The 1,081,803-nt window shown below is 42.7% G+C and overlaps 21 protein-coding genes, 2 long non-coding RNA genes, 2 other non-coding genes and 3 pseudogenes across 63 annotated transcripts in view; 16 read left to right on the plus strand and 12 right to left on the minus strand.

The window, feature by feature from the left end:
* Positions 1–13,593: 13,593 nt before the first annotated feature.
* Positions 13,594–15,990, plus strand: OTUD6A (OTU deubiquitinase 6A). Its single transcript, XM_059157711.1, has one exon. It carries the CDS (start codon positions 13,738–13,740, stop codon positions 14,611–14,613), a length of 876 nt encoding a protein of 291 aa, XP_059013694.1. The 5' UTR covers positions 13,594–13,737; the 3' UTR covers positions 14,614–15,990.
* Positions 15,991–56,473: 40,483 nt separating this feature from the next.
* IGBP1 (immunoglobulin binding protein 1) lies at positions 56,474–85,819 on the plus strand. Of its 2 annotated transcripts, none has more exons than XM_059157248.1 (6): positions 56,474–57,155; positions 57,522–57,815; positions 70,592–70,787; positions 72,612–72,691; positions 73,378–73,490; positions 85,563–85,819. In XM_059157248.1, the coding sequence occupies exons 1-6, from the start codon at positions 56,965–56,967 to the stop codon at positions 85,709–85,711; spliced, it is 1,023 nt and encodes a 340-aa protein (XP_059013231.1). In that variant the 5' UTR covers positions 56,474–56,964; the 3' UTR covers positions 85,712–85,819. The 2 variants fall into 2 exon arrangements, with proteins under 2 accessions (XP_059013231.1, XP_059013230.1); XM_059157247.1 differs by having other exon boundaries at positions 56,482–57,155; positions 85,560–85,819.
* Positions 85,820–87,637: 1,818 nt separating this feature from the next.
* Positions 87,638–116,447, plus strand: DGAT2L6 (diacylglycerol O-acyltransferase 2 like 6). The gene is made up of 8 exons (XM_059158325.1): positions 87,638–87,963; positions 95,667–96,548; positions 110,767–110,877; positions 111,379–111,449; positions 111,817–112,021; positions 112,681–112,855; positions 115,039–115,250; positions 115,681–116,447. Exons 2-8 carry the CDS (start codon positions 96,464–96,466, stop codon positions 115,833–115,835), a joined length of 1,014 nt encoding a protein of 337 aa, XP_059014308.1. The 5' UTR covers positions 87,638–87,963; positions 95,667–96,463; the 3' UTR covers positions 115,836–116,447.
* A 20,451-nt stretch (positions 116,448–136,898) lies between these two features.
* On the plus strand, positions 136,899–142,748 carry AWAT1 (acyl-CoA wax alcohol acyltransferase 1). Its single transcript, XM_059158227.1, has 7 exons — positions 136,899–136,974; positions 137,892–137,999; positions 138,270–138,340; positions 139,401–139,605; positions 140,279–140,450; positions 141,973–142,172; positions 142,381–142,748. The coding sequence occupies exons 1-7, from the start codon at positions 136,899–136,901 to the stop codon at positions 142,533–142,535; spliced, it is 987 nt and encodes a 328-aa protein (XP_059014210.1). The 3' UTR covers positions 142,536–142,748.
* Positions 142,749–162,229: 19,481 nt separating this feature from the next.
* P2RY4 (pyrimidinergic receptor P2Y4) lies at positions 162,230–163,327 on the minus strand. The gene has a single exon (XM_059158370.1). The coding sequence runs from the start codon at positions 163,325–163,327 to the stop codon at positions 162,230–162,232; it is 1,098 nt and encodes a 365-aa protein (XP_059014353.1).
* Positions 163,328–173,814: 10,487 nt separating this feature from the next.
* ARR3 (arrestin 3) lies at positions 173,815–184,593 on the plus strand. The gene is made up of 16 exons (XM_059156802.1): positions 173,815–173,888; positions 174,156–174,186; positions 174,338–174,398; positions 174,597–174,641; positions 178,848–179,047; positions 179,175–179,234; positions 179,413–179,480; positions 180,145–180,280; positions 180,470–180,554; positions 180,822–180,894; positions 181,288–181,425; positions 182,948–183,031; positions 183,298–183,321; positions 183,510–183,562; positions 183,865–183,874; positions 184,445–184,593. Exons 1-16 carry the CDS (start codon positions 173,815–173,817, stop codon positions 184,539–184,541), a joined length of 1,239 nt encoding a protein of 412 aa, XP_059012785.1. The 3' UTR covers positions 184,542–184,593.
* A 4,832-nt stretch (positions 184,594–189,425) lies between these two features.
* PDZD11 (PDZ domain containing 11) lies at positions 189,426–192,798 on the minus strand. 3 transcript variants are annotated; one of them, XM_059157068.1, is made up of 7 exons: positions 192,664–192,798; positions 191,997–192,096; positions 191,474–191,557; positions 190,969–191,025; positions 190,578–190,676; positions 190,284–190,344; positions 189,426–190,116 (listed from the first exon to the last, which is right to left on the minus strand). In XM_059157068.1, exons 2-7 carry the CDS (start codon positions 192,081–192,083, stop codon positions 190,082–190,084), a joined length of 423 nt encoding a protein of 140 aa, XP_059013051.1. In that variant the 5' UTR covers positions 192,084–192,096; positions 192,664–192,798; the 3' UTR covers positions 189,426–190,081. The 3 variants fall into 3 exon arrangements, with proteins under 3 accessions (XP_059013051.1, XP_059013050.1, XP_059013052.1); XM_059157067.1 differs by having other exon boundaries at positions 192,631–192,730; XM_059157069.1 differs by lacking the exon at positions 192,664–192,798 and adding an exon at positions 192,393–192,600.
* On the plus strand, positions 192,766–321,167 carry KIF4A (kinesin family member 4A). 4 transcript variants are annotated; one of them, XM_059157059.1, is made up of 31 exons: positions 192,766–192,906; positions 193,243–193,383; positions 193,493–193,607; positions 197,292–197,482; positions 198,853–198,945; positions 201,883–202,049; positions 202,274–202,368; positions 237,072–237,188; positions 237,807–237,982; positions 243,492–243,553; positions 254,369–254,501; positions 256,355–256,413; positions 256,526–256,631; positions 268,128–268,184; positions 269,183–269,368; positions 274,061–274,164; positions 275,676–275,820; positions 276,568–276,678; positions 285,258–285,341; positions 285,908–286,021; positions 298,676–298,831; positions 298,958–299,058; positions 304,117–304,246; positions 305,611–305,781; positions 306,160–306,267; positions 307,285–307,362; positions 307,706–307,804; positions 308,869–309,054; positions 317,853–317,969; positions 319,950–320,072; positions 320,347–321,167. In XM_059157059.1, the coding sequence occupies exons 2-31, from the start codon at positions 193,264–193,266 to the stop codon at positions 320,548–320,550; spliced, it is 3,708 nt and encodes a 1,235-aa protein (XP_059013042.1). In that variant the 5' UTR covers positions 192,766–192,906; positions 193,243–193,263; the 3' UTR covers positions 320,551–321,167. The 4 variants fall into 4 exon arrangements, with proteins under 4 accessions (XP_059013042.1, XP_059013044.1, XP_059013045.1 ...); XM_059157060.1 differs by lacking the exon at positions 192,766–192,906 and adding an exon at positions 192,967–193,139; XM_059157061.1 differs by lacking the exon at positions 317,853–317,969.
* Positions 295,356–334,492, minus strand: LOC131821188 (uncharacterized). The gene is made up of 3 exons (XR_009349851.1): positions 333,835–334,492; positions 297,248–297,302; positions 295,356–296,048 (listed from the first exon to the last, which is right to left on the minus strand). It is a non-coding gene; the product is annotated as an uncharacterized LOC131821188 (long non-coding RNA).
* GDPD2 (glycerophosphodiester phosphodiesterase domain containing 2) lies at positions 322,939–332,874 on the plus strand. 3 transcript variants are annotated; one of them, XM_059157063.1, is made up of 16 exons: positions 322,939–323,099; positions 324,811–324,924; positions 325,169–325,272; positions 325,580–325,673; positions 325,843–325,902; positions 326,174–326,272; positions 326,403–326,496; positions 326,656–326,801; positions 326,926–327,008; positions 327,109–327,259; positions 329,303–329,524; positions 329,700–329,848; positions 331,453–331,600; positions 331,754–331,836; positions 332,004–332,116; positions 332,214–332,874. In XM_059157063.1, the coding sequence occupies exons 2-16, from the start codon at positions 324,820–324,822 to the stop codon at positions 332,264–332,266; spliced, it is 1,704 nt and encodes a 567-aa protein (XP_059013046.1). In that variant the 5' UTR covers positions 322,939–323,099; positions 324,811–324,819; the 3' UTR covers positions 332,267–332,874. The 3 variants fall into 3 exon arrangements, with proteins under 3 accessions (XP_059013046.1, XP_059013048.1, XP_059013047.1); XM_059157064.1 differs by having other exon boundaries at positions 322,941–323,099; positions 332,088–332,116; XM_059157065.1 differs by lacking the exon at positions 332,004–332,116 and having other exon boundaries at positions 322,940–323,099; positions 332,159–332,228.
* A 2,648-nt stretch (positions 334,493–337,140) lies between the features above and the next one.
* On the minus strand, positions 337,141–344,531 carry LOC131821217 (uncharacterized). The gene is made up of 4 exons (XR_009349864.1): positions 344,216–344,531; positions 343,712–343,914; positions 337,412–337,421; positions 337,141–337,205 (listed from the first exon to the last, which is right to left on the minus strand). It is a non-coding gene; the product is annotated as an uncharacterized LOC131821217 (long non-coding RNA).
* DLG3 (discs large MAGUK scaffold protein 3) lies at positions 344,429–398,904 on the plus strand. 7 transcript variants are annotated; one of them, XM_059157126.1, is made up of 20 exons: positions 344,429–345,121; positions 348,513–348,563; positions 348,945–349,069; positions 349,271–349,440; positions 349,731–349,867; positions 350,434–350,578; positions 351,193–351,352; positions 352,950–353,106; positions 353,494–353,596; positions 372,539–372,653; positions 386,140–386,316; positions 386,524–386,599; positions 387,419–387,518; positions 391,151–391,192; positions 392,489–392,539; positions 393,164–393,265; positions 393,839–394,011; positions 394,432–394,541; positions 395,179–395,270; positions 396,749–398,904. In XM_059157126.1, the coding sequence occupies exons 1-20, from the start codon at positions 344,765–344,767 to the stop codon at positions 396,853–396,855; spliced, it is 2,550 nt and encodes an 849-aa protein (XP_059013109.1). In that variant the 5' UTR covers positions 344,429–344,764; the 3' UTR covers positions 396,856–398,904. The 7 variants fall into 7 exon arrangements, with proteins under 7 accessions (XP_059013109.1, XP_059013110.1, XP_059013108.1 ...); XM_059157125.1 differs by lacking the exon at positions 387,419–387,518 and adding an exon at positions 389,392–389,437 and having other exon boundaries at positions 344,655–345,121; XM_059157127.1 differs by lacking the exons at positions 387,419–387,518; positions 391,151–391,192 and adding an exon at positions 389,392–389,437.
* A 16,660-nt stretch (positions 398,905–415,564) lies between these two features.
* On the minus strand, positions 415,565–734,221 carry TEX11 (testis expressed 11). 2 transcript variants are annotated; one of them, XM_059156761.1, is made up of 30 exons: positions 733,914–734,221; positions 732,947–733,004; positions 714,057–714,178; positions 713,093–713,177; positions 707,696–707,775; positions 701,230–701,310; positions 701,018–701,137; positions 677,671–677,751; positions 669,179–669,264; positions 645,726–645,780; positions 642,181–642,276; positions 619,245–619,326; positions 615,712–615,790; positions 579,467–579,618; positions 575,957–576,042; positions 571,241–571,378; positions 539,304–539,406; positions 528,938–529,062; positions 526,155–526,240; positions 522,678–522,734; positions 519,534–519,574; positions 517,439–517,525; positions 509,900–509,970; positions 508,349–508,465; positions 487,980–488,052; positions 447,455–447,604; positions 445,801–445,909; positions 444,762–444,882; positions 416,424–416,588; positions 415,565–415,819 (listed from the first exon to the last, which is right to left on the minus strand). In XM_059156761.1, the coding sequence occupies exons 2-30, from the start codon at positions 732,981–732,983 to the stop codon at positions 415,748–415,750; spliced, it is 2,757 nt and encodes a 918-aa protein (XP_059012744.1). In that variant the 5' UTR covers positions 732,984–733,004; positions 733,914–734,221; the 3' UTR covers positions 415,565–415,747. The 2 variants fall into 2 exon arrangements, with proteins under 2 accessions (XP_059012744.1, XP_059012742.1); XM_059156759.1 differs by having other exon boundaries at positions 733,898–734,221.
* Positions 532,442–533,554, minus strand: LOC131820891 (heterogeneous nuclear ribonucleoprotein A1-like; annotated as a pseudogene).
* An 8,938-nt stretch (positions 734,222–743,159) lies between the features above and the next one.
* On the minus strand, positions 743,160–748,834 carry SLC7A3 (solute carrier family 7 member 3). The gene is made up of 12 exons (XM_059156762.1): positions 748,635–748,834; positions 747,236–747,635; positions 746,649–746,807; positions 746,290–746,467; positions 745,968–746,080; positions 745,600–745,822; positions 745,114–745,253; positions 744,906–745,008; positions 744,493–744,653; positions 744,125–744,291; positions 743,675–743,783; positions 743,160–743,536 (listed from the first exon to the last, which is right to left on the minus strand). Exons 2-12 carry the CDS (start codon positions 747,603–747,605, stop codon positions 743,406–743,408), a joined length of 1,854 nt encoding a protein of 617 aa, XP_059012745.1. The 5' UTR covers positions 747,606–747,635; positions 748,635–748,834; the 3' UTR covers positions 743,160–743,405.
* A 50,297-nt stretch (positions 748,835–799,131) lies between these two features.
* TRNAK-UUU (transfer RNA lysine (anticodon UUU)) lies at positions 799,132–799,204 on the plus strand. The gene has a single exon. It is a non-coding gene; the product is annotated as a tRNA-Lys (tRNA).
* Positions 799,205–812,076: 12,872 nt separating this feature from the next.
* On the minus strand, positions 812,077–812,183 carry LOC131822441 (U4 spliceosomal RNA; annotated as a pseudogene).
* A 40,958-nt stretch (positions 812,184–853,141) lies between these two features.
* On the plus strand, positions 853,142–853,250 carry LOC131822362 (U6 spliceosomal RNA). Its single transcript, XR_009350234.1, has one exon. It is a non-coding gene; the product is annotated as a U6 spliceosomal RNA (small nuclear RNA).
* A 38,464-nt stretch (positions 853,251–891,714) lies between these two features.
* On the minus strand, positions 891,715–899,966 carry SNX12 (sorting nexin 12). The gene is made up of 4 exons (XM_059156763.1): positions 899,677–899,966; positions 894,642–894,737; positions 893,957–894,081; positions 891,715–893,558 (listed from the first exon to the last, which is right to left on the minus strand). Exons 1-4 carry the CDS (start codon positions 899,839–899,841, stop codon positions 893,456–893,458), a joined length of 489 nt encoding a protein of 162 aa, XP_059012746.1. The 5' UTR covers positions 899,842–899,966; the 3' UTR covers positions 891,715–893,455.
* Positions 899,850–911,892, plus strand: LOC131820977 (heterogeneous nuclear ribonucleoprotein A1-like 3; annotated as a pseudogene).
* A 9,923-nt stretch (positions 911,893–921,815) lies between these two features.
* Positions 921,816–929,221, plus strand: FOXO4 (forkhead box O4). The gene is made up of 3 exons (XM_059157440.1): positions 921,816–922,734; positions 926,304–927,363; positions 927,705–929,221. The coding sequence occupies exons 1-3, from the start codon at positions 922,273–922,275 to the stop codon at positions 927,710–927,712; spliced, it is 1,530 nt and encodes a 509-aa protein (XP_059013423.1). The 5' UTR covers positions 921,816–922,272; the 3' UTR covers positions 927,713–929,221.
* A 465-nt stretch (positions 929,222–929,686) lies between these two features.
* Positions 929,687–932,660, minus strand: CXHXorf65 (chromosome X CXorf65 homolog). 2 transcript variants are annotated; one of them, XM_059157442.1, is made up of 6 exons: positions 931,551–932,660; positions 931,340–931,426; positions 931,003–931,137; positions 930,596–930,664; positions 930,044–930,150; positions 929,687–929,818 (listed from the first exon to the last, which is right to left on the minus strand). In XM_059157442.1, exons 1-6 carry the CDS (start codon positions 931,573–931,575, stop codon positions 929,717–929,719), a joined length of 525 nt encoding a protein of 174 aa, XP_059013425.1. In that variant the 5' UTR covers positions 931,576–932,660; the 3' UTR covers positions 929,687–929,716. The 2 variants fall into 2 exon arrangements, with proteins under 2 accessions (XP_059013425.1, XP_059013426.1); XM_059157443.1 differs by lacking the exon at positions 931,340–931,426.
* Positions 932,661–932,784: 124 nt separating this feature from the next.
* IL2RG (interleukin 2 receptor subunit gamma) lies at positions 932,785–936,591 on the minus strand. The gene is made up of 8 exons (XM_059157441.1): positions 936,429–936,591; positions 936,055–936,208; positions 935,652–935,836; positions 935,280–935,419; positions 934,683–934,845; positions 934,008–934,104; positions 933,684–933,753; positions 932,785–933,326 (listed from the first exon to the last, which is right to left on the minus strand). Exons 1-8 carry the CDS (start codon positions 936,541–936,543, stop codon positions 933,126–933,128), a joined length of 1,125 nt encoding a protein of 374 aa, XP_059013424.1. The 5' UTR covers positions 936,544–936,591; the 3' UTR covers positions 932,785–933,125.
* A 2,408-nt stretch (positions 936,592–938,999) lies between these two features.
* MED12 (mediator complex subunit 12) lies at positions 939,000–961,078 on the plus strand. Of its 12 annotated transcripts, none has more exons than XM_059156606.1 (46): positions 939,067–939,316; positions 939,873–939,977; positions 940,186–940,377; positions 940,514–940,673; positions 941,176–941,357; positions 941,538–941,648; positions 941,756–942,010; positions 942,361–942,507; positions 942,876–942,975; positions 943,100–943,236; positions 943,455–943,586; positions 943,947–944,073; positions 944,503–944,732; positions 945,102–945,182; positions 945,316–945,486; positions 945,691–945,835; positions 946,002–946,052; positions 946,376–946,494; positions 946,682–946,825; positions 947,306–947,469; positions 947,692–947,823; positions 948,234–948,461; positions 948,631–948,775; positions 948,956–949,076; positions 949,431–949,532; positions 949,637–949,762; positions 950,014–950,189; positions 950,362–950,541; positions 952,100–952,171; positions 952,629–952,762; positions 952,925–953,086; positions 953,555–953,666; positions 953,832–953,921; positions 954,423–954,532; positions 954,710–954,845; positions 955,119–955,280; positions 956,340–956,714; positions 956,977–957,127; positions 957,281–957,483; positions 957,652–957,729; positions 957,836–957,890; positions 957,966–958,053; positions 959,652–959,877; positions 960,157–960,297; positions 960,503–960,584; positions 960,803–961,078. In XM_059156606.1, the coding sequence occupies exons 1-46, from the start codon at positions 939,218–939,220 to the stop codon at positions 960,844–960,846; spliced, it is 6,483 nt and encodes a 2,160-aa protein (XP_059012589.1). In that variant the 5' UTR covers positions 939,067–939,217; the 3' UTR covers positions 960,847–961,078. The 12 variants fall into 12 exon arrangements, with proteins under 12 accessions (XP_059012592.1, XP_059012593.1, XP_059012589.1 ...); XM_059156607.1 differs by having other exon boundaries at positions 949,649–949,762; XM_059156608.1 differs by having other exon boundaries at positions 949,649–949,762; positions 957,281–957,474.
* Positions 961,079–963,091: 2,013 nt separating this feature from the next.
* On the plus strand, positions 963,092–985,234 carry NLGN3 (neuroligin 3). 4 transcript variants are annotated; one of them, XM_059156611.1, is made up of 8 exons: positions 963,092–963,248; positions 965,897–966,550; positions 967,200–967,259; positions 971,313–971,372; positions 973,206–973,355; positions 979,556–979,741; positions 981,864–982,653; positions 983,246–985,234. In XM_059156611.1, the coding sequence occupies exons 2-8, from the start codon at positions 966,094–966,096 to the stop codon at positions 984,087–984,089; spliced, it is 2,547 nt and encodes an 848-aa protein (XP_059012594.1). In that variant the 5' UTR covers positions 963,092–963,248; positions 965,897–966,093; the 3' UTR covers positions 984,090–985,234. The 4 variants fall into 4 exon arrangements, with proteins under 4 accessions (XP_059012594.1, XP_059012596.1, XP_059012597.1 ...); XM_059156612.1 differs by lacking the exon at positions 963,092–963,248 and adding an exon at positions 964,589–964,669; XM_059156613.1 differs by lacking the exon at positions 967,200–967,259.
* Positions 985,235–1,024,681: 39,447 nt separating this feature from the next.
* GJB1 (gap junction protein beta 1) lies at positions 1,024,682–1,032,069 on the plus strand. 3 transcript variants are annotated; one of them, XM_059158029.1, is made up of 2 exons: positions 1,024,682–1,024,806; positions 1,030,511–1,032,069. In XM_059158029.1, the coding sequence occupies exon 2, from the start codon at positions 1,030,527–1,030,529 to the stop codon at positions 1,031,376–1,031,378; it is 852 nt and encodes a 283-aa protein (XP_059014012.1). In that variant the 5' UTR covers positions 1,024,682–1,024,806; positions 1,030,511–1,030,526; the 3' UTR covers positions 1,031,379–1,032,069. The 3 variants fall into 3 exon arrangements, with proteins under 3 accessions (XP_059014012.1, XP_059014014.1, XP_059014013.1); XM_059158031.1 differs by lacking the exon at positions 1,024,682–1,024,806 and adding an exon at positions 1,025,140–1,025,261; XM_059158030.1 differs by lacking the exon at positions 1,024,682–1,024,806 and adding an exon at positions 1,029,902–1,030,105.
* Positions 1,032,070–1,045,433: 13,364 nt separating this feature from the next.
* Positions 1,045,434–1,060,911, minus strand: ZMYM3 (zinc finger MYM-type containing 3). 5 transcript variants are annotated; one of them, XM_059157341.1, is made up of 25 exons: positions 1,060,849–1,060,911; positions 1,058,753–1,059,438; positions 1,057,758–1,057,801; positions 1,057,364–1,057,436; positions 1,056,604–1,056,898; positions 1,056,156–1,056,333; positions 1,055,580–1,055,798; positions 1,055,135–1,055,285; positions 1,054,766–1,054,881; positions 1,054,502–1,054,588; positions 1,054,204–1,054,354; positions 1,053,809–1,053,981; positions 1,053,435–1,053,600; positions 1,052,663–1,052,760; positions 1,052,415–1,052,577; positions 1,052,022–1,052,134; positions 1,051,715–1,051,889; positions 1,051,414–1,051,560; positions 1,050,834–1,050,937; positions 1,050,334–1,050,502; positions 1,049,840–1,049,991; positions 1,049,023–1,049,137; positions 1,047,935–1,048,189; positions 1,047,043–1,047,160; positions 1,045,434–1,046,896 (listed from the first exon to the last, which is right to left on the minus strand). In XM_059157341.1, exons 2-25 carry the CDS (start codon positions 1,059,417–1,059,419, stop codon positions 1,046,704–1,046,706), a joined length of 4,122 nt encoding a protein of 1,373 aa, XP_059013324.1. In that variant the 5' UTR covers positions 1,059,420–1,059,438; positions 1,060,849–1,060,911; the 3' UTR covers positions 1,045,434–1,046,703. The 5 variants fall into 5 exon arrangements, with proteins under 5 accessions (XP_059013324.1, XP_059013325.1, XP_059013323.1 ...); XM_059157342.1 differs by lacking the exon at positions 1,060,849–1,060,911 and adding an exon at positions 1,060,201–1,060,652 and having other exon boundaries at positions 1,057,364–1,057,430; XM_059157340.1 differs by lacking the exon at positions 1,060,849–1,060,911 and adding an exon at positions 1,060,201–1,060,652.
* Positions 1,060,912–1,076,338: 15,427 nt separating this feature from the next.
* The window catches only part of NONO (non-POU domain containing octamer binding), a 13,536-nt gene continuing 8,071 nt past the window's right edge, over positions 1,076,339–1,081,803 (plus strand). Inside the window, exons 1-2 of one of the 3 annotated variants that reach the window (XM_059157077.1) lie at positions 1,076,405–1,076,494; positions 1,078,205–1,078,401. The gene's annotated coding sequence lies outside the window, so the exon portion shown is untranslated. Of the gene's footprint in view, positions 1,076,495–1,077,174; positions 1,077,228–1,078,204; positions 1,078,402–1,081,803 lie in introns of those variants that run through there. The other 2 variants (XM_059157076.1, XM_059157078.1) reach the window with 2 other exon arrangements.

A 1,081,803-nucleotide genomic window follows, 5' to 3' on the forward strand; every position in this document is an offset into this window, starting at 1 on the left:
ACCTGCTCCCCCCCCAACACCCGTCTCTCTGCCTACTTGTGATCTCTGTCAAATAAATAAATTAAATCTTTTCTTAAAAACTTAATTTAAGGGACACCTGGGAGGCTCAGTCGGTTAGGCATCTGCCTTCGGCTTAGGTCATGATCCCAGGGTCCTTGAATCAAGCCCTGCATCGGGGGTCCTCACTCAGCAGGGAGTCTGCTTCTCCCTCTCTCTCTGCCTGCTGCTCCCCCTGCTTGTGCTCGCTCTCTCGCTCTCTCTCCCTGACAAACAAATAAGCAAAAAGCCCTTAATTTTAAAAATGTGATTTGTCTATGCCTGTGCATGTGTACATGTGGCCTTTGTATGTGTGTATATATATATATATATATATATATATATATATATATATATATTCAAAGGGAAAAATGTCTAGCTATCAACTTACAATTATATATCCACACCAGTAGGTGGCATCTCCAAGCATGTGTCCATGTGCTCTAGAGAGGTATGAGTATGAATGCATCTAAGTCCAGCTGGTGTGTGCTGTGAGCCAAGTGGATGAAATTGTGTAAGACTGGAAGGGTTTCCTGATGCAACATACAATTACTGAAGGCATAGTATATGCCAGGGACTGTTCTAGGCAGCTGATCAGTGAGCAAAACATTTTTTTTAAATCATGCTTTGGTAAAGTTTATGTTCCAGTGGGCAAAGACAGATGATAGAAATCAACTAATTAACTAATTACATCATGTGTTATGAGGTGGTAAGTGCTATGAGAAAAAGGAAAAGAGTTTGAGCAAAATGGGAAGGGTCTGGAGTGCCGGTGTGGGTGGAGGAGGAATTAGGCAGGAATCGCAGGCCCCCCAGTTTTAAAAGGGAACACCACACATGGAAAAGGTGGCATTTGGGCAAGGGCTTGAAAGAGGTGAGGAAGTGAGTCATTTGGATGTCTGAACTGAGAATGTTCCAGATAGAGGGCACAGTCAGTACACACACCCTCAGGTGGGGTGTGTCTTATGGGTTTTGAGGAACAGAAGATTCCAGCTGGGTGAGGAGAGAAGAGGAGGAAGGAGAGGCCAGAGAGCTTGCTAGGGCCAGATGGTTTGCAGCATTGACCTTTTACTCTGATTGAAATGGGGGAGCCCATGTGAGGTTTTGAGTGACAGATTCAAAAAAGAAGGAAGGAAGGAAGGAAGGGAAGAAAGGAAGATAGAAAGAAAGAAAGAAGAAAAGGAAAGAAAAGAAACAGGATTTCCTTATGGTTTTAAAAGGCCAGTGAAGAAGGAGGAGACTTTTGAGGGACTAGGACAGTCATCCATGGGTCAGATGATGGTGGCTCAGGCCAGATCGATGGCAATCAGGATGGTGAGAAGTGGCTGGATTCTGGGTGTTTCTTCTGAAGCAGAGGCTCAGGTGCCTCTCCAGGGGAGTCCCATTGGTCAGCACCCACCATGGGTCTCACGTGGGCCTCGGTAACTTCCTTGCATCCAGCCTAGTCCCATCCAGTTTTTCAGGAAATACATGGAGGGTGTTAGGGGGCAGCTCCCCTGCTTGGTGGGAATATTGGTTCTACAAAGAGGCTAGTGGGAATCAAGGCTGCCAAAGGTAGCAGAGACAATCTCGGAAAGAGTCTGGACACGGGGACAAGGAGTTTGGTCTTAATCTTGTGGACACTGAGGAGGCACAATTAGCTTCTGAGCAGGGATGGTGACTCGTGCCAAATGCCACATGAGGACAACTGTAGGGTACAGGGTGACTATCAAGCCCCAGGGTCCAGGATGTTCCCGTGACTGACACATAGGCCCACCTGTTTCTCTTCGCCAACGCAGACTTGCAGTCCCAGCTCTGCCTCCACAGAGAGTAAGTTGATTGGCTCCTTGGGACTTTCCCCAGGCCAGAAAGGCCTACTAGCCCAAATTTCCATCTTCATTAAACTGACTTTACTGTTTCAGATAGAAGTAGCCTATTCTTTATTTAGGTTCCTGTTAGGGAGACCTTCTGAGACTATCCCCTCCTAGGGAACAAAGCTCCATGAACATTAAACACAGGTGAGAGGCAAGGGACAGAGAAGGCCTGACAGATGAGAAATCATCCAGCTGGAGCATTTGGTGTGGAGGTGAGGATAAAGAGGAGCTACAGGGGAGGGTCAAGGTTCTGACTCCTGCCCTGAGTGGATCGTGGGGATGGGGAATATAGGAGAAAGAGCAACTTCTTGCTGGGTGGGTGGAACAAATTAGAAGCTTAGTTTGGGCCACCATTTGGGAGAGGGTATCTGTGAGACCAGCAGTCCCTAAGGTGGCTAGCAAGGCTAGTTGCTGGTTTCTAAGATGTGTCCTCCAGACCCTGGGCTTTTGGAGACATGCTTCAGGGGCAAATACAGCAGGGATGGAGCAGAGGACTTGACTTGCCAGACCCGACTGGAAACAGCACATCAGCTCTGTTTTCATCTGCTTTCAGTTGGAATTCCACAAAAGACAGTATTTGCCCAAAAAGCCGCTGGGGGAGGGGAAGGTTCTGCATGACTCTTAGGGAGTTAGCAGGAAAGGATCTGCACTTCCCTGCCAAGAAGAAACTGCCTCTGCCTGGCTGGGATGGGCTGCGGGCCAACCGTATTGGGCCCAGGGACATGTCTGGGGGCCAGTGCTATGGTAGCAAGTGGAGACTGTGGCCTGCTTGAAAAGAGGAAGAGCTGCCTGCTGGAGAGGAAGAATGTGAGGACGGGAGGGGGGGGGGAGTGGCAGGGAGTCGGGATTGGGGGAGGCTTGTGGGCTACCCCCTCTACTGAGCCACTCCTGAGAAAGTCATCTTTCACATCAAGCCTGGCCCTAAGGACTTGTTTTATTGTTGTTGTTGGTTTTTTAAGATTTTATTTATGTATTTATTTATTTATTTATTTATTTATTTGAGAGAGAGAGCATGAGAGGGAGAAGGTCAGAGGGAGATGCAGACTCCCTGCGGAGCAAGGAGTCCAAAGCAGGACTCAATTCCAGGACTCTTGGATCATGACCTGAGCCAAAGGCAGTCACTTTACCAACTGAGCCACCCGGGCGCCCCCTGAGGACTTGTTTTGTTATCCCTGTGCCTCTTCATGCATCTGTCCACCAACGCTGGCTCCTCACCCTCCCAACCTGGTCTGAGAGCTCTTGGAGGGATTGGGGGGGGGGGGTAGTGGCAGAAACCAGATGGTACTCTGTTTTCATATGGCTAGCTCCTGACACACACAGTAGGCATACTCTGACATTTGTTATCAAAATGCCCAAGCAGGTGGAAGCTCAGCCTGGATAAATCTTTGGGGCTTGATATCCTCAAAGGTAAATGTGAGAATGTGAGAATCCAGACAAGTGATAGATGGACAATTTTTCCATGAATGGTGAAATGGTGTCCACAGGTAGGTTGCTGCTGTCACAATGATTGAGAGAAGTGGAGAGAGGAGGGCAGGGCACTGAGGAGAGCCCAGAATTCAGCTGGGCCTGCCCTCAGAGGACCTTCTCTCCAAGCAGTGCTACCTTGGAGAAAGGGTGTCAGAAACCCAAGAGCAGACTAAATGACAGTGCCAACATTTGGAATATTCTAGAAACTCTCCTTCTCCATGGGCACACAGAAGGCCATGTCCCAGCTGACATATCTGGTTGTGTCCCACCATCCTAACACCAAAGAGGGAAACAACCCAGACTGTTTGAGAGTTTCCAGTCCTCAGTCCTATCCCCCTCAATTATGCCCCCACCCCATCCTCTCAAAATCCCTGGAGATCCTGAGACTCAGAGATTATCAGAGCTGGAAGGGCTCTCTGAGGCTCCTAATTCTCACCCAAGGAGGGCTCCCCACAGCCTTCACTGAGTTCCCTGCCAATGAAATCCTTCTTCCTGCTCTCAGAACCTGGCCCAACTCCCCACTGGTCCTATTCTAGGCCTCTGGAAACAGACAAAAAATAGTCCTTCCCTTACATGGCAGTTCTCACTTCAGCCAGGAAGGGTTACCAGATAAAATGCAGGAGGCCAAATCTCATATGGGACATACTTCTACTACAACACTATTCATTGTTTATCTGAAGTCAGATTTAATTGAGTCACGTACCTTTATTTGCTAATTTTGGCAGCCCAGTAACCCAGGATCACATGGTTAGCAGTTGGCATACTGTGACAGTCATAGCCAGACCATGTCCACCACATCCACAGACCAGACCCAGCTCATTGGTCCAGGAGGTCTGTGTGTAACCTTTGCTTTCCCAGCTGCCCCGGAAATCAGGTTAGCTCCCCATCCCTTGCACTGAACGGTTTAGTTAAACTCTCTCAAAGGTGTTGCTGCTATGCTAGGGGATTTTTCCTACATATCTCACACTCACCCCATCCCAACCATCTCTTCTGCTTGCTGGACAAGGCTTTTAGGCACTCTGGCTTACATGCCACTTTTCCCTTTCTCTCATCTGGCAAACTAAGAATGATCAGGAGATAAGAGGCCTGACCAAGAAACCGGAACATGAGGCTCATGAAGGAGGACAGGCAAGGCCAAGACTCATGCAGCTGGAAGGTTCCAGAGCCACTCTTTAATGCCTTAGCGGGTTGCACAATGGATACCATTCCTATTTCCAAATAGCCCCAGCCTTTGTGAGCCCACACAGCCATTTCTCCCAGACGACTCACCCCTACCTACAGTAATGAGTTTCAAACTCTCCCATGTGTATTCATGCAATCCCTTAGCAGATGTGGAAGGGAGACAGGAGAAGCTACTCCTAGTAAATAAACCATCAATGAGGAGGAACAAAGGAAGAAGCAGGACAAGAACCCTAGTGACGGTGAACCTCTGTCCAAAAGCTCAGCTTCAATTTTGCATGTCATTGTATAATTACTTATTTTCATGTCTGTCTTTCCCTACTCAACCACAAGCTCCTTGAGGTTAGGGATCTTAGTCTATTTTGTTCACTGTTATATCCATAGTGAACAATGCCTGGCATATAGTAAGATGGATGAATGGCAACCGAAACGAATGAATAGGATAGCAAAGCAGGTAAAGGGTAAGAACAGGATCAGAAACAAAAGGGTCAGTACAGAAATCAAGCATGAACACAACAGGAAACTCAATGTGACCTTTGATCCTTAAGGGCTAGGTGGGAGGATGAAGAAAGAGCAAATCCTTGATGATGAGTTAAAAAAAACCTCAATGACAACTTCCCTGTTGTTTAATCTCACAAAACCCCTTACACATTCCAACACCTACAGCCCAGTGAAGTAATCCTTCATCAGCAAGTGTTTGAGACAAAGTAATTCTCCAGATTTTCAGGAATTGTGAGCCCTGGACAGGATGAAATAATTTCTTTTTTTTTAAGACCTTATTTATTTATTTGCCAGAGAGAGAGAGAAAGAGCATGAGCAGGGAGGAAGGGTAGAGGCAGAGGGAGAAGCAGGCTTCCCACTGAGCAGGAAGCCCAATGCAACCTCGATCCCAGGACCCCAGGATCATGATCTGAGTCAAAAGCAGTCATTTAACCAACTGAGCCACCCAGGCGTCCCAAGATGAAATAATTTCTTTACATCCTCTCTCTTTACACTGAAATATCATTGTAACAACTTAAATATAACGGCTTGTTTATGACCATTTCTCAATAGCTCTTGAGCTCACTGGAAAGCTCCTTCTGATGTGAGCTGGGAACCCAGTCCAGACAGACGCTAAGGGACCATTAAACTCCAAACTAATGGAGAAGCTGATTACTATGAAAACTACCATGTCTGGTGGCCTCTAGAGGGGAGGAGAAATGGGGGTGGTGAGGTGGAAAGAGGAGGATGTAAGAGAGTGGAGTGGGGAGCAGAAGCTGGGAGGGAGGCACTAAGGTACTGTAGAAGGAAGAAACTGCCATTTATTCTTATCTTTCTTGGTGCCAGGCACTGAGCTGGGTCCTTCACATACATTTCATCATAACAAGCCACCTGCAAGATAGACATTAATTCTCTTGCCCCTCCCACCTTACTAACTGGCAAAGCATATGCTATTCATCGACAAGACGGCCCATCACCATTCCCAGAGCTTATTATTGGAAAAGGTAACCTTGAACTCCCTGCCTTCTCAAATGTGAGAACTGACATTCAGAGAGAGCTGCCTGAAAAGCGGCAGTCCATCCATCGCTGGAGATGTGTGGCATGTGCCCTGGAAGTTGAATCATAATCTCCAGCTGAGAGGTTGTGTGTTGTGGGAAGGTGGGGGAGGGTGTTATGGGGCAGAGCTAGAGAGTGCATAACTGGAAAAGGCACATTCAAATTACAATAGCTATGGTTTCCTTACACAAACTACAGACAAGAAAGCTCAACATTTGCAAAGCTGGTTTTTCTTCAGTTCCAGCCACAAAAACAAACCCCTGCAATGGGGCTTGACATTCAAAGGGACCTGTTATCCCCTCTGCAGAATCTGAAAAAGCAATCTTGATTGCAGCAAATAAGCACACTCTGCGTGACCATTACTATCATGCTATCAGAGTCTAAAAGATGTCTCTTTCAGGATCAGCATAATGGTTTTCTAAAATTATCATTGCTTTGGGGGCACCTGGGTGGCTCAGTGGGTTAAGCCTCTGCCTGCAGCTCAGGTCATGATCTCAGGGTCCTGGGATCGAGTCCCACATCGGGCTCTCCACTCGACAGGGAGCGTGCTTCCTCCTCTCTCTCTCTCTCTGCTTGCCTCTCTGCCTACTTGTGATCTCTCTCTGTCAAATAAATAAAATCTCTTTAAAAAATTATCATTGTTTTGATGTGTTTTAAGTCACAGTATTTAATTTCTTTGAATCATGAAAATGACAGTATAGGAGAGTGTGAAGTATTTCTGTTCATTTAAAATAAAAAGGAGGAAGATGGAATAGATATATTTTGCCTATTCCTCTTGCTACAATTAAAAACCCTGGGCATTCTGTACAAAACAAACATAAGAAGACTCTGGAAGGTGGAGAGAAGAAGGCAGACCCCTTAGGTTCTCAGCATGGGAGGAATTACATGGATTTTCTTTTTACCTCGTAGATCCCAGAATTGGCAATGAAGAAGCTAACAACCCAGGTTTGCAGAGACAGCCCCCCCCCAAAAGAAAGCCTCAGTCAAAGTCTGTTCTTTCTAGCAGAATAAGGAACACATCAACCTAGCAATACACAAATTGTTTAGACAAGAATCACTCTACTCCAACCAAAACCAGAGAACAAACTGTGGCCCTCTCCCCAGCCCCAGTAGCAAAGACTAAATGGAGCTTAGACTTCCACACTCATGAGGTTGTACTGACAGGCTCCAAAAACCCCAATCCTATCCCTTGCTGGCATGGTATCAGAGAAGGCCAAGTACAGAGCAAGGACTTTCATTGCCACTGGCAAGTAACAAGACCTACCTACATACATTAGTAGAAACAATGTGGAGAGCCTAGAATTCCACCCCGACTTGGCAGGAATGAAGTAGTTCACTTCCCCTGAGCTACTAGGTCAGAGAAGACCTAGTAGAGAGTTAGGACTTTTACCACTGCCCAAAGATAAAGTGGGTCAGATGATGTAATGACAAAGGAAGCAGTAATTCAGCACTCCAAGCCTTCCCAGTCAGAAAACCATCAGTGGAGGCTTCCTGTGAAGCAGAGACTCTCAGACCCATCCAGCTGTAATGAAGGGCTTCCCTTTGGATCAGTGGAGGCCAAGCGAGGGACCTGGACTTCTATTTCTATTTGCAGTGATGATACAACACTCCTCCTTCCAAATGGCGGCAGTGTCAGAGGAGAGCAGCCAAAATAGATGCTGTAAATGCGTTTCAGATTAACATGACATATACCCAAAATATGCAGGTTTCCATCAAATAATACTTAGAAAACAGAAAGATCTCAAACTGAATTTTAAAAAAAAAGACAATAGACAGATGGCCAAACTGATATGACAGAGCTAGTAGAATTATCTGACAAAGACTTGTAAAGGGTGGGGGGGTCGCCTGGGTTAACTGTCTAGGATCAAGCCCCACATCTGGTTCCCTTCTCCTCAGGGAGACTGCTTCTCCCTCTCCTCCTGCCTTCTGCTCCCCCTGCTTGTGCTCTCTCACAATCTCTATCAAATAAATAAGTAAAATCTTTAAAATTTTTTAAATTAAGGGGGACCTTAATCTTAAGGGTCCTTGATCTCAGGACCCTGAGATCATGACCTGAGCTGAAATCTGGAGTTAGATGTTCATCTGACTGAACCACCCCTTGCCCTAGCACAGAGGAATTTTTAAGGAAGCAAAACTATCTTGTGTGATAATGTAATGGTGGATACATGTCAATATATTTGTTTCCAAAGCCATAGAATGTACAACACCAAGAAAAAACTCTAAAGGAAGCTGTGAGGGGCACCTGGCTGGCTCAGTCAGTAGTGCATGACACTCTTGATCATATTGTGGGTAGAGATTAAGCTACCCATATCGGGGTAGAGATTACTTAAAAATAGAGTAAGCTGTGAACCTCGGGTAATAATAATGTGTCAGTGTAGGTTAATTGATTGTAACAAATGTGCCACTCTGGTATAGCATGGGGAATATAGTCAGTGATATTGTAAAAACTATGTATTGTGACAAATGGTAACAAGATTTATCATGGTGATCATTTTGTAATGTATATAAATATCAAATCACTATGTTGCATACTTGAATCCAATATAATATATCAATTATATTTCAATAAAATTTTTAATTAAAAATTGAAAAAAAAATATGGGCACCTGAGTTGCTCAGTTGGTTAGGCTCTTGATTTTGGCTCAGGTCATGATCTCAGGGTCTTTAGATTGAGCACCCATGTCAGGCTCCACACTCAGCAGGGAATCTGCTTGAGGATTCTCTCTCTCTCTCTCCCTCCACTCCTCCCTCTCTCTCCCTTTCTCTCTCTCTCTCAAATACATAAATCTCTTTTAAAAATTAAAAATTAAAATTAAAAATTATACCACAAATGTGCCACTTTGGTGTAGGATGTTGATAGTGGAGGAAGCTGCACCTGTGTGGAAGCAAGGAATATATGGGAACTCTGTCTACTTTCTGCTCAATTTTGCTGCCCTAAAAACTAAAGTCTATTTAAAAAAATGTTTTTAGGGGTGCCTGAGTGACTCAGTTGGTTAAGTGTTTGACTCTTGATTTTGGCTCCGTTCATGATTTCAGGGTTGTGAGATCAAGCCCCATGTTGGGCTCTGTGCTGGAAGTGAAGCCTGCTTAAGATTCTCTCCCTCTCCCCCTTCCATTCCCCCCTACCCCCCTCACTCTCTTTCTAAATAAATAAATGAATGAATGAAAGGAGCATCAGGGACCTGTGGGACAATAACAAAGGATCTAAAGTCCCTGTCCTAAAGAGGAGAAAGTGTGTGGCTGAAAAAGTATTCAAAGAAATTATGGCTGAAAATTTTTCAAATTTGGTAAGAGATACAAATGTAGGATTTGAGAAGCTGAGTAAAACCCAAATGAGAAAAACCTGAGGAAATCCACATCAAGATACATCATAGTCAAATATCTGAAAACTAAAGACAAAGAAAAACCTTTCAAAGCAGAAAGAGAAACAACAGTTTGTCAGTAAAGAAATAACAATTCAAAAGACAAAATTTCTAATTGGATACCATGGAGGCCAACAAAAAGTGACACAACCTTTTTCAAAAGCTGAAAGAAAAGAATTGTGAATCTAGAGCCCAATCTCCAGTGAAAATATCCCTCAGGAATGAAAGGGAAATCAAGACATTCTCAGACAAAGGAAAACTAAGAGCATTTCTCACAAGGAGACCTACATGAGGGAATGGCTAACTGAAGTTTTCTAAACAGTACATATAAAAGAAGAAATCTTAGAAAATTGGGAAGTAAAAACATGATAAGCAAAACTATGGACAAATACTATAGACTTTCCTTCTCCCCTTGATTTGTCTAGCATTTGAAGGTTGAGGCCAGAATTAGAAAATTAATGTGGTTCTAAATTTACAGAGGACATCAAAGGCGATTATGTTATAAATGGGCAAGGGTAAAGGAATGCAAAAGGAGATAAGATTTCCTATCTTCATTAAAACTGGTAAAATGACCACATCATAGATTTTTGGTAATACACATACACACAGATGTACCCAGAGCACCCATTTAAAAAGTTATATGGGGTGTCTGGGTGGCTCAGTCATTAAGCGTCTGCCTTTAGCTCAGGCCATGATCCCAGTGTCCTGGGATTGAGCCCCAGGAGCCTGCTTCTCTCTCTCTCCAGTGCTTGTGTTCCCTCTCTTGCTCTCTCTCTCTTTCTGTCATAAATAAATAAAAATCTTTAAAAAATAAAAAGTTATACAAAGAGTTACACTCAAACATTATAGATAAGTCAAAATTGAATTCTAAAATCTGTTCCAGTAACACAAAGGCAGGAAAAAGAAAGCAGAAATGAAAACAAGGAAAAAAAACCAGAAAAAAATGGCAGACATAAGTCCTAACATATTAATATATACCTTAAATGTGGGGCACCTGGGTGGCTCAGTCGGTTAAGCTTTGACTCTTGATTTCAGATTAGATCGTGATCTCAGGATTGAGAGACAAGGCTCTGTGTGGGGCTCAGCACTCAGGAAGGAGTCTGCTTAGATTCCCTCTCCCTCTGCCCCTCCCCTTGCTCACTTGCATGTGTGCACATGCGCTCTCTCACTCTCTCTCTCTAAAATAAAGAAAACAAGTCTTTAAAAAAACCTTAAATGTAACTGACCTATATACACCAATTGAGAGATGGAGATTGGCAGAGTGGATTAAAAAGCATGACCCAACTACATGCTATGTACAAAAAACTCACTTGAAGTATAATAATAATTGGGAGGTTGAGAATAAAAGGCTAGAAAAATATATATCATGCAAACAGTAATAAAGAAAAAGTAGTGGTTATATTAATACCAAATAAAATAGACATTAGAGCAGAGAAGAGGGCCAAAGACAGGGGAATTACATAATGATTAAAGGAGAGAATCCATCAAAAAGACAGAGAAATCCTAAGTATGCAGAATTTGCAACAGAGGTGCAAAATATGTGAAGCAAAACCTGGTAGAGCTGAAAAGAGAAATAGAAAAAGCCACAATTACTGTTGGAGACTTCCTACATTCCTCTCTCAATGGTAATAGAGTTAGATGGAAAGTCAGGAAGTATATAGAAATCAACAACACTATCAACCAATGTGATCTGAAGAACATTTATAGAACATGTCACCCAACCATAGCAGGATAGTCGTTCTTTTCCAGTACACATGGAACATATGTCAAGAGAAAACAAATTCTGGGCCAGAAACAAACCCCAGAAAAAAAAATTTTTAAGTAAGCTCTATGCCCAACATGGGGCTTGAACTCATGACCAAGATCAAGAGTCACATACTCCACCCACTGAGCCAGTCAGACACCCCCAAACCCCTACAAATTTAAATGAACTGTGTTTAAATATGTATGTTCTCTAACTGCAAAGGAATCAAAGTTGAAATCAAAACCAGAAAGATAACAGGAAAATCTGCAAACACTTGGAAATGAATAATTCCCTCCTAAATAACCCATGGGCCAAAGAGTCTCAAGGGAATCCAAAAAAATACATTGAACAAATGAGAATAGAAATACAATATACCAAAACTTGTGGTTTTTGACAAAGGTGAAAAACCAATTCAATGGAAGAAGTATAGCCTTTCCAACAAATGATGCTGGAGTAATGGAACAACCACAGGCAAAAGAATAAACTAAGACCTAAGCTTCAAACTTTACACAAAATAGATCACAGATGTAACTTACAACCTAAGGCTATAAATCTTTGAGTAAAAGACATGACAAAATCTTTGGGATCTAGAGTTAGCTAAACAGTTCGTGACACCAAAATCATGACCCAGAGGAAGAAAAAATAATAAATTGCACTCCATCAGAATTTAAAACGTTTGCTCTGAGAAACACCAGCTGAAAAGATGGAAAACACAAAGTCATGGTGCGAGAGAAAATATTTGCAAACCACATAGCCAACAAAGAACTATTATCTATAATATATAAGAACTCTTAAAACTCAACCGTAAAAAATAACAGTCTAATTGTAAAATGGACAAATGACAGAAACATTTTACCCAAGAGGATATGGCATAGATGGCAAGAGAACACATGCAAAATTGGACCTGATTAGCCGCTAGGGAAATACAGGTTAAAACCACAGTGAGATGCCACTTCACATGCATTAGAATCGCTAAAATAAAAAATAATGACAACACCAAATACTGGTGAGGATGAAGAAGAACTGGATTCCTCACATAGTGCTGGTGGGACTGCACAATGGTACAGCCACTCTGGAAAATCATTTCTCAAAAAATTAAAATACACTTATAATATGACACAGCATTTGCCCTCTTAGGCATTTTTCCCAGAGAAATGGAGAATTTTGTTCACATGAAAACCTACATAAGAATGTTTATAGCAAATTTATTCATAATAACTCCAAACCATGAACAACCTCGAGTTCTTCAACAGGTGAGCGGCTAAACAAAGTACAATGTATCCATATCATGGACTACTACTTAAAAATAAAAGGAGCTAAATTTAAGATATGCAACAAATTGAACAAATGTCCACTTTCCTCATTTGTTATAAGATATCTGTGTGTGGGGGGCGCCTGGGTCGCTCAGTGGTTTAAAGCCTCTGCCTTTGGCTCAAGTCATGGTCTCAGGGTCCTGGGATCAAGCCCTGCATCCAGCTCTCTGCTCAGCTGGGAGCCTGCTTCCTCCTCTCTCCCTGCCTGCCTCTTTGACTACTTGTAATCTCCGTCTATCAAATAAATAAATAAATAAAATCTTTAAAAAAAAAAAAAAAGATATCTGTGTGTATTTTGGTGGGGGGAGTGTCTCAAGGACCTTCCTGTTTGGGAATTTAAGATACAGGTGAGCAGAGTGAAGCAGAATGGGAGCATATTTGGAAGAGCTTAGGGCTTGTATTTATTTTATATTTTATGTTTTAGAACGTTTAGAGATTCAAAATAAACAGAAGGAACTGGCTCAACGAATGCCAGCTGTTGTGTTTCACGGGCATCCTATGGAGCCCATTTTGGAAGCCGGGAAACTCGGGAGGAGAGTTTAGGGTAGTTGCATTCTGTCAGCAAAGGCCATAGCGTCTGCTTAGTTGCAATGAGTGAGTTTAAGAAGAGTGGCATGCCTTCTTACACTGAGATCTAACATTTAAGTTAGTGTGAGACCTAACCTGAAAGGACTCTGTTCCCAGGAACAGTAGGAAATGTAAAGGTTCACCAGTCTGGGTACCTGAAAAATAAGAAAGTCTCATTGCATCCTGAACACTAGGAGTAAAAGGAAGTCCACCGTCAGAGCACACGTAGCTGGTGGTAGAGTATTTGTTATACTCAGGCATGACCAGCATCTGTATTGTGCTCAGATTTGGAAATGAACTAGGGACTGAGTCCACGAACGGTTCTCCAAGACTGAATGCTACATATAATATTCGAAGTCCAGGTTCTATGAGCGGGATTCAGACCTGGCTAAAACCGGAAGCAACCGTTGCTACGGGGTCTAATGGAGGTGTATTTAGGGTCTCCTCGCAGCCAATCCTAGTGGCAGGAGCTTTCAAGGGGGCGTAGCTATTAAAGCCAGTGGCCAATAGCAGAGGGCCGTGAGTAGGGTGAGAGCGACCACCTGGTGACGTGAATCAAGTGCAGCGGCGGTGAGGGGAGGCCGAGGACTCGCAGTGTGTTCCGGGGTTTGTGCTGTTATTCACAACCATAGCCCGTACTTCAGCTGCCACCCATCTTCGATCCTCACCTGCCGGTAAACGTCATGGAAGATTCTCAGAGTGAGCAACAGCGGATAATACGCCGCCACCACCGCGAGAAAAAAGAGCTGCAGGCCCGCATCCAGGCCATGAAGAACTCTGTCCCCAAGAGCGACAAAAAGAGAAGAAAGCAGTTGCTCCTAGACGTGGCCCGCCTCGAGGCCGAGATGGAGCAGAAGCACCAGCAGGAGCTGGAGAAGTTCCGAGAGAGCTTTCCTGATAACGGCAACCTCGACTCCGTCACGGAAGATCTCGCCAAGATGGATCTTGAGAACCAGCCTCCCCGGCAGTCCCGGGCACAGAGAAGGCGTGAAAGAAGGGCGGCGCTTGAGAGAGAGCGCCAGGAGAGGATCACCGAGGCTGAGATGGAGCACCTGGCTAGCTTCCGCCGCGATGAGGAGGAGAAGCTCGCCGCCATCCTAGGATCCAAGAATCTGGAGCTGAAGGATATCCCGGCCGATGGCCACTGCATGTATCGCGCCATCCAAGACCAGCTGGTGTTCTCGGTGACGGTAGAGAGCCTGCGGAAACGCACCGCCGATTACATGCGCAAGCACGTGGACGACTTCCTGCCCTTCTTCAGCGACCCGGACACCGGCAACGCCTACAGCCTCGAAGACTTCTTGAGCTACTGCGACGACATCGTGCGCAGCCCCTCATGGGGAGGCCAGCTCGAGCTGAGGGCCCTGTCGCACGTCCTGCAGACACCCATCGAGGTGATCCAGGCCGATTCGCCCGCTGTCGTCATCGGCGGGGAGTACACCCGGAAGCCGCTCATCCTCGTCTACCTGCGCTACGCTTGCAACCTCGGCGAGCACTACAATTCGGTGAGGCCGCTTGAGGCCGGCGCCGTAGGGGGCGCGGCCCCGAGGCTCTTCTAGGCCGGCCGCTGTCGCAGTCGTAGTCGCCATTGCTGCCGCCGCCGCTGCTGGAGCTGAAGCTGCCGCGGCGCATCCTCAGTAGGCTCCGTGTTGTTGGTTTTTTCCCCTTCGGTTTTCTCGGTTTTTTTCTTGCTTTGTTTTACTTGAAAGTCGTACCCCCCAACCCCAACGCTTCTCTGCCCACGGCCCCACCCCCGCACGCCCGCGCTCTCCTACCTGGCGGTTTTATCCCCTTCTCTCACTCATTCATTGCTTTGGGGGCTGGCGGCGGGCGCGGGGAACATTCAGGACCAGGGAAAGATCTGTACTGTACTATCTGAGGAGAGGAAGTTGGCCAAATTTTCACCGCTCTTGCCCTGAAGGGTCTTTGCCTCCCTCGCTGATGAGAATTGGTCGCGCCGCACATGCCTTTGAGATCAAAATGGAAAATGGGTTTGATACATTCTTAACTGGGGAGAAATTAGTTTTACTAGGAATCTTCGGATTGTCCCTATAAATACATTGGATTTTAGATAAATTTGGAGTTTTTGTGATCCCAGTGCTTTGTGAATGCCTTTCTCTTGTTCTTTGGGAACAAATGTATTTCGCGCTCTTTGCAGGGGCCGGGGGGCGGGGATGCTTTGTGCTTCAGCTGGGCTGTTCCAGAGACATCTCAAGTTATGAACAGTAGTTCTCTAGTATTTAGTTTTGTTTTTTCATAAAATTTGTGTGGTGCACCATGAATTTTACTTATTTAGGATTTGCTAAAGTCTACATAAGAGCGTTTGTTAAACTCAGAAATTAAATGTACGAGCTAAACATAGAAATTAAATTTACAAAAACTGATAGGTAAGGTTCGCTCTGAGATGTGAAAGATCTCAAGTTAATTTCCTTTATTAAAGTTAGGAAGAGCTATGACTTTATTCAAGTAGTTGATTCATTTCATTTTGTCTACAACTGGTAGGAAGCGAAAAGAGACACCCTAATAGGCAGCCTAACATTCTGTAAGGGTGAGACCCGAACTAGTAAGTTTTCTTCACTGTGAGACATGAAAGGGTACACTTTATTCAAGCAGTTGATCCAGTTTGTTGCATCTACAAGTGGTATAAAGTGTGAAAGATCTGAACCTAGCATATTTGCCTTAAGTCCTAGAGATAGGAAGCTACTTTAAAAGATTTTAAGACCTAAAAATAGTTGATCCATTTTGTTGTATCTACAACTGGCATGAGGAAAAAAATAATGAGCAATCTACTTTTGTTGATAGTACAGACTTATTGATATCTTGAGTTTGCCAGTAGAATAGTAAAAATAAAATGATTAGCAATAAACAATTTAAAATTTTTTAAATCTTTAGAGCCTGTGTTTCAGTGAGATTACTTAAATTCATTTAAAAATCCAATGTACACACCAAATGTTCTAAAACAAAATATATAATTTCAAAATGTTTTTAAAATATTATGCAACTTGTTCTTAAAATAAAAGTTTTTAAAATACCTGGTTCTCTATTTTTGTGTAGCTGACTTAGTTTGTACAAACTTTGTATCCCAGGATCTGCTTCAGCAAAGGAATCCTGGAGGTTTAGGGAGAGTAATTGGGGACCAGTTAAGGCTTTGGAGAGGAAGACTGGCCTGGTGGCATCCTGGAGTAGAGTGTTTCCCAAGAAAGGATTTAGGGAGGAACTTTATCTAGATGCTGTCAGAGCTGATGTTTCACTCTGTGAAAAACATCCTGAAATGATTTGGTTTTAGGATGTTCTCATTGCTATGCATGAAAAAGAACTCCCACTTCTAGTAACTCAGTGAGTCCAGCACTACACTGCAGAATGGAAAGAAGTGCCAATGTTTCTTTGGGGGTGGGGGTGGAGGTGGGAGGGTGTTCCCAAAATGCAAAGCAAGAAACCCGGCCAGATAGCTAACCTGTGTAAGTATGTGTCAGATAAGTTTCAGATGGCCAGTGGACTAAGACAAAAAGGCCCCTGAGAAAACCAGGGATTGGGTGCAATGTAAGAAGAAGGCCTTTTATAGGACTGAAAACACTGGCTGGGGAAAAAAGACAAGGCCCAGAAGGAAGGCATAATATATAGAAGGGTGTCTGTCTGGAAAGGAGGGTGAAAGTTGGGGATGGGTTCAGCCTAGAAGGAAGAATGGGACATGGCAGGGGAAGGAGGCACAGGCCGAGGAAGGGGACTAAGCTGATAAACAGGGCATAGGCAGTAAAGGTCCCCTAGGTAGAGGAGGGGACCCAAAGTGGGTATAGCACACAGGTGAGCAAAGGAGGCCTGACCGGGGACATGGGCAAAGGTTGGTGAAAGCCTCTAGAAATGAGAAGGGTACTCTATTGGAGTGAGCTGCATTGGGTGGGGGAGGGTGCCTGGCTAGGGTAGGAGACCTTGATTGAGAGGGGTTCACAAGCTGGAAAAGAGGGCCTGGCTGCAGGAGGATTCCTGGCAAGGGAAGTGGTCCAGGCTGGGGGCGGGAGCAGAGGCTGGTGAAGGGCTTCTGGTAGCAGGTGGGCCCAGCTGGGGTGGGTTTTATAGGGAAGGGAAGCTGACTGGGAACTAGGTCACTAGTTTCTGGGCAAGGGTTTAGGTAGGGGGCTCAAATAAGACTGGAAAGGGGGCTAGCTGGGGACTGAGACATTGAAGGAGGAAAAGACTGGTGAAGGGGCTTCTCATTGGAGCAGAGGTCTTGCTGAAGGGTACACTGGATGGTAAAAGGATCCATGGTTGTTAAATGGGGAAATAGCTGGGCCAGGCTGCCCATCCAGGGGAGGGACACTTGTCTGGGAAAGGGTTCTGGAAGGAGAAGGGTCCTTCCTAGGTAAAGAGGCATTGACCGGGAAATAGGGTCTAATCAGGGGTGGACTGGATGGAGGAGGGATCCAGGCTGGTAGAGGAGCCACCAGATTTAGAAAATTGCACAAACCTGGACAAGGGGCCCAGGCTGGATTTAGGACACAACTTAGGAAGGGAAAGGGAACCTGCCCCTGAAAGGGTAGAGGCAGCATAGGGGGAAATTGGGCCTAGACAGAGAAGGGGGTTTAGGTAAGTAGGAGGCACAGGCTGGAGAAGAGCCATAGGGTGTGGAAGCAGTCACAGCAGGAGAAGGGAGGCTGGCTAGGACTGGGGAGATGTCTGGGAGGTGCCGGCTACAGGCGCTAAGGTGCTAGCTGGGAAAGGCAGCCTGGGGATAGAGGCTTAAGTGGGCAAATGGGGCCCCGCAGGCAAAGCAAGCTTATCTGGAGAGTAGGCCTGGCAGGGCAAGGTGGAATATCTCGGGGAAGAGGGAACAGGCGGGGAAGAGGGAACAGGCAGAGAAGAGGGACATGAGAGCGGGCAAGAGAACCGGGCTTTGGACTAGGGCACAGTGTGGGGAAATAGGTCTGGCTAGGAAGGGGATAATGGGGAAGGGGAGGAACTGGCTGGTCAAGGGAAGGAAGCCTAGTTGAATTAGAGGGGAAAGGATGAGAAAGGAGTTCTTGACTGTTAAAAGTGGGGGTGGGGGTGGGAAGCCTGGGGAAGGGCACCTGGCGAGGGAAAGAAATCTGGCTGGGAAAGTAGGCATCAGCTGCGGAGGACCCAGGCTGGGTGGGGAAGGGGCTTAGATGTGGGAACGTGCCCATCTTGCAAAGGGAGCACAGGCATGATTGGGTGGCACCAGCTGAGGTTGGGAGACGGGCTGGAATGGGGCCACTGGGTGTAAACAAACCACAGCAGGGAAAGGTGGCCTGACCAGGGAGGGGCTCTAGCAGGGGAATAGAGCCTGGGAGGGAAGGGGGGGTCAGGTCTGCCCGGGGAGGAACACCCAGTCTAGGAAAGGAACCTGGGGGTAGGAGAGGTTTGGATGCCAAGAACAACATAAACTGGGCATGGCGTAATAGGTTAAGAGACCTATCCTGGAGAGGGGAGCTAGCAGGTGAAGGAGCTAAAGGCGTGGGCCTTGACAGAGGTCCTGGCTGAGGGAGGACATGTGGTCGAGGAAACAGACCTAGCTGAGGAGGAGGGCATAGGAACAGGAAGGGGAGGACATCTGGTGGAGGGGGAAGAAGTGGGAGAAGGGACTTGGCTGAGGAAGGGGCCCTTACTGGGAAGATGAGCCTAGGCTGAGGGAAGAGGATGTAGGTCCCTCAGTAAAGAGAGCCTGGCTGGAGGGAGGAGACTGTCTGGGTAAGCTCTCCCACCTGGAGAAGGAGACTGGGATCAGCATGGGGATCCTTGTGGGTGAAGGGGTCCTGGTGGGGAAAGATCACAGGGCTGGGGAGGGGAATTGACAGGTGATGCAGAGCTGAGAGAGGAAAGTGTTCAGCTGGGGAAAGAGGCACTGGCTCTGAGAGACCAGAGAAGAGACAGTTCCTTGGGAAAGTGATCCAGCTGAAGAGGGAAAAGGCCTGCGCTGGCTGAGGAAGAGTAATAAGCTGAGGAAGGGGATCCTGGCGAGGGTTGCTGCAAAGGGGATACTGGCTTGAAATGTAGCTCGGCTGGGGAGGAGATATAGGTGGGTATATATGGGTAGGGGGAAGCCTGCCTAGCAGGGGAAGGGACCCCATCTGGGGAGTTGCCCTTGGCTGAAGAAGGGGCCTTAATTGGGGAGGAAGGCATCAGTCAATGAAGAGAGCCTGACCAAGCTGAGGGGACCTGGCCAAGAGAGAAGGCATGGCTGGGTTCCACATTAACAGGCAGGTAACATGCTTCCGATGGCAGACAGGCTTCTGATGGGGGACCGGTAATCTGCTGGGGCAGGCTGCATGATATGGGGAAAGGGGACTACCTGGAAAAGGGGGCCCAGCTCTAAAGGGGTAGGTATTCACTGAGGAGCAGGGTTTGGGAAGTGGAGCTGTGTGAGGAATAGGGAGTAGGCTGGTGACAAGGACCAGGAGCTTGGTTGATGTAGGGTATAAATTAATATGGGGTAAGAAGAAGATTCCTGGCTTTAAAGGAGTAAGAACTAGGGAGTAGCACCTGGCTAGGGGAGGAGACACTTGCTAGGGAAAGGATTCTGGAGCATTATCTGGGCATAAAGTAGATGGGGTGCTGGATGCAGATGGAGCACTGTTGAGGGGGAAGGGTGCCCTGGCTGGGGAATAGGGTATGGGCTGTGCAAGGGCCATATCTGCGGAAGAGGGCACTCCTGGATGATGTGAGCCTTGCTTGAATGTGGGGGTTGGGGGTGGGCCTCGTGCTGCCCAAGGGAATTCTGTGGCAACTAAACAAAGACAGCAGACAGCAGAGTCCCATTGTACAAGCTATCCCTGAATATGAGAGAAATAACTATTCCTGTCTTGGGAGCCCTTAAGATCTCACTGGACCTGTCCCAGCTGCCTCCATTGGATCTGCCTTCAGCTAGAGGGAAAGGGAGGAGTCATCCCAGGCCAGATCCTAACCAGGCCCAGAGCACAAACCAAGAGAGAGTCTTCATTGTGGCATCCTGGCAGGACACGAGAGATGTATAGTCTGTTCCATTTTGCAGCAGTGACCACAGTCACTGAAGTCAGTGACTATGCTGGGCAGTTTCATGTCCAAAAGCCACAAGCATTGTTCTCAAAGGGATCCAATTCCAGAAGCAACTTTTATTCATTTACTATTTTTTGTTTGTGCTTTGCCGTGTTCTCCCTCTTGCCATAGCAGCCGAAAATACAGTACCTGGGTCTGAACCCTAGCTCATCTCATCTACTTCCTAGCTTTGTGACTTGGATAAGTCACCGAATCTTTTGGGCCTGTTTCCTCATCCATAATATGGGACAACTAATACCTGACTTAGAGATATCTCTTGGGCTGTTAAGTGCATTAAATGAAAATACAGGGCACCTGGGTGGCTCAGTCAGTTAAGCGTCTGCCTTCAACTCAGGTCAGATCTGAGGGTCCTAGGATTGAGTCCTGCATCAGACTCCCTGCTCAGCGGGGAGCCTGCTTCTCCTTTCTTTCCCCACTCATGCTCTCTCCCACTATCTCTGTCACTATCTTTGTCTCTCTCGAATAAATAAATAAATGCTTTAAAGGTTAAAAAAATTAAATGAAAATACATACAGAGTGCCATGTAAATGTTAGCTACTGTCAGTATCATGATCTAGGAGCCCAAGAACACAACATTATCAGGTGGGGCAGCAACCACCCCTTCATTTTGTCTATTGTGACTTTTGGGACAACTTGGCCTCTTCCCATAGGTCTCACAGTGAAAGCAGAGGTTCTCCCAGGTCTGTCTACCCCAGCTGTTATAGCCAGAGCTTCCTGGGCTGTAGTGTGAAAGCAGCGGCCACCGGAGTTCACCCCAAGTGCCCCCCTGGGGACAGGGTGGCCTGCATGCAGGGACACCTCAGACCAGCCAGTGTCTGCCTTCTGGACTTTTTCGACAAAAGCACATGGACACGCAGTTTAAAAAAAAAAAAAGTTGGTATCATTCTGTTCAAGCTACTTTTTTTTTTTTTTTCTGAGAGAGAGAGTGCACTCTTACTATTTAACTATATTTAACATCTGCCCCCTGGAAATTATTTGGGTATAAGATAAGGACAGACATTGATTTTCCCCCATTATGGTAATGAGCCATTTATTGACTAATCTACCATTTCACCACTGATTTGAAGTACAACCTTCCACATGTGTTGCACTCTTATAATATGAAGGTAAATCTTTTCAATCAGTCACACAGAACAGCTGCATTCCAGTGACCTCAGTTTGCAACCACCAACTGTCTATTCATCCACTCATTATGTATTTTCTGATGAGAACAATAGAAGTAGAGGTGACAAACAATAGAGATAGAGGGATAAAAGATCCAGTTCCAGCCCTCACCGTCTGGTGGAGATGGCAGACAGGACAATAGAAATAAACAGAGAGCAGCATGACCAGTGCTGTGACAAAAGGAGGCACAAAAGAAGGACGCCTCATCAGAACTGGGGCATCAGGGAAGCTTAGGGGTCCCTCACAGAGGACAAAGCCAGAGGGGAGGCAGGAGTGAAAGAACAAGGTGTCTTCTTACTTATTGGACTGGTGGCGGTAGAGAGGTGAGGGAGTTGTGGGAAGAGTCTGGAGAGGGAGACTGGCATGGTGGCCTGGCCTTAGTAAACATGAGTTTTACTCACAGTGTTACAAATTAAATAGGTACAAATTAATGAGATACCATTTTTCATCAGATTAGCAAAGAAATAAAGAGGCCCCCTCAAACACTGCTGACGGTATGCAAACAGGTACGATCTCTTAGGAGGGCAATTTGGCAATACCTGCCGAATTTAAAGCACACAAACCACTATCCGTTGTATTTTTTTTTAAGATTTTATTTATTTATTTCACAGAGAGAGAGAGACAGAGGAGAGGGAACCCAAGCAGGGGGAGTGAGAGAGGGAGAAGCAGGCTCTCTGCTAAGCAGGGAGCCCAACATGGGGCTTGATCCCCAGGACTCCAGCAGACACTTAACGACTGAGCCACCCAGGTGCCCCATCCATTGTATTTTTATGGGTAGAAATAATACAGTTTCACTTGTGCATGACTACAGTGAAATATATTCAGAATGGTAATATTGGTTGCCTTTGAGGAGGGCCCCAGGTTGCTGGGGAAAAGGATGGGTGGCAGCTTCACTTGAACGTCTGATATTTTGAACTATATGAATTAATAAACAAATCTAAGCCGAACTCACTAAAGAAAATGCACATAGCTTTTGTCCTAGCAGTCTACATTCAGGGCTCTATACTACAGATCTACATATTACACATTATATTTCAAGGATGTTCATTACAATATTTTTTCAAAGCAATAATCTGGATACAACCTAAATATCCTCAGGAGGGACTAGCTGAATAAAGTTTGAATCGTCCATATGAATTGTTTCATACAGGGAGGGGGTAAAAATGGGCAGGTGGAAGGAGAAAGATGGTGAGCTCTTACTTTTAAACTGTATACTTCTATATAGTTGGATTTTTAATTGTAGTTACATACATATTTGTGGTTACAAATATATAAATACATGTAAGCATATATTTATGTAAATATCTAAATTTTATGATGTATAAATCTATTTACACTTTAGGTATATATTTGTACGATATCCATGTTAACTATTTTTAAGTTACACTTCAGTGACTCTGAGTTTATTCACATCATTGTGAAACCATCAGCACCATCCTTCTCCTGAACTTTCTCATCTTCCCAAATTGAAACTCTGTATCCTTTAAACAATAACCCCATTCTCCCTCCTCAAGGCCCCTGGCAACCAACATTTTACTTTCCATCTCTCAATCTGACTACTCCGAGTAACCCATGTAAGTGGATTCATACAATAGTGGTCCTTCTGTGACTGGTTTATTTCACAGAGCGTAATATCCTCAAGTTTCACCCATGTTGTAGCATGCATAAGAATTTCCTTCCTTTTGGGGCGCCTGGGTGGCTCAGTGGTTTAAGCCTCTGCCTTCGGCTCGGGTCATGATCTCAGGGTCCTGGGATCGAGTCCCACATCGGGCTCTCTGCTCGGCAAGGAGCCTGCTTCCCCCTCTCTCTCTGCCTGCCTCTCTGCCTACTTGTGATCTCTCTCTGTCTATCAAATAAATAAATAAAAATCTTTAAAAAAAAATAATAAAAAAATAAAATAAAATAAAATAAAAGAATTTCCTTCCTTTTAAACCTGGAGACTATTCCATTGTGTGTATATTAGGTTTATCCATTATATTGTTGAATATTTACATTGAACAGTGGATCTTAAAAAATTGAAAAAATAATTTAAAAAATCTCGGACAGTTCCTCTCTCTTCTTTTTGCTAAGTAGCATAGGAATGATCTGTTCCTTGAATGTTGGAAATAATCCATTCACTCTTGAAACTGGGTCTGGGCCTTTTTGGAAGTAAGAGTCTTAGACAGTCAGGTACAGTCTTTGGAAGAAAAGTTATGCAATGTGAAAATAATTATAATTTATCTAAACCAGACAAGGACAGAAATTGAAGAACAAAAAAACAGGGGGTAAAGAGGAAATGTGATAATTTTATCTCTCAGAGGGTGAGTCAAAGATACCATTTCACTTTTGAAGTTGCAAAATTGAGAATGATAGGCTGACGCATGGTGCTTAACATCATAAAGGTAACCACGAGTGGAACCAAAAACAGATTGCCTAGCTCCCATTTAGAAGATTTTTTTTAAAAAGAAGAAAAAGGTGGGGCACCTGGGTGGGTCAGTGGTTTAGCATCTGCCTTTGACTCAGGTCATGATCCCAGGGCCCTGGGATCAAGCTCCTCATTGGGCTCCCTGCTCAGCGGGTAGCCTGCTTCTCCCTCTCCATCTCCCTCTCCCCCAGCTTGTGTTCCCTCTCTCATTGTGTCTCTCTCTGTCAATATAAATAAATAAAATCTTAAAAATAAACAAAAAGAAAAAGAAAAAAAGAAGAAAGAAAACCTGGCTCTTGGAACAACAAAGAGGAAACAAAGGAAATGGGGGGGTAGTTTACTGGCCTTCCTTATGGGGAGGGAAGAGGTTTGAGAAGAGTAGGGTGGCTTATGCATTTTTCTCCTGGTGTCTTCATTTTTACTTACTGAGGTTGTGCTCTGCTTCTGTGGCCTGCACCTATTTTCAGAAAGGTGTCTTCTTATCTCTTTTTGGTTCCTTTTTGGTTCAGTGGGTCTTTCCTAGGGGAATTATGCAAATGCACATTTACTCAACCATCAAGTCCCAACTTCAGTTGGAATGGAAAAATGTGCCCCCTAAATATGTTTATTACTTCTGAATGACTTTTGCCAAAACAACTTTAACCACTGACCTAGGGCCCTCTATGGGCCCTTCTAGCTAGCTGGCTCCATGTCTCTTTTGGTGTGTGTCTCTCTCTCTTGGTCTGTCTCTCTCATTCTTTCTCATACACCTGCACACACACAAATCTAGGACTTGTCTCTAAACATTGTGTGTATCCCACAACACCACAAGACAGGAGAAATAGGGAAGCAGTTTGGGTTTGGCATAAGAAAGAACATGCTGGTTGCCTGGGTGGCTCAATTGCTTAAGTGTCTGCCTTCAGCTCAGGTCATGATCCCGGGGTCCTGGGATTGAGTCCCGCATGGTACTCCCTGCTCATCAGGGGGCCTGCTTCTCCTTCTGCCTATGCCTCTCTCTCTCTCATGAATAAATAAATAAAATGTTTAAGAAAGAAAGAACAGGCTGATAATCCTAGAGGTATTTGAAAATATACAGAACTATCTCACCATGTGGTGAGGTCTCTGTTATTGGAGAATAAACAGCACTTCACAGAGATTTTCAAGTAAAGTATCTACTGGGCGCTTAGACTTTTTCCACCTCACCTGAGAAATCAGAAAATGAAAGAGTTCTTGTTTCTTTTTTTTTTTTCTTTTTTTTTTTTTTTTTGCTTAGAGGTGGGGAACAAACTAGAAGGGAAGCACGGAAAGCCCCAGGACATAGGCAAGATGAGTTGGGAGCTAGGGGAGGCCTAACGGAGGTTTGATAGGACCCTTTTACCCAGGTGAGCCTTCTTTCTAGAACTGCGCAAATGTTCATCCCTCTCCCAGGCCCTGATCAGTCTTGAGGAGTCTGGGCACACACCAGTGTTATTGAGCTAAAGGAGTGGCTAGAAGTGGAGATACCACAAGTGTGATGTTGACTCTAGCCTTTGTTCGTAAGTGCAAAACTGCTCCTTCAGCTGGCTTGGAGAGTTGCTCAAGGGACCTGTTCTAATGAAGAGCCTGAAATGATCAGGACACATTCACAAGTGAATTCATAAGGCTTCTGGAAATGTTTGAGAAGGTTTGAAAACAGCTTGTTCTCTTAAGCATCCCATTCAGTTCAACTAAATATACTGAGGATCTCCAGTAGCAGGCAGGGTTGGCTGAGTAGGGCCCCAGGTAGGGCCCCAGGTAGGGCCCCAGGAAGGCCAAGTGAGGAGCCTCAAAGACTGCGTTCGTAGTGCTCTCCAAGGTGGCCTCACAGCCTCAGAGCCAAGAGCCACACAAATCCAAAGGACTGCCAGTGCAAGGCCCACCAGTAGGTGCTGTGGTCCAGGAAGATGAGGAAATGAAGTGGGAATGCTCTGGGACAGCTTGGGACTGGTTGAAGCTGGATGGAAGAGGCAGCCTTGAAAGGTCAGCTTAGTTTAAGTGGGCAGCCCTGAACAGAAGGGCATGTCAGGCTAAGAGGACCCCATTAGGCAAACACACAGAGATGGCACTGGGCGAGATGTGAGTAAAGAAGAGTTGTTCACATCTCTGGCATCTGTTTTCCCCCATTCCAGCAAAAGTCCCCACCTTCCTTTGGGGTGTCATCCCTCTGTCACCCTCTTGGGGTAAAGGGGAGTAGTCATCACCACAGCCCTCCCTCTACCAGCCCACCAATCAAAGCACTGCTTCTCCCAGGCTACAGTGATTGGCTTAAGCTGAATCTGTGGTTTAGGTTGGTCCAATTAGAGTGAAATTCAGGATCTGTGAGAAAGTCTAGAGCCCCGGCATTCTTGCAATGGACCCTTGGGGTAAGGGTCTGGGGGCCACAGGTGAAGCCACCAGGGGAAATCACCAAACTGAATCAGTTCTTAGGAAGAGGCTAGTGTTGGGTCCAAGGTCAAAGGAGAGAGACTGACACAAAGCGAAGGTCAAGCAAAGCTTTATTTTCATACCAAGCATCGAGAATCAAACCTACCGGCCAGGGACGTCTCTTGCAAAGAGGCGACCTCTCTCGGCCTTACAGACTAGCTTTTAAGGGCAAAGGCATGTGGTTGGGCCTGGCCATGCACAGGTGGCCAATGAGATTGTAACACACAGAGAAAGCTGCACAGTCATACTAGGTCACATACGGGTGGCCAATTGAATTACAATTTACCCTAGTAAGTATCTGACCTAGCCTATCACCTTGGTCAGAATTGGTGCCCAAAAGGCGCCCAGAGGGCAGGGCCCATACTCCTTGGTAGCTAGGGAGACAGTATGCACCCCCACTGATGGGATGTCTCCACCTGGCCTGACCTGCCCTTGTATTTGGGCTTTGTTACCTGGGACTGATTTCCGGGACTTGATTTTAAGTAAGTTCCCTGAGGGAGGTGGGGGGCAGGGTCAGTTTAAGTTTTCCTGCATAAACAAAAAAATCACTGTTTAACCCACTGGAGCTGCTCTGGCTAAATAGGTCCTTACACTAGTAAGGCCTTATGGAATTAGAGGTGTGTTCCAAGCTCTTGCAAATTCTCAATCAGGATTTTATTTGAAAGAGAGGAGGATGAAAATGGATAGCAACAACTGTTTTCCCATGTTCATGTAGCCACTATAGCTGGGTTTCTTGGCTACCTTGAAACCAAGAACAGAATACTCAGGGTATTCTAGGTATTCAGGATATTCTTAGGGAGTGGTCTTTCTAAGTAGTAAGTGGGAATTCTGGGGACCATCGCAGCCTGATTGAGTTCATTTGTTCTTTCCTGGGAATTCCAGTGTGACTGTGGGGGATGGAGGAGGGTGGTTCTGAGTATCTGGTTTCTGGTCCTGAGGACCAGCTTCAGTAGCAATTTCAGCACCTTCCTATAGGACCAACACTCAGTGACCAGCCACACCTGAGAAGAGAGACAATTTCTGCAACCAGCTCCCCACTTGGAGGGGAAAAAAAAAAAAAAACTTCCCTACAGAGAAGTTAGAATTTTGCTCTAGAGGCAGTAGAATCCACCAATTGTTTTTCAGACAGAATGACACATCAAACCTATGCTTTAGAATCTGGTGACATCTGGGGGATAAAATGGATTACAAGGAGAGAGATTGGAGGCAAGAAGTGATTTGAGAGGCCCTCTTTTCATCCATGACAGAGGACAGTGCCCTGGGCCAGGTCTGTGACAGCAGGGAGAGAAGGGACCAGTGATGAACACTGGGAGTGGAATTAACATTTGTTTTATATGGACAGTAAGGAGGAAGGCAGGATCTGAGGTGATTCCCTGGGTTTTGGCTGTAGTAACTGAGGAAATGGTTCACTGAGATTGGCCTTTAAAAATCCTTTGGGCGCCTGGGTGGCTCAGTCGTTAAGCATCTGCCTTTGGCTCAGGTCATGATCTCGGGCTCCTGGGATCGAGCCCCACATCAAGCCCCACATCAGGCTCTCTGCTCAGTGGAAAGTCTGCCTCTCCCTCTCCCACTCCCCCCTGCTTGTGTTTCCTCTCTCACTCTCTCAGGAGCAAGCCGAGCATGTCAACAGCACCCAACAGTAAGTCTCCACAGTACTGTCACCAAACTCGAAATTATTCAGTTGATAATAATGAGACTGGTGCTTTGGCAGGATAATGCAGGGGGCAGCGGGAGGGGGTGCCCCTCTGGCACCCTTTCTGCAGATGTAATGTGCTCGGCCATCCTTTTCCCCATAATTCTCCAGTGGACAAACTATTCAATCAGAATTCATAGCCTCTCTCTCTGTCCTCCGCGCATCCCACCACTTTCGAGGAAAGCACCAATTCTCAGAGATAACAAAATCTAAATCAGCATTTTAAAAGCAATATAATTTTTTTTTCTGAATTAGGACCCCCAGTGGATTTTGAGTTTTGCATAGTTTGCAAAGCAGTTTCTGTTTCTTTCTTCTGCTTCTACTGGTGTAGGGACCTGAGGCCAACTATAATGCCTTGGCTAAAAGCAGACCCACTAAACCTGGTAACACAAAAAAGCTGCAGCAGAAGCTTTGAAATTTAAGAACTTTCTGTTTTACTTGGTTGTTTTGTTTTTGTTTTTTCTTTACTCTGAGTCAGGTCAAGTTTTTTAAGCCTTGGTGTGTTCCCCTCACTCAGCTTTGAAGAGAGAAGGGAAGTCCCCAGAGAATAAACCAGGGAGGGTGATTAGGGAAATAAGACTGGGGAGCCTCTCTTACAGTTTCATTTGCATAGAATAAGCTTGGCAAGAACAGACACCAGACATTAACAAAGGTTTCCTCCCAGTGGAATTAGAGGTGAATTGTATTTCTCCAAGTGAGTGTATTATTACATTTTATTTTACACTGTATTTTATTAACAAATCAGTGTAAAGATTCCTAGATACTGTGAGAGACTCATTAAAATGATTTTGTAGTATTTTTTTCTTCAAATAAAATACCTTTCTTTAAATAAGAAAAAAATCTGAATTTTCAAATGCTTTCTTTTTGTTCTAATAGAAGAACAATCAGTCATGTTTTTTTAGTGAATGAAAATTTCCCCAAACAGGCTTGCTGTAATCTTCATATTTTATTTATTTTTTAAAGATTTTATTTATGTATTTGACAGAGAAACAGTGAGAGAGGGAACACAAGCAGGGGGAGTGGGAGAGGGAGAAGCAGGCTTCCTGCTGAACATGAAGCCCAATGCAGCCTTGATTCCAGGACTCTGGGATCATAACCCAAGCCAAAGGCAGACGCTTGACAACCCAGACACCCCTAATGTTCAAATTTTAAACTTTTCAGTGATGTAATGTGCTAACTCCATACACAACAGCTAACGTGATTAAAATTAAAATCTTCCTTAAGGCACTGAAAATCATTATAATTGATGAGGGAGCAGGAGGCTGGCTGAGAACAGAGCAGGGGCTGGCACCTTGCACCCCCTCTCCACCCACTCCCCTTGGTAACATGTGTGACATTTCACAGGCACCCCTGACTGCCCTAAAAGAAGAGCAAATGGTTATCTTGCAGAGATCACAGTCCTGCAAGGCAGGAGTCTCTCTTGGTTTACAAATGTCCTTGAGATTTACAACAAAGAAGTTGCCTTATCAATAGCCCAATTTCCAAAGATACATAACTCAGTTCCTCAAGCCCTAACGTCACCCTCCCCTCCATAAAAAAACCGAAGGAGATGGAGGTAGAAGGAAAAGTAAATAAAGTTAAATTTCTTTTAAAGACCTAAATCTCACTAACAAGGACGTTTGATAGCAGGAATGTAACATTCCACCAGGAGACTCCCAATTGTCTTTATGTTAGTGCCTCATTAGAGGGAAAGTGGCCTTGGCTTGATAGTAACCAGGCCTTCCATATCCTGAAAGTCTTCTTTATCCCAATAGCCCTTCTGAACAACCCTTTTGTCCTCACCTACCCAACTCCTGTGTATATAACCAGCCACTCCTCACAACCCGGAGCAGCAGCTCTTCCTGCCCACGGGTCCTGTCCCCGTGCTTTAATAAACCACCATTTTGCACCAAAGATGTCTTAAGAATTCTTTCTTTAGTCATCAGCTCCGAACCTCACCCCACCGAACCTGACTTAGGTTCTGGAACTTCATCATAATGAATAATTCAAATTAAGAAATTTTTAATTCAGTGTTTTCCTAAAAATAGCTTTATATTTTTAGAACTTAATAGAAAAATGAAGCTATAAAGTAGTTTGCAAAATAAGACCATACAAGCAAATAGGTAATTTACAGTAAAATTAATTGTCTTCCTAAATTTTTAGGTATTACACAAAAACCATAATATGTTAAAAAATAAATTTTTACAAAGGGAGTACAAATGTACTGCTCTATTTATAGAACTGAGTACATACAGATATATTCCTGTGGGAAAACTCATAGAGTTGTGTCCTTATGAAATAGGCACTTTCCCATATGTATGTTATTCTTTTTTTTTTAAAGATTTTATTTATTTATTTGACAGAGAGATCACAAGTAGACAGAGAGGCAGGCGGAGAGAGAGGAGGAAACAGGCTCCCTGCTGAGCAGAGAGCCTGACTCGGGGACTCGATCCCAGGACCCTGAGATCATGACCTGAGCGGAATGCAGCGGCTTAACCCACTGAGCCACCCAGGCGCCCTGCTATTCTTCAATAAATAACATTAAGAACAAAAAAGAGGGGGAAATCAAACAGATTTGAAGGTCACAGAATTTCAGGAGGGGGATTGAGATAAAGTCATTGGATATTGTTAGTAATGATAATAAGAACTACCATGTCTAATGGCTAATAATTATAATGAACACATAGCCATGTGCCCAGAATTGCTTTATGCACTTTATGTATATTAATAAACTTAATCTTCCCTAACCCTATGAGGTATGTATTCCTATCGTTCTCACAGATGAGGAATCTGGTGTACAGAGTGGTTAGGTGACTTGTCCAGGGAGATTAGAAACTACTCTTTCAAGAAATTTATGGTGAGTGAAAAGACAGAACAGTAATTCATGCAGAAAGCAGGAAGTTTGGATTTTTTGTTGTTGTGGGCAGCGTTGAGCACATTTATGACTTGAGGAGAGAAGCCAGAGAGAGAAGGCAAAAGAGAGCAAAAGTGCTTGATCCTCACCTGGGAGGCCAGCAGAGGATGGATCAAGACCTCATGCGTGTAACACTTTGTTCAAGGGAAAGGGGCCTTCTAAGATTTAAAGAAAGGAGAGGTCTGTGCAGTGGAGAGCTGAGAGATCCCACATCAGGTAAAGGACACGGTGAAGACATTTGCTGAGCCATAGGAAAGCTGGAGGAGCACCTGGGTGGCTCAGTTGGTTAAGCATCTGCCTTCGGCTCAGGTCATGATCCCAGGGTCCTGGGATAGAGCCCCGCCTCGGGCTCTCTGCTTGGTGGAGAGCCTGTTTCTCCCTCTTCCTCTGCTGCTCCCCCTTCTTCTGCTCTCTCACTTGCTCGCTCTTGCTCCAGCTCTAATAAATTTAAAAAAAAATAAAACTTAAAAAAGAAAGAAAGCTAGAGAAAACTTGAAGTGAGGATTACTCAGTGTTTATGACAGGTAAAATGACGGTAATTGCTCATTTCTGGATCCTACCCCAAACCTACTGAATCAGACTCCGGTGGTAGAGCCCCAGTGTCTGGGTTTTTAACAAACTATGAAGACAGTTTCCATGACCCCTGAGTCTGAGAAAACTACTGGGTTATGAGACCCACGGGCCTCAGGAGATGAAGGGAGGATAAGTCCACCCTGCAATACAGAGCATGAAGGGATAATTTTCCTCAGGAATTGGAAGTTTCAAATGAGCTCTCCAAATGATTCTGATACAGGTGGTCTTTGGACACACTGGGGAAATTTACCTCACAGGTGACTGTGGCTAAGCGTGTGGACTTTGGGGCTAGATTCTAAACACTGCTATTTATTTCCCATGCTACCTTTGGCAAGGTAGTTGACCTCTCTCTGCCTCCATTTCCTCATCTGGAAAATGGGGCTAATAATAGATAGTACCCACTTCATCATGTTGCTATGAGAATTAAATACATTAATGGGTGTAGAGTGCTCGAAACATAATAAACACTCAACACTCAACAAATATTAGCTATTAGCATCACCGTGTCTGTTCTTCACCTGTAGCTGGAGGGCCCAGGACCACTGACAGTGTGACCTATGATGAAAAGTAGGTTAGGCCATGGAATATTGGAGCAGATTAGTGAAAATAACCTAGGGAGTCGAAAAGACGGTCCTTTCTGTGACCAGTAGAAAACTCACAAGGCAAAGAGGGAAGTGGGAAAGTGAGGGCTATACCCACTTGCTAGGGCTCCTGGTTGACAGAGACAGTCGCTGACAAGGTGCCCTGGAGCTACCCCCTCCCAAAGTTAGTGATGGAAGACAAAGTGGGGTTGGTGGGAGGGCTGAGGACTTGGGGGTGGAGATAAGAATACTGATCTGTCTTCCCCGGCTGGATGAGCACTAGCACAGCATCAAGGGCTAACTGTTGAGAACTTGCCTTGTTTTGCCTCTCATGGGAAGCCCGGGCTCTAAAAAAAAAAATGCGCTCAGCAAACAGAAGCCCCTTATTATTCATCTGAAGAGAAGCCTGCCATTAGATTCCAAACTGAGCCTCTTGGGCAGGTACTTGGAGCCCTGGCTCCAGCCATGGGTTTGGGCCATTGCTTAGCCTCTTGTTCTCTCCTTATGCACCTGTGCCCTTGATGCTGCTCAATAAGGGGAGCACAGATGAGCTGGGGAGAGAACTGGAACCCAGGTCCCATGAGAAACCGTTGAAGAAGCCTGAGCTGTTTAGCTGGAGAAGACTGAAGGTAGCGTAATTTCTATACCTCCAAAATGCTGTCACAAGACAGCAAGAGTGGATGGGTGGGGTGGGGGGCAGAGCTCGGACCCATAGTGGATAGAAACCATGGGGAAGCATATTCAGCTGACACAAGGAATTAACTTCCTTTAAAAAAAAAAAAAGAATTTTTATTTATTTATTTGACAGAGAGAGAGAGCGCACAAGCAGGCAGAGTAGCAGGTAGATGGAGGGGAAAAGCAGGCTCCCCATTGAGCAAGGAGCCCAATGTGGGACTTGATCCCAGGACCCTGGGAACATGACCAGAGCTGAAAGCAGTGGCCTAACCAACTGAGTCACCCAGGTGCCCCAGGAATTAACTTTCTAATAGTACTGATCAACCATCAATCAGAATAGATCCCTTGGGAGGTAAAGAGCTCCCTGTCACTGGCAGAGTGCAAGCAGCAGTTGGATGACAGCTTTATAGCAGAGACTATCCAAGTGGCTGGTTGAACTTTATAACATGGAACACATGGTTCTGTGTTAGTTTTCAGCAGCCTGGTTTCATTTCCATAACCCTTGACTTTCTTAGCCCTACTTTAATATCTGGTAACCAGGTCATAATTAACATACTAGGTAATGTATGTTGGGGAGCACTCTGAGTATCCCACAGGCCCCAGGAATTGGGTCCATGCACATCTCTCCCTTCCAGCTACCATCACCTCTCCCTTCCCAGACTACATACAAAATCAGGTATGTTTCTATAGTTCCCTTTCTTGCTGTCCCTGAAACAAACACATAGGCCCTTAGGGTTTAGGTTATAGAATCACCGATGGGAGGTGACAGGAAAAGGAACATGGCAGGTAATCCAGACGCCTAAGACCTTTGACCAAATTCTCACGGCGGTTGTCCATGGGCGGTCCACGGGCGGCTTCTCAAACTTTAATGTGAATTGAATCACACTGATCCCTGAGGATCTTGTCAAACTGCAGATTCTGGTTCAGGAGCCTGGGATTCTGCATGTCTAGCAAGCTTCCAGGTGCTGCTGGTGCTGCTGGTCCGTGGATCTAAATCCTTATACAAATACCAGGGTTGCTGCTGGGGTCATACTTTCTATGGCAGAGTTGTAATAAGGGTTGCAAGCTCAGATGCTTATCAGGATTAATATAAATGGGCAAGGAAAGCCATGGAGGGCCATGAACTCTAAGCTGTTTGGATTGAGACCCAGCATAACACTGAATGCAGAGAATAGACCCCTAGCAGCCACCAGTCTGGGAGGTCTGGGAGTCTACATCCACTCCGTGTGTGTGTGTGTGTGTGTGTATTTAATTCTTTGTGAGAAGCCCCTCATTTTGATATAAGTTGGTAGAGGCCCCAGGGGTTCTGAGAGGAGAACAAAAGGACCTCCAGACTCCTGTGACCTAGGACCCCGCCCCCCCACCACTTTGCCAGAGTGCAGGCTTCCCTGGCACTTTCCTCAGATTTCTCCCCTTAAAACAAAGGGCTTGTTTATCTTCATTCAACACAATTAACCAAGGGCATCTCTAGTTCATGCCTTTCCCCCCTGCCCTGTACACACATGTTAAACAAGGTTTGCTCTAGTCATTTGGGGCCAGTAGGCTAGAGGACAAACCCCACTTGAGAGGTTTAAGAGGTGAACTGGGCAAAGGCTCTGGGCCACAGGAGAATCCTACACATTAGTTCTCCCTCCAGAAAATGGAATGATTGGAAAAGAGAGGGGTTGTAGTGATACAGACTTGGTGATGGGGAAAACATTTTTACCACGGAGAATGTGTTCTAATTCTAGGAATCCAGTCCCAAGCCCAGGACTCTGTCCCAGGGTTTGGGGAGAGAAACTCGTGTTGGAAGGGCGAGGGTGGTTTCTCAAGCTGTCACTCAAGCCAGAGCAAAGGATCGCTATGAACGTTTCCCTTTGCTCTGATTTTTGTGACATCCTTGACTCTCCCGGTTAGAATAGATCTTAGAGTATGTCCTTTAGTCAAGCTTGCCACTGTCACCTCCCACTTGGCAATGCCTCAGTGTGTTCTCTGTTCCTTAAGCAGATCTTTGAGTTGGCATTTATTTTCCCAAGTGATCTTTCTCCCCCAAACAAGAATTTTCCCTGCCCGGGAAAGTATGGTTCTTGGGCTCAGTTCAAGTCAGTCTTCAGTAAGAATGAGCCCTTTTTTTTTTTTTTAAGATTTTATGTATTTATTTATTCATTTGTCAGAGAGAGAGAGAGAGAGCACAGGCAGGCAGAGTGGCAGGCAGAGGCAGAGAGAGAAGCAAGCTCCCCACTGAGCAAGGAACCCGATGCAGAACTTGATCCCAGGATCCTGGGATCATGACCTGAGTGGAAGGGAGATGCTTGACTGACTGAGCCACCCAGGCATTCTGAGCATGAGCCCTTTATATTAAGACCCAATATCTATTGTCAGGGTGTCAGGGGCTAGAATCACAGCGCTCAGGGAAAGTACTTTTCTTCCACAAGAGACCCATGCAGTAGGGAAATAGTTTAGAAGCACTGATAACAAACCCCCTCCTCAACCCCCTGGGGACCTTTGGGAGGTGGCATTGGAGAGAAAAACCCAGCCCATTTCTACAGAGGAGACAGGATGCTGTGCTTCATTTTTCTCACATCTTCTAGCCCTTCTTCATAATGAAACAAAAATACCTCCCCAAGAAGAACTGGGCTAACTTCCGAAAATGGGCAGTCCATTATTGCACACAATCTGCACACGGAGACAGCTGAGTCAGGAGCAGGAATCACCTCTGATCCCAAGGAGGGGAAAGGTCTCTGAGAACTTGTCACCTTCCCTGGGGGATGACGGAGCTGCTTGCAAGGCTCCAGAGCATTCACCCATTCACACTATGCTCTGGACATGGGGAGGGAGTCTCGCCCCCAAGAGGCACCAAATGAGATATTTGCAAGCCTGTCTCTTGGCCCCCTCCCCATCACATTGCAGCTCCAGGCTGGATCAAGCCTGATTAGAATTTAGAGAAGCCAGGGTCTCTGCCAGCTGGTCCTTCACCAGTGTGATGAGAATGGTGATGGCAGTCCCAGCAGGACATGAAGTTAGGCCCCAGGATGGACAACTAACAGGAACCAGTGGGCTCTGCTCCCAGAGGAACTGCTGCCCCGTGGGAATATCCCAGCTGTCGAAGAGGCTGTGTTGAACTGCAGGAAAAGCTTTGTCCTGAGAGTCAAAGCCATTGGGCCAGACTTCCTGCTCCCCCACTTTCTAGCCCTGTGACCTCCAGCAAGTTACTTCCCTGCTCTGTGCCTCGGTCCTCATCCACAAAACCAAAAAGGTACTGACCTCTTAAGCATACTGTGAGGATTTAATGAGGTACTTGTAAAACAGTTGACACAGAGCATGTGCCCAGTGAGGGTCCCTTCCCTTCCCTTGACTTGGCGGAATAGGTTCACTAAGGAAGTTGAGATACACAAAGGCCAGCCCTATCCCTCGGAGTGGTGACAACCTGGAGGCTTTTAGATGCCATGCCCAAAGAAAGGAAAGCAAGACTAGAAAAATATTGAGAAAAGCTGCTCTCGGCCCTCCTGCTAGGCTGATTCGTGTACTTGTCCATGAAATACATAGCTGATGCTCCTGGGCCGTGGGTTTTCTTGGGCCTGGGGAAGGGGGCTGATGATCATGTCTACACCAGGCTTGCCACAGCTGGGTCTTGTGACTAAATGCAGTCATTTGCAAGACAGCTGGCCTGAGATGCACTTTTTCTAGGAGAACATAGTCAGTCCCAGGAATGAGTTGAACTTTGCTCCCTCCTGCGGTGAGCCCTCACAAATCCCTACCGCCCCCCTTTTTCTCCCAGCTGACTTCTCCTCCTACTGGCCTTGACCTTAAATAGGAACAGGAAAGGCAGGGAAGGCAGGGAAGCCTTCCAGACTACTGAACTAGGCCAAGTACCTGTACTTTGCCTGAACACTTTGCACCTACAAGTAATGACATGATTGTGCATTTCTGTATCAAGACTGTTACCTGCCCCCACCCCCACTGCACTGGAAGCTCCTGAGAGAGGTCCAAAGCCTATTTTGTTCAGCTCTATAACCTCAGCACCTGGCACAGTGCCTAGCTCATGGTATGTGCTCCGATATTTATTGACTGACTGCAGTCCCTCTCGGCCTTAGGAGTCTACAGTCCCACAGGCAGATTGTTACTCTACAGCCCCCAATGACCAGGGCACAGCTGACCAGCCAGAGTCTAGTATGAAAGGGGTTTGGGACCCCTCTGAGAGGTGACACCTCTTTTTCTTCCCTCTTTTGCTCTCCTTCCTCTCCACAGTCCCTAATGAGGCGGTGACAGAATCTTGAGCAGCCACCGTTCGGCCTCCACAATAGGGGAGAGAGACTCAGCCAGCAATCCCAATAGCTCCTTGGGTGCTGACAAAGAAGAGCGAAGCAGGGTGAAAACAGAACCAGATCCGTGTGTTTCTCAGAAGAAGGTCTTTAGTTCTGGGTGGAAAAGATGGAGTCCCTGATGGCCCCAGCCTGCAGTACAGTCTGAGGCTGCTAGATGTGTAAGAGAGGCCTAGATCAGGGAGGCACGATAGCTCAGATTCCGCCTGCCAGGAGAAATGTGGTTTCTGAAGTCAGGGGTCCTGAAGCTGCCCTGCTGCTGAGTGCCAAAGAAGAGTCCCAGAATGAACAGGGAAGTGCCAAGTGAGAGCCAGCCCTGAAGGAACCCTCCATCCGAGAGAGAGGCTCGGATTGCAACTGCTCTTCTATGCGTTGGCTTAAACCTCAAATTCCATTGGAGACAAATTTCCTTATTGCATGCAAGCTGCTCTAATTTCAAGAATGTCAAATACGCGGCCAAATACAATTACATTTTAAGCACAGCACTCACTTGAAATATAGCACAAATTTCGAAACCAATTTTAATCACATTACAGAGAGGACAGACACGCTCAGCAATCTGAAATTCCACCTCATCCAGAGAGCCTTTCCTGATTAGCTAGAAGGGTGGCCAATTTGCTGGCTCGGCCCTGCCTGGTCTCCTGCTCCCACTCTAGGGTCAGGTATGCATTTATCCGTATTCTTGTACCTAAGGTTGATGTGTTTGTTGACTGTTCATTCTGCCTTGCTTACCCGTTCACTCGGTTTATCACATGCCTTTCATGCCTCAATGGCCCTTTGGCTGTTGCTTTCTGGTACCCCGATGTGAGCAGAAGTCTGGCCTTGAATTCCTTTCATGTGTGGCTCATCCCCGGCCCGCCCTCGCCCGGGTGTTTCATATAGGTTGTTCCAGAATAAAAGCTCGGGGAGCCATAGGCTGCCATAGGCCAAACCGGGTTGTTGTAGGGATAATATGTGGTGGGGAGTCCAAGCTCCCCCAAACTTCAGGCACAGGGGATTTTTGTCTGTGGGTCTGAGTGCCAGAGCATCACTCTGGTCTGGGAAACTGGCATACTTTTTGCAGGCCAGCATCTCCGGAGATCACCTGCCTGTAACTGCAGAAAGGGCTGTCTGGCTGCCCTCTCTGATGCCCAGTCTTTCAACCAGGACCCAAGGGAACCACATTCAGGGGGAAGCTGATAGGAGGGACACAAGAATCTTGCTGGTTATCTGGTCCATGAACTGACTGGCCTTTGGGGTTTTTCTTGTTGGAAAGTCTACGTAGCCGATTATGTTTTCCCAGAAGGCTTCAAGGCCATCATTTGGGTGGGAAAGTGTTCCAGATTCCATGCACAGACAGCCTGAATCTCATGCTCACTTACTCTTGCTGGGTTAGATGTCTCTCTTTTTCTCTCACTTACTCTTTCTATCTGTGTGTGTGTCTCTGTCTCTTTCCCCCTTCTGTGTGTGTGTGTGTGTGTGTCTGTGTGTCTGTGTCTTTCCCTTCTCCTGCTCTCTCTGTTTCTGTGTGTGTACATGTGTCTCTTTTGGTTTCTCTCCATCACTTTCTGTCTCTCTTCTCTCTCCCCCTCTCCGCCACTCCCACTCCCCAATCTTCGCTCTCTCCTCTCATCACTGTTCACTCTGCTTGCCCAGAAATGTCCATTTTGTCCCTGTGACACACACATTTAAAAAGGGAATTTCAGGGGCACCTGGGTGGCTCAGTCGGTTAAGTGTCTGCCTTCAGCCTGGGTCATGATCTCGGGGTCCTGGGATTGAGCTCTGCACCGAGCTACCTATTCAGTAGAGAGCCCTCTCCCTCTGCTGCTCCCCTTGCTTGTGTGCACATGTTCGCTCTCTCTCTTCTCTCTGTCAAATAAATACAATCTTTTAAAAAATAGAAATAGGGGCGCCTAGGTGGCTCAGTGGGTTAAGCCGCTGCCTTTGGCTCAGGTCATGATCTCAGGGTCCTGGGATCGAGTCCCACATCGGGCTCTCTGCTCAGCAGGGAGCCTGCTTCCCGCTCACTCTCTCTCTCTCTCTCTGCCAGTCTCTCTACCTACCTGTGATCTCTCTCTGTCAAATAAATAAATAAATCTTAAAAAATAGAAATAAAAGGTAATTTCACTTAGAAATCAAGGGAAAAGGAAGTGGCCCAGAGCACAGATGTCTGCCTCAGTCAAGATACTAGCATTTCTTTCTTCAAGATTTTATTTATTTATTTGAGAGAGAGAGAGAGAATGGGGGGTGGGGAAGAGGGTCAGAGGGAAAAGCAGACTCCCTGCTGAGCATGGAGCCTGATGCAGGACTTGATCCCAGGACACCAGGATCATGACCTGAATCGAAGGCAGTCGCTTAGCCAACTGAGCCAACCAGGCGCCATTTGTTGGCTAAACCAAGCCCCTTAACTCTTCTTCTGGTGTGTATTGAGGTCACAGGGCTCCCGCCTTCCAAGAGGAACTGCTGTCCTCCCAGATCCTGGCTCGCTTGGATATTCAGGAGATGGATGACAACTTGCTGGGGCCTGTAGCATCAGATGGAAGAGTTGGGGGATGAAGGTGGACTCCATGGAGTAGAAAAATAACTTTTTTAAAAAGATTTTATTTATTTTTGCAAGAGAGAGAGAGAAAGAGAGAGAGAGAGAACACAAGCATGAGCAAGGGAAGGGGCAGAGGGAGAAGCAGACTCCCCACTGAGCAAGGAACCCAATTCGGGAATCGACCCCAAGACCCTGGGATCATAACCTGAGCTGAAGGCAGATGCTTAACTGACTGAGCCACCCAGGTGCCCTAGATAAATGACTTTTAAGGTCTGTCCCTGACGTAAGATTCTAGGATCCTGAGATTTTACACCTGTGATTTACTTGAATCTGAAATGGTTAGACAGTATTCAGTTCTAGGTTTCCTTCATTGAGGGTTACAAACTAGAATATGTTTAGGGGAGAGTGAGTAGAGGGGACAGGGACAGTAGAGACGAGGACTAGAGACCATGTCACTGTCTCACTGCCAACATAAATTAAATGCCTACTGTGTGCCCAACACTGGACAAAGCACCAGGCATACAAAGATTAATAAGGCCCAGTCTTTTGACATCAAAGACTGGAAGTACAAGTTTAAAAAAAATTTTTTAATTTAAATTTTACTCAACATCCAGTTGAGTAAAATTTAACATTGGTTTCTGGAGTAGAATTCAGTGACTCATCACTTACCTACAGTGCCCAAAGCTCAGCCCAAAAAGCACCCTCCTTACTACCCTTCACCTATCTAGCCCAGCCCCCACCCACCTCCCTCCACCAACCCTCAGTTTGTTCTATTGTTAAGGCTCTCTTCCGACTTCATTCCCTCTCTCCCTTCCTCCGCTTGCCATAGGTTCATCTGTTTTCTTTCTTAAGTTCCACATATGAGTGAGATTATATGATATTTGTCTTTCTCTGACTGACTTCACTTAGTGTAATACGATCTAGTTCCATCCACGTCATTACAAATGGCAGGTAGAAATACAAGTTTTTCTTTTTCTTAAGAATTTATTTATTTGACAGAGAGTGAGAGAAGGAGAGAGCACAAGTAGGGGGAGCGGCAGAGGGAGAGAGGGAAGCAGGTTCCCCATTCAGCAGGGAGCCCAATGCGGGACTTGATCCCAGGACCCTGAGATCATGACCTGAGCTGAAGGCAGAGGCTTAACTCACTGAGCCACCCAGGTGCCCCCGGAAATACAAGTTTAATAGCAACAAGCCACATTTTACTAGTGCTTACAATATGCCACATGCTGGTCTAAGCTTTTTGCATGTCTTTACCTGGTTTTGGCCCCATTTTACAGATGAGCAAACTGAGACACAGAGACACATTTGGTGAAATTTTAGTACCATAAGGATTGATTCAAAGAGCTAGGGCTGTCTAGTCTGGAGAAAAGAAGATTCAAGGAACCGTGGGTCTCTTGTCTTCAGACTCTGTCAGAGCCAGAGAGAACAAATATATTTTGTAGGTGGCCCCAGAGGGCAGAGCTGGAACCCAAGAGTGGAAGCCACTCCATACTCCATACAAGGGGGAAAAAAAAAAAAAAAACCTGTCTTAGAAGTCAGAACAGGCTTCCCGGAAAGGGAGGGAGATGTCTAAACGGAGGCTGTTGTGTACATTCAGGTGGAGGGGAGGGATAGGTGTGCCTTAAGGTCTCTTGTTCTCACAGACTGCACGTCTCATTTTCTGGCCACACACTGGCTTAAAGACCTAAACATGACCTCAGTAAAGCCCTCCTGGGATCCACATGCTAGCCACCATGCGTCCACTTCTGAGCACAGGGAGGGCTTACAGCCTGCATGTGCTCGTCTTCCTTCCTGTATTTCCTCATCATCTTCTCTTGTCTGCCCCCAAGGCGTCTGGGGCCATGCCTTGCAAAAGAATCCTACCCACAATCTTCCCCTCCCCTCCACTAGCTTCCCAATCAGGCCCTGGGCTGACATCACTGCTCTTGAACTCCATACCAACAGCCCAACAATGGCTCTTTCTCAGGAGCCTCAAAGCACAGCGGAGGGTGAACAGGCCAGTCGCCACCAGCCACCAGGTCCATGGAGCCCACAGGCCCTCACGCCTTATACAGAGGTCAACTATGGGCACCAGTTAGTCTGGCCCAAGAGCCCTCTTCTTGCCAAGGGCACCTCATGCCTGCTCTAAGCAAAGTATCCCGCAGTGGGGGAGATCAATACAAATGACCACACACTGGTCTAAGCTTTTTGGGGGCTCAGACCCTTGGAGTCACCCCTTTCAGGGGTGCAGCCTATGGTGGTGACAATCCAGACTGGCCAAGGGAGAGCCACCAAGGCCCTTGGGACAGCTGATCAGTTTGTGGTCAGAGAAGCCAAAGGACTGAGCCCCTGGCTCAGGCAAGGAGGCCATGCCTGGGAGCTTCTCGGTTCTTTGCCCTACAGAAAAAAATTCCCCAAGGAGAACCGCAGGCCCTAAAATGTCCCTGGGCTTAAGGTCAGCCCTGCATTGCTGGAGAGATCCAGGGAACGTAGGGTGGTAGGAGCAGACTTCTGACCATAGAGGACCTCCTCTAGAGGCCCAAACACTTCTCTAGGAAACCTTCCCCAGAGGGCTGGAGGGGGATGCTTTTTGAGGGGCTCTTCCCTCTATGGTACTATGACTCCAACACAGGTACAACTTCCGGTCCCTTAAGTCCACAGCTTGCAGCTTGGGCGTAATCTCAGAGAACCAGCTGAGCAAACACTGAATCACCCAGAGATGCCGAGGACAGGAGGACGGTAGAGGGATAAGGACCAGCCTCGGAACTGGGGATGTCATGACAGAGGGTTGTCACATCTTGGAAATAGTTCTAGGCCAAGCTGAGGTGCCGAAGGGCAGGAAGCTTACCAAGAAAATGTTCAAGTACTTCTGCTTACTTTGGTCAAGCGAGATGTGCCAAGATGATGCCGCTTGGGTTGGCCATTCTCAGATTCTCCCCTGGTCATCTCTTGGTGCCTCCTGGCAACCTCCTTAAGCTGGGGACAGGGGATATGATTCTAGAAAGGCCAAGCGGTTGTCAGAGAGGTTAAGATAGAGGAGAGGGTATGGGGTAGGGAGGACTGGACCCGATGACGCGGGTCTAATTCCTGAAGCTGGTATGTCCTGTCCCCATCTTGGGCTGTGGGTAACAGCAGGCCCCTGGGGTTCAAGGGGAGCTGCCACAGGCTTGGGAGGCATAAAGGCAGTGATGAGAACTCCCAGCCAAAGTGAGCTCCTGCAGCAGGAGCAAGCCAGCACGTTTTCAGAAGGTAGTCATTGTTCAGGGGGAAGTCCAACAGCAGAAGGTGGCCTGGGCCAGGCAACTCGTGTGGTTGTCTGAGAAATTCAGGCTCTCGAATGAATGGAATGGGGCCACCTCATAAGCAGTCATGTCATTTTGAAGCGGTTGGCCGAGAGGTCCAGAACTGGAAGGTGACCCAAGAACCAGAACACTTTGTCGTGAGCCAGAGAGTTACAGGTCCAGGAAGCTGGACGCCAGGATGGGGGAGCCAGACTGATGAGAGCCAGTGAAGGACCTCTGAGGCCAGAACCTCCAGCTGGTTGTTCTGAAAGTTTGAGCCTTGGCCTGGCCTCAGTTGCACCATTCCCAACCCCTAGGGCTTTCAGAAGGTTGTGAGAGAGGTTGAGTTGTTCCACACTCCATGGGAGCCCTGCCAGAAAAGTCTGGAAGCTGAGGAAGCCCAGCAGGAAACAAGGCCTGGCCATCAATGGGTGGTGGAGAGAAAAGAGGGTCCTGTGAGCTAGAGAGTGAGGTGGAGTTGGGGAGCAAGAGCTGCACCCCATTGAGCACCTCCGTGGCTCTGTCACATACATGACCTCACTCCGAGAAGTAGGGGTAGCTGTTCCTGCTTTCTAGATGATGAAAGACACTCAGAGAAGCAAAGTGACCTTCCCAGTGTATGGGATTTTAACCCAAGTCTGACTGACTGAGAGCCCGTGCCCTTTCCGCCATTTATCTTGCCTCCTTGAGTGTCTCTCTTTCGAGTTCAAAAGGCCCTTGTTCTCTATGGCAACAGGAAATTTGTGTCTAGCCGCGGATGAATCAGGGGATCCCACAGTACAATACAATCAATGTAGTCCTTGAGTGTTAGAGCTGGAAGAGACCTGAGAGACCATTTCTCTCTGACAGCACTCTCGTTTTATAGCTGGAACAACAGAAGGCTCCGCGAGAGGAAGAGGCTCATCTAAAGGAACAGCAAACCTGAGTGGGCCCTCTCAGCCCCTGCGCCAGGAGCTCACGGGAGGTGGGAGGTTGGGGGGTACCAGAGGGGGAGGATGGTAAAGAAAGGAGAGAGGCAACAGTGTATCCATTTCTGGACTCCTGTGGGGAGACACTGCCTACCCCTTGCCACTCTTTCCTAGAGATGGGGTACCCACCCAGGACAGGAGAATTCTAGCCCCTTTTCATGGGATAAGGGTCAATCTGGGAGGTTCTTTCCCCACCCTCCCAACACCTCCCCAGTGCCTGCCCGGCCCCTCAAATATATTACCAGGTAAAAATGAGTTTTGAGGGGAAAACAAATGAGTTCAATTCTCGACTTTACCATTAACCAGCTTAATAATCTTGGGCAAATTCTATAGTCTCCCTGAGTCTCAGTTTCTTCATCTGTAAAATCAGGATACTAATAGCTCTCTCGTAGACTTACTTGGAGATAAAATGCAATGCCGTCTATAAAGCACTTAACACAAGTACACATCTATAGCTATTCTTTTGTCCCTTTCTTAGCCACAACAGACTCCCATATTTTCAGCCCAAACTGGGCCAGAAAGGCAAAAGTTCCCAGAATGGGGAAGTTATCGGCCTTGGGGCTGCTATGCACGGGCTTCCAAAGACAGCAAGGCCAGGAGCAGGCTAAGTTCTACTTGGGCCTTGCTATTGGACTCCTTCAGTTTTCCTCCAAACCGTGAGCTTGGCTGGACCATGGGTACTTATTAAATAGGCCCCTGCCCGTCCGGAAGTACTGATACAGGATGAGAGAAGCAAGAACCCACAGCTGTCCCTGGGAGAAACAAGGCAGAGAAGTTGGGGAGGGGAACTAAGGCCTTCAAAAGCGAAAAGGAAATAGAAGAGAGGTGCCAGGTTTTTCTAACATCTTGTGGTGCCAGGAAATGAACAACATGGGATCCCTTTCCTGATTGGCCTCTGTTTTCCTCAGTTCTATGGGGCCATTACAGGGAAACCCCTTCAGTGGAAGAGAAATCTAAGTTCTGGGTAAACTGGCCAGACTCTCAGCCCCTGTATCGTGGATTCTGGCTCAGAGATGAGAGGAGAGTCTGAGGACGGTAGCCAGGTTGGATCTGGCTTAGGTCCCTACTGCTTGGCAGGTATCTGTGCTGGGTGTCCCCCACCCAATTCATTAGTGCCAAGCCCTGTGGGGGCTAGAAGAGCCTCAGATGTCACCTGTATTGAAACCCCAAAACTGTACTATGACTTCCTCCTCTGACTCTGACTCTCCTTCCCTTTTCAGGCAAACTCTTAGAAAAACTTGGTTGCCGATTTTCTTCCTCTGAAAACAAATCCCTGGACTTTATTCCCTTGGTCTCCATCTCCACTACAGCTTCTCTGGTTGAAGCCCATCTCATCTCTCACCTGCCCATCCAGTGGACCCCCAAACCCACAATTATAGCCATCTGCTTCCTTGCTATAAGCTCTTTGATGACTCCCCATGGCCCAGGAGATCAAGGGCAACCTCCTTTGCCTGGCGTGTGAGGGCCTTTGTGATCTGACTCCTCCTTATCTGTCCTTATTTCTTGCTACTCCCTGACAAGAAACACGCATTTCAGGGGCACCTGGGTAGCTCATTTGGTTAAGCGTCTACGTTTGGCTCAGGTCATGATCCTGGGATCCTGAGATCAAGTCCCACATCGGGGTCCCTGCTTGGCGGCGAGTCTGCTTCTCCCTCTACCTCTCCCTCTGTTTGTTTTCTTTTTTTTTTTTTTTAAACAGAAGCGTGACCGTTTCTTTATTAAATTATACAAAAAGGGGAGGAGAGGGGAGGGGGCAGCTATGGGGCTTGGCCCCAACCCTGTCCCCACCCTGGCCTGGCGCTGTCTGAGAGAAGGAGATTTGAGGGAGACCCAGGGATTGGGTAGGGTAGGATGGACAGGACCTCAGGCTGGGGTGCAGAGGTGAGGAAAGAGAGGCTACAGGAGGAGAGGTGGGGGGCTCCCTCTCCCTCTGTGATCTCTCTCGCTCTCTCAAGTAAATAAATAAAAAATCTTCAAAAAAATAAAATAAACATAACATTTTAGTCATACTTAACTATTTACAGTTACAGGAATATCCCCGTGCTGTTTCACACCTCTCTCTGCTTTCTCATGCCGTTCTTTCTTCTTGGAATGCTCTTTCCACTTTGACTTTCCTGTAAGGTACAGCTGAAAAGTGAACTCTCTTTTGAAACCTTCCTTAACATTGTACCTTTTTTTTTGTTTTCAGACTCCTAGTCACCTAGGTGGCCCTCTCCTCATAATCCCTGGCCAGTTCTTACCATGTCTGGTCTTGCTTATCCCCACCACAGCCCCTGATTTTTTTCCTCTTGAGCTTTATTCTGTATCAGGCACTCTGCTAACATTGTACATACATTATCCCATTGAATCTTCACACTACTATTAGTGTCCCCATTTTACAGTTAAGAAAACTAAGGCTTGAGGAATCTAGGTCAGTTACCCAACATCACCCAAGATATAGGATTAAGAAGCAGCGCAGTGGAAATCTAAACCCCGCCTGGCTCAAAAGGCTTAACCCCCTCACTAAAGTATCTTGTCTTTACCCCTTCCAGGGTTGTAGTAGGAGAGGCTTGCTGAGGCTGGGCAGAAACAAAGGAAATTCGTTTAGGTCCATGTGCCCTGCTGTCCCAGTGGCTACAGAAGTGACCGTGGGACAGCCTAATGGCCAGAATCTGTGACTTCTTCCACCTGAAACAGAGAGCAGAGTGAGACAGGAAAGAAACCAGTATCTTTTTTTTTATGTGGGGCAGAGAAAGAGAGAGCGAAAATCCTAGGCAGTCTCCATGCCCAGATCTCACACCCTTGAGATCATCACCTGAGCCAAAATCAAAAGTCAGACACCTACAGACTGAGCCACCCAGGTGTCCCAGAAAGTAGTTCCTTTCCAAGAAAAAAAGATGTACATCTTCGGATACTGACACTGCTTACTTAAAAAGCCCACACAATATCCCCTGGCCATGCCTAGACAGAGAAGGTCAAACAGTCCTGGGCAAGACTGGCAGGTGGCAGGTGGAAGTGATCGGGAAGGGCAAATGAGGCCCGAGTTCAGGCTCCAACTGCCACCTGGTGGTCAGCCTGAAAGAGGCACGTGGATCGGGCGAGGGTCCTGCCTTGGCACAAGCCAAGGGGCTGAGAGGTGGCTCAAGGGAGCTGGGCCCTGGTTCATAGCCTTCATTCAATCCCTCATTCATCCATCCATCTTTCCACTCATTTCTTCATTCAACAAAAGTGTATCACACGAGGCACAGTCGAGGCACTGGGAATACAGCAGTGAACAAAACAAAAATGCCTGCTGTCATTGAGCTCATGTTCTAGTGGTGGGAGACAGATAAAAAAGAAGTAGATGACATGGTACGTTAGACCGCTGCGAATGCTGTGGAGGGAAAGCAGTGAAAGGGGAGAGGTAGAGCCTTTGCCATATTATTTTTTTTTAAGATTTTATTTATTTATTTATTTATTTGACACATACAGAGAGAGAGGAACCAGAGGGTAACAGAGGGAGAGGGAGAAGCAGACTCCCCATCGAGTAGGGAGCCCAACCTGGGGCCCTATCCCAGAACATCGGGATCACGACCCGAGCTGAAGGCAGACGCCTAACGACTGGGCCACCCAGGTGCCCCTGCCATTTTAAATAAAGCCTCACCGGGAAGGCAAAATTTGAGAAAAGACCCAAAGGAGGTGAGAGACTTAGCCATGGGGATATTTGTGGGAAGAGGATTTTAGGATAAGGAAACAGCCCAGGAAGGACCCTAAGGTAGGAGCATAAGTGACATGTTTGAAAAGCAGTCAGGAGAGCAGTGTGGCTGAAGCAGAGTGCATATAGGGAGGAGTAATAGGAGATAAGCACAGAAAGGTAGGCAGGGATTAGGTCATGGGGGGGCTCTGAAGGCCTGTTTTGTAGACTGAGTGAGATGGGAAGCCATTCGGAGAGTAGCTTGCTCAGGATCACCTGAGCTAGCAAGTGGTGCTGGGCATTCTGTCTCAAAACTCTGTGCTTTGGGGTGCCTGGGTGGCTCTGCCTTCGGCTCAGGTCATGATCCTGGGTCTTGGGATCGAGTCCCACATCTGGCTCCCTGCTCAGTCGGGAGCCTCCTTCTCCCTCTCCCTCTGCCTGTTGCTCCCCCCGATCTTTCTCAATCTCTCTTTCTGTCAAATAAATAAATAAAATCTTTAAAAAAAAAAAAAGCCTGTGCTTTGCAGTGCTACTAGGATCTACACAGAGACCAGAAGAGGAATGATCCCAGAAATAGCCCCATACAAATCTTCCCAAGTGAGTTTGGACAGGGGTATAAAAGCAGTCCAGTAGAGGAAGGAAAGTCTTTCCAATGAAGGGTGTTAGAGCAATTGGGCAACCAGAGGCAAAAATAAAACAAAACAAAAACCAAAAAACAAAATGCAAAACAAAACAAAACCTTTAACCTAAACATCCCCTTTCTAAAAAATGGAACTCAAAATATATCACTTACGGACGACTTCAAATATAAAGAGCATGACTTAAATGTAAAATGTAAGATTATAACACTCTCAGGAAAAAAAAATAGGAGAACATCTTTGGGACCTGGGGCTAGGCAAAGACTTTTTAGGCTTGACCCCAGAAGTACAATTCATAAAAAGAAAAATTGATAGATTGGGCCTTGTCAAAATTCAAACTGTCTGCTCTGTAAAAGACCCCAACAACATTCACAGCAGCTTTGTTTAGAAGAGTCCCAAACTGGAAACAACCAAGATGTCCTTCATCAGGTAAATGTTTAAACAAACCCATGGAATACTACTCAGCAATGAAAAGGAATGAACAGGCAAAAACCTGGAGGAATCTCCAGGGAATTATGCTGAGTGGAGGGGGGAGCCTCTTCCGAAAGACTGTGTACTCTATGATTCCATTTGTATCACATTCTGGAAGTGACACAATTCTAGAGATGGACAACAGATACAGATGGCTGTCAGGGGTTAGAGATGAGGGGAGGGAAGGAGGTAAGTGTGGTTCTAAGAGGGCAACACGAGGACTCCCTGCAATGATGGAACAGTTCTGTGCCTTGACTGGGGCTTGCTACGTGAACCTCCACATGGGACAAAACTACACAAAACTAGGCACTCACGCCCCATTAGTGCATACAAAACTGAAGAAATTTGCATGAGCTCTGTGGGCTGTCTCTATGTCTGCTGACTAGTTCTGATACCGGACTACAGTTATACAAGATGCCAACATTGGCAGAAGTGGGGTAAAGGTTGCCCAAGACCTCCCTGCAACTTCCTGTGAACTACTTCAAAATGGAAATTTCGAAACAAACAAAAAAACCCTAAAAGAGACCTTCAGAGATTCTAAACAAAACCTTGGAGTGTTGGATCAAAAGAGTTCAGGGACCTCCACCATGCCAGTTTAAAAACAACAAGAATGACCCATTCCCCGGAAACAATACATTATATGTTAACTTTAAAAAATAAAATATTGGGGCGCCTGGGTGCTTCAGTGGGTTAAAGCCTCTGCCTTCGGCTCAGGTCATGATCCCAGCGTCCTGGGATCGAGCCCCGCATCAGGCTCTCTGCTCTGCGGGGAGCCTGCTTCCTCCTCTCTCTCTGCCTGCCTCTCTGCCTAATTGTGATCTCTGTCTGTCAAATAAATAAAATCTTAATAAATAAATAAATAAAAATTAAAAAATAAAATATTTTAGGGGTGCTCAGTGGGTGGCTCAGTGGTGTTAAAGTCTCTGCCTTCCATTCGGGTCATGATCCCAGGGTCCTGGCATCAAGCCCCATGTCAGGCTCTCTGCTCAGTGGGGAGCCTGCTTCCTCTTCTCTCTCTCTGTCTGCCTCTCTGCCTACCTGTGATCTCTATCTGTCAAATAAATAAAATCTTTTAAAAAAATTTTTAAATATTAAAAAAAACAAGAACACCTTATAAGATTTGCCAGCATTCACTCCTGAAAAATCAATGAGAAGATCAGAGCTATTATGATCTAACATTAATAAGAGGGATAGTCAAGATGACAATGAGTCCAACATTCTTATTTTACAGATGGGAAAAATGAGGCTAGGAGACCGGAAGCTACTTGTCTGAGGCCATGTAGCAAAGGAGAATAGTGGAAGTAAAATCCCTTTCGGTCCCTCAGTTTCAGTGAGGACAAAAAGGGGCTCGCTGGGGGTAAAAGGCCAAGTGCCTTCATCTCTGTGAGCTTCTCTTCCTGAAGCTCTGTAAAATAGCTGGTTATGAGCTCGAGTACCTAGCCCAGTGCCTGGCACATAATTGGTACCCTATAAACTGTAGCTGCCTTACCCCCTTTTTTGAGAGAGGGGTCAGCATACCTTCCAAGCCAGGAGAGACTGAGACAAAGGCTGCAGCCACAGCAAGGAGTCACCCTCGCCTTCCTTCCAGCCTTCCCTGAATTCTAGACCTCTAGTAGAGATTGATCCTGGTACTATGCTGGGGGTGAAGGCTTGAGGGTCACCATGGAGATGACTGGGGAAGGGGGACGAGACTTTTTGTTTCTATGGTGACAGCCCGAGAAGCAGGATGTGATTTGGAAGAAAGGTTGGGGAGCATGGAGTTCTTTCCACGGAGATGGGGAGGGGGCTTTCTGAGGCTCACTCAGGGGCGGACATAGGGGAATTGGAGAAAGGAAGCCTCTCATCTCCATGGCGACAGATGGGGGAGGAGTGGAGTCACCTAGGGAACGGCGGGAAGTGAGGCTTTCTCTGATGCTAGAGGGCTCCTAGCGGTTCACTTAGAGCTATTGAAGTGTTTTCCGGGTTCTTCCAGGTACCATCTAAATTCGTCCCTCACATCACCCATGTGCTTCCAGACTCTGGGAAAGGCTGGACAACTCTCTCTACTATAGTCCCTCTCTGAGCCACCATTGGGCTCAGTTAAGACACTGCCTATCTTAGTTCTTGGGAAATAAGTGTTAAACAAGTGGGCATGCAGTAGCCCCTGATTGCATTTGGTGACCTACGAGTGCAGGGGTCTTGTTGTCTTGTTCCTTCCAGTACCTTAGAACAGTGGCTTGGATAGAGCATATGCTCAGTAAACACCCGGTGAATGAACGAGTCACGTACCTACCTGTGGTTGCTTTTGACTGTAAGTTCCAGTCATGTCAAAATGGTACCACTTAAGACTCAGTTTTGGTATCATCTCCTTTGAGAGTCCTTCTACGAACCCCCTGGTTAGGCTTCCTTCCTAGATGTTTTCATCATACCCTCCAAGGGCCACTTGTAACAGCACTTACCACATTACACCGAAGTCGTTTGTTCTCTCTCTCTCCTTCACCTTAGCTGTTAGACCCTCAGGAGCAAAGACTACGCATGTTTCTATCCCAGCAGCTAGCACCATGGCTGGCACATCAGAGGTCCTCAAAAAATATTTCACTGAACCAGTTGCCTCCCTATTGTTTATCCAGACCTACACTCTCGTGGCTCACTATAATACCTTCTCCGAAACGTGGACCAACCTACTGATTCAATATTACTTCCTTTTACTTTTTTTTTTAAATTTTTTATTTATTTATTTGACAGGGAGAAAGAGAGATCACAAGTAGGCAGAGAGGCAGACAGAGAGAGAAGGGGAAGCAGGCTCCCCATTGAGCAGAGAGCCCGATGTGGGGCTTGATCCCAGGACCTTGAGATCATGACCTAAGCCGAAGGCAGAGGCTTAACCCACTGAGCCACCCAGGTGCCCCTTCCTTTTACTTTGAACACAGACCTTTCGCATGTTCATGTCCTTTTTTGTTCTTCACCTGGTCTTTAACACCCCTCCTCTTCTGCAGTGGTAGCCAGAGCTCGGGAATTGGATCTAAATTCAGTGAGTTGGGTTCAAATCCTAGCATAAGCAAACATTATCAGCCCAGTTACTTTAGCTTCTCTGAGCTGCAGTTTCCTCTTCTGTCAAACAAGGCTGTAACAATATCTGTGTCTTCTGGAAGTTGCGAGGATTGGCTGAGAAAATGCCCATAAAGCACTTTGCATGGTCACGTGGCAGAAGTGAGCCCTCAGAGAAGGTTAGGTATTATTATTATGGAACATGATTCTTTTAACATTAAGTCCCCCCCCCCAAAAAAAAAAAAAACCAGGTGTGAAGTGCTATAGTGAAGTAAACAAAGACGAGAAAAATGCTCTCCCTGGTCTCAAGGAGCTAGAGAAAACCATCGCCCCATACTATCATAGGGAGATGAACAAAGCGCTATAAGAGACTCACCGACAGGCAAAAGATCAGGAAATGCTTCCTGAAAGAAAGGATCCTTGAGCTAAGTACATGAGTAATGAATAGAAATTTGCCAAGCAGACAAGGGAGAGAGGGACGTTCCAGGCAGAAGGCACAGCCCACATCCATGCACGAAGGTCAGCTTAGGGTCCATGGAGGAAGAGACTGGAAAGGATGTCAGCATCAGATCAGAAAGGATCTTGTAAGTCAGGTAGAGTCTGACCTTGAACGTGATGTGGTATTGAGTAGCATTGGAGTCTACCGCCAATGGCCAAGACAGGATTCTTGAGCCATCTTTGGTGCAAAAAGGTGATTGTATTAGAGCGTAGGGTCAGGACCCTGGGCAGAAAGCTCCATTACAAGTGTGAGGGGCGGCCGGATTATATACGTGAGAGTTGGAGGAGGTAAGGAAAAAGGAAGGTTTCCAAAAGGACTTTCTATCTCAAGTATTTGTCATTGGGCTGCAGGTCATAAAGCAATGTAATTTTGTTTACATTCCCTTCTGCCTTTGTTTCCCACATCACTCAAGGAGGGGAGGGTGATGTCAGGGCTCCACAAATTGAGTTATGGGTCTCTGAATGTAAGGCTATTGGTAAGAATGCTTTTTCCTTGTATATCACTAAGACAACAAATTGATGGAGACTCGTATCTTGCGGGACCGTGATCTTTATCAGTTTAACCATTTGTTTTTCCTTTCCCTTAGTTTTAGGGTGGCCAGAAGTGCCCAAGGAATGTCACACATATCCCACCCAGGAGGGGGGCGGTTTGTGGGATGTCAACTTGTGCTTTGCCCTCAGCTTGCCTTTTGCTCCCTCAACAAAGGGAATACCCCCCTTAGGGCCAAAGTTATTCCCTCCATTCTTACCGAATCATGATTTACAGGTCTCTTTCTTTGAACTAGGGCCCTTTAAGGGCTCAAACCCTGTTTCTTGTCCTTTGAATTCACAGTAGCATACAAGGAATGTGGGAAGTGAAGGAAGGGGGCTTCTGCAAGGTTACAAAGCTACTCAGTAGCAGAGGCAGGACTTAAATCCCAGTCTACAGAGAATTTTTACGTACTGAACCATATTCCTAGCATTTCGATCTGGAAGTAGGAATTGAGATCTTTCACTTAATGCAATCTTCATTGTATTGGAGTTTCTCCTTTCATGGCTTAATAAACCTCTTGCCACTAGGTAGACAAATTCATATCTCAAAAATACTCGGTGGAGGGGCACCTAGCTGGCTCAGTTGGTAGAGGTCATGAGTTCGAGCCTGATGTTGGGCATAGAGATGACATTAAAAGAAAAACAATACGTGGAGCGTCTGGGTGGCTCAGTTGTTAAGAGTCTGCCTTCAGCTCAGGTCCTGATCCCAGGGTCCTAGGGTTGAGCCCCGCATGGGGTTCCCTGCTCAGTGGGAAGCCTGCTTCTCCTTCTCCCACTCTCCCTGCTTGTGTTGCCTCTCTCACTGTGTTTCTCTATGTCAAATAAATAAACAAAATCTTCTAAAAAACAATAAAATAAATTTAAAAAAAATACACAGTGAAGATAGTTTGATTGCTAAGGATAAAGTAATGATTCTACAAATAATTTTTGCAAGTTACACCAACTTGGCTCTACCCTCTAACACAAGTCGATCTCATTTTGTGTTGTCGCTGGCATTTCTGGTACCAATATCTGCAGAGTATTACTTGCTTTGGACAAAACAGCAACTGATTCGTTGAAGCAGACTAAAGAAGGTATAAGCTGGCAAGCACATCAATTCAGACAGGCAGGAAAAACTCTTTTTAATGTTTCCCTCATGAATCACACAATTGGTTTTTCAAGATAACAAATCTGTGTTAAGATCCAAACATGACAAATGAACATCCATCATGTCTATCAGGGAGTCACATCAGAGAATACTTGTTAAGTCATCTCGTTTCTCCAGTCATGGATAGGTTACTTAAAATGCTTTCTACGATTCGCCTGGACTCCAGTTTCTCCAAGTCCCAACTCACCCTATATGCTATTGCTTAGTGAAGTGTCTTAGCTGTGTGACCTTGGGCAAGTTACCTAACTTCTGTCTCAGTTTCTTCATCTGCTGGGGGCGGGATGCGTGTTAGATTAGTGTTCTTTCTACTGTGTTATTTAGAGCCCCTCCAGTCCCTCAGAGGTACGTTGGTGCCACTGAGCAGGTTGGGGGAAAGGTGGGCCACAGGCTGAGTTGGAAGGCCTCTGTGCATCCACTTCAAAACGCAGCAGCTGTTTTAGAAATTATGGGCCTGAGGCGCCTGGGTGGCTCAGTCATCAGGTGTCTACCTTCCGCTCAGATCATGATCCCAGGGTCGTGGGATCTAGCTCCACATCAGGCTCCCTGCTGGGCAGGGAGTCTGCTTCTTCCTCTCCCACTTCCCCTGCTTGTGTTCCCTCTCTCGCTGTCACTCCTTATCAAATAAAAAATGAAATTTTTAAAATAATAAATGAAAATAAATTATGGACCTGTCTCAAATCTGGTTTGGGAAACAAGTTCTGCTGTTACAGAAAGTTTAAGTACCATTATGTTTACATGACTTTCAAGGTCCCTCCTTCTGGCTCCCTTAAACTAGGGTTTTTTAATGTGATAAAGTGTTTACACACAGAAACACAGGAAGCAACTCATTATTACTTTTTTCCTAACCACTTTTTAAGCTGCTGTCATCTCAAGATAGGATGTGATACACTACCTAACATGACAATTGCAATATGTACTCTGAAGGCAGTTGGCAACTCCCATAAAGACTCTTTTTGAAAGCCATAGGAAAAGGGCATACGACGTTTAGGAGCAAATTCAAATTCTGCATATGTGTTTTTTTTTTCCTTAGATAACAGAAAATATATAGAAAATGATTATCTTTAGTCTCACAAATCTTTTAAAGATTTTCTTTATTAGAGAGAGAATGAGAGAGAGAGAGAAGGAGCAAGGGGAGGGAGGGACAGAAGCAGCCTCCCCGCTGAGCAGGGAGCCAGACATGTGGCTTGATCCTGGGACTCGAGGATCAGGACCCAAGCCTAAGTCAGAGGCTTAACCCACTGAGCCATCCAGGCGCCCCTAGTCTCATAATTACTGAGTTTTCAAGTCTCCCCAACAAGTACTTCTTTGTATTCCTGGCTGAGGCTGACCCTGGAAGTTCAGTTTACTAAATTAGAGATGCCAGACAAATCAAATAGGTAATTCGTCAGAGCCACCTTTCTTCCTCAGCTTCTAAAGCTGGGGGCTTGCCAGGAGAGGTTTATTACAATCACCTAGGAAGCTTTGCCAACCTACACTTACGCCCTACTCTCCTCTCCCTCCAGCAAAGGACTGTTTTAGCTTGGGGCTTCACTGCATCCCACTTAAAAGGTCCTCTCCATCTTTTTAAATCCTACTCAGTCTAAGATTGGTGGGTTAAAACAACTGAACTTAGAAGCCACTGGCTTTGTCACAACTAGTTGAGCAAGTCACTTAAGCTTCGGTCTCAGTTTTTTCCTCTGCTTTTTGAGGTTCCCTTCTAGCTTTGCAATTCTGACTGCGTATCATGTCTAAGAAGCTTTCTGAAGTACTCTTCGCATGGAATGACTTATTGCTTGGTTTTCCCACAGCCTATGCAAGACAACAGATCCCTTGTTCTATACTATCCTATATTGCCCTCTAGTTGTTCTTACGTGAATTTTTTTCCTTCTCAAATATAGTAGTTTAAAATACATGTAGTTTAAAATACATGTAGTTTAAAAGCTGATTTTTCCAGGTTAGACGGTGTGCGTTCTGCTCTACCTAACTTCCTCCAGGACAACTTGGGGTGTGTTGGAACTTAATCAGTGTATATTTCTGTTGATTCGTTCAAAGCAATGGCACCCCTTCTGTCGAAGTCCTGGAATTAAATTTTTATGTCAGCGCTGTCCGGTAGAAATGTAATGTGAACCCCATATGTAATTTTAAGTTTCCTAGTGCACACGTTTAAAAAAAAAAAAAAAGTGAAAAGACACAAGCGAAATCAATCTTAATAATATTTTTACCCCAACATATGCAAAATATTAGGACTTTAACACATCGGTGTAAAAACTGATAGTTTATATTCTTTTTCTGTCCTGTGTTCGAAATTGGGTCTGTATTTCACATCTACAGCCCATCTCACCTCAAAATGGCCACATTCAGGGGCTCAGTAACCCCATGTGGCTAGAGGCAACCCTACTGACCGGCGCAAGTCCTGTATGTCTGGGCTGCTTCCCAACCAATCATTTATTTTTCCATTCTTGGGACACTGAGCACTAGATAAGACCCAGGCACTGAGTGAGGGGGAGCGGTGTAAAAATTAATCAGTCCCATTCAGGTAAGGGAGATAGCTTGGTATATCCCTAGCTGTGATACACTGTCGTAGGTGCTCTGCCAGACAGTCCCCAAAAGTGAAAGTTTTCCGTGGCTTGGCGGGGGGAGGGAGTTCAAGGAAGATACCTTCGAGAGGAAGCTGGCTGTGGAGTGAGTAGAATTGTGAGGGATGCGTGTGTGTGTGTGTGTGTGTGTGTGAGTGCGTGTGGGTGGGTGGGTGGTAGCGGGCCACAGGGGTGTCTGAAGGAGGGGTGGGTGCGTGGTGGTGGGGGTGTGTAGGAGCGGGGCCGAAAGGAAGTAGGTGTTCAGGTTGTGAGTGCGGGTGTGTAGGAGGGATGACGTGGAGGGGAAGAGGGCGGGCGGGAATTGGCTGGAAGGAGCCCGGGGCTCTAGCGGCTAGACGCACGGAAGCCGGATGGGGGCGCCACTGGCACTTCGCACTCGCGCGCGGCGATGACCGAAACCCCGGGCGCGGCCTGGTGGTTGGGGCTGCTGGCTGCCCCGGCCCCTCCACCGAGGAAGCGCATCGCGAGGTCAGGCGCGCACCCGGCCGGCTCCCGCAGCGCGCCCGCTCCCGCTCTGAATTCAACTTTGTCCCGCCGGGGCGCTAAGCTCAGAGCCAGTGGAACTTCCCAGGCTGGCGTCGGCGACGAGGAGTGACCCGTAAATCAGCACGAAAGGCTGTGCTTGCTTGCTTGCTTTCAGCAGATGCCTAAAACTTGCGATAGGCAGCAGCCCGCAAAGATGAGTCCATGGAAACGGTTGCCAGGGTCGGCGAACAGCGGCTTCCGGAAGTCCTCTAAAGCTTTGGTAACAATAGAGCGACTGGACCAATGCGGCGCTCCTTCCGGTTTCGTGCCTGCTCGCAGAGTTCTTCTTTGCCAAGTTTCCCTTTGACCCCGGAAGTGAGGTCTTTCGCGTTCCTCCCTCCCCCAAGATGGCAACAGCCGAAGACGAGCTGCTGCTGCCGCGGCTCCCCGAGCTGTTCGAAACCAGCAAGCAGCTTCTAGACGAAGTGGAAGTAGCGACTGAACCCACCGGTTCGCGAGTGATCCAGGAAAAGGTGTTCAAGGGACTAGACCTCCTTAAGAAGGCTTCCGAAATGTTATCGCAGCTCGACTTGTTCAGGTATGGGGGACAGGGTAATAACGGTTGAGAATGGAGGTAATAATGGTTACCAAGGGTGGAGTCATGGAGCCTGGGTGGAGGAGACCCTTTAAAAAGGCCTGGGAACCTTTTATTCCTACCTCCCTTCGCGATCTGATGTACATTGTTTACATTCTCCACCTGTCTTCCAGACAGTTGATATCCCACGACTCTGCTTCCTAGGGTTGGCTGTTTGCACAGGCCTTGGGTGTGAGCGGTCCGCCACTTTCACTCCCCCTGCCTTCTCCCTCCACACACCCACCGCAGCCTTCCAGTCCCCCCCGGGAAGCAAGGGTCACAGTGTGAATGGCCGTCCAGGCTTCACAGCCTCCTCTTTGCTCTTTCCAGCCGAAACGAAGATTTGGAAGAGATTGCTTCCACCGACCTGAAGTACCTGATGGTGCCAGCATTTCAAGGAGCGCTCACCATGAAACAAGTCAACCCCAGCAAGCGTCTAGATCATTTGCAGTGGGCTCGAGAACACTTTTTAAACTACTTAATTCAGTGCCAGTACTATCATGTGGCAGAGTTTGAGCTGCCCAAAACCAAGAACAACTCAACTGATAATGGCACTGCTAGTTCCTCCATGGCCTATCCTAGCCTCGCTGCTATGGCATCGCAGAGACAGGCTAAAATAGAGAGGTGGGTCAATAGCTATGCTCTTGAGGACTGCCCATTGGCCCTGCTGTTGGGGGGGGTGCATGTTTTGGGGGTGGCGGGGAGGGGAACAGTGGTGTCTCTCGTTTGGTTTCTACTGAGCATTAGGCCTCTGCTTTTGATGAGGTGCTCATACCTAACCACCAGGCCCTGCCACCAGGAGGGTAGATATCTCTGAAGGGCCTGTAGTTATAATCCATCTATAATCCACTGAGTGAGAAGTTCTGTTCAAACAGAGTAATGGATCAGGTGTGTAATATCCTGAACTAATCTTAGTCCTAGCATAGCTTCATGTGCCCTTGAACAGGTTGCTTACTCTCAGTCTTTTTTTTTTTTTTAGATTTATTTATTTTTTTGACAGAGATCACAAGTAAACAGAGAGGCAGGTGGTGGGGGGTAGCGGGGAAGCAGCCTCCCTGCTGAGCAGAGAGCCCAATGTGGGGCTTGATCCTAGGACCCTGAGACCATGACCTGAGCCGAAGGCAGAGGCTTAACCCACTGAGCCACACAGGTGCCCGCTTACTCTCAGTCTTAAAAAAAAAAAACATTAAATGAGTGCTTACAGTGTCTAGGAGCTACTCTAGGCACTGGAAATACAAAGCGAGTACGGGTGTTCAGATGAGTGTGGGTGGAGGTCTCCACCTTGCAGGGCTATATAGTCTGGAGAGGTATTGAAGCAAAGTAGCAGTATAAAATGATGTGATAGATAAATGCACAGGTACTGTGAGAGCAGACAGGAGGGGAACCTAACCAAAGAGGGAGCAGCAGAGAGAAGCCTCCCTGGCAAAGGTGACTCCTGTGATGAGTTGTTTAAGGAGGGGTAAGAATACTACCTAGAGGAAGAGAAAAGGAGGGCATTAGCCAGCAGATGTTAGTAAAGCCACCGGGCATTAAAGAGCACAGTGCTGGGGTGCGGATGTGTGGGTGGGGAACAACTGTAAGCAATCAGATGATGCTGGAACAACTGTAAGCAATCAGATGATGCTAGAACATAAAGTGGGGTGGTAGAGAAGAGGAAGGAAGGATGCTGAAGAATATTGTGGGGTCCAGACCAAGGAGAGCTTGGGATGCGAGGAAGGTGAAGGAACAGCCCTGCTGCTAAGAACTTGGGAAGGAATCTGAATCCCAGTTCCACCATTTGATCAGTCTAACATTGGGTAAGGTGCTTCATCTCTTGGTGGCCTTCATTTCCCGAGCTATAAAATTGGATAATAATAATAGGTCTTTCTTCCTAAAGTAGTTTGGAAGTTTAAAAGAGAAATACATAAAAAGCCCTTAGCACCATGGCAGGTGCAGTGAGTACTCAAAGTTGGCTGTTGTTCTGTCTTTGTAGCTGAGTACAGGTTGTGGAGTCAGAGGCCTGGGTCTGAGACCCAGCTTTACTTATAAGCAACCAGACTTTGGGCAACTTATCTAGCCCATCTGAGCCTCAGAATTCCTCACGGATGAAATCATGCACAAGTCACAAGGGTCCCATCTTGTAGGATCAAGAAATGTAACTAATAAAAGCCCAGAAAACAGCACAGCATCTGGCACATAGTTAATATTCTGTGACTGTCACCTACTAGCAGGCCATACTGAAGAACCTAAACTTTGGTTCATGACTGGGATCCACTGGAGGCTTTTGGTTTTGGGGATTTTTAAAGAGTTGAGTGATCGTCTTTGCATTTTGAGCAGTACACACGGGCAGTGGTTAGGAAGCAGTGGGACAGAGTTAGGTCACAAATGACAAGGTCTCACTACAGCAATGGCAGAAGAGATGAGGGGGATATATTTATTTAGAAGGATTGAAGCTGCAGAAAACCTGGCGATCTGTTAGTTTTGGGAAGTGGTGTAGATGGAGGCAACAAGGAAGAGGTCCATGTTTCTGTCATAGGTGCATGGCTTATGTAACTCACTAAGATAGAGAATAGAGGAGGAAGAACAAATCGGGGTGGGAAAGCATAGGAATTCAGTACTGAGCTGTGCTGCATTTAAGGTGTGTAGGAGTCATCCAAGTAGAGATATCGGGTAGTGTGTGGCTCAGAGGAGAGGTCTGGGCTAAAGACTACAGAGCCGATACTTGATCCATTCACTTGACATATATGTTTTGAGCCTTTCTAGTGGGCCAGGAACTGTTCTAAGTCATGGAGAATCAGATGAAATCCATGCCCTCATCAAGCTTTTATTTTGGTGGAGGAGTCAGACAATGCACTAATAAATAATCATGGAATTTTAGGTTGTATGGCCTATGAAGGAATAATGAAGTATGGTTCAGGGTTTGCAACAGTGAGCAATTTTGGAGGAACTGGGATAGACTGATAGGATGTGGAATTCAGCATTCCATCTTTTTGTTGTTGTTCACCCTAATTATTTTTTTTAAATTTTTTATAAACATATGTATTTTTATCCCCAGGAGTACAAGTCTGTGAATTGCCAGGTTTACACACTTCACAGCACTCACCATAGCACATACCCTCCCCAATGTCCATAACCCGACCCCCCTCCCAAACCCCCTCCCCCCCGCAACCCTCAGTTTGTTTTGTGAGATTAAGAGTTTCTTATGGTTTGTCTCCCTCCCGATCCCATCTTGTTTCATTTATTCTTCTCCTACCCCCTTAACCCCCATGTTGCATCTCCATTTCCTCATATCAGGGAGATCATATGATAGTTGTCTTTCTCCGATTGACTTATTTCACTAAGCATGATACCCTCTAGTTCCATCCACATCGTCACAAATGGGAAGACTTCATTTCTTTTGATGGCTGCATAGTATTCCATTGTGTATGTATACCACATCTTCTTTATCCATTCATCTGTTGATGGACATCTAGGTTCTTTCCATAGTTTGGCTATTGTAGACATTGCTGCTATATAAACATTCGGGTGCACGTGCCCCTTCGGATCACTGCGTTTGTGTCTTTATGGTAGATACCCAGTAGTGCAATTGCTGGGTCGTAGGATATTTCTATTTTCAACATTTTGAGGAACCTCCAAGCTGTTTTGCAGAATGGTTGCACCAGCATGCATTCCCACCAACAGTGTAGGAGGGTTCCCCTTTCTCCACATCCTCACCAGCATCTGTCATTTCCTGACTTGTTAATTTTAGCCATTCTGAGTGGTGTGAGGTGATATCTCATTGTAGTTTTGATTTGTATTTCCCTGATGCCAAGTGATGTGGAGCACTTTTTCATGTGTCTGTTAGCCATCTGGATGTCTTCTTTGCAGAAATGTCTGTTCATGTCTTCTGCCCATTTCTTGATTGGATTATTTGTTCTTTGGGTGTTGAGTTTGATAACTTCTTTATAGATTTTGAACACTAGCCCTTTATCTGATATGTCGTTTGCAAATATCTTCTCCCATTCCGTCAGCTGTCTTTTGGTTTTGTTAACTGTTTCCTTTGCTGCGCAAAAGCTTTTGATCTTGATGAAATCCCAATAGTTCATTTTTGTCCTTGCTTCCCTTGCCTTTGGCGATGTTCCTAGGAAGATGTTGCTGCGGCTGAGGTCGAAGAGGTTGCTGCCTGTGTTCTCCTCAAGGATTTTGATGGATTCCTTTCTCACATTGAGGTCCTTTATCCATTTTGAGTCTATTTTCATGTGTGGTGTAAGGAAATGGTCCAATTTCATTTTTCTGCATGTGGCTATCCAATTTTCCCAATACCATTTATTGAAGAGGCTGTCTTTATTCCATTGGACATGCTTTCCTGCTTTGTCAAAGATGAGTTGACCATTGAGTTGAGGGTCTATTTCTGGGCTCTCTATTCTGTTCCATTGATCTATGTGTCTGTTTTTGTGCCAGTAACATGCTGTCTTGATGATGACAGCTTTGTAACAGAGTTTGAAGTCCGGAATTGTGATGCCACCAACTTTGGCCTTCTTTTTCGATACTCCTTTGGCTATTCGAGGTCTTTTCTGGTTCCATATAAATTTTAGGGTTATTTGTTACATTTCTTTGAAAAAAATGGATGGTATTTTGATAGGAATTGCATTAAATATGTAGATTGCTTTAGGTAGCATAGACATTTTCACAATATTTGTTCTTCCAATCCAGGAGCATGGAACATTTTTCTATTTCTTTGTGTCTTCCTCAATTTCTTTCATGAGGACTTTATAGTTTTCTGAGTATAGATTCTTAGCCTCTTTGATTAGGTTTATTCCTAGGTATCTTATGGTTTTGGGTGCAATTGTAAATTGGATTGACTCCTTAATTTCTCTTTCTTCTGTCTTATTGTTGGTGTAGAGAAATGCAACTGATTTCTGTGCATTGACTTTATATCCTGACACTTTACTGAAATCCTGTGTAAGTTCTAGCAGATTTGGAGTGGAGTCTTTTGGGTTTTCCACATATAGTATCATATCATCTGCAAAGAGTGATAATTTGACTTTTTCTTTGCCGATTTGGATGCCTTTAATTTCCTTTTGTTGTCTGATTGCTGAGGCTAGGACTTCTGTGTTGAATAGCGGTGGTGATAATGGACATCCCTGCTGTGTTCCTGACCTTAGCGGAAAAGCTTTCAGTTTTTCTCCATTGAGAATGATATTTGCGGTGGGCTTTTCATAGATGGCTTTGATAATATTGAGGTATGTGCCCTCTGTCCCTACACTTTGAAGAGTTTTGATCAGGAAGGGATGCTGTACTTTGTCAAATGATTTTTCAGCATCTATTGAGAGTATCATATGGTTCTTGTTCTTTCTTTTTTTTAATTTTTTTTATAAACATATATTTTTATCCCCAGGGGTACAGGTCTGTGAATTGCCAGGCTTATTGTTCTTTCTTTTATTAACGTATTGATTCACATTGATTTGTGGATGTTGAACCAACCTTGCAGCCCTGTAATCCCACTTGGTCATGGTGAATAATCCTTTTAATGTACTGTTGGATCCTATTGGCTAGTATTTTGGTGAGAATTTTTGCATCTGTGTTCATCAAGGATATTGGTCTATAGTTCTCTTTTTTGATGGGATCCTTGTCTGGTTTTGGGATCAAGGTGATGCTGGCCTCATAAAATGAGTTTGGAAGTTTTCCTTCCATTTCTATTTTTTGGAACAGTTTCAGGAGAATAGGAATTAGTTCTTCTTTAAACATTTGGTTAAAATTCCCCTGAGAAGCTGTCTGGCCCTGGGCTTTTGCTTGGAGATTTTTGATGACTGTTTCAATCTCCTTACTGGCTATGGGTCTGTTCAGGTTTTCTATTTCTCCCTGGTTCAGTTGTGGTAGTTTATATGTCTCTAGAAATGCATCCATTTCTTCCAGATTGTCAAATTTGTTTGTGTACAGTTGCTGATAGTATGTTCTTATAATTGTTTGTATTTCTTTGGTGTTACTGTGATCTCTCCTCTTTCATTCATGATTTTATTTATTTGGGTCCTTTCTCTTTTCTGTTTGATAGTCTGGCCAGGGGTTTATCAATCTTACTAATTCTTTCAGAAAACCAGCTCCTATTTTCATTGATTTGTTCTGTTGGTTTTTTTGTTTCTATTTCATTGATTTCTGCTCTGATCTTTATTATTTCTCTTCTCCTGCTGGGTTTAGGGTTTTTTTCTTGTTCTTTCTCCAGCTCCTTTAGGTGTAGGGTTAGGTTGTATACTTGAGACCTTTCTTGTTTCTTGAGAAAGGCTTGTATCGCTATATATTTTCCTCTCAGGACTGCCTTTGCTGTGTCCCACAGATTTTGAACCATTGTGTTTTCATTATCATTTGTTTCCATGAATTTTTTCAATTCTTCTTTAATTTCCTGGTTGACCCATTCATTCTTTAGAAGGATGCTGTTTAGTCTCCATGTATTTGGGTTCTTTCCAAATTTCCTCTTGTGGTTGAGTTCTAGCTTCAGAGCATTGTGGTCTGAAAATATGCAGGGAATGATCCCAATCTTTTGATACCGGTTGAGTCCTGATTTAGGACCCAGGATGTGATCTATTCTGGAGTATGTTCCATGTGCACCAGAGAAGAATGTGTATTCTGTTGCTTTGGGATGAAATGTTCTGAATATATCTGTGATGTCCATCTGGTCCAGTGTGTCATTTAAGGCCTTTATTTCCTTGTTGATCTTTTGCTTGGATGATCTGTCCATTTCAGCGAGGGGAGTGTTAAAGTCCCCTAATATTATTGTATTATTGTTGATGTGTTTCTTTGATTTTGTTATTAATTGGTTTATATAGTTGGCTGCTCCCACGTTAGGGGCATAGATATTTAAAATTGTTAGATCTTCTTGTTGGACAGATCCTTTGAGTATGATATAGTGTCCTTCCTCATCTATTATTATAGTCTTTGGCTTAAAATCTAATTGATCTGATATAAGGATTGCCACCCATGCTTTCTTCTGATGTCCATTAGCATGGTATATTGTTTTCCACCCCCTCACTTTAAATCTGGAGGTGTCATCGGGTCTGAAATGAGTTTCTTGTAGGCAACATATAGATGGGTTTTGTTTTTTTATCCATTCTGATACCCTGTGTCTTTGCATTGGGGCATTTAGCCCATTAACATTCAGGGTAACTATTGAGCGATATGAGTTTAGTGCCATTGTATTGCCTGTAAGGTGACTGTTACTGTATATTGTCTCTGTTCCTTTCTGATCTACTACTTTTAGGCTCTCTCTTTGCTTAGAGGACCCCTTTCAATATTTCCTGTAGAGCTGGTTTGGTGTTTGCAAATTCTTTCAGTTTTTGTTTGTCCTGGAAGCTTTTTATCTCTCCTTCTATTTTCAATGATAGCCTAGCTGAGCATCCCATCTTTTGTCAGAATATGGGGGTGGCCCGTTGGCAGGTAGCAGGTGGTTTAAACAGTGAGTTTGGTACCCAGATAATTATGGTACACCCAGAAACTGGACTGTAAGTGCCACAGGGATACAGGGCTGTAGAGAAAGACTAGGGAATGAGCACATCTGGTTGGAGGGATGAGGACAAGGTTTCAGCATATAATGCATTTGAGATGAACCTAGAATTGTGCTTAAAAACAGAAATTACAGATTTTTCTGAATGTAAACGTAATAATACTCATTGTAGAAAGTTTGAATACCCGTATTTTTTTTTAATTAAAAAGGTCTCAGTTCCAGCATGCAGAGATGATCTTTGTTAACTTGCTGATGTATTTTCCTTCCAGATATATAGTTATTTTAGGTAATAAATTTGGAATAATACTGTATATATAGTTTTTTATCCTTTTCAAACCTAACATTGTGAACATTTCTCCGTGTCTTTTGAAACCATGATATTTAATGGTTACCTGATATGCCATCCCATAGTTGTACCATTATCATTCAAACTAATCTTTTATTGTCAAATACTTAGACCATGTATAGGTTCCAGGTTTCAGATTTGTTTTTGTTTGTTTTCATTCTTCTAAGTAGCCTTGGGACAGACATCTTTAATTGCATCTGTCACTGTTTCCTTAGGATAGATTTCTAGGACCAGTGCCTAGATCAAAGGGTTTGAGTACTTGAAGACTCTTGAGGGTAGCAACATTGCTTCCCACAATAACACAGCTTTGGAATACATCCCACTGCATTGGCCTAGATGTTAACACTTAGAAAATCCAATTGGGATACCAAAAAAGGTATCTCATTGTTTTTATTTGCATTTCTTTGCCTAGAAAGCTTGGTCTTTGAACATTCCTTAAAAATGTCTGCAAGACAAAATAATAGTGTTCTCTCAATGCTAATGGCTCCCACCTGTACATCACCAGCCCAGACCTTTCCTGATCCTCAGCCTCATACTTCCAACACCCTACATGGATGTTTCACAGACATCTCAAACTTAACATGGCCTCAGCTGAACCCTTGGCTTTTTAATCCCCAGAGTGCCCCCACACCCAGGGCTTCACCATCTCAGTGAGTGGCACCGCCATTCACCCAGATGTTTAAGCCAGCAGCTAGGAGTTAGCCTCAGTTCCTCCCTTCTGACTCTCCAGCTCCGGTCCACCATGAAGAATGAGTCTTAAATCCTGTTTCTTGAGTTCTCCATGGTCGCACCTCAGTGCAGGCCCCTAGCACTTCACCTGGAAGAGCCATCCCACTAACTCCAAAGTCCTGCCCAGTCTGGCACCTGCTTCTCTTCCATCTTGCCTTGTTGACTGGATTCTAGCCGCAATCGCCTTCCTCCGATCCTTTGCACAGACCCAACTCCTTCCTTTTATAGTCTTTGTACATGTTCTTTTTGCATGAAATGCCCTTTGTTTTTCTGTCTTCCTGGGCCTTGTCTTTCTCCTCTACTGGAATGTATACTCCTTGACGGCAGGAGCGGCCTCTCTCTTGATCGCAGTGGTGTGTCTAGCACAGGGCCCCGCACATAGGAGGTGCTCAGGCAGCACTTACTGTTGACAAGCAGGAGGAATAACAAGAGCAGGGGCCCCAGCAGAGTAATTTGAGGTACGTACAGGGCGTGCAGACCAGTCTAGTTTGGAAGAAGCTGGGAGTACTCTGGTCAGAGATCTGCAGAAGGAAGTGATATGTACAGAATCCAGAAAGGGAAGAGAGTGGCAGAAAGACAAATTATCACATTATAATAGCACTTCAGCTGGGAAAAGTGATAAAAGTGAAATGAGAGCTGTCAGAGGTATTACTTGTGCAAGAAGCATTGATAGGATTAGAAACCGCATTATTGAGATCCTTTTTATTTTCAGTTAAGTCCTCCCTCCTCCCCAACACCACGACTTTACGCACTGAGGCCATCCTACACAAAACACCCAAGTGGTATATTCTCTCTTAAAACCCGTCCTCTCTATTCTGATTGCCATCTCTGAGAGTGTGAGTCTGGTTGATTAGCTGTGCCAGAAACAGGGGAGTAGAAGCTGGGTGAGCCATGAGTCTGGTGTTCTCACAGAACTGAGATTCTGAAGTGACAGCCAGGTACGTGTCCATCAGTAGATGGACGTATAACTGAAACTTAGGAGACTGGTATCTGGTGCTAAAACTTCAGGAGCTTTGGGGGGTATGGATTACTGAGGGAAAACACGTAGCGAGAAAAAAAGCCAAGGATAAAAATTGGGCACGTTAAGGGAGGAGAAAGAGGCCGGAAAGCAATCAAGAGGTCAGAGACTCAGCAGGGGGCTTACAGAAGCCTGGGGAAGAGAGAGCAAATGACTCCTACTCTTTGAAACTTCCCCATGTCAAGCCCCCTCCCAGATACTGTAGCACCTAAATTGGTCATTCTCTCAACTGGAAACTCCCAGAGGTCAGAGACCTGGACTCACTGCATCTTTAGTATCCTAATGTATCATTGTCCTTGGGGACCCAACCCAGTCAGTGGATCATAGTAGATATATGAAGTAGCTTGGGAGGACCAGATATGGTGTTCATCAGAAAAATGGAAGCAATGTGGTGTTGCACATAAAGCCTGGACTTTGGAGTCAGATGGACCTGGAGCAGCCAGTCCAGTTTCTTCCACTTAACAGATGGGGCATCACCTAACCCCTCCTGGCCTCCTCTTTCCCATCCCCTGACAGTATCTGTATCCTGTCGCCACTTATGAAGGACTTTCATGTGTATTGTTCCATCTGATCTTCTTAACCCCAGGAAGTGGATCTTCTCATCTCCATTTTAGAGCTAAGGAAGTGGGTTACGAGAATTTACTTGTCCAAACTTAACACACCTTGAAAGTGTCCAGGCTACAATTTAAACTGAGGTCTTCAAATTCCCAGTTCTCTACAATATAGCACGGAAGAGAGAAAAGTGATCCTTTGAAAGGATAGAACATGTCTTGAGGGAAGGTGTTCTCTAAGATAGGGGAAAAGGCCTCAGTAGAGTGAAAAGTTGCAACTGCTGTTGACAGGATGATTGACAGAGTGAGGCCTGGGGAGATGTGGGTAGGGACAGGATCGATAGCAAAAGTGGAATGGTAAAGACCTTGCCCTGGTGAAGACAGGGTTAGCTCCTACTTAAAGCCAATGAAGGGTGAAATTACAGAGATTGTAAGGGAAAGAGGGATACTGAATTCTGTATCATTTGGCCGTCTGGTGAGTGTGATGGGGGTGTGGAATCCAGAAAAGATAAACAGAAGGACAGCTGAGCACGAGTGACCATTCGGCTGAAGTTTGATCATTTGAATATGTCGTTGACTCATTTGACTCAAATTTGTCCTTCGTTAGCTCTCTGCAGCAGTCTGAGAACAGATCAAGGAAATGGGGACCGTTTTCCAGAGTCAGATGGGTGACAGGCATTGGGGATTCTAAGATGGTAGGGAGTGTTTCCATGTAATGTCTCGCCATGGGAAATCTAAAACAGTGATGAAGGGCCTAGGGCAGTGGTTTTCAGTCTGTTCCTCAGAACTCGGAAGAATCCACCGCAGTGCCGGGGTAGAGGCAATGTTGGGAGCTCTCCTCTTGCTTTAACTAAGGTGGATTTTTATCTGTTTATTACTTATTGGAGTTCCAGATAAGTTCTCATAAGAAGAAAGAGTTCTTTGGCTAAGACCAAAAGGTTTAAAAAAAAAAAAAAAAACCACTGGCCTAAAAAAAGCAGGAGTGGAAGAGCTAAAGTTTCAAAGATGACCAGAGTGAAGTCACAGAAGCAAGGACATGAAGAAGCAGCCTATGAGCAAGGTTAGACCGCAAGTACGCAAGCATAAGAACCTTATCCTAAAGGACCAGTAGACTGACCCAGAAATTACCATGGATTATATACATTCTAAGGCCCTGGTAGGTTTGTTGGTTTTTTTTTTTTTCCTGCTGTAGGTACATCCAGGAAAGAGGGTAGGGGTAAGAGTGGGGCCAGAATTAAATGTTCTCAAGTGATACCTGTAATAGCGTTCGTGAACTAGGAGTTTCCCTTTGTGGCGTTTCGCTCAGAGGCTACTGATGTTGGTGCTGGGACGGTTATTTGTAACATCACATAAACTGTTCCACTTGTTGGGTAAAAGGATCAGAAGAGCCTAAGAGGTTTGTATAATAAAGAACGGCTCCAGAGCAGTGGTTCTTGACTTTTCGCGGGTTATGGATCTTGATAATCTGATAAAAACTATAGACCTCCAAAAAAAAAAAAACCTGGAGACCTCTCCCAGGTCCAAAAAAAAAAAAAACTTTTGCATATCTCAGGGAATTCAGGGCCCCCCTCCTGCCAGACTCTATCCGTGGACCTCAGGTTAAGAACTCCAGATTGGGGTGAACACCTGCAGAGAGGCATCTGATTCTGGAGATCCAGAGTGGGGTTCCAGTCATGGCTATTTTGAAAGACTTCTCTTGGAAATCGTGGAACTTTTCCTCGACTTCTCTCTCTCTCCCTCTCTCTCTCTCTTTCTCTCTCTCCCTCAAGCCCTTAACATCCAGTACATCTGTTTTACATTTTAAATACATCCACATCTCACCACCTCCCTATCTCAGGTGACTATCTCTCAGCTAGATGATAACAGCATCCACTTAGTTGATTTCTCCACTTCCCTCCTTGCCTCCCCTCCCCCACAGGCCACACTCCGCACCACAGCCAGAGTGGCCCATATAAAAAAAGTTTTCGTGTCACTGTATTCGCGTTATGTATTCTCTTCAAAAGCCTCCAGTGGCTTTCCTGTCTCAAAATATCATGGTATTTGGTATTGAGGGTCTTACAGCCTACAGGGTTCTAGAAATTGTAGCCATGGCTATCCCTCTTCTCTCATTTGCTGTCATTCTTCTTCACTCCATGCCAGCCACACTGGCCTACTTTCTAGTTCTCAGACACTGCAAACCAAGCTCTCTCCCACTCTGGGACCATTACACTTCCTACCCCACTCCCAACCCAGGGAAGCCTCTTTCACATATTGGCGAGGCTTGCTTCCTGATTGAAGTCTGCTCCAATGTCACCTCCTCCTGATGGCCTCGTATGTAATAGCACTTTTCCTCTTGTGCCATCATTCTGTCCACTCTACCTTGCCTTTTGCTTCTTCATGGCACTTATCACCACCCGACCCATCATCCCTTCTTGTCAGCTTCCCCTAGAATGAGAGCTTGAGGAGAACACGGACTTCCTTGTCTACACTGCTACGTGTCCGGCACTGAGCACAGTGCCAGTCACATGGTAGGTACTCAGTAAGTACTTTTCAGGTGAATGAACGCCTTCTGGAAAAGGCAAGGCAGGATTGTTGTGAGTCTTTAAATTATATTAGGACAAGGCAGGGGCACCTGGCTGGCTTGGTCAGTAGTAGAGCATGTGACTCTTGATCTCAGGGTCGTAGGTTCAAGCCCCATGTTGGGTATAAAGCTTAATTTAATGTGATCATATAAATAAAAGCACTTAGCATAGCACTTGTCCTTGAGAAAAATACAAGAGACTATTTCCTTGGTTCACACAATAAGATTTCCTTAGTAAAAGGACCAGCCAGAAGACCTAAGATTGTTTTTCCCAGAAGAAAAGAAGAGATGACCACTTTTTTTAGGCTCTTTCCTAAGGAATTCCCGCATCAGTGGCAGGTAAACAACCCCCAAGATTCTGTGATTCTTTGAAGTGGCAGTTCCCCTAATGGATGTTGATACTAAGTATCCAACTTAGTAACGGTCGATGTAATGAAATTACTGAGGGACTCACATCTCTAAAGATGATGGGGTTGGAGGGAGTGGCTCAGATCAGGTTACTTCTCTATTTTTCTGGCTTTGGGAGGTATTCGGCCCTGCTGATCCCTTCCTTGCCCTGGCAGTCTTGAGGACTTGCAGCCTTGGTGGCAAGTTCTGGGGTATTGAATCTGTATTTTTGCCCAAGCGGAAACCGGCATATTTACTGCTTGGTCACTTGGAAAAGGGAAACTCTTACTGTGGCCTTCTTTGAAGGAATACCTCTTTATTTTGAAGTTCATGGGCAATGCTTTTCTGTGGAACAGATACAGGCAGAAGAAGGAAGTGGAGCATAGGTTGTCTGCACTGAAATCTGCTGTGGAAACTGGTCAAGCAGATGATGAGCGTGTTCGTGAGTATTACCTCCTTCACCTTCGAAGGTGGATTGGTATCAGCTTAGAAGAGATTGAGAGCATTGACCAGGAGATGAAGATCCTGAGAGAAAAAGACTCCTCACCAGAGGTAAGGCTGCTCACCGCCTATACAGCTCAAAAAGCTGCTTTCAGTAGATTAGAATGTTCAACAGGGGAGCGATTGAGGTAAAATCCAAGTTTGAAGTCTCCATAAAATCACTGTCCCTTTTAAGCTTAGTGGAGAAAGGCTGAATTCAGATCGACTAGGGTAGCCTTCTCTCCAGCTTATGGTGGTATTCCCCAGTGCTTCCTTACCTGTGACATGCTAATAGCCATGTGTAATTTTGTGACCTAAGTTGGTTTGGGCTGTGGGAAGTCCTGACCACTGAAGGAATGCATAGGAAAGGTTGGCTTTTAAAATCTGTGCTTGACTGTAATAACCAAAGGAGACGAGGAACAGGATGGGAAGGGAGAGGGAAAGTGTCATTGGAGGAGGGAGAGAGAAGACTAGAAAGAAGAAAATAAAAGGAATGATCGCGAATATATTTAGGTTGGGGGAGGAATCCGATTTTAACCTTACATGGTGATGCACTCTCACACCCTTAGTCCCCTCAGGTATGAGACACAGAAGGACTTCTCCACACACAAAGTGTTGGGTATACTGGTAAAAACCTGCCGTGACACAGCTTTGGCTGTCTTTGAAAATTGTCACCCTGTTTTGGAGCCACTGCTTCAAAAGATTAGGCCCTGCTCCCACTTCCTTTTTGGTTCAGGATCCCAGCATGGGTTGAGTTGAATTCATCAGCTTGCCACAGGCATTGATTTAAGTCCTCAGAGAAACCTCTTCCTAATTTGACTTGTAATCATTAGCCCAGAAGCTTAGACCTCTGGGTAACATCAACCTCATTCCTCCTGGTAAAGGATCAAAGCATAAACAGTATTCTGAGGCCATAAGGCCCCAGAGCCTATCTAGGTGAATGGCTTTCAGGTGTTTTGAGGCTGGACTTTTCTGTGTCCTCCCTTTCCCTGTCTGTCATCGTCGTTGTTGAATGTGCCCTTACTTGGTATTGGGATTGGCTCTGGAAGTGATGAACCTAGACCCAGGCGAATACCTTTTTTCTTTTTTTTTTTTTTTTTTTTTTTTTTTAAAGATTTTATTTATTTATTTGACAGAGAAATCACAAGTAGATGGAGAGGCAGACAGAGAGAGAGAGAGAGGGAAGCAGGCTCCCTGCTGAGCAGAGAGCCCGATGCGGGACTCGATCCCAGGACTCTGAGATCATGACCTGAGCCGAAGGCAGCGGCTTAACCCACTGAGCCACCCAGGCGCCCCAGCGAATACCTTTTTTCTGACCAGACTTTGTTTCCATATGCCCCTGGGGAACCCAGGTTCCTTCAAATATTTCTGTATGCCACTGTATGAAAACTAACAACACATTCATTCCCCCTTGCCTTTGGGAACACCCTCTTCTAAAAACCTAGGAGTTCTTGACAGTTAATTGCATAATGACGTTGGAGGGGGGTTTCAGAAGAAGGGTCTCCATGATTCATCTTTAGCACTGAAGGCCAGGCTGAGGAAAGGGATTCAGGTTCAGCTCAAGGGATTTAGCTGGACCACGGAAAAAGCCTTTGGAATCTCCTCCTTTGGAGGGGAGATTGTAAAGTCAGGGAAACTTTTTTTTTTAATTTTGGTGAGGTGATTTCTGGGAGAGCTTTCTCTTCCTCTTCATTCAGCCAGGTCCTCCGCGCTCCTCAGGAGAGCTGAGCAGCCTCCGCCGTTAGTATTCTGCTGCTGTCTCTGAGAGACCGAGAAATAGGGAGTGGGCAGAGTTTGACTCCAGGGCTTTTCAAGCGCCAGAAGACTTAAGAGCCTGCGTAGCAGGGTAGGCAGAGTGGCAGAAATGCACTTGTAATCACTTAATTTCCTTTCCAGGCATCAACTTCTCATTCAGCTCGTCAGGACAGACCTCCAATGAAACCCTTTGTTCTCACACGGAATGTGGCCCAAGCCAAGTAAGTAGTACTGAAAAGCCCCCTGCTTTTGGGATTCCATTGGGTGCATGAGTAACAGATAGAATGGGCACTGTGGGAAGGCCACTTGCTCGCCTGTGGTGGCTGTTCTTTCATCAGAGGGATGTAGCTTGAATATATATGTCTCTCTTCATCAGACGTTTCCCTCACAAACTCAAGCTTAACAGTAGGCCCAAAAGGAAACTGACAAAAATAAATAAATCAGAAGGAGAAAAGGAATCTCATGGAGAATTGCATACTTCACTTGTTTCCCATTATTGCTTTCAGCTGCAATTCTCAAAAGGACATATTTACCTATGAAGGATTTAATTCTGAGTTCCGGAGAGGCTTTTCCACATGGTGGCAGGAAAGTCTCCTTCCTCTGTGTACCTTTTAGACCCACCAACTATAAATACCCCTTCCACATTGTCATTGCCACTTTGTGGGACAGTGGCCCCTGGGATTGTTTTCTGGGTGATGATCCTGAGCTATTTATCTTCTCATGAAAGCCCTTTAAGGCACCTTCCTAGATGTCCGTTTTTACATATCTTCACAGGAGTTTACACAGCTCCTCAGAAGATAGCTGGGCAGGGGAGCAAGGATGAAACAGACACAGGTTTTGTCACTAAAGAGGCTTTTGAATAGTGCTGTTTCTGTTTGGTTTTCTAAATGTAATGTGATTCTTGCAGAGTATTTGGAGCTGGTTATCCAAGTCTGGCATCTATGACGGTGAATGACTGGTACGATCAGCATCGGAAATATGGAGCATTACCAGATCAGGGCATAGCCAAGACACCACCAGGTAAGACGGGGTAGGAAGAAAGTAGTTACACTTTTGGTTCCTTGCTCCCTAGCAATTAAATTCAGACCAAGTGTTGTTGCCCTTTAGGAGCAGAAGTAATCTGGACAAAGATGCTAAGCAGTATTTTTTGTTTTATCTATTATGGAGATAAGTAGCAGGTGATTCTGGGAGGTTGGGAGCAGTGGCTGCATGATTTTGGAATCCTTTCAGATGTCCTGGCATTAAAAACAGACTAAGCAGCTAGATAGCAAAAGCAAAAGTGCCATGGATGGCAGTTCCACTTCTGGTAATGGCGGAGTAGGTTGTATTGAGGACAGTCCCTCCCACAGACAACAACTACGAACTGAAGAAGTTAAAACAACCACCCAGAGGAGCTAGAGAATGCCCAAGAGCAGACACAGGCGGAGGGCAGTCAACACTTAGAAGAAAGGAGAAGGTGTAGTTGGAATTTCCTGAGGGCAGGGTCTTTGACTTAACGGTATTCTTGGTGCCCAGCTTGATAATTAGGTCATGGTACATACTTAGATGCATCTTTGGATGGGAAAGGTGGAGAGGGTGGCCATTATAAAGATGAAAGCAATATGATGTATTAGAAAAAGCTTGGACAGACCTGGGGTAACCTATTATTCCTGCCGCTTAATAGATAGGACATCACCTAGCCCCTCTGAGCCTCTGTTCCCTTATCTTGTATATTATCTCATTTGATCCTCCTAACAACCCTGTGAGGCAGGTGCTCTTATCCCCATATTAGGATGAGGAAATGGTGTCTGAGAATTGACTACACAAAGTCAGCGTAGCTAGAAAGTGGCCAGAGTAGGATTTGAATTTGGGTCCTAAAATTCATAATTCCAGGGCTGTTTCCACTATAGCACAGAGAAGAGAAGAGTGGTCATTTGGAAGGCTTTCCTGTTTTTTACAGCTTCTCACCCATTGGCAGTCTGCAGTTGTGGTGACATGGGGGTAGGTGAAACTTGGATAGGAAGGTACAGTCTTACTGGTTAAGAAATGAGAGAAATGAGACGATATCCCATAAAGGAGAGGACCACAGAGGAGGAGCCCTGATTCTCTACATGCATCTCGCCTAAGTCTCAGGCTGACACCTAAGCTGTGCATGCCCGGGTAAGCTTCCTAGATAGGGCTGAGATAACTGATGGGAGGATTCAGCTGCTGCCCGATGCAGAGGTAAGAGAATTTAGAATTTTTGGTTCTAGACAAATTAACTTCCTGCTAAAATGAAAAATCAGTACTCTTTAAAGGAACGAAACAGAATTAATTCAGAGTCTCTACAACATACCATTCACAGGGTCTGGGGTGTAATCCTAAACCACTATGTATTGAGGAAGGAAAATGTGACTTATACTCAAGAGAAAAGGCAGTCAGTGGAGACCAATCCTAGATGATGCAGATGTTGAAATTAGCAGATAAGGACTTTAAAGCAGCAATTTGCATGACCAAGGGCAGAGGGGAAAATGTGCTTGTAAAGAATGAAAAATCTTATCAGGTAATATCTAATATAATTTTATATTTACAAACATATCTGCTACCCAGAGGCAAGTATTATTTTAGCCCATGTGGACCACTGACCCCTCTTGAAATTATAACATACACATTCCTCAGACATTGTGGGTAGACTTTCAGATATCTTGACTTATTTCTGGACATGCAGCGTGTTTATAAATCTCTTAATCTTTAGCAATAATTAGAAAACACCTCCTGTTTTAAAACACTTCACAAGTTCTACTTAGTGTCAGCCATTGCCGACACCCTGTCACTAAAGAATCCAGGAATATCTGGTATGTTGCAAGCTTTCAAGATAGCCTGAACTTTAAAAAGTTGTGACCGTCAGTTGTGTCTGATGGATGTAAATTTGCGTCCTAGTTCACTTTGAATCAGAAGCTAAAACCTTGAGCCTTACTTTGCCTTATTGGTGGGTAATAACTGAAAATAAACATGCTCACAAAAAGAAACAAGGAAAAAGAAACAGCAGCAAAGTAGGAACTATGCACAAGAAATTCTGAAACTGTAAAGTACAGTAACTCGTTTGGAAACCTATTAGATGAGCTTAATAGCAACTTCTCAGTGACAAAAGACAGTGTCATTTAACTCAAAGATAGATCAGTACCAGTTGGGCAGTCTGAAGAACAAAAAATTGGAAAAAAGTGAAGCAGAGCCTCTGTGACCTGTGGAATAAGGTAAGAAGTTCAATCGTATGTGCAGTTGAAATACCAGTAGGAAAGGAGAGAGTGAGCGAGAAGGGGCCAGAAAAAAAAATTGAAGAAAAGATGGCTGAAATGTTCCCTAAATCAGTGAAACACAAATTTACAAATTCAGAAACCTAATCAAGCCCCAGGCAAGTTAAATTACAAAGAAAACCACACATAGGCACGTCATAGTCAGACTGCTGAAATCAAAGAAAAAGAGAAACTCTTGAAAGCATCAAGGGGTAAAGTACACGTTACACTTAGAAAAACAATGATGCAAGTTGTTTCTGAGTTCCCATTAGAAACAGTGGGAGCCAGAGACAGTGGAACTACATCTCGTAAGTTTTGGGGGTGGAGGGACCTGTCGTCCCAGACTTATAGACATTGAAAATATCCAAAAAAATGAAGGCATAATTAAGACATTTTCAGATAAAGCTAAAGGAATTCTTCACCAGGAAACTGGCGTTATGAGAAACTCTGAAGGAAGCTCCTTGGGCTGAAGGGAATGAACTACATATGGCTTCTTTAGGGAAAAATTATATTATTGTCCAGTGGGGATTATACTATATGTAGATGTACTACATATGACAGCCATAGCAACAATGATGGACTAGATGGAACCATTTTTTGTTAGATTCTTTCATTTTATGTCAAGTGGTACATCTATTGCTGTGTAACAAATTACTCCACAATGTCAACAACTTAAAATTATTAATAAACATTATTGTCACATATTTTCTGAAGTTGAGGAATCTAGGATCAACTTCACTGGGTGATTCTGGCTTAGGATCTCCTAAGGTTGCAGTCAAGCTGTCAGCTGGGGCAGCAGTATTCTGAGAGCTTGACTGAGGCTGGAGGATCTGCTTCCAGCTCATTGGCTCATTCATGTGGCTGTTGGCAGGAGACTTCCCCTTGTGGGTCCCCCCATGGGGTTGCTCACAGCTAGGAGCTTCCCTTCACCCAGAGTGATCTGAGTGAGAATGATCAGGATAGAAGCCCCCGTATCGTTTATAACCTAACATTGGAAGTGACACAGCATGACTTATGCCATATTCTGTTAGTCACATAGTATGGGAGAGGACTCCATAAAAGCATGAATACCAGGAGGCTGAGATAGGTGGGCTCCGTCTTTGAGGCTACCTCCCACATGGTTCAACATTAGCTCTAAGTAGACTGGAAAGTTAGGAAGGAATATTGTATTACCTAGAGCAACCACTTAAAAAATAATCTTCAAGGGGCGCCTGGGTGGCTCAGTCGGTTGAACATCCAACTCTTTATTTCAGCTCAGGTCATGATTTCAGGGTCATGAGATGAAGGCCTGTGTCGGGCTCATGCCTTCTGCTTGGCCTGCTCCCTCTCCCTCTGCTGCTTCCCCTGCTCACACCCCCCCCCATAAGTAAATAAAATCTTTTTAAGAAATAATGCATCAAGATGATAAGAAGACAAGCCACAGACTGGCAGAAAATATTTACCAAAGACACATCTGATAAAAGACTCTTATCTAAAACATATAAAGAATTCTTAAAACTCAATAATCGGGGAACAGACACACCCCCCAGTTAAAAAATAGGCAGAAGACCTAAATAGATACCTTACCAAAGAAAACTCCAGAGGGCAAAGAAGCATATGAAAAGAAGCTCAACGTCACATACCATTAGGGAATTGCAAATTAAAACAACAATGATACCACTAGACCCATCTAAGAATGGCCAAAATCCCAAACACTGACAACACCAAATGCTGGTATGGATATGGAACTAGAGGGACACCAATTCACTGCCAATCGCGATGCCACGTGGTACAGCCACTTTGGAAGACAGTTTCTTACAAAACTAAACATACTTTTACCGTATGATCCAGCAATCCTACTCCTTGATGTGTACCCAGATGAGTTGAAAACTGAGGTCCACACAAAAACCTACACACGTGGTTATGGCAGCTTCATTCGTAATTGCCAAAACTTAGAGCAAACCAAGATGTCCTCAGTAGATTGAATGGATAAAGAGGGGTACATCTAGACACTAGAACAGTATCCAAAGAAGAAGAAAAAGAAGAAAAGCAAGAATGAATAGAGAGGCAAAAAAAAACAACAGATGAGTCGAACAGAAAACCAATAGCAGAATGGCAGATCCCACTCCAGTCATATCAGTAATTATCCTAAATGTAAATGGAATAAACCTCTGAATTTGAAATCAAAGATTGATTTCAGGCAAACAGTATTGTCCAAAGTCCACAGTTTACAATAGGGTTCTTTCTAGGTGGTGTATATTCTATGAGTTTGGAAAAGTGTATATGACACGTATCCACTATTTCCGTTCATTGTGGGTCCATTGATTGTAACAAATATACCACTCTGGTACAGGATGTTGATAGTGGAGAAAGCTATGCCTCTATGGGAGCAGGGAGTATATGGCAACAATGTGTATTTTCCATTCAGTTTTACTGTTAACCTAAAACTACTCTAAAAAGTAAAGTCAATTTAAAAAAATAAGGCAAAGAGATAAAGCTATAAAGTCAGTAGAGGAAAAAAGAAGCAAGCAAGCAAGAATGAATAGAGAGGCAAAAAAAAAAAAAAATCAAAAAACAGATGAGGCGAACAGAAAACCAATAGCGGAATGGCAGATCCCACTCCAGTCATATCAGTAATTATCCTAAATGTAAATGGAATAAACCTCCGAATTAGAAATCAGAGATTGATTTCAGGCTCAGCTGCATGCTGTCTACAAGAGATGCATTTTAATTACAAAGGCACAGCTTGGTTGAAAGTGAAAAGATGAAAAAGGATCTACCAGACTGACAGTAAGCATAAGAGAGCTATAGTAGGCATACTAACGTCAGATAAGGTAGACTTCAAGACAGAAGGTGTTACAAGAGTATTTCATACCAATAAAAGGAGCAATTTATCTGGAAGACTAACAGTGAAAAACATGTTCATGGCTAATAAGCTTTTTTAAATTATATGAATTAAAAATTGACAGACTGAAATGATGAAACAGACAAATCCACAGTCATAGTTGGAGAGTGACTACTTCTCTTTCACTAATTGAAAGAATTACTAGACAAAAGATCAGGAAGGACATAGATGATCTGGACAACACTAGCAGCCACCTTAACCTGTTCCACATGTATAGAACAATATATCCGACAACCACAAAATACACCTCTCTCCAATGCTCATGGCACATTCACCAAAAGTGGCGCTATTCTGGACCATCAAAACAGTCTCTATAAGTTTCAGAGATTGAAATCACACTGACACAGAGATTGAAATCACACTATGTTCTCTGACCACAGTGGAATTAGCAATCAGTAACAACATACCTAGGAAGTCTTCAAAATATTTAATTTAAGCAGCATACTTCTAAACAACTCATGGGGCAAAAAAGAAATCACAAAAATGATGAGAAAATCTTTCTAACTGATTGACAATGGAAATACATTACAGTTTGTGGCATGCGATTAAAGCCATGCTGACAGGGAAATGTGTAATTTTCAGTACTTGTGTTAGGAAAAAAGAGAAACAGTAAGTTGATTACCTAAGCTTCTAGCTGAAGAAGTTGGAGAAAACAAGAAGAGCAGCATTATTTGTAATACCCCAAGCTGGATGCTACTCAAATGCCCAGACTTAGTAGAATTGATAAAGAAATCTGGGTGTGTTCACATAATAAAATACTATTTAGCAATAAGCTTAAACTCCCTCTAGTTCTTGAGCAATCAGTGGCAAATACAGCAGAATTTTGCAGATGTGATTGTGAGTGAGAAAAGCCGGACACAAGAATATAGACTGTGTGAGTCCATTCATATGAAGTGCACAAACAGCTGAAACTTGTATAGGCTGGTTAAAGGCCAGTATAGTGTTCACCCTTAGTGGGGGATCATGAATGGCGTTGGACCTGAGGGGGACCTCTGTGGAGTTAGTGCTTTGCATCTGATCTGAGTACTGATGACATAGATGTGTTCAGGTGTGGAACTTCACTGAGCCACACTACAGTTGTGTATATATGTCTACATGTATATTTCAGTAATAACACAAAAAGAAACTCATGGGCAGCATGAGTTTTTTTTAAAGATTTTATTTATTTATTTGAGAGAGAGAGAAAACACAAGCAGGGGGAGGGGCAGAGGGAGAGGGACCAGCAGACGCCCTGCTGAGCAGGGAGCACAATGTGGGGTTTGATCCCCAGACTCCAAGATTGGAACCTGAGCTGAAGGCAGATATTTAACTGACTGAGCTATCCAGGTGCCCTTCATGGGCAGCATTTTCAACAAAGTAGGTGACAACGTATCCCCATGAACTTCAAAATAAAAACAGATAAAGGCAGGTCCCTCATAACCACAAGATCAACAAGTGATTGGTATCCGGTGTAGGAGAAAGCAGAAAGCATTGACAGACCCACCTGAGAGACCTGACAGCAGAATTCCAAAACAGCAAACAGGCATTCCCTCCACAGTGTGGCACTCCAGCATAAGGACAGCAGTTGAAACAGGAGGGGTTTTACCCTCCAGTAAACACTGGGTGAGTACAAGGGACTTGTGGTCAGAGTCAAAAAGGACGGAGCAAGTCCAGTCTGTAATGAACTCTTAAAAAGGACCCACCAGATCTTGCTTCCAGGAACAGGGTCCCACACTTGAGGAGAAACTGCTGAGGATGGAATGGACGTTGAATAGAATAGGGACCATAAAGAAGGAGGAAAGGTAAGGATCAGGTAAAAGCGGGCAAGAGGACCAGAGCCAAGAACTCCAGTGAAGCGAGTCATCACATTTCTTTAACAGGCATAGAAACAGCAGAAGGGGAGCCTCTGTGAAGTCAGAAGAGCCGCCCCGAACCATACTTTCTAAAAGTTCCAGAGAACTTATTACACGTAAGAATGAACAACAGATGGTGCTACTGGTTGCACAGCTCTGAAAATACTAAAACCACTGAACTGTACACTCGAAATGGGTGAATTTTATGGTACATGAAATATGTCTCAATAAGGCTGTGAACACAATTATCAAGGTTGTATCCCACACAAAATTATTATAAAAGGGGAGGGGAGAATCAAAAGCATTCCAGAAAGACACACTCAAAAAACAACAAATCAAAAATACATACTGTTTTTAAAAATTGAACAAAGTTAATGTGTTCACTGCTATAAATATACACTGTTAAAAATTAGTTGGCAGGCATTAAGACTAAGACAGGGACGAAGAAGAGTATAAAGCAGGATTCATAAAACACAGAAAAGTGGTGGCAATGTGGGAGAAAGAAGAATCATATCAGAAGTAAAAGCCAAACCTGAAGAAAACAAGAATGGGTAAACATTACAGAAAATGCCTGGCTAAGGTAAACGGGAAAATGTTTTAAATAAAAAAGGAGCAGAGATAAACACAAATGAAGAAAAAGTGGCAAGTACTAAAGATAGCAAAGAGGATTTGACTTTTGGGTGATGGGATTATCTACAGAAGAAAAGCAGGACCAAACCAAGATAAAAGAGTAAATGCTAAAAACAAATGTTAAGGAAACTTTCCTGGAACCTAAAAAAAAAAAAAGGAAAAAAATACTCTGATAAAGCACACCATGTACCTGAGACCAACCACAAGACACATTGTCATAAAATTACTAGACTTTAAAGAAGAAAAAATGCCTCAGACATTTCAGCAAAAACAGCAGTTGATTTATAAAGGAAAGAAAACTAGATCACCCTCCAACTTTTGTGCCACCAATGCTTTATGGCAGAAGAAAGCAGAGTAACATGTAGTTAAGATACCCAAGGTGGAGCATGTGAGCCAAGGACATGATCCCTGGTAAAACTGACCATTGAGTATAAAGGATGCAGACCTATATCAACCTAGAGGAGCTCAGGAAATACTGTTCCCATGATCCCCTCCTAAGGAATTTGCTAGAGAATGAGCTTTAGACAACCAAAATAATAAGGAAGATATCATCTAAGGGCTGGTGGTGGTCTACTAGTCACTTGTAGAACTAAGACTAAATGAAGGGGTTAAAAAGGAGAGAGCAGAGTGTAATGTTTATCTGCTCAGTGCTCAGGTAATGTAGATACAGTAAAACAGTGTTTTTAAAAATGGACAATTGGGGAAAGCATGTGCAAGAAAAAAACTGTTCTCAGTATTCATATTGGTGGAAATGTTACTTTTATTCCAACACTGTGTGTAATGTGAGGTAAATGAGCAGTTAGGAGCTATTCTCATTCTATCCTCTGTCTCTGAGAAATAAGACTTTTCATGTGGACAAATACAGATGAAAAAAAATGTAAGTTAGAAATAAAACAAACCTGTAGTGCTGAATAGGAACTCATGAGAAATTGTATTGAAAAGTACACACACACACACACACACAGCTTTCAGTCTTGAAATACCATTCCCACTACAAGAAACCAGGATGTCTTAGAGAAATAGCTAGTTCTAAGTCTGGGGCAGGAAATAGACGTGATGAGCTGGAAACATCTTGTTAAAAAGACAGGGAAGACATTTTCGAAGGTAACTAGGGTCATAGCAGTAGGACTCAGAAGTCAATTTGAAAATGTTTCCACTGGCCAGAGACAGTTTGGCTTCAAAAAGGGTTAATTGTCAGTAGCAAGGAGCACTTTCAGAGCCCACATCTGGGCTCTCTAGTTTAAAAAAAAAAAAAAAAGAAGAAGAAGAAGAAGAAAGAAAGAAAGAAAAAACCAGGGCCCCTTAAGGAAATGGCTGCTTCTAGGCTGGGGCAGAGAATATACAAGATGAGCCCAAAGCATCTTTCAGTACTTGAAAACAGAGAAGCACTAAAAACCAAAACCAAAACAAACACCCTAAGTCTGTTAATGGGATACAGGCTAGCTGAAAGAGCTCTTGCTGGCCCAAACTGGAAGAATTTGAGCAGGAAAATAGCAGTATCGGATTACAATACAAAAACTCAGGGGAGCCTGGGTGGCTGAATCTTAAGTGTCTGCCTTTGGCTCAGGTCATGATCCCAGGATCCTGGGATGGAGCCCCATGTCAGGCTCCCTGCTAGGCAGGAAGCCTGCTTCTCCCTCTTCCTCTTCCTCTTCTTGTGTTCCCTTTCTCACTATGTCTCTCTCTGTCAAACAATTAATTAAAATCTTAAAAAAAATTTTAAGTCAGATAAATCTCCATGGGTCTGTACTGAAAGAAATAAATGATCAAAAATAAATGGAGAAGAGACAGCTCGCCTACAGAAACATTCTAAATTATTTGTGTATATATTCCCGTTCTAAGGACGTGCAGCATAATTCCTCACCCCTTAAGCGTGGGCTGTTTAGTGACTTGCTTCCAAAGACAACAGTGTGGGAGGAGGGGGGGAAGAGTTAACTTCACAGCTGCGAACCTTAACAAACACTGCCCTAGTCCAATGATCTAGGTTAACATCAGCAGTGAGAAATGATGTTGATGGTGTGTTGCCTTGATTTGATGTGATGAGAAGGGCACTCCAGCCTCTATGATACTCTCTTCCAAAGCCCATAACCCCAGGTCTGAGAAAAACATCAAGCAGCCCTAAATTGAGGAACATTCTGCAGAATACCTGGTGAGTACTCATCCAGACTGCCCAGGTCCTCAAAAATAAGGAATGTCCGAGAAATTGTCCCAGACAAGAGGAGACTAAAGAGACCAAGGACTGGAGTGTCCCACTCTGGATGGGAGCCTGGAACCAAAAAGGACATTGGGTAAAACTTGAGCGAAAAAGTAGTCTAAGATGCTAATAATAGGAAAAGCCGGGTATAGCTAGGAACTCCACACTTTCTCCTCAATTTTTCTATAAATTTAAAACTATTCTAAAATTTAAAAGTTATTTTAAACGTATTTTTTTTGGAAATCACTGTAGTTGGTTAAAATCCATCAAACCCATAAGTCCTAATTATATTTAAAAAACAAAAGCTCTTCAGTTTCAGAGGATAAGGAACCCACTGATTACCTTTCAAGTGGTAAATAAAGTGAAAGAATCAAGATCTTGTCTCCCCCCCCCCCCCCCCGCCCCCGAGTAACTACATAGTAGCAGATGAGGGGAAGCCGCTCTTTGGAAAAGCATTCTAGTTAATAAAAAAAGAAATGTGAAAATTAGGAGTATGGACATTTTGAAACCCCAGAAAATCAGTGAATCCTGGCATCAAGCATCAGCAGGCGCTGACATCACAACACACGAGACACAGATGCTACGCACCACCTGATGAGGGAATGAGGCCCCCGCGAGAGTCATGCGGAAGGGACTGACCCTGAGTCAGATCAGGCCTCTGTATCCACTTGCCAGGCTGCAGAAATACAGAAGACCCCTTTGGACTGCAGCATGACTGTGCAGTCACAAGATCCAGATTTGGGGAAACTACCGTCAAATGCTCCAGCTTCTTCAATAAAATAACTTGCAAGGAAAGAAAGGGATAGGGTTGGAGCCTGTAGATTAAGAAGATATCAAAATATTTGTAAATGAGCAAGACTAACCTTAAAAACATCCTGATCAGTTAAAGATGTCAGATGCAAAGACCATATATTGTTTGATTCCATTAATACTCCTGTTAATCTCTAGAATAGGCATGTGTATAAGAAATAGAAGGTAGCCTGCTGGCAGCCAGGGGCTAGGGGGAGGCAAGGAATGGGAATCAACTGTACGGAGCACAAGGGAGCTTTTGGGGGTCCTGGAAATTGTTTTTCATTGGTTATGGTTTCACAAGTCTGTACTAAAAAATTCTTGAGTTAAAAAAGGTACAAACGGACATTGCTGGCATCTAGGGACACACACTTGGGTCATAAAGCTGTAGTAAACTTCAGCAGGAAGTTACTACTATAAAAGTTGGCGCAGGGGTGCCTGGGTGGCTCAGTGGGTTAAAGCCTTTGCCTTCAGCTCCTCAGGTCATGGTCCCAGGGTCCTGGGATCGAGCGCCATGTTGGGCTCTCTGCTCGGCAGGGAGCCTGCTTCCCCCTCTCTCTCTGCCTGCCTCTCTGCCTGCTCGTGATCTCTGTCAAATAAATAAATAAAATCTTTTTTAAAAAAAACTTTAAAAAATTATATTCTGTATATTTTTGTGTGGTTTCCAGTATCTTTTATTTTACAATAAGAATTGTTTTTGTTTGTTTACTTGTTTGTTTTGGAACACAAAGCTTGTAAGCTGTGGGAAGGGATCAGATCCCCATGTGTTTGATTTTTTATCATAGTAATGAGACTCTTTCTCATGGGCAAACTCAGGGTAGCCAGGAAATGCTCCTTTATGTCACAAAGGGAAAACACACTTAATGCAAATGAGGGGGGTGGCAGTTGGTTTAATTTCTTTTGGGGTGTATGCTGCACAGCAAGTGCCATTTGGACTTTAGACCCTGTTCCAAACAAGTGTCAAAGAGCACAGATACTCTTTTCCAGTAGGTTCAGCTGCCTGGTGATTTACAGTTTGACACACACAAATGCACACATGCTCATAAAATACAGCTGTAATAAAGGAACTGGATGGAGGAGGAAAGTCACCCTCAGTCCCTCCTTCCTGACATACCACAAATCGTTAAATCATTGAATATTTTTTACTTGAGTCTTTGGTTTGCTGGGGTTCTGTTGGGCCATTGGTGTGTTTTGTTGTGTGTGTATGTTGGGGGCAGGATGGGGGCAGCGCTATTTGGCCTTTTTGGCAAGAGATCGTTCCCAAAATAGAATTCATTCTGCGAATTCAACTTTTTAGGTTTTGGTCTTCTTGTGAAGATCACTCAGAGCATCGTTTCTTAGCTATTATTTAACAGGTCATATATTAAATAATCTAAGTATTCTTCACGACTCCACTGGCCTCCAAGGCAGGCAGCTGCCTTCCTTGTTCTCATTTTATGCTGCTGCGTGCCGAGGCCCCTGACGTTCCCTCAGTTTCTCACCCCTGCTTTCTTGTTTTTTCCACTGCAGCAGAGCTCAAAAGAAGTATTCAGCAACAGGAAGATCAGGAACAAAAGGAGGAGGATGAGGAGGATGAACAAGCTCTCCACAGAGCTCGGGAGTGGGATGACTGGAAGGACACCCATCCTAGGGGCTATGGCAACCGACAGAACATGGGTTAGCCCTCCCACAACAAGACCAAGACGGGACTCCAGGGGTCACATCTTCCCCTCCCCAGGCTCCTGCTTCAGCTGTGTACAACAAAGGCAAAATAAAGTGTCAAACATTAAGTGTGTATCTGTACCCTACGTGATGAGCCAGCAATCTTGTTTTAGCATTCTCCTCCTCATCATGGTGTATTCAGTTTCTGAAGTGGAAAGAAAAAGGTACTACGAAGTGGCTCTGTATAATCAATAGCTGTATGAATTCCATTAAAAATAGTAATAATAAAAGTCCCCTATGTTACATGAGCCTGTGCAGAAATTTGGGTATCAGGTGCTTTTTTTGGGGGGGGTGGGCAGCTGTGCCCCCCCCCCGGAGCTTATGGAGAGAGCCTAAGCATCTCCCTTTGGTGTAGGCAGTGAATTTTCCAGCATCAGAGCTGCCCAGAGGAGCCGGCGCTTGCTTCCTCCTTCCTGCCCTAGGAATGAGTACAAGGACCCAACACTCTGCTTTACAACGGGTGTGAAAGCCAGAACTTCCCCTGCCACACAGCACTGTTTTCAGGAATTTGAGCCATAAATGAACCACAACATGAATGGAGGTCCTCTCTAACTAGAGGGCCTCAGCCAGGAGAAAGGAGAGAAACTGATAACATTGTCCTTGTGTGTGCAGCAGGGGCTGGGACCTTGACTCTCACTGAACAATTGGCCATAACCCTTAGGGTGAAGAGCAGCTCTGGCTGTAGCCCAGCTCCCAGGTGGGCTGTCAGAGGACCATCCTGGCCCTGCTTGCCTGTACTGTGCCTATACCCAGCACAGTCTGCAGTGGGAGATGGGCCATGGTGGTCATTTTGCTGGTTGATAAGGGGCTTGCAGCCACGCCTGTAACTGGGTGTGGAGAGAGGAGGATGGCACAGTGGACATGGAAGAGTGCCTGCTTCCTGTGGTACAAGTCCTCAGCTCTTGGGTTGATATGCTAAAGAAGCATCCATGTGTTGAAATGTGATCTGTGTAGAAAACGTGCTTTTTTGTTCCATGAGGCTTAGGCACATTTAGGTTTTGGTTATTTTATGATTTTAAGAGAGCGTGCAAGCAGTGGGGAGGGGCAGCGGAAGAGGGACAAGCAGACTCCCTGTTGCAGGGCTTGATCCCAGGACCCCAAGATATGACCTGAGCCAAAGGCAGATGCCCATCCTGCTGAGCCACCCAGGCGCCCCTTAGATTCTAAGAGGAAGATGACTCAGTCTTCCTATTCTAGCCTCTGCAGTCTAGCTTAGGTTTGAACAGGAGACTCAAGTCCCTCTTGTTAAGGGGGTGGTAGAGTGGAGGGCTGTCAGGTGATGAGTAAGAGGAGGTGGAGTTTAGTGAGAGAGGGCAGAAGACCACCAGTCCTCTATTCGTACACTGTTTAATAAGGGACTCCCCTCACCCTCAAAACATAAAGTTCCTGAAACTGTTAGAGCACAGATGAAGTTCCCCCAAGGATTTGGGAAGCAAACGTTCATTTTTAGCTCTCTTCCAATTACTGCCAAGTTTCCTGTAGGGATGGCCTATTTCCTGCCCTTGATACTCCATCCTGAGTTCATTCTCAAAATGGGCCAGGTTGGGGTTGCCCCCTTGGTCCGAATCTATTTACAGATGGGCCTTCCAGAAGATCCAGCTCCATAAAGCCCCCTCACACATTCTGATACCTAAGAGGTAACCCGGAGGAGGTGGGTTTGAATCCTGGCTTCTACAAATTGCAAGCTGTGTGACTTTGGGTGATAGGATTTCTTGGACCTGCTCCTCGAGGAAGGGCAAAGAAAGGGACAGGTGCAGGGCACCCAACGCAACGACCCTGCGAAAACAGGTAGCACCGTCTCCACTTCACAGAAGAGAAAACAGGCCCCAGGAAGCTGATTTCCTCAAATTCACACTAGTAAGCTGGGCTTCGGTCCATTTTCCATTCTCTTCCCTGTGTGCTCTTGTGTGTGTCAAAGCTGCTGAAGAGGGAGGGAGCAGCTTTAAAACTCCCAAACCGAACCACCACTTATACATCATCGGGCTCTAGAAATTCCTTCTTGGCTGACTCACCACAGAAAAGGTTATGCCAGCTCCCCCGCCATTTCCCCCCTCGGCTGGGGGATAGGAAGACAGAGGCGGTGAGCAAGCCCATCTTCCTCCATTTTCCTCCAAGGCACAGTCAGCCTGAAAAAAGAACCACCTTCTCTACTCCCACCGTGGCTGGGTCTCTCTGGGTCCTAGAGAGAGCTGGGTTTGGCAGACTCCCGGAGGTGAGTGCCCCACATCATAATATTGCTTCTTAGTCTACCGAACACTTTTCTTCACAAATGCTGCTTATTTCATCCTAACCACCTGTCACACTGGAGATGAGATCTTATCACTTTACGTAGAAGGAAACGGGCTCAGGAAGGGGGGAAAAGTGGCTCAGCCACACAGTTTGTAAGCCAAAGGGTCAAACCCATCAGTGTCGCCAAAATGTTTGCCCTCAATAGCGCTCCCGTGGAGGCCACATCGAGTCTCAAAAGGTGAATGCTGAGCACTGTCTTTTCAGGTTCGATCTGCAGCGATCTGTCCCTTCCACTCCTGTTCCTCCCGAGGTCCTTGTGAGAAAGACAGAGCAGGGGACTCAATGAGCCGATCTCAAGCCCAAGAGGTTGGTGTCAAAGAGTCCTGAGCCCGGCTCCGGAGCAGAGTGACCCCAGGCCAACCTGGTCACCCAGGTCACTCCTCTTCTTTCAAACAACCCGCACAGGGGGACACTTTTGGAACTAAATCCACCTCTCTGTATGCACCCCGCCCCAGCTCCACAGTCTTTGCCTGCTTCCTCCGAACCTCCAGCTTCCCTCTCACACAAAAGACACACAGCTGCCCATCTCTGTGGGATGCTTTAGGGCAAGATGGTATTTGTTCCCATTGTTCTTCGAGCCCAAACAGCTCCCCCATGCGCCTGACGCCTGCGGACGCCTGCGCATCATTTCCTCACTGTTTTTTTTTTTTTTTTTTTTTAAGATTTTATTTATTTATTTGTCAGAGAGAGTGAGCACAGGCAGACAGAGAGGCAGGCAGAGGCAGAGGGAGAAGCAGGCTCCCCGCTGAGCAAGGAGCCCCACGTGGGACTCCAGGACGCTGGGATCATGACCTGGGCTGAAGGCAGTCTCTTAACCAACTGAGCCACCCAGGCGTCCCCTCACTGTTTGTTTTTAACGCATTCGCGGCTTAACCTGGCACAGCTCACTCATATGCCAAGACCAGGAGATGTGGGTTCTAATCCTATCTCTGTTGTTCCCTTTGCCCCTTCCTGACGCAGGCAGCCTCTGCCCTACTTACCTCACAGGCCTAAGGGAGGCGCAGATGAAATCAAATGTGTGAACAGGCTTTGTACGGTTATAAAACATGGCACAAGAGTGAGCAATAAGAACCCCAGGGTGCTGGGGAAGTGTTTTGTTTTGTTTTGTTTTGTTTTGTTTTGTTTTGTTTAAATCCAGCATTTCACAATTGTCTTTTAACCCCTGCCTCTCTAATGCTTTCTCAATCTATTGTCCATATATCACCACCGGCAAGAAGGTTTGTGAAATGCTTTTCTTTATGTGCCGAAATGGCCAGCAAAGGGGGAGAATGCTTATGCGCAGTGGAAACGGAGAATGGGTTTTCACAGTTATCTGCTCACAGGGAGCCTTTTGCCAAATGTACGTGATAGGATGGTGAGCAAAGTCTTAGATTTCAGCTCCTTGTCCCAACCGGCAACAAATCCCTTGAAGAGAGTCCAACTCCACAATCCCTGAGGCTAACCTGTTCCTATGTGGCATCGCGAATAGAAATAATGGCGGCTATGCTATGTACTAGAAGATGTACATTCTTTCTAATACTCACAGCTACAGCCCAAAGAAGACATCATGAACACCCCGATTTAGAAATGAGGAAATTGAGGCTCAAAGAAGTGATTTCCCAAAGATTACTCAGCCTTCAGTGGTACATCTAGGCCTGGGTTCCAGGTCAATGGGACTCCAAAGGCTCTCCAGTCCCCCGAAACTCCAAAGGCCCTCCAGTCCACCGAAACGCCTCCCTGGGAAGCACAAAGCAAGCACAAAGCATGGGGGACCTAGGAAGGTGGGCAGCAACACCTTGGTGGCATGCTGCTCTGGGAATAACCTCCCCCCCCTTCTCTTAAGTTGTTGTTGTTGTTGTTTTAACAAAGTATTTCTCTTTTTAAAAATTTTATTTATTTATTTATTTATTTATTTGACACACACACACACAGAGAGAGAGAGAGAGAGAGCACAAGTAGGCAGAGGGGCAGAGAAGCAGGCTCTCCGCTATGCAGGGAGCCTGACACGGGACTCGATCACAGGACCCTGGGATTCTGACCTGTACCGAAGATAGACACTTAACCCGCTGAGCCACGCAGGTGCACCATCAACCCCTCTCTAAGTTTTGGGCAACAATTCCATCAGTTTTGCCCAACAGGCCCTCCTGGGGCACATCAAAGACCTACTCTCTAGGGGGGAACCCCCACTCAGAAACCTCCCCTTCCCAAGGCCCCCACATTCCTCAACCTGCACATGGCAACACTTCTGCTCCCAATGCTAGGCCCACCTGCTGTCCCCTTCCAGTCCTAGCTGATCATTAATCTGGTTTTTTTTCCTTTTTTCAATTTAAAGATTTATTTGAGAGGGGGCGAGAGGCAGAAGGAGAGGGAGAGAGTATCTCCAGCGGGCTCCAGGTTCAGCATGGAGGCCAACACGGGGCTTGATATCAGGACCCCAAGATCATGACCTGAGACGATATCAAGAGTTGGACGCTTCACTGACTGAGGCACCCAGGCGCCCCAGATCTTTAATCTTCTAAACCTCTACCCCAGCCTCTTGCTTGGAGACCTCTACATATTTTTAAGCCAGTCGAAGCCCCCGTCAAAGTCCAAGACCTTCCTAGACAACTAAAACCAGACCCAGACCTTGAACGCAGGAGGTTTGGAGGCCAAGTGCTGGGAGGAATGTTTTCTGCCTGGGCTCTGAACCCTTTGCACACTCAGCAGCCGATGCCACCTCCGCTATCTGGGTACCCTTGGCCCTTGCTCAGAGACATTGAGAGATTTTCAGAATAACCTCTCACCAGCTTTATGTAACCTGTCTTCTTTTACCTGTCCGCCTCCTCCCTGGGTGAGCTCCACCCACCTCCCCGCTTCCCCAAAGGCTAGTGCGGGTCCTTGACCTTTCTGCTCAGCTCCCAGACCTAGATCCTACCATCCACTACACAGCTCCTCTTGGGGAACGAACATAACTCAAATTCAACAGCCTTGAAATGAACTCATCGCACTCCCCATCCCTCTTATTCCCTCAGAGCTGCTTAGGTCCCCAGAGACCGCTTAGTGCTTTTCCAGAGAAGCTCCACATTGTTTCTGGCTCTTTCCTCCTGACAAAGCAAACATTCAGTGTTTGTGGAATGAATTACTGAGTGAATGAGGCCCATCATGAATCAGGCTCCTTCATCAAGCAGATTCACAACAATCCAGCCTCTCTCTTTTCATATTCAAACAGCTTTACATAAAAGACAGAATCTCTTCACCTTAAAGCAGCAATCAATTCTCTCTCAGGCATCCTTTCATCCTGTCACTGAAGAGACCACATTTTTACCAAGGGCATTCAATGGAGAGGTCTGCTTTTACAGCGTAGCATATCTTATACTATAGAGTCTACCTTACAATAATTTTAATGACATTTTTAAAAGATTTCATGTATTTATTTTAGAGAGAGTGAGCGGTGGGGTGGGGTGGGAGTACGGGTGGGGGTGAGGAGGGGCCAAGAGGGAGAGAATCTCCCATCAGCGGGGCACTAAGCGCAGGGCCTGAGGGCTGGATCCCAGAATCCAGAAGACCATAACCCGGGCCGCAGCCAAAACCAAGAGTCGGATGCTCACTTACCCAACTGCGCCACCCAAGCACCCCTAATTTTAATGACTTTGAATGGCGGCAGATTTTTCTATACTGTTGCTATATAAGAGCTTACTTCTCTCCAGATTGTGAGCATTCGTATCGGTTCCAGGTTTTCCCTGTTTGTTCCTGTATGCATTTAACAAAGCAAATTACCTTATTTTCTGTGTGCACATGAAAGATCCCTAGAAGGAGAAAATTGTGGGGGTGCTTAGAGGCCTGGAGTGGGAAGGAGAGTTTTCACTGAATTCCTTACAGTCCGTTTTGAATTTTAAATCACATGAATATACTGACTGTTCAAAATAAATATACCAAAAGCTTACCAAGCCTTGCAGTAGAAAAGGAGTGTAGGGGCGCCTGGGTGGCTCAGTTGGTTAAGTGTCTGTCTTCTGGTCATGATCTCAGGGTCCCAGAACCGAACCCCGCGTCGGGCTCCCTGCTCAGTGGGGTGTCATTTGGCTTCTCCTTCTTGCTTTCTCTCTCACCTTCAAATAAATAAAATATTTTTAAAAAAGAAAGAAAAGAAAAGAAAGAAACTGGGTGCTGAGGTGGTGTCTACCATTCCGAACTCACTCCTGATATGTGCCCTCCCCAAAGTAGGCATCATGTACCTTAGGAACCGAGAGGGGAGAGCTGGGTAGAGAGATCGAGAGTAGAAGTTAGGCAGGCCGGTCAGAGATAACCGGGGGCCAAGGCCCAGTAGAGGAAGGGGCACTTACTATTAGGGGAAGGAAGCTGTGTCTACTGGGGTATAAAGTAATGGGAAACGGGACTCTGAAGGAAGGCAGAAACCAGTGTAGAAAGGGCTCTGGAAGCCAAGCTCTGGGGTTCGAACTCGTTCCCAGGAACCACAGTAGACTTCAGAGGGTTTGAAACAGGGCAGATGCAAAGAGTTGTGTTTGACGGCAATCAGCTAGCAGCAGCGTGGAGACCAGAAAGGAAGGGAGATGTGCGTGGAACAGCTTGGTGAAGTCTAGGAGACAGTGGCAGTCACCTGAAGGTGGGGACCAACCATCCCCGTTTTAGCACTGAATAGCCCACGTCCTATCAAGCAGCTCCTGGGGGTCAGACACTGACTGCCCAGGGGGCTTGACGAACACTACCACTAATCCTTGCAGTGAGTAAATAGGATTAGTCCCCTTTTCCAGATGAGGAAACTGAAACTCACAGAAGTATCTTGTCCAAGGTCACGAAGCTACTAGCCACCCACTCTGTCTTCTTTGTAATTCTCTGATGGCCCCGATCCCTGTGTTGATGCTGTGTGCACTTCTTTCTCTCTCCGCCTGCACCCCACCCCATCACAGACACATACACACACACACACACACACACACACACACACACACACACACACAGTTGTCAACCTTTAGAACAATACCAGGCTTATAGCAGGACATCAATAAAAAATGTGGTGACTGAAGGACGATGTATATACCTTCTGTGTTATCTCATCTGGTGCCTGGCATTAAGTGAGTTCTCCATAAATACTTTCAAATGAACTGAAATTGCAATACCTAGCTCAATAAGAGTATGGTAGAAGGAGAAAGATCAGAAAGTGATGCGTGATGGCACAAACTCCGCTATCCAAACCTTTCTGGAAGCAAGTCTTTCTGAGGGCTAAGTGGGGGGCTTCAAGTCCAGGAAGAAGAATCCCAGGGCTGTGTCTGTCTCTGGGCTTCCCTTACTTCCACCCTCCCTTCTGGGTTTCCCGGTCCCCTCGATCTTCTTTGCCTTCTGTTTTTCTCCTTTCCTTTGTTCTTCTGTTGCCCCTTAAAAACTCCTTAGCTTGCCGGCCTATCCCAGCTCCCCACTTGTTTTGGTGGGATAAACTAGTGGCAGTCTTTCCTGGAAATCCCATTGTGCCATTTGTGCCTGGTCCATCTCCCCTCACCGCGGCATCCCCCTTCCAGAAAGCCCTCCCTGATCTCCTTGGGCTGGTGGGGGCTCCTCTCTTCTGTGCACCTCACAGGACCTCACAGGTATAAGTGATTACATCTACCTCACACCCTGGACTGTGAGTTTCTTGATGGCTAGAGTCCCATCAGCCTGACATGTTTTATGAAAGAAATTGGCAAACCTTTGTGCCTCTCGGCCACCTTTCTCTTGGTACCGCTTCCTCTAAGAAAGCTAGGCGTTTGCTGGTTGGCTGGAGAAATGGTAACTGGGAAATCCTGAGTGCTGCCTGTTCAGAGTTTGCCTGCTGACCTACTTCGCTTCTTCCTGCCTTTTCTACATTCTCTGGTATCTCTATGACACTTGTCCACGTGGCTGCAGAAAAAGGCCAACTTGGAAGCATGCTCTCCGCTTTGGGGGGAAGAGGGTGGACAGTCAGGGGTTTGGCCCAGCCTTGCCTGTCCATCTTGCTTGAGGAACCAAGAGACCAGATCGCCTCCATTTGGTCCACAAGCATTTACTTCAGTATTTACTCTGTACCTGAGGCTCTGAGCTGGACATCAAGGAGACAGAAATGGAAACTGGTCTGTCCTTACCCTGCTACTGGTGCCTGTGTGACCTTGAGTCCTTTCTAGGCCTCTGCCATTTACCCATCTGAAAGTGAAGGAGGGTACAGAGCTGACCTATCAGGGGACTTGGAGCTCTCAACATTATGGATCTTGTCCATGCTGGAGACTCCAACCCTCCACATCTGTATTTCCCCCAAAAGACCCAGACCTGTCTCACCTTTCTCCCTCCTCTCATGAAAATGCTAAGCAGACGTGCTTCAATACATCTCACCTTGTATGTGGCCAAGTAGCCCCAATAAGCAGCTTGAGAACCCCAGGTAACTAGGGGAAGAAAAGCAAGAGGAAGTGGACAAATGGGGTGATACATTAGGTGGCCATCTGGGGTCACTGCGGAATGAAAGCACACCCCTGCTGCATACCAAGAAAAGTTCCCTAAGATTAATTCAGAAACATCTTAATATTTTTTGAGATTTTATTTATTTATTTGTCAGAAACAGAGAGAGTGAGCACAAGCAGTGGGACTGGCAGGCAGCGGGAAGAACAGGTTCTGTGCTGAGCAAGGAGCCCGATTCGGGGCTCCATCCCAGGACCTGGGATCATGACCTGAGCCAAAGGCAGACCCAGAACCAACTGAGCCACCCAGGTGTCCCAACTCTGAAACATCTTATTAGTCAGTCTAATCAGGGCACTCTGAACCACAGTGCGGTTTAGGGAGGAAGACAGAACTCTGCTAATCTCCCTGGAAAAGGCTAAGGAATCAATATCTCCTTGCACTTGCAGGATACTTGATACCACTTTTGTATTTGATTTTCCTGGCAACATGTTTGATTACATTCAAAAGATTTTTTTTGAGCCCTTCTGTATTCAAGGCCTTAATGCTGAGAATACTGACCTTTTACTTTAAGACACTTATCACACATTCAAACGCATAGACATTTCTTTTTTTTTTTTTAAAGATTTTATTTATTTGACAGAGAGAAAGAGTGAGAGAGAGAGAGAGAGAGCGCAAGAGAGGGAACACAAGCAGGGGGATTGGTAGAGGGAGAGAGAGAAGCAGGCTTTCTGCCGAGCAGGGAGCCCAATGCAGGGCTCGATCCGGGGATTCCAGGATCATGACCTGAGCTGAAGGCAGATGCTTAATGACGGAGCCACCCAGGCACCCTGTGAATAGGCATTTCTGTGATTTTCTTTTGCTTCATGTCTGTCTCCTCCACTGGACTATAAGTTCAATAAAGGCAGAAATCCTGTCCATTTTCTTCCCCGCCAAATCTTCAGCACCTATAGCAGTGCCTGGCAAACAGTAGTCACTCAATAGGTAGTTACAGAAAAAAAAATAAATAAATACAGAGGGCTGGGGCCTGGGGACAGTCTTTAATTTTGTAAAGGCGGTGTGTAGAAGCAAGACTCTTAGCCTCAAACATAGTAGATGGTCAATAGACATTAATGGAACTAAACAAATCGTAACAGGAAACACACAGTGCCTACTGTATGCCAGGAACTATGCTAAGCACTTTACATTCATTTGATCATCTAATCCTTGTAAAAGCCATGTGAAATAGGTACTATTATTATCCCTGTTTTACAGATGGGGAAACAGAGGCACAGAAGTTCACCAACTTGTAAGCAGCAGAGCTGAGATCTGAACCCCGGCTATCCGGCTGTCCAATCCATGCCCCTCACCACTACACTGCCTTCCAACAATGAATGCTCGAACTGAGATCTAGAGAGATGGAACAGTTTGTGAAGATGTCATGGGAATAACATGCTGGAGGCAGGCCGGAAGCCAGGTCTGCTCTCTATGTAATGCTTCTCCCCGTCTATCATAGGGTATCGGGCTGCTGATACAGAGCCCTTGGGAAGAGAGGCACCAGGCCAGATCTGAGAAGTCTAGATATCCGTGCAGAAAAAGGCCCAGCTTGGCCATGTAGGTCTCCGCAGAAGATGGGAGGAGCCAAAAAACGGAAACAAGTATCATCACCAGTCCTCCTTTCTAAAATAGGGAAGTAGGTCGCTTTTCGGGGGTCCTCTTCAAGGTCTAAACCATTTTCTCTTCCTTCACTCATTTATCAGGGACTCCCACACACACAGCCAGAAGCACCCCAAGGTCATATCTGCCTCATTGCAATGGAGCACACATGAAGAAATGCTATATATTAGAGGGATATTAGAAAGATTAGATGGGGTGATCTGAAACCTGGTGTGTGTAGGAAGTTTGGGGTGGAGCCAGGGCTAAACAACAGGGAAGACTGGAGTAAAGGTTAAGTCAGGCCTAAAATCTTCAACAGCTGAAGGCATATAGTGGTAAGAGACTAGAGCAAAGCACCTACAGAGGTGCTGGCTTTCTGTTTGGGCTTCTTGCCACAACTGAAGAGCACCACTGCTATGGCCTTCCTCTCCAGACTAGACCTTCAGGAATGCCTCCAAACTCTGTCTGTTTTGCAGTGGCTCCCAGTCTACGTGTTTTTAGGTGAGTGAATCCCAGGGGCCGGAGAGCATATGAGAACAGGCGAAGAAAGAACCCAGGAACACCCCTCTCCCCCAGCAATAAGGAAGGTTCCAAAGAGATTATTTGGTTGGTCCCCGCCCTCTGGGAAAGACTGCACCTCCCCACCCAGAGAGAGGGCTCCTGCTAAGTTCATGAAATTTCTCTTTCCAACAGAGGGGCACGAAGGCCACGAGTGAGGCTACTGTTGTTCTTGTTCAAAGATCACAGCGGCCTTCTCGGGACTGCCCCCCCCCCTTTTAAATTTCAAGTCTTTATTTAAATTCCAGCGAGGTAGCTCATAGTGTAATATCAGTTTCAGGAGTAGAATTGAGTAATCCGTCACTTACTTAAGACACCCAGTGCTCACCCCAACCAGTGCCCTTCATAATACCCATCCCCCATTTAACCCAGCCCCCTGCCGACCCCTCTGAACTAGCTGGAAAGAGTCATATTCAGGGATGGGAGCAGAGGTGGTGGCAGCTTGCAGAGCTGTTGTTACTAGGTAGGCAGAAGGTGACTTTCCAGTATAAAACTATGGTGACAGAATTCTGGAAAGTCTTGGAGCTGCCTGAGTGACTCATAGGACAAAATTTTAATAAAGCAGCTGTTGTGCCGTGGACTCAAAGCATGGCAATTATCAGTGCCTGGCAAATGGGTTGAGAGCTCTCAGCTTTTCCCAGCCAGAAACTAGGACCTCGTGGGCAGTCAATTACAAGGACCAAGCTTGGACACTGGATGGGGGAAAATGTCATCCTGAAGGCAGCCAGTGCCAATCTATGGGAGGCTATCCAATCCCTTAGAGCAGATGGTCTTAACCAAAGGCCTACAGACCTAGAACCTGAGGTTGGGAGGGAGGGGGAGATTTTGAATTTGGATAGAAAAAAATTACCTTTATTTTCACTGACCTCAAGCTGAAATAATGAATGTAAGCAACAAAACATCATCAGTACCAGTGAATTTTTCAGTGATAGACATCACAGGTTTGCTTATCACATGCCAGCTGCTGCAAGGATCTTGAAATTTCTCCTATGCTCATTACTACCTCAAAATTCCAGTAGTTATTGGAACCATCATTAGGTCTGGTTATTTAAGGCATGAACCAAGAAGCCCAGGTTACTAGATCACATTTTTTATAATGTTTTGAGAATTGCATCATAATATGATGCATTTCCTTTGTAAGTCTGTGTATTTTATTTTGGGCATTTAAGGTATTATTCGGAGAAGGGGTTCCTGGGCTTCCCCAGACTGCCAACGGGGTCCATGACCCCCAAAAGATGATGACTTATTGAGCCTTATTTTAACCAAATCATGCTGAGCTCTTGGTCCGTCAATGGCCCACCTCTAGATGTATTAAGGAAAAAAAGCGGTATTTCTGTAAACTTCCTTCTTGGTCTTTCATATTTTCTCTTTGTCCCGCTTTGCATTTATCTTAACTTCTTCCAACAGACCCCTTTGACAAGTTCCAGCTCCCAGTTAGGGAAGTGAGAGTCGCTGGAATGTTCTAAAATGCTTGGTATCGTGGTGACAGTCACCATGTCAAGTCCGGATCTCAGAAAGAACACGCAAAGATGGGGATTAGAGAGCAAAGGAAAGAGGCCCAGAGAGGAAGAACTGTGTAAGCTGATCCCTTTAGGGGTAGGGTCTGTCCCACCCCAGAGAGACTGTGTGGCATTCAAACCCAAGTGCTCACGCTGGTCTGGCTCTTCTGGGGAGCTCTCTTCAGTAAAATGTTTTCATTTTTCGACCACAGAATGATTTGTTTTGAAATATTTTTTTTCTCTCTTCCTCTCCCCATCTCAAAGGACACTGTCTCTAGACAGGGATGAGGATAGAGGGCATATCCAACCCTGAATATGTAAGGTCCCATGTGAGCCTCCTAATATTAGCTTCTAACATTAGAACGTTAGCCTCCTAATAATGCCCACCCCCATCTTCCTAGCCTCCAGTCATCCTGGAAGAGCTGGAGGTGTGGAGTGGGAATGTTAGTGACCAATGATGGCACCTACGCATCTTCCGGGGAAAAAACTCATAACAGATGTGAATGTTTTGTTTCTCCTGAATTTTCAAAAGTTTTTAAAAATTGCAGTGAAATACACACGACATCCAGTCAGCCATTTTAACTATTTTTTAAGTGTCCATTTTAGTTTTTTTAAAAGATTTTATTTATTTATTTGACACAGAGAGAGATCATAAGTAGGCAGAGAAGCAGGCAGAGAGAGGGGGGGAAGCAGGCTCCCTGCTGAGCAGAGAGCCCAATGCCAGAACCCTGAGACCATGCCCTGAGCTGAACGCAGAGGCTTAACACTCTGAGCCACCCAGGCACCCCTAAGTGTCCATTTTAGCAGCATTAAATATATTCAGTGTTGTGCAACCATCGCCAACCTCCATCCACCTCCAGACCTCTTTTCATCTTGTAAAACTGAAGCTCTGTACCCAGTAAACAAGAACTCACCGTTTGCCCTTCCCCCAGCCCCTGGCAACCACCACTCTACTTTCCATCTCTGAATTTGAGTCGCACTCAAATGGGTGAGTGGGCACTTCATGTAAGTGGAATTATGAACTCTTTGTCCTTCTGAGACTGGCTTGTTTCACTTACCATGTCTTCAAGTTCCACCTGTGTTATATCATGTGACAGGATTTCCTTCCTTGTTAAGCCTGAATAACATTCCATTGTGTGACTATTGTAAGTAATCGTTCTATAAACATGGGTGTTCAAATGTATCTTTGAGATCCTGTTTTCAATTCTGTTGGATATATTCCTAGAAGTGCAATTGTTGGATCATATGGATATTCCATTTTACTTTTTTTTAAGATTTTATTTATTTATTTGACATAGAGAACGAGAACACAAGCAGGTGGACTGGGAGAAGGAGAAGCAGGTCTCCCTCAGAGCTGGGAGCCCAATGCGGGGCTCAATCCCAGAACCTCTGGATCATGATCTGAGCCAAAGGCAGATGTTTAATGAGTAAGCCACCCAGGCACCCATATTTTACATTTTTCTGAGGAACTGCTATACTGTTTTCCATAGCAGCTGCACTGTTTTACATCCCCACTGATAGTGTGCAAGGGATCAAATTTCTCCACATTCTCTCCAACATTTCTTTATTTTCTGTTTTTTGAATGTGATGCCATCTCACTGTGATTTTGATTTGTATTTTCCTAATGATTAGTAGTGTTGAGCATCTTTTCGTATGCTTATTGGCTTGTTGGCCATTTGTCTCAGCTTCTTTTAAATCGATCATCATTCCATTTATCTTCCTCTACTGGTTTAGATGTTATACATCCTGCTTCTATTATTTTAGCAATTATGCTAGAAGTTACAACATGAATCCCGGGTCTTGGAGTTTACCAAGGTAGCTGTAGCATTTAACAGTGTGAGATATTAAAGATATTAAGATATTCACATCTGTTCAATAGTTACAGAGCAAATACTGATTATAAGACAGCAACTGTCCTTGTCAAGACTACAATGAGTCAAGTACCAACTCTTTACTATCTAGGAACAAAGGTAAAGCAATCATTAATTACACCATTGTACACAGTTTACACATCATAAGTCACACATAAGACACACACACAAGTCACTATGATAGAAGACAGACTAGCAAAGTGAAAGAAGGAGTCACAGTGAAGTGATATTAGGGTTTCAAGGGAAAAAATATCCCACCAACTTGAGGAGATTGGGAAGGTAGAAAAGAGAATCAGTGAAACATGGTGAACAGGATGTGGATTCTGGAATTTGTCTAACTTGGACTACAATTCCCTTTGTGACTTCCAACGAGTTCTGTGACCCACTCTAAGGCTCAGTATCCCCATCCTCTCAGCTTGGTCTTCAGTAGTTGCTCCATACAGAGAAGTGTCCCTCCCTCCTTTCCTACCCTCTCTCCCTTTTCTCCCTCCCTTCTTAATTTCCTCCATTCTTCTCTTTCTCACGCACTTTCCTTCATTCCTCTCTCTCAGAGCTTTTTCCTCAGTGCCTCTCCTTCCCAAATGATGTTCAGAATCATGGCTGATTACTGAGCATCACTGAAAGTAATGGGAGACAAAATAGGGAAAAAGAGGAGAAAAAAATGCAGAGGGACAAGAAGGAGGGGAAACATGAGAAGAGAGGAATGGAAAGACAGTTTGGGAATGATGTGAAATAGTAAGACTCATGAGCCTTAGAATTGGGCAATGGCCCTGACAGACTCCTTCCGCTCCCCAGCCCCCCTATCCCTGTGGAGGGCCAGCTTCCATTAGAGGATGGCTCTCCATCTGTCTTTTCTTTTCTGGGCTTGTATCACCATCTACCTAAACTGTTGCTGTATCTTCTTTCCTGGCCCTCCACCTTCTACTCTCCATCCTCTCAAACCTATTCCACTATTTCTGAAATAAACAACATTATGACTGTGCTTTAAAAAAAGAAAGAAAGAAAGAAAAAAAGAAAAAAAAATCTGGCAGTAGCACGGGAAATGGACCAGAAGGGAAGACACCAGCAGGCAAAAAGAGCAGACTAAAGACTGTACTCCAGACCAGAGGAGATCGAGCCTTCAACCATAGCAGTGGCAATGGAGATAGAAGTAGGAGAATGAATGGGAGAGAGATTTTTTGAAAAGGGAAGGAAGTCAAAGAGAGCTCCAAAATATTGCAACAAGGCCATTTATTTTGAGGGCTAAAAGATGAATAGGAACTATCCAGGGAAGAGCTGAGGAAGATTCTTTCAGGTGAAAGGGGATGGCATGCACAGAAGCCCACACTCTCCCTGTGCTGGGCAGGGAGAACAGAATGAGTTGGAGGAGAGACAGAACAGTATGGTGGAGTGCCTAAAACAAGGGAGGTGGCCAGAGGCTTCACCACAGAGGGCCTTCAAAATCAAGATTACAAGACCTTAAGAGCCTTCACCTTAAGAGTCATCAGAAGCCACATTCAATGCTGAATTATTAAATTACCATTTACTCCCACACATTCTTATATTTACAGTCAATTTAGACCCAATGAGTAATTTCAAAGCTAAAGAAATGCCTCCTTAATGACCCAGTCATGTTCCTGGTTAAATGCTGTACAGAGATAGAGTCAGATTTGCATTTAGCATCACACACACACACACACACACACACATACCTTCCGCACTTGTCCAATTATTTTTTTACAGTAAATGCCTAGAGAAGAAATAAATGGCCAGTGGCGCCTAGGTGGCTCAGTTGGTCAAGCATCTGCCTTCAGCTCAGGTCATGATCTGGGGGTCCTGGGATAGAGGCCTGCATCAGGCTCCCTGCTCAGTGGGGAGTCTGCTTTTCCCTCTGTGCCCAACCCCCCCACTCATGGGCTCTCTCTCTCTCTCTCTCTCTCTCTCTCTGTCTGTCTCAAATAAGTAAAATCTTTTTTAAAAATATTTAGAAGACATTAAAAGTCATGTAGGAAAGAGATAATGGTGGCTTAGACTGGGTAGTAACATGAAGAGGGGTAATAGAACCATTTGAAAGGCGTTTAGAAGGTAGACCTGCCAGGAATTGGTAACTGACTAAAGGAGAAAATAATTAGAGCTTAGAGGTTAAGGGTGCAGTCTCTGGAGTAAAACGATCTTGACTTTTCAACCCTGGCTCACCCACACGCTAGCTTTGTGGCCTCAGGTAGTTATTTAACCTCTCTATACCTGGGCTCCTTATGTACAAAATGAGATTAGTTGCTGTCATAATGGAGTATTTGTGAAGATTAAATAACCTATGCATGTAAAACGATGAGTGTATGGTAAATATTGGCTATTACTATATGAGGAAAGTGAGCAGGTAAGATGCATCAAAGATAATTTGAAGAAAGGACCCACTTAGATTCATACTGGTACCACCTTTAACTTAAACTAGTAAACAATAGTAATTGGAGGTTATACAAGTTTAAATTTATTTTTTTAAGTCAGGGCCAGGGTCAAAAGGGTCAATTTACCAAGAAGATATAACTGTCCAAAAGTAGACGTACCCAACAACAGAGCTTCAGTATCTATATGGAGCGAAAGCGAGCAGAACTGAAAAGAAAAATAGACAAACTAACAATGATATTTGGAGACTTCCTCCAAAACCACAAACAACCAAAACTCACACAAGATGAAAGAGAGAACCCATAACTACTAATTAAGTTAAATTTCTAATTTTGGAAAATAAGAAACCTTCCAAAAGAGAAAACTGCAGGCCCAGATGGTTTCAACAGCAAATTCTACCAAACATTTTAAAGAAGATATATCACAGATTCTGCACAACCTTTCCCAGAAAATAAAAGAGGAAGGAACACTTGCCAACTCATTTATGAGGCCAGACCTTGATACCAAACCTAGACAAAGACGGTACAAGAAAGAAAACTATAGACCAATATTCCTCATAAATATAAATGCAAAAATCCTCAATAAAATACTAGCAAATTGAATCCAGCAATACAAAGCATAATATACCACAGCCAAATGGGCTTTATCCCAGCAATGTAAGTGCAAATATTTGAAAATCAATGTAAACTACCATATTAACAAAGGAAGAGAAAACGCATGATCATATCAACTGATGTAGTCAAAGCATTTGACAAAATGCCATTTCAGTCATGATAAAACCTCTCAGCAAACTAGGAATAGAAGGAAACTTCCTCAACCTGATAAAGAGCATCTATAAAAAAAAAACTGTAGCTAACATCATATTTAATGAAAGACTGAAAGCTTTGTCCCCAAGATTGGCAGCAAAGCAAGGATGTCCACTCTCACCATATGTACTCAACATCATACTAAAAGTCATAGCAAGTGCAGTAAGACAAGAAGAAGGAAAAATGAAAAGCATACAAATTGAAACATAAAAAAATAACTACCCTAATTTAACAGATGAGATGATTGTCTGTAGAAAATCCCAAGGATTCTATTAAACAGACACACAGACACATCCAAGAACTAGCAAAGGAGGTTAGCCAAGTTACAGGATACAAGATCACACATAATATACATATATACAGTTCTATATACTAGCAAAAAACAACTGAAAATAGAAATTCAAGGGGGCGCCTGGGTGGCTCAGTCCATTCAATGTCTGACTTTTGATTTCAGCTCAGGTCATGATCTCAGGGTAGTGAGATTGATCCCCATGTCAGGCTCTGTGCTCAGAATGGAGTCTGCTTGAGAGTCTCTCTCTCCTTCTGCCCCTACACCAACTCTCACTCTAAGTAAATAAATAGTCTCTTTAAAAATCAAAGAATAGAAACATTTTACATAAAATACACCAGTTTTAGCTTCCACATTGTTGCCCACACACACATCAAAATATGATATCATTTTCCTCAACCTGTAGCATGTGAGCCTGAGCAAGGAGCCTGATCTGGGGCTTGATTCTGGGACCTTGAGATCATGACCTGAGCCAAAGGCAGATACTTAACTGACTGAGGCTCACCCCTATTCTTAATAAATTTCAATCGTTAAGAACTGCAGAGGACATGTGCTACTCAACGGGGCATTCCAGAATAGAGTGGCTGACAGATCTCGGGGACCTTGAGATCATTTCAGGGCTGTCCTTACTGGCCTGTCACAATCAGGCCACATTTCGGAGCTCCCCACTCTGCCTATCAATCAGGTGTCATGGTAGTAAGTCTCTTGATGTGACATTCTCCACTAGTGGACTTCAGAAACCTATCTACCTGTAGTGTTCAGCACGGTCTGAACCCACATTTTAAAAATGGGAAGTCAGATGACCTGTGAGATGCAATTAATTCCCAGGACAACTGTGGTGCTCCAAAAACTCAAGGTTAGGCAGGATGGATCTATTCTTGTTGAAAAAAAAAAAAAAAAGGCAACAAAGACATTGATCATCATGGCAGAATACCTTTGCCTAGTATACTTGTATGCTTCTCAAGTTGAGCACTGGTTGTTCCAAGCTCCATCCCTGAGCTGTGCTCTCCTGCAGTACTCTAAAAAATACTCCCCACAGTGCTCTGAGCAGCTGCAGTACTTATCCTATATTTGCTCTTAACCGAAAAAAGTCTTTTAACTTCATATTAGCTTTAATACGCTACCTTTATTATATATTTGCACTTACTGGTAGATTTTTACTTCTGCATGTTTTCATGTTACTAGTTAGCGCCTTTTCTTTCCAGCTTAAAGAAGTCCCTTTAACATTTTTTTGTAAGGCCAGTTTAGTAGTGATCAAATCCTTTACTTTTGCTCGGGTAAAACACCCTCTACTACTCCTTCAATTCTGAATGATAACCTTGCCAGGTAGTTTTCTTGGTTGAAAACTTTGCTTTTATTTGCTTGTTTTCTTTTGTCACTGAAAAGTAATTAACATTCAGTGTTACATTGGTTTCAGGTGTACAATATAATGATTCAATAATTCTAGAGGTTATTCACTTTTCATCAAGATAAATGTACTCTTGATCCTTTTTATCTATTTCACCCTACTCCTCGCTCATCTCGCCTCTGGTGACCACCAGTTTGTTGGTATTTCAGAGTATCATTTTGTTGGTATCTTTTTCTTTGTTCATTTGTTTTGTTTCTTAAATTCCATATATGAATGAAACCATATGGTATTTGTCCTTCTCTGACTGATTCATTTCACTTAGCATGATACCTTCCAGGTCCAGCCATGTTACAGATGGCAAGATCACATATAGATACACACATACACATATACATATAACAGCTTCTTTATCCAATCATTTATGGATGGACCCTTGGTTTGCTTCTATATCTTGCCTGTTATAAGTAATGTTGCAGTAAACATAGAGGTGTATAGATCTTTTCCAATTAGTGTTTTTCACTTCCTTTGAGTAAATACCCAGTAGAGGAATTACTGGATCATATGGTAATTGTATTTTTAATATTCTAAGGAAACTTCATACTGTTTCCACAGTGGCTGCACCAATTTGCATTACCACCAACAGTGCACAAAGGTTCTTTTTTCTCCACATCTTCACCAGCACTTGTTATTTCTTGCCATTTTGATTCTAGCCATCCTGACAGGTATAGGGTGGTATCTCATTGTGATTTCAATTTGCATTTCCCTGATGATCAGTGATGCTGAGCATCTTTTCCTGTGTGTGTTAGCCATCTGCATATTTTCTTTGGAAGAATGTCCATTCATATGTCCTCCACCCATTTTTTATTTGGATTATTTTTTGGTGTTATGTAAGTTCTTTTTATATTTTGGATAGTAACTTCTTATCAGATATGTCATTTGCTAATCTCTTCTCTCACTCAGTAGGTTGTCTTTATGTTTTACTGATTGTTAACTTTGCTATGCAAAATACTTTATTTTGACGTAGTCCCAATAGTTTATTTTTGCTTTTGTTTCCCTGGCCTTAGGAGACTTATCTAAAAAAATGTTGCTATGACTCATGTCAGAGATATTACTGCCTGTGCTCTCTTCTAAGACTCCAATGGTCATGTCTCACATTTAGGTCCTTGATCTATTTGAGTTTATTTTTGTGTGTGGTGTAAGAAAGTGCTCCAGTTTCATTCTTTTGCATATAGCTGTCCGGTTTTCCCAACACCATTTGTTGATGAGACTCTTCCTCCTTGTCTATTCTTGCCTCCTCTGTCATAGATTTTTTTCTTTTTAATGCTTGGTGTTAGTTTTTTTGCCCTGTGAAATTGACTGATCCTTTACTCTGCTTTACCTAGTCTGCTGTTGAACACCTCTACTGTATTTTCCAGTTCAGTTATTGTGTTCTTCAGCTCCATGACTTCCGTTTGGTTCTTTATTATGTTTTCTATCTCATTGTTGAAACTCTCAGAAACTCTCAGTGTTTGTTCATTCTTCTCAAGTTCAATGAGCATCTTTATGGCCTTTACTTTGAATTCTTTATCAGATAGATTATCTCCATTTTTTAAATTTTTTAAAAAGATTTTATTTATTTATTTGACAGAGAGAGAGAGATCACAAGTAGGCAAACAGGCAGGCAGAGGGGGAGGGAGAAACAGGCTCCCTGCCGAGCAGAGAGCCCGATACAAGGCTCAATCCCAGGACCCTGAGATCATGACCTGAACCCAGGGCAGAGACTTAACCCATTGAACCACCAGGTGTCCCGATTATCTCCATTTTTAAGGGTTTTTAGTTTTAAGGTTTTTTTCCCCTGAGGAAAGTGAGTCTTTCACTTGGAACATATTCCTCTGTCTTCATTTTGCTTCGCCCTCCATGGTTGTTTCTGTGTAACAGCTATCTCTCCCAGTCTTGAAAGAGTGGCCTTGTGTGGGAGATTAATTGAATTAATTAATCCTTTATCTTTTGGTCCTTCCTCAGACCTTTATAATTGTTTGAATACCCTGATTTTTTTCTTGATAGGTTCCAGTTGTTGAGGGAAGGCCAACACTTGTCAGTGTCCCAAAGAGAGAGACCTCGGACAGTTTAGCTTCAGGTTAATTATAAGCCAGATCCGCAGGCAACAGTTTTTAAGGTAGGCAAATATAGACAGTCTTGTGAGTCTACAATATAAACCCTGCTGATATCCAGACAAGAAGCTCTGGAGGTACCCTCTGGTCAATAGCTGCAAAAATTGTGGTTTTAGACTTCAAGCTCCCATTTGAGTGGTATCAGCCAGCTGTGGGGAGGGCAAGGGAGGCCGCTAACATGGCATCTCCCTGTCCATATTCCCGGGGGGGGGGGGAGTTCCTCTTAGCCCCTGGATGTGTGGCAAACCTGAAGCCTGCCCCTCAGTATGAAGCTTAGGGACAAGAAAATAAAACTTTTTCACATGAAGACTAGGGTTTTGTTTCAGTCTGCTGTTTGTACAGTGCCCTGTGCCAAAGACTATCTCTCTAATTGGTTTGGACTCGTGCGGCCCAGAAATGCATTTCTCCTGACCTAGACAGCCAGGTGCTCAAGGAATGTTTTTTCTATGGGCTGCATGTGCTTGCTGGCCGTGGCTTGGTGGGCCACGACTGTGGCTCATGGGGGTGGGACACTTGGCCAGCCCAACTTCAGTGGGGTAGGCTGCACCTGCAATGCATGGAAGGTGGTAGGGGACAGTCCCACTGGAGCTAGCAGGCTAGAGACCTGTTAGTCCCAACACCAACAAAGCAGGAGAACTCAAAAATGACACCCAGTGGTGCCTCCATCCTTAGAGAGCATCTAAACAGGTTTCGTTTTCTCCAGCAGATGCTTTAAGATTAAAACATGAGTCTCTTCCACATTCTGTTCAGGCACCTTTCAAACTGTTGCTTTTGTGCTGGGTCCCAGGGAAAGCAGGTCTGTGTGCAAGCCCTTTTAAGAGTGAACTTTCCATTTCCTATAGCCCTTTGGTTCTCCTTGAAGTAAACCTTGGTTTTCAAGACCAGACACTCCGGGGTCTCATCTTTCTGGTGCAGTTCTCAAGGTTTGGGAGGCCTGAAAGGAGGCAAAAACACTTTACTCAGGGATGAGCTCTAGATTATAAGACCTCCCTCCCAACTGTGGGTCACTGCTCCCAAATATGGGGGTTTCTTTACAGACTGTGTCTCCACCTCTCCTACGTATATCAAGGTGGCTTTTTTATCCTTTGTCCTGCAGGCTCTGCTCAGCTAGCTTTAAGGTCCTTTCCAGCAGGAATTGTTCTTTGTGTAGCTGTAGAGTTGTTATGTTCATGGGAGAAGGTGATCCTTCTACACCATATCTTGAACCCTCTATGGCCAATTGATCTTTGAGAAAGATGCAAAAGTAATTCAATGGAGGAAGGTAGTCTTTCAAACAAATGATGCTGGAACAACTGGATATCTATATGTACTATATGAACCTTGATCAAAACCTCAAATCTTAGTAAAAAAAAAAAAAAACTCAAAATAGATCACAGACATACATGTGAAACACAAACTGTAAAACTTTTAATAAAAAATTTAGAAGAGAACCTTCACAACCTGAAGTGAGGTAAAAGGTTCTTAGATTTTTACATCAAAAGTACAATCTGTAAAGGGAAAAAATTATAAACTTGACTTCATCAAAATTAAAAGCTTTTGCTCTACAAAAGACCCTGTTAAGAGAACAATATAAAAAAATAAACATTGACTGTGAGAAAATGTTTGCAAATCACATATCCAGCAAAGAGCTTGTACCCAGAATGTATAAAGACTTCTTAAAACTCACCAGTAAAAACAAAACAAAAAGACCCAATTGAAAAATGGACCAAAGTGAAATAAATATATCCTCACCAAAGAGGATATACAGAAGGCAGAGAAGCACATGGAAAGCTGTTAAGCATCATTAGATGTTTGGGAAATGCAAATTAAAATTATGATGAGATACCACACTACACATCTATTAGAATGGCTTGGCCATCTTCAGTACAAACTAAATTTAGAGCCTGCCTTATGTGAGCATCTTCCTTGATAATTTACACTAAGGCTTCTCACTTGAAAACAGATAAGATTTTGGAAGCCTCTCCTGGTTTCAAGGCCATTATATCTAAGAATATGTCATATATACATCCACGCAAATGGTTGTTCTTCATCATTCTTGCTTCAGACACCTTTGCTTTCTGTGTGTCACAGAACTCCTTGTTCCATGAGCTCTATCTCTTCCATGTTTGGCCTCTGTTTCTCTTATCTCTTTAAATCGCATTTCTGTCACTGCGACACCAGTGATTCTCAGACAGGCTGCATTTGGCGGGCTTGTCTTCAAAGGGCATTTGTGGTCTCCTGAGGTGCCATACCTGCAGTTCAAATAGATTCCACAAGGGGGATAGTGTTTATGGAAGTATAGCTCTTGGTTAGACTCCCATTACTTGTGAATAATAGAAAGGGACCAGATATAAGGCACACAATCCATCTATGATTTAGATAGCATCACATTTAAACAACACAAATGCTGCTTAAACACTTATCATTTGAGTTTACCTATTATTGAGAAGAGAAAACATTTATCTTTCAGCCAGTCTATAGATATTTGCTAAACACCTACTGCGTGCAAGGCATGGTTCTAAATACTGGGGAGACAAACAAAATTTATTTGAAGTAAAATATAAAGGAAATGATACACTTGGGCTACCTTTAATTAGTAATGATTCTTGCTGAGTTTTCTTCTGAAGCTTACCTGGCACATTACTCTCATCTTTTTGGAGGGTCAGAGGCAGCAGGATATTTCGCTATGGAAAGCTTCCTATGAAATTCCTCCCACCGCTATTTCTTATTTAATTAGCATAATTATAACAACCATCTCAGCCATCTCTTTCAGAGAGAATTCAGCCTATCACTAAGGTTTCTTTTACTCCATCACATGACTTTTTAAAGAAAGGCCCATTCCATCTTTTTTTCCCTTGTTTCCCTCTATGTCCAAAATGCAAGGGACAAACCCACTGCTAAGTAACTCTTGAGTTTCTTTCCCTTCTCTGGAAATTTTATCTACCATGATGTGGTTACGCAGCCCAAGAAGTCATTCCCTTAGCTGGGTCTTTTTTCTTTCACAATATGTGTATTTAGCCCCTTTTTCTCATGAATGCAGATTTTTTTTTTTAAGATTTTATTTATTTATTTGACAGAGAGAGACACAGTGAGAGAGGGAACACAAGCAGGAGGAGTGGGAGAGGGAGAAGCAGGCTCCCCTCTGAGCAGAGAGCCCAATGCGGGGCTCAATCCCAGGACCCTGGGATCATGACCTAAGCTGAAGGCAGATGCCCAATGACTGAGCCACCCAGGCACCCCATGCATGCTGATTTTTAAATTGGAATTTATTTCCCACTGCTGTGAGATGTATCAAGTTTACACTTCAAAGCCTACTATGGCCCTTTGCTAATAGAGATAATATTCCCCCTTCTGGATTTTTGAGACTTTTTGAATGTGACAAAACTGAACCTAGTAAAGCACTTTCTAAATACGTGTTTTCTTCTCAGCATCAAGCAGCCTGTAATACTGCAGGCAGCCCTCTCCGCTGGTATGTACTGACTTAGCAGTTCCACAAGCAAAGGAGAGTCAAGCTTTTAGAAAAGAATTCCTGAAGTTCCAGAATGGGGATGCCAGTCACTGCTTCAAGGAGCTGTTCTTGCCAGTGCTGCCATTTGACCCCAGCTGAGGGCCTGCTCTGAGAATGCCATTTCGTCAGTTAAGATCTCAGCCACCAAAGGGACTAAGGCCGAGGGACTCCGAGGTGGGCCTGGACTATAGCAGAGTTGGGAGAGGTTGTGAGGGAAAAGGAAGAGAAGGGTCTCACATCAGCCTTGATCTGCTCCTTCAGTATAGAGCAGAGATGAGAGTTAGAGTTCTATTAAACTTGAAGGAAACTGAACTTTTGTGTCCCCTTAGGAGCAATTCCTGTTTTGCTTATACCCTACTTTCTGGTGTTCACTAAATATTGGATCTTGTCTGTGCTTGCCTTAGCCTGGCTCGCCTATGATTGGAACACCCACAGTCAAGGTAAGAGACAGAGGAAGAGTGGCGGTACCTGTGTGTGCTGAGGATGGAACCACAGGGAGAGAGAAATGGAGGGAGAGAGTGGGAGAGGCAGAGAGAGAAGGGGTGGGAGGAGGACAGAAGGGGAAAGGGAAAGGAAAAGAAGTAGGAAGGTAGACGGCAGGAAAGATGGAAAGAAACAACTAGAGGTAGAGGGAAGGAGAAGGAGCAAGGAACAGAGATCTCTCCCAGGTTTCCCAAGAAGGATTAAGAGGTTGTAAGACAGGTGCTCCCAAACTTGGAGTATCTTTCTATCACCTTCCTGGCTGACTACAGGGGATCAGGGCCCTTCTAGATCTTCTTGGGGGTTGGATTCAGAGACAGTACCTATCTAGAGATATGGAAGTGTGTAAAGGGGACCTCTTCTCTGACCCAAGGGCTGTAAGAAGAACCCTCCACCTCTGGAAGAGGTTTGAAGGGTTGGCAGTATCTCACCTGCTCTTTCCTTCCCTTCTGTACCCACAGGTGGTAGGCGTTCAGCTTGGGTACGAAATTGGACCCTCTGGAAGTATTTTCAAAATTATTTCCCAATAGAGGTAACTCCCCTTCCTTTTAGTGTCCTTGGTTCTGGTTGCCCAGACTCTCCCCTCTCAGCTCCATGTTTTCAAAGGCTTTAGTGACCAACAGTGAAAGTGAAGGCCCAGAAGCATAGTGCAAGTTAGACATCCAAGATGGATGGGCAGGTGGGGAGATGGATGGATTGCAACCTGTCTTCACAGTGGCAAACCCAGGTCAGCCTCTCTGAGCATCATAACCCTGGCAATCCGATGACAATGAAGAATCTCGAAGAACAGGGATCTGGGGTTCCCCAAGGGAAACACAGGAAACCTGCTTGTCTCTGGGTCCACACGTCCTCTATTCTTTCTTCCTATCTGCCGCCCTGACTTAATCTCCCTCTAACAGCTGGTGAAGACTCACAGCCTCTCTCCCAAACACAACTATATCATTGCCAATCACCCCCATGGCATTGTCTCTTATGGTGTGTTCATCAACTTCGCTACTGAGGCCACTGGCTTTGCTCGGATTTTCCCAGCCATCACTCCTTCCGTAGGAACCTTGGAATGGATCTTCTGGATCCCAATTGTGCGAGACTATGTGATGTCAATGGGTGAGTGAGTATAAGAAATCATTCCATTCTCTGACCCACCTCAGAGCTCCAACACCAATAAGCCCTGACAGTCCACATCTCACATCCTGCTGGAAGAGGACTTAGTAGAAAATGAGTCCAGAACACACTGGGCCAGTAACAGGAGTATGCAGCCACACAGCATGTTCTGTCTAAGATATGGGTGGTAGGATTTAGTTAGCCAGTAAGATGATTTATAGGCAGTTATAAGAGTTGCCAGAAATCCTTTCAGAAAAAGAAGCAGAAGGCTGGAGTCCAGGATCAAAGCCAAAGTGGAAAGCGGAAGGTCAGTGGTGGCTAGTGGCTAGTCCTGATCACCCCTGAGAGAGAGAGACCTCTGGACAATTTCCAGAGCTGTAAGACTGGGGAGAGTAGATACTATTGATCTAAGAGGCAGCAAGCAGAGGAACACAATGTAGGTGCAATTGTAGTATCACAGACCCTTCCACAAGGCAAGCAGCTGACCCTAAGGACCAACCTCAGGATAGGGCAAACCCAGGAAGTGGAGGTCAAAGACAGAAGAGTGGAAACAACAGTAGTCAGGAAACAGAACTGTCTCCAGCATGAAGAGCCCAGAGGAACCCCTTTCCCCAATCTCAGGTACGAAGTTTGCTATGCCACTTGACTCTTTGGTTTCACAGGTGTGTGTCCAGTGAGTGGCTTGGCCTTGAAGTATTTGCTGACCCAGAAAGCCTCAGGCAACGCTGTGGTTATTGTGGTGGGTGGAGCTGCTGAAGCCCTCTTGTGCCGGCCAGGCGCCTCTACCATCTACCTTAAAGAACGAAAAGGTTTCGTGAAGCTGGCACTGAAGACAGGGTGGGTCCCCAGGTTCTGGTGCCCTAAACCTGTTAGAAAGGGCTCTCTTTTTACTCTGGTTGCTTCCTTCTGCTCCTTCACACCGTGTCTTAATTGTATTTGGGGTCCAGATACATTTGTAGGCACTTCTTTTAATTGAAGTTGCAGAGAGAACAGTAGGAAAAGACCTTTACCTTCTGCCCATTAGCCTAGTTAGCTGGGGATCTGGGGAAACAGAGCTTTAATCTATATCAACCCACTAACTGAGAGGCACAGAAAACATACTCAGCGTAGGGAAGGCACTGGGCTTGAGGCTGTGGGGATTGCAAAAATAAATAAGACATGATTATTTTCCCCAAAGAGCATATAATCTGGTTTGAAAAATAGAATGCATTTGTTCAGCAGTTATTGAACCCCTCTGTGTGTTAGGCATAGTACTAGGCATTGAGGATATAAAAATAAATAATACCTGGTCCTTGCCTTTAAGAAACTGACAGTCCCATGGAAACAACAGAAGTGCACACATGTAATTACAAAATATGTCCAGAAGCCAACCACTTATCCTCTCAACTACAAGCCCCCACGGTTTAAACTAGCACCATATATCCCTTGGATTATTACAGTCTCCTAACTGCTCTACCTGCCTTCACATCCTAGAATCTATTCTCAACCGTAGCTAAGATGATCATCCCTTTAAACGTGAGATTATGACACCACTCCAAATGCTCCAAAGGCTCCCATTTCAATCTGGGCAAAAGCCAAAGACTTTATGGGGGCCTGCAAAGCCGTAAATAATCTGGTCCTTAGCTACCCCTCATCACCCACTGCTCTCCTCCTCGTTCACTCCAGTAGAGCTACAGTGGACTTCTTGCTGGCCCTCCAACAAACCTCAGGCTCCTGCCTTAAGCTCTTTGCTCTAGCTGTTCCCACTTCCTGAAACACTATTCCTCCAAAGAACTGCTTGGCTCATTCCTTTACTTCCTCCAGGTATTTGCTCAAATGTTTTTTCTCAATAAGGTCTATCCTGATCATCTTGCGCTATTTTTTTCCTTTTGTATTTATCACCTTCTTACATATCACTGATTTTACTTATTTATACATCTGGTTTTTTGTTTATTTGTTATTATTGTTTATTGTCTGTCCTCCCTCAAGAAAAACTGTGAGAGATTTTTTTTTATCCATTTTCTTCACTGACATGTCCTTAGGGCTTAAACCAGGGTTGACGCATAGAAAGAGCTCAATAAATATTTGTCGAATGAATGATGTGCTGTAATAGAGTTATGTACAAAGTCCTATGGGAACAACAACTGATGGAAACATTTTTGCTCTCAGGGTAGAAGATTCATAAGTGAGTGACATCTGAATTGTGAGCTAAAATATTAATAGGAGTTGCCAGTCAGGCTAAAAGGGAGAAAGAATTCAGGGGACCTACAACATAGCAAGCACTATGCGAGGACCTAGAGATCCAAAGATAAATGACAAATTTCCCACCTTTGATCAGCTTGACAGACAACTAGGGAGTCAGACAGGTAAGGAGGTAACCATAATAACTGAGTTAGACTATTGTTAGTGTGGAGAAAGATAAGCTGAAGGGTACCTAATTCATATTGTGGGGGAGGGCATTGGAGGCAGTCAAAAAAAAGGTTTCTTCAAGAGATTGAAATTGGAGCTGAGCATTGAAGGGCAAAATAGAATTAGCCATGTGAAGACAGAAGGAAGGCATTTCCGGCAGAGGGAGCAGAATGTATGAAGAAGCGTAGACAAGAAACAACTTGGCACACTTAGTATGGTTAAGCAGATTGCAAGAAAGGGGCAGGGAGAGGGGAAGCTAGCACAAAAGCTAAAGCACAAAAGCCGTGGTAAGCAGCACAATACAGAGTGAGGATCTCTGGAAGAGTTTTAAAAAGAATGACATGTCCAGATACACAGTTTAGGAAGATCATTCTGGATGCTAGGAGCAATGAAAACAGTTAGATTGCCTAAGATTAGTTTTTTTCCTATCAGAGGACAAGGTTCAGCAGCTCCCTGTGAAGGGTTCAGTTGGAAGGGTGGGGCATGGCAAGAGTGAGACACAAAGCTGAAGATGTTTGGGTGCTTGGGTCCTTGTTCTATAATGGGGAGATTAGAAGGTTTTCATACCTTGGAGAGGGTTTTGCTGGGGGGAGCTCCCTCGGAGAGTTAATACTCTGCTCCTTTCTTTGCAGAGCGTACCTTGTCCCTTCCTATTCCTTTGGAGAGAATGAGGTTCACAATCAAGAGATCTTCCCTGAAGGCACGTGGATAAGGTTCTTCCAAAAAACTTTCCAGGCCACGTTCAAAAAAATCCTGGGACTAAATTTTTGTACTTTCCACGGCCGGGGCCTCACTCAAGAATCCTGGGGCTTCCTTCCTTTCAATCGGCCCATTACTACTGTTGGTAAGCTTTCCAATACCTCCGGACCACCTTTGTTGTTGATTCCCCCCACCCAGGTCATCCATCAAGTCCAGGAAGTCCAGCAAACAGCTGGGATGGGGAGAGGTAATTTCAAGGGGTATGACTGAGGGCAGGGTGGGCAGGACAACTGAACAGATAATAGTTGTGGCCTTTTAATAGTTGCCACGAGAGCATCTTTGTTCACAAACCTTCCTTCCCATCACTCTTCTGAGCTTGTTCTCATTCTCTTCAGCATGGATGATATTAGGTATTTGCAGAATATGGGATGGGACGGAGCTAGAGCACAGGGAAAGAACAAAGGAAGAGGAGGGGCTGCAGATACTGAGTTTCAGTATGTGCCTCCTTCTGAGGGATGGGTAACTTGAGTTGAGGAGGGGAGGCTCTGATGCTTGTTTCTTCTCCTTCCCCATAGTCGGGGAACCCCTGCCAATCCCCAAGATTAAGAGGCCAGACAAGACGACTGTGGACAAGTACCATGCACTCTACATCAGTGCCCTGCGCAAGCTGTTTGACCAGCACAAAGTTCAGTATGGCCTTCCTGAGACCCAGGAGCTGACAATCATATAACAGGAACTATATCTCCCCCATTACTAAACTCCTAGAACATTGAGGGATTCAGATAGGGCTACCCAGGAGGAAGAATTTGGGCAGAGAGGAGGATCTCAGGCGCGAGAAAGGCCAAACAAGCCAGCAAGTACTTAATGAATCTCGCTTGGTGGAAAGAACCAGAGGGGCAGAGGAAGAGTAGGGAACAACCAACTTTATAAAGCAGACTCTTGTGAATCCACAGATCTTTTCTGCCCCATGACTCCAACCAGCTCTCTGATCAAAGGAATTAGAAGACAAAGAACACCACTGCTTCTTTCTCCCAAGCCTTAATGACACCATACTATGTAGCTTTAGGCTTAGAAGACTTGTTTAGAACAGGAATGGTTTGTTTCCTCTTCCTCCTTACAGTTTGGAAAACACAACAACGTAAACCAGAGACCTGATCTGTAGTTTCTGATCCAAGCAGAAAGGATTCCCTCAGTTGTGACCCAGTTCTACACTGGAAAAAACTTTTGCATGTAGTTATGCTGTTTATTCTATAAAAATAAAGGTCTACTCCTGAAACTAACATTATACTATATGTTAACTTACTAGAAATTAAATTTGAAAATTTGAAAAAAAAAGAATAAAGTTCTAGATACATAAAACAGGCTATGACTAGTTTCTAATTACTGTGGTTCACCACTGGGCTTCCCTCAAACCTGGTCAGGAAGGTGGTCTGTGGAGAACCATTTTCCTCTTCTTTACCCATCCCTTATACTTCCTTTGACAGAAAAGGTGAGAAGAGGAACCAGAACTTCTACACAGTGTCGGAGACAGGAGCAAAACTGTGAGAATTGGCATAGATACCCACTGAGTCGTCCATCTCTCCTAACCCCACATAACTATCCTGCATCAGAAGGAAAGGAGCCACAAGACCATGCACGGACTGAGTCTACTTTATATCGAGTATCTACTGTGTAATAGGGATTATGCCATCATTTTTACAATCTTTGTCTCTTAATGCCAACACCAACCCCATGAAATTGCTGTAATCCTCATTTCACAGAAGCTAAAACTCAAAAAATTTAAGTAACTTGCCCAAAGTCACATAGCTTTGGATAGAAGTAGCATTCAAACCCAGGTCTTGCTAATTCTAATCCAAAGTTCTTTCTAATACATCAACCACCACACCTCCCATTCCTCATTTCCTGGAGACCCATTAATCAGCTTCATTTTCCTAAATAAGGACTCATGGTACCCCACTTAAATTAGTTCATAAGTGTGGACAAAGTGACATGGATTCTACTCAGGGTTAGATCAAGGTTAGACTTCAGGGCAAATAATTTAGTCATTAAAAAAACTTTTTATATCAATAAACTGGAACTGGGAATCCACAAACAAACCCATACATGTATGGCCAATTGTTTTTGCCAAGGATACCAAGGCAATTCAATAAGGAGAAAGAATAGTCTTTTCAATATATGATGCACGGACTACTGGATATTCATATGGAAAAGAATGAAGGTGGAACACTACCTCATACCATACACAAAATTTAACTCAAAATGGATCAAAGACCTAAAGTGAGAGCTACAGCTAGAAAACTACTAGAAGAAAACTTAAGAGTAAAGTTTGCTGGTCTTGGATTTGGCAATGGGTTCTTAGATAAGACACAAATGCCCAAACAACAAATGATGAAATAGGTAAGTTGGACTTCATTAAAATTAAACACTTTTTTGGTAAAGATTTTATTTATTTACTTGACAGACAGATCACAAGTAGGCAGAGAGAGAGAGGAGGAAGCAGGCTCCTTGCTGAGTGGAGAGCCAGACGCGTGGCTCATGCTAGGATCCCGGGATCATGACCTGAGCCCACCGCAGAGGTTTTAATCCACTGAGCCATCCAGGCGCCCCTAAAATTAAACACTTTTATGCTTCAAAGAAAACAATCAAGAAAGTGAAAATCAAAGCACAGAAGAGGAGAAATTTGCAAATCATATGCCTGATAAGGTCTAGCATACAGAATTTAAAAAGAACTCTTACAACTCGACAACAAAAGGGTAGCACAGGTAAAAGTGAGCAAAAGCGGGCACTTGGGTGGCTCAGTCACCCAGTGGTAGTTAAGTGTGTGACTCTAGCTTTCTGCTCAGATTGTGATATCGTGGGTTGGGAGACCAATCTCCAGATGGGGTGGGCTCCGTGATCACGCTCAGTGGGAAGTCTGCTTGGAGATTCTCTCCCTCTGTCCCTAACCCCCTTCCGCCAACCCTCCCCCCGCCAACTCGCAGGCAGAGGCATACTCTCTCTCACTCACATTCTTCCTCTAAAAATAGATAAATCTTAAAAAATGAGCAAAGAATTTGAATAGCCATCCCTCCAAATAAGATTTACAAACGAGAAGGTGCTCAAAATTATTAATCATTAGGGAAATGCCAATCAAAACCACAATGAGAAACCATTTCACACTCACTAGGATAATGAAAAAAGACAGACAATAACAAGTATTATTGAGGGATATGGAGAAATTAGAACCCTCGGGCACTGCTGTTAGGAATGTAAAATGGTGCAGCTCCTTTGAAATACAAAAAGTTAAACAAGGAGTTATCATATGACCCAGCAGTCCCACTCCTATGTACAAACACCCAAAACTGAAAGTACATCATCACACAAAAATTTGTACATGGATGATCATATGCAGTTATTTATAATTGCAAAAAAGTGAAAACAACCCAAAAGTCCACCAATTGATGGATAGATAAACAAAGTGTGGTATACCTTACAATGGAATAATATTCAATCATAGGAGGAATGAAATACTGATACGTGCCACAACATGGAAGAACCTTGCAAACATTATGCTAATTGAAAGAAGCCAGAAACACAGGCTGTGTATTACATAATTCCACTTCTATGAAATGTCCAGAATATGCAAATATAGAGATAAAGAGATAGAGAGAGAAATAAAGTAGATTGGTGGTTATCAGGGACGGGGGAGTGACTGCTAATGGGTATGGAGTTTCTTTCGGGGATGATGAAAATTTTGTGGAATTGGATAGTGATGATGGTTATGCTACCTTGTGAGTAACTAAAACCCACCACACTGTACACTTTAAACTGGCCCATTTTGGTTTTTTAGTTTTTAAGATTTTATTTATTTATATTGACAGAGAAAGAGAGAGAGAGAGAGCACAAGCAAGGGGAGTGGCAGGCAGAGGGAGAGGGAGAAGCAGACTCTCCACTGAGCAGGGAACCTGATACAGGGCTCAATCTCAGAACTCTGAGATCATGACCCGAGCCGAAGGCAGACGCTTAACTGACTGAGCCACCCAGGTGCCCCATAACTGGCAAATTTTATAGTATATGACTATATCTGGAAAAAGTAACATTTAAGAAAAATCAGCCTTTTAATTTAAGGAAAAATGTGTGGGTTGTAAGTTTAAAAATACACAATAAATTTTTAAAATACTTTTTATTTTGAAATGATAACAGATTCACAGGATGCTGGACCCATTGGACACTTTACCCAGCTTCTCGTGATAGTGACATCTTGTAAAATTGAGTACACTATCAAAACAGGAAACTGACACTGGTGCAATACTGTTAAGACTATAGGCCTTACTCAGTTTTCACCATTTAATGCACACTCATTGTGTGTAGATGTGTGTGTATACATGCAATTTGATCTCATATACAGATTTGTATGGCCCCCATTACCCTTATGACATAGAAAAGTTTCATCACCATAGAGTAACTTCCTAGAACTCCACCTGTATAATCACACACACGTACCTTCTTCCCTGCGCCCTGGCAATCACTGATCTATTTTCCATCTCTATAGTTTTATCATTTCAAGGATCTTATATAAATGGAATCATATAGTATGTAATCTTTTGAGATTTTTTTTTTCATTAAGCCTAATGCCCTTAAGATCCACCCAAGTTGTTATGTATCAATACTTCATTCCTTTCTGATGCAGAATAGGATTCTGTGATCTGGATGCACCAGAGTTAGTTAAACCCTTTACCCATTGAAGGACATCTGTATTATTTCCAGCTTTGGATTATTACAAATAAAACTACTGTTAACATCCATGTACAGGTTTTTGTACAAATGGAAGTTTTGATTAGTCTGGGATCAATGCCTAGGAGTGCAACTGCTGAGATATATGGTAATCGCACATTTCATTTTGTGACTGTACCCCTTTACTTTTCCATCAGCAATATATGAGGGATTAAGTGTCTCTGCATCTTAGCTAGTTATTTAGTATTGTCACTGTTTTTTCTTTTTTACTTTTAGCCATTCTGATACATGCATACTGCTAGCTCATTGTAATTTTGATCTGCATTTTTGTTTTAGATCAGTCTCTTACCTGGACCCAGACTGCCTGGGGCAAATCCACAAAGACAGTTCCCCATTGGAGTCAGTGTTGTGGCTGGCCCTGTTTCTGTGGTTTTTATTATGATTGCAAGACACACCTCAGCAATAACCATCAGGGAACTTGGAAAAAACAAGGTGGATTACTCAGGTTCTGGAGAGTACACAGCCCACCAGGTGCCACACAGTGACATCATAGGTAGAACTAGAGAGAAAGCGTGCACAGAGCTGGGGGTTCTGCCTTTACTGGGGTAAAGGGCAGGCTGCCTGTGGCTTCGCAGATTCATTCTGAATGGGGGAATTTAAGACAGAAGAGTGGGAATGAAAGCTTGGGAAGGGAAAAGCCGGGTCACACAGTCATTTATCTGGGTCACCAGGGTTTTCTAAAAGGGAACCTCATGGTTGGGGTCATCAGGCTTTGCGTGACTGGTAATGTGTTCATTTGAGATGAATGTCTTTGATATGGATGCTTTGGCAATCAAAACTTAATGCCAGGCATTTGTGTTGCAATCCAAGAGCTAATTGTCAGGCACTTACTACAACTGTCCTAATGGCTAATGATGTTAAACATATTTTCATGTGCTTATTTGCTGTCCATATATTCTCTCTTTTTTAAAAAAAAGATTTTATTTATTTATTTATTTGACAGAGACAAACACAGAAACACAAGCAGGGGGAGTGAGAGAGGGAGAAGCAGGCTTCCTAGTGAGGAAGGAGCCTGATGTGAGGCTCAATTCCAGGACTCTGGGATCATGACCAGAACGGAAGGCAGAGGCTTAACGACTAAGCGACCCGCATACATCCTCTTTACTGAAATGTCTCTTCACTGTCTTTTGCCCATTTTAGATCTGTTGCAAATTCTTTATATAGCCTAGATACTAGTCCTTTGTTGGATATATGGTTTGCCGATGCTTTCTCCCAGTCTGTAGCTTGTCTTTTTATCCTCTTAACAGGTGTTTTAGAGAAAAAATATTTTGAGTTTTGGTGAAGTGGAATTTACCAAACGTTTTGTTATGAATTCTATCAGTGTAGTATTGCAGCTATTAACAAATTACATTATAGTGGCTTTTCCATTCTCTGTAGTATATGAGAAAAGAAATGCCAAATCAATTTTTAAAAACAAGAAAAGCTATAACTTAAAACTAAAATGTGATATTTTGACTTTTTAAAATATTTTTATTTGTTCAACAGAGAGAGAGAGAGATCACAAGTAGGCAGAGAGGCAGGCAGAGGGAGAGGGGGAAGCAGGCCCCCTGCTGAGCAGAGAGCCCGATGCGGGGCTTGATGCCAGGACCCTAAGATCATGACCTGAGCTGAAGGCAGAGGCTTAACCCACTGAGCCACCCAGGCACCCCAATATCTTGACTTTTGACTCCATAACAAAAATAAGCTGAGCAACAATTTTGACAAAAATATTATTTCTCAATAACACATAAAAATAGGCCGAGTGAGATAATCAAAGGAAAATATTTTTATGAGCAGAGTGTACTTCTGACTTAATAGCTACAGGAAGAAAAGCATGTGTTGTAATATCAGAACTGGGGGAGGAGTTTTCTGTAGAAGCATTAATGAAATTCCTGGCATAGTTAAATGAAATCACTGAAAATGAAGGCTTCTATTTCCAAACAGGTGTCTAATATCAATGAAACAGGACATTTTGTAATGTTTTGCTGTCACAAATCTACAATACCAAGAAATACAAACCAAGGCTTGGCTATAAATCAAAGGTGGATGAATGGTTAGATTCTCAAAGGAACTCAGCCATAAAGATTTCATTGAAATAGGAGAGCAAAGGGTCACTCTTAGAGATGCCCCAGAAATTATCCTGCTCCAAATATTTGTCATGTGTCAATATACATCTCATTGACAACAAAAACTTTCCAGAAAGATGACCCTATTTTAAAATGCACTCTAAGATCCTAAGAGTAATAAAGAATGCCTACATTTACTTAAGGCATATTTAGCAGAAAAACATGACATCCTCATTCTGAAATTCAAGGACTTGCATTTTTGGTTTTTTAAGAAATTGGATTACATTTTACATTCCATATTCACCCTTTTATAGTATACAATTCAGTGGTTTTTCATATATTCACAATGGACATCTTAGACCAGTCCCTGAGGAAAAATAAACCCCCAAAAGAAACATTTATGATGCAACATTTCTATTTTGTGTTTTGTCTTATATAGTTAATGAGAGTTTTCAAAAAGCATATATTTGGATTTTCTTTTTTATTTATTTTCATTACCAATTTTTGTATTTTTACAGTGTGACATGAATTTTGGGGAACAAATTACAATGTATTATATTGCATCAGTAGGATATGAGTTTACCTTATGACATCTTAATGCCTGAACTTGGTGCAAGAATCAGTAGGCTTTAAGTTATTTGCAAACAGTATGATGGCTTTCTTTAAAAACTCAAGAATACACTGAGAAATTATTAGAATTGATAAGAGAGTTCAGTCAAGTGGCTAAATACAAAACAATATAAGCAAAATCAATTTTTCCTGTATATTAATAAACACCAATTCAAAAATATAATAGGAAAGAGATTTACAAAAACTGAGATATATAAAGGAATGGGTAGATAAATGGAGATATAAACCTTGTTCCTGGATGAGAAAACTCAATATTGTGAAGATATTAATTATTAATTATTTCCAAAAAGAATTACTATTCAAAATTAAATTGAATGTTTAATACACTTCTAATTAAAATCTTTTTTTTTAAAGATTTTATTTATTTATTTGACAGAGAGAGATCACAAGTAGGCATAGAGGCAGGCAGAGAGAGGGGGGGGAAGCAGGCTCCCTGCTGAGCAGAGAGCCCGATGCGGGACTCGATCCCAGGACCCTGAGATCATGACCTGAGCCGAAGGCAGCGGCTTAACCCACTGAGCCACCCAGGCGCCCTCTAATTAAAATCTTAATAGCTTTGTTTGGCACATAAGAAAGCTATTCTAGGGGTGCCTGGCTGGCTCAGTGGTTAAGCATCTACCTTCAGCTCAGGTCATGATCTCAGGGTCCTGGGATTCAGCCCCGCAACGGGCTCTCAGTTCAGCGGGAGCATTCTTCTCCCTCTCTCCTGCCTGCCTCTCTGCCTACTTGTGATCTTTCTCTGACAAATAAATAAATAAAATCTTTAAAAAAAAAAAAGAAACCTATTCTAAAATTCATCCAAAAGAATAAGCAGTCAAAAAATAACCATGAAGGGGTGCCTGGGTAGCTCAAGCAGTTAAGCATCCAACTCTTAATCTCCGCTCAGGTCTTGGTCTCAGGGTCATAAGGTCAGGCCCTCCACATTGGGCTCCATGCCCAGTGTGGAGCCTACTTAAAAAAAAAATAACCAGACAATTTTTGAAAACTAAGAGTAATGTGGAAGAATTAGCACAAGTAGATGTTAAAGCACATGAAAAATATTCACATTAAATCAGAATAGTAGCAGTGTTAGCTAGGATGCAATAGCAAGTTATTCAAATAAGAGGGCTGAAAGAGTTTTCCTTGGCCCTGGTGTTTCCTAGGATAAAGCAAGACCCCAACCCAATGGCACAACACTATTGTCTGAGCAAGCAACAAAGTCAAGGTCCTCCAGAATTTGTTGAGTTGAAGAATTGAATGGGGTCTCTGCACAGGCATCCCTGAACGGGCTTCTCTTATGTGCCACAGACCCAGACTCACTACTATCCAGTGACTGCATAACAAGAGAGCATCCAGAGGGACAATGCAGAGAGGTTGGAGGGAAACAGATGAAGGAGAATGTTCCTTGTTAGGGGGAAGGAAAGGACCTTCAGACTCACTGCTGGCCCCAAGTCCAAGACCACCATAGGGAACCACCTTTCATGGGCCTCCACTACCAAAATCACCCCAGTCTCAAGGCACAATGAGGAAAAACTAAGAGGTTTTTATAGCCTCGTCTCTGGCTCTCAGGACCTGGGAGACCTTTATCTCAATAACCAGTTTTCCTCTCTTCCCCGGTAACTGGAAGAAAACTCAGCTTAGGGATGGCCTAGAACAAGGAATGGGTGAGTCAGAAAACAGAGTGGTTACACCAATAGTTGGAGGAGAACTCCACCCCCTTGACAAACCCAACTGCCTGGAGGTAAGCCAGGTGACACAACCCAAAAGCATCTGTGCAAACAAGTCCTCCCTGAAGACAAGCAGAGTATAGGAGATGCCTTACTTTTTATCCCAAGGATCTCTCCTACCCTATGACATATATAGGTCATTGTAGCACATGTTCCTAGAGGATTAGCCATTCCGCAGATGTGTCAGCCTAAATTGTTATTTGTCCCACATCACTAGTGCTTTCAAGCTATCATAACAGTATTCTTTCAATATTTTAACAAATGCTTGTGAAGTTCCTACTATATGACAGGCGCTGTTCTAGATGCTGGGGTTGTAGCACTGAACAAAACAAAGCCCTTGCCCTCGCAGAGCTTACGTCCTAGCTGGGGGAGACGCATAAGCAAGCAAGAAAGGAAGACCATTAGATAGTGGTAAGTGCCATGAAGAAAAATAAGGCCAATCAGGGACCAGTGTGTGATGGGGAGTCCTATTTCAGTGAGGTTGCTGAGGGAGGCTTTCCCTGGAAAGGTGTTATTTGAATAGAGATCTGACTAAAGTGAGGCAGCCAGTCATGTTAATATTGGAAGAAGAACAGTCCTAGCAGAGGGACCAGCAAAGATAAAAGCCTGAGAGGAAATCTACTTGGCATGTTCAGGAAACAGCAAGACTTCCTGGTCACTGGATGGAGTGGAATGAACAGGGAGAGAATGGAAGATAACATGAGAGAAATGGACAAAAACTAGACCAAGTAGGACCCCACAGACCAGTATGGTGGTTTGGGATATTCTACTAACATGAGATGCTGCTGGAAGGGTTACAATTATCTTTGCTATGAAAAGTTTTAAACATGTATAAATCAAGAGATAATACTACAATGAACCTTTATAAGCTATCACTGGGATTCAACAGTTACCAAGATACTACTGCTTCCTGGCTGGCTCAGCTGGTGGAGCAAATGCAACTCTTGATCTTGGGGTCATGAGTCTGAGCCCCACGATGGATGGAGAGATTACTTAAAATAATTTTTAAAAAGATACTGCTGTTTGCTTCCTCTATTCCAACTTTTCCTTTTTGATTTAGCTGAAGTGTTTTCAGGTAAATTTTGCCTTTACATATGTCACATCTAGAGAAATTACTCTTTTCTTACATAACAATAAAATTATCACACATAAAAAATTAACTGTAATTCCTTAGTACCATCTAATACTTAGTCCATAGTCAAATTTCCCTCATTGCCTTCAGAATGTTTTTTATAGTTGGTTTATGATATAAATATATTTTAAACCATTTTAAATAAATTCTTTTAACCTAGAGCAGCACTCCCTCTCTCCTCCCCCATTTTTTTATACCACTGACTTCTTGAAGAAACTAGATCACTGTCCTATATAAGATCCCAAATTCAGGATTTGTCTGTTAGACTCCTCATGGTGTCTTTTAACTTGGTGCTTTAGTTCTCCTATTTTGTCTAAACTGGAAGCTGGCCAAAGGCTTTTATAGATTCAGGTTCACCTTTGGAGTGGAGAATATTTTAAAGGTAGTACAGATAGGTACTGCACATTGGGGATATCTTCCTTATAGTGCTTCTAAGATTGATCCAAAATATGTGTGCTGATAACCTATCTTTTCGTTGTAACATTCCACATCAACACTAGTTTTGAACAAGGAAATGGAAAAATCTGCCTTGAAGTTTAGAAGGCTTCCTCTAATTGCCTTGTGAGAAGTAGAATTTAAAAGGGCAAATACCAGGAACACCTAGGTGGCTCAGTCAGTTGAGCCTCCAACTCTTGATTTCAGCTCAGGTCATGATCTCGGGGTCGTGACATTGAACCCTTGCATGGAGCCCCACATTGAGCCCCATGTTAGGCTCTGCTCTGGGTGGAGAGCTTGCTTAAGATTTTCTCTACCTGGGCGCCTGCGTGGCTCAGTTGGTTAAACGACTGCCTTCGGCTCAGGTCACGATCTTGGAGTCTAGGGATCTAGTCCCACAGCAGGCTCCCTGCTCAGCAGGGAATCTGCTTCTCCCTCTGACCTTCCCCCTTCTCATGCTCTCTCCCTCTCTCTACCTCATTCTCTCTCTCTCTCAAATAAATAAATAAAATCTTAAAAAATATATTAAAATGAATTTAAACTAATTTCAAAAGAAATTCTCTCTACCTTTCCCACCCACAACACCGACCATGCACTCTCTGTCTCTCAAAATTAATTAATTAGTCAATTAATTAATCTAATTAAAAGGGCAAATACCAAAGCAAGGGGATCATTAAAAGGCTGCTACAATAGTTTAGGAGATAAGCCATTTTTGACAATGCCAATGTAGGCTACTCAGATGAAGGCTGCAGGGGCCTGGGCCCCTGACAGCTTCACTGAGTAGACCTGCAAAACAGCTCAGACACCTCATAGTGTCCAAAAGAGAGAGAAATACATCTTTACCTTATTTAGGCTACATTTTACTTTGGATCTCCTTCACATGCACTGAACCTACATCCTAACCAATACAAATCATTCCAGTTCTAACAAGCTCTGATTGTTACCACTGGGAGACAAGACAACTGGCTTCCTGTCTTAACTGTATTGGCCATGTGACCTTGAACAAAAAGAGGTAGGAAGATGTTCCAAGTAGAGGGAACAGTATGCGTGAGGTTTCAGAAACTGTATGTATGTACATATATATGTGTATGTGTGTGTGTTTTCATTTTCTGAACCATTTCAAAATTTTTTTTAAAAAACAATAACTGTACTGTCTAAACAAAACTCAACTGCAAACTGATTTGGCCCCAAAGCTGGTAATTTGTGACCCCTGAGGAATAACTGGTATGAAGGGCACATACCCAGTGTGGAGTGCCTAGCAGTGTGGTCAACATCAAGAGATTGAACATGAAACAAGGGGTGGGCCAGCAGAAATAGGCCTGGGATGCCAGTAAAAATTAAAAAGTCAGTTAAAGGAAAATTGAATATGCATGGAACCTATGACTCAGCAGTTCTACTCCCAGGCATGTGTCTTAGAGAAATTTTTACAAATAAGCATTGGAAGACATATATAAGAATGTTCTGGAAGCATGGTTTGTAGTAACAAAAGCAAGCTGAAAACAACCCAAATATCCATCAATAAAAGCACAGATGAATAAATCATGATACATCCATCCATATTCATACACTGGAATACAGAAAACAGAGCTACATATGTCAATAAAGATGAACCTCAAAATCTTAGTGTTGAATGAAAACAATCAAGCCACAGCAGAATACCTTCTTATGGGGCACCTGGGTGACTCAGTCCTTTCAGCATCTGCCTTTGGATCAGATCATGATCCCCGGGTCCTGGGATCAAACCCCCACATTGGGCTCCTTATTCAGCAGGGAGTCTGCTTCTCCTTCTGTCTGCCGCTCCCCCTGCTTGTGCTCACTCTCTCTCTCTCTCTCTCTCTGACAGATAAATAAATGAAATCTTAAAAAAAAATTATCTGGGACGCCTGGGTGGCTCAGTTGGTTGAGCAGCTGCCTTCGGCTCGGGTCATGATCCCAGCGTCCTGGGATCGAGTCCCACATCGGGCTCCTTGCTCCACGGGGAGCCTGCTTCTCCCTCTGACTCTGCCTTCCACTCTGTCTGCCTGTGCTCGCTTTCGCTCGCGCTCTATATCTGACAAATAAATAAATAAAATCTTTAAAATTAAAAAAAAAATTATCTTATATATGTATACATGCATGTGCATATATATAAAAATTGGCAAAACTAAACAATGTTTTGTTGTTAAGGACACATATATACATATATGATAAAACCACTGATAAAAGCAAGGGAATAATAGACAAACTCATCAGTACAATGGTGTTTCATGGTGGAGGAGATGAGGGGAATATTAGGGAGAGGCATGTAAGGGCCTTTGAAGCTGCAGATTGCATTCTATTTCTTCATCTGGTTAATAAATATGTATTCTCATGATTATTCTTTCATCTCTTTTATGCATATGATCTATTTCACAATAATACAAAGAAAAAACCCCATTGGATCTGAAAAACATTATATGCTCTTTTTAGGACAAGAAGGCTGGGGAAGAGCTGGCATCCCAGGCCTATTTCTGCTGGCCCACCCCTTGTTTCATGTTCAATCTCTTGATGTTGACCACACTGCTAGGCACTCCACACTGGGTATGTGCCCTTCATACCAGTTATTCCTCAGGGGTCACAAATTACCAGCTTTGGGGCCAAATCAGTTTGCAGTTGAGTTTTGTTTAGACAGTACAGTTATTGTTTTTTAAAATTTGAAATGGTTCAGAAAATGAAAACACACACACATACACATATATATGTACATACATTCAAATATAGAGAGATAAAATACACATACAAAGTACTGGCAATTGTTGAGTCAAAGAGGTGGATAGATGATATGCAAGTATGTGTTATTCTATTCTTTTAACTTTCTTGTATGTTTGAAATTTTCACCCCAAAATTTGGAAAAACCAACTTTGAAGTGCTTTTGAAGGAGCGTGCCCTTTCCAGTTCACCACAATCACCACCAGTCCCTATTGTAACTTTCAGCCAGTCCCCTAGTTTCCAGTATCTCCATTCCCTAGAGACATTTGAGTTTGAAACATGTGGCTCAGTTTGTAGCTCTTGGCTCCTCCTAGATCTCTCTGTTGCCTGAATGTAAACAGGTAGTGGTGTTGGAACATGACAGGCATTTCTTTCATTCCCAAAAACTTAATAAAGCACACATGAAGTTTTGTATTTTTGTAACAGATTAAGGACAATGCCAGTTGATGTAATTCACCACTACCCTGCAGTGGAGAGGGAACCCTCCTGCAGTTACAGTAACTTTAGCAGTTGTACTGTACCTTGTAAGATATAGGCGGGGCCTTGAAAAAGTCAAGCCACACCAGTTAGTTTCTCCCAGAAGATAAGATGAAGAATTTTATGATTCTTTATGACTCCTGTAGTCTCTCTGGCACCAAGGGTGGAAAGGGTGAGAAAGTATGATCTTTCAGCAACATCAAGGGGTCAGTGGGGGCAAACTACTGTATCGGGTGAATAACCTCTGAGATAAATAGCTGTTCTGTTACCTGGTGCTTGGACTTGTGAGTTAGAAAAACTCCCTCAAGTGTGGGTGCATAGGCACCAGAAAGTTTCTAGTCCATAAACTGTTCCTCTTCAGACTGACGGATTTAGTTGCTCAGAGTCCAATGACATTAGAGAAGCTGAAGCAGCTTCCCAGTTAGCATTTGTCTTGTCATATACTGGGATATGACAGTTTCTTCCTCTGCAAACTCGGGTTTTCACTCCCGCAGCTATCACACTGCACTAAACAAATCCTTGATCCCTGCTACACCAGGCTTATATCTGCCCACACCATACAGAATGAAGGCACCCAATTGTTTAGAACACAAAACAAGATTAGAAGGAATAAGCAGATAGCCAGAGGTAGGCAGTGTCACTTGGTGGATTAGCTGAGGTTGGCCAGTGACTGCGTGACAAACTGGACTGGCTTGCCAAAGCCGGTGGGGAAATGGCAAGACCCCTGTCTGATTGTTCTAATCACCTGGACAGGAAGCTCAAGATCACTTGTTCTTCCAATCCCCACTCACCTTTGACCTAGGACCAGAACTGAATGGTTTCCACTGGCCCTGTCACTTTTTGAAATGGCTTTGCTTTTTGGTTTATTCTTGCCTTGGCCTCCACATCTTGTTGACCTCCCAGGTCTTAGAACTTCAACTTGTTTCTGATATCTAGATCTCCATATGACCGCCATTTGCTTGGGGGATTATTGATGCCTGTTCATCATTCTCCATGACCTGCTTTGGCTACTTTCTGTCAATATCCTATGGTGACAGAACTCACTTAAGGATTTGACACTGTTCTGATAAGTCTTTACCAGGCCAGAAGATAAGGGAAAGAAGAACTCTATTACCAGAGCTCTGGCATCAAGAAGATATCTTCAGGCCTCTGAAAAGAAATTGAAGGCCAAGACCAGACAATTAGCTGCTGAGTTGTGACCCAGGGACAAGACCTTACTTCTCATGTGCAGTGCTCAAGAGGGAAATTCCTACTGGAAAAATAAAAATCAATAAATATAGGCAGATAAGATCAAGAAGAGGGACATCATGAAACAATGAGTGTATCATTAGCCAAGGGTTTATGATTAATTCTGTAAGGTCACGTTTGAGAGACAGAGAGAGAGAGAGAGAAGAAAGGATCAGTATGCTTACTAACAACAAGTTCTCACATTCCTAGGTTTCCTAATTTCTTTTGGCCACCATTCCATTTTCTTTGACATAATTCAGGGTGACCAGGACTACCCACATACCAAGAAAGTCTCTGGCCTAAAAAATTGCAATCACTCTCACCCTTAGTTCAGGTGGGATTAGATTAATATTTTTTTCTCAAAAATAAAAGAAAATACTACAAAATCATAGAAACCAACATATTGATAAAACAGGTATCTTACCCCAGTTTTTCCTGGATACAGGCTGATCAGTAATCCACAGCTTATGAGCCCCATTTTTCGACATGTCCTCACAGCCCTGGACTTGGCTTACATTTAAACATTCCTTGAATGGGAGTTGAGCTGAAGTTAAGAAGCAACCCCACTGGGTCTAGTAGGATTTGGGAGGACCTTCATGAAACTGTGTTTTCTGAGTTGTTCGGAGAAAAAGGTCAAATCCTCTCTTCAGACACAATCATCTCCTTGGAGAGAGAGGCTGATTCTGTTGACCAGGTTTCCTGGTCCCTGACCACCTCCCAGGTTAACAAAGCATCCCGCTTATCTGTCAGTAAATCCTAAAAGGTATTGGAAGGCAGGAAACTGAGAAGTGTCACTGAAGAATCTGCAGGTACATGACGGTTTCTGTTCACCTACCAGTAGAAGACCTAGAAGTCTGACCAGATAATGAATAAAGCATGTCTAAAAACTTGTACTTCCTCTCTAACAGGAGATTAGTTGAATAAATCATGGCATATTCATATAATGAAATGTGATATATGTTGTCAGAGAAGGAAATTGACATGAAAAATGCCCATAATATACTGCTAGGTGAAGAAGTAGGTTACAAGACAGTACACAGATTATGATTCCATTTTCGGTTAATAAATTATACATAATAACACTGAGCTTTAAATATAAGTATATATATGAACAAGGCACTGAACAAAGTGATTTGCATTAATTATTTTATCCTCATGACAACCCTATGGTATAGGTAGTATTATACTTGTCTTCTTACAGATAAAGAAACTGGGCAGGAAGAGGGTAAGTAATTTGCCATAGTTCATTGGAGTGGCAGAGCTGGGAAACAGCCCAAACTCTTCAGTAACACCATATCTATGTCTATGTTTGTACAGAAAAAAAGTCAAGAGAGAGAAACACCAGGATGTTAACATTAACTGGTTATTTCTGGGTGATGAGATTATGAGTGACTTTTGTTCCCTTTATGCTTTCCTGAGTAGTCTGAACTCTTTGTGATTTACATGGATTATTTATATAATCAGGAAAAACAATAAATTAATTTCCATTTTGAAAAAAGTGAACAGCCACTGTTTCCAGACTGTAGGTGGCAAACTACTAGGGAGTGGAGGGGAGGAGTAACTTAATTATTATAAAAGTTCTGTAAATTCCCACGTGACCCAAGCATTGTCTAAAATGAATATGTTTGCACATATTTTTTCCAAACGACATGTTGTATATACTGTCATGGTATATACTCTTTGTGCTTGAGTTTATTCCATATTTCTCAATCAATAAATATTAAAAATACTACTACTATATATGGAAGTCCATACATTTTAAACACTAAAATAAAGGATAAGATCTGCTGCTACAAGGAAATATATGTATGGGTCAGCACTGTAGCCTGAGTGTCTTCTCGCCAACTTACCACCTTTTTCTCAGAAACAATGGGAGGAAATAGAGGGGGAAAACTGCAGAGGCACAGATTATTAAAAGTTAATCCAGGGTTGTGGAAGGGGAAGTGGGTGGGTGGATGGGATAACTGGGTAATGGGAATTATGGAGGGCACATGATGTGATGAGCACTGGGTATTATATGCAACTCATGAATCAATGAACACTACATCAAAACTAATGATGTAGTATATGTTGGCTAATTAAATTTAAATGAAAAAAATAAATAAATTACAAAAAAGCCTTTTTTAAAAAAGTTAATCCAGTAGGAGTCCCAGGAAAAGATAAGTTAGAAGGATGAGAGAACATGGAGAGGGAGTTGATATTGGCTCAGAAAATTCTATTGTGGAAAGACAGAAGGCTAAATCTCCCCTATATTACCAGAGGCTAGTCCCCACACTCAACCACAAGGATGTCAACACCTATGTAGGCTGTGATGCTGCAATACCTGAGTGCTAGCCTTTGCTCAAGGGCCAGGCTGGTATCCAATCAGCAGGAAGACATGGAGTGGCGAGGGCCCTCCCCATCTTCTGCCAAACCAACTTAAAGGTCAGCAGCTGCCTTTCCTTTCTCTCATTCTTCCTTTCCCTTTTGTAATGTGTCCCTTATCTTCGATTTCTGCACAGCTTCTTGGCCTCCTCTCAGGTCTCCAGGTTACACTACTCCCTAGGACTCCAGTGATTTCATTACCCATAAGAAACCATCCTGATCACAAGATCTCAAATTAAGATACTCACTCACTGATCATTCATTCAATAATAAGGGCTTTAGGGGCAGAGGTCCTGACAAATTAGGTATAGTCCCTACCCTTTTAGAAGCATGCAGTCTTCAGGTGTGAAAAGCAAAAAACCAACGAAAATAGAAACAAACTTGCAATTCCATTTGCTTCATTGGGCATGAAGTTAAGAGACAGTAAGAGACAGGAGTCAGCGAGAGGATTGAGAGCTTCGTTTTCCCCTTCTCATTTTAGCCTGTATTTGGGATTCACTTAGGGACAAGGCTCCACACCATCACCCTTGCTTAGTAGAGCAGGCACTGAGGCCTGGTACACTGGCTTACTCTAAGGGAGAACAGTCTTCAACAGACCAAAGACGTGGGAAGAAAAAGAGGGTGGGAAGGAGGATTGTTCTCTATTAAAAGCAAATTTAGGTTTTGCCAAAGGACTCAAAGCTGAGTCTGATCCAGTCCTTGAATCCAGATGCCAATCTTCAGGAAATACAGAGGAACCTACTGAAGTGCACCATGGGCATGCTGTAAACAAAGTCCAGGCTGTGGAAAATTCTCCAGGTCAAATGTGGACTCTTTAAGGTATAAATAATGTCAGGAAAAGAAAGTGATGGAGGAAGAACCTGTAAATGAAAACAGACTTAACCTCTTCAAAAATGCCAAGGTTATTGGGGGAAATCGGAGGGGAAGACAAACAACTAGAGACTGTGGACTCTGAGAAACAAACTGAGGGTTTTGGAGGAGAGAGAGGTGGGGGGTTGGGTGAGCCAGGTGGTGGGTATTATGGAGGGCACGTATTGCATGGAGCACTGGGTGTGGTGCATAAACAATGAATCTTGGAACAGTGAAAAAATAAAGTTTAAAAAAATGCCAAGGTCATAAAAGGAAAGATCAAGAAAGTATCACAGCTTGGAGGAGACTAAGGAGACATGATTATTCCATGCAATGTGAGACTGGTAGAATCCTGGAACAGAAAGTGGACATTAGGAGAAAATTTTAGTGCAATTCAAATGAACTCTGATGTTAACAGCAATGTACCAGTATTGGTTTCTTACCTGTGATATCTTTACCTTGGTTACATAAGATGTTAACATAAGTGTAAGCTGGGCGAAGGGTACAGGGACTCCACACTCTCTTGGCAACTCTCCCATAAGTCTAAAACTTTCCAAAATAAAGAGTTTTTAAAGAAAAATTTAAGGAACATATCAATTCTTTTTTTTTTTTTTAAGATTTTACGTATTAATTTGTCAGAGAGAAAGAGAGAGCACAAGCAGGCAGAGTGGCAGGCAGAGGGAGACGCAGGCTCGGCACCTGCAGAGCAAGGAACCCAGTGTGGAACTCAATCCCAGGACACTGGGATCATGACCTGAGTCAAAGGCAGACACTTAACCGACTGAACTACCCAGCCGTCCCTAGAAACCTATCAATTCTTTTAATGGGTAAGACTATGGTAATAAAGTCATAAAAATGCATAGAAAAGATTACCTTAAATGTTAGGATAGGGTGGCTCGGTTGGTTAGGCATCTGCCTCTGGCTCAGGTCAAGATCCTGGAGTCCCGGGATCAGGCCCCTCATCAGACTCCCTGCTCAGTGGGGAGTCTGCTTCTCCCTCTGCCCCTCACCCCGATTTCATGCTCTCTCTCACTTTTTCTCGCTCTCTCTCAAATAAATAAAATCTTTTTAAAAATGTCTAAACTATCCAAAGCTATCTATAGATTTAATTCAATTCCTATCAAAATACCAACAGCATTTTTCACAGAACTGGAATAAACAACCTTAAAACTTATATGGAACCACAAAGAACCCAGCTAGCCAAAGCAATTTTGAAAAAGAAAAAAAAAAAAAGTTAGGATAATGGTTATTTGTGGAGGAAGAAGAGGCTATGACTGAAATGGGGCACATGAGAGTCTTCTGGGGTTTTATTTCTTTGTTTTTTTTAAGGATTTTATTTATTTATTTGACAGAGAGAGATCACAAGTAGGCAGAGAGGCAGGCAGAGAGAGAGGAGGAAGCAGGCTCCCTGCTGAGCAGAGAGCCCGATGTGGGACTGGATCCCAGGACCCTGAGATCATGACCTGAGCCGAAGGCAGTGGCTTACCCCACTGAGCCACCCAGGCGCCCCTGGGGTTTTATTTCTTGATGTAGGGGTGGCTGCAAGGTATTAGTCTTCTAATAATTTATTAAGCCATACATTTATTTTAGCTGGTTTTCTGTATCTCTGTTTTATTTTGTAATGAAAAATTAAAAAGAGAGAGGAGTGCCTGGGTGGCTCAGTCATTAGGCAGTTGCCTTCAGCTCAGGTCATGATACTGGGGTCCTGGGATCGAGTCCTGCCTGTGATAGCGGGGAGCCTGCTTCTCCCTTGCCCACTCCTCCTGGAATACTGGAGGTACTCTTCCTGCTTCTGTTCCCTCTCTCACTGTGTCTCTGTCTATCAAATAAATTTTAAAAAGTCCAAGAACCTAGATGTCCATCAACAGATGAATGGATCAAGAAGATGTGGTATATATATACAATGGAATACTATGCAGCCATCAAAAGAAATGAAATCTTGCCATTTGCGACAACATGGATGGAACTAGAGCGTATCATGCTTAGCGAAATAAGTCAAGCAGAGAAAGACAACTATCATATGATCTCCCTGATATGAGGAAGTGGTGATGCAACATGGGGGCTTAAGTGGGTAGGAGAAGAATAAATGAAACAAGATGGGAATGGGAGGGAGACAAACCATAAGTGACTCTTTTTTTTTTTTTAAGATTTTATTTATTTATTTGACAGACAGAGATCAGAAGTACGCAGAGAGAGAGAGAGGAGGAAGCAGGCTCTCCACGAAGCAGACAGCCCGATGCGGGGCTCGATCCCAGGACCCTGGGATCATGACTTGAGCTGAAGGCAGAGGCTTTAACCCACTGAGCCACCCAGGCGCCCCCATAAGTGACTCTTAATCTCACAAAACAAACTGAGGGTTGCTGGGGGGAGGGGGGTTGGGAGAAGGGGGTGGGATTATGGACATTGGGGAGGGTATGTGCTTTGGTGAGTGCTGTGAAGTGTGTAAACCTGGTGATTCACAGACCTGTACCCCTGGGGATAAAAATATATGTTTATAAAAAATAAAATTTTTTTTAAAAAAAGTCCAAAAAAAATTAAAGAAAGAGAGAATTAAGGGACATAACTTTCAAATACAATCAGTAATCCTACTTTGGATCCTGATTCAAATCAACCAACTGTAAAAAGACATTTGAATGGGGACTAGATATGAGGTATTATTCAAGAATTACAAAATTTGTTAAGGGTAATAGTGGCATCACTTTGGAAGAAAACATTCCTATTTTTGTATGTACAGTGAAGTATTTAGGGGTGAAATGACATGTATCTTAGAATTGCTCTAAGATACTCCAAGAAAAAAAATCGGGGCAATATATGAAACAAGTATAGAAAAATATTAGTAATTATTGAAGACGAACAAAAAAGATAAACAGAAAGATAAAAATTTGTTGCATTGCCTAGTTTTGTGTGTATTTGGAAATTTTTGTAGTAGCTCGTTAAAAGAGGGGGACATCCCAAGCCAGACTGTCTGAGGGCAATAGTCTCAACAAAAAGCTAATCTTAGGTCCTCCCCCACCCCACAAACCCCCCAGAGCTTCCTCCCCACTAGCCACCTCCTTGAGATCACAACCCCTGTAGTCTCAGAGAGTGGCCTGTGAAAGGTATTTCCCTTCTTTCGCTCTTTGAGTTCCTAGGACTAGATGGCAGTCCTTCTTACCTTTCTTCATCCTGATGTCTTAATAATCTCAGGAAAGAGTCAAATGGCAAATGGCCAGGGCCCAGGGCTCACACCTGATAGGGCAGTCCTTGGTACTCCAAAGCCTGCCTCTTGCAGTGGGTTGTAGGTGTGGGGCAGGACAAAGAAGGAAAAGGGCACGTGAAAATCCTCCTGACCATATACACTCACTATCCAGCAAGCTTCAAGAGGCTGGTGGCACCATTGTTTGGAAGAGTGTTCTGGGATCTTTGTCTTCCCCGGGCTCCTGAGCAACATGCCTTGTTTCAAGCAGCCTACGCACTTCCAGAGTCTGATACTTCTGCAATGGCCCTTGAGCTACCTTGCCATATGTGAGTACCGATCCTACAGTGCACGGCAAGAAGCCAAAGTCAGAGGCCAGGGCCAGATCTGGGGTGAATTTCATGCTCATGGGAAGTCTCATGTCTAACTTTTGATCATCTCAGATGGTATTACAGAGTAAAGTCAAGGAGTCTTGAGTCTTACCAGTGTCCTGGAGAAGGAAGAGATAGAGCCACAAGTGGTGGTGAGAACAGAAAGAGGAGTAGAACGGGGTCATGATGGATATGAATAGATCTGGCTAATTTCAGCCATTTCTTAACCCTCACAATCTGGAAAGGGGAAATGAGGCCCAAGGAATAGGCATGATACACCCATAAGCATAAGGAAGCATCGGGAGTGGGGCAGAAGAAGCATTAGAATTACGGACTTGGAGAAGTACAGCCTGTGTTTAAACCATAGAGTTTTCCGTTCTGGGAGGGGGTGGGGTGGTACCATGTAGGGAGATAGTGATAATGAAAGGAATGGTGAATGAGCAAGAAGATAAGAATGGTAAATGGGGCGGGGGGTACCTGGGTGGATCAATCTGTAAGTGTCTGTCTTCGGCTCAGGTCAAGATCCCAAGGTCCTGGGATGGAGCCCTAACCCAGGCTCTCTGCTCAGCGGGGAGCCTGCTTCTCCCTCTACCTGCCACTCGCCTGCCTGCTTGTGCTGGTGGCAGGCAGGGAGCAGGAGTAGAGGGATGGTGAGTGGACAGCGATGATGGGGAATTAGAAATAGGGCTGGTGTATGGCAGATGATAAAGGAAATATTTGAAGGACAAGCAGACATGGATGCTGGACGGGCAGGAGCTGAACTGTACAGAAGGCCATGACCAGACCCTTGAGTAGTTTGGAGGGCTCTTAAGGGGGGTGTACCTGGGCAAGTTCTGTTGGCAGCACAATTCTGACCTGACCTGCTCCCTCATCAGTTTGGATCTTGCAGCCATTATTCATTTCCTTGCTGTTTACATCCTTGTGGCCACTGCCAGTGCTTTACTTTACCTGGCTTTTCCTGGATTGGAAGACTCCAGAGCAAGGTAAGACCCACAGACCTAGAGAGAACATGGCCTAAGAATGCTCCAGCTTAACCTATGACCAGGGAATCCCACTCACCATGCCACAGGCCTCTCATCCAAGTTCTCAGAGTCACAGGACCTGGGCCAGCCAGGACTGTCTTGGGATCTCTTCCTTTTCTACCTCTCTAGCAGAGCTATGGTCCCTCCATGCTGTTAAGAAAGCCCCGAGAGAGTGGGAGGGATGGGGCTGCCACACACAGACACCATCCCCCACTGATATTTCTGTCTCAGGAGGCAGGCGTTCAGCCTGGGTAAGGAACTGGTGTGCCTGGACCCACATCAGGGACTATTTCCCCATTACGGTAAGTGTCTCTTTCCCAGCATCCTCCACAGTTCCCAAGATATTAGGCATTTATGCCAAATAACTAGGGTTGTCCATAAGGAAAACAAGACTACCAGAGAAGTCTCAGTGCAGCCTTGACATACTGCAAAACCTGACATTGCAGCTGGGAACTCGCTGCTCTGCCAGCATACTTTGGATGCCTTTAGCATGACCTACCAGATGACACAGACAGAAACGCAAATACAGTTCAGTTTAACAGACATTGATTGAAAGCCTACTCTACCACATGTTAGAGGTACAGAGAAGTGAGTAGGATGTTATCTGTCAGCAAGGTGCTCCCATCTAATGAGAAGGACAGACAAGTATGTATTTATAGTTTGGTATGAGTACACAAGTAGTTCAGAGGAGGGGTAAGGAAAAGCTTCACAGATGTGGTGATATTTTGGCAGGGTTTTCAAGTCCAATGGCAGACACTCAGGCAGAAACTGGAAGGGGTTTGGGAGGAGAAAATAACAGGAAGACAATGTAGAATTGTACTGCTATGCTGATCCTCAGAGCATTCTCTGGAGTAGCCAACTAACAATGCCCCAATTTTAGACCAGAGCTTGCCGATACCATGCGTAAGGCGCACTGAGCCAAATGGCCAAAACTACTTGCAGCCAGCCATGAGGAAGAGGTCCAGCAGTTCTAGCTGGCCCGGATTCTCCTCAGTTTTCCAGGGGCTGAGGAAACCCATATCTTGGCCCCCTGAAACGCCCTCATGGCCTAGCAGTTGAAAAGCTCTGCTTTAGGGGCACCTAGGTGGCTCAGTCTGGTCATGACCCTAGGGTCCTGGGATTGAGACCTGTGTCGGCTCCCTGCTCCATGGTAAGTCTGCTTCTTCCTCTCCCACTCCCCCTGCTTGCATTGTCTCTCTCTGTCCAATAAATACATAAAATCTTGGAAAGAAGGAAGGAAGGAAGAAAGGAAGGAAGGTCAGCTCTGCTTTAGAGAACACCCTGATCCCTGAAACATCTTCAGCCTTGTTTCTTCATGTGATCTCATTCCACCACATCTGGCACTTCTCTCCATGACTGCAGATCCAGAAGACTAAAGACTTGTCGCCGGAGCACAACTACCTCATGGGGGTTCACCCTCATGGTCTCTTGACCTTTGGAGCCTTCTGCAACTTCTGCACTGAAGCCACAGGCTTCTCAAAGATCTTTCCAGGCATCACTCCCCACCTGGCCACACTGTCCTGGTTCTTCAAGATCCCCTTTGTCAGGGAGTACCTCATGGCCAAAGGTACTTCGGAGCATACTTACTGGAGCTTCTGACCCATTTTTTTCTGCTGGGAGACACACCTTTTTAAGGCTCATCCCCACCTCTCAACCACCTCTCACCCATTCCCATCAGAGCATAGTAGTTAAAAGCCTATGTTCTGGAGCTAAGCTGTTTGGGTTTGAGTCCCAGCTCTGCCACCTACTGTGTGGTCTTGAGCAAGCTACCTATCTCACTTTCCTCATCTGTAAGGTGAGGCTGACGATAACAGACCAACCTCAGATTTGGTGTGAGAGTTAAAGGAGAGCATGCAAGGAAAGCATTCGCTATAGTGTCTGCCACAGAGTATATGCTCAGTAAAGAATAGCTTTTGCTATTTAGGGGCAACAGAGGAAAAGAAAAGAGTAAGATTATAGTTGAGATTCAGAAAGTCCTTCTGGTTATTCCACTGGAAATCTTCCCACTATAGTTTCAACCTAGTGCTTCCTATGAAGTGGAGATATTGCCTCCAAGTGAAACATGTTGGGTTTGCCCTTTTCTCCCCACCCTTGTCCCCATCTCATTGATTTTCCTTTCGAGACTTACAGGAACACAGGGTGTATAGACAGGCCAATGGGGAGTAGAGCAGGGGGTGTTCTCTCTCAGCCATTTACACCCCTCCTTATATTGCTTCTCTTTCTGCTCCTTGATCTCTTAGGTGTATGCTCCGTGAGTCAGCCAGCAATTGACTACCTGCTAAGCCACGGCACTGGCAACCTTGTGGGCATCGTGGTAGGAGGGGTGGGAGAGGCCCTTCAAAGTGTGCCCAACACTACCACCCTCATCCTCCAGAAGCGCAAGGGGTTTGTGCGCACAGCCCTCCAGCATGGGTGAGTGTTCCTCCCAGGGCAGGGGGCATGGCCTTCTCTGAGCAGCATCACCTGTTACATGATATCAAAATGACTCAGACATGAGTCTTGCCCTCTTGGAACTTACTAGCGCACAAGGGAGATGACCATAGCGTTTTTAAAAGGTTTACTGTCATCCACTCCTTCTAAACTAGCCAGACCAGTTCTTGGAAAGCCAAACCAGAAGCCCAGATTCATTATCATGGGGCTTGGCTAGGGCTCCCAAATATATACAGATGATGCCCACATCATCTCTAGCAATATCAATATCTGTATCTGTTTGTTAATGTAAATGCAAGGGGCAGGTTGTACAGTATGGTGAGTATGTGCACAGAATCTGAAGTCAGGGACCCTGATTTGAAACCCTGGTTCCATAACTTACTGTGTGTTCTGAGACAGATTACTTAACCATTCTGAGTCTTGGGGTTTTCCTTTTCATAATGCGGCTCTAATAATTGTACCTCCTCCATAGGGTCATTGTGGGGTTTAAATAAAACAACAAATATGTCTGGCACACAATAAGTGGTAGATAATCATTACCCACTCTAACTGAGGGGTAAAGGTAGGAGGTAAAGAGCAGGTGCCAAGATGGGAGCTGTGGGGTGCACCAAGATGTCAGGAGGCCGGGCCACTGAACACAGAGGTAATTGTCTTATTACAAACTCAGAGAAAAGTAGTTAATCCAAGGACCTTGCCTGAGTGGCCGGTTTATCAGTTTGGAACCTAATGTAGGGGAGAGAGTTCTGAGCAGGGAGGAAGGAATCCTGTGTTCTAGCCCAGGTCATGCCAATCACCGACTGCCCAGTGAACTTTCCCTCTCAGAACCTGGGCTTGTGGATCTGTAAGATAAAGAAAATACCACCACCCCCTACTGTGCCCTGTACTGTCTCTGCTGTAAGGATCCAAGAAGGCAACATATATCAGAATGCAGAGAGATGCCTAGTAACTCATAAATATTTGTATAAGAGAGGCCATGCCCTCTGTACTCTCCTCTCACAAGAGGACTTCAGGAGCCTGATTCTCTACCTATGGCCCGAGAGGAACACAAATTTTCTCTTCTGTACTCTCAAAGGACAGAATACTTTATTCATATTTCCTGTGGGGGATGGGCATATCATCCCCCACATATGTGTCTGTGTGATATTATTGTCATCTCTATGCTTCCTACTAGTAGAAACAGAGTCAGATATTTCCCTGCATGACACTTTCTGGAAACTTTTCTTAACATGATACAGGTCTCTGGGGATCTCTGCCCAAAACCCTCTTCCTTCCCTCCACCCCCATATCTCACCCTTGTGATCCTGGACCAGAGACAGCATTCTCACCGGACTTGAACATTTCAAGATGAGAGAGAGTCAATATGGGAGCCCTGTTTGGTGCAAGAAGAAATCCTTTATGTTTCAGGGATTTTATGTAGCTGGGACCCTGGCCAGGAGCAAATGTTCTTCCTGAGTGGTTCTCAGTCTAGCCCATGTTTGAAAAATAAATCGGGGTTTTCCTTCAGGGCTCATCTGGTCCCGACCTTCACATTTGGAGAAACTGAGGTATATGACCAGGTGCAATTCCATAAGGACAGCTGGATGTACAAGTTCCAGAGCTGCTTCCGCAGAATCTTTGGTTTCTATTTCTGCGTCTTTTATGGAAGAGGCTTCTACCCAGGCACCAGTGGGCTTCTGCCTTACTCGCTGCCTATTGTCACTGTAGGTAAGTGCTGCTTTCAGCCCCAAGACCACCTCAGCTCTTTCCTAACCTCAACCTCAACCCTCCCCATCCTACCCCCACCAAAGAAAAGGGAAGCAGAGAGGGAGAATCTGGGAGTGGACTTGGCAAGTGAGTGGATCCGGCCCAGGGAAGAAGGAGGTTAAAGGAAGAGAAGATCTAAAACTTGCTCCTTCTCTCTTCCCATCTCCAGTTGGGGAGCCTTTGCTGGTGCCCAAAATTGAAAAACCAAGCCAGGAAGTGGTGGACAAATACCATGCACTCTATATGGATGCTCTGTGCAAACTCTTTGACCAGCACAAGACCCAGTATGGCTGCTCAGAGACCCAAAAGCTGCTTTTCCTGTGACTGAATGAGCTTGCATGCCCAAAAAAGTGTGCCTTGGAGAGGAAACTCATTTACTGCTAACCAAGAGGAGGAGAAAAGGAGATAAGGGAAGGCTATGTGTAGTAGGGGAGGACATTAAGAATTCTTTCCTTGTCCAAAGCCCTCATAGTTGCTGTCCCAGGGAGCTTCACTCAGTCATTCCACGAAAGGGAGCATCCTGAGGCCCCTCAGGTCCAGCCATGGGCATGCTAAGCACGCACATGCTTCCTTCCTAAGCCTAACCCCCAGGTCTCGAAGGACTCAAATGACAGCCAAACAGCCCAAGTAGCCCCCACTCTGGTGGTTGTTGTTGCTAGTCAGTCATAATGCATATTTTAATTGGGATTTTTTTGCATTCCGTAAGTTTAACCTGTTTAAAGCGTAAAATTCAGTAGTACTTAGTATATTCACAGAGTTGTGCAACCACTACCACTAGTTTTAGAACATTGTTCAGCACCCCAAATAAGAAAGCCAATACACATTAGCGGTCACTCCCCATTCCTTCATCTCTCCCAGCAAACACTAATCAACTTTCCATTTCTGTGGATTTGCCATTTTTGGACATTTCATATAAATGGAATCAGAGACTACATGGGTTTTTTAGGACTGGCTTATTTCTCTTAGCTTCATGTTTTCAAGGCTCATCCATGTTGTGGCGTGTATCCCTACTTCATTCTTTTTATGGCTGAAAAATATCCCATTGCACATATACACAACAGTTGTCATCCAGTCAACCAGTTGAAGGACTTTCGGATTGTTTCCACTTTTGGACTGCATGGATAACACTGCTACAAGCATTCATGTACAGATTTTTGTGTGGTAATCTGGAGTCTCCAAATATAAAGGCTTCCCTCCTCTCCACAACACTAACAAGTGTTGCAAGCCTACAAGCATACCTTTCAGATAAATCATGGGCAACTTACTCAGGATTACTTTTCAGTTGGCAGAGGCATTTCACTTAAGTCACTTTGTCCTCAGGATGCTCTGCACCACAACCCCAAGGTTTTTGCTACCATCCCAAGTCTATGATGGGAAATCCACTTTATATCTATATTTTAAAGTCTTACTAAGTCCTGCTTAAAAGATTTTCTTAAAGCTGTATTCCGAGAATTTTAAAAGAATAAATAAAAACACAGCTGTCTCTTCCTTCACAAGGCAACCAACAAAAGTCACATTTAATAACACAACAAAGGTAGTACACCTGAAACTAACATAATATTATGTGTCAACTATAGTAAAAAAAAAAAAAATGTAGCAAGGGAACAAGAGTTAATAGGCCATTTAAAAAATCATTCAACTCAATAGCCAAAAAACAAATAATCCGATTTTAAAGTGGGCAGAGGACTTAAATAGACATTTTTCCAAAGAAGACATCCAAATGGCCAATAGGTACATAAAAAAGGTGCTCAACATCACTAATCATGAAGGAAATGAAACTTAAAACCACAATGAGATATAACCTCATAACTGTTAGAATTACTACTATCAAAAAGACAAAAGATAAATGTTGGCAAACATTTACATGGAGTAAAACAAATCCTCATGCACTACCGGTGGTAATGTAAATTGGTACAGCCACTATGGAAAACAGATGGAAGTTCCTCAAAAAATTGAAAATAGAACTATCATGTGATCCAGCAATCCCATATGTGGGTATCTGTAGGAAATGAAATCATTATTTCAAAGAGATATTTGCACCTCCATATTCTTTGCAGCATCATTCACAATAGCAAAGACATTGAAACAGCCCAAGTGTCCACTGAAGATGAATGAATAAATAAGATGCGGAATATAATGGAATAATATTCATCCTATTAAAAAGAAGGAAATCTTGCCATCTGCAACAACACGGATGGACCTTGAGAGCATTATGCTAAGTGAAATAAGTTGGACAAAGAAAGACAGGAACTGTATGATCTCACTTACATGTGAAATCTAAAAGAAAAAAAAAAGGTCAAATTTATAAAAACAGTGTATAGAATGGTGATTGTCAGGGCCTAGGGGATAGGGGAAATGGGGCAATGTTGGCCAATGCCAATGGGTACAAATTTCTAGTTATAATATGAATAATTTCTGTGGATCTAATGTACCATATGATGACTACAATTAACAATGATGTATTATATACTTGAAAATCGCTAAGAAAGTAGATCTTAGGTGTTCTCACCACAAAAAATTGTAATTATGTGAAGTGATGGATATTTTAACTAACCTTGTATTGTAGTCATTTTGCAATATATATGTATATCAAATCACATACCTTGAACTCACACAATGTTAAACATCAGTTCTATCTCAATAAAGTGAAAAGGGGGGAAATTTTATTTTATTTTATTTTTTAAAAGACTTTATTTATTTATTTGACAGAGAGAGACACAGTGATAGAAGGAAAACAAGCAAGGGGAGAGGGAGAGGGAGAAAGAGAAGCAGGCCTCCCGCTGAGCAGGAAGCCTGATGCGGGGCTCAATCCCAGGACCCCAGGATCATGACCTGAACTGAAGGCAGACGCTTAACGACTGAACCACCCAGGTGCCTTGGGTTTAGATTAGCTTTTTTTACTTTTCTTATTTCATACTTCTTAAATATTCAGTTTTGTTGGGGTCCCACCTATTCTCACTTTATACTGTTTCAGTCTGAAATACTCATTTCTAACCCATATTTCTCTTATAAGTAATTACCCTCAAAACCAATATATTCAATTTATCAATCTCTAACAAACACTTTAACATCAACATAACCAAGAGCAGATGAAACATCTTCCCCCTCCCAATCTCGCATCTTATCACCAAATCCTGTTAATTTTACCACCTTAATATTAATCCATTGTGTCTTCTTCCCTTCTACACTGTCACAACCTAGTCAAAGCCCTCACCAAAATTTCTAGACAATTGCCGCTTCTTCTACTAGAGTCCTTTCTAATCATCCATTCATCACACTGGTGCCAGAGTGCTCTTACTAATGCTTAAACCTGACTTGTTAGTCCTCTGCTTTGAAATCCTTTTTTTTTTTTTCTCCTACAGTGCTTCCTGAATTATGTTCTGGGTACCATTAATGTTCCATGGATGTTAATAAATATTGCATAGAAAAAAATGATTATGTGGTTAAATAACTGTAGGAGATGCTGGATTAAGCAAAGCTAAATAGATGTATTTACTGAAATATTTTCAGAATCTTCACTACATTAATGGGCATTGTGACTATCCAAGAGGGAGTATTTAGTATTTCCCAAACTTACCTGACAGTGGAACCCTTGTTTCAAATAACACCTATTACCATTCCATGGAACATTTAGTGTTTCTCTAAATACAATCTTGCAAATGCTGGTCTACAAGATAAGGGCTCAAAAACCCCTTGATATGGTAATACAGAGAAAGTGGCTGATCTGATTTGGGACCCTATCAGATTGGGAGAAGCCATGGTAGGAGTCACAGGTCTAATTGAATGGGTCAAAACCTCATAAGAGGTAAGCAAAAGGTAACTGAATAAAAGAGGAAATTGGATTTGAATTTTCCTCACCTCTTTGGGTTGTCCAGGAAGAGCAAACTATGGCAGATTTTTTTCAGAAAAGAATCTCAAGGGCACACATGGGAATGAGGCTATACCTAAAAGAGTAAAACAAAAACAAAAACAAAGTATTCCAGTGTAAGCCTTTGCTTTCTTATTAGCATCAACTGCATGCTCTTTCTTGAAAATTCATTCCCCCCATATCTTTTCTCTTCACCCTCAGCCTCTATGCCACAATTCAATCTCTTGCTCTCCCTATCTCTCTTCCTCCCTCCCTGAATACTTTTTTGATACTCTGATACTCTAAAGTTTTGCTCCTCACTCTGGACGTCACATTAACTTTGTATGAAGTGATCATCAAAGGAACTAATCAGTAAGACTTAATCATGGATTGTGAGGGTAGCAAGAGACATTTACAAAGAGTGGCCAGGCTGGTGATCCTAGTGGGCCAAATGTACAGGGACCTTCAGAGGAAATTCTGGAGGCAGAAAGTGAGCAGGGTACTGGAGTGATAGCCAGAGCACTGCCCCAAAGAGAGAAGATCCGTATTTACAGTCTGAGAGTTCAATGCTTCCCCATACAAAATAGGTCCATCATGAAGTACAACAAAGACCCCTCATACTCTGACCCCTCTGAATTTCCAGTCACTCCCTATCATGGTCTAAAGTAGTAAACTGGACTATTTCATGTTTTCTGGATAATTTAACATTTCTTTGCCTTTGCACATGTCCTCTCTACATAGTAAAGCATATTCATCTTTTAAGCCCACATCAAATACCACCTTCTTAGTGAAGCCTTCACCAGGCAGAATTAATAACCCCTTGCTGCATTCTTCCAAAGGCTTTTATTGACTCTACTAATAAAAACTCGATTTTGTCAGTCTTCACTTATGATTAACCCCATCAAGGGTGTAAAGGAGGACATTTTCAGTTATACTTTCTCTGCATTTATGGATGAAAATCATATGGTCTTTCAGTATGTGCTTTGGAATTTCTCATATATCAAAGGTCTGCCATATAGTGTGATTGGAGACTTCAACATTCAGCTGTTAGAATATGACAAATCAAGTAAACAAAAAAACTAACCTTTAAAAAGTATGGAGCTGAATAATACAGTAAACAATGTGGGCTAGACTGTCAAGTGATAAGAACTTAATGATTAGGACAAGGAATTACACTTTCTTTTCAAGTGCACATGAATCATTCACAACTACAATTCAGTATTTGAATTCATTATATAATGCAACATTGTGTGTCAACTATACTCAAAGGGAAAAAAAAGTGTTGGCAAGGATGTGCGAAAAGGGGAGCCCTTGTGCACAGTTTGTGGGAATGTCAATTGGTGCAGTCACTACGGAAAACAGAAATATTACATGACCCAGTAATTCCACTACTGGGTATTCACCCAAAGAAAACAAAAACTCTAATTAGAAAAGATACATTACCCCCTATGTTTATTGCAGCATTATTTAGAATAGCCAAGATATGTAAGCAACCTAAGTGTCCATTGATAGATGAGAGGATAAAAAGGTGGCATATATAGAATGGAACATTACTCAACCATAAACAAGAGTGAAATCTTGCCATTTGTGACAACATGGATGGGCCTATAGTATATTATGCTAAATAAAATGAGTCACAGAGTAAGACAAATGCCATATCATTTCACTTATCTGTGGATTCTAAAACACACACACACACACACACACACACAAAACCAGAAGAAATGAACAAAGAAATACAGAGAACAAACTTGCAGTTACCAGGAGGAATGAGGAATCAGTGAAACAGTTGAAGGGAATTAAGAGGTACAAATTTCCAGTTATAAAATAAATAAGTTACATGGATGAAAATATAGCATAGGGAATATAGTCAATAATTTTGTATAGTGAGAGATGGTAGCTACATCTATTGTGGTGAGCATTGCATAATGTAGAGAATTATTGAATCACTATGTTGTACACCTGAAACTAATTTAACAACATATGTCAACTATACTTCAATTAAAAAATACCTTATTAAGGGGTTGGGTCAAACAATGCTAAGCCAATTTTTTGTACTACAGGATTTATCCAGAGCTTGTAACATCATAATGCCTAAGAGTTTCTAAGAGGAAAGTTTCTAAGAGGAAAGGGTTCTATATTCAATATCTATCAAATTTGTTGACCAAAAAAAGTTTTTTTCTTTTCTTTTTTCCTGAGGTACATCTCAAAAACCTATTGTGCTATGACACATTTTAGGAGACACTGCTCTAGAAAACAAAATCTAGTATCTTGAATCTCATTTGATCAAAGGGCAGGAGTTAGCTTGTATTTCCTGCTCCTCTAAATACTCTCCACCACAGAGAGATATGGATCAAGAAAAGAAAAGAACTTTTATTTTGCAGGAAATTTCATTTCTTTTCAAATCAAAAGAAAGACTTTTTCTTAGTCTCCTAATAAAAATGAAAATATTTTCCATGCAAACCTTTCCCTTTTGAGGTAGAGTGTATCAGTTAGGACCACACTATGTGACAGAAACCCTTTTGTGGTGGCTCAACAAAAGAGGTATCTTTTATTTTGTTTTGTTTTAAAGATTTTATTTATTTGTTTGAGAGAGAAAGGGAGAAAGAGAGAGAGAGAGTGTATTGTGAGCACAAGTGGTGGGGGAGGGGCAAAGGGAGAAGTGGACTCCTGGCTGAGCAGGGAGTGCAATGCAGGATTCGATCCCAGGATTCTGGGATCATGACCTGAGCAGAGGGCACACGCTTAACCCACTGAGCCACCCAGGCACCTCCGGGTGTTTCTGTTTTGGGTTTTTTTTTTTTTTTAAACACAACAAAACTCAATGTAGCCAGCCCAAGGATGGGTTCAGTTGCACAAGATAATCCTTACAGCTTTCTGCTTCACAAATTTTTTAGTGCGTATTTTGTGTCTTTATGGTTGTAAAATGGCTGCTCAATTTCTAAGCATCTTGTCTGTGTTCTACACAGGAATAAAGGGGTAAAAAGGATCTAGTAAACTGAATTGTTTTCCTTTATTAGGAAAACAATAGCACTTCTAGAAACCCCACCCAGTAGATTTCTCTTAAATCTCATTGGCTAGAGCTAGGTCATGTAGCCGTCCTGAGGTATACATTTGGGAGGTTGGATTTACTGCTGCCCCAAACAAAATTGGGGTTCTCTGAGTAAGGAAGATTGGGATAATAGGTATTGGGTAAGATACTGTCAGAGTCCATTACATATTGCTTGGCTTACTTCTGATTTAAAAACTGGTTTTCCTAGTAAGTTTTTGTAACACATTAAAGTACTTTCTGAAAGAACTCAAGTACAAAAACAGGATTAACAGTATATGATTTGGGCGCCTGGGTGGCTCAGTGGTTAGGCCGCTGCCTTCGGCTCAGGTCATGATCTCAGGGTCCTGGGATCGAGTCCCGCATCGGGCTCTCTGCTCAGCAGGGAGCCTGCTTCCTCCTCTCTCTCTCTGCCTGCCTCTCTGCCTACTTGTGATTTCTCTCTGTCAAATAAATAAATAAATAAATCTTTAAAAAAAAAAAAAAACAGTATATGATTTTTTTCATATTTATTATGGACTTAAGCAACTTTTCAAAACCAAGGACCTAATTTATCTTAAACAATTTAAATATTTCTTTTTAAAATAATTTTTTGATTATATTATGTCACTATACAGTACATCATTAGTTTTTGATGTAGTGTTCCATGATTCAGTGTTTGCATATAACACCCAGTGCCCCATGCAATACATGCCCTCCTTAATACCCATCACCAGGCTCACCCATCCCCTCACCTTCTCCCCTCTAAAACCCTCAGTTTGATTCCTGGAATCCACAGTCTCTCATGGTTCATCTCCCCTTCCAATTACCCCTCACCTTTATTTTTCCCTTCCTTCTCCTAATGTCCTCCATGCTATTCCTTAGGTTCCACAAATATGTGAAACCATATGATAATTGTCTTTTTCTGTTTGACTTATTTCACTCAGCATAATCTCCTCCCATTCCATCCATGTTGATGAAAATGTTGGGTATTCATCCTTTCTGATGGCTGAATAATATTCCATTCTGTACATGGACACACGAAAAAATGTTCATCATCATTAGTCATCAGGGAAATTCAAATCAAAACCACAGTGAGATACCTCCTTACACCAGTTAGAATGGCAAAAATTGACAAGACAAGAAACAACAAATGTTGGAGAGGATGTGGAGAAAGGGGAACCCTCTTACACTGTTGGTGGGAATGCAAGCTGGTCCAGCCACTTTGGAAAACAATGTGGAAGTTCCTCAAAAAGTTAAAAATAGAACTACCCTATGATCCAGCAATTACACTACTGGGTATGTAGTGAAAAGAAAGGCCATATGGACCCCAATGTTCATAGCAGCAATGTCCACAATAGCCAAACTGTGGAAAGAGCCAAGATGCTCTTCAACAGATGAATGGGTAAAGAAGATGTGTCTTATATATATAATTTAAATCTTTCAACTGCCTTGTACTCATTATGGAGAGTCTCTTGTAGCCTAACATCATCACTTCTCCTTCACATAGAAAGCTTTATAATGTCTGCATTTGACAATGCTTGCTACATAGTAAATCGACATTAGTAACTGTCGACTGTGTTTGAATACACATCCAATAGACTTCTTGAGGACAGGGTAGGTGTCTGACTTATGTTCCCCCTGTGCCTAGCACATAATGGGTGATCAATAAATATTGTTGAATGAAGTGTATAAGTTAGTAAATACCTGAGGTGTCCAAGAAAACCTATCAGGGCTCTAATTTATCCAAGAAGATCCAGCCCCAGAATAGGCAGGGATCAGCTTTGCAGAGGAGAAGATAGCAGAAAAACAGAACGAGTCAACAACTGATTCAAAAGCAATTTTGTTAGTAGGACGCCTGGGTGTCTCAATCAGTTGGCCATCTGACTCTTGATTTAGGCTTGGGTCCTGATGTTGGAGTTATGATATGGGGGTCGTAAGCTTGAGCCAAGCCTGATCAGGCTTGACTCTTCCTCAGCTTGAAGTCTATTTCTCCCTCTCCCTCTGCCCCTCTCCCCTGCTTGCTCACTCTCTCTCTCTCTCAAATAAATAAATTAAATCTTTTAAAAAAACAAAAGCTGTTTGTTACTGATCCTTCACATATTGGCAATTTTGGTAAACCAGAGATGGTTTTTACAACCTTCTATGAATCTTTAAACATTTTTGTTTTCAAACTTTGGGTTTTTTTTTTTTCATTTTTAATTTGTGAAGATAGTGTCAAACCAGCAGAGCTGGCATAACTGTCTAAAAGTGAATTAGAAATAAAACTCAAAAAGGTAGGAGGAAAAACTCCATATCTGAAAAATTCTGAATTACTTTTATCATTAAAGTTTTAAAAACTAATTTTTTCTGTTTTTAGTTTTAAGTTTTTGTTTAAATTCCAGTTACTTAACATATGGTGTAATAATTGTTTCAAGGGTAGAATTTAGGGATTCATCACTTACATACAATTCATCATCATACAATTCATCAATTACATACAGGCTACAATGTTTATTTGAGATCTTTCTTGTTTCTTGAGGTAGGCCTATAGCATTATAAACTTGTCTTAGAACTGCTTTTGTGAGGCACCTTGTGGCTCAGTTGGTTAAGCATCTGACTCTTGATTTCAGCTCAGGTCATGATCTCAGTGTCTTGGGACCAAGCCCTGTGTCAAGCTCCATGCCTGTTCATCAGTGATATTCCATGCCTGCTTAAGATTCTTTCTCTCTCCCTCTGCCTCTCTCCAAACTTCAACTTGTGCTCTCTCTCTTTCTTTAATTTTTTTTTTCAAAAAGGAATTACTTTTGCTGCATCCCCCAAATTTTATACCATTTTGTTTCCATTCTCATTTATCTCCAGGAAGTTTTAAATTTCCTCTGATTTTTTCATTGACCCATCGGTTGTGTGATTGCATGTTGTTTAGCCTCCATATGTTTGTGTTTTCTCAAGTTTTTTTCTTGTGGTTGATTTCTAATTTCATACCATTGTGTTTGGAAAGATGTCTGATATGATTTCAATCTCTTAAATTTTTAAATATTGTTTTGTGGCCTAATATGTGATCTATCCTGGATAATGTTCCATATGAGCTTGAAAAGAATGTATTTAACTAACTAGAATTTAAATAAAAATTTTTAAAAATTAAATTAAATTAAAATAAATTTTAAAAATTAAGAAAGAAAAGAGAATGTATATTCTGCTTTTTTTTTAATGTAATGTTCTGCATATATCTGTTAAGTCCATATAGTTTACTGTGTCATTCAGAGCCACTGTTTCCTTATTGGTTTTCTTTCTGAATGATCTATCCATTGATGTAAATAAAGTGTTATAGTCCCCTATTATTATATTATTGTTAATCTCTCCCTTTATGTCTGTTAATATTTACTTTATATATTTAGGTACTCCTATGTTGGATGCATAGATATTTACAATTATTATATCCTCTTGTTGGACTTATCCTTTTATCTTTGTGTAATGTCCCTCTTTGTCTCTCATTACAATCTTTGTTTTAAAGTCTATTTTGTCTGATTAAAGTATTGCTATCCGAGTTTGTTTGTTCATTTGTTTTTTCATTTCCATTTGCATGGTATTTTTTTTTTCTATTCTTTCACTTTCAGTTTATAGTATTTAGGTCTGAAGTGATTCTCTTGTAGGCAACATATAGTTGAGTCTTTTTTTCATCCATTCAGTCTCCCTATGTCTATTGATTGAAGCATTTAGACCATTTACATCTAGTAATTATTGATAGGTATGCATTTTTTGCCATTTTGTTCATAGGTTTCTGATTGTTTTGTAGTTCTCTGTTCCTTTCTTCTCTTGCTCTCTTACCTTGTGACTAATGTCTTTCTTTACTATTACACTTGAATCCCTTTCCCTTTTTTGTGTGTATCTATTTTAATTTTAGTTTGTGATTACCGTGAGGTTCATATATATCATCTTACGTATATAACTTTTTATGTTAAGTTGATGGTCACTTAGGTTTGAACACAATCTCAAAGCACTATGTTTGTACTCTCCTCTTCCATGTTTTATGTATATGTTATCATAATTCCCATCTTTTTATTTTGTGAGTCCCTTGACTAATTTTTTATATAACTGATTTTACTACTCTTATCTTTTAACCTTCATACTAGCTTCATAAGTGATTAGTTTACTACCTTTATTATAAGATTGCTTTTACTTATGATAAGTTTTCCTTTTATAAATTTCTTATTTCTAGTTATTACCTTTCTTTCTGCTTAAAGAGGTCCCTTTAACACTTCTTTTTTTAAGATTTTATTTCTTTATTTGACAGAGATCCCAAGTAGGCAGAGAGAGAGAGAGAGAGAGAGAGAGAGGAGGAAGCAGGCTCCCTGCCGAGCAGAGAGCCTGATGTGGGACTCGATCCCAGGACCCTGGAATCGTGACCTGAGCCGAAAGCAGAAGCTTTAACCCACTGAGCCACCCAGGCATCCCCCTTTAATACTTCTTTTAAGGCTGGTTTAGTGGTGATGAACTCCTTTAATTTTTTTTTTTTTTTTTTTTTTTTGTCTGGGAAACTCTTTATCTCTCTTCTAATTCTGAATGATAACCTTGCCAGGTAGAGTATTCTTGGTTGTAGGGTTTTTTTCTTTCAGCACTTTGAATGTATCATGCCACTTCTTTCTGACCTTCAAGGTTTCTGATGGAAAATAATCTGATAGCCTTGTGCAAGTTCCCTTATATGCAACTAGCTGCTTTTATTTTACTGTTTTAAGATTCTCTCAAATTTTTTAAAGATTTTTTTGTCAGAGAAAGAGAGAGAGCAGAAGCAGGGGGAGCAGCAGGCAGAGGGAGAGGGAGAAGCAGGTTCCCCACTGACTGAGGAGCCCAATGCAGAACTCAATCCCAGGACCCTGGGATCATAATCTGAGCTGAGGGCAGACACTTAACTGACTGAGCATCCCTATTTCTCCTTATTTTTAATCTTTGATATTTTAATTATTATACATCTTAGTGTGTACCTGATTGGGTTCATCTTGTTTGGGATTCTCTTTGTTTCCTGGACATGGATGTTTCTTTCCCCAGGTTAGCAGGCACAAGCTGGGAGTCCTTCACTGGTACTGTCTGTACACTGAAGTACAGTGAAGTACTTCACTGGTACTTCACTTCACTTCACTGGCACTCTTCACTGGTACTGTCCTTGTAGAACAGCTGGAGATGATGTGGACACAGGTGGGAGGGGGTTTCCAGGATGCTCCACGTAGGGCCTGCCTTAGCACGTTGGCTGCAGCTAAAGTGGGCAAAAAGCTGGAATGTCCTAGAGAGTTTTGTACCCATGCCACCTAGGTGAGATGGCTGGTGTTGTAGTGGACACATTCCAGGGGTGTCCTGGTATACACCACACTGAGGCAACCTTAGTGAGAAAACTGGAGCTCAGGCAGTCAAGAGTAGGGGAGGCCACCTTGGGGAAATGACTGGAGCTGTTGTGGGCTAGGGTCCCTGGTCTCATCAAGGCAGCAGTCTGATTAAAATGCCCAGACACTATTCTACTCTGCAATATCAAGGTGGAGGGGGGAAATAAACAATGGTGCTCACCAGCATCTCCAACCTGGAGAGAGTTCCAGTAGTTCTCCTACTGTTTAGGGGATGTTCTAGCATTAGTTCACTTATAGTCTAGCTACCCTTTAAACCGAGGCTTTTTTTCTGTGCCTGAGGGCAGGCAAATCTATGCACAGTTTCCTCAGTGCTATCCTTCTCCACTGCAGTTTACAGCATTGCTGTATCCCAATCTCTCCTGCCATTTTCTGTGTGGTCCCTCTATCCTTTGCTGTGCTGAAGTTGTTCAGCCAGCTCCCAGTTCTTCAGGAGGAAATGCTCTATATGTAAGTGTAGATTTCCATGGGAGGAAGTGAGTTCAGGGTCTGCCTATGTCACTAGGTTGGACCCTCCCTTCTAAACCAACCCTTTAAAAACTTAGTAATATGTATTACTGTCCCAGAATATGTGCTTTGGGAAACTGCAGGGGAGAAATGAATAAAGACAGAAACTCATAAAAATCAAACTAGCTTACATTTTCAAAGAACCAGAGCAATGGCTACCTTCTGAAAGAAATCCAGCAAGATCAGAGTGTGTAAAAAGAAACATTTTATTCACATTGGAGATAGTTATTGGTGTGGTAAAGGGGATGAGGCTTACAATGAGCAGTAAGTTAAATATCAGTAAGAAGTAAATAAATTGAACAGGTGCCAGAATTATAATGCTCTGAGATGGCATTAGTTGATTTATCTCTTTAGTTTTTCCAACTACATCTGCTTGCTTCTTCCCATCAGTAGTTCCAAAAGCATGAGTAGAGCCTTGAACTGTGCTACAAAATGTACAGTAATAGCCAGCCATCCCCCAAAAGGATTTTACCTTCTGATTTGTCTCAAAGAGTTCTCACATTTTAATAATTTACCCTTTGACTTAAGGAAAAATAATTTGTCTCCTTCCCACTTTGGGACCAAAATACATAAACTCTGGCAATCAAACATACACCAAGGTGCCCTAATAGACAGACTCACTCTTTGGTTGTACTCGAGTATTTTCATACTCCCTTTTGGTGACAAACCACAGCTCAGCTCATACAAGAAATATAATGTCTGTAGGTTATGGCAAGTAGCTCATTCAGTGGCTGATTCTGAAATCTTTGGAAAGAGGCAAAGTCATGTAGGAATTAAAAGGGAAGGAGGGGTGTAAATACAGGTAAACAGATCTTGATTACAAAAACTATTTGAGATTGGCCTCTTTAGTTAATGTCATTGGCTAATAGCTTTTGTATGCAAGCTGGCAAGGAATCAAGTATTTTTTTAATTATCTTTCTGAGAGATTATCTTCCATGAATTCTCTTACACATTCACTGTTGCTTACTTCCTTGATTTTTCTTTGCTTTCCTTTCATTCAAAGATTTTTAAAAAATAACTTTTATAAGGCCCTGTCTTTGAAACTCTCTTCTCCCTTGAGGCTATGCCAAATTTTCAATATCTTTCCTCCCAGTTCATCACTGTGGCCATTTCTCAGTAATCAGCTTTTAGTCTTCTGCTTCTCACACTCAAGGGTTCAGGGTTTGTCGTGATCTTAACTATCACTTCCAAGCAGCACCAAAACCAAATCTAGAATTCTGGTTCCTCATCCAACTACACTAAAGTTGAGAACTATTGAAAAGGGGTTCCCACTCACAGGAATTCTAAATGATGTTTCTTCATCTTTTACTCCATTGACACTTCACAACAGCCCTGCTAAATGAGTATCCCTATCCCAAGTTTGCCAACGAGGAAAACGAATCTCAAAGAGATTAAGTAACTTGTCTGAGATCATGCAGCTAACGAGCAGCAGATTGAAGAAGCCAAGTATGGTTATCTGACTCAAGCTGCTTGTTCTCTCTACTACTTCTCATCACCTTTTTCACCAAAATGCTGGCTTTCATCACATCAGTGAAGGAGAGTAAAGTCCTAGATGCATCCTGGGTGAAGCATTTGGCCTAAATGGGGATTATGAGATGAAGTAGTAGAATACGTGAGGAAAGTGAAATCTCAAATGTATCATCTTCTCCTCCTCTCCACATCCACATTGGCTTTAGGGCAGGCCAACTAGTGAGTAACCAATGTAGGGGGATATGAGAGATGCTGAACAGGCCCACTTTCCTTCACAATGTCTTTTCAATGCCCTCCCTATCTCCACTGTTCCTAAAGTGCCCTTAGATCTTTAGGTTTCTTGGGGTTCCTGTGGCCTCTTAACATGGAACTATGCCCAGGAACAGAAACACTAAGTTGAATTATTGACATGTAATTATTCAGCAAATGTTTATTAAGCATCATTTATTAAGCAAATGGGGTGGTAGAATAACAACTGTTTATATTTGGCTAGCTCTCTAGATTTGCAGAGCCTTACCACAATCTGAAATACTTAAAGCTGGGATTATGATCCTCATTTTATGGGTGATGAAATTATAACACAAAGACTCACCCAAGTAACACACCTAAGCCCCTCTTTCATAATCAGGACTCCAACTTGGCTCCTCTGATTTTAATCCTATCCTCTTTTCTCCTATCACAGTAGCTCAAGGAGTTTACAGTAGGGAACTCAAAGCAAACATACATAAAGAGTTAAATAGCAATAATAATATAATTTCAAAAGACAATAAATGCCGGGTGACTGATATAGACAATAATTACTGTAGGAGTGACCAGGAAGGTCACTGTGGGTAAGAGTCACCATACAAGGCCTCAACAAGGAAGTGAGGTTTAAGACTGCACTTGGAAACTAGGTAGGAAAAAGACAGTGGGAGAAGAAAAGGAAGGCATTCTAGTGTGGGGAAAAGGAAGAATATGGGTACAGAGCTGAGAACGTGCAAGTCTTATTTGAAGAGAGAATGAGAAGCTCAAATTAGCTGGAGAAGAAAGGCTTGTACTGGGGAGGAATGGAAAATAAGGCTGAAAATTCTCTCTTTTAGTTCTGACTTAAGGATTTCAACTTGTCTTGTAGACAGTGGGGAGCCATGAGAGAGTTTTAAGTAAGAGAGTGAAACTGTAAGAGCAGTGTTAGGGCTGACTAACCTGGCAGTATGCATTATATAGCATGCATTTGTGTGAGGAGAGACTAGATGCAAGAAAGACCCATTAGAAGGCTGTAACAGTCAGTCAGGGATACAGTAACAATAGTCAGTATTAGAATGGTACCATTGGGATCATGAAGGAAAGATGATTATAATCGACATGCTAACTAAAGAAAGGCCAGAATCTCCTGAAATAGAAGAATTGAAGTTACCTGAGTATTTTGGGGAAAGAAGATGGCATGGGAAAAAAATGATCGAAACAGGTAGGGAAACTGGTTAGTAAGTTTTAACATCTTGGGTTGGAAGTAACAATGAAAGATCCAAGTGAAACTGTCCAGCGGGGAGGTGGAACTTGGAAGAAAGGACAGGCTAGAACTGAGTGGGTGTGGCATAATGGAAGGAGGTCTTGGAGTCAGGGGACCTGGGGTCTAAGCCTAGTTCTTCCTTTCCTGCAATCTTACTAAGTAATGGGCAAGTCCTATCTCTTGGCCATTTTACTGCTCTGTAAAGTGAGTGGGTATCTAGGCCCTGGGAGATTTCTGAGGTACTCTCAAGGACTCTAAGTCAACTGAATTGTATTCGTGTGCACATATGTTCTCTCCAGGAGAAAATCAGGGGTCAGATGTGGGGGAGTTGGGGAGTGGACTAAATAATCCCCAAATGCTATGACTATGACAGGTCTTGGATCTCTGTTTTCTTAGGTAGTAAAAAAGGAGAAGCCAGCAGAGAGAAAGGAAATAATAAGATAAGTAAAAGCAGGAGGAGAGAAAGGAGGAGAGAAATTTAAAGCCGGAGGATAAAATTAAAGGACCCAAAAGGAATGAAAATTAAAAGCAAAATTTATGATAAGTGGAAGAAATATGTATATCAAATACAACAAAGGGTTAACATGTATGTTAAACGAAGAATACATTTAGATATATAAGATCACCAATATATATAAAACTACTCATGCCATCTGGTAAAGAATATAACCAATTCACACAAGAGGAAATACAAACAGTAAACATATGGAAAAGTCTCCTATCACATGAATAATCAAGGAAGTGAAGATAAGGGGCGCCTGGGTGGCTCAGTGGGTTAAAGCCTCTGCCTTCGGCTCAGGTCATAATAACAAGGTCCTGGGATCGAGCCCTGCATCGGGCTCTCTGCTCAGCAGGGAACCTGCTTCCTCCTCTGTCTCTGCCTGCTTCTCTGCCTCCTTGCAATCTCTGTCTGTCAAATAAATAAAATCTTTAAAAAAAAAAAAAAAGAAAGTGAAGTTAACAAATTAATGTGGGTTTTTGTTTTGTTTTGTTTTGGGTTTTTTAAGATTTTTGTTTATTTGACAGATAGAGAGCATGAGAACAGGCAGGGGGAGTAGCAGGCAGAGGGAGAACCAGACAGGAGAGGGAGAAGCAGGCTTTCCAATGAGCAAGGAGCCCGATGTAAGGCTCCATCCCAGGACCCTGGGATCATGACCTGAGCTGAAGGCAGATGCTTGACCAACTGAGCCACCCAGGTGTCCCCACAAATTAATGTTTTAAGCCATCTAAACAGATTCCTTATGAAGTCCAATACTAGAGCTGCAAAGAAGATGGAACACTTGCATGCCATTGTGGCCTTGAAAATTTGTACAGTCTTTTTGGAAATCAAGATCCATAAAAAATGTTTATATACTTTGACCTGGTAATCCCACTCCCGGGAACTTGTCCTAGGAACAGAATTGTAAAGAAGAAAAAAGTCATATGCAATAATATGTTCAAAGCCCAGAAAAACTGGGAGTTGACTAAATGTCCAATAATAGAGGAATGGTCAAATAAAATATAATCTACTAATGATATAATTTTATGTGACTATTGAAATGATAAATATGAAAGACTGTAGCACAAGGACAGTATTTATAATAAAAGTTTCTTAAAGCAAAATTCTAAAATATATGTACACTGTGATTGCACTTCCATAAAATATAAGTATTATGCAATATGAAAAATCATGGAACATAGATAAATGAAAACAATTTTCTGGGGTTTGGAAGTACAGGTGAACATATTCTTTCAAAATCTCCTTTAATGTTGTCATAGTGGAATTTTTAAATGTTGTTTTCATTTAAAAAATTTAAACAAGGTATGCAACAGGATAACATGATCTAGAGATAGTCAAAGAGGATGAATATAGAGAAAATATCATTAAGATCTTGCTTTTGAAGTAATTTGTGTTCTTCCAGGTACAGAAGGAAACCAGGTTCAGAGAGTTAAGAGGTGACTTTATAGTGATGAAATGGGGTTATGGGGTTATGGTACTTTTTCTGGAAGTTTGACAGTGAAATGAATAAGTTGACTAGAATGTTAGCTACAAGAGACAGCAGGGCCATGGTATTGGTGATACTGTTTTATTTTTGTTTGGTTGGGTTTTGTTGTGTGTGTTTTTTAAAAGATGGTGTGAAATCAGTTATGGAAAGACTGAAAATAATGAAAGGGGATAAACAAATGAACAAGTAAAAAGGCCACCTCTTATTTTGGGTCTACAGGCAAGAAAGACAAGATGGGTATAACAGTCGAGTGATCATGAATGAAGCAGAAAGAGGTTGAGGTATTAGATCTCAGTTTTACAGGAGGCAAGGTAACTCTTAGAAGGTCATAGGTAGCTTGGAGTTGGAGTCTTGATAAGGTGGAAAAGACAGAAAACACTTGTTCTGGAATGTCCACTAGGAGCTGAGCAAGCTAATAAAAATTGAGACTTAGATGAAGTTACAAGACAGGAAGTTTCAGTGGGTCAAAACAGCCTTGTGCTCTGGTTTCATCTGCAATCCCCTTCAGTCTAAGAGAAAGGGAAAAATTGGCTAAAGGTGAGACTCAAGGTGTTTAGCCAAAGTTAGAGTGTGAGGGAAGACAGCCTTAAAGTAGAAGACCGCAAAATCTGGGCAGTTGAGTCTTGATAATGAGTGAAATGAGTCTTGATATGGGTTAAATGGACTTGTAATATAGAAGAGGCTGGGTCAGTTGTGATGGAGAAAGCAGCTTTACCTGGTGGGGCCGGTGGATAGGAGAGGTAGGTGATGGGCAAGGAGGCTGTGGTCATAGAAATTAAAGGGAGAGAGTACAGATGAAAAATGGGTTATGTAACAGTCTAAGAAGTGGCTATGGCACTGGGAAACTCGTAAATAAAAGGCCTGTACATTTACTGTTAATGGAAGGAGGCCTAGGTAGCCAGCAGGGAGAGGGAGCACATGGGAGGATGCAAAGGGGGGACATGCGAGCATCAGAGTCATTGTTTCCTGAAGACTAACCTCAGCCTTACTCTCCAGAGAGACCCCTAGATGACAGTAGACAAGAAAGAGATCAGAGACAGGTCAGCAAGAGTGGGACAGAAGAAAAGGAAGGCTGGAGACTCAGGAGACCAGTGGCTAGAAGGCAATTTCGGGAGGGGGGTGCCTGAAAGGGTAAGCGCACCCTTCTGATGAGCACCTGCCTAGACACTCTTACTTCCTAGGCTTGGAAGTTAGCTGCCCAAGTTCCATACCTATTCCTGACTCCTGTAAGCCCAGAAGTAGTAGGACAGTGCTGGGGAGGAGTGATTGGATGCAAGAATGTCAGGGGATCTGTCTTCGTCCCCATGCTCTGTCTGCCCTGGCATTGAAGCCCTAAAGCGTGATCTGAAAGAGTTGGTGACAGATTTATTATTCACCTAGGTCAGGAGCCAGAGAAAGGGGAGAGACCAGGGAAGAACCAGCTCTGGGTGTCAGTCCCTGTCACCGCCCCAAACTCTGTACAAACCTGCTCTACCCCCACCTCAGTGCTGGAACTTATGGCCACAAAGGTGAGAGCTCCCCTCTCTCTTTCTTTCCAAGCCATCGGCTGGTCTTTGCACTTAGTACAGGAGAACTGTCAACTATGTTCCCCGCAAACATCATAAAGGAGGTCCTGTTTCAAAGGCCAACATCAGCTTGGACCCCGCCCCTTGAGGCAGGTTATCCGCCCCATGGTAAGATGCAGGGCTGTACACCAGTTCAACAGCGCCATACATCTGGCTGCTCGCAGGCACCCTGGCCTGCAGGCTGTCTGGGATTGAGCCGTATTTCAACACTTCAGTGCGCGAGACCATCCTGTCTGAGAGGAACCCAGGAAGGGGGTGTGGGCACTACATATGTCCCAACCTTGGCATCTGTGCTATGCCGGTGCTCCCACTTCCTGATGCTGGCTATCGCCGTCAGATAAATCAGACCAATCCCGAGATCACCCTCCAGCTTCTCCACCTCTTCAGTCTATTGCGCAGGTCTGGCTGAAGGAACACAGGCTATACAAAGGTGCATGGGGGAAAAAGGACTGCATGAGGATTTTAGGAAACCTTATAAGCTCAAGAGAGACAGGACTGATGGCCCCAGGAAGGAGACAGAGGCAAAGAGAAAGAAGAGTGGCTGTTACTCCCTTTGGCCAAAAAAGAGAGGGCAGCTGAAAGGGTTATGAGAGATGGGGTCACACATGATTTCCCTGGTTCCTCTTAATCCTCAGGGTGTGGGCCTCTCTCTGGAGTCTGGGAAAGAGGAAGGATCAGCCATACTGGATGTAAATATCAAATCCCCTCACCTCTGCCCTACACGTACCCTTTTTCCTCTCACTTCCTGGCTCCTAGAGCTACAATCTATCTGCCCCAGGGGCAGGGAAGCCACGGTCCCTCCGGGCGGATGTCCACCTGCAGCTGCTTTCCTCAGCCAGGGACACCAGCGCCAGGGTGGAGGCCGTGGTGGGGGGCTGAGGCTCCCCACACCTGCACAGCTGCCAGAGCTGACGGCGATACTTGTCCCCCGTGAGCAGGTAGAGCACGGGATCCAGGCAGCTGTTGGCACTGGCCAGAGGCCGAGTCACTTTGTAGACCACATTGACAACGTTCAGCACCTGGCAGTCGACTTCCAGCAGCCTTGACATGTAATAAATGGTGCGGGTGACGTGGAAGGGCACGAAGCAGACAGCGAAGACAGTCAGCACCACAGCGATGGTGCGGAGAGAACGCAGACGCGAGGATGACTGGGTGGCCCCTGGCAAGGGCCGATACAGGCGCCGGGCCATGAGCCCATAGCAAATGAGAGTGACCAGGCAGGGCACGCCAAACAGCAGCCCCATGACAGCTGAGCTGAAGTGCACGTAGTGGTCAAACTCCTCGGGCCGAGTGGTGTCATGGCACAGGATGGTGTCCTTCTTGGGGCTGGTGGTGACGAAGAACAGGTTGGGCACAAGGCAGCTAGCCACGACCAACCAAATGGCCAGGCAGAGAAGGCCCGCAAAGCGTGGGCGGCCCCAGCGCAGGGCCCGAAGCGGGTGGCAGATCCCCAGGTAGCGGTGCACGCTGATGCAGGTAAGGAAGAGGACGCTGCAGTAGAGGTTCCAGTAGAAGAGGAAGCGGATGAACTTGCAGAGTCCTGTGCCAAAGGGCCAGTGGTTTCGGGCCGCATAATAGTAGATGAGGGTGGGCAGTGACAGCACATACAAAGTGTCTGACAAGGCCAAGTGGAACATGTAGGTGGCCGTGGCATCCCAGGGTCGGAGGCGAAAGAGGAAGAGCCAGAGGGTTAGGGTGTTGAGGCCCAGGCCCAACAGGAAAACGACTGTGTAACTCACAGGCAGCAGGATGAACTTGAACTCTTCATTGAAACTGCAGTCCAGCTCTCCCTGGCTGTCGCCAGGATCTGGGCTGGGACCTAGGGTTGTAAGCAAAGAGGACTCTGCACTGGCCATGGTCCCCCTAGAGGTGGAAAGGGGAGAAGTGAGGACAGCTGGGTTTTCCTGGCCTCCCAACCCTGACCTGAAGCCAAACAGCCGAGAATGGGGAGGGCCGTGACTGAAGCACGAGGAGTAGCTGACAGGAGTATGTCCAGAAGCAACCCGGGCCAGGCTGGCCCCTGCCAGAACCCCCTTGGTCCAGCCTGTGGCAGTGCTGGGACCCAGCAGGGCAGGCTGGGAGTTTGGGCTGTTCTCATCCTGCCACTGACTCTGTCCTTCAGATCTTGGCTAGCCGAAAGGGCAGGACCATCCAACGGGCAAAGATGGCTGGACCCAAATTGTCTCCTAGCCCATGACATTTCTCCACATGGTGACTTCACCTATCCCCTCACCCAGGTCCCACCCAGGAGACCCAGTGTCTCCACACTACAGTTCCTTTTTTGATGCCTTCCCCCAGCCTGGTCCAGCCCAGGAGCCCCATCACCACCCTCACCAAAGAAACTTGGCATGTCTCCTACCTGGTCCCCTTGAAGCTGAGCCCAGCTGACTCTGTCACCTTTCCCTTTGGCAGCCAGAGGGCATATCCAAGAGGGCGGGTTTGGGGGTGGGGCCTATTCTCCTCCTGGCCTGGGAAATCATCAGAGCTAGAAAGGTCCATCGAGATTATCTAGTCCAACCCACTCACTCTATAGATTGAGAAACTGGGGCCCGGTGAGATTACTATTTAACAATTTCTAAATGACTGTAGGATGGAGTACACAAGGAAACATCCAAGTTTACAGATGAAGAGCCAGGCCGCAGGAGACTAAAGCTACAGGGAGATCATACAAATCTGTGTAAGTGAGCAGAAACACGGGAAGTAAATGAATGCTAACATGGGCAGAAATACTAGATAACACACAGAAAGATTTTAGGAAAGCCATAGTACTGATATAAATCTTCAGTCTGTGTGCATATAATTATAAAAATGCTTATGTATCACGTACTATATGCAAGGCACTATTCTAAGTGCTTTACACTTCTTGATGGCCCCACAGTTTCTTTAGAAGCACAATTAATCTCCCTACTTTGCCGATGAGAAAACTAAGGCACAGAGAATTTATTCTGCTATTTAGTGGTAGAGTCAAGATTTGAATCAAGGCAGGCCTTCCTTTGATCCAGGTTCTAACATCCATGTTCTTTTTTTTTTTTTAAGATTTTATTTACTTATTTGACAAAGAGAGAGACAGCAAGAGAGGGAACACAAGCAGGGGGAGAGGCAGAGGAGAAGCAGGCTCCCCCACTTCCACTGAGCAGGGAGCCCAACACGTGGCTCCATCTCAGGACCTCGGGATCACAACCCAAGCCAAAGGCAGATGCTTAACCACTGACCCACCCAGGCGTCTCTCATCTGTGTACTTAATTGCAATGTGTAGTTGCCCCTCTGAAGCCACTGGCCATAATCCAGGAGAAAGATAAGCAAATGTTTACTGAGAGCCCACTGTGTACTTTGTCCTGTTCTAGGTACTGGTAGTTCACTAGGAATGAAGAAAAGAGAAAAACTCTCATTCTAATGGAGCTCACATACTAGTGGGAGGGAAAAGAAAAGAAAATTAACAAGTAAAATATATAGATTATAATCACTGCTATGGAGAAAAAGGTGGAAAGGGGAATAGAGAAGAAGAGACATGGGAATAGAGAAGGTTGCTTCTTTAAATATTAGGGTGGCTTTGGGTAAAGAGCAGGTGGTTGGGAGGAAGGGGAAATGTAGAGAGGGTGTCAGACAGTTTGGCAGGGACCAGATCACGAAGGTCCTTGGAAACCATTGTGAAGATTGCTTAGCTTTTACTTTTAAAGCATGGGAAGCCATTGAGGGTTTAGAAGGGACAAGTGTCAGGGTCTAATTTATATATTTTTAAAAGATTTTATTTATTTATTTATTTGAGAGAGAGATGGAGAGAGAGAGTGAGAGCTCTATGTTGAGAATAGACTGCAAGACTGGAGGAACAAGAGAAAGATAAACTCAGGAGCTATTGCCAATGAATGATGGTGACTTGGACCAGAGTGGCAAAGGTGATGGGAAGTGGTCCGATTCTGGCTAGATTTTGAAAGTAAAGGCAACACAATTTACTGACGTGGGCGGTGCAAGAAAGAGAGAAGTCCGGAACGACTCCAAGATGTGTAGCCTGAGCAACTGGAGGAACTGTTCACAGAGATGGAAAAAGCTGTGAGAGAAGCAGGTTTGAGGGAAAACTGGGGGTTTGTTTTTCAGCCTGTCAATTTCAAGAGGTCTATTGCACTTGTGGGAAGAGGAGGAGAGGAGACAGTTCCCTCCTCCCCAAGATTGCTAGCCGACAAACCTTCCTGAAAGGCCCACCCCATCCTACACACCACCTCTCATCTCTCTCTACCACTCCAGAAGACTCCAGTCTGAATATAGCAGAGAAAGTACAGAAACCAAACCTAGATGTTTGAGAGCTAAGTGCCAGACAATGCCAACTTGCTGGGAGCTCTGGATCTGGGGCTCCTGGGGCTAACTAAGGTGCCAGGATTGTGGGAATCTTCGGCAAAGGGGGCAAACTTTGGGCCCGGAGGACTCTGGGGGTGAGGCAACTAGTGCTTTTGGGGAGGGAAGGGCAGTCTGGGCAGAATCCACGCTTCAGGGAACTGGAAGCAATGGGGACTCTGAACCTGATCTTCAGGTTACCCAGCTGGATTCCGGGAGTGAGAGGAGGCGGTAGGTCTGCGAGGGAGGCTCTAGAATCTGGGATCTAGAGCTCCTGGAGGCCCAGAAACCTGGATAGGGGAAACTTGGAGATACTTGCCACATGGCAGGGTGGGGGTAGCTAAAAGGGAGGCATGGAGGAAGCGGTCTGAGCCTGAGCCCTGAACAGCAGGCTGCTGGGATATTGGGTAAGAGGCCCAGATGTTGAAGCCAGACAGACACGAATTCAAATCCTTGTTTTCCCAGGCATTAGTTGTGTGATGCTGGACACCTCTTTGTAACTATGTTTTCTCCCTGGTGAAATGGACATAATAACACCAGTACTTCAGGGTTTCCTGAATATTGAATTGGTCAATAGGTGTGAACACACATCATAAATCACAAGGTATTTTGTATTATTCCTTTGCACTTAGGGATGAAGCTGATCTCTTTGGAGGAGAACACATGTGATTCGAGGTTTGGCATAAACCCAAGAGTTCACGCCAGCATCCTCCACACTAGAGAAGCTCCTGCTACTAGGTTTCTGCTAGTCCCTGGACAAAGCTCCAGCTGTCACTACTGCCACCGCCGCCCAGTGGCTACTTCAGGAAAGGACCTCGCCCAGCACCGCCTGGGCCAAAAGGATTTGTGCCTTAGGAAATGCTGCAGGCCAGACCTGCTGGCTTCTGTAACACTCTTCCTCACTTTTGTTTCTGTGATTTTGCATTACTCTGGTTCTCCTACTCCTCTGGACGCCCCTTCTGACCTCTTCACCTGGCTCCTTTTTGTCCTCCTTCCTCCGAAGGTGACCTTTCCCCAAGGCTTATCCCTAGAGCTTTTTCTCTTCTGTCCTCTCTTCCCCACTACCTCCTCCCCAACCTCTTCCTCACTCTATCATTTCTCTTTCCTGATCTCTCTCTTTCTCTCTCTCATGCTTAAAAAAAAAAAAAAGATTTCATTTATTTGACAGAGAGGAATATATCAAGACAAGGAACACAAACAGGGGGAGTGGGAGAAGGAGAAGCAGGCTCCCCACTGAGCAGGGAGCCCAATGCTGGACTCGATCCCAGGACCCTGGGATCATGACCTGAGCCCAAGGCAGTCATTTAACCCACCGACCCACCCAGGTGTCCTTACAAGTCTGTTCCTTATGTCCAGCAAGGCTGTTAAAAGCTTTAGAGTAGAGACTAGTACCACTGTGTCCAGCACCTAGGACAGCACAGGAAGTCTCTTTTTCTGCCATTTGATTCCTTCGTCTCCTTTCTATCCTTCCCCACTGAGCCAATGCCATTGTCCAGCTCCCACGTAAATCCGCTGGTATGCTTTCAATGGCAATAATGGAAAATTCCAAGTCGGATGATTTTAAAATGTGGAAATCTATTACCTTGCATCTAAGCCCAGGAGTGGGCTGCTTTGGAGTTGGCTAATTCAACAACTCAGCAATGTCACAAAAAATCCTGACTCCACCGTTCTGATCTGCAGCCCTCGATATGTTAGTTTAGCAACTCTCATGGTCACAAGATGGCTGATGCCCCTCAGCCATCTTCCAGCATTGCTTCCAAACATGACAACATTCAATGGTAGGAGAGAAAGGCCTCTCCTGCTGTAGGTTTACTATTATTACTCCAGAAACCTTTCCCAGAATCTCCCTAGCACACTTCCTTTCACATCTCAGTGGCTGGAATTTCATCATGCTTCTATAACTGAACCAGTCACTGGCAAGAGGGATGAAATGGCCATGACCGGCTTAGGAAATGGAGATTCTGCCCATAAGAATGAAAGGGGAGGTGGCTGGTGAGTTGACAAACAATTCTGTCTGCTACAACCCTTTATTGAATAACCCATTCTTTCCTCACTTTGAGATCTGATCATCACTTCCCAACTGGAAGGCCCAGGTGGGAAAAATCACTGTGATGTGCAAGTGAGGTGGGTAAAGACCTAAAAATACATCTCTCTTCAATATATCACAGAGGCCAGAAGCTCCATAATTAGAGTTGCATTCTTTTGCCTCCTTACTCTTGCTCTCTCAGAAAATGCAAACACCTTTTTTTTCCAGTTTCTATTTAAATTCCTGTTAGTTAACATATAGTATAATATTAGTTTCAGGTATACAATTTAGTGATTCAACATTTCCATATAACACAGGGCACTCATCACTCTAAGTGCCCTCCTTAATCCCCATCATCTATTTAACCCAACCCCCCACCCACCTCCCCTCAGGTAACCATCAGTTTGTTCTCTACAGTTAAGAGTCTGTTTCTTGGCATGCCTCTCTTTTTCCTTTTTTTCCTTCCTATATTTGTTTGTTTTGTTTCTTAAATTCTACATATGAATGAAATCATATGGTATTTGTCTTTCTCTGGCTGACGTATTCCACTTAGTGTAATACTCTCTAGCTCTATCCACATTGTTGCAAATAGCAGAATTTCATTCTTTTCTATGGCTGAGAAATATTCATTCATATATATATAAATAAAAATATATATATTATATATATTATATATAAATAAAAATATATATATTATATATATGAATGAATATTTCTATATAAATATATATATATATATATCACCACTTCTTTATCCATTTATCAATTGATGGACATTTGGGTTCTTTCCATAATTTGGCTATTATTGATAATGCTGCTTATAAATATGGGGGTGCATGTATCCCTTCAAATCAGTATTTTTGTATCCTTTGGGTAAATACCTAGCAGTTCAATTGCTGGATTATAGGGTAGTTCTATTTTCACTTTCTCAGGAACTTCCATACTGTTATCCAGAGTGGCTGTACCAGTTTGCATTCCCACCAACAGTATAATTTTAGCCATTCTGACTGGTGTGAGGTGATAGCTCATGGTAGTTTTGATTTCCCTGATGATGAGTGAAGTTGAACATCTTTTCATATGTCTGTTGGCCATGTGGATGTCTTCTTTGGAAAAACATCTATTCATGTCTTCTGCCCATTTTAAAAATCAGGCTTTTTTGGTTTTGAGGTATTGAGTTTGATAAGTTCCTCATAGATTTTGGATACTACCCCTTATTAGATATGTCATTTACAAATATCTTCTCCCATTCCTTAGGTTACCTTTTATTGTCTATTGTTTCCTTTGCTATGCAGAAGTTTTTTATTTTGATGAAGTCCTCATAGTTTATTTTTCCTTTTGTTTCCCTTGCCTCAGGAGACATATCTAGTAAGATGTTGCTATGACCGGTGTCAAAGAGGTTGCTGCTCTAGGATTTTCATGGTTTCAGGTCTCACATTTAGGTCATTCATCTATTTTGAGCTTATTTTTTTGTATGGTATAAGAAAATGATCCAGTTACATTATTTTACATGTTGCTGTCCGGTTTCCCCAACACTATTTGTTGAAGAGACTGTCTTTTGTCCATTGGACATTCTTTCCTGCTTTGTCGAAGATTAGCTGACCATTTAATTGTGGGTTTATTTCTGGGTTTTCTATTCTGCTGCATTGATCTATGTGTCCATTTTCATGCCAGTATCATACTGTCTTGATCACTGCAGCTTTGTAATATATCTTGAAGTCCAGAATTGTGATGCCTCCAGCTTTGCTTTTCTTTTTCGAGATTGCTTTGGCTCCTTGGGGTCTTTTGTGGTTCCATACAAATTTCAGGATTGTTCTAGTTCTATGAAAAGTGTTGGTGGTATTTTGATAAGGATTACTTTATATGTGTAGATTGCCTTGAGCAATATAGATTTTTCACAATATTTGTTCTTCTGATCCATGAGCATGGAATGTTTTGCCACTTCTTCGTGTCATCTTCAACTTCTTTTATCAGGGTTTTATAGTTTTCAGAGTACAGGTCTTTTACTTCTTTAGTTAGGTTTATTCCTAGATACCCCATTGTTTTGGTTGCAACTGTATATATGAGATTGCTTCCTTCCCTTCTCTTTCTGTTGCTTCATCATTGGTATATAGAAATACAACAGATTTCTGTATATTGATTTTATATCCTACAACTTTATTGAATGTGTGTACCAGTTCTAGCAATTTTTTTGGTAGAGTGTCTTGGGTTTTCTATATAGAGTATCACGTCATCCGCAAATAGTGAAAGCTTGATGTCTTCCTTACCAATTTCGATGCCTTTTTTTTTTTTTTTTTTTTTTTTTTTCCTGTGGCTATGACTTCCGGTATTATATTAAATAACAGTGGTGAGAATGAATATCTGTCTTGTTCCTGACCATAGAAGAAAAGCTCTGTTTTTCCCCCTTTGAGGATGATCATTAGCAGGGGATTTTTCATATTTGGCCTTTATTATGTTGAGACATGTTCCTTCTAACCCTACTGTATTGAGGGTTTTTATCATGAATGTTTATCATGAATGTTGTGCTTTGTCAAATGCTTTTTCTGCATCTATTGAAAGAATCATATGGTTCTTACCCTTTCTTTTATCAGTGTGGTGTATCACATTGATTCATTTGCAAATATTGAACCACTTTTGCAGTCCAGGAATAAATCACTAGAAAATGCAAATACTCTTGCTCAAAATTAAACTATGGTGATAATTCTCTTTAGGAACTACAAACTGGAAAGGGATATGAGGGAATTGGGGGGAAAGATGGAAATGTTTTATATCTTGATCTAGGTAGTGGTTACGTATGTGTACACACAGGGGTATTAGTTTCCTCTTCCTGCTGTAAAACAGTTACCACAGACTTGGTGACTTAAAACAGCGGACTTATTCTCTTTCAGTTCTGGAGGTCAGAAGTCCAAAATCAGTTTCACTAAAATTAACGTGTCTGCCAGGCTGCACCTGAACTGCAACAGCTACCTTGTGACCATAAGAGACTATGGGGGGAGGGGGCGGGTGGGATCCATGCACTTGTCCTTTCCAGCATCCAGAGCAGCATTCCTTGACTGTGGCCCCTTCCTTCATCTTCAATGCCAGTGACATAGCATCTTGCTTTAGTGCTCAAATTGCTTTGCTTCTGTAGTCAAATCTCCTTCTATCCCCCTCTTTTTCCTCTTATTTATAAAGAGACTAGTGGTTATTTAGGGCCCACCCAGATGATTCAGAATAATCTCTCCATCTCAAGATCCTTAATTTAACCATTTCTGCAAAGTTCCTTTTGCCATATAAAGGAAAATTCATAGGTTCTAGAGATTAGGACCCTATATGTTTGGGGTCCATTATTCAGCCTACTACATTAGATAAAAATTCATCAAGCTGTGCAATTAAAGGTTTGTGCATTTTTGTTGTTGGTAAATTATACCTCAGCCAAGAAAGGCACATACTCCTGGAAGAGAGATAATGATTTAAGTTCAGTCATAGTAATGAATTAAAGACCTACCAGATCTATTTTCTTCCTGCCAAGAGGATCACAGATCTCAGCTAAAAGAGGGGATATGCTTTAAGTGTGGGTCTGAAGACAGAAATGGGCTGAAGCCTAGTCCAAAAGTACATTGATTCTGAAGCCTCACCTTCCCCACAGGCACCAATCTTGGCAAGTGTATGTCCAGCATTAGTTTTAGTCCCACAATGGTCCCTGCAGAGTCTGGGCTTCCAGCTCTATCTGAAAATCCCTGAGAAGGGCAGAGTAATAGCAACTAAAAGACAAGCTCCTGGGGTGTGTATTGGCAAGGAATGGCAAAGGTTAACACAGTTTGCTGTACAAAAAGAATACAGGACAGCTGCCCAGCAGCCACAGTAGAGAGCAGGAGGTAGGGAACGCCCAGCCCTCTGAGCCATAGTCATGGCCATGCTCTGAAGAACATACTTCCTGTTGTGGAAGGTGGTGGGCATCTATGTATAGATACTAAAGACCAGCCAGCTCTATGAGGGGTTGAAGGCAGGGTAGGGTCCTGTAGTCCCAGAGATTAGAGGTTCTCTCTCTACGGTCTCTATGTCCACAAAGCCTGGACCTGCACCCTGTGAGGACAGCCAAGAAAGGAAGATTATTTTTGTTGCTGCCATTGTGGGGGTCCTGGCAGCTGTAGGACAGAAATATCTCTAATTCCATGAGTGGTCATATGAGGCAAGGGAAGCTGCTTAGAGCCTCTAGCATGGACTTAGTTTCAGGGATTGGGGAGAGTCAAAAACTGGGTGGGAAGGTTTGCTCTAGGTGGGAGTGATACAGATGTCAATTGCCTATTCCCTCCACATGCAACGTCCTTCCAGGAGAACCTGTCCCTGGGCCAAGAATCCTTTGTTACCTTCCTCTCCATCAAGAAACATTCGGAGCTCACAGACATGTGCACACACAGCACAACACAATCAGCCTCCCCTCCCCAGTCACCACTCCCACTTACAGGAGATTGACTCCTGCTGTGCACATAAGCTGGGATAATCAGGGTTTCTAAACAGTAGGCTTCAAGAGTCCCAAGTCCCACGTGGTGGGGGACTGAGGAAGGGGTACTCTTTCCCATACTCTTAGCCTTTGTGTGGCCTGTAATAGCTGATCAAGAGACATAGAAACACTAGAGGGTGACACAAGGCTCTCCTTTCAGAATCACAAAGACCCATACTTTGAGCCCTCCTATTTCTATCCCTCACCACGCTTTTCCTTTAATATCCCCGACTCCCCTTTGATCCTAGTCCTCAGATTCAAGGCCTCATGAGGCCAAAACCCTGTAGTTCCCTTTCGCAAGCTTCCCAGACTTTAACACCATCAGATTCAACCCTCTACCCCCACCCTGTCCCAACAGCAAGAACCTGCTAATCCTTAGCCACTAATCTTTTAGCCTTTAATCTGCTTTCCAAACTCTTGGCACCTGAGCTATTTATAAAGCAGTGTTTTATGCCCCCCCCCAACTCCATTCTCCTTCCCTGACCCCCACCAGTCTAAACATTCAAAGGACCTTAACTATAAGAGGCTGGGGAAGCGAGCATAGCAAACAGACCTGGAGACGGATGTGAGCCTCATTTCTCTCCCCAGGTAATAGTCCAAATTCCTCTATTTCTAGCCCATACTAGGTCCCATATCCTTTACCTTTAGCAACCCCAGGAATATATCAAGGAGCACTTGAGGGCACCTTTCTTGACACAATCAGCAGGCACTTGGGTCAAGACACCCTATGAGAGACCTCTGGAAATTCCCCAAATCTCACCCTTCAGTCCAGACCTGAAATGCAACAAAGAGAAACACTAGACAGACATCCCCCTATTTCTTTCTAAGGGTCCCCACTCCAAGGCCTAGTACCTGGGGACGTGGATGGGGTTAAGTATGGGAAAATTGGGGGAAGGTGAAGAGAGTGATGAACAGATGCAAGGAAGTCTTTCGACCTCAATAGAGATTTCTGCCACCAACAACCAAGAGAGTGAGGGCACAAAACCCTTCTCTCCCATGCTTTTTTTCCCTCTTAGCTGAGAGTTAAAGCCACTGTGAGGTGAACTCGGGCTCAGAATCCAAAGTAGGAGCAAAAGCAGGCAGAATCCATTTTTTCTTCATTCATTTATTCGTGTATCTAACAAACACATCTTGACACGTACTACTGTGTGCCAGGTGACGTCCAGCCTCATCCAGTCCAATTTTCCTCCAATTGTCTGGATGGAGGCATCCCTCCAGCCCTGTTCCAGACCAGTTCCTGCTCCATAAAGGTGCTCAAGAATGCCCCAGCTACTCCAGGAAACCATGCCCTTCCTGGAGAACAGACAGTATGGTTACTTGACAATTTGTAAAAATAGTTTTTCCCCCCATGTCTGGGATGGGTGAGAGTATGACTGAATAAGAAATCTTGGCAAGAGGGATAATATAAAGTGCTTGATGGTGGCGAGGTGTCTATTTAAGGAGGAAAGATTACACCACATTGGGTGTGTCTGGATGGTATCCCAGAATGGGGCAAAGAGAATAGGAACCAGATGACTGAACGTTCCTCCTTCTTTCCGTCTTCTCAGAAAAGGCACAACGTCAACTCCATGGCCAACATCTCAAGGTAAGTAAGAACTCCTTCTAATTCTCTGAATCTGTGATCTGTCCCTTACCTGAACCCAAGTACTTGCCTTTGGGGTAGAAGAGTTTCTAACCTCTCTTCTACTTACAATTTGAACTCTACTTCCTTTCATGCTTCTTGGGCCTCTTCTCCTAATCCTAGGAATATTTCCTTTTCTCCCCCACTTCCCTTCCTTTCCCCTCCCTTATTTTCCTCTTTCCTTCTCTCCCAATGACCCTCCCTATTTACTTTCCGATTTTCTCTTTATAGGGTATATAAGAAGACCTGCTCCAATGGGAAGGTGAGAGAACCTGGCCTAGCCGGGCAAATTAGAGGGCAAAAGGGGCAGGTGGGTACCACCTTAAAGGTCTCAAAGGGTTTTTGCTGGGGGTTTCAGGGGAATCCGTTCAAAGATGATTATGAGAGTAACATGCCAGGTTCTTCCACAACAGCTTACTCTCTACCTGGGGAAACGGGACTTCGTGGACCATGTGGACATGGTGGATCCCATTGGTCAGTGAGTTCAAAAAGGGAAAGAGCCTGGGGAGAAGGGAATGGGAGCCAGGAACTAAGAGAAAACCAAGAAAGGAAAATGCAGAAGAGGAGGCTAATTAAAGGGGAAAATGGGAGGAACTATTTCAGGGATCCAATTCTGTTTCATAGTCTAAGGCTTTTTCCTGACTGCGGTGCCCTCTCTCTCCCTCTCTACAGATGGTGTGGTCCTGGTTGACCCTGATTACTTAAAAGATAGAAAGAGTAAGTAAAAATTCTCTTGGACTTTGTATGTGCCAGGGACCCCAAACTGAAATGTCACCTATGCCGCAAGTAACCTGAATGAGTAGAGTGGATGAGTGTACCTGAGAGGTATAAAAAAAAACAAAAATCAGTGGGAACTGTGAATGCCTTGTCTGGTGGGGGCAAGCAACTGGGAATTTTAGCCCAGTGAGGCCAAATTTTCCGATTGTTGGAAAGGAACCGGAAATGAAGCACAGAATAAGACCGTCAGAGGCCCAAATTCTAAAACGATTATGGTACCTCTTTCCCAAATAATATTCAACATAGGTATATTTCTAAAACATAAATGAAATTTTATTTTTCAAAAGTACACAACATTTCCATGTGTACAAGAATTAAAAATAGTTTCTTTCTAAAATTTCTAGATTTCCTTATTATTTTTGGTGGTCCCCTTGCTTTGTTGCTAAACTGAACATGGGCTTATTAGACTGGCTATAGAAAGATCCAGTATTCCAGAAATCCATATTTTCATGCAAATTTCCTGATCTTCAAATGTTGGCAGCTAACTAAACGACTTTTTAAGGCCTGGATAGGTCAAAAAATTTTTATTTTTACTTAGGCTGGATGTGACCTTCAAACTGCCATTTTGGGACCTCTGGGATATATCTTTCCACCTCTCCTACATAGGGAAAACCCCCTATCTTTTTTAGGGGGGAGGGGAGCCCAAGTAAAGAAACAAAGAAAACAATAGCTCCAGCAAGTAACAAGAGACATTACTCTGGTCACAGTACCATAGATGAACATTACACTGAAATATTTTTGCACTGCTTTTTAAAAAAATTTTTTTTTTATTCTGTGATTCAGTAAGCCTGAAAATTGGGTTTGGCTTGAAAAAGGTTGAGAACAAATTGATGAATATTAGTTCAAACATAACCTTTAGATCCTGTGAGATAAAATAACCTTAGTCTTTCTGATTAAACAGTGTGGATGAGCAGTCCAGCCAGTTCTAAATATCAGAAGAATTCTAGGGAATAGCTGGTAAATTAACCAGCTTAAAACTCTCAATTACTCTGTATTCTAAACATAAATAAATAAATAGAATAGAATAAAAAATAAAAAACACCCTAAATCATTTTTCCAAGTTCCTACAAAATCTTTAGAATAACCTTCAGAATAACCTATAGAAAGAAATACTTAGTTTAGAAAACGCATGTTGATCCAGAAGGAGGATGTCTTTTCCATTTTGAGTCTTTCTTTATGTCCCTTGGTAGAATTTTTTATGACTATTCATTTAAGTTGGGTATGTTTCTTCAGTTTGTTCCTTGGCTCTTCTATATATCTTGTTCCTTTTATGAAGATGTTTTTATTCGTGAATTTTCTGATATTTTTTTCTCTCAAGTTTCATTTGTTGATGTATAACAGGCTTATGCTATATTACTGAGTGATAAAGGCCAGTTGTAAGGCAGTATAGATGTATTGTTTAACAAAAATCTATCTGGGATCTCTCTGTATTATTTCTTACAACTGCATGTGAGTCTACAGTGCTCTCAAAATAAACAATTCGCTTTCAAAAGGCAATGGCACAAAGGCCTATGGTAGTCTTGTGTTTAATTAGAGACATGAAGTGGCGATGCAGGTGCAAGAGATATTAACAGCAGTTATCTCTGCAGTACGTTGTATGACAGCAGAGCTTGGGTTTATTCTTTTTGTTTGTATTTTCTGGTTTTCACATGATTAAGAGGTACTGTTTGTCTAACAGACACAACCACAACCATAAGTTGATAACTTTAGAGCAGATGTTGAATTTTTAAAAATGAAAACGATCGATTTTCTTTTTTTTTTTTTTAAGATTTTTATTTATGGGGCACCTGGGTGGCTCAGTCGTTAGGCATCTGCCTTCGGCTCAGGTCATGATCTCAGGGTCCTGGGATCAAGTCCCACATCGGGCTCCCTGCTCAGTGGAGGGTCCGCTTCTCCCTCTCCCACTCCTCTTGCTTGTGTTCCCTCTCTCGCTATCTTGCTATCTGTCAAATAAAGAAAACCTTTTTAAAAATTATTTATTTATTTATTCATGAGAGTCAGAGGCAGAGGGAGAAGCAGGCTCCCTGCTGAGCAGGGAGCCTAATGCAGGACTCAATCCCAGGACCCCGGGATCATGACCCGCAGCTGAAGGCAGCAGCTTAACTGACTGAGCCACCCAGGCATCCCGAATTCACACATTTTTAAAAGTTTCTATTGCCAGACTGCCCTCCAAAATGATTGTACCAATTGACTCTCCCTCCTGCAGTATATAAGGCCACCCATTGCCCCAGTCCTTATAAATACTACCATTATTATTACTTTCAGTCTTCATTGTATCTTTTCAATATAGATTTACTTTCCTTGTTCTTAATTTGAAAAGCAGATATCCTGGCTGTTCGATATTTTGATCTCATAAAAATACGAAATAAGTTGCTTTCTCCTAGTGTGTGGCTGTTGGTACTTTTCTTTTCTTGTGGGTCAGGGCTTTTGCACCCCATCCCATATTCCGCTAGTTCACTGACGCAGCTTGCTATTTGCCCCTCATCTTAGGTACCAGCTGCATAAGTATGAATTCAATTATAACTATCCGATTTCTGCCAGTATTCCTATAACTGTCGTCATCATTCACATCTATAATTACAGTTTCCAAAAGGATTTCTTATACATCAACTCCTCACAGGAACTCCTATGACCTGGGTTGGGCATACGGAAGTCTGGCTTTTGGAGTCACACAGTTAAGTGACCAGGGCAGCTCTGAACTCATTTTCTCTACCTGTGAAATGGAGATAATACTTCAGAAGAGTCGCGCCTAGCTGACTCAGTCTATAGAGCATGTGACTCTTGACCTCGGGGTCATGATTTCAAGCCCCACACTGGATGTAAAAGTTACTTAAGAAAATGAATATTTAAAAAACAGTAATGATACTTCAGAGGATTGTTGTGAAGTCTAAATAACATATGCAGAGCTCCTGTTATTGACAGGTGAATTAACTGAGACTCACAGAACTCGAGGGATTCGTACAAGTCATACTCAAGCCGAGGTAGTCGGACCCTAGAGAATTCCGTAATAAATACCTTGTACCCACCGCCTGGCTTCCAAAAGAACTACAGAAACAAACTTGTCTCCCATGTGTCCTTCCCTAATCCCATTTCCCCTCCTTTTTCCCTCCTTCCCTCCCGGCCTCCTCCCCGGGAAACAACTATCCCGCATTTGGTGTTTATTATTCCTATGATGTTACTATACTTCTACCCATAGTTATATATCTGTGAGCAACTCTGGTATCGTTCTACATGCTCTTAAATTTCATATACACAGTATTGGATCATGGGTATCATTATGAAGCTAGCTTTCTTTTGACTCAATAGTTTTTTTTTGAGTTTTAACCATGCTGATACATGGAGCTCTAGTTCATTTAAACTCAGTTTAGCATTCTATTATATGAATATACCATAGCTGTATTACCCATTCTTTCTCTGATATTAAAATTATTTCTAATTTTATGCTACGGCAAATATAATATTGATGCAATGGACATTCTCATATGTATCTCCACATAAACATGAGCAAGAGTTCCTCTAAATTCTTCTTACATCATAATATATAAGCAGATTCAGTTTTACTCACTTTGGAGTTTCTTCAGAGTGTTTGTCCTAATTTACCCTCCCACCAGCAGTGTGCAATGAACTTCTATCGTTCCACTCCTTCACGAAGGAACTTCTAGACCTGAGCCAAAACCCAGAGTCGGATGCTTAACCGACTGTGCCACCCAGGCACCCTGACATGTTCTCACATCTCACTGGCCTTTCTATATCATGCCTCTCCATACTCTTTGCACACTTTTATATTGGGATCTTTAAATGATTGATTTTCAGGAGTTCTTTATATCTCACAAATGCGAAGATTTTTTATTGAAGTAGAGTTGACACACAACATTCATTAGTTTCAGGTTAGGACCGCTAAACTTTGGTTTGCTATGCATGGTACAAATGTTTTTTCCTGGGCTTTTGCTTGTTTTGTTGTTCATAAAGACTCCTAATGTAAAGAGGATTTAAATTTTACTGTAGTCTAATGTATTAATCCTTTTCTTCATGGCCACATGGTTTCAGTCATATTCCCTTGTCTCTCCATGTCTTCCCATGGGCCATTTAAGAACTTCCTATCTCCCTCAGGCATGATAAGTCACTCTCTTCTTCCTTTGCCTGCAGTGTTTGTCACGTTGACATGTGCCTTCCGCTATGGCCACGATGACTTGGATGTGATTGGTCTGATGTTCCGCAAAGATTTGTATGTGCAGGTGCAGCAGGTGTTCCCACCTGAGCCCACCAGCCCCCAAGGGCCCCTCACAGTCCTACAGGAGCGACTCCTGCAAAAGCTGGGGAACAATGCTTACCCCTTTACCCTGCAGGTACTAACCACCCCCCCAGTCCTGGGCAAGGTTTCCAGGGGGAGATTAAGAGGGGAAGCTAAAGAGGGAAAACAGAGGAAGGGGTTCCCTATTTCTCCTGTTTGCTGACCTCTTCCTGATTCCCCAGATGGCTGTTAACCTTCCCTGTTCAGTGACGCTGCAGCCAGGGCCTGAAGATGCTGGAAAGGTAAGGTCTGGGTTCTGAGAAAGGGAGAGAGATAGTCAATACCAGGAAGAGGGGCAGGTGGACAGGGGGACAAGACTGCTGAAACAGACCCCTAAGAGATGGGGTCAGGCATTTCATTAGAGACCCAAGAGGAAAGGATAGTCAGAAATGAGTTCTCTTTGCCCCTGCCCCCTTGCAGGCCTGTGGGATTGACTTTGAAGTGAAGAGTTTCTGTGCTGAAAACCTGGAGGAGAAAATCTCCAAGAGGTAGTCTTTAGTCCTCTTCAAAACCCCTGCCTCCAGACTGGGCTAAGAAACAGATCCTGATATCAGGACTGAAAGAGCCCTACTTGTAACCTCCATAGTAGCATCACAGCCGACTCAGAGGTCCAGCTCTGATTTCCCCTCTGGCTTCTCTTCCTTGCTCCAGGGCAGTCGGCCAGCTTCCCCTGAAAGGGCCAAAAACTAAATAATTTGGCTTTGCCAGCCCTATAGTTTCGGTTGCAGCTACTCAACTCTGCCATTGTAGTGTGAAAGCAGGCAGAGACAGTATGTAAATGAATGAGCCGGGCTGTCTTCCAATACGACTTTATTTATAGACACTAAAATTAGAATTTTATATAATTTCCACATGTCATGAAATATTATCGTTCTTTGAATTTTTTCAACCATTTAAAAATGCAACAACCGTTCTCAGCTTGTGGGCCATCCAAAAACAGGCAGCAGGCCACATTTGGCCAGTGAGCCATTGTTCACCGACTCATGGTATGGATGCCTCCACTGAGGGTCTAGAGGAATTTTCTGGGGGAAGCTCTACGCCACCTCCACCCCCACCCCACCCCAAGCAAGGACCAGGCCATGCCGTTGGCATGGAAAAAAGTCTGTGAGTCCCCAGGGAGATGTGTTGGCTAACCTCTTGGCCTCTACTCAGAGACTCCGTGCGGCTGGTGGTTCGGAAAATACAGTTTGCACCCCCAGAACCAGGCCCTGGCCCCTGTGCCCAGACGACCCGTCGCTTCCTTCTGTCAGCTCAGCCCCTACAGCTGCAGGCCTCGATGGACAGGGAGGTTTGTGAACCCCACTTCCTGACCTCTTACCCTGAAACCCCTCCAAAACTCTGATCCTTCACTGATTTCCTTCTTGGGTAGCCAGAGACGGAAGCCAGGGCAGCAACACTGTTAAGGAAGCAGGAATTCTGGGTCTCGATCTAAGGGTTCTCCCTCCAGCCTCATGATAAGCCTCTCCCTCTGCTTCAGGTTCACTACCACGGCAAACCCATCTCTGTCAACATTTCTATCAACAACTGCACCAACAAGGTCATCAAAAAAATCAAGATTTCAGGTGAGCTTCTTTTCCTATTCCCCCTGCACCTGGTTCCTAATCCACGGGTCTTTTTCCAAAATGCTGCCTCACTTACGCAGTCTGCATTCATCTAGACTTTCTCTCTAATGCAAGCTTACCAAAATGCCTATCTTTCTTTGCCCACAAGCGCATCTCAGTACAACATGCATACTGTACCCATATGTCGGGTCACATCTAAGGGCAGTGAGTTGGGGTTTTGAGGAAGACTGAATGATTATAGTCACGTGCTTTTCCCCGGCTGTTCAGTTGACCAGATCACAGACGTTGTCCTGTATTCCTTAGACAAGTACACCAAGACCGTGTTCATCCAGGAGTTCACGTGAGCTGGCACCGGGGCTGGGGGCAAGAGAGCCAAGGGGTGGGTTGGTGGGAAAAGTGTCAGGGACTAGAGGCAAAGGAGGGGGTTGGGGAAAGAAGGAAGAGGGTAAGAACCCACGACTGAGGAAAGTCAAGATGAGTGCTGGAGAGAATAAGAGGGATTCCCAGGAGAACTAGAGGGTGGATACCCACAAGAGGACCATCAAAACTCGGGGAGGTCAGGGGCATAAGGATTTCCCACCAGAGAAAAGTGTTCCCACTCTCCGCAGTTGGACATGCCCACTCTACTCTCTTGGCTACTCCAGTAGGTTTATGGAATTGTGCAATATGGCCTTGGGAATTAAAGTACGCATAACTGGCAAAGCCTAGCCTAAGTTCTTCTCTTCTTTTAAAGGGAGACTATAGGTGCTAACTCCAGTTTTTCTAAGAGCTTCGAAGTAACTCCGCTCCTGGCTCCCAACTGCCAGAAACAGGGCCTGGCGCTGGATGGCAAACTCAAGCACGGCGATACCAATCTAGCCTCCAGCACAATGTAAGCTCACACGTGAAGCCCAACCTCCATGTACCATCCCCTTACCCATTCTTCATGCTGTGCATACAGTTCTTAGCTGTTACCTGTTAAGGAAGCCTACCCATTTTTTTAAAATGTCCCTAGGCCAGTGTTCAGAGACCGCTGCAGGCCTGAAAGCCATCAGGAAGCTAAATAATGCCCATGGGACCAATGCCCAGGCTTAGGTCACAGGGAGCAAAAGAAGAAGCAGTGAGGATAATTCCCTGTATTGTATAATACTCTGCAGCTCAAAAAGCTCATGCATGTCTAGAAGTGAAAGACTAGGAGATGAGAAATGGAGGAGGAGGACGACCAAAAGAAGGAGAATGACATAATAGGAATTGGTAGAATTCTGCCCAATCATTCATTTTGGTCCTATGTCTTTGAAGGCCCTAGTGCTAGGTATGTCTTCTACCAAAAGCCATCTGCCACCATCTGATGAATGTTATTTGTCCCCTACATTTATCCATACCTTATCAATCTTGAGGCTATAGATTGTTACTACTATAAAGACCCTCAGAAATCATCCAAACAGTATGATTTTATAAAGGATCAGTATTCCAGAGTCATGAAGAGACTTTCCCAATATCCTACAGTTTTCTGTGTCTTATTTTCCAATCAGTGAGTTTTTCAGGGAGCACCTGTTACATGCTCATTCCTATGCTAAGCAATGTGGGAGGATACAAAGACATTTTAGACAGCCTCTGCCTTCAGTCAATTTATGGCCTAGGCAGGGAACAAAGAGGAAAGCCAATGCAATCTAAAGGTTAAATGTTTGTACACGTGGTTCAGATTAGAAATTCAATAGAAGTTAAAAGAAGCCGGCAGAGCTGGAGAGAGCTTCCTGGAGGAGACTGAATGACTTACACCTTTTTTTTTTTTTTAAAGATTTTATTTATTTTACAGAGAGTGAGAGAGTGCTTGAGAGGGGAGAGGGTCAGAGGGAGAAGCGGACTCCCTGCTGAGCTGGGAGTCTGCTGCAGGACTCCATGATGGGACTCAATTCTGGGACTCCGGGATCATGACCTGAGCCATAGGCAGTCACTCAACCAACTGAGCCACACAGGCGCCCCTGAATGAGCTAGATCTTGAGGCACATGTAGGATCTGGATAGCAACAGAAACAGAGGAAGGAAAGGACATTCTAGATTGGGAGCACAGCATAGGCAAAGGCCAGAAGGTGGGAAACTGCATGGCATGTTCTGAGCATGGAGAGAGGGTCCGCTTAGGTTGTATCCCTGGTATTAGGGAATCAGGGCAGAAGAAGTTAGAGAGGCTGGGTGAAGCCAGTTTGCTAAGGGTCATGAAAGCCACACCAAGTGGCTCTTCAGCAGAGGGTGACATGGTAAAACTGGACTTTAGGAATAGAAATGGAATTTCAGTGAGTAGGAAAGATGAGAGCTTGGAAGGTCTGTGAGAAGGCTGCACAGGAAGGGACTGAGGGAAAGAATGCTTTACTCCCCTCCCTATAACAAACACACAACAATTAATACTACCACCTCCAGTCTTCAACCTGGAATGGACAAGGAGCTCCTGGGGATCCTGGTGTCCTACAAAGTGAGAGTCAACCTGATGGTGTCCGGTGGAGGGTGAGTGATAGTTCAGGGTCTGTCTGGGCAGGGGCCAGGGATCCACACTTGTTTTCCCTCCCGTTGGACTGACCCAGTCAAGCTGTTTCCCATCCCTTCTCCCAGACCAGTTTCCCAAAACCTGTGTGCTCAGTGAGCAAGCTACCTTCCCTTCCAGAAACCTCTCCTGTGGCTGAGTTGGCCTTATGATCCCTTATCCCCCAGGAAAACTAGGTTGCCACTTTCCATTTCCAGCTGCTAATTTTACCATGTCATTCTACCCTCAGCATCCTTGGTGACCTGATAGCCAGGTAAGAGACTCCATGAGGAAGCTGTGGGGGGAGGGGACGGAGCAAGAAGGGGAAGGTGAGGACATAAGGAGATCAAAAGTGGGCCAAAGGAGAGCCCGAGGACATCCCAGGACCAGAAAACCGAGGGGGAGAGGTTTCAGGAGTGGCCTCAGAGGGAGATCTGTGACTCTTCTTTGGAATCCTCGCAGCGACGTCGGTGTGGAGCTGCCCTTGATCTTGATGCATCCAAAGCCATCACATGGTGAGGGACCAGGGGGGACTGACAGGAACGGTGGGCCTGATTGCGGCGACCAAGCCGTTCTAATCTCCGGAATCCCGGACTGGCTGTGTGGGTAGAGAATGTAGAGCAATGGGCAGATCGGGTTCCTAGGTTTTCAGGGGGTGGGTGGGTGCGTGGGTGCGCACAGGTACGCACCTTGGGGAAGGGAAGGGAGGAGAGGGTTAAAAAGGGAGGGGGGAGCGAAACAAGACATTTCTCAGTGGAACTGAAGAGCCCAGTGTCAGCTTCTCCGTGTGTCCCTCCCTCTCCATGCTTTGCTACAGAGGCTGCTAGGTAAGAAACTGTGAAGCCCGGAAACCCCATCCCCCTTTCCCCATTGCCACCCTCCATTTTATGACGATGGCAATGTTAAAAAGCTTCCCTGGAGTGTTGCTTTCAATACTGTGCGGTGGAAACCTATGGTTTAGCCTCGTGTCATAGTTCAGTGCTTTTCATACGCCCTCCACCCCCTGGTCTTCTCAGAATCCTCCTTTCCCCTCTTCCCTTCCTTACACTACCCCCCCCCCCCCCCCCCCGCCTTCGCCTTCGGTCTTTCATTCTACCAATCACTTCCCTCCCTCCCCCACCCTCCATTCTTGTTTCCCCTCCAGCACAATGGGTGGGTGGTGGCGGGGTTGGGGGGGGGACTTTTGTTTTGGGAGATGGGGGAGGGAGCGAAGGGAGACAAGCTTGAGTGGTCGATCCATGGGTTGGGGGGGTGGGGGTCGCTACCCAGAGAGGGCTTCAGATCTGAGTTGGAAGCGGAGAAGAGATCACTGTTCTGGAATCACAGGAAGGGAGGGAACGTGGATGATGCCCAGAGAGTTGTTCCTAACCCTGCGTTCCCCTCTGCTGCTTTGCAAGCTCTGAGGACATAGTCATCGAGGAGTTCACTCGGCAGGAGAACCGCAGGGAGGAGAGCCAGGAGGCTGTGGTGGTGGAGGGGGATGAGGGAAGCTGAACACCTTGCTCTGGTGCCTCTGGGCAGGAGCACCACTGTAACGCTCTAATAAATCAACTTGTCCAAGACGCGCCTGGCAATCTCTTTGGTATTTCCTTCTCCGGGAGGGTGATGGCATTACAGATAACAGCACCCTCTACCCCTGGCAGTGATGACTCCGAAGCATGTGCTTTTCCCCCAAGCAAGCCCCGACTTCCCTCTGGCTAAGCCACCTGCCCTCTGTGGATCCTTCAACTTGCCCTCTGGACCCTGGCTATCCCCCCCCCACCCTACCTCCGCAGCCCCCCCTTTCCCCTTAATGTCACTGCAGCGATCTCTCTCGGATCATCCACAGCTCCAGGCAGGGCCTGAGGGGGCGTGGCCGTGCCCCCAACCCCCGAGTCCATGTGCAAGGTGATGAGCAGAAGGACAGAGAGCACACCATCCACCTGCCGCCATGTACAGCCTCGCACGCAGGGCCCACGGCAAACCAGAGGCTTCTGGAAACCACTGAGCCGACCCCTGCACAAGCCCAAACTCATGTGCCTGGGGGAGCAGAGCAAGGAGAAGGGGGGTATCTGGGTGGGGCTTTGAAGATCGGGAGGTGTGACTGGGATGGAAGAGTGTCAGGGGCGGGATCAATTTCCTCCTCCTCACTGCGGGTGATGGTTGGCCCACTTAGCCACCTCACAGTGGGGAAGATACCACTCCTCACCTGCTTCCTGTACTACACCTTCAACTGTGCCTGCCCGGTGAGCCCACCAGCAAGACATCACACAGAACATTTTGTCCCCTCCTCAGCCAACCCCACTAGGGATTCGTCTCAAAGTTATCTATTGTAAGCATTGAGAAGTTGAACCAGGACAACCTTCTCAAGGGCCATTCCCCACTTCTGGTTCTAAGACTGCCTGGTATTGGAAGGAGAGGAGGGGTGCAGAGTACCCAACCCTGGGTTGCAGGCAGTCATTGGACTGGACTTCCTAAGATCATGTGCTTGGGAGGACCAGATACTGAGTGTTCACTCTCATATCACTAACTCTATACCTTGGCCCCTTATGCCTATTCATTAATGGTTGGGCAGCTCTGTCTTGGATTATCTGTGGATAAATCAGGGGGAAAAATTATAGAACCTCCCCAAATGACCAAACCCTGCTTTGCTTCTCGTTTTCTCTGCCTCCGTCCAGTCTCCCCCTGTAACACAGAGTCCAAGAGGCTTTGAATCCTTAAGTCGGCTGCTCCATGGGGTCTTCTTTAATCAAGACAGTATATTGTGATTGGATCTGTCCTAGGATGGTAGGCCACTTGGTTTGTGGCCGTAGCAGCCACTTTTCAAGGACACGGTTTCCTTGATTCTTTTTGGTTTGCCTTTTAAGTTTTAACCTTTAAAAGGTACGTTTCTTTCCCTTCTGAGCATTTTTTTTAAAGTTTTTATTTACTTGTCAGAGAGAGCACAAGTAGGGGGAGCAGTAGACATTGGGAGAAGCAGGCTCCCTGACGAGCAAGGAGCCCAATGCGGGTCTCGATTCCATGACCCAGGGATCATGACCTGAGTCGAAGGCAGCCGCTTAACCGACCAAGCCACCTATGCATCCCTCTCAACATTTGCTTATGCAGGTTCAGCTGCAGCTATGGGACACAGCTAGCCGGGAGTGCTTTTGCAGCCTAAATTTCTAGGTATACATGATTCAACTACTATAGTGGCTGGTCTAGGACACCACAAGTGTGTGTTAAGCCATGTTTTATTTGAAAAGGGGATTGAGGAAAACAATAGGGAAGTTGGTAAGACTAGCAGAGAGGAAGGACAGGTACATTATTCTCTCTAAATCTCTACTAAGTGTTTCAACTCTCCGCAACACATTCTCTCACAGACATCGTTTTCAAGGAGACACGTTAAGTGGATAGATGTAGGAGCAGAAAGAGGTGATGATATCATCATCGCGTAAGTGGGTAACAACACTGATCTGAACAACAATAGGTAAGGAAGAACTACGACTTCTGGCACACCTAGAGTTCAATTGCAATGGCGAGGATCTACTGTGCTGTGTTTACATGGGAGAAGTTTACCAGTTTCAGGGAACAGAAAGGTGATGGGTTCAAGGCTTCTATGGTTCATATCCTGGGGAGGCATCATTAGACTTCAGAAGGATCCGTCCCTATTCACTTTGAGTTACCATTTACCACTATCTGGTGCCTTGTATCATTTCTCATTTGTCCAAACAAGTCTCTGCAGATGACAGGGAAGAAATACCCAGAGACCTCAGTGTGATGTTTGAAACCAGTGCCCAAATGGGTTAGAATGTGAAATATGTAATGCCCATTTCTCTTTGTACTTGTTGTACTCTTGTCTCTAACTACCTCTCACTGCTTATTCTTTTGGATAACCTTGGCTTGTCCTATCTTAGGGTGGGTACAAGCTTCATTTCCCCATCATACAGCACAAAGGCCCAGAATCTCTGAACCTGGCCTTTTGCACAAGTGCACACATGCGCACATAAGCGCATGCGTGTGTGCGCGCACACACACACACACATATGCACACACATAGAGTTATTCCAGCACATGGCTTCCACTCTGCCATCCAGAATTCATTTCCACTGAAGAGTTCTCTTTTCTCACAGCTTTGCTGGGCTAGGGAGTGTAATGTAGAGAAGGCAGACTTCCTTTGATTTGATGGCCAGGGTTGACTGCTATATTTGGTAAAATGGGACTAAGCTCAGCCAACAACAGCTCCCTGATCTTCCTTTGGGCAAGAGATAAGATCAGAATTCTTCGGTTTCCTAGAAGCTGCCCCCCTGGTAGCTGAGATTTAACCCCAGCTACATCCCTCTTACCTTAATACACACTACAGTGGTGTAAATTCAACTGGAGTCTTTCATAGAGCCAGGCATCAAAAGACATTGACTCTGTCTAATCTGATGACTTTGTTGCATTTGGGCTTCCCAATAATCCATCTCCCCCACCCTCAGATTTAAGATTTAAATTCTTGGCTACTGGGGGCGCCTGGGCGGCTCAGTCGGTGAAGTGTCACAGCCTTCCACTTGGGTCATGGTCCTGGGGTCCTGGGATCGAGCCCCACATCAGGGTCTCTGCTCAGTGTGTGCATGTGTGGGGGGTGGCATTCCTGCCTTTCCCTTGGCCTCTACTCCTCCTCCCTGTGTTCTCTCACTTTCAAATAAATAAATGTTTAAAAATAAATACATACATATTTGGGTACTTACCAAGCTTTCATACAATTCCTGAGCTTAGGAGTTAAGATAGAACCCCCAAGGGGCACCTGGCTGGCTCAGTCAGTGGACCATGTGGCTCTTAACATCAGGGTCACTGAGTTCCAGCCCCACGATGGGTGTGGAGCGTACTTAAACATTTTTAGGGGCACCTGGGTTGTTAAGTGTCTGCCTTCAGTTCAGGTCATGATTCCAGGGTCCTGGGATCAAGCCCTACATTGGGTTCCCTGCTCAGCAGGAAGCCTTCTTCCTCTCCCACTCCCCCTGCTTGTGTTCCCTCTCTCACTGCATCTGTCAAATGAATGAAAACTTAAAATTTTTTAAAAACATAACCCCCGAAAATGCTATTGTTTTTTCTCAACTTCATCTCGCAGCTATGGGGGGTGGAATGTTCTTGCAGGGCCCAGGCATCCCACCTTACCTTCTCTTGACTGCTAAAAGTCATCTCTAGGGGATGCCGGCCTATGGCAGCTGGGATACCTCAAAGACAGAGTTCATTCCCTGTGGTTTCTTATCTACACCCGATAAACCACTGGTCCCTGGGCCTCAGCCTGTTATTGTTCGTCTTCTCCATGCTATGCCTGTACCGTTACAATGCATTTGCATCCTGCCCATTCCAGGTATCTCCAAGGGAGAACAAATTTAGCACAGGCTTTTTGCCTCTCAGGCCCATGGCACCTAGCTGGGACTTTTTACCATGTCTACCACAGTTCTTAGAGAAGTTGTTTTTAAACCTGTAAACTGCAGGCAGAGTACGTGACCTCGACATTCAGCCCACTCAGCCAACAGGCCTTTGGGCAAGTCTCAGCCTCCAGTTTTTCAGATGGCTACTGGGGGGCAGCACAGCAAGCAGGAGCAGGAGCCTAATTTCCCAAGGAATGTGAGACTGCCTCCAACTCCACTCCCAAGGGCATTGCTACCTGCCAGTAGCGCATAGTAAAGCTGAGATGGGATGTATAGAGACAGCCAGAACCTACTCATAGCCATATACTGTTTAGAACAGTTTCCCACATTTGAAGACTTTTTTAAAAATTCAGATTCCCAGGTTCCACCCCAGAACAACAGAATCACTCTCCGGGGCCAGGGCGTGGAAATACACATTTAAGCTTCCTAGGATTCTTTCACGGCAAACTGGGGACTTTCATCATGGGGGGGGGGGGGACTTCACCCCATACCTCATTAGAAACCTTTCTGTTCTGAATGGGTATTTTAAAGATGCCAATGGAAATGGCATAAAGTGTGGTCTGGATTCGCTAACAATGAACTGGTAATGAAGATGGTGTTAGAGTGGAGAAAAGGAGGGAAGTCAATAGTATCACTCAGCCTACAAGTTGGAAATTAGTTCCTACTGCTGTCCCTGAAAGGAATGCCTCTAAGCCTCTCCCTTCATTTGTGTCCCAGATCAAAGATCCTGGGGAAGACGACAACTACCTTAATATCACATCCCTGCAAAGAAAAGCCCAAAGTTCATGAGGGAAGGGGCACTGTTTCTTCCAGTACTCACCTCACCCTATACCATTCCTCAGTTACACTGAAGGGAAGGTTCCTGCACCTTCCTGATGGACTGGCCAGATACAGTTGTGCTCGTACTTCCCACTGGCTTCTCTCCTTGGAAGAGCTTTTATTTTTGCCTCAACAGCATTTAAAACCCAGTCAGTATCATCCAAAAGTCACACCGACATTTCCTCAGCATTGCCTTTTATTTTGGAGGGCGGGAGGGCAGGGGAGAGAAGAGGATAGGAGAACAGAGATGGGAAAAACAATCCCAGGAAGTCTCTGGAGGGTCTGAGACAGGTAGTACAACAATGGGATGAGAGGAGGGTCTGAGACAGGTAGTACAACAATGGGATGAGATGGAAGGCCCCCAGGATTCTTTTTGCTACTGATTTCTAGACTCTGATGAAAATGAGAGGGCAAATGTGTAGTTGGTTAGCACACGGTAGTCAATAAACATCAGTTGCCTCAAGATTCTTTCTTCTATTGATTTCTAGTCTCTAGTGAACACGGTGTGACATGTGCAGTTGTCTAGCACGTGGTCCCCAATAAATGTCAGTTGCCTTTTCTAGCTGGGCTCTCCACAGGCTATATCTAGAGATCTCCATTCTTCCCATTTCAGGGAATGAAGCCCACCTACAGAATGAGGGAACAAGAAGTACAGAAGAGTCTGGGTAATGCAGTTGGCTAGATGGCTTGGTGGTGGGGCCTCACTGTGTCCCCAGCCTCCCCACTCCACTCTGCCAGGGTGGGGCTGAGAGTAGAGTTTCCGAAGAGGCTTCCCTGAGGCCTAACCAGCTTGTCCTAGAACATTCCATGTGGAGCACTATGGGCTGCAACTCTCTAGTGTACAGTCCTCTCTTTCTGACGATGATAATCTGGGGAAAAGGAGAAAAGAAAAGGAAGACAAGAACGGGTTACTTTCAGGCCTGCATTCCCAGTTCCCCATCCCCAGCTTCGTGGCAGTGGGGGCTTTAGTAATCCATATTTAAAGAGTTCCTACCCAGGGCCCTCCCAGGTAAACAAAAAAGTGAGTGGCACTTACTGTAGGGAAAGAAGCGGACACGCATGCTGATCTCACGGGCTGTCTTTAGGATCTCAACGGCCTGGAAGGAACACAGCAGCTTGTACAAATGAAGATACGATCCAGAACAGTATCATAACAAGAGAAAAATCATTTGCTACTCCAACCTTCCAGGTCACTACTGGCTGCTCTTCCTAATGGACTTCCTTACTGGAGACTCCTTCTTATCAAGTTAGAGACTAGGCTAATCCTGTCCAACCTTTCCTACACCAGGGATGACTTCTCACTTCACCAAAGCCCAGATGCTGTGCTCACCTTGCTGTGTTCAATGTCTTGGAAATCCACATCATTCACAGCTAGGACTTGGTCCCCTTCCTGAAGTCCTGCCCGATGTGCATCTGAGTCGGGAATAACCTGTTGGCAAGGAGAGAATACATGAGATTGAGGTTGAGAGAATTTCAAAGGCTGTAAGTGAAATTAAGTGCTATTCAAATGTAAGGTGCTAGCGTGCATGTGTGTGAGAAATGTAAGGAAACAGATGGTTTGCGAGGGGAGAAGTTTTACATGGGAAAGGGTGTCCCCATGATGCCTCTTCTGTAGGTCTACTCTATCATTCTCCTCCCAGGTCTTTGGACACTAGGGTTCTGCAATCTGGTAATTTAACAAAGGGAATGAGCAATCCATATTGCCTACCAGGCCCACATACCTTGGAGATAAAGATTCCTAGCTGGGAGGCCTTTCCTCCTCGGATATTAAATCCCAACTGTAAGAAAAGAGCACAGATCAATATAGGTCATGCACACAAGAACATCTAATAGCATCACTGTATGCCAGCCTGGCTTACATGTTCCTCAGAGAGGAGTCAGAAATTATGGAAGTGGTATCTCAGATTTTCTGCCCATTAAAGTTTCCTTACCTTCCTACCTGCTTTCCCATCAATTCCCTCAACCACTGTCAACTTCTGGGCCTGGTACAGACAAAGCTAGCCTGGATTAAGACACAATTGTTCCAGAGCACCTGGGTGACTCAGTCAGTTAAGCATCTTGCCTTTGGCTCAGGTCATGATCTCAGGGTCCTCAGCAAGGAGTCTGTTTCTCCCTCTCCCTCTGCACTCCCCCAACCTGTGCGTGCATGCACACTCTCTCTCTCTCTCTCAAATAAATAAATAAAATCTAAAAAAAAAAAAAGACACAATTGTTCCATAGGCTCACCTGAGCTCCAGGGGGCTTCTTCAGTGTGACAATTCGGGGCAGAAACTGGGTCAACTCATTGTTGTAGTCTGGGTGATACACCCTCTGCAAGACACAGCAACCCCAGAAATCAGCCTTAGATTTTATACACATCTTCACCTGGACTAAAAATGTATCACCTTGAAGTCAGGAAAAGGTGCGGCCATGAACTTAGTTGTAAGCGGAACAGCTAACACTGCCCAAATGGGGAGGTGGATGGCAGGGGGAAATGTTAGCAGCCCAGGAGCTCCCCCACCTCTGTGTCTTGAGAGAATAGAAACTAGGGCTCTGAAATTCCAGAATTCTCTGGTGTGAATGTACTCTGGCAGGAGGATACCATTAGAAGCTCCCAATGGGCTCAGTTGTTCAGAATCCAACTTCTGGGTCCCCTGGCTATAACAAAGGCTAGAATTCACCGTCTACTGAGATTTCTAACCCTGCCATTCTACCTTTCATAAACCATCTCATGCCCACAGGGATGAATTCCCTCCTCAACCATTCCCACCTCATGAGGCGGAATCCATGCTGGGGGATTCTCATAGGCAGGCAGGAAAACCACGGGGTAGTCATCGTAAGGAATTCGGCTGTCCATCTCCAGCAAGGCCCTGGAATGGAAGGAAGGGTGAATCAAAGCTGACAAAAAAAAAAAAAAAAAAAAAAAACAACGGTTCACTAGGGTCAGCAGTCCAGCAAGTTTCAAAAAACAACTCCACTCCACCCCAAGGGTGTCAGACTATGGGCTCAGCCCACTTCCTGGTGACAGAGACTGAGAGAGAGAAAGAAGAAAAAAGTCGGAAGAAAACAATGAACTTTGCTGAACATCTGGATGCCAAACAACTTGTTAGTTACTCCATAGAGATGGTCTCCTTTCTCACAACAGTCCTGAAAAAAAAGATGTTACCGTATTCATTCCAGAGAAGGGGAAATCAGGAACGTCTAATTTCGAAGTCCAAAGGAGGGCTGCCTCCAATATCCATAGGGACTCGGCACCGCCCCACATCCCGTAGTCGTGATCAGTAATGGTGGGGATCACCAAAAACGACCCCTCCTCCACCGCCAGCCATCCTCCAGGTCCCCGCCCCGCATTCCGCTGGAGTCCCGCGCATAAGCCGCAGTACACGCCAGACCACCTCACCTACCCGCAGGCCTCAGGAACCTCAAAAGCCACTCACCGCCGATCCAGTGTAGAAACCGGAAGCGGATGCTCCGGTGGGTCGGAAGGGGCGGGTTCAGGGTGCGGCGCGCAGGTCCTCCCCTTCCCAACGCGTCTTCCTGCGCGCGCCGACGTGCGTGCTTGTCCCGCAATCTGTCTGCGCTCCGATTGGCTGGCGCCTCAGGGACTGATTTGAAACTTGGCGGTTAAAGCTCGGGTCGGGACAGGGCGGCGGGAGACCGGGAAAGGGACGTTTAGTTTGGTGAGTTAAGGGGGCACACCTTCGCTCAGGATCTGCCTTTCCTGGTACGCTGGGGCTTAGGTTCTTTGTCGACATCTCCGCTGGGGGCTTTCCTTTTCATTTCAGACTTCACTTCTCTCTCTTCAGAGCGTGGGGCTGACGGGCTGTCCGGTCGTGGCCAAGTCTGAGGATCAGTGACTCTCCGCAGGCAGCGATCCCGCTGGGGACCGGGAGGCTGCCACCTATACTGCCGAGTTCCGTAACGCATCCCACCCTTCAAGGCGGGCGGGAACTCCCACCCCTCCCGACCTACCAAAGATTCATCAGCAAGTATCTTTTCCTTTCCCCCCTGCGCAGAGACGGTGCTGCGGTAGGATCATGAAGGAAGAGGTGAAGGGAATTCCTGTAAGAGTGGCACTGCGATGTCGCCCTCTGGTCCCCAAAGAGATTAGTGAGGGCTGCCAGATGTGCCTTTCTTTCGTACCCGGGGAACCTCAGGTGCGTAGGAAGAGTCCTGGGCCTGCCTCTGAACAGCTGGGGTCAAATGGCAGTAGGGGCGTGGTCTCGCCTTGCATTTTTCTTACTCCGTGTCCCTTGCCTTCTCTAGGTGGTGGTTGGTACTGACAAATCCTTTACCTACGATTTTGTGTTTGACCCGTCTACGGAACAGGAAGAAGTCTTCAATACAGCAGTAGCTCCACTCATAAAAGGCATATTTAAAGGTGAGGCTATTTGATTCTTCCACCGGTTCTCGAGCGTATGTTTGGTGTCAGCCGTGGTACATGGGTGCTGCAAATAGAGGAATGGATGAAGCGTGAGTCCTGCCTTCAAAAAGCCCACAGCCTAGGAACCAACTCAGTATCATTTGTGAATGTCTGTAGCCTTGGTGCTAGTTTTCTACTGTATTTGCTTTCTGTGTTTCTGCCCCTCTTTGACTTGTATATATATTTTTGTTTGTCCTGGAACTTCATTAGATTCTAAGCCCTTTTATGGGTGCTGAAGATGATCATTTGCGGGCGCCTGGGTGGCTCAGTGGGTTAAGCCGCTGCCTTCGGCTCAGGTCATGATCTCAGGGTCCTGGGATCGAGTCCCGCATCGGGCTCTCTGCTCAGCAGGGAGCCTGCTTCCTCCTCTCTCTCTCTCTGCCTGCCTCTCTGCCTACTTGTGATTTCTCTCTGTCAAATAAATAAATAAAATCTTTAAAAAAAAAAAAAAAGATGATCATTTGCCAACCTACTTAAGGCCCAGGTACTCTGAAGCCTGTTGAGGATTCAGAGAAAAATTATATAGCTTTCAGGCCCTGGAAGAGTAGGAGTGGAAGTAGATGACTACATACCTAATTTTAAATACATAAAACATTTTAACCTTTTTGCACTTACCTTTAAGAAAAAATATTTTAAGAGTTAAAAATACACAATAGAATCAGTGCTGCAGTAGAAGTAGCACTGCTTTCAAAGTGTTATGAAAACCAAAAGGATGGCACTAACTCTGTGTGGGAGATTAGGGGTGAATGTAACAGCACAGGCAATCTTTGAGAGAGATCTTGCATGATGAATGGAATTCTTTTAGGTGAAGAAGGCTATTTCCTAAAGTGTCTGAGTCCTCTGATCAGTTAATAATCTTTATTGAAGAAGCTAAGACTTTAGTGTTGTTGAAGACCACAGCATGAAAGCAGGGTTCTAAAGAAGGGAGCAGTGCCTGAGGGGTGTTTAATTACTATTATTTCAGTACAGAGGTTATTCAGGATTCAAAGCAGAGGTCTATGTAAAAGAAGTTAAGCCACTTCACACCAGTCCCTTAAAGATGAAAGACACATTTGTACATCATGTAGTCTTACTTTGTATCCAAAGAAAAATGCTTTCCAGAAATTTCTCTAAGTGAACTTCCAGTGTCCATTTAAATTTTATTTCTGATACAGAACTCACTGACTCACAAGGTGGTCCCGTTGTTTGGATTTTGGACAACTCCAATTGCGCTAGATTATATTGAGATGAAATTTGCTTCCCTATAATTTCAGCCCATGATATTAGTTCATCCCTCTAGGCAAATTCACATATTTTTTCCACTTTTTAAAATGATGTTGTGGCTCAGAGGACACTGAACACTTCGCTTCACATTTTTAAAATATTAAAGCAATAAAGTCAAACTTAGAGAAATGTTGCAAGAACAGCATAAAGAACTTTTTTTCCTGAATCACTTGAGATGAAGTGTTGACCTGATGCCCCCTAAATACCTCAGTGTATATTTGCTACAATCAAGGGCTTCCTCCTACATAACTACAATGTAAGCATCAAAATGATGAAATTAGCATTGCTGCATTACTACCATCTAGTCCTCAGACTTCATTCAGGATTCAGGTTTCATCAGTTGTCCCAGTAATGTCCTTTAGAGTAAAAGGATCTCGTTCAAAAGCACTTGTATTTAGTTGTATTGTCTCTATCTAGTCTCTTTCATTCTAAAGTTTTTTCAGTCTCTCTCTATTTTTTTTTTCTAATTTTGTGATCCTGATTCTTGAAGATCACCAGTTGTTTTGTAAGCTGTTTACCATTTTTGGTCTGTTTGCTGTTTATTTATGACTGAATTCAGGTTGTATATCTGTAGCAGGAATATCACAGAAGTGGTGCTGTGTTCTTCCCATTGAATCCTGATGGGTAGCACTTGATGATTCGTTTCATTACTGCTGATGTTCATTTTGATTATTCGATTATGGTGTTATCTGCCAGGCTTCTCCACCATAAAGTTCATCTTTTTCCTATTTACGCATTTAGAAGACAATTATGTGAAATAAGTCAATCGGAGAAAGACAGCTATCATATGATCTCCCTGATATGAGGAAGTGGAGATGCAACTTGGGGGGTTTTGGGGGTAGGAAAAGAATAAATGAAACAAGATGTGATTGGGAGGGAGAGAAACCATAAGAGACTCTTAATCGCACAAACAAACTGAGGGTTGCAGGGAGGTAGGGAGAGGGTGGTGGGGTTATGGACATTGGGGAGGGTATGTGCTATGGTGAGTGCTGTGAAGTGTATAAACCTGGAGATTCACAGACCTGTACCTCTGGGGCTAATAATACATTATATGTTTATTAAAAAATTAAAAATTAGGGGCGCCTGGGTGGCTCAGTGGGTTAATCCTCTGCCTTCTTCAGCTCAGGACATGATCCCAGGGTGCTGGGATCGAGCCCCACGTCGGACTCTCTGCTCAGCTGGGAGCCTGCTTCCTCCTCTCTCTCTCTCTGCCTGCCTCTCTGCCTACTTGTGATCCCTGTCTATCAAATAAATAAATAAAATCTTTTTAAAAAATTAAAAATTAAAAAAATTTTAAAAAAGAAGACAATTATGTGATTCTGCCCATTTCTTCCAATAAACCACTCCTCTTTCCTTTAGCTGTTCTGGAAACAGTATGGTTTCCAGACCCTTCATTATCTGGTCAGCTTCCTCAGAATCTTGCTAGCACTATAGTTCTATACTTTTATCTTAACTTGGGAATCTATGAGAATTAAATTATAGTCTTTAGAGGCAATATAAAGTAGATAGTGATGCCAATATATATGTTTGGTTAACATTGCTCTCAGTTGCAAATATGAAGCCAATATTTTTCAGTCAGCTCAACATCATCCTCCTGTACTCTGAATTCCCAATACCAGAGAGCCCTGAATATTTTGGGAAAAGTACTGCAACTTGGTTTCCCCAGTTATTACTATATATACATATCTGTGGTATTGTAGAACATTGTAGAATGTTATTCGTTTGTCCCATAGTCATGCCAGGTAATACTATCTATTTATTACAATGAAAATCTTAATGGAACATCTTATGATCTTTCAGAATATCAAGGAAGGTCTTCATTTAGACAAACAAGTTCTTTTAAAAAGGGTGAAAAAAGGCCAAGGAGGCTGATATATATGGTCCAGGTGCAGTCTGAGAGTTTAGATAAGGAGTGGATGCTTTCATTGATTATAAAAATCAACTTTGGTGACTTTTCAGATGAAGACTGGTCATCAAAAACACATACATTGGAATTCCCTATATTTATGAACCTTCTAAGACTTGCATTTAGTTCCCATAATTTAACATGGCTAAAAGTAGAATTGGAAAGCTCTGAATGGCTTCTTGGCAGTGAGTCGGCCACTTTCATTATTTCAGTCATACCTTTTGACTTCTTAGCTTTTAAGGGCAATGAAGAGGGGCACACATTCTGGGGCTGGTATTTTTCTCCTTTGCTGGTTTGGAGTAATGCAAAATCCTGGCACTCGTGTAAGTTTTCTCTGTGTCTGCTATTCCGAAGAGACCCCTGTCTCAAGGGAGCAGTCTCAATTTGTTGCAAGTAATTGCTGAAGGAAAGGGTATTTTGTTGATTGGATGAAAATATGAGCACTACTATGCTTGTGACTTCTATTTTGCCAGGATACAATGCAACCGTCCTGGCCTACGGGCAGACTGGCTCTGGAAAAACCTATTCAATGGGAGGTGCATATACTGCAGAGCAAGAGAATGAACCAACAGTTGGGGTCATCCCAAGGGTAATACAGTTGCTCTTCAAAGAAATTGATAAAAAGAGTGACATCGAATTTACTCTGAAAGTGTCGTACTTGGAGGTAAATGATTTATCTTTAATTATACTGAATTCAAATGTTTCTTCGGGTAGAAAAAAATAAATCCAAATCAAGTTTTTTCCTGGCAGACTCAAATTAGTAAATTGCATTTTTAGTAAAGTACATTTTAATAAATTGATAGAGAAAATTTACTGGCTCAGTTGGAGCTGGCTCCCGCCCAGTTCTTTTTTTGTCAGAATAGTCTGTTTAATCTGATTGTTAGAGGAGTTGGCATTGCCGCATAAAAAGATGATAGGAGTTTTTTAATTCCAATTTGGCCTCTGCTGCTGATTCCCTGTAGAGTCTGCAGAAAAATATTTTATTCCCCTTAGCTCTTTTGAGGCCTAAGTGATAATGCTTCTACTTCAGGAAGAATGTTAGAGAAAATGGGTGAAGTATTGAGCTGTGTGATAGAATGTGTTTGTTCAACAGATGTTACTGAATACCTACTGTGTTACAGGGCCTGTTCTAGGTACTTGGGATCTATCCGTGAACAAAACATAAAAATCCCTACCCTTGTGGGGTTTTCATTCTAGTGAATATCACTATACAACTGGATTGGCCAGTTATATCTAACTTCATGACCTCGAACACGTGTTCAGGAAATTTATGGTTTTGGGGAAACTAGCTAGTTGGTTCCATAGCAGTGATATCTTTGACAAGCATTGATTAAGCTTACATAATATAAGCATGAAGTTATATATTGTATGTGAATACTTCATCCTGGAGTTGAATCTTAATACGTTAATGGGTATTGGAGGTGTAGAGTTGGAAGACTGGGAGTTAAACATCATTCAGATTTAGCCTTCTTGAATCTCTTGATTAACCCAGTTATGGTCAGGTAATCAAATGTAAAAATTACTGAAGAACCTGGTATGTTAAATTGCAGCAACAACAATAATAGCAAACAAATGTGGTGCTTGCTATGTACTACACACTGTTGTAAATGCTGAAAGTTCTGGTTGTTGAAATATTGGTTGCCACTTCTCCAGTGCTTCCCATTTCCATTGTCCCCTAAAGACCCATTACTTAAACATTGTAGCCAAATCAGGGAAGGTGATGATGTTATGGTATTGTCAAAGAACTGAATTTGGGCATTTGTATAACTTTTCACTGTGTCTGCTATTCCCAAGAAACTGTCTTGAGAGAGCAGTCTCAATTTTGTTACAGTGACTATGTGTATTCATTCTTATAAGTATCAAATACTTACATGTGAGATTAAAGGCCTTTTCTTAACTATGAAAATAATATGTTGTAAAAATTTTTTAATACAGAAAGTCACAAAGAATTTAAAAAATCACCTATAATCCCACCACCCTCAAATTACCACTGTTAACATCTTGTTTTTACCACTTTATTTTTAACAATACCAGATTTACAATGAAGAAATCTTGGATCTTCTATGCCCGTCTCGTGAGAAAGCCTCTCAAATAAATATACGAGAGGATCCCAAAGAAGGCATAAAGGTGTGTTTGTCTCTCATTTGTTGTTACTGAAAAATGTTGGCTACTGCTGAAGTTCACATCGCTTTTATTTGCCACTGTAGTTTTAAATGGCTGCTGACATCTCAGTCTGTAAGATTTTGTGTGATCCTGATTTCCTTTGTTAGTCTAGAATTCCTAAATGGGAGCTTTTGTGGGGAAGGAAGTTTTGTCATCTTCCTGTTACCAACTAAATATTAATTAATTATTTACACAGTTCCAAGCCTGGGCTATTCATTATAATAGCCCCTAGCCACAAATGGTTATTTAAACTTAAGTGAACTAAGATATGATGAAATTTAAAATTCAGTCCCTTTGTCACACCAACCCAATAGTGTCAAGTACCCAATAGCTACACATGGCTACTATAGGACAGCACAGATACGGACCATCTCCATGGTCACAGAAAATTCTGTTGGGCCAGCACTATAACAGACATTATGGTAGGCTTTGGGATAATATTTAAAAGGAAGAAATTAAATAATATAAAACATTTTAAATCCATAAGTACCACAGGAAGAAGAGATCACTTACATGAGAAGTTTCTGTCATGGTTTAGATGCAGGATGAGGAGCTATAGCTGAACAGAAAATTTGAGGGAAATTTAGGAGTTTTGTATATGGGAGTGGACCAAATCCAGAAGCCAGTATTGAAAACAGACAGAGTTTGGGTCTAGCTTCAGCTCGAGTATTCAGGAAGAGAATCCAAGGCTGGAAGTGGATGGGAGTAGTTTATATAGTTGGGAAAACTTGGTCAAATAGTGTCTTATCTTATTCCTCTTCCACCCTTCACTGCACAGGAAGATGAAGGTTTAGGGTACAGGTGCATGAGGAGCAGATGTGCTTCTGATTGTTTTTTTTGTTTTCTTCTGGGTTATTAAGACATTAGCCAGGTATTAAAAGCAAGACTTGAAAGATCAGACCTATTTTGAAAGCCTGATAGGGGCACCTGGGCGGCTCAGTTGGTTAAGTATCTGCCTTCAGCTCAGGTCATGATCCCAGGGTCCTGGGTTCGAGCCCCATGTTGGGCTCTTTGCTCAGTGGTGAGTCTGCTTCTCCCTCCCTCTCTCTCAAGTATAAATAAAATCTTTTTTTTTTAAAGCCTGATACACTTGGAATACAGGAAGATGATTTGGATAGTGGGGATAAGAAACCTTATCAAAGTGGACAAAGTGCATACTATCACCAGAAAGAATATTGGTACTGAGCCAGGTCTTGACCCAGTTCCAAGATCTTTTATTATATGTCCCATGCCAAAGCAGGAATTAAATCCCAAGCATTCTTTGAGGTACAATTTTCAATACAAAGTGTGCACTTTTTATTTAAATTGGGATGGGTAAGGACAAGTTTGTCAACCACTCTTCAGGTGTGATAGATGGTATATAAGTAGAGAGAAAAGAAGTAAGTGTAATCTTGTAGCAAGGAGTAGCTTAAGCAGAAAATACACTCCTTAGGGTGGTAAGACTAGCACAGTCTATCTGGATTCAAGGCCCTGGGTTGAGAAGTAACAGGTGTGTTAGGACCAGATTATGAAGCCAGGCTAAAGCTTCATTCGTTCCATCCCTGTAGACAGTATATAAGTGAGACAGCTCTGGCTACTTTTACAAGTTTTTACCTTATGTGTATATCTCTCCAACTGTGTTAGCTCCTGGAGGTTAGGAGGGTGTCTTAAAATCTCATCGGGTCTTCATTATCTAGCACAGAACTAGTGGTTATTTGGTGACATTTTCAGTGGCAGGATTTTAGGGAGACTAAACAGAAGTGGCTTGAAAAGAAGACAGACTAGGGTGAGGAATGTTGGAGAAACTTTGTCTTATTCTTCAGGCATGAAATAAGTAAGGCTTGAAGGACGAAGCAGGTAGATGTGGAAATAAAAGGAAGCAATGGATTCAAAAGAAAAATGGCTAGGAGTGGGAGATAGATGAGGTCTGGAGAAATGGGAGGAGAGGAGGGTGAATTTGAGGTTTTGAGCATAGAGTAATAGAAGTGGAGAGAGTTGGTGCTGGTGGAAGGAAGATGAGTTTGGTTCATAATTCACTATTTTCCAAGTGTGAGTGGCAGGCAATTAGAAATAAAGGACCAGGGACGCCTGGGTGGCTCAGTTGGTTAAGCAGCTGCCTTCAGCTCAGGTCATGATCCCAACGTCCTGGGATCGAGTCCCACATCGGGATCCTTGCTCCACAGGGAGCCTGCTTCTCCCTCTGACTCTGCCTTCCACTCTGTCTGCCTGTGCTCGCTCGCGCTCGCTCTCTCTCTGACAAATAAATAAATAAAATCTTAAAAAAAAAAAAAAAAAAGAAAAGAAACAAAGGACCAGAAATCAGGGCCACAGATGTAGATCTGGGAGCTAGGGAGTAATAAAACAATAGCATATTTGGGCTAGCAGGGGCTTCATAATCATCTAGTTCAATCTCCAGATGCTCCAAGAGATTTTAACATGTACAAATTCTCTCAGGTAGATACAGTACCAAGCCTAGGACCCTGTTTTCCCACTCTTTCCCCTAGTGAAAATGTCTAAAACCAGTCAGAGGTATAGGGAGGGGCATAGGGTCACGTGGAGAAAGTAGCAAAGAGAAATACTGTATTTGCATTGCCTTTGCTGTTCTTGAGGCCAAAGCTGACCTTCACATGGGGGCTCACCAGAAGGCACCTATCCGTTGCTCTATCCTAAAATGTAGAGATCTCTTCTAGCTCCAGTGTTGTCTGGTACCCTTGTTTTGGAAATCCCAAGGGAGATGAGAGACCATGGTTTACAGTCACCCCAGAGCTGCTGGTTAAAACATTCCCCATCACCACACCTGTTCTGTTTGCTGAGGTTCTGTTGGAACATCAAAGCATTATTTTTTAACCTACTGGTCCTTCTATCTCTGGTGAAGTATGTAAAACAGAATCATAAGGGCATTTTTTTCTTTCTTTGAATTAGATTGTGGGACTCACTGAAAAGACTGTTGTAGTCGCTCTGGATACTGTTTCCTGTTTAGAACAGGGCAACAACTGTAGGACCGTGGCCTCCACAGCGATGAACTCCCAGTCATCCCGATCTCATGCCATCTTTACCATCTCCATAGAGCAAAGAAAGAAGAGTGACAAGTAAGTTGCTGTTCGCAGTTTAAAGAGTCAAGATTGTTAACGGTAGTTCTACCAAGGTTGAATAGTAAGTTGCTTCTTAAGTGCATTTGATGAATCATCAGACATCAGTACCCTGAGCACTGGTAACCAGTGGAGCCATTTTGACTGGTTTGAAAGAAAACAAGAGCCAGCAGGTCATTCTCATTGACCTAACCATTCTCATTGGTGTCTTCTTGTCATCACAGGAGTAGCAGCTTTCGCTCCAAGCTGCATCTCGTAGACCTTGCTGGATCAGAAAGACAGAAGAAAACCAAGGCTGAAGGGGACCGTCTGAAAGAGGGTGAGAAAAATTAAGGCCACAAGTGTAGATGGAAACTTCCAGTACTCTTACTGTGTTGTTGGTATCTTGACTGAAATATTTCGGGTTATTTTCTAACAGTAGCTATAATTCAAGTTCAAGGCTAATACCAGAAATAGTGAAAACCTCTTTCTTTCCCTTGCACTCATTTTCTAATTTAGGTCTGAGATTTGGATCTGGCCCTTGGTTTGATTTCATCTGGTCCAGGCAAGTTTTAGTTTTTGTTTGGTTTGGTTTGATTTTATCCCCAACTGCTTATGGTTAAAATTGGTCTCCTGATTCTGTCATCCCAAGTATTCACTGTCCTTTTTAGATATTGTCACTTATAAACCTCATCAGCATGGTCTCCATATCTTCATTTAAGCTGTTGGATATACATGATGAAGGACCTAAGGCTAGAAGAACCCCACGGTGTATGCTGTTAGAGAACTTAGTCTAGCATGTTGGGGCCTGGTGATTTGTATGCTTTGGGAATGATCTTTCAAGTGATTATTAATCTATCTAACAAAAATTAACAACCAGCCCCTATTTCTCTATTTTGTGCTTAAGGACCTTGTCAGAGATTTTGCCAAATGCCTTGCTAAAGTTCAGATATACAAAGTCTGCCATATTTCTCTTAGCTACCAGTTTAGAGACATGACAAAAAAGAAATAAGGATTAGACTAAATTGACTTCTTCTTAGTGACTTCAAGCTGGCTTCTAGTGCTTATTCTTCCATTTCTAGGTTCTTGAAAGCCATCCCATAATCATCCATCCCCTAATAGTCTAGAAGACTTACAGCAAACTTACCAGTCTTTAATTTATAGAATTAACTTCTACTACTCCTTCTTCTTTCTTTTTTTTTGAAAATTGAAATTATATCTGCCTAGTCTTCTGGAACATCTTTCTCTGTGATTCCTCAAAGATCATTGACAGCGCTTCAGCATTCTCATTTGAGAGTACACTCCACTTCCTTGGCTATAATTTCTCTGCTTCAAGATATTTGAACTCCTGTTAAAGGAGTCAAGTTCTCAGTTACTACCTTTTTACTCATATTGGGCTGCAGTTCCCTCTGGGGAACTGAGAATGCAGGAGCAAAAATAGTAATTGAAGAATTTTACCTCTGTCACATATCATTATTATACTGTTGGCACAGGGCAGAGACCTATTTATTGCTCATTCAGCTTTTTGTTCTGAATGTATTTGAAAGTGCCCTTTTTGTTCTATGTTTGCACGGTGAGATTTAGCTTTCTTAATACTATTTTTAAAGGTTCTTGTGCCTCTGTCTTTTTTTAGGTTTACAGTTCTGAGTTTTTTTTAACATCTTTATTGAGATATAATTCACATACCATAAAATTCACCCATTTAAACTGTACACTTCCATGGATATATTCAGAGTTGTGCAACTGGCACCACAACCTAACTTTTGAACATGTTTATCACCCTCAAAGAGAAACTCACCCCCCATGCCATTTAGCAGTCACTCCACATTGCCAGCCTCTAGGCAACCGTGACCTGTATTTCATGTAAGTATGATCATACAATATGCAGTCTTTTGTGACTGGTTTGTTTCACTTAGTGCAAGGTTTTCAGGGATCATCCATGTTGTAGTGTGTTGCAACACTTCGTTCCCTTTGACTGCTGAATCATATTCCATTGTGTGGACATATGTTTTCTTTGTCCATTCATCAGTTGTATTTGGCTCTTTTGAATATTGCTCTGTGAGCATCTGTGTATAAGTTTTTGTGTAGACAAATGTTCTAATTTCCCTTTAGGTATACACCTAACTGTATAATCACTGGCTGGGTCATATGCTAACTTTTAAGTGCCTTTTTTAAAATTAAAATATAACTAATATACCATAAAATTCACCCTTTTAAAAAAAAAACTGTGTAATTCGGTAATTTTTAGTTTATCCACAAAGTTGTGTAACCATCACCATGGTAAATTTTAGAACATATTCGTCACCCAAAAAGAAAACCCACACACATTAGCAGTCATTCCCTATTTTTGCCCAACCTCCTCCCTGCCGCATCCCCAGCCCCACCTATCTATGACTAATGCTCTTTCTGTCTCTACAGATTTGCCTCTTCTAGACACTTCATAACACATCTGGTCACACAATATATGGTCTTTTGTGACTGGCTTCTTTCACTCTGACAGTGTTTTCAAGGCTCGGCCATGTTGTATAGCATGTGTCAGCATTCATGCCTTTTTATCGCCAAACAATATTCTACTACATGAAAATATTAATATATTATTATTACACATTCATCATCAATATTTACTAGTGTATATTTATTTATCCACTGATGGACATTTGGGCTGTTTCCACTTTGGGTTTTAGGAATACTGCTGCCATGAGCTTTGACATACAAGTTTTCTGGTAGATGTCAGTTTTCATTTCTCTCAGGTACATACTGAGGAGTGGAATTGCTGGATCATATGGTAACTCTGTGTTTTACTTTGTGAGGAACTACCAGATTGTTTTTCACAGCCACTACACCACTTGAACATTCTCAGAATTGCTTTCTTAGAATTCTAATTCTAAAATTAGCTTTCTAATTTTTCCATATTCTTACTTTTATTATGTCTTTATTTGGAGCCATCCTAGTGGGTGTAAAGTGATACCCCATTGTGGTTTTGGTTTGCATTTCCCCAGTGGCTAATGATGTTGAGCATTGTTTTATGTGCTTATCAGCAATATTTATATCTTTTTAGAAAAATGGTCATTCAGATTCTTTGCCCGTTTTTTAATTGAGTTATTTATCTTTTTATGGTTGAGTTATGTATGTTCTTCATACATACTGGATACTAACCCCTTATCAGGTATATGCTTTGCAAATGTTTTCTCCCATTCTTTGGTCTGTGTTTTCACTTAGTGATGGTATCCTTTGAAGCACACAATTGAAAAAATTTGGATGAAGTCCATTCATCCATTTTTTTCTCTTGTTGCTTATGGGTTTGGTGTCATATCTATGGAAAATGCCCAGTCCAAGGTCAGAAAGATTTATGCTTCTGTTTTCTTCTAAGAGCTTTATGGTTTTAGATGCTGTATTTAAGTCTTTGCTCCATTTTGAGTTAATTTTTGTATATGGTGTGAACTGGCTGTCCAAAGTTCAGTCTTTCACATGTAGATAATTAGTTATCCCCACATTATTTGTTGAAAAAACTATTTTCCCCCCTGCTGAATTGTTTTGGCATCTTTGTCAAGAAGTAGTTGAATTCTCAGTCCTACTCCATTGATCTGTATGTCTCTATCCTTATACCACTACTACACTGTCTTGATTACTGTAGCTTTGTAGTAAGTTGTGAAATCAGGAAGTGTGAGTGCTCTGACTTTGTTCTTTTTCAAGATTGTTTTGGCTATTCTGGGTCCCTTGCATTTCCATATGAATGTTAGGATCAGCTTGTCATTTTCTGCAAAGAAGCCAGCTGGGATTTTCATAGGGGTTGTGTTGAATCTGTAGATTCATTTAGGAATATTGTCATCTTGATATTAAGTCTTTCAATTCACAAAAATCAAATGTCTTTCCATTTATTTAGATCCTCTTGAATATATTTGAATAATTTTTAAAATTTTCAGTGTCTAAGTTTTACAGTTCTTTTGTTAGATTTATTCCTAAATATTTTATTCTTCTCAATGCTGTTGTAAATGGAATTGTTTTCTTAATTTCATTTTCAAATTGTTTATTGAGCTTTGTTTTTTGTTTGTTTGTTTGTTTGTTTTGTTTTTTTAAGATTTTATTTATTTATTTGACACAGAGAGATCACAAGTAGGCAGAGAGGCAGGCAGAGAGAGGGGGAAGCAGGCTCACTGCTGAGCAGAGAGCCCGATGTGGGGCTTGATCCTAGGACCCTGGGATCATGACCTGAGCTGAAGGTAGAGGCTTAACCCACTGAGCCACCCAGGCGCCCCGTTTATTGAGCTTTGTATAGTGATCTTGTGTCTGCGACCTTGCTGAACCTGTTTGTCAGTTCTAATAGGTTTTTTAATGGATGTCATCTGTAACAGAGATATTTTTCCTTCTTCCTTGCTGGTCTGGCTGCCCTTATTTCCTTTTCTTGCCAAATTGTCCTGGCTAGAACCTCCAGGACAATGTTGAATAGAAATGGTGAGAATGGATATTGTTGTCTTATTCCTGAGTTTAGTGGAAAAGCATTCAGTCTTTTACTATTAAGTATGACGTTAGCTGTGGAGTTTTCATAGATGCCCCTACCAGGATGAGGAATTTCTGTCTATACCTAGTTTGTTGAGTGTGTTTATCATGAGTTTTTCAAATGATTTTTCACCATCTATTGACATGATCACATATTTTTGTTCATTATTCTGTTGGTATGGTTTATTGCATTAATTGATTTTTAGATGTTAAGCCAACCTCATATTCCTAGAATTAAACCTAACTTGTTTTTGTATGCTTAGTGACTTTCTCGAACTAATTCTATAATTTCCTGTAGTGTGCAGTCTCAGAAGTGTATGCTTAGTTACTTAGTTACTTAGTTACTTGGTTAACTACTGATTTGTCTCAGACTTCTTTAAATGTCTTGAACTGTAACTCTTCTGCATTTGCCTAGGGCTCTGTGTTATGTGTGGGGGCTTGTCTCTAATACTCAGGCTCTCTACAACTCTATCCTAGTCTTCACTTCTTGAACAGGGCCTCAGCATCAGCCAGGGGTGCAAGATAAGTGCTTTTTAGGCCTTTTTCCTGAGCACGCACATGGCTTTCTAGATCTCCAGAAATATATCAGAGATTTTTAAAGCCTCCTGTGGACTCTTCATTCCCACATCTTCCTTTTAAGTTTCCAAGCAGGCTCTTGTTTAACTGTGCCTATTAAGTATGGTGTGCATCATTACCAGATATTTTTCTATACATAAATGTGTGTGTACATGTAGTAATATATTTGTTATTGCCTTTAAAATTTTGGTATTATTAAATTAATTTACTCCCTTTGAATAACACAATACATGAATAAATTGCTAATATAAAACACAAGCAATGCAGATGAAGATAAACCATGCCTCCCACCCCCACTCCCTACCCGCGCCTTGATTTTCCTCCCAATCCTAATCTAGGGGTAACCACTTTCACCTGCCTGTTTTTTTTTAACCTGGTGTTTCCCTATTGTTTTTAAAGACAAATGCTATCATCTGCATACTGTTTTTTAAACTCCTTTTGTCTCTTAATAATGTATCTTTGAGGGATACCTGGGTGGCTCATTTGGTTAAAGCATCTGCCTTTGGCTCAGGTCATGATGCCAGGGTCCTGGGTTTGAGCCCTGCATCAGGCTCTCTGCTCAGTGGGGAGCCTGCTTCTCCCTCTCCCTCTGCCTGCCACTCTGCCTACTTGTACTTTCTCTCTGTCAAATAAATAAAATCTTTAATAAAATGTTTTAAAAATAATATCTTCGAATTTTTTTTGTACCTCTATAAAAATCTGCGTCATTTTTATGATTGCTATATAGCATTCCACAGTGTACAAGTCTACTTTGTTTATTTATTCCTGTTTTGAAAGACATTTAGATTATCAAGTTTCTACCTATTGCAAAATGATGCCTCAGTCAATAGCCTTGTATGTGATATATACTTGAAAGTATTCTCTAGATTATATACTGGGAAGAGGAATTGTTAGGGTGAAGGGCATACACATTTGAGATTTTAAATACTGCTAAATATTGTTCTCTAAAATGTCTGTCCCAGTATGCATGCCACCTACACTATGTGAGAATATTTTCGTGTACTGTTGACAATATTAGATAAATATTAGATATTATTGACCTTTCTTATTTCTATCTTGAGCATAGCATGTTATTTTTAAAAATTTGTATTTCCCCCAATTACTTGTGAAACAGCATTTTTTCGTGTTATTGGTCATTTCTTTTTCTGTTTCTGTGAACTGTCTGTTCATACCCTTTGCTTATTTTTTTCTTTCAGGTTGTATTTTTGGTTGAATTTAGAGGTTGTCTATATATTTTAAATATTAATACCTTGCTATGTATGTTATATATATTTTTCTCAGTCTCGTTTTTTAACTTTGTAATCTTTTCATTTATATTTATGGTTGTGTTTTCCCATTTTTTTCTTGAGGTAAATTATATATGCAATAAAACTCACATATTTTAAATGTTCAATTTGTTGAGTTTTGATAGTTGTATATGTACTTATCATCCAGTTTGGGTGTAACTATCACCTAAAACATGATATGAAGGAAACATTTCCATCTACTCCACAAAGTTCCCTTGTACCTCTTTCCAGTCAATCCACCCTAACCATATTCCACCTTAAGCAACCACTTTCTTTCTGACTTCTGTTACCATAGATTAATTTTGCATGTTCTTAGTCTTCTATTAATGGAATCATATAATTTTTATGTTCCTAGCTTCTTTTGTTTAGCATAATGTAGTTAGGGTTTTTTTTTTTTTTTAGATGTGTCCATGTTCTTGCTTTGATTAATAATGTGTTCCTCTGTGTTGCTGAGTAGTATTTCATTATCTGATTATACCACTGCTTGTTTTTCCATTCTCCAGTAGATGGAAGTTTGGGTTATTTCCAGAGTTTTGGCTATTAGGAATAAGGCTGCCTTGAACATTCACATACAGATCTTTTTGTTAATATGTTTTCATTTCTCTTGGGTAAATACGTCAGAGTGGAGGAGGTAGATACGTATTTTTAACTTTTTAAGAAAGAGCCTAGTTGTTCTCTAATGTAGTTTATACCATTTCATATCCCAGCAATGTATGGGAGTTCTGGTTTATCATATCTTCGAAGATGTTGTCGGGATACCTGGGTGTTTCAGTAAGTTAAGCATCTGCCTTCGGCTCAGGTCATGATCTCTGAGTCCCAGGATCAAGTCCCATGCTGGGCTTCCTGCTAAGGGGAGAGTCTGCTTCTCCCTCTCCTTCAACCCCTCCATTTGTTCTCCCTCTCTCTCTCAAATGAATAAATAAAATCTTTAAAAAGAAAAGTTGTCTTATGGGGCACCTGGATGGCTCAGTTGTTAACCGTCTGCCTTTGTCTCAGGTTATGATCCCAGGGTCCTGGGATCGAGCCCTGCATTGGGCTCCCTGCTCAGCGGGAAGCCTGTTTCTCTCTCTCCCACTCCACCTGCTTGGGTTCCCTCTCTTGCTCTCTTTCTCTCTCTCTCTCTTTCTGTCAAATAAATAAATAAAATCTTTTTTAAAAATTTAAAAACATTAAAAAAACGATGTTTTAGAAACATGAAAGTGGGGCGCTTGGGTGGCTCAGTGGGTTAAGCCGCTGCCTTCGGCTCAGGTCATGATCTCAGGGTCCTGGGATCGAGGCCCACATCGGGCTCTCTGCTCAGCAGGGAGCCTGCTTCCTCCTCTCTCTCTGCCTGCCTCTCTGCCTACTTGTGATCTCTGTCTGTCAAATAAATAAATAAAATCTTAAAAAAAAAAAAAAGAAAAAAGAAACATGAAAGTGGGTGTCAAATGGCATCTCATCATGGTTTTAATTTGTATTTCAAAGATGACAGTGTTGAGCCTCTTTTCATGTACTTACTATCTATTCATGCATCTTTTTTTTTTTTAAAGATTTGATTGATTTATTTATTTGTCAGAGAGAGAACGCGCACACAAGCAGGCAGCGGGGAGAGAGAAGCAGGCCCCCTGCTGAGCAAGGAGCCCAATGTGGGACTTGATCCCAGGACTCTGGGATCATGACCTGAGCCAAAGGCCGAGCTTAACTGACTGAGCCACCCAGGCCTCCCTATTCCTGTATCTTCTTTTTTGAAGTGTCCATTCAAGTCCTTTGCCCCTTTTAACAAATTGAAGTATTTGTCTTTTTATTGATGATTTGTGGAAGTTCTTTATATATTCTGGATTCAAGTGTCAGAGAATGTATGTTATAAATATTTTTTTTACAGCCTGTGGCTTGTCTGTCTTTTTAATGACGTCTTTTGATGAGCAGAAATTTTAATTTTTATGAAATCCAGTTTACCATTTCTTTTCATTAATGCTTGGAGCACTTGGAGTCTTGTTCATGAAGTCTTTGCTTACCCAAAGTCATAAAGATAATCTCTTATGTTTTCTGCTTGAAGCTTTATACCTTTAGCTTTTACATAGTTCTGTAATCTATCTTGAATTAGTTTTTGGCTATAAAGTGAGATAGGGGTTAAAGATCATTTCCCCGACTTCACATGAATATGCAGTTGTTCTAGCAACATTTGCTAAAAAGAAGTCCCTTTGCCACTGACTTGAATTAGTATTGTGGTGTTTTGAGTTGATGATATGTGTGGATCTGTTTCTAGACTCTAGTCTGCCCTATTAGTGTATCTGTTTATTCTTAAACCCTTTAATAGTGTAGTTTATCGTATATTTTCATCTCTGGAAGAACACGTTTCTCCTCACTTTTCTTTTATTGGAACCATTTAGATTATTTTCTCTTTCAGATGAGTTTTAGAATCAGGTTGTTGAGTTCGATGAAAAATTCACAAATTGCATAAATCCTTAATTCAGTGTATAGATTAACTAGAGAATTGTGCCTACCCATCCAGGAGCATGATCTCTCCACATTTACTCAAGGCTTTTATGTCTTTCAGTAAGCTTTTGCAGATTTCTTGGTATAATTCTTACACCACTTGTCTTGGTAGGCATATTCTAGAATATTATAGTTGTTGTTGCTATTTTGAATATCTTTTTCTATTTTATTTTCTTTTTATTTATTTTCATTTTTTTAAGAGAGATTGAGCTTGAGTGTGAGTAAGGGTGGGAGGAGAAGAAGGAGAGGGAGAGAGGGAATCTCAGGCAGGCTCCATGCCCAGCACAGAGCCTGATGCAGGGCTCAATATCATGACCTGAGCCAAAACCAAGAGTCAGACACTCAACAGACTGAGCCATCCAGGCACTGTGCTTTCTTAGTTTCTCATCATTTCTCAGCTGTGTTTCTTAGATTTTCTAGGTGGATAATCATATTATTTTCAAGTAGACACTTTGGCCTCCTCTAAACATTTATTATACCTCATTTCTTTTTTCAGTACAAGATTGAATAGTAGCAGTGAGAGTAGCCATTCTCACTTTTTTCTGTTTTCACTCTAGCCAGAATGTTGCTAGTGTTTCACCTTTAATTATCACTACAGTTCTGGCAGATATCTTTTATCAAGTTAAGGAAGTGACCTTTTATTCCTAGTTTGCTAAGAAGTACATATTTTTAGTTTTTTTTATTTTTAAAAAGATTTTATTTATTTACTTGAGAGAGAGAGCACACTCATGAACACGCTTGAGCACAAGCAGGGGCAGAGGCGGGGGGAGAGGCAGACTCTCCACTGAGCAGGGAGTCTGATGCAGGGCTCAGTCCAAGGACCCTGGGATCATGACTTGAGCCGAAGGCAGACACTTAACCAATGGAGCCACCCAGGCGCTCCAGAAGTACATATTTTTAAAATAAGAAATGAGTGTTGCATTTTATCATTTATTGGGAATTAATGATCATGTAGTTTTTCTTCTTTTAACCTATTATTAAAGTGAATTATAAAAATAACTTTTCTATCACTGAATCATCCCCTATTGGCCATGATCAATTATTCTTTCTGTATATTGCTGAGCTTCATGTATTAGTTTTCAATTTAGGACATGTACATATATGTTCCTATGAGAGAGTGGCCTATAACTTTTTTTCTGTGTGTGCTCCCCTTGTCCAATTTTGGTTTGAAGGTTTTGCCAATGGTATGAAATGAGTTAGGAAGCTTTTGATTTTTTTTTTCTATGCCCTAGTACAGTTTATATAACATGGGAATTATCTTTGAAGTTTTCTTGGATATTAGATTTTCTATATCTGGAAACAATTTTGATAATTTATATTTTCTTAAAGAATTATCCACTTTGTCTGGATTTCCAAATTTATTGGCAAAATTTTGCATATAGATTTATACTATATCTTTAATCCCCATGTCTGTAATTATGTCTCTACTTTTACTTCATTGATTATTATATATCTGCTCTATTTTTTCTACCACATTTGACAGATTTATTGATTAAATCTCCTTTTTCTATATTTTTTTTACTCTCTATTAATGACTTTCTCCTAAGTTGTTTTGTTATATTCATTGTATTGCTTCCTGAGTTGATAGCTTAGTTCTTTTTTTTAAAGCTTTCAAGAAGTCAGGATGGTATAATGAACCCCCCATATACCTGTCATATAGTTTCAACAATGACAAATTTATGAGCAGTCCTGTTTCATCTGTATGCTAACCACTTTCTCCCTCTGATATTATTTTGAAGCAAATCCCAGATATATTTTATATATTTCAGTTTGTATTTGAAAAAAAATAAGAACTCTTGGAAGAATATTATCACCTAAAAATTATTAATAATTCTTAGCACCATAAAATATCTAGTCACTGTTCACCTTTCCAATAGTCTCATTGATTTTACTTATTTGGATCAGGATGTAAACAAAGTCCACACATTGCTATTACTTGATAGGTTCTTTTAAGTTTTGTTCAATCTATAGATAACTCCTCCATCTCTCCTTATCCCTCAACCTTCTTAATTTATTTATTGAAAAAACCGGTTGTCTTAGGGAATTTCTCATAGTCTGAATTTTGTTAATTGCATATCCCCATGTATTTTTTTAAGGATTTTATTTATTTATTTGACAGAGAGAGAGAGATTGTAAGTAAGCAGAGAGACAGGCAGAGAGAGAGGGGAAAGCAGACTCCCTGCTGAGCAGAGAGCCTGATGTGGGCCTTGATCCTAAAACCCTGAGATTGTGCTCCCTTCAGCAGCACATATACCAGGACCCTGGGATCATGACCTGAGCCGAAGGCAGAAGCTTAACCCACTGAACAACCTAGGCGCCCATCCCCATGTAGTTTTAACATGTTTCTTGTTCCTCTGTATTTCCTACAAATTGGTAACTGGATCTAGAGGCTAAGTTATATTCAGGATTGATTTTTGCTTTTATTTGAGTATGGCATTTGATTATTTTTCTTTTTATAGCATAGCTCATTTGTTTTCAATTGTTCTTCTCTAAAAAGATACATTTAAAACTATTCATTTTCCTCTAAGTACCACTGGATATAATCTTATAATTTTGATATAATTTTATAATCTTATAAATTTGAGAATTTTGAATCCTCTATTAATTTCTGAATTAGATAATTCCTTTTTCATTTTTCTTTAACCTGAGTTATGTAGAAGATGTTTTTATGTATCCCATTGTTGCTTATTTCTGATTTATTGTTTTATGATAGATGAATGTGTGATTTCTTCTTTTTGAAATTTGTCCTGATTCTTGTTTGGTCTTTGTTAATATTCCATGTATATTTGAAAAAAGTGTATTTTCTGTTGGGTATATAGTTCTATATCTGCCTATTAGATAATCTCTTTATTTATATTATTTGGCTCTTTCATGTTCTTTCTTGTTATTTACTTAGTATGTTATTTTGTGACAATATGACCAAGGATTTGTCAATTTCTCCTTACATTTCTTCATTTATGCATATATATAATGCATATTATATTATATATATTGTATATGCATATTTATGTATTATACACACACATTTTTTTGCAGCTATTATGTTTTTATTATTGAAGTATAGTTGGCATATAATGTTAGGTTCAGTGAATCACACAGTGATTCAGCACTCCTGCACATTCCTCAGTGCTCACCATGAGTGTAGTCACCATCTGTCACTACACAATGTCATTACAGTTATACGTCTTGAAGCTATGTTGCTAGCTGCATGAAGTATCATGGCATATATCTTCTCAGAGGATTATATCTATTTTATATGATTAATATTTTTTACTTACTTTCTCTTTGTTAGCCACTGCCTGGTATGTCTTTTTACATTCCTTATCGAAGTTATACAGCTTTATTTCATTCATTCATTCATTCATACCCAATCCAAAGTTCTCTTTTAACAAAGGGTTTTCTTCTGCATATTTTCATGTTTGTGTTTGGACTTATTCCTGCCATGTCATTGGCTACCAAGTCAGTGGCCCACTCCTATTGTGGTACCACAACCAATTACCATGGATTTCTATCCCAATGCTCCCTCCTGTTTGCTGAATCTGAATTCACTACCTTAAAGTCTGCACTACCCCTAGGGTTGGTACCACCTTTCACAGAATTTCTCTCCTGTATGTTTTTTCCTTCTGTCAGTCTTATACATCTGCTTTCAATGTCTCAAGAATTTTGCAGTTTCCAGTCCATCAGTGATGGATTCACAGGTGGTTGGTGGCTTGTCACTTGGCACCATCTTCAAAGACTTTCAGGGACTCTTAAAGGATTTTTCACTCATTTGCATTAAGAGTTTTGCATCCACATTCTGAGTTGCCCACTTCAGCTTTAAAACTTCAATTTCTTCATTTGTAAAATAGGACTTGAATATATACCCCCATAGAAATGTGAGGATTAGGTGAACTCATATATGTAAAATAAGCATTGTAATTCCTGCTATATAGTAGCCTTCCATCTTCTGTGTTTTACTTGCTCTAGATGGTGGTTAATAAGGAGGATAGGGGCCCTACTGATATTTACAGACAAGCCCAACTGAACTAAGACTCCTGGGAGCTGGCCAGGGTACTTGTCAACATCTGAGGTAGATTTTGAGAGTGAAAGGGGCATATGGGTATGACTTGTCCCAGCAGGATTAAGTTTTCTTTAGTCAACAAAATACTGTTCCCAAAGCCAAGCTCCCCATTGTTAGAGGAAATCATTTCCTAACTACTGAGGGCTAAGAAATTTGCTAGCCCCTTTTGGATATTTTCAGAGGATAGATATGGCCCATCAGAATTTTGTTGCTTGTTGCCTTATTGGGGGTGGAGGAAGTTGGTGTACTCAGGTAGATTTGATTTGTGAGGCAGAAAACTTTATGACAAAATCTTGGCCTTCGATCAAGTGGGAGATACCATTGGCTGAAGGAAATTAGCAAGAAAGCAAGACATCAATATATAGGGAGCAGACTGCAGAAAGTAAGTTTGATTTTGGACATGTCGGATCTGAAATGCATATTGGAAAAGTCCGAGAGGAAATGGGAAATTCAAAACTAGAGCTTAGAAGCAACATCTGGGGGGTGCCTGGCTGGCTCAGTCAGAAGAACATCTGACTCTTGACCTTGAGGTCATGAGTTCAAGCCCCACATTGGGCATAGAGATTACATGACGAAATAAAACTTTTTTAAAAAAGATTTTTTTTTAAAGATATTTATTTATTTATTTGACAGAGAGAGATCACAAGTAGGCAGAGAGAGAGGAAGGGAAGCAGGCTCCCTGCTGAGCAGAGAGCCCAATGCGGGACTCGATCCCAGGACCCTGAGATCATGACCTGAGCTGAAGGCAGAGGCTTAACCCACTGAGCCACCCAGGCGCCCTTAAAAAAAGATTTTAATATTTATTTAAGAGAGAGAGAAAGGGAGAGCACAGAGGGAGTGGGGGACGCAGACTCCATGCTGAGCAGAGAGCCCGATTAAGGCTCGGTTCTAGGACGCTGAGATCATAACCTGAGCTGAAGGCAGACGCTTAACCCACTGAGCCATCCAGGTCCCCCAATAAATAAACCTTTTTTTTTTTCTTTTTTTTTTAATGAGCAGCATCTGGTCTGGAGATAAATGTTTGGAATGTATGGGTGAGGTTGCCCAGGGAGCGTTGTGTAGAGAAAGACTAGATAAGAAAACCGCCAACGCTAAATATTAGTCAGGAGTAAATGAGCCAATTAAAGAGGTTGAAGAAGCACAGGAGAATAGTAGTAGTTTAAAAACCAAGGTAAGAGTTTCTAGAAAAGAGGGACTGTCACCATGTCAGATGCCTCGGAGTGGTTACATAAGATGAGGACTGAGAAGAGATAGATGGATTTGGCCATTGGTGTTTTCGGTAATCTTTGCCAGAGCCATGTCAGTCAAGTGGTAAGGTTGCATCAGACAGGTGGGGGAGTGACATTAACTACCATTCTGAATGTGGTGTTTATCTTATCCATTCATTTCCTTATTCTTGTATCCCTTAGCAATATGCAGTAGCTTTTTACTTATTTCTAAACTTTTCATAAGTTGTTTCATAATGTATGTGTTCTTTTGTCACTGATGTTTTATTTGTTTTTCATTTGTGGGGTTCATTCATCCTGATACATATAGCTCTGTTCTAAGTTGTTTTTTTTTTTTAACTCGAGTGCTGTGTTTTCTTAGTGTAAAATCATACTAGTAAGAAGAAAATTATCTCTTTGCCAGTATTTATTCCTGTTATCAATTCTCTTAGTTTTTGTTCATTAGCAAGGAGAAGGATGTTGAAGGATATGCTCTTGGCTTGTAAAGTTGCTTCCTTTAGGAGGATCTAGTTTCTGATTTTCATTGGAATGGTTTTAGTGTTTTAATATTTGGAATAATAATTGCTACTGGTTTGGATAAATAGTATTTCATTCTTTTAGTTCCAAAAAGTTTTTTTGATGCTCTCCTTTAATCTCTGAAGGAGATTTTTTTAAAAAGATTTTATTTATTTATTTGACAGAGAAAATGGGGGGGGGATCACAAGTAGTGAGAGAGGGAAGCAGGTTCCCAGCTGAGCAGAGAGCCCTATGCGGGCCCGATCCAAGGACCCTGGGCTCATGACCTGAGCTGAAAAGAGAGGTTTAACCCACTGAACCATCCAGGCGCCCCAGGAGGAGATCTTTTTTAAATTTGAATTGTCTGTTTCTTTCAGCAACTCTGTTTCATTTAAGTCCTATTCTAAGTGTTCCACTTGGCTTCTCTTTTGCTTCGGGGTCCCCTTTTGTGGATTGTATTTTCCTTTGTGTGTTCACTGGGGCTCAGGTACCTTTAGTCCTAGCAGCTGTGTGACTGGAAAAGGCCCAGTGGTTTCTGCCCATGAGCTAGCACTGCTGCCGCAGTTGTGTTGTCAGCAAGCTGTTCACACCCTTGGGAGGTGTCAAGAGAAAGCCTCTCTGTATCTTGTTCCTTGGTGCTGTCCTCATCTCAAGATGAAGAGGACCCAACCCAGCTCTTCAGTCTCTTCTCAGCATTTTCAGATCCAGAGAAACCTGGCATACTCACACAGGCAATATCAACTGTCCCCTAGGAATGCATAGAGTTCTGCAGGCCAAGCCTTCACCAGAAGCCTGTTCCCATCTTTGTACCTTAGCTCTAGTACTTCAGACCCAAAGCCCTTGCCTCAGAGTTCTGGTTTCTTCCAGAGGTGAAAAACTCTGCACCACCCCTTACTATCTGGTCCCAGATCCATCCTGTGACTTCATTCTCTTGGCTGATTATAGCACACCTGCTTGGCTCAAGAACAGAATGGACGGCTCAGATTTGGGACTAGAAGGGATTCTGGGATATCTTTAACCTACCATCTTTCCAAACTCCTTCTGAATTTTTAAAATATACTACCAAATTCCCTTGAAGCCATGAGATTATTCATTTTTCTCAAGTTTTCTAACTTCTCTAAGTATTCTTATCAATTTGATAAGTGAAAAATGGCATCTCATTTTCCTTTCTATAGTTATTAGTGAAATTGAACATACTTGTATATTTATAGACCATTTATATTCTGAATTAAATCACCCATTCAAAGTATTTCTCTTCCTTTAGTCAGTGTGGGTGCTGAACATTTCTTAAGATTATATTTATTTTTTGTTGTGACTTTGAATATAAAACATATTCAGATCGTTGCCAGATAGATTATAAATAAGTTACAGATGGATGACATAGATTATTCAATTGAAGTATAATATACATGCAGGAAAATGCCCAAATCATAATTATACAGTTTGATGGATAAGTGGTGATCAAGAAACAATATTACAAGCATCCCAGATGTACCACTTATGTATGCTTCCACTCTCTAGCTTCCCCAAAGGGTAACCTTTGTGTCTGACTTCTTTCATTCTATGTAAGGTCACCAGAGAAAAATATAAGATGGCCAGTTAAATTTGAATTTCAGCTAAATGATGAATCATTTTTTAATATAAGTATGTTCCATGCAAAATGATTCATCATTTATCTAAAATTCAAATTTAACTGGATGTCCTGTGTTTTTTTTTTCTTTTGTTAAATCTAGTAACCCTGACTCAACATTATGCTTTTGAGATTAATCCATATTATTGCATGTAGTTGTAGTTCCTTCATTTTCATCACTATGCATATTCTATTGGTGACTATACCACAATTTATTTATCCTTCCTACTGTTGGATGAGCATTTGGGTATTTTCCAGTTTGGGGCTGTTATGAATAGTGCTGCTATGAATATTCTTGTATATGTATTTTGGTGAACATATGTACCCAAATTCCTTCATTCCTGAATCCTCCTGTAACTGCTACCCTGTCTCCCTCCCTTTAGAGCCAAGTCCTCAGAAAAGTTAACATGGCTTAGCAACACATGTGATTCACTCTTAGTTACATTTTTTGATGAGATAGAGCATACATACAGAAAATTGCATAGATCACGCATACAGTTTAATGAATAATGATAAAGTGCACAGTCATGTAAGTACCACGTAAGTTGAAAAACAAAAGGTTTCTAGCACCTCTGTATACCCCTCTCAGGTCATGACCTCCTCCCTTCCCTCTAGAGGTAACCACTCCAACTTTCATGAGGGGAATCCCCTGGCTTTGCTTGATGGTAATGCCACCTTTGTATAAATATCAAAGTAGCATAGTTTTGTTCTATTTTTAAACTTTATATAAATGGAATCATGCTCTATGTAATCATCTGTGTCTTACATCTTCCATTCAACACTGTGTGAGAGATTCATCTATGTTGCATATAGCTGTGGTTCCTTTTTTTCCATTTCAGTATACTATTCCATTATATGTCTATACCATTGTTCTCTCTACTGTTGTTGAATTCATTTGTTTCCAGTTTGGCAGTATTATTAACAGTGTCCTTATGAACATTTTTGTTTATATACCTTGATGCATATGTGTAAGAACTTTCTGGGGTAAGAAACAAAACTGATGAACATAGGGGAAGAAAAGGAAAAATAAGATAGAAACAGAGATGGAGGGGTGACTGGGAGGCTCAGTCAGTTAAGCATCTGCCTTTGGCTCAAGTCATAATTGCAGGATCCTAGGATTGAATCCCGTGTGGGGCTCCCTGCTCAGTGGGGAGCCTGCTTCTCCCTCTCCCTCTGCCTCCCACTCCCCTTGCTTATGCTGTCTCTCTCTATGTCAAGTAAATAAATAAAATATTTTAAAATAAATAAACAAACTGGGGCACCTGGGTGGCTCAGTGGGTTAAAACCTCTGCCTTCAGTTCAGGTCATGATCCCAGGGTCCTGGAATCGAGCCCCACTTTGGGCTCTCTGCTCAGCAGGGAACCTGCTTCCCCCTCTCTCTCTGCCTGCTGCTCTGCCTACTTGTGATGTCTGCCAAATAAATAAATTAAATCTTTTTAAAAAGTAAAATAAATAAAGAGGGAGGCAAATCATGAGAGATTCTTAAAGACAGGGATAGACTGAGAGTTGCTGGAGGGAAGGTCGAGGGATGGGGGGATGGGATAACTGGGTGATGGACATTAAGAAGGGCACTGGGTGTTAAAAGCAACTGAAGAATCACTAAATTCTACCCCTGAAACTAGTAATCCACTATATATTAACTAACTTGAATTTAAATAGAATCTTTTAAAAAAGGATTTTCTGGGGTATATACTGAGTAATAAAACTGCTGTGTCATAGAGTACATACCCAGCTGGCTTACGAAGTGCTCCAAGGTATGAAAGTCCTTGTAGCTTCACATTTCCCAACACTGGTCAGAATTAAAAATTTTTGCCAATCTAGTGAGTATGGAGTGATAAACCTCACACTGGTTTTAATTTTCATTACTTCCATGACTAAAAGGGTTGATCACCTTTTTCTGTGCTTTTTCGGCCACATACATTTTCTTCCTTCCTTTTTTTTTTTTTTTAAGAGATTTTATTTCTTTGAGAGAGAGGAGAGAGAGAGAAAGAGAGAGATCGATCATGAGTGGGAGAGGAGCAGAAGGAGATGGAGGAACAGACTCGTTGAAGGGCAGGGAGCCCAATGCAGGGCTTGATCCCAAGACCCTGGGATCATAACCTGACCCAAAGGCAGACAGTTAACCAACGAAGCCATCCAGGCACCCCGGCCACATACATTTTCTTTTCTGTAAAATACCTGTCCTAGTTTTGCCCATTTTTCTATTGTGTCTTTTTGTTACTGATTTTAAAAAGTAGTTTTTCACATACTATAGATTCTAGTCACTGTTCCGTCATATTTATTGCAAACTTCCCCATTCCCACACGTTTTGCAAATATCTCCTCCCTCATCTCTGGCTTGTCTTTTCACTCTTTTCTCATTCATGATTCCTTTATTTTGTGTCCTGTTTAAGAAATTTCAATACTGCAAGGTCTTGAAGATATTCTTCTAGATTATCTAATAGAAGCTTCACAGTTTTGCCTTACACATTTAACTCTTTAATTCACCTGGAACTGTTTTCTGTACATTGTATGAAGTAGGGGTCCAATTTCACTTTTCCACATAAATACCCATTTGTCGTAGCCCTATTTAATAAAAAGTCTGTCCTTCCCCCACCACTGAGTGGTGCCACTTCTATCATATATTAAGGCCTAAATTTGCCTTTGTCTGTTTCTGGGCACTCTATTTCATTAAATCAAATTAAGTCTTCCAAACCTTTGTCCATAATATATCTCCCCATTTATTTAGGACTTCTTTAATAATTCTCAGTAATTTCCCCTGTAGAAGTCTTATACATCTTTTGTTCTATTCATAGGTAATTTGTATTTTGACAGTATTAGAAGTGATATATTTTTAAATTTCTATTTTAATTTCAGTTAACATACAGTGATATATTAATACTTTCAGGTGTACAATATAGTGATTCAACAATTCCTTACATCACCTGCTACTTATCAAGACAAGTACACTCCTTAATTCCCATCACCTATTTAACCCATCCTCCCACCCACCCCTGGTAACCGTCTGTGTGTTCTCTATGATTAAGAGTGTGTTTCTTGGTTTGTCTCTCACTCTGTTTTTTTCCCCCCTTTGGCTTACTTGTTTTGTTTCTTAAATTCCTCCTATGAGTGAAATCATATGGTATTTGTCTTTCTCTGACTGACTTATTTTGCTTAGCATTATACTCGCTAGCTCTGTCCACATCCTTGCAAATGGCAAGATTTCATTTTTTATGGCTGAATAAAAATTCCATTTATATATATATATATATATATATATATATATATATATATATATCCCCCACATCTTCTTTATCCATTCTTCAATTAACGGACCCTTAGGCTGCTTCCATAATTTGGCTAGTATAGATAATGCTGCTATAAACTTAGGGGTGCATGTATCCGTTTGAATTAGCGTTTTTGTATTCTTTGGGTAAATCCCCAGTACTATAACTGCTGGATCATTGGGTCTTTCTATTGCTAACTTCTCGAGAAACCTCTATACTGTTTTCCAGAGTGGCTGCACCAGTTCGCATTCCCACCAGCAATGTAGGAGGGTTCCCTTTCTCCACATCCTCGCCAGCACCTGTTGTTTCTTACACTGTTGATTTTAGCCATTTTGGCATGTGTGAGGTGGTATCTCATTGTAGTTTTGGTTTGCATTCCCCTGATGATGAATAATGTTGATTATCTTTTCACGTGTCTGTTAGCCATCTGGATGTCCTCTTTGGAGAAATGTCTATCCATGTCTTCTGCCCATTTTTAATTGGATTATTTGTTTCAGGGGTATTGAGTTTTATAAATTCTTTTTATATTTTGGATACTAACTTTATTGGATATGTCATTCGCAAATATCTTTTCCTTTTAGTTTTGTTGATTGTTTCTATGGCTGTTCAGAAGCTTTTTATTTTGATGAAGTCCCAATAGTTTACTTTTGCTTTTGTTTCCCTTGCCTCTGGAGACATATCTAGAAAGAAGTTACTATGGCCAATGTCAAAGAGATTCCTGCCTGTGTTCTCTTACATTTTAAGTTTCAGATTTCACATTTAGGATTTTAATCCATTTGAATTTATTTGATGGTTTCAGGTCTCACATTTAGGTTTTTAATCCATTTTGAATTTATTTTTGAGTATGGTATAAAAAAGTTGTCCAGTTTCATTCTCTGCATTTTGCTGGCCAGTCGTCCCAACACCACTTTTTGAAGAGACTGTCCTTTTCCCATTGGACATTCTTTCCTGCTACTTGAAGATTAATTGACCATATAGTTAATGGGTTTAGAAGTGATGTTTTAAAAACTTTTTTACTGAAGTGTAATTAAAACCAGGAAACTGGGGCATGTGGGTAGCTCAGTTGGTTAAGTGTCCAACTCTTGATTTCAGCTCAGATCATGATCTCAGGGTCGTAGATTGCGGCCTGTGTTGGGCTCCACACTCATCATGGAGTCTGCTTGTCCCTCTCCCTCTGCTCCTCCCACTGCTTGCCCCCCAGTAAATAAATAAATAAATAAATAAATAAATAAAATCAATCAATCTTTAAAACCAGGAAATTACATATAAGCAAGTAGCTTGCTGAGTTTTCACAAATTGAACAAACCCATGTAACTAACCTAAGAAGAATATTTAAAAATTTTATGTTCTTTATTTTTGGTGTATGGAAATAAAATTTATTTTTTGATATTGAGTTTTGTCTACCTAGGAACCTGATTGACTCTCTTGGTAGTCTATCTTTATCCACCTTGATAAAACCACTATGTAAAAGATTATCAGTGATATCTTAATTACCAAAACGAACTGGTTCTTTCCAGTGCCCATCTTACCTTACCTCTTGGTGGCATTGACATTCGAACATACCCTTCTTAAACTTTCTGGTTCATAAATTATTATTCTCTCAGTTCTCTCTCTAACTCAAAGTATTCCTTTTCCTTCTCTTTGGATTTTTCTTCTTCCTAATCCCTTATGCCAGTTATTGCACCCAGCATGATCTCCTCGATTAGGAATGAGTACCCACTACCTGCTGTTCATTCTTCCTTAGCAATATTAGAGAGATGCGCCCACTTCCAGTCTGTTCCTGCTCCCTCTGCAACATCCCCGCCTTTGCCCCGCATACCTGGTGAAGAGCTCCTCATACTTCGGCTCCTAGGAGGTCTTCCATTCTAAATACCATACCTACACTAGCCTCCTTTAAATCCCACTCTGTACATGGTGCTTTCCCTGATAAGAAACAAAGTGGCACATCACCGCTTACAGGATGAAATCTGAAATCTATCACCAGGCCTTCCAGACCCTTTGTACCCCAGTCCCAGCCTGCTTCCTCAGCTGTCTTTCACAGCTCCCTCCGCCCACTCTCCAACCCAGCCATGCAGCCTTCGCAGCATGCCCTGCTAATTCTGGCTTCCATGCACTTCCAGCACAGCCATCTCTTCTCTCCCAGAATGCAGTCGTCCTCTCCTTCCCCATCAAACTATCTGCAGTAGACCCATCTTCCCAGGTCCAACGAGAAGTCTTAGATTTTTGATGTGGCCCTGGTAACCATTTTGTCTTCTAATGTATTTTTTTTCTCCTTGAGATTATATGGTATCAGGGGATTTCGTTGTCAGTTTCTGGCCCCTCTAGATTTCCAGCTTGATCTCCCACCACTTGCCTACAGACTACAAGGACCCAACGACAGTAGTCTACTCATTTCCAAATAGCACTCTTATTTCAGATCTCTGTGCCGTTGTACTTGTATGTTCTCTGCTGGGTTTTCCCCCTCTCCACTCACTGCCTTGCAAATGTGGTTCCATCAAGCGCCCCATTCCTCCTGTGCTTTTAAACCTCTCCCTGTCTACTGGCTTTCCCTCGCACCCAAGCATAGAAGTGTTCTAATGTGTTTTTCCCATTTTAAAACAGAACAAAATCCTTCATCCTCCTCATACTACTGTTCTTTGCCTTTTACCTTTCACCCTGCCTTTTTGCCAGCCTTCCATCCTCACCCCATTGAAACTGTCCCTGCTGAGGTCACATAGTGACCTGGAAAACTAGCTCAATTAGGCTCTTTTTAGTCCTTCTCTTACGTGGTCTTTCTAAGTAAGTGTCCCCACAGTGTCCAACACCCTGCCCTCTCATCTGGACAGTCTCCTTCCTCCCTCGGATATGTGACACTGCTGTCTGCCGGGTGTGTTCTTTTCTGAGGACTCTCCTCTTCTTCCATCCAGCTATACCTGCGACAGCTCAGGTTCTGTTCTGTGATTTTTTTCTTTCTCTTCCCACTGTTCAAGCCTATCACTTGCCACCTTTGCACCACCTAAGGTGGTCTCACCCACTTAGATGCTTATAACTCCTGCCTACATGCTGCCCAGCCCTAACCTCTTATCTCCATCCCACATCTCACATCTCCCTTTCAGCCTATAAATGTAGTTGCCTGTGGGACATTGCATGGATGTCCCACAGACAACTCCCATTCTATATACCTAAAACTAAACTCATCTCTCCCTGCCTCTGTTAAACTTGCCCTTCCATTCCCTTCAGTATATAACACCAGCATCCCCTCAATCACCCGTGTCAGAAACTGGAGCATCAAGCCGTGCTCCTCCTTCACTCTGGCTCCTTCTCCCAATCCCATCAGTCACCAAGCTCTTTCAGTCTTAACTTTCTCATCTTTCAAATCACTTTCTTTTCTCTGACCCTGCTACCACTACCTTAGCTCAGGCCTTCAGCATTTCTTAGCTTAGAGCAAACTTTCCAACTGGTCTCCCTATCTTTTTCAGTCAGGCACCCTTCCACGCCATCTACGGATCAGCAGCCAAGATGTTTTCCTAAACTGGATATCCCTGCTTAAAGCTCTTCTCACAGCTCCTCACTTTGTATTACACTTGTGCTTTAGCCCTCCCTACCTGACTAGCTTCCCCTCTCCCCACCCCTTCCATGCAATCTGCTTAGCCGTTAGAAGTGTGCCAAGTTGTCTCTCCTCTATGCCTCTTTGTACATTCTGCTCCCTCTGCTGGAAATGCCTTCCTTCTGCTTTTACGTGGCTAATTTTTTTTGCCCTTCAGTACTCAGCTCCAGTTTCATCTCCTTGAAACTCTCTTTGACCACCTTCAATCCCCCAGCCCCATCCAGTGCTTACCTCTTTCCTGCGCTAACACTAATCCAACTCTGAAATACCATCATCTCTTAAAATGGCTGACTTGACAGCAAGCCAGGCAAAAAGATGTTTTATTCATCTTCAAATCCTTAGGTCCCGGCACAGTGCCTGACTCGTAGTTGGTCCTGACTGAATACCTGAATTCTTGCTCCCTTTTAGTCTGACAATTCTCACTAATATTTCAATTCATAATTCAGATGTTGTCCAATAATGAAACCTCTAATGTGAGTCAGTCCATCAGCTGGTGTTCCATAGTGTTTTTTCCTAACATTTTATTAGGAAATTTTTCAAAGATACAACAAAGTGAAAAGATTTTACAGGAACAGCCCTATACTTAGCATCCGGATTCCACCATTAACATTTACTATATTTTCTTTGTTACCTATCTATCTAGCCACTCATTAAACCATATCCTTTTTTAGATGCATTTTAAAGCAAATTGCACGCATTAGTACACTTTCTCCTAAATACTCAAGCTTACATTTTATTAACTGGGGTTTAATATTTGTTTATATTTTTTAATGTGGAATTTGTAATGAAAAGCACACATTTTAAGCATATGTTAGCTGGATTTTGACAAAGGTGTTTACCCAAAAGCCTACAAACTAAAACCTTATCACGATACAGAAGGTTATTTCCCTTTCCAGTCACTTGCCACCCTGCCAAGTCTCACTGCATCCTCCCTTTTCCTTGTAATTACTTGTTTTTTTATTCCCAATAGACTTTGAGTTCCTTGAACACAAAGACCAGTTCTTATTTTCCTGCCGCCTGTGCCAAACACTGTGCCTGGCACACAGTTGGTGCTCAGTAACTGTTGGCTGGCCAGATGAATGTGTATCTGCCTTATTCCCAGAATGTGAGCACATCTTATATTCATTCTTTCTCATCTCCCACTTTGGAAAGATTGCTTGGTCGTGTCATTTTTAGGTATTAAATACCTTTGACTCCTTTCCCCCTTATTTCTTTTCCCTTGTTCCAATCCTTGGAGATCTCTCACTTCAACTATTAAAATAACCTGCTAAATGGTTTCTTTTCTTTTCTTTTCTTTTCTTTTTTTAAGATTTCATTCATTTACCTGACAGAGATCACAAGCAGGCAGAGAGGCAGGCAGAGAGAGAGAGAGGAAGGGAAGCAGACTCCTGGCCGAGCAGAGAGCCTGATGTGGGGTTCGATGCGGGGCTCGATCCCAGGACCCCGAGACCATGACCTGAGCCGAAGGCAGAGGCCCAACCCACTGAGCCACCCAGGCGCCCCTGCTAAATGGTTTCTTAAACACCAGTTTGTGACTCCCAAATCTACCTTCCAACTGACGACCAAAGTGGTATTTATAAAATCCAAATTCCATCACGTATACCCTCTCTTTAAAACCTTTCAATTGTGGGATGGCCTGGATGGCTCAGTTTCTTAAGCATCCAGCTCTTGATTTCAGCTCAGGCCATGATCTTGGGGTTATGAGATGGAGCCCTAGGTTGGGCTCCACCCTGGGCATGGACCCTGCTTAACATTTTCTCTCTTCCTCTTCCCCTCTTCTCCCTCCCCCCAAAAAACTTTCATTTGTTTCCACCATTTACAGCAGATGTTTTTGTCTGCTTTCCCTTTAAAGCAAAAGACCTCTTTTTTAAATGAAATGTTACAACAAATTCTAACGGTTGAAATAAATCAGAGAACAGGTTTTATATTCACGTAAATTTATTTTGTAAGTTCAGATTTATAACTTTGTATAAGTCCATCTTCAAACAATAAGAATATTATAGCTAGTTTGTGATCACAATTTCTTTCTTTACAATAGCTTGTATATCATAAAATTTTCCATGTTAAAAAATGCAGTATAACAAAGGACTTGTATCTAGAATATATGAAGAACTCTGAGAAATCAATAGTAAAAAACAGTCCAACTACAAAGTGGGCAAAAGGCACAAACAGATATTTCATCAGAGAGGACATACAGATGGCAAATAACCACATGAAAAGATGTTTGGTATCCTTAGTCATTAAGAAATACAAATGAAATCCACAATGAGATATCGCTGCATACCTCTCCTAATAGCTAAAAGAAAAAATAGTAACAATACCAAATGCTGATATTGTGACAATACCAAAAGAATGTGGAGAAATTAGATCTCTCAAAATTGCTGGCGGGAATGTAAGAAAGGTACAGTCACTCTAGAAAACAGTTTCTTCTAAAACTAAATATGTTCTTATCAAACAATATAGCAATTGCACTATTGGACATTTATCCCGGAGGAAGTATATAATTCACACAAAAATCTGTACATGAATGTTCATAGCTGCTCTATTTGTAATGACCAAAAATGAAATGATCAAAATGTCCATTACCAGGCAAATGGTTAAAGAAAATACGGTGCATCCATGCTATGTAATTCTCCTCAGCAGTAGAAAGAAATTGATGCAGACAACTTGGATGGATTATTATTAGGCTGAGTCAGAAAGAAAAGGGGGCCAGTCTCAAACATATGTATGCCATTTAAACATTCTTGAAACGGCAACACCTGGGTGGCTCGTCAGTTAGGCATCTGCCTTTGGCTCAGGTTGCGATCCCAAGGTTTCTGGGACCAAGCCCTGCGTTGGCTCCCTGTGAGCAGGGAGCCTGCTTCTGCCTGTCCCTCTGCTGCTCCCCCCAACTCGTGCTCTCTCTCGCTCATTCACTCTTGCTCTCTCTATCTCAAATAAATAAAATCTTTAAAAAAAAAATTCTTGAAATAGCCAAATTATAGGGGAGAACAGATTAATGGTTGGTAGGGATTGGGAATTGGGGGGTAAAAGAGGAGGTGTGCCTATGGAGGGTAGCATAAGAGAGCCATGTGGTGATAGGACTATTCTGTATCTTGATTTTTGGTGATGGCTATATGAAGTTACACGTGTGATAAAATTGCACAGAACCACACATGTACACACGCATGCACACACATGTAGAGTACACGCAAAAACTGCTGAAATCTGAATAAGCTCGGGATTGTGCCACTAACTTTCCAATGTTAACTATAGCTATGCAGTACGTTACCATTGGAGAGGCTGGATTAATGGGACACAAGACCTTCCTATACATTTCTTTGCAACTTCCTGTGAATCTGAATAATTATTTTGAAAGAAAAGCTTTTTATAAATGCAGTATAATGAAAAGTAATTTTTTCTCTCATCCCAAATCCCTAATCCACATTTCTTTTTTTTTTTTAAGATTTTATTTATTTATTTATTTGACAGAGAGATTGGGAAAGAGCACAAGTAGGCAGAGAGGCAGGCTGAAGGAGAGGGAGAAGCAGCCTCTCTGCTGAGCAGGGAGCTGGATGTGGGGGACTCAATCCCAGGATCCCAAAATCATGACCTGAGCCACAGGCAAACACTTAACTGACTGAGCTACCCAGGCACCCCCAATCCACATTTCTAGATATTTTCTCTTTCTGTACAGATGGAGGCATACAAGGTTGTCTATTCTAGTCTACCCTTTATTTTTTTCACTGAATGATATATGTTGGAGTTTGTTCCATGTTAACTTATACATCTCTACCACATTCTTTTTCATGTCTATATATTGTATAGATATACCATTGTATTTATTATACCATTCCCCTACTGATGAACATTTAGCTTGGCTCCAGACTTTTGCTATTACAGACTAAGCTCTAGTGAACATTCTTAATTCTTAGTGTATGACATGATGGGGATTCTGGATGACAGAATCTTAATTAAGGTTTTGCTCTAATTTTTCCTATAGCTTGTTTTGGTGACACATTATCAAGAACATCCTGATTTGTATTGATACATAGTTGTGAATTAGAAACACTTTTAACAACCCATTTTACAACCTCAGGATTATCTTCAATTATTAAACTGATCCAGGAGTTTCAAATGATAAGACATTTAAGTCCAAAGTTGTGTCACTAGCAATATCTTTCCTAGTTTATGTTATGTAATAACTATAAATGCCTAACAGGATACCTGCAAAGTTTACAAGAAGCACTGAAACTTTTTTTTGAGTGCCATTGACTAAGTTCTCATTTAATAATAATAAATGAGATAATAATAAATAAAATTATAAAATAATAATATTAATATTATTATACATTGTTATACAATATATTATTATATTATATTATTTATAATTATAATATATGTTATTATATAATATAATGTAATATAATATAATAATATATAATATTATATTGCTAATATTATAATATAAATAATATAAATAATATAAATAATAATAATATATAAATAATATAAATAATAATAAGATTAAATGAGATAATCTCATAAGATTATCTCATTTAATCTTTTCTTCCAGCTTTATTAAGGTATTATTGACCTATAACATATGTAAGTTTAAAGTATATAATGTGATGATTTGATACATGTATATATTGTGAAATAATTACCACAATAAGTTTAGTTAATACCTCTATTCTTTCATGTAATTACCGTGTATGTGTGTGTTGACAACAATTAAGATATACTCTCTTGGGGCACCTGGATGGCTCAGTGGGTTAAAGCCTCTGCCTTCGGCTCAGGTCATGATCCCGGGGTCCTGGGATTGAGACCCACATCGGGCTCTCTGCTCAGTGGGGAGCCTGCTTCCTCCTCTCTCTCTCTCTGCCTACTTGTGATCTCTGTCAAATAATTAAATAAAATATTTTTTAAAAAGATTTACTCTCTTAACAACTATCAAGTATAGAATATAGTACTGTTAATTACAGTCATCATGCTTTACATGAGAGCCCCAGAACTGATTCCTCTAATAGCTGGAAGTTTATAGTCTTTAACCAACATCTCCGCATTTCTCCCACCCCTCAGTTGCTGGCAGCCACCATTCTACTCTCTTTCTACGTGTTCAGCTTTTTAAGATTCTGTTTATAAGTGAGGACCTACAGCATTTGTCTTTCTCCATCTGACTTATTTCACTTAGCATAATGTTCTCAAAGTTCATCCATGTCGCAAAAGGCAGGATTTCCTTCTTTTTCGTGGCTCGATAATATTCCATTGTGTGTGTACAACAAATTCTGTGCACTCATTCATCCACCAGTGGACGTGTAGATTGCAAACAGCCATTTGGTACCACGTAACTGACTATGATGCAGTGAGGAGTGTGTGAATGGAGGAGTTGCCTCTGTCTGGTGTCTCAGGACAAACTCGTGTACAGTGGTATGATAACTTGCACAATTTTCCATGTGCAAGCATGTGGCCAGGAAAAGAGTCTGTGCAAAGCCACAACCTGAAAATACACATTTGCAAAAAAAGTCAAATGTATGCACAAATGATACAGGTGCTTTCACAGACTGCAGAAAACTTCACTAACCTCACCACACAAGATGATACGTCGGTAGACTCCAGTATCTTGAGATTTAAAATATAGCACATTGGAGTGAGCTGTTAGGACAGTTTTTAAAATAGTTAAAATATTTGTAAATAGTGGTAATGGTTACACAACGGTGTGAATGTACTGAGTGCCACCAAACCGTATGTACACTTAAAAATGGTTAAAATGGTTAACTTTCATATTATGCATATTTTACCTCAATTAAAAAGCTTAAAAAACAAAACCCAAATTACAGTTGTTGAAACTCGGAAGCATCTCTGCGGTTCCCTACAGAATCCCTAAGGTTCTAAGGAACACCATTTGAAAACCACTGACCTACGGGATAAATACCTGAGACTGACTTATCTGTCGTGCACTTGTGATCTCTCCCTAGCTGTCCTCTGACTTTTTGGCACTCTCCATCTCATTACCGTGCATTGTATTGGTAATGAACCACCCGTAGTTCCTCACAAATATGTGCTTTGACATAAGCTACTTCCTCTGCTGGAATGCCCTCACGTTCTTCTTTCCTATCCTACTCTCTTCCACTGGCACTGTTCTAGTCATCCTTCACATTTCAGCTCAAATTTTTAAATCTTTTCCAAAGCCTTCGTTCACCTTCCTGGGTAACGTTTACCGCTCCCTCTTAGGAGAACCCATTTTCACTATACATGTCTCTTCCTTTAATGCTACCTGTTTGCAGTTGTTTTTGTTTGTGTCCATCTCCCCCTTTAGATTATGAACTTCTTGAGAGTGGGGATTGTGACTTAGTCATCTTTGTATCTCTAATAACTAGAACAGTGCCTAGAACATTGTACCTATTCACTAAGCATTTGATGAAAAGGACTCAGGTGTGTGGGGTGAGATGAGGAAGAGTCCCAGGTTTGCCATTTGTTGCATGACTGGCTAGACGGCGAGAAAAATGAAAAAGGACAGTGCTGGAAGTGAAAAGTTTTGGCGCTGAAAGATGAATTCTGTTTTGTTTTGTATTTCTTGAACGTTATTTGGTACCCGGCCAAAATATAGCTTTGGGCCACAGGAGAGAGGTCTTGTTTGGAGATGCAGATTTGCAACTCATTCGTTATAGTTTTTATTGGAACTCTAGGCTATATAAATTAACCTAAAGAGAGTTTGTATAGGGAGAAAAGACCTCAAGACAGTTTCAAGAGAAGATCTACATTTAATGGCTGGGTATTAGAAAAACAGTCCCATTAAGTAGACTGGAAATGATTGAGAATGCAAAGCACAGTAGTTGCATGGCTCTGGGGCAGAGACTGGAGAAAGTTCCAGAGTTCCTTATACACATTTTCTACCCATCCCCTCTTTTCAGCCTCAGGTCTGTCCTCTTTCTGATGTACCTGGTGCTGCCGCTAAGTGACCAAATCAGCTCATTTCCATAGAGATTAGGACCATGGGCTTTGGAGCCAGACTGTGTATTTGAATCCTGACCCTGCCGCTTATTAGCTGTGTGACCTTGGGCAACTTCCCTAACTTCTTTGTGCCTCGACTCTCATATATGTCAATATAGTGACAATCATACTTTATAGGACTGTTGTGAGGTTGAGTTCGTATGTATAAAGTACCTAGAATAGTGTCTGGCTTATGTCAACACTATATAAACTTAGCTGTTATTATCACTGTCACCATTATCGTCCCCCTGCAGACTCTTTAGATTGAGGCTTCTTCTATCTTGCTAAGTTAGTTACTACTTCTCTACCTATACTCTAAAAATACGTTGAAACCTCCTGTGTACTGATATTTCTCTCCTATGTTCTGTGATCTGGTGGGTGAGTACTTTTAAAATTCCGTTTACTGGTGTTTTAGGAGAGGGAGAAGAGAGAAGTGCTGGTGGTCAGTTTTCCTGTGTCTGAAAAGAACTTCCTATAATATTCTGTGTTCTTTTTGTATATGAGTTTCTTTGCCATGTTGATTTCTATGAAGCTATGTCGATTTTTTTATTGGAATAATTTGTGACTAGATAATTACAGTTTTGTGTTTGGAAAGCCTTCTGTCCTTTTTTCCCTTTTAGACGTCCTGTTCCCAGAAAGTTAGCTCTCTTTTTTCCTGAATTTTGGAGATCTGTTTTCTTAACAGCTAGCATACTGATGTATAACCATACCCCTTGGTCCCCAACCAACAGATTCCCATCATTTTACTTACATAATCAGTTCTTCCATGTGTGTCAGCTTGAAGCCCAAAACAGCCATTTCCTTATTCACTCACAGTATCTTCTGAGTGAGGAAATTGTCATCAGAGTAGATTAGGAATTGATCAGATGCTCTGCTTTCAGCCTCACATAGCTGAATAGATATCCAAATCATCCAAGTTTGTCTACCCTATTCATAAAAACTTATGTGTAGGTAGGACTTTGTAGATCACATTTAATTTTTTATCATAGTCCTATGAGGTAAGGTATGATGTACACCTATTACACGAATAAAGGAAAGTTTCAGTGGCTTGTCCAAGATCACACATATTGGTAGGTGGCAGAGGCAGAGTTTGAACTAAGGTTCTGTCTCCTAATCAGATTCCCTGTAACTCACTCCCTTCTCAGGATTTACTCCTGAGTTTTGTGAGCCATTGCAATAACAAATCTTTCCCTTTCTAACTAGGTGGACTGTATCAATACTATAATACTCTTTCTGTTTTCCACCCTGTCTTACTCAGCTACCTGCCTTAAGCTCGCAAATACTTTCCTCACCTATAGAGCAGAGTTTCTCAGCTGTGGCAAGATTTTAGATCAGATCATTTGAGAGGCTGTCCAGTGCCTTGGAGGATGTTTAGTGCCATCCTTGTCCTCTACCCACTAGATGCCAGTAGCACTCACTGCCACCCACAAATTGTGACAACCGAAATGTCTCTAGATATTGCCAAATGTTCCTTCAAAAGCAAAATTAATCCCCATTCGAGAGCTGCTTCATATGGAGCTACTTCATTTCTCTCCTACCTGGTTCTCCTCTCTTGTTACTTCTATTCTAGCACTGAAACCTGTTGTAACATGCCTCCACGATACAAGTCATAGTTCCCTTTTAAGTTAAAATCTCTTTTCCTGATTTGTGGTCATAGTAAATAAATACCAAAAAATGTTGAGTAGTGTTCTTGATCCTCTCCTTGTTTGATCTGTTCTCAGTCTCAGAGAGAAAAACTTCTGATTTTATAATGCTATCTGGCCGTTTTTCTCCATAACCATCCTCAATCAGAAATTTAAATCTCTGCAAATGTGTGCTTCCCAGTCTTTATGAAGTATACTCCATCCATGTCAAGTATTTGTCATTTTAAAATCTCTTAACAACAGGAAATCAAATCCTGTTTTGTGATGGTTTCTTTCTAGAGATTCATTTCCCTTGCTCCTTTCTACTCCAAAACTCCAATTCTCATTTGAAGAAGAAAACAACAAGCCTCTTTATACCAAAGCATATGATTCTTGGTTAGATCCTAGTTGCCATAGAGTCTCCTCAGGGTTCATCTAGATTTTTTTTTAATTGTTGTTCTTGGAGGAAACTATTGATGGAAGTTTTGCTCAGCAGGTTTGAAAAACCTCCCCATCTCTCCTTTACATCCCAGATGGGATATAAGCCAATAAGATGGCACAGTGTTCTGTTTGCCTCAAAGGGGATAGAAAAGAAAGGAGTGAACTAATACAAGAATTAGTACAGGTTTTGGCAAGCAGCTTTGGTAAATCTTGCTAGATTTTCCTTCACATCCTGGATAGGCTAAATGGCCCTGAAAAAATGGTATCCCTTGCAGTTAGCAATTAAGGGAAAAGAAAGGAAAGTTTGCTTGAGGGGACTGTTTTTGTTTGAGATTGGAGTGATTTAAGCACGTATATAGACTGAAAAGAAGGAATTCGTGAAGGAAAAAAAGTTGAAGGTCTGAGAGAGAGGGAGAAGATCTAAGGGTCCAGGGTTCCAGAGAAAATGGAGGGAACAGAGACAAACCAGCAGAGCTGAAGGGGAAATCAAGGCAGTTATTTATTCCTCTGAAACAAGGAGAGGGATGAAGGAATCAGTAACAGCAAAGAAAAGACTATGAGATGAGGAGAGGGAAAACCTTCCCTTGTAGATAACTTTGATCTCCACAGTGTATTTGTTGAAGTCATCCACTAAGAGTGAAGGGAGATATACAGTTTTGAAAATGATGAATCGTTAGAATAGCTGCCATGGTAAAGTAGGGATGAGGAAGAAAAGATTGTCAATTGACCAAAGGTTCAGCTAAAGTCAGATAGCAGTGTTTTATAATGAGTGGATCGAGTCCATTTGGTTATGTGATTTTCTACAGCATTGCCGCCTGCAGAAGCTTGTACGTATACACAGACACACACAGTCAGTTTAACTTGGGACTGGGAATTAACATGATGGGAAGGCAGAAGGCATGGTCTAGTGAGTATTTGGGAAAGCCTGACTGAAATGATCAATCACAGGGTCCAGTTTAAGGCCCAGGAGAGAATGATCTACTGGGAGTATTATAAAGTGGCAGGGTGGGGCACCTGGGTGTCTCAGTGGGTTAAGCCTCTGCCTTTGGCTCAGGTCATGATCTCAGGGTCCTGGGATTGAGCCCCAAATTGTCTGTCTGCTCAGCAGGGAGCCTAGTTCCCCCTGTCTCTCTGCTGCCTCTCTGCCTACTTGTGGTCTCTCTCTCTGTCAAATAAATAAATAAAATCTAGAAAGAAAGAAAGAGAAAAGAAGAGGCAGGGTGCACCTGGGTAGCTCAGCTGGTTAAGCATCTACCTTCGACTCAGGTCATGATCCTCGGATCCTGGGATCAAGTCCCACCTCAGGCTCCCTGCTCAGTGAGGGGTCTGCTTCTCCCTCTCCCTTTGCTTCTCCCCCCACTTGTGCTCTCTCTCATGTACTCTCTCTCTCTCTCAAATAAATAAATCTTAAAAAAAAAATAAAGTGTCAATAGGGGCTCCTGGGTGGCTAAGTCAGTTAAGTGTCCAACTCTTCATTTCAGCTCAGGTCATGATCTCAGGGTCATGAGATCAAGCGGTACATTAGGCTCTGCACTCAGAGGGCAGTGTGCTTGAGATTTCTCTCCTTCTCCCTCTCCTTTTACCCCTCCCCCAACTGGCACTTGCATGCGTGCACACATGCTCGCTCTCTCTCTCTCTCAAATAAAATCTTTTTTTTAAAGTGTCCAAAAAAAAAAATGTCCGGGATGCCTGGGTGACTCAGCCCATTGGGTATCTGCCTTCAACTCAGGTCACGATCCCAAGGTCCTGGGATTGAGCCCTGCGTCAGGCTCCCTGCTCAGTGGGGGGACCTGCTTATCCCTGTCCCTCTGCCTACCTTTCCCCTTGCTTGTGCCTGTGTGCTCACTCTCTCTCTGTCAAATAAAATCTTTTTGTTAAAAAAAGGTGTCATTAAATTGGTGCTCTCAATAAGGGTGAAGAACAGGATTCATGAAAGAAATGAAAGGATTGTAGGATGCAGTCAGGAATTCTGGAGCTCAGGATCTTGTAGATCTGATTGTTTCTGGTTATAGGGGAGTCTAAAGTATGACCAAGTAAAAGAGTAGCCTTAACAAAAATAATCCCATTTCTTTAGCATTTAACTCTGTACAAGTATCTTATTTCATTCCCCACTACAACCCAATGAGGTAGATAGATTTGCCTCATTTTAGAGCAGAACTTCACCCAAATCATATAGGTAGTCAGTGGTAGAGCCAGGATTAGAACCTAGCTCTATGTGATGTCAAAAGCCCATGCACTTAACCGCTATACTATGTAGCCTTTACACAACAAATGTAATCATGAGAAAATCAGGGGCTTTAGAAGGACCTCAGAGATTATTACAGGATTTTTAAAAGCAAACCTTGAAATTAAAGAAAAATGGAAAAGAATCTTTGCCCTTTTTAAAAGCAACAAGAGAACTGTATTCCTGTGTGGTGTCATAGAAAGAGCATAGGACTTAAGTGAGATCCTGAAATGGAATGTCAGGCCTACAACTCACCAGCTGTTTGACCTTAGACAAGTCAGTGAACTTCTGTGCTGGTTTCTTTATCTCTAAGGTGAGAATGATAGTAAAAATAGTTTAGCGAGATGACAATAAAAAATAGCTGTTCATCTAATTTCTCCATGTTAATTTAAGGATTAAATGTGATAATGGATGTAAAAAGTAAATATACAAATGCTGTTGTCATGGTGATAGTTATCTGGGTGTCTACTTTGTTTCCATGGGAAAGGGCAAGAAGTGCCAGCAAATTCAGTGTGCATATCCAACAGTTAGACCTTTGTCCTCAGAAAAGTGAATAGGATCAAGAAGTTTCCTTAAGATTGATGATGTAAGATTTCTGTAGGGTTTTCATTTTAAGCAGGTATATATTTTATGCAAGTATATGTTTGATACTTTACCAAGCAATGCAAATTTCCTTTCCTGCTATTAGGTATTAATATTAACCGAGGCCTCCTGTGCTTGGGAAATGTAATCAGTGCTCTTGGAGATGACAAAAAGGGTGGCTTTGTGCCCTACAGAGATTCCAAGTTGACTCGACTGCTTCAAGGTAAGCCCAAAGTTTCTCAAAATAAGAGAGTGACAGAATAATAGTGCTGAGAAGGTGAAGACAGGACAGGTAAACAGATTTTTGGACTATCACATACAGAGCTGTCTAACTGATGAAGAGCTTTGAAATAGACCTGTTGGCAAGCAGGTGTCTATAATAATGGAAAGATGTCTATGTCTTTATCTGTGGCTTTGAGAGCCAAGAAATCTATAGAATGACCACTGTGCTTAGTCCTCTCTCCCTGAAAATGAATCTGATTACTGTTTATTAGTGCTTGTTAAGCAGAATTAAAACCTACCTAGAGGGGGCATCCTAAGAATGTTTAATTCTAATAGTGGCTCCTAACTTATTCTGGTCAGGTCCCAGTTATTTTAAATTGATTAAGTGCTGAAATCACAATCTTACCAAGAGGAACACATGGAATAGGATTCTAAACTAATCATTTACACATCAAAAATTTTAGTATTTTTCTATCGACACAAATAGGAAATTTGCAGATTCTTAAGTATTTTTTCCTTGGGATTTAAGAGCTCTGAGTTTGAAGCCACCAACCCAGATGGTCAGCTTTGCTTACATCCTACTTGTTTGATTTTATTTCCTCCTGTTGTTCTTTTTCAGATTCTCTGGGAGGTAATAGCCATACTCTTATGATCGCCTGTGTGAGTCCTGCTGACTCCAATCTAGAAGAAACATTAAATACCCTTCGCTATGCTGACAGAGCAAGAAAAATAAAGAATAAGCCTGTTGTTAATATTGATCCCCAAACAGCTGAACTTAATCATCTGAAGCAACAGGTACAAGAGCCTTAAAATTTGTTTGGAAAAAATTATAAGTATGTGAGTGGAATGATGGATCTTTTGTTTCTCAGCTTCTCTACCAGAGGTTTAGAGATGATAGCTAAGCATTCTGTTACTTTGGGAAAATCTTAAAGTAATTCCTATTGACATGTTTATTGTCATATGTAAGGTTTGAGGGTAGCGTTAGAGATTTCGCTGACAAAGAAGTGAGCAGTGAGAGATGAGGCAAGAGAGGTGGGCAAGAATCAGATCATGAAAGTCCTTATATGACCTCATAGAGGATTTGGAATTTAACCCGAAAGCTGTAGGGAGCCACTGAAAGATTTTAAGTAAGTGGGTGACCTGGTGAAATGTGTGTTTTAGGGAGATCACTCTAGCAAGCACAAAAAAAGTGGATTAGAAGTGGGTATGACTAGAAGTAAGAAAATAAATTATACCAGTACCCACCCCCTTATCCATGGTTTCACTTTCCACAGTTCCAGTTACCTGTGGGTTAACCATGGTCTGTATGCAGATGGTTCTCCCTTCTCATAGATTGTCAGAAAGTTAATAGTAGCCTAATGCTACATCACAATGCCTGTGTCATTCACCCCACTTAGACACTCAACACATAGATATTTTATCATCTTATATCACAAAAAGGGTAAGGACAGTATCTCGATAAGACATTTGTTGGGGGGGGGGCACCTGGGTGGCTAAGTGGGTTAAGCCGCTGCCTTCGGCTCAGGTCATGATCTCAGGGTCCTGGGATCGAGTTCCGCATCGGGCTCTCTGCTCAGCAGGGAGCCTGCTTCCTCCTCTCTCTCTCTGCCCACCTCTCTGCCTACTTGTGATCTCTGTCTGTCAAATAAATAAATAAATAATCTTTAAAAAAAAAATTAAAAAAAAAAAAGACATTTGTGGGGGACCACAGTCACATAACTGTTATTATAGTATATCATTATAATTGGCCTATTTTATTATTAGTTATTATTGTTAATCTCTTACTTGCTTCATTTTGAAATTAAACTTTATCATAGGTATATAAGTATAGGAAAAAGCACTGTACATATAGAGTTCGGTATTAGCCACCATTTCAGGCATCCACTTGGGGTCTGGGAACATATGCCCCACAGATCTGCTGTAGGCTATTATAATAACCCAGGTGAGAACTATGGCCTGAACTAAAGACAGTAGCCATAGAAATAGAGAGAAGGGTGCAAATTAGAAAGAAAAATTATTAGAGCTTGCTTAGTAACATTTGATATGGAAGGGAGAATCAAGGCTTTTCTTGGGTTTCTTGCTTGGACAGCTGTTTAAACGGTAGTACCAATCATTGAGTCAGGGCGTACAGGAGGAAAAACAAAGTGAGGTGGGAAAATGGAAACAATGAGATTCAGTTTGGGGCATTTTGAATTTGAAGAGCTTGAGGGACATCTGAGTACAGTTGTTCAAACATAGCTGGCCATTTGGGTTTAACGTAGAGAGGTCTGAACAGATTTGAGAGTCATTAGCATTTAGATGGAATCTGAAATTATAGAGTGGACAAGATCAAAGAGTACATGGTGCATTCAGGGTACTCAGTAATATTTGCTGAATGGGTGAATGGCCAAGAAGAGGCCAAAGAAGGCCAAAGACAAAACTCTGGGGAAACAGCAGTATTTAAGGAATGGGGAAAAGAGGGAAAACACAAAGAGAGTGAGAAGGAGCCAACAGGTAGGAAGAAAAGCAGTGATATCATGGGAGACAAAGAAAGTTTTGAGGACCATCAAAAGTACAAATTTATAAAATGTAAAGATAAGGACTGGAAAGTGTTTGGTTGGTTGGTTGGTTGGTTGTTTAAGCAACAAGGTGACCTCAATGAGAAGAGGGTCAGGGGAATGATAGGAGGAGATTGTAGTGGGCTAGTCAGTGAATGCTGGGTAGGAAAGTGGAAGAAGCTGGTAGGCTCTTCTTTTGAGAAGGCAAGATGAAAGAAGACAGTAGGTAGGTAGTCAAGGGCCAAAGGTTATAGGTCTGTTTGTTTTTAAAAATAGGCAAGAGACTTGAACAAATGAAAGAAGCAGCTGGAAGAGAGTGAAACTGAGAATAGGCACTAGTTGCTAAGGGATCATCTCTAAGTAGTTGAGATCCTGAGCACAAATGAAGAGGGATTGGCTTTAGACCAGCAACAGGATACCTGCCACCAAGACTGGAAGGAAAGAGGTTAGGATAGGAAGAATACAGTGATGGTAATTTAGAGAGAGAAAAGGGAGAATTGAGGGATTTTCAGCCTGACAACATTTACCTTCTCAGTATAGGAGGCAAGGTCATCTTTTAAGAGCAAGCAACCAGATAATAGGGTAGAGGGATTGAAGAGGCCACAGAGGCTTGAAATCATGGAAATGGAAGAGGTAACAGGCAAGGCATATGCATCTGTGGTGGTATACAAATGGTTGTGTAACAGCTCAGTGACTCTGGTAGAAGAGATGAAAAGGGAGGTAGTTAGTTGGACTGATCCAGGCTTGGGAGAGGGGTCAAGTTTTCTTGCCTTCCAGGGTATAGTACTCTTCCCACACTGTGCACTGCTTCCCAACTGTGTAGTGCTTACTCCATCTCTGGCCTTCCTCCTTGGTGATAAGAGCTACTATTTAGTTAGTCTAAAGCTTCCCCTTCCCTTCTCTTCCTCTAACTCCCTCCCTCCTAGGGGTCACTGTAGAAAATACAAGTAATTTACCTGTTAACAGTATCATCTCAATTATGAAATACCATACTCAGTTCTGTCCCTCCATTTTCTTTCATGTGTATTATTATTGCCAAGAACACTCTTCTTCCTAGTCATTTATTTGTTCATTCATTCCAACAATAAATCTATATTGAATGCTACTATGTGCCAGGTACTGTGCTGGGACACGTGGCTGAACAAAGCAAACGTGGTTTCTGCCTTTGTGGAACTTAAGGCTTAAGTGGGAGAAGCAAATGCCAAACACATAAGCATACCAACATATCATTTTCTAAAATGAGATTGTGTGCTATTATTAGGGTAGTGTGACATTATAGAACAGGGTCTTCTGTTATGTATTGAAGCTGAGAAGTCTTCCCTGAGGTAGCAATGTTGGAGTTAAGATGTGAGGGACTGACTAGGACTTATCTATGCAGAAAAGAAGGAAGAGGCTTCCAGAGAAAAGAAAAAGCATTTGTGGCTAAGTGTAGTGGTTAAGAGCATTGCACGGCAGTCAGACTGCCCACATGTGGATGCTGGCTTTATAACTCACTAGCTATGTACCCTGGCCAAGTTCTCTGTGCCTCAGTTACCCTAACTATAAAATGGAAATATTTGTGGCACCTGGGTGGCTTAGTTTGTTAAGCGTCTGCCTTCGGCTCAGGTCAGACCCCAGGGTCCTGGGATCCAGCTCCACATCAGGCTCCCTGCTTTTCCTTCTCCCTCTGCCATTTCCCCCTGCTTGTGCTGTCTTTTTCTCTCTCTCTCTCTGTCTCTCTGTCAAATCAATAAATAAAATCTTTGAAAAAAGAATAGAAATAATTGTACCTGCCTCGTACGGTTTTTGTGAGGGTTAGATGAATTAATACACAGAAAACACTTAGAGCAGTGCCAGGCATATACCAAGTCTGAAAAGGTCCTGATTTAGAAAGGCATATAGTGCATTTGAAGAACTGAAGGAATGCCGGTGTGGCTAAAGCAGAGGGGGCCAGGAAAGTGTATTCCAGTACAAAGACTGGAGAAGAAGCAGAGACCTGATAGGGGCCTGGATGATGTTAAAAATGATGTTAAGCCAGGTGGTAACAGTGACAATTTCCATTTTGAAATGATGGTCTGGCTACTGTGTAGAAATGAATTATAGTGGAGCAAGAGTAGATTCATCGAGAAGACGTTAAGAAGTTACTCAGTGGTCCACATGAGAGATAAATGATGGCTTGGACTTGGGGTGGTGGTGGTGGTAATGGAAAGAATTGACCAGTGGCTTAGATAAGAGGATGAGGGTTTGGCACCCAGATTTCTGCATGCGAAACTGCACGTTCCCTGACCCAGAGCGCACTAGAAAAGGACCAGGTTTCGGGATAGCAGACTGCTAAGTAGGAATATGAAGTAGATGAGCATAAAGCTACAAATTCAGAAAGATTTGTGTTTGAGATAAATTTGGGAGTCACCACTTTCAGATGGTAACTGAAACCATTAGACAGAGAGACTTCAAGGAGAGAGTATAATATAAAGCAAGAAGACACTGATATTGATTTATCATCTAAAGGACAATTGGCACAAAGATTAACCAGGAAAGAGCCTTAGAAGATCAGCTGGAAGAGTAGAAGGAAAGGCAGGAAAGTATGGTGTCCGGTAAGCCACATGCTAGCTAACAGTGAGGTAAAATGAAGACCGAAAAATGCCCATAAGTTCTAGTGACATGCAGATCATTGGTGACCTTAGCAAGAGTTGTTTCAGTGGAATGCTATGGGCAGAAATCAGATTAGAGGATTCTGAGGAGCAAGTGCAAGGGGTGAACAAAAGGAAATGGCAGCAATGAGTTTAGACTGTTCTCAAACTTTGTGAAGGGGAAAAGTAGGGCAAAAGAGGAAGTGGGATTGAGAAGGGTGCTTTTGCTTTGTTTTAAGATGGGAGAGACTTGAACAAGTTTTAATCTCTTTTGTTTAGATTTTATTTATTTATTAGAGAGAGAGCATGTGCGCATGCATGAGCAGGGGGGAAGGACGGAGGGAGAGGGAGAAGCAGACTCCCCCCACTGGGTAAAGAACCCAATACGGGGCTTGATCCCAGGACCCCGAGATCATGACCTGAGCCGAAGGCAGACGCTTAACCAGCTGAGCCACCCAGGCACCCCAAACATGTTTTAATCTTAATAGAAATGATCCTTTAGAAATGGAGAAGTCAAAGATATAGAAGAGAGAAGGGATAACAAAGTATGATTGATCAGGAGACAAGAAAAGTTGGGATCCAAAGCATAAGCAATGAGATTGGTCACAGGAGGCAGAACAGCTCCTCTATTCGTCATAGGAGGGAATGGGAGAGGATTGTTGTTCGCACACTCTGGTTTAACATTCAACCCCAGGAAGCTTCTTTTTGACACTTGTGGAATTTCATTATCTTGCTTCTTCTCAGAACCCTAAAGTACTTAACTGTACCTCATGAACTGGCATCCTCTCTCCTGTATTGTTTCTTACCATTTCAAGCCGTAGGCTTATCATTGTAAACTTGAGAATAAAACACAAGAGTTTATTCTCACATCCCCCTCATGTTACCTAGCCCAGTGCTGAGTTTGCTCAATAAAAAGTCATAAGATGCTCAGATAAAAGGGACGGCTCATCTTGTAAGTACTAGTCATTCATATAATGCTGTTTGGACTTTTGTCACTGAATCATCAACTCTGATGCTTTCCATGATGCCTAAAGTATGCCTTAGATTTCATAGGTATCAAGTAAAATTACACTATGGCTAATTGTAGTAATTTAGCAGATAAGGGATAAGTAGCTTTTGATCGGTGATTAGCTGATTATTTTTCTTTGCTTTTCCCAGGTACAACAGCTACAGGTTTTATTGCTACAAGCCCATGGAGGCACACTGCCTGGATCTATAAAGTAAGAGTCATAGATTAATTTTAAATGTACATTTTAGCAGAGGCCATTTCCCCTGATGGTTGTTTTCCCCTGATATACTCAAGTTTCTGGCAGCACTTAGTATCAAGGTAGGGATCTTGTCAAACTTGCTAGTTAGCTTTGAGGCCACCTGATGTGATAGAAAGAACATGGGTTCTGGCCTCAAAAATTTATTAATTGGAATTCTACTGTGAAGAAGAGCTATTTCTTCTTATTTATCTATGTATTTATTTCCATATAGACACATGTGACACACTTTATTCTATGGGTTAACACCCATTATTTGTCTTATTGCTCAAATTGTTCGTGCTTTGTCCAGTAGGAGCTCCTTCAGGGTGGTTCGTATTTCTTTAATATACCCTCTAGTAGTTTTTTGGTGTGTTTTTTTTTTTAAGATTTGTTCATCCTTTCTAGAGAGAAAGAGAGAGTGAGTGTGTGCGTGGTGGGGGACAGGGGCAGGTGGAGAGGGAGAGAGAATCCTCAGACTCCCTGCCAAACACGGAGGCCCATGTGGAGCTCTATTCCAGGACCCTGAGAACAAACCCAAACCGAAATCCAGAGTCTGCAACTCAACCAACTGAGCCACCTGGGCTCCCCAACCCTCTAGTTTTTAAGCATTTCCAGGAGATGTCCACACCCATCTTGTATTTTCCTTGCCCCAGTACTAGAATCAACCATATCTCAAGAGAGCCCTGATTTTTTTATTGGAAAATATTGCTTAGAAACCCACTCTCGGTGCTAGGTATGCTCATTGTTACTGGGATGTCACTGGGTCCCTCTCAGCGGGTAGAACTAGGAAATATCTGTATGCCTAGTAATGCACACATATGCTCACGTGTATATTTTTATATCCATCTGTATGTACATTAAAAGCCATGATTTTATACCAATACCTGTGATACCTGTCCAACACTACAGAGTTCACTTTAGCCTTCCTCCTCCCCTTATGTATAACTCCTTTTTCCAACAGTGAGAAACCAGCTGCAATCTCTTTACTTACTTGTTCAGTTCTAGTATACGCATAAAGTAGTTTCAGAATTGCTAGCCCATACCCCTGTGAGAAACACTTTTATGAACTAGATTACATTTATGTACAGTTCTTTTGTCTTTAGGCTTAATGTATCCAGGCAAGATACTGGGTCCCACAGTTACTGTTTATATTCCATTTTAGGGTTCCCCCTACATCTTTGTTGTTTTTAACTGTTTGTTTATATTCTGAGTATGTGAAGGATATATGAAATTTTATGATGCTCTTAAGAGTCAGAGTTATACAACAAGAAATACTCAACAGTGAAATGTGAATCAAAACCACAGTGAAATATCACCATATACCCATGAGGATCACTAATATTAAAAAAACTGAGGGGCACCTGGGTGGCTGAGTTGCTAAAATGTCTGACTTCAGATCAGGGTCCTGGGATTGAACCCCATGTCTGGTTCCCTGCTAAGTGGCGAGTCTGCTTTTCCTTCTGCCCCTCTCCCTGCTCATGCACTCTCTCTCTCGAATAAAATAAAATCTTTTTAAAAAACTGAATAACAAATATTGGCAAAGATGTGGAAAAATAAGAAGCTTTGTACACTGCTGGAAAACAGTATGGAGGTTCCTCAGAAAGTTAAAAATAGAACTACCACATGATCCATCAATCCCACTTCTGGTTATATATCCAAAATAATTGAAAGCAGGGTTTTAAAGAAATATCTGTACACCCATGTTCATAGCAGCAATATTCGCACTATTCTCAATAGGCAGGAAGTGGAAGCAACACAATGTCTACCAGTGGATGAATAGATAAAGCAAATATGCAAATGTGTGTGTGTGTGTGTGTGTGTGTGTAGTGGAATATTATTCAACCTTAAAAGAAGGAAATCCTGGTACATGTTATAGCATGAGTGAAACTTGAGGACATTATGCTAAGTGAAATAAATCAGTCACAAAAAAATACTGTCTGTTTCCATTCATATGAGATACTTAGAGAAATCAAATTCATAGAAACAGAAAGTAGACTGGTGATGATCCAGGGCTGGGGGAGAGAGGCAAAAAGGGAGTTGTTTAATGGGTATAGGGTTTCAGTTTCACAAGATAAAAGTTAAAAGTCTGTTTTACGACAATGTAAATGTACTTTACTGAACTGTTTACTTAACAATGGATAAGACAGTAAGTTTTATATGTTGTTTTTAAAGATTCATTTATTTATTTTAGAGAGAGACAGAGAGCATCCACCAGTTTGGGGAAGGGACAGAGGGAGAAGGAAGGAATCTTAAGCAGACTCCCCACTGAGCATGGAGCCTGAGGCAGAGCTCGATCTCACGACCCTAGGATCATGACCAGAGCTGAAACCAAGAGTCAGACTCTTAACCATTTGAGCCACCCAGGCACCCCAGTTTTATATGCTTTCACACAATTTTAAAAAGGAAGAACCAACAGAGGTGCCTGGGTGGCTCAGTGGGCTAAAGCCTCTGCCTTCGGCTCAGGTCATGATCTCAGGGTCCTGGGATAGAGCGCCGCATCGGGCTCTCTGCTCAGCATGAGCTTGCTTCTTCCTCTCTCTCTCTGCCTGCTTCTCTGCCTACTTGTGATCTCTGTCTGTCAAATAAATAAATAAAATCTTTAAAAAAAAAAAGAAGAACCCACAAAAGAACTAGAGGAAAACATAGGGCAAAGGCCTATGTCCATATAGGTGAACGCATAAAGAACAGTGTAGAAATAAAAGCAATGGCAGGGGGCACCTGGGTAGCTTAGTCAATTAAGTGTCTGCCTTCGGCTAGGGTTGTGACCCCAGGGCCCTGGGACCAAGCCCCATGTCAGGCTCTCTACTCAGTGGGGAGGAAGCCTGCTTCTCCTTCTCCCTCTGCCATTCCCCGCTTGTGTTCTCTGGGTCTATCAAAAAAATAATAAAATATTTTAAGAAAATACATAAAAGCAATGTCAGAAGACTGAAAGAATAGACTTGGGGGACACTGGGAACAGGGAGTTGTGGAATGGGTGTAAGTTTCAGTTTTGCAAGATGAAAAAATTTCTGGAGATCCAGTGTACAATAATGTGAATATACTTAAGACTACTGAACTGTATGTACACTTAAGAAACAGTGAAGATGGTAAATTTTGTTACATGTTTTTTTATTTACCCCAATTTTTTTTAAATACTCAGGGAAATGTCATTTCCTCTTCATCCCTGCTATCCTATTCCCATTGCACCCTATTTCTACCACTTTTCTCCTTCCTTTGTACTTAACCATTCTCTTTAGTTTCTGGCTTAACCTTCCTATATTTCTTCTGTACAAATGAGCATATACTTATATATATTTTTTCATATCCTCTCCTTATATGAATGGTAGTATACCACAGATAGTCTTTGTGGCTTTCCTCTTCTCAGCATTTCCTGGAAATCACTTTTACCAGTTCATAGACATCTTCCTCACTTTTTCACAGCTGCACGGTATTCTTCTTAGTGTACACATGCCAAACATATTAATTCAATGACTTTCCTATGTATGGATATTTAGGTTGTTTCCAGTACTTTGTAATTACAAATATTCTGCAGTGAAAAACCTTGTGTTATTCAGTTTTCATGTTATTAGTGGTTTATCTTCAGGGTAGATTTCTAGAAATGGGATTGCTGAGGCTTGTGTGATTTTGTTAAATATTGCCTTATTGCCATATTCCCTTCCAGAAGGGGTGCACCAGTTTGCATTCCCAACAACAGCATATGAGAGCACTTGTTTCCCCAAGGCCTCACCAGAGGATTGTGTTGTCGTGCTTTTTCTCTGCCAATCTCATAGGTGAGGCATACTATCTCAGTATCTTGTTTTAATTTTCATTTCTTTAATTATGAGTGGATTTGAGCATTTTTTTTCATATTTTTCAGGGCCACTTTTATCTCTTTCCGATGAACTATCTGTTCACATGTCCCATTTTTTCTATCAGGGTTTTTGATCCTTTGGACCTTATTGAAAAAATTGTGATGAAATATACATAAAATTAAATTCACCATTTTAACCATTTTCAAGTATACATTTCAGTGGCACTAAGTATATTCACACTGTTGTAAAGCCATCACCACCATCTATCTATCATCTAAAACTTTTTTCATCCTGAAAAATTGGAAGTCTATACCTGTTAAACAATAACACCCCACTACCCCTTCTCCCTTCAGTCCTGGCCATCACCATACTACTTTCATTTAATTATTTTAAGCACTTCATATGAATAAAATCATGTAATATTTGTCCTTTCGTGACTGTCCTGTTTCACTTAGCATAATATCCTCAAGTTTGATCCATGTCGTAGCATATGTCAGAATGCCCTTTCTTTTAAAGGCTGGATACTATCCCATTGTACATATATACCACATGTTTTGTATCCATTCATCTGTCAGGGGACACAGATTACTTCCACCTTTTGGCTACAGTGAATAATGCTGCCACGAATGATTTAAGACCCTGCTTTCAATTCTTTGGGTATAGACCCAAAGGTGGAATAGATGGATCATATAGTAATTCTATTTTTAATTTTTTAATAAGATTGCCATACTATTTTACATAGTGGCTACCCCATTTTGCATTCCTACCAGCAGTGCCCAAGAGTGACAGTCTCTTCAAATCCTTACCAAACACTTGCTATTTTCTGTTTTTACTATTATTTTTTTAAAGATTTTATTTATTTATCATTTGAGAGAAAGAAAGACAAAGATAGCGAGAGAGAGAGCACGAGTGGGGAGGAGAGAGCGTGAAGCAGGCTCCCTGCTGAGTAAGGAGCCTGATGCAGGGCTCAATCCCAGGACCCTGGGATCATGACCTGGGCTGAAGGCAGCAGCTTAACTGACTGAGCCACCCAGGTGCCCCTCTGCTTTTTTAAAGAAATAATAATAATAGCCACCCTAATTCTGGCCCTTATTTTTAACAGTTCTTTATATATTCGTTATGTTAGTGCTTTGGCTATAGTGTGTACTGCAAATATTTTCTCCTAATTTGTTCTCTTTTTCTTTGTTTATGGGGCTTTTGTTACACAAAAATTTTAAATTTTTACATAGTAAAGTTAGTCAATTTTTTTGTTGCTTTCTGTTTTTTTAGCCTCTTTATTAATCATGTATTTTACATACCATAAGAGTCACTTACTATAAGTGTATAATTCAGTGGTTTTCAGTAAATTTACAGAGTGGTATAATTATCACCACAAAATCCAATTTTTTCCCTTTTTTTTCTTTTTTCTCTTTTTATTATATTCAGTTACCAATTTTAGAATATTTCTATTACCCAGTAAAGATCCTTCATGCCCATTTGCTTACTTATATTCCCACTCCCAGCCCCAGGCAACCAATAATCTGCTTTCTATTTCCGTGGATTTGCCCATTATGGACATTTTATACACGTGGAGTCATGCAGTATGTGGACTTTGTCGGCTTCTTCTACCTGTAATCTACCTGTTTTATTTTCCTAACTGAAGTATAGTTGATATACAATGTTATATTGTTTCAAGTTTACAACATAGTGACTCAATAATTCTATAGATTACATGGTGCTCACCAGCATAAATGTAGTCACCATCTGCCACCATACAAAGTTATTACAATATTATTGACTATATACCCTATTTCATCCCCATGACATTTATTTTGTAACTGGAAATTTGTGCCTCTTAATTCCCTTCACCTATTTCACTCATCCTCTCACCCCCCTCCACTCTGGCAACCACCAGTTTGTTCTATGTATTTCTGGCTCTGTTTCTGCTTTCTGTTTGTTTTGTTTTGTTTTGTTTTTTAGATTCCACATATAAGTGGAAGCAATGGTATTTGTCTTTGTCTGACTTATTTTACTTACCATTATGCCCTCTAGCTTCATCCACATCATTGCAAATGGCAAGATTTCATTCTTTTTTATGGCTGAGTAGTAATTCCATTGTATATATAGACTACATCTCTTATTTTTTTTGAGGATAGCTGACACACAATATTATATTACTTTCAGGTACACAACATAGTGATTTAACTTCTCTAAACATATGATACACTCCTCTCTCACCTATAACATTTTTGAGATTCATCTATGTTTTAGCACGTAAAATTAACTTATCATTTTTATTGCTGAGTAGTATTCCAATGTCTGGATTACCCATGTTTTGTCTATCTGTTGACTGGCTGGTGGACTTCTGAGTTGTTTCAGCTTTTTGGTTATTGTGAATTTTGCTGTTATGAACATTTATTTGCAAGTTTTTATATGGTCATATCTTTTTTATTGGGCAGATATCTAGAAATAGAATTCTTGGGTTGCATCTTAAATTTTTCAAGAACTTGCCAAACTGTTTTCCAAAGTGGCTCTGGTGTTTACATCCTCCTCATGCTTCTGGATTTTGAATCATAATTAGACTATTTTTCCCTACACCAAGACTAAAGAGGGATTTGCCCTTGTTTCTTTCTAGAACTTATGTTGGTTTTATTTTTTACCTTTCATGTTTTCATTTGGAGTTTATTCTTAAGTATGTGTGAGCCTATTTTATTTCAATATACTCATTTTCAATAACTTAATCATTTTTCTCATTTTAAAGGGGTACATTGCCTCTTATAGAACATTTAGAAAAGTATAAAGAATAAATCTTAAAATTGCCATAATTTTATCACCCAGACATGACCACTCTTCTCTTCGTAATTTTCCCTCTTTGGGTAATTTATTCTTGGTTTCCTGGTAATATTTTAAGAATGTTGGGTAAAGAAATTGAGGAAAGCTGGGGTCTCTTAAATACCTACTCTAGTTTAACCAGTTTATCTTTTTAAGATTTATTTATATATTGAGAGAGAGAGAGAGAGAACACACGCACGCACACACACACAAGCGGAGGGCAGAGCAAAGGGAGAGAGAAAGAAGAATCTCCAGCCAACACCCCGCTGCGCACAGAGCCCAACGCAGGGCTCAATTTCACAACCCTGAGATCATGACCTGAGCAGAAATCAAGAGTCGGACATTTAAATGACTGAGCCACCCAGGTGCCCCTAGTTTAAACAGTTTAAAAGCAATTGACCCATCTTCCTTTCCTTTCAGTTTAGTACAGACCTGTTTTATGTAAGACAAGATGAATGAACACAAGACAAATGAAAACTATTCCAGACTTCCAACCACCAAGAATGTACTACAGGATATAGTTTTCAGCTACACAAGGAATAAATTCTAAGAAACAGTTGATGAATCAAACAGTGAATTCAGCTGTTTAGCATTTTATAGAGAAATAAAGATGCTACTTCTTTTCTCAAAAATGTATATTTTAAGAGACATTTCAGGGCGACTGGGTGGCTCAGTCGGTTAAGCGTCTGCCTTTGTCTCAGGTCATGATCCCAGGGTCCTGAGATCAAGTCCCACATTGGGCTCCCTGCTCAGGGGGAGTCTGCTTCTCCCTCTCCCTCTGCCCCTCCCCACTGCTTGTGTTCTTTCTCTCTCCCAAATAAAAAAAAGAAACCTCTCGGGGCACCTGGGTGGCTCAGTGGGTTAAGCCACTGCCTTCGGCTCAGGTCATGATCTCAGGGTCTTGGGATCGAGTCCCGCATTGGGCTCTCTGCTCAGCAAGGAGCCTGCTCCCTTTCCTCTCTCTCTGCCTGCCTCTCCATCTACTTGTGATTTCTCTCTGTCAAATAAATAAATAAAATCTTTAAAAAAAAAAAAAAAACCTCTCATAAAGGCCTTTTACAAAATGTACAGTTCATATAAATGGATTTTTTTCACTTTTTGTGCTAGGATTATATTCTTTTCTTTTTGAATATGAGTCATGGAAGCTTTTGCATTGATTTTCTGTGAACATTTATCAATTTGCACATGCTCGGCTAACTTGAATTCCAAGCATTGACCATTAAATAGCCTGCAAAAGAGGAAACACTGGCTTTCCGTTGTATTTCCCCCCATTTAGAGAAACCTTGGAAATTTTTAGAAGGAAAGAACTATTGAGTTTAAAGTATCATTACTTTGGAGCTTGTCAACTTTCATAAATGATGCATGGAAGTTTTCAGCTTAATAACAATAAGAAAATATCAAAGCAATCTAAAATAACACTGAATTTGCCAATAGTTTATCTTTATAATCCACATTTTAGCTGAACATTCTTTCATAAGAGTCTTAAATTCTCAGGGCGCCTGGGTGGCTCAGTCAGTTGAGTTTCAACTCTTGATTTCGGCTCGGGTCATGATCTTGGGGCAGTGAGACCAGCTGCGTGTATGCTCCGCACTTAGCCCCTGCTTGTACACTCATGTACACGCTCCCTCTCTCTCTCTCTCTCTCTAACATAAACAAAAATCTTTAAAATATTTTTTAAATTAAAAACAATTTTTAAAAAGTCTTAGTAGGGGCGCCTGGGTGGCTCAGTGGGTTAAGCCGCTGCCTTCGGCTCAGGTCATGATCTCAGGGTCCTGGGATCGAGTCCCGCATCGGGCTCTCTGCTTAGCAGGGAGCCTGCTTCCCTCTCTCTCTCTCTGCCTGCCTCTCCATCTACTTGTGATTTCTCTCTGTCAAATAAATAAATAAAATCTTAAAAAAAAAAAAAAAAAAAAAAAAAAAGTCTTAGTAAATTCTCAGTAGTAGAACATTAGACCTTATGGTGTGGCCTTGCTATTAACTTTGTGATAAAGAGCATGTTAAGATTTTCTGTTAAAAATTCCTGGAGGTCTTAAGCTGGGTGGGAGGGCATCTCCAGCCTTTACTGAGATTGGGAACAACTGTTCCCTGTCCTTGGCAACTATTCATTTTTTCCTTCAGTCTCCTTCAGATCCAAATTTTCATATTTCTTCTGATCTTTTTTCACCAGTCCTAATTTTCCAGTCTTTTGAACAACGAATCCCAGTGGATTGCAAAAAACAAACAAACAACAAACTTGATGGTCTTTTCCAAGGCTATCTTGTTGGTCTTTTCCATTAGTCTAGAAATGATACCAAGTAATCTGCATAAGTTCCAAAGGTTCTTATCTATATGTATTCCTTCAAGCTGATTCTGTCCCTCCCTTCCACTCCTACTTGATACGGACACCATTGTTGCCACCACCCACACTAAGCAATTCAAAATGGATAGACAAATGAACAAGAGGTTTCAAGCAAGGCAGACATTTAGAAGGGAACATTTATGGAGAGTTGTGAAATGTGCTCTCGGTGGCCACTGGTCATTACATCAACTTTCTGACTTCTTAAATGCTATTTCCCTAAACTTCAGTAAATAGGTAGCTGCCTTATATTGATAAGGTTAAATTTCAGCCCCGAGCAGTGTCACTTCTACCTCCTCCTTAGCTCTTCCTTCCTTGCTTCCCTAAACTCCCAATGAGAGATTGAGAGGGAGTTTCAGCTACAGAAGGAGTGGGAAGAGGAGGGAGACAACATGCATCTTAGCTACAGTTAGTCTTCACTTCTTTTGTTTCTTTTTATTTAAATTCAATTAACATATAGTGTATCATCCAGTGACCCCCCTCCCCCCCAGCAACCCTCAGTTTGTTACCTATGATTAAGAGTCTCTTACAGTTTGTCTCCCTCTCGATTTTGTCTTGTTTTATTTTTTCCCTGCCTTCCTCTATGTTCATCTGTTCTGTTTCTTAAATTCCACATATGAATGAGATCATATGATAATTATCTTTCTCTGACTTATTTTGCTTAGCCTTCACTTCTTAACTACATGGCACAAATAGAAAGATCTTAAGCCAAGAGCCAAGGGTAGAGGTTAGTCATTTCTGTTGCAACCATGGCTGGCTCTGAATTATTACCTTCCCGCAAAGCATTAATTCAAAAGTATTTCAGGCATATATTTCTTATTCATTCAATAAATGACCTGACTTGAAGGATAGATTGGAATGGACCCACTTTTTCCCAGACTTTGGGGGGTTAATTTTTTTTAATTTTTTAAATTTATTTTCAGCGTAACAGTATTCATTGTTTTTGCACCACACCCAGTGCTTCATGCAATACGTGCCCTCTCCAATACCCACCACCTGGTTCCCCCAACCTCCTACCCCCCGCTCCTTCAGACCCCTTGGATTGTTTTTCAGAGTCCATAGTCTCTCATGATTCACCTCCTCTTCCAATTTCCCTCAACTCCCTTCTCCTCTCTAACTCCCCTTGTCCTCCATGCTATTTGTTATGCTCCACAAATAAGTGAAACCATATGATAATTGACTCTCTCTGCTTGACTTATTTCACTCAGCATAATCTCTTCTAGTCCCGTCCATGTTGCTACAAAAGTTGGGTATTCATCCTTTCTGATGGAGGCATAATACTCCATAGTGTATATGGACCACATCTTCCTTATCCATTCGTCCGTTGAAGAGCATCATGGTTCCTTCCACAGTTTGGCAACCGTGGCCATTGCTGCTATAAACATTGGGGTACAGACGGCCCTTCTTTTCACTACATCTGTATCTTTGGGGTAAATACCCAGTAGTGCAATGGCAGGGTCATAGGGAAGCTCTGTTTTTAATTTCTTGAGGACTCTCCACACTGTTCTCCAAAGTGGCTGTTGGGGGTTAATTTTAAACCAACTCCCCACACCTAAAAGGTCTGTGGGATATATTTTTATCTACCTTTGATATAGGTGTTATTAACAGATCTGTTTCTTTTTTTTTTAAAGATTTTATTTATTTTTCTTGACAGACAGAAATCACAAGTAGGCAGAGAGGCAGGCAGAGGGAGAGGGGGAAGCAGGCTCCCGCTGAGCAGAGAGCCCGATGCGGGGCTCGATCCCAGGACCCTGGGATCATGACCTGAGCCGAAGGCAGAGGCTTTAACCCACTGAGCCACCCAGGTGCCCCAACAGATCTGTTTCTAATACCTTTCTTTCTTTGTTTTAGTGTGGAGCCATCAGAAAGTCTACAGTCCCTGATGGAGAAGAATCAGTCCCTCATAGAGGAGAATGAAAAATTAAGTCGTGGTCTGAGCGAAGCAGCTGGTCAGACAGCCCAGATGTTGGAGAGGATCATTTTGGTGAGGCCCCACAACTAAGCCATTAGCAATCTGGACGTTTACTAGCTTTGGTTTTGGAAATATTTAACAAGCTTCTCATTATGAGAGACGAGTTATGCGGAAAGAAATGGATTCATATTACCGTATCCTCCATGGAGCCCCTCTAGGGTAGACACATGGGCTTATAATCAAACATACAGAAAAGCTGAAAGAATCATATATCCACCACAGAGAATCCACATGAATCTGATTTTAAAGTATATTTGTTCTAAAATACCAACCAGAGAGAAAAGAACCAGATCCTTCTGTCACCTAAAGTCCTGCCTAATCATTATCTGTAATAGCAAGTATCTCTCCCCTTCGTAAGATTTTAGGTCTTCTCTACCTCCCTTCCCCTAATATCACATTTCATACTCTGTCCTAACAGCTGCCATGGTGAGCTAGAACAGCTGGGAAATTTATGTTAATTCCTTTCACATACGGTTAATTTCCAAAGAGTGGATCCCTACACAACTGATTACTCCAGTTCCATATCCTACTACCTCTCTGATAGTAACCTAAATCGGTGCATGCTGGCTCTACCACTAACATTTTTCTACTAGCCTGAATACAACTCAATTTTTAATAGCACAACTGTTGCCAAAAGCAAAAATGAGTTTCCGCCAAAATGTGATTGAACATCTGTAATTTATACACCTTCATGCATCTGTGTGCTCTCTAGTCAGGGAGGCCTAAGCTGCTTAAAGATTCTTGAAAGAGGGCCAAATCCCATATCCATTGTCCATTGCTCCTGGAACGGTGAAAATGAGAACTAGAGGATTTTTTTTTTAAAGATTTTATTTATTTATTTGAGAGAGAGACAGTGAGAGAGAGCATGAGCGAGGAGAAGGTCAGAGGGAGAAGCAGACTCCCCATGGAGCTGGGAGCCCGATGAAGGACTCGATCCCGGGACTCTGGGATCATGACCTGAGCCGAAGGCAGTCGTCCAACCAACTTAGCCACCCAGGCGTCCCAGAACTAGAGGATTTTTATATACAGTTTTCTGTCTCCAGTGCTGCGTTCTATGCCTTTGAAGTAACTCCAGAAGCTGCATCTCACACATGTGTGCTTATGGCCAGTGTTAACAGACAGTACCTGTTACTCTAGCCACATGCCCCTCTGAACTTGGCTACGGGAAGGCTTATTGCTTGATGTCCTGTTAGAATGTCAACAACCACAACACTGTTGTCCTCTATAAACTGTCTTTCCCTAATCTGTTGCAGCATCTCGCATGTTACAGATTGAGATAAAATGGAAAATATCAATCACCCTTCCCAAAATGTATCTCCCTCTGCCATATTCTTATGCCTCACCCTTTTTCTTTTTTTTTTTTCTTACTAAAACCAGCCTACCATATCAGATAGTGTAACTTGAAAAAAAAAAAGCTCAACTCATATGAGGCCCTTTTATGTTTTCAGTGCCCTTATGCTAGGGCTAGGGAACAGTAGAGCGTAGGAGGCAGTTTAAAGTAAGTGGGTTTTTTGCAAACAGCAGGGAGTAGCGTGCCAGGAAGTATTGCTTTTCCCCCAGTTGCAAAGTTCTATATGGAATTAAGACTTCACACTCTACACCATAGTCTGAGCTTCATGGCAAGCCTAAGACCCAGCTGCTTGGATGCTATTTTCAGTAGCTCATGTTGACTGAAGGGCTAATTTCCATGACTGTTAAAAAAAATGTAATTTCTCACTAAATCACCAAAGCCCACTGAATCCTCGATTACAGCAAAGGAGGCAACTTCTCTACCCCGGTTTTAATGCATAGAAATAGGAAAGAGGGCACAATTAGGTGAGGCTGTCCGGCATCACCACTGATGATCTCCTGGGTCTCTGTTGCAGACAGAACAAGCAAATGAAAAGATGAACGCCAAGCTGGAGGAACTCAGGCAGCATGCAGCGTAAGTTTCATACCAAATGTCTGTGAATGACCTATAACCTTAGTGTATAATCATCAATCCTCTGGTCTTTGTAGTATGATTAACCTTTGGGTTCCTCTGTTTGAATTGTCAGCCTCAAAGTGGATCTTCAGAAGTTAGTGGAAACTTTGGAAGACCAGGAATTAAAAGAAAATGTAGAGATAATTCGTAACCTACAGCACGTGATTACCCAGCTATCGGTAAGCCAAGGCGGGGCAGTGTAAATAGACATATTGCTTTCATTTGTTTCACTTGTTGCCTATACACGTGTCCAACTCTGTGCCTTTGGCTTTTCCCGAAAACAACTAGATTGTAAGCTGTTTGAGGACAGAGATCACGGATCATTGGATACGATCAGAATATTAAATTCATTCAATCAAAACACTCATAGCTTACATATGCAATGGCACATTCAGATTTCAGTACTCTACTTGAATGCTGGACACAGCAACGGAGCAGTTGCAAAATTGCCCTGTAGCAAGGCGGTAGTCATTGACTTGTGTAGTATAAGCTAACCTAACAAGAGGGCTTGTGCCACTCCTCAATTCTAAACACACTGGGTTCTGACAGATAACTTAGAGCAACCAGAGAATACCCTAGCTCTCCTTTCTAACCAGTAATAAATTAGTTTAAATGATCGTTCTGTAAATTCCAATTTTTATTTATTTTTAGAACTACAATGGTAGTGGGGGAGGGGGTAGGCAGCAGGTATTTCTTTTTTTCCCAGAAGAAAAATTCTTACAATCCAACCACCCTAAAGACCTTTTATCTTTGGGTTCCTTCTCTAGCTTAGCCCTTAGGCATATATACTTTTTTTTTTTTTAAGGTGAAATCATATTATGTTAAGGGACCATGGTTGGTTAAGGGGTTATTGTTGGTTTTGTTCCATCTATACCCTCTTGTTTATCATTCTGAACCCCTGACATGTTCATAAATGACTGGTGGTAATTTCTAGCTCTTGGGCAGAGGCTTTAACTCTACCAGAACAGTGATTTCTCCATTTCAGCTCTTGCCTAGTGTTTTCTAGACTTGTCAGAATGGTACCACAGAATCAGCTACACCTGTATTTTACTCTGAAAGAGTCCATTTTAAAAATATCATACATTCTTGTTGAAGGAAGGCTTAGGATGAGTTCTAATAAACTAAATGAGTTAAGTCCCCAAAAGACTAGAAAGCAGTGTTTTAGAACAAGTAGTACTGTACAGAGCTGTCCCGAGCAGTCTGAGATTACAGCTCATTTGTCCAACACACAGACCACAGCAGTTGAGAACCTGGGCTCCTGAGCCACACAGACCCCGGTTAGAACCAAATTCTGCTACTCACTAGCTGTGTGACCTTGCTAACTACTGTATTAATATCAAGAGAAAATAGCTTAAGTAACTCCAAAAGAGGCTAAAGGCATCATTCAGCTGAAGTACTCAGGGAGCTCCTGAACTCCAGGTAACTCCCTGAGTCAAAGCAGGATTAGAGTTTGTGGTTTGGCTCAGGTAGCAGTTCTGTGGTTAATTGCCGCAAAACTTCTGGTTAGAGCCTCTTCCAGTTTTTGTGCCTCTTGCTTTAATGAAGAACAATGGTGCAACCCCATCCTGCTAACTGTCCAATTATTTTCAGGGTCATTCTTGCAACCCTTGTAGTTTGTTCTTTGGTTAAGGTTCACAGGTGGGAGAGGTGGCAAAGAAGGGGGAAAGGAGGCAAGGAAAACTTAAGAACCCTCTCTTTCTGTTTTAATCCTCTTACATCAGCAATGTGAGCAAAGGGTGATTAACTGCCTGGAAAATTCAGGAAGTCAGTACAGGAGAAACTGGGCTCTAAAAAATGAATAGAAGTTTGTCACACAAAGAGGAAAAGACAGCCTATATAAAAAGGTATATGCCAATGCAAAAAGGGATGAAAGTTTAGAACATAATAAGGACTTATTATTTATTTGTGGCTAAATTATAGAGTGTATGCCAGAGAATCGCTATCACAAGGTGAAATTTCACCATCAATAATTCCACTTAAATATAGCTGAAACATCTGATGTCTGAATACCTTGTGCGAGCTGCCTCAAAATTAAGATAATCTAGGTTGTGGGACCATACTGGAGCTGAAGCTTAAATGATCACAAAAGAGTGACCCAGGATACTATCATTCATCTTAGAGGATTTCCCACCACCTCATTTCTGGGGCTTCGAGTCACATGGGGAGGATAAAGGAAACCCATGGAAACCAGTCGTTAACAGAAGAGAAGGCATATCCGCAGTGAGGATCTGGTGATATGACTGGTGCCTGGCGTGCCTCTAGAGAGAAGTCACTAGTGGTGGCTGACTCACAGGGACTCTGTAGAATTGCTGAATCTGCCATGAAAATTCACTTGGTGCCTGAAACAAGAAGGTACTAAAGATTGCCACAAGCTGATAAAGCCCTTCCCTGGCTTCCCTCCACTAGCACAGTTAGGCAGAGTAAACCCCTTTGCCCAGGGCTCCTGCTGGACTCTTGAATCAGAGTTCTCCATGTCTATTGTTTGGGGACCCTCCCAGCTACATATTTTTTGGAAATACACAACAACGTATCCTGTGGCTTTTATTAAGACTCACTACAGTGAAAGCAAAATGTTTCAAATGTAAGTGCTTGTGCCCTTCGTTCTGGATTAAAACTATTTTTATTTTAAGTGACGGGTGAACACCCCCCTTTTAGTGATGAAGGCAACCATTGTTCCCAAATCTTTCCCCTGGGGCTTTAAGCACTAAACTGTACCATTTCTTCCTTTAAAACACAATTCAAACAAACCTCCTTGCTATAGTCACCTGTGAGGAAATTCATGCAGTCCTTTCACTTCCCACAAAATTGAATTTTATTGTCGCTGTTTTTACCCCCTCCTCTAAGACCATTTCCATAAAAAGCATCTTGCATGCCCAGAAATGGTATGGCCTACTGCCTCCCAGTGCGAACTTCATATGGGAGGGTATTGCTGGTTAATATAATATAGCTCAGTGTACCCTAGCTTGTTTCCCTGACCATCGCCTTCAGCAAATCATGTATTTTTTTTTTAAAGATTTTATTTACTTATTTGACAGAGAGAAATCACAAGTAGACAGAGAGGCAGGCAGAGAGAGAGAGAGGGAAGCAGGCTCCCCGCTGAGCAGAGAGCCCGATGCGAGACTCAATCCCAGGACCCTGAGATCATGACCTGAGCCGAAGGCAGCGGCTTAACCCACTGAGCCACCCAGGCACCCCTGTATTTTTACCTTACAAGAGGTTCTCCACTGCGGCCTTAGAATGAGAGAAAGGCGGTTAGATTGAAATAAATCCTATTGTAATGTATTTGTATTTAGGATTATGAAGGCAGAATCCTTCCATGTTCATGTAGAACATGTCACCAAAGCTTAAACTTTCACATTACAAAATTTTATTGGGCCACAAACCAAAAGATAAACCCACAGTAACATGTCTTCTTCAAAGATTAACCTATCTACTTTGATCATAACCCTCTGGAAGGTACTAGAAAAAAGTCTCCAAAAGCCAGTGTTACAGGCTTTACTAATCTAGGATAGGTCTATAAGTAGGCCATTTACTGAAACTGAAAATAGGGGAGGAAAGAAGGGGTAACTGTTAACCTATAGTATATTGAAGTGCTGTTTTTCCAGAATAGTCTCATGTCTGGCCCTTTGAAGATCATGAGTATTGTGATGATGAGAAGGGATGTGGGAACACTGGAGATTTCTCTGAATTTTCTTTGAGTCTCACTGATTGGGAATTTCTGGGCAGGGAAGTGCTTTACAAATAGCACTTAACTAAGTGATTCTTTGCTCCTCGCCTTAAAGGTACTGAGATTCAAGTTTCAAAAACTATGTAATGTTTCACTGGACTGATCCAGACACTCTGTGCGCTTAACCCTGAATTCTTTCTTCGCTGTTGAGCCAATAGCTTCTTCACCTGTGACCTCTTTAATCATGTGACTTCCTGGAAAGAATCCTTTCTTCCCAGGGCTTGCAGAATCACTTAAACAGAAGTGGTCATCCATATGGCCCAGTGCCAAATAAAGCCTAACTAAATTTCAGTGGGGGAGAACAGAGCTCACTCGTATGACAGTCTATGAACAAATTGGTCCTAATACATGGTTTTAGGTTCCCCTTTTAGAAGGTGGTTGTTCCAATGCCCAAAAGAGGAATAGCCCTTCTCTGGAAGGGAATCAGTGCTTACTCTTTCCCTTCAAGTAACCACTACCTGGAATAGCGGTTGTATGATTGATTGGTTCTTATGTATATGAGGGAGAAAAGCTGCAGGATCTTTGTCTGACTTCATGAGCACATCTTTCTGGGGTGTCTACCTGTGGAATGTATCTCCTAGTGTAGGCCCTTTCATTCTATTCACTTTCTACTGCATTATGTTTATTTCATATGTCTGTTTTTAGGGTGGTATGTCCATGAGAACTGGCTAGACCCATATGTCGCTCTCGGCCCGCAAGAACGACTCGGAGACTCACGTAGCGGCGAACCTTCTTCTTTAATCGCTTTTTATCTTTCTCCCCTCTACCCTCGGCGCATGCGTTTTTATACAGGCAGTGTTACCCAATCACAATGCAGTGGTCATGCACCTCCCGCGAGAGTGGACCTAAATGAACAGCCAATCATATTCAGTCCCTTACGGCTCTTAGAGTAGGCCTCCTGTACCGGCTCCCGATATCCCCCCCTTTTTTATTTATTTATAATGGCTGAGATCGTGCCTGTCTTAGGTTGCCAATCCTCAGCACACATGCTTACCCGTCATCGGGTACTCTCCCTGGTCGAAGAGCCCCTGTCTTAGGTTGCTATGGTGTGGGATCAGTCTTACCCGTTTTTGACTACCGATCTAGCATACTTAGCCATATCTGGGGGGAGGTACCAGCTTCAAGAGCCACCATGGCTTGAACCATGAGGTGTTATTGTCATTGATTGCGACGGACACGGCCACACACCCAACGTAACATTAGTACGTTAGCTGTGATTAAGAGAACAGCCATGGCACCAAGTCCGGCCCACTATTTGAGGAACGAAACAGATTGCTGTAACATTTTTTTTCCACTCACTAACAGGTGCAATAGTTACTTTGGTAATTTGAGCTCGTAATTGCCTAGTTAAATTTTGAAACTGACGGTTCCAGGTACCATTAAGCATTCTTCCCAATTGTCTAGAGAGGTTAGCTGCTAAGGATAAGTTGTTATGAGCTATAGGGGTGATACAAAGTCCAGCCATATTATGTATGCATACACAATTGACTCTAGGATATCAAGTTGTTCCTGTACAAAATCAACCCTTTGGTTCACAATAAGGATCCCAGCATGCAAATGTCCGTTAATTTGTTCTTGCGTAGCCAATGCTTCAGCGACCATTTCTGTGACGTTGTTGAGTGCAGCTGCTGTCTGTACCGAGGTTGTCAGCGCCACTGCAGCAGCAGTAGCAGCGGCGGCGGATGCTGCAATAGCTGCAATAATGGCTGCTGTTATTCCAAAGTCTCGTTTATGTCGAAGCAGCACCGGCAGGTTGTCGGGGTTCACAAGAGAGACTAGATGACGTTATCCACAGGATCCATGGGCTCCATAGCCACCAATCTCGTGAGCCTCTCTGGCACCCAGATGGGTGATGGCGCATCCTGTGGGAAAACACAAAGAGATCCTCGGTGCCATCGAAGCACCGGGTCTGGGCCTTTCCATAGGCCCGTAAGTATATCTTTCCATTTTACCATTGCTTGCATATGCTTTTGTTGCCCCCAGTGTCGCTCTGCTGCAGAGAGACCATCTTGATCTAGCGTTAAAAAATTTAAAATAAAATTTACAAGGTTTGTGAGGTCATTAGGTGTTGAGTAGCTCTCCCCTATTCCCCCTTTTTTTATTTTTTGTAGGGTAGTTTTCCATGTTAGGTGTGCTCGTTCTACAATTCCTTGACCTAGGGGATTATATGGTATGCCAGTGCTGTGTTGGATATTATAGCATGCTAGAAAATTTTTAAAGGTATTTGAGGTATAGGCCGGGGCATTATCTGTTTTCAGACTTTTAGGTATTCCCCAGCATGCAAAGCTGCGTAGGCAGTGGCTCATTACATTTTTTACATTTTCACCCCTTAAAGGGGTAGCCATGATGATTCCGGAGCAAGTATCGATGGTAAGGTGTAAGTATTGTTGTTGACCAAACGAGGGCACATGAGTTACATCCATTTGCCAAAGATGGTTGGGCATAAGGCCTTTAGGGTTTACACCCAAGGAAGGCGTCGGAAGATGAACACAACAGTTGCCACAGCTTTTTACAATGTCACGGGCCTCTGCTCTTGATATATTGAATCTTGTTTTTAGCGTTAATGAATTCACATGCCATTTCCTGTGATAATCTTTTGCTTCTTCTATTGCTCCACAGAATTCAAACCTTGCATTATTATCAGCTATTCTATTTCCAGATGCTACTGGTCCAGGTAGCTCAGAATGAGCCCTTACATGCCCAATATAAAAGGGGGCTGGCCTTGCCAGCACCGTTTCTTGGAGGTTTTTTAGTAGGGAGGCGATAGGTGATTGGCTTGCTGAAAAAATTGCTGTCTCTATCTGCCTAACGGCTAGTACTGCATACTTACTATCTGAATATATATTGATGTTTTGATTGTGAAACCTTTGTAGAACCAGCATAATGATTAATAGTTCTGTTCGCTGTGCCGATTCACCTTGTACTACCGCTGTTATGACTTTTCCCTCAACCACATAAGCGCCTGTTCCTTTCTTACAGGCATCAGTGAATATAGTGATGGCATTGGCCAAGGGCTCTGATTTGCAAATTTTTGGCCAGATAAGATGTGTATCTTTACAGAACTCAATCAATGGATGTGATGGATAATGATTGTCAAATGGTATGGGATAGGATGTCGCCAGGATGGACCACTCATCTATAGTGTTCACAAGGGTGGATAGCTGGCTCTTGTCATAGGGGACTATGCATGAGTCGGGTAGCTTCCCGAGAACTCGTATGCCAGTCTTGATAACTTTGCCTGCCGTTATTGCCACAGCAACGGGATAAGGGGTAATGATTCGGGCAAGACTATTATGTAAATACACCCACTGAAGAGGCCCACCTTGCCATAATACTCTTGTGGGCGAACCTGGGGATGGTATAACAACTGCATAAATTGGTTTGTCTAGATCGCACCTATCTGCTGTAGTCAAAGCCAATCTTTCCTCAACCAATTGTAGTGCCTTTATAGCCTCGGGCGTGAGCGCCCGTGGAGAGTCCAATTTGGAGTCTCCTGGCAAAATATCAAATAATGGGGCGCCTGGGTGGCTCAGTGGGTTAAGCCGCTGCCTTCAGCTCAGGTCATGATCTCAGGGTCCTGGGATCGAGCCCCACGTCAGGCTCTCTGCTCAGCGGGGAGCCTGCTTCCTCCTCTCTCTCTCTGCCTGCTTCTCTGCCTACTTGTGATCTCTGTCTGTCAAATAAATAAATAAAATCTTTAAAAAAAAAATATCAAATAATGGTTTTAATTCTGTATTTGTCAGTTTCAGATAGGGACGAATCCAATTGATATCCCCCAGGAGTTTTTGGAAATCATTTAAGGTCTTTAAATGATCTCTGCGAATTTGAACCTTTTGAGGCTTTACTGTGGAGTCAGTGAGTTGTAGGCCCAGATAGTCCTTTAAATTTGCTGTTTGTATTTTCTCAGAAGCAACAATTAGCCCCCACATCGCTAACTGTTGCTGCAGAAAGGTGAATGCTGAGGTGAGAACCGATGTATTGCTATGACAGATTAGGATATCATCCATATAATGGTAGCAGCAAACATCTGAGAACTTATTCTGTACTGGCAAAAGAGCCTTGCCCACATAGAGCTGACACATAGTGGGACTATTAGCCATACCCTGAGGGAGCACTGTCCATTCATACCGTTGGTCAGGCTCGGAATAATTAACAGCTGGCAAGGTAAAAGCAAACCTCTTCATGTCGTCCGGATGGATCGGGATAGAGAAAAAGCAATCTTTAATATCTATAACAATAGAAGGCCAATCTCTGGGCAGGGCAGTAACAACGGGGAGGCCTAGCTGAACAGGCCCCATTATTTGCATCTGATCACTTATCTGTCTCAGATCATGTAATAATCTCCATTTTCCTGACTTTTTCTTTACCACAAATATAGGGGTGTTCCATGGGGATCTTGATTCATGTAAATGCCCTGCCTCAACTTGCTCTCTAACTAATTGTCTAGCAGCCCTCAGTTTTTCTGTAGTTAACGGCCACTGAGGCACCCACCGTGGAGTACTTTCCTTCCAATCTATTTTTATTGCCTCAGTGGCCGCTGGGGAAAACCCTGACCTCCCATGGGTGTTGGGTTAGGGGTCCCTTGTCCCTTGGGCCCGAGACCTCGGCCTGGAACATATCCCATGGCTTTCATCATGTTTCTTGCATTTTCACTATAATGATTCTCAGTAGTTAATACTATATTCATTTGCTCTAACACATCTCGTCCCCAAAGGGTTACAGGGAGAGAACAAACATATGGCTGAAAGACTCCTTTATGACCCTCATCATCTTCCCAATCTAAAGATGCTGCGCTGACATCTGGGCTGTGAGCAATTCCTAGTCCTCTTAATGTTTGATTGGCCTTGACAAGGGGCCATTGTTTTGGCCAATCAGCTAAATTTATAATACTTTTGTCTGCCCCTGTATCTAACAGCCCCCAGAAGGGTTTTCCTCTTATTTTTAAGACTGTCATGGGCCTGTTGCTCATATCCATAGTCAGACACATCAAATCATTTCCTGTTGATCCAAGCCCTCCATCTCGCAACCTTCCTGTAGACTTATATCTGTCATGGTGGCTGGGCAGGATTAGGAGTTGAGCAATCCTATCCCCAGGGTTGATAATGGTGATGCCTCTTGGAGAGGAAACTAAAATTTTTACTTCCCCTGAAAAATCTGGGTCAATAACCCCTGGGTGGATAACGAGACCTCTAAGAGTAGTGGAACTTCTACCCAGAAGTAATCCCACAGTACCCTCTGGCGGGCCCCCATGGAAATCCGAGGGCACCGCCTGCACACCCATTTCAGGGGTTAAGACCATTCGGGTGGTGGCACGCAGGTCAAGTCCTGCTGAGCCTGTGGTGGCTCTTCTGGGTCCGTAGGGGGAAACATCTGTCTCGCCTTCTGCGGCAGCGCCATGACCGCCCCGTACATTTGGTTCGGGCCCCGGGGGGAAAGGCCCTGCTTCCCGTTTTTTGAACTCCCCCAATTATTTGGTGGCAGCCAATTTCCGTCCATATCAGTGACTGAGCGGCAATCGCTAGCCCAGTGATTCCCCTTTCTACATCTGGGGCATAGCTGTGGTTTCGGTCCTCCATAACCTTTATTTGGATGCGCCTCTTCCACCTTCACAAATTGGACTGGTTGACTCTGTCTTCCTCCTCGTGCCTGGCTGTTGCGCTGTGGGCAGTCCTTTTTCATATGACCTTCTTGCCCACATAAGAAACACCCTTTGGTCCTAGCCCCATTTGCACCTTGCAACGCTTGTGCAAAAGCAGCAGCCATGACCTGGCCCTGAACTAGAGGTCCTGTGATATCCCTGCAGACCTTGATATACGCTGACAAGTCTTTCGCTTTCCAGGGTCTAATGGCTTCTCGGCACCATTTATTGGCATTTTCAAAAGCCAATTGTTTAACTAGGGGCATAGCCTGGTCTACGTCCCCAAACATCCTACCAGCTGTTTGTATCAACCTGTCCACAAAATCTGCATAGGGCTCATTCGGCCCTTGTAGCACTTTGGATAACTGTCCTTGCAAATCTCCAGCACCCCTTAACGTCTTCCATGCCCTCAAAGCTGCGGTTGCTATCTGGTGATATACCCCTGGCGGATAATTACTTTGTGCCTGTGACCCAAAATATTGTCCCGCACCTGTTAACATGTCTAGGTTCCACTGTGGGTTACCTGCTGCTGCATTTCTTCGCGCCGTGTCCTGGCAATTGTCCTGATTCTGAATCTTCCATTCTAAATATTGCCCACCAGATAAAACTGCTCTAGCCAAGTTACTCCAGTCTTCAGGAGTGAGGTAAAGGCTACCTAGCGTTTCAACCAAAGAAACCGTAAAAGCAGCCTGAGGCCCATAGGACATAACTGCTTCCTTCAGCTGCTTTACGAGTTTAAAATCTAGGGGCTGATGATATCTTTGCTGATGTTGATCTTCCATGACGGGGAAAAACCCTTTTTCTGGCCCTAATACTTCTCTCCAATTCTGTGCGGTGCAGCTCGCACAATAGCAGGCCTTGGCGCAGCAAGGTTTATACGGAGGAGGCCCCTCGTAAGGTGGCGCTGTTGGGGCTGGGCGCGTGGGCATAAGATCTAAGTTATCTACCACTTCCTTTGTTTCTAACTGCGCCATGGCTCCTTCTTTCACTTTTAATTTCAGCTGCGCCATAACTTCCCCCTGCATTTTGAGCTGCGCCATAGCCTTTTTTAGTTCCTCCTCCTTTTTTGCAAGCTCTCTTTTCATTTCTTCCACTCTCTGATCGTCGGAGGGACCCCCTCCCGTCACTTCTCTCTTATCGCCCGGACGGGCGTTTTCCTCGTCCGAGCTTTCTTCTGCGCTTTCACTTTCAGAACTGGAATCTCTCCAGGATCCTTTGCAAGACTCCTCTTTTACCTGTTCTAAGATCTCTCCTCCCTGTAGAACTGCCTTGCGTATGGGTTCGCGGGAGGATTGTAAGCAGACCTTCACTAAGGACCAAACAGCGAGAGTTCCCAGCGTAGTGCACGGGTCGCGCCTGAGGTCCTCCCCTAGATATTCCCACTGGGGAATATTAAGCAATCCCTCCTCTAAGAACCACGGAGCGGTTTGACCCACTTCTTTTAGAAATAAGCGAGCCTTCTTATTTTTCAAAGGGGTCCCATTTGCTTTAAGAACGTCAGTTAGCGGCCCCAACATTTTATATGCAGCCATCTCGTTTCCCATCCCGGAAAGCTTTACTCTCGTCCTTATCCTAGGAACTTTCCCTGTCGCTCACTAGACAGAAATAGGTGCACTCCTTACCTGATCGTCGCCGACTCCGTGCGTCTCTCACGATGAGAATCCCGGGTTTCGGCACCACCTGTCGCTCTCGGCCCGCAAGAACGACTCACGTAGCGGCGAACCTTCTTCTTTAATCGCTTTTTATCTTTCTCCCCTCTACCCTCGGCGCATGCGTTTTTATACAGGCAGTGTTACCCAATCACAATGCAGTGCTCATGCACCTCCCGCGAGAGTGGACCTAAATGAACAGCCAATCATATTCAGTCCCTTACGGCTCTTAGAGTAGGCCTCCTGTACCGGCTCCCGACACCCATATATCATAGAGGTAAACTTGGTGGTAAAAACATAAAGAAAGAGTAGAGTCTATAAAATGGGTTAAACTTTGGCCTGTGAGAACAGCTAATGTTTCACTCCAGACGATTCATCTCTGACAGAGCGGGAAAGGTGCAATAAATATGTCAATTGCCACATGACCTCCCCCCCCTTTTTTTTAACAACAAGTACACAATTGACCTTATAACAAGGATAGACTTAAGAGGTGAGAACTGGCAATCTGTGGTTTGGGTGTATATATACCACAAAATGGGTCCAGCGCCTTAAACAGTCTCTACATACACTTGAAAAAAAAACTGAATAAGCAATATAAAATCCACTAGTAAGCTTCACCTCAGAGTCTCTTCCTAAACTGAAACATCATTTGTCATTGCAGGATGAAACTGTTGCTTGCATGGCTGCAGCCATTGATACTACTGTGGAACCAGAAGCTGTAAGTAATCGGCTTTGTGTAGAACTAGGAGATTTAACTGTGCCATTTCCTGTAATGTATCACTCAGCTGAGGAAGAGCATCCCCGATTGCTATCATTGTCCATGGAATACCTTGGAAATCCAGAAATCTTGAGTGTAAATGTCAGCTTTGGAAAACCCCTAATAGGCTCCATCTCTAATAGTATAAATTAGTGTAACCGGTGATGGATGGCAGGGCATCTCAAGGATGTCATTTTCCTTATTTGCAATCTGGCTTACAGATTCCTTGTTAGATGCTAGTATCCTGCATCTGCTGTCTAGCAAGTTAGAATGAGGAAAGGAACAAATCAGGAAATTTTGGCAGAGTTGAAAATGCATCAGAGAAGACGTGGAAGAGATTTTTTTTCTTATCATACTTTTTCTGTGGATGGGATGGTTAGGAGCTAAAAGAACCAAGGAGAATATCTGGAGTGTTTGAGTTGCAAGAATAGATAAAATGTACTAGATGTTGGCTAAAGGTTATAGAGTAAAGTCAGAATGGAAGGCCAGACAATGGTTTGCTTGAGACATCTTTCCCCCCCCTAAAATAAACATGTATCGGTATTTTTCATATTCTGAAAGAAGAAAGATGGATAAATCAGGTGCCAGAGGTGAGCTCTGTGAGAATAAATGAAGCCTCTTCTCCATTGCCACCATTCCTAAAGTGCCATTTCCAGAACTCTTTCTCCGTAAAGACCCCTTAGAATGAGATAAAAGCTAAGAAATGTTAGCTTAATCAATAAAGGAAAGAGCAAGAAACTTAGTGTGCTCTAGAAGGGTCAGTTAAAGGATATAAGAAATAAGGTGCCGTGAGCACAGGGAAATAGCCTAGGCTCAATTCATCTTATATGCTTAATGAAAATCTACAAGAAGCCATATTTTTAAAAGAACGGTGGTACTAGTAATGGAGAGGTGGCTGTGGACCTAAGGAACTCCAATGGCTTCTTTCTCTTACAAATCGTTATCCTGATCTTTTCTAGCAAGTGGAAACTAGTCCAGAGACTAGTAGGTCTTCTGATGCTTTCACTACCCAGCATGCTCTACGTCAAGCTCAAATGTCTAAGGAGCTTGTTGAGTTGAATAAAGCCCTAGTACTGAAAGAGGCCCTCGCCAGAAAGATGACTCAGAATGACAGCCAACTACAGCCCATTCATTTCCAGTACCAGGTAAGATATTTACTGGAGCAGCATTTGTTCATGTCTACCATCTCCCTTTAATTGTTTGGGAAGAGAACAGGCACACTGTTGGTGCTATTTGTGATGATGATGAGACAACATAATGAGCGTTGTTTTTTTTGTTTTGTTTTTTCCAAAAATGATACATTCAGGATAGGAAACCTGCCATTTTGTTTCATTTAATCTAATACCTTGCCTTATGCAATGGGTATTTAATAAATAGTTTGATAACATAATAATAAATGTAGTCCCTACTTGTGGAGAAATTTTGTTCTAATAACTATACTGATAGTCTAAGAAAGATCTCTTAGTAGATGGCCTTGGTTATAATGTGAATTAGGAGGAGACTTATAATGCGTATCATTTGACTGGGCAAATGAATAGACTGTTTTTCCTAGTGGTAGTTCTAACTGGCCCCTGCTTATTAATAATCAGGTCTTTACTGAAAGATGTCTGTCTTTGGCTTTCAGGTTATTCTACAGAGTTACCCTTGCTCCAGACCTTATTTTCCACTGTAGCTCAGTGTTTCCTATCCACCAAGTGATGTTACCAGTGCTGGTAGAGGAAAGGGTGGATTGTTTCCCTATCTAGTTATATCCTACCCCCCTCAGGTCCTGTATGCTGGTATCAAGAAATCATGATCGTGTTCATGTGTTTCTACCACCAGCTCCCCTAAATTTCCAGAGTAAAAACAAGAAAAGTGTTTCTCCTAAATAATTTTTAATGCTTTTTTCCCCTTGGGGTAGAGAATTCCCTTTGGGTATTCCAAAATAGTAACTGAGTTGCCATTAGAGGTTTTATTTCCTTCTTGTTATTAGTCTTGTTTAACATTTTTTTTAAAGATTTTTATTTATTTATTTGACAGAGAGAGATCACAAGTAGGCAGAGAGGCAGGCAGAGAGAGGGGGGGAAGCAGGCTCCCTGCTGAGCAGAGAGCCTGATGCGGGGCTGGATCCCAGGACCCTGGGATCATGATCTGAGCCGAAGGCAAAGGCTTTAACCCACTGAGCCACCCAGGCTCCCCTAACATTTTTTTAAACTTAAGTTTTTGTTAATGTCAGATGTATATATATCATTTGTAAAAACCAAACAGGGTGCCTGGGTGGCTCAGTGGGTTAAGCCGCTGCCTTCGGCTCAGGTCATGATCCCAGGGTCCTGGGATCGAGTCCCACATCGGGCTCTTTGCTCTGCAGGGAGCCTGCTTCCTCCTTTCTCGCTCTCTGTGTGTGTGTGTGTGCCTCTCTGCCTACTTGTGATCTCTCTGTGTCAAATAAATAAAATCTTTAAAAAAAAAAAAAAAGCCAAACAGTACAATAATCAGAAAAATAAAACCAATCCGTGCCCTACTACTTTCTCCCCTATTCCCTAGGCTTAATACTTTAAATTCTTTAAGTTGTTCCTTCTGACACTTACCTTATTTTTATAGATAAGAGTTGGTAGTATAATACATTAATTTGAAAATTTTAGACGTTATTGCAAATCAAAACCGCAATGAGGTATCACCTCATACCTGTCAGAATGACTAAAGTCAAAAACACAAGAAACAAGTATTGGCGAGGATGTGGAGAAAAAGGAAACTTCATGCACTGTTGATTGGAATGCAAACTGGTACAGCCACTGGGCAAAAACGTATAAAATTTCTCAAAAGATTAAAAATAGAATTACTTTAGGTCCACCTTTGTGGCATAGTCAGTTAAGCACTGACTCTTGGTTTTGGCTCAGGTTGTGATCCCAGGGTCCTAGGATGGAGCCCCACATTGGGCTCCCTGCTCAGAGGGGAGCCTGCTTCTCCCTCTCCCTTTGCCCACCATTCCCCCTGCTTGTAGTGTCTCTCTCTCTTTCTCTGTAAAGTAAATAAATTTAAATCTTTTTAAAAAGGGGGGGGGTGAACAGGAGTGCTTGGATGGCTCAGTGGGTTAAAGCCTCTGCCTTCCGCCCAGCTCATGGTCCCAGGGTCCTGGGATCAAGTCCCACATTGGGCTCTCTGCTCAGCAGGGAGCCTGCTTCCCCCTTTCTCTCTACCTGCCTCTCTGCCTACTTGTGATCTCTTTCTGTCAAATAAATAAATAAAATCTTTTAAAAAATAATAAAATAAAATAAAAAAGAGGAAATAAATTCTTATTGTAAACAGTACCTTTTCATCACATGTAAATCACTCTGAGAAATAAATGTAGTTTCTTGTTCTAAGTATTTTTTTAAAGATTTTATTTATTTGACAGAGATCACAAGTAGGCAGAGAGGCAGGCAAAGAGAGAGAGAGGGAGAAGCAGCCTCCCCACTGAACAGAGAGTCCGATGCGAGGCCCGATCCCAGAACCCTGGGATCATTACCTGAGCTGAAGGCAGACACTTAATGACTAAGCCATCCAGGTGCCCCCTAAGTATTTTTCTTTTTATCATTGAAGAATTGCTGTATAAAAACTTGAGGAGGTATAGGTTCTGATTAATGAAGATTGTCATGAGTTCTAGTAACCCAGGACTCAACTCCCTTTGTGGAGTCAGACAGTTTTGACTAAATGTGGCATATATTTAATGAAAAGATACTATTCCTCACCCATCCAATTGGTAAAAATTTTGAAGTCTTATAATATGAAATGTTGGTAAGGGTGTAGGAACAAGAGTACTCTCCTACTTAGCTAGCAAGAGTATAAATTGGAATAGCCACTTTAGAGGAAAATTTAGCAGCAGTATCTATGAAAATTAAAAGTGTATACTCCTGTGACTCTGTAATTCCACTTGTTCTTACCCTAGAAAAACCTTGCACATGTGCACAGAAGGCATGCACAAGAATATTTCACTATGGCAAAAACATGAGTTAGATCTATATGCAATGATAAAAATAAATCTCTAAGACTGGGAAAAAGCAAGTTACAGAATAATATATACATACAGTGTAATTCTACTTATCTTTGCACATTTCAATAGGTACACACTCACAAATATGCACATGTATATGTGTGTGTATATATTATTTTTCTATCTACATAAATACTCTAGACATTTGCTACAATGTACTTATGTATTTATTAGCTGTATACACACACACACACACACACATAAAGGTCTTTACGTATATGTGTGAATATCTAGAAAAAAATGTCTAAAAGATCTGAACTAGGCTGATAACCATAGTTAGTTCTGGATAGGGGACTGGAATTTTGGAAGAGTAGGGCAGTGGAGGGAACATGCCCTTTATATGTATTATCTGGATTATTTTTTACCACAGTGTTTTCATGTGTTACTTCCCTAAGTATACACACACACATTATTGCCAGTTGACATATGCAAGGTAACTATAAAGCAATGAGATTGATTTTCACTGGGTACTAGTGTGGCTCAGGAGATTTTGTGGAAAACAGCTCTTGACTATTTAGAAAACTTCTCTGATACAGCCTCACCCAACCTGCCTCTTCGTGTCATTTCAAAACTGGTCTAAGACCTGCACATAATCTTCTTGGCTAACAACCACTCATTCAGCCAGCCTCCTAAAAGTTTTTGGTTATGAGAACAGGAAGGGATCTATTGGATTTTCCTAATCTTGGAAATGACTAAAATTCAGTTTCTGAAATTCATTTCCTAAATGCATGCAGAACTGCAGTTGGTATTAAATATATATGTTTAAAAGTTCTGAATATAAGGATGTTTGTGCAGCCCTTTTCTATTTACAAAATGTCATAACTTTTTATCTTACTTTATCTCCCCAACAACCCTGGAGGTAAGTAGTGTTGTTAATTTTTACATAGATAGGGAGACTCTCGCGGGTCCCCAAGACCACCCCCAGGTTTGACAATTTGCCAGGATGACTCAAAGGACTCGGCATATAGTCATACAGCTATGAGTTATTACAGTAGAAGATAAAAAACAGAATCAGCAAAGGGAATAGGCACTTGGGGCAAAGTCTGAAGGAAACCAGATGCAAACTTCTAAGAGTCTTCTCCCAGTGGAGTAACACAATATGTATTATTTAATTCCTCTAGCAATGGGTTGTGACAACATGTGTGAAATGTTGTCTATCAGGGAAGCTCCCTGGAGTCTAGGAGTCCAGGGATTTTTTTTAAGGTTTTGTTTTCATTCCAGTGAGTTAACATACAGTGTAATATTAGTTTCAGGTATATAATATGGTGATTCAAAAATTCCATACAACACCCTGTGCTCATCACAAGTGCCCTCCTTAATCCCCATCACCCATTTCACCCATCCCTTCACCCACCTCCCCTCTGGTAGCCATCAGTTTGTTCTGTATGGTTAATGGTCTCTTGCTTGGCATAATGAGTCACTCTTACCAAAAGGATGGAAACCCTATCAAAACCCAAGTTTGCACACCTGAGCCAAAGACCAGTCTTGCAAGCAAAGCTTTTTTAAGAACAGCAATATCAGGCCTGCTATATTAACTCTTTTCTGCATAGAAACTAAGGCTAAAAGGAGATGAAATGACTTCCCTTAAGATATTTAGATATTAAATGCTAGACTCATGGTTCAAACCCAGGCTTTTGGATTCCAAGTTTATACTTTTCCCATGATGTAACTTTAATCTCCTTAAATCTAGTACAGATGTTTTTAGTGTGCGATTGAAGTGGTAAAATTGAATACATAATTCCTCAAGAGATGGAGTGTTGAAGTGATTTTCTTTATTTTAAGTGAGTCTCTTCCCGTGCTTTCTAATGCTTTCTCTCTATGTTTCTAGGATAACATAAAAAATCTAGAAGTAGAAGTCATCAATCTGCAAAAGGAAAAAGAAGAATTGGTTCTTGAACTTCAGACAACAAAGAAGGATGTCAACCAAGCCAAGTAAGAATATATCCAATAAGTATTATGTCAAGTCCTTACTATGTGTAAGGAGTTATAAAGGAAATAGAGAAGAAAGGAGCCATTTTCTGCCCCCACAGGGTTTACACCTAGTTGTGGAGAGGAGATCTCAACAGAAGAAAAGTTAATTGAGATTTATAACAGTACCTCATGATGTCAGTAAAAGAATGCCATAGCAGCATGTGCTTAGTAGCTAGATAAATTTCCTAGGCAGTAATTGCTTCAAGAGTTCAGAGTCAGGAGATACCAGTTTAGCTCAGCATAATCAAGAAAGGCTTTATGAGAAGTTAGCATTTGAGCTGGATTCTGAAAGATTATTAGACCTACCTGACAGCTACAGTTTCTTTGTCCCTGCACTGATGGCCAAATTAGCTTGTCAATAGAATTAATGTCCAGGCTAGTAAATCAAAGAACAATCTAGCCATCCTTTAGTCAGTTAGGAATGAAATCAAGGGGCACCTGGGTGGCTCAGTTGGTTAAGTGACTGCCTTCAGCTCAGGTCATGATCCCAGGGTCCTGGGATTGAGCCCCACATCTGGCTCCTTGTTCAGCGGGGAGCCTGCTCATGCTCTCTCTCTTTCTCTGTATCAAATAAATAAATAAAAATTCTTTAAAAGGGGGGGGGATAGGGACGCCTGGGTGGCTCAGTTGGTTAAGCAGCTGCCTTCGGCTCAGGTCATGATCCCAGCGTCCTGGGATCGAGTCCCACATCGGGCTTCTTGCTCAGCAGGGAGCCTGCTTCTCCCTCTGCCTCTGCCTGCCATTCTGTCTGCCTGTGCTCGCTCTCTCCCCCTCTCTCTCTCTGATAAATAAATAAAATTTAAAAAAAAAAAAAAAAAGGTGGGGGGATAAAATCAAGACAGAGGTGCCCAGGGTGGCTCAGTCAGTTAAATGTCAGACTCTTGATCTCAGCTTAGGTCTAAATCTCGAGGTCATGAGTTCAAGCCCCACTTTGGGGCCCACGCTGGGCATGAAACCTACTTAAAAAGATAATAATAAAGAATAAAACCAGGACAGATAACCAGAATATCCTCCTCTTCCTCAGACCTCTTCCTCATTGGCTATTCTACCTTCTTTTTACTCAGTGACTCAATTATATCTCTGTTAAGTCTAAATATCATGTTCTTAAATGTTATGCTGAATGTTTGCTTTCTATCTCAGACTAGTGTAATAATCATTAGAATTATTCCTTTACAGCTAAACTAAAGTGAAATATCCTCAAAGAACAATCCTTTTAGCATAGTGGGAGGAGTGATATATTGAGTCAATCGCATTGCTATACACTCAAAAAATCTGTTGTTTTATTCTTTGTATTGAGCTTCCATTATTGAGACCATTTGGGTGGTTATTCTTTATTTAAAGATGACTATGTGACCAGTCATCTCATATATATATATATATATCAGGATTGTGAACCTGGGAGTCAAATACTATGTCTTTTGAAGTCAGGCTTTGCTGCTTCTAATCTTCATTCCCATGGCATCTGTTTTTAGGTTGAGTGAGCGCCGCCGTAAACGTCTCCAGGAGCTAGAGGGTCAAATGGCTGATCTGAAGAAGAAACTGAATGAACAGTCCAAACTCCTGAAGCTGAAAGAATCCACAGAGCATACCGTTTCCAAACTGAACCAGGAGATACGGGTAACAAACTCTCATCCTTGGGTTTATTTCATTAAAACTTACAAACATAGGTGTTCCATTTAGAATTATACTACAGAGGTGTTGTCAGGTGAGAAAGTAGCAGGCAGGGCCATCATTTCAAATGTGTGACCCTCCACAAATGTCTTTTTTACAGGACATTGTCCTGGTAGTCACCGAGAATCTGAATGACAAAACCCTGCTTGAGCATTCAGGTGCTTAATGTGAGCATCTGGGAAACCAAAGGAGAAAGATACCTTGATATTTTGTGGTGATATACTAACCACCTTCTATGATTATGTACAATTATTTTGTAAAGTAGTTGCAAATTGAGGACACCTGGAAAATATTTTCAGCCATTGAATATCAGACTTCTGACATCTGCGAGTTGGAGTCACTGGCTGCTTATGCTGAAACCTTTAGAATCCACTGGTTGCTAGGTGGATTTGTCCTTGAGGCTTAGGAGATATTTCCTTGAAATTTCATTTATATACAAAGAATTTCAGACTGAATTTAGCTGTTGGTACTTTTTTTTTTTAATTTCTTCAGCGTGTTCCTTTGTGTAGTCTATACTTGGAAACCCCTTGCAAGCATAGCAGGGCTACTGCAAGCCTAATCAGAAAATCTGTTGGCAGCTTTCTCAGCTTAGCTCTGGGTTTTCTCTCTTCTTAATAGTTAGTCTATCCATCTGCACATCAGCCTAGAATAAGTGCAGATGACTAGTACTTGTACTGGGTTTTGTTTTTACAGTTGATGAAAAGCCAGCGGGTACAGTTAATGCGTCAGATGAAAGAGGATGCTGAGAAGTTTAGACAGTGGAAACAACAAAAAGACAAAGAAGTAATCCAGTTAAAAGAACGAGTAAGTAACTACAACTTTTCAAAGGCCCACCTCATAAACCCTTCTCTGGGCTGATTAACATTAAAGCTTTTCTTCAAACAACTGGTTATCTCCCAAAAAATGTGACACATTCATAAAGTTAACAGGTATTTCTTAAACATCTACCACTATGGAAAATAGAAAAATGAGTAGTATATGAACTCTTCACTTGAAGAATGTCTTAATCTAAATGGGAAGGTGAGACATAGCATGGTTTTCTCTCACTGAAGGAATAAAGAGATCTGTGCTTTACGAAAGGCCTAAAACACCAAGGCAATTAGGAAATGAAAGCATATTTCCAGTTAGAGTGAAAACATGACAGCTGAACAGGCCTTGAATAATAGGGAGGATTTTGATAGAGACAGGTACAGGCATTCCAGATAGATGGAACAGCAGGAGCAAAGACACAGAGATGACAGCTTTGTAAGCATATTCAAGGAATGATGAATGGTCCTGGTGGGATGAAGGATAGTAGAAGATTCCATCAGAAAGACAAAATGAAGCTGGATTGTTAAAGATCTAAGAAGTTTGAACTTTATATTGTTAGCAGCGTAAAGATTTTTAAGGTTTTTGAGAAACAAAGTGATATCAGCCAAGTACGGCTTTAGAAAGATACATCTGAGAGTAACATGTTTAACAAACTGAAGTATTGAGAAACTGAAGGCCAGAACACAAGTTAAGAACATATCACATCATCCAGAAAGATAGTAAGGGCCTGAATTAGAGTAGTAACAGTATTCTTGGAAAGGACATTGATATGGGCACATTTTTAGAACTGGCCAGAATGTGATACATTGGGTCAAGAAATAAGGAAAAGTTCTTTTTGAATGGTGGCAAGAGTAGCTTTGTGAACACTCTTCTCGGCAAAAGAAGCATAACTAGTGAAATGTATTTTTAAAAAAGCCATTAGAAGTCTCTATATGTCCTGAAGGGCATATAGCAAAGAAAATGTCTTCAAGGAAATCTAGTAACCCTCAGTAAGAAGCAAGGGTCTGTGGCCCTTGAACCACAATCAGCTCACTCCCCTCACTCCTCACCTTCTAGTCTATGACTATGGTTTCCTCTGTTTCATCCCCCCCACCCTCAGCTTCATGTTGCTGAGGTTCTATTTCAGGCAAGAGCAACCAAGATGGTCTGGGGATCCTTTCTCATACCCAGCCCATGTGTGTAGGACAGAAGCTCTACTCCTGCTACAGAAGGCCTAGGGCCTGATTACCCCAACCCATCTAATCATGGGATGGTAGGTTCCATGTCAGGAGAGGCAAGCCAAGAAAAACAGTGTATGGCCCCTGCCCAGCACCCCCTCATAGAAGAGAGAAATCACTCAGGGAAGTGGGCTACTATCCCCCACTCCCCAGGCCTGAGCAGTGGTACAGAGGTTCTGCCAAGCAGGAGGGCAGGCCACTGGACTAGCCATAGGAATGCAGCCCTCCCTGAGGGGCTCTCTTTATTTGGGGACAGAGTTTGGGGAAGTTAAAACCTAAAGGAGCTGTCAAAAATCATGGAAACGTTGGTGGTGACCAATTAAGAGTGGTAGCTCTGCAAGAACAATAAGTGAAACAACAGTAAAAATATTCAAAGATATAATGGCTAAAATTTTTCTAAATTTGCTGCCAAAAAAAAAATCTACACATCTAGGAAGCTCAATGAAGTCCAAAATAAATGCAAAGGTATCCACACGAAGGCACATTATGTCAAAATGTCGAAAGGCAAAGACAAAAAAAATTTGACAGCCCAAGATAGAATGACTTATCACATACAAACAAACCCCAATAAAATTGACAGCCAAATTCTCATTAAAAACAGTGGAGGCCAGAAGACGGAGGCAACGTATTCAACGTGCTGAAGTCAAATACTACCAACCAAGGATTTTATAGACCATGAAGTTTTCTTTTAAAAATGAAGAGTAGGGGCACCTGGATGGCTCATTCAGTTAAGTGTTTGCCTTCAACTCAGGTCGTGATCCCAGGGTTCTGGGATCAAACCCAGCATCAGGCTCCCTGCTTGGCGGGGAGCCTGCTTCTCCCTCTCCCTCTATCCCTCTGCCTGCTTATGCCCTCTCTTGCTCTCAAATGAATAAACCCCAACAGACAAATGGATAAAAAAGATGGTCCATATATACAATGAAATATTATGCCTCCATCAGAAAGGATATACCCAACTTTTGTATCAACATGGATGGGACTGGAGGAGATTATGCTAAGTCAAGCAGAGAAAGTCAATTATCATATAGTTTCACTTACTTGTGGAGCATAAGGAATAACATGGAGGACATTAGGAGAAGGAGAGAAAAAGTGAATTGGGGGAAATCAGAGAGGAAGATGAACCATGAGAGACTGTGGACTCTGAGAAACAAACTGAGGGTTTTGGAAGGGAGGGGGATAGGCATTAGGTGAGCCTGGTGGTGGGTATTAAGGAGGGCACGTATTGCATGGAGCACTGGGTGTGATGCATAACCAATGAATCTTAGAACACTGAAAAAATAAAATTAAATTTTAAAAAAAGAAATAAAGACATTTCCAGATAAACAAACGCTAAGTGATCTTATTTTGGCAGACCTACCTTACAAGAAATACTAAAAGAACTTTAGACTGAAAGCCAGTGATACTAGACAGTAATTAGAATCAACACACACACACACACACACACACAGAAAACACAAAGAGTACCAGTAAAGGTATTATTATTGTGGGTAATTCTAAAAGTATAGTTGTGTATTTCTTCTCCCTTCTTTTAACTGATTTAAAAAGCAATTATATAAAATAGTGTTTATGTAATTGTATTGTTGGGCCTATAACATATAGAAATATAGTATATTTGACAAAGTAGGTGACTGGGAGCAAAGTTGTATTTGAGTAAAGAAATGGCATTAGGTGGTAACATGAATCTATTGGAAGAAACGAGGAGAGCCAGAAATGGTAAATAAGAACAAATTCTATAAATATATATTTGTTCTTCTTTCATCTCAGCTTATTCAAAGCATAAATTATATAAAGTAACAATAATAATGAATTATGTGGTTATATAGAGTTATAATTTACATAACAATCAGCATAAAAGGGAAGAGAACAGAGCTATATAGGAATTATGTTTCTATATATCACTGAAATTAAGTTAATATAAATCTGACGTATATTCTGATAAGATGTATATGATAAATACTAAGGCAATCATTAAGATAATAACTCAAGGAGCACCTGGGTGGCTCAGTTAAGCATCTGCCTTCAGCTTAGGTCATGATCCCAGGGTCCTGGGATTGAGCCCTGCAATGGGCTTCCTACTCAGTGGGAGGCCTGCTTTTCCCTCTCCCTCTGCCTGCTGCTCCCCCTGCTTGTGTGTGCTCTCTTTGTCAAATAAATAAATAAAATCTTTTAAAAAAGAAAATAACTCAAAAATAGAGTGAAATAATCATTGAGGGAATCAATACACTACCCTAAAAAATATTCACTTAATGTAAAAGAAAATAGTAAAGGAAGAATGGAAGAACAAAAAAAAATACATTTTTTAAAAAGTAAACTTGAAAAGATGATTCCAAACATATCAATAATAACATAAAGTGAATAGATTAAACCGTCTACTCAAAAGGTAGAAATTGGGGGCGCCTGGGTGGCTCAGTGGGTTAAGCCGCTGCCTTCGGCTCGGGTCATGATCTCGGGGTCCTGAGATCGAGTCCCACATCGGGCTCTCTGCTCAGCAGAGAGCCTGCTTCTCTCTCTCTCTCTCTCTCTCTCTCTCTGCCTGCCTCTCTGCCTACTTGTGATCTCTGTCTGTCAAATAAATAAATAAAATCTTTTAAAAATAAATAAATAAATAAGAATAAAATAAGAAATCCAAGATTTATAACAAGATATGCTGTCTGCAGAAGACACATAATGGATTCAAAGATACAAAGAAGCTGAAAGTAAACATTGGAAAAAGATCTACCATTGAAACACCAACTATAAAAAAGCTGATGTGGCTATACAGTCAAAATACACTTTAAAACCCAAAATATTACTAGAAATAGAAAGGAACATTTTATAATGATACAAGAGTCAATCCATCAGGAAGATATAACAATTATTTTAAAAAAATATGCACCTAACAACAAAGCCTCAAAATATGTGAAGCAAACACCAACAGAAATGAAGGGAGAAATAGATAAATCAATAATAATATTTGGATATTTCAGTACCTCACTTTCAAAAATGGATAGAACAACTAGGCACAAGAACAGCAAGGATATCAGACTTAACAATACAATAAACTAACTGACCTAATAGACATCTATAGACTACTCCAACAATAGCAGGGTATACAGTCTTCTCAAGAACACATAGGACATTTCTCCAGGATAGTCTGTATGTTAGGCCATAAAACATGCCTTGGTAAGTTTAAAAGGAAAAGAAAATAAGCTTAAAAGGAATAAAATAATATAAAGTATACTTTCCAACCACAGTGGGATGAAATAAATAGCAGAAGGGAATTTGGGAAATTCACCAGTATGAGGAAATTAAACAACATAGTCCTAATTAAATAAAAGCTCAAAGAGGAAGTCACATGAAAAAAAATTTTTTTAAAGATTTTATTTATTTATTTGACAGACAGAGATCACAAGTAGGCAGAGAGGCAGGCAGAGAGAGAGAGAGAGAGGGAAGCAGGCTTCCTGCGGAGCAGAGAGCCCGATGCGGGGCTCGATCCCAGGACCCTGAGATCATGACCCGAGCCGAAGGCAGCAGCCCAAACCACTGAGCCACCCAGGTGCCCCACATGAAAATTTTTTGATGAATAAAAGCAAAGACATAATATACCAAAACTTATGGGTCGCAGTTAGACCAGTATTTAGAGAGAAATCTGTAGCTGTTAATGCCTATATTAAAAATGAATAAACATCCCAAATCAGTAACCTAGACTTCCACTTTAAGACATTGAAAAAAGAAAAATGAGCAAACTAAACCCAAAGCTAGCAGATGGACAGAAATGTTAAAGGTTAGAGTGGAAATTAATACAATAGAGAATGGGAAAAAAATAATAGAGAAAATCCGTAAAACCAAAAATTGGACCTTGGAAATGATTGACAAATAAGGACAAATCTTTAGGTAGCCTTAAGAAAAAGAGAGATAAGGGCGCCTGGGTGGCTCAGTGGGTTAAGCCGCTGCCTTCGGCTCAGGTCATGATCTCAGGGTCCTGGGATCGAGTCCCGCATCGGGCTCTCTGCTCAGCAGGGAGCCTGCTTCCTCCTCTCTCTCTCTGCCTGCCTCTCTGCCTACTTGTAATCTCTCTGTGTCAAATAAATAAATAAATAAATCTTTAAAAAAAAAAAAAAAGAAAAAGAAAAAGAGAGATAAGATTTATTACTAAAATTAGGAATAAAGAGAGGACATCAGGGGCACCTGGGTGGCTCAGTGGGTTAAGCCGCTGCCTTCGGCTCAGGTCATGATCCCAGAGTCCTGGGATCGAGCCCCGCATCGGGCTCTCTGCTCAGCAGGGAGCCTGCTTCCTCCTCTCTCTCTGCCTGCCTCTCTGCCTACTTGTGATCTCTGTCTGTCAAATAAATAAATAAAAATCTTTAAGAAAAAAAAAAAAGAGAGGACATCACTACTAGTTTTCAGAATGAAAGGATCTTAAGGGAATACTATGAACAACTCTATGCCAACAAATTAAATAGCCTAAATGAAATGGGAAAAATTTTTGAAAGATACCAATTACTAAAACTGACTCAAGAAGAAATAGAAAATCTTTACAGGCCCATAACAAGAGATTAATTTACTAATTTAAAACTTCCCAGAGGGCACCTGGGTGGCTCAGTGGATTAAGCCTCTGCCTTCAGCTCAGGTCATGGTCTCAGGGTCCTGGGATTGAGGCCCACATCGGGCTCTCTGCTCAGCAGAGAGCCTACTTCCTCCTCTCTCTCTGCCTGCGTCTCCGCCTACTTGTGATCTCTTGCTCTCTGTCAAATAAATAAATAAAATCTTCAAAAAAAAAAAAAAAAAAAAGCTTCCCAGAAAGGGGGCGCCTGGGTGGCTTAGTCGGTTAGGCTTCTGATTCCTGATTTTGGCTCAGGTCGTGATTTCAGGGGCCTGGGATCAAGCCCCGATTTGGATTCTGTGCTCAGCAGACAGTCTGCATGAGGATTCTCTCTTCGTCTGCTCCTCCTTCTACCCCTCTCCCTGCACTCATGTGTGCATTCACTCTCTTGAATGAATGAATGAATGAATGAATGAATGAATGACTTACCAGAAAGAAAAGCCCTGGCCTGGATGGCTTCACTGGTGAGTTCTATCAGACATTTAAAGAAGAAATGATAACAAATTTTCAGAAACTTTTCCAAAAAAACAGAAGCAGGGAAACATTTCCCAGCTCATTCTATGAGGCCAATACTTCTTGAAACCAAAACCAAAGATATCACAAGAAAACTATAGACAAATATCTCCTATAAATATAGATGTGAGGCGACGCCTGGGTGGCTCAGTTGGTTAAGCAGCTGCCTTCGGCTCAGGTCATGATCCCAGCATCCTGGGATCGAGTCCCACATCGGGCTCCTAGCTCGGCAGGGAGCCTGCTTCTCCATCTGTCTCTGCCTGCCATTCTGTCTGCCTGTTCTCGTTCTCGCTCCCTCTCTCTCTGACAAATAAATAAAATCTTTTAAAAAAATCTATAAAAAAATATATAGATGAGAAAGTCTTCAACATAATACTAATAAATTGAATCTAGCAACATACAAAAAGAATGATATACCGTGACCAAGTAGGGTTCATATGGGGAAAAAAAAAAGATGTAAGCCTTCCTTAACATCTGAAAATCAGTTGGTATATTACACCATATCAGTAGAATAAAGGACAAGAACCACATGATTATCTCAGCAGACAAAAAACATATTTGACAAAATCCATCACCCTTTCATAATAAAAACACTCAGGAAACTAGGGAACTTCCTCAACCTGTTAAAGGGCATTTATGAAAAACCTTCAGGTGACATCATAATAGGGAAAAAAAAAAGTATACTTTCCCCCTAAGATCAGGAACAAGAGAAGAATATCCCTTCTTGTCACTTTTATTCCACATTGTCCTGAAGGTTCTAGCCAGGACACTTAGGCAAGAAAAATATATAAAAGACATCCAGATTGGAAAGAAAGAAGCAAAACTCTCTGTTAGCAGGTAGCATGATTGTGTATGTATAAAATACTAGAGAATCTACTAAAAAACTAGGAAAACTAATATATGAATTCGGCAAGGTTGGAGGATATAAGCTCAATGTACAAAATTCAGTTGTATTTCTATACACTAGAAATGAATTTGAAAATGAAGAAAACAATTCCATTTACAATAGCATCAGTAAGAATAAAATGGTTAGGAATAAACTTACAAAGGTAAAACTTATACATTAAATTCTATAAAACATCATTGAATTAAATAAGTAAATAGAAGGATGGCCCATGTTCATGGCTGGAAGACTTAATAATCTTAAGATGGAATATCTCCCCCTCCTAAGAGAAAACATGGAATACTCTCCAGATTGAGCTACAGATTTAGTACAATCTCAGTCAAAATTCCTACTGGCTTATTTGCAGAAATTCACATGCTGGTCCTAACATTCATATGGAAAGGAAAGTGATCCAGAATAGTCATAACAATCCTGAAAGAGAAGAGTAAGTTTGGAGATGTCACATTTCCTGTTGGTAATACATCCATCACCTCACATAGTTACCTTTTTTTTTCAGTGTGAAGAGAGCACTTAAGATATACTCCTTAGCAGATTTCAAGCGTACAATCCAGTATTACTAACTATAGTCACTATTATATATAGATCCCCAGAACTTACTCATTTTATCACTGAAAGTTTGCACCCTCTGACCAACTTTTCCCTGCTTTCCCCACCCCCAGTTCCTGGTAACCACTAATACTCTGGTTCTATGAGTTTGACTTTTTTAGATTACACATATAAGTGAGATCATACAGTATTTGTCTTTCATAGTTTGGTTTATGTCAGTTAACCATTATGACCTTTGGGTTCATCCATGTTGTTGCAAATGGCAGAATTTCCTTTTTTTTTTTTAAGATTTTATTTATTTATTTGAGAGAGAGACAGTGAGAGAGAACATGAGAGGCGAAAAGGTCAGAGGGAGAAGCAGAGCTGGGAGCCTGATGCGGGACTCGATCCCGGGACTCTAGGACCATGACCTGAGCCGAAGGCAGTTGCTCAACCAACTGAGCCACCCAGGTGCCCCAGAATTTCCTTTTTGTTGGTGGCTGAATAATATTCCGTCATGTACATATACCTCATATCCATTCATCTGTCAACACTTACGTTGTTTCCGTATCTTGGTTACTATGAATAATGCTGCAATGAATATGAGAATGCAGATACCTCTTCAAGATACTGATTTCATATTTCATTTCCTTTGAATATATACCTAGTAGTTGGATTGCTAGATTATATGGTAGTTCTATTTTTATTTTTTGAGGGACCTCAATAATGTTTTTCATAATGACTATTACATTGAAAGGCTCTTTAGTTATGTTATAAGGTTTTATGTTAGCTAGCTTAATTGCAATTAAAAGCCTGACTTTTTTCTTCTCAGGACCGTAAGAGGCAATATGAACTGCTCAAACTTGAAAGAAACTTCCAGAAACAGTCTAATGTGCTCAGACGTAAAACTGAGGAGGTAAGAAAATCCAATCTACTAAGTCAAGAAACTTCCAGAAAAATCTAATTTACTCAGACATAAAACCAAGGAGGTAAGAAAATCCAATCTACTAGGTCACCTTCAGGCTTAGGTGCTGATAAAGTAATATCCCTTAATTGAGCCAGTGTCCTGAGAAACCAGTGATACCAATCTTGGCCAGCAATTCCTTAGTCTTAATCCCTGTGTGTATGTCATGAACTGTGAGCAGAAAAAATCTGAAGAAAATGGTACTATTCAAATAAGGATTTTTTTTTTCCAATTGGGCTTGCTTCTTTCCAAAAAAAAAAAAAAAATGCAGAGTAATACTGAGAAGTGACATTGCCAGACACTTTCAGTCCACAGTACTTCTTTGAAATATGTACCTCTCCTAGGCTCTCAAGCAGTAACTGTTCACCAGTATTATGTACACGGAGACTTAAAAGTTGATTCCTATAGGAATTCAGACCCATAGAATTTTTTCGTTTTTCTTTACTAAGAAAGAAAAATGGAAATTAAATTTTTTTTCACTCTTCAATTCGACATTACCATGAGCCATTTTTATTTAGGCAGCAGCTGCCAACAAGCGTCTCAAGGATGCTCTCCAAAAACAGCAGGAGGTTGCAGATAAGCGGAAGGAGACTCAGAGCCGTGGAATGGAAGGCACTGCAGCTCGAGTGAAGGTATGGGCAGCTTATGCTGCCACTTTTCTTACCTACATCAGGGATAGGGAAAACAAGGAAAATCGCTTTATTTTGGTTTAGAATTAAACACTTCAAAATCTGAAGTCATACCCAAAAGCCTGATTTCCTAATGATACCTTTGAATATCTTTGAACAGATGTTAAAGACCAAGAGTAGAGAACCCTTTTCATCCCTGCTTCTACTGAGGTTCAGTTAATTTTTTAACAGTTTTACTGAGGTACAATTGACCTACAATAAACTGTACATATTTAAAGTGTACAATTTAATAGGCTTTGACACATGCACCCATGAAATCAGCACCACAATCAAGACAATGTCTATGTCTGTCATGACCAAAACTTACTAGTTACCACTTTGTAATCCCTTCTCCCCTCCCCAGTCCATCCCTCTCCTTCCCCATCTCTAGGCAACAATTAATCTTTCTGTCACTGTAAATTAGTTTTTATTTTCTAGAATTGTATAAAAATTGAATCATACATATTTTCTTTTTCTGACTTTCATTCAACATTATTATATCAAGATTTATCACTGTGGTTGTGTGTCTCAATACTTCTTTCCTTTTTGTTGCTAAATGGCAGCCTGCTGATGGCTGCCCCACAATTTATTTATCTATTCACCTGCTGATGGATATTTTGTAGTGTTTCCTTTTTTTTTTAAGATTTTATTTATTCAAAAATTTTAAAAAAGGAGGTCAGAACTTGAAGGGACACCTGGGAATATGTTAATTTAATGGCTGTATTTTTCTGCTTGGAAATAGCTTTATTAATGTTTTCTAAATAAATGTATACTCAGTGCAAAATAATCTGGAAATCCAAGAAAAGCTTTAAATAATAAAATTAGAAAATTCTAATTAAAAAAGGATTTTATTTATTCATTTGACAGAGATCACAAGCAGGCAGAGAGGCAGGCAGGAGGGGGAAGCAGGCTCCCTGCTGAGTAGGGAGCCCAACATGTGGCACCCCAAAATCACCACCTGAGCCAAAGACAGATGCTTAACTGATTGAGCCTCCCAGGTACCCCATCTTCCCCATTTTTTAATTGGGTTGTCTTTTTTTTGTTATTACATTCAGTTAGAATTCTTTATATATTCTAGATATATCTAACAAAGGACTTTTATGTTTTGTAAATTTCTCCTGGGCTATATAGCTTGCCTTTCCCCTTTTTAACAGTGTCTTTTGAAGGGCAAGCCTTTTTAATTTTGATGCCATCCTTTTCATTGACATTTTTTTTCTTTTATGCTTAATGGGTTTTATGACCTGTTTAAAAAATTATTGCCAAACCCAAGATCACTAAGGTTTCCCCCTAAATTTTCTTCTAGAATTTTTTTAAGTTTGAATTTAATTCAATTTATTTTATTTTTATTTTATTATGTTCAATTAGCCAACATATAGTACATCATTAGTTTTTGATTTAGTGTTCAACAATTCATTAGTTTTGTGTAATACCCAGTGCTCATCACCACGCATACCCTCCTTAATTCCCATCACCCAGTTACCCCATCCCCCAACCCATCTCTCTTTTGTAACCCTCAGTTTGGTTCCTGGTATCCAGAGTCTATCATGGTTTGCCTCTCTCTGTGATTTCTTCCCATTCAGTTTTCCTTCCCTTCCCCTCTATGGTCCTCTGTGCTATTCCTTGTGTTCCACATATGAGTGAAACCATATAATTGTCTTTCTCTGCTTGACTTACTTCACTTAGCATAATCCCCTCTAGTTCCATCCATGTCGATGCAAATGGTGGGTATTCATCCTTTCTGATGGCTGAGTAATATTCCATTGTATATAAGAATCACATCTTCCTTACCCCATTCATCTGTTGAAGGGCATCTTGGCTCCTTCCACAATTTGGCTATTGTGGACATTGCTGCTATGAACATTGGGGTGCATGTGCCCCTTCTTTTCACTATGTCTGTATCTTTGGAATAAATACCTATAAGTGTAATTGCTGGGTCATAAGGTAGCTCTATTTTTAACGTCTTGAGGAATGTCCATACTGTTTTCCAGAGTGGCTATAACCAGCTTGAATTCCCACCAACAGCATAAGAGGGTTCCCCTTTCTCCACATCCCCGCCAACACTTGTTGTTTCCTGTATTATTAATTTTGGCAATTCTAACTGGTGTAAGATGGTATCTCATTGTGCTTTTGATTTGTATTTCCCTGATGGCTAGTGATGTTGAATATTTTTTCATGTGTCTATTAGCCATTTGTATGTCTTCTTTGGAGAAGTGTCTGTTCATATCTTCTGCCCATTTATTGACTGGATTATTTGTTTTTTGGGTGTTGAGCTTGAGACATTCTTTATAGATCTTGGATACCAGTCCTTTATCTATAACATCATTTGCATATATCTTCTCCCATTCCGTGAGTTGCCTCTTAGTTTTGTTGACTGTTTCCTTTGTGGTGCAAAAGCTTTTTATCTTATACAGTTTTAAGCTTTACATTTAAGTTTATGATTCATTTTGACTTGACACCTTTGTCAAAATCAATTGTCCATAAGTCAATTTCTAGATTCTATCCCATTGATCTATGTGTCTATCTTTATGCTAATTCCAACATGTTTAATCACACTAGCTTTATAATAAGTTCTGAAATCAGGTAGTATAAGCCCCCAAAGTTGTTATACTCTTTCAAAGTTATCTTGGGAAAACTAGGTGCTGTGTTTTTTCATATAAATTTTAGAATCAGCTTGTTGATTTCCATAAAAACTCTACTGGGAGTTTGATTAGGATTACATAGAATCTGTAGGAGAATTTATATCTTAACAATATTGAGTCTTTTGATTCATGAACACATGCACCTCTCCATTTTTTTAAATCTTTAATTTCTCTCAGTAGTGTCTTAGTTTTCAGTATACCGGTGTTACACATATTTTGTCAAATATATTCTTAAATATTTCATATTTTTATGATAGCAGAAATTTTTTTTAAGTTTTTTTTTTTTTATTATTTGACAGACAGAGATCACAAGTAGGCAGAGAGGCAGGCAGAGAGGAGAGAGAGAAGGAAGCAGGTGCCTTGCTGAGCAGAGAGCCTGATGCAGGGCTCAATCCCAGGACCTGGGATAATGACCTGAGCCGAAGGCAGAGGTTTTAACCCACTGAGCCACCCAGGCGCCCTGATAGCAGAAATTTTTTTTATTTCAATTTCCAATTGTCTGGACGTATTCATTGGTTCTTATAGCTCTTTTATTTTTTTTATAAAAATTTTATTTATTTGACAGAGATAGATACAGCAAGAGAGGGAACACAAGCAGGGGGAGTGGGAGAAGCAGCCTTCCCACCAAGCACGGAGCCTGATGTGGGGCTTGAACTAGGACCCTGGGATCATGACCTGAGCCGAAAGCAGATGCCCAACAGCTGAGCCAGCCAGGCACCCCTTCTTTTTATTTTTTTAAAGATTTTATTTATTTGACAGAGAGAGAGAGAGAGAGAGAGCTCACAAGGAAGGGGCACGGCAGACAGAGGGAGAGGGAGTGGGAAAAACAAGCTCCCCACTGAGCAAGGAACCCGAGAGGGGGCCCAGTACCATGACCCTGGGATCATGACCTGAGCTGAAGGCAGATACTTAACCAACTGAACCACCCAGTCTTTATAGCTTTAAAAAAAAAAAAAAAAAGATATTATTTATTTATTTGAAAGAGGATGTGAGGGGGAGGGTCAGAGGGAGAAGTAGACTCCCCATTGAGCAGGGAGCCTGATGTGGGACTCGATTCTGGGACTCCAGGATCGTTACCTGAGCTGAAGGCAGTCACATAACCAAGTGAGCCACCCAGGTACTATGTTTAATAGCTCTTTTATAGAGGCTACATAGACAATCATATCATCTGCAAATAGAGACCATTTTATTTACTTATCAGCTTTGTATGCCTCTTTTTTTAATATGATCTTGTCTTATTGCACTTGCTAGAACCACCAGTAAAATATTTAATTGAGTAGGTGAAGAGACATCCTTGCTTTGTTTCCAATCTTAGAGAGAAAACATTTCAATCCTTCACCATTAAGTATGATACTTGATATAGGTTTTAGTGTATGTCTTTTATCAGTTTGAAGAAGTTCCTGTCTCTCCCTAGTTTGCTGTAAGTTTTTATCATGAACGGATGCTGGGGTTTTTTCCAAAGTTTTTTCTGAATCCTATTGAGATGATCTTATGGTTTGTTTTTACTCTGTTAGTATGGCAAATGACATTGATTTTTTTTCAACTTTATTAAGGCATATCTGACATACTATAAGATTTACCTTTTGTAGTGTACAATTTTGAGAGTTTTGACAACACATACAGTTGTATAACCAGCATCACAAGCAAGGTGTGGGATAGTTTTATTGTCCTCGCTATTTCCTCTATACCTATGGTTAACTCCTCCCACAACCCTAGCCATTAGCAAACACTCATTTGTATTCTGTCATGATTGTTTTCCCTTTGCATCAGTGTCATATAAATAGAAACATATTTAAAAAAATACAGCATGACTTCTTTCACTTAGCATAATGCTTCAGAGACTCGTTTATGTTGTTGCATGGATCAGTAGTTTTTGCCTTTTTTTTTCCTGAGTTGTATTCCATTGTATGAATGTCCCAAAGTTTATCTATTCACCGATTAAAGGATATCTTGGAGGTTTTTTCCCAGTTTTTGGTGATTGTGAATAAAGCTGCTATAAAACATTTCTGTGTAAACATAGGTAGACATTTCACTTGGGTAAATGCCTAGGAGTAGAATTGCTAGGTCATATGGTAAGTTTATGTTTAACTTTATAAAAAAACTGCCAAATTCGGGCGCCTGGGTGGCTCAGTGGGTTAAGCCGCTGCCTTCGGCTCAGGTCATGATCTCGGGGTCCTGGGATGGAGTCCCGCATCGGGCTCTCTGCTCAGCAGGGAGCCTGCTTCCCTCTCTCTCTCTCTCTCTGCCTGCCTCTCCATCTACTTGTGATTTCTCTCTGTCAAATAAATAAATAAATAAAATCTTTAAAAAAAAAAACTGCCAAATTGTTTATCCAGTTGTTCATTGCTGGTTTATAGAAATACAATTGGTTTTTGTATATTAATATCCATCTTTTGGCTTTATTAGTCTAGCAACTGTTTTGTAGGTTCTTTGGGATTTTCTGCAGTCATGCCATCTGTAAATACAAATATATTTCTTCCTTTCTAATCTGTATGTCTTTTATTTCTCTTACTTGTCTATTACATCAGCTTGGACCATCAAGATAATGTTGAATAGGAGTGGTGACAGTAGACACCATTCTGTTTTTCGTGATCTTGGGCAAAGGATTTAGTCTTTCACCATGAAGTATGATATTAGCTGTAGGGTTTTCATAGATATCCATTATCAGATTGAGGAAGTCCTTTTTTTAAGATCTTATTTTACTTGAGAGAACACAAGTCAGGGGATGGGGGAGGAGCAGAGTTGCTGAGCAACACAGACCCATTGCAGGGCTTGATCCCAGGACCCCAAGACCCAAGCTGAAAGTCAGATACTTAACTATCTGAGCCACCCAGGTGCCCCACAGACTGAAGAAGTTCTTATGTATTCTTAGTTTGTTGTAAGGTTTTATTCTGAATGTTGTGATATTCAATTATGAAACCAGCCTTACGTTCCTTGGATAAACTCCACTTGGTTGTAATACATCATCCTTTTATGTATTATCAAACACAGCAGGATATAAAAACTAAAATTTTTCTAAAATAAAAATTTTATGTAAAATTTTTGCATCTCTGTTCATTTCTGTTGTTTTCTTATAATGTCTTCATCTGTTTTAGGTATCTAAGTAATGTTGGCCTCTTTGAATGAGTTGGGAAATACTCCTTCTTTTTCAATTGTCTGGAAGAGTTTGTATAGAATTAATATTGTTTCTTCTTTAAAAGTTGGGTAAAATTGGGGCGCCTGGGTGGCTCAGAGGGTTAAAGCCTCTGCCTTCGGCTCAGGTCATGATCCCAGGGTTCTGGGATCGAGCCCTGCATCGGGCTCTCTCCTTGGTGGAGAGCCTGCTTCCTCCTCTCTCTCTCTGCCTGCCTCTCTACCTACTTGTGATCTCTCTCTGTCAAATAAATAAATAAAATCTTTAAAAAAAAAGTTGGGTAAAATTTTCCAAGTTAAATCATCTGGGCCTGAAGGGGGGTTTTTTGTTAGATTTTCTTTGGGGAGTAGGTGGAAATTAACTAAAATTCAGGGTTTGTTTTTTTTTTTTTTTAAATAACTGTAGGATTGCTCAGATTATGTACTTCTTCTTAAGTAAGCTTTGGTAATTTGTGTGTTTTAGTGAACTTGTCTGCTTCATCTAAGTTGTCAAAGTTATTCATACTATTCCCTTAAAATGTTCCCAAAACCCCAACTCATTAGTTTCTAATATAATCTTTATTATTTCCTTACTTCTGGTTTGGATTTAATTGGCTTATATTTTTTAGTTTCTTAAAGTAGAATCTGAGGTCATTGATTTCAATGGGTTTTTGGGGGGGCGAGGGGCAGAGGGAGTAGGAGGAAGAGAATCCCAAGCAGGCTCCATGCCCAGCACAGAGCCTGACAAGGGACTCAATCTCACAACCCTGAAATCATGACCTGAGCTGAAATCAAGAGTTGGACACTTAACCAACTGAGCCACTCAGGTGCCCCTTCTTCTTTTCTAATATAGGAATTCAGTGCCATAAATTTCCTCTTAAGTAATCCTTTAATGACATCCCACAAATTTTGATACTTATGTTTTCATTTTCATTCAATTCAAAATATATTCTAATTTCCCTATTGATTTCTTCTTTGACCCATGGGTTATTTACAAGTGGGTTATTTAGTTTCCAAATATTGCAGTATTTTTATAGATATCTTTGTGTTATGATTTCTAGGGCGCCTGGGTGGCTCAGTGGGTTAAGCCGCTGCCTTTGGCTCAGGTCATGATCTCAGGGTCCTGAGATCGAGTCCCGCATTGGGCTCTCTGCTCTCTCTCTCTGCCTGTCTCTCTGCCTACTTATGATCTCTCTCTCTGTCAAATAAATAAAATCTTTAAAAAAAAAACCTAGTTGATTTCTAATTTAATTTTATTGTGGTTAGAGAACATTGTGTGACTTGAATCCTTTCAAATTTAATGAGGCTTAGAATATGGTCAGTCTTGGCAAATATTCTATATGTACTTGAGAAGAATATGTATTCTTCTCTTGTTAGAGAAAGTGTTCTATAAATGTCAGTCTTTTCTATTTGATTGTGCTGTTCATTTCTACTGTATCCTTGCTGATTCTCTGCCTACTTATTCTATCATTTATTGAGATATGGGTATTCAAATCTCCAACTGAAATTATGGATTTGTCTTTTTCTCCTTGTAGTTCTATTTTTGCTTCATGTATTTTGAAGCTTTGTTATTAGTGATGTAAATAATTGGGATTAATTGAGCTTTTCATTATCACGAAATGACCTTTTTTATTCCTGGTAAAATTCTTTGCCCTGAAATCTACTTTTTCTGCTAATAATATAGTCCCTCCAGCTTTTTTTTTAAACTAATGCTAGAAATGTGTGTGTATATATATATGTATAATACACACACACACACACACACATATACATACATACCTCTCCTGATCCCCCTGCTTGTGAGAGAGAGGGAGAAGCAGAATCCCCACTGAGCAGAGAGCCCAGTGCGTGGATCAATCCCAGGACCCTGAGTTCATGACCTGAGCCGAAGGCAGACACAACCCACTGACCCACCCAGGTGCCCCAAAAGATTATTTATTTATTTGAGAGATAGGGAGTCTGCACATGAGAGAGAGGGAGAGTGCGTGCGTGCTCATGAGGGGAGGGGCAGAGGAGAGGGAGAAGCAGACTCCCCACTGAGCAGGGTGTCCAATCTTGGGCTTCATCCCAGTACCCTGGGATCATGACCTGAGCTGAAGGCAGACACTTAACCAACTGAGCCACCCAGGAGCCCCTAGAATGGTATGTATTTCTTAATCCCTTTTGTTTTAAGCTATTTGTGCCTTTGTTTTTATAGTGTATTTCCAGGGTATTTGCTGGCTCAGTCAACAGAGCATGCAACTCTTTTTTTTTTTTTCTTTTTAAAGATTCTCATTTATCTATTTATTTGAGAGAGAGCACAAGTGAGAAGGAGGGGCAGAGGGAGAAAGGGATTCCCCACTGAGCAGGGAGCCCTATCCAGGGCTCAGTTTCAGGACCCCGAGATCATGAGTCCTGAGCCAAAGGGAGATGCTCAGCCGACTGAGCCACCCAGGTGTCCTGAAGAGCATGCAACTCTTAATTTCAGGGTCATGAGTTTGAGCCCCATATTGAGTGTAGAGATTATTTAACTTACATAAATTAACTTTAAAAAAAATAAAGTTTGTTTCTTGTAGGCAGTATATAGTTGGGTCTACATTTTATAATCTAATCTGACAATCTGCATTTTAATTGGGGTGTTTAGATCATTTGCTTTTAATATAATTATTGATATGGGTAGGCTTGTCTCTATTATCTTGCTATTTTCTATTTGTCCCATCTCTTCATCATTCCCTTTATTTTGTTTGTTTTCTGGCTTCTTTTGGATCAACTGAGTATTTTTATTATTTCATATTATCTCCTTTGTTGGCTCATGTATGGTTTTGATGCTTAAATTAGAAATATAAACATTAAGGATTAAGTTCCTTTGAATACTTGACTCCTTTACCATTATGAAATAATCTTTTTTATCCTCAGTAATATTCTTTGATTTGAATTTTACATTATCTGACATTAATATATCCACTCACTCCACCCTTCTTTTTGTTTGTTTTTGTTTTTTAATTAATTTATTTATTTTCAGGAAAACAGTATTCATTATTTATTCACCACACCCAGTGCTCCATGCAATACGTGCCCTCTATAATACCCACCACCAGGTACCCCAACCTCCCACCCCCTCGCCACTTCAAACATCTCAGATTGTTTTTCAGAGTCCATAGTCTCTCATGATTCACCTCCTTTTCCAATTTACCCCAACTCCCTTCTCCTCTCTAACACCCCTTGTCCTCCATGCTATTTGTTATGCTCCACAAATAAGTGAAACCATATGATAATTGACTCTCTCTGCTTGACTTATTTCACTCAGCATAATCTCTTCCAGTCCCGTCCATGTTGGTACAAAAGCTGGGTATTCGTCCTTTCTGATGGAGGCATAATACTCCATAGTGTATATGGACCACATCTTCCTTATCCATTCGTCTGTTGAAGGGCATCTTGGTTCTTTCCATAGTTTGGTGACCGTGGCTATTGCTGCTATAAACATTGGGGTACAGACGGCCCTTCTTTTCACTACATCTGTATCTTTGGGGTAAATACCCAGGAGTGCAATGGCAGGGTCATAGGGAAGTTCTATTTTTAATTTCTTGAGGAATCTCCACACTGTTCTCCAAAGAGGCTGCACCAACTTGCATTCCCACCAACAGTGTAAGAGGGTTCCCCTTTCTCCACATCCTCTCCAGCACATGTTGTTTACTGTTTTGTTAATTTTGGCCATTCTAACTGGTGTAAGGTGATATCTCAATGTGGTTTTAATTTGAATCTCCCTGAGGGCTAGCGATGATGAACATTTTTTCATGTGTCTGATAGCCATTTGTATGTCTTGATTGGAGAAGTGTCTGTTCATATCTTCTTCCCATTTTTTGATATGTTTGCCTGTTTCGTGTGTGTTGAGTTTGAGGAGTTCATTACAGATCCTGGATATCAACCTTTTGTCTGTACTGTCATTTGCAAATATCTTCTCCCATTCCGTGGGTTGCCTCTTTGTTTTTTTGACTGTTTCCTTTGCTGTGCAGAAGCTTTTGATTTTGATGAAGTCCCAAAAGTTTATTTTCGCTTTTGTTTCCTTTGCCTTTGGAGACATATCTTGAAAGAAGTTGTTGTGGCTGATATCAAAGTCAAACTCTCTCTCTTCGCAGATGACATGATTCTTTATATGGAAAACCCAAAAGACTCCACCCCCAAACTACTAGAACTCATACAGCAATTCAGCAACGTGGCAGGATACAAAGTCAATGTGCAGAAATCAGTGGCTTTCTTATAAACTAACAATGAAAATACAGAAAGGGAAATTAGAGAATTGATTCCATTTACTATAGCACCAAGAACCATAAGATACCTGGGAATAAACCTAACCAAAGAGGTAAAGGATCTGTACTCGAGGAATTACAGAACACTCATGAAAGAAATTGAAGAAGACACAAAAAGATGGAAAACCATTCCATGCTCTTGGATCGGAAGAATAAACATTGTTAAAATGTCTATACTGCCTAGAGCAATCTATACTTTTAATGCCATTCCGATCAAAATTCCACCGGTATTCTTCAAAGAGCTGGAGCAAATAACCCAAAAATTTGTATGGAATCAGAAGAGACCCCGAATCGCTAAGGAAATGTTGAAAAACAAAAATAAAGCTGGGAGCATCACGTTACCTGATTTCAAGCTTTACTACAAAGCTGTGATCACCAAGACAGCATGGTACTGGCATAAAAACAGACACATAGACCAGTGGAATAGAGTAGAGAGCCCAGAAATGGACCCTCAACTCTATGGGCAAATAATCTTCGACAAAACAGGAAAAAATATACAGTGGAAAAAAGTCAGTCTCTTCAATAAATGGTGCTGGGAAAACTGGACAGCTATATGTAGAAGAATGAAACTCGACCATTCTCTTACACCGTACACAAAGATCAACTCAAAATGGATAAAAGACCTCAACGTGAGACAGGAATCCATCAGACTCCTAGAGGAGAACATAGGCAGTAATCTCTTAGATATCATCCACTCTTCTTTTAATTACTTTTAAGCATGGTATGCCTCCATCAAAAGTGAAAATGTTCTCAGAGATGGTTACTTTTCTAAACTAAATTTAGTTTTGTTTGCTTAAAAAATTTCATTCATCGACTTTAAAGATTAAGAATGCATATCTAATTATGTCTCCTAAGGCAAGAGAAACAAAAGCATAAATTGGTAGGTAGGTAGTACATCAAAATAAAAAGCTTTAGCACAGTGAAGGAAACCATCAACAAAGCAAGAAGGCAACCTACTGAATGGGAAAAGATATTTGCAAATGATATATGCAATGAAGGGTTATTATCCAAGATATATAAAGAACTTGTACAGCTCAACAACAGAAAAGCAATCAAATTTAAAAATGGGCAGAGGACCTAAACAGACATTTTACCAAAGAAGACATACAAATGGCCAACAGACACATGAAAAATTGCTTAACATCACTACTCACCAGGGAAATGCAGATCAAACCACAATGAGATATCACCTTATACCTGTCAAAATGGCTAAAAACAGAAAGACAAAAATAACAAGTGTGGGCAAGGATGTGAAGAAAAAGAAACCCTCATGTCTTGTTGGTAGGAATGTAAATTGGTATATCCACTGTGGAAAACAGTATGGGGGCTCCTCAAAAAAATAAAACTATAAATACCATATATCCAGTAATTCTGCTACTGGGTATTTATCCAAAGAAAACAAAAACACTAATTTGAAGATATTTGCACCCCATGTGTATTACAGCATTATTTACAGTAGCCAAGATAAGGAAGCAACCTAAGTGTCCATGGGTAGATGAATGGGTAAAGAAGATGTGATACACACACACACACACATACACACACCCCACAGTGGAATGTTACACAGCCATAAAAAAAGGATGAGATCTTGCCATTTGTGACAACATGGATGGACTTAATACCTCTGGGGTATTATGCTAAGTGAAATAAATCAGACTGAGAATGCCAAATAGCATATGATTTCACTCATATGTGGAATCTAAAAAACGAATGAACAAACAAAAAGCAGTCAGACTTATAAATACAGAGAACAAACTAATGGTTGCCAGGGGGAAAGGAGGAGTAGAGGCATAGAAAAATGGGTGGAGGGGAGTGGGAGGTACAGGCTTCTAGTTATGGAATGAAGTCAGAGAAATAAAAAGAATAGCATCAATATAGTCAATGATATTGTAATAGTGTTGTATGGTGACAGATGGTAGCTACACTTGTGGTGAACAAAGCATAACATACAGAGATGTTGAATCACTATGTTGTACCCAGAACACTTGTGTAACATTATGTGTCAACTATACTCAAGTAAAAAAAAGTTTAAAAAGAATGGGTATCTGTGTAGTAAATAGAACAGATAATCAAAATGTATTTCAGGGGCACCTAGGTGGCTCAGTGGGTTGAGCCTCCGCCTTTGGCTCGGGTTGTGATCTCAGGGTCCTGGGATTGAGCCCTGCATCGGGCTCTCTGCTCAGCAGGGAGCCTGCTTCCCCTCTCTCTCTGCCTGTCTCTCTGCCTACTTGTGATCTCTCTGTCAAATAAATAAATAAAATCTTTTAAAAAATTTAAAAATGTATTTCAATTCCTTATCATGACTAGTTAAGGACAAGTTAAGGAGAAAATGGAGAAGGCAAAGATAGTCTTTAGAAATGCTAGGATATGTAGAGAAAGATTTTCTGCAGAAAGTCTCTTTCTTATGACCTTTTGGGATATTGCTGTTAAAAGCTCTTGGAGAGCTAAGTGTAGGCATGAATGGAAATCTCACTTCTACTTATGTGGGCTCTGTTCTGAGTGAAATTAAGCCTGGAGCTGAATCTAGCCCATGGGCCAGAGATCCCTTATCCCTAACCCAACATCACCAATCTCTCTTCTAGAATTGGCTTGCAAATGAAATTGAGGTTATGGTCAGTACTGAGGAAGCCAAACGCCATCTGAATGACCTTCTTGAAGATAGGAAGATCCTGGCTCAGGATGTGGCTCAACTCAAAGAAAAAAAGGAATCTGGGGAGAATCCACCTCCTAAGCTCCGGGTGAGTGCCCTTTTGGAAGGAGATACATTACCAATAACCAGACTCGGCCCTCCCCAGGAACCCTCGCAACTTTGGAAGATTACTTTCCTTTGAGCACCTCACCCTCATTCCCACTGTTCTTTACAGAGACGCACATTCTCACTTGCTGAACTACGTGGTCAAGTTTCTGAGTCAGAGGATTCCATTACAAAGCAGATAGAAAGCCTGGAAACTGAAATGGAGCTCAGGTAATGTGACTGTCTCTAAAGCATTGTAATTTATAAAAATTTAGGCCTGGAATCAAAATAGAACCTATCAATCCAGTGATTCAAATGCTTGTTTTTCAAAGGCTTTGTGATGATAGGGAAGTGAGAAAACGTAGCAATTTTTTTTGAACCATACAGTTCACTAGACACATTAGATACATTTTCTAATTCAACCCCTCCCTGTGAAGTAGTATTATACCTTATGATGTAAGTATCATTCTTTTTTTTAAGATTTTCTTTCTTTATTTGAGAGAGAGAGAGCACGTGAGTGGGGCTTGGAAGGGAGGGGGAGAAGCAGGCTCTCCGCTTAGCGGAGACTGGTGCGGGACTCGATCCCAGGACCCAGAGATCATGACCTGAGCCAAAGGCAGCTGCTCAACTGACTGAGCCACCCAGGCATCCCCTAAGTATCATTCTTCTGACTTGAAAGTTCTAAACAGAAGTTCAGAAATCTTTTTTTTTCTAAATTTTTCTTAATTTTTATTTTTTGAGAGAGCATGCAGGGGACTGGGGCAGTAGGAGATGGAGAGAGAGAATCCCAAGCAGACTCCCTGCTGAGCATAGCTCAATGCAGGGCTCAATCTCATGACCCTGAGATCATGACCTGAGCCAAAATCAAGGACGCCCAACTGACTGAGCTACCCAGGCACTCCAGAAGTTCAGAAATCTTAAGAAACGTGCTCAAGGTTATACAGAGCTGGGATTCAAAGCCTGGTCTGTCTAATTCCAAAACCCATGCTCTTTGTGTTGCACCACATGTTAGTATCTCTGAAATGTAGAACTGGCTAAAAACAAAACTTTAGAGAAAATCAAGAACCGATGCCAGAAGAGCACCAGTACAGAAGGAAGTGAACTTTAGGGTTCATCAGCAAAGCAGATATAATTGGAAGTAACAGTGTCCATGAGCATTAGATAAGTAAGGAAAGCACATAACCCAGTACTTGACATATCAAAAGTGCTCAGTGAACATTCTCTCTTTCTCCTTTTCTGGCTCTAAGACCAGAAATTATGGTGCTCTCATCACTATTACTGTCTTTTAAGTATCAAGGACATCTAGAAGGAATCGAACTTTCACAGAGGTTTTCTAGTGTTTAAGGATAATAGAACTATATCGCCCAGGAGACCTTAAAGATCATTTCAATTCATTTCTAGCAACATGTACTAGCTGTTTATCTTTGGCTATGTCTATAAATCACCCAACATCTGAGTTTCTGCTTTGTGCCACACTGGATGCGCCCAGTTGGGATACAGAGAAAGTAGATGGCATCACCCCAGCTTTCAAGTGGAAATAATATAATGACACAGTGGCATGTTGGAATCATTTGTTAAAATTGCAGGAATGTTGTAAACCCTTGAGAGCTTAGCACATTGATACCAGAGAAACTAGCAAAGGCTAAAAATTGGGTCTGGTTTTTTTTAAGTGCTGGTTGTGAAACTTTCACCTGCACACGACTGGGCGTAATTAAATGATTAATTAATTCACCTGTTAGGCAGGTGCCAACCAGAGAGCAATTAAACAGAGGTAAGTTTAGTCATGGCAATTTCCCTAAAGCTGATGAGACATAAACTAAATTTTAAAAAAATATATCTAAGGAACATTAATTATCAGAGGAGATAGGAAGGGCCGTGACAGTCCTGAAGTGTGCTAGCCCACCTCTTTCAAGACGCCTTCCCTAACACTTCATCCCCCACTAATCCTCCTCTCTAAACCACTTCAGAACTTACAGTAGCCAATCATATATGTGGTACAGTGGGTGTATGTTCTCTTTGTATTTATTAATTTTTTACATTTATTAGTCTTGTCAATATAAGCTTATTGAAGGAAAGGACTATAAGACCAGAGTTCTTGAGGCATGGTTTGCAACCCCTAGGGGTCTCTGAGCAATCAAAACAATTTTCATAATAATATTAAGATGTCATTTGCCATTTTTACTCCATTGACACCACGATGGTGCAAAGCAACAGTGCTCATACCATAGCTTGAATGAAGGCAGTGGATATTAGTCTGAACTAGGGGTCACTGTATACTTCACCACCACATGCTCTGAGTTGTTTTTTAAAATCAGTTTTATGGGGCGCCTGGGTGGCTCAGTGGGTTAAGCCACTGCCTTCAGCTCAGGTCATGATATCAGGGTCTTGGGATCAAGTCCTGCATCGGGCTCTCTGCTCAGCAGTGAGCCTGCTTCCCTCTCACTCTCTCTGTCTGCCTCTCTGCCTACTTGTGATCTCTGTCAAATAAATAAATAAAATCTTTTAAAAAATTTAAAAAATAAAATCAGTTTTACTTAAGAATGGCTTTGATGGGGTGCTTGGCTGGCTCAGTTGGTAGAACATGCAACTCTTGATTTCAGGGTCTTGAATTCAAGCCCCACGCTGGGCATAGCACCTACTTTAAAAAAAAAAAAAAGAATAGCTTTGATAAAGCAGTACAAATTATTAATTTTATTAAAAAATTTCAACCCTTGAGTTCAAATTTATTTAGTATTCTGTGTGATGGAAAAGGAAGAACACGCAGACCACTTGTGCTGTTTTGCTGAAGTCTCAGACTTGTGTAGAGGAAAAGCACTTGTGCAGTTGTTGGAGGTGTGAGCTCAATAGGCCTCTTTTCCCCATGGAACATCCGTTGTATTCAAAAGAAGCACTGATGAACTATGGGTATTCAGGCTTGAGTACTTGGCAGGCATTTTCTCAAAAGTGAACAGAGTGAACTTGTCACTTCAAGAAAAACTACTGGCAGTGTTTGTTACCAAAGATAGAATTGAGTTTTCAAGCAAAACTTAGAATTCTGGAAAACTTTTATTTGCCCCCAAGAGCTTGACAGTTTTTCTTAACTTTTCTGAGGAGACCAGTGGTGATTACTAAGAGTAGTTTATTTATTTTTTTTTTTTACATTATATAATGAAACGTGTTAACATCTGGACACTTTACAACATTCAGCATTGTCCAGATGATATGTTACAGAATCATGTGTGGGTAAATCCATTCAGATTGCAAGATAGACCAATGAATTTTAATATAAGAAAGCAAGAAAAGTTTACTTAGCAATGGTTTCAGAGTCCACGTTTCAGCTAAGTTTTTTAAAGATTTTACTTATTTACTTGACAGACAGAGATCACAAGTAGGCAGAGAGAGAGGAGGGGAAGCAGGCTCCCTGCAGAGCAGAGAGCCTGACTCGGGGCTCAATCCCAGGACCCTAGGATCATGACCTGAGCTGAATGCAGAGGCTTCAACCCACTGAGCCACCCAGGTACCCCACATTTCAGCTAATTTTTAAGGAACTACCACTTGGTTTTTAGTGTGGTCTCAAGAATATCCAGTTATCTAAATAGGCTATTAAAATGCCCCTCCTTCAAAAATAAAATAAAATGCTCCTCCTTGCTGCAAGTACATATCCATATCACAAAAGACTGATTGCAGAGGGAGATGTGAGAATCCAGTTGTCTTCTACTAAGTCAGATACTACAGAGATTTGTAAAAATGTAAGAGTCCCACTCTTCTTGCTAAATGATTTTGTTGTTTTAAAAAATGTATATTTCAGGGGCGCCTGGGTGGCTCAGTGGGTTAAAGCCTCTGCCTTCGGCTCAGGTCACGATCCCAGAGTCCTGGGATCGAGCCCCACGTCGGGCTCTCTGCTCAGCAGGGAGCCTGCTTCTCTCTCTCTCTCTCTCTCTCTCTGCCTGCCTCTCTGCCTACTTGTGATCTCTGTCTGTCAAATAAATAAATAAAATCTTTAAAAAAATGTATTTTTCATAAACTACATTGTAATGGATTATTATTTTAAGGGAATTAATGAATGTTTCATTTTTTCTCAGTTTTACTTTCAGTATTGTAAATATCTTTAGGTACAATGTATATGAACACAGTTTCTCAGAGGTCCTCAATAATTTTTAAGAGTGTAGAGGGGTCCTGAGACTCTAAGATTTGAGAACTGCTGTCTTAGATTATTTTGGTCCCCTTCTTCTTCTTTTTTTTAAAGATTTTATTTATTTATTTGAGAGACAGAGATCACAAGTGGGCAGAGAGGGAGGAGCGGAAGCAGGCTCCTTGCTGAGCAGAGAGCCCTGTGTGGGGCTCGATCCCAGGACCCTGAGACCATGACCTGGGCTAAAGGCAGAAGCTTTAACCCACCGAGCCATCTTCTTTATAGTACTTTATGTAGCAGTCCATTTCTCATGTGCTGCTATACTACCTCTCACTGCACACATTGCAAATTTGTGAAGGAAGCTGTTAATGAAACTGAAATACTGTGTAAACCCTGGTCTCAGGTCAGACTTGATCAGAAAGCATGTGTAAGCTATAAGCAGGGTCAGGGTATCTCATCTTCTTAGAAATCTCTCTGTCCTGTGGCAGGCAATTCAAGATAACCTCTCACAGTCCGAGCCATAGGTCCCAATTTGGTATTTGGTTCCAGCAAAGAACATCTACCTGTTTGTCCTTTCTTAATTTTTTTTAAAATTTCAGTTTATTCATTTGAGAGAGAGAGAGAGAGAGAAAGCACAAGCAGCGGGGAGGGACAGAGGGAGAGGCAGACTCCCCACAGAGCAGGGAGCCCAACACAGGGCTCAATCCCAAGACCCCGAGATCATGACCTGAGCTGAAGGCAGCCGCTTAACTGACTGAGCCACCCAGGCACCCTACTGCTTGTACATTTGAGAAGTTTTTTTTCCTTCAGGTCTCCAACCTGACTCTTCTCCTTGCACAATTGAACCACTATATCATACTCTGAACTTAAATGGCCTCAAGACAAAGTCACATTGCAGTCAGCACACTGCAACAGAAACCCTACTAAAACAAATCTTTCCAAGTCCCACTATATGACCCATTTATTTCAACCAGTGTTTAATAAAATAAAACCACTCAGATTCCTTTTGCATCAGGATTTGAGATACTGTATAAAATCCTAACCAGATGACTCAGTCGTTATTTAAATGCTGTTTCACTGATACCTCCATCCATAAACCTATTGGAAGAGCCCCACAGAGCTCTCCTCCTTGGTGCTGAGGATGCTAGCAACAAGTCTCACTGTGTCTTTCCTTGAAGGAGTGCTCAGATTGCTGACCTACAGCAGAAGCTGCTGGATGCAGAAAGTGAAGACAGGCCAAAACACCGCTGGGAGAATATTGCTACCATCCTGGAAGCCAAGTGTGCCCTGAAGTATTTAATTGGAGAGGTAAGCATCACTCTTCCTACCAGCAATTAGGGGTCTGGCTGGGTAGGTTGCAATGTTAGCCAGGAATATTGTTGTAATGTCATTGCCACTTTTCATGGTAGAAGCTGCAGTGACATTAGTATTAGAGAAATAGTCTTATGGGTAAAGGCTGGTGTGAGCAAGTACAGGCCAGTCACGTAGAAAAATATATGACTTGCAAGTTGATACCTGTCATGCCTGACATACAGCAAGTACTTGCTAAATGTCTGCTATTAGTACTGGGAAAATAATCAGGATGCCAGAGTAGGCCACTGGTTAAACATAAACTATTATACTACACTACTTTTAAAACACCTATGAAACATGTATTTGAAATTTTAAGGCACAATCTAGAAGAAAGGAAACCTAATCGTCTCTTGACCTACACTCATCTTAAGGAAAGTGCATCCTCACTGAGTTTAAAATAATACTTCATCTTACATGGTCACAAGCGGAACTGAAGTCGATGGCCTCTGGTGACTGAGGCATCATCCCTTCGAGACAAGCATACAAACTCTCAACTCTGGAAGTTTTGAGCGATGTTATCCTTTATACATTTTTGGATCGGGTTAGCAGATTCGTCCTACCGAATAGGAAATCCTGATTAGTCTGGTGAACACTGGTAATCATGTTCCCCATACAGGCTAGTAGGGACTATAAAACCAGGCCAGCAGAGGATATCAAATCTAGCCCGAAGAGCCAGATCTACAGCCCCAGCTAATGTGTCTGCTAGTTCCAACAGGCAAACACAGATGTTCTGACATGGGGCATAATTGGTCATAAGGGTGTGTCCTATGGATTCCTCTACAGAAGGAAGGAAGAAAGTCTTAAAATACCAGAATTTGGACTTGTCAGCTACTATTTGTGTCCGGTTTAGTCTTGCCTGGAGACAGAGCAAGAGATCAAATGGCCTCAGTTGTGGCTCCTAGATCGCAGAGATCTATCTCAACAGAACTATGGACTCTTCTTGGCCTGGGTGGCGTTGCTCCTATTCACTGGTAGAATCCATGTGACACAGAAAAAGAAGAATGGACTCTGGACCTGGAAGAACTTTTCTCAGTCCATTTCAGGAAAGCTGACATTTTCCTGCCTAATGAATGGCGAAAGGTGGCCATTCTCCAACTAAACTGATCTTCTTTTAAACATTTTTTTTTAAAGATTTTATTTATTTGACAGACAGAGATCACAGGCAGGAAGGGGGGGCGGGAAGCAGGCTCCCCGCTGAGCAGAGAGCCCGATGCAGGGCTTGATCCCAGGACCCTGGGATCATGACCTGAGCCGAAGGCAGAGGCTTTAACCCACTGAGCCACCCAGGCACCCCTAAACTGATCTTTTATCCCTTCCAGCTGGTGTCCTCCAAAATACAGGTCAGCAAGCTTGAAAGCAGCCTGAAACAGAACAAGGCCAGCTGTGCTGACATGCAGAAGATGCTGTTTGAGGAAAGAAATCATTTTGCTGAAATTGAGACAGAGTTACAGGCAGAGCTGGTCAAGGTAGAACAGCAACACCAAGAGAAGGTAAGTTCTGGCAAGCCCAGAAGCCATACTGAGAAACAGAGGGTCATGGCTTTTTGTTGTTAGTTTTGAAAAGTGGGGGGGGGGGGGTGGATATTAAGTTTCCTTCAAAAGCCCATGTGTCGTCTTCAAATTTTTCAAGCGAGGAACCCGAAAGAGAGAAATGACTTAATGAAATTGACATACACAGTGACTCTTAGCCTCCAACTTTGAAATCAAGATGAACCTTGTGGCTGTGCTTATGACTTCAAGCCATGAGAAGGAACAACGATAGGTACCTCTAAACCAGAGGATTCATCTGGGTCAATGCTTGGACTAAGCCAAAATTCCTTTTTCCTCTCATTCCTTTGGTCCCATTGGGCAGTGTCTTTCTTTCTCTAGGTGCTGTACCTTCTCAGTCAGCTGCAGCAAAGCCAAATGGCCGAGAAGCAGCTGGAGGAGTCAGTGAGTGAGAAGGAGCAACAGCTGCTGAGCACACTGAAGTGTCAGGTATAGTAATGGGGTGAGGGTCTCCAGAGGTGGGATCCACAGGCCTGACTGCAAAGCACATCTAGTTTACACCATTGTACTTACAGTGGATAATACAATATACTGAAAAACACATTTATAATAGTAACTGCTGTGACCTTTGGGCCCTATCTGATCAATTTAGAGGTATTTAGAATGTACCATACATAGAATAACCTCCTTTTTGGTATGGAAATGTCATTATGTACTCCACACCAGACTTTGAGGCCTCTTGGTTCCTTGCCTCAGCCCTGAGCTCCAAAAGGTTGAGAAAGTTCAGTCATCTCATAGAATCCAAGGGGCATTCAGCTTTCTCTTTCTGGGCCTGTTCTGAGCTGAGACCTGACATGTTTGTAAAGTGCCTGGGGTTTGAATATCTCCCAGAGCCTGGGAACACCACACCCCTTAGCAGCGTGTTGGAACACTATTTTGTCCAACTTAAAATCCTTTTTTTCTGAAGCACCAGTCTCTAGGGTTTCCTTGGCACCTCCCATCAAAGACCTAACCAAACTAGTTAAAGTTGTATGCACAAATTGTGAATCTGGTTGTCTTAAGTGCCAGGAAGTTTAATCTGGGTTATTATAGTAGCAAATAAACTGCCTAGTCTATGTTTAGAAGAGTAAACAAAAGCATCTGTGGACACGAAAGAAACAAAGCTTACTGTCCATGTGGGTCTCTTAATCAGCATCCTGATGTGAATGAATAAGAGACGTAAGTCTCAAGAATAGAAGAGAATAAGGAGAGCATTTAGGGCAGAGCACATGGTTCCTGAGAGCACGGTCAGGACTGCCTGGGAGCATTGGAATAGAAGTGGCATTCAGGACACTGAGGCACTGGTGGGAATAAGGCATTTTTCTGGGTGCCCAGTCCTGCTGCTGTGCAAAAACCATCTGCTGCCAGCAACTTGGCAGCAGTGTGTTTTCATAGATGTGAGTTGTTTGGTAACCCACATGTAGTGCCGAAAATAACCCCACCTATCACTGCACTATCTGGAAATAGGATGAAGAGCTTGAGAAGATGCGAGAAGTATGCGAGCAAAATCAGCAGCTTCTCCGAGAGAATGAAATCATCAAGCAGGTAATACTGCCTCCCACCCACTTTTAATAAGCCCTGGGAGCCCCTGTTGTAATTGAGGTCAGCTCTTGGGAACAGCCCCGAGTGTGATGAGCTGGCTCCATTTTGGACGTCCCTATCGGCTTTCCAGATGATAGGGTCACGTGCATTTCAAAACGGTAGGAACACACGTTTTTTAATCTGCTCTTCTCGGAATCTAATCCTGATCTCCTAAAGTGAGAGTCCTTCAACCTGCCTTACTTTACTATAGTTTCAATTTGGCTAGCTTAGGAATCTTTATGTTTCAGCCATTAACACTCCCAGAAGCCACTGTGTGCTATACACTCTGTATTTTCTTTCCAAACAGAAACTGACCCTCCTCCAAGTAGCCAGCAGACAGAAACCTCATCTTCCTAAGGATCCCCTTCTATCTCCAGATTCTTCTTTTGAATATATCCCACCTAAGGTAAACTGCTCGGTGCTGCCAATACCTTTATGTGGCCATGATTGGGGGTGAGTGTGCTAAATGCTTCTTTTAGAAGAGGTTGAGGGATAAAAATCCCAAATCCCAGGGCACCTGGCTGGCTCAGTCGATAGAGCATGCAACTCTTGATCTCAGGGTTGTAAGTTTGAGCCCCACATTGAATGTAGAGCTTGCTTAAAAATAAAATTTTTTTAAAAATCCCCTAATTCCTGGGGCGCCTGGGTGGCTCAGTGGGTTAAGCTGCTGCCTTCGGCTCGGGTCATGATCTCGGGGTCCTGGGATCGAGTCCCGCATCGGGCTCTCTGCTCGGCAGGGAGCCTGCTTCCCTCTCTCTCTCTCTGCCTGCCTCTCCATCTACTTGTGATTTCTGTCTGTCAAATAAATAAATAAAATCTTAAAAAAAAAAAATCCCCGGGACGCCTGGGTGGCTCAGTTGGTTAAGCAGCTGCCTTCGGCTCGGGTCGTGATCCCAGCGTTCTGGGATCGAGTCCCACATCGGGCTCCTTGCTCAGCAGGGAGCCTGCTTCTCCCTCTGCCTCTGCCTGCCATTCTGTCTGCCTGTGCTCGCTCTCTCTCCCTCTCTCTCTCTGATAAATAAATAAAATCTTTAAAAAAAATCCCCTAATTCCAGCATCTCCATTTGCCTTAGAGTCCCAAATAAGACTGCAGTGCCAATTTGAGTAAAATAGGCATTCTCCCTCCCCAGAAGGCTGACTTTTGGCCATATAGAGGCATTATGTAACAACTGAGGAGGAGCAAGAGAAAAGAGCAGTGTTCAGCTGTCCATCCAAAGATACTTATCAGATCATGAGTCCCTTTCCTCCCTCAGATTGCTCAGCCTCTACTCCTTCAGTTGCCATCCCTTCAAAGACTCTACAAGGCCAGAGGTTACAGCCGAATTAATTCTGGCTTGGAAAGCCAAGAGGCTATATTTGAGGGAATCTCTAAACTCAGCTCTGAGAATATAGCTGGCAACAGCTATTGGGAAGATTTGATCTATGTGTGTTTTTACAATTTTATTAATTATTCCAAACCTTTTTTCTTAGCCGAAACCTTCCCGTTTTAAAGAGAAGTTCCTGGAGCACAGCATGGACATCGAGGATCTAAAATATTATTCAGAGCATTCTGTGAATGAGCCTGAGGACAGTGCTGGTGATGATGATGATGATGGGGATGATGAGGAATGGAAGCCAACAAAATTGGTTAAGGTGTCCAAGAAGAACATCCAAGGGGTAGGAGGCAGCTGTCATCTCTGTCAGGGGTTCTAGTCCTTGGTCTTCATTGCTAGTGGGAAATTTGCCAGCCCCGTGCCCTGCACCTGAGCCCTTGGGTCCTGTTCAAAGGCATTGGCTCCACTGAGGAGTCCTTGTTGGGCCAGCTCTATATAGAACCTGGAGTTAGTGGAAAAGCCTGCTCAAGTACACAAGATGGCTCTCTTCATGTTTTTAGGTTCTTACTAGGTCCAAACGGGTGGTAGTATTCTGTACCAATTCATTGAGGCTGGTTCCAAAGTGTTGGTAATAATCCTTCATGTTTTTATAGCACTTTACAGTTTATCAACCATTCTTGTATAGGTTATCTCCTTTTTTTATCACAAAAAAAATCCAGCGAGGTATTGTTTGCATTTTACAGAAGGATTTGAGTCGCAAATGGAGGAAGGGGGGAATGACCTCACTCAAGGTCATAAAACCAAGGACACTCAGGACTCGAAACCAAATATTCTGACTTTAAGTCCGGTTTGTTTCTACCATGTCATGGTCATATCAGTAAAAATTGTGAACCAGAAGCTAAGTGGGAACTTTATCTTCCTTGCCTCATAGAGTAATTTTGCTCCTTAGCCTAAGGGGCAATAAGAATTACAGAAAGGGCTAATAATAAGATCAAACACACCACATTAAGGTTAGTTAGAAACAATTTGACTTTGAGGCATGCTTTCTTTACTTCCACAATGATAGTCCTACATAATTATCAAACCTAGATGTTTTCTGGTGAAACATTAACTTCCCAGGCACTATAGTTCACTACTATCCCAACCATGCCCTGTGGCCACATTCCACTGAAGGAGGACAGTTCACAAAGGACCCTAGCCAGCTTCCTGAAAGGTTAACTTGCTTTCATTAGCTGCTTGAGCACCACATCAGGGACTGAGAAGGCCACAACACCCGAGTGAAGCAAGCCATGAGGAATAGCTAGTAGTGGTGGCATTAAGTTATTTGGAAAGTCATCGGGAATGCACATATCCCATGCTCTTAGTGGGACTAAGAGCTCATCCTCAGCCGCAGAGAGCTTATAATCTAGTGGGAAAATAAGGCAAAGAAATAGAAGCATACCAAAGAACCTCAGCATATTCATCTCAGGGAGATGGACTAAGGGATTTTTAAGAGTGACTGTAAAGCCAAACCAAATAAATACTGTTTAGGAAGATACCATAAAAGAGATGACTATTACTGCATCTTAAGACAGAAGGGGAAATTCAGTCTCGGAAGCAAGTAGGAGACCATTGTTGGCACAATGAATGACATACTGCAAAGACTTAGTTGTAGAGGGACAGGGGGCTGGGACACTTAAAGAAAATGGGGCAGAACATGTCTGACGTTCATTCACTTATTCAACAAATGTTTACAGACTCTACTCTGACCCAAGTGGAGAGCAGGAGCTGAATGTAGATACAAGGGTCAGCTAAGTAATAGAAAGCAAGAGTTGAGAAGTACACACAGAAACAAATGGTAGAAGACCTAAAACCACTGGGAAGATGTGTCCAAATGTGAAGCAAATATGTGTTGACTTGTGCTCGAAATAAGCTTACTGTATGTATCATGGCAAAGTTGTCCCACGTGTAAAAGGGAAATAGAGAACTCTAGTAAAAATTGCAAGCAAGTATTTGCATCAATGATAAAATCTCTTGTCTAAAACCCTGAGAGGTTATTCTTTTCTAGGCTTTTCCCCTGACTTAATAACTTGAGAAGAGACTATAACTGGGCATTAAGGGGAACAAAAGTGGCAAACCATCTAAGTTTCTCCCTTTTAGCAAACTTGAAGTATATGGATGCTACGTATTATGTAGAGCAGAGAGCTATCTGCTGTCTGATCAGACTGTTCCTAGACACATTAGCTGTAGACATTAATGCTTTGCAAGAAGGCCATCCTATCTGTTGTTCCAACCCAGCTGAAATGGCGGGGCGTTATCACTAGATGACTTTAAAGGAGGCTGCGGTAGTCACCAGACTAATGACTCGGCTAGAGCTAATGCTGAAAAAGTGGGCTTCCTCACTCAACCATGTTTCCTCTATGTACTAAGGAGATGCTGAGAGACAAGCCATGTGCTGTAGTAAAAGTAATAGCTTCGATGCCAGGTAGGCATGGGTTCTAGTCTTGATTCGCCACTGACTAGTCAGATGACCTGATACAGGTCACTTAATCTCCCTAGGCTCCTAATTCCTTATCTGTGTGATGAAGGGATTAGATTAGAATCAATGATGTGTAAGGTCTCTTCTAGCACTAATATCCTGAGTCAAAGTAACAGTCAAAGTTGTATAAATATGTGTTTTTTAACTAAGGAGTTTTAATAATACTATTTTTATATGGTATTTTATGGTGTCTGAATAGTTAAAAGAAGGAATATATGCAAAAGCACTTTGTGAAGAGTAAGATATGCAGGGATTGTCACTAAAACGCTGTATTTTACAAATATTCTCATTTGTCCCCTTTGGCAGAAAAGAGGGAGCAGGAATTCTTCTCTCTTCCTTAGTGATGAAAGAGAGATGAACTTGAATGAAGTGACTTGTCCAAGGTCATACCAAGTATTAAATATAGGACCAGAGCCTGAGTCTCCTGTCATAGCCTGGTTTTTTTGTTGTTTTTTTTTTTCTTTTATTGGTGCAAAAAGGTGATTTTATTAAAGAATGGGGACAGGACCTGTGGGTAGAAAGAGCTACACTAGGGTCATGAGGAGTGGTGCATTATATACTTTCAAGTTAGGAGGGGGTTAGGGATAGCGTAAGTCTCTAAGGAATTTTGGAATTAAGGTTTCCAGGATTTTGAGGGGTCTAGCTACTGTGGGGAAAAGGTCATTTATTACTGTCTAATAAAACCACAGTCATGAGACCCTTCAGATGTATATGGGTGGACCATGGCCTTGGGGGATGATTGCCAATATGTATCTTGGGGGGGTTTAAAGATAAAGGAAATTTCTAGGGACGCCTGGGTGGCTCAGTTGGTTAAGCAGCTGCCTTCGGCTCAGGTCATGATCCCAGCGTCCCGGGATCGAGTCCCGCATCGGGCTCCTTGCTCAGCGGGGAGCCTGCTTCTCCCTCTGCCTCTGCCTGCCATTCTGTCTGTCTGTGCTCGCTCTCTCCCCATCTCTCTCTCTCTGATAAATAAATAAATAAATAAATAAATAAATAAAGAATTGTCAAAAAAAAAGATAAAGGAAATTTCTAAAGGAATTTTTATATATTAAAGTAGACTTACAGGATCAGAGGGTGGGGGTGAGGCTAGGATTGCCTTTTGCCCTTAGCAAAGTGTCAACATCAAGGCAGTTTAGTCCCTAGAGGAATGTCACTCTGCCTGTTTTGAGTACTTGTCAGTGAGCTGTAGGTGGTAAGGAAATTTAATAATTTTTCTTCTGCCTTTGTTTCCCACATTATTCCCCCCCAAACAGTTTTGACCCTTAAATCTTAAGGTTGTTGAGGGTGGAAGGTCTCATCTTCTGTAACTTCTTCCTGCTGAATAGGGGTATAGAGATGCCCCTACCTATGGGTCAACATTGGTCAGTTGGAGCTTATATGGATCTAGGAGTTATGAAAGGTAGAGGCAGCTGAATCCAAGGGAGGCTGCATGTGTGGATCTTCTGAAGTCTTAGTCTAGTTTTTTTTTTTAAGATTTTTTTTTTAATTTATTTATTTGACAGAGATCACAAGTAGGCAGAGAGACAGGCGGAGGGGGGGGGAGCAGGCTCCCCGCGGAGCAGAGAGCCCGATGCAGGGCTCGATCCCAGGACCCCGAGATCATGACCCAAGCTGAAGGCAGAGGCTTAACCCACTGAGCCACCCAGGCACCCCTTAGTCTAATATTCTTTATGTTTAAGTTTTTACCAGATCTTATTCTGGACACAGTGTAATTCTGAAATCAGTGCTAAAAGAATTATAGACTCAAAAGCAATAGTTCTCAATCCCGACTGCATATTAGAACCTCCAAGGGAGCTTTTCAACATAGGGAGCCTGGGACCCCACCCCTAGATGTTCTGATTTAATTGGTCTGAGGTGGGATCTGGCCTTTTCGAAAAGCTCCCCAGAGATTTCTTATGTGTAGCCAGGGTTGAAAACCACTGGCTTAAAGGAACCCCAGAGATCTTTCAGCTCTACTTCCCACTCTATATAAAGAGTCCCTCTATTATAGTGGTTCTCAGCTGTGGTGTTGGGCCATGCTGGTGGGTTGCCAGCTGTTGTGACACACGTACATGTACACACATACATACACACACACACACACCATGTACCACATAAATATATATTTGAGGTCGTGCCTGTGGCAAGGTCATGGGTCTGGGGTCTTCTGATCTGGGTCCTGGGGGTGTGAAAGAGAACAAGATGAAGTTATAGCTAGTGAAATGGCATTCATGTGATGAATACATCTGTCATGTGTGTCACGACTGTTCCATAATACCACTACCATGTGTTTATCTCGCCTCTGCCTGCTTGAAAACTTCTAGTGCTGGTAAGTTCACAGTCTCGTAAGGCAGTCCATTGTAGTCCACTAACTGTTAGGAGGTTGTCCCTTGTTGAGCTAAAATCATCCCAATGGAGGATGACTATGGAGAAGTCTAATTGTTCTTCCTTATGACAGCCCTTCAGATACCACTCTCATTCTATTACCCCTTTAGATAAAATAGAGACACATTGACAGGATAGAATGTTGTGGAGGCATCTAGATGAATCTGTGAATGTCAGAGGACCATACCCAGGCTATAGCAGTCAATGGATAAGGTCATCTTGGTAAGGTGTCCTAGGACATGTCATAGAACTCTGTCTTTTGTCCTGTATTACTCAAAGAAGCAAGATTTCTTTATTATAATGCCCAGTATTGGCAAGGGTGACTAATGTGGACATTCCTGTCTATTACTATTAGGTATGTGAATTGGTGTACTTCTAGAAGGCAACTTGAAAATATGTATCAAAAATTTGGGGTGCCTGTCTAGCTCATTCAGTAGATCGTGTGACTCTTGATCTCATGGTTGTAAGTTCAAGCCCCACGTTGAGTATAGAGATTACTTAAAAATAAAAATCTTTTTTTTTTAAAAAGAATGTATCAAATGTCTTAAAAATGTTCCTGTCCTTTGGCTCAATAAGGATAAGCATAGGAGTTTATACTAAGGAGATAGTCAGTCATGCATAAAAAGATGTACTCATTCAACAGATCTTTTGTGAGCACCAAGCTATATACCAAGCACTATTTCTAGTTGCTGAGGATATAACAAACATGACAGGTAAGATCCTTGGCCTTATGAAACCAAACACATTCTTGTGGAGAGATACAACACAATGACCAGAAAAACAAATTAAATAATTTTATTTTTTAAGATTTTATTTATTTATTTGACAAAAAGAGCAAGAAAGCACAAGCAGGGGGAGCAGCAGAGAGAGAGGGAGAACCACTCTTCTAGATGAACAGGGAACCCAATGCTGGGCTCAATTCCAGGACACTGGGATCATAACCTGAGCTGAAAGCAGACGCCTAACCGACTGAGCCACCCAGTTGCCCCCAAATTAAAATAATTTTTAGATGATGGTAAGAGATAAACAGAAAAGATAGTGACTTCATAGAGAATTCTGGGGTAGGAAAAGAGTTCTTTAAAAGAGTGCTTAGGGGGCGCCTGGGGGGCTCAGTGGGTTAAAACCTCTGCCTTCTGCTCAGGTCATGATCCCAGGGTTCTGGGATCAAGCCCGCATCAGGCTCTCTGCTTATCAGGGAGCCTGCATCCTTCTCTCTCTCTCTCTCTCTCTCTCTGCCTGCCTCTCTGCCTACTTGTGATCTCTGTCAAAAAAAAAAAGAGTCCTTGGGATGAGGCCTCTCCGACAATGAGATACTTAGGCAGAGATCTCAGCAAAGTAAAGGAGCAAGTCAGGGAAAGAACTAGAGGGAAAACATTTCAGGAAAAGGAAACAGCAAATGCAAAGACCTGAGGCAAGAGTGGGTTTGGTTTATCAAGGAACAGCTGAAAAGGCCAAGGTAGCTGGAGAGTATTGAAAAATGGAAGAGAGTAGCCAAGGTCAAGCCAGAGGGATAGTTAATGGCCAGATCTTGGAGAGCCTTGTTGATGGCGGGAACATTTAGATTCTGTTTACGTTGGGGCACCTGGGTGGCTCAGTGGGTTAAAGCCTCTGCCTTCGGCTCGGGTCATGATCCCAGGGTCCTGGGATCGGGCCCCGCATCGGGCTCCCTGTTTCCTCCTCCCTTTCTCTGCCTACTTGTGATCTCTGTCTGCCAGATAAATACATAAAATCTCTTTTAAAAAATAAAATAAAAAGATTCTGTTTACGTAGCAAGAATCTATGGTAATATGATTGATAATAGGAAGCAGTTTCTTTGGAAACATTCGTAATATCTAACATTAGGGGCCTGGTTAAATAAATTACCATTTCTACATGATGAAACACTATATACAGCTATTAAACATTTAAAATCATGATTTCGATTTTCAGATTTTTAAAGTGATATGTATTAATCTCAAAATCAGGAAAAAAAATACTATAATGGTTTCTTTCACCTTCACAACTAACAGAACAATGACAGTTGTTCTATGAGAGAGACATAAGGGTTTGTATTTAACTGTAAACTCAGTATGGATTCACAAAGATATGACAAAGGATAAAAAGCTACTGTGATTTTTAGGCTTCACGAACACTGGGTCCCTAATAGGGGCGTTGTGTTGTGTCAGCCTACCTCACAATGGCCAGCCACACCAACATTAGAAAGTGGAGCTCATTTCTGGATGTCACAATCAAGGATAAACTTTGACAAATTGGTTTATGGCCAAGGTGGTGAGGATTCTAAGAAACCATGTCATGTGTTAGATCGTTGAGGAAGGTAGGTATATTTAGCTTTGAGAGGTTCTGGACAGAGGGGGACTGGGTAGTGGAAATTGTGCTCCGGGTTTGAACAAGAATGCTGTGTAAGTGTGGTTAAACTAATTCCTTACCATTCCAGACAGCAGAACGGGGTCCTGTGGTCAGAAGTTTTACAGAAACTATCCTCATCTCAGGATAAAGAGAGCCTCAGATAATTAGGCCGGGGACATTAGAGAGGGGCTTCATACATCAAATCAGGCTCCAGATAGTCACTGAGGTCTCTTCTGACTCTAATCCATCATTCTGTGAACTCTGCCACTTGTGTTTGTTCCAAGCCAAACTAACCCCTGCTTCTTCCACCATTTCTCATGTAATATCACTTCCTTTAACGCTGGTCACCTGCCTCTTTTTTTGTTTAATGGCCTCTTTATTAAACACCTACACATCTTAAACTCCCAAATGTGTGCACCAGGAAACATATTTACAGATTAAGTGGGTTTAATACATGGAAAGCACTTATAACAGTGCCATAGTAAGATACCACTTATATAAAGTTTCAGAACATGTAAGATCATTCCTTCTATTTTTAAACAAACTCATATGTAGTGAATGAATGAATGAATGAATGAATGAATGAATATAAATTTTTAAGAGACCTGCATGGGAATAATAAACACCTAATTCAAGAGACTTTGCCCCTGGGAGAGAGGGAGGTGAATGAGATCGGGAAAAGGTAGGTAGGAGGCTTCGGTTATATCTGTATTTTAGTTATTAAGGGAAGAGTGAGAACATGAGTGGGTTTTGTTGCTTGTGGTCTGTGCTTTTATATACCCGAACAAAAGTATGATACTCTAAAATACGGTATGTTCTATCTAGTGCGGTCAGACTGACCCAGAGTCTAGTCAAGCAGTTGCTCCCCATGATTTCCAAACAAGGGAATTGCATTATGTCAGTATACCTCACAGTGGCCACACCAGCATTAGAAAGCAATGCTCATTTCTGGATGTCACAATTATGGATGAACTTGGACAATTTCTGCCTGACTGATTTGCTTGTTGACAGCCATTTCACACTGCTGACTCATGGAACTTGCTAACACCTCATATCCTTAGGCCCTTTTTGCACCAATTACTTTTATGCCAGCTCGCCCCCCATATTATATTTATACGGCTGATGCGGGGAGAACCCAGATGCCAGACTTCTGTTTATCCTCGTTATAACTTCTCCTTCGACAGGCAGCCCAGAATTTCAGCCTGTCAAAATATTTTTGAATTGTGATTCTGTTATCTTACTTATGAATCATCTTTCCCGTTTTGTGCCGTTGTTACAGTCGATAAACAGAACTACCTTATGGACCATGAGAATCAAATGAGATTTGGCATTTATATATATGAAAGGACTCTGAAAACTGTAAAGTGCTATACAAATATAAATGATTTTATTTCATATCCTCCGTGATTTATTAAAATGTTGAATAATTAAACTAAACTGCTGAGGACATAGCCCCAGCTGACGCTGAACAAAATGCGGAAATGAAAGTTGGGTGAAGGTACCACTGGGTAGAGCTGAAGATAACGAGCCAGTAAACTCAGCCCTTAAACACACATATCCCTACCACCCTCCAACTTGCAATTCGTCGCTTTGACTGCAAGATCATCATGAGAGACTTTGCCAATTACCCTGCATTATTCTGGCATCCCTCCAATCAGTCTTTCAAGTATATAATCCAAACCAGAAAACGGATTTGTCTAGCATGATGTGTGGTTAGGCAACCTCTTATTATTCTGGGGAATCACTATTTCCCTAAAGAAGAGGGACAGAGGAGAAAGAAGTTTGGTCAAGTTTCCGTTTCCATTTTCCACTTTCCATATCTTCTAAAGAGGCTTGCAAATGAAGGGGAAGCACGTTACATTGGTCTTCTAGGCCTTGCAGTGACCTATGTTTCTCCAAACCTGGTTTTGCAGTGTTCCTGCAAGGGCTGGTGTGGGAATAAGCAGTGTGGGTGCAGGAGGCAGAAGTCAGACTGTGGCGTGGACTGCAGCTGTGACCCCACAAAGTGTAGGAACCGCCAGCAAGACAAGGTAGGACCAGCTCTGTTGGCCCTCACCATCCCTTTGGGCCTCCCACCAGTTCCCACCACCCTGAAGCCACAGTTCTCCCTACCATTCTTATGCCTTCTGTGATCGGAGACATTTCCCTTCTCAGTCCTTCTTTCTCTCTGCTAGCATTGTCAACATAGCCCCTTCAGAAACCACAGCCCTTCGCAGGAGACTGCCAGATATGCAGCTCCCCATGCCCAACCTGGCTGTGAAGTTTGGGTACAATTTCTGAGGCGGGAACAAAGAACAGGAAAGCAGGCAACTACAGGCACATAGACACGCAGGACCAAATTAGTCCAGAGGCTTAGCTGGAACTCTAAGGGCCACGTGGCAGCTTCCAGGGAGGAACTTAATCCCTCTGACATCTTGAGACATTAGTTGTTTAGACCTTGTCCATGGGAACCAACTACTCCATGCCTCTAGGAAAAGACCCACAGGAGCTTGGTCTTTCAAATAGTCACTGTTGTGGCCCAAGTTAATTGTAGCTGTCCTCCTTACATTGCTCCCAGAAAGAGCAAACCCGGGGAAATAAAGATGACCTTACACCTACCTGTGCCCATGGCAGAAGCTTGTTCCCTCAGCTCTCTAGGTGATCTACAATAACTCCAGCAAGCTTAGTATAATGATACTTCATCATGCATTTCTTGAACATCTGCATGTGAACAGTTCTGCCCTGGGGCTTCTATTAAAATGACTTCCGCAGCAGACAGTCATTAGACGACTAATGTGACAAGTTGGGGGTCAGGCTGAGAATCGTAGAAGTAGTAGGAGCTGTAAAGTTTCTCTGTCCCCGTGGTTCTTCCAGTTTGGGGTCTGGAGTCCTATGGTGGCCCCATGGACTTGCTTCCTGAACAGAGGACCGTGGCCTGTCTCAGTTCGACCCCATGTCGATCAGAACAACTCTTTACTTGTTTTTTCTATACTGGGCTTCCTCTGAGGATGTCAGTTGTCAAAGCACTGATCTAGTCCCACGCTCCCATTATATGGGGAAGGAAAGTGAGACCCAGAGATAAGCTTAAGTGACTCACCTAATATTACCCAGCTGGTCTTGACAGCTAAGATTAGACCTCGGGCTTCCTGACTCTCAAGCCTGTTCTGTTGCCATGACAACAGGCTATAATTCTAATCCAAGCTCTACCTAAGAGTCGCCCTGTTACCCAAGTAACTTTTCGCTCATGGCGTTTGTTCCCTCCTCTGAAAGGAAGACTAATACAGAAAACACCCTGTGGACATGCTAAAAAGGGTAGTGCAGATTACAGAGGATAGAAGATGAATCAAGAAATGACCAAAGCTTGGCTTTGTTTTAAACACTGCTCATGATGTCCACTCTCCTACTCCCCTACCTTGTCCTTTGCTTTCAGAAGCTGCCTTTAAGCTTTACAATGGTGAGAAACCGCAGGCAGGGTCTCCCTAAGAGCTGCTTCAACTGGGATGCCTGAGTGGCTCAGTCATTAAAAAGCTGCCCTCGCCTCGGGTCATGATCCCAGGGGCCTAGGTTAGAGCCCCAGTGGGGCTCCCTGCTCAGCGGGAAGCCTGCTTCTCCCTCTCCCACTCCCCCTGCTTGTATTCCCTCTCTCGCTGTGTCTCTCTCTGTCAAATAAATAAATAAAATCTTTAAAAAAAAAAAAAAAAAAAAAGACTTGGGCACCTGGGTGGCTCAGTGGGTTAAGCCGCTGCCTTCCGCTCAGGTCATGATCTCAGGGTCCTGGGATCAAGTCCCGCATTGGGCTCTCTGCTCAGCAGGGAGCCTGCTTCCTCTCTCTCTCTCTGCCTGCCTCTATGCCTACTTGTGATCTCTCTCTCTCTCTCTGTCAAATAAATAAATAAATAATCTTTAAAAAAAAATACTTGCTTCGACTGACCGATGAGGCCTTCAGAGCTGGTACCTCACTGGTTAGAGGAGAGCAGACTGATTTTGGAACTCTGGTAGCCAAACTTCTAATATGCCTGTCTGGTTCTCAGGATGGCCTGGGCACTGTTGAGCGGACCCAGGATTCCGAAGGCTCTTTCAAATTGGAGGATCCCACAGAGGTTACCCCAGGATTGAGCTTCTTTAACCCTGTCTGTGCCACTCCCAACAGCAAGGTAGGTGGGCCAAAGGCCGGCATTTCCAGCTGTCTTAGGTCATCTCTGCATTGGCTGTGACAGTGCAGTGGGAGGAAAAGGGGGAGAGGTATAATCAGCTTGCTGGGAGGTGGGAAACGGGCATAGGTCAGAGTCTTTTTTTTTTTTTTTTTTCAAGAGACCAATCTTGGGGGACACTGCCTACTACAGTGTGCTGAGCATTTATAGCAGTGCGGCTGGGCAGAGCTTCTGCCCCGACCCAAGATCTCTTCAGACCTGTCTCTGCCCTTCCTAGATCCTGAAAGAGATGTGTGACGTGGAGCAGGTGCTGTTGAAGAGGACAGCCCCAGCTGCCTCCAACTCTGGCCTCCCAGAACTGAAACACGTAGCAACAGAATTCCAAGAAAATAAAGCTCCAGGGAAGAAAAAGAAGCGAGCTCTGGCCAGCAATACCAGCTTCTTCTCTGGCTGCTCCCCTATCGAAGAAGAAGCCCACTGAAGTCGGACTTGTCCTCTCGCGGCCCCTATCTGTCTTGGGAGATGCTTTCAGGTTGCAGCCAGAAGGAGTTTCTTTAATGACTCCTCTGGATTTCAGGGTTCTTGCTGTTGCAAAAAAAATAATAATAAAAAAAAAATAAGGTGGGGGGACAGCATTTTACCACATGGGAGAGGAAATCTTTGTTGGTTTCTGGCCCTTATTCTCCAGCCCCCTAGCCCCAGACTACTACTCTGTCTTCTCCAGAAAGGTGCCGAGCCACCTGCTGAAGAAAGAACCAACTGACCTTCTTGATGACTCATCAGGAGCCAATCCTCAGTACAATCTAGCTCTTTCTTTGTTGTGAGCAGGTAAGGCTATGCCCCCACCTCCCCGATGGGGACAAGGCCGAAACTGTCTTACCTCTAGGTTGTCTCAGCTTCATGGCAAAGCCTGGCCAAGGTTGGAGGCCTGGCCCCAATCCATCTCCCATCAGGAATGGGGGTGATTGTGGGATATTTCCTGCCCTGACCGTCTCTGGATTGGGTTTTAAACAGTGCCCTCAGTTGTCTTCCATACTGCTGAGGTCAATGAAATCTTTTAAAGTGTTAATATTAAGTAAATAAATAAATCTTAGTCTAGCTACTGTTTGGAAAGACCCTCTGTGCCAGACGCAGAAAGAATCGCCTGTGTTCCTCGGCCTCTGGGAAGGCCCTCGAGGAGAATGAGGGCAAGCACCCAACCCAGGTCTCGCTCACAGTGAAGCTTCTTGTGTGACTCCGGGGTGGTATTGGGAGCTGTTCTGAATGTACCGCATCCCGGTTTCTTGGCACAGCCTGGCCGTGGGACCACACTGTTGCCCAGTCCCAGGACAGCACAGTCCTGGCTGCCTGCTGTCTCCTTGAAAGGGGAGGGGGATGTTGTTTACTCCTTACTATGCATCAGGGTCCCCCAGCTCTGCTTAAAGCTAAAATGAGGCCAGCCCTGGCGTGCCAAACCGACTACTGACTGGCCTCGAAGCCTTCGGAGAAGTTCATGAGCCCTAGGTTAACTATCCCTGCGTTCTGATCCCAGTCCCCCCACCCAAACGAAGGCTCCCAGAGCACACCCCCCCAGCCCAGCACTGGGCCCACGGAATCCAGGACTCCTCTAGAATCCACCAAACCCCAAAAGAAGGAAACTGAAGGACAACCTATCTAAAATGGAGCTCGCAGGGGGCCTAGGTGGCCAGGCCGCCCTCTCTGGCCTCTGGCCAGCAAGCTGCCCTGCTTCTCTTTGCATTTTAATGACAAGGGAGCAAGGGAGCCTCTTGCCATTGCCAACTAGAGCCCCCGGATACAATGGGAAGGCAGAGGGAGGGCCCGCCGCCCCCCCCCCCTGCTCTTGGCAGAAGAGAGCCAGTCTTCCTTCTCACTGTTCCAAATTCAGTACATGTCGGGGGAGGGGAAAGCGAGTTTTTTCCCAAAGAAGATGTTTTTTCCCACCAACGCTGTGCAAGCCTCCCAGGCTTTGAGCCACTGCATCAGCCAAAGAGTAGAGAGGGAAGGTCAGTCAAGCCAGCAACCATCCCCCAGCCCTCATCCCACCCAGAGAGAGCCCTGTGCTTTAGCAGTGAACTGAATGTAGCATACTAGCCAGCCTTCTCCTGCCAATGGTATGTATAGTAACAGCATCTTTTGCATGTGTTCATCTTCCAAAAAGCTTGTGACCCTAACACTACACTCTTCAGATGATTCCTAGAAAGAGACTCTAAATACCCTGGGGACAAGACAGCAAGAATGACACAAGGCTCCCTACATCCTGGATGAGCATATCCTGTCTGGGGTGATGGGAAGGGGAGGGCTACTACTGTCACCTAGGATTCACAAGGCCCATGGGGACCCCAGGTCCAGAAACAGGGTAACTTGTTACCCAGAGTTCAGGAAGTAGCTTGCAACCCAGTATAGGGTTTTCCATGCACCTTATAGAAGTGGAAGTAGGATCCCAGGAGGGAAAAGAGGCTAATGAATCCAGGCCATCCTCCCAGGGAGCTTGAGGGAAATGCTAGACTCCCTCTCTCCCTTTCTCTCTCTCACACACACCCCTTCTTCCCAGGGGGTTGGCTGGGCCCCTTCTCCTCACTGCCAAGTCGCAGAGTTGTGTGGTCACCTCCCCCCAGCTTCCCGCCTGCCAGTGCCCTCAGCCCTCGCCTCCCTGAGCCCTGGGACAAAGCCCCGGCAGTGACTGAGAGGGGAACAGGAGGAGGGACAAGAGGGATGGGGAGGGCCGCACAAAGGAAAAGGAATTCCTCACGCCAAACCCCTCGACCGGCAGGCAGCGAGTAAAGAAGCAGATCTGCTCTCCCCCCCCCCTCGCACCCCCCCCCCCCCAACACTGGCCATAGAGCGGCTCTCAAGCCCTTTCGGACATAAGCCACGCAGCCTCCTGTAGGTGGCAACAGTGCCACCTGTTTGACCGGTGGGGCTGAGCCAAGGACTAGAAGAGGGAGGAGACAGACAAACTCGGAGAGGAGCTGGGAAGCAGTGCAGAGCAGAGCAGAGCACAGAGCTGAGCAGAGCTGCCGCTGAGACAAGGTGTGAGGGCTGGGGAAGGCTGGGGGTGACAGGCGGGAATGGTGGGGTGGAGACCGGTTCCCACCAGCCGGTTGTGGGGCTGGGGTCCAGGGATGGAGCAGCACCCCTGCTCAACTTCCCTGATTGGGGTTTTCAGGCTACTCAGATCCTGACCCCAGCCTACAGACAGCTCCTGGAGGGAGGTGGGACTCTGGAAGACCTAGTCTGGGGTACAAGGGCAGGACCTGAAGGGAGGCAGAAGTGTAGATGGAGCCCCAGGCAGGCTACTGGAAGCCAGTCCCAGGATGGAAAGAAGCAGGGGACTCCCTTTAGGGTTTTTTTTTTTTCCCTGGGAAGGGTCTCAGAGAGGGGAGAGCTTTCCTTTCCCTAGCTACAGCCCCCTTACCCCTCCACTCCGTACCCTAATCCTCCTTTCCCAAGGCCCCGGAGGGGTAAGGAGGGCAGTTTCAAGAGCAGCCACACCCTCCTCCTTTCGGGGACCAGCCACTATGTCCCCCTCTAAGACTCCACAGCTTTCGGAGGACAAGATGACAAGGGCTTGTGTCCCTCATATCACACACACTGGGTATATTCAGGGGTTCCTCTACACACTCGAAGCCGTCTAGAAACCCATTAGTACTGACAGCCACTAGTGCGTTCACACATACCAAGGCTGACACAAATCGCACAACCTCTCAGGTAGAAGGATACACACCCAGCCTAGTTCGGGGATCAGTAAGCCAGCTAGGTCTCAGTGTGACCCGAAAGCACAAGGTCTAACAATCCTGGGGCCCCAACACCACCACGCCCCCCACCACGCTCAAGGGTGCATGCGCGCAAACACACACACACACACACACCTTTGACCAGTATTTGTTGTACTTTCACCCAAGTGAGCTCAGAGGGTGGGGCCCCGAAAAGGGAGAAGGTGGAGACTGGGTTCCTGGCTGGGGTTGTGGGGGGTGACTGGGCAGAATGACTGGGCAGGAAGGGACACGATTGGGGTGAAAGAGCTTGGATTTTCCAGGTGTGTGCGGACAGGAAAATGTTTCCTTTGGAAGGCTGGGAGGAGACCCAGGCAACCTGTGGCCCTCCAATCTTCCTCTCACTGACAGTGCCCCTTGCCCCCTGGGAGTTGGAGACTGAGGATCTTTTCAGACAGGGCTTTGTGGTGTATGCAATCTCTGTATCCATAGCAACTGACCAACTAGCGGGGCCTTCCTTAGCCCCAGGTCAGAACTAGAATCTCCGCTTCAGGTTACTCTTGGTTCCTGGGGTGGAAGGCTCCCCACCACGGGGCTGCCTGAAGCTTGGCCAGATCAGCCTCAACTTGCCCGAAATGAATTTGCCCCACCCAAGGCAGTTTCTCCCAAGCCCCTACCCTTGGGCAAGCATGCAATCCCCAGAGCTGGATGGATGCTGTTAACCAGGGAGGAGTTGGGGCGGGTGGGTACGCATCCCTCCTGCAAAGAGGCTGGACCTCCTGGGTCTCCCACTGACTTTTCAGGTCTCCAGATTCAAGGGAAAGAATGAACCCAAAGATTATCCCCCTCCCTTGGCTCAGGTCCTTGTCCAATCTGGCATTTAGGTCATTAGCCCCATGACCTCCCGTTGCTGAGCAGCGGCCCAGGCCTCTGCTCCTCCCCACCCCCAGCTCCTCAGATATGCTGGGAGGGAGGCTGGGCTCCGCCTTCTGCCAGGGTCCCTGATGGCTGAGTGTCCCTTCTCCCAGGCCCTCACCATGGCCGAGTCCCCCGGCTGCTGCTCCGTCTGGGCCCGCTGCCTCCACTGCCTGTATAGCTGCCACTGGAGGAAATGCCCCAAAGAGAGGATGCAAACCAGCAAGGTGGAGTAGGGATGGGGGGGGACCGGAAGTCCGAGGCAGAGGCCGCCTGGAGGGGATAAGGAGGCCCAGTGTGCTCAGAGGCAGCTGGGGGGAAGGGGCTTTCTCTCCCCAGGAAGAAAACCTCTCTGCCCGCAGAGCAGAGCAGCCCAACGCCTGGCAGGAAGCCCCCTTGAGCTGCCATCCGTTGGGGACTCTGAGCTAGAAGTGAGGATCGGCTGTGAGCTTCTCTCCTGCCCCTTTGCAGTGCGACTGTATCTGGTTTGGCCTGCTCTTCCTCACCTTTCTCCTCTCCCTGGGCTGGCTGTACATCGGGCTCATCCTTCTCAATGACCTGCACAACTTCAATGAGTGTGTCATGGACCCCCTCCTTCCTCAGCCTCTATGTTAATCTCTGCCCCACCTTGGGATCCCTGGGTGCTCAGTCGTCCCCAGCCCTGCCCAGCTTCCCTGCTGCCCAACCTCCTTAGAAAATTCCTCCACAGAGTCCACGTCCCACACCCCCCACCCCCATCAAGTCCTTGGGCCCCTGGCCCCATGAAGGGCTTCCCCTCACTCCCTTCTGGTCATCGTTCTGGGCCCATCCACCTCAACTCCCCTTAGGCCACTATTAACACCCCCCCCCCCCACTCAGGCACTTTCCTCTCCCTTCCCACAGATTCCTGTTCCACCACTGGGGACATTGGATGGACTGGTCCCTGGCATTTCTGCTGGTCATCTCTCTACTTGTCACATATGCATCCCTGCTATTGGTGGGTCGGGGAGCGGCCCGTCTAACCACCCCCCAACTCAGTCCTCCCTTCCTGCTCAGCTTCTCTCCCTGGCCACCCAGGGGAGGGCAGTGGGGAGGCATCAGCCTGGGAAGCCCATCTCAGGGACCCCTCTGGGTGCCTCATTACTCCCACCACCCTCTGCCTCCAGCTCCTGGCCCTGCTCCTGCGGCTCTGTGGCCAGCCTCTGCATCTGCACAGTGTCCACAAGGTAGAGTTGGGGATGGGAGTGAGCGGGAAAAGGGGGGCCCTGGGCCCGGCACTTGGCCAGTTCTATACGTGTATTCTACCTATGGACTCAAGCTTAGGACCTGAACCCCAGTAAATATGTGTTGAGTGAAAGAAGGAATGTGGATTAGTCAATGGGAAAGAAATGGTCCTGTTGTCATAGAGTGTGGGTGGGGGGCAGAGGGAGGGGCGCAACCTGGGGAGCCATGAGCCCTGGTTGACAAAGAAGGACCCATTTACCCCTGGTCCCCCAGATGTTGCTGCTGCTCATTATGCTTCTTGTGGCCGCTGGCCTTGTGGGACTGGATGTCCAATGGCAGCAGGAATGGCGTAGCTTACGTCTGTCACTGCAGGTGAGTGACTGATCCCCATTGCCTAGGTGGGAGCCTTGGCCTGCGTCCAACCCCCTGGTCCCCAGGGCTGCGAGTAGCTCTAGACTCAGGACCTAGAAGGGGCACTAGAGAGAAGAACTCTTCTCCACAGGCCACAGCCCCATTCCTTCATATCGGAGCAGTTGCTGGCATCACCCTCCTGGCCTGGCCCGTGGCTGACACCTTTTACCGTATCCATCGAAGAGGTGCCAACTCCACTCCCTGACATACCCCCACTGGCTATTGATGCTTCTGCCTCCTGCTGCCTGTTTTACTGCACCTGCCCTCTGCTCTCTGCCCACCCCCCATCCTGCCTTAGCTCACCCACCACCCTCTCTCCATAGCCTATCCCCCACTCCCCACAGGTCCCAAGACTCTGCTGCTGTTCCTATTTTTTGGAGTTTCCCTGGCCGTCTACCTGGCCCCACTATGCATCTCCTCACCCTGTATCATGGAGCCCAGAGACTTACCCCCCAAGCCTGGTCTGGTGGGACACCGAGGCGCCCCCATGGTGAGCGCTGAGGGGGATGCTGGCAGGGTGGGGAGGGTCTGCTCCTCCAGGCTGCAGCATCAGGCCTGTGAGCTCCCAGGCTCCCACCCCTCTCTGCTACCTCCCTGTCAATTCCCTTGCCCAGCTGGCTCCCGAGAACACCCTGATGTCCCTGCGGAAGACTGCTGAATGTGGAGCCGCTGTGTTTGAGACCGATGTGATGGTCAGGTGAGAAAAGCTGGGGGGCAGAGAGATGCAGGACAGGAGCTTGGGAAGTGATGAGCCGTCCCAGAGCTCAGCCCTCTGACCACCCCCTTTGTGCCCTCAGCTCTGATGGGATCCCCTTCCTCATGCATGATGAGCACCTGAGCCGGACCACAGATGTGGCCTCTGTGTTCCCAGCCCGAACCTCCTCCCACAGCAGCGACTTCTCCTGCGCCGAACTGAAGAAGCTCAATGCCGGGACCTGGTTCCTAGAGGTAAAGACAGCCTCACAGAAGAGGCAACCACCTGTAGGGCCACTTGGGGGAAAGTTCATTCATCAATAAGTATTTTCTGAGCCCTGTGCTGAGCTACAGGTATCCAGTCTCTGCCTGCAAGTCACTCCCTCCAAAGACAGGACACTGCTGAGCCAACAGGCTATCAGAATAGGAAAGCTAGAGTGATCACAAGACCTTTACAAAATAGGGAGGAGAGAGGGCCACCTGGGTGGCTCTGACGGTTAAGTGTCTGCCTTGGGCTCAGGTCATGATCCCAGAGTCCTGGGATCCAGCTCCACATCAGACTTCCTGCTCAGCAGGGAGCCTGCTACTCCCCCCCCCCTCCTGTTCCCCCCCCCTCCCCCTGGCCCACCCTCTGCTCGTGCTCTCTCTCTCTCTCAAATGAATAAATAAAAGGTGAAAATAAATAAATAAGTAGGTAAGTAAATAGAAGAGAGAGCAAAGCTGCTGTTTGGCTCAGTAGGCATGGGAGAGGATCAGGAGTGGTTTCCCAAGAGGGAAGTCCTGCACGGCACATGAAGTGACAATAGTTTTTAAGGTGGGGAAAGCAGGGACTACAACTCTAGTCAGAATGAAGAGCATATGCAAAGCGCAGAGACATGAAGAAGTGTTTCCAGCAGACACAACTGGCTCAGTGCAACGGAGAGATAAAATTCATGGGAGCAGTAGGAGGTGGGACTGGCAAGGGGAGCAAGGGTTTGGTCTCGGAGGCCTCTGAATGCCAGACCCAGTTCAGGCTCGGTCCTGTAGGTAACAGAAAATATTCATTAAGGGTACTTTATTTCTTCAGTTTCTCTTTTCCTGATTATCAAAGTAATTCCTCATAAAAAATTAAGCATCAGAAAAATAACCTAAATGATGAAAAACCTCCCGTAATCCAACTTCTGAGATACTCATCACTAACAGTTGGACACATAATTCCATGTGTCCATATATACATGTATGTACACACACGTACTTTTCATTTTGCATGAATAGGATCACTTCATATATTCCTTTGCAACTTGACTGGTTTTTCATTTGAACTTTATGTAAGATGACATGTCAGAGGGATCAAGATCGGGGCTGTCTGGGTTTGACTCCTGGCTTCACCACCTGCTAGCTAGTGTGAGCCTGGGCTCCATTCCTTAGTCTCTCTGGGCTTCATTTTCCTCATCTGTAACACAGGCATCATAACAGCACCTTGGGACGATCAAAGAAATTAATATACATAAAGTACTTCTAACACTGCCTGGCACATAGTCAATGCTTAATAGGTATTAGATAGCTTTGCTTTGTCCATGTCGGTGATTAGGAGGTAAGTCATTTGTTGATCACAAGGGGATGAGAGGAGAGTGGCAGAGGTTTGGAACAGCCACTAGTGATGGAAGAAGGAGCAAAACAAGAACAAGTGAAAGGATGGTTAAGTGGGGCACCTGGCTGCCTCCGTCATCAGAACATTCGACTTTCAAGATCATGAATTTGAGTCCTGCATTGGGCATAGAGATTTAAAAAAAAAAATGGTGATGAAGTGGCGCTAAAGGTGAAAAAGGACTAAAGTGACAGTCCACACGATGTGCTCTGCCCCCCAATTCTAGGTCTGGAGGAGGCAGACAATTATAGAGTTGAATCAGAGTTTGGGATTTTGGTGGGGGGGCAGGCAGGGCAGGAACACAGTGGAGGGTGCTGTGGAAAAGTCACTCAAGCTGTGGATGAACCAAGGGTAGGAGAGGATGTAGGTGTGGCAGAAAGGGGTTGATGGACTGGGAGGAAACCAAAGGGTCAAAACCCCAGAGGTCTATATGAGACCAAAGAGAAAATGTAGCAGGAAAGAGGAAGTAAGGAAACTGGGAGGGTGGAAGGTTGGGAGGTGGGTGTCACAGAGTAAGGTGTTAGATGGTCTGGAAAGGGCCACAGTTGAGAGAAAGAATGACTGTAGCTCAGAGGTGCACAGAAGCTGGGTGCCAAGTGGGGAAAATGAGTGAAAATGGAAATGGCCTAAAGGTTCCTTCTGGTCTTAAAATAATTTTCCTGTTCTTACAGAGGCAACCCTTCTGGGGGGCCAAGCGGCTTTCAGGCCCTGATCGGAAGGAGGCTGAGAACCAGACAGTACCAACGCTGGAAGAGCTGCTGAAGGAAGCCGCAGTCCTTAACCTTTCCATCATGTTTGACTTGCGTCGCCCCCCACGAAATCACACATACCATGACACATTTGTGAACCAGACCTTGGAGACCGTGCTGAGTGCAAGGGTGCCCCAAGCCATGGTGATATTGCCAGGACCCAAGTGCTCCCTCTTGCCCCTCTCCCCAGCCACTGCCTTCCCGAGGCCCACCCCAACTCATATACTCCCTTCTGTGGTCAGACCTCTCTTCCCCCGCCCCCTGGTTCTGGAACCCCCAAACTCTCCCCAGCTTCACACCCATCTTCCCTGAACCACAGGTCCTTTGGCTACCGGATGAAGATCGGGCCAACGTCCAACAGCGGGCCCCCAGAATGCGCCAGATATATGGACAGCAGGGAAGCAACAGAACTGAGAGGCCCCAGTTTCTCAACCTCCCCTACCAAGACCTGCCACTGTTGGATATCAAGTGAGTGCCAGGGGAAAGGAGCCAAGGGGACCCCAGGAAGCTCCATGGCAGGGTGGAGACACCTCAGGGAGGACAGAAGCTGTTCATTTATTCACGCATACAACAAATATTTATCAATATATCTAACACTCACTCTGTGTCAGGCACTCCCTGTGCAGGTTTTGGGCATACATACCAGCGAAAGAGACAGATCATAAACCAAACAAAGTACACACAGAATAGATAGTGATGGGTGATATGGAGATAGTGAGATGGGGAGATGAAAGAGAGCCCTCAGGTTTGGGAGTGAGGGCTCAAGAGGGGCCACATTGTGAAAAGTCGTTAAAGACGTGCTGTCTGGGCTGAGACCTGACCAGTCACATGGAGATCCTGAATGATGACAAGAGCTGCAAGAGCAAGGACAGCAGCCGAAGGAAGGGGAAGCTGAGGCTGGGGAGGTAGGCAGGAGTCAAACTGGGTAGGCCCTTGGAGGCCACAAGAATGGTTTTAGCTTTCCTTCTTCACCAAAGAGATAAGTGCAAGAGAGAATAGGTCCAGGCAAGAGACGAGAAAGTGCCAGATGTGAGCTGGGCCCCAGAAGCAGACCGAGCCAGTAAACAGGATAGACTGCAAATCATGCAGTTGCCAAGGTCTCTTATAAGGTCCCTGCAGTCGCGGAGGGGGAAAAAAACTCATGGCCTGAATGATAGCTCAGTAATCCAAGTATTTCAAGGACCTCTCCCAGAGCTGCCACTGTGGAGGGAGACACGACATTGGCTTTGGCCCTCCCTTGGTCTTGCGCTAGCCAACCTCAACTATGGATCATGTTTCCAAAAGACATGAATCAGTAATGTATACACTGGTGATGAAATCGGGGCCCCAAAAGGCCCACACGCTCCAAGACCGTAGACCAAATGTACCGAGAGGAAAACACAACAGGGATAGATGCAGAGACCCCAATATGCGGTCCAACAGAAGTTCGGTTGCAACAAAGACAAGAAAGATCCTGGCATTCAGCAGGAACATGTGCGAGAGAGACCGGGGCTTTGATTGAATAGTGTGCATATTGAGTCATCGGTGGCATGTGACATTGCCAAAACCAACCCGACCCTGGGCTGCCTGAGCGCAGGCATCGTGTCCAGAAGCCAGGAGGGGTTTTGCTGTACTCAAAGATAGGCCAGGCCCACCTGGGATATCACGTTCAGAGGCAAGCCCCCACACTTGGAAAAGAACACTGAGAAACTGAAGCAAGGACAGCTTAGGCAAGGTTTGGATGGCCAAGGGAAGGAGCAGGCAGGTCCCCCAGCCCTCGGGTTAAAGGAACTAGAGCTGCTGGGCCTGGGGACATGGTCACCTGTTCCTCAGACCTCCCAAGGACTGTCGTGGGACAAAGAGGAGACACACATTTGGGGGCCCCAAATGGAAAAGCTAGGATCTGGAGGTGGGCCCCACCAGGAGGCAAAGTGCAGTCATGCAAAGAAAATCACCGTTGGTCAGGGGCTGCTGTGTAAAGATCAAACTGACAGTTCCTTGGCAGCAAGGCTGTAGACTCAACCGTGGACAGGGGCTGCCTTCTGTGCCTCGTGCCCCATGACCCTTGATGTTCCCGTTTCCCACCTCCACAGGGCACTACACCAGGATAATGTCTCGGTGAACCTGTTTGTGGTGAACAAGCCCTGGCTCTTTTCCCTGCTCTGGTGCGCAGGGGTGGATTCAGTCACCACCAACGACTGCCAGCTGCTCCAGCAAATGCGTTACCCTGTCTGGATCATCGTAAGGGCTCTGGGACTGTCCCCCCACTCCTTCCTCCCCTGTCCCCGCTTCTCCTTAACCCAGGCCTTCTCTTCCTTACGTAGTCCATGCCCTTCCCCATATAATACCTTTGGCACTCCAGCCACCAACAGGTGCCTCTTCCTCTTCCCGTAGCCCCCTCAAACCTACCTAATGATGTGGGTCATCACCAACTGTGTGTCCACCCTGTTGCTTCTGTGGACCTTCCTCCTCCAAGGGTGAGTGCTTCACACCTCAGTTTCCTGGGTCTTCACTCTCCCCACAGGGTCCCGGGGATGGGGGTGATTCAGACCTACATATGCTGCTGGGAGCACAGGGTTGGGGCTATGTGGTTCCTTTGAGGTTCTGAGACCCTTCCTTCTATGCCAAATTGGCTGGAACCCAGGAAAGGCAGTTTGGGGGAACCTAGGATCCAAAGGTCATGCATGAAGCTGGCTGAACTCGTAATGGGAAGCTTTTCTCCCTTTAGGAGATGTAAGAAGGAGAGAGAGAAAACTGGTAAGGACGTTCTCCCCTCACCTCATTTTCCTTCTCCTCTAGCCTGCCCTTTGGTCACTCCCTATATGTCCTCCCCTCTCCCCACCCCCTGCTCTAGGCTTAGAAACAGCAGTGCTGCTGACCAGGATCAACAATTTCATAATGGAGTGAATGCCCAACCCTGGACCCGCACCAACCAGAGCCTGAGGCCTGTCTGGACTGACTAACAACAAGGAAGGGAGAGTGGCTGAATGGGGATGGGGTGGGGTAAACTTGGCCAACAGAAGGTTTTGAACTGTGAGGGCTCTCTGCACAGATGGTGAGCATGCAGCAAGCTTCCACGGAGTCTGACTCCCCTCCAGGTTTTGACCTGAGGTCGCTGGGAAGACAGTCATGGGAGGTTTCTCCCCAAATGAAACTAGAACAGAGGAAGTGGGAAGGAGGTTGCCACGATAATGTTTCAGATCTGCCTGTACCTATTCTTGTGTAGAAGGGACAGAGTGTGTCAGGGACAGACCAGCTTGGACCAGTGACTGGAGATGACAGAACCGCCTTTCCTGAGAACTAAGATGATGGAAACACTAAACCCACTCCATTCACTGTCCCTCCTGACCCCCGCAATTTAACTGCTTTCCTGCTTAGATGCTGGGGACTTAAGAGCCCATGTAGCTGTTTAATTCTGCACCTATAGGTGGCTTTTTGCTGTTCACAGACTTTTCTTCAAGACTGGTTGGCTCCTCCTACGTTGTTAAGCTAATACTAAATGAATTTAACTCCTGTTTGGTCGCGGTCTGATCTTTTCAGCGCGGGGGCTTGGATTGGGGGGTGCACCTTCCATCCCGGCCTCATGTGACATGACACTGAGGGGTCATTACGGGGAGGTTCTTGGGCTGGAGGCGGGAGGACCACCTCCCACAACGAAGGGCTGCAAGAGAGGAAGCAGTAGAGCAACCCCCGCGGGGGACACTCTGGGGAGCCCCCCCCCCAGGCACGCTGTGCAGAGTTGCGTTGTAGCTCCACCTTGTGGTCACCTGCCGCCAGAAGAAGGCCGCGTCAGCCGTCACTGTGACGTATGAATGCCACCTGCTTTCCGTGCGGGTTGGGGACCTGTGTCCTTGACTCTAGACCCTAAGGGTATAAACCGATTTCCACAAATTTTCGCCTCTCTGAGCTCCTGCGCGCAGGGTCTGGTTCCCAGGCTCTCCTTCCCCTCGAGAACAAGTTCCCCAGTGTGTTTGCTGTTCGTGAGGTCCTGGGCTAAAACCAGTGAGGCGCTGACCTAGGATGAGGAGTCCGGTAGAAGAGAGAGGGAGGGGGCCAAGGCAAAACCGAGGACCGGAGCAGGCTCTGTGGCCGACTCTTCAGTCCCCCACCGCACCAACATTCACCCCCGTTCGCGTCTCCACACGAAAGGAAATTGAATTAAGACGCTGGCGAGGTCAGGAGTTTCGGTTCTCAGTTCTCTCCTCTCGCCAGACTGGGACCTGGGGGCAGCACTAGCCCCTCCGGACAAGACCCTACTCGATTCCAAGGCAGCCCCCTCTCACCCCAGCCCGGGGAACTACGATTCCCAAGATACCCCTGACCGCTTCCGGTCTCGGGATGGACGGAAGCGTGTTTGAATTTGTATTCCCGCCCCCTCCTCCGTCCGGGTCCCGCCCCTTCCCTTCTCACCGCCCCGCCCCCGCCATGGATACACATGCACACACGTACACAGGCGGCTGTCCAAGCCAACATACCTGGCCTGCGGGGCGGCGGCGCTCAAGGGACCGGGAGCCAACGCCACGGCTGCTGTCTGGTCCCAGTCTCCTCGGGTTTCCACGCCGCCTTGCAACGGCCAGGTCTCCCTCACACACTACCTTTTCAAGCTGCATTTCCTTAGTTTTTCCCTGTTCCCGATCCGTCCCTCTATCTGACCGACCGCCGGCCTCACCTCCGGGGCGCTCAGCCTGTCAGGTACTGCCAGGCTCTCACCTCTCAGCGCGCACCTCCGCCCCGCAGCCCTACTTTTCTGCCCCTTCCCAGGCGTCCAGCCTCGCAGCCCAGCAGCCTCTAACTCCCCTCCCCTTCCGACCCAATCCTGACAATCTCCAGGCTGTCCAGCCCCCGGGGCCTCATCTTCTCAGCTCCCAGGCTTTCCGCAGCAGTCGTGTAACCGCCGGAATGCCAGGACCTAATCCCAGACCCTAAAGCCCCTATCCCCTGAGTCGTGGGCCCTGAGCCTGCCACTGCCTATCCTTACCGTCTTCCCGGGAGGACTGGGCGGCTATGGTTCACTTAACTTCTATGAGGCCTTCGGCTGGAGACTGGAACTGACAAAAACTTAAGGGTGGAGGGCCTCAGGGAGCTGCTGGTTGGGGTTGGGGTGCAGTTGCTCTCCGTTATTTTTAGCTGCTGACTCACAGCTCCTGGCATCCGGGTTTGGGGCTAGCAGGCTGGGCTAGGGGGCTATTAATAGAGCCGAGGCACAGCCCCGACCCAGTTCAGTTTGGAAGCACAGGGAGGAAGGAGCCTCCCTCTGTCACCATGCCCTGTTGGAGACATTGTGGACTGAGGCAGTGGCTGAACCAGTACCTCTCTAGCTACCAATACCTCAAGCCTAATATCTCTACCTTGAAACTCCCAAGAGAAGGCACACAGGACTCCTGGGCACAGCTCTCCCCTCAGTTTGCCATGGCTTGGGGTTCTGCCACAATGAACCTCCTTTTGTACTAGCTAAGAGTGAAGACACAAGCTCCAAGTAGAACAGTTATTGTGGCTACAGATTTGGCTTGCCTGGACCTACTCTTGGGCTAGAATACTGGGTTACCAGGAAGAAAAGCTGTGTCTTTCTGGTTTCCAAAAGCCCTTATAAGGATGGGGTACTTCAGCATGGTCCTAAAAGAGGGGGCAACAGAGCCGAGAATTTGCTAGCCCCATACTAGACACAACACTAGGAAACTGCTGAATTCTGTATTTACCACCTGCCTAGTCTTTTGCTTTCCCTCTTGTTGGGTTCCCTACTCACAGGGGTCAACAGACCTCAGGATGTCTCCCAACTCCATAGGGAAATCTAATTCAGGAAAGCCACTGAGAAACTTGGTTCCGCAAAGATATAAATGATCCTTTATGTATTGTCGTTTCTATGGAGACTTTTTTTTATTTCAATGGGCTAACGTAGGAATTCCTGGGGTGCCTGGGTGGCTCAGTCCATTAAGCGTCTGCCTTTGGCTCAGGTCCTGATCTCAGGGTCCAACTCCTGGGATGGAGCTCTATGTCTGGCTCTCTGCTCAGCAGGGAGTCTGCTTCTCCCACTCCCTCTGCACGTCCCTCCTGCCCCTCTCATGCTCGCTGTCTCTCAAATAAATAAATAAAATCTTCTTTAAAAAAAAATTAGGAATTTCCTGATCCGTACATTGGGAATGGTGGGGAAATCTTGATACTTTACTGGACTACTCACCAAAATTATTCCCACCCACACCCAATTTTCTAGAATTTCCATTCATCAAGGATGCACACCCACAGCAATGGCCCCTTCCTTGTTAACCAGAAACTTCTGCCTTCAAGCGACCCAAATCTCCAGCTCCCAGGGGAAACCAGAGGGCTCTGGGACAAGGCTGCTTGTTTCTCCACATACAAAATCTGTCTTCTTTGTATACAGGTCCACCTTCAAGAATGAGCCCAGATTATCATACAGCAGCAGGCTGCCCTGTCCGGGTTATTTTGCTGAGGGCTCCAGAGACGGTGGATGGGATGAGAATTGGTCTCTCTCCTTCTCCAGGACCCCCTCGCCTACTACTCTTTGGTGGCATCAGTCTCTGCGCAGTCTCTCGGTTGCCTAGCAACCGCAGCCGCCTGCAGGGGCGCGGGGCCGCTTTGGACCTGTAGGGGGCGCCTGCCTCCCTGGGGCCTCAGGCTGGAGCTCTAGCTGTTGAGAGTGTGTGCCAAGTGTCAAAGCGTCTCAGGGTTAACCGCTTGCTCCCAGCCTAGCCAACCCAGTCCAGTCCGAGTCTCTCCGGAGTAAGTGGGAGAAGTACACTATGGTTCTAGAGGGATTTTACTCATATTCATTAAAAATGAAAAGATGAAAGAGAGAGGGAGGGAGGGAGGGAGGGAGCGAGAGGAAGAGAGCGCGCGAGCGGGCGGGCGGGAACCACTCAGTAGGGATGGGACTGGTCGGAAGGCATGTTTGACTGTCTCCATTCTCTCCAGGCCTACCAATGCTTATTCCTCAATCGGAGCCGTTCAGAGGGTCCAGGCTACAGCGGGCTTTCTTCCCGAGCCACTTTTTGGATGTGGAAAAATGAGTCTAGCCCTCTTTTTGTCAATATTGTCAAACCGCTGAGCACATAAAAGACTTCAAGCTCCTGGTTATCAGCCTAGACTTGGTAAAAAAAAAAAAAAAAAAAAAAAAAAAGATATTAATTCATTTGTTCAGTCAACAATAATAACTAACCTTAACGTGTTGTGTACCAGGGAATGTGTGAAGTGTTTTACATTTAATCTTCACAAAAACCTTGTGATTATTTCCATTTCACAAGCAAAGAGACTAAAGCTCAGAGCATTTTCAAGGTCACACGACTAGTGACTGTGTTGGGTCTGTGAGCAACCGTTGTGTGCCAGGGTCTAAAATATAGAAAATAAGACACCACTTTCTTTTCACTACCTAATGAACACCTAATCACCCTTCAGGACCAAACTAAAAATGTGATCTCCTTGGTGAAACAATTCTGAAGTCCTCCCCCCACAAGAAGAGTTGGTAACTGCTTTTCTGTACAACCCTCTGAAACAGCACTTCTCATGGGGACTATAATGATCTGCATCTACATTTCCATTTCTCTAACTTGGAGCACCTCAGTGACAGGGCTGTTTACAGTATTTACTGTTCATCTCACCATCTGGGTGTCTGATAGATACCTCAAACTCAACATGTCCCAATTTACACATCTGATCTCTCCCCTCACACACCCCCCACCCCAGAATGGCCACTCCTAAGGCTGTCCTTATCTCAGTCAATGGCAGTTTCACCTTTCCCATGGCTCTGGCCAAAAAGCCTTGGAACCACACCTCATATCCATTCTGTCAGCAAATCCTAGTGACTTTCTCTTCAAAATGTGGGTTCCTGGGGCGCCTGGGTGGCTCAGTGGGTTAAGCCGCTTCCTTCGGCCCAGGTCATGATCCCAGGGTCCTCGGATCGAGCCCCGCATCGGGCTCTCTGCTCAGCAGGGAGCCTGCTTCCTCCTCTCTCTCTCTCTGCTTGCCTCTCTGCCTACTTGTGATCTCTGTCAAATAAATAAATAAATAAATCTTTAAAAAAAATGTGGGTTCCTCTGAAACCTTTCATAAGCTGAAATGGCAAAAAAGCAATTACCATTAATGTGCATGGAAAAAATTTTGAGCATTCCCAGACCCCAAAAATAACCTCTTTTAGGCTTTTCTGATACCTCAGGGCACATCTTGCTAACGAATGCACAAAATAAATGGAGATAAAGCACAGATGCTCACAGATACAGTTCAAAGCCGTGGTGACTAGATGCTGAGCTGCTGGGCGCAGTTCCCCAGGAAAGAGCTTGGCCAGGCTGCTCTAGCTGCTCGCTCTTGGTATTTGCTGCCTCTATCACTGCTCACTGCAAAGCAAATGCTGAATGCTATTTTCACTTTTTTACTCCTTTTTAAAAAATAAAAGCAAAAATCCTCTTTGGGTTTCTTTCAGTTGGTGAAAACAGCTAGTGATGCGGGTCTTTCTTTGGAGCAAAGTGGTGTAAGGCAAACTTTTGAAACACGGGGGATACTGCACATCCAGAATCCAGCCACTTCTCTCTCTTCCAGCACAAACACTGTAGTCCAAACCACCATCATCTTTCACCTGAATCCCTGCAGAAGCATCCCAATCAGTCTCACTGCTTCCGTCCTTGTCGTCTGTGGCCTCTTCTCCACACAGAACTTTGCTGAACCCAAGTCAGATCGTGTTAGTTCTCTGCACAAAACCCTCCAATGGCTCCCCATGTCTCTCAGGGTAAAGCACAAATTCTTATAATGGCCTACAGGCCCTATACAATCTTATTCCCTACTAAATCTCTGATCTCATCTCCTGTTATTCTTCCCCTCTCTCATTCTGCTCTGGCCACTTGGTCCTTCCTGCTGTTCCTTGAACAAGCCAGGGGTACTCCTTCCCCAGGACCTTTGCACTGGCTGTTCCCTAACTAGGTATACCCTTCTGTATGGCTCATCTCCTCACCTCCCTCAAATCTTTGCTCAAATGTCACCTTCTCACTGAGGTCTACCCTGACCAACTATTTAAGATGGCCTCTATCCCAATTTCCAATTTCCAGTAAAAATAGCGTATAAAGGAATGAAATAAATTACACCATGAGGGAAAAAAAAAAGACAAATCCAGAAGTTAGGAGAGTCTGCAAAACAACTGACTTGTATGCCTCAGAACATCAGTGTCACTAATTAAAAAAAAAAAAAAAAAGTAACAGACTTCTAGTTCTGGACCCAGTATGAATAGATAAACTTCTACCTATTCCTCCTGTTAACTACAGCTAAAATCCTGGACATTAAATATAAAACAAATGTAAGAAGACTGAAAGAAGGAGGAAAGAGCTGACTTATTAGGTACCCCAGTGACCTGACCTCAAAGTATTGAGTTCCCTAGGTTTTCTCGTTGCTTCATATATCCCAGGCTGGTGCTGGAGAAGCCAGCAGCCTGGACCTGCCAATGGGCACAGACCAAAGAAAGCCTCAATAAATCCCTGCCCTCTCTAGCCAGAAGACCAGGCGAAGAGAGAGGGGGAAGCAGGCTTCCCGCCGAGCAGAGAGCCTGACACAGGGCTTGATCCCAGGACCCTGAGATCAGGACCTGAGCTGAAGACAGAGGCTTAACCCACTGAGCCACCCAGGTGCCCCCAGGCAGAAAACTCTTAAACAAGAACCACTCTACTGTAACCAAACATCACAGAAAAGAACCATAGCCCCGCCCATGCCAGTAAAGGCCAAGTAGAAACCCAGACCTCTACTCTTACTGGACTACCCCAACACTCTCTGGGGTGGTGTCAGAAAAGGCTGAATAGGGAGCCTGGACTTCCATCCCCACAGAATAACATGGCTTCCTCTCCCTGCCGAATGATATCAGAATGTCAGAGGAGACCTAGTGGAGACTCAGGACTTCTGCTGCTGCTCTCCCTTTCTTCCCCTCCCAGTCTACTGTTCTACCATCTTTGCCCCTATCTGTACCACCCACCCATAGTCAATGGAGGCCCCCTGGGGACCAGGAAAGAGACACTTCAACCCCTCCCAGCCAGAGAGGTGTCAGTGGAGGTCTAGTGGGGAGCTGGAACTCCCACCCCTGCCCAGCAGCAGGGAGGAGCCTCTGCCTCAGGTATCGGCTGACACCACTGGGGGAAGATGAACTTCTGTCCCTACCCGACAGTAACCAGGCAGTGGCCCCTTCCACTGATGGCAACAGTGTCAGAAGAACCCTACCAGAGATAAGATTTAAATAAGATCCAGAGTCTCATAACATAATATTCAAAAATGTGTAGGATGTACTAAAAAAAAAAAAAAAAACACTCATCATACCAGGAACCAGGACACCCTCAACTTGAATGAGAAATAATCTACAGGTGCCAACACCAACATGACAGAGAGCTTTCAACGATCTGACAAGGATTCTAAAGCGGCCAACATAAAAAATGATTCAGGGCACCTGGGTGGCTCAGTTGTTAAGCTTCTGCCTTAAGCTCAGGTCATGATTCCAGAGTCCTGGGATCAAGCCCGGAATTGGGCTCCCTGCTCAGAAGGAAGCCTGCTTCTCCCTCTCCCACTCCCCCTGCTTGTGTTCCCTCTCTTGGTGTATCTCTGTCAAATAAATAAATAAAATCTCTTTTAAAAAATGCTTCAGTGAGCAATTACAAACAAGGTTGACACAAATTTTTTTTAAAAGTCTTGGCAAAGATGGGGCCCCTGGGTGGTTCTGTGGGTTAAAGCCTCTGCCTTCTGCTCAGGTCATGATCCCAGGGTCCTGGGATCGAGCCCCGCATCGGGCTCTCTGCTCAGCAGGGAGCCTGATCCCCCCCTCCCCGGACTGCCACTCTGCCTACTTGTGATCTCTGTCTATCAAATAAATAAATAAAATCTTTAAAAAAAATCTTAGCAAAGAAGTAGGAGAGACAATCAAGTATCTAAAGAAATTTTAGAATCAAAGAATATAATAACCAAACTAAAAAAAAATCAGTGGATGGGCTTATCAATAGGATGGAGAGGACAGAGGAAAGAACCAGTGAACTTGAAAATAGAACCTTAAAAATTACCCGGTCTGGGGGTGTCTGGGTGGCTCAGTCAGTTAAGAGTCTGATTCTTGATTTCAACTCAAGTCATAATCTTGAGGTCAAGAGATCATGACCCACGGTGGGCTCTGTGCTCAGTGGGGAATCTGCTTGAGATTCTCTCTCTCTTCTTCTGACCCTCCCCCCAAGCTCTCATTTTCTTTCTCTCTCTCTCTCTCAGATAAATAAATAAAACTTTTTAAAAAAAATTACCCAATCTGGGGGCGCCTGGGTGGCTCAGTGGGTTAAGGCCTCTACCTTCGGCTCAGGTCATGATCCCAGGGTCCTGGGATTAAGCCCCGCATCAGTCTCTCTGCTAGGCAGGGAGCCTGCTTCTCTCTCTCTCTCTCTGCCTATTTGTGATCTCTCTCTCTGTGTCAAATAAATAAGCAAAATCTTAAAAGTTACCCAATGTGAACAACAAGAGGAGAACAGAATTAAAAAAAAAAAAATGTACAGTGCCTCAGAGACATGTGGTGACTATCCCCTAAGACTTAACATTTGCATCATCAGAGTCCCAGAATGAGAAAAGAAAGGTGAGGCTGAAAAAGCCCTAAAGAAATAATGGCTGAAAATATCCCAAATTTGGCAAAAGATAAAACCTACTAATTCAAGAAGATGAACAAAACCCAAATGGGATAAACTCAAAGAAACCCATGCCAAGATACATCATAATCGAACTCTTTCTTTGCAAGGAAAAGGCAAAGAAAATCTTGAAAAAAGCAAGAAAGAAACAACAACTTACTTACAGAGGAAAAACAATTCAAATGTGGGTAGATTTCTCATCAGAAACTATGGGCCAGAAGAAAGTGGTACGACACATTTCAAGTGTTGAAAGAAAAGAACTGCCAACCCCAAATGCTTTATCTAGTAAGTATCTATTCCATTTAATTGGAAATGAGGGGGAAGTCAAGACACCCTCAGAAAAAGGGAAGCTAAGAGACTACACCACTAGCAGACCCACCCTAGAAGTATGGTTAAAGGCAGTTCCCAAAAACAGAATGAAAATGATAAAAGAAGAAATCTTGGAACATCAGAAAAGAAGAAAGAATTGAATGAGTAAAAATGGAAGTACGTATAATAGACTTTCCTTCTCTTAAGGTGTCTGAATTATGTTTGATACATGAAGCAATAAATATAACATTGTCTGATGTGGAGCTCAATATATGTGGACGAAATATTTAAGACAACCATGCAATACTATACTGTAAATGGGACACGGTAAAGGTATTTAAAGGGAGGTGAGCCTTCTATACTTCCTTCAACCTGATAAAATGTTGACAGGTAGATCTCTGTGGTGACCAAATAATTCTGTATCTTTGTTGCAGCAGTTGTTACAGGAATCTCCACTTATGGTAAAATGGCACAGAATTATAGCCACATCATGGGGTGCCTGGGTGGCTCAGTGGGTTAAGCCTCTGCCTTCTGCTTGGTCATGATCTCAGGGTACTGGGATCAAGCCCCACATTGGGCTTTCTGCTCAGCAGGGAGCCTGATTCCTCCCCGTCTCTGCCTGCCTCTCTGCCTACTTGTGATCCCTGTCAAATAAATAAATAAATAAATCTTAAAAAATTATTTTTAAAAAATGAATTATACCCACATTGTACCGATGTCAATTTCCCAGTTTTTATATTGTACTATAATTATGTAAGATGTAATCATTGAGGGAAACTTTGTGAGCAGTGCATGGGCCCTCTCTGTACTGTGCAACTTCCTTGTAAATCTGTACTTATTTCAAGATGAAAAGTTGTTTTGTTTTGTTTTTTAAGATCGGGGCTATTCTAGATTAAAAGTGTTTAAAGACACAAAGGTGATGGGGAAGGCTTGATTAGATTCTGATGTTAAAACCATAAAAGGCGGGCGCCTGGGTGGCTCAGTGGGTTAAGCCGCTGCCTTCGGCTCAGGTCATGATCTCAGGGTCCTGGGATCGAGTCCCGCATCGGGCTCTCTGCTCAGCAGGGAGCCTGCTTCCTTCTCTCTCTCTCTGCCTGCCTCTCAGTGTACTTGTAATTTCTCTCTGTCAAATAAATAAATGAAATCTTTAAAAAAAATAAAAAATAAAAATAAATAAAACCATAAAAGGCAAATTTGGAGAAATTTGAATATGGATGAGACATTTGATGCTCTTGGATGATATGAAATTATTGTTAATTTTCTTAGATGTCAAAATAATATCGTGGTCGTGTAGAAGAATACAAGATGTATGCTGAAGTATTAGGGGAGAAGTGTGATGAAATCTGTCACTTACACTTGAATGGTTCAGAAAACAATGCAGCTCCATAATAGATCAATAGAGCAAATATAACAAGACAATACCAGTTGCTGAGTCTATGAGAAAGATATATAAATGCTTATTGTACTAGTCTGTCAACATTTCTGTATGTTTGTGAATTTTCATTTTTAAGAAAAGCTGGAGAGAACATGTGGAGGAGAGACACAGGATAAAAGCAAGTGTAGCAAAATGCTAATGACCATCCAGGTGGCATTTGTTCCCTGTAACTTTTTTTCAATTATCCGTACACTTGAAAATTTTCTTATTAAAATGTAGAGGTAAAAAACTTGAAGAAAGATGGTCGCAATGCGGTGTCCTCCCCCGGCGTTCCCAACACCCTCTTCTCTGATTGACTTTTCTTTCTTTCCCTACAATGCCATGCAATACTATACTACAAATGGAAACCTGTGCAGATATTTAAAGGGAGGTGAGGTTTCTATACTTCCCTCAACCTGATATAATGTTGCTCTGTGTGTTGCTAGATCCCCAAATCCTAGAACAGTGTCTGCACAAAGCAAGTGCTACATCAATGTTTGTTGAATTAGGAATGAATTTCTGTATCCCCAGGACCTAGGTCGAGGTCTCGCCTAGAGTAAGTGTGCAACGAGTATTTGTTGAATTGAACTGAGATCTACATTCTACAGGAGAACTTGGAATAGACCTGTTGTACCAGGATGGTTTAGAGCATGGATGTTTGAATCAAATAGCCAGAGTCTGCATCCCAATTTGGTCACTTCCCGCTATATTAATATCTCTGAGTCTCAATTTCCTGATTGGTAAAATTAAGATAAGCATAGTAGCATCTTGGTAGGGGGTTTGTTGGCAAGTAAAGCACTTAGGACTTTGTAAAGGCTCGATAATTGGTAGCTAAGGACAAAACAAGTACAGCAAAAAAGACAGTCTTCCCTGCATGTCATCCTGCCTCCGGCCCCCAACAAGCTGAGCGGGGGAGGTTAAGGAGATGTCCTTGGACAAGTATTCCCAAGTTCTTCTCCAGGTCCCCTGGAATGGTTTCTGTCACTTCAGATCTCTTCTTACCTTTCCTTCCATCCTGGACTCTCTTTCCTCTTGGCACCCTGAAGCTCTTTCTCCCATCATAACCATGTAGGAGTAGGGCGAAGGACACAGGAGCCTGTGGGCCAGGGACGAGAGCTTAGAGCTCTCCTTTCCTCCTGTTCTAGGGTTGAGTTCCTCACTAGTGATGGAAGCAGGTCAAGTGTGAGATTGCGGTCATTTCAGGCCTAGAGGTTGAGAGAACAATAGTCCCGAGGAGGAGGCACTGACAGGAGAGTAGCCACATATGCCGCCCTCTTCCTCGGTCCCCAGTTAAGAAAGATCACCTTCCCCGCCCTGCTCCAACGTCCCTTCGGTCCGTTCTGCTGTTTCAAGTCTTTACTTCTGCTAGCCCCAGCTCAGAGCAAGCCCAGGGACCCATTGAGCATCTCCATGCAACTCCCTCTTGGAAGTGGGGTGGGGTGGAGTGGGCAGAGGACAGGCTGAAATCGGAGATGTGGAGGGCACTAAATCGGGGGCTGAGCTCACCCGCGGCCCAAATCCTCCATCCCCGCTTTAGGGTCGGCGATATCCCAGATATCTGGGGAGCTGGGGCTGAGCCTGGGGGCGCCACTGGTTCTGTTCCTTTAAGGAGCCGCTGTTTAGCATTCCTGCCGCTGCCGCTGCCGCTGCCTGACTCTCCACGCTGATTGGCTGGAATCAACTGAGAAGGGAGCCAGGGAGAGATGCTCTTGACTCCACTCAGATCCATCCTGGGGACCAGTGCAGGAGCGGTCCTCTCAGCTCCCAGCCTCTGCCCAGGCTCCCGCTTCTTCTTTGCCGCTGGGCCTTGGCCCAGGAGCCACGACGGGCGACACGGAGCCGCCAGTGCTGGAGGGGGAGCCGTGGGTGCGGGGCAGCGTGGGGGCAGAAGCCCCGGGACGCCCGCCCGGCCCCAGGCCCCGTTCCGCCCGAGCACCCCCACGGGTGCCCCCTCCTTCCTGGTCCGAGCAGTGTGAGTGTGCCCGGGAGCCCAGCGGCGGCGGCGGTGTGGAAACCGGCGTGGGCTGGGGGGTCCGGGCGGCGGGGGGCAGTGCCATGCACAAGCACCAGCACTGCTGTAAGTGCCCCGAGTGCTATGAGGTGACCCGCCTGGCTGCCCTGCGGCGCCTGGAGCCTCCTGGCTATGGGGACTGGCAAGTGCCCGACCCCTATGGGCCAGGTGGGGGCAACGGAGCCAGCGGAGGCTATGGGGGCTACAGCTCTCAGACCCTGCCCTCCCAGGCTGGGGCTACCCCCACCCCCCGCACTAAGGCCAAGCTCATCCCCACTGGCCGGGATGTGGGGCCAGTGCCCCCTAAGCCAGTCCCTGGCAAGAGCACCCCCAAACTCAACGGCAGTGGCCCCAGCTGGTGGCCCGAGTGCACCTGTACCAACCGGGACTGGTATGAGCAGGTATGGACCAGCAGTGGCGGGGGGGGGGGGGGGGCGGTGGTGGAGAGATGGTGGGGCAACCGAGGGGGGCTGAAGAGTGGGGCCTAGAGGCCTGGGGGGTGCAGCAGGGGTTCCTGGAGGCTTCGAGCTGGGGGAAACTGAGCCCCAGGGTTTTACCTGGACCAGGAGAGACGGTTGGAAATGTATGCTTCTCTGTGTGTGTCTGTTTGGGGGGTCTCCATTTGGGGGGGATTGGGAGGAGCTGTGTGTGTCAGGAGGTGAAGGTATGGCGGAGGGGCACATTTTCCTGTGAGGGGACTGGGTTTGTCTCCGTGTGGGGGTTTAGCAGCGTCTCTGTGTCTGGCAGGGGGCGGGAGGTTCTGCGGGGGCTGTGTATGGTGTATGTCTCCACAGGAGGGGAGGAGGGGGCACGGTGCTCTGCGTAGGGGGGACATATGTGTGTATGTGTGTATGTATGTTAAGGTGTGTGGAGGGAGGCACTGGAGCTCCTGTGAATCTATGTCGAGGGGGCCCATGTGCCCAGCTGCTTGAGCTTCATCCCTCCATGCCATGAGTCCCTTTCCGTCCCAGGCCCTTTGTGTGCACATGGACATGTGGGGATGTCTCTCTGAACGTGGAGGTGTCTCTGTAGGCGAGGCTGCAGGGATAGCTGTGTTTGCCTGTGTGTGGGGCTGCGTGTATCTGTGTGAGAGCGTGTGGCTCAAGTGTGTGCATGTGTGTGCCTGTGCGTGCATGCGTGTGTGTGTGTGTGTGTGTGTGTGTGTTGTGTGTGTGTGTGTGGTGTCCCTGGTGAGAGGCGCTTGACAGGCAAGGGAGGGGAGGGGGAGGAGGCAAGAGACACGTCCCAAGCAAGGCTGAGAGGCTGCTGAGAAGGACGGACTCTTTTGTCCCAGCAGCTCTGAAGTGTGTGTGTACTGGGGTGGGGGGGAGCAAATGTAAAGGGTGGGGGGACTGAAGCAAGCCTCTTCGCTCTAGAGCAGGCATGGTGCCTGGAGGCAAGCAAGGAAGGGGCAGGTGCCCTGGTGCAGGACTGGCCCCAGCGGGGCATGGCCCCCTTGAGTACCTCCAGATGTGAAAGAACTTGGCCCCCGAGCCCTGACTTGGCACAGCTCAGGAACCCCTGGGTGCTGGGCACAACTCCGGCTTCCACTCCCAGTCAAAGCTGCCAGCTTAGAAAATGGAAGGAGCATCTGTGGGAGAAGCAGCAAAATGGAGGCTGGGCCGGCAGAGCCAGATCCTTGGCATGCACAGCGGAGGGCCTGTCTGCTTATTTGGCTCTGCAGCCCCCAGGTTAGGGAGAGAGGAGAAGGAGGTTTTGCTGTTGAGGGCAGGTGCTGCCTGCCCCAAGCTGGTGACCGTTCTGGCCGCCTCTGTCCTCCTCTGGGGATAGAATGTGCTCTCACTCAGAAGCAAAGGTGGGGACCTCCTAAGGGAGAGGAGTCCTCAGTTCTGGCCTCCTGTCTGTCCGCGCTCACTGCTTCCTGTGGCCCTTTCCTTGGCTCCTTGCCCTCTCCAGTGAGTCCCCCTCTTTCCTTTTCCCCTATATCCTGGGGCCCTACCCTTGCAAACACTCACTCACGCTTATCCTGCTCAACTGGCAGACAGGTGCCAGTCCCAAGACTGGGCCAGTTGGCCAAGGTTTCTTTGCCAGGGCTGAGCCCCAGATGGCCCCCGGCCCTGGGAGCGGGGTCACCAAGCAGGGCAGTGGGAGGCTGGAGCCTCTGATGCTCGCCAAAGCTGGAGCTGGCCTTGAAGCATGGCTTATCACATGTGGGAACACATGGTACACCAGAGGCATATGAGCACTGCATGGGTGTCCTTTTGCCTGCATGTCTGTTGCATGTTACTTCAGGCAACTGTTTTAGTTTCGGGGCTCTGAAAAGCTATCGGTTCTTCCCCCGTGGGATCAGGGACTAGAGTGGGGCTGCAGCTGGGGTCCTCCTCCCAACTCCCAGAACTTCAGGGCACAAAGCCCTGTGGTCAGGCCTTGAAAAGGTGGAGGCATGACTCACCAGCATGCCCACCGCCCACCTATGCCCCCCCACCTCCCCTCCAAGCCAAAGCTACAGTGGAAGGGGAAGCATGCGAAGGAGCCCCCATCAGAGGTTTGCAGCTCCCTTCAGAGGAGAACACCAGGGTTCGGGAAAGGGGCAATGCAGCCAGAGACAGATGGAGGAGGAGGTACTGGGATACCTGGGGAGAGAGGCAAGGGAGTCCCTCCATTCTCGGGGATGAGAGTGGGAGCCGGGGAGCAGGTACTACTCGTCTGCCACAGTCACATTTTCATTTGACAATAGCCACAAGTATGTCTTGTCTGGTGGGCCAGTTCTGGGGATTGGTCAGAACAAAGCTTACTTCTATCCCCTTCCCTCCCCTCCCCTCCCATGGCTGCTGTATACTGAAGGCCAGGGGCTCCACTGCTGGTCCCTCTGTGGGTTATCAGCTTCTCCATCCTCTGGGGAACCTTGTCCACCCTGCTCCCATCGCACCCCCGGCTTTGCCTCTGACTCCCACCCAGCTCCTACCCTGGCTTTTTCTGTGGGGAAACACAAAGGGTTAGGTATCAAAGGCCCTTGGCAGAAAATGGATTCGGTCTTTGACTCCTTCCGCCCATTCGAAGAATCAGGTTCCTGGGGACACAGAGGAGATATAGAATGAGGGTTCCTGGGGGTATTCAGAAGGGTGCTCCTTTCCTTTTCTCATGAGTTCTGCTGGGGAAGGGCGTGAATGGCCAAAACATCAGTGGCTTTGGCAGCTTTATTTAATCAAAAGAGCAGCTGGAGATCCAGGTTCTGACCCTGGCTCTGCCACTAAATGCCAGTGTGCTCTGAGGTACAACCTGTGTCCTCTCTGGGTCCCGGTGTCACACCATCTGTCACATGAGAAAGGTTGGACAAGATGGTGTCTGCTGTCCTACCGGTCCTGACATGGTGGGAGTCTGTGATCCCTGAGTCAGGAAGAGCTATGGATCAGAAGGGGAAGAGGTCCCCATCGAGGCCACTGGGTGTGCCCCCATGGATGCTAGGTGTGGCATGGTTTGCCCACTGTGTTCCATTTCCACCAACCCCCTTAGGCCTACGCTGCACCCCTCCTAAGTGAACTCCAAGGCCCTGGGGCCCAGCCTCTCAGTGAGTGCAACACTAGCTGGCTGGTCCCTGATAATTGATCTGGGCTAAATGGGTTCAGGGCAAATATGGCTGGAAGCAAGGGAGGGGTGTGGCCTCCTCAGGGTCAGCCTGTCCCCATCTGTGGCCAAGAGGCATCCTGGGGTCAATTCGGGTTCCTACTCTTTGGGTGGTGGGGGAAGGGCAGGTTGACCAGGAAGGCAGATGGGTGTGTGTGTGTGGGGGGTTTGGGAAGTGCTCAGGGAACTGCCCGTGTTTCCCCCTAGGTGAACGGCAGCGATGGCATGTTCAAGTATGAGGAAATAGTACTTGAGCGGGTAAGTCTGCCAGCAGGCCAGGATGAAAGGGGAGGGGAGGGTTCAGACCAGGAAAGGGAAGTGCCCTGTGTGTACCTCAGTCTCAAGACTTGTTGGAGGGAGGCACCTACGTTGAGAGGACAATCAACCAGCTCACAAATATTAATTGACCTTGCTCACTGAGGCCTGGGGAGCTGGGGATGGGGGGCGCTTGGCTGGGGCCTCTGGGCCAGAACGGTTGCCACAGGCTGGGAATCTGTATGTTGGCCTGCCGGGGGTTGGGGGCGCCTTCTGAGGACTGAAGAACCTGCTTCTGGGGGGTGAGGGGAAGCGGGGGAGATCCAGAACCATCCCTCTTGCCCTCTGAGTGAGCAGACCATGCCCCTCTGTCCCCTTCTGCAGGGCAATTCGGGCCTGGGCTTCAGCATTGCAGGGGGCATTGACAACCCGCATGTCCCCGATGACCCCGGCATCTTTATCACCAAGATCATTCCTGGAGGAGCTGCCGCCATGGACGGAAGGCTGGGGTGAGGTGGCTCGAAAGCAGGGCTGGGGCTGGCAGGGGCAGGATGAACATGAGGGGAAGAGGGCTGCCTGGCATGCGATGACCCTTTGGTTAGCTCTCAGAGGGGGCAGGGGAGGGGTGGCAGGGAGGGAAGGAAGGAGAGGTGGGAGAGGGGGTGGGGAGGCAGTGGTGGGGTGTCATGCTTCTCGGGCTTCCTCCTCAGGGTGAATGACTGTGTGCTGAGGGTGAATGAGGTGGACGTGTCGGAGGTGGTGCACAGCCGGGCCGTGGAGGCACTGAAGGAGGCTGGCCCCGTGGTGCGCTTGGTGGTGCGGAGGAGACAGCCCCCACCTGAGACCATCATGGAGGTCAACCTGCTCAAAGGGCCCAAAGGTGCATCCCTCTACATACCTGTGCTCTGGCCAGAGACTCTGAGTGGCTCTGTAGGACACAGAAGGGGACAGCCTTACTCCTTGCTTGACCTCCCATCTCACTTTCCCTTACTGACCTCGGGATAGCAGCCTAGTGTCTGGGTTCCCCCAGGGCAGGGGAGGAAAGTACAGGGAGGGGAGCTCCCCCTGAACCAGTGGGTTGGCTCGGGTAGGGAGTGGGGTCTGGCATTGACTGAGCACTCTAATGTCTCCTTGTGGTCCTCTCCCACTCCCTTCACTGCCCCTCCCCAGGCCTGGGTTTCAGCATTGCTGGGGGGATTGGCAACCAGCACATCCCAGGTGACAACAGCATCTATATCACCAAGATCATTGAGGGGGGTGCTGCTCAGAAGGACGGACGCCTACAAATTGGGGACCGGCTGCTGGCGGTGAGACAGCCTTTGGGGAGGCCCACATGTAGGGTGGGGTGTGGAGGTTGGGTTCTAGTAGCCTCTCACTCCACCTGAACCTCATTCAGGGGCCAGCATTGTGGGGGAGGTTTCAAGAGCATCATCATCGGAGGGATGCCTGGGTGGCTCAGTCGGTTAGCTTCTGTCTTTGATTCAGATCATGTCCTGGGGTCTTGGGATTGAGGCCCACTTCAAGCTCTCTGCTCCAGTGGGAAGCCTGCTTCTCCCTCTGCCTCTGCCCCTCCCTCTGCTTTTGTTCCCTCTCGCTGTGTCTCTCTCTGTCAAATAAATAAATAAAATCTTTAAGAATAAATAGATAGATAAAAAAGAGCATCATCGTCTGAGTTGCACACGCTCAGATATCAAGGCCCTAGTTCTTTTCATGGCCGCAGCTCCCATACCAGCTCTATTGCACTCTTAGTGCTTGTCAGCTTCTCACAGCACTGTATGGGGCCTCCGTTAGAGCACCGTTGAATTTCCTGGAAGCTCCCCAGAGAGGCCCTCCCTTCTCCCAAGTGCCAGCCTTAAGGCCTTTCATCTTCTAGGTGAACAACACCAATCTGCAGGATGTGAGGCACGAGGAAGCCGTGGCTTCACTGAAGAACACGTCTGATATGGTCTACCTAAAGGTGGCCAAGCCAGGCAGCCTCCACCTCAACGACATGTATGCACCCCCTGACTACGCCAGCAGTACGTACCCATCCCCCTTGTCCCCAGCCTGAAGCCCAGCCCCCTGGTTTCTGGAGGGGAAGGAATTCAAACTCCCTGTTCAGAGAGGGAGGGAGAGAGACAGAGAGCAATAGTGCTCAGGAGAACTGAGTCCAGATCCTCGCTCTGTCCCTTGTAGCTGGGTGCCCTTGGATGAGTCCCTTTCCCCTGTCTTCAGTTTTCTCTTCGGCAAAAAGGAGCTAATGATATATGGGCTGCCTTCCTCATAGAACTGCTGCAAGGATCAAATGAGATCATGGACAAGAAAGCCCTTGGAAAACCGTATTAGGCTATAGAGATGTGAGGGATTATTATTAGTCACACCTCTAGTCATGCCTTTCTTTGTAGACTGCTTGACTTTAGCTCTTTCTAAGACTCACAGGAGTGAGCCCAGGATTCAGAAAGGGACTGTGGAGGAGGAACCCAGGGGTGGGGGTGAGGGGGTGGGGAGAGGGGAGGAGAGGCCTGAGGAATCAGCATCCCTCGGTGGCTTTTGCATCTCTGGTGGGGTGTGGGGCACAGTCCTTGATGGGGGTGAGGTAGGGACCTACATAGAGTGGTCTCTGAACTTGTCTCTCTCCTTTTCTTGATTCCAGCTTTTACTGCCTTGGCTGACAACCACATAAGCCATAATTCCAGCCTGGGTTACCTTGGGGCTGTGGAGAGTAAGGTCAGCTACCCTGCTCCTCCTCAGGTTCCCCCCGCCCGTTACTCTCCAATCCCTAGGCACATGCTAGCTGAGGAGGACTTCACCAGGTAACCCCCTCCCCGCCGCCACCCCTTTAGCCTACTTAGGGATGAAGAGGATAGGAATCCGTTTCTGGCTAGCCACGGGTCTCCTTGTAGTATGGCCCAGAAGAGGAGAAAGCCCTTCTCTTTGGGGTAGGCCCTCTTCGGGCCCGAGAGGACAGAAGGAGCTGCAGGGACAAGTTCCACCATCAGGGGGCGTGCCAAGCGTGTGGCCCCGATCCCAAAGTACCGAGTTAAGGGGGAGAGGGGTGGAACGCGTAGGGGGCTGAGGAGGTGGAAGCTGTGGGGGTTTCCTTCCCCGAGCCAGTCGCTGCCCCCTCTGCGGCAGTCGTTCTAGAGAAAAGAACCGTTGAGACGGTGGGGTTGGCGGGACGCTGGGAGGCTGGCGGGCCCCGTGGCCTCCCCGGGGACGGCCCCGCCCCACTCTGGCGGCGGCGGCGGCGGCGGCGGCGGCGGGCGGTGGAACTGGTCCGGCCGGCCGGGGTTCCGGGGGACAGGTTTGCTGCGGGGTGGGGCCTGGGAGGCTGCAGTGGAGCCGGAAGGGTAGGCGGACGGGGTGGGGGACGGGCAGGGAGAGCTGGAGGAACCATGGAGAGGGCACGCAAGCTCTCAGGCTCCGGCTTGGCCCTGGGCTTGGGCACGGCCTCGGCCTCGGCCTGGAGGAGGGCTTCGCAGAGGTGGGCCTGGCCGCTCCGCTCCCTGCGGCCTGGAGGGGATGCCAGGTAGGAGGAGAGCAGGGATTTGAGCGAGAGCATCCGAGGCTCAGGGAGGGAGCCTTGCACCCAATACTGGGAGCAACAAAGGAGGAGTCTTGGACTTGGGGCTCTTCTGATGAAAGATGCTTTCAAGTGAAGGCAGTGGGCCGGGAAATGTGTGCTGAGGGTCGGGTTTTAAGGCTACGCAGGCACAAGGGGCTGTAGCTCTCGCTTGATGACACTGACCATTTCCAGGGGGATGCCTTAGACATAACATGGTTAGTGACAATTGGGAGTTTTCATGTATTAACTCTGTTCTGTCGGGCTCCTTGGCTCCTTCTGGGGACCTGGGGTTTCTATACCTGTCTCCCACATCACCTGGCAAGGGCACATAGTAGTAGTGGGTGACCAAATCTGTCCTTGGGGAAGGTAGGAGGACTCACAGTTGGGTGGAATTTCGAGACCATGGAGGAGCATTTTGCGGATGAGTGCGATCAACCCCAGGCTGGTTTCCAGCGCCCCTAACTGGTTCCCCTTGTTGTGGCCCAGGTCCATCACGCTGGTGGTAGGATAGGAGAATCTGGGAGGAAAGAGGATGAGGGAATGGGCTCTGAGGTAATGTTCTCCAGACAGGGTAGGGTTGTGTTGAACCGAGAGAGTAGAGGACTGTCCACTGGGAAGCCAACTCCAAGCCCTCAGGAAGAAGGGAGGGAAGAGGAACTGAAACTTGGCACCTGGCAGAAAATAGCAGCCAAGCAGGTTTCGGGAGAGAAAGGAAGCAACAGAGTATCATACGTAAAGGAACCTACATCATTCTACGGCAGTATGGGCCTTGTTCTAGGCTGGCCCTCACGGGGACAACAGTTTACATCCACCTTGTCCTTATCCTTTTGCTTCTTTCCTACCAGAGAGCCCCGCAAGATCATCCTGCACAAGGGCTCCACAGGCCTGGGCTTCAACATCGTAGGAGGAGAAGATGGAGAAGGCATTTTTGTCTCCTTCATCCTGGCAGGAGGCCCAGCTGACCTGAGTGGGGAGCTGCGCAGGGGAGACCGGATCTTATCGGTGAGGAGAAAAAGGAGAGGTGGGAGGATGGGATCCATGCCAATCTAAAAGGGAGGAGGGGAGATCTTGCTTTCTCCAAGAAATGCTTCTTGAGATGGGAGAAGGCTGAGCTGGAGAAAACTGATATTCTCTTTATAGATGACCTCAGACCTTAGGACTGAGCCCAGACTTATCCTTGAGGAGGAAATGAATGTGTGTTGGATCTCAACCCTGGTTGGCATTTGAGCCCCACAAAGATGGCATATTCTTCACGGGCAAGGATAGGATATTGAGAAACGCATCTGAGTAGGCTTATGGCTGGGCTATCCATCTCCTTCTCCTAACTGCTATGACAGAGGACTGCCTTTCTTGTTGTGGGAATGGCTCATAGCTCCTCTCTTTGGACAGGTGAATGGTGTGAACCTGAGGAATGCAACTCACGAGCAGGCTGCGGCTGCTCTGAAACGGGCTGGCCAGTCTGTCACCATTGTGGCCCAGTACAGACCTGAAGGTAGGAGATGGAAGGTTGGACAAGGATTTGGGGAATTGAGTCCAAAGGGGCGGCTTTTTGCCATCATAGGTACCAAAGCTACTTGATCAGGTCTCTTTCACCCTAGCGCAGTAACCTCTTCCTGTCTTGTTTTCCTTCTGGACTGGGGTAGGTTTGGGGAGCTTTGGAGCATCATCTATCTGAGGCGGTGCTCAAAGCCTGCCGATCAAGGCTGCAACGCAGCAGAAGGCCAGTAGTGGGCAGCAGCCTGGGGAAGGAAGCACAGAGAGGGGCGACTGGAAAAAGGGGAGAGGGAAGAGAGGGGAGACACAGGACTCCGAGGAGAAAAGACGCAAATGTATGCGGTGGAACGGGAGGAGAGTAACTCCCGGGTAGAAGGACCACAGGGAAGAAAAATAGGATCTCTTTTCTGGATCCAAACCCCTATGACTCCCACTTCCTTCCTTTCATCAGGGTGACTGAAAGGTCCATAAACGCACTGAAAAGGTGATGCTAGGCTGTCGGGACGGGCAGCAGGGAATGGACCCCCCCCCCCTACGGGGGGCCTTCTTTGTGTTCTCTGGGAGCGGGCCCCTGGCTGGGGCGAAAGGGCGGGGCTGGGTATGCAAATGAAGGCGTTTGATTGGCTGGGGCTGGCCAAGGCCCAGGTGCCGAGGTGTGCTGCTGGATGGCGCGCCCCAGTCAGCCGGCCGGCGGGGTGGCCATTGGCAGGCCGAGCGCGGCCTCCAGCCGCACGCCCCGCCCCGTGACCCAGGCGGAGGGCGGCGAGCGCCCCTCCTTCCCCCCCTGTCGCGCGCCTCAGGCGTCTCCTCCTCCCTCCTCCCCTCCCCCTCCCTCCTCCCCTCCTCCCGCGCGCCCCGCTTTGTGTCCGTGGTCTCCCGCGCGGGACGGAGGGGCTGGCTGGAGCTGGCGCTTTCTCGGCACTAGACCTGGACTCCAACCCGGCGCCAGGTGAGGTGGGGCGGACGAGGGTCAGGCCCCCTCGCAGTCCCCCCGGCCTCTCTACGGTTCTGTTCTCAAACTCTCTCTTTTCCAACACTGCGCCCCCCACTCCTCTGCGCTCTCCCCGGAATCCCTTCAGCTCACGCCCCAGCCCCGTGCGCTGCGCTGGTTGGGAGCCCCTCCTGAGAGCCCCTCTCAGCCCCAGGAGAGCGCCGCCCGGGGCTGAGCGCCGGCTCTCCCGCCACGGGGCCCTGGGTGGTCTCCCCCTCTTTGCCATCACCTCTTCCCACTCACGAACCGGGCCCCTTTTCGCCCCAGGACCTCTGCCCTCCCCTCGGCCTCCTGCCCGCCGGCTGCTCTGTCCCCGCAGCTTCCTAATCCCTGTCCTCAGAGGAATTTTCTAACCGTCCCCCTCCCCCACACGCATTGGTCCGCCAAACCTGGCTACCTCGGGGAACCCCGAGGCTGGTTTGGTAATCTCGGGACCCCACCCCCATCCCCGCTTTTGTTTGTGAGGGGTTTCAGACCGCTCCCGACTCGTGTGGCCTCCCCCTCCTCTTTGTAAGCCCGGCCTTTGTCCCTTGGGGCCGCAGTGCCTGGACTCCTTGGACACCTAGACCCCGGGGGCCAGTTACTAAGGTGGAGGAAGGGACCTGTACCCGGCAGGTGCTCTGGTTCCGTGATGAGGAGAGGCCGGGAGCCCCTTCGCCGAGCTGTGAGGGATCTAAAGCGCCTACCTTTGTCCTTTCCACCCCCCCTCCACTTGTTCAGTGCCTTTAGTAAGGGAGGGCCTGAAGGGGAAGAAGAGAGGGGGCCTGCCACCTTCTTCTCTAGGCTTCTGTGATGGGGGCAGAAGTGTGGGAAGGTAACTAACAGGAGGACTTGTTGGTCCCAGGTCAGGGGAAAGAGGGATGCAAATGGAGACTTTCAGTCCATTTTCTCTCCATGTTTTGGTGTTCAGTTAAGGACAAGAAAGACACCTTAGGGTTATTGGCTGGTTGTGGTTTTTTTTTTTTTTTTTAAATTTCTGCGTGTGCTTTTTGCTTCTCAGTGGAGAGCTATCCATCTGATTTTTATTAGCAACCAGTATTTATCATGTCATGCCCACAACTTAGACAACGGTAGGTTCTGCAAAGAAAATGATTTCTCATATTTGGGTGTGTGTGTGTGTGTGTGTCGGAGAAATTGATGTGTTTCTTTCGGTTTTGCTCTGTGATGTTGGGCACGTGGAAACAATACTGTGAATTTATCTGGTGGTAGGATGTTGGAAACTGGTGACTACATATTTCTGTGAGTTTTATTGGGAGAATGTAACTGGTTCACCTAAAAGGCTACAAGTTGTCCAGGATAAAGGGATTCATTGCTGCCAACATGTATTGCTCTCTGAGCATATTTCTGAGAGTTTATAATGTATGTTGAGGTGCTGTCCTATGTCAGGTCTCTCTACCACTGGCTGAACAAAAGCCTCTCTTAGGATTTAGTTGAACCACTGTTGATAAGGCTCTGCCACTCCAGTCTTTCTTCTTTCTTTGCTTTGGTAAATCCAGCAGGACCCCAACATGCAAAAAGCTTTTTTTGTTGTTGTTCCTTTCAAAAATGGCCCCTCAGAGACAGGTTTAGAGGGGCTACTAAGCATTCGGTGTTGGGCTCTGAATTTTCTTTGATAAAGTGATGATAGCTTTTAAAAATAAGGACCCCATGTTGATCATTTTATGAATATATTAAATGCTGTTCTTAGGAAAATTGTATTACATGGCCATTTACAGAATGAATAATCCAAATATATGTCTGCTGGCCACAATGGCAAAGACTTTGCATGTTACGGACCAAATTAAGTGTTCATTATTTGTGTTATTTTCACATAGAATGTGGGATCTGGAAAGGTTTTTGTACTTCAACCGGTCTTTGTGCAAACCGGAACAGCCACAGGGGAGCAAGGACGTGACTTGCCTAAGGCCATGAAAGGAAAGTTGCTTTGTAGGGGCGGGGAGGGGGGTGTCAGCAATTGGTTTAGGTCTGAGGTCCACCAATTGGGAAAAACCGTACTTGGGAATACCTGAGAGACCCAAGACCTACTTGGAGTGGAAGAACAACAACAGGAAAGGAACTGGGGAAATAAGAGAGACTAGGGAAAGAAAGATGTATGGGCAGGGGTAGATTAGTGGCCATGGTGGCCACTGAACTCCATTGCCAAGCCAGTGCAGTCTTTGGCTAGGAACCATTTAGCATGAGAGCTTAAAAAATAGCTCTGACTAATTAGAACGATCAGAGTAAGAATAACTTTTTCTTTTTTTAATGGCTTAATTGAGATATAATTCATTTACCATACAATGCGCCCGTTTAGGTGTACAATTCATTGATTTTTAATGTATCCACAAAGTTGTATATCCAGGGTCACAGTCAATTTTAGAATAGTTTCATTACCCCTCCCCTTTTAAAGATTTTATTTATTGATTTGACACCCTTTTAATACATAGAGAGGGTTTAAGCATTGGAAGTGTGATAAGTGTAGGACAGTTGCTTCCTAGTGTATCTCCCCTGAGCACTTAGGGGCTGGATGGCAGCTTGATGGGAATACTTTAACCTTGGGATTCTTTCATATATCTGGTTTATTCAGTGTGGGTTAAACACATAATGAAGATTAAAAACCATGTCTGTCTATTTGAACTTTGTATTGTGCCTAGCACAAGTATTTTTACAATGAAGCTTTGGAAAATATTAAAATAGAAATAAAAGTGCTAAATGGTAAGGTACCACAGTGTGAGATGCTATGTAATAGTTTCACTCTTGATTGCTCCAAACTATTGTGGACACAGCAATCCTACCTATTAGCTAAAAATAGCATGATGTTCTTGGGCATGTATAATCCTGCTTAAAATTCAAATTGAAAATTTAAACAACTGGCTCTTGGCAAAGGCTCTCTCCCAGTCTATTCTAAAATGAAAAATATTTTTCTTTGATTTGTGAAATTGCTCCACCAAGGGAAGTATGGGCATCATGTTATAACATTTTAATTTAGAAAGTATCTCCTACATTTTCCCCCCTAGTTACTTTGTTTCAGCCTCTGTTTTAAGCTGAGCTAGTATTTTTCTGGAAAGCCCTTTTGTTTTTAGAGTAAAACTTGAGCCCCAAATCAGGAGGTAAGCCAGAAATTGGTCACTAAGGTAGCTAAACTGGGAATTGCTCATTTATGACCAGAAATTTTCACCTGGCATGTAAATCTAGACAGGCTGGGGGGAAGGGAATGAGAGAGAATCTATTTTCCATACTTATTTTAAAGTGCTGAATAAGCATACTTTCCCCATAGAAATGCCTTTGGGTAAGACCTGAAAGAATTAAGGATCAGTGATGATAATAACTGGAAAGCATAAAAGTAACATTGTTCCCATAACATTTATTAACCATCCCATCTCCCCTGTTGGAGAATTGAAGATGTAACCATAGCTGTTACCATATCAGCATGATCTCTCTTGAGAGCAAAGAGGTGAAGGTTAATCAAGGCAAAGAATTTAACTCCTGAAATTCCTTTTGCTATCCTAAAAGAAGACTGATACAGGGAAGGCAGAAAATGAAGTGCTGTTAACAGCATTTCTGCACTGAACAGTTTAAAGGCAGCTCGTTTTGTATTCATGCTCCTGTCTCCACCACGTAGACTAGAGCCTGTCCCATGGTTTGTTCTACTAAATTATTATCTCTATGTTCCAGATGGTTTTGTGAGCATCAATCTTCAGAATATCCCTGTAGGATAGGTGATACCATGCCCATTTTACAGATGAGGAAGGTGAGGGGCAGAGAGGGTAAGTGACTTGCTCAAGGCCCCACAGCCAGTAAAGAGCAAAGTCAAAGTTCAAAGTCAGATTTCCTGAGAACTTCAGGTCCAGGGCTTTTGCATCTAGGACACAACTACCTCCCATCACAGCAGAGAAGCTGTGAGGCCCCTTTTCCAATGCAGATACATCTAGACTCTGAGTGCCAGAAGCTGTTAACAAGTGGGGTAAAACCAACTGCCAAATGTCAGTTTTTTTAGTCTTGATGGCCCCAAACTGCTGTACCAAAGGAGGAAGTAGCCAGGGAGTAGAGGGGCTGCTGGAAGCCTGAGGGAGACCTACAGATTCCTACAAAAAGAAAGTTGGCTTTGGAGGACTACTATAGAATGATATTGTGGGGGAACTCAGGGAGAAGGAAAAGATGGGAGCTGCTTTGCTTTGGCTGTAATAGCAAATGTGTGCAGGCTTAAGAATATTTATTCAGGAGTGCCTGGGTGGCTCAGTGGGTTAAGCCTCTGCCTTTGGCTCAGGTCATGATCTCAGGGTCCTGGGATCAAGCCCCACATCGGGCTGTCTGCTCAGCAGGGAACCTGCTTCCCCCCCATCTCTGCCCGCCTCTCTGCCTACTTATGACCTCTGTCAAATAAATAAATAAATAAAATATTTTTTAAAAAAGAATATTAATTCAGTAAGTAGGCATTTCTCATTTCTTCAAGTGAAATGGAGTATTTATCATTCATTTTTTAATGACCTTATAGTTTGCTCACTTAAGGGTACAATTCAGCAATGCTTAGAATGTTCACAGAGTTGTGCAGCCGTCACCACAATCAATTTTAGAACATTTTCACCAACCCAGAAAGAAACCTGTACCCTTTAGGTATAATCACCCCCCTGCCCAAACTTCCCATCCCCCTGAATACTAGGCAACCACTTCCTGTCTCTTATGAATTTGCCTATTCTGGACATTTCATATAACTGGATTCATATACTGTATGGTCTTCTGAGATTGGCTTAACATAGTGTTTTCAAGGTTCCTGCGTGTTGTAGCATGTACCAGGCCTTCATTTATTTTTCTGACTGAATAATATTCTGTTATATACATACAACATATTTTGTTTATCCATTCAACAGTTGACGGATATTGGGTTGTTTCCACTTTGAGTCAATTGTGAATAATGCTCTGAGCATCCATATGCAAATTTTTGCATGGACATGTGTTTACATTTCTTCTGGGTATATATACTTACTGGATCATATGGCAACTCTCTGTTTAACCTTTGGAGGAATGGCTAGGCTGTTTTCAGTCGCAGCTACACCAACCTCACATTCTCACCAGCAGTGAGGGTTCCACTTTCTCTACATCCTCACCAACCCTTATTAGTGTCAGTCTTTTTGATTCTAGCCATCCTGGTGAGTCTGAAGTATTTGGGGGTTTTCATTTGCATTCCCCCAGCAGCTAGTGATATTAAGCATCTTTTCATGTGCTTATTGTTTACCATTCATTTTTGTTTTGCTCCAGCCCCTGATTTGATTCTCACCCTATTTCTTTTCTAAATTGACTGGAGACCAGAGCAGGCCAACTATGTTATTAATCAGGTGATAGAAGGGAACCAGAGGATAAGGGACTACCTTTCACTCTTATTGCTGAGTGCTGGAGGGGCTGAATGCTTCGGTGTAGATAATTTTAGTTAGGAATGCTGACCTGATAAAAGTGATAGGGCTCACCCCCCCCCCAAAAAAAAAAACACAGCTTATTCACATATCCAACAGTTCATTCATTTAAAGCATATAGTTCAGTGTGTTTTAGAATGTTCAGAGTGGTACAACTGACACCACAATTAAGTTTAGAACATTTTCCTCAGCCCTGAAAGAAGCCTGTCTCATTAGCAGTCACTCCCCATTTCCTCCAACTTCTCCCCTCCCCTAGTCCTAGGCAACCACTGATCTACTTTCTGTTTCTATAAAGTTACATTTTTGGCTGGTTCATATAAATGGAATCATACCATATTGTAGTCTTTTGTGTCTTCTGCCTTTCATTTAGCATAATGCTCTCTAAGTTCATCCATGTTGTAGCATGTATCAGTACTTCATTCCTTTTTTATGGGTGAATAATATTCCATCCTATGGCTTTATTACATTTTGTTTATGTACTAATCACCTTATGAACATTTGAGTTTCTGCCTTTTGACTATTACAAATACTCCTGTGAACATTCATAGACGAGTTTTTGTGTGGTCCTGTTTTCAACTTTCTTGGAGATACATACATACACACACATCCCCAGAAATGGAATTGCTGGGTCATAGGTAACTTAACATTTAACATTTTGGAGGAACTGCCAAACTTTTTCCTAAAGTGACCCTTTTAGGCCAGTCCTAAAGTTTATAAACTTAGGAGAGAAACTTAGAAGAGGAAAAAAAAATATTAGCTTTATTTCCAGTTTTGCCTACTGGGCTGAACTCTATATACAGATGGTTTATGCTGGGGTTTTCTGTCTTCCATGTAGCCCAGGGACATGGTAGCTACAGTTGGCAAAGCATTTTGCACCTAGCCAGGCAGGTCCTTTTTTTTCCTTGTTAGACGGTTTGAGACAAAATCTTATAAAACATCAGTTTTCCTGATAGGATAGAATGACTATAATAATATATAGGGATGAGAATGAATTACTTACTTAGTTACAGTTCTTTGAGATTTCCTTTTAATTCAGTGTATTGCTTGTTGAAATCTTGACCCTGTTATTTACAGTTGATTTGAAGTTTTAGCCTTATATTCTATAATAGGGAAATTGTTTTATTCTTTTAAAGAGAAATAGGAGAAGTTCAATAATTGGGCCTGTCATCGTCACTGAACAAGTACCATTTTTGCTTACCTACATTAGGAATATATATATAAATAATGTGTGTGTGTGTGTGTGTGTGTGTGTGTATAAATGTTAAGTCATTAATCCTATGGGAATCATCTTGGACGAGGAGCCAAGGCCCTGGATTCTAGTTCTTTATCTTTTGGGGGGGTGCAGAAGGGGGGATCTTCCCTAAGCATCGAGCCTGACGTGGGGCTCGATCTCACAACCCTGAGATAATGACCTGAGCTGAAATCAAGACTGGGTGCTTAACCATCTGAGCCCACCCGGGTGTCCTAATTCCCCACTTTATCTTTAAGTTAGCTAAATGATCTTATGCTAATCAATCTCTTTGGGCCTCAGTTTCTGATCTGTAAAATGAGGAGAGTGTGCAAAATGATCTCTAATGTTTCTTCTACCTCAAATTTTGTGTCAGATAAATGGAATTGAGTCGAAAATTCAATTTACAGTTCTATTTGTACCTAGACTATTATTGAATCACAAAGTCTTGAGCTAATAACTGTCTTGCTTTAATAAGGGTCTTGTGTTCCCCTCTTCTTTCCTGTGATAAGGCTTTCATTCTCTTGAAATGGACCTTTGTTTACTTTTCACTGAATCAAGATATCATTGGCTATCTTTAAAAAAAAAAAAAAAAAGGCCCTAGGGATTTGGGGATTTTTCCACTTGATGAAGTTAAGTGATAAAAATTTGAATAGACCCAAAGAAGAAAACTAATATATTTTGTATAAATGTATACATTAAGGATCTGGTTTACATACATGCTCTTTCGATTTTCATAAAGGAGGAAGAATTTTGCAAACCTTGGCTTAAATTCCAGACTAGATTTATTTTTTTAAAGATTTATTTAGGGGCACCTGGGTGGCTCAGTTGGTTAAGCAACTGCCTTTGGCTCAGGTGTGATCCCTGTGTCCTGGAATCCGGATCGAGCCCTCCATTGGGCTCCCTGCTCCACGGGGAAGCCTGCTTCTCCCTCTGCCTTTGGTCCACTCTTGGATAAAATGGTGAGGTGATAATGGTAATAATATGTCTAAGGGTATTTGTCTGCAACTGATTGATCAATCCCAAAGGAAAACGATGAATGAGCCAGGAGCAGTGTGGAGGGGAGTTTGTAGTGGATGTGTTTGTCTTGGCTTTGTTCTAGGGCCTGTCCTATTCAGTCTGTCTCCCCCTCTTCAAATTATATTTATTTTTGTATTACATTTAGATTTATAACAAATTGGAAAATACAGAGAAACACAAAGTAAAAAAAAAAAATCAGATCTGTAAAACTACCTCCAGAAATAACCAGTTTGTGTCTGTCTGTATGTATATGTATGTGTTGGGTGTTATTTCCCTCCAAACTTTTATATATCATATTATATGTATATATCTCTTTCAAGACTAGAATCATTGATTTAAAGAGTTTTGTATCCTTTCTTTTAACTGGCTGTATATCATGAATATCAAACTAAAATGGTTTCTAGTAGTTAAATAATATTTTATCATGTGTATGCTATAAGTCATGTGACTGTTCCCTTTTTTGGTGGATGTTAGGTTGTTTCCAGTTTTTTGTCTTATAAATAATACTGATGGATATCCTTGTATGAGGCTTTTTTTTATGAATCTGATGTTGCTTCTTCAGAATGAATTCCTTGGTATGGAATTATTGGCCCAAAGGGTATGAACAAGTTTAAGACTTGATGTATTTTGCCAAATTGGTCTCCACCTCCACAGTATAGAGGGTGTGTAGTTTAAGATCTTGGTAACATGGAGCATTATTTTTTTTAATCTCTATAAATTTGACAGGTAAAAAGTATTATTTGACTCATTTTAATTTTTATTTCTTTTTTTTAATAACAGTTGAACATGCGTGTGTTTGTGCATGTATATCTTCACTGTCATTTTGTGTGTGTGTGAATTACCTGTTCATACCTTTTCTCCATTTCCCTATTGAGGTATGTTCATAAGTTCTTATTGATGTGTAAAAGCTTAAAGGTAGTTAAAATATTAATTCTTTGTCATGTATATTACAAAGATTTTTCCAGTTTGTAGTTTGCTTTTTAACTTTATTTTGACATACAGATATTTTATGTTTTTATGTAGTCAAGTCTATCAGTGTTCTCTTTTGTGCCTTTAACAAGTAAATGTTCACTTTTGTTTTATTCTAGTTATTTAATATTTTTTAAAAGATTTTATTCATTTATTTGACAGGCAGAGATCACAAGTAGGCAGAGAGGCAGGCAGAGAGAAGAGAGGGGAAGCAGGCTCCCTGCTGAGAATTGAGCCTGATGTGGGGGGTCGATCCCAGGACCTTGAGATCATGACCCAAGCCAAAGGCAGAGGCTTAATCCACTGAGCCACCCAGGCACCCCTATTTATTTAATATTTTTGTTTTCACACTTGAAACTTTAACCTGCCTGGAATTCACTTTTTTAATTTTTTTAAAGAATTTATTTACTTATTTGACAGATCACAAGTAGGCAGAGAGGCAGACAGAGAGAGAGGGAATCAGGCTCCCTGCTGAGCAGAGAGCCCAATGTGGGGCTTGATCCCAGGACCCTGGGATCAAGGCAGAGGCTTAACCCACTGAGCCACCCAGGTGCCCCTTCTCTACTGTTTTGAAGTGCCACCTTTATTACACACACAGACACACAATTTGGATTTTGGTATCTTATTATGTTCTATGATATTTTACTCTGAGATTATCCATTACTGAAAAATGACCATAGATGACCATAGTAACAGGAAGAATCTTTCTCTAGGTCTCATTTTCTGGGTTCCTCCCACAGAAACTTGACTCAAAAGATTCAGTTGAAACCCCAGTAAAGATTGTCAGTGGATTTGTGATCCAGTCAGAGGGACTACTGTGAAGAACATTTTGCTCTAGACTCTCAATCGACCTGGTAAAAAGTACAAATCAGTTACATTAACTCAAGTTAGAAAGCTTAGTTGTAAAATGTTGTATTTCAATCACTGTGTTGCAGCATCTCTGTTAAGTGGAAGAGATTGTTAGGAACAAGATTGCCCGCTGCCTTGAGAGTAGGAAAAGGTATATTTTGTCTTCATTCTCATGTTTTCTGGATGAGCTGTTTTGTCTTAGGGTGCTTCTTGTATACAGTTTGGCTTATGGGTTGAAGGAGCTAAAGGCTTTGTTAATCCAGCATTTGTTTTTTTGTTTGTTTGTTGTTGTTTTTTAAGATTTTATCTATTACAGATCACAAGCAGGCAGAGAGGCAGGCAGATAGAGAGAGGAGGAAGCAGGCTCCCCGCCAAGCGGAGAGCCCGATGCGGGGCTCAATCTTAGGACCCTGAGATCTCAACCTGAGCGGAAGGCAGAGGCTCTAACCCACTGAGCCACCCAGGCGCCCCTAATCCGTCATTTGAATGTGCTACATGAAGTTCCTTTGAAACAGAGAAAAAGGGCGCCTGGGTGGCTCAGTGGGTTAAGCCGCTGCCTTCGGCTCAGGTCATGATCTCAGAGTCCTGGGATCGAGTCCCACATCGGGCTCTCTGCTCAGCAGGGTGCCTGCTTCCTCCTCTCTCTGCCTGCCTCTCTGCCTACTTGTGATCTCTCTCTGTCAAATAAATAAATAAAATCTTAAAAAAAAAAAAAAAAAAGAAACAGAGAAAAGGTCCTAGTTGAGGCTTTTACCCTGATCTCCTGGATCAGGAGATAGGTGAGAAGGACCAATGGCAAGGTCCTGTGAATAACTTTTTCGTTGCCTGATGTGAAATAAAGCATTTATCACTCTACGCATTTCAGACCAGGCAGCTGAACGTCATGAAACCTTTATATATATACTATAGCACGTTTGCTCAGTAGCTCTTCTTGCAACCTCGGTAAGCCCTTTGGGGGACAGAAACATCCAGTCAATAGGGATAAACTGGAATCTTTTATGGCATGCTGATCTGGCATGTCTTGTTTTCTGTTTTATTTCCAGTGTCAGGATGCTGTCCTGGCTGTGTCTGTGTGTGTGTGTGTGTGTGTGTGTGTGTGTGTGTATGGCTGAGGAAGCACATTGTGACAATGCAGGGACCAGAACAATGACACTGAGGTTTCTGTTCTGGGTTAGTCATAGTTCTGGGCCCATTGTTCTAAAAGTAGAGCTGAAATTACTTTTCTTCAAGCAATAGTTGCTCATATTGAGGCCTGTTTGCCACTTTTCTGCCCTCTCACATAGCCTTAAGAATTTTTTTTTTTTTGCAATTTCTACCCATTGATTTAATATTATTTTTTGACCCAGAGAATTTAGGATTATTTACAGATGTGAAGATTTCCCCCTTCTGGCTCATATTTAAAAATTAAAATTAGGGGGCGCCTGGGTGGCTCAGTGGGTTAAAGCCGCTGCCTTCAGCTCGGGTCATGATCCCAGGGTCGAGCTCTCTGCTCAGCAGGGAGCCTGCTTCCTCCTCTCTCTCTGCCTGCCTCTCTGCCTACTTGTGATCTCTGTCTGTCAAATAAATAAATAAAAATCTTTAAAAAAAAATTAAAATTAGACTAGTCCTAGGTTTGATTCCCTGTGGGCCTCATTGATTTGGTCATAAAATCATAATTATGTCAAAATTAGAAGGGACCTGAGGAACTGTCTAGTTTTAGAGATCTTAGATTCTTTAAATAGTAGGCCCCATAATTAAAAACTAATACAAGTAATAAACTTCATATTATTTTTCTAGAGACCAGTTTGTGATTCCTAGAAACATGCTGTTTGGCTATTCATATACTTACCTCCACACCCACAGAGATCTTTTTTTTTTTTAAGATTATTTATTTATTTATTTGACAGAGAGAGAGAGAGAGAGAGAGAGAGACAGTGAGAGAGGGAACACAAGCAAGGGGAATGGGAGAGGGATTTGAGAGCAAAGTCTTATTAGAGGGGAGATGGATTTGGAGGCTTGAATGTGTGTCCAGTTCATATTAGTGAACATAGTAGTTTCAATCCTCATTGATGCTTTATTAGGCTCTTTAAGTAGATCATGAAACCTCTGACATGTCAGTGTTTTGCATAAATGGTTTGTGGTTTTGTTGGTCAGTTTTTAGTATTTTGGGGTGGGTGGAAAGGGGAAGTTTTGTATTTTTTCTTAATTAGTTCCTGAGGAGCCAGAACTTGAGAATAAGAGTCCAGGTTTGTCCTGTCAGATCTTTATCATGAATTAACACATTCAATAAAAGTTTGTTGACTCAACAAGGTGCTGATTGCCAAACTTCGAGAAGGAAAAAAAAGAAAACCACATCAAGGAGCTTATAATTTTGTAAAGGAAATGATATCACCACAAATTCTGGGCACGAGATTTTAAAAGGGAGAAGAAGTACAGGGTCTGGAAACCATGTCAGGTGAAGAATACTTAAGAAAGTAACAATATTTAGGGGCGCCTGGGTGGCTCAGTTGGTTAAGCGACTGCCTTCGGCTCAGGTCATGATCCCGGAATCTCGGGATCGAGTCCCACATCGGGCTCCCAGCTCCATGGAGAGTCTGCTTCTCCCTCTGACCTTCTCCCCTCTCATGCTCTCTCTCACTCTCTCTCTCAAATAAATAAATAAATAATCTTTAAAAAAAAAAAAGAAAGTAAGTAACAATATTTAGCCTGGAGAAGGGATAGCTTATTTTGAGGACATGATGACTATTCTCTATTTTGGCTGATATTATCCCACTTTTTCCTGGTCTCAGAAAAAACTCATAAGTTGCTTTTGATCCCTTTATCCACTCAGATATCAAATTTTATCTCTTCTGGTTCCAACATATTTCTTGATTCTTGTCCCTTTTTTTGTATTCTCAGTTGCCCCCCTGCTGTGTCAGGCCTTTCAAGTCATTTTCTCTACCAGTAGAAGAGGTTCTTGGTCTCTGTTATCTTTCTCGCTGTCCTCCATTCTATATTACATTCCCAGAACAATTTTCCCCCCAAACCTAGTTCTGATTGTATCACGTCCCTATTTAAACATTTAACAGTGGTTCCCCTAGTCTAACAAGAAAGGCTTATCTCAAACTCTTACAATCTGGTCCCTAACCTTCCATCACTGCTGCCTTCCCCTGTCCACACTCTACCTTCTATTCAGACTTACTCAGTATTCTTGGAACCTGCTCCAGACTTTCCCAGTTCTTTGACCTTCTTTAAACTGTTCCTTCATACTGTTATGAAGAAGAGATCCATCATGTTTTATATGTTGTTTTAAACACCAAAATTAGGACCAGCTGGCAAAAGAGATGGCCCTTAAACCAAGAATTTTCTCTTGAATAGTGTTGTCTATTTATTAGATTTATATTTGACTAAATAATGAAGAAATAGAGAGTTTCCCAACATTGGACATATTTGAGCAGAGACTGAGGGGTGGTTGGTTTGACTGATGTAAAAGCGGGGGCTACTTATACTGTGGGCTGTAGGGGCTAGACAAAAAGAGAAAGCATGGTCCTCTGCTGCTAAAATTAAAACTACATGTGAGGCACCAACCACATTTTATCTCCCCTCAGAAGCCCACATCACACACACACACACACACACACACACACACAAGTCATTCCTTTACTTAAAATCTTTCAGTAACTTCTTTCCATCACTCAGGATAGTCAAGAGAAAGTGAAGAGGCAAAAAATCACTAAGGCAACAACAATGAAGTTAGAAAGCGGTGGATTGAGGAAGCAATTAGGAACAAATATCAGCAAAACTTGAGGAAACAATGTAGTTGTATGCAGAGGAAAGGGGGTTTTGTTTATAGTAACAGGGAGGTCATCAAGTAGGGGGAGGCAGAGTGGTCAAGTCTAGAGGTAGATATTTCCAGAGTGTCTATACAGCATCATATAGGTGGTAGGACAAGTCCTTTGAACCAGCAACTCCACCCACAGGAGGCCAGCCTTTTCTGAGATTATGCAGAGGGAATATTTGAGGTTCCTCTTTGTCTTTGTCTATTCCAGATTATAGTTTTGCCTTACTTTTGCAAAACCAAAAGGTTCATTGAAGTGTTTTTTCCCCAAACAAAATATCAATCTGTCCTCAAAGGTAAATTCTGCCTCCACTTCTTTAGAAGTGGAAAAGCTGCTGGAAGCTTTAGAATAGCAATTTGTCCTCAACCTCCAGTCATAAAGGTTTCAGAAGGTTGGGGTTCAATTTGGTAGTGCCAATCAAATGTTTTTGTGTGCATATAATTTGACCTTGCAGTTTTACTTTGGGAAATCTATTCTATAGAAGTGTTCATACAAATATGCAGTGCAGCATTGGTGGTAATATTAAAAATTATAAACAATTTAAAAGTACATCAGTTGGGATATGGCTGAATAAATTATGGTCTGTCCATAGTATGAAATACTATGCAGCTATCAAAAAGAATGAGATGGATCTCTATGTACTGACATGGATTTCCATGACCTATCAGAGGATGAAAAAAGTACATTTATGTGACTCTGTGTGACTCGTGGGTATATGTATATAAACAGTATATACATGGAAGTAAGTCTGGAAGGATACATGCTAGAAATATTAACTGGTTACCTTTGGGTAATGGGGTGGGGGAAGTGATACATGAATATCTAAAGGAAAAAGTTAAAGATTCTTAAAAATCATATGCTACTTTCATTTTAAAAAATGTGAATTCATCAGCTTTCTTTGCAGGCATGTTGGACAGAAGCCTCTAGCACTTTCATTTCTTGCAGGCTTTGTAACTATATTAGCAATTTTTTTTTCAAGAGTTTTCCAGACCTCTGGCCCTATCTTCCTTTTGATACACGCTGCAGGATACTTTCCTTACCTTTTCCCTGAGCTAATAAAACAAAACTCAATTTTGTAAGTCAAGACCAGCAGTTTCTAAACCTTATTGGACATGAGAATCACTTTGATGCTTGATTAAAAATGTAGATTCCTGGGCCTGCTCAATGGATTCTGAGTCAGTGTGTCTGGGGTTGGATCCAAAATCCTGCTCTTTCAGAGGTACCCCAGGTGGTCAGTGAGGAACCCTGTTTCAGGGAATGACGTCTGATTGCGCCCCCACCCCCCAATTTCTCTCTCCATGATTAGCAAAGGGAACCAGGGAGCAATGACTCACTGTGGATATCTTTGTGGGTCACAAATGGTTGGGTTCATCTGAATGGGAAAAAATGAATAAAACATAGTTTAGTAGACTTGAGAGTTAGGTAATAAGTGTTGTTTCTTTAAAGTAGCCTATTTGAAGCTCACCCTTTGGGTTAGAGGCTGGTCTGGTGGGCAGTGACTAGGCAGTGACCAGCCTTGGAGATACCTTCCAGCGATGGCTTCCTTAGTTATAAGTGGAAGGGGAGGAGGACCATGAGGTCTTAGAATTAAGATGCTTTTTTTTAAAAATTTTATTTATTTATTTGACAGGCAGAGATCACAAGTAGGCAGAGAGGCAGTCAGAGAGAGGAGGAAGCAGGCTCCCTGCCGAGCAGAGAGCCTGATGCCGGGCTCGATCCCAGGACCTTGGGATCATGACCTGAGCCGAAAGGCAGAGGCTTTAATCCACTGAGCCACCCAGGCACCCCAGAATTCAGATGCTTTTAAAGTGAAGTTTCTGTCCTTGGAAAATGATGCTTCTAGTATTAAGATGAGGTACTGTCTATCTTGAGACTATTCTAAGTATTTTTTGTTAGATTTATTATTTTTCTTTGTTATAAACAAAGTCTGTTAACCAGATGCCCACTGTGGATTATTAACATCACAAAAGGGTGTTTAAAAATCGTATACCCCAATTACTCCCAACAGTTAGCTTTGGGAATAAAAGTAAATGGTAATACTTCTCAGCTACCTTCCCATGCCCTCAGTGAAGCTGGCAGCCATCAGTTAAATAAACCATTAGGTTTATTGGTTTGAGAACAGAACCATCAACTTGGGCACGGTTTTCTAATTTCCTCCTCATTTACCCAGCAGTCATTTATTCAGAGGCTACTCTGTGCCTAGTGGACATTGGATGATTCTACAAATAAAAGCCAGAGACTGATCAGCAGCTGGCACTCTAAGGGGATCATCTGAATGGGAAAAAAATGAATAAAACACAATTTAATAGACCTGAAAGCTTAGCAGCACATAGAAAGCAGAAAGTGGATTCCTTAAAGCAACAGCCTTGTTCTCTTTCTGTAGTCTATTTTAAGTGGGCCCTCTGGCCCAGCATTATCAACCTTGGATTAGGAGCTTTGAGGAAATAGTGGTTTGGTCGTTGTTTTTTAAAGGATTTTTTAAGAAACTTAGTTACTAAGCAACTGCTATGACCTGCTGCTAAGTTGGAGTTCAGCGGGCAAGTCAATTCCAAAGAAGGGAATACATAAACACATTGCAAGATGGGGGAAATGGCTTAGGGATAGATGTGGTATATATTTTTTTCTGGGTTCAATGCATGTTTCTGCCCTCTACTTTATCTTCCCCAAGAAAGGGCTGCCTGGGGGCATCTGGGTGGCTCAGTGGGTTAAAGCCTCTGCCTTCGGCTCAGGTCATGATCCCAGGGGATCGAGCCCCAAATGGGGCTCTCTGCTTGGCAGGGAGTCTGCTTCCTCCTATTTCTCTGCCTACTTGTAATCTCTCTGTGTCAAATAAATAAATAAAATCTTTGAAAAAAAAAAGAAAGAAAGAAAGAAAGGAAGGAAGAAAGAAAGGGTTGCCTGGTCAGAAATCTCTGTTTCACTGACTTCTCCTCCTAGCACGTGAGTGAGGAGGAAGACCAGAAAGGAGCCAACAAGAGGCCTGGGGTGGAGGGCTGAGCCCTGGAGTAGGGTCATTTCCCTGGGCAGGCAGAGAGGTAGACAGCCGTGCTGCTGCACCCTTGGGCCGTCCAGGGCTTCTATGACAGACCGGTCACCACCCTCTACATTTAGATGTGATGCCTCATTGATATTGATGTGTTGCCTTGTAACCCTCAAAACGGGGACTCTGTCCAGCTGCTGTCGTTTTCCCCAACACTTAATGGGTGAGTCAGTGACTTAACTGCTTCCTGCAGGATTTCAGGGCCGGGAGTAGGTAATGAGGACAAATCACCACAACACCAGTGTGCGATGAATGAAAGTACACAGAAATTTAACCAGTTGGCTTCATTGGTACCAGAGTGAAGAAAAATAAACTTTGTTGAGGATATTTTTGTGAGTTAAAACTCTATCCCCGCCCTGTTAAGGCTTTTTAACATTTTCCTTTATACCCAGCTGAAGGTCAGGTTGCTTTGCTGAGGGAAGGGGAGTGTCAGGTGTTGGAACAGGTGTTTTGTTTTCTGCCTGTAGAGTCATACAGACTAGATGGGAATGCTTCTTGCCAGCCCTCTGTGGTGCATGAAAATGCTTTTGTGGAATTCTTTTTCACTGGAAATGTTTTTTTTTTTTTTTCAAAACAGTTCCACAACCTTCAACCTCTACTATAAGTTTTGTCTTCCTTTGAAATCTTGTCATAATGAGGTATGCCTGTTTTCTCCCATTTCCACAGCCTTTGCTTTAGATATATCACATTTTATGCAGCGATTACAGACCTTAAGAATTGTTGTGAGGAGAATAAATGTGAGTTTTTAAATGTGGTAGGAGAATGTCACAGCAAAACATTCTTATTTTTTTAAAAAAAGCCTTTTATAATAATTGTGCAGCTAGGATTAATTTTCCTCTCTCAGGTTTTCAGTTTGGTGTAAATGTGTAGTTGCCTTTCCAGAGTGATAAGGCTGTTTCAGGGCTGTTGTGATGGTGGTGGTAGTGCGGTATAAAGCTGGGCATATGGACTTACAACCCCACGGACTAGATGATTTTGGAGTAGAAAGGTGACAGCAGAGTTCTCAGTTTGGGAGAATTTCTGTTTGTTACTGAAGCCAAAGGCTCTGTTTATTAAAAGGGAAATAACCCGAGAGAGCTTTGTCATCTTCTCATCTGATTCTGAGGTTTGTTTGTTTTTACTTTTGTGTACTGGGTTCCATTCTCCCCCTCAAAAAAAAAAAAAAAGTCATCTAGAAACAAATCGTCTTCCTTGCCTAACCATGATATAATGGCCTCAGGTCCTTTCCAGCCCCTCCGCCCCGTGTCTCAGGGCCATCTGTTCTCTGCAATCCACTTTTTTGGGAAAGTCTCCTTCCCCATCTGCTCTCCTTGGGCCTTAGTGCCGGCTCTAAAGATTTATGAAGGCTGAGCTGGAACCTCTTTCCAGTTGTTTCTTTTAAGGATCAGTGAGATTTCAAGGCAGATAAAAAGCTTTTTTCCATTTGCTGTGTCCAAATGTTACTCCTTTTTCAGGTGTGTTTCTTCCTTCTCTTGGTCTGTGAGTGGAAAGACGTCTGTCTGTCTCTGCTTGGAGGAGGGACTCTGCTTATCAAAGCAAAGATTGACTCTGCAGCCTCTGGCTGCTTCTGTCTTCTGGCTCTTCAGCCACTGGCATGCAGGCTTGGTGCAGCTCCTTGGGTTCATTCTTCTCCTGTCTGTTCCCTTGTCTCCCTGACAGAGTACAGTCGCTTTGAATCGAAGATACATGACTTGCGAGAACAAATGATGAACAGCAGCATGAGCTCTGGGTCTGGGTCCCTCCGAACAAGTGAGAAGAGGTCTTTATATGTCAGGTAAGTCACACTTCTGAGCGGCAGGCCTTAGGCCGTGTGAGGAGAGCTCTATGCCGACCCAGCTCTTCCTGTTGAACTAGAGGGCTAGGGAGTGTGCGCTCCCAGTACTGAATGCTCAGGTTGGGTACTTTATGGTCAGTGGCTCTCCTTTCTGTGAGTGAGCTGGCTTCTTCCTCTTTGCTCATGAATGACTCAGTACGAGAAAATTTCAGTTTGCTCTAATTGTAAAAGACTGCTGGGTGATTGTTGCTAGTCAGCATTCAAACAGCACTCAGATGTTCAGAGTACTTTGCCGGCAATCTGTGATTTGAGGAGAAAACTTGGCATTCCCCCCCTCTACATATGCATAGTAGACATCAGCATTTGTATCCGAGTTTATCAACTATCACTGCGTTCTGGTACAGGGTCTCTTGGAAGAGACCAAAGAACTGACAGGTTGCTGTTTCTGGGATTTTTTTTTAAAACGGTGTTTTTTTCCTCCCTGCTGTGCAGGTCTGCTGTATCTGAATCATGGAAATTGGGATGGGATGGTGTATGGGCCCCAGGAAGGGTAGGTGGAGGGAATGGATATATAGCATTGACTGTCTTGCTGTTGAAAGCTATTCTGAGATACTGAGCAAGGTTGAGCTTTTGACCCCTGAAGCACATTTTAATACTTTGGCAGGTCAAAGTACAAACCTCTTGGGGAGTTGGACTGCTAAGTGAACACTCTGGCTTCCTTGTAGAAGTAGGGGTAGTTTTCTTCCTGCCCTAGCTTCTTGGCGAAACTCCAGTGTGGTGCACATACACTGTATCTCTCCAAGGTTAAAATTCTTAGAGTAAGAGGTGCTGGAATTACTCCCCTGAGCCAGAGGTGTTAAACTCTTGGGTTGGACTTTCTCTAGTGGCCTCTGATACCTGCTGGGGGGTTAGGAGGGAAGGCTACATTTGCTAACTGCCTGGCAGTGGGACAGCTGCTCTGTCTTGGTGGTAGGACTTGAGGATAGCCAGTGAGCATACATGCTAAGTGCAGCTGGGCTCCCAGTGCTTGATTTTCTTTTCCCTCAGTGGGTAGTCCCTGGCCCAACTACAGGGAGCCAAGCCCAGGGAGCCCAGGAAGCCCAGGAAGCCCACTAGAACCCTTCATGGTTCTTTTTTTTTTTTTTTTAAAGTGAACACTCAGCTTGACTCTTTGTTCAAAAGAGCTGTCTTTCTTTTCTTTTTTTTTTTAAAGATTTTATTTATTTATTTGACAGACAGGTCACAAGTAGCAGAGAGAGAGAGGGACAAGAAGGCTCCCTACTGAGCAGGAAGCCTGATGTGGGTCTCGATCCCAGGACCCTGAGATCATGACCCAAGCCAAAGGCAGAGGCTCAAGCCACTGAGCCACCCAGGCACCCCTAATAGCAGCTTTCTTAACTTCTGCCCTGCTCATCTACTGCTATGAAGGGAGGAGAGCTAGAGGAAGGCTGTACTAGTCAACTGGTGATCTTTTCAGTTTCCTGTTTTCCATCACTATGGCCTTGCTCTGGCTCTGTAGCCTAGACACCAGGCCACTGATGGGGGGAAGCAGAAATGTGCTATTGCCCCCAGCAAAAGAGTAATACTTAAGTGACTTGGTCAGGATTGTTCCGTTCCCATGCTGCCAGCCCCCGCAGATGTGGCACTCCAGGGTGCGTGGGAAGCTGCTCTTTAGGCAAGACAGTTTCTTCGGAGAGCTTTATTTTTAGATTTCCTCTCTCCACCTATCCTGTGCTAGAGCTCTCCCTGCCTGGGTAGGGGAAGTGGGGCATTAGCTCCTGACCTCGAAGACCTAGAAGACCTGGAACACCCTCTTCCTTGGCCCTGGGGAATGGGATACATTGCTTCTGACTCTGGGGAGGAGGGTGAACACTGTGCTCTGTTTCTAGTAAATCCATTTATATGGTTTATATAATCTGCTCTTAACCTTATCTAGATAACTTTGGTGTCCTCTGAGGAAAATAAGTACGCTTTCAAATAACAAACATTTGTGATCACTAGACTTAGTCAAGGGAAGTGTTTTATGGGGCTAAAGCAGTGAGCTGAGGTCTTTTGCTAAGCTAACCCCCCTACCAGAGCCTGGCTTGCTCTGTTCCCTTTCGTGCCTGTTTGGTGTTCTTTCATTCTGCACTTGGTTCCTTTTCGTTAGCATGTAAACATATTCAAGTTTCTTCCTTCTTAAAAGAAGAGAGAAAAAACTTCCCTTGATACCAGCAGTCCCTTAAACTATTGTCTCTCTTCTGTTCACCACATGTGCCAAATTATGTGCCAGGAAACCCTAGTTCCCTGAGATGTTAATGTATTGTGCGCAAAATCAGCAGTCAGTAAGTTGGGCAAACGCAGTATTAAACACAGGAGAAGAAAGCTCTATACTGTGGTTCATATCCAGGACGGATTGTACTAGGCAGCATTTCACCAAAAGATAGGAGCCTGGGAGCCCTATTTGGAGAAGCCCGTCTTAAATCCAGGTTGGGAAATGTAGAGTCATCTGTACTTGCTCCTGCTATGTCTTCAAATCACCTCTCTTTCAGTAGGAAAGGAAGTATGTGTCTGCTTTTCAGCATGGTGGTATGTTTCCAAGCAACTCCGGAAGGCTCTGGAGGACCAGAAGCCCAACTCTGTCAGGGACCCATAGTGACCTCTTAGTCATCAAATTCAATGACTGGTTCACTGGTTCTCTGCCATTGGTCTGACCTCTTCACCACATTTGTTCCCATGAATTCCCTGCTTGCTTCCTTAAAGGCTCTCTTCCTACCTTGCTAACTATTCCTCGATATCTTTCATTAGCTCTGCCCCCCAAAATAGCAGTGTCATTTATTTTCACAGATGGCGATCCTGTTGTATAAATGACATCCCTGATCTCTTTAGTGAACCCCAGACCCGCATATCAACTACTTGCTGAACATGTGCATGAAGCTGCACTCCCAGTGCCTCAAACAAGCAGTGTGTTCAAAATTGAACCCCCCCACACCTGCTGCTCCTCAATTTCCTTATTGAAGTTAATTGCATCACCCTATCATGTGGAAAAGGGATTAGATTTGTTCTGTCACACAAGGCAGATCTGAGCTCCACAGAAGGAAGAAAAGAGCTGATGATTAAGACTGTCTGAAAATGGAATGGACTGCTTCCGGAGGTAGTAAATTTGATCTTCTGTTACTGGAGGTGTTTCAGGAGAGGCCGGGCACCCATTTGCTATTTGCCTCGATGTTTTAAAAGGGGCTTGAAGCTAAAGCAACAATCTGGTCATAATCTAATCAGAAGTTTTCAGTACTTCTTTGAGGTTTTCAGGATAAAGGGAAACAAACAGGGAACATCTATGCATTAGGGGCTTTGTGACCCTTAAATTGTGGTTAAAGTCCTTTATTTTCTTTATAGCCTTTTTAAAAGATTTTATTTATTTATTTGACAGAGATCACAAGTAGGCAGAGGAAGGCAGAGAAAGAGGGGGAAGCGGGCTCCTTGCTGAGCAGAGAGCCCGATGAGGGGCTCAATCCCAGGACTCTGGGATCATGGCCTGAGCCGAAGGCAGAGGCTTTAACCCACTGAGCCACCCAGGCGCCCCCCAGGATCCTCTTTTATCGCTTTGGAGTCAATGGGTTTAGGGAAATGTATTCTTTTTTTTTTTTTTTTTTTTTAACAAGCAATCAGAACACTCAGGAATAACCAGTTGTTTGTCACAGTAGCTATTTATTTCTGTTTCCCTTGAACAACCTAACATGACACTTATGGTAGCTCGGATTATGTGGAAATCAGGAAAGCACAGAGCGGAGACTCAGCGCATGATGGTGGAGGTAGATTCAAGGAAGCAGCGGATGTGGGTCCTGCCCTTCTGCAGCTTGCCAGCTATACAGAAGACACTGCGCAGCAGGTGGTTTGAATGAAAAGATACCTTTTTGGTTGGGGTTTTACCTCTGATTCTTTTAGCTGTTGTTTCCCCTCTGATATGTTTCTTCTCCCTTCCCTTCTCCCAAGTGTCTATTATTCTCTGGTGTGCATGGGTTGCCAAGCAAGCAGCACTCTCTGATAGTGTCACGGAGCCTATAGCAGTTGGAGCCCTAGGGAGCTGCAGCTGTACTAACAGGAGAGAGGAGATGGGGTTTGCAGAGCAGGGGAGCCAGGAACAGGAAAGAAGGAAAGATTGCAGTGTTTGGAGAATGTGATTTGGTTTTAAGATCACTAGTGACTTAATGGAAAGGCCTTCCCCAGCCTTCACCACAGTAGCCTCATCTCTTCAATGGTGTAGATCCTTCAATACGTAGGATGAGTGGAGCCCATCTTTCTGCCCACACTACGGCTTTTGCTCTGCTAGTGAATTTGCCCTCCACACTGGAAAAGTTCACAGAAGTAGGCCTCTCTTGAGCCTCTTGCTCAGGACCAGGGTGGTTGGGGTGTTTAATTCAGGTCATTCTGATGTGAAGGGAGTACGAAAAGACACAGGGTAGGTGAGAGTTCCACGGACCCTCCAAGTTCTAAACTTGTTTGTTCTTTTTATTTTGTCTGTTTCTTGAATGAATGAACGAATGACCTTGTTCTCCAAAGGCTGCCAAGAGGCCTGAGAGTATATTTGTAGAATGAACGTTTACAAGTCTCTTCTGGTCACGCTGGGTACATTCTTCACAGCCACAGGACAACATCAGGCAGACCTTTGGGGAGTCCTGGCCTCCCAGCTGGCCATCTACCATTCCGGTCTGCTTCCCACTTGAGGAAGGAAATCATGTCGGGGCATCTGTAGTCTCCATTCCAGAAACTGTGTCAGAAATATTGGCTTGGGGGCACCTAGGTGACTCAGTTGGTTAGGGTCTGCCTTCAGCTCAGGTCAGGATCTGAGAGTCCTGGGATCAAGCCCTGCGTGGGGCTCCCTGCTCAGCAGGGAGCCTGCTTCTCCATCTGCCACTCCCCCTCCTTGTAGTCCCTCTCTTACTGTGTTTCTCTCTGTCAAAAAAGTAAATAAAATCTTAATAAAAAAAGATTGGCTTGATCATCAAAGAGGGCCAGAAAAGGCTCCGTCTCATCATTAAGCAGACATTAATTGTGCAACTGTCCTGTGCTTATAGCCCAGCATGGTGCTTAGGAGAGCCTGACTTTGTCTTGTTCATTAATGAGTTTCAGTAGTGGATTAAAATGCCAGTGAGGTGATTCTGGCAGGCTTCACTGTCTGACAGAATTTGGGGGTGATAATAATATACATCTTAAAAAGCAATAGCAATTTCTGTGTGTTCCGGGCTACCAGAGGGTGGGGCAGATTTATTCTATATCAGTGGTTCTTGAACTGCCTGTTGCTAGAGCACATTCTCCAAAGAGCATTCCTGGACCCGTGGTTATAATCCCCTCAGCTGACCCAACAGGTGTTGTGACCCCAAGTGTTCATACACTGCGGGGCAGTCGGGCCTTGACTGCCCGTCTAACGTCATAACTGACCTTAAAGGCCTGAGACTTTGAAGTAGACTAAAGACAACAGTGCCCTTCCTTGTTCTCCATGTTCCCTTCTGCACAGAGCCACAAAGACCTGACTTGCTATCAGGGGCACTTGTGCCTCTTGAGATGACCCATCTTATATCAACCTGAGTACTCAAGTTTGGACTTTTAGGTTGCTTTGTGGAAGCTGCTAGCAATTTTAGCTCTCTCAGTAAGGTCCAGAGCTGATGAGTGACTGTTGCTTTATGACTCTCAGTGCATGCTTCACATGGACGAGCCAAGAGAGGGGCTGCTCAATTTTCAAATAATATGTGCCTTTTATCTGGAACATTCTGAAGCTCAGGCTGCTGTAACAAAGTACCATAGACTGGGTGGCTTAAACAACAGATGTTTATTTCTCACAGTTTTGGACACTTGGAAGTCCAGTAGATTCAGGTTCTGGTGAGCGTGTTGCTCGTGCAACTTTCCTGGCTTGTAGATGGCCACCTTCTTGCTATGTCCTCACCTGACCTTTCCTGGGTACATGCAAGGAGAGAGAGAGAGAGGGAGGGAGAGAGATTCTCCTTGTTTCTGCCTCTTCTCTTAGGGGAACTATCTCCCTCAAGATGTTATGTGAACCTGATTACCTCCCAGTCCATCTCCAAATACCATCACCTGGAAGGTTAGGGCCTCAAGGTATGAGCTTTGGTGGAACACAACCATTCAGCCGATAGCACTGTCCAGAGGAAGAAAGCAGTGTCTTATATCCCAGCTGGCATGGGAGGGAAAGGCACAGCACCTGGAGAGTATCTGGGAGGGTGTTTTGTGCCCCACTCTCCTAGCCTGATCTCCTCCACCATTCATGAGCATTAGACACTGCCTTGGTCTGCAAAGGGATTCCCTTTGATGATATACTATGAAAAGATTTTAAGACTGCAAGAGTTAAATAACCTTAAATTGAAAACATTAAGAAAGGCCATTGCTTTAGTATGAATACATACTAGTATGTATACTAGTATACATAGTATGAATTTGGAAGAAAGAAATTTGGAGTGAGCAGGGTCACAGAGAAGGGTGGGACTCAGGGGAGCTGATGCAGGTGAGAGGGGTCGGAGAGAGCCCCCCCACCCCCACCTCCCCAGGCCATACTGAGCCACCAGGGGCAGAGGGGGGTAGAGGGGTAGGCAAACTACTAGGTGAGCACAGCAGGAGCAGCCACTGGTCTTTGAGGCTGAAGTACTCTTGTTTATTTTGCTTGGAGAAACCTGCCTGACCAGTTTCCTTGGTAGTAGCCATTTTCTTTGCATTCCTGTTCACCAAGACGCTGAGGTGGCTGTGCCAGGTGCTTCTGATTTCTTTGGATCATTTAGACCCAAACTGCACAATTTAGGATCTGAACTGCAGAGACTTTGGCCTGGTAATCTGTTTACTTGGAGCTGATTATCTTCCTGCATTCCGGTGGGGCAGTGAGGTCCCAGCTGAAGGGAAGATTAGGCAAAGTCCCCTAGGGCACGTGTATTATGTGGGCAGGTGCATGCAGCTCTTAGGGGATTGTGTTTGAAAGGTCACCACTTACACAACATATCTTTCAAGACCTTTGGCAGTGCTTTTTCCTTAGGAAGATAGGCAGTGGCATTTCAAGCTGCCATGCTGAAGCCTAGCTCAGGAACCCCAACCTGCAGACCCTGGGAAGTGAGCATCTGCTTTTCCTGCTGGTGTGACTTGGCTCCAGAAGGCGGCTTCGTTGCCCGCTTTCACTTTGTTTTTACATGCCACATTTCCTCTGGGCCAGTCTTTGTCCTGCTTCAAGAGAGGTTGGTGTTTTTCTGGCCTGGCCGTAATGTTTAAGAATCTGCAGGAAAACCCAAGATCTGGCTTTCCCTTGCTTCACAGAGGCACGTGGCCATAACCAAGGAGGAACATATTCAGGGTTGAAGAATAATCTTTTATGTAGACCACTTACTGTGATCTTAGGCTGTAGATGGTAATATTTCCATAGCTTTGTTCTCTCCTGACATAGTGTTTCCCTCTGAACTGACCAGTTGTCAACTCAGAGGCTTTCATGAAGTTCTTTTTATCTAGACGCAGAAAGAATAAGGGGTTTCTGAGGCTTCTAGTTTCCCAACACACTTTCTTGTCAATAAACTCACATACATGGGGTGGGACGAAGGTACCAGAGCAGTTCAATGTGGTTTCAGGTGTTTGGAGACAGGTATTGGCTTTCTTTTTTTCTGCTCACTTTTTTAAGTCAGAGCTTGAAAAGTTTTGTTGCTGTATCATCTGGGCCTTCCATGTATAGGATTTCAATTTCAGGACAGTGGTTTGGTCTGATTTAAAAGGTATTTAAAAGGGATGGTATGCCCACAATAGCCAAACTGTGGAAAGAGCCAAGATGCCCTTCAACAGATGAATGGACCATGTATACAATGGAATATTATGCCTCCATCAGAAAGGATGAATACCCAACTTTTGTATCAACATGGACTGGACTGGAGGAGATTATGCTGAGTGAAATAAGTCAAACAGAGATGGTTTCACTTACTTGTGGAGCATAACGAATAACATGGAGGACATTAGGGGAAGGAAAGGAAAAGTAAATTGGGGAAAATTGGAGGGGGAGACGAAGCATGAGACACTGTGGACTCTGAGAAAAAAAAATGAGGGTTTTAGAGGGGAGGGGGTGGGGTATGGGTGAGCCTGGTGGTGGGTATTAAGGAGGGCATGGATTGCATGGAGCACTGGGTGTTGTGCATAAACAATGAATCTTGGAACACTGAAAAAATAAAATAAAAAAAAGGCGGGGTGTGGTATGGTATCTGCCTTGATTTTCTCTAGTGCTTGCCCTAAGGATAAAAGGTGGATAGGAGGATATATCCATGTTGTGGAGAAAGGTGCTCCTTCATCCTCTTACCAGTTCCAGCTTGAGGCATTTGTAGCAAGGAGCCAGTCAGGCTGTTCCTAAGAGAGATCGTCACTGCTAGATGGCCACAGTTGAGCATGCTTCTTAAAGATCTCGATACTTTTTCAAAGTTAAAGTTTTTAAAAAAATATTAAAGACTCATTTACTTATTTATTTGAGAGAGAGAGAGAGAGAGACGGGGTGGTGTGGGGCAGAGGGAGAGAGAAACTGAAGCAGATTCCACACTGGGCACGGAGCCCAAGTGGGGCTTGATCTCACGACCCTGAGATCATGACTTGAGCCGAAATCGAGAGTTGGACACTTAACTAACTGTGCCACCCAGGTGCCCCTCAAATTCATTAAGGTCTAATTTACATACTTTTTTTTTTTTTAAAGATTTTATTTATTTATTTGACAGAGAGAGATCACAAGTAGGCCGAGAGGCAGGCAGAGAGAGAGAGGAGGAAGCAGGCTCCCTGCTGAGCAGAGAGCCCGATGTGGGACTCGATCCCAGGACCCTGAGATCATGACCTGAGCTGAAGGCAGCGGCTTAACCCACTGAGCCACCCAGGCGCCCTACATACTTTTTTTGATTACATGAAATACATCATTTGAAAGGTGGTTTCAGTTTTACTATTCAGCCTGTTCTCTTTTAATTTCTTCCTTCCTTCTTCCCCCTTCCCTCTCTTTCACTCTCTCTCCCTCCCTCCCTTTCTTCCTTTCTTTCACCCTATGCCCAATGTGGGGCTTGAACTCACAACCCTGAGATGAAGAGTCATGTGCTCTACCATTTGAGCCAGCCTGGCACCCCTTGTTCTCTTTTAATTGTACCTTCCACATCAAAGTTTAGGCTGGTAACGATAAAAAAGACGAGGCTGTGAAGTCGGGTCTCACAAGGCCTACCAAGCGAATGCCAAACTCCTTAGCTGGACTGCAGACCAAGCCCCTCGCACTACAGCCAAATATGGGTGCTGCCGACCCCACTATACACCCTGGGTTGCTTGCGTCCAAGCCTTTGCTTACGCAGTTCTTTCTAGCCAGAAGGGCGTCTCCCCATGTTTCTCTTGAAATCCTGAACCTTCCCTGAGGCCCAGTTCAAAAGTCAACCCCTCCCTCTTAGCTTCCCCGGGTTAGGTGTGACCTATGCTCTCTCTGAATGCCTTTAGGCCTTGGCTTATCTCGCCTTCCTGCCTTACAATACCACATACTTGGCCAGCACACTCCAAGGCCAAGATTTAATCTTGCTTCTGTGTCTTCCACCTATCGAACACAGTGCCCCACACAAAGTAGACAAAGTGAATGTTTAAATAATGGGAGAAAGGTATTTTATTAAGACATAGCCAAGTGGGAGTTAGCTTTCTAGGGGGAGGTTGTAATGTGACTGTGACTTAGACCTCATGAAATTTTTGAGATTTAAGAGCCCCAGTGTGAGAGTCACCCACCACACAACTCTAGATGAGGCCCTGTGCACCTCTGGGCCTGCTCTCTGTCATCTCTGAGGATGTTTTCTAGCTTGTAGTCAAATAAAATTTTGGCAGCCAAAGAAAGAAAATGGATTCAAAGAAAATCCACATTGTGGATTTGGAAAAGAAATCACCATCATGACAGTGGCAGGACTGAGGAGGGAATTGGGTATGTTTAACCTGGCAGAGAAGACCTAGAAAAGACTTGAACTCGTGAAATGCTAGAGGTGGAAGGAAACTTAGAGTCTTCTGAGGCTCTGATGTCCTGCAAAGCTCTTTTTCCATTTGTAGTTCTGATTGATAGAAAAGGAAATTCTTGTTCATTCATTTTACATTCTCAACTGAGAACGACGTTATGGTTCAGAATCTCAAATTCATTTCTTTCATTTCAAATTCAAATGTGTGGCTATGTGTTTAACAAAATCATAGTTTACAAACATGCTTTATTTGGTTGTTCAGTGTCCCTCATCCACACAAATCCATCAAACAAAATCCAAATAAACTTGGGGACCACTCTATATTGGGAAACAGCCCTTTTTTGGCCTTGTTTGCTGGGGAATTTAGAGCCAAACATGTTCCTTACCAGAAGCAAATGACGCAAGCCAGGTACTGCTTTCCTTTTTTTGTCCCCCTTAAACACCCAGAAGAGTGCCTGAGCATATTAGATACTCAAAAATACTTGTTTAATTAATGAATATCCTTAAGCATTCTTAAGGATATTGTATCATCTTTTAAGAATATTAATTTTGATGAGTAGTCAATGATATGGGAAATATTAATGATATAATTTCCAATGACACCTAAGGTTGCCAAATTGTACATACACACCATCTCAGTGTGTGTATGTACACACTGAGTGTAAATCTGTTCATCTCAGTGAAATCTGTTTTCTGTGTACTTATTACACAATGTTATATAATATCCCAACAATATGAAGAACTGTTCTGAGTTATAGTAAATGTGATTTTTCTGGTTTTAGACTTCATGTTTCTCAAAGAATCCATAATGATCTTATATTAATTTAATTTTTAATGAAATTTAATGCATAGGAATAGTATAAAATCTCAAATACTAGAGTAACATATTTCAAAAAAATTAATCTTTTTCCTATTCTCCTCTTTTCTGGCTCTACAAAGGAAACTGCTTTCAAATATTTTGGCTGTAACAGAAAGAAACAGTGAATCTGGGACGCCTGGGTGGCTCAGTCAGTTAAGCATCTGCCTTTGGCTCAGGTCATGATTTCGAGGTCCTGGGATCAAGTTCCACATTGGGCTCCCTGCTCTGTGGGGAGTCTGTTTCCCCCTCTCCCTCTGTGATCTTTCTCACTCTCTCTCTCAAATAAATAAAAAAAAGAAAAAGAAATAAAGAAAACCAGTATCTAATGTCTAAAATGTAAAAATAAAAAGTAATCAACAAATAGCAAGAAGAAGCAGTGATTTCAAAATGTGTTAAAGAAGAAAAAGAGACAGCACAAAAATTTGAAAGCAGTTTGTTTTTATGTTGACTTGTATTTTTGAAAGAAAAGTTATAAAAGGTCCCTGTGCCTGTGGGTAAAGGCAAGGCAGACGGCCCCGCTGCCGGCGTGTGGTGTTCGCTGCCGACTTCCCGGTGACTTCAACCCACGCTCACCTCGTCGTTACTTAGCTCATGGCACATGTGTCTTAGTACAGTAAGGGATATGAAATTCCTCTTGGAAGTGACCTAGCATGTTAGTTTCATTTCAACCTCAGATGTTTAAAAAATGACCAATAATTGGCTTCCTGACATCCAGAAGACGTGTTTATATTAACTTGATCATATGTGCTGCAGCTTCTTACTGCTGTTGGCAAAGGTCAGACATGGTTCTGCAAAGTTCTAGAATCTGTTCCTGGATTATCACCAGTAAGCTCTCTCTTCCAGTGTTTACAGCCTCATCCTAATCTCCTAATTCATTTTAACATCTTCCTTCTTCCCTCCCCAAACTAATTTGTGCTTAATCTAAGTTCTGTTCTTTTCCTTACTACATTTGTTTTAATCTTTGAAGCCCAGAATGACATTGAGTGTTTCTTATTGTCACTTTGAATAAGGTCTTCACCATGCCTGTGTTTGTAGGAACATTCTACAGAATGCCTTCCTTGCTTTAGGAAACTCCATTTCAAATGCCGGGCAAATGCATTCAGATGTGATCCTGTGACGCGGAGCCAGGAAAAAACCTCTTGGGCAGAGTGTCTCCTTGATCTGCTGGCCCGGCCTCCCTCCTTACTGCTTCGAGTGTATAAATTGAGGGAGATAAAGGGCTTTATTCAGAGTTTGGGTATTTGGATTTTCAAATAATTTGATAGTGATTTCTTAAGACTTCTGTTTTAAGAAATTTGGAAAGTAGGTGGAAATTTCACTCTGCACACTTTTACTGCCTTCTGTATTTCATTTGGGCCTGCATGTGGGGAAATAGTGGGTTTTACTCTGCAGCTTCCAGCCCAGCCACAGACCACTGAACTGCAGGTAGAAGCCTAAATCTTGAAACTAGTTCTGGGAAATGCACTGAGCTGTGTGTACAAAGGTGTTAACAGAGAATGTAAAAAAGAGAGCCTCGATGGCGAGTAGAAAAACACAAACTTCTCGCTGAAATCACCCATTCGCAGTGACTCTGAGCAGAGATCCGGTGGATGAGGACAGTAGACACTTTCATGCAGGTGAGTTTCTTCCCTGAAGCAGGGAGCTCTGGTGTGAAGTGCCAGCTTCACCAGAGCCAGAGTCAGCGATGGATCCTTCAGGATTTGAGCTTGTAGTTGTGCTTTAAATTTGCCTTCAAATCCACCCCATCCCACTCCATATGATCATCCCATTGTATATGAGGGTATATATGTCGCCTCCCTACTCTCAAATCTTCAGGGGCTACTGCTATATTCAGGGCCTTCCAAAATTTGCCCCAGAACTTTATTTCCAACCTCCTTTCCTAGGACTCGCAGCTACAGCCAAGCTGGGCCCCTCCCTCCTTTTTCTCAAGCCTGTATGTTATAGTTCCCTTCCTGCCTTTTCCCACCTTCTTTATTACTCTACTCTGCATGGCTGGTCAGAGGACCTGGCCACTGTCCTAGGTTAGGTAGGTGTGTGATCTGGGTCCCATTACTCTTCCTCCCTGAACCTCCCTCTCCCTCCATGTAAGATGAGAGATTAAACTCAGAGCCTTCTTTAAAGCATCCTTTCAACTTTATTATTGTGTGGGTGAATGTCAGCCTTAGCTTTTTCTTTCGTTGTCCCAGCACACAGGATCCTTTTCTCTTTTGGGTCTCTGCAGCGTTTACCATTCATTGTTTGAGACTGTAGTTCATATTTTTATGCCCTGCCTTCAACTACTTTTTGAAGATAGGTTTGTAAACTGAGTAAGCCCTTTGGTAGAGCTAACTTGTTTCCCTGGGATGTGGGTGTGGGGGAGGACTGTTGAGTGTTCTACTTCGGATCTCTACTTTGTACCTAGATAGAAGCTTACAGGCATTGGGACTCATGAAAGATTTTCTCTTACTTCCCTTTTTGGGAAAGTGGGATGTTTCTTTGAGAAGAGGCACATATCTGTAACATCTAGACTGAAGGAAGGATACAGTCTCCTGGAGAATTCCCTCTGGTCTGCTCTGAGGCTTCTGGGTCCATGCTGACTCTTTGGGTTGGCCTTCCTCTGCCATCCTTTCCAGAGTGCCAGGCTCCTGGCATTTAGGGTTAGGATGATGACTTCATCTTTCCCTGTGTGTTTCAGGGCCCTGTTTGATTATGATCGAACTCGGGACAGCTGCCTGCCAAGCCAGGGGCTCAGCTTCTCTTATGGTGACATTCTGCACGTCATTAATGCTTCTGATGATGAGTGGTGGCAGGCGAGACTGGTGACACCACATGGAGAGAGCGAGCAAATCGGTGTGATCCCCAGTAAGAAGAGGTGAGTGGTCATGATCCTGAGGCCTTCCTTGCCCTCTTCCTGGTATTGCTTTCTTCTGTATCTATTAGACTGTAAGTTGCTTGAGAGCAATTCCTTTTCAGTGGAGTTGGTGCTGAAGACATAGTTATGACTCAGGGAGCCAAAAGGGGGCTGCTGAGACCATGCACTGGTGGTGAGTAACAGGACTCCTTTCTGACTCCAAAACAGGGTGGAAAAGAAAGAAAGAGCTCGATTGAAAACCGTGAAGTTCCATGCCAGGACGGGGATGATTGAGTCTAACAGGGTAAGTGGGGATCCCCAAGGAAGTCAGCCAATATGTGAAGAGGAGTAAGAAGCTTGGAGTCTGTCTGCTGGCTAAGAGAACTGGGGAGCACAACAGAATATCTCTTTTTCAGGGGGCTGACTCTGTCCTATCAGAACACTGGCTGCTTTTCAGAAAGCAGAGAGAGGGCACTGAAACTCTGTGTCCAGTCTGTACTCCTTCCCCCTGGGTTACTGGCTCTTGAAGATGTGTTGGAGTTGGACTGTCTGGAAAGGCTGACTTGTTCCGGGTACCTGAAGCCATTTGTGGTTATCTCCCTGGCCGCAGACCCTGTCAGAGCTGTGGAGACTCTGAGCAGAACCTGGCCTTGTTACCCAGCGAGGAAGGCTGGCCTCAGAGCTCTGACCACCTCCCTTCAGACCAGTGAGGCATGAGGGCTCAGTCATTCACCCCTTTTCTTCTATGAGCTTTGCAGGCCAAAGAACTTCTGGAGTGCTAGAGGGAAGAGAGACACGGAGTAGATGACTCTGTGTGTATCAGTGGCACCTTAGGGCATGTGTCCAGGAGGCTCCAATGACCTTTGTCCTTTAGAAAGTGCCAGTGAATGCTGTGAGTCTGGATTAGGTAGAAACCTCTAACATCCCTACAACATTTTTCTGTAAACATGATTTTCCTCTTACATCAACTTTCATTTAATCTCATAGATTCCATTTGTGAGAGATGGTCTTTTATTTAGCTCACCATTGTCTCCATTTTAGTTTTTCTTGCATGCTTTAAAATCCATTGTTCTGTTTTTTTTTTTCTTCTGTCCTTCCCCTCCATCTTCATGTTCTTTCACAGTCGATCAAAACGAAACGTAAAAAGAGTTTCCGCCTCTCTCGAAAGTTTCCATTTTACAAGAGCAAAGAAAACATGGCCCAGGAGAGCAGCATACAGGAACGTAAGTAGCAGCAGGGTACAGAGAGCAGACTGTCCACAGCCCTGCCCTCTCTTCCTCAGTTGCACCTCCCTTTCTGAGAAGATGGGGAAAGTGTGTGTGTGTGTGTGTGTGTGTGTGTCCGTCTGTCCATGTGTGCTTGGGTGCATGTGTGTATGCACGTGCATCCTTGTTTATTTAGAGTCAGTGTAGAGATTGGTCTGCACAGGGAGACAGTGGGTCTCTCTTATCCAGCTGCTCACTCCGAAAGAATGTTGGAGGTTCTAAGGACTAACTAGTTCTAAGGCTGGCTACCAGGGCATCCCTGGCACTGGTGTTGGGGGTGCCAGACGAAGCTCTGCTGGGGTCATCATCAGTTCTCAGCCCCAGTAGCAGTTTTAGAAGAATGGTTTTTCAAGAGAACCAGGTCTAGGGACTCAGTGTTGCTCTCCTGGCTTCTTCCTCCTGTGTTTTCTTTCCCTTAACTTTACTCATCTGTGTTAAGAGAAGAGCATTTTCTTCCCTGGACACCTAGTCGGACCTGCTTCCTGAATTACATGCACGTGCGTAGGCACCCAGGATGTCCTCCCGGCTCCAGCAGACTCACTGTCGTCCCAGATACAGAGCCAGCCTTCAAAATAAAATCCCTTCTGCCTAAAGGAATTAACGTGGAAGGGGGATTACTCAACATTGTCTAAAGAAAGATTTATTGAAAAACAGCAAATGGTAGGAAAGGCCATAAGCTGACTTTTCAGAGCCAATGTTGTGAATCCTGAGAAATGTTCGTATTTTACCATATGCCTCAGAAATTAACTGCTCTGGCCCTCACCTTAAACACCAGGTCAAGCTGGTGTGACACTTCTCATATATTAATCATCCTGCTGAATTGTAAGCCTTTCCTCTGCCGCCTTGTAAGGAGGGGCCGTGGGGTCTTGGGCTGTTGGGACTCGCGGGGGACTGACTTTGTCTAGGCGAGCCTGATGTATGGTCATGGTCTACGTAGGTCATCACTGTCTAGAGTGGTAGCTAGTCGATCCAAGGGTGCCTTCATGCAGATGGGGGTGATGGGCCATAATCCTGGGTAGCCCAGTAAGAAGCACAAGCTGCCGTGGGTTCTGCTTGTGAGCAGTGCAGTAGGAGACGGTCTGAAGGGAGGTCACCGCAGTTCACCGGGTCAGCCTCCAAACCTCTGTGCTCTATCTAGCCTGGGGAGGGTTTGCCGTTGGGTGGCCCAACTGAGGGACAGGGGATGCCTTTTGGATGAGAGTTAAAACCACCCAGTGCTTATTCTTCAGAAGGTGAGCTCATCCCCTGTGGTCTGCACAACTCAGGCCAGATTTGAAGGCCATACCTGACACTGCACGAAGCTTTCCTTGAAGGCTCTGGACAGAGTGAGTCACTATTAGGCAAAAGTTCCTTGGGATGATGATAATTCTGCCTGGTCTTTGATGCACCCTCAGAGGGAAATGGCGATTACATGGACAGAGCAGAGACCTGGGCTCTGTAAGTACAAATTCAGCCAAAGCAGGTACTCTGAGCCTTGGAACAGATGGAACAGTCTACCTGTTCTGTCCTGTTGGGCTATAGACTGTAGACTACCTCAGAAAGGTAGTCTGCTCCAAGGCCCTATGGCAGCAAGTTTGGCAGTATGAAGTACCTGTATCTTATCTGTTCTGGGGTGTTCTTTCTATAGCAAAAATTTTAACCTCACTATAATTATAGGTCTTCATAGTATTTCATACTTCTGTCACTAATGCTTACCTGGCTCTGTATTCTTCCTTCCCCATGTCTTTTTTCTCTATTTCCTCTTTTGTCCCAATTCTTTTCCTCCCTCCCTCCCTCCCCTCCCTCCCTCCCTCTTTCCCTCTCTCTTTGTCCTTGCTGTCTGTGAAATCAGGACTTCCCTGGGTTAAGTGACGATTATTATGGAGCAAAGAACCTGAGTAAGTCAAACTTACACACCACTAACTGTATTTCTGGCATGAGTGGACATGCTGGGGTTGGGGGTGTAGGGAACGTGGGTGAGGGCAAAGGGTGAGGGGAGGACAATGTTGTCAGGACTCTGACACCGTAGCAGGAGAAGGAACAAGTGGCTCTGAATGTCACACTTTTGCTCTGGATCCCTGGTACCTTAATAAAAGCCTATCATTCACGTCTGTGTTTTCCTTTTGTACCTTGAAGGGGTGGGGATCCATCTTGGCCCCCCACCTTAGAAATGAGGTGGGAAAGAAGTACTTCTCCAGGGGTGACCACTCAGCTCATCTCTAGCCTCTTGTTGAGGTGAGGGGTACCGGCTGGTTGGCTGCTTCTCCTAGTGACACAGCACTAAAGAACTGGGCTTAAGAATGAGCTGTTTTGGTTTCTCTAACTAGGGACAAAAGTACCGTGAAGCCCTTTACCCATCATGCATCTGGGACATCCCAGCAGGCCCATGGGCCTCAGGAAATAGCCATGGGCTGGCTTTCCATGGAGCATCTCTAAGGCGCCGAGCTGGTGGGGGTCTCAGCCGCACCTATGGACATATATATGTACATATATATCTAGTGCCTTATCTCGGGCAAACTCTGACCTGTCCTCTCTAGAAAATAATTCTAGAGTGGAAAATGAAGGGACCAAGAGGATGGCACCTTAGCAGCCCCTTTGTGCATGGAGGGGCATGTACACGTGGCTGTGCCAGGCAGGTTCTGTGAGCATGTACTCTCCTTCAGTAAATAATAAAGGCATGAAGGGAAAGGAGCTTCCTCAGGGGATTGTTCAGGAACTCGCCTGGGATGGCGACTCATCCAGTCCTTCCTACGGGGCCACAGCATATCCGAGTCTGGAACAGTGTCATCTTGGCTGAAACAAGCAGTGTCTCTGTCCATTGTTTGTTGTGTTCATGTTTCATTTTCATTTGCCTGTCCTCTTGGGAGCAGTGGCCCTTTTTTGGGCCATATTGCACCTTGTGTCTCCTTTGAGCATGGTGGCCATGCCCACACTCAGATGCCGAGTGTCCCAGCGGTCTGAGACTGGACGGTTGTCTTGGCCTCCCAGCATTCCGTGTTTCTGGTCTCTGTGGTCTCTCTGATTGTAGATGAAGGTGCATCCTCTCTCACCACGGAGGCCAAGCTAGGAAGGAGGAGGAGGAGGCTAGATGATAGTGGTAGCAGGAGGGCTGTTGGTCCCACCAAACGGTCAGAGCCTCAGTCCCTGGTGACAGCTCAGCCTCCCTGTGTTTAGCCTCTTAGTTCTGGAGCACCACATAACTCTGTCCTTCAGGGGCTCTGTCTGGGGGAGGGGACTTCTCTTTGCTGCTGTTGCTGCCTTTCCTTTCCAGTCATTAGCCTTGGGAGATGCATTTTGAGATAGGATTTGGAAACACTCCAGGTCAGTTCTTTTGATTCAGATGAAGAGGATGCTGCTGAAGAATGGAAGGCTTGTAGTGTATCGGGAGGGACTTGGCGGACCAAGAGGGCTCTGGGGACGAGTTTGATATGGCCAGGGGCTCAGGACTGGCGCTCTGCCTCCCAGTTGGTAGCCCGGATGTGGCAGGCCTCCTGTGGCCTGGTTTGCTTGGCAGTTCAGTGTCTTGCCTCCTGGAGGATTTGAGTTTTGTGCCGCGTGTGACCTCTCAGTGGTGTGTTCTGAATTGGAGTCTCTTTCTTGTTGGCTTGCAGAGGGAGTGACATCCAACACCAGTGACAGCGAAAGCAGTTCCAGTAAGTGTGTGTCATTCTCCCCCATGTTGTGTAGCTCTCCCATGTGTCCCAGCCATCCTCATTCCAGCGTTGCATGGCTGCCATTTCTGTTCAGAGGCTAGTGCTTCGTTTAGCCACGTACACTTTGAGATCCTGGAAATGCTGTGGCCATTCTGTCCTGATGGGGTGGGATTTAGACCATGAATTAAAGGAGAGTATAAGGCCTGCACTTCTGGCCAGGACCCGACCTAATGCCGTCCCAGGGGCCCTGGGGAGGGTGAGGTGCCACTGAGTAAATCCCTGCCGTGGGGCCTCCTGGGTTATAAATGCTGCCAGTTTTACAGATTTGCTTAGAGACCAAAAGACAAGTGGCTCCTGTGGGATGTTGTCCTGAATTGCCTTTGCAGGTCTCTAGGACCTCCTGGGTCAAGGCTCAGTGTCTTTGTCCTTTTGCTGGGTTAAGCAACCTGGTAACTGCCCAGTTTTCTTTCTGAGATCCCGTGACCAAGCCAGAGAAGCCACAGGTGGAACCCCACGTGGCCTCTCAGGAGCTGTGGCTAGAGGTCTTTGTACAGTCTGCCCACGAGTCTTAGGCTCAGAGGAAGCCTATGAACGAGCATCCTGGGGCTTGATGCAAATACTGCTGCCTTCCCCGGCACTGCCATCAGCCCCATGGCACCCAGACACCCAGAACCAAGTGGCTTGGTGACTATTTTAGGAAAAGTTTATCATCACTAGGGTGTATGGAGGTCTACCATGAGAAAGCGGGGCTTGGCATTTCTCTTCGAGGGGCCTCGGGACCTTAGCCCAACCTTGAGCCACTGATCTGGGTATTTCCTCAGTGCAGGGGGGATAGACAGACCCTTAAAAGAGCAAGTTAGCATTCATTAGTGCCCTGACTCCCCTGCCTGCAGATTAGGGGACATGGGCAGCATTTATCATCCAGTTGAAGCGTCCCTGTGGTTCTTACCAGAGCAAGAGCATAATTGAGCACAGTTGACTACTGACTACAAGAACAGTTCCTAAGAAATGGGGGTGGTCTTTGGTGGAGGCTTCATGGCTTCTGGGTCATGTCCCTTTGGTCAGGTATGTTTTGCTGAACAAGAGGACTCCTGACTCCCATCCCAGGGGTGGTGAACAGCTTCCTGTGCTTTCTTGCTGATGGGTAGCAGACAGGCCCACAAGGCAGGTGGTAGCAAGTACCACCTGACAAAGCTGTTTTCTGACAGAGGTGGGGGTGAGGTGAATGCTGTAGGGGGTCCAGGATGCAGGGAAGCCAATTACAAAGTGCTAACGTGTCTCCCTTTTTTGTTGCAGAAGGACAAGAGGATGCGATTTTGTCCTATGAGCCAGTGACACGGCAAGAAAGTAAGTTCCCTTCTGAGAGTCTTGCCTTGGAGCTGGTTTCATGACCACAGGGCCCAGTATAGTGGTGGGCTGTGTCAGCACAAGGAAGAGCACTCGGGAGCAGGAGGGCGGGGCTTGCCTCATGTGCGGACCCCCGGCAGCTCCTTCTTGCCTGTGTCTTCCTTGTGTCATAGAAAAGGGGAAAGGAAACCCAGTGTGCACCCCTCACCATACCTTTTTTTCTGCTGCGGTGCCTTCCAGAGCAGAGGACGGGTTGACAAAGAGGGCAAGGGTTCATCTCAGTGGGTGTGACTGTTGCTAAAAGAAAGGTCCCAGTCCCTCCCTGTAGTGGGTTCTCAGGGAGAAAAAAAAAAACCTTGCTTAGCTGCTGGTGCCCGTACAGAGATTGCTCCTGAATCTGTTGGAAGGGGAGATGCTTCGGATTTCAGACTTGCCTTGGACTGAGGTATTTTCAGATTAAAGGCTCTTTGGTGTCTTTGTAGTTAAAAGCCAGGGACTAGCCACGGACACTCTGCCCTGTCTGAGTGGTGGCTGCAGAGCCTCGGTGTTCCAGGCAGGCGTGGAGATGGAAGAGGCCGTCAGGTGGGAGGCCTCCCTCATGACCTCCATGCTCTCTTTCTCCAGTTCACTATGCAAGGCCTGTGATCATCCTGGGCCCGATGAAGGACAGAGTCAACGATGACCTGATCTCAGAGTTCCCGCATAAATTTGGCTCCTGTGTACCACGTAAGAGCCCAGGTTTTGGAAGGGAGGTGTGAGTGTGCCGGGAATGATTACTCAGATGTTTCATGGAAAGGCTCTGGGGCCAGGTGCTTGGGTTCTCTGGGAACAGGGTCTGCTGCTCTGGAAGATTTTCCCACAAGGCTGTTGGGGCTGGGAGGCCTAAGCCATGAGGCTGGCCTGCTTCCTCTCTTGGAGAGAAGTTTTGAGTAGTGATGGTCAGGAAGGATTGGGCGAATGGGGTGCCTGGCCCAAGTGGTGTTGGCACAGCCCCATGGACAGCTTGTTCACTGGCTCCCGTGCCTCATTTGGCATCTTCTGCCAGGTTTTGGCCCAGGAAACCCTACCTCTCTGGTTTAGTTTAAACTAAAGCAAATAGCTCCGTGTGTGAGCCCTGGTGGTTACAAGAGAAGTAGGCAAGACACGCTTCTTTCCAGCTACTCTCCCCGACATCTGCCCACTCACTTGGAAAATATTGGAGTGGCCCTGAGGCCCAGGTGAGAGAGGAACAGGTCATCTCTTTTGGCCTGGGGCAGGTCATTGTCCTGGGGCCACAGAGCATTTCTTTTCTTCCTCCAGATACCACTCGGCCTCGGCGTGATAATGAGGTGGATGGACAAGACTACCACTTTGTGGTCTCCCGAGAACAGATGGAGAAGGATATTCAGGACAACAAGTTCATTGAAGCAGGCCAATTTAACGATAATCTCTATGGGACCAGCATCCAGTCAGTGCGGGCAGTTGCAGAGAGGGTAAGAAGAGAGGAGATGGCCTTGCTAAATATAACTGTCAAAGGAAAAACTGAAATGTTCCTGCTCACATTCCGTTAGGGTTTGGCTCCTTCCGGCACGGGGCCCACAACCACACAGCACACTGGCTCTACATGTTCTCACCCCCTGGATGGAGATAGCTGTGTCTCCTCCATGCAGCTCACCCCAGCATGTCACCGATGGGACTGGTGACCCCTCTGCAGATATGGCCTTTTCTGGCTAGGCGGAGCAAAATGTGGGGCCTGGGTGCCTCAGTGGTAGAATCTTCTAGACCTCTCTGGGTGGCCCTGGGTGCCCACCACTGCCCCTGACCAGGCAGATGTTTGTGTTGCCACTGGGTAAGTGCTTGGGGCTGGGTAGACAGGGACCGGGTAGGCTGATAACAAGTCTTTGCCTTTTCAGGGCAAGCACTGCATCTTAGATGTTTCCGGCAATGCTATCAAGAGGCTGCAGCAAGCACAACTTTACCCTATTGCCATTTTCATCAAGCCCAAGTCCATTGAAGCACTTATGTGAGTATTTGCGAGTCTCAGACACTCCCAGCTAGGAGAGGGCCCTGGAAAGGAACAAGAAAATAAACTGAGTTGTTGGGCAGGGGTAAGATGCCATGGAAGCTCTAAGGCAGGTCTGCATCCACTCTGAGGGCTCCTTCTGATGTGAGTGCCCGAACCTGTATTCCAGTCGCACTTTTAAACCTGCCAGGTTTGGGGAAGATGTTGAGCCATGGGCCACTGCTGCTTTCAGAGGGCAGCTGAGCGGATTTTCAGGGAGCCTGGGAGCAATCCTTTATGGTAATCAAAACGTAGCATCCAGAGGCTGCCTGGGTGGCTCCATCGGTTGAGCATCCTACTGTTGGTTTCAGCTCAGGTTGCAGTCCCAGGGTCATGAGATCGAGCCCCACTTTGAGCCCCACTTTGAGCCCTACTTCAGGTTCCGTGCTTAGTGGGGAGTCTGCTGGAGATTCTCCATCTGGCCTTCCCCCGCCTTTGTGCTCTCTAAAATAAATCAATAAATCTTTAGAACAAAAGATTCTCTCTCTCTCTTCCCCTGGCCCCACCCACCCCCAGTTTGTGCACTGTCTCTCAAAAACAAAACAAAGGCACACATAGAATCCAATTTGATACCATTTTTCTTCTCTGTCTTCGTCAGGGAGATGAACCGACGGCAGACATACGAACAAGCAAATAAGATCTTTGACAAAGCCATGAAACTGGAGCAGGAGTTTGGAGAATACTTCACAGGTAAGAAGCCCTGCTGCCTGGCTCTGGTAACCTAGGACCAGCCTGACACCTGTAAGTGTCTCCAAAAGACTTAGGTACCTGGCACCGTCCAGAGTGTCTGGATGCTTTGCAGGTCAGGCCTTTGCAAAATATTCAAGTTCCTTCCATCCAGCTAGAGGAGTTTAGCCAGTCTGTAGTCTCGACCACACCACCAGCTGCTTCCATGGATCATTTTGTTCATCTTGTCTTCATGTCCCTACCAGATCAGAGGCTCCCTGTGTTACTTTGCTTCTCTCCCTCCCAACTCCTCCCCACAGTGTAGTCCTCGGTTTTGGGTGTTTTAGGTGCCAAATCTATGGTGGTTGATGATGATGATTTTTCAGGGGGGTGTTCAAGTTATCTGTCAGTGTGTGTGTGCGTATGGCCATCTGTTTGAGGTCAGTTCCTAAAAGGTTGTTAAGGTTTCTCTGTAATATGTTGGTTACCTTTTCTTTTCTCTTATTTTTTTAAAAAAGATTTTATTTATTTATTTGAGAGAGAGAGTGAGAAAGAGAGAGATTGCAAGAGCGAGTTGGGGAGGGGCACAGGGAGAAGCAGACTCCCTGCAGAGCAGGGATCCGACATGGGACTTGATCCCAGGACCTGAGGACCAGGATCATGACCTGAGCTGAAGGCAGATGCTTAACCGACTGAGCCACCCAGGCGCCCTGCAATATGTTGCTTGCCTTTACAATCACAGGGAGAGAGATGGGGGGGTGGGGCTGGATGGGGGATGGGCATGAGGGGGCACTTGTTGGGATGAGCACTGGTTGTTGTATGTAAGTGATGAATCACTCAGTTCTACTCCTGAAACCAATATCCCCTTACAGGTTAACTAACTAGAGTTTAAAGAAAAAAACTGGAAAAAAAAAAAAAAAGATAAAGCACAGTGACATTTCTGTGCAGGTTGGTGCTGAGGAACCCCCAACTGGCAGCACCACCAGGTGAAGCAGGGAGAGGGTGCATAGCTGTACTCTCAGACCTTGGGTTTTGGAGCTCCCTTTACTGTTAGTCTCTGTCCTAGTTTTCCTGACCAACCTCTGACATAGAGTGGATGCGATGGCCCCAGGAGCAACTGCCTCTTGCTAGAAACTGTTTCTTTTGGTTCTTTGGATAACTGGGATTTTCCAAATCTTCTACTGAGCCTGTTTACAATGACCAGCTGTTGGCCTCACGGCTGCCAAGAGCAACATGAGCTGTGAGGTCTGAAATCTAGTGGGTGCTCAGTAAACATTTTCTGAACAATCCATTTTCTCGTTCGTTGCCACTTAGTCTTACTGTCTCGGCAAGATGACACTGAGCCCTGGGCTTAGAGCACCTACCGTCTTCCGTCGTTGCCCTAGGCCATGCAGGGTCTCTGCCAGGTGGAGTTGGGGCTGGGGGCTGCCAGGGCAGGCTAGACTGCAGGGTTGACGGTGCTGTGGAGCACAGTAAGAGTTCTCTTTTCCTCTTTACTTTAGCCATTGTACAGGGTGACTCACTGGAAGAGATTTATAACAAGATCAAACAAATCATCGAGGACCAGTCTGGGCACTACATTTGGGTCCCATCCCCTGAGAAACTCTGAAGAATCCCCACCAAGCACTCTCTTGTGAACAGAAGACATCAAGTCCCTCTTCCCTCCTCCCTCTTCATTCCTGTCCCCACCAGGAGAACAAATGACTACTGTTCTTGTCCCCTTTTTTAGATATGTCCCAAAAATTGAGTTTTCTAGTCCTGTTTTGTTTTTTTAAATTTTCATTTGGTTTTAGTTTATTTTTTGGGATGATGCCATCTCACTCATCATGTGACTGTGCCCATTCCTGCATGGACCTTTCCCAAGCGCTAGCACAGGAGCAAATCCATCAGAGTCATTGTTTTCATAAAAACCAAGCAGAAGCGAAGAGACGAGAGGAGGACTGCTGGAAAGCCAGGCTCCGGACAGCTGCACGGCTTGTGAAGCAAGCTTCGTGTGCCGTGTGCCGAGAGGCTCCCAGGCATTTCTGCCTCTCCCGCTGCTTTCACGCAGCGCTGAACGGTGCAACGTATGGCGACAGAAAGTATCTTATTTATATATAGATATATATATGTAATTTATATAAAATATATAGAAATTATTATATATATATATTATACACTCTCATATAATATATATATATTCACACACATTTGGACTAGAAAATCTATGGAGACTTCATCAATGGTACTGTGTTATTAGAGAAATGCTTTAATTTTCATATTCCAATCAGATGGCATCTTCTATCCCAACTGGTTGGGGAGGGATTGAAAGTGGTAGTAATTACTGTACCAAGGGCACTTGTTTCTGGTCATTCTCTCGAAAGCTGAGGTTTTCTCTAGGGTGGGGTCAGCGGGAGGGCCTTGGCTCTGCGGGGTGAGAAGTTGGGAGAAGGGATCCTGAGGCAGCTGCCACCTGCCGCCCGCACAGTTAGTCCAGGGGGATGGAAAGTGAGAGAATGGCCAACAGTGCTCCCGATGACATTGCCTATTGTTTCCTGCCACCTGATGTGTCTGCATGAGAGGTTTCCTTTTTGTTCATTTTTAAGCTGCTGTTAAACCAAAACCATGTTGTGCTACCGTGTCAGCCTTTTCATTATTCCAAATTTTACTTTTACTATTTAAGTGAATGCGTAGACTCCAATTTGGCAAGGGTTTGAAAGGCTCATGACATTGTGGAGGAGCCGGGCCTTGTGACCGTGGGTATGCCCGGAGCCGCCAGCCTTTCCGCGGAGGGGAGGCAGGGGCCCTCACTCACAGCCAGGGGTGTGCCCGCTTCCCCTGAGGCCCCTCTGTGGGGCCCCACCAACGGGGACAGGGAGTCCCTTGCCAGCTCGGCGCTGGAACGGTGGGAGTGCCGTGGGCCTGGCCAGCCATGTGATGAGAAGTTGGATTTGGTTTTTTTCTGCAGCTGCTCCATACGCCCTCCCCCAGCGCCCACACCAACAGCTGGTAGCTTACTGTGGCTTTGAGAAGGGAGTAGACTCGGGCCGTCTGAGTTACCTGCAGAGCTAAGAGTCCCTTGCTGGTGAGACCAGTTGGTTTTTCTCTGACCACGAGCATGGCGGCGGGGGCGGGGGGGGGTGTAGGTGTGGCTCAGGCCCTGCCCCACCCCCACCAGGCTCTTTTGTGGCCGCCCCCCACCCCCGCACCTCCCTTGCCCCATGGTGGGTACAACATGGGAGAAGAGCGTGGATCTGCCTGGCCGGTTTCCCAGCCTGTGGCATTGTGACTGGTGTGAACGATGCCATGTCCAAGACGCTCAGAGTGCTACCAGCCAAACTTAGGAAATGTTAACAGTTCTCCTACTAGCACAATGAGGCTAACTATACAGCGTGGGGCCCAGAATGAGGGGAAAGAAAGGGCAGCAGCTTTACCTGGGCAGTACACTGGATTGAAGGCAAAAAGGGATGATGTGATGGCTGATGGCGACTCTGGTGAGGAGGGGGTGAGTGGGGAGTGTCATTTCTCAGATGTTAAGTGATGTACTCTGAGTAATGCTCAACCCTCTGCCCCTCCGAGAGAAGGAGATCGAGATTCAAAGTAAGCATGACACTAGTTGGTTTACCAGTGTTCCTTCCAAGGAGACATATATTTTTTAATAAACGATAGTTGCAATGAACTGTGTGTGGCTCAGAGACTTTCTTCATGGGGTCGAGAAGGGAGGTGGGCACAGAGCCGTGGGAAGGTCTCCAACCTTGGAGATCCAAAAGACTCTGCTCAGGGTCGCCTGGGTGGCTCAGTCGGTGAAGTATCCGACTGTTGATTTCGGCTCAGGTTGTGATCTCACGGTCACGAGGTCGGGCCCTGCGTTGGGCTCCACGCTCAGCACAGTCTGCTTGTCCCTTTGCCCCTCTGCTTCTTCCCCCTCTCCTCACCCCTCCACTTGCCCTCACCCACGCGCTTTCTCAAAAATAAGTAAAATCTTCACAAGACTCCTTAGTGACCATCCACAGACTGAGTCAGGTGTTTTGAATGCTTCCAGATCACTGTGGTTGTGCTGGGTCCTTTGTGAAAGCTATATGCTTGGGCTTCCACTGCGGCCCACGAACACTGCCTCACAGCACCAACCGGGTGTGAGGCGTGTCCATATTCTCCGTGGCAAAATGCTGACATTTTCCCAAAAGGTACACAAGATGGGAGACACCTGCCACGGCAAAGATGTTTGTTGAGGAGAAAGCAGGGGCCAAGCTAGCAGCGGGGCCCTGAGTGACAAATAACAGCAAGAAAAAGCTGGCCTACTGGCTCCCAGCATTTCTAGAAACCTTTGAGAGCTCGGGAAAACGAGAGTGGAGATGGGCCCAGGGTAGGACCCAGCTGGTAGAGCGGGTGGCAGGCCCTCTGAAGAGAGGCACTCCAGAGCAGGCACGCGCAACCTGGCTGACGGCACCGCAACTTCTGCAGAACAGCCCGGTGAGCCACCTCTGTGACTGCAGTCAAGAGTGACCATTCATCAGAAGCCGTGACGTGTGCGGCCAAGCCACAGGAGGGAGACTCCTCCAGTTTGTGGTGCTTTACAGTTCGCAGGGCTCTTCCTTTGACATGTTCTCTCATTTGTGAGAAGGCTGCCCGACAAAAAGGAGTCCCCAAAATGCTCCTTGAAGGCTTAAGGGACTCCAGCTGCCAAGTGCAGAGGAAACAAAGAGCCAGGCCTGTCACCCCACCCTGTTGAGGCTCAGTCTGTCGACAGCTGCTCTTCCTCCTAGGGGAGGCTCAGCTGAAGAAAATTCGGCCCCAGGGGGGAGACACTGAGCAGCTCAGAAACACCCAAGGTAGACACGCTGCCCCCTCTCTGCCAGGGCCCCCCTCTCTGCCAAGCTCTGCTGTGACCAGATGGCTAGAGCCCCGTCTCCCTCTGGGAGTCAGTGCCGGGATCTATCCCCGGTTCTGCTGCTGCTGATAACAGCAAACCCTGTCTGGCTTTCTCCATCTCTGACAAACCTTACATGAAACCCTTCCTTGGGCAATACTCACGAAGACAAAAAGGATTCGTCCAGGGGCGCCCGGGTGGCTCAGTCATTAAGCGTCTGCCTTCGGCTCAGGACATGGTCCCGGGGTCCTGGGACCGAGCCCCGCATCGGGCTCCCTGCTGGGGAGCCTGCTTCTCCCTCTCCTGCTCCCCCTGCTTGTGTTCCCTCTCTCACTGTGTCTCTCCCTGTCAAATAAATAAAATCTTAAAAAAAAAAAAGATTCATCCAGATACAAATGACCAACCTTCTCTTGAGGCAAAAGAGCCACTAGAAATGACCTAAATGAAGCCAAAAGCTTTTGTTCAAAACATGTGGGGAAGTCATGCTCTGGGACGAAGCTGATAGGGATGCAGAGGGAAGTGGGGAGCCAGACAGCAGGACTGGGGAGAGCCCAGGGATCAGGGGTCAAGCAAGAAAGGATGGGACTGAAGGGACACCGGGTTCAAGCAGAAATGCCCTTTCCACCGGGACGGCGCTTGCCCGGTGCCAACCCCTGAAAGCCCAAGGTGTGAGAAACCCTTGTAGAAAGGAGATGAGTGGGTCCAAAACATGAGGGTCGAAGCTGGGGAGAAGCGCACCAAGCTCTCTGGGCCCTGGCAGGAGCCATCCAGTGTCCGCATTCACAAACTCTGCTGTTCAGGCCCATTCCCACCCAGCATTTCATGGCCTCAGTTCCATTAATCCTTTGACCGGGTCAGTGCCCTGGCCCCTCTAGGACATTCTGTTGCCGTACAGGTAACTTCCTGAAGGTCAAATTGCACATGTGGAAAAGCCTCTCCCCCCATCACTTTACAAGGAAGAGCAGCACTGAGGCTCCTGCACATTCGGTTCCTCCCCAGCGAAGTCCCGACTACACCCACCCTGTGGAGCTGAGCCCACGGTCACGGTGTGATACCCACGGGCGAACAAATGAACTCTCAGGTCCTGTCCCTGCCCCTCCGCGGGCACGCTGACTGGAAGCATCCGGTGTCCTTTGAAGGACCAGGAAGTGGGTGGCCTGAGAACAAGGATTCGGACCCGCCTACTTACTGTGAAGGGCAAGTGCCAGAGGATGTTGTCCTGACTGGCCTTGCCGTCCTCACAGTCGTCCTCCACGGAGCCCGCAGAACCGGCCACTGATGCTCTCCACCTCCCGCAGGGCCCTGCTACCCACAGGGAAAAGTCCAAGCCCCTTAGCCTGGCCCTTCTGCCACCAGGCCCCGGCCCTTTTCCCCTGCCTCACCGTTCCCCACATCCATCTGCTCCGGGCCCGAACACCACAGTCTCATACTTCTTTTTCTGCCCATTGCTGCCTCCCTATCTTGCTTGCCCAGAAGACTCCTCTTAATATTTTTAAGACTCAGTTCAAGAGTTCCCCTCCTAGGGCATCTGGGTGGCTCCGTCAGTGAAGCGTCTGCCTTCGGCTCAGGTCGTGATCCCCGGGGTCCTGGGGTCGAGTCCCGCCTCTGCTCCCTGCTGGGCAGGAAGCCTGCTTCTCCCTCCTCCACTCCCCCTGCTTGTGTTCCCTCTCTCTCCGTCTTTCTCTCTCAGATAGATGAAATAGATAGATGATAGGGAGTTCCTCTCCTATGCTGCCTTTCGGGAAACACCTCCTCTTCCCTCCCACCCTTTAGGTCAACTTGATTGTCCCTTCCTTGGTGCTGGGAGACCCTGTACCAGAACTTTCATCTTCGTAACAGCTGACCTTCATTTTGTATTTCCTTCACTTAGTGCCCCCCAAACTGCCCTATGATGCTCATGTTCTCTCCTCTTCCAGAAGAGGAAACAGAGGCCCAAGGAGGCCACGCAGCTGGGAACCCGTAGGACTGAGTCAAGCACGGGCTGTCCAGCTACAGCAGCTGTGCCTCCTCGCACTCTGCCGCACTTGGAACATTTTACTACACTTCTCTCTTTTTGTCTTCCTGCCCTTAACTCCTCTGTGAAGGCACAAACTGTGACTTAGTCACATGCAATCCCACAGCTCACAGCACAACACCCATCGTGTAGCAGGTGCGCAGCGAAAGGCACAAGGAATGCGCCGGTCTTTGGCTCTGCCTCGGCGGGAAGACTTGACCAGGCCCAAACCTGTGGGGAGTATGAATTTTCTTTCTCCAACCTCTTAGCAAAATGCGCTCATTCTTTACCGTATTCGTTCAGTTTGGTCTTTTGTTTTCATCACTACCCCTACTCTCTCAATAGCCAGAGACACAGCTTGGTGAGCACCTAGTGACAGGTGCCCTGCATGATGCTAAAAATACAATGGCAAGTCAAAGAAGATAGTCCCTGGGGCGCCTGGGTGGCTCAGTGGGTTAAGCCGCTGCCTTCGGCTCAGGTCATGATCTCAGGGTCCTGGGATCGAGTCTAGCATCAGGCTCTCTGCTCAGCAGAGAGCCTGCTTCCCTCTCTCTCTCTACCTGCCTCTCCATCTACTTGTGATCTCTCTCTGTCAAATAAATAAAAAATCTTTAAAAAAAAAAAAAAAGATAGTCCCTGCTCTCAAGGACCTTTTAGTATAGCTGGGGGAGGGCGACAGACAAGTCAGTGACTTAAGCATATAATTACACATTAAACTAAATGTCACGAAGGACATACATGGGATGCAGCAACAGATGATGATGTAATGAGAGGACCTGCTTAAGAAAAGGTGCCCGGGGAAGGCTTCCTGGAGGAGGTGAAGTTCAGGTTGAGACTTATAAGATCAGTAGGATCAGAGTGGTGGAGGAGCAGGTGTGGGATGTGGTAGAAGGAAGGATTTACCACCCTCCACTGGCCCTAATCTGCTCAGCCCGAAGTTTCTCTACCAATCAGCCTAGAATAGTAGCCTTTTTACCAGTGAGTTGGGCTTTTTTGTCTGGAGTGTGTCCAGTCCCCACATCTATGAAATCCTTCAGGCTGCAGTTCAAATGCCATTTTCCATGAGGATGTCACTGGTCACTCCAGAAGGGCTTTCCCCTTGCTGTCTTTTGTGCCACTCTAGCAGGTTCTACAGAACTTGCCCTGCTCTTCCTTTCGTGGTAGCTAGCCACCCATTATGTCTTCTCCAGCTAGACAAAAAGCTTCTGGAAGGCTGGGGTTGCATCTGGTATCTTCATATTCTTCACTGCAGCTAATATGCGCCAGATGCTCAATAGATGATTGTGGCATGACTTCCTCTTTCTGGACCTCACTATCTTAATCTAAAACACGAGGAAGTTGCACAGATGAGCTCTAGGGCCTCTCCTATCAGTGATGATAAAAGAGAATTCTAAAGGATGTGCACCATGAATCCACAAAAAGAAAGGGACACTGTCCAAAAGGACAGTGATGCAAAGGCTGGAGGTCTGAATACAGCTGCCAAAGAGCATAGCACGTGAGCACATTAGGTTTTTGCACAACTGAACATCACACACAGACAGGAGCTGGGTGCCGACCATGAGACAGCAAAGGATCCAGAAGAGATGCATGGATTAGGACAGGGGAAATGTCCCTTTCTTAGCTGGGAAGAGGGGTAGGATTCCAGGACAGCTTTTTAAAAAATGGGGAATGCTGTTACAGAACAGGGTGCAGATTCTGATTACTTACAGCTGGACACAGAAATGGTGCTAGGGAAAGAGGAGCGTGGACATGCCAGATGTATGGACACTGTCCCAGTGACCTGCCGGCCAGGACCTACCATCTCTGTCTTGCAGTTGGAGCAGTTCAGGGGCTTTGTGCTCGTTTCACTAAATGCAAGCTTTTCAACTTTCAACTTTTCTTGAGGAAGTAAAAAGGTTTGTGAACAACCTTGTTCTTCTGGCTTATCAGAGAGGTTGAGACATTACTAGGCAGCTGGGGGTAGGGTGGGAAAGGGAAAGACAGATAGACAGACAAAGAAAGAAAGAAAGAAATGGAGAGAGAGAAAGCAAGCAAGCAAGCCGGAAGGAGGGAAGGGAGGAAAGACTGAAAGAAAGAAAGACAGAAGGACGGAAGGAAGGAAAGAAAGAGAATGGGAGGCAGGGAGAAAGGAAGAGAGAAAGAGAAAGAGATAAAGAAAGAAAAGAAAGATCAGGAGGTAAAGTTCAAAGGTCCTAAAATGGTCAACAACAGGGAAAACCTCCCTGCTGTGAAGTAGAGGAATGTCAAAGGAGACAATGGACTACTATGGTCCACCTCATGGGAAGTGAATTGGATGATTCTGGAGAAGAGATGACAAACAATAGGGAAGGTAGAGGGGAATAAAAACCACAGTCAAGACTAGGAAGAGCCGAAGAATGGAAAACAAAAAGGAAGTTAAGAACCACCATCACTGGGGCGCCTGGGTGGCTCAGTGGGTTAAGCCACTGCCTTCGGCTCAGGTCATGATCTCAGGGTCCTGGGATCGAGTCCCGCATCGGGCTCTCTGCTTGGCAGGGAGCTTGCTTCCCTCTCTCTCTCTCTGCCTGCCTCTCTGTCTACTTGTGATCTCTCTCTGTCAAATAAATAAATAAAATCTTTAAAAAAAAAAAAAAAAAGAACCACCATAACTGGAGCTGCCCCAGAAGAGGCAGGAAACCTTTCTTTTGAGGCACACTCCTGGCTGAGCTGAGCAGGGAGCTCAGGGATGCGGGGCTCGATCCCAGGACCCTGGGATCATGACTTGAGCCAAAGGCAGAGACTTAACCCACTGAGCCCCCCTGGAGCCCACGAAGGAAACACTTCCGGGAGGTGGTAAGCACAGCTCTCCCAGAGCAGAAGAGGATGACGAAAGGGAGTCAAGATTTAGCAGGTGCAGGGAAACAAAGAACCGTACTGGAGGGCAAGAGTCGAATAATTGCAAACATTCAAAAGGACTGATTCCGCACCAGGCATCCCTCTAGGAGTTTTGCATGTTTATTTGCTCACCTACTCTTTACAACAGCTCGATGACTGTTGTTAGAGGCATTTTACAGATGAAGAAACTGGCACATGGAGAGGGTAAGTGACTGGGCCAAGGTCGTACTGATGAAGTTCTAGAACCTAGGTGAGGTTTGATGGGCTGAGGTCCGGAGCCGATGACCAAGAAAGAATTCTTGAGACATCTTTGGTGCAAAATGGTGGTTTATTAAAGCACGGGGACAGGACCCGTGGGCAGGAAGAGCTGCTGCTGCCCCGGGTTGTGAGGGATGGCAGGTTGTGTACCTTGCGGTTGGGGGAAGGTGAGGGGAAGGGAGGTGTCAGCGGAGTTTTTATGTTAGGGAGGGCCTACAAGGTGCCGGGAGGAGGCCTTACCCTTGTGGCTTGATCAATGTCTTCTTTAGGTCAGCCGTTAACATCAAGATAGTTGGGAGATTCTCGGTGGGGTGTTATGATCCTGCTATCATTTACATTCCCTTCTACCTCAGCCTCCTCCAGTTTCGTTTATGGTGGGGAGGGAGACATTAGGGCTTGAGGAACTGAGAGTTATTTGCCTCTGGAAATTTGCGCTATTGATAAAGTAAACTCCCTGTTTGTAGATCTCCAGGACATTTGTAGAGCAAGGGAGATTCCAGTCTTGCAGGATTGTGATCTCTGCAAGTTCACTGTTTATCGTCTATGGCAGTCAGGGGTGCCTGAGGAATGCTACACATATTACGGAGGGGAGCGGGTGGAGAGGGGGTGGGGGGCAAGGCGCCAGCTTTTGCTCTGTCCTCAGCCAGCCTCCTGCTCCCTCATCAGTACAGAGCTAGGAAGGGGAAGAGCAAGGGTTTGAACCCAGGCCATTTGGTTCCAGGGTGCGTGCTGCCAAGCTACGCTGCCTCGCCTACAGGTACCAGCGCCCATCTTGCTTTGTTTCCGCAGTCTGGCTTTGGCCCTCAGCACTCCATGGAAACCGCGTTCTCAAAGGTTGGTCCGGCCACCAAGCAACCAGATTTCCTACCTTCACGGGCCGCATACTCATCAGCCCATCGGCCCTATTTGACACCTGTTAAAACAGTCTCCTGCCCAGAAGTGAAACTTGGGCATCATCTCAGATCTACTACTAGATCTCTAGTAGTAGTCCTCATATTCACCATCACTGTTTGCACAGCTATGGTTCCACTTCAATTATTCGTTCTTTTCTTTTCTTTTCTTTTTTTTAATGTTTTATTTATTTGAAAGAGAGAGAGCAAGAGCACGAGCAAGGGGAGCAGCAGGCAGAGAGAGAAGCAGGCTCCCCCTCTGCCCCGAGCAGGGCCATTGTGGGTTTGATCCCAGGATCTTGGGATCATGACCTGAGCCAAAGGCAGATGCTTAACAACTGAGCCACCCAGGTGCCCCAATTCTTCATTATTTTCATTCATTCAACAAACAATGCTCTGTGTCAGGACCAGGGGTTATAGTAGTGACCAAAACAGGCAAGTCTCTGGCCTTATACTGCTGCCTGTTGAAGAGACAGACATTAAACAAATAATCACACAAATACCTAGATACTTATAAACAGATAAGTGCCATTAATGAAAATATGGGGCTTTACAAAATGCTGAAGTAGGGAAATGACAATGGCTTCCACATCAGCCTTCCTTCCTCTAGACTCTTCCCTCTCCAATCCAATGTGCAGACTGTTGCCTAAATTAATATTACTAGAGCCTGTCTCACCCTACCACTCCCCAGCTCAGATTCCTTCAGTGGCTTACAGAATAAAGTCCAAAACCCTTGCCCAGACATTTGAGATCCTCCCTAATCTGTCTCCCACCTGGCTTGTTAAGCTTTCCCCCACGTTTCCCCTTCAAGCACTCTATGCTGCAAATAAACAGAACCATTCAACTGTTCCTTGGATGGAAACGCTGCGTGCAAATTTTGCCACACGTCATCATATATACACATATATTTGGCCAGGAATACCCTTCCCCTTGTTCAAATTTTACATATCTGTATTATTTTTATTTTTTAAAAAGATTTTTAAAAAATTATTTATTTGTTTGACAGATAGAGATCACAGGTAGGCAGAGAGAGAGAGAGGAGGAAGCAGGCTCCCTGCTGAGCAGAGAGCCTGATGTGGGGCTCGATCCCAGGACCCTGGGACCATGACCTGAGCCGAAGGCAGAGGCTTTAACCCACTGAGCCACCCAGGCGCCCCAAATTTTACATATCTTTAAATTCGAGTTCAGCCTTCTCCACTAAGCACTTTCTCATTCCCTCCTTTGGAATCTCAGCGCTTTCCCTTCACTTTCTAGCTTTAACATTGTAATCACTCTAATACAGTAAATGCAATCCTAACCTCTTCCTTTGTTGGACTATAAGCTCATCGAGGGCAAGATCTGGGTCTAGACCCCAAGTAGTCATTGGTTGGGTGGACAGATGAATGAATGGAAGACCACCTGAATGAACGAACAGACAAATGAATTGCTGGTGACTTCCCAACTGACACTATGGAGGGGCCAGAAGAATGCAGACATATCTGAATACTTTCTTTGATCATGTATTCTCATTGCAATGTAACAGAGAACTGTGGGAAAGCAATCACATCAAACAAATGCTTCTGATTTCCACCTGCCTCTGTCTCTTATTTTAAAAATATTTTATTTTTAAGTAATCTCTACACCCAATGCAAGGCTTGAACTCACAACCCTTACATCAAATGTTGCATGTTCTACCAACTGAGCCAGCCAGGAATCCCTCACCTTCCTCCATCTTTTAATCGAACAGGTGTCCCCCGTGTAGAGGTGAGGAGGAGTTCTCCCAAAGGAGACATGGAAACCATATCCAAGGACTATGAGGTTGTGTGCAGAAAATTCAAGGATGTGGGGGGCCATGTGTGGTTTTTTCTTCTTACAAAAGGAAACTGGTACTTTGGGAAAGAAAAGAATACGTGGAAGATGAAATGGCTCCCTGTAGAGATGGAATTTTATTTTATTTTTTTACAAGATTTTATTGATTTATTTGACAGACAGAGATCTCAAGTAGGCAGAGAGGCAGGCAGAGAGAGAGGAGGAAGCAGGCTCCCTGCTGAGCAGAGAGTCCGATGTGGGGCTCGATCCCAGTACCCTGGGATCATGACCTGAGCCAAAGGCAGAGGCTTAACCCACTGAGCCACCCAGGTGCCCTGAGATGGAATTTTAGAATAGGACTTGTCCAGACCATTGTTTAAAATACTAGAGTGCTGGGCTCTTGGCTACAAACGGAGTTCTCTACAATAACTGAACAAAAAAAAATCTGTTTACCCAGGGCCTTGCTGATCTGATAAAGAGAACTTGAAATTGAAAATGGAGGGGAAAGCAGAAAAATGCCCTGATAATATTATAAAATCAATTACTATGGATGCTATCAGATACGACAAGAAGACTACTGTAAGAGGTGGCCATCCGGTCACAGAATAATGCATTTGCGAAAAGAACCATAAGTTGAACTTATGGTTTAAGGTGTTTCTGCATCAATGCACGGCACATACATTGGGTTGAGCCATATGAAATTGCCCATATTCTACCACCGTGGGCCTATACAAATGGCAACTTCATATGGTTCAACCTTATATTATGAAGTAAACCTGAAATTTTAACTCATTAAGACTTGGAGGAATGAAACTTACAGCTGGAAATGTGGTCTTAGGAAGAAAGATGGCCTTGGGGTGCCTGGGTGGCTCAGTCAGGTGAGTGTCCGACTCTTGGTTTTGGCTCAAGTCCTGATCTCAGGTCATGGGATCAAGCCCCATGTCAGGCTCCACGTTCAGCAGGGAGTTGGCTTGGGATTTTCTCTCCCTCCCTCTCCCCCTACTCTCTCTCTCTCTCAAATAAATAAATCTTTAAAAAAAAAAAAAAGGATGGCTTTGAGAATGGGAGGTCATGTAGTCCTATCTGTAGAGAAATCCACAAGCACGAGGACAGAGCCCACTACCGGGTTTCAGTGACGTTAACAGGAGAAAAGAACAGGTGGACTATAGTGTAAATACATCCCACGTCCGCCTGCAGGATGAGGGAAGTGGATGACGTACTCTCGGTGCAGATCACAAAAAATGGCCCAGGGCAAGGTCTAGCAGCAATGACGACTCTGTCCAGAGTTGTCCTTAGTTTCATTTGCCTCATGGCAGAACATTTAGAAGTTGTTTGCTTGTCTTGCTGACAATATTGCCCCTCAGAAAGTAAAGAACCCAACAAGAGGGATTGTTTGTTCTTCAGGTCCTAATTCCAACCAGTAACGGAAGGGCCAATTGGCGAAGTGGAAAATTTGTGAGAGCGTAAGGCTGGACACAGTAAGGCATTTTGCCCTAGAACTCAGGAAGGGAGACTTCAGAAGGCTCAGAGAAAAGAAAGGTAGCATGAGGGTGAAGCAAAAGCAGGAGTCCAATAGATCTAGCTTTAAATCACACTTCTGCCTTCTTCTAGCTGTGTGACCTTGCTTAAGTCACTTAAACTCTCTGGGCTTCAGTTTTCTACAGAGATGACAAGGGAGGGAGGTAGAAAGAGAGAAGAAAAGACAGGAGGAAGGCACCATGATAGAAAGCCCCTGCTGACTTCCTGGGCTTGCTATGACAATTAGATGAGATAGCATACATGAAGGGCTAAGCACTGAGTAGGTATGCATGACAACTTCGTTTTCTGGTACTTTCTGTTTGGCCATCCATCCAAAAGGGTGAAAGGCCCTTAGAAACTAAATTCTGACCATGTAACGGTGAGGTATTTTAATGAAGAAATAAAAGAAAAGGTATCTAAAGAAATTGATGTAAATGCACAGAGAATCCTTTGATGATGAGACATGACAAAGGCAGAAAAGCAGGGCATCTGACCGATGCTGAATATGAAACAGTAACACGGAACTGCCAAAATCCTCTCAGGAAGGCCTGGCCCCAAATGAGCTAATTCTAGGAATAAGAAAAAGAGGCTGTTTTCACTTTTGTTTGCATTAGGAAGCAAAGGAAGGAGGCCTTGAAGACTGCAAGTTGGGGCATATAGTATGTTTTAATTAAAATTAGTTTTTAAAATTATAAGCACATAGAATTCCATAATAGAATTTCATAGAATTACAAAATAGAATTCCAATAGTGCCGCAGGGTATGAGCTTAAACATGAACTGGACAACAGACAACAAAGATAAAGACGACCTCTTGAACTCCCACTCCGCTTTGGTCTGCCCGCCACACAAACTCTGCCCATTAGCCTGGAAAGGGCCAAGCAGACATTGCTAAAAGGAAACCCTCAGAGTAACTTCAGAAGTTCTAAGAAAACAGCAAGGTGCTTTAAATGATTTTGAGTCTCTTGGCCCCAGACAAATTATGTTTCAGGATGTTGAGAGGGATAACATGTAAATGAGATCACTGCACTGGTGTTTGTAATCTTTGGGGAATAAGAAAAAAAACCTGGAAGCCTAGAGAAGGACACATGCTCCTATTTAAAGGGAAAATGGGGAAAAAATAAAAATTAAAAATAAACAGAGAAGATGGGAGGACGCACAAACTTTAGACTGGTAGGTTTCATCTTAATCACGCAAATCAGGCAAATTTCTAGAATACGTTACGGGAAGGGATGGCTTGCAAAACACCTAGAAGGGAGCTAGTGATCACAATGGCTTTAGAAAGCCCTTAAGAATAGCTCAAGACAGGGGATGCCTGGGTGGCTCAGTTGGTTAAGCATCTGCCTTCGGCTCAGGTCACCATCTCAGGCTCCCAGGATCGAGCCCTGTATTGGGCTCCCTGCTCAGTGGGGAGCCCGTTTCTCCCTCTGCCTGTGCTGACAAAAAAAAATAAATAAAATCTTCTTAAAGAAAGATATTAGATGGCATGCTGACCAAATATGCACATAAAGTAGGTCTGAGGGGAGTAACAACATAATACAGACAGACTCCACCCAAAAAGAACAACCGGCAAGAACAATTTCATAGAGACGAAAGCACTCAGATGAGAAAACTTGGAAGTACAAGCTGAAACACTAACTAATGGCAGGAAGGTACAGGACAAAAGGAGTTTTCATTCATTCTTTCAACAACTATCTACTGAAAGTGCCAGGTACTGTGCTAGACACTGGGGACATACAATGGTGAGGAAAACCAGGGCACTGGCCGCCCTTCTGGAACTTAAAGACTATTGGAAGAGACAGCTAATAATCAATTTTGGTCCGTGAGCAAATCTATATTGACAAACTGTGATGAATAAAATTGAGTGCCAGTAGAGCATATGACAAAGGAACTCAGCCCAGTCAGGGGAAGGTTTCTCAGAGGAAGTGACACTTGGGCTGACTTCTCAAAGCTCGGGACGAATAAGCTAAGGCTGGGGAGGGTAAACAGTAAGTCAAGTAAGTCAACACTATGAAATGCCTGCTTACATGCCAGCTGTGGTCTCTTGCCCTTCCCCTTGGCAGGGACTTAGCTGGGGACTCAACATGCTTGCTAGCCAGGTGGGTGGGCTCAGCCAATGGCTTGGTTGGTGTGTTTTCCAGGGCCAAAGGGGCAGCTCTTATCAGGCTGGTGGGGTTAGGACTGAGGAGACAGCCGCATAGCTGGGAGAGCATTCTCGAACAGAGAGCTTGAAAAAATGAGTGGATATTTGGGGCTCACAGGAGCTAGGTTTCTCAGGGTTGGAGGAGATATGGAAGGGTTGCAGATATGGAAGGGGAAGAAGGCTAGAACAAATTCTCTGGTGTTGGACTGACAACGGATTTATCAGATGGACTCTTTTTTTTTAAAGATTGATTTATTTAGGGGCACCTGGGTGGCTCAGTGGGTTGGGGCCTCTGTCTTCGGCTCGGGTCATGATCCCACGGTCCTGGGATCGAGCCCCGCATTGGGGTCTCTGCTCAGCAGGGTGCCTGCTTCCCTTCCTCTCTCTCTGCCTGCTTCTCTGCCTACTTGTGATCTCTGTCAAATAAATAAATAAAAATCTTAAAAAAAAAAAGATTGATTTATTTTAGAAAGAAAGAGAGAGAGCACGAGCGGGAGGGGCAGAGGGAGAGAGAATCTGAAGCAGGGCTCAATCCCATGGCCCTGAGGTCATGACCTGAGCCAAAACCAAGAGTTGGCTGCTTACCCGAACACGCTACCCACGCGCCCAGTACGAACTCTGTTTTATGTACGTACATAGATAGGCTTTTTATGATTTTTTTTAATGATTTCCTTAACTTTTGCTTTTCTCTAGCTCACTTTACTGTACGAATAGAGTATATAATAGACATACAAGATACGTGTCAACCGACTGTTGTTGGTAAGCCTTCCAGTCAACAGTACCCTGTTAGTAGTGAAGATGAGAACTCAGAGAATTTTATGTGGGCCTTTGACTGGGTAGGGATTGTCACCCTCTGTCCAGGGTCAATTGTATCTATATCTGTATATCTATAGATATGCACCTGTATGTGTAGATGTATACACACAGACACACATTTATTTCCTAGCTCTGGGGGGTGCCTGGCTGGCTCAGTCGGTAGAGTATGCAACTCTTGATCTCAAAGTCATGAGTTCCAGCCCCACACTGGGTGTACAGATTACTTTAAAAAAAGAAAAAAGATCTCTGGATACTATTTCCTAGCTCTATCCACTGAGAGGACCTAGAAACATGGTGCCCCAGTAATGAGTGCCCCAGAATGTGGGCACTAGCTACCATGCTCAATGAAAAGGAACCAGGGATCCTTAGATAAATTACTGACTTCAGTGCTGGGGAAGGGAAAATACAGCATGAACCAGGCAGGAACACCTGACTGGGTGACAAAGTAAGGAAGTGTTCAGAAGAAGGGACGTGTCACAAGGACAGAGGAGTCAGCTTTGAGCAGCAAAATGATGATCTAGAAGTTCTGCACATGCGTGGCACCATCTCCTGTGGACACCCACGGGAGGTCATGCCTGATCTCTACCTCTACAGAGATCCTGGAGAGATTGAAAAGGAAGAGTGGGCCACCACTGAAAAGGCTGTGACTCAGGAGGACTTTCAGGGTGAATGGAAGAGTCCAGCTTCTGAGTTCATTGCTACTCAACGTGAAGTCACAGACACCCTCTCTGTGCCTAGTCAATAGTTCCCTGCTGAGGACTGGTTCGCAACTCCCACTGCTCAGGCCACTGACTGGATAGGAACCCATTCCACTGAGTGGTCTTAAGTTGCTCATACACAAAGGCAAATCAAATGGAAATAAAGTTGACAGAAAATAGTTTTTTTTTAGATTTTATTTATTTATTTGAGAGACAGAGCACAAGTAGGGCAGAGGGAAAGGGAGAAGCAGACTCTCCTGCTAAGCAGGGAGACCAATGCAGGGCTTAATCTCAGGGCCCTGGGATCATGACCTGAGCCAAAGGCAGACACTTAACTGAGCTACCCAGGTGCCCCCAGAAAGTAGTTTCTAATATATATATGTTATAATCCTATATATATCCTATATATATATAATCCTATATATATATAGTTATAATCCACTATATATAGTGGATTATAACTCACTGAATAAAATAGAAATCCATCAGTCTGTGTCAAAACATTTAAAAAATATGAGTAAGTGGGGGAGAAGAAAATGTTCCACCTAAAAAACACCAACTAGGGCGCCTGGGTGGTTCACTGGGTTAAAACCTCTGCCTTTGGCTCAGGTCATGATCCCAGGGTCCTGGGATCAAGCCCCACATCGGGCTCTCTGCTCAGCAGGGAGCCTGCTTCCTCCTCTCTGCCTGCCTGCCTCTCTGTCTGCTTGTGATCTCTATCTGTCAAATACATAAATAAAATCTTTAAAAAAAAAACCAACTAATAAATGAAGTGAGAATGATGGAAATTTAAAAATCGGGCGCCTGGGTGGCTCAGTCACTTATACATCTGCATTCAGCTCAGGTCATGATCCCAGGGTCCTGGGATCAAGCCCCACATGGGGCTCCCTGCTCTGCAGGAAGCCTGCTTCTCCTTCTCCCATTCCCCCACTTGTGTTCCCTCTCTCGCTGTCTCTCTCTGTCAAATAAATAAAATCTTAAAAAAAAAAAAAACAAATGTAAAAAATCAACATTTAGCAACCATTATGGTAAAAATGGATTCAGGCAAGACTCATCAATGGATGCTAAAACTAGGAAGTAGAAGTTTAATGAGGAACAGAAAATCCAATTATCTTCCACAATGTACTTCACAATTACTTATTAATTACTGGGTATCTGGGACATGCCATCTTAACCTTAACCAGTAATGGGACAAATTGACATTGTGTGACTGTTGGTACAATGTACCAAGAAGAACATATCAATTTTGTTGCAGACCTTCCAAAAATGCTTACACTGAATCTAATCATTAGGAAATATCAAACAGACTGGAGCTGAGAGGTTCATGCTACAAAGTAATTAGCCTGTACTCTTCAAAAATGTCAAGGTCACAAGAGAAAGGATGAGAAATTATTTCCGTTTGTAGGAGATGAGAGACATGACAACTAAATGCAACTTATGCTCCTGAACTTAGGAAGGGCTTTATTAGGACAATCGGAGAAATCTGAATGGGGTCCTATGGGTTAGACAGTGGAATCACATCACTGTTGATTTCAGCTGGGGTCCTGTAGAAGAGTATCCTTTTTTTTTTTTTTTTTTTTTTTTAAGGAAATACACACTGATGTATGAAGGGATCATGGAGCAAGATGTCTACAATTAATCTCAAATGGTTTAGAAAGAAACACAAAGAGAGTGATAAAGCAATGTGGTAAAATGTCAACATACAGGGAAGCTGGGTGAAGGGTGGATGGCAGTTCGGTGTGCTTATCTTCATCTTTTCTGTAAGTATGAAAATGATTTCAAAATCAAAAGTTAAACACTGTTAAAAAAAAAAAAGTTAAGCACTGTTAATATAAATCAACTGGGGGGAAAAGCCAATGTGACCCTGCACTTACTTGCACTAATGCGAGTCTAGCCAGAATGAGGCTGCTGAACTCTTATGTGGGTCAGACCTCACTGGAACGTGGGATTTGGTTCCTGGAAGGTGAGGGGCCTGGATCAGATGAGGAACCGCGCTGAGGGGGTCTGGGAATGTTCGACCAGAAGAAAAAGCCAGGAGGATAGGGAGGTGCTTGACGTCTGTCTTCAGTTCTCCAAAGGGCATCTGGGACAGAGAAAGCAGACTGCTACAGGGAGACAAATCTCTGTTCAGTATGAGGAAGAGCTTTTTACCAATCAGAGAGCAAAAAAGAGGGATTGAGCTATTTTGGGAGCTCTGGGTCATAGGATGGAGATGCTCTGATAGAGGCGGGACTACCCATTCTTATCAAGCAAATTTATGAGTCTGCTCAATTCTGGGCCCAGTAATAACTAAGGTCCTTCTGATGCAGAGTCCATGGTTCTCTGTTTATCTTCAGGTGGTGAGAATTTGAGCCCTTCAGGAATGAGACGCACCCTGTGTCAGACTCGGATGAACATCTCCTTCTGTTCACATGGGGCATGACTCATCCTGCTTTCATGTGGGGCTATTTCAATACATAACATCCTTAGCACCTTGGAAAATTTATTTGTCCCCCAGAGATGAGCTGGTCACTGCAGTAAAAGTCAAAATGCTTTTATTTTAGAAAAATGTCATCTAACAACATGAAAATAGGACCTGAGAAAACAGAAAAACACACTTAGCAGAAAGTTTGGCAGGAACTTAAATGCTCCACATCTCAGGACCAAACACCTTCAGGTTGCTGGCAGCCTGCCTGCTCATATTCCTTGTCCCAGCACTTCTCACTCTTCATTAAAAAGTGAGCCCTTTTTTCGATCCAGTGCTTCCACAAGCTCACTATACAGAATGTTCACCTGGGAAAGAGAACAGCAGGTAGATTTCCTGAGACACAGGGAGATGTGGCACAGCTTCCCCGATTCTTAAGGGGAAGCGGGACCCCATCGCATGAGGTCCGTTCACTTGGGACAGTCAGCTGTTGTAAGGGAGAAGGTGCTTAAAACATAAAATATCCTTTGTTCTTATTTGGTAGCAAGACTTTTTTTCCCCCACCAAGCCTCTCCTGGTTAGCTAGTGGCCTAGATGTCTGCAACCCGGACAACCCCCTGGAGAAAACACCTCCAGAAACCGTCACTGTTGGCCCAATGGGCATCCTTCCTTACTTACACTGGCACGGACAGTGATGCACCCTTCCAGAATTCTGTCTTGGCATTCTTCTTAGATTCCACTTGCTCTCCCCAGGCTCCCCACTGACACCAAGTTCACCATCCTCCCTGGTTTTCGCTCTAACACGTTACTGTTTATAATCCCCTCTCGCAGTTCTATGGAACCACTGTGAGGAACAATGATCAGAATCCTTTCCCAGCCAAGGAAAGTAGGGCTGAGTCTTTACCAGGTGCCCAGATAGAACCTCTCTGCTCCCCAAGTCATTCTATCGACCCCTACCCTCTCCCTCCTCACCTGAGTTTCGTAGCTTCTCTTGAGGGAGCCAAGGTGGTCCAGAAAACGCAAGGCTAGGCCACACCATTTTTCTGCAGATACATACTTTCTCCTGCCATACATATATATGCCGGTGTTCCAGGACTTGATCATCAGCCAGAGAATCTCTGCTTCTGGGTAGCCTTCCTGAAATCCAAGAACAGTGTTAGCACCATGTCCCATTATTATTAAACAAACAGTGGGTGCGCTGTTAACACCAAGGAAAGAGCCACAGCCTCCATGAACAATCCCAAGCTCCTTGGGAGTAGGAGGAGAGCATCTTGAATGTTTGTCAGCTCTAAAATGCTCCACAGCAAGGTCTCATAAAGTGATATGTAAACTGAAAAAGCACCAAGGCCCACTTGGACTGAGTCTTGGTCTCCCTGATGCAGGAGAAAAACCCTATATCTTGTTGGGGACACCCCTTGGTGCTGTCCTCAGTCTATTATCTCCAATTCTCAGAGAAGCTTCTCAAGAAGCAGTTTTATTGAATCTATTCATTTCCTTGACCTGAATCATCAGTGTGTATTCAGAATAGAAATTATATTCATCTTTAGGTTTTGCATATATAGAGAGATTTATTTTAAGAAACTGGCTCCCACAATTGTGGGGGCTGGCAAGTTGGAAGTCTGTAGGGTAGGCCAGCAGGCTGTATATTCAGGTAAGAGATGATGTTGCAATCTTGAGTCTGAGATCTGTAGGGCAAGCCAGTGGGCTGGAGACTTGGACAGGATTTCACTGTTACAATCTTGAGACAAAATTCCTTCTTTGGACAATCTCAGTTTTTGCTTTATTTTGGAAGGTAATCTGTTTTATTTAAAGTCAACCAACTGTAATAAAAAAAAAAACTAATCTTTTGTGCTGATAACACGTAGCTAGCTATGAATAAAAGGGGCCATTTCTAAGACGGTCCCTTCACTGAAGGGTAGTTTTTAATGCGGCTGGTGGCGAGATTTTGCAATAATGAAAAGGTTAGTTTGAGGAGCTACTTTCCAAGTTCTTGTATAAGAGATGGACCCCAAAGGGAGCATTCACGTGCTCAATTCAGGTTAAAGCCCTGTGTCTACACAACAGGCCCCTGAAGGGGGAAATGTGACAGAAGACTTGGGCTGCAGTTTCTTGGGAGTGTCTGTGATGTCTCAGCTGAAATTCTTTCACTCGTTTGGGTCTATAGAAATCACCATGCATAAAACACTCTGAGAATGAGGGTGCTAAGAGGGATAAAACAAAGCTCTTATCCTAAAGGACATATAGTGCCTTTGGGGAGACAAGGCATCCATGTACAGAGAGGACTACACAAGGTATGTGAGTAAGGACTAGTCAGAGGGACACGGGCATTAGGTGCTCTGACTCAGTTAAAAAAAAGAAAAACCAAAGGAGCATTAGACTGGCACAGTCAGAGAAGGTCTCAAATGCCACCCTGTCCCTGTCCACTCAGTAAACGCCTCTTCTTTCTTCAAATTCACAAGCCGAGTCAGGTGCTCCTTTCTCTCTGCTTCCATAGCAAGCTTTACACCCCTCTAATACCTCTATCATCTTGCTTTGGTACCATTTCTGTGTTCATCTCCTCCGCTAGACAGCTGAGTTCTGGGAGGTGTAGGGCAGTTTTCTTGCTCACCTTGGTGTCCTCAGAGTCGCACACCACGCCTGGCACATCAGAGGGGCGCAACAGATGTTTGACGGATGCATGCATGAGCGAATGAGTCAACACCCAGTCCAAGGCTCCCTCCTCCATGAGCCACTGCCTGAGCCCCCATGGCCCTCTGCACGCAGCACTACAGCAGCGCTTTCTAACACCATGTTGTCCATCTCCCCTACGATGCCGGGACTTCCTTGAAGGCAGCACAGCATCTACCTTCATAAAGTCACAGCCTGGCATGGTGTCTGACAGGGCTGCGACTGTAACTGAACAACCAAATGACTGAACAAACAAACCCGGCCTTAGGGCAGAGGAGAAGGAGCTAGAAGAGATGATCTGAAGCTCCACAACAGGCAAATGCACAGAAAGCACATGTGCGGCTGTCAGGGGCGGGGGTGGGGAAGAATGGGGAAGGGCGGCTGGTGGTTACAGGGGCTCTTCAGAGTGATGGAAATGTTACAGAATCAGACACTGATGGTGCTTGCACAATATATACCCAAACCCACTGAACTGGATGCTTGAACACCGTGAGTTTTATAATATATGAATTATGTCTCAATTAAAATTATAATGTAGACCTACAGAGAAAGAGGATTCCATGTGGGCAGAACCGAACAAATAAAGACCCGGACTTGCTTGAGGCTGTACACGTCTCAGGGGGACTAACCCCTGTTTGGCCTAAGTGGACAATTTATGTAGGGAAATTAGTGGGAAACAGGACGAGGAATGTGGGCTAGGGCCACCTAAGCATGTCCTAAAAGCTTTTCCTCAGAACATTAGTGTCATGAAAAACAGAAGGTCAATAAAAACCATCACATTAGTTCATTATGCATTTTAGGAAGTTTTACAGAAAAGACATCATGTGACTGTGCTTAATACAGGGCACGGAGACCATTTGCTGACATCTTGTGGAATGTAGTACATGAAACACTGGCCTGGAACATAAAGCGTTTTGCATCAGCAGCCACAGATTTGGGAATTTATTCTGCCAGTAATGAGATAACACTGAAAGTTTCTGAGAAGGGAATGGATAATGATGAAATTAGAGTCTAAGTAAGAGTGAAAAGCCAGTGGTGTTTAGAATGGACGTAGTGAGAAAATAGTGAGACCTGTTCAAATGGAATTGTTACGGATGAAGTGGTGAGGGCAGGAACTAACATGGCGGCAGTGGAAGGATGTAAGAAACATTCTGGAGGAAGAATCCATAAAACCTGGGAACTGCTTTGATACGGGAGATGAAAGATACATCAATTGAAAATGGCTCAAAAGTACATAGTTTAAGTGGCTGAGAGAATGCTGATACCATTGAAAGAAGAAACTGGAAGATGATTCTGGGGATACAGGATCAAGATAATGATAAGCTCTCTTTTAATCATGTCGGGCCTGAGGTAGCTTTGGGAGACAGGTAGGCTGTTGCAGGTATGGATTGGAACTTAGGTAATACTTGAAGTGTATCAATTCCCCTGAAGGACAGAGTTACAGAATGCAGAGAAGAAAAGAGCAGAGAATCATGGAAATGTTCACAGTTGGGTGGAAGAGTGAAACGACAATGCAGAGGAATGGTGTGAAAATAAAGGACAAAGGAAAAAATTCCAGTGAGGAGGCAGTGGCTAATAATGCGGGCCAGAGTAAAGACAGAGGCCACTAGATTTGTTAGCAGTTGGTAACTCGTGGTGCTGCTGACTACAGCGTGGCTAAAAGGGCAGAGAGTGAGGGAAAGAGTGGTTCAAGGTGAGGACAGACAGAGAGCTGGGACCTTGTAGGTCACATTCAGAAGTTTGGTCCTTAAGAGCAGTGGGAAACTACAGAAGAAGATTAAGCAAGGTAAAAGCATCATTCTGTTCACTTGGTGGAAAAGAAAGCGAGAGGTGCAAGGAGACCAGCTAAATGTTTCCTACAGTAGCTGAGGCAAAGATGGTAACTTGAACAAGGTTGGTCATGTTAGAGGATGGGAAGATGTGAATGAATCTGAGATATTTAGGAGGCAGAGCTGACAGGACTTGGTGATAGATGTCTGGCTTGGGCAACTAGAAGAACGACAATACCATTCAATGAGTTAGGAAACAGCAGAGGAGTTTTATTTTCCTTTGTATTAGCTTCCCTCATGTCCAGCATTGCTCAGGAGAATCTTACCCTTCAATAAAGTAATGCATCAGCGCAGCTACTCACCCCAAAGTGACATAGACTGGCCTAGGTGAAATTCAAGTCCATGATGGCATTCGCTCTTAGGACTTTCTGCGGCTCATAATTGAAGCCAGTTTTTTCTGACCTCACCATCTTAATAAATGCAGCAGTCATACATATCTCTAACAAAACAAGGTGTTCTGGAATGCGATGACTGTCTCTTTAGGTTCTCCCTCGGGGCTCCTGAAGTGATTATTGTGCACATTAGTTTTAATTGAGATATAATTCAAGTACCATACAATTTACCTATTTAAAGTATCAATGGTTTTTGGTATATTCACAGAGTTCTGCAATCATTGCCACAATTTAGAACATTTTTATCCCCTTTAAATGGAACCCTGTGCATGGTAGTCACTCCCCAATTCCCCTCAAACTCCCCCCACGTCCCTTGGCAACCACTAATCTAATCCCTTGCTCTAACAGACTGGCCTACCCTGGACATTTCAGATAAATGGAGTCATGCAGTATGTAGTCCTTATAACTGGCATCTTTCACTCAGCATAATGCTTTGAAGATCCATCCAAGTTGTAGTATGTGTCAGTAACTGATTTCTTTTTATGGCAAAGTCTGTTTCCTTCACATGTGAAGCTTCTTATGTTGCTTCTCAGGACATAGCCTCTGTTCTTATAGACTGCCCTTACCCCGGGGGGAAAAATCTCTAGATCCCTGCTCCAGAGTTTTGGGCGGGGGGAACAGTGGACCCCTTTCTTCCAAGTGATACACCTGCTTTTAGAGTAGGGTATTGGGTAAGGTGGTAGTCTCAGTGCTCTTGGCTGGCTTCTCTGGGTGGGGAACCTCTGCCCTAAGAATTAGCTGGGGCAAGGGTCCCAGTGGTGACTTGCCTGAAGTAGATCCTTTGCCCAATAAGTGGGGGCTGGGAAAAGGAAGGGAGGCCTCACTCTTTTGGCCATACTTGCCAAAAATTTAGCCTCTGTAGCTTGGCACTGAAGGTCGATAGTATGTGCTGACACCCTGGGGTTCTTCGTGGGACATCATATCCTTTGATTGGGAGGCTGAGGGGAATGGGAACATTTTCTCCTTGGCCACACTTTCCTGGAGTGGAGTTTCCATCATGCTGAGCTGGAGGTGGGGCAGGGAGTGAGTGGGTCATGGCTCAAGTAGCACAGGCACTTAAGGTTCTTACCAACATTTAGTAGATTTTCTTGAATAGATCTTTTGTTATCTGTATGTTCTTAAAATAATTTCTAAAGACTTCAGTTTTTTTTCTTCTCCTTCTTTTAAAAGATTTATTTATTTTTAAAGATTTTATTTATTTGAGAGGGGGGAGAGAGAGAGAGAGAGAGGGAAAGCATACAGGAGTGGGGGAGTGGCAGAGGGAAAAGCAGACTTCCCGCTGAGCAGGGAGAGCCTGATGTGGGGCTCTCTCCCAGGACCTGGAAATCATGACCTGAGCCAAAGGCAGATGCTTAACCAACTGAGCCACCAGGCACCCATAGATTTATTTACTTTTATTTGAGAAAGAGAGAGCACAAGAGCGTGCATGCTGGCGGGGGGAGGGACAGAGGGAAAGGATCCTCAAGCAGACTTCCTGCTTGAGTGAGGAGCCTGATGCAGGGCTCAACCTCACAACCCTGAGATCATGACCTGACCTGAAATCAAGAGTTGGATGCTTAACCAACTGAGCCACCCAGGTGCCCCCAGTTGACTTTTCTATAACTTTCACCAGTATGGCTGTGGAAAATGCCCAGTCAGATTCTCATACCGCCATTATAGAGGTGGAAGTCTCTAGAAACCTCCTTTTATTGATAAGGAAACTGAGGCCAAGAGATTCAGTGCCATCTGCTCAGAGCCACAGAGTATGTTTGTGGCACAGATAAGAGTAGAAGCCAGGGGCACTCACCAGCCTTTGACTGGTTACCATCTATATTTTTAGTATTTTCCCAAGTACACTCTCTAATTCAGTGGAAAATCTCTCCATTTTCACCTGATGTTAACAAAGAAATATATTTTTGTTTATATAGATTTCCTTGATTAATTCTGTTGTTGAACAGCTTCTGCAAGTGTTTCTTAGCCAACTGCATGTCTTCTTTTGTAGCTTACTTACCTACAAAAAAAAAAAATCCATCGCTTTTGCTCATTTTTTTCTGGTGTTGGCAATTTTTTTCTTATTGATTTTTAATTTAAAAATGGACACATAGATGAATGGAGCAGAATAGAGACCCCAGAAATAAACCCATAATTATACAGTCAATTAATCTACGACAAAGGAGGTAAGAATATACAATAGGGGAAAAGACAGTATTTTTAATAAGCAGTGCCAGGAAAACTGGAGAGCCACATGCAAAAGAATGAAACTGGACCACTTTCTAACACCATATGCAAAACCAAACTCAAAATGGATGAAAGACCTAAATGTGAGACCTGAAACCATAAAAATCCTAGAAGAGATCATAGGCAGTACTTTCTCTGACACCAGCCATATCAACATTTTTCTAGATGTTTCCTAAGGCCAGGGAAACAAAAGCAAAAATAAATTATTGGGACTGCAATTAAATAAAAAGCTTTTGCACAGCAAAGGAAACCATCAACAAAATAAAAAGACAACCTGATAGATAGGAGAAGATGCTTGCAAATGATCTATCTGGTAAGGTGTTAATATCCAAAATAATATGAAAATGTACACAACTCAACCCCAAAAAACAATGATTAAAAAATGGACAGAGGACCTGAGTAAACATTTTCCAAAGAAGACCTACAGATGGCCAACAGACACATGAAAAGATGTTCAACATCACTGATCATCAGGGAAATGCAAATCAAAACTCCAATGAGGTATCACTTTATACCAGCTAGAATGGCTAAAATCAAAATGACAAGAAATAACAACTGTTGGTGAGGATGTGGAGAAAAAAGGAACCCTCATGCATTGCTGGTAGGAATGCAAATTAGTGCAGCCACTGTGGAAAGAAAACAGTATGAAGGTCCCTCAGGAAATGAAAAATAGAAATACCATATGATCCAATAATTCCACAACTGGGTATTTACCCAAAGAAAACAAAAACACTAATTCAAAAAGATATATGCACCCCTATGTTTACTGCAACACTATAGCCGAGATATGGAAACAACCTATGTGCCCACTGACAAACAAATGGACACACACACACACACACACACACACACAAGAATATTACACAGCTATAAAAAAGGATGAGTTTGGGTGCCTGGGTGGCTCAGTGGTTAAGCTGCTGCCTTCGGCTCAGGTCATGATCCCAGGGTCCTGGGATCAAGTCCCGCATCGGGCTCTCTGCTCGGCAGGGAGCCTGCTTCCCTCTCTCTCTCTGCCTGCCTCTCCGTCTACTTGTGATTTCTCTCTGTCAAATAAATAAATAAAATCTTTAAAAAAAAAAAAAAGGATGAGTTTATACCATTTGAGACAACATGAATGGATGGACCTGGCAGGTATTATGCTAAGTGAAATAAGTCAGACTGAGAAAGACAAGTATCATATGATTATACTCATAAGTAGAACCTTTAAAAAACCCCGAACCAGGGGCACCCGAGTGGCTCAGTGAGTTAAAGCCTCTGCGTTCGGCTCAGGTCGTGATCCTAGGGTCCTGGGATTGAGCCCCATGTCGGGCTCTCTGCTCAGCGGGGAGCCTGCTTCCTCCTCTCTCTCTGCCTGCTCTCTGCCTACTTGTGATCTCTGTCAAATAAATAAATAAAATCTTTAAAACAAAACAAAACAAAACCCTAAACAAATGAATAAACAAACAAAAAAGCAGAACCAAACTTATAAATACAGAGAACTAGGGGCACCTGGTTGGCTTAGTGGGTTAAAGCCTCTGCTTTCAGCTTGGGTCAAAGCCTCTGCCTTCAGCTTGGGTCGTGATCCCAGGATCCTGGGATCGAGCCCCACACCCCACACCGGGCTCTCTGCTTGGCGGGGAGCCTGCTTCCCCCTCTCTCCCTCTCTGCCTGCCTCTCTGCCTACTTGTGATCTCTGTCTGTCAAATAAATGAAATAAATAAAAATCTTTAAAAATACATACATACAGAGTGGCTGCACCAGCTTGCATTCCCACCAACAGTGTAGGAGGGTTCCCCTTTCTCCGCATCCTCGCCAGCATCTGTCATTTCCTGACTTGTTGAATGTTGAAAATAGAACTGCCCTATGACCCAGCAATTGCACTATTGGGTATTTACCCTAAAGATACAAATGTAGTGATCCAAAGGGACACATGCACCCGAATGTTTATAGCAGCAATGTCCACAATAGCCAAACTATGGAAAGAACCTAGATGTCCATCAACAGATGAATGGATCAAGAAGATGTGGTATATATACACAATGGAATACTATGCAGCCATCAAAAGAAATGAAATCTTGCCATTTGCAACAACATGGATGGAACTAGAGCGTATCATGCTTAGCGAAATAAGTCAAGCAGAGAAAGACAACTATCATATGATCTCCCTGATATGAGGAAGTGGTGATGCAACATGGGGGCTTAAGTGGGTACGAGAAGAATAAATGAAACAAGATGGGATTGGGAGGGAGACAAACCATAAGTGACTCTTAATCTCACAAAACAAACTGAGGGTTGCCGGGGGGAGGGGGTTTGGGAGAAGGGGGTGGGATTATGGACATTGGGGAGGGTATGTGATTTGGTGAGTGCTGTGAAGTGTGTAAACCTGGTGATTCACAGACCTGTACCCCTGGGGATAAAAATATATGTTTATAAAAAATAAAAAATTAAAAAAAAAAAAAAAATACATACATACATACATACATACAGAGAGCTAACTGATGGTTGCCAAAGTGGAGAGAGGCAGGGTTGGGCAAAATGGATGAAGGGGAGAAAGGGATATAGGCTTCCAGTTATGGAATGGATCAGTCATGGATAAAAGGTGCAGCATAAGGATTACAGTCAGTGATACTGTAATAGTGATATAATGGGACAGATGGTAGTTACACTTGTGCTGAACACAGGATAATGTATAAAACTTGTCAAATCACTAAGTTGTACACCTGGAACTAATATAACATTGTGTATCAACTTAAATTTTAAAATAAATAGAAATGATACAAATATTTTATCATTTAAGCCTATGGCATATTTTAAAGCTTTCTGTGGTATCTTGGGTCATTTATTAATTTATGTAACTGAGGGGCACCTGGGTGGCTCAGTTGTTAAGTGTCTGCCTTCAGCTCAGATCATGATCCCAGGGTCCTAGGACTGAGTCCCACATCAGGTTCCCTGCTCAGCGGGGACCCTGCTTCTCCCTTTCCCTCTGTCACTCCCCCTGCTTGTGCTTGTGCTCTCTGTTTCAAGTAAGTAAATCAAATCTTTTTAAATATTTAGGTAACTGAATCTATTTTTTTTTTCCTGCACCAGCTTCTGGATTGGTCCTCTCCATCCCATAATTAAAAAATGATTTTCCTATATTTTCTCCAAATATCTTCCTATCTTTGATTTTGTTTAGTTCTTCTTTAATTTTTTTAATTTTAATTTTTAAAGAATTATTTATTCATTTTAGAGAGAGAGAAAGAGAGAGTACGTGTGAATGAGGGGAAGGGCTGGGGAGAGGGAGAAAGAGAGCATCCCAAGTAGATGTGGGGCTCTATCCTATGACCCTGAGGCTGAAATCAAGAGTCAGAGGACCAAGTGACTAAGCCACCCAGGTGCCCCATAGTTGTTTTTTTTTTTTTTTAAATTTATTTATTGATTTGAGAGGAAGGAAGAGAGAGAAAGCACGAGCCAGGGGAGGGGCAGAGATCAAATCCTTAAGCAGACTCCCCACTGAGTGCAGAGCCAGACCTAGGGCTCAATCCTAGGACCCTGAGATCATGACCTGAGCCAAAATCAAGAGTCAGGATTCTAACTAACAGAGACACCCAGGCGCCCTCATGTTTAGTTTTTAATCCATCTGGATATTCCTTCTTTTGGTCTTCATTTTTCTGCATGGTATGAAGTAAAAAACAGTATGAATACTTACCACTTATATACTTCTCATTATGTGCTAGACAGCTCTCAAAATATTTTATACATATTGATAATTTAGTATTACTAGTAATACTGTAAAACAGGCACTATTTTTATTTTGTAGATGAGGAGACATAGGCACAGAGTGAGGTGATGTGACCAAGGTCATACAGCTAATAAAGGGAGTGGCCAGATTCTAAGCAGGTAGTCTAGCTCCTAAGTCTGTGTTCAACCACTGTGTTATACTGCCTCTCAGTTTAAAGGTAAGGATTGGCTTTACTTTTTAAATTGTCCTTAAGTCATTTTTTAAATAGACCATCTTTTTCTTGGTGATCTGATATACTTCCTTCATTGCATACCACATTCTCATATATATGTGGGTCTTTTTCCGGGCTTTATCCTCTTCTATTATTATTTGTGTTTTTGTTTAATATCATGCTTTCAAAATTATAATACATTATAATTCTTATATTTTTTCAGACAAATCTCCCTTTTGCTTATTTTTTTTGGGGGTAAGAATTTTAGCATCATCACATTTCATTCAAAAGATCCTATTAAGAGGGGTGCCTGGGTGGCTCAGTGGGTTAAAGCCTCTGCCTTCAGCTCAGGTCATGATCTCAGGGTACTGGGATCGAGCCCCGCATCGGGCTCTCTGCTCAGCCGGGAGCCTGCTTCCCACCCCCCTCCCGCCCTTGCCTGCCTCTCTGCTTACTTGTGATGTCCGTCAAATAAATAAAATCTTTTTAAAAAATCCTGTTAAGAAATCCTATTGAGGGGCACCTGGGTGGCTCAGTGGGTTAAGCCTCTGGCTTCGGCTCAGGTCATGATCTCAGGGTCCTGCGATCAAGCCCCATATGGGGCTCTCTTCTCAGCAGGGGGCCTGCTTCCTCTACCCCGCCCCCGCCTGCTTCTCTGCCTACTTGTGATCTCTCCCTCTGTCAAATTAAAAAAAAAAAAAAGTCCTATTGAGGGACGCCTGGATGGCTCAGTCAGTTATGCATCTGCCTTCGGCTCAGGTCATGATCCTGGGATCCTGGGACTGAGTCTCTTTGCTCAGCAGGGAGCCTGCTTCTCCCTCTGCCTGCCCCTCTCCTTGCTTTTGCTCACTCTCTCTGACAAATAAATAAATAAAATCCATTAAAAAAAAGAGAGAAATACTATGGAGATTTTTATTTTGATTGAATTTAGGGAAACTGAGTCCTATTAAGCCTTCTCAAGTCCTATTCCCATTCCATCGCCATGTCCAGGAACATGGTATATATTCCATTTGTTGGAGACCTGTGACATTTTTAGAGCAGAAAGGGAAGATCTGCAGAAAGACCAAGATTGAAAATAATGGAGTACTAGTAAAGTGCTTCAGGAGGTATAGGAAGTTTAAACTCACATGTATAAGACTGCAGGAATATCTCTTCTTTTGAGAAAAAGGTTAAGATGAGTAAATAAGTACAATGGCAGAATGTTATGGTTGACACATGGGCCATGGGGGAACTCGTACTTAATGTCCTTAACATGAATCCGTGGACAGTTTTGAGAACTGGACAGTTCTGTGCTTTTTTTTTTTTAGAATTTATTTTTGTTTTTTTCATAATTAACATATAATGTATTATTTGCCTCAGGGGTATAGGTCTGTGATTCATCAGTCTTACACAACACTCAGCTCTCTGTGCTTTTCTCAAGTGATTCTGCTTATTAATATCAGGAGAAGAACTGATGGCAGTGGGTCACAAGATTAGGGAAAAAAATGAAACAGCAGGCATTACCAAAAAAAGTAAAAAGAAAAGGAAAAAAGAAGAGGAAAAAAGGAATGTAGTTAGAATGGACTATAAGAGTATGGGAAGAGCTGAGCTATTTGAAGTCCAAATGAGAGCAAAGAATGGGTGTGGGGAAGTAAGAGAGATTATAGTAACTAGAAAAAAATCTTTTGAGATGACAATCTCGGAAATGGAGGTTATAAGGGGGTACAGACAGTGGCTAAAGAAGAGCAAAGACCCGTGTGGTGAAAAACCAAAACCAACCTCCCACCCCCACCACCATGAAGTGGATGGAATGATAACATGGATGCCAAAGTCATTTAGGATAATAAACTTAAGTTACCAAGGAAGGAAAAATTGGGCTCAGAAAATGCTAATTCATGACAACACTGATAATGAAGAGACAGAAGACACAGATTTTAAGTGACGAAAAGCAGCAGGAAGACTGTGTAAAAAGCACAAAGTGATAACAGGAAGCAAGGATTCAGGTAATTTAGTTCCTTCTTCTGCCAAGAAAAAGGCAGTGGAGAAGATGAGCCCTCCACAAAAATGATTAAAGAGGGACATGTTGTCTTGAGGGAAGATCCTGCTTTGTTCTAAGAGGAAGAAGGGAGAAGAGGTGAAGACTGATAATACGGAGAATACTGCCTACAATTCTGTCAGGGGAAACACTATCTTTTTGGGGAGTCTGGATGAAGTTATAGATAATCCTGAGAATGAGGGTAGGGATTTAGAAAATGCAGAGCTATTAGAGATTTTGGGTGAGGGGCGGAGGAGACTTGGGGAAAAAGGAGTGATGTAGCAAAGTCTGTGTTTTAGGGAGATATATTTAATAAGGATGAATAGGCAGAACTGGAGAAGAGAAGAAAGAGTTAGAGACTACTTAGGAAACTAACTACAGAAATCCAGAAGAGGCACGCTATCTAAGCTTGGATGAAAGATATCTTTGCATTAACCTCAATTTCAGCTACAATGAGATGTGAAGCTTGAAAGAAGAAAAATTTGATGAAGGAAAAACCCCAGGACCACTGTGCTATGAAAAGTGCTCCAGGTTCAACTCTGAGCTCTGCTCTTGCATAGCTGCATGAGCTCGTTTAAGATATTTAATCTTTCAAGGCCCCAGTTTACAAAATAATAAAACTGAAATAGGTCAACCTTAAAGATCATTCGTTTCAGTTCCAAATTCTATCAGTCAATGAGTGAAGCTTTACACCTTTCATTTCCTTCAGATTTCCTAAGTCTTGTTTATAAACTGTTGTAAGACTGGCAGAAGTAGTAATGCTGTCAGTACTAAACATGAAAGGAAAGATGATACCGACAAACAGACAAGCAGTGTTTCTCAAATTTCACATGCATACAAGTCACTTAGGGATACTGTTGAAATGCAGATTCTGATTCAGTTGGTCTGGGATGGGGCCTGAGATTCTACACTTCTCACAAGCTCCCAAGAAATGCTAATGCTACTGGTATGTGGACTATACTCTGAGGGGCAAACTCCTAGAAAGTATAGCTCAGTAGTCTGAATCACCTTAGCTTCCTTTGGAAAAGAAATGAGGCTGCTTCCTTCTGGGCTTCCTGACGGCTATGCAACATGCCTTGGTGACTCTGTAACTCAGAAGTCATCTGTGAGATTTGGTTTGTCGCTTTTATTTGAGTATAGGGCTTTTCCCCTATTACCTATGCTTTTGTATGATCATAAAAATGAACCAGGGAACTTCCGCTTCTATGAGATGGAGTAGATGCACTTATCCCTACTCCTTCTACGAAATACAACAAAAACCCTAGATATTACTCATAAAATAACCAGAAGACTCCAAAAAGACATTATTCATAAAACAAATATAAGAAGACTCCAAAAGGTAGAGATGAAGAAAGACTGACTAGGAAAACTGGGGCCAAGGAATGATATACTGGTTGAGTTCCCTAGGTTTTCAGTTGCTTCATATATCTGAGTGTTGGTACAAGAGATGCCAACAGGAATAGACAAACAAAAGCCCCAAGGAAAGTCTGTTCTCTCTTGACAAAGTACCACAAAAAGGGCAGCAATGCAAGACAGAAAACCTTTAGGTGTTAACTATTCCATTAGAGCTGAACATCACAGAAAAAACTGTGGTCCCAGCCCCACCCACCCCAGCAAAAGCCAAGTGGGGAGCCTAAATTTCTATCCTTGTGAGGGTGTAATGATGCACCCCAGCCACTGCCTGCATGGTATCAGAGAATGACAGGGAGACAAGACTTTAATACCCAATGGCTGGAAATGAGGCATTTCTCCTACCCCCCTGAAGTATCAGTGGAACCTAGACTTCCACCCCAGAGAAGGTGGAGCCACGGAGGAACAAAGTCTGCAAACACTTGTGAAGAGGCAGGACTTTAACCATCACACAGCAGATAATGAGACCACCCCAACCACAGAGTTAGTGGAGGCCATGTGGGGCACCATCTCCACCCAGTAATAACAAGGAATCCTCCCCCTTATTAGTGGTGGTCAAGTGGGGAACCTGAGCGTCTATTTCCACCTGGAAATTATAAGACCAAACTCTCCTCCCTGGCATAGCAGTGTCAGAGAAATACACCTAAAATATAAGGTTCAAATGAGATCCAGAGTCTCATAAACATAATATGGAAATGTCCAGGTTTCAGTAAGAAATTACTCCTCAAACCAAGAACTAGGATGAACTCAGACTGAAAGAAAAAAAAAATCAACTGATGCCAACACCAAGATGATAGAAATGTCACAATATCTGATAAAGATTTTAAAGTAACCATCATATCACAGTGAAGGAAACAATCAACAAAATTAAAAGGCAACCTGTGGAATGGGAGAAGATACTTACATATGACATATCTATAAATCCAACACCCAAAGCACAAATAATCCAATTAAAAAATGAGAAGACAGGAGGAGACATTTTCCCAAAGACATACAGATGGCCAAAAGACACATGGAAAGATGCTCAACATCATTCATCATCAGGAAAATACAAATCAAAACTACAATGATATACCACCTCACACCTGTCAGAATGGCTAAAATCAACAACACAAGAGACAACAGGTATTAGTGAGGATGTAGAGAAAAGGAACCCTTCTACAGTGTTGGTGGGAATGCAAAATTGGTGCAGCCACTCTGGAAAACAGTATGGAGGTTCCTCAAAAAGTTAAAAAGAGAACTACCTGGGCGCCTGGGTGGCTTAGTGGGTTAAGCCGCTGCCTTCGGCTCAGGTCATGATCTCAGGGTCCTGGGATTGAGTCCCACATCGGGCTCTCTGCTCGGCGGGGAGCCTGCTTCCCTCTCTCTCTCTCACTCTGCCTACTTGTGATCTCTCTCTGTCAAATAAATAATATCTTAAAAAAAAAGAGAGAACTACCCTATGATCCAACAACTGCACTACTAAGTATTTACCCAAAGAGTACAAAATACTAATTTGAAGGGATATATGCACACTGATGTCTATAGCTACATTATCTACAATAGCCAAATTATGGAAAAAGCCCAAATGCTGACTGAAGAATGGATAAAGAAGAGGTGGTATGTATGTATGTGTGTATATATATATGTATGTATGTGTATATATATATATATATACACACATACACAGGTGTATGTATACATACATATATATATGTATAGACATATATATGTGTATATATATAGACAGACATATAGACATATATATATACTATACATACACAATGGATCAAAAAGAATGAAAGCCTGCCATTTGCAATGATGGGGATGGAACTAGAGTGCATTACGCTAAGCAAAATAAGTCAGTCAGAAAAAGACAAAGACCAAATGAGTTCACTCATATATGGAATTTAAGAAACAAAACAGATAATCATAGGGTGGAAAAGAGAGAGGCAAACCAGGAAAGAGCCTCTTAACTACAGAGAACAAACTGCTGGTTACCAGAGGAGAGGTGGAACTTGGTTAAGTTTTTACCCATAATACATAGGTGATGGGGATTAAGGAGGGCACCTGTGATGAGCACCAGGTGTTGTACTGCAGTGCTGAATGACTCAACTACACACCTGAAACTAATATTACACCGTATGTTAACTAATGGGAATTTAAAAACTTAAAAAAACCCATCATAAAAATACTTCCATAATGTATATACTTCATAGAAAAAAATAGAAAGTCTTATCAAAAATACAGAAGATATAAAGAAGAACAAACAGAAATTTTAGAACTGAAAAATACACCAGCTGAAATAAAAACCTCCATGAGTATCAGGAAAGATGATGGTTTTAAGGCTGGTGATGAGGAGAGTAATTACCGTGACTTTCAGTGCTTTAATGAAACCTCAGATGTGAGGCCTTCTAGCCAAGCTTCTGTGATTTCACACTATCAGAGCATTTGCTGTATCCCTGGGGCTTGCAGTTTCCTATAAGTTTGCTGTGGTGGAACCAAGAAAGAAGGCATATGCAGATTTCTACAGAAATTATGATTCCATGAGAGATTTTGAGGAGATGAAGATGGGTGGTATCTTTCAGAGTGAGAAGTGGTTTTGGAATGTAAAGAATTACTTTGGGTTGACTTCCACTGAAGTTGGTCACTGACCTGTGTTCCCGAACTGTGAAACATGAATATTGGGTTATGGATTAGTTTTTCTTGATAAACAACTAACAAATCAAAAAAAAAGGAAAAAAAAAAAAACCCTTCCATGAATCGATTCAACAGCAGAATGGAGGTGGCAGAGGAAAGATCAGAGAACTTAAAGAACAACAGAAATTACTCAATCTGAACAACAGAGGGAAATAGACAAAAAATAAGAGAATAAAGCCACCAGGGACTCATGGGACAATGACAAAGATTTTAACCTTCCTGTCATCTGAGTCCTGGAAAGAGAGGACAAAGAGGTTGGAACTGAAAAAAGTACTCAAAGAAATTATGTGTGAAAACTTACCAAATTTGGCAAAAGACATAAACCTACAGATTCACAAAGCTGAGTAAATCCCAAACTAACCAAAGAAATCCACCCAAGACACATCATAGTCCAACTTCTGAAAACTAAAGACAAAAACAAATATTGAAGGCAACCAAAGAAAAACAACACTACTTACAGGAAGAAAACAAGTTAAACATTAGCAGATTTCTCACCAGAATCCCTGCAGGCCAGAGAGGTGACCAGTATTTTTGAAATACTGAAAGAAAAGGATCATCAACCTGGAATCCTATAACCAACAAAAACATCTTTTGAGAATGACAGAGAGATAGAGACATTATCAGATGAACAGAAACTATGAGAATTAATAATCAACAGATCTCTAAGAAAAGGGCTAATACCAGGGTGCCTGGCTGGATCAGTCAGTAGAGCACGTGACTCTCAATCTCACAGTAGTGAGTTCAAGCCCCTTGTTGGGCATGGATCCTACATAAAAGAATGGCTAAAGGAAGCTCTCCAAACAGAAAAAAAAAATGGTAAGAAAGGAACCTTGAGGGGCGCCTGGGTGGCTCAGTGGGTTAAGCCGCTGCCTTCGGCTCAGGTCATGATCTCAGGTTCCTGGGATCAAGCGCCACATTGGGTTTTCTGCTTGGCAGGGAGCCTGCTTCCCACTCCCTCTCTGCCTACTGCTCTGCCTACTTGTGATCTCTCTCTCTCTGTGTCAAATAAATAAATAAAATCATAAAAAAAAGAAAGAAAGGAACCTTGCAACATCAAAAAGGTAAAAAAAAAATAGTAAACCTACTTTTTTTTTTTAATATTTTATTTATTTATTTGACAGAAATCACAAGTAGGTGGAGAGGCAGGCAGAGAGAGAGAGAGAGAGCAGGAAGCAGGCTCCCCGCTGAGCAGAGAGCCCGATGCGGGGCTCGATCCCAGAACTCTGGGATCACGACCTGAGCCGAAGGCAGAGGATTTAACCCGCTGAGCCACCCAGGCGCCCCAAACCTACTTTTTTTTTAAAGATTTTATTTATTTATTTGTCATAGAGAGAGAAGTGAGAGCAAGCACAGGCAGACAGAGAGGCAGGCAGAGGCAGAGGGAGAAGCAGGCTCCCTGCCAAGCAAGGAGCCGGATGTGGGACTCGATCCCAGGACGCTGGGATCATGACCTGAGCCGAAGGCAGCCGCTTAACCAACTGAGCCACCCAGGCGCCCCGAACCTTCATTTTTATATAGGTAAATACAATAAGCTTTCCTTCTCCTTTTGAGTTTTCTAAATTATGGTTTAAGGTTGAAGTGAAAATTATTAACACTGATGTGGTTCTAAATGTATGTACAGGAAAATTTAGGACAATTATAAGTTGGGGAGGGTAAGGAGAGAGAAGGTTTCTATTTATTTAAAGATTTTATTTATTTACTTAGAGCACGGGTGTGTAAGAGAGATCGCACAAGAGCAGGGGGTAGGGGCAGAGGGAAAGGGAAAAGCTGACTCCCCACTGAGTAGGGAGCCTGACACAAGGCTGGATCCCAGGACCCTGAGATCATGACCTGAGCTGAAGACAGATGCTTAACCAACCGAGCCACCCAGGTGCCCCAAAAGGTGAAGTTCCTATACTTTACTTGAACTGATAACATGATGACAGCAGTAGACAGTAATAAGTTTTAGATACACACACACACACACCCTGTAGTATCTAAAGCAACCAATAAAAAGCTATACAAAGAAATACAGTTAATAACACTAGAATGAAGCAAAATGGAATTCTAAAAAATGTTCAAGTAATCCACAGGGAGGCAGGAAAGAGAAAAAAAATGAAAAACAGGGCAAAACAAACCAAAAATTGAAGTGGCAGGCTTACTCTTTAAGGGATTGTGATCTAAATATACTGACTAAAAGACACATTAGTGAAGCTGACTAAAAAATGTGCTGCCCATATGCTGTCTATAAGAAATTCACTTCAAATATACAATTATAGGCAGGATGAAAGTAAAAAGATACAAGCAGGTATATCATGTAAACATTAATCAAAAGATAGGAGTGGCAAATATTAGTGATTGTAGCCTTGAGAGCAAAGAAAATCACCAGCTAAACAGAAAGACAATATATACTGATAAAAAGAGGCCACTCTATAAAGAAAATATAGCAATCATAAATGTGTATGCATCCAACAACCCGGTCACAAAATATGTGAAGGAAAAACCAAGAGGAGTGAAAGGAGAGCCAAATAATTCTAGTTATAGTTGGAGACTTCAACATGCCTGCTCAAACACTAACAGAAAAACTAGCCTGAAAATCAGCAAAGATATATAAGAACTTGGCAACACTGTCACCTGGTGGGATCTAATCAACATTTATGGAACAAACATTCTTGTTCTAGTTATCCTCCTAACAAGAACAGGATACACCTTTTTCAAAGTGCCCGTGGAATAGATACTAAGATCATATCCCAGTCCATAAAATAAATCTCAAAAAATTCAAACAACTGAAATCATACAAACTGTGTTCTCTGACCACAATGGATTAGTACTCTAATTCAGTAACAGAAAGATATTAGGAAAATCTATAAACACTTAAAAACTAAACAACATAATTCTAAGTAATTCATGAGTCGAAGAGGAAGTCTTGAGAGAAATAAAATAATACAATGAAATAACTGAAAGTGAAAATACAACATAGCGAAATTTGTAGGCATAGGTAAAGCAGCACTGACAAGGAAATTTACAGCCCTAAAATGCATACATTAGAAAAAGAGAAAAAGTCTCAAATTAATAATCTAAGTTCCCATCTCAGAAGCCCAGAAAAAGGCAAACTAAATGCAAAGTAAGCAGGACAAAGTAAATAATAAAGATTAGAGTAGAAATCAACAAGACTGAGAACACAAAGACAATACAGAAAATCAGTGGAGTAGATGGTTCTTTGAGAAGATGGATAAAATTTACTAACTTCCAGCAAGGATGACAGAAAAAAAAAGGAAGACAAATTATTGATATCAGTAAATTAAATATGTGGATATCACTACAAACCCTGTACATATCAAAAGAATAAGAAAGGAATAATAAAAAGAACTCTATACACAAAAATTTGATAACTTAGATGAAATGGTTCACTTCAGTGAAAAACAACTGACCACAACTCACTCAAGAGAAAACAGATAATTTGAACAGCTTTGTAACTATTAAGGAAAGTGAAATTATAATTTAACAACACTTGAGAAAAATATCCAGGCCCAGACAGTTTCACTGGAGAATTCTATCAAACATTCAGAAAAGTATTAACATAAAATCTATACAATCTCTTCCAAAAATATGGAAGAGAAGGGAACATATCCAAATTCATTTTATAAAGTTAGTATTACCCCGATACCAAAAAAAAAGACCATATACAAAAAGAAGGGGTGCCTGGGTGGCTCAGTTGTTAAGTGGCTGCCTTCAACTCAGGTCATGATCCCAGGGTCCTGGGATGGAGCCCCGGCTCAGGCTCCCTGCTCAGAGGGAAGCCTGCTTCTTCCTCTTCCACTCCCCCTGCTTGTGTTCCCTCTCTCACTGTGTCTCTGTCAAATAAATACATAAAATCTTCAAAAAAGGGGGGGGGCACCTGGGTGGCTCAGTGGGTTAAGCCTCTGCCTTCGACTCAGGTCATGATCCCGGGGTCCTGGGATCAAGCCCCGTGTCGGGCTCTCTGCTCAGCAGGGAGCCTGCTTCCCTTCCTATCTCTCTGCCTACTTGTGATCTCTCTCTGTCAAATAAATAAATAAAAATCTTCATTAAAAAAAAATTCAAAAAAAAAAAAAAAAGAAGAGGGGCGCCTGGGTGGCTCAGTGGGTTAAAGCCTCTGCCTTTGGCTCAGGTCATAATCTCAGGGTCCTGGGATGGAGCCCTGCATCAGGCTCTGTTCAGTGGGAAGCCTGCTTCCCCTCTCTCTCTGTCTACTTGTGATCTCTGTCTGTCAAATAAATAAATAAAATCTTAAAAAAAAAAAGAAAAGAAAAAGAAAACTACAGGCCACTATCTCTCATGAATACAGATGAAAAATCTTTAACAAAAACACTAACATACAGAATTAATCAATATATAGAAAGAGTTATACACCATGATCATATGGGGTTTATTCCAAGGATACAAGGTTGGTTCAACATTTAAAACTGGTCAGTGTAATTCGCTATATTATACACAAGAAAAGTCACATGATTATATCAACTGATGCAGGAAAAGCATGTGACAAAACTCAACACTCATTCATGACAGAATCAGGAAAAACATGGAGTTAGGGAGCTTCTTTAGCTTGATAAAGAGCTGCTATAAAATGGCAAAAGACTGAATGACTGAGTGCTTTCCCCTGATAGTGAACAAGGTAAGAACACCCACTCTCACCACTCTCAACATAGTGCTGAAAGTTCTAGTCAGTACAATAAGGCAAGAAAAGGAAAGAGAAGGTATATATAGTGCAAAAGAAGAAATAAAACCGTCCCTATTTGAGAAGGGGGATTAAGAGTAGATTTATCTTGATGAGCCTGGAGTAATGCATAGAATTAAAGAATTTTTGTAATGTACACCTGAAATGAATATAACACTGTATATTAGTTATAATTCAATTAAAAAAGAAGAAAAAGACCCTAAAACAAAACAAACAACAAATCAACTACAAAAAACCTGTCCCTATTTGCAGATGACATGACTGCTCACATAGAAAATCCTAAGGAGGGGTGCCTGGGTGGCTCAGTGGGTTAGGCCGCTGCCTTCGGCTCAGGTCATGATCTCAGGGTCCTGGGATCGAGTCCCACATCGGGCTCTCTGTTCAGCAGGGAGCCTGCTTCCCTCTCTCTCTCTCTGCCTGTCTCTCCGACTACTTGTGATTTCTCTCTGTCAAATAAATAAATAAAATCTTTAAAAAAAAAAAAAAGAAAATCCTAAGGAATCCTCTCCCCCCCCAAATTCCAGAAGTGAATACGTTCAGCAAGGATGCAGGATTAAAGACAAACATAAAAATCTACCGTTTTTCTTTACACAGTTGACCCTATAACAACATGGGTTTGAACTGTGCAGGTATATTTTATACAGATTTTTTGGGATACATTCAGTATAGTTAACTATAAATGCATTTTCTCTTCCTTACGGTTTTCTTATAACATTTTTGTTTCTCTAGCTCTCTTTAAGAAGACAGTATATAATTCATATAACATATAAAATATGTATTAATTGACTATGTTATTGGTAAGTCTTCCCATCAACAGTAGGCTATTAATAGTTAAGTTTTTGAGGAGTCAAACATTATACATAGATTTTTGACTGTGTGATGGCTAGTACTGCTAAGTTCCATGTTTTTTAGAGTTGACTATATTAGAAATTAACACATGGACATCATTTACAATCACTCAAAAAACCTGAAATACTTAGGTATAAATCTAACAAAACATATATAGGACTTGTATGTTGAAAAGTACATACTGCTAATGAAAGAGATAAAAAAAATCTAAATAAAAAGACATACTCTGGGGGCGCCTGGGTGGCTCAGTGGGTTAAAGCCTCTGCCTTCGACTCGGGTCATGGTCCCAGGGTTCTGGGATCGAGCCCCACATCAGGCTTTCTGTTCGGCGGGGAGCCTGCTTCCTCCCCTCTCTCTCTCGGCCTGCCTCTCTGCCTACTTGTGATCTCTGTCTGTCAAATAAATAAATAAAATATTAAAAAAAAAAAGACATACTCTGTTCATCAATTAGGAGATTCAATATAACAAAGATACCAATTCTTTTTCACTTGGATATAACTAAAGATGTCAATTCTTGATATATACTGCACTGGATTGGATAGTGTCCCTCAAAATTCATGTTCTTTCTAGAACCTCAGAATGTGACCATATTTGGAAACATGGTCATTGCAGATGTAATTAAGATGAAATCACAATGGAGTAGGATGGACCCTTAACCCAATAATGGCTGGTGTCCAGATAACAAGAGAGAAGAAAAACAAGAGACATGTAAGAAGAATTCCATGTGATGACAGAGACAGAAATTGCAGTGATGAATCTATAAGCCAAGGAATACTAAACATTGTCAGCAACCACTAGAAGCTGAGAAGAGACAAGGAAGGATCCTCCCCCGTAGAGACTTCAAAGAGAACCTTGCCGACACCTTGATTTCAGACTTCTAGCTTCCAGAACTGTGAGAGAGTAAGTTTCTGTTAAAAGCAGTTTGTGGTCATTTGTTTTGGCAGTCCTAGGAAACAAATGCTGCTCAACACAACTGCTATCAAAATCCCCCCAGAAATATTTGTGGACACAGACAAGATTATTCTAAAATACATATGTAGGGGCGCCTGGGTGGCTCAGTGGGTTAAAGCCTCTGCCTATGGCTCAGGTCATGATCTCAGGGTCCTGGGATCGAGCCCGGCATTGGGCTCTCTGCTCAGCAGGGAGCCTGCTTCCCCATCCCTCTCTCTCTGTCTACTTGTAATCTGTCAAATAAATAAAATCTTAAAAAAAATACATATGTAAAGGCAAAGGAACTAGAACATCTAAAACAATTTTGCAGAAGAATAAAGTGAGTAGAATCACTCTACCTAATTTTAAGACTTATTGGGGGACCTGGGTGGCTCAGTGGGTTAAAGCCTCTGCCTCTGGCTCAGCTCTTGATCCCAAGGTCCTGGGATCAAGCCCCACATCGGGCTCTGCTCAGCGGGAAGCCTGCTTCCTCCTCTCTCTCTCTCTGCCTGCCTCTCTGCCTACTTGTAATCTCTGTCAAATAAATAAATAAAATCTTTTAAAAAAGACTTATTACATAGTTACAGTAATCAGGACTGTGATATTGGCAGAGGGATAGACACATAGAGAACAGAACAGAGAACCCAGCAACAGACTCACATGAATATGCCCAACTGATCTCTGTTAAAAGTATAAAAGCAATTTAATGGAGGAAAGACAGCCTTGTCAAGAAAATGGTTCTAGAACAAGAGACATGCATAGACAAAATGAACTGTAACTTAAATCTCATACCTCATACAAAAATTAACTTAAAATGTACCATAAACTTAAATATAAAACAGAAAACCATAAAAACTTAAAAAAAAAAAAGCCCCAAGGGAACAGGATAAAGTCTTGGGGATGTAGTGAGGCAAGGAGTTCTACAATGGACTTGACACCAAAAGTAGGATCAGTAAGACGAAGTTGATGAAATGGGCAAATTAAAAATTTGTTCTGTGAACGACCTTGTAAGTTGATGAGTAAAACAAGCTGGGACTGCGAGAAAATATTTTCAAACCATGTATCAGATTAGTATCTATACTATAAAGAACTCTCAAAACTGAACAGTAAACAAGCAAAACAATCCAATTACAAAATGGACAAAAGGTACAAGCAGACATTTCACCAGAGAGGATATACAGACAGCAAATAAGCACGTTACAGGACGGTCCATCTAACATCATTAGCTGTTAGGGAAATGCAAGTTAAAACCACACTAAATTATGACACACTTCTCAGAATGGCTAAAATAAAACAATAGTGATAACATCAAATACTGACAAGGATGTGGAGATTCTGGATTATTCACACACTTTGAGCAAGAGTGTAAAATGTTACAGATGCTCTGGAAAACAGTTTGGCAGTTTCTTTAAAATCTAAACATGCAATTACCGTATGAACCAGCAACTGCTTTCTTAGGTACTATCCCAGAGAAACAAAGACTCATGTTCACACAAAAACCTGTACACAAATGTTTACAGCAGCTTTATTTGTCATAGCCCCCACTAGAAACAACCCAGATGTCCTTCAACAGGTGAATGGTTAAGTGAACTGTGGTACCAGTTCATCCATACCAGGGAATACTACTGAGCAATAAAAACAAATGACATATTGATACATGCAGCAACTGGTAACTTGATGAATCTCCAGAGAATTCTTGTGACTGAAAAAAAGCCAGTCTCAAAAGGTTATATACTATATGATTCCAAATCTCAAAAATTAGATACTGTATGATTTAATCTACAGATTATGGAAATGACAGAATTATAGAAATTGATGATAGGTTAGTTGTTGCCATGGATTAAGGAGGGGCTGGGGTGGGAAAGAAGTGGGTGGGAATTATAGAAGGGCAACATGAGGTATCCTTGTGATAGAAAAGTTCTGTGTCTTGACTATAATAATGTCAATATCCCAATTGTGATATTGTTTTATATAAAATGTTACCATTGGGGAAAACTGGGTAAAACATACATAAGATTTCTTGTATTACTTCTTACAACTGCATGTGAATCTACAATTATTTCAAAATAGAATTTTAATTAAGGAGGGCATATATTGCATGGAACCCTGGGTATTATACATAATGAACCCTGGAACACTACATCAAAAACTAATGATGTGGGGCACCTGGGTGGCTCAGTGGGTTAAGCCTCTACCTTCGGCTCAGGTCATGATCTCAGGGCCCTGGGATCAAGCCCCACATGGGGCTCTCTGCTCAGCAGGGAGCCTGCTTCCCCCTCTCTCTCTGCCTATTTGTGATCTGTCAAATAAATTAAAAAATCTTAAAAAAAAAAAAAAACAACTAATGATGTACTGTATGGTGACTAACACAACATAATTTAAAAAAAGAAAAGATAAACCAGAGCAATCCATTTCCTCTTTAAAATAATCTAGAATATGAACCTAAAGATAGGCTTGCCTATTTAAGCATATCAAATCATCCTTCCTGCTTTTTCATTGGCAATAGCTTCTGAATGCCAAGTTGAGCCTCTCCTTTGAACTGAAGCCTAGCAAGAGCAGGTAAAGAAGATATGTGTTTTGGAGGAAAGAGCTCTGGAAGTACAGTCAGATGATCTGAGTTCTAGTCCTGACTCTCATTCATTAGCCATATGAACTTAGGCAAAGTGGTAACTCGACTTTTTTGAAAGGCAGCTATGCTCACCACTAGTGCCACCACTAGTAATCTGACTTTTCTAAAACTTAAAAATTTCCTCATTTGAAAGGACTTGTCAAGAATAATAGTACAGCACTCTATTTCACAGAAATGCTAGGGAGGGGGCAGGATCCTATGAAATAACCGATACAAGAATCCTTTAGGGGTGCCTGGGTGGCTCAGTGGGTTAAGCCTCTGCCTTCGGCTCAGGTCCTGACTCAGGGTCCTGGGATCATGCCCCGCATCTGCTCTGCATCGAGCTATCTGCTCAGCAGGGAGCCTGTTTCCCCTCTCTCCCTGCCTGCCTCTCTGCCTACTTGTGATCCCTCTCTCTCTGTCAAATAAATAAAATAAAATAAAATCTTTAAAAAAAGAATCCTTTGAACAATGTAAAGCACAATACTGTGAGACATGAGGTTTTATATCTGTGCAAGAGCCATTTTACCACAGTATGGAGTCACTTAGTAATGCTCAATAATCACTAACTGCTCAATAAATAATGCGTGACTGGTCATTACAAAAGTCAAACAAGGGCTGAATTTTCTCCCAAGAATTTAAAACAAAGGAGATATATAACATATTCAATCAAAGAGGAAAAAGCAACATATATAAGAAGCCAACAGGATTATTAAATTAATCTCTACATTAAAAAAGTGAACTATCCCACCACGTTTCAGGGGATGAGCAATAATGGATGTGAGACTTGTCAAAAAAGTAGAAAAACACTGAGCTCTGTAGCAGAAAACCCAAGATCCAGGGAGATGGAACAGTAATAGATAGAATAAAAGTGTAAAAAAAATTGCTCTGAGTGGTTTAGGCCTTATATAGAGACTATGGAAATGGATCAGTTTGGATTTACAGTACAATTTAATTTTAGTTTGTATTAGTTACCATGGCAAACACATCTGAAGGTCCAGATGAGGCTCATGGCTTAGAAATAGAACTTTCTCTTCTCCCCAAAAGAAAGTAAAATATAAATATATATATATCCAAAATGTTCAATGCTAATTTTTTTTAAACTTAAATTCACACAGGCTATAATTATATAGCTCCAGGAGAATTCTAGGTTTTTGAAGTTGATGCAGGTTTGTACCAGGTTGTCACCCTGCTACACTGTTCCACCATCTGCTGTGGTTTGCACATATTTTTACAGGAAGAGGCAATTGAGCCCAAAGCAGAGTCAGGATCCTCAGTTATTAACATGGACTCAAATAATGACTTCCTGTGAGACTTTAAGCAAGCCACTTAACCTTAATATTTTATAGCTCCCTTATAATAACAATACCACCTTACATGTGTATGAGCTGTAAAGTTTACAACACAAATTACTATTTTAATTGATCCATAAAACCTCAGTGTGGGAGTCAGAGCAGGTGTTATTTCCATTTTACAAATGAGAAAATCAAAGTCAAATGGCACAGAAGGACCCTACCTTACACCATAAACAAAACAACTAAAAATGGGATCATAAACCTATATGTAAGAGATAAAAGCATAAAAACTTCTACAAGAAAACACTGGGGAAAATCTTTCAAGATCTGAGATAGGCAAAGACTTCTTATCATGACCAAAACATGAACCATAAAGAAAATTGATAAATTAGACTTCACCAAAACTTAGAACTTTTGCTTTTTAAGTTATGTCATTAAGAAAATGAAATGACAAGCCAGAGACAGGGGGAAAATATTTACAAACAGCATATCTGATAAATGATTTGTACCTAGAATATATAAATAAATCCTACAACTCAACAAGAACCCAATTTTTAAAATGGGAAAATAACTGGATGGACATTTTCCCAAAGGCGGCATAGAAAAGGTCAACAAACACATAAAAAATTATAAACACCATTAGCCATCAAGAAAATACAAATCAAAACCACAATGAGCTACCACTACACCCTCACTAAAATGACTATAATGAAAAAGATAGACATTATTCTGTCGATGAGGAAGTGTGGAAATTAGAACCCTCATACACTGCTGGTAGGGATGGTAGGGATGTAAAATAGTGCAACCACTTTGGAAAACAGATTGTAGCTCCTCAGAAAGTTAAATATAAAGTTACCAAATGACCCAGAAATTCATATATTCAAGAGTACTGAAAACATATGTCCACAAAGACTGGTATACAAATATCATAGCAGTATTATTCGTAATAGCTAAAAAGTAAAACCAACTCAAATGACTACCAACTAGTGAGTAGATAAAGAAAATGTGATATAGCCATTCAGTAGAATATAATAACATAGGAAGGATTAAAATACTGATACCTGCTACATGGATGAGCCTCAAAAATATTATGCTAAATTGAAAGAAGCTAGACACAAGAGATCACACTCTGCATGGTTTCATTCACATGAAGTGTCCAGAAAGAGAAAATTGGCAGAGTAGCAGATCTGTGGTTGCCTGGGCCTTAAGGTGGGAACAGGGACTAACCACAAATAGGTGAGAAGAAACTTTGGGGTAATGGAAATATTCTAAAACTGGACGGTGGTGACAGTTGCATTAACTCTATAAACTTACTAAAATCACCAAATGGTACATATACAAATGTATATAAATTACACCTCAATGAAGCTAATTTAAAAATCAATGAATAAACCTGTGCTGAAAAAAAAAAAAAAAAAAACAACTGCAGAGAAGGGACAAAAATACAGGTCCTCCATGTTCCTTCTACTCTATTACCTGCCTTAAAGAAATGGAAAGAATAACAATAAGGTTTTTCAAAGGGTTACTATCATCACAGTGGAAGTAACAATTCTACCAGGTTTTGAAAACACAAAATAATTAAAAATTCCAGATGGTACTGCTATTTTCATTTAATCCATAGTATAGCTGTATCAGAAATTTTCTACTTTTAACTCTTTACAGTTCATAAACACAGGGAAATTTTATAGTAAGTATATTGTAATATGAATTTATTTACCCTAAAACTCACATCAGAAAGCACTATTCTATGTCATTTCTAACACAGAGGCAGTTTTAATTTTAAAGAATAGTTTAGTATCACTGGTTGACTTACGGTAAGGATAATGACGCTCAGAGCATCTTCAAAATGACCCCAAACTTCTTCCAGGGGACACAGTTCTGAATCTGGCACCCCATCTGGCACTAAGAGGTTAATCAAGTTGTGCATACATTTGCTGAAATCAAAAAGAGAAAACTCATCCCATAAGGAAATAAATCACTGGCATCATGGCTAAGATAAGTAAAATCTGGATCTCATCCCAGACTACGAGCTTCAAAACACTTCTGTTCTTCCCTCATTTTTATCTGGCCTCCAACCTCAGAAGACAGATTTTTGAAGCTATAAAAGGGGCTGACCAATCCTCCTTTTTATTATGCCTATGGTTGTCTTTCACCTTTTTTTAGTTTCCTGCACTAAGGAGTTGTAGCTGTTTATTATATTTTATGAGCTGGTTCAATCTATAGACATTTTAAAGCATCTCATTACATCCCGAAACAGGTAAGGGAATTGGGATTTAAACTGGGAATAATTCCAGGAGAACTGTCTCTCATGTCTCAGAAAAGAAAGATTGTAATAAAGTTTTTCATAGAAAAATCACACATCATTTCCCCCACATTTAGGCATAGAAAACATAAAATCTCTAATAAATAATATTTTGTATTATGATGCAGAGTTAGTCCTTAAAGAAAGGTGCTTAGAAAAAACACCTGGGGCAAATATCGCAAAATGTTAACATTTGTTAAATTTGGGTGGTGGGTGCATTGGTGGTAATTATATTAATCTCTGAAAGGTACTTAGTAATTTTATCATATATATAGTCTCACACAAAGAAGCAACTTTGCCCCCTTTTTTATCCTCTTTTGAGAAATCCAGACTCTCTGACATACCTAATTAATCCTTGGTCTATATTATAACTCTAAATATGGAGCTGTTTTGAGGGTTTTTTAGTTCAGGAGTTACAGGAGTTCCCCGATCATCTTTTAAGTTGGACCATTTGAGTCTGACTGATGACTTATGGGTTATCAAACCCATAAGCTTGATATCTTTTGGTTATCAAAAAGCCTAGATTTGGTGTTAAGTTACATATACTAACCTGTATTTCAACACATCAATGGATTCTTTCTTTTTGTAAAGCAGTAAGGCCCTTTTCAAGGCCTTCAGAGCAATGGAAGGATAGTGTGCAGGCATTTCCACTGCTAATGCTATAGGAAGGAAAGAAAAAAAGGCTGTTGAGTACCTTATCTATCAGTTTTCATCCCAGGCTACAACTTGCTCTCTCTAATGAAACTGGCCTGGAACAGATTAACACAAACCAACCAACCAATGGACAAAACCCCCCCAAAACGCATTTTATGAAATCAGGAGTCCATGCTGGTTTTCGGAGACAGCTTATAGATTCTGGGTAGAAAAACCTGATAGGGCCACCAGGGTAATCTCTTTAGCAAACATCAACAGAGAACCTACTGTTTCTGTGATCCTGCTCACAGTCTTTTTTTTTTTTTTTTTTTTACCTGCTCACAGTCATACAGGTAAAGTGATAATCTAATGAGCCAGAGTCAAGGAGTGGCACACAAAGGTGGAAACAAAAAGCAGATCAGTAAAAGGGCAATAATCAAACGGACTCTGAAAAACAGCCTGAGGGTTTTGAAGGGGGGGGAGTGGGAGGTTGGGGGAACCAGGTGGTGGGTATTAGGGAGGGCACGGATTACATGGAGCACTGGGTGTGGTGCAAAAAACAATGAATACTGTTACACTGAAAAGAAATAAAAAATTTAAAAAAAACCAGATTTATACTACAATATATTGTTTTAGACTAATACTAAAAACAGGAAACAGTTGACATGAGAGTGAGTGTCAGAGATAAGAAACCCTAAAACTTCCAAATGCAGTTACCAGGTTTCTAATTGGAGACCCATTATATAAGAAGTGGTCACCATTACATGTCCATAAAGTATAGACCAGCTGCTCCTTGTCTCTAGGAATTTTGTCTTACGAGATAAGGAAAGGCAAATGTGACCTTTGTGCCTAATACCTTTATTAACCACACAGGTTCCCGAGGAGGGAAGGGGGAGAAAAAAGGAAAAATAATTAGGCCGTTTCCTGCAGCATATCCCCATATAGGTTCTGGGACCCCAAATACTACTTACTTACAGCCCATCCAGAAATTTGAGAGTGGTAATTGTATTAAAGAATATTACCAGTATTTCTTTGTACACTTTATTTTTTAAAAGTAATCTCTACACCGAGTTTCGTGATCTACTGACTGAACCAGCCAAGGATCCCCTTCTTTGTACACTTTAATAAATTGCTAAGATTGTATCATCTTTGATTAGTTAAACAGTTGATGGTCATTTCTATCTAGCTGAGTAAAACCAGCTTTCCAAGGTTCAAGCTCCCCCTTTTGCGTAGTTATGTAATTCAATTCCACACCTAGAGTAGGCATGGTAGTGCATTATAGAGTAGTGCATTATAAGTAATGCACTTTACTCAGGTGTCTAAGAACAACAAATATAAGCAATTATTCTTCACGACCCTAAGGACCTTATAGTCTCATATAAAGAAAAAGATAGATGCATTAATGACTATAATACATGACATTTCAAGAATGCCATTAGAGAAGGAGAAACAAAGTGCTATGAGAGAACATTATATTCCACCTGAAGGTAAAGAATGAAGGACAGAGAGAAGAAAAAGTAGTATAATTTAAATGGGTAACAGTCTTCCAAAAACATAAATATAGCACTTACATGCAATTATTTCAAATGTTTTACTTTCCAAATGAGGCAGTTCCCACACTGATTCCAGGAAGCTGTCAAGGAATGGATCATTCATTTTGGCTTTAACTTCAAACTCATACAGCAGAAGCAATGTCTCACATGGATCACTTGAGAAGTCCCCTAAGAGGGAGGCAAAAATGCAACATCCTCTGTGATTATATTTTATTATTCTAATCTCTCTTCTGGGGAGACTTTTCTGTTGAGGAAAATTAATTCTACTTAAAAATTGAAGGTTGTGGGCGCCTGGGTGGCTCAGTGGGTTAAGCCGCTGCCTTCGGCTCAGGTCGTGATCTCAGGGTCCTGGGATCGAGTCCCGCGTCGGGCTCTCTGCTCAGCAGGGAGCCTGCTTCCTCCTCTCTCTCTCTCTGCCTGCCTCTCTGCCTGCTTGTGATCTCTCTCTGTCAAATAAATAAATAAAAAATCTAAAAAAAAAAAAATAAAAAAAAAAAATTGAAGGTTGTCCTAGCTTCTGTATATAGATATTTTATATATATATATATATATATATTTTTTTTTTTAAGATTTTATTTATTTATTTGACAGACAGAGATCACAAGTAGGCAGAGAGGCAGGCAGAGAGAGAGAGGAGGAAGCAGGCTCCCTGCCGAGCAGAGAGCTCGATGCGGGGCTCGATCCCAAGACCCTGGGATCATGACCCAAGCTTAAGGCAGCAGCTTAACCACTGAACCACCCAGGCGCCCCAGACATTTTATATTTTTAAATCATTAGATACATTTTTACATTTTATATCATTAAATACATTATAAATTTAAATCATTAAATATATTTTTACATTTTAAATCATTAAATACATTACAAATTCATCAACACTTTGAGCACCCTCTAATGCATTCAGTAACATTGCCTACATTTCCTGAAATTATTGCCATAATGTTCCTAAATAGCCTGAAAAAGTTCTGCTACTATCTAATCTAGATCCAATGTTTATCTGCCTCACTTTAATGACTGTGTTAACCAAAAGATGGAATGCTGTATAAGCTAACTGTGGTTTTATTTTAAGCAAAGTAAAAAAGTGTTTCCAAATTATTTCCTTTAGTCAATAAATAGTATTTTTTGGGTATCACCATGGGAAGAAAGTTCTACCAGATTGCATATACCACAGAATGTGAGATGGTTTTCATTCATCCTGGTTAGACTGAACTTTTTTAAAAAGTTTTTTTTCTTTTTTAAATATTTTATTTATTTATATGAGAGAGAGAGAGAGAAAGTAAGTAAGAGAGCACAAGCTGGGGGGAGAGGCAGAGCGAAAGGGAGAAGATGACTCCCTGCTGAGCAGGGAGCCCAATGTGGGACTCAATCCCAGGACCCTGGGATCACGACTGGAGCCGAAGGTAGACGTTTAACCAACTGAGCCAACCAGGTGCCCCTAAAAAAAGTTTGGAGGTATAGCACACATACAATAAACTGAATAAAACCCGTTAATCTTAAAGAAGCAGCTTGTTGAATTTTCACGTATGTTTAAACCATGTAACCACTACCCTGTATCTCATGATACAGAACACTTCCAACATTGGTGCTCCTTTTCAAGTCAATATCACCTTAGAGTTAACAACTATTTTGATTTCTGTCACTATTGATTGTTACTGCCTATTCTTGAATGTCATTGCTAGTACACAGAAATATAATAGATTTTTGGAATATTTGGCCTTATATTCTATAACTTGCCAAATTCACTTACTAATCACAGTAACTTTTCTGTAGATTGTTGTGGATTTTCTATGTAGACAATCATGTCATCTGCAAATAGAAGGGGTTTTATTTCTTCTTTTTCACTCTATGTCTTTTTTCCATTCTTTTGCTTGGCTCATTGCACTGGCTAAGACTTCTAGGAAGATGCTGAACAGAAATGAGAGCAGACAACCTTGACTTGTTCCTGCCCTTAGAGGGAAAGCATTCAGCCTTTCGTCAGTAAACTTGATATTAGCTGTAGTTTTATCTTTGTAGATGCCCTGTATCAGGTTGAGAAACTTCCCTACTTTTCTTTGTTTGCTCAGGGTTTTTAAAAAAATCATAAATGGATGTTCAATCTTTTCACATAACTGTTGATAGGGTAATTTGAGTCTACAATGTTGAACCTAGGACAAACTGCACATAGTTATGGTCTCTTATCCTTTTCAAATTTTACTAAATTTAACTTGCTAATATTTTGTTGAGGATTTCTGCAGGTATTTTCATGAGGAATATTGGTCCATAACTTTCTTTTCTCTTATTTTGTCTGGTATTGATATCAGTAAAAATGAGCTCATAAAATGAACCGGGAAGTATGCCCTCTTCTTTCTTGAAGGGTCTGTATAAAGCTGGTATTATGTCTTTAAATGTTTGATAGAATTCCCTACTGGAGTTTTCTCTAAGATTTTAAACTACAAATTCAATGGGTATAAGACTATTATTCAGATTATCTATTTCTCCTTGAAGGAGCTTTGTTAGTTTGTGGCTTTCAAGGAATTTGTCCACCTCATAAAAAGCTGTCAAAGTCATAGGCATAAGGCTGATCATAACAGTTGTTAATCATCATTTTAAATGTCTTCAGGATCTATAGTGATGTCTCTATTTTCATTCTGGACATTGTTAATTTGTATCTATCTGCCTAGTTAGGGGTTTCTCAATTATACTGATCTTCTCAAAACAACAACAACATAGCTCTTGATTTCATTGTTTTTAATTTAATGTAGTTTGTTTTTATTTTTAAGATTTATTTTTAAGTAACCTTTACACCCAATGTGGGACTCAAACTCACAGCCCCAAGATCAAGAGTGGCACGCTGAGCAACTGAACCAGCCAGGCACCTGTTTTAAATTTTATTGATTTCTGATCTTATTTCTTTTGTTCCACTCAATTGGGTTTAATCTGCTATTTTTTTCTAGTTTCTTAGGGTGAAGCCTTAGATTATCTAAGCTCTCTATCTAATGCAATAAATTTTTGTTGGAACACTGCTTTAGCTGTATCTTCTCAATTTTTTTTTATTTATTCCTATTAACATATAATGTATTATTTGCTTCACGGTTACAGGTCTGTGAATCAGCAGTCTTACACAATTCACATCACTCACCATAGCACATTACCTTGCCCAATGTCCAGAACTGAGCCAGCAAATCCCTCCCCCCATATCTTCTCAATTTTTATATGCATACTTTCATTTTCATTCCACTCAAACTATTCCTGATTTCCTTTTGTGACTTGTTCTTGAACCCATTAGATTATTGAAAAGTGGGTTGTTTAATTTCCAAATATTTGGAGATTTTACAGATGGCTCTGTATTATAATTTTATAATTTAATTCCATTATGGTCAGAGAAGTACTTTGTATGATTTCAATACTTTTACATTTTTTGAAGTTTGTTTTATGGTTCAGAACATGGACTACTGTGATGAATGTTCAGTGTGCTTTTGAAAAAAGGAAATGTATTCTGCTATTGTAGGATTGAGTATTCTCTAGATGTCAACTAGATCGAGTTGGTTGAGAGTGCTGTTCATGTCTTCTCCATCGTTACTGAGTATCTATTGACTTGGTTCTATTGACTACTGAAAAATGAGTATTGAAGTCTCCAACTGTAGTTATGGATTTTCCTACTCCACCTTCCATTTCTATCAGTTTTCGCTTCATGTGTTTTGAAGCTCTGTTGTTAGGTACATCACAAATTTCAAATAGTTATGTTGTCATTTTTAATTGATCACTTTTTCATTATGTTTCTCTTTATCCTGAGTAATGTTGCTTGCTCTAAACTGCTTTTTGCTTGCTATTAATATAGCTATTCCAGCGTTCCTTTTCTTAGTGTTTGTATAGTGTACCCTTTTCAATTCCTTTTATTTCTGACCTATCTATGTCTCCATATTGAAGTGGGGTTTTTTGGTAGACAACATGTAGTTGGGTCTTGATTTTTTATCCAGTATGACATACTTCATCTTTAATCAGTATGTTTAGACTAGGGGTGAGCAAACTACAATCTATGGGCAGGCTGACTGTCATCCAAATAAAGTTTTATTTGAACACAATTATGTCCTTTGTTTAAATATGGTCCATGTACTCCTGTGACAATGGCAGAATTGAGCAGTTGTGTCCAAGACCTGCTAGCCTAAAATACTCATTATTAGAACTTTAAGAAAGTGCCTGATTTAGACCATTTATATTTAATGTAATTATTGATAGTTGGGTGTTCTTCAACTTCAAAAAAAATGAGTTATATGTAAAACAACTAGACAGAAAATCAGTAAGGAAAAAAAATGAAAATACTGTAAGCCAACTAGACCTAACAGACATCTATAGAACATTGCTCCCAAAGAGCAGCAGAATATATGTTCTTCTCAAGTACAGACTATGCTCTAGGTCATAAAACAAACTTCAGTAAATTTCAAAGTATAAAATAATGCAAAGTATGTTCTGTGACCATATGAAATTAAAAATTAATAACAGGGGGCGCCTCTGCCTTTGGCTCAGGTCATGATCTCAGGGTCCTGGGATCGAGCCCCACATTGGGCTCTTTGCTCGATGGGGAGTCTGCTTCCCCTTATCCCTACATGCCTCTCTGCCTGCTTGTGATCTCTGTGTGTCAAATAAATAAAATCTTTAAAAAAAATAATAACAGAGGGGCACCTGGGTGGCTCAGTGGATTAAGCTGCTGCGTTTGGCTCAGGTCATGATCTCAGGGTCCTGGGATCGAGTCCCACATTTGGCTCTCTGCTCAGCGGGGAGCCTGCTTCTCTCTCTCTCTCTCTCTCTCTCTCTCTCTGCCTGCCTCTCCATCTACTTGTGATCTCTCTGTCAAATAAATAAAATCTTTAAAAAAATTAATAACAGAAAAAATTTGGGAAATGTACAAATATACGTAAAATAAATGTATCTTTAAACAACCAGTGGGTCAAAAAATAAATCAAAAGAGAAATTAGAAAATATTTTGAAATGAATAAAAATGAGGACGCAATACACCAAAACAAATGGGATACAGTTACAGTAGTGCCTACAGGAAAATTTGTATCTATAAGCACCTACATTAAGAAAGGGGAGGGGCGCCTGGGTGGCTCAGTGGGTTAAGCCGCTGCCTTCGGCTCGAGTCATGATCTCGGAGTCCTGGGATCGAGTCCCGCATCGGGCTCTCTGCTCAGCGGGGAGCCTGCTTCCCTCTCTCTCTCTGCCTGCCTCTCCATCTACTTGTGATTTCTCTCTGTCAAATAAATAAATAAAATCTTAAAAAAAAAAAGAAAGGGGAAACACTTCAAATCAGTAATCTAATCTTCTACCTTAGTTAAGACCAAAATAACTCAAACAAGTAGAAGGTAGAGAATAATAAAGACTGCAGTGGAAATGAATCGAGATAGGAAAACAATAGAAAAAATTAATGAAATCAGAAGCTAATTCTTTGAAAAGACAACAAACTGACTAGTCTTTAGAAGCCTCATTTCTAGAATCAGAAGTGAAAAAGGAAACATCATTGCCAACCTCAGAGAAATAAAAAGGATTACATAGGACTGCTATGAATAACTGTATGTCAATAAGTTGAAATGGACAGTTTCCTAGAAAGAAAAACTACTGAAATGGACTCAAGAAGAAATAGACAATCTAAACAGACCTATAATGAATAAAGTAATTTATTTTTAAAAAAGATTTTTATTTATTTATTTGAGAGGAAGAGAGACAGAGAGAATGCATGAGTGCACATAAGCAGGGGGAGCAGCAGAGGGAGAGGGAGAAGCAGGCTCTCTCCTGCAGGAAGCCCGATGTAGGGCTTGATCCCAGGACCCTGGGATCATGACCTGAGCCAAAGGCAGGCTCTTTTAAATTTTTTTTTTTAATGACTTTTCAGTATACTAGAATTCATTGTTTATGCACCACACCCAGTGCTCCATGCAATACGTGCCCTCCACAATACCCACCACAGGCTGGCTCAACTTCCCACCCCCCGCCCCTTCAGAACCCTCAGATTTAAAAATAACCAAACCCTCAGATTGTTTTTCAGAGTCCAGAATCTCTCATGGTTCATCTCCCCCTCCAATTTCCCTCAACTCCCTTCTCCTCTCTAACTCCCCATGTCCTCCCTGCTATTTCTTATGCTCCACAAATAAGTGAAACCATATGATAACTGACTCTCTCTGCTTGATTTATTTCACTCAGCATAATCTCTTCCAGTCCCATCCATTTTGATACAAAAGTTGGGTATTCATCCTTTCTGATGGAGGTATAATACTCCATAGTGTATATGGACCACATCTTCCTTATCCATTCATCCATTGAAGGGCATCTTGGTTATTTCCACAGTTTAGCGACATGGCCATTGCTGCATGAACATTGGGGTACAGATGGCCCTTCTTTTCACTACATCTGTATCTTTGGGGTAAATACCCAGTAGTCAAAGGCAGACTCATAATTGACTGAGCCACCGAGGTGCCCCAATGAATACAGCAATTTAAATAGTTTTTAAAACTATAGAAAAAGAAAATCCAGGACTAAACAGCTTCACCACTGGACTGTACCAAACAAAGAATTAATACTAATTCTCACAAATTCTTTTAAAAATAGAAGAGAATGGGTTACCTGGGTGGCTCAGTTGGTTGTGTCCAACTCTTAATTTTGGCTCAAGTCATGCTCTCAGGGTCATGCGATGGAGCCCCATGTCCAGTTCCATGCTCAGCATGGAGTCTGCTTGAGTCTCTCTCCCTCTACCCCTCCCCCAACTCGTCCACTTCCCCCTCTCTACAGTAAATAAATAAATCTTTTAAAAAATAGAAGGGGATGGAACACTCATGACTCATTCTATGGGGCCAATATTACTGTGATACCAAAACCCAAAGATATCACAAATAAAGAAAATTACAGACAAATATCTCTTAGGAATAGAAACTCAAAAATTCCCAACAAAATACTAGTAAATTGAACTCAGCAGCAAAGAAAATAATTATGCAATATGCCCAAGTAGGATCTACCCAGAAATGCAAGGGTGCTTTAACAAGTGAAAATCAATGAATGCAAGATACCATATTAATAAAATAAGAAACAAAAACTACATGATGTTCTCCAGAAGCAGAAAACCATTTGACAGAATCCAATATCCTTTCATGATAAAAACAATTAACAAACCAGAAGGGAACTTCCTCAATCTGATAAAGGGCATTTCTGGAAAACCCACAGCTAACAACACACTTACTAGTGAAAGACTGGACTCTCCCTTTAAGATAGAACAAAAAAGAATGCCCACTTTCACCACTGCTATTCAATATTGCACTGAGAGTTCTAGTCAAAGAAATTAGGCAAGATAAAAGACATCAAGACAGAAAATAAATAGTAAAATGTGATCTTGTAAATATGATTCCTAGGGAATTCAGTAAAATACCATTAGAACAAATAAACACGTTTAAGATCAATATAAAAAATTAATTCTAGTTCTATAAAATAGCAATGAGCAAACTGAAAATAAGATTAAGAAAACAATTCCATTCACAATAGCATTAGAAACAATAAAATACCTAGGAATAAATTAAAAGATGTGCTGGACTTGTATAATGAAAATTATAAAACATCACTGAAAAATTAAAGATGTAAATAAATGGAAAAATATTCCATGTTCATAGATTAAAAGACTTAACTTTGTTAAGATGGCAATACTCCCCAAAATGATCTACAGATTCAACACAATCCCTATCAGAATCCCAGCTGGCTTTTTTCTTTTTTCAGAAATTGTCAGGCCGATCCTAAAATTCATATGGAAATTCAAGGAACCCAGAATAGCCAAAATGATCTTGAAAAAAGAACAAATTTGGAGGACTAACACTTCCTGATTTCAAAACTTACTACAAAGCAATGATAATTAAGACAGTATGGTACTGGCATAAGGACAGACATGCATATCAATGGGACAGAACTGACAATCCAGAAATAAAACGATGTGTCTATGATCAACTAATTTTCCACAAGGAGGCAAAGACTATCCAATGTGGAAAGACTATTAAAAAAAATTAATGGTGCTGAAATGACTGGATAGCCACATGGAAAAGAATGAGGTCAGACTCTTACCTCGTACCACATAAAAAAATTCACTCAAAATAGATCAAAGACCTAAATATAGGAGATAGAAGTATAAAACTTTTCAGAAGAAAACACAGGAATAAATGTTCATAATTCTGAATCTGGCAGTGGATTTTTACATATGATACCAAAAGCATAAGCAACAAAAAAATATATATTTTACTTCATCAAAATTAAACAATTTGGGACGCCTGGGTGGCTCAGTTGGTTAAGCAGCTGCCTTCGGCTCAGGTCATGATCCCAGCGTCCTGGGATCGAGTCCCACATCGGGCTCCTTGCTCAGCGGGGAGCCTGCTTCTCCCTCTGCCTCTGCCTGCCATTCTGTCTGCCTGTGTTCGCTCTCTCCCCCTCTCTCTCTCTGATAAATAAATAAAATCTTTAAAAAAAAAAAAAAATTAAACAATTTGTGCTTCAGGGTGCCTGGGCAGCTCAGTCGTTAAGCATCTGCCTTTGGCTCAGGTCACGATCCCAGGGTCCTGGGATTGAGCCCCACATCAGGCTCCCTGCTTGGCGGGAAGCCTGCTTCTTCCTTTCCCACTCCCCTTGCTTATGTCCCCTCTCTTACTGTGTCTATCTCTGTCCAATAAATAAATAAAATATTTTTAATAATTTGTGCTCCAAAAGACACTATCAAGAAAGGGAAAAGATAACTCACAGAATGGGAGAAAATATTTTCAAGTAATGAATCTGATCAAGGACTTGTACCTAAAATATGTAAAGGACGTATGACTTAGTAACAGAAAGGCAATAACCCAATTAAAAATTGGGCAAAGAGTCTGAACACACCTTTCTCCAAAGAAGATATACACATGGCCAATAAACATATGAAAAGATGCTTAACATCATTAGTTGTCCGGAAAGTCATTCATTAGGAAATCAGAACTGCAATGGGACATCACTCTGTACTCACTAGAATGGCTAGAAAGAAAAAAAAAGATAATACAAGTATCGGGATGGAGGTGGGGGAACATCAGAGTCTCATGTACTACTGATGACAACATAAAATGGTGCAGCCACTTTGGAAAACAGTCTTGCAGCTCCTCAAATGATTAAAATGCAGTTACTATATGACCTAGGTCTACCAAAGAGAAATGAAAACATATATCCACACAAAAACTTATAGACAAATATCTACAGCAGCATTATTCAAAATAGTCAAAAGATGAAAACTGATGAATGGATTTTTAAAATGTGTTAAGTTCATACAATGGAATATTATTTGACCATAAAATAGAATGAAATACTGATATATGCCACAACATGGATAAACCTTGAACATGTTACATTAAGTGAAAGAAATCAGTCACAAAAGTCCACATACTATATGATTCTATTTATATAAAATATCCAAAATATGCAAATCTAGAGAGACTCAAAGTAGTTGCACAGGGCTCCTGGGGGAAAGCAGGGTTAGGGAATGTAATGGAGGTTTCTTTCTGAAGTGATGAATTGTTCTAAAATTGATTGTTGGTGGTTGTATATATCTCTGAATATACTAAAATCCACTGAATTATATACTTTATTGTGTGAATTACATGGCATATGAATTATATATCTCAATAGCTGTTTTTCAAAATGAATTTTTCTCTGTGATATTCCTTTGTGCCTGACTTCTTTTGTTCAAGATGTCTGTGATACTCATCTATATTTTTCTGAGTCAGAAGTGTATTCCCTTTTTGTAGTATTCTATCGTATGAATATACCACAATTTACTTAAGCCATCCTCCTACTGATGACACTAGAGTTTTCAAATCTTTAACTCTTATGAATAGAGCTATCCTGAACATTCTCATACATACTATGGTAAACAGATACACTCATTTCACCTGAGTATGTATCTAGAAGGGGGATTGCTGGGTCATTGCTGTAACAAACATGTTTGGTTTTAGCAGATACTGCCAAATGGTCTTCCAAAATGGTTGTACTAATTTACATTGCCACTCTCAATGTATCAGAGCTCCAGGTGCTTCCCATCCTTACTAACACTTGGTATCTTAGCCATTTCAGGAGTGTGCAGTGATCCCTCATTGTTAATTCGAATTCTTTGATGAGGTTCTCCTTTTGTGAAGTCCCTGTTTAATTCTCTTGCCCATTTTTAATTGGGCTGTCTTTTCTCACGGAGTTTTTTTTTTTTTTAAGATTTTATTTATTTGAGAGAGAGAATGAGAGAGAGAGCACGAGAAGGGGAGGGTCAGAGGGAGGTAGACTCCCTGCTGAGCAGAAAGCCTGATTCTGGACTTGATCCCAGGACTCTAGGATCATGACCTGAGTCAAAGGCAGTCGCTTAACCAACTGAGCCACATAGGCGCCCTTCTCACCGAGTTTTAAGAGTTCTTTACTCTAAAATTTCTCAGGCTTATGTATTAATACATCTTCTTCCTGTCTATGGCTTGTTTTTATCTTTTGACAGAGTGAAGTTCTCAATTGTAATGAAGTCCACTTTATCACGATCTCCTTTTACAGTTTTTTAAAAAATTTTATTTATCTGACAGACAGATCACAAGTAGGCAAAGAGGCAGGCAGAGAGAGAGAGAGAGGGGAGGAAGCAGGTTCCCTGCGGAGCAGAGAGCTGGACGCGGGGCTTGATCCCAGGACCCTGGGACCATGACCTGAGCCGAAGGCAGAGGCTTTAACCCACTGAGCCACCCAGGTGCCCCTCCTTTGTCTTTTTTTTTTTTTTCAATTTAAATCTAGAGAAAAATTTGTAGTGACATGTACTTTTGAATTACTGATATTAGTAATATATGTCCTTTCTTTTTATTCATTGCTCCATCTAGCTTGGCATCCAATTGTAATCTTTCCAAAGAATCAACTTTTGGCTTTTGATTTTCTCCTGTATATGTGCTTTCTATTTCACAGTTTTCCTGTCTTTGCTTTGTTATGTTCTTCCTTCTACTTTCCTTGGGTTTCATATTATTTTCCTAGACTTGAGCCAAAAGCTAAGATCATTGATTTTCAACCCTTCATTTTTTCTAATATATACATTTTAAGCTATTTATTTTCCCCTAGCTTAGTTGTATCTCATGAATTTTGATGTCATATTTTTTAATTTTTGTTAAGTTCAATATTTACATAATTTTCATTGATTTCTTCTTTGGTTATATAGAAGTGTTTTTAAGATTTCCAACAGTGGGAGTTTTTTTTAAAGTTTTTATCTTTTTTCTTTTCAGTGTACCAGAATTCATCGTTTATGCATCACACCCAGTGCTCCATGCAATACATGTCCTCCATAATACCCACCACAAGGCTCACCCAACCTCCCATCTCCTGTCCCTTTAAAACCCTGATTGTTTTCAGAGTCCATAGTCTCTCATGGTTTGTCCCCCCTCCAATTTCCCCCAACTCCCTTCTCCTCTCCATCTCCCCATGTCCTCCGTGTTATTTCTTATGCTCAGTGGGAGTTTTCTAATCATCTTTCTGTTGTTGACTTATAGTTTACGTTGTTCAGAGTACTTTTTTTTTTCCAGAGAACATACTTTCTAAGATGCAATCCTTTGACATTTGTTGAGACTTGCTTCTTGACTCAGCACATGATCTATTTTGGTAAATGTTACGAGTGCTCCTGAAAAGAATGTGTATTCTCCAGTTAACAGGTCTTTTCAGGACTGATGTGACGTTTAAAGTTTGGGAAACCTTCTAGAAATCAAAAATGGATATATGTAGGCAAGCTGTTATACACACTTTACTCTGACCAGGAGTTATTGTGCCAGGATAATTTTATGGAAAAATTTCCAGATTCATATCTGTGCTTTTATAAATGAAAACCACAGAACTACAAAAGGAAATATGTCAGGTACAAGGAGACTAAACTGACATTCCTTTCATTTTCTTTTCAAATTTTTATTTAAATTCTAGTTGGTTAGCATACAGTATAACATTGGTTTCAGGAGAATTCAGTGATTTATCATGTGCCCCTCTTAATACCCATCACCCATGTAGCCCATTACCCCTCATATCCCCCCATCAACCCTCAGTTTGTCCTCTATTATTGAGTCTCTTATAGTTTGTTTCCCCCTCCCTCTTTTCCCCCTCCTACATGTTCATCTGTTTTGTTTCTTAAATTCCACATATGTGTGAAATCATATGGTATTTGTCTTTCTCTGACTGACTTATTTCACTCAGCATAATATACTCTAGCTCCATCCATGTCTTTGCAAATAGCAAGAGTTCATTCTTTCTGATGGCTGGGTAATATTCCATTGTATATATACACATCAACTCAACAGTCGATGGATATTTGGGTTGCTTCCATAGTTTGGCTACCGTTGAAAAATGCTGCTATAAACATCAGGTTGCATGTACCCCTTCAAATCTGTATTTTTGTATCCTTTGTGCAAATACCTAGTAGTGTAACTGCTGGATTGTAGAGTAGTTCTATTTTTCACTTTTTGGAAAAGGACCCTCCATACTGTCTTTCAGAGTGGCCGCACCAGCTTGCATTCCCACCAGGAGTGTAAGAGGGTCCCCCTTTCTCCACATCCTCACCAACATCTGTTGTTTCCTATTGTTAATTTTAGTCATTATGACAGGTGTAAGGTGGTATTTCATTGTGGTTTTGATTTGTATTTCCCTGAAGATGAGTGATGTTGAGCATTTTTTTTTACGTGTCCATAGGCCATCTCTATGTCCTCTTTGAAAAATGTCTATTGAATGACATTCCAAATTAGGTCAGGCATTTTGGAGAAGGAATAGTATAGGTCACCATAAATATCTGGCAACTGTAAAATAAATATGTCTTCTGAACTTGTGACCCCTGCTACATTTCTTTAGGGACTCCATAGCTTTGTAATCAAAATCCCTACTCACCACCATGAGGCCTTTCCTTTGTATTATTAGGGTATGCTTATGCTGCCTATGAGACATAATTCAAATGAAGGCTGACAAAGTTGAAGATTTTTAGGACCAACTTCTATCAGAGATACTTGGGTATCTCCAGATAACTGTTTAATTTATTTTGGAGAAATAATCTTAAATTCAGGTTCTTTTGTTTCTATGGCCTAGCACCTGATCCAAAATGTACACTAGAAAATCCACTCAAGTGTTGTCATTTTGTTTAATGTGCCTGAGGATCAGCTCCAATTGCTTTTACTTTTGGCTAATCTCAAAACTATCACCTCTGAGAATTTATCCATTGAGAACTAACTTCTCAGCCAAAAGCAACCCATGACTGACTGTTAATTAAGCCAATGGAAGGACCAAGCAAAGAATGTCTATGAAGGAATAAGCATTTAATCCTAATTTTGGTGTGTGCAAGTGAACAGGTAATTCCAACATGAGTTTGGTAACTTAAAGCTTTTATCTACTGCATTTGGATAAATTAGAATGACCCTTCCAGTTCTGGGCTAAGAAGACCATAATATATAAATATATATAAAAGTATAGATAATCTCATTCTGTCAGTGGAACTGCCTTCGTGTTGGTAGAGGATTCATACTGGGTTTGTTCGAAAGCTCCTGTGAGGTTTACTCTGACATAACCATTAAAGACATACAATGATGACATTTGAGAATACTTTATACCAAGGTCAAAATTATAGCACCGGAGGTAAGTGAAATTTGCAATGACTCAAAAAATGACTTAAAAGCTTTTCTCCATCTTTGTGATTTTTGAAATAAAAAATTTACTCATATTACAAAATAGATAGCTTTGAGAAATCTAATCACTAAGGCTACTTCTGGCCTTAACATTTGATGACATTTTATGTAGAGTGTAATTGCAAGGATATTCTTAGCAACATCTAAGACTGAAGTTCATCAATGGAAACCCTAAAAAGGAGCCAGAAAGACTGATTAAGAATCTGTGAACTTCCTTGTGTTTGGAGTGTCTTATAATCATAAGCAGTCATCTTTGGTATAATCCCTACTTATCCTTACATCTCCTTTTTCTTTTCCCAGAAACCTAACCTGCCCTTCTCTGCCCTATACTATACCCCAAGTTGAATCTTTATTTAAGTATTTTTTCTAAATGTTCCTCTCCCAAAGTACAAACTGATAATACTTAAACTGTGAGCTTTCTGAATAATTTTTGCATAGAGGATTCTCAAAGACCAAAATACTCTAATATGCAAATAAATGACTCTTTAATGAAAGAATTTCTGGTGCCATAGCAGTGTTTCATTCAGTAAATACTTATTAAGCTCTAGTATGTACCAGACAGTTTTAGGAGGTACAGATAAAGAATGAACATGACAGGTAACTTTTCTGATTACACAGAACTTAAATTCTGGTTGGGGAGAAAAATAATATATAATATTATATAATACTGATATATCAGTAGGAATATAATAATATATAATATCAACTAGAGATGAGTGTCATAAAAAATATATAGGTTATGGGGGTAGTGATGGAAGTTGCTATTTTAGAAGGAGTGTGGTCGGGAAAGATCTAAGTTGGGTAGTGACACTTGAATAGATGTTGGGGAGCAAGCCATTTGAATATCCAGGAAGAGTGTTCTATGAAAAAGGAATGGCAAACACAAAGTCCCAGAGGTAGGAAAGTACTAAGAATTATTGATATAGTAGGACTAGAGTATAGTGAGTTGAGAGGCAGAGCAGTAACCAAGGGCCAGATAATCTATGATCTTATAGATCATGGTAACAACTTTGAATTTTAAGTCCAAGTAAATAGGAAGTACACGAGGACTGACATGATCTGACTTATAATACTCTGCTGTGTGGCTATTGGATTTACACAGGGGCAAAAGTTGGAGCAGAGAGGATAGTTGGGAAGCTATTACAGTGGTACAGATGAGAGATGAAATAGCTTGAACTAAGGAAATACTGCTGGCCTGATTTATTGTTTGGAAAGGACACATTATAAATCAGCTTCACCTCCCACTATATAAACCCTGAATAAGAGAAAACTTCAAAACAAACAATGTTCTCTTATACAACTGGCCTCTGTTTATTCAGTTCCTACAGCTTTTAATGCCTTCTACTTACTTTTCTAACCATTAAATCCCAATCATTCTTCAAGAGTTAAGTTCAAATATTACCTTTAAGAATAGATCATTTCTTGCCCTGTGGTCCCACACACTTTGTATTTCTATTACTTCAATAATAGAAAACTTTGGTTATTTCTTATCACTCTGTATATGTGGAATGAATTATGGTTCTTATCTCCTTTCTTCTCTGTAAATTTCTTAAGGACAGAGACAACAACACATTTCCCTATGTTTCCACAACACTTAGTAGCCCTTGGCATTTAAGTCTTTAAGACTTTATTAAGACATTATAAAATGAATGTGGTAAGCCGCTTTCCTTAGGTCACTAATATAATGGCATGTCAGGGTTAATCCTTCCTTAAAAGCTAATTCCCACAGTACTAAGATTTCAGTCACTGTTTATATAGTTCTTAACTAATTTTTATTTGGAATAGATTTTTAAAAGGTTGGCATTTTCCAATTTTGCCCCAGAAGCTTATGATTCACCAGCTTTGCGCTTTCCCTTAATTTGTCTATTTACAGTCGGTAGCTTAATGATTTATTTACATTACTCACAGCTGGACTCATACTTTTAGGCATTATTTCATTAGAAATACCCAGTCTTAGGAAATATAAACCTTTAATAACTCAGATTCATTTTTTCTACATGTATTTTTCCCCATCTCATTCTTTTTTTAAATAAATGGCTTACATTTAAAACTTGGGAATTACATCAATAAGCAGAATGATCTGAAATAATTTCCCAATAATTTCTGCTCCTAACTTCCAGTTTAATCTTAAAGTTAACTGAAGTTTGATCTTAATTAACAGGTTGAGCATAAATATCAATACCACGTAAGACTTGACACATAACTCTCAAAGGTAACAGGATATGGGTTTTTTATATGGGGATTCTATATTACTTATTTTTTAAGTTTTTGTTTAAATACCAGTTAGTTAGCATACTGTGTAATTTTACTTTTAGGTATACAATATAATGATTCAACATTTCAGTACAACACCCAGTGTTTATCACAAGTGCACTCCTTAATCCCTAACACCTCATCCCCCCATCCACCTCCCCTCTGGTAACCATCAGTTTGTTTTCTATAGTTGAGAGTCTGTGTTTTGGTTTCCCTCTTCCTTTTTTCCCCTATGCTCATTTGTTTTGTTTTTTAAATTCCACATGAGTGGAATCATATGATATTTGTCTTTCTCTGAATTATTTCACTTAGCATAATACTCTCTAGCTCCATCCATATCACTGCAAATGGCAAGATTTCACTCCTTTTTATGAATTCCTTACATACACACACACACAAACACACTACATCTTCTTTTTATCTATTTACCAGTTGATGGACACTTGGGCTGTCTCTGTAATTTGACTATTGTAGAGAAGGCTGCTATAAACACTGGAGTGTATGTATCACTTTGAATTTGTACTTTTGTATTCTTTGGGTAAGTACTTAGTAGTGCAACTGCTGGATCCCAGGGTAGTTCTATTTTTGACTGTCTGGAAAACCTCCATATTATTTTCGAGACAGGCTGCACCAGTTTGCTTCCTACCAACAGTGTAAGAAAGTTCCCCTTTCTCCACATCCTCACCAACAACTTACATCAATAAAGAGAATGACCTGAAACAACATCCCAATAATTTTTGCTGTTTCTTGTGTTGTTGATTTTAGGCATTCTGACAGGTGTGAGGTGATATCTCATTGTGGTTTTTATTTATATTTCCCTGATGATGGGTGATGTTTAGTATTTTTCTTCTCATGTGCCTGTTGGATATGTGTATATCTTCTTTGGAAAAGTGTCTCTCTTTTTTTTTTTTTTTTTTAAGATTTTATTTATTTATCAGAGAGAGAGAGCGCGGGAGAGAGCGAGCACAGGCAGACAGAATGGCAGGCAGAGGCAGAGGGAGAAGCAGGCTCCCCGCTGAGCAAGGAGTCCGATGTGGGACTTGATCCCAGGACGCTGGGATCATGACCTGAGCCGAAGGCAGCTGCTTAACCAACTGAGCCACCCAGGCGTCCCTGGAAAAGTGTCTCTTGAGGAGCACCTGGGTGGCTCAGTCATTAAGTGCCCAATTCTTGACGTCAGCTCAGGTCACAATCTCAGGGTCAGGAGATGGAGACCCGCACTGGACTCTATGCTGGGCATGGGATTAAGATTCTCTCTCTCTCCCTCTCCTTCTGCCCCTCGACCTACCCAGCTCGTGCGTGCGTGCTCTTTCTAAGAAGAAAAAAATAGTGAAAAGGGTCTTTTCTTATCTCCTGCTCATTTTAAAATTAGATTATTTGTTTTTTGGGTGTTGAGCTTGCTAAATTCTTTTTTTTTTTTTTTAAAGATTCCATCTATTTATTTGACAGAGAGAAATTACAAGTAAGCAGAGAGGCAGGCAGAGAGAGGAGGAAGCAGGCTCCCTGCTGAGCAGAGAGCCCGACGCGGGACTCGATCCCAGGACCCTGAGATCATGACCTGAGCCGAAGGCAGCGGCTTTACCCACTGAGCCACCCAGGCGCCCCTGAGCTTGCTAAATTCTTTATAGATTTTGGATACAAACCCTTTATCAAATATGTAATTTGCAAATATCTTCTCCCATTCTGTAGGTTGCCTTTTAGTTTTGTGGACTGTTTCCTTTGCTGTGAAGAAGCTTTTTATTTTGATGAAGTCCCAATAGTTTATTTTTGCTTTTGTTTTCCTTGCCTCAGAGACATATCTAGAAAGAAGGTGCTATGGCCAGTGTTGAAGAGGTTATTGCCTGTGTTCCCTTCTAGGATTTTTATAGTTTCAGGTCTCACATTTAGGTCTTTAATCCATTTTGAATTTACTTTTGTGAACAGTGTAAGAAATTGATCTAGTTTCATTATTTCGCATGTTGCTGTCCAGTTTTCCCAATAGCATTTGTTGAAGAGATGGTCTTCTTTCCGTTGGATATTCTTTCCTCCTTTGCTGAAGATTAACTGGCCATTAGTTGTGGGCTCATTTCTGGGTTTTCTATTCTGTTCCATTAATCTATGTGTTTATTTTTGTGCCAGTACCATACTGTCCTGATCATTACAGCTTTGTAATATAACTTAAAGTCCAGAATGGTTAAGAAAAAAAGGCCCAGAATTGTGCTGTTTCCAGCTCTGCATTTCTTTTTCAAGGTTCCTTTGGCTATTACCTATTACAGGGTCTTTTTACAGTTCCATACAAATTTACAGATTTTAGGATTCTTTGTTCTAGTTCTGGGAAAAATGGTGGTGGTATTTTGATAGGGGATGCATTAAATGTGTACATTGCTTTGGTAATACAGATGTTTTAACAATATTTGTTCTTCTAATCCATGACCATGGAATGTCTTTCTATTTCTTTTTTTTTAAGATTTTATTTATTTATTGGACAGAGAGAGAGATCACAAGTAGGCAGAGAGGCAGGCAGAGAGATAGGAAGGGAAGCAGGCTCCCCGCCGAGCAGAGAGCCTGATGTGGGGCTCGATCCCAGGACTCTGAGTTCATGACCTGAGTCGAAGGCAGAGGCTTAACCCTCTGAGCCACCCAGGTGCCCCTGTCTTTCTATTTCTTTGGAGCATCTTTAATTTCTTTCATCAATGTTTTGTAGTTTTCAGAGAAAGAGAGTCTTTCACCTCTTTGGTTAGGTTGTAGGTATCTTACTGCTTTTGATGTAATTGTAAATGGGATTGATTCCTTAATTTCTCTTTCTGCTGCTTCATTATTGGTATATGGAAATGCAACAGATTTTTGTATGTTGATTTTGTATTCTGTTACTTTACTGAATCTGTGTATCAGTTCTAGGAGTTTTTCAGTGGAGTCTTTCAGGTTTTCTGTATGGAGTATCATGTCATGTGTGTTTTTGTTTTATTTATCAAAGTACTATATATTCATCAAAAAATGTAGCAAGTGTTGAGTTTGGTGTGTATTCTTCCAAGACTTTATATGATACATGCATTCTTAAATATATGTGTATGTGTGTGTGTATAACATATATATTCTTCTGTTCATTCATGCATGAAGCAGTATGGTAAATGTCCTGGGTGCTAGATGTTCAAAGACAAGCAAAAACAGTGTATTTCCTCATGGAGCTTACAGTCCAGCGTATGTGCATATAAATATATGCATACACACATGCATTTTACTTTATTTTTTTAAGATTTTATTTATTTATTTGACAGACAGAGATCACAAGTAGGCAGAGAAGCAGGCAGAAAGAGAGGGGGAAGCAGGCTCCCTGCCGAGGAGAAAGCTCGATGCTGGGCTTGATCCCAGGATCCTGGGATCATGACCTAGGCTGAAGGCAGAGGCCTTAACCCACTGAGCCACCCAGATGCCCCCACACATGCATTTTAAAGATTAAAAATTGAGTATCAGAAAAGACCAGCAAAAGATTAACACTCCAAAGTGAGGGGCACATCCCAAGGTGCATTTCTTTTACTGATAGTAACAAAAACAGTTTATAGGCTGGTGGAGGGTACATGTCTGGATTTGGTTTGGTTGTGAGAAGCAGAAGATAAAGGGCTGAAGAGTACATAGCTCATCAGTGAGGCAGTGGAGAAGAATCTCTGTGTTATGAGAAGCACTACAGCTGCTTATATCCACTAGCTGGGAAAACACAGAGGTTACTAAACAACCTTAGATCTACACAACAACCTTAGATCATCATAAGCATTAATTTCTGCAAGGCTGAATCATGGCCCTGGTCTCCTTTCCACACGAATCTCCTCCAAATCATTGTAAAAAAGTACCCTGATTAAAGATGTTATCACAACTAAATAGTAAAAACTAATAACCCAATTTAAAAATGAGCTAAAGAGGGGCGCCTGGGTGGCTCAGTGAGTTAAAGCCTCTGCCTTCAGCTCAGGTCATGATCCCAGGGTCCAGGGATCAAGCCCCATGTCAGGCTCTCTGCTCAGCGGGGAGCCTGCTTCCTCTTTCTCTGCCTGCCTCTCTGCCTATTTGTGATCTCTGCCTGTCAAATACATAAATAAAATCTTTAAAAAAAAATGAGCTAAAGACATGAATAGTTATTTCCCCAATGAAGACATACAAATGGCCAACAGGTGTATGTAAAGATGCTCAAAATCACTAATCATCATATAAATACAAATCAAAACCATGAGTGGTACCTGGCTGGCTCAATCAGTAGAGCCTGTGACTCTTGATCTTGGGGTTGAGAGTTCAAGCCCCATGTTGGGTATAGTGATTACTTAAAATCTAATTAAGAAAAATCACAATGAGCTGTCACTTATACCTGTCAGGATGGCTATTATATATATTTTTTAAAAAGACAACAAGTGTTGGCGAGGATGTGGAGAAACTGGAACCCTCGTACATTGCTGGCTGCAATTCAAAATGGTACAGCCACTACAGAAAACAGTAGAGAACTTCCTCAAACAATTAAAAATAGAACTACAGTATGATCCAGCAATCCCACTTCTGGCATTTATCCGAAAATAATTCAAGTCAGGGTCTTGAAGAGATAGCTAAGATGTGATAACAATGTAAATATCCATTGAGTGATGAATGGATAAAGAAAATGTGGTATGTACATTTAACAGAATACTATTCAGCCTTAAAAAGGAAGAAAATTCTTCAGTATGTGACAACATGGATGAACCTTGAGGACATTCATTACATTACGTAAAATAAGCCAGTCAGAGAGGGACAAATACTGTATGATTCCACTTATATGAGATAACTAAGAGTCAAATTCATAGAACTGAGGCGTGGAATGGGGTTTGCCAGGAGCTCGGGGTAAGAGAAATGAAGAAATGTTAGTGAATAGGCATAAAGTTACAGCTAAACAGGGGGAGACAAGATGGCGGGGAAGTAGGAGGAGGCGCCATTTCAACCTGTACCCTAAAGTGAGCTGATTACCTACAAAAGAACTCTGATCACACATGAAATCAGCCTGATATTAGAATTATACACGTCTGGATCTCCACGGGGGCAGAAGACCAGTGGGCAGGTAAAGCGGAGTGGGAATGTTGGACTGATATCGGAAGACAAAAGGGGGAGGGAGCCACCAGGAGCGATCCATTAGAAAGTAATACCCCAATATGAGAGTGCCCTGTGCTTGGGGACCAGTATTAACTTGGAGTCTGGTTGAAAGCACTCAAAAAGAGCAAAGGTTCGTGGGGGGAAATTCTGGGAATCTGCAGTTAGGGACAGGGGCTTAAGTCACTGGACTGAGGACAGCCACTCCTGGCGCTGAGCCAGAGAGAGTGCAACGAAGAAGCCAGGTCTTGGCCCCTGAGCCTCCGGAGAGCATCTGGGTGGTAGTGTCCGTGAGGGTGAGGGAGCCTCTCCAGCCCCAACCACAGCCTTCTGCACTCTGCAGACACTCTGCAGGGGCGGGCGCTGTGCGTCCAGAGTCTGAGTCCCGCCCCACACCCTCCCCTGAGAGAGGTGCGTGCAGGAGCCAGCCTGTGCTCTCTCGAACCCTGGAGAGTCTGAGCACTCCCAGCCTGGGCCAGCGTGAAAATCTCAGTGTGAAATCGCTAGTATTTCTCGTGGTTTTGGGTATAAGTGGGAGTTCCTGTGCCCCAGAGACCGTGACTGGGAACGTGCTCTGCCAGCGGCCAAGGGGGAATTTATGTGCTCTGGAGCACATAGGAGGAGTACAGACTGAGGCTTCTCTCTGAGAGGGAGGTGGGGGGGGGCAGTTTGCTTTCTTCTAAACCTCCAAAATCCATCAAAAGCCACCAAGGAGAGAGAAAACAAATGAACAAACAAACAAACAAAAAACCTCCAGAAAACAACAGCCTGAAAAACTGATTTCCTCAGAGCCCACCCCCTTGATGGGGGCAAGAGGACTTAACTCCAGCAAGATTACCTGAACCCCCCCCCGCCCCCGTGGCAGGCCCCTCCCCAAGAAAGCCAACAACAACAGCAACAACAACAACAAAAGACAAGTGGCCAACCACCACTACTTCATAGATACAACTTTCATTTTTGATTCGTTCCCACTATTCTGGTTCTTTTCATTTTTTTATATATAACGTTTTAACCTATTTACCATCACAGTGAGATGTCCAGTGCATCAAATTCCCTAATAACCTTTTAACCTGAACTTTTTGATACACATACCTGTGTTTTTCTTTTTGCTTTTCTATTTTTTAATTTTTAAAATTTATTTAATTTGTTTAGTTTATTCTTTTTAAAAAAAATATTCATATAGAGATAAGCTTCAAGGTAATCCCCTTTCCCCAATCAATGCTGCCCCTATAGGTAAACCAGTTTTTAATCCCCCTTTATCTTAGAAAAGTTGAGTCCATTAACAAAGATATCAAGATACATCCAGGAAGAATCAAAATAACCTTCCTCGCCCTCACTGAGAATTTATAACTACTCTCCCATCTTTTGTTCTGTCAGTGTTTCTGTGTATTTGTTTTTGTCCTGGTAGTATATAAATCTTATACTTGAGGTTCTTTTTGATGAGGTTCTTTTTTTGTTTTTATTTATTTTTTCCTTCTCTTGTCATCTACTTTTGTCGGTCTTTTTGTCTGTTTTTTTGTCTGTATACTTCATAAATCTTACATTGGGGCCTATTTGGGCTGGGACTTCTCTTTTATCTTTTTTTTTCCTGTCTCTCTCTCTTCTTTTTTTTCTTTTGGGTGGGGACTCTCAATTGCTCAGAAGCACTCCAGGGTGCACCTTGCCCGCACCACAGTCAATAAATACAGCTACGCATCCATTCAGCCACCTCTCACCATAATGACTAAGAGGAGGAATGCCCAACAGAAGAAAAATTCAGAGACTGGGCCTCCTGCATCAGAGCTATTGGATATGGACATAGACAGTATGTCAGAAAGGGAATTCAGGTTAACAATTATCCAGACAATAGCTAGGTTGGAGAAAGCCATGGATGACAAAATGGAAATGATTAGGGCAGAAGTGAAAGCCACCAGGGATGATGTTCACAATGTTCTCAGTGAGTTCCAATCTAATCTAAATTCTCTACAAGCTAGGATAACTGAGGCAGAAGATAGAATTAGTGATCTGGAGGGAAAAGAAAGAAAAAGGATTAGGAGGAAGCCTGGAACAAACAGCTTAGAAGCCATGAAAACAGAATTAGGGAAATAAATGACACCACGAAACATTCCAACGTCAGAATTATTGGAATCCCTGAGAGGGAGAAAGAAAGAAGACTGGAAGATATAGTTGAACAAATTCTTCATGAAAATTTTCCCAGTCTCGCAAATGGAACCAGTGTTTATGTACTAGAGGCAGAAAGGTGTGACCTCAAGATCATAGAATCTAGAAAGACTTCAAGACAGCTGATAGTGAAAATGGTGAATCTTAATTATAGACAGGAGCTCTTGAAAGCAGCTAGGGCAAAGAAATTCCTTACGTACAGAGGAAAGCCCATCAGAATAACATCAGACATGTCCACAGAAACCTGGCAAACCAGAAAGGGCTGGCAAGATGTATTCAGGGCACTAAATGAGAAGAACATGCAGCCAAGAATACTTTATCCAGCAAGACTGACATTCAAAATGGATGGAGAGATAAGAGCTTCCAAGACCGACAATGTTTAAAAGAGTATGCAACCACCAAGATGACACTGCAGGAAATATTAAGGGGGGGTTCTATAAAGGAGGGAAAATCCTAAGAATAGCATTGAACAGAAATATATGGAGACAATCTATAAAAACAAAGACTTCACAGGTAACACGATGTCAATAAAAACGTATCTTTCAATAATCACTCACAGTGTGAATGGCCTAAATGCACTCATAAAATGACACAGGGTTGCACACTGGATAAAACGACAAGACCCATCCATATGATGCCTACAAGAGACCCATTTCGAACCTAAGGATACACCCAGACTGAAAGTGAAGGGATGGAGAAACATCTTTCATGCCATTGGGCCTCAAAAGAAGGACAGAGTAGCGATTCTCATATCAGATAAATTAGATTTTTTTAAACGATTTTATTTATTTGTCAGAGAGAGAGAGGGAGAGAGAGCGAGCACAGGCAGACAGAATGGCAGGCAGAGGCAGAAGGAGAAGCAGGCTCCCTGCCGAGTAAGGAGCCCAATGTGGGACTCGATCCCAGGATGCTGGGATCATGACCTGAGCCGAAGGCAGCTGCTTAACCAACTGAGCCACACAGGCGTCCCCAGATAAATTAGATTTTAAACTAAAGACTGTAGTCAGAGATACAGTCTTTAAGGGCCTATCCACCAAGAAGATCTAACAGTCTTTAATTCTTTAAGGGCCTATCCACCAAGAAGATCTAACAATTGTAAATATTTATGCCCCCAATATGGGATCAGCCAATTACATTAGAAAACTGTTCATCAAGATAAAGAGTCATACTGATATGAATACATTTATAGTAGGAGATCTTAACATGCCACTCTCAGTAATAGATCATCCAAGCAGAAAATCAAAAAAGAAACAAGAGCATTGAATGACACATTGGACCAGATGGACTGCATAGATATATACAGAACATTCCACCCTCAAACAACAGAATACTCATTCTTCTCAAGTGCACATGGAACCTTATTCAGAATAGACCACATACTATGTCACAAATCAGGGCTCAACTGATACCAAAAGACTGAGATTATTCCCTGCGTATTCTCAGATAATAATGCTTTGAAACTGGAGCTCAACCACAAGGAAATGTTTGGAAGGAACTCAAACACCTGGAAGCTAAAGACCACCTTGCTTAAGAATGCTTGGATCAACCAAGAAATCAAAGAAGAACTTAAACAATTCATGGAATCAAACGAGAATGAAGACACTTTGGTCCAAAACCTATGGGACACAGCAAAGGCAGTCCTAAGGGGGAAATATATAGCCATGCAAGCCTCCCTCAAAAAAAATTGAAAAATCCAGAATATACCAGCTGTCTCTACACCTTAAAGAACTGGAGCATCAACAACAAATTATGCCAACTCCACACATGAAGGGAAATAATAAAGATTAGAGCAGAGATCAATGAGATAGAAACTGGAGATACAGTAGAATGCATCAATGAAACTAGAAGCTGGTTTTTGAAAGAATCAAGAAGATTGGTAAGCCATTGGCCGAACTAATCCAAAAGAAAAGAGAGAAGGCCCAAATTAGTAAAATTATAAATGAAAAGGGAGAGATCACAACTAACATCAAGGAAATAGAAACAATCCTCAGAATTTATTATCAACAGTTATATGCCAATAGGCTAAGCAACCTAGATGAAATGGATGTATTCTTAGAAAACTATAAACTTCCAAAATTGAACCAGGAAGAAATCGACAGCCTGAATAGACTGATATCTAGTAACAAGATTGAAGCAGTGATCAAAAACCTCCCAAAAAACAAGAGCCCAGGACCTGATGGATTCCCTGGGGAATTCTACCAAATAACACCTATTTTCCTGAAGCTGTTTAAAAAAATTGAAGCAGAAGGAAAACTTCCAGACTCTTCTTATGAAGCCAGCATCACCCTGATCCCCAAACCAGGCAAAGACCCCACCAAAAAGGAGAATTTCAGACCAGTATCACTGATGAATATGGATGCTAAGATTCTCAACAAGGTCCTAGCAAAGAGGATCCAACAGCACATTAAAAAGATTATCCACCGTCACCTGGATTGCAAGGATGGTTCAACATTCACAAATCAATCAATGTGATAGAACAAATCATTAAGAGAAGAGAGAAGAACCACATGGTCCTCTCAATTGATGTAGAAAAAGCATTTGACACAATCCAGCATCCGTTCCTGATTAAAATGCTTCAAAGTACAGGGACAGAGGGAACATTCCTCAACTTCAGAAAATCTATCTATGAAAAACCCACAGCAAATATCATCCTCAATGGGAAAAAGCTCACAGCCTTCCCGTTGAGATCAGGAACATGACAAGGATGCCCACTCTCACCACTCTTGTTCAACATAGTATTAGAAGTCCTAGCAACAGTAATCAGACAACAAAGAGACATAAAAGGTATCCAAATTGGCAATGAAGAAGTCAAACTCTCTCCCTTCACAGAGGACATGATACTTTATAGGGAAAACCCAAAACACTCTACCCACAAACTACTAGAACTCATACAGCAATTCCGTAATGTGGCAGGATACAAAGTCAATGTGCAGAAATCAGTGGATTTCTTATACACTAATAATGAAAACACAGAAAAGGAAATTAGGGAAGCTATCCCATTTACTATAGCACCAAGAACCATAAGATACCTGGGAATAAACCTAACCAAAGAAGTAAAGGATCTGTACTCAAGGAACTACAGAACACTCATGAAAGAAATCAAAGAAGACACAAAATGATGGAAGACCATACCATGCTCTTGGATCGGAAGAATAAACATTGTTAAAATGTCTATACTGCCTAGAGCAATCTATACTTTTAATGCCATTCCAATCAAAATTCCACTGGTATTTTTCAAAGAGCTGGAGCAAATAATCCAAAAATTTGTATGGAATCAGAATTCTGAGACCCTGAATTGCTAAGGAAATGTTGAAAAAGAAAAACAAAACTGGCAACATCACGTTGCCTGATTTCAAGATTTACTACAAAGCTGTGATCACCAAGACAGCATGGCACTGGCATAAAAACAGACACATAGACCAGTGGAACAGAGTAGAGAGCCCAGATATGGACCCTCAACTCTATGGTCTAATCTTCAACAAAGCAGGAAAAAATATACAGTGGAAAAAAGACAGTCTCTTCAATAAATGGTGCTGGGAAAATTGGACAGCTATATGTAGAAGAATGAAACTCGATCATTCTCTTACACCATACACAAAGATAAACTCAAAATAGATAAAAGACCTCAACGTGAGACAGGAATCCCATCAGAATCCTAGAGAAGAACATAGGCAGTAATCTCCTCGATATCAGCCACAGCAACTTCTTTCAAGATATGTCTCCAAAGGCAAAGGAAACAAAAGTGAAAATGAACTTTTGGGACTTCATCAAGAAGTTTCCTTTGCACAGTCAACAAAACAAAGAGGCAACCCATGGAATGGGAGATATTTGCAAATGCCAGTACATACAAAAGGCTGATATCCAGGATCTATAAAGAACTTCTCAAACTCAACACACACAAAACAGATAATCATGTCAAAAAATGGGCAGAAGACATGAACAGACACTTCTCCAATGAAGACATACAAATGGCTATCAGACACATGAAAAAATGTTCATCATCACTAGCCATCAGGGAGATTCAAATTAAAACCACATTGAGATACCACCTTACACCAGTTAAAATGGCCAAAATTAAGAAGACAGGAAACAACATGTGTTGGAGAAGATGTGGAGAAAGGGGAACCCTCTTACACTGTTGGTGGGAATGCAAGTTGGTGCAGCCACTTTGGAAAACAGTGTGGAAAATCCTTAAGAAATTAAAAATAGAGGTTCCCTATGACTCTGCAATTGCACTACTGGGTATTTACCCCAAAGATACAGATGTAGTGAAAAGAAGGGCTATCTGTACCCCAATGTTTATAGCAGCAATGGCCACGGTCGCCGAACTGTGGAAAGAACCAAGATGCCCTTCAACAGACGAATGGATAAGGAAGATGTGGTCCATATACACGATGGAGTATTATGCCTCCATCAGAAAGGATGAATACCCAACTTTTGTATTAACATGGACAGGACTGGAAGAGATTATGCTGATTGAAATAAGTCAAGCAGAGAGTTAATAATCATATGGTTTCCCTTATTTGTGGAGCATAAGAAATAACAGGGAGGACATGGGGAGATGGAGAGGAGAAGGGAGTTGAGGGAAATTGGAGGGGGAGATGAACCATGAGAGACTATGGACTCTGAAAAACAATCTGAGGGGTTTTTTTGTTTTTAATCTGAGGGTTTTGAAGGGGTGGGGGTGGGAAGTTGGGTCAGCCTGGTGGTGGGTATTGTGGAGGGCACGTATTGCATGGAGCACTGGGTGTGCTGCATAAAAAATGAATTCTAGTACACTGAAAAGTAATTAAAAAAATAAAAAAAATTTAACTTAAAAATAAAAAAATAAAAATAAAAAATAAAAATAAAAAAAATTTAACTTAAAAGTTACAGCTAAACAAGATGGATACATTCTAGAGATCTGGTGTACAGCCTGGTCCCTATGGTAAACCATACTATACACTTAATATTTTGTTGAGAGGATAGATCTCATGTTAAATGTTGTTACTACAACAAAATAAACTTGAAAAAAGATGTAAGAAATAATCGTGTAAGGTACTACTTGAAAATGAAATGAGAGGAATAGGAAAAAAGAATGATAGGAGAATTCTTGCCAGAGACCTATTGTCATACAGCAGAATAAAACTGTGATCAATCGGGACGCCTGGGTGGCTCAGTTGGTTGGGCAGCTGCCTTCAGCTCGGGTCATGATCCCAGCCTCCTGGGATCGAGTCCCACATCGGGCTCCTTGCTCAGCGGGGAGCCTGCTTCTCCCTCTGCCTCTGCCTGCCATTCTGTCTGCCTGTGCTCGTGCTCTCTCCCTCTCTCTCTGACAAATAAATAAAATCTTTAAAAAAAAAAAAAAAAAAAAACTGTGATCAAGTATGTGAACCTGAATTTCAAAATATTAATTAAGGAATCATGTCTGTAAAATAAGAATATAAAGCAGGGATTTAAGAGCTCAAGAATGGCTGGTAGACAAAGAAAATGAATTATGAGCCATTATAAAGAAGGAAATGAGAAGAAAAAATAAAACCATCAGAGAAATAAAGGTAAAATTGAAAGCCACAAAAGAGAGAAGAGACATTTGCTGAATAACAGTTAAGAACATAGAAAACAAGAGAAAAGCAAAATGAAATGAAAATTGAAACTGGTTCTAAAATCTTCAGGCTCTCTCACCAATTAATGAGTTAAGTAAAATCTTTAACACATGTTCATTTTATATTTATATGACAGTCATGATTATATCTTTAAAAAATTATCGACCAAAATGCCTGATGCATATAAAGCAAGGTAAATTGCATTGCTGGTAAAGTAAAGCTCATGGACTACTTAAACTCATCTTCTCTTGGCTCTCTGATTTAATTTCAAGTGCCAACAAAACTTTGATGAGTATGTTTTTTTTCTATTGAGTTTATGTTTCAATTTCTTTCTGGTTTGTGCATAGCCAATGTCATTCCCCACCCTGGTACCAGCAATGAATGGGAATATGATTTGACCATTTGCTGAGTAATGGATTTAATGGATAATGTTTCTGGGTAAGAAACAACAGACATTTTAATTTGTTAGTCTTTTTTGTGATTCTTTGTGCCCATTTCAAGCTCAGATTAAACAATTATTTCACGCCTGCTGGGAGAGAAAATGGCACTCTAATATCTATCTAGACTGGTGATTTTCTGTGTTTACTCTTGATCTGTAGATGAAGTAGTTGCTCTGAATCCATAAGCTCCTTATGTCTGTGTCTATGTGTCAATAATCAAGAAAGGCCTTGACCTCACTTCATGTGAGTGTGAAATGCTTTCCCATCTCTGGCTGGTCTCCACAAATTAAATGACAAAGTCTTCTTGTTAAAGGAGCACTGTTCAGCTTTATGGACATAACTAAGCACTTACATAAAATATTCTTAAAATTCTCACAAAAAGAACATTAAACTAATATTTTAGATGTGCTAAACCAGAGTGTTCTTATAAAAAAAAATTCTGTCAACTCAGTAACATTTTAAGATTCCAAAGTTAAGGTAAATCTTTGGCAAGCGAGATTAAGAATTTTGGTCTTAAAAGAAAGAGCTAGGTCTTTTCTGTGGTTTATTTTTATATAGTATAGAACAAGCATACATTTAATTTTACTTGGGTCTCTTTTTCCTAAAGATATGCATATTTACTGATTAATATTATATAGTTCTTATATGTAACACTTAACATTATAAAAAACATAAAGTGGGGGTGCCTGGGTGGCTCAGTGGGTTAAAGCCTCTGCCTTCAGCTCAGGTCATGATCCCAGGGTCCTGGGATCAAGCCGGACATCGGGCTCTCTACTCAGCAGGAAGCCTGCTTCCTCCTCTCTCTCTGCCTGCCTCTCTGCCTACTTGTGATCTCTGTCAAATAAATAAATAAAATCTTTTTTAAAAAAAACCCCATAAAGTGTATTCAACTAACATTGAATCATTGTTCTGACAAACTTAATTTTAGCTGTAACTATGTGCTGTAGTATGTTAGGTTTAAGACATTTAGTTAACCTAAAAGACATTTAGTTAACCTAAAATGCTGGACTACTATTAAATTGAGTCAATTAATAATTAATTAATAATTACTGGATTAAAAGATAAATTTTAATTAAAATCAAATACTTAAATATTGGTTACAAAGCATAGATTTAAGTCTTATATTACTGCTTCTTATTTTTATATGCTGTAGAGAGGTGATACCTTTGGGTCATGTTACTGAATATGTTTGTTCATTTTTCCTTTTTAATAGGACAGGTGTCACCACAGACAGCTACGCTATGTATGCTCAGGAATTCTGCTAATTTGTTTTAATGCTTATAAGAGATGATTCTCAACTGCAAAATTCCAAATTTTCTTTCTGAAATAAAAATTATTTTGGTTAAAAGTAACAATTAAAATAAGCGGCTGACATTATATTATGAGCAATAGTAACAAATGGATATGTGTTTTTGTTTTTAAAGGAAAATGCAGTTTATTCCTAAAGGAATGATTCTCCAACTTCTGTTCTCAGGACCCCTTTGCACGCTGAAAAAATTAAGAATTTCCAAAGAGATTTTGAGAAGTTCTTAAAAAAAAAGAAAAAAAAAAGATTTTATTTATTTGAGAGAGAGAGCACGTGTGCACAAGTCGGTGCGGGGAGGGACAGAGGAAGAAGCAGCAGCGGACTCCCTGCTGAGCAGGGAGCCCACCACATGGCTGGACCCCAACAAGATCATGACCTGAGTTGAGGGCACCCTGGTGCCCCCCCACAAAGACTTTTCAAATGCATGTTTTATCTATCAGTAACTGCCATATTAGAAGTCAGAACAGAAAATTTATGTATATTCACTAACTGAACTTATTTGAGACAAAATCATTGAATGTTAATGTCAATTTTCAAAAAAATTATATTTAAAAAATCAATGAGAAGACTAGAAAATTTCTAAAAACTCTTTATTCTGACTTAATAGAAATAACTAGATTCTCATATATGCTTCTGTATTTGATCTATTACAATATCACATATCACATAGCTTCTGGAAAGCGACATGTCTTAGTATTATGAAAATAGTTTTGACCTGGCAGATCACTAAAAAGATTGTCAGTTTGTTTCAGAATATAAAGAGCATAAAATGAAGGACTGATTTAGAAAGTAAATTTTACTTGACCTGGTTTAAATCTGTGTCTGAGATAAAGCTCTGTAATGTATTTAAATGTAGCAAAATTATCTTGATTTTGATGGGCTTGCTTGGTTTACTGATTAATGCCTTCACTTATAATAAGAAAGGTTATTCTTTATTTTCTATGTAATCTGCCTAGATAGCAGATTCTGTGTTTTACTAGAATAATTTTCTGATCTTTAAGTTGTGTTTATTATGTCTTTATTCTTGATCATTTAATGGCAAAGTACAGTTTCCTCATTTATCAAAGAGCTAAAGTTCTTTAAAACTATGTTACTTCCTACGCTTCTTTTTAAAATATTTCAATGTCATTTTGCTTAGATAGGTAATCAAGTATTGTTTCTGAGGCATCCATAATCCTATCTTAATCAAGTACCCAAACAATCTCTAACAACTCTTGATTTTGTTTTCCAAAAAGTCACATCCTGTTATAAAAGATACAAAGTTTTTATAAAGTTTTCAGGATATCTTTTAAACCTAAAACTACCTTTGAGATTTCTAAAAGGGATGCTGGGGAAATGCAAAAATTAATTCCTTCTCCTCATAAAGAGAGAAATGTGAAAATTAGGTTCATTTGATGGGTTACTATTGTTTAAGAGTTGCATGAGAAGAGTTGCAAAATCAGAAGAGATGCTTAGCCTCCCTTATATTTTTAAAAGTAAAAAACTGTTAACATAAGATTTTCAGAAATTGTATACCTTATGAGCAGTTCCTGAAGATTATTGACTATCTTGAGAGTAAACTTCAAGAGAAACACTAATCATAACTCATAATTTTTTTTTCAGAAATGGACAGAATATCAAGATAGAGGATCAACAAAGAAAGATGTGAACAACACTATAAATCAAGTAGGCCTAACAGGCATATAGAAAATACTCCATCCAACAACAGCACAAATCACATTCTCCTCAAGTGCTCATGGAATATTCTGCAGTATAGAACACACAGCTACAAAACAAGTGTCAGTAAATTTCATAAGACTGAAATCATATGAAGTATATTCTCTGACCATAACAGAACAAAGCTAGAGATCTGTAAAAGTGAAAAAATTCATAAATAGGTGCATATTAAAAAACATATTATTAAGTAGTCAATAGGCCAAAGAAAAAAATTATAAGAGAAATTAGAAAATACATAGAAATGAATGATAACAAAGATACAACATACTAAAACTTAGGGGATGCAGGGAAGGCAGTATTCAGAGGGAAATCTATAGCTGTAAAGTTCTACATTTAAAATAAGATTTAGGGGCACCTGGCTGGCTCAGTCAGTTAAGCATCTGCTTTCAGCTCAGGTCATGGTCCCAGGGTTCTGGGATTGAGCCATGCATTGGGTTCCCTGCTCGGTGGAGTCTACTTCTCCCTCTCCCTCTGCCTGCTGCTCTGCCTTCTTGTGCTCTATTTCTCTGTCAAATAAATAAAATCTTTTAAAAATTTTACAAAAAAAAAAAAAACAAGATTTAAAGGAACAAACTAACTTTAAGTCTCATGAGTAACTAGAAGAGCAAGATAAAGCCAAACCTACCAGAAAGATGGAAATAATAAAGAACAGATAAATATGAAACAAATAGTAGAAAAAAATTGAATCAATGAAATAAAAAAATTCAGAATCCTTTCATGATAAAGAAAATAAACTATTCATAAAACTAGGAATAGATGGGAAAATACTCCGCCTAATAGAGAACATTTACAAAAACTTACAGGTATCACTGTCAATTGGGAAATACTGAGGCTTTCTCCTTAGGATTAGAAACAATAAAAGAATGCCTGCTTTCACTGGTGCTATTCAACACCATAGCGGATGTTCTAGTGAGAGAAATTAGGAAAAGAAAAACAAAGAACAAAGGAAATAAAAGGCATCCACATTAGAAAGGAAGAAGCAAAATTATCACTGTTCACAGATGACATGATCCTATATATACACAGAAGATCCCAATGAATCCAAAAGAAAGAAAAAGGGCAAATGGGCAAAAATCACTTATGTTAATCAAACCCAAGGTGAGTGTTATTGGGAATTCCAATGTATAGCTGGTTGGTCACAAGTCAACCTGAGCCTATGACTGGTGTCTGAAATGGTTGGGGGTGGGGGTCAGTCTTGTGGGACTAACTCCCATAAACTGGGACCTAAGACTATCTCTGGGTAGATAGTGTCAGAACTGAATTGAACTGTAGAGCACCCAGCTGATGTTACAGAAAACTACTTGTTGTGGAGGGAAAACCTCCGTACATTTGGTAACCAGAAATATCAGAAGTGAAGTGTTCACTGTAAAGGTAAAGACGACACACAGGGAAAAAGAAGATACAGGAGGAGGCGAGCACTTCAGGCTTTTCTTTTTTAGGTTTAATACAAGGCAACAATGAAAATATAACCCAAATAAGTGGGCAAAGGATGTGGCAAACAAGTGTTTGTTTCCCAAAAAAGATATATAAATGGCCAATAAACACATGAAAAGTCATCCCACATCATTACTCATTAAAGAAATGCAAAGAAAACAACAATGAGCACTTCATATTCAACAGAATGGCTATAATCCAAAAGACGTAATAGTGAAGTGGTGGCAAGGAAGTAAAGATATTAGAACACTCATTCAGTGCTTTGTGGGAATGGAGAATGGTGAGGCTGCTGTGGAAGTTTGGCAGTTCTGCAAAAAGTTAAACAATGTATTATCCTATAACCCAGCAATTCCAGTTCTAGATATAGACCCAAAACATTGAACACAGGGACTGAAGCAGATACTTATGCACTGATGTTCACACCAGCATTACTCACAGTAGCCAAAGGTGAAAACCACCCAAGTATTGATGACCAGATGAATAGATAAAATGTGGTATATCCATATAATGGAATATTTTCAGGCATAAAAAAGAATGCCAAGTACTGATTTATCACAATGTGGGTAAACCTTAAAAACATTATACTAAGTGAAATAAGCAAGTTACAAAAGGAAAAATATTATATGACTCCACTTATATCTAGACAGTACCATGAGAAGTTACCAGGGGCTGGGAGAAAGGGTGATACAGAGTTATTTCTAAATGGGTACAGAGTTTGTTAGAGGTGATGAAAAAGTTTTGGAAATAGGTAGTAGTGAAAGTTTCTTAACATTGTGAATGTAATTAACGCCACTGAACTGTACACATAAAATGGCTAAAATGGCAAATTTTATGTTTTTTGCATATATAACTGCAGTTAAAAACTGTTATGATTTAATTATATACTGAACCCCCCAAAAGAATTTTACCTTCCTTCCACTCTGGTATTATTGGTTACCTTAACTAAATTAACCACAGCTATTTAATCTCTATAATGTATAGACAGTTTGTTTTACTCTGATGTTTGCCTGAAGACTCTGCTTTAAGTGACAGGCAAGAGTTTGTGTATTTAACAAAGAAAGACAGTCTCAGAGCCCCACAGAAAAGGACTCTATCAGGTTCTTCAAACTGTTGACCTGTCAGAAGAGAATCTTGATTACCGGTTTCTGAGTTGACACCAGACAACCCTGAGACCATACCAGTGCACTTAATGAGGGCTTCCAGGTTTTCTTCTAACCTAAAAGCTTACAGTTTTATAAAAGCAGACTACTGACCCAAGATCCAGCAGAACATCAACTACACAGGACTGAATAAATTGATAAAGGAAATTTTATTGTGGTTATGTATTTGGAATATTGTTGACATTGTTTTAATGTTCTATTTTCTGAATATATGAGAAAATCCTCTTTTTAAATTGTTTGTAACTCAAAACAATTTAGTAGACACTGCTTCTGTAAACTAAAATCAAATATATTAAAATAATATGTTTCTCATTCACGTCCTCCTGATCTTACCCCTCCTTCTGAATTCAGAAACTTTCATTAAGTCTCCCTACTTTCCACAGCAATATAGTTATAAGCATTGTTTGTATAAGAATTTGTCCTTTTTTTACCGTTTAAATAATAGTTTGTATGTTTTTATATTTTTTTAAATCATGGTTACAGAGATTGACAGGAGACTAGGTTTATGTTTAAATACTCCAGATCTTTATATATAACACAATTAGAAAGATAAGTACCATATGATTTCACTCATATGTGGAATTTAAGAAACAAAACACACAAGAAAAGGGAAAAATAAGAGATATAGCAAGAAACAGACTCAATTATAGAGAACAATCTGATGGTTACAAGAGGGGAGGGTAGTGGGGTGAAGGGTTAAATAGGTGATGGTGATAAAAGAGTGCACATGTCGGGGTGCCTGGGTGGCTCAGTGGGTTAAAGCCTCTGCCTTCGGCTCAGGTCATGATCCCAGAGTCCTGGAATCGAGCCCTGCATCGGGCTCTCTGCTTAGCAGGGAGCCTGCTTCCTCCTCTCTCTGCCTGCCTCTCTGCCTACTTCTGATCTGTCAAATAAATAAATAAAATCTTTTAAAAAAAGAGAGTGCACATGTCATGATGAAAACAGAGTGACCGTATGGAACTGCTGAATTACTATATTGTACATCTGAAACTACCTGGAATTAAAATAAAAAATTAAAAAAATAATAGATGTACTCATGATCCACTACTCCATTTAATCTTATATACCACAGCATCAAAACCTAAAAATCAATTCCATTGTCCTTTTTTTAAAACCAAGATATAAATGGACAAATTGACTGTGCAACCAAGGCATGGCCAATGAGAGCCATTAATCAGTTATGGTAAGATAATCTTAAGGTGTAATGTTGATCTTACCTCATCCTTATGGAGCACATACCTACACAATCCCCTCAGGGAATTATCCTGGTACCTTTTTTATATGGTCCCAGTATAAATGTGGTAGGGAGTTCACTTTCCAAGAGGTCAGGAACCCTCAGTAAATTTCAGGGACCTTGAGAAAAGAGGTGCTACAGGTGAAATGTGGTAGAGAGGATTTCGTGGCTCTGGTATCCTAGCTTTGGAATGGCAAAAGATAACAGAACACAAATACAATTCAATTCTGCATATACTTGGAAATTCACTTCCTAATTGTCTTTGTCTTTTAAAAAAATTTTTTTATTGTGTTATGTTTTTTGGTTATTTTTAATATTTTATTTATTTGACAGACAGAGATCACAAATAGGCAGAGAGGCAGGCAGAGAGAGGAGGAAGCAGGCTCCCTGCTGAGCAGAGAGCCCCCATGACCCTGAGATCATGACCTGACCCGAAAGCAGAGGCTTTGACCCACTAAGCCACCCAGGCGCCCCTTACTGTGTTATGCTATTCAGCATATAGTACATCAGTAGTTTTTGATGTAGTGGTCCAAGATTCATTGTTTACATATAACACCCAGTGCTCCATGCAGTCTGCGCCCTCCTTAATAACCATCACCAGGCTCACCCATCCCCCGGCACCCCTCCCCTCTAAAACCTTCAGTTTGTGTGTCTTTTAATTCTCCTCTGAACCACCTGTTAACATCTCAGTGGTTCATTAATTAATTGACTTAAATGTTTGACATGGGTTTAAAAAATAAAAATGGAAATTAAAACTTCAAAAGAGAGAAAATGATACAGTTAGAAGACAAGCAAAGGAAATCCAAAGTATACAAAGACCCCAAGGAAGAAAACTGAAATAATGAAATAAAAACAACTGTTCAAAAACAGTTCTCTGACTTACTTCATTTAGCATAATGCCCTCTAGGTTCATTCATGTCTTGTAAGTGGCAGGATTTCCTTCTCTCTCTTTTTGTTTTACATTTTATTTTTTTATTTTTTAAATTTCTTTTCAGTGTACCAGAACTCATTGTTTATGCACCACACCCAGTGCTCCATGCAATACGTGCCCTCCATAATACCCACCACCAGGATCACCCAACCTCCCACTCCCTGCCCCTTCAAAACCCTCAGGTTGTTTTTCAGAGTCCATAGTCTCTCATGGTTCATCTCCCCCTCCAATTTCCATCAGAATCATAGGATTTCCTTCTTTTCTAAGGCTGAATGTTTCACTGTATGTACATACTGATGAACACATATATCATATTTTCTTCATCACTCCTCTTTTCTTTTTTTTTAAGATTTTTATTTATTTATTTGACAGACAGATCACAAGTAGGCAGAGAGCCAGGCAGAGAGAGAGAGGGAAGCAGGCTCCCCGTTGAGCAGAGAGCTGGATGTGGGGCTCGATCCCAGGACCCTGGGATCACGACCTGGGCTGAAGGCAGAGGCTTTAATCCACTGAGCCACCCAGGTGCCCCCATCCACTCCTCTTTTCATGGGCACTTAAATTACTTCCTTGTCTTGCCAATTGTGAATAATGTTGTAATCAGTATGGAGGTGTAGATATCTCTTTGAGTTAGTGATTTCATTTCCTTTGGATATATACCCAGAAGTAAAATTTCTAGATCATTCTGTTTTTAATTTTTTGAGGAACCTCCATAACTGTTTTCCATAGTGGCTGTATCAATTATACATTCCCACCAATGTGCACAAGGGTTCTCTTTTCTCCACATTCTCTTTAGCATTTTTATCTCTTGCCCTTTTGGTAATAGGCATTCTTTTAAAGCAGTTCTAGGTTCACAGCAAAATTGGGTGGAGAGTACAAAGTTTCCACATATACCAAATCCACTCCCCCTCAAAGAACATACCCCACTACTGAACATTCTGTGCCATAGTGCTATATTTGCTCTAATCAATGAAACTGCACATCATTTTCACCCAAAGTCCATAGTTATATTAGGGTTCACTCCTGATGATGTATGTTTTATGGGTTTTGACAAATGTATAATGACAGGTTTCTACTGCTGTAGTATCACAGAACAGTTTCACTGCCCTAAAAATTCTCTATGTTCTGTCTATTCATCCTTTCCTCCCCAACTAACCTCTGCCAACCAGCGATCTTTTTATTTTCTCCACAGTTTTGACTTTTCTGGAATATCATATAGTCAGAATCATGTGGTATGTAGCCTTTTCAGATTGATGAAGAAAATTATATGATATATATATAATTATATATTATATATAAATATATATAATTTTATATTATATATAAAATATATTTAAAATAATATGCATTTAAGATGCATATTAAAATAATATGCATTTAAGCCGCCAAGCGCTGACTCTTGATTTCTGCTCAGGTGATGATTTTGGGGCCCTAGATCCAGCCTCACTTTGGGCTCCATGCTCAGTGGGGAGTCTGCTTCAGGATTCTCTCTCTCCCTCTGCCCCTCCCTCCACACTCTCCTTCTCTGTCTTAAATAAATAAATAAATAAATAAATCTTTAACAAAAGATTCTCCCATGATTTTTCATGGCTTAGTATCTCATTTCTTATCTCTGATTAAGATTTCATTGTTTAGACATACCACAGATTTATCCATTCACCTACTGAAGAATATCTTGACTGATTCCAAGTTTAAGCAATGAATAAAGCCTGTATAAACACCCACATGCAGGTCTTTGCATGGACATAAGTTTCCAATTTATTTGAGTAAATAACAAAAAGTACAGTTGCTGGAATGTATAGTGAGAGTTTTATAAGAAAGTACTAAATTGTCTTCCAAGTGACTATACCACAGGCAGGCGTTCCTGACAGCAATGAATAAGACTTTTCTATTGCTCCACATACTTGCCAGCATTTGGTGGTATGAGTGTTTTAGATTTTTGTGATTCTAACACATATGGAATAGTATCATATGTTTTAATTTTCAATTCTGTAATGACATAGAGATACAGATATAGAAATATATACATATACACATATATATAGTTAGATGTGTGTGTGTGTGTGTGTGTGTGTATAGTCCAGCTATGTTCCTAGAATGATCCAGCTATGTTCCTAGGATGAAAAAACTGATTTTTTAGTGGACAGCATTTTGACATACTTTTTATTTTTTTTAAAGATTTTATTTATTTATTTGATAGAGATCACAAGTAGGCAGAGGCAGGCAGAGAGAAGGGAGGAAGCAGGCTCCCTGCCAAGCAGAGAGCCCGACGATGGGCTCGATACCAGGACCCTGGGATCATGACCTGAGCCGAAAGCACAGGCTTTAACACACTGAGCCACCCAGGTGCCCCTGACATACTTTTAAAATAAGTCATTGAAGCTATGAATTTTGCTCTGAGAACTGCTTTAGCACTTTAGATTCTGTTATAAAGTACTTTCAAGATCATTATTTTCTAGGTATTTTGTAGTTTCTGTGTTTTAAAATGTCCAAGAGGTCAAGAGTTTTGTCTTGATTCCATCAATTCCTTGTTTTATTGCATTGTGATAGATAACATTGCTTTATTTCTGTGTCTTGGAATTTATTCAGGTTTTCTTTGTGAACAATTTTGTAAATGTCCAAAGGACACATAAATAGAAGATGGATTTTCTATTTTCAGGCTATAGTACGTATTTCTTTTAAATCTTCTATAAATGTCATTTAGGTATTTTCCATCCTTTCTTTTTGTCTTTATTCCTTTAAATGGCTATCATAGACTGAGAAAGGTGAATTCAATTTTATGTTTATGTTCTTCCTTCTAAGTCCTACAGTTCAATACCAAAATCCACCAAAGATATCACATATAAACAAAAGAAAAAAACAAACCAATAACTTCTAAATTTTAGGAAACCAAATTCATCAATAATTATATTAATACACCATGATCAAGTAGGATTTATTCAGAAATGCAATGATGCCTTACTTTTGGAAATCTATTACTTTACTTCAATATGTTAATACTTCAAAAGACAAAAACCATAAGGTTATCTCTACAGAAGTTGAAAAGGCATGTAATTCAATATTGATTCTTTAAAATTCTAAAATAGGAACAGATGGACAAAACATTAAAAAAATGCCTACACCTAAAAGCCAATACCATCCTTAATGAAGAAACAGTATCAAGTTATTATATAACTTTAAAAAGGTTAATTACTATTTTGATTATTTCATAATAAAAAGTTAATAGTATCTGATATGATTATGGTTTGGAAGGCTCTGTAGCCTACATTTACTCAGAATTAGAGCTTGATTAAATTAGACATGAAATCTAGTGGCCTAAGGGCAATAATGTCATATTGAACAATAATGATCCTATTTTTATACTCAATACTATGCTTCCATAAAAAAACAAAGTAAAAAATATTCTTATGCCAAGCAGTGTGTCAGAGAGTCAAAGTATAGTCATACGGTCTTCAAACAATCATTTGACTGGCTATCAAGTACTGAAGTGGCACAAATTTCTGGTGATAAAGACTGAGTTATTCAGATTAGAAATGCCTTTTATAACTGTATTACCGAACTCCCAGTTCCCACTGTACCTGTTTCTTTCAGGAGATTCCAAATTTCTCTACATTTATGGATCTGCTCGAGGGCACGACTCAGTAACTCGGTCTATTTGGCAATAATGCAAAGAAAATTAGTCTCAACCAGACAAAACTTAAAGCAAATTAAAATAATGTATCATATGCATTAAAAGCAGTTAAAAATGATAGAAAAATTACAGTTTAAGCTGAACACTTATAATTTATATACAAATATTAACCTCTCTTTGTATTTCTTTTTTTTTTTAAAAGATTTTATTTATTTATTTGACAGAGATCACAAGTAGGTAGAGAGGCAGGCAGAGAGAGAAGAGGAAGCAGGCTCTCCACAGAGCAGAGAGCCCGATGCGGGGCTCCATCCCAGGACCCTGGGATCATGACCCGAGCTGAAGGCAGAGGCTTTAACCCACTGAGCCACCCAGGTGCCCCTATTTATATTTCTTTTTTAAAGATTTTATTTACTTATTTATTTAGTTGCAGAAATACAAGCACAAGCAGGGGGCAGCCACAGAGGGAGAAGAAGCAGACTCCCTGTTGAGCAGGGAGCCCAATGTGGGACTCAATCCCAGGACCCAGGGATCATAACCTGAGCCAAAGGCAGACACTTAGCCAACTGAGCCACCCAGGTGCCCCCATTTGTAATTTTCTTCATGTCCCAGAAAATGAGGATTAAACAGAAAATCTTTAGCACTATCAATTTTAATAATCTAGGACAGAAGAGCAGCACTTCTAGAATGGTGGTATGAGGAGTTCCATGGACCCTCCCCCTAGTAAAACAACCGTAACTGATGAATTATAAAACACAAACATGTAAAGTCTCAGGAAATTGCCCAAAGGGTAAAAAGAAAATGGAGACACTTCTATTCCAGGAATCTACTGAGTCTCAGTAAGACAGTAAACACCCATGATAGCTGAACCCTCATCTACTCACCATCCACTCCCAGCTCAGTGTGAGTGCTACTTTGGGGGGGTGTGTATGACCAAGAAGATGGGGCTCCCTGTATTCTCAGCTTCTAGACTAGGCATTTCCAGAAGGGGCAAGCTGCCAGCACTTTTCATCCTCCTCCCCCCGATCTGAATTGCAGGAACTCTATTATAATAAGCACAAATAAGAGGCCTGGAGCTCTCTTCCTCTACCCAGTCCCTATAACCAGGCATGGGAAATTACAGTTACTGGGTCTCAATTGCCCTCACTGCAGCTTGCTTATAGGACAGAGTTTCCACTGGGAGAGGCAAGTTCAGAATGCCAGGGACTATGACTCCTGCCAAGCACCTTACTCACAGAGCTGGACTGTCACTCTGAGAGAAATGTGCCATGTTCCCACTTCCAGCTCCAAAACAGTGATATAAAATTTCTTCTCAGGAGAAGCAGCAGCTCATTAGAAGAGTCAGCTCTGTATCTCTGCCTAAGAGGACTGACTTTAATTGGAACACAGCTTGGGGAAGTTCAAGTCTAAGGCTACTACAAAAAAAAAAAAAAGGGAGATTTCGGAGTTGAATACTTAAAAAGAGGCTAATAGCTCAATGATGTCAACATGCAAAACAGAAGACCAGCCAGAAGCTTACATAGGGAATGAGGGTGAGAAAAAACTAAGATCCCTACCACTTTTCAAAGGAGCCTCACATTAAGTGTATCAGACTGTGGAACAATTAATGTCTAAAAGCATTTTTGAACACAAACATGCACATGCACGTGCGCACGCACACACACAAACACACACACACACTCACCCCCACCAAAAAGCAACCATGCTAGTAATTAGTCAAGATTAACATCTGGGTTAACACCAATGAAAGACTATTCAGAAGTTAACAAGGATATCGCGGAAAGAGAAACTATAAAAATAACCCTGCTAAAACTACTTTCATCCCTTTGTAGAGGGGGGGCCAGGGTGACTCCACAAGCAAAGACTGTGACCTCTAGAGAGTGATATCAGAAGCCGAACCCTTCTGTATAGCTGAGGGAAGTAGACTAGCCTGAACTAGCCCAGCCAAGTCTCTAAACCAATAAACAAGCAAGTATTAATGACAACAAACCACAGAGGGGAATGAGTATTCAAAGATGCTTCAATATATTATCTAAAATGTCTAGTTTTCAACAGAATATTGTGAGATATGCAAAGAAATGGTAAAGTACGACCCAAATGCAGGAAAAAAGCAGGCAAGAGGAATTGACTGAAAAGGTCCAGATGCTGAACTTGGCAGACAAAGATTTCAAAGCAGCTATTTTAAGTATGTTCAAACAACAAAAGGAAATCACAGTTTAACAAAGGTTTGGTGACAATGTCTCAGCAAATATATAATCTCAATAAAGAAGGCAGTGGGATAACATATTCAATATGATGAAAGATAGTAACAGTTTTTTTAAAAGATTTTATTTATTTATTTGACAGATAGAGATCACAAGTAGGCAGAGAGGCAGGCAGAGGAGAGAAGGAAGCAGGCTCCCTGCCGAGCAGAGAGCCCGATGCAGGGCTTGATCCCAGGACCCTGGGATCATGACCTGAGCCGAAAGCAGAGGCTTTAACCCACTGAGCCACCCAGGCGCCCCAAAGACAATAACCATTAACCAACAATCTAATAACCAGCAAAACTATCTTTCAGAACTGAAAGCAAAAAACAAAAAAATTATAAACAAAAGTCGATAGAATTTATTGCTGGCAGAACCATTTTATAAAAATGCTAGGAGAAGTTCTTCAGGCTGAAAACAAATGACGCCAGATAGTCTGAATCCAAACAGAAAAAAAGTACACTGGTAAAAGCAATTATGTAATAGTTATGTAAACATAAAAGTATATAAATATATATTTCTTTTTTCTTCTTTCAATTCTTTTAAAAAGCAATTGTATAAAACCATTGTTTTTTTTTTCTTTTAAATTTTATTTATGTGACAGAGAGAAATCACAAGTAGGCAGAGAGGCAGGCAGAGAGAGAGGAGGAAGCAGGCTCCCAGCGGAGCAGAGAGCCCGACATGGGGCTCGATCCCAGGACCCTGGGATCACGACCCGAGCCGAAGGCAGAGGCTTTAACCCACTGAGCCACCCAGGCACCCCAAAACCATTGTTTTTTATAACTAACACACCATTCCATAGACCATTCCACCAACCCAAGAATCACACAAATTCTTCTCAAGCACACACGGCACTTTCTCCAGGACAGACAATATGCTAGGCTCCAACACAAACTTCAAATAAAGTTTAAATAACATGAAATTACACAAACTACGTACTCTGACCTTAGTGGAGTAAGTTTAGAAATCAATAAGATAATACAAGTTTGGGGAATTCACAAATATGTGGATATATTAAGTAAGAGGCTACTAAATAAACAATGGGTCAAAGAAAAAAATCACAATGAAAATTTAAAAATAATTCGAGACGAATGAAAAGAAAACACAACATACCAAAACATATGGGATGCTGCTCAAGCAGTATGCTATGGTCTGAATGTGTACCACTCAACCAGTTCATATGTTGAAATCTTAAACCTCAAAGGTGCAGGTATTAGTAGGTGGGGCTTTTAGGAGGTGCTAAAGTCACAGAGGTAGAGCCCTCAAGAATGGGATGTGTGCCCTTTAAGAGGCTATAGAGAGATCCTTAGCCCTTTCTACCATGTGAAGACAAAGAAAAAAGGCGCAAACTATGAATCAGGAAAAAAGGCCCTCACCAGAGAACACAACCATGCTAGTACCTTGATCTTGGACTTCTATCCTCAAGAACTGTGAGAAATAAAATTCTGTTGTTTATAAGCTTCTCAGTGTGTGGTGTTTTAGTTATAGAAGCCTAAACGGGCTAAGAGAGAAAACTAGCACTGAGAGTGGGGTGCTTCTCTAACAAACGCCTGAATGAATGGAAGCAGTTTTGGAACTGTGTAATGGGTAGAAGCTGGAAGAGTTCAGAGGCGTGAGCTAGAAAAAAACTACTTTGCTGAGAATGAATGGTTAAGAGCAATTCTCATATTTGAAAGAGGACTTCAGCTATCTCCATTTTTTACCTCCGTCTGTACTTTCTAATTGATGAAGCTCTTCTTTTTGGCTTATCTCAACTCAGGCAAAGTACTCTGTGGGCAAAGCATCCCATGATGGGAATTAAACTACCCTCTCAAGCAATAAGGATTGCCCTGAGCCTGCAAGACCCCATGTGACTGATCCCAAGACAATGGGATCTTCATGTACCTACTGACCTTTTCCCCACGTTTTCCTTGTATAAACCTAGAATTATTTTTAGCACTTCCACGGTTGTCTTTGAGACACTAGTCTGCTATCTTCCCATTGTTGCCCTCACTGAAATAAATTCCTTTCTTTTTTCACCACTATTCCCCTCTCTGCCTTTGGATTTTGTCAGCGCATGGCCAGATCTGGTCTGTCTGGGACCCTCAGACATCCCTGTGCCCTGGTTACATGAGGACCAAGAAAGAGAATAGCTGCAGAAATCAATCTTCTTAGAGAACGGTTTGGGAATACAGTGAAGAGAATGTTGGTAGAAATATGGATATTGAAGATCATTCCGATGACGAAGGAGGAACAATGGAAATTGGAGGAAAGCCACCCACGCAAAAAAAAATAGCAAAAAGTTTGGCGGGATTGTGTTTATGTCCTAGTGTTTCATAGAATACTTTTGAGTGGCGAAATTGGACAGTTGGCTAAAAAAATTTCTAAGCAAGGTGCTGAAAAAGTGGCCTGGTTTCTCTTGAATGCTTATAGTAAAATATAAGAAGAGAGAAATGATTTAAAGGTGAAAATGCTAATCACAAAGGAAGCACAGGGGCACCTGGGTGGCTCAATCCATTAAGTGTCTGCCTTCTGCTCAGGTCCTGGGATTGACCCCCGCACTGAGCTCCACATTGGGTTCCCTGCTCAGTGGGGATTCTGGTCTCCCTCTCTCTTTGCCCCCCACCTCAACTGCTGCTCACTCTCTTGCACACTCTCTCAAATAAATAATTAAATCTTTTTTTTTTTTTTTAAAGGAAGCACAATTTAAAAATTTGGAAAATTTTCAGCCTATCAAATTGAAAGAAATAAGAAAGCTAGTTTAAGACGGAACACTATGGGTATGACTGAAATTTGATAAGGAGAATGCTGTGGTTCAACCCTCTCAACAGAAGCCAGGAGCTATTCACACACCAAGACAATGGGGAAATTGGTCAGCCATCTAAACAGAAGTTAGTAACTCTTGTCCAAAGCAATGGAAGAATGACCTGAGGCAGTTCAGAGTTCTTGGGGCTGGCCCTAAAAAAGGCCTCCCAACACAGGCCCTAGAGTACAAGGGTCTAAGAGGCAGAATGATTTCAAAGGAGGAGACACAGCTCCCCAGTGCCACTGAACCTCCCCGACTCCCCTTCTCAAATTCTGGGGCCATGTTGCACAGCCACTCCAAGTGCAGCAGGCTGTTATGCCTGCCCCTCCAGACGGCATAGGTCACAAACTTTGGGAAGTCATCAGCTTGGTGTCCTCATGGTAGGCAGAATGCAAGAGCGGGGAGCATAAAGGCTTCCACCTAGATTTCAAAAGATGCCAGAGGAGACTTTGGAGCTCAAAAAACCGCTGTGGGGTGAAGCTATAGCAGGAGACCCCCATTAGGGGCAACACCCAGTGCAGCTTTCCATCCCAGGGCAGCACAGCTACTGTGAGGGATTCCAGTCTGAACCTTAATCTGTGAGAGCTATAGCATGGGTTTACACCTGGCAGAACCATGTGGATGGGGCCTAGAGGTTTGGGGACACAACTGCAGTCCCAGTGGGTCCAGAATGTGGGACACAAAGCCAAGGAGGATTGTTCCCAAGCCTTGGTGTTTAATATTACTTGGCCCACTAGGTTTCAGACTTACTTTGAACCCATTAACTTTTTTTTTCCTATTTCTCCTTTTTGAATAGGAATATCTATCTTATTCCTGTCTCTCCACTGCATTTTGGAAGCATATAACTTGTTTGATTTCACATGTTCATAGCTGTAGAGCAATTTGCCTCAGGATGAATTGTACCTTCAATCTTACCTCGTATCTGGTTTAGATGATATTTAGAAGAAACTATGGACTTAGACTTTTGAGTCAATGCTAGAATGAATTAAGATGTTTAGAGCTATTGAGATGGAATGAATGTATTTTGTATGAGGAGGATATGAATTTTGAGGGGCCAAAGGAGGAATGCTGTGGGTCTGAATGTGTCCCCAAATTTATAGTGCTTCAAACAGCTTAAGACACAGTGCTTAGAGGGAAATTTATAGCTATAAAAGTTATTACAAAAAGAAGAAGTAAGTTACTAAGCTAAACTTCTACTCTAAGACACTGGAAGAAAAGCAAACTAAAACCTAAGCAACCAGAAGGAAGAAAATGATAAAGATTAGAGTGGGAATTAATGAAACAGAGACCAGAAACATAATAGGGAGATAAAAGAAATCAAACTTGGTTCTTGAAAAAGAAAATGAAATTGAAAAAATTTTGTATAAACTGGTCAAGAAAAAAAAAAAGGAGAAGACACAAATGACTATAATCAGGAGTGAAAGAGGGGCCATAATCATCAAACTTACAGAAATAAAAAAATGATTCTAAGGGAAAACTATGACCAAATGTAAGCCAAAAAATAAGATCACTTAGATTATAATACACACATTTCCAGAAACATAAACTACTGAAACTGAAAGTTGTGGCAAGGAGGTGCAGAAAGTAGAACCTTAGCCTAGTGCTGGTGGGAATGTAAAATGGTTTTGCTGCTCTGGAAAATACTCTGGTAGTTCCTCACAAGATTAAGCATAGAGTTATCATAAAACCGAGCAATTCCACTGCTAGGTATATACTCAAGGGAAAATAAAACACACATGTCCACACAAAATTTCTGTATAAGTGTTTACCAGAGCATTATTTGTAACAGCTGAAAATTGTTAAAACTCAATATCCATCCATGGATGAATGGAAAAACAAAACGTGGTATATTCATATATTGGAATATCATTCAGCCATTGTGGGAATGGAGTACTGATCCAAACTACAACATGGTGAACCTATACGGAGTCACTCAGGAAAGATTAAGTCATATGATAATATTTATATGAAATATCCACAATAGGAAATCTATAAAGACACAAAATAGATTAGTGGATGCCTAGGGCTACTGGTTGGGACAGGGAGTGACTGCTAATAGGTAAGTGATATTTTTTTAGAGTGATGAAATGTTTTAAAAACTATATTGTGGGGATGCCTGGGTGGCTCAGTGGGTTAAGGCCTCTGCCTGGGTCATGATCTCAGGATCCTGGGATTGAGCCCCACATTGGGCTCTCTGCTCAGCAGGGAGCCTGCTTCCTTCTCTCTCTCTCTCTCTGCCTGCCTCTCTGCCTACTTGTGATCTCTGTCAAGTACATAAGTGAAATCTTAAAAAAAAAAAAAAACCCAAAAACAAACAAACAAAAAAACTATATTGTGTCAATAGCTGCACAAATCTGAATATTCTAAAAACCTTTAAACTGTATACTTTACTGGGTGAATCCTAAGCTATGCTAATTATACCTCAATACGTTTGTTAAAAAATAATGTAGGATAGGGGTCAGGATACATTTGTATAAAAGGTCAAACAGTAAATGTTTTAGGCTTTTCCAGCCACACAACTATCTTTCACGTATTTTTTTTCACATACATTTCCACATATATTTTCTTTTATTATCTTTTTATTATCTTTCACGTATATTTTCATTCACAACCTTCCATGAATGTAAAAAAAAAAAAAAAAAAAAGTCCCTAGTGGTCCGGCTGCAGAAACACAGGCCACTGGCCTGATTTGGCTAGCCGGCAGTAGTTTATCCAACCCATTTTAGGAAGGAGATGTAGTTCCTCGATAAATTATAATGGCTGTATATTTTTTTCTGAGATTTGTTCTTTTATTTTAGAGAGAGAGTAGTGGGAGGGGCAGAGGGAGAGAATCCTTAAGCAGACTCCCCGATGAATGCAGAGTAGGGGCATGGGGCTTGATCCCCTAACCGTGAGATCATGACCCAAGCCAAAATCAAGAGTCAGATGCTTAATTGACTGAGCCACCCAGGCGCCCTGCTGTATATTTTTTTTATTGAAGTATAACTGATATACAATGCTACATTAGTTTCATTTGCACAACATATTCATTGGCCAATTCTATACATTCCTCAATGCTCACCACAATAAGTATAGTCAGCATATAATGTTATTAAAATGTTAATGACTATATTCCCCGTGCTATACTTTTCATGTTCACAAATTATATATTTTATAAGTGGTGGTTTCTATCTCCTAATCCACTTTTCCTATTTTGCCCATCACCCCATCTACTTCCTCTCTGACAATCACCAGTTTGTTCTCTGTATTTAAGAGTCTGTTTGCTTTGCTTGTTTGTTTTTTCCATTTTTTTTCTTTTCCTTTTTAGATTCCACATATAACTGAGATCATATGGTTTATATTTCCTTTTTCTGACTTACTTCACTTTGCATAATACTCTAGGTCCATCCATATTGTCACAAATCATCAGATCTCATTCTTTTTTATTGCTCAAAAAAATTACATCTAGAAGAAGTGGGAGACGAAGATGGTGGCAGACTGGAGGACACGAGGTTCATCTCGTCCCATGAACACAACTAGATAACTATCAAATCATCCTAAATACCCCAGAAATCAACCTGAAGACTGACCGAACAAATTCCACAACTAAAGGGAGAGAAGAGGCCATATCAAAGAAGGTAGGAAGTGTAGAGACACGGTTTAAGGGAGAAACAGATAACAAGTACTTCAGAGGAGAGGGAGCTGTCATTGAGAAGGGCAAGAGAGAGAGAAAGAGAGACTGAGACAGAGAGAGAGAGAGACAGAAAGAGAGGAGCATGTAAGGGAATGGACAAGAAGAACACTTCCCCAAAGCTACTGGCTTGGAGGAACTGAATTTCTGGAGTTCTTGCAACCAGCAAGGCTTACAGCCTGGAGGTTTAAGGGTCAGCGGTCTTGGCTAGGATAGGAAATTGAGGGCACTGTGCTGCTCCTGGAAAGAAGGCAAGCAAACAACCTGGGTAAGACAGCATGGAAATAGGGATCTGAAGAATGTCTAGGACATACAGTGGGAGATTATTCCTTCAGGCCTCTCTGGAAAGAAAAGAGCTGACTGGTGCCATTTCCTCCCCCAGCCCTCCCAGCATAAACACAGAACCACCTGAGGGAAGCAGCTCAGCCCGGATACTGGCTGCCTAACTTGCTTACACAAAACCACAACCCCTGTGCTCTGGTGGGACTACCCTTCTCAGTCAAGCCTACTTCAGTCCCAGCATGGAGAGCCCCTCCCCTAGAAGACCACCACAAATCCCTGCCCATACCATCTCTCCCAACCAGAGAGTTCTACAGGGCCTATGTCTTGGTGGAGTTGGTATCAGGTCTTATTTCACAAGCAAACTGCACACCTAGTTAAAACTTGGCCCTTGCAGGCTAGGGACCAAACACTGCCAACAACAGGCTAGGAGAACCTCTGCAAATGACTGGCCTGAAGGACACAGCAGGCAAAACACAATAGCACAGTACACACGGCACACACCAGAATCACTCTGAAGCACCATGCCCTGGGCATGACATGAGCTCTTATTCATAAGGACATTACATTTAGGAGCAGGAGGCATAACTGGCTTTTCTAACACAGAGATGAAAGCAGAGACTTAGACAAAACTCCAGGATGTAGGAATTTATCCAAATGAAGGAACAAGATAAGGCCATGGCCATAGACCTAAATGAAACAGATATAAGTAATGTTCCCGATAAAGAATTCATTCATTCAGGAGTCAAGATGGCGGAGAAGTAGCAGGCTGAGACTACTTCAGCTAGGAGGAGATCAGCTAGACAGCTTATCTAAAGGTTGCAAACACCTGCAAATCCAACGGCAGATCGAAGAGAAGAAGAACAGCAATTCTGGGAACAGAAAAACAACCACTTTCTGAAAGGTAGGACCGGCGGAGACGTGAATCCAAAGCGACCGGAAGATAGACCCCGGGGAGAGGGGCTGGCTCCCAGCAAGTGGCGGAGCAACGGAGCAACGGAGCACAAAATCAGGACTTTCAAAAGTCTGTTCGGCTGAGGGACATTGCTCCAGAGGCTAAACCGGGGCGAAACCCACGCGGGGTTAGTGTGGCCTCAGGTCCCGCAGGGTCACAGAAGGATCGGGGGTGTCGGAGTGTCGCAGAGCTTGTGGGGTATTGGAACAGGAAAGCCGGCTACAGAGACAGAGCCGAAAGTAAGCTCCCAGCTCGGGGTTACCTTGAACTGGTCGCAGGCTCGGTGAGCTCGGAGCGCGGCCAGAGGTCAGGCAGACGGGAGTAACTGGGCGCTGTTCTCTGAGGGCGCACTGAGGAGTGGGGCCCCGGGCTCTCGGCTCCTGCGTGCAGGAGACCAGGAGGCCGCAATTTGGAACTCTATGGAAAGCGCTCAGGGAACAAAAGCTCCTGAAAGCAAACCCAAGGGGATTACTCAGCCCGGCTCCTGGTAAAGTTGGTGCAATTCCGCCTGGGGCAAAGACACTTGAGAATCACTACAACAGGCCCCTCCCCCAGAAGATCAACAAGAAATCCAGCCAAGACCAAGTTCACCTACCAAGGAGTGCGGTTTCAATACCAAGGAGAGCAGCAGAATTCCAGAGGAGGAGAAAGCAAAGCACGGAACTCATGGCTTTCTCCCTGTGATTTTTTTTTAGTCTTGCAGTTAATTTAATTTTTTTTTTCTCGCCTTCTGGTAAAATTTTTTTTTAACTTTTACCCTTTTCTTTTTTAATGTTTTTAAGCTACTTTATCTAATACATATATTTTTTCTTTTTTATATTTTTCTTTATTTGTTTTCTTTTTAAAATTCTTTTCTTTTTTTTTTCTTTCTTCCTTTTTGAACCTCTTTTTATCCCCTTTCTCCCCCCTCACGATTTCGGATCTCTTCTGAAATGGACAGATCATCCAAGCAAAAGATCAACAAGGAAATAAAGGCCTTAAACGACACATTGGACCAGATGGACATCATAGATATATTCAGAACATTTCATTCCAAAGCAACAGAATACACATTCTTCTCTAGTGCACATGGAACATTCTCCAGAATAGATCACATCCTCGGTCCTAAATCAGGACTCAACCAGTATCAAAAGACTGGGATCATTCCCTGCACATGTTCAGACCACAATGCTCTAAAGCTAGAACTCAACCACAAAAGGAAGTTTGGAAAGAACCCAAATACATGGAGACTAAACAGCATCCTTCTAAAGAATGAATGGGTCAACCGGGAAATTAAAGAAGAATTGAAGAAAATCATGGAAACAAATGATAATGAAAATACAACTGTTCAAAATCTGTGGGACACAACAAAGGCAGTCCTGAGAGGAAAATATATAGCGGTACAAGCCTTTCTCAATAAACAAGAAAGGTCTCAAATACACAACCTAACCCTACACCTAAAGGAGCTGGAGAAAGAACAAGAAAGAAACCGTAAGCCCAGCAGGAGAAGAGAAATCATAAAGATCAGAGCAGAAATCAATGAAATAGAAACCAAAAAAACAATAGAACAAATCAATGAAACTAGGAGCTGGTTCTTTGAAAGAATTAATAAAACTGATAAACCCCTGGCCCAACTTATCAAAAAGAAAAGAGAAAGGACCCAAATAAATAAAATCATGAATGAAAGAGGAGAGATCACAACTAACACCAAAGAAATACAAACTCTTATAAGAACATACTATGAGCAACTCTACGCCAACAAATTTGACAATCTGGAAGAAATGGATGCATTCCTAGAAACATATAAAGTACCACAACTGAACCAGGAAGAAACAGAAAGCCTGAACAGACCCATAACCAGTAAGGAGATTGAAACAGTCATCAAAAATCTCCAAACAAACAAAAGCCCAGGGCCAGACGGCTTCCCGGGGGAATTCTACCAAACATTTAAAGAAGAACTAATTCCTATTCTCCTGAAACTGTTCCAAAAAATAAAAATGGAAGGAAAACTTCCAAATTCATTTTATGAGGCCAGCATCACCTTGATCCCAAAACCAGACAAGGATCCCACCAAAAAAGAGAGCTATAGACCAATATCCTTGATGAACACAGATGCGAAAATTCTCACCAAAATACTAGCCAACAGGATTCAATAGTACATTAAAAGGATTATTCACCACGACCAAGTGGGATTTATTCCAGGGCTGCAAGGTTGGTTCAACATCCGCAAATCAGTCAATGTGATACAACACATCAATAAAAGAAAGAACAGGAACCATATGATACTCTCAATAGATGCTGAAAAAGCATTTGACAAAGTACAGCATCCCTTCCTGATCAAAACTCTTCAAAGTGTAGGGAGAGAGGGCACATACCTCAATATCATCAAAGCCATCTATGAAAAACCCACTGCAAATATCATTCTCAATGGAGAAAAACTGAAAGCTTTTCCGCTAAGGTCAGGAACACGGCAGGGATGTCCATTATCACCACTGCTATTCAACATAGTACTAGAGGTCCTAGCCTCAGCAATCAGACAACAAAAGGAAATTAAAGGCATCCAAATCGGCAAAGAAGAAGTCAAATTATCACTCTTCACAGATGATATGATACTATATGTGGAAAACCCAAAAGACTCCACTCCAAAACTGCTAGAACTTGTACAGGAATTCAGTAAAGTGTCAGGATATAAAATCAATGCACAGAAATCAGTTGCATGTCTCTACACCAACAACGAGACAGAAGAAAGAGAAATTAAGGAGTCAATCCCATTTACAATTGCACCCAAAACCATAAGATACCTAGGAATAAACCTAACCAAAGAGGCACAGAATCTATACTCAGAAAACTATAAAGTACTCATGAAAGAAATTGAGGAAGACACAAAGAAATGGAAAAATGTTCCATGCTCCTGGATTGGAAGAATAAATATTGTGAAAATGTCTATGCTACCTAAAGCAATCTACACATTTAATGCAATTCCTATCAAAGTACCATCCATCTTTTTCAAAGAAATGGAACAAATAATGCTAAAATTTATATGGAACCAGAAAAGACCTCGAATAGCCAAAGGGATATTGAAAAAGAAAGCCAAAGTTGGTGGCATCACAATTCCGGACTTCAAGCTCTATTACAAAGCTGTCATCATCAAGACAGCATGGTACTGGCACAAAAACAGACACATAGATCAATGGAACAGAATAGAGAGCCCAGAAATAGACCCTCAACTCTATGGTCAACTCATCTTTGACAAAGCAGGAAAGAATGTCCAATGGAAAAAAGACAGCCTCTTCAATAAATGGTGCTGGGAAAATTGGACAGCCACATGCAGAAAAATGAAATTGGACCATTTCCTTAAACCACACACGAAAATAGACTCAAAATGGATGAAGGACCTCAATGTGCGAAAGGAATCCATCAAAATCCTTGAGGAGAACACAGGCAGCAACCTCTTCTACCTCAGCCGCAGCAACATCTTCCTAGGAACAACGCCAAAGGCAAGGGAAACAAGGGCAAAAATGAACTATTGGGATTTCATCAAGATCAAAAGCTTTTGCACAGCAAAGGAAACAGTTAACAAAATCAAAAGACAACTGACAGAATGGGAGAAGATATTTGCAAACGACATATCAGATAAAGGACTAGTGTCCAAAATCTATAAAGAACTTAGCAAACTCAACACCCAAAGAACAAATAATCCAATCAAGAAATGGGCAGAGGACATGAACAGACATTTCTGTAAAGAAGATATCCAGATGGCCAACAGACACATGAAAAAGTGCTCCATATCACTGAGCATCAGGGAAATACAAATCAAAACCACAATGAGATATCACCTCACACCAGTCAAAATGGCTAAAATCAACAAGTCAGGAAATGACAGATGCTGGCGAGGATGCGGAGAAAGGGGAACCCTCCTACACTGTTGGTGGGAATGCAAGCTGGTGCAGCCACTCTGGAAAACAGCATGGAGGTTCCTCAAAATGTTGAAAATAGAACTTCCCTATGACCCAGCAATTGCACTACTGGGTATTTACCCTAAAGATACAAACGTAGTGATCCAAAGGGGCACGTGCACCCGAATGTTTATAGCAGCAATGTCCACAATAGCCAAACTATGGAAAGAACCTAGATGTCCATCAACAGATGAATGGATCAAGAAGATGTGGTATATATACACAATGGAATACTATGCAGCCATCAAAAGAAATGAAATCTTGCCATTTGCGACAACATGGATGGAACTAGAGCGTATCATGCTTAGCGAAATAAGTCAAGCAGAGAAAGACAACTATCATATGATCTCCCTGATATGAGGAAGTGGTGATGCAACATGGGGGCTTAAGTGGGTAGAAGAAGAATCAATGAAACAAGATGGAATTGGGAGGGAGACAAACCATAAGTTTGTCTTATGATAAGTGACTCTTAATCTCACAAAACAAACTGAGGGTTGCTGGGGGGAGAGGGTTTGGGAGAACGGGGTGGGATTATGGACATTGGGGAGGGTGTGTGCTTTGGTGAGTGCTGTGAAGTGTGTAAACCTGGTGATTCACAGACCTGTACCCCTGGGGATAAAAATATATGTTTATAAAAAAAATTAAAAATTTAAAAAAAAAGAATTCATTCATTCACTTTACAGAGAAAGAGAGCAAGCGAGATAGTGGGGGTGGATGAGGGAGAGGGGGAGAGAGAGAGAGAGAATCTCAAGCAAACTCCCTGCTAAGCACAGAGCCCAACACGAGACTCAATCTCATGACCCTGAGATCATGACTTGAGAGGATATCAAGAGTCAGTTGCTTAACTAACTGAGCCACCTAGGTGCCCCCTGACAGAGAATTTAAAGAATAATCATAAGGATACTCACTGGGCTTCAGAGAAGAATAGAAAACACCAGTGAGACCCTTACCACAAAGATAAAAGAGTTAAAAAAGAATCAGAGATGAAGGGTACAATAAGCAAGATCAAAAGCAGGCTTGATGCAATGAACAACAAACTGGAAGCAGCAGAGGAATGAATTAGTGACCTAGAAGATAAAATAATGTAAAATAATGAAGCTGAACAAAAGACACAAAGAAGAATTATGCAACATGAGAAGAGACTTAGGGAACTCAATGAATCCATGAAATGTAGTAACATTCATATTATAGCAGTCCCAGAAGAAAGAGAAAAGTGGGCAGAAAATTTATTTCAGGAAATAATAGCAGAAAACATCCCTAATCTGGGGAAGGAAAGAGACATTGAGATCTAGGAGGCATAGAGGATTGCCATCAGTATCAACAAAAGCAGACCAACACCAAGACATACTGTAATTAAACTGGAAAAAGACAGTGATAAAGAAAAAATTCTAAAAGCAGCAAGGCAAAAAAGAGGCCCTTAAGGGAAACCCATAAGGCTAGCTAGAGATTTCTCAACAGAAACTTGGTAAACCAGAAGAAAGTGGCATGATATATTCAGCATGCAGAATGGAAAACATCTGCAGCCAAGAATACTCTATCCAGCATGGCTATCATTCAGAATAAAAGGAGAGAAAGAGTTTCCCAAACAAAAACTAAAGCAGTTTGTGACCACTAAATTAGCCCTGCAAGAAATATTAAAGTAGGGACTCTTTCAGTCAGAGAAAATTAGAGAAAATCTCCAGAAACAATGACAAAACAAATTATAAAATAGCACTAAATAGATATTTCTCTAGAATTACTTTCAACGTGAATGGACTAAATGTTCCAATCAAAAGACACAGGGAGTCTGAATGGATTAAAAACAAGACGCATTTATATGTTGCCAATAAGAGACTCATTTTAGACCTAAAGATACCTGCAGATTGAAAGTGAGGGGATGGAGAACCATTTATCATGCAAATGGAGCATAAGGAATAACCCAGAAGACATTGGGAGATGAAGAGAAGTGAGCTGGGAAAAATCGGAGGAGACAAACCATGAGAGACCGTGGACTCTGAGAAACAAATTGAGGGTTTTTGGGAGGGTAGGGGGTGGTGTGAGCCTGGTAGGGGGTATTAAGGAGGGTAGGTATTGCATGGAGCACTGGGTGTGGTGCATAAACAATGAAATCTTGGAACACTGAAAAAAATTTAAATTAAATTAAATTTTAAAAAAAAGAAAGAAAGAGTAGTAATACTTACATTGTACAGACTGGACTTTTTTGTTCTTGTATCTCCGCTAATATCAAGGTAATACTGGCTTCACAGAATGATTCTGAATGTGTTCCCTCCATTCCACAATTTGTAAGATTTTGATAAAGACTGTTACTAATTATATTTTATATGTTTGGCAGAATTCACCAAGGAAACCATGTAGTCTTGGGCTTTTCTGTGTTGTGAGATTTTTGATTCCTAATTCAATATTCACTTCTTGTTATTGGTCTAAGAAGATTTCTGATTTGTTAGGACAGCATTGTTAATAGTTATCTGTTATCACCCTACGTATTTCTGTGGTTAGCTTTTGTGTTGTTATCCATTTCTCACTTTGGTTTTTGGGTCTTGTCTTTCTTCTAAATTAATGGAGTTAAAGCATTACCAATTTTATTTTATTTTATTTTGGAAAACCTGGTCATTACTTTCAATGTTATGTTATTATTTATTCTGGTCTCTATTTTATTAATTTCTGATTTTTCTTTGTTATTTCCTTCCTCTACTAAACTTTAGCTAGACCAGAGCTGAAGGCAGACGCCCAACAACTGAGCCACCCACCAGGCATTCCTTTTTTATGTATTTGTTTTGAGACATATTTTTATTTGCTGTTTGATTTTTTTTTTTTTTATTTCTTAGATAGAGAGAGAGAGGTCACAAGTAGGCAGAGAGGCAGACAGAGAGAGAGGGGGAAGCAGGCTCCCTGCTGAGCAGAGAGCCCGATGTGGGGCTTGATCCCAGGACCCTGAGATCATGACCTGAGCCAAAGGCAGAGGTTTAACCCACTGAGCCACCCAGGTGCCCTGCTGTTTGATTTCTTTATTTTAAATATTTTAAAAAGATTTTATTTATTTATTTGACAGACTGAGATCATAAGTAGGCAGAGAGGCAGGCAGAGAGAGTGAAAGGAAAGCAGGCTCCCTGCTGAGCAGAGAGCCCAATGCAGGGCTTGATTCCATGACCCCGGGATCATGACCCAAGCCGAAGGCAGAGGCATTAACCCCCTGAGCCACCCAGGCGCCCCTACTGTTCGATTTCTTATTTGGCACCCTGCTTGTGCAGTACTATGTTGTTTAATATTTACATATTAATATTTGATATTTATACTTTGAGAAAAAAAGAAACAATACAACATATTGTGGGACAATATCATATAGTCTACTATATACGTAATTTGAAACCTAGGATGAAAAGAGATAAACAGGACAGAAAAAACATCTGAAGAGACAGTGGTCAAGAATTTTTCAAAATTAAAGACATCAAACCATAGTTGCAAAAATGCTCAAAGAATGGCAAGGATTTTTTTTTTCAATTTTAACCTAGATATACTATATTCGAACTGCTACAAAACAACGATAAAAGAGAAAATCTTATAGACAGTCAATGGGAAAACAAAAGATATCTGTATATAGAACAAAGATGAGGCTAACAGACTCCTCAGCAATTGTGCAAGCCCAACAACAGTGGAGTGACACCCTTAAAGTGCTAAAATTAAAAATAACTGATGGCTCTAAGTTCTACACACAGCAAAACTATGAAAAATAAAGGAAAAATGCTTTTTCAGAAAAAGATGGGTAAATTCAATAGATCGACACTACAAAGAATGTTAAAGTTCTTGAGGCAAAAGGAATAGGATATCAAACAATATTCTGGATCTCAACAAAGAAATGATTCAAGGCAGCCCTTAAAACATATATAAATTTAAAGAACATTTAACTTCTATTAACAGCTCTAAAAATAAATTTACAGCCTACTCAAAACTAAGAACAATATATTGAGAGTTTATAACATATGTAAAAGTAAAATGTACAATAACAATAACAAAAGATGGAAGGGAAGGGAAAACTGAAAGCATATCAACGTAAGATTCTTATATGACATGCATTAGTTAATATGTTCTCACTTTTTGGTTTGAACTTAAGTACAGATTTCATTTTCACCTGAAATAAATAAGACTGTTCACACATGTAAAGAGTTGAAAAAAAATTAAGTAAAGAAATACCATATGACCCAGTAATTCTACTACTGGGTATTTACCAAGGAAAACAAAAACACTAATTCAAAAAGATATATGCATCCTTATGCTCACTGCAGCATTGTTTTATAAAAGCCAAGATACAGAAGCAACCCAACTGTCCACTGATAGATAAGTGGATAAGAAGATGTGGTGTGTACACACACACACACACACACACACAATGGTATATTACAACTGCTGTATTTTTTTTAAGATTTTATTTATTTGAGAGGCAGAGATCACAAGTAGGCAGAGAAACAGGCAGAGAGAGAGAGAGGAGCAAGCAGGATCCCTGCTGAGCAGAAAGCCGGATGCAGGGCTCGATCCCAGGACCCTGAAATCATGACCTGAGCAGAAGGCAGAGGCTTTAATCCACTGAGCCACCCAGGCGCCCCACAACTGCTGTATTTTTTTTAAAGCATCCCTCACTTCCCCGCAGCTCATACTCAGGAGAGTAAAGATAATGTTGATAAAACTATACATTCCATCTACATTCCTTCATCATCTACTTATTTGGAAATACTCAAATTTATGAGCCTTTAGAGAACAAGGAGCAGATAAATAGAACAGAATTCAACAATTCTTCATTAGACAAGCAGAACACCACGGTCTAATTTACAGGGACCAGACTCAGATGGTAAAAGGCAGAAATTCATCTTCCATTACCTAAACAGATATTCTTTCAAAAGCAAAGAAGATTATAGAAGGGTTACTAGGTTAGAGTTCTTAGAAACCATTAACATTTGCAAGAGAAAGAACACAAAAAAGAACAGTTGTTGGAAACAAACAAAACAATTAAGGACTGTACTTAAGAATTTGTGAAATTTCCCTCACATCAATTTGATCTCTATTCATTAAGATACAAAATTTAACAAAGTCAGGACCACCAATTTAAGGGAAAAACTTTTTAAAAAAAGATTTGTTTATTTTCCAGAGAGAGTGCAGTGTGCGAATGGAGGGAGGAGCAGAGGGACAGGGAGAAGCAGTAGAGAGAATCTCAAGCCGACTCCCTGCGGAGCTCCGAGCCCAGTGTGGGGCGGAGCTCAATCTCACAACCCTGAGATCCTGACTAGAGCTGAAATCGAGTCGCATGCTCAACTGACTCTGAGTGACCGAGAAAAACTTTTTAAAAAGGTTAAAAGCATTACGTGAAAACTAGGAAGTTATTACTCTTTTTAAGTAAAACACAAGGCCTTATTGAGAATAAAATTGTATTTACCCATGCTTTTTAAGAAGCAAAATGATTGTTTTTGGTTTTGCTCTGGGGCACATAAGATTCTTTTCTCACATTCTTTTAAAATGGAAAGGTTTCTAAAAAGAGGTCCCTTTACTTCTCAAGGTTAAGGATTTTGTCTTCTTTATCTCTAGTACCTAGCAAACTACTTAATACTCAAATATTTTTTGAGTTGAAGTCAACAGGGAACAGAAAGGAAGGGAAATATGCTGGCAGAGATCTGGTGACAGTTTGTTCCAGATCTGAAGAATCACATGGAAGAAGCAATTAACGGAAGGAAGGAAATAAACAGCAAGAAGGATTTTGTACCATTTGGAAAGAAAAGCTGGCAAGTATGGGAAATTGGGAAGTTTTCTTTGTCTAGGTAAGAGAGTAAAAGCAGAGAGAACCAGATCTTAAAATCATACCAAAAATGCTAGTGGTCCAGCTTGGAGACAATTTTCTTAGATGTTAATGTTGGCATTTTCTTAAAGGGGTAAGGTTTAACAAAGCTAGGAGTGGAATTGAGGCAAAGGTAGGAATTCTTTTTGTTGTTAAAACTGAATTACTGATAAAATACTTAAGGGTGTGGGTCAAAGAAAGCAAATGCAATTAGAGTGAAGAAAAACAATCCAAGTAAATAATGAGCTGGCTACTGAAGCTGTGGAGATAGAAAAATTCTTCCTTAGAGAATGTGTAAAAGGTAACAAAAATAGAGAAAAGTCTTTCTTATGGGCCACATATGATTGCAGGGAGATGATGAAGAATATCTAAAAACAGATTTGGAAAGAGTGGTCCATGGGAAGAGGCATTTTAAAAGAAGAGATACTCAATATTTTTAAAAGAAGAGGCTAAGCCAAATGTGACCTTTTCTTAGGAAGGAATGAACCATTACAAACCTTTGAAATCAAGATGCTCCTGGAAAGGATGAAAGGGTTCTTTAAAGAGAATCAGAAAGAACTGCATCAGGGAAGGCAAACACACCAAATAGCACACTAAACTCTTTCTTGTGTTTTCTTTGAAGGTAGCACATTACCTGTTCAAAAGCTGTTGAAGCTTTTCTCCCTTGCTCTAGATCAACTGCAGCTGCCATAAGTAAACATGTTTTCTGTGCAATCAGAATTACTTGATCAGAAGGACAAAACTGGGACAGCTGATAAGAAATAACCAGAACATCATTGAATACTGTGAATTCTGCCAGGTGAACAGAAACAATCAGAATGAAAATCAGCAACATCCTGTCTGAATGAAAAAATTCAGCTGGAAAAACACATCTCACCTTAAAAATGATATAGACTATAAACACTGATTTACGGTTTTAATTTTATATTACTTCCCATTGTTTTTAAGAACCTTTCTGGAGATAAAAAGCTTCATTTCTTTGCAATTTTCCTATCTTCCCAGTGATAGGTACTGTCGTTTGGCCCTGTATTTCTATCTAGTGATTTATTTCTTGCTTTATGTTGTAATTTCTAAGTGATTTTTCCCCTGGCAAATAGATTTCCCCTTTGTATTGAATAGAGCTGAAATTAGCACATATATTGTCATGGTTGAAAGATACAATGTCAAATCTTGACAAGCATTATTAGGCATAACCTCATCATTAAGCCTTGTCCTCTAACTTTAGAAAAAACTCCCAGCTTTTACTACAATAAACCTCTAAGGCCCTTGGAATTCTTACATAGAACCCTACTAGTGCTATCACAAATGTTCAAACTAAAACTAATTCATTTCACCTAATTTAAATGGCAATTATACCTGAACTTTCAAAGACTATTTTTTCATCTCCCAAAACGTTTAGTGATCATAATCATCACTTTCACTAAATTAACAGCATTTCAAAACACCTTATCTCTCTAGGTCTCAGGTTACTAATACATAAAATGAGGGAGTTATGCTAGATTATCTCTATAGTTCTTTCTAGTTCTAAAACTCTTAACATTTAATCAACATATCAGATGATATACTCCTGAATGTGTAAGAGAGACATTCTTAGCCCCTCTCCTTTTATTTTCTCGTCAATATTGCTTACTTTCTGGCATTTAATCTTGACCTTGGAGAGTAATGACTATTTAAAAATGCTTATAATTGCAAAGTAAGCTTATAAATCCTTACACAAACAACCTGCTCTACGAAAAATTATAAAGTAGGCCCAAGATTCTTAGTATTATTTTTACCTCCTCATTTCCCCAGATAACTATTCTACACTCCTACAGATTTATAAACCTTCCTAATGTTTTATTGATTGACAACTTAAGAGTATTCCTTTCCTAAAGAGAGTTATATTTTAATATAGGACTCTGAGAGACTGAATTCCTTCAAAAGCAAAGAAATAAGTCTCTTATGGTAAAACTTTAATCTCTCTGATGGTTGTTTATAATATTTTGCTATGTGGAGAAATGCTTCATATCTGCACATTGTATCCTATAAGGAACAAATGCTCCTTAGGTCATTACTGTTTAGACATGTATTTTAAAAGTTTCTAGATTAAAAGCCCATGTCCCTTTATATTTTGCCCTTGAAAATAGCCACAGTGGTCTATCTTTGCTGTGGTCCATTCGTGAGATACTTACTAGAAGAGACTTACCTTATAAGAGAGGATGAAAAATTCTCTCATTGCCACTGGGTCTTTGCCACACTGCACAGCCAAGTTCCAAGCTGAAAGTTAATATGAAATGATAAGATTATGAAAATCTGTTTAATCTGTGCCATTATAATCTTTACTACCTACATTTTTAAATATTAATATACTAATGAGGAGTTTCATTAGTTTCTAAAGCTAACTTTAGATTTTTAGAGAAATTTTTTCAGGTAAATTTAGAGACTTTTATAACTTCCAATCTTTGAATCTTGCCAGTAACTAATGGAGGTAGTGCTGATTTTTTTAAAATAAAAACTGGGAACATGAAATACATTCTTTCTTTTTTTAAGATTTTATTTATTTATTTGACAGAGATCACAAGTAGGCAGAGAGGCAGGCAGAGAGAGAGAGAGGGAAGCAGGCTCCCTGCCGAGCAGAGAGCCTGATGCAGGGCTCAATCCCAGGACCCTGGGACCATGACCCAAGCCAAAAGCAGAGGCCTTAACCCACTGAGCCACCCCAGCGCCCCCCATATAATACATTCTTAGTTGGAATAGATCCCTCTAAAAAATAAGGATCACCAAGGAGTTCACCACCAGAATTCATAAAAGTATGTTAAAATTCGACAAAGAGGTGGGGAGCTAAGATAGCAGCTTGCCTCATCCCTTGAACACAGTTAAATAACTAATCAAATGATTCTGAATACCTAAGAAATCAACCCGAGCACTGGCAGAACAAACTGCACAACCAGAGGGAGAGAAGAGTCCACACTGAGGAAGGCAGGATGTGCGGAGATGTCGTTTTAAGGAGAAATGGGTCATGGGTGCTGTGGAGGGGAGGGAGCCCTGGTTATGGAGAAAGGCAAGAGACAGTGGAGCACACAGGGATATGCACAAGGTGAACACTTCCCCAAAGCCACTGGCTAGGAAAATGAGAGGGGCTGATTTTTGTGAGTTTTTGCCACCAGTGGGGCTCAAAGACTGGATATTTAGAGGTCCGTGGGCATGGCTTGGATAGAGCCATAAGGGCACTGCTGCACTCCTGGAAAGAAGGCAGGCAAGTAAACCTGGGGGAAGACAAGGCAATGTGAAGGTTGCCTCTGGCACATGGGGAGAGACTATGCACTCTTCTTGGAGCACATCTGTGAGAGGTCTCATTCTAGGAGTTGCCTCTCCAGGGACAAAAAAGCGAGCCAGCAGGTGCATTTCCGCCCCCTAACCCCCCAGCATAGGCAGAGATACATGCTGAGGGCAGCTAACCAGGATGCTGGTTGTTTAGGTTGCTCTGCTCCTTGCACTCTGGGGCAGCTGCCCTTCGGGGTCAAACCTGCATCACCCCCAACAGAGCAAGACTCTCCCCAGAAGACAAGAGCAGGTCCCTGCTACCCAGTTCGCTAAAGCTTGGAGTTTCAGTGGTTAGCACACTTGGCTAGGATAGAGCCCAAAGTGAACTACACTGCTTCAGGCAGGCAATCAACCTGGAGACAGTGTGAAAAGAGCAATCTGAAAAATGCCTGTATATACAAGAGGAAACTATTCGCTCTTCTGGGAGTGACTCCCTCAGAACAGCAAGCACGGAAACCACACTCCAGGAAAAATGGAGCTGGCTGATGCCTTTCCCCTCCCGTGCTCCTCGGCATAAATGAACTTCAGGAAACAGAACAGCATCAACACTGGCTTCCTAACCCGCTAATACCAAGTCTTGGCCCCACTGTGCTCTGTTGGTACTGCCCTACTCTGGCAAGTGTGCCTCAATCCCAGTGTAGCAGGCCCCTTCCCTGGAAGGCCAGCAGAAACCTCTGCATGAACCTCAACCACCGACCAAAAAGTTTTGCAAGGCTTCTTCAGTTCTAGTAGAAGTAGCATCAGGTCTCATTTAACAAGCAGACCAGAGCCTGCCTAATTAAAACTCCCTACATGGGGTGCCTGGGTGGCTCAGTGGGTAAAAGCCTCTGCCTTCGGCTCAAGTCATGATCTCAGGGTCCCAGGATGGAGCCCCACATCGGGTTCTCTGCTCAGCAGGGAGCCTGCTTCCTTCTTTCTCTCTGCCTGCCTCTCTGCCTACTTGTGATCTCTGTCTGTCAAATAAATAAACTTTAAAAAACAAACAAACAAACAACAACAAAACACTCCCTACACTCTGGCTAAGGTCCAAACAATGTCCGCTGCAGGCAAGGCATGTCTCTGCAGACAAATGACCTGAGGAATAAAGCAGTCAAACCACAGCAACAGAGTGCACACAGCACATATAAGAGATACTCCCTTTAGTGCCCAGGCCGTGAGCACTAGGTGACCTCTTTTTCATACAGCCATTACTCTCAGGAGCAGGAACCATAACAGGCACACACAGAAGAAAGAGACATAGACAAAATGCCAAGATGGAGGGATTAATCTCAAAAGAAAGAACAAGAAAAAAAAAGAAAGAAAGAACAAGAAAAGGTCATGGCTAGAGATATAATCGAGACAGATATAAGTCACATGCCTGATACAGAATTTAAAGCAACAATCATAAGGATACACACTGGGCTTGAAAAGAGCATGGAAGACTTCAGGAAGACCTTTATTGCAGAGATATAAGTTAAAAAAACAATAAGACATGAAAAATGCAGTAATTAAGATTCAAAACCAACTGGATGTAACGATGACAAGGATGGAAGAAGCAAAGGAACAATTAAGTATAAAGAAGATAGAATAATAGAAAATAATGAAGCTGCACAAAAGACAGAAAGGGTAGTTATAGATCACGAGAATAGACTTAGGGAACTCAGTGATTCCATCAAATGTAATACCATTCATATCACAAGAGTCCCAAAAGAAGAAGAGAAGGAAAAGGAAGCAGGTTTATTCGAGGAAATCATAATTGAGACCCTCCCTAATCTGAGGGAAAAAACAGACATACCAATCCAGGAGACACAGAGAACTCCCATTAAAATCAATAAAAGCAGACCAATAGCAAGACATACTGTAATTAAATTTGCAAAATGTGGTGATAAAGAAAAAAATTCTAAAAACAGCAAGACAAAAGAAGTTCTTAACTTTCAAGGGAAGACCCATAAGGTTAGCTGCAGATCTCTCCACAGAAACTTGGCAAGCCAGAAGGGAGTGCCATAATATATTCAACATGCAGAATGGGAAAAATCTGCAGCCAAGAATACTCTATCCAGCAAGGCTATCATTCAGAATAGAAGGAGAGAGAAAAAGTTTCCCAGACAAACAAAAACTAAAGGAGTTTGTGACCACTAAATCAGCCCTGCAAATAATATTAAAGGGTACTCTTTGAGTGGGAAAGAGAAATTTAAAAATGACAAAGACTAGAAAGGAACAAGCAAAATCTCCAGTAACAATGACAAAACAAGCAATAAAATGGCACTAAATACATATCTTATCAATAATTACTGTGAATGTAAATGGACCAAATGTTCCAGTCAAAAGGTATAGGGCATCAGAAAGGATAAAAACACAAGTCCCATCTATATGCTACCTACAAGAGACTCATTTTAGACCTAAGGACCTGCAGATTCAAAGTGAGGGCATGGAGAAACATCTATCCTACTAAGGGATATTTTTAAAAAATGGGAGTATCGATATTTATATGAGACAAACTGGACTTTAAAACAAAGACTATAACAACAGACAAAGAAGGGTCCTATATAATAACAAAGGGGACAATCCAGCAAGAAGATGTGAGAAACAAACTGAAGGTTTTGGAGGGGAGGGGATGGGTGATGGGTGAGCCTGGTGGTGGGTATTAAGGAGGGCACATATTGCATGGAGCACTGGGTGTGGTGTATAAACAATGAATCTTGGAACACTGAAAAAAAATTAAATTTAATTAAAAAAAGAAGATCTAACAATTATAAATAGTTATGCAACCAAAATTTGGGCACCCAAATATATAAAAAATTACTAACAAATATAAAGGAATTCATTGGTAATAATACAATAATAGTAGGAGACTTTAATACCCCACTTATAGCAGTGGACAGACCATCTAAGCAGAAAATCAACAAGGAAACAATGGCTTTGAATGACACACTAGACCAGATGGACTTAACAAATATATTCAGAACATTTCATCCCAAAGCAGCAGAATACACATTCTTTTCAAGTGCACATGTGACAGTCTCCAGAGGAAATCACACACTAGGTCAAATCAGGCCTCAACAAGTACAAAAAGATTGAGATCATAACTTGAATATTTTCTGACTATAACACTATAAAACTTGAAGTGAACCACAAGAAAAAACTAGGAAAGGCCACAAATACATGGAGGTTAAACAACATGCTACTAAAGAATGAATGGGTCAACCAGGTAACCAAAGAAGAAATTAAAAAAATACATGGAAACACAATGGTTCAAAACCTTTGAGATACAGCAGAAGCGGTCCTCTGAGGGCAGTATATAGCAATATAGGCCTACCTCAAGAAGAGAAATCTCAAATAAACATCCTATGTTTAAACCTATACTAGCTAGAAAAAGAACAACAAATGAAGCCTAAAGCCATCAGAAGAAGGGAAATAATAAAAATTAGAGCAGAAATAAACTATAAGGAAACTAAAAAAAAAAACAAACAGTAGAACAGATAAATGAAGGGGCATCTGGGTGGCACAGTCAGTTGGGTGTCCATTTCTTGGTTTTGGCTCAGGTCATAATCTCAGGGTCCTAAGATCAAGCCTCTTGTCTTTCCATGATTTCCTCTCTCCCTCTACCCCTCCCCTCTGCTGTGCTCTCTCTTAATAAATAAATATTTAAAAACAAAAACAGAGCAATGAAACCAGGTACTAGTTCTTGGGGAAAAAAAACCAATAAAATTGATAAACCTCTAGTTGGATTTATCAAATAGAAAAGAGAAAGGACCCAAGTAAAGAAAACCACAAATGAGAGAGGGCAAATAACAATCAACACCACAGAAATACAAACAATTGTAAGAGAATCTTATTAAAAATAATATGCCAACAAACTGGACAACTTAGAAAAACATGGATTAATTCCTAGAAACATATACATTACCAAAACTGAAACAGGAAGAAATAGAAAATTTGAACAGACTGATAACCAGTAAAGAAACTGAATCAGTAATCAAAAATTTCCCAAACAAACAAAAGTCCTGGGCCAGATGGTTTCACAGGGAAATCCTACCAAATACTTAAACAAGAGCTAGCACCTACTCTTTTCAAACTGTTCCAAAAAATAGAAAAGGAAGGTGAACTTCCAAACTCATTCTATAAGGCCAGCATTACCCCAATTCCAAAACCAAACAAAAACTCTACTAAAAAATGAGTACTACAGGCCAATATCTCTCATGAACATGGAGAAGATCATCAGAACGTTAAAAACAGACCTGGCCTATGATCTAGCAACTGCACCACTAGGTATTTACCCGAAGAATACAGAAATACTGATTCAAAAGGCTACATGCACCCTGATGTTTTTATAGCAGCCTTTTCTACAACAGCCAAATTATGGAAACAGCCCAAATGTCCATCAACTGATGTACAGATAAAGATGTGGTATACAGGGGTGCCTGGGTGGCTCAGTGGGTTAAAGCCTCTGCCTTCGGCTCAGATCATGATCCCATGGTCCTGGGAATGAGCCTCACATTGGGCTCTCTGCTCGGTGGGGAGCCTGCTTCCCTCTCTCTCTCTCTGCCTGCCTCTCTGCCTACTTGTGATCTCTGACTGTCAAATAAATAAATAAAATCTTTAAAAAAAAGATGTGGTATATATACTCAGCCATAAAAAGAATGAAATCTTGCCATTTGCAACAATATGGATGGAGCTACAGAGTATTAGGCTAAGTGAAATAAGTCAGTCAGAGAAAGACAAATACATATGATTTCACTCATATGTGGAATTTAAAAAATAAAACAGATCAACACAAGGGGAAAAAAAGACAGGCAAACCAAGAAACGAGACTCCTAACTATAGAGAACAAAGTGAGGATTGCTGGTGCTCAGGTGGGCAGGGGGATAGGTTAAACAGTGATGGGTATTAAGGAAGGCATTTGTGATGAACACTCGTTGTTGTATGTAAGTAATGAATCGCTGAATTCTACACCTGAAACTAATATTACATTATATCTTAGCTAACTGAAATTTAAATAAAAATTTGAAAAGAAAAAGAGTTCAGCAAAGAACAGGGTACCCTAGAATCAAAGGCTGAAAGAAATTGTTATATTCACATCTTCCACAGAGCACTGGAAGTCTCCATCTGGCAACATTAAGCATAATCTTCACATTGGAAAATTAAAATTAAAATTCAGTAAAAGAAGTATTGGAAAATAACTTTTCAAAATTCCAAAAGATCGAAGTCATTAAACCTTTCTACAGTTTAAATGTGTGTTACTTTCAATTAGTTGCGTAAGTTTCTGAGAAGCCAGATTGCTGAGTTTATTCCATTTTCTCCTAGCTTAGAGTCCAAGTAAACCCCATAAAGCAGAAGAAAGATTCACGAAAACCAGTCTGCTTTGTGACATTGCTGCTTAATTGCTCCTGATTACTTTGATAAGTAATAACTGTAATAACTGCCTCCACAATTTTTATACTTGATCTCAGCCAAAAGGCCGAGAAGCAATTGCCTCTACAATTTTTAAGTGTTTTTACTGAAATTAAGCCTAATAAAGTAAATTACACATCTTATAATTGGTTAGCTTGATGAATTTTCAAAGTGAATATAATGATGTAACCAATCCAAATCAACACAGACCTTGATCATTACCAAAAACTCAGAAGCAACCCAACCACCCTTATTCAAGTCCAACTCCCTTCAAGGGAAACCACTATCTTCAGTTCTAATATCATAAATTAAAATTTTGCCTGCTTTTTAAATCACATATAAATGAAATCAATGTCTGACTTTTGTTCAACATTATGTTTGTGAGATTCATCCAATTTGTTGCATGTAGTTTACTTTTTGTTTTTATTTTTTTATGTAATCTCTATGGCCAACATGGGGCTCAAACTCATGACTCATAACTCAGAGATCAAGAGTTGCATGTTGTACTTACTGAGCCAGCCAGGCATCCCATAGATAGTTTATTCTTGATGAATCAAATTTAGAGATAAGTTAGGCATTCTATATTAAATTTAAGAGCATAGCCTTGGGGACCTGCAGTTGTAAGTCCTCATTTTTATCTGGGACCTACTATGTCCCAGGTACATATATGGTTTTGTTTAAAATACTTACTAGCCCTATGAAGTATGTATAATTGTTCTCCTTTAATAAATAATGAAACTGAGATTAAGGAAGTTATCCTTATACCCACATCTACACATAAAAGAGCCAGAATTTGGGGCATCTGGGTGGCTCAGTTGGCTGGGTGTCCAGCTCTCAGTTTCAGCTCATGTTGTGATCTCAGAGTCATGAGATCAGGCCCCATGGGCAGCGGGGAGTCTGCTTGTCCCTTTCCCTTTCCTCCTCCCCCAGCTCACTCGCTCTCTCTCAAATAAATAAATGAAATCTTCTTAAAAAAACCCCGTAATTTGAATCCACCTATGTCTGATTCTACCACCACCCAGCTTCCCATAGCTACAGGATATCCTCTTACCTATTTTTCGAAACCAATGAGCTTCATTAACCCTTGAGTCTGAAGTTGAGGCCTCTCCATTGAAAGACTGGGAGAGTTTCAGGAGTGCTGCATTGAACAGAAAGATTTTATAGTGAGGTCTTCTACTTCATACTCTAGCAAAATTATTACTACTGCCCTAAAAATAGTCACACATGAGTTTGAAATTAGAAAGTTCTTTTTGTTTATGTATGTGCATAGGTACATACCAAAAAGTAATTAAAATGACACAAAGCATTACCAAAGCTCCAAGAAGCAGTTAACTCAAACTCTGGTGGGGAAAAACACATCTTTGGAGAGATTTAAAATTTTACCTAATCATTCACCACCTGAGGCAGAAAGATAGGATTTACACATAAGGAAATAAAAGAATAAGAACAATCATTAAAAAGACTGAAATGGAGGGGTGCCTGGGTGGCTCAGTGGGTTAAAAGCCTCTGCCTTCATCTCAGGTCATGATCCCAGGGTCCTGGGATCGAGCCCCGCACTGGGCTCTCTGCTTGGTGGGGAGCCTGCTTTCCCCTCTCTCTCTGCCTGCCTCTCTGCCCACTTGTGATCTCTGTCAAATAAATAAATAAAATCTTTAAAAAAAAGACTGAAATGGAGATTGAGAACTGGGAGAGTATTGATAGGCTGCTGTAATACTTATTGAGCTCCCACAGCAAGCACACCAAAGAACCAGAACATGTTATCATCATCACAAGACATTTATTACATATCCATATACCCTTCTCAAAGGTAAGAATACCAAACAGCCAAGTTTGAAAACATCGGTTTCTTTTTCTAAGATTTTTAAAAAGATTTTATTTATTTATTTGACAGAGATCACAAGTAGGCAGAGAGGCAGGCAGAGAGAGAGGGGGAAGCAGGCTTCCCGCTGAGCAGAGAGCCTGATGTGGGGCTCAATCCCAGGACCCTGAGATCATGACCTGAGCTGAAGGTAGAGGCTTAACCCACTGAGCCACCCAGGTGCCCCTTTTTCTAAGATTTTATTTGGCAGACAGAGAGACACAGCAAGAGAGGGAACACAAGCAGGGGAAGTGGGAAAGAAAGAAGCAGGCTTCCCGCCGATCAGGGAGCCCGGTGCAGGGTTCAATCCCAAGACCCCAGGATCTTGACCTGAGCTGAAGGTGCACACTTAATGACTGAACCACCCAGGCGCCCCTGGGTTTCTAAAAGCCTTGGTTTCTAAACCACTTTGTTATATTTAACATCTTAGTGATAGGTATTTGAGGTGTAAAATTGAACTAGTGAATAAAGAGAAGAGAATTTCTAAGATGTTCTGGACACAAGGAAGTAGGTACTTGGGTAGTGGAAATAGGAAGAGCTGTTAGGCAAAAGTGACACTGGCTAAGAAAGCACAGCGTTGGAAAAAAGAAATTGATGTGGCTAGGAGGTTAGCTTAAAGTGAAGAGGGAGGAGTTATTAGTAGATAGAGGAGATGACACAGCCTTGGGTAGTTTGATAAACAAGTTTCCAAAATAAAAAAGTAAACTATCTGAATCTGATTCAGAGGGCATGAAAATTAACAGGGTGCACAGCATTTTTATTTGTCTTGATCCTTTTTCACCTGTTCTATTCTTAGGTTAGGATCAAGTAGCAATAAGGACAGACAGAAAGGACAGAAGGAAAGAAGGAACTCTCTTTAAAATAAATTGGAATATGGATGCCTGGGTGGCTCAGTGGTTTAAGCCTCTGCCTTCGGCTCAGGTCATGATCTCAGGGTCCTGGGACTGAGCCCTGCATGGAGCTCTCTGCTCAGCAGGGAGCCTGCTTCCTTTCTCTGCTTGCCTCTCTTGTCTGCTTGTGATCTCTCTGTCAAATAAATAAATAAAATCTTTAAATAAAATAAACTGGAATGAAAGGAGAGAAGAAATCACATTTGGAAATGAATGTTAGTGATGACAAACTTTCCTCTGCTTGTGAATAAAGAAACCAAAGTAGACTTCTATGGCAAACATTAATAAAAGCATGAAGCTTAACTCAAACATGAAGTCTGTCTGAGTCATGTACCTGGAGAATTTAATAGAGGACAGAGGGAAGATGAAGGACTGAAAATAACCAAGACGGTATTTACCTGTATTCAAGCAAGTCAAAAGTCTATCCATTTCTTTCTTTCTAAAAAATAAAGAAAAGAGTATTTTCCTACTGTTCCATTCCAAAGCTTTACTACAAAAAAGTACCAAAATGAGACCCCAAGAGAGCTACGCAAAGATAATGCAAAATTGTGAATTTCACTGTTCAAGGTTCCAACCTATCATTTCAACCCTATTTTTCACTACAGGATACTGTTCCTCATTCCCCAGTGTTCTCACATTTTTTCTGTCTTCCCCTTCTACTCTTACTCTGAGTAAAGGATTTCAATGGCTGAGGGTCACTGAATTTGAAAGCAGAGGGTGATTTTTGTGATTTTCAAGCTTTTTCTTTTTTGAAGAAGGGAATTAGAACCCTTGTTTCAAATAAACTTTAATGAAAATCTAATATACAAGAAAAGATGTAAGTTTACTACTCTTTGGAACCAGTGGTGGGTAGAGGCCTAGAGCCTCATTTTCCTGGAAGTCCCTGAGGCAGTGCCACAGAATTTCCAGGGTTCTGAAATATATTTCAAAAACCACTTATCCAGTCCAGACTCTTCATTTTATAGATGAGGAAACAGATCTGGAAATGGAGGATGATGTGTCTAATATCATGTAATTAATGACAATTCCAGGACTACTACACAGGTCTCTTGACCCTTTGTCAAATTTCCTTAGGGGGTATATAAATTTTAATGGAGGAAAACATGTCACTTTACTGAACAAAGGAATGAATATGGAAGTACTGGCAAGCTCAACTAAGGAAGTTAAGAGGAAGTAGAGTATACTATTAGACTGGAATTATCATGAGGAGCTCTAGTATTACATAATAAAGACCATGCTTCAGGAAAAGTAGAGCATTCTCATACATAAATATTAGAAGTCTGGTTTACTTAAAATAACTTCTTAAAGTAAACTTCACTGATGTGAGTTTCAGCTGATCTAAAGTTGACATCCTCACTTATTTAATTCAGTGACTATAAAATAAATAAGGGTCCATTAACGTAAATACATAGTATAAAATAAGAATGAGGACCTGGATAGGGATGTATATATAGTCTATTTAAAAGCCAAACTGCTTTAAAAAATTTTAGCACGGGAGTTGTTATAACACTTAGGTAGATACTGCTAAATGAAAACCATCAGTTTTTTAGAAGAGAAAGGAACTTTAAAAATTACCCAGTCTAGCTTTTTTATTTAACAGATGAAAAAAAATAAAGCTTAGGTAAGTTAAAATAAGTTGTTGTCTAAGATGAACTGGAGTTAGTGAAATAACTGAAACTGGAACTCAATTCTCAGACTCTTCCACTGAATGGGCTTTTATTTTTTTTTAAATAATCTTTGTTAAATAAGGTTCTGACTGTTCTCTGAAAACACTGCTAGCAGATGTTCTTTATGACTATATTTATTATAAATTAATAAAGATCTATTTTTAAACTATTCTGTAATTTAAGTTTACCATTAATTTAAACAGGATTCCTTTCCCCATTTCCAAATTGGTTTTAATGAATAAGGTTTGACTATATGTCACAATTACATAGAATATGAAGCACTTAAGACCAGTACTAAAAGTCTTCTTGTAAATAACTAATTGATACTCAGCTACTTAAATAAACTGAGTGACTATTATATGTCAGAACTGTCCTAGGTTTCAGAGATACAATATAAATATAAATAGTCCTAGTCCTCAAAGAAATCTTATAATCTACTAGCTATGTTTGATTTCTGAGTTTCTTTTCTTTTTTAAAAATTTTAAATGACTTTTTAAAGTTTTGAAAATTGCAGTATAGTTGACACATAATGTAACACTAGTTTCAGGTATACAACACCGTGACTAGACAGGTCTACACATTATGCCATGTTCACCACAACTGTAGATGCCATCAGTCTATTACAATATCAATGTATTTTAAAACTTTTTATTGTGGAAAATTTCCAAGATGTTTCTATGTTAACTGACAAGTGCATCCACATGTACCCATTACCCAGCTTCAGTAATTATTAAACTCATCATCAATCTTGTTTCAATTCTACCTCCACCCATTCCTTTCCCTTTCCTATTATTTTGAAGCCAATTACAGACTTCCTATCATTTCATCCATAAATATTTTAGGATGTATCACTAAAAGAGAAAGATTCTTTAACAAAACATAACCACACTATCATATGTCTAAAAATTAATGTCTTAATATCATCAAATATTTGGCCATTATTAAGATTGAAGATTTTTTCAATATCTTTTTTTAGTTTTTTGTATTCCCTTCTAATATAGTCATAGAGTTTGCTAAGAAGAGGCAAAATTTATGCTTGGGTAAAATTTGTGTCATGAAAAAAGTTAATTCATCAGTCCAATATTATCTTGGTCACAGATTATTTCCCAAAGAATTTAGCTGAAGAAATGTATTGCCTCTGGGTACAAATTATATATAAAGCAAAAGCAAAATAAGAGATACACTATTATACAGTTTCTATCTAAATAGAGAATACAGAGATGAGCAATTACTTCTCTGAAACTTATCCCTAAACAAGACCTGCAATAGAGTTTTCTTTCAAATCATTAGGAGGTAGTGAATTTTGTGAATTAGAAACTGGTGACCTAATTCTTCCACCAAGTGTTAAGTTCTTGATGTCTTATGCCATAGAAACTCTGAGCAGAAAGATATTTGAGTACTCCTGGCTGAGCTGATACAGATTCACAATCAGTGAGCTGACCAGGTTATATGTTTCTGTGGCAAAGTAAGAAATATAACTATATATGTCTCATGTTAAGAAAGGGGGAAATAGATGCAATACAATAGTAAATCATACCTAACATTACTGAGGGCTTAGTAAGTGCTTGGCACTCTTCTAAGTGTTTTCACGTATTTACTCATTGAGTCATCACAGCAACCCTGTAAGGTAGGTACTATTCTATTCTCGTTTTACAGATGGGGAAATAAAAGCCCAGGTTACACATCCAGTAAGAGGTAGAGCCAGGATATGAACCCAGAAAGACTGGCCCCAGAGCCTATATTGATCTTACTATACTGGACATCTCTCAACATAAGGTTTATATTAGAAGTTACATATAATTATTCTAATGGAATCATTATTATTATTCTAATAATAATTATTCTAATGGAATAATTTCTGTTGAAATAACTTACTTGCTTTCAGATTCTGGCATCTGAGAAACTCTTGGGAGAACTAGACGAAACAAACACCTGTATGGTAAAGTAATACAAAAACTGATGCTTAGGAAAAACCATGTGAAAGAGTATTTACCACCTTATTAATCTTGATTACCCCAGGAGGCAGAAGTGAGAAAAGAGAGGGTAAGGAGGAGACTAATTTTATTTTACTTACAGATCTTTGTATTGTTTTAATGATTGTAATGAAAACATGCAAATTTTGTAAGTTGGGGAGAGTAATTTAAGAAAACCATTTAAAAGCAAAAGTTCTGTTTATGACAAATTCTTAAATAGTTCCACTGTTTATATATCACTGCTCCAAATCACCTGCTAGAACATCAGATATGAAATACAAATCTTAATGTTTCTTAAGGAGCCTGGAGCTGGCCTTTGGGTACCATGTAAACTAGAACGACTATTCTTTCAAGGGGACCTGACAGCATGATGAACTAACAAAATAAGGTAGCTTATAAAGTTTTAAACGTTAAAAATCTTCTTTAAAATACCATCTATCCTGAATGATTTTAGATACTTAACTGACTGAAGGAATGTAAGTAACTCAAGACTCCTCTGATAGTTATTTCTGTGACTCCATTCCTTTTCAAATGTAGTTGACCAGGGATGCCTGGGTGGCTCAGTTGGTTAAGCAGCTGCCTTTGGCTCAGGTCATGATCCCAGCGTTGTGGGATCGAGTCCCACATCGGGCTCCTTGCTCGGCAGGGAGCCTGCTTCTCCCTCTGCCTCTGCCTGCCACTCTGTCTGTGCTTGCTCGCTCTCCCTCTCTCTCTCTGACAAATAAATAAAATCTTTAAAAAAAATGTAGTTGACCAATAGGAAAACCACTATAGAACCCTTCTGGTTTCTGACTTTGCCAATGACATATTCTCAGTTACATTAGAAGCTATCATGCCCTAACCTCATCCTCTATCTTACTACTGTATGTAAAAGTTCCCTTTTGATAAACCATTTTCCCTCACAGAAAGAGAAAAGGGGGAAAAATCAAATTCAACTGATGTCTTTTTTTTAAAAGATTATTTGAGAGTGCATGCGTACGTGTAGAGCAGTGGGGAGGGACAGAAGGAGAGGGAGAAACAGACTCCCTGCTGACCAGGGAGCCCAAAGAGGAGTTTGATTCCAGGACCCTGAGATCATGACCTGAGCCAAAAGCAGATTAACTGATTGGCACTCCCAACTGATATCTTTTTTTTTTTTTTTAACTTTAAGCATCCCTATCAAATTTCCAGAGACATTTTTCACAGAAATAGAAAAAAAAAATCCTAAAATTCATATGGAAACACAAAATACCCTGAACAGCTAAAGCAACCTTGAGAAAGAAGTATAAAAAAGCTGGAGACATCACACTTCCTGGTTTCAAACTATACTACAAAGCTATAGGAATCAAAATAGCATGGTGCCAGCACACAAAAAGAACAGAATAGAGAGCCTAGAAATAAACCCACGTATAAACCATGTATAGACCATGTTAACTAATATTTGAGAAGAGAGCCAAGAATATTCAATGGGGGGAAAGACAGTCTTTTCAATAAATGTTGTTGGTAAAACTGGATATTCACATGCAAAAAAAAAGAAATGGGGCCACCACCTTTCACTACTCACAAAAATCAACTTGAAATGGATTAAACACTTAAGACCTGAAACCAGTAAACCCCCTGAAAGAAATCATAGAGGAAAAGCTCTTTGACAGTGACTTTTTGGACAGGACACCCAAAGCACAAGCAAAAGTGGGCAAGTGGGACGGCATCAAACCACAAAGCTTCTGTATAGCAAGTGAAACAAAATGAAAAAACCTACAGAATAGGAGAAAATACAAACCATGTATCTGATAAGGGGTTACTATACAAAACAAATAAGGAGCATATACAGCTCAGAAAACAAATAGAAATAAATAAAACAAAATAGAAATAATCTGATTTAAAAATGGCCAAAGGACTTGAATAGATATTTTTCCAAAGAAGACATGCATGGTCAACAAATACATCTTTTCAGATGCTGAACATCACTAATCATCAGGGAAATGTAAATCAAGACCACAAAGAGGCATCACCTTACACCTGTTAGAATGGCCAGTATCAAAAAGACAGATAAGTTTTGGTGAGGATGTGGAAAAGAGGAAAACCTTTGAAATCCTTGGTAGAAACAGAAATTGGTACATTAGAAAATAGTATGGAGGTTCCTCAAAAATTAAAAACAGAACTACCATATGATCCAGCAATCCCACTTTTGGGTATAGATCCAAAGGAAAGAAATCACTATCTCAAAAAGCTACCTGAACCCTCATGTTCACTGCAGCATTATTCATAATAGCCAAGACATGGAAACAACCTAAGTATCCACTGAGAGATGAATAGCTAAAGAAAAATGTGATATGTACACACACACACACGAATATTTTTTAAAGATTTTTATTTATTTAATTGACTGACAGAGACACAGTGAGAGAGGGAACAGAAGCAAGGGGAGTGGGAGAGGGAGAAGCAGGCTTCCCGCCAAGCAGGGAGCCCGATGTGGGGCTCGATCCCAGGACCCTGGGATCATGACCTGAGCCGAAGGCAGCCGCTTAATGACCGAGCCACCCAGGCACCCCACAAAGGAGTATCTTTTTAAAATTTATTTATTTGAGAGAGAGAGAGAGAGAGTGTGAGTGCAGGGAGGAGTAGAGGGAGAGAAGAGAGTCTCAAGCAGACTCCACACCCAGCACAGGGCCTGATGTGGGTCTTGATCTCATGACCCTGAGATCATGACCTGAGCCCAAATCAAGAGTCAGGCACTTAACTGAATGAGCCACCCAGGTACCCCACCCCCACAGGAATATTATTTAGCCACTGAAAAGAAGGAAATCCTGCCTTTTGTGACAACATGGATGGACTTTGAGAGCCTTGTACTAAGTGAAAAGACAAAGAAAGACAAATACTATACTATCTCACTTATGTGATGAATCTTTTTTTAAAAAAGTGAAAAACACAGAAACAGAGTAGAATGGTGTTTGCTAGGAGCTGGGTATGGAAGAAGTGGGGAAATGTTGGTTAAAGGGTATAAACTTCATATTGTAAGATGTATAAGTTGGGGATCTAATGTAGAGCATGGTGACTATAGTTAATAAGACTGTATTATATATTTGAAAGCTGGGAAGAAACTAAATCTTAAATGTTCTTACCACACACAAAGAAACTGTAATTTCATGAGGTGCTAAATATGTCGACTAATTTTGTTGTGCCAATCATTTCATAATATATGCATGTTTCAAGTCATCAGGTTATACACCTTAAATTTATATGTTATATGTCAATTGTATCTCAAAAAAGCTTGGAAAAAATTTAAAATAATAGTTGGTATAGTAGGCCTGATCACATCATATCAGTACTATTTTGACAAAGTTTATAGACCCAGAGTAACAGGAAATTCTTTCACATCTACAGGATATGAATCACTTACTTTAAAGCTGTAAGGACTTGTTGCGGGTCTTCTGAATATCGAGCTAAATATTCCAAAGCTTTTCCTGCCACAATTTGTTGTCCATTCTAAAAACGACAAATAAATTACAACTCAAAGTGGTACTTACAAAATGTTACCTGTATTCCTGTCCCCTAAGGACAAGAAAAAAATCTGAACTTGTTCATTTTATATTATCGAAAGAGCCAATGCAAGATGATAGAATGAAGAAACAACTCATTGACAAAAACAGAACAGGTTCATATTGGCCTCAGAAATCCACTCCTCCCTACCATAAATATTTAGACTGGCCAACACTGCCATGAACCCACTAAGACTAATCTTATTGTGATCTTTATCCCTGTTCATTGGCAGTAACCAAAAGAACCCCAGACCTTCATTTCTAGTACCTGAATCCCCATAAAGCTCTATAAACCCCTCTTTTTGCATTTCTCCCCAACTCCCCCAACCTTTCCACATATGCTTTCTGAAGTTCATTTGTTATCATCAAAATCTTCTCTGTGAGCAACCCCTTCCCTGAAAGTTCCCTTAACATTCTTTCTGTAATGGAAATCTAGATCCCACCAAGGATACTGCTTCCAAAGAAGCCCTCTGAAGTAGTGGTGATTTTTCTCTCATTTCCCTTCTACTCATAGAACTGGAGATGGAGTAGGCAGTGTTTTTGCTCTTCATTGCTGTTTTAAAAATTATTCTCCCTTTCCCAACCCCCAAATCCCTAGCTTTGAATTTCCTGCAATCAGACTATATCACCCACCAATTCATTGTGCTGACCTACCAGCTTTCTGGCCATTTCTTCCCATTTCTTGATGACTTATCTACTGCACAGTTATTTTCTCAAAAAACTACTCCTGTCTTAGTTTTTGGCACTTTCAGTATATAGATAGATGATCCTCCTAATATTCTAGTCTCTTAGTTCCTTGATTTCTACTCTATCTTAGCTGTTAACTAACACAGTTATTGACTGTACCCTTTCATTACTATTGTCTTCTCATGAATTTGTTGGCCGTCTCTAAGTTTTCTTTGAAGAAATGTCTGTTCATGTCTTCTGCCTATTTTTAAACTGGATTATTTTTTGGGGGGGGGTGTTGAAGTTGTGTTGGTTCTTTATATATTTTTGATACTGCCCATTTATTGGCTATTTCATTTGCAAATATCTTCTTCTATTCAGTACATTCTTTTATGTTTGTTGATTATTTCCTTCACTGTGGAGAAGCTTTTTATTTTGATGTAGTCACAATAGTTTATTATTATTTCCCTTGCCTCAGGAGACATATCTAGAAAACTGCTGCTATGGCTGATGTCAGAGAAATTACTGCCTGTGGTCTCTTCTAGGATTTTTATGAGTTCAAGTCTCACATTTTGGTCTTTAATCCATTTTGAGTTTATTTTTGTGTATGGTGTAAAAAAGTGATTCAGTTTCATTCTTTTGCATGTAAGTGTCCAGTTTCCCCCAGCACCAAATGGTGGTTTAGCAAATGCTAAACAGACTCTCTTTTTCCGATTGCATATTCTCTCCTCCTTTGTTGAAAATTAATTGACCATATAATTATGTGTGTATTTCTGGGTTTTCTATTCTGTTCTACTGATCTCTGTGTTGGACTCTGTCATAACTAGTGGTTGCAAACCTACCATACTCCCAGTCAGGGCTGGGACTAGGGTAACCTAAGTGATGTAAGTGGGGCTCTTAAGGTATAAAATTTAAGAAGGCACTCACACTTAGGGTCACACAAGAACCAACTCTGCACTTGCATGACTCAGAAAGTGGGTACTTCCTTAAGTGCCTCACTTCCTCACCCTGGTCCTGCACCCTGCTCTGTTTCATGTATTCCACTCTCTGACCACCTTTCTAATTCACTCCCTTCTGTTACCCCAGCAATCCTTCAACTGCACTTAGACCTCCAATTCATTCATGCTATGAATTTTTCACGTCCCTCATCCCTTTGATATCCTCCTCCATGACCAGTTTAAATTCCATGGGGATTAACAATAATCACTTCCTTTTTTCTGATTTTCCTACTACTACTCCTTTGCTTCATTTTATTCATCTGGCAAAACCATGAACCTGGTTAAATCCAACTTTCTACTCACTTTTGTGCCTATATCCATGCAGCTAAAAGTGGCTGGATAAAAACCTGTACAACTATTTCTTTTATTTTAAAACTTCATCAAATACTTACTGGGCAAGCATCCCACACTAGCATGTCATTCACTTTCTTGCTTTCCTGCATCATTAGTTTATACCTTACCCATCTTCTCAAACTCCCCAACATCTCCTCTTCCATTCTCACTTCTGGTGATGACCTTGTTTCCTACTTTGTTGAAAAAACTGAAGCTGTCAGGAAAAAAAGCCTTCCAGATTCCCACTACCACATTTATTCATATACCAGGAACTACACCACATACTCTTAACTTCTCAACTGCTATCATAGATAACTATCCATTTTCTTTCCTAAAGCCAGTCCCAGAATTTATACACTTGTGTCCATCACCTCTTACCTATTTAAGGACATCGCTCTAATAATTCTCTTTTCTCTCTCACACACATTGCCAACTTTTTATTCTCTTACTAGGTCATTTCCATCAGCAGATAAGCACTCTCATTCATCCCATCTCAAATAAACCAACAAACCTCTGATCCTACTTCTTCCACCAACTTCTGGCCAGTTTCTTTTCTTTGTAGCAAACTCCTCTAAAGAGTTCCATTAATTGTCTCTCAAAATGGAAAAAAGAGGTAAAAATCTTGTGGATAAATACATAAGAATTACCTCTAGAGCAAACTGGGCAGCTAAACTGAGAAGCATGACAGGTGACTCTCTATCTAGAAGTAGCTCATTCTCCTCTGGAACTTCAGGTATTAATAACTTCTCTAATGTGGTAATTGCCCGCAAAGCTGAAAAAGAAGGAAACAATTTAAAAAATGAGATACTCTTATCAAAGATAAAAGTTATATATGATTAATTTTACCACAGTGATTTTGGAACTCATTTTAAGGGCATCGATATCTTTTCTTTTATTAAGTTCAATTAGCCAACATACAGTATATTATTAGTTTGATGCAGTGTTCAAAGAGCACTAGTATCTTTAAAATATTAGTTAATTTTCATAAAGTCATCTAAATTGCTAAACAGTCAAGGAGGACTTGAATGTCAAAAAAGTGCCCAACTGAGCAATTCACCTCTGTGAATTTATCCCATGGATATACTTGCAAAAGAGAACAAAAACATACAAATATGTTTACCCAGCAATTTTTTAAGAGTACAGTATAGAACCAACCTAAACTCCATCAATAATCGATGGGCTAAATACATTGTGGTACATTCATAAAAGGGAATCTAAAATGGAATGAAACTTAAAGATGAATGGTGGCATTACATTCCATTATGTATCTTAAAGACAGACTACAATAAGTTAAATGTATACACTATAGAACTTAAGTTAACAATTAAAATAAGAAAAAAATAGAGCTAATAAGCCAAAAGGTGAGATAAATATAATCATAAAAAATACTCAATCCACCCAGATGGCCAACAGACACATGAAAAAGTGCTCCATATCACTCGGCATCAGGGAAATACAAATCAAAACCACAATGAGATATCACCTCACACCAGTCAAAATGGCTAAAATCAACAAGTCAGGAAATGACAGATGCTGGCGAGGATGCGGAGAAAGGGGAACCCTCCTACACTGTTGGTGGGAATGCAAGCTGGTGCAGCCACTCTGGAAAACAGCATGGAGGTTCCTCAAAATGTTGAAAATAGAACTTCCCTATGACCCAGCAATTGCACTACTGGGTATTTACCCTAAAGACACAAACGTAGTGATCCAAAAGGACACGTGCACCCGAATGTTTATAGCAGCAATGTCCACAATAGCCAAACTATGGAAAGAACCTAGATGTCCATCAACAGATGAATGGATCAAGAAGATGTGGTATATATACACAATGGAATACTATGCAGCCATCAAAAGAAATGAAATCTTGCCATTTGCGACAACATGGATGGAACTAGAGCGTATCATGCTTAGCGAAATAAGTCAAGCAGAGAAAGACAACTATCATATGATCTCCCTGATATGAGGAAGTGGTGATGCAACATGGGGGCTTAAGTGGGTAGAAGAAGAATCAATGAAACAAGATGGAATTGGGAGGGAGACAAACCATAAGTGACTCTTAATCTCACAAAACAAACTGAGGGTTGCTGGGGGGAGGGGGTTTGGGAGAACGGGGTGGGATTATGGACATTGGGGAGGGTGTGTGCTTTGGTGAGTGCTGTGAAGTGTGTAAACCTGGTGATTCACAGACCTGTACCTCTGGGGATAAAAATATATGTTTATAAAAAATAAAAAATAAAAAAAAATACTCAATCCAAAAGAAAGTAGATAAAAAGAAAAATGGTGACAATGAAGAGATGAGACAAACAGAAGACAAATAAAAAGGTGCTAAATTTAAACCTAGCCACATCAATAATCATGTTAAAGATAAATGGTCTAGATGACCCAAGTAAAAGGCAGATAGTTACACTGAATAAAAGAAATCAACTTTCAGTTATATGCTACCTACAAGAAACACACTTAAAATATAAAGACAAGATTAGGGAAAAGAAAACGCATGGGATAATATATACTATGTTAAAGGTAATCCATCAGACAAAATGGATTTCAGAGCAACAAATATTACATAACAAGGTTATTTCATGATGATAAAGGAATTAATTCATTGTGAGAATATAACAATCTTAAATGTTTATGCACCTTATAACAAAATTTCAAAACACAACAAGGAGCAAAAACTTAAAGAACTGCAAGGAAAAATTAACAAATCCACAATTACAGTCTGAGATTTCAGTACCTTCTCTTAGTAATGGACAGAACAAGTAGTAAATCAGCAAGGATGTAGTACAGTTTACACAATTAATCAACCTGACCTGAATAACATTTACAGGACACTCAAACGCCAGTAAAATATACATTTTTCTCAGGTGCATATAGAACACTTACAAATAAAGACAATATTATGGGGCATAGAAAAAGCCTTCACATATTTAAAAGGATTCAAGTTATATAAAATTATGATCTTTGACTATATGATTTCAAGTTTATTATATAGCTAAACTAATTAAGAGAGTATGTAAGTGGTATAAAGACAGATTAATAGATCAATAGAACAGAATGAAGAATCCAGAAAGAGACCCACACACACAACTGATTTTCAATAAATGTGCAAAGGTAATTCAGTTGAAAAAAATAGTTTTTAAATAAATAATGCTGAAAAGAATAACGCTGGAATGATTAGATAGCTATGTGCAAAAAAAAAAAAAATGAATGTCAGTTCATACCTTAAATTAAATAGCAGAATTAATATACAAAATCGATCACAGAACGAGCCATACATTTAAACCTATAATATTTCGTGAAGAAAACACAGGAAAAAAAAATTTTGTGACCTTAGATTAGGTAAAGCTTTTCTTACCCATAATACCAACGAGGAAAAAAGACAAATTAGACTGTCAAATGTCTCATGAGAGACACTGATAAGAAAATAAAAAGAAAAAACTTGTAGGGGCATCTGGGTGGCTCAGTGGGTTAAGCCGCTGCCTTCGGCTCAGGTCATGATCTCAGGGTCCTGGGATCGAGCCCCCCATTAGGCTCTCCGCTCAGCAGGGAGCCTGCTTCCCTCTCTCTCTCTCTCTGCCTGCCTCTCTGCGTACTTGTCATCTCTGTCTGTCAAATAAATAAATAAAATGTTTAAAAAAAAACAACTTGTAAAACACATATTCAATAATTCGAATGTATAATAAATACAGAACTTTCAAAATTCAATAAGAAAATGAAGCGCCGTCTATCTTAGCATGTAAATTATATTTCTTCCCTATGTTCTAGCCACTATGACAGGAGATGAATAAAACATATAGAGATGAATTTTTAAAAAGTAAACAAAGTTCTCTGTAGAAAACTGGACAGAAGATTTATACAAACACTGTCAAAGAAGATACATGGGTATCAAATATCAGATATTACAGAAATGCTAGTTAAAACCACAATAAGGTAATACTACCAACTATTAGCATGGCATATAGTTTTTGTTTTGTTTTTTAAAAAGACACATTTATTCAGCGTCATGATCAGACTATTACATTTAGCAATCAACAGCATGGGTGCAAAAAAAAAATCTACTTTAAAACCCTTTCTTGGAATGCTTAACACTTTCCACAGAACATAAACTAAAATAACCTGTTATACAATTAGTCACAAATAGTCAAGTTTTTTTGCCCATACACATGAGTATTGTCTAAAACATGTCTTCTTTGTAGAAGCTAGGCCCTGCCACCACTGTGCTTGGCTGAGTCCACAAATCTGTTGTAACCTGTAGCTTCTCTGTCACTTCTCTGGCTCTCCTCTCCTGCTAAGCTTTGTTTCCTGGCAGTAATTAAAACCTTCTGCCACTGCCATAGCTGCTGCTGCTGGAACCACCATAGCCACCTTGGTTTCATGGTTTGGCGAAGTATTGGCCTCCACCACCATAAGGGCCAGAGCTTCTGCCTCCAAAATTGCCTCCTTTCATGGGTCCAAAATTTGAGGATTGATTGTTATAATTGCCAAAATCATAGCTTCCGCCACCTCCAAAGTTGCTTCCATCATTACCAAATCCGTTATAGCCATCCCCACTGCCACCATATCCACCACCACCACCTCGACTGCCACTAAAGCCACCTCGACCACTGAAGTTTCCTCCGCGACCAAAGTTGTCATTCCCACCAAAACCACCTCCACGACCACCACCAAAGTTTCCAGAACCACTTCGACCTCTTTGGCTGGATGAAGCATTAAACATCTCTTGCTTAGAGAGCGCTTTCATTACTTCACAGGTGTGGCCATTCACAGTATGGTATTTTTGAATGACAATCTTGTCTACAGAATCATGGTCATCAAATGCTACAAAAGCAAAACCCCTCTTTTTGCCACTGCCTCAGTCAGTCATGATCTCAATCACTTCGATTTTCCCATACTGTTCGAAATAATCTCTTAGATGATGTTCTTCATTGTCTTCTTTAATGCCACCAACAAAAATCTTTTTCACAGTTAAGTGGGCACCAGGTCTTTGAGAATCTTCTCTTGAGACAGCCCTCTTTGGTTCCACAACTCTTTCATCCACCTTGTGTGGCCCTGCATTCATGGCTGCATCCACCTCCTCCACAGTGGCATATGTAACAAACCCAAAGTCTCTGGAGCGCTTGGTGTTCGGATCTCTCATTACCACACAGTCCATAAGTGTTCCCCATTGCTCAAAATGGCTCCTCAGACTCTCATTGGTTGTTTCAAAGCTCAGACCTCCGATGAAGAGCTTCCGCAGCTATTCAGGCTCTTTGGGAGACTCTGACTTAGACGTGACGGCGGTGGGAGGGGAGACTTTAACGATGCTTACTTGGTGGCGTCCACGGGCAGAAAGGGCATATAGTTTTAAATGGACAGTTCCAACTGCTGTTGAGGACACAGATGACCTGGAGCACTCGTATATAGCGGGTCAGAACGTAAGATTGTATAGCTACTTAGGAAAACAGCTTGGCAGTTTCTAACATGTATTTACCATACAATCCAAAAATCCAACTCCTAGATATTTATCCTAGAGAAGTTAAATCTTATTACATGAAATATGTAAACAGATATTTATGGCACGTTTATTCACAGCTGCCCAAAACAGAAGCCATCCAAATATACTTCATATGGTGAATGAATAAACAAACTGTGGTACACACATACTATAGAGTACTACTCAGCAATAACAAAGAATAAACTATGGAAACACAACAGTATGAATGAGTTTTGAATGCATTATCATAAGTGAAAGAAAGGCTCAAAAAGCTTCATAATATATGACTCCATTTATATGACATTTTGGAAATGGCAAAAATACAGAGATAGAAATGAGTTCAGCTGTTTCCAGGATTAAAACTAGTTGGGGGCGCCTGGGTGGCTCAGTGGGTTGAGCCGCTGCCTTCAGCTCGGGTCATGATCTCGGGGTCCTGGGATCGAGTCCCGCATCGGGCTCTCTGCTCAGCAGGGAGCCTGCTTCCTCCTCTCTCTCTCTGCCTGCCTCTCTGCCTACTTGTGATCTCTCTCTGTCAAATAAATAAATAAAATCTTTAAAAAAAAACTAGTTGGAAGAATGACAATAAAGGAACTTGAGGTAATGTTTTGTTCTATATCATGACTGTAATGGTGGTTACATGACAGTACACATTTGTGAAAACTCACAGAATTATTAATATAAATAAACCTTATAGAATCATACCCTAGTAAGAGTAGGTTTTATTCTATATATTATCAATAAACATGGCTTTAAAAATAGTCACAAATAAATGGGGAAAAAATAAAAAGACTGAACTGGTGCTATGTTTAAAAAGTAAAAAAAAAATTAATAGAATGTTAAAAGGTTTAATAGGAAATCTTTTTTTGCCTTTCTTTTCTATTGGTAAAAATTTCAAATTTTTTAAATCTTTCAACATAATGAATCAAATAAAACAAATTCTCAGAGGTCTCCAATGAAAACATTGATGATGGACATGACTACATTATAAACCCTGATAAAGAACTGACACCAACTTGCTAATCTTTAATTAATATACAGGAACACTTTACTATCCGGTAGAACATTCATTTTTCAATGAAGAATAAATTATCTTTCTTTTATATGGAGTGCAAAGCAGAGTCCATTGCACATAGTAGGTATTCATCAATAGCTGCTCAATTGGATTAGTTTAAATTCTGTTTGGATCCATTAATTTAAACTTCTTCATTTCTCAACTTCTGCCCTTTACAAGGGACAACCAGTCTGGAGCTCCAGCTGCCTCAGGATATTCTCAGCTACACTGATAGCTGAATGGGAATAATAATATCACAGCACAGGCATATCTGTAACCAAATCACAATCCAGGAGTGTACAGACACATCGACTAGGAAACTATGCTTAACTTAATGGAAAAGGCACAGCACCAATGGGATGAGGTTCATGTGAGCAATTTCAGCACTGTCAACTCTGTAGAAAGAAACTCCATTTCAAGGCCAAATCTCTTACCAATAACTTCCCAAATAAGTGAAAACATTTTAAAGTAAGCTGGAGACTTCGATTGTCTAAGACAACTCTTAACTGAAATGGGTTTGCAATATCAATTCCCTCTTATCCCACAGCTTTTGTTTTTTTCAGCATAACAGTATTCATTATTTTTGCACCACACCCAGTGCTCCATGCAATCCATGCCCTCTATAATACCCACCACCTGGTTTCTCCAACCTCCCACACCCCCCGCCACTTCAAACCCCTCAGATTGTTTTTCAGAGTCCATAGTCTCTCATGTTTCACCTCCCCTTCCAATTTCCCCCATCTCCCTTCTCCTCTCTAACTCCCCATGTCCTCCAAGCTTTTTGTTATGCTCCACAAATAAGTGAAACCATATGATTATTGACTCTCTCTGCTTGACTTACTTCACTCAGCATAATCTCTTCCAGTCCCGTCCATGTTGCTACAAAAGTTGGGTATCCATCCTTTCTGAAGGAGGCATAGTACTCCATCACGTATATGGACCACATCTTCCTTATCCATTCGTCTGTTGAAGGGCATCTTGGTTCTTTCCAGTTTGGCGACCGTGGCCATTGCTGCTATAAACATTAGCATACAGATGGCCCTTCTTTTCACTACATCTGTATCTTTGGGGTAAACACCCAGTAGTGCAATGGCAGGGTCATAGGGAAGCTCTATTTTTAATTTCTTGAGGAATCTCCACACTGTTCTCCAAAGAGGCTGCACTAACTTGCATTCCCACCAACAGTGTAAGAGGGTTCCCCTTTCTCCACATCCCCTCCAACACATGTTGTTTCCTGTCTTGCTAATTTTGGCCACTTTAACTGGTGTAAGGTGATATCTCAATGTGGTTTTAATTTGAATCTCCCTGATGGCTAGTGATGATGAACATTTTTTCATGTGTCTGATAGCCATTTGTATGTATTCATTGGAGAAGTGTCTGTTCCTATCTTCTGCCCATTGTTTGATATGATTGTCTGTTTTGTGTGTGTTGAGTTTGAGGAGTTCTTTATAGATCCTGGATATCAACCTTTCATCTGTACTGTCATTTGCAAATATCTTCTCCCATTCCGTGGGTTGCCTCTTTGTTTTCTTGACTGTTTCCTTTGCTGTGCAGAAGCTTTTGATTTTGATGAAGTCCCAAAAGTTTATTTTGGCTTTTGTTTCCTTTGCCTTTGGAGACATATCTTGAAAGAAGTTGCTGTGGCTGATATCGAAGAGATTACTGCCTATGTTTTCCTCTAGGATTCTGATGGGATTCCTGTCTCACATTGAGGTCTTTTATCTATTTTGAGTTTATCTTTGTGTACGGTGTAAGAGAATGGTCGAGTTTCATTCTTTTACATATAGCTGCCCAGTTTTCCCAGCACCATTTATTGAAGAGACTGTCTTTTTTCCACTGTATATTTTTTCCTGTTTTGTCAAAGATTATTTGCCCATAGAGTCTATATCTGGGCGCTCTACTCTGTTCCATTGGTCTATGTGTCTGTTTTTATGCCAGTACCATGCTGTCTTGGTGATCAAAGCTTTGTAGTAAAGCTTGAAATCAGGTAGCATGATGCCCCCAGTTTTATTATTGCTTTTCAACATTTCCTTAGTGATTCGGGATCTCTTCTGATTCTATACAAATTTTTGGATTATTTGCTCCAGCTCTTTGAAGAATATGGGTGGAATTTTGATCAGAATGGCATTAAAAGTATAGATTGCTCTAGGCAGTATAGACATTTTAACAATGTTTACTCTTCCGATCCAAGAGCATGGAATGGTCTTCCACCTAAAGATACACCCAGACTGAAAGTGAAGGGATGGAGAAGCATCTTTCATGCCAATGGGCCTCATAAGAAGGCTGGGGTAGCGATTCTCATATCAGATAAATTAGATTTTTTTTAAGATTTTTTATTTATTTGTCAGAGAGAGAAAAATCACAAGTAGGCAGAGAGAGAGAGGGGAGGAAGCAGGCTCCCTGCGGAGCAGAGAGCCTGATGCGGGGCTCGATCCCAGGACCCTGGGATCATGACCTGAGCCGAAGGCAGAGGCTTTAACCCACTGAGCCACCCAGGCGCCCCGATAAATTAGATTTTAAATGAAAGACTGTAGTCAGAGATACAGAAGGACACTACATGATTCTTAAAGGGACTATCCACCAAGATGATCTAACAATTGGAAATATCTATGCCCCCAATATGGGAGCAGCCAACTACATAAGAAAACTGTTAATCAAGATAACGAATCATATTGATATGAATACATTAATAGTAGGATATCTTAACACACCTCTCTCAGAAATAGACAGATCATCAAAGCAGAAAATCAATAAAGAAACAAGAGCATTGAATGACACACTGGAGCAGATGGACCTCATAGATATATACAGAGCATTCCACCCTAAAACAACAGAACACTAATTCTTCTCCAGTGCACATGGAACCTTCTCAAGAATAGACTACATACTGGATCACAAATCAGGACTCAACCGATACCAAAAGATTGAGATTATTCCCTGCACATTCTCAGATCACAGTGCTTTGAAAATGGAGCTCAATCACAAGAAAAAGTTCAGAAGGAACTCAAACACCTGGAAGCTAAAGACCACCTTGCTTAAGAATGCTTGGATCAACCAGGAGATCAAAGAAGAACTTAAACAGTTCATGGAAACCAATGACAATGAAGACACTTCAGCCTAAAACCTATGGGATACAGCAAAGGCGGTCCTAAGGGGGAAATACATAGCCAACCAAGCCGCTCTCAAAAAAATGGAAAAATCCAGAACACAGCAGCTGTCTCTACACCATAAAGAACTGGAGAATCAACAACAAATCAAACCAACTCCACACATAAGAAGGGAAAATGAAGATTAGAGCTGAGATCAATGAGGTAGAAACCAGAGATACAGGAGAACGTATCAATGAAACTAGAAGCTGGTTTTTTGAAAGAATCAAGAAGATCAATAAACCATTGGCCACACTAATCCAAAAGAAAGGAGAGAAAGCCCAAATTCATAAAATTATGAATGAAAAGGGAGAGATCACAACTAACACCAAGGAAGTAGAAACAACCATCAGAAGTTATTATCAACAGTTATATGCCAATAAGCTAAGCAACCTAGATGAAATGGATGCATTCCTGGAAAACTATAAACTCCCAAAATTGAACCAGGAAGAAATTGACAACCTGAATAGACCGATATCTAGTAATGAGATTGAAGTGGTGATCAAAAACCTCCCAAAATACAAGAGCCCAGGACCTGACGGATTCCCTGGGGAATTCTACCAAACTTTCAAAGAAGAAATAACACCTATACTCCTGAAACTGTTTCAAAAAATTGAAGCAGAAGGAAAACTTCCAGACTCTTTCTATGAAGCCAGCATTACCCTGATCCCCAATCCAGGCAAAGACCCTACCAAAAAGGAGAATTTCAGACCAATATCACTGATGAGTATGGATGCTAAGATTCTCAACAAGATCCTAGCAAACAGGATCCAATAGCACATTAAAAAGATTATCCACCATGATCAGGTGGGCTACAAGGATGGCTCAACATTCGCAAATCAATCAGTGTGACAGAACAAATTAATATGAGAAGAGAGAAGAACCACATGATCCTCTCAATCGATGCAGAAAAAGCATTTGACAAAATACAGCATCAGTTCCTGGTTAAAGTGCTTCAAAGTATAGGGATAGAGGGAACATTCCTGAACTTCATAAAATCTATGAAAGACCCACAGCAAATATCCCACAGCTTTTTAAACTTAATTTTTAAGAGGTTCAAACGACAAAAGGTACAAAAAAAGTATACTATGACAAGACTTATCACTTCAATTCTTGTCCCACATCTCCCTAGTTCTTACTTCCCCAATAGGCAAACCCTGTTCTTTTATTCCTATGTAAACTTTGTAATTCCTTTTTGCATGGTTGTGTTATCTTTACATAACCAAGTTAGAATATAGAATATAAAACTCCATTGTCTTGAAAACAATGTTTTTTCCTTTACAGTAGAAGATCATTATTTTTTATATTAACAGTTAGATATAATTCATAAATAACATTCATACCTCTGCCAGAGTTTCCCTCTAAAACTGCAATCTTGAATACATAAAACTGAGTGAAAATATTTGTAGGATCACGTCGTTCAGCTTCTATCACTGCCTCTTTAGCCTGAAAAAAAGAAATATTGGCTCTCTTTCATACAAGTAATAAGGAAGACCTTATCATATTTTACTAAAATTATTAATATAGTCACAATGGGTAAGGATACGCATCATAAAAAGACGTGAATCTAAGTAAATTCTTTAAAGAACTGTTTCCTTAAAATGCTAAAGAAAGTGAGTTCTGCTTCTAAAAATAGGGTGCATTATATATGTCAGACTAACTCTCCTACTGAAAACAACAAAAATGTTAGATAACTTTTTTTTTCAATTCTAAAGCAACTTACAAGATAATAAAATCTAAGGGAAAAAAGTGCGGTTCTAGAAAAACAAGCAGAGAATTAAAGCCACTTTATTTTTCTGGTGGGCATTTATAAATCTAGACAAATGTTAGCTTTAGTTTTAAATGAATCTCACTAGGTTAGGAAAACAAACATCAAGACCCAAGGGACCACATGCTTAGGCTATCAGAACTAAACTGCTCCCACCTCCATCACCAGGGGACTGCAAAGAAAGTTACTTCGGTTTTGAGTGGAACACAACAAAATATGGTGGGGAGAACCAATCCCTGAGGCATGTATTTACATTCTAAAGGAAGCCAAAAGACCTCAAGCTATGAATTGAGTTGATATTGGTCCCAAACATCTGAAGAAGCAAAGGTAAATGTTCTCTGGGGGAAGTAATCTTCATCCTAGGCTTCAAATTATTTCCAAAAATGATTTTTCAAAAATCGGGAGTAGTAAACAAACAAACAAACAAACAAAATCAAGCGAACTAAGAAGCAATACAACATAAATGAGAATCAGCAGAAACAAATTACAGGAAGATTCTTAAAATGTAGATACCAGAATTATAAAAAACCATAAAACAACTGTTTTCAAAGTTTAAAGAAATAAAAGGCCCTCAGAAGTATATGTAAGTAGGCTGATATACAATATTACATATTGATATGGTACAGTGGTTATTTCCAGCTGATACCAATTCCGATTGATTACTGCCTGTGGAATATCAATTGTTACACATCCTGAATATCAGAGAAGTTTGTAGGAAACAGAAACTACAAAATATTATTGATGACGTGAAAAAGAAGAACTACATGAAATGTAAAATGCAATAATCCAAATGGAAACATGGTGGTTGGTTCCATTGCAGATTAGAAACATAAGAAGGGAAAATTAGTGAACTGAAAGATAGCAAAATAAATTAGGCAAAGTGCAGTACAGATATTACAAACACGGACAGTTCAGTAAAGATTCTTTTTAAGACAACGACTAAAGAATTGAAACACTAAGTAATTTCCACATTGGTAGCAGGGGGTAACCAGAAATTTTAAAAAACTGAGGATACATCTTTCAACAACCTGTATTGAAACAAATGGACATCGATGTGCAAAAAAAAATATGAATCAGACCATAAACTTCCACAAAATTAACACAAAATGGATCATAAACCTAACCATAAAACCCCCAGCTATAGAACACTTAGAAAGTAACATAGGAGAAAACTGAAGTGACCTCTAGTTTGCTAATGACTTTATTTTTTATTTATTTTTTAAAGGTTTTCTTTTTAAAGATTTTATTTACTTATTTATTTGACAGAGAGAGACAGACAGACAGACGGTGAGAGAGGGAACATAATCAGGGGGAATGGGAGAGGAAGAAGCAGGCCTCCTGCAGAGCAGGGAGTCCAATGTGGGGCTCAATCCCAGGACCCTGGGATCCTGACCTGAGCTGAAGGCAGATGCTTAATGACTGAGCCACCCAGGCGCCCCTATTTTTCAGTTTTTATTTAAATTCCAGTTAGTTTTACATGTATAATACAGTGATTTAACAGTTCCATACAACACACAGGGCTCATCATGACAAATGCATTCCTTAATTCCCATCACCTATTTAACGCATCCCCCCTACCCACCTCCCCTCCAGTAACCCTCAGTTTGTTCTCAGTTTTGTTAGTTAGGGGTCTGTTTCTTCCTTGGTCTCTCTTTTATTTCCCTGAACACTCCTTTGTTTTCTGTCTGAAATTTCACTTAAGAGTGAATTTATATGGTATTTGTCTTTCTCTGAATTATTTCGCTTAGCATAATACTATCTAGCTCCACCCATGTCATTGCAAATGGCAAGCCTTCATTCCTTTTGATGGCTGAGCAATATTCCATTGTGTGCAAATACGCACCATAACTTATTTATCCATTCATCAGTCAATGGACATTTGGGCTCTTTCCATAATTTGGTCATTGTAGATAATGCTGCTATAGACATGAGACATTGGTGTGAAGCCATGGGGCCCTGGACTTCGTTTGTTTAGAGATTTTTGATTACTGATCCAGTTTCTTGGCTAGTTATGAATCTAAGTTTTCTATTTCGTCATGCTGCAGTTTTGCTAACTTATATGTTTTTTGAAATTTATCTATTTCCTTTAGTTTGGTGATGACTTAAAAAAAAAACCACCAAAAGCAAAATCCATTAAATTAGGAATTAGACATTATTAAAATTAGAAATGTCTGCTGTGTGAAAGATATCATTAGAGAATGAAAACATAAGTCGCAGAGTGAGAGAAAACATTTGCAAAACACACATCTGATAAAAAGCTGATGTCTAAAACACACAAAGAATTCAACTATAAGACAAGAAACTACTCAATTATAAATTAGGGGAAAGACTTAAACAGTTACCTCTTTATAAAAGATATACAGATAGCAAACAAGTAAAAATAAAGATGCTCCATATTATATTTCACCAAGAAGATGCAAATTAAAATAATACCACTATACAACTATTAAAATAGCTAAAATTTAAAACATTCACAAAACCAAATACTGGTGAGAATGTGAAGAAATAGGAATTCTCATTCATTGTTAGTAAGAAAAGTAAGAGTAGAGCCATTTTTGAAGGACAGTTTCATAGATTCTTATAAAACTAAACATATTCTCCCAACATAATCTAGCAACTGCCCTTCTTAGTATTTTATCCAAATGAGCTGCAAGCTAATGTCCACAAAAACCCTGCAAATTACTAATTATAGAAAATTTACTCATAATTGTGAAAACTAGGAAGCAACCAAAATATCCTTCAATAGGTTATAAAAATATAATAAAACTCAGAATATCCTAATTTTGTAATGATAGTGTGTAAATCACTTTTACCTCTACTATAAAAGTTAAAAACAATAATATTAAAAATAACTATAGCTATAAAAATTTAACAGATGTACAATATAAAAATATGTAAAGTGTGACATGAATAGCATAAATGTGAAAAGAGAAGAAGTAAAAGTGTAGAGTTTCTCTATGCGTTTGAACATAAGTTGTTAACAGCTTAAAATAGACTGTTATATCTAAAAGATGCTTTATGTAAACCACATGGTAACCACAAAGAAAAAACCCATAGTACATACATAAAAGATAAATAAAAAGGAATTAAAGCATACCACTACAAGAATAATTTTTTTTTAAAAGATAGCAAGAGAGGAAAAAAAGAACAAAGGAATTTTAAAACTAAGAAAACGATTAACAAAATGGGAATAGTGAGTCCTTACCTATCAAAATTACTTTAAATATAAATGGAGAAAATTCTCCAATCAAAAACAGAGAGGGATTAAATGATTTTTAATAAAAATATTCCAACAGTATGTTACCTATTAGAAACTAACTTAGCTATAAGGATATGCAAAAACTGAAAGGGACTGAAAAAGATATTACATGCAAATGGTAAAGAAAAATGAGCAGGAGGGGCTATAATTATATCAGATAAAATAGACTTTAGTCAAAATTGATCACAAGAGGCAAAGAAGGTCACTATATATAATGATAAAGGGGTCAAGGCACTAAGAGGCTATAACAATTATAAATATATATACACTGAATATTAGAGCAACTAAATATTTAAAACTAATACTGCCAAAAAGATGCTCAACATCAATAATTATAAAGGAAATGCACATGAAAACCACAGTGAGATACCACTTCACGCCTGTCAGAATGGTTAATTCAAATACACAAGAAATAACAAGTTTTGACAAAGATGTGGAGAAAAAGGAGCCCTCATGCACTGTTTGAGATAATGCAAATTGGTAGAGCTGCTGTGGAAATCACTATGGAGGTCCCTCAAATTATAATTAGAAACTACCATATGATTTCCATTACTGGGTATTTACCCCCCCAAAAGGGAAAACACTAATTTGAAAATACTACACACTCCTATGTCTATTGCAGCATTATTTACAGTGTTATTGCAGCATGATTTACAATGGCCAAGATATGGAAGCAATCCAAGTCTTCACTGATAGATGGATGAAGCAGATGTGGTATATATATACTTTCTGGAAATTACTCAGCCATAAAAAAGAATGAACTCTTGCCATTTGCAGTAATATGGATGGACCTAGAGGGTCTAGAGGATATAATGTTAAGTGAAATAACTCAGTCAGAGAAAGACAAACACTAAGATTTCACTCATATGTGTTATTTCACACAAAACAGACAACAAAAAAGGAGACAGACATAAAAAGACTCTTAAATACAATGAGCAAACTGGTGGTTGCCAGAGGAAAGGTGAGTAGGGCAATAGGTGAAATAAAGGTGGTTTAAGAGTACACTTATCTTAATGAGCAGGGAGATATGTATAAAAGTGTTGAATCATTATACTGTACACCTGAAACTAATATAACACTGTATGTTAATTAAATTTGAATTTAACAATAAATAAATCAAATGTTAACAAACTGAAGGGAGCAATTATAAACAGTAGGGGAATTCAACAACCCCACTTTCAACAATGCATAGATCATCCAGATAAAAAATAAAACATATAGCATACCTGCATAACACTAGAGACCAAATGGACCTTACAAACACATATAGAATATTCTATCCAACAGCACAATACAGATTTCTCTGAAGCACAACATGGAACATTCTCCAGGACAGACCTTATGTTGGGCCCTAGAACAAGCCTTAACAAATTTAAGAAGACTGAAATCATATCAACTATCTTTTCCAAACACAATGGTAGAAAACTAGAAAAAGATGACAGGAGGAAAAATGAAAAACTCACAAATGCATGGAGGTTGAAAAACACATTCCTGAATAACCAATGGGCCAAAGAGGAAATCAAAAAGGATTTTTGATTTCCTCTTTGGCCTGAGAGTATTTTGTGACAAAACAAAATGTAAACACAACATATCCAAACTTATGGGATGCATCAAAAACAATCTTAAGCAGAAAGTTTATAGTGATAAACACCTACATTAAAAGAAGATCTCAAATAAATCTAACTTTACAACTCATGGAATTATAAAAAGAAGAAAAAAGTAATCCCAGGTTTAGCAGAAGAGAAATAATAAAGTATAGAACAAAAATAAATGAAATAGAAATAAGACATTAGAAAAAAATTAATGAAAATAGAAGTTGGAATTTTGGAAAGATAAATAAAATTGACAAACTTTTACCTAAATTAACCAAGAATAAAAGAGAGGACTAAAAGAAAATTATAAATAAAACTGACTTGAAAACTGACATCACAGAGATACAAATAATCATAAATAATTATTGTGAACAATTATATAACAACAAATTGAAAAATCTAGAAAAAAATGAATAAATCCTTAAAACATACAACCTACTAAGGCTGAATCAGGAAAAAAGAGAAAATCTGAACGGACCAGTTACAAGGAAGATTTAATAAACCTGTATTTGACAACCAACATCAAAGAAATACAAACAATTATAAGAACATGTTATGAGCAACTATATGCAAGCAAATTTGACAATCTGGAAGAAATGGATGCATTCCTAGAGACTGTATAAAATACCAAAACTGAACCAGGAAGAAATAGAAAACCTGAACAGACCGGTAACCAGTAAGGAGATTGAAGCAGTCATCAAAAATCTTCCAACAAGAGCCCAGGGCCAGATGGCTTCTCAGGGGAATTCTACCAAGCATTTAAAGAAATTAATACCTATTCTCCTGAAACTGTTCCAAAAAATAGAAATGGAAGGAAAACTTCCAAACTCATTTTATGAGGCCAGTATTACCTTGATCCCAAAACCAGACAAAGACCTCATCAAAAAAGAGAATTACAGACAATATCCTTGATGAACAAAGATATGAAAATTCTCACCAAAATACTAGCCAGTAGGATACAACAGTACATTAAAAGGATCATTCACCACGACCAAGTGGGATCTATGCCTGGGCTGCAAGGTTGGTTCAACATCTGCAAATCAATCAATGTGATACAATACATTAATAAAAGAAAGAACAAGAACCATATGATATTCTCAATAGATGCTGAAAAAGCTTTGACAAAGTACAGCATCCTTTCTTGATCAAAACTCTTCAAAGTATAGGGATAGAGGGTACATACTTCAATTTCATCAAATCCATCTATGAAAACCCACAGCAAATATCATTCTCAATGGGGAAAAACTGAGAGCTTTTCTGCTAAGGTCAGTAACACGGCAGGGATGTCCATTATCACCACTTTTATTCAACACAGTACTAGAAGTCCTAGCCTCACCAATCAGACAACAAAAAGAAATTAAAAGCATCCAAATTGGCAAAGAAGAAGTCAAACTCTCACTCTTTGCAGATAATAGGATACTTTATGTGGAAAACCCAAAAGATTCCACTCCAAAACTGCTAGAACTCGTACTCAGTGAAGTGTCAGGATATAAAATCAATGCACAGAAATCACTTGCATTTCTATATACCAACAACAGGACAGAAGAAAGAGAAATTAAGGAGTCAATCCCATTTACAATTGCACCCAAAACCATAAGATACCTAGGAATAAACCTAACCAAACTGGCAAAGAATCTGTACTCAGAAACCTATAACGTACTCATGAAAGAAATTGAGGAAGACACAAAGAAATGGAAAAACGTTCCATGCTCCTGGATTGGAAGAGGTATTGTGAAAATGTCTATGCTACCTAAAGCAATCTACACATTTAATGCAATCCCTATCAAAATATCACCAATTTTTTTCAAAGAGATAGAACAAATAATCCTAAAATGTATATGGAACCATAAAAGACCCCGAACAGCGAGAGGAATTTTGAAAAAAAAACCACAAAGTTGGTGGCATCACAATTCCAGACTTCAAGCTCTATTACAAAGCTGTCATCATCAAGACAGTATGGTACTGGCATAAAAACAGACACATAGATCAATGGAACAGAATAGAGAGCCCAGAAATAGACCCTCAGCTCTATGGTCAACTAACCTTCAACAAAGCAGGAACGAATGTTCAGTGGAAAAAAGACAGTCTCTTCAACAAATGGTGCTGGGAAAATTGGACGGCCACATGCAGAAAAATGGACCATTTCCTTATACCACACACAAAAATAGACTAAAAATGGATGAAAGGCCTCAATGTGAGACAGGGATCCATCATAATCCTTGAGAAGAACACAGGCAGCAACCACTTTGACCTCAGCTGCTGCACCTTCTTCCTAGAAACATCGCCAGAAGCAAGGGAAGCAAGGGCAAAAATGAACTACTGGGACTTCAAGATCAAAAGCTTTTGCACAGCAAAGGAAACAGTCAACAAAACCAAAAGACAACTGACAGAATGGGAGAAGATATTCACAAGCGACATGTCAGATAAAGAGATAGTATCCAAAATCTATAAATTACTAATGAAACAACACCCAAAGAACAAATAATCCAATCAAGAAAGGGGCAGAGAACATGAACAGACATTCCTACAAAGAAGACATCCAAGTGGCCAAGAGACACATGAAAAAGTGCTCAACATCACTCGACATCAGGGAAATACAAACCAAAACCACAATGAGATACCACCTCACACTAGTTGAATGGCTAGAATTAACAAGTCAAAAAATGACAGATGTTGGAAAGGATGCGGAGAAAGGGGAACCCTCCTACATTGTCGGTGGCAATGCAAGCTGGTGCAGCCACTCTGGAAAACAGCATGGAGGTTCCTCAAAAAGTTGAAAATAGAGCTACCCTATGACCCAGCCATCACACTACTGGGTATTTATCCTAAGGATACAAATGTAGCAATATGAAGGGGCACATGCACCTGAACACTTATAGCAGCAATGTCCACAATAGCCAAACTATACAAAGAACCTAGACGTCCATCAACAGAAGAATGGATAAAGAAGATGGGGTACACACACACAATGGAATACTATGCAGCCATCAAAAGAAATGAAATCTTGCCATTTGCAATGAGGTAGATGGAACTAGAGGGTATTATGCTGAGCGAAGTAAGTCAATCAGAGAAAGACAAATATCATATGATCTCCTTGATGTGAGGAATTTGAAAGGCAGAGTCGGGGGCTTGTGGGTAGTAAAGGAAAAAAAATGAAACAAGATGGGATCAGGAGGGAGACAAACCGTTAAGAGACTCGTAATCTCACAAAACAAACTGAGGGTTGCTGGGGGGACAGGGGTTATGGAGAGGGTGGTTGGGTTATGGACATTGGGGAGGGTGTGTGATATGGTGAAAGCTGTGAAGTGTGTAAGCCTGATGATTCATAGACCTGTACCCCTGGGGCTAATAATACATTACATGTTAATAAAATAACTAAAAATTAAACATGTGTTTGAAGTTAAGTGACCATCAACTTGATACAGACTGCTATACATATAAGATGTTATATATGAACCCAGTAGTAACCACAAATCAAAACCCTAAAACAGATACAAAAAATAGAGAAAAGGAATCCAGGCATAACATTAAAAAAGTCCATTAAAGCAAAGAGGGGAAAAAAAAAAAGCAAAAGAAAAAGAACTGAAAGGAACAATAAAAACAGCCAGAAAAAAAATAAAATGGCAATATATACATATTTTTAATAATTACTTTAAATGGAAATAGACTAAATGCTCCTATCAAAAGACATAAGGTGGGGCACCTGGGTGGCTCAGTGGGTTAAGCCTCTGCCTTCAGCTCGGGTCATTATCTCAGGGTCCTGGCATCGAGCCCCACATCAGGCTCTCTGCTCAGCAGGGAGCCTGCTTCTCTCTCTTTCTGTCTGCCTCTCTGCCTACTTGTGATCTCTATCTGTCAAATAAATAAATAAAATCTTAAAAAAAAAAAAAAGACATAAGGTGACTGAATGGATTAAAAAAAAATACAGATCCATCTGTATTTGCCTATAAAAACTCAACAAAGACTGAAAGTGAAGGGATGGAAAAAGATACTCCACACAAATGAAAGTGCAAATAAAAGCTGGTGTAGTAATACTTGTATCAGATAAAATAGACTTTAAAACAAAGCCTGTAGCGGGAGACAAAGAAGGCCACCAGATAATAATAAAGGGATCAATCCAACATGGAACTATAACAATTGTAAATATATACGCAAAAATAAAGGAGCATCTAAATACATAAAGCAAATGTTAAGAGATATAGAGGGAGAAAGTGACAGTATTATAAAAGAGTAGGGGACTTTAAGACAACATTTACATCAATCAATAGATCATCCAGACAGAAAATCAGTAAGAAAACAATGGCTTTAAATGATCCATTAGACCAGAAGGTCCTAACAAATTTATACAGAACATTCCATCCAAAGCTGGCAGAATACACATTCTTCCCAGGTGCACATGGAATTTTCTCCAGGATAGAGTGCATGTTAGCACAATAAAAAAGTCTTAATAAATTAAAGAGGATTGAATCACATGAAGCATTTTTTCAAACCACAACAATATGAAACTAGGTATCAATTAAGATGAAATCTAGAGAAAAAAACATGTAAAAGCTAAATGACATGATACCAAACAACAAATAGGTCAACCAAGAAATCAAATAGGAAATCAAAAAATACACAGAGACAAAAATGAAAATAGAAGGGTGCTAACTCTGGAATGCAGCAAAATAGGTTCTCAAATGAAGTTTATAGCAATACAGGCCTCAAGAAACAAGAAACATCTCAGATAAACATACTTAACAGAGCTTAAAAAAAGAAAAAGAAAAAACAAGCTCAAAGCTAGTAGAAGGAAGCTATAGTAGTAGTGTAGTGAAGGTTGAAGCAGAAATAAATGAAATAGAGTCTTAAAAAAATACAAAAGATCACTGAAACCAAGAGCTGGTTCTTTGAACAGGTAAACAAAATTGATAAACCTTTAGACAGACATAACAAAAAAAAGAGAGAGAACCAAAATAAAATTAGAAATGAGGGAGAAAAAATAACAACCAAAACCACAGAAATACAAAGGAATATATGAAAATGCCAGCAAATTGGGACAACCTAGAATAAATGGATAAATTTCAAGAAACATAAAATTACCAAAACTGAAACAGGAAGAAATAGAAAACTTGAGCAGACTCGTAACTAGTAAAGAAATTGGTTCAACAATCAAAAATCTCCCAACAAACAAAAAGTCCAGGGCCAGATGGCTTCACAGGCGAACTTTACTAAACATTTAAAGAAGAGTTAATACTTATTCTTCTCAAACTATTCCAAAAAACAGAAAAGGAAAGAAAACTGCTAAATTCATTCTATGAGGCCAGTATTACCCTAATACCAAAACCATATAAAGACTCCACTGAAAAAGAAAAACTGATGCCAATATCCCTGATGAATATGGGTATAGAAATTCTCAATAAAATACTAACAAAACTGAATCCAATAGTACACTGAAAGAATGAATTCACCATGATCAAGTGGGATTTATTCTGGGCTGCAACAGGGGTTCAGTATTCACAAATCAATCAATGTGATACACCACATTAATAAAAGAAATAATAAAAAAATGATCCTCTCAATAGATACAGAAAAAGCATTTGACAAAATACAACATCCATTCATGATAAAAACGCTCAACAAAGTAGGTTAGGGGGAACATACCTCAACATTAAAAAGGCTATATGGAAAACCCACAGTGAAAATCATCCTCAAAAGGTTAAAATTGAGAGCTTTTCTTCTACGGTTAGGAATAAGACAGGGTTGGTCTGCTCTCACCACTGTTATTTAACATAGTCCTGGAAGACCTAGCCTCAGCAATCAACAACAAAAAGAAATAAAAGGCATCTAAATGATCAAGGAAGAAGTCAAACTTCCACTACTTGCAGATGACATGATACTCTATATAGAAAATCTGGACGACTCCACTAAAAAGCTGCTAGAATTGATACAAAAGTTCAGTAAAGTCACAGGATACAAAATCAGCATACAGAAATCAGTTGCATTCTATACACTGAGACAGAAAAAAGAGAAATTACAGAATTGATCCCATTTATAATTGCACCAAAAACTGTAAGATACCTAGAAATAAACTTAACCAAAGATGTAAAAGATCTGTAGTCTGAAAAATATAAAATCCTGATGAAAGAAATTGATGACATAAAGAAATGGGGAATGTTCACAGATTGGAAGAACAAATACTGTTCAAATGTCTGTACTATGCAAAACAACCTACATACTTAATACATCCCTAAATCAAAACACCACCAGAATTTTTCCCAGAGCTAGAACAAACAATCCTAAAATTTGTATGGAACCACCAGAGACCCCCAAATTGCCAAAGCAACCTGGAAAAAGAAGATCAAAGCTGGAGGCATCAGAATTCCGGACTTCAGGTTATATTACAAAGCTGTAGTCATCAGGACAGTATTGCACTGGCACAAAAATAAGACATTTAAATCAATGGAACAGAATAGAAAATCCAGAAATGAACCCACAACTATATGGTCAACCATTCTTTGATAAATCATGAAAGACTATCCAATGGGACAGAAGACAGCCTCTTCAACAAACAGTACTGGGAAAACTGGACAACGACATGTAGAAGAATCAAACCGTAGCACTTTCTTACACCATACACAAAAATAAATTCAAGGTGGATGAAAGACCTTAATCTGAGACCTGAAACCATCAAAATCCTAGAGGAGAACACAGGCAGTAACCTCTTTGACACTGGCCATAGAAACTTCTTTCTAGATATGTCCCTGGAGGCATGGGAAACAAAAGCAAAATAAACTACTGGGACTTCATCAAAATTAAAAGCTTCTGCAGAGCGAAGGAAACAATCAACAAAACTAAAAGGCAACCTATGGAATGGGAGAAGATATTTGCATATGACATATCCGATAAAGGGTTAGTATCTGAAATATGTACAGAAGAACAGAATAAAATTCAACACCTGAAAAACACATCATCCAAGCAAAAAATGGGCAGAAGTCATAAGCAGTCATTTCTCTAAGGAAGACATACAGATGGGGGCAGCTGGATGGTTCAGTCAGTTAAGCAACCAACTCTCAGGTTTCTGCTCAGGTCATGATGTCAGTGTCATAAGATTGACCCCTGTGTCATAAGATTGAGCCCTGCTTAAGGGTCTTCTTAAGATTCTCTCTCTCCCCTTTCTCCACATCCTCACCAGCATCTGTAATTGTTGGCGGGAATGCAAGCTGGTGCAACCACTCTGGAAAACAGCATGGAGGTTCCTCAAAATGTTGAAAATAGAACTGCCCTATGACCCGGCAATTGCACTACTGGGTATTTACCCTAAAGACACAAACGTAGTGATCCAAAGGGGCACGTGCACCCGAATGTTTATAGCAGCAATGTCCATAATAGCCAAACTATGGAAAGAACCTAGATGCCCATCAACAGATGAATGGATCAAGAAGATGTGGTATATATACACAATGGAATACTATGCAGCCATCAAAAGAAATGAAATCTTGCCATTTGCGACAACATGGATGGAACTAAAGCGTATCATGCTTAGCGAAATAAGTCAAGCAGAGAAAGACAACTATCATATGATCTCCCTGATATGAGGAAGTGGTGATGCAACATAGGGGCTTAAGTGGGTAGGAGAAGAATCAATGAAACAAGATGGGATTGGCAGGGAGACAAACCAAAAGTGACTCTTAATCTCACAAAACAAACTGAGGGTTGCTGGGGGAGGGGGGTTGGGAGAAGGAGGGTGGGGTTATGGACATTGGGGAGGGTATGTGCTTTGGTGAGTGCTGTGAAGTGTGTAAACCTGGCGAATCACAGACCTGTACCCCTGGGGATAAAAATATATGTTTATAAAAAATAAAAAATTAAAAAATAAAAATAAAAAAATTTAAGATTCTCTCTCTCCCTTTCCCTCTGCCCCTCCCATTGTGTGTGTGTGTGTGTGTGTGTGCGCACACGCACGTGCGTGTGTTCACTCTCTAGAAAAAAAAGAAACAAAACAAATGAGCAAAGTGAAAATAAAGAGAGGGATAGGCAAAGCAAGAAACAACTCTTAACTTTAGACAGCAAACTGAGGATTATTAGAGGGGAGATGGGTGGGAGGATGGGTTACACAGGTGATGGCAATTAAGGAGTGCACTTGTGATATGAACACTGGGTGTAGTAGGAAGTGCTGAATCACTATATTGTACATGTGAAACTAATGTTACACTGTATGTTAACTAACTGGAATTTAAATAAAAACTTGAAAAAAGAGAACAATCTCATTTATAATTACACCAAAAGAAGAGAATACCTAGGAATAAATTTAAGAAGGAGGTGAGAGATCTATGGTCTAAAATCTATGACATTGATGAAAGAAATCAAAGATGACAAATGGAAATATATACCACTCTCATGGATTGGAAAAATTAATGTCATTAAAATGTGCATACTACCCAAAGTAATCTAAAATTCAATGTCAACCATCAATAAAATAATAGTAGCATTTTTCATAGGACTAGAACCAATTATCTTATATGGAATTTTGTACGGAATCATAAAAGATCCCACATGACCAAAGCAATCTTAAGAATGAAGATCAAAGATAGAGGTATCATAATCCTAGATTTGAAGAGATACCACAAAACTATAGTAATCAAAACAGTATGGTACTGGCACAAATACAGAAATAGATCAATATAAGAATATAACACCCAGAAAGAAATCCATACCTGTATATTCAATTAATCTATGACAAAAGAGGCAAGAATATACAATGGGGAAAAACAGTCTCTTCAATAAATGATACGGTGAAACTGAATAGCTATATAAAAAGAATGAGGGGGGGCAACTGGGTGGCTCAGTGGGTTAAGCCGCTGCCTTCAGCTCGGGTCATGATCTCGGGGTCCTGGGATCGAGTCCCGCATCGGGCTCTCTGCTCAGCGGGGAGCCTGCTTCCTCCTCTCTCTCTGCCTGCCTCTCTGCCTACTTGTGATCTCTGTCTGTCAAATAAATAAAAATCTTAAAAAAATTTAAATTAAATTAAATTAAAAAAATAAAAATAAAAATAAAAAGAATGAGGGGCACCTGGGTGGCTCAGTGGGTTAAAGCCTCTGCCTTCCTCTCAGGCCATGATCTCAGGGTCTTGGGATCGAGCCCTGCACTGGGCTCTCTGTTTGGCAGGGAGCCTGCTTCCTCCTCTCTCTCTGCCTCCCTCTCTGCCTACTTGTGATCTGTCTGTCAAATAAATAAATAAAATCTTAAAAAAAATAAAAAGAATGAAACTGAACCATTTTCTTACACTATATTCAAAAAATAAGAAAAAAAAATGGACTGAAGACCGAAATATGAGACCTGAAATCATTAAACTCCTAAAAGTAAACATAAGCAGTAATCTCTTAGACATCAGCCTCAGCAATGATATTTATGGATGTGTCTGGTCAAGCAAGGGAAACAAAAGCAAAAATAAACTATTGGGACTACACCAAAATAAAAGGCTTCTGCACAGCAAAGGAAAACCATCAACAAAACAAAAAGGCAACCTACTGAATATGAATATACCTGCCAGTGATATAGGGTTGTATAAAATATATAAAGAACTTAAACAACTCAACACCAAAGAAACATATAATTCAATTTTTATTTTTCATGTATTTTTAAAGATTTTATTTAGACTGAGCACAAGCCGGGGGAGCAGAGGGAGAGGGAGAGGCAGGGTTTCCGCTGAGCAGGGAGCCCGATGTGGGGCTCAACCCCAGGACCCCAGGATCATAACCTGAACCTGAAGGCAGAGGTTTAGCCGACTAAGCCACCCAGGTACCCCCAAACAATTCAATTTTTAAATATGGGAAGAAAACCTGAATAGATATTTTCCAAAGAACACACGCAATTGGCCAACAGACACATGAAAAGATAACTCAACATCACTAATTGTCAGGTAAGTGAAAATCAAAACCACTATGAGATATTACCTCACATCTGTTATAATGGCTACTATTAAAAAGACAAGAAATAACAAGTTTTGGCAAGGATGTGGCGAAAAGGAAACCCTCATGCACTGTTGGTGGAAATGTTAACTGGTACTGCCACTGCGGAAAATAGTATAGAGTTTCATCAAATTAAAAATAGTAATACCATATGATCACGTAGTTCCACTGCTGGGTATTTACCTAAATAAAACAAAAACACGAATTTGTGAAAAGTTATAAGCACCCTTATGTTTACCACAGCATTATTTACAATAGCCAAGGTATGGAAGCAACCAAAATGCCCAGTGAGAGATAAATGGATAAAGTGGTATATATACATATATACAATGGAATACTACTCAGCCATAAAAAGAATGTGATCTTGCCATTTGTAACAACATGAATGGACATAGAGGGTATTGTGCTAAGTGAAGTCAGTCAGAGAAAGGCAAATACTATATGATTTCACTTATATGTGAAATCTATAGAATAAAATGACTCTGAAATACTAAGAAACTGGTGGTTATCAAAGGAGGTAGGTGGGGGAATACACAAAATAGATAAATTCAATTAAGAGGTACAAACTTCGAGTTATAAAATAAATAAGTCATGGTGATGAAAAGTACAGCATAGGAAATATGGTCAATAGTATTGTAATAAAGTTGTATGGCAACAGATGATGTCTACACTTATCATGGTGAGTACTGAATAATTATAGAAATGTTTAATCAATATGCTATACACCTGAAGATAATGTAACATTGTATCTTAATTATACTTCAACTTAAAAAGGTCAAAACTATAACCAACCATTTCAAAATGAGATAAAAGACATCAAGAAAATGATACAAAATATAAAAGAATGGCATAAATCAAAATTAGAAAAAATCAGAAATGAGGTATTAGATCTCAGAAAAAATGAGAAAAAAATCATTTCAGAAATTAAGACCAACAAAAAGAAATATGAAAATAAATAAATACAGCCAATAATGTGAAAAGAACATAGGAAACATTTTTAAAAGTTAAAAGGAGGGAAAATTTTAAAGAAGAATGGAAAATCATATATATTTTCCAGAATGAAAAATATTCTTTAAAAAAGAAGACAACCAAAGAGATCAATGCAATCCCTATGAAAACCTCAATGCCATTTGTTTTGTTTTATACCAAAATTAACAGAAAAAGCCTAAAATTCATATGTAATTTGAAGGGACCCTGAGTAGCCAAAAAATACCGTAGAAGAAAAGAACAAACTTGGAAGACTCACACTTCCTAATTTCAAAACTTAGTACAAAGCTACAGTAATAAAAACAGTGTGATACTTGCATAAGGACAGACATACAGTGGTGATGCAACATGGAGGCTTAAGTGGGTAGAAGAAGAATCAATGAAACAAGATGGAATTGGGAGGGAGACAAACCATAAGTGACTCTTAATCTCACAAAACAAACTGAGGGTTGCTGGGGGGAGGGGGTTTGGGAGAAGGGGGTGGGATTATGGACATTGGGGAGGGTATGTGCTTTGGTGAGTGCTGTGAAGTATGTAAACCTGGGTGATTCACAGACCTGTACCCCTGGGGATAAAAATATATGTTTATAAAAAATAAAAAATTAATTAATTTAAAAAAAAAAAGAATACAAAGCCCAGAAATAACCCCTCACAAATATGTTCAAATGATTTTTGACTAGGGTGCCAAGACCATTCAATGGAAGGAGACAGTCTTTTCAACAAATGATGTAAGGAAAACAGTACATCCACATGTAAAATAATGAAGTCAGATCCTTACCTTACCCCTTATATAAAAAGTAACTCAAACTGGGATCAAAGACCTACACAGAAAAGCTACAATTTTAAGTTTTAGAAAACTTAAGGGTAATCATGACAGTGAATTTGGTGGTGATTTCTTGGATATGACACCAAAAGCACAGACACCAAAATAAAAAATAGATATTTGGACTTCATAGAAATTACAAAATGTTAGTGTTTTTTCTTTTTTTTTAAGATTTTATTTATTTATTTGACAGATCAAAAGTAGTCAGAGAGGACAGCAGAGAGTGAGATGGAAACAAGCTCCCTGCTGAGCAGAGATTTGGATGAGGGGCTTAATCCCAGGACCCTGAGATCATGACCTGAGCCGAAGGCAGAGGCCCCAACCCACTGGGCCACCCAGGCACCCCCAAAATGTTAGTGTTTCAAAGGACACTATCAAGAAAGGGAAAAGACAATCCACAAAATGGGAGAAAATATTTGCAAATCATATACTGTTAGTAAGTTCATATCCAGAATATTTTCTTTTAAAGATTTTGTTTATTTGTCAGAGAGAGAGAGCACAAGTGGGGGGAGCAGCAGGCAGAGCAGGCAGAGGGAGAAGCAGGCTCCCAGCTGAGCAAGGAACCTGATGCAGGACTTGATCCCAGGACCCTGGGATCATGACCTGAGCCAAAGGCAGATGCTTAACGGACTGATCCACCCAGCCGTCCCCATATCCAGAATATAAAAGGGCTCCTACAACTCAACAACTAAAAAATAACCCAATCTAAAAAATGGGCAGAAAGACTTGGAATGTCTCCAAAGATATACAAATGACCAATAAGCGCATGAAAAGATGCTCAAATCAGTGCTCATTAGGGAAATGCAAATAAAAAATACAAGAAATAATTTCATACACATTAGTATGGGTATTATCAAAAAACTAGAAAATAAAAACTATTGCATGGGATGTGGAGAAACTGGGGCACTTGTGCTTTCTGGTAGGAATGTAAAATGACACAGCCATCATGTAAAACAGTGGCTGTTCCTCAAAATGTTAAATACAGAATTACCATATAATCCCACAATTCTGCTCCTAGGTATATACACAAAGGCACTGAACACAGGTACTCAGATACTTGTATACCCAATGGATAGCAATTTTATTCACAAAAGCTAAAAGGTAGGAGCAACCCAATGGTCTGTCCACAGATGAGTGGATAAACAAAAAGTGGTAACATACATACAGTGGAATATTACTTAATCTTAAAAAGTTAGGGAATTCTGATATATGCTACAACATGGATGAACCTTGAGGACATTACGTTATGTGGTATAAGCTAGCCAGAAATGAACAAGTGTTGTATGAGGTATCTAAAGCAGTCAAAGCCATAGGAACAGAACATAGAATTCTGGTTGCCAGGGGGTAGGTGTTGAGGGGAGAAAGGAGTTATTGTTTAATAGGGACAGAGTGTCAGTTTTACATGATGAAAAGAATTCTGGAGATGGATACAGAATATTGTGTATGTATTAATGTCACAGAACGTACATCGAAATGCCTAAGGGGCGTCTGGTTGGCTCAGTCAGTTAAGCAACTGCCTTCAGCTCAGGTCATGATCCTAGGATCCTTGGATCCAGCCCTGACTCAGGCTCCCTGCTCAGCAGGGCAGTCTGATTCTCCCTCTTCCTTTCCCTCTGCCTCTGCCCCTGCTCGTGTTCTCTCTCTTACTTCCTCTCTCTCAAATAAATAAATAAAATCTTTAAAACTAAATGGTCAAGACAGTATATTTTACCATAATTTTTAAAAATCAATTTTATTTCTATATGCTAACAATGACCTACTGGAAATTGAAATTAATCAAGTAAGACTATTTATACTATAATCAAAAACATGAATTCTCTGGGATAAAGTTAAAATATGTACAGATTTTTATGCTGGAAACTGAGGGAAATTAAGACATAAATAGAATGCTACACTGTGTTAATGAATTTGAATATAATTCTGTTAAGATGTTAACTGTTTCTTAGATTGACCTAAAGATTCAATACAATCCCAATAAAAATCCCACCATTTTTGTAGTAATTGACAAGCTGATTTTACAATTTATGTGAAAATACAAAGGACTTAAAGCAGCCAAAAGAGTCTAAAAAAAGAACAAAGCTGAGGACTAACTAGCTTGATTTTAAGACTTACTATAATACTACAACAATCAAGACAGTGAGGCATGAGGATAGATATAAAGAATCAACAGAACAGAATGGAGTATAGAAGCAAACCCCAGTGTTTATGATCACTAGATATCTGACAAAGGTGCCAAGACAACTCAACTGGGTAAGGACAGTCTTTCAATACTGGTACTAGAATAACATGGTATCTATATGTGGAAAAATGAACTTTCACCTTTCTCTCTCTCTCTCATATGCATAAGTACACGCAAATACACAGACACACACGCATTATCTCAAAATGGATCATAAGTCTAAAAACAGCTAAAACTTGGGAGTGCCTGGGTGGCTCAGTCAGTTAAACGGCTGCTTTCAGCTCAGGTCACTATCCTGGGGTCCTAGGACAGAGGCCCAAATCGACTTCCCTGCTCAGTGGGGAGTCTGCTTCTCCCTCTGCCCCTCCCTCCACTCATGCTCTCTCTTGCTGGCCCACTTTCTCTCTCTCAAATAACTAAAAATCTTTAATAATAAATAAAATAAATAAAAACAGCTAAAACTATAAAATGTCTAGAAAAAAGCACAGAAAGGTACAACCAAGCTCATTGGGAATGCTATCAGTACAACATATCAAAAGTGAAAAAAAGCGTAGAAGATAAATTCTTCCATATTGGGGCAAGCAAAGATTTCTAAGGACACATAAACAAGCCATAAAAGAAAAATAGAATAAATTTGACTTTATTAAAATAAATCTACAACACACCTACTAGACTATTGAAATTAAAAGGATTGAATATACTGTGTATTGGCAAGGATGTGGATGAACTGACACAGTCACCATTGATTGATGACAGGAATATACAATGGTACAACTCCTTTGGGAAACAGTTTGGTGACTTCTTATAAACTTAGAAATATCATTACCACATAACCCAGCAATTCCACCTTTGCACATTTCCCCAGAGAAATAGAAACAAATATCCATACAAAGACTTCTACCTTGAATGCTCAAGAGTAGCATTATTCATAATCTCAAACTGGAAAAATCAAAATGTCCATCAACAGATGAATAAATAAACAAATTGCTGTCCATCCATACAATGGGTCTATTTCTGGGCTCTCTATTCTGTTCCATTGATCTATGTGTCTGTTTTTGTGCCAGTACCATGCTGTCTTGATGATGACAGCTTTGTAGTAGAGCTTGAAGTCCGGAATTGTGATGCCACCAACGTTGGCTTTCTTTTTCAATATCCCTTTGGCTATTCGAGGTCTTTTCTGGTTCCATATAAATTTTAGCATTATTTGTTCCATTTCTTTGAAAAAGATGGATGGTACTTTGATAGGAATTGCATTAAATGTGTAGATTGCTTTAGGTAGCATAGACATTTTCACAATATTTATTCTTCCAATCCAGGAGCATGGAATATTTTTCCATTTCTTTGTGTCTTCCTCAATTTCTTTCATGAGTACTTTATAGTTTTCTGAGTATAGATTCTGTGTCTCTTTGGTTAGGTTTATTCCTAGGTATCTTATGGTTTTGGATGCAATTGTAAATGGGATTGACTCCTTAATATCTCTTTCTTCTGTCTTGCTGTTGGTGTAGAGAAATGCAACTGATTTCTGTGCATTGATTTTATATCCTGACACTTTACTGAATTCCTGTATAAGTTCTAGCAGTTTTGGAGTGGAGTCTTTTGGGTTTTCCACATATAGTATCATATCATCTGCGAAGAGTGATAATTTGACTTCTTCTTTGCCGATTTGGATGCCTTTAATTTCCTTTTGTTGTCTGATTGCTGAGGCTAGGACCTCTAGTACGATGTTGAATAGCAGTGGTGATAATGGACATCCCTGCCGTGTTCCTGACCTTAGCGGAAAAGCTTTCAGTTTTTCTCCATTGAGAATGATATTTGCGGTGGGTTTTTCATAGATGGCTTTGATGATATTGAGGTATGTGCCCTCTATCCCTACACTTTGAAGAGTTTTGATCAGGAAGGGATGTTGTACTTTGTCAAATGCTTTTTCAGCATCTATTGAGAGTATCATATGGTTCTTGTTCTTTCTTTTATTGATGTGTTGTATCACATTGACTGATTTGCGGATGTTGAACCAACCTTGCAGCCCTGGAATAAATCCCACTTGGTCGTGGTGAATAATCTTTTTAATGTACTGTTGAATCCTATTGGCTAGTATTTTGTTGAGTATTTTCGCATCTGTGTTCATCAAGGATATCGGTCTATAGCTCTCTTTTTTGGTGGGATCCTTGTCTGGTTTTGGGATCAAGGTGATGCTGGCTTCATAAAATGAGTTTGGAAGTTTTCCTTCCATTTCTATTTTTTGGAACAGTTTCAGGAGAATAGGAATTAGTTCTTCTTTAAATGTTTGGTAGAATTCCCCCGGGAAGCCGTCTGGCCCTGGGCTTTTGTTTGTTTGGAGATTTTTGATGACTGTTTCAATCTCCTTACTGGTTATGTGTCTGTTCAGGCTTTCTATTTCTTCCTGGTTCAGTTGTGGTAGTTTATATGTTTCTAGGAATGCATCCATTTCTTCCAGATTGTCAAATTTATTGCCATAGAGTTGCTCATAGTATGTTCTTATAATAGTTTGTATTTCTTTGGTGTTAGTTGTGATCTCTCCTCTTTCATTCATGATTTTATTTATTTGGGTCCTTTCTCTTTTCTTTTTGATAAGTCGGGCCAGGGGTTTATCAATTTTATTAATTCTTTCAAAGAACCAGCTCCTAGTTTCGTTGATTTGTTCTATTATTTTTTTGGTTTCTATTTCATTGATTTCTGCTCTGATCTTTATGATTTCTCTTCTCCTGCTGGGCTTAGGGTTTCTTTCTTGTTCTTTCTCCAGCTCCTTTAGGTGTAGGGTTAGGTTGTGTACCTGAGACCTTTCTTGTTTCTTGAGAAAGGCTTGTACCGCTATATATTTTCCTCTCAGGACTGCCTTTGTTGTGTCCCACAGATTTTGAACCGTTGTATTTTCATTATCATTTGTTTCCATGATTTTTTTCAATTCTTCTTTAATTTCCCGGTTGACCCATTCATTCTTTAGAAGGATACTGTTTAGTCTCCATGTATTTGGGTTCTTTCCAAACTTCCTTTTGTGGTTGAGTTCTAGCTTTAGAGCATTGTGGTCTGAAAATATGCAGGGAATGATCCCAATCTTTTGATACCGGTTGAGTCCTGATTTAGGACCGAGGATGTGATCTATTCTGGAGAATGTTCCATGTGCACTAGAGAAGAATGTGTATTCTGTTGCTTTGGGATGAAATGCTCTGAATATATCTGTGATGTCCATCTGGTCCAGTGTGTCGTTTAAGGCCTTTATTTCCTTGCTGATCTTTTGCTTGGATGACCTGTCTATTTCAGTGAGGGGAGTGTTAAAGTCCCCTACTATTATTGTATTATTGTTGATGTGTTTCTTTGATTTTGTTATTAATTGGTTTATATAGTTGGCTGCTCCCACATTAGGGGCATAGATATTTAAAATTGTTAAATCTTCTTGTTGGACAGACCCTTTGAGTATGATATAGTGTCCTTCCTCATCTCTTATTATAGTCTTTGGCTTAAAATCTAATTGATCTGATATAAGGATTGCCACTCCTGCTTTCTTCTGATGTCCATTAGCATGGTAAATTCTTTTCCACCCCCTCACTTTAAATCTGGAGGTGTCTTCGGGCTTAAAATGTGTTTCTTGGAGGCAACATATAGATGGGTTTTGTTTTTTTATCCATTCTGATACCCTGTGTCTTTTGACAGGGGCATTTAGCCCATTCACATTCAGGGTAAGTATTGAGAGATATGAATTTAGTGCCATTGTATTGCCTGTAAGGTGACTGTTACTGTATATGGTCTCTGTTCCTTTCTGATCTACCACTTGTAGGCTCTCTCTTTGCTTAGAGGACCCCTTTCAATATTTCCTGTAGAGCTGGTTTGGTATTTGCAAATTCTTTCAGTTGTTGTTTGTCCTGGAAGCTTTTAATCTCTCCTTCTATTTTCAATGATAGCCTAGCTGGATATAGTATTCTTGGCTGCATGTTTTTCTCGTTTAGTGCTCTGAAAATATCATGCCAGCTCTTTCTGGCCTGCCAGGTCTCTGTGGATAAGTCAGCTGCCAATCTAATATTTTTACCATTGTATGTTACAGACTTCTTTTCCCGGGCTGCTTTCAGGATTTTCTCTTTGTCATTGAGACTTGTAAATTTTACTATTAGGTGACGGGGTGTGGGCCTATTCTTATTGATTTTGATTTTGAGGGGCGTTCTCTGAACCTCCTGAATTTTGATGCTCGTTCCCTTTGCCATATTGGGGAAATTCTCCCCAATAATTCTCTCCAGTATACCTTCTGCTCCCCTCTCATTTTCTTCTTCTTCTGGAATCCCAATTATTCTAATGTTGTTTCGTCTTATGGTGTCACTTATCTCTCGAATTCTCCCCTCGTGTTCCAGTAGCTGTTTGTCCCTCTTTTGCTCAGCTTCTTTATTCTCTGTCATTTGGTCTTCTATATCACTAATTCTTTCTTCTGCCTCATTTATCCTAGCAGTTAGAGCCTCCATTTTTGATTGCACCTCATTAATAGCTTTTTTGATTTCACCTTGGTTAGATTTTAGTTCTTTTATTTCTCCAGAAAGGGCTTTTATATCTCTCGAGAGGGTTTCTCTAATATCTTCCATGCCTTTTTCGAGCCCGGCTAGAACCTTGAGAATTGTCATTCTGAACTCTAGATCTGACATATTACCGATGTCTGTATTGATTAGGTCCCTAGCCTTCGGTACTGCCTCTTGTTCTTTTTTTTGTGTTGAATTTTTATGTCTTGTCATTTTGTCCAGATAAGTGTAAATGAAGGGGCAAGTAAAATACTAAAAGGGTGGCAACAACCCCAGGAAAATATGCTTTAACCAAATTAGAAGAGATCCAAAATCGTGAGTGGGGAGAAAGGGGATAAAAAGAGGTTCAAAAAGGAAGAAAGAAAAAAAAAAAACAAAAAGAAAAGAAAAAAAAAGAAAAGAAAAGAATTTTTAAAAAAAGAAAACACCTAAGAAAAATGTAAAAAAGAAAAAATATATATATTAGATAAACTAGTAAAAAATCGTTAAAAAAGAAAAAGGTAACAGTTAAAAAAAAAAAAAATTTTACCCGAAGGCGAAAAAAAAAAAAAATGAAAAAGAAAAAATTAAATTAACTGCAAGACTAAAAAAAATCACAGGAAAAAAGCCATGAGTTCCGTGTTTGGCTTTCTCCTCCTCTGGAATTCTGCTGCTCTCCTTGGTATTGAAACCGCACTCCTTGGTAGGTGAACTTGGTCTCGGCTGGATTTCTTGTTGATCTTCTGGGGGAGGGGCCTGGTGTAATGATTCTCAAGTGTCTTTGCCCCAGGCGGAATTACACCGCCCTTACCCGGGGCCGGGGTGAGTAATCCGCTCGGGTTTGCTTTCAGGAGCTTTTTTTACCTGAGCGCTTTCCGTAGAGTTCCGGAGGACGGGAATACAAATGGCGGCCTCCTGGTCTCTGGCCCGGAGGAGCCGAGAGCCCAGGGCCCCACTCCTCAGTGCGCCCTCAGAGAACAGCACCCAGTTACTCCCGTCTGCCTGACCTCCGGCCGCGCTCCGAGCTCACCGAGCCTGCGACCGGTTCAAGGTAACACGGAGCTGCGAGCTTACTGTCGGCTCTGTCTCTGTAGCCGGCTTTCCCGTTCCAATACCCGCAAGCTCTGCGACACTCAGACACCCCCGATCCTTCTATGACCCTGCGAGACCTGAGGCCACGCTGACCCCGCGTGGGCTTCGCCCCGGTTTAGCCTCTGGAGTGATGTCCCTCAGCGGAACAGACTTTTAAAAGTCCTGATTTTGTGCACGGTTGCTCCGCTGCTTGCCGGGAGCCAGCCCCTTCCCCCGGGGTCTATCTTCCCGTCGCTTTGGATTCACTTCTCCGCCGGTCCTACCTTTCAGAAAGTGGTTGTTTTTCTGTTTCCAGAATTGCTGTTCTTCTTCTCTTCGATCTGCCGATGGATTTTCAGGTGTTTGCAATCTTTAGATAAGCTATCTAGCTGATCTACGGCTAGCTGAAGCAGTCTCAGCTTGCTACTTCTCCGCCATCTTGACTCCTCCCTCTAAATATTTTTTTTTAAAAGGAAAGAAAATCCATTTCAGTTTTGGAAAGGTCTAATCATTAGAGTTTCCTTATGATGACCTGAAATCTCACTCCTTGTAAGTCTCACACATGGAAATACGCACGGAATAAATTTAATTCTTTTACTCCTTGATAGTCATTCAAATATTAGAAGGAAGCTATCATGTTCCTCCTAAATCTTCCACTTTCCAAGTTTAGCATCCATATTTCCTTTATTCTTCAAATAAGATGGTTTGAGGGCTCTCACCATCCTGAGTGCCTTCCCCTTGGCATATTAAGAGTTTGTTAATATCCTCCTTCAAAAGTGTTGCCCCCTAGTCCTACACAACACTGTAAGTATGCTGTAAGCAGGGCAGAATACAGGGTGACTACACACACTTTTAGAAATATTCCATATATGGATGTAAAAGAAAGCACTTAAGTAAACATGAGATGAAGTCAGTTGTGGCTCATTCTTCATATAGCTATACCATAAAAATACCGTAACTGAGGTTTTAAGTCAACAAGTATTTACTGAATGTCTAATCTATACCTGGTATTATAGAATAAGTAGAATACGTGATCATTTCTGCAGTTAAGCTTAAATTATTTTTGTGGAAAGAAGATTTACATGTACAACATAACTGCAAATTTAAAGTATATCATTGAGTATCAAATTGTGTGGCATATATCATATGAATTTAGAATCGGAATCTGTAGATGAGGACCTTTGTGAATACTGATTGAGTATACATATGACCTGAAGCTAAAAGAGTAACTAATATGTTAGAAGGCAGAGTCAGATCTGAAGAGACCTCAATAGGCTGAAATGATGAGCCCATTCGAATAAGATGAAGACAAAGAGGGATTAATAAAATGTCCCATACTTGGATCCCCCAAAAGAAGTACACAAGAGCAGAATAGATGAAATATGGCTTAGCAGCAGAATATGTGAAAAATTTGGTGTTTTTAGTTGACTAAAATATTGTGGTAATGGCTACACCTGCCAAAGCATCACAAAATCAATGACAAGCTGTTATAATAGAAACAAAGGCCACAGTGCCACCTAGTGAACATTACTAGTTTACTTCTGATCACAAGGTCATTTTCAGTCCTACAATGAAAAGACATGATTTTTAGAACTCCATATGGTGAGTAGAACCAATATAAAACCAACACACGAGACACGGTGGTTTTCACTTTAGGCCATATAAATATTCTATAAATAGTCTTATCGTGTAACCGTTGTAAGTCTTATCACCACAGCGAGCTTCGAAATCGTGCTTTATTTCATCAATCTACTATAGTACTACTATAGTAGTACTAACAACACTTCATGTAGCTAAATTGCAGTTGTAAGCTGAGGACGAGATCTCTGAGTTAAAGAGTGCACAGCTGTGCATTACCATTAACTTTATCACAGACTATCACCAAAACAATCCATTATCTCTTAATGAAAATTAAGGTTTTATTATTATTTACAGCAAAATCCGATTATATGAAGTTGTGATCAATTGTTCCTATACATAGAACACAAGCTCATTTCTCCTATACTAAGTCTGTCTATACAAGCCTGACTTACACAAACCAAACACTTAAAAATTCTCAAAAATAATGTAATAAAATTAAGATACCAGACTTAAGGTACTATAAACTCCCCAAAGGCAAAGATGATATCTATGAAACTACATAGTTTAATATTGTCTCATATAAAGTACTGGAGATACTCTCAATGGATAATGGCAATGAAAAATTTACATTTATATGACTTTGAAAATAAACTAAAGAAATTACCTATATCTAGCATTGTTATCTCAAAGGGATGTTGCTAAATGTATGAACCAATGAATCTGTAACATAATCTACTAAGAGTTCAGAGGAATTCATTCTCCAACTCCTTTAACCCACCCAAATCAACTTCTGACTTATGATTTAATATTTTATTTCAAAGCAGAATAAAACAAAATGTATTTCCTTCTTGCCAAAGGAAATGAACTGAGTTACAGAAGAGAATAATGCAGTGATTTCTAAAATAGTGTAATCTCCTTCAGTTCTGATAATCAAACATAGATCTTCATCATTTTTAGTTTCCAATTATCCACAGTAGCAAGGAAAGAAACAGCATGAACAAATGCAATTCCTTTAATCACAAGAAACTGACAGGTGTTTATTGAGTCTCTATGACTAAACATTAAGCTCTATGCCAGCTGTCAGGGAAAATAAAGATAAGATATGGTTTCTGTCTCAAGGTCGCAATCTGATAGGGGGCTAAGTCAGGTATATAAACTAGAATAAAGTTTTATTAGACTATGGCTGTTTTCATGGTTCAATGGCAGACTTGAATACTTAAAACAGAGACTGTATGGTGTAGAAAACCTGAAATATTTACTATGTAATTCTTCACAGAAATTTCGCTGACCTATGTAATATACCATAATATTCATCTTTTTTTAAATTTTTTTATTTTTTATAACATATATTTTTATCCCCAGGGGTACAGGTCTGTGAATCACCAGGTTTACACACTTCACAGCACTCACCAAAGCACATACCCTCCCCAATGTCCATAATCCCACCCCCTTCTCCCAACCCCCCTCCCCCTAGCAACCCTCAGTTTGTTTTGTGAGATTAAGAGTCACTTATGGTTTGTCTCCCTCCCAATTCCATCTTGTTTCATTGATTCTTCTTCTACCCACTTAAGCCCCCATGTTGCATCACCACTTCCTCATATCAGGGAGATCATATGATAGCAGAGAATATTCATCTTTTGATTTTCTGTCTCTCCTAGTAGAATGATAAACCCCATGGGTTTAGGTGTTTTTGTCTATTTTGTTCATTACTATATTCCAATGCCTAGGACAGTACTAAATGTATAGTAGATAGTCAATACATATTTTTTAATAAGTGGACACTGAAAAAATATCAGCCATAATTTTAGCTTAAAAAGTTTGGTGAAAGGAAGGACAAAGAGAGAACTGTAATTTGAGTAAGATGACAAGACTGAAGGAGAGTTTTTGAATTAAGCAGATGTCAAAATAATTGTAGTGATGGGGAAAGAAACAGTTGAGAGAGAAATATTAAAGAGTTAGAGTTGAGATTTATAAAGAAGGTCCCCAGAGAAAGTTCCTTCTAAGAGATTAAAAGAAGAAAGGAAGGGTAAAGAAAGGAGAAGTTGGTGGAGTTTATATAAGTGGCTACAGATTCAGAAAACTATAAGATAAAGTTTTTTGCTAACGGGAAGGGTAAGGCATCATGGCTTATGGACAACAAACTTTGGAATCACCATTGTGAAGAGTATGACAGAAAGTTAATAAGAGTCAGTTTTATTGACTACCTAGCTGAAAAACCATGCAATTTTAGCAGATCCAGTAAATGTGGTTTCATAATTTATTCTGAACAGTATTCAAATAGCTCAAGGGAAGGAGTGAAAAAAAAACAGACAATGAAAATTAACAAGGGAAGGTGGGAATAGTAAAACAGTAAAATATAATGGACTGTATAATTTCTTTTCACCCTCCTTAGTGCATAGGAAAGCATTCCCTACATATGGAGGATACCAAGTAATTGTCTGCTACGTTCAAGACAGGAAGGATGAAAGAGAAAAATACACTAACAGTGATCAAAAAGGTTACCTCAAGCTTACTGAGAATAACTTTGGGCTTCACCACCAATCTGGCCTTAAATGATAGAATCATACATTGTATATACACTCTTAGGACATGCCTGGTTTCCCGCTCTCCTCTTCCCCTTCTCACTACTAATATCATTTGAACTCCAAATTATAGGCTTTGAACTCCAAATTATATTAGGCTCTAAGATCAAACCTGATATTAATTAGAGGAGACTTAAGAAGCACTGTTTCAGAATGGCTAAAATTAACAAGTCAGGAAACAACAGATGTTGGAGAGGATGCAGAAAAAGGGGGACCCTCCTACATTGTTGGTGGCAATGCAACTGGTGCAGCCACTCTGGAAAACAGCCTGGAGGTTCCTCAAAAAGTTGAAAATAGAGGTACCCTAAGACCCAGCCATCACACTACTGGGTATTTACCCTAAAGATACAGATGTAGTGATCCGAGGGGGCACATGCAACCAAATATTTATAGCAGCAATGTCCGCAATAACCAAACTATGGAAAAAACCTAGATGTCCATCAACAGATGGATGGATAAATGGATGAATGGATTAAGAAAATGTGGTATGTATGTATGTACACACACACACACACACACACACACACACACACACACACATACACACACAATGGAATACTATGCAGTCATCAAAAGAAATGAAATCCTGCCATATGCAATGACGTGGATGCAAATACATATATGCCATAATAATAGAGGGTATTATGCTGAGTGAAATAAGTCAATTGGAGAAAGACAATTATCATATGATCTCTCTGATACGAGGAATCTGAGAGGCAGGGTGGGGATTTCGGGGGTAGGGAAGGAAAAAATGAAACAAGATGGTATCAGGAGGGAGACAAACCATAAGAGACTCTCAGTCTCATAAAACAAACTGAGGGTTGCTGGGGGGTGGGAGGGTAGGGAGAGGGTGGTTGGGTTATGGACATTGGGGAGGGTATGTGATATGGTGAGTGCTATGAAAAGTATAAGCCTGATGATTCACAGACTTGTACCCCTGGGGCAAATAACACATTATATGTTAATAATAATTAATAAAAAAAAAAGAAGCAGCAGCACTGTGTTTCAGGGTGCCTGGCTTGCCCAGTCAGCGGAGCATGTGACTCTTGATCTCAGCATCATGAGTTCAAACCCCACACTGGGTATAGAGACTACTTAAAAAGACACAGCACTGCTTCAAGTCTTGAAAGACTGTATCTACTCACTTCAGTTCTAGTAACTGCACCCCAGCCTGAACCCCTATCCCTGACCACCACTCTTAAATACAGCCTCATATTCTAGGGATGCCTGGGTGGCTCAGCTGGTTAAGCATCCACCTTTGGTTCAGGTCATGATCTCAGGGTCCTAGGATCAAGCCTCAAGTTAGGCTTCCTGCTCAATGGGGAGTCTGCTTCTCCCTCTCTCTTTGTCCCTCACCCACTCCCCACTCATGTGTGCAGTCTCTCTCTCTCTCAAATAAATAAATAAAATCTTTAAAGATCTGCCTGTTAGGATACCCTGAGGCTAGCTTCTTGGTTGAGTCAAAGGCAACTATGTCTTGCTCATGTCTGTAACCTCAGAGACTATCGCAGTGTCTTGGGCTGTACTCTATCTCCATTAGTTGAACAGACAGCAGAACAGATACCCTTCCTTGGCCTGAAAATGCATTCATCCAAATGGCATGTCTGTCCCTAAGTCCAGGTCCTTTCCAAACTACCAAGCCAACATAAATTATCAAAGTTACAGTAACTTTCTGATCACCATCTTTATGTCTTTAAGTAAGCAGTAAGCAACTATCTTTCTGAAATAGTTAATGGCATCCTATGCAGAAATATAATGAATTAAGTAATGAAACCTGTGCAATAATCTTTTTTTTCAGGTCTTTAAACAGTAGTGTCACCTATCTTTCTGAAACACTTAAATGCTAGGCTGTGCTGAAATATCATGATCTAAGTAACATTTTAGCTTCTCTTCTAGAACTATAAATTTTTATTATACAAACTAAATGGTAAATTTTCCATTGAAAGAAAATTTGAAGTATTTAGTCAAATAGATAACTCTTCAAAGTAAACAAAAACTCAAAAGAAAATGTCTGGAATGATAACCAGTAATTATATATTTTACCTTAAACTTGTCATTAAAACCTGAAAACCAATAAAAGCCTTCACATTTTATCTGGGTCCATACTAGTCCTTCTCACTTGTCCTTCCACAAGCCAATACCATTCCCCACTTAAGTGCATACTACATGATACCCAAAACAAGAAATGCCCCATTGCTCTGGGATGTATGAATGGCTTCATCCTTAAGTGAGTTTTTATCTCATTCACCTCCTAGAATTTTGTTCTGAAAAACAATCAGAAATGTTTTTTGAATCAGAAATGTTTTATGAGGGGCGCCTGGGTGGCTCAGTGGGTTAAGCCTCTGCCTTCGGCTCAGGTCATGGTCTCAGGGTCCTGGGATCGAGCCCCGCATTGGGCTCTCTGCTCTGCAGGGAGCCTGCTTCCTCCTTTCTCAGCCTGCCTCTCTGCCTACTTGTGATCTCTGTCTGTCAAATAAATAAATAAAATCTTTAAAAAAAAAGAAATGCTTTTTGAATCAAAAACAATCAGAAATGTTTTTGAAATGTTGCTAAACATTTTCTAAAGCAGTTGGACAGGCAACAGGTAACTCAGTACATAAAAGAATGACCATCTTATCTGAGTTTTCCATACTGAATGTTTGACCAATCTAAGTGTGTCTTATAATTTAGTCTGCTTCAAAGGACAATATTGCAGATGGTTAGTAGCAGATAACTTTGTTCAGAAGTTCCAATGATCTATTACTTTTCAGAAGAGGGTACCCAAAAAAGCCAGTAAGTAATGGAATTAATGGTTTTTCCAATTCTCTCTTTCCGGGAAGTCCCAATCGGTCATGTTTACCATGTACAAATCAGAAAAATACCAATTTGAGCTTATCTTATATGAAGTAACTCTCAGACATCTTAACCTCGTAGCCAAGAAGACACACCAAACTATCTATCTCTCCACCACAACACATAACACTTCCTGCCTTCGAAAAAAGATAAATGAAAGGACCTTATCAAGTTGTTTCAAATGCAGGTAACAGGAAGCCATGTTCCTCCGCAGCTTGGCCAAGTCCAGATCTGTTTGATCAGCTGTATAAAATCTCAGAGAATAATAGTACCAGTTTAGCGCATCAGCATAATTTTGTACCTAAAAGTTGAAAAGAAATAATAAAATTACAGAGATATCTCTATTTTGACCTTAATTTTTCTAAGTCACCTCTAGAAAAAAACAAAAAATTGCATTTTTTTTAGGCAACCAAAATACAACACCCTCTCTAGTTAAGTTCTAAGTTCATCTTATGATCTGTCTAATTGGAAACCAATATTCTCTCTTCTTTCCCCATATTAGAAATTTCACAGAAACATCAACAAAGTTAAAAGAAAACCTACAGAATGGGAGAAAATATTTGTAAACCACATATTCTAATAGAGGGTTAATATCCAAAATCTACAAAAAACTCCTACAACTCAATAGTAAAAAAGAAAGAAAGAAAGAAAGAAAGAAAGAAAAAGAAGATGTAGAAGCAGAAGCAGAAGGAGGAGGAGGAGGAGGAACATTTAAAATGGGCAAAGGAGGGCGCCTGGGTGGCTCAGTGGTTAAGCCGCTGCCTTCGGCTCAGGTCATGATCTCAGGGTCCTGGGATCGAGTCCCGCATCGGGCTCTCTGCTCAGCAGGGAGCCTGCTTCCTCCTCTCTCCCTACTTGTGATTTCTCTCTGTCAAATAAATAAATAAAGTCTTTAAAAAAAAAATGGGCAAAGGACCCAAATAGACATTTTTCCAAAGAAGACATACAGGGGCACCTGGATGGTTCAGTCAGTGAAGCATTTGATTTTAAGATTTTCTTTATTTATTTAACATAAAGAGAGCAACCACAAGCAGGGGGAGCAGGAGAGAGAGAAGCAGGCTCTCCACTGAGCAGGGACCCCAATATGGGGCTCGATCCCAGGACCCTGGGATCATGACCTGAGCAGAAGGCAGATGCTTAACCAACGGACCCACCCAGGTGCCCCAAGCATTCAACTCTTGATTTTGGCTCAAGGTCATGATCTCAGGGTTGTGAGATCAAGGCCCAGGCTGGGATCCATGCTCAGCTGGGAGTCTGCTTGAGGATTCTCTCTATCTTCTCTCCCTCTGCCCCTCCCCCTGCCGATGCTCTCTCTCTCTCAAATAAATAATCTTTTTAAAAAGACATACAAATGGTCAACAGGTAGAAGAAAAGGTACTCAACACTACTAATCATCTGGAAAATGCAAATCAAAACCACAGCAAGATATCATCTCATAACTATTAGAGTTGGTGTCATCAAAAAGACAAGGGATAACAAATGCTAGTGAAGATGTGGAGAAAAGGGAAACACGGTACACTGTTGGTGGGAATGTAAAATGGTAGTAGGGTTACCACAGAAAACAGTATGGAGGTTTCTCAAGAAATCTAAATTAGACTACTATATGATCCAGCAATCCTATGTCTTTATTTAAAAGAGATATCTCTACTCCCATGTTCACTGCAGCAATATCCACAATAGCCAAGGTAAGGAAACAACCTAAGTATCCATTTACTGATGAATGGACAAAGAAAATATGGTATAGGTACACAATGGAATATTATTCAGCCATAAAAAGAGAGACATCCTGCCATTTGCGACAAGGATGAAGCTGGAGGATTATTAGTATGCTAGGTGAAATAAACCAGACGAAGAAAGACAAATATTTCATGTTATCACTTACATGTAGAATCTGGAAAAAAAAAAAAGTTAAACCCTAGAAACAGAGAGTAGAATAGTCGTTGGGAGGGGCTTTAGGGTAGGGGAAATGGGGAGAGGTTGGTAAAAGGGTACAAATTTTCAGTTATAAAATGAAAAAGGTCTGAAGATCTAAAGTATGACATAGTGGCTATAGCTGACTACAGTTATACTAGGTTATATAACTAAATTTTGCTAAGAGAATAGAACTTAAGTATTCTCATTAAAAAAAAAGGGTGATGAATATGTTAATTAAATCAATGATTAGAACTCTTTCACAACGTATACATATACCTAATCAAATCATCACATTGTATACTTATACTTGTGTCAACTATACCTCAGTAAAAAATTTTTTTTTAAAGATTTTATTTATTTATTTGATAGAGAGAGATCACAAGTAGGCAGAAAGGCAGGCAGAGAGAGAGAGAGGAGGAAGCAGACTCCCTGCCGAGCAGAGAGCCCGATACGGGACTCAATCCCAGGACCCTGAGATCATGACCCGAGCCGAAGGCAGTGGCTTAACCCACTGAGCCACCCAGGCGCCCGCCTCAGTAAAAAATTTTTAAAAAGATATTTCACGGGGGCGCCTGGGTGGCTCAGTGGGTTAAGCCTCTGCCTTCGGCTCGGGTCATGATCCCAGGATCCTGGGATTGAGCCCCGCATTGGGCTCTCTGCTCGGCGGGGAGCCTGCTTCCTCCTCTCTCTCTGCCTGCCTCTCTGCCTACTTGTGATCTCTGTCTGTCAAATAAGTAAATAAAATCTTAAAAAAAAAAAAAAAGATATTTCACGGGGCGCCTGGGTGGTTCAGTGGGTTAAAGCCTCTGCCTTCAGCTCAGGTCATGGTCTCAGGGTCCTGGGATCAGGCCCCACATCGGGCTCTCTGCTCCGCAGGGAGCCTGCTTCCCCTTCTCTCTCTGCCTGCCTCTCTGCCTACTTGTGATCTCTCTCTGTCAAAATAAATAAATAAAACTTAAAAAAAAAAAGATATTTCACATGTGGGATGAAAAGTCTGAGGGGTGGTGAACCACCCTAGAAAACTCTAAATACAATTTTAGTTATTGAATATGCAACTAATGAATCATTGAACACTTCAACACAATCTTATGATGTAACTATATGCTAGCTAACTGAACACTAAAAAATTAATTAAAAAGATGATAAATGAAATCTTGCCATTTCCAACAACGTGGATGGAACTAGAGGGTATTATGCTGAGCAAAATAAGTCAATCAGAGGAAGACAATTATCATAATCTCCCTGATATGAGGAATTTGAGAGGCGGCGGGGGGTTATGGGGGGTAGGGACGGAAAAAATGAAACAAGATGGGATCAGGAGGGAGACAAACCATAATAGACTCTTTTTTTTTTAAGATTTTATTTATTTGATAGAGAAAGAGAGCTCACAAAAAAGAGAAGCAGGCAGAGAGAGAGGGGGGAAACAGGTTCTCCACTGAGCAGAGCCCAACATGGGGCTCGATCCCAGGACCCTGAGATCATGACCTGAGACAAAGGCAGAGGCTTAACCCACTGAGCCACCCAGGCGCCCCAACCATAAGAGACTCTTAATCTCACAAAACAAACTGAGGGTTGCTGGGGGATGTGGGGGGGTAGGGAGAGGGTGGTTGGGTTATGGACACTGGGGAGGGTATGTGCTATGATGAGTACTGTGAAGTGTGTAAGCCTGATGAATCACAGACCTCTACCCCTGGGGCAAATAATACATTATATGTTAATAAAAATGATTTAAAAAATTTTTTAAAGAATATCCATAATTTACCATGCTAATATAGCTATTTTCGTTTTTCTACACTCCGTTTTAACTTTGTCCTTTTGTATTTGTATACAGTTGCAATCATAGCTTATATGAGAGTTTTCATGTTCCATTCTTTACATTTGACTTTATTTTGTAAATATTAATCTATATTACTATGGAGTCTTCACAGTTGTCAATTTAAGGAATGTTTAACATTCAATTAAGTTAATATACAATTATTTTCTTAATGCTGGATATTTCATTGATTTTGAGGTTTATGTCTTCTGCCCATTTTTTAACTGGACTATTTTGGGGGAGGGTGTTGAGTTGTATGGGTTCTTCATGTATTTTAGATACTAACCGTTTATTGGATCTGCCATTTGCGAACATCTCCTGTTCAGTTGGTTGTCTTTTAGTTTTGTGGACTATTTCCTTTGCTGCGCAGAAACTTTTTATTTTGATGCACTCTCAATAGTTTATTTTTGCTTTTGTTTCCCTTGCCTCAAGAGACATGTCTAGAAAAATGCTGCTAGAGCTGATGTCTGAGAAATTATTGCCTGTGCTCTTAACTATACTGTTTTTCTTTCTTTCTTTCTTTCTTTCTTTTTTTTTTTAGGTAAGCTCTACACCCATGATCCCAAGATCAAGAGTCACATGCTCTACCAATTGAGCCAGCCAGATGCCCCTATTCTTTACTTTCTAAAACAACAACAACAAAAACCTCACCTTTAGTTTCCATTTTTCCCACAGTAAACTTTGATTGTTTTGTAAAGAGAAAAAATATCACCACTTTTTGGCACTTTTAATGGCACAACTTTTTTAAGAGCAGTTTTAGGTTCACAACAAAACTGCGGAGAATGTATAGAGATTGGCTATATGCGTCCTGCCCTCACACGAGTCCCACTTTATCAACATCCTCTACCAAAGTAGCACATTTACTACAACTGATGAACTTACATGGACATGCACTAATCGCCCAAAGTCCAGAGTTTACATTAGGGTTCACTCCTGGTGTAGTGTATTCTATGGGCTTACACAAATGTATAATGATAAGTATCTATCACCACAATATCAAAGTCTTTTCAATGCCTATGAATATTTAATATATAAATGGTACCTAAACAGATTATTAAAATATTTGACACTTTATGATTATTATAGTGAACACATATATTTGTTAGGGTAGAGAAAGAATATAAAGAATGAAAAAATAGATTCTTCCCAAACCTCAAAACTTCTGGCAGCTTTTCTCCACAGAATGTTGTGTAAACAGCCCACTAAATCTGTTGTCAATTCTCTTCCTGTTTGGTGACCTGAAAATAAAAACCAAAGTTCTAAAACCAAAAATCAAGATCTATTACATTAAATAAGAACACTAACTATATTCAGAACCTATAATCTTTAAGTAATGGCTATAAACACAATCACATTCTGACAGGTTTTCATCATCAATTTTAGGTTTACTAGCAAAACTAATTATATAATACAATCAGAGTTTGCTAGAATCACAGTAATTCGCCTATCAATTTGTGATAGTTTCCCAGCTTAGTCTCCTTTTAACGTATTTTCCATGTTCCAAATTTGATCATCACCTGGTACTTTAATGTTATTCTGAATGAACAGATAGCAATGCTAAAAATCGTTAATACGAAGTGTTTATATTATGTACTAACAAGATCAGACCAAGTTCACAAGAAAGGCCAATTATACCTTAAAGCCTTTGTAAAATACTTTAAGACCATGTTTACACATTAACTTTATTACTTTAAATTGTAACTCATGTCTGATTGTTTCTGGTCTAGACACTTACAGGGTTCAAATACATTAGCACACATTAAGATAAAGTTTAAACTATAATAGAATTCTATATCCACTTCTCTTCTACCCTTTGGCACTATTGATTTCCACAAAAGTTTTGATGAGAACACTAAGAGTCTCTGACCTCCCAGCACAGTCAAGAGACATAATTTGTTCCATGGCTTAGATAAAACTACTCACATCAGAGTCAAATGCTATTCAATGTACCAACTTAAAATATTACATGACTTTGAGAGTATAAGTTCATAATTCAATATCACAGTGAAACTGACTAACTATAATTTTGGGAAAATTAGTCATTCTGGATAAACACATTTTCTAGTTAGCTGACAATTAATTTTCATTAAAAATAAAACATTTTTTATTTTGAAAACTCTAAATTATTTCGTTAAAGTTCTTAATTTTTCTAAAAATTATGTTTTATAAATTAGGTTTTTCTTTTCTTAAAGATTTATTTATGTTAATGAGAGCAATAGAGCATGAGCAAGGGGAGGTGCAAAGGGAGAGGGACAGAAAGAAGCAGACTCCCCATTGAGCATGCAACCTGACATGGGGGCTTGATCTCACACCCTGAGATCATGACCTGAGCCGAAATCAACAGTCAGATGCTTAACCGACTAAGCCACCCAAGTGCCCCTAAATTATGTTTTTCCAAACATACTTTCTGGTTTTCTGAAGCACAATTTAATCTTTGCTTGCCCATTCAAGGTAATAACACTAACAACTCGTGTATTTTATTGTACTATTATACCTCAGTGATGACTTTGGGAACAATTATATAGTACAAACTATTGTATCTTTAAAAATATTTGAAACTGTTTCATAAAATTTGTAGTTTTCTCCTCCCTTGTGGCCAGATTATCTATGTATTTCCATACAGAACTTTTCTCTCTTTGTAATATGCTACCATTAAAATGCTAAGAGGTGGAAAACCAGATAATCAAACTTATTCAAAATTGGGTCTAAAAATAACTGGATTCCTAGGGAGAGTCTTTAGGGAGCACATTATCAATAAAATATGGCTCACAGAATTTAGAATTCAAAGGCTCTTAGAGATTATCTACTCAAAAGATTTCCACTTAAAAAAATCAATCACAGGGCAGCCGGGTGGCTCAGTGGGTTAAGCCTCTGCCTTCGGCTCAAGTCATGATCTCACGTTTCTGAAATCAAGCCCTGCATTGGGCTCTCTGCTCAGCAGGGAGCCTGCTTCCCCCCAACCCTGCCTGCCTCTCTGCCTACTTGTGATATCTCTGTCAAATAAATAAATAAAATCTTTTAAAAAAATCTCTCTGATTTTTATAAAACCATTATACATATTTGGAAAAATTCAAGAAATCTGGTAAAATAAAAGACAGCAGGGGAGCCTGAGTAGCTCAATCAGCTGAACATCCGACTTTGATTTTGCCTATGGTCATGTTCTCAAGGTCATGAGATCAAGCCCCATATCAGGCCATGCTCAGCATGGAGTCTGCTTATCTCTCTCCCTGTTCCTCCTGCTCCTCTCTCTTGCGCTCACTCTCCCAAAAAGTAAATATACAAAATCTTTTTTAAAAAATAAAAGAGGGGCGCGTGGGTGGCTCAGTGGGTTAAAGCCTCTGCCTTCGGCTCAGGTCATGATCTCAGGGTCCTGGGATTGAGCCCCACATCGGGCTCTCTGCTTAGCAGGGAGCCAGTTTCCCTTCCTCTCTCTCTCTGCCTGCCTTTCTGCCTACTTGTGATCTCTGTCTGTCAAATAAATAAATTTTTAAAATCTTTAAAAAAACAAAAAGAAAGATTTTTCTTTTAAGTGACTTTTTGTCATCACTCAGAATAAATCCCAGTATTAACATTTAGTAACTATCACTCCTATTCTATCTCTGTATATGTGTACAATTAGAAGGATGTATTGGGGTGAGAATTTTCCAAGAAAGGGATCATACTATGTTCTTCAGGGTATAGAGTTCTACAGAGAGGTAAAGGTTAAGGGAATGCTGAAATTTGGTTCTACATCTCTGCTTTAACAGAGAAATTATATTTTATTTGGGACAGGGTTCATATAAGATTGCATGACAAGGGGCGCCTGGGTGGCTCAGTGGGTTAAGCCGCTGCCTTCGGCTCAGGTCATGATCTCAGGGTCCTGGGATCAAGTCCCGCATCATCGGGCTCTCTGCTCAGCGGGGAGCCTGCTTCCTCCTCTCTCTCTCTGCCTGCCTATCTGCCTACTTGTGATCTCTCTGTCAAATAAATAAATAAAATCTTTAAAAAAAAAAAGATTGTATGACAAAAAAGATGCTGGGGCTAAAAAGGAAGTTAAAAACTAGGAATCTATTTCACAACCTCTGTTTTATAGTTAGAAAGAAGATCCAGAGATGTTATTAACTTGCCAGAAGGCACACAACTTACTTGAGATCACACTGAAATCATGAAATTAGGCCTCTAACCTCACAATTCTTCACTATACAAGAGCTTCAAGCTCAGAGGTTTTCTGGTTTTGTTGATGTTTTGCTATTTTTGCTGTTTCTCATTCTAGCCTGTGGAATCTGAATCAATGAGGTGTTATAGTTAATGGTTATTAGGGAAAAAAAAAAGCAGGCAAGGAAAAGGGATCCACTGACCTAAGAATCTTGCCACTGTTCTGACATCTAAGAATTACATGCATATTAACACCTTTCTAAAACCTGCAGAAGGGATGCCTGGTTGGCTCAGTCAGTTAAGTGTCTGTCTTTGGCTCAGGTCATGATCTTAGGGTCCTGGGATGGAATCCCACTTTGGGCTCCCTGCTCAGTGGGGAGCTTCCTTCACCCTCTGCCTGCAGCTCCCCCTGCTAGTGTACTCTTCTTTCTTCCTCTCTTTGACAACTAAATAAAATCTTTTTTAAAATAGTAAAAAAAAAAAGAAAGAAAGAAAAAAAAGAATGAAACCTGCAGAAATCCTACTGACCTAAAATGATTTCTTCAATCTTCTCCTTGGCAAGCAGTTCTTCCTTTCTTTGTAAAAGCATGTCAATGTGGAGCAGTAGAGCTTTTCCAATATTTTCTGATGACTTAAAATGTTCACAGATAATCTTCATGAAATAGAACCCAACAGCCTCTCTGTTCAATGAGACACAATTTTAAATGGCATGAATAGAATAACTTGTTTATCAATGGGACTAAAGTTTATTTAAGAATAAGCAAAACATGCAAGATAAAACTGTATCTGAGCTTAGGTAGTATCACCAAAAGTCTAAATAAGCCTATTTGTTAACAATGATTTAATTCAATTTCAATTCAATTCATAAACATTTTCTTATCATGAACATCTTTAGTCAGATAATCATCTCTATCCTAATATCTAATTTATCCTTTCGCTTCTAGAACTGATGCCAATTTATAAAAATTGGAACATGAGATCCAGTAAAGACACATGAACTGACATTAGAAATTTACTAGTCCCTTGTGATGAGAACTTTTAGGATCTATTCTCTTAGTAACTTTCAAATATACCATAGAGTAGTGTTACCTATAGTCATGTGTATATTACATCCCCAGTATTTATCTTCAAATTGAAGGTCTGTACCTCTTGACCACCTTAAGCCATTATGATAGACACCTTAAACTTATACAGTGCTGAATTACAATTATATCTCAACAAAACTGAAAGAGAAAAAAGAAACTTACAGTTCCATCTGCCAAAAACTCCTTTTAAAAAAATTTATTTATGCTTGATTACACAAACAGTACAATAGTATATTCTGAATATTTAAAAATGCAAATAGTTCATGGACTGGAAGACTTAATATTGTTATGATGCCAATACTACCAAAGCAATCCCGAGATTAAATGTAAACTTTATGAAAATCTCAGTGACATTTTGGCAGAAATGGAAAACTCTGCCCTAAGGTTCATACGGAATCACAAGGGACTCCAAACAAAGCTGAAAGACTACCAATTCCTGTTTTCAAAATTTACTACAAAGGTAATCAAAACAGTGTCGTATTGGCATAAAGACAGATAGATATACCAATGGAATAAAACAGAGTTCAGAAATTAAAAAAACATATATAATCAAATGATTTTCAACAAGGATGTCAAGACCATTCAGTATGGAAAGCACAGTCTATTCAACAAACGGTATTGGGACAAATGGATATCCATATGCAAAAGAATGAAATTGGACATTTATATTTACCATATACAAAAATGAACTGAAAATAGATTAAATGACCTAAACAGAAGAACTAAAGTATAAAATTTTTAGAAGAAAACATAGGGGAGGGAGGCCTGGGTGGCTCGGTCAGTTAAACGTCTGCCTTTGGCTCGGGTCATGATCCCTGAGTCCTGGGATTAAGTCTCACAGCAGGCTCCTTACTCAGTTGGGAGCCTGTTTCTCCCTCTGCCTGCTTTTCCCCCTGCCTGTGCTCTCTCTCCCTCTCTCTCTCTCTCTCTCTGACAAATAAATAAAATCATAAAAAAAGAAAACATAGGGGGAAATCTTTATAACATTGAATTTGGTAATAATTTCTTAGATATGATACCAAGATCAGAGGTAACAAAAACAAAAATAGATAAACTGGACTACACTGAATTTAAAAACTTTTGTGTATTAAAGGATACAATAGAGTGAAATTGGCTATCTATGGAATAATATGGAGAAAATATCTGCAAATCATATCTGATACAGGTTTAATACCCAGAATATATAAAGAGCTCCTAAAACTCAACAACAAAAAGCAAACAACCTGATTTAAAAACTGGCAAATAACTTGAACAGATATTTCTCCAAAAAAGACACAAATAATAATCACATAAAAAGATAATCAACTTCACAAATCATTAAGGAAATGCAAATCAAAACCACAATGAAATACCACCTTAAACCCATTAGGATAGTTACTATCAAAACAAACAAACAAAACAGGTATTGGCAAGGATGTGAAAAAATTGGAAACCCTGTGCACTGTTGGTGGATAATGTAAAATGATATAGCCATTATGGAAAATACAGCAATTTCTTTAAAAAATTAGAAACAGTGGGCACCTGAGTGACTCAGTTGGTTAAGCCTCTGCTTTCAGCTCAGGTCACGATCCCCCATATTGGGCTCCCAGCTTCGTGGGGAGTTTGCTTCTCGCTCTGACCCTCTCCCCTCTCATGTTCTCTCTCTCTCTCTCAAATAAAAAAATAAAATCTTTTTAAAAAGTTAGAAACAGGGGTGCCTGGGTGGCTCAGTGGGTTAAAGCCTCTGCCTTCAGCTCAGGTCACAGTCCCTGAGTCCTAGGATGGAGCCCCATGTTGGGCTCTCTGCTCAGCGGGGAGCCTGCTTCCTTCTTTCTGCCTGCCTCTCTGCCTACCTGTCATCTTTGTCAAATAAATAAATAAATAAAATCTTTTAAAAAAAGAGTTAGAAACAGAATTACCATACGATCCAGTAATTCTATTTCTGGGTATAAACCCAAAATAACTGAAACAGGGTCTCAAAGAAATATTTGTAAGACTTTTAAAAATTTATTTATTTGACAGAGAGAGACGCATCAAAAGAGGTAACACAAGCAGGGGGAGTGCGAGAGGGAGAAGTAAGTTTCCTGCTGAGCAGGGAGCTCAATGCAGGGCTTGATCCCAGGACCCTGGAATCATGACCTGAGCCAAAGACAGAGGCTTAACGACTGAGCCACCCAGGTGCCCCTCAAAGAAATATTTGTATACCCATGTTCACAGCATTATTCACTATAGCCAAAAGGTGGAAGTAGCCTAAGTCTCCATCAATGGATGAATGAATAAATGAAATGCAGTATATACATACAATGGAATATTATCCAGCTTTTAAAAGGGAAGAATTTCTGACACATGCTACAAAATGGCTGAACTTTGAGAACATAATGCTAAGTGAAATACACCAGTCAGAAAAAGACAAAAACTGTATAATTTCACTAGTATGGGGTACCTATACCAGTCACTCATAGAGACAGAAAGTAGATTAGTGTATGCAAGAGAGACTGGGGGGAAGGGGGACTCAGGAGTTATTGTTCAGTGGGCACAGAGATTCAGTTTTGTGTGGGAGGCCGCAATAAGGCTTGAGACGAGGACCAAACCAGGCCCTGATTTGTGCCTCCTTTAAAGTCCAAATAACCTAACAAAAGGTTTAGAATGGGAAAAGTTGAGTAGCACTGAAAGGATCTGTGCTATGTGTTGTGCACTCGCCTACGTGACTTCCCACACGCTTGCTAAACAACTGAGAACAATTCGGTTGGGGTCATAAGTTCGTGGCTGGTCCTTGCTGCCCTAGTACAGCCCATAAATTACTTTCAGGTTTGCTGTATCAATACAGAACAAGTGTACTGGCATTAGCCATTTGGCATCATGAGGTCTGCTTATAGTTAAATGTGAAACTTATTATGGGAACTCATGGTTGTTTAACTAGACACAGATGTATTGCTTCTCCTATTATCACTATATATATGGCCTTAATGCTTTGAATAAACTTAGCACTGTTGGACATCCTCCTCAGTGCTCCTCCTGCCCCCATCTCTCTGCTTCTCGAGATCTTTTCTTCATCCTCTTACCCTCACGTTCCTGGTCAATTTATCACACCAGGCACGACAAGTGGCACCCGAACAGGGACCTGAGAACATTTCAAGGGAGTGCACATACAGGCAAGTAGCTGCTGACAGTCAGGTAAGAGGAGCCCAGGTTGACGGATGAAAGCTGGAGTAAAATAACATGGGGTATTCTCAATCCTTAGAACAGGATCTTTTTGTTACTGCACTGCAGGCCCTTTTAAAACAGAAAGGGTCAAAAGTCTCTAAGAAGGCTTTACACCAATTTTTTGGCATGGTTTCTGATCTCTGCCCCTGGTTTCCCAGAGAAGGAACAGTAAATCTGCAAGCCTGGCAGAGAGTGGGGCAGGAGATTAAAAATGAATTAAAAATTAGGGGGTCGGGGGGCCTGGGTGGCTCAGTGGGTTAAAGCCTCTGCCTTCAGCTCAGGTCATGATCCCAGGGTCCTGGGATCGAGCGCCGCATCGGGCTCTCAGCTCAGCGGGGAGCCTGCTTCCTCCTCTCTGTCTGCCTCTCTGCCTACTTGTGATCTCTGTCAAATAAATAAATTAATTAAATATTTTTTAAAAAAATAAAAAAAAATTAGGGGGTCATATGCTTGCTCTGAAGGAACAATGAAAATTTGGGAGGATATTCAGGAGGCTTTAGATCCACAACACTCTATAGATTTAATACCTATAGCCTCTCAGGATTCCCCTTGTGATTTGGTAGTACATGAGCAAGAGGATGTGTATGAGCACCGTTGGACATCCTCCTCAGTGCTCCTCCTGCCCCCATCTCTCTGCTTCTCGAGTTCTCTTCTTCAACCTCTTACCCTCATGTTCCGGGTTGATTTGTTATACCAGCCGCGACAAGAGTTTTGCAAAATGAAAAGAGGGCCTTGGAGACTGGCTGCACAACAATGTGAATGTGCTTAATACTAGTGAACTAGACACTTAAAAATAGTTAAGATGATAAAATTTATGTTATGTGTATTTTATCAGAATTTTAAGCTTTTAACTAGTTTTTAAATTAAAAAATGCAAATAGTAAAAACAAAGCTTACATTTCCGAGGACCCCTACCCTGTCCCAGTCCCTTTCTTGGAAGGATACACTTCTAAGATTAGTAACTATCCTTTTCAGTCCTTTCCTGGTACACTTATATACATGTCTGTACTTACAGAAACATAGTTTTTAAAATACATAAGTGACATGCTCTGCAAACGTTGCTTCTTTTTCTCTCAATACCATGTCTTAGAGTTCATTACATATAGGTTTACTTTATCTTTTTTAATTCCCACATAGTATTTTATTGTATAGAGATACCTTACTTATCTATTCTTCTGTGATGATACTCAAGATGCTTTCAATGTTTCACTATTAGAAGCAATGTTCTGGCAAATATCCTTGTAAACATGTGATGTACCCCCTATAAATACCAAGGAGTAAAACTGCTAAATATGAATAACTTTAAATGTTGATCCTGTCAATTTGTCCTCCAAAAGAGTGGGTGCTGGAGAAGCAGTCAGCCTGGAAATGTCAGTAGGTGCCTACAAAAATTTCAATTCCACCAGCATCACCTACTATAATGAAACTTTAGTTTTTGCCAATTTGATACTCTGCCAACCCATCTTGAATCAGAAGACTTTGTCTCAAGTTCTGCTTGATTTTTAAACTTTTACTATCCCTTTTCTCCTGGTATTCTCCTTCACACCTAAAAAGAAAGAGGAAAAAGAAAAAAACTCCTATCCAAATACCAGAAGACAACTATATAAATCATTTAACACAGATTTCTTTTTTACACAGAAATCCATATGAAAGGAAACTGCAGCTCTCCACTTTGGACATTCCTGTCATCCATTCTGGAGAAAAATACCTTTAAAACTATAAAAATCATTGTTCCCAATAAAAGCCCAAATTTTCTTCAAACATTTCAGATGTGGAATATTTAATGGCATGATATAAGATACTGTTCTTAGAAAAGAGGGAATATTTCCTTCTTACACTAACATAAGGAGAGCTATGAAAGTGGGGGGGGGGCACCTGAGTGGCTCAGTTGGTTAAGTGTCTGCCTTCGACTCAGATCATGATCCCAGGGTCCTGCCATCAAACCCCACATAAGGCTTGAGCCTGCTTCTCCCTCTCCCCCTCCCCTGCTTGTGCTCTCTCTCTCTAATAAATAAATAAAAAATTTTTAAAAGGAAAGTAATGAAAGTTAACAAATACTGGGTATAGGTTCTATGCTAAGTAGTGTGCTAAAGCACCTTACACTATCTTATTAAGTTTTTATATGAACAGTATAAAGTGTGTCGCGTCATACTCATTTCTCAGTTGAGGCTTAGAAAGACCATAAAACACATAAACAGATGAATGGATCAAGAAGATGTGGTATATATACACAATGGAATACTATGCAGCCATCAAAAGAAATGAAATCTTGCCATTTGCGACAACATGGATGGAACTAGAGCGTATCATGCTTAGCGAAGTAAGTCAAGCAGAGAAAGACAACTATCACATGATCTCCCTGATATGAGGAAGTGGTGATGCAACATGGGGGCTTAAGTGGGTAGGAGAAGAATAAATGAAACAAGATGGGATTGGGAGGGAGACAAACCATAAGTGACTCTTAATCTCACAAAACAAACTGAGGGTTGCTGGGGGGAGGGGGGTTGGGAGAAGGGGGGTGGGGTTATGGACATTGGGGAGGGTATGTGCTTTGGTGAGTGCTGTGAAGTGTATAAACCTGGTGATTCACAGGCCTGAACCCCTGGGGATAAAAATATATGTTTATAAAAAAATAAAAAATTAATTAAAAAAAACACATTAAAGAGAAAAAAATAGCATTCAAGATTTGAATCCAAGTCTGTTTATCCCAAGTTTTCCCCACTGTATCCTATTGACTTCCTGTGAAAGTAATATTCAGGATAACGGTAACAATGGTCATAGATGTAATTCAAAGGAAAATGATTTAACTCCCCTATAAAGTGTTTTCATTAATTCAAGTTAACTACAAATCATTTTAATTGATTCCTCTTCCTCCCATAAGAGTTCTGTACAAATGCTAAAGATGTGGTCAAAATAAATACTGACAATTAGGATCTAATAAAGTCATATGAACTGCTGCCAGGAATATGCCACCATCTACAAATTTTCCATCTGCAGAGAGTGATGCAGACAGGATGGCTCAGGCCATCCACATTTCTTTAAGCCCTTTCACTCACCCAACCAGGCCACTCAGCGCTTTCACATCATAGGTAGGCTCTGTCCCTGGCTCCCTCTGTTGCCTCTACCAGTTCCACACTTTCAGTGACTTTCCCTTCTCTCTGCAGACCCATCCCCTATCCACAGGCCTCACCTCCTACTGTGAGCTCTCAGGAATCTGTTACTTAGGCATGATGTCCTCTCTACCTTTTTCCCCAGAGCCCTCAACCCTGAGGGGTCTAAAGGAAAGGAACAGGCCCCTCAACAACCCCTCCAGAAAGCCAATGGCCTTTTACATTCTTTGTTTCTTTCAGACTATTTGACTAAAGCATTAGCTGTAAAGCAAAAAGAGTATTTTATCAATATATAATTGAAAGATGAAACAACTGCTAGAGGAAAAAGATACAATGAAGGATAAGAGTACTAAAATTATATTAGAATAAAAGAAAAAACTGCAAAACAAGATTTTTGAGGCTGAAAATAGCAATTCAGGTAATGGAATAAAAATGTAGATAAACATATATAGAATTTTGAAACAGGCATATTAACAAGGGTTTAGAAATGCTGATTTACAGAAATTATAACCATTATAATATATAGACATCAGTTATACCTTTATGTTTAGGTAAGAATATATACCTCAGTAAATGACTCAGGGTACAGCAAAGAGTACACATAGCAAGGCTGAGATTGCCTATACTTGGAAAGGCCTTCTTGTGCACAAGAAACAACAGGTGTTAGTGAGGATATGAAGAGAGGGGAATCCTCTTACACTGTTGGTGGGAATGCAAACTGGTGCAGCCACTCTCAAAAACAGTATGGAGGTTCTTCTAAAGTTAAAAACAGAACTACCCTATGATCCAGCAATTGCACTACTAGGTATTTCCCAAAGAGTACAAAAATATGAATTCAAAGGGATACATGCACCTCAAAGTTTATAGCAGCATTATCTACAATAGTCAAATTATGGAAACTGCCCAAGTGTCCATCAACTGATGAATGGATAAAGAAGAGGCAACACACACGCCCCCCCCAGAATATTACTCAGCCATCAAAAAGAATGAAATCTTGCCATTTACAATGTTGTTGATGGAGCTATGAAGTATTATACTAAGTGGATAAGTTACAGAAAGACAAATACAGTGTGATTTCACTCACATGTGTAACTTAAGAAATAAAATGAGCATGGGGGAATGGGAGAGAGAGGTAAACCAAGAAACGGACTCTCTATAGAGAACAAACTAATCATTAGCAGAGGGGAGGTAGGTGGGATGGGTGAAATAGGTGATGGGGATTGGAGCACCTTGGAGCACCAGGTGTTATATGGAAGTGCTGAAATACCAAATTGTACACCTAAAACTAATATTACACTGAATGTTAACTGGAATTTAAATAAAAGCTTAAAAAAAAAAAAGAAAGGCCTGCTTGCAAAGCTGGCCTTTGGCTGACATCTGGTCACTTGGCTGGTAAACAGTTCCCTACACTGATATAAAACATTCCAATAATAATAAGGGTGGCTCACTATGTCTAGACTGCACAAACAAAATGGTATCTGGAATGCTGGTATGTGCTAGGGAGGGGTACCTACGTGAGCATCCCCATTTAAAGCCTTAGGGACTTAGTCTCTAATGAGCTCCCTGATAAACAACGGTTCACACATGTTGTTACTGCCAGAGGAATTAAGCATGTCCTGTGCAACTCTAATGGGAAGCTTATTCCTGGTGTTCTTCCTTCAGACTTTGGTCCTAGTCCCTTTTATGAAAAAAAGATTTATTTGACAAAGAGAGAGAGGGTGCACAAGCAGGGGGAGTGGGAGAGGGAGAAGCAGCCTCCCTATTGAGCAAGGAACCTGATGTGGGGCTTGATCCCAGGACCCTAGAATCATGTCCTGAGCTGAAGGCCAGGTGCCCCAACTTTTCTTCTTTTCTAATGTAAGCTTTTAATGATAAGAAGAAGAAAAAAACTTCCCTCTCAATGCTGTTATATCTGCATCCCACAAATTTTGATAAATTGTTTTCAGTTTAACTCAATGATCTTTCTGATATTGATTTGTATTTGATCTGTATTATCAGAGAAAACACTCTGTTTTTACTTCTTTTAAGTTTCTTAAGGTTTTGGGGGGAGTTTTGGCCCAGAATATGGTCTATTTCAGCATATATTCTGTGGACACCTGGAAAGACTGTGTATTCTGCTGCTGTTTGATGAAGTCTACTGTAAAGGTCAGAGTCTGAGAGTTGATGAGTATGTATCTTAACTGTTTTTTTCCTATTTCTATGAATTTTTGAAAGAGAATGTTGAAGTCTCCTACTCTAATTGTGGACTTCCTTATTTCTTCTTTTAGTTCTATTATGTCTTGCTATGTGTGTGTGTACAGGTTTCTATCTTCTTTTCTTATTAGTAACAATCATGGCTAAGATTTCTTACAATAAAAGGCTACAAAGTAAATTAATAAAAGTAAAAATAAAAGGCACTAGGACCAGGGGTGCCTATGTGGCTCAGTCAGTTAACCATCTGCCTTCAGCTCAAGTCATGATCCCAGGGTCCTGGGATCAAGCCCCACGTCAGGTTCCCTGCTCAGCATAGAGTCTTCTTGAGATTCTCTCCCTCTCCCTCCCTCCTCTGACCCTCCTCCTGCTCATGTGCATGCTCTCTTTTTCGCTCTCTAAAATAAATAAATAAAATCTTTTTTAAAAGAGCAGAAACCGGGATGCTTGGGTGGCTCAGTCAGTTAAGTGCTGCCTTCAGCTCAGGTCATGATCCCAGGGTCCTGGGATCACGTCCAGTATCAGGGTCCTTGCTCAGCAGGGAGCCTGCTTCTCTCTCTGCCTCTGCCTGCCACTCTGCCTGCTTGTGCACACGCACTCTCTCATGTGCATGCATGCTCCCTGACAAATAAATAAACAACTAAATAAAATCTTTTAAAAAGAGGAGAAATCAATAAAATTTTCAAAAACAATAGAAAAAAATCAATAGAAAAACTGAACTTGGTTCTTCAAAAAATATATAACAAAAAAGACATATAGATGACCAACACATGAAAAGATACTCATCACTTATTATCGGGGAAATGCAAATCAAAACCACAATGAGGTATCAGCCTACACCTGTCAAATGGTTCACATTGGAAGATATAAAGTGTAAGGAAATAGAATGAAACAAACCTTTGTGCACTACTTATGGGAATGTAAATTGGTGCAGCCACTGTGGAAAACATTATGGAGGTTTCTCAAAAAATTAAGAATAGATATACCATATGATCCAATACAATAATTCCACTAGTGGATATTGACCCAAAGGGGGAAAAAAAGCATTAATTCAAAAGATATATGCACCCCTGCATTTACTGCAGCACACTTCACAATAGCCAAGGTATGGAAGCCTCCTAAGTGTCCATCAACAGATGAATGAAGAAGCTGTGGTACATATACCTATAATGGAATATTAAGCAGCCATAAAAAAGGGATGAGATCTTGCCATTTGTGACAACAGAGATGGTCCTAGAGGGTATTATGCCAAGTGAAATACTTCAGAGAAAGACAAACACCACATGATTCCACATGTATGTGGAATCTAAAAACAGAATAAAGGGAATAAACAAAAAAAAAATCAGAGTAAGACCTCTAAATACAGATAACTGATGGTTGCCAGAGGGAAAGAGGTGGGTAAATGAGCAAAATGGATAAGGGGAGTGGGAGATACAGGCTTCCAGTTATGGAATGAAGTCACAGGAATAAAAGGAATAGCATCAATATAGTCAATGATATTGTAATAGTGTTGTATGGTGACAGGTGGTAACTACATTTGTGGTGACCAAAGCATAATGGTATAAAGATACCAAATCACTTTGTTGTACACCTGAAACTAATATAACAGTGTGTAGTCAATTATACTCAAATTAAAAAATGAAAATATATATAAAAATTGACAACCATGTGACTGAGAAATAGAGAGACCAGACTCAAATTACCAGTATCAGGAATGAAACAGGATATCATTATAAACCCTGCATACGTCAAAAGGACAGAAGAATACCATGAGCAATTCCACACACATAAATTTAACAAGTTTGATGAAATGGACCAATACCCCCAAAAGCACAAAACTAACACAATTCACCAGTATAAAATACATAATTTGAATAATCCTACAACTACTAAGGAAATTAAATTTGTAATTTAAAAACTCATGAAAATAATTTAAAAATTAAAACTCCTGAAAAAGAAGTTCCAGGCCAAAATAGTTTCACTGAATAATTCTACCAAATACTTAAAAAAGAATTAACACCAATTCTATACAATATCTTCCAGCCATAAAGAAGAGCAAACACTTCTCAATTCATTTTATCAAGACACTATTGCCCTGATAACAAACTCAGACAAAGGCAGTACAAAATCAGAAACTATAGACCAATTTCCCTCACAAATTCAGATGCAAAAAACCTTAACAAATATTAACAAACAGAAAAAATAAATACATTCAAAGAAGTAACACCACTATCAAGTGATGTTTATTTCAGGAATTTAAAGCTGCTTCATATCTGAAAAATAATCACTGCAATTCACCATAAGAGCACATCACGTCAACTAATGCATAAACAGGATTTCACAAAACTCAACACCAATTCATGATTTTAAAAAACTATCATCTCAAAAAGATGAGAATAAGGGCCAATTCCTCAACTTGATAAAGAGTATCTACAATTATCCTTATACTTAAAAACCCACCCAACAACAGCAAAATAGATCTTATTCTCAAGTGCACACTGAACATTTACCAAAAGAGATGATATTCTGGGCTATAGTACAAGTCTCAGTATATTAAAAAAAAACCCTCAAATTATACAAAGTATTTTCTCTGGCCACATGGAATTAAATTAGAAATCAATAATAGGAAGGGAAGGTGGTTGGGGGATGGAATAACTGGTTGATGGACATCAAGGAAGGCATATGATGTAATGAGCACTGGATATAAGACTGATGAATCACTGACTTCTACCTCTGAAACTAATAATATGTTAACTGGAATTAAATTAAGAAAAAAAATTTTTTTAAGATTTTTATTTATTTATTTGACAGATCAGAAGTAGTCAGAGAGGCAGGCAGAGAGAGAGAGAGGGGAGGAAGCAGGCTCCCTGCTGAGCAGAGAGCGTGATGCGGGGCTCGATCCCAGGACCCTGAGACCATGAACTGAGCCAAAGTCAGAGGCTTACAAAAAATTTTTAAAAAGAAACCAATAGCAGAAAAATCTTTAGGAAAATGCTCAGATATTTGGAAACTAAATACTTCTAAATGGCCCATTAACTAAATAAGAAAATCAAGAGGGAAATTTCAATGTATTTTGAATTGAATGAAGATGAAAACACAACATTAAAAATTTGTGGAATGCTGCTAAAAAGTGATACTTCATGGAAAATTAATAGCAGTAAGTTCTTACCAAAAGAGAGAGAGAGAGAGAGAAAGGTCTCAAACCAGTCATATCATCTTCCATCTTCTTTTTTTGACAGAGATCACAAGTAGGCAGAGAGAGAGAGGAGGAAGCAGGCTCCCTGTGGAGCAGAGAGCCTGATATGGGGCTCAATCCCAGAACCCTGGGATCATCACCTGAGCTTAAGGCAGACCCTTAACCCACTGAGCCACCCAAGCAACCTATCTCAAAGAATTCTAGGAACAAGAGTAAATATAACCTAAAATAAGTACAATAAAGAAACAATAAACTTCTAAGCAGCAATCAATGAAATGAATAACTGTTTCTTTTGGAAGATCAGTAAAGCGGATAAATCTCTAGCCAAACTAATAAAAAAATGAGAAGATACAAATTACCAATATCAAGAACGAGAGTTGATATCACTACAGATTTTTACAAATGTTAAAAAGTTTAAAAAGGAAATATTATAAAGAAATTTCTGCCAATGTATTTGACATCATCAATAAAACAAATTCTCTAATTACCAAATCTCACTCAAGAAGAAATCAGTAACATAAATAACACTATATCTGTTGAGAAAGATTGAGTATATAGTCCGTAGTGAAAAACCCTGCCACCAAAGAAACTTCCAGGCCCAACAGTTACTGTTTAAATCTACCAAATCTTAAAGGAAGAAATAATACCAATTTAACATAAACTCTTTCAGAAAATTGAAAGGGAGGTTATACTTCAATATCTGTCATGAACATACATGCAAAATTCTAAACAAAATTTTATCAAATTGAATTCAACAATATATAGTGTTTGCTTCAGCAGTACATATATAAACTCAACAATATATAAAAAGTATAATACATCATAACCAAGTAGGTTTATCCCAAGAATGCACAGACATACAAAAATGAAATCAAATGGATCACAGACCTAAATGCAAAACCTAGAACCAAAAGCACTTCTAACAGAAAATGAAAGAGAAAGTATTTGTGACCTAGGTTAGGCAAAGATTTCTTTGCTATGACACCAAAGCCTCCATAAAAGATAAAACTTATAAACTAGACTTCACTAAATTAGGAATATATATAATATATATATATATATATTTCTATATATAGGAATATATATATTCTCTCATATATATATATGAGAGAGTGAGAGAGTGAGCAGAAGCAGGGAAGTGGCACAAGGAGAGGGAGAAACAGACTCTGGCTGAGCAGTGAGCCCAATTCAGGGCTCAATCCCAGGACCGGGAGTTCATGACCTGAGCTAAAGGCTGAAGCTTAACCGACTCAGCCACCCAGGTATCCCAAGAAGTTCTGTTCTTCAAAAAAGTGTATTAAGAGAATGCAAATCCAAACCACAGGCGGGCAGAAAATATTTGGAAATCACATATCTGATAAGAGATCTTGTTTACAGAGTAAAGAACTCTCTAACTTAATATTAAGAAAACAACCCAATTTTTTACATTGGCAAAAGACCTGAACAGACACTTCACAAAAAAGGATGCACAAATGACAAGCATATGAAAAGATGTTCAATGTTATCAGTTATTACAAGAATGCAAATTTAAGCCATGGTAAGATATCATTCTGCACCTACTAAGATTAAAAAGGCTGAGCATTCTAAGTGTGGGCCAGGATGTGAAGGAACTGGCACTTTTCATACATTGTTGGTGAGAATGTAAATTGCTACAACTGCTTTTGAAAACAGCCTGACAGTTTCTTAAAAAGTTAAACATATAACTACCTTCTAAACCAGTCACTTCACTTCTAGGTATTTACTAGGAAAAAGTGTATGTCCATACAAAAACATGTGCGTGGATATTCATAGCAACTTTATTTGTAATAGACCTAGCCAGGAAATAACTAAAATGTCCATCAACAAATGAATGGATAAACAAATCGCAGTATATCCATACAACAAATTACTACTCAGCAACAGAAAGGAATGAACTATTTTTTAAAAAAGATTTTATTTATTTGAGAGAGAGAGCACGTACAAGTGGAGGGAAGGGCAGAAGGAGAAGGAGAGGGAGAAGCAGACTCTCCACTGAACACAGAGCCCGACACAGGGGTCCAATATCAGGACCCCGAGGTCATGACCTGAGCCAAAGTCAGATGTTTAACCAACTGAACCACACAGATGCCCTGAAAGAAATGAATACTGATAGACCTAACAACATAGATGCCTCTCTAATAATTATGGTGAGTTAAAGAAGTCACACTAAAAGGAATTAATTATCTGATTCCATTTATATAAAATTCTGGAAAATACAAACTCATCTATAGTAACATAAGTGATCAATGAATGATCAATGGTTGCCTGGTAAAGAGGTGCTGGGCGGGGGGAGGCATTATAAAAGGTCACAAGGAAGGGCGCCTGGGTGGCTCAGTGGATTAAGCCGCTGCCTTCGGCTCAGGTCATGATCTCAGGGTCCTGGGATCAAGTCCCGCATCGGGCTCTCTGCTCAGCAGGGAGCCTGCTTCCCTCTCTCTCTCTCTCTGGCTGCCTCTCTGTCTACTTGTGATTTCTCTCTGTCAAATAAATAAATCTTTAAAAAAAAAAAGTTACAAGGAATCATTTGGGGGGGGTTAACTAGGTTCACTGACCTGATTTTAATGATGAATTCATAACTGTGCACATATGTATGTGTGTATATAAACATACACATATAAATGTATAGGAATATGCACACTTGTGAACATATCCATCATATGTGTATGAACACATTATGTGTATATACAAATGTGTGTCTATACATGAATGTATGGTACCTGTCATTCATATGTCAAAACTTACTGAATTGTCCACTTATGTTAAGTATATGTATTGAATTATACATCAATTACACCTCAATAAAGCTTGCTTTTTAAAAATAAGAAAACAAAGGAAATAGGGCATTCCTTTGCATAATTGCTAGAGGTGGATGGGAAGGCCAGTTAGAACTGTCATCATAAACTCACAATCACCTTTCCCAGAGAACTCTGGAGATGGCTCTAAAAACACTGTTATATTTCTGAGGAACGTACTAACTACTCATTTACAGGTAATATCAGTATCTCTGCTCCCTGGGGTTAGTTTCATAAAAAAAAAAAAAAAAAAAAAAAAGATAAGTTAGCCAAATACAATGAATTCTGAGAATGTGTTATGTGTTAGAAATAGAAGGTATATAACTGATAATCCTTAAAGGACTAAGAACGATAAATTGTTATAATGCTAGTGGGCATATATACATCCCCGATCTTCTGGTTTCGTAATAACAATCATTCTCCATTTAAGGGTATAGATAATCTACACATAGAAAGTAACATTTTCACTGAACTCTAATTTTAGGCTACACCTGAAGAACCAGGCTTTGGCTGCAACTATTTGCTTTGCCGTTGAAAAACCCCACTCAGCAATCTAGTTGATCTGGCATTAGAGTCCCCCAACCTGTAGCATTGCCATATGTTAACATTTAAAGATATGTATCTGGTAAAGTATTTCGTGTGTGTGTGTGTGTGTGTGTGTGTGTGTGTGTGTGTGTGTGATGTGGCCATCCTAATTATGTTTGTTACACTTTAGTTCACCAACAAGCAGCGTAATGAGAATCCCACAATCATAGGATTTAGAGCTAGAAGGAATCTTAAACTTTATTTATTTGAACCTCCTCTACCCCTCATTTACAGAAGCGCTGGAGGTTTTGGTTTTCTATTGTTGCTGTAACACATTATTCACAAATTTAGTAGCTTAAAATACCCCATTTATTGGGGCACCTGGATGGCTCAGTTGGTTAAACACCAAACTCTTGATTTTGGCTCAGGTCATGATCTCAGGGTCATGGGGTCCATGCTCAGTGCAGAGAGTCTGATTGAGATTCTCTCTCTCTCTCCCTCTACCCACTGCCCCACTCTTGTGCACTCTCTCTCTAAAATAAATAAATAAAATCTTAAAAAAAAAAACACCCATTGATTATTTCACAATTCCGTAGGTCAGAAATCTAGGTAGGTTCACCTGGGAACTGTGCTTAGGGTCTCAAAAGACCAAGTCAAGGTATTGGCTTGCCTGGGCTCTAAACCTGAGGGCTTTAGAGGAGGATCTCCATCTAAGCTTATTTGGGTATCAGCAAAAATCCGTTTTGTAAGGTTGTGGGAACTGAGGTCTCATTTCCTTACTGGCCTTCAACTGGGATTTCTTCTCAGTGCCTAGAAGCCACCAGAATTCCTTTGAACAGTAATTGTACCCTGAATGTATCTGACTTCAGTTTCTGCATACCTCTTCTGCTTTTAAGGAGACATGTGATTATACTGGGCACACCCAGATAACCAAGGATAATACCCTTATTTTATATTCAACTGATTAATAGCTTTAATTACACTGCATAATCCCTTTTGCCATGTAAGTAACATATTAACAATCGCAGGAATTAGGACATGGATGGATCTTAGGGGACATTATTCTGCTTTTTACAGGCCCTAAGAAGCTAAATGACTTGTCTGAGGTCATCCAATCAGTAGCAAGGACTCATTCCAATACACCACACGTTGCCTCTTGCTGACATAAACTCACTGCTCATGCTAAATAGCATTTTAGTAATCACTTCAATGCTTGTAAATGGCTCAGAGTTAGTAAAATTGTCCTATAATTTACTCTTAGGCACAGCTCACAACTGCACAATAAATGAGCAAGCAATGCTTATAAAACTGCCTAAGAAGCTAAATGTAGCATCTCAGTCATGGCCAGTACTACTAACCTTACATAAAATGGTGAACATAAATTCTGTTCTGTAGACACATGGCTCAACTTGAAATGATAAAATATTAGTTCCAATATTTCTTCAAAAGTAATAATAGCCCAAAGTCTACTGAATGCTTACTATGTCCCAGGAATATTACACGAATTAATTTATTTAATCCTCAGACACACAGGTCTGTTCCTTCTATACACAATTTTTTGAGGGTATTGTTATCATGAAAGGATCTAAATTAAAACACTTTTTCTGCATCTCATGGGAGAATAATGATTTTCTTGTGTGTATTTTAGATACACCATATTAGTTTCAGATGTATAATATAATGATTCAACAGTTATACACATTATAAAGTGATCACCATGTAAAACCAAGCTATCATCTTTCACTATATCATGCACATACTACATATTATTAACTATATTCCCTGTGTTACACATTGTATCCCTGTGTCTCACTTATTTTATAACTAGAAGTCTATATTCTTTAATCACCTTCACCTATTTTGCCCATCCTTCACATAAAATCATGATTTTTATCTTTCATTCTATTAGTGTACTATATCAATCACATCTACCACTTTGCATATATTGAACCATCCTTGCATCCCCGGGATAAATTCCATTTGGTCATGAGGTTTAGCCATTTTTTTTTAAGATTCTATTCATTCATTTGACAGAGATCACAAGTAGACAGAGAGGCAGGCAGAGAGAGAGAGGGAAGCAGGCTCCCTGCTGAGCAGAGAGCCCAATGCGGGACTCGATCCCAGACCCTGAGATCATGACCTGAGCCAAAGGCAGTGGCTTAACCCACTGAGCCACCCAGGCACCCCGGTTTAGCCATTTTAATGTGTTGTTGACATTGGTTTACTAATATTTTGTTGCAAATGTTTGCATCTATATTCGTCAAGAGTACTGGTCTATACAAATGTCGTATGATTTCACTCAAACATGGAATTTAGGAAACAAAACAGATGAACATATGGGAAGGAAGAGAAAGAGAGAAGCAAACCATAGGAGACTTTTAACAAGAGAGAACAAACTAAGGGCTGATGGAGGGAGGTGGGTGGGGAATGGTCTAGATGAGTGATGGGTATCAAAGAGGGCACTTGTTAATTATGAGCACTGAGTGTTATATGTAAGAGATGAATCACTAAATTCTACTGCTGAAACATGTTAACTAACTAGAATTTAAATAAAAATTGGTAGGGGGAGTACTGGTCTATAGTACAGTGCCCTCATCTGGCTTTGTTATCAGGGTAACATTGGCCTCATAAAATGAGTTTGGAAATATTCCCTCCTCTTCAGTTTTTTGGAAGAGTCTGAGAAGGACTGGCATTAATTCTCTGAACATTTGGTAAAACTCACCAATCAAGCCATCTGATCCCTGGCATTTCTGTGTTGGGAGGTTTTTGATTATTGATCCAAACTCCCTGCTCATTACTGTTCTGTTCAGATTTTTTATTTCTAATTCAGTCCTGGTAGGTTGTATGTTTCTAAGACTTTATCCATTTCTTCTAGTTCATCCAATGTGTTGGCATATAATTACTCATAATATTCTCTTGTATTTGTTTATATCTGTATGGTGTCAGATGTAATATCTCCGCTTTCATTTCTGATTTTGAGTCTTCTCTCCTCTTTTCTTAGTCTAGTTAAAGTTGTATCAATTTTACCTTTTTGAAAAAACTACGTCTTCATTTCATTTATTTTTTCTATTGTTTTTCTGGTGTCTATTTCATTTATTTCCTCTCTGATCTTCATTACCTCCTTTCTTCTGCCAACTCTGAACTTAGTTTTTCTAGTTCTTTTCCTTTTCTTTTTCTAGTTCCTTCAAGTATTAAGTTAGGTTGTTTATTTGAGATCTGTTTTCTTAATTTGTGCATTTGTTGCTATAAACTTCCCTCTCAGAACTGCGTTTGCAGCATCCCACAGGTTTGAAGGTGTTTCATTTTCATTTGTTTTGAGATATTTTTTATTCCCCTTGTGATTCCTGCTTTGACCCATTGGTTGTTTTGGAGAGTGTTGTTGATTAAATATCCTGTTAAAAATTTATAGCTGGGGCTCCTGGGTGGCTTAGTGGGTTAAAGCCTCTGCCTTGGGGCGCCTGGGTGGCTCAGTGGGTTGGGCCGCTGCCTTCGGCTCAAGTCATGATCTCAGGGTCCTGGGATCGAGTCCCGCATCGGGCTCTCTGCTCAGCAGGGAGCCTGCTTCCCTCTCTCTCTCTCTCTCTCTGCCTGCCTCTCTGACTACTTGTGATTTCTCTCTGTCAAATAAATAAATAAAATCTTAAAAAAAAAAAAAAAGCCTCTGCCTTTAGCTCAGGTCATGATCCCAGGGTCCTGGGATCGAGCCCCGCATCAGGCTCTCTGCTCAGCAAGGAGCCTGCTTCCTCCTCTCTCTGTCTGCCTTTCTGCCTACTAGTGATCTCTGTCAAATAAATAAATAAAATCTTTTTAAAAATTTTATAGCTTTTTCTGCTTGCCTTTCCTTGCTGACTTCTAGTTTCATACCATTGTGGATGGAAAAGATACTTGGTATGATTTCAGTCTTCTCAAATTTGCTAAAACTTATTTTGTGAGATTGTCTATTCTGGAGACTATTACACGTGCACTTGAGAATAATGTGTATTCCACTGCTGTTGGATGGAATGTTCTTCTATAAATGTCTATTGGGGCCATTTGGTCTAACATATGGTTCAAGCCCAAAGTTTCCTTATAGATTTTCTGTCCGGTTTGCTGAAAGCGACTAAAGTCTCCAACTATTATTTTTCATGTTCTTTCATTTTCATCACTTCCCTCCATTTCCTATACTGGAATCTCTGAGGGTAAGATTCCTTATTCATATAGTTTATGGCAAGAACTTATTTGGGTAGTTCATGGCTTTACTGTGGAAATGTTTAAAAAAAGATAGGTTCTGAAGATAGTGTGGGGCTGGCAAATTAGGTACTAACATGGTTGAAAAAAAGCAAGAACAGCAAAAGGTAGTACAATAACTCAAGACAATATAATTTTAATGCCAAATATGTAAGCAAGAAGAATTTTATCTTTATTAATCATCTAACTGGGGCGCCTGGGCGGCTCAGTCATTAAGCATCTGCCTTCGCTCTGGTCATGTTCCCAGGGTCCTGGGATGGAGCCCCACATCAGGCTCCCTCTCCCATTTCCCCTATTTCCCTCTCTCACTGTCTGTCAAATAAATAAAATCTTTTTTAAAAAAGAGTAATTCTATCATAGTTTTTAATTCTATCACAGTAATTCTATCACAATCCATCAATCATCTACTTACTAGGCCTTCTTTGGAGATACCAAAATATTTTGATTTTATTTATTTCATAATTATGAGCTACCTTCCTCATTAGACAGTGATCTTCTTGAGACCAAGGACTATATATTATTTAATTCCTGTATCTTTAGTGCGACAAAATAACTGATACACTGGAAGAACTCAGGTGGGAAAGAACCCATTCCCACTACTATCAACCTAACTCGGGTTCTTATCACTTCATATGCAAGCTACCTGTGATGAATTTGTTTTTCCTACTTCTGATCTCACCCCTCTCAATTTCTTGCATATGCTTCCATTGGCATGTCACTACCCTCTTTGAAAACCTTCAGTGGGTCCTTATTTGCCTATAACATGAAGTCCTTTAACTTGATTTTCAGGGATTTTCACAAATGGCTCCAATTTACCTAACTTTATATCTCATTACAGCTTTTAAATAAAATGTATGCTACACCCTCTCTGATCCATTAATCATCGTATTCTGAACAAATTATTTTATCTCCCTATCTACTTGATACAAATCTCCTAACTTCTTCTTTCCACTTTACTAAATTCTCTCCCGTCTTCAAAGCCCAGCTCAACTCTCCCCTTCAAAGAACACTTTCTGATGTTCCCAGTCCATTAATAACCTAGGCTTCTTCGGAATTCCTATACTAATTTATCAGTTATCCTTATTTTCTATGTGCTATCTTATATTGTTATCTTTATACATATACTCCTTCCAAAAAGACTTGTAAGTTCCCTTAAAGAAGTTCCTATACCTTCCATATGCTGCTCTTTACATGTAAGATAACTAAATTGGACTAAATTACTGTTGCTAAACCTGCCTTAGGCTCACATTTTTGCTCACTCTAATCCTCCTGCCAAGAATTCCTATTCATTCACCTATGCTGATCTACATTTTCTAAGTCCCTATCTCCTCCATTTAGCATTCTCTGATCAATAGAGCCCACGGTGATCTTTTGTTCCCTCCTCTAAATTCATATAGGATTTATCAACAAGTCATGCATTTCTCATATCCTCCATTTTACTGTCAGTTGGCCGATCACACAGATATGCTTAACTTGCTGTAACAGACTGTAAATTCATTAGAGGAATGTCTTGTTTCTTATACATTTTTTTTTAATCTCCAACCAGACCCTAAACAACATGTTGCACCATACACAATTTCTGTTGACAAAATGAACTTAAATGTATCCAATGTGCTAAGCAAAACTGAACTCTTGTCTCCAAGAAGCAGTCAACCTTAAAAAATCCCTTTAACTCCTCTTCCCATCTCAAACACCCTAAAGCCAACCCCTCTCAGGGGGGAAAAACACATAAACATCTATCCAAACCAAATACAGTGAAGATACAAGAACTGAGTATATATTCTGTACCAACTTCCTTTCCTACAGACCGGAACTATTTTTTCTAATCAACCCATTAACAATTCTTATTAAAACAAAAAATTCTAATGGATGCCCTAAAAGTATGTTGTATGGATATCTGATCTGAAATGGGAAAGGAGATGAAATAACTATGGTGATAATTCTTACGAACAGTCAGCTTTGACAGTGGCTGTTAGATGAGAATATCCATGTAAGCATGATTAAATTAAATCCCAGGAACCAGTGGATGTTTGCTTTTACTTCTTAGGTCTAGTGATATCCTTTTAGATCTATGCCAGGAAGGAATTAGTGTTCAGAGGATTAGGTCTTCAATATTATATCTGTCTCTTTCCCTGAATTTTCAGGATATTTTCTCACTCGTCTCAGCATGCCATTTCTGCAACCCACTCAAGTACTTGTTATTATATTATCAAGAGTAAATTTCATTTAAACATGTTACTTTAAAAATATGCTGCATTCTTGGGGGGTCTGGGTGGCTAAGTGTGTTAAATGTCTGCCTTCAGCACAGGTCATGATCCCAGCATCCTTGGATCAAGCCCTGAGTCAGGCTCCCTGCTCAGTGGGGAGTCTGCTTCCCCTCTCTCTCTCTCCTTCTGCCCCTTCCTCTGCTCATGTGTCCCCCCCATCAAAATAAATAAAAAATACGCTGCATTCCTAAACATAACTATACTGTATCTCAGAGCCAAAAACTTTTTAGGTTAAGTCATTTTTATTTTTTAATGTTAAGTCTATTGAAAAACACTGTTTACTATATCATATTTTCTCTAACAAAACTTTTCTGGAATGCATTTAATGTGTAGAATTGAGAGAGCTCTAAAACATTTTATTGTAATATTCAACAGTAAGTTCAAAAACATTAATAAAACAACATCAGGTCTTATAGAACAGGAAGGTTGGGAACAAAGTGGTTAACCTGCAAGGCTTTATGTTCTTTTTCTTTTTAAAATTAGCCTAAACAGGGCGCCTGGGTGGCTCAGTGGGTTAGGCCGCTGCCTTCGGCTCAGGTCATGATCTCAGGGTCCTGGGATCGAGTCCCGCATCGGGCTCTCTGCTCAGCAGGGTGCCTGCTTCCTCCTCTCTCTCTCTGCCTGCCTCTCTGCCTACCTGTGATCTCTCTCTGTCAAATAAATAAATAAATAATCTTAAAAAAAAAAATTAGCCTAAACAAAGTGCTTCCCTTGTATCTAATTCTGACTTCCAGAAATTCTGATCTTGACTTCAGAAACCTGATTTTGCTTTTTTATACTCTTGATTTTAGGTTGGCAATGTCAATCTGATCTCCTATAATCATGTTCATATTTTTATCTACTGTGTTGGCTTTCCTAGATCACTTTATCTCAAGGTTTCTGACTCTATCTTGGTAGTCTTGTTCTAATTCAAAATCTCTTAGTTTGAATATTTGGTTTTGTATTCTTGTCACTGGTATGAACAGTAACTGATTAATCCTACCTCAGCAGTACAAAAGGAAGGGTCTGAACCATTTCACCAGTAACAAGATATCTTAATTGTAAGATTAGACATGATCTTTTTCCTTTTAAAATTTTTACTACAGTCATGGTGTGTTTATAGAGGGAAAAAATAAAAGATACAAATTTTGAAAAGAAAGAATTAAAGCTCAAGGTGAGAAGAGTTAAGAAGACAGTAATAAGGGCGCCTGGGTGACTCAGTGGGTTAAAGCCTCTGCCTTCAGCTTGGGTCGTGATCCCAGAGTCTTGGGATCAAGCCCCACATTGGGTTCTCTGCTTGGTGGGGAGATTGCTTCCTCCCCTCTCTCTCCACCTGCCTCTCTGCCTGCTTGTGACCTCTGTCTGTCAAATAAATAAATAAAATCTTTAAAAAAAAAAAAGAAGACAATTGTTATTAAAGAGTTCAGGACCCCTGAACTTTTAAGTTATAAAAGTCTTTAATAAATTACGTACAGAAAACTGAAGGCGTGATGAAGACTGAAGAAGGAAAACTTTGATTTTTTTTAAAGATTTTATTATTTAACAGAGAGAGAGACACAGCAAAAGAGGGAACATAAGCAGGGGGAGTGGGAGATGAAGAAGCAGGCTTCCCACTAAGCAGGGAGACCGAAGTGGGGCTCAATCCCAGGACCCTGGGATCATGACCTGAGCCTAAAGCAGACAGTTAACGACTGAACCACCTGGGCACCCTCCCTTTTTTTTTTATAAAGAGAGCAACAGACGCCCAACCGTTGCTACTCAATATGTGGTCCACAGACAAACGGCATCAGCATCACATGGAAAGCTTATTAGAAATGCAGATCTCAATCTTTACCCAAGACCCACTCAATTAGAATATCTTAACAAGATCTTGAGCTAATCATATACACATTAAGCATGAGTCTGAGAAGCACTAACACAGAACAGCAAGGATTTGTTCAGAAAAAGGCATACCAAATTTATTTTATCTTTTGAGAAGTTTACTTAAATGATAAAAGTCAGAGAGTAAACTGACATAATCTAACAATTTCAGGAAAAATGACTTATAACAACAGAATATTAAACCACCTGCTTTTCAACAATTTAAAGCATATGGTCTTCCCTTCTTTAGCACCACATATTACCATGTATAATATTACATATTATACAATGTAGATGTATAACCTAGAAATGTCTGTATACTGACTTCTAATGAAGCTTGACTGTAAAAGATGAAATTTTAAAAAAATCACTTGAGAGATATAGTATTTCCAACCATTTGTCAATGTACTCAAAATTTTATCCCTGCATCAAGGTGCATCATCAGAAGCCTAGGTCTGTACTACATTAGCTTATGGTACATAGCAGAACTGCATTCACTTACTAACACTTAATGTTCTGCACCCTTAGCTTGTATTGTTAAAATAAACTTCTCCATATAAAATATATTTATGCTTGTGCTCTAAAAATTATCATCGTCCATTATATAATGCAACTTCCTATACTGTCTACATATGCCAAGGATGTAACATAAATGAGTGAAATAGACTATAAGAAAAAGCAACTGCCAGATATATAATGAAACTTTATTATTAATTGAACAATGGTATAAGCAATGTTAACAGAGTACAAACAGGTAAGAAAACAGAAGCTACACTTTAAATTTGAAATTTAAAAATAAAAGTATTTATCAAATTTTCCTTTCGAAACTGATTTCTCTGTTGATTGGGAGATAGAAACCTGAAACTCTTCTATACCAGTATGTCAATATCCACAGGGACTGACAGGGAAAAAGTAGATAGATGCCTCCATGAAAATTTGGGTACTGTTATCAAGAGATGTCAGTTGGAAAGTGGAATGAATAAACGGCATCTAACCAAGACAATTAATATCGACTACATCTGATACTCCCAAGTTGTCTAATCAGAATTCAATACCACATTACATTACAGTTCAATTTGTAGTTCTTCTTTCATATTAGTAGTATTAATTGAGAAAGGCAAAATAAACAGTTTTTCATTATCATAATGCTGGAAATGAGAAAACATTTTAAGAATTCAATCTTTGAATGCATAGTTTAGGTAATCACTTCTATCTCTGGAAGCCAATTTCAGCATAGAGAAGTGAGTCAGATTACTCTTTGCCAAATGAGTTTCCCAAAGAAATTACTTCACTGAGAACATATGAATTACAATTTACATTTGTGTAATTACTTATAAATGCATTTGCAGAGAGAGATTCAGAGTGTTTATATGGGTTGTCATAGTCACCAAAGAGGTCAAGTCTTTGAGGTGAGGAAGAAAATTTCCCGTGAATGACAGGAACAAGTTGAATTCTTTCAACAGTTCAAAAAATCTCTCTTTAGCACCCTGTCATGAATGCTGTGCAGCATCATACATATCTCCCCTTCAGGACTGAAGTACTTCTTTCCAGGTTGTTCTTTAGGCATTACCCTGAAGAGAGCCATCTCACCCAAGATTATGCCCCCTTTCCAGGGCAGCTGGCATCCAAGACTGGCCAACACTGAGCTACAAGACATGGCCATCTTATTCTAACCAAAAACAAGTCTGAAGGACCATCCCAGTTTCAGAGTTCCCAGGGGGAGTGTAGGTAAGCTGAGGCCTTGCAACTTAACAGTAGCCAAAGTTCTCCCTTTACCTAGTCCAGCCTCCTTCTCTCCCCCTCATAGGCACTGGCCCTGAAAGTGCCCCATAGTAAACTATCTGCTCACTAAGCACCATCTGAGAAGCCTGTCTCCTGGGCAGCCCAGCCTTTGACAGCACCTCATCCAGTACGCTCCTGACTGTCAAGAAACAGAGGCAGCTTCTGCATTATGCATCAGTTTACCCAACAAAGCAACAGTCTCTGTGAAAGCCACAGAAGAATATCCATCCATGTATTATTAACACATCCACATGTTTGAGGTTTAGCTTTACAGCACAAAGTGCTTCCTGGTAAATTATACAATTACACTCTTAAAATACTTACACTCTTACACTCTTAAAAATACTTAAACCTTGTATTTAAATTTCAAATCAAGATTTTAATAACTGTTGCAGAAATATCTTCTGTAGTCACACAAATTATGTTGACCAATCAACATTAAACATGTAAAACACGGCAACTTTGCTCAAAAGTTCTGTCATATCAAAATTCTCACTGACACCATCAATAAATATGCTTTACTGGGCAGTATTACCTCTGTCTATGAAACAACAACAACAAAGAATGAATAACCCCTTTTAAAGCAACCTGTCCAATTAATTATCAACTATATCTTCAACATGCCAAACAACAGCATTTCGGATTAGACTTGCATTTGAAACTTAAGAACACATCTTGTGCCTCTCTCAATAGACACTCTTTTATAAACTGTCATCTGTGAAAGTATTTGATTCCTGGGCAATCTTTTTCCTTAATATATAACTATGAAATTGCATTTCATAATAGGATTGCTTATTTTATTCAGTTAAGATTTATGACATCAGGGGGCGCCTGGGTGGCTCAGTGGGTTAAGCCGCTGCCTTCAGCTCGGATCATGATCTCAGGGTCCTGGGATCGAGCCCCACATCGGGCTCTCTGCTCAGCAAGGAGCCTGCTTCCTCCTCTCTCTCTGCCTGCCTCTCTGCCTGCTTGTCATCTCTCTCTCTGTCAAATAAATTAATTAATTAAAAAAAAAAGATTTATGACATCACTTTTCTGTATCCTAGCCATAATTTCTACCTTATTTTGCTTTATAATGAGTTTGTAATTTATGTTCAGTTGACAAAGACACACTACGTACATTTAACACACCAGAATCCTTTATTTCCATCACAAATAAATTTGTTTTCTCTTATTTTCTTGAAATGCCCTCTCAGTCTAGCTTACATTCTCTCACTTTTAAAAGAGATGTGGGTGCCATAAACATTTAATTTCCTCTTATATCCGCTCTATGAATAACACCACCAAAAAAGACAAGTGACAACCTGACACACAGGATAAGGTAGAAAATAAGGAAGTGTGTGGACTATGTTTAAATGGAAATGCCCCAATGTCTAAAGACGGCAATGGCCACTTAACTCCAAATGATTGCTGCTTAATGGGAATACTGACCAAGTGCTTCCAGATTTTTCAATTTTTTTCATGAGAAGTCAGAAATTCACATTTTTATTTAAAATTGTTAAATGTTGGCAATTAATTCATCCCTATGCAACACATTTCTGACCATATCCAGCTCATGGTCCACTGATCTGCAAACCCTTTGCTATGAGATAAATTTATTTAGAATGTAGAACTGGGGGCAAAGTTTGTCAGTCTTAAAGGCAGTATTCAGGAAATGAGAGACAAAAAAGAACAACTATGAGGTATATATAAAACAAGCAATAATAATAACAGAAGTCCCTCCTTATCCGTAATTTCTTCAAATGTAAACGGATGAAACTCCAATCACAAGGCAGAGATTGGAAGAATAGATAAATAGAATCCAACAACGTACTGTCCAGAAGAAACTTACTTGAGATTCAAAGACACAAACAGGTAGAAAATGAAATGACAGAAGATATTCCATGCAAATAGTAACCAAAAGTGAGCAGGGGTGTTTGTAACAAAACGGACTTTAAATTTAAAAAGTTACAAAAGACAAAGAAAGACATTATACATCAATTAAAAATGCAATACAGCAAGAAGATATAACAATAAAAACAGACCATCAGTTTAAGAGAACTGAAGGTAAACCAGCGCTCTACGCTCTACGATAACAGTTGGAGACTTCAAGACCTCCTTTCAAAAATGGATAGAACAACTGGACAAAAGTAAGAAATACAGGACTTTAACAACACAATAAACCAAGAGACATATACAGCACAGTCCACCCAATAACAGAATACACATTCTTCTCAAGTGAACATGGAACATTTTCCAGGACAGACCAAATGTTAGGCCACAAATTTAAAGTGAACAGATTTTATTTATTTATTTATTTATTCAGTCATTCATTCACAGAGAGAACAAGAGCAGGGCAGGGCGGAGAGGGAAAGAGAGAATATTAAGTAGGCTCCATGCCCAGTGCAGAGCACAATGTAGGGCTCAATCTCGTGACTCTGAGATCAACGACCTGAGCTGAAATCAGGAGTCAGAAACCCAACTGACTGAGCCACCAGGAACCCCTCAATAGATTTTAAAAGACAGACATCATGCAGAGTATCTTTTCTGATGACAAATGGATAAAGTTACAAATCAGTAATGGAAGAAAAGCTGAAAATATTTAGAATTTGTAGAAATTAAACAATATGCTTAATCAATGAAATGAAGAAGAAATCACAAGGGAAATTAGAAAAAACTTAAGACTGAATGAAAATGAAAATACAACCTACCTAGGCTTACAGGACACAGAAAAAACCATGCTAAGGGAGAAATTTGTATCTATAATGTTCACATTTCTCAAATCAATAACCTAATTCTACAACTAGGGGACTAGGAAAAAGAAGAACAAACTAACCACAAAACTACCAGAAGGAAGGAAATAATAAGATTAGAGCAGAAATAAAAGAAATAGAGACTAGAAAAACAACAGGAAAAAAACAATTAAACTGGGGCGCCTGGGTGGCTCAGTGGGTTAAAGCCTCTGCCTTCAGCTCAGGTCATGGTCCCTGGGTCCTGGGATCAAGCCCCACATTGGGCTCTCTGCTCAGCAGGGAGCCTGCTTCCTCCTCTCTCTCTGCCTGCTTCTCTGCCTGCCTGTGATCTCTGTTAAATAAATAAATAAAATCTTAAAAAAAAAACAATTAAACTAAGAGTTGGTTTTCTGAAAAGATAAACAAAAGTGACAAATCTTTAGCTAGATTAAGAAAAAAGGAAGACTTGAATAAAATCATGAATAAAAGAAAAGATATTACAACTGATGCTTCAGAAACTAAAGTAATTTTAGGGGCACCTGGGTGGTTCAGTCATTGGGCATCTGCCTTTGGCTCAGGTCATGATCCTAGAGTCCTGAGCTCAAGCCCCACATTGGGCTCCCTGCTCAGTGGGGAGCCTGCTTCTCCCTCTGCCACTCCCCCTGCTTGTGTTACCTCTCTGGCTCTCTCTCTCTCTGTGTCAAATAAATGAAATCTTTAAAAAAAAAAAAAAAGAAATGAAAAGAATTTTAAGGGACTACCATGAAAACTTATATACCAAATTGGATAACCTAGAAGAAATGCATGAATTCCTAGAAACACAACCACCTACAAAGCCTGGATCATTAAGAAATAGAAAACCTGACAGACCTATAACTAGCAAAGAGATTGAAGCAGTAATCAAAAATCTCCCAACAAAGAAAAGTTTAGGATTAGGTGGCTTTACCCCCAAATTCTACCAAATCCTTAAAGAATATATGCCAATCCTTCTCAAAGTCTTCCAAGAAATTGGAAGGGAACACTCTGAAACTTATTTAATGAAGCCAGATTTACCCTCACATCAAAAAAAAAGAAAATACCAATGGAATTTTTCACAGAAGTAGATAGAACAAGAAGCCTAAAATTTATATAGAACCACAAATGACCCTGAATAGCCAAAGCAATCCTGAGAAAGAAGAATGAAGCTGGAGGTATCATGCTCTTGGATTTCACACTATACTACAAAGGTACAATAATCAAAACAGTATAGTACTGGCATGAAAATGCACACATAGATCAAAGGAAGAGGACAGGGGCGCCTGGGTGGCTCAGTGGGTTAAAGCCTCTGCCTTCGGCTCAGGTCATGATCCCAGGGTCCTGGGATCGAGCGCCGCATCGGGCTCTCAGCTCAGCGGGGAGCCTGCTTCCTCCTCTCTGACTGCCTCTCTGCTTACCTGCAATCTCTGTCTGTCAAATAAATAAATAAAACCTTTAAAAAAAAAAAAGGGAAGAGAACAGACCACCCAGGGAAAAAAAAACCACACATATATATCATCCTCAATGAAGAAAAGCTGAGAGCTTTTCATCTACAGTCAGGAATAAGACAGAGATGTCCACTCTCACCACTGTTGTTCAACATAGTACTGGAAGTCCTAGCTTGAGCAATCAGACCATAAAAAGAAATAAAAGGCATCCAAATCAGCAAGGAAGAGGTCAAACTTTCACTATTCACAGATGATATGATTCTCTATGTAGAAAACCTGAAAGGCTCTACCAAAAAATTGTTAGAACTGATATACAAATTCAGCAAAGTTGCAGGATTTAAAATCAACATACAGAAATCTGTTGCATTCCTATACACCAATAATGAAGATGCAGAAAGAGAAATCAAGGAATTGATCCCATTTACAATTGCACTAAAATCCATAAGATACAAAGGAATAAACCTAGACAATGAGGTAAAAGATCTGCAATCTGAAAACTATAAAACCCTGATGAAAGACACTGAAAACAACAAAAAGAAATGTAAAGACATTCCATGCTCACGGACTGGAAAAATATTGTTCAAATGTCTACACTACGCAAAGCAATCTACTCATTTAATGCAATCCCTATCAAAATACCAACAGCATTCTTCCCAGAGCTAGAACAATCCTAAAATTTGTACAGAACCACCAAAGACCCCAAATAGCCAAAGCAATCAATAAAAGAAAAACAAAGCTAGAAGCATGATTCCGGACATCAAGCTACATTACAAAGCTGTAGTGATCAGGATAGTACGGCAGTGGCACAAAAACAGACACTTAGATCAATGGAGCAGAACAGAAAACCCAGAAATGAAGCCACAACTATATGATCAACTAATCTTCAACAAAGCAGGAAAGAATACCCAATGGAAAACAGTCTCATCAACAAATGTGAAAACTGAACACCAATATACAAAAGAATGAAATTGGAGCACTTTCTTACACCATACACAAAAATAAATTCAAAATGGATGAAAGACCTAAATGTGAGACAGGAAACCATCAACATCCTAGAGGAGAACACAGGCAGCAACCTCTTTGACTTTGACCGCAGCATCTTCTTACTAGACATGTCTCTGGAGACAAAGGAAACAAAAGCAAAATAAACTACTGGGACTTCATCAAGATAAAAGACTTCTGCACAGCAAAGGAAACAATAAAACTAAAAGGCAGCCTATGGAATGGGAGAAGATATTTGCAAATGACATACTTGATATCTAAAATCTATAAAGAACTAATCAAACTCAACATCCAAAAACAAATGATCCAGTTAAATAGGCAGAAGACACGAAGAGATACATGTTTTCAAAGAAGACATCCAGAAGGTTAATGGACACATGAAAAGATTAAAAGATTCTCAACATCAACTCATCATCAGGGAAATACAAATCAAAACCATGATGAGGGCGCCTGGGTGGCTCAGTGGTTAAGCAGCTGCCTTCGGCTCAGGTCATGATCTCAGGGTCCTGGGATCGAGTCCCGCATTGGGCTCTCTGCTCAGCGGGGAGCCTGCTTCCTCCTCTCTCTCTCTTTGCCTGCCTCTCTGCCTACTTGTGATTTCTGTCAAATGAATAAATAAAAATCTTAAAATAAAAAAAAATAAAAATAAAAAAATAAAAAACCATGATGAAATACCACCTCACACCGGCCTGAATGCCTAAAAAGTTGACAACATAAGAAACAACAGGTGTTGGTGAGGATGTAGAGAAAGGGAAACCATCTTACACTGTTGGTGGGAATGCAAACTGGTGCAGCCACTCTGGAAAACAGTATGGAGGTTCCTCAAAAAGTTAAAAAGAGAACTACCTATGACCCAGCAATTGCACTACTAGGTATCTACCCAAAGGATACAAAATACTGATTCAAAGGAGCACATGTATCCCAATGTTTATAGCAGCATTATCAAGAATAGCTAAATTATAAAAAGAACCCAAAGGTCCATCAACAGATGAGTAGATAAAGAAGATGCACGCATGTGTGCGTGTGTAATGGAATATTACTCAACCATAAAAAATGAAATCTTGCCATTTGCAAGGATGTAGATGGAGCTATAGAGGATGTGCAAGTGAAGTAACTCAGAGAAGGACAAATACCATGATTTCATTCATATGAGGAATTGAAGAAACAAAACAGATGAACATGTGGGAAGGGGAAAAAAAGAGAGGGAAGCAGAACCCAAGAGTCTCTTAATGATAGAGAACAAACTCAGGGTTGATGGAGAGTGGTGGACAGGGGATGGGCTAAATGGGTGACGGGTATTAAGGAGGGCACTTGTTCAGCACTGGGTGTTGTATGTAAGTGATGAAGGTCCAGAAATCTAAAATATATACTATCCTGTCCTTTAAGAGAAAATTTGCTACTGTAAATTGGATGAAGACAGTTGGAATGCCTACAAAATCTGAAGATAACAAACTGGGAAGAGTAAATACACCACATGATAGAATTTAAATTTACAGGATTATAACAACTGAAAAAAAATAAGCTCTAACAATCAGGTTGAAACTTAATAGCTTAAAAAATATACGTGGGATAACAAAATATATATTGATCTCTGCTCCTGGTTCCTAGCACAGAGACCTAAAACCCTTGTCATTTCCTAAGTGATAAGAACACTAGGGGCATCTCTTGTTCCAATATTTGTTTTTTGCCCTATCCCTGACACAGAGCTCCTGAAACTCCTGTAAATTCCTAAGTGATAAGAGCTCTAGTAGCATCTTTTGTTCTATTACTCTGGATGGCTCCTGGATGGGGGGCTGATCACCAGAATGACCAAGCCATGATTAGAAGCTTGGAATTTTCAGTTCCCCCCAAGTCCTCCAGAGAAGAGAGAAGGACTAGAAATAGAATTAATAATTGATCATGCTTATGTGAGGAAGTCTCCATAAAACCCCAAAAGTGCAGAGTCCAGAGAGCTTCCATGCTATAAACACATATACACCAAGAGGGTATCACAGCCCAACACTGTATGCACAGAAACGCCTGTGCACAGAATTCTCCTGGATCTCACGTTATGTATCTCCTCACCCAGCTATTCATCTGTATCTTTTAACAAGTCCTTCAGTAAGCTGGGAAACAAAAGTTAAGTGTTTCCCTGAGTTTTGTGAGCCACTCTAACAAATTAATTGAACCTGAGGAGGAGGATGTTAGAACCTCTGATCTATGTCTAGTTGGTGAGAAACATAGGTGATAACCTGGGCTTGCAACTAACTTCTGATGTATGGGGGGGCAGTCTTGTGAGACCAAACCCTTAAACTGTGGGTTTCGATGCTATCTCCAGGTAGATAGTGTCAGAACTCAGTTGAATTGCAGGACACCCAACTAGTATCACAGAGAATTGCTTGGTGTGGGGGAAAAACCTCCACATATTTAGTGACAAGTGAAATGTTTTGTGTGAGTAGTAAAGGATACTCACAGGAAGAAATATACATGAGAAAAACACACAGTAGGAAAGAACTAGGTATTTTCCTTTTAGTATGGCCACTGGGTACTTATTCAATCATAAAGGTAAAGGATATAGAATTCAGAGATAAGAGCAGTTGACATTATAAAGATTTACTTTTCTAAGCGCAGTAAATTCACTATGTGATGTGGCTGTGAGGAAAGAGCTAAACTTAACATTGGTTTCATTAAAAGAAACATAGACTCTAGAGCAGTGCTGCCCAGTTGAACTTCCTATGATAATGGAATTGTTCTCTATCTGCACTGTTCAGTAAGCTCTAGCCACTTACCACATGTAGCTAATGAAACCTGATATATCTAGTGTGACTGAAGGACTTTTTTATTTTGTTTAATTTTTGTTAATTTAAATAGTTATATGGGGCTGGTTGCTACAAAATTGGATAGTTCAGGTTTAGAACATTTATCTTTTTATTATTTTTTTAAAGATTTTTATTTATTTATCTTACAGAGAAAGAACAGGAAAGCACAGGCAAGGGGAGCGGCAGAGGGAGGGGGGAACCTGGTATGGGGCTCAGTCCCAGGACCCTGGGATCATGACCCAAACCTAAGGCAGTTACTTAACCAACTGAGCCACCTAGGTGCCCTAGTTTAGAACATTTGAAACATAAAAAGCAGATACTATTGGTTAGACCACATCTGTAGTATTATGTTCATTTCCAGTTACCATACATACAAACTATAAGTGACTGACCAAATGAACAATGTTAGAATGAAATGGGGAAGAACTGTCAAGTAAAAGATTTTGATATTACCACATGGCAGAACTAGCAGCCTTAGAAATTATTGAAAAACATGTACCAATTGTATATAAGAAAAATTTTTGTGTTGTAGTTTTGTAGAAACATAATCATAATTATTATAATTAATGTATTAATTTCAAATAATATATAAATATTATTACCATTATTATAATCCCCTCTTCCATAGATATTCCAGAGGAGGCTGAATGCCTTCTCATCCAAGAAGTCATGCGTCAGGTAGGAGACTGGTCTGCAACAATGGTTGATAAGCTACAGCTTGCAGGCCAAATCCAACCAGCTACCTGTTTTTGTAAATAAAGCTTTTGGAACACAGCCAGTTCCATTTATTTACAGATTTTCTATGGCTACTTTCACACAAGAGCAGAATAAAGGAGGTGTTACAGAGAATTTATGGTTTACAAAGGCTAAAGGCCCTTTACAGAAAATGTTTACTAACTCACCTAAAATAGTGATTCTCTGAACCACTTGGAGAACTAATAAAGAAGAGAGGTCTGGGCTTGTTGGAGTAAGGCAGGGCCTGATCTCTGTATTTTTAAAAAAGTTCCCTAGTGATCACTTTGTATAACCATTTTATTGAGGTATAATTCCCATACCATACCATGCATCCATTTAAAGTACACAATTCAGTGGCTTTTAGTGTACTCATACAATTGTAAAACCATCACCCAATCAATTTAAAACATTTTCATCACATCAAAAAGAAATGCCATACCCATGAGCAGTCTCTCCCCATTTCCCCCAAGTCTCACAGCCCTAAGCAAACACTAATCTACTTCCTATCTGTATAAATGTACCTATTCTGGATAGTATATAAATGGATTGATACAATCTATGATCTTTGTGACTCGCTCCTTTCACTTAGCATAATGTTTTCAAGGTTTATCCTTGTTATAACATATATCAGTACCTGTTTCTTTTTATTTTTCTTAATATTTTAAAGATTTGAACACTAGTTAGTTAACAAACTGTTATATGAATCTTAGGTGTACAATATAGTAGTAATTCAACAGTTCCATACATCATCCTTTATTGCCAAGTAATATTCCATGGTATGGTTATATCATATTTTGTTTATCTATTCATCAGTTGATAGACATTTTGAATGTTTCCACATTTAAATATTAAGAATAACATTGCTATAAACATTCACATTGAAGTGTTTTATGGACATGCATTTCCTATTTAATTCAAGAGTGGAATTGTTGGGTCATATGGTATCTCTCTAACATACTGAATAAGAGACTGTTTTCAAAGCAGCTGCACAATTTTACATTACCACCATTAGTGTATCAGAGTTACAATTTCTCTACATCCTTGTCAACATTTGTTATTATCTGTCTTTTTTATTATAGCCATCCTAGTGGGTACAAAGTGGTTTCTTGTTGTGGTTTTGACTGATGTTTCTCTGATGGCTAATGATGCTGAGCTGTCTTTTCAAGTGCTTATTCCCCAGTAATTGTGATGAACACTGAAGTCTGGGAACCATTCAGAGGTCTGTAAATATTCTAAGATCCCTTCTGACATTAACAGCCCCATACAGATAGAGCCGGAGAAGTGCATTACTCATAGAACTGCACTTGCTCGTGCCTTCCTGTTCCGCCTGACACCGTCCTGTAGGCTAACCTAGGCCTAACCTCCTGTTTTTTACAGCCCCGACTACCTTACTCCACTTTTTATTTCTTTTTCAAAATTTTAACGTTAATTTTATTTTTTATTTTTTTTTTTAAAGATTTTATTTATTTATCAGAGAGAGAGAAGGGGAGAGAGCGAGCACAGGCAGACAGAATGGCAGGCAGAGGCAGAGGGAGAAGCAGGCTCCCCGCTGAGCAAGGAGCCCGATGTGGGACTCGATCCCAGGACGCTGGGATCATGACCTGAGCCGAAGGCAGCTGCTTAACCAACTGAGCCACCCAGGCGTCCCTTAACGTTAATTTTAAAATTAACTTGACTCTTGGCTGTTTAAATCATTAAGCAAACATTTCCATCTTCTAATTTGATAAGCACAATGGCAAATGCAGTGCTCTGTGAATACAGATGGATATAAATGGATATATTCAATATATATTAATGGAAATCTTAAAAAAATGTTAGTCTTTAGAGAAAAGAAAATCAATTCTACTGTACCTTTCATGATCCATCAGCAGTTTAGCAACATTCAGACAAAAGTCTAGAGACATGTCAAGATGCATTATTTCCATGACAGCTAAAAAAGAAAAAAAAATGAAATAATCATATCAGTTTCATTTCAGAGGAAGCTGAACTATTTTCAGTAATTTTTCTCTGTTCAAAATCTACTTTCTAAATGTTTGCCATAGACCATGCCTTACCTAATAATTTATAAAAACCTTTTTATAAAATAGTAACATCCAATGCTAGAATGTAGTGAAACATGTACTCTTCTATGGATGCCAAGTAACTTGGTACAATCTTTTTGAAAAGCAATTTGGCAATACTGTATACTAAGAACACAGTGGTTAAAAGCTTGGGACCCTGGGCACCTGGGTGGCTCAGGTGGTTAAGCAACTGCCTTCAGCTCAGGTCATGATCCTGGACTCCTGGGATCGAGTCCCACATCAGGCTCCCAGCTCAGTGGGGAGTCTACTTCTCCCTCTGACCTTCTCCTGTCTCATGTGCTCTCTCTCCCTCTCAATAAATAAAATCTTTAAAAAAAAGTTTGGGACCTCAAGTCAAGATAGACTTATATTTGAAACCACTTGCCACCTATATGCCATAGGCAAGTTACTTAGTTCTTCTGTGCCTTAGTATTGTCATCTGTAAAATGGGAATGTATCATCAATCTCTTAGGTTTGTTGAGAGGGTTACATGGGATAACTAATGTAAATTACATAGTAAAGCACCCAGCACTTAGTAAACACTCAGTAAATGAAAGCTACTGTTATTTTTATGCATTCCCTCTACTACAAAAAGTGTACTTCTGAAAAGTCATCTGAAATGAGGGAAAATGTTTATAAGCAAAGATATTAAAATCAGTATAGATTATAATAATAATGAAAAGGAAATATATTCTTGAGTGTCCACTATAGGCAGGTGATAAACTATTACAAAAACCATTAAAAGTGTTGAGTGTGAAAGAACAGAGAAAAATGAATATGCTCCACTATGAAAAATGTTTGTAAGATTAGTAAGTGAAAAATCAGAAAATAAAGCCTGCATGTACTATATAGTCAAAATTCTATAAAACAAACAAATTTAACCAAAATAGAAAAAGCACTGAAAATAAATGATCAAACTGCTAGAAGTGATTGTGTTCAGACTCCTTATTTACCAAATTATCTAATGAGTGTAGTCTCTGTGCTTGGTGCTAAAAACCCAGTAGTGGAAAATACACACAAAAATACCTATTGTCAGGAAACTTACATTCCCGTAAATGGCAGTACTATGTATATTTTTAGTATTTTCCAAAAGTTTCCTTAATGGGTATGTGCTACCCTTTCATAATAAAAACAATTTTGTGTATTTTTTTTTCAGTTTTTCTACTACAAAAAATACCAGTGAAACTCTAATTCCAGCAGTTAGATTGACCATTCTAAGAGTAAAGTACTTCTACTAGCAAAGAAATGATGGGATTGGGAGGGAGACAAACCATAAGGGACTCTTAATCTCACAAAACAAACTGAGGGTTGCTGGGGGGAGGGGGGTTGGGAAAAGGGGGTGGGATTATGGACATTGGGGAGGGTATGTGCTTTGGTGAGTGCTGTGAAGTGTGTAAACCTGGTGATTCACAGACCGGTACCCCTGGGGATAAAAAAATATGTTTATAAAAAATAAAAAATTATAAAATGAAAAAAAAAATGCAAGTTTCAACACATTCTCTCAATACAACAAAGTAAAAGATAATTTAATATTTTAAGGTGTAGAAAACTTGGGATTCAGGGAAGTCTCCTAAATTGTAATCTAACATTGAGACTTCATTAGTCTGAATATCAAGAGACTAAATAAAAACAATATGGCCATAAAGAATAGTTTCATTTTAAACTCTGCTTTTTATCAGCATTTTGATAAATATTATAATGAGGAATTGTAATCTAAGATCAATCAATTTTAAAGTAGGTGACTTCATAATCCCTTTGCTCTTCTTATATTGTATAGGTTTAAGTAAGCCTATTCCTTTAAATGGTTAGTTGGTTTATTCTCCTAGTGGAAAAAAAAAGTAGAGTTGCCTTCCTGGTTCCTAACATTTTTCAGCCTGTGTATACTGAGATGACACTGTTATGTAGAAATACAGAATCTTCTATACACTTCAGCTTCTAAGGTCTCCTAGTGATTAGCTAAAACTCTAGAAGTCACAGAAAGTTTTAGGTGTACTAAATTAGAACTAAATTTAGAGCTACTACCAAATTTGATCATTATCCTATTTATTAAAAATTATTATTATTTATGGGATAATTAATTATATTAGAATATAATTTTATATAGTAAAAAATACAGCTCTTTAATGCAACTAAATTTTCATGTAGAAAAAAATAAAGCATATACACATTAAAATAATTTAAATTATTTTTATGGCTAAACACTATTGAAATATTGTTAAGGGGCCAGTGTGCATAGACAGACTTTTTGTAGTAGTAACAGTAATAATTAACAGCTACAAAAACAGGTAACAGGTTTTGCACACTAACTCTGTACCAGGGATACTGCTAAATGCTTTATATACATTTTCTCAGGGATTCTCAAAATAACACAATGAGGTAGACATTATTATTTTATCTCTTTTAAAGATGAAGAAACTTAAGCACAGAAAAATTAAGTGACTTGCCAAATGACTCAAACATGTATATCAGGATGTTTATTCTGTGAGGTATACATTCTAGACCCTTAAACATTCTGAAAAAGGGGGGCGGGGCACCTGGGTGGCTCAGTGGGTTAAAGCCTCTGCCTTTGGCTTGGGTCACGATCCCAGTGTCCCAGGATGGAGTCCCACATCAGGCTCGCTGCTCAGCAGGGAGCCTGCTTCCCCCTCTCTCTCTGCCTGTCTCTCCGCCTACTTGTGATCTCCTGTCTGTCAAACAAACAAATAAATAAATAAATAAAATATTAAAAAAAAAAAAGAATTCTGAAAAAGAGACACCTGAGTGGTACACTCAGTTAAGTGTCCAACTATTGGTTTCAGCTCAGGTTGTGATCTCATAATCGTGAGATCAAGCCCCATGTTGAGCTCTACACTCAGTATGGAGTCTGCTTAAGACTCTCTCTCCCTTCCCCTCTGCCTTTCCCCCACCTTCTAAAATAATAAATCTTAAAAAGAAGAATTTTGAAAAACAAATAGAAATGTTTATACAAGTAATTATAAAAAGCACAGCACTACAAAGGCTTTTTCCATCCAAAGTTAATATTTTTTCATAATGATAGACAACTTTGGAAGGGCAGCTGTAATTTTTGCTAAACTAAAAAACAAACAAACAAAACCCAAAAACTTAACAGTTTTTATTCAGCTCTTTTTTTACTATTAAATCTCCAACTAGTCCCTCTTCCTTCTCTTTTTCTTCCTAGCTGACAAGCCTCTCCTTTTCCTACGTGATCAATTTCTTTCTCAGTCACTATCAAATCACACTTGTTAGGATACTATAAAAGATCCTATATTAAACAAACTGGAAATGATATTTCAAAATTGTGTGTTCTTCATATAGAGATGATACCTTCAAGGAGTTCTTCATTAGCTATTTCACTCTTCAAGAGGATTTTCATCTTTAAGAAAAGCCCAGCTGGATTCAAATATTCCTATTTTAAATAGAGAAATTCACAGTGACATTAAAACTGTAGAATGTAAAAGACAATTTTCAAGTAATTTGCCTGTTTTATTTAACCACAAGAGAATGACTCATGATCAAAAAAATCAAAATTATAGAAGATCAGATCATAAAATCCAGTTTATCTGCGAGAATATTTTTTGATATTTAACTTAATCTAAATAACACAAGGAAAAAACATTTAAACATTTGATCGAGTGGCAAGCACTTAATGGCAAGGTCAATACTTAAACTGTGACTGTAAGGCCATATTCTTGACTTGATAAGCAAAACTCCACATGTCAAATTATATTTGCTTTCTTTTGAGATTTTAGTAACAACTAATGTCCTTTGGAAATATGGCTGAATGAAATGAAAATGTACTGTCTTCCCTAAGGATATGCCAGTCATATTTACTATTAATAACAATGTACTCTGAATAGTTTTTCTATGGTTCTACGGTATCTGTGGTCTCTTGCCTGGTTCCACTTTGCCTGACAGGATACATATTTAAACAGCTAGCTCAGTATAAAAGAATAGTCTAGGCCCACAGAAGAGAACCTTTTTCACTACAAAGTCATTCAGCCTAGGGGCGCCTGGGTGGCTCAGTGGGTTAAAGCCTCTGCCTTCGGCTCAGGTCATGATCCCAGGGTCCTGGGATCGAGCCCCACATCGGGCTCTCTGCTCAGCAGGGAGCCTGCTTCCTCCTCTCTCTCTCTCTGCCTGCCTCTCTGCCTACTTGTGATCTCTGTCTGTCAAATAAATAAATAAAATCTTTAAAAAAAAATATTAAAAAAAAAAAAAAAAAAAAGTCATTCAGCCTCTACACGAACATTGTACTTATTTGCTCCAACCTTGGCAAATAATTATAGCAATTCATGTTTGAGATGCCTTAAGAATGGAAAGTTAGGGAAAGTATGCATTGGTATTAAAAGGGTTCACAAATATAGATGCCATCAATACAAATAATAAACCGAGGTTGCAGATTTTAATTTACTGCATTGTGACATTTCCTGACAGACATGTTGGAATAGGTCTTGGATTCAATTCCCTTTTACTTTCAGAGATGTACAGGTCTCCCAGAGTTTGGCGGGATCTCTTTTCCTTCAGTCTACTATACTCACACAAGCTGACATTCTGGTTTTCCCTTTGATTTCATTACCAAACAACTCCAGAGAATGGACAAACACTCTTTCATTGTATAATCATGGATTCACTTCTGTAAACATTTGCACTGTAAGGTCTATCCATGTCTCCTGAAATTATACTTTCAGAAATCATAATTACCTGTTAAATCTATTAGCTTTCTCCTTATAATTAATATTCTTATCTTTCCTGTAACTTTTCTCACTATTGTTTCTCACTCTTATTCCTTAGATTTCTACTTACTTCTTTTTCTTTTTGCCAAACAGTTATTTGAAAAAAGGATCCATACAACAAATTTTCAAGGCAAGTTATCCATAAATCCTATTTTGCAGAAGAGAAAGCTGAGGCTCAGTTGGAGTCACTTACACACAGTGACATAGTTGCTAAGTGGTAGAACCAAACTTTGAATTCAGAAATTTCTGACTCTAAGGGATATAACCTTTCCACTATAATAAGCCATCTCTTGTGAAGCTTTTTCTACATTCGGCCTGCCTTTTATTTATTGTCCAATTCTTCTGCAAGTTTTAAAGATAAGTTTGCCATTTTTTTAGTTCAAAGTTTATCACACACATACATGATTATATAAAATACATATGCATAGTTTACAGAATAATGATAAAACAAACACCCATGAACTAATCACACAGATAAAGAAACAGAGAATACAACCACCATAGGCTCTCTGTATATTTGGGGGCACCTGGGTGGTTCAGTCATTAAGCATCTGCCTTTGGCTCAGGTCATGATCCCAGAGTCCTGGAACTGAGCCCTGCATCAGGTTCCTTACTTGGCGGGAGGTCTGCTTCTCCCTCTCCCACTCCCCCTGCTTGTGTTCCCTCCCTTGCTGTATCTCTGTCAAATACCCAACATAGGGCCCCGAATTCACAACCTCAAGTCAAATAGTCACAGCTCTACCCACTGAGCCAGCCAGACACCTATCTTACCCACAAAGGTAAACACCACCTTGAATTTTGTGTAGTAATTCCCTTTCCCTTCTTTATAGATACTCAATATATTGTTTAGTTTTTCCTGCATTTGACTTCACTTAAAACAAAAATATAAATTCTTCTTGGACTTGCTTCTTTCATTCAATGTCATGATTTTCAGATTCATTTATGTTGATATATGGAATTTGTTTTCATTACTGTATACCAATATCCTCAAAAGGTATTCCTTGATCAGCATTAACTGAAAACTTATCAGAAATGCAGGTCTCCACAGACCTGTACTCCTGGGGATAAAAATATATGTTTATAAAAAATTAAAAAAGAAAATTAAAAAAAAATAAAGAAATGCAGGTCTCATCCCAAATCTACTGAATCAGAAAATATGGGTGGGGTCCTATAAACTATGTATGTGTGAATTTTATTTTTAAGAAAAAGGATAAAATCATTATTATTGATTTGCATTATGAAAAGCTGCCATTTCAACATAAATTCTAGTACTTGTTTAGTAAGGTAATAAACACTGTGTTTTAATAGGAACTCTAGTTAATCCTTATGCATGCTAAAGTCTGAGAAGGACTATTGTACAGTATTCCATTGCATGACTATATCAAAATTTATCTATCCATTCTACTTTAAACATCAAAGTTATTTTCAACCCAACTGCTATTTTGAACAATCCTGGCATCAGCTTCTGTACAATTCTCCTAGCATACAAATGCAACAACTTTTTTCCAAAGTATATACCTAGAAGTGAAGTTGCTGGGTGGTTGGATATGGTTAAGTTCAACTTTATCAAGTAATGTCAAACTGTTATCCAAAATAGCTGTAACATGGGACGCCTGGGTGGCTCAGTCAGTTAAGTGACCCTGATCTCGGGGTCGAGAGATCAAGCCCTGTGTCACACTCCATGCTGAGCATGGAGTTTGTTTGTTCCCCTCCCCATGCTCTTCTACCCACTCGCTCACTCATGTTCTGTCTCAAGTAAATAAATAAAAATCTTCAAATACCTGTATCAATGCTCAAAGCACTAGGAGTTAGAAGGCACTTACTCAACTGATAAAGGGCATCTATGAAAAATTCATAGCTAATACCATACTGAATGGCGAAATACTTAAAGATTTCTCCACACGATTAGGAATAAGAAAAAGAAGTCTTCTCTTGCCACTTCTAGTCAAAATTATAATAAACATGCTTGCCAGGCAATTAGGGGAGAAAAAGAGGTAAAAGGCAACCCGACAAAGAAAGAAGTAAAATTAGCTCTGTTTGCAAATAACATGATCTTGTATATAGAAAATCCTATTTCCTACAAAAACATCAATAGTATTTTACACAGAACTAGTACAAATATTCCTAAACTTATATGAAAACACAAAAGAGCCCCTCAATAGTGAAAGCAATCTTGAAAACGAAAAGCAAAGCTGGAGGCTTCACAAGTCAGGACTTCAAGTTATATTATAAAGCTGTAGTGATCAAAACAGTATGGTACTGGCACAAAACAGACACATAGATCAATGGAACAGAATAGAAAACCCAGAAACGAACCCACAACTATATGGTCAATTAATCTTCAACAAAGCAGAAAAGAATATCCAATCGGAAAAAGAGTCTCCTCAACAAAGGACAGAAACATGCGGAAGAATGAAATCGGACCACTTTCTTACACCATACACAAAAATAAATTCAAAATGGATAAGAGACTTAAATGTGAGACAGGAAACTATAAAAATCCTAGAAGAGAGCACAGGTAGTAACCTCTCTGACATCAGTTATAGCAACTTTTTTGTAGATAGGTTCCCTGAAGCAAGGGAAACAGAAGAAAAATAAACTATTGGAATTACTTCAAAATAAAAAGCTTCTGCACAGCAAAGGCAACAATCAACAAAACTAAAAGGCAATGTAAAATCAGAAAGATTATCTGCAAATAACAAATCCTATAAAGGGTAAGTATTTAATACATATAAAGAGTTTACACAACTCAAAACCCTAAAACCAAATAATCCAATTTAAAAATGAGCAGAAGACATGGACAGATGTTTCTCCAAAGAAAACATACAGATGGGCAACAGACACATGAAAAGACGCTCAACATCACTCATCATCAGGGAAATACAAATCAAAACTCCAATGAGGTATCACCTCATATCTGTCAGAATGGCTAAAATCAACAACACAAGAAACCACCGGTGTTGGCAAGGATGTGGAGAAAGCGGAACCCTCATGTACTATTGGTGGGAATGCAAACTTGTGTAGCCACTCTGGGAAACAGTATGGAGGTTCCTCAAAAAGTTAAAAAGAGAAATACCATATGACCCCGCAATCACACTACTGGGTACTTACACAAAGAATACAAAAACACTAACTCAAAGGGATACATGCACCCTATATTTATAGCAGCATTACTTACCATACCCAAGATACTGAAACAGATCAAATGTCCATTGACTGATGAATGGATGATGAAGCTGGGATCTACACACACACACACACACACACACACACACACCCAGAGGAATATTATTCAGCCATAAAAAGAAGGAAATCTTGCCATTTGCAATGACATCAATGGAGCTAGAGAGTATAATGCTAAGCAAAATAAGTCAATCAGAAAAAGACAAATACCATATGATTTTCCTCATCTGTGGAATTTAATAAAACAAAACAAAAATGGACAATGAAAAAAAGAGATGAATCAAAAAACACATTCTTAACTATAGAGAACACAATAATGGTTACCAGAGGAAGGTGGGCGGGGGGGATGAAATAGGTGAAGATGATTAAGAGTACACTTAACATAATGAGCAGAGTAATGTATAGAATTGTTGAATCAGTATAGGGTACACCTGAAACTAGTATAACACTGTATGTTAAATATGATGGAATTAAAATTTGAAAATAAGCTGTAATAGAAACAATCCACTTACATAACACTAGGGGGTAAAAAAAGAATGGGATCTTGCTATTTGCAACATCATGAATGGCTCTAGAAGGTATTATGCTGTGAAGTCAGACAAGAAAAATATGTGGAATCTCAAAAACAAAAGAAAACAAAACAAACAGACTCATAAATACAGAGAACAAACTGATGGTTGCTAGAGGGGAGGGAAGTGAAGGCAAGGGCAGAATAGGTGAAGGAGATTAATAGGTACAAACTTCCAATTAGAAAACAAGTCACAGGGGCACCTGGGGTCGAGCTCTCTGCTCAGCGGCAAGCCTGCTTCCTCCTCTCTCTCTCTCTGCCTGCCTCTCTGCCTACTTGTGATCTCTGTCTGTCAAATAAATAAAAATAAAATCTTAAAAAAGAAATTTTAAAAAAAGAAAACAAGTCACAGGGATGAAAACTACAATGTAGGGAATATTTTTTTAAAGATTTTATTCACTCATTTAAAGCACACAACTCAACACTTTGGTAAATACACCATCACAAGTCAGTTTCAGAACATTTTCATCACCTCAAAAAGAAACCCTGTACCCTTCAGTAGTCATTCTCTATTTCCCCCATTCTACTTTATGTCTATATATATATTTGCCTATTTTAGACATTTCATATAAATAGAATGATATAATATGTGTTCTTCTGTGGATGATTTCCTTCAATTAGCATCATATTTTCAAAGTTCATTAATATTGTAGCATGTATCAGTATTATGTTCATTTTTATACCTAGTATTCTAGTATATGGATATACCATTCATTATTTATCCATTCATCAGTTGATGGACATCTGGGCTGTTTCCATCATTTGGCTAGTGTAAGTAAGGGTGCTAGAAACATTCATACAGAAGTTTTTGTGCAGACACATTTTCAGTTCTTTTAAGTATATAACTAGGAATGGATTTGCTGGATCATACGGTAACTCAGTGTTTAACTTTTTGAGGAACTGCCAAATTGTTTTCCAAAGTGGCTGTACCATTTTACATTCCTGCCAGGAGTATACATAGGTTGTAATTATTCTACATTCATACCAACAACTGTTTTTGTCCATTTTTTTGAATTATAGTAATATTAGTGTGAAGTGATTCCTCAATGTTCTTTTGATTTTCATTTCTCTGATAATTAATGATGTTGAGCACCTTTCCATGTGCTTATTGACCATTGGTATATATATTTCCTTTGAAGAAATGTCTATTCAGATCTGTTGTTCATTTTTAATTAGCTGTTTGTCTTACTAGTGAGTAGTAAGAGTTTTTTTATTTATTCTGGATAATAGACACTTATCAAATATATAATTTGTGAACATTTTCCTCCCATTTTATTGGAAGGATCCCATGGGTCATAGTTTCACTTTCTTGATGATTTTATTTGAAGCAAAACTTTTCACTTTAATGCAGCCCAGTTTTATCTAATTTTCCTCTTTGCTTGTGCTTTTGGGGGCTTGTTGAAGCATCCAAGTCTTTTTCAATAAAATTGTACCAATAAATTTTCAAAAATAACCTTATAAAACAACATAAAGCTATCAAATTTTAATTTGCCTCCAAGAACAGATATTTAAAATTTTTTACTATAAGTTCCAGTTCCAGCCAAAATGGAGCATTACTCCTAAATCTTCTACTAATAACAACTAAAAACTCTGAACAAGATATACAAAGTAACAACCTGAGGACTCTGAAAAGTAAAAAAAAAAAAAAAAAAAATATTTCAGTGAGGCATAAAAACATGGAGAAGTGAACTGAGTGGGAATGGTGAGTTTCCTAAGATTTTTCTTTTCTTTTAAAAATCTAATGGTATATGGGGCACCTGGGTGGCTCAGTCAGTTACGCATCCACCTTCAGCTCAGGTCATGATCCCATGGTCCTGGTCCTGCATTGGGCTCCCTGCTCAGCAAGGAGTCTGCTTCTCCCTTTCCCTCTACTCCGCCCCACTCGTAGTCTCTCAAATAAGTAAATAAAATCTTTTTTAAAAAATCTAATGGCAGGGTGCCTGGGTGGCTCAGTGAGTTAAGCCTCTGCCTTTGGTTCAGGTCATGATCTCAGGGTCCTGGGATCGAGGCCTGCACTGGGTTCTCTGCTCAGCAGGAAGCCTGCTTCCTCCTTCCCTTCTGCTTGTCTCTCTGCCTACTTGTGATCTCTCTCTGTCAAATAAATAAGTAAAATCTTTAAAAATACATATATATTTTTAAAAATCTAATGGTAGATGAAATTTGTTTCTCTTCTGCCTAATCTCTAAATGAGGCTGAAAAATTTATTCACCCAGATAAATTTTCTTTTGGCCTGGAGAATTTTTTAACAGGCTCTGACCTTGTGTATAGATATGGAGTTCAAATTTACACTACTCATATGGTCCAAGAACTGATAATCCAAAAAATCAAAATAAAAGTAGCCAAAAGAGTGATACCTCATGGACATACGGCAAAAGCAAACAGTTTCTTTGTAGGGCCATGACATCAGTCAAGGTTGTATAGGATTCTAAAAGATTAACTTTCAGGGTGCCTGGGTGACTCAGTGGGTTCAAGCCTCTGTCTTTGGCTCAGGTCATGATCCCACGGTCCTGGGATCAAGCCCCACTTCGGGCTCTCTGCTCAGCAGGGAGCCTGCCTCCCCCGCCCCGCCTGCCTCTCTGCCTACTTATGATCTCTGTCAAATAAATAAATAAAATCTTTTAAAAAAAATATTAACTTTCATTAAAGATAAACTAACAATTCATACTTTGAAAACAGGAATACTAGGAACAGCAGGATCAACCTCTTTCCAGGTAACTTGCCTGCATTTCATAACTATACTTCACATGTTCAAAAGTTCATTAGAGACTTCTACACTTACAACCAAAACAACTGAAATCAGGGAAGCAATCACCTATGTGTATAGCCACATTCACAGCAGCATTATTCACATCGCCAAAGGTAAAAATAACCAACATGTTCATCAATGAATAAATGGATAAACAAAATGGGGGACATACATACAAAGGAATACTATTTCAGCCTTAATAAGGAAAAAAATGATACATGTTATAACACAGGTGAACCTTGTGAACATTTTGATACATGAAATATGTCAGTCACAAAAAGAGAAACAGTGTTTGATTTCATTTATATGAGATATCTAGAAGAGCCAAATTCAGGGACAGAAAGAATGGTAACTGCCAGGAACTAGAGGGAAAAGAAAATGGGGAATTATTATTTAATGGATACACGTTTACATTTTGTAAGAAGAAAACTTCTAGAGATGGATGGTAGTGATGGTTGCAAAATATAAATATACTAAATGCCACTCAACTATACACTTAAAATTGGTAAGCTGGTAAGTTCTATGTTATGAAAAATTTTTAAATATGAAAGCAGGGGCACCTGAGTGGCTCAGTGGGTTAAGCCGCTGCCTTCAGCTCAAGTCATGATCTCAGAGTCTTGGGATCGAGTCCTGCATCGGGCTCTCTGCTCAGCAGGGAGCCTGCTTCCCTCTCTCTCACTCTGCCTACTTGTGATCTCTTTCTGTCAAATAAACAAAATCTTTTAAAAATATATGAGAGCAGGAATGGTTATATTAACATCAGATAAAGTAGATTGTAGCACAAAAAAAAAAATTATCAGGAACTGAGAAGAACATGATATGATGAGAAAAGGGTCAATCCACCAAGAAGAAATAGTAACTTTAAATATGTATGCACCAAACAAAAGAGCTGCAAAATATTTGAAGTAGCAACTTATAGAAATAAAACTATTGTTGGAGACTTCAACACTTCCACCTCAAAAATTCAAAGAACTAGATAAAAATTCAGTAAAGATATAGAAGAAATCAACAATATCATCAATCAAGAGAATCTAACTGACATTTACAGAACACTCCACCCAAAAAGAGCTGAACACACATATTTAAAGTATTTGCAGAATATTTACCAATATATACTATATCCTGGGCTTTAAAACAAACCATGAAGAAACTGGAAAGACAGTCTACACACTGGGAGATATTTGCAAACTAGATATGTGACAAAGAACTCTTAACATGTATATATAAAGAACTCTCAAACTTAAGAGTAAAAAATTGAACAATCCAATTATAAAATGGACAATCCAATTATAAAATAACAAGTTTATTTATAATAGCAGAATCTGAAGAGACATTTCACCAAAAAGGAGCACATACAAAGGTGTTCAATAACATTAGTCATTAGGAATGTATGAATTAAAACCACCACATTCCTATTAATAGGGCTAAAATATTAAAAAAAAACAGTGACAATACCAAATGCTAGGAAAAATGCAGAGAAATTAGAACTCTCATAGATCATTGGCTGAAATGAAAAATGGTACAGCTGCTCTTTTTCTCAAGACATATTTATTTACTATAGAAAGAGAGAACGAGCATGGGGTGAAGGGCAGAGAGAATCTCAAGAAGACACTGAGCATGGAGTCCAACATGGGACTCAATATCATGACCTGGAGATCACTACCTGAGCCAAAACCAAGAGCAGGAGGTGCCCCAATACAACCACTCTTGAAAACAGTTGGGCAATTTCTTAAAAACCAAATAACCCCAGAATCACACACCAGGCATTTATCCCAGGAAAATGAAAACTTACATCCACACAAAAACCTATACACAAATTTTCATAACAAGTTTATTTATAATAGCAGAATCTGAAAACAATCAAGATCTCCTTTCACAGGTGAATGGTTAAACAAACTGATTCCATCTATACCATGCACTACTCGGCAATGAAAGAAACCAACTATTGATACACAGGAAGTTGGATGGATTTCAAGGGTATTATGCTAAGTGAAAAAAGCCAATCTCAAAAGGTCACAAACTGCTTAATATTCTTGGAATGACAATATTACAGAGATGAAAAATAGAGATTGCAAGGGCTTAGGTGTGAGGCCATGTGTGAGTGTGAATTAAAAGGTAACATGAGAGAAATGTCTGGAATGATGAAATAGTTCTGTATCTTACTGCCATTGTAGTTACATGAATCTACACATGGGTTAAGATGGCACAGACCTATACACATACACTATACCAATGATAATATACTGGTTTTGCTATATTACAGTAATGCAGCAGGTAATCATTAGCGGAAACTTGGGGAAGGACACACAGGACCTTGTGCTATCTGCGGGAGAGATGGTAAAATTTTCTTCTGAATCCTAACCATGATTGCTTTTATTATTTTATTATTTATTATTTTATTATTATTTGTACTACTTTTGTAACTTCCTATGAATCTGTAACTATTGCAAAATAGAGCTTTTTTAAAAGAAAGAATGTGAAGATATTTCTAAGCATATAAATGTTGAAATTAGTCCTCATCGGTACAGCAACACTACAAGAAATGTTAAAAGATGTCTGAAACGGTTAATTTTATGTGCCAACTTGACTGGGTCACAGGGTACCTAGATATTTTGTCAAACATTATCCTGGGTCTTTCTGTTTCTGGATGATATTAACGTTCAGATCAGTAGACGGAGTAAAGAAGATTGACCTCCATGATGTGAGTAGGACTTATCCAATCAGGTGAAAGCTTGAACATAAAAAAAATGCTTACCCTTCCCTGAATAAAAGAGAACTCTTCCTGACTTACAGATTTTGAACTGGGACACTGGCTTTATTCTGCCTTTGGACAAGAACTAAAACACTGGCTCTTCTTGAGTTTCAAGTTTGCCAGCCTTCAACCTGAAACTACATCATTGGCTCTCCTGGTTCTCAGGCCTCTGGACTCAGACTGGAACTACATTATCAGCTCTCTTGAGTCTCCAGCCTACCAACTCACCCTGCAGATCTTGACACTCACCAGCCTCCACAAGGGTGTGAGACAATTCCTTATCATCTCCCCCCAACTCTCTCTTTCCATATCTATATACAACTATGTAGGTATAGATGTAGATATACACAGAGACATAGACATATAGATATCTCCTATGGTTTCTCTGGAGAATCCCAACACAATGTTCTTCAAACAGAAGAAAAATAACATAAGATGGAAATTTCGATATATACAAAGGAATAAAAATCATTTGAAATGGTAACTACATGTGTAAATATGTAAGATTTTATTGTTTATTATCACTTTAAAAGGAACATTGACAAAACAAACAAAATTCGTAAGACATATTATAAATTTTATACCAGATGTAAAAGTAAAATGTGCAACAATAGCATACAGGTCATGCTGGGAGATATGGAAGTATATTATGATGACATATGAAGGTAGACTAAGATAAGCTACATAGTATAAACACTGAAGAAGCCACTACAATAACAAAACAAAGAGTTATAACTAATAACCCAACAAAAGAAATAAAAATGAATCTTAAAAATTACTCAAATATGTGATATGAGAAGGCCTTTCTAATCACTCTCTTCAAAATTTCCTTGGCTAGTCTCACTACTTATTCTAGATAATCCTTAGAATCTTTTCATAATATTCCAAAATAAATTCTTCCGGAGGTTGGTATAAAAATTACACAGCTTTCATTCACTATTTTGAAAAAATATTCTAATAATCCAAAAGAAGGTAGTAAAAGAAGAAAGAAGGGAATAAACCACTAATTGGACAATTAGAAAATCAACAAGATGATAAACTCAAACTTAACCAGATCAATAATCACATCATATGTAAACATTCTAAACACCACAGTTGAAAGACAGAGATTGTCAGATACAACAAAAGAAGCAAGACATACAAGACATGCTCTTTAAACACAAAGACCTGAGTAATGAAAAGGACACAAGATATACAATACTAACATTTCGATGGAAGCTGAAGTAACTATAATAATAAAGACAAAGTAGGTTAAAGAGCAACTGCGGCACATAGCCATGAAATGAGGTATTACTCAGCAATATGGGAATAAACTATGCACACACACAATATGAATGAATCTCAGAATAATTATGCTGAGGGAGCAGAGCCACATAAAACAAGAATATATTCTCTATGATTTCATTTGTATAAGTCTCTAGAAAATACAAACTAATCTATGATGACAGAAAGCAGATCAGCTGTTATTCAAGGAAAAGTGGGAGAGAGAGTTGACAAAAGGACAGGAAGAAACTTTGAGGAGTGAGGTATATATGCAATATCCTGATTGTGGTGATTGTTTCACAGGTATATATATATATGTTAAAAGTCATCAAATTTTATACTTTAAATATGGGCAGTTTATTTTATGTTCATTATATCACAACAAAACTGGTAATTAATAAGAATTATAAATCAGTTAAAAAAATAGGAATACACAAATCCATACTGATAATAAATGAAATAAGCTAATAAGTAATAAAATAATAAATAAATATTGAATAAATGTTTATAGTAGAATGCTGACTGCCAACTGGTAAACGTGGAGGGTGTGCTAAAAGTTGAAAAATGATCATTTGGCAGGGTGCCTGGCTGGCTCAGTCAGTAGAGCATGTGACTCCTGATGCCAAGGTTGTGAGTTTGAGCCCCACATTTGGTGTAGAGATTACTTAAAAATAAAAATTTCTTAAAAATGATCATTTGGGGGACACCTGGGTGGCTCAGTCAGTTGAGCCGCTGCCTTCAGCTCAGGTCATGATCCCAAGATTCTGGGATCAAGTCCAGCATCAGGCTCCTTGCTCGGCAGGGAGCCTGCTTCTCTCTTTGCCTCTATCTGCCATTCTGCCGCGCACTCGCGTGCGCTCTCTCTCTCTCTCTCTCTCGCTGACAAATAAATAAATAAATAAATAAATAAAATCCTTTTTTAAAAAATGATCATATGGTAATAATTGTAAGACTGGTTCAAGCAAGAGCACTAGCTCTAAAGGGAAATTTTAATGAGAAATGGGGTATATGAACAATTTTAAGCCTCTCCACCGTCTATTAGTTCCATGAGAAAAATATACAATATATACAAAAATACACAATGAAGCAACTGGGCAACACTTTTGCCCAGGTGATGAATATTAACATCACCAATCAAGAGCAGATGGACATCATGGGCTTCCACATGAGATGCCCTGAGAAGGGACACAGTATCATCATTTATGTTGTACTCCAGTCACAAAATTATAAACTGAATCTAATCACAACATAAACCTCAAATGAAGAAAAAAAAAACCTCAAATGAAGAACTTTCAGTTTAAACAAGATTGGAAGCTAGTGTATTCTTCCAACATGTCAATGACACAAAAATTTTAAAAAAGTTTGTGAACATGTTGAGTACAGAAGACTAAGGAGACATGACAAATAAACAGAATACCTGATCCTAGAGTAATCCTATACTGAAAAGAAAAAAATGCTATAAAGCTCATTATTGTGGGTATATAATATATATTAAATCCCTCAATAATATGGATATATTATGGGTTATATTCCTTTAATAATATGGGAAGAGTGCAGAAATATTAATAACAGGTGTGAATCTGGGTAAAGTATATACAGGCGTTTTTGTTTTTTTAAGATTTTATTTGAGAGAGAGAGAGAGAAACAGCAACTGCCAGGTGAGAAGCGGGAGAGGGAAAGAATCTGAAGCAGACTCTGAGCTAAGCACTGAGCCCAATGCAGGGTTCAATACTGAGATCACAACGTGAGCCTAAACCAAGATCAGAAGGGTAATCAATTGCGCCACCCAGGCATCCCATATATATAGGTGTTCTCTGAACTATTCTTACTCTTGTAACTTTTCTGTAACTTTGAAATTATTTCCAAATAAAACCTTTTTAAGTGTACAGTGCCACTGAAATCCTAATGTACCCAATTTAGGTATGTCCAGGCTATTAAATATGGTAATTCAGGAATAATAGCAATAATTGCTATGAAAACTACAACTTTTGCAGTCAGTGAACAAAGAGACATGCTGGCAAGAAGGCATATAGCTGATATGCAATCTCCTCAGTTTTCCTGCCCTGTTTTTTTGGGGGGGGGAGGTGGGAAAGGGGGAGAGAAATAGTATCTTAGCAAATATAAAAAGCATGCAATTTTTGAAAGTATTTCTATTAATATTTTTAAATTTAAAAAATTAATGTTAATAAAGTTTTTCAGCATGAAGTAATTCATCCACATGACTATAATTCAAGTAAAGGGTCTGTTTGGGAAATTCAGTACTGTTTAATCAACTATCCATTTTTATGCTTCTAATCTCTTGGGAAAAAATTCTACAATGTGTCAGTTTAAAAGAGAGGAGGATAGCAGTGGAGTAGGAGGTCCCTAGGCTCATTTCCTTCCACAAACACAATTAGATAACTAAAAAATCATCCTAAATACCAGAGAAATCAAACTTAAGACTCGCAGAACAAACTCTACAACTAAAGGGAAAGAAGAAGCCATCCTGAAAATGGAGCAGGAGAAATAACTGGCTTTCCTAACACAGAGAAGACAGAGATCTTGACAAAATGAAAAAGATGGAAGAATTTATCCAAAATTAAAGAACAAGTTAAGCCCATGGCCAGAGAACTAAGTGAACAGTTATAAGTAACATGCCTGATGAAGAATTTAAAGCAATAGTCACAAGAATACTCACTGGATTTGAAAAAAGAATAGAAGACATCAGTAAGACCCTTACCACAGTGATGAAAGAGTTAAAAAACAATCAGGATGCCTGGGTGGCTCAGTCAGCTGGGTGTCTGCCTTTGACTTAGGTCATGATCCCTGGGTCCTGGGATCGAGTCCTGATCAGGCTCCTTATTTGGCGGGGAGCCTGCTTCAACCTCTGGCTGCCACTCCCCAGCTTGTGTTTTCTCTCTCTCTCTCTCTTTCTCTCTCTCTGACAAATATATAAATAAATAAATTTTTGTAAACAGATTCAGTCATGCAGAGGCAGGGGAACCTCTTACACTGTTGGTGGGAATGCAAACTGGTCCAGCCACTCTGGAAAATAATACGGAGTTTCCTCAAAAAGTTAAAAATAGATCTACCCTACAATCGGTAATTGCACTACTAAGTTTTTATCCAAAGGACACAGAACTACAGATTCAAAGGGGTTCATACACCCCCATGTTTACAGCAGCATTATCAACAATAGCCAAATTACAGAGTGAATCTAAATGTCCATTGACTGATGAATGGATAAAGATGCGGGTGTGTGTGTGTGTGTGTGTGTGTGTATTTCTATAACAGAATATCACTCAGCTATCAAAAGGGATGAAATCCTGCCATTTGCAATGACATCAGTGGAGTTAGAGTATATTATGCTAAGTGAAATATCAGTCAGAGAAAGACAAATACTATATGTTCTCACTCCTTTGTTGAACTGAAGACACAAAACAGATGAATGGGAAGGAGGGGGAAGGAGAGAGGGAAACAAACCATAAGAGACTCTTAACGATAGAGAACAAACTGAGGGTTGATGGGAGTGAGGTGGGGGGATCAATAAGGATGATGTATATTAAAGAGAGCACTTGCTGGGGTGTCTGGGTGGCTCAATCAGTTAAGCATGTGCCTTCAGCTCAGGTCATGATCCTGGGGTCTTGGGATCGGGCCCAATTCAAGCTCCCTGCTCAGAGGGGAGCCTGCTTCTCCCTCTCCCTCTGCGCCCCCCCCCATTTGTTCCCTCTCTTTCTCTCAAATAAGTAAATAAATAAATAAAATCTTCAAAATAAATAAATAAATAAATAAAGAGGGCACTTGTTGTTATGAGCGCTGGAAGTTGTATGTAAGCGATGAATCACTGAAATCTACTCCAGAAACCAATATTGCACTGCATGCTAAACTAAGATTTAAATTAAAAAAAATAAGTAAATAAATGAAATAAAAAAATAAAAAAATAAACAGAAATGAAGAGTTGAAAACAGCTTCATGACCAGCAGGCAAAAAGAAACAGAGGAACAAATTAGTGACCTAGAAGACAAAATAATGGAAAATAATAAAGCTGAACAAAAGAGAGAAAGAAGAATTATGCAACATGAGAATAGACAAAGGGAACTCAGTGACTCCATGAATCATTTGTATTATAAGAGTTCCAGAAGAGGAAGAAAGAGAAAAGGGAGCTGAAAGTTTATTTCAAGAAACAATAGTTAAAACGTTCCCGAATCTGGGGAAAGAAAGAGACACCCAGATCCAGGAGGCACAGAGGACTCCCATCCAAATCAACAAAACAGGCCAACACCAAGACATATTATAATTAAATTGGAAAAATACAGTGATAAGGAAAAAATCTTAAAAATGGCAAGACAAAAATGTCCTTAATTTACAAGAAAAAAACCATAAGGCAAGCTGGAGATTTAACAAAAATGTGGAAAGCCAGAAGGGAGTGGCATGATATATTCAACATGCTGAATGGGAAAAATTTGTAGCTAAGAACACTGTATCCAGGGGCGCCTGGGTGGCTCAGTGGGTTAAAGCCTCTGCCTTCGGCTCAGGTCATGATCCCAGGGTTCTGGGATCAAGCCCCGCATGGGGCTCTCTGCTCAGCAGGGAGCCTGCTTCCTCCTCTCTCTGCCTGCCTCTCCGCCTACTTGTGATCTCTCTCTGTCAAATAAATAAATAAATCTTAAAAAAAAAAAAAAAAAGAACACTGTATCCAGCAAGGCTATCATTCAGAATAGGAAAAAGAGTTTTCCGGAAAACAAAAACTAAAGGAGTTCGTGACCACTAAACCAGCCCTGCAAGTAATATTAAAGGGGACTCTTTGAGTGGGAAAGAAAGATTTTAAAAGATGACAAAGCCTAGAAAGGAACAAGGAAAATCTCCAGTAACAATGATAAAACAAAGCAATAAAATGGCACTGAATACATTTCTATCAATAATTACTGTGAATGTAAATGGACTAAATGCTTGAATCAAAATACAGAGTGTCACAATGGATAAGAAAACAAGTCCCATCTACATGCTGCCTATATGAGACTCATTTTAGACCTAAAGACACCTGCAGATTAAAAGTGAGGAGATGGGGCGCCTGGGTGGCTCAGTGGGTTAAGCCGCTGCCTTCGGCTCAGGTCATGATCTCAGGGTCCTGGGATCGAGTCCCACATCGGGCTCTCTGCTCAGCAGGGGGCCTGCTTCCCTTCCTCTCTCTCTGTGATCTCTTCCCTTCCTCTCTCCTACTGTGATCTCTCTCTGTCAAATAAATAAATAAAATCTTTAAAAAAAAAAAAAATAAAAAAATAAAAGTGAGGAGATGAAGACACATCTAACACACAAATGGATATTTTAAAAAAAGAGTAGCAGTATTTATGTAAGACAAACTGTACTTTAAAACGAAGACTATAACAACAAAGAAGGGCACTACATAATAATAAAGGGGACAATCCACCAAGAAGATCTAACAATTGTAAATATTCATGCACCCAACTTGGGAGCACCCAAATATATAAAACAATTAATCACAAACACAAAGGAACTCATTGGCAATAACACAGAAATTTAAGGGACTTTAATACACCACACACAGCAATGGACAGATCATCTAAGCAGATCAACAAGAAAAGAAGGGCTTTGAATGATGCACTAGAGCAGACGGACTTAACAGATATATTCAGAACATTCCATTCTGAAATAGCAGAACACACATTCTTTTCAAGTGCACATGCAACATTCTCAGAATAGATCACATATTAGGTCATGAAATAGGCCTCATCAAATACAAAAAGACTAAAATCATGCTATCAAAACTATGAGACTACAAGTCAACCACAAGAAAAAGTTTGGAAAAAACACTAATGAATGGAAGTTAAAAAACACGCTACTAAACAATGAATGGGTCAACCAGGAAATCAAAGAACAAACAAACGAGATTGAAAATAGGACAGTACAAAAGCTTTTGGATGCAGCAAAAGTGGTTCTAACAGGGAAGTATGGGGCGCCTAGGTGGCTCAGTTGGTTAAGTGATTGCCTTCAACTGGAGTCATAATCCCAGGGTCCTGGGGTTGAGCCCTGCGTCAGGCTCTGTGCTCAGCGCGAGGCCTGCTTCTCCCTCTCCCACTCCCCGTTTGTGTTCCCTCTCTTGTGGTGTCTCTCTCAAACAAACAGCCCATTTTTTTAAAAAAAGGCAAATCAAAAATGGAAACCAGACTAAACCATCCACATAAGAAAAAAATTATTAAAAAAAGAGAGAAGTATATAGCAATACAGATCTCAAGACTCAAAAACATTCTCAAAAAACAACCTTACACCTAAAGAACTACAGAAAGAATAACAAAGCCTAAAGCCAGCAAAAGGTAGGAAATAATAAAGATTACAGCAAAAATAAAGGATACAGAAACTAAAAACAAACAAACAAACAAAAACCCAGAGCAGATCAATGAAACCAGGACCTGGTTCTCTGAAAAAAATTAATAAAATTTGGGGCACCTGGGTGGCTCAGGCAGTTAAGCGCTTGCCTTTGGCCGAGGGTCATGATCCTGGAGTCCTGGGATCAAGCTACATGTCAGGCTCCCCGCTCAGTGGGAAGTCAGCTTCTCCCTCTCCCTATGCTCTTCTCCCCTCCACTCATGTTCACGCTCGCTCTCTCTGTCTCTTTTGTAAATAAATAACATATTTTTTAAAATTAATAAAATTGATAACGTCTATCCAGACTTATCAAAAGGAAAAGAGAAAAGACCCAAACAAAGGAAATCACAAATGACATAGGAGAAATAACCAACACCACAGAAATACAAATAATTATAATAGAACATTATGAAAAGCTATATGCCAGGTTGGACAACCTGGAAGAAATGGATAAATTCCTAGAAACATATAAACAACCACAACTGAAACAGAAGAAACCAAAAACTTGAACAGATAGATAATCAGCAAAACAACTAAATCAGTAATCCAAAAACATCCAACAAACAAAAGTCCAGGGCCAGATGGCTTCACAGGGTAATTTTACCAGACATTTAAAGAACAGTTAATACCTATTCTTCTCAAACTATTCCAAAAAAACAAAACAAAACAAAACAAAAAAAAAAAGAAGAAAAACTTCCGAATTCATTCTATGAGGCCAGCATTAATCCCAATCTAAAACCAGATAAGGACTCCACTAAAAAAGAGGACTACAGGCCAAGATATCTGATGAACATGAATGAAAAACTCTCAATAAAATACTAGCCTGCTGAATCCAACAATACATTAAAAAAGTCATCCACAATGATCAAGTGGGATTTACTCCTGGGCTGCAAGGGCATTCAGTATTCACAAATCAATCAAGGTGATACACCACATTAATAAAAGAAAGGATAGGAACCATATGATCTTTTTATCAGATCCAGAAAAAGCACCTGACAAAGTACAACATCCATTCATGATAAAAACCCTCAACATAGTAGGTTTAGAGGGAACATACCTCAACACAATAAAGGCCATGTATGAAAAATCCATAGCTAAATCATCCTCAATGGGGAAAAACTGAGAGCTTTCCCTCCATAGTCAAAAACAAGACAGGAATGTCCAGTCTCACCACCGCTATTTAACATAGTACTGGAAATCCTAGCCTCAGCAATCAGACCATAAAAGGAAATAAAAGGCATCCAAAATAGCAAGGAAGACGTCAAACTTTCACTATTTACAGATGACATGATACGCTATATAGAAAACCCAAATGACTCCACCAGAAAATTGCTGGAACTGATAAAAAATTTCTCTAAAGTCACAGGATATAAAACCAATGTACAGATATCTGTTGCATTATTATGTACCAAAAATGAGGAAGCAGAAAGACAAAGTATGAAAACAATCTTACTTACAATTACACCAAACAATATCTAGGAAACAACCTAACCAAAGAGGTAAAAGACCTGTACTCTGAAAACTATAAAATACTGATGGAAGAAATTGATGATAACAAAAAGAAATGGAAAGACATTCCATCCTCATGAACTGGAAGGACGAATATTATTCAAATGTCTGTACTACCCAAATCGACCTACACACTTAATGCCATCCCTATCAAAATACCAACAGCATTTTTCACAGAGCTAGACCAAACAATCCTAAAACTGTATGAAGCACAAAACACCCAGAATAGTCAAAGCAACCTTGAAAAAGAAATGAAAAGATGAAGGCATCACAATTCTTGACTTCAAGTTATATTACAAAGCTGTAGTCATCAAAATTGTACAGTACTGGCACAAAAATAAATACACAGATCAAGAGAACAAAAAAGAAAAAAAAAGAAATGAACCTACACCTCTATGGTCAATTAAACTTCAACAAAGCAGGAAAGAACATCAAATGGAAAAAAGACCGTCTCTTCAACAAATGGTTGGGAAACCTGGACATCCACATGCAAAAGAATGAAACTGGACCACTTTTTTACACCATACACGAAAATAAATTCAAGTGGATGAAAGACCTAAATGTGAGACAAGAAACTGTAACAATCCTAGAGGAGGACGGATACAGGCAGCAACCTCTCTGAATCAGCGACAGCAACTTCTTTTTAGTTATGTATCCCGAGGCAAGGGAAACAAAAACAAAAATAAACTATTGGGACTTCATCAAAATAAAAAGCTTCTGTAGAATAAAAGAAACCATCAACTGAACTAAAAAGCAATCTACAGAATGGGAGAAAATATTTGCAAATGACATATCTTATGAAAGTCAACACCCCAAAAATAAAATAAATAATACAATTAAAAAATGGGCAGAGGACATGGACATTTATCCAAAGAAGACATATAGACTGGCAACAGACACATGAAAAGATGCTCAACATCACTCATCATCACGGAAATGTAAATCAAAACTATAGTGAGATACCACCGCACACCAGTCAGAATAGCTAAAATCAACAACACAAGAAACAATCAGTGTTGGCAAGGATATGGAGAAATGGGAACCCTCATGCACTGTTGGTGGGAATGCAAACTTGTGTAGCCACTCTGGAAAGCAGTATGGAAGTTCCTCAAAATGTTAAAACTAGAACTACCTTAGGATCCAGGAACTGCACTACTGGGTATTCACCCAAAGAATAGAAAATACTAATTTGAAGAGATATATGCACCCTTATGTTTAACAGCATTACTTACCATACCTCAGATATTGAAATAGACCAAGTGTCCATTGATTGATGTATGGATAAAGAAGATGTGGTATACACACAGACACACACAGACACACACACACACACAATGGAGTATTACTCAGCCATACAAAAGAATGAAAACTTGCCATTTATAATGACGTGGATAGAGCTACAGAGTATTATGCTAAGTTACAGAAAGAGAAATAACGTGATTTCACTAATACGTGGAATTTAAGAAAGAATACAAATGAGCAGAAGGGTAAAAAGAGGGGGAAACCAAGAAAGGGACTCTTAAATATAGAGAAAAAACTGATGGTTACCAAGAGGGAGGTGGCTGGGGAGATGGGTTAAATAGGTGATAGGGACTAAGGAGTATTAATTGTGATAAGCACCAGCTGTTGTAGAGAAGTGCTGAATCACTGTATTATATGCTTGAAACTAATATTACACTGTATGCTGACTGGAATTTAAATTAAAACTGAAAAAAAATATTAGTATAATTATTCGCCTTATTAATAAGTAAAATACATTGATCCTAAATGTATCATTTTATTTTTTATTTAAAGATTTATTATTTGGGGGGCACCTAGGTGGCTTGGTCATTAAGCGTCTGCCTTCGGCTCAGGCCAAAATCTCAGGATCCTGGAACTGAGCCCTGCATCAGTCTCTCTACTCGGCGGGAGGCCTGCTTCTCTCTCTCCCACTCGCCCTGCTTGTGTTCCCTCCCTTGCTGTGTCTCTGTCTGTCCAATAAATACCCAACGAGGGGGCTCAAACCCACAACCTCAAGTCCAATAGTCACAGCTCTACTCACTGAGCCAGCCAGACACTCCTAAACCTTTTAAATGGTTATCACCCTGACTATTAATATTCTTTGTCCAGGAGGGCGGAGGCATATATATGTGAATGTATGTATGAACATGAGCTGAAAGTGAACCACTAATGTTTTCCATTTGTTTATTTATTTATTTGTTTATTGATCGATTTTTTTTAAGTAGGCTCCATAGGGTGAAGTTCAATGCAGAGCTTGAACTCAGGGCCCTGAGATGAAGACCTAAGCTGAGATCAAATGTTGGACACTTAACCAACTGAACCACCCAGGTCCCCCTGCTAATGCTTTTTAAACAAAATCCCATTATATGTCTCTTTTATCACTATTTACTTCTTTATCCTAAAATCTAATAGCTGAGAGAACCCTTTCCATTTCATGCTAAAGACAATTTTCAAAAAAAATCTGTTGTTGAGGTACATTTCATTTTTTCCTTTCTGTGCAGTAGAACAGATAAAAACAATCTGAGGCTTAAAAGAAACCCCAAGGATTTTTGTTTGTTTTATTGAAGTATAATTAACACAGTGTTATATTAGTTTTAGATGTACAACATAGTGATTCCACAATTCTATACATTACTCAGGAGTCACCACAATAAGTATAGTCATCATCTATCACCAAAGGACATTTTTACAATCTTACTGATTATAAATCAACCTATATTCTCTATGCTGTATTTTTCACCTCCATGACTTGTTACTGTAAGTTTGTACTTCTTGAACCCCTTTATTTCATCTGTCTCCTTACCTACCACCCCTCTGGCAACCACCTGAAAAAAAAATATTAAGGGCTCTTAATGTGAGAGAGAAAAGCATTTTTGTTTTATCTGGTATCTTCCATGAATTACCACTAAATCAAAGCAACTTAATTATACTTTATTTTTTACTAAGTATAAATAATACCACCATTTTCCTTTTTACTTCTAATTTTCCATTATAATGTGATATACAAATCATAAAAAAATAAAGAGCAAATAATTAAGTACAAGAAGCAGGAATACTAAAGCAAATGTCTAAACTAGATTTCAAAATGTGAATCGAAGCTCTAAAAAAGTTCATTAATATGCAAAAGTAGAAACCGCTCATACCTTATTTGCTAGGTTTATAGCACTGAGAGCCTTATCATAATATTCTCTGTCATCCCAATCCAAATAAGCAGTGGCTAGTAACCGCAGAACTTTAGCCTATAATTAAAAATAGAAAAAAGCACTCAGGTGAGAGTTAAATTGCAGTGCAACAGTTGACTAGCGCTTACACAGTGACAGGCATCTTCTTGAACTTGTCATTTTTATGAAATAGCATTTCCTTAGGTGACCACACAGTCTTGGGATATGTCTCATCATTATGCTGCCTATACCAAGTACTGTCTAAGAATTTTATAATAGTTTGAATACAACTGTGTTAATATAATTATTTTTCCTAACAGTGTTTGAGCATTAAACCTCTTTATTATCCTCACTCTACAAATAAAGGAAACAAACAGCACTATTTAATTTAATCATCTTACCACTTACTGTATAGGCAGCATTACATTAGGCCTCCAACAAGAAAAATAAATAGAAAGACATAATTCTTTTCTCAAAGACTTTACAGCCTAGTTGACATTAACCAATTAGACTAAGAACATATATACCATCATTTTAGTAAGAACAGGTATGCTTTCCTATAGAGAAGGTTTCTCCCAAGTCAGCTAAGTTTTAAAATTAATATGTATTGCTGAATTAAGTCTGTTTCTCCAGTTAAGTTTAAATTGGTAAGGAAAGTAACTCTAGGCAGCACTGATATATTTAACTACAGATTTGGATTTTGAAAGAAAGAGCTGTATTTCAATGAAAAATCTGCCTCTAAATATAATGACAGTAGGAACAGGCAAAGATAATCTTAACATATTAGAGCTCTGTAAATCTAGAGAAATGATACTTAGGGTGTCCTATATCAGAGTTTTTTTAATTCAAAAACTAAGATGGATCAAATAAGATGTATATAAAATACTTAATATCATTACTATTATTATGCAACAACTGTCAACTTAGAAACTTCCTCAGGGGACTTCTTTGGAGTAAATATGGCATCTCTGAGAAAAACTAACTATTTTGTAATAGTAAAAGGGTCAAATAGTCAGAAAGATGTAACAAAATGAATGAATCTCAAAACCAATATGTTAAGCAAAAGAAGCCACACACAAAACAGTAGATACTATATGGTTCCATTTACAAAAAGTTCAAGAAAAACTTAAAATAATCTACAGCCACAGAAGTCTGAATAGTGGTTTATCTTGCGGGTATAAAGGCAATCAACCAGAAAGGGCCAAGGGAACTTTTGGGGATCATGGAAATTTCTCTATCTTGATCTACACGGTTGTTACAAGACTACCTAGATATATTAAAATTCATCAGGCTGTACACTTAAGATTTATGTAATTTAGTGTATATAAATTATACCTCAATAAAGTACTGCTAACATGAAAGAGAAACTACTTTATAAACTTCATAATCTTACCTCTCCATAGTTCACAATATGAATATTACATTTTAATCACACAGTTAACTCCTGTAGTCTTCCATACTTACTTTCTCCTCTAGAAATCCCCTCAACTAGATTCCTTGCCTGGTATCCCCTTTTCCCTTTGTTTTCACTGTAGAGATCCCATCTACTTTTCAAGGCCTTCCTACCAGACGGAACTTACTTCTACCTACCTACCTACCCAACCTACCAACTTCTCTAGCCAACCTTGACATTCCCCTTTACTGTACCACACAGTTTATCAGTGCTTCATCCCAAATTGTTTCACTTATACTAGTTTTTAAAAGCTATTTTCGAAACTTTAAATGAAGTATACAATACATACAAAAAAGCTCAAAAATCTCAAGAGCACAGCTTTGAATTTTCACAAAGTGAACACATGTAGGTTAACAACACAGATATCAGAAATAGAGCATTAACAGCAAGAAGTTCATCTCAAGACTCTCTTCAGACACTATTCCAAACAAGTGTAACCAATTACAGGTCTTCCAACACCATGTATATTAGCTCTACCTGCTTTTGGCATTTATATTTATTAGAGTCATACAGTATGCACTAATTTATAAATCATTTTGTTTACTCAACATTATATGTGAGAACATCCATTTTGTTTACTCAACATTATATGTGAGAACATCCATATTGTTACAATTACTGTAGCTCTTTTATTATTCTCATTCCCATATAACATGCCATGATGTGACACTATAATGATGTTTTTATCATTTTTAATTGTGTTAAAATACACATAAAATTGACTCTCTTAGTCATTTTTAAGTATATGGTTCAGTAGAATTAAGTATATTCACAATGTTATGCAACCATTACCATCACCTATCTCCAGAGCTTCTACTAATCTTCCAAATTTGAAATTCTGTGCCCATTAAACAATAGCTCTCCCTATGTTCTCCTCCCTCCAAACTCCTGCAACCACCAGTTTATCTTATGTCTCTATAAATTTGACTACTCAAGGGATGCCTGGGTGGCTCAGTTGGTTAAGCGGCTGCCTTCAGCTCAGGTCATGATCCCAGTGTCCTGGGATCAAGTCCCACATCGGGCTTCTTGCTCCGCAGGGAGACTGCTTCTCCCTCCGACTCTGCCTGCCACTCTGTCTGCCTGTGCTCACTCTCGCTCTCTCTCTGACAAATAAATAAAATCTTTTTTTTTTAAAGATTTTATTTATGTATTTGACAGACAGAGATCACAAGTAGGCAGAGAGGCAGCAGAGAGAGAGAGGAGAAAGCAGGCTCCCCGCTGAGCAGAGAGCCCGATGCGGGGCTCGATCCCAGGACCCTGAGATCATGACCTGAGCCGAAGACAGAGGCTCAACCCACTGAGCCACGCAGGTGCCCCAATAAATAAAATCTTAAAAAAAAATTTGACTACCCAAGATACCTCATTTAAGTGGAATCATACAGTATTTGTCTTTTTGTGAATGGATTATTTCACTTAGAATAATATCCTCAAGGTTCCTCTATACTGTAGAATGTGCCAGAATTTCCTTCTGTTTCAAGGCTCAATAATATTCCATTATATTCACTTGTATTAGTTTTATCCTTCAAACATAAGCTTTTTAAGGGTAGAAGTCCTGCTTTACACTTCTCTGTTATTCCCCATCTATCACATTGCTATATATATATAGGTATTCAGTTATATTTTGATAGAGATACTGTAAAGGTAAGAAGAAAAAAAGGCTATTCAAACAAAATTCCATTTTGCTATGACATATACTTAATTACTTTTACATCAGATTTATTTCCTAATCAAACTTGATCAAATATTAAAATGAACTTCCATACCAAGCACACACTGTATATGGTTGTTAGGGAAAAAACTAAAAATTTTAACATGCAATAATAAAATCTAAAATTTACATAACTAAACACTGTTCCAAAAATTTCCATATATTAACTCTTGGGTACAAGAATCTACCTGCATGGTAGATTATACTAGTATATCAATTTTATAGAAACTAATGTACTGAGCTATTAATGATGTGTCCAAAGAATAATTTTACTCACAAAGTGGGGACAGACTATTATAATTTAATAACAATAACATAAAATACATTTCTTCAACCTACTTCTACAATATTTAACATGATCCTTACCAGCATTTCTGGCCCAACAGAATTCTTATCCATCTTCCCAATATCATAGCTTTGGCTATCATTAAAAAAGGAAAAAGAATACATATTCATTTCAAATTATATTTTTAAGATTATGTATCACTAAGAAGACATGGTATAATTATACTTTATTCCAACTGTTCTGATTTGCACTATAACAGATTATTAGCTAATTAATACATGAATATCAATTATATAAAGCAATTTTTTTAAATGGTAGAAAACTAAATTCTTCCGGATGTAGAGCCAACGAATTAACACTATATTATTACTCTTTTCCATTTGGATATATACGGTATATAGTGCTTTATGTATACATATATACTATATACTATATATATTTATTCTGCATTTAAAGCTAGTTTACATGCATATATGAGCTCTTACTCGATGAGCACATTTTAAAGTCTAAGAAATACGAATATATTTTAAAAATAAAACAAATACAGGAGTTTTCACAGAAACAAACACTTTAGCAATATTTATTAAGCTTCACAACACCCTTGTGAGGCACTATTAGTTTCATTTTGCAGCTGAATGAACCAATTTAGCAGTTAAGTGATTTCTAATATTTCCTAGATTGGTACCGAAAATGAGAGTGAGGGGTTGGGAAGTAGAGAAATTTAATTTTCAGTTCTTGCTTTAATTAGCAAGCCATATTATCCATGGGACATTCTGATAACCACAAATAGTATATTAACATGAGCCTCAGGGTTTCAAAACCTAAAACCTAAAAAGTAAAACAATGATTATTCACCATAAAATTGGTATTCCAAGAAAAGATGTCAATAAAATTTTGGCAAACAGAACTAAATTGATGACATTACTTTGAAATATTACTTTTGAAAAACTCTAAAAGACTCAGAATTACCAAATGAGTTTCCAGATCACTAACAAGGATATAACACTGGCCTAGTGATTCTAAGCCCTATCTCACAGAGGTCTCCTTTGGTATATCAAACATACTTCCAGTTTTTAAAATAACCAATAAGGATGAAACTTCTGCAATGATGGTATAAGGAGCTGTTGGATACTCTCCCCAGTGAAACAACCATTTGCCTGGAAAAATCATTAAAACAAAACAACCAGTTAAAGTCTTTGGAAATTTTCCCAAGGGCATATGGCAAATGGAAAAACATTTATTAAAACAACAACAACAACTAAATCTCAGTAAGAACAGTGAGAGTCTGTAGCATTTGAGTCCCAATCTGCTCCTATCCACACCAGCTCCCTGTGATGAAAACTACTCCAGATGGATGCTGTCAAGAAGCCAGTAATTTCCTTTTGATCCAGCTCCTAAACTCTTAGGCTATGATTTCACCTAGCAGGCAGGCTCCCAGCCTCTCTTATTCTCCCCAGGCCTGTGCTATGGAAGTGCTATTCTGGGGTCTTTCTTTCCCCACCCAGTTCTCACTCTTACGGTAAAAGCTCTACCTCGGGTGTGACAGGTCAAGAATACTGGGACCCTGATGATCTTCACCCAGATTGTCTCATTATGCAGAGGTTCCATGCTAGGAGGGCATGCTAAGAAGACCAGAGGCTACCAATCTCCCCCAACAACCACTCTTACACCAAGAGAAGCAAGCCATGCTCTTGCTACCAACTCCAGTAGTGTGGCACAAGGGTTCTCTCCAGAGGGGAGAAATAGGCAGGAAAGAAAACAGAGCTCAGCATCTCTGCCTGAAAGGACTGACTTATTTGGAATGGAGCAAGAAGTTCTTAAGGGCACTGTGAAAAACAAGGGAGATCTTGGTGGTGAGCAATTAAGAGGGGGTTGGTAACTCTGTGATAACAGTATCAACAAGTAAAATAGCAGACCAGCAAAGAATTTTAACAGAACCAGGGAGAGACAGCCAAGAAGAATAATCCAGGAGGTCACACTCACCCCTGGAAATACAGAAGGCTATGCATGTTTGCTAGGCTGCACCCACCCAGGAGGAATCAGAAGAAGATGCAGAGCAGACTAGAAAGCATTCCTCAAAGCACACACAGATACATCAGCAGAGAATCTGGAGACAAAGTGACTCAAAGGGCTTAAGCAGAGCCTCTTATCAAACACCGAAAATGTAGCTACTCTGATCCAAGGTCATGTTAAGAAAGCCAAGCTTAAAAATCAAATCAGACTTCCAGTTTTCAGTTCTACACGTAAGGAATTTGGGAAGTCAATGCTTCAATCTAACAAATAAAAAGCTGAAAAGACTAAAAAATCAACAACTGTCCTTGGATCCATAAGAGAAGAGAGGACAAAGGGCAAACTACTGCCCCCCCTCCTTGGAGAGATGGACAGGCAAAATACAAGGAACTGTGGCTTATCACAGGGGGGACTCATCAGCGGAAACTGCCAAGGGAACCAGTGCAGAGGTAGGAAGTTACAAAGTGTAGGTGACAGGTTGCCGGAGGCTCATTGTGAATAGGTCTGAAAATTTAAAAATCTAGGAAAACATAGTCTTAGAGGCATACCCACCATATTGTCAGATTTATCTCCAAAAGCTCAAGATTCCCACAGTAAATATCAGAGAAAAACCTCTTGGGCTTTGTCAAGAATTAATGATAAGGAACGAATCTGTTTTTAACAAGGCCTGCCTTCAAGGGAAACTAGTTAAAGACAGCCTACCTCCTGGGGTATTATCAGAGCCCAATTTACCTGGGGAAGAGAAATACTCAACCCTAGACTACTGTACCCATGGTACAGCACCTAAGGGTGGAGAGAAAACCTGAGAAACACTTGTGAAGTTCACAGTTCAAAGGCATATACTCACCAAAAGACTAAGAACTAAATGTAAGACTAAAGAACTTGTACCCACTTGTAACCACTGTATTATTAAAGGCCTATTTACAGCAGTTCCTTTTACCCAGTACAACAGGTCAGGCTATCAAGAAAACATTACAAGGTATATGAAAAGGCAAAAAAAAAAAAACCACAATTGGAAGAGACAGAGCAAGGACTGGAATCAGTCATGGCAAGGATATTAAAATTATCAGTTCAAGGAATTGAAAATAAGACACTGAGGCAATGTAAGCAGAGAGATGGAAATCCTAAGAAATAACCTAAAAGAAATGCTTGAAATAAAAAAGACTGAAAATAACATGAAGAATGTCTTTGATGGGCTTTTTAATAAACTGGACATAGTTGAGGAAACAATCTATAAGTAGAGGATATAGCAGCAGAATCCTGAAAAACAGGAAAGCAAAGAGAAGAAAGACTGAAAAAAAACCAGAACAGAATATCCAAGGATTATGGGACACCTACCAAAGGTATAACGTGAGTATAATGGGAATACAAGAAGGAGAAAAAACAAAGAAACACAAGAAATATTTGAAACAATAATGACAGAATTCCCACAAATTAATGTCTGATACCAAACCACAAATCCAAGAATCTCAGAGAATACCAAGCAGTATGAATACCAAAAACATTACAACTACACATACCAAATTACAGAAAAACAAAGATAAAGTCCTGAAACAAGCTAGAGGAAAAAAAACACCTTATCTATAAAAGTACAAAAATAAGAGTTACACCCAACTTCTCAGAAACCATGAATATTTAAAGTGTTGAGAGAAAAATACCACCAACCTAGAATTCTGAACCCTAAGAAAATATCATTCAAAAGTAAAGGAAAAATAAAGATTTTCTCAGATAAACAAAAACTGAGGGAATTTGTTGCTGGAAGACTGGCCTTGCAAGAAATGTTAACGGAAGTTCTTTATACAGAAGGGAAAGAATATAGGTCAGAAATTCGGCTCTACATACATTAAGGAAAAGCATCAAAGAAGGAATAAGTGAAAGTAAAATAATGACTTTTATTTTTCTTACTCTTAATTGATCTAACAGAAAATAATTTATCTAAAATAATAGCAACAATGTATTCAATTATACAGGCTTATTTATATAGATTATGTATATATGTGCTTAGAATAAAGTAAAGCAAATAAATGACAGCAATGATACAAATACGTGGGAGGAATTCTGAAGAATTCTGACCAAGTATTCACACTACCTTTAAAGTGGTACAGTGTTATCTGAAAGTGGACTTGGAATAACTGTAAGTATACACTGTAAACTCCGGGGCAGTCACTAAAACAGTTAAGAAAAAAAAAAGTGGGATGCCTGGCTCGCTCAGTTTTTGTTTTTAAGATTTATTTATTTTGGGGCACCTGTGGCTCAGTCATTAAGCGTCTGCCTTCTGCTCAAGTCATGATCCCAGCATCCTGGGATAGAGCCCCCACATGGGAGGGAGGGTCCTTGCTCCACGGGGAGTCTGCTTCTCCTTCTCCCACCCCCTCTGCTTGTGTTCCCTCTGTCAGATAAATAAATAAAATCTTCAAAAAAAAGATTTATTTATTTTGAGAGAGAGCATGCTAGCAGGGGGAGGGGCAGAGGGAGAGGAAGAGACAGAACCTCAAGCAGACTCCCCCACTGAGCAAGGAACCAACTCAGGCTCGATGTCACAATCCTGAGATCAAGACGTGAGCTGAAATCAAGAGTCCAATCCTTAACTGACTAGCCCACCCAAGCACCCCCAGGCAACTCTTGATCTAAGGGCTCTGAGTTTCAGCCCCATATTGGGTGTAGAGATTATTTTAAAATAAAATCTTTTTTAAAAGTATTATAGGGGTACCTGGGGTGGCTCAGTCCATTAAGTGTCCAACTCTTTATCTTGACAACTCTTGATCATGATCTCAAGGTCTTGAGAGCAAGCCCAGCCTTGGGCTCCATGCTATGCATGGAGATCTTCTTTCTCCTTCTCCCTCTGCCCCTCTGCTCCCCACTCCTCTCTCTCTCTCTCAAAATAAATAAATAAAATCTATTTTAAAGAGAGGTATAACCTCTATGCTAAGAAAGGAAAGGAAAATGGAATCATAAAATACTCAACTAAAACCACAAAAAGTCCTCTCCCTCTCTGACAAATAAAATCTTTAAAAAAAAAGTAAATAGTCACTTATGGTACCCCTGGGGATAAAAATATATGTTTATAAAAAATAAAAAATTAAAAAAAATAATAAAATAAAATAAAAAATTAAAAAAAGTAAATAAAGCCATAAAAGTCTGAAAAGGAATGGAAGACAGCAGGAAAAAAAAAACAAGGGCAACAAACAGAAAACATTAATGAATATGGTAGATATTAACCCAACTATATCATCATCACCTTGAATTTCAATTGGTCTAAATACACCAATTAAAAAACAGAGACTGTCTTGCAACAACATGGATAGAACTAGAGGATATTATGCTAAACAAAATAAGTCAATCAAAAAGGACAATTATATGATCTCACTCATATGTGGAATTTAAGAAACAAAACGGGATCATAAGGGAAGGGAAGGGAAAATAAAAAGAGGAAATCAGAGAGGGAGACAAACCGTAAGACTCTTTTTTTTTTTTTTAAAGATTTTTTTTTAATTTTATTTATTTGACAGAGAGACATCACAAATAAGCAGAGTGGCAGACAGAGAGAGAGAGAGGAGGAAGCAGGCTCCCTGCTGAGCAGAGAGTCCGATGCGGGACTCGATCCCAGGACCCTGAGATCATGACCTGAGCCGAAGGCAGCGGCTTAACCCACTGAGCCACCCAGGCGCCCCGTAAGACTCTTAATCATAAGAAACATACTAAGGGTTGCTGGAGGGAGGAGTATGGGGATGGGGTAACTGGGTGATGGACATTAAGGAGGGCATGTGATGTAATGAGCACTGGGTATTATATAAGACTGATGGATCACTGAACTCTACCTCTGAAACTAATAATATGCTGTATGTTAACTAATTGAATTTAAATATGGGTGCCTGGGTAGCTCAGTCAGTTAAGTCATCTGCCTTCATCTCAGGTCATGATCCCAGGGACCCGAGATGGACCCCCACGGTGGACTCCTTGCTCAGTGGGGAGCCTGCTTCTTCCTCTCCCTCTGCCACTACCCTTGCTAGTGTTCTCTGGCTCTATCTCTCTGTCAAATAAATAAATAAAATCTCTTTATACATATATACCCCAACTGTATGTTTTCCATAAGAAATCCACTTTAAATATGAAGATACACAGAGATTAAAAGTAAATAGATGAAGAAAAATATACCATGCTAATGCTATCCAAAGAAAGCAGGAGTAGGTATATTAATTTCAGACAGCGGCATTCAGAGTAAGGAAAAATATTAGGGATAAAGAAGAACATAACATAATGATAAAAGGGTCAAATCTCTAGGAAGACATAACAATTCCCAGGAGGCAAAAACTGATAGAACAGCAAGGAAAAATAGATGACTCTACTATCATTGTTGGATATTTCAAAACTCCCTCCCTCTCAGAAACAGAGAAGGCAAAAAAAGTCAGTAAGAACATAGCTGAACTCAACAACTGGATATAAAAGACATCTATAGACTACTATAATCCAACAACAGCAGAATACACATTCTTATCAAACTCATATGGAATATTCACCAAGCTAAACCACATTCTAGGCCACAAAACACACTTTAACAAATTCAGAAGTATAGAAATCACAGAATGTCTGCTCTCAGACCTCAGAATTAAATAGAAGTAAATAATGGAAAAATAAATGAAAAATCCCAAACTATGTGGAGATCAAACAATACTCCTCTATAAATAACACATAGATCAAAGGAGAAATCTCAAAATAAGTTCAAAAATATCTTGAACTAAATGAAAATGAACACACAACTTATCAAAATGTTTGAGATGCAGCAAAAGTAGTGCTTAGACAAAAATTTGTGTCATTGAAATATATCAGAAAAGAAAAAAATCTAAAATCAATAATCTAAGTTTCTACCTTAAGTACCTAGAAAGAGACAAGCAAATTAAGTCCAAGAAAGCAGAATGAAAAATATAAGAAAAATTAGAGCAGAAATCATAAAATTAAAACAAGAAATCAAAAGAGATGAACAGAGAAAAATCAAGGGACGCCTGGGAGGCTCAGTTTGTGAAGCTGTGGACTCTTTATTTCAGTTCAGGTCATGATCTCAGGATCCTGGGACTGGCCTGAGTTGGGCTCTGTGCTCAGGAGGGAGTCTGCTTCTCTCCCTCTCCCTGTGCCCTTTCCTCCACTCCCATGATCATGAATGCATGCTCTCTCAAAGAAGTAAATCTTAAAAAAAAAAAAATAGAGAAAATCAATGAAACCAACCACTAGTATTTGAAATAATCAATAAAATTGATTAAGCCTCTAGCCAGGCGAAGATAAAAAGAGAGGACACAAACTATTAATTTCAGAAATAAAAGAAGGGACATCACAACAGATACCATGAAAATTTAAAGGGTAATAAAGAAATACTATAAATAACTCTGCCCACAAATTTGATAACGTAGATTAAATGGACCAATTACTTGAAAAATACAAACAGCCAAAACTCACACACACAAAAAACTAGTCTAGGGCACCTGGGTGGCTCAGTCTTTAAGCATCTGCCTTCAGCTCAGGTCATGATCCCGGGGTCCTGGGATTGAACCCCACATCAGGCTCCCTGCTCAGCAGGAAGCCTGCTTCTCCCTCTTCCACTCCCACTCTCCCTGCTTGTGTTCCCTCTCTCACTGTGTCTCTGTCAAATAAATAAAATCTTCCAAAAAATACTGAACACATGCAAAACTATAAAACTTCTAGAAGACAACACAGGATAAAACCTAGATGATCGGGGCACCTGGGTGGCTAAGTGGGTTAAAGCCTCTGCCTTCAGCTCAGGTCATGATCTCAGGGTCCTGGGATCGAGCCCCGCATCAGGCTCTCTGCTCAGTGGGGAGCCTGCTTCCTCCCTCTCTCTCTGCCTGCCTCTCCGCCCACTTGTGATCTCTGTCAAATAAATAAATAAAATCTTTAAAAAAAAAAAAAAAACCTAGCTGATCTTGGGTATTGTGATGCCTTTTTATTCATTTATTTTATTTTTTATTTATTTAAGTAGGCTCCATGCCTAATGTGGGCTTGAACTCACCACCCTAAAATCAAGTCATATGCTCTACCAAGTGATCCACCCAGGTGCCCCTGTGATGCCTTTTTAGATACAACACCATGAAACAATCCATGAAATAAATAATTGATAAGTTAGATTTCATTAAAAGTTAAAACTTCTAGGATACCTGGCTGGCTCAGTTGGTAGACCATGCAACTCTTGACCTCAGAGTTGTAAGTTCGAGCCCCATGTTGGGTACAGAAATAACTTAAAAATAGAATCTTTAATAAATAAAAATAAAATTAAGAACTTCTACTTTGTGAAAGACAATATTAAGAGACTTAGAAGACAAATCACAGATTCAGAGAAAACATCTGCAAAAGACACATCTGATAAAGGACTGATATCCAAAATATACAAACAAAATCTCTTAAAACTCAACAGTAAAAAAACAAACAACCCAATTAAAACATGGCCCAAAGTTTTTAACAAATACCTCACCAAAGGAAGATGTACAGATGGCAAATAAGCCTATGAAAAAATGTTCACATATGTCATGAGAAAAATGCAAATTTTTTGTTGTTGTTAAAGATTTTATTTGTTTATTTGACAGACAGAGATCACAAGTAGGCAGAGAGGCAGGCGGAGAGAGAGGGGAGGAGGAAGCAGGCTACCTGCAAAGCAGAGAGCTCGATGCGGGACTCGATCCCAGGACCCTGAGATCATGACCTGAGCCGAAGATAGAAGCTTTAACCCACTGAGCCACCCAGGAACCCGAGAAATGCAAATTAAAACAAAAATTAAATACCAATACATACCCATCAGAATGGCCCAAGTCTAATACACTAAGTCTAAAACAGTGGTGAGAATATGGAGTAATAGAGCTCTCATACATTGCTGGTGGGAATACAAAATTGTACAGCTACCCTGCAAGACAGTTTGGTTGTTCCTTATAAAACTAAATATACTCTTACCATGTGATCCAGCAATCACGCTCCTTGGTATTTATCAAAAGGAATTCAAAACTTACATCCACACAAAAATCTGCACATGGATGTTTATAGCAGCTTTATTCATAATTGACAAAACTTGGAAGCAACCAAGATGCCCTTCAGTAGGGAAACGGACAAATAAACTATGGTACATCCAGAATATTTTTCAGCACTAAAAGTAAATGAGCTATTGGGTGCCTGGGTGGCTCAGTCAGTTGAGTGTCTACCTTTGGTTCAGGTCATGATCTCAGGGTCCTGGGATCAAGTCCCACAACAGGCTCCCTGCTCAACAGGAGCCTGCTTCTCCCTCTGCTCCTCCCCCACTCCCACCGGCTCATGGTCTCTCTCTCCTGCAAAAATAAACAAAATCATTTTAAAATAAATAAATGAATGAGCTACAGAGAAAAGAAAACACAAGGAGGACGCTTAAATCATTATTACTAAAGGAAAAAAGCCAATCTGAAAGGTTACATACTGTGTGATTCCAACTATATGACATTCCAGAAAAGGCAAAACTACGGAGACTGAAAGATCAGTGGTTGATAGAGTTTGGGAAAAGAGAGATGAGGAAGCAGAACAGAGTATTTTTAGGCCAGTGAAACTATTCTATCTGACATCAAAGTGCTATAATGGTAGATATATGTCATTATACATTTGTCTAAATGTGTAGAATATACAACAGCAAGAGTGAATACCGAGGTAAACTACAGAGTTGGGGGATTACGATGTGTCAATTTAAGTTCATCCTTAGTAAAAAATGTACCAATCTAGTGAGTAATGTTAATTAGTGGGGAAGCTATGAATGTGCAGAATCAGGGGGTATGTGGAAAATTTCTGTACCTTCCTCTCAATTGTGCTGTAAACTAAAAACTGCTCTAAAAAACATGTCTATTTTAAAAAACCAAACGCACTCATATTTGGGCAGTCTGAGAGACTGTGCGTATGCCCAAGGCTGCCCTCTCAGACACTAATCAGAGAGAGAACCTATTAGCTACAGGCCCCTGGCTGAATGCAGGGTTAATATAATAAATTCACCAAACTGTGAAAACAGCCTCTAAGACAAATACCCATCCAATAGGAAAGCTAAGTGACCTTAAACACAACCCTTGACCAACAAGTGGCTTATGTGGATGCAAGGTGAAGCCTAGAAAGCCATAAAAAGACAAAAAACAAGGGGAAAAACCCTGAGCAGAAACATTGGAGGTCACACACTGTGAGAAAAATAAACTTCACAGAATTAGTCCAGTCAAATAACCAAATAAATAAATGACCAAACTAAAAGAATAGTTAAGTTCCATAAAGGTGGGAAACTGGTATCTAGACCTGCTGCAAGATATTATCCAAAATGTCTAGTTGTCAACAAAATATTATAACACATGCAATAAGAAAGTAAAGTGTGACTTACAAAGAATAAAATGAAGGCAACAGAACCTGTCTGAGAGGTCCCAGTTGTTGCAGTTGGTAGAAAAATACTTCAAAATCAGCTATCAAATATGTTTAAATAACTAAAGGAAACGATATTTAAAGAATTAAAGGAAGGTCTGATAACAATGATGCAAATAGAGCATAAGAGTTAAATCACAGAAATTACAAAAAAGAACCAAGTGAAAATTCTGAAGTTGAAAAGTACAATCACTGAGGTGACAAATTCACTAGAGAGGCTCAATAGTAGATCTGAACAGGCAAAATAAGTATATATAAACTTGGAGATAGACTGATAGTGATTATACAAATCTGAGAAACGGGGGGAAAAAGAGTGGAAAAAAGAACAGAGCTTCAAAGACGTGTCAAACATCATTCAGCACAACAACATATGCATGAGAGTACCAAAAGGAGAGAAGCAAGAGAAAGAAATAGAAAATATATTCAAAGAAATAATGGTTGAAAACTTCCCAAATTAGAGGGAAAACAATAATCTACACTTCCAAGAAGCTTAATGGGCTCCAAGTAGGATCACACATACATGCACACACAAATCCATACCCAGACACATATGCTCCAATTACTGCAAGTCAAAGATAAACAGAAAATCTTGAAAGCAGTTAAAGAAAAAAGATTCATCATTTCAAAGGAAACAAGATTAACAGCTAACTCTTCATCACATGATAATGGGTGCCAGAAAGCAGGGATGACGTATTTAAAGTGCTTAAAGAGAAAAAAACTGTCAACTAAGAAACCTGTATCTAGAGAAACTTATTTTTCAAAAGAAGATTAACTAAATACATTCCCAGATAAACAAAAACTGAGAAGATTTCTTGCTGATCTGCCTTACAAGAAATACAAAAGAACATTCTTCAGGCTGAAAGCAAATGACACTAGACATTAATGTGAATTCACATGGAAAAAGTGTTAGTAATTATTTAGATAATTATAAAAGAAGATATGATTATATATTTCTTCCCATTTCCTTCCTTATTTAAAAATCAACTATATAAATATCTATAAAATTTAATTGTTGGGACATTGTATATGTAATATATTTTTACTATGATAACACAAAGAAGGAGCTGGAAATAAAATTATAGAGTAAGGAAATAACATCAAATGGTAACTTAAATCTATAGAATAAATGAACTATGCTCTCCTTTTTTCTCTAGCCTTCTTTAAAATATATAAGATTATATAAAGTAGTAATTATAACCATGTATTATTGAGTTTTTAAACATACATAGACATAACATATAATTATAATAGCAAAAAAAGAGAAAAGGGAATAGTTATATAGAAGTAAAACTTCTCTCAGTAGAAAGTTAATATAAATCTGAAGTAACTTCTAATAAATGAAGATGTATTTTTTTATTTGACAAACAGAGATCACAAGTAGGCAGAAGCAGGCAGAGATAGAAGAGGAAGCAGGCTCCCCGCTGAGCAGAGTCCCGAAGATGTATATTGTTAAGACCTAGAACAACCATAAGGAAAATAACACGAAGAATATGTAATTTTAAAAACTGTTAAACAGGGGCGCCTGGGTGGCTCAGTGGGTTAAGCCTCTGCCTTCGGCTCAAATCATGATCCCAAGGTCCTGGGATGGAGCCCCACATCAGGCTCTCTGCTCAGCAGGAGGCCTGATTCTCCTTCTCTCCCTCCCCCTGCTTGTATTCCCTCTCTCAGCGTCCCTCTCTCTGTCAAATAAATAAAATCTTTTTAAAAATAGTTAAAATGATAGTAAACTTTATGTTCTGTATATTTTACCACAATAAAATAAATTATTGGTAAAAAAAAAAATGAAGTTCTCCTACATGTTGCAACATGGATGATCCTTGAAAATACTCTCCCGAATGAAATAAGCCAGACACCAAAGGACAAATATTATATGATTTCACTTACATGAAATATCTAATCTAATACCTGTTCATACAGGTATTAAAGAGACTAGAAATTATCAGGGACTGGGGAAGGGGGAAGGAGAAATAGGGAGTTAGCATTCAAAAGTTACAGAATTGGGGGCACCTGGGTGGCTCAGTGGGTTAAAGCCTCTGCCTTCAGCTCAGGTCATGATCGGATCAGGCCCCGTGTTGGGCTCTCTTCTCGCCAGGGAGCCTGTTTCCTCCTCCCTCTCTCTGCCTGCCTCTCTGCCTACTTGTGATCTCTGTCTGTCAAATAAATAAAGTTTTAAAAAAAGAAGTTACAGAATTTTGGGAGGAAGGAAGGATGAGGAGGCTGGGTGATGGACATTGGGGAGTGTATGTGTTATGGTGAGAAACACAATTAAAAAATAATTAATTTTATGAAAAAGTTACAGAGGGGAGCCTGGGTATCTCAGTCAGTTAAGCTCCTGCCTTCAGCTCAGGTCATGATCTCAGGGTCCTGGGATCAAGCCCCGCATTGGGCTCTCTGCTCAGCAGGGAGCCTGCTTCCCCCTCTGTCTCTGCCTGCCTCTCTGCCTACTTGTGATCTCTCTGTGTCAAATAAAATAAATAAAATCTTTAAAAAAAAAAAAAGTAAAAAGAAAAAGTTACAGAATTTCTATTTGAGATGATGAAAAACGTTTTTGAAATTGATCGTAATGATGGTTGAACACTGGGAATGTAATTAATCTCCCTGAATCAAACATGTAAAATAATTTAAAAAGCAAATTTTATGTTGTATATATTCATCACAACAAAAAAGTACATTTATTAATTTTCAAAAGATACTCACTTAGATAAAAGAAAGAAGTAAAGGAGGAAAAGAGAAAATAGGTAGTCATGAGACATGACATGACAAAAAGCAAAATGTCAGGGGTGCCTGGGTGGCTCAGTGGGTTAAACCACTGCCTCCGGCTCAGGTCATGATCTCAGAGTCCCGGGATCGAGCCCCGCATCGGGCTCTCTGCTCGGCAGGGAGCCTGCTTCCTCCTCTCTCTGTGCCTGCCTCTCTGCCTGCTTGTCATCTCTCTCTGTCAAATAAATAAATAAAATCTTTAAAAAAAAAAAAAAGCAAAATGTCAGATATAAATCCAACAGTATCAACATTAAAAGGCTGAATGGATTTAACAATAAAATCAAACATCAGAGATTTTCAGACTGGATTATTTAAAAAGATCCAGCTAGATGCTGTTCACATGAAACACTATTTTTTTTTTAAGATTTACTTATTTGAAAGAGAGAGCTCACATGCGGGGGTGGAGGGCAGAGCAGGAGGGAGAGAGAAATTATGCAGACTGTGCACAGAGCATGAAGCCCAAGGCAGGGCGCAATCTCACAACCCTGAAATCATGACATGAGCTGACACCAAGAGTTGGATGCTTAACCAACTGCACCACCCAGGCTCCCTGACAAAAAACACACTTAAATTCAAACATACCAAAGAGGCTGAAAGTAAAGGATGGAAAAAGACATACCATGTAAACAGCAACCATAAGAACACTAGAGTAGCTACACTAATATCAGACAAAACAGACTTTTTTTTAAAAGATTCTTTTAAATATTTTTTAAAAATTTATTTGGCACAGACAGAGAGGGAGAGAGTAAGCACAAGCAGGGGTTGTGGGAGGCAGGGGAGAAGCAGGCTTTCCGCTGAGCAAGGAGCCCAATGCAGGGCTCGATCCCAGAATCCTGGAATCATGACCTGAGCCGAAGGCAGATGCTTAACTGACTGAGCCACCCAGGTGCCCCCAAAATAGACTTAAAGATGAAAAACGTTACTAAAGAGGGATATTTTAAAATGATGAAATAGCTAACCCATTACTAAGATATAACAAAAACATATATAAAGCTAACAACAGAGCCCCCAAAATACATCAACAAAAGTGAACAAAACTGAATGAAAAGATACATAATAATGACAGCTGAGAATTTTAATACCCCACTTTCAATAACAGGCAGGATAAAGAGGCAGAGCATCAAAGAGGATACAGAAGACTTAAATAGCACTATATACCTACTAACCTAACAGACATCTATATCATATTCCACCCAATGATAGTAGACTACACCCTCTTCTCAAGTACACATAGATCATTTTTCAGCACAGAACATATTAAAAAACCTCAGTACATTTAACAGAAGTGAAGTCATAGAAAGTATGTTCTCCACCAACATGAAATTAAGTTAGAAATCAAGAAGTTATGGGTAAATTAAACAACACACTCCCAAATAACCCATGGGTCAAAGAATAAATCACAAGAGAAATTAGAAAATACCTTGAGCTGAGTGAACATGAAAATACAACATACCAAAATTTATGGGATAGAAAACAATGGTTAAGGAAAATTTTATACCTATAACAATATTAAAAGAGAAGTAAGATCTCAACCTTCCATGTTAGAAAAATGGAAAAGAAAGAGCAAACTAAGTCTAAAGCAAGCATGAATGGGAAAAGTCACAAAGATTACAGGGGGAATTAAATGAAATAACTGAAAAACAATAGAGAAAAACCAATAAAACCAAAAGTTGATGCTTTGAAAAGACCCAACAGACTGACAAACCTTTAGCTAGACTGGCCAAGAAAAGAAGAAAGAAGACTCATATTAGTCAAAATCAGGAATCAAGGAGGGAACATCATTACTGACCTTTGGAGAAAGACTATTCCTAAAAGACTAAAGATACAGGATCCCAACTAGGTGCCACTGTATAAATCTTTCTAAATGTTAATTTCCCTAACTATACAAGATGAAATTGATCTATGCAAGTCACTTTCAAACTGTAAGCAAGCAAATCATTTTTTTCAAACAAAATCTTCCACAGACATACTACTTAAAATTAATGCCTAACTTCTCCAAATCAAGATGGGTATGTTAGAGAATTGTGGCTACATCTCCTCCTTCTCTTAATGGGGATTCTGCAAAGCTATTCTAGCAGAACCAGAGAGCACCAGAGAACACAGTTCCTAAATTACTCTACTTGATCTTAAAGAATCTTAAAGCTCTAAGTGTTAGCTTTAGTAAATTATCTTCTTGTTAAAACTGCAGTCACACAATTCATTCTACTTCCACAAGATGGTGCTAATACATTCCATTCACCATTAAAATAGGTCTTGCTTAACAGGGATGGAACTAGAGGGTATTATGCTGAGCGAAGTCAATCAGAGAAAGACAAATATCATATGATCTCCCTAATATGAGGAATTTGAGAGGCAGAGTGGGGGGCTTGGGGGGTAAGTAAGGAAAAAAATGAAACGAGATGGGATTAGGAGGGAGACAAACCATAAGAGACTCTTAGTCTCATAAAACAAACTGAGGGTTGCTTGGTGGGGGGGAGGGTGGTTGGGTTATGGACACTGCGGAGGGTATGTGATATGGTGAGAGCTGTTAAGTGTGTAAGCCTGACGATTCACAGACCTGTTCCCCTAGGGCAAATAATACATTATATGTTAATAAAATAATTTTTTAAAAAGGTCTTGCATATTATTTTTATAGTTAATTTATCAGTCTATGATTATATAATACCCTTAATTTTCAAAGTCATATTATGTTCCCTATGGCATCTTTATTATAAGCCTGTGACACAGATAATAGTGTACCCACTTTTCAGACAGACATTGCAGCATGTTAATAGGTAATTGACCCAAGGTCACACAATTGATTAGTTAACAAGTTTTCTATTGCTAGCTCTGTGATCATTCCTTAGATCACATTGCCTATCTATAAATAATATTGTCAGATTCTCAAAGTCTTACTTAGGCTGAGAACAAGGGGAAAATAAAAGGTGAGCATTAAGTACTATTCAAACTGATAAAAAATTTCCCCTGGGCTCATATAGTGAATCATTACTATTTGTGCATAATACACATTTACATTTCCTTTGTTATTTCCTTATTAGAAGACCTCTGGTGGGGGCACATAGCTGGCTCAATCAGTAGAGCATGAAACTCCTGATCTCACGGTTATAGGTTCCAGCCCCACCTGCGTGTAAGGATTACTTAAAAAAGTAAAATCTTCTTGGGGCACCTGGGTGGCTCAGTGGGTTAAGCCGCTGCCTTCAGCTCGGGTCATGATCGCAGGGTCCTGGGATCGAGCCCCACATCGGGCTCTCTGCTCAGCAGGGAGCCTGCTTCCTCCTCTCTCTCTGCCTGCTTCTGATCTCTCTTCTGTCAAATAAATAAATAAAATCTTTAAAAAAAAAAAAAGTAGAATCTTCTTTAAAAAAAAAAAAAAAAAGACCTCTGGTGCTATATACTCCTATATAACCATAGTAAAGGCTAAGCATTGATAACTAAAAATACCTCATAAATACTGTCCCTATCGTAAACATAATAGCTATTTTTAAACCCCACATGGTTGGGTTTAATCTGGTTCATAATCTGGTTCACTAACTCTAAGTGCTATGAATTTAGAAAACAGGAGTATAATTTTTGCTGAATTCTCCTTTTTTTTTAAGATTTTATTTATTTATTTGACAGAGAGAGAGAGATCACAAGTAGGCGGAGAGGCAGACAGAGGGAGGGATGCAGGCCCCCTGCTGAGCAGAGAGCCTGATTCAGGACTTGATCCCAGGACTCTGGGATCATGACCTGAGCCGAAGGCAGGGGCTTAACCCACTGAGCCACCCAGGTGCCCCTGAATTCTCCTTTTTTGATTCAATGAAAGATACAAGAAGTTTTATAGAAACAGGAAAGAGACACATTTCACTTGAGGATACTACGTGCAGGGTAAAAACTATTCCTAACTCAAATTAGCTAGCAACGGCAACGGGTTTTAGATTAACTTCAGAGAAATTAAAAGTAGTATTAGAAATGGAGCTCAAAAATTACTCCTGCTGTAACATACAGTCTACCCAATTATTTATTCACATCCAAAAAATCTAGCAACACTAGGTTTAGGTTGTAAAGTTTTTTTAAAGAAAATATAAACTGTAATTATGGTCTCAGAAAGATGCTGAAGAAATTATGCTTTCTTTGGATTCCGAAGGGGAAAAGGCAGTACAGAGCTCTCACACAAGGAGTTGAGAAATATTCTCAATTTAACCTACAAAGGACTCTTCAGGAATCTATAAGCAGTCTCTGACCTGTAGGTCAAAGAAGTAGGTCATTTATATTTCATTTATTAAGATCAGTTAGATTATTTTATACAGAACACCTTCAGGGTTTTATTCAATTCTCCATGATTTTGTCCAATTCAAATGTCTTCTGTCGTTTTCCCAATTTATCTCACTGTCTCTAACAAGAGATCACCAGTTAGGAATTGTCCTATATATATAGTCTTTGTCTTGTTTTCATTCCATTAATTTTCCTTATTTATGGTCCATTTTAGATAAACTCAATTCCTTAAATCCTCCAAATGCATTTCAATGATTTTCATGTCTTCCTTGTCATTTAACATATTAAAAGACCTTTTAAAAACGGTTTGTGGGGACGCCTGGGTGGCTCAGTTGGTTAAGCAGCTGCCTTTGGCTCAGGTCATGATCCCAGCGTCCTGGGATCGAGTCCCATATCAGGCTCCTTGCTCCGCAGGGAGCCTGCTTCTCCGTCTGACTGCCTTCCACTCTGTCTGCCTGTGCTCGCTCTCACTCACTCTCTCTGACAAATAAATAAAATCTTTAAAAAAAAAAAATAAATAAAAAATAAAAAAATAAAAACGGTTTGTGAAAAAAATAAAAAAGAAAATAAAGTAAAATGTTAATAAATGAGCATTTATGAATGTGGGATTACAAATGACTTTCACTTACCACATTATATCTTTCTGTAACATTAAAATTTTTATAATTAATACATACATCTTCTTTTATCAGCAGAGAAATTTTAAAACATTTTTTACTATATCCACTTTTGCTATATTCCTTTCATTTTAACTGTTCTCCCCTAAAATTTAATTTGCCACAATTACAAAATAGGTCTTCTTACACCAAAGGGAAGAAAAAGTTAGCCTCTCAAGTGTATACCAGTCAGTAGCTCCAAGTAACACAACTGCATGAATTAGAACTACTAGAAATGAAAGAAAAATCATCCATGATTAAGAATATGACTAAGAGGGGCACCTGGGTGGCTCAGTGGATTAAGCCGCTGCCTTCGTATCAGGTCATGATCTCAGTGTCCTGGGATCAAGCCCCACAACAGGCTCCTTGCTCAGTGGGGAGCCTGCTTCTCACTCTCTCTCTCTCTGCCTGACTCTCTGCCTACCTGTGATCTCTCTCTCTGTCAAATAAATAAATAAAATCTTAAAAAAAAAAAAAGAATATGACTAAGATTTTGCATTTAAGGCATTTTCCTCCCAGGGAGAAAAAAATCTGCAAAATCTCTGCAGTAAATCAATGTAACCCCAAAGCCTTTTGAGTTAGAATTATTTGTATTTGTTTGGCTTACTGTGCTTCTTTTAGAATACTAATTAGTCAGAGTGCGATTTCTGTATACCTTTTATAAAAAGCCAAATTCAGCATAATATATGTCCAAATTATTAGGACCTTAAAAGACAAAGAGTAAATTTAAATGCTACTAGAGTAACTGAAATCCCCTAGACTGTGGAAGAAAAAAAGTTCTATATCAATAATCTCTTCCCATCTATTTATGCTTGTCTTCTGCTAAGAGCAGACAGAGGAGCTTGACATAGCAAGAATTTAAAAAGGGGAGGAGCAGCAAAGATCAAAATTGTGGGGATTTTTAAAGTTTATTTTCTATTAATCTCTACACCCAACATAGGGGTTGAACCCATAACCCCGAGATCAAGAGCCACACGCTCTTCCAAATGAGCCAGCCAGGTGCCCCCTAAAATGCATTTTATTAAACAAAAAACTTCTTAAATTTATTTCCAAAACAAGCATTCTGATATCAAAGGGCTGAAATTTTGTATTTAACAGAGTCCTAACTAAATTTGTCATTGAATACACTGAGGCAGGTATCTTGATGCCTACAGTAAAGTAAGCTAAAGGAGTCCCAATTTCATTCATTATTACAGCAGCCTTCTCTTAATCCATGGCATCTCTAACAAGGGGATGTGATCAAGAGTGTGGTAGAAAAAAGCAAGGAGAACAGCAGCTGTTCATGAACTTTTCTAGCAAAAGAAAAGGCAAGGGGAGACAAAACTAAAAGAGGCCCTGAACTGAGAGATATATGCTAACAAGAACTGAGGGACAGAAAAGAGCTTCATAAACAATACCCACCACCACCCTTTTATATTCTAGGCTTATTTCAACAAAATTCTAATATACTATAGCAATTTTTATCTGTTATCATTTGTGTAAAACTGGAGTTTTTAGTGATCCAAAGGAGCACGTTTTAGTGATCCGAAGGGGCACCCGAATGTTTATAGCAGCAATGTCCACAATAGCCAAACTATGGAAAGAACCTAGATGTCCATCAACAGATGAATGGATAAAGAAGATTTGGTGTGTGTGTGTGTGTATATGTACATACACACACACAAACACAAACACACACAATGGAATACTATGCAGCCATCAAAAGAAATAAAATCTTGCCATTTACGACGACGTGGATGGAACTAGAGGGTATCATGCTTAGTGAAATAAGTCAATCAGAGAAAGACAACTATCATATGATCTCCCTGATATGAGGAAGTGGAGATGCAACGTGTGCGGGGTTAGGGGGTAGGAGAAGAATAAATGAAACAAGATGGGATCGGGAGGGAGACAAACCATAAGTGACTCTTAATCTCACAAAACAAACTGAGGGTTGCTGAGGAGAGGGGGGCCGGAAGAGGGGTGTGCAGTTATGGACACTGGAGAGGGTATGTGCTATGGTGAGTGCTGTGAAGTGTGTAAACCTGGCGATTCACAAACCTGTACCCCTAGGGATAAAAATACATTATATGTTTATAAAAAATAAAAAACTGGAGTTTTCTTCCCTAACTGAATGGGTACTTTCCAAAATGCATATAACCTCTGCCTTAAGATAGTCAGTTTACAAAAAAGACTTCAGCCTGTAGAAAGTACTCTCTCCATTGTCTCCTTCTGGTATAAAAGTTACAGAGAAGGGTGTTTAATTAGCAGCTATTTATTCCTACTGTATCACCAACTGCTCCCAATAGTCTTTATAACACATGGATAATTAAAGCACAAAAAAAAAAAAATTATTCCAAAGATAAGCAGTATAGGACAGAAAATGTGGGCATTTGTCTTTATAATATAGTTACCTATTAAGTCAACAAACAATCCACATTTGATTTCACTGTGATGAATTTTAGAGTAAACTAGTGGACTTGCCACATTAGTGTTCACTTAGAGTAAAGAGCAAACATATCACCTAGAGATAGCAGCAACAGCTACCATTTACTGAGCAGTTTCTGTTTTCTACGTAAGTTATTGAACACTCTACAACATATGCATCACATATTTAAGTTGTACAATAATTCTAAAAAGTAGGTATCACAATATTACCAATATGACACTGATATCACAGATGACTCAAATTTTGACTGATTGATCTAATACTAGAAAAACTATCCATCTATCCATTGTGCTAAAATTCCTACTGTTAATAACACTGATAATTACTTTTGCCTCTTTTAAAACAATAAAATGTAATTTTTAAAAAAAAAGATTTTATGCACTTATTTGACAGGGACAGCACAGCAAGGGAGGGAACATAAGCAAGGAGAGTGGAAGAGGGAGAAGCAGGCTCCCTGCCGATGCAGGGCTCAATCCCAGGACCCCGGGATCATGACCAGAACCGAAGACAGATGCCCAACTGACTGAGCCACCCAGGTGCCCCTATAATACAGATTTTGACGAAAGTCTATGGGTCAAATGACATTCCTAAAAATATAGTCACACTAACTATATAGGAAAAGTCTAATATACCTAACTGATGATATGGATGTCAATCACCCTGTCACCATCAAATTTTCCTACTGGAAGGTTTTCTAAAAGTGATAATGCCAGATAAGAGGTCAACAACCCATGTCATATGTGAAAAGGACCTATACATATGCCACTTTAAGTCTCAGCCTATCCTTACGACCATTTCCTAGAGAACATTCCCTCCCCCCTCATTCTTGGTATAAACTTCAAGCTCACCTCCACAGTTTTAAGCTTCCAGAAGCCATCCATGGCACCAGTATGTTTTGGGTTTTTCGTATTTGTTTTGTCTTCCTCATCCCTGTCTTCTTGGCATACTAGTTGATAGGTTGATGCCATAAGCGTTATTTTGTTGTTGTTGTTTTAAAGATTTTATTTATGGGGAGCCTGGGTGGCTCAGCGGGTTAAAGCCTCTGCCTTCGGCTCGGGTCATGATCCCAGGGTCCTGGGATCGAGCCCCACATTGGGCTCTCTGCTCGGTGGGGGGCCTACTTCCTCCTCTCTCTCTCTCTCTCTGCCTGCCTGTCTGCCTACTTGTGATCTCTGCCTGTCAAAAAAGGTTTTATTTGACAAAAAAATAAATGTTTTATTTGACAAAAAAAAAGGTTTTTATTTTATTTGATTTATTTATTTGACAGACAGAGATCACAAGTAGGCAGACAGGCAGGCAGAGAGAGAGGAGGAAGCAGGGTCACTGCAAAGCAGAGAGTCCAACGCGGGGCTCGATCCCAGGACCCTGAGATCATGACCTGAGCCGAAGGGAGAGGCTTAACCCACTGAGCCACCCAGGTGCCCCGATGCCATAATTTTGTACCTGCCAATACTGCCAAATCCTGTAACAAAACTCACTTATCATTCACATTATAAAAAGGTTTATTTAAATGAAACCTGTTATAAAACCTGAGCTAAACTACTCAGCTCCTCTGAATATATTTGAAATAATTCAATTTATTAAAATGTGATTTCATAAAAAAAAAAATGTGATTTCATAATAACTTCAGGTATATTCCACTTCTGTGAAACATTCTAAATTAAGTATAACTCATAACTGTATAAGCCTGTTCTGTTAGGCATAGTTCTTATATATAGAGTTTGATCAATCTTTAGGCTCTACAAAGTCTTTTACAGGGATGCCTGGGTGGCTCAGTCTGTTAAGTGTCTCCCTTCAGCTCAGGTTATGATCCCAAGGTCCTGGGATTGAGTCCCACATTAGGCCCCTTTGTTCAGCAGGGAGCCTAGTTCTCCCTCTGCCACTCCCTCTGTTTGTGTTCTCTCTCTGACAAATAAATATATAAAATCTTTTTTAAAAGTCTTTTACATAAAAGTCATTTGCATAAATATTTTATTAGAGATATATATACCTGTGGTTACTATAATCTCAAAGACCATATTTGCCTTTATTTCATTAATGGCAAATGTAATTTTCACAACAGTTAAACTAACCTTGACAGTATCTTCAAATAACCAGAACTAACCCTATACACATAATGGAAAAACATTCAGTGAATTGATTTGACATATTTTACTCCATAATCCCCTGATGTTCAAAGTACCTTATGTCACATCTCCAGAAAAATACATTTTTCAAATAAATTCATTTAACTAGCAATTATTGAATGGTCTATGTGTCAGAATTTACTGTGCCTAAGTGCTCAGTGAAAGACAGGGTTCTTGCATCTAGTTGCTCCATTTTTACATTATTCCCTTGATATTTCCAGATTCAGTACAATAGTACAAATATTAGTATAACACTGTTCATACAGTAAGTACTAAATATATACTTACTGATATTAAAATAGCAGAATTCATTTCATAGTAACAATTTTAGCTGATCCTAATCCTACTCTTCACCCACCCACCTATATATATATACTCTGGGGCTGGCAGACAGCAATACATAACAAAGCAAAAGAAAAATTCATATTCGTGATGGAGATATGAAGGAGGAATGAAAGAAGAACATCTCATGTTACATTAAGGATAGAATACATTTTCTTATCAACTGGCAACATGTAAATAACACACGTTAAAGGAATAAATAAATTTAGCATATTGGCTTTTGAAGTCAGAGACTTTTCTTTGTTTTTTGTTTTTTAAAGATTTTATTTATTTATTTGACAGACAGATATTACAAGTAGTCAGAGAGGCAGGCAGGGAGAGAGAGGAGGAAGCAGGTTCCCCGCTGAACAGAGAGCCCGAAGTGGGGCTCGATTCCAGGACCCCAGGATCATGACCTGAGCTGAAGGCAGAGGCTTCAACCCACTGAGCCACCCAGGCGCCCAGTGAAGTCAGAGACTGTTTAAACTGACAAAGTACCACACAGTATTTACTGAACCGTATGATGATATCCCTAAATACACATACATTAATTTTGTTTATATTACCTAAGCCAGAAAGAACTTTCTTCATATTTACTCTGCTTGTGGGTTTCTACTCCAAAGTTGTAACAGAGAATGTGAAGATATTCAGTCTGCAATATTAAAAAAAAAAAAAAAGAAAAGTCAGATTCATGATTTTTTAATGTTAAAAAATCTATAACAGTTCGAGTCTTTAAGACATACTTTATTTTATACATCAAAATAACCCACTATTCTTTATTTAAACCTCCCAAATTACCTAAAGAGGAGCTATAAAATATTCAGTTTGGGTAAGAGTTATATTTGGAAAAGTAATACATTACTATTAGAACTTGAAAGGTACTTTGTAACAGGAAATGGGAAGCCTAACCATTGCCCAGCAAAAGGACAACCTCCTTTGTAGGTTTCCAGATCCAATAAGAGGCATTAGATCAGCAAGTACAGTCAAAGAAAAAAGCATAAAAGAGGATGTTTTGGGGGCGCCTGGGTGGCTCAGTGGATTAAGCCTCTGCCTTCGGCTCAGGTCATGGTCTCAGGGTCCTGGGATCCAGCCCCGCGTTGGGCTCCCTGCTCGGTGCGGAGCCTGCTTCCCTCCTCTCTCTCTGTCTGCCTCTCTGCCTACTTGTGATCTCTCTCTCTGTGTGTCAGATAAATAAATAAAATCTTTTAAAAAAAAGATTAACTATGGTCTAGCACCATAACATTCATTATTTAAAAAAAAAAAAAGAGCATGTTTTTTCAAAATCAAGACAACTTTAAAAAATTCCAAAGATCTGAAATGTGTCCAACATTTCATAGTCCAGTCACAGGACTTATTTAGAAATTGTTTAATAAACACTCCTTAACAAGAAAAATTTTCTTTACATAAATTACCACTAAAATAAAAGTAGGAACGAATATGTGAATGGTGCCATAAGAAAATACTTTTTTATGGATTATCAGCATCTCAGTCCCTGCATCATTGCTCTATCTTATATAATTTTCATCTGTCCAAGTCCTGGGAAATGGTTTAAGAGAAAAAATTTTAATTTCTAATAACTTATCCAAATATCCTCCAGAATTTGATTACACCCATATAATGGAATCCTTTACAAGCTTTACCTGAGTAAGACTACAGAAGCAGATCTTCAATTAAGAATCCAAGATCTGAGGCAAGTTATTCATAAGTAATGTATAAAGACCTGTCTTCCTTCAAAAAAGTTTCCTTTTGAATTATAGTATATTCAGAAGAAATTCAATATGTATGCCTGAGCACTTCAGACCTGTATATTTTAATCTAAAATAAAGAATAGCCTTGGTAATGTGGGTCTGGCAAGAATCCAGAAGTATTTGAATGCATTCTTGACATTTTAGCAGAAAAAGCTTAACTCATTACATGCCCCAGATCCCATAGGTTCACACAGGACCACACCAATTATACAGCTATACTGGAATAATGCAGCTCACATCCACTTGCTGCAGAGAGGCCTGTAACTAACGTGCACAGAAGAAAATGGAAATAAAACCTTCGACGAACATCTAACGTATATTAGTCTTTGTTCAGTTTCCCCAGGATTTGTCTTTGCCCTCAAAAAACGTTCAAGTGTACTTACATTAAATGCTACTTCCTAGGAGAAAAAAAGAATGCAAAATAATAACAAACTTACAACAACAAAGCTATAAAATACTAAAATATCTTTTAAGAGAACCACAATGTATTTTCAATGTAATGACAAAAATAAAATCTTTTAACTACCAATACTGCTTTATGCACACAATCATTATACATTCAATAATAAATATTTACTATGCATCTCCTATCTATCAGGCACTATTTCAGTCATTACAGATAAATCAGTGAACAAAACAGAGAAAAATCCCTGCCCTCATGACACATTTCTAATGGGGTATGAAGAACTAAGATTCATAAAAATATCCCTAAAAATATCCTTGCAGGGCATCTGAATTGTACAGTCAGTTATGTGTCTGCCTTCAGCTCAGGCCCAGAGTTGGGCTCCCTGCTCAGTGGGGAGCCTGTTTCTCCCTCTTCCTTTGTCCCTCCCCCCCAACCTTTGCACTCTCTCTTGATCTCTCTCTCCCTCATTCTCTCTCACTTGATCTGAAAGAAGTAAAATCTTAACAAAAACAAAAAATAAAAAATAATATCTTCCCAGCCTTCCATGGAGTGCTAACCTCTCATTTTGCAAGGAATACACATGGCAAAAACCAATACAAAGAAGGTAGGTCTGTAAGTCCTGCTGTTATACTGGTCATCCAGAAAGGGACTTATGGAAGCTCCAAAACCCACGGGATATCTAGAACTTCCATCTACTGCTACAGTCCAGAAAGACAGCTCCAACTGAATATTCACTTTACAATGCCAACATGAGAGTATATGGATGACTTTTAAAACTCAAATATTGCTGCTAATAAGTTTCATCACTAAGTTTCAAGTTCAATCGAAGGCCTTGTAATTTTTTAAAGATTTTATTTATTTATTTGACAGAGAGAGAGAGATCACAAGTAGGCAAAGAGGTGGGCAGGGGGGGGGGGGAGCAGGCTCCCCGCTCAGCAGAGAGGCCAATGTGGGGCTCGATCCCAGGACCCTGCGATCATGACCTGAGCCAAAGGCAGAGACTTAACCCACTGAGCCACCCAGGCACCCCAGAGGCCTTGTATTTTTAATTAGCTAGATAAGGTCATCTTCTCTGCAAATTACTTTGTATATCAGGATTTTAAAACTCAGAAAAAACAAAGCTATTGTTTCTCCAGTCCCAAGTCCTGAACTATTTTTCTTTCTGCTTTTGTTCTCTTCTACACATTTATAGATCATGTATTTTTACATTTTGTCCTATTTTAACAGTGAATGGTAATTGCCTGGCTTTCTTCCTTAATGGCTTTAAGACACTTACCTTCCAGTCCCTCCCTGACTCAGCTTTCTTTAATTCTTGGATAGCTCAATAATAATCAACTACAGGTCATTAGTTATTTCTCTTGGTGCCCTAAGACACAATTTTCCATACGCTTTATTTCTCCGTCTCTGAACAGCATTCCCTTCTGGCTTCATGTTAACACCTTACAGTAATTCCTAATCCAGTTTTGGCATACAGAACGGATGTCTCAGAAAAAAGACTTGGTTTATTTAATTCATTAATTCCCTTTAAGTAAATAATATTATGTTAGCTCTTCTCTAGCCTTTATCCAATCATTTCCTCTCATTATAAGATTTCCTGCCCTAGATTTTCAGATCCCCTATCTAAAACTTAAGCCCATCAAGGGGCGGGCGCCTGGGTGGCTCGGTCAGTTAAGTGGCTGCTTTCAGCTGGGGTCATGATCCCAGAGTTCTGGGATCTAGCCATTCATCAGGGTCCCTGCTCAGCGGAGATCCTGCTTCTCCCTCTCCCTCTGCCAGCTGCTCTGCCTGCTTGTGCGCTCTCTCTGCTAAATATATAAATAAAAATCTTTAAAAAAATAAATAAAATAAAAAATAAAACTTAAGCCCATCAAAAACACACTAAATAATTTCACTGACCTTTAAAATAAAAAATAAAATTAAATTTTTAAAAAGTGTCCTAACAATATAGTCAAACACAAAAATTTAAATGAATCAAAATCCTAAATTTAATAGCTAAAGCTGTAAAACTCTCAAAGGAACACCAAAATCTTCACGACCTTGGATTTGGCACGTTTCTTAAATGACACCAAAAGCACAGGCCAACAAAAGAAAAAATAGATAAACTGGACTTAATCAAAATTAAAGTGCATCAATGGACACTATAAAGAGTGAAAATACAACCCTTAGAATGAGCAAAAATATTTGCAAATCATGTAAGGCTTTAATATCTAGACCATATAAAGAATTCTTAAAACTGGACAACCCAATTTAAAAACATGCAAAGAAAAAAAAATAGGCAAAGGATGATAATAGACACTTCCCTAAAGAAGATATACAAATGCCCAATAAGCACATGAAAAGATGTTCAATATCATTAGTTATTAAGGAAATGCAAATCAAAAGCATAATGAGAAACCACTGCACACCTACTAGGATAGCTATAATAATTTTAAAATCTGGAAAATAAGAGTTGGTGAGGATACGGAGAAATTGGAACCCTCGTACACTGCTGGCAGAAATGTAAAATGGTGCAGATGCTACAGAAAACAGTCTGATCGTTCTTCAAAGAGTTAAACACAGAATTACCATATGACCCACCAACTTCAATCCTAGATATTTATCTAAGAGAATTAAAAACAAGGGTTCAGGGCACCTGGGTGGCTCAGTGGGTTAAAGCCTCTGCCTTCGGCTCAGGTCATGATCTCAGGGTCCTGGGATCGAGTCCCGCATTGGGCTCTCTGCTCAGCAGGGAGCCTGCTTCCTCCTCTCTCTCTCTGCCTGCCTCTCTGCCTACTTGTGATCTGTCTCTGTCAAATAAATAAATAAAATATTTAAAAAAAAATAAAAATAAAATAAAAACAAGGGTTCAAGGGGCACCTGAGTGGCTCAGTCAGTTAAGCATCTGACTTTTGATTTGGGTTCAGGTCATGATCTTAGGGTCATGAGATCGAGCTCCACGTCAGGCTCAGTGCTCAGCAGGAGTCTGCTTCTCTCCCTCTCCCTCTGCCCTCCCCATGCTTGCTTGCTGTCTCTAAAATAAATAAATCTTTTTTTAAAAAAGGTTCAAAAAAGTAATAAAAACAGGAATTCAAACAGATATTTATAGATCAATGTTCATAGAAGCATTATATGCAATAGCCAAAAGGTAGAAATAACCCAAGTCTCCATCAATTGCTGAATGGATAAATAAAATATAGTATGTACATATAATGAAATACGATTCAATCATAGCAAGGAATATAATTCTGATACATGCTACAACGTAGGTGAATCTTAAAAATATTAATGCTCAATGAAGTAAGCCAGACATAAAAGGATCAATATTGGGGGCCTGGGTGGCTCAGTAGGTTAAAGCATCTGCCTTCGGCTCAGGTCATAAACCCAGGGTCCTGGGATGGAGCCCCGCATTGGGCTCTCTGCTCTGCGGGGAGCCTGCTTTCTCCTCTCTCTCTCTGCCTGCCTCTCTGCCTACCTGTGATCTCTGTCAAATAAATAAAATCTTTCTTTTTAAAGATTTTATTTATTTATTTGACAATATTGTCAATATTTTTTTTAAAAGATTGCATTTATTTATTTGACAGACAGAGATCACAAGTAGGCAGAGAGGCAGGCAGAGAGAGAGAGGAAAGCAAGGCTCCCCGCTGAGCAGACAGCCCAACGTGGGGCTCGATCCCAGGAGCCTGGGATCATGACCTGAGCAGAAGGCAGAGGCTTTAACCCACTGAGCCACCCAGGTGCCCCCTAAAATCTTTTTTAAAAAAAGGATAAATATTATATGATTCCACTTATATATAATATCTAGAACAGGAAAGTCCATAGATAGAAAGTAGATTAGAGGATACCAGGAACTGTGGAGAAGAGGTAATAGGAGTTATTGTGTAATGTGTACAGAGTTTCTATTTGGACTGATGAAAAATTTTGGAAACTGATAGTGGTGATGGTTATACCAAACTGCAAATATAGTTAAGGTCAATGAATTATATGCTTAAAAATGGTTAAAATGACAAATTTCATATTATATATATTTTCCCACAATAAAAAAGTTTTTATAGTAGAATGTCAACTAATAAATGTAGAAAGATAGAAAAACATTCAATTGTCAACCATCACAGTACGAATTTAGGCAAGAAATATCAATGGATGGTGAAAGTAGGATGTGAAATTGGACTTCATATAGTTTCAAGGTATCACCCCACAAAATACTTATGAATAACACAAGGAAAAAAATACATGTGTTTATAGCAAAAAAACCTGGAAAATATCATTTTATTCAAGAGATCAAAATGAGGGGCGCCTGGGTGGCTCAGTGGGTTAAGCCGCTGCCTTCAGCTCGGGTCATGATCTCAGGGTCCTAGGATCGAGTCCCACATCGGGCTCTCTGCTCGGCGGGGGGCCTGCTTCCCTTCCTCTCTCTCTGTGATCTCTTCCCTTCCTCTCTCCTACTGTGATCTCTCTCTGTCAAATAAATAAATAAAATCTTAAAAAAAAAAAAAGAGATCAAAATGAGCACCACCAATAACAAACTGAATCAATCCTGTCTGCCACCCAATAGGAAGCCATGAGGAGAATACAGAATTACTTCTGTAATTTCCTGGTCTCGGAGTCGTAATTTGTTCTAAATATGAAGAAACTCTGAACAAACTTGAATTAAGGGTAGGGGAATTAGAAAGATGTTGCTTAAGGGTGGAAACATGCAAATGTAATGTAAGTTTTGGAGATCTAATGCACAATACAGTAATTACAGTAAACAACACAATTATAAATTTCAAAATTGCTAAGAGAGTAGATCTTAACTGTTCTCAACACACACACACACAAAAACAATGATTATGTGACATAATAGAGGTGTTAGGTAACACTACTATAGTAATCATATTGCAATATATAAATGTATAAAACCAACACGCTGTATACTTCAAACTTATACAATATGTCAATCATATCTCAAAAAAATTTTTTAATATATATTTTTTAAGATTTTATTTATTCATTTATTTGACAGAGAGAGATCACAAGTAGACAGAGAGGCAGACAGAGAGAGAGGGAAGCAGGCTCCCCGCTGAGCAGAGAGCTCCATGAGGGACTCGATCCCAGGACCCTGAGATCATGACTGAGGCAAAGGCAGCGGCTTAACCCACTGAGCCACCCAGGTGCCCCCCCAAAATTTTTTTAATTAAAAAAACTAAGATGCACTCTACAAAATGACTGGTCAGTAATCTTCAAAACTGCCAAAGTCATGAAAGTCAAAGAAGAGTGATGAAGTATTCCAGACTGAAAGAGACTAGGTACAATGGAAATTGATTCCATTTTGTATAAAGGACAGTTTTGGGAAACTTGAATGAGGTCTCTGTACAAAGGATAAAGGATTTCTTCATACAATTCTTGTAACATTTTTTTGAGATTTTATTTGTCAGAGAGAGAGAGCAGAAGCACGGAGAGCTGCAGGCAAAACAGGCAGGGCAGGCAGAGGGAGAAGCAAGCTCCCTGCTGAGAAAGGAGCCCGACATGGGACTTGATCCCAGAGCCCCGGGATCATGACCTGAGCCGAAGGCAGACACTTAAACAACTGAGCCACCCAGTCATCCCTCTTTTAATATTTTTTTAAAAATATGAAATTGCCTTAAAATTTTTTAACTTTTTAAAAATTTTATGGAGTTTTTTATTTTTTTAGTAATCTCTACACCAAACATGGGGTTTAAACTCAGAACCTCAAGATCAAGAGTCACACATTACACAGAATGAGCCAGCCAGGTGCCCCTGCTTTAAAAATTTTTAAAGCCTAGGGGCGCCTGACTGGCTCATATGGTTGGGTGTCTACCTGTCATGATCTCAGGGTCCTGGGATCAAGCCCCACTTTGGCCTCCCTGCTCAGTGGGGAGTCTGCTTCTCCCTCTCCCCTCCACTCATACTCTCTCTCTCTCTGTCTCTCAAATAAATAAATAAAATCTTAAAAAAATAAAAAAAAAGTTAAAAAAAATTTTTTAAGCCTAGAAGAGAGGATGACTGGGTGTGCTTTCAGTTAAAGACACAAAGTTAAGTGCCTTTAACTGAAGGCAGTTAAACATCTGCCTTCAGCTCAGGTCATGATCCCAGGGTCTTGGGATCCAGTCCCACATCAAAGATTCCTTGCTCAGCAATGAGTCTGCTTCTCTCTCTCACTCTCCCTCTACCCCTGCCCCCTGCTCTCTCTATCACTCTTGTTCTCCCTCTCAAATAATTTTTTTTAATTTTGTAATAAAATAAATAAAGCCTGGAAGAGTACCTAGTATATAATTAGAAATATATAACTATTTACTAAATTAAGTTCTAACACATAATTTAGGGGAAAAATAAGACCAATCTCACAAGAAGGTATAATACATGAAGACCTAAGGAACATTCACCCTAACATCTAAATATATCTTTGTTATCAATTCCCTCTGTGGAAACAAAGAGTAAAGTAGACATAGGCAGTGAAGCAAGAAAGAAATAAAAGGTAGTTAAGAAAAATAAAAAATTATCAACCCTGGAATTTTGATGAGAACCAGACTGGGAAGTAGGATTTATTTATCCTATCAATTCTCTCACACCCCCAATATAGAAAAACATGATGACAGTGATATGATTAACTGCTATTGACCTTGACAGCAGAGATATAAACTCATTTTTTCCATTCTTTCATCACATAGCTTGAAATATGGAGGAAATGTTAGCAAAACGATTTGACAATAAAAGGGAAAGCAAATAAATTTTAAGAAATAACCCTTTGCTTTTTTAACCCTTTCTAGTACAAGACAAAGAAAATATTTCAAAGATCAGCTAAATGAGTGGACCCAACCTTAAATATAATCTCTGAAGAACTGCATGAAGTAGTCATGATTCTACCTAGAACTTGACATAACATATTTTCAAACTCTTGGAGAATAAGTGCAGATATTTCACTCACCATTTTAGGGAACCTCATCAACATATCCTTACAGCGCAGTGCACATGTAGATGCTCTTTGAAAATCCCCTTGAGCACATGCCTGAAAAAGTGAAAAAAATATTTATCAATAATTGGTTAAAATGAAATAACAAGATATTTGTCTATAAGTCAACTTTCACATATTTTAAACTCACATTAAAAAATCTTAATTTGGGGTGCCTGAGCGGCTCAGTCATTAAGTGTCTGCCCTCAGCTCAGGTCATCCTAGAATTGAGCCCCGCATCTGGCTCCCTGCTCCAAGAAAAATCTGCTTCTCCCTCTCCCACTTCCCCTGCTTGTACTCCCTCTCTCACTGTGTCTCTCTCTGTCAAATAAATAAATACAATCTTCAAAAAAAATCAGAAGTCTTAATTTGTTTTCTAATCTTTTTAGCAATACTGGTTGGTCTAGCTAAACATAATAGCCAGCTCAAAATACAAAAAAAAAAAAAAAAAAAAAGGAAGAAGAATAATCATCTTGGGTAACACAAGAGTTGATAGTGATGGGAGTCATTAATTTTTTTCTGGAAATGGCAAAACTGGTGTGCAATCTTGTGTTATTATATTATGATATAATGCCGTATCTAACAGATGCTTCCCCAGCTTGATAACTCTTGTATTTATCTCCACATCAGAAGGATTTTAAAATGTTAAACAGGAGTCTTTTGTCTTAAAACAGGCTCACAATAACTTCATAATCTGAACTGCTGTGAATATCTGCTATGAAAGGCAGCTAAGAGCAATCCTATCTTGGAGCCAGAAGAGCTACTCTGACATTTATTATATATAACCTTGAACCTTACACTCTCATGGTTTCACTTTCCTCATCCATAAAATCAGGACAATGTACTGTGTTATCTCTTAAGATTCCTGTCAGCTCTATCATTCTGACTGAACAACTTCAAATGAATGAAAACATCATTCACACAATACATAGGCACTTGTAGAAGAGGCTTGTTTCAGTCATTTAAAAATTTAGCTGACAAGGCATATTTAAAAAAAAAAACATGGACATATACAAGAAAATAATTTGATGAAGTACTTTGTCGGGGAAAGAAATTCCTGTATTTGCTGTGTTCTTTTCTCTTTCTTATGGGGCATCAAATATTCTTGTGCTTTGGTGCTACTGGGTGGCTCAGTGGGTTAAACCTCTGCCTTTGGCTCAGATCATGGTCTCAGGGTCCTGGGATGGAGCCCCACATCATCAGGCTCTCTGCTCAGTGGGGAGCCTGCTTTCCCCTCTCTCTCTGCCTGCCTGTGATCTCACTCTATGTGTCAAGTAAATAAATAAAATCTTTTAAAAAATTTTTAAAAATATATTCTTGTGCTCTGAGTACCAAAACAATTGAGCAGAGAGAAGAAAAGATGAAGAATGTAAGATATCCAGCTTCTCTTTACTTTTCTCCTCTATCCACCTGCTGCATATTAAGCTTGACATCTTGCTAAGTAGAAACCCTCATCTAAGGCTTAAATGAATGCTAGATTATGTTAAAGGGAAAAATAAATTGTGAACACAAGAGCCTCAATAAGCCAAATCTCAATTATCTACAGAGTTTACAAAATAATATTCACATTTATACAAAGAGATGTTTGATGAATATACTTGTTGACTGACTCATTATTCAAGGTGGAGGAAATCATCGTAAAAGAGAAATGCTGGGCCGCCTGGCTGGTTAAAGCCTCTGCCTTCGACTCCGGTCATAACCCCAGGGTCCCGGGATGGAGCCCCACATCAGGCTCCCTGCTCAGTGGGAAGCCTGCCCCCTCCACTTGCCTGCCTCTCTGCCTACCTGTGATCTCCATCTGTCAAATAAGTAAATAAAATCTTTAAAAAAAGAGAGAGAGAGAGAGAAATGCTGAGTGACAAACCCCGTATCGGAGAACGCTTTCTGTTCTTAGAACATATAAAGCAATACAATGCTATAAAAAATCCATAATCTATCCATCACTAATCAGATTTTACCTTAGTGGAAATAAAATCTCTAATAATTCAAGCTAGTTGTGAATATTATTCATTTTATTGGACCACAAATCAGTATTTCAAACCCAAAAGATAATTCGGTATAAGAAGTCTTAAAGAGGCAGCATGATGTAATGCTCTAGCAACCTTTGGTGAAGTGAGCATAAGACACAACAAAAGAGCTCTTCAAAAATCACATGGCCCGGCCCCATCACTTGTAAATTCTGATTCACTACATCTGGGATAATGCCCAGCCTATACTAACGTAGTAAAAAGAATATGGGCTTCAGATTCCCAGTTTTTCTGCTTTTTTTTCCAAGTCAAAATATAGTTGATATACAGTGTTCTATTAGTTTCAGGAGTACCATACAGTTATTTGATAATTCCACTTCTTTCCTCAGTAAAATCAGGCAAGTCACAGACTCTATGAGCCTCAATTTCCTTAACTGTAAAGTAAGGACAAGTTATTATCTACCACATAGGATTGAACTTGTGAGAATCAAATGAGATCACAGATACAAAAGCATTTTGTAAACTTTAAGACAGTATTCAAAAGGGGTGCCTGGTAGCTCAGTTGGTTAAGCATCTGACTCTTGATTTTGGATCAGGTCATGATCTCTGGGTCTGAGATGGAGCCCTGTGTCAGGCTCCACGCTGGGAGTGGAGGCTCCTTAAGATTCTCTCTCTCCTGGGCACCTGGGTGGCTCAGTGGGTTAAGCCGCTGCCTTCAGCTCAGGTCATGAACTCAGGGTCCTGGGATTGAGTCCTGCATGGGGCTTTCTGCTGAGCAGGGAGCCTGCTTCCCTCTCTCTCTTTCTGCCTCTCTGCCTACTTGTGATCTCTGTCAAATAAATTTTTTTAATCTTAAAAAATAAATAAGATTGTCTCTCCCTTTCCCTCTGCCCCTCTTCCCTCCCCCTCTCTCCCTCTCTCTCTAACAAAAGACAGTATGCAAAAATATGAATAATTTTAGCACTCAAAGCTACAACCAGTGCCAAGAATTGTAATAAAAGAGGTTATCTGCTGTGATGTGGTACTCATTGTTAAAGAGAGGAAATCTCTTTGAAATCATATCCTAGCAGATCTATAAAGTATTACATGAACCAAGAACTTAGGTTTCCACTTCATTAGAAGAAAAGCTCCAAGGCTGGATCTGAACTCATGCTTAACAGCACTGGGTTATTACTTTTATGCAAGAAATGAAATGCTAGACTGACCATCACCTATGGTGATGCTACTAAGTGATAATGACAACAGAATCAATCAAATAGTAAACTGTGCTGAACAGATCCACTAAAAACTTATGCTCACTTCAAGTAAACCCTCACTTAAGCTCCGCAGTCAAAAATGTTACAGCTCCTAGTACCATGTCAAGCATGTAATGGATGCTCAGTAAAAATGAGTTTCTTTGAATTTCCAAAGGATATTTCCCATTCAGAAATTCAAGCCATTTTTTAACATTCTTCAAGTACTCCCATAATATGCCATATCTTCCTACTGCACCCCTCACCCAAATTACCTCACCTTCTACCTTAACCAAAACTCGTATGCTCCCTTATCCAACATCTAATTCTCCTCTGCAATTTAAAATATCTATCTTATGCCCCTTTCCCTACCAGTAAAGTTCACAGTCTTTTCACAGCAGTTACTTTTTCATATTTTGTTTTATCGTGGAACTTCACTCATATTTCTTTAAAGCAATTACCAACTGTGGAAAGAACCAAGATGCCCTTCAATGGACGAATGGATAAGGAAGATGTGGTCCATATACACTATGGAGTATTATGCCTCCATCAGAAAGGATGAATACCCAATTTTGTAGCAACATGGACGGGACTGGAAGAGATTATGCTGAGTGAAATAAGTCAAGCAGAGAGAGTCAATTATCATATGGTTTCACTTATTTGTGGAGCATAACAAATAGCATGGAGGACAAGGGGAGTTAGAGAGGAGAAGGGAGTTGAGGGAAATTGGAAGGGGAGGTGAACCATGAGAGACTATGGACTTTGAAAAACAATCTGAGGGTTTTGAAGGGGTGGGGGGTGGGAGGTTGGGGGAACCAGGTGGTGGGTATTATAGAGGGCACGGATTGCATGGAGCACTGGGTGTGGTGCAAAAACAATGAACACTGTTACGCTGAAAAGAAACAAAAAGTTAAAAAGATAAGAAATAAAGAAAATTCCTGAACAAAAAAAAAAAAACGGCAATTACCCTGTTGTAATGCACCTGTTTACACATCTATATCTACCACAAAATTTACCTTAAGCTCCTGTAAGAGAGGTACTACATACTAACGTTATAGATCTTTTTACCTCTATTGCACAAAGCACTGACTTATATATATAATATTGACATATATGTATACATACACATACACACAGCAGGCACTAAATAAATGCTTCTTTATTCTCCTATATTCTCCTATATATGTACTGATTAGATTCATTTCCATCTCCTGGTATATGACACCTCTTTATCCAACTCCTCAAATCATTTTCTCCCTGGCTTTTTATATTCAACCTATGTTTATATACATTCTATTTTGAAAATAACCTTCCTCTGACCATCCTTCTCTGACAATAATTTGTATTTCTAAAAGGTTCCTAGCGATATTTTTTAAATGACCCTTTATTTTTTTTTAAGTTTTTTTTAAATTTATTTATCAGAGAGAGAGAGGGAGAGAGAGCGAGCACAGGCAGACAGAATGGCAGGCAGAGGCAGAGGGAGAAGCAGGCTCCCAGCCCAGCAAGGAGCCCGATGTGGGACTCAATCCCAGGATGCTGGGATCATGACCTGAGCCGAAGGCAGCTGCTTAACCAACTGAGCCACCCAGGCGTCCCTGACCCTTTATTTTTTTAAGATGTATTTACTTGAGAGACAGTGCATGCACATGTGCATGACTCGGGGGAAAGGGGCAGAGGGAGATAATCTTCAAGTAGACTCCCAGCTAAGTGTGGATCCCAACTCAGGGCTTGATCCCACAACCCATGAGAACACAACCTGAGCTGAAACCAAGAGTCAGACGCTTAACCAACTGAGCCATCTAGGCATCACCCCCCGCACACACACACAGGTGATACGGATGCTGCCAGTCACAGCTCTGGACCAATCCTAAACCAATAGTTCTGATTCTTTTGTGTATGTCTCAGGAGCCCTAGAACTCTTAAAAATTATTGAGGACTCAAAGAGATTTTATCTAGGTTATAGCTGGTTGCAATTTCTACTAAGTTCAATAAAAAGCTATAAAGTTCATTTTGACAACTTTTGACAGTGTTCTCATTGCTTTTAATTAAACTTAAAACTGAAATGTAAAAAAATATATTTATTATGTTAAACAAAATAAGTCAGTCAGAAAACGACAAATACCATATGATATCACTCATATATGGAACTTAAAAGCAGGGGTACCTCAGTGGCTCAGTCAGTTAAGTGTCTGCCTTAGCTCAGGTCGTGGGATCAAGCCCCACATGGATGCAGAGCAGGGATACTGCTTCTCCCTCTCCCTCTGCCTGCTGCTCCCCCTGCTTATGCTTGCTGTCAAATAAATAAATAAAATCTTAAAAAAAAAAAAAGAAAACAGATGAACATAGGGGAATGGAAAAAAGAGAGGGAGGTGGGTTGGGGATGGGCTAAATGGGTGACAGGTACTAAGGAAGGCACTTGGTTTGATGGGCACTGGGTATTATTTAGTGATGAATCACTAAATTCTAAACCCAAAATCAATTTTACCATATGGTAACTAACTAGAATTTCAATACGGGAGGAGTAGACCTTAGTTTTGTCTGGTCCCTGGAGTTCAGCTACATAGCTATCACATCATTCTGAGTACCCTATTAACTCAACTGGAGACCTAAGAAAAGATTTGTTGTAATTCTACAAAGAGGAAAATCTACCACTTTCTGCAAGGTAGGAGGTGCAGAAAAGTGAATCCGAGGCAATATCGGAAGATAAACCGCAGGGTGGAGGAGCCTACCAGAGCTGGCTACTGGAAAGTGATATAGCAGCTATACGCCTGCATTACACCTTGATCCCAAAACCAGACAAAGACCCCACCAAAAAGGAGAATTACAGACCAATATCCCTGATGAACATGGATACAAAAATTCTCACGAAGATACTAGCCAATAGGACCCAACAGTACATGAAAAGGATTATTCACCACAACTGTGGGTTTTTAATTTAAAAAACCTTCCAGGGGCGCCTGGGTGGCTCAGTGGGTTAAGCCGCTACCTTCAGCTCAGGTCATGATCTCAGGGTCCTGGGATCGAGTCCCGCATCGGGCTCTCTGCTCAGTGGGGAGCCTGCTTCCTCCTCTCTCTGTCTGCCTCTCTGCCTACTTGTGATCTCTCTCTGTCAAACAAATAAATAAAATCTTTAAAAAAAAAAAAAAAAAACCTTCCAAACAGCTCTCCCCAGCAGTTGTACCACTTTACATTCACACCAGCAGTTATGAGGGTTCCAACTTCTCCATATCCTCACCAATTTCTTATTTTCCATTTTTGTTATTTTACATACCTGAATGGGTGTGAAGTAGCATCTCACCATGGTTTTCATTTCCATTTCCCTAGTGACTAATAATGTTGAGCATCTCTTCATGTGCTTATTGGCCATGTGTTTATCTTTACTAGAGAAATGTCTATGCAAGTTTTCTGCCAATTTTAAATTTAGGTTATTTGGGGCGCCTGGGTGGCTCAGTGGGTTTAAAGCCTCTGCCTTCAGCTCAGGTCATGATCCCAGGGTCCTGGGATCGAGCCCCGCATCAGGCTCTCTGCTCAGCGGGGAGCCTGCTTCCTCCTCTCTCCCTGCCTGCCTCTCTGCCTACCTGTGATCTCTGTCTGTCAAATAAATAAATAAAATCTTTAAAAATAATAATAATAAATTTAGGTTATTTGTCTTTTCATTGTTAAATTCAAATTTTAAGTGCTCTTTATATATTCTAGATGCTAGATAATTTTCAGATACATAACAGGTAAATATTTTCTCCCATTCTGTGGGCTGTTTATTTACTTAATCATAGTACCTTTGCATGAACAAAAGTTTTAAATTTTGATGAAGTTTAATTTAGCAATTTCTTTCTTTGCTTGGGCTTGAAATATCATATTTAAGAAATGATTGCCTAATCATCACAAAGATTTACACCTATGTTTTCTTCTAAGAGCTTTATATTTTCATCTCTTTTAGGTATCTGACCATAAATGTAGGGGTTTATTTCTGGACTCTTAATTCTATTCACTTGATTTGTATGTCTGTCCTTATGCAAACACCACACTGTCTTCATACTTCAGTTAAGATTTGAAATTAAGAAGTGTGAGTCTCCCAGCTTTATTTTTTATAAGATCTTTTTGTTCTTTTTCAAGTTATTTCAGGTATCATAAATATATTAATTTTAGGATCAATTTATCAATTTCTACAAAAGACAAGGCAGTTGGAATTCTGATAGGGATTGAATTAAATTCATAGATCAGTTTCAGGCAATACTGTCATCTTAACAATATTAAGTCTTCCAATTATATTCCAATGAATATTAGATAACTTTCCACTTATTTTGATCTTCTTAATTTCTTTCAGCAGTATTCTATATTTTTCAGTATACAGTCTTATACTTCTTTAACTTATTCCTAAATAAAATTATCCCTATTCTCAGATGACATGATCTTGTATATAGAATATCCTCAGAAATACACACACATACACACACATACACCACATAAACACACACAAACACAAACTATTAGAATGAATAAACAAGTTTAGCCAGGTTACGGTACAAAATACAAATATCTACTGTATTTTTACCCACTAACCATGAGTAAACCAAAACTGAAATCAAGAACTTAAATTAATTCCATTTAAGGAGCACCTGGATGGCTCAGTTGGTTGAGCGTCTGACTCTTGGTTTCAGCTCAGGCCATGATCCCAGGCTCATGAGATGGAGCCCCACATTAGGCTGTGCGCTCAGATTCTCAAGTTTAGGATTCTTGACCTCGGGGTGCCTGGGTGGCTCAGTGGGTTAAAGCCTCTACCTTCAGCTCGGGTCATGATCCCAGGCTCCCAGGATCGAGCCCCGCATCAGGATCTCTGCTCGGCGGAGAGCCTGCTTCCTTTTCTCTCTCTCTCTCTCTGCCTACCTCTCTGCCTACTTGTGATTCCTGTCTGTCAAATAAATATATAAAATCTTTATAAAAAAATAAAAAAGATTCTTGACCTCTGCCCCTCTCCGCCACTCGTGCACGTGTGCACACATTGCTCTCTCAAATAAATAAATCTTTTAAAAAATTAATTCCGGGATGCCTGGGTGGCTCAGTGGGTTAAGCCACTGCCTTCAGCTCAGGTCATGATCCCGGGATCCTGGGATCAAGCCCCGCATCAGGCTCCTTGCTCAGCGGGGAGCCTGCCTCTCTCTCTGCCTCCGCCTACCTCTATGCCTGCTCGTGTGCTTTCTCCCTCTCTCCTTCTGACAAATAAATAAATAAAATCTTTTTAGGAATAAAAAATTAATTCCATTTAGGGGCACCTGGGTGGCTCAGTCAGTTAAGTATCTGTCTTCAGCTCAGGTCATAATCTAATTAGGGTCCTGGATCGAGCCCCACATCGGGCACCCTGCTCAGCGGGGAGTCTGCTTCTCTCCCTCTCACTCTCCCTCTGTGCTCTCTCTCAAATAAATAAACAAATAAATAAGAATTAAAAATAATGGGGCACCTGGGTGGCGCAGTGGGTTAAAGCCTCTGCCTTCGGCTCAGATCATAATCCCAGGGTCCTGGGATCGAGCCCTGTGTTGGGCTCTCTGCTCTGCAGGGAGCCTGCTTTCTCCTCTCTCTCTCTGCTTGCCTCTCTGCCTACTTGTAATCTCTGTCTGTTAAACAAATAAATAAAATCTTTTTTAAAAACCTTTAAAAAAATTAAAAATAAAAAAATTAATTCCATTTACATTAACATAAAAAAATAAAACATTTAGGGGGCGCCTGGGTGGCTCAGTGGGTTAAGCTTCTGCCTTCGGCTCAGGTCATGATCTCAGAGTCCTGGGATCAAGTCCCATATTGGGCTCTCTGCTCAGCAGGGAGCCTGCTTCCTCCTCTCTCGGCCTGCTTCTCTGCCTACTTGTGATCTCTGTCTGTCAAATAAATAAAAAATAAAATCTTTAAAAAATAAAATAAAATAAAACATTTAGGAGTAAGTTCAACAAAAGAACTGTAATACTTGTACACTAAAAACTATAAAATACAGTTGAAAGAAATTAAAGACCTAAATAAAATGAAAAGACATCCCGTGTTCACAAATCAGAAGACTTAATATTCTTAAGATGGCAATGCCCCTTAAAGTGAATTACAGATTCAAATGAATTTCCTATCAAAATTCTAGCAGGCTTTTACAAAAACTAACATCCTGATTTTAAATCATATGAAAATAGGGGCGCCTGGGTGGCTCAGTGGGTTAAGTCTCTGCCTTCGGCTCAGGTCATGGTCCCGGGGTCCTAGGATCGAGCCACATTGGACTCTGCTCCACAGGGAGCATGCTTCCCCCTCTCTCTCTGCCTGTCTCTCTGCCTACACGTGATCCCTGTCAAATAAACAAAATCTTTTTTAAAATAAAGTAAAATAAAAATAAATCATATGAAAATTTAGGGACCCAGAATAGGCAAAAACATTTTTTAAAAAGAAGAGCAAAGTTGCAAGGCTCACCCTTACCGATCTCAAAATTTACTACAAAACTAACAACATGGAGGAACTAGAGCATATCATGCTTAGCGAAATAAGTCAAGCAGAGAAAGACAACTATCATATGATCTCCCTGATATGAGGAAGTGGTGATGCAACATGGGGGCTTAAGTGGGTAGAATAAGAATCAATGAAACAAGATGGAATTGGGAGGGAGACAAACCATAAGTGACTCTTTTTTTTTTTTTTTAAAGATTTTATTTATTTATTTGACAGACAGAGATCACAAGTAGGCAGAGAGGCAGGCAGAGAGAGAGAGAGAGAGAGGGAAGCAGGCTCCCTGCTGAGCAAAGAGCCCGATGCGGGGCTCGATCCCAGGACCCTGAGATCATGACCTGAGCCGAAGGCAGCGGCTTAACCCACTGAGCCACCCAGGTGCCCCCATAAGTGACTCTTAATCTCACAAAACAAACTGAGGGTTGCTGGGGGGTGGGGGGTTGGGAGAAGGGGGTGGGATTATGGACATTGGGGAGGGTATGTGCTTTGGTGAGTGCTGTGAAGTGTGTAAACCTGGTGATTCACAGACCTGTACCCCTGGGGATAAAAATATATGTTTATAAAAAATAAAAAATTAAAAAAAAAAAAACAAAAAAAATTTACTACAAAACTAAAATAATTGAGTTTACATAGTGACATAGGACATAAAAATCAATGCAACAAAACAGAGTCCAGAAATAAATCCTTACACTTAGGGTCAAATGACTTTTTATAGAAGTGCAAAAACAATTCAATGAATAAATAAGTCTTTTTTAAAAAAATGATGCTGGGTACTGAGTAGCTCTGTCAGTTAAGCAACCAAGTTTTTTTTTTTTTTAAGATTTTATTTATTTATTTGACAGAGATCACAAGTAGGCAGAGAGGCAGGCAGAGAGAGGGGGGGGGAAGCAGGCCCCCTGCTGAGCAGAAAGCCCCATGTGGGACTGGATCCCAGAACCCTGAGATCACGACCTGAGCCGAAGGCAGAGGCTTAACCCACTGAGCCACCCAGGGGCCCCAAGCAACCAATTTTTGATTTCAGCTCAGGTCATCATCTCGGGGGTGTGAGGTCAGGCTCCCCACTTGGTGTAGAATCTACTTTTTTTTAAGGTTTTATTTATTTATTTGACACAGAGAGATCACAAGTAAGCGGAGAGGCAGGCAGAGAGAGAGAGGAGGAAGCAGGGTCCCTGCTGAGCAGAGAGCCTGATGTGGGGCTCGATCCCAGGACCCCGAGATCATGACCTGAGCCGAAGGTAGAGGCTTTAACCCACTGAGCCACCCAGGCACCTCTAGAGTCTACTTTTTAAAAAGAAAATTAACTCAGGGCACCTGAGTGGCTCAGTCGATTAAGCAACTGCCTTTGGCTCAGGTGGTGATCCCGGGCTCCCTGCTCACTGTAGAGCCTGCTTCTCCCTCTCCTTCCGCCTGCCATTCTGCCTACTGTGCTCTCTATCTCCTTGTCAAATAAATAAATAAAATCTTAGAAAAAAAGAAAATTAACTCAAAATCAATCATAGATTTAAACATAAAAGGTAAAGCTACTGAACTTATAGGAGAAAGTATTTCAGATCTAGAGCTTGGTGAAGAATTTTGAGACATGACACCAAAAGCACAATCCATTAAAAAAATCAATTAAACTTCATCAAAATTAAAATACTTTTGCTCTGCAACCCTATTAAGAGGAAGAAAAGACAAATACATATTTGAGGGGCAGCTGGGTGGCTCAGTGGGTTAAAGCCTCTGCTCAGGTCATGATCTCAGGGTCCTGGGATCGAGTCCCACATTGGGCTCTCTGCTCAGCAGGGACCCTGCTTCCTCCTCTCTCTCTGCCTGCCTCTCTACCTACTTGAGATCTGTCAAATAAATAAATAAAATCTTTTGGAACTAGAGCGTATCATGCTTAGCGAAATAAGTCAAGCAGAGAAAGACAACTATCATATGATCTCCCTGATATGAGGAAGTGGTGATGCAACATGGAGGCTTAAGTGGGTAGAAGATTAAATGAAACAAGATGGGATTGGGAGGGAGACAAACCATAAGTGACTCTTAATCTCACAAAACAAACTGAGGGTTGCCGGGGGGAGGGGGTTGGGGAGAAGGGGGTGGGATTATGGACATTGGGGAGGGTATGTGATTTGGTGAGTGCTGTGAAGTGTGTAAACCTGGTGATTCACAGACCTGGGGATAAAAATATATGTATATAAAAAATATATGTTTATAAAAAATAAAAAAAAATAAAAAAAAAAAAATACATATTTGGGCGCCTGGGTGGCTCAGTGGGTTAAGCCGCTGCCTTCGGCTCAGGTCATGATCTCAGGGTCCTGGGATCGAGTCCCGCATCGGACTCTCTGCTCAGCAGGGAGCCTGCTTCCTCCTCTCTCTCTGCCTGCCTCTCTGCCTACTTGTGTTCTGTCAAATAAATTAAAAAAAATCTTAAAAAAAAAGAATTTAAAAAATACATATTTGACAAAGGAATCAAATCTATAATACATAATTTACAAAATTCAACAGCAAAAAAAATAAACAATCCAATTAGAAAATAGGTAAGTGCAAACTGACGTTTCACTTGAAAATATACAGATGGCATATAAGTACATGAAAAAATGTTCAACATTAGCCATTATGGGAAGTACAAATTAAAACCATGATGATGGGGCACCTGGGTGGCTCAGTGGGATATGGGTGCCTTCAGCTCGGGTCATGATCCCAGAGTCCTGGGATCCAGCCCCACATTGGGCTTTCTACTCTGCAGGGAGCTTGTTTCCTCCTCTCTCTCTCTCTGCCTGCTTCTCTGCCTACTTGTGATCTCTGTCTGTCAAATAAATAAATAAAATCTTTTTTAAAAACCATGATGAAATATCACTAGGCATCTAATAGAATAACTAAAATGAATTGATCACAATACAAAATGCTGGCAAGAATGCAGAAAATGGGATCTCCCATACATTGCTTATAGGGATTAATGGCACAGCCACTCTAGGAAACAGTCTGGTTGTTTCTTAAAAAACAAACTACTAAACATACACTAATGATTCAACCCAGTGATTGTACTCCTGGGCATTTATACCACAGAAATGAAAATTTATGTCCACACAAAAACCTCTACACAAATGTTCATACCAACTTTATTTCCAATAGCCAAAAACTGGAAACAACCCAAATTCCTTCCATGGTGAATGGCTAAACAAACTGATAGATCCATACCACAGAATACTACTTACAAATAACAAACTACTGATATACAAAACTTGGATGGATGTCAAAGCAATCATGCTAAGTTCAAAAAGGCACTATCAAAAGGTTAAATACTATATGATTCTATATATAAAATATTCCCAAATGACAAACTGTAGAGGTAGAGACTATTAGTTGCCTGGGATAGGGAATGGGGGAATGGGCAGGCTGTAACTACAAAAAAAAAAATACAAGGGATCTTTGTGGTGATGAAATCGTTCTTTATCTTGATTGTGGAAGTGCTAGTTACATGAATCTACCCATTTGATAAAACTGTATAGAACTACAGATATGCATATGAGTATATCATGTAAAACTGGTGAAATATGAATAAGGCCTATGGATTATAATGTCAATTTCCTGGCTTTATAATGTACTTTATTTACATAAGATGTTACCACTGAAGAAAACTGGGTGAAGAGTACTCCAGAACTATCAAAATATTTGTGCAACTTCCTGTGAGTCTGTAATTATTTCAAAATAAGAAGTTTCTAAAAATCACATTAGTTGGGTGCCTGGGTAGCTCAGTCGTTAAGCATCTGCCTTCAGCTCAGGTCATGATCCCACCTGGGATCAACTCTCACATCCAGCTCCCTGCTCTGTGGGAAGCCCGCTTCCCCAACTCCGCCTGCTTGTGCTCTCTCTCTTGCTGTGTCTCTGTCAAATAAATAAAATCTTTAAAAAAAAATCACATTAGTTAAGAGGTGCCTGGATGGCACAGTTGGTTAAGCATCTCACTCAGTTTCAGCTCAGGGCTCTGTGCTCAGTGTGGAGCCCACCTGAGATTCTCTCTCTCTCCCTCTCCCCCTCAATCCCTATACACTTCCTCTCTCTCTCTAAAATAAACTTCTTAAAAAATCACATTAGTTATGGGTGCCTGGGTGGCTCAATCGGTTAAGTGTCTGCTTTCAGTTCAGGTCATGATCCTGGAGTTCCGGGACTGAGCCCACATCAGGCTCCCTGCTCCTCAGGGAGTCTGCTTCTCCCTCTGCCCCTCACCCTGCTCATGCTCACTCTCTTACTCTGTCTCTTAAATAAATAAATAAAGTATTTTAAAAATAAAATAATAAAATTTGAAAAAAAATTAAAATCACATTCGTTAATACCATCGTCAATTTCATCAGAAAAGTTTATGTGGAAGCTGCGTCAAAGTTGTGACAGAGGTACAAGTTTTCCAAAACTCTTTTACTTAACAGCTCAGATTTTATCACTAGCAACAAATACTGTCAGTTGCTTTCCTTGAAGTCACATTCAAACTTCATTCATTTTGAAAATGTCTATAAATACCCAAGTCTGAATGAACAAAGTTTACCTACCAGTCCCTCTTTTCCAGTAAAGACAGTGATATGTGAAAACAGAAGGAGCTAATTCAGCTCCAAGTCAATCACATAAGGGCCTTTCCTCAAGACAACCACCATACTTCAATATGCAGTATAAGTGTTCTATGGGTATTTCCTTTCGCGTTACAAAAATATGAAAACTCGACGGTCAAAATTAAATAAAATTAATAATTTGTATTGTTTCACCAGGGGCATTTTAAGTAAAAATGGCATTCTTTTCACTGCAAGTGGGTAATGATGAAGAATACAATGACTAGGGGTGCCTGGGTGGCTCAGTCATTAAGCTTCTGCCTTCTACTTGGGTCATGACCCCAGGGTCCTGGGCTCGAGCCCCACATCGGGCTCCCTGCTCAGTGGAAAGCCTGCTTCTCCCTCTCCCACACCCCCTGCTGGGGTTCCCTCTCTTACTGTATCTATCAAATAAATAAATAAAATCTTTTAAAAATACAATAAAATGAATAGTAAAAGGTGTGCCACTGTCTTGATTCACGTTAAAATACCCACAGTTTTACCCACCATTGCTTTTACAGCACCAGTACAATGTCAACATAACAAGAAGGCAAATAACATCTTAGAATTATTATGAAAGTAGTTTTGCCCTCACAGATCACTATACTAAATTCTTCCATTACCTCACTATCCACTCAACCCTTAAATTCCTACAGTCTGTCCTCCACTCTTACCTTTCTACTAAAATTACTTTCTACGGTCACTATTGTCATCCTAAATGTCAAGTCCAAGAGCCTTTTCTCCAACCTCATTTTCCTTTAATTCTCTGAAGCACTGCACTACTGATAATCCCTTTTTCAATGAAATGTTCTTCCCATTCATGACTCTGTTCTAGTCCTCCTTCATCTCTGGTGTGTCATCTGTCCTTTCTGTTTGCTTTACATTTTACTACATCCTCCCCCACATGTAAATGTTTGCGATATGACTTGGCTTTCTTACCATCCTCACTTTCCTGCCTCCAAGGACTGCGTGGTTCAGTCCTGAGCATAAATGCTTGCTTCCTTTAGATCTCCTATATTTGTCCTTCCTTCCCATTCCTGTTGTTACAACTATAATTGAGACTCTCATTATCTCGTGCTCACACTCTGCCTCCATTCTATTTATCATTTAAAAAAGTATTTAGTATAGTTGACACACAATGTTTCAAGGTGTACAACATAATGATTCGATTTCTCTATACATTATGCTATGCTCATAAGTGCAGCTACCATCTGTCACCATAAAATGCTATTACAAAATCATAGACTATATTCCAGTGCTGCGCCTTTTATCCCAAGCACTACTTCAAGGCACTCTTTGATTGGTGCCCTCTTACCTCTTCCAAAAACTTTCAACCACCCCTCTGCCTTTAGGAAAATATCAAAATTATTTTTTCAGAGAAGTATATTTGGGCCTCTCAACTTGGCCCAAATTACTCCTCTTAGTTCTTCCTGTGTCCTTGAACAAATAGTTTCTTTCAAATAAACTGATCACTCAACATTCTTTTAACAAGACCTATCAATTTCTGCCTATATGATTTTGCTCATGCTCAAACCTTTGCTCTGCCTGGAATATGTTGTGCTCTCTTTACTAGCTTTCAAAATCTATTCCTTCCTCCAAAATCCAAATCATGCCCTAAATCCTTTGTGTGTCTTCCTCTACTAACCCAGTTCACAATAATCTCTGCCCCCTTTCCTACATACTTATAGCACTTCCATATACCAGTTATCTCTCAACCTTTCATATCTCATATGCTACTATTACTCATTTGGGGAAAACGAGTAAGATAGAGAGGGATAATAGGAGAGGAGATTCATTACTATAACATACATTTACATATTATCTCTTGTGTGCCAGGTACCATGCTAGATGCTGACAATATAAAAATTAACTTTTTATTACTGCTTTTTTAACTAGTAGGGAGAGACAGTGAACCATGGCCCTCAGTATACTGGAGAAATTGATTTTTCCACATGCCTTGCATTTCCAAGATACCCTCCATCATAGTCTTTATGGATAAACTCAAGTTTCCTGTATCCATGTGGCCCTGTCAGCTCCTACAAGGGGTCTTACCATAGTAAAGGAGGAATAAAAGAGGCATGGCCAATACATGAGGAAAATAAGAAATTAGGAAAAACAACAAGATCTATAGTTACTTCTACAATGCTAAAAGACTGCAGATAATCTGTGGTACAAGGGTAAACAGAAGATTATCTATCACCTTGTAGGTGGATGTAGAGATTGAGGAAAAGTAAATTCTTAACAATTGTTATCAACACCATGTGACTACCTTAAAGTCTGTGCCCTGCCCAATCTATGCCATTCATTTGGCACTTATATTTTCCTTTTCTCATTTTTAAAAATTATATTTATAGCCTAACTTCCAAACTACCTCATCATTTTATGGAGGGAAAAATGATCAGACCTTACAGCTCTATTCCTATATAGCACCAAACACTCCGTGTAGATAATTTATCTGTACCACCTTTATGATACTTCATTCTATTTTGTATATGCATTATTTATCTCACCAACTAAACCATAATCTCCTTGAGGATATGATATATGATTATTCTCCTCCCAGACAAAGCCTAACATACTACTCTATTTGTAGAAGATACTCATTGTCTGTTGAATAATAAATAATAAATTAATAAAGCAATTCTCTAATCACTTCATGGGAAATGCCTAGAGAAAGATAAGGTCTATATACATCTCTAAGAATATCTCAAGCACTCTACTGGTACAGAGAAAACTCATTAGTAAATACCAATATTGACAGTAGGTCATAAAGATGGTCTCTTGCCAAGCAGACATCAACAAAACCCACAGGCCCTAAAGGTGAGAATATCCTCAAAATGGAAAGTCTACTCATAGCAAAAACAATTAGTCTTCATTTCATATTTTGAAGACATCATCACCAAAATCAAGAATTATATAATTCTCATTATTGATCTTAACTTCTAAAAATTTCTGTAAGCTAAAGAAGATTTTTAGATATCAACACCCGTAACACCAAAGAATACTACAACACTTTCTAAAATCATAGAATCTTTGTATTGAGGAGGAACAAAAGGGGGGGCGCCTGGGTGGTTCAGGTCATGATCTCAGGGTCCTGGGATTGAGCCCCACAAGCAGGGAGCCTGCTTCCCCCTTCTCCTCTGCCCTGCCTCTCTGCCTACTTGTGAACTCTCTGTCAAATAAATAAATAAAATCTTTTTTAAAAAAGGAAGGGACAGGGGTGCCTGGGTGGCTCAGTGGGTTAAGCCGCTGCCTTTGGCTCAGGTCATGATCTCAGGGTCCTGGGATCGAGTCCCGCATCGGGCTCTCTGCTCAGCAGGGAGCCTGCTTCCCTATATTTCTCTCTCTCTGCCTGCCTCTCCATCTACTTGTGATCTCTCTCTCTGTCAAATAAATAAATAAAATCTAAAAAAAAATAAAAAAGGGACAAAAGGGTACCTAATCTAATTTCCTATCTAATGAAGGAATCTTTTCTATAATATATATAATTCTTAGGATGTTCACACCTTTGTTTGCAGTCTTTCAATGACAACAGATATCTTGCAACAAAACTATAGTATTATTTGATCATTATCACTGATAAAAGGTTACACTTTAAATTGAGCCAAACACTTTGAAACTATCTTTCTCAAAGGTCTTAGTTCTATTCTGTGGACTTTAATTCTTCTTTGATACGATAGTCTTTAAAACAGTCAAACAGAGCTATAATTCCTACTGTCTTCTTTTTTTCCCAGGCAGACATCTCTATATCCCTCAAATATTTTTCACATGATATATCTTCCAGACTATTAAAATGATTTTAAAGTGTGATGCCTAGGGTGATCACAATATTTAAGATGTTAACTAGTTGAAAACACCTACCTATAGCTTTGTACTACATATCTATTAATATAGCCTAAGATTCTGTTAGCTTTTTTGCAGCTACATCGCATCATTGATTGAAACTTGAGCTTGTAGACAATTAACACACACAGATCTTTTTCATTTGAACTACTAGCAAACCAAATGTACCTCTGTCAAAATGTAGCCCACAGACAGTTGATCTCTTAAATATTGGATTTTACAGGCTCAGAGAGGTAAAGTAACAGCCCAAGGACATAGAGCAAATTGGCAGAAGAGTGTACACATAACACCAAGACCTACTGGACTTCATTTCAGTTTTTTAGTATTAACATATTAATACTATTAAAATATTAGTATTAAATATTAGTATTAAAATATTAATTTTAGCATTAATATAACCCATAAAAATACTAACATTAAAAGGAAGACAAAATTCACAGACCTGTACCCCTGGGGATAAAAATGTATTATATGTTTATTAAAAAAATTTAAAAAAATTTTTTAAAATCTTTAAAAAAATTTTAAAAATAGGTGAATAAAACTCAATTTGGAATTTTTACTATTATAGATTATCATTTTCCAGGATATAAAAATAACCAAACTTGTTATCTCAAAATAAGTGTAGAATCCTTATCAGAATAAAAAGGTAAATCTAAATTAAAGAAATTATCAAAGAAAGAAAGAAAAAAAGACAAAATTGCCAAAAGTGGGGGTTCTCTTTTATACAGTCAATCTAATTTGCAGGGAAGGAAGCACTGGGCAGAAAGTCAGAAAATCTTGGTTCTGGTCTCAGATCTTCAACTAACTTACTCTTTGAACTTCTACTTCACCATTAAAAAAACAAAAAAAATTAATCAAACCTAAATAAATGGGAAGGCATCCCATGAATCAGAAAAGATAATAGTTTAAAACAGCACTACTACTCAAGATCCTCTACAGACTCAACACTATCCCTATGAAGATCCCAGAGCTGGCCTCCCTGCATAAATTGAGATGCCTATCCTAAAATTCATATGAAAACACAAGAGACCTAGAATAGTCAAAATAATATTAAAAATAACAAAACTGAAGACTCACACTTTCTCATTTCAAAACTTGCTACATAGCTACTGCAATCAAGACAGTATGGTATGCCATAAAAACTGACATGAAGATCAATAGAAAACAATTAAAAGTCCAGAAATAAACCCTCATATTTATGATCAATTGATTTTTGACAAAGGGTGCCACTCACAATCAAGTAGGATTTATTCCTGGACTGCAAAGGTTGTTCAGTATTTGCAAATCACTCAACATGATACACCACATTAATAAAAGAAAGGATAAGAACCATATGATCCTCTCAAAACACCCAGAAAAAGCATGTGACAAAATACAGCATCCATTCTTGATTAAAAAACCCTCAACAAAGTAGGCATAGATGGAACATACCTCAACACCGTAAAGGCCATATAAGAAATACCCACAGCTAATATCATCCTCAATGGGGAAAAACTGAGAGCTTTTCATCTACATTCAGGAACAAGATAGGAAGTCCACTCTCACCATTATTATTTAACATACTACTGGAACTCTTAGCCTCAGCTATCAGAAAACAAAAAGAGGGGCGCCTGGGTGGCTCAGTGGGTTAAGCCACTTCCTTCGGCTCGGGTCATGATCTCGGGGTCCTGGGATCGAGTCCCGCATCGGGCTCTCTGCTCGGCGGGGAGCCTGCTTCCTCCTCTCTCTCTGCCTGCCTCTCTGCCTGCTTGTGATCTCTGTCTGTCAAATAAATAAATAAAATCTTTAAAAAAAAAAAAAAAGAAAGAAAACAAAAAGAAGTAAAAGTCATCCAAATTGGTAAGGAAGAAGTCAAATTGTAAATAGCTGCCGAAGGCATGATACTCTCTGCAGAAAACCCAAAATAATCCACCAAAAAATCGCTAGAATACATAAATTCAGCAAAGTTACAGGATATAAAAATCAACATACAGAAATCCGTTGCATTTCTATATAACAAGAATGAAACAGAAAAAGAAATCAAGGAATTGATACAATTTACAATTATACCAAAAACTGTAAGATACTTAGGAATAAGCCTAACCATAAATGTAAAAATCTGTACTCTGAAAACTACAGAACACTTAAGAAAGAAATTGAAGATGACACAAAGAAATGGAAAGACATTCCATGCTCATGGATTGGAAGAACAAATATTGTTGAAATGTCTATACTACCCAAAGCAAGCTACACATTTAACGCAATCCCTACCAAAATAACACCAGCATTTTTCCCAGAGCTAGAACAAATAATCCTAAAATTTGTACAGAACCACAAAAGGCCCCAAATAGCCACAGCAAACCTGAAGAAGAAAAGCAATGTTGGAAGCATCACAATTCTGGACTACAAAGCTGTAGTCAATAAGACAGTATGGTACTGGCACAAAAACAGACACAGAGATCACTGGAACAGAATAGAAAACCCAGGATACCTGAGTGGCTCAGCTGGTTAAGCATCTGCCTTTGGCCAGGGTCATGATCTACAGGCTAGAGTACTGTGATAGGCTCCCCACTCAGCATGGAGTCTACTCCCTCTGACCCTCACCCATCTCCTTCTCTCACTCTCTCTCAAGTAAATAAAATCTTTTTAAAAGATTTTTTAAAGATTTTATTTATTTATTTGACATGGAGGAGGGAAGACATTCAGGGCGAGTGGGAAAGGGAAAAGCAGGCTTCCCACTGAGCAGAAAGCCTGATGCAGGGCTTCATTCCAGGACCCTGGGTTCATAACCTGAGCCAAAGGCAGACACTTAACGAATGAGCCACTCAGGCACCCCTCAAATAAATAAACTCTTAAAAAAAAAAAAAAGAATAGAGGGGTGCCTGGGTGGCTCAGTGGGTTAAAGCTTCTGCCTTCGGCTCAGGTCATGATCTCAGGGTCCTGGGATCGAGCCCCACATTGGGCTCTCTGCTCAGTGGGGAGCCTGCTTCCCTGCCTCTCTGCCTACTTGTGATCTCTGTCTGTCAAATAAATAAATAAAATCTTAAAATAAAAAGAATAGATACCCCTTAAACAAGTAGTACATTATATGTTAATAAAAAAATAGAAAACCCAGAAATGGAGCCACACCTATATGGTCAACTAATCTTTGACAAAACAGGAAAGAATATCCAATGGAAAACAGTCTCATCAACAAACAATATTGTGAAAACTGAACAACATCATACAGGAGAATGAAACTGGAGCACTTTCTTACACCATACACAAAAATAAATTCAAAATGGATGAAAAATCTAAACATGAGACAGGAAACCATCAAAATCCTAGTGAACATAGGCAGGAACCTTGACACTGATGGTAGCAAATTCTTACTAGAACAGTCTCTGGAGAAAAAGGAAACAAAAGCCAAAGTGAACTACTAAGACTTTATCAAGATAAAAAGCTTCCACATAGCAAAGGAAACAATCAACAAAACAAAAAGGTAGCTTACAGAATAGGAAAACATATTAGCAAAAGACCTATCTGATAAAGGGTTAGTATCCAAAAACTATAAAGAACTTATTTTTTTAATATATTGTTGGATTTGGTTTGCTAGTATTTTGTTGAGAATTTTTGCAACCATGTTCATCAGAGATATTGGCCTGAAGTTCTCTTTTTTAGTAGTCTTTATCTGGCTTTGGTAGCAGGGTAATGCCGGCCTCACAGAATGAATTTGGAAGTTTTCCTTCTTTTTCTGTTTTTTGGAATAGTTTGAGAAGAATAGGTGTTAAGTCTTAACCTTTTTTTTTTTTAAGATTTTATTTATCAGTAAACTCCACACCTGACAGGGGTTCAAACTTACAACCCTGAGACTAAGAGCTGCAAGTTCCATGGACTGAGCCAGCCAGGCACCCCTATTAATTCTTCTAAATGTTTGGTAGAATTCACCTATGAAGGCATCTGGTCCTGGACTTTTTGTTTTTTGGGAGCTTTTCAATTATTGATTCAATTTCTTCACGGGTTTATCAGTGTGTTACATTTTTCTATTCTTTCTATTTCAGTTTTCGTAGTTTATTATGTTTCTAGGCATTTATTCATTTCTTGTCCAATTTGCTGGCTTATAGTTTTTCATAATATTCTCTTATGATTTCTTATATTTCTGTTGTGTTGGTTATTTCTCCTGTCTCATTTGTGATTTCATTTATTTGGGTCCTTTCTCGTTTCTTTTTGGTAAAAGTATGGATACAGGTTATCAATTTTTTTTAAAGATTTTATTTATTTATTTGACAGAGAGAGATCACAAGTAGGCAGAGAGGCAGACAGAGAGAGAGAGGAGGAAGCAGGCTCCCTGCTGAGCAGAGAGCCCGATGTGGGACTCGATCCCAGGACCTTGAGATCATGACCTGAGCCGAAGGCAGCGGCTTAACCCACTGAGCCACCCAGGCGCCCCAGGTTATCAATTTTATTAATCTTTCCAAAGAACTAGTTCCTGGTTTCATTATCAGTTCTACTGTTTTGGGTTTTTTTTTGTTTCTATATCATTTATTTCCTCTCTAATCTTTATTATTTCCTTCCTTCTGCTGGCTTAAATGTGTTGAACATTGCACAATTCTGTGAATATACTAAATCACTGAACTGTACATTTTAAATGTGTGAATTTTCTAGTATATGAGTTGATTCTCAATAAAAATATTAAAAAATAAAAATAAGAGGATTATACTACATGATTTTTAAAGTCTCTTTTTCATTTCCAGAGTTACATAAATTTTACAGAGAGCAAGCTCATCATGGCTTACATTTTGTCAACTAAAAATGAATACCTAACTGCACGGTGGCAAAGGAGGAAACCTACAAGCCAAACACAGGTAAAGTACAATTTTAAACAGTGATAGGAGCAGACTTTTAGAAAACCTCAGCAAACAACTCAGAACAACTGCAAATGAGAAGACTCTTTTCAGGCAATTTTAGGCAGACTGTTAATGTAGGAGAGAGTCACAGAGAGGTGTTTCAAGTCGAGGGTACTGCCATAAAGAAATGACAGACATTACATGCAGTGATTGACAATGATGTTTAGTTACATATCAGCCTTTCTAACTTCAACCACCCCCACATAGATATGAATGACCATTAGTAGTGTTACCTTCAGATATAAAATGGAGATAAAAGGTCAAATATAATATCCTACATGAAAGGCCAATGACGCCTTTTCTTCTAAAAAGTTTATCTCATCACTTTGCATTTACATAAACAAAATGCCCCACTGTAAGGCTGTAGAGACCATGATACTTACTGCCTCTGCTTGGTAAGAAAGAACTTTGAAAAGGTCCCTCTCCACAGCAATCTTCTGCAAAGTCATGTGGACCTCAGTGGAGCTTCTCTGCATTAATTTAACATATAACTGCTCCAGACCCTGGAAAATAAAACCACAATACAATGACATGATGAGAGTAACCAAAACTATTATTAATAATTGTTACAGCTAAAAATCACTGGTAAACTTACAGTCATGGCAGCTTGAAAAAACTGATCAGCACACACTGCATTTCCAACATCCACCCACCCTTTTCCTGTTTTCATATTCATCTGGAAGAAAGAAGTTAGAAAATAATTTTTTTTAATTCACAACTCCTCCCAACTGGTTGAAGAGGGTATTAGATAAAATATTTAATCCTCTGCTCATATTCCATAGTGTAATCCCCAGAAAAAAATAGCATTTATTATAGTTCTATGTTCTGTTCTGAACTCCATAACTTAATAGAAATGGCCTCAAGAAAGGCAATAAAAAAAATTAGTAACTTGAAAACATTTTCTAAGAATTATTGAAAGAAGATATTAGGATAATTTAGATAGGAATACAAAGTTCTGGAAAATTAGTTCTTCACATACTAGAAGTTATATGATAAGCATTAGACTATAACTCAACACACCTTGGTAAAGAAGCTCACAGTATTATAACTGACAGACATCTAAATATATAGTTGCTATGTAATATGCACAAATGCTACGGAAGCAAACAAGAACTGAATCAAGATGGGAGGACTGAGCACGAACTACAGCTCAACCCCTTCTACAAAGCCATAGAAATGATGTGTGTGTGTGTGTGCGTGTGCGTGTATAAAATATATATAATAAATACACTGTACATTTTACTATAAATTTACATATAGGATATAAGTATACTACAAACTTTGGTATAAATTTTATATACTCTAAAATCCCTAGAAATTATGTATGTTATGTCATATATATATATAATGATACACACAATCTCTAAGAAGATGTATCTTTTTTTTTATTCCCTAGAAATAGGAGAACATATATACATATTTTTTTTTATTCAATAAGCAACCTGGAAAATAAGGGGCATTTTCATTTCACCTGAAATTAAGAGAAACTTCTGAAAAATAGACAGCAAATGGGATGAAACAAAAACCCACATAACAAAATGCACAAAAATGCAAAATGTAGAAAACATCCAGGATGTGAACAGTATTATCAGGCAGCAGGTTTCCCCACCAAGAGGTATCTTCCCTCCTCTCCAGGAAGTAACAGTGAGTACAATCACTTAAGCAAGAGAAAAATAGAGTGCCAGGTGGCTGACAACACAGGCCAATGCAAAATATTCAGCCCTACCTCTTGATCAGTCACTTGATTTGGGTTATGGTAAATAGTGTGAAATGGCATTCACAGACTATCAAGGAATTTCAAATCAAATATGAGCAAGAATCACCAAACAATTGAGGGAAACCAACCCGATGAAAGGACATCACACTCAACAAACAGAAGAATATCTAAGGAAACAGAATTAAGAGAATTAACAGATGGAAACAAAGAGTATTAGCATCATCCACAGAATCGTATACCTGTCACAATCAGTAAAATGTTCCTTTTAGTTTTCTATCTTTGAAAACAACAAAGCCAAAAATGCAAATATTAGAAATTAACAGAAATTGGAAGCTTAGAGGTGAGGGAAAGGTAGAGAGAACACGAAAGTACAAATATCCTCATAGGGTAGAAAGTAAAAACATACTCTCCAAAATTGACAGAGAAAGAAAAAAATACAGAGGGGATTTCTCGTTTTTGGGTTTTTTTAATTATGTTCAGTTAGCCAACATATAGTAAACCATGAGTTTTTGATGTAAAAAAATTTTTTTTAAGATTTTATGTATTTATTTGATAGACAGGGATCACAAGCAGGCAGGGAAGTAGGCAGAGAGAGAGGAAGAAGCAGGGTCCCCGCTGAGCAGAGAGCCCAACGTGGGGCTCGATCCCAGGACCCTGGGATCATGACCCGAGCCGAAGGCAGACTCTTTAACCCACGGAGCCACCCAGGCGCCCCTGATGTATAAAAATTTTAATATATTATATATTACATTTGAAGTTCAAAAAGGTTACCATCAGATAAATTAAAAATAGTAGAAAATAATTAACAAAAACTGAAGGGGGAATGGGGGGATAATAGATAATAGAAAGATAAATCTTCATCTATCAGAGCAAGAAAAAAATAGATCATATCTAAAACTGATATGTCAAGATCTTCTTTTTATTATTTTATTATTATTATAGGCTGAACTACATCTCCCCAAAATTCATATGTTGAAGCCCTAACTCCAAGTACCTCATAATGGGGCTGTATTTGGAGAGAGGGTCTTTAACAAAGTGATGGAAGTTAAAATGAGACTACTGTAGTGAGCCCTAATCTGCCTGGTGTCCTAAAAAAGGAAAATCTGGATACACAAGGGACACCAGAGATGCAGGGATAGAGAGAAAAGGCCATATGAAAACATAGTGAGAAGGCAGCCATCTGCAAGTCAAGGAGAGAGGCTTCAGAAGAAACCAAATCTGCCAACACCTTTACCTTGGACGTTCAGCTTCCATAATTTTGAGAAAATACATTTCTATTGTTTAAACCAACTAGTATGTGTTATTTTGTTATGGCAGCCCTAGCAAACTAACACAGTGATACGAATGTATGATTAAAATATATGGAGGAAACCATGAGAAGTGAAAACAGAAATAATTATAATTAGTAGATTTAAAATTTAAAAAAAAACATATAAACAAGGCAATTCACTGCAGCATCCAAATGTCCATGGAAGGAAGCTGGATGAATACTGTGTAGCTATAAAAAAAGGAATAGGGGCACCTGGGTGGCTCAGTGGGTTAAGCCTCTGCCTTCAGCTCAAGTCATGGTTCCAGGTTCCTATTTCGAGCCCCACATTGGGCTCTCTGCTCAGCGGGGAGCCTGCTTCCCCCTCTATCTCTGCGTGCCTCTCTGCCTACTTGTGATCTCTATCAAACAAATAAAAAAATTTTTTTTAAATGAGGAATATCTCTATATACTGCTACAGATTGATTGCTAGGATATAACCTTAAATGAGGTAAAATAAAGGTGGAAAAAAGTATATATATGGAATGCTACCATTTATCTAAGATCCTTTGGGGTGGTGAAAGACATGTATATATACCTTTATTTTTTTAAAAAAGGATAAACAATAAACAAAATAGCTATCCACAGGGGAAGTGAAGAAACAGGGCAGAGAGGACACAGATAGAAGGTAGACTTATCTGAATATGCTTCTTTCAGTAGAATTTACTTTGGAACCATATAAATATTTGACATAATTAGGGGTGCCTGGGGGGCTCAGTGGATTAAGGGCTCTGCCTTTGGCTCAGGTCATGATCTCAGGGTCCTGGGATCCAGCCCCACGTCAGGCTCTCTGCGTGACGGGGAGCAAGCTTCCCCCGTCTCTCTGTTTGCCTCTCTGCCTACTTGTGATCTCTGTATGCCAATTAAATAAATAAATAATTTTTTAAAATAAAAATTAAAAAATAAATATTTGACATAATTATAAAACAAAAAGCAACTGCCTAAAATCAAAAGCAAACAAAAATAAATGAATCCGGGTGGCAGATAACTCAGTTAGGCATCTGCCTTCAGCTCAGGTTATGATCTCAGGGTCCTGGGATCAAGACCCACATCCAGCTCCCTGCTCAGCAGGAAGTTTGCTTCTCCCTCTCTCTCTGCCCCTCCCCCCAAGTCATGCTTTCTCTCTCAAATAAATACAATCTTTAAAAGTGAGAAACCTGCTTCCCCACCTCTCTCTCTCTGCCTACCTCTCTTCCTACTTGTGATCTCTCTCTATCAAAAAAATAAAAATAGGGGCGCCTGGGTGGCTCAGTGGGTTAAAGCCTCTGCCTTCGGCTCAAGTCATGATCCCAGGGTCCTGGAATCAAGCCCTGCATTAGGCTCTCTGCTCAGCAGGGAGCCTGCTTCCTCTCCCTCTGTCTGCCTCTCTGCCTACTTGTGATCTCTGTCTGTCAAATAAATAAATAAAATCTTTAAATAAATTAATTAATTAAAATAAAACAGTATTTTATGGGGCACCTGGGTGGCTCAGTTGGTTAAACTTCTGCCTTTGGCTCAGATCATGAAGTCAGAGTCCTTGGGTACAGCCCTGAGTCTGCTTCTCCCTCTCCACTGCCTGCTCATCCTCTCTTCCCCTCTCTCTCATGCTCTCTCAAATAAATAAATAAAATCTTTAAAAATATATTTTAATAATAATAAAATGATACTTTAACTATACAACCCTAGTGGGATATATGCAAAGAATAAAAGAAGTACAAAAAAATTTCTTGAACTATTTTTAGAAATCATTCTTAGTAACTATATTGATACTGATGTATTATGAAACAATTATAAAAATACATTTTTTGGATATAACCAGTTATTCACTATATTAATGTTGTTAGGCACCAAGATTGTCAGGGCCAGGAAAAGAGACACAAATATAAGATCAAGAAGCTAAGTAAAATCCTATCCTATCAATTAGAAATAACACTATGTCTTAAAAGAAAAGGAGAGGGTCGCCTGGGTGGTCAGCCCTTAAACCTCTGCCTTCAGCTCAGGTCATGAACCCAGGGTTCTAGGATCAAGCCCCGCATCAGATTCTCTGCTCTACAGAAAGCCTGCTTCTCCCTCCTCCACTTTCCGTGCTTGTGTTCCCTCTCTCACTATGTCTCCCTCTGTCAAATAAATAAATAAAATCCTAAAAAAAGAAAGAAATATTACTATGAGGGTCACCTTCATGGCTTAGTCAACTAAGCATCTGACTCTTGGTTTTGGCTCAAGTCATGATGCAGGGTCATGGAATCCAGTCCCATGTTAGGCTCCACACACAGCACAGAATCTGCTTGCCCCTCACCCTCCCCCTTTGCCCTGCCCCCAGTTCACACAGGCACTCTCTCATTCTCTTAAATAAATAAATATTTCTTTAAATATATCACTATGGGGGTGACTGGGTAGCTCAGTCCTTAAAACAGCTGTCTTTAGCTCAGGTCGTGATGCTAGGGTCCTGGGATCGAGCCCCACCCACATTGGGCCCCCTGCTCAGTGGGACACCTCCTTCTCCCTCTCCCACTCCCTCTGGCTATGTTCCCTCTCTCCCAGTCTCTCTGTCAAATAAATAAATAAAATCTTTTAAAAATATATAACCATGAACTCACTACATATTTTATCTTTCAAAAACATATGTATTTCATAGCTCTGTCTAGTAAAAAGATCTAGAAACAAAGACCAATGCAGTAGCAATGAGTACTTGTAATTTCCACATTATGGTTTCTGAATAGCATCCTCCACTAAAAGGAAACAGAGCTCTTTCAAGGTATCACTAGGGCAAGAACTACACAAAATGAGAATGGGTATCTTGTCATATCAGAAATCAAATTTTGACTATTATTTCAGTTTTGCTGTTAAAGATTACTGGAGTAGTGTCAAAAGGCTTCAGAATCACTTCAAGAGGCTTCTTCTGGCCAAAGATAGGTGCTTCAGTAAGAATAATAACTAAAATGGATTGAAATGCATTACAAATGTGAGTTCACAATGACACTTTTTTAAAAAAATCTACCTGATCATCATTTAAGGATGTTAGAGAACCAACTCATTCTGAAGACTGCTTAAAAAAAAAAAAAGGCAGGGAGGCCTGGGTGGCTCAGTTGGTTGGACGACTGCCTTCGGCTCAGGTCATGATCCCGGAGTCCTGCGATCAAGTCCCACCATCAGGCTCCCAGCTCCATGGGGAGTCTGCTTCGCTCTCTGACCTTCTCCTCGCTCATGCTCTCTCTCACTGTCTCTCTCTCAAACAAATAAATAAAATATTTTAAAATTTAAAAAAAAAGGCAGGAGAAAGAGTCAAGACTGTCTGTCCTTTCTTACAAAGGTATACTTCAAAGCATACAAATAGTTGATGAGGGAAAGTTTCCCTTTATCCCAGTTAATAAAGAAGGAAGGAATAAAGAAGTAGAATGTACAAATATCTACAGAAATAATGGACCTAGGGACATATCATCAAAGGGCACTAACACAACAAAAGAGACAGATAGATGCCATATGGAAGTATACCATACTGCCTATGAATTATTCTTCACAAAACTAACCTGAATCAGATCATGTTTCTAAATCTACCTACCAGTTTACAGGAAAAACAGGAGTCAAAAGACTTTATTAAATGATACTATAAGGATGCAGTCATCAGAATCCAGAATTTAGGAAACTCTGTAGAACAAACAACCTTGCTTCTTCAACAAATACTAGTCAACAGATTAAGAAAGGCAGGGAAAACATGTAGACTGAAAAAGCTGTATTAAAAAAATAGGAGGGGCACCTGGGTGGCTCAGTGGGTTAAACCTCTGCCTTCGGCTCAGGTCATGATCTCAGGGTCCTGGGATCGAGCCCCCCATTGGGCTCTCCGCTCAGCAGAGAGCCTGCTTCCCCCTGTATCTCTGCCTGCCTCTCTGCCTACTTGTGATCTCTGTCAAATAAACAAATAAAATCTTAAAAAAAAAAGGCACATGGATAACACTAAAGGATATAACCCTCTTTCCAGTTCACACTAACTTCAACCATATTCATAGTAGTAACGGCTACTTCACTGCATCTACACTTTCTCCTCATTTAATTACGACTTACCAAAATCTGTCTTCGAATAACTTCTTCTGAAGCAGCTGAGCCTCCACACATACACATCAGCTTGCAAGCAACATGCCGTACTGCAAAACAGTAATCAGACACCCATAAACACAAAAACATTGTTTTATATACTTATAAAAAGAAAGGAGGAATAAAGTGAATCCAGTCTTGTTAAAATAACTATGAATTCCTTTTCAAAAAATTAATTATCAGAAGTAAATGAGCTGAAAATTATCAAATGAATTATTTGCTTGATGCTTCAGTCAGACAGTTACTTTTCGAACTTTAAGCTCTGCAGGTTTTAAATTCTGAAGACTCATTGAAGACACCTAGTTTCATGCGATATTTCTGTATATATTATGCTAACAGCAAAATAATTCTAAGTAACACTAGTATCAAAAGCTATTCAACAAGGGCACCTGGGCGGCTCAGTCAGTTGAGCCTCTACCTTCAGCTCAGGTCATGATCCCAGGGTCCTGGGATCAAGACCCGCATCAGGCTCCTCACTCAGCAGGGAGCGTGCTTCTCCTGCCTGCTGCTCCCCCTGTTTGGGCTCACTCTCTCTCCCTCTCTGACAAATAAATAAATAAATAAATAAACAAATCAAATCTTTTTTAAAAAGAAAGCTATTCAACATCTGACAAAATTTCTGAACATAAGAATAGTTTGAGGGGCGCCTGGGTGGCTCAGTAGGTTAAGCCTCTGCCTTCGGCTCAGATCATGATCTCAGGGTCCTGGAATCGAGCCCCGCATCAGGCTCTCTGCTCAGCGGGGAGCCTGCTTCCCCCTCTCTCTCTGCCTACTTGTAATCTCTGTCTGTCAAATAAATAAATAAAATCTTAAAAAAAGAATAGTTTGATTAGTCCCCTAAACTGTGACTCTTTTTAAATATATTTTCTGTTGATAATGTAAAAGTTAGAAAATATAGATTATCTTCATTATACAGTTCATTTCCCCTAAAAATAAGGAAGTTTGAATAACTATGAGCTCTTTATTTACAGAGTTTCTCTCATCATAAAATATTTCCAATTTTTTAAAAAGATTTTATTTATTTATTTGACAAAGAGAGAGAGATCACAAGTAGGCAGAGAGGCAAGCAGAGAGAGAGGGAGAAGCAGGCTCCCCACCGAGCAGAGAGCCTGATGTGGGGCTCGATCCCAGGACCCTGGGACCACGACCCGAGCCGACAGCAGAGGCTCAACCCACGGAGCGACCCAGGCGCCCCAACATTTCCAATTTTTAAAGATGACTTCATAAATAACTGAACTAGTTGCTTTGATGTTAGATCTCAGCAGCCATTCAACCTATACTAATACCATTTTAATATTCCATTCAAAGAGATTTGCCCAGATTAAATTACAGGGTAACTGAAGTCAGATTCTCATTACCCATCATGAAATATAAATCCTATTCATCCTTCAATAAAGTTGTTGCTGAAAAAACTCCCAATAAAATACCTCCTAATCATATATTTGCACAGCCTTGCTCTTCCAGTTTTGAAAATGTTTCCTTTATTTTTTTCCAAACTTAACTAATTCTTTGGTATTCTCAAGGAACCTGATCTCTCCATCATTTTCCTTCTCCAAAGATAGCTTCAGGGGCGCCTGAGTGGCTCAGTGGGTTGGGGCCTCTGCCTTCAGCTCGGGTCATGATCCCAGGGTTCTGGGATCAAGCCCCACATCGGGCTCTCTGCTCAGCGGGGAGCCTGCTTCCTCCTCTCTCTGCCTGCCTCTCTGCCTACTTGTGATCTCTGTCAAATAAATAAATAAAATCTTAAAAAAAAAATGATAGCTTCAGTACCTCCCTCTCAAGTTATTCTTTCCCTTCTACCTTCAAACATATGTTTCTCTTCCTTCAAAAACATCAACTAATCCCATTGTACTTCAAGCTTTTATCCCACTTCTCTTTCTTTCAAAGACAAACTTCTTAAATTCAATGGTCTACTACCTCTATTTTCTTGCTTTCACTCATCTCCTTAAGCCCCTGCATTGTTTTGCATCCTTACCACTTCACTAAAATCACACAACCAAAGACCACCTTCCCTGACTTCACAGCAACATTTCACAATGATCATAACCTTTTTAAAAAAATACTACTTCCAGGGTGCCTGGGAGGCTCAGCTCATTAAGCTTCTGGTTCTTGGTTTCAGCTCAGGTCATGATCTCAGGGTTATGGGATTGAGCCCGACCTCACGTGGGGCACTAAGCATAGAGTCTGCTTGGGATTCTCTCTTTCCCCTCCCTCTGCCCCTCGCCTGATCACATGTGTGTGCACCTCTATTGCTCTCTCTCTCTCTCAAATAAATAAATAAATAAATAAAATCTTTTCTAAAAAATGCTACTTCTTCGCCTCACACTATCTTGGTTCAGCACTGAGCAGCATCCCACTATGGGAAATGCCTTAGTCTAAGAACTTTGCTCCCATCCCCACATTCGTGATCTGGCTTTTTACAGTTACCATAAATAAGGCTTCAAGACAGAATGTTACTTCGGTATAAAGATGCTTTCTTTGTTGCTGTTGCTTTGTCTTAGTCTTCTCACCAGTCTGTTCTTGGCCCCTCTATATTATAAGCATATTGGTTAGGTGCTTGCTGTCTGACTCCTTACATCTGCCTTACTCTGCTCCATCAGTGCCCAAAGCTTGATATCTCAATTGACTTCAGACAACACAATGTTGTATCCTCTGGCATCTGTGAATTCCTTATTTTTGTTGTTAATCCACTCCTTCCCAGATCCTCCAGCATAATGGATGCCTGTTATTTTTCTTCTGGAGTCTTATCTTGTCCTTTCACTTACTGCCTGCCATAATATGGTATGACAATCCTATAAGGAGCAGACACTGAATAAATGGATAGTGCCTCTAGGATATTCTGACTGTTACTTTTGGTCTCCTATCCTTGTTTTTTTCCTTCCCAGTCCTTAACAACCAGAGTCAAAGTAAAAATCTCACTACTGTGGTTCTCTTAAAATTTGGTTCTTAAAATTTGGTGTGCAGGGGCACCTGGGTGGCTCAGTGGGTTAAGCCTCTGCCTTCAGCTCAGGTCATGGTCCCAGGTTCCTAGATTCGAGCCCCACATTGGTCTCTCTGCTCAGCAGGGAGCCTGCTTCCCCTCTCTCTCTCTCTGCCTGCTTCTCTGCCTACTTGTGATCTTGGTCAAGTAAATAAATTTTTTTAAAAAATCTTTAAAAATTTGGTGTGCATGAGAACAGTTTTTAAATTATATACATGCCCAGGTTCTATCTTAAACCTAATAAATCAAAGCCTCCAATGGCGGGGCCTGAGCACCTGCATCATAAGAGACTCCACAGATGATTCTTATTTATACCAATATTTAAGAATAGCTGCTCTTGCGGCACCTGGGTGGCTCAGTGAGTTAAGCCTCTGCCTTCGGCTCAGGTCATGATCCCAGCGTTCTGAGATCGAGCCCTACATCGGGCTCTTTGCTCAGCAGAGAGCCTGCTTCCCCCTCTCTCTCTGCCTACCTCTCTGCCTACTTGTGATCTCTGTCAAATAAATAAATTTTTTTAAAAAAGAATAGCTGCTCTTTTTCTCCCTCAGAGAACTCAGCTACTCATGTGGCTTCAACAATGACCTCCATGTAAATAATTACCAACCAAATCTCTACCTTTCTCATAAACTCTAGTCTCATATCTCCAACTTATTGTCACCTCAAATGCCAACAGGTCTAAAACTAAAACTTACAAGTCATTCCTCTACTTCTGGCTTTCCTGTTTCTGGTCAGTGTTCCGCTAATTCTTCCCAATAACAAAAACCTATAGGTTATTAAATCCTGATAACTTTTTCATCACATACCATTATCTGGGCACAGACCATGAATTTCTGTTAAGCAGACAAAATACCTTCTAATCAACATATTTCTGGAATAAAACTCTTAAATCAGAGGCTTCCTACACTACATCCTGTTTTCCACGGTTTCTTAAAATTACTACACACAGAATAAGCATCCAAATGTCTAATTAAGAACTGCTATATACAAAGAGTCAGTACATTGGGAGAGATCCATCTACCAAATCTCTTTAAGACAAATAATGAAAAACAGCTAAGAACAATACTCCTTGATATACAGAACAGTAGGAGTTTAGATTTTAGGATCACACAGTTTGACTATGTACTAAGATTCTCCCACAGATAAATTTCTAACTCTTCCCTCCCCATAACTTTAAGGATCAAAAGCTCTGAGGAGCAGTATCAACATTCATCTGAGAGTTAAAGAGGCAGAACTATTCTCTAAACATCCTAATAGAGGAATGGGCTAATAAATAAGTATATTATTGACTATATTAATCACTAATTACCCTAGACTTACACTGAAATTTTACACAGTTTGGTTTATATTCATAAAGATAAACCCTTAGCAATGAATTCTACTTTACAAAGCCAAGCAGTCCAGAGATTCACATTTTGGCTCGATGTACCCTTTATAATGGGGCAATATAATTTCCATAAATGCATTAACTGTCACCGTCTTTGCTGGAAATTGGTAACTGTCAGCACACTACACCCGGCCATTTAGCTAAAGCACTAGAACTCTAGCAGACGGTGGACCACATATAATGCATCCAAGCAGATGAGTTTGGTTTAGGGGTTTTGTATTGCTGTTATTCTTTTTGTTTGTTCTCACAGGCAGAAAAAAACTTCTAGAATTTTCTCAGTAACTGAGCCCAAAGTTCATCAACCTATCTCATGGGAAATTATTCTTTTATGATTTTTAAATCTAAATCCCTCACATGGCAACATTTCCCATTCTATTATCAATGGAGAAAGAAACTACTATTTGATAGTCCTTCAGAAGCCTGAAGATTCTGATCATCTCTTCTCCAGGAAAGATAATCCATGTCCTTTAATACTTCCTCAAGTTCTCATTTTCCCACCCTTTAATCATCTTTGTTGTTCACCACCAGACTATTTCTTGCAACAATGCTTTTATTTTACTTTTTTTTTTAAAGATTTTATTTATTTATTTATTTGACAGACAGAGATCACAAGTAGGCAGAGAGGCAGGCAGAGAGAGAGGAGGAAACAGGCTCCCCGCTGAGCAGAGAGCCCGATGCAGGGCTCAATCCCAGGACCCTGAGATCATGACCTCAGCCGAAGGCAGCGGCTTAACCCACTGAGCCACCCAGGCACCGCAGCAACAATGCTTTTATTAATCAAGACCTAACCTCTAGAAAAAAAAATCATAAAATTCAGGACATTTGCTTAAGAAACTTCTATGTATGGGTCATTTTTTTGTTTAGTTTTATTTTAACAAATATCTATCCACAAACTAGTCAAGATATTATTTAAAGTACAGGAACAATTTAATGTGTAATAAAAATACTACTAATATATAATAGAAATACTACTCAAACCAAGAGTCACAAAATATATACGTACATTTAGCTTTCTGCTCTTCACTTATAATCAAACCTACTCTCTTGGTGACTGCCCAGTTCCACAGGTTTACTGCCATTTCTTCCACCTGGGTAAGAGAAACATTTTCTCAGCAAGTTAAAATACTGTCTACCTCCAAAGAAAATATTTTTCTTGCATGTTTCATGGTCCTGTGACTATTGTGGATCATTTACAGGCCCTCTGTAATCTAGTCCCATTCTACCTTGCTTCCCCCAAAACATACCCACTGTAGAGTAATTATTTGACTGTCCCATGAACACAACTTGTTAATTCCTATCTATTTAGTTTTATTCATACTACTGGCTTTACCTAATAAACCTCCTCCCATTGCCTTTATATGACTCAAATTCACTTCAGTCTCCCCAGGAACATATACAAAACTTCAGCAACTATTACAGTCTACATTGATCTCTTTCCTCTTTGAATTTTTATATTCATTAAGTTTCACATAATTGAGCAGTTAGTTATGCTGCTTTGTATCATTTATTGTTTTAGCTGTTAAGGCATTAGGCCTGAAAATCCAAAAATAAATTTCTATGTATTTATAATGGTTAATCATGAAGACTATTTTTTTCTTATACAGGACAGTAATAGTGAATCATCAAAATTTATCAGGGGCACCTTGCTGGCTTAATCAGTGGAGCATCCAACTCTTACTCTCTGGGTTGTGAGTTTGAGCCTCATGTTGGGTGTAGAAATTCCTTAAAAATAAAATCTTTCAGGGGCTCCTAGGTGGCTCAGTCACTTAATCATCGGTCTTCGGCTCAGGTCACGATCCTGGAGTCCCACAATCAAGCCCCACATCAGGCTCCCTGTACAGTGGGTCAGTGGGGAGTCTACTTCTCTTTCCCTCTGCCCCCAGCACTGCTCTCGCTCTCTCTCGCTCACTCTCTCAAATAAATAAAATCTTTAAAAATACAAAAAAATCTTTTATTTTTGTACCAACCTGAGCATCCTGTATTTCAGCCATAGACTCCCTGTTGATATTTGCTATGTCGGCAAATAGTCTGTCAATTGCCTCAGGTATGCTGGGTGAATTATCTCTTAAAATCAGGTTTTCAACGATTTCTGAAATAACGATGGATAATAAAAGTGCTGTGAACCATATCACCATTAGCTAAAAGTAGCAAATCATTTTGAAATCTGTTCCTAGATCTTTGGTAAAATGTATACAGCATGAAGAAACTTGTATTATCCTTAGAGTAAAACCTAACTGGATACAAAGCTTCACGTAACTAAGAGTAGAGTACAATTTTCAAATAAAATTTGTATTCCATGAGAGTCACTTGTTTATAACTTATTATCGCTCATTCCCAGAAAGCAGAATGTACTGACTTCACAATCAGGTCACCTTAAAACTACAAAATAGAAATTAACAATGTCTTCAAAACTAGAATATGTAGAAATTCTGGGGACACTTGGGTGGCTCAGTCGGTTAAATCACTGCCTTCAGCTCAGGTCATGATCCCAGGGTCCTGGGATACAGTCCCACATGGGGTTCCTTTCTCAGCAGGGAGTCTGCTGGTCTCTCCCCCTCTCTCTGTGCCTGCCACTCTGCCTGCTTATGCGCTTGCTCACTCTCTCTGACAAATAAATAAAATCTTAAAATAAAGAAAATCTAGAAATTCTGAAAGGAGATATATATGTGCCCTGTAAAACTGAAATACTTATTATTAATAATTTTAAGCATTAGACAGACATAACTAACAATGCTGGCTCTGAAGTCTGACCTTACTCTGTGAGAAAAAAATGACATGCCCAATTAGCAACAACATTAACCAGTTATTGAATCTGTACAAATGATGTCACCATTTTCTAAACAATCTGAGCTCCAGACTCCATATAAATGAATCTTAAAAGGCCACAGAGTTCCTTAAAAATGAAGCATGATATAAAATCACAATTGATGCCTTTCATACTATCAAACTGAGATTTTTCCAAACTCATGTAACAGAGGTCTACATAACCTCTACATGTCTCTAATTTCTTACAATATTGTTGAGCATCAACTAGCAAAAATGTTAATATTCACAATCCTAAGCACTACAGAGCACTTTCTGAAAAAGTATTTTAGAAGTGTTTTAATTATCTTTTTCCTTGCCATAGCACATACCCTCCCCAATATCCATCACCCAGCCACCCCATCCCTCCCACCCACCCTCTCCCTGAAATAACTTTCAACATGCTGCAATAATCTGCTAAATGAAAAACTGTTAGTTAAGGGGCGCCTGGGTAGCTCTGTGGGTTAAAACCTCTGCCTTTGGCTCAGGTCATGATCCCGGGGTCCTGGGATTGAGCCCTGCATCGGGCTCTCTGCTCAGCAGGGAGCCTGCTTCCCCCTCTCTCTCTGCCTGCCTCTGACTACTTATGATCTCTGTCTGTCGAATAAATAAATAAAGTCTTAAAAAAAAAAAAGGGGGGGTGCCTGGGTGGCTCAGTGGGTTAAGCCTTTGCCTTCAGCTCAGGTCATGATCTCAGGGTCCTGGGATCGAGCCCCACATCGGGCTCTCTGCTCAGCGGGGAGCCTGCTTCCCCCTCTCTCTCTGCCTGCCTCTCTGCCTACTTGTGATCTCTCTCTCTTTCAAATAAATAAATAAAATCTTTAAAAAAAAAAGAAATACTGTCAGTTAAGCATCAAAAAATAGAATCACATTAAGACTTCATAAAGCAAGGGGTACCCATATGGCTCAGTTGGAGCATGCAACTCTTGATCTCAGGGTTGTGAGTTCAAACCCCATGTGGGGCAAAGAGATTACTTAATAAAAAAAAATAAATAAAGACTTCACAAAGCAAATTATGCTCAAACATACCCAAATATTTTTTTACAGCTCATGGAATCTTTAGAACACACAGCATGAGCAGAGGTATTAAGGAAAATATACCATACATACTTTGTACATCTCAGGTGATGAAATATATACAGAAAGAAAAACCTCTAGCTTCCCTACTCCCATTAAATAGATTGTGGAAAAGCTAATATTAAATATCTTGATTCTTCTAAGATTAGGTAAGTATTACGCTGAGGAGCATATATATTACAGCCCTTTCTCAAAATACTGGTAACAGAATTAGGGAAGTTTAGAATGGGAGCAAATACCTGCAAATCATATATCTGGTAAGGGAGTAATATCCAAAATATATAAAGAACATATACAATTCAAAAGCAAAAAAATACAATAATTATTTTTAAAAAATAAAAGCAATAAAACAATCTAATTTACAAATGGGCAGAGGATCTGAATAGACATTTTTCCAAAGAAGACATACAGAAAGTCAACAAGGGCCTGAAAAGATGCTCAACATCACAAATCATCAGGGAAATGAAAATCAAAATCACGGGGCGCCTGGGTGGCTCAGTGGGTTAAGCCGCTGCCTTCGGCTCAGGTCATGATCTCAGGATCTTGGGATCGATCGAGTCCCGCATCGGGATCTCTGCTCAGCAGGGAGCCTGCTTCCCTCTCTCTCTCTCTGCCTGCCTATCTGTCTACTGTGAGCTCTCTCTGTCAAATAAATAAATAAAATCTTAAAAAAAAAAAAAATCAAAATCACAATGAATTAGCACCTCACATCTGTTAGAATGGGTAATAAAAAAACTAAGAAAGAGGGGCACCTGGCTGGCTCAGTCAGTAGACCGTGGGACTCTTGATCTCATTCAGAGTCTCATGAGTTCAAGCCCCACAATGGGCATGGAGCCTATTTAAAAAAAAAAAAAGACAAGAAATAACAAGTGTTGGCAAGGATGTGAACAAAAAGGAACCCTTGTGCACTGTTGGTGGGAACATAAATTGGTGCAGCCACTACAGAAAACAGTATGGAATTCCTCAAAAATTAAAAATAGACCTACCATATAATCCAACAATTCCACTTCTGGGTATTTATTTGAAGAAAATGAAAGCACTAACTTAAAAAATATATATATTTCCCCACATTCACTGAAGCATTATTTACAACAGCCAAAATACAGCAACTACAGATAAATTAATAAATTATGGTATACAAATATACACATACACACACACAATGGAATATTATTCAGCCATAAAGGTGAAGGAATTTGTAACAAGATAGATGGAACTTAAGGACATTCTGCTAAGTGAAATAAGTCAGAGAAAGACAAATATTATATAATCTCTCTTATATGTGGAATCTTAAAAAAAAAAAAAAAAGGCACCAAGCTCATGGGCACCTGGGAGGCTCAGTCAAGCTTCTGTCTTTGGCTCAGGTCATGATCCCAGGGTCCTGAGACTGAGTCCCACATTGGGCTCCCTGCTTCTCCCTCTGCCTCTTCCCTCTGCTCGTGCTCTCTCAAATAAATAAATAAAATCTTAAAAAAAAAAAAAAAACAAGCTCATAGATACAGAGAACAAACTGGTGGTTTCAGGTGTATGGGCGGGGGGGGGGGGTGTGAAATGGGTGACCAGAGTCAAAGGTACAAACTTCTAGTTATAAAGTAAATTAAGTCATGGAGATGTAATGTATAACATGGTAACAATAACTAGTAATACTGTATTGCACATTTGAAAGTTGTTAAAAGAGTAAATCTTAGAAGTTCTCATTACACGGGTGCTTGGGTGGCTCAGTGGGTTAAAGCCTCTGCCTTCTGCTCAGGTCATGATCTCAGGGTCCTGGGACTGAGACCCGCATCAGGCAAGGTGGGGAGCCTGCTTCCTCCTCTCTCTGCCTGCCTCTCTGCCTACTTGTGATCTCTGTCTGTCAAATAAATAAATAAAAGTCTTTAAAATAAAAAATAAAAGTTCTCATCACGAGAAAAAGCTTAACTATGCATGGTGAAAGATATTAACTAGACTTGTGGTGATCATTTCACAATACATACAGTGACCAAATCATTATGATACACACCTAAACTAATATAATGGTATATGTCAATTATACCTCAATAAAAAAAGAATTAGGAAAGTTTAAAAATTGTTTTTAAGAATTCAAGTATTATTTTAAAAGATTCCTTTTTTTAAAAGATTTTATTTATTTATTTGATAGAGAAAGAGAGCACAAGCAGTGGGAGCAGCAGGCAGAGGGAGAGGGAGAAGCAGGCTCCCCACCAAGCAAGGATCCTGACTCAGGACTGGATCCCAGAACCCTGGGATCATAACCCAAGCTGAAGGCAGATACCCAACAGACGGGGCCATCCAGGTGTCCCTAAAAACAGATTCTTGAAATGTTCTTGAAAAGAAAACAAAAACCCAATATAAATTTTCAATTTGAGTTCCTTTTTAAAAAAAATACATATACTTTACTAGAATACTACTCACGACTTGTGGTTACATAATACATGAGATTGCAAAGACATTAATTTTGATTTGTGAATGTCCTCTTAATGTTTTATATAATTCATTCTCTGTCAACATAATTCTGGTCCTTTCAAAACATATTTTCAATGTCAATCAGTTGAGAAACTTGACTGACACCAGCTGAAGCAATGAAAGCACTGCAGTGCTTTAGGATAAAATGCAGTCAGCAAAACTGAATAAGTAGTAGACATCACACAGCTAAATGGTTGGACTTACATTATGAACGAGAGAGACCTGCTTCTGGGAGAAGCTCAGAAAAGAACTTCTATAAATACAGCTTATTCCTGAGATCTGAGGACGACAAGCTGTATTAAGATTACATCCAGCAAGATTGTACATTTTGAAAGGAAGTTATTCAATTATCTTCCTAACTACTGAAATAAACTATGATTTACAGCATGATTTCAGTCAATTTAATTTAAATGAGATTCATCCTGAAGGGGTTACTTTATTCAGATAGCCATGTTAATCAGTACCAATTAATTCTGATTTGATAGACCGCATTCTAGGTACAGAATAATAGAAAATAAGCATCTTCCCTATCCTTGAGAAAGGGAGCTTCCACTACAACAAGGAAAAATAATCTATCGAAAGTCCTGCCAAGTCTCTTCCTGTGGCCTCCATCAGCTCAACCAGTCATTTGAAAGCCAAAGTAGCTCAAAGACCTGTCACGGTCAATTCAAGATTCTACTCCAAGTCACAATGACTATCTGCAACTTCTTTAGTGAGAAAAAAACAAAAATGACAATAAAATTAACATTGCATAGTGCTTTACAGTCCCAAAGCTTTTTCACATGTATTCTCATTTAATCATTAATCTATTCTGCAAGGGAGACATTTTTATTTTAAAAGACGCAGAAACAGATTTAACAAAGTGCAGTGACTTCTCTAATGATACAAAGAGAAAATAGCAAACTAGGATCTGAACTCAGTCTTTCTAATTTGAAATCCTGTACTTTCCCTTATTCTAGTTCTGTCAGGAAGGGCCTGAAGCAAGTGATATGCCAAGACTGATACAGCTAAAAAACAGCAGGTAGAAAAAAAAATGAGCCAACACCACTCAGCATATCACACTGTAACTCTGATTGCAGGCTAAGAGAAAGTATCCCAGCTGAGGCTAGTCTGAATGACCATAGCCAAATATTCAGTGTCAAACAGCATGGCAAACTCAGACAAACAGGTTAAAATCACACTGTAAATAATATTTTCTATGGTCAGAGAGATCATCGTTTTTTTTTAAAGGTTTTATTTATTTGACAGAGAGAGATCACAAGTAGGCAGAGAGGCAGGCAGAGAGAGGAGGAAGCAGGCTCCCTGCTGAGCAGAGAGCCCGATGTGGGACTCGATCCCAGGACCCTGAGATCATGACCTCAGCCGAAGGCAGCGGCTTAACCCACTGAGCCACCCAGGTGCCCGAGATCATCATTTTTATACAGTATTCCAGGAGGTCCAAATGACAAACTGGGTATGGTACAAGAGAATCCAAGCAGCTAGCTGTAATGCAGAAGTCAGAGGGAACTGCCTGCAACGTAGTTCAAAGAGAACTATTCACAGTGGTGTATTGTACTTCTGAGCATCTTGGTCGTGGAGGGCAACTAGAAAAGGACACAGAATAGGCTAACTCCGTGAAAATCCTGACAAACAGAAACGATACAACTAGCTCCAAAGCTCAACAGGTACCTAGAGTTTGCCCCTAGCATGTTAAATCTCAAATCTGATGGCCAGCAGGACTTCACGTCAAACCAACACTTCCCTACTGCACAATACTGCTATTCTTTTTGGCCCTGGACAGAACTGGCTTAGTGACTGGAACGAACCAAAGCCTGGGCTCAACAGGAGATAAAGCTATATAAAGTTCTGGAGGGCAACTGGCTGGGAGTATGGGGAAGCAAGAGCTGACAAGATCACGCTAACCAAAAGGGAATTTAGCTCGATTCTGGTCAAACTACATAAGTAGGAAGAATATCCCAAAGAACCACAGCTCAGTCCTCTCAACCAAAGGCACACTATCTAGGGATGCAATTAGATATTTTTTATCTTTCACACTCTTCTAAATACAAGGCCCATAACCAAACTCAAGTTGCCAACTCATCCAATCCTATCCGTAAGCATCTTCTTTACCAAGTATCTGTATATATTACTCTCTTACTCTCACTGTACCCTGTTCCCCTTCGTAGCTGAGCCCTGTTGTTTTTTTTTTTTTTCAGCGAAAGTGTGTATACATCTTATCTATTAATCTATAAGTGGATTCATTACACCTGTCAAAATGGCTAATATCAAGAAGGCAAGAAATAACAAGTGTTGGCAATGACCTGGAGACAAAGGAACCCTTCAGGGTGCCTGGATGGCTCAGTCTGTTAAGTGTCTGTCTTCACCTCAAGTCAGGTCCTGGGATCAAGTCCCACATTGGGCTCCTTGCTCTGCAGGGAGCCTGCTTCTGCCTGCCACTCTTCTCCCTACCTCTGCATGTGCCCCAACGCCAAATAAATAAATAAATATTAAAGGAGTGCTCTGCAAGAGGCACATATATTTAAAAAATATAAATTAATTTTAAACTTGAGAGGCGCCTGGGTGGCTCAGTGGGTTAAAGCCTCTACCTTCGGCTCAGGTCATGATCCCAGGGTCCTGGGATCGAGCCCCACATCGGGCTCTCTGCTCAGCAATGAGCCTGCTTCCTTCTCTCTCTCTCTCTCTCTCTCTCTCTCCCTCCCTCCCTCTCTCTCTGCCTGCCTCTCTGCCTACTTGTAATCTCTGCCTGCCAAATAAATAAAATCTTTTTTTAAAAATTAATTTTAAAATTAAAATTAAATAAATACAAAACCTTTTAATTTAAAAAAAATCAGCACAAGTACTGCAAGAAAACAGCATGGGGGTTCCTCAAAAAACTGAAAATATGAAGGATGCATGGGTGGCTCAGTGAGTTAAGCCTCTGCCTTCTGCTCAGGTCATGATCCTAGGGTCCTGGGATCGAGTCCCGCATGGGCTCCTTGCTCGGCAGGGAGCCTGTTTCTCTCTCAGACTCTGCTTGCCTCTCTGCCTGCTTGTGTGCTCGCTCTCTTTCTCTTTCTCTCTGACAAATAAATAAAATCTTAAAAAACTAAAAATATGATTCAATCATTCTATTACTGGGTATTTACCCAAAGAAAAATGAAAACACCAATTCAAAAGGATATATACACCCTTATGTTTACTGTAGCATCATTTACAATGGCCAAGATATGGACCCCACTGTTTTTGACTGAGAATGTTCTATTCAGCTAAGATCTGGTTTGTTTGTTTGTTTGTTTTAAAGATTTTATTTATCCACTTGACAGACAGAGATCAAAAGCAGGCAGAGAGGCAGGCAGAGAGAGGAGGAAGCAGGCTCCCTGCTGAGCTGAGAGCCCCATACAGGGCTCGATCCCAGGACCCCGAGATCACGACCTGGGCCGAAGGCAGAGGCTTAACCCACTGAGCCACCCAGGTGCCCCACGATCTGGTTTGTTTTAATTACCACAGTTACCAAAGGCTATTTCTGTTTAACCAACTTCAATTTAATTAAATGATTTCTGTTTACTGAGTGTTAACAATCTGATAGGCACTGGAGAAAGACTCAATCCAAGACACTAGCCTAGCAGATTCACATCTGAATTAGACCAAAAACAACACTTGGAAAGGCTGGGAATGCAGCTGACAAACTGTAACAACACATTTGGAAGGCTGAAGTGGATTAGCTAGGCTGAGTACATTTTAGCAACTCTCACCAAAAGAGGTATTTGAAGGAAGAAAGAAGTCTAAGATGATTAAACTGTCTTTGTGGTTTCTTATCTCTAAACTATTATAAACTACACACAATATATATAAAATAAAACTTGCACAGAAGAGATCAAAAGTGTAATAAAATCAGAAGATGGCTAATTTTCCACACACAATATCTTTAGCCTTTCCAAACCTAACAGAGTATACTAGTTATTTAGAGGATCAATAAAGAAATCATAAACAATTAGGCATCCCATGAATTGGTTTTGGGTTTTAGTTGTTTTTACAGAGGGAGATAGAGTCAGGAGGGGCAGAGGGAGTGAGAGAATGCCATGCTGGGCATGAAGCACAATGCAGGGTTTGATCTCACAATCCTGAGATAACAACCTAACCCAAAATCCTGAATCACAGGCCTAACCAACTGAGCCACCCAGGCACCCCACTCTTTTCCCTATAAATTGTTTTTATGGTGAGGGAATAACACAGGAAAGCTTTATCTAATGTATCAGTGCACATTTCTAAATCTCCATCAGAAATATACAAGGTCAGGGTACCTGCGTGGCTCATTAGGTTAACAATCTGCCTTCAGGGGCGCCTGGGTGGCTCAGTGGGTTAAGCCGCTGCCTTCGGCTCAGGTCATGATCTCAGGGTCCTGGGATAGAGTCCCGCATCGGGCTCTCTGCTCAGCAGGAAGGCTGCTTCCCTCTCTCTCTCTCTCTGCCTGCCTCTCCATCTACTTGTGATTTCTCTCTGTCAAATAAATAAATAAAATCTTTAAAAAAAAAAAACAATCTGCCTTCAGCTTAGGTCACGGTCTCAGGGTCCTGGGATTGAACCCAGCGTGGGGCTCCCTGCACAGTAGGGAGACTGCTTCTCCTTCTCCCTCAGCTGCTCCCCCTGCTTATGCTTTCTCTCACTCTTCCATTCTCTATCAAATAAATAAAATCTTTTTTAAAAAGAAAAGAAATATACAGGGTCATCCCTGGTGATAGCAACATGAATAAAAGTTCTTTCATCTATTCATTCATAATTTTTTTTAAAGATTTTATTTATTTATTTGACAGAGAGAGATCACAAGCAGGCAGAGAGAGGAGGAAGCAGGCTCCCCACCGAGCAGAGAGCCCGATGCGGGGCTCGATCCCAGGACCCTGGGACCATAACCTGAGCCAAAGGCAGAGGCTTTAACCCACTGAGCCACCCAGGCGCCCCTCATTCATAAATATTTAATGAGAGGTGTCTTGGTGGCTGATACAGTTAAGATACCAACTTGAGATTTCAGGTCCTGGGATGAGGCCACACTCAGCGGAGAGTCTGCTTAAGATTCTCTCCCCCATTCCTTCTTCCCCTCTCCCCATTCATGCTCGCTGTCTTTCTATAAAATAAACCTTTAAAAATAAACACGGGACGCCTGGGTGGCTCAGTTGGTTAAGCAGCTGCCTTCGGCTCAGGTCATGATCCCAGCATCCTGGGATCGAGTCCCACATCGGGCTCCTTGTTCGGCAGGGAGCCTGCTTCTCCCTCTGCCACTGCCTGCCATTCTGTCTGCCTGTGCTCACTCTCTCTCCCTCTCTCTGACAAATAAATAAAATCTTTAAAAAAAAAATAAAAATAAAATAAATAAATAAATAAATAAACAAGGGGCGCCTGGGTGGCTCAGTGGGTTAAAGCCTCTGCCTTTGGCTCAGGTCATGATCCCAAGGTCCTGGGATCAAGCTCTCTGCTCAGCAGGGAGCCTGCTTCCCCTTCTCTCTCTGCCTGCCTCTCTGCCTATTTGTGAACTCCGTCTGTCAAATAAATAAATAAAGTATTTAAAAAAATAAAAATAAATAAATAAATAAACATTTAATGATGATCACGTTATTTTGCTAAGCACAGATATAATGTAAACAAGACATAGTTCCCTCCCTTGAGCAGCTTACAGTCATTTCCACACAAGATATATGAATACACATTTACCAATCAACCAATTTCTTAGAGCTATAAATCACCTCAAAATTTCAGTAAAACAGGGGCGCCTGGGTAGCTTAGTCGGTTAAGCGACTGCCTTTGACTCAGGTTATGATCTTGGGGTCCTGGGATAGAGTCATGCATCGGGCTCCCAGCCGAGGGGGGAGCCTGCTTCTCCTTCTTCCACTCTCCCTGCCTTTTGCGTGTGCTCTCTCTCTCTCTCAAATAAATAAATAAATAAATAGTTTAGTAAAACACTAATTTTACAACTGATTAAAATAAAGCATAGAGGGGCACCTGGGTGGCTCAGTGGTTAAGCCTCTGCCTTCGGCTCAGGTCATGATCCCAGGGTCCTGGGATCGAGCCCCGCATCGGGCTCTCTGCTCAGCGGGGAGCCTGCTTCCTCCTCTCTCTCTGCCTGCCTCTCTGCCTACTTGTGGTCTCTGTCTGTCAAATAAATAAATAAAATCTTAAAAAAAAAAAAAAAGCATAGAGAAGTTAATTAACTTGCCCAAGATAGAAGCTATTAGTAACATAGCATGAACAAAATACAAGACAACGTCACTCTTTCTACTTTGGCTGGTGTCCACATTTCTCCTTGTAAAACTTAAGTCAACAAACACTGAGAATGCCTGGTACCAAGCAGATACCGTGCATCTTGGTAGGAATACAAAGATGAAGGAGGCCATCTATGCCATCAAGTAGGTAGATCACAGGAAATTAAAATGGGAACATTTACAATATTATGTATTAAGTGCTATGAATACCAAATGAATATAAAGAAAGAATTGAGAAGCTGCCCATTTGAGAGTTGGGTTGTAAGAATAGCAGAATAGGCTTCATTAAGGTGCCATTCTATTTGAGATGGCTCTTGAAGGATGAGTTGGAGATCACGAGACAACATACTAAACAGAGGGAGATGCATACAGGTGCTGAAAAGCACAATGGGTTCAAATAACCATAAATAATTATATATGGTTAGAAAAATGGGTAAAAGAAGGTTACAGGAAACATCATTAGAAAAGCATGTGGAAGGAGAGCTAGGTTGGCTCAATCAGTAGAGACTCCTGTTCTCACGGTCATAAATTCAAGCCACCACATTGGACATAGATCTTACTTTAAAAAAAAATTAGGAAAGGCAGGCATGTAGGGGACACAGCCTGAAACACATTACATGGCAGACTAAGAAGGTTGCATTGTGTTACTCTACTTTTTTTTTTAGATTTTATTTATTTATTTGACAGACAGAGATCACAAGTAGGCAGAGAGAGAGGAGGAAGCAGGCTCTCCGCAGAGCAGAGAGCCCGATGCGGGGCTCGATCCCATGACCTGAGCCGAAGGTAGAGGCTTCAACCCACTGAGCCACCCAGGCACCCCAATTATTCTACCTCTTCATAAACTGTATTATTATTGCTACCTAATATGTACATACCAGGTGACCCCAACAAGATTTCTGCACAGGCCATACAGAAGCTATGCTCATAACTCTGAACTATGTGGCCCTGTCTTGGAACATTTCCTAATAACTCTGCCATTCCTCATCTGAGGATTCCCATTATGGTATTTAAAGGAATAGGGAAAAAATAGTTCAGGGAAGCTTCCAAATGAATTAAATCCATTGAGATCCAAAGAACATCAATGATCTTGACTAAGTTTAGTATTAAAGTTTTTAAGTCTAGATCTGCAGTCTAACATGGCAGCCACATGTGGCTACTGAGTACTTTAAATGTCGTTAGTCCAAAGTGAAATATGCTATAATTGTAAAATACACATCAGATTTCAAATATTTAGTATAAAAAAATGTAAAATAACTCAGTAATTTTGTATGCTGATTACATGTTGAAATATTTTGAGATATGTGGGGCTAAAATATAGTATTAAGGTTATAATTTTTACTAAAAATAATTGCACCTCTCTTTACTTTTTTTTTCCTCTTTACTTTTCAAATGTGACTACTCAAAAAAAAAATTTTTTTTTAAGTAGGCTCCAAACTAAGCATGGAGTTTAATGCAGGACTTGAACTCACGACCCTGAGATCAAGACATGAGTTGAGATCAAGAGTCGGATGCTTAACCAGCTAAGCCACCCAGGCATCCCTATAAATTACACTTGTAGCTCACATTATAGGTCTAACAGATAGGGCTGAACTAGAGTAACATATTGTGACTGACTTCTGAAAATTTGTTGAAGCAAATTAGTTAGTATCTACATAATAGTCATCATAAATTTAATAGGAAAAGTATAAACTTAGAAATTGTAATGGACCATAAGGGTATATATAAATAAAAGCAAACACAAAGATGTTAGAAATCTAGAAAAAGAAGAACTGTCTCCAAATTAACCATAGGAGCAGTGCCTGGGTGGTGCAAGCAGTTAAGCATCTGCCTTTGGCTCAGGTCATGATCCCACAGTCCTAGGATCAAGCCCTATAGTAGGTTCCCTGCTCAGCAGGGAGTCTGCTTCTCTCTTCCCCCCTCCCCCTCCCCTATTTGTGCTCTTTCTCTCCCTCTCTTAAATAAATACATAAAACCTTTAAAAAAAAAAACAAATTAACCATAAGAGAGGGAGTCCTAAAACTTGATAAACAGTTGGCATTCTTTAAGAATCCTGATGCTCGGGCGCCTGGGTGGCTCAGTGGGTTAAGCCGCTGCCTTCAGCTCGGGTCATGATCTCAGGTCCTGGGATCGAGTCCCACATCGGGCTCTCTGCTCGGCAGGGAGCCTGCTTCCTCCTCTCTCTCTGCCTGCCTCTCTGCCTACTTGTGATCTCTCTCTGTCAAATAAATAAATAAAATCTTTAAAAAAAAAAAAAAAGAATCCTGATGCTCACTAATAACAATTGATTCCCCAGTTAAAAAAAAAAGGAATCCTGATGCTGAGAAGGACAACTGAGCTAAATTGTTTTTTGTTGTTTTTTTTTTTTTTTTTTGACAGACAGAGATCACAAGTAGGCAGAGAGGCAGGCAGAGAGAGAGGAGGAAGTAGGCTACCTGCTGAGCAGAGAGCCCAATGCAGGGCTTGATGCCAGGACCCTGGGATCATGACCTGAACCAAAGGCAGAGGCTTTAACCCACTGAGCCACCCAGGTGCCCCTGAGCTAAATTATCTTCATACAACTATACTTTAAACACTATTCTTTAAACACTCAATTTTTTTCTATTCCCATATTAAGTTGCTTTCTATTTTGGATGGACCTGGTGCTTGCCAAGATGAGGAACTTTCTCTGAATCAGACAGGATGGTGTTAGGAAACACCCCCAGCCCAGGCACTATTTTTTTTTTATTGAGGTATAATTGACATATATTAGTTTCAGGTGCACAACATATTATTCAACAATTCTACGCATTATGCTATAGTCAACAAGATAAGTATAGTTACCATCCATCACCATACAACATTATTCCAATATTATTGACTATATCCTTATGCTGTACTTTTCATCCCGATGACTTTTTATTTTATAACTAGAAGTTTATACCTCTTAATTCCCTTCAAATTAAGAACTGAATCTTTCAAAATCTGTCCTCCAGAAAGGACATACTCTAGATAATCTGTTGACCTGGTTACAAAGACACTTTACATCTCAGCAAATCCACTCCTAGGTATTTCCCCCAAGAGAAATGAAAACCTAAGTCATTTTAAAAACCTTATACATGGGGGCACCTTGGTAACTCAGTGGGTTAAGCCACTGCCTTCGGCTCAGGTCATGATCTCAGGGTCCTGGGATGGAGCCCCACATCGGGCTCTCTGCTCAGCAAGGAGCCTGCTACCCCTGCCCCCCACCTGCCTCTCTGCCTACTGTGATCTCTGTCTGTCAAATAAATAAATAAAATCTTTAAAAAAAAACTTAGACATGAATATTCATAACAACTTTATTCATGATAGTCAAAATGTCCATCAAGATATGAATGGATAGGGGCGCCTGGGTGGCTCAATGGGTTAAGCCGCTGCCTTCAGCTCAGGTCATGATCTCAGGGTCCTGGGATGGAGCCCCGCATCGAGCTCTCTGCTCAGCAGGGAGCCTGCTTCCTTCTCTCTCTCTCTCTCTGCCTGCCTCTCAGTGTACTTGTAATTTCTCTCTGTCAAATAAATAAATAAAATCTTTAAAAAAAAAGATATGAATGGATAAACTATGGTATATTTATTCCATGGAATATTACTAAGCAATAAAAAAATTAACTACTCCTATACAACAATATGGATGAATCTCAAAATAATTATGCTTAGTGAAACACAGCACAGAAAAAAAAATACGTAATATATGATTTCATTTATAAACTAATCTATAGTGAAAGAAATCAGAACAGTGGTTGCCTAGAGTAGACAATGGGGGGTAGACTGACTACAAAGGGGCATGAAAGAATTCTCTAATAATGTTCTATTCTTTGAAATGTTATTTATGTGGTTTCACATTTGCTCAAAAAATGGTATCAACCTGTACACTTAAAATGTGCAAATTCTACTCTACATAAATTATGCCTAAGTCTAACTGATTTCTGAGAAAAAAACAATAAAAGAGAAAAAAGAAAAGGAAAGGAAAAGGAAGGTGAGAGGAAGGGAAGGCAGGGGAAAGAAAGAAAAAGTACCGCAGAGCTCAAATCCCTGGAGGCTGTAGGTCAGGAGGATAGCACAGTGTGGCATCAGACTTTGTTCAACATCAGGAAAGCAGTCCTGGAATGCCTGGCTGGCTCAGTCAGAAGAGCATCTGATTCTCAATCTTGGAGTCCTGGGTTCAAAGACTCACTCTGGGTGTAGCAATTACTAAGGGAGGAAAGGAGAAAGGGAGGGAGGCAGGAGAGAGGAAAGGAGAAGAGAAGGGAGGGGAGGGTTGGGGAAGGGAATAGATGGGGTGCCGGGTGGCTCAGATGGTTATGATCCCAGGGTCCTGAGATCAAGCCCCACATCAGGCTCCCTGCTCTGCTGGGAAGCCTGCTTCTCCCTCTAACACTCCCCCTGCTTGTGTTCCCTCTCTCACTGTGTGTCTCTGTCAAATTGGCCTCACCCCAAAAAAAGAAAAAAATAAATTCAATCTTAATTTCATCAGTATCTAAGAGAATGATGATCACTCCTAAATGTAAAGAGGATTCTTTTGTGCTGATCATATGAAACCTAAAATATTGTGTTGTTATGGATACCACGCTTCAAGGAATAACATGAAAAAATAGAACATTTTCAGAGGACAGCACACAAGACGATAAGGTGACTAGAAACCATGAAATACGAGGAATGACTGAACGAACTAAATATGCGTAATCTGAAGAAGAGACTTCCCAGGGGACATAAATATCTTCAAATAGTTCACAATGTGGCATGCAGAAAAGGAGTTACACTTATTTAGCCTCAATGGGTATAATTTAGAAGAATTTCTTCTTGGTCTTGAAACACAAAGATGGATGTTACGTCAATTCTCCCTAAGAAGAAAATGACCTAGAGCTGCCACATGGTTTTCTGGTAGTTTATTTATACAAAACTTGACTGAAAAGGTTACATGTACAGAAGAGAAAACACAAATGGCTAATAAATCTATGAAAATACATTCAATTTCACTAGTTATCAGGGAAATGGAAATTCAAACAATGCTCATGGAAAATGAAAACATAAATGAAAATGAAACTGGCTGAGGATAATATGGGAACTCTGCACTATTTCTGTACTTTTTCTGTAAATCTAGAAGTATTCCAAAATAAAATGATAATTAAAAACAACAACACTTTTCATACCTGCAAATTCTTTTAAGTCTAACAATACCAATTCTTAGCAAGGCTATAGGGAAAAGTGAAAGGAAGAGGGAGTACAAATTATTAAAAACTACTCAACAGCAATTTGACAATATTTATAAAGTTAAGATGCCCATAGCTTTTGACCTAGAAGCTCCACTCCTAAATGTATACCCTGAACAGCAGTGCCACTATACAAGGTAGCTACTAACCACATGTGACTACTGAGAACTTGAAATGAGGCAAGTCCAAAATGAGTTATGTTTTTAAATACAAAATACATACCTGGGGGCACCAGGATGGCTCAGAGTGTTAAGGCTCTGCCTTCAGCTCAGGTCATCATCTCAGACTCCTGGGATCAAGCCCCACATCGGGTTCTCTGCTCAGCAGGGAGCCTGCTTCCCTCTCTCTCTCTCTGCCTGCCTCTCTGCCTACTTGCGATCTATCTCTCTGTCAAATAAATAAATAAAATCTTTTAAAAAAGGGGGGGGACACCGGGGTGGCTCAGTGGGTTAAGCCTCTGCCTTCGGCTCAGGTCATGAAACTAGGGTCCTGGAATCGAGCCCCACATCTGGCTCTCTGCTCCAGGGGGAGCGTGCTTCCACCTCTCTCTCTCTGCCTGCCTCTCTTGCCTACTTGTGATCTCTGTCTGTTAAATAAATAAGCAAAATCTTAAAAAAAAAACTTATGAAAAATACATACCTGACTTCAAAGATTTTGTACAAAAAAAGAACATAAAATATCTCATTAATTTTATATTGATTATATGATGAAATAACATTCTAGATATATTGAGCTATATAATTTATATGGCTTTTTAATTAATTTATTGAAGTAATAATTACACCCTACATGAGGCTCAAACTCACAACCCTGAGATCAAGAGTCGCATGCTCTTCTGACTGAGCAAGACAGGTGCCCCTATAATCTGTACTGTTAAAATTTAATTGGGGCACCTGGGTGGCTCAGTGGGTTAAGCCTCTGCCTTCGGCTCAAGTCATGATCTTGGGGTCCTGGGATCAAGCCCTGCATCGGGCTCTCTGCTCAGGGGGGAGCCTGCTTTCCCCCTCTCTCTCTGCCTGCCTCTCTGCCTACTTGTGATCTCTCTCTCTGGCAAATAAATAAATTTTTTTATTTAATTATTTAGTTTTTTAATGTGGCTGCTATGAAATATAAAATTATTTGTGTTTTCACTGTTTCAGACAGTACTGTCTTAGAGCCTCACCTACAACTGCTCAAGAAATAATTAAATTAAGTGGATCATAACCAACATTTTATTTTAAAGATTTTATTTATTTGACAGAGAGATCACAAGTAGGCAGAGAGAGGGAGAAGGTGCCCCATTAATGAAAAAGCATAGAATAGAAAATGTCATAGTGTTGGGAGAGGAGGGGGGGTGGGGGAATGGGGTAACTGGGTAATGGACATTGGGGTGGGTATGTATTGTAATGAGCACTGGGTATTATATAAAAGACTGGTGAATCACTGACTTGTACCCCTGAAACAAATAATATAGTACATATTAATTAACTGAATTTAAATTTTTTTTAAATATCATAGTGTATTGCATGTAATAAGGGTTATTTCATTAAACTTTTTTTTTTTAAAGATTTTACTTATTTATTTGACAGAGAGAGATCACAGTAGACAGAGAGGCAGGCAGAGAGAGAGAGAGGGAAGCAGGCTCTCTGCTGAGCAGAGAGCCCGATGCGGGACTCGATCCCAGGACTCTGAGATCATGACCTGAGCTGAAGGCAGCGGCTTAACCCACTGAGCCACCCAGGCGCCCTCTTTATCCATTTATTCATCAGAGAGAGAGTGCACACAAGCAAGGGGGGGAGGAAGCCTCAGAGAGAGGGAGAAGCAGGCTCCCTGCTGAGCAAGGAGCCCGATGCCAGACTTGATTCCACAGCCCTGGGAACATGACCCGAGCTAAAGGCAGACACTCAACCTACTGAGCCACCCAGGCATCCCCAGAGCATGCAATTCTTGAACTCAGGGTTGTGGGCTTGAGTCCCATGATGGGTACAGAGATAAAAACTAAAAATAAAATAAAATACATAAATAAAGATACTATGTCCTAAATTAAAACTTAAGGCTTTGGGAGAGCCTAGCTGGCTCAGTCAGTATCATGTGTCATGATCTTGGGGTTGTGAGTTGGAGCCTCATGTAAAAATCAAAGACAAAATTTAAAAAATAAAAAGTTTTTTTAAAAAAGCTTAAGGATTATAAAAAAACCCTTAAGGCTTCATTGTTGTAGTTTTTAAAGGACAAGCATTAACAAAACACTAACCTAATAGATTTGGAGCCACCCTGCTTACTACATATTTCATTATTATGTGAATTTGAATGTGAATGCATTACAGGTCTAATCATGTCCCCAGAAAAAAAGAAATACCATAAACTCTCCCACATCTGGCATGGTTGAGGAATCTGGTGCTCTGGTCAATTAAATTGCTTTTGTTAATTATTAAGGTCTCTCATAAATACCATACATGGATTACCAGTTTTTAAAATAATTAAGATACAATAAAATGCACTTAAGTCTAAAACTACACAGGATATAATTTATTTTTCACTGGTAATTATGGCAAGGCACTTCGGGATCTTGCAGTAATTTTTTTTTTTTTTCAAAGATTTTATTTATTTTATTTGACAGAGAGAGAGATCACAAGTAGGCAGAGAGGCAGACAGAGACAGAGAGGGAAGCAGGCTCCCTGCTGAGCAGAGAGCCCGATGCGGGGCTCGATCCCAGGACACTGAGATCATGACCTGAGCCGAAGGCAGCGGCCTAATCCACTGAGCCACCCAGGCGCCCCTGCAGTAATTTTTTTAATGTACTTTTAAAGCAGTGGATCTCTAATTCAGATTAAACCTGTGTTATTTTGCATGCCATAAAAATTCTCCGAAAACAAGCGATGAATTGTGAATTCTATTTCCTTATACTAGCTTATAAGAGGGTTCCAGAGTCTTAAACATCTATGTTGTTTTTCTGGTACATAAATGAGAAAATTCGGACCTATGGACAGTCCAAAGAGGTAATATTCAGAAACAAAATACATTTAGATCTCAGATAAGGCAACAAACAACTTAACATTTCCTTTACTACCATGTAAAGCTATATACCTTTAAAATCCATGAAACGAAAATCAATATGGTCCATTTTTAAATCTCTGGTTCAGGCCTATGAAATAAGAAAATATTTTAATATTCTGTCCTTTATCCTTCGGGCTCTCAATAAATCTCTTTACAAAGTTTCCAGTTACTTGTTATCCAAAGGGGGAAAAGTGCTTCAGAAATTTTTAAAACTCAGAAAAAGCAGTTAATGAGGGGCAGGGCCTGGCTGTCGCACGCCAAGAACCCGGCCTGAACTAAATTTTCACGCGGTCTTTTCTTAACCATAGTCTGCCCCGCAACAGGGAAACCAGGGCTCGAGGTACCCTGTGATTGGTCTGGCTGGTACTCGATGCCTCCTCCTAATTGGTTCAAAAATCTACCCCACGTCACCACCCATACGTTCAAAGTATCCAATCACTCGCTGTTGTTTTTCCCACTCTTGCAGAGCTGCTAGCACCTTCAGCTCCCCACCCCCAACAATCTTCAAGGGCCCGGTTACAGCGGCATTTTGGTCATTCGCCTCTAAACTTCTATCTCCCGCTTTCAGTGGCCGCACACCACTCCCCATACTTAATCCAAGTCAAAAAAACAAACGAAAAAACCCTCTGCTTTTACCCATTTTCCTTCACCTGAGTCGGCTACAGCAACTCTGCTGTTCAAAACCACTGCCTCAGAGGCCCTCTAAAAAGTATTAAACAGGGACGCCTGGGTGGCTCAGTTGGTTAAGCAGCTGCCTTCGGCTCAGGTCATGATCCCAGCGTCCTAGGATCGAGTCCCGCATCGGGCTCCTTGCTCGTCAGGGAGCCTGCTTCTCCCTCTGCCTCTGCCTGCCATTCTGTCTGCCTGTGCTCGCTCTCTCTCTCTCTGATAAATAAATAAAATCTTAAAAAAAAAAGTATTAAACAAATGGCCACATCTTCTTGCTAGTTGTAAAGCACTCAGAACCTGTAGCTGACCCACCTTTAGCCCTTCCTACCTCTGCTGAGGTAGGATCCCGAACCTCCGCAGGGAACAAAACCGCCACAGTTCCCTCTCCACAAACTCTGTCTACAGGGTCCTTCGACGCTCAGAAGGCACCTCCCCCCATAGTGACGTCAGCAAAGGCCACGCCCAATTGGCCTTTACCCTCTTTGCCGGCTTAAGCGTAAGCGTGGTAGTCGTCAGGGCACGGGGCCCCGAATAGGCCTTAAATCCTAGGGTTGCGTTTTAGAAGGTCGGGGTTAGAATCACAGAGAGTAAGAAAATATGAGGCAATACTGAAAGCACACTACCGTTATTATTGAGAGGGGTGCAGATGGCCAGGGTTACAGGCAAGCAGAGAGGAGGCCTTGGGGGAGATCGAAAAGGGTAAGGGAGAGAGCGGAAAGAGAGAGGGAGAGAGCGGAAAGAGAGAGGGAGAAAGCGGAAAGAGAGAAGGAGGGAGCGGAAATACAGAGGGGGGAGTGAAGGAGGGGGGAGAAGAGGAGGGGGGAAGTGGGGGGGGAAAGGGGGAGAGTTGGAGGGGAGAGGAGGGGGAGGAGGAGGTAGAGCGAAGGAAGTTAACAATACTGCCCACTGGTTATTCAAGAGAGGCAAATGTCAGAAATATCAGAAGTTGAGGGGCGCCTGGGTGGCTCAGTCGTTAAGCGTCTGCCTTCAGCTGAGCTCATGATCCTGGGGTCTTGGGGTGGAGCCCCACATGGGGCTTCCTGCTGGGCAGGGAGCCTGCTTCTCCCTCTCCCACTCCCCATGTTTGTGTTCCCTGTCTCGGTGTATTCCTCTCTGTCCAATAAATAAATAAAGTCATATATATATCAAATGAATAAATAAAATCTTTAAAAAAAAAATTAAAAAAGAAATCTTAGTGATTAATAATCTCTATAGCTGGGATGCCTGGTTAGCTCAATCGCTAGAGCATGCAAGACCTGTCTTTGGGTCACAAGCTCAAGCCCCGTGCTAGGTGTACAGATTACTTTAGATTTTATTTATTTATTTGACAGACAGAGATCACAAGCAGGCAGAGAGGCAGTCAGGGAGAGAGGGGAGGAAGCAGGCTCCCTGAGGAGCAGAGAGCCCGATGCAGGGCTTGATCCCAGGACCCTGGGACCATGACCTGAGCTGAAGGCAGAGGCTTTAACTCACTGAGCCACCCAGGCGCCCCAATGTACAGGTCACTTTAAAAAAGCGTCTGTAGTAGGATGGGTATGATATCATCCAAGATTATATAAGGCAAACAAGAATCAAATGACTCTTGATTAATACTGACTGTAAATATGCCTCTAAATTCAGGGCTATGGAACTGGTACCACTGCATTGAATAAAAAATAAAAATATGCAGAAAAGGTGAAATAAAAAACAAACAAAAGTGAATAAGGGGCGCCTGGGTGGCTCAGTGGGTTAAAGCCTCTGCCTTTGACTCAGGTCGTGATCCCAGGGTCCTGGGATGGAGCCCTGCATCGGGCTCTCTGCTCAGTGGGGAGTCTGCTTCCTCCTCTCTCCCTGCCTGCTTCTCTGCCTACTTGTGATCTCTGTCTGTCAAATAAATAAATAAAATCTTTTTTAAAAAGTGAATAAAAAATATGCAGAAAGGGTGAAAGCCCTTATGTCATTGTATGGGTTTCTCCAGTGTTTTTGTTAAAAAGTAAAAGAAGAAGAAAGGAGATAATAAAAGAAGCAGGTGCATGTTGAGGAGGATATGCAAGAATGAGTAAGAAAATGCCATTAAGGGGCGCCTGGGTGGCTCAGTGGGTTAAAGCCTCTGCTTTCGGCTCAGGTCATGATCCCAGGGTCCTGGGATCGAGCCCCGCATCGGGCTCTCTGCTTGGCGGGGAGCCTGCTTCCTCCTCTCTCTGAATGCCTCTCTGCCTACTTGTAATCTCTGTCTGTCAAATAAATAAATAAAATCTTTTTTTAAAAATGCCATTAAATGGCACTCAACAGGCTGTAGATTATCTTCCCTTACCCTGGCATAAACTACAAATTTTATTCTCCTGTTCTTTAACAAATTAATGCAGATTGGTAAAATAGATAAGCATATAAGGCAGCAGGTGAACAGCATGGACTCTAGTGAGAGCTTATGAAAACTTTCATTAATATGGGGCACCTGGGCGGCTCATTCTGTTGAGCATCTGACTTTTTTTTAAAGACTTTTATTTATTTGTTTGAAAGAGAGACAGTGAGAGAGAGCATGAGAGGCGGGAAGGTCAGAGGGAGAAGCAGACTCCCCATGGAGCTGGGAGCCTGATGCGGGACTTGATCCTGGGACTCCGGGACCGTGACCTGAGCCGAAGGGGGTTGCTTAACCAACTGAGCCACCCAGGCGCCCCAAGCTTCTGACTTTTGGTTTCAGCTCAGATCATGATCTCCGGGTCATGAGATCCAGCCCCGCACCAGGCTCTGCTCTCAGTGCAGAGTCTGCTTGAGATCCTCTTCCTCTCTCTCTGCCCTCCCCCTCTCTCAAATAAATAAATAAATCTTTAAAAAAAAAAAAGACTCTCATTTATCGAGTGGGTTAAAAGACAGTCAGCAACCAAGAATGCAAATTGGTTAATAAGCATGCATTACACCTTATTAAAAAAAAAGAGAGAGAAAAACACCTTCAGAAAAAATATGCAATTATAGACAGGAAAATTCTAAAAACAAAAGGGGTAATGGAGTAAAGGAGAGGGACTTGCTCTACCAGATATTAAAATTCCTGTAAATAAAATTTATGGTAATAGTGCAGACCGATATGGAAATGATTGAACTCAGTGAGGTAGAGTCATTCAAGAAAAAGTTCTGATGCAACTACATAGCTATTTTTTTTTTAGTTTTATTTATTTATTTATTTGACAAACAGAGATCACAAGTGGGCAGAGAGGCAGGGAACAGGGAAGCAGGCTCCCCATCTAGCAGAGAGCCCGATGCTAGATCCCAGGACCCTGGGATCATGACCTGAGCTGAAGGCAGGCGCTTAATGACTGAGCTACCCAGGCACCCCAAAAATCGCATGTTCTACCAACTGAGCCAGCCAGGCACCCCAAGAAGCTATTTTCATTAAAGGAAAAAACCCACAGGAAGATGAGGGAGTTTTATCTGATGGGCATGTATTTTCTCATTAAAGTATGAGGCAGTCAAGAGCAGAGAGTAGGAGGGAGAGATTTGAAGAATGTGAATAAGGTAAGAAACAGTTGTTTTAGAGAGGGGAATTGGAGAGGGAAAAAAAAAAAAAAGGTTCCCAGGTAGTGGTGAGGACCTAGTGAAGGCTGACGGTTGTTAAGCTGCCCAGGTTTAGGATTGCCTCCAAAACTCCTGAACCCCACAGGTGCGATGTTCGGATTCCTCTGGGGGCAAGGCGTAGGACTCTGGAATACTGCCTAGGGAGGTGAAGGTATTTGCAAGAGTCATAATGATAATATATTCAGGAATTTAAGTGGGAAAGGGAGCAAGCAAAGACTGGCAGAACCTGATAAAATAAGAGAAAATGTATGTGGGAGGGGAGAATGAATTAGGGGATTCATGAGGTCAAAGAATTATTGTTGTGGGGTTACTCGAGCAAGTGAGTTGGGGAAGCTGTGGACAGAGAACTTGATGTTTGAATTCGTGGTTTCACAGGTGTACATTCTAGCAAGATCTAGATTATAATGGTGTGACTGGGCAGCTGAGGTACATTCATTGAACCAAATCACAGAACCGCTTTCTTTCATTCATTCGAACGTTCTCATCCACCCACTTCCCTGCCCTTAGACTAAGCTCTGAAAGTAATGACCTTCAAAGAGTCTGACTGGAAGGTATGTTTCCTGCCCTATTTTCCCACTTCATCCCTTCAACATCCGAGGCTGTAGGCACACCAAACTATAAGGTTTCTCAATTTCTTGTCTTTATGCCGAAGGTTCCCTCCTCCTGAAATGCTCTACCCGTTGCTGAAATTACACATTTTACCTATCCTTTGTGCCCCAGTTTAAGAGCCTCCACCTCCATGAAGACTTCCAAGAACTCCCTGATTTGAGTTCTTCATGGGATTTCATGCATAGCTCTCTTAGGACACTTGCTTATTTCCTGCTTGGTGTCTTTGTACGGATTTGGGCCAAGTTTATCCCTCACTCCTGGAGGAGATTAAGATTAGACTATGCCTAAAGCCATCTTTAAGCTCAGCATCTTAAAGAGATTACTCACTAACTGCCTAAGGGTTTCCAAAGTGAGGTATTTAACAGTTCCCTCTCATCCACAGGGGGTATACTCCAAGACCCCCAGGAAATGCCCGAAACCACAGAGAGCACCGAACACGATATATACTATTTCTTCCTGCGCAGACATACCTATGATAAAGTTTATAAATTGGGCACAATAAAGGATTAACAACGGTAATGAAATAGAACAAGTATAACAATATCTTGAGTAATATGAATGTGGTCTCTCTCAAAAGATCTTGTACTGTACTCACCCTTCTTCCAGAGAGGATGTGAGATGATAAAATGCCTACATGGTAAGATGAAGCCAGGTGAATGACATGGGCACTGATGTAGCATCAAGCTACCATTGACCTTTGGACTATACATGAGGACCATTGGCTTCCAGACCATGGTTGATGGAAGTGGGGGGTGGCAGAGAAACCATGGAAAGCTAAATGCATTTAAGGATTATTTGGAAGGGAAGCAGGCCCTCCGCCGAGCAGAGAGCCGGACACAGGGCTCAATCCCAGGACCCCGGGATCATGACCTGAGCCGAAGCATGAGCCGAAGGCAGAGGCTTTAACCGACTGAGCCACCCAGGTGCCCCCAAATGCTTTCCTTTCAAGTAAGCGTATTAGGGCACCTGACTGACCAAATCAAAAGACTGTGCTGTGCTACTCTTGACCTTGGAGTCATGAGCCCCAGGTTGGATATACAAATTACTTAAATAAAACTTTATAAATAGGGGTGCCTGGGTGGCTCAGTCAGTTAAGCATCTGCCTTCAGCTCAGGTCATGCTCCTGGGGTCCTGGGATCAAGCCCCAGGCCGGGCTCTTTGCTCATCAAGGAGCCTGCTTCTCTCTCTCTCTCTCTCTCTCTGCCCTTCCCCCCATCAGGCTTCTGCAAGTCCTCCCTCCCCCCTCTCAAATCAATAAATAAAATCTTTAAAAATAAACAAGTGTAGGGGTGCCTGGGTGGCTCAGTGGCTTAAAGCCTCTGCCTTTTTCGCTCAGGTCATAATCCCAGGGTACTGGTATGAGCCCAGGAAGGGGGGGTGGTCTCTGCTCAGCAGGGAATCTGCTTCCTCCTCTCTGCCTGCCTCTCTGCCCACTTGTGATGTCTGTCAAATAAATAAATTTTTTAAAAAAAATAAATAAATAGGGGGCACCTGGGTGGCTCAGTGGGTTAAGGCCTCTGCCTTCCTCTCGGGTCATGATCCCAGGATCCTGGGGTCCAGCCCCGCATCGTCGTTGTCGGGCTCTCTGTTCAGTGGGGAGCCTGCTTCTCCTCCTATCTCTCTGCCTGCCTCTCTGCCTACTTGTGATCTCTGTCTGTCAAATAAATAAAATCTTTTAAAAAAATAAATAAAAAATATAAATATAAATAAATAAGTGTATTTAAGCTTTAAAAAGTGAAGGTTTTGTTTTGTTTTGTTTTGTTTTTAACATTACAGGAATTACACAAATAGAGAAAAATTCCTAAAGGTCTGAAGTATGGGAAACATCGCACGGAATAAAAAAAGACTAGGAAACCAAAGCAGAGAACTAGTACATCCTTCATAAATTATTTATTTCAACAGTAGAACCAAAATGTATTCACTTTCTCCATTGACAATCTTCGTTAAGCATGAAAATACCAGAACAGCCCATCTTATAAAACAAAATCCTCTTGACTCCCTTTGGCTGGTGGCTTGAAACGCTGTACCTGCTTCCTCACCCTCCATTTACTCTACCCACTGCCTTAGGGCCCTCACTCCTACCATCTGACCAAAACTACTCATGAAATGATCAAATTACCTACTGACAAAGCCAATAAACCCTCTTCTGTCCTCTTCTTACTTAACGTGGCTCTTTAGGCAGCATTTGGCATCGCTGACTGTTCTTGGAAAGTCCTTTCCTCCCTAGACTTCCCACATCACTGTCCTGTCTATTCAGTCATTCTTTCTTCATCTCTGGTGCTGAATCTTCTTTCATCCCTTAAATGTTAAAGGTACCCCAATTTTTTGCTGTTATTTTTTACTGTTATGATGATTATAAAATGAATGAGAAAAGTAATGCTTCTATCTGGTTAGGAAAACTGAAAAAGTACAGAAGAAAAACCAGAAGTTAAGTTTCCTATATATTTTTCCAGAAAAAAAAAAAAGTATAAACAGACGTCACACAAATGTTCTGCATCTTGGGGGTTTTGTTCCATTTTGTTTTGTTCCTACTTAATAGTCTATCTTGAAGAGCTTTCTGTATCACCCCTTGGCACATAGAATTCTATGTCATTTTTTTACTGGCTCTGTAAATATTCCACCGAATTAATGTATTGTAACTTAACTAGTTCTTTGCTGATGTACACTCGGTAGCTTCCAAGTTTTATTGTCTTAAAATGTCACAGTAAATATCCTTATACAAGTGAAATTTTAAAAATTCCTGTAAGTGGAATTGTCAGATCAAAAGGAATGTTTTTAATTCTTTTTTTTTAAGATTTCTTATTTATTTGACAGACAGAGATCACAAGCAGGCAGAGAGGAGCAGAGAGAGAGGAGGAAGCAGGCTCCCTGCTGAGCAAAGAGCCTGATGCGGGGCTCGATCCCAAGACCCCGAGATCATGACCTGAGCCGAAGGCAGCAGCTTAACCCACTGAGCCACCCAGGCGCCCCAGGAAAGTTTTTAATTCTTGTATTATCAAATTACTCTCACAAAAGTTACAACAGTGTAATCCCCATCAAGCATAAGACTGTCTGTTTCCCCTCACTTTTGCCAACACCAAATCACTGAACTTTGGTTTATGGAGGGGGGCACCTGGCTGGCTCAGTCTATAGAGCACACAGCTCTTGATCTCAGGGATGTGGGTTTAAGGCCCACATTGGGTGCAGATATTACTTCAACATAAAGTCTTACAGGGGCGCCTGAGTGGCTCAGTGGGTTAAAGCCTCTGCCTTCGGCTCAGGTCATGATCCCAGGGTCCTGGGATCAAGCCCCGAATCCTGCTCTCTGCTCAGCGGGGAGTCTGCTTCCTCCTCTCTCTCTGCCTGCCTCTCTGTCTACTTGTGATCTCTGAGTGTCAAATAAATAAAAATAAAACCTTTAAAATAAAATAAAGTCTTACAAAAATTTGTTTTGCTGATCTATAAGGTTAAGAACTGAGTTCTCAATTGTTTTGTCTTGCATTTAATGAGTGAGGCTGAGTATCAGTATTTGTTGGTGTTACATATTTTTTTCTGCAAACTATTTATATCCTTGATTCAACTATCAGTTTATTCATCTCACTGATTTTTTAAAAGATTTTATTTATTTATGTGACAGGGAAAGAGCTACTGAGAGAGGGAACACGGGCAGGGGAAGTGGGAGAGGGGGAAGCTGAGCAGGGAGCCTAAAGCAGGACTCAATCCCAGGACCCTGTGATCATGACCTGAGCTGAAGGCAGATGCTTAACCACTGAGCCACCCAAGCTCCCCTCATCTTACTGATTTTTAAGAGCTCTTTGTATGTAAAGATAATTATATAACTTATACTAGAGGTTTCTTTTTTTTTTTTAAGTAATCCCTAAACCAAGATCAAGACTCACATGTTCTACAACTGAGCCAGCCAATCTCCCCCAAATATACATGTGTGCTCTGAGTTGATAGCCCCCAAATCTTAAACTCTAGCCTGGACTTCTAGCCTAGCTTCAAGTTCCAGTTGTTGATTACATATCTTGACCTATATGAAGCTAAATTCTTATATGTTTATAAACTAGCATATCTTGATCTGATTTCATCTTTCCCCCAATATGCTACTCCTCTTTTGCCATCTTGGCTAATAATCTGATCACCCAATCAGGAATTTCATGCAGAAATCGAAGCCATCCACTTCTTTCTTACCTCCTACATCCAACTGATCAAAGACCCTAAAATGTTACCGAAACAATCGCAACATCCTCCTAATTACTACTAGCAATGTCACACAAGAGTGAAATGGTGACTGTTATCCCGCTGCTCTAACTTCCCCCAGCCTCTTTGGAAGCACCCCCTTTGCCGCTGTGGGGACTAACAAACCCAACCATCTTCCTTAGACTCCTTCACTACCTGCCCCCCTCACCTCCACACTCGCACCATTTACAAAGAGAACATCTGAATTCCTTGGTAGGATATACAAAGCCACCCACACTGTTCCTATGGTCTGCTTTATTTCACAACCCCACACAGGCTACCCTCCAACCATACTAAACTACAGGCCATGCCTCCAAATACAATGTGCTTCTTCACACTTCGTGGCTTTGTGCACACCACTCACCAACAAACAAGCCCTCCTCTAGGTCCACTTCAGGAACACCCATTCAAGACTCAGGTCAAGCATGTCCTTCTTTATGTTTCTGTAGCAATCAGCACTCACCCCTCCCCTGGTGTCAAGTCACATTATTTATTTCATGTGTACCTGCTTCACCCCCTCTAGATGGTGAGTTCCTTGAGGGCAGGGACTAGAGGTTTTATTCATATTTGTATTCCAAGCGCCCGGCATGGGGCCTACTATTTTAACAGGAGTTCCACTGTTGAATAGGTGGATGAATGAATCATTCTCGGTTTGAGCAAAGCTCTGACCTCTTCTGCCTTACCACTTCTACAGCCATTGGGATCTACACGTATATACAGTCCTCTACCAAACCCCACTCTGGTCCACCCCTCCTCCCAGCAGGGCCAAATACCCTAGCCAAAATTGCTGTTACCCAGGCAGTCACAAGAGTCTGGGTCTGGTCCAACTAGAAGGGGTGGAACAGAAGACAATGGTCTCAGTGTAGGTCCTGACCAATGCCAGTGTGGAGATCATAGAGTCCACCCCCAAATCTCAAAGGCAAGTATTGCCGTCCTACTTACTCAGAAGCTAACCTTTAGTATAGCCAGAGGGAAACCGATCTCAAGATCATTCCTTTAAGTGGGACTAGGCTTGACAAGTGCTCACGCCACCCTCCTCCAACCCTGAGCCAACAAGAAACACACAAGCACAACAGATCCTTTAGCGGCGACTGGAGCAAATGCAGCACACTTATCTGAAGCTCTCTCCACACCAAAAGTCAGGCCCCACATCATCTCTAGCAAGCAAAGAACAAGACATGGTTTCTTTTTCTGGTTTCTTTTTAATAATTTTGTAAAATCCAGGAAGCAGCTACAGACACGATCAGAAAGGAGACCACGAAAAATAAAAATTTAAAAACCAAGAGGAGAAACAGCAAAGACACACCCTTCACTCCACATTAAATACAGAGCTGTTAGTGGTCCCCCACCCACATCCCACGGGATCCCTAGCTTCCCGTGTGCTCAAGGGTGCTTGCCATTATTGTGCAGGGGGACCAGACAGCATTCAGGGGTGATGACATCAGATCGAATGTGTACAGGCACTGCTGAGATCAAGGTCTACAGTTCTGGCCCTAGACTTGAGTGGAGCTTGGTTACTCTTAACCTCCTCCAGGCTGTGCTGGATCCCATAGCCGAAGTAGATAGCAAAGCCTAGTGGAAAGAGGGGAGTTGTGAGGTAGGGAAATAGTGACCCATAAAGGCTTCACAGGTCTCCCTATGTGAGACCAAGAGGGAAAAGGATTGGGGTAGGACACCCAAAAGGACTACTCTTCCCCAGTGGATACCTACCGATCAGCATCCAGACCCCAAATCGGGCCCAGGTGCCCGCTGTCATCTGCATCATAAGATAAACATTCACAAAGATGCTCACTAGTGGGAGGAGAGGCAAAGCAGGTACCTGGGAACAAAGCAAAACCTTCTTTGTATATCCCATGAGGTGACCTAGAAAGAGATCCCTAACCTACTCGCCCAGAAAGGGAGGGTCCAGTTCCTACTCATCTTGTGTATTTCAACACCCACTACACTGCACCTCCTACAGGACTCCAAGGATACACAGTTTGGGGAAACAGAGCTGGAAAGGAACTACGAAGGGTGAGAGAAGTATTCGGCCTAGGTTTCTCTGGTATCTCTCCTTCCTCGTCCAATTAAAGAATATTTACGAACCTTATTAGAGCCCAAAGCATCTGGAGCCTGCTCTTCTGAGATGGGTGAAGAGGTGGGAAGAAAGAGGTCATTTACCTTGAAGTGCAGGGGTGTTGGACTCTGTGGCTGTCTCCAGATGACCCCAGTGATCCCAGTAATGAGCATCAGGAGAAGCACAACCACTGCGGTCCACACCGGGTCTCCAGAAAGCAGTGGGATGGGCCACTGGGCCAATACCAGGCAAAGAAGAGTCAGGAGCAGGGCTTCAAGGGTCAAGGTGAAGAATATCAAAACGGGCTTTTGTGACCAGCATGTGAAGATATCAGACACCCCATTCCAAGGAAGGCCATGCTCTCTCTAGTTCGTCCTCGGCCACCAAATGCCACACACTCCACCACACCCCCCCGTCACCCCATTACAGTGACCTCGAAACCACCATCCTAGAGAAAAATTTCATTGCTCACCAAGCAATGAGGAACACACATAGACAACTTGGCCAGAGAGCGGAGTGGGGATGGGGTTGAGAGGACAGAAGAGTCCCTGCAGGGTCAGCTTCTCTGCTTCGGGGAGCTTCTCCTCCTGTAACTCCACCTCATCTTCATCATTCCTCAACTCAGGCTGATACCTGAGGCAGGAGTAAGAAGACAGAATTAAGGACGACCCCTAACTGCTTTAGCATCTTCTCCCACGCAGCTTAACCTCCCTCACATCAAGGGTCCAAGCTCTTATTGGCGGGCTGGGCTGTCCACATCCCTCCAGGAGAGTCAGGATAAGGCAGGTGAGGGAAGGAGGAGGAACAGACCTCAATAGACCTCAATCCGCGTTCCTCAATCCGAGAACAAAAGAACCCAATCCCGATTTATAGAGAGACTCTCACCTGAGGATGAGAACACAAACAGCCACCAGAGAGTAAGCCAGCAGGGTCCCAATTGACATGAGGTCCACAAGATCAGTGAGTTCAAAGAGGAATGCCATAAATGCTGAAATTGATGGGCAGAAACCAAGAAATGAGAGAAGGGAAGAGCAGAGTTAAGGGAATTGGTGAAACAACTAGGGGAAGGGCAAAGACTTTTTTTTTTTTTTACCTGCAATAATACCAGAGACCACAGTGGCCACGATGGGGGTGTGCGTGCCTGTGTGGACCCTGGCAAGGACACGGAACAGGAGGCCATCCTCTGCCATCGCATAGATCACCCGAGGCATGGGGAACATAGAGCCCAAGAGGCTGAGAGAGGAATGGCCAGAGTGGCATGAGTTCACTGCAGTCTCTGTAACCACCCAGCCTTCTCACAGCCCCTTTTTTTTCCTTAAAGAATTTATTTATTTGACAGAGAGAGACACAGAGAGAGGGAACGCAAGCAGGGGAAGGGGGAGAGGGAGAAGCAGGCTCCCCGCAGAGCAGGAGCTCGATCCCAGAACCCCGGAATCATGACCTGAGACGAAGGCAGACACTTAACCCACTGAGCTCCCCAGGTACCCCTCCTCAGAGCCCTTTGAAGGGGTATTCGAGAGCACTGAATGCTAAAGCCTAATACTCCTACAGCAGAGGAAAACAAATGTTCGCCACTGACCTGGTAGAAAGAGCACAGAGGGATCCAATAGCCACAACATAGCGGGCAGGGGCCCAACCAGTATAAAGAAATGCCTCAGGCAGGGGACTCTCGGGTTGAAGCTGGTAGTAAGGTATCATAAGGGTAAGTGCCGAAGAGACCCCAAAATACGCCAAAAAGCAGACGAACAGTGAAATCACGATGCCCACAGGGATGGAACGCTGGGGATTCTGGGCTTCCTCGCCTGCAGGAAGGGGCACAAGTTTCGGAATAAGGGAAGCAGGTCCCCTCCCCTACACCTCCCAACACCCACCCCTGCCACCAGTGTGCATGCCACCTGAGCATACATTGTAACCTGGCCCCCGACAGAACCAGAGTGACTGTGTTACCAGTGGTAGCAATACAGTCGAAACCAACAAATGCATAGAAACAGGTAGCTGCTCCTCGGAGAATCCCCTCGAAGCCGAAAGGCACAAATCCTCCAGAGCCCAGGGGGCCCAAGCTAAATTGCAAGAAACAGATAGAAAAGGTAAAAGGTGTGTTCAGCCTCCTCTGTGCCTTTTCTCTGATGCCAAACTACTCTGCCAGGTCTTTGAGGCCTCAGCTCCCATTCCTCCTCCCCCACCCAATCCCGAAGCCCTTAACATGGCTTCCCCCTTGGCTCCCCCTCATGCTCCCAGCCCTGCAGCTCCTCAGAGTTAATGTCTTAACCTATTGGTGTCATTGAGGCCAGCTATGGTCAGTCTGTAGTCCTCTTCTGTGAGTTTCCAATTGTGCAGGTCCCCCTTAATGAAGCCCGAGATGATGACAAAACCGAGAACCAAAAGGTTCACCACTGTGAACACTTTGGTGACCAGGGCTGACTCACTAGCCCCCAGAGCCAGCAATCCTGTGGGAAAGAAGCAGTCAGGACTCAGAAAAGTCCTCCATTGGAGCTTTGCTTCCTGCTTCCGTGCACAGCTTTCCCACTCAGCTTATCTTCTTTCTCACCATTATCCCCTCCACCAGCCCCATCTCTGGCTGGGTCCCTCCTAGCCCTGCCCCCACCGGTTCCCTGTGTCTTCCCTCACCAGTGAGCAACAACACAAGGCCCAGAGCAAAGAAGTCTGGATATTCTGCAAGGACATGGGGAACATGCAGTGAGATACTCCCCTGCAGGGTCTGGGAGATGTGGTTCCCAATCAGGTTGTCAAACGCCGAGCTCCAGGCCCGGGCCACACTGGCTGTACCTGGGGGAGCAGAGGGAAAAACAGTGGGGTCAATTTTCCTCCCCCCCTCCCCGGAAACCAGTCTCACAAATAATCCCTGCTGTTTTCACCTATTCTTACTTTTTTTTTTTTTTTTTTGAAGTGGGCTCTACACCCAGAGTGGGGCTTGAACTCACAACCTGAAGATCAGGAGTCAGCATGTTTCACCGACTGAGCCAGCCAGGCGCCCATAGCCTTGCTTTTTAAAAAACCAAAACCACTCAATTTACGACCCCAGAACAGAGGTTAAGGAGAACGAACAATTTCTCCACACCTTCAACCTTCCCAGCCGGCCCCCCAACACACACACATTTAGGGGTACTGAAGTCCTGTAAATGTTAATTTATCACTTCACCATCCTGCCCCTTCATTGGCCGTGCACAGGATCCCTCCCGGCCCCAGCATCTCACCTATAACATAGGACAGGATGAGGTTCCAGCCCGTGGTGAAGGCCCAGAGCTCACCCACTGTGACATAACTGTAGAGATATGCAGAACCAGAACGGGGGACTCGGGCACCAAACTCCGCATAGCACAGTCCGGCCAACACAGAAGACAGGGCGGCCACCAAAAAGCAGATCACAATGGACGGTCCTGCTTTATCTTTGGCCACCTCACCAGCCAGGACATACACACCTGCACCCAAGGTGCTGCCCACACCCAGGGCCACTAAATCCAGGGTGCTCAGGCATCGGGCAAGGCGAGTCTCAGCCATGCCTGGCTCCAGCGCCCGTCTGCGTACCAGCTTTTGACCCACTCTGCGAAGGGTCCGCCACAGCATTCTAGCTGAAATTGCAGAGGAGCCTAAGATCTGGTGGAAAACAAGACAAAAAGCCCTTCAATGGGGCTCATTATCCCTAAGCTCTGAGAGTGCATAACAATACCCACTCCATCCGGCAAAGGAGCGATGGGGGGGATGGGGAGGACATTTAAGGGGCAAAAGCAAGTGTCTTCCTCTAACCTCAGTCTCTTTCTTAACAAGTAGGAATAAACAGTAACTCACAGGTTTGTAGGACTAAATGCACAGAAGACATGTGAAAGGCCCCTGGGGTACAGAAGCCAGGCACCTCATGAGTGCTCAGTATCAGTCTCTCTCTTTCTCTCTCTCTCTGACGGGGTAATTAGGGTTTATCCTAGACCCTAATCCAGGAACCATGGAACCTAATCTGGGTCCATTCCCTGGCCTGTAGAATTCAACAGAACTCACCCCAGGAGCAGCTAGCAAATACATCTAGGCAGAACCCCCTTCTCACATCCACTATCCACATTCCTTTTCGGTGCTTACCCCAAGGGTTACTTAATAGGCAAGGTTCCTACACTGCCGGGAGGGCGGGGCGTGGGGAGACCGACCTCCCCGGCAGATCAGAAAGTGAGCACCGACTCAATTTCACCCCTACTCACCAAGCCCACACGGGGTAAATCGTGCTACTGTCGCCCAGGGGAGTAAGCAAATGTTCCCCCCCCCACCTCCTCCCGCCCCTGCAAGGCTGACCAGCAAGAATCAACAGTGGGGCGGGGCTTCGACATCTGAAGATTTGGAGATGCACCCAGAGAGGGGCCCCAGGGCAGCCCGAAATTGCTTGCAACAGAGAGGGGTTCCACCCTACGCCCCCCAACTCAGCTCCCGGCTTCATCTAGAAACGGTCTGGGGCTGAGGTGGAGACGGGAGCCATCCCGGGGCTGGGGTCTCGCCCAGCAACAGGTCACCGCCGCGTTGATGCAAAAGCACGCTATGGTTGCCGGGGAATCCTAGGTATGCCCAGACCCTCGCAGTCCCCTTCCGACACACCTGTCGGCCCCCGAGGCTTACCAGAGAGCTGTTCCAAGCCCAGGGAGAGGCGAGTCTCAGATTGGGTTGGCTGAGGCTTAGTTAAGCCGAGTTGGGTTGGGGCTACCGACTTCGTTGTTCAGGCTTCAAAGCTGCGGCTTGGGGTCGTTGCGCGCCAATCGCCCCCCTTATATACACCGGGAGGCGGAGCCGGTAACGTCATGGAATCCCACCCCCAATCCTCCCTCCACCACAGACACTACAGGCACACATACACTCTCTGTCTCTCTTTCTGTCACTCTCTCTCATTCACTCATTCCTCGGCTTTGCAAAAAGGATTGCTTGCAGCCGGAGACGGCTTCCCTCTTGCCACAGCAAGCCCAGCGTGGCAAGGGGCAAGAAAGCAGGGGACAGGCGAGGAGAGGGTGGCCTTTTCCCATTCTCCGAGTTTCTAGTCAGAGCGGGACAGTGAGAGGCTTCCAGGCCTGAGACCCCATGGGATTTTCTACCTTTGTGCCTTAAGGGTCAGAATTTGTGATTGGCGGCAGTGGGGGAGGGGGAAGAAGTGGAGGAGGAAACGGCACAGGAAGTCTCCAACTCACTCTCCCTCAGTCTTCCTTAGCTTGCTTTTTTACACGAGGTTCCCTCAGCCCTGAGATCTTTCCCAAGGACCATGCCAAGATTATGGACAGCCGTCTGACTCCGATCCTGCAGCTCTCACCCTCAACTGTGGGTATTTCAACGGCAGTCAGCAAGAGATTGAAAGATGATTTTCGGCCACCCCAGATACTTAATAGATTTTTAGGCCTCAGTCTCTCCGTAGTGTATTTCTAGTTAAACTGTTAAATGTGAAACTGTAACGATACTGAATTCTTGGAGGAGGGGGTGTATTTAATTCCATCTTCCTGATGAGTAAGTTGAGGCACGATGTGCCTGACCTCACACCAGAATAATTTTGTTGACCATCTTCCTGATAAACCTATTGGACTTCAATGCCCACCTCCTATAGGTAAGGTACCTCACTGAAATGCACAAGAAGAGGAGCGCCTGGGTGGCTCAGTCTCCCTCTCCCTCTGCCCCTCTTCCCTGCTCAATCTCTCTCTCTCTCTCTCTCAAATAAATAAATAAAATATTTTTTAAAATTTTTTATTGATTTATTTAACAGAGAGAGACAGATCACAAGTAAACAGAGAGGCAGGCAGAGAGAGGGAGGGGAAGCAGGCTCCCTGCTGAGCCGAGAGCTCAATGCAGAGCTTGATCCCAGGACCCCGAGACCATGACCCGAGCTGAAGGCAGAGGTTTAACCCACTGAGCCACCCAGGCGCCCCAAATAAAATATTTTTTTGAGAGTCTCTTCCCTCTTCTTTCTCTGCCCCTCCCCACACTTGCATGTGCAACCACTTTCTCTCAAATAAATCTTTTTTTCTTTAAATATTTTATTTATTTATTTGAGAGAGACAGGGCAGAAGCAGAGAGAAGCAGTCTCCCTGCTGAGCAGGCTCAGGGCTTGATCCCAGGACCCTGGGATCATGGCCTGAGCCCAAGGCAGACATCTAACCGCTGACCACCCAGGCACCCCTCAAATAAATAAATCTTTAAAAAATATTCCATAGGGACGCCTGGGTGGCTCAGTTGGTTAAGCAGCTGCCTTCGGCTCAGGTCATGATCCCAGCGTCCTGGGATCGAGTCCCACATCGGGCTCCTTGCTCAGCAGGGAGCCTGCTTCTCCCTCTGCCTCTGCCTGCCATTCTGTCTGCCTGTGCTCGCTCTCTCCCCCTCTCTCTCTGATAAATAAATGAAATCTTTTAAAAAAATATATTCCATAGCACTGATGGCAACATTATTTACTTAACCATTTAAACATTTATTCAGGGGATGCCTGGGTGGCTCAGTCATTAAGCATCTGCCTTCTGCTCAGGTCATGATCCCAGGACGGCGTCCTACATCAGGCTTCCCCCTCAGCTCCCCCTGCTTGTGTTCCCTCTCTCGCTATCTCTCTCTGTCATAAATAAATAAAACCTTTTTAAAAATAAATAAATAGATAGATAAATAAATTAAAAAAAAATTTATTCAGGTTGTTTCCAGTTTTCTTTTATTATACAAAACAACTTTATTAACACAATGACTCAAAAAAAAAAAACCCACAACATTTCTTTTTACTAGAATTACTTTCTTAGTCTTCATTCCCAGGAGTATGATTATTGAGTCAAAGATAATGAAGATATTTATAAACTTTGATACTTGTTACAGTGCTTCACCAAAGGAAGTTTTTTAAATCCATTTACAGGGCTATCTGTCATGTTAGAGTAAACCAGCTTTACCACAATTTCTACAGCATAGCTGTTATTGTTTAAAGTTATTTGCTAATACAGTAAAAACTTTATTTTTAATAAATGAAATGAAATAAATTTAACAAATGAAATGAAATGAAAATAGAAATTCATTGTTTAGGGACGCCTGGGTGGCTCAGCTGGTTAAGCAGCTGCCTTCGGCTCAGGTCATGATCCCAGTGCCCTGGGATCGAGTCCCATATCGGGCTCCTTGCTCGGCAGGGAGCCTGCTTCTCCCTCTGCCTCTGCCTGCCTCTCTGTCTGCCTGTGCTCACTCGCTCTCTCTCCCTCTATCTCTGACAAATAAATAAATAAAATCTTTAAAAAAAAAAAAAAAAAGAAATTCATTGTTTATAATTAATAAACAGTTCAATAAATGTTCACAAAATGAACACACACGTAACAGCTCCTCATCAAGAAACAAAACATCAGTCCCAGAGAAATCCCCTTCCTGCTTCCTTCCAGTTACCACTCCCCGACCCCTAACAAGAATAACCTCTGTCCTGACTTCTAATAGCATAGACTTTTTAAAAAAATATTTTATTTATTTATTTGACAGAGAAAGAGAGACAGCCAGAGCAGGAACACAAGCAGGGGGAGTGGGAGAGGGAAAGTGGGCCTCCTGTGGAGCACAGAGCCTATGTGGGGTTCCATTCCAGGACTTTGGAATCATGACCTGAGCTGAAGGCAGATGCTTAATGACTGAGCCACCCAGGCCCCCCAGCATTGACTTTTTTAAACCCGTTTCTGCGCCAAATATAAAGGTAATCATACAGTATGTACTTTTTTGTTGAGATAAAATTCATATACCATAAAATTCACCCCCTTTTTAAAAGATTTTATTTATTTGTCAGAGAGAGTGTGTGTGTGTGAGAGAGAGAGAGAGAGAGCGTGAGCACACAAGCAAGGGAAGTAGCAAGCAGAGAGAGAAGCAGACTCACCACTGAGCAGGGAGCCCAATGTGGGATTCAATCCTAGGACTGCTGGGATCATGACCTGAGCCAAAGGCAGAGGCTTAACTGAACGAGCCACCCAGGCGCCCCAGTGTACAAGTTTTTCTGTGGACCTATTTTAAATTCTTTTTTTATTATTATTTCCTTTCAGCGTTAATAGTATTCATTGTTTTTGCACCACAACCAGTGCTCCATGCAATACGTGCCCTCCTTAATACCCGCCACCTGGTTCCCCCAGCCTCCCACCCCGCCCCTTCAAAACCCTCAAGTTGTTTTTCAGAGTCCATAGTCTCCCATATTTTAAATTCTTTAGAGTAAATACCTAGGAGTGGAACTGCTGGATCATATGGTAACACTGTATGTAACATTTTGAGGAACCGAGGGACTGTTTTCTACAAGGGCTTTACATTTCTACTTTACATTCCCACGGGCAGTACATGAGTGTTCTCATTACTCCACATTCTCACCAACACTTGTTATAAGCCATCTTTTAAAAAACTTATTGAAGATTTTATTTATTTATTTGGGAGAGGCACAGAGAGAGGAAGAGAGAGAGCGCGAGTACATGAGGGGCAGAGGGGACAAGAAGACTTCCTGCCAAGTGGGGAGCAACATGGGGCTCGATCCCAGGACCTGGAGATCATGACCTGAGCCAAAGGCAGACACTTAACCATCTGAGCTGCCCAGGCAACCCAGCCATCTTTTTTTAATTAATTTTTTTTACTTTTTTGTAAACATATAATGTATTTTTAGCCCCAGGGGTACAGGTCTGTGAATTGCCAGGTTTACACACTTCACAGCACTCACCGTAGCACATACCCTCCCCAATGTCCATAATCCCACCACCCTCTCCCAACCCTCCTCCCCCCAGCAACCTTCAGTTTGTTTTGTGAGATTGTCTCTTATGGTTTGTCTCCCTAGCCATCTTTTTAATCAGAGCCAACCTAGTAAGTGTGAAGTGATAATATCTTATATCTTATTGTGGTTTTGATTTGCATATCCTTAATGACTAATGATGTTCAGCATCTTTGTATGTGCTTATTGGCTATTTGGATATCTTATTTGGAGAAAAATCTACTCAAATACTTTTCTAATTTTAATTGGGTTTTGACAGAGAAAGAGGGAACACAAGCAGGGGGAGTGGGAGAGAGAGAGAAGCAGGCTGCTCAGCAGGGAGCCCAATGTTTCGGCACTGGATACCAGGACCCTGAGATCATGACCTGAGCTGAAGGCAGATACTTAACTGAGCCACCCAGGCACCACAAGATTTTTTATGTAGTCTAGATACTAGACCCTTATCATCAGATATAAGATTTATAGGGCACCTTGCTGGCTCAGTGGGTGCAGCATGTGACTCTTGGCCTTGGGGTTGTGAATTCAAACCCCATGTTGGGCATAGATAAAATCTTTTAAAAAGATACGATTTGGGGCGCCTGAGTGGCTCAGTGGGTTAAGCCGCTGCCTTCAGCTCAGGTCATGATCTCAGGGTCCTGGGATCGAGTCCTGCATCGGGCTCTCTGCTGAGCAGAGAGCCTGCTTCCGCCTCTCTCTCTCTCTGCCTGCCTCTCTGCCTACTTGTGATCTCTCTCTGTCAAATAAATAAATAAAATCTTTAAAAAAAAAAACACCTTATAAAAAGATACGATTTTTTTTTTAATTAAGCTCTATGTCCATCATGGGGCTCAACTCATACCCTGAGATCAAGAGTCAAGTGCTCCACCAACTGAGCAGCCAGGCACTCCTTGCTAATATTTTTTTCCATTCTATGGGCTATATTTTCACTTTCTTTATAGTGTCTTTTGATGCACAAGCGTTTTTCATTTTGATGAAGTTCAATTTATTTTTCGTTTGATTGCTTCTGCTTTAACTGTCACATGTAAAAACAAAACAATACAAAACACTGCCTGATCCATGGTTACAAAGATTTACACCTGTATCCTGCTCAGAGTTTTATGGTTTTATTTCTTATATTTGGGTCTTTGATCCATTTTGAGTTAATGTTTGTACAAGGTGTGAGGTCGGGTTCCAAATCCGTTCTTTCGTATGTGGATATCAAGTATAGCAATACAATTTATTGGAAAGATTTTTCTTTCCCCCAACTAAATTGTCTTGCACCCTTGTCAAATATCAATTGACCACAAATGTGAGGATTTACTTATGGACATTAAATTCTGTTCCAATCACATAGATGACTGTATTTATGCCAGTACCATGCTGTCTTGGTTACTAGTAGCTTTGTAGTAAGTTCTGAAAGTGGGAAATGTGAGTCCTTTAACTTTGTTCTTCTTTTTCAACATTGTTTTAGCTTTTCTATGTCCCTTGAATTTCCATATGAAATTTAGGATCAGCTTGATTCTGCAAAGAAGACATCTGGAATTTTGACAGGTATTGACTTAAATCCATAAACCAATTTGAGGAATACTGTTCTCTTAACAATATCAAATCTTCTGATCTATGAACATGTGTTTCCATTTTTTTAAAAAGAGTTTCATTTATTTATTTATTTGACAGACAGAAAACAAGTAGGCAGAGAGAGAGAGAAGGAAGAGGGGTCCTTGCTGAGCAGAGAGCCCGATGCGGGGCTCGAGCCCAGAACCCTGAGACCATGACCTAAGCCGAAGGCAGAGGCTTTAACCCACTGAGCCACCCAGGGGCCCCGTGTTTCCATTTTTTAAGGTCTCCTTTAATTTCTGTCTACAGTACTTTGTAGTTTTTTTTTTTTTTAAAGATTTTATTTATTTGATAGAGAGAAATCACAAGTAGACGGAGAGGCAGACAGAGAGAGAGAGGGGAAGCAGGCTCCCTGCTGAGCAGAGACCCCCAATGCGGGACTCGATCCCAGGACTCTGAGATTATGACCTGAGCCGAAGGCAGCGGCTTAACCCACTGAGCCACCCAGGTGCCCCAGTACTTTGTAGTTTTTACACTGTAAGTTTTGTACTACTTTTGATAAATTTATTCCTAAGCATATTATTCTTTTTGCTGTTACTGCAAGTATAATTATTTTCTTAATTTCAGTTTGTTCATTGACCTTATAGAGAAATATAATTGAGGGGTGCCCGGCTGGCTCAGTCAGTAAAGCCTGTAACTCTTGATCTCAGGGTAGTGAGTTCAAGCACAGAGATTACTTAGAGAATATAAATTGGGCATAGAGATTACTTTTTAAAAAAGAAAGATATGTAATTGATCTTTGTATACTGATTTTGTACCCTGCAACCTTGCTGAACTCACTCATTAGTTTCTTTTTCTTTTTAAAGATCTTATTTATTTATTTATTTGACAGACAGAGATCACAAGTAAGCAGAGAGGCAGGCAGAGAGAGAGAGCCAGTAGGCTCCCTGCTGAACAGAGAGCCCGATGCGGGGCTCCATCCCAGGACCCTGAGACCATGACCTGAGCTGAAAGCAGAGGCTTTAACCCACTGAGCCACCCAGATGCCCCCTCACTCATTAGTTTCTAATAGTGTTTTAAGTGGATTCCTTAGGACTTCTTTTTTTTTGAAGATTTTATTTATGTATTTGACAAAGAGAGATCACGAGTAGGCAGAGAGGCAGGCAGAGAGAGAGAGAGGAGGAAGCAGGCTCTCTGCTCAGCAGAGAGCCCGATGCAGGACTCGATCCCAGGACCCTGAGATCATGACCCGAGCCGAAGGCAGCGGCTTAACCCACTGAGCCACCCAGGCGCCCTCTTTTTTTTTTTTTTTTTAAGATTATGTATTTATTTATTTATTTATTTGACAGTGAGAGAGAGAGAGAGAGAGAGATCACAAGTAGGCAGAGGCAGGCAGAAGGAGAGGGGGAGGGAGGCTCCCCACTAAGCAGAGAGCCCAATGTGGGACTCAATCCCATGACCCTGAGACCATGACCTGCCTTCCGCTCAGGTCACAACCCAGATATCAAGAGTCGTAGTCTCCAGTGACTGAGCCAGCCAGGCACCCTTCCTTAGGACTTTCTATATAAAAGATCATGTCGGGGAGCCCAGGCGGCTCAGTCGTTAAGTGTCTGCCTTCAGCTCGGGTCATGATCCCAGCGTCCTGGGATCGAGCCCCACATTGGGCTCCCTGCTCAGAAGGAACCCTGCTTCTCCCTCTCCCTCCCCTCTGCTTGTATTCCCTCTCTCGCTGTCTTTCTCTGTCAAATTAATGAATTAATTTAAAAATTTAGAAAATAAAAGATCACGGGGGCCTGGGTAGCTCAGTCATTAAGTGTTTGCCTTCAGCTCAGGTCAGGATCCCAGGGTCCTGGGTCAAGCCCCATGTCAAGCTCCCTGCTCGGCAGGAAGCCTGCTTCTCCCTCTCCCACTCCCCTTGCTTGTGTTCCCTCTCTCACTGACTCTCTGTCAAATAAATCAATAAAATCTTTAAAAGGATAAAATATCATGTCATTGGCAAATATAGATAATTTTACTGCTTCTCTTCCAATCTGGATGCCTTTTATTTCTTTTCCTTGCCTAATTGCTCTAGCTCAAACTTCTAGTCCAGTACAGTGTTCAAAAGAAATGGTGAGAGTAAACATCCTTGTCTTGTTCCTAAGGGCAAAGTATTCAGTTTGTCACCATTAAGTATGATGGTAGCTATGTGTTTTCTGTAGATACCCTTTACCAGACTGAGGAAGTTCATTCAACATTAACTTCCTGAGGTTCCTCCATATTGTTGTGCATCATTGCCTATCATTAATTCTTTGCTGTGTAGTATTCCTTTGTGGGAATATATCACAATTCATTCCTTCTACCTTGTTGATTCACTTTTGTTAGCTTACAGTTTTTAGCTACTACAGAGAGTGCTTCTATGAATGTTCTAGTATATATTATTTGCTGAACACATGTACACAGTCCTGTTGGGTATAGATATAGTAGTGGACTTGTGGAGTCACAGAATGTGAATATATTCAATTTTTAAAATTTTATGGTCAGAGTTGTCAACACTAATTTTATAAGGATATTAACAGTATTGACTAATACTGAATTAATTATTAATTAATCATGATTAATTAATAATTAATTAATTATTATAATGTTGTTATTGAATTTTAAGAGATTTCATAGGTTCATAGAGATACTTTAAAAAGGCAGAGGTGGGGAGCTCTTCTCTGTAGAAGAATGCCAGCTAGTAAATCTACAAGGAGGGTGGGTGGCTCAGTAATTAAGTGTCTGCCTTCAGCTCAGGTCATGATCCCAAGGTTCTGGGATAGAGCCCCGCATCAGGCTCCCTGTTCAATGGGAAGCCAGCTTCTCCCTCTCCCACTCCACCTGCTTGTGTTCCCTCTCTCGCTGTCTCTCTCTCTCTGTCAAACATACACAGAAAATCTTTTTTTAAAAAATCTACAAGAAATGTTAGCATTAGAAAATCACCATTTTTCACTGATCAAAGTAATAACTGATTTAGACCAGGATCATTCATCTATGATCATTAAATGTTGGGAACAGGGTATTCACATAATCTCAAAGTACCACCCCACAAATTACATACTACTTTCACAGGGAAAGGTCCTGTATTAATTTTTTATTTCTGCTGTAACAAATTACTACAAATTTATTGGCTTGAAACAACACAAATTTATTACTCCATACTATATAAGTCATAAGTCCAGCACAGCATTGCATTTCTTTGCTCAGGGTCTCACAGGGATAAAATCAAAGTTTCTGCATTCCTTTTTAGATACTCTGGGGAAGCTTCCACTTCCAAGCTCATTCAAGTTGTTGGCAGAATTTAGTTCCATACAGTTGTAAGACTGAAGTCCACATTTCCTTAACATGTGGTCTTCTCCATCTCTATGCCACAATGCATCAAATCCTCCTGCTTTGAATAAATAAATCTACTTTTAAGGGCTCATGTGATTACGAAGGGTCCACTGAGATAATCCAAGACAACCTCCCTATTTTAATAATTAGGAACTTTAATTATGACTGCAAAGTCCTTTTTGCCATGTAATGTAACACATTCACTGGGACAGGAGGTTGTGGGGGGCCAAAATTCTGCCTATAATAGAACCTGTACAGTGGAAGGATCTGGGGGGAATCACCTTAACCAAATTATCAAATTTAGCATCATACAAATAGTGAAACAAACTGGAACTATGGACCTCTAGGTGTGATGTAATGGGAAGTATATATCTCCATGGCATATTTTTGCCAAAACGTTTTTTTTAAGATTTTATTTATTTATTTGTCAGAGAGAGAGAGTGAGCAAGGCAGACAGAGTGGAAGGCAGAGGCAGAGGGAGAAGCAGGCTCCCTGCCGAGCAAGGAGCCTGATGTGGGACTCGATCCCAGGACACTGGGATCATGACCTGAGCTGCTTAACCAACTGAGCCACCCAGGCATCCCTTGCCAAAACTTTATTTCTTTTTTTTTTTTCTTTTAAAGATTTTATTTATTTGTCAGAGACAGAGGGAGAGAGAGTACTCGAGCACAGGCAGACAGAGGCAGGAAGAGGCAGAGGGAGAAGCAGGCTCCCTGCCGAGCAAGGAGCCCGATCCCAGGACCCTGGGATCATGACCCGAGCCGAAGGCAGCTGCTTAACCAACTGAGCCACCCAGGCATCCCACCTTGCCAAAACTTTTTAACCTGAATCTAGTGATGAGGCCATAATCAGACAAATTCAGATTGTGAGACATTCTACAAGGCAAAAGACAACTAGCTAGAACTCTGCAAATGTCTTGAAGACAAAAGAAAAAAAAAAAGTAAGGAGGCTTTTTAGATTAAAAGAGACTAAAGAGGGGTACCTGGCTGGCTCCATCAGAAAAGCATGTGACTCTAGATCTTGGGGTGGAGAGTTCAAGGTCCATGTTGGGTATAGAGATTACTTAAAAATAAAATCTTAAAAAAAAAAAAAAAGGGAGGGGCACCTAGGTGGCTCAGAGGGTTAAGCCTCTGCCTTCAGCTCAAGTCATGGTCTCAGGGTCTTGGGATAGAGCCCTGCATCAGGCTCCCAGCTCCGTGGGAAGTCTGCTTCTCCCTCTGACCTCTGACCTCTCTCTATATCAAATAAATAAATAAAATCTTCAGGGGCGCCTGGGTGGCTCAGTGGGTTAAAGCCTCTGCCTTCAGCTCAGGTCTTGATCCCAGGGTCCTGGGATCGAGCCCCTCATTGGGCTCTCTGCTCTGAGCCTACCTCCTTCTCTCTCTCTGCCTACTTGCGATTTCTGTCTGTCAAATAAATAAATAAAATCTTTAAAAAATAAATTTAAAAAAAGGAAACTAGAGAGATTTGACATTATAAAGTGCATTTTCCTGGGGCACTTGGCTGGCTCAGTTGCTAGAGCACATGACTCTTTTTTTTAAAGATTTTATTTATTTGACACAGAGAGAGACCATGAGAGAGGGAATACAAGAAGGGGAAGAGGCAGAGGGAGAAGGGAGAGCAGGGAGCCTGATGACTGGGTTGATCCCAGGATGCTGGCTGGGATCATGACCAGAGCTGAAGGCAGATACCTAACGACTGAGCCACCCAGGTGCTCTTGGAGCACGTGATCTCAGGGGTGTAATTTCTAGCCCCACACTGGATGTAGAAATTACTTTTAAAAATAAATAAAATATTAAAAAAAAATAAAGTGCCAAGAGACCTGGGTATGTTCAGCTACCCAGGCACCTCGGATTGAAATTTTTTAAAAACAGCTATAAAGGACAATATTAGGACTATTGGGGAAATCCGGATATGGATTGTGTGTCAGGTCCCCCTAAATTAAATATTTTTTAAGTTGCAGGGCGCTGGGTGGCTCAATCGGTTAAGTGTCTACCATCTGCTCAGGTCATGATCTCAGTCAGGGTCCTGGAATCAAAACCCACATAAGGCTCTTTGCTCAGCAGGGAGCCTGCTCCTCCCTCTGCCTGCTGCTCCCCCTGCTTGCGCTCGCTCACTTTCTCTCTCTCTGTTTCTAACAAATAAAAAAATAAATAAAATCTTTCAAAAATCAAAAAAAATTAAAATTGCAAAAGCAGAGGCGTCTGGCTGTGTCACTTGGTAGAACACAGGACTCTTGTTCTAGGGGTCATGAGTTTGAGCCCCATGTTTGGTGTAGAGATTACATTTTTTAAAAATGAAATAAAAAATAAATATTGCCAAAAGCAAAACATGTTCATAAGAAAGAGAGAAAGTGTGGCGCCCGGGTGGCTCAGTAGGTTAAGTGGCTGCCTTCAGCTCAGGTGATGATCCCAGGGTCCTGGGAGCGAGCCGCATATCCGGCTCCCTGATCAGCAGAGAGTCTGCTTCTCCTTCTCCCTCTGCCTGCTGCTCTGCTTACTCATGCTATCTCTGTCAAATAAATAAATAAAATCTTTAAACAAAAAAAGAATAAAGAAAATCTAAAAAAAAGAAAGTAAAATTCCATTGACACCTAGTGTGATATCCCCACTGTTAACAGTTTCTTTTGCTTTCTTTCAGATTCTGTGCTTATACAAGAAAATATATGCATAATATATACACATATATCCTTGAAAAATACATAAATGATTATAATATACATATTCCACTCTTTACTTTTTTCCTTTTTAAAAAATTTTGTTTATTTACTTGACAGAGAGAGAGAGAGAGCGTGAGAGAGGGAATATAAGGAGGGGGAGTGGGAGAGGGAGAAGACACACAGCAAGAGAGAGAACACAAGCTGAGCAGAGAGCCCAGTGCGGGGCTCCATCCCTGGACCCTGGCACCAGGACCTGAGCCAAAACCAGACACCCAACAGCTGAACAACCCAGGCGCCCTCTTTATTATTTTTTTTAAAGTATACTTTGGACTCATTTCCAGATCCGTACTCATAGACCTTCCCCCAACCTACTCACTTTTTTATTTATTTGACAGAGATCACAAGTAGGCAGAAAGGCAGGCAGAGAGAGAGGAGGAAGTAGGCTCCCCACGGAGCAGAGAGCCTGATGCAGGGCTCAATCCCACGATGCTGGGATCAAGACCAGAGCCAAAGGCGGAGGCTTTAACCCACGGAGCCACCCAGGTGTGTCCCGCTCACTTTTTTAAATGGGTATCTACCGTTCCAGTGTTTGGAATTTAATTTATTTAACCACTCCCCTATTTATGCACATTTATGTAGTTTCTAAGTTTCTCTTCCCAGCCCAGCATTTTAAATAATGGGGTCTTTACCATATTTTAACATTTGTTAAGGAAAGACTTGCTCCTTTCACAAAGTACTTAGCCATTTATTTCTCAAAGTAAAGCAATCACTTTAAGTGATTTCTGCCATAATGCTTATTTTGAAAATGAGAATTTTTTCCAAAGCAATTGATACATTAGGCAGCGATTTGAGCAAAATGCGAATTTTGCCTTGGCTTATGTGCAACTTTGTCTATTGGAAACAGTAAATGAATGCAGCAAACTGCACCCAGATTAACCTAGCCATGCTGGAGTAAACGTAATGAACACACGCATTCATGGGCAGACGTCTCCATCAGTTACCCACGTGTGTTACGAGTCACACCCATCCACATCTGGTGTATTTCAGATAACTCTTTTTCCACCATTTCACAGTAATTCACAAGCTAAAACCACTCAATGCTCACTTCCCCCAGCACACTTTAGTTCTTTTTCATGGTGAAGTGCCATATTTATTATAGTATTTGAAAGACCCCCCCCTCCCGTCGTTAACTAATTAACTGCTCTTTTGTTGTGTAAGAGTACCCCTCCTCCCCTTGCAGTGAAAAGACCCTTCCCCCAGGGTTGAATTCAATGTAACTGCTCTTTTGCCTTTCTGTAACTGCTTGGCTTTTAGGGCATGACACTTGTCTCCTGTTATGTTTCTTATCATTTAACATGTGTAAAACTGTGATACCATTTTTTATAGACTTCTATCGTTTTGGTGTCACTGACACGGATTTTTAGCATTGTGCCTCTAATCCCATTTTACCCATAGGTCATGTGGCTTTTATTGAACAATTTTGCATAGCCAGGTGATTTTTAGAAATAAATATGTTGCTCATAGCAGAATTGACTATACTGAGTTTCAAGAAAAATTTTGTTGAGGTTCTGAGTGGAATCACAGTAAGTTCATAAATTAATTTTAAGAGAACTAAGATTCCTTTTTTTAAAAAAGTAAACTCTATGCCCAACATGGGGTTTGAACTCATGACCCCGAGATCAAGAGTCATATGCTTTATGTCCTGAGCCAGCCAGGTGCTCCTACAGAACTAATATTCTTTTCTTTTAAAAAAGATTTTATTTATTCATTTGACAGAGAGATACACAGCAAGAGAGAGAACACAAGCAGGGGAGTGGGAGAGGGAGAAGCAGGCTCCCCAGCAAGCCAGATGTGGGGCTCCATCCCATGACCAAAGGCAGAAACTTAACGACTGAGCCACCCAGGTGCCCAGAACTAATATTCTTATATTTTATTTTTCTATCCAGAAATGAAAGATGTCTCTTTATTAAAGCCATATTATATTTCTCAGTTAAGCTTTGTAGTTTTTCTTAGGCCATATATATCACTCATTGAATTTATTTAAAAATACTGTATACACATGTATTTAATACTATCATGCATTTTTTTTCTAACTGGTTATTTATGGTATGTAAGATTGTTACTGATTTTTGTATATTTTTCTTACCTGGGGAATACAACCACATCATCCACAAGTAATATTTTTGTCTCTTCTTTTCAAATATTGATTCCTTTTATTTATGTTTCAAATGTTAAGGCACTGGCCAGAACACCCAAGAAAATATTAAATCATAACGGCAATAACAGGCATCCTTATTTTATTTGCAATTTAAAAGGGAGTAAGTATGGTAACTGTTAGTTTGAGATTCTTTCTACTACCAGCCAAGTGCTCCTATAGAAACATCTTTCTTTTTTTTTTTTTAAAGATTTTATTTATTTATTTGATAGGCAGAGATCACAAGTAGGCAGAGAGGCAGGCAGAGAGAGAGGAGGAAGCAGGCTCCCTGCTGAGCAGAGAGCCCCATGCGGGGCTCGATCCCAGGACCCTGGGATCAAGACCCGAGCCGAAGGCAGAGGCTTTAACCCACTGAGCCACCCAGACGCCCCTAGAAACATCTTTCAAAGAAAAAAGAAAGAAAGAAAGAAAGAAAGAAGACGTCCTTCTATTTCTATTTTTTTTTAATTATTTTATTACGAATAGATGTTTACAACTTTGTTCCACATAAGATGTTTTGTTTCATTTTCAGTTCTTTTTTTTTTTTTTTTTTTGGTCTGGCATTATGTTAACCACATGTGGACATTTCAAACCTCTAGACTTTTGCCCATGCTGTCTCTTATTTGAAATGCTTCTCCTTTCTTAGCTTAAAATTGTCTACTCATGTTTCAAGACTGTATTATGCAGGTCTTTTTTTCTGTTAAAACAGACACAAATCCTTCACTATGTTGTACACCTGAAACTAATAACACTGTATGTTAAATATACTGGAATTGAAATTTTTAAAAAAGACGGAAATCCAAGTCAAAGCACTATAAGCAAAGAAGGGAATATACTGGCTCACATAACTGGGAAGGGTAAGGAAAGTGAGCCTCTTTGCTCTTTCGGCCTCCTAGCTACTCCTCTAGGAAGAAAACTGATTAGCATGACATTTAATGACTTTAAGAGAAGGAACAGCTCTTCTCTTAAGGAAGGTTCAGCTCTTCTGCCTTCCCACTTCAGAGGTCATCCTGCCATCAGAGAGAATACGTTCTGATTCAAGATAGAGAGTGTTTGGGGCACCTGTGTGCCTTAGTCGGTTGGAGGTCTGCCTTTGGCTCAGGTCATGATCTCGGGTCCTGGGATGGAGCCCCCCCCCCCATGTGGGGCTCTCTGCTCAGCCGGGGAGCCTGATTCTCCCTCTATGTTCTCCCTCACTCTCTCTTCCTCTCTCAAATAAATAAATAAAATATTTTTTTAAAAAGACAGTGTTGTATAGGTCTACTTGGCCAGAATCTAAAGCTGTGTTCACTCAACAGCCTTATCAGTAAGAATGTTAACATTCTGATCTCCATTTGTTTCCTGTAGCTTATTTCTCAATTGGCTAGAAACCATGAAGGGGAAAATGGGGGCATTGTATACTGATTCCTTAAAACCTTAGCATCCACTGCAAAGTCCTATCGTAACTATCACTTAAATGAAGCTATTCCTTTTATTCCTCAGGTAGTACAAAGAACAAATCTCTTGCTCTTCTCTCTATACATCTAACATAGCACTTCTTATATTAAAGGATAATCATGTTCAGATTTTTTGTTTCCCCCACTAGGCAGGCCTTCTCAAATGTAGAGATCATTTTGTTCCTCATCTAACCGTACAACCTAGTATCTAAATTCCTAGCCTTTATGAGGAAAACTCGTATTTCCTTTTTTTAAAAGATTTTATTACAGAGAGAGAAAGAGCACAAACAAGCAGAGGAGCAGGCAGAGGGAGAGAGAGAAGCAGGCTCCCCGCCAAGCAAGGAACCCGATGTAGGACTGGGTCCCAAGGCTCTGGGATCATGGCCTGAGCCAAAGGCAGCCACTTGACTGACCTAGCCACCCAGGCGTCCCAGAAATTTACTTTTCTTTTTTTTAAAAGATTTTATTTTTATTTATTTGTCAGAGAGAGAGAGAGCGCACACGCACAGGCAGACAGAGTGGCAGGCAGAGGGAGAAGCGGGCTCCCTGCCAAGCAAGGAGCCCGATGTGGGACTCGATCCTAGGACACTGGGATCAGGACCCGAGCCGAAGGCAGCCGCTTAACTGACTGAGCCACCCAGGCGTCCCAAGATACTTACTTTCTTTTTTTTTTTTTTTTTTTAAGATTTTATTTATTTATTTCACAGAGATCACAAGTAAGCAGAGAGGCAGGCAGAGAGAGGAGGAAGCAGACTCCTGGCTGAGCAGAGAGCCCGATGCGGGGCTTGATCCCAGGACCCTGGGATCATGACCTCAGCCGAAGGCAGAGGCATTAACCCACTGAGCCACCCAGGCGCCCCGTCCCAGATATTTACTTTTTAATCACGTTTTGACATGAGAGCTTCTCAAAGTGGTGCATGGGTGGCTAACTTAAGTTAAATCGGAGTGGAAGGCAGATGCTAAACCAACTGAGCCACTCAGGCGCCCCTCCATAGGTTTTTTTTTGTTTGTTTCTTTTAAGATTTTATTTATTTGACAGAGAGAGACACACAACGAGAGAGGGAACACAAGCAGGGGGAGTGGGAGAGGGAGAAGTAGGCTTCCTGTTGAGCAGAGAGCCGGACATGTGGCTCAATCTGAAGACCAGGGGATCACGACCTGAACCTAAGGCATATGCCTAACGATGGAGCCACCCAGACACCCTTCAATAGGTATTTTTAATGCACCATATTATACATTATATCTTCATGACTTATCATTTTATAACTGGAAATTCCTATCTTTTGACCCACTTCACACATAAAAACAAGTCATTTAAATAATTTCACTCAAAGAAGATCCAGCCAACATAATCAACCTCGCTAGTGCCTGACTTGTAACAGAATGCCACTTATGATTTAACAGTTGATACTAACTATTCTGCCACAATTATCTCTCCTTGTCTTCTCTTCTTAAAGGTAAGTTGGTTTAGTCAGAGAATTAAAGGGAGAAGAAGTGAATTTTAAATGTAATTCTTACTGCATTTTTCTCATTGTAGAATACCTGTACATGTTCATTATAGAAAATGGAAAATAGGGGCGCCTGGGTGGCTCAGTGGGTTAAGCCGCTGCCTTCGGCTCAGGTCGTGGTCTCGGGGTCCTGAGATCGAGTCCCGCATCGGGCTCTCTCTGGGAGCCTGCTTCCTCCTCTCTCTCTCTCTGCCCACTTGTGATTTCTCTCTGTCAAATAAATAAAATCTTTAAAAAAAAAATGGAAAATATAGAAATGCATAAAGAAGAAAAAACTTTTAATTATTCAAAACTCCCAAGCCCTAAGAAAACCATTCCTAATATTTTTGAGTATTTCTTTTCAAGATTTGCCTGTATATGTTCATACAATTAGCATCACATCAAATATTATATCTTGCTTTTTTTACTTATATTGTAAACATTTTCCTGTTGTATGGGCCGAACTGTGTTTCTCCAAAATTGGTATGTTTAAGCCTAAATCCCAGTGCCTCAGAATGTACTGTATTTGGAGACAGAGTATTTAAAGAAGTGAAGTTAAAATGAGGCCCTTAGCATGGGCCAAAATCTAATCTGACTGGTGTCCTTATAAGAGGAAATTTAGACACACAGGGGTACATTAGGGATGGGCAAACACTGAAAAAAAATACTGTGAGGATACAGTGAGAAGGCAGCCATCTGCAAACCAGGGAGGGACGCCTCAGAAGAAACCAAACTTGCCAACATCTTGATTTTGGACTTCTAGGCTCCAGAACTAGGAAAAACTGAATTTCTATTGTTTAAGTCACCCAGCCTGTGTTATTTTATTGTGGCAGTTCTAGTAAACTATTACATTTGCCATTGAACATTCTTCAAGATCTCCTGTAATATCCTTTTAAAATATTCTAAAATAAGTATTATGGTAAATTTATGTTGTTTTCACGTATTAACTATTATAAACAATGTTTCAATGAATAGGAAATTGAATATTCTTAAATTTTTTTTTTTTAAGTTATCTCTACACTCCACGTGGAGCTCAAACTCAGGACCCTGAGACCAAGAGTCACGTGCTCTACTGACTGAGCCAGCCAGGCACCCTCTCTTAGATATATTTTTCATCAAATAAAAACAGGTGAGGGGCACCTGGTTGGTTCCGTCGGTAAAGCACATGACTCTTAGTCTCAAGGTCGTTTAGTTTACGCCCCACGATGGGCATGGAGCCTACTTTAAAAAATTATAGTTGGAAAAAAAATTATAGTTGGATTAATTCTTCTACTGCCCTCTGAAGAAATTTATGTCTGCTCTTAAGGTCAAGCCTAGTGATACACTCACATAGACTCCCTTTTGATTCTATTATTTCTATTATTCTCAAAGAACACAGCTTTCAGGTAACTTCAAACTGCTTATGATACAACTAAGTGAATTCATTTTCTTTGTATCAGTTACAGTCCTGATGTGAGGATTAGCCCTCCCCCCTTCTTTCCATCTGAGAATGAATCTGGGTTCTTCCTTAGATTAGAGAAGATATTCAGGTTTCCTTGATAAAAACTTGGAGAATGTCCTTGTCTCATAAGTAATACGCTATGTTCAGAGGATGATATTTCTTAATTCTGTTCCCAACTCTTGGGGATCCACTACCACAAAGTAGGAAATAAACACGGGTCTAAATTTGAGGAAGAGAAGACGGCAACAATTCCCTCCCCTGGGTAGTATATATAACCTATCCCACTTGAGACTCAGGCAGTCAGGATCCATTAGTTCCTGCAAAGGTCTTTGAGATACTGTAATTTATCATAAGAAATACCTGTTGGGTCTTCACACCTCAGACTTTGAGCTCTTAAAACCCTTGGAATTTCCTAAGTGATTAGAATGATCAAGGTGTCTTTCGTTATGTTAATCAGTGACTTTCCAACCACACCTTAGGATGGGGGCAGGTTGCCAGAAAACTAACCACATGATTAAAGGGTTGGAAGCTTAAGTTCCATCCCCTGACCTCTTGGGAGTGGGAAGGGGAGGAAGATGAATCAATTACCAAAGGCCAGCGATTTATCAGTCATTCTAAGTAATGAAGCCTCCATAAAAAACCAAAAGGGCAGGGTTCAGAGTGCTTCAGGACTAGTGAACACATGGAGATTTGGGGAGAGTAATACCTTCTGTACCCCTGGAAGCTCCAAGCCCTTTCCCTGTACTTTGCCTTATGTGTCTTTCCCATCTGGCTGTTCCTAAATTATATCCTTTTATGACAAACTGGTAATCTAGAATGCAAAATGTTTCTTTGAGTTCTGTGAGCCACTCTAGCAAATGAGTCACGCCCAAAGTGGGGGGGTGATTGGAACCTCCAATCTAGAGCTGGTAGTTCAGATGCACAAGTGACAAGTTAGACTTGGAATTCATGTGTCAAATTACAGGGAGGGCAACCTCAGTAGGACTGAACTGTGGGATCTAAGGCTATCTCCAGGTAGTGTAGAATTGCATTGAATTGTAGGACACCCAGCTGGTGTCTGAGAATTGCTTGGTGGTGCTGGCGGGTGAGGGCCCACACACGTTGTTACTGGGTACAGAACCATAGTCTTGAACTGTGTGTGCCTGTGAAGTACAGCAAGGTCAGGGAACGGGCCACCATAAGCTGTAATGGACATAGGAAGGCCTATGACCATAACTCTACCCTGAAAATATAGAAGAACAAACTAAATGGTTGCCAGAGGGGAGGGGAATGGTGGGCGGGGATAGACAATGTAGGTAAAGATGATTAAGAGGTACAATCTTCCAGGTATAAAATAAATAAGACATGGGAATGTAATGTACAGCATAGGGAATATACTCAATAATATTGTAGCAACTTTGTATAGTGAGAGACGATAACTAGACTTACCGTGATGACCATTTCATAACCTATATAAATATTGAATCACTATGTTGTACACCTGAAACTTTGGATGCCAATTATTCTGCAATAACATAAACAAATGAATAAAAATAAAGATTTTCAATTAATTAATTAATTAATTTTATTATTATTATTTTTTAAAGATTTTATTTATTTATTTGAGAGAGAGAGAGAGAGATCACAAGCAGGCAGGGAGGCAGGTAGAGAGAGAGGAGGAAGTAGGCTCCCCACTCAGCAGAAAGCCCGATGCAGGGCTCCATCCCAGGACCCTGAGATCATGACCTGAGCCGAAGGCAGAGGCTTTAACCCACTGAGCCACCCAGGTGTCCCAAAATAAATATTTTTTTAAAAAGGAAATTGAGCAGAACTTACCTTAGGGGGCACCTGGGTGGCTCAGTGGGTTACGCCTCTGCCTTCGGCTCAGTTCATGATCTCAGGGTCCTGAGATCGAGTCCCACATTGGGCTCTCTGCTCACCAGGGAGCCTGCTTCCCTGCCCCCCGCACAGGCCCTCCGCCTGCCTCTCCGCCTACTTGTAATCTCTCTCTCTGTCAAATAAATAAGTAAAATCTTAAAAAAGAAAAAAAAAGAACTTACCTTAGAAGGGGTAAGTTAAATGTGTGGGATCGAGTCCCAAATCAGGCTTCCTGCTCAGTGAGGAGACTGCTTCTCCCTCTGACCCTACCCCCTCTCATGCACACTCTCACTCTCAAATAAATGAGTAAAATCTTTAAAAAATGATATGATCACAGGGTCCTGGGATGGAGCCCCACATCAGGCTCCCTGCTAGGCAGGGAGCATGCTTCTCCCTCTCCCTCTGCCTGCTGCTCCCCCTACTTGTGCCCTCTCTCTCTCTCTGTCAAATAAAGAAAGAAAATCTTTTAAAAAGTTTAATTAAAAAAATAAAAAATGATATGAAGAAAATCCGTAAGTATTCATTTTTTAGGGGGGGGAGGGGCAGAGGAAAAGGGAACGAGAGACTTTTTTTTTTTTTGGAAAGAGAGGGAGAAAATCTTAAGCAGGCTCCACATCCAGTATGGAACCCAATTAGGGGCTGGATCTCACCACTCTGAGATCGTGACCTGAGCCAAAATCAACAGTTGGATGCTTAACTGACTGAGCCATCCCAGTGCCCCAACCTTTAAGCATTCATTGATAGCAAGCTCCAAATGGAGCTTGATTACATTACATTGATAACAAGCTCCAGCAATTTAAGTGGAGTTTAGTTTTCTATTGCTGTGTAACAAATTACCACAAATTTATCAGCTCAAAACAATCACATTTATTATCTTATATTTTCTTATTTATTCATTTATTTTATATATATATATAGAGAGAGAGAGAGAAAGAGCGTGAGCCTGTGTGCACACGAGATTGGGGGGAAGGGCAAGGGGAGAAGGAGAGAGAGAATCCCAAGCAGCCTCCACACGTAGCACAGAGTCTGACTTGAGGCTGGATCCTACCCTGAGATCAGGACCTGAGCAGAAATCAGGAGTCGGTTGCTTATCCAACTGAGCCACCCAGGTGCCCCTATTATCACATAGTTTCTTTCTTTTTATTTATTTATTTATTTATTATTATTATTTTTTAAATATTTCATTTATTTATTTGACAGTGAGAGATCACAAGTAGGCAGAGAGGCGGGCAGAGAGAGAGGAAGGGAAGCAGGCTACCGGCTGAGCAGAAAGCCCGATGTGGGGCTTGATCCCAGGACCCTGAGATCATGACCTGAGCTGAAGACAGTGGCCCAATCCACTGAGCCACCCAGGAGCCCCTCTTTTTTTTTTTTTAAGATTTTATTTATTTTATTTGTCAGAGAGAGAGAGACAGCAAGAAAGGGAACCCAAGCAGGGGAAGTGGGAGAGGAAGAAGCAGGCTTCCCATTGAGCAGGGAGCCCGATGTGGGGCTCGATTCCAGGACCCTGGGATCATGACCTGAACTGAAGGCAGATGCTTTAGGACTGAGCCACCCAGACGCCCCTATCTCATAGTTTCTGTGGGTCAGGAGTACCAGCACAGATTAGCTAGGTCCTCTGCTTAGAATCCCACTAAACTGAAATCAACATATAGCTCTTCCTTGACTTCTGATGGGGTTATGTCACAACAAGCTTATTTTAAGTCAAGAATGCATTTAACATACCTAACCTACTAGACATCATAGCTTCACCTAGCCTACCTTAAACATGCTCAGAACATTTACCTTAGCTAGTAGTTGGGCAAAATCATCTAACACAAAGCCTATATTACAACAAGGTGTCGACTGTCTTGTGTAACTTACTGAACAGTGTGCTAAAAGGAAAAACAGGGTGGTCATATGGGTACAGAATGGTTGTAAGTATACTGGTTGTTTACTCTTGTGATGGCACAGCTGACTAGGAGCCGTGGCTCACTGCCACTGCCCAGCATCGTAAGAGAATATTGTACTGCGTTATCAGTGGCCCAGGAAAAGATCAAAGTTCAAAGTATGGTTTCTACGTAATGTATATTGCTTTTGCATCATCATAAAGTAAAAAAATCATAGGTCAGACCAGGCTCTGCACTGAGCAGAGGGCCTGATGAGATCGAGCCTGCTTCCCTCTCTCTTGCTCTCTCTCTCTCTGCCTGACTCTCTGCCTACTTGTGATCTTGCTCTCTGTCACATAAAAAAATAAAATTAAATTAAAAAAAAGAAAAGGAAAAGATATAGAGCACAAAAAAGAAAATATATGCCTCAGAATTATATGAAAAGATTCTGAACTTCACTTGTAGCAGAAAAAATATTAAAACTATATTCAAGAAGGGGACCAAGGAATTTGCATTCTGAGCAAAAAATTCTGGGAGGTGGTGATGCTACTAGTCAGGGGACCACACACTGAGAACTGCTAACTTCAACTGTTCGTAAGAGGACATGGGAGTGGTTGGATTACCTGCTTCAAGAAGGACACTAATTGGGGCGCCTGGGTGGCTCAGTGGGTTAAAGCTTCTGCCTTCAGCTCAGGTCATGATCCCAGGGTCCTGGGATCAAGCCCCGTATCAGGCTCTCTGCTCAACGGGGAGCCTGCTCCCTCCTCTCTCTGCCTGCCTCTCTGCCTACTTGTGACCTCTGTCTGTCAAATAAATTAAAAAAAAAAAAAAAAAAAAAGAGGGCGCCTGGGTGGCTCAGTGGGTTAGGCCGCTGCCTTCGGCTCGGGTCATGATCTCAGGGTCCTGGGATCGAGGCCAGCATCGGGCTCTCTGCTCAGCAGGGAGCCTGCTTCCCTCTCTCTCTCTCTGCCTGCCTCTCCATCTACTTGTGATTTCTCTCTGTCAAATAAATAAATAAAATCTTTAAAAAAAAAAAAAAAAAAAAGATAAAATCTTTAGGGGCGGCTGGGTGGCTTAATCAGTTAAACTCCTGACTGTTGATTTTGGTCATGATCTCATGGTTGTGGCATTGAGCCCCTGCATCAAGCTCCACATTGAGTCCCAAGTCAGACCTTGTGCTCAGTGGGGAGTCTGCTTGAGATCCTCTCTCTCCTGTCCCTCTCCCTAATAAATAAATAAATAAATAAATAAAATAATTTGTCACATAATAAGGCTGAAAGAGACCTAAAAGTTTGCTAACACCTGATTATGGCCAGAGTATAAAATAGATACTCCCTGGCTATTCCTGGCATGAGCCCTCACAGAGGGCTATGTGGCAACCTTTATTAAAGCTATTTATATAAATACTATTTGACTGAAAAATTGAAATCTGTATTACAGATATACTAACATACACAAGGGGTTATTAATTATAGTATCATTTTTAACAGCAACTTATATTGAAGTTTATTTATTTATTTATTTAAGTATTTTAAATAACCTAAATATTAATGGTAAAGTATTTTAAATAACCTAATCGGTATGGAATGAGTTAAATAAAGTTTGGTCCTTTCAAAGGAGTACAATGTACAGTTGACCCTTGAACAATGTAGGAAGAAGGGATACCAACCCTTGCACAGGCAAAAATCTGCATGTCGGTGTACCTGGCTGGCTCAGTCAGTAGAGCATGTGACTCTTGATCTCCAGGTCATGAGTTCAAGCCCCATGCTGGGTGTAAAGGTTACTTTAAAAAAATCTGCATATAACTTTGGACTCCCCAAAAACTTAACTACTAATAGTTACTAATAGTCTACTAATAGTCTACTGTTGACTGGAAGCCTTATGCATAACATAAACAGTCAATTAACACATGCTATATGTACTGTATACTGTATTCTTACAATAAAGTAAGCTAGAGAAAAAAAAAATGTTGAGAAACATAAGGGGATGCGTGCCTGGCTCAGTCAGAGGAGTGTGTGACTCCTGATCTTGGGGTCGTGAGTTCAAGTTCCACTTTGGGTGAAGAGATTACTTAAATAAACAAAAAAATGTAAATAACAGAGAAAATCATAAGAAAGAGAAAATAAATTTACAGTACTGTACTGTATTTATCCCCCCAAATCTGCGTGTAAGTGGACCCATGCAGTTCAAACCCATGTCGTTCAAGAATTAGCTGTAGTTATTTTTCTTTTTAAAATTATTATTTTTATTAGCTGTAGTTATTTTTATTTTTTTTTTAAGATTTTATTTATTAATTTGACAGAGAGAAATCACAAGTAGACAGAGAGGCAGCCAGAGAAAGAGAGAGAGAGGGAAGCAGGCTCCCTGCTGAGCAGAGAGCCCGATGCGGGACTCGATCCCAGGACCCTGAGATCATGACCTGAGCCGAAGGCAGTGGCTTAACCCACTGAGCCACCCAGGCGCCCCAAGCTGTAGTTATTTTTAAAATGAAGGAGATTCCACTTCCAAATGGCAATGTGAGGAATTCTGCACATCCACTCCCAAATGAAACACCCATAACTGGTAAAAAATTATTTTTTAAAAACACATACAACCATTTAAACTCTCTGGAAATTGTCCTAAGGGCATAGAGAAAATGCAAAACAAATTTATTCAAGGAAATCTAAATCTTGGTAAGAAGAGTAAGAGCCTGACACATGACCAAGACCTCCAACGTCCTCCTTGACCCTAGTTCATTCAGCATCACCGGAGCTCCATTCTGGACAGATGTGGTCATTAAAACAGGACGTCTTCTCCTCTCAGGTCCCAGTCATGGATTATGGTATTTCCCCAAGAGGGACAGGCCTCCAGCATTTCTCAACCATTCCTAGCTCCAGTAGCAGAGCCTAAAATCCAAGCGATTGAAGTGGAGAGCAGGAGGGCTCCCTTCCTCTGCCCAGTTCCCAGTCACAGAGCAGGGGTTCTACCCAGGTGCTGTAGGACAAAAAACTGGAGACCTGAAGGCCCTTGCCCAGCTAGTTTGTAGGGCAGAGGTTTCACCTTGGCAAGCCAAGAAGACCAGAGGCTATTGGCCCTTCCCAGTGCTTGGATGTCACTCCAAGAGTCTACTGTCCCTGTTCAGATCTCCAAAGGAGAAGCTTGGAGATTTAGCACAGGAGGAGAGGCAGTCCTCAAGAACTATTTAAAAAATCCACAATTAATATCATATTTAATGGTGAAAAACTGAATGCTTTTCCCCTATAATTAGAAACAAGACAAAGATGTCTACTCTCACCATTTCTATTCAACACTGGAAGTTCTAGTTAGAATGATTAGGCAAGGGAAACAAATGAGATGCATCCATTTTGGAAAGGAAGAAGGAAATGATCTCTATTTACAGATGACATGATTTTGCATACAGAATCCCAAGAATCTCGCTACAAGCCAACAGAACTAATCAGTGAGTTCCAATAACTAGTAAGCCAGGTTGCAGGTATAAAATCAATATATAAAAATCAATTGTATTTCTATACAGAATATGCAAAAAATGGAGTTTAAAAATTCTATTTATAACAGCATCAAAAAATATTTAGGAGTAGGTTTATCAAAAGTAGTACAAAACTTATACTCTGAAAACTATAAAACATCATTGAAAGAAATTAAAGACCTTAAAAATTGGAAAGATATCCTGTTTATGAATTAGAAGACATGGCATTATTAGGTTGGCAATAAGCTCCAAATTGACCTGTGTATATAAGGCAATACCCATCAAAATTCCAGCTGTCTTCTTTGCAGAAATTGATAAGCTGATTCTAAAATTCATATGGAGGGGTGTCTGGGTCTCTCAGTCACTAAACATCCACCTTCAGCTCAGGTTGGGATCAAGTCCCATATTGGGCTCCCTGCTCCACAGGGAGCCTGCTTCTCCCTCTCCCTCGGCGCCCCCAACCTGTGCTCACTCACTCTCTGTCAAGTAAATAACTAAAATCTTAAAAAAATAAAGTTCATATGGACATTCAAAGGACCCAGAACAGTCAAAATAATCTTGAAAAAGAACAAAGTTAGAAGACTTACCCTTACCAATTTCAAAACTTCGTACAGGCATACCTTGGAGGTACTGTGGGTTGGGTTCCAGACCACTGCAATAAAGTAAATGTCACCATAAAGTGAGTCAAATGAGTTAATTTTCTGAGTTCATATAGAAGTTATATTATACTGTAGTCTATTGAGTGTGCAATAGCATTATGTCTAATATATATCCATACATGTATATAATATATATATATATGTATACTTTAATTAAAAATATTTACAAAAATCAGTGTGCCTGGATGGCTCAGTCAGTTAAGTGTCTGCCTTCAGCTCAAGTCATGATCTTAGAGTCCTGGGATCAGTCCTGCATCAGGATCCCTGTTCAGTGAGGAGTCTGCTTCTCCCTCTATCCCTCCCCTCTGCTCTTTTTTTTTTTTTAAAGATTTTATTTATTTACTTGAGAGAGAGAGACAGTGAGAGAGAGCATGAGTGAGGAGAAGGTCAGAGAGAGAAGCAGACTCCCCATGGAGCTGGGGGCCCGATGTGGGACTTGATCCCGGGACTCCAGGATCATGACCTGAGCCGAAGGCAGTAGTCCAACCAACTGAGCCACCCAGGTGTCCCCCCTTTGCTCTTGATCTCTCTCTTTCTCTCTCTCAAATAATAAAATCTTTTAAAAAATATTTACAAAAAAATGAAATATTTTATTGCTGGGGTGCATGGCTGGCTCAGTGGATAGAGCATACAACTCTTGATGGCGGGGTCATGAGCCTGAGCCCCATGTTTGGTGTGGGGCCCACTTAAAGAACATTTTATTACTAAAACATGCTAAACATCACCTGGGTTGGCAGTGAATCATAATCTTTTTTACCAGAGGAAGGTCTTTTTAAAAATTATTTATTTATTTATTTGTCAGATAGAGAGTGAGAGTCAGTGAATACAAGCAGGGGAGCACCAGGCAGCAGGAGAAGAAGGCTCCTTGCTGAGCAGGGAGCCCAATGTGGGGCTCAATCCCAGGACCCCGGGATCATGACCTGAACTGAAGGTAGACACTTAACCGACTGAGTCACCCAGGCATCCCATGGAGGAAGGTCTAAGGGCTACAGACTGATCAGGGTGCTGGCTGCTGAAATTTGGGGTGGCTGTGGCAATTTCTTAAAATAAGACGATGAAGTTTGCCCTGTTGATGGACTCTTACTTTCACCAACAATTTTTCTGTAGCATATGATGCAGTTTGATAACATTTTACCAACAGAAGAATTTATTTCAAAACTGTGATCTATCTTCTCAAACCCTGCTGCTGTTTTATCAACTACGTTTACGTAAAATTATAAGTCCTTTTTGTTATTGCAACAATCACCACAGCATCTTCACCAGAAGATTCCACCTCCAGAAACCACTTCCTTTGCTCATCCGTGAGAAGCAACTCCTCATCCGTTAAAGTTGTATCATGAGATTGCAGCAATTTAGTCCCATCTTCAGGCTCTACTTCTAAATCTACTTCTCTTGCTATTTCCATCACATCCACAGGTACCTTCTCCACTAAGTCTGGAATCCCTCCAAGTCATCCAGGAGGGTTAGAATCAACTGCTTCCAAACTCCCGTCACTGCTGATTTTTTTTTTTTTTTAAGTAGGCTCCATGCCCAATGTGGGGCTTGAACTAACAACCCTGAGATCGAGAGTCACATACTCTACCGATTGAGCCAGCCAGGCACCCCTCAATGTTGAAATTTTGACCTCTTCCCATGAATCACAAATGTTCTTAAAGGCATCTAGAATGGTGAGTCGTTTCAGAAAGTTTTCTATTTACTTTGCCCAGATCCATCAGAGGAATCACTATCTATGGCAGCTATAGCCTTCGAAAATATATTTCTTAAATAATAAGACCTAAACATAAAAATTACTCCTTCATCCCTGGGCAGTAGAATGGATGTTGTGTTACTAGGCATGAAAACATGAATCTTGTTGTACATCTCCATCAGAGCCCTTGGGTGGTAAGGTGTGTTGTTAATGAGCAGTAATATTTGAAGAGAGTCTTTTCTGAGCAATAGCCCTCAACAATGGGCTTAAAATATTCAGTGAACCATGTTGCAAACAGATGTTCCATCCTCCAGGCTCTGTTGTTCCATTTATAGAGCACAGACAGAATAAATTTCCCAATTTGGCATAATTCCTAAGGGCCCTAAGATTTCTAGAATGATCCAAAGAAACATTGCCATTCAACTTAAAGTCACCATCTGCCTTAAACTCTAGCAAGAGAGTCAGCCTGTCCTTTGAAGTTTGAAGTCAGGCATTGACTTCTCCTCTTTCCCTATGAAAGTCCTAGATGGCATCTTCCTCCAACAGATTTTCTCCTCCACTGAAAATCTGTTGTTTAGTGTGGCCACCTGCATCAATTATCTGCGCAGGATCTTCTGAAGAACTTGCAGCAGTTTCCACATCAGCATTTGCGGCCTCTCCTTGTGCTTTTATTTTAGGAGACAAACTTCTTTCCTTAAACCTCATGAACCCACCTCTGCTAGCTTCCTGAGTTTTCCTCTACAGCTTCCTCACCTCTGTCAGCCTTCATAGAACTGAAGAGAGTTAGGCCTTGCTCTGGATTAGGCTTTGACTTAAGAGAATATTGTGGCTTGTTTAATCTTCTACCCAGACCACTAAAACTTTCCCCATATCAGCAAGAAGGCTGTTTTGCTCCCTTTCCTTTTTTAAGATTTCATTTATTTATTTGACAGAGAGAGAGAGAGCACAAGTAGGGGGAGCGGCAGGCAGAGAGAGAAGCAGGCTCCCAGCTGAGCAAGGAGCCTGATGCAGGACGATCCCAAGACCTGAGCTGAAGGCAGACACTTAACCCTCTGAGCCACCCAGGCATCTCCCAAGCACATGACTCTTGGTCTCAAGTTGTGGGTTGGGTGTAGAGATTCCTTAAAAATTTTTATCTTAATTTTTAAAAAATCAACTCAAAATCCATCAAACACCTAAATATAAGAGCTTAAAATGTAAAGTTCTCGTGGTGCTTGGTTGGCTCAGTCAATACAGTATGTGACTCTTAATCTTAGACTAGTGAGTTCAAGTCCCATATTGACAGTTACTTTACTTTTATTTTATTTTTTAAAGATTTTATTATTTATTTATTTGTTTGTTTATTATTTATTTAACAGAGAGAGAGAGAGAGAGAGACATACAGAAAGAGAGAGAGAACACAAGCAGGGGGAATGGGAGAGGGAGAATCAGGCTTCCCACCGAGCAGAATCCTGGGATCATGACCTGAGCCGAAGGTAGATGCTTAAAAACTGAGCCACCCCAGCGCCCTGAATTTACTTTTAAAAAGTATAAAAATACAAAATATAAAATTCTCATTATAAAAGAGGTGTAAATTTTCATGACCTTGGATTTGGCAATGTATCCTTAGATGTGACAACAAAAGCATGAGCAACAGAATTAAAAACAGATGAATCAAACTCCATCAAAATCAACTTTGGGGCGCCTGGGTGGCTCAGTGGGTTAAGCGCTGCCTTCGGCTCGGGTCATGATCTCGGGATCCTGGGATCGAGTCCCGTGTCGGGCTCTCTGCTCAGCAGGGAGCCTGCTTCCCTTCCTCTCTGTCTCTGCCTGCCTCTCCATCTACTTGTGATTTCTCTCTGTCAAATAAATAAATAAAATCTTTAAAAAAAAAAAAATCAACTTTGTTTTTCAAACGACACCATTAAGAAAGTTACAAGACTGGGAGAAAATATTTGTAAATCATTTAACTGATAAAAGGTTTCTATCTAGGGGCGCCTGGGTGGCTCAGTGGGTTAAGCCTCTGCTGTGGCTCAGGTCATGATCTCAGGGTCTTGGGCTCAAGCCCCCCATTGGGTTCTCTGCTCTCTCTCTGCTTTGCCTCTCTGCCTACTTGTGATCTCTCTCTCTGTCAAATAGATAAATAAAATCTTTTTTTAAAAAAGGTTTCTGGGGGCTCCTGGGTGGCTCAGTGGGTTAAGCCTCTGCCTTTAGCTTGGATCATGATCTCAGGGTCCTGGGATCGAGCCCCGCATTGGGCTCTCTGCTCAGCGGGGAACCTGCTTCTCCCTCTCTCTCTGCCTGCCTCTCTGCCTACTTGTGATTTCTCTCTCTGTCAAATAAATAAAATCCTTTTTTTACAAAAAGGTTTCTATCTAGAATATATAAAGAACTCTTACAATCTTGTAATAACAAGATAACAACTTCACATCCACTAGGATGACTATTATTAAAAAAAACAAACAGAAAATAACAAGTGTTGACAAGAACATGGAGAAACTAGAACCCTTGTTAGTTGCTGGTGGGAATGTAAAATGATTCAGCCATGGGGCACCTGAGTGGGTCAGTCGGTTTAGTGCCTGCCTTCAGCTCAGGTCATGATCCCAGGGTCCTAGGATCGAGCCCCACATTGGGCTCCCTGCTCAACAGGGAGTCTGCTTCTCCCTCTCCCTCTGCTGCTCCCCCCTGCTTGTGCTCTCTCTCTGTCAAATAAATAAATAAAATCTTTTGAAAATGTAAAAATTTTTAAAAAATAAAATGATTCAGGCACTGTGGAAAACAGTATGGTCATTCCTAAAAAATTAAGCATATGATCACTAAATGATCCAGCAATTGTACTTCTGAGTATATACCCAAAAGAAGTGAAAGCAAGGACTTGAACAGTCATTTGTACACCGATATTCATAGCAGTATTATTCACAATAAGCAAAAGTTAGAATAACGCAAGTGTCCACCAACAAAAAAACAAATGAGTAAGCAAAATGTGGTATATACACACAATGGAATATCATTCAGCTTTAAAAAGGAAGGTCATGTTGACATGCGCTACATCATCAATGAATCCTGAGGTCATTATGCTAAAGGAAATAAGTTAGTCACAAAAAGACAAATATCACAATATTTCACTTACATGAGGTTCTAGAGTAGTCAAATGCACTGAGACAACATAGAATGGTGGTTGCCAGAGACTGGGAAGAGAGGAGAAAAGAGAATTAGTATTTAATGGGTATAGAGTTTTGGTTGGGAAGATGAAAATGTTCTGAAAATGGACAGTGGTGATGGTTGCACAACAATATGAATATACTTAATGCACAGAAATGAGCATGTAAAAATGGTTAAAATGGTAAACTTCAGGTTTTATATATTTTATCACAATAAAAAAATAAGACAACCCAATCTAAAAATGTGCAAAGAATCTGAATAAACATTTCTACAGTGAAGATATGCAAAGGGCCAAAAAGAACATGAAAAGATATTCAATATTACTAGCCATCAGGAAAATGTAAATCAAAACCAGAATAAGTTACCACTTCATACTCACTAGGATGGCAATGATCAAAAAGACAGATAATACAGTTGCCTGGCTGGCTTAGTCAGTAGAGCATGCAACTCTTGATTTCAGGGTTGTGAGTTTGAGCCCCATGCTACAGAGATTACTTAAAAATAAAATCTTTAAAATAAGATTTTTATTTACTCATTTGACAGAGAGAGAGAGAGAGAGAGCAAGAGCAGGAGCACGGGGAGCAGGAGAGGGAGAAGCAGATTTTTGGCCAAGCAGGGGGCCTGATACAGGGCTCGATCTCAGGACCCCAGGGATCATGACCCCACGACACCTAACAACTGAGCCACCCAGGCGTGCCAAAAAAAACCCTGATTTTATTTATTTATTTGAGAGAGAGAAAGAGCACGAGCAGGGGGAGGTGCAGAGAGAGAGGGAGAAGCAGACTCCTCACTAAGTGTGGAACCTGACACTGGGCTCAATCCTAGGACCTGAGATCATAACCGGAGCCAAAGTCAGGTATTTAGTCAACCGTCACCCAGGCAACCCTAAAAATAAAATCTTTAAAGAAAGAAAACACAGATAATAACAGGCATTGGTGAAGACGAGGAGTAATTGGGATCCTTATATACTACTGTTGGGAATGTAAAATGGTGTAGCCCTTGTAGAAAGTTGTATGGCAATTCCTCCAAAGGTTAAACTCAGAATCACTAGAGGACGAAGCAAATCTACAGGTAGATATATGCCCAAGAGAAATGCAAACATACAAAAATATTGATAGCAGGATTATTAATAACAGCCATAAACCAGAACCAACCCTAATGACAATCAACTGATGAATGGATAGATAAAATGCAGTATGTTCATGCAATCAAATATTATTCATCCATATAAAGAAATGAAGTACTGCAATAATACAACACGAACCTTGAAAACTGTGTGCTGAGTAAAAGAAGGCAGTCACAAAAGACCACATAGCATATGATTCCATTTATATGAAACATCCTGAATAGGTACATCTGTAGAGATGGAAAGTAGATCAGTGGCTGTCAGGGGCTGGGAAGGTGGAAAAGAAGTGGAGGACTGATAATGGGTATAGGGTTTCTTTCTGAGGTAATAAAAATGTTCTAAAGTTGATCGTTGTGCAGATACCTGGTGGGTCAGTCTGTTAGGCATCTGCCATGGGCTCAGGTCATGATCTCAGGGTACTGGGATCGAGTCCTGCATTGGGCTCCTTGCTCGGCTGGGAGCCTGCTTCTTCCTCTGCCTGATGCGCCCCCTGCTTGCGCTCTCTCTCTCCCGCTGATAAATAAATAAATAAATAAATAAATAATTTTTAAAATTGGTCGGTGTGATTGCTTACAGCTAAACTAGATCATTTATTTGTACTAAAAACCATTTGCTTGTAGCTGAGTTGTATGGCATGGGAATTACATCTCAATAAAGCTTTTTTATTTTTATTTTTATTTTTTAAAAGATTTTATTTATTTATTTGACAGGCAGAGATCACAAGTAGGCAGAGAGGCAGGCAGAGAGAGAGAGGAAGGGAAGCAGGCTCCCTGCTGAGCAGAGAGCCCGATGCAGGGCTCAATCCCAGGACCCTGGGACCATGACCCGAGCCGAAGGCAGAGGCTTTAACCCACTGAGCCACCCAGGAGCCCCTCAATAAAGCTTTTTTAAAAAACAGGAGTGAGGGGTGCCTTTATTTAAGAAATAGGGGTGATGTGGCTCAGTCCGTTGGGCTACCAACTCCTGATTTGAGCTTGAGCCCTGCTCTCAGGGTCATCAGATTGAGCCCCAAGTAGGGGCTCTGCACTCGGCAGAATCTGCTTAAGATTCCCTCTTCCCTTAACCCTCCCCCAGCTCGTGCACATAAGCAAGAGCTCATGTTTTCTCTCTCTCTCTCTCAAAGAAAAAAAAAGAGGTGAAATTAAAAAAAAAAGATTTTATTTATTTATTTAACAGACAGAGATCACAAGTAGGCAGAGAAGCAGGCAGAGAGAGAAGGAAGCAGGCTCCCTGCTGAGCAGAGAGCCCAATGTGGGGCTTGATTCCAGAACCCTGAGATCATGACCTGAGCCGAAGGCAGAGGCTTTAACCCACTGAGCTACCCAGGCACCCCGAGGTGAAATTTTTTAACCAGGGACCTCTTTAGGTATATATAAATACAGTTCTCTCTCTCTCTCTCTCTCTCTCTCTCTCTCTCTATATATATATATATATACATATCTATCTCTAATAGATGATAGATAGAAAAAAAGACAGAGAAATAGATCTCCAATACATATTAGGTGAATGAAGATGCGGTGAGATTGCATCAGTTCTTTTTTTTTTTTTTTTTTTTTTGCATCAGTTCTCTCAAAAAGAGGAAAAATTACACATCTATATCCATAATTGCTTACATACGGTTTATCTCTATAGCTTTTCTCAACCAGAGTTCCCAGAATAAAGCCCTATAGAAAATTGTTTATGTGACTCTCAATTCTAATTGCAAAAAACTAATGCCATTCAAGATGCCTGGCTGACAAGTTTATTCATTACATACAGCGGACACCTTAGGGATTAGGGCTGGACTGCCAAAGGGTAAACACGAAACTCACAACCCTGGTTGCTTCTGGGACAGGAATGGGAGGGAAACTTTTCCTGACATGCCCTTTGATAACTTTTGAATTTTGAACCAAAAAGGAAGTAATAGAAAATTTTAAATGAAGTTTATCTGTGAAAAAAGGAAGAAAACAAATTTAACTAAGGTTGGATGTAGAATTAATGAAGCATATACTTTTTTCTCAGAAGAAAGACAGTAGAGACCATGATGGCTGGGAACGGGGAGCTGGGCAAAATGGGTGAAGGATGGAGGGAGATACAAGCTTCCAAGGCCTCCAAAAAAAACAAGGGAAACTCACACACAAAATTTTTTTTTAAAAAGGATGTACTAAAACTTGTTTACTAGCTGAGAGTAAAAATCTGTGAAGAAGATAGAGAGGTTGAAGAGATAGGAACAAAGAAGGAATAATTTTGGCCTCGACAGGAGCCTGTAGAGATTAGGAGGCTCCAGGACTCTGAGCACAGGAAGCAGAATTAGCTTTTCACAGAAGGAGAGAGACTTCAGTTTTCTTTCTAAAGGGGAGGCATGAACATCTTCAGAAAGGGAAAGAACAAAGTTGGAGCAGGCCACCTGAAAAGGTTTTAAATAGCATCTATGGGGAGTGGGAGCAGAAGCTGAGCCCTACTAGGTCACTGTGGTTCCACTGCTCTATTTTCCTGGAGGTATCATGCATTTCACCCGGGTCTCAGCACCTCAGGACTGCCACTGCCAGTCACAGTGTAGGCTTGGGTCAACACAATTAAGATGGTAAGCTTTCCAGGGGTGCCAGATGGCTCAGTTGCTGAAGCATCAGACTCTCCTTTTTAAAAAAAATTTTTAAATGGATTTTATTTTTTAGAAAGAGACAGACACAGAGAGAGCACAAGCAGGGGGAGCAGCAGAGGGAGAGGGAGAAGTAGATTCCCCGCTGAGCAGAGAGCCTGTTGCAGGGCTGGATCCCAGGACCTAACCATGACCTGAGGCGAAGGCAGTGCTTAACCCACTGAGCCACCCAGGTGGCCCAAGTATTAGACTCTTTTTTTTTTTTTTTAAAGATTTTACTTATTTATTTGACAGAGAGATACCACAAGCAGATGGAGACGCAGGCAGAGAGAGAGAGAGGGAAGCAGGCTCCCCGCTGAGCAGAGAGCCCGATGTGGGACTCGATCCCAGGACCCTGAGATCATGACCTGAGCCGAAGGCAGCGGCTTAACCCACTGAGCCACCCAGGCGCCCGCATTAGACTCTTGATTGCAGCTCAGACCATGATCTCTCAGTAATAGAGGGTAATTGGAAGAAAGGTAGGCAGGGACAACCCCCACCCCCAAGAAGAAACTACACTTAAAAGGATTTTAAATCACCCTGGAAGGAGCCCTCCACCCTTTCCCATGTCATAGGTAGATGGCAAACACCTGATGGGATAACAGGTGCATGGAGGGTTAATCAGATTAAAATAGCCAGACACCAGGCCCATAAAAACCTAAATGCCAAATCGGCAACCCTCTCTGGTCCCCTCCCTCTGGAAGCTTTGTACTATCCCTCAATAGACTTTAGTATCACTCAATAAACTTGGCTTTGCTGCCTACCACTCTTCGTCTAGTCTACCTCTTCATTCTTCGAAGTGGCGTGACCAAAAACCACAGGCACTAAAGGAAAAGAAATCTTGTAACAACAGTTGAGGGATACAGCCCCACATGAGGCTCTGAGCTCAGCAAGGAGTCACCTTGAGATTCTGTCTTCTCCTCTGCCCCTCCCCCCACTCTCTCTCTCATAAATAAATAATTAAAATCTTTTTAAGAAAGATGGTAAGTTTTCTGGAAACACTGCCACTTGCTGGAGGACTTGCTGAAGAAGCCAAAACTACTGAATGTAAATAAAATGAATCTAAGAAAGGGGCTGATGAGAATGGAGCCACAGACAGTAGTTGAACATGTGATGGTTTGTCGTAAAAAGAAGGCAAAATTAGGAAACCTTCTAGCTCTAAGATGCTCTGATTTGTTCCTTACTACTGTTATCATCCCAAATAGACTACACACATTCACTGGTTGGCTAGTGAATCTGTATATGGACTGCAAATGGCCCACGGTGGGGGTTAGAATACGTGCATTAAGGAGTGAATGAAAGGGGAGGAAAGGGAGACAGTAAACATGACAGTAAACATGACACTTTTGAAAAGCAGGGCTATGAAGGAAAAGAGAAAAATACATTTAGCTAAAGAGAAATTTAGAATTCAGGAAGGGCACAATGATAATATCTAATAGCACATTTCATCGAGGCAAGGATGCACATGTCTTCATGTTTTAAAATTTTCTGAGATTGGGATGCATCTTACAGTTAATGGAATCTCACAATTGCTGTTGCCCAGGCAGCACTGGTGATGCAGCTGTCATTGTCTGACACCTTCTGGTAAGATCAAGAAAGCACCAGCATCAAAATTTGCAGAATCAGGGCACGGGGTTGGCTCAGTTGGTAGAGCACACCACTCTCAATCTCCAGGGTCTTGAGTTCGAGTCCCACATTGGGTGCAAAGGTTACTAATAAAAAATTGCATATGGGGCACCTAGGTGGCTCCATTGGTTAAGCAGCTGCCTTCAGCTCAGGTCATGATCCCAGGGTCCTGGGATGGAGCCTCACATTGGGCTCTCTGCTCAGTGGTGAGTCTGCTTCTCCCGCTCCCTCTCCCTCTCTCAAATAAATAAATAAATAATCTTTAAAAAAATCTTTTAAAAAATTGCAGAATGGTTGTGAGCAACTTGGAAGAAAACCTTGGACATTAACGCTTTCCTTCCCCCCATACACTGTACATCACCAATGTTCTTAATGACAAAGAGAATAATATATATATTTTTAAGATTTTGTTTATTTATTTATTTGACAGACAGAGATCACAAGTAGGCAGAGAGGCAGAGAGAAGAAGGAAGCAGACTCCCTGCTGAGCAGAGAGCCTGATGCAGGGCTCTATCCCAGGACGCTGGAATCATGACCTGAGCCTAAGGCAGAGGCTTTAACCCACTGAGCCACCCAGGCGCCCCAAAGAGAATAATATTATGTGGAAAATCCAGAACATGTTGACTGAGCCAAAAGTAATTCAGAAGAGCCAAATTCCAAATGTGAAGATGTTTTAGGGGCACCTGGCTGGCTTAGTGGGTTAAGTGTCCAGTTGTTGATTTCAGGTCAGGTCATGATCACAAGGTGTGAGATTGAGCCCCAGGGGCAGGCTCCATGTTCACCGGGGAGTCTGCCTCATTCTCTCTCTCTCTCCCCCATCCCACCTGCTCATGTTCGTAGGCATATTTTCTCTCTCAAATAAATCAATAAAATCTTTATTTATGTATTTTTTAAAAAGATTTATTCATTTATTTGAGAGAGGGAGAAAGAGAGAGTACAAGTAAGGGGAGATGGAGAGGGAGAAGCACACACACTCCCTGCTGAGCTGGGAGCCTGACTTGGGGCTTGATCCAGGAACTGGAGATCATGACCTGAGTCAAAGGCAGATGCTCAACCATCTGAGCCACCCAGGTGCCCCTCAATAATAAAAAATAAATAAAATCAAACATGCCCAGTGGGTAGACATTTATTTATTTAAAAAAAATAAATAAAAGCAAACATGAAGATGTTTTAGAAATATCTTATCCAGTTTATTTCATTTCAGCGTTCTTTGTAATGTAGGCACAAGAGTAATATATGATAAAAATCCATTTCCAAATAAGTGTTAAAGAACACTCTGAATAATTATAAATTCCAAAAGGTAAAATAGTATTATACATAATTTATTTGGCAGTAGGTTCTTTCTTAGTGCTGCATGAAACAAGGGTACATCTTAGGCAGTATCTATCAGAATACCAAATAGTAGAAGCAAAAAAAAAAATGCTCATTTATTGGGCATTAACAGATGTATTCATTTATTTATTCAACAAATATTTACTTAAAATTTACTACATGCCAGGTAGTAGAAGTTGTATATACAAAGGTGGATAAGACAGACATAGTCTTCAATTTTTGAGTTTAACTACTAAATAAGACAGCAGTTCAGTTCCCAAATTGGTCCCTCAAAACTAATTCTAAAGATACTCCAGGAAAATAGTTCTGTGGCCAGATTGGTTTCAGAAATTCTAAATGCACTCTAAATGCACTTCTTCACAATGGACATTATCCTATTAAAGGCTTTTAAAAATCCTGTGGTAATGAAGTTTGCTTAATTTTGTTTTACTCTGCATATTCCAAGCTTATAAATGATAGAAACCGAGAGTCAAAATTGTGATGCATAATATAAAAAGAACTCCAACAAATCAACTGGAAAAAGATAACAAATATGGGCAAAGGACACCAACAGGCAATTCACAGAGGAAATCACATCTGAAAAATGCTTAACCTCACTCACATTTTATAAATACAAATTAAAACAATGAGAGAGCAGACTTCTGCCCATCTGGTTGGCAAAGATGGAAAATGACAGTGTTGTGAAGCTGTGGGGAAGGAGATACTCCTATTCACTGCTAACTGGAGTGTGGAGTGGGTCAATGTTTTAAGAGTGCAATTTGGCAATATCTATCAATTTTACTTCTATGAGTTTATCCTACAGAAATACTTGCCCAGGTGCCCAAAGATGTATATACAAAGGATGTTCACTGTGGCAATGTCTGAAGAGTGAAAAACTGGAAAGAACCCAAATGTCTACCCACTGGGCATTTAATAAACTATATTACATTCACACAAAGGTCTACCATGAAGCCATTATAAAGATAAGGGAGTTCTAACTGAAGATGTCTGACTAAAGATATGTACTTATCTCTTTCCATTTTGACATCCCATTAAAATGGTAATAAAGGAATAAGCCCTTAACAGTGAAAAAAATGGGCTTAACAAATTTCTGGAAGATTGGAAATGTGTCAACTGATGAAACAGAATGGAATAAGCCAATGTGTCTGGCAGAATCCCAGAGAGGCTCCCATTTCAGTTCTGGCAAGTATTCAAGGTTGAAATAAGAAGGGAGTCTGAAAGCTTGGGAGTGAACTGAAAGCCTATCTATGAAACAAATGCCACCATTTTCTCCCCATGATCCCTTCACCCATCATACCCATACTCAGTATAGTTAATCTAATCTTTACTACCTAACAAGAAAGAAAGAAAGAAAAAAAAAAGAAAGGAAGAAAGATAGGAAGGAGGGAAGAAAGAAAGAAAGAAAGAAAGAAAAAAGAAAAGAAAAGAAAAAGAAAGAACTCAACAGAAACGGAATAAACACTTGGAGAAAACTGAAGGGTAGTATAAGTATTGGTGCCCCAGAGCAAGTGAAAACTCTTTTTTAAGAAAAGGGGGGGGGGGCGCCTGGGTGGCTCAGTGGTTGGGCCGCTGCCTTCGGCTCAGGTCATGATCTCAGTGTCCTGGGATCGAGCCCCGCATCGGGCTCTCTGCTCAGCAGGGAGCCTGCTTCCTCCTCTCTCTCTCTCTGCCTCTCTGCCTGCTTGTGATCTCTGTCTGTCAAATAAATAAATAAAATCTTTAAAAAAAAAAAAAAAGAAAGAAAAAAGAAAAGGGGGAGGGGCGCGCCTGGGTGGCTCAATTGTTAAGCCATCTGCCTTAGCTCAGGTCATGATCACAGGGTTGTGGGATGGAACCCCAAGTTGGGTTCCCTGCTCGGCAGGGAGTCTGCTTCCTCTCTCTCTGTCAATCCCCCTTCTCATGCTCTCTCTCTCAAATAAATAAATAAAACCTTTTTTTAAGAAAAAAAATGAAACTTGGGGTGCCTGGGTGGTTCAGTCAGTTAAACATCTGACACTCGATCTCCCCCAGGTCCTGATCTCAGGGTCTTGAGTTCAAGCCCTGTGTTGGGCTCCACAGGCATGGAGTCTACTTAAAAAAAATAAATAAATAAAAATTTAAAAACTTGGGCGCCTGGGTGGCTCAGTGGGTTAAGCTGCTGCCTTCGGCTCAGGTCATGATCCCTGCTGAGCAAAGAGCCTGCTTCCTCCTCTCTCTCTCTCTGCCTGCCTCTCTGCCTACTTGTGATCTCTCTCTGTCAAATAAATAAATAAAATCTTTAAAAAAATTTTTTAAAAAATTTAAAAACTTATTTATGTTTTAAGTAAACTCTACACTTAACATGGGGCTCAAACTCAGGAGATCATAAGTTGTGTGCTCTACCAACTGAGCCAGCTGGGCACCCCAAGTGAAAACTCTTCTTAATCTGGCATTCGGGGACCCCAGTCTAAAGGCAGCTTCCAAACGCAAGTCTAAAAGAGAAGGTGTTAGTCGTAAGTCCTGGCTGGTTACACTGATGTATATAGTCCAATCCCTCATTCGGGGAGAGATCTAGTGAGAAGGTGGATCTACATTCATGAAGTGGAGGAACTTACATCAGTGATCTATTCTTTCATTTATACAAAGACTATAAGAAATGGTGCACCTGGGTGGCTCAGGTCATGACAGGGTCCTGGAATCAGGCCCCACATTGGGCTCCCTGCTCAGCAGAGAGCCTGCTTCTCCCTCTGCCTGCTGCTTCCCCTGCTTGTGCTTTTTCTCTCTTTCTGTCAAATAAATACAATCTTTATTTTTTTTTCTTTTTTAGATTTTATTTTATTTTATTTTGACAGAGAGAGAGAGCATAAGCAGGGGGAGTAGGAGAGGGAGAAGAAGGTTTCCCACTGAGAAGAGAGCCCAATGTAGGACTCTATCCAAGGACTCCTAGATCATGACCAAAGCTGAAGGCAGATGCTCAACATACTGAGCCACCCAGGCGCCCCAAATAAATACAATCTTTTAGAAAAATGTGAAGAAAAACAGAATTATAGGGGCATCTGCCTGGCTCAGTTGGAAGAGCATGCAACTCTTGATCTTGGGGTCATGAGTTCAAGCTCCACATTGGGTGTAGAGATTAAGAAAAAGAAAATAAAACTTAAAAAGAGAAAAACAGCATTATGAAAAGAAAGACTAAGATAAACAAGCAGAATTAACTCCAGAAGAAAGAGAGAGATAATTCAAAGAAGAGAAGATTTTAAGGGTCTACTAAGACCAAAGGGGAAAAACGACCCATATGTCAACAGTATATCGTTTTACTCTATCAGAAAAAGAGACAATTGGGGCACCAGGGTGGCTCAGTTTGTTGGGTGTCAGACTCTTGATTTTGGCTTGGGTCATGATCGTGGGATCCTGGGATTGAGCCCTGCATTGGGCTCTACATGCACTCAGCTCTGAGTCTGCTTGTCCCTCTCCCTCCCACTCTGTTCCTCCTCTCTCTTTTTCTCTCGCTCTCAAAATAAATAAAATCTTTTGAAAAAAGAAAAATAGGGCACCTGGGGGGCTCGTGGGTTAAGCCTCTGCCTTCAGCTCAGGTCATGATCTCAGGATCCTGGGATCAAGTCCTGAATCGGGCTCTGTGCTCACTCAGCAAGGGGGCTGCTTCCTCCTCTCTCTCTGCCTGCTTGCCTCTCTGCCTACTTGTGATCTCTCTCTGTCAAATAAATAAATAAATAATCTTATTTAAAAAAAAAAAGAAAAAGAAAAATAGACATTGTAAATGCTTTTAGAAAAAAAATAGGTTACTCATTAAAAAAAAAAAATCAGAGTTCTTTTTTTTAAGTAAACCCTATCTCCAACATAGGGCTTGAACTCACAGTCCTAAGATCAAGATTCACATATACCACTCACTGAGCCATCCAAGCACCCCAATTCAGATTTTTCATTAACAACACTAAATGGTAGATTAATACTTTGAAATCCTGAGAGAAAATTACTCTGAACCTACAATTTAAAACCTACCCAAAGGGGAACTTGGGTGGCTCAGAGGGTTAAGCCTTTGCCTTCAGCTCAGATCATGATCTCAGGGTCCTGGGATCAACTCCCGCATCGAGCCCCACATCAGACTCTTTGCTCAGTGGGGAGCCTGCTTCCCCCCCACCGCCTGCCTCTCTGCCTGCTTGTGATCTCTCTATCTCTGTCAAATAAATAAAATCTTCAAAAAATTAAAAGTTAAAAAACCTAACCAAATCACCAATCAAGTAGTACAAGAAAATATTTTCAGAGATGTAAGGACTCAAAAAGAATACCTCCATACATACCTTTTCTTTGTACATTACTTGAAGATATACTCCAATAAAACTAGGGTAAATCCCCAGAAAAAACAAACAAACAAACAAACAAACAAAGAAATAGTAGATTTAACTCATAAATCCAGTGATAAAAGTACTCCAAGATAACAACTGTGAAGTAGGCCTGTAAAGCAATCATTTCAATTTATAAGAATTTAGGGTTCTGGGGTGTCCGGGTAGCTCAGTCGGTTAAAGTGTCTGCCTTCAGTTCAGGTTGAGATCCTAGGGTTCCGCGATCAAGCCCTGTATCAGGCTCCCTGCTCAGTGAGGACACTGCTTCTCACTCTGCCCCTCCCCACACTCATGCTCTCTCTCTCTCTCTTTTGCTCACTCTCCCAAGTAAATAAAAATGAAGTCTTTAAAAAATTTTAGGGTTCTACAGAAACAATGTCTTCAAGGAGAATGATATCTATTCCAAGTGACAGATTAAAAAACTAGAAAATATTAATGATTTGAAGAAATCATCTTTCTAAAAAGAGAGATGATCATCTCTATTTCTAAAAAGAAAATAAAGAAGGCAATTAGAAACTCCAGCAAAAACAAACAAAAACTATGTAAGAAAACAGTTACAGAAATATGAAGCAAGATTTCCATTTTTGGTTATATGGTAGACAAAGTATCTGAACCACTCCACTCAACAGACAACCACTTAAGAGACCGGAGAACATAGAGTACCTTATGAAAAGCATCAAAGAACTGGTGAGATAGTAAGGAATTATTAAGATAAAATCAAAGAGGGGCACCTGGGTGGCTCAGTCCCCTTGAGCATTTGCCTTCTGCTCGGGTCATGATCCCAGGGTCCTAGGATCGAGCATTGAACATCAGGCTCCCGGATCATAAAATAAAAGGGAACCCATAAAGACATGGTACATTGAAGCTACTTTTGCCTTGAACAAACCTGGTAAATTTCAGCTAAAATATCCATGGACTCTTAGGTCCAACCAAGGTAGAGAGCCTTTAAAAAGGCCCTCCTGGGCGCCTGGGTGGCTCAGTGGGTTAAGCCGCTGCCTTCGGCTCAGGTCATGATCTCAGGGTCCTGGGATCCAGTCCCGCATCGGGCTCTCTGCTCGGCAGGGAGCCTGCTTCCTCCTCTCTCTCTGCTTGCCTCTCTGCCTACTTGTGATCTGTCAAATAAATTAAAAAAAAAATCTTTAAAAAAAAAATAAAAAATAAAAAAAAAAAATAAAAAGGCCCTCCTTCTGTACTCCTGGGTTTTAGCTGGATCCTGAAAGGACTAAACCTTAAGTAAGGGCAAACTAAAAAGTAACCTCACCAAAGAACACTTCCCCAGCTAGGGACTAAAGGAAGGCTCTGAACAGAGCAAAGGAGAGAATCATGTGCTTGAGAAACTGAACAATGAGATGGCCCTTGCTCAAGTTTACAGCTCAAATTACACACCATCTGGTGGTTCAAAAAACTTCATTTAGGGGCACCTGGGTGGCTTAGTCATTAAGCGTCCGCCTTAGGCTCAGGTCATGATCCCAGGGTCCTGGGATGGAGCCCCACATCAGGCTCTCTGCTCAGCGGGGAGCCTGCTTCCCCCTCTCTTTCTGCCTGCCTCTCTGCCTACTTGTGATCTCTCTCTCTCTCTGTCAAACAAATAAATAAAATCTTAAAAAAAAAAAGAAGAATCCAAACTAGACAGCACAGCAAGAAAAGGCCCAGGTGGAAGTAGGGGAGGCAAATAGCTCCAGGTAATCATTTTTAAAAAAATATTACACAAAAGCAACAGAAGAGGGAGCTCGAAAGCCATGAAGGTAAAGAGTCTAACTTTAAATTTAGCCTCCTAAAATTATAAACTTTTTACATAAAAATTAGCAAGAGAAAAAGATAAAGGTTACCTTTATAATAAAGAAGGGAGTAAGGATAATAACACCCTTTGACAATGAAAATGTGGCAGAAATATTATACCACAAAACATGAAAGCTACTATTTTTTTTAAAGATTTTATTTATTTGACAGAGAGAGATCACAAGTAGGCAGAGAGAGAGGAGGAAGCAGGCTCCCTGCTGAGCAGAGAGCCCAATGCGGGACTCGATCCCAGGACCCTGAGATCATGACCTGAGCCAAAGGCAGCGGCTTAACCCACTGAGCCACCCAGGTGCCCTGAAAGCTACTATTTTAAAACAACAAAAAAGACATTAAGGAAAAGATGCAAGATATAAAGGACCAACCAAAATCAGAATTAGAAAAACTCAAAAGTTGGTAGGTATTAGAGCTAAGGAAAGAATTGGAAATAAAAGAATACATCAGAATTGAATTCTAAACTAAAAGGCACATGAGAGCAAATAAACTCAATACATGATGCCCTAAGAGAATCAGAAAATGAAAGGAAGAAATTTTTTAAACCAGAAATTTTTTAAAAAGAAAAGATATAACAAAGATTTGAGGAAAAGTTATAAATTTAGAAGATAGTTAAAGAAAATCCAACATACATAGAAGAAATTCAAAGCAAGAGAACAGAACGAATAACAAAGACTGTAAGAAAGTTTTCTTGGGGTGCCTGCCTGGCTCAGTCAGTAGAGTGTGTGACTCTTGATCTTGTGAGTTGTAAATGTGAGCCCCGTATTGGGTGTTGAGATTACTTAAAAACAACACAATCTTAAAAAAAAAAGTTTTCTTGAAATAATTTTTTTTATTTTTTTTTTATTTATTTATTTTTTTTTTAAAGATTTTATTTATTTATTTGACAGAGAGAGATCACAAGTAGGCAGAGAGGCAGGCAGAGAGAAGGAGAGGAGGAAGCAGGCTCCCTGCCGAGCAGAGAGCCCGATGCGGGACTCGATCCCAGGACCCTGAGATCACGACCCGAGCCGAAGGCAGCGGCCTAACCCACTGAGCCACCCAGGCGCCCCAAGAAATAATTTTTTTTAAAGATTTTATTTATTTAACTGACAGAGACTGGGAAACAGAGAGAGAGGGGACACAAGCAGGGGGAGTGGGAAAGGGAGAAACAGGCTTCCCACTGAGCAGGGAGCCCAACGTGGGTCTCTATCCCAGGACCCCAGGACCATGACCTGAGCCAAAGGCAGACACTTAACTGACTGAGCCACCCAAGCGCCCCTGTCAAGTCTTTATTAAAAGTTATTTCAAGGGTGCCTGGGTCCTGGGATGGAGCCCCACATCAGACTCTCTGCTCAGCAGGAAGCCTTCTACCTCTCCCACTCCCCCTGCTTGTGTTCCCTCTCTCATTGTCTCTCTCTCTCTGTCAATTAAATAAATAAAATAAAATCTTTAAAAAATATAAAGACTTGACACAACATTTAAGGGGGAGATTTGTGTAACTGAGAAAATCGACCCCGAATGACCAAACCATAGTCAAATTAGTGGACTTGAAAGAAAAAATTCTTACCTATGCAGGCAAAGAAAACAAGGGAAAGAAAAACAGCCAGTCATCATATATATTGACAGCAATGGTATATGCCAGAAGAAAATAAAGTCGCATATTCAACATAGACACGCAAAAAATATGTAAGCCGAAGATTTTTATATCCAGCCGAACGGACTGATGTGGGTTGAACTGTGTGCCCTAAAAATGCATATGTTGAAGCCCTAACTCCTGGTAACTCAGAATGTGACCATAACTGGAGACAGGACCTTTAAAAGGTGATGAAGTTAAAATGAGACTGTTAAGGTAGGTTATAATCAAATCTGACTGGTGTCCCCATAAGAGGTAACTTGGAAACACAGAGAGATACCAGGGATGTGGAGACACCCAGAAAAGACTGTGAAAGTGCCCACCTACAAGTCAAGGAGAGAGGCCTTAGAACAAATCCAACCTGCCAACACTTTGATTTTGAACTTCTAGCCCCCAGAACTGAGAAAATTAATTTCTGAGGTTTAATTCACACAATCTGCTATTTTGTCATGACAGCCTTAGCAAACTAATACAGTGACTTTCTAAAATCGAGGCTACATGGTATTATCAACATGCAATCATTCAGGAAAGTCTGCACTCATGAACTCTTCCCTTGGAATGTGCTAGAGAAAAAACTTCAGAGAAACCAAAATAACTAGAAAAACATTGACCTAAGTACTGGTAGGGAGCTCTAAATAAATATAACATTCACATGTAGAATTAAGATTTGATGAAAATTCTAATTAATAGTATTGTATGTAATCTCTGCAAAAGAGGGAAAATGGAGAGAGGATATGCAAAAAAAAACATGTTTAAATTGTTTTTGTAACTATACTGGAGGTAGTGGTATTCATAGGGTTGTTCTGAGACAGCTGTGAATGTTAGTGGGATAAAGCAAATGAATAATTCTGTGATATTCTAATTCTATTATCCCCTATATCTTTGGGAACCAAGATTTTCTTTCCTTTCACGAAAGAAAGGAGATTCAGATGTAAAATGAAGGTTAAGGAAAACCCTATAGGACTGAATTTGAATTAAAGAATTTTGGCGAACTCAGGAGGCATTTTTCTTAAAAGGTTCACAATGACCAGCCCTGTAGCTTTGAGCATGGCTAGCGTCCTGATTGTGGCCTTGAAATACCATTTCTCACTAAAAAGAAATCAAGGATTTTTTTTTTTTTTTTTTTTTTTTGTAAAGTGGCTGAATCTAGTTTTAGGTCAGGAGGAGTACAAGATGAGTCTGAAATATTAAATGTTCAAACCCATACGTTCATAATGATTCAATTTTTGTTAAAAAAATAATAAAACTGCACTTATCTCTTGGTACCAGGATTATAGAGAATTTTTCTTTCAAAGTTGCAACTTTTTAGGTCGTTTAAAATATAACACGCATATATTACTTTTGGAATTAGCAAAAACAATGATTAGAGAAAAGTGTTCAAAAGAACTGTGGTAAAAAGGAAAAGAACTGTGGTAACAGCATTGTTGTCAAGAATCAGTTTAGAAAATGAGTCATTCTCATTGACTTAATCAAAATTGAGCAATGCCTAACACTAGGCTTTGATAAACGGTAAGCACAGCTTCCTAAACTGAGTTTTCGACTGCCTTTGTATTATTGCTTCAAATCCATGGCTTTGAATAGGTAGCAGGCTACCGTTAAGCAATACAAATTCATAGAGCCTCACACACAGATTTCTGATCAGGTGGTTCAGGATTAAAAAAAAAAAAAAAAGTTGAACCCTGCTTTAAGTTTACTTGTTTTCTTCTCTCCTGCTCTGGTGGTGTGGGGGAAGGCTTCACACAGGCGACACCCTTAACCTTGTACCTTGCAACATATTTGCCCGGGATATTCAACGTGTTGTCCACCCCTCCAGTCCCCCAGACCAGCATGTGCAAATTCTCAGGCCCCATTCGGAGCTCCTGAATCAGAACCTCTTGGAGGGCGGGGCCCAACAATCTGTGTCTTAATAAGCCCTGTAGGCAAGGTCCAGATAAAATACTAGATGGTCCAGTTAAATTTGAATTTCTGATAAACAATGAATAATTTTTTAGTGTAAATATTTGCAAGATTTGGGACACACTGGTATTCAACTTCAAATTTAACTAGGCATTTTGTCGGTCGGGTTTTTGTTTGTTTGTTTGTTTTTGTTTTTGTTTTGTTTGTTTGTTTGCTTTATTTTCTCCTAAATCTGGCAACCAGACCTCCAAGTGATTCTAATCCATGCTAAAGTTTGAAAAACACTGGGGTAAAGGAGAGACATGGGCCTGGGATTCAGATAGATCTGACTCCACCACTATTTTTTTTTTAACAATGGATGGAATCCCACAAATATGACTGGCATCTCCGTATGACAAAGGAGACCATGGGGGGTAGAGAGCCAAACAGCCTCAGGGCTTAGAGAAAAGTTTGGTAGCAGAAAGGGCCTGGATTACACCAGAATATTCAAACACGCTCCTAGGGACTGCTGCTACAGTGCCTATGTGCTGTTCTCATACGAAACACAACTTTGGCCTTTTAAGGGAGAAAGGGCTGGGTTAGGGGTGGAGGTGGGGGATGCAGGGAAGGGAAAAACTGAAGACATTTTAACCAAAGGAAGAGGGATGAAGGGCCCGGGGAAAAGTGCTAGGATTTAGAATTGTCCATTAGTGCTCACATCAAGTTCCCCACTGCTGACTTCGTCGGGAGAAAAAACTGAGGGAAGAGTCACTCTTTGAGCATAAACGGGCTCCTGGGCGGCACCTGCCCGGATCTGTGAGCCTCCAAGGCACTGGAGGTTCTCAGGCAGGGGTGGTTTTAATCCCTGGCACTGCAGTTTTGGTTGTTAGAAGGTAGTCTGGTGGGAGGGGAATGCTACTGACACCTAGTGGGTAGAGGCCAGAGATGCTGGCAAACGCCTCAGGAAGCACAGAACGCGCCCCCGCCCCACAACAAAGAATTATGCGGCGGCCAATTTGTTCCGATGCTAAAAAATCCCTGCTCCAAAGAGTATCGGGTAGGAGAAAGAACCAGTCTCTTTGCCATAGCCTCACTCCTTACCCCAAAGCACTGACTCTCCTCTAGAACGAAGCACTGGCACTGCTCTGCGGGGACTTTGGTGCAAGTGCATTCCCCTAAACCTGAACTTGGGCAAGCTACCCAGTTCTGGAAGCTTTTGTATTCTAGTCCGTAAGGAAAGCTCCTGACCTCCGAAATTATCTCAGGGATTAAATGAGATCGTTGAATGGCTTAGATTCAAACACTGATTGGGCACCTCCACGAGGTGCCAGATGTTGAGGGTTCAGACACAATCCTTGCTGGTAGAGATTTAAGGCTGGTGATTTTAAACGCAGAGTAGATTTGAAACAAAGGCTAATTTCACTCACACTTAGCCACCACCCCATGTCCTTCACTTTCATTGTGATCAGACAGGGTCCTAATCCTCTTCTCACCAGAGAACTGGAAGGAAGAGCAGAATTAATACCTATTACGAAGAGGAGCTACAAGACTAATTTGCACTCTCTTGGTAATGCTCCTCATCATTAATTCTTTTTTAAAAAAAGATTTTATTTATTTAATTGACAGAGAGACAGAGAGCACAAGTAAGCAGAGTGGCAGGCAGAGGAAGAGAGAGAAGCAGGCTCTCCGCCGAGCAGGGAGCCCAATGCGGGGCTTGATCCCAGGACCCTGAGATCATGACTCAAGCCGAAGACAGAGGCTTTAACCACTAAGCCAACCAGGCACCCCGCATTAATTCTAAATACAGCTCTGAAGCCAATGTATTGTTCTTAACAGTCAAAAGAAGTTCTGTTAGCTGGTTAAAGCTGCCATCTACTTTGCTCTCAACATTGACTATTATTGTCACACGTGGTCAGGAAATGAAAAGCAAGGGCACCCTCTTTCTGACCCTGACTTCCATGGCTCCCACATCCTGCCCCAGCCAGGCTTCGGCAAGCAAGGTGAGGTTGTTAGAGTAGTAGATTTACACCCTCTCTGAGGGCCCCTGGCTGGCTCAGTTAGTAGAGCACATGGCTCTTGATCTTGTGGTTGGGAGTTTGAGCCCTATATTGGGTATGGACATTACTTACCAAAAAATCCTTTAAAAAAAGAAAAAGAAAAAAAAATGTAGGTACTCTCCCAACAATCTCCAATAGCTCCTAAAATGGAATGACAGAAAGGGAGGACTTGAGGGTCATATCCAGGTTCGGGGGTTGAGCAACTAAGCGGGGGTAAGGCCATTTACTAAGATTGGAAAGCCTTGGGGAGAAGCAAGTTTGGGAGGGAAATCAGGAGTTCCACTTTCGACTTCTTTTTTAACCTCTCTTCCTAGTCTCTAAGCCTGTATAAATGAACAAGCCTCTTCTTTCTTAAAACAAATGTAGCCCTCCCCAAACCTTAAAATCCCTCTAACTGTTGGCCTTTCTTCTTCCCTTTAGGTCCAAACTCCTTTAAAGGATCATCTACATTTCACTATACCTATGCTTTCTCACCTCCCAGTCTCTACTTGGCCCCTGCAATCTGGTTTCTGCCCTTACCATATAAACAGTACTCAAGGAAGGTGACAAATAACACCCTAATTGCCAAATTGAATGGGTACTTTTCAGTCCTAACTTCACAGGATCTCCCTGCGGCCTTTGATCCCAGGGTTCCCATCCTCCTCTTTGAAAAATCTCTCCTCCCTTGGCCTCCCGGGGCTTCAGACATCGCTCTCTGCTGTTTCTCTTCCTCTGTGACTTTTACTTGTCACATTCTTTCTGACTTCTCTTCTGTCTGCTGCTCCAATGTTGGATTTGCAGAGATTCTATTCAGCTCTTTTCTCCCCTGACACTGTTTCCAGGGATGATCATACATTTACATCCCATTTAGATGATTTTGGCTATCACCTGTGAACTGTGGACTGCCCATTTGCTAACTCCCTACTCCAATCCTCTGTGGAAAAACAGACTCGGAGATGCCTACTAGATAGGTCATCTAGATGCTCCTAGATATTACAAACTCAACATATTCATAATTCAGTTCCAAACAGGGCAATTTACAGAAGAAATTCAGATTGCCCAAAACATGAAAAGATGCCCAATCTTACCTAGTAAACAGGAAATGCAAATTGGAGCAATAAATGCAATATTTCTCAGAAAGACAGGCACACATTAATGAGAATGATAACATTCAGTGTAGGTGAAGATTAAGGCAAACAGGCACACAACTGGTACAAGTATGACTTGCTATACAACCTTTTAGGAAAGTAATCTGGCGTTAACTATTAAAAAAATAAGATACAGGGGTGCCTGGCTGGCTCAGCTGGTAGAGCATGAGACTTTTGATCTCAGGGTCATGAGTTCAAGACCCACACTGGGCATAAATAGAGCTTACTTACAAAATCAAATCAATGGGGTGCCTGGGCAAAGATGCCTTTGCCTCAGGTCAGGATCTCAGCGTCCTGGGATCGAGCCCGTGTATTGGGCTCCCTGCTCTGCAGGAAGCCTGCTTCTCCCTCTCCCACTCCCCCTGCTGTGTTCCCTCTCGGTGCCAAATAAATAAATAAAACCTTTTAAAAAATCAAATCAAATAGAAAATAAATAATAAAAATTTTAAAATACAAAGTATGTATTTTATATTTATATATTTTATATTATATGTCAAAGAAATTGCCACACAGGTCTGTAGAGCACACATGCAAGGATGCTCATCACATTGTTGTTTGTGTTAATGGGAAGTTGGTGCTAGTCTGCTTGCCCGTCACTGGAGAAGTGGATAGGGGAAATGCGGTAGTTAGATACCTTGGAGTACTATGCAGTGGTTAGAAGTAATGCCTTAGATGTATACATATGGCAACAGGAGTGGCTTTTATGACAGAAAGCTGAACAGCAAAAACAAAATTGGGATGCCTGACAAAATATCATTTATGTAAATGAAAATAACATACACATAAAACCAAATTTCATTTTATAAGACTACAAACAAAAGAACACACATTAAGGAATGGTTTCTTGTGGGGAATAGAGGGTTCAGGGCTAAAAAAGAAAATACAAACAAACAAGGGAGGAAGCTTGCATGGGCCAATAACGGTAATGTCATATAAAATGAGGAATGTGATTAGCTCCACTCACAGTACTGAGGAGCTCCCCCAAATTCATAATGTATTCTCTTTGACCCTACAGACTAGTCCCAACATTTTTGCCACTAACAATAATGTTGCAACAAATACTCTTCATATATGTATATACACATATGTATATATGGTTTTTTAAAAAGATTATTTATGTATTTATTTGATAGAGAGACAGTGAGAGAGGGAGCACAAGCAGGGGGAGTGGGAGAGGGAGAAGCAGGCCTCCCGCTGAGCAGGGAGCCTGATATGGGGGCTTGATCCCAAGACCTTGAGATCATGACCCAAGCTGAAGAAGACGCTTAACTGAATGAGTCACCCAGGTGCTCCTCATAATTAAACTTCTGAAAATAAAATAAAAGACAAAGAAAATAAATCCTGAAGTAAGCCAAAGAGAAAAGATGCATTACTTATAGGAAGACATCAATTTGAATGACAGCAGATTTCCCATCTGAAACCATACAGACCAGAAGGAAGTTGCACAAAAATTTTCAAGTGCAGAAAAGTGTTATATTGGGGCAGGAAATCTGCAATTTGAGCCTGGAACATCTTGTAGTGCCAGAAAGTAAGGAACTGCTCAAAAGAAAAAGAAAAAAACAAAATGGAAGGAGCATGTCAAAGGGACGAGGAGGGGCGCCTGGGTGGCTCAGTGGGTTAAGCCTCTGCCTTCAGCTCAGGTCATGATCTCAGGGTCCTGGGATTGAGCCCTACATTGGGATCTCTGCTAAGCGTGGAGCCTGCTTCCCCCTCTCTCTCTGCTTACCTCTCTGCCTACTTGTGATCTCTCTCTATATATATAAAATAAATAAATAAAACTTAAAAAAAAAAAAAGGGGGATGAGGAGCCAAATAAAAGAACTCCCAGTTGCCAAAGCTAGAACAATTTGAGCAACACAGTAATGTGGTATTGGGTTACAAACCACAGTATAAAATAAATATTCATGATGGGGTGCCTGGGTGGCTTAGTCGTTGGGCGTCTGCATTTGGTTCAGGACATGATCCCAGGGTCCTGGGTTCGAGTCCCACATCGGGCTCCATGCTTGGTGGGAAGCCTGCCTCTCCCTCTCCCACCCGCCCCCTGCTTGTGTTCCCTCTCTGGCTATGTCTCTCTCTGTCAAATAAATAAAATCTTTTTTTTAAGATTATATTTATTCATTTGACAGAGATCACAAGTAGGCAGAGAAGCAGGCAGAGAGAGAGAGGAGGAAGCAGGCTCCCTGCCGAGCAGAGAGCCTGACGCACAGCTCAATCCCAGGACTCCAGGATCATGACCCCAGCCGAAGGCAGAGGCCTTAACCCATTGAGCCACCCAGGCGCCCCAAATAAATAAAATCTTAACAAATAAATAAATATTCATGAATCTAGGCTGATATAAATAATTGATTGGCTGATTAGATGGATAGATAAGTACATGTAAACAAACATACATGCATCAGGGTAAAGAGATAAATCTCCCATGCAAAATTCTAAATAACATGTGTAGCTACTTTGTTCTCAAGGAGATGGAGCGCAACTCTCTATTCCTTAAGCTTAGGTGTACACAGTAACATTTAAGAGTACAATATGGAAAGGGGAATAAAAGAGTAACTTTACTGTGAAGCAACCTGACAAATATCACCTCAGACAAGTGTTCAAGGTGAGCATCAAAAGTGGTAAGTCACGGGGCGCCTGGCTGGCTGAGTTGGTACAGCATGTGACTCTTGATCTCGGGATTGTGAGTTCACGCCCCTTGTTGGGTGTAGAGCTTACTTTAAAAAAAAAGTGTTAAGTCATTGTGACAGTATGTACCCTTGATATGTTGTGGTGAAAATGGTATTTTACCTCTGTGGTCTTCTTCCTCAAAACCTATAATCCCAGTTTAATCATACATCAAATTCCGACAGAGAGATAGCCTGCAAAATAGCAGACCAGTTCTCCACAGAACTATCAAGGTCATCAAAAGTAAGAAAAGTCTGAGAAACTGTCATAGCCAAGAGGAGCCTAAGGACATGCGATAACTAAATATGATGTGGCCTCCTAGATAGTCCTGGAACAGATAAAAGGCAGTAGGTAAAAACTAAGGAATCTTAATAAGGTATGGACTTGAATAAAGTATCAATATTGTTTTACTAACCATAACAACCATACTCTACTCATGTGAGATGTTAACAATAGGGGAAGCTGGGTGTGGGGATATGGGAACTCTCTGTACTATCTTCTCATTGTTTCTGTAAACCTAAAACTCTTCTAAAAAATAAAGGGTAAGAAAAAAGAAAAAGAACTTGTCAACAACTTGTATGTTGAGTAAAACTATCCTTCCAATAAAGGAAAATTGAGAGAATTTGTTGCTAGCAAATCTGCCCTTAAAGAATGGCTAAAGGAAGTTCTCTGAGCAGGAAAGTGATAAAAGAAGGAGGCCTGGAAATTTAGAAAGGAAAGAACAATGCTCAGAATGCGCAAAAATAGGGGTACACCACCCTTTTCATGAGTTCCTTAAATCATCAGCAAAAATTATAACACCATTTGATGTGGTGGCTCAATATATATAGAAGAAATACTTAAGTATATATTTTAAAAGTGGGCAAAGTAAAGGAATATGAATGGAAATAAGGCCTCTATATTTCACTTGAAGTGGTAAAGCACCAATACCAGTAGTTATAATAAATTACATATTTACTTTGTAATACCTAGATCAACAACTAAGAAAACTACACAAAGCAGTGTGTTCAAAAATAATATTAAAAAATCAAGATTGAACTCTAAAAAATGTTCAAGTAACCACAAAAAACACAAAAAGAGAAAGAGAACAAGAAACAGTGTTATAAGGTGGGGGGAGAGAGGGAGATATAAAAAGGAAGAGATTATTAACTTTATTTACCTTCTTGTATTTTCAAAAAGATTTTCTTTATTTATTTGAGAGAGAGCGAGAGAGAGAGAGCAAGAGAGCATGAGTAGAGTGGGGAGGGACTGAGGGAGAGGGACAAGCAAACTCCCCGCTGAGCAGGAAGGGATGCAGGGCTTGATCCCAGGACCCTGGGATCACGAGCTGAGCTAAAGGCAGATGCTTAACACACTGAGCCACCCAGGAGCCCCACCTTCTTGTATTTATAGATTATTTCACTTGTTACAGTGAGAACATACTATAATTGTAATTTATTTATTTATTTTAAAAGATTTTATTTATTTATTCAACAGAGATCACAAATAGGCAGAGAGGCAGGCAGAGAGAGAAGGGAAAGCAGGCTCCCCACTGAGCAGGGAGCTTGATGTGGGGCTCGATCCCAGGACCCCGAGATCATGACCTGAGCCGAAGGCAGAGGCTTAAACCACTGAGCCACCCAGAGGCCCCTATATTTGTAATTTAAAAGAAAACTGCAATTAAAAAACCTTTTGAGGGAAATGTTTTCCCTCAAACTTGCTTTTGCTATTGTTCTCTACTTTAGTGAATTGGTGTCATCATTCACTCCTAAGACAAGAGGCCTAAAAGTAATTCTAGATCTATCCTTTCTGTAATCTTCCACCCTTCCACTTAATTAGTCACCAGATCCAGATTTTAGTTCATAAATATCCCTATCTTCCTCTAATTAACCATAAATCCTATCTACTCCAGTTCCTAAATCTCTTTCTAAATCCCTTCCCCTCTTTACCACCTCTGCCAATAAGGCTTTTTTTAGTTCAGGACAATATCATCTCTCAGTACTTGAATAGCTTTTAAAATAATCCCCTGTTTTACTCCTCTCCTCAATCTCTCTTACAGAGGATACTCAGAATTATCTTTCTAAACAGTTACAGTGTACCACTGTTGGCACACATAAATATATTTTTATTTTAATGGGTATACTTTTGCTCTAATTTTTATAAACTCAATGTTTCTAAGATATTAATGTCTAAATTTAAGAAATGAAAAATGGTGAAGGTAGACTATGATTCAGTGAAGTTGGAAACATTGGTCCTATAAGAATAAAGCCCAACTCCATGAGTTTTTATGCTCTGGTCCCATTCAGCCTTTCCTAATCTGTAATCATAAATGTACCATTCCAATTAGAAAGAACTTTCTGGGGCACCTGGCTGGCTCAGTTGGTAGAGCATGCAACTCTTGATCTCGGGGTCATGAGTTTGACCCCATGTTGGGTGTAGAGATTGCTTAAAAAAAAAAGGAGAAAGAACTTTCTGATGGCCCCCCAAACATGCTATGTTCTTTATTTCCTCTCTGACCTTCCTCATGCAGTTCTCTTTTGTTCTACATAGTAAACTCCTCCTTTTCCTTAAATATTCAGCTCAAATATTTCTTCTCTGAGGAATTTTTTTTGCATGTGAATGTTTATAGCAGCTTTATTCATAATCACTGAAACCTAGAAGCAACCAAGATTTTTTAAAAGTTTATTTATTTAGTTTTTAGTAATCCCTATACCCAATGTGGGGCTCGAACCCACGACTCCGAGATCAAGAGCCACATAGTCTCCCAACTGAGCCTGCCAGGTGCCCCAAGATCTTTTTCAGTTAAGTGAATGGATAAAAAAAACTGTGGTATATCCAAACAATGGAATGCTATTGGGTGATAAGAGGAAATGAGCTTTCAAACCATGCAAAAGTATGCATGAATCTTAAACATATATATCTATGTGTGAGAAGCCAGTCTGAAAAGACTGCATACTGTCAAATTCCACTTATGTGACATTCTAGAAGAGGCAAAACTGACAGTAAAAATATTGATGGTTTATAGGAATTTGGGGAAGAGGATTGACTAGGTGAAGCCAGGAATATTTTAGTCCAGTGAAACTATTTTCCATGATACTGTAATGGTGGCTACTTTACACAGTTTTCAAAACTTCCAGAACTTTAGAGCACAACGAGTGAAACTTATTAAGTTTCATGCAATTAAAATAAAAAGTCATTTAGAGGATCAAGGGATACAAGGTCAGAATGTAGAATGTGAAAAAAGAATCTAACTATATTACAAATGCCATGAAATAACCTTACAGAATTAGGTAAGGGCAGAGGTACAAATCTAAGTAACTTTTATAAATGAAGGTTGTCTGGAAAATTATAGGCAAAAGCAGCTACATATAAAGCATTCCATTCTAGTCAATACAGTTGTTTCCCAGGTCACCTGGGTGGCTCAGTGGGTTAAGCCTCTGCTTTCAGCTCAGGTTATGATCCCAGGGTCCTGGGATTGAGCTCCCCATCGGGCTGCCTGCTTGGTGGGGAGCCTGCTTCTCCCTCTGCCTCTTCAGATCCCCCTGCTTGTGCTCTCTCGCACTCTCTCTCTCTCTCTTTAATAAAATCATAAAAACAAAAAACAAAAAACAGTTGTTGCCTGTGAAGCTACATGCTAGCAATTCTGAAACCATTATGCATATATACTGGGATTGAGCAATTAAGTAACCAGATGATGGATTGTGGGAGCCAGGTTTCTCACTGTTAGGAGTTGGGAGGGTACAGAGAAGCAAAAGCAAGAGGCTAAAATGATCCATATGGTAAAGGATAAGAATTGGAGGCCACAGTACGTACTCATGTTTAGCATAATACAGATATATTTATAAATCTTTAAATATGTATGTTGCTAAATGAATTAAGGAGGCCATTAGACTGATGCAGCTCTAAGGCCAATGGTGGCCTATATAAGCAAACCAAAATCTAAGCCTATAAAGGCCTCAAGGTTACCAAATCCAAACATTAAGGACAATCAATTACAAACAGCCAACTAGGCTTTAAGCCACAGGCCCCCAAAACCTCCAGTTTGTTGCTGCCCAATTCGAATGGGTTTTTGCTCAAACTTCCAAAATTGTTAATGTGCCTGAATTTGATTTTCCAACTGCAATAGTGCCAGAAGAGGGAACTGAAGGAGATTCCAGAGGGCCCCCAGAAGCAACGTTGTGGCAAGCAGGGGAAGGCATCTGCTGAGCCCCTTGAGCTCACCCCCCCTTCACCACCTCTGGAGGTGGTGGGCAAGCCTCCCCCCCCCCCATCCCAGATCTACAGCCTTTGTTTTAAGAGCTTTTGGACTTGGCACATTCTTCTCCAGACTGGGTCAGGAACCCGGCCAGAGTTAGATCGGATCTGACCTAAAAATCAGACTCTGGCTTGAGGATTATTTTCTCATAGCACCCCTCTAACAGCTCTATTCTAGTACTTGTACTTTCTAATGTGGTAATTATTTGTTCATATTTCTGTGTTCCCCACAAAATTATGACCCCTTCCTGGACAGGGCCCAAATCTTACTCAACTTCTTATCTTAAATTCTCACAAAATACCTGGCATACATAGGTACTCATAAAATGTAAGTTGAATGGAAAAGATTGAAGTCTGGAATCTAGAGTCAAGGAGAGCAAGCATTCCCTAAAGGCAGATCTGCTTTGCATGTTACTACAGCCTTCCTCTCTCCTTTTAGACATCACTTGGGTCACCTGGAAAAGAATGCAAAGGCCAGAGTCATGAAGGTTTCAGGGCTAGGAACAGAACAGATTAGAAGGGTTTAAGGTGAGGCCCAGCTGCCTTCAGCTGGCACTAAGTTAATTGTTCTGCCCACCCACACTTCAGTCTCTGTGGATCCAGCCTTCTTGCCCACCTTCCCTATCTGGTTTCTGACTATCTGTTGGGGAATAAACCCAAGAATTATGGCCTCTGCCTACCTCTGGGATCAGCAAGTAGTGCCCTGGACTTGAGAAAACAGAGTGGACATTGCTCTGCTGTAGTTTCAATTCTATGATGAAGTTTGGAACTCTCTAGATTGGTATTTCACTTCCAGATAAGGCACAGTAGTTGTAAAAGATTGTTAGTGGTGGTAAGGAACAAAGATGCAGGTGAGAGGAGAGAGCTAGATTGACCATCACCATACAAATCTTTTTTTAAACAGATTTTACTTATTTAATTGAGAGAAAGAGTGAGAGAGTGCACACAAGCAGGGGGGAGGGGCAGAGACAGAAGGAGAGGGACAAGCAGACATCCCACTGAGTGGGGAGCCTGATGTGGGACTCGATTCCAGGACCCTGAGATCATGACCTGAGCTGAAGGCCGACGCTTAACCAACTGAGTCACCCAGGCTCCCTTTTACCATAAAAATCTTACACAGAAAACATTTACACTCTTTGGCCCTGATGATAGCCCCACTTCTGTAGGAACACTGACTGGACAAGCAGACATAATTGGGAAGAGGCTGCAGTTCCTCAAAGTGCCAGACTTGGAGCTAGCCCTCTTATATGCCAATTTTTCTCTTCACACTAAATACAACTTTTTTGGTTTATTTGTGATCTTTGGTTAGAGCACCTTGACAAAGGAATAACTGCCTACAGGTTGAATGTTTCCAGCTCTCTAGGGGCTCCTTGTCTTGAGAAACCCATGGCTATAGCCCCATGAGTAGGGAGTATGGCCCCGACCTTCCAAGAAACTCAATATAAAAGGGTTTACATTGAAAGTTAGCGATTGCTTTTTAAGTTATCGTTTGAGGGATGGGAAATGGTACCAACCAAGTAGTAGTAGATTTAAAAAAAAAACAAATAAAACAATACAAAAAATAAAACAAAACAAAACTCTTAAGTCTCTTCACTAAGCTTTTCTTCCTTTAGCCACTTGATTCTGAAGGCAAGACAAGATTAGGCAGACATGGGGGAAGGGAGAAGGGAAATATGCCTAACTACAAAAAAGGCAAATGTGAGGTATATGGTGGAATAAGAACTATGATCCTGAGAGTTCACCAAACATCAGTATCCAAAATTTTAAAAGATGTTTTCCACTTAAAATGATACATGTTTGGGGCGCCTGGGTGGCTCAGTGGGTTAAAGCCTCTGCCTTCAGCTTGGGTCATGATCTCAGGGTTCTGGCATCGAGGCCTGCATTGGGCTCTCTGCTCGGCAGGGAGCCTACTTCCCTCTCTCTCTCTCTCTCTGCCTGACTCTCTGCCTCCTTGTGATTTCTGTCTGTCAAATAAATAAATAAATCTTTTTAAAAAATGATACATGTTTTAGGGGTGCCTGGCTGGCTTAGTCAGTAGAGTATGAGACTCTTCTTCTTTCCTTTTTTTTTTTTTTAAAGACTTTATTTATTTATTTATTTATCAGAATGAGACAGAGTGAGAGATGGGGCACAAGCAGGGGGAGTAACAGGCAGAGGGAGAATCAGGCTCCCCACTTAGTAGGGAGCCCAATACAGGACTCCATCCCAGACCCTGGAATAAGGACCTGAGGCAAAGGCAGACACTTAACTAAGCCCTCCAGGCATCCTGAGCAGGAGACTCTTGATCTCAAGGTTGTAAGTTTGAGCCCCATGTTGGGTGTAGAGATTGCTTAAACATAAAATCTTTAAAAAAAAAATAAAAATGATACATGCTTATCATAGAAAATAAGGAAAATGGAGTCCTCAAAGTATTCTGTCTATACTCACTCTCTAAAGCAGGCTCTCTCAAACATTAATGTGCATAAAATCATGGGGAGCTTTATTTATTTTTTAAAGATTTTACTAGTTTATTTGACAGAGAGAAACAGTGAGAGAGAGGGAACACAAGCAGTGGGAGAAGGAGAGGGAGAAGCACGCTTCCCACTGAGCTGGTAGCCTGATGTGGGGCTCTATCCCACTGTCCTGGGATCATGACCTGAGCCAAAGGCAGATATTTAACTACTGAGCCATCCAGGCACCCTGGGATTGTGTATTTTAAATAAGCATACCAGATAATGGAGAGGGGCCGCATTTTAAGAATGTGGGCCTAGGGTGGAGCTTCATTCTTAGTACATAGATTGATGATTCTGAATTTCTTCTTATTCTGTCTTTCTTTCTTTTAGCAAACTTACCCATTGACGTAGTCACAGTCTCACTTATATGAACGACTATTTATTTCTGCCCTCAATCTCTCTGAGTTTCAGAACCAAGTTTATAGCTGCCTGCAAGAATCCATGTGCCTTGCCAGCACCTCCAACTCGACATGTTCAAAACTGAAGTCATTAGTCATCAGTGAACAATGACTTTTTTTTATTTTTTAAAGGTTTTATTTATTTATTTATTTATTTATTTGACAGACAGAGATCACAAGTAGGCAGAGAGGCAGGCAGAGAGAGAGAAGGAAGCAGGGTCCCTGCTGATCAGAGAGCCCGATGCAGGACTCCATCCCAGGACCCTGGGATCATGACCTGAGCCGAAGGCAGAGGCTTAATGGTCTGAGCCTTCCAGGCATCCCATACCTAACATTCTTTAAAAGTAATCTCTACCCCCCTAACATGGGGTTCAAACTCAGGACCCCAAGATCAAGAGTCACATGCTCTAAATGTATATAGCATTTTAATCTTCCCTTTTTAAGTAAATTTTTTCTAATTAAAAGTAACACATTTAAAGAAAAAAGTGAGTTGAAAAACAAAATGTAAAATACGATTAAAAATACAAAATAGCAATTCTACTCCTGGGTAGGTACCCAAACAAACTGAAAGCAGGGACTTGAACAGATATTTGTACACTCATCTTCAAAGCAGCATTATCCACCATAGCCAGAAGGTGGAAGCAAGTCAAGTATCAGTGAATGAATGAATGGATAAAGAAAATGTAGTGTAGGGACACCTGGGTGGGTCAAGAGTTGGATGTTTAACTGACACTCAGGTACCCCTCGCCTCGCTGGTGCTCTCTCTCTCAAATAAACAATCTTAAAAAAATTTAAAAAAATCTTTAAAAAAAGATTTTTTTCTCAAATAAACAATTTATTTCTCAAATAAACAATCTTAAAAAATAGAAAATTTTTTTAAAAAAAGCATCCAACTCTCAGTTTTGGCTCAGGTCATGATCTCAGTGTCATGAGATCAAACCCCGCATTAGACTCTGCTCTGTGAGGTGTCGGCTTAAGACTCCTTATGTCCCACCTCCCATGCTTGCTCAGGCTCTCCTCTAAAAATAAGTAATCTTTTAAAAAATGCTATATACATTTAAGAAAAAAAATTAATACAGTGGTATTTCTTTTTTTTTTTATTTTTTTAAAGATTATTTATTTATTTATTTGACAGAGAGAGATCACAAGTAGGCAGAGAGGCAGGCAGAGAGAGAGGAGGAAGCAGGCTCCCTGCTGAGCAGGGAGCCCGACGCGGGACTCGATCCCAGGACCCTGAGATCATGACCCGAGCGAAGGCAGCGGCTTAACCCACTGAGCCACCCAGGCGCCCCGGTATTTCTTTTTTTAAAAGTTTGTTTGACAGACAGAGATCACAAGTAGGCAGAGAGGCAGGTAGAGAGAGAGAGAGAGAGAGAGATGGAAGCAGGCTCCCTGCCGAGCAGAGAGCCCAATGCAGGCCTCGATGCCAGAACCCTGAGATCATGACCCAAGCTGAAGGCAGAGGTTTTTAACCCACTGAGCCACCCAGGTGCCCAATACAGTGGTATCTCTGATCTGTTGGCCACAGAATTCAAGTTAGTTCTTAACCTGATCATCTTTGGATGAACTGACAAAACTAGGTTTCTGGGCCTACAAAATAAGAGATCAGACCCTGGTCTTAGAAATGCCACAAGGTTAATGGCATCTTTAAGGCTCAGTCTAAAGCAGCCTACTGACTCATTTCTGATCTCCCTTTACGCTGAGATGTAGGTAACTCCAACTTAGGAACAGTGAATACTAAATTTAGAAATAAGGAGTTTCCTACCTCATTTCCTTTTGCTACTTTCTCGAAGGGATTTCAGGGTTGGAAGAAGCACGAGAAATCAATTAGTATAATCCTTCTATAAAACAATCCACTTGAAATGAATGGGCTCTCTGCAAATGACTCTAGGGTGTAGGTATTTGGTCTCTGATGGCATTCATGAGGGTATGGATCTCTTAAGAAATATAATTTCAAGGTGGTTATTGTTTTTATAAAGTAATATTTCAGGGGGATAATTTCTAAACACTCTAAAGCCATTTATATCAGGAAAGCTATATTCTCTATATTACAGAGCAGGAAACTTTACCGTAAGCTCTCAAGGCTGACTACATAACTCAGCAGCTCTCAAGGTCAACAACAAACACATCAAGTAAAATCTTCAGAAGAAAAGAACAGTGAGGAGTCATTGCAAATGGGTATGGGTGTTACTTTTGGAATAATAAAAATATTCAAAAAGTAGTTGTGGTGATAGTTGTGGAACTGTGAATATACTAGAAACCAATCAATTGTACAGGGTGCCTGGGTGGTTCAGTCAGTTAAGCATTGCCTTCAAGTCAGGTCATGATTCCAAGGGCTTGGAATCAAGCCCTGTGTCTGGCTCCCTGCTCAGTGGGGGAGTGTGCTTCTCCCTCTCCCGCTGCCCCTTCTCATGAGCTCTCTCTCTCTTGCTCACTCTCTTTTTCAAATAAATAAATAAAATCTTTAAAAAAAATCAATTGTATACCTTAAATGGGTAAGTTGTATAGTATGTGATTTATGTATCAATAAAGTTGTTATTTTAAAAAAGACATCAAGATATTGGAAACACGAGATGCCTGGGTGGCTCAGTTGGTTAAGAAGCTGCCTTCGGCTCAGGTCATGATCCCAGCGTCCTGGGATCGAGTCCTGCATCAGGCTCCTTGCTCGGCAGGGAGCCTGCTTCTCCCTCTGCCTCTGCCTGCCATTCTGTCTGCCTGTGCTCGCTCGCTCTCCCTCTCTCTCTCTCTGATAAATAAATTTTTAAAAAATCTTTAAAAAAAAGATATTGAAAACACAACCCTCTGAGTAGAAGAAAAAATTTGCAAATCATATATCTGATATACGGTTGTGGGCATATATACGATATATAAAGAACTCCTACAACTTCATAATAAAATATAAACCAATTTTTAAAAGGGCAAAGATTTCGGGGCACCTGGGTGGCTCAGTGGTTAAGCCTCTGTCTTTGGCTCAGGTCATGATCCCAGGGTCCTGGGCTCAAGTCCCACATCAGGCTCTCTGCTACGCAGTGAGCCTGTTTCGTCCTCTTCTCTCTCTCTGCCTGCCTCTCCGCCTACTTGTGATCTCTCTCTCTGTCAAATAAATAAATAAAAACTTGGACTGCCTGGGTGGCTCAGTGGGTTAAGCCTCTGCCTTCAGCTCAGGTCATGATCTCAGGGTCCTGGGATCGAGTCCCCCATTGGGCTCTCTGCTAGGCAGGGAGCCTGCTTCCTCCTCTCTCTCTCTCTCTCTCTCTCTCTCTCTGCTTGCCTCTCTGCCTCCTTGTGATCTCTCTCTGTCAAATAAATAAAATCTTAAAAAAATAAATAAAAGGGCAAAGATTTCAATTAGCAATAATTGCACCTCGGATAAACCTCATTGGCTACGATACTGCCACTGCGCAAAGCTAAAGGGAAAAGATTTCAAAAGACATTTCTCCAAAGAAGATATCCAAATGGCCAACAACCACGTGAAAAGATGTTAACCATCACCAATCATTAGGGAAATGCCAATCACAACCACAAGTATGTTTATGACTAAAACAGATAATGACAAGTGTTAGTGAGGATAATGGAGAAATTCAAATCCTCACATATTGCTGGTAGAAATGCAAAATGGTACAGCTTCTGTGGGGAACAGTGGAAGATAGTTTGGCAATTCCTCAACAAATTAAACAGAATTACTACATGACTAAGCAATTCCATTCCTAGATACCTACTAAAAGAATTACAAACATTTGTTCAAACAAATCCTTAAACATATATGTTTATAGCAGTACTATTTACAATAGCCAAAGGGTGGAAACAACCCAAATGCCCATCAATGAGTGAATGGGTAAACAAATTGTGGAGTAACTATACGAAGGAGCATCATTCAGTCATAAAAAGTAATGAAGTACCAATACATGCCACACAGTGTGGATGAGCCTTAAAAACATCAAGGTAATCATTTCACAATGTATATAATATCATGTATACATATATCAAAACATCACATTGTACACATTAAGAATATACGTTTGCCAATCACACCTCTATAAAGCTGGAGGGAAAAAGAGAAAACATCTAAGTGAAAGAAGTCAGAGACAAAAGATCACATATTGTATGATTCCATTTATATGAATTATCTAGAATAGGTCAATCCAGAGATAGAAAGCAGATTAGGGGTTACGAAGGTCTGAGGGGAGGGGGAAATGGTGGGGGGATAACTGCCTGATGGGTACAGATTTTCCATTCGGAGTGATGACAAAGATAGAGGTGATGGTTGCACAACGTCATGAATATACTTAATATCATTGAGTTGCACATTTTAAAACAGTTAAAATGGGTAAATTTCATGGTATGTGTATTTTGCAACCACAAAAAGAAAAGAAGAAATCAGACCTGTAAGAGGTTGCAGGAAAGCATTAAGAATAAACTCACTATAAATGAGATATAAGCTTCATTACAACACAGCTTGGAAAATAAAAGTGTAGTAGATCTAACCAGTTGAGATACAGGAATGCATTTAGCAAAAGTGTAACCCTGTAGGACTAACTACTGATTGAAATCTTTTATCACATAAAAAATCTTAGTATTGGAAAGAATCTTAGATGCCATCCTAATCTTCTCTACAGTAAAAAAATGAACACAAGGAAAAAACATGAACAAACTTATTTTGAAAAACATCAGGTCCAAAATATAAAGAGCTCAGAAGGTCATCAGTCTTATCTTCATACACACACAAAAATGCTGAAGAAACTGAAAATCAACAACAATTCTTAGGTTCATCAGAGAATTGAAGTCACAGGGCAAATGACTGCCTCCCAAAGTAGAGAGACAGGTGAATACAAGAGAATCATGGCTTTTGAGAATAGAAGCCCACCCCTGAGGCTAGTATTAGAATAGGAAATTTGGTCTGTAATAGACCAACTGCTGGAAAGTCTGTGTGGAGAAGCATAAGAGTTAAAAAAAAAAAATCCAGAGGGAGGGCCCAATCTTAGGGAGGCCCAACACTTTCATGAGTTTTACCTACATGAGCCCTACTAAGTTCTCAGTTTGAAGAAGAGAAAAAGTACCTCAAAATTGTGATGGTGGTGGAGGGGAACCATTTTGAAATATGCCCAGAATATTCTGTTCTCCTTAAAAAAACAAACAAACAAACAAACAAAAAAACCCCTACACTAAAGATAATCTATTTGACCAGAGCTTAGCCAATCTGGAGGAATGGAAATACCCATCTCCAGCCCCTTCTAGTTTTCCTATCTCACCTAAGTTGGGAGATGTGGTAGAATGGAAAGCACTTGTTAAAGGTCACAGCTCAGGAATACAGGTTCACTAAAAGACCGAGAACTAACCACAGGAATAGAGAATCCTCCTCCAACACCATGACACCACATTAATAAGATTCCTGTATAATAACAAGATGACAACGGAAAGAACTATATATCTCAGACCTTATTTAAAAAGAATTTTCTAGGGAAATCCAAAGACAACAGGGGTGGCAAAAACAAGGGCACCAGTGGCAATTTCACCTCTGACACAGCTACAGTAAACAGTAAAACCAACCTAATCCCTAGCCAGATAAAAAAAAATTCTCACACTAAATGCTAATTTGCCTGAGTTCCTTTTACCCAGGACATCACATTCAGCCTCTGCCTTTGGCTCAGGTCATGATCCCAGGGTCCTGGGATCAAACCCTTCATCAGGCTCTCTGCTCGCTTGCTTCCTCCCCACCTCTGTCTGTCTGCCTCTCTGTCTATTTGTGATCTCTGTCTGCAAATAAATAAATAAAATCTTAAAAAAATAAAACATTGATCCAGCAATTCCACTTCCACGTATATACCCAAAAGAACTGAAAACAGGAATTTGAACACATATTTGTACATTTATGTTCACAGCAGTCCTCTTCTCAACAGTCAAAATGTGGAAACCATTCCAATGCCCATCAACAGATGAATGGATAAACAAAATGTAGCATATACATACAATGGAATATCAGTTAGCCTTAAAATTAAGTGAATTCTGATATATGCTACAATGTGGATGAGATGTGAAGACATGAGGACAGATATTGTATGATTCCACTTATATGAGATACCTAGAGTTATCAAATTCATAGAGACAAAAAGTAGAAAAGGTTTCCGGGGGCTGAAGGAGGAAAGGGGAATTACTGTTTAATGGGTACAGAGTATTAGTTTGGGATGACAAAAAGTTCTGGAGATGAATAGTGGTAATGGTTGTACCACAGTGTGGATGTAATTAATGCCACTGAACTGTACACTGAGAAATAGTTAAATGGTAAATTCAGCTATGTACATCTCATGGCAATTAAAAAAATAAGACAAGTCATATATATATACACAAGGAACTATTTCTACATGTTTTTTTCCCTGACTTTATTTATTAGAGAGAGAGAGAGAGAAAGAGCATGAGCTGGGAGAGGGGTTGGGGAGAGAAGCAGACTCCCCGTTGATCACAGAGCCTGATGCAGGGCTTGATCCCCAGACCCTGAGATCATGACTTGAGCCGAAGGCAGATGCTTAACAACTGAGCCACCCAGGTGCCCCTCTACATAGTTTGTTGTGAAAAACTAAAAGGCATGCAGAAAATACTGTGGTAATCTTGAAATCCTATAAAAATGTTTACAAAAATGCTTGCTTTAGTTATCTCCCACTTCTAAAGTTGTACCTTGATTAATCTGATTGTTTGCCATGTTTGTGTTAGCAACATACTTGTAAACCACTTCTACAGATGGCTAATCTTATCTCTTAGGTGACAAGTGTTATTAAAATTTCAATTATTAATTCTTTTCCCAAGCTTTTAGCTTCCAACATACTCATTATAGCCCTAATCATTTCACCTGACAATATCTATTTGCTAATCAATTCCCAGTGAGAATTATAAGATATTCATGTGCAGTAGCAAGAAAAAAATTAGAATCTCTGAAACAGATGGTTAGTAATATGCTTTTAAATCTAGAATGTATAGAAAATGAAAATGTGAGACTCCCTGGTGATTCCCAGAGGAAATAACAGTACTCCAATCAGTGCACTGTGTGGCTTGTCAAATAAGTAATACAGAAACCTGAGTGGGACCATTTGGAACCTGACAAAAGAAAGTCTTGCAGAAATGGTGATGGGGGCTGGCTAGATGCACAGCCATTGCACATAGAAGAAAAGACTAGAAGAACGTACACTAAAATATTAATATTGATTATCTCTGGGGAGTTGGGTTACCAGTTTTCATTTCTTTTTTGTTTGTTTACCTCTATTTTCTAAAAATTTTAAAATAAACATGACAACTGCTCTCATAGGAAAAAACCCCAAGCAATAACACTTATCAAAGATGTCACCAATACAGGAGATCCTGGCCTCTGCCCCCCAGCAAATATCAACAATTAAAGGGCTATCCATCAACAGAAAAAGCTCTAGGAGAGCTCTGGAATCCATTCCAACTTTAGCAACACAGTGAAACAAAAACTTGAAAATAATCATACAAGAAAGGAAAAAAGACTGCTTCATTTTGCCTGTATCATCCCATTCCTCAAGCTAGCTTTGCTCAGCACCAAGAAAGAACTTCCTGGCTAGAGAGAGTCCCCCTTACCAAGTAAGGAAGAGTGGAGTGAGTGAAGAGTTTGCCCAGCCTCTTGGGCCCAGACCAGCAAATCTGAGACATAAAGAGATGACTAGGAGCAAGGAAGAAAAGCAGGGGTTACCTAAGCGGTCACACAGTGGAAATAATCATGGTTCACGATGACCTGCTTTGCAGAAAACCGCAGGAGATTCACCACGAAACTAACAGCCAACATAGCTACTATGGACTGCCTACAAATTTCACCATCTTTGGTCCCATGGGTCTTCATACTCACTGACCCGAGCTACCTAAGTCCTTCCCTACTCTCCTTTTCCACCAAAGCCTGGGAACAACACTGGCAGTCAGCACAGGCCTCTGCAGCTATCTAAGTACAAGACACCAGCCAAGACCCCCCACAGCTGACCCCACTGCCATGTGCACACTTGGGTCTAGCCCCTCCAGCTGTGCACTTGCGCACTGCTGGCCCGACAACTATTGCTGGCCTCCACAGTGGTGCACATGCCTGGGAAGCACTGTGCAGCCATGAGAAAGCCAGGGCCCCTGCAGCTGCCAGAGAGCCCATAATTGGCCCCAGCCTTGGTTGTGTGCCTGGTCTCCACCACTACATGTGAGTCTGCACCCAGTCCCTTGCACTACAAAGTTACCTGTAGCTGACTTTCGTAACTAAATGTACCCAACCACTGGCTCCAACCACCACCAGTACTGACACATGTCCTGGTCCCCAGCCAGGGTAACAGAGATGCTGCTGAGGACCCTGATACCTCTGGCAGCCACTGTGGACCCTGCACAGTGACAATCAAGACTCACAGAATTATCCATGCTGTGGAACCCAGTGGCCTGAGCCAAAGAGACATCACACTCCCCCTGGATCCAGGGCCGACATATGTCCATGCACTTGGTGCCCTCCACCATTAGATCTGGAGCCACAGTACACTCAAGTGGGCAGCCATCCCCAGGTAAAAGGATTCCCTTTCCAAAGACAGTCCATAATGTCTATAAGGGGGTGACTGATTCTTTAAATGTGCAGGTACCTACACAAGGCTACAGGGATCACAAAGAAAATAGGAAGCATGATATCACCAAAGGAATACAATAAATCTCCAGTGACTGGAGAAATGCAGATACAGGAATTATCCAACAAAGAATTCCAGGAATTGTTCTCAAGATGCTCAGAGCATTACAAGGCAACACAGGTAAACAATTAAACAATATCAGAAAACAGGGGCGCCTGGATGGTTCAGTCAGTTGGTTTCTGATTCTTGGTTTCGGCTCAGGTCATGATGTCAGGGTTACAGGGTTAGGCCTGGATTGGGCTCTGTGCTCAGCACCGAGTCTGCCTAAGATTCTCTGCCTTTGCCCCTTCCCAGACTCGTATGCTCTCTCTCTCAAATAAATAAAATCTTTTTTTTTTTAAAAAAGCAATATCAGAAAACATTATAAGAACAAAATGAGAAATTCAACAAAAATAAATAAAGTATTTAAAAATCCAGAAATTTTGGGGGTGCCTGGCTGGCTCACTCAGTAGAGCATGTGACTCTGGATCTTAGTGTTGTGAGTTTGACTTCCATGCTGGGTGTAGAGATTATCAAAAAATAAATAAACTTTCAAAATATTCATTTATTTGTTTTAGAGAGAGAGAGAATGCAAGCACGAAGAGGGGCAGAAGGAGAGGGAGAGAATCCTTAAGCACACTCCCCACTGAGTGTAGAACCTGACATGGGCTTGATCCCAGGACCCTGAGATCATGAAATGAGCCAAAATCAAGAGTCAGATGCTTACCTGACTGAGCCACCCAGGTGCCGTAAATAAATTTTTAAAAAGTAAAAAACAAAAGAAAACAAACAAAAAACAACAACAGCAACAACAACAACAACTAAACACCCAGAAATTTTGGACCTAAAGAATAACTGAAGGACTTAATAGAGAGCTCCAAGAGCAGACCTGAACAAAGAAAAGAAAGAATCAATGAGCTAGAAGACAGACCAAGTCAAAGTACCCAGTCAGAAGAGCAAAAAAGAAAAAAGTTTCAAAACGAATAAAGAAAGCCTACAGGAGTTATGGAACACAATCAAGAGAAGTAATGTATGCATCACTGGAGTCCCAGGAGGAAAAGAGAGGGATAAAGGGGTGGAAAACTTATTTAAAGAAATAATGGCTAAGAACTACCCAAACCTGGGAAGAGTTTTGGGCATCTAAGTTCATGGAGTTAATTGGTCAGACCAAAATTTCAATTCAAAATGAACTTCTCCAAGAAACATAATAATAAAACTCTAAAATCAAGAAAAAGAGAGAATTTTAAAAGCAGCAAGAGGAGAAAAAAAAAATTTCTCATACAAAGGGAACCCCATAAGGCTATCAGTGGGTTTCTTACAGAGCCCTTACCTATTACTAATTACTCTAAATGTAAGTGGATTGGATATCCAATCAAAAGACATAGAGTGGCTAGATGGATTAAAAAAAACAAGACCCAACTATAGCTACCTGAAAGACACTCACTTCAGCTCGAAGGACACACATGGGCTCATAGTGAAGGGATAGAAAAAGATAAACAACGCAAAGAGAAACCAAAAGAGAGCAAGGGAAACTATACTTATATCAGAAAACAATCTTAAAGTGGTGCCTGGGTGGTTCAGTCAGTTCAGTGTCTGATTGTTAATTTCAGCTTGGGTCATGATCTCAGTGTCGTGAGACAGAGCCCCATGTCAGACTCTGTGCTGGGCGTGGAGCCTGCTTGGGATTCTCTCTCTCCCTCTCTCTCTCTCTGCTCCCCTGGCTCCCTTCCTCTATAAAAAAAGAAAGAAAGAAAGAAAATGGACTTAAAGCCAAAAACAGTAACAAGAGACAAATATGGTTGTGTTATGATAAGATGGTAAATATATCAGCAAGATAAAACAATTGTAAATGTATATGCACCAAACATCAAAGCACCTAAATATAATAAACCAATACTAAGAGATCTAAAGAGAGAAATAGACAAAAATAGTAGTAGGAGACTTCAATATCCTATCATCAACAATGGACAGATCATAAAGACAGAAAATCAACAAAGAAATGCTGGCCTTACAGCTACTTTAGACCAAGTGGACCTAAGAGACACATATAGAACATTCCATCCAAAAGTAGCAGAATACACATTTTTCTCAAGTGCACACGGAACATTCTCTAGGACAAATCATATGATAGGTCACAAAGCAAGTCTCAGCTAATTTAAGAAAACGGAAATCATACCAAGTATCTTTTCTGACCACAATGGTATGAAAAAAGGAACCAATAAAAGGAGGAAAGCTGGAAAATGCACAAATATGTGAAAATCAAACAACACACTGTGGAATAACCAATGGCTCAAAGAAAAAAGAAAAAGTGATTAAGAAATATCTTGGAAAAAAATGGAAGCACAATGTATCAAAACCTATGGAATACTACAAAAGGACTTCTAGGATAGATGTTTATAGGAACAAATGCCTACAGGCACCTGGGTGGGCTCAGCTGATAAGCGGCTGCCTTCAGCTCAGGTCATGATCCCAGAGCCCTGGGATCAAGGCCCACATCGAGCTACCTGTTCGGTGGGTAGCCTGCTTCCTCCTCTCCCACTTTCCCTCTTTGTGTTCCCTCTCTGTCTGTGTCTCTGTCAAATAAATAAAATCTTAAAAAAAAAAAAAGAAACAAATGCCTACATTAAGAACAAAGAGGGATCTCAAATAAACCACCTAACTTTACACCTCAAGGACCTAGGGGAAAAAAGAATAAGCCCAAACGTATCAGAAGAAAGAAAATAACCAAGAGCAGAAATAAATGAAAGACCAGAAAACAGTAGAAACAATAAATAAAATTAAGAGCTGGTTTTTTCAAAAGATGAAAAAAACCGACAGACTTTAGCTACACCAACTCAGAAAAAAAAGGAAAGAGGACTCAAATAAAATCAGAAATGAAAGAGAAGAAATTTTAAGAGATACTACATAAGGGGCGCCTGAGTGGCTCAGTAGGTTAAGCGTCTGCTTTGGCTCAGGTCATGATCCAAGAGTCCTGGGATTGAGTCCTGCATTGGGTTCCTTTCTCAGCAGGGAGCATACTTCTCCCTCTGCCTGCCTTCCCCTTGCTTGTGGGCTCTGTCTCTCTCTGACAAATAAATAAATAAAATCTTTTAAAAAATATTTAACAGGGGCACCTGGGTGGCTCAGCAGGGAGCCTGCTTCCTCCTCTCTCTCTGCCTGCCTCTCTGCCTACTTGAGATCTCTGTCTGTCAAATAAATACATAAAACCTTTAAAAAATAATAAAATAAAAAATAAAAATATGTAACAGACATATTATATGAAGTCTTTTGTGTTAAAAAGGTGTCTTTGCATATATGATTTTTTAAATTTTTACTTTTTAATTCCAGAACAATTAACATAGTGTTATATTAGTTTCAGGTGTACAATATAATGATTCAACAATTCTAGTGACCTCGTGGCGCAATGGTAGCGCGTCTGACTCCATAATGATTCAATAATTCTATATATTACTTAGTGGCATATTTGATGTTTTATATATTATTAGTAAATTGGTTCTGGTAAAATGTCATCCTTGTAGTCAATTTTAAATGTTTGAGCAATTTAAATTTTTTATTTTAAGGTGAATTCTAACTAAAATATTCTTTTTTAAAAAGTTTATTTATTTTTCGTAATCCCTACACCCAGCGCAGGGCTCAAAGTTACCACCTCAAGATCAAGAGTCACATGCCCTTCTGACAGGTGCCCCTACATTATTCTTTTTTAAATCCAGCTTTATTGAAGCATGACAAATAAAATTGTATATATTTAAAGTGTACACATGACAATTTGATACATGCACACTTTGTGAAATGATTAGTACAATGAGCTTATTTAATGCAACTATCACTTCCTATAGCTACCTTTTCTTTTTTGGTGTGGTGAAAAGATCTACTCTCTTAACAAATTTCAAGTATACAATACAGTATTATTAACCATAGTTGTGATACTATATGTTAGATCCCCAGAACTTATTCATTTTGTAACTGAATGCTTGTATGCTTTGAGGAACATCTCCCCATCTCTCTCCCACCTCTTAGCCCCTGGTAATTACCATTCTACTCTCTGTCTCTAGAAGTTCAATTTTCTTTTTATGATTCTATATATGTGAGATCATACAGTATTTGCCTTTCTCTATCTGGCTTATACTTAGCATAATATTATAAATGGCAGGGTTTCCTTCCTTCTCATGCTGAATATTTCATTGTATACCACATCTCCTTTATCTATCAGATCTGTTGACAGATACTTAGCTTATTTCTTAGCTACTATGAAGAATGCTACAATGTACATGGAAGTGCACATATCCTAATTTCATTTCCTTTGGCTATAGACCCAGGAGTGGGATTGCTGGATCATATCATAGTTCTATTTTTAATTTTTTGAAGAATCCTCATATTGTTTTCCATAATAGCTTATATTCCCAACAACAGTGTATAAGACTTCTCTTTTCTTCACATCCTCTCGATGCTTGCTATCTCTTGTCTTTTTGATACAAGTCAAGAGTACTTCTTTTTTTCAAGTTTACTTATTTAAGTAATCTCTACACCCAACATGAGACTCAGACTCACAACCTTGAGATCAAGTCTCATGTTCTTCCGACTGAGCCAGCAAGGCACCCCAAGAATACTTCTTGAACTAACTTTCTCTTTCAGCAGCCTAATCAACTTCTCTTCAACCTATTAATGCTCTCAAGACTTTGCCCATCTTAAAAAAAAGTATTCTGCCAACCACATTTTCTTGTGTAGCTACTGTGTACTTTCCCTATTGCCCCTTCCCTTTGCCAAACGTCTTCAAAGATTAGTTTGCACTTCTGCACCTCACAGTCACTTCTTGTAAATTGGGAAATATTTTAAGCAAACAACAAAAATAATAATAATATAATGGGGCGCCTGGGTAGCTTCGTCGGTTAAGTTGGTTAAGTGTCTCTTATTTTGGCTCAGGTCATGATTTCAGAGTCACGGGGGAGTTTTGCTTGAGATTCTCTCTCTCCCTCTCCCTAACAATCCCCTCCAGCCCCTGCTCTGTCTAAAATAATTTCTTTCCTATTTTTTAAAGAAGTGAAACATTACTGTTATAGTTTTTTTTTAAAGATTTTACTTATTTATTACTTATTACAAGTAGGCAGAGAGGCAGGCAGAGAGAGAGGGGGAAGCAGGCTCCCTGCTGAGCAGAGAGCTCGATGCGGGGCTCGATCCCAAGACCCTGGGATCATGACCCGAGCCGAAGGCAGAGGCTTTAACCCACTGACCCAACCAGGCGCCCCACATTACTATTATAGTTTAAGTATCATGTGTAGCTATCACTTCCCTATTTCTCTCCTTACCTCTCCAGAGGTAACCACTATTCAGACTTTGGTATTTCTTATTTCCACACATGTTTTGTTATTGATACTATATATGTATATATCCCTAAAAAATATGTAGTCATGGGAGATGTGGAACCAATAACCACCAATGAATCCTGCCTCCCTGAATCCACACCCTTGGGTAGTCTCCTCCCACACTGACTCTGGATTTGGCTATCGGATTTACTTTGGCCAATGGGATAACTATAAATGGGATACACGCAGAAGCTTGAAAATTATTCGTACATTGAAGCTGGCCATCATATGAAGAGGTACAAACTTTCTAGAGAGGCCACATGGAAGAAAATCTAGGCACCCTGGCTAGAAGCCTGCCAACTTCGAGGCGTGAGTGAGGTCATCTTAAGTCATCTGGCCCCCACCAACCTGAATACCATAGCCTGAGTGAGCCCAGGCAAGACCAACAGAAGAAATGCCCAGCTGAATTTAGCCCAAACTGTCTCCAAAATTTTTGAGCAGATACAATGAATGTCGTTTTAGGTAACTAGTTTTGGAGTGGTTTAGCTCTATGTCAGTGGTATCATATGAAAATGGCATATCACAAGCACATGTCACAGTTTGGTTTTTTTGCTTCTTCCTAATGTGATTTTACCGTTTATGTGTATAATTGTAGTTCATTCATTTTAAATGAACATTCATAAAGAATTCCTTCATATGACTATACCACAATTTATTTACCCATTCACTTACTAATGAACATTTGTGCTTCTAGTTTTTCACCACTATGAGCAATATTGTAATGAACATTCTCATGCGAGTCCTTTTGCACTCAGAGTGGAATTACATGGTAGAAAAGTGAGGACATCTTCAACTTTACTATATAGTGTCATGTTGCTTTCCAGAGAGGTTGTACAGGTCCTCAATCCCTTGTCTATGACTTCCAAATCCAAACGTCTCTGAAAACAGGAAGAATTTTTCAGTAAGTTTGGCCTTTTTACTTTGTTTATGGTGTTTTGGCATTTTCTGTTATTTTAAAAGGTCCCCCCTCCCCCCCGCCAAGGAATTTATGTACTTGAGAGAGAAAGAGTACACAAGGGAGCACAAGCAGGGGAAGCTGCAGAGGCAGAGGGAGAGGGAGAGGGAGAAGCAGACTTCCCTGCTGAGCAGGGAGCCCCACTCGGGGCTTGATCCCAGGACCCTGGGATCATGAACTGAGCCAAAAGCAGATGCTTAACTGACTGAACCACCCAGGCATCCCGGTTATTTAAAAGGTTTTCCTTTTAATGTAATCAAAGCTTTTAATCACTTTCTTTACCTCTGTACTTTACCTTACTACTTAACCCATTATAAACTGGCTTCTGAACCATAGTGTTCCAAAAAAGTGCTCAATAAGGTCACCAACTTTCTCTTAAAAACCAAAAATCATGGACATATTCTAGTAAGGGTGAATAGACATTGACTTCTGCAGCATTTGATATTATTCACTTTTCTACCTTAAAATTTTACCTCCCTTAGTTTCTTTGACACTACCTTCTTCTTGTCTCTCTGAATCTCCTTTTCAACCGACACTCTGTTCAGTGTGATTTGAAGCTTTATTTTTTTATTTTTTAAAAAGATTTTATTTATTTGACAGAGGGAGAGAGAGACAGAGAGATCACAAGTAGGCAGAAAGAGAGGGGGAAGCAGGCTCCCTGCTGAGCAGAGAGCCCAATGCAGGACTCAACCCTAGGACCCTGAGATCATGAGCTGAGCCAAAGGCAGAGGTTTAACCCACTGAGCCACCAGGTGCCCCTGATTTGGAGTTTTAATAAAAATCACCAAAGGCCTAGATGCCTGGGTGGCTCAGTAGGTTAAGTGTCTGCCTTCAGCTCAGATCCCAGAGTCCAGGATCAAGTCCCACATCTGGCTCTTTGCTCACTGGGGAGTCTGCTTCTCCCTCTGACCCTCCCCCATCTTATGCTTTTTCTCTCTCAAATAAATTAATAAAATTTAAAAATAAAAATTACCAAGAGCCCATGCTCCCTTATGTCCATCTATGTGATCATGGTATGTATAGTAGGTATGATATATTATTAAAAACTTACTGTGCAAAAACGTTAATGAGTAATTTGAAAATAGATTCTATACAAGAGTGGCGTGTCATTCATGCTGGTAAATTTAGAAGGTTAAATCAGGTATCTGCTTCATTCTATAATGCTATGTTTTTTTCTCTCAAAGTTCCTATTTGTTCCTTAGACTAGCATGTAGTTTGATGCTGATTAAGGGGTATCTTCTCAAGAACTTCAATATTATTGTCTGGGTTTTTTTTTTAAGATTTATTTATTTATTTGACAGACAGAGATCACAAGTAGGCAGAGAGGCAGGCAGAGAGAGAGAGGAGGAAGCAGGCTCTCCACAGAGCAGAGAGCCCTATGTAGGGCTCGATCCCAGGACCCTGGGATCATGACCTGAGCAGAAGGCAGAGGCCTTAACTCACTGAGCCACTCAGGTGCCCCATGTCTGGGTTTTTTAAAAAAGATTTTATTTATTTATTTGAGAGAGAGAGCACAAGCAGGGGGAGGAGCAGAGGGAGAGGGAGAAGCAGGATCCCCGCTGAGCAGGGAGACTGATGTGGGGTTCGATCCCAGGACCTTGGGATCATGACCTGAGCCAAAGGCAGACACCTAACCCCAAGTTCAACATTATTGTGCAATATTTCCCACCTCCCATAATAATATTTTATTCTAGGCAAAGACCATCAATGAATGTTAAAACTAGTGAAACTTGTTAAAACTTGATGAAAAACAAGGTATTTTCAAAATGGCCCTCTATAAATTACTTGTTTTTTTTAAATAAATATTTTATTTATTTATTTATTTGACAGAGAGAGTGAGAACACAAACAGGGAAACAGCAGGCAGAGGGAGAAGCAGGCCCCCCGCTGAGCAAGGAGCCCAATGCAGGGCTCCATCCCAGGACCCTGGGATCATAACCTGAGCTGAAGGCAGAAGTTTAACTGACTAAGCCATCCAGGCGTCCCTATAAATTACTTGTTTATTGCAAAGGGAAGAATAGTAACTTTACAGTGGAGCAACCTGGTAGACTTTAACCATCTGATCAAAGCTAACATCACCAGGAATGGCACAAACAGGTATCATGTGCCTCCTGATATTATACACTAAGAAGGCCACAAATTACTTCTATGGTATTCCTGTCCAAAATGCATAGCTTGAGTCTCACAATGTGGAAATATCAGATAAATCCAACATGAGGGGAATTCTACAAAATAACTGGTCAATACTAAAAAACAATACCAATGTCATGAATAACACAGAAAGACTGAGAAACTGCTCCAGACTAAAAGAAACTCAATTTGATGGTTCCTCCAAGAGGTAAACATAAAATGACCACATGACCCAGCAATTTCCCTCCTGGGTATATACCTAAAGGAAATGCAAACAGGTGCTCAAACAAAACCCTTAACAGATATGTTCATAGCAGCACTATTCACAGGTATTAAAAGGCAGAAATAATCCAAATGTCCATCAATGTATAAATGGATAAACAAAATGGGGTGTATCCAAACAATGGATTATTGTTCAATCATACAAAGAAATGAAGTACTGACATGAGCTACAGTGTAGACAAATCCTGAGAACATCATGCTCAGTGAAAGAAGCCAGACACAAAAGGTCACGCATTGTATGATTCCATCTGTGTGAAAGTCCAAAATAGATAAATCCACAGAGACAGAAAACAGACTGATGGTTACCAGCAGCTGGGTGTTGAAGGTGAGCAGGGAGAGAGGCAGATGGGGAGACAGTGCTTAATGTATATGGAATTTTATTTTAGGGTAATGACAATGTTTTGGAATTTGACAGAAGTAGAAGTTGTATAGCATTATAAATATACTAAATGCTAATTGGTTGTTCCCTTTAAAACAGAGTTATGTGACTTTTACCTGAATTTGGGTTTTTTTGTTTAATTTGTTTTTTAAAGTTTGTTTGTCCCTACACCCAATGTGGGGCTCAAACTCATGACCCCAGATCAGGAGTTACACGCTTTTACAACTGACCCAGCCAGGTGTCCTGAAATTTACCTTAATTTTGAAAAAATAAACTCAAAGAGACATGACAACTCAATGCAACTTGTTATCCTGGTTTAGATCCTGGGCTAGACTTTTTTTTTCTTTTGCTATAAAGGACATTAGTGGGACAATGGGTAAAATTTGAATAAAATCTGTAGGTTAGATGGTAGCATTGTGTTGATATTAATTTCCTGATTTTGATCATCATGCTATAGTTCTATAAGGGAATGTCTTTTTTTTTTTTTTTAAGATTTTTATTTATTTATTTGACAGACAGAGATCACAAGTAGGCAGAGAGGCAGGCGGAGAGAAAGGAAGGGAAGCAGGCACTCCCCTGAGCAGAGAGTCTGACATGGGACCCCATCCCAGGACCCTGAGATCATGGCCTGAGCCGAAGGCAGAGGCTTCACTTGATCTTAGCCAAAAGGCCGAGAAGCGATCCGAAGGCAGAGGCTTAACCCACTGAGCCACCCAGGCGCCCCGGGAATGTCTTTTTTTTTTTTTTTCTTAGGATGAATGCTCTGAAATATTTAGGAGTAGAGAGGCATTATGTTTTCAATTTGTGTGAATTAGAAATAACTGGAGAGAAAGAGAAGAGAGGAGGAAGAAGGGGGGAATGATAAAGCAAATGTGCTTAAATATTTACACCTGAGGAATCTTGGTGACACGTATAAAGTATTATTATTAATTTTTAAAGGTTTTATTTATTTATTTGAGGTAAAGAAAGTGAGGAACACAAGCAGGGGGAGAGGCAGGCAGAGGCAGAGGGAGAAGCAGGCTCCCCACTGAGCAGAGGGCCCAACGCGGGGCTCGATCCCAGGACCCTGGGATCGTGATCTGAGCCAAAGGTAGCCACTTAACTGACTGAGCCACCCAGGTGCCCAGGTATTATTATTTTTTAATTATTCTATTTGTCAGAGAGCGAGAGCACATGCAAGGGGAGCAACAGGCAGAGGGAGAAGCAGGTTCTCTGCTGAGCAAGGAGTTGGAAATGGGACTCCATCCCAGGATCCTGGGATCATGACCTGAACCGAAGGCAGATGCTTAACTGACTGAGCCACCCAGGTGTTCCACATATGAGGTATTATACACACTATTTCTTTTTAAAAGATTTTATTTATTTATTTGACAGAGAGAGATCACAAGTAGGCAGAGAGGCAGGCAGAGAGAGAGAGAGGAGGAAGCAGGCTCCCTGCTGAGCAGATAGCCCGATGCGGGACTCGATCCCAGGACCCTGAGACCATGACCTGAGCCGAAGGCAGCGGCTTAACCCACTGAGCCAACCAGGCGTCCCATTATACACACTATTTTTAAAATAACTTTTTTGGGGCGCCTGGGTGGCTCAGTGGGTTAAAGCCTCTGCTTTCAGCTCAGGTCATGATCTCAGGGTCCTGGGATCGAGCCCCACATTGGGCTCTCTGCTCAGCGGGGAGCCTGCTTCCTCCTCTCTCTCTGCCTGCCTCTCTGCCTACTTGTGATCTCTGTCTGTTAAATAAATAAATAAAATCTTTAAAAAAAAAAAAGAGAGAGAGAGTAAACCCTAAGAGTTCTCACCACAAGGGGAAAATAACCCATATTTTTCTTTTTCTTTTTTTGTACTACTTATAGAAGATGGACATTAACTAAAGTTAGTGTGGTAATAACTTTTTTAATTATGTTCAATTAGCCAACATAAAATACATCATTAGTTTTTGATGTAGTGTTCAACGATTCATTAGTTGTAGAATAATTTCACAATACAGGTAAGTCAAATCATTGGACTGCACACCTTAAACTTACACAGTGCTGTATATCAATTCTACCTCAATAAAACTAGAAAATATAAATAAAATTTGTGTGTTTTTTTAAAAAATCTTATGGTAAGTTACCTCATTGGGGGAGGGGAGAGTATACAGTGAGCTTCTGGAGTGCTAATATTTTATTCGGGCTCTAAGTAGAGGCTCTACAGGCATTCATTTTGTAATTGTTAAACTGTAAATAAACACTGTATGAACATTCTCTATGTATATTTTACAATTTGAAAAGTAAAAGAAAGGAATAAATATCCTTAACCGAAAAATGAAATGTAACAGAATGCTGTAAACATATACTTGGCTTTCAAAAAGAGGTCTCTGCTTCTTACAGACCCAGGTTCTTTTTTTTTTTTTTTATTTGGGGCAGGGAAGGGGGACAGAGAGAGAGGGAGAGCACAGAGGGAGAGGGAGAAGCATATTCCCCACTGAGCAGAGAGCCCGATGTGGGACTTGCTCTCAGGACCCTGAGATTAGGACCTGAGCTGAAGGCAGATGCTTAACCAACTGAGCCACCCAGGCGCCCCTATACTCAGGTTCTTTTATGATAATTGGTAGGACATAAGATAATGAGAAGCACTATCCTAAAAGACTGGGCAGTGAAGGATACAGTGCTTCCCTAGCCTTTCCCCTACTTTACTGGCCAATCCTTCTTTTATCTTTCCATTTCCTCTACCTCACCTCCCCCTTAAATGTCTGTGTTCTTCTAGGTCTTATCCTCAATCCTCTTCTGGTCTCACTATCCAAATTCTCATCAAATGACTGTATCAATTTCCCTGGCTTCAACTAACAGCTATCAACTGAAAAATTCTAACTTTCATGAATTTTAAACTCATATATCCAAGTATCTAGTATACATCTCTATTTTGATATCCTACAGGCTCTTAAATTCAATGTACACAAAAGTGATTTTTTAAAAAGATTTTATTTATTTATTTGTTTGTCAGAGAGAGAGAGGCAGGCAGAGGGAGAAGGAAACTCACCACGGAGCAAGGAGCCTGACGCGGGACTCAATTCCAGGACCCTGGAATCATGACTCGAGCCAAAGACAGATGCTTCACTGACTGAGCCACCCAGGTGTCCCTACAAAAGTGATTTTATCGTCTTCTCCTTCCCCTACAAATCTCAAATCTTGTCCTCCCAAATTCCTTGTTCAGTGAATGGTTCTCAAGTCTAGAGAAGAGAATATACCCTTTCCCTCTGTCTCCGTTAGTCCCCACATATAGTCTTCTGGAGCTTCTTGACTTGGTACTGGACGTCTCTCAAATCTTCCTCCATCTCCTATACTTTGATAATAAAAATTTTTAAATGCTTAAAAAATGTTTTAAAAATAATTTTTAAAAATCTGCTCTCATCTCCCTGTCTTCACTATCATTGTGTAGATTTAAGCTCTGAATTTTTTTTTTTTTACCTGAATTATTCTAGTAGCTACCTAACTGGTCCTCATGCTCCCAGTTCTGTCTCCTCTACCAGTGCAGCTTTCACATGACCACAACATTAAATTTTCTAAAGTGAAAACCTGACCATGACTACTTTACTTAAAGTCTTTCAGTGGTTTCCCATAGCTTCAGAATGAAGTCCAAATACCTTGGCATGACACAACCTACAATACTCTTCCTGGTCTAGCCCCTGACTCTCCCCCTCACCACTCTTTGTTCCTGTCACACTTAATTATTTGCAGATCCCTGAATGGGTCAGGCTCTCTCATTTCTGTCCCTCTGCCTAGAATCCCTTTTCCTATACTATTTCACTTAGCTAAGTCTTACCTTGCCTTCAAAACTCAGGTGGGTTATCATCTCTTCAACCCTCTAAAATGGGTTAGATACATGTCTTCATTCTTTCAAGGTACAGAATGCTTACTTTTGTTGCAGCACTTAGCGCATGGTGCTATAATTATCTGTTTACTCACATGTCTCTTACACCAAGCTGTGAGTTTCCTAAGGATTGGGACCATTGCTTATTTATCCCTGTATCTCTAGGGACTAGGATAGCACCTGGTACATATAAGTACTCAATAAACTTCTGTCAAATAAAATTATTCATTATGGTCAAGGGGCCACTCAGTGCTGTAGGCAATAACGGATTTCATCATAAGTCAAGGAATTCAAGTTGATTGTATAATCCAATTAGACTTTTGAGAATCCTATTAAAAGAACTGTGAATTTTAACCTTTGTATATTTAATCTTACTACATTTGTGATGTGTCATCTGAAACAGGCAGAGCTCAAAATAAAAAGCAACAGTGTCACTGACTTTTAACGCAATCAGAGCAATATTTGTAAAAAAAAAATTCACGAATGGCTATAGGTTAGATATAATCAAATATGCCTGCAAGCACCCAATATTACCCTTTTAGTCTGTCCTTCCCACTTCACTCCCACTGTAGTGTCTTAGTCTGGGTGGTCATCATCTGTCTCCTAATTTACCATAATAGCCTCTAGTATTAAGGTGAATAGTGTCTCCCAAAATTCATGTCCACTTTGTATCTCAGAATGTGATCTTATTAGAAATAGGGTCTTTGCAGATGAAAGTAGTTAAGATAAAGTCATACTGGATTAGGGTGGGCCCTAAATTCAAGTGTCCTTATAATGCCATGTAAAGACACATAGAGAAGAAAGCCATATAAAGATATAGGTCTTTACAGAAAAGAGGCAGGGAAAAAGATCACATGAAGAGGGAGACAGAGATTGGTGTGATGCAGCTGCAAGTGAAGGAATACTAAGGATTGCTGAGACCACCAGAAGCTAGGAAGAGACAAGGAAGGATTCTTCCCTAGAGTCTTTCAGAGTGGGGATGGCCATGCCAACACTTCGATTTTGAACTTCTAGCCTCCAGAACTGTAACAGAATACATTCCTATTTTTAAAAAAGATTTTATTTGTTTATTTGAGAGAGCATGCATGAGAGAGAGAGAGAGAGAGCGCACTCATGCATAAGAAAGAACAAAAGTAGGGGGAGGGGCAGAAGGAGAGGGAGAAGCAGACTCCCCACTGAGCAGGGAGCCTGACTTTGGGCTCCATCCCAGAACCGTGGGATCACAACCTGAGCTGAAGACAGACGCTTAACCAGCTGAACCACCCAGATGTCCCTGGAATACATTTCTATTGTTTTAAGCCACCCAATTTGCAGTTATTTGTTATGGCAGCCCCAGGAAGCTAATACATCTATTAACTGATCTCCCTGCCTTGGCTTGCTTCCTTACAATCCATCTTCTACAACTGCCACAGGAACACATGTAATCATTTCACTCCTCTGCTTAAAACCCTGCCATGAATCCCCCCCATGCCAATCTTTGTAGCCTCGTCTCTTGCTACTGCCTTACATAATCACTGTACGTTAACAACATACGACTTGAAGTTTTCTCCAAATACTATGCTCACAAACACTGCTGTATTTGTCTACTCCCTGCTCCCTCTGAAATATAGCTCCTCTACCATCAAATTTTTCTTCTCTATATCTGCACAACCTAGTATGCAAGGAAGGAGTGGTAGTAAATGCAAGGAAGGAGTGGTAGTAATAAAAGCAAAATGTTTTCTCCCCCCTAAGGAATTTGACTGTGAAGGCTGAGAATCTGTTCTCAGTAACAAATCTTGAAATCAGAGATTCTGAAGCCTATTCTCTAACATATGCTGTTATACAAAGCCATTCCCTAATGTTCTGTCATGAGTCCTCTTCTGTTTTCCCTTGACTATTTCCTCCACCTTGGGATGGCATCCAGTCTTATGGCTTCAAAGACCACTTATTATAATTGAGACTAGGATATCTCTACTTCTATTATCTCTCCCAAGTTCAGACTTCTGGAAGTGGCCCACAGCACACTGATGCTCTGTTCCTTTGTCATCTGGTCATTTTTTTCTCTATATGTTTAATATTGGATAGCTTCTATCACTGTGTCTTCAAGTTCACTAATCTTTTCTTCAGGAGTATCTAATTTGATCAAGTGTATTTTTTCTCAGACATCATATGTATCATTTCTAGAAGTTTATTTTTTAAAATATATTTATTTATTTGACAGAGAGAGTGATCACAATTAGGCAGAGAGGCAGGCAGAGAGAGGGGGAAAGTAGGCTCCCTGCTGGGCAGGGAGCTTGATGTGGGGCTCGATCCCAGGACCCAGAGATCATGACCTGAGCTGAAGGCAGAGGTCTAACCCACTGAGCCACTCAGGTGCCCTTAGAAGTTTATTTTTCTTAAAGATTGTATTTATTTATTTAACAGAGTTGGGGGTGCCTGGGTGGCTCAGTGGGTTAAAGCCTCTGCCTTCAGCTCAGGTCATGATCCCAGGGTCCTGAGATCAAGCCCTACATCAGGCTCTCTGCCTGGCAGGGAGCCTGCTTCCTCCTCTCTCTCTGCCTGCCTCTCTGCCTACTTGTGATCTCTGTCTGTCAAATAAATAAATAAAATCTTTAAAAAAAAGATTTGTTAACAGAGAGAGAGAGAGATCACAAGTAGGCAGAGAGGCAGGCAGAGGGGAAAAGGGAAGCAGGCTCCCTGCTGAGCAGAGAGACTGATGCAGGGCTCAATCCCAGGACCCTGAGATCATGACCTGAGCCAAAGGCAGAGGCTTAACCTACTGAGCCACCCAGGTGCCCCTAGAAGTTTATTTTTTTAAAGATATTTATTTGAGAGAGAGAAAGAGCAAGCACGAGCAGTGGGGGGAGGAGCAGAGGCACAGGGAGGAGCAGAGGCACAGGGAGAAGCAGGCTCCCCACCGAGCAGGGAGCCTAACATGGGGCTTGATCCTGGCACCCTGGGATCATGACCTGAGCCAAAGGCAGACACTCAACCGACTGAGCCACCCAGGCACCCCTCATTTCTAGAAGTCTAATTTCAGTCTTTCATATCCTCCATGTTCCTCCTCAACATAATCACATGATCATGCTCTCCTCTACATTTTTGAAGAAATAAAATGTATTCATAATAACTGTTTTAATGTCCTTATCTACTAATTATATCATCTGTATTATTTCTGGGTCTGTATATTTTTTAAAAATTTTATTTATTTATTTGACAGAGAGAGAGACATCACAAGTAGGTGGAGAGGCAGCTGGAGAGAGAAAGAGTAGAAAGCAGGCTCCCCACTGAGCAGGGAGCCCAATGTGGGACTCAATCCCAGGACCCTGAGATCATGACCAAGCCGAAGGCAGAGGCTTAACCCACTGAGCCACCCAGGTGCTCCCAGGGGTCTGTATTTGTTGACTGATTTTGTTCATATTTTCCTGTTTTGTATACTTGATCATTTGTTATTAGATGCAAGGCATTGTGGATTTTATATTGTTGGGTGATGGGTTCTTTTCTTTATTACTCTTTCAAATACTTTTGAGATTTGTTCTAGGATACGCTTAAATTTCTCAGAAACAGTTTAATCCTTTCAAGCTTTCTCTTAAAATTTGTTAGGCCGGACTAGACCAACCTTCAGTTTAGAGCTAATTGGTCTCCACTGTTGAGGCAATATTTCCTCTTTCTCTTTCTCTCTCTCTCAATCTTTTCCTTTCCCTCTGTCTCTCTCAATCTTTCTTTGAACGTTTCTTTTTGGTACTGTGCCCTACATATGTTAGCCACCTCAGCTTTCTTGAATTCTCAACTCTATCTCCTAAACTCAGGGAGACTGTGAGACTCTAGCTAGATTCCCTCTCTCTGAACCGTTGTCTCATGTATTTTGTAGTTTTGCATTTAAGGCCAGAGGGTAAATTCAGTCCTTCTTACTCCACCATAACCAGAAGCTTAACTCCTTACCCTTTTGAAAGGATTAGCCTACCTACTCTGAGAAAAGAGACTGTAGAAAGGCAAAAGTGGAAGCAGGGAGACGAGACTATTATAATAATCCAAATAGAACTGATCAACTGGGGCCAGGATGGTAGCAGTGGAAATGGAGAGAAATAGATTCTGCGTGCATTTTTATTTGTTATTTGAGAGTAGTACATGGTTCTGTTACTTACCACTAAGACTTCAGCAGAGTACCTGGCCCATAATAGATGTTTATTTATTTTTTATTTTATTTTTCTTTTAAGATTTTATTTATTTATTTGTCAGCAAAAGAGAGAGAGAGAGAGCACGCACAAGCAGGGGGAGTAGCAGGCAGAGGGAGAAGCAGGCTCCCTGCAGAGCAAGGAGACCAACTTGGGACTCAATCCCACGACACTGGGATCATGACCTGATTTGAAGGCAGATGCTTAACCAACTGAGCCACCCAGGCATCCTGCATAATAGATGTTTAAGAAACAATGTCACCCCCCAGTAGCTCAAAGATAAATAATAATGGTCACTGTCCAGAAGAAACTAAAAGTCTGGTGTTGAAGAAAAGATCTGATTATGTTTCCCTTTTGGCCTAAAAGCCTTTTGATGGCTCCCCATTACTTACAAAATAAAGTCAGAATTCCTCTGTACATCATACAACCAGCCTCCTTGATGAACTTCTTTCTTTCTAACCCATCAACAACTTAACCCCTACTGTACCAAACTCTCTCACTTTAATCTCACCAGACCATATGTAAATATTCAGTGAACAAATAAATGACATTATACAAAAATATATAGAGTTGTAATATTTTCTTGTTCCTGACAGTAACTTAGAAAGATAATTTCAGAGAAATCAACATCTTACACCAAGCCACAGCTATTTTGAACTTTTAATAATTTAGAACAGACCATTTATCCTAACACTTGACTCCCCTTCTCAAATACTCTGTTCCTGTCTATGGTACCACAGTTCTTCCAGTCTTTTAGATGAATATCTTGGCCTCATCTTTGGATACAGGGCTCACAAACAGATCTCTCATTTATTCCTTCATAATGTGTCTCATTTACACATTCTTCTTCAATGCTATTGGGGCCACTACTATCCAGGATCTTACTGCTTCATAACACGATTACCATGACAGATTTCTAGCTGGTCTCACTTTACTGTTTCCAGTACATCTCATACACAACTATTGAAAGAAATCTTTTTTCATTGTGCCAGGCTCTTGCTCAAGGAACTTCCACAGCTCTCTAGCTGTATCAGGTGAAAGCTCTTCAGCTTAATTTGGAATCTTCTATTGTCTTCTCTCCTTTTACCAACCAATACTACCTTATTTCCTGTTACTCTCATACTTGTAACTGCCAGTGCTGTTACACCAATATCCTCCTCCCTCTTCCTGGATCACACCGGGCACGTTAATGTCTCCATACCTTTCTTCATACTGTTTCCTCTTCTTAGAAGGCCCTCCCATCACTCTTTCTGTATCTAAACCCTCTCTTGTTTAATAACCCACACTAGGGGTGCCTGGGTGGCTCAGTGTGTTAAGCCTCTGTCTTTGGCTCAGGTCATGATCTCAGGGTCCTGGGATCGAGCCCCACATTGGGCTCCCTGCCCAGCGGGGAGCCTGCTTTCCCCCTCTCTCTGCCTGCCTCTGCCTAATTGCGATCTCTGTCTGTCAAATAAATAAATAAAATCTTAAAAAAAAAAAACCATCCTAGTCCCACCTCTTCAGTGATGCTTTTTTCAATTACTGTAACCTTGAGCACACAAGTTATCTGACACTATAGATAGCTCCCAAAGTACCTGGCATAGCACTGGACATAAAGAACCCAAATAAATATTTCCCTAAGCTGATGGTATATAAATTCACAAGAACAAAATTCATAATATTTAATGAACATGAACTCAATCTCCTTCACCATCTTCTCCTTCTCTACCTAATCCATAAATATTAGTATACTACTATCCTCGTTTAAGGTTGTTATGAGAATTAAATGAACAAGTACACATAAAGCATTTAGTATAGGAGCACCCACGTGGCTCAGTTGGTTAAGCGTCTGCCTTCGGCTCAGGTCATGATCCCGGGCTCCTGGGATGGAGCCCAGTGTTAGGCTCCCTGCTCAGTGGAGTGTCTGCTTCTCCCTCTCCTTCTGCTCCTCCCTCCACTGCTCATGTTCTCTCTCTCTTCCTCTCTCTTCTTCTCTCAAATAAATAAATAAATGCCAGTAATTACTATGTCACAGTCACCACTCTCCAAACTTGTTTTACTACCAATCTCATTCCTAGTTAATGGCCTCACCATTGACCTGAGCCCAAGGCAGATGCTTAACCGACAGCCACCCAGGTGCCTTATACAGGTAAAGCTATCTTTTAAGAGAACTTAGTATGTGAAATCAGAACTAAAAAATTGATAATTATAGAGCCCTTCAAGGCTTTAAGCCATTCTAATACCCTTTAATGGCTTTAAGCCCTTAACTCCTCTCATACCTGCCATAATCACTTAGTCAGCAAAGGTCTATCGATTCCTCAGAAATACCTCTCTGAATCTATCACTTCCTCTCTTTTGTTCAGGACCTCATCTCTCCCTCAAGACAATTCCAATAGCCTTCTAAACTTGTCTCCCTTCCCTTCATCTTTCCCCTCCCTGGTCTATCCTTCACAATGCAACCAGATGTCTAAAACACATTCACTTTCCCCTTTAAAGCTCTTCAGTGGCTACCAATTACACCTCGTGGTTTGGCATGTGAGGCCCTTTTGTGCTCTGACCCCTGCCTACCTATCCAACTTCATCTTCTTTTTTTTAAAGATTTTATTTATTTATTTATTTGACAGACAGAGATCACAAGTAGGCAGAGAGAGAGGAGGAATCAGGATCCCTGCTGAACAGAGAGCCCAATGTGGGGCTCGATCCCAGGACCTGGGACCACGACCCAAGCCGAAGGCAGAGGCTTTAACCCACTAAGCCACCCAGGAGCCCCTCCAACTTCATCTTCTATCAATTCCTTATTCCATACCTTTCGTTCAGCTATACAATCTATTTTCAGTTAAAGAATGGGCCATGCTTTTTTACCACAGCATGTCTGGGTAATTTAATGTCTTCCTGAAATGCCCTTCCTGACCTTGTACACTTTGTAAATGCTTACTCATGCTCTGTCTCCATTTAATTACCTTCTCTGTGAAGATGTCTCTAATCTCACTCTTCCTTGTTATACTTTATTACATTTTCTATGTTTATGCTTCCCCTACTACAAGATTTTCTTGTCCTATTCATATTTTATTTTCAACATGCTGAATAGTGTCATGTACATTGTGAGAGTGCAGTAACTATTTAATGACTAAATAAACCTCTTTTCCACTTGTATTTCCCACTATCCAACAAGTTCTATGAATACACGTTGCTCTTTCTAGCCACTCTTCCTGGCCTCTGCCTGTCTCTGTGCCTGCAATGTTTCCCATCACCTACTGAAGACCTACCTATTTGCCAAGGGTCAAAACATTCTCATCTCATATTGTTACCTTTTCTGAACACCATGGCTGGAAATGATCACTTTTGTATTCCATTCTATATTATAGCCTGAGATTTTAGGATCAGTAAGATGCAAAGATTAATGAGATCGACTTTCCATGTGTCAAAATTCTCATCTGGAAAATGGAACTAATAATATAGCACTTCATTAAGTTGTTTTGAGAAACAAAATGAGTTAAAATATATAAAGCACTTAGAATAGTACTGAGCATAGAGTAAATGCTCAATAAATACAGTCTACCATTGTTTGTTATTGTTGTTGATGATGCTAGTGTTATTTGAGGTAAAAACTTAAAGTCTGAGGTGTTACGTCTGAAACATTTAGGGGAGAAGATCCATTAGGTAGTCAGAAAAACTAACATGATCCTAGAAAAGAGCACAGGCAATAGTTTCTCTGACACTGGTCATAGCAACTTTTTTCTAGATAGGTCCCCTGAGGCAAGGAAAACAAAAGCAAAAATAAACCATTGGGACTACACCAAAATAAAAAGCTTCTGCAGAGTGAAAGAAACAATCAACTAAAAGACAACCTCTGGAGTGGGAAAAGATATTTGCAAATGACACACCCAATACAGGGTTAGTACCCAAAATATATTAAGAGCTTACATAATACAACACCAAAAAACTAACCATCTAATTAAAAAATAGGCAGAAGGCATGAACAGACATTTTTCCAAAGAGGACCTACTGATGGCCAACAGACACATGAAAAGATGCTCAACATCACTTATAGTCAGGGAAATGCAAATCAAAACTTCAATGAGCTATCAGGGTGCCTGGCTGGTTCAGTCAGTGGAGTACACAATTCTCGATCATTGGGTTGTGAGTTCGAGTCCCACTTTAGGTGTGGAGATTATTTAAAAAAATGAAGTCTTTAAAAAATTACACCTCACTCCTGTCAGAATGGCCAAAATCAACAACACAAGAAACAACAGATGTTGGCAAGGATACAGAGAGAGGGGAATCCTCTTGTACTGTTGGTGGGAATGCAAACTGGTGCATCCACTCTGGAAAACAGTATGGAGGTTCTCAGAGTTAAAAATAGAGCTACCTTATGACCCATCAATTACACTACTAGGTACTTACCCAGAGTACAAAAATATAAATTCAAAGGGATACATGCACCTTGATGTTAATAGCAGCATTATCTTTAAAAAAAAAAAAAAAGATTTTCTTTATTTACTTGAGAGAGAGAAAGAGAGCACAAGCATTGGAGAGGGAGAAGCAGACTCCCTGGTGAACAGGGAGCCTGACACAGGGCTTGGTCCTAGGACCCCAGGATTATGACCTGAACTGAAGGCAGATGCTTAACCAACACAGCAACCCAGGAGCCCCTGTAGCAGCATTATCTATGACAGCCAAATTATGGAACCAGCCCAAGTGTCCACTGACTGATGAATGGATAAAAGAGAGATGGTATATATGTACATGGTATATTACTTAGCCATAAAAAAGAATGAAATCTTGTCATTTGCAATAACCTAGATGGAGCTAGAGAGCATTATACTAAGTGAAATAAGTCAAAGAAAGAAAAACATTATATGATTTCATTTATATGGGAATTTAAGGACCAAAACAAACAAGCATGGGGGGAAAGGGGAGAGAGAGGCAACCCAAGAAAAAGACTCTTTTTAAATGGGGCGCCTGGGTGGCTCAGTGGGTTAAAGCTTCTGCCTTCGGCTCAGGTCGTGATCCCAGGGTCCTGGGATCGAGCCCCACATCGGGCTCTCTGCTCCGCAGGGAGCCTGCTTCCTCCTCTCTCTCTGCCTGCCTCTCTGCCTACCTGTGATCTCTGTCTGTTAAATAAATAAAATCTTTAAAAAAATATATTTTATTTATTTATTGACAGACAGAGAGAAACAGTGGGAGCAGGAGCACAAGCAGGGGGAGTGGGAGAGGGAGAAGCAGGCTTCCCACTGAGCAGGGAGCCCAATGTGGGGCTTGATCCCAGGACTCCAGGATCATGACCTGAGCCAAAGGCAGACAACTAATGACTCAGCCACACAGCACTTAACCTAGAGAATAAACTGATGTTTACCAGAGGGGAGTGGAGGGGCATGAGTAAAATAGGGGATGAGGATTAAGGAGTGCACTTGTCATGATGAGCACTGTGTGATTAAAATTTTAAAAAAGGAAGAAATACTAAGATGGATCTTGGGGAAAAAAGGTACTTAAAGTCATCGGTATAGAGGAGATTTCACATATGAAATGTGTAAATAAGACCAAAAAAATGAATCAAGGATAGAAATCTCCTTTTTGGGCTATTCCTTATCCCAACCTCTAAACGTTCTTTTGGGAACCAACCTTACTCTTGTTATAATCACCCTTAGCAATCTCATAAATCCCATGCTGTTAACAATTACCTAAGTACTGATAATTTTTTTTAAAGATTTTGTTTATTTATTTGACAGACAGAGATCACAAGTAGGCAGAGAAGCAGGCGGTGGGGGTGGGGGGAAGCAGACTCCCTGCTGAACAGAGAGCCCAATGTGGGGCTTGATCCCAGGACCCCAAGACCATGACCTGAGCTGAAGGCAGAGAGGCTTTAACCCACTGAGCCACCCAGGTGCCCCAGTACTGATAGTTTTTAAATGTCCACTTCCTGCCTTCATCTCTTCCCTGAACTTCAAAATCCCATATCTTATCACCTGATTAATACCTCCTCTTAAGGGGCGCCTGGGTGGCTCAGTGGGTTAAGCCTCTGCCTTCGGCTCGGGTCATGATCTCAGGGTCCTGGGATCGAGCCCCGCATCAGGCTCTCTGCTTGGCGGGGAGCCTGCTTCTCCCTCTCTCTCTCTGCCTGCCTCTCTGCCTACTTGTGATCCCTGTCTGTCAAATAAATAAATAAAATCTTAAAAAAAAATACCTCCTCTTAAATGCTCCTAAACATGTCTGAAACTGAACTTATTGTCACCCTCACCACCAAGCTTATTCTTCCTATATTCCTTATATCAGTTGGTGGTACCATTTTCCTCCTAGGTCAAGCCAGAAACTTGCAAGTCATTTTACTCAATAGTGCTGCTACCAACATACACATCTTATTTCCCACTAAGGTTCTGGATTTTTTAAAGTAGGCTCTATGCCCAACCTGGGGCTTGAACTTATGACCTCAAGATCAAGAGTCACATACTCCACCAACTGAGCCAGGCAGGTGCCCCTTTCACCAAAGTTTTATTCTACTCTCCTGAAGATTTCTAGAATCCATCCTCTCCAACGCTACAACTACCCTAGTTTAGGCCCTCATCATCTTGTATGTAACAGGACAATTGTATCCTCACCAGTTTTTCAGCCTTGGATCTTGGCCAAGGCTCTCCACTCCCAGGCTCCACAATGATCTTTTAAAGATGAAATTCTGACTATATTAACAAATAAATAAATAAATAAAAATTCATTTTAAAAAAAGAAAGTGTCACACTAGAAAATATTCATAATATAAAACAAAATAGAAAAGAAACACTGGAGAAACAAAAACAGAGATGAAGCATGGAGACAATAAAAACTAAAATGGCAGATATAATCCAACTATATCAATAATACCTTTAAATGTGAATGGATTAAACAATCCAATCAAAGGCAGTTATTGTGAGATGGATTAAAAAAATAAGATCTAACTATATGCTATCTGCAGGAGAAACACTGGATTAAAAGTACAAATAGGTTGATGGGGCGCCTGGATGGCTCAGTGGGTTAAGCCGCTGCGTTCGGCTCAGGTCATGATCTCAGAGTCCTGGGATCGAGTCCCGCATCGGGCTCTCTGCTCAGCAGAGAGCCTGCTTCCCTCTCTCTCTCTCTCTGCCTGCCTCTCCATCTACTTGTGATTTCTCTCTGTCAAATAAATAAATAAAATCTTAAAAAAAAATAAAAATAAAAATAAATAAAAGTACAAATAGGTTGAAAAGTAAAAGGATGGAAAAATATATACCACACAAACAGCAACCATAAGAAAGCTGGAACTGCTGGACTAATATTGGACAAAATGGACTTTAAGAATAAAATGTTACTGGGGCACCTGGTTGGCTCAATCAGTATAGCATGCGACTCTTGATACTGGCTCAATCAGTATAGCATGCGACTCTTGATCTCAGGGTTGTAAGTCTGGGCCCCACGCTGGGTGTAGAGATTATTTAAAAATTAAAAAAATACTTTAAAAAAAGAATAAAATGTAACTAGAAATAAAGAGGGACATTTTATAATAATAAGTCTAGCAGAACTATATAACAATTAAAATAAATATATACCTAACCAAAGAACCCCAAAATATGTGAAGCAGAATTGAAAGGATAAATACACAATTCAACAATAATAGCTGGAGACTTCAATATCTTACTTTTTTAAAAAGATTTTTTATTTTATTTATTTATTTTTTAAAAATATTTTATTTATTTATTTGACAGACAGAGATCACAAGTAGGCAGAGAGGCAGGCAGAGAGAGAGAGGAGGAGGCAGGCTCCCTGCCAAGCAGAGAGCCCTATGCGGGGATCATGACCTGAGCCGAAGGCAGAGGCTTTAACCCACTGAGGCACCCAGGTGCCCCTATTTTTTTTTTTATTTTTATTATTTTTTAAAGATTTTATTTATTTATTTGACAGACAGAGATCACAAGTAGGCAGAGAGAGAGAGGAGGAGGCAGGCTCCCTGCCAAGCAGAGAGCCCGACGTGGGGCTCAATCCCAGGACCCTAGGATCATGATCTGAGCCGAAGGCAGAGGCTTTAACCCACTGAGCCACCCAGGTGCCCCTTTAAAAGATTTTTTAAAAATTTGTTTGACAGAGAGAGAGAGCACAAGTAGGCAGAACAGCAGGCAGAAGGAGAGGGAGAAGCAGGGAACCCAACATGGGGCTCGATTCTAGGACCCTGGGATCACGACCTGAGCCAAAGGCAGATGCTTAATTGACTGAGCCACCCAGGCGTCCCCAATACCCCACTTTTAATAATGAACAACAGGACAGAAGACCAACAAAATAAATTGAAAATTTAAACAATATTTTATGCCAATTAGACCTAACATACATCTTTAGAATGTTACATCCAACAATAAAAGAATACTCATCCCTCTGAAGTGCTCATGGAACATTCTCTAGAACTGACTATGTGCTAGGCCTCAGTAAATTTAAAATGATGGAAATTGTGTGAACTATATTCTCTGATCACAATGGAGTAAAATTAGAGATTAGTATCAAAAATTTGGGGAAATTAACAAACATGTGGAAATTAAACCAGGCACTCCTGGAAAAGCAAGGGTTCAAATAAAAATCACAAGGGAAATTAGAAAATACTATGAGATGAGTAAAAATGTAAACACAACATATCAAAACTTCTAGGTTGCCACAAAAGCAGTGCTTACAAGGAATTATATAGATATAAATGTCTACATTAAAAAAGAAAGATCTCACATCAGCAACCTAACCTTCCACTTGAAGATACTGGAAAAAGAAGAGCCAACTAAGCCCAAAGCAGACAGAAGAAAGAAAATAATAAGGATGAGACTATAATATAATAAAATAGAGACGAGAAAAACAAAAAAGAGAAATCAATAAAATCAAAAGTTGATTCTTTGAAAAGATCAACAAAACTGCCAAACCTTTAGCTAGACTGATGAAGAAAAAAAAGGAAAAAAGGGGGCGCCTGGGTGGCTCAGTGGGTTAAGCCGCTGCCTTCGGCTCAGGTCGTGGTCTCGGGGTCCTGAGATCGAGTCCCGCATCGGGCTCTCTCTGGGAGCCTGCTTCCTCCTCTCTCTCTCTCTGCCCACTTGTGATTTCTCTCTGTCAAATAAATAAAATCTTTAAAAAAAAAAAAAAAAAGGAAAAAAGTCTCAAAGTACTAAAATCAGGAATGAAAGTGGGGATTACACTACTCACATTAGAAATGCAAAAAGATTACTAGGCAGTACTATGAACAACTGTATGTCAACAAATTATATAACCCAGATGAAATGGACAAATCCCTAGAAATACATACAGTAACTAAAATGACTCAAGAAGAAATAAAAAAATCTGAACACATCTAAATAAGTAAAAAGATTGATGTAGTGATCAAAACACTTCCCACAAAGCAAAGCCCAGACACAGGTGGCTTCACTAGTGAATTATACCAAACACTTAAGAAAGAGTAATATCAATTCTCCACAAACTCTTCCAATAAACAAAAGAGAGAACACTTCCTAACTTGGTCTATGAGGTTAATATCACCCTCATATCAAAACCAAAGACATTGCTAGACAAGAAAATTACAGACCAGAAATCTCTCATGACTACACACACACACACACACACAAACTAAAAAGGATTATAAACCGTGACCAAGTAAGATTTATCCCAAGAGCACAATGTTGGTCTAACATCCAAAAATCAATTAGTGTAAAACACCAAATCTACAGGATAAAGAAAAAAATAAAAACACATGAACTGAGGGTTTTGGAAGGGAGGGGGGTAGGGAGATGGGTGAGCCTGGTGGTGGGTATTAAGGAGGGCACATATTGCATGGAGCACTGGGGTGGTGCAAAAAAACCCTGAATCTTGAAACACTGAAAAAAATTAAAATTAAGATGTTAAAAAAAAACACATGACCATCTCAATAGACACAAAAAACAGGCAAACTTCAAAACCTCTTCAGGATAAAACACTCAAAAAAGTAGGAGCAAAGGGAATTTCCTCAACTTGATAAAGGGCATGTATGAAAAACCCACAGCTAATATAATATTTAATGGTGAAAGACGTGAATGCTTTTCCCTAGGTCCAGGAGTAAGACAAATATGTTTACTCTTGCCACTTGTATTCAACATCACACTGAAGGATCTAGCCAGGGCAATTAGGCAAGAAAAAGAAATGCAAGGCATCTACACTGGAAAAAAAAAAGTAAAAGTATCTGTTTGTAGATGATGTGGTCTTGTATGTAGAAAATCCTAAGAAATCCATTAAAAACCAATTACTACTAAGAATTGAATTCAGCAGGGGTGCAGGATATGATATAAATATACAAAAAAATGGTGGTATTTCTATAAACTTGCACACTTGCAAAAAAACAATCTAAAAATGAAATTAAGGAAATTCCTTAAGGCTGTTTCTTTGTAAAAATTTATAAGCTGAACCTAAAATTCATATGGAAATTCAAGGGACCCAGGATAGTCACATGCAAAAGATGAAGTTGGATCCTTACCTCTTATCATAGACAAAATTAACAAAACGGATCAAAGACCTCAATGTAGGGACGCCTGGGTGGCTCAGTTGGTTGGGCAGCTGCCTTCGGCTCAGGTCATGATCCCAGCGTCCTGGGATCGAGTCCCACATCAGGCTCTTTGTTCGGCGGGGAGCCTGCTTCTCCCTCTACCTCTGCCTGCCATTCTGTCTGCCTGTGCTCACTCTCTCCCCCTCTCTCTCTCTGATAAATAAATAAAATCTTTATAAAAAAAAAAAAAAGACCTCAATGTAACATGAGTGTAAATCTTCATTACCTGAATTAGGTGATGAATTCATAGGTATGATACCAAAACACAAGTAACCAAAGGAAAAAACAGGTATGCTTTGCCTGTGAAATAAATAAATATTAAAAAAAAAAAAAAAAAAAAAAAAACATTGGCAAAGGAGGGGTGCCTGGGAGGCTCAGTCAGTTAAGCCCTGACTCTTTTTTTTTTTTTTTAAGATTTTTATTATTTATTCAACAGACAGATAAAGAGCACAAGTGGGCAGAGTGGCAGGCAGAGGGGAGGGAGAAGCAGGCTCTCTGCTGATCAGAGAGCCGGATGTGGGGCTCGATCCCAGGACCCTGGGATCATGACCTGAGCCAAGGCAGCTGCCCAACCGAGTGAGCCACCCAGGTGCCCCTAAGCCTGACTCTTGATTTCCGCTCAGGTCATGATCTCAGGGTCATGATATTGAGCCCAGCATCAGGTTCTGCACTGGCATGGAGCCTGCTTAAGATTCTCTCTCTCCCTCTGGCCCTCCCCCTTCCCCACCACTCACATGCTCTCTTCTCTCTCTCTCTCTCTCTCAAACACAAACAAACAAACAAACAAACCTGACAAAGGAGACTTCCACTTTCCAGTCTGCCACTCCATCCCAACAAGTAAAAAGCTTAATGAACTGAAAAATCAACAATTCGGGGCACCTGGGTAGCTCTGTATGTTAAGTGTCTACCTTTGGTTCAGGTCATGATCCTGGGGTCCTGGGATCGAGCCCCACATCAGGCTCCTTGCTCGGTGGGAATCTGCTTCTCCCTTTCTCCCTTTCCCTCTGCCCTTCCTCCCTGCTTGTGCTCGCTCTCTCTTGTGCTCTCTGTATGTCTCTCCAAAATAAATGAGTAAAGTGTTAAAAAAAAATCAACAATTCTTCCTAGATCTGTCAGAAAAGGAAGGTCACAAGGCAGACCACTGCTCCCAAAATTGGAGAGATAGGCAGACACAGAGAATCATAACTTATCAGAGAAGAAACCTCTGTAAGAACCAGTACTGGTATAGGAAAATCTGAACCATAATTGATAAAATGCTAGAGGCTCAGAGTAGACAAACCTGAGAGATTAAAAAAAAAAAAAAAAAAAGTCCAGGGAGACAGGGCACCTGGGCAGTACAGTCAGTCAGTGGGCAGACTCTTAGCTTTGGCTCCCATAGTGATCTCAGGGTTGTGGGATTGAGCCCCACGTTGGGCTCCACGCTCAGCGTGGAGCTGGCTTGGATTCTCTCTCCCACTGCCCCTCCCCACCATGCTTGCTTTCTCTCTCTCTCTTTCTCTCTTGAATAAATAAATAAACCTTTTTTAAAAATCCATGGAGACCCAGTCATGGGGACCTCCAGAATTTTATGAGTTTTACCTCCAGATTCTTATAGGGAAGACTAAAGAAAAATCTCCTCAGGATTCCAACAAGAGGGGAGCAAAGTAATCATTCTAAAACGTACCAGACCACTGTGTTCTACCTAACAAGGCCTGCCCTCAAGAGAAACTACTTTATGGCAGCCTAACCTACTGGGCTTTTATCAGAGCATGACCAACCTGGGGGAAGGGAAACACCCAACTCCTGACCCCTCTAGCCACCCTGTATCACCTAAGGGGTGGGGGAAAAAAACTGAGAGAGAAGGTTCACAGCGCAGAGGCAGAGGCTACTGAAGAACTGAGACCTAATCATAGGACTATAAAATGCTTCCCTTCCTGCCACATTTTACCAGTATATCACTGGTATAGGCATATTTACCAAAATTCCTTTTACCTAGCACATCATGTCTGGTTTCCACCAAAATGTTACAAGGCATAGCAAAGGGCAAAACATACAGTTTGAAGAGACAGAGCAAATATCAGAACCAAACCCAGGTGTTGAAATGATCAGATCATAAATCTAAAACAATTATGATTAACATGCTAGGGGCATAACATGCAAGATAACATGCAAGAACAGATAAGAAATTTAAGCAGAGAGACGGAAATTCTAAAAAAGAATCAAAAAGAATTGCTAGAGATCAAAAACACTATAACAGAAATTAAGAATGCCTTCGACCGGCAATGGCAAATACTATCACGTTAATGTCAATGGTCTAAATGTACCAATTAAAAGAGATTGTCAGAGTGGATTAGAAAACAAGATCCAGGGGCGCTTGGGTGGCATAGTCTGCCTTCGGCTCAGGTCATGATCCCGGGATCCAGGGATTGAGCCCTGCACTGGGCTCCCTGCTTGGTGGGGAGCCTGCTTCTCCCTCTCCCACTCCCCCTGCTTGAGTTCCCTCTCTCACTGTGTCTCTGCAAAATAAATAAATAAATGATCTAAGGAAAGAAAAGAAATAACAAGAATTAGAGTAGAAATTAATAAAACTAAAAAGAGGAAATTAATAGAGGAAATCAAAGAAATCAAAAGCTGGTTCTTTTAAAGATCAATACATTAAATTATACAATTGAATTATATATTTTATTTTTAAATTTTTTTTATTTTTTAAAGATTTATTTATTTGTCAGACCACATAGGAATTTTAGGGCATGAAACTACTCCTTATAATACATTAATGGTGGATATATGCCCTTCTGCATCACAATCCATAGAAGGAACAACACCAAGAGGGAACCCTAAAGTAAACTATAGACTTTGGATGATGCCAGTGTATCTGTGTAGGTTCCTTGAGTGTGACAAATATGCTGATCATGAGGGAGATTAGGGTGAGGGGGTAGAGGGCATATGGGAACTCTGTACTCTCAGATCGATTCTGATGTGAACTTAAAATTGCTCTAAAAGTAAAGCCCACTTAAAAGGGGAAAGAAAGTAAATCAGAGACTGTTCGAACAGAATATGAAATAACAGCAACAAGAATCCTGTTCCTTTAAACTTTCTCTTCCACGGCTCCTTTTTAGGCTTAACAAAAACAGTTCCATGAAAGTATAGTCCATGTCCTCCTTTGCTATCTAGACTGAGAAGCCCACCTCCTCCTCCTCCTCAATTTGAATAGTCTGGCCAGAGAGCCTCATTAGGACCTCTGTTTAGGCTCCCTGTGACACTTCAACTCCAGGCATTCTGCTTCACTCTGCCTGGACAAGGGAGCTGATTAAATTCAATCCAGGGGGTGCCTAGGTGGCTCAGTTGGTTAAGTGTCTGCTTTTGGCCCAGGTCATGATCCTGGAGTCCTGGGATCAAGTCGCGCATCAGGCTCGGAGCCTGCTTCTCCCTCTGCCTACTTGTACTGTCTCTTTCTCTCTCTGACAAATGAATAAATGAAATCTTTAAAAAAAAATTCCATCCAGAAGGTGATCCGCATTACGGAGAAATCTTTACCTTTTACCCTCTTACCATATTTTCTGCTTCTAGCTAGCATGGGCTGGACACCTAACTTGTCCACCATTTTGCCATCTTCCTCCAAATTCAAGTTCCTAGTCAAACAAACTAAAGTATTAGAAACACTAATGGTAAATCTAATGAAAAAATGCTCCTGTTAAAAGCCCTATCCTGGGAAGAAAGTGCAGGGGAGACCTAATTTGTTGCCAACTCAGGAAGCAGAGGAAGTCACCCTCCTTCAAATTGGCCTAATTAGCACTCCTTGTAGCCTGATCTCCAAGAGATTCTGACCCTGAAACAACTTACTGCAAGCTGCTCTGACAAGAAATAAATAATTACACACCTACCTGTGAAGAAAATTCATCTCATTATTGAACATCCATCTTGTTAACTCTCCCTTCCACTGCTGGATCATGGTGACTATGTATTGAGCTCTAAGTATGTGCCAGGCATCATGTGATACACGTTATGTATTTTTTCATTTAACTCTTACAACAACCATGTCAGTATCCTTAATCTGTCTGATAGGTAAAGAAACTGAGCTTGGGAAAAGGTAAGTAATTTTCCCACGAACACACAGCTGGTATGTCAAAGAGCCAGGATTCATTCTCTTAACTCTTAAATATTAATAAAATTTTCACAATATCATTCTCATCTCTAGATAGCTAATATTTCATAGGAAAAAGACACTTCATTACAATTAAATTTCGATCCATTTTAACTTCAAAGCATACTTCCTTTGTATTTAACCTTGCCTTCATAGATATTTTTATTGCAGTTCAACCTAAGTTTCCTCATTCTTGAAGCCAAGCCAGGTCCCAAAACAGACTTCATTCTCTTGGTGTTTCTATTTCATGAATACCACTCTATCGAACTTGTACACAACCCCCAGGGTCCTCTCCGCCTGTTTTGCTGCTTACCGCCCAGGCCTTAGCTTCTCCTCTAGGGCCCAAGATTCATATCTATATTTTTCCATATTACGCTGCTTTGCTTTTTTTTTCCTCTTGCTTGTTCTTTTCTAGAGAACAAGAAACCAGCCCATAGGGACTACTCACCTGGCTAGACCAGAATGACACAGATTGCCTCATGGACTGGAATTCTGCCAGCCCACGAGCTCAATATCCCAGGTCACAAATGATGAAGAGAACTGTACAGGCAATAGCTCTTTTGTGATTGCTTTGCTGATGGCTGCCAGAATGACCAAAAAAAGAAGAAGAAGAAGAAGAAGAAGAAGAAGAAGAAATGTGACATCTATAAGAGTAACCACTAAAGTCTTTCATATTATTACAGAGTAGAAATCAATGTATTGAGTCCCCAGCATGATCATAAATAATTTTTCTCCTGTTATCGACCAATACCAAATATCCAGCATTAAGATAAAAACAACCCCAAGGCTCCTTGCCAGCTAACCACTCCCCTCCTCCATCCCATTGCCAGCAATTATGCACCTCAGCATACAATTATTTCAATGTTCTTTCAATTCGTAACAAATGATAGCTAGAACTGAATACATGCCAGATCACCATCACAGCAGTTAATCTTCTGAAGCTTTTTGGAACCGGAGCTCTAGGTCTCCAATTCAGTCTCATTTTTGCTTTACATTTTCTCTTCTCCTATTCACCTTACCAAGACATAGAATCATATCAAATAGAGTCAGAGCAACTGAGATCAAACCCCTCACACGAAGCAGATCCTACACAGTCTTCTAAATATTGTGGGTTTTAGATGGTTCTAGAAAAGACGGAAAATGAGTATTCCAAAAAAAAAAAAAAAAAAAAAGAATACATTTTTAAAGCTCCAAATTTCTAATTACAAAAAGACCAAAATTCATCACCGTCTACTAGACACATTACTATCAAATTGTGATCCATAGTCAATTTCAATTCCAATGGTGGCATTAGTGGCTTATCAGATATATATACACCAATTTCCCATTTGTTGCAGTCAAAATATTCCAAAGCTGTCAAATTGCTTCCCAACTACCAACACCAGTTCCAAAATTTCTATGAGGTCTAAGCAAAATAACTTCAGAAAATTTCCTTAGTATACCATCTGACTAATAATACTTTAAACAATAATGACCCTAGTTATATTTTAGATTCACACTAATCACACAGATTGCAGTATTATCTCCTATTATACCCCTAATTGCATCCTATGCTTAAGTAAAACGAGTGAACAAACAAAAAACCCCAACTATCCACCAGTTCCTAAAACAGCCTCACTTTTGCTTTTGCTCATGAACTAAGCTTCCATCTCTTCCTAACTCTGGATGTCTTAAATTCTATTGTTTCCTTTGCAGAGCTCTGAATGGGTGGTTGCTCATTTTCCTTTACTCAACCCTTCCTATAAATCAAGATCAGGTTAGCATCTTCTCATGTCTTCTTTACTGTATCCCCAAAGTATTATTTCATCATCTCCACTCAAAAGCCCTTCTTTCCTCAAAGTCCATACTACTCAATTTTATCACCCTTTCAGTGTTCAATGTCAACTTTCATGTCTCCCTCCTACATTTACTAAGGACTTTAATACTAACTGCTTTCCTTTCACCTTTTCATCCTGAAAGCCTTCTTCATCCCCCCCTTGATGATCTAACATACATATTTCACAGCTCCTTGACATATTCTATTCTAATTTCTTCATCTCAACTGTTTCAATCATCTCTTTCTGTTGTGATACTTGGAATGGTTCTACCTCTAAAACCAAATGCCAAATCTACTCGACTCTTTCAAGGCCTTGAATCCATCAGCTCTTTTACCTATTCTCCAAGGCTACCATGTCCCCTTGAACTTCACTTCCTTCTCTACCTAGGAGAGATCCCAGGGACAGTGAGTCTTCAATGACAGTAACCAGCACTTGGAATTCTCCTATTCCCTTGATTTTCCCACCAAACCTATTCTGCCAATCCCCCCCTTGGACAAACCAACCCAACTATTTTTATTTTGCATTCCTGTTTACAGATAACAAAGTACTACTGAGTAAAATCCTATACTCCTGACCACCAGTTTGCCCATCACCCACCACTTCCACTGTTATCAGAACAATCTTTTAAAATATAAATTAGGCAGGACTGCAGGAATGACAGAGTAAGGAGCTCAGCAAATCCTCCCCTGCCAAAACAGCAATATAACTGTAGAAAATGGTCAAAAACAACCATCCCAGGACTGTGGAAATAAATAAAAATTAAATAAATTGAGAAGCGTTCAAGAAAACCTATTGAACCTTGGGTCAGAACAGTGGGAATCTCTGGTGTTTCAGCCTGAGGCTATTCACATCCCATCCCCCTCCTTCCCAGCTCCACTGGAGCTACAAGGGCAGGGCAAGACTAGCCATAAAAACTAACAACTTGGCTGCTAGAGGGGAATTACTTGTTCAGGAATGAGTACAAAAAAGTCCTATGCCCAGAGGTATTGAAAACAAAAGCAAACTCCTTAGATCAGGGAAAAACACAGCATGGTTACCTGAGATCACAGTGTTGGTTGGGGCAAGAAGCAACAGAACAGTTGCTGCCAAAAGTTTAGCCAGAGAGACCCAGAAAACAAGACAGCCCTAGTGGGACTTGATAACCTCCCTCATTTCCCTGGTGATATAGAAGGCCATGCCTATGTGTAAGGCTGCACTCAAGCTCAGGATACTGGAGAAGGTCCTAGTTATCTACACTTCCCCCAATGAATGTGAAACCTTGCATGGACACAGAGGACACATGAGAAAACCCAGCAGAAAGTAAAAATCAGTAAGACCCATAAACTCCCTGAGCTTTGAATTTGCTGCTTAACCCACACATAATTCCATCAATAAATGGTGGAAGACAATACTGGCTCAAGGTGCTTCAACAGGACAACCTCTAAAAAGAGCACTGGCTGACCACTAAGTTATCCTGACCCCAGGAAGGACACCTAGGAAGCCAGGCTTAAAAGTAAAAAGAATTTAAAAAAAAAAAAAACTGAAGAGAAACATCAATGGGCTACACACTGTGCATTCTGTGAAGACAGACTCTACAGAATTAGTCCAGGCAGTCCAGTTAAGCAAAGAAAGAAACAAAACCACAAGGGCCTCTGGGGGTTGGGGGGTGGTATCAGAACCTGAGCTTAACCTTTTGAGGACCTGCTGACTGTTTTCCAAAGTGGCTGTAGCCACTAGGGTGGCTATGATTAAAAAAAAGAAGAAGGACAATAAACAAGTGTTGACAAGGATGGGGAGAAAACTGCTGGTGGAAATGTAAAATGGTGTGACTGATTTAGAAAACCGTGTTAACGGTTCCTCAAAATGTTAATCATATAGTAACCATATATGACCCAAAAAGTAGAAACGACTCTAAAATGTCCATCAACTGATAAAGGAGATAAGGTACTGTGAAACTGAATAAAGGAAACCTCGTTTAAAATGCAGCATGTGGGGCACCTGGGTGGCTCAGTGGGTTAAAGCCTCTGCCTTCGGCTCAGGTCATGATCCCAGGGTCCTGGGATCGAGCCCCATGTCGGGCTCTCTGCTCAGCTGGGAGCCTGCTTCCTCCTCTCTCTCTGCCTGCTTCTCTGCCTACTTGTGATCTCCGTCTGTTAAATAAATAAATAAAATCTTTAAAAAAATGCAGTCATGTGTACTCGCTTGGGCAGCACATATACTAGAACTTGGAACGACACAGAGAAGATTAGCACCGGCTGCTGTTCAAGGATGACCCGCAAATTCATGAAGCATTCCATACTTTATTTTTTAAAAATGAAATGAAATAAAAAGCTGCCAGGAAGCCAGAAGGGGGAGCTCTCATGCCATGCCACTCCCTGTACCCCTTTGCAGACCCAAGGGTAAGAAACTTCCTTTACCCTCCCAGCGGGATGGAGGAAGATTTTCTTTTTGCCCAGCAATGGCCCAGGCAATGAGAGACTACCGCAACTCAACCAGTGAAAAGCCACTATGCTTCAAACTCCCAGTTTACTCCAATGGACTTTTTGTTTATAACAGCCCCTTCCCAACACCCCCCTTTTCTCTACAACAAAGCAGTCCTCTCTTGTTCTCCCATCTTGCCTATGGCAAGAGCTGGCTTGCCCTGAAATGCAATTCCTCTGCTACTCCCAACTAAACCCCTTCGCTGGTACAATAACTGACTATTTTACTTTCAAGGTCGACCGTGCATTTGTACAATGGAATACTAATCAGTCATAAAAAGGAATGAACTAGGTACTGATAGATGCTCTGACATGGATAAACCTTAAAAACACTATGCTAAGTGAAAGAAGCAGGGCAAAAAGTCGCATATTGTATCATTCCATTTATATGAACTATCCAGAGTGGGCAAATCCACAGAAAGTAGATTATTGGGTGCTGGGGGCCAAGTGGAAGGAGAAGTGGAAAGTGACTGCTCACCAGTACGGAGTTCCTTTTTGGTAAGAAACAAATGTTCTGGAATTAGATAATGGTCACAGTTCCATAACCTTGTGAACATACTAAAAAATACTGAGTTATATACTTTAAAATGGTGGGCTTTATGGTATGTGAATTACATCTCAATTAAAAAAAACTAATGCTAAATGAAAGCATCCAGATGGAAAAGGCTATATAATATATGATTCCACTCATATGAAATCTCTAGAAAATATAAGTCAATAGAGACATAAAGAAGATTAGCTGTTGCTTAGAGCTAGGGGTGGGAAAGGGGAATGACTGAAAAGGTATAAGAGATCTCATAGCCTGATGGAAACATTCTAAAATTGGATTGTGGTCATGGTTGCACAATTATATAAATGTATTTAAAAAATCACTGAATCGTATACCTTTATGCTATGTAAATTATACCTCAATAAAGCTGTTGATAAAAAAAGAAAATATAAATAAACTAGAGCTTCTTAGGGAAATGGCAGGTCTGGGGCAAGAACTATACATGTAAGCTTTGTGCCAGAAATCAAGCAAATATGGAACCCTAATGAATAATGTCAGAGGAATATAAGCAGCAAAGTTCTGGTAAAATAAAGGATGATTCAAGCATTAACAAGAATAATGAATTCAATCAGTTGAAACCCACTGAACACATTAAAAAAATGAGTTCACAATGATAGAGAAAAAAACACAATTCATTAGATATCACTGAAAATAACTAGGGCACCAACTCTTTATTCTGAAAATTGTCAATCAAGTCCAAGATCAAGAATTAAGCATTTCTCACTGCCTTCCCTTTAAAGGTAATCCTACAGCCATAGTTGAGGACAGAAAGTTTACTTTCAGAAACTAATTAATATAGAAGATAAAATTAGGAAATCACCATTTTGAAACTCTTAGTAAAATAATTAATTTTGCCAATCATCGTCGATAGATTTGACCATTAGATAAAACATCATAATGAAGGAATCAGGTATCACCTATGCGTTAATAGACCTGTGCCTCCAGATGTGATTCAAAGTGAATTACACAGCAACCTCTGTGAAGTATTCTTGACAAAAAAAAGTTTAGTTTGAGTATCATCAAACTTCTAAAGCTAACGTCCATTATAGACAAATATGGAGTACAGAGGAACAAAGTAAATGACAGAATAAGAAAGCAAACAGACAGGGGCGCCTGGGTGGCTCAGTGGGTTAAGGCCTCTGCCTTTAGCTCAGGTTATGATCCCAGGGTCCTGGGATAGAGCCCCACATCTGGCTCTCTGCTCAGCAGGGAGCCTGCTTCCTCCACTCTCTCTGCCTGCCTCTCTGCCTACTTGTGATCTCTGTCTGTCAAATAAACAAATAAAATCCTTAGAAAAAAAAAAAAAAGAAAGCAAACAGACAAATCCACAATGTAGGATTTTCTATAGGAAAACTGATCCACTTTCTGCAATAAGCCAATGGCTTGAAAAAAACAAGTGAGGTACAGACTGCTTTAGATTAAGAAAGACTTAAGAGGGGTGCCTAGGTGGCTCAGTGGGTTAAAGCCTCTGCCTTTCAGCTGGGGTCATGATCTCAGGGTCCAGGGATCAAGCCCCCGCATCGGGCTCTCTGCTCAACAGGGAGTCTGCTTCCCCCTTTCTCTCTGCCTACTTGTGATTTCTGTCTGTCAAATAAATGAATAAAATCTTTAAAAAAAAGAAAGACTTAAGAGATAATAACTATCTTACATAACTGAAACTTTGTACCCCTTGACTAACTTTTCCCACCTTCCTCCTCTCCCCTTTGACTGTGGAGAATATTTCATAAGTCTATCAAATCACCAAGTTACACATCTTAAATACATACAAGTCTGAATTGTCAATTATAGTTTGTTTCAGTCCATCCAGGCTGCTATACCAAAATACCACACATTAGGTGGCTTATAAACAACGGAAATTTATGTCTCTGAATTCTAGAGGCAGGGAATTCTAAGATCAGAGCATTGGCAAATTAAGTATCTGCTGAAAGCCTGCTTCTGGCTCATAGATAACTCTCCCTCTCTTTTTTTTTCCCCTAAGATTTTACTTACTTATTTGAGAGAGGGCGAGAGAGATCACAGAGATTGAGGGAGAAGCAGACTTGCCGCTGAGTGGAGAGCCCAATGTGGGGCTCGATCCCAGGACCCCGAAATCATGACCTGAGCCAAAGGCAGATGCTTAACTGACTGAACCACCCAAGTGTCCTGACTCTCTTTTTGCTGTGTTCTCACATGGTGAAATGGGTGAGGCATTTTTCTGGGGTCTCTTTTAAAAAAGCATTAATCCCATTCATCAGGGCTCCATTCTCATGATCTAATCCCCTCCCCAAACCCCCACCTCTTTTTACCATTACGGGGAGGGGGGAGGCTAGATTTCAAAATATGTTCAACATAAACATTTAAGTCTATAGCAACCTCAATAAAGCTGGGGAATAAATGAGATCATAACCAAATGTAATGGATGGACCTTGTTTGGATTCTTATATGAAAAAAAACCCCAACTTTTGGACTATTTTTAAAGATAATCTGGTAACTTTTATAATGGGGTATTTTTATAATAGGGTATTAGATTCTATTAAGGCATTATTAACTGTTTTATTTGTTTATGTGACAGAGAGAGACACAGCAAGAGGAGTGGGAGAGAGAAGAGCAGGCTCCCTACTGAGCAGGACCCTGGGATCATGACCTGAGCTAAAGGCAGATGCTTAATGGCTGAGCCACCAAGGTGCCCCAGGAATTATTAATTTTGTAAGATAGCATGACAGCATGGTTATACAAGAAAATGTCTACCTTTGAGACATGCCTATGAAATGAGCAGGGATGAAATAACGTGATGCCTGGGATTGGCTTTAAAATACTTCAGCAAGGGCGCTTGGGTGGCTCAGTCATTGAGCATCTGTTTTCAGCTTGGGTCGTGATCCCGGGATCTAGCCCCGCATCGGGCTCCCTGTTCGGCTGGAGGCCTGTTTCTCCCTCTCCCACTCCCCGTGCTTGTGTTCCCTCTCTCCCTGTGTTTCTTTTTTTTTTTTTTTTTTTTTAAAGATTTTATTTATTTATTTGATAGAGAAACAGTGAGAGAGAGCATGAGCAAGGAGAAGGTCAGAGAGTGAAGCAGACTCCCCATGGAGCTGGGAGCCTGATGCGGGACTCGATCCCGCGACTCCGGGATCATGACCTGAGCCGAAGGCAGTCGTCCAACCAACTGAGCCACCCAGGCGTCCCTCTCCCTGTGTTTCTAAATAAATAAATAAATAAATACTTCAGCAATTTTTTTTTTTAGATTTTATTTATTTCAGAGAGAGAGCAGGGGGGAAGGGCAGGGGAGAGGGAGAAGCAGATTCCCCACTGAGCAGGGAGCCTGTCGCAGGGCTGGATCCCAGGACTCCGAGATTATGACCTGAGCCAAAGGCAGATGCCTAACCGACTGAGCCACCCAGGTGCTCCCAGCAAATTTTTAAAAAAGAAAGAAAGGACAGAAAAAGAGAAAAAAGAGATAGCTGAAACACGATCAGCTAAATCTTAATAGTTATTGAATGTGGTTAATGGGTATATGAGGATTCATTTTCAGTATCTGCTTTACTTATAAGTACATTTGAAAACACTTAATAATCTTTTAAAGATTTTATTTATTTATTTGACAGAGAGAGAGAGAGAGAGAGAGACAGAGCAAAAGAGGGGAATACAAGCAGGGGGAGGGGGGAATGGAAGAGGGAGAGGGAGAAGCAGACTTCCCACTGAACAGGAAGCTTGTAGCAGGGCTCAATTCCAGAACCTGGAGGGCGGGGATCAAGACCTGAGCTGAAGGCAAGCTCTTAACAACCAAGCTGCCCAGGCGCCCCTGAGAAGAGCCCTCTGATTCTAACGCAGGTCTCTTCTGTGAGGCCTTTCTTGACCTCCAATATTTAGTCTTCTTTGGTTTTTTTTTAACCTTTTTTTTTAAAGATTTTATTTATTTATCAGAGAGAGAGAGCTAGCACAGGCAGACAGAGGCAGAGGGAGAAGCAGGCTCCCCACCGAGCAAGGAGCCCGATGCGGGACTCAATCCCAGGACGCTGGGATTAGGACCCGAACCGAAGGCAGCTGCTCAACCAACTGAGCCACCCGGGCATCCCAGTCTTCTTTGGTTTTTTGAACCTTATTCTCCTAGCATATATGGTCTGGGTTCTGACTGGCAACATTTAGAGTCTTTGCTTAGGTTTGAACTCCAGTTCCCCGGAACCCTGTTACTGGGATTCCTAGAGCCTTAATATGAGTCCTTCCGTGCTCTCGCTGCTCTCTTTCCCACAGACACCTCACACCTCGGAGTCACTGCCACAGGGCACAACACTTGAAGAGGCACTCCCTCTCCGGTTCAAGCAAGTGTTAGATGGGCACCACAGGCCCCTCATTTGTCTCACCCTAGTTCTGGCCCTGGTCCCTCCTCAGACCTTACAGTCCTAGCATTAAAGTCCTTTCTTTTACCACCTTACCTTTTAGCACCCTCAGCTCTGTTTCATTCACTCACATCCACCTAAGTCCCCTTTCATGCTCAGCATACTGGAAAATGTAACTGTCTCCATTTGCAAGCGGAAAATTGGCTCTGGTTGTGGGCCCTGGTTGCTAAGTATAAAAGCAGCGCTGATGTTACACCCATCACAGATGTGGAAATAGCTAAATTTTTCAGTGAAATTAGACTGAAGAACAAGTACCCTCAAATCCTAAAAGCTCTTGAAAGCACTCAGCACATCCCTTCAAACCACCATTAAGCATCCACCTACCTTTTCTTCCTCTAATCAAGACTGCCTTTCTCTCAAGTACTAGCACTTACATTAAGATTTAAAAACTTATTCGGTTGAAAAAAATTATTCAATTGTATTTTAATAGCTAATATCACAAAAAAATCATCTCATTGCTGATGTGTAGTGTTTCATTTTTGCTGTGGGTTAAACAGGCTTTCCTCTGCTATTTGGAACTATAACTACCACTTATAAATGGTTTCTCTGGTAAAATTGTCCTAAACTCCAAATTGCTAATTTAAATAAACTTAAAACACATGATGACAAAAGAACTAAACATTTACCTTTCCAATCATGTACAAGCTGTATTTTACAGTACCAAATAGATTTAGTCAATAAGGAAAATCCTTTACAAGAGAATTCCAGCTAATGGCTGTAGAAGGGATTACAAGACTAGAAAAATCACCAGTTTGAAACCCCATATGAAAGAGCTGATTCGGGGCACCTGGTGGCTCAGTCCTTATGCGTCTGCCTTCAGCTCAGGTCATGATCCCAGGGTCCTGGGATGGAGACCTGTGTTGGACGCCCTGCTCAGCAGGAAGCCTGTTTCTCGCTCTCCCACTCCCCCTGCTTGTGTTCCCTCTCTTGCTGTGTCTCTCTCTGTCAAATAAATAAATAAAATCTTTAAGAAAAGAAAAGAAAAGAGCTGATTCAAATGTGATCATCAATGGATGCTAAAACCAATAGAAGAAAGACAAATAAGGAAGGAAATTTACAATGTAAGAACTCAGAGGTTACCAAGCTGCACTCACCAATTACAACATCATTAAAAGTGGAATGACCAGACATTGGAATAGCAATGTGTGAAGGTTTGAATTCAAATGGAAAAGAGTACAGCATTCTCCAAGAATGGAAAACAGAGTTTAGAATGACTGAGATACAGAGTTTAAGTAAATGGAGCTGAGGCAGGAGCAAGACGTAAGGCCTTGTAAGCTATGCAAAGAAATTTGAACTTTCTCTTAATGGGACTAGGAAGTCACTGAAGGGCGTGTTTTATTTATTTTTTAATAATTTAAAAATTTTTTATGGGGCACCTGGGTGGCTCAGTGGGTTAAAGCCTCTGCCTTCAGGCTCAGGTCATGATCCCAGGGTCCTGGGATCGAGCCCCGAGTCGGGGTCTCTGCTCGGCAGGGAGCCTGCTTCCTCCTCTCTCTCTCTCTAAGCCTGCCTCTCTGCCTACTTGTGATCTCTGTCTGTCAAATAAATAAATAAAATCTTTTTTAAAAAACAAATAATTAAAAATAAAAATTTTTTCATAAACATATAATGTATTATTAGCCCCAGGGGTACAGGTCTGTGAATCGCCAGGTTTACACACTTCACAGCACTCACCATAGCACATACCCTCCCCAATGTCCATAACCCAACCCCCCCTCCCAACTCCCCACCCCCGGCAACCCTCAGTTTATTTTGTGAGATTAAGAGTCTCTTAAGGTTTGTATCCCTCCCGATCCCATCTTGTTTCATTTCTTCTTTTCCTACCCCCAGCCCCCCCACATTGCATCTCCACTTCCTCATATCAGGGAGATCATATGATAGTTGTCTTTCTCTGACTGACTTATTTCACTAAGCATAGTATGAAGGGTGTGCTTTAGAAAGTATTTCCTGGCTGTAGTATGGAGAATGATTTGGGGGTAGGAGAGAGTGGGGTGGGTAGATGAATTAGGAGACAGTGCAATCGTTCAGGTGAGAGGTGACGCTGGTCTGGGTTAGGGTAGTGGCAGTAGGAATACAAAGAAGTATATGGATTCAATGCATATTTAGCAAATGGTCCCAAAAGGATTTGATGGTAGAATAACTACAGGGAGGGCGATATGAAGGCTTCAGGCTTGGGCAACTGAGTTGACATTGGTGCCATTCAGAAAGATTAAAAAAAAAAAAAAAAAAACAAGAGGAGGCACAAGATTAGAGGGGGGGGGGAGAATGAGCTCACTATGGGAAATGGTGAGTCTGAGGTTCCTATGTAAATAGGCAGATACATACAGAGTCCAAAGCTCAGGAGAGAGGTCTGGATCAGACATACATTTGTGTGAGGAGATGTATTGTACAATCAGTTGAAGCCATGAGAATGCGTAAGATGACCCTAATAAAAAACAATAAAACATAACACATGTCCCTGGAGCCCCTTCTCTTCCACCCCTTGCAATCCCAGGCCAACAGCAGAAGAGAAGCCACATCACTGCATTCAAGCATAGGAGGTGAGGGCCCACAGCCAGCACAGGCCCGCAGGAGGTCAGCCTGTATGAAAGGGAAGAAGAGGAGATAACAGGCACTGAAGGAGAATATGAATTTGTAGAGAGCACTTGGGGCACTGGCGTGGCTCAGTGAGTTGAGCATCTGACTCTCAGTTTTGGTGCGGGTCATGATTTCATGAATCGTGGGACCGAGCCCTGCACTGGGCTCCGCACTAAGTGTGAAGTCTGCTGAAAGATTCTCTTCCTCCACACCTTCCCTCACTCACACATGCTCTCTCTCTCTCAAATAAAATAAATCTTTGAAAAAATCATAGAGCATTCATCCATGCTGTCCAATTAACCCTTTACTATATTGTCTTGTGTTGAACTATTCTTCAGGAAATGCCTCACACGCATGTCTAATCTTCTCAGTAAAACTGTAAGCTCCTCATGAAGTTTTTGAAAAAAATGCTTTTCTATCCCTCACTATATGTACAGAAGTCAAGGGGGCTGTTTAAGATCAGGAGGCTTAGTTGTTGACTACAGAAAAACAACCTCTTAGGTAGTCAGTATCTTTGCGGTTAAGCATCACAACCGTCAAGGGTATTCAAACTAGCCAATCTGATGATTAGCTGGATTATATGCCAATGTATTGATTTACAAAGGGAAATAAGTTTATCTCAAAGACCAGGACAGGATAATCTGTACAGGGCAGTCTCTCTAGGGGAGAAGGCATATTCAGTGGGCCAGACTATATATTAAAATGTTGATATGGGGTGCCTGGGTGGCTCAGTCAGTTAAGTGTCTGCCTTCAGCTCAGGTCATGATCCCAGGGTCCTGGGATCCAGCCTGGTGTCAGGCTCCCTGCTCAGCAGGAACCCCGCTTCTCCCTCTTCCTCTGTCCCTGCTCATTGCTTGTACGTGCGCGCGCTCTCTCTCAAATAAATAAATAAAAATATAAAAAAACAAAAACCAGGTTGGGTGCCTGGGTAGCTCAGTTGGTTGAGCGACTGCCTTTAGCTCAGGTTATGATCCTGGGGTCCTGGGATCAAGTCCTGCACCGGGTTCTCTGCTCGGTGGGGGTCTGTTTCTCTCTCTGACCTTTCCCCTCTCATGCTCACTCGCTCTCATTCTCTCACTCTCTCAAATAAATAAATAAAATCTTTTTAAAAAAGGTTATTTTTTTTAAAGAAAGAGAGCATGCACAGGTAGAGGTGGGGGAGGGACAGAAGGAAAGGGTGAGAGAGAATCCTAAACAGGCTCCACACCCAGCATGGACTCAATCTCACAACCCTGAGATCACAACCTGAGCCAAAATCGAGTTAGACCCTTCACTGACTGAGCCACCTACTTGCCCATGAGTACCTCTTTTAAAACAAGAGGAGTTTATATCCATAAAGGATATATGCCCACTAAATTATACAAACCTGATAAACTGTCTTTCTCTACTCAAGATATTTCTATAAAAAGCCCACCTAACTAGAATGGGAGATGATAGAATTGGTGAAATGAAACTTATTCTTACTTGTAATGTTTTAATATTTTTAAGAAGGAGAAATATTCACATATTACCTAAAAACATTAAAATAAAAATAAAAATATTTAAAATAAACAACAAAAAGGACACCCAGAAAAGGCTAAAGAAGCAACACATCATTCTTTCCCTTTCCAGGCTCCTTACAGATAATAACCCTTCACCCCTCACTATCTCCAATGGAGAAGTTATAAAGCCGTTGAATAAATTAGGATTTCTTTGCAGTATTACATTTCATTCTCTTCTTCTTGAGACTACACTCTCTGGTCTTTGATGAAAACTTAAAAAATAACCTAGTCTCATTAAATGAAAACTTAGAAGCTTCTCCTTAGGGTAGGTTAATTCTGTACATATATGCTTTCCAATAGCTACCTTTATCCACTACATTTAATTTTACTTTGTTTTAAGACAACGACCTTTTCCAATCCTTATTTGCAATTCTGAGAACACCTTTCTATAAGGCACCTTTCTTCCCTTTAATAAGTTGTATAAGTATTTGCTGACTCTGATATAGCAGATTTAAAAAGAAGGGTGCATTAATAGGAGGTTTTGTCAGACAGATTTTTGAAGCTTGAACTAGTTGACCCCTAAAGTCCCTTAGATTCAATGAAGGTTCTGTGATTAAGGTAGAATAGTCTAGGGTCTTTGAAACATTTTTCTTTGCCCTGCACCAAGGAGGATATAGACTGAGCAAGACTGGCCAATTTCCAATCAAGAATAAGTTTGGACTTTGTGAAAGACCTCCATCTTACAATAAACAAGCCTTTCTATGATCTTGAAGCTCTAACCCTATGAAAAAACTAGCCATTGGATCTATTTTTTTGTATTGTGACAGGTCTGTTTATTCAGATCCTATGTACAACAGCAGCTGAAGGCAGATGAATAGCAGCCACCTTTATCTGGTGGATTGACTTAAACATGAGAGAAAGTCTCAAGTCAGGCTGAAAAGATTTGAGCTCTACCCTCCTTTTTAAAAAAAAAATGAGGATAACTATTTTTAAAAAGATTTTATTTATTTATTTGAGAGAAAGAGAGAGAGAGAACATAAGCAGGGGGAGTGGCAGAGGGAGAAGCAGGTTCCCCACTGAGCAGGGAGCCTGACTTGGGGCTCAACCCCAGGATCCTGGGATCATGACCTGAATCAAAGGCAGATGACCAACAAACTGAGCCACCCAAGTGCCCTACCCTGCCCTTCTTGAAATTTTTATATAGTTACTCGTATGAAGACACTAATAGCATACTAATCAAATTTGCAAATGACCAACTAGAAATGATACACAGTATACTGGATGGCAGTCAAGATTCAAAGTGGGCTTGAAAAGCAGGAATAATAGGCTAAATTTAACAAATCAAAAAGAAAAAGATCAAGACTTGTACCAGGTCCTAAACACAACTGTGAAAGTACCAAGTGGATGAACAAAGCCACAGAGTTAAAGTCTTATAGATTTCAACTAACTATAGGCTCAACATAACTCATACTCAACACTCAACAGAGTGATTGGTATAGCTGTCAAAAAAAAAAAAAAAAAAAAAAAAGCAACTTGGGGCACCTGGGTGGCTCAGTGGGTTAAGCCTCTGCCTTCAGCTTGGGTCATGGTCCCAGGCCCTGGGATCAAGCCCCATGTCAGGCTCTCTGCTCAGTGGGGAGCCTGCTCCCCGCCCCCCACCTGCCTCTCTGCCTACTTGTGGTCTCTCTCTCTCTCTGTCCAATAAGTAAATAAAATCTTTTTTAAAAAAGTAACTTAGGGGCACCTAGGTGGCTCAGTGGGTTAAGCCTCTGCCTTCGGCTCAGGTCATGATCCCAGGGTCCTGGGATCGAGTCCCACATCAGGCTCTCTGCTCTGCAGGGAGCCTGCTTCCTCCTCTCTCTCTGCCTGCCTCTCTGCCTACTTGTGATCTCTGTCAGATAAATAAAGAAAAAATCTAAAAAAAAAAAAAAAACAAGTAACTTAATCTTGGCCTGCATGAGTGGTAGTATAGGGTCTAGAACAAAGAAAGTTATTGACCCACTCCTCTATATTGATCAGAACACACATATCTGACATAGTACTTTCATTCTAGATGCTAGTCTTTAAAGAGAGATATTAATGAACTGAAGTGTGAACAGAACAGAAGAACCAGAATGATGAGTAGACCTTAAAACTGTACAGGAGAATAATGGCAGGATATTCAGCACAGAGAAAGCAAGACTTAGCAGAGGAAACCAATGACTACTGTTTTCAAATATAAAAGACTGTTAAACATTAGAGCTGACTAGCAATGACAGGGACAGCCTCTGGAGCAATTTCCTCAAATAATGAAGTGTTCAAGCACAGTCCTAGATAATCACTTGGTAGGGTTATAGAAAGCAATTCAAAAGCCTAGGATAATTCTGAAGTCTCTCTGCTAACAACAACAAACAACAATAACAAAACCCCAAAAGTTAAGATACTCTAGTAACAACCTAGCACCCAGATCTTGGTTTCTAAATATCATTCGTCACTTAAGAGAGCCAGGGCTCCTTAAAGAAATAGCCAATTCCAGGGGCACCTGGGTGGCTTAGTGGGTTAAAGCCTCTGCCTTCGGCTTAGGTCATGATCCCAGGGTCCTGGGATCAAGTCCCACATTGGGCTCTCTGCTCAGCAGGGAGCCTGCTTCCCTTCCTCTCTCTGCCTGCCTTTCTGCCTACTTGTGATCTCTGTCTTTCAAATAAATAAATAAAATCTTAAAAAAAAAAAGAAATAGTCAATTCCAGGGCTGGGGCAGGAAAATATAAGATAAGCCTGAGATAGTCCTGCTATCTCAGAAAGTAAAGAAGTGCTAAAGAGTGGTGGGGACATGCCAATGGACACAAATCAGCTTATGGGGCTCGCACTGGTCACATTTAAGCATCAAACTGAACAATAACAGTAAAACATAGACCAGACACTAAATAAGAATCCATGTGTTCATACTGATCAAATCAAATTAAAGGGAAAGTTCTTCTTTATAGTAGAATGCCATCTCATAACTAATAAATGTGGAACTAGAGGTGTATTTTAAAAGTCACCATTGTTCACATATCATAGTAAACAACTAAGCAATTATCAATGAATGTTAAAAACTCCTAAGTGAAAGTTTGATGAAAAACAAGAAGACATTTATACAGTCTCAATGGATTCCACCACAAATTGCGTATTAATTACAAAGGGGAAAGTAGCAAATTTGCAATGGAGAAAACTGGCAGAGTCACTTCAACCAAACAGACAGCTAACCGTACTGATTATGGGGTAAACTGATATCATGTACTTCCTGTTGTAATGCACTAAAAACACCCTCACCTCTGTGATATTCCAACAAAAATGCATAATCTGAGGCTAACTATAAGCAAACATTAGATAAACCCAAAATAGAGAACATTCTACAAAATAACTGGACAGTCCTCTTCAAAAATGCCAACATCATGAAAGGAAAAAAAAGAAAGACTGAGGCACTATTCCAGATTAAAGGAGACTAATGTGATGTGACAAATAAATTCAATGTATATCCTGGATTTTATTCCATACCAGGAAAAAAATTGCTAAAAAAGGACATCATTGGGACAAGAGGTAAAATCTGAATATGGAAAGTAATAGTATTGTATCAATGATAATTTTTCTGATTTTGATCATTATATTGCATTTTTTTAAAAAGATTTTGTTTATTTATTAGAGAAAGAGAGCACAAGCAGAAAGAGCAGCAAGGATCAAGTCCCACACTGGGCTCCTTGCTCAGTTGGAAGCCTGCTTCTTTCTCTACCTCTGCCTGCCTGTGTGCACTTGCTCTATCTCTCTCCGCCTCTCCCTGACAAATAAATAAATAAAATCTTTAAAAAAAAAGAATACAGAGGGGCACCTGGGTGGCTCAGTAGGTTAAAGCCCCTGCCTTCGGCTCGGGTCGTGATCCCAGGGTCCTAGGATCGAGCCTCACATAGGGCTCTCTGCTCAGTGGGGAGCCTGCTTCCTCCTCTCTCTCTGCCTGCCTCTCTGCCTACTTGTAATCTCTGCCTGTCAAATAAATAAATCAAATCTTTAAAAAAAAAAAAAAAGAATACAGAAAGTGTAACCATAAAAGAAAAAATAAGGGGGCACCTGGGTGGCTCAGTGGGTTAAGGCCTCTGCTTTCAGCTCAGGTCATGACCCCGGGGTCCTGAGATCGAGCCCCGCATCAGGCTCTCGGCTCCACGGGGAGCCTGCTTCCTCTCTCTCTGCCTGCCTCTCTGCCTACTTGTGATCTCTGTCTGTCAAATGAATAAATAAAATCTTTTAAAAAATAAGTTAATTTCACCAAATTAAAAAAGCTGTTCATCAAAAATCACCATTAAGAATGCTAAGGATGGGGCGCCTGGGTGGCTCAGTTGCTGGGCATCTGCCTTCAGCTCAGGTCATGATCCCAGGGTTCTGGGATCGAGTCTCACATCGGGCTCCCTGCTTGGTGGGGAGTCTGCTTCTCCCTCTCCCTCTGCCTGCCTGCTGCTTCCCTTACATGTGAGCATTCTCTCTGTCAAATAAATAAATAAAATATTAAAAAAAGAATGCTGAGGATGAAAAAAGATTAATACCCCAAATTGGCAAGTATACGGGGAAAATATAGTTTCACACCTTATTGGAAAGAGTATAAATTAGTAGAATCTAGGAGGTTATTTGACTGTGTTATTAAAATTCTAAATGTGCATACCATTTACCATAGCAATACCTTTCTAAAAATGTATCCTACAGAAATAATCACAGAGGCACATAGCTATGTGTACAAATAACATAGTAGTATTTGTGATAAACATTAGAACAAACTAAATGCCTATTGATAGGTTTGGCAAAATAAACGATGGGCCATGCATACAATGGAACACTATGCAGCTGTTAAAGTGAGTTAGTTGGCATAGAATCAGAATGAATGGTGGTTACCAGAGACTGGGAGATGAGGGAAAAGAGAGATACTGATTAAAGGATATAGACTCTCAGATTACATCATTACAAGACGAATAGGTTCTGGAAACCTAACATTCAGCATGGCAAATGTAGTTAATAATGTATTAAACACTTGAAATTTGCTAAGAGAGTAGATCTCCAGTGTTCTCACCACACACAAAAAGGTAATTAACTATACATTAATTAATTTAATTGTGGTAATCATTTCACAATGTATACAGATGTCAAACATCACATCGTATACCTTAAATATATACATGTTTTATTTTTCAAAACAGATAAATAAAAGTATTTTTAAATGAATGGCTTAAGAACCCAAGTAGCCAAAACAATCTTGAGAAAGGAGAAAAAATCTAGAGGCATTACACTTCCTGATTTCAAACTATGTCATAAAGCTATAGCAATCAAAACAGTATGGTATTGGCATAAAAACAAACACAAAGATCAATGGAACAGACCAGGTACCCCAGAAATAAACTCACACACATATGTCAATTAATTTATGACACAGGAGCCAAGAACACATTATAAGGAACGGACAGTCTGTTCAATCAGAATAGACTGTCCTGCTGGGAAAATTGGGCAGCCACATGCAAAAGAATGAAACTGGACCACCTTCTTACACCATACACAAAAATCAACTCAAAATGGATTAAAGACTTGAGTGTAAGACCTGAAACCATAAAATTTCTAGAAAAAAACATCAGCAATAAGTTCCATGATATTGTTCTTGGCGAAAATATTTTTGGATTGGCAACAAAAGCAAAGTTGAACATACAAACTAAGCTTCTGCACGGCAAAGGAAGCCATCAATGAAATGAAAAGGTGACCTACAGAATGGGAGAAGATATTTGCAAATCATATATCTGGTAGGGGTCAATACCCAAAATACATAAAGAACACATAAAACTCAATAGTAAAAAAAAATCTATTTAAAGGTGATTCTGAATAAATATTTTCCCAAAGAATTCATACAGACAGATGGCAGTAGGTACATGAAAAGATGTTCAACATCACTATAATCATCAGGGAAATGCATATCAAAATTACAATGAGATACCACCTCATATCTGTTAGAATGGCTATTATCAAAAAGACAAGAGGGGGAGGGGAAGGGGAAATAAAGAAAAGAAATAACAAGTGTTGGGGTGCCTTGGTGGCTCAGTCATTAAGCATCTACCTTCGGCTCAGGTCATGATCCCTTCACATCAGGCTCCCTGCTCAGCAGGAAGACTGTCTCTCCCTCTTCCACTCCCCCTGCTTGTGTTCCCTCTCTCGCTGTTTCTCTCTCTGTCAAATAAGTAAATAAAATCTTAAAAATAGAGAGATAACAAGTGTTGGTGAGGATGTGGAGAAGAGGCAGCCTTTGTGCACTACTGATGGGAATGTAAACTGGTGTAGCCACTATGGCAAAGAATACGGAGGTTCTAAAAAAAATTTTAAATAGAACTATCACATGATCCAGCAAGTCCAGTTCTGGGTCTTTATCTAAGAAAATGAAAATACTAACTTGAAAAGATACATGCATACACATATTCATTGCAGTGTTATTTACAATAGCCAAGATATGAAAACAACCTAAGTGTCCACTGATGGAAAAATGGATAAGGAAGTCATTGGATGAGGCACCTAGGTGGTTCAGTGGGTTAAGTCTCTGCCCTCAGCTCAGGTCATGTCTCAGGGTCCTGAGATCAAGCCCCGCATCAGGCTCTCTGCTCAGCAGAAGCCTGCTTCCCCTTCTCTCTGCCTGCCTTTCTGCCTACTTCTGATCTCTCTCTGTCAAATAAATAAATAAAATCTTTAACAACAACAAAAGGAAGAAATCATTGGATACATATACAATGGAATATTATTATTTTTTACAATGGAATATTACCAAGCCATAAAATGAATGAAATTTTGCCATCTGTGACAAAAATCTTCCCACCTGTGACAACATGGTTGGACTTTGAGGGCATTATTCTGAGAGAAATAAGTCAGATGAGAAAGACAAAAACTGTATGATCTCACTTGTAAGTGGAATCTTAAACAAACAAACAAAACAACCAAGCTCATTGATAACAGAGAACAGATTGGTGGTTGCCAGAGGTAGGGAATAGGGGGTGGGTAAAATGGGTAAAGGGAGTCAAAAGGTACAAGCACCCAGCTATAAAACAAATAAATCATTGGGATGTAATATACAGCATGGTACTATAGTTAATAATACTGTATTGAATATTTGAAAGCTGCCGAGAGTAAATCTTAAAAATTCTCATCACAAGAAAAAAATTTGTGACTATGTATGATGACAGTTGTTAACCAGTGTGGTGATCATTTTGTAATATACACAAATGCAGGATCATTATATTGTATACCTGACAATTACATCTCAATTTTAAAAATTAAAAAGTAATGCATTGATGCTATATGTAGTAAAATGATAAAAATGTCCAAAGTAATATTATGCAAAAAAGGAAGTTGCAAATAGTGTATAAAATATAGTTTGTGCCTAGTATTATAAAAATTACATAAAAATATATACATGGGCAAAACTCTGGAAGACTTACACTAAATTCTTAGCAGTGGTTATCTCAGAGTGATAGGATTCTTTTAAAAATATTTTATTTATTTATTAGACAGAGAGAGTACAAGCAGAGGAAGCAGCAGGCAGAGGGAGAAGCAGGCTCCTGCTGAGCAGGGAGCCCAATCTGGAACTCGATCTCAGGACTCTGGGATCACGACCTAACCCAAAGGCAGTCACTTCGCCGACTGAGCCACCCAGGCACCCCTCAGAGTGATAGGATTACAAGAGCTTTATACTCTCTAGGTTGTAGGTTTATGTTATGAAGCAAATCTTTTATAATACATATTACTTTTAAAATACTTAGAGCACAGGTTTTGGGGGAAAAAATGGAGGGATTATGGATCTGAAGGGCGATTACAAAAGGATTTAGGTAGTAAGAAAAATTGAACAATCCGAAGTTGAGGACAGAATGAAATAAAAGAATTTTGTATTGGGGCGCCTGGGTGGCTCAGTGGGTTAAGCCACTGCCTTCGGCTCAGGTCATGATCTCGGGGTCCTGGGATCAAGTCCCACATTGGGCTCTCTGCTCAGCAGGGGGCCTGCTTCCCTTCCTCTCTCTCTGCCTGCCTCTCTGCCTGCTTGTGATCTCTCTCTCTCAAATAAATAAATAAAATCTTAAAAAAAAAAGAATTTTAGGGGCGCCTGGGTGGCTCAGTGGGTTAGGCCGCTGCCTTCGGCTCAGGTCATGATCTCAGGGTCCTGGGATCGAGTCCCGCATCGGGCTCTCTGCTCAGCAGGGAGCCTGCTTCCCTCTCTCTCTCTCTGCCTGCCTCTCCATCTACTTGTGATTTCTCTCTGTCAAATAAATAAATAAATAAAAATCTTTAAAAAAAAAAAAAAAAGAAGAATTTTGTATTTTCAGTAGAGTAATTCTGGGAAATGACCAAATCCAGCATCTGGTGGAACAATTTTGCTGCAGGAGTAGCATGGAGAAGAGCATTAACTGGTCAGGGGACTGTGAAGCTACAGCATTGCTTGGCCAGTCCAACCACAGAGCACTGTGATCAGTTTGCAGGTGAGGGGCAGGACTTTGGATAGAGGGGAGAAAGCAAGCCAGATGCCTAAGTCCTCAAAGAATATAAGGAAGTAAAGAAGTTAATAAATGACTACATCAAGAAGAAATGAAAGGTAATATTGCCAGAAGGCATGAGCCTCAGAGGAGCAACTTTTCATCTTTTTATCAAATTTGTTCATACTATGTGATTCAGCAGTTGTAATTCGATAAATCTATCCTAAAAATCCATTAACACATACACAAACATACATGTAAGGATGTTCACTGTGGCATTGTTTGTTAGAGCAAAAAAACTAGAAACAACCCAAACCTTTATCAGTAACGTCGGTTAAATAAATGACATGAGTTTCTCATTCAAGAGCCACAGCAATAAGGGAGGCAGGAGTTTGGGGAAAAGTAAGGCTTCAGTTAAAAAAACGTAGAGGGATAATTTGGGAAGGGAATCTAGGGTACAGTAGGGTTTGTTTATAATGGAATTCATTTTCCAAGAAACACAGTGCAAAGAACTGGCACAAGAGACAACAGTGGATGGATAAATGGGTGTAAAGGAAGGCACAGAAGGGTAGAAGGAAGCCCAGAGGGGTTCAAGAAAGAGTAAATACAAAGGCAAATGATCAAAGGGGTTTGCAGGATACACCGGCTTTCAGGTTAACTGGACCCATCAGCCTAAAATGCCCTTCCCCCACCCTTGATAGTATAGGAAACCCCTATTCAGTCATTATGTGTCAGACCAGAAATTGTCTTTCAATGAGGCTTTCCTTGATACCTTGTGGTAGAGTTAATGAAATCCTTCCCTCACGTTCCACACAATTTATACAACCATTCTTAAAGGATTCTTTACTTCTTTTTTTTTTTTTAATTTATTTGACAGACAGATCACAAGTAGGCAGAGAGGCAGGCAGAGAGAGAGAGGAGGAAAGCAGACTCCCCGCTGAGCAGAGAGCCTGACATGGGGCTTGATCCCAGTACCCTGGGATCATGACCCGAGCCGAAAGCAGAGGCTTTAACCCACTGAGCCACCCAGGTGCCCCAAGGATTCTTTACTTCTGATGAGGAGTACTCAACATGAAGTTTATGCATGGTCATCAGGGAGAGTGCCCACACAGACCTTCAAACTTTATGTAAAATTCTGTGCATTTCTGTGCATTTGCGGAGGTAGGGGAAGTCCACAGTTGGCTTTTTTTTTTTTTAAGTTTTTTCTTTCCTTTTTTTAAAAGTAATCTCTACCCCCAACATGGCACTCAAACTCACTACCCCAAGACCAAGAGTTGCAGGCTCTACCAACTGAGCCAGACAGGTGCCCCTCAAAGTCTAGAGTTTTTAATCAAATTCTTCAACAATTACTGTAATGTAACTTGTTTGTCAGACATTTTTTGAGCAATCTAATATATGCTAGGCACTATACTACAGACACGAAACAAAAAGGTACCTACACCCAAAAAGTTTACACATGAGAAAGAGAGAAAAGTAAACAAAGGATTACTGAATAGTATGAAACATAAAAGAAGCCTAAATAAAAAGACACATTCCATTATTGAAGACCTACAGAAATGGAGAGATACATCATGTTCCTGGCTGAGAAAACTCATAATGTAAAGACATCAACTCTTTCCAAATTAAGTTGAAAGTTTAATGTAATCTCAACTAAAATCTCAACAAGATCTGTGGAATTTATTGACTGACCCTAGAAATTCTTGTGGAAGGAAAAATGAGCTAGATTAGCCAAGAAATATTTTAAATACAACAAAGAAAAACTTGCCCTATCACATCTAAATGTATGAAAAAAGCCAGAGCAGAAATTTTATTTATTTATTTATTCATTCATTCATTCATTTATTTATTTATTTTAGAGAGGGAGAGAGAGAAGGCAGGGGCAGAGAGAACAGGAAAGAGAATCTTAAGCAGTCTCCACACTCAGCACAGAGCCCAATGTGGGGCTCAGTCTGACAACCCTGAGATTATGACCTGAGCCAAAATCAAGAGTCGGGCCCTTAACTGACTGAGCCACCCAGGCACCCCCATAGTAGTGACTTTAATACTGAGATGCTATTAATATTGACATTGGTGTAGGTATAAACAAATACATCAGTGAAACAAAAGAGATGGTTCAGAAACAGACTTATGTGTTTAAGGGAATTTCATTTGTGATAAAGGTATTTCAAATCACTGGAGAAAGTCAATAAATAGTAGGACAATTACCTGTTTGGAAAAAAAAATTTAGGGCAAAATCTCACACTACTTACAAAAATAAATTCTAGATCTTAAATTTATATAATTTAAAATTTAAAATAATAAATAAAAAACAACTCAGAAGCAACCTGTGTTAGACAAAGATTTCTTAGATATGAAACAAAAGCATGAGTCATAAAAAAAATTAAGAAATTGAATTTCATCAAAATTATGAACTTCTGGGGCGCCTGGGTGGCTCGGTGGGTTAAGCCACTGCCTTCGGCTCAGGTCATGATCTCAGGGTCCTCGGATCGAGTCCCGCATTGGGCTCTCTGCTCAGCAGGGAGCCTGCTTCCCCCTCTTTCTCTGCCTGCCTCTCCATCTACTTGGGATTTCTCTCTGTCAAATAAATACATAAAATCTTAAAAAAAAATTATGAACTTCTGCTCCTCTAAAGATACTGGTAAGAGAACAAAAAGACATGCTAGAGAGAAAATATTTGCAAACCACACATCTGATAAAGGATTGTACTCAGAATTCTAAACACTCAAGAATAACAAAACAAATAATCCAGTTTTTTAAGTGGGACAAAGATTTGAACAGACACTATACCAAAGATGCTCAACATCACTAGTCATTAGGAAAATACACATTTTAAGAAAAGGGGATACTTAGGGCGCCTGAGTGGCTCAGTGGGTTAAAGCCTCTGCCTTCGGCTTGTGTCATGATCCCAGGGTCCTGGGATCGAGCCCCGTGTCAGGCTCTCTGCTCCGTGAGGAGCCTGCTTCCTCCTCTCTCTCTGCCTGCCTTTCTGCCTGCTTGTGATTTCTCTCTGTCAAATAAATAAAATGTTTAAAAAAAAAAGGAAAAGAAAAGGGGATACCATTACACCTACTCCAGCATCTTTTTTCTTTTTAAGATTTTATATATTTATTTGAGAGAGAGAACACAGAGGGAGAATGAGAGGGAGAAGCAGACTCCCGGCTGAGCAGAGAACCCAATTCAGGGCTGGATCCCAGAACCCTGAGATCATGACCTGAGAAGGCAGCCACTTAACCAACTGAACCACCCAGGTGCACCCCGACTCCAACATCTTTTTTTTTTTTTTGGATTTTATTTATTTATTTGACAGACAGAGATCACAAGTAGGCAGAGAGAGAGAGAGAGAGAGAGAAAGGAGGAAGCAGGCTCCCCGCGGAGCAGAGAGCCCGAGGTGGGGCTCGATCCCAGGACCCCTGGATCACAACCTGAGCCGAAGGCAGAGGCTTTAACCCACTGAGCCACTCAGGCGCCCCAAGTATCCCCTTTTCTTAAAATGTGTATTTTCCTAATGACTAGTGATGTTGAGCATATTTGGTATAGTGTCTGTTCAAATCTTTGTCCCACTTAAAAAACTGGATTATTTGTTTTGTTATTCTTGAGTCCACATCTTAAGAAAAAACTGACACTACCAAGTGCTGGGGAACTAGTAGTAACAAGATCTCTCATATACTGCTGAAAGGAATGCAAAACTGGACAGCTACTTTGGAAAACAGCTTGGCAGTGTCTTAAAAGGTTAAACATACATTGACTATAAACCCAGCCATTCCAGTCCTAGGCATTCACCCAAGTGAAATGAAATCTTAGCTTCATACAAGAACCTGATGCTGATGTTTACAGTGACTATATTTATAATCACCAAACACTGGAAACAACCCAAATAACCCAAACCTCAACTGGGGAATGAAATAACAAACTGGCACATCCATACATTGGAATCTGCTCAGTGATGGAAAGGAACAAACTACTGATACAAGCAACAACACGGGTATTGTATGAATTCATTTACATGACAGCTTTGAAGAGCAGAACTATAACATCAGCAAACAGTGAGGAGGTAAAGGGGAGGAGTTTTGACTCTGAAGAGGAACTAATGAATTTCTTGAAGTGATTAAACTATCTTATATCTTGATTGTGGCTATTATTATACAACTGTATGCATTTTTCAAAACTCGCAGAAATTTACACTAAAAAGGGTAAATTTACTATATATAAATAAAATATACATAAATATATATAATATATATAATATATTATATATAAGTATATATAAATGAAAATATGAAAAAATATAATTGTAGCACACACATGCGTGCACACACACACAAGCTTAGAAATATATGAGAACAACAGGACACAAAGAAACTTTTGGGGGTGATGGGCATATTCATTACTTTGATGGTGGTGACAGTTTCATGGATGTGAACATATGTCAGAACTCATCAGCTTATATCCTTTAAGTATGTAGAGTTTATTGTACATCAATTATACCTCAATAAAGCTGTAAAAAAGAAGGAAGAAATGTATGAGAAGGAAATATAAGTGAATATGTTTAAAACCTTGGAGTGGTGACAACCTCCTTAAGATAGTAAAAGCAAAAGCCATAAAGGAAAAGAATGATATATTTGACTACATCAAAATTTTAAAATTTTAAAGTTTTAAAATTTTAAGTTTCTATTCTAAAGACATTGTAAATAAATATAAAAGAAGGGTAGGGACACCCGGGTGGCTCAGTTGGTTAAGCCTCTGCCTTCAGCTCAGGTCATGGTCTCAGGGTCCTTGGATCAAGCCCCGCATCAGGCTCTCTGCTCAGCAGGGAGCCTGCTTCCCTCTCTCTCTTTGCCTGACTCTCTGCCTATTTGTAATCTCTCTCTGTCAAATAAATAAATAAAATCTTTTAGAAAAAAGGGTAGATTAGAAGAAAATATTTGTAACATGCATAGACAAAGGCTAATTAATGTTAATGTAAAGAACTACACATCAATAAAAAAAAAACAACCCAATAGAAACATGAGAAAAAGATCTAACAAGCAAACAATAATGCAAAATGCAAATACTTTTTAGAGATTTACTTTATTTTATTTTTAAAGATTTTATTTATTTATTAATGAGATACACAGAGAGAGAGGCAGAGGCAGAGGGAGAAGCAGGCTCCCCATGGAGCAGGGAGCCCAATGTGGGACTCAATCCCAGGACTCTGGAATCACAACATGAGCTGAAGGCAGATGCTTAACCAAAGGAGCCACCCATACCCTAGAGATTTATTTTATTTTAGAAAGAGGGGGAGAGTGCAAGTAGGAGAAAAGGCAGAAGGAAAGAATCTTCAAGCAGACTCCCCACCGAAACTGGAGCCCAACATGGGGCCTGATCCCATGACCTGTGAGATCAGGATGGGAGCTGAAACCAAGAGTCAACAGACGCTTAACCGACTGAGCCAGCCAGGCACCTCAGGAAATTCAAATATTAATAAACACAGGAAAGGAGGATACTTAAATTCGACTAGAATCAAAGAACTATGAATTAAAACATCCCTTTTTCCTTAACAGATCCAAAAAATTTTAAGATGGATAGCAAGTGTTGGCAGGGATCTACAGAAATAGGTGCTCTCGCATACTGTTGTTGTTGAAAGTATGGGCCTTTGGTGAATAACTTCATATGATCTGTTAAAATGTAAAAACGTGGGGGCGCCTGGGTGACTTAGTCACTAAGTGTCTGCCTTTGGCTCAGGCCATGATCCCTGTGTCCTGGGATTGAGCACTGCAAAGAGCTTCCTGGTTGGTTGGAGGCCTATTTCTCCCTATGCCACTCCCCCTGTTTGTGCTCCTGCTCTCATTCTCTCTCTCTGTGTGTCAAATAAATAAATAAAATCTTTAAAAATTTTTTAAAAATTAAAAAAATGTAAAATGTGCATACCCTTCAACTAGTAGTTCTGTTCTTCATTACCAATCCTAGAGAAACACTTGTGTATGTCACACAAAAAGACTTAATGGGAAAAAAAACCAAAAACATAAAAACTGTCCTTCAAGGAATCTCAAGCTAAATGTGGTAAAGAACCAGGGTTTAGGGATTTTTTTGTTGTTGTTGTAAATTTCCAATCTGTTACAGACTGATACCTTTGTAAAGTAGAGATAAGGGAGCTACTTGGAAAGTAACCACATACTTGGCTGTCATAGCAACACAAAATTGGTACAAATGTTTTATAAATGTTTACTCACAACTTCTTTTTTTTAAGATTTTATTTATTTATTTGACAGACAGAGATCACAAGTAGGCAAAGAGGCAGGCAGAGAGAGAGAGGAGGAAGCAGACTCCCTGCCGAGCAGAGAGCCTGATGCAGGACTCGATCCCAGGACCCTGAGATCATGACCTGAGCCGAAGGCAGCGGCTTAACCCACTGAGCCACCCAGGTGCCCTACTCACAGCTTCTATCCTGATCTCATTATAGACTGATATAGTTCACCAGCACCAGTCCATGGAATACAGCTTGAGTACTACTGATATAAATGCCATCAAAAGGGAAACAGGAACTGCCATGTGACCCAGCAATTCCACTTCTATATATATCCCCCCAAAAATCAGAGGGACTTGAACGGATATTTGTACACCCATGTTCACGGTAGCAGTGTTCACAATAGTCAAAAGGTGGAAGCAACCCAAGTGTTCACTGACAGATAGCTAGATAAACAAAAGGCAGTATAAACATACAATGGAATATCATTCTACCTTAAAAAAAGGAAGGAAGCTCTGACACATGCTACGACATGGTTAAACCTGAAGACCTCACACTAAGTGAAATAAGCCAGTCACAATAAAACAAATTCTGGATGATTCCACTAACATGACATACTTAGGATAGTCAAATTTAAAGAGACAGAAAGTGGAATGGTGGTTGCCAGCAGCTGGGGAGAGGAGATAGTACACAGCAGCGATGTCCATGATAGCCAAACTGTGGAAAAGAGCCAAGATGCCCTTCAACAGATGAATGGACAAAGAAGATGCGGTTCATATTTACAATGGAATATTACTCAGCCATTAGAAATGATGAATACCCACCATTTGCATCGACAGACATGGCTGGGACTAGAGGAGATTTTGCTAAGTGAAACAAGTTAAGCACAGAAAGACAACTATCATATGGTTTCACTTACTTGCGGAATATAAGGAATAGCATGGAGGATATTAGAAGAAGGAAGGGGAAAATGAAGGGGGGAAAATCAGAGGGGGAGACTAAGCATGAGAGACTATGGACTCTGAAAAACAAACTGAGGGTTTCAGAGGGGAGGGGGGTGGGAGGATGGGTGAACCTGATGGTAAGTATTAGGGAGGGCACATATTACACGGAGCACTGGGTGTTATACGCAATGAATCATGGAACACTGCATCCAAAACTAATGACGTACTGTAGGGTGACTAATGTAACACAATAAAGATAGATAGATAGATAGATAGATAGATAGATAGATAGATAGGAGATAGTAGGAGTTATGGCTTACTACGTACGGAATTTCAGTTTGGGAAGATGAAAAAAGTTCTGTAGATAGATGGTGGTGATGATTACACCACAGCGTACTTAATAACGCTGAACTGAATAATGTTAAAGAACTTAAAAATTCTTTTTTGTTTTTAGATACAGAAAGAGCAAGAGAGCATAAGCAAGGGGGGGCATAGAGGTCGGGGAGAGAAAGAGAGAGAAACTTCATGCACACTCTATGACCAGTGCAGAGCCTGATGCAGGGCTCAGTCCTACGACCCTGAGACCATGACCTGAGCCAAAATAGTCAGATGCTCAAGTGGCTGAACCACCCAGGTGGCCCTTAAAACTTCTTAAAATGGTAGATTTTATATCACATTTTTTGTCACAATTTATTTTTTAAATATTTTATGTATTTATAATTAGAGAGAGAGAGTTGAGAGAATGAGTGGGAAGAAGGGCATAGGGAGAAGCAGACTCCCTGTGGAGCTGGGTCCAAGGGGGACTCGATCCCAGGACCCTGGGATCATGACCTGAGCAGAAGGGAGATGCTTAACTGACTAAGCCACCCAGGCACCCTTTTATTTCCGTTTTTAAATACAAAGAAAATGACCTGAAAGAACAAATACCAACCTGATAACATTAGTTTCCTCTGGGAGAGGTACCTACATTAAGGGATTGGAAAGGAGAACTGTGTTTGACTTAAGCAACGACAACAAAAAATACTCATATATCACTTGAATAATTAAAATGCTTTTTATGAAAAATTAAAAGAATGGGTCAACCACAGAAAATATGTAGGATGGTAACTAAAGGCAGCACCGGTCCTGTGGGGATACAGGGTATCCAAGAAAGTACCTGTGCCAGGAACATAGAGAGAGGTATTTAATCCCAGCCTGGGAGAAAGAAGGAGGCTTCCCAGAGGAAGCAGAAAGGAGAGCCTGAAATGAGTCTTGAAAGATGAGTAGAAATTAGCCAAGAAAAACCTGAGTCGGAACAAAATGATGGAGGGGGTGTTGTAGACAGAGGGAACTGTGTATGTGAAGGCGTGGAGGTACGAGAGAACATAGCTTTCTCTGAGAACTGGAAAAAGTTCGCCAGGCTTGAAGCACAGAATCTAGGTAGATGAGTACAGAATCCGGCTTTTATACTGAAAACAACAGGAAATTTTTAAAGCTTATAGGCATCATCTGCCTGTATGTTTTAGAAAGACCACTCTAGGTGCTGTGCAGAAAATGAATGGGACAGTTAAGTATAGGCACAAAAGGCCACTTTGAAAGCTACTTGAGTAATCCAGAAGAGAAATGATAAAAGGGGGTGACAGCTGATGGTGGGGGGGCAGGCAAGGTACAAGAGAGGGTTAATAATTGGACATTTTAAGTTTGAGAAGGATTTCCAAGTAGACATGTTCAATAGGGAGTTAGATTATACAGGTCTGGAACTTGGGAGAGCTGTCTGATTAGAATCACTCATTTGGGGGGGCGCCTGGGTGGCTCAGTTGGTTGGACGACTGCCTTCGGCTCAGGTCATGATCCTGGAGTCCTAGGATCGAGTCCCGCATCGGGCTCCCAGCATCATGGGGAGTCTGCTTCTCCCTCTGACCTTCTCATCGCTCATGTTCTCTCTCACTGTCTCTCTCTCAAATAAATAAATAAAAATCTTTAAAAAAAAAAAAAAGAATCACTCATTTGGGGATCAGGTTACTGAAACCACAAGAACTCTTCCATATCATAAATCCTACCCTTTCACCTGGCTCAAGTATCTCTCAACTTTAAGGGAGGAAAAGTCTTTTCTCAAATCCATCCTGCCATTCTCAACTCCTTCATAGAAATTTAGAATATTCTTTTTTTTTTCCTCATAGGCTCTAGGCTCATCATGGGACTTGAACTCCTAACCCCGAGATCAAGAGTCACGTGCTCTGCTAACTGAGCCAGCCAGGCACTCCTAGACTATTCTTTTTTTCTTTTTCTTTTTTTTTTTTTTAAAGATTTATTTATTTATTTGACAGACAGAGATCACAAGTAGACAGAGAGGCAGGCAGAGAGAAAGAGGAGGAAGCAGGCTCCCCGCTGAGCAGAGAGCCCGATGCGGGGCTCCATCCCAGGACCCTGAGATCATGACCTGAGCCAAAGGCAGAGGCTTTAACCCACTGAGCCACCCAGGCGCCGCAAATCTATTCTTTTTTCTTTTAGAATATTATTGTATGAGCTGTGTACTTAATGTTCTTCCCACTTCCCATCACTCTACGAAAATAGCTATTGCAAAGGTCACTAAATCTAACAGATGCCTTTCAGGCCTCATCTTACTTTGGTGTCTCAGCAGCATTTAATACAGTATTAAATGTACTCCTTCCTGCTGTTAATACTGTTCCCTTGGCTTTCAGGATATCTCATTCTCCTGCTTTTCCTCCATCTCTTCCCAGTCCTCAGTTTTCTTTATGAACTTCTGCTCTTCTACCTCCTACTTCTTCTTATAATCTAACCAAAGGAAGACAGAATATTAGGAAACTATTATGGAAAGGTTACCAATTCTACTGCACATAATCCTGCAGACCTAAAACAAAGATACCTCTCTCTCCACCAGGAATCAAGATCGAATGAATAAGCATAGCCTTTTGCTGAAGTAACCCACTCTGGTAGGCTCAACAGCAAAAGATGCCCACATCTCCATCCCCAGAACCTGAGGATGAATATCTTACTTTGCATGGCAAAAGAGACTTTGCAGAAGAAAAATAAAAGACTTTGAAGAGATGGTTAAGTTAAAGATCTTGTGATAGGGAGGTTACATCCGTGGCCTCAACATAAGCACAAGCAAGGGTCCTTAAGAGAGTTAGAGGACAAGTGAAGACAGAAGTAGATTGGAGCAGAGATCGCTGGCTTTAAGGTGGAAGGAGACTGTGAGCTAAGGAATGCAGGCAGCCTTTAGAAGCTGGGAAAGACAGGGAATATTCTCTCCCCTAGAGCCTCCAGAAGGAATATGACCTTGCCAACATGTGGATTTTGGTCCATAAGGCCTATTTTGGGCTTCAGACCACCAGAGCAATAACATAAGTAGGTCCATGTTGTTTTAAGCCAGTATTATCTAGGAATTTCTTACTGATCGGTGGATGAGCTAGGTGTGTGGATGCTGGGCTCTGATTGGGATCCTTCTTTATGGGAAATGCTCCCCTCATCAGGTGTCTCCCATTGAGTGAAGCCAAGTACTAAGGTCCGAAAACATTATGGACAAGACTTGAGGAGTCCCAGGGAGTCACTATCCTGAGGTCTCTCTATTCTCTGCTGTGTTCCAAGACAGTCCTTTGAAAACAAAGAACAGAAAAATATAGATCACTCAGACCATCCATGAGAATAAATTCTAGCTGCATTGCAAATGTAAGCAAACACACAGAAACTACCATACAAGTATTTGAAAACAGAGAAGCATGCTTATGACCTTGGCATGTGGAAGACCTTATTAAATAAAACACAAAAATCAAAAGCCAAAAAATTAATCTGATCAATCTGACCTCAAAACTTAAAATCTATTCAACAATATACCATAAACAAAATTAAAAAGCAAGAGATAGACTAGGAGAAAATATGTGTAATATGTAAAACAAAAGACTAATATTTTCCTTTTTTAAAGATTTATTTATTTATTTATTTGAGAGAGAGAGCGAGAGAGCAAGAGAGAGAAAGCACACGAGCAGGGGCAGAAGAGGGAGAAGCAGACTCCCCTGCTAATCAGGGAGCCTGACGTGGCAGATGCTTACCTGACTGAGCCATCCAGCATCCCCAAATGACTACTACTTTCCATTAATTATCCTGGCTAAGAGACAACCAACACAGAAAAACAGGTAAAGGATATGAGCAAGCATATTATAGAAAAAACACAAATGGCCGGTAAACATAGGAATGGATGCTCAACTTCTCTATTCATCCGAGTACTAAAAATGAAACAATGAGATTCTATCTCCTACCTACCACATTTGCAAAATTTAAAGTTTGATAACATTTGGTGTTGGGAAGAGTAAGGAGAAATGAGACCTTCCAACCTGCTGGGGAGAACACAAACTAGTACAGCCGTGCTGGAGGGGCACCGGGCAGCACCTACTAGGATCACAAATGCACACAGTTTACGACACCACTCCCAGGCATATGCCCTACAGAAGATGCTCAGATGTTCTCAGAACGTAGTCTATAGTTTCCTGGGGGTTCCCAAGACCCTTTCAAGGGGCCTATGAAATTCAAAACTATCTTCATAATAGTATTAAGATGTTGTTTGCCAGGGTGCCTGGGTGGCTCAGTCGTTAAGTGTCTGCCTTCAGCTCAGGTCATGATCCCAGGGTCCTGGGATAGAGCCCTGCACTGGACTCCCTGCTTAGCAGGAAGACTGCTTCTCCCTCTCCCGCTCCCCCTGCTTTGTTCCCTCTCTCGCTATGTCATTCTTTGTCAAATAAATAAATAAAATCTTTATATTAAAAAAGGATGTTGTTTGCCTTTTGGAGCTCCTGGGAGGCTCAGGGTGTTAAGCATCTTACTCTTATTCCACCCAGGTCATGATCTCAGGATTGGTGAGATCAGTCTCTGTGCTCAGAAGGGAGTATGTTCAAGATCCCCTCTCCCCACCCCACCCCACCCCTACACTTGCACTCATTCTCCCTCTCTAAAAATAAATAAATAAATAATTTTTAAAGCTGTTGCTTTTTTTTTTTTTTTTTTTTTACTGTGTTAACATTTACATGGTTAATGTAAAAGGAAAGGTGGGAGGGGGAAAAAAAGCAAGGGTGTATAAAACTGCTCATACCTTAAAGCTCATCAGGAGTGGCACCAAACTGTACTGTGTCACTGTATTTTTTTTCATCATCATACACTCAAGAATATCCTTGATAAAGCAGTAAAAGTTATTAAAATCTCTATGCCTAAATACATGGCTTTCTAATATTCTATATAACACAACAGGAAGTACAGATAAAGCACTTCTGCTGCATACTAGAGTACAAAGTTTGTCCCAAGGAAAAGCACTTGTCAGATTGAGTTGTGAGCTGAAGTCACTTTTTTCATGGAACACCATTTTTCTTGAAATAATGACTGACTGATAAACTATGGCTATTCAGACTTAGATATCTGGTAGGCATTTTCTCAGAAATAAACAAAGCGAGTCTGTCACTTCAAGAAAAACAACTGATAGTATCTGGTGCTAGTGGTAAAATGAACTTGCAAGCAAAAATTAGAACTTTAGAAAACTTGCACCTCCATCACAGGCTTGGCAGTTGTCCAATACTTTTAAGACTTTTCTGATAAGAGCAGTGGTGATAGTAATTAATGTAATTTTTGACACTGTATGATGAATTGTGTCAACATTTGACAGATCTGCATAACTCAGTGAATGAATACTTTCCAAATTACCAATGCATTATGTTATAAAATCCTGCAGAGGTAAAAAAAAAACATGTTAAAGTACAAGGCAAACCAATGGATTTTAAATGTAACAAAGTATGAAAAGTTTATTTATATGATTGATATGGTTTCTAAATTCACATTAAAAGTAATCTTTAAGAAACTACCACTTGTTGAGGACTGATGAAAAAAATATCCACAATTACCTGAAAAGGCTATTAAACTGTTCCTTGTCTTTCTAATTACACATCTGTGTGACATATACTTCACTCAAAACATCGTAATAGATCAAATGCAGAAGAAGGTATGAGAACCCAGAGGTCTCCTATTAAGCCTATTAAAGAGACTTACAGAAAATGTAATACAATTTTACTGTTCTAATATTTTCTACTTTGGAGAAGTTATTTTTCATTTTAAAATACATTTATGTTACCAAGTAATGGGTTTACTGCTGTTGTGTTTAATGAATAGTTAATTTTCTTCTTCTAATTTCTAATACATTAAATAGTGGTAGATATAAACCTACACGAACAAGTTGTCTTAGGAGTGTAAAGGGGTCCTGAGATCCAAAAGTTTGAGAACCACTGCCCTAGAGAAACTCTAGAGTTGTGATCAGGAATGTTCACAGTAGTAAAACTCATAAAAGCAAGAAACTGGAAAAATCTAGCAGTCTATCAATAAGGAAGGGCTAAATAAGCCAGTTTATAGCCATACTATGGCATATTATGCCGCTTAAAAATGAAGTAAACTTAGATGCAGTGAAATAAAAATGTTTCCCAAATATTTAACTAAAAATTTGCAGGATATGTACAGTATGGTATAGGTTTTGTAGAAATGAAACCACAACACAATGTGTTTTCCTAACAAATAAACAACTAAGACCTGGAAAGCTACCAGGATACACAGCAAACTTTGAAGAGCATCTCCCTTTCGGGAGGGAAAGGAAGACTAGCATTGTGGGTAATGACCAAAGTATACTTCAGCCCCATCCATGTGTCATGTTTTGAGAGGTTTGTTGTTGTTGTTGTTAACAAGGAGACTGTACTAATGCAATTAAAAATAACGAAAAGGTGAATAAAGAAAACGGGTCAAGCTCAGACATTAAGGAAGGGGGCCTGCTTTGAGTCCAGGCTGAGAGGACCCAGTGTATTTGCTGCAGCGCTTCTGTAGCTGTGGAGTCTAGGAAGGAGCCACGAGGGGTGAAATCAGGCGACCGACGGTATGGTTGGCTGAAATGGTGATGGCCACCAGGATGGCACAACTTTCTGGGTCAGACACCTCCCACTTCCTCCCTGGGATTTAATACAAAGAAGGCCTTCACGGCCGCAGAGGTCAGCCTTTCCCGCTTCCGCCATCATGAATCTTGCCCCGATGCCTGCCAGTTCTTACCCTATTCCCGGCCCCCCCAATCCCATTTCCCCGGCCCTAGGACCTCGGCGGCCACATCCGAGGAAGAGCTCTGGGCAGGCTACGCTAACTGCAGCCTGAATCGCCGCGGCACACCCGAAGACACTGTGACACCAAAAGCGTGACTGAGGGACAGGAGGCGAAGGGTAGCCAGTGGCTACGTTGCAGGAGTACGCTGTTACCAAACAAGCCACAGGATCTCCGAGACAACCGGCGGACTCTTCCAGGTGCTCTTGGGCAGGCCTCGCTTTCGAAAGCAGCGCCGCGGCGCTCCCATTGGTCTTCCATTCCAGCCCAAACAAGCCGCTCTCCCTATGGCCCGCCCCTCAGCGAAGAGGCCAATCAGAGGAGTGTTTTGTTTCCCATTGCATAAGACCAATTAAAAGCTTGTTCACTTCTGACTGACGTGTTGGAGAGCCAACCAGAGGAGCCGAGGCCTGGCAATTCCGCCTCCTTCTGCAGTCATCATCTCGATCTAGGGCCTTGTCCTTGTGTTGTCGGTGGCTGGAATCTAAGGTTTGGATCTGAGAGAAATAAGCGAAAAGGAGGCCCACGCTGGAGAAATGGTGGCCCAAGAGGCAAAGTACTACTTCTCAGAGTCTGGTTGGCTCTGAGGTCCAATGATTTTGTAGCTGAGGTGTCAATGCTACTCTGTGGTTGGCCTCGAGTAGCGCGCACCTGAGGAAAGTATCAGTGGAGAGAGGGCCTCAGACACTGTTGCTTTGCAGCCACGCTAACTGCTCCACTTATCCCCCGAGGTGGGATAGTGGGAAGAATCCTAGGAACATCCGGGTCTTTAATTAAGTGATGGTTTATCTACCGTGAGGAGTGTTGGGGATGTTCAATTAGCAGCAATAAATACTGCTTCTAGAATGACTAAAATAAAAATTTGCGGGGAAATTTTAAAAAACCCGACAGCGGTATCATTACAACTAAAGGTATTATTAAATGCTAATGCTAATAAAAACTAACAAATACCATTTCCACCAAATACTTTGAATAATTATCAGTTGTTTAATATTGTACCATTTTGGGCAAAGAAACTGTTGCAGCGCGGAATGGCAATTTTTCCACTTTTGGTAAGAAAACAAGACATTTTCATTTGCTATAAGCAGGAGCCTAAACTGCACACTTTAAGAGGGTGACTTACTTAATAGTACCTATCAAAATGTATTACACAACCTTTGATCCAGCAATTCCTTCTCTCAAAATCTATCCTACAGAAATACCTAAACACATGAGCAAGTTATATGTAGCATTACTTGTAACACTGAAAGATTGGAGACAAACTGGAATCACTACATCGTTTTACAGCCATACCATGAAATGTTATGCCTCCATTTTAAAAAATGAGTTAAGTGGGGCGCCTGGGTGGCTCAGTGGGTTAAGGCCTCTGCCTTTGGCTCAGGTCATGATCCCAGGGTCCTGGGATCAAGCCCCCCTCAGGCTCTCTTCTCAGCAGGGAGCCTGCTTCCTCCTCTCTCTGCCTGCCTCTCTGCCTACTTCTGATCTCTCTCTGTGTCAAATAAATAAATAAAATCTTTAAAAAAAAATGAGTTGTTTCCATATACTAATGTTAAAGGAAGTCCATAGTACATTGCAAAGTATAAAAATTAAGTTGCAAAATAGTGCACATAATACCCCATTTTGTTAAAAAAAAACACCTACATACAAGTGTGTGGGTATTCATACATGAACACGTGTAAATGAGTATGTGCATATTCATATATACACATATATATATTCACATACACATATCTATGCATAGAAAAAGTTCTGGGAAGACACATACCAAATTAAGTTATTCTTGGAGAATGGGCACAGGGAGAGGGAATAAACACAAACATACACATTTACGTTCTGTTTGAATTTTGTCAACTAGCATTAACTACTTTTGAATTTTTATCACCACAATAAAACAGTTTAACAAAATAGGCATTTTTGTAATATGGACAATCAGCAAAACTATCATTTCTCCATTTTAAAAAAGATTTTATTTCTTTATTTGACAGGTCACAAGTAGGCAGAGAGGCGGGCAGAGAGAAAGGAGGAAGCAGGCTCCCCGCTGAGCAGGCAGCTCCGTTTTGGGGCTCGATCCCAATTCCCTGGGATCATGACCTGAGCCAAAGGCAGAGGCTTTAACCCACTGAGCCACCCAGGTGCCCCTCGTTTCTACATTTTAAATAAGAATAATTCCAGACAGGAATGAGGTGACTATTTCATTCAAAAATTTCAGCTGGAGGCGCCTGGGTGGCTCAGTGGGTTGGGCCGCTGCCTTCGGCTGGGGTCATGGTCTCAGGGTCCTGGGATCAAGTCCCGCGTCGGGCTCTCTGCTCGGCGGGGAGCCTGCTTCCCTCTCTCTCTCTGCCTGCCTCTCTGTCTACTTGTGATCTCTCTCTGTCAAGTAAATAAATAAAATCTTTAAAAAAAAATTTTCAGCTGGAAGACCTAGGGCAAAATTAGGATAACTAAATCAATTCAACACTGAGCTTCAGTGTGGTACTCATGACTTGATACAATAGGATGTGGGCAAGCAAAATCTAATCAGGACAAGTGAAGAGTCATTCATTTCTGGGAGAGAAAACTGCACTATGGCAAACGCCATCCAATGGGAAAAAACTCTGCTTTCACCTTTTTGGTAGCATCACCTCCAGGGTTTACTCAGCTCCTTAGGGCAAGGGTTGAAAATCATAAGAATTAGAGATTTAAGATACCTCAGATATCATTCAGTCAAGTCCCCTCATTTTACAGTTGAGAAAACAGGCCCAGATAGGTGAAGCAATCTACCTGTAGGTGCTATAACCAGCAAAATAGCACAGCCAGCTCTGGAATCCAGATTTCTATTCCAGGCCTACTATTCCTTTCTAATTCTTAGATCTTCCTCAGTCTTCTTTCTGATGACATGTTAGGAAATATTTTAAAGTCTTATGAATATTAGACTCCCCTATATTCAAATTATAGAATAAAATGCATAGCAAAAGAAAAAGCTATTAGCACAGATGATCAAAAGTTGGCTGTATTTGGATAAAAAACATTATTTGTAAAATACTATTTTCTTGAAAAGTAATATATAAATTTCTGTGCCTCTAACTATATTTTACAGTTCACTTAAGAACTATTGTTTTGGGGTGCCTGGATGTCTCAGTTGGTTAATCATCTGCCTTTGGCTCAGGTCATGATCCTCAGTCCAGGGATGGAGCCCAACATGGTGGGAGGGTTGCTGGCTCAGCAGGGAGTCTGCTTCTGCCTCTCCTCTGCCCCTCCCACCAGCTCATGCTCTGTCTCTAGTGCTCTCTTTCAACTAAATTAAATATTTCTTTAAAAAAAAAAAAACTATTGTTGGAGCGCCTAGATGGCTCAGTGGGTTAAGCCTCCGCCTTGGGCTCAGGTTACAATCTCAGGGTCTAGGGATTGAGTCCCCCATTGGTCTCTCTGCTCAACAGGGAGCCTGCTTCCCCTTTCTCTCTGCCTACCTCTCTGCCTACGTATGATCTCTCTTTGTCAAACAAATAAATAAAATCTTAAAAAAAAAAAAAAAACTACTTGGCGCCTGGGTGGCTCAGTCGTAAGCGTCTGCCTTCGGCTCAGGTCATGATCCCAGAGTCCTGGGATCCAAGCCCATATCTGGCTCCCTGCTAGGCGGGAAGCCTGCTTCTCCCTCTCCCACTCCCCCTGCTTGTGTTTCCTCTCTGTCTCTCTGTCAAATAAATAAAATCTTTAAAACAAAACAAAAAACACTCCTGTTTTACCTAATTTCTCATTGATCTTCAACTGGAAGTGCCTCTTAATCCTTTACCTTCAGCTTCTCTAGATCATGGAGATGACGATCTATATACATTTAAAACCACTGCAGGAAACACCTAAAGAAAACCTGCTGTAATTGAAAGAATCCTTTGTTCTGTGTAATGTTAATAATTACCCCAATTTGTTCTGTAAGGAATGAGTTTTCTGTTCCTTAAGAGGATGGGTGTAAGGGTGGATAGATAGATAGGCAGGATCGAGAGAGAAAATTAAAATAGGGAACAATAATTTTTTTAGACAAGGAAGGCAAAACAAAAGATAGGAGGAATGAAAGGTGGTGGGTGGTCGGGAAGGGAGCGGCAGAGAACCACAAGCTAAATTAGTCACAAAGTGTTTATATTTTAAAAGTAAACTTGAATACTGCGATTTTTAAATGGACTAACAACCACCTAACCTGCAGGCTATAATTAAAGTGGTGTCCAGTTTTAGACGCTATGACTTAGGAATATGTAAGGACCTTGGAGAGATTTCAGAATAATAAAGGTAAAAGGGTAAAAAAATGAGCCAAGTGAGGAAAAATTAGAATTGTTATTGTGTCTAAGAAGAGAAGACCAGGGATGACTCAAAAGTCCTCAGGATATGAAGAAATACCCATTTCAGTGAACAGTTGGTCTGCACTTACACAGCAGAAATTTTACTTAAATTATGACAGTACGTATTTGAAGACAGAAGTGTCTCACCTAGGGTGTCTTACTAAACAAAAACTCCAGTGAAGCCTAAATGCTGTTCACCTCTCTCACCCTTTACTAGCTCAATTCCTCATCTCTAAGAATGGGTCAAAGGGTAGATCAGGGTAGATGTCAAAGGGCATCTCCAGAATGTGAAGATTTAGACTACTATGTTTAAAATTTTTTGTTAGCCTCTGACCCCAGGACCCAGTGTAAGCTTGAGCTGCTTCTGTGGTATGGATAAAAGGGATTAATTAGTAATAAATACCTAGGTACATACATAATTTGAATTCCTTATAGAAGAATGCTTCTCCTCAGTGTTGATGGGTAAGAGGGCTTGGATTTGGGGTTCTTTCGGGACCCAGTTACTGTACTAACATGACCCACTTGACTCCAAAGAGGGAATTTACCTGACCTGATATTAAAAAGAAAAAGAAAAACTGGACAACTAGAAAAAGAAAAACTGGACCTCTAATTTTGCTCTAGCATTTTGTCTTAAACATCTCCTGCAATAATGAATAGGCATAGAGTCTGTGAATAAAGAGAATGTAATCATGTTTTACTTGTACCACAATCACCCCACCCCACCCCAGTCCAGCTTTTAGCATAAGGCTGGGCACACAGAAGGCTAAGAATTGGTGCTTGTTAAATGAATACCACGTGTCCAAAATTTTGATATTTTATCCTATAGTTGCTTTTTCCTATAAAATTTTGATATTTTATCCTATAGTTGCTTTTTCTAGTTATTCTCTAATTCATTCTTCAACGCCACGACCTGTGAAGGTTGCACTCTTCCTCTTATCTCAGAGAAACTTGTAATCTTCCCCGTCCCCTCAGATATCTTTAGTCATCTAATTCCTGAACTACCAAAACCTCTTAACTTCCTCAATTTAACCCCCACTCTTCTACTTAAACCCAAGTACACGGCTGTCACCTTAATTCATAGTGTTTTGACCACATCACTTTCTACACCTTCTTTTCATGCTCAACTACATGATTAAAACTAGCTTTGACTTCCCAAATAACAAGACTCCTACACTCCTCTTATTCCAAGCCTTTACTAAAACCCACTTTGTGTAGGAAGCCATTTCAGAACACATCGGTCAGATGAAAATACCCACCGATTGAAAATTCTTAGAGTTAAGAAAAAAAAAGTTCTCAAAGTTCATTCACCTCTCTGCCTGCATCACATCTATTTGAAAGAAAATACTCTCAGGGTGCCTGGGTGACTCAGGCGATTAAGCATCTGCCTTGGGCTGAGGTTGTGATCCCAGGGTTCCGGGATGGAGCCCCACATCACATCATCATCATCATCGGGACTCCCTGCTCAGCGGGGAGTCTGCTTCTCCCTCTCCCTCTGCCCCTCCCCTCAACTCCTATTCTCTCTCACTCACTCTGCTCTCTCAAATAAATAAGTAAAAAATCTTGGGGCACCTGGGTGGCTCAGTGGGTTAAAGCCTCTGCCTTCGGCTCAGGTCATGATCCCAAGGTCCTGGGATCGGGCCCCACATCGGGCTCTCTGCTCAGTGGAAAGCCTGCTTCCTCCTCTCTCTCTGCCTGCCTCTCTGCCTACTTGTGATCTCTGTCTGTCCAATTAAAAAAAAAGCCTTAAGTAAAAAATCTTAAAAAAAAAAGAGAATATACCTCAACTGAGGTATAAAACCTATGAAAGAAATAGTGTTCATAGATGGTATGTTGGAGGATGAGCGCATGCAAACACGTGTTTATGTACACACACAGCATATGCATATATATGTATTCACACACATACTACATTCTGCCCAAATTAGCAGAAACCCATGAGCTTAAAAACCAAATCTGCTAAATCTGACCCAAACCACAGGTATTAAGCCCTATGGCTACTTCCTATAAGCAGCTGCATTACTTCTGTGACCAAGTCAACTGAGAGTTGCAAGGATAGGTAAATATCGCTACAGGCAGCTAGAATCTGTTTTTCTTTTTCTTTTTTTTTTTTTTAACTTAAATGTAAAACTTATCACCTCAGGACACTGACCATGTTGTAAGATTTCTGCACAATACTAAGAACATACTAGACACTAAAAAAATACTATATTTACAACTTAAGCAGGAAAACAGAGGCTTGCTTCACAGTGGTTTAATATGAACAGTTGAATATGACATTGTCTGACAGAAGAATGAACAGTATGCTGAATAAAAGCCCCGAGTCAGGATATATACACAGCAGAAATGGGGCCTCAGGCTTTCAGCATTTGTGCACAATGAAGGAATAACTCTTAAAAAAGTCAGTAACAGAGGATACAAATCAAAAAGGCAGCGACAACACCAACATTGGGGAGGTGGGAAAGGGAGCAGAGCCTCTCTCTAGGGGCTGCTCAGCCCCTGGTACAGGCTCAGCAGCTGGAGAGCTGATCTGCCTCAGGGAACTTCAACATTCAGAAGGACTCCAAATCCCATGTCAAAATGCAAGCTTAATCTCTCTGACCAGGGTCTTGTCAGACTCCATAACCTTTTCCCCAAGACCCTGTATAGAGAACTCCAATCCTTCCATGATGGAGAGTCTAAGCAATGTCCCCACTTTTGACATGACAGCAGTTAACTTGCTCCCATCCTACCACTGGAGATGGATATCAGGCCCCAGCAAACAAATCACTATCTTCCAAACAGAAGCCCAGGAAAGCCGCTTCAGACTCTCAGATTTGGGACATCCATACCCAGCTGCTATCGCTAGCTCAGATTCTGGGGAGAAAGCTGGAGTTCCACGGGCAAGGAGTGCAGGCAGTTCAATAACCCTGTGACCAAGCTGTGGAGGGCAGTGACAACTCTTGCCCCTGAGCCCCATTCAACAGCTCAAAGTGCTTAGAAGTCAGAGACTGTGTGGTTTGTTCATGTGCTTCTGCCTTATGGCAGCGCTAAATGGGATGGGGGGGGGGAGGGAGAATGGAACGGGGAGGGTAGTAATGCCCTTCCCCACCGCTGGGAGGTACCTAGAAAATGATCCACTCCCACCCGTTAGGGAGTTACCTGGCAGTGGTGAGTTGCCCCCACCCCTCAAGCCACCAAACCTGCAAAGCCAACCTATAAGGTAGCAAGGGCTTGGGGAGGGAGAACTGCTGGCCCACACTGACTCACCTGCTGATGAGCAGAACAGGCAGCCAGAGTGGGGAGCCACAAAAGAGAGGGGCTAGACAACAAGAGTTCTCCTACTGCCCTATGGCTTTCTTCTGACTCTGAAGCAGCCATGATGAAGGGCCCAGAACACCCACACACCTTGCTCCACACAACAGACTGCTTAGACTCTAGGAGGATTTACTGCCATGGAAAGCAACGAGGGAGAGAGAAAGAAACAAAAGAAACTGTTGAGAAAACTGGGAGCAGGCCTAGAGAAAACAAGGAGAACGTCTGAGTCTCTACCACCTTCCCAAAAAGGAAAAAGTTCATGCAGGTAGGAAATGCAGGGCTGTCCCTGCTCAGTGTTCCTGGTTAAACCTAAGAGTAAGAAAATCCCCTGGACTTGCAGCATCAGTATGTGTCCAAGTGCCCCACCAGCACAAGACCCACCCCCCCCCATAAGATTAGCCTTCTGGCACGGGTAAATGCCCAAGAAATTACCTTCCAGTCCAATCCCCCCACCCGCACCCCAAGCAAAGGGCATCTGCCTGTGGTTCCCACCTCTCCTTAGAGAAGAGGATCCTAGCAGAGTGCCCACGGTGTAGTCAGGTACCAAGGAACACAATGCCAGCCAGTCTATTGGGCCAAGGGATGGGCAGTCAACTTCAGATCAAAGAGAGAGAGAGAGGCTTAGTGTAAAAACCAATGTCATTTTCAGCAGGAAAGTAGAGGGCAAGTGGTGAGAGGGGCTCCTACTGGCGCACCTTCCCAGGGACGTAGTTCCTGTCAATTGCCTCCTCCTGCAGGAACATGTGTAGGCAGCGTTCGTTCTGAGCCAGTGGGTGCCCAGCAATTCTATAAAGAGACCAAGATGGTTATCAGTAGTATTTGGGATCAGAGAGAAGTCTCGAAGCAATGGGGGCGTAGACAGGGGAGGAAGGGCCAGGTCAGCTCTTCCAGAGGTTCAAGCAACTAGAGGACAGCAACAGGGCACCATTCCAACACCAACATTACTGAGGAGAAGCAGGGGAGAAGGGTACGGTAGGGGGAAATTGCCGAACACAGCCAACATGCGATGCTTTCCCAGGCCGCAAGGCATGGGATCAGAATGCTGCTCAGTGGAATTGAGTTTTACTGTCCAGTAGGCTCACAGCACAGCTGGCATCACATCTCACTCCAAAAGAGACAGACAAAAGCACAGAAAGACAGTGATGGCAAAAGCAGCAAGAAGAGTCCCCAGGGACTTGGCTTACTTATTAATAAACTGTTCGAGGCCCTGCCTCCTTTCTTCAATGAAGGACTCCTCAAAGATCCCCTCATCTCCTCGAAAAGGGAGCTGCCGCTTCAAGGCTTTCCCAGGCAGTGGTGGTACTACAATCTGCAGGCAGATGCAAAATCGCAGCCACGTGAGAGAGGGTGAAGAGGGAATGAGAGGGTAAACCACTATATAACCCATTTTCCATCAGGGAGGGCCTGTCTTCTCCCACTGCCAGCAACCTGCACGAACTGAGGCCATAAGGACAGTGAAGCTGACTCAGGTCAAAAGGAAACCCAAACGATTCTATGGAAGGACAGGTTTCCCACCTCAAAAGCAAAGGAAATGAACCCCAAATATTCCCCACTTTCTTTCACAATCCACCAGTATCCAGTAGGTAGGCCTTTCCTAACACTATACTTTATGGTTCCAGCACCCAGAGGAGGTAAGTTGTATGACTTACACTAGCCACAAATTCAAGTGATCCTTTTTCTTTAAAATTTGTCCTGAAACTTAACACTTTCAGGTTTCCAAGAGTATCACCCAGATCCAGTGTTTTGGGATTGGCTAGTGCTCAGCGATTCCACTGCCTTTGACATTATATATAGATTATGATCTTATGCCCTCTCAGCCCATGCCGATCTCCTTCTCCAAGGATACCACAACAGGGAATGGGGTCATACCTTACTATCTCGCTCCAGCTCATTTTTTAGCCACTCAAAGTCACTGTAGCGCCGCCGGACACAGGACTCCTTCAGCTTGAAGATGGGTAGGTTTGTCTATAGGGAAGGAAAAGTGAGAGAAGAGAGATGGTAACTCATGTTCAGCTGGTGGAAGCCACCTGTCAGAACCACTTTGACAGGTCCCAATGATCAGAACCACTTTGACAGGTCCCAATGAAGAGATAACTCCTGTGAACCGCGTTCCTAGAACTCCTTTGAAATACCACCAGGTAAATACCAATCCTTACCACATCCAGCCTTGTCACAGTTGGTGATTAGAAGTCCCTTGTTGCTTAGAATTTATCCTATAAATAGATTTGAAGTTGTACGCAAATATGTATCCACAAGGGGTTTCACTGTACTTTATTTATATAATTAATCAATGTCCATCAATAGGTAATTGGTTAAATAAATTATGATATGCCTATACAGTGGAACTGTTGTACAGCTATGAAAAGACTGTGAAATATATTAGCCAGTCTGGAAACATATTAAGCATTAAAAATCAAGGTACAGAATAGTACATACAGCTTGCCTCTATTTTTTTTTCTGCTTGGTTTTAAAAAGGGATATGTATATTTACCCAAAGAAAATAAAAACACTAATTCAAAAAATGTATGCACCCCTTCATTTACTGAAGCATTACTTACAATAGCCAAAATAAGGAAGCAACCCAAGTGTCCATCAAAAGATGAATGGATAAAGATGTGCTACACACACACACACACACACACACACACTACTACTCAGCCATAAAAACGATGAGATCTTGCCACTTGCAGCAACATGGATAGACCTAGAGGGTATTACGCTCAGTGAAATGAGTCGGACAGAGAAAGACAAATACCATTTAATTCATTTATATGTGTAATCTAAACAACAAAACAAAAGGCAGAAACAAGAGAAAAGCACCTCCAAGGTATGCCTTCCTCAGCTTTTCCCATCCAAATTCTCTCCATTCTACAAGTCCCAGATCAAGACCCATTTCACCTAGGAAATCTTTCCTGAGAACAGCTTAATTTACTGGTCTCCCTCTCCTCTACACTCCTATGACATTTATATAAGTAGTGCCTGATGCACTATTGTTTTATGCATCATGTTAGTTTTGCTACTTAACTAAACTCTAATCTCACTGAAATCAGGAGCTGTGACTACTTTTGTATTGCCCTAAATGCAGACTGTGCAAGTTACTCAGTAATTACTCTATTGATTACTAGAGGCCCTATGTATCTGTTTACCCTCCTTGTCTAGAAAGTAAGCAGAAGTAGCAATCACATTAAGTTGCCTTATCATCACCTGCTCCCTGACATAAATCAGCGTATTCCCATATCTTATTCATTGCTAATTTTCCCAAGGCTCTAATGGCAACATGAACTACCAACAAACAAAAAGCCCCGATCCTCACCTCCTGTCTACAAATTCTAAATAGAAATGGCCAACCACATGTATTAATACTGACTATATTTCCCACCAGCCAATTTGTATCGGCAGATGGAAATAAAAAGAACTAGGTTCTCTCATTTCTCTACAACTGCCTCAGGGCAGGAAAAGAGTATCTTTGAGCTATGCTAGTGCTTCACATAGTCCTCACTACATCATGCTTTTGTAGTCCTCATGTCTGGAAATTGTCTTTTCAGGGTCCAGTTCTAGGTAGAGGTAATCAAAAGCTAAATAACTAACCAACTTCTATTAGTTACAACTCTACCCAAGATCAAGTCCCAGGATTTCAGTAAGTTGAAGGAGAGTGAGATACAATTAAGTATTTTATTACAATCTATTCTTTAGGAGAATTTAAAAAAAACCTGGAAACAGTGGTTTCTTTAGAAAAAAGGAACCTCTGGAGGGGCAGAGGAAGAGAGGAAGGCTTAGTTTTTACAGTATATCTTTTTTGGTATCTTTTGAATTTCATACCATGTGCATGTACGAACCATTCAAAATAAACCATTATAGAGAGCATTCTCAGAATCCTGCAAGAAATCTGCATGGGTATTAAATCATCACATGGTACACTTTAAACTTATACAATATTTTATGTCAATAACTTCTCAATAAAGCTGGGGGGATAGCATCATACTGCAAGAAAAAAAAAAAAAGTGCTTTGGTATCACGTGATTCTAGGTTTCCACCAGACTTCATTACAAATACCGTGATCCCCAAATGGTAGAACCTTAATTAGTACAGAAGCCAACAGAAGGACCGAAGAAAAGAGGAAAAATGCTGAGTAGATTCTTCCAAGATACAGTGAAACCACCCACTGCCATTTTGTGGACTTCCTCCTTTGACTCACAAAAATCCTATTCTTCCCCTAGACCCACAGGATGATGACAATAATGACCTTTTATCTCAGCACCTAGCCATCTAAGGAAGGAGCTAGTGTGTACTAAGTAAGTCTCCCAGGCCCAACCTATAAATCATATGAGGTAGAGAGGATTGTGTAGTACAGTCCTTTAGCACTGATCAACACAAAGTCAAGGGAAAGGAGAGAAAGAAACAAAGTTCAAGTCCATAGGGCAGCTGACATTTGAAAGTTCCACACACATCATGTGAAGCCACCAGGAAACCTCTCCAGACTCCTCATTTCTTGGGAGGGTAGGAGGGGGGAATTATTTCCTGAGCAAAATAAGAGAACAGCTCCAGAAATATTTAACTATTATACAAAGAAGGAAAAAAAGTCAGTGCCATCTGTTTCTACCATACACAATGCCTAACTCCCAAAGCCCATTCTTTGAGTCTCATGCTTCCTATAATGCCTACTATGATGGAACACCTAAAATGGCAATTAAAAACCAGTTATTTCAACTTTTCTCCAAAATGAATTCAGTTAAAAAGCCTAGATAGCCAAACAAATTAACATAAACAATACAAAATAACTCAAACCCACAGAACTAGGAACTGCCATCAACCCTATCATCATTGTACAAGTAAAAACTGTGAAAAGGACAGATTATAAGCTTAATGGGTAAAAAAAAAAATTGCACACTACTGTTTTGCAACTAAGCACTGCCAAAGAGACTAAAGTGTAGGGGAAAGAGTATGATGAGCTTTGGGGTCAGACAGACATGGGTTCAAATCCCAGCCTCACTTATTAGCTATAGGTACTTGGGAAAGTTACTAAAACTGCATTCCTCCTCAGTTTCCTACCTGTAAAATGTCGTTTTTTCTAAGATATATAGAGTAAAACCTGGTTCAGTGCCTGGCACATAATAGGCACTACATGAACAGTCTGTGTTGTTATTAGAATGCCTTAAGAAAAGAGCTATTTCAGGGCGCCTGGGTGGCTCTGTTGGTTAAGTGTCTGATTCTTGGCTTTGGCTCAGGTCATGATCTCAGGGTCTTGAGATCAAGCCCCAGGTTGGGCTCCACAATCAGCGTGGAATCTGCTTGGGACTCTCTTCCTTTCCCTCTTCCCCTCCCCACTGGGCACCCACATGTGCATCTCTCTCTCTCTCTTTCTCAGATAAATAAATCTAAATAAAGAAAGCTATTTCATTCATAGTCCCTAAGGCTCTTGGGTAATGCATGGAGACATTGTCTCTAAAATCCCACAGTAGAGAATCCTTACACTGAACAGTTATGCCCAGGCTTCCTCAGGTCATTAAGTTTTCTACTACTAATAGTTTCCAGCTTTTATTATATTTTCAGGGATCTCACTTCCATTCTTCCCCAAATATAGATAAAGGCGAGTTTTTCTCAGTTTTTGCTTCGATTTTCTTTCTTCAGTTTGGACTTTGCCAAACTTGGAATTTGGAGATCATCATTTCTCAATTAAATTTCAAAGCCAAGGCAGGAGACACACTCTCTCATTTAATTCATTCATTCATTCAAAAATGAAAACACATACACTCTTTTAGGTCTTCAAATGCTGTTTGAGCAGCATGCTGTCCATAGAGAATATTCTGGCCCTCTAGTCTGAGAAAAAAAAAACATAAGGAAAATTAGAAAATGGTTCTCCAACTTTTTTGCCTGTAACCACTTCAACTGGGCAAAAGAGCCTGCAAACCACTACTGTATCTGCACATTCCATCCTTGCAGTGTGGACTAAGAACTAGAGAATAAAGTCCTCTGCAGTGCTCATTGGAAGAAGCCACTCCTGGGGCAGTCCTGAAATGTCGTATATTACATTAACCACAGACCACGGTCTTAACCCAAAAAGTTAATCTAGAACAGAAAGGGCAAATGGCCATATGTATACAGAAAGCCCAAATGAGAATCAATACTGAAACAAACATCCTGGATACTTCAAATCTAAAGGATCAGCACAGGAGGAGAGCACCAACTGACAATCCACCAATGCCAGTGCAACGCCAGGCTTCACCATGAGACACAGCATGGGGTACCTGAGAAAACTTAAACACAAAACATTCTCTCCTTCAGATACTAATTCTACACAAGTCTGGGGAGCACTCAAACTCAAAAAGACTCCCTTTATTTCTGCTCTACCAAGCCCACTGTCTCCCTTTCCTGGAGTCTACCTTCCCTTTGATATGGAATTTGCCTAACTCCATCATCTCAGGGAGACCTCATTAGGAGGAAATCGGGCGTCCTGCCCTCCCTCTTCAGACTGACTTCCCACAACCTAGTTCAGTTATGGGACCCAGCGATATATCACCTTGGCTTTCCATCCCCCCAGCCCTCTGCCACTCTTCCTTCCCTCCTTCTGTCGCTACAGTCAGGATTCCTATTTCCTTTTTTTCCTCACTGCAATCTTCTCCATCGTCCCCACCCTATCCAGCCATACTTCACTTCTTGCTCACTAGGTACTTATTTTGCCGCACCCCAGTCCGATGTCCCCCTCAGGAGTTTTCCGTATCCTAGGGCCACAACCTAGTCTGGAGACCTCTCTCCAAACCTAGGAAGCCCCTAACCCCCAAATGACCCCCTCCAAGCGTCTTGGCCCACGTTAGTCGTCCCCATGGCAGCCCCCCTCCGTCCTCCGCGCCCTCCCCGCCCAGCCGCCAGGTCCTCCCTCAGCTGTCTCCCTCACCCCGTGACTCACCCGCATGCGAACCTCATAGGTGGTGAAGCGCGCGCGGCCCACGCCCACCGTCTGTGGATTAAAGATGTCGATCTCCAGGAAGTTACTTGGCGGTCCGTAAGCGTCGGTCAGGTCCTGCGGCTTCGAGTTAAGGCGCCGAGTGTCAGCCACTGCCGTGTCCGACATCTTTCCAAATGAGAGACCGGGACCGGGGAAAGGGGTGGGGGGAACAGAGGCCGGAGGCAGGAGCGCGCACAGCCCCTCCCGTTTGCAAAATAACCAGCCAACCCACAAACGACGGCGCCGCGCACGCGCGCCCACGCACGCACGCACGACTAAGAACTAGAGAACGCGCACGTTCCCTTGGCCTCGGGCCCCGCACCCTGAATAGCGACCACGCTGAGGGCTGTGAGTCCCAGACGTCGGAGACCTCATTCAGGCTTCCGGGCGGTGTTTGCGGCCACCCGGGAACCTGCATTTCTGATACTCGGCACCTTGTATCCTGGGAAGCCCTACAGGCCGAGTCCGCCAATCGCTGCTCCCCAACTCAAGAACTAGGTCTCGTACCGTATATCTATCGGCTGCGGGCACTGCCCCGCAAACTGGGACCTTGCAGTGGTAGGCCGAAGCCCCGTGACCTGAATAAGTCAAGGTTTTGCGCGAAAATAGAAGGGTGTTCTCCAGAGGGTGGGGTTCCAACAATAACACTAAGAATCTAGAACGCAGCCCTGCCACTTGGGCCTCTGGTGGTTTCAGTTCGCTCCACATGTAGCAGAGCATTCAGCACTACGGTGCCATGGAAGCACCGAGGGTGGGGTAAATGTGATTGCTTTTTCTCACTTTTCAGGAAAATTGGGGCATATCTTCATCCTCCACTTGTTACCACATAAAGCTAACCCCAGGTGTGCTCAGATATTATATTTCTTAGCAAATTAAGGGCATTTATCTCATACCTCTGTCTCTGCAGAACTCCACAGACTTGACACTGCTCGGAGGTTGCCCAAATGGAGAGAGAACATGTGTCTAAATGAGAAAATATCTATAGACATGTTGGTATTTATGTGACTAATTTACACATAGCCCACATGAAGGGTGGTGATTTTAGGTCATCCTTTCTCTTTCCTGCACCTGTCTCTTCTGCTATTTCCCATGTCACTGATGCCTGAAATCCTTTGGACAGAGTACAAGGCCCTCTAATTTCACAGTTATTTAATTCAATTTAACGAAATCTACCAAGCAACCACTTCTTACGTTCCAGGCACCGAGCTAACACTAACAACCTAACAACCTAGAGTTGAATAATGGTGTCTCTGCCCTCAAAGAGCTAACATTCTTTACTGAAAGGGTGGGAGACAAGTAAATAAAACTAATGACAAATACAAAATAAGTGAGTGTTCAAAGCAGCACATAGGACATAAATAATTGGGAAGTCTTCTGGAGGAGGAAACATCTGACTTGAGACATGAAAAGACGTGGAAACGGGAAAAGGCAATTTCTTGCAGAGGGACTAGCCTGTGGAAAGCCATCACTATAAAAAGCAGCATATTTTTAGGCAAGTGTCACCCATTCCCATTGCGTAAAGAAAGTGCTTGGAGAGGTACACTGTCTGGGGACAGGCAATGAGGGTGATCCTTTTTTATTAAGCAAAGAATCTCCAGCTTTATGAAGTATGTGATAGGAAGCCACTGAAGGATTTTTTTAAAAGGTTTTATTTATCTGAGAGTGAGAACATGCACAAGTACAAGTGGGAGGCAAGAGGCAGAAGGAGAGGGACAAGCAGGATCCTCAGTGAACAGGGAGCCCCATGTGAGACTCGATCCCAGGACCCTGGAATTGTGACCTGAGCCGAAGACATGCTTAGCCAACTTAGCCATGCAGGCACCCCAACACTGAAGGATTTTTAACAGGAAAAAAGACACGATCAGGAATTCCTGGGTGGCTCAGTCAGTTAAGCGTCTGCCTTTGGCTCAGGTCATGATCCCAGTGCCCTACGATCGATCGAGTCCCCGTGGGGGAAAAAAAAATCCTTGCTCAGCGGGGAGTCTGCCTTTCCCTCTGCCTGCAGCTCTCTTTCTGACAAATAAATAAATAAAAACTGAAAAAAAAGACATGATCATCATATTTGTGTGTTAGAAGCATTGTTTTTCAGGCAACATGAAAGATATATTTGAATTGAATGAAACTGATTATGAGAGTATCAACAATATGAGTTGGAATCAGGTGGTGATATTGGGAATGAAGAAAAGGAAAGAGACAGGACTGAAACTGAGGAAACAGGTAAAACTCATCTGATTAAATATGGTACTAGTAGAGAATACTGCTTAAGCATGTATGTGAGCTAGGGACTTAAGCTGCCTGGGGTTTGAATCCCTGCTTCCTAGCTGTATGGCCTTGAGCAAGTTACCCAGTTTTCCTCATCTGTAAAATAGAAATGATAAGACTAAAAGCCACCTTTGGGGCTTTTGTGAGAATTAAATGAAACAAAATATGTGCAAATAGTAAGTGTTCAGTAACTATTAGCTGTTATTACTATTTGAGGGGAGAGGAAAGAAAATGAAAATGACTCCTAGATTTCTGATTTAGGTAACTAGTTGGATGCTGGTACCACCGATCAAAATTGGAGTTACTCAAAGAAGAGTAAGTTTGGGAGGAAAGACTATGAGTTCCATTAAGAAAAATCTGGGGTGGGGTGCCTGGGTGGCTCAGTGGGTTAAACCTCTGCCTTCAGCTCAGGCCATGATCCAAGGGTCCTAGGATCGAGCCCCACAACAAGCTATCTGCTCAGTGGGGATCCTGCTTCCTCCTCTCTCTACCTGCCTCTCTGCCTACTTGTGATCTCTGTCTGACTTGTGAGCTCTATCTGTGAAATAAATAAATAAAATCTTAAAAAAAAAAGAAAGAAAGAAAAATCTGGGGTGTCTGTACACTCCCAGGTTGGAGATGTCTAGCAAGCTACTGGAAATACTGGCCTGGAGCTTGAGGGTGGGGGAAGGGTAAGAGAAAGAGATTTGGGAGTCGTTAGCATACAGCGCAGAAAGAAAAATGTGAAGAGGCAAGAGCAGAAGATTTGAAAATTGGTGAAGCAGGAGTGTCTGGGTGTCTCAGTCAGTTAAGCATCTGTCTTTGGCTCTGGTCATGATCCCAGGGTCCTGGAATCAAGTCCCACATCATGCTCCCCACTCAGCAGGGAGTCTGTTTCTCCCTCTATCCCTTCTCCCCGACTTGTGCTCGGGCTTTCTTTCTCTCAAATAAATAAATAAAATGTTTTTTTTTTTAATTGGTGAAAGCAGGCAGTGTTGATGAGAGTGTAAATCCATGCAGTTTTTCTAGGAGGCAAATTGGCAGTATGAATTGAAAAAAACTTTGACCTCAAGAAACTTGTAATATTGGTTGTCTCTGGAGAATAGGAGTCAGGGATGGTGGGAGAGTTGTTTTTCATTTTCATTGCATTTGTGTTTAAGTACTTTTGTATTTAAAGAAAATTTTTAATGTTATTTACAGAAACTGATGACTCAAAAATTTCACTTCCAATCATTTATCCTGAGAAAATAATCAGTCACATAAAGATACCAATATATGGAGCTTGTCTTTAAGAGTACATAATTGTCATTTTTATGTAATGGAATATTTTTGTAGCCATTTTTTTTCTAGCTTGCAAATGGGTTTATATGGTGAGTCTCACATAGGAGTAGTGGGTCCTATATTTTACAGACTTTGTATCTCAGTCACTTCCTATATAAAACAGTTTTTTGTATAAATGGCCAAATTCAGGGTTCTCTTTTATAGCCATTTAAAATGATGTTTTTTATTCACTGATATGGAATGATGCCCACGAAAAAGGGAAAAAAAAATGGTAGTATATATTGTGATGTGAGACCACCGGATATGATATATATATATATAATTCTTTTTTTAAGATTTTATTTATTTGACAGAGAGATCACAAGTAGGCAGAGAGGCAAGCAGAGAGTGGGTGGGGGGGAAGCGGGGGAAGCAGGCTCCCTGCTAAGCAGACAGCCCCATGCGGGGCTTGATCCCAGGACCCTGAAATCATGACCTGAGCTGAAGGCAGAGGCTTTAACCCACTGAGCCACCCAGGTGCCCCAATATATATAATTCTTAAAGACTGGAAGGATATAAATCAAAAGGTTAGTAGTGGTTATCTCTTTGTGGTGAGGTTTCAGTTGGAATTTGTTTTTATTTATAATTTTCTAAAGGGTCTGATTTTTAAATATGAACATATATTTTTTTAATCAGAAAAAAGAATTTCCATTTGCAAAAAATATTAAAGTGTAGGCACAGGAAGAGAAACTTGTGAAGGAGACCAGGAAGAAATAATCTGAGAAGCAGAACGAGAACCAGGTGACAATAGTGATCTGAAGGGGAAGGATAAGGAATTTTCCAAAAGGAGCGAGCAAGGAGGTAGTTACAGTGTTTAATACAGTGCAACGGTCAAGTAATATAAGGCCTGGGAACCGTCCACTACATTTGACAACTGCTTAAATGAGAGCAGTTTCAGTGGAGCATGAGGGATAGAGCCCAGATGCCTGTGGACTGAGAATCCGATCAGAGCTGGAGAAGTGGAAATGTTTAGTAGAGACTATTCTTTTGAGAAGCTGGCTAAGAAGGAAATGTGGTAGCTAGAGGGCAATGCGCTGTTAAAAAACGGTTTGTTTATTTAACGGGAGAAGAGACTTGAATATGTTTAACAGCTGGGGGAGAGGGATTTCATACAAAGTGGGAAGTCGAATATACAGGTAAGTGAAGGCTTAAAATCAAACAGTCCTAGGAAACTTGTACAAGTTAAATTCATAATAAGGTGTAAATACATGGTCTTTTCTCTAAAGAGAAAGTCTTGATGGCGGGGGGAGAGTAGAAGGTACTGGGCTAATTAAATCCTGTGCAGTAATAACAGATAACAGCTGTTACCAGCTGGCGCACGAGCGCACGCACACACAAACACACACATTTTTTTTGCTTTTCGTGAGAGGCACAGAGCTTCACAGTTACCAAGTGATGTTGAACAAGGCACAGTTATCCTCTGTACCTTAATCATCACACCAAGAAAAAGAAATAGCCCAGTCAAATGTCTTGGCAAGCAGGTGACATCAAAACTCAATGTGAGCAATATCCATTTTTCTCTCTTTCGGGTTTCGCCAGGAGGGCAGACTGGGGTGGGGGTGGGGGACACAAAGGACAGAGATTTAGGATCCTTAAATTGAAAGAAATCTTATTTGTTCATCCTCCTGCCCATTATTGTACCTTAATCAAATGCCTATCCATGTTTCTGCTCATAAATTTTTCCAAAGGGAGATTGCACAATCTCCAAGTCTGTGTTATGCAATCATACTGACAAGAAGTTCTCTCTAGTCTTTATTCAGACTGTCCCAAAGAAACAGCAAATCAAAATCCCTTATAATTCGGGGTGTTTGTGTTCTTGGAAACACGGGTCTGGAACTGCAAGGAGGGCGTGGGGGAACGCCTGAGTGGAAAAGAAGCAATGCAGTGAAGAAAACCAGAGAACAGCATTCATGACGCACAATTTGTACTTCAGGGAATGTGGATCCAGAGTTTAGCCGCCTTTCTGTAGAGCCCTGCTCTCTTTCCACACACACCTATCTAGCTGTCCGCTAACATTATTGGCTTCTCCCCGTCCAGATGTTCATTTAGCCCTAAGTTCACCTGGCACCTCCCTATGGGCTAAGTCTCTACCTTATTTATTTATCTTTAGTTTTATTTTTTTTAAAGATTATTTATTTATTTATTTGACAAAGAGAGAGAGATCACAAGTAGGCAGAGAGGCAGGCAGAGGGAGAAGGGGATGCAGGCTCTGCTGAGCAGAGAGCCTGATGTGAGGCTCCATACCAGGACCCTGAGACCATGACCTGAGCCGAAGGCAGAAGCTTAACCCACTGAGCCACGCAGGCGCCCCATAAGTCTCTACTTTAAATCCCTTCTGAGAGTTGTCAGTTTCCTCGCTATGTTGACAAAGTGTTCTTGAAATACTCAGCTTGTCTACTTAAGTTGGTGATTATATTTATTTTACTAAAGTCTCTCTGGATCACCTAGGGGTGAGGGCAATTTGGGGGAAAATGATGAGGCCTTAGTGTGTGAGCATCTGACAGGTTTATCCAAGGGTGCCAAAAACAATGCTTTAGCCAGCATGGGTCTGTCCTCCAGCTTCTGTACAGATGTTTGCTAATCATATAATGAATTATCCAGCAACAATAAGACCTGGAAAGATAATCATGTTGCTGTTAGTTAGCCTTCTTCCCTTAATAAAAGCTAACATTTATCGAGCACTTAAATGCCAGGCACTCTTTTTAAAGTATTTTAGATATTTTAACTCTTATAATCCTCAAAACAAGCCTATGACATAAGTACTATCTTTATATCTGCATTTCATTTATGATGCCGAGACAGATTAAGTAACTTGCCCCCAAATCACACAGCTAATATTGTGGTAGATAATAAGCTAATAAGTGGTAGAGTAAGGATTTGTACCCAGATAGCCTGGTTTTGGAGCCCAGGTCTTTAACCAGCCTCTCGAAAAAGAATCTTCTAGCCCTGTATGGCACCACAAAGGGAATAATATGAAAAAAAAAATTAGAAAAGGAAAAAGGAGAGAAAGAGAAAAAGTACATACGGTGGGAAGGGCTAGAATGTCACTAATAACTGCTCAGTAACATTCTGATGTAAGCTCCTACTCCTGTTGTTCTTCATCTGTTTGGTCTTTAGCTTGAAACTTTTTATGTTGAATTCTATTTTCTTATAACTATGAGAACTTCAAGCCTATTTAATACCTGCCCATCCTTCAAAGCCAAGTGCATATCCTACCTCCTCCATAAAGTCTCTGTATCTATCCAGTCTACAGTAAATTTTAAAGTTGTTACAGACTTATTTTTTTATAGACTCATTGTCTGTAATGTCCATTTGGCTCTGAGTCGCATTCTTAATTAGCCTTGTGTCCATTTATGTCTCATCTTACCAAACATACTGTAAACTCCCTAAGGGAAGAGACTAAAACTTCTATTTCTCTTGCATCTTGCATCCCCCATAATGCCTAACACAGGGTCTTGCAACTAATAGAGTAAATATTTGTTGGTTGACCGAATGATTGAAAAATGTCAGAGTCTGTATCAAATCTTGGTTAACCTATGCACCATTTAGTGAAGAACTATGCACTTAATGTGTACTCAGTAAACATTAACAATGATTACAAAATCATTCAAGAAGTCTTTACGGAGTTTCTACAGTATCTAGAGAACAGTGCCGTGAGGATAGAAATGAAATAAATGAACACAGCTTCTACCTTTGAAGAGTTTAGATTAGTTTTCTCTTACTACGTCAATGCATACTGTCTTCCTTCTCTGAATTCTTGCTGCATTTGAAATCAGGATTAACGATCATTTACTTGATGTCTCCCCCAATTCAATTGTGAGCTCCTTGAAGGAAATGTATAACACTGTGCTGGGAATATAACAGAATTATAGAATTGAAAGGGACATTAGAGCTTTCTCTATTGTCAAACTTCCCATCCAGCACAAGAATCCCTTTTGCAACAGCCCTGATCCAGCTTTTATTTAATTATGTGCTCCCAGTATCAGCAATTAACCTATATAGGAAACACAGAAGACAGATCAGTTTCAGGGGCTAGATAATGAGTTGGGTTTTTGACTACGTGCAGTTTAATGAGATTGTTAGGCAACCAGGTAGAGACAAATAGCTGAAATTCAAGTCTCAATCTCAGGAGAGAGGTCAGGGCTGAAGATAGAGATTTAGGAGTCTTGGCATGCATGTATGTTGCAGTTGAAACACTAAGATTGAGTAAGACTGCCAAGGACAAGAGAAGAAAGCCACCAAGGACAAAGTCTCTGAGAATGCTTCTACCTGGAAAATGAGGGGGAAAAAATCAATGAGGTGGAAGAACTGGAAGACAAATAAGGGAGTTGTAAGGAGAGACTGGTCACCAGAGTCAATGGAGGATGGAGCAGTGAAGTTGGAGAGGATAAGACTGATACATTTATTTGATCTGGTAATTAAGAAGACAGACCTTTGGGGCACCTGGGTGGCTAAGTCTTTTAAACATCTGCCTTCAGCTCAGGTCATGATTCCAGGGTCCTGGGAGCAAGCCATGTGACCAGCGACTGGCTCTCTGCTTGGCAGGGACTCCCTCTCCTTTTGCCTACTGCTCCCCCTGCTTGTGCTGTCTCTCCCTCTCTGTCTGTCAAATAAATAAATCTTTAAAAAAGGAGAAGAAGAAGAAGAAGACAATGATAGACCTTTGATAACCCTAAAGAGAGCAGTCTAAGTGAAGTAGGTTCTATTTTTACTTAACTCTTGTTGCCTCTAATGTCTGGCACAATGCCAGGCTTAATGCATACTTGTTGAATAACCAAATGAATAGATGGATGAATTGTAGTTCCAGCCAAAAACAGGAGGTGATGGGGAAAAGGGAAAAAGTAAACAAGTTACCCTTTTTTTCCCTAAAGAGAAGATGAGTGATAATTTAGAGAAATGTTATGGTGAAAAAGACAGAAGTTGAGGGCTATGATTTTCCCCCCAAAATATGAAGTAAGCTCATCTAAGAATCTCTCACAGATTCCACTCTCAGTCTGATGGAGTAAACTCTCAACAGATAGCAACTATAAACTCTGAATAAAATAACACACACACACACACACGAATGCACACGCATGCATGCACGTACACACACACCCCTGAAAATTCCAGACAGTGAATAAAAGCAGGCAGTTATTGGAGGAGGTTGGAACAAGGGAATAGCTTAGGACAAGTTTCCCATTTTTATGGCTTTAGCCTAAGGGCAGACAGCAGTCACCAGCTACACCACTAAAACTACATTAGGAGAACCTCATCTTTCTACCCTGAAGAACCAGAGGACTGGGCCTGGGGCAATCACAGTGTCTAGGAAGTGAGGGGATATTTCAGAAAGAGATCCTGAGAAAAGGAACACTAAATTATCTGTATGAATTCTTCCCAAGATTTAACCTGAACCACACATGCATAGATAGGGCAGGCTCAAAGCAACTTCCATCCACGACTAAAACAAACAGAACTGATACTTAAGCTGCCACCCATGACAGGCAGGCAGAGTTTTCAGTTAGGCTCTAACCAATCTAATCGCCTACTGAAACAAATACATCCACACTCTTCAGAGGAATGTAACAGTATCCAGAGTCTCCACAACACAACATTCACAAAGTCCTGGAAGCCCTGTAAAATTACTCAATATATAAAGAATCAGGAAAATGTGACCCATTATTAGGGCAAGGACAATTGATGTAAGCTTACCCTGAGATGATGATGCTTGATGAGGAGAGAAAAATATCCCAGTGATGAATGAAAAGATAGGAAAGTTCAGCAGAAAGATAGAAAATATTAAAAAGAACTAAATGGAAATTTTAGAACTGAAAAACAATATCTGAAATAAAAAATCAACTAGATGGACTTAAAAGCAGAGTTAGATAGCAGAGGAAGGAGTCTGTGAACTTGAAGATATAGTAATAGAAAGTATCTAACCTGAAGATGAGAGGGGATTGAAAAAAGTGCACAGAGGGTGCCTGGGTGGCTCAGCTGGTTAAGCGACTACCTTTGGCTCAGGTCATGATCCTAGAGTCCCAGGATCAAGTCCTGAGTCACTGAGCAGGGAGTCTGCTTCTACCTCTGACCTTCCCCCCCTCATGCTTGCTCTCTCTCATTCTCTCTCTCTCTCTCAAATGAATAAATAAAATCTTTTTTTAAAAAGTGCATGGAATCTTGAAGACCTATGGGACAATATAAGAGATTTCAAATTATGTTGTGGAACAACATAAAAGGTTAGATTCCCTGAAGAAGGGGAAAGAGAGAATGGGGTCAGAAACCTTATTAAAAGAAATAATGGTTGAACAATTCCCAAATTTTGCAAAACAGAACAAAAACAAAAAGGCCCACATACATTTACAGATTCAAGCTCAGCAAAGCCCAAGCAGGATAAATATGGAGAAGACTGCACCTATGTGCAACATAGTCAAGATGCTGATATCCAAAGATCAAGAGAAAATCTTGAGAGCAGTGAGAGAGGAAAAAAATGCATACTTTAAATCATTATAATGATTCCAAGAGCAATGGACATAATCTCTGTTATGATTCCAATAGCAATGGACTTCTCCCCATAAACTATGGATGCTAAAAGACAGTAGAAAATGACTGTAAGTTGCTGGGGGGAACATCACTGTCAGCCAGAATTCTATGTTCAGTAAAAATATTCTTCAAAAGCAAAGGCAAAATAAAGACATCTTCAGGTAAAAGAAGAGTCTGTCTCATGTTTATAAGCCTTTATTCTTGGTGTTCTCTATGTCTAGCACACACCGTTTCTGCTCCAGTCCCTTCCCTATCTTCAGCTTGCCTCATAGAATCCATCCTAATCCCCAAATCCAACTTTGATGCTCCTCTTTTATACACTGATAGCCCCTCATATTTCCACAATCTTAGTATTTATCCTGCGGTATGTAATTACTTGTTTAAGTGCCCATGAACTCCACTAGACTACGTGCTTTGTGAGGGCAAGCATTTTGTTTTTCTGTCCCTGGTATGGAATAGGCCCTCAATGAGTATTTACTGACTAAAGGGGAAAAAATGTCTGATTCCAAAGTATTTTTTCCTTTCTACCACACGAGGCTGTTATCATGGAGAGAAACATCCTGACACTACTATCAGAATCACTTACTATACTTTCTTAAACTTTACAGGGAAATATACTTTCTCTGAAAAACGTCAGCTCTCATTGAACTATCATTAGCTTATCATTACATGGGCAGTCACTGTTTGAGGACAATCTATATGTATTTAATATAGATCCTTGGCAATGAATGCTTGCGAAAATCCTCGTTTTAATACTACTTCAACAAATGGCTGGCAATATGGACATGATTAAACTTTGGTACATCCAACTGAAAGAATATTATGCAGATTCTAAAATCATATTTATCAACCTATGTAATCATTTGAAAATATCCTTATATGTTAGGTGGGGGGAAAAGCCCCAAATACAAAATTATACATATAGTGTGATTATGACAATATCTTTTTTAAAAAAATCTACATAGAACGGGGCACCTGACTGGCTTAGTCAGTAGAGTGTGCAACTCTTGATCTTGGGGTCCTGAGTTCGAGCCCCACATTAGCAATAGAATTTACTTTAAAAAAAAACTATGGCTTTCTGCCCTTGGATGCCACAAATTAAGTATGGTTAAAATCTCCTCTCCCACTGCCATCATGTTCTAAGTCATAGCCTCGCAAAGAGCCCAAACTGCTGCAAAAGTTCTTCATTCGATGTTTGAGCCTTGAAACAACTGATGAGAGTCTGAGGAGCCACTTTGAGCAATAAGGAACACTTACGGACTGTGTGGTAATGAGAGATCCAAACACCAAGCACTCCAGAGACTTTGGGTTTGTCACATATGCCCCTGTGTAGGAGGTGGAGGCAGCCATGAATGCAAGACCACACAAGGTAGATGGAAGAGTTGTGGAACCAGAGAGGGCTTTCTCAAGAGAAGATTCTCACAGACCTGGTGCCCACTTAATTGTGGACAAGATTTTTGTTGGTGGCATTAAGGAAGACAGTGAAGAACATCATCTAAGAGATTCTTTTGAACAGTATGGGAAAATCAAAGTGATTGAGATCATGACTGACCGAGGCAATGGCAAAAAGAGAGGTTTTGCTTTTGTAACATTTGATGACCATGACTCTGTAGACAAGATTGTCATTCAAAAATACCATACTGTGAATGGCCACAACTATGAAGTAAGGAAAGCCCTATCTAAGCAAGAGATGGCTAGTGCTTCATCCAGCCAGAGAGGGTGAAGTGGTTCTGGAAACTTCAGTGGCGGCGATGGAGGTAATTTTGGTGTGGATGACAAATTTGATGGTGGAGGGAACTTCAGTGGGTGAGGTGGCTTTGGTGGCAGTCGGGGCCGTGGTGGATATGGTGGCAGTGGGGATGGCTATAGCAGATTTGGTAATGATGGAAGCAACTTTGGAGGTGGTGGAAGCTATAATGATTTTGGCAATTACAACAATCAATCCTCAAATTTTGGACCCATGAAAGGAGGAAATTTTGAAGGAAGAAGCTCAGGTTCCTGTGATGACAGACGCCAATACTTGGCCAAACCATGAAACCAAGGTGTTATGGCGGTTCCAGCAGCAGCGGTAGTTATGGAAGTGGCAGAAGGTTTTAATTACTGCCAGGAAACAAAGCTTAGCAGAAGAGAGCCAGAGAAGTGACAGGGAAGCCACAGGTTACAACAGATTTGTGAACTCAGCCAAGCACAGTGGTGGCAGGGCCTAGCTGCTACAGAGAAGATATGTTTTAGACAGTACTAATGTATATGGGCAAAAAAACTCGAGGACTGGGTTTGTGACTAATTGTAAAACAGGTTATTTTAGTTTCTGTTCTGTGGAAAGTGTAAAGCATTCCAACAAAGAGTTTTAATGTGGATTTTTCTTTTGCACCCATGCTGTAATTGCTAAATGTAATAGTCTGATCATGATGCTGAATAAATGGTGTCTTTTTTTAAAAAAAAATCTATGCAGAAGGAAATAAATAACACTGGAAAGACATATAGCAAAAATTACTGTAATTTTCACTGGGTGATGGAACTATGGGTACTTGAGATATTTTTCTCTGTAGTTTACCATTTTTCTGGAATAAACAAGCATTACTTCCATAGTGGGTGGGAGAGTCTCAAGGGAGGGAGAAGTCCCCTGGTACACCAGACCGTAATCACAAGGAAAACAGGACTGGGTTTAAGCCTTCCTTCTCTTTAACTTCTATCTTAATGGCCTGATACCACTTACAGATTAACTGAGTGCATGACCTTATTGAAGGATGCTCTAAGACTGGCCCCAGGAAAAGCAGAAAGGGGATCAACAGTGGAAACTGCCAGAGACAGGAGAAAGAGACTAAGCAAAGAGATCAGAGAAAGTAAACATAAAAGAACAGGAAACAGAAGGGGGAAGGGAAAGACAAGACGGTAGGTATACTTCATACATTGGCATCCATATGAAAAAGAGGAGTTCGTGGTGGATCTTTATGATAGGCATAGCTAGCAAATTTTCATGTTTATTGTTGTCTGTGTTAAAAGTTTGTGTATTTGTGCTTTGTGCCTCACTATTCCTTTCAGGGTCAGGCTGTGTATTTCTTCACCCCACAACGTGCTGTCATATCTGCCTGATGCTGCCAGGGAAGATCAGCTAGACGCTAGATCTGGACATTCTGGAGCCTACTCTGAGAGCAAATTGCATAATGACGTGCCTATCTATGTGAGCTTATAGATTTAGCAAGCTCTATGGGACAGTCAGGAACCTTCTGGTTGATAAAGGAGATCTGGATGGGGATTCATGGTATCCCAGAGGCATTTGTGGAAAACAAGAAAGTAGATCAGTTCTCTCTGGTTCTAAACCCCATTTATGACACACAGCTCAACTAACTGACAACGCTGGCTCATAGCCAAGACTGTTTTTGTAAGATGTTTGTACTCATCTGTTGATTTCTGTGTATTACTTCTGTCATTTTTGAAGTTTTTACTGGGCTAGTGGAATGACTGCTGGGGTATTTTAGCTTATTAAATGTTAAGTGAGGGTGTTAAGATTAGAAATGAATTTCTACATGGCTTGGCACGAGTATAATCATTCCCAGAAAGGCAGACTTTCTGGCAACCTTGTTTTTTCCGTCTGATAATCCATCTTGTAACCCATCTGGGAACTAGGAACATGGAGACTTAACCTTAAAAGAAGGACCAATACAAGATCTTAGCATCATCCATTGACCTTTGGAGGGTGGATGCAATTGTCTTAGAGCTCCTGATCATGTAGTTTGTAGTATAAAGGATTGTGGCTTCCATTATCCTAGGCAAGAGTGTTGTACCATCCAATACAGTCCCCACTAGCCACATGTGATGTTTAAATTAAAGTTAAATAAAATTAAAACTCAGCTCCTTAGTTTCTTGGCCACATTTCAAACGTTGAATAGGCTAACATATTGGACAGTGCAGAGATAGAATATTTCTGTCATCCCGGGGAGATCTACTGGACAGCACTGTGAGTTGAGGCTCACAGAATACTTGGGGACCAAGCATCTCTGTGTCTGCAGGTCAAGTGACTTATGTTTTCTTACTTCAGGTTGACTCTTTGCATTGATATGCTCAGAGTAACTAGGGAAGTTGGGGCAGTTTAGCAGAGTTGTTAGCCCTCTTTACACACACACAGATGAGAATTCTCCTTTAGGGAATGGCTAAATAAATGTGGCACAGTCATTAAATGGAATATCATACAACAGATAGAGGGAATAAACTCCATGTGTCAATAAGGATGAATCTCAAAAACTTTTTTCGTGTGAAAAAAGCCAGTTGCTGAACATAACCATTTCCTGCACACAAAACAATACTACATTTTTCCTATAGAAGAGCATTTTTTTTAAGACCAGGAAAAATATATGTCAAACTCATGACAGTGGTAACTTCAGGGAGGGGTAGGGGTAAATGGAATTAAGGAATCAAAGGAACTTTTAACTGTTTCTGTAACATTCTGAATGTTTTTTTGAAGATTTTAAGTAATCTCTACAGGCAACATGGGACTCAAACTTACAACCCCAAGATCAAGAGTTCTATGCTCTATTGACAGCCAACCAGGGGCCCCTATGATATTCTAAATTTTTAAAGGAAAACATTCATGTACTACTTTTGTAATTACACTTATTAAAACAGGACATGGATTTATGTACAAAAAATGAATAGAAATATGTAAACATATGGTCATAAAAATAATAAGGGAAGTACACAAAACTCTAATGCTAATTGTGTTGGGATTGTGGGTAATATTTTCTTCTATTTCTCTATTTTTTAAAGAGATTTTATTTGTTCATTTGACAGAGAGATCCTAAGTAGGCAGAGAGGCAGGCAGAGAGAGAGGAGGAAGCAGGCTCCCCGCTGAGGAGAGAGCCTGATATGGGGCTCTATCCCAGGACCCTGAGATCATGACCTGATTTGAAGGCAGAGGCTTAACCCACTGAGCCACCCAGGTGCCTCTATTTCTCTATTTTTAACAAGTTTTTTATCTTGTGGCTGTAATGTTAATACAAAAAATTTTTTTAAATAAAAAATGAGTCCATTCTTATGGTGCAGAGTATTATAATGCATCAGGTATAGCTCTTTTTTTAAAAATTTTATATATTTATTTGAGAGAGACAAAATCCAAGCAGGGGAGGGGCAGAGAGAGAGGGAGAAGCAGACTCCCCGCAGAGCAGGGATCATGACCCCAGCCAAAGGCAGGCGCTCAACCAACTGAGCCACCCAGGCACCCCTCAGGTGTAGCTCTTAAGAGGCAACTGGCTCTGGTACATAATTAGAGTCAGAAATAATGGCTCAACATCATTTATGTAACAAAATTTAATGGTCCTAGGTGGCAGTCTCCAAAACTCAATTGGTCAACATAAAACCCCATTATGCAGCAAATCCAGAGTGGCAGGCACACGGGGACCCTTCAGTTCCTAAAACCAGGGGTTCCATCGGATTATTTATGAGACTTCCCTTCATATGCCCAGGCCGCCTGACTGGTTGGTTATGGGCTTTGAAAACTGTTCCAATCACAAAAATCCCTCCTCTGTGGTGTGCAGTGCAGCTTGAAAAGCCACTTCCTACAAACAGCCGGCTTCACCTGCGCCCTACCTCCAGGAAGACACACGAGGTGAACTTTCACGCAAGCAACAGTGCTGGTCAGCCTTCCCGACTCTCAAGCCAGAATGTAAACCCAACCACCTGTTCATCTGGCTTCCAAAACATATGGATCTGCCTCCATCTACAACGGAACATACCAACACTTCTGGCCTTCACCAGAGAATTACAGCCAGCCTCTAAGGTCCTGTCAAAAGGCTGGCTACAAGCAGAGTTATTTATGGAATATATTGTAGGGGACATTCTATCCATCCACTCCTTTAGGTGGCATTTTAAGTTGTGTCCCCAGATCAAGTTAAAGCGCCAGAAGGTTACATGCCTGAACCATATTAGCTGAGCCCCTGCAGAAATGCTTTAATGTTACACCCTTGGCTTTTAGCCAGGGTAGTTACAAGCAAGGAATATGAAAATCTCTTCTGTGTGTGTTGTGAAACTGTTACTGAGGACATTGTCTTTTATGTTAATCCCGACTGAGAGATTTCTTATGGAATTTAGTGTCAGCAATGAACCATTATGTAGCTGTTAAGAATTATGATTCTGGAAGACTAAATACGAAAGTGTGTTTATGATATGTTCATTGAAAAAAACAAGAACACTAAAGGCTATATAGATTCTCATTGCAGCCATGTAAAATATTTGTGTCTGTGGGTGAGGACTGAAAGCTGATAGATAGAGATGGAAATTATATGAGGGCAATGGGATTATAGATGTTTTGCTTTTTCAAAAATGTTTGTTTGCTGTAGCCCTGTGTTTTCAACTGGGAGAAAAAAAGAATTTAGTGACAGGGAAATCTCTGTCCCTCTTGAGGACTTGCTATGTGTCTTTCTTTCTGATAACGAAAATTGTCATGTTCCCCCTTTCTCCTGGCTGCCCCAAAAGGTGGACTTGCACATTAGCTCCTCCTTCCTTGCCATGCCTCTGATGTTCTGTTTTTATAATTTTATGACATTTGTACTTTTTTGGAGGGGGCAAAGTGCCCCCAAATCCCTTGGAGAAAACTGTAAAGTATAAAACATTTTTCTTACTTTAAAAGTTATACACAGTCATAGGGCATGCCTGGGTGGCTCAGTCGTTGGGCATCTGCCTTCGGCTCAGGTCATGATCCCAGGGTCCTGGGATCGAGCCCCACATTGGGCTCCACAAAAAAATATAAAAGTTATACACAGTCATAGTAAACTGGAAATATGTAAGAAAGTAAAAACAAAAAAGATAACTACTCTTAACAGTTTTTGGCATTTCTTCCCTTTTTTCCTCAAAGTATTTTATTTTATTTTCTTAAGACTGTATTTATTTTTTTGGCAGAGAGCACAAGCAGGGGGAACAGTAGGAGAGGGAGAAGCAGGATCCCTGCTGATCAAGTAGCCTGACACAGGGCTCAATCCCAGGACCCTGGGATCATGATTTGAGTTGAAGGGAGATGCCTAATGAACTGAACTACCCAGGCACCCCTCTCAATGTATTTAAAACAAAATTATGAGCATATAGCATATGAAGTATCACATCCTGCTCTTTTCATGTAATTCTAAATTATAAGCATGTAAAAGATAAGATAAAATAAAATAAAATAAAAGCATGTTTTCTTATACTGGAAACACTTCTTGTTGAAAACCCCAGTAAATATCATGCCCGTGGGACTTTCTTTTTTCCTCCCTCCCTCCCTTCTTCCCTCCCTCCCACGTTTCTTCTCTCTCTGTTTTTCCCTTCCTTTTTTCCTCCCTCCCTTCCTTCCTTCCTCCTTCCCTCCATCCATCCCTCCCTCTCTTTCTTTCTCCCTCTTACAAAGTTTGGAACCATTGAGGCCTGCAGGAAGGGTTAAAGATGAAGTTGTATGGGGCGCCTGGGTGGCTCAGTCATTAGGCATCTGTCTTTGGTTCAGCTAGGTCATGATCCCAAGGTCCTGGAATCCAGCCCCATGTAGGGTTCCTTGCTCAGTGGGGGAGCCTGCTTCTCCCTCTCCCACTCCCCCTGCTTATGTTCCCTTTCTAGCTGTCTCTCTTTCTGTCAAGTAAATAAATAAAATCTTAAAAAAAAAAAAAAAAAGGACAAAGCTGGAAAATCAGTTCCGGTGAGCCCAAAACCTAAGAGATAAAGCTCTGTGGACCTTATTCCTAAGATGGGGCATGGTGTGGGGGGGGTGCTGCAGAACCGAATTGCGTGGGTTTGAAGTGCAACCTCAGGGAAGCCTAAGGCGAGAAGGGCAATCTGGGGTCTTGTACCCGGATTGGAGATCACAGGAAATAGGATTTTAAAACTAGGACAGACATTAGCTATCATCTAATATAATAGGCTCATTTACAACTGCAGAAACTAAAGCCAGAGGAGACAAATTGACTTGTGTAGGCTGTGGAGTCAGAAGGCCTGGATTTGTCCCTCTTCTCTGCTACTTAGTAACACCAGACCGTAAGTAGATGCCTTTACCCTCTCTGCGTCTCATTTTCCTCTATGAAAGGAAAATCCAGCATTTAACTTACATGCTTCTTGTGTGGATCAAATCAGATAATCTACAAAAAGCACTTAGCACAGTGCCTAACATATGATGAAAACTCAATAAATGTTACTTTTTGATAGTACTGTAAGTATTAGCATGATTGAACTAGCTAGTGACAGAGCTATGACAAGGTCCCAGATCTCCTGATGCAAGCTAGTGCTCTTCTCACGGTATTGAACTAACTTTCAGGGTCCAGAAAAGGTTGAAAGTTGCCTTGAACTTAGTTGGACCTAGGACCACTTAGTTGGGGTAGCAACTGGGGGCTAAACCTGATGACTTAAGTCTGGGGTCCACTTTATGTCAAAGCACCTAGCCCAGTGTCTGGAAAACAGTACACTTTTTTAAAAAGATTTTATTTATTTGACAGAGAGAAAAAGAGAGAGAGAGCACAAGCAGGGGGAGCTGCAGAGGAAGAGAGAGAAGCAGACTCCCTGCTGAGCAGGGAGCCTGCCACTCCATGGGACTCAGGGCTCTGCCCCAGGACCCTGGCTGGATCCCAGGACCCCAGCTCAATCCCAGGACCATGGGATCATGACCTGAGCCGAAGGCAGACGCTTTACCGACTGAGCCACCCAGGCACCCCTATGACAGTAGACTCTTAAGAAAGGTTTGTTAACTGAGAAGTCTCTTAAAAAAACGACAGGGTTGGGAGGGTGGTGCTGGCTTCTAAGAGAGGCTTCTAAGGCTTCTAAGAGGACTAGAAATCTTTCACAGAGTCACATAAAGAAGGACTTAGGGAAAAGGGCTACCAAAACTATGTACATTCCATGCATGTCTGCGAAGACCAGAGACAAGTAGAGGTGGTACTCTCTGAGATTCCTGGAACATTCTCGTTGTCACTTTTATTAACCCTTTCGTCTTTCCCCATAGTTACTAGCAAAAACTCCTATACAAACCTGAGGTGGGGGTGGGTGATTTTTCAGAGCTGGGCAGGATAAGAAAAAAGTGGTGAAATATCTATCCCGATTCAAATTAATAAATCCAATTTGGAAACAGGGTTGGGGGGGTGGCACCCAGGTAGAAAAGTGGGTGGTAGCAGTGAAGGAGGCAAGAGAATCAGACCCCCTCTACGATCTTGAGGAAGGAAAAAAAATCGTGAATGGGAAGCCAGTTGAGACCATGAACTCTGAGGTTGCAACTGGGGAAAAGGCCTGACGCCCCCACCCCACCCATATCCTGCCATATCTGTTCATAAGTTATTACTGTGGTGGTTTTGAGGGGTCCTCCAGTTAGTCCTCTTCTCTGACCAATGCCTTTTCTATTTTCTGAGGCTACCTGGCTAACTCTGTCCCTTGACTAATGTATATTCTAAGACATCCACAGTAATAAGGTGAATAACCTTGACCTCTCCAGATACGTGTCTTCAAGTAGCAGTGTTTTTACTATTCCACAGATCCTTTAACTCACCCTCGTAAGTCACCTCCTATAGATTATGGTCATTTTCATCTTTCCAACACTAAAGACTCAGTAAGTATTTGTTGATTGATTTCAGAGTTTATAATCTAGCTGGGGAAGTAATACACCCTCACGAAATGAAAAACTATGTAACCGCAAACCTAAAATTAAAGAATATAAACTGAGTTCATAGAGGTTCAAGAGACGGAAAGCAGATGAGTGATCTGTCAGGTTGGGCTAGGCAGGGAGAGCTTCCAAGAGCACCTCAGTTTTGAGCTTTGAATCGGAAATTCAAGGAGGTAATGGACATGAGATGGTGGAGAGGTGGACCTTTTGAAAGAAACGCACAAGGGAGACAATGTAAGATATCACTCAAGCGAGGACAGGTGCCCGCCCCACCCTGTCATTTCCCTGTCTTAGCAGCTCTGCAGGATCAGCACATATCAAGCCACACTGCTAGGCACTACACAGATGAGTTAAATTATAGTCCCTGCCCCTAGGAGTTTGCTGTCTTAACAAGAAAACTGAGACACAGCTGGACAGAAAGTCCCCACGATACATTAAAAAGTTGTTCAGATGTACAAATGTAATGCCCTTCAGTTCCTGGTCTCATTCATTCTACCAGCATTTCTCAAATGGGACCTTGGACTGGGGTCACTGAGATACATAAACCTTGCCTCCATCCTAAAGGAGTTCCGTTGAGTGAAGGAGATATACATGTAAAGAAATCATTACTGTACCATATGGATTATGCTGTAAAACACAAGCCTGCACAAAGTACTTGGAAATGCAGAAAAGGTAGAAGTCCACCTAAAGGGAACAAGAAAGGTTGAATAGGGATTTTCCAAAATAAGAGACTCGGGGAGGGTATGATGAGAGGGAGGACATTCTAGGAGGTGGAGGGAAAGGTAGAAAAGGACACGCATTTCCAGGTAATAGTATACAAAAGAACTTAGTGTGCCTAGTGAAGGATGAAGCAGGGAAGGTGGGAAGTGGCCTGAACCTGAAGAAAGGCGTGTACCTTGCTAGAGAGTTTGAACTTTATCACAGAGGCAATAGGGAAAATCAAAGGACGTGTCAAGCAGGGAAATTCTCTGGTCACTTTTAAGTGCCATGATCTCAGTTCTCCTGCCTCCTGGCTGTGACTCTGGGAATGGCACTGAATTTCCGAGCATTCGTGTTTTCATGTGCAGAATGGGGTTGATAGCAGTACCTAGCTTACGCGGTTGATTTGAGGAGCACATGAGCTAATATATGTAAAGCAATCAGCGCTGCGCCGCGCACATAGTAAGTGCTCCATACATTTTAGCTATTATTACCGGGAGTGTTTCTTAGAAGGATAACTTTTGTTGGCAGCATGGAACATAAACCACAGTGGGGGAAAAGACTGATGGCAGGAGGTCCGATTAAGATGATATTGCTGGGGGTGGGAGGTTGGGGGAACCAGGTGGTGGGTATTAGAGAGGGCACGGATTGCATGGAGCACTGGGTGTGGTGCAAAAAACAAGGAATACTGTTATGCTGAAAAAAAAAAAAGATGATATTGCAATTTAATCCAACGACAATTAAGGTCTGGAACTGGGATCTGGACGGGATAAGTTAAAGAGATGAAAAGGTGAGACGGAAGTCTAGCTTGGAACACTGGGCAGATCAGGACAACTGTTAACCAACTTCAGAGATAAGAGTAGCCAGAGTATAGGGGTGTGGGTGCAAGAGCAGATAAAGCGTTCCGTTTGGGACCTGTTGAATGAGAAGTGAAGCCGCCCAAGACGGGAACCTGCAGAATATCACTTATTTCAGGGGAGGCCAGAAGAACCAGTGGAGAAAAAGGATTGGTCAGCGATCACAGTCACCGTGAATTGCATGGGGGGGGGGGGGGGGGGGAGGGTAGAGGAGACACTATCGCCAGCATTTAAGTTGCACTAGTCCTTCACCCAACTACCGAACAAGCATACAGCCCATTTTCTGGTCTGTTCTCGGCTTCTTGCCTCTGGGTTTTCTGATTCTCGTAGAGAACGCATTTTTTTTTCTCCTCCTGCCCTCTGTTCACGGAAAGAGGGAAAGGTCTAGCGCCTCGCAACACGGTCACCTAGGCGACCCGGAGTCACACGGGAGGAGGTGGGAAGGGGGGGAAGGAGGAAAATGACTTTTAAAGAAAAGAAAAAGTCCGCGACGACCTCTAATAATTAAGGTTCCACCTCCCTATATCCTGCCACGCCGCTCTCCAGCCGCCCTTATCGGGCTCCTGGCCGCGAAGTAAGACGGGAAATGTAGTCCCCTAAGGCTGACCAGGGTGGCACGACTGAAGAACTCGGTTTCCCAACCGGCTCTGGAGGCGCGTGCGCAGATGGCTGCCCGGGCGAGTGGTAAACAGAGACGTCAGGCGGGGGCTGCTGCTCCGAGCAAAACAAAAAGGGAACCCGGGGGGGGGGGCTGATTGGGGAATTGGTGCGGCAGAGAGGCTGGGGCCGCGGGGCCGCGGGCCCTATTAAGAGTGGAGGGCAGGGAAGAGGCGGGGGGAGGGGCAGCTAGGGGAGGGGCGAGTGACGCGGGGGAGCGGGGCGTTGGGGAGGGCAGTGATCCGGGTGGAGGAAATTTGGGAGGAGTGTCCGGGGGGCAGCAACTTAAAAGGGGGAGGGAACTGCGGCTAAGAAGACGTTCGGTGATGGGAGCGCAATGTATGAGGGGATACTGTGCCTCAGGTTTAAAAGAGCAGGAAGCTGAGAGGTTGGAGAAAAAGTGTCTTCGCTAGGCGGAGGTTACAGGTGGTGTCTCGGAAAGAGCTCCGAGGCTGTCCGCTTGTAGTCGAGAAGACGATCGGAAAACTGTGTGGAAGGGACAGCTTGGGGGCTAGCGTCCTGGGGCGAGGGGGGAAGTTCGCGACTTTCTGAGGACTGGCAGGAATGTGCCTCCTGGCCCTCGGTGCTTCCCCCCTGGGGGGAGGCATCGCGAGGGACGGTGGCAGACTCCTCTGAACGCTGAGCGGCGGAGGTCCAAATCCACGTATGGATCCAAGGAATGAGAATTCAGCCACAGAGGCTGCCTCGATCATAGACCTCGATCCCGACTTCGAACCCCAGAGCCGTCCTCGCTCCTGCACCTGGCCCCTTCCCCGGCCAGAGATCTCTACTGAGACAGCTGAGCCGCCTGAGCCGCCCGAGGTGGAGGCAGGTCTGGGAGACAAGGTACTCACGGAGGGGCACTCAGAGCCGACCCTGTTGCCCTCCCAGCTCCCAGAGCCGGCAGGGGGCCCCCAGCCCGGGATCCTGGGGGCTGTAACAGGTCCTCGGAAGGGAGGCTCCCGCCGGAATGCCTGGGGAAATCAGTCATATGCAGAACTCATCAGCCAGGCCATTGAAAGCGCCCCCGAGAAGCGACTGACACTCGCCCAGATCTATGAGTGGATGGTCCGCACTGTGCCCTACTTCAAGGACAAGGGTGACAGCAACAGCTCCGCAGGATGGAAGGTAACTATGACCCCCTTACCTTGGTCCCAATACCATCTGCCCCTGGGCCCCCTAGCCTCCTTACTGCCATTCTGGGGCCCCTTTTATGCCCCCACCCCAGGGAGCCACCTTCAAATCCTCAATTACACAAACATTTACTTAGGACATAGTATATGCCGCTGCTCAGGGCTTGATGCTGGAGGATCGCAGATGAATAAGACACTGTCCTTGCCTTGGAGAAAATTGAATTCTCAGCTTGCTGCTCAACACTCCCAGTACTTTGGCTTGAGCTGCCCCAGACACTTATTCCCACAGAGAAGTCTTTATCCTATGTACAGCAGGAACTGTGTGGATTCCCCACATGAACCTAGCCTTCCCTCCTCCCCCACCTCCTACCCCAACACCTTTTCTCCCATTCCTGTGGGATTACCTGGATTCCGCCGATTGCCTCTCAATACCTCAGGGTAGAGGTACTGTTGTAGAATGCCTCTACCCAAGAAGAGGGGGTTGAGTGGCCTGGGTGAAAAAGGTGATACTCATGAGGTAAAGTGGCTGCTCTTATGGACCAGGAGGGGGAAAAAAGGGCCATGAGCTGCTACCTGCCTTGGTTTACCCCATAGTGCTAGGAAACTCTCCCTAGTAAGGGGTTATCTAAGTCTGGGGCGGCGGGGGCGGGAGGGAGATTTTTCATTTACCGTTGAGGAATAATAGTTATGAAAAAAAGAGATAGGGTCCTGACCTGAAAGCACAAGGTTGGGCGTTCGCTTGACTTTCCACGAAGAAACTGTGAGGATAGATCTTGCTAGATGCTCGGAAAATTTGTCTGGAGGAATATGGGACTCTTAATCACGAAATGGGGAGCTTCGGCCCCTTGGCATCTTGCACCCCCATAGCTGGTGAGATCAGCGTACAAGGAAGTAGAGAAGGTTGAATGAGCCGAGGGTCCTCCCCTAGGTATAGGAGATCGAGGGATGGGATCTGCACTATCCCTAGGAGATGGGCTGGACACAAAACAGGACAGCTGACTGAGACCCTTGGCACTATTTCTGGGTAGACTGCCATGCCACAGTCTCAGCTCCTAAAGAGCTCCCCTCCTTGGACCCAGCCTACACAGCTGTTTTTTCTCTTCCCTTAGGTTCATTTTCCCGGGTAGAAGAAATAATCATGAGATGTTAGTTATGCTGTGGGAGTGTAGTCCTTCCTTATAATGTTCACTGATTGGCGGATTTTTAGTTTACAAAGTAGTTTTTACGTTTATTTGTTTTTGTTTTTTATTAATCTTCACAGCGGTTCTGAGATTCCACATTTTACATATGGGGAAACTAAGGTATAGAAAGGTCAGGAAACTTGCCTGATATCAGTAGAGCAAGGACCTGAACTCAGGTCTAACTAGAAATCATATCGTCTTTCTGCTAGTCCGTGAGGCCCAAATTCTCTTCATTGGAATAATGGCAAAGCCAAATCAGGCTGAGGTTGGGGCCTCCCAGCCTCTGACCCCCCCTCATCGACTCCCCACCCCAAGGGGTAATGGGGCCTGAACTGGCTCCTCTGGTGATGTGCCAAGATTACTACAAGCCCACCAGGGGGTGGCCCTCACTTCGAACAAGAAAGCTTTGTTTAGGTGGCTTGGGGGAACAATTAGGAGTCGCCTCCCCAACCCCGCTTCCAACAGGTAAGAATTCTAGGCTTCTAGGGAGCTGACCTCTCCAGGTAGGAGGATGTACTATGGACTAGTTCTGAGGTCTAAAGAAGAGGGGTTAAACAAATGGGCCTCATGGGTACCGAGTGTAGACAGAGGAATGGATCTTCTCAGTAGAGCCACAGCTGAAGGACAAAAAGGGGGGAGGTCCCAGTGCCAGAAGTCATGGGGGTGCTCGGTTACTGAGGCTGGACGGTTAATGTCTAGATGGACAAGTGTCTGTTACTTCAAGGAACGAGGAGTACCATTGCAGCCGGGGTAGTAGCTGTTCCTGAAGTGTCTCAGAGAGACAAGGAGTTCTTTGGCTACAGAACTCTGGAACATGAAGCTACTTCAGCATCTCTCCCCAGGCAGAGGGTCTCCTTATCTGGAGCACCAGTCAGAGCCTCAGCTTCTAGTAGCTCCAAGCCCTTCTGGGCTCCTCCCAAGTTTCTAAACACCAAAGAGCTCCATATGGGAGGTCAAATGCCCCTAAGGTTGGAGATCTTAGGCACAAATTCCTGAGGAGAAGTAGGGGAAAGGAGGTGGGACAGAGAAGGAAGGTTGGGGGGGGCACAAAAGGATGGTGTAACTAGCCTGGGGCAACCAGTAGAAAGAAGCTGCTCTGGGGGCTCAAGAAGCTGCCAATCGCAGCTCCCTGGGCCCCTGGGAAAAAAAACTTTATCTCTAGCAGAATATCAGCAGTGAGGGAGGAAGGGAGAACAGAGGGGAGGGAAGGAGGGAGGGAGAAGGTGCTTCCAATACCCAAGGCTCTCCAAAGCTGATAGAGCCTCAAGGGGAGGCTCACTATTGTCACCCAAGGGCCACCCTCCAATAAGGCAACAAGGTGCTGATTATGTGCTGGGAACCTGGCACTCCAAGCACACGCTGTTGAGGGCTGCCGGACTAGACAACATCATCTGTGCGGCGGGCGCATATACTCCATGAGACCAATTATGTGAAATTGAAAATAATACAATATAGGTTGGGTAAGATTGTGGGGAACAGATTAGAAATACCATGCGAGAGATTTGGCTGCAGAAGCCAAGCAACCACTTAACAGAAGAGAGGGGACTTATGCTTGGTCTGGAGGAAGGAGCAGAATTTACAGAAGGGAGACCCTTCCTGGGAGGAGGAGGGAGGGAAAAGGGACTGTGCCTTGTGTATCTGAGGCACAGAGAGGAGCCTGGCCTGAATGTAGTTGAGCCCATCTGCCCAAGGACTGGGAGGAATGAGAAAAAAAAAAAGGGCGGGGGGGGTGGATCTTCAAATCCTATGGAGAGCTGGGGCTCAAATGCCCCATGGGAAGTAGAGTGCCCGCTCACCTGGGGTTCCAGCCCATCAGCCTATTCAGAGAACTGGCTCAAGACGGCTGGAGACAGGGTGGGTCAGTCTTGGGCTAGTGTTAGGCCACTGTCCCGGAACTCCAAATGAGCCTACACTCAAGGAAGGAGGTTGTAGCCGTGGAATTCTTTTCCATCTAATCCCAGTTCTTGCGGAATCAGGAGCATGTCTCCCCAGTAAATGCCCACCAGCGCCAGACAGCTCCCCCAGAGACCTGGGAGGAATGCATTGTTGTGAGCTTTTCCAGAGCGGGCCCAGTGCCCTCAGCAGTAGGTTGTTAACTCAGCTTGTCTCCTGGGCCCTTGTGCAGCAAAGTCTGGAGCAGCAGAGGCCAAACATCTTGTCTTTGGGTGGGAACTGTGTATGGTCTCCCCACCCCCCCTCACTCCCCCACCCCCATCCCTACCTTTGCTTGCTTCCACCCCCCACCCTTGCCTCGGGGTTGATAGCTCTGGGTTTCCAGGAATGCCCCTGCTCTGTCCCAGCGTGCTTTGAGGTGGAGCCGCTGGCCACTGGCCTCCCTGCACGTACCTCATGCCCCCTTTCCCACTGCCTCTGCCCCCTCCAGAACTCCATCCGCCACAACCTGTCCCTGCACAGCAAGTTCATCAAGGTTCACAACGAGGCTACTGGCAAGAGCTCCTGGTGGATGCTGAATCCTGAAGGAGGCAAGAGCGGCAAGGCTCCCCGCCGCCGGGCAGCCTCCATGGATAGCAGCAGCAAGCTGCTTCGGGGCCGCAGCAAGGCCCCCAAGAAGAAACCTGCCGTGCTGCCAGCTCCACCCGAAGGTGCCACTCCAACGAGCCCAGTCGGCCACTTCGCCAAGTGGTCAGGGAGCCCTTGCTCGCGAAACCGTGAAGAAGCCGATGTGTGGACCACCTTCCGTCCACGAAGCAGTTCCAACGCCAGCACCGTCAGCACTCGGCACTCCCCCATGAGGCCAGAGTCGGAGGTGCTTGCGGAGGGGGAGATGCCAGCCTCAGTTAGCAGCTATGCTGGAGGTGTCCCTCCTACCCTAAATGAAGATCTCGAGCTGTTAGATGGGCTCAATCTCACATCGTCCCATTCCCTGCTCTCTCGGAGTAGTCTCTCCGGCTTCTCTTTGCAGCATCCTGGGGGGACGGGGCCCTTGCACACCTACAGCACCTCCCTCTTCAGCCCAGCAGAGGGGCCCCTGGCAGCTGGAGAAGGGTGCTTCGCAAGCTCCCAGTCTCTGGAGGCCCTGCTCACCTCCGATACACCACCACCCCCCTCTGATGTGCTCATGACCCAGGTAGACCCCATTCTGTCCCAGGCTCCAACACTTCTGCTGCTGGGGGGGCTGCCTTCCTCCAGCAAGCTAGCCACGGGAGTCGGCCTCTGTCCCAAGCCACTAGAGGCCCCAGGCCCCAGTGGTCTGGTTCCCACCCTGTCTATGATAGCACCACCTTCAGTCATGGCAGGGGCTCCCATCCCCAAACCGCTGGGGGCTCCTGTGCTCACACCCAGTACTGAAGCTGCAGGCCAAGACCGAATGCCTCAGGATCTAGATCTTGACATGTATATGGAGAACCTGGAGTGCGACATGGATAACATCATCAGCGACCTCATGGATGGGGGCGAGGGACTGGACTTCAACTTCGAGCCAGGTAGGAGACCTCTTCGTCCACAGTAGCATCTCATGGGCTACAGCCACTCCTAGGTGGCCAGCTGGTGCCATGATCTGAGCCAGAGGGGGCTTTAAGATAGGTTGGTGGGGGGGGGTGGCGGGAGCCCCTGGGGAATGGGAGGGAGGGTGTCCTATGAGAGGGGGCACCCCTCAGCAGTGCCCTCCCCTAGTAGCAGCGTAGGATAGATGGGGGAAGGGCTCTCTCTTTGTTGGTATTTTTTTTGTGTTTTTTTTTTTTGGCGGGGGGTGGACCTTAATGGTGGAGAGTTGTCATGCCCCAGATGAGCTTCTTACCTTGTCTCCCATCTCTCCTTCCCACAGATCCCTGAGCCATGGCTGGAAGCTTTGTCCTCCCCTGCTTCGGTGGTGGGGCCAGGAGTGCCTTTTAGCCACTCTTTACCCTTGACCCCTCCCTGGGAATTCGGGACCCTGCTTTAGAGCTAGGGTGGGGTCTGCTCCCATGGGTGTTGAGGAAATTACAAAGATAAAGCTGCCCCATATAGGAACTATGGAGGGAGGGAGGGAAGCGGGTGGGGGAAAGGGAAAGGGTTTCTTCTCACTGTGCCAATTAGGGGGTGAGGCCCCCTCTTGGGAGCCATCCTTGGCTCCCTCCATTCCCACCCCCCTAGGTTTTACATCAGGGGTGGGCAATGCTGTTGGAAATGTGAAGTCACCAGTGGCCTTACCCCTGCCTTTGGGAGCAGGATCTTTTGTAGTCTTATCTGAGCTGGTCCAGGCTGGCTTAAGCCTGGGATTTTTATTCAGTGGCCCCCTAGGCCAGTGGGGTGGGGTGGGTAGGGTGGGTTAGTAGGGACCTGGAAGGGCCAAGGTCTGAGCACCGGAGGGGCTCACTGGGCCAAATCACCCTTGGAAGGCTGCAGATAACAGAAAGGCTTTTTGTAAACTTTTAAAGACATATAAACACAAATATAGAGATTTTTAACAGTGGCAAGGTGCTAGTGATGGGGAGAATGCTTTTTTTTCTTTCTGAAGGCTTTGTCATAGTGACACGATGCAAACACTACAGACATTACTTGGGGAAACACAGGAAGTGGTGGGTGGGGAGAGCTCCAGGCTGCCACAGAGCAGAGGGGCAGGGGTGCAGCAGTGGACAGCAGTACCCAGCGAGGGGAAAGCTCTGGGAGATGCCCAGAACAAGGTCTGCGTGCACCTGGCTTAGAGATTCCCTGTGGAAAAGGCTAAGCCAGGCCCCCTTGTTCAACTTGTGTCTGGGAGTGTGTGGTGTTGGGGGCGCAGTCACACTCCAGCATGACCCACTGCTGATTAGCACTATGGTGGGAGAGTGCATGGAAGGCCTGGAATTAGTCTGTGGCCTGGAAAGGGGTGGGAGGGGTGCGGAAGAAGAGGAGGGAAGGATTTAGGGTGGTAAAGTTAGGCACAGAGACCTCCCTGTTCCAGGCCCCTGACAGCTGTCCCTGCCCTTCTTCCCCTTGCCTGACTACTGGGGTTACATGGTAGTGTATGCGGTGGCAGGCGGGTGTGTGTGTGTGTGTGTGTGTGTGTGTGTGTGTAACAGGGAATGGGGAGCTGGGGAGCTTGGCTGAGGGTCTGGGAAATGAGCAGGGATGGAGGGGAATGTGGATCAGGTTTACTAGCACCTGCCAGGGTGGCCATCTGGGACTCCTTCTCCACCCCAGCCCCCAAAGCAGCCCCTCCCCCAGTCCCCTTTGCATTGTCCCCTCCCCCACCCCTGCTGTGGGTTCCCATCATTTCCTGTGTCAGCGCCTGGCCTACCCAGATTGTATCATGTGCTAGATTGGAGTGGGGAAGTGTGTCAAATCAATAAATGAATAAATTCAATAAATGCCTATAACCAGCTCTGGTTTCTGCTGCCTTGGTGCTCCCCTTGGATAAGGGGGAGGGTGGGGGAAGGGGGAAGACAGAGGACTGGCGGGAGGGACTACTCAGAGGTGGAGAGGTGTGGGGTGGGGAGATTTCAGCAGGGGGAGTTGGTGGATTTGGGTGGGGGGAGGGAAGATGCCCATCCGTCACTGAACCCCAGCAGTAGTGGGCGGGCTGTGATAGGCCTCTCAAGGGGAGGTAGTCTGGTTGGAGATGACCCCTCCCCCTACTCTGTCCCTCAAAGGCTCATTGTACCAGACTTCACAGTCTTGCCTCACCCCCACCCATGTACTCACCCCAGCCCTCTCCTGCCACTTCCACCCACCCTCAGAGCTTTCATGGTGCCAGGGCCACACTTAAACCTTGGTGCTGATGCGGGGGAAGGAGTTTTTCTTGAAGAAGGGACCTCAGGTTGAATTCCAGTAATTTCATACCTCGTATTACTGCTCTCACTTGGTCACTTTATTTAGTTAGCGATGTTTATCCCTCCTACTGAAAAAGTCCGCTCTGGTCCTAAAGGTTGGACCCCTGCGAGTCGGCCCCTCTTCATCTGATCTTCCGGTTGATTTGGACTAGAAAAGGAAAGGGTCCATGAGTAGATAAGGAGGACCCTCAGGGAAGCTTTCTACAAACTGGGGCCAGTGGCAGGCCAGGCGGAGAGAGGTTGGAGGCAGGTCTTGGGCGTGGATGTTGGATTTGGAAAGGAAATTCATGGAGGGGGGAATGGGTGTGGGAGCCTTGGGTTGGCTGGTAGGGAAAGGGGAGTGCAAGGACAGACCACATTTGGGGAGTCTTACTGGGAGGTTCATGGAAGATTCAATAGGAACAACTTTCTTGGCTTCTTGGCTTCTAAGCAATTTCACTCGGCTTCTCTCCAGGATGTCGCATTGTGTGCGCAAGGCATCTGAAAATGAGAAAAAGGCGCCCCCACCTCTGAGGACTAGTGGTCTTACCTACCCATTCCATCCCTCCCATCATTCCAGCCATCACTGTGAGTGACTGGGCCCAAGGCTAGGTGGAAGAGTGGTCTGAAGATGCCTAAGTTTTGCTCTTTTCAGTGGGAACTGGGACACCAAGACTCCAAGAAAAAAGGATGAAGGTGAAGATGGAAAGGACAGGGTGGGGATAGGGAGAATATATCAAGACAGTGCCCAAGAAATGGGGAGAAGAGTAAGGGTGAGTGACACACGCCACTCTGGCCGGTTTGAGTGAAACATCCATCCTTAAGTGGACTTAGGCCTTGTTCCCCTTTTCCTAGGATCCTGCTTTATTACGCCACTCCCACTCCACAAAGAGAATGTACTCTGTCACCTGGCTATGTACCGTCCTTCCTCCATCCTGCTCCTTACCAATTAGCTCAGGTTCTGGATTCTTGAGGAGAGGCACAAAAGCTCTGTAGGCGTTCTCCAGTCGGGTTCCTGTGGACACAGCAGTGTGCTATTCCCAGCCCCTGTCACCCCATCTCCACCCTTCCAAAGACAGAGACTTCCGGAACCTAACACTCGAGGTCACTGTGACCTGATGTACCCGATTTCCCCCCCCTCAGGTCCAAGCCTAGGATCAGGTGCTGGGGAGGGGCTAATATGCGTTAACCTACCCTAGTGTCATAGAGGCAATGCTCTTTCTTGGGCTGACTGGAGATGGTCAGTTAGGATCTGGATGAGGGTCAAGGTTCACAACCCATTTTGGACAAGGTTCACAATTCATTTTGAGGGCCCCACCCTCAAAAAAAGCAGGAATGCTCCCAAACCTCTACCTGGTGCTCCACGCTCCACCTTACAAATGTAGTAGGTGTTGCGAGCAGTAAGGAATTTGCTGGCATAGTCTCCAGGGGTCTTCGTCAGGAAAAGCAACTTCATTGTCCCTGTTTCATCACACAAATCGATGGTGTCTGGAGGGAGACCACAGGGTAAATGAGGCCCTGAGGAAGGAGAGTGGGAGCAGAAAGGGCACTGATCCTATCCTGAATGGGTTGGAAGAAGCTGTTGGATTCCAAGAGCTCTTTTCTTGCCAGTCGGAGAGCTTGGGAGCTGGAAAAGACCCTGCGGACTTTCTAACCCTTGGCCTTTAGTCCCCTCCCCCCAACTCCTCACCTGTTTTAGGCAACCCTACTTTACTGCGGGTGTAATGCAGCAACAGAAGGACAGAGCAATTGGTATTGACCAGAAACTGCTGATTATCTGAGAAGACATGGGATAGGGCACACGGCCCTTCTCTAGTTATACCATCCCTGTGACCATCCCCCACTGCCCTCAACCCCCCACAAGCCCCACATACAGACTTCAGCTCTGTGATACCCCTCACCTCCATGTTTGATGAAAATAAACATGCTCTCAGGATCTTCTTACTCTTCAGACAGAGGCCTGATGAGTCATTTGGAGCAAGAGTGTTCTAGAGGTCCTGGGAGTGGGGGCAAGTGGGCCCATAGGGCTGGGGGTCTGGAGAGGTCGGTAGATCACATAGGCTGAAGAGGCCCCAGACTGGGCAGGCAGGAGAGAGCTATTGGCAATTGTGGATAACCAGCATCCCTAGGGGGTGGGGCCTGAGGCCGCAGTTGAGGGATTATGAGGTCAGAAGTGGTATAAGTGGCAGAAGGTGGAGTAAGGATAGGGAGAGAAGAACCTGGGTGGGGTCTGTGACAGATTTGCTGGGGTTGGGGGCAACAAGGTAAATCTCATTTGAAAATGCATCCTGCGGGGCGCCATCAGTGGAGTAAGCATCTGACTCTAGGTTTCGGCTCAGATGGAGAGCTCAGGGTCCTGGGATCAAGCCCTGCACGGTGCGCTCCTCCACGCTCAGTGCAGAGTAAGCTTGTCCTCTCCCTCTGCTCCTCCCCATCTCCAATAAATAAATAAAATCGTTTAAAAAATAAAATAAGGGGCGCCTGGGTGGCTCAGTATTTGGGCTGCTGCCTTCGACTCGGGTCATGATCTCAGGGTCCTGGGATCGAGCCCCGTATCGGGCTCTCTGCTCTGCAGGAAGCCTGCTTCCCTCTCTCTCTCTCTCTGCCTGCCTCTCTGCCTACTTGTGATCTCTGTCTGTCAAATAAATAAATAAAATCATAAAAATAAAAATAAAAAATAAAATAAGGGGTGTGTGGGTGGCTCAGTCAGTTGGGGAAGGCGGTCTGCCTTTGGCTCAAGTCATGATCCTGGGAGCCTGGGATCAAGCCCCGTATCAGGCTCCCTGCTTGGCGGGGAGCCTGCTTCTTCTCCCTCTCCCTCTGCCATTCCCCCTGCTTGTGCCCTCTGGCCCTATCTCTCTGTCAAATAAATACACAAAATCTTTTAAGAATAAATAAATAAACAAACAAACAAATAAATAAATAAGATGAAATGAAATAAAATGTATGCTAATAGAACTGCAGGAGACCTAGAGAAAAGTCAAGTTTCTCGAACACCACTCTTCTCTAGTTAATTTGTGGTACTACTGCTTCCACATTATTTCATCTACTACTCCTTTTTCCTACTGTCAGCCCCATGCCTCACACCCTCCTTGCACCCCATATTTCCCTTGCTCCCCGCCCCAACAACAGACATTCTTGACGATTATCAACAGAAGCTTTATTTCTCATTGCTTGGAACATAATTGAAGGTTAGATGGAAAGAGGGAGGGAAGGACGGAGGGCCTGCGGGAGAAAGAATCCTGCAAGGAGGAGGAGGAGTGGCTGGAGCAGGGAAGACCAGACGCATGTACAGGGCAAAAGGGGCAATTAGACCATAGGAAATGTTGAATGGGGTGGGGGTGGAGGCAGAGGGAAATTATAGGGGGCATAAAATTCAGAATCAGCCACAGGGGGGCGAGGTGAGCATTGGACCCAGGCTGGTTAGAGGAGGGGAAGTTAGTACAACTTAGGACTCCAGGACTGTGGGGATTCAGTCAGGGTATCAGGGCTCTGGTTTCAGGTTTCAGGGTGTAACATGGGGGAGCCCAGTAGGGGCTGTGCTGGCTGCAGGGGGAGCCCCCAGGCCCCTCCCCTGGAGCCCCTCCTTTTAGGGGAATCTCACTGACGTGGCAAAGCCATTCACTGTAGTCTGGCTGCAAGCTCTCCGCCAGGCCCTTGGACACTCCACTCCAGGCCTAAAGACAGATATCTCCAGGTCAAGGGTCAATTAGGGGCAGGGACTCAAAGACCCAGGCTCTGGACCAAGGGAGCTCTTGCAAGGTCTGCAACTCCTGGGATTACAGAAGGCACACACAGACTCCCGGGGAGGGGGTGCCCATACCACGGTTTCCCTCTGCCCCACCCAATCTATATAATCCGTTCTTCTGTGCATCTCTCCCCATCTAGCCCCTCCCCCCACTGACTGGTCACATCCTGACCCTTAGTGCAGGCCCCCTCCCCTCTCCTCTGCCCACCCCCATGCTCTGTCTGACTTGCAGACAGAGGCAGCCGGTAGCTGGCAAACTGCAGTCTGCCTGTGACAATGTTCTCACCGAAAAATTTCCATGGTATTCGGTAACCAGATCCTCGAGGTTCTTGAGGGTAGGAATTCGGGGAATCGTCCTGGTGGAGAAGAAAGAGGGAGCAGGAGCATGTTGGTTATGCTGTTTTATGACCAGTCTCCCAGCTCTCCCAGACAGAACGAAGGGGTTCTGTGTTCCCTAGGCCTGCAGCTTCCTTCCATCGCCATGCCCCCTTGAGTGATCCCTTGTTCCTTACTGTCCCGCTCTCTACTCCTGGAGACCCTGCGACAACCCTCCAGTACTATTTCTTCCCAGCTACCCCACCTCATTTTCCTGGGATATCTGAAATCTCACCGTTCCAGCCAGCAGTACACACAGATAAGGCTAATAATCAATCCCATGGAGCCAAGGGGGATAAGCACAGCTTCCAACGCAAACAACAAAGGATTCTCTACAAAAAAAAAAAAAAAAAAGAAGAAGAAGAAGGAGGAGGAGGAGAAAGAGAAAGAGCCCTGATGTCTGTAGTGTCCCAAATTTGGTGCCAGGCACAGTGCTAGACACTTTCCATATTCTTAATCCTCACAGCTCTTGAGAGTGGGGTTGGGGGTGGGGGGAACAATCATTATCTCCATTTTACAGATGAGAAAACAGAATCAAAGAGGTTAGTGATGTGCCCGAGGTCAAAGAGGGAGTAACAAGCAGAGCCAGGTTTAAAACCCTATATCGGTCTGGCTCCAAAGCCATCTTTACCACGTAGGCTTTCCAGGAATGCTGTAGGGGAATCTTAAACATTCTATATCTTTTCTGCCTCCTTCTTGACAATGCCCCCCCCCCAACTCTAACAACATAGTGACCCAACCCTACACAGAAAAAACCTGTGACCTGGGGGTTAAGGTTGAACAGTGAGGGGAGACAGGCCACCAAATCTGGGGGGCTTAGGGGTCAAGAGGTACAGCAAAAGAGAGCGATGCTAGACAGGGTTGGGGTGCCGGGCTCATGGGTCACAGTGAGGCCTTAGGCCCATTTTACCCTTGGAAGTGTTGCTGCCCCAGTGGACTGGGCGGCTCCATTCACTCCAACGCTGAGCGCTTCCGCAGAGCGGATTATAGCGGCTCCGGACACGGAACGTGTAGAATTTCTGCCCATCCACGCTAGGCAGAGAGAAGCTATTTCGGTGGTCCACCGATTGTTCCTTGGGGAGAAAGAGGGTGAGGGAGAGATGGGTGTCTAAAAGAGAAGGGAGAATGAAAACTTCTGCCCTTCCCCCCGGTCATCGTGTTCTTCCTGGCTCTTTTCTCCTCTCTTGACTCTAGCCGCACTGCTCCCTTCACAGACTAGAATTCAAGGCCTCCTCGCCAGATGCCCTTGAAGGCTCCCTTTTGTTTACTTGCCTATCAGGTATAGGTAAGGAAAAGTCCATGGAAAGTCACTGGTGATGATAGGGAAAGGAGCTGGATGAGAGGAGAGACAAAGCAAAGGAACTGGGTGGTAAGGCGGGGAGGTGGGGGCGCAGGTGGTGATGGCAGAGAACAGGTGCTCGAGATTGCGCCCTCCTACTTGGCTGTTTGACTCCTTTATCCTCATCTGCTCAGCCTGAGCTGCTGCAGTCCTGCCCCCATCACTCACAGTCCAGCTGCGGTCCCAGTCACTCCGGTACTGCACCAGGTGCTCCAGACAGTGGTCCAGGTGTCTGTTGCTCCAGCTCAGTTCTAGCTGGGATTCACTCAGGTTGCGAAGGGTCAGGTTCTCCGGGGCCCAGGGGATCACTGGAGAGATGTGTATGTGTGGGGGTGGGGTGGGGTGTGTGTGTGGTCATTCCCCTGGCCTAGACGAGTTAGGATCCTGAAGGCAGTGTCCCTGATCCCTCCACCCCTCCCTATCCAGACCCCTCACCTCCTCCTTCTTGCCTAAGTACCCTTAAGGTGAAAGAACACCACTCCATATATCCCAGTGCCCCCATAATACATCCCTGGACTCTTGGTGCCCTTTCCAAATTACCCAGATTCTGTAGTTTTAGTGTCCGAATGGACTGTCTCCTGGGTTCCCGTGGGTCCTGGAGCTGGACCACAAATGTTTCGTAGAGATGGATCTCCTCCTTTTGCAGCCAACAGCCAGCAGTGGTCCCTCCAGAGAACAGATAGTGGCCACACTCCTGGACTTTATCATCATTGGAGTTCTTGTACCTAGAGAAGGGTTGGGAGAAAGAGGAACGGTGGCATAAACTTGGGTACTACAGATACCACAGCCCAGCCTCGTCTCCTTTGAACTGACTTACTACCGTGAGAAAATAGTGGGGAGGGTCAGACAATGGCTACCCACTTTCTTGGTCCCCATGAAGTCCCTCACATCCAGCCCACCCCGCTCTGACTCCCTTGTGCTGTTCCCTCTTCCCTTCTCATACCAGTAGTGCAGAGTCAGGTTGCTGGGCTGGGGCTCAGAGCTGCTGTCCCAAGTGCAATTCATGTACTCAACATTGAACACAAAACACTGGACCTCTGGGAGGGGCAGGGTGGAAACACTGAGGGTCCTAGGAGGTGTAGCAGTTGGGAAGAAACCTAGGTTGGAGAGAAGACAAAGAGGGGGAGGGGAAGACCAGAAATGATGGTCAGAAGAAGCAGCAGCATGAGGCAGAGAACCCTTCCCCTTTCCTTCTCCACAGTACTCTTAAATTCTGCCCGCATCCTTCTAATCTCCCATGGCAGGTTGGACATTTCTGTACGGCCCCTTCCCACAGTCTCCCCTCTCCCCAACCCCCTCCAGTCCCACGTTTCCCACCAGCTGTGACGTCTTCATTCCCATTGGGCATGGGGACTGTTGGGTTCAGCCCCACCCCCAGCAGAGGCAGCTGCAGGAATAAGAAGGATCTGAGTGGCAATGGTGGCTTCAACATGGCGCTTGCTCTTCGTTCCCTGGGTGTAGACTGTCAGGAACCTGGGCCCCTCACCCATTACCCCTCCCCACCCACACATTTCCTTCTGTCATAGCTTCCGGTGGAAAGAACCTTAGAAACCAGGGCTTTACAGAGGGTGTGGCAAATGTGTGCTGTGACACAGGCCAAATCTTCTGGGAGATTAAGTGTTAATCTAATCCGTAGGTGTAACACCACCACTGTAAAGTGCTGTTAGGCAGGAACAGAGGCTGGGCACACGAGACTGTCATGGACTCGAGAATCCTCAGACCACCCGGATCCCGGGAAGGATCTGTTCCCCATTGCCACCACAACCATCACCACTCCCTACCAACCACCCTCTCATCTAAGCCATTTTATCCCGTAGAGTGGAGGGTCTGGACCTCCCTCCCCTTCCTGTGCTCAGTCACCCTGAAACCTCTGTGAAAGCCCTACTGTCTCGGGTGGAAAGTACAGTCTTGACTCCTGTGGGCACACATATAGCTGTCTTTCTTCTGACCTAATCCAAACCCAAATATCCACTCTTAGCTGCTGCCTGAGCTGGGTCCCTGTTGAGACTGGTGAGGAGGTCTGACTTAGAAGTAGATTCTGGAAATGGAGGAACAAACACACTGGCTTCAAACTCCTCATCTTCCCCTAAATCTGCTTCTCTTCCTGTGTTCCCTATCTCAGTTAACGTGTCATCACCCTTTTGGTCACCCAGACTTGAAACCTCAAAGTCCTCATCAATTTCTCCCTCTCTCTCATTCCTGAGAATCCAATCAGTTCTAGTCTGTGGTGTTTCTCTCAGCAGTGTCCTCCTTTCCATCAGCACAGCCACTGTGCTAAATAAGCCTTTCATTCCCTCTAGTCATGATTATTCCTTGAACCCACTAACTGGCCTTTCTTTTTTTCTGTCTTTCCTTGAGAGACGGGGAGCAGAGAGAGAATTTTTTCACGATCCTGAGATCCTTACCTGAGCCAAAACCAAGAGTCATCCAGGCGTCCCCAGGCCAGTCTTTCTTTCTTATATTTTATTTATTTATTTGAGAGAGAGGGAGAGCAAGAGTGTGGGCAGGGAGAGGAGGAAGGGACAGAGGGAGAAGGAGAAGACTTGCCTGCTGAGCAGTGAGCACGACTCAGGGATCAATCCCGGGACCTGGGATCATGACCTGAGCCGAAGGCAGACGCTTAACCTACTGAGCCACCCAGGAGCCCCCAGCCTTCCTTTCTAAAGGCCCCTGGTCTCTAACTCATTCTTTGTCTTATTGCCAGATTTATCTTTCTCCAAACACAGAGCCAATTGGAGACACTTTGTAAAAACTATTTATTCGGCAAACATTTACTGAGTTTTAAATATGTGTCAGGCACTGTGCTTATGTTTTAACCCGCCCTAATGTTCTGTGGGATACAGTTACTTAGGGTTGGCTCAAATGTTACCTTCTCCAATATGTTTTCCTCTCCCCAATCAGAATTAATCTGTCTTCCCACTGTGATTCAATAGCATTTTGTTAGTGTTATTTTTGCCATTTGCTAATTTGATTAGTTTTTAATTTATCATTATCTGTTAACTTTTATTACAGCACTCCATCTTTTCTCTAAAGAGAAATTAGAGAAATTTCTCTGAAGAGCAATGGCATCACAGAAAGTGTACTGGCCCTTGAGTCCAGAAAAAAAATCTTAGCCTCAGGTCTGTTTCTTAGTACCTGAATGACATGGGGCAAGTGAACTTCCACTCTGAAAATCAGCTTCCTCATCCACAAAATGGAGATGATTATAATCTCTAACTCATGGGGCTGTTTGCAGGTTAAAGGAGGTGATGTCTGGAAAGCATCTGACACTTACGTGCCTCTTTCCAAGTGGGAGTTCATGGACACTTAGGGGATATACTGTTGACCTTTAGGGGTCTAAGAATTTCCCTGGAAAGTATGTAACATTTTGTTTGCCTCTGTAACTTTCCCGGGAAGGCCCATAACGCCTATCAGCATCTTAAAGGGGCTGTGAATGGAATAAAGGTTACAAACCTTCGCTCCAGACCGTAAAGACCTTGAGGGATTACTAGGGCTGGCCTTTCAGGGGTTAATGGGTGCTTTCTTATGCAGACCATTTCTAATCTTCACAATAGCCCTTTGAAGGAGGTGACAGTACACCCATTTTTCAGATGCAGAAACTCAGAAAGGAAGAAGCAGTTTAGGGTAAAAGGCAGAGTACCTAACCGAGACAAATACCCTTGAGCCCCGATTCCAGCCCAAGAATCGAGCCAGCCACCAGGGGCCCAGTTTCAGCTTAGCGCTCGGCGCCGCGGCTACTTCCCGCCTCGCGGGGTCGCACCCAGCACCCATCCCCTGGCCACACGGACCGCTTGAGGACGTTTCGTAGACACTTGGCAAACGAAATCGATCTTCAGAAGCCGCGCGGGCCCTAACGCTCAGCGACCGCGAAGCTCCGCCCCACGCCGGGCTCGGCCCCGCCCCCGCTGCGGTCGGTATTGTCCGACGGTTCCCGTCGTCCCTCGGTTCCCCTCGGTAGTTTCCGGCAACGATCGAGAGTTTCTAACGTGCTCCCTGTTGTCTCTCGGCTGCCGTCCTCTCAACCGCCACCCCCCCTTGTCGGTTCCCTCTCCCCCTCCCCCTCAGCCGGCCCCGGCTGGCGCCTCTGGCGCTACGGGCTGGGCAAGATGGCGGCCTTCGGGATCTTGAGCTACGAACACCGGCCCCTGAAGCGGCCGCGGCTGGGCCCTCCTGATGTGTACCCTCAAGATCCCAAACAGAAAGAGGTGCGTTCAAAATATCGGGGTTCTCAAGGGGCCTGAGGCAAGCGATCCGCAGACGAGGAAGCAGTGATGGTTTGGGGGGGGGGGCGGGGCGGTTTGGCAGGAGCCAAAGTCCCAAAAGGGGTAAGAATAAAGTGGGCTGGTGTGGGAGAGTGGGACCTGGGGGGAGGGGGCTTCCCGGGTGTGAATAGGGAATGATGTAGGGGCCACGCTGGAGGCGCCCCTCTCCACACACACGCACACACACACCTCAGAAAGTTGTCTGAGGCAGCTTGGTGAGCTGCGGTTGCTTATGAGCTTGTAAGGAAGAGTGATGTTGAATGAGCTCTGGGTGGCTGGATATCTTAGTGACTGTGGGGTGAGGGTGGGGTCCAAATGAATATAAGGGCCTAGCTTTTAAATAACAATCTGTTCTACTCAGAATCCTCCTCCTACCTCTCCCCCTTTGCCCCCCTTTTCCCCCCACCCCTGCGTTGTTCTCTTCTCTTCTGCCCTCCTCTCCCACCACCACCACCCCAGGATTGGGGGGGGGAGCTAAAATGTCGTTTTCCTGCCTCAGGATGAACTGACGGCCTTGAATGTAAAACAAGGTTTCAATAACCAGCCTGCTGTCTCTGGGGATGAACATGGCAGTGCCAAAAACGTCAACTTCAATCCTGCCAAGGTGAGACAACCCTGCCAGGCTGAAGGAAAAGGCTGGAAGACTGAGAGGGAGCAAAGGCCCTGGGTTGGGAAGACCTAAAGTGATGACCTGAATGGCTTGAGTTTTCCTTCATAACCTAGTGCTGCCACACTGGTATTAGCCCTTCAGAGGCACGACCACCTCTCTGCCTCTTCTTCCCATCCTGAGGTGTATAGTTCTCTTCCCTCAGATCAGTTCCAACTTCAGCAGCATTATCGCGGAGAAGTTACGTTGTAACACCCTTCCTGACACCGGTCGCAGGAAGCCCCAAGTGAACCAGAAGGACAACTTCTGGCTGGTGACTGCACGATCCCAGAGTGCCATTAACACCTGGTTCACTGACCTGGCTGGCACCAAGCCACTCACGCAACTCGCCAAAAAGGTGAGGTGATGCTTCCTGGTCTCCAGGCCAAGGTGGGGAACATGGGTATGAAGTACCCTGCTATCCCTGGATGAGGCTACATGGGTGCCAGCTCGTGGCAGTGGTAGAAGTCTCACTATTTGTGATGTCTCTACAGGTCCCCATTTTCAGTAAAAAGGAAGAAGTATTTGGGTACTTAGCCAAATACACAGTGCCTGTGATGCGGGCTGCCTGGCTCATTAAGATGACCTGTGCCTACTATGCATCAATCAATGAGACCAAGGTGAAGAAGAGACATGTCATTGACCCCTTCATGGGTGAGTAGCTCCTGATACCAGGGGTCCCAGCACTGATTGCATCAAGGAGTGATACAGAGACCCTTGGACTTATTCTCCTTCCTTGTCTGTGTTCCTTGTTTCTGCTTATATCTTGCATTCACTCCGTTGGCAAACATTGTGTGTCTTGAGTATCTACTGTGTGCATGTACGGGGCTGTCAAGGTGACTGGTCCCTTATTCCCACCCTTAGGATGCTTATAATCCAATAGGGATGCTAAGGCATATGTACAAATCACGTAATTAGAGAAAGTATGTGTATGCATGTGTGTGTGTGTCTCAAAAGAGATGGTGAAAGACTTGAGCGGACAGAATTATTTGGGGACACCTGGGAAGGCCATGGGCAGGTGGCATTGGACCAGAGCTTGAGAGGATGAATAGGATTTAGAAGGATGGTGATGGGGGGTGTAGGCGTGGGGTGGGGACAGAAGATGTTTTAAGCTGAGGGATGGTGTAAAATAGACCTTTCCTCACCTTTCCCCTAGAGTGGACTCAGATTATCACCAAATACTTATGGGAGCAGCTGCAAAAGATGGCTGAATACTACCGGCCAGGGCTCGCAGGCAGCGGGGGCTGTGGTTCCACCATAGGGCCCTTGCCCCATGACATAGAGGTGGCAATCCGGCAGTGGGACTACAACGAAAAGCTGGCCATGTTCATGTTTCAGGTAGGAAGAAGGGCCATGGGATGTGACACCCAGGTGGCTCCTGGTCTCACATTCCGCCAGTACAGGGCAGAATCCACCTGCCAGCTTGCCCCAGCTGTGTTTCTCTTCCTCCTTTGATTTACCTTATTGCTTATAGTCCCCAAGGAAACTAATATTCTTCCCACCTCCTTGGACTCATAGGATGGAATGCTGGATAGACATGAGTTCCTGACCTGGGTCCTTGAGTGTTTTGAGAAAATCCGCCCTGGAGAGGACGAGTTGCTTAAACTGCTGCTGCCCCTGCTGCTGCGAGTAAGGCCTGGGGTTTGTGGGGGAACGAAGGGTGGAGGGGTCCTAGGGAGGATCAGAGGAGAAAGAAGTGGGGAGAACTGGGTGTCTTGATGGGCATGTCTTCACAGTACTCGGGGGAATTCGTTCAGTCTGCATACCTCTCCCGCCGCCTTGCCTACTTCTGTACCCGGAGACTGGCTTTGCAACTGGATGGCGTGAGCAGTCACTCATCTCACGTTATGTCCACTCAGTCGACAAGCACACTCCCCACCACCCCAGCTCCTCAGCCCCCAACCAGCAGCACAACCTCTACACCCTTTAGTGACCTGCTGATGTGCCCTCAGCACCGGCCCCTGGTTTTTGGCCTCAGCTGTATCCTTCAGGTGGGTACTGGCTGGACCCAGGGAAGCATTAAGAAGCATCCAGAGAAGGCTTGGATGCCCGTCCTGGAGAATGGGGGTGATTCTCAGTGGGAGGTGGGAGCAGGCACTGAGTACTTGCTTTGAGATTGTTGCTTCTCACTCCTGGGGCATTAGTTCCTTTCCAGGACTTGAGTAGGCCCAGAGCAAAAGGAGGGGATGAGGGGAGAGGCTCAGAGCTCAGAGACGGAGTGGTGCTACACCAGGGACTCAGAATGACGTTAGACCAGAAAGCTCAGGCTGGGGTCTTACAGTGGGGTTCTAGAGAGGGAGCCATGGGAACAGAGCCTGACCCAGCTGTTCCTGTGTGGCAGACCATCCTCCTGTGCTGTCCCAGCGCCCTGGTTTGGCACTACTCACTGACCGATAGCCGCATTAAGACCGGCTCACCACTCGATCACCTGCCTATTGCCCCCTCCAACCTGCCCATGCCAGAGGGCAACAGTGCCTTTACTCAGCAGGTAAGTACCATGAGGAGCCAGCCTGGTGCCCCTGGATTGAGATGGGAAGCTGGACTGCTTTTTCAGAAATAGCGACTTAGAGGGGCACCTGGGTGGCTCAGTCAGTTACATGTCTGCCTTAAGCTCAGGTCGTGACCCCAGGGTTCCTGGATGGAGCCCCGTGCCTGAGCTTCTGCTCAGCAAGGAGTCTGCTTCTCCCTCTTCCTCTGCCTCTCCTGTAGGCTCACATTCTCTCCCTCTCTCTGTCAAGAAAGAAAAAAAGGAAATAGTGACTTGGGGTCTGGTACAGTCCTTTGTGCCTAAGCCCTGGACTTCTGTACGCCTTGGTTATCCTTAATTAAAGCACTCCCCCTTTTCCCGTACCGCAGGTCCGTGCAAAGTTGCGCGAGATTGAGCAGCAGATCAAGGAACGAGGACAGGCAGTTGAGGTTCGCTGGTCTTTTGATAAGTGCCAGGAAGCTACTGCAGGTGGGTGCCAGAGGACAGAGAGTAAGAAGGGTGTTTGAAGAAGGGATGGTAAGGACCTAGTGATCTGTGAGTCGGAATGCACTGGGCTTCCTGTTAAGTCCCCTTTCCCGCTTTTCCTCCTGAGGCTTCACCATTGGACGGGTGCTCCATACTTTGGAAGTGTTGGACAGCCACAGTTTTGAGCGCTCTGACTTCAGCAACTCTCTTGACTCCCTTTGTAACCGGATCTTTGGATTGGGCCCTAGCAAGGACGGGCACGAGGTAAGCAAGAAGGGGAACAGAAGGAGCCAAAAACATGGCAAGAGCAACAGTACACCTGAGGGGAAGGCATGGCAAGGCATGGACACTGGAGTTGTGTGAAGAGATGATCTTCCTGGGCTTGGGCTGTTTTAAGATGGGACCCAGTCTTGAAGAAAGCAGAGCATGGTACTTTATCTCCAACCCTATCCTGCTCACCCCCATATTCCTTGGGTCTCCAGATCTCCTCGGATGATGACGCTGTGGTGTCACTACTGTGTGAATGGGCGGTGAGCTGCAAGCGTTCCGGTCGGCATCGCGCTATGGTGGTGGCCAAGCTGCTGGAGAAGAGACAGGCTGAGATTGAGGCCGAGGTCAGGGGGCAGAGATAAGAGAATGTGGTTGGCCAGTGGGGCAGTGACGGCTGGGGTTGGAGAAGGATGGAGCTGAGTAGCGGACCCCAAGTTCAAGTTATGAGAATACAGAAGGGGTACGGACCCTAAAGGGAAAGTTGAGGACTTAAGGCAACAGTAGGAAGGAGTATGTCAGTGTTGGAGTTAGGGAGGCAGGCAGGGCTTCAGTTGGGAGGCAGTAAAGAAAATGGAGGTCAGAGTGGGGATGGAAATGAAGGGCTTGGCGGGAGAGGCGAAGCAGGCAGCATTTGAAGCATCATGCGTGGAGAGGTGAAGAAGCCGGCCCAGACCGATGCTGGGGTTTCTTCTCTCATCTTGTAGCGCTGTGGAGAATCAGAAGCCGCAGATGAGAAGGGTTCCATTGCCTCTGGCTCCCTTTCTGCTCCTAGTGCTCCCATTTTCCAGGATGTCCTCCTGCAGTTTCTGGATACCCAGGCTCCTATGCTGAGTATGGACCCCTGCCCCACCCCGCCTCTCTCCGCAGAGACTCGGTTACGTGCCACTGTCCCTGGGAAGTGTAGTGAAGGGCTTTCTGGTGTCTATTTCTGTCTTGGGCTCTATGCAGACTGAGTTTGGGGTATAATTCCAGCCTCTGATCATCTTATGGTTGAATAGAATAAAGGAATAAGGAGAACCCATGCCAGAAGCGTTCTCACACATAAATAGCAGCAAGGATGCTCTCTTCCTTTACGAGATAGGGTGTGGGGCAGGAGGGGGGTGAACTGACTGTACTCTGTCCCTCGGGTTTGGGGTTGGGGGTTGTTCCTCGTCTTGCCCACCTCAGGTACTCTAGGAGCATTGTGCCTCAGGTGTGCTTCTCTCCTTTGCTGCCTGTGTCCCGTGCTCTCTTAAACCTTTTCTCATTCCCTCCATGCAGCGGACCCCCGAAGTGAGAGTGAGCGAGTGGAGTTCTTTAACTTGGTCCTGTTGTTCTGTGAACTGATCCGACATGACGTTTTCTCCCACAACATGTACACTTGCACCCTCATCTCCCGAGGGGACCTCGCCTTTGGAGCCCCTGGCCCCCGGCCCCCATCTCCCTTTGATGACCCTGCTGATGACTCCGAGCGCAAGGAGGCTGAGGGCAGCAGCAGTAGCAAGCTTGAGGTGAGCAGGCCTCGTCTTGCCCTCGCTACCTCCTTCAGACATTCCCAGACTCCTGGTTCTCAGAGACCTCCAGGTATCCCTTCCCCAATAAGGGGCTGGTATGGGCTTGGCGCTTCGGGGCTGGCCCAGCCCTCTCACATCCCTTGTTGGCATTTGCTCCTCACAATGGGATGAGGGGCTCTGATCCCCCTCCTTGAAGCTGAAGGGAATGAGGCGCAAGGTGGGTATGTGACTGTTTAAAGCTTGACTCCAGATCCGGTGCTTTTCCCAACATGGTCTCCTCCCTCTGACTTCGCCATCCCCCTTTCTAGGTGGTGGGGAGCAGCTCCCTGGGGCTAAAGTGACTTGGTTTATATTCTGTGCCCTTAGGACCCAGGGCTCTCGGAGTCTATGGACATTGACCCTAGTTCCAGCGTGCTCTTCGAGGACATGGAGAAGCCTGATTTCTCAGTAAGTTTGATTCCAGTGTGGAAGAAAGAATCCAGCTCCTGAGGTCCTCCTGTTTTGCCTCTCTGGGGAATTTCTTTATGCTCCTGACCCCCTTTTCACCCTCTAAATGTTCTGCCCTTTCGCCTTTTCTTAGTTGTTCTCCCCTACCATGCCCTGTGAGGGGAAGGGCAGTCCATCCCCTGAGAAACCAGATGTTGAGAAGGATGTGAAGCCCCCTCCCAAGGAGAAGATAGAAGGGACCCTTGGTGTTCTTTATGATCAGCCGCGGCACGTGCAGTATGCCACACACTTTCCCATCCCCCAGGTACTGTCCCCCAGCTCCTTGAGACCTCGGTTTTGAGCCGAGGTTTCTGTCCAAGGATTGTGCTGTGGGGTTGGAGCTGTGCTTGTGGGTGTGGTATGCTGGGAAGGGCCTGAGCACTGGGATGCTGAGGGTCATGGAGCATGCTTTTGAGAGGAGGAGGGAGCGAGACCCATGCCAGCGTCTGATGGTGCTGCTGGCATGCAGGAGGAATCATGCAGCCATGAGTGCAATCAGCGGTTGGTCGTACTGTTTGGGGTGGGAAAGCAGCGAGATGATGCCCGCCATGCCATCAAGAAAATTACCAAGGATATCCTGAAGGTTCTGAACCGCAAGGGGACAGCAGAAACTGGTGGGTTTGAGGCTCCTGAAACAGATCTCCCCCTAGGAGTGCCCTAGTCAGTGTCCCCTTCCCTAGCACAGGGAACCCCCAGTCATGTCCCCATGTCCTGTCTCTTGGAGTCTCCTGAGAGCTCTAGTCCTTTTGAAACTTCCCCCCTCATTCCCCCCCTCTGCAGACCAGCTTGCTCCTATTGTGCCTCTGAATCCTGGAGACCTGACATTCTTAGGTACCTCACAGTAAGCCCCATACTGCCCGCCCTTCCCCCTCCTCTCCCCTGACCTAGCACCTCCCTGTACGTATTCCTCCGAGGTCCATGTAGTCTGTGGTCCTCCAAACCTTTGCTTCACTGACCCCTTCCCTTCATCCCTCCCCCACCCCTTCCTCAACCCTCCCTTCCCTTCTCCCCTTCTCCCTCCCACCCTTCCTCCCTGCCTTCCTACCCTGGTCCCTCCCCCCCACCCATAGCTTTCTCTCCATACCCCCCTCCCAACCCCCCAGTCAACTAGTTCTCTTCCCCATCTGACTGCTCCCTTTCCACTGTCCCCTCAGGTGGGGAGGATGGGCAGAAGCGACGACGCAACCGGCCTGAAGCCTTCCCCACTGCTGAAGATATCTTTGCTAAGTTCCAGCATCTTTCACATTATGACCAGCACCAGGTCACGGCTCAGGTGTGGGCCTAGGTCCTGCCCTTTTCCCAACATTCTGCCAGCCTGCCCTGTTTTCCTTTCCTCCTCCTCTCCCCGCTAGGCAGGCTAAGCCTCCTGGTCTCATCCCAGTCTGCCATCTTCCTTTTCTTGCTTCCCTGGTTCTTTCTGCGTCTCTCCACTCCCGTCTCACTCCCACTGCCCTTATTAGGTCTCCCGGAATGTTCTGGAACAGATCACAAGCTTTGCCCTTGGCATGTCATACCATTTGCCTCTGGTGCAGCATGTGCAGTTCATCTTCGACCTCATGGAATATTCACTCAGCATCAGTGGCCTCATCGACTTTGCCATTCAGGTGGGGAAGTTGGGGAGAGGAGGGTGGAAGAAGGTGTTTGTGCTGTATGGGGTCCCGAGGTCAAGAATCGGGCCTCAAGCCTGTGTCCTGGGCTACTTGGGATGGGCAGGAAAGCCAGCCCGGTGGGGGCTGGAGGGTCAGGTGGAACACGAGCTAAGAAGGCCCAGACTAGCGGCTCACGTGCTCCACAGGGAGGCCCAAGAGATAGATGAGAGCATTGGGTATGGACTGTCCTCCTGCGGTGGAGTTCATAAAACTGTATCCTAGAGATGGGTTAGATTGTCAATGTGGCTTGTGGCGTTAATAGAATAAAGGACAGTGGCTTATGGCAACAGGGTCCTTCTAGACTGAGGCAGCTGTAGTGGAAAGGGGCTCGGGCCTGTCTGGGCAGTTGCCTCACGGAAAGGGAGGTTATATGGCACACAGGGGCCTCTTCTCATCTCTCACCACTTCCCAACACACACATACTTGCTCTGCCAGCTCCTGAATGAACTAAGCGTAGTCGAGGCCGAGTTGCTTCTCAAGTCCTCAGATCTGGTGGGCAGCTACACTACCAGCCTGTGCCTGTGCATCGTGGCCGTCCTGCGGCACTACCATGCCTGCCTCATCCTCAACCAGGACCAGATGGCCCAGGTCTTCGAGGGGTAAGTGGGGGCCGCAAAATAACTGGGTGGCTCGGGGCTCTGGCTAGTGCCAGTGGAAGCGGGCCCCTGAAGGACATGGGGCTCTCACCATGGCCAAGCCCCTGCCATTTGGGCAGGCAGGGAAGACTAGTACCAAGAGCCATGAGCCTGTGTCCGGGGACCTTCATGCCCTGGCTGTGCACATGGCTTACGGACCATCTCAACCTTGCACCCTCGTGACAGGCTGTGTGGCGTAGTGAAGCATGGGATGAACCGGTCAGATGGCTCCTCGGCGGAACGCTGTATCCTTGCTTATCTCTATGATCTGTACACCTCCTGTAGCCATTTAAAGAGCAAATTTGGGGAGCTCTTCAGGTAAGAGAGGTGGGAGGTGAGGGTAGAGAATGGGACCTTGGCCCATCTCCTTCCCATTACCGCTCAACTCAGGAGCAGGGCACAGCCTAGGACCCCGCTGTCTCTGGCCATCTGGGAACTCTGTCCTTCATGTGCTCTTGGTTCTGGAGAGTAGGCCTGCCTCCTTATCAGCCTGGCCTCCAGCCCATCTCCAAAGGGCCCACACTCCTCCTCCCAGCCTCCAGAGGCCTCCCGTGCCTTGTTCTCACTGGGTCCCTGTCCCGCCCACTCGGCTTGGTCCCATCTCCCTTTTGCTTGTCTCAGGGTCCCCGGTGCCTCCTTTTTTTCCCCTCCTCTCCCCCTTCCCAACCATCCCTCTGCCTCGCCAGATCATCCCCGACATTGCCGTGTCCCTTCTCCCACCCCTGCAGCGACTTCTGTTCCAAGGTGAAAAACACCATCTACTGCAATGTGGAGCCCTCAGAATCCAACATGCGCTGGGCACCTGAGTTCATGATTGACACTCTGGAGAACCCCGCAGCTCACACCTTCACCTACACGGGGCTAGGCAAGAGTCTTAGTGAGAACCCTGCTAACCGCTACAGCTTTGTCTGCAATGCCCTTATGCACGTCTGTGTGGGGCACCATGATCCCGATAGGTATGGGGTGTACTGAGTGGGGAACGGCGCTCCTGCCTGAGTTTGGGAGGGATGAGATGCCCGGGAGGTATGGCAAACTTGGTTACTGCTGGGGTGGAGATGAAAAGTTAATGAGTCTGAGGTTTTGTGGAACAAGGTTTTTCCTGAGGGCGTTTGTACTTCTCCCCAGGGTGAATGACATCGCAATCCTGTGTGCGGAGCTGACAGGCTATTGCAAGTCACTGAGTGCGGAATGGCTAGGGGTCCTGAAGGCCTTGTGCTGCTCCTCTAACAATGGCACTTGTGGTTTCAACGACCTTCTTTGCAACGTAGATGTGAGACTTCAGGCTGGTCCCGCTGGGGCATGGGACAGTTCCCAGGGCTTGGTGGGGAGGGGGTTGGTCCCAGTCGTCGAGGTTACAGAGGGACAGAGGCCCATAGAGCGGAGGCCGACCGCTTTGAGTTGGCAGCCTCTCTGCGCAGAGGTGGGATATCTTGGCTGCTTTTTCCTCCAGGTCAGTGACCTGTCTTTTCATGACTCCCTGGCTACTTTTGTTGCCATCCTCATCGCTCGGCAGTGTCTGCTCCTTGAGGATCTGATTCGCTGTGCTGCCATCCCTTCGCTCCTTAATGCCGGTGAACTGCCAATCCATAATCCCTAGAATTTCTGTACCCTAAGTTTGACTAGATACCCGATGGCCACACACTCACTGTTCAGTGTGAGGCTCCCCAGTACCACCAGAGGCTGGTCCAGTGGTGTGCCTTGTTCTGGGAGTGGCCTCATTCTAACCGGCCATTGGTGGCCCCTATCTTTCCATCTTTCCATGTTTTGACCCTCCGAGGGACTCCCCTTGCACTGTAAGACAGTTGGTTGCCCCACCTCTCCTTGGGCATTATCTTGTCATATTTCCTTTTGCCTGACTTTGCCTTCCCTTGCAGCCCTTTGCCAACACCGTGTCCCTTCGCCCTGTCCAATATATTTTTTTTAAGCTTGCAGTGAACAGGACTCTGAGCCAGGGGCCCGGCTTACCTGCCGCATCCTCCTCCACCTTTTCAAGACGCCACAACTCAATCCTTGCCAGTCGGACGGAAGTAAGTGACCCTGATCTGGGCCAGCCAGCAGTAGAAAATGTGGCTACCACTGCCACCGCCCCCCGCCCCCACTTCGTTTCTACTTTTGCTTCCCCTGACTTCAGCTCCCTCCCCAGACAAGCCTACAGTAGGAATCCGTTCCTCCTGTGACCGCCACCTGCTGGCTGCCTCCCAGAACCGCATAGTGGATGGAGCTGTGTTTGCTGTTCTCAAGGCTGTGTTTGTACTTGGTATGGGATAGGAAGGGAGCAGTGCCAAAAGTGTGTGTGGGATGGAGTACCAGCCGAGCTACAGAGGACAGTCTTTCTCCCTCCTGAAGGTGGTCTCTCGGACCTCTGGGGAGGAGAGGCGGGAGGGAAGTGTATTTCTGTCCCCTAGGGCCGGATTTGGGGAGTTGCTGCCTCTGTGGGTCCGGGCTGGGTCTCTCCACTGTGTTCAGATCTCACTCTGCCCTTCCCTATCTGCCACCCTTGAACCACAGGGGATGCGGAACTGAAGGGCTCAGGCTTCACTGTGACAGGAGGAACAGAAGAACTTCCAGAGGAGGAGGGAGGAGGTGGCAGTGGCGGTCGGAGGCAGGGTGGCCGCAACATCTCTGTGGAGACAGCCAGTCTGGACGTCTATGCCAAGTACGTGCTGCGCAGCATCTGCCAACAGGTCAGTCTCACCTTCCCCCCTCAGGCCGCCTCGGTGCCTTTCTGGAGCATAGTCCTGTGATCATGCCACCTTTCCCCTATACATCATGGCCTTCGTCAACCCCCAGCCCGTCCCCCTTATCCCTCACCCCGCTCACCAGTTGCCCCAGTGCACTAATGACCAGCTTCCTCAGGAATGGGTAGGAGAGCGTTGCCTTAAATCGCTGTGTGAGGACAGCAACGACCTGCAAGACCCTGTGCTGAGCAGTGCCCAGGCCCAGCGCCTCATGCAGCTCATCTGCTACCCGTACCGCCTGCTGGACAATGAGGATGGGGAGAACCCCCAGCGGCAGCGCATTAAGCGCATTCTCCAGGTAGGCCAAGGTGATGGGGGTCTTGGACGAACCAGGGGTCAGGGGGGCCCCAAGGCCCGGGGTGAAACCATAGGAACCCTGAGAGAAGGAGAGGAGGATGGTCAAGGAGGAAGACAGACAAGGATGTGGGCAAAAGGTGGTGAGGAAAACAGCTTGGACGTGGGTTTAGAAGTCATGTCAACACGGTCTAGACCCTAGAGTCAGCCAGTGGCTGAGGGTGCGGCTGTTAGGAGTGGAACTGCAGCTCAGCAGCGCAAGGCCCAACATCTGGGAAGCCTAGTTCTGGGCCTTGCTTGTTGGGCATTTGCTCCCTGCTCAGTCCCCAATGGTGGGAGTACCCAATAGCTCCCAGTTATAGAGCATCTGCTTTGTGCTGAGTGTTGTGCACAGCACTCTGTGTTTGTCCACCTATTTAGACTGTCCAGCCCTGTAAAGGAAGTAGGGGTGTCTGTGTTTGACCAACGAGGACTCCCAGGCTTGAAGAGCATAAGTGACCTTCCCAAGGTTACACAGCTAGTAAGCTTAAGAGTCAGCATGTGAACCCAGGTGGGCCTGTGCTATGCCCCGCCGCTGCATCCCCTACTCCATCCCCACTTGGCCAAGCTGCTTTAGACATTAGGGTAACTGGAGGGAGGGTGGAGAAAGAGAGCCATCTGGAAGAGCTACAGGAATGAGGTCTTCTCAGCCTAGAGGAGATAATGTCACAGAGAGATTAACTCGCAGTAGTAGCCTTCAGATTTGGAACGGACTTTGAGGAGCTGGTTTAAAATAGGAGAAGCAGGCTTCAACTTGAACATCAAGGATTTAGGGTAAGCATTAGGGAGAACTCACCTCTGCAAAGGAATGTGAGGCCGTGGAACAGGAGACCAGGGGAAGGTGAAGTTTTCCTGAACCGCTTTTATTTATTTTTTTAAAAAAGATTTTATGGGGCACCTGAGTGGCTCAGTGGGTTAAGCCTCTGTCTTCGGCTCAGGTTATGATCTCAGGGTCCTGGGATTGAGCCCCACATCGGGCTCTCTGCTTGGCAGGGAGCCTGCTTCCTCCTCTCTCTCTCTCTCTCTCTCTCTCTGCCTGCCTCTCTGCCTACTTGTGATCTTTCTGTCAAATAAATAAAATCTTTTAAAAAAATAAAATAAAATAAAAAAGATTTTATTTATTTATTTGTCAGAGAAAGAGAGTGAGAGCGAGAGAGTGAGCACAGGCAGACAGAGTGGCAGGCGGAGGCAGAGGGTGAAGCAGGCTCCCTGCCAAGCAAGGAGCCTGAGGTGGGACTCAATCCCAGGATGTTGGGATCATGACCTGAGCTGAAGGCAGCCGCTTAACCAACTGGGCCACCCAGGCGTTCCCTGAACCGCTTTTAAAATGGGGTGGATTTTCAGCCATTTTGGGTCGTGTCGGTGGAGGCTTTCCTAAGGAGAGGGACATGGAGGTTCCTTTCAGACCTGTAGGCTTATGTGTTTCAAGGTTGCAAGAGGTCAGGAACTGGTCTTGGGGTGGTAAGTGGCTGGGGCCAGGGGACACGTTGATGATGAGCCTGGGAGCGGTGTCTCTGTCACAGAACTTGGACCAGTGGACCATGCGCCAGTCATCTTTGGAGCTGCAGCTCATGATCAAGCAGACCCCTAACAATGTGAGTGGTGCCCGGCCCTCTCTTTCCCGTGCCCGCTTCCAGCTCCACATGCCTCACAAGGGTGGGTCACCACAGAAAAACCCATGTCCTGCCCTTGGGTTCTTGGGCTGAGAGAGAAGAGAGGACGGGAAGATGGCAGACACGTGGGGCTGAGGAATAGGGAGGTGGGCTGGGAGAGCTGGGGCTCTGCACCGTGGGGGAAGGTTGGCGGTGGTGGTGGCAGAGGCTGTTTCTATGGTCATGACAGTGAGGAGGTGTTCGAGGAGAAGATAGTGGGGAATTGGAGAAATGGGGAGGTGCTGGAGGGCACAGCTCCCAGCAGAGTTGTCTCTCCCCACTCTCATTACCCTCCAGATGCCTTTCTCCGCCCTCATTTCCTACATCTCCTACCATCTGTTTTCCTTCATCCCCAGTTACCTAGTTAGTACCCCATGTGCCTTTCATCCCCCTGCCCCAGGAGATGAACTCCCTCTTGGAGAACATCGCCAAGGCCACAATTGAGGTTTTCCAGCAGTCAGCAGAGACGGGGTCTTCTTCTGGAAGCACTGCCAGCAACATGCCCAGCAGCAGCAAGACCAAGCCAGTGCTCAGGTTGGGAAGAAATGTGTTCAGATCCCTTATGAGTTGTTCTGCTAGCGTAAATGATTTCAGTCTCACAGAGGTTCTAGGTCTGTCCGTCAGGTGAGGGGAGGAGGGGTGCTTCCACCCTGGCCTGGCTCCTTTGGGACACTGTGTGCTCTGTCTGTCCTCCAGCTCTCTAGAGCGCTCTGGTGTGTGGCTGGTGGCCCCCCTCATTGCTAAACTGCCCACCTCAGTCCAGGGGCATGTGTTAAAGGCGGCCGGGGAAGAACTGGAGAAGGGTCAGCACCTGGGTTCCTCTTCCCGCAAAGAACGTGACCGACAAAAGCAGAAGAGGTAGAGTGGCTGTGGAGGGGACCAAGATGGAGGGGTAGAAAGGAGAGGATGCAGGGCCAGGGAAGAAAAAAATCTGGGACACGGGTGGGGATGAGAAATCACAGGAAAGTGGAAAATTGAAGGGTAAGAGTGGACACAGTTGAGCAAAAGGCTAGATCTTTTTTGGTTAATTTTATTTATTTGAGAGAGAGAGACAGAGATAGCGAGAAAGAGCACAAGGTGGGGGAGGAGAGGGAGAAGCAGGCTCCCCACTGAGCAGGGAGCTCCATGCGGGACTCGATCCCAGGACCCAGGAATCATGACCTCAGCTGAGGGCAGATGCTTAACCTGACTGTGCCCCCCCAGGCAACCCAAGAGGCTAGATCTTGAGAGAGTAGAGTCTGGGGCTTGGAATGATGAGATGGGCAGCTGCCTAATTCACATCTCATGGTCCTGTCCTTGTTCTTTTCCTCTTCCTCCCTTCTTTAGCATGTCCCTGTTGAGCCAGCAGCCATTCTTATCCCTGGTGCTGACGTGTCTGAAAGGGCAGGATGAGCAGCGTGAGGGCCTTCTCACCTCCCTCTACAGCCAGGTGCACCAGGTACAGGCCCCGGAGCCACTGAGCTGCGCCAGAGGGCAGAAATGGGTGCCCCCGAGGCCACCATGTCCCCAGAACCTCCAGTACTTAACGGTCAACGCCTTGAGTGTTTGGGGATGGAAATGAGAAGATGCCGAAAGCTGGTCGTTATGCTTGTTTCTGTCTCAGATTGTGAATAACTGGCGGGACAACCAGTACTTAGATGATTGCAAACCAAAGCAGCTCATGCACGAGGCTCTCAAGCTGCGGCTCAACCTGGTGAGTGGGGGTCCGGGGAGAAAAAAGATGTGGGTGGGACTAGAACTGCTCCATAGAGATGCCTCCCCACTCCAGCGCTGGCCAGGGGTGGGGGCGGAGGGTGCTGAGATGGAGGGCCCAATTTCCACCGGGTCTTTGAGTACTGATCTGGCCCTCCTCAAGACATGGGACCGAAAGTGGTTGAAAGTCTGGATCCTTGCAGAGACCCTGCCTCAGTACCCTAGATTCTGGCTGGGACCCTGGAAACCCACCGTGGAATGTTGAGTGGAATCCTGGACATCCCTTAGTCCAGCTCCCATGGGTTCCTAAGTCAGGAACCCGAGGCCCAGAGGGGCCAAGAATGTAGTCATTGGCCTAGACTCACATAACAGATCCTGGGTCCGACTGGCACGTGGTGGGAGCTGGGCGAAGTGGCAGCCAGGCTGGGTTCTGCTGTGAGCTTTCCCGAAATGCCAGCCTTGGCCCCTGAGCCATCTGACAGGCTCGTTGTGGCCCTGGCAGGTAGGGGGCATGTTTGACACGGTGCAGCGCAGCACCCAGCAGACCACCGAGTGGGCCATGCTCCTCTTGGAGATCATCATCAGCGGCACCGTGGACATGCAGTCCAACAAGTAAAGTACCCCCACCCTCTGTCCTCAGTCTTGCGCCTGGGAGGTAGTCCCTTCCCCAATGCCAGGTGCAGGATGCCCTGCGGCTGGCGCAGCTCTCCCTACTTGGCTCCCACCCTGGAGCCACTGTCTGGTCTAGCCTCTTTCCTCTCTGGTTCTCTCCCGGTCTTCTCATCACAGCGAGCTCTTCACCACTGTGCTGGACATGCTGAGTGTGCTCATCAATGGGACCCTGGCCGCAGACATGTCTAGCATCTCTCAGGGCAGCATGGAGGAGAATAAACGTGCCTACATGAACCTGGTGAAGAAGCTACGGGTGAGCAGAGGAAGCGAGGGCACGGCTCTGGTGGCGGGGGATGGGGACCGGCCCCTCGGCTCCCTCTCCCCTGACCTTACGCACGCCGCACGCCGTTCGACTTCGTTCAGGCCAGAGCCGCCTCCCCTCCACCTCCCTGTCCACTTCTTGTTATCTGTACAGCAAGGGTTTACTGAGTGTCGTCGTCGTGCCTTTTTCTCTGCTGTCCCTTGAGACTTCCCATCACTCCTTTGCTGTGTCCTTGAACCCTTGCCTGTCTTCCTGTGCCTGCAGAAAGAATTGGGGGAGCGCCAGTCAGACAGTCTGGAAAAAGTTCTCCAGCTGCTGCCACTGCCCAAGCCGACCAGAGATGTCATCACCTGTGAGCCGCAGGGCTCCCTCATCGACACCAAGGGCAACAAGATTGCAGGCTTCGATTCCATCTTCAAGAAGGAGGCACGTCCCCTTTTCCTCCCATCCCTTTTCCTATTGCAGCACCGATCCCCTCACACCCAGCTTTTCCCTCCTCTGGGCAAGAGCTCTCCCTGCATGAACCTTGCTGCTACGACTGGCTTACCAGGCGGGGGAGTCCATGGGGCTCTGCTGGCAACAGCTGTCTCTGGGGTGTGGAGCTGATCACTGAACTTTTTTTTTTTTTAATTATCATTTCTGCACCCCATCTTGAGAATCTCATCCTCATTCATCTGTCTCTTCACCTCTACCCATCTCCCCCCATCTGCACCCACCTTTGAACAGACAACCCATTTCTCAGCACCCTGTCCTCCTCCACCCTGGCCAGCACCCCACCCATCTGTCTGGCCAGTTGCTGGATCTCTGTTACCCTGCATTCACCCGTGCCAGCTCCCCCATCTCTGCAAAACTTTCCCTGCCCCTCGTCTCTGTCAGCTGCAGTGTTTGTTGAGTAATCCGATTGGCTGTGGAGAGCCGAGAGGGGGAGGGAAAAAAGAGGAGGCAGAGTCTAAAATCTAGAGTCCAGCCCAGTCACATGTACTCTGTCTTCACTCCTTTTCCTGGCCCATTTGTCTGTCTTTCTGAGTCTTTCTCTCTCTCTCTCTGTCTCTACCTGACTGTCTCCCTTGGCCCTTCTCTGTGTCTCTTTGTGCACCTCTTTGTCTCTCTTCCTGTTTCTGTCTCTTTCTCTGTTTTTGCCTTTCAGTCTCTTCCTGCCTTCCTGTTGCTGTGTCTTTCTTTGAATGTCAGCATCTGTGTGTCCCTGCCCATCACCCTCTCCCCTCTGAACTCTGTCTGCTCTGAGCGTGTACCTCAGAGTACACGCTGTTGGTGTGCATGTGTGTTCATGTCCATCCCTCTCACCGTCTCCCAGGAACTGACCTGGGCCTGGGTTTGTTTTTGGTTTTTGTTTTTTTGGGTTTTGTTTTTTTTTTTTCTCCGTTTGATTGCCAACAGATCCTTACCCCTCTCCTACAAGCCCTCAAGGTCTGTCTCCTGTTTGCCAAATCTCAGCAGCTCACTGTGTGTCATTTTCTGGAGCAGGGTCTACAGGTTTCTACCAAACAAAAGATATCTCCCTGGGATCTTTTTGAGGGCTTGAAGCCATCCGCGCCACTGTCCTGGGGCTGGTTTGGAACAGTCCGGGTGGACCGGCGTGTGGCCCGAGGAGAGGAGCAGCAGCGCTTGCTGCTGTATCACACCCACCTGCGGCCCCGGCCCCGTGCCTATTATCTGGAGCCGCTCCCGCTGCCCCCGGAAGATGAGGAGCCCCCTGCTCCCACCCTGTTAGAGCCTGAGAAGAAGGCTCCAGAGCCCCCCAAAACTGACAAACCTGGGGCCGCTCCACCCAGTACTGAGGAACGCAAGAAGAAATCCACCAAGGGCAAGAAACGCAGCCAGCCACCCACCAAGACAGAGGTTAGCGCTGCCCCCCCAAACCCCCACCCCATTATGCTGCCACAGCCTCTCTCTCTCTGCCCCCCACCTCATAATTCTGTGCAGCTTCTGGTTTCTGAGGGAAGTGAAGGGGAGGTGGGGAAGAGGTGCCATAAGAATGACAAAAATGAGTCACATAGGTCTAGCTCCTTTGCAGCCCTGGTCCCCTACCTTGTCCCACCTCTCCCCCTACCCCCTACCCAAGTTACAGTCCACTCACCTTCCTCCTCTGCTCTTCATGCAGGACTATGGAATGGGCCCGGGAAGGAGTGGCCCCTATGGTGTGACGGTGCCCCCAGACCTCTTGCACCACACTAACCCTGGTTCCATATCACATCTGAGCTACAGGCAGGGCTCCATAGGCCTGTACACCCAGAACCAGCCACTCCCTGCAGGTGAGAGCCAGCCCCTAGGAAGGGGAGTTACCTGAGCATCCCTCCTGCCTGAGGGACAATGTCGCATCCCTGAGGATGTGCCCATGACTGGGACACTGAGCAGGAACTCAGGGAATGGGGATCCTGGAGAGGTCAGCCTTCTCCCCTTTCCAGGCGGCCCTCGTGTGGACCCGTACCGCCCTGTGAGGTTACCGATGCAGAAGCTGCCCACCCGACCACCTTACCCTGGAGTGCTGCCCACAACCATGACAGGAGTCATGGGACTTGAACCCTCATACAAGACCTCTGTGTACCGACAGCAGCAGCCTGCGGTGCCCCAAGGACAGCGCCTTCGCCAACAGCTCCAGGCAAAGATAGTGAGAGGGGCAGTAGGGAGGGCCGTCAGGGAGAGGGGCTTTGGGGGGTCATGAGACTGAGGAGATGCTTAGGATTTTCACAAGGACTTGGCAGAGCGGGAGCTATGAGAACCAAGACAGCAGGAAGTATTTTCCTGAGTTTGAGTTTGTCTCCTTTTTTCCCTCTAGCAGAGTCAGGGGATATTGGGACAGTCATCTGTCCATCAGATGACTCCCAGCTCTTCCTACGGTTTGCAGACCTCCCAGGTGAGGGCATGAGAGGATAAGAAGGGGGTGGGGTGGAAGGGGCTTGAGGCCAGCCACCCTATGCTGCCTTGGCCCTGACCCCTTCTCTCCTCTTCCTTCTCTCCAGGGCTATACTCCTTATGTTTCTCATGTGGGATTGCAGCAACACGCAGGCCCCGCAGGTACCATGGTGCCCCCCAGCTACTCCAGCCAGCCTTATCAGAGCACCCACCCTTCTACCAATCCTACTCTTGTAGATCCCACTCGCCACCTGCAACAGCGGCCCAGTGGCTATGTGCACCAGCAGGCCCCAACCTACGGACATGGGCTGACCTCCACTCAAAGGTACTACCCAAGGCATCTGTGTGTGGGAGGGGGTCGGGGGGGCTGTGAAGACACACTGGGCTGCAAGGATGCCCAGTAGGTGCGGGGGAAGCCCATGCCAGGAGGTGATGGGACTAGTCTGAACTTTCAGAGATGTGACGAATGCTTAGCTGGCCCCAAAATGCTGGAGCCAGAAGGGACCCTGGTGACCAGGGTCCCCTTGCCTGACATTTCTTGGAGGCCCTGAGAGGGGAAGGTCACTCCTCCCACTATGATAAGGAAAGGTCTGGAGCTCTTAGATATACTGTGTGGTAAGGAGTCATCCCGCCGGCAGCAGAGCAGTTAGTTACATGCTGGAACGGACCAGCCACAGAGCCGTCCTACCATGCCAAATGCTAATTGGGCCTTTTAGGACTCGGGAGCCACGTCTTGAGGCTCTGTGGCTTGGGCTCTAGGACACCAGGGAGTGGAGCAGAGGAAAGCCCTCTCCTTAGAAGCATCAGTCAGCCACCCACTGTGTGGCCAGCACTCCGCTAGGACAGGGTAGGGAGAGAAAAGGTTTTAGAAAATACAGAGCCCCTCACCACAGAGAATTTTTCATCCAGTCGGGGAGAGGAGACTCACACAGAAGAGCATTTAAGGGTCACGGTGAGGAGAGAGGTATGATCAGGTAGGCAGTGGTGTGCTGTGAAGTAAATGGGAATTCAGAAAAGGTATGGTATGATGTTGTTGTGGGCCTGAGTCTTTAGAGGAAGTTTCATGAAGGAGGTGAGATTTGAATTGGCCTTTGAAGGATAGCTGTAATTTAGATTGGTGGTGTGGAGAATGAGAAAAGGGAGTCCAGGTAGATGACAGAGTGTGAACGAAGACGGGACCAGAGTGAGGAGGGTGACTTGGGGCCACGGGGGCAGGGGATGGGAAGAAGAGCATGGGTAGCATGTAAAATTCACACCGGCGCAGTAGCAGGAGACAGGCGGGGATGGGCAGGTGATACAGGGCTTTGAGCGCTCCGTGCAGAATTGAGACAGAGTCCCACAAAGGGCTCTTTTGATCAGAAAGGCCGTGTTGTGAGTCGATGTGTTGACAGATGAATATGGGATGCAGGGATAGGACACATGGGGAAGGAGACGGAAGACTTGAGAGGGAGGGTCCGGCCGGGAGGTAGCCTGTTGCTGTGCTGTATGTGGGAAGGCATGAGAGCAGGAGAACTCCGTGGTCTTTCCAATTCTGAAATGTTCCCCGGGACCACTCCACCAATAGCAGAAAGCAGCTCAGTGAGTGCACTCTAGAACACCTGTTCTGTACTAAGACTGATTTTCATTCTTGTAAGAGAAAAGCAGTGAAAACAGAATTGGGAGATGTCTTGCCATGAAGGTGATGAGCCCTTGAAATGGGGTGATGCCTTTGCCCCTTATTCCTCAACATAGCAATCTGTCAGAACCTAGACGGGCCCTTCTGGTTAGCGCCAGGGGGAGTGAGTGAAGCGACTTGTCAAGGTTTCCTTCAGGTCAGGGATGGGGACTTCTCCTCCTCCTCCCCTCCCACCCCCCACCCCCACTTTCCTACACACCCCCATCCTGGGGGCCGGGCCTTGACCTTTGTCCCACTGGTCTTGGCAGGTTTTCCCATCAGACCCTGCAGCAGGCCCCCATGATAGGTGCCATGACTCCGCTGGGCGCGCAGGGCGTCCAGGCCGGCGTGCGATCGGCGTCCATCCTGCCTGAGCAGCAGCAGCAGCAGCAGCAGCAGCAACAGCAGCAGCAGCAGCAACAGCAGCAGCAGCAACAGCAGCAGCAGCAACAGCAGTACCACATCCGGCAGCAGCAGCAGCAGCAGATCCTGCGGGTGAAGCCCTAGGCCTTCTGGGGTCTGGGGACCCGGGAGGGGCAGGGTGGTCATTCTTTGGGGGTCTGATGCAGGTGATGGGGTGAGGTGGCACCGGCACCGGGGAGCATCCCCTGGCACTCAGTAAGGGCCCTAAAAGTTCCTGTCCTCCTCTTCCCCCTGCTGGTTTCCACAGGTCCCCTGTGGGAGTGCCCCAGGGAGTCCACGCCAGTGGGATGGAGGTGGGGGTGGTGGTGGAGGGGGTCCCCTCCCTCTGAGGCCCAGCACTCTTGATCGCAGCAGCAGCAGCAACAGCAGCAGCAGCAGCAGCAACAGCAGCAGCAGCAGCAACAGCAGCAGCAGCAGCAGCAGCAGGCACACCAGCAGCAGCAGCAGCAGCAGGCAGCTCCTCCCCAACCCCAGCCCCAGTCCCAGCCCCAGGTAGCCACTGGAGCACAGAGCCTGGCTCAGGGATGGTTGCCCAGGTTGGGCACACAGCCAGTGAACCGGGTTGGGCAGTTTTTTGGGGGGCAGGGGGTCAAGATGGGAGGCAAGGCATGGCCCCCGAAAATGGGGTCAGGAGATGAGGATGGAGAACAAGGCAGAAAGTTCAAGGTCAGTCTTCCACTTCTGGTTTCTGCCTCAGTTCCAGCGCCAGGGGCTTCAGCAGACGCAGCAACAGCAACAGACAGCAGCTTTGGTCCGGCAGCTCCAACAACAGCTCTCCAGTAAGCCTGCCTTCCTCCTCAACCCCCCCCACCTCCCCTGTTGGGGGAGAGCCCCAGGGACTGCATAGTGGGGTGGGGAGTGGGGGCAGGGAGGAGCTCCTGTGATTGCCTCAGGCCCAGGTCTTCCCATCCCTTCCCTTGGTACCTGAATAGCCTTTCCCTGCATACCTACCTCCTTGCTTGGTCTCCCAGCCTGGATCATCTCTGGTTTTCCGCAGATACCCAGCCACAGCCCAGTACCAACATATTTGGACGCTACTGAGCCACCTGGAAGAACGGCTTGTGCCCTGGATGTGGCCCCACCCCTTCATCTTAATTCCTGGTCTCCTTTTCAGGCTAGCACCAGTAGTGGTTGGGGCTCTTCCCTCAGGCTCCATTTTTAATAAGTTTTTAGTATTTTTGTTAATGTGAGGCGTTGAGCTGTTGGGTTTTGTATATTATTTATATAGAGACCCCAGAGCTGTTGCACCCAATACACAGAGCTTCTTTGCAAAGGAAGTGTGTGACTTCTGCATGGCTGGCAAGGGTGGGCTCTGGGGAGAGTGTCGGGGGTTGGAGCAACCAACCGGTCAGAGCCTTTTATCCCAGGTCCCATCCCAGTCCCATCCCGTTCCGATTCAACCCTCTATTTACCTTCCATCCCCTCAGTTTCTGAGTTACAGTTGGATTGCTACTCTCCTCTCTTCTCCAACCTGGTAACATCTTGTATAGGTTTGGGCCATGAGTTTCTTAAGGGCGGCTTACCTTTTTAGCTAGACATTGCAGGTTCTTTGTAGCTTCTCTCCATGAGGGCTAGACCGCTGGGGTTGGGGAGGGTCTGTGCGGCAGGAGGATTTTTTTTTTAAAGATTTTATTTATTTATTTGACAGAAGGAGATCACAAGTAGGCAGAGAGAGAGAGGAGGAAGCAGGCTCCCTGCTGAGCAGAGAGCCCGATGCGGGGCTCGATCCCAGGACTCTGGGATCACGACCTGAGCGGAAGGCAGAGGCTTTAACCCACTGAGCCACCCAGGCGCCCCTAGGCAGGAGGATTTGAGGGGAAAAAAAATCCATAGAACCTGATTCTTCTGCCACCCATCCCACACACTCACTGGGTTTTGAACAGGCTTCAGGATGGAGGTTGTGACAGACACTGCCTACCTTTTTTGCCACCTCGCGTGCTCCGTGTCATGTACCAAATGGCATCTTAGAGAACTTTCCCTGAGAGTCACATTTTTGGGATGAAAAACAGGCCTGCCATTGGCAAGTGTCCCCATCAAACTGGTGGTGGTGGAAAGCCAGTATGGTTCTAGGGAGAAGAGACACTCAGTAAGAGGGAGGACCCCTTTCTTCTCTCTCCACCCTGTTGCTGGAACTGTTTGTTTTCACATGACCCACCTTGGCAGTGACCCAGGATGACTGTTGCTCCTTCCCATCTTGCAGTGAAGCCGTTGCCCCAGAGTTGCATTGGGAATTGCGGTAGGGTCATTCTCAGCCCCTTTGCCTTCAGGTTTGGGGCGTTAGATCTAAGGCCTGTTCAGGAGGGCAACTGGTTGACTACAAAGGAGTCTTCTGGTATGCGCAGCTGGGGCTGGAAGAGGACCAGCCTCAGCCTGGTGGCTGGGTGGAAGAAGGTAACAATCTGACAACTTCAGGGGAACATCCAAGCCATAGCTGCACTGGGTCACTGGCAAGTGTCAAGTGTGCTGGTAAAACCAGAAACATTGATCAATACCCAAGTTCTAAAAAATAAAAAAAAAAGAATAAATAAAGCAAAATCCCACTTCAAAGTCCATGGCACCCTCGCTCACACGGGACTCAGCAAGTTTCGGAGCTGTGTGCACAAGGAACAAAACCCCAGACAGGGTCCAGGCAGCCGTGACTGTGACCGAAGCTCACTTCTGATCTGTTCTGTCCTGACATAAACACTCTGAGGAGCTGCAGGCTTGGGGTCACAGCTGGGATAAGGGACACTCTGAGGGACTCGGGTGGGGGAGCAGGGAGTAAACAAAAGGGACAGGTGCACTACACACGGAAACCTGAGACACAAAGACAGTGGGATCTGGAGGGGAGAGCCTGAAATGGTGGAGCAACTGGCCTGCTGACAGTCTCAGTCTGACATGCCCTAGCAGCAGCAGAAAGGAACAACGTTGACCTTTAGGGAGAGTGACAGGAGGAGAGCCAAGTGCCCCCACCCTCCACTGCTGGCTGCTCTTGCTGCCTCCAGGTGCTGAGGAGAGGAGAGGCGAGGGATGCTGAGCAAGGTGGAGGCTTGTCTTTTGTAGAGTATGACTGGGGGCTCCTGCAGGCGGTGCCTCAGTTTCTCCCTTTGTTTCATTGTTTCAAGCTTTGCAGGTAAAGTTAGAGCTAGCTGCCCTGGAAGATCACCTGTCCTGATTTGAGGGATGCGTATGTGAGGGAGAGCCGGCGAGCCAAGCGTGCTTGAGCAGGGGAGGAACTGGGCCATGCCCCAGGACTTGAGCCATCTCTGGCACAAAAGGAGTTAATGGCAGGGACCGCGCCCCCCCGTGTCCGGGCACGCGCAGCGCGCCCCCTCGGTGCGCGGGCACAGCAGCCAGGCTGCCGGAGAACAGATCTCGGGAATTCAGGTGCGGAGCCCTTGGCCTGGAGGCGATATGGGTGGTCTGCGGACCGGTTCAGTCGCTCGCAACAGCCTGGGGAACAGGTGAGGCCGCTTGCCCCGGTCTCTCATCCACTAGCTGCCCATACCTTGCCCCGATCCTATCCCCTCCCAATCCCTGGCTCCTCCGCTCCCCAACCAATGCTCCCCATCCTTCTCAACCCCATGTTCTCCTTAGACACCCCTGACCCTCAATATCCCCCTGCCCCCGCCCCCGCCGCTTAGCTTCTCCTCTCCACCTCCTCCCTGAATTCCGCATCCCTATCATCCTCCCACCCATGGTCCCTCTATTTCCACAGCCTGGCTGCATGCTCATCAAAATGCCCCTACTAAGGGGCCCTGGCCCTATTCCTGTGTTGCACATTGCCAGTCCCCCCTCCCCCGCAGTGCAGCCCCATCCCTCTTCCATCATAGCATCTCCCAGCCAGGCTCCCTCCCCCACTCTCTGCAGCCCCCCTCCCCCCAGGCTTTTATTCTATCCTCCCCCATTCCAATGCAGCTCTGTCCCCCAATACCATTCAGACCCGCATGGCCCCCAGTACTGCAGTTCTCGATACCAGTCCATTCCTGCACAATGCCCCTTGCCCAATACTGCTCCAGCCCCCAAAGTACCTCAGATGCCACTCTAATCCCCGACATTGGCACTTCCCCTTGTCTTCTCCCAAATTGCAAGTTGGACCAGGATGGAGATCTTGGCCTTAGGGGCTCATAGTGGGTCCTAGGGTACAGAGGGCGTTTGGGGGTCGGCCGATTTGTCTAGGTGTTCAGGGGGGAGGGGCTGCAGGGAATGGACTCAAAGGGGACTGGCATTTGGCACTGAAGGGTTACTGGGAAAGGAGGCAACCCGAAGGGGTTAATGGAATTTGTGGGGAGGGGAGGCACTGAGGGGGTTAATGGTGTGGGGGGGTTGCTGGCGGGGAAGCCGTGTGAATGAGCGGTCTGTGCCCCAGAGTTGCCATGGAGACGGTGAATGGGGGGATTGTGTGAACTCAGCTGCGGACTATCCCCCCACCCCATACACACACACACCCACTCCCTCCAGCCCCACCTCCCTACTCCTACCCCTTCCTTCCCTTTACCCTCCCCCTCCCAACCCCGGGTGCATTCTGGGCAGTGTCTGGGATCCAACCCCCAACCCCGTACTTTGCTCCCCATTTCCTCTGAGCCCCCACCCCTTTAGTCGCTTTGCACGCTCTCCCTCTTCCTTCTTCCCTCCCTCTCTTTCTCCTTTTCTCTCTCCAGCTCTCTATCTCTCTCACCCTCCCTCTGCATCCTTTTCCTTCCCTCTCCCTCCCTCTCTCTTCCTCTCTCTCTCTCTCTCTCTCACTCTCACACACATTCTCATTCCCCTCTCGTGGTGGCCCATTGCCGGGCGTTCCCAGTCTCCCTCCCCCACCCCTTCAGCCAGTTCTTAAAGGAGCAGGCCGGCAATCTTGGAAGGCGGGAGAAATAGGGAAAACTAAATTGTGCGTGTGTGTATGTGTGTGTGTGTGTGTGTGTGTGTGTGTGTACGCGTGTGCTTGCGAGCGTGTGTGTCTGTCCATGCAGCAGGGTCTGTGTGCGCCTGTATGTGTTGGCTGTCTGTGTGTCAGAAAGCCTGTGTGTCTTGAGTGTGCTGCTATTTCTGTTTCTGTCTCCACCTATGTGTCACCATTATGCAGCATGTGTCTCTGGATATTTACCTATGTGGTGTGTGTGGGATTATATTCCAGTAAGTCTCTGCATGCGTCTCTGAATGTCTTTCTCTGTGATTCTCTGGCTCCGTGAGGCTCTCGGTCTCAGAATGTGGGACTATATGAGGGATCTCCATGGGTCTGGAATATCCGTCTCTGTGATCGCAGTGTCTGTTGTGAGCCAGGCTTGGTCTCTCTTGCTCCCTTTTTTGAGTCTTTGCGACTTTCCCTCTCCAAGGGTCTCTGAGTGCGGTGTCCCTCACACTCCGTTGTGTATTTTACACTGACTGAACCCCAATGCCTGGGGTTCTAGGCAAAGTGGTCTCTGTCTCAGTTTTGGTACTTGGTGTGAATTACAGAGAGCCCACAGAAAGGACCAAGGCTTCCGAATTCGGGAGTGGTGAGGGCTGAGGAGAAATGTACAGGAGGGGCACGGGAGGCTCTGGGGACTCTGGTGAGTGGCCATTCTGCCCTCCCTGCCCCCCAACCCTGGTTGATTGGTCAGGGGGGTCTCCATGTGGGCCTTTGTGCCTATCTGCTGCTTTTCCTGCTGATGCCTTGGAACCCCAGAGTGAGGTTAACAACCCTACCCTCTCCTATCTTCCTGTGGGGTTAGCAGGTCCCGGGGTCTAGAGAGTCCACTATTCGTGTCCAGCCCAGTGTGCTCAGGGACCTGAGGTCCATAGGTTCCAGTGTTCCCCACCCCCTGTGACCACATGCTGCTCGGGCCCCTGGCTGAGCCCCCATGAGCTCCACTGGCAGAGGAGTTGGAGTTGGGGACTGGAAACTTGGAGTGGCAGCAACTGTCCCTGGGTCAGTCCCCTAGGATTTCCCAGCCTTGGCCAGGCACACAGCCAGGGTCTGAGAAGCTGGTCCCCAGAACCCCAGGCACTGGAGACCTCTCCTACCTGTAGGAGAATCAGCCAGCCCCCAACTGGGGCCCCCAAAGACACCCCCTTCTCTGACTCGGGAGCCCTCCCCTAACCATCTTAGATGACGCCTACTTCCCTCTTTCCACAGGCCTGTCTGGCCCTGAGGGAGTCCCCTTTCTGAAGCTGTGGTGCTTGGACGACCTCTCTACGTTGCCGGGCACCTGTAGGTGTCCCTCGAGAGCTCAGTCTTGAGGTTCAAGTCAGTGTGGCCATGAAGGGGCTGCCTGTCGGGCTGATGCTGTGACCCTGGAGTCTGCCTTTCCTGCCAGTCCCCCTGCCCGGAACATGTGGCTGCGGCTTGGCCCGCCCTCGCTGTCCCTGAGCCCCACGTCCACGATTGGCTGGAGCCTGTGCCTCACCCTGTGGTTCCTCAGCTTGGTGCTGAGGGCCAGTACCCAGGCCCCAGCGCCCACAGTCAATACTCACTTTGGGAAGCTAAGGGGTGCCCGGGTGCCACTACCCAGTGAGATCCTGGGGCCTGTGGACCAGTACCTGGGGGTGCCCTATGCAGCTCCCCCCATCGGCGAAAAACGTTTCCTGCCCCCTGAGCCACCCCCATCCTGGTCGGGCATCCGGAACGCCACACACTTTCCCCCAGTGTGCCCCCAGAACATCCACACGGCTGTGCCCGAAGTCATGCTGCCCGTCTGGTTCACTGCCAACTTGGATATTGTCGCTACTTACATCCAGGAGCCCAACGAAGACTGCCTCTACCTGAATGTCTATGTGCCCACAGAGGATGGTGAGTGCTATGGCCAGGCGCTGTGCCCTCCCTGCCCCCTCCCCCCTCCCATGGTGTTCATGGCTTGCATGTCATTGTGTGCCCTGCAGCATGCCTCTGTCTGTCTGTGAAGATGCTTCTAACCATCACTCTGCTTGGCCTCCTCCCCATCTTCCTCCTCCCTGTTCTCCCTTCACCCAGCATTGTCTGAGCTCCCATGTGTGAGTGACACTGTTCCCAGGAGGGGGCCTGGCCAGGCCTGAGAGCTTTGACAGGTCTAGGGCCAGAGTGCTGGATGGGGGTTCCCTGGGGGAGTATGGGTCCCTGCTGGGCAACTGCCTGTGGGAGGATGCTGGCTCCACCAGGCCCCCCTGTTGCCATTCCGCCTGCTTTGAAAGGTAGTAGGTGTGTGTGGCCAAGGGAGCTGGGTGTGTGTGGGGTGGGGGCCAGCCTGGTGGGCATTGCTTAGGTGCCTCCTCTTGGGCTAGCCGCTGCCTCCTCCCGTGGGGCTCACACTAAGGTAAGTGACAGAAACAAAGAGATGGTGGGACAGGCTCTCTGCCATGTGCCACCTGCAGAGCAGCTCTTGGGGCCTGGGGAGGGGGTTGGGGGGTGCATGCCCCTGGGCAGAGGCCTCCTGTTATTTTTTAGTTTTTTATTCATTTTACAGTAAAGCGGATTTCCAAGGAATGCGCCCGAAAGCCCAACAAGAAAATTTGTAGGAAAGGAGGTAGGTAGCGAGCCGGCGGGGAGGGAGAGAGAGAGAGAGGGAGGGCTGCCTGCCCACCTACCCTTGCCCTTGAGGACCCAGCCTTCCTTCAAGTAGCCTAGGCTCAGGGGGCGGTCGGTGAGCAGGCCTAAGCTCCACCTTAGCCAAGGGCCCTGGCTGCTCTTCAGGGACGATTTGGTGGCCTAAGGCAGGTTCAGGGCAGAAGCTGCAGCAACCCCGTTTCTTCCGATCTTCCCAGCCCGGGATTCCACCGTAAGGCGTGTGCCAAAGACAGAGCCCATGGCTCTCTCTTGAGTCACCTCGCGCTGGGGGTGGGCGGATCTCCAGGCACCCAGGATGAAGCCAGAGGCTCTGCCCTCTTCCTGGCGCGGCAGCCCTGAGCTCACCCCTCCGTACTCTTTCCTGGGGTTGAAGTCTAGACTCAACTCTCCAACCCTGAAGTTTAGACCCAAGTCATCCTGCCAATCACCCCTGGCCCACCATACCCCAGCCAGAGCATAGCTGTGTGACCAGACCGCCCCCCCCTTCCCTGGGCTAGTCCCATGACAGACATTGGGGGACTCTAGGAACCATGGACTCGAAAAGGAGACACAACATCCTGAATTTTGCATTTACCCAGAAATGTACTTCCCTTGTAGAAATAATTCCTCCTGTTGTGGTCCTGTAAAGCACTTTCATACTTAGCTCATAAAATCCTCCCCACGTCTCTGGGGGCTTGTAAGGCAGGAATCAGTTTCCCAATTTTACGGATGAGGAAACAGGCCAAAGGGAGTGACTTGCTGCTGCTCGAGGCCCTGTCGCTGGTCTGTGGCAGAGCTGGGACCCAAACCCGGGTCTCTTGACCCTCAGGGCCATGTTCTTTCCACTGTAGCAGGAGAGGCAGCTCCCATCTGGTCATTCCTACCTTCATGGCTCTGAAAACAATGGTGAAACAGTGGATGGACTGGGTCTAATTGGAAAACAGCAACAGCTTAAGGAACAGGTGGAAAAATCACAGCCTGATCCCTACAACCTTTTGGCAAGCTTGGAGTTTGTTTTCCTTTGAAATCCTAGGGCAGGGTTGCCCCCCTCACAGTGAGTGGTGTTGTCAGGATTCCTGGGCCAGGATGCTCCCTGCTGAGCAGGAATCTCTAGGGGGCAGATTCTGGCGGAATCCACACGTTCAGTTTATGTGTGCTGAGTAACCCTGGAGCACGGAGTGGGGCCTGAGGCTCTGGACACAGCGTTCTGCCACATCTCCACAGCCAGCCCAGGACCTCACAGGCAGTAGGTGATCAGCACACACTTCCCCACACAAGTGAAGAAGCACTGTGGTGTTGCAGAAAGAGAGCGGGGCTGGGAACCCAAAGCCTAACTGAACCCCAGCTCTCCTGCTAGCTTGCAGTGAGACTTTAGGCAAGTCTTTTCCTGGAGGGGCCTTTGTTCCCACCTCTGAAGGTGATAAGGAGACCATTCAGGCCTTAACATTCTACTAGTGATAAGGAGACCATTCAGGCCTTAACATTCTACTAGAACAGGAAAGAGAGCTGGTGCCAGCTTACCCACATTCTACTAGTCTGTGAATGAATTCAGGAGAAGGGTCTCTTAAACCTCCTCCCGTGGGTTACTTGCTTGGGTGGGGGCTGGGGGGCAGGGAGAGAGGTTGACAGTGAACTTTAACCGTTTCCAGGAGGAATGATCTCCCCAGAGTGCCAGTGAGAGCCCAGGGCATTCCAGTCCCCAGAGTTTGGCTAGAGAGCCGATTGGAAGCTCGGGTCAAATGCAAACATTTAGCTCTCAGGATTGTTGACTGTGGTTAAGGCCATGAACTAGGCACTGTGGGGCCATGGAAGGCTAGGAGGCAGAGGCAAGATTTAGACCTAAACCATGGCTTCATCACCACTCTGACAAAGCTCCCATCCTAGGACTGAAACCTGGTGGGTTCAGCTAAGCCCCTCGGGCCAAGGTGTGAAGTGAGCCCCTGACAGTGTGGGGGAGGGCATTCGGTCATTTCACTGTTCAAATTAGTTCCCTATCCAGGGCCAGCTGGCCATTTGGAACGGAATTTACAGACCCCCGCTTCTTGGAGCAGAGACAGACACCGAGGTCATTAGGCTTGTGGTGTGTATAGGGTAGGCAGAACCAGCCCCGGCTGGGACCCTGCAGCAGCCCAGTGCTGGGACAGGGGATGGTTGGTGGAGCTGGCCTGTGTGATGGGCATGACAACAAGGAGTTGTTCCTTAAGCGCTCAGCTGAAGGAGAAAAGGCATCTATCTTGGTGGGTGGGGGGAGTGGGGAGCAATAGGGTCCCACCTTCTAAGTCCATGCCCATGCAAGTGAGGGATTTCCTGGGGGGGTGTGGGGGAGGAAGACCTGCCCCCTCCCCCCACTTCCACCTCCATCAGATTGGAGGGAATGCATGTTTCCGGATGAGTAAGTCCCTTCTTCCACTTGGGGGGCTGTCCATCATGTGGGTGATGCTGTCCCGTGCCCCATAGGGTTTCTGAGCTCAGTCCTGGCAGGTGTTAAGACGGTAGGTGCCACTGGAAGTTCGGGAAGCTGGAGGTCATTTCTGCCCCTTGGGGGCGGGGGTGGGGAGGGGTGGGAGGCTCTTGCCCTAGTTGAAAAGCCATTTTGTAATATGAGGGTGGTTCCTGTTTTGATTAATAGCTGTGAGGGATTTCATTCACCAGAGCCCAGACCAGCTGCAAAAGAGGGCTATTTGCTGCCTGCAGGCTGAGAGTATCTGGTGTCATAGACCAGAGGGTAGGCCCTGGGGTGCTGGCAGAATGACCTTGGTCTCCGAACTCTGCCCAGCATCCAGGCAGTAGGCCCTCTGTCTCCACAGCCATGCTCAAGATGCACTTCTCACCTCCTTAGAACAGGAAAGAGAGCTGGTGCCAGCTTACCCACAGGTCCTTAAATGTCTCTCTTCTCTCCTCTGTTCCCTTCTTTTCTCTCCTTCCCTTCCCTCCCCTCTCTCCACCCTGCCCCCCATGCTCCACCTCTTTTCTTGCTGATTTTTTTCCTTCCCTCTCCCCAGTTCCCAGAAAGGTGGCATGGTGCAGTGGAAAGACCATGGGCTTTGGAGCAGACCTGGGTTTGAATCTTACCTCTAGCGCTTCCTAGCTGTGTGATCTTGAGCAAGTCACTTTACCTATCTGAACCTCAGTTTCCCCATCAGTGAAACAGGAGTAGAGAGTACCCACCTCACTGGGGTGTGAGGATCAAACAGTATGGCAGACATAGAGTGGCACACGGTAAACACTCGGTCTATGGTAGGAGCTGTTATCATTATTCCTCTGTTTCCCCCTCTCTCTCTGTCTCTCTCCATCTCTCTCATATCCCTTTCTCCTTCTCCTGTTCCTCCTTTCCCTCCCTCCCCCTCTGGCTCTCTCTCGATCTCAGAGCAGTGCTTGCTGCTCTTAGGCTGGGTTCCTGCTCACAGGAACCCCATTTGCCATCAGCCAGAGCAGGGGGCCCCAACGAGGAAGACCAGAGGGAAAGCTTCATCTCCCATTTCCTCCTCTGGGAATCAGGGTCAGCTGAGGCCCAGCTTGAGCCTTCCCACTGGGCCCAGGTAGCTCAGGGCCAGGGGGGGCCCCAGTTCCCGGCTCTGCCCTAATAGCTCGCATCCATATCCAACATTCTGGCAAGGCCACCTGTCACCCTCAGCGCCTGCTCTGGCTCTCCAGCTCAGCCTGCCTGTGTACACACGTGCAGCCCCTGCCACCCGGGAGAAATCCTTTCCCTGAGTGGGTCTCTGGCTCTCTGCCCTGGCCCATATGCTGCTCCCGCCTTCCCAACTGGAAAGGGAGTTGGCTGAGATGGGGGGGCGGGGCAGGGAGGCGCAAGGAAGCCAGTCCAGCAGGGGCCTGCAACACCATCATCGGCTAATGAAGGTCTGGGCCTCAGCCCACCCATTCCCTTGGTTCTTGCCATCCCTCCTGCCTGTCCTGGGCCCAAGCCCAGAGCTGGCTTGCTGGGCCACACTGCAGTCATGCTGTTTTTGAATTCTCTCTCTGTTTTGTTCTCTGTTCTGTGCTGTTGTGTCTCCCTGTGTCTGGTCCCCAGGATCCGGCGCTAAGAAACAGGGCGAGGACTTAGCGGATAATGACGGGGATGAAGATGAAGGTATTTGGGGGCTGCAGGGCGCGGCGGCTGGTGCATGGCACAGAGCCCCTCCTCTTCTCGATGGGGAGAAGCCCCGTCTGTCTGTCTGTCCGTCCGTTGGTGTGTTTCTGTTCCTATACAAGGCTTTGGGCTGTTCATCCATCTTTGGCCTGGTGGGCCGCTGGGAGTTCCTTGGTGATGGACCCGGCTGGCTGGAGGGAGCAGGGGACCACCAGTAAAGCTGGGGGGGAGGGGGTGGCAGCCTCCTCGCCCCGGTCCCCTACCCTCGTCCTGAGTCCTACAGTAGAGAAGTGGGCACTGCCAGAAACAGCTTCCTCCCGCATCCTCCGTGGTTCAGCGGGCACCTGCCCCCACCGATCAGCAGGGAGAGTGGAGAGAAAGCAGGGCAGAGGGAGGGCGGGGAGAGAGGTACAAAGGAGACCGGATGGTGAGGACGTACCTGGGTTTCACTGCGGAGACACATGTGTTTCGTGGGAATGCAGGCTCTTGGGAGAGGGGCCTGGCAGGCCGTTGAGCTGAGGAGTGAGGCCTTGACAACCAAAAGGGCTGGAGATTAGCAACACCTAAATCACTACTGTCCACCCCCCCACCCCCTGGCCTCCTCCCAGGAAAAGAGATATGGCCTCAGGGCCACGGACTGCAGTGGTTGGCTCGGGACAGGACCAGGAAGGCTGTGGGCTAAAGTGCCAGGCTGAGGCCAGGACGCCCAGCCCAGTCAGTAGATGGCATAAGATACTTAGGTGATGGTGGAACCAGTCTGCCTTTCTCCTTGGGAAAACAGGTTGTGTTTGCTAAGCAGCACAGAGCATTTCCTTCTACCTTCCTTGCCCTGGCCCTGCCCCTCCAGCCCTGGAGGAGCCAAACAGCTGTGGGGGCGGGGGGGTGTTCCGCTGGTGGTTGGTAGGGCCGCACTGGTGTGGCGGAGTGTTGGTCCAGCTCACACACTGAGAGGCTGCAAGTCAAGGTGATCAGGTCAGGAGCCTTCTCTTGACTACCCAGACCCAAGGCCACCGCTGTGCTCACTGGGCTTGGGAGTGGCCGCTTGAAGGTTTCTCACTGAATGGCCTTTGGGGAGGCTCCATCTTCATCCTAATGCTGATGGGAGGGGAGGGACTGCAGAGTGGGGTGGAGGGGTCTCTCTCATTCTTAGTTCTGCCCCTCTCCTCTCCCCATCCCCAGTGCTTCCAGTTAAGTCTGCCTGACGCCCCCGGGGGACAATGGGGTAAATGAGCACATGGCTGAGAGACCATGTCACTAAGGTTCCCTCTACCCCATCACTGCCCTTCACTCCCTTTTACCCACATCCTTCCTTGTTCTCTCCCTGTGCCACCCCCTTCTTCCCACTCCTCTTGTCTCTGTCTGCACTGGGGGGGCCGGCTGCTGCCAATGGCCTTACTTCCATGTAACTTGGTCTAGTCTTGGGGGTTTCAAGGCTCCCCAGCCCCTGCTCTCCTAAGCGTGTCAGGTCCCAGGACTCTGGGTGCCCCGGGGGCAGGGACTCGCTTGAGCCAGCTAAGAGACCAGCCCTGCCTCTTCTTCCTGCTCCCCTGTCCCCAGGGCCTAGCCTGTCGCCTATCTAGGCCTGGCTGACTGCCTTCAGCTGGGAGGCTGAAACCTGAGTCTTTAAAACCAATGCTGAAGTCCACCTCCGGCTAAGTCTCTGGCCAATGCTCAAGCTCCGGGCCCAGCAGTCCCGTGAGTCCTGCCCCCAGAGCTGGCGGTGGTGTCCTGGCACCTGGGATAGCTTTGCTGCCCACACCCCCACCAGGGCTGGCGGGGGTGAGGGAGGAAGGGCATCCTACCCAGCCTGTGTCTCACCCCTTCTCCTTGCAGACATCCGGGACAGTGGCGCTAAGCCTGTCATGGTCTACATCCATGGAGGTTCGTACATGGAAGGGACAGGCAACATGATTGACGGCAGCGTCCTCGCCAGCTATGGCAATGTCATCGTAATCACCCTCAACTATCGGGTTGGGGTGCTAGGTATGGTTCTCTGCTAGCTGCCTTGAAGGAGGCCCAGGTTCTCAAGGAAGGAGGAAAGAATGCTGGGGATTTAATGCTGGCCTCCGTTCTCTAATGGGTACCAGTGACCAAAGTCAAGTGATATCACATGGTCCCTAACCAAGTGCTGGGTGCTTGCCCATGTTCCCAGGCTCTTTCCTGGAGTGTTTAGCTGCCACTGGAATTTCAATTCAACCTCCACACCTTCTCTTAAAGGTCACAAGCCAGGTCGCTGCTTTCAGACCATTGCTTGGCTGAGTTTCACAGGGTCTGGAACTTTCTAGTGTCCGTCCCCTGTCCCTACCCACCCAGACCCACTTCCTCAAAGCCCCACACATATACAGATAGTCCTTCTAGCCCATCACATATCCACTTGCTCATGTACCCTCACCTGACTGCACATCCACACTGCCCACCACACACCCCCTTGCATACTATTATTTCTCACACACCCCACAAATACACACATATACCTGTACACATAGAGACCCCCACATCCACATCTATAGGCCGCCTTTCTCACACACACATGCATGCTCCTCCACCACTCCATAAACACTCCACACATATGGTTTTTCCCACACATATCCACATGCCATATACCTCTTTCCACTCCACATCCATACCCCATATGTACACAGATTTCTCAGAAACCCCCACCAGCATTCCCGTCTATCTCTCCCTATACATCTCTGTATCCACTTTTATACCTATAACACACTACACGTACCCACACTCACACTTCCTTCTACCCCCACGCAGACACTCTACACAAAGACTCACACCGTACACATCCACGCTACACATAAACCCCACATGCCTATACCTTGAATGTACATAAATATTCCCTCCACATTTACACACTCACACCCCACCGTGCTTCCCAGTTCCACCTCCACTCGGACACCCACACGCGCGCATATGTCCCTCAGCTTCCCTACCTAAACGCAAACCAATTTTCCCCCTCCCTACGCACATACACCCACACCCGCCCATCCACACCTCCTCACGCTGCACATCCACAAATCCTACACACACACCCCCTCACAAATCCTACACACAAACCCTTCCATGTCTCCATGCCCATCCCAGGCACTATACTTACATAGCTCTCTGCTGTGTACACACACCCATAGACCTCCTACATGAATACCCACATCCCCACGTAGATACATACACACACGTATACACATACACGCACATAGACACTCCTCCCCTACGTACCCTGCGTATATATGTGCAGTACACACACATACATTTTCCCCACCCCTACCCTGCCCAACAAACACATACACACTCGTGTACACCTGCTTGGCCTCCAGATCCACACACTTCGCCTCACCCTCATGCGTGTGAGTACCCCACACTTGCGTAGCACATATAGACACACGTACGCATTTCTACTACTCTCTCTGTGTCTACATCCCCATATACTCCCACCCCATCACACAAACACACTCTCACACGTACAGGCTTCCTTCCCAAATGCCTCCTCTTATGCACCCCTGAGTCTTTCCCCCCACATCCTCTGCCAGCCACTGGCTGGGCTTGGTGATGTAGGCTGCCCCTCTGGGCTGTGTCTTCCTTGCTGACTGTTACTGCCTATCTGCGGCCAGGTTCCTGAGGTACACAAGTACCTTAGAGAGGGTGACACAGTGTACAGGGTCTTGCTCCCTCTCAGACGCTCACCCAGGCCTCCGAGGGCACGTGCAGCCACGTAACCCTGTAATATCATGAGAAAGACAACTGACCTGAAGGGCTGGTGTCTTCCAGGTTGCAGTGGGGGTCTAGGCTGTGCATCAGATCCAGAGGCCTGCGTGCTGGACCAGCTGTGGCATGACTTCTTCCCTGGCCCCTTGGCTGACAGGACCTTATCTTAATTTGCCTCTGAGTGTATTGTTCTTGCTAGTTCTAACCCCAGAGGGCCTGGTGCTCCATGCCACTTCTGGTACAGTTCACAAGCCCAGAAAGACAACCTTTTCTTGACTTACCATTGACACTCGGTGGGCTAGCAAGACGCCTTTTTGGGGTCCAGACTGGAGAAAGGATGTTCCCCGAAAACAGTGAGCCTATGTCCCTTCGAGTGGCCTCTGGATCCTGGGGGATGAAGCATGCAGGGCATCTCCCTGGTCTCTAGGTGATCTGGTGGGCTTGGATTTCATGGTTTGGCTGCTGCTCCTCTGTCTCCCCGAGTTGCCCCAGACATCCTGGTGAGGCTCTCTTAAGTGATCTGTCCTGTTGAGGAAGGGGATCTGAGTCTCTGACAGCAAAGGGGAAGAGAAGGTGGCCATAAAGCTACATGCAAGGGCTGCATGGTTCCCGAAGAGTCAGGAATTTCCAGAAGCAAGGTCACACAGATATCCAGCCATGCGCCTACGGTAGCTGAAGGCCAGAAGGAGCCCTGCCACCTTATTTTCTTAGTGAGACTGATAGAAAATGTTCAACTCGGCTGCTTTTAAAAATCAGAAACACAGAGCTCCATTCTGTTGGTTTTATTGGAAAGCACAGAGAGTACGAAGAATGTGCCTCGGTTCCGTATGATCGGAACAGCTTAGGGAGGCAGAAAAAGAAAGAGTGGAGGAACGGGGAGGAATGTGGGGGGCTGGGAATTGAGGAAGAGAAGGAAAAGACAGAGGGGAGAGAAAAGAGGACAAGATCACACCGAGCAAAGAGACAGGAAAGAGAGATTCAGGATCTGAAGTGTCTCTTCGCAGCTGTGGGCTGTACAGGGCCTGTTGTCGGTGAGTGTTCTCTATGGTACCCAGTGTGCTGGTTCCTGGACAACCCTCCCACTTCCCCAATCTTGAAGCTTATACATCAGAAGTTACTAACTTTTGGGGGAGCCTTAGACCCCTCTGAGATTCTAATGAAAGCTATGGACCCTACCCGCCCCCCCACCAGGTAAATGTGCACACACGTACACAAACCTATAGAAATGTTTCCATGGACATCACTGAAACTCATCCTAGAAACTCAGGTTAAGCACCTACACCCACCCCACCCGCTTTACAACCCCTTCTCATTTGGGTAACCAAAACAGCACATCTAGGGGCAAGAGTCGTATTCTTTGGGCTTCAGCTGTTAATGATCAACATAATATTATCCAAACCTTGGAAGGAGTCACAAACTGAGATTTGGTCCAAAGTTCCCCCCACCACTTCCTGTGTCTCCTTTAAAGCCTGCTCAGCAACCCAAATGTAGTCTATAAGCCACTGATTGGATTCTGGGTACCTACAAGATGTTTTTGTCTCTCGGTGCCAGACGTAGAACATAGATCTGTCCCTGGCACTTGGAGACTTTGCTGTGTAGCTGTGACTTGGTTGTTTTGGGTCTTTAAGCATCCCAGATTGGGCAGGCCGGATTGGGACCCCCCCAGCGGCATGCACACATTCACCCTCCCTTCAGCTTCTCTGGAAGCACTGAGCTCAGACATATGGTTTACTCTGAGGTGCTTCTTGGGACATCTTGGGTGATTCATTTATATGGAGACTGTCACAGACCAGTCCATGGATCCCATTTTATTATTTGAGGAGTCCCCGCCATGGGGCTTGAGACCAACACAAGAGACACCGGCGGGATAGCAGACGTGGACACCCCCAGGGCCAGGGAGGTAGGGGCTTGCCAGGTTTTCATCTGGGTTCCAGAATTTGATGATACATCTCTGCTCAGGCAGCTTTTGGGGCAAACAGACAACCTAGTGAAAGTCAAGCCTCGAGGGATGGAGCTCTGTGGTTTGGGTGCAGTGTGCCTGATTCCCTCATCCTCTGTTGATGGGGGGCCCACCATGGACGACACAGTGCAAATCCAGGGCCAAGGGAGCCGGTCTCAGGTTTATTGTGACAGTTTCTGTGGAGGAGTATTTCAGCCCTTCTCCTCCCATGGTTTCCGTGGACGGCTGAGTTACTGGGGCCCTAGCAGTGAGCGACTTGCTCTCCTGCACTGCCAGACTTTGTGCACTCCTGGTTGGTCACATTTGTGGGATCACCTGTCTCGGCCCAGTGGATAGAACACTTCACGCAGGACTCTTGTAGTAGAGATGGTTGACATGGCCTCATCTGCATGCTTCAGCGCCACTCATCCCGGGGCTTGGTGGAAGCCAAGGGAGTAGAAAGGGGTGGTTGGCTCCTCCACCCAGCCCCATCAGGCCTTTATTCCCAACCCAGGGAATCGAGACACGTTGGCGAAATCTACTTGACTACCTTGAAGCACCGGGGCTCCTCCCGCTGCTGGGACAGATGCATTGACACATTTCACGGCACACTCCCTCAGCCGGGGCTGAAGCCTGGTGTGCCGTGGCTTCAGTAAGAGGAAAGGGAAAGGAAATACAGAGGAAGGAGAAAGGCAGGGAGACAGGATGGGAGGGCTAAGAGAAGCAAAGAGTGGTTCTTGCAGGAGGGTCTAGGGCTTGGACAGCTGGGGTGGATCTTGGTCAGCAGACTTTTTTAAGACTTGCAGCAGCAGCTTCGGTGTATGAATGGGACAGGCAGAGGAGAAGCAGGCTCCCTTCTCTGGAGGAACAAGGGCCCCTCCGTTCATCCTCATTCAGGCTTTCTTTGATTCCTTCACAGTTCCTCTCCGGGAACCTGGGGGCTAAAGAGGGCTTGTGACTGGGTCTGAGAGGAATAACTAAGTACTTTATGGCCTTAATGGTACCAAATGTAAATTAATAGCACCCTTGAAGAGGGTGAAATGAGCTCTTTCACAGAAGCTAGAAACAGGAGGACCTGAGAAAGACAGGGATGAGGTCTTGCACCTGCTTGAGTCTATTTCAATTCAGCTTCCACCCATGGCCAGCCAGGATAGCCAGAGAACTCCCTGCGAGCTGAGGGGGCCTTTTCAAACATGACCTCCCACAAAGCTGATCCCAGGTGCTGTGAAGGTGCTTTCAAATAGGGAGTCCAAAACGAACCAATCCAGGTATGGGGTGTCCGACGCGTAGGAGCGCCACGACTACCCGCCTGGAAAGAACCCTTCCAGAAGCCTAGGGCAGGAGAAGATGGGAGCTTTCCAAGGAGCGCAGGGATCAAGGAAGAGAGGAAATGAGGCGGTGTGATCATTCTGAAATGGATGCGGGGGGGGGGGGGGGGGGGGATATAGGACATCTCTGTGGGATAGCCAGCAGGTGGGCGGGAAGGTAGTCTCCATGGCAACAAGTCTCCACAGCAGCAAATCCCAGCAGGTGGGTGGGAAGGTAGTCTCCATGGTGACATGTCTCCTCAGCAGCAAATCCCAGTGGGTGGGCGGGCGGGAAGACCTGTTTCTGTGGTAACACACAGCGCTGACTTGCCCATTTCTCCACCAGATGAAAAAGATGGCCTCACCCAGTGGTTTTCTAACTTTAGCGGCCCCAGATCACCTGGAGAGCTGGTGAAAAATACAGATTGCGGGGCCTCCTCCCCCTAGTTTCTGAATCATTAGGTCTTGGGCAGAGGGGAAATGAGAATCAGCCCCGAGATGAGGGGAAGGAGCCACCCGAGGCCCTGGAACGAGGTGTGCAGGTGGACGAATCCAGACAGGATGGGCAGCAAGCAGGGCTTGGGGACCATTACCTCTTGGGAGCCTCACTTCCTTCAGAGAGAGGAGGAAGGGGAACAAGAAGTAATTACAGAGTTAAAGAGTGTGGAGTGTGTTAGAGAGGCCTGTGTTCGATTTATCCTGGCAACAACCCTTTGAAGTATTTTTATCTCCATTTTACAGAAGAGGAAACTATAGCCCAGATATTTTAAATAACTTTCCCAAGGCTATATGGCCAGTAGGCAGTAGAGCTAGAACGCGAACTGAGGACCATCTGACTCCAGAGTGTCTGTTCTTTCCAAACTATCTCGCCGGGAAGCTAGGGTAATGTCTTAAAGAGTACCTCAGGGACCTGGCCATTTGCAATTCTTGCAGTTTAAGTCTCCCAGCTGAAGGCGTCCCCTCGAATAGTCTGGGGACCCCCCCTCCACACTGGAGAATGGGAGTGGGAGGCAAGGAGCAGATCAATCCTTCCTATATGGATGGGGCTGGAACTTGCATACAGGAGCCATGGTACATGGTAGCTGGGTGGACAGAACACCACCGCATGCCCCTTCCTCTGTCCTCATGCCCTCCCACCCTCCCCGTCCCCATCTCCTGCCTGCCATTCTAACCCCAATCCCCCATCCCTCTGCCTTCACCGTCCTCATGCCCTATGTTGAATCCAGGTTTCCTGAGTACTGGCGATCAGGCTGCCAAGGGCAACTATGGGCTTCTTGACCAAATCCAGGCCCTCCGCTGGGTGAGCGAGAACATTGCCTTCTTTGGTGGCGATCCCCGCCGTATTACCGTCTTCGGCTCAGGCATTGGCGCGTCCTGTGTCAGCCTCCTCACGCTGTCACATCACTCTGAGGGTGAGTAGTGCTCGGGGCAGAACCTCAGCTAGCAATGGGCCAGCTGCCCACCCTGAGCCTTAGGCCTTCTGGGGTCCAGAGCACCCAGGGGAATCAGCTGGCCCTCCTCTACCAGCTTGGCATCTCTTAGGGAGAAGTGGAATGGAAATGTTCCTCTCAGGGAAGAAGTCCTTCTCCCAGTGCAGGAAAGGGAAAGAGAGAATCCTGTTTATATCTTGAGAGAGTAAGATCCTCCTTCATGTGGGAGTCGAGTTTGGGTGAGTGGGAGTAGAATGTCTATCTGAAGGGACAGTGGGTTTTTTTTTTTTTTAATTGGGGGGCAAGGGAAATCTTTCAGTTTGGGAAGGACATGTGACTTCAGGATAGAGATCTAGAGTGGGAATTCATTTTTAGGTGTAAGAAACACTCATTTTCTGCCTTTCTCTCTGAAGAACAAGTCTGTACAGGAGGGGATCTGTCCTTAAGCGGGGAGATGGGTTTGAATAGTGAGGATCACTAACCTGTGGGGTGGGCTTTTTCTGAGAGGCTGGCAATCTGGTAGCTCACACCAGAGCTCCTCCTGAGCTGGGCAACCATAAGGGAGATTCATTCTTAGCCCAGAGGAGAGCATTTCTCCTTGCTTGGCTAGTGCTACTCATTAAGGAAGCCAAACAGGCCCTTTGTGGCTCAGCAGGGCAAGTTCCCTTCAACTCCGGGCTATAGAGCACATTCTGTCTCTGAGAGGCAAAGATGAGCTTCTCATGTAGAAGAGACCTTCCTGAAATAGGTTCCTTTCCTTCCTCTGAGGAAAGGAAATCTGGGAGAGAGGACAAGGGTTTTTTTTGTTGGAGTCCACCCTGTGAGTGTGTGATATTCTCACAGGAAGACTTTCAGTCCCTCTTTGAAAAAGGCCTATCCCTCTCAGAGAGAAAAATCACCTTCTCTGACCTCGACATCCTGCCTCTGTCCCTCCAGGGACTTCGCCAGTGAGGGAAGACCAGGGTGGGATCAGAATCACACCATAGTAGGGGGAACAGGGACCCCTTTCTCCACAAAGGAGGGTGAGATGACTGATTGTGAGGATGCCCCTGTCTGTAAAGAGGACTGGTGCCTCCTCAGATCGGGAACTTCCCTGGGAGGACAAGGCCTTTCTTGGGGGTAGTACTACATTCTGTCCCCTGAGGGGCCTGGCTCCCCTAAAGAGTTGTTCTCTCAGTCTTTCTGTGACTGATTCACAGAGAATCAGTGGAAAAGTAATCCTCACTTTGGAAAAGTGAGGCTCTCTCTTATGTAGTAATCTATATTTCTGTCCCTCTCTTTCTACCCATGCCAACTGCCTTTCTCTTAGTGGAAAGGAACAGGGTGTCTGAGGGCCAGATTATTCCTCACTTGGGAATGTTGGGACCAGGGACAGCATGATACCCCCTCTTTTTTTTCTTGGGCGGGGAGAAGAATCATCCACTTTTTGAGTTCGGAGGACTGGCTCCCTCTTGGCCAGGGGAAAAACTAGATCTGAGGCATCAGTAGCTTCAGGAAAAGGAAAGTCTCTGTGGAGACTCCACGCTGTGAGGGCATGCTCCCTGGAGACTTTGAGATCCCCAGGCCTTTGCCCTCAGGAATCTTTCCCCAAACTCCCAGAATGTGAGGCTCTCTCCTGCCTGCATTTCTCATCTCTCATGAAAAAGACCCCTTTGTGGTGGAAGCGCCAGCTCCCTGGTGGTGTGCTGGCACAGAACTGGGCCCAGCTGGGCAGGAAGCAAGGAGGGAAGACAAGGAGAGATAAAGAGAGGGAGCATAAGGAAGCTGATGTCTGGGACCCAAGGGGTTAATTCCCGCTGCCATTTCCTTAACCCCCAAGTTACCAACCCTCATTCCAGAACAAGGAAGCAAGGAGCAGGCAGGGGGTCAGTCCAGGTCATGCAGGGGCCCAGCAACATCTCCTCTGGTCCTAATCCATCATCCCCACTGAAAGGTCTCTTCTTCTTGAAAGGTCTCTTCTTCCTTTGTAGTTCATTGCACCCAGAGGGCAGCCTCAGTGACAGAGGAGTGAGGAGAGGTTTAATTTGTCCCTCAGGGAAAGGCAAGGGAGGCCTAGGCGCTGGGGGCCATGATGATCTGAGCTGGTGCTGCGTGTCTTCTGCAGGGCTTTTCCAGAGGGCCATCATCCAAAGTGGTTCTGCCCTGTCCAGCTGGGCTGTGAACTACCAGCCGGTGAAGTACACCAGCCTGCTGGCGGACAAGGTAGGCTGTAATGTGCTAGACACGGTGGACATGGTGGACTGTCTTCGTCAAAAGAGTGCCAAGGAGCTGGTAGAGCAGGACATCCAGCCAGCCCGCTACCATGTGGCCTTTGGCCCTGTGATCGATGGCGACGTCATTCCTGATGACCCTGAGATTCTCATGGAGCAGGGCGAGTTCCTCAACTATGACATCATGCTAGGTGTCAACCAGGGCGAAGGGCTCAAGTTCGTGGAAGGGGTGGTGGACCCTGAGGATGGCGTCTCAGGCACTGATTTTGACTACTCAGTCTCTAACTTTGTGGACAATCTGTATGGCTATCCTGAGGGTAAGGACACCCTGAGGGAGACCATCAAGTTCATGTACACAGACTGGGCAGACCGTGACAATCCGGAGACCCGCCGCAAAACACTGGTGGCGCTCTTTACTGACCACCAGTGGGTGGAGCCCTCGGTGGTGACCGCTGATCTGCACGCCCGCTACGGGTCACCTACATACTTCTACGCCTTCTACCATCACTGCCAGAGCCTCATGAAGCCTGCTTGGTCAGATGCAGCTCATGGGGATGAAGTACCCTACGTTTTTGGTGTCCCTATGGTAGGCCCCACCGACCTCTTCCCCTGCAATTTCTCCAAGAATGACGTCATGCTCAGTGCTGTCGTCATGACCTACTGGACCAACTTTGCCAAGACCGGGTAAGGAGAAAGTGGGGGTTGCTCTTTGGGACCCCAGCATGCCTACCCCTCCACTCCTCTATGGTTAGACCTCTTCCTTTGTCTCCTTTTTAAAAGACCTTCCCCCGAATCTTGCTTGGCCCCCTCTTCGTTCCCTTCCTCCTTTTGAGTCTTTCGTGCCATTTCTTCCTTCCAACATGTTGTCGGGGCTTGGAACTCAGCTAGCATTAGGATTGAGCCACAGGGAGAGTTAATGAGAACCACAGGATTCAAGGTTAGATGGTCAGAGGCTGAGTGAAGAGGGGAAAAAAGTGCCTTTATGAAGAGCCTTTCAAGGGTTCTTGGAATAACTGGGCAGCTGAAAAGATTGGCTGATGTTTGGAAGCATGTGAGAAGAAAAGGCATCTATAGCATGACCTTACAGGATGGGCACAGGGAAGGATGAACCAGTTTCCATGATACAGTGGGCAATAGGAATTCAAGGCCCCAGGGAGGGGTGTGGACAGAGGGAGGGACCCTGAAAAAAATGGAAATGTGGGTGTGAGAGAAAGAATTCTGGGCCCTTTCTCACCTAGGTAGAGTGGTGACCCCAGATTTCCATGTGGTATTTCAGGGATCCCAACAAGCCGGTCCCCCAGGACACCAAGTTCATTCACACCAAGGCCAACCGCTTTGAGGAAGTGGCCTGGTCCAAATACAATCCCCGAGACCAGCTCTACCTTCACATCGGGCTGAAACCAAGGGTCCGCGATCATTACCGGGCCACCAAGGTGGCCTTCTGGAAACACCTGGTGCCCCACCTATACAACCTGCATGACATGTTCCACTATACGTCCACAACCACCAAAGTGCCGCCCCCGGATACCACCCACAGCTCCCACATCACCCGCAGGCCCAACGGCAAGACCTGGAGCACCAAGCGGCCAGCCATCTCCCCTGCCTACAGCAATGAGAATGCCCAAGGCTCCTGGAATGGGGACCAGGATGCAGGGCCGCTCCTGGTGGAGAACCCTCGTGACTACTCCACTGAGTTAAGTGTCACCATCGCTGTGGGGGCCTCCCTCCTGTTCCTTAACGTTCTGGCCTTCGCTGCCCTCTACTACCGCAAGGACAAACGGCGTCAGGAGCCCCTGCGGCAGCCCAGCCCTCAGAGGGGTGCCGGGGCCCCTGAATTGGGAGCTGCTCCTGAGGAGGAGCTGGCAGCTTTACAGCTGGGCCCTACCCACCACGAATGTGAGGCTGGTCCCCCCCACGACACACTGCGCCTCACTGCACTGCCTGACTACACACTGACCCTGCGCCGCTCTCCTGACGACATCCCACTCATGACACCCAACACCATCACTATGATTCCCAACTCCCTGGTAGGGCTGCAGACATTGCACCCCTACAACACCTTTGCCGCAGGGTTCAACAGTACTGGGCTGCCCCACTCACACTCCACTACCCGGGTATAGCTCCAGCCCAGAGCACAGCCTAACTCCTGGCTCCCTCCTGCCCAAATCCATGGACACACATGCACCCACAGACACGCAAAGACACACATGTACGCACGCATGCACACACACACACACACACAGACACGTACACGCAGATATGTATACACACCCACCTACACCTGACAGCAGACCCACCTGCACAAACATAGACAGATGTGGACATGCACTCGCATGCACAAAAACACAAATAAGGAAGTAAACCTGAACAAACCCTTCAAATGGGGACGCAAGTGAGTCCTTGGGAAACTGAGGACCTGTGGAACAGCAGCTGAAGCCAGCTCCCTGAGCCTGATCACAGACACTCCTGGGGGCCCGAAAGCACCAGCTGGACACCCCCTTGGTGCTCGCCTTCCACCTCTTTTGGAACTGCACCACCCACCAACTCCAGACTTGGGAGCTTTAAAGAGCAGAGTAGCTCTTTCTCCCCCCAGACTTGGTCTTTTTTCTGGGTCTTGTTTTTGTTGATTTTTAAAATAATTTTGGAACACATGCTTCTCCAACCCATGAGTGCAAAGAGGCTCTGGAAGGGAGGCTCCAGGCCCATGTCTGTGTGGCTCTGGCACCCCCAGGGCTCACACAATCCGGCCGAGGAACATGACCACCCCAAGAAAGAAACAGATTTGAGCAAGACCATGGAGTGGAAGGAGAAAGGGGCTACCGCTGGATGGGGTTGGAGGGCCACAAGGGAGAACTCTCCAGCCATCTATCTCTGTGTCCCTGTGGAGGGCTCTAGAGACTGCAGGGTGACCTGCTTTCCCCCAAAGGCCAGGAACACTGGCCTGGCTAGACCAGGGGACCCTAGATTTGGTGAATGAGGTTCTGGTGGAGGTCATTGCTATGGGGCCCCTGGGTGTAATCTGGGTTCTGCCTCTGCCTTTGGGGTAATGGTATCAGAAACTCACCCCATTTTCTTTACCAAGTCTCTTTTGTGTCTGTCATTTCTCTTTCAAAAAGGCGGTGTTTTTTTGTTGTTGTTGGCTTTTTTTTTTTTTTTTTTAAAGAAAAGTTCTTAAAACACTAACGGAAACCCATGGAGTTTGTCCTTTGTAAAAATTTTAAACACAGTGTCTTGATATAAAAATAAAAAAATCCAGTTAGCACTCCCAACCTGCCTCCCTTGCACAGGCCTTGCCCCAACAGACCTCCCAGCAGGGTGCCCCTGTGGGCTAGGAATCAAGCCTGTCTCTGTGTCCTGTGCCTTTAAACTGAGACAAGTCTGGGCTACACTCCCCCGCGCCCCCCCCCCCATGCAGGCCTGTCCAGTCTTAAGCAGGTTGCCCTACCCTTACCCCCCTGCACTGCCCCCCAACGCTCTGGGTTCCTGCTGCTGAAGCCTTCTCTCAGCACCATGGGCCTCCTAATGAAAGGGCAAAAAATAATACTTCCCCCTCCTCCTCTTCTTCCTCCTCCGCCCCCACCCCCACCCCACCGCAGCCAGCCACTGCCACCGAGCCACCACCACCTGCTGCTGCCACTGCCACCATCACCACCATCCAGCCCCCATCCTGGACTGGGGGCTGGGAGGAGGTATGACCTCTCACAGGCTGAAATTCTTTCTCACATTGAAATCCAGTTGGGCATCAGATAGGTGGACCCCCTGGTCTTGGGGGCCTGACAGAGCAAAAGCCCTCTCCTCCCCAGGGATACTTTTTTCTGGTTCTGTGAATTATAACTAGAGAACTTACTGAAGCCCTGGCAGTGATTTCTCTCCAGGATTGCAATCAGGGGCTCCTAAGGGTTTACCCTGCCCCCTCAACTCCTTGGGGGGGAAAGGGGGAGGGGGCATTCAGTGGGCTCTCCACAGGTTTAGCATTATGGTGGTTCACTTTCTTCTCAGCGACTCGAGGGACCGAACCTGGGAGTCTGCTCCTCAAGTGTGACAGTTGGGCAGGGTTGCTGACACCTCGGAAACCAGGAATAGAATTCTTCAAAGTGACCCTGACAAAGTGAGGGAGATAAACCAACACAACAGAATGATGTTCAGATGGGATGAACGCAAGATAGTGCAAAGACCAAAATTGAGAACTAATATACTAATACGGTACGTGGGGTCAAGAGAGTTGGCGATGACTGGTTGGACACAGTTTGGTCAAAAAAGAAAAAAAGAAGTAGGGGGAGGGAGACGGGGTGGGTCACAAGTTGAATGAGTCCACAGTGTAGAGATGGCATTCACCCTCCTCCCTTCCCTTCCTCCCTCCTCCTTCTCTCTCTCCTTCTTCCCTCCCTCCCTTTCTTCTTTTCAAAACTAATGTGAATACTAGCATATAATAACAAAAATATAGGATGGAACTGCTGGGAAGTAATCTTGAGTCCGAGTTTTAGAACGAGAAGTAACCTCAGGGGCATGTAGTCTGATGCACTTATTTTTATATCTGGGGAAATGGGCCCAGAAAAGCCCAGCATTTTCTAACCCTCAGTTACTGTTAGAAGCAGACCCAGGATGCTGTCCCATCGTATATGACATTTTCCGTGGTCCTTTTCTTTTTATTTTTTTAAAAGATTTTATTTATTTATTTGAGAGAGAGAATGGGAGAGCACAGTGGAGGGGAGGAGCAGAGGGAGAGGGAGAAGCAGGCTCCCTGCTGAGCAGGAAGCCTGATACAGGGATCAATCCCAGGACCCTAGGTTCGTGAGTTGAGCCGAAGGCAGACACTTAACCAACTGAGCCACCCAAGCGCCCTGGTTCTTTTCCTTTTAGGCCTTTTCAAACACTCATGGGTCTACCTTTGGTCAACACATTTTCAGCATATGTGGAAAAGCTGGAGAGGTTCTGGAGCCGAGCAAAAGCAATGTCCCAAAGGGACTAGGTCTTTTAAAATTACTACTATTATTATTATTATTTAGGAAAGAGGAAGCTGATGAGGTAACATTCAATAGCTGTGGAGACCTACTGTGTGCCAAGTGTGCTCTATCATCCTCAAAAATTTACCTCCTAAGTAAGGGCAGAGATGATGATCTATTGTCCATTTCTTCTGAAAATGACAGAAGGGGAAAGACTAAATCAGACACAGGGAAAGATTTCGCTACATACTCAGGAAGTCCTCAGTGACAGTTGCCAAATTGAATAACTGGCTAGTAAGGAAAGCCCTGCTATTCATCTTCCTGCAAACAGACCGCTGGATTGCATGAGCTTTTCAGGTCAATTCAAGGTCTTCGTTGTTATGATCCTGTGATTGTTTCATCTCAGATATTCCCAAACGGCCTCATCTTCTGGGTGTGTGTGTGTGTGTCTATACTCCTCTGAATTAGGAGGCTCTCTGTTTGCAGAGGATTTAGACATCGCCTCTCCTCTAAGAACTCAAGGTGCTGTAGCCAACCCAGATCCAATCTTATTTGGGACCCATCAACGGGAGACTACAGTCAGTCTTTCACACATTTGAAAGGCCTAGGTAGAAAGGTAGCTTGCAAGACAGGCAACCTTCCCATCTAATGGACAGTCGGTCCTGTGCCCAGCTAGCTTGAGGGGTCTCCACCCCATTACTGCCTCGAAGCTCTGAGCCCCAGCTGGAAAGTCCAGCTCCTTGTTCGAAGAGGAGTGGAGGAGAGAGACCCTTGGATTTTATTTCACATTGCAAAAATCATTCATGCCTATACTGGGTCCAGTCGGTATCCCTAGATTTATCTGGTTTCTATAGTAGTCCTTTGGGAAGCTGGACACAGCTATCTTGGGATCTTTTGGTGTGTGTGAAGGGCCAGAGGTTGGACATTGCAGAATTCTCCACTGGAAGTATGATGATCAGGACTGTCAGCCTGGCCCTATGCTAGTTTATATACCATGAGGGATAGAATACAGCCTCTTTGGGGTGCACACTGTCAGGAATACAAAACTGAACTATAATAAAATGAACAAAGTGCAGAATCCAGCATGTGACTTCAAGCGTATGGTAAAGGTTAAAGGAGCTGGAGACGTCCCAAGAAAGGCCACAGTGGGATTTGAGGGGTTGGCTGGAAGAATGGGCATTTCAAAATGGGAGACAAGCTTCGGGATGACTGTGGCGAGGAGGTCTTGGCATGCTCGAGGAGCAGCAAGGGGACTGACTTGACCGAAGAAGAGGGTTCAAGTTAAAGGGCCGGAGATCAAGATCAAGATTAAAGGGCAGGTTGTGGAGTTCTTCATGACAGACTTGGAGTGTCACCGCACGTGTGATAGGACCACCCTGCCCTTTCCTTTTGCTAAATGCCTTGAGAGTGAGAAAATAAGAACATCTCCACCCAGATCCTCTTTTGTTCCTTCTCTTCTGCAAGCAGAAGGATATTCAGAGTAGAAAGGACAAAACGAGCACCAGGGAGAGACTCCTAAAGACAGTCCAGACCAAGAGAGCCTTCAGGGGCTCTGGGTAACTCCATCTCAGAGTCTGGGTCAATAACAAGCCCAGGGGAATTGCAAGGACTTGTGGCTCAAGTCTGAAAACCCCATGGAGAGTGAAGAAGCTGCACACTGCAGCTTAGAGACAGACAAACGTGACTCACACTCTTAGAAATGGGAAGCGATGTTACAGATCAATACGTTTGATATTGATTGAGGGCAAGATTCTAGGACAGATGATTAAAAGGATAGCTGGTGAGCCCTTAGAAAAGGAAGCAAAGACCTCTCAGCCCCTGCATGGTGTCAGGATAAACAAGTAGCTCCCCGGCTCAGCTCATTTCCTTTGCTAAGGTGCCTACCTGTATGGGCAGAGGTGGAGAATGCTATACAGAAGACGTTCCTGGAGTTCATCGAAACATCCTCTCATGATACTCTTGGGACAACACGGAAAAATGTGGGGTGGGTAAAGATAAACCTAGGCGGGTTATTAACCCATTGCCCGATGACACATGACAGGATTCTGTTTTCATGTCACCAGATCAAACTCGAAAATTACATACAGCTGGGAGAGAGAGCCAAAAGGTGAGATGACAGGATCCAGAGAGACGTCAAGAGGCTGGTGTGATGAAAAAAAAAAAAAAAAAATAGAGGCTGGTGTGATGGACTCATTATAAGAAAACAGAAGTTCATAGGGACAAAGACAAGGTCACTTATTTGAAGTCCTGCATTTAACATTGCAAATGTAGGATGTGAAAGATGTGGCTTGAAAGGTTTTAAAGTAAATGAAAGCTCATAATGAACCACTAGTGAAAAGCATGGTTTAGTTGCTACAGAAAGTATTGTGACCTTGGGCTGTATTAATAAAGGTATAGTGTCCAGAATGAAGGAGGTAATCATCGGGTGCTACTCTGCACCGGTCAGACCACACTTGAAGACCTCTCTGTTCAGCGCAGGCATCGAACTCCAAGGGAGATGTCAATGAAAGTACACACAGAGAAAAAGTGGTGAGAACAGCAAGGCAACTGGCAAATCCCGAGAGATGTGTTCACTGTCAGCAAATCATGACCGGGCTCATGGGGAAGAGGAAGCTGTAGATATGTTCTGTGCATGACTCCAAGGGCTCCGAGATCTAATGGGCAAAAGTGAGAGGAAAGCAGATTTGGGTTCAACATAAAGAAGATGCTTTTTTTTTCTTTTTTTTTATAATGAAAAAATGATAATAAAACTTTCAGCTTATGACTCCAGCCTCTTGAAGTCCTTGTAGAATTTTTTTTATTATTTATTATTTATTATTTATTTGACGGAGAGAGAGAGTACAAGCAGGGGGAGTGACAGGCAGATGGAGAAGAAGGCTCCCTGCTGAGGAAGGAGCCCAGCCCCGAGGTGGAGCTCCATCCCGGGACCCTGAGATCAGGACCTGAGCCCTTAGGCACCTAAGGCAGACACTTAACCAACTGAGCCACACAGGCACCCCCTGCCCCTTGTAGAATTTATTACCAACAGTTTTAAAAACAGAGGAGAAAAGAGATCCTAAGCTCAGCATCCCAATATAAGCACATTGCTGTTTTTAGTAAGAATTTTTTAATGATTAGTAGTACTCCCTGGAATTGGAATGGGCTATCCCAAAAGGTAGGCAGCTCCAGAGATAATCAAGCAGCCCCTGGACAACCACTCCATATGGATGGTGCAAAGGCAATGAAAGCATCTGATAAAGGTTCAAACCAGATGACCAGCGTTACTGAGATTTTATGATGCTTGAGCGGGTGGGTCTCATGGAAAGGTATTTAGGAAAATATTTCTGGAGCCCAGGTGCAGGGCAGGCTGGAGGAGGAGAGACTAGAAACAGAGATAAGAACAGGTTAAGAGGTATCTACTCTGAAGGCTGAGACTATTTTCACTTCCAGCACCCACCCCCCAACCTCAAAATTACAGTGTCAAAGGCAGCCTTAATGGTTGCCTAATTCCCCTCCCTTATGATCTAGTGCTTGATTCCCTGCTGCAGTCTCCTTGACAAATAGTTATCTTGCCTCTGCTTAAATACCTCCAGTGATGTGAAAACCTTGTTCTTTCAAAGCAGACCATTGCACAATATTTGGGCATCTTAAACCTTTATAAAGTTCTTCCTTGGGGTGAGTTCAAATATGTTTTTCCATAACACTCGCCCTTCCTTCTTAACAGCATCCTTCTTACAAAACAAAACAGGGCAAATCCCTCTTCTGTGTCACAAACTTTCCAATATTTGAAAACTGGTTCCTGAACCACCGCCATCATCCTGGGGATCCCTTCTCCAGGCTAAATGGCTCCGGTAGTTCCCGTGTGATGATTTTCCATCCTCCCACCCTCCTGGTGTCCGTCTGTCTGTTTCTCGTGCATGCTCCAGGCTGCTAATGCCCCTGGTCATGTGTAGCGTCTGGGGCGGAAGACAGTCTTCTACTGTGGTCTGATGAGTGGCGGAGAAAGCCCAGCTGTGAGCTCTGGCATCCCAGCCACTGAGGCCTATAAGCATGTGGGGCAGCTAGCGTCAAACATCATGAGCTTAACAGGCACCGCCGACTCCTGAAACCTTTTCACACAGATTATTCTTAAGGCGTGGCTCTCCTACCTTATCCTCAAGTATTCAGTTGTGACAAACTAGACTGTGAAACTTCACATTCCATTTTCCTGACTCATTATGGCCTCCTGGGATCTTCCAGAATCCTGCTTCCTGTCATTTACAAATTTGATCAGCAGGCCATTGATGTCCTGATCCAAGTTGTTAATTAAATTATCGGACAGACCAGGGACCTCCCTCCAGGCTGACAAAGATGCATTAGTCACCGGCTGCAAATACACCTCACTGTCCTGTCTTCACCCCACATTTTCCACAAGGACATCTCACGCCAGGACATCCTCAAACAAAATAAGACTGAATTCTAAAATCTTCTTTGGAAACAATGGAGTGAGGAGAGAAGGGAGCAGAAAGGAAACAAGAGGAGTCTGACCTTTAGATCTCCTATTTCCCCAGTCCCCACGATGAGCCCTGTGGCTTCAATCTCAATTGAATTGGAAACAATTTCCAGCCCTCAGCTCAGCTATATATAGAAAGTTGAAGACTGAATTTAGGGTCAGAAAACGTGCATTCGGAGATGCTTGGATGGTCTGTCTGTCAAACGGCTGCCTTTGGCTCAGGTCATGATCTCAGGGTCCTGGGATCAAGCCCCGCATCCTCACTGGGCTCTCTGCTCAGCGGGGAGCCTGCTTCTCCCTCAGCCTGCCGCTCCCCCTGCTGGTGCTCACTATCTCTCTCTGACAAATGAATCAATAAAATCTGAAAAAAAGAAAAGAAAACGTGCATTCAGACCCATCTCTGCCTCTGCCTAGCTGTGTGACTTTGGGAAAGTTGTTTAACTTCCCTGAGTCTGCTTGCTCATCTGTAATATAGGAATGGTAGCACCTACCTCACAGGGCCCTTGTGAAGATTAATGGGAAAACGGATGTAAATGTGCTTCGTAAACTGTAAGCACCATACGGATGTACGAAACTATTATTATTATTATTTACTGAGTGCCTACCATGTTCATCAGTACAGGATTTAAAAAAAAAAGACAAGATATAGCCCTTGTTCTTGGGGAGCTCATGATTTTGTACGGGAGATATGTTCACAGATATCTATAATATAAAAGAGAAGAATAGGGCAAATGGCCCAAGTCATTACAGCAGCTTAGCAGAGCGGGAGGTCTCTTCAGACTGGAGGAAATCTAGGAAGGCTTCATGGAGGTCTCTCTGCACCTCCACAAGTGGGACAGAGCCGACCAACAGGAATGGCTTCGGGAGGACAGCATTTTAGGTGGAGGAGCCTAGGAGTGGGAATTTATGGAGTGTGTCTGAGACGCCAAAAGCAGTCCTGTTTGCCCGCTGAGAGGCAATGAGGCTGGTCTGGTCAGCAACATGGTAACTTCAACAGACATGGTCATTCCCACGACAGAACATGTAGCCCTCAGGCGCGGGGGCGGGGGGGGGGGGGCGGGCGATCAGCATTTGAGCAGAGCCTTCTAGGTCTCACGTCTGTTATTCTTCAGCTAACTTCCTTGGGGAAAAAAACAGCTCTTGGGCAGAAGGGTGGAGGCGTCTGGAAAGATTCCAGGAAAATCACCTTTTGCCTTATCTGCAGTTGAGACATAGGTTTCCAGGAAGGGCAGAGACCAAGGCCACATCTAAATTCTAGGAATCTTTACCTGGCAGTGGCTCTTGCTTAGGGAAGCAAGTGTTTTCACTAAAGCAGAGCTAGCTACGGTATCCAAAAGCCTTCTTCAATTCCATGTGGGAAGCAGAGAGGGAGAGGAAAATAGTTCAAGGGCTCTCAAGGTCCATTTCCCGACGGTTTCTTCGGAGTTATAATTTGGTGCCACCTGGTGTCAGAGACAGAATATAGCACACAGTGTAGCAGCTTCCTTCCAAAGTTGAGGGCACTGTGCAGCACCTTGGCATTCTAGGGATGGGGTTAGCTTCCTTCCCTTAGGGTAGACCCAACCATTCAGGGGCACTTGGGGGTCTGGGTAAGGGAAAAGAGGGAGGAAGGGAAACCGCTACTCTGGGCCTCATGGCCATCCTTTCCTCTGCCACCAAAGTTGCTCTTGTCCTCAGAGTACTCCTGGGAATGTATATTTTGCCATGTCCCCACTCCCTCCACCCACAGCCCACTCACACACGCTCTCAGGATGGCTTCCATATCCGCAACAGATGCTAGAAGCTCTCTTTCAGACCTGACCGCGAGAAACTGTTATGTGTCCCTAGGGTGGTCAAGGAAGTCCTAGTAAAAGGGTCAGGTTCCTCCACGCGCTCAGGTTTGCCTGTCCGTTCCCCCCGAGTAGGCTCTACCGTTCTAGAATGACTGAGTCCAAGCTCCTCCAAAAGAATTCCACTCTCTGAGGCTACACTTAGGCTTCCTACAGCCCTTCTGAAAGAGGAAGGAAGGGAGAACCAGGGCCTCAGACAACAGGAGAGATGGTGGCTCCTTTTCCCCTCAAACCCCATTCTTGAATAGACTCAAAGCTATCAATAAAACTGAAACCGGATTGGTTTGATGATGCCTCATCGATGGGACAACAGCAGAGGGTAAACCGAGGGGGTGGCTTGAACTGGGATGGCCAGAACTGGGCAAGGACAAGACCGAGCCAGTGAAAAGGCCAGCCCATTCTCAGATCCCCCCGAGGTCTGATTTTCTGTTGTGTGTTACCCTCTCTGGGCATTGACTTTTCAGGCCCTTCTGAGTGCTGATGAATCCTGGGCCAGCTCTCAGTTTGGAGTTTGGATTGTGGGTGGGAGCGTGAAGGATTGTGGGCCTAAGCGCAAAGGGAAAGAATCTGTTAGACTGGAATGATCCCACGCTTGGGTCACTCCTTTTATATGCCCCAGTTCTTCCCGGGTCTCTACAATACAGGGGGACAGGATGGGTGCCCCCTATTCGGACAGGCCCAGAAGTTAACAAATCCCTTTTTATCCTGTCCTGTAGCTGCAACAGGGTTGCAAATGTTTGCAAAGTAACAGCTGCTAGGAGACTAAGGGAGAAGGATACTAACAAAACACCACACAAACAGATGAATTTATGGGTTAACTTGCATTTCTTATCCTATCCTGGATCAGCTAAAGCCAAACTGCAGGTGAACTTCTTTGGTGTAATGTTCAAGGCAACCTTTCAAAAAAAAAACAGGTGAGAAGTCAGAGGTTAGCCCAAGCAGCTCAGCCTTTAGCCTAAAAGATAACTGGTGAGATTGGCCGTCCCTGGGGAGAGCGTAGGTGATGCCTTCTGGTTCTGCAGTCTACCCCCGCCTCGGGCTCCCCAACCGCTTCATTCTCCTAGAGACAGGAGAGCGTCCGGGAAGCCCCCCCCCACCCATCTTGTTTTGATGTTGTATTTTAGGACACGTGTTCTGACAAACAGGAGCGTGCTTCGGAGTCCACTAGGGGAAAAATCTGGGTCCTTCAGGGGCCGTTGCCTATTATTCTCAGATTGGTATTTCCTTTAGTCCCCTAAGGTGGCCATGTGACCTTGACAGCAAACGCCATGTTTCCAAGAAGCCGGCCTGTGCCGGATCAGACTCCTCTGACGGCCGCCGGCGCTCGGTCTTTTCCGATTTCAAAGCCGTTAGAGCCCCCAACGAGACCCGAATTCCGGTCTGGGAGGGGAGGGCCCCCCCAAGGCTTTCATGGCATTTGCGGGGCGGGTGTGATTGACAGCGAGTGCGGCTAATGAATGTCCGGCTCCTTCCCAGCTAGCATGACTACTTCCGCTCTCTTGCCCAGTTTATTTTTGATGACTCATCCCTCAAATTCTTCGTTCAGTTCCCTTCCTGATCCCCGCCCCGCCCATACTTTTTCCCTTGGCTCCTAGCTGGCCCCCACCCGTGGGGGACAGATTTTGGCGAATCCTGGCAGGGACCGTTTTCTGCAGTGTACTTTAAAACATAGAGGAGCCCCAAACGACTGCTGTATAGGAGGAGAGAGGAGGTTCACTTGCTTATAAGGAGCTTAACCCGTCACTGTTCTTCCAGCTCTTCCTTTCAGATGATGGGGGTGGGTGAAGGAGAGACGCCAGCAGGGGTTCTGCCTCTGTTTCCATTCAATTTCCAAACGTCAGGCAGCTCTGAGTAGGCTGCATGTCTCCCAAGAGGCGGCCTCACCGAGGGAGCAGTCCGGGGAGGCAAAATTAGGATGGGGAGTTTTCAGGTATTTCTGTGAGGTCTTGAGCATCTGGTCTGGGCACCTGTGGCAGCTTTGCTGGGGACCGAAGCCCTAAAGAGGAAATAGACTAGGAGCCTTTAATGAGTGGGGAGAGGGAAGGGGGGGAGCTGAGACTGAGCTAAGGAGCTGTCCTGGACCCAATCCACTTAAATAGGTGAATGAATGGACTTTCACCTGGGCAAGGGCCCCTAGCCATGCTGTGCCCGTGCCCGTCTTCACAGCATGCTTTCCTGGATAAGGTCAAGTCAAGCCAGTTGATCTCTAGCAGGAAGTTGGCAAGGAACTGGCTGAATTTGTTGCCTTTGGGCGCTTGTAGGCTCAATTGCTCTTTCATGCTCACACAATCATCACCACTTCTCTGCTGTGTCTCTTATGCCACAGCCAGAGCCTGTGATTGAAAGCTTCCAGTTCCGCTTAGATTTTACACCGCCTTGTGCAGGGCTTTGTGCATAGTGGGTGCCCAGCAAATTTGCCGGGGCCCAAGTCTCATACCAAAGGCTAGACACTCAGGGACCACCAAGTCTGCAAAGTGCTCTGAGACTCGGGCATCTATTCCCATCTATTCCGGAGGGAGCTTTTGCACTTTGGTATTGTGTCTCCAGGAGAAAAGAGGGGCTTGCCGCTTGAGGAAACAAAGAAGGTGCTGAGAAATACGTAAGCACCTTCCTTTTCTAGTCCCTCCTAGCCAGCCCCCCTGCTCTCCCTTTGGAGGCCCCTTGGCTAAGTCCCATCCACAGCTCCTTTGCATTGTCCAGGCTTGCCTCTCTGGCCTCTGAGAGGAATGCGGCCAACCAGCAGGAAAGAGGTGACACGCTTTCTGCCCCTGCTGGGGTGAAAAGTAAGTGAATAACACAAATCCCATCCCCTCCCCAGCTTGTGCTCCCACCTTCTCTTTCTCATCACGAAACGATTCTGAAGCATTTCTCTGTGCAAGGTTCTGGCTGTTCTCTTCCGTTTACACGCAGTCTTCGTCCTGACAATCAGAGGCAACGAGGGCTGACTGATATGGGGGAGTGCAGAAAGCACATTCACATGGGAGAGGCAGGCGACGTGGGCTAAGATGTAGTATAATGTGTAGTTCAGAGATGTTCATGCCCATGATCCACCTTGGGGTCAGGCATCAGGATAAACACAGGTAAGTGCAGTGAAAAGTGGGAGTTGGCATTTGTGAGAGTTTTAGAGCAAGGCGGGTGGGGACGCACTTTGTTGTTGGCTCACCACTGCAAAGGTTCCTGGAGAAGGGGGGACTTCAGAACTAGCTGAGTGACAGAACCCAATGGCTGTAATGTATTTACATCGTGAGGTGGGGGTGGAATGGCAGACTTTGATCAGGAAACCTTGAAGAGCCAGTGATTGTTATTCTATCTCCTCCTTCCCTCTCCACACACGTTGATTGAGTGCCAGCTCTGTCCCAGATACTGGAAACATACAAATAATAATGATAGCAAATAGTCATTGAGTATTTACTATGTGCCAGGTGCCACGTTAAGGACATCATTCTATTTAAATCTCATATGGACCTGGGGTGCCTGGGGGGGTGCAATCGGTTGAAGGGTCTGAGTCTTGGTTTTGGCTTGGGTTGTGATCTCACAATTGGTCCTGGGATTGAGCCCCGTGTGGCACACACTCAGCACAGAGTCTGCTTCAGATTCTCTCTCTCTCCCTCGCTCTCTCTCTCAAATAAAATATTTTCAAAAACAATCTCACAGTGACCTTGTAATATAGCTATCATTATCATGCCCACTTTGCAGGTGAGCCCACTGTGGTTCAAGGAGATGAAGTGACTTGTCCTGAGATGACGCAGTTGGCTGTAAGTGGAAGAGGTGAGATTTGAATCTAGGCAGTTAGAGTCTGGAGCCCATGAATTTAATCAGCCTGCTTTACCTAATCTTCTGGTTGGACAGTGGAAAAAAAGGGGGGGGCTCCATTTTTAGGCAGGGGAAGCGAGAACAGAGATGGTCAAAGAATTGAAGGCAGATCAGGGAAAAGCAGAAGATCTCAGGAGCAGCAGCGGCAGAGGCCCCAGCCAGCTGTTTCAACGGGTGGGTGGAGCAAGCACCTGGAATGCAGCAGATGTTAGGAGGAAGCCCCAGGCAGCCAGGTGGTTGGCAGCCAGTGATGGAGGCTTTGTGGTGCCTGGGCTTCCAGAGCGGGATGCCATACATCAAAAGTTTTGGCAAGAGCTGGATAAAGCAGGACACTTGTGAAGACCAGGGTGTCACAAAAGGCACCAAGGTAAGAACAAGAAGCTGGGAGCACCAGAGTAGGGCCTTAAGGTTGGGGCCTTTTTTGTTTTTGTTTTTGTTTTTTAAGGTTTACTTATTTGACTTATTTGAGAGGGAACACAAGTTGGGGGCGTGGGAGAGGGAGAAGCAGGTTCCCCGATGAGCAGGGAGCCGGATATGGGACTCCATCCCAGAACCCTGGGATCATGACCTGAGCTGAAGGCAGACACTGAGCCCCCCAGGTGCCCCAGGTTGGGGCTTTTATATAACAAATCAGGAAACAGCCCAGTTCTTAGGGCTAGGAATCAACTCCATTCATTCACCTTCCCATCTATTCTTCAACAATTTTGATGTTCTCACTGTATTGCAAGTGCTGTGCGAGTCCCGGGGGCGAAGACACAATATAGTGAGGGGGCCAGACCTTTAAAACAGGTATCGACAACACTGTGCGATTAGTTCTCTATTAGAGGCACAAAGAGACTGTGTGTGTGGTGGGGGCAGAAGACTGGCTTTTCTTGGGAGAATTCACCAAACATATTAACTCTGAGCCAGATCTTTTTAAAATTTTTAAAAATTTATTATTTATTTGACAAAGAGAGAGAGAGAGTGCGAGCATACAAGCAGGGGAAGGACAGGCAGAGGGAGAAGGTGAAGCAGTCTCTCCACTCAGCAGGGAGCCCAACGTGGGGCTCCATCCCAGGACCCTGGGATCATGACCTGAGCTGAATGCAGAAGCTTAAACCACTGAGCCACCCAGGTGTCCTTCTGAGCTGGATCTTTAAAAAAGAGGAGAAATTTCCCAGGCTCTGAATGGTGCAGAGGATTTCAGACAGAAGGAATAACATAGGCCAAAACATAAAGTGTTGAAGGAGTAGGCCACACTAGGGGAACAAGAAGCAGTTCATACTGGACCGTGGGGTATATCATAGCGGTATATCATGGGGTATATCGATTGTGAGTCTGAAGATGACTCGTGGCCACATTATGCAGGCTTCTGTGGGCAATGCTGAAGATCCCAGACATTCTCCCACAGGTAAGGGGGAGCCACCTGTAGTCTCTATGATGGCAAGTGACTGGATTGCACTGGGGTTTTAGGGAGATTATATGGGAATTAGTGTCCAGATGCACTGGGGGTAAGCAGATCCCTCAAGAGGTTATTGCAGTTGTGGAGGCAAGAGATGACGGGAGTGTGAGCTGAGATACTGACAGAGAGGATTAGCACAGGAAAACGTTCCTGAGGGAGAGTTGACAAGACTCAGTGACTGGGGAGAAAGGAGCCATGGACAACTCTAGAGATTTCTTATTTGACAACTGGGTCTATGGTGACATTATTCGCATAGAGAATGAGAATTTAGAATGAGAAGCAGATTTTATGGGAGGAGATAGGGAGCTCAGTCTGGGATAAACTGAGTTGGAAGTGCCTGGTGGTGTTCTGGTAACTGTTTATCTACCAGGTCTGGGTGGTGAAGGGAGACTTTACTTGCTAATTCCTGTGGTGTAGATATGCCCCTCTGCCCCCCAGCCATGTGATAGCCACCCACTTGCAAAATTTCTCAAAGACCTGTGGAAAGTACTGTCCCAGGTAGTCTGGGATACAGGCTTCTGATAGCATTGCTTAAATGATTTTGGGAACACACCACTGGATTGAGTCAAGATTTTCAGAACTTGGGGCATCAGCCTGGGTCAGTAGATGAAGCATGTGACTCTTGATCACAGGGTTGTAAGTTTGGGTATAGAGATTACTTTAAAAACGAAAAAAGATTTTCAGAACTCCGGTGAAGAAGCAAATGGGTTCATAGAACTGCCAGTCAGAGATCAAGCAGATCAAGAATGAATTCCATGGGACTGAGTGAACTGAAGGATAATTACGACTTTTGTTCGGAATATTGCTGCTGGATTTAAGGAACACTTTTCTTCTAAATTATCTATACTTGCAACAACTGGTAGATCATCCTTTTGTAAACAGAAAGGAAACATTAATCTTTTCTCCCTAACTCATCTCTCCAGAATTTGAAAACTCTGAGTATTTTTATTTCCGTGGCAATATAACTGTTTGCATAAGTTCAATAAGAATCTGTCCTCTTCCTAATAGGACATAATTGGAAGCATTGCCTATATAACCAAAACTTCAGTCAGAATGTCATATTTGAGAATGATGTGCACAGAATCAGATATGACCAGTTTTAAGGAACTAAGGTTGACTTTATGGAACCAATGCTTGCAAAGCCCTCTTGAGAAAACTGTCTGATACCTAGATTCCAGGGTTCCTAGCCTTACAGGTGAATAAGGAGGGTCACTTCCAGGCAGGACCAGGAATCTTAGGCTGTTCAGGGAGGAGGGGGAATCTTGAGAAGAGAGGACTTCACCCAAATCTATAGGTATTGCAGATGAAATCTTGTGGCAAGTTCTTGGCTGGACTCCAGAACGCTTTTAAAGGTCTAATGTGAGATTCCTATGAGAAGTTCCAGCTGGGACAGCTGGGTGGCTCAGTCGGTTAAGCATCCGTCTCTGGATCTCCGCTCAGTTCATGATCTCAGGGGTATGAGATCAAGCCCCAAGTTGGGCTCTGCTTCCGGCTGTATGCTGAGTATGGAGCCTGCTCCCTCAGCCCCTCACCCACCAAAAAAAGTTCCAGCAAAACAGACTTTAAAAGGCTTATATGGTCACTTACCATTCTTGCCATATTTATGTTAATAATCAGGCCAAATCTAATGAGATCAGACTTATTTTTTAAGCAAGAATCAAAAAGGTGAGGGTGACTATAGAGAGAAATTTTATGTCTCAATCAAAAACCATAGCATGCCTTTGTGGCTTATTAGATTCTCCTCCCATTCATTGTCTTTGAGCTGTTTTTCAACCCTTGGTAAACTCATTTTACTCACTACCTTGCTATCTCTCTGTAAATTAGACTGGATCTTGTCATCCTACACATTATGTCAGTCCTTACTAATTCTTAATTCCTTTCATCTCCTCTGATATCTGGCTACAACTCTCTAACTTGGCATTTCCAACTTTCCCCCCACTCTCCTGACTTGGTACCACTGAGAACTAAAACCTGACTGCCGAGAACCTTATTGGGACTCCAGGTTGTCTTGTAGCTGACATTTCCCCCAGAATCGAAAGAAGCCCTATAAGCTGAAGCTGGGCAACTTAATGTGAACGTGAGAGGAGTCATCCCCATGGCAGAACACATATGGGCAACCCGTGCCTGCTGTTGTGTGGACGACGTAAGATTTTCACTGGGAGACTTGCACCTTCCATGCCCTCCCCCAGGAAATAACCATGCAAACTGCCAATCAGGAAGGCTGTAGGGTTGCCGCTATTGTTCTCATTCCACCACTGAAAGATGCTCTGAGCCCAGTGTACGGACACTTCCTGACTAGCTGCCCTTCAGGCTCAGGAGCTGTATTTATAACTTTCTCTAACCATTAATCTTTGTTTTTTCTTTTGTTTTCATAGACATTCCCTTTACTGAATGCCTGATGGCTCACACCACCCAACAAATATCTTCTACTACCAAATCTCAACAACTGGTTCTTTTTTTTTTTTAAGATTTTATTTATTTATTTGTCAGAGAGAGGGAGAGAGAGAGAGTGAGCACAGGCAGACAGAGTGGAAGGCAGAGTCAGAGGGAGAAGCAGGCTCCCCGCAGAGCAAGGAGCCCAATGCGGGACTCGATCCCAGGACGCTGGGATCATGACCTGAGCCGATGGCAGCTGCTTAACCAACTGAGCCACCCAGGCGTCCCTCAACAACTGGTTCTTAATGAGCAAAAGAGTGATGAGACAATAAATGGACTTTAACAGTTTAGAAGAAAGAAGGAAGTCTCTTCTTTCTTTGAACAGGAGGGGAGATTGACAAAGACTCTCCCCTTGACCACATTTTAGTCTTCTGTGAGTCCTCTTTTCAGTAGGCCTCAACTGTGGCCCTCACTCTGTCTTTGGCCTGCCATCACAGTCTTAGCAAAGACTCCTGCTAAATTATCCTCCCACTGTTGGTATCTGATCAAGTTCTCCAGTCCCCACATTTGATGTCTATGTCTTTGGCCTGCCTCTAGCAGGACGGTTAGGTCAGTTTAACAAGAATCCTCCATCCTTGACATCTCCTCTTGGTAATTTTTCACCCACTGATGCCCTCCTTCTTCTCACTGGCTATAAATCCCTACTTGCCTTTTTTTGTATTCAGAGTTAAGCCTGATCTCTCTTCCCCATCTTGAAAACATCTTCCTTATCATTATGTGAGGCAAAATTTGATAATACTTCAAGGAGAAATAGATAAAGCCACTATTACAACTGGAGACTTCAACACCCCTCTGTCAGAAATGAACAGATCCAGTAGGCAGAAAATCAGTTAAGAACATCGTTGAACTCCCCAGCACCATCAATTAACTGGATACAGTCAACATCTATAGACTACTTTGTTCAACAACAGTGGAACACATATTCTTCTCAAGCTCATATGGAACATTCACCAGGAGAGATTATGTTTTGGACCAACCCCACCCCCCCACATTTTGACAAATTCAAAAACAGAAATCATACAATGTCTGTTCTCAGACCACAGAATTAAAATAGGAATCAATAACAGAAGAATAACTGAAAAATCACAAAATACATGGAGATTAAGCACAGTTCTGAATAACACAGAGGTCAAAGAAGAAACCTCAAGAGAAATTTTTAAATATTTAGAACTGAGGGGCACCTGGGTGGCTCAGTGAGTTAAGGCCTCTGCCTTCGGCTCGGGTCATGATCCCAGGGTCCTGGGATCGAGCCCCGCATCCGGCTCTCTGCTCAGCAGGGAGCCTGCTTCCTCCTCTCTCTCTGCCTGCCTCTCCACGTACTTGTGATCTCTGCCTGTCAAATAAATAAATAAAATCTTTTAAAAAAATATTTAGAACTGAAAGAAAAACTAAATATAAAAATTTATCAAAATGTGTGGGATGCAACAAAAACAGTGCTTAGAGAAAAATGTATAGCATTAAATGTCTGTATTAGAAAAGAATAAAAGGTATAAAATCAGACATCTTAAGTTTCCACCTTAGGAAACTAGGAAAAAAAGAGCAAATCAAATTCAAAGTTAACAGAAGAAAAAAAAAAGAGGAAGAATTAGAGCAGAAATCAAAGAAATTGCAAACAGGAAATCAATGGAGAAAAATCAATGAAACAGAAGCTGAGTCTTTGAAAAGATCAATAAAATTGATAAGCATCTACCCAGGCTTACAGAAAAAAAAAGAAGACACAAATTACTAATATCATAAATTAAAAGAGGGGTAATCACTATAGATCCATGAACATTAAGAGGATAATAATGGAATACTACAGACAACTCTATGCTCACAAATTTGATAACCTAGATGAAATGGACCAACTCTTTGAAACATTCAAGTAGCTGAAAGAAGAAATAGAAAATCCGAATAGGCCTATATCTATTAATGAAGTTGAATCAATAACCTTTCCAAAACAGAAACCGCTGGACCTAGAGGGATGCACTGGTGAACTCTACCAAAAATTTAAGGAAGGAATTACATCAGTTCTCTATGATTTTCATAGAAGCGAAAGGAATACTTTCTAACCCATTCTATGAGGCCAGCATTACCCTAAAATACCCAAACCAGATAAAGACATTACAAGAAAACCAAGGCCAATATTTCTCATGAAAATAGATCCAAAAATCCTCAATAAAATATTAGCAAATCAACTCCAACAATGTATAAAAAGAATTATATGCTTTGACCAAGTGGGGTTTATTCCAGATATGCATGGCTGGTACAACATTCAAAAATAAATTAATGTAATCGATCACATCAATAGGCTAACAAAGAAAAATCACACGATCATATCAATGGATATAGAAAAAGCATTTGATAAAAATCTAACACCCATTCATGAAAAAAAAAAACTCTCAGTAATCTAGGAATAGAGGGAAATTTCCTCTACTTGACAAATAATCTCTAAAACAAACAAACCAACTACAGCTGACATCGTGTTTAATGGTGACAAACTCAAAGCTTTCCCATTAAGATCAGGAGCAAGGCAAAGATGCCCTCTTCAAGGGCTCCTGGGTGGCTCAGTGGGTTAAGCCTCTGCCTTCCGCTAAGGTCATGATCCCAGGGTCCTGTGATGGAGCCCCACATCAGGCTTTCTGCTCAGCAGGGAGCCTGCTTCCTCCTCTCTCTCTGCCTGCCTCTCTGCCTACTTGTGATCTCTGTCTGTCAAATAAATTTTTAAAATCTTAAAAAAAAAAAAAAAGATGTCCCCTTCACACCACTCCTTTCAACATTGTAGGGGAAGATCTAACTAATACAAATGAGATAAGAAAGGGAAAAAAGGTTATACAGATTGAGGAGGAATAAATAAAACTGCCTTTGTTTGCAAACGACATGATTGTCTATAAAATCTGAAAGAACTGACCATAAGTCTCCTGGAAATAATAAGCAATTATAACAAGGTTGCAGAAAATAAGGTTAATATATAAAAGTCAATTACTTTCCTCAATGCCAATAATGAACAAGTGAAATTTGAAACAAAAACACAATACTAATTTACGTTAGCACTCCCCCAAAATGAAATATTTGGGTATGAATCTACCAAAATATGTGCAAGATCTATATGAGGATAACAAAACCATAGAAGAATTAGATAGATAGATACTCCATGTTCATGGACTGGAAGACTCAATATTGTCAAGGTGTCAGTTCTTCCCCACTTGACCTTGAGATTCAAAGCAACCCTACTCAAAAACCTTGCAAGTTATTTTGTAGATATCAGCAGACTGATTTTATGGAATTTAAATGGAGATGCAAAAGACCCAGAATAGCTAACACAATACTGAAGGAGAAGAACTAATTTGGAGGACTGTCAGTCCACCAAATGTCAAGACTTATTATGAAGCTACAGTAATCAAGACCAGTGGCATTGACAAAAGAACAGACAAAGAGATCAGTAGAACAGAAAAGGAAACCCAGAAATAGACCCACATAAATATAGTCAACTGACCTTTGACACAGGAACAAAGGCAATACAATGGAGCAGAGATAGTGTTTTCAACAAAAGATGCTGGAACAGGTGAACATCTATATGCAAAAAAAAATTTTTTTTAAGAATCTAGAAAGAGGGGCACCTGGGTGGCTCAGTGAGTTAGAGCCTCTGCCTTCGGCTCGGGTCATGATCCTGGGGTCCTGGGATCGAGCCCCACATTGGGCTCTCTGCTCAGTGGGGAGCCTGTCTCCTCCTCCCTCTCTCTCTGCCTACTTGTGATCTCTGTCAGATAAATAAAATCTTTAAAAAAAAAAAAAAAGAATCTAGAAAGAGATATTACACCCTTCACAAAAATTAACTCATAATGGATCATAGAGCCAAATGTACAATACCAAACTATCAAACTCCTAGGAGATAGCGTAGAAGAAAACCTGGATGACCTTGGGTAAGTCAATGACTTTTTAGATTCAACAGCAAAAGCACAATCCATGAAAGAAAGAGTTGAAAAGCTAAAAATTAAAATGAAAAACTTGTTGACAGTGCCAAGAAAATGAGAACACAAACCACAGACTGGGAGAAAATATTTGCAAGAGACACATCTGATCAAAAACTATTATCCAAAGTATACAAAAACCCATAAAGCTCAATAATTATAAAACAAACAACCTGGAACGCCTGGGTAGCTCAGTCGGTTAAGTGTCTGCCTTCAGCTCAGATCATGATGTCAGGGTCCTGGGATCGAGTCCCACATCAGGCTCCTTGCTCAGCGGGGAGCCTGCTTCTCCCTCTGCCTGCCTCTCTCTCTCTCTGACAAATAAATGGATAAAATCTTTTAAAAAAAAGAAAGAAAGAAAAGAAAACAAACAACCTGATTTAAAAATGGGCCAAAGACCTTAACGGATACCTCATCAAAGAAGATATACAAATGGCAAAGAAGCACATGAAAATACACTCCACATTATATGCTATCAGGGAAATGCGAATTAAAACAGCAATGAGATACTCCCACACACTTGTTAGCTGTCCCAAGTCAGAGCACTGACAACACCAAATGGCAGGGAAAATATGGGGCAACAGGAACTGTCATTCATTGCTGACGGGCACACAAAATGGAAGACACTTTGGAAGACAGTCTGGTGATTATTTATAAAACTAAACATATTCTTGCCATACTCTCCAGAAATTGCACTCCTTTCAACCCAAAGGAATTGAAAACTATGTCCAAAAAAACTGCACAAATATGTTTGCAGTGACTTATTCAGAATTGCCAGAACTTGGAAGCAACCAAGATGTCCTTCAGTAGGTGAATGGATAAGCTGTGGTACATCCAAATGATGGGATAATATTTGTTGCTAAAAAGAAATGAGAAGTGCCTGGATGGCTCAGATGATGAAGCGTCTGCCTTTGGCTCAGGTCAAGATCCCAGGATCCTGGATGGAGCCCTGCATCAGGCTCCCTGCTCAGTGGGGAGTCCGCTTCTCCCTCTCCCTTTGCTGTTCCCTCTGCTTGTGTGCTCTCGCTCACTCTCTCTCTCTCTGTCAAATACATAAATAAAATCCTTTTTGAAAATTAAAATATAAAAATAAATGAGCCATCAAGACAAGGAGGAAGCTTAAATGGTTATTATTCAGTGAAAGAAGCCGATCTGAAAAGGATATTTATTTTATGATTCTGACTATATAACATTCTGGGAAAGGCAAAACTATGGAGAGAGTAACAGTGATTGCCAACAGGAGTTGGGGCTTGAGAGAGGGATGAATAGGTAGAATATAGAGGATTTGGAGGACAACGAAAATACTCAGTATGACACTACAATGGTGAATATATGTCATTATACATTTGTCTAAACCCATAGACTGTACTACGCCAAGAGTGAATCCTGAGGTAAACTATGGATTTTGGGTGGTTATGGTGTGTCAATGTATGTTCATCAATGATAACAAATGTTCCACTCCAGTGGGCGATATCGAGAATGGAGTAGGGCAGAGTCCTGGGATCGAACCCTGTGTCAGACTCTCTGCTCAGCAAGGAGTCTGCTTCTCCCTCTGCCTCTGCTCTTTCTCCCGCTCATGCGTGTGCTCATTCTCTATCTCTCTCTCTCTCTCTCTCTCTCTCTGTCTCTTGCACTCTTTGTCAAATAAATAAAATCTTAAAAAAAAAAAAAGAAACAATAGTTTAGCTCATCCCACGCCCCACCCCCAAAACCTATGAAGAAGATGTCATGCTGGAGACCAACATATTTTCTGTCAAGAAATTCTACATAATCACGTTGTGACAGATAGCTATCTCATGAGTTGAGTTCTTGATGAGTCATGGAAATGCAGTTAAGAATGATGTTGAAAAGGGTGCCTGGGTGGCTCAGTGGCAGTGGCTCAGCCTCTGCCTTCGGCTCAGGTCATAATCTCAGGGTCCTGGGATCGAGCCCTGCATCAGGCTCTCTGCTCAGCCGGGAACTTGCTTCCCCCTCTCTCTCTGCCTGCCTCTGCCTAGTTTTGGTCTCTCTCTCTCTCTGTCAAATAAATAAATAAAATCTTAAAAAAAAAAAAAAGAATGATGTTGAAAAATCCATAAATTCGAGCTCCAGTAAGAGTCATGAGAGTCCCATGGGGGTGGGGATCAATTAGGAGAAAACATTAGATCCACATTTCCTATGTACCTCACTACAGGGCACTTTTTTTTTTTTTTTAAGTAATCTCTACACCTAACGTGGGACTTGAACTCACAGCCCCGAGATCAAGCTCTATGGACTGATCCAACCTGGTGCCCAGAGGGTACATGTTTATTAATGGGGAATTGTTGAGTGGGGAGCAAAGGGGGGATCTGGACTGTTTAAATACTTTTTTTCTTGTCTCTATAAACCTTTAGTTGGATGTATTCACCTCAGCTTAATATGTTAATGATGGGCACTGTTATATCCACAAATGGTCACTGTCTAGGAACACAGAGGAGGGAACATAATTTCTATCACAAGAAAGGTTTGGGAATCTGAGAAGTCTTGACAGGAAATGACATTAGAGCCAGAATTTAAAAGACTAGTGGAAATGCTGGTGAAGGTAGGCTTACAGATTTAAATGTTTCTGTCATGTTTGTTGATGCCAAGGGGTTTGGTGCAGATAAAGTGCAGGGCTGGACTGTGAAGGGGATCTTTCGGCCATACTAACAAGTTTGGACTTTGTAGATAAGGGGAAGTCTTCTGAATTTCTTAAAGCTAGTCATGTGTCCAGAATTGGAAGGAGGAAAACTGCAAGTGCGGAGACCAGCTAAGAAAGTTCCATAATTGAGCATAAGGGGATAAGAACCCATGCTAAGGGAGAAGCAAGATGTTGGAGGATAGTGAGGCGGAAATAGGGAAGTAAGGCAGCTGAGCTAATTTAGGAAATAAGGATGATGTCTTGATTTTAGCCTGATCATGGTGAAATTATTAAGCTCTTGAGCTCTGAAACCAGGAAGAATCTTGGTTCTGCAACATCCCAGCTGTGTGACCTTAGACACATTATTTAACACCTCCGAGCCTCAGCTTCTTCATCCACAAAGTGGGCTCAGAAAATACCTACCATATAGGAAGGACTAAGCGGAGTAAGCACTCACAAAATGTCAGCTATCATTTTTAGTATTACTGTTTATACAGCACGCTAAGTCTCAGTAACTGATAGAAATATCCAAGAGGCAGTTGGAAATGTGAACCAAAGTGCAAAAGGAAAATTAAACCAGAGGTTTCTGATTCACCTTGTGGAGATAATAGTGGATCTCAGAGAGTGACTGAGCCTCTGTGAAGGGCAGAGAATGGAATTTTGCAGAACTTTTGCATTGAGAAGTGATAAAAGAAAGGGGTCAGAAAATTAGAGGCACAAGAGGGAGGGAGAGGTCCTTACCGTAGAGAGGATCTGCAAATTGCCAGACCCAGCAGCTTCACCCAAGTCCTCAGTCCCTGACACCTCTGCAGCATTGGACGCAAGTGACCTCTTAAACCCTTCTTTTGGAAACTCTCTTGTTCAGTTTCCATGGCATTCTGTTCTCTTCTACCTTCTCTGATAACGGTTAGAAATTCTCCGCCGCAAGCCGTGTAGCTTACTAGTTCCAACCCCTTCATTGTACAAAGGAAGAGACTAAAGAGCCAGAAAATGGAAGTAGCTTATTCGAGGTTGTTCCTTCCTCAATTGTTCCTTCCTTGTCTGTTTTTTCCCCCTTTTCCTCACTTCCCACAGTCCTTTGCACTCTGCTCTCCTGTACTCACTTCCTCTTTCCTCTCATCTGTTTCCATAGCTTTCAGGTCTTAGGTTGCCAAACTGAACTCTCCTACCTTGCCTCTCTCCAGAGCTGCTCTCCCACCCTTCCAAGAGCTAGCTAGATGTTCCCTGAACACCTTGCACTCGGCTATATGAAACATAATCATTCCAGATAAGGAAGCTAGCTTCCTTCTTTGACTCCACCATCCTATTAATGGCACCTCCATTCTCCTAGCCAGCTAATCCCTTACCAGATATGACAGGTTAGTCCTATATAAATGTCCACGTAGTGCAGGGGTTAAGCACACTGCCATTAAGGGACAGAACTGCCTGGGACCAAATCCTGGCTCTGTGGCCTTGGGTAAGTGACTTAGTCTGAATCAGAGGCCATTAGAACCAGGAGAGACCTTAAAGATATATATTTCTGGGAATGCCTGGGTGGCTCTGTTGTTTAGGCATCGACTCAATTTTGACTCAGGTCATGATCCCAGGCTCACGAGATTGAGCCCCAAGTCAGGCTCTGTGCTCAACGTAAAGTCTGCTTGGGATTCTGTTTCTCCCTCTGCCTTTGCCCCTCCCCCTACTCTCTCCCCCCCCCGCCCTCTCTCTCAAATAAATAAATCAATAAAATCTTTTTCTAAAAGATAATCAATAAAAGATTTTATTTATTTTTTAAAGATTTTAAAAATAATCTTTTTAAATGGAGATGGAGAGAGAGAGAGCACAAGCTGGGGGCACAGCAGAGGGAGAGGGAGAAGCAGGCTCCCCGCTGAGCAAGAAGCCTGATTCAGGACTTGATCCCAAGTCCCTGGGATCATGACCTGAGCCAAAGGCAGATGCTTAACTGACTGAGCCACCTAGGTGCCCCAATAAATAAAATCTTTTTCAAAAATATACATACTTGGGGCACCTGGGTGGCTCAGTGGGTTAAAGCCTCTGCCTTCGGCTCGGGCATGACCCCGGGGTCCTGGGGTTGAGCCCCACGTTGGGCTGTCTGCTCAGCAGGGAGCCTGCTTCCACCTCTCTCTCTGCCTGCTTCTCTGCCTACTTGTGAGCTCTGTCTGTCAAATAAATAAATAAAATCTTTAAAGAAAAAAAAATATATATATACATATTTCTTCAAATTTCACCTTTTTCAGAAAAGAAATGTGCATCCCTGAAAAGTAAATCCCTATAGCCTGCAAAAAGGGGTCAGGACTGCAATGTTCTACACCAGTATTGCCTCTCGCTACTCTATTGGATCTGTCACCACTGCCACCTCCCGAATAAGATATTTATCACCTTGTGCTTGGATTATTGACACAGTCCCCTCTACCTACTCTTGCAACCTCTCATCTACCCCATCCCCCATTCATCCTGCCAAGTTAATTGGCATCATTTCCATCTGGTCATTCTCCTCGCTGTAGAGCTTTTAGGGGTTCCTCATTGCCTACTAGATAAAATCCAAATGTCCAAGCGAGGCATCATAACTCTTCCAAAATCTGGTGTCAGCCCACCTGTTCATGCTTCATTACTCACACTATCTTTTATACCCCAAGGCCCAGCCATGCCCAAACTCTGTGTTCCTTGAGCAGTTCATGTACCTTCATGCCCTGTTGCCTTTTTACATACTGTTCTCTGAACTTTGAGTGTCCTCACTTTGATTTTTCTCCTGTCAAATTCTTACTCAAGAGCCAACTCAAATATCCTAGGGCATGAAGACTTTTCAGGTCCCTAGTCCGAATGAACATCTATGGTAATATATGTGACAGGGGTTGCCATCATAGATTCGGCTTGTAGAAAACGTGAGTTCCCATCTCCCTCTTCCTTTTTTTCACTTGTGTTCTCACAACATACTGCTTATACCTCTGCTTACCTTATATTAGACCTGGTTATTTAAACAATAGTGAGACTCCTCTCATTCGCCTTTGGGAATAGCCCCTAACAGAGCTCCTGGGACACAACAAATATTTAATGAAATGAAGCAAAAACCTTGGAGCCAAGTCTTGAACTGCCCCCTCATGAATAATTCAGCAAGACCAATTCCTGTTGCTCAACATGGAGAGACACATTGAGAGAAGAGAATTCTGGGAGAGCTTGTTGGTAAGTCTCCAACAGTGTGCTTTGAAACAGTCTCAGTAACTTTCAACTTGACAGGTAAGTTTCTTATCCCTACATTCTTTAAGGTGAGCTGAAGTTTGTGCAGGACCCTCACCCTCCCCACTCCCCAGCCCGAGGCAGAGAGTGGATTACCATTAAGTGAAAAGCCTTGACCAGTGCTGAAGAGGTGAAAGCAGGAGCTCTTTGGAGCCATTTATAAAAGGGGGCTACCATCATCCATTCCCTGGAAAGGGAATCTTGACTGAGGTCGTCACATCATTCCCCTCGGAAGAATGGGTAACCATGATGGATGATGCAGGCCAAGTAGCCTGGCATGTGTGACAGGCCTTTATTGTCTCTCAGTGGTGGGATCTTCTCCAGGCCATTCTGGACACAGCTTTTAGCTAAGGCTGCTGTGCAGCTCATTCCATTTCTGGAAGTGATGCCTGGGGAATGGCCAAGATGAAAGATGGCTGCATTACATGAGAGGAGCTTCAAGACAGGCCTCAAGTTCACTCCCTTGTTGGCCACCTCCATTCATTCATTCAGTTGTCATTTATCAGACACCTACTGTGTGCCAGGAACATAGGTTTTGATACAGAGATGAATGGCCCCTGCCCTTAAACAAGTATTATTCTAATGGAGAAGACAGACAGGGAAATGGACAATATGGGGGACTCTTATAAGTGCCATCTCAGAGAAATACAGTGCAGAGGAGAAACAGGGGGATAGAGAAAGTGGAGGGAATAAAACCTAAACTCCTGAATGTAGCACAAAAACCTGCTAGCTACCTCTCACCACTCCTCAGTCTTTGTATGTGCAGAGATACACATACACATTGTATTAGCTATCTGAGCTAAGTTTCAGAGAATGAGGAAGAGTTTGTAAAGAAACAGGGAAAAGCTGGGCGCCTGGGTGGCTTAGTCGGTTGGTTAAGTGTCTGTCCATGGCTCAGGTCCTGATTCCAGGGTCCTGTGGTCGAGTTCCCCTTTGGGCTCCCTGCTCAGCGAGGAGTCTGCTTCTCTCTCTGCCTCCTGTTCTACCTGCCTGTGCTCTCTCTCTGTAATAGATAAATGAAATGTTAAAGAAAAAAAGAGAGGAAGAAAGGGAGGGAGGGAGGGAGGAAAGAAGGAAGGAAAGGAGAAAGAAAGAAAGAAAGGAAGGAAGGAAGGAAGGAAGGAAGGAAGGAAGAAAGAAAGAAAGAAAGAAAGAAAGAAAAAGGTGTTATGGGCAGATTTTCTTCCCAAGGCAGTAAGGAGCCAATGGAGGGTTTTTTTTTTTTTTTTTGATGTCCAAAATAAAACTTTAAGAATTTTATTTTATTTTTTTAATATAATTTTTTATTTTTTATAAACATATATTTTTATCCCCAGGGGTACAGGTCTGTGAATCACCAGGTTTACACACTTCACAGCACTCACCAAAACACATACCCTCCCCAATGTCCATAATCCCACCCCCTTCTCCCAAGCCCCCTCCCCCCAGCAACCCTCAGTTTGTTTTGTGAGATTAAGAGTCACTTATGGTTTGTCTCCCTCCCAATCCCATCTTCTTTCATTTATTCTTCTCGTACCCACTTAAGCCCCCATGTTGCATCACCACTTCCTCATATCAGGGAGATCATATGATAGTTGTCTTTCTCCGCTTGACTTATTTCGCTAAGCATGATACGCTCTAGTTCCATCCATGTTGTCGCAAATGGCAAGATTTCATTTCTTTTGATGGCTGCATAGTATTCCATTGTGTATATATACCACATCTTCTTGATCCATTCATCTGTTGATGGACATCTAGGTTCTTTCCATAGTTTGGCTATTGTGGACATTGCTGCTATAAACATTCGAGTACATGTGCCCCTTTGGATCACTACGTTTGTATCTTTAGGGAAAATGCCCAATAGTGCAATTGCTGGGTCATAGGGCAGTTCTATTTTCAACATTTTGAGGAACCTCCATGCTGTTTTCCAGAGAGGTTGCACCAGCTTGCATTCCCACCAACAGTGTAGGAGGGTTCCCCTTTCTCCGCATCCTCGCCAGCATCTGTCATTTCCTGACTTGTTGATTTTAGCCATTCTGACTGGTGTGAGGTGATATCGCATTGTGGTTTTGATTTGTATTTCCCTGATGCCGAGTGATATGGAGCACTTTTTCATATGTCTGTTGGCCATCTGGATGTCTTCTTTGCAGAAATGTCTGCTCATGTCCTCTGCCCATTTCTTGATTGGATTATTTGTTCTTTGGGTGTTGAGTTTGCTAAGTTCTTTATAGATTCTGGACACTAGTCCTTTATCTGATATGTCGTTTGCAAATATCTTCTCCCATTCTGTCAGTTGTCTTTTGATTTTGTGAACTGTTTCCTTTGCTGTGCAAAAGCTTTTGATCTTGATGAAATCCCAATAGTTCATTTTTGCCCTTGCTTCCCTTGCCTTTGGCGTTGTTCCTAGGAAGATGTTGCTGCGGCTGAGGTCGAAGAGGTTGCTGCCTGTGTTCTCCTCAAGGATTTTGATGGATTCCTTTCGCACATTGAGGTCCTTCATCCATTTTGAGTCTATTTTTGTGTGTGGTGTAAGGAAATGGTCCAATTTCATTTTTCTGCATGTGGCTGTCCAATTTTCCCAGCACCATTTATTGAAGAGGCTGTCTTTTTTCCATTGGACATTCTTTCCTGCTTTGTCGAAGATTAGTTGACCATAGAGTTGAGAGTCTATTTCTGGGCTCTCTATTCTGTTCCATTGATCTATGGGTCTGTTTTTGTGCCAATACCATGCTGTCTTGATGATGACAGCTTTGTAATAGAGCTTGAAGTCCGGGATTGTGATGCCACCAACGTTGGCTTTCTTTTTCAATATCCCTTTAGCTATTCGAGGTCTTTTCTGGTTCCATATAAATTTTAGAATTATTTGTTCCATTTCTTTGAAAAAGATGGATGGTACTTTGATAGGAATTGCATTAAATGTGTAGATTGCTTTAGGTAGCATAGACATTTTCACAATATTTATTCTTCCAATCCAGGAGCATGGAACATTTTTCCATTTCTTTGTGTCTTCCTCAATTTCTTTCATGAGTACTTTATAGTTTTCTGAGTATAGATTCTGTGTCTCTTTGGTTAATCTAGAAGAAATGGATGCATTCCTAGAAACATATAAACTACCACAACTGAACCAGGAAGAAATAGAAAGCCTGAACAGACCCATAACCAGTAAGGAGATTGAAACAGTCATTAAAAATCTCCAAACAAACAAAAGCCCAGGGCCAGACGGCTTCCCAGGGGAATTCTACCAAACATTTAAAGAAGAACTAATTCCTATTCTCCTAAAACTGTTCCAAAAAATAGAAATGGAAGGAAAACTTCCAAACTCATTTTATGAGGCCAGCATCACCTTGATCCCAAAACCAGACAAGGATCCCACCAAAAAAGAGAGCTATAGACCAATATCCTTGATGAACACAGATGCGAAAATACTCAACAAAATACTAGCCAGTAGGATTCAACAGTACATTAAAAAGATTATTCACCACGACCAAGTGGGATTTATTCCAGGGCTGCAAGGTTGGTTCAACATCCGCAAATCAGTCAATGTGATACAACACATCAATAAAAGAAAGAACAAGAACCATATGATACTCTCAATAGATGCTGAAAAAGCATTTGACAAAGTACAGCATCCCTTCCTGATCAAAACTCTTCAAAGTGTAGGGATAGAGGGCACATACCTCAATATCATCAAAGCCATCTATGAAAAACCCACCGCAAATATCATTCTCAATGGAGAAAAACTGAAAGCTTTTCTGCTAAGGTCAGGAACACGGCAGGGATGTCCATTATCACCACTGCTATTCAACATAGTACTAGAGGTCCTAGCCTCAGCAATCAGACAACAAAAGGAAATTAAAGGCATCCAAATCGGCAAAGAAGAAGTCAAATTATCACTCTTCGCAGATGATATGATACTATATGTGGAAAACCCAAAAGACTCCACTCCAAAACTGCTAGAACTTATACAGGAATTCAGTAAAGTGTCAGGATATAAAATCAATGCACAGAAATCAGTTGCATTTCTCTACACCAACAGCAAGACAGAAGAAACGGAAATTAAGGAGTCAATCCCATTTACAATTGCACCCAAAACCAATGGAGGGTTTTAAACAGGGAAGTGACATGATTAGGTATCTATTTCAGAAAGACCACTCACTCTGAAGAATGTTTGGAGAATGGATTGGAAGAGGCCACGAATGGAGGTCGGGAGACAGAAAATTGGTTTGCCAATCAGATTGTAACATTATCCCAGAGTCTGTACTAGGGTAATGGAAGTGAAATAAAAAGGAAGAGAAGAAGTCAAAAGATATGAGGAGGTAAAACCTACAAGGTTTAGTTATTTATTGAATATGGAGTATAGGAGAGTGAACAGGAAGGGGACACTCACCTTCTCCCCAGATGCTTGGCTTGGGCAGGGAGTGGATACAACAGGATTTAATGGGATAAGGAAACACTAGAGGAGCAGCAGGTTTGAAAGCAGGAGAGGTGAGATTGACATTCAGTATACATGTATTTGGAGACCAGAAATGAGGTGTGGCCTGAAGATACAGATTTGCAATTGTTAGTAACTGAAGCCATGGGAGTGGATGAGACTGCTCAGGGAAAGGTTCAAGAGTGATGAGAACAGAGACAAGAACCCTGAGGACTAGCCCAACATTTAAGGAGGGGAATAATGGGCACTTGCTGGCTCAGTTGGTAGAGAATGTGGCTCTTGATCTTGGGGTTGTAAGTTCAAGCTCTACTTTGGGTTGACTTAATAAAAAACATTTTGGTGGAGGGTGCCTGGATGGCTCAGTTGGTTTAGCATCTGCCTTCAGCTCAGGTCATGATCATGGGGTCCTGGGTTCGAGCCCTGTGTCAGGCTCCTTGTTCAGCGGGCAGTCTGCTTCTTCTTCTCCCTCTGCCGCTCCCTGCCTTATTCTCTCTCTCTCTCTCAAGTAAATAAATCTTTAAAAAAATTTTTTATGGAGTGGAGTAAGAACAAAGCATGAAGCAGTCAGAGGTAGGAGAGAGATCAATAAAGTGTGACAAAAGTCAAAGGGCATTATGTGGCCATAAACCAGGTTTTAGAGAAATATTTAATGGCATTTTTATTTTTATTTTTTAAAAGAATGTATTTTTAGGTTATATCTACACCTACGTGGTACTTGAACTCACAACCCTGAGGTCAAGAGTAGCACGCTCCACTGACTGAGCCAGCAAGGCATCCCTTTAATGACATTTTTATTTTATTTATTTTGTCTTTTAAGGGTTTTTTTTTAAGATTTTATTTATTTATTTGAGAGAGAGAGAGTGAGAGAGAGCATGAGCGAGGGGAAGGTCAGAGGGAGAAGCAGACTCCCCATGGAGCTGGGAGCCTGATGCGGGACTCGATCCTGGGACTCCGGGATCATGACCTGAGCCGAAGGTGGTCGTCCAACCACCTGAGCCACCCAGGCATCCTAAGGTGTGTGTGTGTTTTTTTAAAGATTTTATTTATTTATTTATTTGACAGAAGGAGATCACAAGTAGGCAGAGAGGCAAGCAGAGAGAGAGAGAGGAGGAAGCAGGCTCCCTGTCGAGCAGAGCCCAAAGCGGGACTCGATCCCAGGACCTTGAGATCATGACCTGAGCTGAAGGCAGAGGCTTAACCCACTGAGCCACCCAGGGCCCCCTAAGGTGTTTTTATTAAGACATGGGGACAGGACACATGGGCAGAAAGAGCTACCTTTAATGACATTTTTATTTTTTATTCTTTTAAAGATTTTATTTATTTATTTGTTAGACAGAGATTACAAGTAGTCAGAGAGGCAGGCCCAGAGAGAGGAGGAAGCAGGCTCCCCACCAAGCAGAAAGCCCAATGCGGGGTTCGATCCCAGGACCCTGAGATCATGACCTGAGCCAAAGGCAGAGGCTTTAACCCACTGAGCCACCCAGGCGCCCCTTTAATGACATTTTTAGATGGTCATGTTGTAATGGCAAATGAGAGAGAATATAAATAATATGTGTTGCAAAAAAAGAGACTGGTGGTTGCCAGAGGTGAAGAGATGGAGGGTGGATGAAATGGGTGGAGGGGATTGTAAAATAAAATAAAATAAGTCATGGAGATGTAATGTACAACATAGTAACTGTAGCCAATTACATATCTGAAAGTTGCTACAAGAGCAGATTTTAAGGGTGGCTCAGTCAGTTAAGCATCTGCCTTTGGCTCTGGTCATGATCTCAGGGTTGGGGGATCGTGCCCTGCATCAGGCTCTCTGCTCAGTGGGGAGCCTGCTTCTCCCTCTTCCTCTGCCTGCTGCTCTGCCTACTTGTGCTCTCTCTCTCTCTCTCCCCCTCTCTCTGTCAAATAAATAAAATCTTTAAAAAATAATAGAGTAGATATTAAAATTTCTCATCACAAGAAAAATGTTTTTCTAACTATCTATGGTGACAGATGTTAACTAGACTTATCATGGTGATCACTTCTCAGTATACACAAATATCAAATCATTATCTCATACACCTGAAACTAATATAATGTTATATGTCAATTATATCTCAATAAAAATATGTATCATCTGATGACAATTGCATTTTAAGAGTACATGTAAGGGGGGGGCGCCTGGATGGCTCAGTGGGTTAAGCTGCCGCCTTCGGCTCAGGTCGTGATCTCAGGGTCCTGGGATCGAGCCCCGCATCAGGCTCTCTGGTCAGCAGGGAGCCTGCTTCCCTCTCTCTCTCCCTCTCTGCCTGCCTCTCTGCCTACTTGTGATCTCTCTCTGTCAAATAAATAAATAAAATCTTAAAAAAAAAAAAAAGAGAGAGTACATGTAAGGGGGCACCTGGTGGCTCAGTGGGTTAAGCATCTGCCTTCGGCTCAGGTCATGATCCCAGGGTCCTGAGATTGAGTCCCACATAGGCTCTCTGCTCAGCAGGGAGTCTGCTCCTTCCTCTCCCTCTGCCCCTTTGCCAGCTTGTGCTCTCTCTGAAAAAAATAAAATTAAATTAAATCCTTTAAAAAAAGAAAAAAGAAAGAAAATGACTCTAAGGTTTCACACCTGTTGGTGAAGGTTGTTATCTCTGGTGATTGTTACGGACTATTGTAATTTTCATCCTTGCGATTTTTTTTCCAGTTTTTCCATACAGGACATGTGTTCCATGTGTAATTGGCAAAGATAAAAATATAAAAAGGGAAAAAACTCAAAGGAGAAGAAAATGTCAAGGTGGGAGTGGTCAACTGAATCAAACACATCAGAGGCAGTAAGACTTGTTCTGAGGGCGGGCCATTGGATTTAGCCACAAAGTGCCCGTGGTGAAGACTGTTTCAGTGGAGTAGGGAGTGGGGACAGAAGCCAAATGGGAGTGGAACCGAACCACAAATGGTAAGTGAAGTGTAGACAGCAAGTACAGAAGCGTCTTTCAAAAGACTTGGTAAAGAAGGAAAAGAGATAGGGCAAGAGCCCAGTTGAAGGTACCATCCAGTTTGAGAATCCCACACCGTTTGGTGGCTTTAAGCGCCCTGAAGAGAGGTAGGTTGCGAAGGTCTTCTGACATTCAGATTTCCAGTGGGGCGGGAGGGTGGATAACTGAGAGTGGAATTGGAAGCAGCAGCCCCTCAGGGAATCAACATCAGAAATTGCTCTTAATGGCTGAGAGGCAAACTTTTTGTCACTTCAACTGAGCAGAACTCTCCAGGGAGACTTATGTGGCTAGGTAATTGAGAATGTGAGTTGATTTCCGCCTCCGCAAAAAAACCTTGGGATGAGTATGAAATAATCGTGGGAAGTTCTCGTGACCCATGTGTTAAGAGCCAGAGCTTCAAGGGATGGGGTACCTGGGTGGCTCAGTGGGTTAAGCCTCTGCCTTTGGCTCAGGTCATGATCCCAGAGTCCTGTAATCAAGTCCTGCGTCGGGCTTTCTGCTTGGCAGGGAGCCTGCTGCCCCCCCAACTCCACCTGCCTCTCTGCCTACTTGTGATCTCTCTCTCTCTCTCTCTCTCTCTCTGTCGAAAAAATGAATAAAATTCTTCTTCTTCAAAAAAAAAAGTGTCAGGGCTTCTTCAGCAAGGTGTGGAGCTCGGTTCTGTAGACAATATTGTTCTGTAGGAATAATGTCAGACCTCAGCGCATTCTAGGGCTCGATCTAGCCCCGGATCTGTGAGATGAGATGTCAGCAGTGAGAAAGAGCAGTTGGTGTTTATTGTAAAGCACTAGCTCAGATTCAGAAATCAATAACTGCTTGACATTCTGAAAAGCACCCTAGATACTAGCAAATCCAGTGCCACTGAGCACTGATTTCCTAGGAGACAACGAAGTCGCTCAATCATCCTTCTCTTCTGTAGGAAGAAAACAGCCAAAATAGAGGCCTAGGCAGAGGATCCGAACCTCTGGCTCTACGTCTGAAGCGGATACCCCACAGATTATAGAATCTCGACTCTGGATTGTTCTGCTTCTGAAGCCAAGGGAGGAGAATCCTAGGGACATCCAACTAGAAGAGGGTTTCGCTCAAGGAGGCGCTGGCAGCGATGTCTTGGAGGAGAACCATAAGCCCTGAACGAAAGGCAAGGAGGGATTGGAAATCGAAGTAGGACAAAAATCTTGGCTTGGGAGCCTTGGGAGTGGGATGGTTCTGTTCAGGTGCAACGAACAGATAAAGGATAGTAGGTGAGTTAGAACAGAGCATGTTCAAGATGAAAATGTATTAGAGCTTACTGTTTTATATGGTTCTCTTAAAGCAAGTGTACAGGACTAGATCCTATCTTCCCCCTTGAGATGTCCCCCCACCACCACCCTGCCCTGAATTGGCTGAGGCTGGAGCTGAGTTGGCTCCTTGTGAGACACAAAGCATTATGGGAGTCAGCCTTGGACTCAAGCTCTTATGGATGCCCCTCGGGCTCACAGTTTTCTCCCTGAACCAGGTGCTAGAATCCACACTGGTGGAGAGCGGTCCAAGAATCCCTCTAACACATACTATGGCTCCCTATCCCCCACAGGAATGTTGGATGTCTGTGGCCAAGGAGGTGGGGGACTTCAGGCCAAAGGCAAGGGATTTCAGAGATCTGGATGTATCTAGGAGTCAGTCCTCTAATTTGTAGCAGGGTCAGTGTGGGCGGGTGGAGTAGGAACAAGACCACTTGGATTTTCCCACCTGGCCAGCACACCACCCCTTCTATGAGCAGCGCTTCTCAGCAGAAGCCTGGGCGTCTAGGGTGTCGTCCGCAGCCTGGCACTTCCCTAGGTATTGACTGCGAGGTGCTGGGTGGTTCAGGGAAGTAGCAGGGATCGTGGTTGTGATGGCTGAGGCAGGGGGATTCTGGATGAGGTAGGCATTCGTGGTGTTACTGTTGGAAAACTTGGCTGAGGTCCAAGGAGGGACGGGCAGAGGAGTCCAAAGAGTAAGCATAAATGGTGAACACCAGGGCTTCTATTTGGGGCTAGGTTTACATGTTTTATTAGATCATCATTTTGAGGCTATGGGTGAGAGATCAGTAGATTCCTGTTCAGAAGACCTGGGAATGGTTCCTATAAAAAAGCAAGATCTCCTGTATATACAATATGATTTCAATGATGGGCATGTGTGTATATAAAGAAAGAAAACTGGAAGGAAAGGACTAAGCCACTAACCACTTAATGGGCAGGGCCATCGGCTCATGAGGTTGACTGCCCAAACTTGGATAATTAGCAGAGGGAGCTAAATTCTTCTGCGACCTTTCCACTTCTCCCTTCAAAGTTGACACTTGGCCCTATGTTTCTGGCTGGGACCTGGACTTCTCTCTGATTCTTCACCCCTACCACATTACCTCTAGTCTCCTTGGGTCAAAATCCAAGACAGGATTCAACCTGGGAACTTTCTACTCCTCCAGAACTCCCTGAGTCCTGAAGTTCACACTCTCCCCCCAAGAGCAGAAGGATAAAGAAACGGATATCAAGGGGCACCTGGGTGGCTCAGCGGGTTAAAGCCTCTGCCTTCGGCTCAGGTCATGATCTCAGGGTCCTGGGATCGAGTCCCGCATCAGGCTCTCTGCTCAGTGGGATCCTGCTTGCCCCTCTCTCTCTGTCTGCCTCTCTGCCTACTTGTGATCTCTGTCTGCTAAATAAATAAATAAAATATTAACAAAAAAAAAGAAAGAAAGAAATAGACATCAAGTTGTAGTGGCTGAAACAAGCAACATAAGCACAGGAGGCCCAAAGTTCCAACTTTCTGTTTCAGTTTCTTCACTTGGCTACCTGGTCTGGTGAAAGGACATGGAACTTTCTGGAATCTTTTGCAAGCATACCTTCTGTTGGTGCACTGATCAGACATCAATGAGCCAAGTACCATCCCTCAAACCCCAGGAATTAGGGTCTTCATAAAACACAAAAAGATGAATTCCAAATTGCAGGGAGTAGATATGGTGTTGGTTCAGGCTCCGTTCCCAGGAAATCTATGAGCTCCAAGAAGAACCCTCTCACCTTCAGGCCTTACTCTTGGTAGAATGAGTGTGCCATCCTATGTGGAGCTGGTTGTAGGAGATTTCATACAATTAGGTCTTTTTTTGGTGGGGGGGGGTGTGAAACAATTTTGCTTTTCTCCACACTCTAAACTGTTTTTAGAGCTGAACGTATACACCTGTCAAGTGAATTGATGCCCTATGTGGGTATAGTTCTTCAGAAACCCCCTCGAGAAAATATGGATAACTCCGCCGAGTTGACCTCCTTTTTTATTTCTTTTAAATTTTTATTTATTTATTTATTTATTTATTTATTTGAGAAAGAGAGAGAGCATGAGCAGTGGAAGAAGCAGACTCCCCACTGAGCAGGGAGCCCAATGCGGGGCTCGATCCCAGGACCCCGAGACTAGGACCTGAGCCAAAGGCAGACACTTAACCAACTGGCCGAGTCATCTGGGAGCTCCAGGTTGACCTCTTTTAGAATATGAATCCTGGGGGGAATACAGACTCATACACATAATTATGTGTCTTTTTAAAAAAGGATTTGTGAAAACCAACACCAATTAGGAATACAGGACCACTTGCATCTTTCCCTAGCAGCCCTTACTGGAAAGAGTTTGCATAAGCCTTCCCCAGATTGAGCCGTGGGGTGGGGACTTTGGAAATGGTCTTCAGATTTTCAGGGTTAGCTGTTTCCTCAATCCTATGGACCCATTTGGGAAGGGTTTTGACCTGTGTGTCTTAAGCAACATTTGTGTTGGAAGCTGGTCCCTTTGATTTCCGAGCCATACAGCAATGCTGTCTCATTGATCAAAGCCATACAAAATGCCACATTTTGTTCGGTAATGAGGCCCAAGGATGGGCTGGCTGATGGACTCCACATGTGAGGCAATGGAGGAAGTCTCAGGATTCCCACTCCGAGGCAAGAAGCCCCACTCCATGATGGAATGATCAGAGCCTCCCCAAGCCCGCAATTCTGTCGATGGGGTCTGAAGCTCTGAACTTAGACGATGTGGCTGGTGAGAAGTACTCCTAGATAATGGGGATTGGTTCCCTCTGTTGTCTGTCCTGGCCCTGGCGGGAACAGGAATGGGGAAAGCCCTCTTTTGGGCTGATGTTTGAGCCATCCCAGAGACAGCATGTTTTGAGACCTAAAGAAGCTCTCCCTGAGTGAATCTGAGGAAATAAGCAGGAAGCTGTAAAATTTTAAAACATTCTCCCCCAAACACCCATTGTAGGAAGAAAGTGTGCTTAGGATTCAAGGCAGAAGCTGATTTTAGCTGCTTCCCAGGAGCAAATGGATTTACATTGCTCACTGTAGTACAGTTTTCCTCCTGCCCACCTCCCACCCATGCTCTCCCTTCTTGCCCCTCGCTTTTCCTCTCTCTTTTTCTCTCTGGCAGCGGCAGGACCCCATCCAGAAGACGTGCGTAAGTCCCAGTAAGTAGGAAGAGGACAAGTCGGTCCTAGCAAGCATTTTTACAATACAGCTATAGACTATTCAAATAGACTTCCTGTAGCCTAGAACTACACACAGAACAAGACTCACCCTAGAGAAATCCTGCCAGAACTCCAAGGAACAGTGAGTACACACTGATATTGACCCACAGTTTCCCTGCCTAGGAGCTCTGCTAAAGGTGCTCTCTCTTCTGGTCAAACAGGTCTGCCCACCATTCCCTAAACACATCTCACTGCTTGCTGTCCCCTGGAATGCTTGGACTCTCCATCTCCTTTATGACCCAAGTTCAACTCTGCCTCTTCCACTAAACCTTACCCTCTTCTCCTACCTTGAAATGCCTTCTGGCACCTCATATCTACATATGGCATTTAGGACATACTCCATTGTCATAGGTACCTCTCTCCTGCTAGCCAAAAACCTTCTAGAATCAGGAACCAGTCCTCACTCTGATTCACAGTGGGACCGGTAGAGCTAGCTCCTCGAACTGCAATGTAGTGGCTAAACGAACACGTTCCAGAGACAGACTACCTGGGTTTAAATCCAGCCTTGTTGATAGCTCATATGACCTCAGTTATGTCACCTAACATCTGTGTACCTCAAGCCCCTGAAACGTGGGAATATTAATAATGCCTGGCCCATGGGGTTACTTTGAGAATCAAAGTAATACTTGCAAAGCACTTTGCATGTTGCCTTTCACGCATGGCGTACTCAGGAAGTGCTACTCTTTATCCACTCGGCACAACTGTATACTCAGCAGGAATCTTCGGGTGCCAAGGATGGCAGGCAACCTCAAACCACCCACCCTGGTGTCAAGCTCAGTTTCGCCTTATTCCAAGTTTACCAGGCGCTCCCGAAAGGAATTCCCTACCTGGCTTTAACTGTCCTTCCTACTTCCTACTCCAATCCCTCAGCTGACCCATGGCATCTTCCACGGCCCTGCCCCCGTTCTGTTCCCAGACACACCCTTGCCCATTCCTACCACTGTGCCTTTGCTCACAATCTTCCTCCTCCCTGCAGTGCTGGGCCTGCCCTTCCCCTTTCAGACTCCCACCCGGCCTTTCTCGCTCCACTCAAGCCTCACCTCTTCGAGAAAGCTTCCCCAGTAACATCAGTTGACGTTCCTCGTCCCCCTGCTTCCAAAATTCCTTGGCAGCAAACGTCAGAACCACATAACCGAACATACATGGAGAGTTTTCAGGGTGACTTCTTGTGTCTTGGTTTTGTCTCCTCGGGAAGTTGATGACTTATTTAAAACCAGGTGGGAGGTTTTCCCCCTCTTCTGCCACCAACCTTACCTTTCTCGTCCTGGGTATCCAGTGGGTGTCCAGTAAGACTTACTGGCCAATGCCTCCGTGTACCCTGGGCTGGCCAAGGGAAGCCAAGGCCCCAGCGCTCTTCCCAGCAGTGAACTTGGGCTGCGGTGAAGGGCAGAAGCCAGGGGACCAGTTTCTATTGACTTCACTTCTTTTTCCATGGCCACTCAGGCCACAGAATTCGCAGGGTCTTCAGGTAAACCCTCCTTCAAACTGGACTGACCCTTCAGTTAATGGTTGACACTCTCTGTTTACCTTAATGATTGCCAAGAACTATTGCCACACCTCATATGCTTTGTGGCTCAACTGCCTTGGCCCTAAGGGTAGAAGGCAATGGGTGGTGGCATAGGGTTGGAAATGCATTGTTCCATCCCCAGCTACTCGGGACACAGAGCATCGTGGTCCTGCCGTCTGGGGGAAGCAGTCCCTTCCCCTTCGCCTTGACTCCAAGGTGCCAGGAGGCAACATCCACGTCTTCTTCTCTCTCCATAGTCGTTATCGTTCTAGAGGCTGGAACCTGGAAGGGATGGCACCCAGGGCAGCAGCCCTCTCTGCAACTTGCCCACACACTGGATCTACCTGTAGCCAGGGAATGGGGGAAGCCTGAGGGCTGTTAAGGAGCCCAGGTCCAGGTTAGCATCCCAGATGGCCTGAACGTGGCCACGTGGGTGACAGTGATGCCTCTGGGATGGGGCAGTAATTCCAGTCTCTGTGATCTGCCTCGAGAAATGCATTGGGAGTTCAGGGGATCAATCCTATTTAATGATTGTGTGTGGGAGGAAGGCGGGGCTGGTTAATGTTTGTCTGGTTCCTCTTGGGCTGTGGGCCATATCTGGCTCGGGCCCTGGGCTCTTTGTCCCTCCCCTGGACTGGGCTGACAGTACCTAGTGGCACAGTGCAGACACGCCTGCAGACATTCCCCGGGAAAGGGCAGCGGCAGCCAGGTGAGGAAGCTGGGGACAGGGGGAGGGAGGCTGGGGAGGGGGAGCTGGTGTGGCATGGGGGGTGCGCAGGGGGCAGAAATGAGGGCTGGGGAGAGCCTGGGTTTTGCCTTCCCTTGGCCTCAGCATTAAGCCACTTAGGTCCCTTCTGCACTTCCCTCTGGGTAGAGTGAGACCCCTCCTCCCGAGTGCCAGGCTTACTCAGCCTCTCTCTGGAGCCTTCAACTGTTACTCTCTTTCTGAACTCAGAGTGGCTTCTCTTGTCCCCGCCCTTTTTCCCCCAGCTGTGGATTTCCTTCATCCTCACAGGGCTGAATTCCCAGGAAGACTTGAGCCCCCCTCCCCCCAGACCCAGGGTGGCCAAGATCATCTCTTTAAGACGCTTCCTGCCAGAGATGGTTAGGGTTCGGTGGACCGTTGGGCACTGCCAGGTGCTGTGCTCCTTCCCTGACTGGAAGGTAAACCAGGCACGCAACCAGCCTGGGGTTGTGGACGGTGAACACAACGCACTCAGCAGGGGCAGAGGGAAGGCTGATGGGGCTGGGATTTGGGAGCGTGGCTTTCCATTTTCTTGAGGGAGGTAGGCAGACTCAAGCTAAGCCATGAGTAACGAGTGATCTGGAGATCTAAAGGAAGGGAGGCCTCACAGCTGTTTGGAAGTTGTTCCAGCTGTTGGGGACAGCATGGCAGAGCACACAGACTTAGAAAAGGAGGTGGGAAGAGGAGGCTTTAGACAAGAAGGGTTCAGATGGAGAGACTTCCATTTGAAGACACAGCAGAGCAATGGGCAAGGGACCCACGCATTGGCAGGGAGCCCCTAAGTTGGGCTCCAGGACTTGCTGACCAGCTGTGTCATAAGTTACTCTGAGCCTCCATGGCCCCATCTGGGAACTGGAGACAACAAGGCATAGCTCACAGGCTTGTTGTGAGGATGGGAGTTAATGAACATCCAGCTCCTGGAACACTATGGGCATTCCACAAATGGTGGCTGTTAGGTTATAATAAAGCCCAAGTAGGGAGCAACAGGAAGTCAGATAGTTGAGGAGGAACAAGAGGGTGTAGTCTGCAGTAAGAGAGCTTGTCAGTTACCAGTTCCTAGGAAAAGACCATGCCCAAGGGAGGGAAAGAGAAAAGTGGAAAAAGTGGAAAAAGAGCTAGAGTGACCCTGACCCTAGCCTGGTTACAGTATATGTGGCAGGGCAGAGAGGACGAACAAAGTGCCTGAGGTGTCCTGGGCCCACAGGGTGGAGGCAAGGTGGGGGAAGAGGGGGAGGGCTGGAGAAGTTTGGCCTTGGCCACACCAAACTGATGAGGAAGGCAGCCTGAAATTCCAGAAGGAATCCCAAAGAAAGCCCTTTGTCCTTTCCTGGCCAGAGCCTGCTTGTGAAGCCAGGGGGAGGAAGCGTAGAATGCGAGGCTGAACAGAACCTCATCCAGTCCAACTAGGGCCTTCCTCCCAAACCCAAAAAAACACCAGGATTTCCTGTAGTTGGAAGGAGGGACAGGGAAGAGGTGGGGGCAGAAAGAGAGAGAGCGAGCGAGCTGATGAATGGGTATGGGCACACATCTTCTTGTGTGTGCGTGTGTGTGCACATGCCCACGCATGTGAGCATACATGGAAAGGGGTCGAAGGTCTAAGCTCTAGGCCAGGTCTCGGTGAGAATGCAGACTAAAGGAGGCTGTCCAAGGTGGTGCGAGGTACAAAGGCTTTGAGGTGAGAAGAAAAGAAATCGGAAACCTGACTCTACCATTTCGCAGAGTTGCCATTGAATCAAGTTATTTAACGCCTCTGAGCCTCAACTTCCTTGTCTGAAAAATGGGGATACCATTACAGGATGGTGGTGTGGACTAGGTGCGATCTCCAGATCTTGAGCTATCCTTGGGTGCCTGGGCAATTCAGAATCCAAGGACGAGGTCAGTGCCTGACAGAGCCAGGGGAGTCTTGTCTAATTAAACATGAGAGCATGAGAGCAAAAACAGGTCTGGAGCAATGCAGAGCATACCAATACTTGGACTTTAACCCAAAGTCACAAAGGCGGTTTGGATTTCAAAATCAGGTCCCTCCCCCTGGATGTTTTTAGAATGAAACCCTTGAGGTGCTGATGTTGACATAGGGATAAACTCTCCATCCCAAGGAGAGAGCAAAAACCGAGATCCCAGTGCCCACACGAGGGTGCTTAGGGACCCCAAAGGGAGCTTACTGGTTACGTCCCAGAGGGCGCAAAATGGGAGTGAAGAGCTCCAAGATCTTAGAAATTTAGCAGTGGCCAGGCCAAACGAGGAGCACCCCTGCGCTGCAGAGAGAACAGCTCGAGTGTGCTCTGGAGTCTGAGGAAGCTGCTGCAGAAAGGTAAGGCAGGGAAATCGGAACAGATCAGGAGGCAGTGGAAAGCCCTGGGAGGGAAGAAGAGGAAGAGTTACCAGTCCACAGGAAAGAGGAGAAGGGGCTAGAAGAGAATACAAGCCAGACCAGTTTTGAATCTCTTTGTTTCTAAAAAATACTCACAGATGGGCGACTGGGTAGCTCAGCTGGTGAAGCGCCGAACTCGGTTTCGGCTCAGGTCATGATCTCGGGGTTGTGAGATCAAGTCCCACATCAGGCTTTGTGCTGGGGGTGGAGCCTGCTTCAGATTCTCTCTCTCTCCCTCTCCCTCTGTCTAGCATGCCACCCTCTGGCCCACTCTCTCTCTCTCAAAAAACGAATAAAAAAATACAAACACTCATAGAAAGAAAGATTATAATTCTAGCCAAGGTGGTCAAGCTTATGGGCAAAAGCATGGGCTCTGGAGTCAGTTCGGCCCGACTCCAGTCCCACCTCCATCACACACTAACTGCATTGATCCGTGTGACCCTTGGACGAGTCCCTTCACCTTTCTTTACCTCAGTTTCCTCTTGGGTGACGCAAGGATTAAAAGCAACACCCACCTCATGGGGTTGTTCTGAGCTTCACAGGAGGTCATGCACGTGCAAGGCCTGGCCTCACAGGTGCTCAGTAAATGGTTACTCTTCATAATGTTCCTTGAACACTGGTTTGTGAATCCAACGTGTGTCACCAGATGAGGCATTTCTTTACCGTCAACCACTGGGCCTCCTGCAGCAGCCCTGCCTTCAGAACCCGGGGCTGAGCAGAAAGGGCACCCATGTTCCTACCTCTCCATGCTGGTTTAGGCCCCAGCATGAAGTCAGTGAGGTTTTAAAAAAAAATATATTATTTTAAGTTAAATGAGAAAAGAAGACCTTGTTCAGAAAAGTACTCTGTGTCCCGTGGACCATCGCTTCATCCCCCGGGTTCTGAAGGCAGGTTCTTTCATCCTATTCCCCAACTTTTCCATGGCTAATATCACCCCCTACAACAGAGAGAAGCACCCCAGTCTTGATGCAGGGCTTCTGCCACCCCACTGCCCCTGTACGGGGCCAGGAAATGCCCCACATTTCCCTTAGGTCCAGGCCTGTGTGCTCTCCTCACACCCAGTTCCCTGCTTCCAGCATCATCTACTCGGCTCAACTTAGTGGCAGAAGCGGTAGAAGGTGGGGGACAGGAGGAGGCCTTCTTTACCTGTGCTGCTTGGAGGGGAGTTTCTTCCCTAGAGCTACTGGCAGGCTCAGGAAACCAGGAGGTTACAATGTACATTTGATGGGGGGGCGGGGCAGGGCGGAACAGCCTGTTCTACCTCTGGACAGATGCCTACGTCAAGGGCAGCACTGGGAAACAAAAAGTGGGACATTGGGTTTGGCAGACCACCCAGTCCCCCGAAACAACATGTTTTCTCTTCCTGATTAGGTGCTTATCTCCCTTGATCATCATCTATGAAACTGGAGCTGAGTTGGGAACTTGTTGCAGGGGGCTTCACTAAGCTCATAATGACCCTGGGTATTAAAGATTATTTATTTATTTATTTGACAGAGAGACAGAGAGAGAGAAAGACAGCAAGAGAAGGAACACAAACAGGGTGAATGGGAGAGGGAGAAGCAGTCTCCCTGTTGAGCAGGAAGCCCAATGCAGGGCTCAATCCCAGGACTCCGGGATCATGGCCTGAGCCGAAGGCAGACGCTTAACCACTGAGCCACCCAGGCGCCCCTAACCCTGGGTATTAACAACCCATTTATAGATGAGGGAGCAGGCTCAGAGGAGGGCAGGAGCTAGCCCGCGGTCGTGTTAGGCGAACAACCCAGATTCAAACCCAAAAGCATATGACTCTCCCCTGTCCCATCTCCCAACCTTCTGTTTGCTTGTTAACTTTTGCTTTCTCACTCTGGTTTGTCCTCATCGTGTGCCCACCTGCCACCTGAAGCTCAAGGAGAGATGGTGAGGGTTTGCTCCGTGACACTGGAGCTGGAAAGTACTCAGGGGTCTGCAGCTGCCATGTTTCTTGTGCTCTCGTGGGGAGCATTAACCCTTGCTCTTGTTGTTGTCGTTCTTTTTTTTTTTTTTTTTTTATGTTATGTTAGTCACCGTACATCATGTAGTGATGTAGTGTTCCATGATTCGTTGTTCTCGTATAATATCCAGTTGTCTTTGCTCCTAACGGCTGGCTTGGGTGACACTGGCTGCGAAAAGGATGAAGGGCTAGCCAGGGAAAGAGCCTAAACCTCGGCTTCAGATGCTTGTCTGTTTCATCCTCCTCTAACACTTCTTAGCTTTGTGACCTTGAGTAAGTTACTTAATGTATCTGAGCTTCGGCCTCCTCAGCTGGAAAGACTGGGGTAAAGTCCTTGGAGGCTTGCTGAGTGGGTCCAAAGGAAGAATGTATGGGAAAAAGCTTAACACAGTTTCTGGCTTGAGACATATGAGTGAGCTCACCCATACACACTGTGCAAGGGATTTCAACCAAGGAAAAATCCCGCTGACCCTATGTTTCTAGTAGAGTCATGGGCGACGGCCTCGGCCCAGAGCCTCCTGGTCCCCTTGTGTCCCCTCTTACACGCACCTGTCTTTGTTCCATCTCGCCCCCACCCCCCACCGTGGCCATTCTTCTGGTGGGGCTGTGGGGCGGGTGCGGCGATGGACCGGGCGGGCACAGAACAGGTGGGTGCAGGCTGGGTGTCCGGCGCTGGGACACAAGTGCTCTGTGTGTAGGGTGGGCGGAAGTCAGGGCGTTTGATCTGAATTCTAAAGGGCGTTGTTCAGAGCCCCACAAAGGTCCCATTGTGCAGACACTGGGTATAAAGCAGCATATGACTCCCCAGCACCGGGCGGCGATGAATTGGAACGCAGGCGCGGATGCAGGGACCACTCCCGCTGCACAGACATGAGACCATAGGGGACCTGTCTGGGTGGCCTCAGGGATAGGCGCTCCCCAAGGTAATGGGCTTTGTTGGGCTCGCCCCAGGTCCGGAGCTAAGGAGCTGGGGGATAGGGAGCTAAAGAAACTGGCCAAGGGCGAACAAAATGGACCTGGTAAAGAAAGGGGCTCTGGAGAGGAAAGAATGTTGGACGAAAGCAAAGAAGGGAGATGGGCTTCAGGGAGGTCAAGTCAAGTGAGGAGGAGGAGGAAGAAGAGGAAGAGGAGGAAGAGGAAGAGGAGAGGCTGGCAAGGGATGTGGGGTGATGAGGAAAGCACTGACCATCCTTCTTCCCTTCCTGTCACTGGCTCTTGGAAGGGGTGACAGGGGTGGCGGGGGTGGGTCTGTGTGTCAAGCCATGTCATGCTGCCCAGCTTTATTCCCCAGATTTCTGCCAGCTCGCTTTGTGGCTCATCTTTTGCAGGTGTGAATGAGGCAGGATGAACTGGACCGGTTTGTACACATTGCTCAGTGGCGTGAACCGGCATTCTACTGCCATTGGTCGCGTATGGCTGTCGGTCATCTTCATCTTCAGGATCATGGTGCTGGTGGTGGCCGCCGAGAGCGTGTGGGGTGACGAGAAGTCCTCCTTCATCTGCAACACCCTGCAGCCCGGCTGCAACAGCGTCTGCTACGACCACTTCTTCCCCATTTCCCACGTGCGCCTGTGGTCCCTGCAGCTGATCTTGGTGTCCACCCCAGCTCTCCTCGTGGCGATGCACGTAGCTCACCAGCAGCACATAGAAAAGAAGATGCTGCGACTTGAGGGTCACGCGGACCCCCTGCACCTGGAGGAGGTCAAGAGGCACAAGGTCCACATCTCAGGGACGCTGTGGTGGACCTATGTCATCAGCGTGGTCTTCCGGCTGCTGTTTGAGGCCGCCTTCATGTATGTCTTCTACCTGCTCTACCCCGGCTATGCCATGGTGCGGCTGGTCAAGTGTGAGGCCTACCCCTGCCCCAACACGGTGGACTGCTTCGTGTCCCGGCCCACCGAGAAAACCGTCTTCACGGTCTTCATGCTGGCCGCCTCGGGCATCTGCATCATCCTCAACGTGGCCGAGGTGGTGTACCTCATCATCCGGGCCTGTGCCCGCCGAGCCCAGCGCCGCTCCAATCCGCCCTCTCGCAAGGGCTCGGGCTTCGGCCACCGCCTCTCACCTGAGTACAAGCAGAATGAGATCAACAAGCTGCTGAGCGAGCAGGATGGCTCCCTGAAAGACATACTGCGCCGCAGCCCGGGCAGTGGGGCTGGGCTGGCTGAGAAGAGCGACCGCTGCTCTGCCTGCTGATGCCGCACACAAGGCAACCTCCCCTCCTGCACCCCTCCCCCTGTCCCCCATCCCCCTGCCCCTGGCCCTGCCCTCCTTCTCCCCTGCAGGGTGCAGGCCTCTGCCTGCTAGGGACTGCAGACCAAGATCAATGGAAATCTCCCTTTTTTCCCTGGTTTCCCTTCCTCCCCCCCCACCCCCACCCCTGCCTTCTGTCTTGGGGGGCCAGAGGGGTGGGGAGCCCAAGGCTGGCCAGGCCAGTGCTCAAGGGTGGGGTGAGGGGGCAGGGGGCGGCTCTTCTTGTCTGTACTCCCTTTCTGCTTCCCTCTCCCTCTTCCTGGGGCCACTGGGGGACAAGAGATATGATGCTCTGACAGCATCTCCAATTATGAAACTAATCTTAACCCCGTGTTGTCAGATACCCTATTTCTGGAGTCACATCAGCAGGGAGGGACGTGGGCAAGTAGAATGGAAGGAGGGTTCTCTGGACATGTGGGTGGAGAAGGGAGGGTAGTCAAGGCGAGAAAAGGAGGAACAGCACTTTGCTGGCCACAAGGAGGAGGAGGACATGTCTTGGATGGAGGAATTAGGGAGGGAGGAGCAGGCAGATAAATTGGAGTGGGGGTTGGTTAGGACCGCCTTTGCCTCTCGTTCCCAAGGCCTCTCTGTGCCTGAAATGTTACACATTAAACAGGATTTTACAGTAAACGAAGAGGTGGCTTGTGTGTTTGTCAAGTTCTTTCTCCTGCAACCTCTGACCTCTCCCTGGATGAGCTGGCCTTGGATTTTTGCTGATCTAGAAAGCAATGGGCAACAGAAGTAGTGAGACCCTGAGCTGTTCTTGCCTCTTTTTTTTTTTTTTTTGCTGGGGGTTGGGGGTTTGGTTTGGTTTGGGTTTGGCTTTTGGTTTGTGGGGGGCTTAAATTTTTTTTACTCACAGCTTTATGGGGACCAGGTGCCCTGACCCCCTTCCTTTTCTCTTATTTTTTTTTCATTCATTCTAAGTATAGTTTATGGAGTGTTCATAAGTGCGTGCAGTTTTGTAAACACGGCCGCAATATATTATAAAACATTTACATCACCTCAAGAGGTTTCCTTGGGCCCCTTCCTATGATTTGAAAAACATTAAAATGGCAACTCCATCTGGACAGACAGGAAATGATAGAGAGATTTTGGAAGTCAGAGAAGGTAGCATGTGTTCCCTGGGTGAGGGCCCCTCTCCGGAGCTCTTGGGAGAAATAGCCCTCTTCCTCCCTTGAAACTCAGGTGCTCACTGCCGCCATAAACCACCTGCTGGACTGCACTGGGACTCTGACCCCTCTACCTGGATTGGACACGGCCCCCAATTCTACTCTCGTCCCCAGTTGCCTTCCCTCAGGTATCAATGCCTCCCATCCCAGAGATGTCTCCAAACGCAGGTCAGACCTTTCATGATGGGGGGGGCATCTCTCCTCACTCCCAAGTAGCAGGTAGCCTCCCCACCCTCTGGCAGCTATAATGGGAAAAGCCCCAAGCTGGGACTTGACCAAGCTGGGTTCAAGTCCTAGTTCCATCACTTAGGAGTAAGACATTCGCTTTCCCAAGCCTCAGTTTCCCTGTGAGCAAAAAAAGGCAGGCCCATTACTCCGTTGAGTTCCCTTTAGCACTCTGGGCTTCTGGGATTCCTAAGAGGCTTCCCCAGACTCACAGGGGTTTCCCCATCTCAGAGTCATTGCCCTCACCAGGGAGCCATCAGAGTAAAAGATTCCCCACCCCCACCTCCAGCAAGTTTCTTGCCTCAGTTCCCCTGCCTTTTAACAGAAAAAAAATGGTTTGCCACTCCCTGTCAGAGTACCATGACTCTATGCGACAAGTACAGCAGAAAGGAAGAGAGAATCGGGCATTTTCTCTTATCAGAATCGTTCTCCTCTAGAAACAGTCTTTCCCCTTCAGACAGAAAGCAGGGAATGTTTCCTGATTTGAGGAGGTTTCTCCTTTAGTAAAGAAAGGAGAGAGTAAGCCTTTCCCCCCACCCTCGGCAATTCCTGAGAGACAGCTTCCCCTTTTCTTAAGAGAGATTGCTTTTCTGAAAAAGAAAAAAAAATCCTTTCTCTTTAGAAAGCGACACCATATCCTGTGAGAAGAGAGGTTCCCCACCCCCAGGTCTCCCATGGTGGGAGAGATTCCTTTTCTTATCAAAATCCTACACCCCGCCCCACTCACACCAGAGCACAAGGAACACAGAGCATCTCTTCTCTGTCCAGAAGGCCACCAGGAAAAAGATTTTCTCTTTAAAAATGTCCTGCTGATTCCACACAAGAGCCTCCTGCCCTCCCCACGTGGAGAACCAGGCAATCCATCACCACCTCAACTACCTAGTTTCTCTTCAAATGATTCTGTGAGAACCTCCCTTTGGAAAGAGGCTCCAACTCCAGATCAAGGCTTTCCTCTCAAGGGGGCAGTGGTGGGACAATAAAGCCACCAGCCGGCTCTACAGCCAAAGAGAGGACACTTACCCTTGTGTCCTGGGAACCAGGTGGGAGCAAGCCAAAGGACCCTGGGGGAGCTGGAGTGCACAGTGTTGCAGGGAGGGAGGAGGGTCTGTCTGGCTAACCCAGGACTGGTTCTTTGATCTGAGGCTTGTCACAAGAGTGTAGTTTATAAGGGAGAAGCAGGAGGCAAACGCACATAGGGCTTGCCACCCAGACAGTCCAACTATGGAATGACCTTGGTGGTGGTGGCCAAGAAGGCTTTGCGATACAAAGACCGGGGTTGCCCTTGATGACCTCTATCCCCCTGGGACACATGATAACCTACCTACCCCGAGTCTCGGTTTCTTCATCTGCAGTATAAGGTGGTTAATGCCCTCTCTCTACCTCTCCTTTCCCAGAGCTTTTGTGAGAAGCAACTCAGATGCATTCCAAAGCTGGTTAGAAACTGCAAAGTAAGGTAAGACACTCTCAGAAGCACAGAGGCCACAGCCTGAAGGCCTGCTAGAACTCGCAGTGAGCCAGAAAGGAGTGAGGCTGGTGCCTTGAGACAGAGGCACGTGGGGCTGAACTTGGGGATAATAGGGTTGGTTGCCCCGGGGAGCAGACAGCAGCCCAAAGAGCAAGGTCAGAGAGATGTTGCATATTCAAGGGATTTGATGGGGGCCCGGAAAGGCTGAGTAACAGGAGCTTCTTATGCACTCTATCTCTGGGTCCTGGTGCTTTTAGGGACATTTGTGGTCTTTTAGAGGCATCTGTGTGCAGAGATACTAGGAGCTGGGGGCAAGGAGAAGAGGCAGCTCTTGGGTGAGGGGAGTGGCTCCCTTGAATAGTCAAGGCCCCGAAACCGAAACCGGATTGGGATTTCAGTGCAGGCAGCAGCCTCCACAGAGAATTGGCATGGCAACCTCGAACTGATTCAGATGCCCAATCAGATTGCCTGGGTGCACGCGGTTGTGTCTAGAAGGGAGTGCTTGCTCCCTTTCCTGAGTTCACAATATGCAAACGTCAGACATGACCTATGGTACACAAGGGGCCATAAAGGCCCACCACTGTGGACCCCCTTTGTTTCCTGGACGAAGCCAGGCCGAACCCGTCAGGTGGGGGAAAGGATCGTGGCTTTCTAGGCAGGGGGGAATAAGGTGGGCACAGGACACACAGGTAGGATAGCTGAAAGGGTGAGATGCTGTCTTGAGTGAGACAGTGAGACGGATAATTTACTGTGGAGGGCTGGAGGAGTGGAACGGCTAGAGGGGAGATGGGAAAGAGAAACTATGAGCAGCTTGTGACGGGCTTTGGGTCTCCCTGTAAAAGGCTGAGACTCCTACCAGAGGTGGAAAGCACTAAGGGTTTTGAGTAGAAGAGTGCTGGCTTCAGATTTGTGGCTTGGGAGCTGACTCTGGCAGCCAGACGGAGAGCCGACTGGGGATGGGAAAGACGAGAGGCAGAATGGCCAGTTACGGAGCTGTTGCAATGGCCCAAATGGGGCCTGTGCGACTAGGACAGTGGCAGAAGGAATGAGAGGAGACAGACGTGAGACACACTTTGGGCGCAGAATCTACATATGACTTAATGTCTGAGCGTGGGAAGATGGAGGAACAGAGATGACTTGGAGGTTTCCTTCTCCTTCCTTGACTGCCAGACTCCTAATCATTCAAGACTCAGCTCCAGTGTCATCTCCTGTATGAAGGCTTCATCTCTCTTCTCCCCTTCCAGTGTCCCCCACCGAATCCCCTAGAGGGAGTAAGACCTCCCCACATTCTGAATTCCTGGCGTATGTTGCATTGCATATTGATAAGAGTATTTCTCAGATTGTATGAAAATTGCTTATGTAACCTTAACACGTAGTAGTTGCTTAGCCTGTTGAATTAAGGGCAGTAGGGAAGTGGAGACAGGCATGAGCAAATGTTTGGAGTCTAGAAAAAGTAGGGTGTGTTCAGTGTGACTAGAGCAGAGAATACATGGGATGGGGTGGGGGTGGTCGTAGCAGGAGGTGAGACTGGCAAAGTAGGTTGGGGCCAGCCCATGAGGGCTAGCATGTTCACGCCTAGAAGTGTGCACAGGTGTTTAGACTCTGTGCTATCACATGTTGGAACCTTAACTTAGGTTCCTTAACTTCGACTGACTGGCAATTTGGTACTCATGTAGACAGACTATGAGGATATCGAGGAGATCCAGGTCAGGGCAGCCCTTGGCACAAATAGACGCCTTAAGGGCAATGATGACCTATGGAAGAAAGAGCAGAATGATCAGACTATGGACCTCATGGAGAAAGGGTAATTTACACAGGATGGTTCTCCACTTCTTTTTTTTTTTTTTAAGTTTATTTTAAGTAGTCTCTGCACCCAACATGGGGATTGAACCCACCACCCCAAGAATAAGAGTCACGTGCTCCTCCAACTGAACCAGCCAGATGCTCCAGCATGGCCCACCATCTCAACCATCAGTGTAGTACAGTATAAAGTGAGTATAGCACAGTGACTTAAAAGCATGCTCCACTCCTTACATGTGTAACTTTAACCAAGTTACTTGGCCTCTCTGTAGCTAGGTTTCCTCACTGATAAAACAGTAATAGTAATAGTACCTGTATCAAAGGGCTGGAGTGGGAATTAGATGTAATAATTGTATGTGAAGCACTTAGAACAGCACCTAGTTGATAGTAAGTTCTTTTTTGAAAAAAAAAGAATGTATTTATTTGAGTAAGAGAGAAAGAGAGACAGAGGTGAGTATGAGTAGGGGAAGAAAGGAGGGAGAGGGACAAGCAGGCTCCACGCTGAATGCACAACACTACATGGGGCTCGATCCCACAACCCTGAGATCATGACCTGAGGTGAAACCAAGAGTCGGACACTTAACCAACTGAGCCACCCAGGTGCCCAACTGTAAGTTCTATACAAGTGTGTAACATTGTTATTTCCTCTCACTACCTGTGCCATCCTTCAACTATACAGTTGACTCCTGAAGGACGCGAGTAGAGACACTGATCTCCTGCACAGTCGAACATCCATGTATAACTTTTGACTCCCCCAAAACTTAACTACTAATAGCCTAGTGTGAACTGGAGACCTTACCATAACATAGTGGATTAACACATATTATATTATATACTGCATTATTTTTTAAGCTATATTTATTCTTTCTATTTTTCATTTGAAGTTTTCATTACATACATTCAATTGTTCAAATTTGACAGATCTTTTTTTTAAGATTTTACTTATTTGACAGAGAGATCACAAGTAGGCAGAGAGGTAGGCAGTGGGAGGGAAGCAGGCTCCCTGCTGAGCAGAGAGCCCGATGCGGGGCTCCATCCCAGGACCCTGGGATCATGATCTGAGCCAAAGGCAGACACTTAATCCACTGAGCCACCCAGGTGTCCCTATATACTGCATTCTTACAATAAAGTAAGCTAGAGAAAAGAGAATGTTGTTAAGAAAATCATGAGGAAGAGAAAATACATTATAGTACTATGCTGTATTTATTTTTTAAAATCCACATATAAGTAGACCCATGCATGCAGCTCAGACCTGTGCTGTTCAAGGGTCAAGTGTATTCACTCACACTCTCAGATACTGAGCTAAACTCTGTCTCACCAAAGTAACATGCTTCATTTTTTTTTACTTTTACATTCAACTTTATTATTTCCCCCCACTGGGGTGTGTGTGTGTGTGTGCGCGCACATGTGTTTATTTGGGACACGTGGGGAGCTCAGTCAGGTTAAGCGTCTGCCTTCGGCTCAGGTCATGATCTCAGGATCCTGGGGTCGAGTCCCACATTGGGCTCCTTGCTCAGTGGGAAGCCTGCTTCTCCCTCTTCCCCTCCTCATGCATGTACTCTTTCTCAAATAAATAAATAAATAAATAAATAAATCTTTTTTTTTTTTTAAAGATAATGTACTCTTAATCCCCTTTATCTGTTTCTACATCTGCCACCCTCCCACACACCTCTCTTCTGGCAACCACCAGTTTCTTCTCTATATTTGAGTCTATTTTTATGCTTGTTTCCTTTGTCTTTGTTTATTTGTTTTCTTTCTTAAATTCAACATGCAAGTGAAATCATAAGGTATTCATCTTTCTCTGACTGACATATAATTTCACATTATACCTTCTAGGTCTGTCTGTGCTGTCACAAATGCAAGATCTCAGGGTTTTCTTTATGGTTGAGTAATATTCTTGTGTGTGTGTGTGTGTGTGTGTGTGTGTGTGTGTGACGTCTTTATCCATTCATCTTTTGGTGGACATTTGGATTGCTTCTATATCTTGACTATTATAAATAATGCTGTAATAAGCATAGGAGTGCATATATCTTTTGGAAATGATATATCCAATAAGGGCTTAATATCTAAAATATATAAAGAACTTATAAAACCTCAAACCAGGAAAACTCCAAATAATCTGGGTAAAAATGGGCAGGGGACCGAAATGGACATCTTTCCAAAGAAGACATACAGATGGCCAACAGACACGTGAAAAGATGTTCAACATCACTGAGCCTCAGGAAAATATATGGGCAAAATAAAAAACACAAGAAATAACACGTCTTGGGGGAGGATGTGGAGAAAAGGGAACCTTCATGCACTGTTGGTGGTAATATCAATTGGTACAGCCACTGTGAAAAACACTATGGAGGTTCCTAAAAAAATAAAAACAGAATTACCATATGATCCAGTAATTCCGCTACAGGTTATTTACTCAAAGAAAGCAAGAACATACTTTCTTGACTGGCTAGTTGTCAATAGCCATGTGCATGTGCTTCAGTAAGGAAATCTATATGTTTTCATACATATGTCACACTACACATGACCATATTTACATATATGTGGGAGGGTGGCTGTGAGGGGAGTGTCTCAATTCTTAATGTCGCTTCGATAAAAAGGATGTGTCTCATTCATAGTCTGACACTTTATTATTTTTTTTTAAAGATTTTATTTATTTATTTGACACAGAAAGAGAGAGATCGCAAGTAGGCAGAGAGGCAGGCAGAGGGAGAAGGGGAAGCAGGCTCCCTGCTGAGCAGAGAGCCCGATGTGGGGCTCGATCCCAGGACCCTGAGATCACGACCCGAGCCGAAGGCAGAGGCTTAACCCACTGAGCCACCCAGGTGCCCCTCATAGTCTGACACTTTAAACTTTATTACCAGACTTAGAAGTAATGTAAGTAGGGGCACCTGGCTGGCTCAGCTGGTAGAGCATGTGATTCTTGATCTCGGGGTCATGAATTCAAGCCCCACACTGGGCATGTTGCCTACTTGGAAGGAAGAAAGGAAGGAGGGAGGGGAGGAAGGGAAAGCAAGCAAGCAGATTGGGGCACCTGGGTGGCTCAGTCGGTTAAGCGTCTGCCTTCAGCTCAGGTCATGATCCCAGGCTCCTGGGATGGAGCCTCCACATTGGGCTCCCTGCTCAGCGGGAAGCCTGCTTCTCCCTCCCCTGCTCCCTCCCCCTGCTCATGCTCTCTTTCTCTCTCTCTGTCAAATAAATAAATAAAATCTTTTAAAAAAAGAATGTAAGCAGTTCAAAAGGCTGTGTTTATGGAGCACCTAGGGAGGACCAGATTTGGAACTACATTAAGCATACATAATTTCAGTAACAGCAAGACAGCTACTGTGGTACCTCTCTCCTTGTACATATGAAATGGAGCCTCAGAGAGGGTAAGTCTAAAGGTTGTGCAAGTGAAAACTGCAAAACAAGAATGAAAAGGGGTCTATTCTGATCCAAAATCTGTTCTGTCTCCTCTGTAACAAAGTAACCCTTCTGTTTTGCCTTAGGAAGTGTTTCAGGATACAGGGGTGGGTGGGAGGACCTTAGTTTGATATAAAGGTAGCTCTAAATGTTAACCTGCTAGGAAATGAAATGTGCATTGGGGGATCCCTAAGGTTAGAAAGGGAAATGGTGAAGGCTGAGGAAGAGGCTGTCCTGTGCTCAGACAGGGAAGGGCAGTCTGGAGGGAGAGGGAGTTTTTTTCAGGGATCTCCGCCTAGAGCAGGGTTCAGAAATTGTCCATCAGCAGGAAGCAAGGTACTTTGAAGAGTGCAGGGAAGACGGCAAGAAACAGTTATTCAGAACCCCTACCTGAATAAAATAAAATAGAATAGGGGCACCTGGGCGGCTCAGTCCTTAAGTGTCTGTCTTCGGCTCAGGTCATGATCTTGGGGTCCTGGGATCGAACCCACATTGGGCTCCCTGCTCAGCAGGAAGCCTGCTCCTCCCTCTCCCACTCCCCCTGCTTGTGTTCCCTCTCTCGCTGTGTCTCTCTGTCAAATAAATAAATAAAATCTTTAAAAATAAATAAAATAAAATAGAATAGAATAAACAATTAAGGGGCACCTGGGTGACTCGGTCCTTAAGCATATGCTTTTGGCTCAGGTCATGATCTTAGGGTCTTGTGATTGAGTCCCTTGTCGGGCTCCCTGCTCAGCGGCAAGTCGGCTTCTCCCTCTGCCTCTGTGATCTCTTTCATTTCTGTTCTCTCTCAAATAAATGAATTTTAAAAAAAAGTCTCTTAAAAAAAACAGAATAACATTTAAAAAGGATCTCCTGGCTGGCTGGCTCAGTCAGTAGAGCATGTGACTTGATCTCGAGGTTGTGACTTCGAACCTCACATTGGACATAGGGACTGTTTTTTAAAAAGTAAAACAAACAAACAAACAAACCTACACTCCCAACCCTTAAATCAAGATCAACTTTTGAAACTGCCACCATTTCTCTGCCTTAACCTTAGGGATCTCAAAGGCACACTTTGTTTTCCAGCAGTGTCCTCCTGGCCCTTTCCATCTTCCCTCCAGCTTCCCTTCAAGAGACAAAGCCTTTCATTCTACAGTTAGAGTGAAAATGCAGATTCTCTGGAGAAATCATGCCAACTAAAAATCATTCACATGAAAATACAATCAGCCAACAAATAAGGTCTTGGAAATAACGTGTCCCAAATCTTTCTCAAGCCCCTCTCCTGTTCTCCTCAGCATTCCCATTGTGCTCTTGCCTTCCTTCAAGCCCTGTAGTGATCTCCTAACTGATCATTTGGACGATAAAAGCTAAAGCTTATATTTAGGGATGCCTGGGTGGTTCAGTCAGTTGAGTGTCTGCCTTCAGCTCAGGTCATGATTCCAGGGTCCTAGAATCGAGTCCCACATCGGGCTCCCTGCTCAGCGGGGAGCCTGCTTCTCCCTCTGCCTGCCACTACCCCTGCTTGTGCTCTGTATCTCTCTCTCCTTCTGACAAATAAATACAATCTTTGAAAAAAAAAAAAAAAAGCTAACATTTATTGGGGCACCTGGGTGGCTCAGTCGTTAAGCACCTGTCTTCAGCTGAGGTCATTATCCCAGGCTCTTGGGATCAATCCCCCCATTGGGCTCCTTGCTCAGCAGGGAGCCTGACGCTCCCCCTGCTTGTGTTCTCTCTCTCTCTCTCTCTGACAAATAAAATCTTTATTTAAAAAAAGCGCTGACATTTATTAAGTGTTTCCTGTGTGCTGGGCTCAGCAGGATCTTCTTGAATCTCAATGCTCAGCATTATCTCCTTGAATCCTCATCACATGCTACATTAATGCCATTATTGTCCTCATTTTACAGATAAGAAAACTGAGGTCTGCATAGGTTAAGTAACTTGCCCAGGCCCCACTGCTCGAAAGGAGGGGTTGCACTGGGAACTAGAACTCCTGTCTGCCAGATGCCAAAAGCAAAGCGCTTAGCCATTTCTGTACCACTGCCTCCCTGTAACTGGGCTCTCAGGCTTCCTCAGACTCAGTCCTCCTCCACCTCATCCAGACATGCGAGGGTTCCCTTAAAGCATGAATCTTGCTGATTCTGTGTGAAAATCCGCCAATGGCTTTCTACTGCTTCAAGGATACAATATGACTGGTCTGCTTTGCCAGAACGGAGGGGTTTTCTGGGATGCTGGCTTTTCATTACTAAAACTGGCAGAGTCCTGGAGGTGCCTGGCTGGCTCAGTGGGTAGAGCATTTGTCTCTTGATCTTGGGGTCCTGAGTTCAAGCCCCACAATGAGCTTAGAGATTAATTCTAAAGAATTTTTTGAAAAAAAGAAAAGAAAGAAACTGGGAATTTCCCAGGCAAAGTAAGACAGTTGGTCACCCTAGCAGGGCGTAGTATGGCATTCGATACCTTTCACACTCTGATCCCCATTTTCCCAGCAACACCTGCCCCCACTGCTCACCCTTTTCACTGTGCCCTCTCTACCTTTTCTGCAGCCCAATCACCCATCCCTAGACACTGTGTGTTCTCTTACACCTCCACACCTTTTTTTTTTAAGATTATTTATTTATTTTGAGAGAGAGCGAGCAGGAGGGAGGGGCAGAGGGAGAGAGAGAGAAAGTCTGAAGCAGACTCTGAGCTAAGCATGGAGCCAGATGCAGGGCTCGATCTCATGAGCCTGGACATCATGACCTGAGCCGAAACCAAAAATCCAACACTTAACAGATTGCGCCACCCAGGTACAGCAATTCCTCTATACCTTTTGGGCACACTGATCCCCACATCTCCCCTCTGCCTGACAAACTATGCTCACTCTTCATGGAAACCCAGCTCCCAGGTCACCTCTATGGGCTTTCTTGATTTCCTTGGAGAGAAGGAGCAACAGTTACATTGTAAGCCTGATTGTTTTCTTTTCTTTTTAAGATTTTATTTATTTATTTGACAGAGAGAAATCACAAGTAGATGGAAAGGCAGGCAGAGAGAGAGAGGGAAGCAGGCTCCCTGCTGAGCAGAGAGCCTGATGCGGGGCTCGATCCCAGGACTCTGAGATCATGACCTGAGCCGAAGGCAGCGGCTTAACCCACTGAGCCACCCAGGAGCCCCAATAAGCCTGGTTGTTTTCTTAATACATGAAACTTCTCCAGGGTTGCGACTAAGCTAAGCCAGTGCAGGCAGCTAGAGTGCAAAATTGTTTTGTTTTTTTTTTTTAAGATTTTATCTATTTATTTATTTGAGGGAGAAAGAGAGCATGAGAGGGGAGAAGGTCAGAGGAGGAAGCAGACTCCCCACAGAGCTGGGAACCCAATTCGAGGCTCAATCCCAGGACTCCAGGATCATGACCTGAGCCAAATGCAGTATGGCTCAGCCAACTGAACCACCCAGGCAACCGTAGAGTACAAAGTTTAGGTAGGTGTTTTGCAGACACCTACCCTGTACTTGCATGACCCTGACAGTGAGGGCCCTCTTGTATTTTGCCCCCTAGATACCTTGATTGCCTCACCCTAGTCCCAGGCCTGGTCCTCCTGCCCTATCAGACTAAGGGATTTTTCAAGACAGACCCCAAGTTTTTACTCAGCTTTATAACCATAATGACTAGTCCAAAGCTAGGCACAGAGTAGAAATCTAGTTGAACCGATGACATTGGACTCTTCTCTGATCCAGTAGGGGAAGGAAGGAAGGGAGCCAGACAGCTCTAGGCCCCGGTGAGGATGAGAGTAGAAGGCAAATTTGACGGACCTCTTGTTGGCCTGGGGATGAGGACAGTTTTGGCCTCTGGCAGATTGGGGGTCCTCCTGTTTCTCTGGTCATTCCCTCTCTGTTCCTTACACTGGGTATTTGGAGATACTCTCCAAGGTACCTTTTTGGGGGGGGGACTTATTCTCTCTTAATTCAATTTCTCCTCTAATGATCTTGTCCAATCCTGGAGCTTCAGCTAGCTAGTTGTTTGTAGATCACTTCTAAATTGACATCTCACGCATGACGCTAAGTAACAGAAGTCAGAGATAAAGGCAAATACTGTATGATCCCACTTAGATGTAGAATCTTAAAAAGCTGAACTCAAAAGAAACAAAGAGTGAAACTGTGGTTTCCAGGGACTGGCGGTGGGGGAAACGAGGAGCCATTGGTCAAAGCCTCTAAATTTCCAATTATAAGATGAATAAGTTCTTGGGGATCCAATGTACACCATGGTGACTATAGTTAACATCATATTATGCACTTGAAAGTTGCAGAAACACCTGGGTGGCTCAGTCATTAAGCATGTGCCTTCGGCTCAGGTCACGATCCCAGGGTCCTGGGATCTAGCCTGGCATTGGGCTCCCTGCTTGGCAGGAGGCCTGCTTCTCCCTCTTCCACCCACCCCCACCCCCACTTGTGTTCCCTCTCTTGCTGTGTATCTCTGACAAATAAATAAAATCTTTAAAAAAAAGAAAGGAAGTTGCTAAGAGAGTAGATCTTAAATGTTCCCACCCCAAAAAAAGGGATGGTAATTTGTGATGGGGTGGAGATATTAGCAATATATAAATATATAAATGTATCAAATCAGCATAGCCATAAGCCCTAAACCTATACCATATGTCAAGTGTACCTCAATAAAACAAAACAAAAATAAACACCTCTCTTCTAAGCCTTAGACCCATATTTCCAACTGCCTAGTGTGTATGGTAGTATCTAGCATCCATATTGCTCTTTTTTGCGGGGGGGATGGGCAGAGGGAGAGAATCTGAAGCAGGCTCCATGCCCAGTGTGGAGCCCAACATCTATCTCATGTCCCCGAGATCGTGACCTGAGCCGAAATCGAGTGGGATTCTTCACCAACTGAGCCACCCAGGCCCTGATACTGTTATTTCGGGTCCATTTTCCTGTGTGGCCTTTGCAATGGTTCTCTGAGAAAGCTGTGGCAAGGATATGATTTTTAAGGTGAGGCTCAAAAAGGCAGGACTGTCTAGGTCTGAGTGGTGGAGCTTTGAGTAGAAAGTCAAGTTTGGGTGTCCTCCAGCACAGAGGTGTCTCAGGAGAGTCTCAAACCCAACATAACCAAAACCTCCAGTTGTTACCAACCCCGTCCTACTCCTACTCTCCGGCAAAGAAACAAAAACAGAACCACCACTCTCCAAGCAGCAAGGCTAGAAACCTAGGATTCACGCTCACTTCCTCCCTCTCCCTCAGATCCTGCAGATTTAACTTTGAAATATCTGAATCCAGCCTCTCTTCCTACTTTATACCCATTGCATGCATGAAGGCCCACAGACTCTACCAGCTCCCATTCTTACCTGCCCCCACCTCCCATCCTTTATAGTGTTGTCGGGGTGGTCTCCTCCCTAAAGCAACAGATTGGATCCTGTCTCTCCCTGACTCCCTGACTTGAAAACCTCAGTCCCGCACTTCCCTTCCCTGTGGCTTTGATTGGGTGGGGCCCCCAACCCCTCCCACTTACCGAGGCCCAGGTCAAATGCCATCACCCTCAGTGAACTTACCGCACACACCTCCCCATAAACTGGAAACAGTTCCTCTGTTCTCCCACAGTACTGGATGTATTTATTTCACTCTGCCAGTCTTAGAACTGTACACAGGTTCCCTTGAAGCCTGGGAGCTTGCTGGGGATAGGATCTGGGTCTAATTAATCTTTGTCTTCTCTGAAACATGTAATCTGAGGTCCTTGACATAGTAGGTCCTTAACGGAGAGCCGCTGAATTGATTTTTCCCCCCCATAAGTATCTGGAAACTCGTAATAAAGAGGACCGTATTCCTAGTGGATTCCTTCAGCAAGGCAAGCAAAAATGATTCCTAGACTGGGGCAGGACACCCCTACTTCTTCACCCCTTAAGAGCTTTGAAGCTGTCTGGCACTGGTCCCCTATATCCCTCGCTGCACCAGACGCTGCTCTCCCTCCCCCAGAGAAGGCAAAAGACAATTTTAACTCTTTATTTGAAACAAACAATTCCAGAGACAGAAGGTTAGTCGTGACAACAGCTTCTCACTACAACACAAGGGTGGGCATGGCTCACGGAAGGGACAGGCCAGGCGCCTCAGAACAATATATACAATTTAAACAGTGGCTAAACTGGTGACAGTTATAAAAACACAAAAAGGAGGCGGGGGAACAGCAAAGCCAACAGGGAAAGAACTGGGCACCCCCTTTGCTGGACACTAAAAGTTTTCTGGAACTACAAAGGCAAGGTGGGGAAGAGAGCTGTCGGCCATGGGGGCGGGACCCCTGCCCACAGCTCCTCGCCTGTCCTTTGACCACAGATCCCATCCTGCACGACCTGGGGCCCCTACAGGCTTGGCCTGGCTCTTAGGATGGGGCAAGAACAAAGGCGGGGAACCCAGCCCCAGTCCCAGTCAGAAGGTAGTTTTTTGCCTTGGGAAACTCTGTCCATTGAACTAGAGGGAGGCAGTTCCAGAAGGGGGCTAAGCGTGTTGACACCGTGGCTCATGCCAACCTAAGACGGCAGAGAGAGACAAACACATAGACCAAGGGGACAGGAGTCGGCTCCCCATAGTTAGAGTCATTCTCTGCCTTTGAGGGAAAGAAAGCATTTGGAGGGTTTCAAACGTGCAGCACCAGGGGTCGGTGCTTGCAGGGGTGGGAATGGGGGATACAGTGGCAAGGGGGTTCCAACCACCAGTTATCTCACGGGAGGGGAAGAGCATCTAAGTTCCACGTCATAGGTAGGGGGTCCCCTCATTACTTTCAGATCTTTCATAGAAGACCCTCCAGCATGGTGCTGGGGAAGAGCAGAGAAGGGAGTGAGCACAGGGCAGAGAAGGCAGCTGGGTTTCTTTCCCTGGCCGAACCTAGGAACGGGGAGCTTTACCTACGCGGGATGGGTCAGGAAACCCAAAGCCAACAGGATCACCAGAGCTATCAACACTCCATCCAGAGTCTGGCCCCAGGAGAACAGGGTTTACTGTGAAGCGTAAAGACAGTGGCCTCGCTGGGTTTTGCCCATCACTGGGAGCCCAGCCCCTGGAGAGAAAGGACTGGGACCCTGGGGCTGTCAAGTGGTAATGGAAGGAGGTAAAAGCCAGGGGTTCCTAGGGAAGGCAGGGGACGGAGGAGGGCAGTCAAGGGCCCTTTCAAATGAGTAGCATTGGTTCCCGGGCCAGGCGCCCTGCGGGACACGACCCCAGGCCAGGTGTCGGTGTGAGAGACAGACACAGCTAGCACGCAGGCTCAGTCCAGGTCTTCCTCCCCAGGACGACCCAGCTCCTCATAAATCTCGCGCACAGCCAGAATACGATTGAGCATACTCTCCAACATGCTGCGGTCCATGGGGATGACGGAATACCAGAGAGGGGACTCCGCGATGCAGGACCGCTCGGGTTGCAGGTAGAAGACATCGTTGCGAGTCCGGAGGCTTTCGGGACTGCAATGATGGGGAAGAGGAGTGGGAGGGGGGAAGGTGGCGGAGGGGCGGCGGGGGTGGGGGGGGGAGGACAGAGATCAATGTGGGGCAAAGAAGACCCCTGGGGTCCCCATGCTAACGTCATTCCTGCATAGCCTCCAACTCACCATTTGGAGAGATAGAATTCGTAGAACTTGACCGGGCAGCGGAGGGGATTCATGCGGTTTTCACGCTGCTCTAAGATAGGGGCTTCGTCTTCTCTCTTCCGTTTCCCAGGCCCCGTGTCTGTGGAAGAGGCAAATGGCCCAGAGTGGTTAAAAGCACAGTGCTCATGAACCACCTTCCAAAAGCGCGGTCCAGGGCACAGAAGGCCTCAGGATGCCAAGTGTAGTCTCAGAGGGAAATAAAGGCAGAAGGAGAGCTGGTGACAAGCAAATGTCCTGTGTGCATGTGTGTGTGGGGGTGTCGCTCTGCAGGCCTCCCTGGTTCTCACCGCCAAAACCTCTTTTTATGATCTCCCCCAAACATATTTCCTAAAGAAGTAATCTCAGAAGTGATGTGCACATGCTCCAAAACAGGCCTGACTCTGCAAGGCTGGGCTGGCCTTCCAGGACAGAGAAATGGCCACAGTCCCGGCCCCTGGGACATGAATCCAGGGGGAGGCTTGGGCCCAGGGCAGTGACCTCAGCAACTGCACGCAGAGGGGCCAGGACTCCAGGACCTAGAGCGGAAAGCAAGGTGTGGTTTCTGTCATGCCCACGAGCAAGGAGCCAGGGAGAGTCTCCCTTCCACAGGCATCAACTCTCCCCCACAGCCAAGCACACCCAATGGCTTCCTACCTGTCCGCCACCCCCTAAAAAAAGGAAACTGCCTGGAAATGAGATGAGTTAGGACACAGGCAGCTGGATGACCTCCCACGGATGCGAGAGCCACTGGCCAGATGTCCACACCTGCTTTGCCAGCACGGGCATGGGGGGGGTGGGGAAGCAGAGGAGAGGGCCGGGCCGGTGGTGAGGCAAGCAGAGGGGGTAAAGATAAGAGTGGGGGGTAGCCTCGTACCTCGCCCTTTTCTCTGGCGGACTGGGGCATAGTAGCGGATGCTCACCACCTTGGTGGTGCCCCGAGGGGTGGTACACTTGCGGGACTGCCGCACCACATTGGTGAAGGAGAGCTGCATGTGCTCCTCGGCTGTCTGTAGCCCAAAAAACTTCGTGTTGAAGAACATGAGAGTATTGAGGAGGACGAAGGGCGAGTAGACCCCCAGCTGCTTACACTCCCAGAGGTGCTCTTCCTCCACCCGGGAGAATACCGTATCTGCAACGGTTGGGAAGAAGATGCCAGTCAGAGGGGATCGCCCGCCCACACCCGACCACCTCTGATCCCCGGATGTCCTGCTCACAAGCATGTCTGGCACCGTCCCCGTTCAGGGAAGCACCCACCACAGATGAAGCCCTGGCGCTCTGCCAGAGTAGACGGTGGGGCTGGGTTGGGTTTGGTTTTTAAGTAGGCTGTGCACCCAGCGTGGAGCCTAGCGTGGGGGGCTTGAACTCAAGACCCTGAGATAGGACCTGAGCTGAGATGAAGAGTCAGACAGTAGGGGGAGGTGGCTGGGTGGCTCAGTCAGTTAAGAATCAGATCACAATCCTGGGATCCTGGGAGCAGGGAGTCTGCTTCTCTGTCTCTCTCCCCTGCCCTTCTCCCCATTCTCTCCCCCTGCCCCCCCAAATAAACAAATAAAATCTTAAAAAAAAAGTCAGACACCCAACCAACTGAGCCACCCAGGCACACCAAACCAGAATTTTTTTTTTATGGTTTCCACCTGCATTTGAAGCTTCTCTTGCCACCCTCAAGTTACAAGCAGGCAGATGTAAACCTCAGGGAGTCCCCCAGTGTCTTCTTTTCTTTCCGTACTTACCGACCAAACCCAGACCACCTTCCTCAGACCCAGAGACAGCTCGTCAGACCTAAGTCAGGTTCAAGGACGGGGACCCGGGACCCTAGCTCTGAACCATGAGGCCCCAGGTCTGTAACTCCTGCCCTCTGAGTCTTGGTGAAGAGCAGTAGACCAAAGTGCCCAGAACTCTTGGAATGGCGCATTGAAAGACTGGAGGAAAGGGCAGAGGGACTGCTAAGTCCCCGTCCCTTACTGTTGGGGAGGAGCGTGGGCTGCCAGGTACTCAGAGACTTGTTGAGTTCTTGAACGAAAGTCAGGTAGTAAAGGTCCGTGAAGATGTTCACCATTCGGTTATTTTCCAGCAAGTACTAAAGAAAGAAAACCAAACGCACATAAAAAAGCTTGACTCTGGGGCACCTGGGTGGCTCAGTCAGTGAAGCATCTGCCTTCACCTCAGATCATAATCCTAGGATCCTAGGATAGAACTCTGTATCGGGGGGTGGACAGGGGAAGTCCCTGCTCAGTGGGGAGTCTGCTTCTCCCTCTCCCTCTGCTGCTCCCCTTGCTTGTGCTCTCTCTCCCTCTGTCAAATAAATAAATAAAATCTTTTTTAAAAAGTGCTATATTTTAGGCTCTAAAGGAAAGACATGATGCCAAAGGCCCCAGGCTTGTTGACCTTGGTAATGAGGAGGCAGTGGGAAACAGCTGCTGGGTTATGTGACCCCAGGTGCTCTTCCCCAGGGATGCCCACCACTCCGAGGTGCTGGGACCTTGCTAGAAGAGGAGGGCGTTTTGGAAGAGATGTGTCATAGCTGGCTCCTCACCAACCCAGCCCCCCTCATCACATGACACATGGCCGACCTCTCCCTGTGGGAACTAACCACCCCCAACACTCAAGGAACCCAGGTCCACCCACCCTTCCCTTCTTATAAGGGTCTGAGAATTGCTGAGGGGACCTGCTCAGGGTAGGAGACAGGGTGGGGCACAGTGAGCAGGACAGGACCATTTCTGGTGGGACCCTGCCTGCTCTGCCGAGGGTGATGGCCAGTGAGGCAGCGTGCAAGGGGTACCTGTTGGATGCCAAGACACAGATAGTAGATACTGTCGGGTTCGTATCGTTCACCGTTGGGTCGAGTGATTTCTCTCACAAACTGGGCCAGGCCGTAGTTGAGTTCGGCAGCAGAGCAAGCCAGAATATCCTCCTTGATGCGCATCGGTTTGGCTGCAGGGATGTGCAGTAGAGGTGGATGGGATTAAGAATACTCCATGCGGAGAATTTCATTTCACTCCATTGTTAATCCCTTCATCCCTCAGTCGCATCTAGCTCTAGCACAAACCCACCCATCACCAAAAAAAAAAAAAAAGCCCTCAGCCTTGAAACCTAGGCAGCCCCTCCCCATCTTCACAGGATACACCTCGGTGATCACAGCCTTATCACTCCCAGACACCATCACATCCTTCACATCCTAAGCTAAATCACAGCCCTGGCCCTCTTCCTCCTCCTCTCCCTCTCCCTCTCCCCACTCTCCTCCTTAGAGGGTACCCTCCCTCCGTCCCAACCTACGGCCAAAACGCAGCTCATCCCCCTTGCTCGTTTCTCCATTGGCATATTTTGACTGCACCCAGCACTTCCAAGCATTGACACCATATGAATAGTTGAGCCCAGTACAGCTAGGCTGGCTGCTCATGGAGTCCCGGGAACAGCTCTCCGAAAGCACCAGCCGCTTTTGACCCTGGAAGGGGAGAGAAAGGAGAGGCATGGCTGGGGCAAGGCCAGGGGCACCACGGAAGCTAGGCGGGATAGTGCTGACTGCCGCAGAACCAGGGGACTGACATCAGAACACAGCAAGCGGCCAGAGCTCAGAGCCCCAGAAACAGCCCTGATGATCTCATGAACCCAGGACAGAGAAAGTTTGGTTGCGTCTCAGGACTCACCATGGGAGAGACAGGAGGGCAGGGAAGTCAAACTGCTGGAAGCCAAGGCTGCTGGCTTGGTTACAAGACACTCCCCCGAGTCCCTTGGGCCCCCTCCCTCTGCTGTGGGTTCAGCACCCTAGCCCTCACCTTCCTCATGGTGCGGGGAAGGTCTTGTTCAGTAGACACGTCCTCGGGGCCTACCAGGCCGCAATCAAAAAGGAAGTCTACACTGGGGTTAATGTCCAAAGGATCTGTTAAGAGCAGAAAGGAAGAAGAAACCAATGTTTTCAGATCTCAACCGGGTAACGCTCCTACCCTACCCCTCCTACTTGGCCACATGCATAGGAGGTGAGCCTCCCACATGGCTTCAACATACGCAGTAGGAACCAGCAAAGCTGTACCGAGAACACACTCAGAGGCACACCGACACCAAAGCTCCCAACGATGTGAATGCTTATAAAACTATGGAACCATGTACTTAAACGCGGGTAAGATGGTAAATCTCAGGTCATGCTTTTTTGCCATGATTGGAAAAAACAAACAAGACACAGCCATAAAATAGTGCGCCTATCCTGGGATCTCTGGCACTGGTCCCTGTGTGAGCCTTCTGTCATAGGGTCCCAAGGAGCACTGCTTAGGGTCATGCTCAGGCCACGAGGGTCACTCCTCGCCTGATGGCACGAAGGGTCCTCCTGGACTCCCTGGACACACTTTGCATCCTACTCACTCTTGGGGAAGTCAGCCTCCAAATCTTGCCCAGGCTCATCTAGGACATTAGCCATCTTCACAGCCATGGCCAGTACATCATCTCGAGCTGGCCCAAACAGGTCGCAGTCTTCCAGAAGCCCCTCTGCACTCTGGTTGCTCACAAGATCTGGGAGGCAGAAAAGGTAACCAACACTTCTGCCTAGGGCCTGACCCCAACTACTCCCCAGTCCTGCCAAGGCACCAAGATCACCACGCTCCACCCCCCAGGGCCAAGACAGGTGGGTTGCACCCTGTGTCCCACATCACTGTCTGTGGCATACCACAAAGGTCAGATGAGGCCTTGTCTAACTCCTCAGCCTCGGCAATCATTTCGGCCATAGCCAGGATGTCAGCTTCCAAGGGGTTGGAAGGGATCTTCACCTTCAGCTCCTCGATGGTCTCCACAATCTTGTCTGTGCTCTCCAAGGTGGTGGGCAGGAACATGGGCACAGGCACCTGGAGGCACAAGTCCCAACTAGACACCAAGAAGTGGAGCGGCCCGGGTGAGGGACAGCTGGTGAGGGGGAGGGTGGGTCTCAGTCCTGAGAGGGTAGAGGAGGCCGCAGTAGGAAGGGCCGTGAAACTCACCGGGATGGGCATGGAGAAAGGCACCGGGACTTTCTGGCAATACAGATGCATAGGCACTGGCACAAAGATGGGCACTGGGATGGGTAGCACAATAACCTGTGGCTTCCACTCTTCTGCCGGTAAGAAAGGGGTCTTCTCAGAGCCCCCACTCTGAGATTGGTCATGTCTGGCCTGGGGTCGGACGCTTGCTCATCACCCCCAAAGGCTTTGATGCATGCTTGGTGTCACAAACCCATGCCTGCACCAAAGGCTGAGAGACAATTCTCCAGTTCCACGACAAACATGCCCATGCTACATAAGCCGCCTCAAAACCCCCTGGTCCAGCTCCAGAGCGCATTGCTAGAGGCCTGGACTAGGAAACATAGCCCCGGATATCTAGGTACCCCAGCTCACCTGTTTGACTTCCTTTGGACTTCATCTCCACCTTACAGGAGACCCCCCGATTCTGCATCAGTGGTTTACACATGGCAGCTTTGTTTTTGCGGGGTGTTGCTGGGGGCGGTGGGGGCGGAGGAGGGGTGGAAGCAGTGGGAGCCGATCGGGTCTTTGCAGGGATCTGCAGAGACAAAGGAACGTTCGTGCCGCCAACATACCAGAGCCCCCGTTCTGAGACCATCCACCCCTCTGGCTTCGGCCCTGACCTTTCCCAGATTCCCATTTTCCTCTGGGGTCTTCTCTGTATTGCTGTTCTCCACTTTGGTTTGAGACGGTGTCTGGGGCTTTGACTCAGGAGACTGACCTAGAGATCAAACAAATGAATGCTCTCATCTGAGGAACTGCTCTCTGTTTTCCTCGTCCCTGTCCCAGGAGAGCTCCGTTAAGAGGGGTGCTAAATGCAAATGGCCTATTTAGACTATCCTCTCCTCGCCACCCCAGATCTCGTCTTCTCTAGGCCCCAGTGACTGGGGCCAAGAAGACTTTGCTCTCAGCTGCCAAGAAGATCAAAAAATAGTTTCCCCAAGAACCCACACTTTGAGACCTTCCATGCAAATGGCCCTCAGAAGCCTGGGACCCCTGCAACAGTGGAGGGGCTGAGGGGACATTCTAGAAACAGCAGTCTTCAGTCTCACTAAAGGCAGAGCTTACGCAGACAACCCCTCTTCTCAGAAAACTAACCACAGCCCCCACAGCCCCCCACTAAGCCTGCCCCACTTGGGAAGGTGCTCCTTCGCTAAAAATACATCCTCCATAGAATCGCAGAGGACTCAAACTCGGAGAACCTTTAAACAAGGCTCCCCCTAGTCCTTGCACGGGCCTGGAAGCTGCAAGGGGAACACGGCGCCAGAAGCTCTGGCCTAGGTGGAGGTGAAAACCAGAGCGCGAGAAGGGAGACACTGGGCCTGGGGTTAGAAGAGACTGGGCAGGTTCTCATGGAGTGGGCACCCACCCCCCACTGCCTCCCCTGGGACTTACTGTTCAGGAGGCTCTCAGGCCCACTCTGGGTGTCCAGATTGGGTTGGTTCTGCTGACTGTAAAAACGCAGCAGACACTGTTGGTTGCAGAAATGGCGGATCTGCCCACGCCAGTGAATGGTCTCCAGCAGCTTCCCCTGACGCTTACAGGCGTGGCACCGGGCAGCCTGAGGGGGTCGACCAGAGGAGGGTCAGCCCCACCTCCCTAAAACAGTGCTGGGCCCTCTGCCCTGGGGACAAGCCCTGGGCTCTATTCCACTGGGAGCCTGAGCCAGCCAGAGCCCCCCCCCCCCAGACATCGGCCACAGCCCCGCAGTCAGTGCAGCAGCAACCCCAACACGGTGCCCCCACAACGTGCCATGCTGTGCCCCTCACCTTACAGTACCACAGCAAGTACTTGCTCTTGCAGTCCTCGCTACAGAAGTCCCAGGTGCTGCCGTCCAGCTGCTCGGTGACCCCACGCTGGCAGGTCTGGGAGCAGTAAGTACAAGTGATACAGCACAGCCCCAGCTTCTTCGTGAAGTCCTGTTTGTACAGCAGCACGCAGCCTGGGGAGAGGGCAAGAGGGAAGAGTCTGGAGACACAGAGATGGACACGGGGGCTTGCGAGCGCCGATCTCTTCGAGGGCGTCCGAGTAAAAGCCCCAACAGCTTCTGGGGCCCGAAGCCTCCGGAGGAGCCCAAGGCTCTCGCCCCACAGCCCTCCGGCCTTCCCTGCCGGCCTCTAGGGCGGTGAGGTACAGGCCTCCTGCCCCTCGGCTGCCTCCTTACCTTCACTGCAGAAGCTTTTCTCCACCCCACTGAATCGAAGCTTCTCGTGCAGGAGCTTCTCCTGCCGGCAGTGCTCGCACTGGGATACCACCCCCCGAAGCCGCTTGAAGTCCTCGCAGCAGTCCCGGCAGCAGAACTGGAATACCTGGTCCTGAGATGAGGGCACAGGGTGGGAGGACAGAGCTGTGATATCCAGCGGTGGCCACGGCCCAGCGACCAGAGCCCCTCAGGCAGACTTCTGTCCGTCCGCTGTCTGCTCGGTTGTGCAGCAGGACAGTGGTGGGGGCGGGGGTCTTACCTGCCAATCCAAGACCTCAGGCTTGCCACTGAAGAGGCTGTGGCAGTAGTGACAGCTCAGGTGAATGCCCCCCTCAGGGCTTGTGCGCTGGAGGGAAGGAAGACAAGTAAGGGAGGTGTGTGGTGTTGGCAGCTGCGGGGGGGGTGGGTTGGGGGGGGTCAGGCTTGCTCTTGGCTCGGGCCCAGGGCCTACCTACCCCCAACTCTCATACCCTTTCTCTGTCACCACACCCTTCGTTAATTCCTGGTCCAGGGTTGGGAGTACCTGGAACTTGGTCCAGCAGCTCGGGCTGCAGAATTGGTAGACTGTGCGATCAACCTTGTTGTAGTAACAGGGGTCAGAGAGGCTGCGGCGGCAGAAGCTGCAGGGTCGGGGAGGGCCTGGGGCACAGAGAGAAAGGGAGAGAGAAAGAGACAGAGAGACAGAGAGAGACAAAGAATACGCGCAAGAGAGAGACAGAGAGAGCACACAGAAGGTGTAAGGCAGTGCAGAGGCGGAACAGGAAACCCACGGGAAGATGGGAAGACGTGGCCGGGGCTGAGGTCGGGCGGCAGGGGTTACTTTGGAAGAGGGGAGTACGGGAAGTAGAAGGAAGGCCAGCAGGGGTCTCAAAGAAGAGGGCTTTGCACCTACCAGTGAGCCCTGCCTGCTTCACTTTGTAAGAGGTGGTACAGCACAGGGAACAGAACAAGCTGGTCTTGCCATTACGATCCACATGTGATAGCATCTCAAAGTTCTTACACAGGGTCTTGCACCAGACACAGGGGTACACACGTGTGTTTTTCTGTGAGGATGGGGAAGGAGAGGCTGAGGCTGGATTTGTCCCTTCACTTTTATTTGTTAAATTGTTTAAAACATGAAAGATTTCAGGCATACAAAAAAAGTAGAGATGGTGATATTAACAAAGACCTGTGTATCCACCAGCCAGCTTCAAAAATAAAACATAACAGATACAATTGAAACCCCCTTTATTTGTTTTATTCCTCCCGACCCTCGACCCCATCAGGCACCTTTATTCATCACCCGGGCACCGCACCCCCTTCCACAGCCCTCTAATGCACTACTCCCTCGGCCCCACCTTCTTGTACGCCCCCAAGCAGGTTGTGTTGCAGAACCGCTTTTGTTGGCCCTCGTGGAAGAGGAGCTCAGGGCCAGGGCTCCCGGTCTTGGTGTAGATGTAAGCCCCGCACTGGTCGCAACAGTTGGTTTTCAGTCCCTTGTTGGCCCGGAATTTGGAGAAGCATGAATCGCTGCAGAGCCGGTGTACCACGCTGCCGTTGCTGACCTCGTGCAGGACCTGCCGTGTATACACACGCACACCATGAGCAGAGGCCTGGGCACCACCACCCACCCTGGAGCAAGGACGGCCCACCCCGCCTCACCCTAGACCTTCACAGCAGACAGTGGGCCCAGGGACCCCCCAACCTGCACATCGGGCTGCCGACTTGATGGTGAGGTCCTGGGAGGCAAGGAAGGCCGGCTGCGTACATCCTGGAGAAGCTCTATCCTTGAATACGCTCCCTCACGGTGGCTGCCTCTCCCCCACCACACACTCCCCTCTTCCACAGGGCCTGGCCCCTGCAGCCCCAGGAGTGCAGGGGCAGCTCAGGGCCAGCCAGGCTCTGCAAATCCGGCCCCCATCGAGCTTCCTCACCTCTCCGGTCTTCTGGCATATGCTGCAGCGAGTGGCATCGGCGGGATCCCCGGACTGGGGGATTGGGCGCTGCTGCTGGGCCTCATACAGGGACAGACAGACGGATGTGCAAAACTCGTGGAAGGAGCCTCCTGAACCAGTCTGGGCCACAACCGAGTCCTTGGTGTTCCAGATCTCCCTGGAGGGGGTAGGGGTGGAGGGTGAAACAGGTTCAGATATTCACTCAGCACTACCCTCTCCTTTCACCAGCTCCCACCGCCCCCCATCCTCGGGGACCGGGGACCGGTGACCACGGGCCCCCTGACTACTCTTACTCTACTCAGGCCCCCTCCCTCACCTTCCTGGCTCCCAGTTCTGCTCCACTAGGTGCTTGCCAAGACGGTTTCTGTCTCAGCCATTATTCCCAGCCTGCTCCCTGCCCTCCCCGCACCTGGAGACCTTCACGTACTTCTTGCAGAAGGTACAGGTCTTTTTGCCCGAAGGCTTCTTAGAGAAAGTGGTGAGACAGGATGAAGAGCAGAAGAGCTGGGGCAGCCCCTTGCGCTGGTAGGCAGTCTGCCCCTTCTGCAGTGGCGTCCGGCAATGCGCACAGGTCATCTTGGTGCCCACTGCGGAGCGCCCAGCCCTTTGGGCCACACTCGAGCGGAGGGACATGCGAGGGGACCGCCGGGGCCGGAATGGCACAAAGTCCTCATCGTTGGGGTCATCTACCATGGCATCAGAATCCTCATCTGACACTGGAACTGAGGAAGTGGGGAAAGGGGCAGTGAACAGAGGCAACTGGACCGGACCAGGTCTCCAGCCATCCTCTGAACCCATCAGGTAGCTCAGCAGATACTGGATCCCCTGGTGTGATGGCGGGGGTAGGGGGGTGGGGGTGGGGGAGGATCCCCATCCCCCTGGTTCCTGCCTTTCCACCCCCACCCCTAGTATACTGGTATCTTAAGCCACTGGTGTCACTCTCCCTCAGTCACTCCATAATCGCCTAGAGAGGGCACGGGAGGGCTCCAAGTGAGAAGACTCAGGACAGGGATGGCACAGCTGAAATAGGAAACTCCATTCTCATTGCTGTTGTTTTCAATTTCCCCCACTGCCCCTGGTTCCCATGCCAACCCACAGCAGAAACAGGCACTTCACACTCTGCAGGGTGCAGGAGATCCGTGGCCAGCCACATCCCACTCGGTCACACTTCCTCAAGTCCTACTCACTGCTCTCAGTGGAATCCACAACCTCAGGTTTCGGAGGCTCCACTCTTCTAACGCGCTCGCTTCTCTTCTGTACCTTGGAAACAGCGGAGGGAGGAAAGCTGACACCAGGGGCAGGCTAAAGGGCCTGCTGCACTAGTGCAGGGTGGGGGGGGGTACAGAGGTGGGAGGGGGAAGGGAGAGTAGGGACCCTTGGCCCAGCCCTTAGGAGGAGGGAAGAAAAGGGGGCTGGACTTTCTCCTTCAGAAGCAGGAGACACAAGAGCTCCCGCCCTCCTCCTAACTCTCCTCACACACACCCTCCACAGAACAACATCTGGGAGGGAAAATGAAGGGTCTGTCCTTCCCAGAGCTACAGGGGGAACCAGACTCCTTCCAATCCCCTCCCTCCCCCTCACCCGCTCAGGCGGCTTCTCACTCGCCTTCCCAGTCAGGCCATCTCCTGCAAAGGAAGCAAAAAACAGCCTAAATCTTGAGCCTGCCCTCACCGCCCCCTCCCTGGCCCAACCTCTACTTCCATTCCTGGGGAAGGGCTTACTCAAAACTGAAAGGGAAAACTCAAGTGCTTGTGGCTTCTTGGGGCCCCTGAGGGTTACCTTGAGCTCTGCACTAAGGGGAGCAGCTATTCTCCATTAAAAAAAAAGAAATCCTAGCCTTCCCACCCTCCTGTTCCAATCATTGAGAGTTAAGGAAATGCAGGTAACACATGCCTTCCATCAGAGGACTTCTAGCTCACATACAAAACCAAATGCAACCACCCAAAGGTAGCAAGGGGAAAAGGAAGCATTGACGTATGGATAGGTTCCCCTGGACTCAGGTGGTTCTGTAAGCCCCAAGCCACTGGTCACAAGCTGGGAGAGGCAGAACAGGGGAGAAAAGAGAGCCCCTCAAGCCCGGGCTGTGCCTCCCCCATCAGAGGCACAATTCCAGGCCCTGTGTTTCTACCATTCCCCCTAAATCGCTATATTGTTGGTGGCTCCAGGATCCAGTTATCATTCATCAAACCCAGAAACCCCACTCTCTTCTGGAACAAAATAGCTGGAAAGACCTTAGCACCAAGAATCCTGGCATCCTCTCCAAATTCTGAAGGAAGGATGCTGGCACCAACAGCCCACTGGGGTTAAAAAAAGGGGGGGGGAACCTCTCCCAACAAATCCACTCTTCCCAACCCACCCCCTGAAACCTCACCCCTATTCCTCTCCCACAGCCACTGAGCTGCCTCTCCACCCTTACCTTCCTTCATCTTTGCCACACCCCCCAAATCCTCCCTTCCAAATTCCCAACTCTTTCTCTATATATCCTCCTCCCCTACGTCTTATCCAAACACACAACCATCCCTCCTTACCCCATCCCTCTCACCATCCTGGATTCTCCAGCTGATTAGACAACCTACCTGGCAAGGAAGGGTGTGCAGGAGGGCTAGGGCCCCCAGGTTTGGTTTGAGAACTGTTGATTCCATCCCCCAGAGTCTCTCCCACTGAAGGGCTGGGGGGACCATTTGGGCTCTGTGGCTGCCCTTGGGGAAGCTCCTCCTCCTGCCCAGGGGAGCCCCTTCTCCCTGTAGCTATGTTGGTGGTCTCCTCCTCTTCAACATGGGGGGACTGCAGTGTTATCGGCGAATCTGGAGCCAATGGCTCTAGTAGCCCCTCTGGTGAAGAGGGATTTGCCCCAGACCCCGCCTCAGGTAGTACCACCTCAGCGGTCTGGCCCCCTGGTCCAGGCTCTAGGGTCTGATCTCCTGCATTCCATGCAAGGGTCCCCTCAGGACCATGGTCCACCTCTGGGGGAGAGGGGGCTTTATAGAGCAGCCCCCCCAGCCCCAGCAGCTCAGTGGCTCCATCCAGGACTCCAGGGTCTTTTTCCAGGCCAGCAGGGGTATCAAGCAGGTCCAGGGCTCCTGAGGATGGAGAAGGGCCAGGGGGTGCCCATCCTCGAGTTGGGGCAGTCTGGGATTCCAGTAGGTCCTCTCCAAATTCCATGTCTACTGGAAGGTCTCCAGCCAGGGGCTTCTCTGGCAGGGTCAATGGGTCAAACGGGCTGGGGAAATCACTGGGGTCCATGAGGATGACTGGATATGGGCTGTAGATTAGGGGTAGAAGAGGGGGCAGAAGAGGTGGTCTTCGCCAGAATGCCTTCTTATATAGGTTCTGGGACACACCCCATCATCCACTTGGATTTCTCTTGAACAGCCCCCACCACAACCGACAAGCATTTCCACAGGCTTTAGTCCGAATGACCACTCCCCCCCCAATACAGCGCCCCCTGTGGGGAGAGGCGTTCCCCGCCCTGGCCCTGTGCCCACACTCGCCGGGCAGTCCGTCGTTCCACCCTCCCGCCTGCCCCCGCCACCCCATCTGCAACTCCAAGTTCCCCTCCCCCCTTACCTTTCACTCCCCCCCGGAGAACTCGGGCTGAACGCCCCCTTAGAGTCTCCTAGGACCGCAGCCACCGAGAGCCTTTCCCACCCCCGCGGTCTCAGTTCCTATCTCCTCCCCTCTCTCCTGGAGCCCCCCAGCTCCCCAGTCTTACCCACCCTGTCTAGCCCCACCCCCCCTCCCCGCGTAGCAAGGTCCTCCCTCAGCCCTTCCTTCGCCCCCACAAACTGCCCTTCTTAACCCCTCCCCCCCAGTTACCTTTCAGGGTCGCCCACTTCCTCAGCCCCGACCCCATTTCTATTGCTCCCCTAGTCCTCCCTCTCCAGTTGCCCACCCCCCACCTCAGGCATTTACAGGAAGACATTTTGGAGCTACGATCTCTCCTTAGAGCCCCCCCCCCCGCCTCCTGGCTACTGCGAGATCCCGCCTGCAGGTTCGGTTCGGCTTGATGAGGCCAGACCCCTACCTGCGGCAGGGTTAGTGTAACGGCTACAAGCCTAGAACTGCAGACAGCGACGGCCCCGCGCTCGTTCTCCACCTCCCTCCCTAGCAGCCGGGACAGGGGTCGCGGCCCCTTTAAATGGCAGCGCCGTTCACAGCGCCCAGCGCTCTGCACCAGGCGGGCGGGCGGCGCCAGCAACCAACCCCATTGGCTGGCTCTTGGAGGGGGCTCGCGAGACAGCGCCGGCCCCCGGCGCGAGACTCCCAGCCCAGTGGCCGCCTGGAAATTGCGGAGTGGAGCCTAGTCGCTGGAGATGGAGCTTGAGCCCCCGCCTGGGGCCCCGTTAGTTGAGGAGGAAAAGATAGCCTCTGGAGCTTTGAAGCCGGCCCTCGGAAAAGGCGGCACCCCCTCTCCATGGAATGGCCGAGTACACTAACCCACAAAAAATAGATCTACGCACCTGCTTCTCTTACCTGGCTCAAGAGTCTTCTCCCCCTTCCCAACCTCCCCCCGTCACACCCGTGCCCGCCCTACCTCCTGGAGCCCACTCTACCCGTGATCCCCTCCTCTCATTCAAATGGTTCCCGGTCCCCTCCCCCTCCCCGTGTCTCTCTTCGCTTCCCACTCGTGTTCAGCCCCCCAGCGTCCGCCCCCCCCCCCAACAGTCCCTACCTACGCCATGCAGCAGGCGCTTGCCAAGATTACCCTCCCCCCAACCCCACCTCTCCGGGGCCCGCCCCCTGGGCGACTGCTGGGGTAATGAGTGACAGCGGAGTGGCGGGGGGGGGGGGGAAGGCAGGGACCCAGCCCTCACGTGCCCCTCCTTCCCTTGTCTGCAGCCTTGGGCTCCCCTAACCATTCTGAATGTCATAGTTGTGGGGTGTCTTAAGCCTGGTCTCCAGCCACCTGGGGCGGGTTAAATGGCTCTGGCTCAGTGACAACGCCTATGCAGTAACCGTTACTGCCTGATGACCCCAAAACCAGGCCCTGCAAAGGCACTCCCCCACTCCCTCAACGGTCTTAGGGTAAGTTCTGGGATCTTCTCCCTGAGTCTTCCAGCAGGAGCTCCCTGCATTATCTCTCCAGTAGTTTTCCTCACCGAGGCCAACAGCTCCGTTTCCTCCTTTCTCTCTCTGTGCCTCTCTCTTCCTCCCTCCCTCCCTTTTTCTGTCCTTGTCTCTTTCCTCTTCTCTCTCTCTCTCTCTCTCTCTCTCTGGCGCGCACTCTCTCCCTCCCTCTCTCTCTCTCTCCCTCTCTGCTAGTCTCTTTTTGTCTCAGTCTCTGTCTCTGTCTCTGCCTCTCGTAAGCAAGCACGCACGCGCGCACACACACGCCCCCACTACCACCCGCACCCCCTCCCTCCCGCTCCCGGATGGTCCTTAGCATGTGGGTGTGGCTGAGGTTGAAGCTTGAGAAGTGGGCTAGGGGGAGGGGGCACAGCGTTAGGCCTACCGGTTAAAATATATATATATATATATATGTGTGCCAGGATCCTTGCTCAGTCCCCATTATAGTTAGAGCACTTTGCAGTCCCCGCCCCCTACTTTCCTCCTCCAAACCCCGAGGGCTGGAGAGCTTTTAGTGTCTGAGATCCCAGTGGAGGCTCGGGCCGGAGGGGAGTCCTGCCACTGATTTAGGAACGTGTAGATTCGGTGTCCAATGCCTGCTATAGCTTGCCTCTTTGCTCTGGGCCTTCCTTCCCACACTAAGCCTCTCCTGGCCTTCTGGTCCTAGGGAGTTTTAGCCTCCCTCCTCTCACTCACTTTTCCCAGAAACCTTAATCCTTCCTGGCTCCCCACATGGCCTTGAGATTATCTTTGCTCTCTCTGGTACACAGAGATAAAAGGAAGACTTTCCCCCCTCAGGTTTCCCAAACCCAGCTTCCTTTCGGTCTTAACCAGTATTCTGTGTACCTATTCCCCACCTTCTGCTTACTTCCATGTCCCTGTACCTCCCTTTGCATTTTCAATTTGTTCCATCCTTGTTAGTCCACCTGCCTGCCCTTCTCAACTCATGCTTGGATCCTTGGCTTGCCTGGTTGCAGAGAATGCCTGGTTTCAAGCTGAAGGAAGACAGTCTAAGGAGGGATTAATGGTGTATTACTAATTCAGAGGCAGCATGGTGGCATGGAAGTGAGTGGGCTCTGGAGACAGGCGGGGGTTCTAATCTCAGCTCTGCTCACTTTTTAGCCATTTGACTTTGGACAAGTCACTTGTCAAGTCACCGGATTTTAGTTTTCTCTTCAGCACAGATTAGAAAGCCATCTAAGGGCGCCTGGGTGGCTCAGTGGGTTAAGCCGCTGCCTTCTGCTCAGGTCATGATCTCAAGGTCCTGGGATCGAGCCCCGCCTCAGGCTCTCTGCTCAGCGGGAGGCCTGCTTCCCTTCCTTTCTTTCTGCCTGTCTCTCTGCCTACTTGTGATCTCTCTCTGTCAAATAAATAAATAAAATCTTAAAAAAAAAAAAAAAAGAAAGCCATCTAAATGTCGAATAACGGGATTGGTTAAGTCGGTTTTGTCTATATTCATTCAATGGATATACTCATTAAAATGTGGTTACATTAGAAAAAAAGAACCAACGACAGCACAACACAGATAATTTTCAGTGCAGTGGACGCATGTCACACATTATCAAAACTCACAGAACATATGATGCCAAAAGCAAACTCTTATGTAAACCATGGGCTTTGAGTGATAACAATGTGTCATCAATTGTAACAAATAAGGGATGTTGATCCAGGGAGTGCCAGGAAGGTACACAGAGACTATATGGGAAGTGTCTGCACTTTCAGCTCACTTGTGCCGCAAACCTAAAACTGTTCTAAAAATACACTTTAGTCTATTAAAAGAATAAATGACACACAAAAATGTTCCTGTTATGTTGTTTTTTATTTTTGTTTTTAAGACATCTCTATACCCAATGCGGAGCTTGAACTTACAACCCTGAAATCAAGAGACCCATGTTTTACTGAGCCAGCCAGATGCCCCGTCCTGGAACATTTTCGAAATAGGAGTTAAACCATGATGATAACTTCGTAGAGAAATTCTATATATAGTTGACCTTGAACAACATGGGTTTGAACTGTATGGGTCCACTTACATGTGGATTTTTTTCAATACAGTACAGTACTGTAAGTGTATTTTCTTTTCCTTACAATTTTCCTAACAGCATTTTCTTTTCTCTAGCTTGCCTTATTGTAAGCCTATAGTATACAAAACGTACAAAATAGGTGTTAATCAATGGTTTATGTTATTGGTAAGACTTTCTTGTCATCAGTAGTAGTTAAGTTTCAGGGGAGTCAAACTTGGATTTTCAACTGTGCCCCTATCCCCATGTTGTTCAAGGGTCAACTGTACAGGTATACATAGAAAAAGACTAGAAGGAAATACTGGCTATAATACCTCATAGGGCTGCTATTAAGGGAGATGTACACCTATCCAATGTTGAATAGATACCGCTTCATAGGTTACTATTATCATTAAAAAAGAAACATACCTGACTTCATGCATGGTCTGGGACTTTGCACACTGAAACCTTTGTGTCCTTAAAACAAATACATTTCTTTTGGTCTTTGACTAAGCCAAGAGTACCCACAGTTGATAGGTTTGAATATGTATGGGCCACTGATGAAAGGCTGTAATATAAAAGGGGGGGGTTGGTTAAGAGTGTGGCCTGCAATTCAATGCTCTCATTTTTAGCCTTGCTAATTATCAGGTAGTACTCAATTCTGTTACTTGTTATTCATCAGTTATTAAGCACTCAAGTGCTGTAAGCACTGTACAACAGGTAAAAACTCAATCCTTGTCCTCATGAGAGCTCTTTCATTTTAATTATGTATGTGTGTGTATGTATATATATACACATGTACATACATATATGATTTCTGATTACAAAAATATAATAAATGTTCACATAAAAATTTTGTAAAACATAAAAAGTCTGAAGAAAAAAGCATTGATCACTCATATCCTGCCTATTAAATCTGGAGATGACCTGTTTTTGATGTATTTCTTTCTAGTTCTTTTTTTGCATCATATTGTTTTTTTTACAAAATTGGGATTCTCTTGTACGACATGTTCTACAACATAATTATAATGACTGTATTATTTCATCGTTTGGATTCTACCATGCTTTATTTAATTACTGCTGGATGTCAAACTTTTTTTTGTACCACAGGCAAACCTACATATAACCTGGTCAAAGAAATAGAGGTACTGTTGGGCAATCATTTGATTAGAGTCAGATTCACTCTTTAGAAACAACTGTGGAAACACATGGATTCTTATTTAATGTTTTATACCATTTTGAAGTACCCTGGAGTGAAGAAAAGGAAATAAGTATTTAGGGAGACTAGTGAGCTCCTCAACCACGGAGACCAGTTTTTACTTGTCTCTTTCTCCAGCATCTAGCATAGTCCTTGGTACTCAATAAATGTTTGTTGGATGAATTGATGAATGTGTGAATAAAGGACAGAGCGGGGGAAGCCCCAATGAACTCAAATTGCAGCAATACTTCTAGGATGTAAGGCTTAACAAGGGCAAAGATAAAACTGAAACAAGAGAGGAAAAAAGGCAGGAAGGCAAAAATAAGGAATCTTCATCTTTCTCTTTAAAAAGAATTAGTATGGGGGGGGGGAAAGAATTAGTATAAACCTATGACTATATGGTCAATTAATCTTCAATAAAACAGGAAAGAATATCCAATGAGAAAAGGACAGTCTCTTCCACAAATGGTGTTGGGGAAACTGGACCACTTTCTTTCAGTATACACAAAAATAAATTCAAAATGGATTAAAGAGCTAAACGTGAGACCTGAAACCATAAAAATCCTGAAGAAAGCATGGGCAGTAACCTCTTTGACATAGGCTGAGGCAACTTTTTCCTAGATATGTCCCCTGAGGCAAGGGAAACAAAAGCAAAAATAAACTATTGGGGCTACATCAAAACAAAAAGCTTCTGTGCAGCAAAGGTAGCCATCAACAAAACTAAAAGGCAACCAATGAAATGGGACAACATATTTGCAAATGACATATCTGATAAAGGGCTAATATCCAAAACATATAAAGAACTTCTAAAACTCAACACCCAAAGAACCTCATTCGATTTAAAAATGGACAGAAGACATGAAGAGGCATTTTTTCCAAAGAAGACATGTAGATGGCCAACAGTTTCATAAAAAGATGTTCAGGGAAATGCAAATCAGACCTACAATGAGATGTCACCTCACACCTGTCAGAATAGCTAGGATCAACAACACAAGAAACAACAGGTGTTGTCAAGGACGTGGAGAAAAAGGAACCCTCATGCAGTGTTGGTGGGAATGCAAACTGGTGTGGCCACTGTGCAAATGCAGTATAGAGGTTCCTTAAAAATTTAAAAATAGAACTACCCTAGCATGCAATTCTTGATCTTGGGGTTGTGAGTTCAAGCCCCGTTCTGGGCCTAGAATTTAATTAAAAAACCAGAACTAACCTATGAAAATTAAAAATATAACTACCCTATGATCTAATAATCTCACTACTGGGTATTTACCCAAAGAATACAAAACACTGGGCGCCTGGGTGGCTCAGTGGGTTAAGCCGCTGCCTTCGGCTCAGGTCATGATCTCAGAGTCCTGGGATCGAGTCCCGCATCGGGCTCTCTGCTCAGCGGAGAGCCTGCTTCCCTCTCTCTCTCTGCCTGCCTCTCCATCTACTTGTGATTTCTCTCTGTCAAATAAATAAATAAAATCTTTAAAAAAAAAAAAAAAGAATACAAAACACTAATTCTAAGGGATACATGTACCCTATATTTATAACAACCTTGTTTACAGTAACCAAGATATGGAAGCAGACTAAGTGTCCAACCATTGATGAGTGGGTAAAGAAGATGAGGTAGATACACATACAATGGAATATTATTACATACAAGACTGAAATCTCATTTGCCGTGACATGGATGGAGCTAGAAAGTATAATGCTAAGAAAAATAAGTTAGGGGAGCCTGGGGGTTCTGTCGTCAAGTGTCTCCCTTCAGCTCGGGTCATGATCCCGGAGTCCTGGAATTAAGTCCCGCATCAGGCTCCCTGCTCTGCAGGGAATCTGCCTCTCCCTCTCCCTCTGCCTGCTGCTCTGCCTTCTTGCGCGTGCTCTCTCTCTCTGTCAAGTAAATAAAATTTTTAAAAGTCTTTAAAAATGTAAAAAAAAAAATCTTTAAAAATGTAAGTTAGTCAGAGGGTCCTGGGATCGAGTCCCGCATCGGGCTCTCTGCTCAACAAAGAGCCTGCTTCCTCTCCTCTCTCTCTCTCTCTGCCTGCCTCTCTGCCTACTTGTGATTTCTGTCTGTCAAATGAATAAATAAAATCTTAAAAAAAAAAAAGAGAGAGGGATTAGTGAAATATAGTGAAAAGACACCTATTCCTCCTTACCAGCAAGTCTAATTATGGCAGTCTGACCTACTAGTGTGCTTCAGACTATACTCTCCTCTTTAACATTCCCTCTGTCCTGTCCAAACATCTCCCCCAGCTTTGGAGGCAACATATCCCAATTGCCTCCACATAAGATCAACTGACGTTATGAGACACACCCTACGATCTATGTGGGTCCCAAGGTCCCTATAGACTTTCTGCTATGGCACTATCCCTCGGAAAATCAGCTTAGGTTAATAATATTTCTTTGAGTTCCATTTACACTTTTTCTTAAAGATTTTTTTTTTTATCTAGAGAGACAAAGTGAGAGAGGGAACACAAGCAGGGGGACTGGGAGAGGGAGATGCGGGCTTCCCACTGAGCAGGGAGCCTGAGGAGGGGCTCGATCCCAGGACCCTGGGATCATGACCTGAGCCAAAGGCAGATGCTTAACGACTGAGCCACCCAGGTGCCCCCACTTCTTTTTAAAATAAGAGCTTTATTGAGGTAGAATTCATATATTACAATATTTGCCCATTTGCTGTGTATAATTCAGTGGATTTTAGTATATTCATGGATCTGTGCAATAATTACCACAATTTTACAACATTGTCATCATTTTTTTTTATTATTTTAATACCAGTGTAATCAACATACAGTGTGGTAGTTTTTTAAGATGTACAGTATAGTGATTCAACAATTCTATACATTACTCAGTGCTCATCATGATAAGCATACTCTTTTTTCATAGAGAGAGGGGGGAGGGGCAGAGGGAGAGAGAGAACCCAAGCAGACTCCATGTTAAGCATAGAGCCTGGTGCAGGACTTGATCCCATGACCCAAAGACTGTGACCCAAGCCAAAATCAAGAGATGAACACTCAATCTGCCAAGCTACCCAGGTGCCCCGAGAGAGACAATCTCAAGCAGGCTCCACACCCAGCATGGAGCCTGACACGGTTCTATCTCACAACTGTGAGGTCAGGACCTGAGCTGAAATCAAGAAGCAGATGCTTAACTGACTGAGTCACCCAGACACCCCAATAAGTGTACTCTTTTCTTTTTAAAGAATAATAAGTGTACTCTTAATCCCCTTCACCTATTTCACCTGTCCCTGTCCCCCGCCCCCATCAGTTTATTCTCTATAGCTTAGAGTCTGTTTTTTGGTTTGTCTCTCTCTTTTTTTTTCTTTTTTTCCTTTTTCATTTGTTTTGTTTCTTAAATTCCACATATGACTGAAATCATATGGTATTTATCTTTCTCTGACTGACTTATTTTGCTTAGCATTATACTCTCTAGATCCATTCGTGTTGTTGCAAATGGTAAGATTCCATTCTTTTTTATGGCCGAATAATATTCCTCTCTGTGTGTGTGTGTGTGTGTGTGAGAGAGAGAGAGAGAGAGATACACCACACCTTTATTCATTTATCTATCAGTGGACACTTAGGTTGCTTTCATAATTTGGCTATTGTAAATAATGCTGTTATAATCATAGGGATGCATGTATCCTTTCAAATTAGTGTTTTATATTCTTTTTTAAAAAATATTTAATTAATTAATTTATTTGACAGAGAGAGAGATCACAAGTAGGTAGAGAAGCAGGCGGGTGGGGGGATCAGGCCCCCTGCTGAGCAGAGAGCCAATAATGCACTCCATCCCAGGACCCTGAGACCATGACCTGAGCCGAAGGCAGAGGTTTAACCTATTGACCACCCAGGTGCCACTGTTTTGTATTCTTTTTGAATTTAAATTCAATTTATTTATTTCAGTGCAATTAATTAACATATACTGTATTATTTGTTTTAGGAGTATAAGGCTGTGATTCATCGGTCTTACATAATATCTCATTACAACACATACCCTCCCCAATATCCATCACCCAGTTACCCTATCCCTCCAGGCCCCCTCCCCTCCAGCAACCCTCAATTTGTTTCCTAAGATTGAGAGTCTCTTATGGTTTGTCTCCCTCTCTAGTTTCATCTTCTTTCATTTTTTTTTCTCTCTTCCCCTATGATCCTATGCCTTGTTTCTTAAATTCCACATATCAGTGAGATCATATGATAATTGTCTTTCTCTGACTTGTTTTGCTTATGGGCAGAATACCCTCTAATTCCATCCATGTTATTGCAAATGGCAAGATTTCATTTTTTTAAATGAAATTTCTTCATCTTTATTTATTTATTTTTTAAATTTATTTTTCAGAGAGAGAGAGTATGAGCAGGGGGGAGGAGGCAGAATGAGAGGGAGAAACAGACTCCCCGATGAGCAGGGAGCCTAATGCAGGACTCAATCTCAGGACCTTGGAATCATAATCTGAACTGAAGGCAGATGCTTAACCGAGTGAGCCATCCAGGTGTCTCAAGATTTCATTTTTTTTTTTTTTTGGTGGCTGCATACATTCCAGTGTGTGTGTGTGTGTGTGTGTGTGTGTGTGTGTATCACATCGTCTTTATCCATTCATCTGTCAATGGACATCTGGGCTCTTTCCATAGTTTGGCTATTGTGGACACTACTGCTATATACATTGGGGTGCAGGTGCCCCTTCATGTGGAGAGCCATGAAATAGATGCAAGGAGTCACGTATACGGAGGTGCCCGGGGATTGAGGAAGCGAGACTGATTGGCTGGCTGCAAGCATGGGTGAGCCCGTGCTCGCAGCGTGATCAGGGAGAGGGGCGTGGACTAGATCGGTAATTGGCCGAGGTAAAGGATATAAAGCGGAGAGACTGTCGGGACAGGGGGAGAACTAATAAAGAAGCTTGCCACCCATCACGTTTGCGGGTCGTTCTTGCCGGCAAGAGCAACAAGTGGTGCCGAAACCCGGGACTTCGCCCGCGTCGCAAAGAGGTGATCGAGGTAGAGCAACGATAAGGTAAGGAGTGCACCAATAACTGTCTATTGACAGGGAGGTTCCCTGAAGACGATCGGAGGTAAGGCTCTTCAGGGACGATAGAGAGAAAGTTTTCCCAGGATGGGAAACGAGATTGCTAGGTGCAGGATGGAGGGCCCTCTAAAGGATATCCTCAAGGCAAATGGCACCCCCTTAAAGACGAAAACAGCCCGCTCTTTCTTGAGAGAAGTAGGAGAAGTTGCCCCCTGGTTTATAGAGGAGGGGCTCCTGAATGTGCCACAGTGGGAGCACCTGGGGGAGAACTTGAAACGATGCCCATTTGTAACCTCGGGAACCCTTGCCATGTGGTCCTTGGTGAGAGTGTGTTTACAATCTACTCGAGAGCCCTTGAAGCAAGCAGTGCAACAGGGAGGGGAGGTTCTGGAGCAGGTAAAGGAGGAGTCTCATAAAGGGTCTTCCCAAGACTCCGACTCTGAAAGTGAAAGTTCGGAAGGACTCTCAGATAGCGAGTTGCAGGAAATAGGGGAGAGAGAGGCAGATAAGAAGGAGAAATCTCCCAGTCTCCAGGCATTACAGGATTTGGAAGCCATAAGACAGCAATTCGAGAGTAAGGAGGTGGAGTTGCAGAAGGCATTAGAGGAATTAAGAATGCAAGGAGAAGTAATGACGCAGCTGAAAGCAGAAGCGGAAGCTGCAGCTGTGGCGCAGATTGGGCCAACCTGGCCAGAGCGGTTTTAAGATCACGTAGGCTCTCGATTTGAAACAAATGTTACTTGCAATTGCACCTCAGCTAAGCACATAAGTTACTCATCAATGCCCGTCTGTGTTAGAGCTCCCTTTCTCTTCATAGTTTTTAATGCTTCTACTATTAACAAGTCATCTAGTCTCTCTTGTGAGTCCCAGAATTGTCTGCTATCAGAATGTTGGAATGCCACGGTGGGAGACTCGGCAGTAATAGCCAAGATACCGACGTATATCCCGATGCCAGTACAGGTGAACCCCGACAACCTGCCGGTGCTGCTTCGACATAAACGAGACTTTGGAATAACAGCAGCCATTATTGCAGCTATTGCAGCATCCGTCGCCGCTGCTACTGCTGCTGCAGTGGCGTTGACAACCTCGATACAGACTGCAGCAACACTCAACAATGTCACCGGGAGGGTAGCTGAAGCCCTTGCAACATAAAATCAGATTAATGGACTGTTGGGTGTATACAAAACCTGCCTGGACTCTGTGTCACCCCGGTAGCTTATAATAATTTGTCTCACGCCGCAAATTTATCCAAACAACTTTGGCACTGTCCATGATTGGGTTGTCCTGCTACAACAATCACTCTCGCTCCTCAAAAACTGGGCAGGCATAGGAGCCCTCGTTATATTAATGATTCTGGCTCAAGTGCTCCTACTAAGATGCATCTGTAGAGTTGCGCGACGGCAGCAACGGCAGCAACAAGTTTTGGTTCAAGCTATGATGGCTCTAGAGGCTGGTACCTCCCCCCAGATATGGCTTATATGCTGGATCGGTAGTCAAAGACGGGTAAGACCGACCCCACCCTATAGCAACCTAAGACAGGGACCCCTCGGCCAGGAGGGACACCCGATGACGGGTAAGCGTAGAGAGTGAGGGCGGCAACCTAAGACAGGCACGATCCCCGCCATCATATATAAATAAAAAGGGGGAGCTGTGGAGAGCCATGAAATAGATGCAAGGAGTCACGTATAAGGAGGTGCCCGGGGATTGAGGAAGCGAGACTGATTGGCTGGCTGCAAGCATGGGTGAGCCCGTGCTCGCAGCGTGATCAGGGAGAGGGGCGTGGACTAGATCGGTAATTGGCCGAGGTAAAGGATATAAAGCGGAGAGACTGTCGGGACAGGGGGAGAACTAATAAAGAAGCTTGCCACCCATCACGTTTGCGGGTCGTTCTTGCCGGCAAGAGCGACACCTTCAGATCACTACCTTTGTATCTTTGGGGTAAATACCCAGTAATGTGATTACCAGGTGATAGGGTAGTTCTATTTTTAATTTTTTGAGGAACCTTCATACTATTTTCCACAGTAGCTGTACCGGTTTGCATTCCCACCCATTTTCATCATTTTAAAAAAAGAAAGTCTGTATGCTTTTTTAAAAGATTTTATTTTTGCAAGAGAGAAAGAGAGTGAGCACAAGCTGGGAGGGAGGGGCAGAGGGACAAGCAGACTACCTGCTGAGCAGGGAGCCAGAAGTGGGTCTTGATCCCAGGACCCTGGATCATGACCTGAGCCAAAGAGAGACGCCCAACCAACTGAGCCACCCAGGTGCCCACGAAAGTCTATATTTTTAAGTTAGATTCTCCCATCCCCCCCACCCCTGTAGCCTTATGTAAGCACCACTCTACTTTCAGTCTCCATAGATTCACCTATTCTGGAAATTTCATATAAGTGGAATCATATAATATGTGATCTTTTGTGACTGGCTTTTTCACTTAGCATAATGTTCTCAAGGTCCATCCATGTTGCAGCATGTATCAGAACATATTCCTTTTATGGTTGAAAAATATTCCAGGGGAGCCTGGGTGGCTCAGTGGGTTAAAGCTTCTGCTTTTGGCTCCGGTCTTGATCCCAGCAGATCCAGAGTCAAGCTCTCTGATCAGCGGGGAGCCTGCTTCCCTTCCTTTCTCTCTGGCTGCTTCTCTGCCTACTTGTGATCTCTGTCAAATAAATAAATAAAATCTTAAAAAAAAAAAAGAAAAATATTCCACTACATGGATATCTCATATTTTACTTATCTATTTATCAGTTTATGTACTTGTTGGCTATTATGAATAATACTGATATAAACATTTGTATACAGAAATTAGAGTGATGAGGCACCAAGCTAAGAACCCTGATAGTGACTGAGAACTGGAAGAGACAAGACTGTCTCTCCTAGAGCCTCCTAAGAGATTCTGAAGAATCACGGCCCTGTCCACACTTTAATTTCATCCCAGTGATACTGATTTCAGACTCTGCCTTCCAGAACTGTGAGAGAATACATTTCTGTTATTTTAAGCCATCAACATTGTGGTAATTTTTTTTAAGATTTTATTTATTTATTTGACAGAGATCACAAGTAGGCAGAGAAGCAGGCAGAGAGAGAGAGGAAGGGAAGCAGGCTCCCTGCTGAGCAGAGAGCTGGATGCAGGGCTGGATCCCAGGACCCTGAGACCATGACCTGAGCCGAAGGCAGAGGCTTAAACACTGAGCCACCCAGGTGCCCCAACTTTGTGGTAATTTTTTACAACACTTCAGGACAGTACTACAGTGGTCCTTCTTAAGTTCAAACCTATCATACATAGAAAAAATGTATTTTCTCTTTGTCTCTCAGTCTCTTTGTCTCTCTCGCTCTCTAGAAATAAATATATAAATACACATATATACACACACACAGGCGCTCATGCACACTTGTGTGCATCTGTGATAGTTTGGAAAAAAATGCACTAAAATGTTAACAGCGATTTCTCCATAATGGGATTATGATGATTTTTTTTATACTCTTGTTTTTTAGTTTTGCCCTGAATAAGCATATATTACTTTCATAATCAGGAAAAAACAACATAGGAACACCTGGATGGCTCAATCAGTTAAGTGTCTGCCTTCGACTCAGGGCATGATCCCAGAGTCCTGGGTCGGAGTCCTGCATCAGGCTCCCTGCTCAGCGGGGAGCCTGCTTCTCCCTCTACCTGCCACTCCCCCTGCTGTACTCTCTCTCTCGCTCTCTCTCTCTCTGACATAAATAAATAAATATCTTTAAAAAAGGCAAATTTTGGGGGCACCTGGGTGACTCAGTTGGTTAAGCATCTGGCTTCGGCTCAGGTCATGTTCTTGGGGTCCTGTGATCAAACCCCTGCCCAGCAGGGAGTCTGCTTCTCCCTCTGCCCTTTACCCTGCTCGTGCTCTCTCTCTCAAATAAATAAATAAAATCTTAAAAAGAAAACCCATAAATTACTTTAAAAAATCTTCAATGTCTCCCCATGACTTAACAAAGTAAAGTATAAACTCCTAAGTACAGCACAGGCCCTCAATTATTTGGCTTATGCCTATCTCTCTAGCCTAATTTCCTATCTCTTAGCCTCCCCATTTTTCTTCAGCCAGGCTGAATTACCTAAAACATAGGTCATTCAGCTTCTGATCCATTGCCAATTGCCAATCCATCATTCAGCTTCTGATCCAGAGCTTCTTCAACCTCTTGGTTAGGACCCAGTTCAAAAGCGTTCTTTCTTGTGAAGCCATTCCTGATCCACTCATGCAGACCCCTGCTAACTTCGATTTACCACTTTACCTCTGCTATTATTTTAAGATTTTATTTATTTATTTTTACAGGGAGAGAGAACAAGCAGGCCCTAGGCAGAGGGAGAGGGAGAAGCATGCTCCCGCTGAGCAGAGAGCCCCACCCAGGTGCCCCTGGTGCTATTATTTTATTTGCCTAGAGTATTGCAATTATTTGTTTACATAAACATTTCTGTTTATGTTGTGATTGTCTTGAGGAGATACATGCAAGTACAACAGTCTTCCTTTTATTTTGTTACCAAATATTTTCCAACATAAACAGCTGTTGTGATTTTTAACAAAGTATACATTCATTAGAATGTTACTGAATCCAGGGTAACATCCACTCCTGCAGCAGTTTCCTTGCTCAGCGGGGAGCCTGTTTTTCCTTCTTCTCCTTCTGCCTTTCCCCCTGATTGTATGCTCTGTGTGTGTGTGTCAAATAAATAAAATCTTTTAAAAAAATGTTACCAAGGAGCACCTGGGTGGCTCAGAGCATCGGGCTCTCTGCTCAGCAGGGAGCCTGCTTCTCCCTTTCCCTCTTCTTGGGGCTCTGGCACTTGTGCTCTCTCCCTTTCTCTCTAATAAATAAATAAATAAAACCTGAAAATAAATGTTACCAAATCCATAGTAGCTTTTCTATAATTTGTATTTTTTCACTGGAGACACTAAAAACCATCATGTGGGTGTCTATAAAATATTTTATTTTTTAATATTTCATATTAAAAAGTCCTCATAGATCTTTATGCATTTATATGGGAAGAGAGCTAAAGTATTTTTTAAAGTGAGAAGTCATGGCTCAAAAAAAAAAAAAAATGTATACCTTAGCTTAATCCTATGTGTATTTAAAAAAAGTATAAACATTTCTTTTTGACTAGGTAAATACAGACATAGCAAATAGAAATGGAAGAAAGTGGTCATAATTGTAACCAGAGGGAGGGATTTTTCTCTTTATACTCTTAGGTATTGTTTTTTTTCCCATGAGCAGGGAAATAAATGTTTTTCAGGAATAGAGGTGATATTTTTGTTGTCATATTAGAGGTGTTACTTATTCTCAAAAAAAAGTTTGGAAAAAATTGGTCTAGAAATGTCCAATATGGTAGCCACTAGCCATATGTGACTATTTAAATTTTAGCTGATTAAAATTAACAATTCAGTAATTGAGTTGCACTACTCATATTTCAAGCCCTCAATGGCCACATATGTAGAGCCAGTAGTTACTGTACTGAACAAAGCAAATAACATTTCTTCTTCTTTTTTTTAAAGATTTTATTTATTTATTTGACAGACAGAGATCACAAGTAGGCAGAGAGAGAGAGAGGAGGAAGCAGGTTCCCCGCTGAGCAGAGAACCCAATGTGGGGCTCGATCTCAGGACCCTGGGATCATGATCGGAGTGGAAGGCAGAGGCTTTAACCCACTGAGCCACCCAGGCGCCCCTTCTTCTTCTTCTTCTTTTTTCAAAGATTTTATTTTTTTATTTGACAGAGACAGAGAGAGTACAGGAAGGGGGAGACTCCCCATGGAGCAGGGAGCCCTAGGGACGGCTTGAAATCTCAGGACCTCGAGATCATGGCCCCAGCTGAAGGCAGACGTTTAACCTTCTGAGCCACCCAGGCACCCCGCAAATAACATTTCTGTCCTTGCAGAAGTTCCTAGTGGACAGTACAGGTCTAGATCACTGTTGTCCGCACATACTGAGGCACCAGTTGGGACACCCTGAAACCCTGAGTGTGAATTACTTAGCGGAAACGAACTATAACCACCGATCAGTTGAGACTTGTAGCTCTTGATTAACAACAGGGCTAGTTTGGCATTACTCGAAAATGAAAGCGCCTACCTGACTGGCATCCTACAGAATATAAAATCAGTCTGATCAGGAGGCCTACAATGTATCCATGGCAATAAAGACACCTGTTGAATCTCTTTGTGATTCACAGGCACAATAGTAGTGTTTGGACTGCTGGGTTCCCTGGTTACCATGGAAATAGGTAGTTACAATTGTATTTAATCACAGAAACTAAGTTATCAATCCCCATCATCTCCTCCACCCCCTTTCTATAATCATAACCATAACCATAGCCATAGTGATGACTGTTTCAGTTGGGCTTCATGAGTAGACCTGGCGGCAGAAGTAACTAGAAATATAAGTATGCAATGTCAGAGGGCAATCCCTAATGAGGAAGTGTGAAAAAAGAAACATGGCGGGGCATTTTTTCAGAAGGAAAAGGCTAGATCTACCACACGGATACAATGACATTGTTACTCTTGCTTCTTGCACAGGCGCAGTGCAGGAGTTCTCAGCGCACGCCTACGCGCACTTTTTCGCACCTTTTCTTCTCTTTCCACTTTCCTCTCTCTCCTTTTTCGCCCTCTCCTTTGCCTCTACCATTACTTGGCTTTTCAGTCTTTCTGTTAGCCTGATTAGGCTCTCCTTCCGACCCTCCATCCTCCTCCCCACCACTTTATCCCCCTCCCCCTTCCTTTACCGTCTCGAGCAGACGACAACTTGCGCATGCGCATTAAGTAGAACGCCTCGCTCTTTGTCCCCCATCTGTCGTTCACACGAACTCGAACCTTTCGCGTTCGGTAGCCAATAGAATCGAAGAAATGGCGGAAAAAGGATTCCGCCTCTGGAGATAAACCTTGACTGGCAAGGCAGATAACCAATCAAGGACGCCAGTTTGTACCCCTAAGGAGGCACCGAGCTCCGTCGTCTCGTTTCCGGCGGTCGCGCGCTCTTTTCTCGGGACGGTAGAGGCCGTGTAGCGTCGCCGTTACTCTGAGGAGAGAACAGTGGTAGAGGGTGAGTTTGGGGACGACTTAGTTCTTGTTTGAGAGGAGAGCAGGATTTTTTGCGACAGGAGGCTAGGGTGAGGTTAGGTTTGGAGGGAGGTTGGCCATTCGTTCCAAGGCCCCTTAAGGCCTTGTCCCCGCCGCCACACGGCCTCTTCAGCCCACCCGCGGGGGCCCATTGCTTTCCGCTCTCCTTGCTTTCTGTTTTAGCCTGGCTCCCGTTGCCGTTCTCGCCCCGTTGCTTTTTGCTACTCATCTTCGATTCTGATCCCTGTCAGTAAGTTCCCCAGTCCTTTAGCCGTCTTGGGCCTCAGGGTGTGGGGTCTATTATCCGAGAGCCCTGAAGTCGAGCCTGGAGGAGGAGGCGCTTTGTCGGCGCTCCTCCTCTCAGCCTCGCGAGGCCATTAATTCAGAATGAGAAATGGGGGGGCCCCCAAGCGATGTTTCTTTGTCAAAACTCTAGGCTGGGAAGTTCATTTGCTAGTGCAGACCCCGCGGCTTCCCCGGTCAGGTTCCTGTATGCCCTTTTTTTTTTTTTTTTTTTTTAAAGTCTTGTTGCCTAGCTACTCGGCCCATTTATAGCATCACTTTTTAAAACGAAAAATTAATTTTATGGATTTCCTATTGGGTATTTTCCTCTTAGGGAAACTATTGTTGTCACCTGAAACCTTTCTTCTTGTTCTTAACAGGGAAGTTGAGGTTAGAGACGACTTGGAGGTACTTTGCTATCAACCGAAGTTGGGGTAGGTGTAGGGAGTAAGGTTGCCAGGTAAAATACCGGACGCCCCGTTAAATTTGGATTTCACATAGCAAATTATTTTTAGCATCCGTTTCATAGGGTTTAATTACTAAAAGGTCATTTTTAAAGTCTGAAATTCAAATTGAACTCTACGTTGTGTATTTTTATTTGATAAATCTGGCAACTCTCATTGCGGGGGCGGGGGGCACTGACTAGATTTATGCTGTGTTTTTGTCCAACTTCTTTGTTGTTAAATGAAAGGTCTTAAGAAGCTCCTGGAAAAGTACCTTACTATATCAGTGCATTCTGCAGCTTTCAGGCAGATCCATATCCATGCAGCCCTCTAGGTCGGTAGATTTTTTAGCAGATTTAACCACCCTCCCACCCCCCAGCTTCCACTTAAAAAAAAGTTGATCCTTTTCCTGAAAACTGATTTCAAATATGTGTGATGTAGTGTTTGGTCTTGTACCTAAACCACCCATTTATGCAGTCACACTGTGTCCAGTAGCCCCAGTCTTTCTAAACCAGCAGTACATATTTTCTTTCAAGAAAAGTCCCTCATTAGGGTTAGTCTTTGGGATAGATAAGTGGACAAATCCTTGATGCAGATCTTTGTGCTTAGTTCTTAAGAGGCCCAGTGGTTAGGGGGCAGTGAATTTATTGCTCAAGAGAGATTTCTGCACGTATTTCCGTATTATGTTGGTGGTCATCATCAGAAATAAGTGATAGGGACAATACTTACTTAGTACTTGCTCCTTTGTGGGCACTGTTTTAAGTGATTTATACAGTATTATTTAGTCTTAACCATTGAATGCCTTATTGGGAAATAGTAAACTGGAAGGAAGGATTGTAAAGATTAGCATTGTAGAGACATTTATTCAGAAACACAGAGGTAGGCAGTTTGGTTGTAAAAAAATGATTTTTGCTGGAATCCGAAAGAGAAGAGGAGGAGTGTAATTAATGATATTTGTCTAACTACAGCACCAGCTGAATGCAGAAATACGGATAATGGTTGCCAGGAGGAACAAGTGCTGTGTACAGGATCTCATTTAGTCCTTAAAATAACCAGCCCTGTGAAGTTGCCATTGTTACCCACTCTTTACAGGTGAAGAAACTTGAGGCTCAGAAGTTAGGTGACATGGCTAGTCAGTTTGTTGGATCTAAACTTTGAAATCAAGGTGAGTTTGATTACTAAGCTTGTAGCATAGTAATGAGAATGAGCTTTAGAGTTAAAATAGTTGTGAGTTCCACTCCTTGCTCCATCACATTTGGGTAACCTTAGATGGACATCAGTTTTCTTACCCAGGAGATAATAGTTTTGAGCTCTGAGTGAGAGTGCAGACTTAGCACAGTGCCTGGCATATAATGATTGGTAAATATCTGATACTATAATCTTCACTCCCAGACTACACATCTAAAACAAAAAATAACCTCCCTTGAAGTTACTTTACATGGTTTTAGAACATCCTAGCACTTCTTTAAGGAGGTAGATCATTTCTACTAAGAAGTTATAAAATGGCCTTTTTGAAAAGGAGTGGTGAAATTTGGTTACGATGTATATACAGAGTTTTTAATATTTGAGTTTTGAGTGGATCTCTATGAGGATTTTTATAAATGTGTAAATATAAATTGTGGATTCCTGAATGGGATGCGAGATACTGAGGCTGGGGCCACTGATTGCCAGATTAAAGACTGGAGAAAAAAAAAAGAGGGTCCTTGGATTCTAGCCAGGGGTAAGAAGGTAAGAACCTAGTTGGAGAAATGGCTGTGAAGATAACTCAAGTTTCTGCTATAGGCCAGTTTGGAGTCAAGGGGAAGGGAGGTGTTTAATAGCTGGGACTAAAATACTTAAAGATCTTAATCTAATGCCAACTTAACCCCATCCCCCAAAGTTGCTGGGGTTGACTTCATAAATTTTGTATGTTTTAATTTCCTATTTTTATGTCTTATTTTTAGAAACATGATTGCCCTTTTTTTTAGAGGAAAAAATGCTGCACTGTGGGTAAGAGTAACAAAGATAGATGCAATTATTCTAAGAATTTATTATAAGGAAGTAGTCAAAAAGAGCTATAAGCAAAAAGATGTTTACTGCATCATTCTAATATGAAAAGGGTGAAAACAAATGTCTCATGGTAGGGGGTAGTTTAGTAAGTTAGTATATATCCACATGGTAGCTGTTAAAAATTGTAAGTGTTGACATAGAAGTTAAGAAAAACTTACAGTGCTGCAGTATAACTTCATTATATTGAAATGATAATGTATGCTTTGGAAGGTAAATAAGTAAAAATGGAAATTGTGGGAGGAATATTTACTCATGGATGTGCCCAAGATTTAACTATGAACATTGTTTATAAATAATGGTGAAAATAGGAAGAACCCAGGTGTCCCAACACCATAGGTGCTTGGTTGACAGCCAAATACTGTGTCCATTAAAAATTAATGTAGAAGAAAAAAATAGTGTAAAAGATTGAGTGATATAAAAGCTCAACATCATGTAATAAAGTAGAAAAAGCAGGTTGTAAAATAGTCTTTATAATATTTCATTTAGAGTACATGCAAATAAGTCAGTGACTGAGAGGGTAAGTAACTGACTTCTGGTGGTGGATTTTTATTTAATATTTTTGTTTCTAAGTTTTCTATATTAAAGATGGATTTTAATAAAATCTTTTAGGAAGGGGGGCACCTGGGTGGCTCAGTGGGTTAAAGCCTCTGCCTTCAGCTCAGGTCATGATCCCCAGGGTCCTGGGATTGTGGTGGGGAGCCTGCTTCCCCATCTCTCTGTGCCTGCCTCTCTGCCTACTTGTGATCTCTGTCTGTCAAATAAATAAATAAAATCTTTTTTAAAAGATACATTTTGTAATAGGTACCTTGTTAATGAGAAATGTAAGTTTGATGAAATGATACAAATAAGATTCAGGTCTTGGCTTATGTATCAATTCTCCAGTGAGGCTTACCTCAGCTCTTTAAAATTGCAGTCTTGGGACGCCTGGGTGGCTCAGTTGGTTAGACAACTGCCTTCGGCTTAGGTCATGATGTCGGAGTCCCGGGATCGAGTCCCGCATCGGGCTCCCAGCTCCACGGGGAGTCTGCTTCTCTCTCTGCCCTTCTCCTCACTCATGCTCTCTCTCCCTGTCTCTCTCTCAAATAAATAAATAAAATCTTTAAAAAAAAAAAAAAATTGCAGTCTTACTGGGCACCTGGGTGGCTCAGTTGGTTAAGTTTCTGCTTCCAGCTCAAGTCATGATCCCAGGGTCTTGGGAATGAGTCCTACATGGGGCTCGCTTCTTCCTCTACACTGCCCCCCCATTCGCCCCGCTCCTATTCTCTCTCTCAAATAAATACAATCTTTTTTAAAATTGCAGGCTTACCCCTTTCACTCCCTATCGACTTCGTCTCTGTTTCTTTATTTTCTAGTAGCACTTATTTCTTATTAAGTACTATGTAATTATTAGGTTTTTTTTTTTTTTTTTTTTTTTTTGGTCTAACTGGAAGGTAAGCACAACTGAAGGCAAGAATCTTTTCTTTTGTTCATTGATGTATCCCAGACACCTATAATTGTGCCTAGCAAATAGCATTCAGTGAATATTGTTGGGTGAATTAGTAAAAAAAAATTAGTAAATTATCAATAAGCTATAAACAGGGCAGTTTTCATTTTTGCCTGCCTTCTCTTTTAGTCTACATGCATTTTTGAGGGGAAAAAAAAATTCCTGTTTCTTAAACCTTTCCCTTTTAAAACCTCAAACATTTTTCTTTTCTTTAAAGATTTTATTTATTTCTAAGAGAACATAAGTGGGGAGAGGGACGGGAAAGCAGATGCCCCACTGAGCAGGGAGCTGGGACTCTGGGATTGTAACCTGAGCCACCCAGGCGCCCCAAAATGTCAGACATTTTCACATGTACATGGTCTTCATAATTTTTAATGCTGTGTAACACTACACTGAATAGATGTACCATAATTTATTAAAAACTGTACCTCTGATTTTGGGTATTTTAAGTCATTATTTTGTTTCCTTAAAGGTCATCACAGTGACTATTTCATGGATATGGTTTTTAAATTTTAAAATTCCATTCTTTCGGGGGAGGGCAGAGGGAGAGGGAGAGAGAAATCCTAAGCAGGCTCCACGCCTAGCATAGAGCTTACACGGGACTGGATCTCAACAGCCCTGAGATCATGACCTGACCAAAATCAAGAGTCAGATGCTTCACCTCCTGAGCTGCTCAGGCACCTCTAAAATTATATCCTTAGGGTAAATTTCTAGGAGTAGAATTTCCTGAGTTACAGAATATGAACAATTTGATAGCTCTTGTTATTACTTGTTTTATGAAACAAGAATTTGATAATTAAGTTGTTTATGTTTTGGAGGGATGTGATAAGAAATGTATTAGGAAAACTTTTATATACATAAAAAGTCTTCTCATATACCCCAGAATCAGTAATTATCAAGTCATTGTCACATTTTCTTTGTCTGAGAAATCAGTTTTCTCTAATTTAGAGGAATCCTGCAATGTTACCAATAAATGTCGATGAAGAGGTCCTTGTCAGCATTTTTCCTTGAGCTAAATTCTGACTAGGTCTTGTT

The sequence above is a fragment of the Mustela lutreola genome, chromosome X (genome assembly GCF_030435805.1).
Source record: "Mustela lutreola isolate mMusLut2 chromosome X, mMusLut2.pri, whole genome shotgun sequence".
Lineage (NCBI taxonomy): Eukaryota > Metazoa > Chordata > Mammalia > Carnivora > Mustelidae > Mustela > Mustela lutreola.

What these genes read in the sequence shown, in the direction of transcription:
- OTUD6A (XM_059157711.1), top strand. Translation starts at nt 13,738, where the DNA reads ATGGAAGATTCTCAGAGTGAGCAACAGCGGATAATACGCCGCCACCAC.
- IGBP1 (XM_059157247.1), top strand. Translation starts at nt 56,965, where the DNA reads ATGGCAACAGCCGAAGACGAGCTGCTGCTGCCGCGGCTCCCCGAGCTG. An exon ending in TCGCAGCTCGACTTGTTCAG is followed by an intron (nt 57,156 to 57,521) that starts GTATGGGGGACA and finishes TGCTCTTTCCAG; the next exon opens with CCGAAACGAAGATTTGGAAG. An exon ending in AGACAGGCTAAAATAGAGAG is followed by an intron (nt 57,816 to 70,591) that starts GTGGGTCAATAG and finishes TCTGTGGAACAG; the next exon opens with ATACAGGCAGAAGAAGGAAG.
- DGAT2L6 (XM_059158325.1), top strand. Translation starts at nt 96,464, where the DNA reads ATGGCCTTCCTCTCCAGACTAGACCTTCAGGAATGCCTCCAAACTCTG. An exon ending in CCCAGTCTACGTGTTTTTAG is followed by an intron (nt 96,549 to 110,766) that starts GTGAGTGAATCC and finishes GTGTCCCCTTAG; the next exon opens with GAGCAATTCCTGTTTTGCTT. An exon ending in TTGGAACACCCACAGTCAAG is followed by an intron (nt 110,878 to 111,378) that starts GTAAGAGACAGA and finishes CTGTACCCACAG; the next exon opens with GTGGTAGGCGTTCAGCTTGG.
- AWAT1 (XM_059158227.1), top strand. Translation starts at nt 136,899, where the DNA reads ATGCCTTGTTTCAAGCAGCCTACGCACTTCCAGAGTCTGATACTTCTG. An exon ending in TTGGAAGACTCCAGAGCAAG is followed by an intron (nt 138,000 to 138,269) that starts GTAAGACCCACA and finishes TTTCTGTCTCAG; the next exon opens with GAGGCAGGCGTTCAGCCTGG. An exon ending in GGAGTACCTCATGGCCAAAG is followed by an intron (nt 139,606 to 140,278) that starts GTACTTCGGAGC and finishes TTGATCTCTTAG; the next exon opens with GTGTATGCTCCGTGAGTCAG.
- P2RY4 (XM_059158370.1), bottom strand. Translation starts at nt 163,327, where the DNA reads ATGGCCAGTGCAGAGTCCTCTTTGCTTACAACCCTAGGTCCCAGCCCA.
- ARR3 (XM_059156802.1), top strand. Translation starts at nt 173,815, where the DNA reads ATGACTGAACGTTCCTCCTTCTTTCCGTCTTCTCAGAAAAGGCACAAC. An exon ending in AGACCTGCTCCAATGGGAAG is followed by an intron (nt 174,187 to 174,337) that starts GTGAGAGAACCT and finishes CTTCCACAACAG; the next exon opens with CTTACTCTCTACCTGGGGAA. An exon ending in AATCTAGCCTCCAGCACAAT is followed by an intron (nt 181,426 to 182,947) that starts GTAAGCTCACAC and finishes TACCACCTCCAG; the next exon opens with TCTTCAACCTGGAATGGACA.
- PDZD11 (XM_059157068.1), bottom strand. Translation starts at nt 192,083, where the DNA reads ATGGACAGCCGAATTCCTTACGATGACTACCCCGTGGTTTTCCTGCCT. An exon ending in CATGGATTCCGCCTCATGAG is followed by an intron (nt 191,558 to 191,996) that starts GTGGGAATGGTT and finishes TGTGTCTTGCAG; the next exon opens with AGGGTGTATCACCCAGACTA. An exon ending in AAGACATTGAACACAGCAAG is followed by an intron (nt 190,345 to 190,577) that starts GTGAGCACAGCA and finishes TGTTCCTTCCAG; the next exon opens with GCCGTTGAGATCCTAAAGAC.
- KIF4A (XM_059157059.1), top strand. Translation starts at nt 193,264, where the DNA reads ATGAAGGAAGAGGTGAAGGGAATTCCTGTAAGAGTGGCACTGCGATGT. An exon ending in ACACTGCCTGGATCTATAAA is followed by an intron (nt 243,554 to 254,368) that starts GTAAGAGTCATA and finishes TCTTTGTTTTAG; the next exon opens with TGTGGAGCCATCAGAAAGTC. An exon ending in GGAACCGCCAGCAAGACAAG is followed by an intron (nt 317,970 to 319,949) that starts GTAGGACCAGCT and finishes TCTGGTTCTCAG; the next exon opens with GATGGCCTGGGCACTGTTGA.
- GDPD2 (XM_059157063.1), top strand. Translation starts at nt 324,820, where the DNA reads ATGGCCGAGTCCCCCGGCTGCTGCTCCGTCTGGGCCCGCTGCCTCCAC. An exon ending in ATCTGCACAGTGTCCACAAG is followed by an intron (nt 325,903 to 326,173) that starts GTAGAGTTGGGG and finishes CTGGTCCCCCAG; the next exon opens with ATGTTGCTGCTGCTCATTAT. An exon ending in TGGACCTTCCTCCTCCAAGG is followed by an intron (nt 331,837 to 332,003) that starts GTGAGTGCTTCA and finishes GCTGGAACCCAG; the next exon opens with GAAAGGCAGTTTGGGGGAAC.
- DLG3 (XM_059157126.1), top strand. Translation starts at nt 344,765, where the DNA reads ATGCACAAGCACCAGCACTGCTGTAAGTGCCCCGAGTGCTATGAGGTG. An exon ending in ACCCCCTGACTACGCCAGCA is followed by an intron (nt 350,579 to 351,192) that starts GTACGTACCCAT and finishes TCTTGATTCCAG; the next exon opens with CTTTTACTGCCTTGGCTGAC. An exon ending in GGGGAGACCGGATCTTATCG is followed by an intron (nt 353,107 to 353,493) that starts GTGAGGAGAAAA and finishes CTCTTTGGACAG; the next exon opens with GTGAATGGTGTGAACCTGAG.
- TEX11 (XM_059156761.1), bottom strand. Translation starts at nt 732,983, where the DNA reads ATGGACCATATTGATTTTCGTTTCATGGATTTTAAAG. An exon ending in TGAGCGTCATTATCCTTACC is followed by an intron (nt 416,589 to 444,761) that starts GTAAGTCAACCA and finishes CTTGGATTTCAG; the next exon opens with GAAGGCTACCCAGAAGCAGA. An exon ending in AGAGAAGCTACGAAACTCAG is followed by an intron (nt 415,820 to 416,423) that starts GTGAGGAGGGAG and finishes TCTCTTTCCCAG; the next exon opens with GTGAACATTCTGTATAGTGA.
- SLC7A3 (XM_059156762.1), bottom strand. Translation starts at nt 747,605, where the DNA reads ATGCTGTGGCGGACCCTTCGCAGAGTGGGTCAAAAGCTGGTACGCAGA. An exon ending in CGACTGTATTGCTACCACTG is followed by an intron (nt 745,823 to 745,967) that starts GTAACACAGTCA and finishes CCCTTCCTGCAG; the next exon opens with GCGAGGAAGCCCAGAATCCC. An exon ending in GGTCTCTGGTATTATTGCAG is followed by an intron (nt 745,009 to 745,113) that starts GTAAAAAAAAAA and finishes CATCAATTTCAG; the next exon opens with CATTTATGGCATTCCTCTTT.
- SNX12 (XM_059156763.1), bottom strand. Translation starts at nt 899,841, where the DNA reads ATGTCGGACACGGCAGTGGCTGACACTCGGCGCCTTAACTCGAAGCCG. An exon ending in AGCTGGAGCGAGATAGTAAG is followed by an intron (nt 894,082 to 894,641) that starts GTATGACCCCAT and finishes ATCTGCCTGCAG; the next exon opens with ATTGTAGTACCACCACTGCC. An exon ending in CTCGAACAGTTTATTAATAA is followed by an intron (nt 893,559 to 893,956) that starts GTAAGCCAAGTC and finishes GTCTCTTTATAG; the next exon opens with AATTGCTGGGCACCCACTGG.
- FOXO4 (XM_059157440.1), top strand. Translation starts at nt 922,273, where the DNA reads ATGGATCCAAGGAATGAGAATTCAGCCACAGAGGCTGCCTCGATCATA. An exon ending in ACAGCTCCGCAGGATGGAAG is followed by an intron (nt 922,735 to 926,303) that starts GTAACTATGACC and finishes TGCCCCCTCCAG; the next exon opens with AACTCCATCCGCCACAACCT.
- CXHXorf65 (XM_059157442.1), bottom strand. Translation starts at nt 931,575, where the DNA reads ATGTTTATTTTCATCAAACATGGAG. An exon ending in TATTTTCATCAAACATGGAG is followed by an intron (nt 931,427 to 931,550) that starts GTGAGGGGTATC and finishes ATGTCTTCTCAG; the next exon opens with ATAATCAGCAGTTTCTGGTC. An exon ending in GGTGGAGCGTGGAGCACCAG is followed by an intron (nt 930,665 to 931,002) that starts GTAGAGGTTTGG and finishes CTGTGTCCACAG; the next exon opens with GAACCCGACTGGAGAACGCC.
- IL2RG (XM_059157441.1), bottom strand. Translation starts at nt 936,543, where the DNA reads ATGTTGAAGCCACCATTGCCACTCAGATCCTTCTTATTCCTGCAGCTG. An exon ending in ACTAAAACTACAGAATCTGG is followed by an intron (nt 935,420 to 935,651) that starts GTAATTTGGAAA and finishes ACATCTCTCCAG; the next exon opens with TGATCCCCTGGGCCCCGGAG. An exon ending in ACTGGGACCGCAGCTGGACT is followed by an intron (nt 934,846 to 935,279) that starts GTGAGTGATGGG and finishes TTTCTCCCCAAG; the next exon opens with GAACAATCGGTGGACCACCG.
- MED12 (XM_059156609.1), top strand. Translation starts at nt 939,218, where the DNA reads ATGGCGGCCTTCGGGATCTTGAGCTACGAACACCGGCCCCTGAAGCGG. An exon ending in AAGATCCCAAACAGAAAGAG is followed by an intron (nt 939,317 to 939,872) that starts GTGCGTTCAAAA and finishes TTCCTGCCTCAG; the next exon opens with GATGAACTGACGGCCTTGAA. An exon ending in TCAAGCTGCGGCTCAACCTG is followed by an intron (nt 953,922 to 954,422) that starts GTGAGTGGGGGT and finishes TGGCCCTGGCAG; the next exon opens with GTAGGGGGCATGTTTGACAC.
- NLGN3 (XM_059156611.1), top strand. Translation starts at nt 966,094, where the DNA reads ATGTGGCTGCGGCTTGGCCCGCCCTCGCTGTCCCTGAGCCCCACGTCC. An exon ending in CTATCGGGTTGGGGTGCTAG is followed by an intron (nt 973,356 to 979,555) that starts GTATGGTTCTCT and finishes TGTTGAATCCAG; the next exon opens with GTTTCCTGAGTACTGGCGAT. An exon ending in ACCAACTTTGCCAAGACCGG is followed by an intron (nt 982,654 to 983,245) that starts GTAAGGAGAAAG and finishes GTGGTATTTCAG; the next exon opens with GGATCCCAACAAGCCGGTCC.
- GJB1 (XM_059158029.1), top strand. Translation starts at nt 1,030,527, where the DNA reads ATGAACTGGACCGGTTTGTACACATTGCTCAGTGGCGTGAACCGGCAT.
- ZMYM3 (XM_059157341.1), bottom strand. Translation starts at nt 1,059,419, where the DNA reads ATGGACCCCAGTGATTTCCCCAGCCCGTTTGACCCATTGACCCTGCCA. An exon ending in TATGCCAGAAGACCGGAGAG is followed by an intron (nt 1,055,799 to 1,056,155) that starts GTGAGGAAGCTC and finishes TATACACGGCAG; the next exon opens with GTCCTGCACGAGGTCAGCAA. An exon ending in GCTTGGGGGCGTACAAGAAG is followed by an intron (nt 1,055,286 to 1,055,579) that starts GTGGGGCCGAGG and finishes CCATCCTCACAG; the next exon opens with AAAAACACACGTGTGTACCC.